This window comes from Ambystoma mexicanum, chromosome 7p, assembly GCF_040938575.1.
Source record: "Ambystoma mexicanum isolate Mex_15411 chromosome 7p, UKY_AmexF1_1, whole genome shotgun sequence".
Classification (NCBI taxonomy): Eukaryota; Metazoa; Chordata; class Amphibia; order Caudata; family Ambystomatidae; genus Ambystoma; species Ambystoma mexicanum.
This window is the reverse complement of record NC_090939.1, coordinates 240,504,815-241,658,247: the sequence shown is the minus strand read 5'-3', so window position 1 is coordinate 241,658,247 and position 1,153,433 is coordinate 240,504,815. Positions and strand designations below refer to the sequence as shown.

The window sequence follows — 1,153,433 nt, the reverse complement described above, 5'->3', positions numbered from 1 at the left end:
GCATTATTTTGTAGGGTTTGGATTTTTCTAATGGTAGCTTTAGTTGTCCCAAGATAAAGGGCATTGCAATAATCAAGGCGGGACAGGATGAGAGCTCTGGCCAAAGCGGTGCAACTGGTGTCAGATAAAAATGGTTTAGCTGTGGGGCTAAGTTTACACATGTAGGCCGAGGAGGATGCTAGTGAGTTAACCTGTTTGGCAAATGAGAGTTTAGAGTCTAGGTAAAAGCCCAGCGTTTTTACCTCATGTCCTGCTTTGATGATATTGCCGTCAATTGAGAATGAGGAGTAGTCTGGTCCTAGTTTTTTTAGGCAAGGGGTAGTGCCCAGGATGATGAGTTCAGTTTTATAATCATTCAGGCATAGCCCATGTGTGGCCATCCATGCCTGGATGATGATGTACACTCTATTCACCAAGGCCAAATCCGCTTCATAATCCCCCGAAAGCGGGTGGAGGATCTGGGTATCATCTGCATAGTTAGTGTAGGTGATACCGAGATGATCCAGATCATCGAAGAGGGGCTTGGTAAAAATGTTGTACAGCGTGGGCGAGACAAAGGAACCCTGGGGGACACCACAAGTGATGGGTATGGGGTCGGCAGCTGCAGCAGGCGAGAAAACCCTCATGGTTCTACCATTTTGGAAGGATCTAATCCAAGTAATTGCCTTATCAGAAAAGTGTGCAGCTGAGTTGAGATGGTTGCATAGGATGGTGTGATCGACCAGGTCGAATGCGGCCAAAAGGTCTAGGAGGAGGAGTAAGGCAGCTTTGCCGTTATCCCTGCATTTGTCAATTTGGGTCATAAGATCGATAAGTGCTGTCTCTGTTCCGTGTTGGGGACAGAAGCCTGATTGTCTAGCTCCTAGAAAATGGTGTACTTCCAGGTGTTTTTTGATTTGTACATAGGCAACCTTATCCAGAACTTTTAAGAGGAAGGGTACAGTCGTGATTGGCCTGTAGTTGGTCGGAACGGAAGGGTCGAGAGTAGTTTTTTTTAGAAGTGGAAGTACTCAAGATTGTTTCAAATGAGTGGGGATGGTGCCAGTAGAGAAGGACGCATTGACAAGCTTCGTAATGAAGGGGAGAGGTCACAGGCTGCGTTTTTAATAAGCTGTGCCGGGCAGAGGTCGCCCTGACAGTTAGAAGGTTTCAGAGACAGGATGATTCTTTCCACTTCCAGAGTAGAGACTTTCGAAAAGTTGAATCAGGTGGATTCATTAGAATTCGTTTAAGGAAGCTCTTTTACTGGAAATCTTATGTTGTAAGGTGAATATTTTGTTAGGTAATGCATTTTGGATCTCTGAAGACCATTCTTTGTCTTTGACGCAAGTGTCAAGAGGTTCTATAGGTGTCTCTATCTCTTTAAGGATAGAGAAAAGTTCCTTCATATTGGATTTGGCTTGGGATATGCGTGTGTCAAAGGAGGTTCGTTTTGCTAGGCATATTTCTTTTTTTTATAAAGGGATGAGAGTTTAGTGAGTTTGAGTTTGTTGGATACCGAGGGTAGTTTTTTCCAGGTGGCCTTGCAGTTTCTTTTTTGTTGTTTTAAGTTTTTCAAGAAGGGCGTAAACCATTTGTTTAAGTGAGTCTTAGGCTTACTTGGTCTGAGTTTGGAAGGGACAATCAAGTCCAAGGAGGCGGTCATAATTTTATTATATTCTTCAACCAGGATCTCAGGATCAGTGTTTTCTGGGAGTGTGTTGAGAGTAGGGAGTAAGGCCGGGATGAGCCTGTCCACAGTAATGCTCTTTTTATTTCTGGTTAATGTAGGTGGAGCCCTAATAGCTGGTAATGGCGGGGGTCTGTTGGTAGAAAGCAGGAATGACACGAGGTGGTCAGTCCACGCTAGTGGTGATATGGAGAGGATATTAGCTTGGCAGTTGTAGTCTGCCACCCAATCAAGTATTCTACCTTTATTATGGGTAGGTGCGTTACTTCTTTGGGAGAAGCCTAATTCAGAGAGAGTGTTAAGTGTAGTCAAGGCAAGTTGGTCTGATGGGTCATTGAAGCTCATGTTGAGGTCCCCAAGTACAAGTACTTGTGTGGAACTTTTGAGGTTACTGGACAGAATGGTGTTGATGTCATCCTCGAATGTTCCGGGAGGGCCTGGGTGGCGGTAGATCAAGTGGATATCGAGGGTTTGGCCATTAGAGATTTGAACTTTAACAGATAGCGGTTCACAAGAAAGGACATCAATCAGAGTGGCTAGTCTCATGCAAAGGCTACATTTATAGATAATAGCGATGCCACCTCCTCTAAATTTTGATCTATCATGTCTCAATATGGAATAGCCATCCGGGACTGCAAGCATGAGCATAGGGCCTGCTGCACGGTGTAACCATGTCTTGTGGGATGTTTTTATCCATGCATCCAAGCCCTACCTCAAAAACTGTGCAGTACTGACATGGAAAACATCATGATGGCCAGAGATTCCCAGAAAATGCACAGGGAAATGCATGAAGAATAGGCTGCCACCCATTTTTACCGATGTTATGGGCACAGAAGGACACTGCCTAAAACCACCATTGGACTACCCACACCGTAGTCTGAAACCATTGGGAATGGCAATGCTGATTGCCAAAACAACCTAGAATTGTGGGGAATTCATTTCTTAAATCCCAAAAATGGGTGCAGTACCAGTACTCACCACTATCAGAAAGCCGGCGTTTTAAAACCACCAGATTTTATGTAAAACTGAATAAATTAACCCAGAGCATGCCAAAGAAAGACTTACTGAGAGGTGGATACAATCTAAAGTTATATTCTGAAGTGACTTGAAGGTTTATAACAAGACTGGCTGAGCTGTGGATTTCAGCAGTTTAAGTAAATTTGGACTGAAAGACACTAAAAATCTAAATGTTTAAAAGAAATGAGTGACCTACTTTTGAGTGTCACATAGGTTGCAATTGTTTAAATGTCATAGTTTTAAACTTAGAATCAGCATTCTAGCTGCATATGTAAAAATTGTCTTGACTTAAACTGGGGAACAAAAAGTGACATTTTATCTGAAACCTGGTTTAAGGAACTGAATTCTGCCCACCAGCTACCCCCGACAGGAGTTGAGACTTGCACAACAGCTGTGTTCCCAGGCCTAGCTGCCCTTTTGCTGCTCCCACCAAAAGGGATATGTCACTTCTCTGATTGAATTACCTGGGCTCTGCAGGAAATTGAACAAAGCCCTGTCCTGACTCAGGCAAATGTTTTATTACGGGGGCCATAAAAAGTGGCTTCCTCCTGAAGGAAAGGGGAGGAGCACTGCCTGTGAGAGCAAGCTGGCTTGGCAGAACTGGAAAAACCAGAAATTCAACCTTGTGCTGGGGGGAAACCACACCCCTTTGGGGCCAGAACATAACTCTAAAAAGATGGATCATTCATAGAGCGGACTTGTGAAAATTATTTAAATGATACCATAATTCTTGTGATTTTTCTGCCCACATTTTAAGAGATTTTTAGAACCGGTGGCATGATCTGGGGGCAAGCTAGCAGTTAAGAGGGTATTACTTAAAATGTATGCATGTTAAAAATCTGACATTTCATCAAGTAATGTCCATACCCCTTGCGCACATGTGTGTAAATTTGGGGTAATGTCCGATATTGCGAAACCAGTTAAAAAGTGCAAATGTCGCCATTTCTGAATGCAAGCTCCCAGGAAGAGCAGATTTGGACAGGGTATACCTCCTGTAATGCATGATGGGTGCATGTAATTTCAAACCACTGTGTAGCTATGAAATATGTCTTTTGGGTCAAAATATAGATTGTGTGTAATTTGACAGGGGTGGGTTCTCTGTACCATAAACAGACCTCATCATGATGACACTTCATTTCATTCCCCCAATCAAGGGGAAGAGGATGAAGTGGCCAATGAAAAGTGGAGAGGGGTAGAGCCTAGTGATGCTGCACACACACCCATTTTGAAAACACATAAAAGCAGACAGTCAGGACAGATAGGGACCTTCAATTCCATTTGCTGCAACGCGCTCTGCCGGACCATACCACATCCAGAGATCCAGACTTCAAATCTATCAATATCCAGAACCAGAGGCAGAGCAGAGCTGACCCAGACCGCTGTTAGCAGAACCAGAGAGCTGACCCAGATCACTGTGAAGTGCCGAGACCAGACCAGAGTCCAGTCTAAAACCTGACCAGATCCGTGGCGAGGCCCATTCTATTTCAAAAATATATTGTGAGTACCCAGCAGAACTGTGTAGAACCAATCTCTTAGTTAAAATAATATAATTCAATCTATTTTAATGTAAGTAGAACTGTCTCCTAACTGTCACCTGTCATTTTCTAGTTGCTAGCTGTCACTTGTCTTTTTGAACTTTAAAATTTCAAATCTGAAAAACGACCTTTACAATATTGCTCATATCTCCGTGACCGTTCGTCCTAGAGACTTGCAGTAACTTTCATCTGGAAGCTGAGATCCTAGGCTGTCCTAGGACCCCAAAACGATAGTGCTAGTCCTTGTAGTTCCTCTGTAATCGCGTAAAACGCACTCGCGAATTTTGCCGCGATTTGCAAATTTCGCCACCTTTGAAAACAGCAGTTTTTTTTTGCTTTCCTTGCTAAAAATTCGTTTAACCTGCCAATCATCACTGAATCATTGCTAGAGTGAGTCTAGACTAATATTAACTAGATACCACTCACCCTGAACCTCTAGGGGGAATTAAAAGCATTTTAGCATATTTTTCACTTCATTGCCAGCACATATAAAAGCATTTTGGGCCTGTGTTTAAAACTCCGATCTGTAGTCTAAGCTTGCTGGGGTGAACTGAATTACATTTGATTGCATTTCTGAGAACTGTGTGCTTTCCTTCCATTTCCTTGTATTGCATAAAAGGGGGGGGTGAATTGCCAGAGAAAAGTGATTACATTGTTTTGTTGAAATCATATTGAGTATTTTCTGTATTGCATTTTCATTCAACATTACATCCATCTGAACTTATATAAAGTATTCTCTACCACCTTATTCTTCTGTTCCTATTCACAAGTGTGCTAGTGCCAGACTATCCATTATTGATTACTGCTCAGATTCAGTGTGATATATATATCTATTGTTTAAATTATCAAATAAACCTTTTAAACTTGCAAAACAGAACTACTTCTTGGCTCAGTGGGGTCAGGAGGATTCCAAGAGAGGGGTGTTATATAGGGGTAGTCATCCAGAACGCATGAACTGGACATAAAGATATATCAATAAGGGTTTCCATTCAGTATCCCAGACTAGGCATTGACTTAGCTGTAGTGTTGAATTGAATCCTCTTACAAATTGGGGGCTCGGGCCGGACGTTTGGGTTAGATCTATCACTTGTGCAGATTAATACAGTGTGCCAGCTGACCAGATACACATATCCGGTCAGATCACCACGCTGTGTTACGCTGTAAAGCACTCCTCAAAGGAACGCTCTAAGGAAAAGGTCTGTTTTGCAAAAATAAAATACAAACTTCTGTAAGTCAGGAAGGAACTCAAATTCCAGAATGACGACCTTGGTAGATATGAAAATAGCCAGAGAGCACTTCTTACATAAGCTATTTGTGAAAGGTGAGTGGACTCATCAGGACCAGACGGTCTGGTTGCAGGCAATCGCCCAACAGATCACAGAAACAGGGTCAGATATATGGAGAGACCAGGGTCCCTTACATGTGGCCCTGAGTGAACTATATATGTCCTCTAAGGCCAAGGATGAGCACAATAAGATTGCCAGGGTAGCGGCATATTTATATTTACATATGGGAGCCATGCAGGACAAATGTGCTGAAGGTCAAGATCTGGCGAGTAGGCAACTGCTGGCATTACAGAAGGCCCAATCTGATCTGGACTCTTCTGAGCAGAGGCTGCAGAGGAGCCAGGAGTCAAAAAATGACAGCAGACAGTATATCATTAAAATAAAAGAGGACATGGATATACTGCAACAGGAAAAGACAGACCAGGATACCAGAATTCTGGCTTTGCAGAAGGAACGCCAAGACAGTTTGGACTCCCTACTGCAGAGCCAGAAAAAGCTGGAGCAACAGATCAATTTCAACAGGGCATGCACAGAGCAGGTAGCCACCCTGCAAATCCAACTAGACAGAGAGAAAGAGGAGAGCAATAAACTGATCCTGAAAGACCTGGATACCCAGACAGAGTTTGATCAGGAGCGCCAGAAAGCTGGTGCCTTCCAAAGGCAAAGGGATGACCTGGCGTCACAAATTCAAGCTCTTGGTCAGGAAAGGGACACCTTAGGCCAGGAAGTCTGCCACTTCAGAAGAAAAATGGAAGAAAATCACCTGGCCCACCAGGGACTAGGTGACCTCCAAAAAGAACACCAGGACGTGCTAGAGCACACCAGGAGGGTGGAGGAGGCTCTGGCAAGACAGGAGCAGGCCAGTAGGGATGGGACTCAGGAGGTAACCCTCCTGCAGCAAAGACTGGCCCAGTGCTCCAGGACCAATCAGGAAACACAGAGAGAGAATGAGGCTCTCTGCCAGCACAATGATAGACTCCAACAACAGGTAGCGATGCAGGAGAGACTGATAGAGTCTAGTAAGGCCTTAACTGAGGAACTGAAGGCGCAGGCTCTTGCATTGCAACAGGGAGCAGGGGCGGATAGAGATGAGGTTCGCTGGGAAAGAGAAACTCCTGAGCATAACCCCAGGAGCCCTAGTACCAGAGGCCTTTATTTCTCTTAGTCCCTGGACTCTGCCACCCCCATGTCCCCTGGCGCACATGAGCACAGGGACACAGGGATGGCAGATTACTATCCAGCCAGAAGCATGGGGCTCATAGGCCAGTACCACCCAGGAATGGAGAGGCGGGCATCCGGGTATGGGCACCCAAGCACAGTGCAATTTGATGGGGAACCCCAGGTGAGTATGCCCATTAAGGGCATCCTGAAAACCTCTGCCCAGTTAGGTCAGTGGGGGGGGTACCCATCAAATCCTGGCAGCAAGCAGGGATCTGAAGACTCCTCTGAGTGGTACAGGACACAGGAGACCAGGTCCCCACATTCTGCCAGCCATTCTCAGGCTCGCAGAATCCGGGAAAACCTGGAAGATCAGACAGGAACCTCGGGGAGCAGTGCCTCTGAGTCAGAGGACGAATGGACAAGGGTTACCCGAACCAAAAAGGCCAATAAGACAAAAAGGGCCTTGCTTAAGGACCCCTTAACGCAGATTAAGGCAATCAGGAGCGTCATCACGCCTTATCATAAGAACGCCAAGTATTCTGTTTGGGAGCACTTAGAGTTGTTTGAGCAAATGATGGAGACTTTCCATTTAAAGGACAGCCAAAGCTGTATTCAATATGTAAAGTGGACCTTCTCCCCGGAATACTCCAGTTTCTTTGCGGGGCTGGAGGACCAAAATCATTTAAGATGGTCCACCTATAAGGCGGCCATCTTGAAAGATTTTTCTACTCATAGAAATCCTCAAGAGGCTCGCAAGGCAGCCTACAATTTACAATGTGGGGAGGATCAGGCCCCACAAGAATTTGTGCAGGAGTTAAAGCGTGGTTTTGCACAGACCACAAGAAGGGTGCGCACGGATAGCAGAGAATTTATTAATACGTTTTTCCATGCCTTGCCCAAATACATAATGACCCAGCTCGTGAGGGATTTTCACGAGAAAAGATCTTTAGACTGGGTCATTGAACAGGCGACCCGGATCTATGAGGTGCAGAAGCCAATAGAAAATAAAAATAATGCGCCCAAAAACCCCAAAGCCAACAACACCCCTGCTGCTGCCAGCAGAGGTAAAGGTCACCCCCGTTTTAGAGTTGGAGATGGGGGGGCCTAAAAACCTACCTGCACCTAATAATGCTAGGCCCAGAAGGTCCTCGGGCCAGTCACAGACAGGGAGCCAGGGAGGCAGCCCCACAAATGGGGTCCCTCGCTCTCCTGATTATGTAAGTCCCCGTTACAAGGGAAATCGACCCATCCTGGGTTATGTGTGGACTCCTCCAGCCCAAGGGGGGAGATCCAGCCAAGAACCTAACCCAGGGAACTTTCCTCCTAACTTCCCACCGGAGGGCAGAAATTCTCCGAATCCTGGGCAGAACTTTTTCCCCAGGTATCCACCCAATTTCCAACCCCAAAATAATCCATCCTTCTTTCCCCAATTCCCTGAGCCCAGACAACCGAATCCGAGAGAGGGGAGGCCAAGGGTGGAGGGGTACCAAAATCTTCCCAACCAGGGGTACTACCAGAGAAGGGATAGCTACCCTTCCCGGGATCAGCCCAGGGAAGAAAACAGGGCCCCGTATCAGCCTGAGCGGGTTTCCCAGTTAGAGCGCCAGGTTCAAAACATGGCGCGGGATCTGGGTCACATACTGAGGGCTCAGCAGGACCCTCAGATCGGCATGCCGGCGCAGAACGCACCCAACTCTGGACCTGGTGCCCCAGAACAATGACGGGGGCAGCACCCCGATAACACACCGGTTCCCAGGGAGGAGGCACAAGGGGAAGGGGGGTGTAAAGCCTTGGAGGAAGCTTCCTTCCTCACTTGTAAACAGCCCCTGGAAACCCAGGAACCGGAAACAAAATCTCTTGCCCCTGAAAGTCTGCCTCCTAAGGAGCAGAGGGGGGGTAGGAGAAACAAAAGACCCAAACAGACTCAGTTTGAGGAGGAGGTACAGATCTTCCAATTTGAGGGAGAGGGATCCTCAGAAGATCCTGGGAAAAGGATCTTCTCCTTCAGAGATGGGGGAACTCCTCCCAAGGAAAAATGGGCCCCAAGGGATTCCAATCCAGACTGGGGAGATATGGAGACTGAGCTACCGCCGCCCATCATCTCATCCCAGAAGAACCCACAATACCAAAATCCCCTGGTTCAAATCCATCCTGGTGACTGCCTCCAAAAAGGGGGGGGCGGCCCGGAACCGGAGCCAGGGGAACCCACAATGGCTCTGATCTCCAGTTGCCAACTTGTTCTTTCAGATTCCCAAGGCTCTCCACAGAATTCTGCCCAAATCTCTTCGCTAGCGATGTCCAAAACCAGAAAGTTAGCCCACCAGTTGTCCAAAAATGTGCATTATCTGTGCCCCCTTGAGGAGAAGAAAGGAAGATACTATGCCCCGGTACAAGTACAGGGGCAGGGTACAATTTTGGCACTGGTGGACACTGGATCTCAAGCTACCCTTCTGTCCAGAAGGGCCTTTGACGAACTGAATGCAGGAAGGGGAGAGAATTACCAAATTCCTCTCACCTCTCTTCCTGGACAACTGCAGAACTTTGACGGGAAGGAAATTCCCGTTGAGGGGACTGCAGACTTGGACATTAAGATCGGGCGACACAAGTTGAAACACCCAGTCATAGTTGTGACTCCAGAGGGCACCCCTTGTTTACTAGGGAATGACCTCCTGAGGAGGTTGCACCCTTAATAGATTGCGTAAACAAGGTCCTCTGGACCCAGACTAGCCGACCAATAAAATTAAAACAGAGTGTCAACCATGTTAGTTTAAACGGCACCTGCCACATGGTTGAACAAAAATCTGACGAAGTAGAATTTCACTTCCAGAATAGCCAAATTCCAGACGTGACAGTAATAGCAGTAGGACAACAGACTGGTGATGGGGGCTCCTCTCTATTTCTGAAAATCAACCTTCCTTCCAGTCTAAAGTGGTACTCCACGCTGGAAGGAAACACTCTGAGATTCTATACTAATCCACAATCAGAAACTCCCACTCCTATAGTCCAGAAAGATGTGAAATCAGCTCAGAGCCTGGCTGATATTCAGCAAATTGGAGAGCAGTTGTTCATCCCTGTCCAATTAAATGATGGGAAGGACTCTGTTCTCGCTCGAGTGTGTGTGAACAACGGTAAGAGCTTCATCAGCGAAGCCATGTTCCGCCAACTCCCAAAAGATCCAGCCATTCCCACATTCAAACTGATAGACAAATGGGAAATGGACCTGGAAGCGCCTAATTCCAAACATCTCCTGCCAAGCAGGTGTATGCTCAAAATCTCCATTGGCAACAAGAGCATAGTCCACAATTGTTGGGTCGTGCGAGATGTCATTGCCGCTTTTTACTTAGGCAGTGACATTCTCAATCGCTTTGCCATTAGTTTGGACCTAATAAACTTCAAAGCTTGGTCCCGATTAGCGGATAATCCCATGGGCTTTGATGATCCAGAAAAAGCATTTAGGTCAGCTCAATTGCTACCTTATGCAGTTGAAATTCAGATCAAAGAGGAAGTCACCATCCCAGAAAGGACCCGACAATTCTCCCTGGAAGTGAAAGTTAAAAGAGGACAACATTTGAAAAACCCTGATGCTTACATACATCCAAATGCTTCTCTCCAACAGCAAGGGTTAGGGGTAAACCCAACACCATTAGTCAACATAGAACATGACACCATTCCAAAAGAGGTGGATAACAGCGACTTAAAGAGTATTACTCTAGCCGCAGGCACCATTATTGGAATGGCGGTTGATGACCGACATTTTTCCATAGATTTAGGTAATGAACTGTTAGGGCCAATCCCCAAGGACTGCTTTGACGGTGACAGTGATGACAATACAACACCAGACAGGATTTTTACCCGGCATGGGGGGAACTTCCTGGTGTACACTTCTTGCCCTTATGGTAAGGAAGATGTGACTTGTGACTTCAGGAGGGATGAGGTGATTTTCCAGGTCCATGAGGGCTGCCTTTCCCACCTGAAGCCTCCAGTCCAAATCAGCACTCTGACCAGGGACTTCTCCACCCAGCTGGAGGAGGCCGCTGAAATAGCCAAACCAGAAGTCTTTCCAGGCTTCAGGCAGATGGTGGAAGAGAGAGTCAACCTAGCTGATGCCTGTGTGACTCTGGAACAAAAGCAAAAGTTGAAACAAGTTTTCTTGGATTTCCAAGATCTCTTTGCGGTAGACTCATATGACTGTGGCCGCACCGACATCCACACAACAACAATCCCCACGGACCCTGGCATGACTCCAGTGTTTGTGAAGCAATATCGTTTGCCTCTCGCATCCATAGAGTCCCTTACTGGAATAATTAAGAACCTTGAGTCCTGGGGAATAATCCGTCCCGTCCACAGCACCTTCAATAATCCGGTGCTGGGAATATTGAAGCCAAACGGCCAGTGGAGACTCTGCGCTGAACTTAGGGAGCTCAACAAACGGGTCCATACTTCCCGATGGCCTCTGCCCTACATTGACCAAGGGCTGGCCCAGATTCAGGGGTCACAGGTATTCACTGCAATAGACCTGACCAATGGATACTGGACCGTGCCGGTCAGTAGGGAGGACCAATACAAGCTGGCTTTTACCTTTGGGGGCCAGCAGTACACATGGACCCGGACTCCCTTCGGATACCTTAACTCCGGTAATGAGTTCAATATTTTCCTACATAAGGCCATGCCCGACCTGGGTGCGAGGGGTAACCTGGCTTATGTAGATGATGTCCTCATCAAAAGTTCATCGGTGGAGGAACACATAGCGGAGATCCGTTATGTTCTGACCCAGTTGAGGGCCGCCGGAGCAAAACTTTCCTTTCAGAAAGCACAGTGGTGTAGAACCCGTGTTAATTTCTTGGGGCATGAGATTACTCCTCAGGGTCTCTGTCCCCAGGAAAAGAAAGTGGAAGCACTCCAAAAACTGAAAGACTCCACAACTCTGCGGGAACTAAGGAGCCTCCTTGGACTGACAAATTACAGCAGAAAGTTCATTGAGGGCTACGCAGAGTTCACCAGACCCCTGATTCATCTCCTGAAGGGGGGTCAAGTGGGAATGGGGTCCAGAACAAGCCGAGGCAGTAAGACAACTCAAAAGAAGCCTCTCACAAGCGCCCTGCCTAGCTTACCCTGTCAGAAACAAGGAGTTCTTCCTGGAGACGGGGTTCTCTAATACGTGCTTGACAGCAGTATTATACCAAAAGCATGACAAGGTCAATAAAGTAATCTCCTGTGCGAGCAAAACTTTATCCTCTGTGGAGGAAAAATTCAACGATTGTGAGAAGGCACTCCTGGCAACGGTGTGGGCATTGAAGAATTACCGCCCGTTCATCCAGGGGGAACACATCATAGTGGAGACTCCACACCAGCCTCTGCAATATCTCCAAAGTGACAGAATCCGGGCCGGAAATGTGAGTAATTCCCGAATTACTTCCTGGATTCTGTCCATGCAAGGCTTTCCTGTGGAGGTCAGATATGGCCAAAACAAGAGGAGTCCCCTCGCGCAAGGTCTGGCTGACTTGCATGATTGTGCCAGAGAAAACTGTCTCGAGGACGAAAGTCTAAAAATCAAGGACAACACGGAGGCATACCTTAATTCCCCACACAAAGTCTTTGAAGAAGACAAGTGTGAGGGAATGCCCACTGTCTATGTGGATGGATGCTCTTACCATGTTGACAACAACGGGGAAAAAGAACTGGTGGCCGGCGTAGGGAATGCATGGGTGAAGGAGTTCCCAGAACCCTCCGCTGGATACAAAATTAGTCCCCGAAGTAGTCAGGTGGCAGAATTGATGGCTGTGCATCAGGCCATCCTCACTGCTGTCCAGCATCAACTCCGCGAACTGGTCATAATCACAGATTCGGTTTATGTACGGAACGGGTTCGTGGAGCACCTGGTTAATTGGAAAACCAGAGACATGTTATGTGCTAACAACAAACCCTTGAAACATGGGAAGTTGGTCCAAAACATTGATGATCTGGTCACCTCGAATGAGATGACCATCTATTGGAAAAAGATCAAGGGTCATTCCAAAGTAGAGGGACCAGACAAAACTGGAAATGACTTAGCTGATCAGCTGGCCAAAACCGGGGCCATCCAAGGGGATCTAATTGAGATTGAGTCCCTGTTGGGGGAAATCCAGGTCACTGCTATCACTAGGTCCCAGACAAATGCTCACAACGACCTTTCAATTGCACAATGGAGTAAGGAGACCCCTGATGCTGATTTGATTACCGCTCAGAAGGGGGATCCAATAATTGGTAAATTTTACCAGCACCTTGAGGACCCTGAGAACTTTCCCCTGACGGATACCGATTACACTGGGAAAGAGGACCTAAGAGTGTTGATGAAATGTCCAAAAATGTTCCGAATCCAAGACGGTTTGCTGGTAAGGAAATCCAAAGCTGGCCACGATCAGTGGGTGGTTCCTACCTCATTCCGAAGCCTGATGTTAAGTCACGGCCATGATGCGGCCACCGCCGGTCATAGGGGGTTTCACACAACATTGGAAATCTTAAGAGAGGTTGCATACTGGCCACACATGGGGCAGGACCTCGACCAATACTTGAAGGGGTGTCTTGTGTGTGCACAATTTCAGCCATCATCCCTCACGCACCGTGCGCCTCTCCAAAAGAGGGGGATGACACTGCCATGGTCAGATTTACAAATCGACTTTGTAGGCCCCGTGATTCGCTCTGCTAGGGGGAAAAAGTACATGTTGACTGTGACATGCTTGTTTACCAAGTGGGTGGAATGTCTCCCAGCCCCAAATTGCAAGGCAGAAACTGCAGCTGCCCTGATGATTACCCACATCTTTTCCCGTTTTGGTCTACCTCAAAGGATTGAGTCAGACAGGGGTAGCCACTTCACCATTGAAGTAATGACAAAGATGTGGGAGATACTGGGGGTCAAAAGGAAGTTACATATTGCTTACAGGCCAGCTTCTTCTGGGGCAGTAGAGAGATATAACCGAACCATTGTGAGCATATTAAAGAAGTTTGTGGCAGATTCTGGGCCAGGTTGGGATATCCGATTACCTCTGGTCCTAATGGCCATCAGATCTACCCCTTCATCTGCAACCAAAATGTCACCATTTGAGTTGATGACTGGGCGCAAGATGGTGCTTCCTCAGCATTTGCTCTACAGGACCCAAGAGCAGACACTAATAAATGCCTCCACAACTCATGAGTATGTGGAGAATTTAAGGAAACACCTTCAACATGCTTTTGCTTATGCTCAGCGGAATCTAGAAAGATCAGCTGATAGCATGAAGACCCACTATGACCTGAAAACTTCAGGAAGGAATATCAGGTGGGGGACCGGGTCTATTTATACAATTTCCAAAGGAACCAGGCCAAACAGCGAAACTTTTTTCCTACATGGAAGGGACCCTTTGAGATTATAGACAAAATCTCCCCTGTGGCCTACAAGATCTGCATCCCCAAAGGCGGTTTGGCAGAAGGGGAAGACAAGTGGGACCACATTAACCAGTTGAAGTGTTGCCATCCCAGGCACACTCTGCAACAACTGGAGGAATCCTCTGGAATCCTAGAGGGTGCTGTCTCAGATTAATTCAGTTCTAACTTAAAATATCCTACATATCGCCTATCAAATTCTGAGTTTCTCAATGTGGGTGTTTTCGTTTTTGAATGCAAAAAGAAATGTGCATGTTCATATGTCTTGACTATAAATTTATATGCCACCCCACTATATCAATGGAGGGGGAAAAATGTCTATGAATGGGTATTGCCGCTCTTCCTTTGTCGTCCTAGGAGAAAGAAAACCTCGAGACTGTCCAAGGAGGACGATCCAGAGACCGGGAGCAGAGACGCGAGGGGCCCGGGGTACCGCCCAATATTCCCATCAGGACCTGCGAGGAGAACCGATCGATCAGTACCGGATGGAGGAAAAGATGCTGAACTGTACCATCTATTGGAAGAAGATGAGGAAACATCCCAGGTCTTGCGAGTCCCATCAGTGAAACAGAATGGCCATCGCAAGAGGGGGGCTTGTGGGATGTTTTTATCCATGCATCCAAGCCCTACCTCAAAAACTGTGCAATACTGACATGGAAAACATCATGATGGCCAGAGATTACCAGAAAATGCACAGGGAAATGCATGAAGAATAGGCTGCCACCCATTTTTGCCGATGTTATGGGCACAGAAGGACACTGCCTAAAACCACCATTGGACTACCCACACCGTAGTCTGAAACCATTGGGAATGGCAATGCTGATTGCCAAAAGCAACCTAGAATTGTGGGGAATTCATTTCTTAAATCCCAAAAATGGGTGCAGTACCAGTACTCACCACTACCAGAAAGCCGGCGTTTTAAAACCACCAGATTTTATGTAAAACTGAATAAATTAACCAAGAGCATGCCAAAAAAAGACTTACTGAGAGGTGGATACAATCTAAAGTTATATTCTGAAGTGACTTGAAGGTTTATAACAAGACTGGCTGAGCTGTGGATTTCAGCAGTTTAAGTAAATTTGGACTGAAAGACACTAAAAATCTAAATGTTTAAAAGAAATGAGTGACTTACTTTTGAGTGTCACATAGGTTGCAATTGTTTAAATGTCATAGTTTTAAACTTAGAATCAGCATTCTAGCTGCATATGTAAAAATTGTCTTGACTTAAACTGGGGAACAAAAAGTGACATTTTATCTGAAACCTGGTTTAAGGAACTGAATTCTGCCCACAAGCTACCCCCGACAGGAGTTGAGACTTGCACAACAGCTGTGTTCCCAGGCCTAGCTGCCCTTTTGCTGCTCCCACCAAAAGGGATATGACACTTCTCTGATTGAATTACCTGGGCTCTGCAGGAAATTGAACAAAGCTCTGTCCTGACTCAGGCAAATGTTTTATTACGGGGGCCATAAAAAGTGGCTTCCTCCTGAAGGAAAGGGGAGGAGCACTGCCTGTGAGAGCAAGCTGGCTTGGCAGAACTGGAAAAACCAGAAATTCAACCTTGTGCTGGGGGGAAACCACACCCCTTTGGGGCCAGAACATAACTCTAAAAAGATGGATCATTCATAGAGCGGACTTGTGAAAATTGTTTAAATGATACCATAATTCTTGTGATTTTTCTGCCCACATTTTAAGAGGTTTTTAGAACCGGTGGCATGATCTGGGGGCAAGCTAGCAGTTAAGAGGGTATTACTTAAAATGTATGCATGTTAAAAATCTGACATTTCATCAAGTAATGTCCATACCCCTTGCGCACACGTGTGTAAATTTGGGGTAATGTCCGATATTGCGAAACCTGTTAAAAAGTGCAAATGTCGCCATTTCTGAATGCAAGCTCCCAGGAAGAGCAGATTTGGACAGGGTATACCTCCTGTAATGCATGATGGGTGCATGTAATTTCAAACCACTGTGTAGCTATGAAATATGTCTTTTGGGTCAAAATATAGATTGTGTGTAATTTGACAGGGGTGGGTTCTCTGTACCATAAACAGACCTCATCATGATGACACTTCATTTCATTCCCCCAATCAAGGGGAAGAGGATGAAGTGGCCAATGAAAAGTGGAGAGGGGTAGAGCCTAGTGATGCTGCACACACACCCATTTTCAAAACACATAAAAGCAGACAGTCAGGACAGATAGGGACCTTCAATTCCATTTGCTGCAACGCGCTCTGCCGGACCATACCACATCCAGAGATCCAGACTTCAAATCTATCAATATCCAGAACCAGAGGCAGAGCAGAGCTGACCCAGACCGCTGTTAGCAGAACCAGAGAGCTGACCCAGATCACTGTGAAGTGCCGAGACCAGACCAGAGTCCAGTCTAAAACCTGACCAGATCCGTGGCGAGGCCCATTGTATTTCAAAAATATATTGTGAGTACCCAGCAGAACTGTGTAGAACCAATCTCTTAGTTAAAATAATATAATTCAATCTATTTTAATCTAAGTAGAACTGCCTCCTAACTGTCACCTGTCATTTTCAAGTTGCTAGCTGTCACTTGTCGTTTTGAACTTTAAAATTTAAAATCTGAAAAACGACCTTTACCATATCGCTCATATCTCCGTGACCGTTTGTCTTAGAGACTTGCAGTAACTTTCATCTGGAGGCTGAGATCCTAGGCTGTCCTAGGACCCCACAAGTATAGTGCTAGTCCTTGTAGTTCCTCTGTAATCGCGAAAAACGCACTCGCGAATTTTGCCGTGATTTGCAAATTTCGCCACGTTTGAAAACAGCAGTTTTTTTTTGCTTTCCTTGCTAAAGATTCGTTTAACCTGCCAATCATCACTGAATCATTGCTAGAGTGAGTCTAGACTAATATTAACTAGATACCACTCACCCTGAACCTCTAGGGGGAATTAAAAGCATTTTAGCATATTTTTCACTTCATTGCCAGCACATATAAAAGCATTTTGGGCCTGTGTTTAAAACTCCGATCTGTAGTCTAGGCTTGCTGGGGTGAACTGAATTACATTTGATTGCATTTCTGAGAACTGTGTGCTTTCCTTCCATTTCCTTGCATTGCATAAAAGGGGGGGTGAATTGCCAGATAAAAGTGATTACATTGTTTTGTTGAAATCATATTGAGTATTTTCTGTATTGCATTTTCATTCAACATTACATCCCTCTGAACTTATATAAAGTATTCTCTACCACCTTATTCTTCTGTTCCTATTCACAAGTGTGCTAGTGCCAGACTATCCATTATTGATTACTGCTCAGATTCAGTGTGATATATATATCTATTGTTTAAATTATCAAATAAACCTTTTAAACTTGCAAAACAGAACTACTTCTTGGCTCAGTGGGGTCAGGAGGATTCCAAGAGAGGGGTGTTATATAGGGGTAGTCATCCAGAACGCATGAACTGGACATAAAGATATATCAATAAGGGTTTCCATTCAGTATCCCAGACTAGGCATTGACTTAGCTGTAGTGTTGAATTGAATCCTCTTACAGTCTCAGTGATGGTGGGGAAATCTAAATCCTCATTTAGGATCAGGTCAGCAATTTCTGTAGCATGTGCTACTAAAGATCGAGAGTTGATTAAGGCCTCCTTAATCTAAGGGATCAGAGTGGTAGTAATTGTCGAGTGGTGGACTTGTGGCATTTTAAATTTGCTGCGCTTGGTTAGACTGTTTATAGGTGCAGGGCCGGAATTCGGGGCTGGGTTTACATTTATGTTAGTTTGGCACGGCTGGGATGCCGTGTATCTTATTCCTGTTGTGTTAGGAATAGATCTGATAAGAGGCTCGTAGATTTTGGCTAGTCTAGCTCTGAGACGTAGATTCCTAGCTGTGGTTGGGCATGGGTAGCTTGGTGGCAGGAGTTTGGTGTCCTTCATGCCTTGGGGTATACTGGAGGTTGTGATAGTAAGAGGGTTAGAAGTGTATGTTGGAGTGGGTGTGTGTAGTAGCATGATAAGGAGTGTGATGCTTTGTATGAGAGCTATGATGCAGGCAAAGTGACTAGCGGCTAGAGGGAACAAGCTAGAATGCTGATGGGACACTTACAGTATTTAAGTGCAGACCACCATACCAGGCTGGGACTAATAGTTGGTCAAAGCTCTAAAGGCAAATTGTGGCAATGGTAGGCAAGGATCAGTAGGAGAGGCACTGGACACGCTTCTTCATAGTGTGCCTTGCTGAGAGGGCAGACAATCAATACAGGCGTGGGGTTGGCGATCAATCAATGCATAGGTAAGGAGTTGGTATAGTATATGCCACCGCAGGTCAGTACAAACAAGGGCCCCCGTAGTACAAGTTGGGGAGGGTGAGCAAGCATTGAGAGTATTGGCCACAATTAGAGCAGGTTTCTCAGGAGCAGTAGGCAAGTGAACCGTGTGGAAGAGAACATATTAGGGCCAATAAGCAGAGGGAGGCACTAGCCTTATTCTAAAGCAGGATTCGCGTGCAGTTAGTCAAGCAGGTTGGTACAGGCACAGGCAATTACTACGCTAATTATGATAGGCAAATATGGATAGGTGACCATGGAGAGGCATTTGGCTTGGATTGGATGCAGAGCTATAGTAGCTAGCAAAGTAGAGAGAGGCAGGTCTAACGATCGGACGGGCGTAGGCAAGGGGAAATGAGGATCTCACCTTAGATAAATTGGAGTATGCACGCAGTACGGAGCCGAGCACTCGAGCACAGCCAAGCTCGGTCAGGCTCAGTCAGGTGGAGCCTTTTTCAGATTGAGATTCAGATTTTTCAGATTGCCTTTGTCGGGGGACGGCTAACGCCTGCCGGTGCTCCCTGATTGGCTATCAAGCCAAGGCCAGCCTATCAGGAGGCAGTTGGTCTTCAGACGGCATCAGGGAAGTTTGGATCAGCCAGAATTGCGGCAGCGGCCATCTTGGAAGGGCAAAAACTTTGTGTTTTTGCAATTACGAATTTAGGTGCTGTTGACTTCTCGTTTCTTAACCCAGGCAGCACAAGGGCTGCGAGTAAGTACGCAGGAAGCACAGAGTGGCAGACTTAATTAGCAGGTAGAAATTATGATTTTCGAAATACTACAAGGGCAGTACTTAATACCAAAGGTGTAGCCTCCAGGCTTACCTTTGCCCAGCCAATGCTTGGGGCTGCATGGGGCTGATCCAGCAGCTGGGAGGGAGAGTGAGCTCCTGCTTCAACCTCTGCAGGCAAATGATTGGAACTTGTAACTAACTATTATTTGAAATCACAATAGGATCTTGATTGTAGGACTGGAGCTTTAACGTTGTAGGATTGGAGCTTAGGACTGGAGCTTTAACATTGTAGGACAGGAGCATTAACATTGTAGGACTGGAGCTTTAACATTGTAGGACTAGAGCTTAGGACTGGAGCTTTAACATTGTAGGACAGGAGCGTTAACATTGTAGGACTGGAGCTTTAACATTGTAGGACTGGAGCTTTAACGTTGTAGGACTGGATCTCAGGACTGGAGCTTTAACATTGTAGGACAGGAGCGTTAACATTGTAGGACTGGAGCTTTAACATTGTAGGACTGGAGCTTAGAACTGGAGCTTTAACATTGTAGGACAGGAGCGTTAACATTGTAGGACTGGAGCTTTAACATTGTAGGACTGGAGCTTTAACGTTGTAGGACTGGAGCTTATGACTGGAGCTTTAACGTTGTAGGACTGGAGCTTTAACATTGTAGGACTGGAGCTTTAATATTGTAGGACTGGAGCTTTAACGTTGTAGGACTGGAGCTTTAACATTGTAGGACTGGAGCTTTAATATTGTAGGACTGGAGCTTTAACGTTGTAGGACTGGATATTTAATATTGTAGGACTGGAGCTTTAACATTGTAGGACTGGCGCTTAGGACTGGAGCTTTAACGTTGTAGGACTGGAGCTTTAACATTGTAGGACAGGAGCGTTAACATTGTAGGACTGGAGCTTTAACATTGTAGGACTGGAGCTTAGAACTGGAGCTTTAACATTGTAGGACAGGAGCGTTAACATTGTAGGACTGGAGCTTTAACATTGTAGGACTGGAGCTTTAACGTTGTATGACTGGAGCTTATGACTGGAGCTTTAACATTGTAGGACAGGAGCGTTAACATTGTAGGACTGGAGCTTTAAAATTGTAGGACTGGAGCTTAGGACTGTAGCTTTAACATTGTAGGACAGGAGCGTTAACATTTTAGGACTGGAACTTTAACATTGTAAGACTGGAGCTTAGGACGGGAGCTTTAATATTGTAGGACAGGAGCTTTAACATTGTAGGACTGGCACGTAGGACTGGAGTTTTAACATTGTAGGGCTGGAGGTTTAACATTGTAGGACTGGCGCTTAGGACTGGAGCTTTAACGTTGTAGGACTGGAGCTTTAACATTGTAGGACTGGAGCTTTAATATTGTAGGACTGGAGCTTTAACGTTGTAGGACTGGAGCTTTAACATTGTAGGACTGGAGTTTTAATATTGTAGGACTGGAGCTTTAACGTTGTAGGACTGGATATTTAATATTGTAGGACTGGAGCTTTAACATTGTAGGACTGGCGCTTAGGACTGGAGCTTTAACGTTGTAGGACTGGAGCTTTAACATTGTAGGACTGGAGCTTTAATATTGTAGGACTGGAGCTTTAACGTTGTAGGACTGGAGATTTAATATTGTAGGACTGGAGCTTTAACATTGTAGGACTGAAGCTTTAACGTTGTAGGCCTGGAGCGTTAACATTGTAGGACTGGAGGTTTCACATGAGATGATCCATTTACAGCCCAAACACACCTTTCCCAAGATCACCTTTTGGCTCCCTGCCCATCTTCATCCATCCAAGAATTTGCAAATTCTCCACAACACTTAAGGAGACTTGATCGTAGACGTATCTCCTCCAGCGTGTATAAGAACGGCGACGCGTTCTACATTGTGATTTGGTGATTTTCTTCGGGGCAGTCGAATTGATGAATCAGTTTAGGTTTTCATACTGATTCATGGCTTGTGATTTCACAGTGATCACTGGAGGGACTGAATGTCCTGTTTGTCTACTTGTGCCAAGCTATAATCAAGATGCAGCCCACACGTGTGCAGCTGTCTACTAAAGCCTGCTCAGACCCCAATGCGTTTCCCTCTCAACATTGTCATCGGTATGTAGTTGTCCTTGCGTATTCCCATAGAAGACTGCCTTCTTCGTCTTCATGAACCATCCCTGCGGCTGCGGTCAAGCCAACATCGTCTCATCCTACTCAAGTTTCTGACAGCCATCTTAGTACTTCCCTTCTCTTTCAGTGGGGCCACTGCCATGCCATACACCCTTCGTTAGACTGTGCAGAAGCCTTTAATGTAAAGCCATACTACAGAATCTAACCTTTCATCTTTGATGGCACAATCTGGCATGCTAAAGTGTGGGATCCGGGTGATCAACTACTTTGAAAGGTTCCCTTCCCTTCCCTAAATACACTGGCAGAGGGAGACAGGAGATTCTCAGAAGTGGCCCCTACATTATGGAACCACCGTCCGCACCTGCCTCTGTCTAGTACAGCAGATGCGTTATCTTAGTGTTGTCACTTCGACTAACTGCTGTCTGAGTCATGTTTTCCTTGACCATGTTTCAGCTTGTTGGAATATATAAATATATATATATGTTATTCAGATTTTAGCTACCACTGAAAGCAAATCTCGTCTGGCTGCATCCATCATTGCGTCGGCAGGATGTTGCAGATGCTTGCACCTGGACTTCAAAAGCTGTCTTCCTTGCGCTGACATGAATTTAATTTAATTGTCGACCACTTTGACAGCCTGCGAATAACGTCCCTGTGTTGTGCCATGCTTATCTCCAAGTCTCCCTTTCTACTGTGGCCTTCACATTCCAGTGTGATGAGCTCTGTGCAGCTCTTGCAGGCTGCATAGTTTCATTTGCTTCCTGGCCCATTTGAGGCCTAGTCTAGATTTGTAAAGCCCATTTTCATTTGCAATGTTTAAAAGACGGCAATGGCTGTCACGTTTATTTTCCATGCTGACCCATTTTAACTGAACTGGGTTTTGATGCATGCTCTGCCATATGTTAGTTTCCATGTAAGTGTTTTCTGCATCTTGGTCCTGCATTTTAAATCTTTCCCTTTTACCAGTGTAGTGAGTCTCTTTATTGTATGCTGGAACATAGCTCCTACACAGGTGTTAGCACTCTGTGTGCTCTGTTATAATCTAATTTTAGTTTCTACACAAATGTCATTTTAAACTACTTCTTTATGGCAATTGACATATGCATTGCCTATTTAAATGTACATTCATGGATTCTGCTTTAGCGCATGTGCGCATATGTCATTTATATATTTTTGGATTGGAGTAAGGCTGTCTTATCTTATATCTCTTTCACTTGCTCGTTACTTGTGAGTACTGGGGCCAAAAGGGGCAAAAGCTGGTACTTGCATATTCATCTGTAACCTTACAGGCACGAATATATAGTAGCATGAATCAGAGGAGAAAAGGCGGTAAACAATAGAAAAAGCTGGGTGTCATTAGCATAAAGATGGTGGGCTAGCCCAAATAAAGAATTGATAGCCGCAAGAAGGCAGGTGTAGAGAGAGGAAAAAAGGAGGGAACTCAGGGCTGATCCTAATGGGACACCGTGACAAACAGGTAGAGTTGGAGAGATATTGCCCGCCAAGGAAGGAAACAGAGTATGTGCGATTAGATAGATAAAATTTAAACCATTTAAGAAGGGAACCAGAGAAGCCGAGGGAAGAAAGGGAGGAAAGTAGAAGAGGGTGGTCAACAGTGTCAAAAGTTACTGACAGCTCAAGAAGGATTAGAAGTGAGCAATGCTTAAACAATTAAATAAAGTAGCGAGCAGAATGAGGAGCATTACACACTGAGAGTAAAGCAGTCTCAGTAGAATACTGGGAACAAAAGCCAGACTGGAAGTGAGGAAGCAATGAAGAATTAAACTTGAGAGTAAATAGCACACTCCAGGAGCTTAGAGAGGTTGGGGAGAAGGGATACGGGATGAAAGAAGGATGGAGGAGAAGAGCCCAGAGAGGGTTTTTTAAGAATAGGGAGAATGGTAGAGTGTTTAAAGGGAGAAGCAAAAGCGGAAGTCGAGAGGGAAGTTTTGAACAGGGCAGTTAGGAAAGGAAGGAGAAGAGGATTTACTTTAAGAATAAGAGAAAATGGAAAAGGATCAAGCGGGGCAGAAGTGAGGTGTGCCTTAGATAGTAATGAGGCAGTATCAGTTACCAAGAGAGGGACAAAGGAGGACAGTGAAGTCGAAGATAGAGGCATAGAAGAGGAAGACCGGGGAGGAATGAATCTGTAATACGCAAATGGAGAAGAGTGATTTTAGAGGAAAAGTACGAGGCTAGATTATCTACAGAGGGGGATAAAGAGAGAGCAGGGTCAGGTCAGAGAAAGAGAGACAAAGTTTGAAAAAGACGACGAGGATGAAATGAGTAGGAGTGAAGAAGGTCAGAGTAGTAAGATTGTTTAGCAGAGAGAAGGACAACATCGAAGGCAGAATGAAGTGAAGAGGAGGGAAACTCTATGGAAGTCCCTATTGAGGGCCAAATGTTGCTTATAGACATTGTGGAAAAAACATATGCCTCGTGGGGAGTACAGTGTGGGGCCTTGTTGCAGGTGCCAGCTTTTTTTCATGTACACAAAAGACCTTATTCTTCATATGAAGGCCATGTCTGCCTTTCCTTCTGATCATCAGCCCCTTCACCAAGAACTGTGGGCAGGTTCTGACACCGGCTTCTTTACCCCCAACTTTCGGTTGTCCACTGACCTATTGTACACTTCTCGTACCAACACTCATTGCACCTCCATTCTTCTTACAGCGGTCCCTATGCATACTAGTGTGATCCCTGACCTTTCTTCCACCACATGATGTCATCCATTGGCAATGCCTCCCCCAAGATGATTAGTGCATGACACTGGGAATTGTGGTGGGTCAGAAGAAAAACACAGACTCTGATTTTCCATCTCACAGTTGGTGTTTATTAAATGAAAGGTGGAAACTCCTATCTTACACTATAGTAAGGGTGTTCCCTACCTAATAAAACTCAGTCATCAGTGAGAGTCAAAATCAATATCAATTCATTGTCCAAACTAACCTGTCCTAACCCCACCAATGTTCAAATAATAAATGTACCAGACTGGACTGGTTCTTCGCCACGTTCGGTTCAATAAATGACCCTTAGGTAGTTCTTGGTAACTACTTTTACTAAATCATGTAGTTCAAATACTGGGTTCTTCAATGTTTCATCCATCTCTTTCACTCGATTACTTTTTCCTTTCTTGTCTTTCTTTTCTTCCTTTACTTTAATTCTGTTTGTCCCATTTCTTTCATGCATTATGTTTATTCCATTCTTTCCATTCAGATTTAGGGTTTTTCCCTTTATTCAATGTCCACTCTGGGATGAGTTTGAGTGTTCCAGTATTGATTCTCTTTTCCTCCTTTCATTCTTAATAGTATTTCTTGACTGGGACTAGTATGAGTACACCAGTAATGATTTTCTCTTCCTTTACTTTTGATACGTAATCTCGACTGGGACTAGTATGAGCATTCTAGTAATGATTCTTACTTTCTTCCTTTACTTTTGGTACTTTATCTTGACTAGGACGAGTAGGAGCGTTCCAGTATTGATTCTCACTCTCTTCATTGACTCTTGGTATTTTATCTCAACTGTAGCAGGGGACTCAGTGCCTCTAGAGTTGCCTGGCACAGCACAGGAACCTGAGATGGGGACCAGGTGAGTTCAGATATAAAGGGCCTGCTCAAGCTGTATGAGTTTGGATCAGCTGGGAGCCCAGATCAGACTGACTTCTTCAAAGCCCAGAAAGAGTGTCCCACACTGGCTGGCCTGCAGAAGTAAGTGGAGGAGCAGGCTAAGGGCGAGGCCCCTGGACTGTTTGAGGTGTACTGGGAGGTTGGACTCCTGTACAGTGAGCCAAAAGACTCTGAGTGGGAGGGCACCAGAAGGATGGTGACTCACCAGTGCTACAGAAAGTTCATTTTGGATTTGGCTCACCAAAATCCTTTAGCGGGTCACTTGGGAGTGATTAAGACATCCGACCAGGTGTCTGTGCACATTTACTGGTCCCCCTTTGGCATAAAAGTCAAGAAATTGGTCGGGTCCTGTGCAAATTGTCAGGCTTCTAGCAAGTCTGGGGGTGCCACAAAGGCAACCTTAATTCCACACCCGTGGTTTGGCAGTCTTTCGAGAAAATAGGCATGGACATTGTGGGTCCTTTGGATCCCCAAACCAGCTCAGGGAACAGTGGTGGTTGACCATGCCACTAGGTACCTCTGAGGAGCATCAAAGCCCCTGTGCTTGCACAGGCTCTGATTGGGATTATCTCATGTTGGTTTCCCCAAGGAAGTCGTTTCCGACAGGGGAACAAACTTCATTTCGACATTAAAGACATTTAAATCAATGGCAAAAATTGGAAATTGAAGGGATGGTCAAACTATAAAAGCAAATGGCTCATATATGGAATCAAGTGTCCATGTAATCTTGTGTACCCAGGGAAGACCAAGAGGGAAGTGAGACAAAGGATTTGCGAACACCGGTCCTGCATAAAAAAACAGGTACAGGACAAACCACTGGTAGAGCATTGTGTAGAGAAGGAGCTAAGTACCCCCACCTCAACCATCTCGCCCACAGCACCTGTATGTTGGATGCTGGAGTGTGAAACACGTGCGGTACCAGTGAAAATACTGATACCTAGGAGAATCTGGGAGGCAGTGTTCCCATTGAGGAAACCATACTTGCATACGAGACAATACGATGGCTGTCTGAATGTAATTCCGGAAGAAACAGGACGGTTGAATGATGAAGAAGAATGGTGATGTCATCACCACCACTGTCACGCAGAGCAAGGTTGACGTATAAAGGAAGAGATGCAGAAAATAGAGTATGTAGACAATTCTATAAGGCATTAAGAAAATATCAAGATAAATGACATCTTGGGATCAAGATGAAGGATCTTATGCTGCAGACATAATGAAGAGATCAAGCTATTTCACACGTATGTACATGCAAAGAAACGCAAGCAGATGACGTATTCGTAAAGGCTAGCTAAATAGTGACTAGATTGCGGCATGCTCCAGCATGAACATATACATATATATATATTGGAGTCAGTAGAAGATGGATGTTCCCACTACGTATGAGAGCAGTGCTGAGCAAAAGAAGGAAGGCCGCTTTTCCCAGGTTCCAAGTGTGGCGCAGTTAAAAACAAGTGAATTAACAAGGGTGAAACTCAGAAAGGCGAGGTTGGATGATCCAAGAAGCCAAGGCCATATCAGACGGGGGTGAGCTGACATTGGATACATATCGTGTGAAAGAACAAAGCTCCTGTTCAGAAGGCATGGACAAAAACAAGAAGACGTCAGAGGTCTATTAAAGAATAGTGTTTTAATACACTGAAAGCTCAATTTCGTGGTCTCTAGTCATGTGGGGAGGAGAAGTTTGACGAGCATTATGGTCACACTTACGCACGAGGGAAGAGCGTGCCTTCACTCGCCTGAATTACCCAGAGCAAAGAACATGTTCAAGGCCGAGTTCAAAGACCTAATTGACAGTGGACCACTGAGTTGATTATGGATGGATATGCTAATTGGTGGGAAGCTATGGTTAAGACGAGCTCATCTGCACCTGGAATTTCACCCTGCGTGCTGCTAGCGTAGTTTTGGAGGGTACTGACGGAGGTTGAAAAGTAACCAATGATAGAGGACCGCATGATCAAGGGTCCTATAGTTGAATAGCCAATTAGACGTCGTATATTTAGTGATGTTCATAGTGACATATTTTAAGGGAAGGGCTCAGTTTCCCCACCTGATGTTAAGAAACAAATCATTTTCTTCCACTGCCCTAAACGAGTATGGATCGTGTACCTAGATGATCCTTGTAGTTTGCCACGTAGGATGACATTAGTAATATGCAGGTTAAACATCACCTATGATGATTTTTTTACTATACAAATGTAATTTTTTATGAAATGCCATGAGAATTCTCGAGAGAGATCATGATGAGGGATGTCTGTTCATATCCGTTGTACTATCTGTTTTAGGTAATTGACATTAAAACAGTATCTTTTGCCAACTATCTGAGTTGTGTCTATTATTGATGTTTGAGTAAACTCTGCATCCACCATCCATCGCTAAGGTATTGCTAACCCATCTGAAAGGGCTGAGTAGGAACCTCAGTTCAATTGGGTCAGCAAACAACATAAAATAGTGGATTTATTATGTCTTCTGGTAATACCAGTACAGACTAAATCAGGACTCAGTGAGGCAGAACAGCAAGTGCACAGAATAGAACAGAGGTTGTTTAAGCAGCTTGACACTGTTAAGAAGGGCCTGAATGTATATAAGCAGTACAGTCCATTTGACACATATACCTGTATCCATTTTTTATCCCCGCATCCAGAATTGTGCTTACCCCTAAGTTTGCCCACTGCATTGTTGCATTTTACTTTTGTGCCCCCATTTTTCTGGTCATTTGCAACCAGGGGTAAATATCAGCAGTTTCAATTTATTTGCACTCAGGATTGTATAGTCAATGGAGTTTCTTATCAATTGGTCCAGTAACATTGAGAATTTGAAATGCAACAACCATCCCATTTTTATGGAGCACTTGAGGGAGGAATGTAATTATCAGTGGGAGGAAAACACCTTTCATTATGATATTGAGAGAGTTTCTCGTTATATAGACGTCACTCTCGCCAAGATTGTCACGTGAAATTGACACAGCAGAGAAATAGAGTTCTCTTTCCAGGCAGAGTCGACGTTACCAAGGAAACGCAGACTCCGGCATGGAACGTGAAGTCGGTTTCCATAGTGAACGAGCGCTTTCACAGGCAGCCGAAGGAAGTGCGGCTGTTCTGCGGCGCGAGCCCAGAGCAGCATCGCAGGTAAGGGTGCGTCAGCACGATTTAGTCAGAAGTAAAGAAAATGTATACATTTATATTTTTGCATTTACAGACAAGTGGGGGCGTGCCTAGACGCACGGGACACCCGGCAGAATGTAGCAGCATCTGAATAAAATCTAAATAATGCGTGAAGAAAATGTGTACAGTATTTTTGCCACATGTCGTATTGTATTTGTGATTGTATTAACTGAAGCAAGCAGAGCCCATTCAGCTCTGTAGAACAATGAATGATCTGCTCTCATTTGTAAAGAGTATGGGATAACAGATGTGCGATGCAGCACAATAGATAGACCCTGTATAGCTTTGGTTTACCGAACGCAGTAAGGGAGCCTCTTTTTAGCGGCCCCTCAGACACTTGCATTATAAGAGGAGCGCATCAGGGGTGGACTGGGAGCAAAAAAGGCCCTGGAAATAATGTTCAGAGTGGCCCCGTAGTACACATTTTTAGCAAGCCCAACCAGGGTTGGACTGGGTGATAACATTGCCTCGGGCACCAATGAAAAAGTGGCCCACACTTACAAATGGCTGTTCATTCCTTTTGTGACACTGTTTGAATAGTACCCAAGGGGGAGTTTTTTTGATAACATTTGATCCAAATTGTGCATTTTAAAGAATATGTATTCAGCAACACTGGTCAAAACTATTAGCCATATAGTGAAGTAACTCATGAAACTGGCCCACATTGGCCAAAAAAGTGTCCCACTTTGACCAAATAAACTGGCCCACACCAGCATTTTGTGTTTTTGGTTCGGCCATGGGCCTATTGACCCATAGGCCAGTCCACCCCTGAGCCCAACCCTTTTCCTATGAGAAAATGTGAACATTAAATAGGTAACCACACAGAAGAGGCCCCGGGTTCAGAGGCCTACCGGGAAATCTCCAGAGTTCCCTAGAGGCCAGTCCACCCCTGGGTAACCACACAGAAGAGGCCCAGGGTGCAGAGGCCTACCGGGAAATCTCCAGAGTTCCCTAGAGGCCAGTCCACCCCTGGGTAACCACACAGAAGAGGCCCAGGGTGCAGAGGCCTACCGGGAAATCTCCAGAGTTCCCTAGAGGCCAGTCCACCCCTGGGGCGCATGGATTTGCTTCAGTCTGCATAATGGGAAAATAGTTAGTAATAAAGAGGAATCCTAAAGCGCAGAATCCACTGCATGTTTTGCTTGTTTAATTGTTCGCTACAGATTAAGCGGAGGGTGACAAAGGCTCCAGCAGAGCAAGGTTTCCCTCGACAAGCTGAGGACCACTGAACATATAGGCGGTCATTCATGGATTATTTGCGCTGGAAAAAAAAACGGGATTTGTGTGCCATTCTGCCCGCAAATCCCCATTTGTTAAGCTCCTTTTCAGCGCAAATAATCCATGAATTACCCCCTAAGTGCCTTGAGCGGAGAGAGTTTTCAGGAAACGGTAGGCTAACTGAATAAATGATTAATAATATAAAGGCACATAGAGAATACAGTCCGTAAACTGAATTGAGACAGCAAAAAAATGCTGCAATCAAGCATTCCATTCTTTTTCTTTCATGAATGCAGGGTGTGGAGTTGTTTTAACATCCTGCGAGTCATATGGCTAACAGTAATGAAAGAAGATTATTTCTGAAATTAGATACTAATTGTGTTTATTCCAGAAATGGAGCCATTTTCAGGTTCTGAGTAAGTGACACTGATCTGTGGTGAAGGGAGCATAGTGTGACAAGAAATGATCATCTTCGATACAGCCACTAATAAATACACCCAATTCGTGCTTGATTGCAGGCATTTCGAATGGTGAAGTGAGTCCTTGTTGAACCTTGCGAAATACACAGCTGTTAAGAAAGTGAAGAAGGGGATACATTGGTATGTGAAGTCCTGATGAAGCCCTGATTTGAACTCAGAAGGCTCCCAAGCATCTGGCAAGGGAGACTTTACAAACTTTAGGGCCGTAACACAGTATTGTTGATGATATGTTTTTGAGACATTTTATGAGAAGACATAAGGTGACATTAGAATTATTTAGGTGGATGCAAAAGCATTATACAATTGAAAAATGTCCGGATGCGATCACAGCGTTCCAACTCTAAATTGAGTTTGGAATATGATGTACAATTATTAACAGTTGTTTCTGAAAAATTAGTTTAATGTACTGTGGAAGATCACACACGTTTACAATGGGCCTCATTACAAGTTTGCCAGTCCGGTAATTACGGTACCGGTAAGCTTGCCGGTACCGTAGTTACCGGACCAGCAAACTACCAGGTCTGCCCGCGGGTGTCTCTGACCTGCCGGGCGGAATGGCACCCGCGAGCAGACCTAACCGGTATAGCCGGCACCGTTATTAACATTATTAACAGTGCCAGCACTACCTGCCTCCACGTTCCCATTGAGCCCCATGGGGCTCAAATGGGAATGGGAGTAATAAATACAGCACCCGACAATGGGCCATTATCGGGTCCGGCGGGGCCGTAATGCCCCGGTAATTGCCCATTGCCGGGTGCAGGTAAAATTCGCAAGGTCAGCGGCAGCCTGCCGGTTTTACTGGCAAGGCTACTTCCGAACTTGTCATGAGGCCGATTGTGTATAAAGTAGAGATACCCAGTAATGTTTACACTGCGAGTGAGTAATCAGCATCATGTACTAACCCCACACAGTAGATTGTAATGTATGTTTGTAGTATTTATGTTGTTTACCAGAGGAGACTGAGTCTGTGAGACCAGCACTTGTACTGTTTTTATTATGTATGGTTTATATTAAATGCTTTCTTTTTCTAAGAGCTAAATCCTAGTGTCAGCTGTAGCCAGGGTGTATGTGAAGAAAATGTATTGTTTGGATTTCAGTGTCATGGTCATTGATCTTTGGAACTCCCATTTAGGTGTTTACTATAATTTCTGATTATTTACCCAGGAGTGGTAGGAGTACATCACTGTGTCCCAGCAAATATTGTGACTTGTGAAGGATTGGGACATCCCCACCACACAGACACAGGTGAGTACCTTTCTAGTCTCACCGGGTTCTACCAGTCGTTCATCAAGAGCTATGGGACCATTGGATGTAACTTCCAAGAAAATGCCAAAGAAGGTAACTTGGACCCTCGCCTGTCAAACCTCCTTCCAGCATTTGAAGGATGGATTGTGCAGAGCCCCAGTTCTGAAAGTGACAGACTATGGTCAGGAGTTCATTATCCAGACAGACGCCTGCGATTTTGAGATTGGAGCAGAGTGAACTCTCAAGGGGTAGGGAAACCTGTCACCTACATTAGCAGGCGATTGACAAAAAGGGAAAGGAACTAAGCAATCATTGAAAAAGAAGCTTACGCGGTCCTGTGGGCAGTGAAGAAACTGAAGCCCTACATATTTGGCCCACACTTGACTATCAAACAGACCACCAGCTTATTAGATGGTTAATGGCCATGCAAGGAGAGAACCTTAGGCTTTTTTGTTGTGCCATATCCCTAATGGGATTAGATATGGGCATTCAGCACAAGCCATGCTCCAGCATGGAAATGCGGATGGCCTAAGCTGGTAGCTTGACCCAGATGACAAACCAGACCCTCAGAAGGGTGGTGGTTTACATGCTGAGGCTGGGGGGCATATGAAGAATTCAATCATCGGCATGGCGGGCGTGCGCTCACCTGGGTTTCTTGACATTTTTATTGAAGTGGAATGATGGTAGACCAACCTCAGGAAAATGTGTGGGGCTAATCCACACACATTTTCCAATGCTCACACTACGAGAAACAAATATTTCTGAAGCCAGCTCCTGCCCTCATTATCAATGACAGTGAGCTGTCATATCTGGCACTGCTGTTTACAGTAAACCACCCCACTTGGGGAACCCCATTTATAAGGTATCTGAATGTGATTTGCAGGAGCCAGAGACTCTGGTCTCGAAGCAGCTTTAAGGACTACCTGCCACTTTAATCATCAGGACCCACAGAGAGATCCATTAACCAGAGAAACTCTTTGATCAACAACAGACAGGAAGATGGGTGGGACTTAGTATCACAAGGGAGTGTGGCCAGAGATCTTTGTGTTGAGAGAAGGTTTTCACCATTTTAGTTCTGAGGCACACCTTGTTCCTGTTTTCACCCCTTTACCTTTCCTTTCCAATGCACTCTGGGTATGACCTCACGTATACAGGAGATTGTTGTTAGGGACCCCCAAGATTGGTTCATTAAGGTAGGCTTAGCATACACCAATCACGTTGGTCCACTTGGATTTAAAAGAGGACTGGAACCCCTCTTTAAGCAGATCATCTGAAGACTTCACAAGAAGCAGCAAGAAGAATTTATCCATGACCCTGGCTGAAGGTACATCCTGCCTTACATCTTCCGCCTGTGAAGGAAGGCCAGGATATCCAAAGAGGGAAGCAAGATCCCTCCCCTAAACATCTACCAGGGAACAGATGGAGATACAGAGCTAAGAGCACCTTCAAGTCGCCCCTGAACAGGTACCCAGCCAGCACACAGTGTGCCCTGCTATGCTCTGCACCAAGCTTCCTGGATAGGAAGTGCCAGAAAGTCTCTGAACCTACAACCAAGGACAAGGCAGTTGCCTGCATCACACTCCTCAGCTTCTGGCATTCCACTTTAAAGGACAACAAATGCCCATTGAAGAAGTTGGGGTAAGTGCCTCGACAAGCATCTACCAACGTCTGCCCTAAAGGACATTTTGAACCAGTCAAGTTCCTCGGTCTGCAACCGACAGCAACGCTGACGGTTGTCAAGCCTCCGTCGCTTAAAGACATCTGATATGTCTGGACCAGTACTTCAGAACCATGGGTCAGCACTGAGACAACGGTTCCTGATACAGAGTCGCCGTACAGGCCCTCTGCAGCCGTTCATCCAGCTTCACTCGCCGAACCGTGTTGCCGCCTGATATCCGCAGCTGTCTCCCGTCTCAAACTCTGTCACAGAATCCTGCAAAATGCCCTGAAGCTGACTCAACCTTGTCGATCACCAAGAACATCTGCAGCCAACGTACGTTGTGGATCTGTCCCCCTGGTCCTTCCCAGGAGGCCCCTCGAGACATATTAAGATCCATTGTTCCCTTCGTGCTGAAGCCAATAAACTTAAACTGTTGTGGTTATTAACCATACCGACTACCCTCTTGTCTGTATCCAGAGTGCATGCCTTTTGTTTTCTTTGAAACTGTCTGTCCTCTGCATTTTTTAACAGGGTGGGTTGTATTTCGTAGTATTACTAGAACTGTCTGCTGTGATATAAATAAAGTAGATATTTTTTATACAACCTTGACTGGACAGTCCCTTTTATCATTTGGTGATAATGGTGTTTTAGGTGTGTTGCAACTAACCAACGATGCAAGATTTTTGGGAGATAAGCCTGACATTTTGTCCACGTTACCAAAATTGAACAAGGAGGTTTATAATTTGCTTGTTATTCCAATCTGTTCAGATCCCTTTTGGTGTATTTGAGGTGTGGGGTTGGTTGATCATTTAGAAACCGATATTCACCCATGGACCACTGGTACCATGTAAGTTGATACGTCACAATAACACATTTGAGTTGAATCTTCATACTTTTCTTCACTTGATGTTTTTGAAGGTGGGTTAGTGATATGCTATTAAGGGAGTTCCTTATAAGAATGGCAGTCCTTGTCTCCTAAGGGGGAGTCTCTCCCAGTGAGGACCGACTTACCTCTACCCCTAGTGAAGGTATTGTGGTGTGAGCCTAAAGAAGGGACAAATTCCCTCGATTCGTCACAGTTGTTATACAGTTTAACTGTCATATAACCAGTAAAACATTTAGGTTAACAAAGGAGGATAACATATATCCCTGTTAAAGTATTGGCTTACCCTGAGGGAGTTCCGCCCAGTGGGATCCTGCTTGCCCTGTCCCGTAGGCAGTGTTAAGCTTAGCAGTCTCACCCCCCTAGTTCCAAATGGGGCATGGCTCCCCCATACGACCAGGGGACAAATTCCCAGGATTGGTCTTAACTGGCATTGGAGGAAATACTGCCATTAACATCCGGTGGCACTGACCAGGGTCCTAAAGGCAAGGTTTCTGAAGGAAAATACAGTCGTGCAGAGCACATGATGAATTATTTGTGGATTTGTTGATCTTGAAAGATAGAAATGTAAAGGGTGTGTGGTGAGAGGCGACTGGGATGAAGGCGCATACAGCCAACAGCTTGCTCATAATTCTGGCTTATACAGTTAGGTAAAGTCTATGATATGAGCATTTTGATTGTCTTCTGACCCCTTCCCAGGTGCCTAAGAACGTGAATGTCACCCTCTGTTGCCTCTTTAGATATGGCTGGGTGATAATTTAGCATTGCTGGAGGGTATAACTTGGTTGCCAGCAGAACCCAAACATTTCCATATATGGGTTAGTAATGATAGGCTGTGCCCCAGGTCACTGACAGGTGTGGGGTGGGACTTTGAGTATTTAATGTGAATGTACTGTTGTCTGTCTACAGAACAGAATGAGAACAACAAAGTGTATGTGGTCAAAACACAGGTGTGTAGAGAGTGTGTATAGGAGGATAAGAGGGTGCATAGTCAATCATTTTAAGGGCTGCTGGCAATTGCAGGAAAGGTAGGAAGCAAGATCCTTAGGGGATCTTCCAGATTCTGGGTTTTTCATGTGAGATTACGGGAGGAGAGCCACGTCCCATATGAGCATTTTTAATTGCAACAGGAGGAGATTGCGATAATAAGCTGCATCATCTGTTTGCTGTGATTTCTTCTGATGGGCATGTTTGCCCTTCAGTCAGAAAGGGAAGGTTCTTCTCTTCACCACAGGTAAGAAGATATTTAGAGAATCTTTGTTGATTTGTGTAGGCTTCAGTTGCCCTATGTGTGTTGCTTTTTGATGGGTAATGTCAAAGGCTACTGCATTGTTTTCTAGCCAGTTGTGTGGATGGGGCTCAATGCATAATAAGGGGATGATGAGATGAAGCCTGCTGTCTTTTCTGTTGGTGGGATTTCTGACATTGATGGTGATGCTTACTTAGGTGATCAGTTCAATGAACAGATGTTTCATGTATTTTAGATAATTTTGAGCAAATCTTTGTGAATTTTGTTTGCCTAGGAGCATCTCAAAGATTCTCTGGGCTTCTGAGATTTGGTCGGGTTTAAGCCTTTGGGCCTGATTCATGGAATGATTTGTGTGAAAAATCTGGTACTTGCGCATCAAACTGCGTGCAAAACACTGCTTGTCGATTCATGGAACAGACTGCACAGGACTTTTCCAGGACTTCGTGGAGTTCGTGCAGTCTTGGCATGGCTCTGCGAGCGGCCGAACGCCTTGCGCGAGTCTCCACGTATGTGGTAGGCGTGGCCTGCTTAGGGGCCAGAATAGGGGTGGAACACGCAAAATGGGGAAGAACATGGCAGAACGTGGGCGTTAAAAGGGACGGGCCACAGGCACTCCATAGTACGCCCACAAATGCGCAAGACAGAGCATATTGATGGAGGTGAACGCGCAACCTCTCGCCTGTGAAATGACCACTAAGTTCCCCGAAATCTCTACCACCTGGAAGCAGGCGTATGGACTTGCGTAGAGGAAACGCAACTCTGGAGGTTAGTTTGCATGTCGGATTTAGGAGTGTGTGCAGGGACTATTTATGGGGGTTTGCATGCAGTTTGACTGGGAAAATAAATGCTTTGCGGGAAACTGTACGCATGTCCTCAGGGTACCTGTTGCAGTTATGGGGGAAACCGTGCAGGGTACCCGAGATGCAGGCCCGCTTGCGGGGTCATCCACGCACTGATTGAAGGGTGCATGAATACGCACCCGGGGGTGCCTGTAAAGGTAGCTGTTCTGGCTGTTTTGCTTTGCGTGGTGGCGTGTTGGGGGCATTCTTGCATATACGGTTACTTTGCGCAGATAATTCCATGAATAAGCGGGGCACGCATTTTTTATTCTGCGCGCAGGCTCACGCAGTTTCGTTCTCGGCACGCCGCTTTTGCAGGGACAATGCGCAGTTTTTCATGAATTGGGCCCTTTGTGTGTACAGCATATGATGACCGACTGATGCAAATTTGAGACGTTCCCGGCAATTGCTTATTTGCAACAGTGCAAATCTTTGGCACTGAAGCCTAAGTTATACATTAATCCAGTTTTCACAAAAGGCAACAATGCAGAAACCCACACAAATGTTCTCAACTTCTTTCAGAAGCTCTGAGGTGCGACTTCCATTTGCACGTAGACTGGGAGTGAGTCCTAAACTGTCATAGTCATTCCTATTAAAGATTGGTTCAGAGTTTTGCTCTCTCCTTACGTAAGTGTTTCAAGCCTCAGAATGTAATATCTGCATGTATTTCTACGACTGCCAGTGTGTTGCAATTTGTCTGGAAGTTAAAATGGAGAAACCATCTTTGAAATTAAGACAGGCTTCCAAAGGCAACAAGAGCAGATACCGAGGAATAGGGGTTAAGTGGTCACATTTCTGGATCCAATAAAAAGCCTGGCCTCGGCACTATCTTGTGCTTTGTGTTAAATGATCAACCAGGTTATGAAGGAAGTGTCTTTATTTTTATTCTCCAAGCATTTTTATGTGTGGGAATTCCCACAAAAAGCACAACGTTATTGAGGGTCCTGGAAATCGCAGGGGCTAAATGGAACTATTAATCTACCTCTGCGTGCACCACCATAGCTTTCCTGGGGTAGTAGGACAGTTAACCTGTCCAATGAGAGTGTGTCTGTTAATGGAAGATCGTGTTGAAGTGAGGTTGTTTGCCTTGTATGTGTGGGTAGCTTAGATTCCACTTTACTGTATGGACCTGTTTCAGGCACTACACAGGAGTATCTTGCATGGGAAAGTTCAGAAAACTGTGGCTTTCCAGATGTTTTGGACTACAACTTTGATGCATCCTCATTATTGGTTGTGCTAGCTACAACCAATGGGAATTGTAGTCTAAAACAGGTGGTGAGCCGAAAGCTGCAGCACCCGGAAGTAGGAGGAGGTTTCATTCTAAATGTGTTCACCCGATATTTAAGTGGGCCAGGGCTGTCTCCAAACATTGCCCTTGAGCCAGAGCTCTGCCAGGGCTCTCTGAACTGACCTCTCTTACCAAATTTCGTTACAAATATGAGTGCTCTTTGCCAGTAGATGTCACCTTCAAGTCACATAAGTTTAGGACATTTGACATTAGGTCGTTTTCAAAAGGGAAAGGGACATTAAAAGAGAATACATTGATTTTTGAAATACATTGTATTAAAGTATTATCATTAATGCCTTTAATTAGTATGCACGAATAATGGATTTTTTTCAGAATAACTTTAGGATTGCATGATGTATTAACCCCTTGTGATTTGATGTTCTGTTTCATATTTGAATATATTTATTTTGGTCAAAATGTGTATACACAGTAACCATATTTAAATACATCTTTAAAACAGAGCTTTCATTGCTCATATGTAAACTCCATTAGCTTGGTTCGGTCACACCTTTAATTACCCAGGCCACTTCCCTTTTAAAGCTTTGTTAGCTACTTGGGATTTGAGGCTGTGTGAAACACCGCTTTTTGGGCTCTGCCCGCAAATATTGCACCACAACGCATTAGAGCACACCACTATATATCTTATCCCGCTGGAAGCACTATTCTGTTCACTTATATCCCTTCTTGTAGTGCTTTTAAACTGCTTTATAAGTACTGTAAACCCTGTGAGCTACCCAATGCGACTGCTGATGTCTTCGAGTTTCTTATTTATTTTATAGTTCAATGTGCCTGTTATCATTCTTCTTTTATGCTGCAGCCTAGAGTTTCCAACAATTAGTTTACAAAACATAGATGGGTGTCAAAGGCTGACTGATGTCACTTCCTATTTTGTCATTAGAGGTCAAAGGTCACACGATGCCTCTCTCTCTCTCCTATAGTATGACTTGGTTGAAGACTCTACTTTCAGGGACCATTTCTATAGTTCTTAACTGACGAAATGTGTTTGGTCTTTGCAAGGGTTTTGTTGTATTTAGAACCTACAGTTCACGAATTGTGAGTGTGCAGGCTGGGTTCTGGACAGTCCAAGCTCAGACATTTATATTATGATAGTGTACGACTGCTGCACGGGTAAATGACTGCTGCGGTGTGTTTGCGTGGCAAGAAGACATCAGCAAGTCCAGAACAGCTTTTACTCTTTCACAAAGCATTTAATTCTCAAAGTGCAAAGCCGTAACCTGCATTGCATGGATGGCAAACAGCAATATGTAGGATAGTGGGTGTCAGAGGCGTTGTTGGGGGGAAGGGGGGTTCAGGGGCCTATAGCCCTGAGTCTTTTGGTTGTAGCCCGGATAGAAGGTCAGGTGCTACAACCAAAATGCTAGCTAGCCCTGAGTCCCACCAGTAGTGACATTTGCTTAGCCCCTGATCTTTTCCATACCTAGCAACACCCCTGGTGGGTGTACTTGTTAGACCCATCATAGCGGCCATGGGTTATCGCAGTTTCCCCCTTGGAGGGTGTCCATACAAGGGCGTGCGTCAGCAGCCATGATGGACTCCGCCAGGAGAGGATGAGAAGCCATTACCAACGAGCCAATGGCATTTAGGATGAGAGGTCATTCACAGAAAGCCGGTGGCACCTCAGTCGTTGCGCAGAGACTTAAACCGAGGTCGTTTCTATGACAGATAACGAGGGCAGCACAAACCTGCCCATTTGTTATCCGTCTGCAAGCGTTGAGTCAGGATGTCTGCGAAGGATAGGGGCCGTGTTTGCCTATGCTAATATCGCGAAGAAAGGGCGGTGTAAATAAGCGAAACAAACTGTCATGCTTTGTGGAATGTCCAGACGCGTGTGGAGACTCGGCAAAATGAGGCAAGCCCTGCTAATTACTTGGGAGAAAACCAAAGCAGCTAGGATTCCGCCTACGCCTGCGCGTCTGCGTCACAGCTCATTCTGTGAACCGAGGCTGTGCGACCCCGATGCTGGAATCTTCCAGAACACTCTGCTATGGAGATTGCGCGAAGAAGAGACACTGGGGTACCATTGAGGCTGGAAAATGTTGAAGAACGCTTGACCGTTTCATTAAAACATGAAACATAAATGAAAATTATGCACTGTCAGCGAGAAATGGATTCTGGGTAGCCATATCCAAGTACAAATAGAGAGGAAAGAAACGCACCAAGAATTGCTACAAAATGATTATCAAATCACTCGAATAATTTATATTCTAAAGTACTCTGTTACTTTCTGAACATGGCTTATAGCGATTGTTTAGCTATGGTTAAGTTGCTGTTTTCACAGGAAGAGACAATTTTCTGACGCTTATAACCTGGACACCGTTCAACGGATCTGCATGATAAAGGGCCTGATCAAGACTTTGGCGATAACGCCGATGGTATTACCGCGGCGGTATTAGCCCTACTGCTGAACTCCCCGGCGCTAATAGCGCCGAATCACGAGTTCGGGGGTAATGAATTCCCCATTGAGCCCATTCGGGAATGCCCCATTCCCCATTGGGCTCAATGGGGAAAATGTGCGCTCTTACCGCCGGCGGGAAATCCGAATAGCGCACATTTTCGGCAGATTTCCCCCCAGCGCAGAGTGATCCTATTGGCACTGGTCCCCCCATATCTCTTACCCAGGTGAGCAGCTTTGTATATTCAGGCCATTTCTTAAAACACTAGTTGTTTCCGTTTTGTACCACCTCTTTACTAGTGGTCCGTTGTTGGAACCAGTGCTTTAAGTGGCCCGGGGCCTGCCGGGGCTGGGCCCCACCAGTCTCCAAAAAGTGGGGCTGAGCCGGGGCCCTGCCGGGGCCCCCCGTCCCACCACGCCATGGCAGGACGCATTATCCCGCCACGGCCGCAGCCGCGACGGGAGATGCGCCCGCCAGTGTAACGTTAGGCAAGTGGACAGAAGTGCCAGCCAGCCACAGCGTCGCTGAGGCTGGCTGGCATTTCTGTCAGTCACTGTAACTTCCCTGATGACCCCCCATCTGAGGGGTCATCAGGGAAGTTACAGTTCCTTTGTTTGCCCTCGCCAGGTCACTGACCCTCTGTGAACCTGCAGGCTCCATGATCTAATATGTAGATTATATCACGGAGCCCGCGGGTTCCCAGAGGGTGAAAGACGCTTCGGGCTCTGTGATCTCTGCTCAGAGCAGCGATCACTGAGCCCGAGGTGCCTGTCTCCTTTGGCAAATCTTTATAAAAGATGCCTTGAAATGTGTACGTTTCAAGCCATCTTTAACGTAATAACAGACGGCTTGAAACGTACACAATTCAAGGCATTTTTTATAAAGCTTTGTCGACGGACAAAACCACCTTGGGTTTTGTCCGTCCTCAACGCTTTATAAAAGATGGCTTGTACGTTTCAAGCCGTCTTTTATGAACTTAGAAATATGTTACAAATGTCTATGTTTATAAAAGGTGGCTTGAAAAGTACACAAACCATAGTAAGGTAAGCACACAAGTGTGCGTAATTTACTATGGTTTGTATACTTTCAAGCCACCTTTTATAAACATAGAAATATGCAACATTGCTATATAAAAGAAGGCTTGAAAAATACACAAACCATACTAGTACGCATACAAATATATAAATGCTCTACTACATTTATATATTTGTTTGCGCACCCTACTATGATTTGTGCACTTTTAGGCCACGCCCACAGCGGATGCCACGCCCCCAAACGAGGGCCCCCCCTCAATTTCTTACCCCACTTAAAGCACTGGTTGGAACGTAGTAGATTGCACACTTTCCTCCTTGGAAATACCTCTTGTATGAGGAACTTTGCTGCACATGTGGGATCTGAATGTGTGCATGGACCTACTTTGATCCACCGTGAAAAGAAACATACGACTATTAATATATATCTAGCCATTACACATTTTAGTCATATCTGCATAGTCTATGTGCAAATGCTGAAATGGTCGTGTAGGACGGGCTATTGCTCATCGCACCATTCTCATAGAATGGCCAGCAGAGCATTTCTGATGAATTAAACAGTTGATAACAAAACTTGAAACATACTCCTTGAAGTTAGGGACAAACCATTCCTCTGAAATCAGTACTGCAAGACTCTCTCTGGACATATGTGCTGGGTAGTGTAGCTGTTGTAGTGCCACTGTAAGCACTAGAATAATCGGTTTTCTGGTGCTGTCCTGCCACCCTATTGCACCTGTGAGGGACAATGAGCACCCTCCTCTCTTCCATAACTCCTGCTCTTCTTGTGGTGCCCTCCACTCTAATTCAACAAGTTACACCATGGGCAGTGTATTAAAGCCTTCCTTTAGCACCATGTTACATGCACATGTATATTTGTTGGGCGCAGTTACAATGTCAGATACTTTTGTGAAATATGCTGATCTGTTTGCTTCTAGATCAGTGGCCCTGTTACAGTGAGGAATCAAGTCTGCACCTCTGGTGTGCACTGCTCACTTGATCACTGCGATAGCTGATGGGAGTTCATGTGCATCTATGAACCTGTCTAGTAATGGCACATGATATACTGGTGTGCCATCTGCTTGCAAGAAGCCCCTCCATTTCCACTGTGACAGTCTTGCATGTACTGTTGATGTCACATAGGCGGAGTCGGAATACACCATTACCACCTCATCTCCATGCGCTTCAAATGCCAAAATCAACGCTTCCAACTCTGCCGCTTGTGCTGAAAAAAACACTGGCAATCTGTTCTTGCCACTATCCCAAAGCTATCATTCTTTCTTGCTTTCACTACTGCTGTTCCACAATGCCTCTCTCCCGTCCTCTGGTCTATGGACAATGACCCGTCAATGAAGAGAATCATCCCCCCTCTTAGGGCATGTGCTTTAACATGAGATATCTCATCATGATTGTGATCCTGGAAATGCATTGGAGGGAAAGGGCCTCCCTGTGCTTGTCCTGTAGTCCTTTTTCATTTGTGTTCTGTATTGTCTTCTGCCCAGGAGTCCATGTGGGACTCCTGGCAGTGCAGCTCTTCCTGTTTTTGGTTTGGTGTACAGACCCATGGGATACCCTTATGGCACCCATGGGTGGGGGTACAACCCTGTGCCCCTAGTGTATGCTTTTGGGCACCTGTGTGTGGCCCACAGAGCAGGGTATGGGCTGGTGGCAGCTCCATGCTGAATTTGACATCCTCCATTTTGGGATACCCAGGCCCTGCCATTGGAATCAGTTGATTCCTGATAGGAAACAAGATGGCCCCTGTGGCCTCTTACTTTCTATTGCCTGTTACCTTGTTTCCCCAAAGTCCTGGGAAGCCCTGACTCTGTCCCTTCCCCCTGACTGGCTGTTGGGTGGAAGTTCCATATATGGTGTTGTTGTGAAGTCCAGGCCAGACTGGCTGGAGCCTTCCCAGTGACTGTATGTTGTGGGTACACCCTGTGGGTGGGACCTGGGTGAATGGAGTTTGTGACCAATATGCACTTCTTGTTGTGGCTGTCTGGTTTCTAGTATGAGAGACAAAGACTGAGACAGCCCTGCCCAAAAGTAGCATGAAAGCAGTGTGTAGTGTTGAATGGCTGGGTACTTGTCCCAATCCACATTCCTTGTTGTGAGTGTCTGAGAGGGAGGAGTGTGGCCTGAATGCACTGTATGCCTGATTTGCTGACTGACTGCATGATTGCCCTTCTGTATGATTGGCTGCTGAGTGTGAGCCAGCAGTGTGGATGAGAGGCAGAATAGTATATCTGGGGACCTCTCACCACTGGAAATTGTTCAGAAGCTGTGTCTACACTTGAAGAGTAACTGGAACTGCTGATCCTCGACGTCCAGCTGGAAGAAGAAGACTTGCTGCAGCATTTGCTTTGACCCGATCTGAAAGCTGCTGAATTCGTCAAGGACTGATCCGAGAGAGGACCTGGTAAGGCGCCCTCTTCCCATGCTCTGAGGGACCATCGAGCACCGCTAGCCTTCGCCGAATCTCCCTGGAAGTCAGACCCTCGAAAGGCTGCCGACCCGAGACGGGACCGCCGAGGAGAACAAAGTGAAGCACCCTTCATCGCTGCCGTCGAAGTCCATTGCCGTTGCCCAGGGTTCGGAGTATCGCTGTAACCGCTGGAGGCCGGTCGAAGCCGTGTTGCCCCAGAAGAGGGGACCGCTTGACGCCATTCCGCCGACGACTGGAGCCGCTCGCTCCTTTGCCTAAGACTGTTGAATCGAAGGACTCCCTTGTCCGCACGGACGACCACTTACTCCCGCCGAAGAAAGTCGAGGACGCCAATGCGCTGAGGAGAATCCGCCAGTGGGTTTCCCGCCACCCAGAGACCACAAAGACTTCGACGACTCGACGCCCTTGTCGGGCCACAGTTCTTCAGAAACTCTTTGCGGTCCTGAACAATCAATCGCCGAGGTGCCCCGCACACCTCATCCTCGCAGGACGTCGCCGACGAGCACCGCCTGGATCGACGCCGTGGCCTCGGCACCTCCGAACTTTCCCTCGACGCCGTCGACGCCAAGTTCATCTTCTTCGACGCCTCTCGACGATCCGTGGCTCCTGCTTTAAAGGGAGTCACTCAAGAAGGATCCATCGATGCTTCTTCGAAGAACTCTGCTCCACCAGGTACATTGGGGGGGGTAAAAACATTATAGGAGAGAATAAGACTATTGATCAATACATGGACTGGGCTTGTGCTATATCTTTATTTTACAGGTCGCCCAAGTGGGGGGATCTCCACACAGAACTGTGTTTAGGTAGCTGACTCAGTATTCTGCCAATTGCTCAACTACCTTGCTTTCCCTCCTCTCTCTATTGCTGGTTTCCTTTTTATTGATCTGTGTGACATTTTTACATTATGGTTGATGCACTTTAATGAGATCTAATAATATTGGTGGTACCACTTTAGAACTGTATATATTTGCCATTGTTGATTTTCCTGAGCACAAAGTGAGTTATTGTGATAGTGTACATAACCTGAATATTAATTATATAAAGACTGTGCTTTCAGTAATACAATGTGTGGACATTCCTTTGTGGGGGCTTGGGGACTCCACTGTACTTAAGAACCAGCCTGCATCACCTCCGGAGAAGCCAGGCCTTGATTACTCGACCGCGTACCAATAATAGAGAATCTTGGCTGGGGTCCTCTGTGCCTCTCCTCTACCATATAGAGAGCGGAAGTACAGACACCCCCCCCCAGTCTTTACAATGATATTCAGTGTAGCTGGTGCTATCATGCACATAATCTCCCCTGTTCACTGGTTCTACTATACATCTAGCTGGGTTTACCACTCAGCACCTGACAATTTTGATTGATGGATTCGATATAATCACCTCATAACATGATGCTCTCTGTTTCGCCAATTTACTTTGGGGTTTTTCAAGGATAGTGGAAAGAGCATGCTCTACATACAATAAAACTGAACAGCCCATGGTTAGGCTGGCAGACTTCTCAATTACAAAGGCTGCTGCAGCCAATGCTTTATTGCATGGGCAATGGCCTCTCATTACTGAATCTAAGATCCCACTGTAGAATGCTAATGGTTTGTGTCCCATGGTACTTTGTGAGGACAGCCATCGCCACTACTCCTTTTGAATAGGAAAACAAGAAAAACGTCTTCATTGTAATCGGGTATCCCTAATACTGGAGCTGTGCTGATTGCTATTTTCAACTCATCAAAGGCATCTGTCATCTCTCCTGTCCAGGCTGTGTCATCTTTGTTTTTCCACACTTATTTCAGTCCTTTTAAAAGTAGCCTGACATATGTGCTGTGGTCAAATACCCATGCCTTACAATAAATGCAAAGGCCTACAAATTGCTGCAACTCTTTCATTGTCTCTGGCCTGCATGTTTTCATGATTGCGTCAGCACTTTCAGGTGTCACTTTCCTTCCCTCTTTTGATATCAGCTGACCTATGTAAAGGGCCTCTTCCTGTCAATATTGCAATTTTATTTTGTCCACCTTGTACCCTTTCTCTGCCAGTACTGTCATCAGCTTCACTGAGTCTCTGCTGCATTCTTCTTTTGTGGTGCTACACACCAAAATGTCTCCCACATATTGGATGACTGCACTGTCAAGTTGTGCATTTCCTAAATCCATCTGCAGCACCCGGATAAAGACTGCCGGTGATTCACAGTACCCCTCGGATAAATGGGTATCTTGTAGTAAAATCCTGCTGTAAGTGAATGCGGTCAAATATTGAGAATCAATATGTAAGAGAATTGAGAAGAAAGCATTCTGTAAATCAATCACTGTAAAATATTTAGCTTTGGATGGGATGTTGCATAGTATTGTGGCTGGATTTGGCACTAAAGGGAATTGTGCCTCAACAACTTAATCTCCTATATATATCTTCTCTACCCTCCTGTCGGTTTTTTATGGGGTACATAGCCATGTTGCAAGTGGATTCTGAATGCACTAATATCCACAATAGCACTAATGCAGCAACAGTTTCAGCTTTCTTTGACATGGGATACTGTCTTACTCATGGTAAAATAGCTCCTTTCTTTAGTTCAGTTTTGATTGGCTCTACTCCTTTTAATCATCCCACATCGTATGGACTGCTGCCACATAGGGAGCTTGGCTCATGTGCCACATCTTCTTGAAGGAATGGTGGTACTTTCCTCACTACTGATATTCTCTGGGGGATATCCCTGTTCTCATTCTGTAACTAGTATGTGAGTCTGATGCTAAAGTTCACTTCGTCATCTGAGTCCTCATCTGTCAGCAATTCTTCATCAGTCATGACAGTCAATCTATGTACCTCATCAAGCACTATTACTGTGCGCCAATTGATCCCTAAATCCTCTATTGCATGTAAAATTACTCTGTCCTCTCTTACTATTGCTGCTTCTAGCTCGATTGTAATTATCTGCTCTTCTGCAGTCTCAATACTTTGTCCTGTATTCTTGGAAGCCATGCTATCAATATATATACTCTGTAAAGGAACCATTCCGGTTTTAGTGGCACCCCTCTTGGTGCTTTGTGACTGTAGAATGCTGTTATGAACTCCTGGGCTTTTACAAAATGCCGTGTTGTGTTCTTCTATGGTTAAGGGTAAACTGTCTGTAAAAGGAACCTTTGTCATCACCCCAGAACATCCTTGTGCTTTGATGGATATACCTGACATTGGGAATGCTCCCTAACACAGGATCAGGTAGCTCCTGTATCTACTAAAAAGATAAATGTCTTGTCACCTTTGGTCACTCTGACCTTTTGATCATCTTGTGGATCTGGGGAATCTGATAGGATTGTACACATCAAGCCTTTCTGTGGGCTGCCCTATTGTGGGTAGATATTCAGTCACGTGCCTGTGAAAGGGTCCCCTCCCACAACTGTCACACACCCTATTCTAGGTGTAGGTGCCTGTAGCAGTATGTTTGTATTCCGTGTTGTCACTGTGCTCTGTTGTGCTTGTGTCTGAGCCTACATCAGTGCTGCCTGTGTTTGCATTGGTGTTTGCTGTGGTGTTTACTGTGCTTGGGGTGGCATCCCATGTTGCATCTGTTGTATTAGAGGTGTTTGTGCCTGATACTGCATGTGATATTGGGCATAATATGATGGTGGTTCTGCAGTATATGATGGGGGTATCCTGGCCCCCTCTTGTGTCTACTGGTTGCCAGTTCTGCTGTATCGCTCCACTACTTCTGCATACATGGGAAATGTTCCCCATTTTGCCACATGTCCAACACTGTTTTGGCAGTCCTCAGAATTGTGTCTGCCCCCAATTAAACCCTCCATTAAAACCTCCTTGCGGGACTTGAAAACCAAACCCTCTGTTTCTGGGTGAAAACCCTCATCCCTGATGGTAATATTTATATTCTGCCATTCCAACAAAGTTCCCATTCGGTCCTGGCTGCGCCTGTGGTGCTTCCTGCATGGAATTGTTTTCTTCCACACTCGTTCACAGAGCTCCCTCCATGGTCAATTTTGATAATTTCCTTTGAAATAATTTTGCTTCCTCTATCTTTCTTTCCTCAACTTTACTTCTGTCCTTTTCTTGTTTCAATTTACAATGATGAACAATATTCAATTGCATCTCGTGCCATGGTTTTGCCTCAATCCCCACAATTGTCTCTGTACCTCTTCAGGGAGGCCCTGACTGATGAGGCCTCACTAGGCTGAAACACGTGTCTGGGGTGGCTGTTGGTACTCTTGTTCCAAGGAGGATTGCCCAGCATTTCGGTGCTGGACTGCTCAAGTGGGCGGGACAAAGACTGATATGAAAATGGATATTCCTCCTTTGTGAAAGGTACAGTGAGCTAAAATGTGTCTGCAGACTCTTGAGTGGGTACCTTACCATGGAACAGGTCATTAGGCTTTGTTCGTTCTTGCAGAGTGGCGCCTGTACCCTTTTTTCTATGTTTAAGTAACTTTGGGTTGGTCACCCTAAGTTACCTAGGGTTATCCAGACGTGGACCCCTTGCTCACTGTGCTCAGAGAGGCACAGCTCCACCTTGCTTATGAGGTCCGAGTAGGCTGAAACACTTGTCTGGGGTTGCTGTTGGTAGTCTTGTTCAAAGGAGGATTGCCTAGCATTTCGGTGCTGGACTGCACAAATGGGCGGGACAAAGACTGATATGCAAATGGTTATTCCTCCTTTGTGAAAGGTACAGTGAGCTAAAGGGTGGCTGCAGACTCTCGAGTGGGTCCCTTTCCAAAGAACAGGTCAATGGGCCGTGTTCGTTCTCGCAGAGAGGTGCCTATCACTAAATTGTGCTCTTATCACACATTGGTCCGGGGAGCCAGCAGTCAGTGCCGGCCCACCTACAAGGACCCACTCAAAGGTCTGTGACTAGTCCTGTCTGGCCTTTCCTTGCTGCAGGAGTGTGCCCCCAAGCATCAAAGGAGATCTAGAGGCTGGGGACACTCATAGAATAAAGGAGCATCGGCTCCATGTTAAGATGGCCACTGCCGATAGTAGGAAGGAAGCTGGGCCCTGCAGGCCCTTTGTCCAACCCTGTTTGTTTCCTGATTGGCCGCATCAAGCCTTATCACACATTGGTCCGGGGAGCTGGCACGCGGTGCGGCCCCCCCCCAAGGACCCACTCGAAAGGACTGTGACCAGTCCTGTCTGGCCAACCCTTGCTGAAGGAGCATGTCACCCAAGACTCCAAGGAGATCTAGAGGCTGGGGACATTCATAGGAGCATCAGCTCACTGTTAAGATGGACACCCCGATGGTAAGAATGAAGCTGGGACCTCCTGGCCCTGTATCCCGCCCTGCTTGTTTCCTGATTGGCTGCATCAGGCCTTGTCACACATTGATCTGGGTAGCCGGCAGGCAGTGCCGCCCCCCCTCCAAAGACCCACTTGAAGGACTGTGATCAGTCCTGTCTGGCCTTCCCTTGCTGAAGGAGCATGGCCCCCAAGCCTCCAAGGAGATATAGAGGCTGGGGACACTCATAGAAGAAAGGAGCATCGGCTCCCTGTTAAGATGGTTGCTGCCGATGGTAAGAAAGAAGTTGGGTCTTGTTAGCCCTTTATCCCATCCTGCTTATTTCCTGATTGGTCGCATCAGGCCATATCACACATTGGTCTGGGGAGCTGGCAGGCGGTGCTGGCTGCCCTCCAAGGACCCACCGAAAGGACTGAGACTAGTCCTGTCTGGCCTTCCCTTGCTGAAGAAGTGTGCCCTTCAAGTCTCCAATGAGATCTAGAGGTTGGGGACACTCATAGAAGAAAGGAGCGTCGGCTCCCTGTTAAGATGGCTGCAGCCAATGGTAAGAAGGAAGCTGGGACTTGCTGGCCATTTGTCCCACACTGCTTGTTTCCTGATTAGTCACATCAGGCCTTATCACACATTGGTCTGGAGAGCCGGCAGGTGGTGCCGGTCCCCCTCCAAGGACCCACTCAATGGACTGTGACTAGTCCTGTCTGGCCCTGTCAGGCCACTGCAGGCCAGATGCCAGCTTACTTCTGTACCACATCATAACTTGAAACTGTCTTCTTTGATTTACTTAAAATGTCATCCCTCTTGCCTAACTCTTCTACCATACTGCCATCGTACTTCCTCCCTGACGCCCTACCCTTTTGCATCAGCTTCACCAAGTCCGGAGCCACTTAGTCTACAAGCGACTCCTGGCCTACCGATCCATGCACACACAAACTCAGGAACTTGCGACGTGCATCACTCTTCTTTATGCTTCATTCACACCCACAGGTCTCTCCCCCACCTTCCCACATGAGGTATAACGTGCATGCCCCTCACTGCTCCTGCTGGACTGTCAATATAAGCATGTGCACTTGCGCCCCCCACCTTGTCGCAAAATCTATCAAACAGTGAAGACTGCTCATCACAGTTGCTGAGGACCAGCACCCAAAGCTTCAATTACATCCCTGAAGTCTTCCACCCCCCACATGATCACTGGCACTGTCCAACTGCCAACAGTGTCGGCACCAGCAAACCTGCATTTGCCTTCCAATCCAGTTACATCAACTCCCCTATTCAAGTCTAGGAACAGCGCCATAGGCATCTCCCCTACACTTGCAAACACCACGTCAGCCAATGACCATGCTGCCTCCCTGTTAACCCTGGCACACTGTCCAGATGAAGACGCCCCACGTATCACTAATTACACATAGATCTATGATCTGGCTGCCCCAGCATCCATCAAAGACACACACATTTCGGAGCCGGTTGCCAACCAAACCACCTATGCCATATGCACTCCAAAACTTGGTGCTCCTGGAACCACCAGGCCCCATGACCATCGAAGCCTTTCGCCCTGCAAATAAACTGCAACCAACATTTAAATGGGGGGCAGTTAAGGGCCTACACACAGTTAATGGACCACCAGGGGGCGCCAAGCATCGGATGCCTGATCCGACGTCTCCCTCATTCAGGCTGAATCTAACCTTTTTGAGAGCGGAATAAACTACAATTTCAACTTCAACTCTGCACTTTTCATCTCCCAAATACCTTGTGCTTCATTGGTCTGCCTCAGCCTCTGGATCTCTTCTCTACGTTGCTTGTTTCACCTCCTTCAGGCTCCTCTCCTGCCTCGTGGGCGAAAACATGGCGACCTGGTGCTGAGTCTTGGTGGCTGCTCCCGCCGTCATCCTGCCGAGCTGCTGCTCCTAGGACTCGCTCCTTCTGTACCGGACTACAGTGCCCACCGCATCGGGCAATCATCACCCTTGCTGGCGGCTCCCTGCTCACCCGACTCTAATCCGGCTGAGACCTGATCCGTCAACGGCAGGCTGCCTCGCTCCCGATATCTCCCAGCTGTGACCACTGCCTGAACGAGGCTGTGTATTGACACCTGCTCCCCTCGCTTCCGCTGGGATTGATCCCTCAGCCTCGGGCAATTGCGTTCTCTGTGACTCGCAGCCGCGACTGTTGCCGGCTCACTGTGAACCTCTTACATCCCACCCTGCTGCTTCTATAAGCCGATCCCTCACCCTCGGGTCACCTCGCTCTCTGCTTCTCTGTGGTCCGTCCACTGCCTAAACGTTTCAGTGATTTGTCTCCTGCTGCCCTCGCTGTTACTGAAACCTAATTCCTCAGCGACGGACTTTCGCGCTCTCAGCGTCTTGCTCCTGCAGCCACTGCCAACAAGAAGCTGCCTGCTGCCCTTGCTGCTACCGTGCCTACCCTATCTGACACGGGCTGTTGAGCTTCCCGCATCCGCAACTACAGCCACCAGCAGCTTCCTACTTCCACACGGACGTGACCCTACTGCTTTCCTTCTGCTCACCTTTCTTGTGTCTGTCTGCCTTGCTGTCCTGGAACGTGGCGGCCCGCCTGCTTGCATAGTTCTTCTCTTCGGATCCTCAGCTTCCCTCTCATCAGCTCCTGACAGCTGGCCCCAACCTCTCTTCAGCTCCTGACTACAGGGCCACTCCGGGCTGTTACACCTGCTGGGTCTGGCGGCTGACATCCTTGCCTGGGGGACTGGTGTGATAGGGTAAGATCCTACTGCCCTTGCTGAACCGACCACCCGCTCCATCTGTTCTGGACTACGGCCCTCCCTCCACTTCTGGCAGCCCGTGTCTTGCTAATCCCGGCAGCTGCTGCCTTCACTACGCCACTACCTGCTTCCTCTGCATTGGACTGTAATCGCCTCCCACCTTCTACAGCCTTCGCCGATTCCCCACACTATGCTGATTTGACTCTGCTGCCTCTGACCTCCTCTCCACCATAACTCGTCTTTCCACCCCGATCTGCTGTGCTCGCAGTGTCTGATGGCTACTTTCCATGCCAGCACTCTGCCACGTTCTGGATCAGATCCTGCTACCCCTGCCGTGCCGACCACCTGATCCAACTGCTCTCTGCTGCAACGCCCTCCTCATCAAATAGCTCCTGCCCTTGCCGACTCCCTGCAGCTGCTACCATTACTACGCCATTCCCCTGTCACACCTGCACTGAACTCCAACCTCCTTGACTGTCCCCCCTTTCCCCTGCATCTGTTTGGGCTGGATCCTGCTGCCCCCTCCCTTCTCTCCATTTATCTAGCTGCTCTCCGAGCTACCTAGAGTCACAATCATCTACTCACTTGTGTGGGCCCCTTGGCTCTGCAGTGCCCCTATCTCTGGCCTCCATTGGCCCCCAGCCTCCTTCCTATGCACTCCCATTTCGAGACCTGGCCTCCTGGTTCACCTCTCTCCCGAATTTCTTGCCTGTTCCTTCTCATTGTAGCCTTAACTTGCAGTATTTGCACTGTCACCCCACTGGCCCTATCGCAGGCTCCACTACACGGATCTGTGCGGGTGGTAACACCTACTGTCTTCAAACTGCCTCTCCATCCTGCCAGTGTCTGGGCCCTCCCTCCATCGGCCTGCTTCGGAGTGACCCCCACTAGCCCATCTCAGTAACTACTGCCCCGTACAGCTCCTACCAATCCCACTACTGCCTTCCAGAATCACTGCCTCCATCTTTTGATCTCCTGAAGGCTGAACCTGTTCCACCCAACCTTTTGCATCCCCCACAGCTTGTAACAGCCTCCTGGACTTCTTGCCTGTGAGTTTCCCGGACTACTACTTCAGTTGCAGCTACCTCGGACAGCTCCTATCTACCCCACTGCTGCCTTCCTGTGGAACGTGATCCTCCCTACCTTCTGCGTCCTTTACAGCCTCTTGCAACAACCCTCTGGCTTCTTACCATTGAGTTTCTGAGTCCTCTACAGCTTCTTGCAGCAGCCCTCTGACTTCTTGCCACTGAGTTTCCTGGTCTCCTGCTTTGTGCCACAGCCCTCTGGTCTTACTCTCCCTCAATACCACTGACTGCTGCCCCGACCCTAGCCTACCTCCTAGTCTGCCCCCTCTCCTTTCTCCATTCCCCTCCCTTCTCAGGGTGACCTCCCATTCTCAAACCCCCTTCTCACTTATACTGCTCCTTGTTATGCGCTGTCCCTCCTCTCAGTCCCGCCTCTCCCCCCTCCCTCGTCTCTCTCCCTAGCCATCCCCCCTCAAAACTCTCTGGCCCTCATTACGACCCTGGCGGAAATCGAAAAACGATGGCGGAAATGCAATACCGCCATCGAATAGCGCTCGGTGCGACTATGACCCGTCACCGCAAAGTACGATGCCATTAGCGACACCGTAGTGAACGCCAACGCTAACTGCACCAAGTACGCGCGCGCGCGCCATGCCAAACCGTAAATACCACCATGGCGCAACGGTACGCGAATTCCGACCCTAGCGGACATGTACCTAACGCCATCAAGCACGGCGGAAAGTACCATTCCGCCATGGTGAGAAGTACGGCATCGCGAATCAACCGTAAACGGCCCCACTGAGTGCCTGTACACCGCTCCCTGCCCACAAAGTACAACTCCCCGTAGGTGCAATGAAGTCACAATGCAACCAGTGAAATGTACAAGTCACCCATGCATGCCAACGAACAAAAGAATCACAAGAGGGGCCAATGGGAGCTGCAGGGCACAGATGGCACGAACACAGAAGCCATCCCAATGGACATGACCACAGTCCCCCACCAAGAAACGCACGCAAACACAGGCACCTGTGACCAGCAATATTCCGAAAATCACATCATTCCACCAGTCCACCTGGCTGACCGGCATCTGTTACACAAAACCCAATCCCCCGCCCCTGAGCATGACAACATTCAAACAGTCATATTGGCAGCCCCCATCCCTGACCTCACTGGGCTTCGTAGGCAAACGCGCCCAGCACAGTACCACGCAACTAAACTCCGAAGCTGGAACCCAATGCAGATCTCCTCACAATACATCGCTCCCCAAATAGGAATATGCCACATCACTTGCAAAGAAGAACGCTACACGGCCCATATCAGAATAGAAATTTAATGCACAACAAAATCACCAAGCCCATACAGCCATTAGGCCATGAACTCCAAAACACATTTCACCATTGTGGGCTGCATCCGCAAGAAATGACCAGCTACTACTTGTGTGACGCCCTGTTCCATCATGGTACACAGAGCCACATTCACGTACGAAAAGGCAACATGGAAGCGCACAGAACCGCAGGGCCGTCCCAATGGGGAGGCACTAGTCCAGCTGAAAGGCCGAAATGTTGCTCCGAGCCACTAGTACTGCGTAAGGGCATGTGGCCCATTGGCGATCGTCCCATAAGATCGTAATGCTGCTCCACTGATTAACACGAAGCAGCAGGTGTCGGGAGTAAAAGCCATCTGCAGGAGTGGCATACAGATGGCAGTGGCAAAAGGGGAGGAGATACCTGTCAACCAAAAGAAAAGAAAAAGAACAGAATGGCCATCAGAACTACATTCGAACAACTCACTTCAATGATCACACTAAATCCACAGCCATATGCATGCTAGCCCACTCCAAAGGATCATCACCACCCCAAAACCACTTGCGACTCATAACCATCTATATCGAGGTGCAAACACCATCACAAACGAGTGTACCTGTGCATGCGTCTGTGAAAACAGAATCCATCAGATGGGAATGTTAACGTGCATGGACACAAGTGTCTGAAGGCGCGTCGAGACAGGGAGGGCTCAACAAGGCCAGATAGACGATGGTCCCACTATGGCAGCCCTGCATCACATAGCGCAGGGGAGGCGGACAGATTCCAAGAAGCCCTGTACATGGCAAACTCTGTATCAAATCATCTGCCCATGCATCCATTCATCATTCCCTCATCCCGGTATAAAAACGCCTGAATATTTACTCACATAACATTAGAAATATCCATTGAGTCTGTGCGTTAGGCAGCCTGCAAAATCCACAGTGCCCCAGCCCGGAATTCCAGTGTTGTGAAGTAACATGTATTTGGGAACGTCCGGCCTCATCGCCCACGTCGCTATTGCGCATCCCAAACTATTCATATCAATCATTGCATCCTCGCCATGGCCCCTGTCTCAAGGACATTGAACAATAGAACGTTATATTTGCAGTCAGACCTGTGGGCATCTCCTCGCCGCTAGCTGAAAACCGAAAGCGCCGCCCTTCGAATTCCTCATTTGCAACATCACGTCGAAAAGGCATCTGTGGCCGTTTGAAATCACAAATTAATCCATCTAGTGCGGCTGTGTGTGAAAATGGCAACTGCCTTCACCCACAAATGGGACGCCCCGCCCGTCGGTGCAACTCGGTACAGTGATGCATGAGGGCCCACCGTTACTCGAGTACTACGTTCTACTGACCCTTCACAAGTCTGTTCGCGACTGCAAAGATTGTATGTGAAACAATGGGACCATAGCCGAATGTACATATCAACCAATGTTACACGGCCATCGGGTACAAATACATGATTGCAATAGCAAGATACCATTCCTCGAATTGCAGCGTTGTGTGCGGGACGTGCTCGGCCAAAGGGGAGAGCAGCTTGCACAGGTGGAATGAATCACCACAGGTGGAGGCCATACAGCCTGAAAACACATAAATTGCACACCCAGTCTCCTCCCACAACCACACCCACTCCGAAATGCTACCAGCAGGACTCGCGATGTTGGCCCTGGGGGACCTGATAGCACTGCAAGTACTCCAACTCCAAGAAGAAGACGAACACCAACTACAACCGGCCGCACGGAGGAGACGCAGGAGGAGGAGGAGGGCAAGGCAGGGCCAGCAAGGGCCGCCAGCACAGCCACTACCACCACGCAGGCAGCCCGCAATCCCACGCCTCCGAGCACATCCGTTCAACCTCACTGCTGAGTAGATCCACACCCTCTACCGTTTGGACCGGGACACCATAGCCGCCATTGTGGACATGACACAGGCTGACCTTGTCAGCATGATAGATAGCCCAACCGCCATCCCACCCCTACTGAAGGTAGTGTCTGTACTCCACTTCCTGGCCACAGGCACCTACCAGCACACAGTCGGACAGTTGCATGGCCTTTCTCAGCCACTGTTCTCACGGACACTATTGCAAGTGCTCGATGCCCTCCTGCAGCACGCAGACGACTACATCTCTCTACCACGCTCGGAGCAGGAAATTACCAACACAAAAGTGGGATTCCATGCACTTGCCGGCATACCGGGTTGCATTGGTGCCATCGACTGCACCCATGTGGAATTGGTCGTCCCACATGCCATGGAGGCCCAGTACCGCAACCGAAAACAATTTCATTCCCTGAATGTACAAATGGTGTGTGACTCCAACAGGATCGTTACACATTGTTGTGCCCGATTCCCTGGATCAACCCATGATTCTATGGTCTTGAGGAACTCTACAATACCACGCTACATGGAGCGACACGCAGGGAACAGATCCTGGCTACTCGGTGAGTCTCATTTCATGCATGATGATGTGGGGTATGTGATTCGGCAATGACCTGGCAGGAAGGGGGGGGGGGTGTGCGTACGTACGTAGCAATGGCATTCCACATCATACGTTTATCGTCCACATACAGGTGATGCTGGATATCCACTGAAGAGATGGCTCCTCACACCAGTCCGGAACCCACGGGACCAGCATGAGGAGGACTACAACCATGCCCACTCACGTACCCGTGTAGTCATTGAACAGGCATTCGGCCTACTGAAGACTCGTTTCCGCTGCCTCAGCAGGTCTGGCGGGGCACTCCTGTACCGCCATGAGAAGGTTGCAAAGATGGTCATGGCATGTGTCATGCTCCACAACATGTGCGTACGTAGAAATGTGCCCATGCCCCCTGACGCAGAACTGCAAGCACCTGAAGATGGTCATGATGAGGGTGGGGATGTGGCAGCACCTCAAGGAGTCTGCGAGGCACCGGAGGGCCGTGACATTCGTCAGCATCTCATTGATGCATGCTTCTAGCACTCACGCCTGGTGGCTGATACATGGACACGGTACTCATGGCACTGTGTGTGTCTGGTACATGCACAATATGGACTGTACGCCTATGATGGCCTAGTACACAAAGATCATTGTCCACACATCTCATTGGTTGATCGTGCATTGTTTATGGCATATGTGATATCATGTTGAACACCCTATCGACCCGCCACCCAAGTGAGCCCAAAACACCCCCTCCACCCTCCTACCTCCCCCCCGAACACCAGTGTCCAAAGATGCTCATTGTCAGTGGGCAGTCGCTATTGCAAGCCCCCTCTGCGGGTATCAGGGGCACCCCTGCCTGTGGAGCGCAGGTTCCTCCCAGATCTACGTTGGGGGCTGCCCTGGACGGAGCTTGCAACGGATGATGTCTCTGCCTGCTCACGTCCATGCATGTCCCTAAGGGTTTGTGAGAGCTCAGTGAGCACACGGCGCACTGCGGCAAGTTCGGCACATACGTCTTTGGACGACGCATGCAGTTCCCCCCTCAGGCTCTCGGTGCTACTCTCCATTTGTACTCTCAGGCTCTCGGTGCTACTCTCCATTTGTACTCTCAGGCTCTCGGTGCTACTCTCCATTTGTGCCCTTAGTGTCTCTGTACTTCTCTCCATTTCTGCCCTAAGTGTCTCAGTTGATGTTTCTATGTCTGCCTTAGTGCCCCCACATTCATCGACATGGTTCTTGAGGAGCGTGGCCAGTTGCTGCTGTTGCACGATTAACTGGTCGAGGGACTGTTGCCTCTGCTGGGCCATGGCCATTTGCGGTGGTGTCACAGAGGGGCTGGTGACCTCATGTTGCCTTGCCACAGGGCTTGTGGGGGATGGCCAGTCGTCGTCTTGTGGGTGCCCCTGCGTGGTATCCTCATGGTGTACGGGATGGGACAGACAGGGGGATTGGGACAGGTCATGGATGGATCTGACTTCGACATCCCCGTTTTCTGTGTCGGAGCATGCTGCCATCAATGGGGTGTCACCTATGGTGCTGCTGCCACCAGAGGCAGTGCCTTCTGTGGCATCCATTGGGGGGACCTGTGGTGGTGGTGTTGTGGGCATGCTGGCTGCTGGGGTGCCTGTTGATGTTCCCTCCTCTGTGCTGCCACCTGATTTGTGCTGCTGCCGTGTCTTGATCCGTGCAGCTGAGGTGGAGGGTCTTTGGCCGTTGGTCTTGGCCCTCTTTGCAGGTGTGCTGGTAGGGGTGTCCTGATGCTCGTCGTTTGGATCGGACCCTGTGGTGGAGTAAAGGAGGGCGAGGGTTATTAATGGGTCTGTGGGAATTGGAATGGCATTGTATCACATGCATTGGGGTGGTACCTGAGGGTGATTTGGGTCGGGGCCTTGGAGGTGCTTTCATTTGTGTGTGGAGTGAGGGTGCAGTTGTTTGGCAGCCTGCAGTTAGGGTGTGCCTGCTGCACGTGTAGTGGGTGTTTTAGGGGTTTTTAATTATTTATGTATTTATTGTGAGTTTTAAAGTGCGCTATCAGGCCAATGTGTGTGGACGTTCTCCTGGACATGTGTTTCTGTTGCACTATGGGGACACATGGTACTTCACATGATTGGAAATTGTGGATTTAGCATTGTTTTATTTGGGCCACCTACCTGATTCTTCGGATGTCTGCACTCCTTTCTCCATCCCTCCGACTCCCTCTATGCTCTCCATTCCAATGGTGGAGGCACAGATTTCTTCCCAGGGGGTCAACTTGATGGGTGATTCAGGACCTCCCCCGGTGGCTGTGGCAATGTTGCGGTTGGCAGAAAGTATGCTACGGACGCGTATCCGCAGGTCGTCCCATCGCTTTCTGCATTGCTGTGGGTTGCGGGGTGCGGTCCCCACCGCACTTACCCGCTGTGCCACCAGAGCCCATATGGCCTTCTTGTTCGCAAGTGCCGTCCTGGTCATTTGCGTGGAGAAGACGACGGCAGCATTCTCCTGGAGGGTCTCTGTTAGCACGGTGAGTTCCTCACGGGAGAAGTGGACCTGCCGCTTGCGGTCGCACGCTTTCTTCGCTACTTTTCCCATTTTTCTTGGTTTCGCTAGGGTGGATGACGGGTTGGGGTGTGTTTCAGGTTAGTGTTTTTAGTGGTTGTGTGGATTTTGTGGTTTTATAGGTGTACGGCGGGATGTTTCCCGTTCCGGGCCCATGTTTTTACTTCCGTTTCCGTATATTTCCGGTCACCGTACTTTCCGGTTGGCGCTCACTGCGGTGTCCGCTAAGATGGGTGGCGGTATTGCACCTAGGGCACCGTACGGCGGCGGTGTGGGCCGTTTTGGGGTCATTTCCGCCATCGCGGACTTTGCACTTCCGCCATGCCGTGGTGCTCGTGCCCGATGGGTCGGAATGGGCCGCACTTTGCTCCTTCGTGCAATGGCGGAAACGCTATTTACGCTGTGGCGGTCCGGTCAGTCACTTTCCGCCAGGGTCGTAATGAGGGCCTCTGTCTTTTTATCATGGCCATATCCTCTCTTAACCCCCCCTCTTCCCACTACACCCACTCCTCCCAGTCCCCACACATCCCACTCCGGCATCTTAACCTTATCTACCCTCAAACCTCCCATACTTCTAACACCTTTGAACTTGCCCTCTGGAACGCCAGATCGATCTGCAACAAAACCACTGCTGTTCTCGACCTTTTCTTACGCCTTAACCTTCAATTTGTCTGTATCACTGAAACTTGGATCCCTCTCCCCAACACCTCTGTTCCAGCATCCCTCACCTCTTCTTCCTCTTCATTTGCACATGTCCCTCGTCCCTCAGGGTCTCTTCCTAACTTCCTGCTCCTCTTCCCTGACCCCCTTTTCTCACTTCTCTTCTCTCTCAGCCACTGAAGCCTCTTCCACCTTAACTTCCTCCCTCACCTCCACTCTTGATCTTCTCCGCCCTCTTTCCCCCTTCTGCCCTTCCCGCCGACCTGCTCAACCCTGGCTCTCTCCTCACCTTTCCTCTATGAACCGCCTTCTTAGGCGCTTTGAACGATCCTGGCTTAAGCACCCTACTTCCTCCACTCAAGATGCATACTTCTACTATCACTCCCTCTACGACTCTTGTCTCAACTCTGCTAAGCGTCTTTACTTCTCTGACCTTCTCCACTCTCAATCTTCCCATCCTCGCCGTATCTTTCAAACTTTAACTCAACTTCTCTCTCCTTCTACCCTTGATCACTCCATCGCCTCTCCTCTCTCTGCCTCTGATCTTGCCACCTTCTTCTCTAACAAAGTCCTTAATCTCTGCCAAACTATCCTCTCTTCCCCTTCTTATTCTCCTCCTCCACCTCCCACTCCTCCTCCTCCCTTTTCCATGTCCTCATTCTCCCCTATCTCTCAATCTGAAGTTGCCCTCCTCCTTTCTAAAACTCATCCCACTGCTTCTCCCTCTGACCCCCTTCCCACAGCTCTCATCCCTAAAATCTACCCCCTCCTCATTCCCTATCTTACCTCCTTTTTTAACATCTGTTTATCCACATCCTCCTTCCCCACTCCTTTCAAGCACGCTACCATCATACCAATTCTCAAAGAATCTTCAGCTAATCCCCTTCTTGCCTCCAACTATTGCCCCATCTCTCTTCTTCCCTTCCTATCTAAACCTCTTGAGCGCATTGTCTATTCTCAACTTTCCACCTTCATCTCCAACCATTCTCTCCTCCCCTCCATCCAATCTGGCTTCCGCCCTCGGCACTCCACGGAAATCGCTCTCATCTCTGTCCTCAACTCTCTCCTTTTTGCCCGCTACTCAAAGCATTCCTCTATCCTCATCCTCCTTGACCTCTCTGCTGCCTTTGATACCGTCGACCACCCTTTACTCCTTAGCTCTCACTCCTCTTTTGGCCTTAAAGACCCTGTACTTAATTGGTTCTCCTCCTATCTTTCTAACTGCTCCTTCTCAGTCTCCTGGGGTGGCTGCACCTCCCCTAGCTTTCCTCTCAACCATGGTGTTCCCCAAGGTTCTGTCCTTGGCCCCTTTCTTTTCTCTCTCTACACTTCCTTATTGGCTCCCATTATCTCCTCCTTTGGTGTCTCACACCATTTCTATGCTAATGATACCTAGCTCTTCCTCTCTTTCTCCTCTTTCTCTCCGGACATCCATCATAAGCTTTCCTCTTGCCTCTCTGCTATTAAATCTTGGATGTCCTCTCACTTCCTTACTCTTAATTCTGACAAAACCGAAACCCTGTACTTCCCAGCCAACACTCTTCCTGCTCCCTCCCCTCCTCCTTTTCTCCTCTTTCCCCCATCACAACTCCCCTTCTCTCCCCACGCCCGCAACCTAGGTCTCCACATTGACCCCCACCTCTCCCTCTCTCGCCACATTTTTCTCACTGCCAGAGCTTGCCGTTTCCACCTCCATAACATTCGTAAAGTTCGCCCCTTCCTAACCTTTCACGCTACTAAACTCTTAGTCACATCCCTCATCTTCTCCAGACTCTTCTACTGCTCCACTCTTCTCTTTGGACTCACCTCCTCTCACCTCTTCCCCCTCAAATCCATCTACCACTCTGCCATCTGCTCCCTCTGCCTTCTCTCTCCTCATGATTCCATCTCCTCTTCTCTCAACTCACTTGGCTGGCTCTCTTTTCACTCACAGCTTACATTTAATTTCCTCTGTCTAGTCTTCAAATCCCTCTATGCCCTTGCCCCTCGCTACCTATCCTCCCTTCTCACTTTTTATACTCCTTCTCGTTCACTCCGTTCTGTGGATCTCTTTCTTCTCTCTCCTCCTCCTCCACCCTGTGCCCCTATCCGCTAACGCTCCTTCCAACTTCTCGCTCCCTTCCATTGGAACCGCCTACCCCTTCCTGTCCGTTCTATTACCTCCTACCCCTCATTCCGCACTTCTCTAAAATCCTATCTCTTCCACTCACCCCCCCTAGCTTCCTTTTTTCCTCTCTCACTACTGACTCTACCTCTTCCCACTCCTCCCACCCCATCCCTCACTTAGCCCCTCTCCTTCATCACCCTTCCCATCAATAATTGTAAATTGTTCCTTGTACTGTTCTCTGGTTCTGATTCAATTTGTCATGCATTGCTTATTGTATTATGCTTGTTCCTCTTGTTAACCGCTTTGGATTAAAGCGCTATTTAAATAAAAATAAATACAAATAAATACAAACTGCAGCTGCCACCTGCCTCTTAAAGCTGGCGGCCCTGGCGAATACTGATGCCATTTATACTGCAAAATCTGCTGGACCCACAAACTTTGATGCCATACTCAATACAAAGCCTGCTATCACTGTGACCATTAATGCCTCCTGCACTTTTGAAATCCATTGGCCCTGTGAATATTGATGTCACCTTTACGTCAAATGCTGCCACCACTGTGAACTTTGATACCACCTGTATTTCAAACGCTGCCACCACTGTGAACATTGATACCACCTGTATTCCTAACCTGGGTATCCCCATGAATACTGATGCCACCGCAAACCCTCTGCCCTTATGAAAAGTGATGTGACTTGCTTACTGGTGCCTATTTCCCTTGTATCCATGGGAACTACACGTTTTCTGGAGCCGGCTGCCCCTGAGACTATCGATGCTGCATGTATTGTGGAACCAGCTGCCTATGTAATTGCTAACGTATCACTCACTGTGGAGCCTCTTACACCTGTAATCCTTGATGCTGCTGGCACACACGCCTTAGCTGGCCCCTTTAGTGACACTAGTAACCCCAAAGCCCACTCACCTGGTGAGCCTTCCCTGCTGGCGGCAAGTCCCCTGAAGACATCCTAGAAGCACATTTATCGCACCTCAATGGAGCACTCATAAATGCCAGATCCGTCCTAGCCCATTCCCTTGATATATCCAACCTCATCACTGCTAATAACCTCGACTAGCTGTCATGGAAACCTGTCTACATGCAGCCGCTGGACCATCCCTCTCCCGTGCCATTCCAGATAGCTATTACATCGTTAAGAAAGACAGATTGGTCACCAAAGGTGGAGGGGTGGCCATCATAGCCAAAAACCAGTTGTCCATCAGAGAAATCACCAACCAACCAATCCAGTCAGGAGAACTGTTATCTATTAAACCATCCCTATCTACGTTTGCCACGCTAACCATTCACCTAATCTATAGACCACCTGGACCCTACTATCCTTCGAGGAAGACATTGTACATCTCCTCTCAAATGATACCAAGCCACCCTCTAGAATCATGTTCTTGGGCGATGTATATCTCGGTTTCAATGACCCTACAAACGACAACGCATTTGCTGTAACCAACTCCATCGAAGCCTTGGGCTTCACTCAACGTATCACATCAGCCACTCATGACAAAGGCTGCACTCTAGACTGGCTGGCAGATGTAAATCGCAACATCCAAATCACATCTAACGTCCCGTGTCCCATGTCATCTCATTCACTATCCCCAGGAATAGGCACATTTGTGCTTCTTCTCAACCTGCACCTGCTTCCCTCTCAAGAAATGCCCGTAATATCACTCCGGCCAACATGCTTCCAATAATGCAACCACTGACTGACTTCCAACACTAGACCAATGATCCCAATTCCATGGTAAAACATATAATTAAACTCTCCTACTCACCATCGATAAGGTAGCCCCCATGAGTAAACATAAACCCAAGCCAATAGCTCACCTGAACTCTTGGTACACCCCTAATCTCAAACCACTATACACTTCAAAGCGAGCATCCACGTCTACTTGGAAGAAGTCGCCTTCAGCTGCTACAATTGAAAAATTTAACTCACTATTGAAAACCTACAAACGGGCTATTCTCCAAATCAAAAGTTCAACCTATAATGAGCAAATAGGAAAAGACAACTCTAGCACGAGAGAATTTTTCGCTATTCTGCGGGAACTCAAATCACCAGTCTCCCCCTAATATAGCTGCCTCAAGGACTCCACCTGGTGCTTCAATATTCAAAAGGCACTCTTGGACAAAATCTCCCCACTCCAAAATGAAAATCGCCAAAAAAGAAGCAAATTACTACCAACTGAGAATCCACTTAACACTCTGCCCAAAATCTATCTAACCATCCAGGCCTGGATGGCGCAACATGCCCTATGCCTAAATGATGAGAAAACGTAGCTGCTCCTCATTGATACACAATCTCGCCTTAGAAAACTTAACAGAGACTACGAATCCTTTACCATCGATGGAAACATTATTCCAGCCTCAAAAGAAGTAAACATGCTGGGGTTTTACCTGGACAAGACAGTTAAACGCCATTGCCTCGGCAAAAGTGTACACATGTAAACTTATCAAGCCTGCATACCTTTCTTGACCCTCAAAAACTGCATCCCAATTGCCAGAGCCCTTGTTTTTTCCAGAATAGACTACTACAATGCCATATTCGCAGGCTCTATTATGCAGAACATAAACCAACTCTAGATCTTACAAAACAACTCACTAAGGGCAGCATTGAACATTGAAAAAAAAGCATATCTCTCTGGCTAGATGGAATTCCCACTGGCTGCCTGTTCGTGAACGCGTCTTATTCAAAACACTCTTATTAACTTGCAAATGCTTGTCAAACACTGTCCCATGATACCTATCCAATACATTTGCCAAGGCCCAATACAACAGACCCACCCGGGCCACACGTCCTTACTAACACTAGGCTCAAGATGCAAAAAGCAGGGGGCTGTAGCTTCCCAGTGGGGGATGCAAAAAACTGGAATGATCCCCTGCTTGCTATAAGATCAGAATCTTCATACTGGTCCTTCCGTTAAGGCCTTAAAACGTGGCTACTCACACCAGAACCCTAACTTGTAAAACCATTACTTTTTACCATGACTGTATAACTGTCTATGCTTAAGTAACAATCATTTCTGTCTGTATGTATTCTCTCTGTTAATGAACTGAAAAGCAGGGAACCCCCTACACTCTGGGGGAATACAAACCTAGTTATTCAGAAAGGAAAATCCAGAGGACATAATTTACAAAAAGTATCAAAATTATTTATTTTTTAGATGATACAAAACATTTTATTGACTTAATCATGAACACATCATTATACAAATAATTCAATGCAGGTAAATTATACAATTGCAACTCATTCTTACATCTGAGCTGGGCAATATATCCTAGTCTTAACACTCATATCCACATCGATTATTCAAACACATACATAACAACTATTACAATGATATAATAACAACTACAATAATAAAACATCACAACACAATAGCCAATATTTACAAAGTAGATGTTTGACTCTCTCCTAGAATGCATATTATTTAATTTATTGTGGAAAAGATGATCGCATATCCAGGTGCTCAACCAAGACCGACCGTTTTCAACGCAATAGGCACAATTAGACCGTGTCTTCATCAGGGAACTTATAGTGCGTCACCCTTTCTCATGGTGGCCCTGAATCATGCTGTTCCCATCTTCATCTTGTATCCAGGCTTGCAACATTATGTGTTATGACTGACTTCTGCAATTGTATTCACTCTCCCCTCTTGCTTCTCCACTCTTTTTTGACTGCTCACTCTTTGTTCTCTCCTCCTCTCCCTTTCTCCCTTTTCCTATCTCCTCTCTTCCTCCCCTTACTTTCTTCTATTCACTTACACTATCAGAATTGTCCCTGGACCTAGTATGATAGCATCCTTGTCTGTCTCCTCCCGCCTCCCCTTACTTGTCCACCCCCTGCAGCACTATCTGAAATGTCGTCAGGCCTAGTACGATAGTTGATTGTTTTGCTCCTCCCCTCCCTTTCTGCAACCCTCTCCCTCACCTTTTGTTTTCTCCATCTCTACCAGAAATGTCGTCAGGCCTAGTACGGTAGTCGCCTGTCTGTTTCCATTTCCTTCCCACTCTCTCCCTCCCTTCCTAATCTATGTCTTAGCTCTTGCACTATCTGAAATGACGTCAGGCCGAGTACGATAGTTAATTTCATGTCTTGCCTTGAAGCACTTTGAAACACATTGTGCATAGGTGCTATATAAATAAACATATCATATCATATCATATCGTATCATATCATATCATATCATAGTATTCCTAACATCCTGTGTTGCCTATCCTATGTTCTTGAATATGGATGGGCAACCAATTATTACCAGAAACCTCATACTGTTTGCCAGATTCTACTGCATGTAGCAGGTACATGGATTGTGTCACTTTCACTACGACCATGTGTAGCCTATCATAATTGGGCTCTAGAAGCACATCTCTGTTTTTGCTGCATTTTGTTGTGCTTCAGTGCATCCACTGTCTCCTTTCCGCGAGTGTGGTGGCATCCACTATTAGATTGAGCGTTCAGGCTATTGGTCTATCATACCCGTAGCAATCACATGATCTGAGTCATGCAACCTCACCTTGTCCCATGCCAAGTTCATAGAAAGAGATGATGGAAAGCCACTCATAGGTCCTGAGCTGCCCATAGGCATAGAAAGCTTCTCTCTATACCTAGCACTCAGATGCCTACTAGCTCGGTGCACTCTACAAATGCCAAATAGAATAAATACAAAAATAAAAAATAAAGATGATTGCACCCATGTCTGATTTGTCAGGATAATGTATCCATACAAATGTCTGCCCTACCATTATTGAACAGTGCCCCATCATGTTTTGTGTTTGGGCTGCTCCCCAGGATACTCTGCCTGTTGTTTGCCCAATATAGCAGCAAGCAGGCTATTGATGTCACCCAGAGCCCATGTCATAGATGCTGATTCTCTCTAACTCATATATCCACTTCCCTGCCCCTGCTGTAAGCAATGGTTATTGATCACTTTATTTTGGTCTATCTGTGGCCATGTTATATATTGCGGCACTCCTCCCCCTTCTCTAGTAAAGGAAAAGGTGCTGGGCCGGCACTTCCCCCAACGGTGGCCGCACCTTTTGTCTTTGTCACTGCGTCTGTCATGCTAACAATGCTAACACTTTTTTGCCCTAGTAGATTTCTCAGACTATTCACATATGGTGTCCTCTTTTCAAAGCTGTTTGTGCGTACCTTTGTGTGTCTTCGATATCTAACAGGGTCTGAACTGATCGCTGGTTCTTCTAGGTCTGACCAAGCTCCTCTCTTGCCACACACGTAACTGTAGATGGTGCTCGTGTGGCTTCCTCTTCCCCACTCTCCTCATCCTCTTCCTCTTCTGTCAACTTGAGGTCCTCATCCTCATCCTCTCTGTCCTCAAAATGTAGTCTCCTAAGAGGATTTGTTCAATGCGTTCCATTCAACACTTCTTCCATTATGTCCCTGCCTTCCACTTGCTGGTCCACTGTTCAACTTCCTATCGCACCAATGTCCTCCTTACTGTTCGTGTCTGGACTGTAATTTCTCCTTCTCACAACACTTTCTTCATCTTTGCTTGACAATGCATGTTTGTTCATAATGTCCTCAACTTCCTTGCAGCGCCTCTCTAAGTTCCTCTTTTGTTCCTTTTCCTCAACTCACCACCTCTCTTTCTCTTCTTCTCTTTTCCTTGCCCTTTCATTCTCTTCTCAATTCTTTTGTCTTTCCCTATTTTCCTCTCGTCTGACCTCCTTCTCCTTTTTATCCCGTATCCTTTGTTTCTCCATGTCTTCTCTTTGTCTGCCCTCCGTTTCCTTCTTTTCCCTTTGTTTCTCTCTTTCGCTCTTTTCTCTACTTCACTCTCCTTCTGTTACTTCCTTTGCTCGAATCTCTTCTTCTTGCTCCTGTCTTTCTCCAACTTCCTCTGCCTTCTCCTTAGAGTCATTGATGCCCTTTACATCCAATTTGAGCATTATCTGTCCTCCTATCCATTTGATTAGTACCATTGCCATCTCACCCATGTCACCTTACTCCTCTCTCTCTCTCTCTCTGAAAGGACCTCTTTGGAGAGGCGCCCGACACTGGAAACCCAGAAGTGTAACCAGATAAAAGCTGGTGCCCCTAAGGTCGCTAGTACAAATTCGAGGGGTAGGACAGTGAGAAAGTCTAAAGGAAGATGGTGAGGGGAGATAGGTTTGTTTGAGAGGCCCGATGGATGGCTGGTTAGGGAAGTCTTCAATGGAACCTACATCGCATTTGGGCTTGGCCCCGTCAGTCACTGTGAGAAATCCAGAACTGATAAATCGACCATCGCTTTCTTTATAAATCCTCTGAAAACTCGACGCTTATTGACTTTGTCCTCAAATAAAGAGGTTCCGCATGTTCAGCTCGAATCTGTAAGGAACTTGGGGGTGGCAGTGAATTCTGAGTTATTGGGACCTGTATGCTGATGTCAAAATGCCCCATTAAGGGAGATGGAGGTGGAGAAGGTGAAAAAGTCTGAAGGTGCTAGGTATGTGTAAGAAGGTGGGGAACAATGGACTAGTTCTCCGGACCTTCATAAGAAAGTCATGTGGAATGACTAGGTGGAAAAGAAATTTAAGACAGGATCTAATCATGGGGAAAAAATTGACTCGGATTGGTTTATGGATTTATATCACATTAAGTTTGTCCAGATGAATACTACGGCCTATAGTCCTTTTTTAAACCGGACATGGCTTCTGTACCTAATTCCTGATCTTTGCACGATTACATCTAAGGATATTAACAAAATTGAGTTTCCTAGGTTTGATAGCATGGATAACTGGGCTCTAGTTACTTTCATTTCACTGTTGGTCTTAGAAAATGTTTGTCATAATGCAGAGATGTTACATCAACTGGGGTTTGAACTGTTTTTTTTAGCATCCTAAAAATCAAAATTCTAAAAGAAATATTGCTTCATATGCTTCAAATGAGTCTTCACTGTTGGTGAAAAGTGCTGTGAACCAAACTGTGTCTAGGCAAGAGCCTCGGGTAGACCAGGAACAGCGCGGACCTCCGAGATTCAAGGACACTAGTGCATTTCAATTATTGTCCTGGAATACCAGAGGCGATGGCTCGTTCTTAAATAATCCCAAATCCTTGACAGTGATTAGGAATACAGAATGTTTCTGTCTTCAGAAGACCTAGTTAACTGCCAACTTTGAGCTAGATGGGTATTCTTTACTTTTCCATGCATCCGAAACTCCTCAAAGAGGTCGACCAAAAGGCGGATTATGCATTGGGGCCAAGATTAAGACACATATGGCAGAGTATCGAATTAATAGTGTGCATCAGAATTTCCTGGCCAGCCATATTGAAAATCTGGGTATTAGCCAGGATCCAACACTTCTGGCTACTTTATATGACCCTCCTGGGAGTGATTCCATGGAGGAGCTAATTGACATAGTTACAGAGACATTGCAAAGCTGACATGATCGTTTCCCGAGGGGCCGTATTTTTTGGACTGGGGATTTCACGAAGACTGTGCCAAAATATGTCATCCTGGAGCGGGTCTACAGAATGGGTGGGGAGATAGTTCTGGGAGATGGAGGTGGGCCCAGTCTGAGTTAGATCTGAGTATCTTAATGCCCAACAATCTACATGGTCAAAGGGTGCCCATGGTAGCCAGATAAGTTTCATCTTTATATATACAAATGGTGTTAAATCTAAGCCCGTGCTGGAGATAAGACCTACAACGGCTAGTGATCATGCCATGCTTCTGGCCTCGTACAATATGTCTGGGGATAAACATGGAGACTATTTGATCCATAACCTGGTGGTGAACATACATACAGGGAAACAGACTTCGGTGGACGGTGGGTAGCATCAGAAAAAATGTAACGCTTTGCTGGGTAATTGTGATATGAAGAATGATGAGATTATCCAGCAGTGTGAGGGGGATATGGGAACCCTAAAAAGGATATGGGGTCCCATGGAGTATAGATGTAAGTCCACCGGAAACCACCTTTCCAAATTGGGCTGCAGCTTTGATTTTAGTATTGCAAAAAAGAAAAGGGATATGAATGCTCTGGTCCGAAGGGTAAAGCGTTCAAAGCTGCTCACGGTAAGGGAAAAAAAGTTGAAAGAGTAAATACGGCTCAAGGATCGTATAAGAACTGGTCAAAGGGCCACAGATTTTCTGTAAAGGATGCAGGCTGGAAATATATTAACCGGCTAATTAAGATAAATGACTCTGAGAAGTTCTGGCACTGCCTTTGTGGCCATGGGACAAGTAGAGATGTTACGGAAATTGTAGGCATCTCAGAGAGCCAATGGGAAGGGTATATTGGGAATATGTTGGGTGGGAGAGACCAAGTGGATAATTTTCTGGTTAGCAGACATATTAGGGAAGCTGACCTGGTGTCTTGTACAATTAAATATAAAGCTTCCAGCGCTGCAGCCCCAGATGTTCTCTGCAACGTGGTGCTACATAATAAACCATCATTGTGAGCCCCATTGTTATATCATTTATAAGACAGTATTTTGTGAAACAGTGCTCATCCCAGTTTCTAGGAAAGTCTCAATACTTATACCAGTCTTTAAGAAGGGCTCTCGTAACCAGCCATCTAATTACAGACTTTTAGCAATGCTGCATTGCGGTGCTGAGTTATTTGCTAACTTGCTTCTAGAGTTACTATCAGCCTGGGTGACAGAGAAAGGGTTACTTCAATATCATTAGACAGGTTTTCGGAAAGGTTGTGCGACCACCCACCCTATCTGGACCCTCTGACGTTAATCTTGGATACTCATTGTTATGCTGGGACGACCTTGTATCTTTTCTTTATAGATTATACAGCAGCTTTGACAGGGAAATGCCGGCTGGTTGGGATATTGATCCATCCCTATTATATTTTATAAAGGCCCTATACTGTGAGACGAAGGTCAGAGTTAGATTATCACAAGAAGGTGATCTATCAGAGTATTGACCTTCAAATCGGGGCTTGAAACAGGGATGTTCCCTGGCTCCTTTACTTTTTAATTTATATACTTTTGAATTACCATCAGTTATGAAAAATGTTAGAGGCAACCTGCCATGTTATGGCTCTGAAGGGTTACCATGTCTCTCCTATGCTGATGATACAATGGTCCTAGATCATACCGCAATGGGACTTCAACGGTCTCTGTGGGCCCTGTATCATTATGCTGGGGAGCTGGGTTTTTGTAATGGGTTATTTATAACATGCTTAATACCCAGAGGTTTCTAAGCGTGGACCCGGGCATCAAAACTATGTTGCTCAGCGTCGTCTTGCTTCCAAGGTGAGCGCTTCGCCCTTGAGCTATCCTCTCGAGACTGAGCCCTAACACAGCAAATATTAAGATAGTGTTATGTGGTAAAGGAGCACATCGCACGCCCTGTTTTGAGCGGTGGTTGGGTGGTGCAAGGCTAGACCAGGTTAGGGAATACAAATACTTGGGCATATATATTAGGTCAGTTATGCCAGTGGCGTATTTAGCCGAAAGGATTACACACAAGACTTGGGCTAAATGGTTGACTCTTCGAAGAAATATTGATCTGCAAAGTGATCGATATATAGAGGCAAAATTATAGCTAATAAGCCTTCTATTATCCCCCTAATATTATATGCCTTGGAAGTATTCCCAAAAAACGTGCTTACTTGGCTTCGGAAACTAGAAGGGAAGATATTGCAGTCTTTGCTTAGGGGCCGATTCATGGAACAAATGTGCGCTGAAAATCATGACGCAAGCTGGCGCAAACGTGAAAAAGCAAGCGCACGCGTGCGATTCATGGAAGGCCCTGCGCGTATTTTCCCCAGGATGAGCACCACACCCACGCGTGGCGCACATGGGCGCACATGTCATTGCAACATCCAGAACGCTGTGCGCGACCCGCACAGCCAAAGCGCACACACCAATAAGGGGGCGGAACACGCGGAATGGGTAACAACACGTGAAAAAGAAGGCATAACTGGGGAAGTACTGCAGGGAAATACACAGAACGGCCACATGCATGCGAACTACACGTATTCATGGAATCGATGAGGGGAAACCCGCGCATGGCCAAAGACACGCACAGGCCTAAACACGTCCGCCACACGAAGGCCGGCAGTAACGTCCCTGCGCATTACAAAAGTACGTGCAAACAACAAACACGTATATACAGCTACGATGAATGTCCCATTCTGTGGCCCCCTAGGAGAAATGACTTGTCACGCAACGCTCAGGCATCCCAAAAAAGCAAGAAAAAGAGATATGCGACCCCTGTAGCCCACGTGCGTGTAAAAAAACACACGCAGTATGCTGTGGCAGCCAGGAACACAAAAAATGCGTACATGATCAACACGCAGGCTAGTATGTCCAAAAAATAGGGGTACGCGACTAACAGGGACACCCGCAGTAAGAAAAATAGCATGTGCAACTCACCGTCTGCCTTGCGTGTAGAAGAAGAACACGTAGCCAACACCCACGCTAAAAGAAGAAGTACGCACTGTAGCCGCTGTGAAGTAATCGCGTGTGAACCCCACCGTCTGGAAAACACATGCACGTACAGAGCGATGGAAACCCACACGGGACCTTCAACCCGTGCCAGGGAAACACCCGCGCGCACGTTATGTCACAGACGCGCTTACATGCTAAGCGCCTTTTTTCGAATTACACACTGACGTGCTGTTTTTTCATGTGACAAATCACTCCGTATGAAGCTGGCCACGCGACAGCACACGAAGACCATGCTCCTGCCCAGAAGGCCATTTTCCTGCCCCCAGAGCTCCAAGCAGACTCCCACCTGCCATCTGCTGCTGCCTGCCTGCCTGCTGGCCACGTGCCCTTCCATTTGGTGCCTGCACGTCAGCCATCTGCAGGGGTCCAGTTGCTGTGACCACCCCTGCTGGAACAGAAGACTCCCGACTGAAGTTCCATCACTCCACAGCCCAGCACCAGGACCCAGTTGCCCACCCACACCTGCCTCGGGGGTTGCCATGTCAGGGCAAACACCATCAGAGACCACTAGCAACCCCCAACCAGAGAGGCAGAGGGCTACCAGCTTCAGTGCCGCAGAAGTTGGTATCCTGGTGGAGCAAGTCCTGGTGCATTATGATGCCCTCTTCGGAAGACCACGTGCCGACAATGATGGACGGAAGAGGATCTGGAAGGACATCGTGGCTGCCATCAACATGGAGGGAGTGGCAGTCCGCGACATACGACACGTCCGGAAGTGCAGGGAGGACTTCAGGTCCAGGACCCTCGGGATGACGTGCAGGCTTCTCGTGAGGACAATGCACGTCATTTCGAATACCTCATTGACCACGTCGGCTTACTAGGACGGGTCACCCAGGCCTGGTTCCTCCGTGTGCTGGATCTTCTAGCGACGCCTTCCTCAACTGAACCCCCTATGCACCAGTCGTCCTCCGTGCCATCTTCCTGTCCAAGTATCACCTGGGCACCCTGTGGAGCTGCCCGTAAACCAGCGGCAAGGCTGGTGGAGGATACATCCCTGCCACAGTCGGGAGTTAGAGGTCCATCAGGGGTGGCCACCCCAACAACTGCACCCCAGCAAAAGGAGGTCGTGCAGGCATCGACCAGCAGGGCACATGCACGGCAGCAGCAGGCTCAGGGTGGGAGCCATGATGGCTCGGGGCCTTCAACATCACAGGGGCAGGCATCGGCTGAAGGGCAGGAGGACCCTGGATTGGGAGCGTCTTCCGTGTGGCAGCGGTTGGGCCAGCGGATAGATGCGGAACGGCGGCGGGCAGAGGAGGCATGGCTCACTATGGTCAGGGCGGAGAACTCCATGACCAGGGCATTGAGGCAGGCTGAGTGCCTCGAGGCAACTCGCAGGGAGTTGGAACAAGCCATGACTACATCGCTGCGAGACCTCTAGGCCAGGGAAGAGGCCCGCTGCCGGGACATCGACATGGAGTTCGATGATGCCCTGGCCCGGAACATCAACAAGTGAGCCGTTGGACTTGCCCGCCGCCATTGTACATAGTTCATTAGTGTTAGGTTTCCTTTGTTTTTTCTTTTATTTTGGAGTTCATGGACATTGCTCCACTTCGTGTATATACTTTTTTATTCATAGGACTTTTTTGTAGGTTTTCTTTTGTTTGTGGATCATGGACCATTTGGACTTCCATTGTATATAGTTGCAGACTTGTACATACTTTCTTTTTCAATGTTCCCATGGATCAATGGTTCTCTTTTATTTGGATAATTTTTTTCCTATTGACATTGGCAATGGACCACTTTTTTATTCAACATGTTCATTTTTGTTTCCTTGGATTATCATTTTATTTGGTTATATCTGTCATTGTATATTGATTTTCAAGCTTGATTTCCTCTATGTTACTTCATTATGTTTTTAATACATTTTTTCTAACTTCATGATTGGTGTTGTGTTCTATCATTGGTTTTGTGCATGTCTCAATGAACATTGCCTCAGTCATGTGTTGCCACTGAGGGCTCTGTTGTGCATTCATGCATGGGCATGGTGGTTCTTTTAAGACTGTCATGGCATGGGTAATTTGTGAGTGGGTTCTGCAGATGCTTGCATGCTTGTACTGGGGGGAGGGGGATTTGGGTTGGCATTAGGGACATGGGTCTGTTTTGTTAGGACATGTTGTTTGGTGGGCCATGTTGCGGGGCCTGCTGGCAGGTGCCCGTCAATGGGGGTGGCTGGGGTGCAGGGGGACATGAGTCGGGGCCTGCTGGCAGGTGCCCGTCAATGAGGTTGGGTGAGGGTGCAGGGGGACATGAGTTGGGACCTGCTGGCAGGTGCCCATCAATGCTGGGTGGCTGGGTGGGTGGGGGACATGAGTCGGGGCCTGCTGGCAGGTGCCCATCAATGGGGGTGGGCGGGGGACATGTGTCGGTGCTCCCGAGTGCATGGTGCCATGTGGGCTGCCCGCGGGGCATGCCCAGGGGTGTAGGGTAGTCCCCTGTGGTGTGGGATGCCTGCAGGGCATGCTCAGGGGTGTAGGGTAGTCCCCTGTGGTGTGTGCTGCCTGCAGGGCATGGGGAGGGGGAAAGGGCACACCCGGGAGGGCCCACACTGCCAAATCGCGTGTCCACGCGCACCCTCGGAATACGCGTACCCCGCTTGCGCTGGCAAAAACGCATGTAAAAGTCCACGTGCACCCCTCAGAATACGCGTAACCCACTTGCGCTATCGAAATGCGTATAAGAGTCCATGCGCACCCCTCGGAATACACGTACCCCGCTTGTGCTAGCGAAAACGCGTGTAAAAGTCCACACGCACCCTCAGAATACACGTATCCCGCTTGTGCTAACGAAAACGCATGTAAAAGTCCATGCGCATCCCCGGAATACACGTACCCGCTCGCATTAGGTAAAATGCGTGGAAAAAGTCCCCCCTATGGTGTGGGCTGCCTGTGGGGCATGGGGAGGGTGGATGGGCTGCCTGCGTGTATTCCGAGGGTGCACATGGACTTTTACACGCGTTTTTGCTTGCGCGGCCGGGGTACGTGTATTCCGGGGGTGCGCATGGACTTTTACACGCGTTTTCGATAACACGAGTGGTGTACGTGTATTCTGAGGGGTGCGCATTGACTTTTACACCATTTCCGCTAGCGCGAGCGGGGTACATGTATTCCGAGGGGTGCGCGTGGACTTTTACACGCGTTTTCGATAGCGCAAGCGGGGTACGTGTATTCCGAGGGGTGCGCAGGGAGTTTTCCACGCATTTTCGTGGTTGTGGGGCTGTATGCTGGTCCACTGGCCTTTGCACCATGTAGGGGATTTGTGCAATGTTTTTGGCACACAGGGTGGGGTTGGGGGTGTTACTGGCGCTGCTGCAGGGTCGCTGCGCTGGTCGGCGCAACGGCCGGTTATGGATGTTGAAATCCATGAATACGCTGTGTGCTGAAATGGGTTTTGGGGCACGCGACTGGCGCAGACTGCCGCACTCACACTCTGTGCGCCAGCCGCGTGCGCCACTAGTGCGCCGAATTCTATGAATGGCCCCCTTAATCTCCCGAGAGGGGTACCAGTGACGACAATGAGGCTGGAACTGGGCCTTCCGCCTATACAGTCATTATGGCTGGTTGTGTCATGTACAATCTGGGCAAAGATCTAATATGGTCTTCTGGGTGGAGACTCCTTGGTGGCTCAGATCATTATACATTCATTTAGATTTTGCAAGAGCAGTAGGTTTAGGGAACTGATGAGCTCTTATTTGAGTGAAATTGGGCTAGCTGGTCTCCCGGAATCATGGTTGAACTTCTATCTTGCAAAAATGCAGTATAAATCTATCCGATATGAGGCGGGCCAAGCGTTGGCTCAGCTATCGGGTCAAGCGTTGGCTCAGCGATCGGGCCTCCGAAAGTTTGTTTTGTATTCCCATCAAGCTTTTTCGCTCGTGCGACCAAAGACTTACTTGGTGAAACTTCATCTCCCTGCCTTATGTAGATCAATTCTATCCATTCGTCTATAGACAATACCAGTTTTTGGAAATACGGGGGCATGGGTAGGTATTCCACGTGAGGAAAGACTTTGTAGACTACGGACCTCATTACGAGTCCGGCGGTAACCAAGCCGGAAAACCCGGCAGGTTACTGCCGGACTCGTATTACCTTTCTGCCTCTGTGATTCCCGGAATTACTGGGGCATTATGGCCCCGGCGACCCGGGAATTCCGGAGGCGAAATTCTGTAAATCCCCATCCCCATGGAGTCCCATAGTCCCATAGGACTTCATGGGGATGGGGACCTTGGAAACACTGGTTCCGTCTCTGACAGAGCCGGTGTTTCCATGTCCGCCTGCAGGTGGGTGGAGTGACACCTCCCGCCTGCAGGACTCCTAATCAGCCAGTCCGGAAAGAACGGTGGTGGCGGTTTTACCACCACTGTTCTTTCCGGACTGGCAGGGTCGTAATGAGGCCCTATGTGCTAAGCGGGTGGAAACGGCACGTCATGTCCTCACCCAATGCGAACATTTGGTTGAGGTTTATGTGAAAGCTTATAATAGATTTGCAACTGCCTCCACAGATCAACTCTGGAGCTCAATTTTTGGGGCTGAGTCCCTGCTGATTACTGCAGCGGCATTTAATGTGTGGCAGTTAGTAGTATCTAGATTGCCTCTGCCAATACAGCTTTAAATACTCTTTTTATGGATTTTTTTATAGAATATAAATAGAACAGACTTTTTTCATGGTTTTATCTTTGTTTATATGACATGAAATAGGAGTATTTATTGTAAAGATGAATTGTATTTTATTGTAAGTATTGTGTTTACAATTTTATAACTGAGTGTAAAAAGTCACAAACGTAACTATATGCACTTAAATAAAAATAAAAAACAATGCTTTTCCACAAATCATTACTTTTGCATCTCTCTCTGAGACCCCTCCTCCTCTGTCCCCTAATCCTTCAGAGCGGCACCACAAATGCCACTGCCGCTCTGTGTAGCCCCACCTCACTGCTCCCCTCAATCCTTCTTAGAGGCTCCACAAAAATGCCACTCATGCTCCAGCAGCTCCACTTTGCTGTTACCACACTGGACTACACCCCTCGGGCCACACCACCACTTTATGCCCTTCACAAATACATACAAATCGGTTGTATGTGATTTTAACGAAAACATTTTAACGAGACACATTTTACCAAAACCAAAATACAGAAAAAATACCAAATTGTTTTATTTGGGGGGCTCGCACCCTCCAACACCCCCATTTTTAACCCATTCCAACTCCCCACCTGTTTTAACCCCTTACCCCCACTATATATATTTAAACGTGTTTTATTTATTTGTTCTGTATTTTGGTTTCAGTAAAACGTACCTTGTTAAAACATTTTTCATTAAAATCACACCAAAAATCCACTTTTACAAGGCCTAAGTTATCTCACAACATGAGTCTGGCGCCAGCAATCACTACACAAATAAAACGCAATACATTTGTCGTCTCGCCCTTAGTGAGGTATCTTTCTCTTTTAACACTGTCCTGTAATGAGGTGTACCATTCGATGTTTTCCACCCTTGTCGTAAAATATCTCTTATTCTTTTCCTCAATCTCTTTAATTCTTCACAGTTCCCAATATAGCCAAATCCCGTCCCCCAGTTTTGTCATGCCTATGTCATACGTACATCCACGGATCAGCTGAAGGTCTTCAGTGTTGAGTCTCCCCTATCAGCCTGTGACACTCCACGCACTATGGGCGGCCTGCAGGGACCGGACAGGACTGTTTTTCAAAGGGGGCTCCTGTTGACACTTGTCTCTTGCGCCTGATCCTGCTCTTCACAGGTCAACTCTGCAGTCCTCGGGGGACACAGCGAGGACTCCTTGACCATCTGATAATGTGTAGTCGACGCCCTCTGCCACTAAATGGATAGGTGGTCCCAAAGTCCCCAACAGACCCAAAGGAATCATAGTCAATCCAAACCAGACTCAAAGACGAAGTAGACAAAGTGCAAGGGAAAAACCCAGCTTTATTATCATCCAAAATAAAACCAAGACAGCCTACAAACATTAAAGTCTTGCAACTCTCAGAATGTTAATGGAAAACAAGTGCTTTAATACTCAGAACTCATCATCTATGATGTCAAATCATTATCACAATTTGCAAAACCTATGGGGAGGTGGGATTGGTTAGCAGGGTTGGCTACATATAGATTATATAGGGGTTAAACATTTCATTGCTTTACGCATATCCATGGGCGTAATTTTAGGGGGGGACAGGGGTGTTTGTCCCCCCTACTTTCACGGCACACCATTTTGTCCCCATTCAATAGGCTCAGGTACCTTTTCTTCAGATGTCATGTCCATCCCCCAACATTTTCAGCAAAGTTACTCCACTGGCATTTCTGACGGCTCCACCTGGAACCACCCCTATTTTGATAAGGGAAAAAATACATCATTTCTAAGAGAAGTGGTTGGTTGGCATACTACTTGGTTTGCGGCCTGACACTGGGGCTTTCGATAGGATGGCTTCTTGCTAACCAACCTTGGACACTTGACAGGTCAAGATATGAGCCACACAGGAAGTAGGGGTAGAGAGGCCAATGGACTGTCCTTTATTCAATTAATAGTTACCATCCCTCACTCCTAGGCCATGAGACTGGGAAATCTCTTTACATTTCGCCTTGTGTGGAAGATTGCATCCATGCATGCTTTTGGGGAGTATTGCAGGTGTCCTATCTATATTAGCCTCTAATGAATAGTCAGTGTTCTCCAACTATCAGTCCCGTGTTAGAAGACAGTATATGATATAAAATGACCTTCTATTTTTTGAGATTTTAGCTAACTTTAGCATGTCTGTTGTGTTTTCTGTTTTCATCAGGGACACTCTTGAGTTACTTTTCATGGAGTCTGTTGGCTTGCTATTTTACTCCACCTGGCTAACAAAGACTGGTTGTATTCTTATAAACCTTTAATTTATCTGGGAACACACTGCTTGCATCATGGGAATTATTATCTCGTACTTTCTTTCCGCTCTTTCCATCCTCCCTCATTTTACTCAATCTTGGCACTAATTATCAGCCACCATCTGAGCTCTGCATGGACCTGTATTTCTGTGCATTCAGCTCTTTGGATCTCATCACAAGTTGAGCAGTGCAGTGAAAATGTGGTGGTAATAGCGTTACCGCTGCATTATTGCACTGCCCAATATGAGTTGGGTGGAAAGTTGGGGGATTCACCTCCAGCTCTGAGCTGGAGGTAAATCTGCAGACTTTCCCTCCGTTTGAGGTGTAATTACCATGGTGCAATTACCGCTGCAGTAATTGTGCCGAAAATGCCCCATTGAGTCCTGTGGACTCAAACAAATGGGAACTTATACCACTACCGCCACTTGTGATCCGGCTGTAATACTGATGGACCAAGTGGCGGTAATGGTAATTGCAATGGGCAGTATTCCAGTGGACTTACTGCCGGAATACCGCCAATTTGTGATGGGGCCCAAAGAGTTTTCCTCAGGACGTGAGTTCTATGCTTATTCTGAAGCATGCTGCCGCGCCCATTTTTAGGAAGATGGCTGCCCGATTATACTCTTGTTTCTGTATTAGCGAGCTATGTTAGTTCATCGTTCATGTTGCATTCAACTTATACATTGATCATATTAGTGTTCTTTATGTCTGTGGATGGTATGTTGTGTTCTTCATGTACAAATGCATATTTTACATGGTGCACATGCTCTTCATGTATTAACCACCCCCTTCAGCCCAAATATAGATGAATCACAGTTACCCAATTCCTTGGTCATTTCCAATAAAATTCCAGAGTTTACCTGTACCAAGCCCTAATTCAAATACTAGCAAGTGAATTCAATACAAACGTTAACAACATCAGTGTGGCCTCACTTATAATTGCTTCACATGGTTGTGATAAATCAATGGGATTCACTTGTCTAACCCCTGTTCTGCGCTTGCCCATCAAGGTAAGGTCACTCACAAAATCTGTGAGTAATATTTGAGTAGCCAGTTGTGGGGAGTCGGGATGAAACATGGTTGCACCTTCTACCTCAAAATTTGCCAAATACATTAACAGTGTTTTGACGTCTCCTAGACTAACGCTGTGTCCTTTAGAAAATAAATCTGTTATTTTCCATTTTATTGACATGAAAGATAATGTGTTGTCATTTGGTGCAGATAAGATAGTGCCTGTGGACGCCGAGCAGGTTGTGGGTCTGGAGGCTCTCTTAGATGTATGGCCGCACTATGCCACAGGAGTGGTTGACAAATCAAGTAGAGATGCAAAATCCCCCATCGGTTACCCTGAGTTCACAGTTTGTTTGGGGGGCAACCAGCCTAGTGTAAGGGTCAGAGAGCAAGAGATCGACACAAAGGTGGCATGTTGACTGGTAAAGACCTTTATTAACAACAAACATGGGGGTAGGAGGAACGCCTAACTAGCCCTACCTCTAAGAGTGGTTTCCCAGCCTCAACAAAACTACCTAATGAAACTGTCAATGTCAGAATGTCCAAAGTAAAGTTTGCCGTCCTGTGCCCAAATCCTAATCTGTCCCTCACAAGCTAAACACAATATAAAGTGAACAGGGGAAGTGTCTCTTGGTTGACGACCTGAAGCCGCCCAACTTTGTAGTTCAAAACAAAAGTTTCAAAAATGTGTAGCAAAGTAAACCAAAGGGCCTACAAGACTCAAGGAGTTGTTTCCCTTTCCCCAGAGTCTTTCTTGCTTTATCCAACTTCATATCTGTGTCTTTAACAATTGAGGCAAATGTTGATCTTGATTTGATTGACCTGCCTACCAGGTCCTGCAACAAAGAAGAGGGGCCTGGTGATCTGTGCCAAGCCGGTTTGAGGGTCTCAGACCCTATTCTCAGTACCCCTCCTCTTGGCACACTCTCCTGCCAAGAAGGGTATCCGATGTTCGTGGATTCACAGTTCTCTTTCTCTTTATTCACTTCCACCTAGAGCTTTGGTTTACCCTCCTGCCAAGATCTTTGGGTGCCCCTTGTACACATAAAATCCAAATTCCTCTTCCTCACAACTCGGGGTGTACTCTCCCAATCTGGGTCCCAGACCCGCTTCACATGAGTGTTCACAATGTTCTCGTTATATATTCTCTTCTCATGCCACAGCCCTGGTTTACTCTCCTGGCAAGGTCTGTTTCTGCCACGTATATTTCCAACATTTGTATGCCCTTTTGTGACTGGTAGGGGTATGCTTTCCTTTTATGGGTGTCAGTCCCCCTTTACTTGATTATGCACAATGTTCTCTTGGCCTGATCTTCCTTTGATCCACAGCCTTGATTTACTCTCCTTCCAAGGTCTGTGACTGCCACTGATATTTGTAAAGTTTGTATCCCCTTTTGGGACTGGTAGGAGTATGACTTCCTCATGTGGGTCCCATACCTCCTTCACTGTGTTATTTTGCCGTGATGAATATTGCCTTTCTTCTTCGCTTCTCATCCCTTGTGCTCTCTGGGTCTCCCCAGCCCTGCGATTAGCCATTCTGGTACCGGTAGGGTCTGGAATGTCACCTTCCCGCTGTTTGCGCGTCTTCCAACTGCTTCAATGGCATTCCTGGCTTCTCACAACCTTCTTCAGTCTTCCGTGTCCCTTCTCTGCTGTTTTTCCGGCAGGTTTCTGGCATACCAGCATGTTCGGTTATCAAAGGTTACCCTGCCTCACCTTCGGTCAGCTTTCTGCGTTGTGGTTCTCCTGTGAGCGTGTTTTCCTCCAGGACAAAATCTGCCGCTCTGCTCTCTCGGTCTACTCAGGTCTCGCTGTGTTCTCGGTCCATGCTGGACCAAAGTTGGCACCATTGCTCTCTTCCCACCTCGGCTTTAAATGCCAGCTTGCCAATAGTAGCACCTGGGGGACTAGAGCGTGCGTGTTTGTTCTGGCGAGTGATCATCATTCCTCATGGCCACTTCCTCGTCCCAGTTAGTCTCACTTGGGATATGCTATTACAGCACATGGGAGTAATATTTAATGGGGAAATGGAGGGGTCTGTAGGGTAAGTGGGAGGGCTAAAGTGACACTGCATTTTCCCAAGATATTCACCAAAACTAATGGGCTCCTCCCTCCCCATGAGATCCTCCCGCTGAGCACCACCCCCAGGGGGACGATCTGTTAGTGGCCTCAACACCCTGGCCTCATGGGAAGGGACTGCCCCTTCTGTAGCAGTGACGATACCTCAGGATTTGTCACCATAGTTAATATAGTCAATGTCAATAGCCTGCGGATCATCAGGGAGACAGGCACTGTGCAGATTATACATCCTTGTCAGCAACAAGATTAAGAATATTTTCTCACCATCGTGTTCTCCTGCTCAATCACAGTACAGTATTCCAAATGGCCACACAATTTCTCTGCTTCGAGACTAAATGGCGATCGATAACCAGAAAGTAGTGCTGGCCACTCCATCTCTGACACTGTCACTTGTCGCGCACTTCGTGAGTGCTGAATGCTGTGGAATTGCTTATCAGGAGGTCTGGGGCAGCGTCCGACTGTAAAGGATGATCTACCAATGTTCGGCACAATGAAACGTCCAGCCTCCAGTTTGTTCATGAACTCCAAGGGACCGTCCCCCCGTAAAGGTTACAATTTCAACAAACGTTGATTTAAACAAAGAGCAGACAAGAATCAAGCACCTCTGCTCTCCAATCCACACTTGCACTTGTCAGGCACTTTATGATTTCCCTTTTCTCACTGAAACAAACTTTTTGATTTAAGGGAGTTTTTTATTTCCAGACACTTTTTCAGATAAACTGGGTAAACCTGAAATAAAGTAATAAGCATCCCTCTTGGACACACCGGATTGTGGCATTGAGGGGCCCCAAACTATCACCACTGCCCATGCTGGCATTACCACCAGTCTTCCTCAAGCCGCCACCCATTCCTTAAGACTGACACTATAGTGTACCCTCAATTGTTATCCTCTAATGACCACCCCCTGCTAGGTTTCCAAATGTTTGCAATAAAAAGATGCCTAATTTATGTCACCTCGAATGGTCCTTATCCACCATACAAAAGAAGGTTGTGAAAAATAGACTGGGCTAGACTTTCTGGGGTATAATTGGAAGAGAATTAAAAAATCTGAGTATGTCACCTTGTTTGCTTTTACAGATAGAAGTATAGAAAAATAGATGGAGTCTTTTCATTTAACACAAATAACAGATTTGCAACCGGGGAAGTGCGCTCAGCCAATCAGCTGGCTGGAACAGCGGGTGAGAATACACCATCCCCGCCCGCTGTCCCAGCCACCCGAGCCCCTTACACGGGTGGTGCTTTTTTTTCTTTTCACTGCGTGGAGGCAACGGGGAGTTTCTCCCCGTTGCCTCCTTACCCTCGTCACTTACCTGCGCCTGCGGGACCGGAGTATGCGCTCCGGTCCCAGAGCTCTTCCCGTCTGGCCGCCATTGACTTGGAAAAGGGACAAAGTTCCTTTTCCATAAGGTGGCCATCGTTTTTTTAATCTCATTTTTATCAGGAGATTGGCTGCGCTGTCAGCGCAAATCTCCCGATGAAAAATCATGAAAGCCATTCGCACCCTTGATGAACCTAGGATGACAATGGCTTTCATGCCATGCCAGGAGGGTGACATGGCCTTTAAAGGCCCACAGCCAGAGCTGAGGGCCGAGCAAAGCTCAGGCTGCCGGGCGGTTAAAGGCCATGTCCGCCCTCCTGACTGGGCATGAAAGCCATAGTATTCAATACATGGGGCATATTTGTCGATAGTAGCATTCATTATCATTAGCTGGATGACAATATAATTTCGATGAATTGTAGGAAAATTTTGAGTGAAATAATTCGGAAATGAAACTAAAAAATGGCTTTTCAAATATTTCGTGCTAGAAGAAAAAATACTAAAATTAAATGGAGAATTAACAATAATATAATGAAATGTCATAAATCAGTATACATATTGGAGTTATAGTAGATAATCATTTAATTCAAAGGCTCCAAAGAGAATTATTAAATCAAATGTTTGATTTGGCCAAAGTAAAATATCTATATTTAAAGAATTGTTTGGGAATGAATCAAGGAAACCCTACATTAAATTATATGAGATTGTGCCAATATAACCATGTGGACTGACTGCTATTTATGATAAAGTTATGATCTGGGTTGTTCAATTATAAAGTCTAATATTGAAAAAAGTCAAACTAAATATTCAAGCATTGAAACATTATGGTTGGAAATGAGAGTAACCCAGGACTCATTGAAGTTTGAGTCTGCTATCATGAAATTTTAGGAGACGATGAACGTAGCGTATTTGGGGTAATTGCGAAACGTTTTACATGAACTACTTAGTACACATTATTGACAAAAAGGAAAAACTAAGCATTGGATCCCCCGTGCAATAACATGGCTATTGGAGCTGGAAGGGAAGAGTGAAAAGGATAATCTAAAGGTGAAAGTTACATCTAAACTATGTGAGTACACAATTAGACCTTCAGCAATACTCTAAGAGTACGCCTTTTATTAGAGCTAGACATGAAATGTATAGAATTGCACTCCCTTAGGGATATCTTTGTGAGATTTCATGCAAACACATTATACTATGTATGTTATTACATCGTCTTCCTATATGGGAAACTGAGGGTCTTGGCCTGGGTTCCCATTTACAAAGGAGGATGTAGATTACATAATGAACATATATAATTATTTGTTCACATTTTTTAAACTATGTTTTGAATGATATCAGAGAAATTTGGTTTGGAAAGGTTTTGGAGCAACTCACAGGATTTTCTTTAGATCAAAAAATGGCTTATTTTCCTGGGGAGTAATCAAATATTTTATATATAAATTTATATGAATTCTTTAGGGGGTTAAAGACATGTTTTGATGTAAATTGTAAATTAATTGAAATTCCAAAGATTGGTTTTAGCATGATGTTGGAAAATAGTATTTTTTAAGTGTTGCTTCATTTCAAATCAATTATCATTTGAAACACTATATATTTGTGTGAACCAGCACTCTTTCTGCGAAACGCATCACTTGGATCTTTTTTCCTGTTCAACCCGGCATTGCTTGCTTTTTTAAATAATAAAATATTACTGTGTTACTAGACCATAGTTTTTTGTCATTTTTCGGTCTCCCGTGCCCTTGGAGTGCGTTCTGCCCGTATTTTCACTGCACTTTCATCCCATTTTTATAAGGGCAGCAGAGGCGTGAAAAATGACAATAAAACATGATATAATAACAGAAATATTTTATTGTTTAAAAAAGAAATATATATATATATATATATATACATGGAGCTGATTTACTAAGCTAAATTAGTTGCTTAGGAAAGACTACATTTACTAAGCTCAATAAAATACTGTAAGTAGAACTTAAGCTATTTTTTGGTGCAGGTGTAAATTACACTATTTTGTTAGCTTAGTAAATTCAGATTTTCCACACATACATTACAGAAAGTTTTGCTTCTATTAAAGACACAGAGGCGAAGGATTATGCTTCTCTTCCTTTACTAAAAACTCGAACAGCATTCAAATAACAGTATAATTCATAAAGAAATAACATAACGAAAAACTACATTTCCCAAAGAGTCTTTTGAGTATAGTTCATTCTTTTGTGTTCATGAAAAAACAAAACCACGTGAAGATATCCTCCAATCACGCCATAGACCGTCCTTTATCCTCCTTCACAATCCTGTGTCCTTCCTCTTTCTTTGTCTGTGTCCTATAATAACGTCAATCTTGCGTCCCAACCAGTAAACGCTGTCCATAAAAATGGACCTCATGATCCAGTAGACATATTCTCCACTGTAGAACTTAAACACAAATCATATTTCAGACTACTGTTCCAAGGGTGGGTAATCGATATGAATATAACTTTTTCATATACCTTTAGACAACATTACTATTTCTTTTTGCATTATTATCATCACAGAATGCAACAGGTTCACCTTTATAACATCGATTATTGAGTGGGATAATCATTCGCCTCTGTGTCTTTAATAGAATTATGACTTTCTGTAATGTATGTGTGGAAAAGCTGAATTCTATGTCAAGACACAGAGGCTCGTATTATGCTTGTTTAAAGCTTACTTACCACCAAGAAAGCTACTTTTTCCACTGGCTTAAAATAAAAGGTTTTAAACGTTGATTCTTTCGATCAGTCTGCTGCCTTCATAATATCTTCTTATCTGGCCCCTGCATAAAAAGCTTTAGAAGCCATTGCTCCTCACACTGAGTGTGCCCCATAGACCTCTGTATCTACTCCAGCTTGAGTCATCACCCATCTGATCCATCTAGCTAGTGTGTGTGGCTGATGCTACTGCCCCAAATGGTTTCTTTATGGCTATGAATAACTGATTCACCCCGGGAGGTATCTTTTCCTTAGCCATTGACTCGTATGCAGTAATGCATCTCACTGGACCTAATTTGGGTTATTTTGGAAATACTTCAAAGGGTATTGATCTCAACCACGTTTTGGTCCTCTTTACAATATCAAACGTTAAACCCTGAGGGGATAGTGCCTTCCTATTTATCTCTAATGCCCTGATTTCTGACACTCTCTTGCATGCCAACAAACAAAATTGCATAGCTAAATTGGCTGATGACGCCTTCCTAGTCAGTTCATTGTTGTCTGCCTAGGATAGGAGCATTCTCAGGACTTTATCTAAGTCCCATACCTGCTCATATTTATGCCTTGGAGGTCTGATTATTCTAACCCCTTTCAAGAGTCTGCAGACTAAAGGATGTTATCCCCTCTATTTTCAGGTGTCCCACTGAAATAGCTGAGCAGACCATGTTAATCGTCCTAAACGCTTTGCCTTGGGCTGCTAGCTGTGCCAGGTAATTAACCACATGCACTACATTTGTTCTAGTGGGATGTATGTTCCTTTCCACACACCAATTGTGCCAACCTGACCAGGCTGTTCTTTATGTCTTCTTGGTCCCAGGTGCCCAAGCCTCTTTGATAATCTTTTCAGTTTCCTCCGATAATCCTGTCCTAGTCCAGGGTCCCCTGAAATGGCCCACGCAATGTAATTGAGACTGCCTGTCCTCACCAGAGGGTGTCCTCCTCATGTGAGGTCTCTCACTATGAGATCTGATCTCGGTAACGCTATCGGATTGTCGTATGTCATCTCTAGCAGGTCCGGGAACCATGCTTGACCCCTCCAATCTGGCGTAATCAGTACCATGGATACTCGCTGTCTCTTCACCAGCTCTACAGTCCTCGCTATTATTGTGAAGGTGGGAAAAGCGTATTCTTTGTTTGGCCCCCACTGTTGCAGAAATGCGTCCATCGCTTCCGGCACCGGGTCCGGTATCCAGCTGAAAAAGCAAGCAATTTGCTTGTTCAGCCTCGATGCAAAGAGGTCTGTCTTGCATGGACCCCATCTCTCCACCAGCACCTGGAATACTCCCTCGTCCAGCTTCCAGTCGCTGTCGCCCTGAGGAATCTGGAGTTCCAGACTTCTATTTCGTTTTGACAGCCTGGTAAGTATTCCGCCGTCACTGATAACCCTCTCTGCAGGCATAGGCACCAAAATTCTTTCACTAGCACCGCCAGCATCCTTGATCTCGTTCCCTCTAGTCTGTTGATATACCGGACTGCTGACACAGTGTCCATTTTGATGAGTATGCAGCATTGTGCTCTCTCATGTGTCCAGCATTTCACCGCAAAGGATCGTGCTAGGAGTTCTAGGCAATTTATGTGGAGATTAAATTCTTCTCCTGACCATCTGCCCCCTGTTGACAGATTTCTGCATCTGGCTCCCCATCCACACCTGCTGGGATTGGATTTTATCACTAGGTCCGCTGATGAGCCAAATATTGCCTTTCCATTCCAGGCATCCATGTGTTGCAACCACCATTCCAGTTCCTCTTTCGCCTCTATAGTAAGGGGTATCTTTTGTACGTAGGATGCTCCCATCCTGAGATGTTGGATTTTCAGTCTCTGCAGGGTTCTGTAATTTAGTGGGCCGAGGAATATCGCCTGAATTGACGAAGCTAGACAATCCACTAGTCTCCCTAGTTCTCTCAGAGATATTGTCTCTGATGATAATCTGCTCTGTATTTCTTCCTTTATATCGTTCACCTTGTTCAAAGGGAGGTTTAGCGGTCCCTGAACTGTGTCTAGTCTGCCCAGAAACTCCATGCTCTGCTCTGCCTGTAGACTTGATTTCTCCCATTTTATTAGAAAGCCCAGTTGGTGTAACAGATCTATAGTCACCTATAATTGTTCTCTGATCAGCATTTTGTCCTGGCACATTAAGCAAATGTCATCCAGGTAAATGATTAGTCTGATCCCTCTTTCCCTGAGGAAAGTCACTACTGGCTTCATCACATTCGTGAAGCTCCAAGGGGCTGATGCTAGGCCAAATGGTAGGCAGCTGAATTCCCAAACCTGCCCCTGCCAGTGAAACCTCAGAAACCTCCTATGTTCTGCTGCCACGGGAATGGTCAAGTAAGCATCTTTGAGATCTATTCTCGCCAGCCAATCTCCTTCTTGTAAAATGTCTCTCAGGAGGTGTATGCCCTCCATTTAGAAATGTCGGTAGACTATGAATGTATTAAGTTCTTTTAAATGTATTATCAGCCTTATTTTGTGGCGCCCTCTCACTACAAACATGTTGCTTATAAACCTGTCCTCTGTGTCTATTACCTGCTGTAAAACATCTTTCGGTGCCAAATCCCTTATCTCTGAGTCTAGTAACTCTCTGTCTGCTGTGCTGAGCGTTAATGACCTTGGCCATTTTTCTTGTTTTGGTACACTTAACCAATCTATGTGGAAACCCTGTGTGGTGTCTGGCACCCAAGCGTCTGTAGAAATCAATCTCAATCTTTCTATACATTTTGCAACTCTCCCCCCTACTGTGGAAAACTGTGTTTGTATTCTTTGCACTTGCGCGTTCTTTCTCACCTGAGTTAGGTTGGTGCTGATTCTCAGGATGTCTCCATCCTCTCCCTCTTCCTCTTGATGGGAAGAATGGGTTTGGTTTCCTTTCGTCCTGCTTCCAGTTGTATCTGTCAGCTTGGAACCTGTTACTCGTGAAACGTCTGGTGGAGCGGTCTCTGCCTCTACCAGCCCTGCCAAAAACCTGTCTTCTAAAAACTTTCTTCAAAGAGTCTTGGGCTTTGTCTATCGCTGCATATGAGTTAGCGAACTTGGTCAGTTCCTTTATAAAGGCATCCCCAAAGAGCTTTCCTTTGAGCGAAGCTGCCGCTTCGGATGTGGCCAACTCGCTAAGTTTGGGGTCAATCCTGACAAGGATTGACCTTCTTCTCTCTGCCATAATTGCGCTGTTAGCATTGCCCAGTAGACATATTGCCCTCTGGGCCCAACACGATAACATGGTTGGGTCGATAGGTTCATTTTTGCCTTTCGCCTCTTCTGCCATCTCCATTATCTTTGTAAGTGGTCCGACCACATCTAACATTTTATCTTCACATGATCGACAGGATCTGTCGAACCCTTTCTGTATATCCTTCACATACTGCCCCATGAACGTGACCGTGCGGTCATCAATGTCCGGGGTCTCTTCAATCCCTTCTGGCAGGTGTGGCCTTGGGCAATCAGCCCTCAATTTGTTTCTGGCTTCTTTTGGCAGCAGTGTTCGTAATCTCTTTTTTTATATACGCCACAATTTTGGACGGTGGTTCCCATTCTGAGGACCTAGGGTGTATGAATGTGTCCTGATCAAATTCGTCTCCATCCGCCCCTTTGTCCTCTGTTCTCTTTTTCTTAGGAGCTCTATCTTCTTCTTCTCCTGGAGATATCACTTCTACCTCTTCCTCTTATGATAACCTCCCCCAGTCATCTTCGTCATACCCCTCTGAGCTATCAGAGGTGTCATCACACCATTTATGCTCTTTTCTTTTTTGGCTTATAGCCTTTCTTTTGCCCTTGCTTTTCCGTGGCGAACCCCAGGGGGGGGGGTATTGCCCTTTTTGGCCTTGCATGCTTTTTTCCTTCCCCCTTTGTCCATTCCTGTACCCCTTATCCCCTTCAGCTCTTCCATTCCTCTGGGGAACTTAATCCAGTTCTCCATGACTGCTACTTGATGAGAACTGTGCCCCATTGAATGACTCAGGGCTTGTTGCATTATCTCCCCCATGCCAGGTTGCAGTCTTTTCTGGCTCACTTGAGCCCTGCCTTCCTCACTCGAGCTGGACATGCTGGGGTTAAATGGGGACAGTAGTGGCACTTTATCAATCAAAAGAACACAGGTGTCTTGGGCATGTACTCGTCTTATTATCTTTAGGGCAAACTGTGTTTTCTTGGTGTGTTCAATGCTTGAAATTGGTTTCTCAGTAGCTGTTATGCCTTCTAGGCCACTGGGTGGTGTTGTGGTAGCTTTTTTGCTTAACGGCCATGAGCGCTCTGCTGCGTTCGCTGCATCTGTCATCGAACATTGGTAATTGACAAGAATCTCTTGCAAGCACCTCTTGGCTGACTATCCGAATTTCAGGCTCTCTGTGCAATTGTCACAGAAGTGATCAACGAGGTACACCGGAACCCTAAAGAGGCATCGCCATTGCTCCTCGTACTTCCGTGACTACAGTACCCTCTATAATTCACACGTTCGCCGAAACTGTTCGTCCCATTGCTTTCGCGTTCTAAACACACTTTCAAGTATTAGACTCCAGCGGATATGCTCTGCCACTTCCCCTAAACGCAGCGCGCGTTATCCCTTGCTGTGCTTTCACAATATTAAAGCATGTACTTTTCAACAACCATTAACACTTTCATTCATTAAGGTAATGGCACGTTAGATACTTAACTGGCTGCCCAAGCAGCAAAGAAAGAGGAAGGACACGCAATTGTGAAGGAGGAGAAAGGACGGTCTATGGCGTGATTGGAGGTAGTCACGTGGTTTTGTTTTTTCATGAACACAGAAGAATGAACTATACTCAAAAAACTCCATGGGAAATGTAGTTTTTGTTTATGTTTTTGTTTTATGACTGATACTGTTATTTGAATGCTGCTTGAGTTTTTAGTAAAGGAAGAGAAGCATAATCCATCGCCTCCGTGTCTTGACATAGAATCCTCCAACATATATATTTGTATTGGGCTGATTGACTAAGCTAATAAAAATAGTGTAAGTAAAACTAAATTTACTAAACTCCCCAAAAATTGCGTAAGTAGAACTGAAGCCATTTTTTGATGTGCGTGTTACTTGCAATATTTTCTTATCTTAGTAAATCACCCCATATATATATAAATATATTGACATATTTATATCCTTATTTGTATTCCATTTTTTATTTTTGTTGTATTGCTTGTCCAGGTGTAGGGATATGCTTTAATATACAGTTGGGGCATCCTTAAAATAGGAGGATGGAAACAGGATGGTAAAAAGATTCAGCACTGTAATGTATTTATACATACATTCAAAAAGAAACCATTTGCTGTTGCACCATAGATTAAAGCAAAAAAGAAATTCACATTAATTCAAGGAATTACATTGCAAATAGTTTAAAAGGTAACAGCAAATGAACGTCGAACTTAAATTGAGATTAACAGTTGTGCTACAAATAGATCTAATCAAAAACGATTTTCAGTGGCGGGTTTAAAAGTTTCTTTTAGGCTGCACTAGGCACACGGCAAATTGCTAGGTGTGTATCAAGGTGCATCTGGAGTCTTTCTTCTCTGGCTATGTGTGTTCAAACCTTATCCTATCACTGAGAATCACTTACACAATTAGGAATAGTGCATTCCCTTTTCACCAGGGCTATAATCAACTTGTGTTGTGTAATTTGTACATTTTAATGTTTCGTAATTCTAGTAAGCACATCATAATTTTCAAAGTCTCTTTTATACTACTCACATGATTACTTCTCACATTTCAGTAGGTTTTACCGCAATCAATTTTGGACAGAGTTACACAGAAGTCTACAATGATTTTACAGCGCATCTGAAGTGTGTTCGAATGTTTCTAAGAGCTCTAGGAATTGTGTTTTTCCTTACCATTCAGTGGGACTCATCACGAGTTGGGCGGTATCCTGACTGGGATACCACCCAACTGTATTTGCGTTTGAGCCCACCCATCCAGCAGTATTACTGCCAGATCACGTGATGGGCAGTAAATGTAATTCCCCATTCTTCATTGGGCCCAATGGGGAATTTTCAGTGCAATTACCACCGGTGGTATTAGTGTGTGGTAATTGAACCACAAATCAGCATTTCTCCAGCACATTTGCCCCCAGCTTAAAGCTAGGGGTAAATGCTGTCATACTCGTGTTTGGGTGGACCCTTAAATGCAGCGATAATAGCGTTACCGCTGCATTTAAGGGCTACCGCCCAACTCATGATGAGGCCCAGTATCATTTAATTCTTCGAATGCATGTTGGCCTTTATGATCATCATGAAGTGGTAAGCAAGGTGGACTGTTGTCTGGGGTGCACCTTGTTGTTGGAATAGTCCTTGGTTTTCATGCCTTTGTTGTTCTTGTCCTGCTTGTGTGTTGATTTTTCCTATATGTGTTCAGATGTCTGTGGCTACATATTGAATGCTACATTTCGTTTTGCTACACCAGAAGCTATAGGGTTTGGCCTACCTCTGATTGGAGAAGTAATTTGATAGTCCTACACCACTAGTCTAAATCATTTTCCACCTTAGTATATTATTTACCCCGTTGGTCAGAGTTTTCCTTTCTGAAAATATATATGCATGCAGAACTTTATTCAATAAACGTATTACTGGGGTTGTGATGGTCCATGGCCGGCATGTCTTGGCCTTTGATTTCTAACTTGCTTATCAATCAGTCATCACAGACCTTCTTTGCTTGGCATGGTGTCATGCCCGCCAGTGTGTTTGATAATGCATATACAGGGTTCAAAATTAAGATGCGATGAGCAGGAGCTCAAACCAGCAGCCGGGGTGTCAGGCATCACCCAGTAGATCGTAGCTACCGCTGGGGAACCAGGAGTGAGTACCCAGTGCACTGAAAATCTAATTTCCACACGCGAGGCACACTTTAACTTTCCCCCCCATTATGTATGATCCATTATATTTAAATGTGTCAGGTCATCCCCCACGGGTTCTACAGACTACCCACATCATTGAGTGGGTGGACCGCCGTCCTTTTCCCTGGGCGGCCAGGGAAGTGATGCAGGTTGAGGGAGGGGGGTTGCGGGAGTTCCGGCAGTTACTGCCGTGTTGTTAATAAAGCAGGTTAACTCGGCTCCGGCTCCCGCGTGATACTTTCTTTGTCGGTTAGAGAGGCCAAGCAAAACCTCACATCTGGTGACGAGGGGTGTATGACACCCACCCGTGCCAAGGAGGCCCGCAGTCGAGTGGTTTCCAGCACGTCGGCGCACCTCCATGCCCGTGGCCCAGAGGCCCTGCTAGACACGCAGTGGACCGCGGTCGAGCGGCGAGGCGCGTCGGCGCTCCTCTTGTGGCAGAGTCCCCCACAGAGGGGCTCCATCAGCACCGCAGACACAGCGGATGCTAGCCACATTGAACACACCCCATGCAAGTGCTCAACAGGCCGCGAGGAGGCCCCAGCACACGCGGAGCACATTGAAGGAGGCCACTCCGCCCCTCACCCATCCACCACACGCCACAAAGGGCACAAAAGAACAGGTGGACCGCGGGAAGAAGAAGGGGAAGGTGCTGCACAGACACCAATACAGAGGCCCAAGGCAGGAGGAGGCACACATACCACAGCCCCACAATACAAGTGGCAATACAAAGGGGCCGGTGAAGAGCACGCACTCCGCGAAGAAGCAACACCATAAGGCACAGCAGAGCAGAGGTAGGCCCTGCGCACGCACAGCCACTGGAAGGAGCCGAATGAGCCCCCAGAACCATGTCTTCTCCTGCAAGCCCAGCGGCATCCACTCCTGCAAGCCCAGTGGCATCTTCATCAGGAGGAGCAGGAACTACAGCAGTTGATCCACAGCAGGCCCAAGGAGCTGGTAACACCTCTCAAAACCTGCCAATACCAGGGCCATCCGATGTCAGAGACACTTTCAATCTGGGACCCAGGTGGGTCATATGGCTAAGAGACTTTAAGTTCTATGCGAGGGCAATCGGTTTAACTGATGACGCAAGACTAAAAAACACCTTATTCATGACAGTAGGCCCAGCGGTCAGGGACATAGCAGTGGAGCTGATGAACGTCGACACTGTCACCTATGGAGAACTCCATGGGAAGCTTTCGGATTACTTCGCTCCTCACACCAACATTGACTATGAGTGACATGTGTTCCACACCACGAGACAGGAAAAGGGTGAATCGCAGGACAACTTTGTGATGCGCTTACGCATCAAGCTGAAATACTGTGAATTTCACAAATATTCCAATGAAGAAGCATTGAGATCCCAGGTGATAGCTGGCTGCATCTCACAACCATTCAGAAAACAACTGCTCCAAAAACAAAGATCCCTTGAGGAAATCCTCGCTTTGGCCAGAATGGAAGCCGCAGTGGAGTCGCAGCTGGACAGTTTAGGCAAGGTCACGTTACAACAACCATCAGCCAATGCGGACACCATCAACAAACTCTATGCAGCCCCCTCACAAAGTGGGAAACGTACAGACGCCACATGCTACGGATGTGGTTATGAATATCCGCACGAAGGTGAGTGCCCGGCCATTGGACAAAGATGCGCCGCCTGCGGCGGTATGGACCACTACAGAGCCGCATGCAAGAACGCGCCGGGACCAGTACCCGGCAGACCGAGACAACACGAAAGAAGGATAAGCTCACGGCTCAGCCCAACTGCAGGGAGAAGGAAAGATGAACTGACAGGACCAAGACGAGAGGACAGGACGCAGAGGAGTGAGTACGCAAGGGAAGACAGGAAGCCATCAGATGGATCCAGACGGTCTCAGAGGAGGAGGTTCGTTCGTTACATCGGAATGCGATCCCCATCCGGCAGTGAATCCCAGTCATCAGAAGATGACCAATGAAAGAAGGGGTACGTGTGGGCGCTCAACAATACCATGGCCACCCAAAACAGTCCCACGCTCACACTACAAGTTAACAACACCCCGCTCAAATTTCTTATTGACACAGGGGCTACAGTCAACATCATAAGTGAACAAGCATACAACTCGCTCGTCAGCCCTCCAAAAATCCGGAAAGCAACGGTGGACATCTATCCATATGGCGCCACCACCACCCTACCATGCAAAGGGACTATCTCAGCATGGTGCGTGCACAAATCACACGCAGCAAAGATCCTGCTACACATTTTGAAAACGGAAGCCAACAGTGGGTGTATCCTCAGCTTCAAGACGGCCGTAGAAATGGGTTTGGTGCACATTCTGTATCAACTCATGGCCCACAAATACTTCACAGGATCCGATGCGATAGAACAAACGTTCCCAAACCTATTCAAAGGCCTGGGCAAGCTGAAACACAGGAAGGTACAGCTGCATATAAACCCGGACATACCACCAGTTGCCCAACACTATCGCGGGATTCCCGTCAACATACAACACCAAGTTGAGGAAGAACTAGACAAGCTCATCAAACTCAACGTCATCGAACCAGTCTCGGGTCCTACTCCATGGGTATCCCCCATTGTCCCTGTCCCCAAAAAGTCACCTGAGAGATCAATACGCCTGTGCGTAGACATGAGGAGAGCCAACGCAGCAATTGAAAGGGAAAGACATCAGGCACCCCGGATCACTGATATGATCCACCTCCTCCATGGGGCACAAGTCTTCTCCAAACTGGACCTCACAAAAGGATATCACCAGATTGAGATCGCACCAGAGTCCAGGTACATAACAACCTTTCTCACACACCTGGGCTTATTTCAATACAAAAGGCTTAGTTTTGGGATATCGTCTGCCGCCGAAATCTTCCAAGAAGAAATACACAGGGTCATCAGGCACGTGCCGAACTGCCTAAACTATTCGGACGATGTTCTGGTTTTCGGTAAGACGAAGGAAGAGCATGACACCGCTCTTCACAGAGTGTGCCAAGCGCTGGAAGTGGCTGGATTAACACTAAATAAAGCCAAATGCGAATTTGGCAAATGCTCATTACGATTCTTCGGTCACATATTTTCCAGCAAAGGAATGAGACCAGACCAGGACAAAGTGGCCGCCCTCAACTCAGCCGCACCCCCAACAACCGCGACAGAACTCAGATCGTTCCTAGGACTGGCCAGCTATTGCTCCAGATACCTGAAGGACTATGCTACGATTAGCAACCCCCTGCGTCTACTAACGTGCAAAGACCAGCCCTACACATGGTCCAAAGACTGTCAGAAGGCATTCGAAGCAATACGTGACGCCATTGCAAAAGTGGAAGATATGGCTTACTTTGACGCCAAACGACACACAGAAGTCATTGTTGACGCCAGTCCCGTTGGCCTAGGTGCCATATTGACACAAATAGATCCTCAAGTGCCCACGAGTGTATACATAGTGGCTTACGCCAGAAGGAGCCTAACCCCCACAGAACAGGCGTACTCTCAAGCGGAAAAGGAAAGTCTGGCCGTGGAATGGGCATGTGAGTACGTTCACCTGTTCCTATATGGTAAGGAATTCACCATAATAACGGACCATCAAGCCCTACTCACCATCTACGGGGATCCAAAATCAAGAATGCCCCCAAGAATAGCCAGATGGGGCCTACGTCTACAAGACTATAAATTCACCATTAAACACCGCCCAGGCAAAGAAGACAACCCGGCAGACTACTTGTCTCGCCACCCAACTGGACCTGTAAACCCTCAACCCTCCATTGCTGGCGAATATCTCAACTATGTAGTCCATCATTTGCAACCCCTGCCTGTAGGATGGGCAGACATAATCATGCAATCGGAACAGGACCCGGCGCTGCGGATCATACGTCACTGCATACGAGAAGAGAGAAGAGCACACATGCGCCAACAAGCGAGACAGGAATCCGAGGACGTTCAAGAAGACGTCAAATACATAGACCACGTCAAAGATGAGCTGTCGATTGTTGATGAACATGTCGTCCTAAAAGGCTGCAAAGTACTTCTCCCGAAATCGCTACGAACCAGGACAATACAACTAGCGCATGAAAGTGACAGAGGGGTGGTCGCCACGAAGCGGCTACTAAGGCAAAAAGTGTGGTTCCCCAGGTTGGATGCAATGGTGGAAGACATAGTGGGCAACTGCCCGACATGTGCGCAAGTAGCACCACCCCCACATCCAAACCCACTACACATGTCTCCTCTACCAGGACACGTGTGGGAGGAAATAGCAGTAGATTTCTTCGGACCGCTGAGAAACGGCTCCTACGTGCTGGTAGACGAACACTCAAGGTTTCCAGAGGCTCAAATCTTCGACAGCACCGCTGCCTCCAGCGTCATCCCAGCACTAGACCACATATTATCCACCTATGGAATACCCAAGATCATGAAGTCGGACAATGGAGCGCCCTTCATGAGTCAGGACTTTGAGAACTTCTCAAAATACATGGGGTTTCCAACCCTTGAAGAATATCACCGAGATGGCCTCAGGCGAATGGAATGGTCGAAAGATTCATGGCCAATATTAAAAGAACACTGCAAATAGCAGCCATAATCAATAAACCTTTTGAACAAGCACTCTATCAATTCCTCCGAGACTATCGGCACACACCTCACAGCACGACGGGAATATGCCCGGCTGACCTAATGTTCAGAAGGCCAATCCAAAGAAGGCTACCAGAAGACGCTCGCTCTGGAGAAGCCACACCGCTAGAACAGGAGTCCCGAGCCAAAGATGACGCAGCAAAGGTCATGATGAAAGAGACAACTGATCACAAAAGGAGAGCACAAGAGTCGAATATCGAACCAGGGGACCAAGTGTGGATACAACAGCCAAAGAAAAGAAAGGAGGATGCAACGTTCGCAAAAGAACCTCTGACAGTCACGCAGAGAAAAGGAACAATGGTCACGGCACAAAGAACAGATCAATCCTCAGTGACTCGGAACATATCGCACTTCAAGCCCTTGATGCCACACCTACAGAATGCTCCGGATAGAGCCGAGGACAGTGACGACGACAGAAGTCGGGATGCCCCCTATCCAGGAGATAGTGAGGCCTCAGACAGCGAAGATAACCCCATGCAACATGAAGAGAGGGCGCGGACGCCAAGAAACTCAGGCAGACCACAGAGAAGCCGGATAACACCTCACAGACTCATAGAGGAGATGGAGTGAGAAGAGGCAAGGACTCTGCATGTTAAAAAGGGGGGAGATGTCAGGTCGTCCCCCACGGGATCTACAGACTACCCACATCGTTGAGTGGGTGGACCGCCGTTGCGGTCCTTTTCCCTGGGCGGCCAGGGAAGTGACGCGGGTTGAGGGAGGGGTGTTGCAGGAGTTCCGGCAGTTACTGCCGTGTTGTTAATAAAGCAGTTTACCTCGGCTCTGGCTCCCGCTTGATACGTTCTTTGTTGGTTAGAGGGGCCGAGCAAAACCTCACAAAATGCATCCTAGATGTGTCCCAATTCTTCTTTATGTACATCCTCAGACACTCAAAGTTAATGTCACATATACATGTTTGTAATGCACCAGTTGGCATTGGGAGCCAAAGGCAGCTCCTGGTAACTGTTGGCTTTCAGCTAACCGGGCCCTACTGGGGTAGAGGCAGGAGCCACATCACTATCAGCTATTTCGAACCATGTGTGTCAGTGCATTTATTCTTTCAGTGAAAATTGTTGATCTTGGCTTCAGAGTATGACTAGTTATTTGAGAAAATGTCTGTCCTATTTTATAAGGATTTGCTCCCCTAACTCTAATAGACTGGCATTTATATGGCAGGTTTGCAATGTGGGCTTTTGCTCAAATTTTCTGAGGCCAAAGAACGTCTGTCTACCAAAGATAACTATTACGTCGTCCATTTCCATTTGAACAATCCAGGAGGTGTTTTCAACAGCTGGGTTTGCTGTAAAAGTTACAATAAAAATCTTTGACTGGCCTTTCAAATTAAGCTAATCTTTACGCCTGCTACGTGCAATCACAGCTTAATCATACTATTTTCCTCTGTTTTCCCCATTCAGGCACACATATGATGTATTGCTAGTCGTTAATGCATTTCACCTTTACATCAATTAAAATAATTCTAGGAGGAGATATATGTCTTTTTATGGTTGCAGGTTTTTATGATTCCCATTTCGTGACCAAACGTCGGTTGTACGCAGCTCTGAACTGGAGCAACAACATTCCTGAACTGATAGGGTAAGCCGGCTTATAGAGACATGTGGATTCCGGGATACATGGCAGGGGGGGTGCATGCATGGGGGACATTGGGAGGGGGAAAAATAAGAGTACATGTCATGTAAGTGGCCTTTGACACCCTGTCAGTTGCCACTGTAGTATTTCCCCAGTGGCGGGCTTGTCCTCAGGTTGGTGCTTCTTGCCCCTGGCATGTGTATGCAGACCAGGACATGTGTATGCAGACCAGGACATGATCAGGGGAGGAGGGAGAAGAGTGTAGTATGAGGAATAATTAGGAGCAGCTAGAGACTAACTAAACATAAATAGTTGAAGAGGCATGGGATAGGAAGGAAGTACTTGTTTACGCCTGGATGCATGCAGACTCACACGTCCTGACTCCAGCTGAGTGGAGTAAGGAAATGCATGCCAAATTTAAGGCACACAGTACTAGAGGCGACTACGAGTGGGTGCATAATATTGGGACTTAGCAAGCACTGTTAGTTGGTATGTGTTTTTTTGATGGGATCAAGACATGCTCATGCATTCCCTTGAAGCATGGAGGCTTCTTGGGGTATGAGAATGAATATTGCCCCAAAATATAGCCCCAGTGGGTTAATTCTGGGACTGCTAGATTTTAGGCCATCAAAGAGGACAACTTGATTTAAAAAACCAAATGGACGAGACAAGAGACAAAGGGAAACCCGCGTTCCTCCTCCTCCTAGACCTATCGGCGGCATTCAACCTCGTTGACCACCAAGTCCTATGCCACCATCTTTCCACTACAGCCAACTTCTCTCCCTATGCCACCACATGGATCGCCTCCTTCTTGCAAGGGAGGACTATGCAAGTTTTTTCGGACCTTGCCTCAGCCTCGCCCTCCATCATCCTGTGCAGGGTCCTGGAATGATTATGCATTTCTCATACCCTCTACAATATTTTCACACAACCACTCCTCCTCATCCTTGACTCCCTGGGTATCTCGTATACTAATTACGCTGACGATACCCAGATCCTCCTCACCCTCACTGGAGACTATGACATTGACTCAAAGACACTTAACCACATATATAACACGATTCAAACATGGATGGCAGCCAATGGCCTATGCCTCAACTCAGACAAAACCTAGCTACTCATACTAGGATCCAAGGAAACACTTAAGAACCTTGACTCCCAATTCAGCCACTTTCCGATTGATAATATTAAAATCCCAGTGGCAAATTCAGTAAAAACATTAGGCGTCTACCTAGACTCTAATCTAACGATGACTAGGCAAGTGAACGCCATCGCCTCCACAGCAGCATACTATGACAAGCTGCTGACAGCAGCTAGACCTTTCCTATCTAAGGATAACTGCATCACAATTGTCAGAGCCATCACAGGATCAAGGCTTGACTACTGTAATGCACTGTTCCTGGGCACCTCTACCAAAAACATGACCATGACTATACAAAACAGCGCTTTAAGAGCAGCTACGGGAATACCCAAGAAAGAGCACATCACGTCAGCTAGGAAAGAGGCACACTGGCTCCCAGTTAAAGAAAGAGTCCTCTTTAAAGCACTTGCCCTCACCCATAAGTGCATCCACCTCAATGCTCCACTCTACCTCTCTGAGAGAATCCACCCCACTAGATCCACCAGACCGACCAGAACTCCATATGTAAACATGCTCACGATCCCTAGAGTCAAAAGAGCCAGAGCAGGTGGGATCAGCTTGCCGTACCTAGCAGCGCTGCATTGGAATGCTCTACCATCGCCCCTGAGAGCAGAAGTCTCTCACCGAGCATTCCGTAAGTCGCTGAAAACTATGCTCTTCAACTAAAACTCATCTGAGAAAGAAACTCTACTCATTCTCATGTTTTAGCTAATATCCTATCTCAATGCGTATATAATGTAAGAGAATGTACCACAAACCTAGAAAGTAACTGTACGCCTGCTATGTTTTTCATTACATGTATGTAACTTTTTGAAACTAAGACTGCCACAAGTAACAGTGCCGCTTTGCCTTTGGGCTGCATGTGCGCTATATAAAGTAAAAATGAATAAATAAATAAAAGAGTAGAAAGATGAGTGCAGGAGGGTATGATCAGCAGAGGAAGGGACATTTCTGAGGTGGTGGAGGGGGGCAACACATCCACATGCCAAACTTACTTGTTTATCGAAAATAGGATGGTTGATGGGAGTGGTGTGGTCTATGGCACTGAAGCTCTGTGACGTGACTGATCTGTGTGTGGTAGGATTTCCAAGAATGCTGAAAATGTGTGTGAGGCAGGACAGCATTCAGGCTTATAGAGGAGAAAATGGGATCCAAATACAAATTAATTTGCTCCAAAAGTGACTCACAGAAAAGGCACCTTTCTCACAGGCAAGACACAGAGTGATTTGGGAAGCTGATAGACTTGAAAACCATTCATTGGCCTGCCTGCCCCGATCCTGTTTAATTCTTGCTGTGTGTGCTGTAACCAGTGCCTCCCTGAGTTTCTCTGCAGTAGACAATGATTGAATTTAAAATTGCCTCTGACCCCCGAACCCCCATCAATTTATTTCTAAAGGAAAACAATGTGTGGGGCCTATTTGATTTCATCGTAAAATAATGGGATGAAGCTTGCATGGGCAAGATCATCAGGACTGGTGGCTTGATAAAGTGCTTTAGTGGCCCTCTGCGACTTGACAAAATAGTTCGAGCTGCAGTCCTTTCTTGCCCCAGCAGCACATTCCCTGAAAGAGAGTGTCAGCGTCAGTGTTTCTTTAATCACAAGCACTTTTCACTAAGAAATCTGTATAGATGCTGAAAATGAAACCTATATTTTCGGGTGATAAATATGTTCTCTAAATCGCTCAATAGGATAATAACACGCAGAAGATGGCACATTTTCCCTAAGTTTATGTTATTTTGAATTTATATTTCCTCCTGTTAATTTTGGCCTAGATGTTTGAAAGCTGTGGAATGTCCTTGTAAGTGGTGTCTTAAAGAGCTGTGTTTACACGAACTAGATTAACCTCTACTTCATCTTTTTTTTTTAAACATCTGTTTATTCAGGAATTTAATATGCATAGAGATCACAATGCAGTGTTGACGGTAACACACCTTTTTATGAAACCAAGAAGAAAAAGAAAATTCAGTAGTAGAACAGATCCAACATGTCGACCATCAGTTCCTTCTAGCAATACTATGACTGCCTATTCATTCCCCCTCTACATGCCTCCCCCCCCCCGCCCCTTATTACAACCTTTCTGGAACATGTTAACACATCATCTCTGCCGCTCAGGGAGGTTTCAAGTCTGTTGAGGAGTGTAGTTCATTTAACAGCTGGCTACAATCTACCACCACCCCTTCCTCCAGCTACGGGTCCTGGGTCTGTTGCAAAATGTCTAGTTCTGCCATCCCCCGCCTATGGAGGTCCTCCATCCATTTCACCAAGGAAAGGCCCTGAGGTTTCTTCCAGGCAATGGCTACCCTCCTTTTCGCTAGTATCAGCATAAACTGAGCCAGCCGTTTCCTTACTTTGTATTGTTTCCCCCACAGTGCCAGCCCCCACAGGCACACACTTGGGCTGCATTCAAAACTGGAATTCAGCAGTCCATTAATCTTGTATATGTACAATCACCAAAGAGCCCCACAACATATCCCAGACCCTCGCTGGCCCAGACCCACACCTTGGACGATCCTTACTTAAGGTTTATTCATTGCATGTAATTTAGTCGGGGTCACGTAGACCCTATGTAGAACATTAAACTGGATACGTTGAAGTCTGGCATTTCTTGAGACTTTCCTGACCTGATCCCACAATTTTCCCCAATCTTCCTCCACAATCTGGACCACAACATCCCTTTCCCACTTCGTCTTAACCACCAGCTCCTCCAGTGCAATCAGCCCCTGTATTGCCTGATAGATTCGATAAATCCTAATCCCTTCGTCCACCTGTGTGAGCACCACCTGCATCAGTGGGTTTGTGGTATGTTCCTCTGAGATATCCGTCGACATAGCAGCCAGTCGCCTGGTCACTGACCCGTAAGTAAGGAACTGCCCCTTAGAGGCCCCATTTCACATCCTCCACTCTTCAAACGGCATCAACTTCCCTCCCTCAAACAAATCCCCGACTGATCGAGATCCCTTATCCATAAGATCTGAGAACCCCATTCACCGCAATTGCTGACCAGAGTACCAGGTTCGTGCTCCATGGCAAATCAGCACTTTATAGCCCTAGCACCTGCAGTCTTCCTAGAAGCTTCTTCCATATCTCCCGCACCACCTGAAATATATTAGTAGCCACTTTCCACCTGACCATGCCCCACAGCAGTTCTACTCCCTTCTGAGGGGCCAGGCGGCCTGCAATAAGCCCGACAACAGTTCCCCCTTTGTGTCTGTAACGCTCACCTGATTCCCGTAGAGGCGCCGGTCTTGACTGGGCGTATACCGTATCTTCAAAGGTGATGTGTAACACACGGCTGGCTCTTTGGGCTGGACCTCTGTGCACTGTATGTCTGACTCGAAGGGTAAGATGTCTGCAGATAGAAAATATGGGATTAAGGAACTGGGTTATTGAATGTCTCTCTCTTCTTCCCTTTCTCTTCTCCTGTAGAACCCCAAAGGTTAACGCTCTCACCTTAGGTAAGTGAACGCTGTGCTCTCCATCTGCCTCGGGGCAGGGTGCTGTAACCAGTTTCTTCACTGGATAAGGGGAGCAGGCCTCTTGACTTCAGAGGACTGCTGTCCGTCGTTTACTGCACGAACGGTAAGTTTCGAGTAATTCTAATGTCTTTAAAGTCTTTAGTAATGATGTCTCTTGTTTTGCAGGGTTCCGGCGATGGCGGATGACGGGCTGAAGTGAGTTGAAGATGGAGCCCGTGTGATGAATAGATGAATAGAAGCGCCTGGAAGCACGTAAGTAAGCGCTTGTTGCCTGCTTCACGATGCGCTCTAACTGTCTTTTTATTTTGCAGGTACAAGTTCGGAGCGGCTGCAGGGTGCCGGAATACCCACTGGGTTAGATGTGGAAAGGAGTAATGGCACGTGAGTATTAAAGTTCCCCAATGTCTTTAAACGCACCTTGTTTTGTCTTTCAGATGCGGGATGCAGCGCCGAAGGCCTCCGGAGCGTGCGAAGAGTTGGTAAGCTTTTGTCTTTCAGATGCCGGAATGCAGTGTGAAGACCTCCGGAGCGCACGAAGAGTAGGTAAGCCTTTGTCTTTCAGATACCGGAATGCAGCGCGAGGCGTTGGTGACAGCCGATGGACCAGGTAAGTGAAGAGCTGTCACTGAAGACCGTAATGCTAACCTGTTCTTTCTTGTCTTTATAGGTGTTGCTGAAGACTGGATTCAGGATGGTAAGCCTTTTTCCTTAGGCCCAGGATCAGATGCAGAAGACACGATGAGCGTTCTGCTGCAGAGGATGCAGAATAACGCAAAGCAAGATTCATCCATCGGGTGTGGTTTAAATAGCCTCCTGTAGTGCTTAGGTGTCTCCTTCCACAGCCACGCCTAGGTAAGAAAAGAGTTCCTGCTTTCCAGAAGAGTTCCAGTGTTCTGAATCTAGGGAGTGGCTCCTGCCCCACCCAACAGGAAAAGTAGTTCCAAACAGAAGAGGATCAGAGGCTCAACTGGCAGGCAAGTAAGCAGCATGGTCTGCTGCAGGTAAGTCCACCCAAGCATTATGAGCCCGGCGCTTCCAGCGCTGGGACTGGGCATATTTATGAGCCTGGTGCCACTGGCGCCAGGACTGGGTCCAAAAGGTCCCAATTGGGACTGGTTGGCACTCGGAACCTGGGTTATGGATCTGCTTCCAAGGGAGTTGGGAAAACCCTGACCCTTTGGAAACAGAGATCATGACAGTACCCCCCCTCAAGGCCCCTCCCAAACCGGGCTTCTCCGGGGGTTTTGGCTTGTCAGGAAATGTTCGGTGAAATCTTTTGATTAGGCGAGGAGCGTGGACATATTCAGCAGGTTCCCAGGATCTCTCTTGGGGGCCGTAGCCTTTCCAGTCAATTAGGTAAAATAGTTTAGATTTGGAGATCTTGGAGTCCAGAATGCTTTTGACTTCAAACTCGAGTTCTCCATCAACTAGGATAGGTTTTGGAGATTTAGTTAGTCGGGTTTGAGGTTGCACGGGTTTTAATAGAGCGACGTGGAAGACCGGATGTATCTTCATGTGCGGGGGCAAGTCCAACTTGACCGCTACTGGGTTTACTATGGTAGTGATGGAATAGGGACCAAGGTATCTTGGGTTGAATGTGTGTGGCCCTTTTAGAGGTAGATATTTGGTGGATAACCAGACTTGATCCCCTACTTGATATTGAGGGGCTTCCTTCCGATGTTGATCTGCTCCTTTCTTGTATTGCTCTTTAGCCCTTTGAAGGTGAGAAACAGCTTCCTTAAAGGCCTGGGTGATTGTAGAATGCAGGTAGTCTACTGCTGGTGTTTCAAGATCTTGGAGGGGATCCAACTCCGAGGTTCGAGGGTGACTGCCGTACAAAAGAAAAAACGGGGTTTTCCCAGTTCCCGAATGGACAGAGTTATTGTAGGCATATTCGGCTATCCAAAGGATGTCTTTCCAAGTTTTTTCAGTTTGTTGCAGCATGCAGCGTAAATACTGTTCCAGAGTTTGATTGGTCCTCTCGGTTTGTCCGTCGGTCTGAGGGTGGTGACTGGTCGATAGTCTCACATCAATTTGAGCCGACCGACAGCAACTTTGCCAAAAATGAGAAATAAATTGACTACCTCGATCCGAAATTAGAACCGAAGGAAAACCGTGCAGTCGGACGATGTTTTCGAGAAATTCTCGGGCCAGAGTTGCTGCTGTTGGCAAGCCTTTGAGCGGAATGAAATGCGCCATCTTGGAGAATAAGTCCACGATTACTAGAATCGTATTGTATCCGGAGCATGGAGGTAGATCGGTGATGAAGTCCATAGAAAGCGTATGCCAAGGGCGAGGTGGGATGTCAATAGGGCGTAAGAGGCCTGCTGGTCTTTCCTTTTGACTCTTGTTTTGGGCGCATACTCCACAGGACATTATAAAGTCTCTGATATCTTTTTTCCAAGACGGCCACCAGAAGTAGCGCTTGATCTTTTCTGAGGTCTTGGCCATACCGGGATGTCCTTCCATTAAAGAATCGTGATAACAAGAGATTACTTTTTTCTGTAAATCTGTGCTGGGTAGGTATAATCGTTCTTGGAAATACAATAAGTTGTCCTTTACTGCAAAGTCCTTTCCCTGCAGATGCCAATTCTGTATGTCTGCTGGAGTTACAAGTTGCCTGGCTTTATCCTTAACTTCCTCTATGGATTCTGTGGCGATTACACCCAGAATTCTTTGTTCGGGAATGATTGGTACAGGTTTAGGGTTGATCAAGTGTTCTTCCACTCCCATCCGAGAAAGGGCATCAGCTTTACCGTTCTTTGTACCAGGTCGATAGGTAATTATGAAGTCAAACTCGGCAAAGAATAATGCCCAACGGAGTTGTCTAGAGGATTGGGCTTTTGCGGTTTTCAAATATTGCAGGTTTCGGTGATCCGTAATCACAGTAACGGTGTGTCGGGCCCCCAGCAGATAATGCCGCCAAGCCTTAAAGGCAGACTTGATAGCCAGAAGTTTCTTGTCAGTAATCGTGTAATTGATTTCAGGAGGCGAGAATTTGCGGGACCAAAATGCCACGGGATGCAACTGATTGGTTACCGGGTCCTTTTGTGATAGAACTGCCCCCATGACAAGGCTTGAAACATCAGTTTCCACGATGTAGGGGAGTTCGGGGAGAGGGTGTTTTAAGATTGGTGCAGAGATAAATTTAGTCTTCAAATCCTGGAAAGCTTGTTCCGCCTCGGTAGACCATTCAAAACGTTTGTTTTTCTTTAACAAGGCAGTGATGGGCTGGACTATTCGAGAGAATTCGGGGATAAACCTGCGGTAAAAGTTAGCGAAGCCTAACCAGCTTTGCACACCTTTTACGGAGGATGGTGATGGCCATTTGAGAACTGCATCGACCTTCTTTGAATCCATACGCACTCCGCCAGGTGATAATATGAATCCCAAGAATTCAACTTCAGTCACGTTGAAAACACATTTTTCCAACTTAGCGAAAAGTTTGTGTTGACGCAATCTTTCGAGGACCATTTTCACGTGTTTCCGATGTTCAGATTCCGATGAAGAATAAACGAGGATGTCGTCAATGTAAACAACAACACACACATCTATGAGCTCTCTGAGGACATCGTTCATAAAATATTGAAAGGCGGCCGGGGCATTGCAAAGTCCGAAGGGCATGACCTGATATTCAAATAGCCCATACTTGGTGCGGAAGGCCGTCTTCCATTCATCACCCTCTTTTACTCGTACCAAGTGGTAAGCTCCTCTAAGATCCAGCTTTGTATATATGCATGCTTTTCTGACTTGGTCCAGGAGTTCAGGGATCAAAGGTAACGGATATCTATTCTTAACGGTGATCTGGTTCAGGGAGCGATAATCTATACAAGTTCTAAGGTCTCCTTCCTTTTTTGGAACGAAGAACAAAGCTGAAGAAGCAGGGGACTTGGAAGGACGAATAAACCCATTTGCCAGGTATTGATCCAGGTATTGTCGAAGGTGAAGGTTCTCAGGCTCGGTGAGGGCATAAATTCTACTACAAGGAGGAGTAGATCCAGGTATCAGGTCTATCTGGCAGTCATAAGACCTATGAGGAGGTAGAGAGTTAGCCTGATCCTTCCGGAAAACATCTTGGTATTCTAGGTATTCGGGAGGTAACTGGGGAGTCTCTGAAGAAATTGCTGCCAGTGCAACACCAGGTGGAGGGTGACAAGTAGAGACACATTCTGGAAACTGGACCGTTCTTGCTCGCCAATCGATCAGAGGATTGTGTTTCTCTAACCAAGGTATTCCTAGAATAATCTGAAACTGAGGGGCCTTGATCACATCGAACACGATCTTCTCATGGTGTCCATCTTGACTTACTAGCGTCACCTCTGGAGTGGTATGCGTTACTGGCCCGGAGGCTATCTCCGTACCATCCACCGTAGTAATGACGTCCTTTACAGCCTTGGGACAAAGAGTTAGATTCATCCTCAAAACCATTTGATCCACATAATTGCCGATGGCACCGCTGTCGACATAAGCTTCAATTGCATGTAATTGATCGGATTATCAGGGCTAATGAGGACCATAGGTATCACGAAATGCGAGGTCACGGAACTGGTTTTCACGCTCGGCAAGAGGACCTCTATTCTTGTCGGGCGAGGTCGTTTCCCTGCTCAGAGTTTGTAACTTTGGTAACTGCAGCTCCTACTGCCTTCTTGGCAGGTTTCACCGGACAGTCACGAAGAAAGTGCCCTGAATTTCCGCAATAGAGGCATAATTGCAACTGTTTTCTCCTTTCCCGCTCCTTTTGTGTTAGAGGACCTTTCAGACCCCCTATTTGCATGGGTTCCCCGGAGTCTACTCCTTTGGAAGGAGTTGGCGGTTTGGAAAATACTCGAGCATCAAACTTGGAACGATCGGCCTTCCTGTTCTGCAGTCTGTGATCTATTTGAACGACTAAGTCTATATAGTCCGAACAATCTTGTGGGGGATTCACTACTTGGGCTAACACATCTTTGAGCTCTCCACGTAGACCTCTATAAAACAGCGTAATCCTTTTGTCCTCAGGCCATTGAGTTTCCACTATCAGTCTGTTGAAAGACGCAATATAAGCCAAAAGGTCTTGATTACCTTGTCGCAACGAAAGAAGCTCATTGTCCAAGGCCTGCCCCTGTGAATGTCTTGCGAACAGTTTTTCCATACTGAGCTGAAAAGCTTGAAAATCATGGAGGACCGGATCATCTTGATTTACTAGAGGAATCGACCAGTCTGCCGCATTGCCACTAAGGTACGAAAGCACGAAAGCTACTTTAGCTTGATCAGTTGAAAAGGCTGCTGGCCGGCATAAGAAATGCAACCGGCACTGATTGATAAATACTGCAAACCTCTTTGGGTCACCAGAAAATCGTTCGGGCGGAGCCAGAGGTACATTCCCAGGTAGGTTGATCTGCACTGGATTCATAGAGGATGTAGAAGGAAGATTTCCCCCAGATGCGGGTAACGGGGTCTGTCCGGCTTGTGACTGTAGCAATTGTCTAGCGAGATCATCTGTTCGCTCCTTGGAAATAATCAGTTCCCTTCTTAGAGCGTTCGTTTCCTGACGGGCTGCATGCACTTCTGCCCTTAGTTCCCCAAGTAACTGGGCTAGCTGGTCGGTATCCGAGGTTTCCATAGCGCCTGGACGGGGGTTTTGTGGTAGGCTTTGCGTTCTGTAACGCTCACCTGATTCCCATAGAGGCGCCGGTCTTGACTGGGCGTATACCGTATCTTCAAAGGTGATGTGTAACACACGGCTGGCTCTTTGGGCTGGACCTCTGTGCACTGTATGTCTGACTCAAAGGGTAAGATGTCTGCAGATAGAAAATATGGGATTAAGGAACTGGGTTATTGAATGTCTCTCTCTTCTTCCCTTTCTCTTCTCCTGTAGAACCCCAAAGGTTAACGCTCTCACCTTAGGTAAGTGAACGCTGTGCTCTCCATCTGCCTCGGGGCAGGGTGCTGTAACCAGTTTCTTCACTGGATAAGGGGAGCAGGCCTCTTGACTTCAGAGGACTGCTGTCCGTCGTTTACTGCACGAACGGTAAGTTTCGAGTAATTCTAATGTCTTTAAAGTCTTTAGTAATGATGTCTCTTGTTTTGCAGGGTTCCGGCGATGGCGGATGACGGGCTGAAGTGAGTTGAAGATGGAGCCCGTGTGATGAATAGAAGCGCCTGGAAGCACGTAAGTAAGCGCTTGTTGCCTGCTTCACGATGCGCTCTAACTGTCTTTTTATTTTGCAGGTACAAGTTCGGAGCGGCTGCAGGGTGCCGGAATACCCACTGGGTTAGATGTGGAAAGGAGTAATGGCACGTGAGTATTAAAGTTCCCCAATGTCTTTAAACGCACCTTGTTTTGTCTTTCAGATGCGGGATGCAGCGCCGAAGGCCTCCGGAGCGTGCCAAGAGTTGGTAAGCTTTTGTCTTTCAGATGCCGGAATGCAGTGTGAAGACCTCCGGAGCGCACGAAGAGTAGGTAAGCCTTTGTCTTTCAGATGCCGGAATGCAGCGCGAGGCGTTGGTGACAGCCGATGGACCAGGTAAGTGAAGAGCTGTCACTGAAGACCGTAATGCTAACCTGTTCTTTCTTGTCTTTATAGGTGTTGCTGAAGACTGGATTCAGGATGGTAAGCCTTTTTCCTTAGGCCCAGGATCAGATGCAGAAGACACGATGAGCGTTCTGCTGCAGAGGATGCAGAATAACGCAAAGCAAGATTCATCCATCGGGTGTGGTTTAAATAGCCTCCTGTAGTGCTTAGGTGTCTCCTTCCACAGCCACGCCTAGGTAAGAAAAGAGTTCCTGCTTTCCAGAAGAGTTCCAGTGTTCTGAATCTAGGGAGTGGCTCCTGCCCCACCCAACAGGAAAAGTAGTTCCAAACAGAAGAGGATCAGAGGCTCAACTGGCAGGCAAGTAAGCAGCATGGTCTGCTGCAGGTAAGTCCACCCAAGCATTATGAGCCCGGCGCTTCCAGCGCTGGGACTGGGCATATTTATGAGCCTGGTGCCACTGGCGCCAGGACTGGGTCCAAAAGGTCCCAATTGGGACTGGTTGGCACTCGGAACCTGGGTTATGGATCTGCTTCCAAGGGAGTTGGGAAAACCCTGACCCTTTGGAAGCAGAGATCATGACAGTGTCTGCCCATGCCAGCACCGCTTGCAACTTTGCTGCCATGAGGTACCATTCATAGTTTGGCTAATTAGGGCCCCCCTCCAGGTGCGGGCATCGAAGAGTTGCCAGCGAGACCCTCCTCCTCATTCCATAGCAATTTCTGTACCTGTTCGTCAGTATCCTGAAAAATATCTTTTTGATGCTATAGGGGATATTGGTAAAACAGTAGAGGAGCCTTGGGAGGGTGGCCATTTTAAACAATGCTAGCCAATGCTCTTATCATGTCTAGGTTAGACTACTGCAATGCCCTGTACTCAGGAGCCAATAAATACATGACAGACAAAATTCAAAGACTGCAGAACAATGCCTTGCGAGCAGCACTTAACATCCCTCACAGAGAGAACATCACCAAATTCAGGAAAGAGGTCAACTGGTTAACGATAACGGACAGAATCCTACTCAAAACAGCTTCCCTCACCTCTAAATGTCTAAACAACCCAGCTCCCCCGTACCTAGTGGAAAAAATCACGAGGAAAAGATCCACGCGCCCCACGAGATCTGCTCACACCTTTAAATTAGAGACCCCTAGGTTCAAACGCTCGACGGCGGGAGGAACTAGTTTTCCCGTCAAAGCGGCTCACAGCTGGATCAAGTTACCACCCGACCGCAGAACTGAACAACCGTACCCTAAATTCAGACATAAGATACTTAAATGGCTGCGTGCCAATGACACATAACTTGACTGACACCCAGCCTACTTCTACCTTGCCCATACTGAACCATCTGCTTCCATGAACTATCCCGTACTTGAGAGAGCTGAGCATGCATCACCACCTACCTATCTAGCCCATATATGATACCTAGATTATGAGCCTGACTTATAAACCTGATTATATATCTGGCTATTTAGACAACTTGCTAGAGTGCCCTGGACACCTCTAAGATATGCCCTGTACTGGTCCATATGTTTGTATATATTCTTGTATATATTTTTTTGCCTTTGTGTGTTATTTACTCATGCCAAATACTGTAATAAGCTTAAGATTTCTTGTACACTGTTGCGCCCGGCTACCCAAGGGTTTGGCGCGCATCACCAAACAAACAAACAAACAAACAAACAAACACAGCGCTACCCTCCCCATCAATGTCGGACTTGAATTTCCTATTCCCGACAATGCTCTACCCGTATTATACACAAACGTGTCCTTGATGCTATGAAAGATTTGGATGCCCAAGCATCTAAATGATTCCCCCTCCCACCTGATCTCCCAATCGAGGAGGACAGTAAGATTGTGGCTGCAAAGCCCCCCCCCAACGGGAACAGTAGTGACTTTTGCTTATTGATACGGAATCAGATAACTTCTCTGAATTGCCCAATACCTTCAGCAACATGGGAACGTTTTCCAATGGGTGTCCCACATACAGCAACAAGTCATCTGCATTTAGGGAGACTATGGGCCTCACTACAATTGTGCCGGTCCGGAAACAACCGGGCCGGTAAGCCTCCTGTCACTTTTGTTTTCGGACCAGCACACTACAGCCACAGCGGCCACGGTAGGCAAGCCATCATGGAAGCACCGGCACTATTACCAATAGTGCTGGCGCTTCCGTTGTCCCCCTTCACATAGATGGGACTTACAAATTACTGGCGCCTGACTACCCGGACTGCCGGGGTTGTAATCCCCCGGTGTTACCGGGAAGTCAGGTGCCTGTAATTATTTTCCGGGTCCAGCGGCACCCCGCAGGTATCACCGGCAGTGTTACCGCCGGATCCGTAATGGGGGCCTATGTGCCTCACTCCACCCGCTAATATACCTGCCCCCCCCACCCCATCTCTTTCCTGCGATATCACACCAGTGCTTCCAGTGCCACTGAAAATAGTATCGGGGAGACGGGACATCCCTGTCGCGTCCTTCTACCCAACGTCCACTGCTGCAACACCCAATCATTCGTCTTCACCCTTGCCATCGGTTTATTATATAGAAGCCGCAGCACCGGAAAATGTCCCCAAATCCAAAGGCCCGTAGCACCCCAAACAGACTTGAACGTAACCGTTTAATCTGTGCGTTTTATGCGTTTGGGGGGCCATCACTCTAAATGCATAACAAAACTTGACATATTTGCACAGGGTTTGCCTTGTGGAGCTGCATCCTACAAAGGGGCCGCCCTTCAGAGATCACAGAAAATATGCGCAATTCAGCGCCTCGATGCCCCCGGGCTATGTAAGCGCTTTAAAAATGCAAACAAATAAATAAATAAATTAATGCCGACGATTGTTTGTAATTTACAACTTGTTTTATGATTCCCAAATATCTCCGAATAATACGTCTACATTGGTTACTTTAGCCTAATAGCAACTTTCCCTATACATAGCGCTTTTCATAGAACATTATATGCAATCAATTTTACCCAATCAAAATTGGTACTCATTTTATCTGCATCGGAGGAATGAAAGACTGAGTAGGCGTTGCTGTGATGCGAAATCTGCGAGCTGCAGATCACAGCTGCGAGGACGTATCCCACTGAGCTATCGTACCAGCAATTACACCTATTTTTCGGACCCCATGTACAATATGGGCAATACTCGTTGAATTTAGAAAATCTTTTAAACAAATATTTTTTCTTCAATAAAACCATTATATATCGCTCTTCGAGCCACCCCCACGCTCCCCCCTCAACCCTTCACCCACTCTGCAACAAGAAAGTTGTGGTTTTGACCCACAATTTCTGCAGCACTTACACCAGATCTTTCAGGTGTAAGTTAGGTGTGTAGAAAGTTGGCCTAATTTACAAAGCGTTCTCAATAGGAATTTACCATTGAAAAACGCTTTTGTAAATGAGGCCCAGTGTCGGAAATGCATTTCGAAATGTTTGTTAACTTTCAAAAATGATGACTTGGTGGGTTTTCACCTCCTATATGACATAACTCCTGCAAGGCTCGCGAATGCAAATATACATGAAAATGATGTGCGCGTAATATAAGCAGTCAGTGAATAAATGATGCACTCTTCATTTTAAATGACTCGCTTCAATTTAAAGTTTCATTTGAAAAGTGTAATGTACCCACACAGCTAAATTGCAACAATTTCCAGCTGTACTTCACTGTGGACTGCCAAAAGATCACGAATGACCATCATAGTAGCCGTTTTCTAATTAAAAGAGGAACACGAACATCATACCTTTGGCCAGAGCGCCATCTGGTGGTTGATGTTGAGTTCTACAAAGTGGTGATTTAAGATTTCTTATATAATTTTTTCCGTGGTTAACTGGACTCAGGGGGAATCGTGACATGGTTAAATTGTAAATTGCATTGTTTTTGATGCTGTTTCATTTTTATTATTATAGTTTGTGTGATTAAATATTCCAAATAAGAACATTGTATATTTGCCAACATGATCCATTCGAATCTGTTGGTGCTTTACAAGTCCTTTTATTTGTTGCATTCTGGGACTAATAGTTATGCTTTTCCTATTATAAAATCTCAGACTACACATCCCAGAATGCAAAGAATAAAACAGGACTAAATAATCACCGACAGACTGGAATTGATCTTGTTGACATCTATGATATTTCATGCTCCACCTTCACCATGCACTGCTATTACTATCTCTTCCTATCTCTTGTACTTCTCTCTTCAATCTCCTCTGCGCAGAACCATTGAGATCCTCTTTCTATCCCTATCATCTTTTCCTCGAGGCCACCCCTCTACTCGCTCACCTGTTCTCTCTTTTCACAAAACCTCCAACCCTAACTTAGATCACACTTCCTCTCCTCGTCTCGCATCCATCCCCCTCGCCTCACTACTTCGCAGACTCAACATCAGTTGTTTCTACATCTGACTCTCTTTATATTGCTATTTGAAATGCACAATCTGACTATAACAATACTTCCTTCGTTATCATTCATCCTCTCTTGACCTCATTACCCTTACAGAAACCTGGAATTCTCCCTCAGCCTCTGCATCCCTTGGTTCTGTTTACGACCCTGACAACACCTTCATCCACTCTCCCCACCCAACCGTTAGGAGTGGTAGTATAGGACTGTTCACATCATCCAAACCTTCTATCACTCCTACTCTCCTATCCCCCTCTAGTATTACCTCTTTCTAATACACTATCTCCAAAATCACTGCTCCCTATGGCATTCATATTATTTCTCTCGATTGGCAACCTGGTCGCTCTGGTCAAATTATTGACCAAGCTCTACTAACTAATTGACTCCCTTCCTCTGCATCATCACCTCATTGTCACTGGCGACTTTAACCGCCTCTCTCTCCCCGCTCCGCTGTGCACTGATGTTAGCTCTCTTCTACTTAACCACTCGCTCCCTTCTGTCCACTCTCTGCACACCCATTGAAATGGTAACTCCCTTGATTTTATTCCCATGTCCTCTGAACTCTCTGCCTCTAATATCTCCACCGCTCCTTCTCCCTCTGATCATTCCATCATCTTGGCCTCAATCTCCACTCCTATTTCCACCCCTCTCTTTCCATATACCACTTCTATTACCAAGCACAAGTTTCCATCCTCCAAATTCCCTATCTACCTCTCTGGCCTACATTTCCCACTCCTCCAATGCAAAATTCACTGTTGCATCCACTAATAAAGCCTTCACTAACTTTAACGCTGCTCTTAATGCTCCCTTCTCTTCTTACTTCCCTCTTAAAATGTTCACCCCTAACCCCTCCCCTCCATGGCCTTATATTCACCCATCACCTGCATGCTGAAAACAACAATGAAGCGAAACCTTTGCTTGTGGCAAAGATCTAGACACTCCTCGGATCTCCAAATCTGCCTGATGCTCCTCAAAACGACTCCTCAGCCATCGACTCTGCCAAACGTGACTTCTTTCTCTCTCTCATTTTGTCTCAAACCTCTCAACCTAGGCGCCTCCAAAAATCTTTTAACTCAATTCCCTCACCGCCTAAAGCCTCCTCCATCTACCTTACACTTTCTGCTAATGATCTAGCTCTGTACTGTGCTTAAAAAATATCCAGAATTCAAAATACCCCCGCAAATTACCTTCTATCCCCCACACCTGCTCACATTTCTCCACCACCGCTACTCTTCTCTCCTGCAACAATATACTGGCACCCCGATGAGATTCCCCACCTTCTCCTAACTGCTAACATTTCATTTGCCCCCATCAACCCTCTAATCCCACACATCGTGAAACTCATAGCTACTAGTATTGCTCCATATATTACACTTCTCTCTTGACAGCCCCACCTTTCCATCATCCTTCAGGTCGGCTACTGTCATGCCTATCCTTAAGAAACCAGCTCTAGGTCCTAACTTTCCTGCCAACTTTTGTCCTGGCTCTCTTCTACCTCACTATTCCAAAATCCTAGAGCACTCAGTTTTCCACCAACTCACTGTGTACCTTGACACACACAACCTTCGGGATCCTCTTCCATCTGGCTTTTAACCTCTGCACTCTACTAAGTTAGTCCTGAATGCCAGGAGCTACATCTATTCTGCATGTCATTGGAACCATTTTTAGTCTTATTCTTCCAAACATCTCTGTTGCCTTCAATACATGAACCATTCTGATCTTCTCTCAACACTCTCTCTACTAGGCATCACAAATATGCCCCTTGCTTGTTTTGCTTCATATCTTGCCCCCAGACGGTATACAGTTATAGTTTCGACTGTCATAGTTTCGAATGCCAATAGTTCCGACACAAAAACACTTATTTTACAATACGAAATGAAAAAAAATAGAATATAAAAAATAAATTCGAAACCTTTTTTTTCGGCACTTTTGTGTCAAAACTTTGACTGGAAACACCCCCAGACACTTCCAGGTGTCCTGGAACAGGCCTCCCTCCTCCCCCACACCCACTCCCCTTTCTGTTGGTGTTCCCCAATGGTCATTCCTGGATCCACTTCTCTTCACTCTCTATACCTCTGCTCTTGGCATCTTGATCTGCTCATATGGCTTCTATCAATTATTTGCTGGTGACACTCAGACCTTCTTCTCCTTTCCCTTCTTATCTGATGAGCTACGGTAAAAAAAAAAAGGCCAAACTGTATCTCCACCATCAAATACTGGATAGTACCTCACTCGCACATGCTCAACTCCACTAACACTGAAGTTTTCTACTTCACATCCAACCAGTCTACATCTTCCTCTCCCCCTCTTCTCTTCTTCCCTCTGGACTGCCTTCCCTACTATGCTTCTGCGTGCAACCTTAGTCTTGTCTTCGACGTATTTCACAACTTGTCGCACTTCATCTCCAAATCTGTCACTGTGGCCAGAATTAATCTCGTCAACATCAGAAAAATAAGACATCTTCCTCCCTGCTACACTGCTAAGCATGTAATCTCCTCTTTAGTACTCTCTTGATATGACATCTGTGCCGTTCTACTCTACATCCTTTCCAACTGTGCATGATCACCTCTTGGCAAAGTTCTTTGCTGTCTATACACTCTTCAACCTTCTCATCATGACCACCACATCCCCATCCTGTCATCAGTTAGTCTGGTCATCTATGAGACAGAGGGCAAAGTATAAACTCATCCTCATCATCTTCAAAACTATACCCAAAATTGTGTCATCCTGCCTATCGGCCCACATCACTCCTTACTCTCCTCCTCTTCCCTACGGTAATCCTCGTCTCACCTCCTTGCCACCTCTCTTGCCCCTTGCGCTCCCTCTTATTTCCACTCTTTTCCTCTCCTCACCTACTTAACCTGGAATGCTCTTCCTCTCCCTTTCCGCACTGCTCCCACCCTATCTGTACTTAAATACTAGCTCTCCTCCTTTCTGAAAAACCACTTTCATAGCATTCTATACTGCCACAGCTCCCTGTTCTCCTCTGCCCCTAACTTTCTACAACAAGCACTTAACCCTCACTGCTTCATCCTAAAACGTAGTACTTCCTCCACTATCTCGTTCCTATATCATGCTCTACTGTCCTTGTCCCTGGTTCATGTTTCTACCTTCTGTTCATCATCTGGTCTTACATCCGAATACTCTCACCCATTGTTACGGAGGCTGGTCCTCCACTCTGTAAATCAATGTTAAAAATAATCTGTAATCAAGTTTGCCCCAATTATTCATTGTTTTCCCTGTAACTATTAAATAAATAAAACAATAAAAAAAATGTAAATATTTGAATACCATTACCGTAGACATTGGGCCTCTTACATGGATTGCGGTAAGGGAATAACGATACCGGTAAGGGAATACCGGTATCGTTAAACACCTTTCCCAATTACGACCCGGCCAACCGCAATTAGCAGCACCGCTAAGAACGGTGCCACTAAGAGCGGCTAGTCTGCGGGCGCGCGACCCCTCATCCGGTAAATAGTGGCATGCCGCTATTAGCACACCATCACAAGCCATGCGGACATGCTAATAGCGGCATGGAACAGCCCCAAAAAGTCCATACCGGCATGGCGTAAATACCGGCATCGCGAACCACCCGCTAAGAAAAAATGAGCAGTGTTCCCACCTGCCACAGCCGGACCCAATCAGCACAGGTGGAGGCAATGGAGACTGTGGCAGCACAACAGGAGCACACCACACCCAATCGCACACCCCTTCCCACACCAAGAAGGTTCCAATACTAGCAGCATTAAATGGGCTGGAGGACATGATTGCATTGCAGCACCAACAACAACAGGCAGCACAGAGGAGATGCAGGAGAAGGAGGAGGAGGGCGAGACAGGCGCAGCAAGCCCCACCAGTGCACCTAGTAATACCACAGAGGCAGCCAGCAATCCCCAGGTTCCGAGCCAGTCCATTTAACCTAACCCCTGAGCAGATACACACCCTGTACCGTCTGGACCGGGATACCATCACCAGCATCGTGGACATGATACATGACGACATTGTGAGCCTCATAGACATCCGAACTGCCATCCCCCCTCTACTGAAGGTGGTAACTGTGCTCCACTTCCTGGCCACAGGCATCTACCAGCATACAGTAGGGCAGATGCATGGCATCTCACAACCAGTATTCTCACGCACGCTGACTCAGGTGCTCGATGCCCTCCTCAAACACACAAGTGACCACATATCCCTGCCACGGACTGCCCAGGAGATCTCCCACACCAAAGTTGGCTTCTATTCACTGGCAGGAATCCCAAGTTGCATTGGGGCCATCAACTGCACCCATGTGGAATTGGTGGTCCCACATTACAATTAAGCAGTCTACCGAAACAGAAAGCAATTCCACTCCATCAATGTCCAAATGGTATGTGACTCAAACAAGATAATCACACATTGTTGTGCCCGATATCCCGGATCAACCCATGATTCAATGGTCCTGCGGAACTCAACGATACCACGCTACATGGAGCGACAAGCCGGACAACGTTCGTGGCTACTTGGTGAGTAGCAGGGCAAGCACATGGCAGTGTGATGTGGGTTGTGATTGGGGGGGGAGATGCATACTCCAGCTGGGTGTGATTGGGGGGGGGAAGAGATGCATACTCCAACTGGGTGTGATTGGGGGGGGGGAAGAGATGCATACTCCAACTGGGTGTGATTGGGGGGGAAGAGATGCATACTCCAACTGGGTGTGATTGGGGGGGAAAGAGATGCATACTCCAACTGGGTGTGATGGGGGGAAGAGATGCATACTCCAACTGGGTGTGATTGGTGGGGAAGAGATGCATACTCCAACTGGGTGTGATTGGGGGGAGAAAGAGATGCATACTCCAACGGGGTGTGATTGGGGGAGGAGATGCATACTCCAACTGGGTGTGATTGGGGGGGGAAGAGATGCATACTCCAACTGGGTGTGATTGGGGGGGGGAGAGATGCATACTCCAACTGGGTGTGGACTGTCGTCTGTAGAACAAATGGACATACAGATGTAGGCCAATGTCCACCAAGGCAGGCCACAATTGACCGGAAACAAAACAACATGCAATTTGAAGCAGCACAACATTAAAAACAATCCAAGATGCCAAACATTACACATCCATCCACATGCACATTGCACATCATACCACACCCCATATGACACAAATCAGCAACATGGCACCAATATGCGATTAGAAAATTTGCGCTGCACAACATCACTACAGCTATGCGCCCTTGAGTGTATGCGAAGGGATCACCTCTAGCCATTGTACTGAGCCACACCCCACACCACTACTGAAGTGACGCTTCACAGCAGGGCGACATTGATTTCAGAATGGCAGTACACTAGCAGTGTGGTACCAATTTTGCCTGGGCCCAGGAGCACCTAAGACCTGTCCACACCCAGGACATGGCAATTACTGGCAGAGGCATGCATGGTGCATGTCCACTTGCAGGGACTAGCTCACCTTCTCACATTGCAGTTACACAGATCGTCTCCATGCATGCTGGGATTCGTGGATGCCAATCACAATGCAAACTGGATTAGTGTGATATGTACAGGTTGTACCTGAGGTGAACAGTAACAAGTTCCCATTGTTCCACCCATGCAGGTGATGCTGGCTATCCCCTGAAGAGGTAGCTCCTTACCCCTGTACGGAACCCACAGAACAGGCACGAAGAGGAATACAATCATGCACATACCCGTACCCGCGTCGTGATTGAGCAGACATTTGGCCTTTTGAAGACACGGTTCCGGTGCCTAAGCAGGTCGGGTGGGGCTCTCCTGTACGGCCATGAGAAGGTGACCAAGATCACCATGGCATGTGTCATGCTGCACAATATGTGTATCAGACGGAATGTGCCACTGCCCCCTGACGTCGAAATGCAACCACCTGATGAGGATGTTGATGGGGATGAGGAGGGAGGGGGCGGGGCTGCAGGTTATGCAAGAGGTGATGCCCAGGAGGGACGCGATGTGCGTCAGCATCTGATCAACCAAATATTCTGAATCACATGGTTCAACTCTGTTGGATGGATGTGGGTATTAGTGCACTGGTGTTTGTGGTGAAGCGCAATAAAGTTCACATACACAGTGATGAAGTCCAAGCCTGTGTCTTAACTTGTCACCAGTGTATTAAACATATTTTGAGAAGAAAAAGTGCATGGCCCCGAATATGCAACCACCCTTTCCCCCCTCCCCCACAACACTCCCAAAACACCCTTTCCCCCTCCCCCCACAACACTCCCAAAACACCCTTTCCGCCCTCCCCCCACAACACTCCCAAAACACCCTTTTCCCCCTCCCCCCGCAACACTCCCAAAACACCCTTTCTCCCCTTCCCCCACAACACCCCCATGTGTGGCTTGCACAATGTTGGTGTCCTGCTGCAAATGTGCCAGCTAGATCCTGCTGCCCCTACTTCCCATGCCCACCACCACCATTAGGAGGTTGGGAGGGTGTGTGCCTCATGGTGCGCAAGGAGCTGCGGCGGGAGCTTGTCTGCCTTGAACTTGCAGAGGAGGAGGTGCCTGGTTGTTCCTGTGGTGGTGGTGGGTACTGTCGGTCCATCACGTCAGCTATGCGGGTGAGGACCTGCCTCAGTTGTGCCATCTCCTCGCAGAGCCTGTTGGTGCAGGCTTCCATGCCCTCCCTCGACTGCCTAGCATTCTCCCTGAAATCCTCCCTCAGACGGGCTGCCTCATCTACATGCTGGCCAACCAGCGCTGTAATATCCTCCTGGCGCTGCCTGATGGTGACCAGGTCATGGCCACTGTGTCCAGCTCGTGGGGTGGCTGCTGCACGTTGGTGTATGTCTCGGCCATCAGGTGAGGGCACCTGTGGGTTCCAGCACCCTGTCATGGTCTCGTCACCAGACTGGCCATGGCTACTGGATCATGGTGTTGGCTGTGGGCTTGCTTCTCTGGATCCTGGGGGGCTGAGGGTCTGCATTTGCATGGGCAAGTCACTGGTCTCCTCCACGTCAGACAGAGGCGCAGTGGCTGCTGCCTCACCACTTGAACTGGTGGCAGCAGAGAGTGGGCCCTCCGTGGGTGTTTCCTGTGTTGGGGGATCACAGCAGTGGGTGCAGCAATTGTTGCAGCCGTAGCTTCAGGTCTTGGTGCAGTGGCTCTCTTGATGTGTTTGCCCCTCTGCAGGTGCTCACTCCTCCCTGTGCCCCTTGATGTGGTGGTGGTGTTCCCTGTCTCCTGTGCCCTGGCTTGTTTTTTGGCAGGGGAAGCCTGTGTTGCAGTGTCCTGCTCTTCGCTGTCAGTCTGTGAGCCTGTGGGGGACAAGGAGGGGGATGGCATTGGTGATGGTTCAACGTGCTTCATGCAGATTTTGTTCATCATGCTGTTCTGTGCATTGGGACTTCATTAGTGGGCATTCAGGTCATGGGGCTGTTGGGTGGGTCATCCATGCATGGGTCTGTGTGGCACGTGTCCATGGTGATGTGTGCATGTGTGTGTGTTGGGGTGTGACACTCACATGGGCAGGGTTGTGTGCATGTATTTTTGTGGCCGCATCCATGAGGTGATTCTGGGCTCACATTTGGGGGGTGCCTCACCTTTCACAGTGCATTGTTTCATGTGTACACGCACCTCCATCTGATGTTGTGGGCGCACCACGCTCCATGTCCCCGACTCCCTCTATGGATTCTACGCCAATCATGCTGGCTCAGGTCTCCTCCCACTCCCTGAGTTTGATGGGGGAATCAGCGCCACCTCCTGTGGCCATGGCCAGCTTATGATTTGCAGACAGTATTCTGCGGACCCGGAGACGGAGATCGTCCCACCGCTTCCTGCAGTCTTTAACGGTGCGGTTGGTGGTGCCCACCGCACTGAATTTCTGGGCCACCTATGCCCAGATGGCCTTTTTTTTAATCATGGTCTCATGCCCCATGTCAATTGCGAAGACAACATCCGCGTTTGCAGCAAGGGTCTCCGTCAGCATGATCAGCTCCTCATTTGTGAATTTCTCCTTGCGCTGGCGATCTGCTGGTTTCTTGATTGCCTTGGGCATTGTGAGGGGATCTTTGATGCTTTGGTATGGCACTGGTGTGGAAACAGGTCCTGGGGGCAGAGGATGGCAATGGATTGTGTTTTTAAAGATGGCCGCCGTGCTCTTTCCCGTTCCTGTGCGATGACGCTATTTCCGTTTCCGCAATTTTACGGTGACCGCTAATAGCGTGTTGCTGGAGGTCGGAAGTGCTATCAGCGCTTTCGTCGGTGCTGCTAAGGGTCTTTTTGGGGTCTTTAGTGGCATGGCGGTAGGGTCATTACCGGCATGGCGCTGTGCTCGTGTCTGCGTACTCGTAATGGCATGCAATTAACGGCCTCTTGCCAAGGCGGACACGTTAATAGCGCCATGCCGGTAAGGGCAGAATTTTACAGTGTTCCGTGTAATGAGGCCCATACACTTTTACTGTGCATCACACTGGACTCCATTTAGGGACAACCAATTCTGACATTGCAATACCAGTGGCTGAATTGTGGTTCTTTTAGTAAACAACATAAGGGTCTTTATTCTATTGTGGAGTATATTATGATCTTGCTGGTTGTACTACAGTAGATTTTGTGAGGAGTCATCAATAATACTCGGACAAAGGTTAGGCAATGTTTTGGCTAAAGACTTTTATTAGAACACAAAAGGGGTTGGAAAAGGCCTTGCTGTCCCTGCAATGGCAGAGTTTCCCTACTTCAACTCAAAACTAAGGATCTGTCAATGTCAGAATGACTGAAACAAAACTGTCCCATGGCCAAAATACTATTCTGACCCTCGCATTCTAAACAAAGGATTTCTAAAGTGAAAGGGATAATGTCTTTGGCCTTGTGTGTTTTGTAAATGTTGAAAAGAAACAAAAAGATGTAAAATTTCCACAAAAAGAAGTTCTTCAAAGATAGATATCCTTGCTCCAGAGAGTTCTTCCCTTCCCCTGGAGTCTTCATCACTTCCTTGTGTTATCAATAACAGTTCTTGATGTTCCCTTGGGTCAACAGAAAATGTTATTTTGAGCTGATTGTTGTGGGGACCAAATCCCTGGTGTACTCTCCAGTTTTTTAGGCCAACACAGCCTGTTGGCTATTTCTTGAACTTTATTCACTTTCAACTTGCATGGTGTGTTCCCCTATAAGTACTTCATTTACACATTTGCAACTGCCTGGTATAATCGCCTGCCGGACCTTCTGGATTCACATTCTCACAATTGCCTGGTATACTCTCCTGCCAGGGTTCTTGAAACTACACACTTGTACCAGGCTTTCTGTAGTTTTCAACTTGGAGCTGCCTGGTATATTTTCCTTCCAGGACTTCTCTTGAATGCACAACATTATAGCTGCCTGGTATATTTTCTTGCCAGGGCTTTTCGGGTGTGAGCTCCTGCTCGTTCTCTCACCTTTGATGGGACTGTCTTGTAGACTTCTTGGCTAAAATACTTGGTTTCTTATATCATGGCTTTTTAGCCTCTCTTTTATGTGCTCGTAACCAGGGGTGTTGCTAGGTCTGGAAAAGACCCGGGGCTACGCTGTTGTCGGAACTGTCGGGACTGAGGGCTAACTAGCCTTTTGGTTGTCGCTCCTGAGATTCTATCCGGGGCTACAACCAAAAGACGAGGGGCTATAGCCCCCTTAGCCACCCCTTAGCAATGCCTCTGCTCGTAACACACATGGACAAACTGCAAAGTCTCTCCAACATGGAAACTGTTCTCTCAGTCTTTCTCTCTCTGGTTTTACAAACGGTGTTCCTTTTCTCTCAGGCTTTCTTTAGTTACATATATTTCAGTTTCTTTTTTTTTTTTTTAATTTTTAAACTTAGTTTATTATTAAACTTTTTGTTTTAACACATCGTCTCAATCAGAACACATCCTTTACAACCTCAAGAATAAGAAGAAGAAGAAGAAGCCTGCCCCTCCGCCCACGTGGCCTTATAATTGAATGGCATCAAGAAAGTTTATCACAGAGCATGTTGGGTGAATAGAACTCCCACTCATTATTCGGTACCACCAGTCTTCCATATTCTCATTTCTCGGAGCATATTTACTCAGATGTACAGATCTTAACGAACAGAGATTGGGGCAGGCAACTAAGAGGTGTCTCACTGTTTCAATATCCCTTTGACAAAATCTACACAGATTGTCTCTGGTCTCTGCGTCCTTTCTTATTAGTAAGATTTCCTTTGTTCTTATCGCATTCATTCTCACTTTCAGAAAGCGATCACGATGGTACCTCTAGGGAAATTGTAGAAGGTACCTTGGCAACTTGTTCATTTTATTGGCAGTCGGCCCAAGTTTGGGTGCAGATATCTGACCTTCCAATCTTACTATATTTCCTGCCCATGTCCATTCTTTTAGTTTTTTTTTTGCGATTTGTGGCCACTTTCTCAGCATTTCTTCAGATATGTTAGCGGTTGTCATAATGTCATTTACCTTCTTAAACCATTTTGTATATACATCTCCGGCATGTTTCATATCTTTTACCGCTAAGATTTCATATGCAGGTTCTTTATTCGCTATTAACATCTTTCGCAGTAGTGCAAGTGATTTCCATAGCACAGTTGTGTAAAGGTCATCCAGAGCTAGTTCTTGCCTTATTACTGTTATTGAAAGGCATTTTGGTAACCTTAGTACTCGCTTCCAGAAGTGGCCTTCTAATTTTGCCCAGATTTTATAATCGAGATTCCATCCAGATTCGGCTCCATACGTAATTGAAGGAATGACTTTTTGCAAGTAGAACAGACGAATCGGAATCAAAGAGAATTTTCCATAAAGATTATGAATTCGTGAGCCTTGCGCTGCCAGAATCTTTATCCGGAGCTCCACATCATGGACCCAGCTCCTCTCACATATCGAGTTGTTTACCATGATGCCCAGATATCTGATTTCTGTTACTTCCTCAATATAATTTGTTCCCACTCTCCATCTAAATGGTTGTTTCTTCGCTCCTTTGTAAGATCCGACTTTCATAATCTTTGTTTTTGACGTGTTTATTTTCAAATTATTGGTCGACATATACTGTTGTGACTTGTGGAGGAGTCGTTGCAATCCGATCTGCGTAGTGTCAACCAATACAAGATCGTCTGCGTATATCATGCAATTTATATGGGTCCCGTTTATCTTTGGTGGAAAACAACGGACGTCACATAGAGCGTGGGAATGTCAGCGATAAAGAGCTTGAATAAGCAGGCAGCAATCGGGCAACCCTGCTTAACTCCTCTTTGTGTTTTCATTCTTTCTGATAAGTGACCTGCTTCATTCAGCCTTATTTGGATTGTTGTTGCCGTGTGTAATGCTATGATTGGTTGCAAGATGTCATGGGGACAATTCCAGTTGTATAATTTCTCCCACAGTAAATCTCGGTCGATGCAATCGAAGGCCTGATGAAGGTCTATGAATGCAAAAAACAGCTGCATGTTTCTTGCCAATGCATTCAGTTTGAGAATGTTAAGCAGTGTCAGGTTGGTTTCGGTTCCGACGCCTTTCGTAAACCCTGTTTGTCGGCAGTCTGTGATTCCAGTTGCATTTGACCACTTCGTTAGTTTTTTTTGGAGAAAATTTGCAAACACCTTGCCGATTGTGTCCAGAATTTCAGTTTGGCTTAGATGTCAACATGCCCCAGTGTTCTGTCTGTCCCTTTGTGGACTCACTGGTTGTTGATGGAATTTGCCGTTGTTTCTTCAGTCTGCTGGTGACGGTCTGTTGCTGCTTTCCACGTCACAACCATTCCTCCACTGGTTTTCTGCTTCTTGAGGAGTCTGTTGTGCTTGTCTGTTTTTGCATGGGATTTTGGTGAGCAAAGTGCTATTCTCTGATGCAGGTGAATGCCCAGGTGCCCTCTGCTTGCTTCCGGCATTCCTGCCGCGCATCACCTACTTCCAGCAACCTTCTCCCCTCAGGACTCCGAGCCATTTGGCTCGACAGATTTCTTCTCACACAGAGAGGAGCAACTCACTTCTGCCAGCAGCTTGCCTGTGCTTCTTGCTCCTGTGATGTAAAGGACCCGGGCACAGGTGTGAGCTCACTGCCACTAGAGCGCCACCTGTGCTCATGGATTCCCGTGCTCTGCATTACTCCTCTCCTCTTCCTTGTCCCAGTGTTGTGGGGATTGTGGGAATAGTAGTCTCTTTCCAAAAATAGTGCATGAGTGTTTGCAATGGGTTTTAAAGGCAAGCTGGGTTTTGAGGAAGAGTGTAAGGGCTAGTTGGAGTCTAAGAGTTGGTCTGTGAAATGTAATAATAGATTCACACTGCCCTCCATGAGTAGAAGAGGGGAGGTATCACAAAATGCTATTAGGGCATGGGGATTTAGGGATATATTTTCAGAAATGAAAAGAGGATACCATGTCTCATCAGATGATACCATCAACCTCTCTCAGAGGTTGTCTCCCCCCATGTGACCCTCCCTCATATAAACACCGCCCAGGGTCCGGATTAGGTAGCGGCTGCTGTCCGCTGGTCACATTGGAGGAGGTTTCTACCAGGAAAGGAGTGATGATCCCCATCTGATGTAACACAATTTGCTCATGTTGTGCAAAGTCTGTTTGCACATCCACATTCACATTCACTTGCACTGCATTTGCACTGGTGCTATTGTGATTGCTGAAATGCAAACTGTATTTGAGCATGTGCCAATGTCCTGCAGAGTCCACCCCTCGCCTTCTACTAGGAATGGACCAATAGCAGAACAGTGTTATCATTGCTCAATTCCATATTTAGAAGCAACTTGCAATGGCATATTCTAGGGCTCTGTAACCTCTGTCTCTCCAGATTTGTTTTGGCCTAATACTCCCACGATCCTTCACCATTGACGACGCAGGTTAGGGCTGGAAGGAGTTATAGTCCAAAACATATGGAGAACCAAATGTTGCAGACCACTGGTATCTTCCATAGAATGAGGAATGGATGGGAGGAACTTAAAACACTTTAAATTATACTGTCAATTAAGGACTTAATGCTTCTATTTGGATAATATAATTTACAATCTAGGCACCTGGAATTTTCATCTACATTGGTGAAATATTTCTGTTATTTTGTTCCAAAAAGCAGCAAGAAGGGGGGGGTCTGACAAGGAGACCTGTCACTGGCATACATGTAGTGGAATTATATATTGCAGATAAGCAATAATTCACGAGATAAGTACAGCAAGGGAACTACTGGAAGGATGCCAAGCAGTAGAACCAGCCATTACAGAGTTCTGCAGAATGTCAGTGCTACATGGGTCCTGTGAGCAAGGGACGGTGAAAACTGAGGAAGCACAGCCTGCAACACACAGGGCAGGAAATGGTTAATCAAGGTGTGCAAGACGGTTACGAGAATGAAGGACTGTCAGGTGTGAGCCCGGGTGAGGATGCGGAGGGAGGCGGACTTGGGTTAATGAGCTTGCTCTGTCTTTTCTTTAAAAAGAGAGACGAGGCCTGCCAGTTGGAAGAAGAGGTCGTGCCACGAGGAATTGAGGAGACTGCAGGTCAAAGTGCAGAAGAGGCATTCATCTGGGCTTATTAAGCGGCACCTGAAAACGGTACTGGAGGGCCAACATGAAAGGCCGCAGGGCAGTACACAGCCTGGAACGAAGCACAACTCGCAAACAACGGCTGGAAGAGACGTCAGTGGATGACCAAGGTTTACCACGTGGAGTACCACCCACGAGGGAGCAAGTGAGCCTGCCAAAGATTGCCGGGGATGTGGGGCAGCCATGGGGAAAGTGTCACACGGAACGCCACCATCGAGGGAGCAGGTGAGTCTGCCAAAGAGACAAGGGGTTGTGGGGGGACAAAAGGGGTGAGCTCTTAAGCAGATCCCTGCCACTGCGGGATTTGTTCATAACCTAGACAGTCTGTGCCACCAGAACTTTCCAAGAAGTGACAAGCACCAGGCAGGGGTGAGGTAACCACTGCTCAGCTACCAGAATTTTGGACTACTTGTAAGTAACCATTAAGAAATACAAATAAAGAACCACATGCAACTTTCCTTTAGTCTAAGCGTATTTTGTGTAACGAAACCCCATTAGTGACAAGTGGTGGAAGCAGTGGGATCGAGGAGAGAACACCATGGATGGTCTGCTAAAAGCACTGATGGAAGGGCAATAGCAACTTCAGCACGCACTACAGATCGATAGTCAGTAGGCTCAGGCCAACAGGCAAATGTTTCAACAGGCCCTGCAGGTACAGCAAGCGCAAGTAGCGGAGGCGCGACTGCCAGGAGGCAGGTACAGGTACCGGCCATGGTATTGCAGAAGTATGTAGCGGGAGAGGACTCTGTGCATTTCTTTGTGAACTTAAAGCGGGTGGCTAGGAACGTGCAATAGCTGCAAGAATGATGGAGTCACTATGTGGCCCTCTTGATGATGGGGGAAATGCAGAGCGTCTACCAGTCGGCCAATCCCAGTGGATATACGGCCTACATTGATATGAAGAAGGTTGTCCAGGAGATGCCACGACAGCTATACTATAGATTAAAGGAGTTGTCAGACAAATGGCTCCAGCAAGCCACAACCACTACCCACGAAATGGTCGAACGAATGATCCTAGAACAGTTTGTGGAAGCCTTGCCCACTCTGGTACAAAGGTGGGTGAAACAACATCACTGTCTGAGCCTGACAGAGACTATCAATATAGCCTCAGCATGCAAGAAGGCCAGTCAGGGAAGAGTGCTGACGTATGTTTCAACTAATAGAATGGAGGGAGGGCCATCTAAGTCTCCTAACCGACTGGGTCTTGGAAGAGGCACGACCATGATACCCCAGAAACCAGAGACTGAAGGGGGAGTATCGGGCCAGATGAATATGTTACCTACATGGAGCCCACAATGTTAGAAATGGGGAGAATGTAGGCATATTGCCCGGCATTGCAAAAAAAGGAGTACAATTGTGTCCATGGATATTGGCCTATTTAATGTACATCGTGCTGGGGCCTGCAAAGGAGAACAAGGCCCAAACCACAGACTGCAGTACCCCATATGTCTGTGAGGCGGAAATGGAAATAATCCCCACAAAAGCCCTGCTGGACCCTGGAAGCCTTCAAACGGCAGTCAGCGCCCAACTGGTAGGTGGTGGGAATAAACAGGGAGAACAAATACCAATACGTTGTGTGCATGGAGATGTGAAAGTTTGTCTGACCCAGGATATCAGGGTGAAGCTGGCTCGGGAGAACTTGAATGTCAAGGCTGCAGTGCTACCTGTGCTCCCTAAACCTCTAGTGGTGGGGTCAGATATGATGCTAATGCCTAAACTCATACAGAGCATCAAATCAAATTGGTCGGCTAGCACTCCCTTGCAAGGAGAGGAAATTACGCCTCTGGATAGACGCAACCCCAAGAGTCAGGCAGAGAAATGGGCACTACAGAAAAAGTGGCAGAAACAGGTTACGATGCCCATCGATGTCGAATGGAAGATAGATGAGCAATGGTGACAGTTACTGGTTAGCCCAAGAGCTGGACACCACGTTAAGAAATGCTCGAGTTGCAACGTGCAAAGTGAAACGAGAAAAAGGGCCACACTTAAAGTGAAACGAGAAAAAGGGCCACACTTTATACATGAAAAAGGTTTATATTATTGGGTGGTACAGTAACCCAGGGAAGAACCCCTTAAACAGCTATTGGTCCCTAACAGGTTTTGGCCTACGGTATTGAAAGTCGATCATATACAAGTGGGAGAGGGCCACTTGGGGTCTGAGCAAATCTTAGAGAAAATCATGGCATGATTCGTCTGACCCAGAGTGTACGGGCAGACACAGAGGTTCTGGCACCAATGTGCTGAGTGTCAGAGAAAAAAACAGAGCTAACATCCCAAAAGCCCTGCTGCAGACATGCCCCTAATTACCATACCCTTTCAACGGATAGGAATGGACATTGTGGGGTCAATTGATCCATCCAGTAGAGAGCATAAATATTTATTGGTAATTGTGGATTATGCTATCAGATACCTGGAAGCCTTTCCCTTACTGAGCATTACAATGCAACAGGTCTGTCCTAATGCCTTTTATTGCCCGAGTAGGGATCCCCAAGGAGATCATCACAGACCGGGGAACTAACTTCATGTCAGCCATACTAAAGTAGATATGTCAAACCTTCCACATAGAACATTTAAAAATCTCTGTCTACCATCCACAAACTGATGGTTTGGTAGAACGGTATAATCAGACGATTAAACAAATTTTGAGGAAAACGATGAAGCCCACCGATAAGGACTGGGATAGAATGGTACTGTGGTTCCTCATGATTCTTCAAAATACGCCACAGTCTTCCACTGGGTTTGCCCCTTTGAGCTATTGTTTGTCTGGCAAGTGAGATCCCTCTTGGATATCCTGAAGGAAGAATGGGAGGTGCAGCCCCAGCAACAGATATCCTTGACACAATATGCTGTTGATGGAAAGGGTATCAAAGCTGCAAGCGGTCACCACCACACATTTGCAACAAGCACCACGGGTACAGGAGACCCAGTATAATAGAACTCAGGTGCAAAGCTTTCAGGTGGGGGGGCAAGTTCTTGGTGCTGAATCCATCCTTGGCGAGAACAAAATGTTGGTGGCTTGGAGGTGACGTATATGATTGAGCAAGTACTGGGGCCACTTACGTACAAGGTCCGTCACAAAGACCGGAAATTCCTGGTGCAATCCACCCCAAGGCCTGGTGGTTCGTAATGAACCATGGCTATTTCTAGACAACAAACAATTCATACTACAATGGAGTTATATTGCAAACAAGTGTGGAAGAGATTGGATCATCTTGATCATCGATACGGCGAAGGAAATGACTGACAAATTTGCGGCTGAATTTCTGGTACTAGAAGACGAAATTAAGAAACTAGTACCTATAGACATCTACAAGAAAAGACTGGAAGAAATCAATAAAGAAATAGATGAGTTCAACGACTATACCACCCGTGACAAGGTGAGAAGGATGAAAAAAGACTTATTGAATTTCACTCATGAAAAAGCCTTCACATACACCCAGGACAACTACAAACCCAATCAACAACGAGATCAACCTAACTCCAGAGGACGCCGTGTAAGATTCGGCAACACCTCCTATAGCTCTTATGGCTCCAGGGACGACAACACAGAAGAGGGTGATGATGATTACCCCAACAGTAGAGGCTCACTAAGGGGCAGAAGATCGAATGGTATGAGACGTGGACAACCACAACGACCCCGGAGAGGCAGAGGAAACACAAGATCCAATTCTAGTTTTTTAGACCAGGAACAGATGAATTGGGATTTCGAGCCACGCCACACAAGGAGAAAGAGACCTTACTAGTGAATCTGTCTAATTACGTCCCTAATGATGCAGAAAAATACATTTTGGAAAAAGCACTGACCTTTGTTCCCACCAATCACTACGATCCATTTGGCAACAGAATGAACTTGGAAATGCTATTCAGGAAAATTCACCTGAAACAATTTTTCTCCATGAATACATACACAGGTAAAACAAATGAAACAGGACTACGCCGACCCTCCAACTTCAATCCACCTACCGCGAGTCACACCCCAGAAGCTATAGTATTCAAGAAAAGAGCAATGAGTGATCTAGGAAATAGTGGACAAAGGAGGAACTATAGTAATTCTAAACAGACAAGATTACATCACTGAATGTGAGCGACAACTAAGCGACAGCCAGTTTTATGAATTACTCGATACAGACCCCACTAAGAGACTAGAATCCCTAATCAACCAAAAAGTCACGAAAGCAGAAGAAACAGGATGGATCTCAAAGCAAGAGGCAGAATATTTGACACCTTTACACCCAAGTGTCCCTAAGTTTTATACTCTACCCAAGATACCCAAAACCCTGGTAAACCCCCCAGGGAGACCAATAGTATTGGTCGCGATTCCCTTCTAGAACCACTCTCTAAATGTGCAGACCGGTTTCTCAGCCCCTATGTAAAGTTAATGACATCTTACATTCAAGACACAACTGAGGTAATTAGACTTGTGGAAGGATTCAAGATCGATGCTAACAACCTATTAATGACACTCGATGTAGTTTCCCTTTATACTAAAATTCCTCAGGCAGCAACTCTAAATATGGAAGAAGAAAAATTGCTATCCTCCAGAAACACAGGCAAAACACCAAACTCATTTATTATCTGGTGTACAGAGATGGCATTATGTGAAAATGTCTTCTTTTTCAATAAATCATTTTACAAACAAATACATGGCACAGCCATGGGGTGTGCTGTAGCACCAACACTTGCTAATCTGTATGTAGAAACCATAGAAGTGCACACCATCATGAATAACCTTAATCTCTGCAAGAAATACATCAAACTGTGGAGAAGGTTTATTGACGATATTCTTTTGATCTGGATGGGTGATCTGTCAAATTTTGAATCATTTGTATTATGGCTAACCTCACAAAATCCCTTCTTACAATTTAACAAAACTGTGAGCGCAGAAAAGATTAATTTTCTAGATTTGACAATTTTCATAAATAGAGATTTATTGATGCTACAAGTGAGACCTTTTCACAAAGAAACAGATAAGAATTCTATGTTACTGTATTCGAGCTTCCATCCCAAACATACAAGACAAAGGGCCTCATTACAACCTGCCAGTCCGGGACCATGCAAAATCCGTGACGGCGGTAAAAACGTTTCTGTGTCCGCAAGGTTGCGGAAAAACCATCCAATTACACGCTGTCAGTCGCGCGCACCACACGGACTCGGAAACGTTGTTACCGCCGTCACGGAAAACCCCACGGAAATGGAAATAACGCAGCCACAAGTGGCGCAAAACCCGTGTCCGCCTCCGGCGCCACGGACACGGAACCGGAAATACCATGATCGCCAAAACAGGAAACAGAGAGGCGGCCATCATATAAAAGCACAATCCATTGCCATCCAGAGCCAGCACAAGCACAATCCTAACTCTGAGAAGCCAAAAGGGACCACCAGCATGTCTGCCAGGATTCCTGCTCAGAGGCAGCGCAAACAGCGCTTCAGCGAGGCAGAGCTACCCGTCTTGGTGGAGCACATTGTGGACAATGAGGAGATGCTGTTCAATGCCGACCAACGGCGTGCCACACAGCAGCGGAGGAAGGAGGTGTGGGCCGAAGCTGCACGCAAGTGCACCGCTGTGGGCGTGACAGCGAGGAGCGTGAAGGACTGCCACAAGCGGTGGGACGACCTGAGGCTGAGGGTACGCAACCTCATTTCCACGCACCGCCAACGCAGCAGTGGGACAGGCGGAGGACCCCCTTCCCCACTGAGGCTGAAAGCATGGGAGGAGCGTTGCAGCAGCGTCCTCCACCTAGAGGGAATCCATGGGATCGGGGAGGCTGAGGCAGGAGTGAGCCCACCTGCAAATGCTGGTAAGTGCCCAAACATGAATGCCACATGAAAATATGCAGTTGTGAGTACTGGGCCAAAGGACCCATTAACAACCCCCCCCCCAGGCAGTGTATGTGTGGGCCAAAGGACCCATTAACACCCCCCACCCCCAGGCAGTGCATGTGTGGGCCAAAGGACCCATTAACAACCACACCCCCAGGCAGTGCATGTGTGGGCCAAAGGACCCATTAACAACCCCACGCCCCCAGGCAGTGCATGTGTGGGCCAAAGGACCCATTAACACCCCCCCCAGGCAGTGCATGTGTGGGCCAAAGGACCCATTAACAACCGCCCCCAGGCAGTGCATGTGTGGGCCAAAGGACCCATTAACAACCCCCCCCCCCCCAGGCAGTGCATTTGTGGGCCACAGGACCCATCATGATCCGTATGGCAACCAATATCACAGAATGCATACACCAGCAATCAGATGCATGTGACTAACACTATTCAATGTACAATCTTAATGACACATGTGATGCACCCATCTGCCACCACAACAACACAGTGATACTGCACAACAGGCCAGCCAATCTGCACCGGCAAGTACACAAGCCACCGCCACCACACAGGAGGATGCTGCCGGCAGTTCTGCACCTCTGCCCACATTACCAGCCACTACAGATGTGCGGCCCACCACCGACATCCCCACCGTCTCCACACTGCCTGAGTCTAGACAGGTGCCACGGGAACCTATCATGGCCACCCAACCCAACACCGAAGGCAGCAGCACTGCAAAGGGGGCGGCCTGCAGTGATAACAGTGCCCCGCAAGAGCACTCGGAAACGGGGCCACAGGGGGAGATGCCCACATTGGAAGACCTGGGCTCCTTCCATGAGCTGGAGTTCAGCCCCACATCACTGGGGAGTCCCATGAGGTCGCCCACCCCATCTATGGCCGAACTGAATGCCCGCATGCAGCGGATGGAGGACCAGCAGGCTACCCTCACCCAGCTGGTGGAGAGGCAGGTAGAGGAATCCAGGCTGCAGAGGGAGAGCTACAGTGCCTCAGTGTGTCGCCTGTCGAGGTCCATCGGACGCTTTGCGAGCACTATGGTGACCCTTGCACGCCATGTGCGGGAGGGCAACGACCACACCTCCAGGCTTGTAGAGGCCATGTTGGTTGGCCAACAGGCAAATCTGGCACAGAAGCCCTCAATCCCAGATTCTGCGCAATCAAACACAACCACCCCATCCAGCTCCACTACTACCAGTCCAAGGAGGCGCTCGAGTAGGCTAACTAGTCCCTCGGGCAAGGTTGCACAGGCACAGAAGCGCACACGGAAGTGATGGCATGTGTGTGGGGCAGTGCAGGACACATGTTGACTACAAGGGTGTAGGTGGGGGTGGGCACGTTTGGGTGGTGGGATAGGTAGTTTTGGGGGTTTGAACAATGGGGCCTGGGAGGGGTGGGCACATTTGGGTGGTGGGGTAGGTAGTTTTGGGGGTTTGAACAATGGGGCCTGGGTGGGGGTGGGCACGTTTGGGTGGTGGGGTAGGTAGTTTTGGGGGTTTGAACAATGGGGCCTGGGTGTGGGTGGGCACGTTTGGGTGGTGGGGTAGGTAGTTTTGGGGGTTTGAAAAATGGGGCCTTGGTGGGGGTGGGCACGTTTGGGTGGTGGGTGGCCCCGGGTGTACAGCTTCCCTAACCAATGCACCTCCTTCCCTGTTGTTATTACATCAATACATCACCATTTCGAATCAAGACATACATGTGTGGACATTGATAATTTATTTTGCAGTGCAACTATTAGTTCATTGACATCACCATGTTCGTGCATTTCTGTGAATGTGCTGTGACTCAAAAGTAAATGCGAATCAGGGCATCCCATGCTCTCTGGCCTTCATGTGGACCCCCAGAGGGAGGCGGTGCCATCCCATCCCCATCCCCATCCCCATCCCCATCTCCATCCCCATCCCCATCCCCATCTTCCTCATCTGCGTCTGGTGGCATTGGGATGTTCCTGTGCAGGCATATATGCAGGCATATATTGTGCAGCATGGCACATACGAGCATGATTTTACCCGTCTTCACCGGGCTGTACAGCAGTGATCCGCCAGATCTGCTCAGACAGCGGAAACGGGCCTTCAGCAGTCCAACTGTCCTCTCAATCATTCCACGTGTGCGGATATGTGCCCTATTGTATGCCTCTTCATGCCTGTTCCTTGGTCTCCGTACAGGTGTCATCATCCATGGCGTGAGTGCATATCCCGCATCACCTACATGGGATGTAGATGGGGGAACATGTCAGTGTTCGTGGCATCATGTCCTCATCTGCTGCTGTGCATTCTTGTATCATCATTCATTCATGCATATGTACCATGCAGTGTATGGAGGTATGTTTTGGGCATCACGATGTATGTCGCTAACTGGATATGGGCCTACACATTAACTTGCATGTTTACTGTGCCCTGCGGGTGACATTTGATTGTGTGCATGTCATGGTGCAGTGCTGTCCACACATGGCAGAGTGACTCCACTGTACGGAAGTAGTGAATACACGTCGTCTCATTTACACGCCTCTCGTGCCTTTTGAGGCAGTGTTTCAATTGAGGGTGGGTGTCTGCAGTGGCACAAGGTTCATGGGACAGTGACGGGATTGGCTGTGCCAGCGTGTGCACGGGCACATTGTGGTGCCCTGTCATGTCTTCCTTCATGATGTTTGGCATCCGCTGTGTATTTGGTAGATGGAAGGGGGGTGATGCATGTGCGGTCACAGCGGCACACTCACAATGCTCATTGGCCTGGACACACACACACCACTTCGACAGGGTTTTAGCATCGTCAGCTGTACTCACCTAATAGCCATGTGCTTTGTCCGGCATAGCGTTCCATGTACCGTGGCAACGTGGAATTCCGCAGTACCATTGAGTCATGTGAAGAGCCTGGGAAACGTGCGCAGCAGTGTGTAATCAGTTGCATGGCATCACAAACCATCTGGACATTCAAAGAGTGATACTGTTTCCTATTGCGGAACACCGCCTCAATTGCACGTGGTACTGTCAGCTCAACGTGGGTGCAGTCAACTGCGCCTATGCAATTTGGCATGCCTGCTATGGCATGGAAGGCCAACTTGGTGGCAATGACCTCGGGGAGGGTGCGGGGTAGGGTTATGTGTTCCGACACATGGCGCAACAGGGCATCCAGTACCTGTACCAGGATTTTTGAGAAACAGGGCTGTGATATGCCGTGCAGCTCACCAACCGTGTGTTGATAGGTGCCAGTGCCAAGGAAATGCAGTACTGAGACAACCTTCAAGAGGGGGGGGATGGCGGTGGGGGTGTCAATTTGGCTGCTGATGTTGTCCTCAATCATGGCGGTGATGTGCAGGATTGTTGCACGGTCCAGCCGGTATAGTGTGTGGATCTGTCCTGGGGTGAGGTTCCAGGGTGAGGCCCTGATGCGTGGTATTGCTGGCTGGCGGCGGGGTTGGGCTGGCTGGGCAATGGGGTTTGCCATAGCTGCAGGGTTGGCTGGTTGCCGCCTGCGCCTCCTCCGCCTACGCCTCCTCCTCTGCGCCATTACTGCCACCATGTGCAGTGCTGCCTGTTGGTTGAGTAGGCCCAGTCCCAGTGCTACTAGACCTGCTGCCTCCATGGTTCTGTGTTGTGTTGGGCTGGGTGTGGCCCTTTTGTAGGCTCCCAGTGGCCTGCTAGGTCCAGCTGGGCTGATTTGGTGCACCTGTGCCCTGATTCAGTTCAGCAGGCAGTGTATAACGCCATGTTCGCGGTGGCGGCGGTTCTGCCACCGTGATCACGGTATTTACGCCATTTTTTTGCCGGTATTTCCGTGTCCGCGCTAGTTGTGATGCTCATGGTGTTTCGTGTTGACAGTAACGGAGGGGTTTCCGTGCAGACGGACTTAACGGGACCCCTATTTCCGCGGTGGCGGTTGAGGGTGGTGCTATTACCGGGGCCGCGGGTCATGATTGGGCGGACATGGAAACGGTGCCGGTATGGTTTTACCGGCAGTGTTAATTCCACACCGGAGTTCTTGTAATGAGGCCCAAAATTTACCTTTTGGACAATTTTTGCGTATGAAACGCAACAGCAGCAACAGAAGGGATTTTGTGAAAGAAGCAGACAATCTAAAACAAGATCTGATCCTGAGGGGTTATCCGAAAAAGATTGTGAAAACAGCATATAAAAGAGTATCGAATAACCACAGAGAGGCAATTTTGGAATACAGACAGAGAAAGGTTAAAGATGATAATATTGTGTTTGTGAGTACATTCAATCCACTATCAAATGCCATAACAAAAATTGTGAGACACAACTGGCATATACTTGAAAAAGGTGATTGCCCATTATCGACACCTAAGTGTGCAGAGGAGCACAAACCTCAAGGAATTAATAACAAGAAATTATGTTTCCCTCAAAACAAGTGCTCAACAAACTTTGACTGAGAATTGGGACCTAGCAAAATTAGAGGCCACAGCCCCTGTGGTCACTGTAATTGCTGTGCCCAAACCATCCACTCTAAAGACATTGATCTAGGACTAGACAAAAGATGGGAACAACAAGTATTGAAAAGTTGCAATTCAATGATGGTAATTTACGCTATCTGGTGCCCGTGTAAGAGACTATATATTGGTAAAACTGAGAGAAAAATAAAAGTCAGGATAGGCGAACACAAAAGTTGCATCAGAAACAACACCATTAATGCACCCCTTGTAGGCCACTTCGTAAGCCTAGGACACAAACCAGAAGAATTAAGATGGACAGTGGTAATGAAAATTGGACCTACACAAGACCTTTCTAATGACAAATACACTCTGAGCGTGCAAGAACAAAAAAGGATTTTTTTGTCCAAAAGTTATCCACAAGGGCTCAATGAAAACATAGATTGGAGTGTATTTTTAAAATAAATCATTTTTCTGTCGAAAGAACTCTTCGGTATCTTATACTCCTAAGAGGTATTTTTTATTACCCCTAGAGACCAGTCATCTTTCAACCAACACCCATATCTTAAGGCATCTTCCAGCTGGTCAGCTGTGTTCCATTGTAGAACATTGATACCTCAGGCCGGCTCTCCTCTTACAACTTGAACCAACTTGTGACATCCTGCACCCCCGGGCCATTTCACATCAGGAAGACTCTACTATTTTTGTCCCCGAGGACGTCTGCACAAGAGCACCTCGATGGCACACAACATACCAGGCACACACGAGTGCCACCTCACATGCTGCTTCCATTATCAACATACCTTTCTCTAGTCCCGCGCTCTACCTTTGATTTAGACCGCTTTCCATGGATTTTGGGCCTATGTAATCCGATCGTGGCCGTCAATTTCATTACCAAGCATATTGCACTTGTGCATCATCCAATGTTACTTCATTGCCCACTCAGAGTCTTTTGTCATCCATATTAATCTTGGGACCCTGGCAGACACTCCACCACAGCTCCATGACAACAGAGACTAGTACCTCTGCTACTGCGCATGCTCGGTACTATGTTCTATGCAGCAACTTTTAGCTACGAGCGAACCCGCACAATTTTTGCAACAGACTCCCAGATGCCCACTCTCGATCAGATGCATCGTACCTGCGGCAATACATTTATCACAGACCCTGATATACACACCCCGAGTTTTAGCAATCTTTTCCACATATCACTATCTCTTTACTTACACGCCAGGATAGACGCTAGTCACCTGACGCATGCGCAGTCCTGTGCACGTACCGGTTCTTGTTTAGAAGGCTACCCTAGCAACGGCAGCCTTCCTTCCTGAGCGGAACCTCAAGCCGCAGCCACACTACGATGAAGTGCCTTCATACATCCCATTGAAGGTACTACATTAGGCAGCTAGCTACCACACTTAGAACTCTCCCTTAAGAGTTTTGTATTACTGATTGAATCGCAGCCTTTTCCTCTAGTCGGATCGAAATGCCCGAGTGCACGCACCCGCTTTCTGACTCCGCTACATAGAAATATGTTTGCCAATTACCCGCGAGGCGCTCAGCAATAGCTCTTGTTTACCCTTGGCCAGACGGCGCCTTGAATCTCGTACATTCACACTTCCCATCTTTTCCATTTAGACATTTACTTCTTTCATTGTTATACTTTAGACTATCCCTTCACTGAGGAATGTTTAAGACAACTATTGTCTATCCCATATTTACATGGGCAACCATTTTCTATTTACAGAATCTGGTACACAACCCTGCATGCCTGCAACAATGACATTTCAGCAGGCACTCTAAACTTCCAACAACTCCCTGAGACCAGGAGTGCAGTTTAAAGTAAGTCTTCTTTTTTTATTTTACCTGAGTGACTCCATCTAAACTCTCTACCACACAACAGTTTCACAATTCCCATAGAGAACCCCAATCTTTGGGCTTGACAAGACTGTGTTTTGTATCTGTATACTTATAGGGTTCTCATTGGAGACTGAAACACTGTGATTCTACGCAGTACTTAAGGACCGCTTTCCGACACTAAGAGACGGTAAGCGCCCACTCTAAGTGCATCTTCTAATTACAATTGATTACTAATGTAGCTTATTGAGCAACCACACTAATCATGATGTGGTTTTTCTTATGTTTTGCTTGAACAGGTGTGGCCTGGATCGTTTTTCTTGTATTATTAACAAGATCACACAGACATTATCTTCCCGAATTGTCCATTAAGAAACATTGAACAAGACTACACACTTTTACGACAGTCTGACAGCTACCATTTCAACTTGGGCTGGGAGTGTCTTTCGCCCCAACCCCCACACATTTTTCCCTGAAGAAGTTCCTACTATCAACCTATAGGATCATAGGAATGAAACATGTTGGGCTTTGGACAGATACTAATGTGAAGTATTTGTTTTTGTATTAGTATTCCATTGATGCACTTTAGGTACTCCTAGACTAAGGCATCAGAATTAGAGACATCAAACAAAGAAGGTCTCTATTTCCGCACTTTGTGTGGTTTTGTTTAGTTTTACTTTGTTTGATTGAAGCTGTTCATTGGACTTATTCAAAAGTATAAAATTGTTCACAAATCTGTATGTACAATTGGAGGCTGATATGATTTATGTACCTTGCCCTTTTGTAGCCATTCGGCAACCAGCACTTAGCACTTTGTGTTGTAAGCACTAGTCACCTTGTCTGCGCGTATGCTAGATTTTACATGTTAGTTTTATACAGTTGGTTTTAATATTCAAATGTTTTTTTATTAAAATTTCATTATTAATTGTATTTCCCAATGAAGTCAGGTTGTATTTTCCTTAGACTTCGATTTTGCACTGTCCTCTAATTATCTTTTAGTGTGATGTTTTTGAGTGATCTAGTATAGTGCATGCCCACACCTATCACAGGTACGGGAGCCCCAAATTTTGTTTTTGCAATCCTATCACATCAACTTACTGAAGAAATGGGCGGAATGGGATCTGACTGTCAACCTAACCAGTACGGAACGCCACACAAATACAGAGATGCATTTCGGATGGGACCGACTTGGATTAGAGGCGTTGCAAATTAATTCTTACTTGAGTAAACCAGCAAGAGAACAACTTGACCAGCTCCTCCAAGAGTTACAGAGGATGTTCTCATCCTTGCCAGGGAGGACTACGAAAGCCTATCATGAGATAAATATCACCCTGGAGACCACCGCCAAGGTATGGCCCTATAGAATTCAGGAAGCCAGGGTGGAAGCTGTGAACAGGGAGATACAGTCCATGTTGGAAATGGGAGTCATAGAACTCTTGGCTAGCCAATGGTGTTCCTCTATCATTTTGGTGCCAAAACCAGCTAGGAGCATACGATTCTATATGGATTTCTGTAAACTAAATGAGGTCTCTAAGTTCGATGCCTACCCGATGTTCAGGATAGACGACCTACTGGAAAGGCTCGGGAAAGCAGTGTACCTCACCACCATCGATTTAGCCAAAGGGTATTGGCAGATCCTACTCCGGCCAGGGGACAGAGAAAAGACAGCCTTTGCTAACCCCTCTAGTCTGTACCAATTTACGGTGCTACTGTTTGGCCTCCATTGGGCCCCTGCAACCTTTCAATGTCTCATGAATTCCCTCCTGAGGGGGCACAAAGAGTATGCAGGAGCTTACCTTGATGACGTCATTATATATAGCGCTTCCTGGAGCGCCCATATGCAGCATTTGCGGGCCGTGTTTAAACTGCTGGTCTCAACATTAATCTCAAGAAGACTTCAGTCGCCTTCGCTCATACTAAGTATTCAGGATACTACGTGGGACAGGGCACCATTCGGTCTCAACAGAACAAGGTTGATGCTATTGATTGGTTTCCGTTTCCTGCCAATGTCAACCAAATCCAGGCCTTCCTGGGTTTCATAGGCAATTACGGAAGGTTCATGCCGCACTTTTCAAAATTGGCCACCCCGTTGACAGATCTCCTATAGTGGACTCGGACCACCAAGAACAGGGATAATCAACGAGAGGCTGAACAGGCGTTTAAAGATCTGAAAAAGGCCTTAGCCGAACATGCCGTGTGGCATTGTCCGGATTATTCGGTGCCTTTCTTCTTGCATACGGATGCATCAGGAGTAGGGATGGGGTGGTCCTAATTCAGAACCAGGGTGAAGGAGAGCATTCGATGCTGCTTGTCAGCAGGAAACTGTTGCCCCATGAGAGGGCCTATGCCACTATTGAGAAGGAGTGTCTGGCGGTTAAGTGGGCCATAGAGTCTCTGAGGTATTACATCTTGGGATCAAAATTTACCTTGGTAACAAATCATGCATTGTTGGTTTGGATGTCAAGGTATAAGGACTCTAACCCCATGATATTTGCGTTGGTTCATGGTGCTACAGCCTTTCACCTTTACGACTGTCCACTGGCGGGGTGAACTGCTGATGCAAGCAGATTTTTTATCGAGAGCGCATACCTTGCCCAACTGTAAGCGCTTGGTGGGAAGGGTATGTGAGGAAGGGACAGTCAAAGCCTAGGGAGCACAGTCTGCGGCACGCAGGGCAGGAAGGCATTAATCAGGGTGTGTGAGACGGTTACGAGAAAGAAGGAATATCAGGTCTGAGTCCGGGTGAGGATGTGTACAGAGGCCGAGTTGGGGTAATGAGTTGGCTCTATCTTTTCTTTAAAGGGAGAAGAGGCCCGCCAGGTGGAAGAAGAGGTCATGCCACGAGGAAATGAGGAGACTGCAGGTCACGGTGAGGAAGAGGCGTTCATCTAGGCTTATTAGCCGGCCCTGGAAAATGGTACCAGAGGGCCGATGTGAACGGCCGCAGGGCAGTGCGAGCCAGGATTGAAGTACAACTCGCTAATGACACCTGGAAGAGGTGACAGCGAAAGTCCAGGGTTTACCATGCTGAACGCCACCCACGAGGGAGCAGGTGACCCTGCCAAAAATTGTCAGGACATTGGGGAGCCAGGGGGCAAGTGTCACGCGGAACACCACCACTGAGGGAGCAGGTGAGCCTTCTGAAAAGACTGGGGGTTGTGGGCGGACAAAAGAGGTGAGCTCTTAAGCGGAACACCACCACAGTGGGATTTGTTCATAACCGGGACAGACTGTGCCAGAATTTTCCAAAAAGTGATAGGCACTGGGCAGGGGGTGAGGTAACCACTGCTCGGCTACCAGAATGTTGGACTACTTATAAGTAACCATTAAGAAATACAAATCAAGGACTGTTTGCAACTTTCCTTTAGTCTCAGCATACTTTGTGTAACGAAGCCCAAGTAATGACAGGTCCTTATTAGAGTAAATGGAGGGCCACCAACCAGTGGAACCAGACATTACAGAGTTATGGGAATGCTAGGGCTACATGAGACCATATTAGAGCAAATGGAAGGGAAGGGCCACCAACCAATGCAACCAGACATTACATGCGCCCGTATTAGAGCAATTGGATGGGGCCTCCAGGATCTTTGGAGGAAGACTGTGGTTCAGTTGGCGTTGGCATTAGTGGTTTAGATGCCATCTTAGGCAGGCGGGGTGGGTTAAAGAGCTCCCATTGCACAAAAACAATCACTGGGACCGCCGTAAAGGTTGCTTATTCTTTCACAGATCTCTCTGCAGTGCCAAGTAGTGTTCACCAAACAGCCATATCACGTGTATGTGTTGCCATACATGGCCTTTGTGTATTTATTTAGCAGTGTGTGTATGCATGTTGGGGCTTTTGACAAACCCCACCACACTGTGCCCCAGTGAATCTGTGCATGAGTGTAACGCTCACCTGACTCCCACGGAGGCGCTGGCCTGGTTTGGATTGCTGTGGCCTCTTCTAGGGTGATGCGCAGGACTCGGAAGATGGAATGGACCGAACCCCCAAACCTGGCTTGTCTTGCTCGTAGAAATATCCTTCTGTGTGTGAAAAGGGAGTATTAACAATCTGCGGGATAATGCGTAGGCCTCCCACTCCCCTTCTCACCCTCCACGAAACCCTTCTGCGATTCCCTGTGAAGTCTCACCTTAGGGTCTGAAAGGAAGAGCTCTCCATCCTGCTTCTGATGCAGGGGCGCGTTGTTATCCAGTTACTTCACTGGATCTCGGATTGGTGAGAGTTCAAGTTCGCTTGACTTTTCCGGTAAGGTATCGTAAGAATTCTGTTGCAAGTTCAAGCTTTAAATAACCATTGTCTGTTTTCTCTATGTCAGGTGCTGAATGAAGATTCCGAGTTAGGGAATGGAACCGTCGAAGGAAAATTCTGGTGAGTTTTTGATGAGTGGTTCCTCTAGTGTTCTTGCATTAATGCACTAATGCTTGTGTCTTTTTCCCCTTAGGGGCCGGGGTTCGGAAATGCCGAAGATACGGCGCCGACCCGAAGTGAGAAGAGATGTCCCAATAAATATCAGGTAAGTCTTAGATGAGCGTTCCGCTAATGTCCTTGCATTCGCTCACTAATGCTAATGTCTTTTTTCCCCTTAGGGGGCTGGGTTCGGAAATGCTGAAGAAACGGCGCCGACCCGAAGTGAAGAGGGATTGACCCAACAGGTAAGTCTTATGGTGGAAATTAAGCCTTTCTTATTCTCTTCCCTAGCTCACCTTTGTTCTTGTCTTTTTCTCCTTTAGGCGCTGAAATGCGGCGGAAGATCCAGATGGTCGCTGATGGGCAAGAAGGCGCCTAGTAAAGGTGAGTGGAATGCTGCGCTGCAGCGAGCTATGCGATGTGCTTTTAAAAATGAATTTCTTCCCTTTAGGATCGTCGGCGAGATGACTCTGGAATGCGGATTAAGCAGGTAATGTCTCTTCTTTCACCTGTTCTCCTCTCTTCTCCCTTTACAGGTGTTCCAGGATGCTGTCAGGCGTGGCTGGAGTCCGGATGCAGGAGCAGACACGGTGAGCGTCCAGCGGCTAGGTGCAGAACAACGCGAAGCGTGAGTTGCTGCTTGGGCATGGCTTAAATAGCCTTCAAAGTAGTTCCAGGTATGTATTCTTCCTCTAAGGTATGTATTCTTCCTCCAGCCACACCTGTGTGGTAAAGTAGTCCCATAGGTAAAATAGTCCCATTCAGGCCTCTAGATGGCCTGGATGTTGCAGCACGGTCTGCATCAGGTAAGTTCACACCAAGCACTTCTTAACACAAAGTCATCCTTTATGAGCCTGGCGCCTGGACTGTTGTCCAACATGAGCCTGGCGCCAAAGGCGCCAGGACTGAGTCCAAAGGGCCCCTACCTGGGGCCGCTGGGACTTCCCTCGGGAACATGATGTCTGCCTCTGGGGTTGCTGGGCCCGGTCTGGCTCCTTGGGGGTAGGCATCATGACAATGAGGTTTATACTGTATTGCAGAATATACAACTAACACAATTTTGAGGTAGTACATAGAATTAAATGATATACATCATGAAAATGTGAATTAATGTAAGCACGTGGATCTTTATAAATCATACAATAAATAAATAACACAAATCTTCTACATTCCTATATTCCTATTCTTAGTACACATTTTGGCCTATATGTGTTTCACTCTTTACCAAGATCTTCTTCAGGGCCTAATGAAATCTAATATACAGTACACATAGTTAATCACAAGTGCCAAACTAATGTCCTGATATCATACATCCTGGGGGATGGTGTGTATGGGATCGCTGGAGATATCGACTCCGTTGATTTCCCCTTCACGTTCTTTATGCACTCGGTTTAGCGGTCTAGTTCTTTGCCACATGGCCGCTGCCAGGAGCTTTTGTTTCGGAAGTTTCTCGGTGGCCTGTGCGTTGCAACGTCCTAGGTTTCCTCTGTTGTTGCTATCGCTCAGTAAATCCCTTCTCTTTGCGGTGCTCTGCTTCTTGCCTAGTTTACCTCTTTAGCTCTTTGTTTCTCTTCCTCTCGTCTCTCACTCTGCCTTTCGTATCCTGCCTCTCCTGATTTTCTCGTATCTTTTCTTCTGCACCTTTTGCAGCAAGTTATTTCTTTTCTTGCAGTCGTCTACCAAGCTGGGCTCTGCTTACCTTTTTTTCTGCTTCGCCTGCTGCTTCCTTCTGCCTTGCCTTTTAGCCTTCTTATTGTCACTTTGACGGTAGTGTTGTTTACTCCGCCCAGGTTCATTCCTCGCTGGGGCTAATTCTATACTTGGCCTTTTATCCGGCTTGGGGAATCTTTTCTCCCTTACATTCCGTTGCATTTACTCCTCCTGTACCCTTGGGGTGTCCTCTGTGTACCCAATACTTACCAACTTTCCACGGACAGCCATACGTCTATAAATGCCCACCGGAAACTCCATCATCTCCGATTACGGATCCGATCATCTTTGGCCTTCATCTGATACTCACCCTTCTGGAGTCCTTTGTTTTTTTTTATGCCTGTAGGCTTTTTCCCCAAACAATTAGGCTGTTACGGAAGGGAGTCCACTGGCCTGCCGACACCTCGCAGTCACAGTGGCTTCCTTTCGAGACAGACCGTATCTACATAAAAAGAGGAGACCCCCATCAGGAGAAAGACGAAAGCAACGAATTCGACATCAGTAACTTCAGGTGAGGAGGAAGAGGGGAGGTTGCTACAAGGTACTCAGAAATAGAGGAAGACGTTATTGACACCTGAAGCATGACGATAACACACACATACATAAATTGACAAATGAATAATGGTAAAAGTGCTATATGAATAACAAATCAGTAGCATCATTATCAAGATCAAAATAATCATGTTTTAACTTTAAAATGAGGAATGATAACAAAAACAATGTATGTTGTTACTCGACAATCAACAGAACAACAATACATTCCATAGTGAACATTAGTAAAATGCATTGATATAGGAAAAGAAAAAAAAGAGAAAAACAAAAATTAAGAAATTTTATTTCAGTAATGTAATCTATTGGAAAATGAATGATATTGAAGAAATTGGGGCTGTAACAGAAGGTTCTTCAGACAACATATTATACAGGTTCATTGGGGCGAAGTGGATGAGCCATACCATCAGGCTCCCCTAGCTCAAACAGCAAAGACACACAGACCACAGGCAACATCTTCATCTTCAACCACCTCCTCCCGTGACATGTCTTCACCTTCAGCTCCAACATCAGCACCTGTGCCACCACCATCTGCCCCAGCCAATCCAGCAACAGCAACAACATCTTCTTCTACATGTTCTGCGCCCACACAACCTGCTGCATAAAATCTTCTGGTGGTGCTAGGCGAGTGCTTGGTATTGTACCTTGCATGTCACCATACGGTCACCCTGGGGGGTGCCACATTTTACACGTGGGCAGTTGCAGTCAGTGCCCACCCACAAACGTGCTAACATTAACCTTTCTTTTAATTGGAATTTTTTCTCCTCCATAGTTATGTCCCTTATGTTGTTTTTCATGTGAAAAAATTAAAAATAATGTAAAACAAAAAAAAGCACCATAAAATGTTCTATGGTGTTATTTATTTTTTATTGGCTGTTAAATGTTTCTTCCCGCCCATATGTTCCTCCTATCCCTATGTAACACCCGCAAAGGTTACAGTAAGAACAACTATACAAAGTGTATACTTAGAGAGAATAAGCAAGCACAAATTGCACAATGGGCCTCATTACGAGGTTGGAGGTAACCTTGGCGCTATTAGCGCCATGGCTGCCTCCAAAACCTTACCGACTCCGCCCTGGTGAATGGAGGAATTACCGGTCCATTCCACGGTTGGCGGGACGGTAATTCCCCATTAACCAGGGCCCTTCCCCATTCCCATTGAGCCCACATAGGGCTCAATCGGAATGGGGAAGGCGCTAATAACGGTACCGCAAATTGCAGTACCGTTATTAGCTCTAAAGTCCCTTTGCGGGTCCTGTCCTTAATGCCTGGAAAAACCAGGCGTTAAGGGAGGACCCGCAAAGGGAACTCGTAGTAGGGCGTTAAGTGATTACGGGCAATCCCTTACCGCCCACCTCGTAATGAGACCCAATGAGTTTAACTAAAATACATAACCTATTCGTGCAATTCGTGCAATTTGTGTCACTGAGCCTCATTACACGGAAGGTGGTAAGGGTTAACGGTCACCGGTAATGGTACCGGTGACCGTTAACCCTTACTGCCTTACTACGAGGTCCCTTTGCGGGTAGGTACTTTAACGCCTGCTGTTTAGCAGGCATTAAAAACCAACCTGCAAAGGGACCAGGGTGCTAATTACGGTACCGCAATTTGCGGCACCGTAATTAGCACCTTCCCCATTCCCATAGAGCCCTATGGAGCAAAAATGGGGAAGGGCAATGGGGGAAGGGGGAATTACCGACCCGCCAACCTTGGAATAGGGCGGTAATTCCCCTTTACACCAAGGCGGTGCCGGTATTTTACCGGCATGGTCCAAGGTGCTAATAGCACCTTGGTCCTCCGCCTACCGTGTAATGAGGCCCACTGACACTGGGAATTATGAATGAGAAGTGTATTCGACAACAGAAATTACGCTAGCACACCTTTATCGCACTCCAAAAAAAAAAGAATATTCAACTTTCTCGCTTTCTTTCCTTTCCGAGGCCACCATTTCCACAGTAATTTACCCCCAAAAAATGTCCCATGAAATCAGTACAGTACTGCATTCATTCTCAAAATAATTGCACCATTGTCAGCGTGACACACTTGCACAAAATATTTTTTTTAAAACAGTCAAGCACAAAATATCATGCAAATGCTTCCTGTTCCCTATTTTGATTTATAATTCTCTCATTCTAATGACACTCTCATTTAGCATTCTCGCTCTAATCCCTCAATTTGCCTGCAATATTCCCATGTTAACACAAAAACCTCTACATTTTCTACAGCTTCTTTAAATGTCCCAAAGCAATTTCCCCTCAATGTACTTCTTTTCCCATCTCCTCAACCCAGCCTAATGTCAAATAATGTCTCTCACTCCTCCAAATAACATATGTTTGCACTTTTTTTCTGCTTCCTTCAGGATCACTGCTAGACTACCTTGCACAAGACAAAAAGAATTGCGAGTTTTCATTTCTGAAAATCCTCTGCCCTGCAAAACACTATGGGAGATATATACATGTTTGAATTTGTAACATTTCTTATGCGCACCAGGCAGAAAACTGCCTTCGGGCGCAGATGTTAACTAGGGAATTGAACATATCGCTGTGGGAGCTAGAAGTAGCCCTGAGTGGGTAGGTTCATTTGAATAGGAAAGTTTTCAGTTCCTTTCTAAATCTTGCCAGGGTGGTACATGAGCGGATGCCAAAAGGCAGCTGGTTCCAAAGCTTAGGGCCAAACACGGAGAACCTTCTGTCGCCTTTGGAGATGCGTTTTGTCCTCGAGACACATAGCAGGAGTTTATCTTCTGATTGGAGTTCTCTGACTGGGTAGTAGTGGCAGATTCTGGTGTTCAGATATCGGGGTGCAAGTTTGTAGTAGCACTTGTACACCAGACATGCCACCTTGAATTTGATGCAATCTTCCACCATCAGCCAGTGCAGCGCTTTCCTGGCTGTAGACACATGGGGCCTCATTACGACCCAGGCGGTAAGTTACCGCCTGGGCCGTGACTTTACCACCATGGCGTAAACTACGTTTACGCCATGGTGGTTGGCGGACTTACCGCCCCATTCCGAGGTCGGCGGGGCGGTAAGTCCCCAATCCCCATTTACCCTTCCCCATTCCCATTTTTGCCCCATAGGGCATAATGGGAGTGGGGAAGGCGTTAATTACGCCACCGTAAATTACGGTGGCGTAATTAACTCCATGGTCCCTTAGCGCCATGGATTTTAACACCTGCTAAAAGCAGGTGTTAAAAGCGCCATGGCGCAAAGGGACCTCGTAATTGGCGGTAAGGGGTCGGCGCAGCTAACGCTGGCGTTAACCCCTTACCGCCAGGGTCGTAATGAGGCCCATGGTCTCTTTTACCCAGATGGGCCGTTAGCCTGACTGCCGCATTCTGGGCCCTCTGCAGTCTTAACATTTGTTTCCTTGGAATCCCTGTCATAAGACTATTGCAGTAGTCAAGGTGGGAATTTACCAAAGCTCTCACCACTACAGGAAAGTCTTGAGGTGTTAAGAAGGGAAGCACATTTCGAAGCATCCGCAAAGAGTGATATACTGCTTTTACTTTTTTTTGGAGGCTAGGGGACACCCCCTTCTCTGCCGAATCATTTTTAAAAAAACACTGTCCAAATTTACACCAAGCCTAAAAAAAGCACATCTATAGTACTTTGTGCCTAAATTGTTTCTTATTTGGTGCAAATCCCTCTGGTGATTTTCTTGCTGAAGATGTTCAAGATGCTCCTATTTCTGTCTGTGAAAATGAATGAGAGTAGGCCGAAAACTGCTTTTTTCTTTTTTAATGAGTTTTGCCCTGTTTAATACCTAATATTCTCCAAAAATCTTAAATATAGGGCAGCGACCAACGCTGCGTAAATAATATGTAGATGTATATATGTATCATGCAATCAAGCAACGGGACCGTTGCGAAACGCGTCTTTTCTCTGCTTTTTTCTCTGACACATGTTGGGAGCTATGGATTTTACGCAATTTTGAATAAAACTATATTTTAACTCCTAAGTTGGACTCTGGTGAGTATCAAATTTTTTCGGATAACTTAGCTTTCTGGTAGTCCAACTCAACTGCCCATGCAACTACATTGGCTTGAACGAGATGTATATATGTATATATATATTACACAGCCCACAGTATCTATGGTTAAGTTACTAAACCCATAGGAAGAGCACTTTTCCGGCGGCTTATAACTTTGCTCCCGCTGGAGGAATCCTCACCAATCTTTGCAAAAAAAGTATATGGGCCACTCTGAATTTTTTCGGCAAGTTGGGTGATGTTTCGTGCAGCGGGTGGGGGAGGTTATAGGGAGGGCCCCAACATTTCTTTTTCTTCCATAGACTGAATGGGCAAAAACTTTGCGAACAGTTGGACGGATTTGCACCAAATTTGGGGCAGGAGCGGGGGCTTGGTTCAGAAAGCGTGCTTTTGTGTGTTTGGTGGAAATCGACCAGTACTTTTGTTTTAAATAACTGAAATGTACGTCTCAAAAAATGTGTGAAATCTGGGTCCGATCCACAGACCCATTTCCCTGTTCGCTCCGCAGACAGAAGTGTCATTGGCTTGCGGTACGGCGTGCTGTCGGAGAACTTTGGGCGCGGCCGGTGGTTGGCTGGAGGGAAGCGTGCTGTGCGTCAACATTTTTTGGCAAATGCCGCCATGGTGTATCGGAGTACAGTGCGGCGACGGAAGGGTCTGGAAAATATACCGTATGCCATGTGTTGGTGGCAAGAAGGGATGGAAAGGGTGGGGAGTGAGAAGTGGTTCATGTGGCATATGTAAATAGGTGGAAGAAGACAGAGGTGTGCCTGCAGTATTCGTGCGTATTGCACCAATTCGTGGGTACCTGGGCAGGCGACTACCTTGTGTGGTGAATGGAGGCAGCTGTTGTAACGGCCCAATAGCTTGTGCGATGACCTGTTTGCAGCGACCTCTTACCGTGGTGAGTGGTGGCAGGTGAATTTCAGAAGGGGAGTGAATTGCACATGACATAGGTTGGGTGGGAGCACGGGTGGCTGTGCTATCTGGGTGGATTGCGGTAGTTGGGCACATGGTGGCATGCATGGTTGGCACTCAAGAGCCTAGGGCTTCAGCACACCCACCGCAGCAATGCATGTTTGACTCTGCATCAGGTAGAGGGTGATGCTTGCATAGTGTGGTGTGTGCAGATTGGTTGGAGTAGGGGCAATGTTGTGAACATTATGTGATTAGGTTGGCAGTGACACAATATTTTGTGAATGGAAGTGGGTAAGACCATAGTATGTGAATGAAAGTGCATAGGGGTGCGGGAGACAGTGTTTTGTTTGTAGATGATGCTAACTGTTGCATTTTTTGCTGCATAGCTCCATTGCAGTGCACAGGTTGGGTTGGAGTGCTGGTGGCAGTGCTGTGTATGTGGACTGTGGTATTTGGTGACATGGTGACATGCATGGTGGCATTACATTGCAGTGGGTGTGTTCAAGCCCTAGACTATTGGGTGCATGGCCGAAGGCCGTAGGCCATGCACTCAAGAGCCTAGGGCTTGAGCACACCCACGGCAGTAATGCATTTTTGACTCTGCATCAGTTAGAGGGTGGTGACCTGTAAATAATGGTTGTGGAGCACATTTCAGATGCTATAGAGCAGCAGAAGTGAGCTGCCATGCGTGTATGTTTGGTTTTGCAGGTGAGGTCATTGCTAGAACATGCTACAGTTTTTGATCTGTGGATGGAGATCGTGCAGTGAAAAGGCATGCAGTGTGGGCAGTGGGTGCAGTGTTTGCATACTGTCAGTATGGAAGAGGGTATGGTTGAAGTGCAGCTTGTATGTGCTTAGATAGTGTGCTGTGTGCAGATTGGATGGAGTAGGGGCAATGTTGTGAACATTTTGTGGTTAGGTTGGCAGTGACACAATACTTTGTGAATGGAAGTTGGTTAGACCATATTATGTGAATGAAAGTGCATAGGGGTGCCGGAGACAGTGTTATGTTTGTAGATTATGGTAACTGTTGTATTTTTTCACTGTATAGCTCCATTGCGGTGCAGAGGTTGGGTAGGATTGCTGGTGGCAGTGGTGCGTATGTGGATTGTGGTAGTTGGTGACATGCATGGTTGCATTACATTGCGGTGAATGTGTGCAAGGAGCATACCCACTGTCGCAATGCAGTTTTGACAGTGCATCAGTCACAGGGTGGTGATCTTTGGAGAATTGTTGTGGAGCACATTGTAGACATGCAACAGCATCAGAATTGAGTTAAAAGACGTTTATTGGTCGTTCCATGGTTGTGGGGATAGTTGGAATATGCTACAGTATTTGGTGTACGGCAGGATATGGTGCAGTGAGAAGTTGTGCAGTGTGGCCACAAGGTGCAGTGTTTCTATACTGTGAGTATGGAAAAGGGTATGGTTGAAGTGCAGCTTATGTGTGGTGGTTACTCTGCTTTGTGCAGATTTGTTGAAGTAGGCCCAATGTTCTGAAGATGTTGTTGGTTTGGCAGTGACACTATACTTTGTGAATGGCACTGGGTAGGTGTGGCAGAGGCTGTGGTATGTTTGTGGATTCTGGTAATTGTGACATGTTTTCGTGGATGGCTGTGTTATGGTTTGGGGACTTGGATAGAAGTGCTGCTACGTATGTTACATTTGTGCATAATGTTAGCTGCCCACATGGTCGCATGTATGGATCCATAGTGTTGTGCTGGGTGTGGGCAGGGTCTAGACTGTTGTGTGCATGGCCAAAGGTGTGCTGGGTGCCACTCAGGATTTTTGCAGATGCTGAAAGCGTGGATTCTTTAGCAGAAGTTTCTGCTGGAGGTGCTTTGGAAGCAAACGGAACATGCACTGAGAATGTTTAACGGTAAATATGAAGTGGTGTACAGAAATGAGTGTGCAATGCAGATGTTTTGTATGTGATTGGTGCGTGAACATTTCACAGCACCCAATGAGGGAGTGCTGAAAAATGCCAGTGCAGAGAGAAGAAGTATTGTCTCTGATTTACTGGGGCGTGGCCCTCGCTGTAGCTGGGAAAGCGCACGTGCCACATCCTGGCCTTATGAGCATGGTGGCCATGGAAATGGAACTGTGGGAATTAGGCAATCAGGTGTTTAGGGTGTGGTTGACAGGAAGGTTCGGTAGCATTTTTTCCCAATACTGTGCCATGAGATTGGTAGAGATGGAGAGATACACAGTGCTTATCATCAGTGATACCTTTGTGCGCCATCTGCACAGTTGTTGTGTGCAAAGAAGCGTTGCTGGTAATTTCAGATTGGAGGTAGTGGACGCTTTCTTGGGCTGTCACTATGACTGCAGTTTCGGCAGGATGGTTTGCCTTTGCAGATATATGGCCTCCGTCACGAACATTGATTTTGTCGTGGTGCACCATGGAAGTCTACATTTGGGTTACATTTCGTGTGGACATTTAATCCGTCACCTCAAGAGGTTGCTGAACGCAGTGATGCAGATTTTTCCTACTGCCAAGGTTGTTTTCTCATGCATAACACCAAGAGGAGTATGGGCCCATGACGGTGTAATTTTTCCTGAGCCAGAGGTCGGAAGGTGTGTTTTAAACAGAAACATGTGTGAATTTATGCAGACTGCTGGGATGTTCTCCACCCACTATGAGATCGCAAAATATGCAGTGGTTTTGTAGAAATGGCATTTATTTGAGCACCATTGGCAATGCAGTTTTCTTTTACACTGTCCAAGAAGCGTTGAGCAGAATTTGATAAAAATGTGAGGAGAGGCAAACAGAAACGCATATAGAGAAAAAACAAAAAAAGTTGCTCACCAGCACATAAAAAAAAACAAATACACAAGCCTTTCCACTGCCACGATGGAAGACCCAATCCCATACCATGCATGAAATTGCTAACCCCATCCCCCCACCGCCACCCCCACTCCTGACTATCACGAAAAGGTAGCAGATTCCACTGTACTTTCAGTATTACACATGCCACATCCTGGGTGGGCATGTGGATGTATGCGGATGGAGAAATCTTGCATACTGTTACTCAACATTGAAGTGGACATGCTTTGGAATGGCACGACACTTGTAGTGTGAATGTGTAACGGTACATTTGAAGTGTTGTACAGGAGTGACAGTGTTGGACAGAGGCGTTGCTAGGGGGGGCTAAGGGGGCTATAGCCCCTGGTCTTTTGGTTGTAGCCCCGGATAGAATTTCAGGAGCTACAACCAAAAGGCTAGCTAGCCCCGAGTCCCGACAGTCCCGACATTAGCGTAGCCCCGGGTCTTTTCCAGACCTAGCAACACCCCTGGTGTTGGATGATGGCAGCTTGGATGCGATTGGTGGATGCGTGTGTCACTATTCAATAGTAGCCGATGAGGTAGTGGTGGAGCAACAGTAGTGGAAAGGGAAGAAGGACTACTCCTACTTTGCTGGGGCGGAGCCCTCGCAGTATTTTGTAAAAGCGCACGTGCCACACTCTGCTCTTCTCAACATGCTGTCCAATGGAAATGGGACTGTTGGTAATTGGCCAATCAGGTGCCTGGGGTGTGCATCACAGGAAAGGACGGCAACATCCTTTTCCATTACTCTGTTCAGGGAGGGTGACAGGCAGAGATGGACAGGCACACTGCTTTGGTAGTCGTTGATGAGTTAGTGGAAGATCTGTTTCAGTATGCCATCGAAAAAGGCTTGCATTGTGATTTCGATTTGGAGGCAGTGGACGCTTTGTGGTGCTGTGGCGATGTGAACAATTTTGGCAGTCTACTTGCTGAATGTCGACGAGTGGCCACTTTCGCAACTGTGTATGCTGTGGTCGTGCACTATGGAGCATTGCATTTGGGTTCCATGGCTTGTTCCCGTGTGTACCGTGAACTCAAGAAGTTCATGAAATCAGTGAAGTGCATTTTTCCCACTGCCAAGGTGCTTTTTTCATGTATACCACCACAAATAGTGTGGGACTATTCCAACGATTGTTGTCGCCAGCCAGAGGTCGGAAGAGGTCTAATCAACCAAAGAATGTGTGACTTCTTGAGTGCTGCTCAGATGTTCTATTGTGAGAATGACAACATTGGTTCTCGCTATATACACCTTTTCAAAGCTAATGGAATTTCATTGTCGACCAGTGGCAATTGTATTTTGTTTGCCAATATACAGGCTGCACTGAAGACCTTACTGTAAGCATGTGAGCTCAAATACAAAACGCAAAAATATTTATAAAAATTGCAAAAAAATTGTGTTTATAAAGAAGCTACTTAAAAACTTTTTTTTTTTAAAAGGATCTTTCCAGAGCCGCCACTACTGGCGAGGTCCCCTACCGTGGTTGAAATGTATTTCCCCCACTCCTGCATGCGCACACCTGTAAAGGCCTGCAGACATCGCAAGAGTTGCAGGGTTGCAAGTGTGATATACGCCCCTTTTGCAGATGGTGGCCATAGAATTGGGTCTCAGGAGGAGACGGGATTGGTCAATAAGGTTTCTGGGTGTGGATTGCACGCACAGACTGTTGTACATAATTGTTGAGTGAAATGCAGAGGGTGTGCTTATGGGTGTGTGTTGCACAAGCCACAGAATATGCTTTGTGGGGGAGTTCTAAATACATTGATTGACAGTGAATGGAAAACAGAGTGCAGTGGGAGCTCATTGTGGATTGTATCATGTGGATTTGTACTCGTATAGAGTACCTACAATGAAGAGATTGATTTTGGTTTGTCTGTGTGAGACTTTGTTGACGCGCGATCACGACGATATTATTATTGTTCATTGTGGAGGGAAAATTGCACAACATGTAACACGATTTTCAATGCCCTTTGCACTGATGGAGGCACTTGGCCAGGTCATGCATCTGTTTCCGATCTCCTGCATAATCTTTTATCGGATTACACAGACACTCATGTTGCCGCATTATTTTTCATTTGGTCCGGAAATGGAGAAAGCGTGGTACATTGTGAAGAAGTTTGTTTGTGCCTTTTTACGACTTGTGCCAATGTCGTACTTTACAAATGAGAATCTGAAGTTTCACAGCACGAAGACTTTTCCGCACAAATAGCGTTCCTCTTAATATTAGTTCATTTCTGATTTCTGCACGCCCTATACAAATTGCCTTGCTGCCCTTTTTGGAAGTATAGGAAGAATGTTTGTGCTAGGTGTTGCACACTTGATCTCTTGACAATTCACTGCAACACGTAAAACTATCTCTTTCAACAGCGAGCCATTTGTACCCGATTCGACTGCAGTGTTTTCCACAGTACCACAGCTCCTTTTATTTAGTGCACAATCTGTGGTTGGTATACGATGCACGGCGACCTGCCTCCCTTCATTGCCACTTACATTGTTGAACTCTGAAAGGAGGTTTGTTTACGTAACTTTTTTCCTTTTCCAGTTCATTTTTATTTGTTTTGGTCTTGTAACACACGCCACCGAAGGAACGGAAGGCAAGGGCTGGTACGGAAGGGCCAGCACCTACAGGGATACCATAGGGGACGTTCAGAGAGAGGAAAATGTTGGGTGGCCCTCATTTAAATTGCCACCACTCATTGTCATGCTCCCAGACGGACTCTTCCCAAGCACTTGAAAGTAGCTTGCCTCTGTAAAATACTGCATTGCAGTACATGCGCACTGCAATGCCCTTTGGCAGGTAAGGGTCATTAGCGCAGCATATGGTCTACAAGGGTGTTCTAAAGCTCTGGTGCCATACAGGAGTGCCCCTGTTGTAGGCTGCAGCCTATGTGGAGAATGCTGTACATGAAATTACCCTACTGCATTTTTGGCAGTGTAGTACCCTACCCACTGGTCCCTTATGTTTGCATTGCTGTTCTCGTCACATGCGGTACGGACTGTTCATGGTACGCCATTAGCCATAGGACTAGCATGGACGGAGATTAATGATTTGTGAAATTCAAGAATGCTCACAACAAGGAGAAACGCAGCTTCAATATGTGCAGGAGGAAGATATTTATTAAGCGCAACCCACGCGGATACAGTACTGTTCTAACCACCAGTGATATTTTTTGCTCTCCGAAGAATCTGCTGTTTGCTTACTTCTCTTACCATGCTCTACTACCTTAGTGTCCAAGCTGCACCAGCTTTGCCATTTTACAGACTCAGTACAAACTGTCACACCTGCAGTTAAATGTTATCTCCAACTGTACGACCCACAGGTGAAACCCTTGACACTTTCCAGCACAGTGCTCAATGCAGAGACGGTGCGTCTGTTTCACGCATCATGGAAAGGCAAGCAGCACATCAATCAAACTATTGTGACATTCAGCATGCCCACCGTACATTGAGGTTGCTGTTCCTCGTTTTCCAGTGGGCCTCATACAGGCAGGCGTGGTGCAGTGACAAATTGATAGGTTTGCAGAGCAACCCACGTAGTCGTGAGGAGTACCTGAAATGCGGTAGCCTAATGTATCAATCCGTACAACTGGCGACCGGGGCGCTCTTACCAGTGCACAGAGGACGCCCTAAGCCTGGACATAGTTGTACAACGGATAGAAATGTGCTCCCACAAGTCATTAAAAGTGCTTCAGAACTTGGGGCCATGCGGCTAGTACTGCACTCCTATGCATACCTCCATTGTGATTGCACATACGCCAGCAAGGTGCAGTCTGCATAGGAAACCTCCAAATTGCTTACCTGCAGCTATGTCGCCTAGTAATGTGCGGGACAGATTCACCATGCTATGTTAACACAAAAAGAAACACCACTCACAGTCTCACCAACACTGCACACCATTAATTTGTAAGATACACCAACACTATTAGGCAAAGGAAGGGGTAGCACAAATGGATAGGTACTCAGGGGAATTTGGCCTTTCCACAAGTTTGTGAGGAGGGCAGACAAGCTATCAGTGACAAAATGTACTTAACGGGACATTATGGTTCAGTGGTGGTACCAAAACCCTTTCACCTTTACACAAAACACTATGCTAAAGCAACGTACCGGTTACAGTGCCCTACTAAAAACCCATGAAATTCACTAACAAAAGAAATTGTTAAAGGGACAATATGGTTAAGTTGCGCTATTAAAAACCTATCACCTTTACTGAAAACACTATGCTAAAGCAACGTTCCGGTCACAGCACCCTAATAAAAACCTATGAAATTCACTAACAAAATTCACTAACTGCATCGTTAAAGGGACGTCATGGTTAAGTTGCGCTATGAAAAACATATCCCCTTCACTCAAAAACCTATCAAATGCAGTGAAAAAACTTTGGTAAACGGACGTTATGCTTCAGTTGCCCTAAGAACAACCTAGCCAATTCAGTGCAAAAACTTTTGTTACAGGGACGTTACAATTACTTTGCACTAACAACACCTTATCCACACTGTGGTTACAAGTAAAACCAAAAAACCCCAGAACTTTGCCAGTTATGGTAAGCTAAGCAACCATAACTTGTGCCACCACTGTGCACTGCTAAAACTAACACCCATGACATAAAAGATGACATCAGAAATGTCACAAATGGCTTCACTTCCTTGGAATCTGACACCTGGCAATCACATGGATTGCCTCGTTCCTTAACAACAGGAAACAAATCACTACACCCCCCTTTACCTCCTCAGCTCGCCCAGTAAAGACGGGAGTACGCCAAGGCGCTTGCCTCTCTCCACTCCATTTCAATCGCTACATGACCCCACTGTCTGGGATCATCCGCTCGTACCACCTCATCTGCTAGAATTATGCTGACAACACCCAAATTATCCTGGTAATCCCCAAGACGAGCTCTGATCATCCCCCGACCTACCAGCCTGCCTCAGTGATATAGTTCAATGGATGACTAGAAACCACCTCCTTCTCAACCCATGGAAAACAGAGAACATGGTATGCGGCAGCACAGCTCTATTCCCGCAACCACTCTCATGGCTGCCCTCCCTCAGCACTCCACCCCCCACCTCCAGCTCAGTCAAAAACCTTGGTTGCACATTGGACTCGGGCCTAACCCTGTCCCACCAGATCAACAATGTATCCAAATCCTGTCATTACCACCTCTGGCTGCTGAGACCCATCTTCCCTTGTCTCACCTTCCCCAAAAATTTGAGTTCTATTATGTCAATTGTCATGTCCAGACTGGATTATGCGAACTCCATGTACCGAGGTGCTCCGGCATACCAAATTAACAAACTTCAACAAGGAGCTGCCAAACTCCTCCTTCCACTTGGACAAAGGAACCACATCTCGCCTGCCCTCTGTACACTCTACTGGCTACCTATTGGACAAAGGGCCACTTTCAAAATACTGTGCATCACTCACTGAGCAGTGCACAAGGCCGACCCGACATACCTCCAAGAGAAGACTGTACACTTCTGCCCATCACGCACTCTAAGATCAAGCACGGCCCTCCTACTAATGATCCCAGCCTCCAATTCAGCCAGACTTGGAGGGTCAGCCTACTCTACCCTGGCACCAACTCTATGGAATTCACTACTTCCCCACATTCAACACATCCGGGACTACATGGCCTTACGTAAAGCGGTAAAAACATGGCTTTTCCCAAATCCATGAAAGGGTCCGCCTAAGGCCATAAACCCACCCCACAATGGCCAAAGTCCTGTGTAAATCAGCACCAACCTGAAACACAAAAGCAGAGCCACAGAAGATGACTGGCCAATTCATTAATTAATCACCTCACCCGGAAAAAGCAAGAACAACCAGAGTTCGGAAGTCGGCCTATAGACCAAAGAACTTCTAACCTAGGCTACTGCAGACCACACACACCTAGCTCAAATGCCAAAGCATAGCTGGTGTTATATGATCAATAGAGGCAACCCCTGCCCACCTTGGAATAAGAACCTAGAAGCCTGCACCAGAGGCACACAAGCAATTATGCTTGACTAAACTCGCTGGAGAATCATGCAATTAACCTAAGAAACACAGAGCAACCCAGCATAAAATTGCACCAGGGACCCGTAAAGTTGGCCCTCTGAGTCCCACTACAGAGCGTCTCAAAAAGGACCGTCCGACCGAGATAACACAACATACCATCAGTGGCCAGTTTACCTCTCTCTGAAATCCACTACCACGAACCACCAGGACAGACACGGCCAGCGCACTGTGCTCCAGAAGCATCCCAAGTAAGGAAGCCACCCACTGACAACCACAGACATTCATTCCAACCAATATGCTCACGCTCCACTTTGCATCAACAAACAATAGAACACAGCTACACAATTCAATCAATTTGGCCTAGCTGCACACATACCTACATCTCTCATAAAACACTGCAACAGCCTGGTAGAATGCAGCTATACCTCATGAAAAAATCGGCCTAGCAGCACACATAATCTCCTACACATGCCCCACGGCTGACAGAATGCAGACTCGGTGACCACGGTCCTTGCTGCGCACATTACACTGATCTCTCACATCCAACACATCACACTTAGCATTAGAAAGCAGCAAACCCACGCAAACCACTCTGGCTGCTCACATACCAGGTGCACCCAAGCACTATGTGCTACACTACTCTTTGGACGAGGGCGTTCAACCCACAGCACTGTGAGAACATACAAATGGTACATAGAGCTCTATACAAATGCACTATAACATAACATAACAATGGTATTTTTTAACACTAACCGACCACTAGCTATGGCCTTTGTCATGGCCAAGTCAACGTCCTAAATTGCTATTAAGGTAATCAAAGTTTTCATGAGCTAACTTATAAATGATGTTATATCTAATTCTATTATTGATTTAATTAGTTATGTAGAATGCAATTAGTGTTGTCACCAGTGATGGCATCAGTGCTGTGAATTGTAATGTCATTAGTGTTCTCATAGAACATGTAATTAGTGATGTCATCAGTGATGTGATCTGTGATGTCATCATTGTGGTCATAGGCTGTGTAACAGAGGGTGTGAAGTAAAGGTGGCTTTAGCTGAATTTCAGGGGTTTTGTTGTGTTAAGTTCTCACCGTAACGTCCCTGCAACTAAAGTTTTTTCCCTTGAATTTCAATGGTTTGTTATTCCAAAAACAATTGACATCAATACTACAGACAATTGGGCTAATGAAAACGATGTATCATACATGTGTAGAAAGTAAAATAAAAGGAAATTGTGCAAAAAGTGTTACATTAACTGTGTACAAAGACTACACTCAATGTATTCTGAAATAAATCTTTACAGGACTAATGCCCACATATATATGTACATATTTTTTAAAAATGTTTTCTAGCCACAGCTACCAAGATACAGGCGCAGCTAAGTGCGGCAATGACTGGAGCGGTTTACCCTTGGCTTCCACAGGGCAAAACCGTGGTTATAATGAAATACATAAGAGTATGTCGATTTTTTGTTACACACACTGGCTCTCATTACAAGTTATGCCGGTAGCCATGCCGCAATTTGCGGCATGGCTGCCGGCAAAACCGCATCCGTGTCCGTGTCCTCGGAATGAGGACTTACCGGACCATTCCGAGTCCGGATGGCCCGGTAATTCCTCACTCGAAGACACGGACACGGTTCATCCCCATTCCCATTTCAGCCCCCATAGGGCTGAATGGGAATGGGAGAGGGAGTAAACAACGGGCCATTACGAGATGGCCCGTTGTTTGCTCCCTCTTCCCCTCGCGGGACCCGGTATGCATGCCTGGTTTTCCCAGGCGTGCTTAACGTGTCCCGCGAGGGGAACTTGTAATGTGGTGGAACGGGTTGAACGGCGCCGCAGCCTTTTACGGCGCCGTTTAACCCGTTCCGCCAGGGTCGTAATGAGGCCCACTGTATTGAAATGATCAATTGAAGGCCTTTGATCCATATATACAGTATGTGTTTTTATTGTCTATTTTCATAACTGAAAAGTTGGCCCTGAAAAGGACCGTTTTAGGAATAAGGAAAAAAGAGGTAGGAACTGGGAAGGGAAAAACACTAGGTTTTATACATATAACAAAAAATAGGGTTAAAAAAGATATGACACTTAAAAATATACCTAGCATTGGCAATTGGCCGTATGTTCTGAAAGAACCTTGCCCAAAGCATCGAGGGTACCACTTCCCACCTCGATCAAGCTGTAACAGGTTTTGCACATCACGATGAAGTCAGAAAGATCAGGTGCAGGCAGGATGGACTGAGCTTGGGTGTTAGATGGAGGAAAATAGTTACTAATTGAGTTGGAAGTCTGTGGCACAGATGACAAATACCGCTGTGTTGATCTTGCTTTTTGTGCTTTGAACTTGTGTTTCACTTGAGCCTTCCTACAGGATTCATCCACTTCATCCCAATGAACACGGACAAGATGTGAATTAACGTTGATGTCCCCATGCTTTGTGACGGCTTGTGTGAAGGTCCCCTCTGCAAAACCTGACTGTAGAAATTACACATGACCTCCTCGGTCTTCTTTTTGCTGTGTTGGTCTTTTACACAGAAATATTGCCAACTGCCAGCTATGTTTTTTTGTGCACATTGCTTCTTCGGCAGCGGTAAAGCTAAAGCCACCCACACCACCTCATCATCACTACTGGTCATAGTCATATTAAAATGCAGGACCGTGGATGAAAAACATAATAACTATAAAAATACACAACACAAAAGGGACTCTGCCACTTAATGTAAAAAAAAAAAATATATATAATAAGCTAAAATAACTAAAACTGACAAACTACAAAGCACAAGACAAAGTGTTACGCTCACCTGGTATCCACAGAGACGCCCCCCGGCTGGGTTACTCGCTGGTATGCTTCTCAGCTTTGCCCTGATGTGGTCTGTGGGGAAGGTTCTGCCTGAAAATACAGGAGGACTGTGTTCAAGACTGACCGACTGGGGTAAGTATCCTCCCTCCACCCCTGTATGATTTCAGTCCCTCTGGCGCCCTCTCCTCACCTTGTGGTAGAATTAGGCGTGCTCTCCATCCTGCCTTCTTTGCAGAGACTCGTTGTCTTTCATGGGCGAGTGCGGTCCAGTTACTTCACTGACGCCGGCCCGTTTGATATTGCTCAGGTAGGTATTATTACTGTTCTTTAGTTTTGTTGCTATCCTGCATGCCTTTCTTTCTTTAAAATGTCGCTTTTTTCTCCCTTAGGTATGCAGAGTTTCAGCGCGGCGAAATGGCTTGGTTGAGCCCCGCTGGTAAATGATGGCGCATTAAGAGCTCTATGATGCGGTAAGTAAGCGCTATGTGCAGCGCTGCAAAGTCTTGCCTTTGCTAACCTGTGTTTTCCTTCCTTGTAGGTCGCTGTGTTCTTCAGCGCAAGTGGAATGTCCGGAGTGGTGCCAGCCGAGAGGTGACCAGCCAGGTAAGCCTTTTGAGCAGTTTGTAATTTGTAAATGTCTCTACTGCTTTCTTTAATGTTGCCTCTATCTTCCTCTTTCAGGTCGTTCTGTCCGGGAGGCATGCAGATTCTAGGAAGCTGTTCTCAGTAGCTGCGAGTGTTTAAAGATGAAGACTGCAGGTAAGATGCTGCTGCTAATGATGTTCCTTTTGTCTCCTTGCAGGTTCTGCTTCTCCGAGGTGCCAGGGAATAGCTGGACACAGTGAGCGTCACATTGCAAGCTGCAAAGTAACACGAAGCATGTTGTCTTGCTCGGGTGTGGTTTAAATAGCCCCAGCAAAATAGTCCAGGTAAAGTAGTCCCTAGGCTACCACACCCAAAACACTAGACCGCATAGCTTTGTTCACGGGGAGAGGAAATTACTGACGGGCCCATTGGTCAGTACTCAACCCCGAGAACTTGTAATACTAGATAGCTGCACCATGTGAGGACAGGGTGCAGGATTCACATACTCCAGCACATCTCAAAAACCAGGACTCAATAAGTTGGCAACGGGAAGTCCGTTTAATGATACATACATCAGCATATGGAAATCAGCAGCATTGCGAACACCTGTCTCGCTCCGACTTCCTCGAACTTCAGTGGAACAGCCGTTTTTATAGGCTAAGCTTGTCATCATTGACGTCTAATTCTACAAAAATCATCACGCAATATAATTGGTTGGGAAAGGTAACTTAAGTATAGGTGTTATATCTGTATATGACAATAGAGCATGCGGAATGGTTAACTCTTATCGGGTGGGCGTCTACGCCCATCCCTCTACATCACAAGTGATGGACGTCACTATAAGTACGACGTCCTATTGGTTACGATATCTATAGGACTCCAGATAACTTGGTCTATTGTGATTGGGCAGGTTACACCACTAAACATAAATCTCCACTTTAATTAGCAGTATGCAGAATGGACACCCAGGTGCTTAGTGTCCCAAGATTCACCCTGCTTCCCTTCCATCAATCAGTGGTTTTAGGGCGATGTGTCAATTAGTTGGCTAAGGAAGGCATCGAAACTGTAGTCTCTTATCAGGAAAAGTTATGGCACCCCTTGGATCTGGGTGACATCGGACGGTGGTACATCTTCACGCCTGGCTGGTCACGTGTTGGTTCACCGTGAATCTGCTTCAGTTTCCAGCTTTTCGTGTATTTAATTCTCCATGTAGCTCCACCACCTGCCCGTGCCTCCTTGTCTTGACCTTCACAGGGCAGGCTGGTATGCTCTGAAGTTTCGATTCTCCTTAGCTGAAGCTCGCCTCGCTCTCTTGGGTTGACCTCGATTTCCCAGGCCTGAGCCGTCCTTTGTTGAGTTTCGATTCCGCTCTTTCCCCTGGCTTGGGCTTGGATATGAAACCCGACCAGTTAGGCCTTGGCCGCCTGGCCGTACTTCTGCTTTTACAAAATGGAGTCGCACGTGTACATTGTGACTTGTTGAGGTAGATATATGATATATGGTTGGGTCTTGCCGCTCTATCTTCTACTAAGCATTGCAAGCAGTGTCGATTTCTTAGCTTCTTGCGTTTCGAGCCTATTTACACACATTAGCTGGTTCGATTCTTTCATCTTAGTTCTTTCGCTATGACATTTGTTACGTTTTAAAATTGTGTTGTCCTTCGTGTCTCTTGCACCTGTTTTCGTGGATACACACGTTCACGAATTGCCTTTTCTCATGCGTTAGTCTGTCCAGGACCTCTTCTCATCATCGTTTGCCTTCTATCAGGGCTCTTTGTGTCTTCTCATGGTCAGTCTGTAAATACTCATCATTTTCGTATCAGCGGCTGGTATGGTTGTCTGTTTGGGTACCGTGCTGCCCAGGGCTGTCTGCTTATTGGCATTTCAACAGGTACTGATCTTCTAATGTACCCAGGGCAGAGGCCCAATGCGGCTCTCTGTTGGTTCAGTTGCTCCTCATACGTCACATACCTTGGCGAGTATTTTTCTGGCCACTCGCACTGGGGGGCAGGGGTGCAGGCCATATCTGGGACCTCCTCTACAGCTTGGTTCTTAGGAACCAAGCTATGTGGATGCCTCCATGTTGGTTGACAATACAATAAAGTAGCTCCCAAGCACATTGTTTTTCATGGTGTATGAGTCTGACGCCTTAGGGCTTTTGAAGAGGATGCCAGGCTCTAGAGGCCCGAGTCCTGACTCCACCTTGCCAATGGGTTTGCCAGAGGGGTTTTGGGTGAGGGTCGTGACAGAAAGGACAAAGTTATAGGAAGAACAAAGGTAAAAAAGGAATGGATAAATCAAGGTACTGCTTTTAAAAGTTCTTGAAGGCTCACAATGAAGTTCACCCACCAAGACACAAAAAGCAAAGACAGAAAACATGAAAAAGATTTTTGGGGAGAGGTATCAATGCGGTTATGCAATATAGTAAACCAGAATGTGTATTCCATATGCGCTGGTACGCCCAAGCCAATGACGTGTTTATGCCTAAATTATTGACCAATCACATGGCCCAATGAGGAGTCGCGTCTCCACATGGCAGTAGCCGCGTCAATTGAATGCTCAATCACTCCCGAAAGTTACATTGACTCGGCTACGCAGCTTTGTGTCTGTTTTTAACAGGCAATTACCTTATGGGCTTTGGTACCCTTCTAGCCGCATCAACAAACGAGCCAATGAAACACTGCAATGTATTCACATGACTATGACCATGCCATTTGACTAAATCTGTGTGTATGAAATGACCCAGTAGGACGTCGAGCTTCATCAATGCAGGTACGAATCTTCATGCCTGATGCACCAGCCAATCATATCACATGCTGCGGCACCTCTCATACACGTGACTTCTATCCACGCTAACGAACGGTCTAATCCCACGTTGTGATTTTTGACACAGCTATGCCCATGCCGTTCCATGGAATCTGCACATGCAAAATGACCCAATAAGACATCAAGCTTCTTCAACGCTGTTACGAATCTTCATGCTTGATGCACCAGCCAATCATATCACGTTCTGCAGATTCGTGCATACACGTTATCCGCGTTAATGAACGGTCTAATCACACATTGCTATTTTCTGACACGGCTAAGCCCATTCAGTGTGACCAAATGCGCGTGTGCAAAATGACCCAATAGGACATCAAGCTTCTTCAACGCGGCCATGCCAACCATAACTTCAGAGTACAATTCCCAAACACTTCGAAACAGAAGAAATGTTCAATGGAAAATTAACTTTCCCTGTAAAATGGCAGAATCCATGAATTACCGCAAATAAGGAAAAGAGCATTTGCCAACATAAAAATCAAATTAGGACTGATCAACTGCACTCCATCATAAGACATTTCATATTTATGACCACGTTCAAACACTTCCACAAATCTGACACAAAAGCAGTTACTAATATGGGGTCATAGAGAAGAGATTGATATCCAACTTCGAAGCACAAACACAGCTGAAATATTTTTCAAGGGTAGGGGTATGCTGCTTGTTTGATAATAGAAATTACTATACAACCCCATTCATTTTACATCTTCTTATGTCTGTGCATTGTGTAAAAACATATGTGATTACATAACATGAAACCCAAGTAGGTTCCTGCCCTTCCAAAGCACACCATTGTTGGTGAGGAAAATTTACACAGCTGAGCTAAATAATCCAACAATTAGATTACAGTTGAAATACTGCAGTATAAAAAAATGCCCCATGTAGAGCTCTGCTCAATATGCTTGAGTAATGTGGGATGGTATTGGGCAGCTCATATAGCGTAAATAAGATGAGCAAAGTAGAATTTCACTAAGTGAGTACTGAGTTTTTCCGGTTGTGATATATCTGTGGTTGGCACAGTACATTTTCAGGATGATAAGCCATATGATTTGCAAGGTCATAACTATATAAAAAAAAGTCAAACACATTTGATGGATTACTACAGAAAAGCTGAAATGCAAACTATGAGGCCTTAGCCACTATGAATTCACCTTCTTCACTTTGCTTCATAATTTCTCAGAAACTATTTAACTGGTGTATTTTGCCTGAAACACCAAAAGATATTTGTAATACCGAGCATAATGTAGCCATAACTTCACAGTACCATTCCCAAACCACTTCTCAAGAGAAGAAATCTTAACTGCAAACTTACCAGTTGCGATTTAAATTAACTTTCCCTGTAAAATGGCAGAATCCATAAATTACCACAAATAAAGAATAGAATATTTGCCAACATCATAACCAAGTTAGCATTCATCAGGTGCACTGCTACATAAGACTTCTTACATTTAAAGCCACATTCAAACACTTCCACAACTCTAACACAGTAGAAAGTCACTAAGATAGGGTCACAGGAAACAGCTTGATATACAAATACAAATCACAAACACAGCTGCAATATTTGTCTAGGGTAGAGTTATGTTGCTTGCTTGACGGTAGGGCTCCTTATGCACCCCCATTTGTTTCACATCTTCCAATGTCTGTGCATTATATAACAGTATATGTCATCACACAGTATAGCAACCAAGTGGGCCCCTGCCCTCCCAAAGTACATCATTTACAAGCAGATTGTGAAAATACCGAGTATGCTTGCTGTTCATTTTTCACCAACATTTTATTCTGACTAGTACACACATTGAGCTAATCTGCATGCGGCGGTGCTGTACATTATGGTACCAAGGGTGTTCTGGATGCAATGCAGTCATGCAATGTACTTTCAAATCTGTGATAGAAATGCCACACTCAATTTCACATATATTTTTACTGAGGAAACCTTGGAAACCTAAGGTACATAATGCAAAAAAACACCACATTTCTTCAAAGTAAAATCCATGTTCTTACCTAACAGGTCACTTGTAAGAGTTGTGACCATATGCTTCTTAGATACAGAGCAGCAGCACATTATTTTTTATAAGAAATACAGAAAGAATTCAAATAAATCAGAAAGCCACATTATCAGCAAATTATCAAAGAAATACTTCAACAAAACAGTGAGAAACAAACTTTAATTGGAAATATATTTTTCTTACACCTAACCATAGCATAACAAGTGCTTCTGCTTGAGCACTCTCCTGAAAACACTAAAGTAAAAAATGGGAAACCCTACTGTCTAAATAATACTTATAAACTTTACTAAATCAGAAACCTTAACATACTTAATTGATCTAATATAAACAACAATTCATATTATACATAGAATATAAAAAAAACACACAATCACTGACCTTCAGCTGCTCCAAAGAATTAATAGATCTAGCTTCACAATAGCCTAAAACAGAACATCTGCATTCTGAGCAAAGGAATCAGAGTGGCAAACGTTCACAAAAAGGTAACTTTCATAGCTTTCAGATATCAGTACCACAAAAAGAGCACTGTACAAAGCAAACAAGAAAAATGGCCAACACATTTCTTATTACAACCTATAACCGTCAATAAACCCCAAAACAATCCTTCTAAAGAATAATCTCTAGTACATGTAGAAACACAATGAAATAAAACCATTTTAAAAATGTTTTCCACAAATTACATAACCATAGCTATAACCCCGGTTACACTGAGAGGGCCCTCCGATAGCCGCGGGTAGATGTACATTTTACAAATGCACTGAAAAACACATATTTCAAAGGTTTCAAATTTAAATCACACATGTCTTGAGGTGAGAATATCCAAACAGAAAGACATGCACAAATCTGTACGAAAACATCCTTAAATTAATATGATCACTGCACCAACATACAAACAGCTATAACCGCAGGTACACTCAGCAGGTTCATACCCGCAGCTACCAAAGCCCGCGGGAAAGTATGACGTCCAATTGGAGCATGGGTCTGGTCAACTGCCAGTAGCCACGGCTTCCTGTAACATTTTTCAAGATTCAAAAAGACCTATTAACAAGGTGTGACAATTCAAACAACAAAAAGGTATATATGAGAGCATAGAATCAAAAACACATGTGGAATTGTGCAGTGCAATTTCATGATCCATGCACAAGAATTGGTATCGCTATAACCACGGCTAAGGCGATAGTTATAGCTGTGGCTGCAACCGCCAAAAATACATGATGTCCCATTGGTTTAGGGGTAACCGCAGCTATAACCCCTAAGATCAATCCATTACAAAGATCACACTAGAAAGCATGGTTTACCCAAACATGGTCCCTGTGATTTGTGCTGCGAGGTGCCAGGGGGGAGGGAAAACATTTAAAACTATGATGGGAAGAGTTGGGACGGTGCCAACGTGTCTGGGATCAGACTTAGGTTTGCTAGATCATAGTGACCTCGAGAGTATCTATCTTGCCCATGTCTGCAGTACCAGGTGCACTTTAGGCCCTAGATTAAGAATGCAATGCTTTGTATTGGAAATTACGGATCTCCTGACGGATGACATGCAATGAAGAACCACACATGGATGAAGATGAAGAGATGAAGTTGGGACCAATGACCTGGCATCCCATATGGAGTGAGCCACCTATGTATAGGGTCCCACCATCCAGCCACACAGATTTGTATCTATACAATGCACATCAGCTGTGACACGTTTTACCTTTATAATGCACCGCTTGTACTCATTTTGCCAGAAGACTCTGTGCCAGCAGAGTTCTTTGCTATTGCGTACATGTTATTTATGCAAATAAAACGTGTTCTCCTTCTAAGAGGTGAAGAGAAGGAGCCAAATACCCCCACCTCAACCACCTCGCCCATAGTGCCTATATGTTGGGAGTGTGAGACATGAGCAAAACCATTGAACTTACAGATGCCAAGGAGAATCCTGGATGCAAGGTTCCCATTGAGAAAACCATACCTGCATACAAGACAGTATGATGGCCATTTGAAGGAAATCCCAGAAGAAACAGGACAGTTGAATGGAAGAGAAGAATGGTGACGTCACCATCACACGAAGCAAGCTGACGTACATAGAAGAGATGCAGAGACAAGAGAATGAAGATATTCTATAAGTCATCAAGAAAGTATCAAAGATAAGTCACATCTTGGGATCAAGATGAAGAAACATATGGTACAGAACTGATGAAGATATCAAGTCATTTTACACGTGAACATATACAAAGAAATGCAAGCAGATGAAGTATTCTTGAGGCTAGCTTTATAGTGAATAGATACACATATATAGAAGCAAATGAAGAATGGATGTTTCCACTACGTATTATTGCAGAGCTGGACTAAAAAAGGAAGGCCTCTTTTCCAGTATGTCACAGTTAAAAACAACTGATTGAATTAACAGGAGTGAAACTCAGAAAAGCGAGGTTGGGTGAGCCCAAAGAAGCCAAGGTCTTATCAGGCGAGGGTGAGCAGACATTGGATACAAATTGTGTGAAAGAACAAAACTCCTGTTCAGAAGACATGGCCAAAAACAAGGAAGACATCAGAGGTCTGTTAAAAAAGAGTATTTGAAATGCACTAGAGCTCGATTTTGTGGTCTTCAGCCACGACGAAGGATGAAGTTGGACGAATATGACACCACACCTACGCATGAGGGCAGAGCGTGCCTTCACTCTCCTGAATTCTCCAGAGCAAAAGAACACTCTCAAGGACAAGTTCAAAGCCTTAATTGACAGCAGACCACTGATGTGATGATAGATGATATGTTAATTTGTGGGAAGCTATGGTTAAAGACTAGCTCACCAGCTCCTGGAAGACCAGCCTGTCTGCTGCTAACGTAGGTGGAAAAGTACTGATGGAGGTTAGAGTGCCAACCAATTGTAGGGGGCCATGTGATTAAGGGTCCAGTTTGTCTAACCAATGGGACATATATCTAGTGACGTTCATAGTGACCTGTTTTAGGGGCCGGCTTATTTGCCCCACCTGATGTTAAGAAACCTAACACTTTTCTTCACTCTCTTAGACTAATATGGATCGTAAACTTAGAGGTTCCTTTAGAAACAATCACAATAGCCACTAGGTTTTTGAAGTTTGCCACGAAGGATGACATTAGTAAATGCGTAGGTTTACATCGTCAATGATGAGTTTTTGTTATAAAAGAAAGCTTTTTTTCAAGATGCATTGAGAAGTTATGCGCTGAGACGTCAATTGATGTCCGTTATACTCCCTGTTTTAGATAATTGATATTAAGTCAGTTACCGTTTTGCCAACTACCTGAGTCATTTATTGATGGTTGAGTAACTTCTGCATCTCCATTCATCTCAAGGGTATTGCTATCTCGTCTTAAAGGGCTGGAGTCTCCCAGTTCACTTAGTAGCAGAGATGATGGTTTAAAATCCATCGAGATAGTAGGCTTTGGGGTCCCTGAAATATTGCACATCCTCTGCCATTCGGCTGAAAGGACGTGGAGCTCCCTGTAGATAGCGGAAACATTTTTAATTATCAGGCTTACAAGCTTGGGTGAGACGGGTCCCCTGGTTTCAGACAGAATCCCCTCCCGGCGTCTACAGGAAGCTGAACCAACGGAAAGTTGAAGTGGCCGATAAAGAGGCAGAAGATCCGAGGGTCGGAAGTCGAAAAAGCAAATAGTGAGTAAAAACTGAGTAAGGTGGCAAAATTGTGAATGGGCAGTGAGTGGAGAAAGTGATAAGGGAAAACGAGTAATGGAGGGAGGTTTGGGTAAAGGAACTTGAGAAAGATGAGCATTGAATATTAAGTATTTGACTTGAGGAGAGGCCCATCAATGGAGTTATAGAGTAATTGACTTGAGGAGATGCCAAGCAATTAACAGGTATTGCGAGGGAAGGTGCCGCAATAAAGAGTATGCCCAGTTTCCTGCGTCGTAAAGACATAACAGAAGGAATAATTTCTAGAGCCCTATTTACGGGTGACGTAAGCCACAAACTTAGTTAAAGACGAGTTTAAAGAGAATGATTCACATCCCAACCAGGGTATTTTTAGGGGCAGGAAAAGGTCGGTCTTGAGGAGAAGACTGAGATATATGTGGCCAGTCAAGTAGGTCAGTATTTCTGTTTGTATTATGTGATTGTATATGATGACAAAACAATAGAGGAATTGATAGACGTGGCAAGGAAAAAACAAGATTTAAGAATTAATTATTTATTACCTTTTTTTAAAAACATGATATAGAGGTTTTGGAGCCTGTGACGATTGGTGCACGGTCATATTGTTTTGTTTTTCTGAAACATATTTTTGTAATCTGCAAAGAGTAAGGGTGAGTATTGACAGTACAATGTGACGATCTAGAATGGAGGATATTACTCCACTTGTGCATCTCTGCAAACAGTTGCAGAAACATGCACCCAAACTTAAGCAGTACAGTGCAGAATGGGTTAAGGGCACAGCAGATAAAATGTTCATGCCATGGCCACAACGGGGATCACTATTGAAGGCAGTTTTGCAGCACATGCCGTCATATTTGCATGCAGCATATACAGGAAAAAAGTTAGATAAACGATTAGCTAGCTTAGAGCTCTGGAAAATGTACCAGGAGGAAAGAGAAAAGCCACCTCCTGAAGACTGGATATTGAATATATGCAAAGAGGGGGGTGAGCAGCTGTGCCTGAACCAGATGGCGATAGTAAGAAAGATGACGGGTTGTACCCATTGAGGGAGCTTAACGCAGCAACAGTGTACAGCAACCCGGCATATGAGTCACCTGCGCAAAGCAGCGATGAGGGCCAAGAGAAAATTCCTGAGAGAGATGTAATCTCTAAGGTCCCGAGGGACAAGGAGAGACGCAACAAGGAAAGAAGTGATTGACCAAGTACATCCTTAGATATAGGACGGGAAATAAAGAGATGGAAAGGAGATAAAGTTAAGAATGATGAGTTAGCACTTACACAGAACGAATGGATGGGTGGCCAGATTTTGCTCAAACTCGATGGTAAGAGCATTGAGGATGTAAGGCAAACATAAGATCGAGACGAACAGGACAAGAGAGAGGAAATATTGAAAGAAGATGGAGCAAAAAGGATGGATAGCCAAAGACGGGCACAGTTGTATCAAGAGGAGCACCTGAAAAAGCAGGAAAGTGCAGAGGAGCAAAGACAGTATGACAATAGACAGAGGGCAATCGAGGAACGAGAAAGATGAGAAAAGCGAGAAAGAAAGAGAGAGGAAGAGGAGGAACAAAAATTAAGGGATAAAAGAATGCAAAGACGAAAAGACAAAGAGATATGAAGGGCAAATGAGAGGAGAGATATGAAGAGAAAAGAGGAAGACAGGGTCAGAGAGGAAGCGAAGAGAATTTGATGATGAACTAGAACGAAAGAGGAGGCAGAGAGCATGTAATCTAGAAGGTGTGGAAGAGGAGTTAATGGATCCTAATCCAGTAGTGGCATGGGAGGAGATAGAAGAATTCTTCGCAGCAAATGAGCCAATATCAGGTCCGTCTAGAGCAAATCTAGGAGATGAGTTTGACTGTAGAAGCATTGGGGATGCTATCGACAAAGTCTATCATGATATGAGGACTAAGAAAGTACTGCAGGGGAAGGGTAAAAATTATCAACTCGAGAGAATGCAGTTGTATGATAAAGAGGGAGCCTCATGTAGTTTTGAGCCTAAGGAGCTGTCTTTAGACAGACTGACTCTGAATAGAGATAAAGAAGAGTGAAGTCACACAACAGGAATGTCAGACGAGGACAGGGAAACCTTCTGTGGGGGAGGAGGAAGGCAATGTATGTGGCCTGAAGGGTGTCATTCAATGGACAAGGAAGTAAGATGGTCAGATCTAGACCTACCCAAATCTCGGGCGTCAGAATCATTGATGCAGCTAGATCCACCTAAAGGTTGATCCCATGGTGAGAGGGGAGGCTCGCCACCTTATGTGAGCAGGTTAAGGTCACTACCAGGTAGAAAGTGGAGCGGAACCATTGTCCCTGCTATGGACAGACAGACAATGGGGGATGAGTGTGAGTTTGGGGTTTCACAGTTTCCCTTGTTAGAGAAAGGAGGAGCCAGCCCACAGTATATACCTTGGCCACAGATGGATAAGGATAATTTAAGGTGTAAACTCCCGAGTTTAGCTTCTGGTGCTGGGAAATGGATATATGAGTTAGAGAAAAGGACAGGAGGAAACACGTTAGCTATAGGGGACATTAAAGGTCTCCTGACTGCTGTCCTTGGGGAAAGGGCTGGTGGCGTTTGCTCAAGGGCAGGGTATTCTAGTGTTACTATGGTAAATACTGCTCATGATGGAGCACTGTTCAATAATTGTAGGGTGGCGGTCTGAAATCGTTTAGAGTACTGTATATGGACACGTCAGATATGGGAGCTATAATGGCTAAAAAGATGCAGGAAGGGGAATATCCTCTTGTTTACATTCAGAATTTCCAAGAGCAGTGGGCTTTGGAGACACGCGAGGCTGGCGGAAATCAATACCTGTATTTTATCATATGTTGTGCCAACGGCTGCCAGAAGCAGTACAAAAGCAGCTCAAGAAATTAGCGGGCATGGAAGCAAAGCCATGGTCAGAGATTCAGCTGACCATCGCGCATTATTGTAGGATGTTGCAAGAGAAGAATTGAAAGGAAGACGATGTTAGGAAAGGCGAAGAGGCAAAGTTAGTGCAGAAAAAACTAGCAAAGTACGCCGTTGAAGGGGCGATGTTGACTAGTGGAGACGGATCGGGTTCACAGTAAGCAGCAAGCATGCTGCAGGTGAATAACCAAAGGCAGTTCGATCAAGGTAATAATGGATTTGTACCACATGGAAGTGGAGGCTTTCGTGGTAGGGGCTTCCAGAATAATAACGGAAACTTCCAGAATAATCAAAGTGTGTTTCATAACACGCAGATGAATAGTTAAGGCATGCTGGAGGGGCAAATTAGGAGACCTCCCCCTATATGTTGGACATGTGGTATGTCAGGGCACTATGCTTGCACACGTAGAAGTCAAGGATTTGTGCAAAATGGGTATTTCTCACATATTTGCAGCTGAATGGAGATGGGTTTGCTCAGAATGAGACAGTGCAGCAAACACAAGCGCCGAGAATGCAACAAGATTTACAAACACAGCAGGCAACAATGAATACTCCACAAGGGCAGACATAGCAGTCACCCATGCAGATACACCAAAGCACAAGCACGGGTCAGCTAATGACGCCTAGAATAGGGGGAGTTACTGTTGATGGAGGGAATCCTTTCACAGGTACAGGGCTGAGAATGTATCCACAAAAGGACAGCTCACTGGGAGACTTGATGTGTTCGATACTAGCAGTGACTCCCAATCCTCAAGAGGAACCCGAGGGTTGACGTCAATATAGGGGGCAAATATTTTTCTTTTTTAGTAGACACGGTTGCAACACGCTCATGTGTACGAGAGGGGACATTTTCAATGTCTGGAAATGGCATGAATACTCAAAGTTTCACAGGAGCTACAAGTAGAGTTCCTTTTACTGAAGAATTGCCAGTCTCTATAGGAGAATGTGACATGTGTGTACCATTGTTATATTCAAAGCACACACCTGTCAATATAATAGGTCGAGATTTAATGACCAAGTTGAACATGAGGATTTTGTTCATTGATAAAGGCTTAGTGTGTTCAACGCCAGGAATGCATTATTTGAACGTGAGTGAATTTATTATGGCATTTGGAGGACAAATGGACATACGAGGAGTACCGTTAGAACCAGAGGTTTTTCACTATGGGGTACGCATTCTGTTGACATGGCTACCATGTTTAGTGGGCACAAATATGAGAATACCTGATGAATTTTTATTCAGGCCAAACATATCTATGGATGTCACGATTCATGCCCCTGAACCCCTCAGATATAACAGCCCCTTGGCAGCAGTGGGGTTAAGGCCCTTCACACTGGCCACAAGGGCCTTAAAACTCCATCAGAAACATACATGGAGTCAGTCCTGGCGCCTTAGGCCTTTGGCCTTTGGCGCCAGGCTCATTATCAGGAATAAAGCAACACCAGTTTTGGACCTTAATCCAACATGGAGGCCTATTACATAGCTCAGTTCTTTAGAACTAAGCCATGCGGTCTAGTATTTTGGGTGTGCCTGGGCCTGGCACTACTTGGCCTGGAGCTACTTTACCTGGGATATTTAAACCACACCCAAACAGCAGAACACGCTTCGCGTTATTCTGCACTCCTGCAGCGTAACGCTCACCATGTTCAGCTCCTGCTCATCTGCTTCTCCGGCGGCCCGATCTTGAGTCTTCGATCCGGATTCCATTTCTAACCTGGAAGAACAAGAACAGTATTAGCGAAAAAGAACACTTACCTGTGAGTAACCAGTCCTGAAACATCCTGCGCTTCGCTTACCTCACCCATCTCCGGATTTCACTGCAACCTGCAAAGGTAAAGGAACAAGGACAGCATTAACAACAATTCTTACCTGGGCAAGCAGCGCTTTGATCACTCATCACTCCAAAACATCGCTGTAACCTGTACAAAGAAGGGAAGAAAGCACAGGTTAGCAGTTAACACTAACAAACAGCGCAGCGCTGTGTGCATCAATAACTCACAGTGATTTTCGCCATCCGGCACAGCAACTCCGAAAATCGCAATCATCCCTGTGAAAACAAAAAGAGACATTGTTAGGGAACAGCATAGTGGAGCAAAGTCACTAAAAAGACAGAGAAAACAAAGGGAAAGAAGAGACACAATAAAGACTGAAAAGACATTATAACTCACCTGAACACAGCAAGAAGAGACGGAGTGATAGCCGGTCTGGATCCGACATAAGGGCATACGGACCAGTGAAGCAACTAGGTCCATGGAACGCCCTCATCGACCACGCGCCCCTGCACAGATGCGCAGGGCTGAGAGTTCAATGCACAAAAACCTAAGGTGGGCAATAACCCCAAGGGAGGGGATTTGGACCAGAGGGAGGTGGGAGTCCACCCATCAAAGAACCAGTATCCTAACACTCCATTCTCCTGTTATAGGTGCTACCCAAGGTCTGGCACGTAACCAAGCAGAGAGGGGTCGGGATAGCGCTTAGACATCCATCCACTATCGTGTGGCGCCCCCGTGGATACCAGGTGAGCGTACCAATGGATGAAGAAGAAGGGCAAGTTTTTCCTTTAGAATTACAAGCAGCCATAGTGTGAGGAGACATGGCTTTGCTTGATGGAAATGATTATGACGGCAGATGATGGTGCACATTGTTTGACATTGGGGAAGGTTACAGATTGACTGACGTCACTGATAAGGATATGTTTGGAAACCCTCTGTCAAATGACGAAGTAGTATTTGAGATGAGCATGACTTATTGGGTAAGAGCAATTAAACGTGAGGTTCCTCAGAAAATGATGCAACCGCAAAAACGCCCAGAGTATTTCGATGAAGACATGACGAAAGTACCAGTTTCATTATGGACAACAGGCCCCTATGACGTAGTCCTATTGAAGGGGGTTGGAGAAGTGAAGATTAAATTGAAATCAGGAGCAATTTTACCTCGAGCACGACCGTATTCTATGTCTCGAGAGGCAGCTGAAGGCATTTTTAAGACGATATTTTCTATGATGGCACAGGGTATCTCAGTGATGTGAGAGCTACCGTGTAATACCACAATTTATCCTGTGAAAAAAGGGAAAGGGGGTGGTGAGTTTTGTGCAAGACCTTGGTCCAATTAACCAGATTGTAGAGGCTGAGTTCCCTCTAGTTCCTAATCCTGTGACAATCTTATGTAATATGCCAGTTGAAGCATGATATTACACTGTGATTGACTTGAAAAATGCATTTTTCTCAATCCGATTGCATAAAGACTCACAGGATCTGACGTCATTTACGACATATTGGTCTGTAGCACCTCAGAGGAAGAGTGCAGACGTGATTCAGTTCAGCTAATGATTATTCTTGCAGACAAAGGATATAAAGTAGACAAGGAGAAATTGCAGTATTGTCAAGCAGAAAGTACTGTACATGGGCCAGTTAATTTCGCATGAGCGAAAGAAAGTTACGCCTGAAGGTGCTGAGGCTATTTTGAAAACAGTAAATCCACTCACAATAAAGCACATGCAGAGATTTTTGGGACTATGTAACTATGTAAAGAGCATGGGTCTTTGACTACAGTTCATACATAAGGCCCTTGTTGCAAGCTCTGAAGAAAGCACAGGCAAATCAGGAAAGAATTGTCTGGACTGAGGAAATGAGTTTGATGAGATTAAAAAGGCAATTTGCACAGCTCCAGTTTTAGGGATTCTCAATTATGCTGAGGAATTCTTTTTGGCACTGTTATGACAGCTGTACTCACACAGAGAACCATGTTGGGGTACAAGCCCCTTGCATATTACAGTGGGATTTTAGACCCAGTAATGAGGGGTCACTTTCCTTGCGAACAATCTTTGGCAGCCTCTGCATTCGCCATTGAGAAGGCTGCCAGCACAGTAATGGGGTGTTCCATGACGTTATTTGTTGAACATGCTTTGTTTGCCATTTTGGAAAATCCTAAAGTGACGTTGACTCCTCAAAGGGATTCTGCCTACGAGGTAGTCATATCGAATGCAGCGATTAAGATAGTTTGATGCAGAATAGTGAATCCTGCCATGTTTGTAGCAGAATCATTGGCAGAGGACGAGCATGTAAATGATTGCTCTAACTATGAGGAATCCTATGATGAACTCCCGAGGGTGAAGGAAAATGCTTTGACAGCTGGGGAGATTCTTTTTATTGACGGTTCTTCTAGAATCGATCAAAATGATGGACAAAGACATACAGGTGCTGCTGTGGTGAAGCACATGGCCAATGGAGAGTATGAAGTATTGATAAGTGCACGACTACTGTCTTACTTTTCAGCACAAGCTGCAGAATTAGCGGCACTGATTGTCATGCTCAAGAATCATGCAGACCAGGAAGTAACCATATACAGTGACTCCACCTATGTGACATCAACAGTGCATGCAGGGCTAGCCAGTTGGAAAAGGAGGGGCTACCTCCAAGCGGACGGCACTCCAGTGCAGCACGCAGCGTTATTGGACAGGCTTATTAAAGCACTAAAACTCCCAGTAGCCATCCCAGTCATTAAGTGCGCAGCACACACTAACAGGGCAGACTTTATCAAAAGGCAGATGAGGAAGAAAAATGAGTTGCATGTTCAGAAAACATTATGGAGTTTAATACGCCGGATGTGAATAAAAGCATCGTGGTGATAATGAGTGTGCATGATTGTTATAATGATCTGTCTAGGGCACAACTTGTAGAGATCCAAGGGGAAGGGCCTCAGGATGAGAACATTTGTGGACACAGAGGGGATGTTCTTTGAACCTTTCCGAAGCATTGTGGCAACAAGACAGCACGGGTAAACCAGTGATGCCTGTAGCCTATTTAAGGGTGGCGTTGGAACAGCTACACTACCCTGCATAAGCAACTAGAGAGAGCCTCGCCGCAACAATTGCGGAGGAATTGATTTGTTCTAAATTTGGTAGAACATGTTGCATTTTATGTAGTAAACTGTATCGTATGTCAAACTTTTACTGCTGGGTGCACATTTCGCACAATTAGAGGAGTCATTCCGAGACCTAATAGCCCCTTTCAGCATTTGCATATCAACTATGTCGGTATGCTGCAAGTATGCAATGGATACATATATATGATTGTAGTGGTATGTCCCTATTCGAGGTGGATTTAGGCTGGTCCATGTACACACCCAGACACCACCTGTGGAGAAAAATATTTAGTACAAGAAGTGTTTCCTAGATGGGGAATATGTGAAGTATTAAGATCAGATAATGGCCCTAATTTTGTTAATGAAGTCTTTGAACAGATAATCTTGTTGCTTAGTATAAAGCACAAGTTTTCACTGGCTTATCACCTGCAGGAGAATGGGATCTGTGAGAGACTTAACAGCTTGCTTAAAGAAATAATAGCCAAATTGAAGCTCACCTTGAAGAAAGGATTGTTGCATTGTCTACCACTGGCATTGTATGTGTTGAGAAATCAACCAGGTTCTGACCACCATCTTACCCCCCATGAAATAGTAACAGGGAGGCAAATGAGTACACCTCTCACACCTTCATCTAGAACTAGAAGTTATGCCCAGACAACAGCAGAATTGTTAGGAAAGGAGTTACATGATTACTTAACATGCATGATCTCAAGTATCTCTGTCATTTCAGATCATCTCAAGCAAAAGGGGTGTGGGGCTACTCAGAACACAGAAGGAGATGTTACAGCAACCAGAGTTAAAGAACTATGTCTTCCCAAACTTTTCCCCGGCGATTCGATCTTGATTTGTAACTTCGCAAGGAAGTGGCACGAGCCGCGTTTCAACGGCCCATTTGTAGTGGAAGAAGTGACACCATTTGCAGTCAAAGTACAAGGCAAACGCCCTTTGATATTTCTTGGAGATGTGAAAATCTATGCTGGAGAACCTCCTTCACCCTACCCCTGTCTGAGGCAAGCATCGGGGAAGAACCTTAGCACGTTCAGACTAGGTCTATGACGAGGAAGAAGGACGCAGAAGCTGTCGAATAAACAGACAAAGAGTATATTGGACTGTGGCTTATTTCAGGACACTCTTTTCAGCCACTAAAAAAGGAGTTAAGGGAAGCTATTTGTTCTTGAGACACAGGAGTTTGTTGATATTGGACTGAGACACATTTAAGTCTTGATTGAGAAGGAGAGCATGCCAAATTTGGAGTTCATTTTCGACGACTAGAAGAGGGAACAGTTCCCCGATTCCTTTCTCACTGAATTTCTTTTTTTGGAGGCGCCCATGGTGGTGCCTAATGACAATGCTTCACGGATCGTTCTTGCAGTTTTTTGGTTCTTTTTGCATGCATACCCTGCGCTTGTGGGGAGAACTACTAGTGTTCATCTCTTCCTGCAAGATCCTAAATCTGGTCCAATCCTGAGGAGAGTGCTCACAGCTATAATAGGGGAAGTTCTTCAGCTTCCTCAGTTCAATGGGGAAAACACAACTGCCAATATCAGATGATAATGTGCATAGACTGGTCGGCTTGGTGTTCTATTCATTGATTGAGGAGTGTCCGCATCTTATTGGGAGACAAACTGATGTCTACACGTTCCTGAGGGATCCGAGGAATAATGCAGCACTTAATGTAATACTGAGAGACATAATAACACAGGTGAATCTTTACTCTGAGAGAACACTGAGAACTGAATGAGACTTTTGGAGGAAGAGATCCAGAGACTGCTAACTGAAGTTTTCTACATCTTGCTGAAAAGGCATCCACATGTCGTCTGGTGAAAGGACGATTCATTATCTTCATTGGGATCTTTTGTTCATCGTCGTATAATTCGCCAGCTGAAGTTGATTGTGGAAACTTGTGGAGCAGGCTCAGCAGTTTCCAAAGCATTGCATGGTGTTGCCAGATTAAAAGTCAGTTTTCCTTCCTTAAAAAAGATTAAGAATGGGCAGCTTCAATAACAACATCATTATGACAGATTATGAGAGACGTCCACGATGTGCAAGAAGCTATTGTTGTAAAGGGACATACTTGTACGTAATTTACACTTGCCTTTTGTTCATAGTGATATGGCTCTCACTTACAGTACGCACTGCTTACTACATATATGCAAATGGAGCAAAAAGTTCTGTGAATCTTCCTATACAAAAGGAGGGTACAGACGTGACAACTACAAGGCAGCCGAGACCTTGTGTAATTGTTCCTACTCTAGAGATGCACACAAGGGCACCTGGTCCTCTGATGAGTAAGCCTGGGTTACCTTTTAGAGGGAGGTCACGTGTGGAGATTATAGGAGACATCTTTATGCCACATATTATGTGAATAGGATGCAGTTCTGGAACTCTCTCCCACACAGGTAGCACAAGTAAAAGCACCCAGCACACTGACAAATGTTTCTATGATTGGTCCAATAAGGAAGAACTATGCTGACATATTGCATGAGATGGTTAGCTCGTAAGAAAAGAACGAGACCTAAGTGAAGTGCTAGGGAGGATGATCATGAGTTAAATGATTACCTGGACAGTACAGCACCCTTGGGGAATAACATAATGAAAGGAGCCTCTAGGGGTCCCTTACATCTATGGAAACAAGGCAAGTCACCACACATGATAGATACGCCAGACACAAGGTTGTATTCCCAAAGCTAGGGTTTATTGCAAAGCAAATAGTCTCAGTTGGCCAACTCGGTCTCACGCCCCGCGACGTGTATCTCTATACCTCGAGGGACGCAAGAGAGTGAATTACGTACATCAGTTACATATATACAAAATGCATATCATACAATCAGCTTTGACATGTTTAACACCCCCCTTTATTGGATTCTTTGAACTCGGTGTGATGATGGACACTTCGGACAATTATGACACCTTCAAAGATATATTCAAGTAACAATATGGAATTTGCAAGTGCGGAGGCATCTTTTAGTTGTTGAACAGAACACAGTGCTTCTGTTCTTGGAAGCGAGCTACATACGGGGGAAGAGTCACATTCCAGACCTTGCTATCTATGAGGTGCTATTCGTGTCCTGGGAGCCGACACGCTCTACAGGGCTCAGAAAAGGGGGGCCGTAAGAAGAGCATAATTCAAGCTTTTAGCTGCTTTATTCTAACATATTCTACCATATAACAAGACTGGCTGGCAGCTCCGAAATGATTAAATGCCCTGCAGCTCTGCTTCAAGGCTACATTCGGGAGGGAGCCAGGCATTCCTTCCTGGTGCTGCCTACGTTGTGTTTCAACGAACTCTTGTTATCCTCACGGCGCTGCGGCCTTGTCCTTTCACGTTCAGACAACAATGTTTTACAGTCGAGCAGTGTAAGCAGAAAATGTACTGCGAAGCAATAAGAACAGAAAGCAATGAGCAATGGTTAGAAAACAAAATGGCAATCCTTATTACATCAAAATGTTTGTTCATTGGCAAACTCGGAAACCTATATGTCTGTCATATCGTGCATGAGACGGTTGGCCCACGGCCACCAACATACGTTTGCCGTCAAATATGAGAGGTATCCATTTTTCTAGACTGACAAACCCTCCTTTGGCCGTATGCCAAACGTCTCATCCATTCATTGTATCCTCCTCTGATGACGATAAGTCTGAAGTACTTATGTCTGAATTTTGCATGCTATTGTAAGCATCATCATCTTCATTAATATCTATAGCCATCAATTCTTTTACTGTTTTCATCTCATTTGTGTCTTGGTCAGCCTAACCATAAGTTTGTTTTCTTTTTGTCATCATATGCATACATCCCTTAGTACATCCCTCAGTTACCTCAGTGCAAACTATCGGTAGGCAGTGTATGCAACAACAGCACGTTATGAATATTCCAAACACCACTACCAATATCGAGATCAACTTCCATCCCCAAGAACGCAATATTCCCCAAAACCAGGACTCTATTCCCTAGCCTCCTTCTCCAGTAGGGAGTTCAGAGCTTAGGACATGCATTTTCTTTATTGCTTCAAAAATCGTAGGGGAATAATCATCTACAAATACACAACACGCTGATCCCACAATCTTGTATATTCCCCCACGATCAACCAGGATCACATCGAGAGCCATTCTATTTTGCAGCGTCATTAACCTGATTCCTTTTTCTTCCAACGTCATGTTAAATAGTATATCTGTCGTTGTGTTTATGGTATTTTTTAGTATTCTGGACAGCTGCCTTATGTTATAGGAGTTCACTATTTGGGACAAAAATGGAATGAATGTTTTTTCTACGTCTGTCACTATCAGAACGCCTTCGCTACTCCTTTTGGCTCTATATCTGGATAGTCTGCCCATTCTGCTGTTTCTAAGAGGAACACTCCTGGGAACAGTAGACCTAGGTAACATGCACCTCCCCAGTTTCTGGGCAACCAAGGATATGCTTTCTCTCCACATATAAAATAAACTGGATCTCCCACATATACTGGTTCTATTTCCCATTTTAATACCACTGTACTCATGCATCCAGTAAATGTTCTGACTGAATAGGAGCCTTTCTTTTTTAGACAAAAAGGGACAGTTTTTGGGTTATAATTCACTGTGTAAGAAGGGGGAACTGCATCTTTGTTCCCGTCTGTTCTTACACGAAACGTCATCACAGATGTTTTAACTGGTGGGGACAATCTATCTTGTCTATTTTTTCGTGTTATCTTTCGCGTACTTTTCCTCGTAGGCTCTGGGGTCATCACTTGTGCTTTATGGAATATGGAACAACCCACAGGCCTCATAATTATTTCCTCAAACTCATTCATGTTTGTTCTGTCTAATTGACCCGTACTACTCTTATTCCATTTCCCATAAAACATTGCACTTAAAGATGCACTACATGCAGAACTTAATGGTAATGGCTGTACATACCAACCTATTCCTTTCCCAGCATGCTGCGGTAAATGGGCACATACCCAGCAATTTGTTTTCTTTAGAATGCATGTGTCATATTCATGATCAATAACAACGTATTGTTCCCATACCCTTCCCTGTGTCTTTCTTCCATTGGTGGCAAGGTATAAGTAATCACCTGAACCGGGCTTTCAGTAGTGGATATATTAACTATTGGTAAAAACATTCCCAATGGGTGTATCGATTCCACATACCATAATACTAGGGCTGTCGTTATTGGTTCTACCACACTCATAAAGCACATAATTATTGTAAGTGCCAGCATACAATTCTTTTTACCATGCGTTTTTCTTAAGCTTACAGTCTTTACAATTAACTAATTCTCAGCAGTGGTGCAGGAGGAGGCTGAAACCGGTCCCGACATGTTTCTCATTGTCCTTCTTCTTCCTTATTAGAGTTCGTCGTGGATATCTCTCTTCGATGCACTTGCTCTGAGGTCAATAAGTTCAACGGAATTGTCACAGTTCAGTTTTGCCAGACCTTTATAGCCTGGATTTCTTATTTGTTTTAGACAAGATCACTTGTCCTTTCTCACACTGCTCAGAGGACTTCTGATCAGTTATCTATTGCCTTAGTACCATGTGCGCCCAGCTTGTCCGCTCTGGTTCCAGACACATGTACTTTTTATGATCGCACCGAGGAGCAGCGACTCTTGAATTGTCCGACTTGCACAATTCTCACGCTTCTCTCCTCTACACCTCTAGTTCCTTCTCCGTCCATGAGCGGAACCAGAGGTTGACATGAACACCAAAGAACTGTGGATCACTTTGTCTTTCGAGGACGCAAATTATATCGCCTCACTCCTGGTATTTTGTGATCTGTGAACAGTGCCGGTGCACTTCCAGATCCAGGCTCAAAGTCAGCCTGTGGCGCTACTGCAGGTGCTGGTGTGCGCCGCGCCAGTGATGCAGATTCGGTCTTTGGCGTGCTGGCAAGTGCTGGTGGGTGCCAAAGGGGTACACGTTTAGTGTCTGCCGGTATTTGCAAGGCAGATTTCGTGTCAGCCAACAGTGATGTAGATTCTGCTGGGCAACGTTGGGGCACTCTTTGCCCTTCCCCCTTTTTGGCAATCGTCTCAGGCTTTGTTTCGAGTTTCACTTCTCGCTTGGGCAGATTTGGTGGCTGCTTACTGGCAACAGTGTCTTTCATTTCTAGGACCGCTGTCTCTTCCCGGTCGTCTGGGTCCGGCAAGTCTTTCAATGAAGTTGGAATTTTTTTTGCATGTGTGGCATGGATCCAAGACTTCCGTCCATCCACCTGTATCGCCGTCTGCTTTGCCAAGAGTACTTGATAGGGGCCGCGCCACCTGGGTGCTAACGATGACTTTCTTTCAAAATTTTTAAGCAGCACCCAGTCTCCTGGCTCCAGTGCGTGCCCCGGACCGGTGTATCTCACTGGTAAAGCCTCCTGCACCTGCTGATGAATCAAATGCAATTTCTGCATTAAAAGGCCACAATAAGTACTAAGCACAGTATGTTCTACCTCTTTAAGTCGTTTTGGCTGAGGTGCGCACCAAACATTTGACGGCCTCCCCATTACGATTTTGTACAGGGAGTGCCCAGTTTTAGCCTGTACAGTAATAGCGCTATTGGTAGTGCATCCATCCAACTCAACTTGCTTCCTGCACATATCTTGCTTATTTTTGACTCGAGAATCCCGTTGTGCCTCTCCACAAGACCGGCCGAACTCGGATGCGTTGAACTATGGAATCTCTTATCAATCTGAAGACCCGCACATATCTGTAACACCACTGCGCCCACAAAATGTGGGCCATTATCTGACCATAGGACACGGGGCAAGCCAAAACGGGAAAAATATTCTTTAAGCATTACTTTTGCCGTGCTCATTGCTGTGCAGTCTTATAAGGGATATGCCTCCACCCACTTGCTGAATGCACAGATGACCACTAAGACATATTTCAAATTTTGGCATCTCTCCCTCTCTATGAAATCAAAATGGATTACCTCAAAAGGCATAGAGGGCGGGCCAAATCTGCCTATTGGAGTCACTGTTCCCTTTCCTACATTGTGTTGTAAACACGTGATACAGTTCTGCACCAACCTCTCTGCATTCTTCTTTATGTTTACATTCTGCCATTCTGTAGATAGGTGCTGTATTATCTTTTTCGCACAGATGTGAGTAGGGCTGTGGGCCATTGTGGATTTGGCAACATCCAGTTTCTAGTTCTCTTGTCCACCCAACAACCCTCCAGATCTAACTCAGCAGAGCCCTCTGCCCACCCTTGTATTTCATCGGCCGTAGCTTCGGCCTGCATTTCTTTGACAGTGGCAACTCCATTTTCTATCATACAGGGTACTTCCTCAGTCTGAACCGTCATCATTTTGGTATTTAAATCAGTGGCAGTTTGTTTCGCAATTCTGTCTGCAAACGCGTTTCCCTCTCCTACTTTGCATGTTACCTTTTTGGGTGCCTCGCATTTCACTATTGCTAGGCGCTTTGGAAATGTGAGTGCAGACAGCAATCGTACAATCAAAGGGCCATGTTGAATTCTAGTGCCATGTGATGTCAAAAACCCTCTCTCAGCCCAGAGTCGACCAAAGTTATGAACCACCCCAAAAGCATACTGACTATCAGTATATATATTCACATTCACATTTTCAGAAATCTCGCAGGCTCTGGGCAATGCTATTATCTCTTCGGCTTGTGCCGAGTTGTAGGGGAATCTTTTGCTTTCTACAACGCTCTCTAGGGTAGTGATAGCATACATGGCAGTTGTCGTGCCATCAGGTAATTTAAAACAAGAGCTGTCACAAAACAACTCTCCATCTGGCTCTTTCTGTGGGGTATCACTTAAATCAACTCTCCCCTTTGTTTTCTTCCTCAGTGACCATTAAGCAATCATGGGGGGGGTGATTTGTTGTCACCAATTTCTTTTATGGGTAGTGGCATTAATTCTGCAGGATTCAAAGCGCTACACCTCATAATTTGGATATGGGGCGCAAACAAGATAATCTCATATCTTGTCAATCTAGCATAGGTGAGGTGTTGCGTCTGTGTTCTATTTAATAGAATGTCTATGGCATGTGGCATCATCAGAATTAAAGTATGCCCCAATACCATCCGTTCCGTTTGTTTCACCGACGCAGCAGCCGCCGCGACAGATCGCAAACATTGTGGTAGTGCGTGCGCTACAGGGTCCAGCGCAGAAGAAAAATAGCCGCATGGCCTATTTCTTCCACCTTGTTCCTGTGTCAAAACCGCCAATGCACATCCTTCACTTTCACACACAAACAATCTAAAAACCTTTTCATAATTTGGTGTGCCCAAAACTGGAGCAGAACATAATACAGTTTTCTATTGATCAAATTCTCTCTGACATTGCTCATCCCACTGTAGAGGCATAACCGCATCCTTCTTAGTCAAATTCACCATTGGTTTCACAATTAACGCAAAATTACCGATCCATTGTCGGCAATATGAAGCCATGCCTATTATGGCTCTGACTCCTTTCTGTGTCTTTGGAATAGGCATACAAGAAATACTTTCTATTCGTTCTGGCGTTAGCCTTCTCCCTTCTTTCGAAAGTAGGTAGCCCAAATAAGCTACCTCCTTTCAACTACAGTGACATTTCTTCAAACTAGCTTTATGGCCATGTGCCGCTAGGTGTGACAGTAGTAATAATGTGCTTTCTTTACAAATCTCCTCTGTGTCAGCAGCTAATAATAGATCGTCTATGTATTGCAAGAGTACGCAACCCATTGGTAATTCTAGCATGTCTAGCTGCTCTTTCAATGCTCTACTGTAAATACTCGGACTTTCCGTGTAACCTTGCGGAATCCGCGTGAATGTAAATGATCGTCCTCCTAATGTGAACGTGAACAAATATCTGCTGTCCTTGCCCACCGGAATGCTAAAGAACGCATTTTTCAGATCAACTACACTAAAGTATTCTGCTGAAACAGGTATCATTGTCAATATTGTAGTGACATCTGGCACTAAAGGAAATTGTGGATCTACTACTTTGCTTAGCGCGTGCAAATCAATTATGAAAAGGTATGGTACTTCATTGTCTCCTTTTTTATAAACTGGAAGAATCGCGCTGTTGCATGTACTGCCTGTAATTTCTTCAATCACCCCTAATTTCACCAAATCTGTAACAATACTCTTCAATCCTTTTTCACCTTCAGCCGAAATTCTGTATTGGGGAATTTGCGGTAGTGTAACACCCTCTTTCAAAATGATCTTTACTGGCTCTATTTTCAAGCATCCTACATCGTTGTCATGCATTGCCCATATACAGGTTGGCACTTTACTTAGTTCTCCTGGTAAAGTTTCAGACATGAATTCTGACACAGGGGCATCTTGTGGCCAAATCGTTAGGAACACCCCGTCTGCCGTGCAATGTATAACGGAACCTAATTTTTTCAACAAATTTAATCCCAACAGGTTCTCCCCACAATTTTCTGTTAAAAGGAAAGGACAATGTTCAGTGAATGGTCCTATAGTAACTGGGACTGGTTGGGACACTGGGTTTATGACTGGTGTACCTGCGAACCCTACGGAAACATTCTGTTGCCCTGACAGTGGTATATCCGGAACCAAGTGATGGTCTATTGAACACTTTTACGCTCCTGTATCTACAAGAAAGCGGTGCTCCTCATTCCTGACTCTCATTTCTACATAGGGTCCTCTCTGATTCATGGGAATAGACACTGGTTCCGACCCCTGTCCTGGCCTGTCCTATTGGGGAAATAACACATTGTCCGATCTGTAATCATTACTATTACTGTAATACGTGTTTGGCTGTGTATCGAAAACTTTCCCACTCTTCCCTCTATTTCCCCCACTCTGGTTTCCATACTGTTGGTTTTGCTGTCCCTGACTCTGGTTAGGGGCACTTTGGTTTTGGGCTTGGTTTTGATTACCTCCATTATTGTGGTGCTGCTGCATACTGTTCCTATTTGGTCCATTCGCTCCTTGGTGCCCTCGGTGCTGTCTCCTCTGACCAGACCCATTTCTATTCTGCAGATGTGGACATTGCGCTCGCCAGTGTCCTTCCTCCTTACAATACGCACACTGATTTGGTCCCACTGGCCCCCCATGCATATTCGAATTACTCGTTCCTTGTGCATTCCCTCTCCCTCTATTATGTCCTACTACTTACTGCAGTAGTACCCGTGTTTTCAGTAGGCATGCTTTCAAGTCTTCCCCCACCTGTTTTAACAACGATAATTCGTCCACCATCGCCTTCTGCCCCGGCGATGGTAACTGCTGCCGTCCATTATGTGACCCCTGCATTCCCTTCACATTTCTCCCGATATCCTTACCCCTGTACCCAGGTGCAATAAACATTTCGGCATAATCATTATATAATTCATCTTTAAGTTCAAAAAGTCCATATACATGTTCTCTCACTTCATCATCCCTCTCCCTACAGTGTGCTAATGCATTCAAATCTAACAATCGCTGAGGTGGTAATTTCCCAATTAACTGTTTCCATCTCTCCACCAAATATTCACCCATGCATTCCAGCACTACCTGTCTTTCGTTGCTTCTTCGGAAGTCATACATCGAAGCCAAATCTGCCGTCCCATCATTCCCGTCTATATACATTTCTGCCTGTTGCTGCAATTCCACCTTCCTTTCTTTGCTGATCGCACTGCGAGTTACCCTTGTGCATCCACTTTGTTCAGTCCCGCCTCTCGCCCCCGTGGTTTCAACTTCAACCCCGGGAGGGACGGACGGTACCGAGTCTGTATCTAAGGCGGGAGGTGCGGATGGGACAATGGGAACAGGGAGTGTCTGCTGTGGGCCTGGTTGGCTAATAGGAAGTGTTACGTGCACAGTCTGTGGCTGTGGGAGGGCTTGAGCTACAGGAGGGAGAGTTTGGGCTTCGGGCGGGGTTTGGGCACTAGTTACTGACGTGTTTGGCCTCACTTCTGATCTTGGGCCTTGTTTTGTGTGGATCAATATGTTTTCTATCAATTCATCTGCTATGTGCAATTCTCATTGTGGGTATATTTTTTCTATATTCAACTGGTTACTTCTACCTGACCTCCTTAGACTCTCAGTCCACTCCTCCTCTTCCTTTTCTTCCGCTACTTCACCTTTCGATTTATGCCTGTGTGCATGTTTCGCTCTACTTCTAAATCGGAGCATTGGTTCCCTTCTCCAGTCCTTAACGATATCAAATGCTGCAGGACGCGCTTTCTTTCTTATCAACACCCTTTCCAAGTTATCTATTCTCGCTATCTCAAAACTACCATTAATCGGCCACTGATGGTCTTGTTGCTTTCTGGTTTCCCTATGCCAAGTCTCAGAGAATATTATTGCACCCACTCCATACTTCACATACATCTCATATGCCGGCGTTCCCCCAGGTGGTGCAATTTGGCTATCTTCCAAAGATTGTCTACCACAGCGGAAAAACCCTGCTAGGGTGGACAATACCCCAGGCATGTTTCAACCTTCCCCCTGGTTAATCAACCTTACCTAGGGCGTTTGATTTTGCAAAGTCAACTCTCAACCAATATCAGGATTACTTTGAATCGGGGAATGACTCACCTGATAAATCAATTTGTCCTTTCGGACACAAGTCGTCTGTATACTGACGCAACCAATGACGTCGTGTCTGCGTTTCTTGGCTTCCGCCTCTTTTCCGGACCCTCGCCTCCTTGTTCTCTAGCCAGGCACATTGATCAGGGATCAGATGTGTGCAGATCTGCAAAGGAATCTCTCATCACTTCTACAGGGCGCCCCGAGCACCTCTTGATCCCGGCTCGATCGTCCCGTCCTCGCCGTTCTCCGCCCTGACTCAATTACAACGTATGCGATGGAACAAGTGGGGGAGGGTCCCTATTCGGGCACCATCTTGAAAGGGGCCCCTAGGGGTCCCTTACGTCTATGGAAACAAGGCAAGTCACCACACACGATAGATACGCCAGACACAAGGTTGTATTCCCAAAGCTAGGGTTTATTGCAAAGCAAATAGTCTCAGTTGGCCAACTCGGTCTCACGCCCCGCGATGTGTATCTCTAGACCTCGAGGGGCGTACATCAGTTACATATATACAAAATGCATATCATACAATCAGCTATGACATGTTTAACACCCCCCTTTATTGGGTGTCTTTGAACTCGGTGTGATGATGGACACTTCCGACAATTATGACACCTTCAAATATCTATTCTAGTAACAATATGGAATTTGCAAGTGCGGAGGCATCTTTTAGTTGTTGAACAGAACACAGTGCTTCTGTTCTTGGAAGCGAGCTACATACGGGGGAAGAGTCACATTCCAGACCTTGCTATCTATGAGGTGCTATTCGTGTCCTGGGAGCCGACACGCTCTACAGGGCTCAGAAAACGGGGGCCGTAAGAAGAGCATAATTCAAGCTTTTAGCTGCTTTATTCTAACATATTCTACCATATAACGAGACTGGCTGGAAGCTGCGAAATGATTAAATGCCCTGCAGCTCAGCTTCAAGGCTACATTCAGGAGGGAGCCGGGCATTCCTTCCTGGCGCTGCCTACGTTGTGTTTCAACAAACTTTTGTTGTCCTCGCAGCCCTGCGGCCTTGTCCTTTCACGTTCAGACAACAATGTTTTACAGTCGAGCAGTGTAAGCAGAAAATGTGCTGCGAAGCAATAAGAACAGAAAGCAATGAGCAATGGTTAGAAAACAAAATGGCGACCCTTGTTACATCAAAATGGTCGTTCATTGGCAAACTCGGAAACGTATATGTCTGTCATATCGAGCATGAGACGGTTGGCCCATGGCCACCAACATACGTTTGCTGTCAAATATGAGAGGTATCCATTTTTCTAGACTGACAATAAGGTATCAGCATATGGAAGAAGTGGGAAGAAGGACCTCAAAGGAGGAATGCTTTGAATGTGCACTCCTGGTTTATAGCATGGGGAAGTCCAAAATCTTCATAGCGATTGAAATGGACGTCCAGACAGCACATTGTCTTTCACACATAGCACTCTGTCGTACAAGAGTTCAGCTCATGGGCCGAGATGCCTATCTCAAATGGGCAACTTAATGGACAGATCCAGATGAAGACAACTATATCCAAGATACAAAGACAAGGCTAAGAGCTCATACTAAGAATCACGTGATCAGATACGAAAATCCTGGAGTGAAAGGAGCTGGAATAAAATGGGAAGTAAACAGAAGACTGGAAATTCCAGGAAAGTCTGCAGAAGAAATTCGTAGATGGTGAACAGAGGCCAGATGCAGATTTGGTGATCAGTGCTATCACCAGATGGATGGGAAGAAGGAGTGGTGATCTGCAGAGCCTGGGAGGTCATTGGTTGTTATCAACCAACCATTGACATAGTGCAGAATGGCTACAAACCTCTATGGCCAAGACTTGCTAAGCTACAGACCTGGGTCGAAGATAGAGGAGGACCCTTGCAGATAGTGACTTTGGAGAATGCAAGGCTATGCTTCAGAAACAATGGCACCAGAAAAGTTGGAGAGAACCAGATCTGTGGTCAAATTTTTGATGTACCATGAATTAAACTTGGAATAGCAGTAATCATGGATCACTATTGGGCTTGTGGATCCAGAGCATATATGAAGCTACCCAAGGATTGGGGAGGACGATGCTCACTAGTGAATGTTCATGTTCCAGCGTTGATGATTCCTAAAAGTGACTTAAATCTGGACAGTTTCCTGAAAGTAGATGCTCACCTGAGGAAGAAGAGATCTGTGGAGCTGATTAAGCGAATGAAGAGGGAGAACTATTTCTCACCAAAGTCAATATGAACACAGACTGTTTACCCACACGTTGTCTGTATTCACGCTGATCTTCATGCCAAGAATCCAGGTTGGAGCAAATACCATATGGCTGCAGATTACCAGATGGGAATTACTGCAGACAATCAACACTACCATAAAGGGATTCAATGCTACCAGAGAAGAGCTGAGAGCCATACGACTGATGACTCTTCAGAATAGATACGTCTTGGACATGATCACAGCTGTGGATGGAGGTGTTTGTGTAGAAATCGGAGAATCATGTTGCACGTTCATACCGTCTCATGATGACGAGAATGTCACCTTGACAGAGGCCATAGAGATGCTGACAAAACTACACGTCCAGCTGATAGACGAAGTAGAAGACATTGCTAATGACAGTTGATTTGGATCGATCTTTTCTTGGGTTCCACAATGGATGGCAGACATGTTCAAGTTCTTTGGAGCACTGATCGTGTTGGTGTTGCTTGGATTTTGCGTGATCAGAATAATAATCACACAATGCAAGAAGACAGCAAAGAAAGCCATAGGGATGAAAATCATGATCGATGTTGAATCAGGATGGAAGGTCAGAGACTTGACAGATGAAGAAATCATATGAGAAAACAGTGAGCAGACCGCTACAACATATGTCCTCTTTTTTTGGTAGGGGCTAGTTGGCAGAGGACTACGTACAGAATATATAAACTAAGAGAATGCCAACCAGCTACCTTTAGAGTATCCACACCAGAGGAAACAAAAATACGTCTCAAACCATATAAGTGTACAGGCACACCATCAATCTTTTAGCAAATATAAAGAGATGGGAGGCTCCATTTTAACAAAAATATCTCATATATTTATTATGTATAACTCAGTCATAAAACAGACCAATAGGTCACATTTGCAAATCTTGACAACATCTAAAAAAATAAAGTAAAAAGAGAGACAATAAATCCACAGTTTTGATCTTTACATTCATTCACATGACAATTTGTATCATAAGTGATGTTAGTAGCACATGGGAGACTTGAAACTAGCATATGTATTTTTTGCTTAGATTTAGAACCCCCAATTTTGTTGTGTCGACATGAGTAAATCCGTTTCCAGCCTCAGCGTTTGTTTTGCAAAACGACTTGTCCTTGTTCTTATATTGGTTGGTCATCCATGTGAGGCTTTCCTCAGGACACATCAATCCTCTAATTAGAGGATCTACAATGGCACAAGTTTTTTGTAGAATGTCTCACAGTATCTATAAAAACAGAGATATATGTATCAGTATAAACAAAAGAGACCTGAGCCTTTTCTATTTTGTCATAATTATTTCCCTGTAAACAAAGATAGTTTGGGAGCATTTGTCTATCCTTTCAAACTATGGGTGGGCATCATGTTATTTAATTGATATATATTCGCTATCTTAGTAGTACAGCGTTGTTCCATTTCTTAGAACACAAAGTCATTTCTTTTTATAAAAATGAAGAGTGTGATTTAGCACATTTTAATTGGCACCTTAGATTTTATTACTGAATTGATTATTAAGTATTTTCAAAACATGGTACTGCATATAAAGCAGAATTAACAAAGGTACAGACGTGTGCAAGCACAGAGTGCCACATACCTATTGTAATTCTTTGTTGGTCACGTGATTCATTCACTAGTGGACCTGGCTTCTCATGAATGGGCCGTTGTATTCAAATTTTTAGTTCTTAAGTGCGACTAAATAAGGAAAGGCACAACATGAATTTTAGTTGTTCTAATATGCTTGGGAAGTAACACGTATATACATGATAATCCAAAACTAAATAGCGGGAAGTATGTATCCACCAACCTGGTGTAGCAGTGAAAGCTGTTATGCAGGCGGGGCGGAGAGTACGGCTTTAATTGTAGTCCCCAAAGTAAAAGTCAACGGTCGCCAGCGTCTAATGGACGACAGAAAAAACAGATGCGTGTGCCACCGTAATTAGTGACAGAGCTGTTTCACCGCGTAGAGAGGTATAGCCTCTTATGTGTGTCAGAGACTTATTCGTGAATACGGCGGCGTTACGGGGCTACTCGTCTTCGTAAAAGCATGGACTGCACGATGGAGGAGCACTTCACCATTTAATCAACAACGGTCAGCGAGGTTCAGCTGTGCAGGCTTATTTTACGTTCGCGTGTGGAAGTGCGATCACGTGGCACAGGTGTTCTGGAAGTTCTCGTGAATGGAGCACCGGCTAGTTACCTGAAAGGGGCTGCCATCTTGAAATAGGCAGGGTGCATCCAAAATGCTTATATGATAAGCTACAAGTGGTGAAGAATACTTTTAGAGAGCACAGATTCGTGCACTAAACGGCTATGGTGGTACAACGGCCGTTGTATTTATTTTTAAAGGATTTTTGAAGGCAAAAGAAGAGATGTGTTCTATTCATCCTAGTATACTAATCAATAGTAGTCAGGTGTTTGCGTAGAAGGGAAGGGCAAGAATCAGGGCATGTTCATCGATATGATGTCAAAGAGCTGACAGCTTCAGAGAGACCAGAGATGTCTGGACTCGGCTTATATACTAGGCTGGAGACAAAAGGGGTATACTATTGGTGATAGATTGAGCAAGGCAAATGCCTGACAGGGGCGGGAGGGGACCATGAATGGGAGGGGACACAAGAGGGGAAAGAGGAGACCCCAAATTGGATGTATCCTCATGTGGACAATACAGAGTATGTAAAGTTCACCCCAATGTTTTTCTTATTGATCAATTATTTACGTAGGAATAGACCCCACTCGATGTATAGACTGAGACCATGTTTTACTGAGTCCAGATCATATATCCATCTTTGTTCAAGTCTACGTAATTTTAAATCACGGTCGCCCCCACAGGGATGGTTATCAATCTTTTGTAGTACAGACCAGAAGATATTCTCATGTGAGTGTTTTGCCTTTTTATAGTGGTCAACCAATGGTTTATCCGCCGTGTTGTTTTTAATACAACAGCGGTGTTCACCAATTCTGGTCCGCACTGGTAGTTTTGTCTTGCCAATGTATATTAGCCCACATGGGCAAATAACACAGTATACCACCCATTTGGTGGCACAATTGGAAAATGTGTCCAGCTTCCATGTTCTACCTTTCAAATCAATAGTTTACAGGTTACTCGTGAATTTGCACATACTGCATTTACCACATTTAAAATGTCCTACTACCGTGGTAGGTGCCATAGTGTGAGTTGGGTGTTGCTAGTACTTTTAGGCAACGGGTAGGTATGGACAAGTTTATCTCCGATGTTAGTTAGGCGCTTGAATGCAAAGCGAGGGGGTAGGATGTTAAAGTCGTCAGTATTAATCATTTTCCAATTAGTCAGTATCATTTTTCTTAACTTGTTACTAATCGGAGTAAATGACGACACACACGTGATTTTGTCTTATACGGTTTTGTTTTGTTTAGACAAACAGTCTGCCCTTAAATATTGGCAGCCTTTTTGTATGCTCTTCTAATGATATATGGCGGATATCCTCTTTCTTTTAAGTTTGCTTTAAGTATCTGGCTGTGATTTTTAAAGTCAGCTTTGTCAGAGCAATTGCGCCTAATTCGGAGAAATTGACCAAAGGGTGAATTTTTTCTTATTGACTGAGGGTGATAACTATTGAATTGCAGTAGTGTTTTCTTTTGGGTAGGTTTCTTATAGAGGCTGGTGCAAACCTTTGTCGGGGGGAAATTCTGCCGGGGTCGGCCGGGGCCGTCCGTAGACCTCCGGGCAGGGAGGCCCCAACTCCTCCCGTATATCCCAAAAGAGATAGAGTATGAGACACACGCAAGAAGCAAGGTGACTCTGCTGTTTATTAGACAAAACGGCAGGGATGGGTCAAGGATCGTACGCGTCCGTCCTGACACACACACAATCGTGGGGCTCGCAGGCCCTTTTTACCTTAGTATGACGCGCTACTTGCATCACCTTAGAAAGTTTAGAAAAAAACCTATTTCCACTCTGGATTGGTTACTCGAGTGGTAGGGTTAGTATAGCATACATACAGAGAACGGTGTTAGTGGTTGAGGGTTAGTCAGGTGGTATACTTGGGCTGTCCCTTCAATTTGATACATGAAAATTGTTACATGAAGACCTCTGAGGATTGGTCAATGTTAATGGCGTCAGTGATAAGAGCCCCATGTTCTGATTGGTCCGCTCGCGAGCCTCCCAGTCTGAGACTATCGCTGTTCCCAGCTCGCGGTGCACCTGTCATTTGCAACAATGTTTTACTATGGGTAGGTGTAAACAATGTGAGAATTTATTCATATGTTGGGAGGTCGACTACTCCCACTGCTGCAGATGTCCAATGAGTCTTTTAATTGTATCTGCCTGTGTCTTGAAACGTGGGATTCAGGCGTCTCCTTCCTCCTGGGCTTGGCATCCTGTCAGGTTTAGCTTTGTCACGTGAGGTGGGACCGTGTTTGAGGCAAAATTCAGCACAATTAATATTGTTTTTTCCCACTGTGTGCCTGGTTTATCTTGCAGGTGCGACCTTGGCGTCGGCTTGCGGCGTGCGAGATTGCAACATCGTGCCCTTGGCGGTGTGCTTTCGCCGGGCTCATTCTGCAGGGTCAGCAACCGAGCTCTTGCTCATTCAGTGTTCATGGAAGCTTTTGCTTGCGGCCTACTTGGGCCTGGTGCATAGGTGGAACCGTTTGATGTAGAGCGCTTTAAGTTACGGTATCATATTGCTCTATCCTCAGTATCGTGTCTCCGTTATATTCTTCATTATGGTACATGGTTCTTAGAAGAAGCGTGAGCAAGCCTTTTTAGATAAGTTCATTATGCGTCTTGCGTTTCTGCATTTTGAGAGCCTATGTGGAAAATAATAAAGATGCACGTCCCTGGGTATGTCTGTCGCCTACGTCATAGCACTGAGTATGTTCTTCGTGTGGATTGGTGTGGGAGTGTCCGGTGTGCATGTTTGCACAGGTGTGCTAACCGTTGGCTAGGTCGTCATGGCATCTCTAACGACGTGTAGGTTTTAGTCGAGTTGATCCATGCTGCAGGTGTCGGCATGGACAGGGCGGGCTGCTGGGCAGGTAGGTGGGCACATCTGTATGTTCTTGTACCAGGGTATTTGGTCGTATGGTAGGTAGGCAAACTCCTCTCGTGGCGGGTGTCTAGGCCGTGATCCTCTAGGCCAAGCGCGAGAGGGGAAGGGCGGGAGCCTGTTCTTCCATTCTCCCACTTCAGTCCCCCCTCTGGTCGACTTGTCGACCACAAACATATCCTTTTCTTTATCTCCTCTTACTCTCCATATTTTAGTTATTCCTCCCAAATGTCCATAGTGGTTAACATGGTCTTCAAATGACCAATACATATATGCACAGGTTCCTCCAGGAGTGCAGTATACCCATTTCCCTATGTAGCTCCTTGGGTTTCTTGGGTTTTCGAGCTTCACTGATGGTGGGTCCAGGTGGTTGGTGATGATCTGGTTGCGCAACTTCTCTCTCTCTCTTTTATGATTGTGCCTGTGTGTTTGCCGTCATCTGTTGGCATCAAGAGGTGCATACCAACCATTTTGATCATCTCGTCTGTGGTGCGTGCCTTCCGGGCCTTCCAAAATCTTATTATGATCAGTGTAGCTCCAGCCAAAATAGTACATCCAACTATAATCTTCAGTCCATCTGACAGCCAAGAGGGCATCCATGACCATAATATTGAAAACCAGCTCTCATCCTTTTTCACACCTTTACTTTCATCCATCATTTTTGAGTGCATCTGGGCCAATTGTAAAACTGCTTCTGTCAGTGTACCATTGTCAGCATCGTTGGCAGGGGTGAATGTGCAGCATGATTGTCCTATCTTAGCGCAAACTCCTCCTTCGATTGCTGTGAGGAGGTCCAGTACATATCTGTTCTGAAGCGCTACCATCCTCACAGCTCGCAGTTCCTCTTTTATTGCGTTGAATCCATTCACTGTAGAGTTAATTGTCATCATTAGTTCCCACCTAGTTATCTGGAGCCATTTTGCGTTTGCGTAAGCCTGTAGTCCCGGATGTATTATTGAGGAGAAGAACATTGCTGCTCTGCTGAATAGTCTGTGTTCTGGCGGAATTGAAGTGAGAGCTGTTTCCGACCTTCCCCACAGGTAATTTCCTGTCAGAGGTTCTCCTTGTCTTTTCTTCCTTCAGGACGGTGTTGTTGCCATTGTTCCTGTTCTCTGGCCCCTTCTGAAGCTGTGCAGATCTCTTCTTCCTCTTGTTTCCTTCATCCATTTTGGGGAAATTCGCCATATTCACATGTTTCTGGGGCACCACTAGTGATGGTACATTAACGTGTACTATTGTGCATACACCATTCCACAGAGGGGGCAGTGTGTGGTATGCCTTGTCTCCACAGGCCCAGTAATGGTCCATTACTACTGCTGTTCCTGCTCCCCCCTCAGGTAACTCCATCACGCTTTCACAGTTGGTGTTGTATCCTACGTCCACTTCTCCTTTATGTTGGTAGCATACCTTAGGCGCAGTTAGCGGCAGTATTGTTATTGGGTCTTCATCCTTCTCCATCCACGTGAGCATGGGTACGTACTTGACCCAAGTCATCCAACATCTATGGTTGTGTCCATCAATAGTTGAAATATTTTCTCTTGTTACCATGTTGCTGCCAACCACTCCTATGTCCCATTTGTTGTTCATGTACACCTTCCCTGTTATTATCACCAGTGGTCTTTCCCAACATCCGTTTTTACCAGGGATTTCAGTGGCGTACCAATCACATGGTAGGTACTGTAGTGTTACTTTCTTTGTTTCTCCTTTTTCAGGACCACTTGTTATGTACCTGAATCCTTCAGCATGTAAACTGCTCTTGTGGTAACTCAAATAAGTCTTGAGGAAGTTGTTTTCATATGGATATGTATCTCGTGTTTTCCACACCAGTTGCACCACTGTCCCTTGAAATCTTCCTTTTGTTTGGAACAGTGCCAGGTATATTATACATCGTGATAATTTTTCATCTATCTCCGTGGCAACAAATGTTCGAGAAGCGCTCATGGCGTATGGGATTAATGAGCAAACGTAGCAGCTGTCTTCTGTTGTCTGTTTACCTATGTGGGTCATGTGTTGGTACCATATGTTGTTTGAGATGTGTGCTGAATCTTGTATGTAGTTGTCAATACCTTTATTATCTGAGTATGTGCTGCGTTTAACTCTATTTTCCTTGTGTGGGATTTTACTAGTACCACCTGATGTAACACCTGTTGCAGCTGGGGGTGGGGGTGTATTAGGTTTGGGTACAGCAATAATATCAATAGCATAGCTGTACTGCCATACAGAGGCAGCCAAGAACCCGGTGATCATTAAAATCCCCATCAATTTTATTACAGATGCTAATTTCACCGGCATTTTGCTCTTACCTTGCTGCAGTCCGGCAGCTTATTCTTGCGACGTTACAGTTGCCCGCCTGAAAATTCTTAATATGCTTGTTATTAGTGTTAGTTGTCGTTTTTAAGCTCTCCCTATCAAGTAGTCATTCAGTGCCCAGGCGAAGAGCTGTTCCCACGCCAATCTAAGCGATCTATCTCTTAGGGCAGGCAAGTATGGTTGGAGGTGGGGCATTGAATGTTCTATGGCCAATAGGAATGCTGTGTAGTAGACACGTACCCTCCTTTTTTTCAGATACGTTGGCCTTTTTATTTCATATACAAATTGGTGTGACAATTCTTCCAGGTAATTATCGTCTGAGGGTACCATCTACTCCTGGGCAGTGAATTGGTTAGTTATCTACTTTCTTAGTAGTACAATAATATGCTGTACCTGCATGTGCGAGAGAAAAGAAAGAGAACATTCAGGTGTTTACATGTGTATATGTGCAAGACAATGTCCTTCAGTTCAGTTATTACTACAGTGGGTAGGGGGTCAATGGGCAGAGGGTTTGGGGCTCAACTGGCGGAAGTCTCTTTACTCTTTGATCGTGTAACCATGGGGTGGGCGGTATGGGGATCACCCCTTTCTTGTCTAGTAGTTGTCTCTGGGGAATCTGGGGGGTGGCAGGGTATGGGGACACTTAGGCCGTTAGTTGCGGTAGAAGTCTCTTCCTCCGTTGGTGACGCTGTTGTTGTTCTCCCAGTGGCCCTGTCGGTGGCGCTGGGGCGGGTCCGGAGTTTGTAGATCTTTACGTCATGTAGATGGTTCCAGGCACGTTTGTCCTGTAGCTTTACTGCTCTCGTTGATACCTCCTCTACCAGATGGGGGCCAGTGAAGGGTGGGCTGTTCCACTTTCTGTTGAAATTGCGGAGTAGTACGTGGTCACCTTTAGCAACTTTGCACAGTCTTTCCTTTTCCAATTCTTTATCCACGTCTTCTTGCTGATCGCTGTTAGACCCGCCCCGCGTGCGCTCGAGCTGTTGAGACACAAACACTACACTAGTAATCAAAGAAGACACATATTGGTACATTTCATCACCAAGGACATTTGCAGTACTCTCGTGGTCGGTAAATGCTCTTGATGTTGGCGTTAGGGGAAGGCGCATTTGACGTCCGGTAACCACCTTGTGAGGGGTGAGGTGGTGGTCGGAACCTGGTCTATTCCTTAGCTCAAATAGGGCTAATGGAAGGCAATACAACCAACTCTTCTTTGTTGTTTGCTGTATTTTTGCAATTGCCTCCTTTAATAGGCCATTCAGGCGTTCACATACACCGTTGGCCTGTGGGTGGTATGCACATGCAAATTTATGCTTGATGTTCAGTAAGGATGTGATGTGCTGGAACATTTCGTTTGCGAAATGTGGGCCATTATCTGACCGCAGTACCTCGCACACTCCCCACCTGGGGAAGACCTCCCTCACTAGGAATTTAGCTGCTCTGAATGCATCTGGGTGTGAACAGGGCCCTGCTTCAATCCACCTCGAGAATGGGCATACTACTACAATCATATACCTATTTCCTTGACATACGTTGATCATATCAACATAGTCAATATGGAGATGTCGGAAGGGTCCCTCTGGCCGGGGTATAGTACCTCTTATCACCTTCAGAGTGTGACCGGCCGTAAACTGTTGACATGTGAGACAATTGCTGATAAAATTTGACACATGAGAATTTAACTCGGGGCAGAACCAGTCTTCCCTAATTCGTGCTGCAATTACTTCCTTGCCTGTGTGGGCTGGGTGGTGTAGTTGGCTCAGGGCGGTGTTCAATAGTGCCAGTGGTATTACAATCTTCCCAGTGTCACTCTGGCGCCATAGTGCGTCAGTTGGTGACATTGTGCATCCCCTTTTTACCCATATTTCTTTTTCTGCCATTGGTGCAGCCGCTTGTAGCTCCATTATCTGTGTGGCTGGGAGATGGGTGTACCCTTCTCTTATCAACATCTCATTAGCCATTCCCCTCCCTCTCCCTCTCTCTGACTCTGGGGGGTTCCATATCTCACCAAAATATGCAGCATACTTCGCATGTGCGTCTGCTGCTGCATTCCCTTTTGAAATGTGGTCTTCACCATTGGTGTGTGCGGTGCATTTGACCAAAGCTAATTCTTGGGGTTCATTTATTGCTTCAATTAGTTCAGCCAATAGGAGGGCATGTTGCACTGGAGTGCCATCAGCTCTCCTAAACCCTCTTCTTCTCCATTTCGACAGCCTTGAGTGGACAGTGGACGTAACATATGCGCTGTCGGAATATATGGTCACTCGTTTGTCAAAGCTTTCCTTCAACGCCAAAATTAGTGCAATTAATTCTGCTGCTTGAGCGGAATAATGCTGTGGTAGTTGTACACATTTCATTGCCACACACACCGGTACCTCCATCATTTTTACCACTGCTGCCCCAGTCCTCCTTATACCATCCCTTTGGTCGATAGTTGAAGACCCATCAATGAACAGGAGCTCACCTCCCTCTAGTGCGTTTTCTTCAATCTTTCTAGTACATGAGTACATTTCAGTTATTTGCGTACAATCGTGGGCATAATCTCCTTCCTCAAGTACTTCTGCTAGGAACCTTGCAGGGTTGACCGTGCTACATCTAACAATTGATAGTTCAGCTCTGGATAAGATGATCTCATAACCTGATGCCCTTTGCGTGGTTAGGGTGGACTTAGGTTTATTCAATATTGCAAATAGTGCATGTTCCACAAACAGTGTAGTTGGGCACCCCATGGTGATTGCTGATGCTTTTTCTACCGCAAAAGCAGCTGCGGCGAGACCTTGTTCGCAAGGGAAATGACCTAACATCACAGGATCTAAGTGGCCGCTGTAAAATGCTACTGGTTTGTAGCCCATGCTTGTTTTTTGAGCCAACACTGCTTTCATTACTGCTGAGTCGCAATGTGAAAATATAAAGAATTGTCGCTCATAGTCTGGGGTTGCCAGTACCGGAGCAGTTGATATCGCATCTTTCAGTTCATCAAAAGCCTCTTTCATTTCCATTGTCCACCCCAACTTTTTCTCCCCTTTATTAGCTTCCTTTAACGCCTCAAGCAGGGGTCCTATGTATGACCTGTAATCAAATACCCATGCTCTACAGTAGTTGCACAGACCCAGGAACTGCTGCAGTTCCCTCACTGTTTGTGGCACTGGCGTTTTTGAAATGGCCTGTGCTCTTTGTGGTGCAATCTTTCTTCCATGTTGGGATATGAGCTGACCAATGTAAAGTACCTGTTCTTGACAATACTGTAACTTTTCCATGTCTACCTTGTAACCTTTTTCAGCCAATATTGTCAGCATCTTTAATGAGTCCTCTCTGCATGTTCTTTCGTTTGTACTGCAAATTATTATGTCGTCGACATACTGCAACACTGTGCTTTCCACTTCAGTGTTACCCAAATCCATCTGTATTACTCTGTTGAATATTGAGGGTGACTCGCAGTACCCTTGTGGCAATCTGGTGTGTTTCCACTTTGTGTTTCTGTAAGTGAAGCTTGTCAGATCTTGTGAGTCTGGGTGCAATGGTATTGAGAAAAAAGTATTTTTAAGGTCGATCACTGTAAATCGTGATGCTTCTGCTGGAATGCCACACAATATTGTGGCCGGGTTTGCGGCTATGGGGTATTCTGCTTCTACTATGTTGTTCAAGGGCCTGAGATCCTGTATGAAGCGCCAAGACCCCCCTCTAGCCTTGCGCACTGGGTATACAGCCGTGTTACATGGTGATTCTGAGGGGACCAATATGCCATTATCTATAAGGGCCGTTATGGTTTCATATATGCCCTCATCTGCCTCTTTTGATAGTGGGTACTGTTTCACTCTGGGGAGTATTGCACCTTTTTTCAATTTTATCCTTACCCCCCCTATACTTTTTATGCACCCCACGTCATAGGGGCTAGTAGTCCATAATGATGTGGGTACTTTTGTCATATCCTCCTCAAAGAAGGGAACTGGGGTGGATGTGGGTGCCTCAAGTGCCATTGCCATTTTCTGTGCCACTTGTTTGTACGCCACTCTTAGCCATATTTCCACACTCATCATAAACACCATTTCACCTTCCTCCTTTTCTTCTGAGAACAGCTCCTCATCTGACACCTGGGTGAGTCTACATCCTTCTGCTAGTGCTATCACTGCCCTCCATGCTCTTCCTTCTCTGTCTTGGGCATGTACAGCAATGTAATCAGCTGTTGCTATAATGCTCTCAATGTCCACTGGAACCACCTTTCCTTCTGGTTCATTGACTGGTGTTTCTGGTCTGAACAAATAGGCTGCTGGCCTCCTCCAGATCTTTCCCTCTATCCCTGGCATCCATGCAAATGCCATGTCTGTCCCGTACTGGAAGAGTTCGCCATATACTGGCTCAGCCCTAATCGCTGTCTGTCCGCAGTATGCTTGCATAATCTGTCGTGCTGTGAGCATGTTAATTCCTGGAGTAGAGCAAATTATGCCGTCCTCCGTAAAGGAGATCGTCATATTCAACCTGTTCATGATGTCTCTCCCCAGTATATTTACTGGTGAGGCACTATAATATAAAAGTGGGACTGACATGTCATAATCTCCTATAGATAAGGGAATGTTATCAGTAAAAGGAACCAACCCTCTAGCCCCAGAGAATCCTTGGGTGTTCATGGCTTCGCCCGACATCTTAAATTTACCTTCCCTTATGCAAGACTGGGTCGCCCCGGTGTCAACAAGGAATGATAATTTTTTGTCACCTATCGTTACCTCTATGCGTGGTTCCTCCGCACTATTAGGTGTTACCGACAGGATGGGACACACCAAGGCCGTCTGTGGGCTGTCCTATTGAGGGTACAACGATTGACCATTTCCTGTGTAAGGGTTGTGTCCCAGGACCGTCACCCTACCCAGTTGTGTTTGTTGTGCTTGGGGTTGTTGTGTTATCGCTACCTGTTGTTGTGGCAGTGAATATGTCTGTGGCTGTTGTTGTGTTATTAGTTGTTGCTGTTCATTTCCCTGTTGCAACGTCTGCTGTTGCTGTATGCCCTGCTGTTCCTGTGTGGGCCTTGGTTGTCCCTGTTCGCTCCATGATGGTGTACCTGGTCTTACTCTACACGTGCGTGACATGTGCCCTACTAATCCACAACTCCAACACACCGGTGGTTCCCTACTCTGCCATGGAAAGCTTCCTGTGTTGTCCTGGTATACTGGTTGCCCAGTGGGGTAGGAATTTCTAAGTCCTCCCACCTGCTGTTGTGTGTTATATCCGTATCCTCTCCCTCTCATAATTCCTCCTCTTCCCCTGTTGTAATTATAATACCCAGCTTCTGGCATTGAGTATCCTCCTCCCATGTTGGTCGTGTATGGTTGGAGTGGCGGCACCTGTTGTGTTATAGTCTGTGAGGGTGGTATTTGGGAGGGATCTTGTGCAGCCACTACTTGTGTGGGGCTTTGGGTCATTGTTGTAGGTGCAGTTATTAGTGCCCCTTCCATTGTGTATTTAGTAAGTTTTTTCTGTACTAGTTTAGCCTCTTCCGTTTTCCTGTCCTCTTCCTTTTGTTTCATTTTTTCTTGCCATGCCCTACAATGATGCACTATTGTCAGTTGTATTTCTGGCCATGCTTTTGCTTCCATTCCCACTACTTTCTTCAGTTGTTTCTGAACTCCTTCTGGGAGCCCTTGTACTAGTATATGATAAAATATTGCTGGTGTTTTGTCCCATTGTTCTCTAGTTTCCATGCGCCACTTCTCTTGGATTTCCTGGATATAATCAACAGGATCTTCGTTCTCACGCATCTTGCGTGAGGTAATTGCTCCTATGTCTGATGTGTCTGGGTACTGTACCCTCAATGCCTGCCATAGTGCATGTCTGCAGTTTGCGAATGGTGCCCCTTCATGCGATGTGTTTGCTATTGTTACCCCAGGGAATCCCGCTCTCTTCCAAATGTCATCCGCTGCATCCCCTAATATCGATATTAGAAGGCCCTTTACATCTCCCACTGCCAGTTTCTGTCCTGCGGTGTGTTTTTCCATTTCATATATCCATTTACCCGCACCTCCACTTAATGATGGGAGCCTGCACTTTATATTCTCTTTGTCTGTATGCTTCCAAGGGACGTACTGTGGTCTAACCCCTCCCCTCTCCAGAAGTGGCATTAAGTTGTGTCTCGTTTTACCCCTTGGGTTCCATAAAATCGAGTCCTCACACCCCTCCACTTCTTCCCTCTCTCCTACATCGTCCATTTCGTCTGTATTTCCCCTGCTCGTAACTCTTTCTTCTCCATCTTTTCCCCTTCATCCATCATTTCCTGTATTTAATGTGGGCGTGTGTATTCGTCCTTCCTGCCTGCGTCTAGGGAGGTCTCTAAGCCGACCTGCATAGGGTGTCAGTTCATTTGTGAAGGGCGCAAGTTTGATTGTACGTAATGAGCGTGAGGTGGTTGAGCATGTAGGGTGGGATGGGAGAGGGTGTGATGGTGACGGTGTGGCTTCATGTGTCTGTCTTTCCGCTATTCCTTGCTCTTCCTCCTCACTTCTCTCCAGTTCGTCCTTTCTCCTACAGATCCATGGTGAGTCTGTATTAGTCCGGGTGGTGTATAGTTTATCTAGGCTTTCCCTTTCACTGTTTCTTCCTTCCTTCTCCATTCCATCTTCTTCCTCACTACAAAAGTCATTCATAAACGGCAGCCCCCACTCTGTCTTTTTCCCCTTGATTGTTACTGTTTTTAAGTCTATTAGGTCCTGTTCTCCCTTTTCTCCTTTGTCAACCGCTCCCCTTTGCGCTGATGTTGTTGCTACTTCTGTGTCTCTATATACATACCCCCTTACTTCACTTTCCCTTCTCCTATCTTCTCTTTCCCCTTCATTTCTCTCCTCCATCTCTCTACCAATTTCCTCCCTCTTCCTTTTTAATTCCTCCATTACTTCACTACTCACCTTTTCCAATATCCTTTCATCCTCTTTCTTCCTTTCCCATCTCACCGTCTCCCTTTCTAATATACTCTCTATCACCCTCCCTTCTTCATATTTCTTAGTCGTTTCTGATAGTAATCTCTTCTTCCACATTGCCATTTCTTTTTCTTTCTCTTCTTCTTCCCTTTTCCTCTCTCGTAGCACTGCTCTTGATACCCTTTCTGCTGCTGCTTTTACCCTTTCAGCTTCTCTCTTTTGCTCCTCAGTTCGTTCCCTTATTTTTTCCAATTCGTTCTTACCTTCTTTCCTTTCCCTCGCTCTCTCTCTTTCCTCCCTCTCGAGCTGTTTGATCAGTTCATTCTGCTCATTCCTTAACTCTGCTAGTCGTTCCTCCAAAATCTCTTCCTTTTGACGTAACAGCTCTTCCCCTCTCATTCCACTCTCCCTGGTATTATCCTCATCTATTTTCCTTACTACCTCCTTCTCTTCTCCTGTTAATGAACCTCGTAATTTTAATAGTATCTGCGCAGCTACCCACTCATCATGTCCTATTTCCACAGTTTGTTCTTCTCCAGTCCTCCCCTCCCCTGCTGGCATCTTCCTAGGAGCCACATATGGTGGCGGGCTGTATGCCGGGTTCGAGTACCCCTCAGCTGCCCTTAACTGTCCTCTTTCTATTTCTCCTAATTCTCTTAAAGGGTACAACCCCCCTCCCTCTGTTTTCACTACCTTTGCTAGGGGTGTATCGTTGCTCTGTTCCTTTTTTATTTCATTTTCTTTTGGGTTATTATTCTTTTCTCCTCCCTCTTTTCCGTTCCCCGTGTTCTTTGGGTCTTCACTTCCCTTTTTCCCATTCTCTCCTTCCTCCTTAATCTCTTTTTCTTCCGGTGTTTCCCCCACAGTGAACATTCCATTTGGTCCTGGTCGGGACCCTTGGAACATCCTCCATAAGTTAAACACCTCCACGTGGTTTGTCAACTTCTTCCCTTTGTATGTATTATGCAAATGGTTTAATAGTGAATGTTGGGTATATGGATCGAAGCTAGCATTAGGCGGCCATGGTGTTATCATTTTGTTGTCCGTCCCCTGTGTCCATTCTATGCTATACTTGATCAGTTTCTCCCTATGGGGTGACAGTGTTGTACATATGTGTTGTAGTGGGGTAGTGAGGGTGTTCCCCCACCCTCCCGATCCCGTCCCGTATGACATCGTAGCGCTTCACTTGTTATCCTTCCCCTATTTGGTAGCTATTATCTTACTAACACTTACAATACACAGCCTTATTCCTTTACCTGGCCCCGTAAGTTTGGGGACTTGCGATAGTCCGCTAAGGAAAATTATTAAAATATAGTATTTACATTTGTATATTTTCTTCTTTCTTTCTTCCTTTACACAACACCCTTACGGCCCCCTGCGGCCGAGGCGCACGTAGCCCCCTGCGGCTGCGTACCCCTTGTGACGTTCTTATACAGTCGTCCTATTTTCACTTGCTCCTCCTCCTTCTTCTACACTTGCCGTGGCCGGCGTTCTCCGTGCGCCGCCACGTCCCCCGTTTCGCCTTTCCTCGATCAACTCATTACCGTTTATCTCCGTTTCCACTCCCTTACCACAGTTCTCTTCCCCACCACTCTCAGAAAGAAAGATGCCTTGTGCTCGGGATATCCTATGAAGGCCCTACTGGTGACGTCACCGATCTCTTCGAACTACTGGTAAGTTCTTCATATATTCTTTGAGTCCAAAATACACTTGCAATCTACCCCCGTTAATCCTCACAGCTGTCTTCCTGTCACTCCTGGAACAAGGTAATCAATAATATAATCGGACTGCGCACGCTGCGTCGCCTCGCGTGTGATATGCCCCTCGACAGGAGGGCTTAACCAGCCAATTATCTTCCGTATTGGGCAACTAACTAGCTACCGCCTACAGGGAAACGTCATCTACCTATCGGGTTTCTTGCTCGAACAATAGGGATCCTCATCTACTCATTGATCAATAAATGCCAAATCGTAGGAAACCACACACACACCCCTACACGTAGTCGCGACCTAGGCCAATCAGTGTCTACGAGCGGCCGCACGTGATGTTTTCGTGCTCCACCTCCTTCTCTCGCGTAACGTAGCCGACTGCTCCCGCATTCGTTCGGCTACCATTCATTTCATTGCCTACACTAAATTGTCAAACCTTCGCCGCGCACCTGTGCAACACCTCCCACATCCCGTATTTAATTCCTCCCCCCTCCCTCACAATTTCACATTGCTTGTTGTGCGTGGCATGCTCACCAAGTTCTCTTGATGCGGGGCCGCTCGACTGCGTGCACCCCTCCAAGCGGCTTGCCACCTCCCCTCGTCTGGACCACGTCTGGACACTCGCCAACCGCGGGCGGGATACTTCTCAACCGGCTCCCAAAGGCCAATATCCGGATTGCGCTGTCCGGTCTTCTCGCAGTTCCGCGATGGTCCTGTCGTCCTCAGAAGGGGGCAACGGCAGAGGGGGCCGCGCCGCCGGGCCTCCTCGCAATGGGAGTACCTGGAAAAAATAAAAATAAAAAAGCAGATCTTAAACAGATCTCAGCAGTGCCTCCAACTTGTCGGGGGGAAATTCTGCCGGGGTCGGCCGGGGCCGTCCGTAGACCTCCGGGCAGTGAGGCCCCAACTCCTCCCGTATATCCCAAAAGAGATAGAGTATGAGACACACGCAAGAAGCAAGGTGACTCTGCTGTTTATTAGACAAAACGGCAGGGATGGGTCAAGGATCGTACGCGTCCGTCCTGACACACACACAATCGTGGGGCTCGCAGGCCCTTTTTACCTTAGTATGACGCGCTACTTGCGTCACCTTAGAAAGTTTAGCAAAAAACCTATTTCCACTCTGGATTGGTTACTCGAGTGGTAGGGTTAGTATAGCATACATATAGAGAACGGTGTTAGTGGTTGAGGGTTAGTCAGGTGGTATACTTGGGCTGTCCCTTCAATTTGATACATGAAAATTGTTACATGAAGACCTCTGAGGATTGGTCAATGTTAATGGCGTCAGTGATAAGAGCCCCATGTTCTGATTGGTCCGCTCGCGAGCCTCCCAGTCTGAGACTATCGCTGTTCCCAGCTCGCGGTGCACCTGTCATTTGCAACAATGTTTTACTATGGGTAGGTGTAAACAATGTGAGGATTTATTCATATGTTGGGAGGTCGACTACTCCCACTGCTGCAGATGTCCAATGAGTCTTTTAATTGTATCTGCCTGTGTCTTGAAACGTGGGATTCAGGCGTCTCCTTCCCCCTGGGCTTGGCATCCTGTCAGGTTTAGCTTTGTCACGTGAGGTGGGACCGTGTTTGAGGCAAAATTCAACACAATTAATATTGTTTTTTCCCACTGTGTGCCTGGTTTATCTTGCAGGTGCGACCTTGGCGTCGGCTTGCGGCGTGCGAGATTGCAACATCGTGCCCTTGGCGGTGTGCTTTCACCGGGCTCATTCTGCAGGGTCAGCAACCGAGCTCTTGCTCATTCAGTGTTCATGGAAGCTTTTGCTTGCGGCCTACTTGGGCCTGGTGCATAGGTGGAACCGTTTGATGTAGAGCGCTTTAAGTTACGGTATCATATTGCTCTATCCTCAGTATCGTGTCTCCGTTATATTCTTCATTATGGTACATGGTTCTTAGAAGAAGCGTGAGCAAGCCTTTTTAGATAAGTTCATTATGCGTCTTGCGTTTCTGCATTTTGAGAGCCTATGTGGAAAATAATAAAGATGCACGTCTGTGGGTATGTCTGTCGCCTACGTCATAGCACTGAGTATGTTCTTCGTGTGGATTGGTGTGGGAGTGTCCGGTGTGCATGTTTGCACAGGTGTGCTAACCGTTGGCTAGGTCGTCATGGCATCTCTAACGACGTGTAGGTTTTAGTCGAGTTGATCCATGCCGCAGGTGTCGGCATGGACAGGGCGGGCTGCTGGGCAGGTAGGTGGGCACATCTGTATGTTCTTGTACCAGGGTATTTGGTCGTCTGGTAGGTAGGCAAACTCCTCTTGTGGCGGGTGTCTAGGCCGTGATCCTCTAGGCCAAGCGCGAGAGGGGAAGGGCGGGAGCCTGTTCTTCCATTCTCCCACTTCACCTTGTTGTCCGGCAGGCGATGGATAAGTAGGTCCAGAAAGGCGACACTTTTAAGGTCAGAGTCACATGTGAATTTGATCAAGACTTCTCTAGTGTTCAGCCATAGAGTAAAGTCGACTAGTTCTTCTTTCGTGCCTCGCCAAATCATAAAAATGTCATCTATGTAAGGATACCAGGCCTTGATGTTTCCCCGGTATGGATTATCGTCGGCATAGATGTTGGTGGTTTCGAAATTGTCCATGTACAGATTCGCCAGATCGGGGGAAAGGTCGCCCCCATACTGGTGCCATGTAGCGGTTGAAAAAAAGTTTCATTCCATATGAAAAATTTTTGGTTAATGCTAGATGGATGCACTCAGCAAGAAATGCTGACGGAGGGTTTTTGTCCTCACGTGTTTCCAAAAGGTTACCCATCACCTCCATGCATTTAGTTTGCGGTATGTTGGTGTAGAGGGATGTAACATCTAGTGTAACCAATAGACCTTGTGGTTCAACTGTCAGTTCATATAGGATTTCTATCATGGAAGTGGAATCTTGTACAAAGTATTTCATCTTATTGACGAAAGGCCTAAGAAACACATCTACATACATGGACAGTGGTTCAAGTAATGAGCCAATAGCTGAAACAATAGGGCGGCCTGGAGGTGTAGTCAAGTTTTTGTGGACTTTTGGTAAGCAATAAAATGCTGGGATAACAGATTGTCTATTAGTGAGAAACATTCTTTCATCATCATTGATCCACCCCTCATGGAAGGCGTGGGTCATCAGGCTTGTTATCTCCTCCAGGATCTCAAGAGTGGGATCAGTTGGTATTCATTTATACACCAATGTGTCCAAAAGTTGTTTTTCCACTTCTAGTTTATAAAGGTTTGAATCCCAGAGAACAATCCCCCCCCCCCTTTATCTGCTGGTTTAATAACAAAAAGGGGGTTGTTTTCGAGGTTTTTGAGGGCTATACGTTCTGATTTCGACAAATTAAATGTTCTCATGATTTTGGTGTTCGCAGAGATGTTTCATCTCTCGAAGGATTTTGTTCTCAAACGCTAGAATTTCAGGAGACACCATAGATTGTAATGGTGTGAAGGTGGAAGGAGGTTTCATACCTGAGCGATTGTCATCAATAGATTTGTTGGGTTATTTATCATGGAAGAAATACTTGAGCCTGATGATGCGGAAGAAGTTTCTCATTTCAATTTCAGTCTGGAAGGAGTTTGCCCTAGAAGTGGGGACAAAAGATAGGCCCTTACTTAGCACAGATACTTCAGCAGAGGATAGTATATGCGTGCTTAGATTAAAGATGGGGTTCACCACGTTTGTGGAGGAATCCACTGCCGGGTGCGCATCGGGTGGTGGTTCCATGGTCTGTTTCTCCCGCGATTTCCTCGTTGTTGAAAAAATTGGTGTTTAGGACCTCTTTGTGGTGTAGAAGCCCTACTTGTACTTGGACCATTTTGGGTAGAGTCAGAGTCGCTACTATTAGAGGAGTTGGAAAAAGTTACCAGCTTTTTGTTTCGTTGGGGTTTATTTTGAGCTTGCCGGTTATTTTGGTTGTTATTGTACTGTTGAAAGAACCCCGGGATCAAATACGGGTACGTATTTTCCTCTTTGTAGTTAGCGACATCTTTTTTAAGCTTCTGAACTTTTTTATCCAAGGTGAAAGTTTTGAATTTAGCCATTTCGTCCTGCATTTTATCCAGACAGGTTTTAATATCTGGGATAACAGATTCCTCTTTGATCTTTGTCTCAAGGGAGTCAAGCTCCTCTTTTTGTTTTTTCCCTTCTTCTTCCGCTGTCTCGATTATTAGGATCACCCAGTCACGGAACATTTATTTCCAACACCGCTGAACCCTTTCATAAATTTGGGATTCTTTAAGAAAACCCTGGGTATATTTTTTACTTGAAGGCCCTCGGGAATTACCCCGGCCTTCAGGTACTCAGTCCTCCGCTGTCCCTGGGATTGTGTACGAATGAATTTTTTTGTTTTTTGTGCGAGTAAATCTATGTCATTGGAAATCACCGGTGGAGGGGGTACTGGTCTTCGTAAAAGCGCGGACTGCACGATGGAGGAGCACTTCACCGTTTAATCAACAGCGGTCAACGAGGTTCAGCTGTGCAGGCTTATTTTACATTCGCGTGTGGAAGTGCGATCACGTGGCACAGGCGTTCATGGAAGTTCTCGTGAGTGGAGCACAGGCTAGTTACCTGAAGTACAGTCCGCGCTTTTATGAAGACGAGTAGCCCCGTAACGCCGTATTCACAAGTAATCTCTGACACACATAAGAGGCTATACCTCTCTACGCGGTGAAACAGCTCTGTCACTAATTACGGTGGCACACACATCTGTTTTTTCTGTCGTCCATTAGACGCTGGCGACCGTTGACTTTTACTTTGGGGCCTACAATTAAAGCCGTACTCTCCGCCCGCCTGCATAACAGCTTTCGCTGCTACACCAGGTTGGTGGATATATACTTCCCGCTATTTAGTTTTGGATTATCATGTATATACGTGTTACTTCCCAAGCATATTAGAACCACTAAAATTCATGTTGTGCCTTTCCTTATTTAGTCGCACTTAAGAACAAAAAATTTGAATACAACGGCCCATTCATGAGAAGCCGGGTCCACTAGTGAATGAATCAGGTGACCAACAAAGAATTACAATAGGTATGTGGCACTCTGTGCTTGCACACGTTTGTACCTTTGTTAATTCTGCTTCATATGCAGTACCATGTTTTGAAAATACTTAATAATCAATTCAGTAATAAAATCTAAGGTGCCAATTAAAATGTGCAAAATCACACTTCATTTTTATAAAAAGAAATGACTTTGTGTTCTAAGAAATGGAACAACGCTGTACTACTAAGATAGCGAATATATATCAATTAAATAACATGATGCCCACCCATAGTTTGAAAGGATAGACAAATGCTCCTAAACTATCTTTGTTTACAGTGAAATAATTATGACAAAATAGAAAAGGCTCAGGTCTCTTTTGTTTATACTGATACATATATCTCTGTTTTTATAGATACTGTGAGACATTCTACAAAAAACTTGTGCCATTATAGATCCTCTAATTAGAGGATTGATGTGTTCTGAGGAAAGCCTCACATGGACGACCAACCAATATAAGAACAAGGACAAGTCGTTTTGCAAAACAAACGCTGAGGCTGGAAACGGATTTACTCATGTCGACACAACAAAATTGGGGGCTCTAAATCTAAGCAAAAAATACATATGCTAGTTTCAAGTCACCCATGTGCTACTAACATCACTTATGATACAAATTGTCATGTGAATGAATGTAAAGATCAAAACTGTGGATTTATTGTCTCTCTTTTTACTTTATTTTTTTAGATGTTGTCAAGATTTGCAAATGTGACCTATTGGTCTGTTTTATGACTGAGTTATTCATAATAAATATATGAGATATTTTTGTTAAAATGGAGCCCCCCATCTCTTTATATTTGCTAAAAGATTGATGGTGTGCCTGTACACTTATATGGTTTGAGACACATTTTTGTTTCATTTGGTGTGGATACTCGAAAGGTAGCTGGTTGGCATTCTCTTATTTATAGATGAAGAAATCAGAAACTTTGTGAAGGCCAGCATCCATGCACCTGAGGGAACGAAGTTCCTGTATCCAAAGAATCATAAGAAGTTTGTGGGAAAGTGGATCTATTGCATCCCAAGTGGACAGTGCATGCCCATGACTTGGAACAAGGATGAGCATGTGAAATCAGCTGGATGCCTGAAAGGAGTCATAAAGATATGCATCCCAAAGAAGGATTTCTTCAGACAAGGATGTCTAGATATGAATAATGATGGGAGAGTGGTCGATGAATCGCCCAGAGGGGGGAGTATAGAGAAGGAGCCAAGTACCCCCACCTCAACCACCTCACCCATATTGTCTATATGTTGGTAAACAGAGTGTGAGACATGAGCAAAACCATTGAACATACAGATACCAAGGAGAATCCTGGAAGCAAGGTTCCCATTGAGAAAACCATACCGGCATACAAGACAGTATGATGGCCATTTGAATGAAATCCCAGAAGAAACAGGACAGTTGAATGGAAGAGAAAAATGGTGACATCACTGTCACACGCAGTAAGCTGACGTACATAGAAGAGATGCAGAGACAAGAGAATGAAATATTCTATAAGGCACCAAGAAAGTATCAACGATAAGTGACATCCTGGGATCAAGATTAAGAAACGTATGCTACAGAATTTATGAAGATATTAAGTCATTTTACACGTGTACATATGCAAAGAAATGAAAGCAGATGAAGTATTCTTGAGGCTAGCTTTATAGTGAATAGATTGCGGCATGCGCCAATGTATTCATATATTGGAGCAAATAAAGAATGGATGTTTGCACTACGTATTATTGCAGAGCTGGACTAAAAAAAGGAAGTGCTCTTTTCCAGTGTGTCGCAGTTAAAAACAATTGCATGTATTAACAGGAGTGAAACTCAGAAAGGCGAGGCTGGATGAGCCCAAAGAAGCCAAGGTTATATCAGGCTGGGGTGAGCAGACATTGGATACGTGTGAAAGAATGAAACTCCTGTTCAGAAGACATGGACAAAAACAGGGAAGACATCAGAGGTCTATTATAAAATGGTATTTTAAATGCACTAGAGCTCGATTTTGTGGTCCTCAGTCATGAGTAAGGATGAAGTTGGACGAACATGATGACCACACCTGCGCATGAGGGCAGAGCGTGCCTTGACTCTCCTGAATTCTCCACAGCAAAAGAACACTCTCAAGGACAAGTTCAAAGCCTTAATTGACGCAGACCACTGAGGTGATGATAGATGATATGCTGATTGCTGGGCAGCTTTGGTTAAAGACTAGCTCACCAGCACCTGGAAGACTAGCCTGCGTGCTGCTAACATAGGTGGAAAAATACTGATGGAGGTTAGAGTGACAACCAATTGTAGGGGGCAGCGTGATTAAGGGTCATATAGTTTGTGTAACCAATGGGACGTCATATACTTAGTGACGTTCATAGTGACCTGTTTTAGGGCAGAGCTTAGTTGCCCCACCTGATGTTAAGAAACCTATCACTTATCTTCACTCTCTTAGACTAGTATGGATCGTATACTTAGTGGTTACTTTAGAACCAATCACAATAGCCATTAGGTTTTTGAAGTTTGCCACTTTTTTGCCAGCTACCTGAGTCATTTCGATTATTGATGTTTATTGATGTCATTTCGATTATTGATGATTATTGATGGAAAAGGGGTGCTACGGTGTGTGTGGGGGTTTGTGTGAGTGTGAAGAAAAGGGAGGGAGAAGAGTATGTGGTTGAGTGGTGCGTCTTGAGGTTAGATAATCTGTGACGGCCACGTGGCTGTTCTTCTTCTTATTATTATTATTGTTCTAACCATATGAGAAGTGAAACAGAGAAGTGGAATCCTTTTCGAGTGAGGGAAAAAGGTAGTGCCATGTTGTTTTTTTAATTGTGAAAGGAGTATAAAGGGGTAGGGGCTCCGTATCATTAGTGAGCTCAAATTCCTGAGCCCAATATATTCCAGGTGGGGGAATGAGATAAAGTAGTGGTTGTTAATTTAGCTTGCTATTTTAGTTTGCTAATTTAGTGTTTTAGATTAATTTTACTTGTGAATCAGGTGGAGACCAAGAGAAGGCCTGTAGAATGAGTGGTGTGCGCTGTGGGTGTGAGGAGTGACAGGGCATGTGTGTGCAGGGAGTGTGGATAGGGGCGATAGAGAAAAAGGGAGCAAATTACTGATAGAAACATTGATGACGATTTGCATGTTCTAAAGTATTTTTGGTCTTGTCTGAATTGAAAGGTTGTCAATATGGGGGAATGACTCCGTTGGAGTATATGTGCAGTGTCTTGCTGTTGTATAAGGATAAAATAAAAAAGCATCACAATCAATGGGTGGTTGAGACACAAGATGGGATATTTTGTCCATGGTTAGAGCAGGGTGCAATAATAGGGGGATACTGGAGCACATGTACACATTTTTGGCCGCTAAGTACAAGGGAAAGAAATTGCAAAGGAGGAAATAGATATTAGAGCTGTGGAAAATGGTGGAGGATATAGAGGATACTGTCCAGTGTATGCCTCAGTGTAATGACAACACAACTTCAAGTGTAGGCAAATCAGCAGTACCCAAGGCAACACAGTCACCCTCATATCAAATAGGGATTTACCCGACCCTTCCCGCAGCGGGATACACACATCCCACATATGAACCCTTACCCGCTCCAGCCTCGCCCCCACTCCCATATCATACAAACAGCAACAACTCAATACTGCCAGATATGAAACCTCAGAAAGAATTAGAAGAAGCTTTACAGGCCGCAAAAGCATAGTTGACACAGCTAAGGGCTCTGCGGGAAGGAGGAAGCAAAAAGGAAAGTGGGCTGGACGAGTGGAGAGCAGTTGATGTTTTGTTCAGGCTAGACAGCATGGCAATCAAGGATGTACACATCAAAAAGGGAAAGAAAGATGAGCGAGGGGGGCAGCGTAATTTACGGGACATTGAAATCAGACAAAGGCACAGATAGAGAGTTGTACGAGAACGAATGCAACACAATGGATGAATTCGAGGATGATGAAGAGGCGTTGGCAGTTACCCCATGGTTAGAGAGCCTGTTGGGCCAATAATTGAGCGACTGGATTGGGCGAGCAGCTGTGGCCAGGTTAAGGGGATAATCGCAACACAGCAGACAGGGATTAGGAGATGACTATCCACCTCCCTGAATGGCATTATCCTCAGTTGTGTCAGCTCAGGGTCATTTGTAAAGGGAGGTAAACCTCTGTTCAGAGCCTGGGTAGATTTATCCCAGGCTTTCAATACGATCAATAGAGATTGGTTGTGGGGAAAATTGAAAAGTTGGGGTCTGCCTGATAATCTTCTAGCCATGTTAATAGAATTGCATCAAAATTCGCCTTTACGAGTTGGAATGACTAAATCGGGGCACTTGACTCAAGCAATTGGTATTGAAAGAGGAGTTTGACAGGGCTGCCTGGTTGCGCCATTACTATTCAATCTACACCTGTCAGATTTATTCCAATGGCTTCAAGAAATAGCATTGGTGACTCCAAATATTGGTACCAAGAGGATAAACTGGTTGGCATACGCCGATGATATCGTAATATTGATCATACGCAAATCGACTTACAACGCCCACTGAATGCTTTAATTGAATACACACAATGAAATGACCTGAAAATAAATCCGGAGAAATCCAAAATTGTGATTTTTAAACATCCATTGAAGGTCACGAAAACGTTTACTTAGCATATGGGCAACCAACCTGTCCCCATCGCAAATGAGGTCACCTGGGTTTACAGATTAGAGCATTCCCTACTAAAATCCATCTACTTTCAACTTTAGGTCTAAAGATACTAAATATGGGATCACAAATGAAGAAAATCTGTACAAAATATTGCAAATTCTCTATTCTCCCTGTAATAAAATTCTATATTGGAAAAGTAGTTCCTTCACTTCCATTTGGTTTAGGTTCTAACCTGCAAGCCTTCGACGTTGATTGGGACAAAACCAAAGCCAAATTATGGAAAAGAACACTTGGCCTTCCTAATTGCGCCCGATAGCCTGTATACGCTATGAACTTGGTCTCACTTCACCTCTGGCTTGGTTGGAATGGAAATGGGATCTCTGTACAGATTGATCCTTGAACCTCCCTTATTGTCCCTTTATGGGGATGTGGCAATATTATTGCAGCAGACAGACAACATATTCTTGAACAAACTAAGGGATAAATGTAATGAGATATTAATGCAATCAGACAGTGTGATAGAAACCCTGATCCAAAACCCCCTTAAAACCAAAGAATCCATGAAGAAAATGGATTGGATAATGACGATAGAGAAGATGAGATTAGCAAAAATCTTTTTTCACTACAACTGATCCGATGATCGCTGAAGTGACTACCTTAGTCCGGCAGTTGGCAGGGAGAAGTGGGAGAATCTTTCTCAGTACTTTACGTTTCCCAAAACCAGTGTTGCAGGCTGCTGTAATCTGGGCTTCGTGGGAGTCAATGGGGAAAAGCCTCACCCTTAAGGGTTTACAGATGTGCTGGGAATAAGGCATCTGGCCAGAACTGGGAGCTCCAAGTACTAGTTGCCGCCTGGGGGCCATACACAAGCACTTTGTTTTTTTTCCCATTGAGCTTCAACCAGTTGGAAGACATCCCGCTGCCTATGGTTGATAGACAACCTCTCAATTTATGAGGGGACTCAGTGGTGGGGCAGTCGAGAAGAAACACCAATTGTGTGCCATCAGTGCATGTGTAAAAGTGAACCCGAGCCTGTGAAATGAGGTCTGCCAACTGACGTAAATAAAGATTAAACAAAAGTGTGGACAGAGCTGATCCTTGGGGCACACCACATGGGAAAGAGGAAGAAGAGGAACAACAGGGCTGAAAGGAGACAGTTTGGGTGCGCTGCGCAAGGAACAAAGCGAACCATGCCCGTGGAAACCCTGAAATACCCACCTGCTCCAGACGGGCCAGAAGAATGCTATGATCCACCGTATCAAAGGCCGCTGAGAAGTCAAGAAGAATCAACACTCCGACCCCTCCGCGGTCCTGAAGCAGAGCTAGATCATCCAGAAGTGAGATCATGACAGACTCTGTAGCCAACAGGGCCTGAAACCTGATTGATAGGGGTACAATCAATTATTATTTTCCAGAACATGAGAAAAGAGCTGGGTGATCACAGCCTTCATGAGCTTTATCAATACCGGCAGCAAAGATATGGGCCGGTAGGGATCCACTACGCTGGGGTCAAGATGAGGCTTTTTTAAATGAGGATTAACCAGTGCTTGCTTCAGGGGGGTTGGAATCACCCCAGAAGAAAAAGAATTTTGAAGAGCTGCTGTGAACACAGAAATAGCCTTTAGCGGGAGAGCCTTAAGAATGTGAAGTGTAACTGGATCCATGGGGGATGCTGATTTAAGCTGGTTCAAAGCCCTGGATACAATTATGCTATCCATAGGTTCAAATTGAAAAAAAGCCCAGCTGGGATTGGTCTGGCTGGTCCAGTGGGAGGACTTGTCTTCTGAACAGCCTCTTATTGATAATCAGAAAAGAAGACATTAATAGCATCACATTAGATGCTAGACGCCGTCCTCCCCTCTCCAACACCCTGTACAGCTATACCCTCCTCTGTGTCCCTCCGTACCCCACCCCCTGCTGTTTATTTGTTCTGTTGTTACCTCTGAAAAGCACTCCTTTATGCATCTGTACTAGTGTATACCTCTGTAAAGCGCTCTGTTGCTTCTCGAAGCTAGGTCCGCCCTCAAAAATACCATAATAATAATGAAAATAATGTTATATCCACAGTACTGTTTAGAGAGCCACCAATCAAAAGGGCAAACGTTCACCAGGCATGTTTTGTGTTTTCTCTGTCAAATGAGGACTGCAAACATAAACACATTTTGAGAATCCAGTCTCTACTACATGAAAGCCCAAAAAAATGCAAGTTTGAGTCCTACTGAAGTTACCCCAGTATGTAAACAAAAGCAATATTGTTTGTGAAGCACCTTTTAGGCTTGTCGTCACACAACATTAGCTATACATATATTATTAGTCAATGCAGTGCAGTGGCTTTCAGCTTTAATAATTTATGGTGGAGCAGTTTCACTGCTCTATGGCATTAACCACTTTCTTGTACATGTAGAACATTGCAAGCATCTAAACAGCTCCTTCAGAAAGCACAGCCTTAGCGCTATGAACAACAGGTTGGCAAATCCACAGAACTAACCCAGGATGGTGTTCAGGAAGTCTATCTAGACCATCTAGTATTGTGCACCTAACACCTCACATCTCCTTCAATGTTTTGCTTGTTTACTCAGAGCAGCTAATGCTGACATTGTATTCAGTGATGCTGGGTGGATTTTCAATAAGCCTCTACCATTTCAAATACACATTGTGCTTTCCTCCCACCACGACAGAAGATTGTATAATGCAAGGGTTGCATTTCGAGCTTGCAGCATTCGTCATGCTGTAGATGGAAACTGCAAATACACAAGAACAGGTCACATATAATTAATTGTATTACTGCCTTTAGAGTATTTAACAAAGTATTGCAATTCACAAGTTCACAACCATGTGCTATTGTGGCCCAACAATTGGAGTCAGTAACATTTGTTCAATTGAACTGATTCTGGATTAGCCCCTTTAACTTAGATTTACTCAACACGCCCCTTTTCTACTTTTTTCTAACTCCTTTTCAACCTTGCAGTCAGTGGTGAAACTTAGAGTATAATTCCTTTTTTTCTATAAAACAATAGGCTGTGACCGAGGCTTCTGCAAGTCATTCACACTGTGATCCACTCACACATTTAGGAGCCTCTTTTGCAATGTGTACGAACTATCCCCTCTGTGTCTGATGGCAGACACTCCATCATACATGGATGCTCCCCATTTTATTGCCCAATGCCCACTCGACTACAAGAGGGTAGAATGGTGACAGAGCAAATGCCTTTTTCCATCATCCTCCACTGCCATTCACCTCCCCTGACTCATGGTCCTCTGGCAATCCAGGCAGTGCATAACTGCATGATGCATCGGTCAATCCATCAATAACTGCCCAGACATTGCCAGATCCACAATGCTACCACCAGCAATAACAACCAGTTGCAGTGGTGGTGGCAGCTGGTGAATCGTGCTCGCACACAGAATGCACAAAGGAAGAGGTGCTTGGGCAGTCTCGCAGTGTAGGGAGAACTGGGCTGGTTGTCTGGTGTGTTTGGCGAAAAGCAGGGGTGTCATCATGAAAGTTACCTGCAGACACTTCCTGGTTGCTGCCCTCGCCAATGCAGTATGCTGTGGATAGGGGCCAGTGGAAGTTGAATCGAATGCACTAGGGCTAGTTAGACCATGCTACATTTCATGTACCTGTGCATTGCTGCCGTCTCCAATCCTGCAGCCTTGTTTTGGCATGCCCTGCTTGACTAGCGTCTTGCATAGATTGCATTTCAAAGGTCCCTCTTGCCTCTTGACAGTCTTTTCACTGCAGCAAGGTAAGATAGTCGCAAACCCAGGTAGAAGTGTGCTTTGCCATGGGTTGGGAGGATGCCGACTGTCCTACCTGCTACTTGCCAATAGATACCCGTGCCTGCTTTGCCCTCTCTACAAGGAAAGGCACAGCTGGCATGGCCTGAGTCCCTTCCTCCTCTTGAGCCATCTGCTGATGGGTGACCTCTGTCCTCTCTATCTGTTACTGTCCTGTTTCCTGCACCACCACTAGCTGCACCCCACATACTTTTCTGGGTCCTTACATTCCCCACACACCTGTTGCATTCCTTCTCCCTGCTGAGTTGCCACAGCATGCTCTCTAGATCCTAGGTCAAAATACTCAGAGACGTTGTTCAGAAGGTTTCCTAGTGTATCTGCAGAGGCCAGGTCCGCCTTCATTGCCATGAATTTAATGAGGTCCTCCTAGCCTGACTCCTCAGACACCTGGCCAATGACCAGGGGTGTTGCTAGGTCTGGAAAAGATCCAGAGCTGCACTAATGTCAGGACTGGCGGGACTCAGGGCTAGCTATAGCCTCTTGTTTGTAGCCCCTGAGCTTCTATCCGGGGCAACAAAAAAAAGACCTGGGGCTATGGCCCCATTAACCTCCTCCCTTCATAGCAACGCCTCTGCGAATAACTCTGAAGTGCCTGCCTCCTCCAACTCCTGCTCTGCCATTTCCTCCTGTAGCAGGAGGCAAAAGCTCATGCATCATCCCTGACCACAAATATGGATCTCCAAGTACTAAAAACGACTACACTCACAAAAAGGATCACCAGAATCCAGGGTTGGACTGGCCCTTTCGGTCTTTCGGCCCGTGGCCGAACGACTTTGGGGTCCCCTGAGGCCGGTTTTCCGGCAGCCACCTCTGTGCCGGTTTAAAAAAAAAAAAGCTTATGTCATTTTTTTTTTAATTGGCAGGCTGGGCTGGCGGCCCTGCCCTAGTGTGTGTGTGTGCGCCGAGCCGCGCTGTGCGGAGCTTGCGTCGCTGTCTGTGTGGCTCCAGGCTCACAGCAGGCCGTCCGCGGCTGGGAAGTCAGATGGTTGAGGGGTTTGAGCCGCCTGGGCTGGGCTGCGCAGCAGGGCATGGCAGGGAGCCAGGAGGGGGAGGCGCCACGCTGGCAGCACTGTCTGCAGTCTCTGCACAATCATCATAGCAAGGTAACACTGGATGTTACCTTGCTTTGATGATTGCATCTGCATATGCAAGCATCATAATTTATGATGAATGCAGATGCAGATGCACGTGCATAATTCATTCACGGTGTCGGTGGGCCACCAGGCCGGCGGCCGTGCTGCCACTGCAGGGGGCCGGTGTGTGTGTGCTCGCCGGCTCACGCTCCACTCTGGCCTGCGGCGGCCAGAGAACGTTACTTTGATCTGTGGGAGCAGAGGGAGGCAGGCTGAAGGCAATTGCAAACGCACACTAAAGCAATTGTAACACCTGCCTCCCTCCGAGCCCTGACCCTGGGGGTGCAGCCTGCCTGCAGGGCTGAGGGCTGAGCTGGGGCTGGCACTGTCAGAACATAGTGACACATTTCATACTTGCTTCAACTTTGCAGGAAGTAAGTAACACTTCTTTGCGAAGTTGGAAGCAACTGTCTTCAACTTGTGACTGGAGGCTGGGCTGGGGCCCGGGGCCGCCGGCGCCGTGGAATATAAGCCAATGAAAATTCGGCTGGGCAGGCTGCCCCTACCCACCCAATATTGCCGCCAATGCTGCTATTTAATTCTTTGCTAATTGCCTTGGGCCTCGCTCGGCTCGCCTCTGACCCACCCTGGGCTGGCCCTGATTTATTTGGGCACGCCGTGCCGGATGCCGCAGTCACACCGACACAGCGCAGCACTGCAGCAGGCAGCACTGTCTGACTCTGGCCGAGAGACTGAGAGAGAGAGCCACCAGTACCACCAGGCACGGCACCAGTTGAGCTGAGCCCCAGTGCAAGCAAGCACACACCGTCACCAGTGGACCTCAGCTCACCAGACAACTTGGAGGCCGACAGTGCACAGTGCCCACACAGGAGAACCACCAGGCAGCACTGAGGTGGCCAGCAGACAGTGCCCAGTGCCAGTGCCGGCCACAGCCCAAAGACAGCAGCCAACATCCAGCCAGTCACTGAGGAAAGGAGTCTAGGGGGGAGACATCCTCACCCATGGACAGATTCAAATGGTCCCATTTACTTTATTTGAGTCTCACTCGTTGGTTTTGACTTGTACACCTCCTAATCGGAAACCTCACTGGGGTCGAGTATCACACTTTAGAGCCCAGTATCACTCATTGTGTTGTGATCCGCGGACTAGCTGAAGCCCCCGTGCCAAGTAAAAAGGGCCCACTTTGAATTACATACCGCCTCACACCTGGAAATCCATATGTATTCTGTTAAAACATTGTTTTTTGTTCCAGACCCCGTAAAGGCCACACGAGAGGGAGAAGGGGTGGTCGGTAGGTGGGCCTTGGTGTGACTGGATGGGATATTTATAATGGTATGGTCTTAATATACCGCTTTACAGAGAACCTATTTACATGCAGTTATCACCCAACCGAAGTTGGTACTCATTTATGACCTCAGAAGGGTGAAAGGCTGAGTTGGCCTTGGCGGGATTCGAACCTGCGACCTGCAGATCGCACTCAGAGCGCAGGGCTACTCACTTAAACTCTGAGCTATTTTATTGGCATATCCCCCATTCAATACCCACGTTTACAAAGAGATAATTGGCAGGTTCTGGGATAGGAAGTCAATTCAGATCGTTGCCACCCGTTTCTAATTTCCATTCCACTTATATAATTAAGTGAGTGTATCTGAAATCATGACAGCGATCACTCGCGTGCCAATTACAATTGCACTCTGGGAGTTGTAGTTCCATTTTTCTCATTCTAAGTATGGGCCTATACGTCCCATCATGCAAAGTTAAACGCCAGGACTGGCTCAAGGTGACGCGCATGACTTTGTTTCACTTGGCAGTTATGAGCCCGTGTACTTCCTTGTCCAAAGAAAAACATGTTCTTTTGTAAAAGAATGACATCAGGAAACTTCTTAAGGAGAGTTTGCCAAGAAAATTAGGAGTGTGTGCCCCGTTTCTAGAACACCTACTGTGTGATGTAATACCGACTTCCCGCAGTTGACTTAAACGGTGTGATCCTGGGCAAATCATTTAATCTCCCTGTCTCTCAACTCCCAGCTCTTAAATCTGCCAAAAACTGCATGCATTTAAGGGTTAAACAGGTCTCTATGAAAAAGTGCAATTTCCACCCACCACTGAGACCTATGCCGCCCGGTACAGCATTGCCCCAGCCATAGACTTTCACTTCTCTGTGAATTGCATTCTGGGAGTTGTAGTTTTGTTTCACTTCTATCGAATACAATGGACTAAGATCAAAGCAAAGCGCGCAACTGGATTCGGCTGTGCCCTTTGGCATGGAGTCATCTCACCGTGCTGTTACGATTGTGAACTTTTGAGCGTTCACATTTCGAGGTTTGCCTGAACAAAGCAAGGCTCTGGCAAGAGTCGGGGGACTCGAGGAAGGTGATCCTGGGCTGTGGCATTTCCGGGTACTACATGTGGGAGTTTCTTTTGGACTCCTATTCCAGGCCAATCCTGTTTCAGTGCCGCCACAAGTGTTGCTTGGTGCGCCCGTCCTTTGTCACCCTATAACTGGGCCCGGGGTGCTCTAAATATACACGGTGACAGGTGTGGCCGCTCCAGGAAGTCGCGTGCCTCTAAGTGACGCTTCACGCCAGTGAGTGGGGAGAATGATTTCATGGGACGCCCGTGTGAGACACGTGACAAGCGAGGTTTGCGATTGCTGGCCTCACCTGTAGACCAGTGTTGCCATGTACGCATATTATAAGCGACTTTGGGCTTCTTTTTTCCCAAAGTCGCTTATAATTTTGTCAGGTTGCTTGTTGCAGTTTTTGTCCGCTTATCGACCTGATTGTGTTCTGTATGTAAACACACGCATGAAAGGAGAACTAACATTCGTCCTTTCACAGTCAGCTTTCTATTGTCATGTAATGACACACGCTGGCTTCCTGCAGCCTTTTGATGACTTGCTGCAATTGCGTTCTTACCCACCCCAGGGGTCATTAGCATAGCAGAACGCTCTCCACCTACATTAAATGCAGTTGGAAACCTTTTGGAAACTGGCTCATATGGTGGGGCTTTTCTATTTGCCTTGTGGCATGGTCGTTGTTATGGAAAGGAGGGGATAAGTTTATTGCATTTGATTACACGTCAAGTTGAAAGATGTAAAAAAGAAACAACCTGGAAGTGCATCCACGGTGTGTTTCCTTTTTTTCTTTTTCATTTCTTTCCGCATTCAGTTTCCAGTGTTACATGCCTTTCGAAACGAAGCCTATAGTATGGACATTGTGAGCTAAGGGGGGTTGGGTGGGGCTGGGCATGTTGAAGGCTGTAGCTGTACTAGTTCCGGTGATGAGTGTGAGGAGTTTGGGTTGTAAAAGCTACTGGAGGTAAGCCCTACTGTGCATGTTTAGTAGCCACTTGCGTACGGCACCTCTCTAAATCTCTTGCATGTGTACAAGCATGTGAACAGGAACATGTGGCAGTGTTTGATATGTGCACTAATTGTAGCACTTTATTGCAGCATTTGAACAGCTACTACGACACATCCTGGCACAACGAAATCGCAAGAGACAACAAGGGACACCCTGGTGACAACTAACCTAAGCTAAGTGCTGCACTACCTCATGTGTGTTTATTATGTCGTTGTGCCTTTGTATACTGCTATAGTGATGTTGTATATGTGTATAGAGTCAGAAGCAGAGACGTGTGTTTCTATGAGTGTAACAGCTAGCTGGAAGCATGCGCAATGATCAAACCCTTACCCTAACATCCCCAACCTATCCATAAACTCTCCCTAAACCTCATTCCGGTTTCCCTACCCCCCTCCTATCCAACCATTGTCACCCTACCCTAACCCTCCTTCCCTGCTGGGGTTGCGGAGCCCTGTGTAAGCATTGACTTGCAGCAGGTCCCAAAACCACACTGGGGTGGTTGGTTCATGCCACTCCTGCGCCTCAGAGCTGTGGACGGATCCTGTCACAGAACTGTATGCAAAGTAATGTTATTTTATGAGTTGTGTTGTAATGTAACAGACACATGAACCCTCAATATGTAGCATTTTCTGTAAAAGTCATGAATTGATGCGATTCACGGATGATGGCCACTTTTTTGAGGTGAGGGGTGGGCCACTTTTTTGAGGCGAGGTGTGGGACACTTTTTTTGTTGTCCGGGCCTATTTCTTGTCCCAGTCCGACCCTGCCGGAATCTACCCAGGCTCCTCTGAAATGGAAGTTGTTATTCAGCTGGTCCTTCCATTGGGCTACTGAACCTTCCCAGCGCCTGGTGAATCTCCATAAAGATTCAGCATTTCTGATTGGACTGCCAAGGTAAAATCTGTCCCTTGTATGCAAGTTTGGGTGCTCTTTTGGGCTGCCGATGAATCCTGTTATGCAAACAAAAACTTGCCATAGGATTCAATTTGTCCAGTAATATTGATCAAGCTGATGTTTTCCAAGCCCTAGTATTAGCACGCTCATAAATTGTATAACAGTAAAACTTGCACTAATTGTAGCTATTGTAAAATGCCACCAGGATTGGCCCCAAAACTTTAAAAAATCACAATTGCTGTTTTATTCCAGTGTGCCTCTGATCGGTAGTCGATCGGCACTCATAAAGTCGGGTGGCTCTGGGACTTGCCCTTAAAACCAGGTCAAGAACTTCTAAAAAACAGAGTCGTATAGCGACACTTTAAGACTCACCTAGCTTGTTCAAGCCATGATTTTATTCTGGTATACTTTTAATTCTTTAAGTTTTGCTCGGTTATTAAAAGTTTATGACTTTTTAGTAAGTTTACAATTAATTAGACATTCCACTGCTTTAAACCAACAATGGTTAGGGTGACTAGCCCTTTTTCAGGTGGACTATAATGGAGAGCAACAAAACAAACTATAAAAAGAATCTCAAGAGTTTTTCAATCTGTGCTACAGGAAATCATTTAAAAATCTTCTTCTCACTGAGCGATATTCTCTTGCAGGTTTGGAAAAAACCCTCTCTCTCTTCAGCTTACCCCTACACCGGAAGTGATCAACCAAGTTACTAAAACGCCTTGCAGGTAAAACAGCACATGTGTCTGCTGTTACCCACAGAAACATGATACTCCCTGTTTCCCGCGCTACTTTTTATGTACTGACTGAATGTTCTGGGACTTGTAGTTCATAACATCTCAAGGAAACAAAATCAGAGGCTCATAGTCATTGCCATTTCAAAGCGAAAGCATCATCTGACCTCTATGTACACTACTTATGGACCCTTCAAACTCTTCACTTACTCTCGTGTACCGCTGCAGACATGAATTCTACATCTCAATCACAGTGATAGATGCCAATCTGGCATCCTAAAAAAGGTCCCCCATTGCAAATTACCCAAGGTAAGCACATTGTCATTCCAGTTTCTACACTGACAAAAGAAAATGGTCAAGCTACCATTAACTGTGCCTTTCCAATTCCCCCCTGCTCTTAATCTATGCTTCCATCTAACTGTCATGCCAGTTTCGCCTTGCCACAGTTAAGCACATTTTCATGTCAGTAGCCCCACAAGATACCCATGTAAATGTTATATTACCAATGACAATTACCATGGCATGATTGCACTGCCTCCAGAAAAATCCCTTACGTCAGTGTCATATTTTCCCTGGAAAATTGTTGTGCCAGTTTCACCTTACTCCAGTTAAGCACATTTCCATGCCATTGCCCGCAGAAAAATACCAGGACGGATTTACATTACTTCTAGAAAACTGTCCTAGTCCAATTTTACATTGCCAATATTGCCATGTCTGTTTTGTATTGCCCTGAACACATTTCTGCGGACCAGTTTAACATGGACCTCAGAAATATACTATACCAGTATCCAATTCCCGTTAAACAAATGCCTCATGTCAGTTTCCAATTCATCCTAGCAAATTACAAGGGCAGTTCCCAATTTGCACCAAAGCATTATTCCTTTCACAGATACAAAATGCCGAAATGGTGTTTTGCAATCTGTCGTTAATTTCTGCTTTTTAAGTGGTTACAAGATCTAATTTTGTAAAGATGGTGGCACAGGAAGTGTTTACACGATGTCATCAATTAAAGGGAGGACACGCACCGTTTCTTATTGTTTACCTCGTTGAGCCGCCCTCGCATACAAACCAACTGCACAAAGAAATGCACCATGGGGGTGGGGGGCAACACATTCTCTTCATGCTTGAGAAACACATCAGCAAACTCTTCAGACTTGTGCTGAATATAAGCTGAGCTGGCAAGGCCAATGCTTGTGATATTAATGATGTCTCCAGAAATGTAGGCTTTACATTTCTGGAGACATCTTTAATATCATAAGCACTCCGGTAGCTTTTGGAATCACAGCAATTTAGAGTGCACACTTTAGAACCTACAAGTGGAATATTGGAGGCTCAATTTATAAAGGAGCAGGCCCAAAGAAGCACAGAATGGCCAGAACAAAGATATAATGCAGTTCTGCATTCAGGTTGAAACCTAATTATTCTCTGTTGTGCAATGTGCAAATGCATCATCACGGATTGTTCCACCAAAAGCCTGGAAACAAGAGTAAGAACATGTATTCCTCTAGTGTCATGAGCTTGTGGTTTACCAACCCCTGATCCATAATTCTGCAAGGTCCACTTTATATCCTTAAACACTCCAGCTGCTCGAGGCAATCAGAACTGATGTTTCTGTTGATTAGAGAGCCAGGTCAATAATACTCAAAGAACCATTATCCCTAACTATATTGTTCCCAATGTAGCATGTCTAGCTATTATAGATTTGGAGGGAAAGAATAATGCCCTATGGTTTCGTCTTCTGCTCCAAGCACATTTGCTCTTACTTCTCGACTTGGGTCTTGGGGACAGTGGAAAGTCTCTTACTGGAGATCTGTCAGAGGCCGACAGGATCAACAGAAGGCTCAACGTCAAATAGGTTTGCTCTCAACCATGATTTATTGGAGTCCAACACAGAAGATGAAGTAAGACTGTTAGGATCTATCAGGAAGTGGCTATGACAAAACAGCAATCTATCTGTCTATCTATCTATCTATCTATCTATCTATCTATCTATCTATCTATCTATCTATCTATCTATCTATCTATCTATCTATCTATCTATCTATCTATCTATCTAAAGAATGTTTATCTTGCGCCACTCGCCCAATGGCCTCAATATAACTGTGGAGCGCTGCAAGGAAAACACAATTCAATTGTAGGGATGTTCAAACCCTAAACTAAGGTCGGACTCTAGTCCTGATTCCAGGTTCCTTAGTCTACAACAATTTGTGATTAGGGTTGTATCATTCTAGAGGAGTCACAAAAACACCTCACAATTTCAGGAGCCCAACAAAGGCTCTGGTCCCTAAGGAGCATACAACAGGCTTGAACCTGGGCTGCAAAATAGAAATGTACCTCATAAAATCAAAGGTCAATGCTAAACCTCATAAAATGAAAGGTCAAGCAAGGCTCCCCAACAGTCTTTTTGGCATTTGTAGACCTGTCACAGGCCTTTCACAGAGTGGACAGGCAAATTCTGTGGACCAAATTGGAAAAATTGAAATGTCAGAGGGAAGTGCTCGACCCAGTGATGGCCCTACACACAAACACAAAACTAAGAGTGCGTTTAAACAACCAAGGACTCTTATCAAGAGAGATACCCTCGGAACTTGGAGTGAAGCAAGGCTGCCCTATGGCCCTGGCGCTGTTCATTGCCTTTTCGGGGGACCTCAAAGAAGTTGAATCATAAATCAGATTCTTCCCGCCCAAGCTGGGAAACATTAATATATCGCGTCTACTGTACGCAGATAATCTGATACTCCTAGATCAGACCCAAATTGGCCTACAACGCCAACTCACCAACCTGGCTCTATACATGCATTTAAACAATCTAAAAATAAACAAAAATAAAACGGAAATAGTGATCCTCGGAAAGAGTGCCACGAAAATCAAGACAAGCTACAAGTGGGCTTTGGATAAAGTCGAAATCGAAGTAGTACCAAGCTTCAAATATCTAGGAGTGTTCATTGACCACTCGGCGAATGAATCAGCAATGCAAACAGCACGATGGGGAAAAGCTAAAAATCTTGCAGCACAAATTAAAACTATTGATAGAAAATATGGCACATTTTCACTGGTACCAGCGATACAGTATTACAAAGGAAAAGTAGTACCAACCCTCACCTACGGAATGGGTGCAACCCTGAGCATGCCTAACACAATCTGGCGGAAACTAAAGAGCTACATATGGAAATCGGTACTAGGTTTACCAAATGCAACCTCAATGGAGATCATTAGGCGAGAACTTGGGCTGCTCTCCCTGGAAGCAATAGTGCAGCAATGCGCAATGCGCAAAACAACTGTTCAGAAACACTCTCGTACCTGACAGTCCGCTGATTCACAAGATCATTGCTACTGAAATAGCAAATCGACACCTGACCATCCTAAATCTGTGGGTAGACAAGATAAGAGAGAAGCTAACTGAGATCGCATGTACCGAAGAGGATCTAAAAGCAAATCCAGTCAGAGTAAAATCCAAAATGGAAGCCCAGGATTGCATCGAGACCCTTGAGAAAGCCCAAGAAACCAAATTTACCAAGCTTCTCCCTCCAAACTTCAACAGACTGAAAGTGCCCATGGCCTACTGTATTAAATTCCCAAATAAACAGCTAAAGAAAACATACATGAGAGCACGTTTAAATTTTCTTCCGACACGTGAAATTCAGGCAATCAGGCTACAATCCAATGCCAAAGACTGCAGACTATGTGCCCAGACAAACCAACTGGAAACAATAAGACATCTCCTGACTCAATGCTCAGAGTTAACAGATGTAAGAGCCTCTTACCTGAACAGCCGTGCTTAATTTGTAAAAAAATAAGTGCCAGTGCCCAAAAAATATTGGCCCCCATAATGCCCGGTGCGGCGCCACCCTCAGCGCGGGCGTGACGGCCGCGCCTGTTCAGTGCTAGACCTACCTAGATCGGCCCACCACCAGCCCATCACACTGCTGCTGCTCCATGTCACATGTTTGGCGCTGCAGCAACTGCTAACACAGGCTAGTAGTAAATACGCAACTAGGACATGCTCCTCCTGTAACTGCGCCTCGATGCGCCCGGGCTGTGTGAGCGCTTTAAAAATGCAAATAAATAAAAAAACATTCTGTTTCAGTCACTGTTGCACTGTATTTGTCTCTACCCCTTCTGCCCCATCTGACAGTCTGTTAAAGTACACCAAGTATTGTTAATCGGTTACCTCCAGGAAGTGCACCCTCCCTTCAGCCCATTCTTCAGTCACCTCATCCAGGTGTTTTGTGTAATCAATTTACTCTCAAGCCCTTATCAGTCATCACATCTCATAAATGCATCCCCCTTCACCCTTCCTTCAGGCATGAGCATGGTGTTGTATAACCTGGAAAAAGTCATTTCTGCAAGACATTGTTGTGAAATCAATGGCCTGTGCTACTTCTGCTTTAGGGCCTCTTTCCACCTTAACACATATTAAAAAACTAAATATGTTTTGTCACCCAATATTCAGGAGCCAGAGGAGAATGCATATTCAGATATCTCCTTCCCACTGACATGTTCTTGACATACTTCCCTAAACTGCAAGGTGTAACAGACACCCACCTCCCTATCTGAGGATTGCATGTGCTCTCATTCGGAGCACATGCTCTGAGCGTATTGTACCGAGGTCAAGGGGTCACATCTGGTGTATAAACCACACATCAGGATAGAAAACATGCGCTGGAATTATGTAAAAAAATGACAGCAAAAGACGGTTGAGAATTTTACATGAATACTCAACTAGTGCTTTTATTTATGACGACAGATTAGTGGGCACGTGCACCATGTTTATCCCTGTCTAGTTTCAATGTGTGTATCTTTAAGTCTGAAATGGTATTTCAGAAGTTCGTCTTTGCATGGGCTTTTCTCACAAAGTGCAGCCGGTTCGGTTTCGGCAGAATACGTGCACCGTTCCGGGTCCCCTCGCTGAAGCTCGTTTGTGAACTAATGAGGCCGATAACATTAAAAGGAAGAACGGAAACACTCAGGCAAAAATTTAAAGTTCATGTTTAGCTTAGATGAATGCTATCCAGGGTCGGACTGGGGCATACAATTGTCTCGAGTCGGGCTCGGCACCAATGAAAAAGTGGCCAAAGTTGCAAACGACAATTCATTCCTTTTGTGACAGACACTAGTGGGACCACGCTGCCACACGTGCCCCGCCCGGTCCTGGGCTTTGCCCTGCCTTCCCTCAATCACTTAGGCTACCTTCGGTGGGGCTACGGCCATGCTGAGCCTGATGATGACAAAAATAGGTGCGTGGTGCAGCGGCCCCACGGAAGGTAAGATTTTAAAAGAAAAAACATATATTTGGGTGGCTGGGGCCCATCACTTTCAAAGTGATGGGCCACAGCCGCCACTCAAAATAAGTTATTTCTTTGAAAACCTACCTTCCGTGGGGCAGGGCCCCGGCCACCGGCCCCACGGAAGGTCAGATTTTCAAAGAAAAAAGTAAAAAACATACTTTTGGGCACAATCCATGGGCCCTTGGTCTCAGAAATTGGCATGGGCCTGGCACTGACTGCAGTCAACAGCACACTGCACACAGGTCACAGAGACAGAAGCCTGGGCGCGGATGGGCCCCTGGTGGGGTCCTGACTCCTGGGCAGTCAGGACACCACCAGGGGACTGTGCCGCCACCCGGGCCCCGACCTTGGCCTTCCTTGCCTGGTCACTTGACTGTGACAGGCTCAGGCTGCACCGCACGCAACAACAAGTGACTTACCTGCTTTGACGGCTGGGACTTGGTCTCCTGTCGGGGCCTCAGGGTGGGGGGGGGGCGGGTGTGCACACTGGCACCCGCACAAATGATAAAGCAGGCAGAGGGGGCCGCAGGAAGCAACTAGGCCACACCACGCAGTGCAGCAGGGCAGGCTCTCTCTCTCACAAGTCAGGACAGACAACGCCACGCCTCGACACCTCCACTTCAAAGTAACTCGTGAAATGAAAGTGGCGCTGCGCTGCCTCCTTTGGCAACAACAACACGTCACCATGTAATTTCACTGGCTCAGAAGAACAGCCAATGAAAACTGCACATTCTGTGTTACTATACAGAATGCATTAAATACTGCATAGTAACAACAGAATGGTAGTTTTCATTGGCTGTTGTTTGTAACAGTTTGTTGTTCATTGCAATTGCTGGCCCCTCCCAGGCCCAGCCAGCCATGGCCTGCAGCCTACAAGCACGAGAGAGATCGAGATCAGAACGACAAATTCCAATGATTTATAATCGAAGCAAAGCAAAGTGGAAGAACAAACAAAGCAATTGCACGTGCGCTGCCCCCGCATAAGTTCTGGTGCCCAAAAAAAGAGTGCCAGTGTTGGGCACCGGCAACCACCCCCACAAATTAAGCACTGCTGAACAGCCTGTGCATAGGCCTGCCTGGAATGACAGAAGAAGAATAAACTATATGGTGGAACAGGTTGATGTCAGGGGAAAAAACGAAATGGCCAATAGCTACAGTAAAATTCCTAGAAAGTGCCTTTCAAAAGATCCCCACACAAACGGGCACTTTGAAAATCTGTCCGATTAGAGCTGCGATTGAAAGACAATGGCCCTCATTAGGACCCTGGCGGTAAGGGGTTTACGCCAGCGTTAGCTGCGCCGACCCCTTACCGCCAACTACGAGTTCCCAAAGCGCCATGGTCACTTTTCCGCCCGCTTTTTGCGGGCGTAGAAATCCATGGCGCTATGGGACCTTGGTGTTAATTACGCCACCGTAATGTACGGTGGCGTAATTAACGCCTTCCCCACTCCCATTGAGCCCTATGGGGCCGAAATGGGAATGGGGAAGGGTAAATGGGTCAATGGGGACTTACCGCCCCGCCAACCTCGGAATGGGGCGGTAAGTCCGCCATCCGCCATGGCGTAAACGGACTTTACGCCATGGCGGAAAAGTCCGTCGATGGCGGAAAAAATCCGCCAGGGTCGTAATGAGGGCCAATGTCCGGTCTGAATGTGCCCATAATTGAGGACGGCATTATCGGCGTCTTCTGCTTCATCGGAGTGGCGCTTTTCATGTCTTCGCCTGTCTTCTACTTTGTCCTGTGGCTTCTGTTTCTTCTTCTTCTTCTTGTCGTTCTTGTTTCTTCTCTTCGTGGCTCTTTTGACAAGTAACATTCTTGTAAAAATTGCAAATGCGATTACACACAAGTAAATTAAAAAAAAATTAAAAAGAAAATGTATTTTCCCCACCTGCTCTTCTATGGTGGGGTCCCCACCTTCCTTCCTCTCACCTACCAGCTTTCACATAGTGCAAGATCTGGTCCAGAACCCTTGGTGAGCTGTTGGCTAGGGTAATTCCTATCCAGTGCAGATTGTGTAATTTCTGTTGGCTGTGCATTTCTCTGTATCTACTTATTCCTGTGTTCTTCTTTCCTCCACCTCACTCTCTTTCTCTCTCAGTCCCTCCTGATGTTTCTCCATCACTTTTCTCAAACACAAGCTTCTCTATTACTCTGTTGTTATCTTACGCATCCTCCTCCACGTTCTATTACCTCTCCCTCACACCTCTGTGTTTCTCCACCCTGAGCTTTCCTTTCTCCAGCACCAACCTTTCTCTCTTTGTCCCCTTTGTTTTCATCTCTTCTTCAAAATCTTCCTTTCTCTCCAACAACTCCACCCCCTTTTGTCACTCTGCAGAGGATAATATTAACATATCAACCTTTAGTGGAATGGCACCCTGGTCTCTGCAGGTTCTCCAGGCCCCTGGACCATACCTGCTTACATTCGAGAATCGAAAACCCTGAGATTTGTGCTGCCCACAATGCCCGCCTAACTCCTCCCATAAATACTCAAAACTCTACCCTTGACAAACCCCCAGATAGCCTAAAGAACCAGGGCCTGAAGCTGTCCACCAGTGCACCCCATAGGAAGGAATGTAAAGGACCCAGGCCCATGGAAGGAGGGCAAGGGAGTATTGAATACTTACGGTTGTAAAGGACCCCGATTAAAGCGGGGGGGGAAATACCCATTAAATTCAAGGTCTAGGAGAGAGACGTATTATGAATCCTGAAAACTCAAACCCTATCAGAGGATCCTGTTATGAATCCTTAAAAGCCAAGGTTCAGGATTCAGCTGTTGTGAATTCTAGGAAAGGTAATGTCCGGGGGGCTGTTGGGAATCCTTACAAAGCTAAAGTCCAGAATAATGAAAAGTCTAGGAGTGAGTGGTGAATATCTAAAGAGACACACATTTACTTAGACTTTGTTTTGGTCCGGTAACCTTTTGCTTATAGGACAGTTATGATGCTTGATATTCCGTATAATATTGGTTAGTTATGTTTTAATATCATTATTAACGCTGTTTGTCAGCTACTTTTACTTACTCCATTCCTTAGCCAATCCATCTTAGTTGTAGAGAAAACCCTCAATCCTTTAGGTTTGAATTAAACTACTTCCATGAGTTTGTTAATAAAGTAGTGCTAACACATTTGTATCATGTCTTCAATGTATCCTTGCTCATCCTACCACAATATCCACTAAGCTTTGCAAATGTATGTTCAGAACTTAAAGACACACAGCCACACATAATTTGCTAGGGCCATCTGTACATAAACAAGTATCCAGATCATTTCTTATCACCTGAGCATTAATGTCCACAATAGGCCAGCACTTCCCATTTGAATGTTCTGGAGATAATAAAGAGATGTTACGTATTTGATCGGCCCTAGTGAAAGCCTGGTAGAATTTCATGACAAATGATGTCCAAAAGCCTATCTGCCAGGTGTGAGGGTTCAGTAATGTGAGACTCATGACTGTATTGAGTTTTATCAGGATTTGCCATTTTATTATGTACAGAATAATAACAGGAATCCTAACTAATCCTACTCTACCAGGGGATTTCCTACCTATTCTAAGGTCAAAGGGGAAACCTCCTAGCTTACACAAAGCTTACCCTCACCATAAACAATACCAACATTCAAATAACATAAATACAACATAAATAAAAGGTTACCGAAAACCCAGTGTCTTGGATGACTTCTTGTGGTCCTGGGCAGATTGTGCTCTCCCAAGAATGTCCAAAGTGAATTTTCTCCAAGTAAAGAAAAGTCTCAAAAAAGTCTTGAAAAGTTCCAAGGAAACAAAAAGTTCACAAAAATAAAATCCACTGGTTAAAGACTCTTCTTTGTTTGGTGAAAGACCTCCTTCTTTACAGTCCCATAAAGAATTGCCAGCACCAAAGGAGTTTCTTGGACGACTTCCTTCCAAGAAAGAACACATGAATTTGGCAAAGGTTTCTTCTCCCACTTTGCCAACAACTACTTCACTCCTCGAATCTGCAAAGTCTTTTATACAATTGTCAGGATGTTCTTGCTTGAGATTCAGTCTACTCTCAACCAGCTTCCCTCTACAATGTGACTGTGAGAACAGCTCCCTTGGCCCCACAGTTAACTTCACCAATATTGACAAGCACAATCTTGTTGCTGCTACTATTGCTTCTCAATACGCTGCTTTAATGGCCTCTTCAAAAGTAGGCATTACTACAAGACATCTTCTACCTCCACAGGCTGGCAAGGCACTCTTCTTTCTATATCTTCAGAAAGGGTAGCCTCTTTGCCTGTCTTGCAGCTACTATAGGTTCTGCTTCACCCAGCTCCCTTCCCCAGCTTTATGGATGCCTGGTTGTCAGTGGTTTCCCCAAAGTGGTGGTGCCACTCTCCCAACTTTGAATGTTGACTTTTGGGTATCAACACTTTCAGCAACTTCAAAACCACCAGTGTACCATTATTATGTGAATAAGATTTGGCTTTCATAGAGTTCCCACTATGGGTTTGGGCATTGCTTGTTCTATCCTCGACTCTACTAAGTATTTCTTCTGTTAGTTTACCCTTTGATATGTTACGTGGTAATTTTTTTATTTTTTATTAAAGTGAATTAGTTTAATTACATATAAACGTTAAGCACATTGCAAAAGTGACAATTAAAAATATCAGTTAAAATGTCAGTTTACGTAACAAGTTACAGCATAAAAACAGGAAAAACAAAAGACTGACATAAAATGCATGCACTCAATACTGTTATTAAATTGATGCTATACATGTATCATGCTAAAAACATTACATTCATAAACTAACATTCAAGATTCTATAGTTTTATGACCCTATTCCAAATTTCATATGCAGCTGAACTCATTACCACAGACTGAGCCCCCGTTAATGTGGAGCAAAATTGATCTTCTCAGATGTTTTCCATAGAGCTTCCAAAGTTTCCGTACCCCTTCCTCTAGAACACATTCAAAACTGTGCACAATGTTAGGACATGTCGAGTAGTCTCAATCTCAAGTTTACAGCATTTACACAGAGCGTCCTGCAGAGCAGAGGCTTTCCAGCAACTGATATGTTCTTTGGTGGGAAGAATATTGAAGCGCTAATACAAAATAAAGTGCTTTAACTCAATGTTACAACATTTAGTTAAGTAGCTACGAGGCATACCTCCACAAAAGCTCTGATAAGAATATTCATTATATCGTGCATAATGATGCAATTTCTTGATATTAGAAATCAAGTCCCATTGTTAAGACTTCTGCTTGATAATTGTTTCGTAGTGAGGAGAGTTTACAAGTATAATATGGTCAAAACTCAACATTGTCAAGTAATCTTTAGAGAATCTCTGCAATTTCTGCAATAAAAGGATTCGAAGCGACTGGGTGTAGGGCATCGCCCAGCAATTGTAAAAGAGCATTTGAGCTACGATCTTCTTTACCCAATTTAGCATATAATAGCACTCTTCTTACACTCCACAATGAATATAAAGAGGGCAGACAATATTGAATCCTCAAAACCTGAACCAGGACAGCTGGAGGGAGGTTTATGATAGTTTGCAGTATTTTTGCTTCGAATTTCCTCAGTCACTGTACTTGCTCAGCTGGCAGACCTTCAAGGGCGTATAGTATACCCTGTACATTTCTATGAAACCACTAATGTTCCCCCCACCATTGTGTTCTATACAATTCTTTATTACTAACCATCTTTGCCACACTTTTCCACAAACATGTGCTTCAACATGAAGAGGCTGATGCTCCAGTCTTTACGGGGAAACCCAGATATGAATATTCTTGTACATTTTGCAAAACAGCATTGTCTAAATGCCATTTAGCTTTGGCCTTTGCTACGTGTCTACCACTGAGGCACATCGTTTCTGGTCTTCAACTTATTAATGACCATATTGTTAGCCCCTGCATAATCAGGGAGAGCAGCTAGAGTTCGCTCCAAGCCAATATAGGTCGGATCAGAAATAGTATTGTCGTCAGCATATGAAATGCTGACAACATTAATGCAGTTTTCTTTAGGCAGAACGTTTCGTATAGAATTTAGTTCGGGGACTAAATCAGGACCCAATACCCATCCCTGCTTCAGACCACCATTAGTTGGAGTATAATGTGAATGTTGACCTCCAGATCTAAGGCGTACAGATATAGAAGTATTGGTGTAGAATGATTGAATGAAATACAACAGCTGTGGAACTATGCCCAAATTCATGAGTTTTTCCCATAGCTTAACTCTTGAGACCAGATCAAAGGCCTTTGTAAAATCCACAAAGCAGCAATACAGACCATTGCCTTTATTCTTAGAACATGATGAAATCAAGAATTGTAACATGGCAATGTTGGTAGTCGTATTGTAGGTCTTCCACTTCCAAAAACCTGTTTGAAAAATGCCAAGGATATCTTTTTCCTCAAACCAAAGAGAGGGTTGTTCTAGAAGAACCTTTGCAAAGAGCTTTGACTGGAGTCCATCATTGCCAATGGGTGATAATTTGATGTCTCCAGTCAACTGCCTCTCTTAAAAATGGGGACAAATATGGATCGCTTCCAACCAATCGGGATGTTACCAGCTTGAATAATTTGTGAGAACAATATATTGAGAACCTTTGCCCGTAGTGATGGGTTTTCTTTAAATACAACATTGGGAATGCCGTCGGGGCCAGGAGCCCATGATGATTAAGATTGCACAATCAGTATCACTAAATTATCCTCCCGGATGTCAAGTTCCAAGGAACTCTGATAGCTACCAAAAGTAGTACCACTATCATCTTGCCTCTCGAGGTTGAATTCCGAAATATACTCTGATGGGATTAAGTACAAGTCCTGGATGTAGTGTAACCATCCCTCCTGTGATGTGGGATTAATCTCTTTAGGGGGGAATGATTTCCGAAAGTCATTATAGAACTGCCAGAATGCACTAGTATCATGTGTCTTTAGCCAAAAAAACTGCTTCTGCTAGTTAGCACCTCTTAGAGATAGCCTATGCTATTTTGTCCAATTTCTGTAGTTTGCTTTCAGACTTATTTGTATTATTTGTCTTTCCTCTGGGTTTAATTCAGAATTGGCTCTTGCAGCACTACGCTCCTTTCGGATAGCGTTTTGCGCTCTGCTATAACATTATAGAAAGGGGCAGATTTGCAAACCACATTATTCTTTCTTATTCTCCGTTTGTTTAGCAGGGGTAGGACTATAATAGAGACCATTTCTCCAAGATCCCATTCAGACCTTTCAAAAGCTATAACCAAATCAGATAACTCCAGAGATAATAATTAATTGGTAAAGTTAATACTTTCCGCTGACCATCTAAGACTGTTTCCCTGGAAATTAGAGTTAGGAGTAGTAGCGCACATAACTGCCAGTGGCTGGTTTTTGATATTCATATGCCAACCTAAAACTCCATGGTCACTCAATCTATTATGAGTGATAGTGGCATTGCTAAAACACGGATACAGGGCTGAACTACTCAACATGTAATCAAAGTGGGATTTATAAATACCATTGGACCAGGAAAGGGGTCCCCGATGTGGAGAGTCCTCCTCTAAATGCAGATCCCTTTTGTTACTGCCAACATAACATGCCCTATTGGTGACTTCTCATGCCATTGAAGAATAGCGTTACAAACCGTATTTTGAATGGCTTTTGTTAGAAGGCCATTCAGTGGATCGTAGATATTGATAATCATTACTTCAGCGTACGAATGAGAGGCGGACCTCAAAATACCCATCAGCAAATTAGAAGATGTTCTCAGTAAGGAAAAAGGAGTCACATTTAAATTAACCTTAACACCAATGGCCAATCCACCAGTGGCACGCCGTTTCTTAGAAGGAATGGTGTTTAAACAAAGAATTTGGAAACCATGAATTTTGTGCACCAGGTTTCTTGGATTATAAATGCATCAGAGGCTTGTCATCATATTTGTCCCTCAGTGTGTTCGAGGAAAGATCAAAAGCCCCTCGTATTCCATGATATACATTGCAGGCCAGTTGTAGATGATTCTGGTCAATTGGTCCCGCTTTGTGAGCACACTGGCATCCAATGGTCTTCTGAAGCGTGTTATGTCAAATTGAAGGGCTCAAAGGGCTTCTCACTCTGGGTTCTTTAATGTCAGTTGTTTAAAGAGCTGCAGAGCTTTTTCCTCAAAAGAATGTGTCTGTCTTTTGATTTTCCTGCAAGCAATTAAAGTAAATCCTAATTAAGTAGGTCCGCATGCATTTTTAATGGTGCCACCATCAATGGCGAAGCAAATTCCATCAATGCCCAATTAGTGGTGCTGTTCCAAGATGGTACCTACATTTGTGACATATCCATAGACTGAATAACCTCTAGGTAAGGAATTTGCTTAAAGATAGCAAGAAGAACTGTTCTATTTAATAACAGGCTGTAAGCCTTGGGACGGGTTTCCACGAGAATCATCCAAGTGCTCTTGTCTTTCAATGCTCCTGGGTGTATAGTCGGCATCGGGGTCTGTAGCTCCACACCTGATCGCTGTAGTTTAGGATTCTGCTTGGAGGTTAGTTTTTTAGTCACAAAAACAGTGCCTACTGTGCTGCACTCAATTGAGTTCTTAACTTCATCTTCGCTGAGCCGTTCTTTATTGTGTAAAGGTTGAGTGAGTGGCTCATTTGCGTGTGATTATATCCCACCAAACTAAAGGGAGCCGTGTAAATGGGCCTGTCGAATGCTGCCATCTAAGGCATGTTTTTCAGCCAGAAAGAGCTTTGTGCTTAAAGCACCTTGGATTTTGTGAATGCCGGTTGGTTTGCCCTTTTCTGTGTTTATTTTTATGGTCAGGTCAATTAGGGGCTGAGGTTCTGGTAGAAAGCGTTTGTTTTTTAGTGCTTTATTTAACTCCGTTGGCATAGGAATATGGATTTCCTCAAAGTCCCATCCAAGTACACCTGCTTTCCTGTTCCTCTTCAACAGTGATAATGTATCATTGTCATTACTTCCTCTCGTTTTAGTCGGCTTACACAGGCATTGACAATGGACTCTTTCAGTTTCTGTGTTCTTTTCCAGAGGCTCCTTAGTTATATTTTGACCTTTCATACTTTCTAAGAATTTTTTTCCAACACAGAGAATAAATCAATATTAAAGTGCTTTACCGGCTCGTTGCTCTTTTAGTAATAATGTGAGGGTAAGCGATTGAACTTCAGTCATAGTGCCAAGCTTGCTGGAATTGCTCTGACGCTCAATCAAGCCTCCCTCTGTCCTTTCATCTAGGCAGGTTCCTTCTCCTATGCTAATAGACTCTTCCGTTGAGTCAGTGAGAAGCAAAGGCAGCCATTTCGAATTAGATAGATTGGTATCAATTTTGTCATCAGAGTCTCTTCCCCCTGCCAAAAGTTGTTCATCGCCCAATGAGGCCCTTTTCAAATTCACTACCAATTTCAAGTTGAGTTGTTATTATCAACGGCCTTAGATAATGATTGGTCAGATTCCTCGTTTATAGAAATCGAGGAATGCTGCGCTGCAGGAGGAAGTTTAGAATAAGAAAATGCGGTAATAGCCTCTTGGGTGTGTGGAATATGCAATGTGTTGGGCACGGTTCCCTGTTTACCAGCCCCTTTCCTTGCATTACGTTTATTGTTTGTAGCCACGCTATGCAGTGTAGATATCGGAGGCATTGCGAGACATAGAGGGGAGAGGGGGAGAAACACAGTCTTTTTCTTACCTTCAGCAGCGATGAGGAGAGCGTAACACGCAGAATGTAAAAATGGAAATGACTGGTCCACACCACACGCTGCACCAGCCCACAAGACCAAAAGACCACTTGCTGCCACTTGGTCTTTGCACACTCCACGCTGAAATGATATTTTTAAATGTTCAGCCTTGTCTGGGGGTAGTGAGGCTCCTCCCTCTGTGAGCGAGCTGGTAGAGAGACTCTTTGAAGAAGACACAAGTAACTCAGCAAAATGTTGCAACACTGTCACAAGCCCACAGTAGTAAATAAATGCTCTGTGAGAGAAAGTTCCTCCAGTTTTCACCAAGGCTCGTTATAAACTGCAGACAACACATACCAAAAGATCACTTGCTGACACTTGGTTTCCGCATGCGCTTTGTGCTGAAATGCAATTTTTAAATATTCATCCTTGCCCGGGGTTAGTGAGGCTCCTCCCTCTGTGAGCGAGCTGGTAGAGTGACTCTTCGAAATAAAGACACAAGCAACTCAGCACAATGTTGCAGCACTGTCACAAGCCCATAGCAGTGAATAATTGCTCTGTGAGAGCAAGTTCCTCCAGTTTTAACCAAGGCTTGTTATAAACAGCAGACAACACATACCAAAAGACCACTTGCTGCCACTTGGTCTCCATTACATGGTAATTGTTGACAATGCAAAACAAAATTAGGCGCGCACGATCGCAATTTAATATTGAACTGCGACTTCAGATAAAGACTTGTTCCAACCTTTCCGTCAGCACTCAGCCTCCAAATCACTGGGAAACATTGTCTTATGCACTCAGTCCCTTTAACAATACCTGCAACTCTTCAGGAAAGTCAGGTTCGCTTTGCTTCAGTTACTCGTAGCATTCTCCGTGCTAATCAGAGGCACGCGACTATTCAGCAACAAAGTATTTCTGCTTCTCGGGAAAGTAAGGCTTTCCATCACACACAAGCATTTCAGGTAAGCATGTGCTACTTTCTCATTATTAAATGAATTCTCACTTCTACGGTTGATTCTCACTCGCTCATAATTCGAAGCAAGTACAATTGAAAGCTGGCTACAGTTACTGGCAAGGAATTTCTGCTTCTTAGGTGTCTGGAGCTTCTTCTTCCAACTGTCAGTTATAATGGCTGCAGACTGCGGCAGCTTCCTGACTTTGCTGCATCCCCTGCTACTACTGAGGGCACTCCTGGGATCCACACCCCTCTGCTACACGGGTGTCAGCAATCCGTCCTCATTAAGGGAGAGCTTCCCATGCTCCAGTTTCCTTCGGCTGGACTCTGCACAAGGGTTTTAGGAACATCTGCAACTTCAGCTCGGCACACACAGCAATGAGGCGCACCTGGAAAGACTTTCAATTGTCTCCAGTGCTGGCACTGCTCTTCAGGGTTTGTGATCACATGACCAACCCAGAGTTTGCAATTGGAATTTGCCCATCTATTCCTGCTTCCCTGTTGTGGTCACACTTCCTTGTGTTCTGCTGGCTAAGTGCTATGCTTCCTCTGCTTCTTTGACTTCCAACCTTCCAGCTCCTGCCCCAGCATCTTTCTGCTACTTCACTCTCAGGCAGCCTTTTATGCCCCTATGGTGGGCTGATTAGATTCAGGTACAGGCTCTTGGGCTTAATTGCCTGACCTTGTTTAGAGTTGTTAGGCTTGCCTGACTGACCTGGACTCTTGCCTGCCTCTTGAGCCCTCTTCTTATTCACAGAGTCTGAGGAATTCTGGGACTTGTAGTATGGCTTAGAAAAATTTGATTAAGGGAAGGATTATAAGGTTTAAGCCTTTAGAGACAGAAGGGACAGAAAAGGTTACATGTTGATTGCTCCTGTTAGAAACCTTTAATCTTGTGGAGGATATGGCACTCTAGATGTATAAACAATTGGTTTATTGGGTTCAAAACAAAGTGGAGTTACTCTTTCAGGTTTTACATGCTTATCCTTAATAGAGGATTGAGATGTACCAAAATGGCAATAAGGCAGTTCCTCTTTTCAACTTGGGTTAACAGTATTCCTCTCTAAGGAAACATACTGTGTCTCACCCTGCAAAGTCTCCTCACATCCCTGGGCCTGGTCTCCACCCAGGTGATCCACCTGTAGTACACCACCCCAGGATTGGGATCAGGAAGCGTCTGCCCTCTCCTGGCCACCTGGGAACAGCCTCTAGGCACGGTGTTAGTGGGGGATCCGCAGGATTCTCTACACAGGGGCATTCTCTCATCAATCTTGCTCTAGAGGTGAAAAAGTAGTTTGCATCCATCCACAGTTGCTGGCTTGCTTCAGGTTGTGGGATGTTTTTACCCATGCATCCAAGCCCTACCATAAAACTGTGCATTACTGGCATTGAAAACATCATGATGGCCAGAACTCCCCAGAGAGTTCACAGGGAAAACATGAAGAATAGGTTGCCACCCATTTTTGCCTATGTTGTGAGCACAGGAGGGCACTGCCTAAAACCACCATTGGGCTACACACACAGAAGCCTGAAACCATTGGGAATGGCAATGCTGATTGCCAAAAGCAACCCAGAACTGTGGGGAATTCATTTTCTTAATGTCAAAAATGGATGCAATACCGGTGCTCACCACTTTCAGAAAGCCAGCGTTTTAAAACCACCAGACTTTGGTGTAAAACTGAACAAATGAACCAAACCAGGTCAGGAAAGACTTGCTAAGAGGTGGATACAATGTAAAACTATATTCTGAAATGACTTGATGGAAGTAATTATTTTATGTATATATAAAAAATAGCTGCATGTAAGTTGGATTTGAATGTAGAAAACTGGGAACTAAAGTGACATTTAGCTGAATTCTGCCTGACAACTACCCCTGACAGGAGAAACCTGCTCGCCCACTCTTCCCAGGCCTAGCTGCATCCTGCTGCCCCTGCCAAAAGGAGATGACACCTCTCTGATTGAATTAAGGGAGGGGTACCTGCAGACTGCAGGAGGTTGAACAAAGCCCTGTCCTGGGCTCAGGCAAATGTTATATTGGGGGAGTCGTAAAGTGGCTTCCTCTTGGGAGAAACTGGGAGGGGCAGTGCATCTGCTAGCAAGCTGAGCTTGGGGGAAGTGGATAAAGCAGTTATTCCACCATGTGATGTGGGAAGCCACACCCCTTTTTGACCAGGGCATAATTTTAAAAAGATAGATAACTCATAGCGCAGACTGGTCAAAATTATATAAATAATATCATTATTCTTGGGATTTTTCCGTGCACATTTTAAGAGGTGTTAGGACCCTGTGGTGTATTCTGGGGGGGTTGCTAGCGGAAAATAGGGTCTTACACCAAATGTCTGCATGTTAAAAATATGACACTTCATCAATTAATGTCCATACTCCTTGCGCACATTTGTGTAATTTTTGGTAAATGTCCGATATTGGTAAATATTGGTAAACGGACCAAAAAGCGCAAAATGTTGTCATTTCTGAATCCCAGCTCGCAGGAACATGGGGCTTGAACAGAGACCTGTCTTAATTCATCTGTAATATGTACATGAAATGTCAACCACTTGTGTATCTGGGAAATATGTATTTGAGTCAGAAATAGATTTGTGTGCAATCTGACAAGGGGAGGATCCTCTGACCCATAAACAGACCTCATCATGATGACAATCCATTCCCTTCCCCCAATCATGGGAGAGGGGAGAATTGGGACAATGACAAGTAGAGAGGGGCAGGCTCAGTTATGCCACGCACACACCCACTTTTCTAAAGACATAAAAAGGACCACTAAAGACAGGCAGGAGATTCACTTTCCACTTTCTTGCGGGACGCTTTGCCGGGAGACTTCAGACTTCACATCCAGAGATCCAGACTTCAAATCCATCAATCTCCAGAACCCGTAGCAGAAATTAACTCCAGAATCCTCTTCAGCAGGCCTCAAAACCAACCAAACTATTCAAGCTGTTTGAATTTTTTGCCAAGAACTTTTTGCAAGAACCTGTAGCAGTATCCAGAAAGCAGTGCTGTATCCGGAACCAGAGAGAACCACAAACCAGACCGTTGTGAGCAGAACCGGTGCTTGACAGACCCAGAGAGCAGAGCTGACCCAGATAGCCGGGACTTCAGAACCACCCGCCGGAAGTCCCGTCCAACCTGACCAGACCTTGACGGCTTATTTCAAAAATATAGTGTGAGTACTCACTGTGCCAAAACCAATCTCTTAGTTTAAAATAATCTAATCCAAACTATTTTAGCCTATTAGAACTGCCTCCTAGAATCGTGTCATTCTGTCATCTTTAAAACTGAAAACTGTCATCTGTCATTCTGAGCTTTAAAATTTCAAATCCGAAAAACTACCTTGACTAAATCGGCCGTATCTCCGGAACCGTTTGTGCTAGGAGTGAAATTTAAAGCTAAGATTCTAGGCTTTCCAACGAACCTAGAACCGACTTGCTATTCCTTATAGGGCCCCCGTAATTAAGCTCGACGCACGCGATTAAATTTGCCATGATTTGACATTTTGCACAATTTCAGCCACGTGTAAAAATCAGCAGCTCCTTGCTTTCCTTTGCTAAAATTCGATTTAACCTGCTAGTTACTCATAGAGCATTGCTAAAGTGAGCCTGAACTAATATAAACTAGATATCACCCACCCTGAACCTCTAGAGGGAATTAGACGCATTTTTAGCACATTTCTCACTTCATTGTCATCACATTCAAAGCATTTTGGGGCCTGTGTTTCAAACTTCTACCTGTTTTCCTCTAAGCTTGCTGGGGGGGAACTGAATTTCGTATTGTATTTGATTGCATTCCTGAGAACAGTATGCTCCTCCTTCCATTTCTTACATTGCAAAGTGGGGTGGGGGGTGAATTGCCAGAGAAAAAGTGATTATATTATCTTTTGCTAAATCATATCAAGTTATTTCTGTACTGCATTTTATTCATCATTGCATTGTCCTTGAAGCCATAAAAGCATTCTCAGCTACTTCATCCTCTCTATATCACTTCTAAGCCATCAAAAAGAGTGTACCACTGTAACATTATCCATTGTTGATCACTATCATCTTCACAAGTGTGCTATCAAATATTAATTTACTAATTTACTATAGAAGTGATATATATATATATATATATATATATATATATATATATATATTATTTAATTTTTCAAATAAAACCTTTTAATTTGCAAAACAAACCTGCTTCTTGGCTCAGTGGGGTCAGGGGGATTCTAAGAGAGGGGTGTGATATAAGGGTTGTCATCCAGAGAACATGAACTAGACATAAAAATATATCAATAAGGGTTTCCATCAGCATCCCAGACTAGGCATTGACTTAGCTATAGTGTTGAATTGAATCCGCTTACAAGGTAAAAGGGGTTCAACCTAAGGAACCTCAAATCCATGGGCCCTTCTTGTTTAAATTTGCCTTGGGAACTTCGATTTGCTCTTTCCAGTGTAATTATTCAGATGAAATGTTTTGACTGTGCCAGCCTAGATACTGAATGTGTATGGGGAGGTGTTCCACTTCGTGACTCTCGCTAAGTAGTTCTAGGTGCGTTCAGTGCAGGCCGCCTTTGCCACACACTCCTTTCCTGTGCTGTCCTATGCCCTGCTACCCATAAACCTTCTCTAATCTTCCATCATCATGTGGGGGAGATGCCGCCCCCTCCCATATCAATACACACACTCTCTGCCACCTTCGTGGGTTTCAGGGAGACCACTGTATCCTCCCTACTTCCATCCCACCCATGTTGACACTAGTTCTGTGCCTCTCCTTCTGACCCCTCTCCCAGTCCTGTGCTGCCATACTCCTTCGCCTTCCATCACATAACGTTACCACCGCCTGTTCTGCCGCTGCGCTGTACCTAACATGGCAAAATGAGCTCACTTCCCATTTGGGAAAAGTGGCATGTTGGTTTGGCACATGCGGGAAAGTGGGGCCAAATGGTGCTCAGTGAGTAGGGGAATGTTTGTGCATAAAGAGAGGGTTTAGATGTATTTTTCCTCTACTCTGTCCAGTGTTTGGCGTGCCTCGCGTTGCTCTTTGAGGTGCGTTGCCATTGCTTCCATTTAAAGCAACTGCATGGATCCTTTCTGAGTTTTGCTGTTGTAAAGAGTACTTGTCCTGCTGCCTCATGAAGACTTAAGAAGTCCTGCCTAGGGGTGTGCTGACTTCAGAATCCTGGTTTTGGTGTACCACTGTCCTTTCCCCAGGATCCAGAAGTGGGGGTTCTATTTTAAGCAATAGGGCAGGTCTTTGATACCTGTTGGATATGTGGGGGCATCTCTCCATCTGTCGGGATCTTGGTAAGTGTGGGAAGATTCTGAGGATCACTGTATAGATCTTTCATGGTTTGTATCATATTGCACTGTCCCACAGTCTCTTGGTCCTCCCCAACTTGCCTGTCAAATATGAATTCACCAAAGACACCTTGTTGCCTGAATCCATGCAAAGTCCAAGAGCTTGCCTACAGGACCATTCTTCTTCTAATAATTGTCACTCAGCTGCCCCTGTTGTATTGGTTCAGCTTTGCCATTAGCAGGAGAAGCCTTCGTTAAAACCTAGAATCCAAATGAAGAACCATGGTGCCAATTCGATCTTCAATTGTTTACAGTGCACCAGGTTTTGCCAGCGATCTGTCTGAAAAGGTTAATATACATCAATATACATCAATACACCTTGAGAACCTTGATGGAAACCTACTTGGGTTTCTTGACCTGTGTATGCCAGATCTGCTGGAAAGGAAACCCAGCTGCCTAGCAGAAAACCTGGCTCCTTAACTAAGAGGGATGTCCAACCCAGAGCACTTTCACTCGTAGTACTAATGAAAATAAAGTGTGGCTTGATTTGTGGTCATCAAATGTGATTACTGTGGAATTTAACCGACTTGAACTATATATAAGGCAAACCATTACTAATGCATTATGCGGTGCTACTGCTAAAGGCCGTATTCACATTTACAGTTTCTACTTTAGTAGGTACATTCTGTAGAACATTCAATAGTTGCCAATTGATTCCTTTCTTACCAGTGGCTGATAACTGCTGGAGTTCCAACCAATTTGGTATTGCTTACCTGGATGATGGACGTGGATGCAGTGCTGTACAGCTACGTCTGTCCGTTCCCTGGAGCCACTTGCTCTCCTTTCCAAGGTTACTGCATGAAACCGAATGCTGTCAGTGAGAGCGCCTGAGCATTTAGAGGTAATGCAACGCACAGGGAAAAAGGTGTTTGAAGTGCAGATGCCTTAGAATCGCAGAAGGTACAGGATAAGTAGCAGCGATGCAGGGAGCAAATGGTGGTGAGAAGAACGATGAGCGAGACAGCAGATCGAGCAGCAGTGAGTGGCAGGCGAATGGGATCAGAATATAATTCAGAGGAACATAACAGGCGTTTTTGTAGAGTGCACATTCACCCTAGAGGGGCATCTTGGTGCTGTTGACAGATAACAGATGTTTATTGTTACCCAACTAAATGATACTCATTCTGTCAACCTCAGAAGGATGAAGGGCTGAGTGGACCTGCTGGGATCCGAACCTGTGACCATGAGAGCAAACACAGGTCCCTGTAGTGGGTGCATTAGTCCACTGAACCACATACCTGGCTAGAAGAACAAGGTAATATCAAGAGGTACACTAGAAACTGAATACAGACAGAGTGGAGCATCGGATCCCCACTGGCAGGAGGCTGGACCAGCAATACTAGAAGAATGGAAAACCTCTAGAGAATAAAGAACAAGGAGCAAGCCTGAAGCCAGGTTACGCAAGAGCAGGAGTGAGGTTTCCTCAGTAGACAAAGGGGGCGCATTCCAAGTACGGTGGACTGGAAATAAGGGTGCCGGTAGCAACAGACCAGCACCCTTTACGGACCACCGTATTACGAGAATACCGTTAGGATCATGTATCCCCCTGCAGGCCTGACCTGCCGGAAAATCAGGCCCCTATGGCCATATCTCTCACTGAACCACCGCCACCATTAACAACGGTCCCGGGGCTTCAGGGTCCCCATTTCTATGGAATCCTATGGGATTCCATGGGAATGGGGATTTACCGTTCCACAGGTACTTGTGATAACCCGGTGGCACCAGGATATCAGGCAGTGGAATCAGTGTTAGGGGTTTGGCGGCAACCCAAGGGCAGCACTGGCAGGTTACTGTCAACCTCGTAATGAAGGCATTGTGGTGAATCATCTTCCGAATCATCTTCCAGATTGTGCTCCTTTTCATTGAGCATATGGGAAGCAGGTGCCAAGGTTTATCTGGGAGTAATCTAACTTCATATTTTGTTGGTTCCTAGACACAAGAGTAGAACCAATAATGCCTACCCATAAAGGGTTATAGTGGCAATCCTTGCAGAACAAGGCTGTTGAAAGGATTAATGGAGTGATGGCTCCATGGAATACACTGCAGCAACAACAGAAGACCATGCTTGCCTTCAGTTTCATTGAGGACCATATAAGGGAAGTGATAAGAGTATTTTGGCAGGTGTAATACCTACCAGTGGGCAAACACCCTTCTACATTCCATGAGTCCTAGTGGTACGAGAGGTTTTATTTGGTCCCTATTGAATATAGTGGGTTAATCTCCTAGGAAATTGTGTTCCAGCTTTACATGCCTGTCTGAGGTGCATGCTCTGTCTGGGTCTACTGTCTCCAATGGAATTGACCCACGCTCTGTTCATAGTTTGTGCTGCCGGTGGCAAAACCTGAGGATGTTTTTCGGGGCATAAAGGCTACAACATTGGAATCCTGATCCCACGGCCATGAGAACGCAAGCATGGCTGCAGCCTTTATGGGACAATTTCAGAATGGACCACAGACTAGCTTCTTAAATAATCGAAAATGGTGGTTGCACTAATCAAATGACTGGATATTAAGACTAAGTGGTAATTATGTTGCACTTGTTTTCCCCGCACATCATCCCATTGGATGGTACTGCAGTAATGTGGAATCATGAAGGAATGCTCTGGCTTTGAACAGGAAAGAAGAATGCTACAGTGTGAGAGGTTCATGTCCTAATCTTACAGTTAAAAATGTACTAAACCAACTTGGACGCCATCTTGTTTTCATTGTATATTTGTTGGAATCTGAGGTATTATCAAGCAGCCATTCAGACAGACATTTCTCAATCAGGTCCATCACATACCTTTGACTGACTGCACTCAAAATCTCACCACCAAATGTCAGCTGCTTGTCCATGCTTTGATAACTTGTGATGGACCAAATGAAGTCATTATGCTGAGATGGTACAATGCATTGATTTTGAAATACCATAGACTTCTTGATCAGATTGTAGTCACATACAGAAATGAGCAATGCAAGGCCAGCTGAAATGTACTTTAATGTACAAAAAGAGAACTCCTCACTTTAAGCTCCATGGGATGCAGGAATCTTATGCATGGGATGCAGTCCACCTTGCCAGCAAGGCAATGAACCGAGGACAACCAAAGGCACCTAATGGTTCTTAATGAAACCAATTCTAGCACTGCTGAGAATGGCTTTTTTAGGAAGGCACAAACAAGGGGGCTCCTAGGAGTGTCTCTCTACCAGCCTACATCCCAGGTTAGAGTCTGAACCACAGTCTTTAGCTCACCATCCTTTCACAGAAGAGAAGTTTGCCCTACATATCAGTCTTTGTCCTGCCCAAGGGTAGTCCAGCACCGAAATGCCAGGCAATTCTCTTCTGAACAACCCCAGACACGTGTTTCGGCCTGGTTGGGCCCTGGTTGGGCCTTGTCAGTGAGGTGGAGATGTGCCTCTCTAAGAACAGTGAGCAAGGGTTCCATGTATGGATTACCCTAGTAACTTAGGGTGAAAACCCAAAGCTACTTACAATGCAAAAACAAGGGGGGTCCTTGGAGGCACAATTTACTCACAGAATATTGTTGCACGTATTGTGTTCACAAACTTAGTGAGGTCCAGTATGATCTAAAAAACAACCCAAATATGAGCTCAGGTTTATGAGTGAATATAAGTGGTGTGTTGCTTTCTAAAGAGCAAGACAGTTGTGCCTTGATAGATGCGCTGTCTGTTAGTGCTCCACAGCCACACCAGTTTACAGCTTGGAAAGAGCTTGTTAGGTGTTAACAAGGGGTAATAAATTGACAAAACTGTAATGCAACTGGATAGAACCAAGGTATAAGAGTAAGGATCAATAGCCCATGATACTTTATAAAGCACCTTCACATTTAAACAGGATTTACAGAGAGAATTTGGAGCAAGGTGACAAAAGCACTGTATTTCGTTTGTTAAACTTCTTCTAAGAAAAAGAGACTAGGTTATTCTCCTGCCGTCATATATACTTTACACAGTTGTACCTAAAGATCAAAGGCACACAGATATTGCAGGCTTTTGCTCGTATTTTGCACACAGATTGCAAGTGCCCACTGAAGGCTTAAACCCACCAAAACATAGTTTCTATTCCTGGGCAACCCCTCCAAGCAGGAACCCACTGAAAGGTGGCGGGAAGAAATGGGCAGGTAAGCCTTCACCCACAAGAAAGTCCCTGTGCTTCACTGTAGATAGCAATCTATCTTTCCAACAACCCACTGTGAAAAGGCAGAAATTGCTTGGTATCAGATCTCTTCACTCTGCAAGATCCAGCCCTTACTACTGGCCCAGGACTTCCTCATGTCGATGGGGGTAACACACTTCTCGCAAGGCTCCCGGCTGCTCATTTTGGCCCCCTTCAAATCGACCTGCTATGTGCCACGGGTCACCTCATCACTGGCGCTTGTTAATTGCACCACATCAGCCCCACCTTACGAAAATTAAGCTGGCTCTCCATCGTGGCTGGTATCTGGTTCAAAACCACATGCCTCACCTACAAGGCACTGCCCTAATGCTGGCATTCAAGATGGCCGAAATAATTAGCACATTACAATATATGGATGGGGTGTGAAAAAGATAGCTTGAATCGAGATTACACCAAGGTTTTATTCGAAGAGCCAGGTCAGTAGTTCTTTCCTAAATTTAAGGAGACTTCGAGCAGTCTGAATTGCTATTGTGCTGGGGTTCCAGAGTACTGGAGCATATCATGGGAAGGAATGGCAAACAGTCATCTCATAGTAAGGCCATCACCAGACTGGAAATTAGACGGAAGGGGATCAACAAAAAACTCAAGAGATAGGCTTGTATCAACAAAACATGTTTTATTCTGCTGTACACATCGAGATTTTAGGAAAAGTAAAAGCCACGGCAGACCACATCTAAGGGAACAGAGGGAGGGTAGTAAATGGATAAGTGCAGAATCAGGGCCAGTCTTTGGTAGGATTGCCATCCCCAGTTTACAGTTCAATGAAAGCTCATAGGAAAAGGGCCCGCACAGCAAAGTCACTTGCAGTTCCTTTGATGGTTCTGCACACCGGAGGCTGCTGGTCATAGAGAATGAGGATGATGGTTGTCAGGTGATATCGGTTCAGGTTGTTGTCATTAGAGCCACCCTGCGAAGGCCAACATCTTGTCATTCTTCTTCTTTAACTCCATTTCATGAGAGCTTTTCACAGGCTTGATTCTCCTTCTGCGTCTTTCACATCAAACCTCAAACTTTACTGGGACACTTATTGGTCTCTGCTACCCAAGGGAGAGTCCAGGACAGCAGTCGATGGCACCAGACTACTAGGCAAGTGCCCTTTAATGTCGTTGGTGGTTTTTTCAATTCCACCAGCTCCAGTCTTTGGCTACCGGCTAACCTGTTGTTGTCTCCTGCATTCATTGTCTATTCTGGAAGGCATATATTATTATTATGCTTTTGGTGAACTTGCCTCTTTTATCACATCTGGTTGAGGGCTATGGGCTGTAAGGCTATCAATGGCTTGAACCCTTATGATCTGATCCTTTACTAACTCAGACCCACTGGTTTCACACTTTATCACCTGACTCATTTTCCATCGCTTTGCCTCTCTGGCCTGGCCAATGCTCGGTTTCTCTGGATCGTTCACTGTGTCTACATGCTTTTCCCCACCCCTACCAGTAGTAATGTCTCTTCTTCACTACTTCTTTCCTCTTCTCTCTAGAAGGTTTCCATTCTTCTTCATCCTGGTCTCTCCCCTCTCCAACACTCCCTTTTCAATGTACACAACTTCCTCTGTCCTCATGATGTTCATCTCTGTTTGCCTTCCTCATCCTAACTGATTCTCTCCTGAGGTTACCATTTATTCTGCCTCATTCCTCCTAAGAGCTTCTCACTCCCTTTTCCCTGATGTTCCCCTTATCTCTACTTCTCTAATCCTTCCTCCTGCTCTCATCCGTCTCACAACTTTCATAGTCCAATCTCATGAGGTTGGGGTGAGCTCTGTCTCATTCACTTTAACCATCACCAACTACCACACTGTCACTGGCATGTGAGCCTTTTTGTATTCTGAATAGCGAGTTGGTGAAATGACTCCTGCTCTGCATGAGTACAGGGATGGCAGTGGCTAAACCGCCTACTCACCCCCACATTTCTACTAAACCAGCAATGATCCCAATTATAAAGGTGAAACGGGCACAGCTAGACCAGTATACCTTCTTCGACTCTTTTGGTAACGCGGGCCTATTCAGGAGGGATAGGATATGATAACAGTAGCAACCCAAACAACTTAAGTACAATAGTTCCAAAATTCAAAGAATGTCCAATCGAGGTTCTATACAAATATAGAGTTTTAATCAAACAATGAAATGCAATCAACTAATTAGAAAACATTAGAAAACCCCACTTCTGTGAAAGAAACACATAGAATGCAGGATTTGTGAAATGTGCTTTGGGTAGATGAGCTGGGGTGGCAGGCAATAGATTGGCAACAGTATCACTGTTCAAGGTGATGACAAGGTAGGGAAGGGCAACTTAAGAGTCGCACTGGTTCCAAAAAGGGACCAGGTGGACAAGGCCCCTTCATAGTACCTGAGCATATGGCCCTTTGGGTATCGTGCATGCAAAGGATGGGGATGCAGAATAACTCTGACACCATATAATCAAAACAACTCAGGAAGATGGCAAAGGTTCTGTTTTAATAACAATTATCTACAACAAGGAGTTACAACGGACATCAATAGACGTTTGCTTGAGCTCTCAGCGCATTTCTCATAAAAAACACCCTTATATACAAAACATACTACGTGGAAAATGAGAAAAACGTATGAGGGATTATGATAGGTTCAAGGGGAACATCTAAGTATACATTACATTGGGACTAGGATTTTGATTTGCTATTTACTGTTAGGTGAACAACTTATGCCTACCTCTAAAAACATGTAATCCTCAACACTATTAAGTACATGGCATATCATTTGTTTTCAAACTATAAGGCCTTTCATTATATGGCCCTCTACAATTGGTTGGCAGGCTTGTGCCAGTCTGGACCTTTCGGTTCACTTAGCAGCACGTAAACTGATACCCAGGTGCCAGGAGGTGGACTTGACATTACCTCCCCACCCAATTAGCCCATCATCTCTCATCACCCAAGACTTCTGCCATGCAGACTGTCTTTGAACTTGGCCTTGCAAAGTATTCTTGTCTGTGGGAATATATAGGAGTACAGGCTTTCACTATCGTTGATCTAGAATTCCATGCTCAACTCTATTTCCATCCTTGGTTCACGTGACAGGAGACCACGATTTGGTCCATTTTGCAGCATTTAAATGTCTTAAATGAATAAAACTTGGCAAGCTTGGTGTTCTTTCTTTGCACCTTAACAAGGGATGATTCGGCTTCACAAGTTCAGTGCCTTCAAGAATAGATAATCAACCTTGGCAGCTTCAGCTTTTGATACCAGGCCAGACAGCCTTACCATTTGTTTACATGAGCTCAGCTTATTCTTGCTGCAACACAGTTCTCAGCCTATCCTCTCCATGGGTCCTGGCCTACTAATTTCAAGACACTGATGTCCAGTTTCTATACAATGGTGGCTTCGCATGCAGTCTATTCACTACGCATAGCCACTTTCTAGGATCACTTAGTCTACTTGCGTTTCAGCATCTGTACAATCATTGAACGGCTGCATTTTCTGCAGTGCTTTGCACACATGCTATCTTCTTGTCGCATATGAAAGTTTACTCGATTCTTAACTTTGTCATCCGTTTCTGTAAAATCCATACAATCTCTTTAGCCCGTATTGTCAGGGGGTCACACTCGTCTCTTGAGACGTCACCAACTCCTCTTTCACTCTTTTCAGATTCCTCCAGGGAGTTCCTCTCTCAGATTGTTGTCTCTTCGAGATTTGACAGGGTTTTCTCAGAGGATATCTTCTCTCAAACACTTGCTGCAGAATTAGCACACATACAGGTGTAAAGTATGGCACAATTTCAGACTTCCAAAATATAGGAGGTAGGGGGTGGGATTTCCTGCAGAGGCATGCAACTGCACCTCTACATTCCCCTCTCTGGTCGAGTCCTCGACCACCTCCTCAATCTTGATATTTTCTCTTGAAGAAATGCTTCTTCAGAGTCCAAATCTTCATCCCCCCGACAGGGTGTCTGCTGATTTAACATGTTCATCCACACTCCAGGTTATGCAGTTGCACTGTCCATTCTGATTGCAATAAAACCATCGTCTCACGTACTTCTTGTGATTCTTGGGAACTTTGTTCCTTCAGGTGCTACTATCCAGGCTTTCATGTATTTTCTGCCATCTTGATCGGTCCAAATCCAGATTCAACATCGATCATGATCATCATTCCTACTGCTTTCTTTGTCGTCTTCTTACACCTTGCAATTATTATCCTGATTATGCAGAATCCAGACATCAACAGGACCAATATTGCTCCAAGGATCTTGAATATGTTTGCTAACCATGAGAATATGGAAGCAAACCAACTGTCATCTATAATGTCCTCTGTCTCGTCTTGCATCTTGTTATGCAGATTCGTTATCAACGTTATGGGCTCTGTCAAGGTCCCATTCTCGTCATTGTGATAAGACATGAATGTGCAACATGATGGCCCAATTTTGGCACAAACTCCTCCTTCCATCGCTGTGATCATATCAAGGACATATATGTTCTGCGGGGTCATCAGTAGTATGGCCCTCAGCTGTTCTTTGATAGCATTACATCCCTTTATGCTGATGTTGATAAGCTGCAGAAGCTCCCATCTCATTATCTGCAGCCATTTGGCATTATCCATCATCTGGATTCCAGGCATGAAAATAGTCATAAATGCTGAAGCAGTCTTTCTGAACAACCTGTGTTCATAAGGAATGGAGTCAAATGCTTCTATTGATTTGACTGAGAAGTAATTCCCTCTTTTGGTTCAATTGAGAAATTCAAGCAATCTTTTTTCTCAAATGGGCATCTACTTTTGGAAATTCTCCAATATTTAGGTCACTCAGAGGAATCATTAATGCTGGAACATGAATAAGCACAAAGGAACACGTTCATCCCCAATCCTTGGGCAGCTTCATGTAGACCCTAGGTCCACAAGCCCAGTATCGATCCATCTGGTTGGATGTCCATGCTCCCATCCTGGAAACATCAACTGTAGCTTTGCAGCCTTTATTGTCTCCCACATGCTTCTTTCCATATCTTTGGAAGCACAATGTCACATTCGCCAATGGGACCACAACCATTGGACCTGACTCATTTTCTACCCATGTCAGTAGTTTGGCATGGTTAGCCCATGACTTCAAACATCCATTGTTCACTCTCTGCACCTCTTGCACATATTCTGACTTCAGTAGATGAACAGCACAAGACATCAGTCCTCCTTCCCATCCATTCTTTGACTTCACTCGTCCATGGACTAAGACTTGAGTTTGCTCCCAACATCCTGGTGATCCAGCTGTTTCTGTTATATCAGGACAATCCATTCTCTTCATGTCTTCAATGGCTACCTCTTCCTGTCCTGCTGAAGGATACAAAAGCATCTTGCTCTCCCATCCAGGTTTCTTTTCCATCTGTGTAGTCTTGATATAATCATCCTGGAATGGAAATGACCCTTTCGATCTCCATCGTAGAGTGGCCAAACTTCTCTGAAATTGTCCTCTGGTCATACATGCTGCAAGATGATCCAGGCATCTGGCATTGTGTTCTGGAATTTCTCTGGAGAAGAAAGTTTGCACTGTGTTTATGGCATAGGGGATGAGAGCACAGACGTAGCAACTCTACTTAAATGTCTTCTCCTCTACTTCCCTTATGTGTTGATACCACATGTTATTACCCAAATATGCTGCTTCATCTAGATAGGTATTTATCCCTTCATTATCTTCCTTTGCATTTCTCCTGTGTCTTTTAGAAGTCTTATACCATTCATGAAGTATATCAAAGGAAGTTCACATAGTAGGGGGAACCATAAGAACCTCTACCTCAGTGGCAGTGCTAACATGATAGAGAATGTGAAAAATGAGAAACAGAAAGACAAATAGAGTATTCATACATACAGGCATATATTATGCAACAAAAACATACGCATCTACTTTTCACGCCATCCTGGTGCTTGTTGCACTTGTTCATTCTCTAGAACCGTGCCAGCTTCTACATTGCTCATCTTTAATACAATCATCAAATTTCTTTACACTTGCAACTGTAATATTTGCTCAATTATTGCAATAAGAAGCCTTCTTATCACAAGGCCTTTTTTAGGATCCTCTAAAAAAGTGCGAACATCAACGTCTCTTCTGACAAGAGTAAGGTAAGCTTGAAGTATAAACACAAAAACAGCAAGCACAAGCCGAAGAACATCACTGTCGGTAAGTGCCATATGATTAGCTGTCTAGAACAAGTATTCACCACAAAATGAATCTGGATATTGATCTTGTTTCCAATTTCTGATAAAAAACTGACATTTAGGCATATTTTTAATACGTCAATGTATTTCTAAAGTTCATTTTTGGCCTACTGAAATTTGCTGCAATTCTTTGCACTCCTGCTGAAATATCTATGAGGAGTGTCCTTTTTTAAATTTCAGTCCAAGATAAAATCTATATCATCCACTGGTAGTTGCTTTAGCGTCCTTCTTCTTCATCATCATCACGTCTGCACACACTGAAATTCTACTTCTTTTCTTGCTTCTGGGTCAGCAATTTTACCTTTGTAGGCTTTTACATCCCCTAAGTGAAGCCAAGCTCGTCTTCCTTGGAGCTTTATGGCTGAGGAGGGTTATATTCTCTACGCAAAAGGGACCATTAAAACGTGGCTCATGCCACTTTCTAGTAAAGTTCTTGATTAGGACTAGGTCTCCAACATATAACTTAGGTGTTGAAGTGGGTTGGTTGTTGAATTGCCTTCTGTGTTTTGAGACCAACCTCCCTTGCGCTTGACTTGATCAGAAATGAGAGAGATGCTAGGGGTCATACATGTCAAATAGTCATGCAATTCATCACCTAAAGTTTTAGCTACACTCTGGTCATCACTTCTACTCCTAGATGGAAGTGTAAAGGGCATTCTAATACGCCGCCCTGTCACCAGTTCATGAGGGGTGAGTGGTGGTCTGATCCTGGCTGATTCTGAAGGGCATATATAGCTAGGTGTAGGCAGTACAGCCATCTGTTCTTCTAAGTCAATTTAATTTTTGCAATCCTTTCTTTAAGAAGGCTGTTAAGTCTCTCTCACATATCCCGTTCACTTGCGGGTGAAAAGCAGAAGATGACTTGTGCTTTATATTCAATAGAAGCCCTAATTATTCAAATAGTTCATTAACAAAATGTGGCCCATTGTTGGATCTCAGCACTTCACACACACCCCATCTCAGCAAAACTTCACGCACTAGAAACTTCACTGTGCAAGTGGCATCAGGGTGTGTATACGGACCTGCCTCGATCCACCTAGAGAAGGGACACACCACCACTAATGGATACCTATATCCATTACATACTTGCAGCATATTGACATAGTTGATATGTAAATGCTGAAATGGACCATTCGGTTGAGGTATTACTCCTCTAATTGTTCTCAGTGTATGCCCAGCAGTAAACTTTTGAAAGACGATGCAGTTTACCATAAATAGTGCAATGTGCTCCAATAAAATCAGAATTAACCAGTCTTCCGCAATTGTAGCAGCAAGGCTCTCCCTAGTTACCTGCGCAGGGTAATGCAGTTGTTCAAGCGCAACCTTTAATAAGGCTACTGGCATTATTGGCTTTCCAGTGCTGCTTTGGCGCCATAATGCTTCTGTGGGGGATAAAGAACACCCCCTTCGTTTCCACAATTCCTGCTCTTCCTGTGGCACACTCCCTTGAATCTCCATTAGTTGTGTTATCGATAGTTTATTAAACCCTTCTTGCACTAACATAGTTGTTACTATTTTTTCTTTAATATTCTCAGTATCAGAACTCAAAATATCTGAAGAATATGCAACCCTTTTGGCTTCTTCGTCTACAGCTTTGTTCCTGCAAGAAATAAAATCTGTTTGCTTAGTGTGTGCTGCGCATTTAACGATCACTATTGCCACTGGGAGTTTCAGTGGCTTAATAACCCTGTACAATAAGAATGCGTGCTGCACTGGAGTGCCGTGTGCGCAGAGGTAGCCCCTCCTTTTCCAACATGCTAACCCTGTGTGTACGGTTGACGTCACGTAGGCAGAGTCACTTTACACCGTCACTTCTTGCCCTTCATGTTTCTCAAACGCTACAATAAGCGCTACTAATTCTGCTGCTTGACTGAAGAGTGAGACAGAAGTCTTGCACTTGCTACAACTTTAAATTCTCCATTTAATCTGTGTTTCGTTACCGCAACGCCTGAATGCCTTTCCCCACTAGTCTGATCAATTTTCGAAGAACCATCAATAAAGAGAATTTCCCCTCCCGTCAGTGCATTTTCTTTCACACGGGGTATATCATCATAAAATTCAACATAATCATCACAGTCATGCCCATAATCGCCTTCTTCTATTGGCTAAGCTATAAACATGGCAGGATTCACTATTTTACATATTACAATCTTAATCGTTGGGTTTGAATTCATTACCTTATAAGCTCAGCTCTTTGGGGGGATGCCAATGTACCTTTCGATGTCTGTAAAATGGCAAATAGAGCATGCTCCACGAAAAAGGTCAGAGAGCAGCCCATGACAATACTTGTAGACTTCTCAATTGTGAACACGGCAGCTGCCAAAGACTGTTTGCAGGGAAAGTGTCCTCTCATAAATGGGTCTAAAATCCCACTGCAATATGCCAAAGGCTTGTACCCCAATGTAGTTCTCTGCATAAGCACTGCTGTCATGACTGTCCCATTTGTGTGCAAAAATAAAAAAAAAATCCTTAGCATAATTGGGAATTCATAAAACAGGGGCTGTACAAATTGCTTTTTTTAACTCCTCAAACCCTTCCTCCATTTCTTCAGTCCATTCTATTTTTACTTTATCCACTTGTGCTTTCTTTAACGCTTGCAAAAGTGGTCTTGTGTACTTACTGTAATGAAACACCCACGCTCTAACATAGTTGCATAACTCCAAAAACGGTTGCATCTCTTTCACTGTATTTGGCTTTGAGGTTTTCATAATCGCCTCAGCTCTTTCAGGTGTCACCTTCTTTATTTCATGTGAAATCAGCTGCCCTATGTATAGCACCTCTTCTTTGCAGTATTGTAACTTCTTCTTGTCTACCTTATATCCCTTATCTGCTAGAATAGTCATCAACTGAATAGAATCTTGTCTCTACTCATCTTCCGTTGTGCTACAAATTAAAATGTCATCAACGTATTGTACCACTGCACTCTTAAGATCAATATTGCCTAAATCCATCTGTAGGACTCTGTTAAAGATTGATGGGGGCTCAGAGTAGGCAAACAAGTATGTTTCAGTCGAGTTTGGCGGATCATAAAAGAAGTCAGGTCTTGAGAGTCCTTGTGCAACGGGAGCGATTAAAAAAAGCATTTTTCAAATCGATCACCGTGAAATATCGAGCTCCCACCGGGATACTGCATAGTATTGTTGCCAGATTAGGAACTAAAGGAAACTCTGCATCTACAATCTGGTTAATCAGTCTCATATCTTGTATAAATCTCCACGACCCTCCTTTAGATTTTTTGATCAGATACACCACAGTATTACACAATGATTCCGATGGCACCAGAATCCCTTGTTTCATTAATGCTAAAATGGTCTGAAATATACCTTCATCAGCCTCTCGAGACATGCGGTACTGTTTTGCTCGAGGTAAAATCCCCCCTGGCTTCAGCTTTATTTTAACTTCCCCTATTCCCTTTAATAACCCTACGTCATAAAGGGCTTGTGGTCCAACTGATGCTTGGCACCATCTCCAAGTCTTCCTGAAAAAATTCTGGATGCTGCTGCATTATTGCCATTCACTGTTGTAGGATGTTTTTACCCATGCATCCAAGCCCTACCACAAAACTGTGCATTACTGGCATTGAAAACATCATGATGGCCAGAACTCCCCAGAAAGTGCACAGGGAAACATGAAGAATAGGCTGCCACCCATTTTTGCCTATGTTTGTGAGCACAGGAGGGCACTGCCTAAAACCATCATTGGGCTACACACACAGTAGCCTGAAACCATTGGGAATGGCAATGCTGATTGTCAAAAGCAACCCAGAGCTGTTGTGAATTCATTTTCTTGATGTCAAAAAATTTGCTAAAATCATGGCTCACAAGACCACTCTAAAGATTCAACCTTCTTGTGGGGTGGTCCCCATCACCACTCTACTGTATGGATTCCCATCAAAACAATGTTAAGCAAGGATCATATACTATCAAGTAAAATCCCCTTTTTGAAATGGAATTAATTCAAGACAGATCCCAAAAATGGGTGCAGTACCGGCATTGGACACAAACCGGTGCTAGCTGTCTAAACTCTGACTGGGGCCCTGTATTGCAGAAGCTAAACAGCATCCTGAGCTAGCTGGGACTTCAAAGGTTTGTTCCCAGGAGGCAGTCTGATTCAATTAAAACAGTTCAAAGGGCCTCTGACCATGGGAAGCATTCACACCAGCCCTTACCAGCAACAGCCCAGGAGATCATATGGTCATGCTAACCAAATGCAGAGTGGCCCCCTGGTCTGCTGACCTCAGTCAACACAATAGACTCTTTCCATTGAATAGAGTATGTGGATTTTAGGTGTTTACTGTCAACACACTACTCTGGGAGAAGCCAGACATGTGATCTCTGACTCACCAAGCTTCTGGGGGCGGACCCAAACACTGAAGTGAAGTGAATTGAAGGCAAATATATATTTTTTTAAAAATACTGATAACTAATTGTGACCAGATGACAGAAATGTACAACTTTGGGATCTTTAAAATGACACATTCACTCCCAGTTCAAGACTAGGCTGGTCGCTCTGTGATGTTCTGAGGCAAAACCCCGGGAATTATGAATGCTGAAAACACTGTATTTATGCTAGAGACACGATAACTTAGATTAATATGCTCAGGAAGAGGGTACAGGTCTGTGTAAAGATTTGATGAAAAAACAATTTAGCAAAAGCTACCAAAAACGAAAATAAGTTGTCATTTTTGAATGCAAGCTCTTAGAAACATCAGAGTTGGAACAGAGACTACCTTATGTGATATATGATATGTACATGTAATGTCAACGACGTGTGTATCTGGGAAACCTGTTAGTTATGAAAAATTCATTTTCTAAGTAAAAGCAAAGGGGCGTTTCTTCAATAGATTGTAAATGACGATGACTCACTCTGACTCACTCTGACACGCGATCCCTTCTCAAATCAGGGACCAAAGAATCCTTTGACCTATCAAATCACGAGAGGGCTGGGCATGCAGAATGAGCCGACCCACCCAATTTCTAAAGACATAAAAAGAGCCACCGGAAGCCGGACAGGGACATTCATTTTCCAACCTTCAACTGAATTGCTGTGCAGCACTTTGACGGAGAACTCCAGAATACTCCAGAGATCCAGATTAACTCCAGAACAAAAGCTCCAAAGAGCTGAACTCTTCAGCAGGCCTCACAATCTTTTGCAAACTATTCAACCGCCGGGCTGTGCGGTTTGCTGCTTGCTAAGAGTCCTGTGTATCCAGAACAGAACCAGTACCCAGAAAGCAGTGCAGTATCCAGAATCCACTTGATCCAGACCAGCAGAACCAGAGACCCAGACCAGACCGCTGTGAACAGAACCGGTGCCTGATTGACCCGCCGAGCAGAGAGAACCGCAGCTAAACTTGTTGACCAGATCCGTGACGAGGCCATTCCTTTCAAATTTATAGTGTGAGTACCCAGCTAGAACTGTGCAGAACCCATCTCTTAGCTTAAAATAATCTGATTCAAAACATTTAACCTGTCCAAAACTGCATCATAGAATTGTGTGTCCCTTCTCTGATTTTAAACCTGTAAAAGTGTCATTTGCCATTTTGAATCATTATTTAATTTCTGAAAAACTACCTTCATAAAATCGTCCGTATCTCTTGAACCGTTTGTGCTAGGAACGAGATTTAACTTTCATGTGGACGCTAGGCTTCCCATCTTTCCAACAAGCTCTAAACCGACTTGCTACTCCTTAGAGCGCCTCCGTAATTGTGCTCGACGCACTCAAAAAAAAGTGCTGCAATTTGACATTTGCTTCATTTCAACCACGTGTAGAAAGATCTATCCTTTGCTTGCATTCCTGAAATCCGTTTTCAACCTGATAATCCCTCATTAATCATTGTTAGTGTGGACCTGAACTGATTTAAAGTATCTCTCACTCATCCTGAACCTCTAGAGGGAATTAAAATCAATTTTAGCATATTTCACTCCCTTGCAAATCACCTGAAAGTCTTTCGCCTGTGTTTCAAAATCATCCCTGGTGCTATAAGCTTGCTAGGGGGGAACTGAATTCGTATTGTACTGTGATTGTATTCCTGAAGACTTGCAGGCCGATTCATGGAATAATTAGCGCGGCGCAAGTGGGCAAAAACGTGTGAATCGCAGTGGAATAGCGAAAATCGCAGTGCAAGTGCGAAAATCGCACGAAAAGCAGCTCACATCGATTCATGGAAGTCCGTGCGCGAGAAAACCAGCGGATGTGCGATAAAAAAGTGCGCGGCGCACGTTGGCGCACAGGCCATCTAACAGCGTGCGCCAGGTCACAGCGAAAATCGCACAGGCCAGAGCGAAAATCGCACATAGCGCGGCGCACGCAACAAAAGTAGGCGGAACACGGGCGTAACACTTGGAATGGGGAACAACTTGCCAAAACGTGGGCGTCACGGGGGAAGTACAGGGCACAAGTGCGCGGAACGCCCACACGCTCGCCTACAACACGTATTCATGGAATAGAATAGGGCAAAAAAGCGCACAGGCACAAACACGACCGCCACAAGAAAGCAGGTGGTAGCGTCTCTGCGGCTGTAAGAAATGTGCGCCAAAAGGTGCGCCAACAAATAGCACCTATATACTGCCATGATGAATGTCCTATACTCTGGCCCTCCAGGACAAATGACGTGCAAAGGGGTACCCACAAACACGGACCCGCTGACAAAAAATACGTGTGCGTGTATACCGGGGTGCGCGGGAAGTGTCACACGCGATTTGGCCGGGTACGTGGATTTCAGGGGTGCGCAGGAAGTTCCACACGCGATTCCATCAGGGTACGTGTATTTCAGGGGTGCGCGGGAAGTTACACACGCGATAGTCCCAGTGCGAGCAGGGTACGTGTATTTCAGGGGTGCGCGGGAAGTTCCACACGCGATTGGCCCAGTGCGAGCAGGGTACGCGTATTTCAGGGGTGCGCGGGAAGTTCCACACGCGAATTCTGCAGGGTACGTGCATTTCAGGGGTGCGCGGGAAGTTCCACACGCGAATGGGCCAGTGCGAGCAGGGTACGTGTATTACATGGGTGCGCGGGAAGTTCCACACGAGATTCCATCAGGGTACGTGTATTTCAGGGGTGCGCGGGAAGTTACACACGCGATAGTCCCAGTGCGAGCAGGGTACGTGTATTTCAGGGGTGCGCGGGAAGTTCCACACGCGATTGGCCCAGTGCGAGCAGGGTACGTGTATTTCAGGGGTGCGCGGGAAGTTCCACACGCGAATTCTGCAGGGTATGTGCATTTCAGGGGTGCGCGGGAAGTTCCACACGCGAATGGGCCAGTGCGAGCAGGGTACGTGTATTACATGGGTGCGCGGGAAGTTCCACACGCGATTCCATCAGGGTACGTGTATTTCAGGGGTGCGCGGGAAGTTACACACGCGATTGGCCCAGTGCGAGCAGGGTACGTGTATTTCAGGGGTGCGCGGGAAGTTCCACACGCGATTGGCCCAGTGCGAGCAGGGTACGTGTATTTCAGGGGTGCGCGGGAAGTTCCACACGTGATTTCAGCAAGGTATGTGTATTTCAGGGGTGCGCGGGAAGTTCCACATGCGATTTCAGCAGGGTACGTGTATTTCAGGGGTGCGCGGGAAAATCCACACGCGAATTCTGCAGGGTACGTGCATTTCAAGGGTGCGCGGGAAGTTCCACACGCGAATGGGCCAGTGCGAGCAGGGTACGTGTATTACATGGGTGCGCGGGAAGTTCCACACGCGATCCCATCAGGGTACGTGTATTTCAGGGGTGCGCAGGAAGTTACACACGCGATAGTCCCAGTGCGAGCAGGGTACGTGTATTTCAGGGGTGCGCGGGAAGTTCCACACGCGATTGGCCCAGTGCGAGCAGGGTACGTGTATTTCAGGGGTGCGCGGTAAGTTGCACACGCGATACCAGCAGGGAATGTGTATTTCAGGGGTTCTGGGGAGTACTACACGTGAATTGGCCTTGTGGGTCCTCCCAGGTGTACGCTCCACAACCTCCACGGCCCCTGCAGGCAGCCCACACCACGGGGGACTACCCTGCACCCCTGCTCATGTCCCGCAGGCAGCCCATCCACCATGGGCATGCCCCCAGCCAACCCACATGTCACCTTGCACTACTGATCAACAATGCATGTCTCCCACCACCCCCACCCCCCAGCAGTGCAGGGGCAGCCTCCACCAGGCCCCCACTCATGTCTCCCACCACCCCCACCCCCCTGCCACCATGGGCAGCCTCCACCAGGCCCCCACTCATGTCTCCCACCACCCCCACCCCCCTGCCACCATGGGCAGCCTCCACCAGGCCCCCACTCATGTCTCCCACCACCCCCACCCCCCAGCAGTGCAGGGGCAGCCTCCACCAGGCCCCCACTCATGTCTCCCACCACCCCCACCCCCCCTGCCACCATGGGCAGCCTCCACCAGGCCCCCACTCATGTGTCCCACCACCCCCACCCCCCAGCCACCAGGGGCAGCCTCCAGCAGGCCCCCACTCATGTCTCCCACCACCCCCACCCCCCAGCCACCAGGGGCAGCCTCCACCAGGCCCCCACCCATGTCTCCCACCACCCCCACCCCCCTGCCACCATGGGCATCCTCCACCAGGCCCCCACTCATGTCCCCCTGCACCCCCACCCCCCAGCATCCAGGGTCCCCCTCCACCAGGCCCCCACTCATGTCTCCCACCACCCCCACCCCCCGGCAGTGCAGGGTCACCCTCCACCAGGCCCCCACTCATGTCTCCCACCACCCCCAACCCCCAGCAGTGCAGGGGCAGCCTCCACCAGGTGCTCACAATCCCCAATCATGTGCGTAATGGACAGCCTCCACATCCAAAAAGCCCTACCAAGTAACCCATTCACCCACATGGAAATGGAAATCACATGTTACACCCCCAATGTTCATGAAGCTAATGAACCCATGTCCGTCACACACAATGGTTGCAATATAATGGGAAAACACACAACATGACATGCATGAAACCAATGAGATGATACCACACAGTGAAGTATGCTAACAAAATTGTATTAAAAAAAATTAAGAATGCTAAAGAAAGAAAACTAACTACAATGTGAATGAGAAAAAAAAACATGCATGTCCGTATAAAAAACTACCAAGGGTCCATGAGCCCAACTGAACAAAGGAAACCTACTAAAAAACCTACCTAAAAATCAACTATATACAAAAAGTGGAGCAGTGTCCGTCGACTCCAAATCATAATTAGAAAGAAAGGAAACCTAAAACTAAAGAACTATATACAAAGGCGGCGGGCAAGTCCAGCGGCTCACTCCGTGGTGTCCCGGGCCAGGGCATCATCGAACTCCTGTTCGATGTCCCGGAGGTGGTCCAGTTCCATGGCCCCGAGGGTCCGCAGGGACGACGCTGTGTCCTCCTCCAACCCCCTGCGGATTGCCTCGAGGCACTCGGCCCGCCTCAGGGCCCTCCGCATGGAGTTCTCCGCCCTGACCATTGTGAGCCGCGCCTCTTCCGCCCGCCGCCGCTCCGCACCTATGGCGTGGCCCAACCGCTGCCACACGGAAGACACTCTCTGTCCTGGGTCCCCATGCCCTCCGGCCGATGGCCGCCCCTCCGATGTCGAAAGCCCCGAGCCTTCATGTCTCCCACCATGTTGCTGCTGCTGCTGCTCTGCTTCTGCCCGTGCACTGCCTCCTGCTGCCTGCACATCCTCCGCCGGCTGGGGTGCACTTGTTGATGTGGCCACCCCTGCTGGACCTCCGACTCCCAACTGTGGCAGGGATGCCTCCTCCACCAGCCTGGCCGCACCGTCAGAGGCAGCTCCACAGGGCACCCAGGTGACTGATGGGTGGGAAGATGGCACAGAGGACGACTGGCGCGTAGGGGGTCCAGTTGAGGAGGGGGTCGGAGCAAGCCCCATCAGACGGAGGAATCCGGCCTGGGTGACCTGTCCCAGCAGGCTGACGTGGTCAACGAGCCATTCGAGATGACGTGCAGTCTCTCCATGAAAAGACTGCAGGTCACCTCGCATGGCCCGTTGACGCAACGCCACACCAGCCAGGACAGGCTCAACCCGGACCTGGATGGCCACGTCCGCAGGCAGAGGAAGGCCAGTTGACGTCAGCTCATCCCCTGCCTGAAAACGGGTCTGGACGTAGGCATCCCTGCTGGTGCAAGATGATGCAGGGACAGGATCGGGGACAGGATTGCACACAGGCACCTCCGCGGCCGCCTGTGCTGCCTCCTGTCCCTGGTCCTGCACTGAACCACTAGCACCAGTGGGATCCCCACCTCCAGACCCCGTCTCTGGTGCTTGCGCGGCCCCCTCCTCCACCAAACCCCCCACCAACCTGGATGACTCCGTGCCATCTTCCCCTGTTGGGCCCTGTGGGGTCCCAGCTGCCCCTTCTGCTGCCGAGGAGTCCAACTGCAACCTCCGCCTCTTGGACCTCCCCCCGGCAGCTGCGGCCTGGGACGCGGCACCGGACTCCTCACTCCCCGACGAGATGACAACACGGGAGGGGAGCCGGGCATTGCGTCTCCGGCTGGCGGTCGGATCCCCGCCGCTGTGCTCCACAGCACCTTCTCCGCCCTCTTCATCAGTTGACGCTGCAGACAGGGAGAAACAAAACACAGGCATCAGGGCACTGTACAATGGACACATACACGCATGACAGTTGCACATGAGTGGCAATGGCAAACCTCAGACATGTCATCACAATCCCCAACACACATGTCATTGCAACTGGCACACATGAGCCATACCACAGCCATTTTGCAACTGCCACCACCATCCCTACACATACAAGAGCATCAGCAGCCAAAGGGGAGCCAGACATCACATGCAACACAGGAAGTGCACCACACATGTACACACACCACCACACTTGCATGCATGTCTACACCTCTGCCAAGTGTCGCACTGTTCAGACGGGCATCCATGTCACATCTGCCAATCAGGCTTCCACATACCGCTGTCACATGCATCCATGTTGCATCACTGTTGCACCCTTGACAAATACACACACATGCACATGTACACAGTGCTCATACATGCAGCCGAAAACAACATACATGCCTGACATCACGGACATGTCTACTTACATACACATTCATCCAAACATGTGTGCACGCACAACTGCATTTGCCATGCAAGCCCACACACACAAGCACCATCCATGTCTCACACATTACAGCCCTCGCATGTGTCAGCCCCACGGCCCTGTACACCCCCACCCATACTCGACCCCATACAAACAGATGTGCAACCGGCACAATGGCGAATGATCACCACACGCACTGCTCACAACCAGGATGCATGTACACTCACCGCTCGACTCCAGACGGGTCTGCTTCTCTAGGACCTGGACGTGGAGCGCTGGGGATATGCGTTCCAGGACCCCCATATGTTCTTCCGACAAGTGGCCCCGGCGCCCCTAGGCATCCGCTGCCTTCAAGAGGCGCCGGGCCTTGTTCAGGGTCCTGGACCTGAAGTCCTCCCAGCGCTTCCTGACATGTTGTAAGTCCCGGACTGCCACCCCCTCCGCGTTGATGGCAGTCACGATGTCAGTCCAGATCCGAGTCCGTCCTTCCTTGTCGGCGCGGGAACTTCCAAAGAGGGCATCATACTGCCCCAGGACTTGCTCCACCAGGACACCAACTTCGGTGGCACTGAAGCTGGTGCCCCTCTGCCTCTCTGGCCGGGGGTTGTCAGTGGTCACAGATGGTGTATGCCCCGACATGACAACCCCAGAGGCAGGAGTGTGTGGGCAACTGGGTCCTGGGGCTGGGCTGTGGAGCGATGGAATTCCAGTCGGGAGTCTTCGGTTCCAGCAGGGGTGGTCACAGCAACAGCACCCCTGGCTGATGTGCAGGCAGCAAATGGCAGTGCACGTGGCCAGCAGGCAGTCAGGCAGCAGCAGATGGCAGGTGGGAGCGTGCTCGGGGCTCTGGGGGGCAGTAGTTCGGCCTTCTGGGCAGGAGCGTGGTCTTCCGTGTGCTTAAGCGTGGCCAGCTTGGTACGGAGTGATTTGGCACGTGAAAATCCTGCACGTCAGCGTGAAAACCGAGGAAAGGCCCTTAGCGCGTAAGCGCGTCAGCACGCATACGCGAATCCATTGGACCAAAGGCCCTCAGCGCGTAAGCGCGTCTGTGACGTGACCCGCACGGGTGTTTCCCACACAGCACGTGATGACAGAGCACACGTGGAAAGACTGCACGTCAGAGTCTCATCGCGTGTAATTGGACAGCACGTCAGAGTCTCATCGCGTGTAATTGGACAAAAGTGCGTGTACACGCGATTGGCCTATGTACGTGTATATCAGGTGTGCGCGGACACTTACACACGCAAGTACGTCAGCGCACCTGTATCCCGGTGTGCGCGCCAATTTCCACACGCTATTGGACTGGGCACTGGATTTGAGGGGTGCGCGGGTCACACGCTCGCCTACAACACGTGCAACGCATTAATTTGCGCGCTAACAAAATAACTAGCTCAGACCCAGGATGAACATACCGTTCCTAGCAGCAGTGGGCGTGGCCTACCAAAGGAGGAGGAGGAGGATAGTCAGGGCCCGAATATTCACACCCAGAACCAGCCTTTTCGGGATGCCTGATGACCAGGTGCATGGGAGGTACAGGTTTCCACCACACATCATACTGGACCTGGTGAGTGAGTGGGAGGACGACCTCACATCACCCACCCTGTGCTCCCAAGCACTCAGCCCCCTGGAGAAGGTCCTCAATGTACTGCACTTCTTAGCCACTGGATCATTTCAGCGGACAAGTGCCATTGTGGGTGGTGTATCACAGGCCACCCAGTCACGCTGCCTACACCAGGTCTTGAACATCATCACTGCATGCCCATCAGTCCGCAGGCACATATACCTGCCCAGAACCCCTGCAGAAAGGCATGCTGCCGCCCTGGATTTCTACGCTGTGGCACGATTCCCCAAAGTGCTAGGTGCCATTGACTGCACCCATGTGGCTCTACGTCCCCCCAGGGCATCTGAGCACATCTATAGGAACCGCAAGCACTGGCATTCCATCAAGGTGCAGGTAGTATGTAATGCCAAGGGAATCATCACCTTAGTATATGCCAACTATCCTGGGTCAACCCACGACAGCTTCATTTACCGAATGTCCACCCTAAGCCGGGACCTAGAAGCTGGCCGGCATGGCGATACATGGCTGCTTGGTGAGTATGAATGCCACTGCACATGCATGCATGTCAGATACTGAGCAAGGTCACAACCCCACCAATGATACCAATCACCACCTCCACAGGGGACAGTGCCTACCCTCTCAGCCCCCACATGATGACGCCAATTCGGAACCCCACCACGCCACCCCAGGTAAGATATAACGCAGCCCACATTACAACCCGGGGCATAGTGGAGCGCACATTTGGAGTGCTGAAGTCACGCTTTCGCTCCCTTGACCGTTCTGGCGGGCAGCTGTTGTACGCTTCCCCCAGTAGTGTGCAGGATCATAGTGGCAGCATGTGTCCTGCACAACGTTGCAACACGCCGGGGCCTGGCCGTGGACATGGTGGTGCCCCCCCATCCCCAACCACATGCACAGCCGCTGCGCATGGGAGGGGAAAGGGCATGGGGGGAGGCAGCCCGTACACAGCTAGTGGCTAATTACTTCACATAGAAATCACACCCCTGTGGAGTGCACACTGCCCTGGCACATTCCATCTGACAATCAATGATGACTCAACCTGACACTGATCCTGAATGTCTGGAGAAAGAACCGTGAAAACCATATCAGCCTGAGATTGTTCACCTGGAAGTGTCACAATGTGTGCATCCCTACCCACACTGACACCACCAATGCAGTTTTGTGAAGTTACACATTCAAGCAGCTGAAATGAATACCCACTTGCAAAATGCAACAAGAGGACAGTGCCTTGTCAGCCAACCCAACCCCAGCACCGCCACACGACACACCGTGCCATGTATTGCTATTTGCACGTAAACAAAGTAATACCCACAACATGACACTAGTGTCACAATGTACAGTGTCCCTATTAGAAACTTGCAACACCTGAAATGCTCACAGTAATGCCGGACCAACAACAAACTTGAGCACGTACTACCATTAACATGACATCACTAATGTATAATATTAGTAGTCTCACCACCTGGAAATGCCTGCACTCCCACCACTACCAACTGTGCAGTGTTGGCGCCTGTAGAGTTGTAGGTGCACTGCTGCCAACATGGACCACATCTCCAGACTAGAGGTCCTTGTGTAGACATGGGGAAGGGACCTGCAAATTGGGAGGTAGACACAGAAGATGAGTTACACATCAATGCAACATGCAGTGTACAACACAACAGCAATATGCACTAGGAATGTATACACAGTATTGACTACAGACTGCCCACACAGCTCATGGGAGTCCAACGTCACTGTGTAATTCACTGTCACTTGGGCACACCCTTTGCAAGCCCATGGAAACGGGAAGCAGGAGGGGTGTGTGTGACTCAAACCCAAGCATCTGAACCAAATACATTACAAGCCTGCATGTGCCCAGCCACAATGCAGCGTATGCCCACAGGAACCACGGAAGCCAACAAATCGTCCCAAAAAAATTGGGAATAAAAGAAATAAAAATAAAAATAAAAAATAAAAATAAAAATAAAAAATGGCCATTGAAGGGCCCGGGGGGGTTGGGGAGGCCACCCAGGAGGTCCGAGGACAGGATGCACACCAGAACCCACCTGCGTGGATCCTGGGAAAAAAAAACACCTCCATGGGCTCATGGCCCACACGGCTACCCTATTGTGGGAGTATCACTGCTGTCGCTATTATCACCCTGTGCAGTTGCATCCGGAGGTGGTTGCACTATGGGAGGCAGCCCACGCAAGGCCCTAGTCTGCTCCTCCATGGCTGCAAGCATGCGGGTGTGGTAGGTCTGGTTCTGGAGGATGAGTGTGCGGAGGTCCCCATGCAACAACTCACGGGATGCCCGGACCTCCGCCCTCGTTGCCTGCATCTCAGCTGAGAGCGTACGGGTGAGACGCTCCAGCTGCTGTTCTGTCCTTTGGTGTGTAGAAGCCTCAAGCTCAACAAGAGTCGTCCTGAGGTGAAGGAGCTCCTGCCTCAGGGCTTCCCTGTGGCCCTGGGACTCAATGGAGATGGCCTCCTGCAGAGCCGCCAGTGCCGCCCGCCTGTCCCTGTTGGACCCCAACATGTCCTCCCTGTGTGACTGGCAGATGGTGTCGGTTGCCTGCTCTAGTCGCTCCATCAGCCTTTCAGGGGGGACAATGGAAGTGGCCACCCTATCCATGGCCTGAGCCATCATCTCGGATGATGCTGCCTGTTGGGTTGCCATACCGTAAATGGATTGCTCCCATGCAGTATTGCCAGGTGCCGTACGGCCACCACATCGGCGGGCACCACACCTGTCTGGGGCAAGGCGAACTGCGCCTTGCTGTGCCGGCACTGCCTGAGGCTGCAGGACTGCATTCCCCCTCTGATCTGCTGGCCCAGGAACAGGATCAGATGTCGCGGAGTGTGACCCTGCATCCGTAACCACCAAAGGCGTAGCTGCCAACACTGACATCCCCATTGAGGGTTCTGACCCTGGTGCAGGTGGGTGAGACAGAACAGAATCCCTCCCTGGAACACTCACCTGCGACGGCACGTAGGTCTCATCCGAATCAACACCTGAGTACAGCTCGGGGGAGGTGCAGCCAGAGACACCCCTTGAGAGCAGGACCTGCAGCACTTGTGGGTTCTCACCCACCACCACACCACGTCCCTCACTGGTGGTTGGTCGGCCCTCGGGCCCCTCCTGGGTCTGCACCATCTCCACAACCCCAGCAGTATCAGGTGCGTCTTCCCCTGCAAAGACATAAAAACAAAGAAATGGAAACAGGCATTAGCACCATGGCACACAATGAGGGCTGAGAAGCAAGAGAAACAGTACTTGTTTGACACATGTCCCACATGACTAAAACCCTCCCATGCATGCACCCTCACTGCGTATGAAGGGCAGGCAAATGGCACACACTGATGACACCAAGATTGAAGATGAACACATTTTCTGCATGCTGCCTGGCAGTGGCATCACACATTGGCCTGTGATTGTCAGATGAAACACACATGCCATCACACAGATGGCATGTACCATTGCTATTGAGTGAAGATGGAGAGGAGGGCAGCACCTATGCATACTGTCCAGTTCCCGCATGTAATAGCTTTTCTAATTCTAACAGGTCAGATTCTTCACCTGGAGCTGCCAGTCCGAAATGGTGCAATTGCACAGGGACATGTTTGAACAAATGATATCCAGGTAACAAAGTCACTCAACTTTACCATAGCCATGTCAGACATGTGACTAGAGGACTGCGACATGCCTAGTAAAAGTGGTGGAATGGAAAATATCTGACTAAATGAACAGTGCTAAATTTTGTCACAATGTTGTGGCAAGGTGACACTTCAAGGGCAACTGGCGTGCAGTTGGACTACATGTCTACTGTTGGCAGAAGGGATACAGCTATGGCCAAATGCAGCTGCGCAGGATGTATTGCATGAAGCACATGGATGACCCATACGACTCAGGCGCACACACTCTCACCTGGCACACAAACAGAAGCCCTCACACACACCATGCACATGGATGACACACACATGCATGTGCACTCACCGGACAATGCCTCGTAATCAGGGAGATCTCCCACGCCTTGGATCTGTTCCTCCGTGACGTAGGTCCCAGCGACTGACTCATGTGGAGTGAGTTCCATGTCTACTACTGGAGACCCACCTCCAGTCACTAGAGTTGCGGCATGACTTGAGGCCAGCTTACTCTTTGCCCTGCGCTTTAGGTCATTCCAGCGCTTATAGCAATCATTGGCTGTGCGCCTCACGATTCCAAGGGCACTTACGATGTCCGCAACGGTCTGCCAGTGTGCCTGGCGTTGTGCAGGTGTGGTCTTGGATCCTGCAACAATGACCATCTCGTTGTCATGTGCGGACACATACTCGACAAGTGCATTCAGTTCGTCATCCGTGAAGCTGGGCTTCCTGGACGGGCCGGACTGTGTAGCCGTGTCTGGGGCATCAGCCTGTGCCGGACGAGCACTCTTCCTCTTCCGCTTGGAAGGTGGTGGTGATCCTGAGTGTCCTGCGCCGCTCTGGACACTAGGGGCAGGAGCCCTGGTGCACTCTGTATCAGGAGTGTGGGATTGCACACTCAGCATGGGAGTTGGTGCAGGCATTGGCTCTAGTGTGATGGTGTCAGGGGGAATATCAGCAGCATGGACTAGGACCGACACTGTCCGGGCTGGGTGTGTGAGGGCTGGGGTGGATGGAGCCGCAGCTGCCCCTGCAGCCTCTCCGCCCTGCCTACTTGGTGCAGCAGATGACCTTGCTGCCCCAGATGCACGTGGCATGGTGACATCAACGTGCACCAGCGCACGTGTCATAGGCCTGCTGACCTGGAAGTCAGCCATGGAGTCAGCCAGGTCTGGTGCCACAATGGGCTGGTCCAACAAGGGCTGAGCATGGATGGTGTCAGCCACATCAGCCTCAACGGGAGGGGGTGGGGATTATGGGTGCCCTTGACTGGTCCTCCACACATGGGGGGACAGACTCACCCTGCAAGTAACGACCACGTCCCCTACCGGATCCACCACGGCCACCACTTGTGGCTCTTCCACCTTTGCCACCCTTACGGAATCCTCGCCTCCCAACCATGGCACTGATGTTGATGTGCGTATGGGAGTGGCTGTAAAATATTGTCCTGGGCAATTGGGGGTCAAAGGGGTTGGGTACCAGATGGTAATTGTACCCTAGTGCTCTTGCAAGGCTGATTGTAACCCCTGGGGAAAGATGACGGGTCACGCTACGCACAGGAGCCCCAAAAAAGGGAGATGACGTGCACGCAACCCCTCCTAGACCACGTGTGCAGAAAGAAAAACCTGCACTACGCTGTGGCACCCAGTAACACAAGAATGAACGTATGCGTGTCACACGCAGCCTAGAATGACCTCTGAAGGGGTAGGCTACACACGGGGCAAGCACAGATGTTAGATACGTGCGTGACTCACCGTCTGCCAGGTAAAAGAGCGTGAAAAAGGAGCGCGTTTGGTTGGCAACACCCCCGCCAAAAGAAGATTTGTACGCTGTCTGAGGAGACAGGACAACAGTAGAAGGGAACACTGTTTGAGGGAACAGGCCCAGTTAAACCAGTAAAAGAGAAAAATGAGAAAAATCTGTCAGAGGGAACAGGGAATACGAACTTGAAACGCCGTGAAGTAAATCGCGTGTGAACCGACAAGAAGTACAGAATTCACCCACTCGCTCTCCACGAAAAGCACGTACAAGGAAATGGTGTTCTACGCGTACCTTTTATACAGGCCCACACGTCCAACGTCACTTACGCGGCGTGTACGCGCTAGGGCCATTTCCACCAATTACACGCTTTGTGACTTATGCGTGTACGGCCATTTCCACCAATTACACGCTTTGTGACTTCTGCGTGTACGGCCATTTCCACCAATTACACGCTTTGTCACTTCTGCGTGTACGGCCATTTCCACCAATCACACGCGATGAGACTCTGACGTGCAGTCTTTCCACGTGTGCTCTGTCATCACGTGCTGTGTGGGAAACACCCGTGCGGGTCACGTCACAGAAACGCTTACGCGCTGAGGGCCTTTGGTCCAATAGAATCGCGTATGCGTGCTGACGCGCTTACGCGCTAAGGGCCTTTCCTCGGTTTTCACGCTGACGTGCAGGATTTTCACGTGCCAAATCACTCCGTACCAAGCTGGCCACGCGTAAGCACACGGAAGACCACGCTCCTGCCCAGAAGGCCGAACTACTGCCCCCCAGAGCCCCGAGCACGCTCCCACCTGCCATCTGCTGCTGCCTGACTGCCTGCTGCCCACGTGCACTGCCATTTGCTGCCTGCACATCAGCCAGGGGTGCTGTTGCTGTGACCACCCCTGCTGGAACCGAAGACTCCCGACTGGAATTCCATCGCTCCACAGCCCAGCCCCAGGACCCAGTTGCCCACCCACTCCTGCCTCTGGGGTTGTCATGTCGGGGCAAACACCATCTGTGACCACTGACAACCCCCGGCCAGAGAGGCAGAGGGGCACCAGCTTCAGTGCCACCGAAGTTGGTGTCCTGGTGGAGCAAGTCCTGGGGCAGTATGATGCCCTCTTTGGAAGTTCCCGCGCCGACAAGGAAGGACGGACTCGGATCTGGACTGACATCGTGACTGCCATCAACGCGGAGGGGGTGGCAGTCCGGGACTTACAACATGTCAGGAAGCGCTGGGAGGACTTCAGGTCCAGGACCCTGAACAAGGCCCGGCGCCTCTTGAAGGCAGCGGATGCCAAGGGGTGCCGGGGCCACTTGTCGGAAGAACAGATGGGGGTCCTGGAACGCATATCCCCAGCGCTCCACGTCCAGGTTCTAGAGAAGCAGACCCGTCTGGAGTCGAGCGGTGAGTGTACATGCATCCTGGTTGTGAGCAGTGCGTGTGGTGATCATTCGCCATTGTGCCGGTTGCACATCTGTTCGTATGGGGTCGAGTATGGGTGGGGGTGTACAGGGCCGTGGGGCTGACACATGCGAGGGCTGTAATGTGTGAGACATGGATGGTGCTTATGTGTGTGGGCTTGCATGGCAAATGCAGTTGTGCGTGCACACATGTTTGGATGAATGTGTATGTAAGTAGACATGTCCGTGATGTCAGGCATGTATGTTGTTTTCGGCTGCATGTATGAGCACTGTGTACATGTGCATGTGTGTGTATTTGACAAGGGTGCAACAGTGATGCAACATGGATGCATGTGACAGCGGTATGTGGAAGCCTGATTGGCAGATGTGACATGGATGCCCGTCTGAACAGTGCGACACTTGGCAGAGGTGTAGACATGCATGCAAGTGTGGTGGTGTGTGTACATGTGTGGTGCACTTCCTGTGTTGCATGTGATGTATGGCTCCCCTTTGGCTGCTGATGCTGTTGTATATGTAGGGATGGTGCTGGCAGTTGCGATATGGCTGTGGTATGGCTCATGTGTGCCAGTTGCAATGACATGTGTGTTGGGGATTGTGATGACATGTCTGAGGTTTGCCAATGCCACTCATGTGCAACTGTCATGCGTGTATGTGTCCATTGTACAGTGCCCTGATGCCTGTGTTTTGTTTCTCCCTGTCTGCAGCGTCAACTGATGAAGAGGGCGGAGAAGGTGCTGTGGAGCACAGCGGCGGGGATCCGACCGCCAGCCGGAGACGCAAGGCCCGGCTCCCCTCCCGTGTTGTCATCTCGTCGGGGAGTGAGGAGTCCGGTGCCGCGTCCCAGGCCGCAGCTGCCGGGGGGAGGTCCAAGAGGCGGAGGTTGCAGTTGGACTCCTCGGCAGCAGAAGGGGCAGCTGGGACCCCACAGGGCCCAACAGGGTAAGATGGCACGGAGTCATCCAGGTTGGTGAGGGGTTTGGTGGAGGAGGGGGCCGCGCAAGCACCAGAGACGGGGTCTGGAGGTGGGGATCCCACTGGTGCTAGTGGTGCAGTGCAGGACCAGGGACAGGAGGCAGCACAGGCGGCCGCAGAGGTGCCTGTGTGCAATCCTGTCCCCGATCCTGTCCCTGCATCATCTTGCACCAGCAGGGATGCCTACGTCCAGACCCGTTTTCAGGCAGGGGATGAGCTGACGTCAACTGGCCTTCCTCTGCCTGCGGACGTGGCCATCCAGGTCCGGGTTGAGCCTGTCCTGGCTGGTGTGGCGTTGCGTCAACGGGCCATGCGAGGTGACCTGCAGTCTTTTCATGGAGAGACTGCACGTCATCTCGAATGGCTCGTTGACCACGTCAGCCTGCTGGGACAGGTCACCCAGGCCGCATTCCGCTGTCTGATGGGGCTTGCTCCGACCCCCTCCTCAACTGGACCCCCTACGCGCCAGTCGTCCTCTGTGCCATCTTCCCACCCATCAGTCACCTGGGTGCCCTGTGGAGCTGCCTCTGACGGTGCGGCCAGGCTGGTGGAGGAGGCATCCCTGCCACAGTCGGGAGTCAGAAGTCCAGCAGGGGTGGCCACATCAACAAGTGCACCCCAGCCGGCGGAGGATGTGCAGGCAGCAGGAGGCAGTGCACGGGCAGAGGCAGAGCAGCAGCAGCAGCAACATGGTGGGAGACATGAAGGCTCGGGGCTTTCGACATCGGAGGGGCAGGCATCGTCCGGAGGGCAGGGGGACCCAGGACAGAGAGTGTCTTCCGTGTGGCAGCGGTTGGGCCACGCCATAGGTGCGGAGCGGCGGCGGGCGGAAGAGGCGCGGCTCACAATGGTCAGGGCGGTGAACTCCATGCGGAGGGCCCTGAGGCGGGCCGAGTGCCTCGAGGCAATCCGCAGGGGGTTGGAGGAGGACACAGCGTCATCCCTGCGGACCCTCAGGGCCATGGAACTGGACCGCCTCCGGGACATCGAACAGGAGTTTGATGATGCCCTGGCCCGGGACACCACAGAGTGAGCCGCTGGACTTGCCCGCCGCCTTTGTATATAGTTCTTTAGTTTTAGGTTTCCTTTCGTTCTTATTATGATTTGGAGTCGACGGACACTGCTCCACTTTTTGTATATAGTTGATATTTAGGTAGGTTTTTTAGGAGGTTTCCTTAGTTCAGTTGGGCTCATGGACCCTTGTTATTTTTGTACATAGTTCTTTGTTGCATGGAGATTTTTTTACATTTGACTTTGGACAAAATTTTTTAGGATTTGGATTTCCAGTTTTGTGTTTTTATGCGGACATGCAGCTTATTTTTTCACATTTACATTGTAGTTAGTTTTCTTTCTTTAGCATTCTTTATTTTTTTCAATACAATTTTGTTGGCATAGTTCACTGTGTGGTATCATCTCATTGGTTTCATGCATGTCATGTTGTGTGTTTTCCCATTCAATTGCAAAAAATGTGTGTGACGGACATGGGTTCATTAGCTTCATGAACATTGGGGGTGTAACATGTGATTTCCATTTCCATGTGGGTGAATGGGTTACTTGGTAGGGCTTTTTGGCTGTGGAGGCTGACCATTACGCACATGATTGGGGATTGTGAGGACCTGGTGGGGGCTGCCCATGGTGGCAGGGGGGTGGGGGTGGTGGGAGACATGAGTGGGGGCCTGGTGGAGGGTGACCCTGGATGCTGGGGGGTGGGGGTGCAGGGGGACATGAGTGGGGGCCTGGTGGAGGGTGGGGTGACCCTGCACTGCCGGGGGGTGGGGGTGGTGGGAGACATGAGTGGGGGCCTGGTGGAGGGTGACCCTGGATGCTGGGGGGTGGGGGTGCAGGGGGACATGAGTGGGGGCCTGGTGGAGGCTGCCCCTGCACTGCCGGGGGGTGGGGGTGGTGGGAGACATGAGTGGGGGCCTGGTGGGGGCTGCCCATGGTGGCAGGGGGGTGGGGGTGGTGGGAGACATGAGTGGGGGCCTGGTGGAGGCTGCCCCTGCACTGCCGGGGGGTGGGGGTGGTGGGAGACATGAGTGGGGGCCTGGTGGAGGGTGACCCTGCACTGCCGGGGGGTGGGGGTGGTGGGAGACATGAGTGGGGGCCTGGTGGGGGCTGCCCATGGTGGCAGGGGGGTGGGGGTGGTGGGAGACATGAGTGGGGGCCTGGTGGAGGGTGACCCTGGATGCTGGGGGGTGGGGGTGCAGGGGGACATGAGTGGGGGCCTGGTGGAGGCTGCCCCTGCACTGCCGGGGGGTGGGGGTGGTGGGAGACATGAGTGGGGGCCTGGTGGAGGGTGACCCTGCACTGCCGGGGGGTGGGGGTGGTGGGAGACATGAGTGGGGGCCTGGTGGGGGCTGCCCATGGTGGCAGGGGGGTGGGGGTGGTGGGAGACATGAGTGGGGGCCTGGTGGAGGCTGCCCATGGTGGCTGGGGGGTGGGGGTGGTGGGAGACATGAGTGGGGGCCTGGTGGAGGGTGACCCTGGATGCTGGGGGGTGGGGGTGCAGGGGGACATGAGTGGGGGCCTGGTGGGGGCTGCCCATGGTGGCAGGGGGGTGGGGGTGGTGGGAGACATGAGTGGGGGCCTGGTGGCGGGTGACCCTGGATGCTGGGGGGTGGGGGTGCAGGGGGACATGAGTGGGGGCCTGGTGGAGGCTGCCCCTGCACTGCCGGGGGGTGGGGGTGGTGGGAGACATGAGTGGGGGCCTAGTGGGGGCTGCCCATGGTGGCAGGGGGGTGGGGGTGGTGGGAGACATGAGTGGGGGCCTGGTGGAGGCTGCCCCTGCACTGCCGGGGGGTGGGGGTGGTGGGAGACATGAGTGGGGGCCTGGTGGAGGGTGACCCTGCACTGCCGGGGGGTGGGGGTGGTGGGAGACATGAGTGGGGGCCTGGTGGGGTCTGCCCATGGTGGCAGGGGGGTGGGGGTGGTGGGAGACATGAGTGGGGGCCTGGTGGAGGGTGACCCTGGATGGTGGGGGGCGGGGGTGCAGGGGGACATGAGTGGGGGCCTGGTGGAGGCTGCCCCTGCACTGCCGGGGGGTGGGGGGGGGTGGGAGACATGAGTGGGGGCCTGGTGGAGGGTGACCCTGCACTGCCGGGGGGTGGGGGTGGTGGGAGACATGAGTGGGGGCCTGGTGGGGCTGCCCATGGTGGCAGGGGGGTGGGGGTGGTGGGAGACATGAGTGGGGGCCTGGTGGAGGCTGCCCATGGTGGCTGGGGGGTGGGGGTGGTGGGAGACATGAGTGGGGGCCTGGTGGAGGGTGACCCTGGATGCTGGGGGGTGGGGGTGCAGGGGGACATGAGTGGGGGCCTGGTGGGGGCTGCCCATGGTGGCAGGGGGGGTGGTGGGAGACATGAGTGGGGGCCTGGTGGAGGGTGACCCTGGATGCTGGGGGGTGGGGGTGCAGGGGGACATGAGTGGGGGCCTGGTGGAGGCTGCCCCTGCACTGCCGGGGGGTGGGGGTGGTGGGAGACATGAGTGGGGGCCTGGTGGGGGTTGCCCATGGTGGCAGGGGGGTGGGGGTGGTGGGAGACATGAGTGGGGGCCTGGTGGAGGCTGCCCCTGCACTGCCGGGGGGTGGGGGTGGTGGGAGACATGAGTGGGGGCCTGGTGGGGGCTGCCCATGGTGGCAGGGGGGTGGGGGTGGTGGGAGACATGAGTGGGGGCCTGGTGGGGGCTGCCCATGGTGGCAGGGGGGTGGGGGTGGTGGGAGACATGAGTGGGGGCCTGGTGGAGGCTGCCCCTGCACTGCCGGGGGGTGGGGGTGGTGGGAGACATGAGTGGGGGCCTGGTGGAGGGTGACCCTGCACTGCCGGGGGGTGGGGGTGGTGGGAGACATGAGTGGGGGCCTGGTGGAGGCTGCCCATGGTGGCTGGGGGGTGGGGGTGGTGGGAGACATGAGTGGGGGCCTGGTGGAGGGTGACCCTGGATGCTGGGGGGTGGGGGTGCAGGGGGACATGAGTGGGGGCCTGGTGGAGGCTGCCCCTGCACTGCTGGGGGGTGGGGGTGGTGGGAGACATGCATTGTTGATCAGTAGTGCAAGGTGACATGTGGGTTGGCTGGGGGGCATGCCCATGGTGAATGGGCTGCCTGCGGGACATGGGCAGGGGTGCAGGGTAGTCCCCCGTGGTGTGGGCTGCCTGCAGGGGCCGTGGAGGTTGTGGAGCGTACACCTGGGAGGACCCACACGGCCAATTCACGTGTAGTACTCCCCAGAACCCCTGAAATACACATTCCCTGCTGGTATCGCCTGTGGAACTTCCCGCGCACCCCTGAAATACACGTACCCTGCTCGCACTGGGACTATCGCGTGTGGAACTTCCCGCGCACCCCTGAAATACACGTACCCTGCTCGCACTGGGACTATCGCGTGTGGAACTTCCCGCGCACCCCTGAAATACACGTACCCTGCTCGCACTGGGACAATCGCGTGTGCAACTTCACGCGAACCCCTGTAATACACGTAGCACGCTCCCCCAGGCCCGATCGCGTGAGTAAGTTCACGCGAACCCCTGTAATACACGTAGCACGCTCCCCCAGGCCCGATCGCGTGAGTAAGTTCACGCGAACCCCTGCAATACACGTAGCCCGCTCCCCCAGGCCCGATCGCGTGAGAAAGTTCACGCGAACCCCTGTAATACACGTAGCCCGCTCCACCAGGCCCGATCGCGTGTAAAACTTCACGCGAACCCCTGTAATACACGTAGCACGCTCCCCCAGGCCCGATCGCGTGAGAAACTTCACGCGAACCCCTGAAATACACGTACCCTGCTGAAATCGCGTGTGGAACTTCCCGCGCACCCCTGAAATTCACATACCTTGCTCGCACTGGGCCAATCGCGTGTGGAACTTCCCGCGCACCCCTGAAATACACGTTCCCCGCTTGCCGTTTGCTGTTTGCCAGCCCGGTGAACTGGTCCAGGGTTAGCGCAGCCCTTTGCGATGATTTAGCGATTTTGATGGCTTTTCCTTGCGCGAGGGCGTTCTTCGGGGCGTTACTGGCGCTGCTGCAGGGTCGCTGCGATTCTCTGCGCCACGGCTGGTTTGGGAGCCTAAAATCCATGAATACACTGTGCGCGGAAATCGGTTTTAGCGCACGTGCCTGGCGCAGACAATCGCACGCGGACACTCTGCGCCAGCCGCTTGCGACACTTTTCTGCGAAATTCTATGAATTACCCTCTGTGTGTGTTACTTCCATCTCCTTACATTGCATATGGGGGGAGTGAATTGTCAGAGAAAAAGTGATCATATTATCTTTTGCTGAAATCATATAAAATTTATTTCTGTACTGCCTTTTATTCATCTTTGCATCTCCTTGAAACCATAAAGCATTCTCAGCTACTTTATCCTCTATACTACTCCTAAGTAATTAAACCAGTGTGCTAGTATAACATCATCCATTGTTGATCACTGTCATATGTCTAAGTGTGATATCAAATATTAATTTATTATCAAAGTGTGATATATATCTAGTGTTTAATTTTTCAAATAAACCTTTTTAATTCGCGAAACAAACCTACTTCTTGGCTCAGTGGGGTGAGGGGGATCCTAAGAGAGGGGCGTTATACAAGGGTTCATCATCCAGATTATAACTTGTCATAAAAATATATAAATAAGGTCTTCCCTTGAGCAGTCCCAGACAAGGCACTGACTTAGTGGGAATGCTTGATTGGAGTCATTAACACTGTGGGACTTCCCTCTTATCTATCCTTATCGAGTATCTGATGCTCATAAAGAACACCACTTCATCATCTGTTTGGTCTTCCCTAACCATATCGTCATCAGTTATGTCAGTCAATTTGTACCCATCTTCGAGAGCTATTATCGTTCTCCAAGGTCTACCCTCATCATCTATTCCTTCAAGCATTGCCATTTCCCTTTGTACTATGGCTGCTTCTAACTCTATAGGGATAATCTCTCCTCCGTCTTCGTTCATAGGTATTCGTAGTCTAAACAAAAACTCATCAGGTATCCTCACAATTTTTCCAACCAAGGCAGGTAGGCATGTCAGTGGAATGCTCATTCCATATAGAAAAATCTCTGGATTTACTGGAGCGCCTCACAGAGCCACTTGCCCTGTGTATGCCAGTATAAATTTGCTCACATTTAAATAGTGTATTCCTGGAGTGGAACACACAATTCCTTGATCAGCGAATTAAATTGTCATGTTAGGTTTTGTCATCAAATCTCTTCCCAAAATGTTAAGTGGCGTCTGTCGTGAATATAACAAAGGAACAGACATGTCACACTCTCCTATAGAGACTGGTAATTCATTAGTAAAAGGAACTCAACTTGGAGCTCCAGAGATCCCTTGAGCATTCATGGCATTTCCCGACATTCGATATTTTCCCTCTCGTATACATAAACAAGTAGCTCCAAGATTTGCCTCCTATCGTCACATCGACCCTTGGTTCCTCTTGGGGGTCTGGTGTCACTGATAGTACTGAACACATCAAGTCACCCTGTGAGCTGTCCTATTGTGGGTACAGACTCATCCCCATCCATGTGAAAGGATTCCTTCCTACCACAGTGTCACCTCCTATTCTGGGTGTCAGCACTTGTCCTGTGTTTGCATACTGCTCTGTCTGCATAGGGGCGTGTTGCGACTGCCCTTGTGGTGGATTCATTTGCACTTGCACTTGTTGCTGTACTTGTTGTACTTGCAGCACTTGTGTCTGATAAACTGTGTGATCTTGGGCAAACCCTTCTCTAGTTTGTGTGCTATATGGTGGAGGATAATCTATCCCCCCTCTTGAAAATTAGCCATTTTGTACATTCCCTTGGCTTCTGCATACGCATGTAATGTTTCCTGTCATCCCACAAGTCCAACATACTGGGGGCGCTCGTCTGACAAGTGCCCCTTGGTTATATCCTCCCTGGGTTCTCTGATTCTCATTCTGTGTATTCTGAAACCCTCCTTGATTATTTTGAAATCCACCTCCTCTTCCTCTATAGCCCATACCTTTGCCTCATGTCACAAACCCATATCCACCTTGATCAAGTGGGTGTTGATTATTCACCTGCGATGCACCCATTGCTTCCTGCATTCCCAATCCTTCTCTGCTTGTCAATACCGCCCCTTCTATGTCGAATGTAGACTGTTTTTTCGGAACTAACTTGGCTTTCTCGATTTTCCCAGTCTTATCTTTCTTCCTATTTAGCTCTTGCCATAGCTGACAATGGTGTACTATTGTCAGCTGTATTTCAGCCCACGGTTTTGCTTCCATCCACACTTGTTTCATAATCTGTCTCTGTACTGGCTCAGGCAACCCCTGGCATAAAATGTGGTAAAAGAATGCCACTGTCTTTTCCCACGGCTCGCGAGTTTCAAGTTGGATTTCACCTAAATATCCTGAATGTACGCAATGGGGTCTTCATCTTATGTGTTATGATTGCTCCCATATCTGACGTATCCAGGTACTGTACCCTGAGAGCCCTCCACACATCTGCTCTACAATTATTAAACAGCGCTCCTTCATGCGCTGTGTTTTGTGCTCTCACACTTGAATATCCTGCTCTCCTTCATATGTCATCAGCTCTTTCCCCAAGAATAGCTGCCAGGAGACCTTTTATGTCCCCTATGGCCAGCATGTTTCCTCCTGTCATTTTTGTCTAATTCAGATATACATTTCCCAGTGCCCGAAGTCAAACTTGAGAGCTTACACCTTAAATTATCCTTGTCCATCTGTGGCCATGGGATATATTGTGGTCTTGCACCCCATTTTTCCAATAAAGGAAACTGCGTGAACCCTGCCCCACATTCGGATCCTACTATTGGTCTATCCATAGCAGGGATGATCATCCCTGTCTGTGTCCTTGTTGGTAATAACCTTAACCTACTCACATATGGCAGCAATTCTCCTTCTCACTATACAATCGTCCTCTGGGATGCTCTGGATATGCTGTGGGATCTGGCGTCATATCCTTAAATTGTTCCAGATCTGACCATCTTACTTCTTTATCCATTTGCAGGCTTCCTTCAGTTGCACGCACGCTCCCTCCTCCTACTTTGAGGGTAGATTCTCTTTCCTCATCTGATATGTCTTGTCCCCAACTAGTGTGACTATTATCTTCCTCACCTTTGTCTAATTTCAGTCTGCTTAAGGACAATGCTCTATGTTTGTGACTGAATAGATTTTCCTCTTTGCTTCATGATTGAAATGCTAAGGGTTGATCCCTCTTCCCTCGACTTCTATACTTGCTACCTTCCTTTAATTCTTGATAAACTTTAATGGATCTTTTCTCTGATGCTTTCCGCATCAATTTTTTTTCATCTAACACAACTCTAGATGCTCCTGACTTTGCCCCCTTTATCAGAACAAACTCTTCTATTCTATCCCATCATATTTCTGGGCTTGGCCCTACTGGTCCCTTACGAATGACACTAGTATGAAGACCCTGCTGTCTTCTTTTTGTTCTATTTCTTCATCTAGTTCTCTTTGTTTTCTTGCATCCCTTCTAATTCTTTCTTCCTCTTGTCTTTGTTCTTCTCTCCATACTCCTTCCCTTCTTTCCTCTACTTCCCTTCGTCTCTGTAATCTTTTGTCCCTTAGTTTTTGCGCTTCCTCCTCTTCTCTCTTCCTTTTTCTTCTATCCATGTCTTCTATCGCCCTCTATCTATTGTGATACTTTCTTTGTTCTTCTGCCTGTTCATCTTTTTTCTCTTGCTCCTCCTGATATATCTGTTCCCGACGCTCCCTGCTCTTCCTTCTCTTCTCGTGTTCTTTTAATCTCTTCTCTCGTTCTTTGTCCTTTCTTTCTTGTTCATCCTTATATTCCTTTTGCCCAACTTCCTCGGTGCTTTTACCATCTATTTTAAGTAATATCTGTCCTCCCATCCATTTGTTCTGCACGAGTGCGATCAGCTTTATCCTTCTCTCCTTTCCATCTCTTAATCTCCTTATCTATTTCTGTTGACAGATTCGACCACACACTCCTTTCTCCTTTGTCTTCTATGATCTTATAGACCTCTTCTTTTCTCTTATTCTCCTCTAGACTATTGTCACTACTGCAAGAAGGAGGTTCGTATATTGGATTACTATACCCCGTCGCCGCTTTCACCTCTTTTAAAGGATATAACCCTATTTCTTCCATATTATCACCACTCACCACTTTTACAATGCCTTTAAATCTACAAATATGAGCCTGCACCATCAATCGCCGCTCAAGCCTCTAATTTCTTAATTAGCTATATCTAACTTTTTTATTGGTACCAATCACCGTGCTAGGCTCAATCACTATCAATCCTCAATATTTTAATTCCTTCACAACTTCTATCGCTCGTTGAGGTTTTTACTCAACAAACAACATACAGACTAGTCGACATCACATGTTAATGAACACCACGATCACCTTTTTCTCTCTCGCCTTTACTTATAACGTGTACAGGGTTTGAGACATCACCTTACGTAAACCTGTTTACGCGTTATATGTTTCTGCTCTATCCCCGTTGAGATTTGAAACGTCTCCTTCTGAAACTCCCTTGCACCAGAACTCTAGGCGCTACTTTTCCTTTTCACAATTATTTCCCGTTACCCAAAAATGATCACAATCCCATCCCATTAATTTGCCATTCCCCTTAGTTTACTCACCATGTGTTCATTAAACGACTCGAGGGCTTCAGTATTGACTCCTCCTCCAATCCGACCACTTCGTCTTCCATCTGCAGAGCGCCCGTGGAAACTGGGCAGAGATTTCGTAAAAGGGGACCTGCCCACCGTCTCGGTTTTTCTTGCAAGTTTATTTCTATCGGCCGCTCTTCACAGGAAACCCAGCGATCTTCCGGCTAATGGCGGAGGATGCCCGATCGTCGAACCTCTGAAAAAAAACTAGTTTGGATCTTTTCCAACCATCCGCACCGCTTCCACATGAGCATATGGCCCTTTGGGTATCGTGCATGCAATGAATGGGGATGCAGAATAACTCTGACACCAAATAATCTAACCAACTCAGGAAGATGGAAAAGGTTCTGTTTTAATAACATTTATCTAAAACAGGGAGTTTCAAGTGACACCAACGGACGTTCGCTCAAGCTCTCAACAATACATCAGTCAGTATTCTGTGGGTGTCACGCTCGTCTCTTGTGACCTCACCAGCTCTTCTTTCACTCTTTTTCAGATTCCTTCAGGGAGTTCCTCTCTCAGATTTTCGTCTCTTCAGGGATACATTTGATAGGGTTTTCTCAGAGGATACCTTCTCTCAAACACTCGCTGCAGAATTGGCACACATGCAGATGTCAAGCATGGCACAATCTGAGGCTTCCAACATATAGGAGTGAGGGGGGCAGGATTTCCTGCAGAGCCATGTAACTGCTCCTTTACATACATACCTTTATTCTTATGTTTTTAAACGTGTTTATTTTAAACCGGTTGCAAAGATGAGTACATTACAGACATATCTAAGAAATGGAAAAGCCTCTTATTCCCGTTAGGCAAGACTGAGTATTCATAGTTCGGAAACCCCAATGCCCCACTGCCCTCATCACCCACTCCCTCCCTCCTTTTCCAGATCAATTCTCCTGTGGGTCCACCTGGGCAGGGTTGTCTGTGAGCCACTTGGTGCCCGAGTGTAGGGCCCATCGGGCCGATTGGGGCTTGTGAGTCATCACTGGGAAGTTCTGATCATAGTCTAAGAGCGGGGCCCAAATGTCTGTGAATCGATGTAAAAAGCCTGCCCTGGTTGCCGTGACTTTTTCTGCGACCAATTTGTCCCAAAGTTGAATCCACCAGAGAGTTATCGAGGGACCTTCGGCTGTCTTCCAGGTCCAGGCTATTGTGATTTTCCCCATCAGTAGGAGTTGTGTGAGAAGTTTGTCAGTTTTCCCCGATTTTGGGTAAGCCCCTGGTGCTGAGACGCCTAGCAGAAAGATTTCTGGTTCCCTGGGGATCACCACCTGGGCTATATCTTCTATAATAGAAATGCATTGTGCCCAGAAAGCCTTCACAGATGGGCAAGACCACGACATATGAAGGTACGATCCCGGCTGACCACATAAGTGCCAACAGTGGGGGTAAAGGGACCGGTTGAAGTGATGCAGGCGTAGTGGGGGGTGATACCAACGCAGCAGCAGTTTATGGGCGCATTCCCAGTTTGTGATGCAGAAGGAGGAGGAATGGGTTATAGCCCATATATCCACGCATGTTTGGTCCTCTAGGGGGTGCCCCAGGTCCGCCTCCCATTGAGCCATGTAGGGGGCTCTTGAAGTGACGATATCCTCCTGTAACAATTTATAAAGCGTGGAGATTTTCCTCCAGGAGCGGTAACTCCTTTAAGGTAAGCTCAAGCAGGCTAGGGGTTCATGTCGCTGCCTGACGGGTTTGAGGGTGGGAGCACCAGTGCCAAAGTTGCGCATAGGAGAACATATCGGCCCCCGTAAATTGAAAGGTTGCCTTGCATTGTTCAAAAGATCGAGGCTGGTCATTCTCAAAGAGCTGTCCCAGGGATTCAAGCAGCCCCCACCATCCAGTTTTTGAAGTTCCATGGTTGGGACGCAGTAGAGAAGGCCGGGTTATGGAAGATTGGGGAGGAAGGACCCGAACCCCCCGCGGATGCCTTTGTGTTTTAACGCCCAGTCCCATATTCGAAGAGTGCCAACCCAGGTCCGACGTAGTGGAGGCGGGATATGTGGCAGGAAGCAAAGGGGAAGTGGTAGATGGGATTGTTCCAAATCCACCCATTTTGGCCGTCCAGAGGTCACGACCCAAGCTTGTGTGTGCGCCAATTGTGCTGCCACCTGGTATTTGCACAGGTCGGGGCCCTAGGCCTCCCAATCTAGAGCTGCCCATCATGGTCCTCTGAGAGATCCTCGCCTTTCTACCTCTCCAGATAAACCGGAGCATTTTCCTCTGCATGCGTCAAAGGGGAGGCAACAGGATCATGGTGGGGAGAGAGGAGCAGGCATATAGGAATCGTGGGAGGAGGTTCATTTTGCAGGCAGTGATACGCCCAACAAGTGAGATCTCTTGTGAGGTCCAGCATTCTCTAGCTCTCTAAAGAGTAGGGGGAAGTTCGCTAGATATACGTCTCTCGGGCGTGCTGGGATATGGACCCCCAGGTAGGGAATAGATTTCTAACTCCATTGGATTGGGCATAGGGGTTCTAAAAGCTCCCGTTACCCAGGTTCCAGGCCTATCGTTAGGCTGCTGATTTCCCAAAATTGATGGCAAATCCTGCCACCCTCCCAAATCTCGGGAACTCTCTAAGGGCTGCCGTTAGCGAGGGGTGAATATCTGTTATGGATAACACCATGTCATCTGCATAGAGCAAAATCTTATGTTGGGAGGTGCCCGTGAGGAGGCCTTTGATGCCCGGGTCCTGCCGAACCCTCTGGGCGAAGGGTTCCATTACCAGTGCAAACAGGAGCGGTGAAAGGGGACAACCCTTCCTGGTCCCACAGGTTAGGGGGATCGGGTCAGATAGACAACCATTGACCCTGAGAAGAGTTTTAGGGGACTGGTAGTTTGCCAGAACACATTCTTGAAAGGTTGGGCCGCAGTCAAAGGATTCCAAGGTAAATTGTAGAAAGGCCCAGTCTATTTTATCAAAGGCCTTGGAAGTGTCCAAAGCCAGCAGCGCCACTTTATGCGAGTCTTGGGTTGCGATGTCCACCAGATTCAGGGCCCTACGAATGTTATCCCCAGTCGACCTATGCATTATAAAGCCAGTTTGGTCTGTGTCTATCAGCTTGGGTAGGACCTTCGCCAAATGGTTCGCTAGGACCTTTGAGTAGATGTTGGCATGAATGTTTAGCAAAGAAATGGGTCTATACGAGCCGTTCTCCCTGGGGTCTTTGCCAGGTTTAAGCAAGAGAATGGTCATAGATTCCTGCATTGATGGGGTGACGGATTCTGAGACCCCAAATGAGTTGAAGAGAGACGATAATGGGCCTACTAGTTGCGGGTGAAACACTTTATTAAATATTGTTGTGAATCCGTCTGGGTCTGGAGCTCCGGGTTTGAGAGACTTAATTGCTGTTTCAACTTCCTCACCTGGGATCGGGGAGTCCAGACCCTCCCTGTTGGGCTCCTCCAGTTGTGGAAGCGCAGCCTCCTGTAGGTACCTCTGCTGTGCTGTCAGGATTAGGGGAGACGCTGACATTGTCTCGGAAAGATGGGCCACCACTAGTCTTAGTTTATCTTGTTCAGCATACTGGACCTTGGTCTGGGGGTCGGAGGGCCCACTATAATGTTTTTCCTCTTCGCCTTCGCCAATTTCTCCACTAGGAGCTTGTTTGCTGTATTGTTCTTAGCATAATAGCCCTGTTTGGTTTTACCTAATAAGTGTGCCGTTTCCTCTGCATAATGTGCCTCCAATTTTCTTCGGGCTGTCTGTAGGGCATGCTGGGTCCTCGGGGACCAGCCTTTGCATTTATGGTTGGTCTCGGCTTTTTGGACCTCTACTTCAAGATCCAAACAGATCTGTCATTTACATTTGTGGAACGCTGCCCCTAGTGCGATTAGTTCCCCCGTACCACTGCTTTCATCGCATCCCAAGTGTTAGTTGGGGAGGTGTCTTCAGGCGGACTCTCCCGGAAGAAGTTTATGATCACTGTGGCTATGGAGTCCCTTAGTGGCATATCATTCAGAATTGGGTCATATAGGTTCCAATGGCATTGGGGAGGGAGGTTTGGGACACGGACTCGGATGGGTAGCGTAACTGGCGTATGGTCCGAGAGTACCTTCACCCCTATGGTCACCTCATCAGCAAAGGAGAGAATTTGCGGTGTGGTCAGAAAGAGATCGATCCGGGAGAAGGTTCTGTGCACATGTGAAAAGAAGGAGGAATCCTTTTCGCTGGGGTGAAGTACTCTCCATGTATCCACCACCCCCAGGGTTCAAAACAGCTGAAGGAGGCTTATAGCTAGTTTAAAGTCTCTGGGGGTTGGAGGGTGCGATCTGTCCTTTGTGGGGTCAGGGATGCCGTTGAAATCTCCTCCTATAACGACTTGGCCCTCGACAAAGGGGAGGAGGGTTTCGCCCAGTGCTTCATAGAATGTTTCCTGTCCTTCATTAGGGGTGTAAACTGAGATGAAGTAGTAAAGTTGACCAAATATAATGCCTTTGACTGCTGTATAGCAGCCCTCTGGGCATAATAGTGTCTCCAATGTTTGCGGATGCACGTTTCTGGAAATGAGGATGGCTGTACCCCATTTTTTGATTCCATTAGAGGCCAAGTATTGAAGCGGGAAGTTTCTGTTGCAGAGGCATGTAAAATCTGAAGGCATCAGGTGCGTTTCTTGTAGAAAGACCACCAAACTTTCCGTGCCTTGGAGTCGTTTCAGTACTGATTTCCGTTTAGTGGGAGAGCTCAGCCCTTTAATATTCCGTGAGAAAAGCTTCAATTTCCGATGTGGTGGGGGTAATTTTGAAGCGTCAGTTTTTCCCAGGTGTGGGGTCTAAGCCAGGTGTGATTCAGTCATCATCCAGAGACTTTGTTAATCTTTTCTCGTAGTGTAACCAGGGTTTTGATGTAAGCTTCCAACGGGAAGCCCCAAGAACAGCTTTGCAGGAGGCCGATTTTTCTCTGTCGGCGAATCCCTTAGCTAACTGAGCTAAAACTGTCCGTAATTTACTCCAAAGCATTTCAGGTGACATGCCTCTCGGAGTTGGGCATGGGCCGTGCAAAGCCCGCTTCGGATAAGCAACTTGCGTTTTCCCAGGCGTGGTGATGGTTGACGGTTCAGTTGGGTGAAGCCCACTGGTCTGAGAGGGTCGAAGTTCAGGGGCATGGCCGCTATTTATCCTTAAGTCCGTTGGCTACCAGTTGGTACTCACCAGGCATTCTGCCCTTTCTGGACCTTTGTCCAGGTCAAGTGCTTTGGTTTTGGAGGGAGGTCCACCGGGTTAGCCGCTGACAGTTCAGATGAGGCTCCATCACGTTTTTCAGGAGAGTTGGGATGTAAGATCGGGTCAGCGTCTTCCAGGTGGGTGATCATTCAGGGCACCCCTTTGTATGAGAATTGGAGAGCAGTGGGGTATAGCCACCGTTATCTGACGCGCTGGTCCCAAAGGAATAGAGTTAAGGGCCTCAGGGCTCTCAGTTTCTGAATCGTTGCCATTGCTAGGTCCTGGAAGATCTGAAGGGGGGCCCTTTGAAAAGTGATGTCGGCTTATTGCCGAGATAGCTTCTTTGGTCGTGTAGAAGTGGACTCGGGTGATGACATCTGGGGGGGAGTCAGAGTCCATCCCCCAGCGGGGTCGGAGTCTGTGGGTACAGTCAAGAGCAAGTTGCGATTTATCCAGGTGTGGCAAAAGGGACTGGAAGAAGTTTCCCACATATTCCGGCAGGTTTTGGTTCGGGACTGAAGAGGGGACCCCTCGGATACGTAGATTGTTCCGATGAGCTCTATTTTCGAGGTCCTCTTGCTTATATTCCAGGATTTCGCTCCTGTTGAGCAAGGTCTGGAGTGTACGTTGTGCTTCCAGAAGTGTCGCCGAGTGTTCCAGGGTTAGGTCTTCCACTTCTCCCACTCTCTGCTCCACCTCCACCACCCGTTGCTCCTTCTGTTCAAGTTTAGTGGTGAGTTCCGTCATGCAGGATCGAAATTCTGATTTTATGTCCAACATAAAGGCCTGTATGTCTCCCTTGGTTGCAAGTTGCCCAGCAGTCTCCGGGGAAGTTTGAGGTGGGGATTTTGGGGTGTCATTCTTTTTCGATTTGTCCGATGGGAGCAGCATGGTGGTAATGTCAGCACTCTTGGAGGCATTGAGGTATTTTTACATTTTATCTGGGTCCTGGAGCAGGGCACTATACCCCCTTCAAGGTATAGTTGACAGGAGTCACTGAGGATAGGGGAGTCCGGCAGGTTTCTTGGCTCCTGTGGAATGAATTCCCAAGGAAGGACGCTAATGAAGCAGGGGTGATTTGCAATCTGAGTCATGCGATTGCGTCCAATGTTGCCCTGCTGGTCCAGAGGGTTTCAAGTTTGTTCGATGTTGTCACTCAATTGGCATTGTGGGCTTCCATAAGCTTGTGGTGATTGGCATCAGCGGAAGCGACCAAGCCAAGGGGGTCCAATAAGACCGGGCCTTTCCCATTCACCTAAGCAAAGTTATAGTGTTCTTGGCTGTCTTCTGTGTTTTCTTTTTAGTAGGTGAGACCCTTTGTAAGCGGATCCTTCGCGCGACGGAGTAATCCCGTGGAACAGAGCAGCCAACCCCTTAGTTTGGTTGAATCAAGTGCTTCTCGTGGAAGGAGAGTTGCCCACAGCTGGGTGGTGAGATATCATGGAACCCGCCAATTACTGCTCTTGCCAAATGGCCAAGGAGCTACCATGTATACTGAGGAGTATGGTGGCTGTTTCCCTTATGATCGCCTCACCACCTAAGCATGTTATATATTGTCTGAAGGGCTAATGCTGAGTTTCATTTGATGCCCCAGAGGTCAGGTTGTGAAGCGTTCCTCCTGGCGGGCTGACGCTTTGTGGTTGGGAACCTCCAGGAGGAGTGTATCCTTTCAGTGGGCCACTGTCATCAACTAGAGGGAGGTGGTGGGCGTCTAGTAGGAGGCCAAGGGCTCAAGGAGGTCTGGGTGGGCCAGGGCCTTTAATGTGTGTTGGCCATGGAGAGCTTTTCTACCTCCTTGCCGCGCCAGACTGGGTGCCAGTAATCCCTTTGTGATGATGTGTGTGGCTGATCTGACGCACAATAAGGCCAGACCTCCAGGGAGAGGTGTTGCAGCAGATGCTGTTTGTATCGCTTGGGGCTCATCTGGGCCAGGACGGGCCGCTCTCAGTCAGGAGAATCCTCCTGGAGCTGGGGTCTGCTGCTCTGCAGGGTCTACCACGCCGGGGGGAGACTCTCTCCTCCACATCACCAGGGTTTCCGTCATCCCACGGCCGCTGTGAGAGAGGTGTTGGTGATGTCGGGAAATGTAATGCTGGCGGGGGGGAAGTTCTGCTGTGGTTGACCGGGGCACCAGGCTCAGCTGTCAGTCTTCGTGTGGGCCCCTGGTTATGCCCGGGAGCTGGAGGGAGGCAGGGGGGCCAATCTCACGCCTGCGAGGGCAACTGATAATATTCTCTGGTTACTGGTGCCGGTTGCTGATTTGTACCGCAGCTCGTGGGCGGGGTGAGGACTCCCCTCCGAGTTAATCGCCAGCTGGTTCAGCGAGTGTTAGGGTCCAAAGTGCCTCTCCTCTCCACTTTGCTCATTTACTTCACCAGCTTATAGAGCTCCGCAGCAGGGCTTGCAAGATTTCAGTCGCGTTCAGGTGAACGTGGACATGTGGCAAGCTCAGCTCTTCACTGGTCGGGCTCTGGGCATTCCGCTCCCCAGTGGTTCATTCAGCCGCCAAAGGCACAGGCGGGGATGGCTTCATCATATAAGCAACCGCGGGCTTCACACGGAGGCCATCAGGAGAGCAGCCTCGTGGTTGGCGCTCCAGGCCACGCCCCCATACCTTTATTCTTGATGTTGGCACTCAACAGCGATGAGGCAGGCTTCCCGTTGCTTTTGCCATTGTCAAACCATGACCCAGATATTGTAGCTGATATGATCCCACTGGCGATCGGCGTCAAGTTGGTTCAAAGGTGCGGGCTACCAGGGGGTCGAGTGGAAGTTACAGACAGTGAGCTGATGGCTTCCAACCATTCGGGGTAGGAGACGATGGTTCTGCTGGATTAAGTCAGCGTGCGAGATGGGAGTAGTGTATGTCTTCCAACAGTTGAGTCAGCATTTGAGTCAGTTGCTCCCCGATGTTAAATTTTCCATTGGGTCGAGATATGTTGGTCTGCTTTAAGGGGTCGAGTCGGCATATGGATGGTTGTAAGTTTCGCAAGCAGTTGGAGTTTTGCACATAATGCCAAAAGAAGCCCACCGGGACCGGTGGCTTCATAGATGTCAAGCATGGTCAATCCATCCCAAAGATGTCTGGAGCTTATTAACCTAGTTTACAGCTGCTTCTGTGTAGTTGGCAGTCCCAATTCAAGGACACCATGTCAAGGTGAGTCCTTCTGCTCTGCACTCCAGGGAGACTGGACTGTACCTACAAGGGATCCTTCACATCCAGTGAATAGGGACTTAGATCCAGTGCAGCCAGCAGTAAGACCTTGGTTCACAAAGGTTCACCACCAAAATTCCCTGATGATGACTACTGAGTATGGTCCAACCCCCCACCCCCACCCCGCTTCGTACTAGTGACCCCTACCCCATTCCCCTTTGCACTTTCTGGACTACTGAGTCTGGTCAATCCCCTTCCTCACACTTATCCTTATCCCGTCCCCAAGCGCACTTGCCCTGCTGTTTCCCCTTAGTACTTGCCCTTCCCCAGGGCCTTCACTCCTCCTCCCCACCCTCCTCCTCCCTTTACCTACAAAGAAAAAAATACCATGAAGAAACTGGATAAGAGTGGACCCTGGTATTGTGTTTTCGGAAGCCGCACACCATTACTTTTCGTCACCTGCTTCTTCTCCCATATCTAGATTAGCCATTGCCATGGAATCAGTGGCAAATAAACTAGCTCTTTTTCAGATGTCTTTTAACCCCCCCCCATCCCCCTCTTGGTTTATGCTGGGACTCCGCTCGTTCAGTTTGGAGACCCGCCAAGCAGAACGAAAATTGTGAAAGCATTACCATGCCCTATTAGGGGAGGTTTTTATGGGAGACCTTATTTTATTGGACTTGTCAGAACCTTTTGACATGATTAATCATGAAATTCTAAATTAAAAGAGGCAGGGTTCTCCAGGCCAGTCTTGCATTGGTTCTGCCCTTTCCTGACCTCCGGTTATCAAATGGTTTCCCTTCCTCCCAATCGATCCTCTCCTGTTGCGGTGACTTCAGGGCTCGGCTTTGTCTCCGCTGCTGTTTAATCTATACATCCGGCCCTTAATGGCACTCATTTGGTCATTTGGGTTCAGGGTCTTTTTCTACGCAGATGATACCCAAATTCTGTTTAGGTTAGAACCGGATCAGATTGATGTGGGAGTAAGACTAAAACCTAAAAAGTTGTCTTGATGCTATCCGTGGCTGGATGGAAGCCAACTGGCTTAAATTAAATGGTGGGTAGATCTCTCATGTCAGGCTGTCTTCACTTGACCTCTGCCAGAACCTGCCAAAGTGGTTTGGAACCTGGGTATCAAAATACTCACTTCTCTGACCACGGAGATCAAATAAATTCAACAATTGGCGGTTAGGCTTCTTTAAACTGAAGCAGCTAAAGAAAGTTCTCCCTTTTATTCCCGTGCAATTCCATGCCCAAGTAGTTGCAGCTTGCCTCAACAGAAGCTTTGACTACTGCAAGGCCATCTATCTGGCAGAACCATTATATCTTATTCAATGTCTTCAAGTGCTGCAAAATGCAGCAGTTTGATTAGTGAAGCAGATTCCTTTCAGCCAGCATGTCTCTAAGGCATGTCAATCTCTGCACTGGCTGCCAGTCACACATGGAGTCAAGTTTAAGGCCTCCTGCATTATCAACCAAGCTCAGAGTGGGAAAGGTTGCCAAGCCATTCAGGATAAGCTATCGAGCTACAGAGCTATCCCATGGGGTGCCCCCTTAGATCCACCCATGCAGCACTTCTGTGCGTTCCTAAATATCTTCAGGAGCAAATCGGTGGCAGGGCCTTCTCCATTGAAGGGCCCAGGCTCCGGAATTCACTGCCACTTCAGCTGCGGCGCACAGTGGATTTTGCACTTTTCAAGCAATATTTTAAAACCTTCCTATTCAAGTGATTGCCCGTTCTAGTCTCTCTGGTATCTCTAAAATGCACCAAGATGCCTTTGGTGACTGTGCAATAGAAGTACTTGATTGATTGATTGATTGATTGATTACAGTCCCGTTCACCCTGACCTGGACCTCCCCTCCTGTACTTGCACAATCTGAAATGTCACAAGGCCTAGGAGGACCATTTATTGTTGTTTATCCTCCTCTGTGCCCCCCTCCACGCTTTATTGTGGTGCCTGGAAACACTTTCTGCAGTATAGGCACCATACACATGTCCAATAAATAAATAGATAAATAAAAAATGATTTGGGGGCAGAGCTCTCCTCTGCCTTTGATGGCTTCTGTCTTCACCTCATTGTCACAGGACATTCGAGCAGACTGTACTCCCAACAGGTCCAATGAAACCTTCACTTACTTGTAAGAGTCCAAAGATGAATCAAAGAAGGAGAGTATTCCCTCTCCTTATAAAGGCAAATTGTCACAGGGGATACAGCAAGCCTGCGGTAAGAGGTCCAATCCAGGCTGCTGTAACAATGTCCATTGCCCTCTGAAATCAGATCCAGAGTGCCTTGTTCTGCAGAAAATTGGGAACAGGGATGCCCCTAACAGAAACAGAAACGAAAATGGTTGAATTCCTCTCTTAGTCCAATCTCCCTTCTGGGTGCTCTAACTCCACTCATTCCCATACCTGCTGATGCCAAAGGGAATCATTTGTCATGTGTTGGCACCTTGGTGTAAGTGTGGATTTGTTATGTTAGTGCCGCATGCGAAGCACCTGTTCCCAGGAGACCTTATAGGGGAAGTTTCCTTTGCCCTGAGGGGAAGGTATTGCCTTTCCTCCACAGGGATCAAAGTGGCATCATCCTGGCCATTGTTACACATAGCAGCTGTGTGGACAGTGAGATTAGACACTAATAAACATCAGTCATACCATAGCTGGGCCCTGATCTCAGAGCTGAAACTACTGTGATTTCACATTACGGTGACTGTATAATAATATACTCTTACAAGCCCGCATGCCACAACCAGGCGTTGCTTATACTTACAAATGTATGTGCCACCAGACTGACTAATGCATGCAATTATTAGATTTGGAAACAAGTGTGCAGAGGATTACCAAACCGCCTCTGCCTGCAGAAATGATGTGTTCCAGCTGCTGTCAGTAATGCACATGTGACCTTTGAACCTGGTTTGTGTTATTGCAGAGCTGGTGCTGAGTGCGCCAGAAGGCTGTCTCAGCAGATGCACACCGGTGGACTATAATGTTGTCATGGAGCATTTATGAAAGCGACCTCTGATTCTCAGATCTCCATTTCAGAACAGAATTACCCACATCATTTAATAATAATGCAAGCTTTCAAAATGAGGTCTTTCGCACCCTCATAGATCACAATCCTTACAGAGGGTATTTAAACTTATTAAAGTTTCAAGTGAATGCACCTGTAGGATATATAGATTGGGCTTGTGGATTGGTTCATGTCATTTGGCCATGCGAGCTTACAACCAAGAAACATTTTACTCATCCTGTTCAGATTGCGGAGCTGTGCATCGAGTGCACACATACTTGATCCCTCCTCTTATAATCAGACGACCCTGTCATGGTGACCACCTGATTTTGAAAGGCTTACCCGACTCCCCTGTGTCCCTTTCCTAGCTTGGTACTGTTGGCTGTTCATAGGCAGGGCTGCAGCTCCTGAGCCCTCATGCTGGGGGTGAGCAGAAGTGTGCCAAGAACATGCATCTGTTCATTCTCTGTATTGGAGGTATTTGAGGAATGTACTGGATGGCACTGCTGGTTGGCTGCAAAGCACCCAAGAACCTGGGAACACAATTGCATCTGGGGTGAAGTAGAGGCCCTGGGGGAGCCACCTTGTACCACCTCCTTGTAGACATCACTTAGAAGCTGTTCCCCCCACTTCCTGACCCGAGGTATGCGATTCAATCACAGACATCTTTGGTCATTGAAATACCCTGTTGCATATACCCATGGCTCTCCTGAGAGGCTTCACGGGTTTACTGAGAGATGATCAGTGTGATTATGGTGCTCTGAATGTATAGAATATCTTCAAGGCGCTTTGAAGGTAGAGTGACACTAATACCACCCAGTCACAGAAGACATCTCAAGTAGTCGGCAGAATCTGTAGTCCTGTTTTTTAATCATTTTGTCTCGGGAGGAGAGCTCAGGGGCAACGTGCTCGCCTTGGAAGCAGGACGACACGAAGCAACGAAGGTATTAAGTGCCTTATAAATAACCTATCATATCATGTAAGAGCCCCAACAGCTGTCATAATAAGCACTAGTTTGCAAGGTTTGCTTCAAAACCGCAGAACATTTGCATTGTTTTTATTGTTCATATTGAGGATGTGCTGCAGTGCACTCTGCAGCGTTGCGTGTGTATGCAGGGCCACATGGTATCGTGTATTGTGAGTTTCCCAATCTGTCTCATTTCCAAAGTATAGATTAGAGGACGGACATCTTCATACTCCAAGTACAGGACACCTATCCTGAGCTGCCCACAGAGTGGTACCCCTGCTTCACACTAGCGGTGTGCTTGCGCCACCAGCTTCTATCTGCTGGAAACCTGGGAGAGGAGGGGGTTGAAGAAGCGTTCAGGGAATGTTGCATCATGGCTGCTGCTGATCACTCTCTATTATTTCTGGCTCCTGGTGGTTGTCAATGGATAGCTGCTAGGGCCAAATGCGTAGGCTTTAGGATATATCAATTTACCAGACGCTGGTGCAGAGCTACACATCAAATCCTATTTACTGCACTGCTCCCTCCCTCTTCCCCCCGCACTTTCCCTTTCCCCCCTCCCCTGTACTTGCGCGATCTCAATGTCACCTGGCCTAGTAGGATCGTTGTCTCTGTCTTCCCTCTGTTCCTCCTCCCCTGCCTCGTCGCGCCTTGAAACACTTCTGCATAGGCGCGTTATAAACACCATATCATATCATATCATATCATAGGGTCACAATGTTTTCATGAATAATAGAATCTGGCAATTCAAAGAAAGTCTCCATCATCTTCCTCTCAGTCCTCTCTCCAGATCGATCACTGCAGAGTTCTCTCAATCTTCTCCCATAAAGCTCATGGTAGTTTCCTGTATGTTTCTCTAATTGTGATTAAAACTCTTTAACTTGATCTATTCTTATCTTTTGCGCTCCTCAACATTAAAATGATGTACGCACCTAAGAGGAGAATCTTTTCCATGAACCCAGCACACATAGTTTAATTTGCAATAACCATGAAAAGTGCAACAAAGTTCACCCGCAGAAAAGTAATGAAACATATTCCCATGCGCACGTTGACTTTCTAAGAGATGATTGGTTTAGATGATTCACTTACCCTTGCAGTAGGTGTCCTTTCAAGCATTCGGTGGAAGTAACGCCCCCAGAAATAGTCCTCGGAAATAGCATCACTGGGGTCGGGACTTAAGGCACAACCTCTGCACACTAAGACGCCATCGGCAACCAAGGCCCAGGCTATCTTCCCTGCTTCGGTCCGGGTGCAGAGGAGATGTCGAATGCCAGCCCCATAGAGCCACCCACACCCCCCAGGGAGACACTTCCACACCGACTGTTAAGCCCCCACAAAAGACGTCTCGAGAGATGATGGGTTTAGATTATTTCAGGGGTACTGTGTCACCCTTGCAGTAGGTGTCCTTTCAAGTATCCGGTGGAAGTACTGCCCTCGGAAATAGCCCTTGGAAATAGCATCACTGGGGTCGGGATTTAAGGCACAACCTCTGCGCACTAAGCCGCCATCGGCAACCAAGGCCCAGGCTATCTTCCCTGCATCGGTCCGGGTGCAGAGGAGATGTCGAATGCCAGCCCCACAGTGCCGCCACCCAGGGAGACACTTCCACACCGACTGTTAAGCCCCCACGAAAGACGTCTCGAGAGATGATGGGTTTAGATGATTTCAGGGGTACTATGTCACTTACCCTTGCAGTAGGTGTCCTTTCAAGCATTCAGTGAAAGTACTGCCCTCCCTTGGAAATAGCCCTCAGAAATAGCATCACTGGGGTCGGGACTTAAGGCACAACCTCAGCGCACTAAGCCGCCATCAGCAACCAAGGCCCAGGCTATCTTCCCAGTATCGGTCCGGGTGCGCAGGAGGCGTCTACCGCCAGCCCCTTACAGCCACCCCACAGGGAGACACTTCCACACCGACTATTAAGCCCCCATGAAAGATATCTGACTATCTAAGACATCTCGAGAGATGATGGGTTTAGATGTTTTCAGGGGTACTGTTTACTATTTACTAGAGACTTAAAAGCAAAAACGCACATGTATTGGTATTGAATCTTTGTTCTGGTGCCACAGAGAATGTGGCTTTTCGTGTGAGATTATGGATTGTGCCATTATAAGTAATACCAATATATTCTTTCTGTACACCGGCCTGGTTGTTGGCATAAATGTACTAAAGGGGGAGCGATTCAGTGGTTCTAGATGGGTTGCAGACAGGGCTAGATGGAATATCCAGGTCTACTGGTGTGGCGCTGTTGATTGCAAAATTTGGGGGGCATGTACTCCCCACATTACCAGTGATCCCATAAATATATTGCACAATGTTTACATTCGCCGCGTGTGACCAATTAACTGCACTGACCTTTTCTTCTATTGCAGTGATCAGCAACCTGTGGCTTCCAGAGGTTTTGTACTATGGACTCCCATGATCCCTCATCATTGACCATGCTGCCTAGAACTAAGGGCAGTTGTAATCAAAAACATTTGGAGAGTCAAAGGTTGAAGACCCGGTCCTAGTTCATTCTTTTCTAGCCCCATGAATTATACCAGACTTGTTTATAGAAATGTGATTGACTAATTCAGTAAATTCAAGATCAACGAGCCTGAAATTCTGATACAGGCTATGCTACTCAGATCAAATCAATTCGATAGGCTTTTTTATTCTTCTTTCGTGGATCCACTAATCTGACATGGCAAATTGAACCTGGCTTCATGAGTTAGTCAATGTTTAGACGAATTTGTTACTTTGTACATGAACGTAAATGCATGTGAATAGTTGATTCAGTCTGTAATATTATCATTTACGATCTTGAGCCAGAATTAAACTCTTAATTGTCAATGACGCCCATGATTCAAAATCTAAATATTTTCTTTATTTGCTTCTGTCCTGCGTCTCTGCTCTGCATAATCAGACAGGAAGTGCTCGATTTTCAGATTCAACGTTTATTTCGACAAAAATAACATTAAATAATACATGGTTTGACAATAATCTTTCCCTGCCTCCAAAAAAAACAAAAATAAAAAAAAAAACATTGAACAAGTTTTCATGCGAGATGAGTTCTTTACAAAGTTTACAAAAAAAAATGCAATGTTTTGAGTCTCATAATCTAACATTGGAACAGGAAAATCAGCCTGCATTGCAACAGTGTTGTGAAAATAAATGGGGAAAATATTTTTCAAACGCGAAAAATGAAGAGAATTGATTAGCTACAAGCAGTATCAATACGTTGCGAGGAAGCTCATGAAATTTATTTACATTTCATAAATACAATAACTTTTGCTTGCTGTAACTCTTCTATAAAAATGAAGAAAATAATGACAGGTGAGTATTTTTGTTAGTCCCAACCAAAAGCAACTAACGCAAACTCAGAGTGCAGGTAAAATGAAAATGAAAATGCTCAGATGTAGTAGGGCCATGTTCTGGCAATAAGTCCCGTGAAACAAGGTGTAAACTCTGCTGCATAATAGGGCAATCAAAGCGAGTTATTTCCTACCTTGGAGCAGACATGTAACTGGAGAGCGTAAATGTCTACATAGGAAACAGCTGCACAGGGAGTGTAAAAATGCAAAAGATGTTATAGGGAAGGATGTGTACGTTTGAGTGACGGGCAAGTTGTCCAACGAAATGGAAAAACCTAGGAAGGTTTTCAAAATGATCAAATATATTTTTGTAATTGATTTATATTGAAATGTATTATATGTACCTGTTTTTCTCCTGCTTACTCATTATGGACATCCTGAAAACCTTTCCTGTTAGATGGGTAGTTTAGCCCAGCCCTCCTGATATCCTTGCGCTATGTGCTCCAGGATATCATCGCTGCCCTCAGAGGGATGAAAGATATGCAACTCTTTTGCCTGAGTAAGTCACCAGTTTAGTTTTGATAAGACTTTGGATCATGAAACGCAAATTCAATGAGGTCTAGCTGGACTAGCATCGCTGATGTTACTACATGTGACACCATTGAATATTTGAGCTTTACGTCGGCTCCGGAATCATCCATTTGGGTCACTGAAGCAAATACTCAAATGAACAATTAATGCCAAGAGATAATGAAGACTGCAAGCTTCGAACCATTGTAATGAGGGGATATTAATCTTGACGGCAGGCCAACCCTGCCGGTAATGGTTTACCACCCAATTTAAGAGCCTGAGCGAAGAGGTCTCTTTGCCCAGGTGGTGATGCCATTACTGGTTGGGATGACCGCTGCTGAGGTTGATATCACTATTGCCCCCTGTAATTATAGCGAGCGGGTGCTGCAGGCTCTTCAAGATGAAAAAGATAAGCTTTCCTACGTTAGTAGTGATCTCACTGCCATCAGAAGAAGTCCGTTTTTAGTGTTGGTTTCACTGATGCAACCAACACTGAAAAGGGACTGACAGGTAAAGGTTTGCTGCTAATGTAGCTAAGTGTCTCTTTAGTTTTTGAAAAGCTGGTAGCACCCTTGTAATCACGACTGCTAGTGGTCGTGTGGGTGGGAGGGGAAACGGGGTTGGCAAGTGCGGATGTGAGTGGTTGTAGGAAGAGGTGGTGAAAGCGGGTGCACAGACAAGCAGAGTGCAAGAGAATGCAGTCTTGTTTCAGTGAATGAAGCCTGCGTTCTCTCGCACACAATTGGCTGCGCTCACCTGCCAGGGTGCTAATGGGTATTGATAACGCCTCTTACTGCGGAACTTTGAAGCAGCAGTGATCCAGTCTAGAGACCTATACAAACGTGGTATTATTATCAATATTATGTCATTATGGAGATATGACATCTGGTAGTCATGTACATCTCTATGGGTCTGACACCCATTGCTCCACTGTGGTATCCCTTCATGGCAGAGTGCTTATGCACGACCTGCTTGAGGTGTGATGCTAAAAACACATTCCGTTGCCGCCAACTACATCTGTGCCCAGTCGAAGGAAATGTAGACCACACTCAACGCGTTCACTGGTTCTATGTTTCATGGGTTATGCCAAAAGTGCTACTGCATCTGATTAATACAATACAGAAAAAGCCCAAAATACACATATATACATTATAAACAAAAGACGACCTGAAGGAAAACAAACGATTTAAATAAGACCAGCCACGTTGCTGCCAGCAGCCGAGGACCTTTTTTCGATTTTAGTCCTTCCTTTAAACGTATAATAGAGCACTGATCTGAAGTCCTGCTTTCAAATACTCTTCAGGGTTGACCTGCAATATTTCATTTTCACTAGTTCAAGGTACATTAAATAAACATTCCCCATGCTCGGAGCAAAAACATATCAATGCCGGTCATCGTTGTGCTCCAGAGCTGTACAACCGCCTAACTCTAATCAAATCCCTGCGATGATGGAATAGTGCTGTGGAATTTAACAGTGACACCTGATATCTTTGGGGGAGTACTGGTGAGTGCGCGGGAGGGAATTCCCTAAATCCATGGCCAGTACTGTGCAATAAAGGGATGGGAGGGTCTTTCTGACACAGCAGTTCCTTTACGATCAGTGCGACGTCCCGGAAATATACAGGGACAGGAAAATCAGCCAGTTTCTGGGCTTTCCAGTTGACTTTGCAAATGTTCCAGTACAGTTCCTTTTCTGTTATGCCAAACATTCCTAATTTAATACCTCTCGATCTGTTCTCCAAAGTGTCTCTCGGAGATAGTGATAAACAGGGATAAATATAATGGACCAGCTCGGTCGGGCCCCTGCCGTTGAGCCGAGCCCAATGAAATCTTGCAGAATAGGCAAATGTCCTGGTCTGCAGGGTTTTATTCGTAGCCATCAGGATCCTAGGGCTGCTCCATCTGTGCTGCGATCAAATGCTGCAAGGGAGCGCGAGGTGCAAAAATGTCATAGCTGCCAATTTACTCAATGTTAAACTCCCTCCCTAGAGCACTCCTTTCCTGGGAAGCATTATTTGCCTGCAGCAAGTACTGAAGTACATGTAAATCATGGATGCCAGTTGGAGATGAAGATCAGGGGGCTGATTTCATGTGCCCATATAATACCCATGAGCTATTTAAAAACGTTGGCATATACCTATAATAGGTTGGTGCCATAAGGGGCCTACAGTGTCAAGGAGAGACTTAATTGTAGCTCCATTGAATGAACATGATTTGGCAGGTTGTCACTAACATGGATCAGGTAACTCTGGAAGATTGGCATATGACCCTCTGAGGACCATTCAAGAAGATGAACCAGGGCTATGGTGAATTGCCCGCAGTGCTCCTTCACGTCTACAATATTTACCCCAGGTAAAGCTCATGCAACATGCTTTCACTAGACCCACAACCTACACATGTCATCACAGGATCACGGACCCCTTATTACTACTTATACCCGAGATCCTCTGCTTTGTCATTTGCACCAGTGTGGCTTTGAGAATGTTTCGTTCATGCGGGCCGAACTTGTACCCATACCTGGATGTCGATATCAGTTCTGTCCAGCAGAAACTAACGCAGAAAAGCCAGCACTCTGCCGGCCTAGCCTATCTTCAGACCCCACTTCTTAATAATAGAAATGGCCTGTTTTCCAACATCCTGATTCTTGATATGTGGAAGGGACACTTTGGAACTAATAAGTCAGTGCTGTCATAGTGACCACCTTTGACTGACATCTGGGGACCTGCCTTTTACAGGACTTTGCATTTCCGGTTAAAAAAATATATATCTCAAATGTAAACAATATTCCTAGTTAAACAGGAGGTCATGTGGTCTCTCAGAAAAGGGCCGCCCTTTAGTTTAATATGATGTCAAAGCCATTTGGCTGATTTCTCTTTTCGCACACCAGCAAATTTAAATAATGCTTTCAGCACATAAGGGGGAAAAAAGAAACTCTTACGCATAAATATCTAAAACTCTGCATAGCAGTACAGTAGTTGGAAAGAACCTTCAGCTGTAGCAATTGCATACAAAAATACAAAAGTAAAAAAAGCAACAACAACTGCCCCTAAAAATTAAATAATCTCACTGAAGTGGGGGGGTGTTTCTTTCAGTTACTAAATATCCCAAAAAAACAAGCAACTCTGTTTAAAAAATGGATGATCATAATTTCACTTAGCAATTTATAAGGTGCCAATATATAAAGAAAATCAGCTGCAAGGAAAGATGAGATACGCCCTCCCTCCCTACTCCCCTGGCAAAGGTATATAAAAGTCCACAAACTCCTTGGAATATAGCAGTTGGATAAAAAGTAGAACAAGTTAAAAAAAACATTGTTTTGTGTTCACAGCATTGTTAGGCTAGGAGCATTTTCTATTTCCCTCTGGGAATCGCTCAATGCTTCCTTGTAACTAACATGTCCACTTGCTGAGGGAAGTAAACTCATTGAGACTGTCAGGTTAGTAGTTGAAAAATTCAATATGGCCGCCACACTGCTTCTTCCATTCGTGCTGTGGTGCCCATGTTGGTTGGAGAGTTGCTATGGCTGCCTTCAGTGTCAATTCCATCGCTTTGGTTTGGGAGGTTGGGATTCAAGAGGGTGGATCCTGTGGAAGCATTAGTGCAAGGGGGGAGGATGCGAGGCGGTGAACGGTCTCCTCCCGACATCATTGAGAACTGGTAAGATCCTGCCGACGTGCCATAGTAGAGGTGGTATGAAGGCGAGCTGGTCTGGAATGGGCTGCTTTGAGTCTGAGTGGAGCCTGGGTACGGTGGTGGCAGGTAGGTGTGGTATCTTGTGGCAGAGGACATGGCAGACATGCCAATTCCTATTCCTGAAGAAACTGGGGTTGGCGCATATGTGAAGGCCCCAGGGTAGTGCATACGAGGATCAGAAATGGATGGAAGTGTTGGGAACTGTCGGTCAATTCCTACCCGTGGATCGCTGAAAGCCGTAAGGTCAGATGCACCTGTTCAAGTGGACAAAAGGAAAGTATTAACATCACTATCTTACTTTATATAGCGATAGGTTCAAATACGTATTTGATTGGCACATTAATTAATTTAGGAATGTACTGTTAGTAGTCACTTCATCAAGCCAAAATTATTTACGCTCATATGCTTTGGGTTAAAATCAATATTTGGACATGGGTGTTGTATGGGTGGCTCGAAGCACATGCAGTCCTTACTTTAACCATTGTCAGATATTCTAAACATGCAAAGAGGCAGCATTTGCGCAGGAAGCGCAACATGTGGAAGAACTTTTCCAATCACTCATCCTTTGTTTCTTCCTATTGGCTGCTGTGTTAGAAACTGAATCTGCTCTGAAGGGAAAGATGCTCTTGCGTGAAGGCAATTTTTTCCAGGAGAAGGGTGTGCAAAGGAGTCCCTTAGAAGACCAACACACAATAAGAGTATTGCCTCAATCAACAACATGCTAATGTCCATTGAATAAAATCAATAATTCATTTGTGTATACCTCAGAGTGTTTTTTTTTTATCGGTTTCAATTTTGCAAAAGCATTGGGAGACACATGTTTTCCCATTGGTGAATGTTTGGTGGTTTCCACACCACTATATTTGAAGAGCTTGATTGTCTCGGTCATTGAGTCCTTTCCCTATAAGGCTTTCAGTAGGTGCTGAGTACAATGATTGATTGTTAGTACTAACTGTATATAAATTCTGATTCTCTTTTTGTATTTTTTATTTTGTGGTGTGTTTAGTAAAGCACAAATTTTCTCCATAACGTATGTTGGCATTATAGAAAGAATGAAGATCACAGCTTTCGGCTGATTTAATAGGATTTCTTATAGGGAGCGGGGAGATTAACTAAACCTGGAGGTTGCATCAATGGGGTTGTCCCTGAATATCAAATTTAGAGCACATTGGCCATGTTTATCAGGCGACCCACACTGCCTACTAAGACATTCACTGCGTCATGTTCTGTATAATAAATAAAGAAGAGAGAAATATTAATTGAATTGAGGATCAGGACAACCTGTATGAAATTACATGGTATGGGGTTGCTACATTAAACCATTTAATGAACTCTGAATTTTTAGTTTTTCTGTGAGCATATATACTAGGCTTTGAACAGAATTATATTTGACAAGACAATTTCATTAATATGCTATCTTTGGGTATTACCCATTTTTGCTGAATGACATTTTGCCTAATTTATTTTTATGGATTTTAAGCACTTTTTTTTTTTTTACCAGAGAAACATAGATGGTACCTTTGGATTAGTGGTTAACAAAAATGTAAAATCATAGGACAAATGTGGGTGAAAGTGTAATTCGGCAAAAGCAAGGTGGGCAATGATCACAGATCCGATCTTTGCACTGGTGATTACTTTCTGGACTTAGCCCGTTACTGTATAGCTCATGGGTACTGATGAGCCCCTCGTTCCAAATCCAGTTAGACATTACGGGCCCGATTTAGACACATGTTTTAACAGGGGAAAGGCCCATTAAAAACATCGTACATTTGTATTCAGGCCCTTAGACGTTTTGCAATTAATATTACTTTACAATGGACTGAAATGAGAGGAGCAAGTGCATTTTCTTGGGTTATACTGAAAGCCTGGTGTGGTGCAGCCATCGAGGAACATTTGCGGGAAATGTTGGACCCATTTAGGGACATTACTTTAATCTATCCTTTCTCATGTTTTCTGCACTTGCCCAATTATAGAACACGCAGATTTTTGTCTTACACCATTTCAGTTGTCCAAGAGCTACTTATTTTCAAACATGATTTTGTTTAAAAACCTACTGTAGGTTTTTATTATTTGGGATGTTATCTACATCTGAACAAATTCAGAATTTAGTTATTCCCCAGACATATTATTTTGCATAATTAGAATGCTTTAAAATTTAGGAAATAAAAATGGGCTACCGATAATGACTAGAGAAGTGAGTAAGAAGTACAGCATTGAGGAACCACGAATTTAACGGGCAAGAGATCAATTTTAGACACAAGAAGGGGACATGATAATTTCTATAATTACACATTTTTATGTAAAAGTTGTATGACATGCATTACAATATTAAACTTGAAAGAATGATACAAATTTGATCCAAAGCACTTCATGTGGTCAATTAAGTGATATAAAGGGATGGCTTTGGCCACCAGAAACAAAAGTGCCACAAGACATTTGGACAAAAGATGATGCCCAAGATGTAAAAGATGAAATATTGTATGACTCAACCCCTAATTAGCTGCAGCAAACTATATGAAAAGAATGGCTTGCATGCGGTTGACATGTTTCAGTCTGAATATCAAGGTTTTACATTGCCTTCATCAGGACATACAAGTTCAAGTTGACAATCAAGCAATTCGTGGTCTAAACGAAACCATGTGTCAATCTCCACTAAACTGTGTACTGGGGTCCACCTCCCCAAGAAGGTAGATAGGTGTGGGGCGCATAGTTAATACTCACACAAAAAAGCCACATTGCATTTGTCTTTTATTGACAAGGGCTAATTATGTCTAACTGCGTGCAATGAAGGAGGCCAGAGACATGTATTCCCTTCATGACAGGTTAGTAGTCCCTAACTCAGGAAAATCCCTCCCATATCGGCTCACCCTCAACATACATGTGTTTCACTATGAAGAATATGGCAGGGCAATTAACTACAGCAGTCCCCGCAAAACACACCACTGATGCAATACTTTTAATTCATTTAAAAGCTTACATTTTAGTGCATTTCTTTCTACATAGTAAAGGGGGGTGCACTCTTGTGAGATCCAATCTGGAAAGCCCAACCCAACGTTTCTTGGGTCACCTGAGGAAAGAGGGAAGTAACATGGGCGGAAATGCATTTTAGCAAAGAAAGCAATATACATGTGTGATTTTACTGAACGTCACAGCATTCTGGGCTTCACGCACTCTGCAGTGTCTCTATAAAGCCAGCACACTGTACTGATGGCGTGAGACCAGTGCCTCAGGTACATCCACAGGAAGTATGTTTTCGGGAGAAAATAGATGCCCCACCATGGCTGCACTAAATGGAATCCAGAGACAGGACTGTTTTTCACATCAAATAAATGGCATAATTTGGGGAACAATGGTTCCAACATTTTTTGCAATACAAAATGGCAGCAGTTATTTTAGCCCAGTGCAGAATCGCATAAAAAGATCCTCCGGAGTTATAGAAGAGCAATGCATGACCAAGATGCTGGGATATGATACATACATGTGCACTCATGACGGCAAGTGGTGTGTACATGTGCACTTATGAAGGCAAGTGGCGTGAATAGAGCCAGTATGGTCTGGTCAAGGGAGAGGGTGCCATCTAGAGCAGGGCTAGGCGACTTGTGATTCTCCAGATGTTTTAGACTACAACACCCATGATCCCTCACCATTGACTATACTGGCCAGTGCTGATGTAAGGTGTAGGCCAACACATCTGGTTGCTTACCTTTGAACCAGTAGAAGTAAATAGTATGGGGGAGTGGCATGTTATCTCCTACAGCTAAGCACTTGGATGTAGTATGGGGGAGGGGCATGTTCATTATGGGAGGATGTTGAAAGAAGGTGCAGTTTAGTGAAGTACCATTATTATTTATAGTTAAGGAGGAAGCATGATATACTGGATGGAGGAAGTGTGATATTAGTAGGTTAGGTGGTGATATAGTGCCGATGCACGAGGACGAACGTGTGAAGTAGAATAGAGATGTTATGATATGCTGTAGTGAAGGGTTGCGTAAATCCTGAAGCCAGGGGGTGTGCTATTAAGAAGCGTCGAGGTGTACTAATCCGAAGAGTTTACGCGTGAATGAGCCAGGAGTGGTGAAGGGTGGCGTTCTGATACAATCATTGGAGGGGTATAATATTGTGAAGGTTCTATGTTCAACTGAGTGCAGGCTGGGGAGCCATTGGGATTTATAGTAAACCGAGCAAGGGCGATATGGTCTAGGGAGCATGATTGCTACTCAGGGGTGTTGCTAGTTCTGGAAAAGATCCGGGGCTACGCTAATGTCAGGACTGTTAGACCCTGAGTTCCTATCGAGGGCTACAACCAAAAGCCCCGGGCTATAGCCCACTCAGCCCGCCCCTAGAAACGCCTCTTTTGCTACTCGCTAGTTCAGGAGACGCTGCATCGTGAAAGGGGGAGAATTGATGCATTGAAGGATTGAGCTCTGACACATTGAAGGAAGAGGTGCAGTTTACTGAGTGCTATAGTGAATGGAGGATCTTTGATACTGAGAAGAGAGGACAGGTTGTATCATTATGGAAGGGGAAGTGATATCATGAATGGAACTGGAGCGATATAGTCAGGCGGGCAAGGGAACATGCAGGGCACAGTGAGTGCTCAGATCTGAGAGCAGAATGCCTGTGGGTGAGAAACCCTGAAAGGGGAGGTGTGAAACCATGACAGTGGGAGGACAGGCTGGCATATTAAAGGGTGGTGTCATGGTGAAAGGAGGGAGTGCGCTGCAGGGAAGCTAAGAGGTGTTCTAATAAATACAAATGGAGGCCTGATTTAGTTAATGTGGGAGGTGTGAGATGTTGCTTGGAGGAGATGTGGTATGAGCACAAGCGCAGGGGTGATACTGTGATGGGGGGGGCAGGTGTGACCCAGTGAAAGGTGTCATACTGAAAGGGGGATGGGAAATGGTGGAACACAACAGACTGTAACAGGCCAATGAATTAAGCCTTAGATAAGTACCTAAAGCCATGCAATATTATGAGCCATTCATTCAGCCCCATCCATGCTATAGATAAAGTCTTAGAACTGTGCTTCTCAACACTAGACTATTGCACTGCATGGCATTCCTACCATCACACTGGAGAAAGACATGTGCGTGTGATGCAACACACCAGGACAGGGGTAGCCATTCTGTCACCCTCCAGATGTTCTGGCCTACAACTCCCATCAGCCTCCGCCAGCATTGGTAGGGGCGAGTGAGCATGGGAGTTGTAGGCCAAGACATCTGGAGGGTGAAAGGTAGCCTAGAACGTTACACGGCGTAGTCTGCCTGACATTACCTTTTTTTCGGACTGTGCCTCAACATGTTGCAAAGCAATGTCCTCCTTCCAGCACTTCATCATCAAATGAGTACATTCAAGAGCTGGTCCTCAGAGGACCAGTCCATTACACAAGAATCCCCTGCCGTGCAGGGGCCCTCACATGTGTATGTCGGTGCGCTAGAATGTTACAAGCAATAGTCTCACCACCATTGGTCCTGTGGAGTGGGCCTTAAACATGCACCTCAGAAATGTCACAGGTCAATGTGTTACCCCCATTGCACCAATGGAGACAGCCTGGTGCCTGTGCCGTAATGCACTACAACTTTAAAAGCCAATGTCTCAAGAACTTTACCAGCCAGAGACAAAGTCAACGATGTGTATCTCAACCTACTACAATCTTCGTCATCACCTATGGACCAGACTAAGACTTGAACCCTAAAAAGCTATATTGTTTGAAGCTATTTTTTCAGCAGTAATCTGTGGTTTTGACACTCGCATAACCTTTAGTTCTTCTCTTGTTGTTCTTATGACCAACATACACATCTATGTGCATTTAAATGGAGGGGATCCAGGGTAAGACGGGGTACTGACGGGGGAGTATGCGGGGAACCCTCCCAAAAAAAAGAAAGAAATTGTACGACCAACAAGAGTAAAATAACTGCGCTCAGTGTAAATGTGTTTGCTAAAACCACATAGATCCCTGACCACCATCACTCCCGATGGACACAATCGCAGACTTGTACCTCAACACAGGCCACTGTCTTATCAGCATTCCAATCCATGGGCAAAGCCTACATTGTGCACCACAGCACACTAGTAGGTGTAAAGGGAAGGACTCTGCCGCATCACACCTATCGGCAAAGCCTATGCTATGCACCTCTAGGCGCTATACTGTTCAAAGCCATTGCTCTACCACCAAAATCACCGAAGGACTGAGCCTATGAGATTTGGCTCCACACACAAGCATGTTCGGAGCCATTGCCTCACCACCGCCATCACCAAAGGACTGAGCCCAAGAGGTGCCCCTCAACATATGAGCATTCTCACAGCCACTGTCTAACCACCACCATCACTGCCAGTGAAGAGTGCTTCAGCAGTTACAAGCAGTCATATGCAGCCACGTGACCACGTGCACAATCACCGTGTATTGGGAATTAGACAAATTAGTCTACACAATGCGGATGCCTGCGGCTGACTTTTCTCCCATGACACGGGAGACCCAATTCCCATGACAGCTAAACTCTGCTCAGCATGACAAGAGAATAGAACAATCGCATCATGGTGAGAAGATATTAAAAAAGATTACATGCCTTAATGAGATCAAGATCTGCTTGGAGAGATCACATGGGAATGACGCAGACTAATACGCCCTTGCTTGGCAGCCATGTCTGGGTGAAAAAGGACAAAGCCAGCTCGAGGTGAGAAATCCTGTCAGCAGGGTGTGGGATCCGCCTGGATTGCTGTTCTCGGTGTCTCGGTGTGTGTCTTGGCACCGGTGCCTGGCAGAGGTACGAATATGCCTGTGTTTGTGGGTCCCCGGGATAAGGCCAGAGAGACAGACAGGAATAGAGACAGTGAGGAAAAATAAAGACGAAGAGAGACAGATTGGGAGAGAAAGAAAGAGAGGGGGGACAGAGAGAGACAGAACGAGAGTTCGAGTGATAGAAGGAGAAAGGCAGGCAGAAAGAGAGGGAGAATAAGAGAAAAAGAGTCAGAGAGAAATAGAGAGCATGAGAAGGAGAGGTAGATAAACAGAAAGATAGGGAGAAAAGTGCAGAGAGAAAGACAGAGAGGGAAAGAGAGTTAGAATGTTAGAGTGTGAAAGACAGAGAGAGACAGTGAAAGAAAGTGAGTGAGGATCAGGGAGATAGGAAGAGAGAGTGAGAGAAAGACAGGGAGAGAAAGAGAGAGAGAGAGAGCGAGAGAGAGATAGAGAGAGAGACGGAGAGAAAGAGAAAAGAAAGCAAGCACAATCACTAAACCGTGGGCTGGTGAAGGGACTAGGGTGCTGAAGGAGTCTTGTCTTAGTGCTGCCTCATCATGACTTCGGCGGTAACCCTTAAATCCGGCGGTAGCGCTATTACCGCCGGATTTAAGGGTCCGCCGAATAAGGGCTTCGGCGGATTTCGACCCAGCTCTTGGCTGGGGGGAAATCCGTCGAAAATTCGTGCTATTACCGCCGGCGGGAAATCCGCCGGCGGTAAGAGCGCAAATTTTCCCCATTGAGCCTAATGGGGAATGGGGCATTCCCGAATGGGCTCAATGGGGAATGGGGACTTCCAAGTCCGCCCAACTTGTGATCCCGCGCTATTAGCGCCAGGGGCTATGGAGGTCGCGCTAATAGCCCCCACGCTAATAACGTTAGCGTTACCGCCGAGGTCGTGATGTGCCTCTCCCTATCCATCTCTTGGTCTAGTTGTCAATCTCTCTGGCTCTTTGTCCAGCTATAAGCGTGTCTTGCTTTCTGTTGACCTAAGCATCCGTCTATTGGTAAATGTATTTGACTTAGATTAATCTCTGTACATCCTCCCTTCAAAGGAGAAATTGATCAATCTGTCGATCTGTCACTCTGTTATTTACATATCTGTGTGTTTACATATAAACTATGCATTTCTGTGTCTTTACTATTTCAGGGAGCACATTTAGATCCTCTTTGACATCTGACATGGCCTTTTCCGTTAATGAGGTACTAGAAGATAAAATGACTCGCCCAGGATCACACTGTTCGCTCGTACTGGGAATCAGGGATTAGAGATAATGTATTCTGGCTCTACTCTTTGCAAATGGACCGCTAAAGTACATGCCCCCCGCAAACCAAACTGAAGCGTGCCGGCAAGGGGTACGCTTTGCGTTCCTGCTTCCCACCACCCGTACCAGTGAGGCAGATCAAGGAGGAGGCGACACTCACCAGAGAGGCGGCTGGAGAGCTCGGCGCTGAGGGACGACATGCCACTGGCCCGGCCTGGAGAGATGGGTGCCGCGGGGTGCACCGAGGGCGTTGCGATGGATCCCAGGTACTGATAGGACTGATCATATGTCCAGGGGGGTGAGGTCTGCACTTGCCTTGTATCTGCAACGAGAAAGAAGGACAACTTTAAGTCAAGCGCAACACTGATCAGAGTCACTATCGCTAACATACACACTGGTGTAAGTGTGTTGTGTAGCTCATAATTAAACAAGGACTGCAGACACCAAGGGATGGAATCAGACACTCGGGAAGGGGCAAATTAACATCAAGGCTCTTTAAAAAAAATATGATAAATAAAACAACAGTGGAAAACAAACATAATTATAATTAGGGATATTGAACAGGTTACTCATTTATATTGGTTTTCTTTCAAACAAGTTGAGCACTTATGCATATGCAGCACATGGTGAGGAGGGCAGTGGTAGAAGTGTACCAAAAAAGTAGTGGAACTGTGACCCAGGTTGGGGAAAGCGTAAGCGACACTTGTTTCAAGGGTTGCAGTCATGCTGGTTGACAGCCAATTGAGTTGAAACAGATTTCAGCTTAGCTGTAACTGCTATTGTGGGGGAAGTAGAGAAGTGTGCTTTAATTTCACAAAGAACAGTTCTGGATTGGTGAACATGGTTGCAAAAAGTAGTGGAACTGTTAACGGTAAAAAATCAAAGTAGTGGAACTCCACTCCTGACCGTTCCTGCTCACTTCAAACACTGGAGGTGAGCTGCTATGGTTAGCAAATTAGAAAATGTGCTAATACACCTATCCGTGGGTATTGCATGGCCTACCATGGGCGGTAATGCTGTTTCCTTCAAAGTCATACATGCACCTAGGGGTCCAGGTCCCTAAGGTAGTGCTCAGCACCTTTGCTCTGCGCTCACACATGGACTATCAATCTTTTTCTTCAATAAGAGAAAACCTTGCTTCAGTGAAATAGAACATCTTGGTGGTGGCATTGTTACCTATGGCAACAGGCACTGCATTCTGATTGGACAGCTGCCAATCTGTATCAGACTCCATCGACTGGCAATGTCCTCCTCACAATGCATTGGAATTCCTCCACCTCAGCAAAGAGCTCTTTTTCACCAGCTCTGTGGTAAAATATGGGCAGAGGGTAATGCTACCTCCTCCCTCTCGACATTACTGCAAATGAAATATCTGATGCCCCCCCCCCTTCACAGAAGCCCACCCTGCACACAAATACGGAATCTGGAGCCTCATTCCTCCCACAAAGATGCATGAGTCTCATCGGCAGTGTGGCGGTGATCTGGCCGTAAATCCATGGAATTATCTCCAAACTCGGTTACCGTTACGGCCACTTGATTCTGCGGCATGGCTATGGGATAGCGAGTGGTAGAAAGGCAGTGCTGATCCCCATAGGACTGCATGGGGATTTTTGGTGGTAATACTGTGCAGTACTTCGGATTAGTTTTGGCGGTCAGGTCAGAGATTTACCGCAAACGTTTTGCTGGAGGCCCATCTTACACCTTATATCCACAACTCATAGTAGAACGGCGCGGTGAAGTGGTCATAGTTAACGTACTGCCCTTTGACCACCCTTTTACCACTCCACCGTACTTGTAATGAGGTCCATTGGCTCTACTCAGATCATTTCAAGAAAGTGACCTGGATTGTCTAGATTACACGCAGCTGCAGAGATTGAGGACCCGTCCACAGGACTGCTAGCAAAGAGAGTGCCCATTGATCTGCTCTTCTGGGCCAGGAAGTTGATATTGCAGCTGGCAGACTCATGACAATGGAAGGAAATTTGCTCGATTACAACTACATAATTAGACTGATTTATAATCGTGCAATTATAACGCTTCCGCATTAAGCAATTGATAATTGCTATTCTAATGCGTGGTAATTGCAAGGTAATGACATGTCAACACCGGGCCTCCCATTGCACAGCTCCAGGCCTTTCCTGGGTGAGCGCGCGGGCCGATTGCGGTTCTGCGGTGGCGCTGACTCACGGTTCGGCACCGACATAAAGCCACCGTGGAAGGGTAACGAGGAGCAGATCTTTTGCACAAGTGATCTGCCGGGAAGCAATTGTGTGGGAAGCAGCCTCAGGGAACTCCTGGGCATTTTTGCATGCCTTTTCGCAGGGCCTACATTTAAAAAAAGCAAAATCTGGAGGTTCATGTCACGGGATGCCACACCCACAACCATATAAGACCACGCCCACTTGCCCCGCCCACAGAAGGGAAAATCAAATACAACAGCATGAGGCCAGAAAAATGGGGGGAGGTAGGGGTATGCTTGCTGTGCTTTCTATCCACCCACCCCTCTTTTCGATTGGCCACTAGTGAAAAGTTTGTAGTCAATCAAATGAAGTGTAGGAGGGGTTTGTGGTACTCCTGGAAACCCGGAGACTCCAAGCTCTTCCCCAGAGGCCCGGAGAAGAGCCTGGAAACCCAGAATCTCTGGGCTAAACCAAAGACTAAGCAGGTCTGAGCAGGTGTCGATGTGGGCACGTACCTGTGCAGAGTGTATTCACAATGCAAGGTGAGCCAGCATGGCGGCCCTCTCTTGTATCCTGGAAAACCCTAGGATCTACAAGCCAAGACGAGCACATCCTCAACTGCCTCCAATTCTATTCCATCAAAAGGGCATCCAGCAGCCAGCCCTCCCTCCATTGCCTTTTCTGTACACTCGGGTGCAACTGGAACGTAAGAAAATGAAGTCAGGCCGCACTTTGTAAACATGGCATAGATTGCATCTTACCTCTGTCTAATTTGAGAACAGATAACGAAATATACAGTAGAGTAGGCTCAGCAAGCATCCTGTGGCTATGCATATGTGTTGGACTACGACTTCCATGATTCCTCACCGCTAATTGTGCTCTCTAAGGCTGATGGGAGTTGTAGTGCAAAGCATCTGAACTGACAAAGGTTGCAGATCTTGGCAGTCGACCAAAAACAAATGCCCATTCCTTAACATAGATATACGAGAAAACAGCAAAAGGCAACTGAATTTACAATACAAAATGGAAAATAAAAGAAAGAATGCCTTTAGATTGTTTCGAAATCGGATAAATCAGGCAAATGTATCAAATTAGATGGCAAAGAATTCCCAAAAATGGACTCTGAAATATTTTCCTGAATGTTTAGCGCACGTGCTCAAAACTCACTTGCCCATATTACAAAAATGCTGCACCTTTGCAAGTGCAATTACTACTAGGGAAAACATTTCTCCAGTGCAGAAAATCATAGGATTGTTTTACTGAAACGTTGCACTGGTGCACAAGAAATTAGCAACATGACAAAAATTGTCCTTGTACAAAAACATTCTTTTTGCACCAGCGATAAGCAGTTGGCGAAAGGCAACCCCGGCCTGATGCAAAAAGTGTATTGACATTTTATTTTGCACTAGAGCTGTCTTTGCCACAGTGCTCATTTCACTTGCACCGGTGCAAAGTTTCTGCAACACCGCTCCATGGCATTCCAATTACTACGATATTTTCAGGGACATCATTTCACCAAAATGTCAGGGGTAGCGGAAGTGACATCACACGCCCTTTGACCCTTGATGACATCACAGGAAGTGGTGTCTTTTAACCCACCCTGAAGTGATATCGTGGGAAGCGATGCAACACGACCTTTCACCCATTGACAAAACAGGAAGTGGCATCACATAGCATTGTATACTATGAAAAATATGGTTATGATATCACTATAATGTTATGTACATTTCATACAAGAATTGATCGCCATATGTATCGTTAAGATCAGTGTGGATAGGCCCATATTACCATATGACTGTGAATGCAAGCAGACGTCCATGACCAAATGATAATGATGTGTCATTATATAGCACTTACGCTTAAGCGCTTTATATAGAACAAATATACATCCATTATCACCCAACCTGTGCTAGTACTCATTTATCGCTCTCAGAAGGATGAAAGGCTGAGTTGAGGAATTTAAGAACAGACTAAATCAGTGACTCACCCCCTGAAGTGTGCCTGAAATAAACCTTTGATGAGTCTAGCAATTATTGGATAGAATTCCAGAAAGACACATTATTTGGTATTCCTATTCTTTCTTATTTAGAGTCAGTGCTGAAAGTGTTAGACTTGCAGCACTCCTGTACTTATTTTTCTCCTTTTTTTAAAGGGACCTGAACAAGAAAGCCAGCCTCTCCAGAAGTAAAGAGCCACATGGTGCTGGCCACAGACCAGGAGCGTGCATTACAAAAAAATTAAAAAACTTAAAACTTTTTTTTTTATTTCTTTTTTTAGAGGTCGCAAGGTAGACCACAGAGGTTGCAAGGGAGACCTCTGGCGATCCCTAAATGACGTCCCTGGATATTTTGAGGGTGGCGCATATGCAGTGCTATAAATGGGCCGGTCCTACTCGGCTCTCAGTACCTGCACTTCTTATTTTTGAGCATTTCAGTACCTGCACTTCTCAACGTCTGAAAGAAAGTACCAGTACTCAACTATGTTGCGAAGTGAAAATGCAAGCTTTTCATTTCACTTTATTGCAACTTAAAGGACTAAGCTTCTGCAGCCTTTGCTGGGGGAAGCAGCGCCCTCTCACTCCTCCTCTTTCCACTACCCCCAGTGCCCATTATGTCTTCTTCAGGGCCCACCCTGCAGAACAAAAGGAGAGGCAAACATGCATCTGCTGGGCCCAGCACACTAGGCACGGGGCACTGCTTTGCTAAGTGGCCTTCACCTGTTAACATTGGCGTCCTTTGATGGAGCAGGGATGGATTTGGAAAGCCTGGGAAATTACTTTTTAAGTTGTTTCTTTGCCATTAACGGTGCCTATTCTAATATGTAAATGTTTAGGTAATTGAAGCTGTGATGGAACGTTTTCGACTGAAAACTCTCACACAGCTCCAGTTACCCACCACATTTATTATAAGGCAATGAAATTGAGCAATAATAAAACTCGCCTTCTAAAGGTTAGTTTACAGTTATTATATCTGCTAGTTTGATACGCAAAAAAAAAATCTCTTCTTATATAGATATTCAAACTTATTTAATACAATGCATAACAACAAACTGGAAGTTTGCGTGAAAGGATCTCAGATAAACTGCTTTACCAAAGTCTGTGCTCCTTGGCACACAATGTAATCTCACTGGGCATTGCCTGCAAACAAAAGGGTGTGCCTAAAAGGGACCTATGCCCAAGGTGCCACACCAAAACGGCAGGCGCCGAAAGCGCAGCGCCATAATGTCCGGCTACGTAATGTCCGGGTACGTAATGAGTACCTGCACTTGTTTATAGCGATGCAGTCCAAGCATCAGTGAAAACTGAAGTCTGACCTCCGTGGACAGGTTAAGAGAAGCGGCACACGACCACACTCCGGGGCACGCCAAACAGGCTGCAGTGTGGAACAAGGGCCGGAAATAGGGCCAGGATGTTTCAGGGCGCACAGAGGCATCAATCTTCAACCCAAACCCCCAAATGAGCTCCCATTAGGGCCCATTAGAAGCCGACCAGGGCAGGTCTGCAAAATATGCCCCATTGCAGGGCCCACATAATTAGGATGCTCACAAAGCTGTGAAGGTGTCCTGCGTCCACTAGCAGCGGGACTGGCTGTGGGGAAATCCGTGCAGGGCTGCTAACGCGTCCTACACCACCGCGAGCACTTTTATTCCACTACAGAGGTTTATCCAACTGCAATTTTCAGGCTGCCTGTTATAGTTTCGCGGTTAGCATTACAAGCCTGTGCCTACAAGTACCAGTATGCAAAGCGCTGTTGTTTAAAAGGTCAGAACTGGATGAAGGCCATGAGGATGATTGCCATCCATGAAATGAATATCGGGCATAATAAGCCAGTAAGTCACACTTGGAATTTCCCTGCGTGCTCTGGTGAGTGTGAGTCGCGTGTGCTTCCATCCCTTTGCTATTTCTGCTCAGCCAAAAGAAGCCAATTTAAATATGACACTTGTTGCCTGAGTACTCCAAATGTTCTTCCAGGGTGCGGAGAGGAGGGCTAGGACCGATTCTATTGGGTTTTGTATGCAAAGGTAAACACGTCTCTTTTGTGACTTTGTCCTCCGTCTGAAGGAAAGGGATTGTTTACTTGACATTACCTCGAGTTCTGTACTAACCCCACTTGGATTTTGCTGGTATGGATGGAAAAATCAGCCCCTGCTCAGAACCTGAGAAAACATAAACATACCGCTATCTCATTTTACCAACAGATGGCGCTGCTGCACTTCCAATTGAATACCCGATTTGTCAGATAAACTGCAATTGCGTGATAATAAAGGCAGGGCAGAAACACTGCATTGCAGACAGAACATTTTACAGAGGAAACGAGTGCTCCAATGAACTTTTTGGGAGAGGAAGTCATACAATTCCAAGAGTAAAAATGTGTATGGTAGTCGTTTCCTATTTTGGAAATCAAAATACTTCCACGCTTAAAATGTTGGGAGCATATTAGAAGAGAGAGTTCTCCTGCATTCTGTTTTTCAATTCCTGGAAGAAATAAGTCGACAGCGCTGCAAATGCAATTGCAAAAGGGAGCTCATTTTGAAAAAATGAGTAATTTGATGGCGGGGACACGTTACGTTTATGCTTTAATGTGCACATGTAAAGTGTAAAAGGCGGTGTACAAGCGTGTGCGCCACCTTCTGCCCTTCACATGTGCACTCCGTAGTGCAAAGTCAGCAAACGCTGCATGCTTGCATGTTGGGTAGAGCTTACATTTCATTTCTGAACACTGTGAGCACAGCAGGAAAAGTCTGGTACGCCTGCTTTAAGCTGGTGCATAAGGCTGGCACACCCCACAGGGATCTCCATCATTTGCGCCCATATAAATATCCATGCCGGCGCAAATGCTGGAGCATTTCTATGGCGGAGAGGAAGAGAGGCGGCGGAGAAACACGCTGGGTTCTGCCCCTCCTCGCCGCCTTACAGATGAAGGAAAAGGAGGCGTGGCGTGAAGGGAAAGCATAACAGCCTTACACAGGCCTTTTACGCTTTCCATTAAGCTTTCACCTCCACTGAACAAGAGCCCCAGGGAGTGGAGGGAAGGAGTTTGTAGGGAAAATGCACAAAGAACAAACAAAATAAACATGGGCAAGACACAACTGCATTCTATGGAAGACTTGAACTTCCTGGCTCTTGTTTCTTATGAAGCTCTTTGACCTTTCTGGGACTTAAAATCGTCCAACAAGGGCTTCAGTGGAGGGTTGTATAATTGCAATCTGAACAGTATCTGTGAAGAGTTGTGTGCACAGAAACACACAGAATCACAATAACCGAAGCACATTCACCTCTTTGCCCTTCCACGAAGAACAAAAGTGCATAATGCTAGTTTCTAACTGGTGCATGCTCCCAAATTTGGCGACTAAGGAAACTAAGTGACAAGTCGAGGATGTGATTTCCAGTGATCACGCGAGTTTCTGGATCAGTGCCTAAAGTGGGAAGGAAATTGAGCGGGGCACTTAGGGGCATGGCTTGCAGGGGGAGTGGCCTAACAGACTGCAGGTGACCCCCATCGAGCAGCCCTTTGCAGGGATCAGCACCCTCACCACTTAGGAGAGGGTGCGATCCCCACATCTCTTAGCTAAAGGGATGCCTGGCAGGAATCGTCAACTTCCCTTTTTTTCTTTAATGGTGGCGCCAACCCCCGCCAAGCATCCCTTTAACAAAGAGATGCAGCGATAACTGCTGCATCTCTTAGTAAAAGGGTGTCTGGCAGAGGCCAGTGTCACACTTAGGAATGAAAGGCAAGGCCACAATCTTTTTTGATAAAGTCTTTGAAGCGCTCGCGCACGAGCAAGAGCTTCAACGACATCAGGAAACTGACCTTCATTTCTAGCAGGCTCGTCTTTTCTTCCATAATTATGAAAGAAAGAGCATTTTTTTCTAAAGCCTGAAACTCTCACGTGAGAGCTTCAGGCTTTAAAAAAAACGCTTGGTCTCCATTAGCCTCATACAATGCAGGCTAATCGATGCCTCTCAACTCACATGCATTTGGCGGGTGTTACCCACCTTGGCATTAACTCATTCACCCGTCAAGTCTCCTAACCATCCATTCATTTCAATGGGCTCTCATCCCCCAAAAACAAAATCCTTCTTTTTCACCCGCCCTCGGGAATTAAAAGGTTGAGAGGTGTGCTAATCAGATCTTCCCTGAGCTGTCTCTGGATGACTGGCAGGCGCAGCTTTCCGCACCTTAGATCCTGCCCAGACCTCCTTATGTTTTCATAGCACATAATGATGAGGGCTATGCATTTCACCTTTCCCTATCCACCGATGGAAGGGCACATCTTAGTCCGCCACTTCTCATGATCTCAATGATTTTATTGGGAGCCGGGCAATTTTTCAGATAGTCAAAACAAAAAAATACCAATTTCATACTTTTCTCAGTAATGTTTTAATCTTTGGGCATGGTTTAAATTTACTGTAGATTTGTCAGTTGCGAATTATAGAACTTAAAGGAAAACAAAGCCCCCCCCCCACATACAATGGGGGAGCGTGGGAGAGCTGCATTTTACTTGTGACAAGCCCTAATCAGGAAAAAATATGTCTCTGATTGTTGACCATGTTTGAGGAATGGCGGCCATCCATAAAATCATGTGTACCACCATTTACTTTTGGATCTATGAAGATAGGAAATAAAGTGACAGTAAAGGTCACCCCTTTCCCAACTGTTTATGCCCCATCTCCTTGGTCAAGACCAGAGTTCCACCAGTTCCTTTGTTTTATTAGAATTTCACCGCTGTGCTTAGTATACATGCAGCACTGCAATCCCCAGAATGCAATGCCAGAGCCAAGACTGGGTGACTTACTGACACAATGCATAGGAGTGGGAGAGTGTGATGGTGGGCCATGGAAATGGGGAGTGCACCGTTTGTGCACGATGCTCTTTGCGGCGTCTCAAAAAAAGCTGCTGTAATATAAGCCAGCCCCCTCCTCGCGCCAGCAGGCGCAGTCAGCAGGCAGGGGCTCTTTGAAGACCATGACTGCAGAGACTCACAGGGCCTGCGACACACTTGGTTTGTGAAGTGAGGGGGCCTTGTTCCGGGACTTCCGGGCGGTGAGTCACACTGAGTTCAGCCAGGACAGCTCATGAAAGCAAGAGACTCCACACCCACGGGGAAGCAGTATCTTTAAGACGGGATAAAGGAAGTCATTCAGCGCTGGCTGCTGATTTGTTTCAGTGGAGAGGCGTAAACATGTCTCCTTATATGTGCATGAGAGACAGAGCAAAGCAAGGGGGCCCCAGTCAACAAAAGTGGCCTCACAGATGTGTTCACCCCGAAACATTTTTTCATATAAAGTGTTAAAATAGTGCATTTTACAGCAAACAGTGTTTTAAAAAGTGGGTAAAAATCTGCACGATTTATAATCGGCTTTGCTAGGTAACACAGACAAAAAACTAAACGGATGTCAGGTCACCAACAATGTTCATGAGCATTTCCCACAACATTTTCATTTTGCCTTTGTCTACAATGTAAGCCAGTATTTTGCAAGTGTAAAAAGACATGTTCACGCTAGCTGTACCCAATAATGCCAGTATGACCACAGTAGTAAAACATGCCAATGCTGGCTGCACCAATATTTGGCAGTAGCCCCATGTAAGAACACTCATGTTTGCTTTGCTCATATAAGTCACTGTAAGAAAACATGTCAGTGCTGGCTGTACCAATATACTCTGTGTAAGAACAATCATTATGATGGGTTTGCTGGTAATACCAGCAAAAATCCCACACCACTGTCCATGTTGGATTCAGCAATATAGGTTAGTATCTCCACATAACAATACTCATCATATTGGATAATTATTTCCTGCCATTGCTAGAAAATGCATCTATGCTGTCTTTGCCCATTTAGGCTAGTATGTCCATGTAATAACACTCATGTTTGCTTTGCCGATCATGCCAGTTAAAATTCCATGCCACTGCAAGAAAACATGCCCATGCTGGCTGCACTAATATAGGCCAGTATCCCTTTGTAAGAACAATTACCTTGTTGAGCTTGCCCATAATGGCAGTAAGAATGCAACGCCAAATACGTCTATGCTGGCTGTGCATATTTCAGACAGAATACCCACATAAGGATAATCATCATGTTGGCATTGCCCATGAGCACAATAATGCCATGCCAATGTTACAAAACATGTCCATGCTGGCATCGCCCCAGGTAGGCCAGTATCCTCACATAAGAAGCATCATTTCTCTCCCACTTCCTCCCTTGTACGGTTCCATGTGTTAATATCCCCACAAAAATATCACCATACAAAAATATCGCCATATTTTTGCAGCGATATTAAGGCATGGAACCTTTGGGGGACACCCCTGCAACCCCCGCTCCCAAAAACCCCAACTATTATCCCCAATAATAATATTGCCTATGGCCGTTCCTGACGACCATATATACGGTGATATTTTCACTGGGGATAATGTTACATGGTACCCCTGAGAAGTGTCCTACACGCGGCCACATGCCTCATCAAGGGTCTATGCAGATACGACCACATCACCCAGACTTGCAGCAGGATGTATTTAAAAACAATAGGGTGCTGATCCGACGAGGGAGCGAGGCAGTTTTCATTAGAATATGGCGTTCATGCATTAGAATGAGTGGCGTATTCCAGTGATTAACTCCCTGCTCAGGTGCCGGAGCGCAGAGTTAAAAATAATTGGCGCCCGCCTCCCAACCCCCTCACCCCCGCATTGACCAGTGGTGCGCAGGGAGCACAAACACATTCAGAAACTGTACATGGTGCTGCTGCCACTAAGGCAGGCACTGACTGGACCCAGCAGTGCTCCGGGCCAGGATCAGCCTCCCTTCTGCCTATACACACTGTTTTCTGTGCCTCAACTACATCCTGCATTTTGCCGGCACACAGAGGTCCAGGCCTGTTAAAAAATGTACCTCACCCATATGCATCTACGAAGCATACATTATATTTTCAATAAGGCACACTGAATACTCTGCAAAATGATAGGCATTGCTCTCAAAGTTGGCAAGTGGGCCCCATGTCGTGTGCGAAACCCAAAAACAAAGAGGTGATGGCTGGAAGGTTTAGACTGAATCTTGACCACTGGCATTGCTCGGGGCAACCCTCCAGACCATCGTTCTTCGTGTACAAGCGTGTGCGAAACCCAAGCCAGTCCCTACTTTTCAGTCAACTGCGATTTGCTTGCCATGTCTCGTAGGCTCTTGCGTTCAATGGCAAAAATCGATCTACAAGTCCAAGCATGCAAAGCACCATTGGCTGGGGTGACAAAGAGTAGGCTGGCAAATAGGCTACTGCATCACATGAAACAAGAAAAGAAAACAGCCATAAATCAGCCAAATGGTTGCCTTATGGCCCCATGACATGAGGGCAGGGATGGCGTCAGGGCCTTTCAACCGTTTCAGTTGTTAAGGATTCTGTGCCTTGGGGGAGGGGCAGCAATTGCCACCCATGTTGCTAGTCAGCAGTCTTACCACATAGCAGTACATTACTTTCTGTATTACTTTGTTCTGGGGCCTTAAATGTGCGCTTTGCCGCGCTTGCCTTACAAGTTGCGTTTGGTGGAGCTCTTTTGGAGCTTATCAGTGGGCATTTAATGTTTCAGCTCCCTGCTGGGTGGTCGTCTCGTGATAATTGGCAGCTATTACCGCCTGCTGCATTTCTTCGTCTCGAATATAATGTATGCTCTACACTGGTGTCTCAGAATGTTTTCCACTCTATGCATGGGGGGGGCATTGTGTTGAAATGGGCCCTTACACCTCTTCAGCTGGGCCTGCACGAGGTGCACTCTGCATGCTGGGACTTATAGTTGCTGCAACAGAGCCCCGAGTGCATGGAGGTACCCCTCGTGACATAGTGCCAGTTAACAGCCAAGCGGTGAAACTTTTAACAAGCCGCATATTTTCATGCTTCTTGTCCAGCACTCGCCCTGCTGACTGAGCTGCATGTAAACCAATTAGGCCCACGCGCCATTAATCACAGGAGTTCGGGAGGTGGGACTGAAGCCAGCGGAAAGGCGAGCTTTGAAGGCAGCCGCCATGCGCTCCCTCATTACCTCATCGTCCCTGGAGCCGCGCGGAAGAAAGAAGACGGACTATTAGCGAGGAATTCACGCGGGGCCTACCCCAGCAGCGCTCCCGCGCCCTCTGCTACTCCCACTGTCTGCCTGGATTCTTTCAAATTCCGCTCGAGGGGAAATAAATGGGAGGGCTGGGCCATCCGTCGACGTCTGATGATGAGAAGATGTGCTGGGAAGTGACGCGCTGAGGTCACCTTGAGGGGGAAGACGATATGGCGCGCAGCCGTCGGAGGCCTTGCCCGCAGGCCAGGCCTTTGATGTCCAAGGTGAAGCGAGGCCTTCCGCGCGCGAAAGCACTGCTTTTTCCTATCAACTTGAAGCGCGCATGGCAGGCACGCACAGCCAAAATGAAGGCTTATTTTTGTCTCCCGGTGTCATTTTTGAAAAGAGAGATGAATTAGCGAGGAAGGCAATAGAGCCAAACTTTTTCTATGGCGAAGAAGTTGAAAACCTCTTTTAACCCTGGTAGCAGTACTTTCTCAGGCCCGAAACGGAAAAGGGAGTTTTTCCTGCAGTAGAATTCGTCGAAGTAGATTTCGTCACATTTTTACATCTGATGTTGCCGCAAATATGTGTGGGGTGGATTAGGAGAATAATGAATGTGGAGGGGTTAAGGGGGGGAAACCCCAGCACATATGTCAGGCAAAATCGTCCTGTAACAAAAAGAAACATTCCCGAAATCTACTTCGACGAAACAGATTCGACCAGTTCACACAGAACCGCCTGAAACTCGGCCTGCCCTATCCAGGAAAGGACGTTTTGAATACCCTCCTCAAGATAGAATGTCCTTTTTTAAGAGCATTTTTTCTACACAGAAGAGGAGCCAGGTAGTAAAGCACAGCCACTTTCAGCCCTCCCCAACAGCTCTCTCCCACGGGCAAGAGGAGAGACTGCCTGACCAGCACCAGTGTCCCTTCGCAAGAGGTGCAAGAAGGGTGATGACATCACTCCAGGTCAAATGGAAAGACACCTTTTTTCTCAATCGTGGGTTTTCCTTAAAGGGCATTTCTTTTTGGTGTATACATTGTATTTATGAACCAAGTCTACAACTCCCAGAATGCACTCTTTTTAAAATATTCATTCAAAATTTTAAAAATTCATTCAATTGGCTTTCAGTGCACAAACAAAGTGGACAGGGCCAATGAACCATTTCTTTTTCAGGAATGGAATCCTAACTACTGGAAAAAAAAATCCGGAGTGAGGAGATTTACAGTTGCTGCAAAAGTATAAAAGGCATGCACCTTTTAAACTGAGGGACCTGTCTCGACATTTTCCCACAAATCCCTGCATCAGACATTTCACACTTGTTTGATCACTATTTCTCGTGCACTAGGGGGCACATTTCTAGACTGGAAACCTCACGACCCGACTTTGGCACTGATCGGTGCAGTAGAACACCACTAGCACACAACTCTACTAACCAGCATAAACACCTAAGGCAGGGGGTGGGGACGGCATCCTCCCTCTGCAAAAAGGAGGCCAGCCACTGTGCACCAGCATCAACCCCAGCCCTGTGTCCCAAAGGAAGGCTAAGTGAGGATAGCTCAGGGGCAACACGTTTGTCTTGGAAGCAAGCCAATGCAGAGCAACACAGAATCCTGGTCCTGTGCGCAGAGACTGCTCTCTGGTATTAAGCATGTTAAAAAAGATGAATTAACCCAAATGCAAATGTATGCGACCCCTCCCCCAGTTGCCTTACAAGTACCATTATAACAAATCATGCAGAGCACATAAATAACCACTAAGGTTTGTAATAGGCTTTCACGCAAGTCCCAATGTTGCGCGTTTGGTGCAGTGTAGAGATTTTGCAGCATAGTGCAACATAACATTCATGTTAACTTTTCAAGCTATCTCACCACCGGCTAGTGAACACTTTCTTGCACACCCTATGCAGTGAAAGGAGACCAGGTAGGCATCAGTGGTACTAGAGCAAAGAAGATCTGTTGTCGTGCTCTTTGCTGGCTAGGGGAGGATGTGGGCCCACAAGAAAATGTAGTGACTTTCTCTTGCAATGCATTGTGTCGTTCATCATGTGTGTTTGGAGTACGGTCTGGTTCGTCTCACTCTGCATTGATCAGGTAGTGGTCTGTTGGGTGGGCACGCAACACAGCGGCATCGTTTTACATGTCTTCTAAGCTTAACACATACATTTTCCCTGCACTTATATGACCAGAGTTGGGTCTGTCCAGTAGGCATGCAAGTAACATACCATTTAAATATGTAATGGTGACCAAATGTGCATGCACTATTTCCCATATATGCATATAAATTGCAAGTGAAGTACAGCAGAGCCCTCAACTGCAGTCAGTTGCTCTAGGGTTTGTTATTTGAGTTTATAGACTTTGATCGCTGCACCTTTTAGTGCAGCGTACCCATATGAGAGTCCCATGACAAATTTGGTCCTGGCATGTGTGAGAAGTTTGTATTTAACTATATCGCACAATAAAATAATGAAAAAAAAGTGTCCATGCTAGCAAGCCCAAAATCACTGACATAACAAATCACAAAGCGCCCTGCACCCAAAACATAAAGCTGTGAAGTATGATGTTACCCTACTAGTGGTCTCGGGCATAAAATCAGTAAGCTGACATTTAAACATATAATGCTGACCAAATGTGCATGAAGTGTGCATGTAAAGTCAAAGTATTGCAGAGCCGTCAACTGCAGTCAGTTGCTAGAGCTTTGGATTGTTTTCTATACACATTGCTTGCTCCACCTTTTAGTGAAGTGCCCCTAGTTGGCCGAGTCCCATGCCAAATTCAATTCAAGCCAACAACTACACTTTCACTAACAATGTAAATCACTCAGGACGGCACACCCAACACATAAAACTGCTAATATAATGTTACGTACCAGTCACCTCTGTTCAAAAATGTTTTTTTTGCGTGCAAGAGTAAATGTATACCATCATGTAATGTCCTTCTCCTGCAAAGCAATGTACTATTTGTCAGGTATGCTCTTACTACGGTCTGCCAAAATCCCAGACAACCTAAAGAGCTTTGAGGCCATGACAATGGGAGTTAGGCACTATACAAATATCACTTAACATAGAAGACACACAAGATTTAATAACTCCTAAAAGCTTTCCCGAGAACCTTTTCCCTTAAAGCAATAAAAGCAATTCATATATCGCACCCATATAGTGCAATCCTCTAGGCACTTGAATTATGGACCCCCACCACAGTGCTCATATCAAATGTAATTATTGTATAGGAGATAAGATGGATACGGCTTGTCAGACTAGAGTCATCTCATTTTACCTGCACACATTGAACATATACAGGACATGTGCTTTTTCTTCTGAATATCTTGATAAAAAGTAACCTTCTGTTCTCTCTACATTAATAGCTGAATATATCTCCTATTGAATAAAGTGATGAACACTGTGACACACACAATAAATGCCACAATTTATCTTGTCATGGAAGTGATGTTTGGGATACAACACATATAACGTTATAATCAATGTGTGTAATGTGTTGCCTAAAGGCAAACCTGTAATTACAGCCAAACAAAACAGGAGACCTAAAGAAAAAACAACTGATACCACAAACTCCACCCAAAGGAAAACCATCATTTGACCATTTCACAGGTTAAGGTTCATTTCAACCCATCCAACACCAAGCACCACCATTGCTCACAGGCAAACAGACACCACAGCCTAACCTTACTGCTTGGTAATGCCAACGGCCAATCAGCTCTGTGGAGTCTTTGATATTGAAAACACCAATGAACTGTTGGTATATTATGAGATGTCAGACTACAGCCAATCAGAAACCCAGAACTATGAAACAAAGGCGCTCTTCTTTTATTATTGTTATGGTATTTATTGAGCGCGGACCTGGCTTCTAGGAGCAATGGAGCGCTTTACAGAGGTATACAACCATACAGATACACAACAGAGACCTTTACAGAAGTATACAACAGTACAGATGCAAAACAGGTTGCTTTTCAGAGGTTACAACAGAAGAGATGTACAGCGGGGGCTGAGAGGAGGGATGCAGCTGTACCGGGTGGTGGAGAGGAGGCATGTTCAATAGTGCCATGAAGCCATGCTAATGTCAGTTTCATCACCTACAAATAGCAAGAAACATACCCCAAATGATCGAAATGATAGCAGCCACTATTCTACATTTATTTGACTGAGATAGTCTCTAGGACAGTAGATCACTGGAGAAATAGTCACTTACACGTTTTTACTCTCAATTTGCAGAGGGTACGCAAGGTGAATTATTTTGCTAGAAGTAGGCCGACAGATGAAGTTTCTCTTCTACTCCGTGGATGGAGATATGTTTAAACATCCTTGATCATATTATACCTCACACGTATGTATTTCTTTTTTACTTCTTTTGTTTACTTTTTGTTATTTTGTTTCCATTTCCTAATTATTTCTTAGGTATTTTCCTAGGTGATATAATTTAGTTCCATTTTAGCATTATTTTTCGATCACTTAACTTGGCTTTTGTGAGTGGATAGTGGAATCTTTAACCTGGTAGTCCTCTCCTCTAGTGGAGGTATGTTAATCATTTGAATGATTTTGTTACCTTTATTGAAGACATTATTGGAATGATCATGAATGGATCTTAGAAGACATTAGACATCTTTATTGAAGACATTATTGGAATGATCATGAATGGATCTTAGAGTTTACTTTAATTTCTCTCTCTAGGATAAACAAAAAGGGGGCGCACTACCAGTATTTTCACACTCTTTCTTGTACAGATAAATTCCATTGTAATTTCATTTATTGTTCGCATTTGTACATTATTACAATTATGACACATTAATACCTCGAGCATATCCAATTACTGTGTTTTAATTATTTGACAGATACTTTAATTATTTGCCACTTAGGAAGGAATTCATCCCGAAACACGTAGAGCTCTTCTTTCTCATATTGTGTTGATTAAAACATGTCTGAACTGATCACTCATTTGGTTGTTACTACATTAAATAGAACCTTAAGGGGGCTGCAGAACCTGTTGAATGCTCTGTCTGTGTATGCTCAAACAATTGGTTAGTCAACTTGGAGAAAACACAGATTTTGGTTTGCCAAAGTAATAGGAAAATCCGCCCGATTAGGTATAAATGGAATTTCCAAGGTTCAACATTGTCAAGAGTAGTCGAATACAAGTGTTTGGGCATGATCATACACAACTCGATGTCTAATATGCCATATAAACAAATTTTGAATAATAAATTAGCTACATTAACCTCACAAGCCGAGATGCTAGTATAGAAGTATGGCCAGTTTTCACACAGCCATATTTTGATGTTTTACTGATGGCAAAATGTAATCCCTGTACTAATGTATGGAGCTGAGACAACTGCGTATATTACTCTCCATCAATGGGAATTACTTGAAGCACGATTTTGGAGGAGTGTTGAATCTGCCAACTAGTGTTCCACTACCCATAATGCGATATGAACTGGGTTTGCTGTTTTTGTCGGCTCATGTACTGTGGAAAATGTGTCGTTTTTCTAGAAAATGTATGCTGGGATTAGATGTAAACAATATTCTAAGTGTAGCAGCCCATCATGTGGTATCATCTAAACTTGTCTTTCCGCAAAAATGGCGTGAGTGTGTATTAAATTCTTTGGCAGATGCAAATATTTCCTTAGATCTTTTGTTAGTAAACCCTAACCGAGCGAAAGTAAAAATGCAGCAGTACCACTTGTTGTGTAATTGTGAGAAATGCACTCCTTATAAAGATTTTAACACCGAGTTGTTTGGTTATAAGAAAATGAAACAGACAACAGATTATTTGGTAAAGTGCCCCTCACCGAAGATAAGAGCACAGTATTTACGCTTTTGATTGAATCTGTGGCATCAGAGAGAGATCTTAACGAGGGGAGGTGCCCTTCCTAAAGAGATGAATTTTTGCAGCTTTTGTTTTGATCAAACTCAAAAAGAGACGTTAAAACATTTAATTGTTAACTGTCCAGCTTTAGTTTCACAGCAGCAAGTGTATTTTACTAAACTGTTAAATGTGTATAAACCTGCAAATCCTGATGAAATATGGCAGAACATCTTCTCCAGCACAAGCTATGCAGTAAGAATAGCGATAGAACTACTACTACCATATCTAGGTGCAAACATGAAAAACATGACATGAAGCAGAAATCTTAATACAGATAAGTAGCAAGTCTGTATTTATTATCAGAGGGAACTTCCAGCTTTAATTTTATATCCCTTGAAAGTTATTACTTTTTTAATTCCACAACTTTTTTTGATGTAATAGCACATATTAGCGAATATGATCTCTAAATATGTGAATGTGGGATTTTTTTAAGTGTTTTTTTTAAGTGTAAATATGTTAAATGTTGTAAATGTTTTGTGAACGTTGGACATATTGTAAAAATGTTTGTAATTTGTAAAATGTTTTATCTTTTTTTGTCTAAGAATGTCATATATATTTGAAAGGTTGATTTGTCAGCCAGCCAAATAAAAACATAAAATAAAATAAATACAACTGTTTTGTGACTTGCATGTACGTGCATCCTGTCTGATTTCTCGGTGCAGTGGTGTGCTGGGGACAGGAGTGTCCCGCACGCTGGGGCACCGGCTTTCTTGAGCTGGCCACTGTTGCCACTTACAGTTTGTAAACAGCAGTGGGCACTTTGGGATAGGCCGCAGCCCCCGAAATGCATTCCCTTTTGGAGTAACATCTGGATAGCAGTATGCAGGAACAGCACGCAGAAATGGAGTCTACGTGAGTGGAACGCTGGGACCACCATTTCACAAAAGTGACCGCCAGGGGGTTTATCCTTGTTAATGACCACTGTGCAGCCAATCAGATTGCTTGTGCTATAGTCATAAACTGACGGAACTGGCCGCGTTCACCGCGCTATAGCACTGCTTCTTGTCCTGCACTGACAGCTGTCAGACCTGTTGTCCAACCATAGCACGAGGCCCGCCTTTCTTTGTATCCACGGCCTGTCAGCGTGGGTGTTTCATCTGTGGGAAATGCCCGTAGAGTGTATACATCCTTATGATTGGATAGTCCGGCCAGAAATACGTCATGAGATACTAATTCGGCCCTCCATCGCTGGGAAGAGGCCAGTCCTCTTCTTGATGCTTGCGAGAGGCCAGTCCTGCTGCCAGACATACCTTCTGTATGAAGCTCAGGCCCCGCTGATCATTGACATGTGGCCGCATTTCGGGGTCCCTGTCACTGCACAGCGCTGCGCTCCAGTCTTTGTGTCCTCGGTGCTGACAGTGTGCCCTTGTGTGCCCATACCAGCGTCCGCATCGGGTTCTCCCCACACATTCCAGTTCTGGGTGCCAGCCAGCGGGCACCAGGGTAGGCGAGGCGTAGCAGCCTAATGTTATTGTTATGCTTCCCGTGCCAATCAGAGAGCTCTGGTGGGGGCTCTGCGGGAGGAATCGCTCCAATCCGCAAGGCCCGGTTCGCCATGGAATTTACAACCAGAAGCCAAGTGCGGCTGCCGCAAATTGTGCGCGCGCTCACACTGCGCGCCGCAAAGAATCAAGAATGTGCACAGTGAGAACATGCGCCCGAAAAAGCGCCGTGCTTGACAAAGGGGCGGGGCGTTCCCAGGAGCACATCCCCGCCCTTGGAAATCGTTCTTGGGAAAGTGAAACGCGAAGAACATGACATTCTTCATCCACTGGTAAAAGTGGCTTAAAAAAAGGAGGGCGAGGAAGCACTTTGGTGCGCACCGATTCCACATTGGAAAAACTCCCTGTAGATTTGCCCCAGTTCGGAATGTGATTTTTGGCACTTCAGATCATGGCCAAGTTGTGACCAAGGAGAAAAAAAGCACCTGATGTTGGGCCATGTGCTAATCACAAGCCCTACATGCGCTTGTAGTTGTGGCCTTCATTGACAGCCACTGCTATGGCCACGCCCATTTAGCCTTTTTTGGGCCACACCAATATTTGCATTTGCAAGGGAGCTTTGGGAATGAGGCCTACCTTGCCTTTTGGGTCAGGAGACTTGTCATATTTCTGAGCCACGTGCACACTCCCACTTGAGACATAATCGGATTCACAGCCTAGGCTATTCCACTTGACCATTTAAAACAGTGTATTGTTGTTATTTATTTATTTATTTATTTTGCAGCTCTTTCACGCAACTGAAGTATCCAAGTGCTGCACTGGTGTAAATATCATGTTATGTGACCGTTTTGTAGCGCCTGCCTGCCATTTGTATGGCCTCAAAGTGCTTTAAATAGTCTGGGATTTCGATAGACCATTACCCCACTCAGTGGTACTTTTCTTTCTACCATGGATGGAAACATGACATGTGAGATGACACATGTGAGTGGCAACCTGTGGCCTCGTTTTTGCTCTGAACACATAGCCCAGTCAGCTGGTGTAACACAATCAGACCTAATGGCCCACGTTAATAGCAGTCACGCGGAAAGACATACCTTAATAAGAAGGATTTCTTGTCACATTTAGAAGGAAAAAAAGGACCAACCCGTTTCGTCTGCTGCAGGGGTCTGCAACCTTTGGCTCTACGGGTGTTTAGGACTACAACAACCATCAGCCCCAAACAGCATTGTCAATGCTACAGGCTAATGGGAGTTGTAGTCCATTTTCTGATGTTCATGGGCAGAGAGACAGGGGGAGGGCTGAGGGCACGACGAGGAAACAGGAGGAAGGCTGCACGAGCTCAAGACCTTCACATCCAATACATTTATGAAGCTACACTACAACATGTTTAGTTTCCTTTAACGTACATGGCGTTTGTGTACTTTACAGTCCCTAACTTTATACAGAAGCTGGTAAAATACTGCTGCAAGTTTGCGCTAAATTGAGAAATTTGAGAGCATTCTGGTACACATCCTGACTGAGCACTCAGGGACAGCATTTCACCAAAATGCATGGGGTAGTGGAAGTGACATCACATGACCCTTGACCTCTGATGACACCCCAGGAAGTGATGTCATTTGACCCCACCCTGAAGCCACCTCACGGGAAGCGATGGAACACGACCTTTCAGCCCTTGACAAAACAAGTGGCATCACATAGCATTGTTTCTAAGTACACTACGAAAAATATGTTTTCAATATTACTGTAAAGTGATATACATTTCATACAAGAATGGATCACCATATGTATCGTTAATATCAGCACGTATAGGCCCATTTACCAAATTACTGTGAATGCAAGCAGACGTCCAAGGCCAAACGTTAGTGATGTGTTATAATATAGCACTTATAAGCGCTTCATATAGAACAAATACACATACAATATCACCCAACCTGTGCTGGTACTCATTTATCACCTTCAGAAGGAAGAAAGGCTGAGTTGGCCTTGCTGCGAGACAAACCTGCAACCTGCAGAGCACACGCACATTGCAGCAGCGAGCACTGAACCCACTGAGCTATATTACCGGCTATAGCTCTCAGAAAATGTGCCATTCAAGAAACACAGAGCCACTTAAAAATTTTAAAAAAAGATTTGTTTTCAAAACATTTTTTTAGGGGTAGCAAGGGAGATAACAGGAGGAGCGACCCCTGGCGTCCCCTAAATGACGTCCCTGTGTGTACTTCATATTACTGGGATTATTAAAATATGAGTACCGTTAATTTGGTTAGTGACACTTATCATGACAGCGCTTAGACGTGGGAAGCATCTGGTATGAAAAACTACATAAACGTGAGATTGTGGGTCATTGTTGCAAAAATGTTTTAAAAAGGGTTATAATACCAAAATAAATGTTTTGTGAAGAGTTGCTCATATCTTTGAAAAATAACACTTTAGGTCGGGCTAAAGCACATGAGAGTCAAGGCTAAGCACAGAGAGTTCCCAAGCATTGAGGTGTTCCTTATCAGGTATGAATACAACATCCAGTCTTGTTCTTTTGATTTGCAATCTGCTGCTTATAGTTTTGCTTTTCCCAGCATAAACACAGTACCACAAGACATGCATTGGCAATATAGCAGTTTTGTCTGTTGTGTAGGCATGGGATAGACATTTGCTTGGCACTGTCATAATAGTACGACTGGCCATAAAATGGCAACAGCTGGAGCATGGTGTGAGTGCCTGGGAATATAATAGCAGTGCCGGGCAAATGCCTTCCTAATGCCTATTCACAAGACAAAAACATTGGCTTTACCAATGCTTGTTTTTAACAGGACTTCAGTGCAAGGAACAGATGTGAGAACACAGTTTATAAATCAAGCGGCTAAAAGTACCAGTAGCATATTCATTTAAAGCTACAATTAAGCCATCAATTTACAGAGGTCTACCTAGAAATAGCACTGTAGGCCCTATAGAGCACAACATTGATGTTAGTGCTTGATACAGACGTCCCAAAGCGATTCCAGGAGGATGTGCTTTGGGGTGGGAGGGGCAGGTAGTGGGTGGGAATAGCTATAGGACAACAAGTAGTCAATAGGTGGGTAAATAACACACACAAAAACACAAACAACGTGTAGCGTGTCCCTTTTCACATCCCATCTCCGTCCTAGCTGTACTCCAATGCAATTGTTTTGGCTAATAGATGTGCTTAAACGCCACCTAATAGCTAAAACTAACAAGCATTGACAATGCCAACAGTTTGGGCTTTTGTGTAGCATGGGAAAGGCACATGCCAGGCACTGCCATAGTGGTATTAACTGGCCATTGATGGTAGCAGGTGAGAAAATGCTGCGAGTACAGGGGCATCTAATAGCAGTGCCTGACAAAAGCCTAATATGTATTCACAAACCAAAACGGTTGGCTTTGCCAATGCATATTTTTAACAGGACTTCAGTGAAGGACACGCATAGTGCTTATAACTCCAGTGGCTGAAGGGAGACCTGGTTAAGACATTTTGTTACACCAGTAGCATATTTACAGCTCCAATAAACTTTCAGAAGACTGATTTGAAAAAACGCTGACAGGCAATTTCAATGCAAATTTTGGTGGTAAGCTTGATTAAAGCGAGCTCAAAGAGTTCCCATGAGGTGGTGGTTTGGGCGGGTAGGGGCAGGAACTGGATGGGAATGGCCATAGGGATTGGCATGGCAATGGGCAGTCAATGGGTGACTAAATAGCCAAACAACACCTACACACTTTGTGTTCCTCCCAGTGCCTTAAGTGGCACTGAAAAATTAGTCGAGGCTCATCAAGGGGGCATGATCTAACAGCAGGTGGCCGCCCACTGGCTCGTTAGGTCATGTCCCCTTTCAGAGCCCCGTTTCAATGGCTACAGGCACCCCTGCCAGGCAGCCTTTTGTAGAGATCTGCACCCTCTCCCCTTGGGTGAAAGGGTGCTGATCTCTGTATTTATTTTCTATAGGCTTGCCTGGGAGAGGACAGCGCTTTGCCTTTTCAGGCTTAACGGTGGCGCTGCCCCTCATCAGCTGGGGAGGGGCAGCGTCACCATTGAGGCTGAAAAGGTGAGGCCGCTCGAAGCAGAGGCCTTTTTTTTAAATCTTGAAGCTCCTGCTCATTCGTGGGAGCTTCAGGATTTTGAAAAAAAAGGCCTCTGCTTCCAGAGGCCTCACCTTTTTTGCCATAATGCTGGCGCCGGCACAAGAGCATCTCTTGCTTGAAGGGATGCCTCGCAGGTGTGGTGCCACCATTATGGATGGATGGCATTTTTTTTGGAAGCTTAAAGCTCTCGCACATGAGCGAGAGCTTCAGGCTTTAGAAAAAAAAGCCTTGCCCTGTAGCAGCCAGAGGAGATCAGTGACCCCCGGCAGGCCCCCCTCCCTCCCCTCAAAAGCAGATTTCTGACCTTGCTGTGGCTCAGCCCTGGCCAGCCCCGGCCTACTTAAAGCCCTGGTTCCTCCTCATTTGACTTTTTTCCCTATCTGTACGCTAATGTAATAGTTTGGTTTATAGGTGGCGCGCAATAGCAGCACCTCTGATTTGACATGTGTCAGTTTGAGTCTCTGCGAATCAAAGTCAGTTTAATTTTTAGATTCTTAACGACACTTGGATGTTTTAGCAACACAAGAACTGACAGTAGTTTCATGAGAACAGTGGCTTCTCAACACCAACACCCAAAACGCATTAAAGGGCATTGTGTGCCAACTCCTACAGCTAGGCCCGCAAAGTTATACTGGAAGAAGTAATTTAATTACACATCTCCCAGACTTTAAAAGCGAACTCGAAGTCTTCTGTGTACGTGTAAGAGGCACGTTTAAGTGCCCCATCCACAGCTAATGCATCCGACGGCGAGTGGTGCTTCCTTTCAAAACACAGCATTTCACCAGCCTCTCAACCCCTTTCCTCCCACTCTTCCTCTAAATGCGCAAAATGGCGGCCGCCCGGGCCGGGGATGTGTCTAACAAGGCGCTCATTGTCCCAGACAGGTGTGAGATTGCAGCTGAGCCCCGGCCAAGGCCCCTGGTATCAGCGCCAGCAGCGCTGCGAGCTGAAAACACGCACCCGCCATCCAGTAATACCTCCGCAGCCAGCCAGAGACTCAACAATTTAAGGCTTAACACACACACAACATAAATCAGACGGGGATGGAGCAGCCAGCCATTGCTTTCTTGGGCAGATGCCTGCAGACTGTCTGTGCCTGTTTGGGTTATTGGAAGGGCTTTTTTTTAAGATGAGAGGCTGGGTGGAGCTAGCGCCAGCACAGACATATCCCTGTGTGTCCTATCTTGTCCTGGCAGCCAGTTTCTGTTGGTTGTTTACTGGTTAAGGGAACTACTGCGACATACACTAACTGCAAAACAAGGCTTGCAAATTCAAGCTGCCGACAACCTTCGAGGTGTCACTGTCGTCATATACCTGGCGATGACAACATTAAAACCCACAAAAACAAAACAGCATTAACAGGGCTATCTTAAGCACTTTTGGGGCCCTGGGCACGGACATCTTTGGGGCCCCCCTCCACCAAACCAAAGGAATTAAGTAATCAAGAAGGTATGGTCGCACCCTTCCCCCCTTGTCGTGATCACAACCTATAGGTGTATATGCTGCCACGCAGAATGCAAAAGTAAGCATGTTTGCTCCCTTTAAGTCCCCTTAGCCTCTTCATTCTTGCTCTAATCAGAATGATAAACAAGTAGCACTTGAAGGCCAACATTAGCAGTCTACGAAGAGGTTACTCCTGTTTTAGTATAGATGCAGGAGAGTTTTTATCAATAGGATCCAGGAAGATATGCAGCCTGTAGTGTTAATGCAGGGCCATATGTAAAAGGTACATGTAACCCAGAATAGACAGAGACTCAGATTAGCTGCCTCACAGAATACAAAATACAGGAGACCAATTGGAAGGAAGGAGAAAGTTACACATACTATAGCATGGATAGTGGCTGCAGATTAGAAACTCCCAGGAAGGTGTCTGTATTCAGACAGACTGAGATTAAAAGTGGGACATGGTTTACAAATAGTGCTGCCATTGGAGATCAAAAGAACACATGCCTGTGGTGTGCAATATATCAATGCTCACTATTATAGTGGAAGCAAACCTATTGCCAGTGAAACCATGAGTGAGGCTTATTTGAAGATTATACCCTAAGAAGGATATCACTCTGAAGGGCTGACCATTTTGAATGGTCTAGAGACTGGCAATTTTCAGAGATTAGGCAATATAAGATTAAATGAAATGCCCAGGATCACACATGGGTTGAGGGGTGAAGCTGGGATTTATGCTAACTCTGCAATTTCTGCATTTAAGAACTTCCTTTTACAGTTCTACCAGGAACTAAAATAATCTAATTAAATCTAATAAAAAAACCTAAAAACAGGCTTGGAAAGTACAAAAATCACATTTCGAAACATGACTATTTTTTAAAACAAAATGTTATAGAAGGGTGTTTTGCAGAATGGGAATGATTCTAGCTTCGTTCTCTCCATCATCTAGGGAAGTATATAAGTACCAGCATACCAATCAATGTGATTGAACAGATTTGATCTGGGTTTATCTTTTGTATTTTAAAGCTTTACATTCTTCCAAAACATTGGCTTGTGAAATAGTCATTTATAAATGTGCATAAAAACAATTGACTTTTACAAAAAAGCAAACTGTTTTTTGTGTCAAATGAGGAGACCTTAAAATATGTTAGCCAGCAACCTCAATATTAGGTCCGCTCTGTTCCGTCTACCACCCCTTCCACTCAAATGGCCTCCATAAGAAGAAAGATCAAGTAATGGGCTAAACAAGAAACCAGCATGTGAGAAGGCAAACCCCACAGATACAGCATAGTGATGTAATACATATTAGATGATTTGACCAGGATCACTGTATCGTCTGCTGGCAAATCCCGTATACAAGCATGATCGCTTGCATTCCACAGTCTTGAATTTGGATACTTATTCACCTCTTGCACTAACAGTTTATGCTGATCATTGGAGGTGATTGCCTAGGTTTTACAACACCCCATTTGAACAAGCCAATTTCGAGACATTCATCATACAATGATATGTTAGTTTGTATAGCAACACCTATCAGGTGCAGGTATATTGCTGATAATAGCACCTTTTGTGCTGCAAAACCATGTACATGTGCAGGCACATTTATAAACTTCAGTCCTAGGAAAGGCTCAGCAAGCCCTGCTAGAATGTGCTATTCCAATATTGCAAATAAACACATATCTCTGCAATGAGTGTTCAACACACTGAGCTAACTTCTGAACTATCAATATGCATTGGACCCTTGGCTGTTGCACATGATCAACATAATTCCTACAGGAAGGAAGGAATGCTACAGGAGTTGTACAGTAGTGAGAACATTGACTATTAAAGACAAGGCCTGGTGCAATAATATCCAGCTGGCCCTCTCTAAGAAAATTGCCCTCCTACAAGATAGAAGCAAAAAAAGCCAACCTTGCCTCCAAACAGAATCCCAACAGCATAATAAAACCACACCACCCCAAATTTCCCTTCCTTCCACTTCTCACCAGTCACAGAAGAGGAAGTAATCAAGATAATCGCCAGTCTCAAACCTTCCAACTGCAAAGGTGACATTTGTCCAGCCTCCGTCATCAAAGACGGGGCTAATGAATTAGCCCCTCTCATCACCTCTTTGATCAATGCTTCCTTCAAAAACTCAGTGGTCCCCAATAACCTTAAAGAAGCGTGGGTCCTACTCCTGCTCAAAAAACCCAACCTAGACCCCAACGTCCCCACAAATTATAGGCCCATCACCACAGTCCCATTTCTCCTCAAAATCAGGGTAGCCTACCTCCAAATACAACAACATTTGGAAGATAACCTCCTAGGCTTGCGACAATCCGGCTTTAGACCAAGGCACGGGACTGAAACTGCCCTCTTGGATCTAAAAATCCAAATGGATGATGCCAAAGATAAGGGCAAACTGGCCATTTTGCTCTTGTTGGATCTATCTGCTGCCTTCGATCTGGTTGACCACCAGATCCTCACTCAACACCTCTCCTCGGCTGCTGCATTCTCTCAGAATGCCACTAAGTGGATCCAGTCATTTTTATCTGACAGGTCGACTAGGGTCTTCGCCCCCACTGCGGCTGCGGACCCCATCCCAATCACATGTGGAGTGCCCCAAGGCTCCTGCATCTCCCCCACACTTTACAATATCTTCACGAAGCTCCTCTTTGACCGTCTTGACGATCTGGGTGTCAGCTACACTAATTATGCTAACGCACCCAGGTCCTCATCACTCTCACTGGCAACTCTGAAGAGGATGTTGCAAAGCTTAATGAAATCTATTTAGAAATCCAAGCCTGGATGGCCACACGCAGTCTTTGCCTCAACAACGATAAGACAGAACTGCTTATCGTAGGCTCCCAGGCTCGCCTCAACAAACTAGACCAAAGGTATCAATCCTTTACCATTGACGGAAACATCATAAAAGTCTCCAAAGAGGTCAAAACACTAGGTGTGTACCTCGACTACACCCTGTCACTAAAAAAACAAATAAATTCCACCATCTCAGCCACCACCTACACCAATAAATTGATCAATGTCTGTAGGCCATTTCTCTCCACCTCCAGTTGCCTCACCTTATCAAGAGCGTTGATACTGTCTAAATTAGACTACTGTGATACACTCTACTTAGGCACTACCTCTAAAAACTTGAACAGGCTCCAGATCCTGCAAAATAATGCACTAAGATGTGCCCTTAACATCCCGCCCAAGGCTCACATATCCACGGCCAGCAAAGAAGTCCACTGGCTCCAGATCCGCGACAGAATCAAGCTAAGAACCCTGGTCACCACCCATAAGTGCCTATCACGCACTGCCCCTCGCTACCTCTCAGACAAATTCGCTAGACATTGTTCCACTAGACCCAACAGAACCCTTTACCTGCACCAACTAAAGATCCCCAACTATAACCTAAAAACAGCAGGAGGTTCAAGCTTCCCAGTGCTCACAGCACATTGCTGGAATACCCTCCCTCTTGCAATTAGATTGGAAGCCGCATTCTGGCCTTTCAGAGCCATGGTAAAATCATGGCTATTAGCCTAAAACATCCAATCTCTCAATGACACGTCCGGCCAGCCGCCGTGCGCCACCATGTATTATTGTTCACCCTGGCTTTACCCAACTCAGGACCACCTTGTAACCCGGTCCTCACTCTCCACTGTAACTACCTTGTACCCTGCTCGTTATATACTCTATTGTTGTAACCCGGTCCGTACTCTCCACTGTAACTATCTCGTACCCTGCTTGCGGTATACTCTATTCTTGTATGTAACTACTCAGAGCCTGGACTAATGTATGCTCTGCCTGGTGTATTAAGATGTTTGTGTAACGATATGTAACTCTGCTGTGCACATGATTACCCGCCCAGCTACCTGAGGGTTCGGATGTGCTTTATAAATAAACAAACTAAACAAAACTAAACTAAACTATGTATACCGCAATGAACACAGACAGCATTACATGTTGAATTGTTCAAGGCAGAACAACAGGCAATAGATTTAGAGCCTCAGTAGCACCCCTTCTAATATCCTGATGTGTGCTGTTTAAGTCTGGTGACAAATGGAATCTTACTTATATAGATCAGGCAGCCTTGTGGGGTTCCCTCCAACTTGGGGGCCTGGGGCAAGTGCCCCTTTTCCCCTCCCATAAAAACGTCTCTGAGCATTAACAGAAATCTAACATGTGAAGGCAAAGGTAAGCACAGGAGATCTGCAGATTGCAGGAGAGTCTCAGCGCAACCTACAGGGCAGAGGCACCCTTTTCATTCTTCCAAGGGCGATGAAAGGAGGAACCATCTCTGGTAGACATTTTGTTTGACTTGGTTTCTACCGAATACAGATAACTTTACTTGGGCTTTTAAGCATTGGTCTGATGTGATTAGAAACAAATACCAGCTTCTCCAATAGCAATTCAGCAGATGTCTAAAAAGTACAATACACAAACCGGATCTAGTAGAGAACATTTCTAATTGGTCAACTGGCGGAAACATGTCTTGGATTCCTTTCGTCTCGCTCAGAAGGGAAGTGACCGATTATGTTGAGGTTGATGTCCGTTTGGAGGTGGAACCAAGCCTGACCTGCATTGCCCTTATTTGGTAGTAAGGCGGGTTGCCCAGAGCAAAGCCAGTAGTTCACTGAGCAACCACCACCTATCACGCTTTATTCTGGCCATCTGCAGTTTCCACCAGTGATTCAGTCCGGGTACCGAATACAGTTAACTTTACTTGGGCTTTTAAGCATTGGTCTGATGTGATTAGAAACAAATACCAGCTTCTCCAATAGCAATTCAGCAGATGTCTAAAAAGTACAATGCACAAACCGGATCTAGTAGAGAACATTTCTAATTGGTCAACTGGCGGAAACATGTCTTGGATTCCTTTTGTCTCGCTCAGAAGGGAAGTGACCGATTATGTTGAGGTTGATGTCCGTTTGGAGGTGGAACCAAGCCTGACCTGCATTGCCCTTATTTGGTAGTAAGGCGGGTTGCCCAGAGCAAAGCCAGTAGTTCACTGAGCAACCACCACCTATCACGCTTTATTCTGGCCATCTGCAGTTTCCACCAGTGATTCAGTCCGGGTACAGTAACACCTGTTATTTACAGTGCTACCAAGGTGCAATACTGTTAGAATATGCCCTAGGAAGAAGACCTTACTTCTGAATAGGCAGTTGGTCTATTCCCTGGCTATCATACGTCAGCCACACTCTTCTTCAGGGATTTAAGTGGGCTGGGGCTGGCCCTGGTAGGGTCCAACATGTGCCCACAAGCCAGGGCTCCCTGACCTGTTTACCCCACACTAAAAGTCGCTGAAAAGAATTTTGGTGACACAGTTTCTCTTTCTCAATGAATGTTTAGAACCAGACCATAGATTTCGGAATTTCAATGTTAGAATATTTGTTTGGATTAATACTTTGAAGGGAAAATGTAACAGAGATAATACATAGTTTGCTTTTTTACAACTTAGTAATATTTCAAAGGCTTGTCATTATAATGATAAAATGAGTAAAGGTCACGCCGGACACTTCTTAGGCCCCTCCCCCAAATAATATTTCACAACTCGTTATAGCCCTCCTTTTAATCGTGTTCCACTTAACACAATGATGCTTGCGGTGTCTGTGGGCAATTGAGGAGGGTTTAAATCACACAAAGTGCTGGGAAGTCACATTCTAGGCACCTGCTGCGGAAAAAAAAATGCCAAAGTTTGCTAGAATAAAGCAGAGGAGGATGTAGTCTATTAAAGCAATAGAACCCGAGGAGGGTGGTAACGGCCCAGCAGCGAGAGTTACAAGCCCGAGCGAAGCAAGGGCTTTAACATAGCCCAGGGTGCATTACCCGATGGCAATGCCCCCCTCTGAGGGATCTATTGCTATTAGTACCCCAGAACGTTGTACCGGGGTACGAAGAGTATTTATACTCCAGTGGAGAAATGGTATGTAAATCCTTTCTCAACTTGAGCACAAAAAAACGAATAAATGGCTGTCATGGACTATACATAGTGTCTTCTCCATTTTCGTGGCGGCTATTAAAAATAAAGTAAAAAAGAATACAACAAAACTGGCCACCATAGATCGGGGTGAAGTGACTACAAGTAGTCCCTTCTCCCTTTCCATGGCGGCCAGGTTTAGAAAGGGAAGGAACTTCAAGGGAGGCGGCGCACCGGACAGTAGCAGGTAAGTCTTTCTCAGGTGGGTGACGACCCGACGAGGGCCAGTCAGATCGATTGTTACAATCTGATTGTCCCTCGCCGGGTACTAATGGATCTCAAAGTCACACTTGGCCCTGGGGATTCCCATCCATCTAGTTATCTTTTCTAATAAGTACCATCATCATGTTTGGCACTTTAGCATGGCAGTTAGCAACTTAAGCAGGAGGAAGCATGCTTTATTTGGCCGATCCTGGTGGCAAGTTTCTTTTTTCTGAGTAATTGGGCCAGTGCTATGACCAGTAGGCTGCTGTCTTAATGCTGCTTTTCATCTGGCCTCACACACCTTTGTCAGGCCAAAGTTTCCTGATGCGTAGGCCCTTCTTCAGGCCCACAGGACATCTCCTGCAACCTATGCAGTGTCGTCAGGCTAAAAGGGCCTCCATTATTACCACTGATGCATGCAATGCCTACCGCGTGAGTGCCTGAGCTATGGTGACAAACACACACATGTATTACATGCACACACACATAGTTATCTGAAAAGGAGGGAACACTTGCTCGTGCACTCTGAAACCTTCACGGACAGGACCTCCAAAAACATCTCGTCCGTCACTGATTGCTCCAGTGAGCCCTACTTCGAACGAAAACCTCAACTTTTTTTTGGGTGGGGGCGGCTAACCTTTGAAATGTTGGGGGAGGCACTAACTTCAGAGAAAGTGGGGGAGGGGCAAACTTATTTGTGTGGGGGCATCTAACTTCTTTACACATTCTAATGAGACTCTTCTACTGCAGCTTCAATGTTACAAGCAGTTAGCTCTCTCCTCTAAGTCTGAAAGGAATGAGCGGTCTCCTGTCCCCCTCTCTACCCTTTCAATCACTCCCCTGACATGCAAGTACTAACCCCGCAGCACAATTTCAATTGCTTAAAAATGTATGCATACGAATGCAGGTGCTAACAATGAAACGTTGTATGTTAGTAATTGCAGGGCCTTTGTTAACAGCCAGGTTGAGTCAGCATCGCCCAACATTTCTAGAGTCGGGAGATGGGGGGCTGAAGCCCGTTCAGCGCAGCGGTGTTGCGCCACTACCTGGGGCAGCAATAGAGCGCTGTCGATCAGCGCAGGCTATGGACATGTATTATGATTATGGGGAAAACAATCCTGACAGCATAGTATGTATTCCTGACGGTTTGATTAGGTCAAATGTTTTAGGTCAAATACCTAAAACATTTGACCTAATCACATTTGATGAAATTTATTTGACCTTTTTTCCGGTCTAAAATGCAGTGGGGGACCACCGGCAATCACCCCACTTGCCTTCAACCTAATCTATACCCTTATCTACTCCCATATATATATTTGATTAAATTTGACAGAAAGAAAGGTAAAACAAATTCGATCAAATGCTTTTGATCAAAAGTTTTTAGATCAATTATGCTAATACCTTCCTGACATATCCTTTACAGACTAGCAGGGAACATTTACAGTTAGCGGGAATCAGGTAGCACTGCTTAAGGGATAAGTGAGGCGCAGAACCGCGGTGGAGGGAGGTTGTCAAGAAGACTAATGGGATGGGTGGGTCAGAAGGGTGCCCTTTAAAGGGTTTGAAAAAGGGGCTCCTTGAAGACCCTGTATACTCTAGATTGAACAGAAAACTGTGGAACCCACTCGCTCCTGTGGTCGAGCATACAGGCTAAAAGGGAAAGAGTCTGCATCTTTTGTCCGAGTTCCACCTCCGTCAATGAGAAGGTGGTGTATCCTGGGACCTGGCCACGAGTCATGGCGTGGCCCCTCTTTTGGGATTGCTTGGGATTGGCTTCTGGTTCCACGTCTAAGTGTATTCTGCAACTTGCTAATGAATGAGAACATCACAACCTCCTGTGCTATGGTTCTGCCAGACCCATAAATACTTTCTGAACGCCGGCGCCAACATTATGGAATTCTCCCAGCTGCCTAGGGAGTTTCCAACGCAATGGAATTCGGAGAAGATCAGAAGCAGGCCGAGGCGCTTGGCACGCAGTGGGTAGTGTTTGCTCAATGGCGCTTTATGGGTTTGCGACTCGGGGGGTATCGTTCAAGAGAAGGGCCCATCCGGCTGAGAGGGTGGAGTGGAGCAGTAGGGATGGTTACACTACTCTGTACCGACTGCACAAACAAGCCACTGTTGGCGTGAGCATCAGTTATGCTTTGATTATGTACGGCAATCTCCATTATTCCGAGCACTACTCTTCCTCATCATATTACTAAATAATTGAAGGACTGGATATCCTACCTGGCCAGCCCTGCCAAGCCTAATTTGGACAAATGCACACACGCATTCTAACCTTACTCCGTGAGCTCCAACACTCTGCTCTTAGGACCCACAAGGGGGTTCCCACCACCAGCCCATTGAGACTATAATAATGGTAGAAGGTGCCATATCAATGACAAGTGCAAAACAACACGTAAGTCATGTGACGTGGAAGAGGGATGAGGCAGTAATGTAGTGCTGCGGTGAGTGGGGAGAGTTCTCTTAGCTATGACCCATCTCATGAAAAGGAGGCTCTTCGCTTGGTTGACGATCGGCTTCTCTTTTGGAACATGGTAGGGGTTTCAAGCATACATTAGATCATGGTTCCTCATTATGTGGCCCTTCAGATATTTGCACTTCAAGTCCCACGATCCCTAGTCAGCATAACTAATGGGAAAGGATCATGGGAGTTGTAGTCAAAAACATTTGGAGGACAGCATAATGAGCCACCATGCATTAGATGATTACAGAGGGGGAAAAGGAGACTGAATTTTCTCTTTGGACCGGCGGCCAATGCCTGTTTCCTTATGGGACTCTCAGTATTTCACCCTTATACGCATGGGCTCTGGGATACACGCTCGGCGGATTAAGGGCCTGGTAAGAACTAGAGCGTGGTGATATACCACGGCAGCACCACTATTCACAGACTCCAAGTGTCTCTCGGCTTTAAGTGCTGATATACTTGAGCCCCATACTTTACCAGGCCCCTGCCTTCCCACATTCGAGCACGGTAATTGTAACTTGTTTTCAGTTCATTTTCCCTTCCGGGCAGCGGGCCAGCATTCCCAGGGTGCCTCTCCAAGTCACGTGTCTTCATTTCACGTGATCCTGTCTACTGTTTTGTGAGAGTTTATTACCACTTCTCAGGCACCCAACCGCGTGGGGTAGGCGACTCTTCCCGGGACGTCTCGGATTTCATGGGCTCTACGTCGACTCCCATCTTGTGCCTCTGGCTGGGCGTCAGCTGGCGCTGCCCTCGGCGTCTTCCCGGACCTGCATACGCGATGGGCCAGCAGCAAACACAAGCTTTCTCAGCTGCGCCACGGCGGCCTAGCGCCTGTCAGGTGCACCTGTCGCATCTTCGGATTGCGGTGGCAGTGGCACACGTGCAGTCGCAGCTGTCAATGTGCTTTGAAGGCTGCGGACTATGAGTGAGAAGCCGCCGGCCATTTACTGTAAATCACACCGCAGACGAAGCAGCCCTGATCTCGTTCAGAGCACGTGGATATTTTCAAAGCTGAGCGGGAACCACAGTGTTGGCATATAAAGCACAGGCCAGAGTATGTGACACACTGCCATACCATGTGCTCTCCCCCTTCTTGGCGCAGTCGAGATATAAATCTACAGTGTTGGAGGAACTGGCCACGGAACTGGTATCAGACACCAGTGGTAAGGGCTATGGTGTGTATTAGCCCAGATAACATTTCTCAATGGCTTAAAGCTTCAGCAGTGGGGATCTCCGTGGAATTAACAGCTCGCTGGGATTATGTCACCTTTCCTCCTTCCCTCCTTCCGAGGTCGACAACAATCTCATTATACTGGCTGTTGGTAACATCAGTATTTGCTAAACTACATGAAATAACAGCACGTGGATTTTGGGGAGGATGGGGTTCTGATTGCGAACTGGTTGTTCTTTTAGGGGTACCTTTCATGCCCTTGGAAATGATTGTCCCACTAGGATGGAGCTGGGTATCCTGGGAATTGTGAGGGTAATTAAGGCTAGTTGGGCACCAGTGCCACCATTAGTGTTTCAATATGACAAAACAACTGTGGTTATATTATTTTCATTTTGAAAGTTGTAAATTTGGTCGAGTCAATTTGATCGTGACAGTGCCAACCTTTGTTTTCTTTTGGTTATGGGGTCCCCCAGATAATATATATATAACAAACTATATTTACCCAGTAATCGTCTATCTGTGGCTTTTATCTTTTCAGATTCGCATGCTTTGCATAGGCCGACATCCAGTGGTTAGTGCAGAGTGGTACATTGTATTTTGTTTTTGAGGTCGAAAATGGGTGTCAAAAGTGGTATGGTCCTGCCACGCTACATTGTTTTAATTTTGAAGGTGTTAAGTTTGGTCAACTCAGTATACATTACATATATTCGGGTGACTCGCGACCAAAGTGAATTGACCAAACTTACCTTCTTCAAAATTAAAAAGATGTTACCACTTCAGACAGGGCCGGCCTTTGGGGTCCCAGCGCCCTGGGAAAATTTGCGTCCCCACTTCCCCCTGCGTGCCCCTGGTCAAAAGGGGGCGGGGCCAGGAAGTGCCACTTTTTTTTTTCTTTTTTAAACCTCCTCGCTCCGGCGAGGAGGTAATTATTTGAATAGAGCGCATCAGCACCCTGTTGTTATTAGATGAGCTCTGCCGCTGCAGGCTCATTTTATAATAATGAGGCACCTGACACACCTTCTGACACTATGCCAGCTTAGGGGAGCCCTTGAAGGACTGCCCCGAGCTGGCGTGGTGGGGGTGTAATAGCGCCTTTTGTTGTTGAAGGCACCACAGCGGAGGGGCGCATTTGGTGACAATCAGGTGATGAGCACCCGATTGTCATTGAATAACCCCACCTGCCACGCCTTCTCCCTCTACGCCAGCTCGGGGGAGCCCGTGAAAGACTTCCCCGAGCTGGTGTGGCGGGGCGCCCCAGGCGGCCGCCCGGCTCACTCCCCCCTAAGGCCGGGCCTGACCACAGACCCAAAACAACACCAAAGCTGTAGCCCTCTTTCGCTCAGTAGCAAACGTTTGGGGCTTCCAGAGAATTCATATCACTTAATAGGATTCAGCAGCAAATATGGCACATTGGCGGGTGATTTAGGATTTTTCTGAGGCCCCATAGGGCTCAATGGGAATGGGGAAGGAGCTAATAACGGGCACGCAAATAATGGGCCCGTTATTAGCTCCATAGTCCCTTAGCGGCTCCCGCTAAGGGCGGCTGGTAAAACCAGCCGGCCTTAGTGGGACCTGCTAAGGGACCTCGGAATGCGGCGGTAAGGGGTTAATGGCACGGGCATCCTTACCGGTGCCGTTAACCCCTTACCGCCACACTCATAATGAGGTCCATTGTTTGGACCAATTATTGAGCCTCTTTATTTTGCTATCTGTTTTTTATTCATTAAGGAAATAGCGTTCCAAACAGAAGCACTAGTAAAGGAAAACACATTGGCAACTGGATGATCCCCATTGGCAAAGGGATGTACCTTGCAAAAGATTTTCAAGGAGTGGACAGCTGGCACATGACCTGTGCTTGCTAAGTAAGACAAGTTTAACATCGTTATTGTGACCACATAATATATCGGTAGTGATTATTAGAAATGAAAATTATAGAATTGTGAAAAGGGCCAGTTTGTAGTATTAAGACAAATAAAAATAGTGTGGACTTCTGGTACCTCAAACTTTCTGTCAGAACACCAGCACCCTCTGTATACTCTATTCATTCACCCCACACCACCCATTTGGAAAATGCACCCTAACTTGATGGTGACCTTCCTGCAGCACACACACAATGACAATGTATGTCTAAATAGCAGGTAAGTCCCCACCTTGGGGTCGCCTCTATCGGTGCTAATTTAATTCTACTTTTAATCATTAACAAGCACAATAAAGTGTATTTTTCTCTGGTTGCCTCTGCTGTCAGTAACAGTTGGGATGGTCTGGCAAACGCACAACACCAGACAACGCTAATATTGTCCACAGAGAAAGAGATAACATTCCTCCATTGTGACATCACTTATGACAACATCATTGACGTCACTGGAAACTAGAGCAGGCAGTTGACAACATAGATGGCATCAGTGATGACATCACATATGACATCATATGAAGAGAGACTGTGATAAGGAAGAGGGACTGGGTTCAGGATATTATCAATTATATGTATTTAATTTAATTAAAAACGTAATTGGCAATATCCTCATCCAATTACATAGTTATAAAGATACCAGTAGAAAAGCAAGGCCATACCACTCTTTCATCCTCCTTCATGATCACTTCACCTGAACAACTTTCACGTTGATTTTATTCTATATGAACCTTTGTAGATGGATTGCTGGCGTCTATATGTACTTTTATGTATGGATGGAGATCAAGATTTATAGCGTAGGATCTTCAGGTCCCACTACCTCTACTGTGATGCAAATTAAGATTCTATATAAAATAGTGTATCTTTTTGTTCCTATGTTACCATTCTCTGCCGAAATGTAGCTCACACCTCTCTTTCGTCTTCCTTACATGTTCCCTTCAACAGAACAAACTTTAAACTGGGGCTTTATTTATTTATTTATTGTTTTCTTGTTAGGTGGGCCTCATTACGAGGGTGGAGGTAGCCTTGCCGGTTTTACCGGCAAGGCTACCTCCATACCGGCAAGAAAATCCGGCACCTGCGAATGGGCAATTACCGGGGTATTCCGACCCCACCGATCCAGTAATTGCCCTTTCGCGGGTGCCAGTGCTGGTATATCCCCATTCCCAGGGGAACGGGATGGGGAGTTTGGTGTATGGCAAGATTTTATTTGTTTTGCCGGAGTGAAAACAGATTTGCGGCGAAATTGACTACGGTCGATTCCGTCGCTAAGTTTTTCACTTTGGTCAAACAAGCCAAATCCATATGTAATACATTTCCAAGTATTTACTTTAATCAGTTTCGAGAGCTTAGATCTGGAACTCAGGTGTTGACACTTACCCCACCAACATGCTCCCCAGCATCACACGTATGTTACCCATCCTCCTTACATCATTTTAAGGCCAAATTAAAAAAACAAATCTCAATCTTGTGCTCTTACTTTTCAAGATTTTCAATATTGTATGTCTTTTTTAACCCTATATATCTAGTGAACCATTTACACGGATTTGAACCATATGTTACACTTTTGGCGGGCCTGGGGCAGTTGTGTTTTTTTTGTTTGTAAATTGTCATGCAGACCCATCCCACAGGCCAAAAGTCACTAGACATAGAATGTTCACATTTCCACTGGATGATAGGTTTCACCTTTACGGTGGGGCGGCTAGTGTAGCCCTATAGTATTACACTTTTTTCTAATTCCGCCTGCTAGAATAGCGCCAACCATAGAATTCTCTAGTCCCCTTCAAAGGCCACAGTGGAGGCACTAGGGAAAGTACATATAGCTCCAAGGAGGAGTGAATTTCAGGCACGACATTCTGAATGACACAGCTTTCACTGACATGCATGTAGGCTGGCTACATGCATGGAGTGAGATGGCCGCACCTGGTCCTCTATCGAGTACGACCAGACTCTAGGAAGATATAGCACTGAGTGTTCTAGAAATATATGTCAGCACTCGAAAGATATAGGGGCCAGAGTGGAAAGCAGGTGTATGATTCTATCATGCATTGCATTTCTAGATTCCAATAACCATGATGACTCCCCATTCAGAACTGATACTGTTAAGTACAAATAGGTCTGCTATAAATATATACTTTGCGGCAGCAGCTGTGACTCCGGATCCTGCCAGGAGTCACTGCATAAAATCACTATGCGCCAGCAACTTGCACTCCGGGTCCTCTCAGTTACAAAATGCAAACAAGTGGGCTTTGCAATTTTGTAACTCGAGCTTTTGGGATTTGGTTTTTCAAAATCACTACCCGGCAGTCACTCCCTCTGTGCATCCTGCCAGGAGTCACTGCATAAAATAACTGTAGGCGGCAGCAGCTCTGACTATGGATCCTGCCAGGAGTCACCACATAAAATCACTAGGCAGAAGCAGCTAACACTCATTGTACTAGCAGGAGTCACTGCATACAATCACTATGCAGAAGCAACTCCCACTCCGGATCCTGCCAGGAGTCACCACATAAAATCACTATGCAGGTCTGACCCCGCATCATGCCAGAAGTCACCACATAAAATCACTAGGCAGCAGCAGTTAACACTCATTGTACTACCAGGAGTCACTGCATAAAATCACTATGCAGAAGCAACTCCCACTCCGGATCCTGCCAGGAGTCACCACATAAAATCACTATGCGGCAGCTGCTCTCACTCTAGATCCTGCCAGGAGTCACTGCATAAAATCACTAGGCAGCAGCAGCTAACACTCATTGCACTACGAGGAGTCACTGCATAAAATCACTACGCAGAAGCAACTCCCACTCCGGATCCTGCCAGGAGTCACCACATAAAATCACTATGCGGCAGCTGCTCTCACTCAAGATCCTGCCAGGAGTCACTGCATAAAATCACAATATGTTTTTCTTAACCAGTGGGTGTAAAATCAAAGAAAGAAAACATATGTAGGTTTCAGTAAATGTTTGTTTTTAGGGTAAGGAGTTCTTTTTTATTTTATTTATGTACACGTTTTTGTTTTGCTTACCATGGCAGGTAATCTGAGCTGGTATCAAAACATGCAGTGTTCTGCCAACAAGAGATTAAACGAGAGAACGGCAAGGAAAGAAACTGGATTTGTCAGTCTAGGGCTGAAGGAGATGTTGTTTGCAGGAGTTTCGCAATCAGCACCTTTAATCTTCGCAACAATCGTTCCATTATGTGTGCTTCAAAGGGCGATGATAAAAAGGAGGAAAGCGAACAGAGGGACTGATGGGAGCGGGGCGGGAGAAGTGAAGATAATGTCTAAGGTGGGTTGTGATGATTGTGTCGATGGACGGCGTGCGGCCCACCGCTCAGTGTACACATGTACCCTTGTGTGTGTGGTCCGAGGAAGCTGCATCCTGCCAACTGTAGACTTCACCGGTGGTTTGTTGTCCAGCATTTTGGGTATACTTGCCTAATTTGGGGGACCAGGTTGCTTCCTCTGGCTATCCACTGTTGATGGACAAATGTACCCTTCCAATGGCCCAGCAGCTTCCACCCAAACCAGGGGCGGACTGGCCTACAGGGAACCCTGGAGATTTCCAGGTAGGCCTCTGCACCCGGGGGCTCTTTTGTGTAGGTATTTCCAAATGTTATTGTAGGAAAATGGCTGGGCTTGAATGTGTAAAATGGGAGACTTAAAAACATTATTTCCTTGTTGTCTTTTGGTTACCAGTCCACACCTGACCCAAACTGCCTCCCTGGGAGGGCACGGCTGCTTTGGCTTGCCATTCACTGCCAAAGGCAAACCTGCTTCACCATCCACTGCTGAGGGTACAAACATGGTCAGAAATGACCCAGAACAAGACGGAACTTTGCTCCACACATTTTGCTTTGCCAGAGATCTATTCTGTCCCTAGGCTGTTTAGCAAACACCAACAATGTTATGGTAAGATACATTTTTTTTTAAAAAGCATAAAGAAAACCTTTTAGCTGCAATGTAGAATAGGCCATTTCCTCTTAGCCAAACATGCCACATTGCCACCCTGGAAGTTCACCTACAGCTGAGATCCACTGAGCAATGCATTGTGGGTATGCTTTGTATACATTATAAAATAGCACTTCCTTATAAGTGAAAGACATTTTTCAGGAGCTGAAAGCATGCCTTTGAGCTAAATTGCATACCAACATTCATAGTTGGCTCATGTTTATGGGAGCTTTGGAGTGGGAGTTTCCAAGGAACGCTTCGTCAGACGCATGAGGCACAGTACTCTGGGAAGTCTGAGTCAGAGAACCTCCCTAATTATAATGTGCATCCAGTCACAAACCAATAACCCATATGACTGAGAGTGAGTTGGCATTGGTTGTAGTTGACATTTACTTTGACCTTTGTTTCCCAAAATTTTAGAATGTTGGTATCATTCCTCCAGTATTCCATCTTTCCATCATTCCTGGTAATTTGTCACTTCCTGTCCCTTTGCGAAGGTTATTAATATTTGTTTTATATTTACAGGTTAACATCATCATGTCACGATGTTACAGACCTTGGGTCTCTTGACATTAACTCGTGTTTGTTTTTAATAAATACATAGCTATGCATGTATAGGATTTATCTGACAAGGAAGTACGAAGTACCTTTGTTTTTCACATGTATCTTTGCCAGCGGTTCAAGGATAGTGAATGCATGAACATTTGTTTAAAAAAAAAAAGGAAAGTAGGGAAAGGAAAGATTGGAGCCCACTTTTATTTTTAAAGGACTGGTTCTGTGGACAAATCAGCAGCTCCAGGCCTCATTCATGAAGCATAACACATGCACAAGAGTGATACAATCTCCAGTTTGTACAGTGCAAAGCCAGGGCCTCCAACCAGCAGAACACGAGCTACCTGTAGCTCGCCTGAGGCTTCCCAGTAGCTCTTTGCATCAGACACCAAAAGGAGAACTGTGTGTTTATTTTTGTGTCTGAAGTCTCTGGGTCTCTTCCCTTCCCCCCTCCTTCTCCTCTTCCTGCAAAGCAAACAGTCAAAGGCTGTGTGCACAGTGAGAGGAGGGGCTGCATCTGGGCTTGGGGCTAAGTCACAACCAGGAGTTAACTATCAATTCCAAAAGTAAATGGGAAATGTGTGTCGCAGCCACCAAGAGGTGCAAATGATGGCTGATTAGAACGGAAAGGGCACACATCTGCACACCTTGTGAAACAAAGCTGGGTATCTGGTGGTTTCAGTCTCACTGTGTTTCTTTCGATGTATTTCAGTTAGCCTTACTTTGCATGCTGGTAACTGTAGGCTTTCAATCAGAATGGGGAACATGAAGCTAACGCATAGAACAGGGCATCGGAACCATGTTTGTTCTCAATAGAGGGGCTCCCACACTTTTGCAAATTCATGACAAAGAATGCTTCACACTAAAATTCAGAAGAAATCTTCACTGCATTGATATACCGCTGCTGCCAGATCCCACCTAAATAAATATATTTATTCCAAATATCCCAAAAATAGAGTTCTGAATTCTCCAAAATGACCCATGCACCTCCCTGACGTGTGCTGTAGACACTTACTAACTGGCCAACATACATGTCCATCGCTTGTGATAAATGATGTCCACAGAAGCCAAGCGTGGTCTCAGAACTTTGTGGCAGGTGAGCCAGCAGTGTTTGGCTTATTTGCATGTGCCACCTAGGAAGAATCTGGACCTAACCTTTACCAGGATTCAACGAGAAATCATCAAGGGTGGACCAAGTGAGATGTGCCATCTCCAGGGGACTGACTGCTGCAAAGCTTAGTGTGCAATCAATTTGGAATCAGGTACCGCGCACGCATAGTTCGGTCTCTAACCACATACACAAACCACGGGTGAGGAATCTGGTACCTTGGTGCAAATGCCACAGATAAGGAATCTGGTAGGTAGGAATGAGAAGATACTCAGATATGTAGACACTCGTCCAGTGATGAGAACCCTGGCAACTGGCTACACCTGTTCTATCAATGATGCATCAAATCTCAAGTTACTTGAGTAATGACTCAGGAATTGGATGCCGTGTTCAAGGAGGAAGCAGACGATTCATTACATGTGCAATCCATGAAGAATACAACGCTTTTGTGTAAGTGGCACTGTGTAAATCTAGTGGCAAGTTATGTGCCCGTCTTCTGAACCCCCTGACTCACCGCTATGTCCTGCCCCCTCCATGTCCTGCTACACAATAACCAGAGTACAGTGTCACTCCTGATCCTCCCTCTGTCTCATGCACCAGACATGTAGTACATGTCCCATTCTATCCCTCAGTATATGGTCTCTTCTGTCCCTCGCACCTATGCTCCAAAATCCTAGTATATTATAGCCCCTGCCTCTCTGTCCTATGCCCCAGGTTCATAGAACATGGTGTTTTTTGCCTTTCATCCCTATGCCCCGTACTCCTAGAACATAGTCTCTCTGTCTCCCTCTTATGCTCAGACTAACAGTTCATGGTCTCTTCTGTCCCTCGCCCTTATGCCCCAGACACACAGTACATGATTGCCCCTTTCACTCTGCCTTTTGCCCCAGACTAATAGAACACAACCTCTTTTGCCTCTCGTGCATAGGCCTTGGACCCCTAGTATATGGTTTTTAAGTCTCCCTCTTATGCCCAGACACAAAGGCCTTAGTCTCTTGTATCCCTCGCCTTTATGCCCCAGACTCATATCACATGGTCCCTGCTGTCCCTCATGCTACCAGGCACACAGTGCATGGTCTCTTCTGTCCCTCAGTACATGCTTCTGGCCACACATTGCACAGTCTCTACTGTCCCTCAGAACGTAATCTCTACTGTCACTCAGTACATCTTCCCTTCTGTCCCTCATACTTCCAGACACACAGTGCATGGTCCTTTCTGTCCCTCAGTACATGGTCTCTTCTGTCCATCAGTACATGGTCCCTTCTGTCCCCCATGCTTCCAGACCCAAAGTGCATGATCTCTACTGTCCCTCAGAACATAGTCTCTTCTGTTCCTCAGTACATGGTCTCTTCTGTCCCTCGGTACTGTCCATCGTGCTTCCATGAAAACAGTGTGTGGTGTCTTCTGTCCCTCGGTACAACGGTCTGGACAAGGTATCAGGTAGAATAAGAAGATGGATGTCCTGATTACAGGAATTTGATTTTACAGTACAATACATTCCAGGAGTAAGAAACTATGCTGCAGAATGCCTATCTGGAATGACTCAAAAGGTATTAACCAGGTGTTTCAATGAAGATCAGGATGCAATTTGTGAAGCATCGGAACAGTCAATTTCAAAGCAGGAGGGGTATGAAGAAATGGCAAAGGATACCAAAATGAGCATCATCATTAAAGATTTGACGGAAGGAGGACTCAATAAAGAGACTGTGCAACATGTATAGAATGTATAGAATGGAAGGTTTCTGGAACATTAGAGATGAACTGTGTGTTCAAGATGGTATTCTTATGAGAGGAGATAAGCTTGTGCCGCAAGAAGGATTAAACGAGAAAGTGATACATCTGGGACATGAAGGTCATCAAGGAATAGTGAAGACTAAATGCAGAATAAGAAACAGTTATTGGAGGCCGGAGTGCGATACCCAAATTGAACGAATAGTTAGGGAGTGTATCCTTTGTAACAACAGTGACAAAGTGTGTGTAAGTGAGAAATGTCCTATGGTTCTTGCGGATATTCCAGGGAGACCATGGGAGAAACTAGCGATTGATGTGATTGGACCTATATGGAGTGGCGGATGTCAAACATATTGCATCATAGTCATGGATGTTTTGACGCGATGGGCAGCGTTGATGATGACACTGCATGTTACCACAAAAAAGTTATTGAGTTCTTGCAGGACTTGTCTGCGCGTGATGGTTATGTTGGAGTAGTTCTCACTGACAATGGTTTGCAATTCAAGTCGAGGGAAAAGAAGAATGTCTTAACACAGGGCCATTGTTCACAAAGCCAGTGCCCAGACCCGGCCTTGGGGGGGGTGAGCCGGGCGACCGCCCAGGGCACCACGCCCCCCAGTGTGCCATTAGCCGTTGCCATGCCAGCTCAGGGGAGTCTTTCAAGGGTTCCCCTGAGCTGGCGTAGTGGGAGAAGGCGCGGCAGGCATGTGCATTCAATGACAATAGGGTGCTCAGCACCCCATTGTCACCAAATGCGCCCCTCCGCCGCGTCGCCTTCAACAACAAAAGGCACCATTAGCCCCCCACCACGCCAGCTCTGGGAAGTCTTCAAAGGGCTCCCCTGAGCTGGCATAGTGGCAGAAGGCATGGCAGGCATCTCATTGTTAGTCAATGAGCCTGCGGCAGCGGTGCGCATTTAAGAACAATAGGGTACTAATGCACCCTATTCCTAGCATTACCTCCTTGCCGTGACACTCCCTGGCCCCACCCCCTGTTGACCAGGGGCGCGCGGTGGAAGGGGGGGCGCCAATTCACCCAGGGCGTTGCTGCCCCTAAGGCCGGCCCTGCCAGTGCCATATACCATTCACAAACAAATGGGGTTGTGGAGAGATATAGCAGAATAATCAAGGAGGCCATAAGATGGGCATCGCCTAACGGGAGAGATTGGAAAGAGGTGGGGAAGAGAACAGTTGTTGCTCAAAGGTTTACACCGCAAAGCACCACTGGAGTTCCCCCTTTTGAACATAGCAGAGGGAGGAAGGCTGCCACGAAGCTATTTCCAGGTTGGATGGGTGGTGAGACTGGTATGGGAGTGCTGTTGGATGATGGGAAGAATAACATCAGAGTGAAGCTGATGAAGCGTAAGGTGTTGCAAGATAATAGGAGTTTCAGGAGACTTCTTTTCCCGCAAGTGGGGAGCTGGGTCAGAGAATGACCTGCTGCCTTAAGAGGGGACGGCTGTCAATGGTCTAGACCAATTGAAGTGACAGAAGTTTTCAAACATGCTGTGGGAAAGGAGGATGGAAGGGTATGGAACTTGGAAAGATTGATGGGGCAGAGATCAAAACATAATGAACTGGTGAGTGGAAGGAAGGTTGGATGTGAGAGTGAGGAAAACAGTTGTGGCGGCTTTTCCTTTTCAGATGCAACAGATATTTCCCCGGCTCCATCCAGATGCGGCAGAGGCTACCGAAGTCCGAGATATCTGGATGCTTATACTCAATGGTGGAAATCCAGAGGAGAGCTCATGCGAAAGAAAGGGGATGTGTAGTATCGGGTTGGCGTAGTGTCTGCAGAACGCGGTGACACGGTGTGGAATGCTGAGCAGGATGACGCGGCAGCGAACGCACAGAGGAGACCGCTGGAGACAGTGCCGGACAAGCAGGGCGCGCATTTCTACTGCGCGTTACATATTTGAACTTCAAGTTATTTTATAATGAATATCCCTAAACACGTCAGAGTGTCCGTGTGCTTGTGAGAGACTATAGTCTCCTACCGTCATTTCGTAAGTCGGCACGGTTGGCATGCATGCCTTCTTCAGTCATCTACAACACAACATGTAAGGCACCTGCCCGAGAGTTAAAAGGCCGAGCCAAAACATGAACATATCACGTTCACGGCGCCTGAAAAGGCCCAAAGCGGCGCATGCTTCAGGCCGCCTTTGTTTCCTTTCATGCTCGTGCCATGGGCGCGCACAAGGCTCTTTTCCACCCCCACCTCGTGCGATGTGGCAGCCCGGTGCGCTTTTGTCTCTGAACCTGTGCGGTTGGTGTTTTTCACAGAGGCAGGTGTATGTTTCTGCTTCTTGTGGTGGCAACGCCGGGCAGGACGTGTCTTTGTTGGACTCAGGTGCCCCGGCGTGTACGGGCTTGCACCCGCACTCTGCCTAACTGAGCAAAGTGCGCCGGCCCAGGTTCAAGGCCTCGTAAAATAGGAAGTCGGCTTAAACCTCCAGTTTTCATCAGGGGGAAACCTCAGCAAATAAACAGTGGCTGCGAGGCATGGCCACCCGCTGCGCCCGGAGGGTTCGACATATGTGTGCAATGACTTTTGCTCTGGTTTTACCTGTACATGGCATGTGGGCCGTTATCACTATTATGGAGCCAAACATTTAATAGGCAAGCTGTATCTGGTCAAAAGTTCGAAAGTAAAGTATATGACTGGAAATGAAAATAAAAGCTTGAACAACAAAAGATGTAATCAGCAAAATTAGAACATTATGGCAAAAGTCAAAACAAGAAGACAACCAAAACACTAGTAAAATGAACTAAAACTAGGAAAATTCACACAGGGAGAAAATATTTGAAAGGGGATGGGTGGGCTGGCTTTTCGGGTTGGAGAACCCACCCTCCCCCGCACTTAACTCCCCTTTAAAAGTAGTGATATGACCCAAAAACGGATAAGCAACTGGGCAGTAGGGACTGAAAAGCAGAACAGAACACTGAAGGATCAGTCAATGGGAAAGCCAACTTTTGGGGATTTTGTGTGGGTATGGGGTAGGCATTTGCCAAGGCACTACCATAATGGTACTTCATGTCCATAAGGTGACCAGCAGCTGGCAAATGCCCATCTAACACCTCTACAAGAGCCAAAGTGGTTGGCTTTGTCGGTGCTGGTTTTTAATAGGAATTAAGTACAAAGGACATATGCAAGGGCACACATATAGTTTATTAGTCAAATGGCTAAAGGCACACTTGGTTGGTTATGATATCAATAGCTAGTTTATAGTTGCAATTGCGCATTTACCTTTGAGAAGGTTTCTTAGAAATCATAGAGCTAGACTCAAAGAAATCCCAGGTATGTGATTTTTTAGGGCGCGAGGGCAGACCTAGTGAGTGGAAATGGCAACAGGGACTAACAGAGCTGTGGGTGGTCAATGGGTGGATACATCTCCAAGCAACAGCCACAGGCTGTGTGTCCCTAATCCAATCTCAATTCTCTCTTATCTTCCCTTCCCATGACAATAGTTTCAGCGTATAGGCAGCACTTTCAGCGGGCGGGCACCAACTATTAGCCAAAACTAAAAAGGAGGGGTTCCACATTAATAATGGCAGTAACAATTAAAAAAGGCACCGAGAACAAGGTTCTCACTATAAGAAGGGGAAGTGGCAAACAAGAAGGCCTGAAACAGAATTAGCTAAAGCAAAAATACGACGAAAAATGCAAAGCAGAAAAGAAATACAAAGAATACTGAAGAAATCCATTTCAGGGTTAACATTTCTGAACCTAAGGTATTGCAGCGAATCAGACAGAATCACGCAAGCCTGATGTGCTGGTAGTGGGAGGGCCTGGAAGGCGGGCTTTCCCCCCCAAAATAGCGGATTCTAAAGTAAAGATTCCCTTAGCTTTGTGGCTGAGAGGATTTCTGTCCAAAAGATAATGTTATTCAGAAAAAAAGATCGTTGGTCAGTGTAAGACCCCATCAAAGCTCATTCAAGATGTCCAGCTGCCAAACTTAAAATGAGGCCCTTCTCCACTGAAAGGTGAAGCTCCAGCAGCAGTCCTCAAAATCCTCCTCACTACAAAGATCAACTCGATTTGCTTTTCTGCTCACGGGGAAGTTTGAGGCCGGGAAATGGGCTGAAGAAGGTTCCGGAAAGGTAGTAGAATGCCCCGCCTTGCTGGCAGGAGGGCGCTCCGCAGCTGGCAAGGGGCATCCAGATCGGTGGCCGAAGCTCCACTGTGGGCACAGGGTCCGCTGAAAGGTTCTGCTCTTTCAGGCCGGAACCTTAGCAGTGTGGGCCTCGGCGCTACACTCGAAGGCTGACGTCTGGGCACTACTGTGAGTATTTTATATCTGAATCAGCACATCACTTGGACTTCTTGATATTCTTTCTCAGTGTGTTATAGGGCTTTGATATGATATGATATGATATTTTATTTATAGCGCGCCTATACACAAGTGTTTCAAGACGCGACGAGGCAAGGGAGGGGGAACAAGGCGGAACAAGACAGCGATCTTACTAGGCCCCGTCACATTGAGATCGCGAAGTGCAGGGGAGAGGAAAGGGGAGAAGTGCCAAGGGAAGGGGAGAAGGAGCAAGTGCTGGACACAGGATTGAAAACAAAATAAAACAGCACAAAACAAGAAGTGCTGCCAGCAGGTGACAGTGCAGGGCTTAAGTGCAGACAGCAAATATTAGATAGTGCAGGTAGGGAGACTGAAGGGTTACAGATACAGCCCAAAGTTGATGGTTGCCAGGAGGCAGTGCGTAGCACTGACCCTTGGATAGTAGTGAAAGCAAGGGCACCAAATTTACCATGTGACAGGGCTGGACTTTCTAAGCCGGGTCACCATACCCACAATTTGACATATTTGTCACTTCTCAAAAAGGCCGACAAACTTCCAGTGCCGCAGTACTCACCCTTCGCAGCACTGGTGCAATACCTACACTTTGATAACAATCACACTTATTGGCCAAGCTGCCCAACATACAAGTGACAAGATGTGCACTTCTCAACATGGCGGCCGTGCATTGGATCTGTACTGGCCCATCTCAGCAGCGCTGCAGTGGTGCTTCTAGTGGGAGAGCCAGGGCACTTCTGAACGGGGTGCAGTACTTACAGAGAGACAGTACTGGCAATTTTGAACAGTGTTAGCAGTTGTTACACTGGGAGAGAATGGGTATTTTCCAAATGAGCTGCGACAGTACTGCTAATTTGCAGCAGGCTGCAGTGCTGATAATGGTAGACTAAGCCACTTCTGAGCACACCTGCAGTATTTATAAAAGGACAGTACTGGCACTTCTAGGCAAGGCGACAGTACTTCCTGTGCAACAGTACACACATATCTCAGCAGGGCCGCAAAACATACCATAGCTCAGTACTGTCGATTCCAAGCAGGGCAAAAACACGGTTGCTAGGATAGTGTTGCTCCGGTAAGGTAGCTCAGCGGGTTGCGTGCTCGCTACTACAATCAGTGTGTGATCTACAGGTCGCAGGTTCTAATCCCCGTAAGGCCAAGACAGCTTTTCATTCTTCGGAGGTTGATAAAATGAGTACCAACTTTGGTTGAGTGATATTGTTTGAACATATGTACGATGTGAAGCGCTATGGCAGAAGCGCTATATAAGTAAGACACCATTCTCATTATCACTGGCTTTTCTAGCGGCGTTAATGTAGTCACCATGGCACAGTACTGCTGCTTCTCAGCAGGAAGCAGGTAGTGTGAGCTGGGGAGTGCCTGTGATTCACTTTTTCCCGTTTCAAGTCGTGTAGGTCACACCTCCGCCCACCCTGCTCTGCAGCTGTCGTTGCGTCACATGTGTTTCTTTTGAGTCCCATTGTGCGCACAAAAGAAATGAAACTTAAAGCACGTTCCAACATAGCGGGCAACGCATTACAGAAAGCGGGTAATCCCCGCGGAATGCAGCAGGCCTGGCGCTCAGTTTCGAGTGATCGTGTTTCGGCGCTCAGGCTTGGCCTCACAAACTAGAGACTGCTGCGAGGCAGTCCAAATATTCTAGTCAGGTTCTTAGTGTGAGGTCTCGCGTGAAGACACCTTTGCCAGGGTCCAATCCTGACAAGCCAATGCATATTGTAAGTCTGTATTTTATGTTTATATCCGGGACACATCAAAACCTAGGCAAGCTAAACTCCTGGCTAGGGCATCACCAGCAATGGTTACCAAACCACCATCCAAGTAAAAAACAAGCATTGGCAATGCCAACAGTTTGGCCTTTTGTGTCTGGGCATAGGAAACACACTTGCCAGGCACAGCCAAAGTGGTTCTAACTACCCATTGTTGGTAGCAGGTGCAAAATTGTGCAAGTACCTGGGAATTTAATGGCAGTGCCTGGCAAAAGCTTAAATGTATGCACAAGCCAAAAATGTTGGCTTTGCCAATGCATGTTTTAAACAGGACTTCAGTGGCTTTGCCAATCCTCGTTTTTAACGGGACTTCAGTGAAGGACACACAGGGTGCTTATTAATCGAGAGGCTGAATGCAGGCCTGGTAAGACTGTGTTTGCAACTCCAAGTAAGTAATTAACTCTCAGAAGACTGCTTTGAAAGCAAAGTTTGATGGTAAGTCTTGAATAAAACGAGCTCAAAGAGTTCGCAGGAGGAGTTGTTTTGGGCGGGCAGTGTTAGGAATGGGTGGGAATGGCCATAGGGATCAGCATGGCCGTGGGCAGGCAATGAGTGGGCGCATAACCAAACAACACCTACAAACTGTGCGCCCCTCCTCATATGTCATTTCTCCCTACCTGTACTCCAATGCAATAGTCTTGGCATATAGGTGTTACAAGCGCATCTAATAGTCCAAACTATTGATCTCCAGGCAGCTTCAGAGATGTTCTGGGTGGAGCTTTGGGTAGCAACACAGCAGCAGGGGCACTCCAAAATCACTGTAAGTGCTTTTCATCACTCTGGCAGCACACATCTAAATTCGTCCTAATTCCAGGGCTCCGGATGCCACTTATCACCATGGGTTAGTGCTAGGTAGTGTGAGGATAAAAATACCGTTCTCCCAACAATGTTTTTTTTAACGATATAATTTCACATCACTCCATTGCCATATTGTTGCAGTTCCAATGACACAGGCCCACAGGAATAGGCATTGGATGAGCAGATCAATGCAAAGTAATATGGCAGCAAAAACAAAGGGAGCTGTCTCTTTTCAAGATCTAACAAGATGTATCCAGATAGTGAACGCCCCCCCACCCCTTACCCCCTGTATTTGTGCTGGGTCGCAGCCTCAAGCTCAATAATCAACAACGAGCTTGTGACAGCTGCAAGACTGGAATTGGTGGACATCCATGTACCTGCGCTGACGGTGCAACTATCACAATAAAGGAGACGGCCATGATGTTAGAATGCGCGGGCGCGCACACACACACTCCCAGACACGCTGTAAAAGTGCCAAGGACGAGTATGCTCGTTTTTTTTTGCATAGACTTACATAATAGCCTGGCACTTAAGGGGTTAAGAGTAGCCCTAGGATGGTAGAGGCGTGCCTTTATTTACATCTCAGAGGCATCTACAACCACCGAGCATCGCATGGGTGGGGAGGCAACAGCTCTCCAGATGTTTTGGCCTTTGACCTCCATGACTGTTCACCATCTACTGACGGGAGATACAGGCCGAAGCCGCTGGCGAGTCGACGGATGCCTCCTTCTGACCGAGTGCATGTGCTCACCACAGTACATGAAAACAAGGGGCAGAACCCCACTCTCTGCTGACCACTTTCCAGATGTCACTTTAAAAGCTTCATACAGGGTTGGGCATCACTACTTAGGGGGCACCAGACATCAGAACTACTTTGCAGCCCACTGGGTATGGGCATGGATAGCCTTCACCAGGTGAACATCATTAGGCCATTTTATCTTAAATTACTTTTTAGCTCTAGGGTTGTGAGAAAAGGACATATCTAAATCCAAAATCCTGTCATGCAAAGTGACATGTGGGTTTCAGATAGTGATGGGTGGATGTGCCTGCGGTAGCAAACGGCACGCGACCTGCGCGCCACAGGAGCAAACGGCACGCGACCTGCGCGCCACAGGCTCAGATGCAAGGGGGCATATTGCGCCATTCATCCTTGGTAGGACGAATACAAGGAGTACCACTAAGGTGGATAACTGTGACATGTGATATTTGCTGTGCTCTCAGGTTGGAAGTCACTTGTAGCCAATGCCAAATGCAATGAAAGATGAAACTATTAGAACTCCTATGAAGCTGCTCACCGCCTTATCTTAGGAATTCCTTTGCAGAAATGCTCTGTGCAAATACATCGGAATAACCTCGGTGGCAACAAGAACACTTAGTAAAAATACTATTTGAACTCCAGACTGCCTGCCCTTAGCATTCATAGTATTTTCTTCGTACTTGGGTGTAACACGCACACACAAAGAAAAGGCTAAGCACACAGAACTGTTGCCTTTGACACTACCACACAATAGCCAATGCATAGGCACATCTGAGAAATGCAGATATTCCTGTTCATATTGTCTACACTATGGATTACAGAAAATTGCAGATGACAACAATTTGTGACAAATCCCCTCTCACCCTCCCATGCCCCAATTCGATTGCATTGTATTGTATTGTAGTTGTCATTTATGTAGCGCCTTTTACCATTATTATAGTCTCAATGCGATTGGCTAGTCCTGTGGAAATAGAAGGGCAACTGGTGGCTCTCAAAGGGTTTGTCAGGTACTTACCCTGAATCTGGCTCTGTGGCTGAGGGTTAAAGGCTGTGGCGTGGTTCAAGGATGCTCTGGCATTGGCCGTGGGGGTTGGGTGATGCGGGCTGACCCTCATGGCTGTGCGGCGCAACTGCTCCAGTTCACTCAGTCGCTCTGAAAAGGACAAGCTCCCGGGCTTGGTCTGCTCGTCTAGTTTCTGGCGGTGTCCTAGTGTGGGAGGGGGAGAAAGATCAGAAAACCACACTGGCATTTTAGGTTCGCACGCGCTGGCAAACTATGAAGCTGACTAATCATTGGGTGCGCTTCAGCAAAGACTCTCTCGCTCCACAAATCAAAAGTGGACGTCAATACAGCACCCGCAGCGGGGAGAATAAGGCTCCTCTTCCACACCCGCGTGAAATGGACCCCAAGCGATCTCTGTAATATAAACATTCCGATTATGGATGCTTGCAGTATCTCAACAAAACTGACTACAAAACTGTCTGATTGGATACTATTTTCTAACATTCCATTTTCTGGCAAGTGCACTCATTAAGTTATGGAAGCAATATTTGAACCCCCAAAATACACCTATCACGTGGTGCTCTGCAATGTTATCCACAGGTTCCTCATCTCAGAAACGATCACAGGATTTGATGAAAAGTATTATTTGGCTAAACTTTCTCCATTTCTGACAGGTTGTCCCAATGCTCACAAAATGGGAACAGGGAAGGAAATTCGCCATTGTCCGGATGCTATCATGTGCTGACTTAATGGCCTCCAACGTATTTTCTCTGACAAAGTCATCAAAAGGGGGACATTTCAGCCCCACACTTGAATGGCCTCTGAAATTTCAGCCTCTACCAGTATGTCTCTTTATAGAGCTTGGATGAGATATAGAAACTGCCCTGCGCGTCTGACCTTCAAAACTTTGAAACATAAAGCAACTTATATCTTATTTAAGCAGAGAGATATTTTTGAGTGCAACTAATAGCCCTGTAGGTCAGTCCAGCATTTTAGGAAAGTGGATGTTATGGTATACGGGTACCCAAATGAAAGGTTCCTCCAATTATATGGAAAATAAGATCTTCTAGCACAATGGCATTCATAAGCCGATCTACTCAAGAATAACGTCAAGAAGATTTAAAATTTTCCATTATGCTGCCCGTCACTCTCTGGAGGAGTTATAGGTGTCTGCCATTTTGATCCTAAATAGTCGCGCCACAGTGACTCCTTTAACGTTAGCTCTCCATTGATACAAGGATGACGTTAAAGAGAACCCGATAATCCATTTGGTACTGAACTTTAAGAGAGTGTGGTGTTGGGTTAGCTTCACAATGCTGATTGTCATTGAACACTTGATGCTAGGGGCATCGAGGCCCAAAGAAACAATAAGCAAACTTAAAAGGTTGCGTGATAGTGGGAGGCGAATTTGGGCACATTGAAGGATGAGGACAGGATCGATTCCCTAATCATCAAGAGAGAAACTAATACGCCTGGTTTCATATAAAATTCTAGAGGATTTATTACACTAGAAATGGCCGATATCACATGGGCGGAGCCACAGCCTCAAACTGTATGAGACACACGACTGCTTTGGGAACCTTCTTCCACATGATTTGGAACTGTCTGTAAATGCAAAACGATGATATCAAGGGCGATCAGTCACCGAATCCTGCAGTGCCCCAAGTTGCCACTTCTACAAATGTGGGGGGACAATGATGTCAATCTCTGGGACAAGAAAATCGCTCCAACGGCTTTGATGGTCCCTAATAGGGATATAGCAGCAAAATGGGTACGGGAGGACCCCCCCCCCAACCCCTCGAGGATTTCAATATGGTGGGAGGGAATGGACCAGTGCTGTGGATTAGATCAAGAGACTGATCAGCAAAGCAACAACAGAATATGGGTAAAATGGACAGAAATTGATTAACAAGGATGGAAAAGATGAAAATAGACAAAAATACCAAAGAGTCTCTTGAGGACAGGTTGGTACACCAAGTCCTGACCATGTGTATGATCGTTAATACATTTGAGATGAACAAGAAGCAACGGGTGGATTTTGAGGCAACTAATAAGGGTTAGGGGGTGGGGTGGGCGGAGCGACAGGGGCAAGGTTGTGGCTTATGATTGTATGATATGTTCTGATCTGTCAAAGATGAGATTTGTAAGCAAACAAAAATCAATACAAATTTGATATAAAAAAAGTTGCATAGTCCAGACAGTCTTGTGTGGTAGAACGATAGGTGGTTGCAATCTCGCAGAGCCTGGCCCCCAGCAGTAATATATTCTGGCAGCTTCTGGTGAAGCAGCAACAGTTTGCAACAGCAAGGAGACGTGCATGTGCGTGGCGAGCAGATTTACTGGGGTGTGACCCCATATTAATGCATGGCACGTCCATGAAGGGGCATGCAAACGATACGTAGCGTTTTAAATTAGGCGACTAAGCTGATGACATGTTCAAAAGACCAGTGTGATGTGGACAGCCTTTCATTTTGGCGCCGGGAGGCACGTGTTTTAAAAGAACAGAAGCGTATCGGATAACTGGGCAGGCGACTCCTAGCAACGACCAATGATATTAAATCAATCAAAATGAGGAGCGAAATGGCTTCCACCCTCTTCAGCAAAGTGCCCTCTTGTGAAGGGTGAGCATATTTTAATTAAGAAACAGCCTCTTCTTCCAGGAAAAGAGCATTGCAAGTAATGGCCAGTTCTTAGTAGCTGAAGTCCTAAAATGAAGTTTTATAACTCATCTTAATGCAACAGAGCTCAATGGGTGACGTTCTGTCTCACTGCCAGGTGCCCTGGCATAGCTCGGTGTCTCGGATTCCACACTAGACAGTAAATTATGCCAGGGGGAGAACAGCCTATACATTGCTGAAAAGTTATCATCAAAAGAACCCTGCACGCCCAAAACTGGAAGGCCAGTAGGACACTGTTTGGCCGTTCCAGGTCAACAGACTTACTTCATATGTCACGCACAGAGCTGGGGGGCGGGGAGTGCCTGCCGGGTTCTCGTCAGCAGCGTATGCAAGAGGATTTGAACCTGAATTTTACAGAGTCACACACTCTGTGAAGATGTCGTGGCTTCCATGAGCTGGTTAGGAAGGCTGAAAGGGACATTTTTATCTAAGCCGAAATCTGTCTTCCAATGACAGCTTGCAGTTTTGAATCCAGGGAAGGCCAACTGGGTAATGCATTCTTCTGAGGTCGGAAAAAGTGGTTATTTTCGCCAACAGTTATTTATACTGCTCCAAAGACACACGTCTGTGGCCACAAGCAATTTATGAGAAGTAGGTTATTCTTATAATTATTCTTGAGCAGTATCATTGTTCTGGACATGGTTTATCTGGAAGACCAGCAAATAATGTCAGCAAGTCAGCATTGAAAAACCAGGCCATCATTCCGCGGTCTTGATGGTGTAACGATTGCTTTCAATAGAGACGTGGCTCCATTCTGGCTACTTATTGTCAGGTTGGACTCCCTTATGCATAGCATTCTCTCTTGTGCAGAGTTGGCAGTCTGGCCTGCTTTGAGGAAAGGGAGTCCTGCGCCCTATCTTCAGTTCTCGCCTCCTCTGCACACCAGAGATGGGTATCGGATCAATGAGAGATTGGGGACGTTGTTTGATGGACTGGAAATCTGTTTTGGGTCTTGAGCCTCCTGTCTTCCTAGCCTCTCTTGGATTTGTTTGGTATAGGGGAGTAGCACGAACGCTAGGGACTTCAGAAAGCATGTAATAGAGGGAGAGTAGGTTGTCAGTGAGGGTTGAGCCTGACTTGACGCGGTTGAATTCCTATCAACACTAGCGTATCAAGGTCAAACTGTGGTCCTCCTTGTGCTATTCTTCGCCAGATAGGGAACGCTGGCGATATCAGCTTCCTGCCCACAGAATTGATTCCTTCCTGGGTCCCTACTGGGTTAGAGTGGTGGCACTGCCATTCTTCCTCTGCTCATGTAGGAAGGTGATTCCACAAGGAGAGTTCTCCTAACTAAGATCCAAAGTTGACTGGCTGCCAATTAGCAAAGTAGTGGGCAAATGCTGTGTGGCAAACTGACAAGGATAGCTGATTAGCACAAAGTCTGAAGACCTTAAAGTGGACCTTTGTTAAACACCGACTGGCAAGTCAGGTGAACACAAAGATGGAAAACCACTGCATTACCTGAAAAAGAGGCAAACTAAAGGTCTTGACACAAGGGCAATGGAATGAGCGTAGTGCATAGATTGCCAACCGCTGCTGCATACAAAGGAAGTGGAGTGTGAGACATGGCCCGGAGTGGAAGTCTGTTGCTGGCCATGTGCAGCATCACAGATGTTCACACGGTAAGGAACACTGCCTGGGCTTGCCACAATGTGGTGCATAACCTAGGTCACAGGTTTGCAACCTGCGGCTCTGCAGATGTGCGTGACTATGCCTCCCATGATCCTTCAGCCACAGGTGTTGCTAGGCCTGGAAAAGATCCGGGGCTACGCTAATGTCGGGATGGCCGGGACTCGGGGCTATCTAGGCTTTTGGTTGTAGCCCCTGTATCCCCCAAGCTTCTATCCGGGGCTACAACCAAAAGACCCGGGGCTATAGCGCCCTCAGCCCCATTCCCCCAAGCAACACCTTTGCCTTCAGCATTGCCTCTGTTGACTGGGGCTGATGGGAGTACAGACCATCTGGAGAGCCAAAGGTTGCAGACCCCTGTCCTAGGTGATGGGACCTTGAATACAAAATATTGTGCACAAGCAGAGCTATAATCCATTTTGTTCAAAGATATGTTGATGATAGTGTCAGGTGATGACTACCAGAGCAATCTAGTTTGCCAATGTATCATTCGTCTACTCCGACTCCAGCTCTGCCCTTGCCCCTAAAGTATGCCAGCCATGAAGGCATAACACCCTTGCATGCTGGTCACATTTTTGGTGGGTCACGGTCTTCCTGTTCTAAACAAAAATTCCAAACCCCTTTTGAAGAAGTATATCCCAAAATCCTCGATCTCCCCCCACCCCCTGTCTGGGTATTGGGGACACCTATTGTCTTGTGCAATCCTCCACAAACAGACCATGTGTCTGAACTCTTACAGAGTTCCCTGTCAGTAATGTCAGGGGAGAAAAGACTGAAGATTTATTAGTCTTTTCTCCCTCTAACATTTCTAATTAGGACTTTCAACCCCAATCCGGTTATTGCTATTGGCGTCAGTCTTCATAATAATTGATAGGGTGACTACCAAATCTCACTGGAATTGATGCCAGTGATGAGACTGGAGCCCCCTCTACCGCAACAGCTTCATAATGAACCTCATTCTTTTTGATGCCAGGAGATAAAAGCGTCTCAATGATATCTGGACCCCTCCCTTGCTTGGCAGGGGCCACAACACTAATTTCTACAGATTAGAACCTTGGGTTCTTTTTAAATTATATTAAAACCTCAAGTCAGCTCAGTGTCCGGGAGCTATTTTAGCCAATTTAAAATACTGCAGAAGGTGCCCACCGTGCTTGGCTTTAAATTCAGGGTTTTGGTAATTGGAGCTTTAGATAGCTCGAGGCCATACTATGCAAATGCCCTCTATGCTGGCCTCCTTGTGGGCCTAGAGGCCATCTTGATGCTGTGAGTCTGTTTGTGGTTTGCACAGTAGATATCGAGTCTCAGGTGCCAGGATATATTCGTTCCACCTTGCCTACCGCAAGGGGATTGAGGAGGGCTACTCAACTTCCCATTAGGCCCTCCTCAACATGTGGTTGTGGTGTAAGCTTCAAAAACTTGGAATAACCTGCTTTTGGACATCCTGAGCGCTACTTACTTGCTGTCCTTCAGACCATAAGTAAAGAACCTCATAAATAATACACTAGGCATTCTTGACCGGAACCGAGACCGCCTGGGCTATAGGTGCGGTGTATAGATTTTCAAATACACCAAGCAATCAAACGTCACGATTGGTCATCTCAAGCTTGTAAACTTCTGACCCACTGAGGCTCTCGTTCTCCGCTCGGAGGATGGAGGGAAAAAGTATCAGAAAAGGTCTAGTCAGGGTGTTTTGGCCATTTTTTGCACACCTCTGCCATTTCTCCTGTGCTGTGGGCCTACATGCAGTGCTCCGCAAATGTCTCTGTGCGTCACAGATACCTGGCGACTCTCCTCCAAGCAGATTCAACATATCATTTCTGTATGTCCGGGTATCTTGGGTGCCCAATCCCCAATACCCTTCGCGATTTCCGGAAACGACCATTTGTGAGGCCATTTTAAGGTTCACAAATGGGCATTTGTGGAGGGGGACGGCAGCATGTGCACTGATGGCATAAGCAATTATTTATCTTCACCAGACGCATGCCCACAGTATTGCACATGGCATGGGGAAGCTTAGTATGATATGTCACAATGATATAAGAAGGGCAGCTGTCAATATAGTGCTGCTCATCTATTTCAGCCTTGATCTCTCCTGAAATATCTTGAAAAGAACATCGAAGTGATTGACCTAATCATAGTCTCGCCTACTCTTCTAAAAGTAACTTGTAATTGAAGGAATTGGACCAAAAACAGGATCAACGTTTCCAAGTGGCAAAATGACTTGGAAAAAAATAATTCTTCCTTGGAAATGAAGCAGGAGACAGTCCCAGTGGAGGTCTTTTGGGTACAAGCATGTGAGTATAAATTACAAAAGTGGTCATGGTGGACTTGAATGCACAGTGCCCAGAGCCCTCTGCCATACCTCGGGTTCATTTGAAACTGGGACTGCAGCGCCAGTAAAAAAATAAAATAAAAAAACAAAAAACTTCTGATATATCACACAGAGTGGAATTGCCCCAAACTTGTCAACTGTCCCTAATCCAGTTGCGAGTTACAAGTCCAGTCCTGGTTTCAGCCTTTCTTCTTGGGACTTGTAGTCCTGGAGTTCCCCATTATAAACGAAGAATTACAAGTCCAAGTAAAAACCAGGACTGGACTAGAATCTCCCGACTGGAATGGGCTATGTTGGCAAGCATTTTGTGCATGCGCCTGAGACACAGCATTAGGAGGACTATATACTAGACCGATGAATACACGTTCACATTTCTCTGCTCCTAGTCCATAATTTTTACAGGCAGTTGTCACTCAATAAAGCATTGGGCGTGGTTAAGGCCTATCTTTGGGCGTTCGTAGTGGTGTCTTAACAGCCTACAGAGGACCCTTGCTAGGCTTCTTTGCTAGCGTTGAGGGCAGTTATGCCTGCCTGCACTCTTTCTGCCGCGATTGCGGTCCTAATCAAACCCTCAAGTATTTCCACTTGGCCCCCCTGCCCCACATTTTCAGTGTGATATCAGAAATATTGTACATTCATGTGTAGCGACACTGCCTGTGTCTTTGTCAAAGTTTCTTTTTGGCGTCCAATCTCCCAGTCTCACTCTAATTAAAAGATACACTGTCAAAGTCAATATTTTGGGCTTTGAAGAGCGTCACAACTTTGGCTGCTCAGATCTCCTCCAAGCCCCCAGAGGTTGAGACCCGGGAGGTGGCCTGCATTGCAGAAGCAGCAGTGATGCAGGAGAGGAGTCCCGCGTCCCTGCACTCCCCAAAATCCACCTGTCTACTCAGTGTCTTTCATTATACATTGTCTGGTGATTGGATATCCCGCTAATCTTAAACAGATTCTTGTCTTCCTCCATCTAGTGCTACGGGGACATCCATAATCTACATCTAATGTAGATTATGTACTCTGAAGCACCACCTGGAATCCAAAACGTAGACACAACTAATGGTGGTTCTAAATTGCCACTCAGCACTCACAACTATTAGTGGGGAAAAGGTTAAGCATCCCTAGGTTCTTTTTTCTGCCTTCAAAATGTCACCTGTCTCGATACATTCGACTTAGATTTTCTCCTCAAGGCACAAACTATGAGCCGAAACAAAAATTACTCAAATAGCGCGCGCACCCACACACACGCGCACACTCGTCTTTCCTTGTAAGTACGCTTCTTTCCAGTCCATTGCATTAGGAAACATAGAGACCACATATCATGCTAGGCAAACAAGTTGCCCCACCGGGCAAACAAGTTGCGTAAAACACAAGCCAATATCAGATCCTTATGTAGACAAATGTAGGTCCTGGGGTTTTCCCATGAATCGCTGGCACTGGTGGATGAAGCGGTAGGAATGCACACGGGTTAGAGCAGGTCAGCCAATAGGAATGCATCGTGCCATATAGCCCATTAACTTGTATCAACTCATGTCCAAGGAGGCGGTTATAGATATAAAACGCCCACCGCCAAAGGAGAAATAGCGTGTTACAGTTAATGTGACATTTGGCACGTCCATAGCAAGCATGCGGTGCTTTGTTTGGCAGATATAACCTATGTGTTCTTTAAAAACCCCTTCCCACCGGGCCTCCATTAAACTAAATTAGAGTGAAACGCTTGGCTTTGTCTTGTGTACTAAAGGGAAATTTGGCCTCTATAAAAAGGTGCCTTGCAGGGCTTAGCCTTTTTCCAAAACGAATTACAAATTACAGTACTTGGTACCACAAGAGCTGTATCATATGATATTAAAGGCCGAGCTGGGCAGCTGCCAGCTGGATTCGGAAACTGCCATGTTTGCTGCTTGTTAACACTTTATTACATACATTAAATATTTTTACTACTGTGGCCGGGATTTTCAGGTGTGCAGTAATTGGCTGTAGAAAATGAACAAAAATGGGCACGAAATAAACAGTATCTATTTACACCCCAAGACTGTGGCACCTCTGCCCCATCAACCTAAGGGGAGCCCCCCAGCCTCAGGCAAGCTAGAAAATAAACCCGGACCTTCCTCTTCAAGGGACCTCTGTTTCACTCCCCGTATAATACAGACCCCCAGTTCAGCATCCCCCCTCCAGATGACCACCATCTACACCCCCCCACCTCCCACAACTCCAATAAAGTTACATAAAGATGAACTTCTTTATCTGGTCCCCCAACCTCAAAAACCACATACACCAGTGTGATATGTGGTGCGCTTTCTGTTTATTCATGAGTTATAACACGTAGGCTGTCAGGGTTTACCGGTAAACACGCAGATGACTTGTTTTTTCAAAAATACACCTGGCAAATTTCAGTTCATGTATTGCAAGATAACTCATACCTCGTGACAAATCACAGTTGAATTAGCCAGCCTCTATCCGTTCTTACAAAGACAGAACCACTATGTGCAGTCTGCTGGAAACAACTGTGGGTGCTTCTTTTAACTGGTAGAAATGTTGGGGGTTGTTTAGGCAGGAGTTATCACACGTGAGCCAGGGCTCTCCCTCCTCTGGCTGACACATTGCCCCGCATCGACTCTTGCGGCGGGGTGCCTACTATTCAGGTTACTTGGATCGCGCGTTGAATGCCACGATCTCAGACCACATTCCGAGCAGCCTAATGGCTGCCTCTCCCGCTCTGCCATCTTCCCCCCACCGTCACCACCCTTCGCTCGGGTCTATAACTTGGGACCCCGGGCTGTTACCACCCGGTGAACCCCCCGCGTCGGTGAATATTGCTTTAATAAGGACCATCTGCCCCTAAACCAATTAGCACAGTGACCACACAATTCAGGTGCCTGAGTTCCCATTTCTGTAAAAAAAGATGGAGTAGGAACAGAGATATGTTATGTTATGTAACTTATACCACACCGCTGCCATTTTTCATGGTCTCCAGGCACCCTGGTGAATCCGAAAAGGAAATAAGGATGGGAGGCCTTAGTTAGTGGGATTGAGAGAGAAAAGCGCAAGAACACTTTGATGTGCTGTTGGTAGCTTCAGTTCAGGAAAAAATGTCACTGTGTTCTGGTTTGTTTTCAGTCGGATGTCGTTATGTGGTGTTTGGTGTATGTGTGCGTGTGTGGAAATGTGTGTGTGGCTATCTACATTTCTTTTTTGCTGTTGCGTGGTGTGTGTGGTTTGTGGGGGTTTTATGTTTTGCTTCAGAAGAGATATGGCGTGTATTGTTATGTGTTTTCGGGTGAGTAAGCAGGATGTTGGAAAGTTTTTAGTGCATTGGTGGGCAGTTGAACCACGGTAAGTTAAATGCAATACAATGGCTACTCCCAAAAGTTGAAATGAATTCAACAGATTGGCTCCTCCCAAAAGTTGAACTGAATTCAACACCTTGGCTACCCCCTAAAGTTGAACTAAATTCTAACACATTGGCTACCCCCAAAAGTTGAACTAAATTCAACACATTGGCAACACCCAAAAGTTCAACCAAATTCAACACATTGGCTACCTACAAAAGTTCTACTAAATTCTATGCATTGACTATCTCCAAACGTTGAACGAAAATCAACACTTTGGCTAACCCCTAAAGTTCAAATAACTTCAGCACATTGGCTACCCCAAAGAGTTCTACTAAATTCTATGCATTGACTACCTACAAAAGTTGAACTATATTCAACACATTGTCTAACCCCTAAAGGTCTATGCAAGGGACTGCAGTCAATAAAGGAGAAATGTCACCAATACAGCACTTGGTATGTAAGGTAGGGTAAAGTCGTCATCTCTTACCTGGAGGTTGCTGCAGACAGCTTTGATGGTTTTGATTGGGCTCCCAGTGTGAAGAGGGCAAACAGGGGATGGGAGTTGCCTAAGGGAGCTGCCCTTTGCTCATGGCCTTTGGCCAGCTGCCTGGGCAAGGCTGCCCTGAGAGTCCCCGTTAAGAGGGCTGCTTCCTAGATGAGGCACCAATAACAAGATGGGTGGGCGGCAAGAAGGACAGAGGAGTGGTCTGGGGCAGGAGAAGACACAGGGAGCATGGAAGACACAAGGGGGCGGGGGAAAAGAAAAATGAAGGAAATGTCCACACCAAGGTGGATGTAGGCCACTTATGTGAAAGGGTATTTATCAGTGTAGTATATAGTCCTCATAATGCTGTATTTCAGGCACCTGTCTAGCTTATGCAACCATTGGATCATAATATGTTTTGGACCACAACTTTCATCAGCCCTTGCAAGCATACTCCATGATGACGGATTATGGGAGTCATAGTCCAAAACACCTGGCGAGCTACAAGATGCAGACCCATGGATTATATAAAAGCACTCTTGCTAAAATCCAACTTTGCACTTAGAGAGCTCTTTACACAGCAGAGAATCAAAGTCCCATTCCCCATAGGAAGAACTCTACCCAGCTGTTCAGTATGTATTGACATTAATTGGCGGTTCTCAACCTCATGTAAGGGTAAAGTGGTGTTGGGTTCATTGGTTGTAGATCTCTTTTCAGCTTAAATGTTCTAGCACTCTGTTTACCAGCTAAATTAATAAAAGAAAGGTATAGAAACTGATATATGTATGATGACTGGATGACTCGTTGCCATGGAAATCTCGCGTTTCCACTCACAGGCTTTTCTTTTAGAAACCGTTGGTGCCAAATTCCTAATTCTAATTTGTTCATTTCAAGTTAACCAAGAAGACAACTCTGAAAGTGCCTTATTTAATCAAAGCTCAGGACTGGAAAAGCAGTGTTTTACTGTGATGGAGCCTTCTGGCTGCCTTATTCCAGGGGTCTGAAATCTCAGTGTGTCCAGGTGTTTTGGACTACAACGCCCATGATCCCTCGCCATTGAGTATGCTGACTACATCTGATGGGAGATGTAGTTAGTATTGCATGGAGTGCCAAAGGTTGCAGGCCCCTCCCCACCCTAAATTAGGCATGAGTGGCACCCAATGATGTCCAACTCATAGAAAGACATATTCCAAGGCCCTAGTCAAGTGCAGCGAGATATAAGAAATAGAAACATTCTCCAGTTCACCATGTGAAACGTACAGGGAGGAAAAAAGAATGTATTATAATAAAATAAGTCCCTGAAGTTATCTTAATTCGTTAATAAAGATTCATACATAAACTACCCTCTCAAGTATGTTGTTAAAAGCTATACTTTCACTTTAAACAAAGCTTAGCGAGGAAGAATAGAGGAGAGTTTTTGGGTAGAGACGTACACAATTGTGTATAAACATACTCATATATTTAAATTTCTTCAATCAAATGTGGTTTTTAAATGTTAAAGAACTCTGGTTATTCATGTTACGAGGACAATGGTATACTGAAATATGTTGTTCTAGAATTTGCAGGTGGAATATGCGCTCAGTTGAGGTTGTCCCATGTGGTAAAATCCTTTAACACACCCCTTGTCAAATATTTCTGCTTGCATGCTTCACTTACTGGCTATATTCAACTTTCTAAACCGTGGCAGTACACCATGGATAAGTTATGGAAAACTTTAGACCTTTCAGTTCGAGTTACTTACAAATGCCATAATTATTTTTTTTTTAGACAAAAAAACGATTTCTCTATTAAATTTCCTGTTTCTCATTTTCCATGTGCACTTTGGCAAAGAGGCCTGTGTTTCGCAAATTGCTGTCAGAAACAGAATGTCTGTTGTGTGTTGGAATGTTCTCCAGAAACACACTGCTACCTTTCAGTTTGCATACTCTGCTGAGTTGTGTGCTGGCTCCAGAGGCAGTGCGCTGTGTACAGGGTACGCTGCACTCCGCGAACCTTCGGACTTCCAGCCGAGCTTGCGTTCCACTGGGCAACGATGCCCAGGTTTGAGTGCCACAGTGGAAGTGCCATGTTATGTCAACCCAAGTTTCACGCAAACCAGCAAGGGTTCGTTCCGGGGTGGTTGTTGCACAAAAATGGTTTGTGACAATATTTATTTAATTTACTTATTTTAATTCTTCACAAGGCGCCAAATCGCCTGCAGGACTCAAGGCGCACAAAATAAAAGAGAACAAACAGACAAAGAAGGGAGGACTCAAGGATTAGAGAAAGTGCAGGAAGCTAAGGGGCCGTAAAAAGAAAGGTCTTCAATTTCTTTTTGAAGTCAACCAGGGAGTTGGAAGATTTAAGGTGGAGTGGAATGGAGTTCCACATAACTGGGGCGATAACATCAAACCTGGTCCTTCCCAAATTTAGCAAGGCTTTCTCTCGAGCCCTTTCTGGCCTATTTTCAAAAATATGTTTTTCCACAAAAGTACGAGCTTTTTTTATAAGACTTGCTGGGCCGGATTCACAGAAACGTTTGATAATGGCGCAATCCCATTGAAACATCCTCCGTGGTGAAGTAGGCCCTATCGATTGTTCACTTACACTAGAACATGTATGTGTGTGGAGTTTCCTCACTTTTAGCCTTTGATGCAATGCACGTTGCCTCACAGTACATCTTTGCAGGAAATGCACTGTCGGGCAAAACCCATCATATGAGCCACCAAAGAGAGATTGGCCAGCAGAAATGAGCGTCGGGCTGCGCCAGCACTTCTCCGGTGGCATTCCCACGGCGGCGGAACATAATCTCAACTCCACCAGATGGTGTGAACCGAATGTACACCATTTTGGTACTACAGGGCCCGTGGGAAACTGGTTAACATTGACCCAAAATATGATTTAGTTGATGTTACTATAAGCTGTGTTTTGTGGTGGACCAGTGGGTCCCCCTACCATACACTTGGGTGTTTGGAGTACATCCAAGGCCAACGGTGAGGAGCTTGAAGGCCCCACCAAGTAGAAATATTAATTCTCCACTTGCCACTTGATTGCCGGTGGGAAATTAAACACCCGGGCAGTCTCTCAGTTCTCATTAGGGCATAGAAGGATAACTTTTTGTACTCCATTTCCACCCAAGTTGAGCACAAGCACACCACCTGCGGTGGGGGATATTTCTTTTGTAATACATGCCATTATGTGTTATTTCACAGTTCTCTAGAAATGTGTACAGGCTAGTTGCTTCCAAATACACCATATGCAATTTGCACCCGGAGAAGCGCCATTAGCCAATCAGGTGGCTGGAACAACAGGCAAGAATATACATTCTTCTCCCTCTGTTCCAGCCCAGCTACCAAATGCCATTCCCCGCGTGGCACCATCTTTTTCATCCGAATGTGAGGAGGCCACAGGGAGCCTCTCTCTGTTGCTGCCCCACCTCCCCACCCGCCCCATAACAAACCCGGCCCCTTCCCTACCCTCTCCCTCCCTCCCCACTTGCCTGCTGGACTGGAGCTTTATGCTCACGGCCACTACTTTGTCCCTTTTCCCTATGGTGGCGGCCATCTTGTACTTTCTTTTCCTCAGGAGATTTTCCCCAGAGGGGGGGGGGAACATTTGACATTAAAACACAAAACGATTCTATATTGAGTATATGGACCAGCAAATGGAAGATTTCTTACGTTAGATTTTGCAGAGGCCAGGCATTAAATGGGATGACTGTGTGTGGCCATGTATTGTAAGGATTAAAATACCCCTTACCCTACATAAAAAGGATATTGCATCTTACAGCAGAGATTTGTGAGCTTATAAAGGAGCTTATAAAGGAGCTCGGACTTCTGCCTCGTTCCGCTATTTGGTCAAGGAACTCCCCAGTGACTTGCAATAGCCTTATAACATATGGTAGGGGGTGCTTTACCCATATATTATTAATAAAATGTATCCAGGAAGTTATCAATAGAAATGAACATTGCAACATGATAAAGCAAGCCAGTAAATAATGTTAGAACAATAACATAGTTTTCTTTTTTTAATACCTGCTTTTACAACAAAACAAAAACAGCCTCTCTCAAGAATATGTGGTTGCACAGCTGTCAGCAACAGCTGGGGTGGCTCTTCCAAATGTTTACCTGATAAAGCAACTCTCAATTACACAGAAAGAGATCTAGTGTGAGAACAGAGGGGAGAGAGACAGAGTCAGGTGGAAAACGAAGAGAGAGAGAGAGAGAGAGAGAGAGAGGTTAGTATATTATAATTTAGAGAGAGGTTAGTATATTATATTTTCCTTTTTTAATATCTGCAAACGCACATGTCAGTGCAAAGGTGGCTAAGTGTGGGATGCAGTAAGAGGTGCAGATCAGTGGATTCTCTGCTGTGGGCTGGAGATGTTTATGAACTAGGAGATGACTATAAGCATGCGTTCACATGTATACGAATATGGTGAAGCAAAAGGAATGCTAGCAATGTACCTACCTCTCCCACTGACCTCTTACAGAGGCGGGACAAGAAGTGTCAGTTCCTTTTTGTACGAGGTCAGAGGGTGAGGCAAGCGTATTGCTAGCATTCATTTTTGCTGAACCAGCCTATGTGAAAGGGCTGCCTGCAGGGGTCGGCGTCAAAGTTTAAGAAACAAAAGGCGAGGCAGGTGCATCCAAATGAATGGTAGCAATGCGCCCACCTCTCTTTTTCACCTCTTCAAAAAACACTGCCACCTCTTGCCTCCTTGCACACCCTTCTTCCCCCAGTCAAGTACATAGACCACGCCCCGTGGACAACTTCAACTTCTCATCCCACTTACAGCACTGTAAATAAGATACGCATTGATGTGAAAGAATCTACAGAGGTGTTATGTACAAATGTGGTTGGAATATTGTCGGGAGAGGGAGGCTAGAGGCTCAGTTGGGGAGGGGTAGTCCGGGGAAGGAGTATGGTGGAGTGTGAATGGTGGAACTCCTCTTCGAGGGGTAACGATCCTTAGCAGGTTAGGAGTGGGTCTCTTTTGCTACCACAATGAATGCCAAGGTTGACTGACAGACCTCCCAGATTCATATGGGCACTATAGGACTTGTAAACACTTGGCACTCTTTCCGCGAGAGTAGTCGGCGGAAGGACACAAGATTATTTAAACTCCTGCACAGAAAGGTACTGAGGCTCTTAGGTTTCAAGCCAGTCCTTTACTGCTGCGGCGGCAAGAGAGAGAGGAAATTGGACCAAGAACAGGCACGCGGGGCCCTAAGCACACACAAACATATGCACGTGCACACAAGTCTCCGTGATGCAGCCTTCAGACAAAAACATTCAAGAATCCAAAATGGGGCACTTCAAGGGAGTTTTACATCCTCCATTTTATTAGAAATGCATTCATTCCACGGTTTGGCCTTGGACTTGGTCCAGCTCCCTGAAGTTAAAATAATACGACTCAGCATATGGAAATGCTAAAAGAATTATCGCAAGGAAGTGAAAACGAGTCCGCCAGGCCATGGAGTTACTGTTTTTCTTTTCTACAGCGCCATAGACTCTGTGCCAAAAATCCCTAGTCACAGGCAGCCAGATTGACAGGCACCCATGTCTCTGTGTTTTGCTTCTTCCCACACTTTCACTCACTGAGAAGAACCCTCTGGACTCGGAAACAGACATCATTGTTGGAGACGGGCGCAACGGGTTAGGGGTGGAGTCAATGTATAAACATAGAAAGAATGTCTCAGCGTAGGCGGATCAGACAATCCTGTAAGAAATAGGGGGTTTGCAAATGCAGACCGACATAAAATATAACATGACCAGTTTTCAATGGCTCCAAAACAGAGCAGTTGATTATGTTTGTTTTGAAGTGCTGTTATAGTAATTCCAAGAGCAGGCTTCAATTTCTGTAAGAGTGAGTCAATTTCTCTGCCCAGCCTTGATGGTACCAGCTCTGCCTTCGTGTTCCCACAGGCAGCTGGAGAGCTTTTCTAAGCAACTGTATCCCATTTGGAAAGTGGGAGCTGCTTGTGACCTTTTTAAACATCACATAGGCAGGTTATTCTTCGAGTTGCTTTCGTTGGCTGTGTGCTAAGAGGGCAGATTGAGGCAAGACATATTGACTTTCAGTAGGGAAGTGGTGTGGTCAACCCAAAGTGTTCTGCGGCGAGATTCATTTTGAAGATAGCCGCGAAGGGTGGTAGGGAACAGTCCACACAGTATGGTGGGGGAAGCCATCAGAATTGATCTGAGCGCGCAGAACTCCTCTGAGTGCTGTCTGTCAAACCTCGTTTTGAGGTTGGGATACGGCTTTTGGCCTTGAATCAAATTTTCTGCCAGAGGTTGTACACTCTTCTTTTAGATGAGGTTGGCTTCACCTTGGCTGCAGGAACATTCATTTGGCTTTCGTGCCTCTTTGTCATCTTGGTCGGGTTTCCCATACATCGTAGGCTAAGGCATATCAAGTGACTGAGGATATGATACTCCCGTTATATCAAAGCAGAGACGAATTTCAAAGTGGGCCCCTTAGGCACGTGCCTAACGGCGCTAGAGGTCAGCAGGCTCCATGTGGCCGGCTCTCAATCACACTGCAAAGCCGTGTGGGGGCCTAGTGAAAGAGTGATGTCTCTGCACGAGTGCCAACGTGGTGAGATCTCGGAGTGATCAGGAGATGTTGTTTATTTGCTGTTTGTGGGTCTGACCCAATAGAGCCCCATGCTCCTCAAAGCCTTAACGCGCGCTCCTCCAAAATGTGGTGTGTCTGACCTGAGGGAACAAACGATTTGCTGCAATCAGTACGTACATCTGGAATAACCCTCTCACCCCCAAAATACATAAGTCTCGCCTCCATCCTGATTTCTTTCAGACCAAAACCCCCTCACCCATATTTTCCAAGAAGACACTCAGTAGGAAGCCCCACTGAAGTGGGACGGAAGTACTAGGAAGCGATTAAATTACGCAGTGAGCACTAGGCATTAAAGGAAAAATACACAAAGGAGGCATCCCCGCGTGTGGTGTGGCGTGCACCTTCTGCAGACCTGCCTAAACTCCCAGTTTGTCCTGGAGCCTCCGGGTTTTCCTGCTCTTCTCCAGGTCTCCAGGGAAGAGCATGACACCTATGGGCGTTTTAGGGGCTCCCATAGAATGCAGGGGCTGACTTGCCTCAATAAGGATCAAAGGTGCCTGTGAGAGACAGAGTGCCCACGCGCTCAGGCAGCAAAGTCCACAGGTTCCCACTGGGGCATTTACACACTTATCATGTCTTTGTGAATGGTCAATGATAGGCACTGAGGGGGACATTAGCATTTTCCACCAGAAAGACCCCATCAAACGCCTGGGAAATATCCAATTCGGTGCCTTATTTAAAGACAAAAGCATTTAAACGTGCTCACATTTTCATTTTGTGCTATTATTTGAGACACACAAAGAAGGGTTTACATGTATGCCGAATGTAACATTGCCTTCATACGACATATAGATAAGCAGGACGCGTGTGCCTCCAGGCAATTTATCACAGTATATTTTATGTGGTTTTAAGTCTTGAAAGAACTTTTGCAAAAAACGGAAGGTCATATTTTAGACTGGCATTACTTTGCATTCTGGCACGTGCCCTACTACATTTGAGGTATGGGGCTATAACTAACTACATTGCAAAAACAAAAATCCGGGGAATTACGTCACCCGAGCCACGCCCACATCTCCACAACGCTCCGGCCACATATGCGTCCGCTGCTACTAATTGAGTTCACTGACATTGCGTAGGTAACTGCTGTCCAAATTAAATGCAAAGGTCAATTTTTCCTTTCCCTTTAACTTAACTCGTTTTTTTAAAATGGTATTTGCCAAATAACAGTGAAATGACACACGTTCTGACTGATTATAAATACAAAGGTGGGTTTTACAGTAGAGCCTACCCTGTGGAATTGCTTAGCTTGCCCTACCAATCGGGGTCAAAGTGCAACTCGAGCTAAACATGTATCCTGTGGTGTAAAGTCTGCCATGTTAATTGAGTTTACTTGAAAGGCACTCTGCGTGAAACTGCTTCCTCAACAGTGTGGTACCCGTTGGGCAAACCTAAGTCTACGTCTATGGAAGGCGCTGTGTGGGCACCTGGCCCCCTCCCTGGGAGACTGGGGCCTGTGTCGGGTCCCACCTCTCTCGTTGTGCCCAGACTGCAGAGGCAGGCAGCTTTTTTTCTACTTTTTCTGTGCTGCTGAAGTTGTTTTGTTTATAATACACAGTAGTCAAACATTCACACATATTCGTAACAAGAAGACCTGAGAAGATATGTGGTCAAGTGCTTAAGCTGTTGACCTGTCTCAAATCCCGGCTTCGGCACCTACTAAAGCGTGTGATCCTGGCAAGTCATTTTAACTCCCTGGGCCTTATTGCAGGAGTTTTAGTGATATTGTGCTGAATCATAGCTCCTAACCTTGTGTGTCGCCTATGTGGGTGAAAACACCCGATTTTCTTTTTTCCGGGTGAGAGGCCATAGATGTGAATGGGCGTATAAGGGGCTTGGCGGGTGAGTCAGCTGCTTGCAAGGTGGGTGACGCCCGGAAAAAGTGGGAGAGTTGAGAGCTATGGCTAAATAGATGATTGAGTAAACAGAACAGATGTGTGGGGTTGTTTTTAATTATTAATGGAACAGGGATATTTATGCTTTACCAGATAGAAATAAATTAGCGATGCTGACAGTAAGTTGCAATTGCTGCATTCTTTTTTTTCAGATTGGTCATACCAAATGTTCCCTTGGCATGAGTGTGTGGGGCGAGGGCAGAGTTTACAGTACTTATAGGTGCTGCGAGGCTTGCGCGCACGGCGGGCAGAGAAGTTGTTGATGTTCAAGGGTAGGCAGGTCTGACCCTCTCGGATGCCATGTGGTATGCCGCTTCATGTGGCTCTGGTGCCCGCTTGGGAAGTGTGTGCTGGTTTCTCCTACTAACACTGCAGCGCGGCGCTGGATGGAGCAGGAGGCTGTATGGGGCGTGCTTTCTGAGGCGTTCTTTGAAGCGTTCCCGCACTTTGGGTATTTTTTGCAGTCAGTGCTCGGAGGCATCAGGCAGGGCCATGAATCACCCGCAGAGTAGGAGCTTACTTCCTGTTATCGCCTCGCGATGAGTCAGGGTCAAGTCCTAGACGCTGATTGGCTGCCGAGGCAGCAGCATTTGTTCACAGCAGGCCTGCCGAAGGAGCGACGAGCGCGCCCGATCTCTACCCGGGTCATATGATCTTGACTGCTGCCGGGACATGTGAGCTGGGCCCAAGAGGCGCAGAGTGTTGCCTCGCCAAGAGCTGACTCACTGTGTGCGTGGGAACTCTCTGTGCGTGCATGCGTGGGAGTAGCACAATGCACAGGGGCATCTGTATTCCCAGCCAACGGTGGCATGGCCTGTGGAACCAGGAGGCAGACCCAGTCATGCCAGCTTCCTAGGCATGCGACTAACAGGCCCAGCTCCCCCGGCTTTACAGAGAAGTGTGAGCTTGACATGTGACTCACTCTGCCCTGCCACTCTTCAGACACAGGTGAGCCTATCACCTGTATGGCGACTGTTGAGCTAGACTGGTGACTGAATCGACCCCAGCCCTGCCACCTTTAAGAAGATGCGTGAGCACTGCAGGTGACTGACTCTCCCGTTCCATTAGTCAGACATAGTTGAGCCTATCGCCTTTATGGAGGCAGGTGAGCTGGAAAGTTGACTGATTCCGTCCGGCCCTGCCACCTTTACCAAGAGGAGTGAGCTTTACATGTGACTGACTATCCTAGCACTACTAACAGGTGTGATATAGAGTATTCTGATATCCCTACCAGCCTGCGTGTCCCCTTTCCACCGCCCAACGCTAAGAGATGGACTGGCCTATTGAAAGATGCAGCGATTTCGCAAAAGGCTAACACATCTAACAAGCAGGTGAGGCTGGGGCAGAGTCAGTTGCGTTCAGGGATTCGCCTGACAGCCTACACGTGACGTGGAACTGAATCTGGGCCCTCGCTGCTGGACTTTCAGGAGCACTGGCCCTTCCCAAAAATCCTCTAGATGAATCCGCAACAACCAAAGTTAGGCCCATGTGGGTGAAAACACAACATTCTTTAAAAAAAAACATGTTTTCATTGTCGTGAAATGCGCTTTATCCAAGCCGTAGTGAGAAACTGGCCTTCCGCGAAATCTTGAAACGCTGAGGCAGGCCAGTCATGCTCTGTCAAGGTAAGGTCTATACAATACATCACTTCTGAATACCGCCTCCTTCCGAACGGCTCTGCATTAGACTGAATCTTTTGGCGTGTTACTATGGAGGCACCAGAGTGGCCACGCGTGGTCAGAGTATCCCAGAGTCTCCTGCAGGGCTCTGTGGTTGGACTGACTACACATGGATGCACCTGCCCTTCAGGCGCACTACCCCTGGCATGGTGCCCATACTATGGCCTTGTCATATCTCCCTTTTTCCTGATATTCCTTGGTGGCCAAGGGGCATTTGTAATGCTGATTCCTTGCCATCCTTGGTAGGAGGAGAAAGCGCTCACCCGTGGACTTGCCTCTCTTGGTGGCACTCGTTGCATTGTCTTTCAGAAGGTTGAAAGTTGTAGTTCTGTTGACCACATTGGGGATCAGATCGATGACCAGCAAGTTGTTCACAGATTCTGCAGCAGTTATCCCACCGGGGGTGTATTAACCGTGTAAGGCATGTTTTAGTACAGCTTCTAAAAGAGAAGAAATCTACTAATTTCATCCATGAATTTAGTGATATGATATGATATGGCATTTATAACGCACCTGAACACAAGTGTTCTAGGCGCGACAAGACGAGGGGGAAACAAGGGAGGACAAAATAACAATCTTACTAGTCCTTGTGTCATTCAGATCACGCAAGTGTATGGAAGAGGGAAGGGGAGAAGTGCCAGGGGGAAAAGGAGGGAGGAAATGCAGTTAACTCACAAGTGCAGCCAGCAGGTGGCTTGTAAGTGCAGAGAGAAGCGACTGTAGGGTTGCAGATACAGACCCTCAAGTGCTGGGGAGCCTGGAGGCAGTGCAAGGGCAACTGGACATGCAGGAACCTGGGCCCAAGTTCACAGGGTGACCAGTGCATGGAGAAATCAGGTGCATCAGCAGAGGAGAGGAAGAGAGAAAGCGGAAACGAAAAGGAAGGTCTTGAGTTGCTTCCGGAACCGGAGGTGGTTCTGCTCAAGTTTGAGAGCGGCAGGGAGGCTGTTCCAGAGTGAGGCCTCAACCGAGGAGATGGATCTGCCCCCAACTCTCTGCTTGGAGACGTGGGTGATCATCGGAGAGTTGGGGGTAGATGAGCTCAAGAAGGAAGATGTTTTGGAAGAGAAAGTTGGAGGTAGAGTGGTCCTAGGCCCCAGAAAGCCTTGTGGACAATGCAGAGGGTCTTGAAGTTGATCCTTGCAACCATGGTGAGGAGGTGAAGAGATTGCAAAGCTGGATATATACGATCCCTGGGTTTGAGGCCAAGGACAAATCTCGACGTCCTGTCTGGATAAATTGTAAAGGTTGAAGAGTAGAGGCAGGAAGATTTAGGAAGAGGCTGTTGCAATAGTCCAGCCTAGAGAGGACCAGAGTTCTGGAGACAGTGAGCTTCTGGGGGAAAGTGAGAAAAGGAAGAATACCTCTGAGGAGGTGAAGCTGATAGTTTGACTTCTTAGAGACGTCAGAGAGGTGAGGGGGAAAAGGAGAGGGTGGAGCTGAAGATGACACTAAGGTTCTTAGCCGCACAGCAAGGAGCAAGAAGAGGGCCCAGAGTGGGCGGCCAGAGAAAGAGAGGAAAGGAGGGAGCACGTGTCCCAATGAGGAGGATCTCAGTCTTACTGGCATTAAGGCAGGGATCATTGGTGGCACACCATTCCTGAATTGCGGCCAGACAGTCTGGTATGAGAGAAGAAGCAGAGGTGGCTGAGGGGAGCCGGAAAGAGAGCTGAGTGTCATCCGCATAACATTGAAAATTGGAGCAGAAAGTAGTGATGCAGTGGAAAAGAGATGCCAGGGAGTGGTTGAAGAGCCAGAGAGAGGTTAGACCCCTGGGGAATACCACAAGTAGAGCGAGAAAGATGGAAGAGAGGCAAGCCCCAGTTGGACCTAAGAGGGTCGGTCGGTGAGAAAGGAGGTCAACTAGGCCAGGGCCTGATCAGTAATGCCACGGTTGTCCTGGAGATGATTGAGCAGGATGGCATGGTTGATCATGTCAAAAGGAGAGGATAGGTCAAGGAGAATGAGGACAGAAGGGAGATTAGAGTCAAGATTGGAGAGCAAGTCTTCACGGGTGTTCAGGAGAGTGGTATCTGTACTTCTGGCAGATCTGAAGTGAGACTGGTGGTCGTGGAGGCAACCAACAGATTCAGTATGTAGATTAAGCTGGGAGATGGCCAGCTTTTCCAAGAGTTTGCCCAGGGAAGTAGTGATGGAGATCGAGCGATAGTTAGCCGGAGTGGAAGGATCGGCCGAGGGCTTCTTTAGAAGGGGGTGCACAAGAGAGTGCACATTAGAATCTCTTCTGCTGAGATTTCGAAAGGCCATTATTGCACCCTAGTGAGTATCAATGCCTTTACGCCATTGGCTGAGTAAGCTCCTCTGCACCTAGAACTGTGGACCGTGTGTGCACATGTTTCAGATTGAATGCAATGTTAATATTGACCACATAGATAGCAAACACCACAAACTACATTGCTTCTTGGCACTTAAATAATAGCTGCTTTTCTGACCCTAAATCTATAATTCCCATTATCTCAGTGGGAAGCAAGGCTTAGTCAGCCCGCTAGGCACTTAGGCCTGATTTTCTCTGCAGGAGGAGCTCAACACACTGAGTTATGTATTTTAAAAGTGAACTGAGAATATTCTTGTGCAACGTCACATCAATTACAGGTGCCTGGTTTATATAAGTCACTGAAAGGTCCCAAATCCCACCACAACGCCACTGATGCTAATTATATCATATGTGAGCTACACTAGAAATAGTAGTATAAAAAAAAGATACATGAAAGGGGCCAGCATTTGAAACAAAGAAATACTATTAGCATGGGTGGGCCTGTGCTAGGAAGATTATTTATACGATTTCTGACATTAGTCCTGAACGCCCTGCAAGTAGAATACATTTTTAGAATGGGCGGCCATTGCATTAGAAAAAGCGAAAGTACCATTTCCTAGTGGTGGACATAGAAGACACATTTTTCTAGCTCAGGCAGCTATTTTCCATTGCGGACCTCTTGCCAGGAAGAGTATTTTTTCTATTTCTACCGCCCACGCAGAAAAATTGTAACTAGGATACATGCCCAGGTCCTGCCCTCGCCTGCAAGGGTCTCCTTGGTGAAATAACTCAAAACTCAAGTGTTTCAGTTTATCTGAACCCGTTTGAACAGGACTTCTTAATGACTCTTAAAATATAATATCATTCTTTACTATATCTCAGTGATTTTAGATTCCCCGCTTACTCCCACCACTATCAAAATACAGTATGGACGTGTATGCCAAAGGGGATTGTGTTGTATTGCACACACACACACACACACAATGGCAATACATGCAGTGGTGGCCAGGGTCCAACTAGGACATAAACAAGCCCGGAAACAGTAAAAAAAATGGTCTCCAATCGCAAATGGCAGTTTGTTCCTTTTCATGGTAAACTGACCACTACAAAAGTAGAGTTTCGGTTAAAATCAGCTTCAAATGGTGAATTTGAAAGCACATTAGATCGGTAACATTGATCCAAGTAAAACGATCAGCGGCACTGTGCAATAACTCATCACACTGGCCCAGATGGGCCCAAAACATCGGGTCCACACTGAGTACAGGCCCTAGGACATTGTCCTATTGCCCTCTCGGCCATTCCGAGCCTGGCGGGGGAAAAGGAGAGTGTTTATTAACGTGTGGCACAGTACACGGAAGTCGCAAACTCCCGCCAAATTATAAAGGGGTTTTACAGGCGTCTGGGGAGTCTGCAGATTAGCGAGCCCTTATAATAAAATCTGCTTAGCTAGCACTTCCACCTGGTCTTTCTACTGTAGTGTTGACATGAAATCTCAGTGATAAGGAATCCTGCCGCCCCACACGCGTTCTCCAGAGTGAAGTAGCAGTGTAAACATTTGCCAAGAAATGCACTTTGCAGCCAATGACAGAAAGACCACACATTTCCAAAGAAATGCACACCCTGCAAAAGGCCTCACCGCCATTACATTTGCAGCCAATGACAGAAAGACCTCACATTTCCGAAGAAATGCACGCCCTGCAGAAGGCCCCACTGTCATTACATTTGCAGCCAATGACAGAAAGACCTCACATTTCCGAAGAAATGCACGCCCTGCAGAAGGCCCCACTGTCATTACATTTGCAGCCAATGACAGAAAGACCTCACATTTCCGAAGAAATGCACGCCCTGCAGAAGGCCTCACTGTCATTACATTTGCAGCCAATGACAGCAAGACCTCACATTTGCGAAGAAATGCACACCCTGCAGAAGGCCTCACTGTCATTACATTTGCAGCCAATGACAGCAAGACCTCACATTTGCGAAGAAATGCACACCCTGCAGAAGGCCTCACTGTCATAACATTTGCAGCCAATGACAGCAAGACCTCACATTTGCGAAGAAATGCACACCCTGCAGAAGGCCTCACTGTCATTACATTTGCAGCCAATGACAGCAAGACCTCACATTTCCGAAGAAATGCACGCCCTGCAGAAGGCCTCACTGTCATTACATTTGCAGCCAATGACAGCAAGACCTCACATTTGCGAAGAAATGCACACCCTGCAGAAGGCCTCACTGTCATTACATTTGCAGCCAATGACAGCAAGACCTCACATTTGCGAAGAAATGCACACCATGCAGAAGGCCTCACTGTCATTACATTTGCAGCCAATGACAGCAAGACCTCACATTTGCGAAGAAATGCACACCCTGCAGAAGGCCTCACTGTCATTACATTTGCAGCCAATGACAGCAAGACCTCACATTTGCGAAGAAATGCACACCCTGCAGAAGGCCTCACTGTCATTACATTTGCAGCCAATGACAGCAAGACCTCACATTTGCGAAGAAATGCACACCCTGCAGAAGGCCTCACTGTCATTACATTTGCAGCCAATGACAGCAAGACCTCAATGGAGCCACCCATATTCCATGTGCTTTTTGGGAGTGCATCCACTATTTTAAGATTGATTTCAACGGGATGCAGTGGAATAAACCTTGGGTAGGATTACACCAATCAATGTGGTCATTTGAAAATATTTGGTTTGTCGTAATTCACACCATACATGTTGTTCGACGATTCCTAATTTGTTCAGGTTACGTTTTATAAAGACGGCGAAAGGGTGTGGAAGGGGAATGTACATTTTCCATGTATTCCCGGAGTGTATTTGGAAGGAAGATAAAAAAAGATATATATATATTTCTGTTATTCTTTTTCAATATATGTGTTTTTGGCAGGTTTATAAGCACACGTCATTCTGGTTTCGATGTTTTTGTCAAATGTGCAGCATTTGAAAGGTACATAGTGCAATGAAGTATCATTATTGCATGAAGAAGGAAGCAGGCACATGTTTCGCCGTAAGCATGCTTCCTCAGGACTCCTAGAACTCACACCTTTCTAAAGCCAAGTATGCCCCACCACCTCATGGTATTCATAAGATAGGGACTAGAATGTGGCAAAGGTGGCACCTATGCTTTTAGCAATGTGTAGCTCTGGGATGTGCAACCAGTTGCTCACAGGAAGTCTTGGACTACAACTCCCAGGAGCCCACTAAATTGATTGCTGGCTGGTGGGAGATGTAGTCTAAAACATCTGGACAGCCTACGTTTATGGATGGACCCCTGGTATGTCTAGTGAGATTTGCAGAGTGTTATGGCATCTGTTGTTAGGCTGCAGTGGTTTATTGAAAATCATGATTCACGCATCGCTTCTTGGTAGGGCTGGGAACATTGGATAACGTGTGCGTGGTGTGGCAGTCATTGGACTGTTTCTATGGCCAGGCAACTTCATCCACTAGCCACAGACACCAAGAGGACTGACCCACCATTTCAGCCCCAAAAGTGTCATTGCCACAAGGAAGAGTATGAAAACTACTTGCAATTATCTAACTCTTGCTGTCTGCACTTCATCCCCTTGCACTGCCACTTGTTGGCCGCACTTCCTGCTATGTCTTCTCCTATGTCTCGCACTCCTCCTCCTCCCCTGGCTTTTTTCCCCCCTTCCCTCTCCCCTGTACTTGCACGATCTGTAAGATCGTTGTCTTGTCCTCCCTTGTTCCCCTCCCTTGCCTTGTCGCGCCTTGAAACACTTTTGTATAGGCGCAATATAAATAAAATATCATATCATATCATAACCAAACTCTCATCAAACAGTGGACACCCGCTTTCTTTTTAAGCCAACCAGTCAAGTCTTTTTACAGTTAGCCCATTTAGGTCAGCAACTGCAAACTCCCAAAAGAACAATTTTTAGGCTGGGAGAGAGCAACACAACTGGAAAACATACGTTTCATTGTTTGAAGCTGTGTAATGTTAGAATGTTACCTGTGGTGTAGTGCTCCTCATAGGGCACTGGTTAATACCAATTCACTATTTTGCAGTTATTGGGGGAGAGGGGGTTTGAATGAGGCAGGAGGGTGCTGCTTCCTCTTTAACACCGTCCCTTACTCTGCTGCTGACAAGTTAGTACTTAGCCAAACTGGTCCAGCCGGCGCTGCCACTGTGGAGGCTGCTGGCCAGTGAATATAGTATTTCATCGGTGTCCTGGGCACATACTCATTTCCTCTGCCCTGTTTGGGGTGAAGAAAAAGGGAAAGAACCAAGAGGCTCCACCAGGAAGAGGAAAAATATATATTTTCCTTCCACTGCAGACAAAACCCGTTTTTCTGATTCTTTTTTTATCCATTTTCCATAGCCCTCAGCACTAGCATTCGGAAAGCAAACATTTTTTAAAGTCAAGCATAACATTTCAATGGAAAATGGAAACTGAGAACCGTGGCTTTGTACTGGAACCCGGAAATCTACAATAAAGACAGCGAGACATTCAGTGCTCAGGCTGTGGATGCCGACATGTACTAGGCCTGGACTAGCTGTGAGTAGACGGCTTGTATATGCAGAGCAACACTATACGCTTGTTTATCTAGATCATTTTAATGGTTAAAATGTTGGTAATGGCCTTTATCTGCCTGTGTGGTTGTTTTAATGTATACCACTCAGCTAATTAGAATTGGGGAACACCCCTTCCCATTCATTTGTATGCCACACGTGCCAAACTTGTGTCGATATAGCTGTTAGTTTATATCTCTTCCTATTTTTAACAGATACATCAAAGTTAGCATAATACAATAGAAAATGTGATATTAGAAATAGAAAGAGGTCTTGAACGGTACACCCGCTCAGAGCCATACGTACCAATGACGGCCATACTTGAATGAGAGTACTTCCATTGAAATGCAGTGGGAGCCCCATCTAGGAAACAGTGATTATTTGACGAAGTTACTATGGATATCAGGCAAATTTTAATTATTTCACAAGCTATAATTATCAAACATTCCAAAAGTACATAGAAAAAAAACATTTGAAAACGTTTTCTCGGATGTTTGATAGTTATTACTTTTTATAAATAATTAAAAACTGCCCAACTTCATGGACATTGAGGATTTGGATATTATCTGTACACCCAAATGTACCCTACATTAGTAGTGAGTGCTGGAGGTAGAACAATGTGCTGCACTGGGTCCCTCGAACACAAGTCAGTGTGCCCCGTTTCTGTGGGAGGTACCTCCCATTCCAGGCGAGGCACATGGATTGTTGAGTACAGAAGACATGGCGTGAAACCTCTGCTCGGATAGGGCCACTCTGTCCTGCACGGAATATGGCTGTGATGAATCAACTTCCGGGGCACCAGTGGTCAAAGGATGAATAGCGGTTTCTAAAGCATCAATCAGCCCCGCACCTCTAGTACACCTGAAGTGATTCGAATAGATTGGAAACACAAACAAATTATAAACCTCCTTCTCCAATTATGGTAACGTGGATGGAACGGCAGGCTTATCTCCGAAAGGTCGCGGATCGTTGGTTAGTTGTAACACAGCGAGCACACAATTATTACCCAATGATAAATGGGACTATCCAGTCAAGGATCTATGCAAATATCTACATTATTATTATCAAAACAGACAAATCTAGCACACTACAAAATACAACCGACCCTGTAAATGAATGCAGAGGCAGACAGTTACAAAGAAGGAAAAGGGATGCACTCTGGATACTGACAGGGGGGTAGTCGGTATACTAATTAATCGCAATAGTTCCAGGACACTTGGTTTCAACACAAAGGGAGCAATGGGTCGTAAAATGTCACTAAGGGTCTTCGGAGCGGACACCCACTGTGCGGATGGTCGAATTCCTCACAATGTTACATTGCAAAAGGCTTACACATAAGTTTATCCACAAGGCGGTATAAAGGGTATTTGAGTGTTATTGCTCTTATCAAATCGTGGTGGTTTTGCGTTACTACAAATATTGGATACATATGTGAAATGACTGAAGATATACAAAGAGCATGTCCCTCCTCTCTGGAAGAAGTCAAAGAATCATTGAAGGCACATTTGTATCCTTCTGCATCGCTGTGAAGGTTGAATGCGATAACATAGTTTTTTCTTAATTGGGGCAAGCAAATAGGTACTGGGCTTTTATTTTTATGTAACACAGTTTGTACATATAGTGGTGAGCTTATTTGATTGTAATCACTTAAATCCTGCTCTGTGTCTCTATGTCCATTTGTCGCACAATCAAGACACCATGGCTGGAGCTCCAGCACACTCATCAGAACTTGCACATTTTTCAAGATGGCCACCGCAGTGAGCAATTGGATGGGCCAAGGCTTTTCTTTTATAGTCCTGCTTTCATTTATGTTGGAGGGATAAAAACAGAGGTAGAATTTAACGAAAAGTACTAACTGTATTAACAGGACAATTCAAGGGACAATCAGACCTTTTCTATCAGAAATCACCTATGCCATAGATGTAAAGAAATGCACAAAATCTGAACTCCCAAACTGTTTACATGTAGCTGGTAAAATAGTTCAGTTGATAAGTATACATACACCTCAACAACTGGAAGCTCTATTGCATTTAAATAAGAAACCAAGTATTATTTGTAATTGAATTTGTAAATGACACACAGACGGTTACTGATGTCATGGTGCTTAATAGAAAATTGCTCGAACTACAAGCAGAGAGACATTTGAAAGGAGATGATCGTACGACCGTGCATTATAAGGAATAAAATACCCCCTACCTTATGTAAAACGTAGGAATGTGCGAACCAGCCCAAAAAAGATGCAAGCCTATCTAAGCAATGGGGGTTCGACTTGGCTCGAAACATTCAAACCATTTGGAAAATGAGGTATGAAATGATTCGAACCCTTTGAACCAGAATCCAGGTTGCTCGTTTAGATATCAGTATTTGATGACTCGACCCAGCTCCAGCACAGTTCGTTCATAAAACAGAAATCTAAGATACTGCACATGTTTCTATGGTGGGCCCCTGTTTAAGGGCTAGAAATGCAAGTGTGAAGCAGCGGTTTATAACACTGCTGTTCCGTTTAAAAGAGAATGCATGACAGGGTCGGGAATGACTTTTCATGCTTTGGTCATCTGCTTGTGCCTATACCGCATAGGCACAGGGGAATGTGACTATTTTCTGCCCATTTCAAAGAGTGTTCCATTTGCGAATTCTAGATGTGCTTTGAAACGTGCAGAAGCATGTGATTGGGGCAAAGGGTTGAAAAAAGGACTTTAAATGAGCACATCTGTGATGCACACATCCAGATACCTTTTGAGAATAGGGCGTCATTTTTTATCGGCGCCAAAAAAAAGTAAGTAGACGGCCCATCATTTCTTAAAATCTGTATGGATTGGACCCGTTTTTCCAACCCAATTCGACCCACTTTGACATATGGCTCTAATTGGGTTGAGTCGATTCAAGCCGAATCGGACATTTAACGACTCGGCTGGGTTTGATTCACAAGTCGTCTCTACGGCGGCTCGAATACATGAAGTCAATTCAAACTTTTACTTCCAAGGAGTCGAGCACTTTAAGGCTCACCCATCTCTAGTAAATCGGATATTGCAAGTTGCTTTGGAGTTCTGCGACCTTATACAGGACCTCGGCTTTCGGCTTTGTTTTTCTGGTTAGTCACAAAACCGTTTCGATGATCTGCAATATCCCTATAACGTACGGTACGGGGTGCTTAGACCTTATAGCATATACATTACTTGTCGACAGCTCAGAAAAAACCACCTGCTACATTTGAACAGCATACTTTCTTATAACTGCCCGATGCCTAATCCATAACCGGTTAATTCCACCTCAAGGCGGTATTAAGAGATAGCACCTTGGGGGCTTCCGCTGGTTTTATGGATTGTCTTTGCTTGTTTGGAAAGCAAGCACTGAGCAGAGAATGGAAGCCATCTTGCCAGTAGACGCAGTGGAGGTAAAAACAATAAGAGAATTCAAAAAGGAGTGCCGCGCAAGGGTGAAGCTGGAGACCGTCGAATAACAGTGAATCAAGAGCCGGCAGGAAATGGGGGGACTGGATGAATCTGGGGGACCATATCTGCCTACACATCATGCATGTAATGGTTGCCAGGCCCAAATGCCCCCCTTTCCTGCTGGAACCCTCTACTTAGTCTCGGTCTCAGATCCTCTACTCCAATTGCTCTATTTTCCTTTACTTTTTCCTTTATTCATTTTTATAGTGCTACAAACAGGCCTGCAGGCATAGTAGCGCTAGCAGACAGACATAGACAACATAAACCTAACAAGGCAAGTGCAGAGGAAAAAACCAGATGGGAATCCGTTGAAACATTTTTTTATAGTTCAAATGCTCACCATTTCTGTAGAAAAGCAGATTCTTAGGCCACAAATATAAGGTTCCTCAGGAACCTTCACAACAGCATTCACACCCCAACATTCTCTCAGGCACACCAACATTCTCTCAGCATTGTCATGCACCTGCATTCACGGCAAGTACTATACAACCATTTGCTTTAAACTATGTTTTTATGTTGCATAACATGCGCTCATGCTACATTAGATTATTGTCTATCAATAGAGGCTATAAAAAGCACACCCGAAATATGAGAAGCGCGGAATGCATACACCCCGGCATCTGCTGACTCGCTTTGAACATCTGTAACTGGAGACGGCAGCGCAGGGCTCCGGGATGTGTTTCACCGCGTACAATCCGTACTTTACAGCGCAGTCGCTCAGCTGAGCAGGCGCGTGCAACCTGTAATGGCTTTGCTGTACAGAAGTACGTTAGCTTGTAAATGAACCACAGTGTGCACGAATAATATACAGGCCCAAGTGATGCATCTAACACGTGGTTAAAAGGTACACACGCTGAAAGAAAGGCCTCTCGAATTTCGGATTTTACTTCCTGACTGATACCAACGTGGCCACGTGACGCGTCTGTCTTTGTGCCGACACGTACAGGTGGGTGGAAGATCACTATACGCGCCACCGCAGTGGCACAACACCATTAACCTGATCGGGCCTCAGACCCCCCTATCCGTGGGCCTCAGACCCCCCTATACGCCACCCCGCTTGAAATTCTGGGCTATGTTGACTCGGTGTGCTGACCTACAAAACCGTGGCCGGACAGAAAAGGACACTGATGTTAAACGGCGCCTGGGCTTCGCTGTTAACAAAGGCCCTGCAATTACTAACGTAAAGCATTTTAATTGTTAGCACCTGCATTCCTCTGCATACAATTTTAGGCAATTGAAATGGTGATGCTGGGTTAGTACTTGCATACTAGGGGAGTGAATGGAAGGGTAGAGAGGGGACAGGAGACCGCGCATTAAGTGGGTGCTTTCAGAATAGCAGAGAGTTAACTGCTTGTAACATTGAAGCTGCAGTAGAATAGCCTCATTAGGATGCGTAACGAAGTTAGATGCGCCCAACACAAATATGTTTGGCCATCCCCCACTGTCTCTGATTTTGCACCTCTCTCAACATTTGAAGGGTGAGCCCCCAATGCCCCAGGAAATGTAGGCTTAGTTGCGACCCTGGCCACCGGCCATGTTGGCAAGGCACTGACATGACCACACTACCTTTTCCAAGCAATTCAAACGGCGGCCAGGGTCTTATCCGAGAGGTTTTACAACTGGAGAACTCTGTCCGAGAGCGGTACACATTCCAGTGAGCGAGCTATGGACTTTTGGGCAAGGTCCGAGACTCATCACACAGGTGGGTTCTTTCATCCACTTGCCTCGCACTGTAGTCCTCTGTCTAGTTCTAGTAGATGTAATAGACAAACTTGCTCTGCCTTCCAGTTTTCCTACTGACTACTGACTTGTCTGCTGAAAATGCCACCTCTTGGCTACTAGTGATGTGATAACTGAGCCAAAAAGGGCTGCAATTTCACGGGTCATTTCTCCAAAGGTTTTATGACCTGCAAAATGTCACAGGTCACTTTTGGGTTGCGAATCAGTACTTTCTAACACAACAGGGAAGCACAGACCGCTGAACACTACTCCCCATGGCCTCCACCCTACAGACTCCGGCACCCCCAAAAAAGGTTGCCACCTCATTAATACTTATGAAACCGTTTTTTCTTTCAAGCACAAGAGGGCTTGAAGCAGAAGTAAAGGTTAGCATGCCCGCAATGCAACGTGGCAGCCTGCCATGTGCCACCGCAGAACAGTGGGGCCTGGCATAGGAGCAATGCTGGTGGCTCCACTACTAGCTATTGGCAATCGCTTGCCTCCCCTCTCAGGCCCTCATTATTATTGTACCGCTGGGTGACCTCAAATTTTCCAGAAGAATCACTGTTACATAACTCGAGGCATCCACCAATCGGGTGGTTTGAGTTTTGTCCAAACTAGTTTGCCAGTCGCTATTGGCCGCATTTAGTATCTTATTGCCAAACGTCTTATTTGGGTAAATAAAGACCAGTGGCGGGGGCCGAGGCGGCGATGGGCTTCTCATGGGGTACCAGTCAATACCATGGCACTATTTTAGGGGTTGCAGTGGGGGTGCATCTGGAAGGACTGGGACCCGGGCTGGTTGGGGCAGCCCCCTCTAGCTCTGTTATCTCCTCCACTGGGCTAAACAAGGGGTTTGGATTCCTTACCCCCTTATGTTAATTTCAGTAGTCGACGTATAAGCAGCTTTTAGTGGATCAAGTTGCAACAGACAGCTTTTTGGCTGTTAGGCTTAATGTGAACTGAACATGTCCAGGACCGAAATGGAATTTCTTTTAGTAGTAGACACTGCCTGTGTCCCGTTGAACGAAGGAAAATCCTTTCCCAAGGTGGCTGCCATGGAAAAGGAAGCGGGGCTCCGTACGGCCCATGACGGCCGACCGGAGATCTCAGTATGGCAGGGAGCGGCTGCGGGGTGGGGGTCAGTGCCGCCACCGCCGCCAAAAGTTAATTGGAGGGAGGGGAATTTGCTTTATATATTTTGTTTTAAATGCCTGCCTGCGGCGGGGAGGCAGCCGACGGGTTCCGTAGAACATGGGTTGAGATCAGAGATTTCAGCCCGCGTTCTGTGGAATCTGATTGGCTGCACCCCCCCGCCCCGGGTGCTAATAGACATTATCAAGGAACTGCTTTGTGCTAGTGGAATCAATTGAAATTTTCTCCATAGGAGGTTGCTTGGAATGCGCTACTTTGTGGGTTCAGCTGATGTTCCAAAAATCCATATGGCAGCAGCTGGGCGCAGTGGAAACCATTTGTAATTGGACAAATGGAATTTAAACCAGAACTGAGCTGCAGTGCACTGGACTCTTTGGGAGTCAGAATGGTTGTGGGAGTTTGGGAAGTAAGTGGATGGATCAGAGATATGGTACTGGGACACGTAGTATTCTGCTCTCAGGTTACCGCGTCTTGTCCGGTTTCTCATCAACGCCGTCATCACAATGGCTGGGATATTCCTTGGAGAGGTGAAGGAAAGTTTGAGAATGGGATGTAAGCCCACTCCTCTCGAGGATGCCTAAAAGAGTGTTGGGGCACATGGGCAGGGCAGTTTGTGAAATCTTGCCATGCAGTGAGTCACTGCAGGACCTAGTTTGTGAACCCACTGACCACTTTAACCTCCAGTGAAGAAAATGGGAGACTTTATAGTTCAGGCAGTCATTACACCCTCCTGTGTAACCCAAATATGAAACGTGTTCTCTTTTACAAGGGACTGCATTGTTTTTCGTTTTTTAAAGAAGTTCTTTTAAAACTTTTTTGGATCTGTTCCCAGGTATTCCAAGAGGGTCCTCCCCTGATTAGTTTTTTCCACACACCCACACACCATTTCCTCCACCCACACACCAACAGAAAATGTGTCTGGCACGAAGGATGGTCTTTGAAGAAGGCGTTCCCGAAGCATCTGGGAGCAGCTGCCCGACTCAAGCCTTGCTTAGGACTGACAGGTCTCATAAGTTATAAAGTGGCACCGGGCACGCTGCATGAATAAGCTGACGGTGGTCATGTTTCAGTGCGGGCATGTCACGCATGCCAGTCTGCCAAGTCTGCCCGGTGGGGAAAGTTGTGGGGGCGGGGGATTGAGAGTTTAATACTCCACATTCATGCTGCTGGAAGGAGCCGCAGGCCTAATGCTGAGTAGCAGAGGCTTGATTCATGGCTACGGTGCAGCATGGCAGAGCCATTCCGTAGACCGATGAGTGCCAATTTGGAGTCTACAGGCCTTTACAATGAAGCCAGAATTAATACGTTTTTTGTGGCCAATATGGCTGCCCCGGTAGCTCTCTCTGCCAGAAGTGTAGACAGGGTAGGGCCTGACTGGGCAAGGCCCACCCCAAAACCTGTAAATACCCACTCAGCAGCTCTGTGTGGGTATTTACAGATGTTAATGCCACTGTGGTGGACCCAACTACATTAGCTTCTGGCCCCACTTGTTAGACAATCCTGAATACCTATGCCTCTGCTCTCGGCTAGTGGCAACCTAGGCGGCTGCCTAGAATTGCCTTATTGTATAAATGGCCCTGCAGCACCGACTTTGGGATGCCTTCGCAATCTTAGAGTGTCCCGATGCAGTCCCACGGAATCCCACCTCTTCCTCCACCTGTATGGCAAGGGTGCTTATGCAATGTCCTGTTCCTTACAAGTGTTTTGTCCTCAACAGAGCATTGGGCGAGGCAGCAAACAAGGACCTATCCACTGGCTGCCCTTGCTTTTCCTTCTGTAATGACATAGATCAATTCCCTATGACAGTGGTCTGCATTCTGTGGCACACAAGATGTTTTGGACTCCAACTCCCATGATCCCTTTCCATTGACTATGCTATGTCGATGGGAATTGTAGTCCAACACATCTGGAGAGCCAAAGGTTGCAGATTCCGACCCCAATGAAAATGTACACACCACGCTTTCTCCTCTTCCTTATATCAGTGGTTTGCATCCTAGACTCAGTGCAAGCGTCTGCTGGTGATATGCAACTCGCCGGGCCCAATGCCTCGCATTTCTACTATACGGTAGAGTGATGTTTTCCCTCTCTTTTTGTTGTTGTTGTTTGTGCAGTTCAGGCATGCGCATTTCAGAACACTGTAGCACCACCAAGACAGACTGTTCGTAATGTGTGTACTTACGCCGGGGCTCTCTTGGGCCATCGACGGTGATCTTGATGGCTCGATGGTATGTCGCCACTTGCGGGGGGTTGGTGAAGACCGTGATGGTGAGTGTGAAGCTTTTTCCTAAAGAAAGAGGAAAGAAAGTGAGGTTACTAAAAAGCCACACGCCATCCTAGACTACAGCCTTGCCGTTCAAAGGCGAGCAGTCCTTCTAAAATGCATGGGTTATGTCTAAGTGTATAAGCAAAGCATCTGAGTGCTCACTTTAATGAGATGCAAAAACCATGATTTAGTTTAAAGGGCAATTCCCAAGTACGTGCTCAGCACCCTCACTGTCCTGCCAGCGGGACACCTTTCCCGTTCGGCATCCTGTCCCGCTGGCAGGACAATGAGGGTGCTGAGCAGGAGCACACAGCAAACAGATGACCGTGTCCTTCCCCGCCCTGGGCCACTGGAGGGGCCTGCAGCGGTGAGGGACATGGACACCATTGTGGCCGTGAGCGCTTTGACTCATTTCCGGAAATGAGTAAACGCGCTCACAGTCAGAGAGTTAAGAAAGTACCGGTCTGTTTGTAGCGCGCGTGCTACCCTGCAACTAGAACGTTACTTTAGTTTGCAGTGGAGCCTAGACCTTCTTCCTGGTGAAGACGGAGCAGCATTCAAGCAGGTAGGTGCGTCTTTGTACATGTTTACGTGCTGTGGTTTATAATGTATGTGTAGCAAGCTCATGTTTTTTGACTGGGTGTTTGTGTTTGTGCTGGGCTGGCAGTTTTGCCAGGTGAGTGAGAGTAGAGGTGTTGGTGGGACATATGGCACAGACACTTTTTAAATGCCCATCTATCCATGATAAACCAAGCATGGTATGTGTTATTACTTGACTAGACTAACATTTGGGGGCAGCCAGTCTAGCCATTTCTTGATATGATATGATATGGCATTTATAACGTGCCTATACACAAGTGTTTCTTACTGTGGCATGTTGACGTTTTTCTCTGGGCATTAATATATCTTGTATTTGCCTGAACTTGCCTTACTAAAAGAGTGTGGAGACTATCCGTCTATAGAGAGATGGCTTTTGCTAGTACAACACTAGTATGAAACCTTTGGGCCTTCCAGTGTTTTGGACTACCCTTCCCATGATCTCTCACCATTGTTTATGCTGGCAAGGGCTTATGGGAGTCGTAGTCCAAAACATCTGGAGATGATGGGTTGCAGAACCCTGCACTGAAGTCTCCTGTCCTTCTCTATGACCGCCAGCCAAGATATTGTTGGCGCTGTTGAGGAATGCTTAAGGTGAAGGGCATAATAGCCATTGCCTGCTCGATTCTCACCCATCTCTCTAGTTATTGTCCTGTAAATGGAAGAAAGGGCCAGGCCTGCTAAGCCAGTGGTAGAGGGACGGTCACCTGCTGTAGTCCAACCTTCTATGGTGACCCTGTGAAGTAGGAACCTGATCCTGGGACGCAGCAACACTGCGCCCCGGATGCAGGACTCTAGTGCTGCCTGCACAACATCCACAGCCATGAGAACATGCGCAGAACTCAGGAAGCAGTTAATAATAGTCATAAAATGCACGTCCCTGGCAATCGCTAATAGCGTGACCATCTCGTGGTCACATTATTGCATGAGACCCCACAGTGGCCTGGCCACCCTGCCCGCATCACGCACGGCTCTCTGCAAGGCCACTCATAAAAGCTCAGCTGCCCCCCGCAGCATGGCGTGCACTCTTCATGGGGGGGGGGGGTTCTGAGCAATCAATCACATCCATAAAACCCTGAACCCCTTTGACCAGGAGTCCCTGGGCCTTGGCATTACAGGTGGCCTGTTGCAGCCATGTAGGAGTCCTTCCTGTTTTATATGAAAACAATTCAAGGGCTTTGTATGCTTAGATTCCCTTCGTCATAGGTAACACATAGTTATTACACATGTTGGAAAGAACTATTATACAACCAATGCATCCATTTGCTCAAAGGAGAGGAAAGGCAGATCCCATGTTCCTGTGGCCGAATGATGCCACATCTACTATTATGCTGGAATAAAGACTGGAGTGGATGCTATGGGAAGCGGAGAGCTGGCATGCAGAGTCCAGTACAGCCATTGGACCTTGGCAGCACGGTGCATCCTACCAACATGCCAAGAGGGGCACAGCATGGTCTACTTAGGAAGATAGCAGGGCACGGCATAGTGAAAGGCAAGCTACTTCACTGACATAGTGACTAAGCATGTCATTGCCCTCACAACCCCCATAGCATATTTACTGTAAACATCAGCTATTATTCTGAGAGCAGTGGCCCCACTGAGTGAACTGCCATCAGGTGTGCCCTGCGAGAGGGTGGCACTGTCTGACTCTATACAATTCTATGTAATAAAACTTGAACCCCAATTAACCTCTTAATTGCCAGGCTATTATTGAAGTCTATGTAAAAAGGACAAGTATACTCGGGTCTCCAGAAAGGAATCCGTAAATAAACTGATGGATGTGTTCGAATTTCGGCTGTGAGAGAATTACGTACAGCCGAAAATGTCGAATACAGCCAGCATTCTCTGTGATTACAGGGAACAGGGGGGGGCGAGGGTTGCAGGGGTGTCACTATTGGGGAGCTTTGCACAGCCTCTCTAGAGACACAGAGAAATGTGGACTGTACTGTCCTATTCTGAGATGGCCCGCTCATCTGGCCTGAAACTCTAACATGTGGCTGGAGGACAGTCAGCATGGATGCCTAGAACGCTGTATACATTGCCCACTCTCTTTCACCATGCGGCGGGAGGACAGTCCGCCTGGATGCCTAGAGCGCTGTATACATTACCCACTCTCTTTCACCAAGCGGTGGGAGGACAGTCAGCATGGATGCCTAGAACGCTGTATAATGATAATGCTATGTTATTTATAGAGTGCCTTAATCCAAAGCACTTACAATATACAATATCACCCAACCGAAATTGGTACTCATTTATCGACCTCGGAAGGATGAAAGGCTGAGTTGGCCTTGCTGGGATTGGAACCACTGACCTGCCGATCACGCTCCAATCGCACCAGTGAGCGCTCAACCCACTGAGCTATCTTATGGCCTATACATTGCCCACTCTCTTTCACCATGCAGCTGGAGGACAGTCAGCATGGATGACTAGAGCGCTGTATACATTGCCCGCTCTCTTTCATCATTCAGCGGGAGGACAGTCCGCCTGGATGCCTAGAGCGCTGTATACATTACCCACTCTCTTTCACCAAGCGGTGGGAGGACAGTCAGCATGGATGCCTAGTGCGCTGTATAATGATAATGCTATGTTGTTTATAGAGTGCCTTAATCCAAAGCACTTTACAGAGCACATATTTACATACAATATCACCCAACCGAAATTGGTACTCATTTATCGACCTCAACAGGATGAAAGACTGAGTTGGCCTTGCTGGGATTGGAACCACTGACCTGCAGATCACGCTCCAATCGCACCAGTGAGCGCTCCACCCACTGAGCTATCTTACGGCCTATACACTGCCCACTCTCTTTCACCATACGGTGGGAGGACAGTCCGCATGGATGTCTAGAGCGCTGTATATATTGCCCACTCTCTTTCACCATGCAGCTGGAGGACAGTCAGCATGGATGACTAGAGCGCTGTATACGTTGCCCATTCTCTTTCATCATGCGGCGGGAGGACAGTCAGTATGGATGCCTAGAGCGCTGTATACATTGCCCGCTCTCTTTCTCCATTCAGCGGGAGGACAGTTAGCATGGATGCCTAGAGCGCTGTATACATTGCCCACTCTCTTTCACCAATAAAAGCAGATTTGATCGCATAGCCTTCACATTTTATACTGACAAGACTGTTTGTGATCCAAGGAGTCAGCTTAAATTAAAACACATGTTGTGCAGCGCTTGACGTTCAATTTTCATGTTCACCTGGCACTAGATCCCAGGCCGCTCACACTGCAAGCTCTGTAATTAAGCTTGACTGCAGCACCGGCCGCTCAAGGAAAAACACTGAGTGCCTGACATTGCATAGACTTTCCTGTTGATCAGACTGACTCATGAATAGGCTCACCTCAGAGATGGGCCCGATCTCCTGGCTTACACGCCCTTGGCCCAGCAGTTCCTGTGCTGGCTGAAGGTCACGCCGAGGGCAATGTTCCAGTTGGTTTATCTGATCAATATGACTCTCGCCATTGCTCCTGCTGCTTATTTCGTCTGATCCATAGCGGGCGCCGCCCTCCCTGTCTGGAACACCCTGAGCATGGCAGAAGTTCAGCTTTCTAGAGTGGGCGGCACTCCCTTTCAGTAGGTTGTCCCGCCTGAGGGACAACTTCACCTTTCCACCCGAGGAATACAGTCAACCACCTCACCTCCAAGAAACAGTTTGAAAAGCCATTCTACCGCGTGACTTGGTCTTACACAAGTGCGTCCCAGAAAGGTACACTTTAATGAAAATAAACCTTTCTTGTACACTTTTTTGAAAACATGCAACGTATAAGGGTATATGACATTTGGCACATAGATGACTAAAATAACGTTCCAAATCGAAAAAATGTGATCTGATTACTTGCATTCAAATCGTGTGACTGTTTTTGTGTTAAGGTAGTAGTTGGCGAAGCTTAGATCCAGGTTCAAGTTTACCGCATTGTTGTTAAGATGATCAAGAGAGCAAGTGAATAACTAGAATTCATTTGGTGTTTATGCAAATCAACTCCAAATTCAGAAACAGTTATCAGTGCGAAAGCTGGAAGATGTTTTCCTGGGATCTTAGCCAGTCTCCACTGGCATGCTAAATTCTACTTTTGGAGAGCGCTGCCTAAGTGACAGGGATTGGCCAGCAGGCCTGATGCAAGTTATAATTCTGGCTCACCACAAGGCAGAATTAAAAATGATATCAATACAGGCAACGCACATGGGTGGAAAGGCAATCAACTGTCAATGTCGGCTCTGTGTGGGGTAATGAAAGAGAAAGAACTTCAAAATAACTGTCAATTTCCACTCACTGGCAGTAATGAAAGGGATCAGTTATATTTTAATTCTTTCTCATCACTTAACATCAGTGCACGCAACCTGGTCTCCAGATAAGAATTTGAGGTAAGAGTATTTTACTCAATAATATGGGAATTTGGGAGTAAAAATGTAGCTCTCATTTCCAGCTTGCTTAATTTTTATGCAAGTAATTATATATTCCAATTTCAATTGAAAAAAAACGTATTTTTCTGTAATCTAAACATAATTTGTAGCCATCGATTCCCAAAAGAAGCATTTTTCTTATATGGGAGGTGTTCAGGTTAGGCAGCACTATTGCAGAGGTGACTTTTGTGGGAGGTGCTGCTCATGTCGGTCTGAACACATCGCCTGAGCAGCGCAGGGGGCATGAAGGGTCGGATTCTTGCATGCATACCTGTTACTCCCTGTTTTTCATTGTTGGGAGTAGCGGGTTCATTTTAGGGACTAAAAGAGGCAGCCATTCCTCTTATCTGTACCCCTGCACAATCTAATTAGAAAGCCGGCGGGAATAACATTTTCAGCAATATATTTGAATTTCTGCTGAATGTTCGCTTTTGAAGCCAGAGTCCTACTCCCTATGCATTCTTTAAATGTTATCTTTCCTTCGTCACTCATTTAGTTGAATCCTTATCAGGCATTGCAAGATCATTTAAATTCCCATCTCAGCAGTAGTTTGCTGGAGAAAATAAAACTTCTGAAAAATGACAACCAGGCAAGGCTAGAGGTGGCCTCTGAGCAACACATAGTTTTTTTTCTTGTCGCAAGACGCGCACGCGATAGAGGATAAGTGTGGATGTGTTGAGAGAAGGCTGAGCATCCTATGGAGAAACAAGAACCCCGAGGAAGGAGCAACAAAGATTGGCTTTCCAAAAGACAATGCACAAAACCATACCACCACTGCCATACCACACCATATCCTGCTGTGCCACGCACCATCCTAGCAGTGCCATACCACACCATATCCTGCAGCGGCACGCACCATCCCACCACTGCCATACCACACCATATCCTGCAGTGCCACACACCATCCCACCAATGCCATACCACAGCATATTCTGCAGTGCCACGCTTCATCCCACCACTGCCATACCACACTATATCCTGCAGTGCCACACACCATACCACCAATGCCATAACACACCATATCCTGCAGTGCCACGCACCATCCCACCACTGCCATACCACACCATATCCTGCAGTGCCAAGCACCATCCCACCACTGCCATACCACACCATATCCTGCAGTGCCACACACCATACCACCAATGCCATACCACACCATATCCTGCAGTGCCACGCACCATACCACCAATGCCATACCACAGCATATCCTGCAGTGCCACGCACCACCCCACCACTGCCTTACCACACCATATCCTGCAGTGCCACGCACCATCCCACCAGTGCCATACCACACCATATCCTGCAGTGCCAGGCACCATCCCACCAGTGCCATACCACACCATATCTTGCAGTGCCACACACCATATCACCAATGCCATACCACACCATATCCTGCAGTGCCACGCACCATCCCACCACTGCAATACCACACCATATCCTGCAGTACCACGCACCATACCACCAATGCCATACCACAGCATATCCTGCAGTGCCACGCACCACCCCACCACTGCCTTACCACACCATATCCTGCAGTGCCACGCACCATCCCACCAGTGCCATACCACACCATATCCTGCAGTGCCATGCACCATCCCACCACTGCCATACCAGACCATATCCTGCAGTGCCACACACCATAACACCAATGCCATACCACACCATATCCTGCTGTGCCACGCACCATCCCAGCAGTGCCATACCACACCATATCCTGCAGCGGCACGCACCATCCCACCACTGCCATACCACACCATATCCTGCAGTGCCACACACCATACCACCAATGCCATACCACACCATATCCTGCAGTGCCACGCACCACCCCACCACTGCCTTACCACACCATATCCTGCAGTGCCACACACCATCCCACCAGTGCCATACCACACCATATCCTGCAGTGCCAAGCACCATCCCACCACTGCCATACCACACCATATCCTGCAGTGCCACACACCATACCACCAATGCCATACCACACCATATCCTGCAGTGCCACGCACCATCCCACCACTGCCATACCACACCATATCCTGCAGTGCCACACACCATACCACCAATGCCATACCACACCATATCCTGCAGTGCCACGCACCATCCCACCACTGCCATACCACAGCATTTCTCTTGCAGTGCCACGCACCACCCCACCAGTGCCATACCACACCATATCCTACACTGCCACGTCCATCATTCCTGCCTCTTGTTAGAATTTGCCAAATTGAGAGTTTTCTTCAAGCAAACTCCCAAAGGGCCAAAGACCGCACACATAATCAGACAGGGAGCTAACTATAGCTGCCATGAATGGACCCAAAAGTCCGAACGCTCCATCTGCCCTAAAGCAGAGATTGGGGCACATGCCTTTCAACTTTGATCTTACAGTTGGCTGCTACTCCCTAACATGGCTGTTATTGGTTAAAGATTCCAAGTGGAGTTCTCCCGCATTCTTTCCTTTGTCACGTGATTCTGCACGCCATAAACATGTTGACTGCATACCTCTTAAAAAACAAAGTCCTCTGAACTGGAAATACTCAGTATTATGTTGGTGCTCTCACGACTTGTTTTGCTGTTGGTGCGTTGCCGCACTGCAACGCATCAACAGCAAAAGGCCTCTAACCTTCCTTTGTTTTACATTATGTGCATTCATGTATGTATGTCAACCTGAACGTGCCTATTACAGCCCTTGGACAGGACTTAATGTAGCAATTTGAGCTACACTATTCTGCTATCATGTGCCTTGAGGCTCCAGCGGATATGACAAAAGGAGAGAGAGAGAGATAGAGAGAGAGAGAGCGTTAATCCTAGTAAACGTTCATTAACTCATGTTATGTTATGTTACGTTGCTTTATAGAGCGCAGCGCGACCACCCAGGGTCTGTCAATGTTGCAATTAATGGGACATTGGGACAGTGCTTTTTGGATGCAATGCTGGGTGCACTCTTGCCCTGGGCGACCATCTTGTTCTCCACATTCTGCTGAACGGCTTCTCTACGGTAATGACCTCCCGTTGCTAGGGAACGCTCTCACTCTGAAGACTTGGAGAAGTAGAACGGCTAAGACTGAGAATACATGCTCTGTGTTCCCAGAACCCCACTCTAGCTTGAGTCTCCCTTATCAGCGGGCAAGCTGACAGCACACGCCAAGTACTAGCTAACAAAAGATATTACTGTTGACAATGTTCTAGGAACACCTCCATTGTTTGTCACGGGCACTAAAAAAGGGCCACTTTTATTTAAAAACTTTAAAGAAGATGCTCTGAGAAAATGTCATCTCTCTAGACCTCCATGGCTGAGTTCCTAAAGAGCCTTGAGGCTGAAAAGATTCCAGAGTACTGTGTGATGCGACCAAAGGAAAAGTGCTTGAATCATATGGCCCTGACTCACCACCCATTGAACCCTTCTCGCACTTCCTTTCCCATCGAATTCCCTATTGTCGAATTCCCTGCTCTCGACACCTCTGCTGTCCTCTCTAATGAGGGGTTTTACCACCCTTATTACCCTTACTTCTCCTCCTCCATTCCTTCTGCACACTCAGTGGGGGTCTCCACCACTCACCCCCTACCCTGAGACCCCTGGACTCCATGCCCCGAGCCCCAGGCTACTAACCTCACTCGCTGACTCCCAAGCGCGCTAATTCCCCCCAATCTCCTTACATGCTTCTCGTCACGGCCACAGCCCACTCCACTTCCTGGCTCTGTGCAGCAAACACTAGATATAGAAAGCAGACTGCCGGATTGACCCTCTAGTGTTTGTTGTGTGAGCCAGTCAGTGGCCCACGGTTGTGGCTATCCATTTTCGTCGAACATGGATTCGACTAACCGATCCTCGCCGAATTTGGGTGGACCCGATCCCACAACCCTTCCCTACTGGACAACCTTCTTCAATCAATCATTGTATGAACAGAATGCATACCACCACGAAGATTAGAATAGAAAAGCATTCAGTAGTATGTGCATATGTACACACAGGGGCACGGTGTGGCATCTATGTGTAGATAAAGAGCGATCAACATCTTCACGTTACATCTAGTAGTAATTAGTGGAAACAAGAATCATGTAGCCGCAGTTGGTGACTAATCAGTAGGGGTTAGGTTTAGTCTGGAGTTCAATATGGGGCATGGTTTGAAATGATGATGGTTGGTGATTATATTGAGGTTTACTGTACAGAATAGGCGGGCCTCACCACGAAGGGTTAACCTATGCAGCGGTTACATCACCTGTGTACACAGGGATCCGTGCACTGTTACTCATGGCGGATCCAGACAGGAGCCTTCTGTGCACCTACAGCGCTGGGCTGAGATTGCACAACATGCATCAATTAGTCTGGGCGGAGGCGGCGGTGCCCGGGGAAGGAATGCAGGGCTAATGGGCACCCATCTTTGGCAGCACAGCCATTACAAAAGGATTACTGTGTGTGTACTTGCACGTCATGCCTATTATGATCATGCAAACTATGTGAGTGAATCATTGCTTTTTTTGCATCCTATAAATGTTTGCACAATGGGCTTGTTCACAGCGAAGCCCTATTTCCCATAAAGAGCTGCTGGGTATAGCAAAGTTCACTTTAACGGCCCTGCTTAATAAGGGCGTGCCTTCTGCGCAACCTCAGGTGCTTCTTTTCCACAGAAATCGAACATGCCAGCTCCCCTGCTGCCTCCCTCAGCCTCTTCAGTGTCTTTTTGTGGTGGGGACCCATGCTGCGATTTTTAAAAATGATTTATTATGGATTTGTTTATAATACGTGAATCAAAAGGGGGCAGTCCTGGATTACCAAGTAGGTAAAGTAGGCACCGGCCTATGGGCCCCACTCCTTGTAGCGGCCCCACGACAACGGACCAAATTAATACTGACTTGATCTTGAAAGAAAATTACAATCAAGCTTTCTTAAACTGCTTCCAACAGATAGAAAAAAATGAATCAACTCAAGAAACAAAAACTTTATATTAACGACTCTACAGAGAAAATAGTGTATTCATGTATTGCACCCATTAACAACTTAAAGTACATAATCCAGAGACATAAGATTCACATGACAGTTTGTCTCTTAAAAGCTCATCTACTGACAACTATTGATGTGTAAACAAATCTGGTGCAAACTACATACGTGTAACATAGAGTAGTGTTTTTCATCTCCATCTAGCGGCTGATGTGCACACTACTTAGTTCATTGTTATTCCACTAGAGCGTGCACACGAGAAACCTCCAGAAACAAAGCTTTCTGTGAGTTTGTGTGTCGCGAGAGTTCCCACCAACTCCAGAGCGTAGTAGAATATTTGAGAACACCGGCGAGTATATATACCTGACATCTGCATTACTGGAAGTTAGCTTTTCTGAGTTACAATGGAGTTTGATTTACTTCACCGTCTAATTTAACAGAACACATATATCTTGTTCAGGCACTTTTACTCATTTTTGGCTTAGACTTAAGAATTCTTTCATTTACTTGAACAAAGTGTTAATATTGTTTGTCGTCACTCACTTGCCATTATGGCTACTGAATACAGCGTCTTGCAAAAGGTAGCCTTCCAAGATATCCTGAAATATTTCACCACAAACAAATTGAGGAAAGTGACTATTTAAAGTGTTGTTGGATTATTCAAAGTAAACAAATGCAATTTTTTTAATAACATTAATAATTGTTAATGTTTAGTTATGGTTCATAAAATTGGTTTATTAACATAGTTGATTGGTAAAAATTAAAAACGTATTAGGTGACATTTTGCGAGGGCCCCCCGAAGTTATGACTGCATGGGGGCCTCCACAGAGTTTAATCCAGCACTGAGGGGATGGGGAGATACCATGGCATGACTACAATTCTAATGTATGTGATGATTAACCATGCAGTTTGCATTAAGCAGTAACTGCTTGCACATTCCACATCCCACACAGAGCACCTGAAAACCATGCAAATGGCTCCGGTGTGCCGTATACCTCCAAATAACATACCTCTGTGAACATTGGAACACACCAGAGTGCTAAGTGAAGGGCTCCCTCTAGGGGCAAGATGTGGGAAGTAAAGAAAAATACACCATTTCCCCTTTACAGGTGCAAGAAGCGCTAGTGGGCCTGAACACATGAATGCTTTTCACTGGGTTCATTTAGGAGTTAGTTGTGAAATTGGAAAATAGATCAGTCTTCAATGTCTGTTTACTCCAAGAAACCCTTGGGGGTGGCTGGTAATACTATGAGCTTGTTTTATTGCGCTATAAGGCAGATTACATAGGCTTCAAAACACTGGCCATCATTCCAAGGTGAGCGGTAAGGGATACCGGGCACCAGTAAGGAGACTGGTGCCGGTAATCCCTTATTGCCCTACTACGAGGTCCCTTGGCGGGTCCCTCCATTAACGGCTGGTCTGACCAGCCGTTGTGGACGGGACCCGTTAAGGGACCAGGGCGCAAATAACAGGCTTGACATTCGCGAGAATGGGAATGGGGAATGGTTGGTGCAATGGGGACTTACCGGTCCCGCCAAGGTCGGACTAGACTGGTAAGTCCCCACTGTACCAAACCGGACACAGTCCCCTTATTGGTGGCAGTCATGGCGCAAATAGCGCCATGACTTCCACCAAACTCGGAATGAGGGCCACTGTCATTTCAGGTGTGAGGGTTACACATTTTTATGGTACACAATTTGTTGAACTCGGGAGGATAAAGGACTGGGTTAGCACTGTCAGGATAAGAAATTATAAAGTATAAACTGACTCCAAGTCACAGACGAGCACTTGCCTTGCTGAGCTATCTGCCCAGACCTAATGGTGGTGTCAGTGCTGGCACTTGGAAGTAGCATGCACCCCTTGTTTGCAATAGATTACGCTGGACAGGAAAGCAACATGGAATCCACATGCCTATAACCCACCAAGGCCTGCATATACTTTTCATGTGTGATCATGAGGATCCAGACTTTCCACTCTATATGAATCCTTGCTGTGGGCGCAAATGATCTGCAATCAGACTGCATAGCATAACATCCTGAAATATATTCTGATTCTGACTGTAAAAGGAAGTCGGGGAGAATTGCAGTGCTTCTGGTGGGAGTGGTTGGATGCAATCCCAGTGTTATTATTATTATATTATTTATTGCCTGCGGACCTAGCTTCGAGAAGCAACAGAGCGCTTTACAGAGGTATACACCAATACAGATACATAACGGAATGATTTACAGAGGTGTACAACATTACAGATGCATAACAGAGAACTTTACATAGGTAACAACAGAACGGAGTTACAGCATGTGGTGGGATACAGAGGGGCACAGAGGAAGTGTACAGCTGTACCGGTGGCGGCGGAGGAGCTGGGCACGCGACGTCTAGCGAGCCACGTTGCGCGAGGGGTGACATGATGGTCTACGTGTTATGGAGGAGAAACTCCTTGAAGAGGTGGGTCTTGAGTTATTTTCTGAATTGTAGTAGCGTGGGGGTGAGTCTGATGCCAACAGGGCAGACAGGTAGAACAGTGTTTCTGTTCTACAATGGTTGAAGCCAGTTACTCGGTTCATATGTTAGTGGAAAGAGGAGAGCATTTCAGTAATACATTCTGGCTACACCATACACCCTTACAGTGCTTAGTATAAGTAAAGAGACACGCAAAGTACAAAACAGTGCTGCCATTGGAGCTTACTGTGTCGTTCTCTCCAAGGATCCCCTAACAATGGCTGACACAATGCCTGCTCATGTTTCTTCTGTTATAAAAACAATCTAGTGTATGTTTGAAGATGTATTTCTGATCTAATGAGAGGTGTTTTCTTTCTTCATTATAGACTTGATTCATTATCTAAACTTTAGCAACAGTCTGTGTATACCCCTGAGGGGGTGTAATGCTGTCCAGTAGAATGGCCACCTGAACAGAGCTGCTAGAGGCCTTCCCTAATGCGGCTGCGCGGCCAGTCATATCAGGTCATGCCCGCAATTCATGAAAATCACCAACCTTTTAAGATCGGTGATGCTGACTGCAATCTAAGGAAGGAACTACCTAAGGAACACAGACTGCATACGCAACGCATTGAGGAAATGCGCAGAACAAAAGGAAAGCAACCAGGAAGAGAGATAATAGAAATAGAAAGAGTAAAGGGCAATGGAAGTCAACACTAAAATAATTAACAGCAGCAAAAAATATATGCTGAGGTACTACGGAGAATCACTGTGCAACAAATGCTAGTTGTAGGTGAAAGCCCGAGCAACGATTGGTAGTGGTAGCTGGTATAGGAAATCCGACTGAGACAATCCAGATAATTCACATCCTACGCTGCAAAGGAGGTTCCAAGCAGTAACTGGTGCTCACAGAGGCATGGAGAATTAGAATAAAAAGAGAAGACATACTTCCATCTTTTGCCTTCAAATTCCTGATTAGTAATGATAATAAAATATTGTATTTTTCATAGCATTTCATTTAGGGGATGGGTATATCTACTTGTCTTAGGTGACAGTCACCTGAACATGGCGGGGCGCTCTTCTGCGATATTTTTTTTACCAATCCGCTTCGAAATTTATTTTTTTTGTTGTATATTTTAATTGTTCTGGAGTACAGGTAAAACGTATATAACAGAAAATAGTCTAGCTGCAAAAACTGTAATAATATGCATTCAAAGATTTAGTTGTATAGAGATTACAACACATTTTGTAAGAATTCTGCACATTCAAGGGCAATTATATTAATAAGTACCTTCAAAGGAAAATCTAATCTGACCTGATCTGTCTTAAAAATAAAAACTCCAGAATGCTTGCAGACAACTGATAATCATAGCGTAAACCACCTATGAACAGAAAATCACAGCTGGAGCAACAATAAAAGCAAAGATCTCATCAAGCCACCCAAACAGTACATCAATTTTTCCCTCATCCACAATCCCTTTTTTCTATTCGGAAATCGAACAACAGAAACTATTTATTGCAGTGCCAAGATTAGCAAAATCTACCAAAACATTGATGCCAACCACATTTCACACACTGCTCCACTAATCGCACCACGTTAAACAACATCAACCATGTTCAAAACTCAATCCATGAAGGACCGTAGAATCCCCCAATCTACCTTCTACTCTTACGATATCCTGTCAGCCTCCATCCTCAAAAAACTCCACATGGAAGTACTCCACCCTTTCCTTGATATCGTCAAATATACTTCTCACTCAAAGAATATTTCCCTCTACCTTCAAAACAAGAGTCATAGCAACTCAACTTCAAGCACACATCGACACCCACAACCTCCCTTAGACCTACTAATCTGGCTTCAGACCAAATGCAGCACGGAGGCTGCCACCTTCCAAGTGGTAGATGATGCACTCTGTATCTACAATGATGGCAACCACTGCCTTCTGGTACTCCTCAATCTCTCGGCAACCTTCAACACACTAGAACATCAAGTCCTTATTAACATATTACAGAACCACATGCAAATCAGTGACACTGGATTCTGTGGTTCACCTCTGAATTTGTAGACCGCTATCAGTTCAGCCAGCTAGATACCTCCATAACACACTGCTTATCTATCACCTCTAGAGTCCCACAAGGATCTGTCCTCTCACTCTTGATCTTCAAAACTGACATGGAACCCCAACCTCTATGTGAAACCCCTCGGAACCAGCCTCGCAGCCACAACATCCACATCCATCATCATACCAACGATATTCACCTCTACCTCATTGGTCTAGCTACATTGGTTGCCCAACAAGCATGCAACACCTTCAAGACCAGCTGCATCATTTACAAAGCCATCACTTTGCATACTCCCTTATCCTACCTGACAAGGTCATCGTCTCTGGTGGCCAATGCTACACAAGAAGCCAGGACATGGCCTGGTTATAGAAGCAAAAATGCAAAAAAGAAAACATAAAACAGGAAAAATAGGCATTCTTGATCTAAACCCTCCAGCCGTGGTGGTACTGCATACCCATCAGACTCACACCCACCCTCATGCAATTCAGAAAGGAGCGCAAGACCCTAGTTTTCAAGTGGCACTATCTTCATGTTGCCACAGACAGTCTCCAATCCTACCCACCTTCCCCCTTATTACTCTTCCTATCGCTTAATTGCATGTGAAATAGCCCTCCTGTAGGTTTTTACCCCTCATATGTATCCGTATTAACCAAATACTGCACAGCTCTCCGCTGCTTCTCAAAACCAGCTCGACACTCAATGACTATTCAACATAACAATAAAGGTAGAAACAATATAATGGGGGGGTGTAATGGATTATAACGGGTGGGGGAATAAGGAGTATATAATAGAGGAGGAGGGGCTTAGGGCAACCCCCCAAAAATAAAAAATAAAAATGTTCAGTGAGTTTTTTCGGCAAAACATTTTTGGAAAAAAACCATTGAAAAATACACTGGCGATGTAGGGAAATAGAACCCAGCTGGGGCTACAATGACATGTTTAACTGGGTCTGTACATTTATTTGTTATTGTTGCGTACTTTAATGTGGATGCTGGACTAGCACAATTGTGTGTGTGCAAATGATATGTGGGGCGTCAATGTTCTCCATCGGGATTGGAGGTATTTAAGAAATGCTGTTGTTTTACAATCTCGTGCCAACAACAATTAATAAATTAGTGGCTCGTCGCTTTCCTCCAACTTCTCTTCTACTTTCTTGCACTTTGAGATTTGTGTATCATGCGAACTGAAATTGGGCTATGCACAATGCATCTTTAAATGTGAAGTTGGTCTATGCTTGTAGATTGTTGCATGTTGTGTGATTCAACAAAGCATCAGATGTATTAGTGGATGTTTTGCAGTTACACTAAGAAGAACTTCAGAGTTATTAAAGGAATTCTTTCATAATCATAATTTGGCGAGTTGTAAAGTGCTTCATTCCAGATTCATGCCGTTTCTAAGCACAGCAATTATCAGTGTCGCCATTATTACCCACTTGTGGCACTCAATCGTAGCATGCAATACCTCGAGGAAGAGAGAAAACATCTCCTGGGATATTGATCCGCTCACCTGTGTGCATGTCAGTTGTCAGGTGGGATCCTTACCTGCCATCCTGTAAGTGTGGAACATATCATGTGGACTTCCAGCCTTTCTGGTGCACTCTTTGCTGCACACATAATTATAATTGCTCTTTTATAACGTGCTTAATAACAACCCCGGGTGTTGCTAAGTCTGGAAAATATCAGGGGCTAAGCTAAAGTCGAGACTGGCGGGACTCGGGGCTAGCTAGCCTTTTGGTTGGAGCCACTGAGCTTCAATCCGGGGCTACAACCAAAAGACCCGAGGCTATAGCCCCCTCAGCCCCCCCCCCCCACTAGCAACGCCTCTGATACCAACGAGTGGTTTCAAAGCACAGGATCGGGATTTGAAGCTGTGTTGCACTGCGTTGTCTTGCTTCCAAGAAAAAAACACGTTGCCCCTGAGCTATCCTTTCTCTCCTACTGAAGTCATGCGTGGCTACCTCCAGGTGTATCTGCAGTTGACAGTATATATCCAAGCACCCGCCTCTTGGCAGTGGGGGGGCCTCCCTGCTGTACAAGGACCTCTTCTGTAACACCCTAAAGACGTTACAATTGCAGAAGGGAAACAAAAAAGATTGTTTCTGTGTGTCCTGACATTTCAGGAACACACATCGTGCATTTTATGAACATCCACCCGGCTGCTGGTCAAACCACACATGGTCATCATATCAGTAATAATGTTATCATGAAGATTGTTAATAGCGTCATTGGTGTTACTGGCTTATAATACATGACAGCCGGCACTAGTCATATAAAAGCAGAGAAATAATGTTCTTATTAGATGCTAGCTGTGACATGGCAACTGACCTGTAATAATACCATCACAACCGCTGTAATCAGTTATTACGCTTCATTTGTGACATCACAAAGCCTGCTGGTTGAGCCACCATAGAGCAGAATTCCAGCTGTAGCACTTAATTAAAGCTGTGACGAGCTTTTTCGAATTTCTTGCTTGTAAAATAGTTTCCTGTGACACTTTACAGCCATTAATTGACAAGGAAGTGTTTGTGCTGGAATGCATGGAATGCATCATTTGTGCACTGCTGGAGTTTAACACACGTGAGCAAGAATCTGCATGTGATGACTTATTTTTAAGCACAAAATGAAAACGTGTTTTAATGGTTTTATTAAACTATTCATGTGCAGCAGACTAGAAGCTGTATGTTATCTTATGATATCCAAACAGATTCTACATCAGCAAATGGAAGACATCTTCCATTAGATTATGCAAGAGGCCAGGCACTAAAGGGGATGTCAGTGTGTGGTCATGTATTATAAGGAATAAAATGCACCCTATCGTGTGTAATAGAAATATTGCAAGTCACCTCAGAGAGGCCTGACCTTATACAAGAACTCGGTCTCCAGCCTCGCTCTTTCATTTCGTCACGGACCTCCTCAGTGACTTGCAACATTCTTATAACGTACGGTAGGGGGTACTTTATCCCATGTATTATGCTTACTATTATTGTTGTTCTGTCTTACTACATTCAAAGCAACTATTCTTAGTGATACGGTAGCACCGGTTATTATTCTGCAAGTACACATTGTTAGTCTTATCATTATTATTAGACTATTATTCTGCAAGCACACATTGATATTCTTATCATTATTATTAGACTATTATTCTGCAAGCACATAATTGTTATGCTTAGCATTATTATTAGATTATTATTCTGCAAGCACACATTGATATTTTTATCATTATTATTAGACTATTATTCTGCAAGCACACAATGTTACTCTTATTATTATTAGACTATTATTCTACAAGCACATCATTGTTATTCTTAGCATTATTATTAGACTATTATTCTGCAAGCACACATTGTTATTATTACCATTATTAGACTATTATTCTGAAAATACACATTGTTAGTCTTATCATTATTATTAGACTATTATTCTGCAAGCACAGATTGTTATTCTTATCATCATTATTATTAGACATTTATTATGCAAGCACAAATTTATATTCTTATCATTATTAGCAGACTTTTATTCTGCAAGCACATAATTGTTATTCTTAGCATTATTCTTAGACTATTATTCTGCATATTATTCTGCAAGCACACATTGTTATTCTTAGCATTATTATTAGACTATTATTCTGCAAGCACATATTTTTATTCTTAACATTAGCAATAAACTATTATTCTGCAAGCACACATTGTTATTCTTAGCATTAGCATTAGACTATTATTCTGCAAGCACACATTGTTATTATCATTATTATTAGACTATTATTCTGCAAGCACATCATTGTTGTTATTCTTAGCATTATTATTATTATTATTCTATTATTCTACAAACACACATTGTTATTCTTATCATTATTATATTATTCTGCAATCACATAATTGTTATTCTTAGCATTATTATTAGACTATTATTCTGCAAGCACATATTTTTATTCTTAACATTAGCATTAAACTATTATTCTGCAAGCACACATTGTTATTCTTAGCATTAGCATTAGACTATTATTCTGCAAGCACACATTGTTATTATCATTATTATTAGACTATTATTCTGCAAGCACATCATTGTTGTTATTCTTAGCATTATTATTATTATTCTATTATTCTCCAAGCACACATTGTTATTCTTATCATTATTAGACTATTATTCTGTAAGCACACATTGTTATTATCATTATTAGACTATTATTATGCAAGCACATCATTGTTGTTATTCTTAGCATTATTATTATTCTATTATTCTACAAGCACACATTGTTATTCTTATCATTATTATTAGACTATTATTCTGCAAGCACACATTGTTATTATCATTATTAGACTATTATTCTGCAAGCACATCATTGTTGTTATTCTTAGCATTATTATTATTCTATTATTCTACAGGCACACATTGTTATTCTTATCATTATTAGACTATTATTCTGCAAGCACACATTGTTATTATCATTATTAGACTATTATTCTGCAAGCACATCATTGTTGTTATTCTTAGCATTATTATTAGACTATTATTCTGCAAGCACATATTTTTATTCTTAACATTAGCATTAAACTATTATTCTGCAAGCACACATTGTTATTCTTATCATTATTCTTAGACTATTATTCTGCAAGCACATATTGTTATTCTTAGCATTAGCATTAGACTATTATTCTGCAAGCACACATTGTTATAGCACACTTTGTTATTATCATTATTATTAGACTATTATTCTGCAAGCACATCATTGTTGTTATTCTTAGCATTATTATTATTCTATTATTCTACAAGCACACATTGTTATTCTTATCATTATTATTAGACTATTATTCTGCAAGCACACATTGTTATTATCATTATTAGACTATTATTCTGCAAGCACATCATTGTTGTTATTCTTAGCATTATTATTATTCTATTATTCTACAAGCACACATTGTTATTCTTATCATTATTTGACTATTATTCTGCAAGCACACATTGTTATTATCATTATTAGACTATTATTCTGCAAGCACATCATTGTTGTTATTCTTAGCATTATTATTAGACTATTATTCTGCAAGCACATATTTTTATTCTTAACATTAGCATTAAACTATTATTCTGCAAGCACACATTGTTATTCTTATCATTATTCTTAGACTATTATTCTGCAAGCACATATTGTTATTCTTAGCATTAGCATTAGACTATTATTCTGCAAGCACACATTGTTATAGCACACTTTGTTATTATCATTATTATTAGACTATTATTCTGCAAGCACATCATTGTTGTTATTCTTAGCATTATTATTATTCTATTATTCTACAAGCACACATTGTTATTCTTATCATTATTATTAGACTATTATTCTGCAAGCACACATTGTTATTATCATTATTAGACTATTATTCTGCAAGCACATCATTGTTATTATCATTATTAGACTATTATTCTGCAAGCACATCATTGTTATTATCATTATTAGACTAGTATTCTGCAAGCACACCATTGTTGTTATTCTTAGCATTATTATTATTCTATTATTCTACAAGCACACATTGTTATTCTTATCATTATTATTAGACTATTATTCTGCAAGCACACATTGTTATTATCATTATTAGACTAGTACTCTGCAAGCACACCATTGTTGTTATTCTTAGCATTATTATTAGAGTAACACCAATTGCTACACATCCACTACATGCCTCGGATTCAGCCGCAAGCAAATAAACATGATGGAAAATCAGTGTGGGTTCTGGGCCACATCCGGGCACGCGCTTTATTAGTCACGAAGAGCAGGAAAATGAAACCCCCTTTTTTAGCATATGTGCAATGACCCATCATATTAGTTATTGTCCCTCGTAAATGTCGTGCCTGGAACCTGTTGACTTCTAGCATCAGAATGACGTCAGAGGCCTCACAACCTCCTCCTCTCTGCACAGTAGGAACCTACTGAGAAGCACGCCACCCGGTGGGGAGCTCAGAACCCCCCGATTCCCCAAATATCTCCAGGTGTAGCCTGTCCTTACCCCGTCCAGCTGCAACACCATTTGCACTTGAAAGGTTTAATGTGTATGCGTGCGTGTGTGTGTCCCCTGACCCATGTAAACGTCCTTGCATGCTATGAGTAAACTGGCATAAGTTGTACGTAGACACTGGTGATATGTACAATTATCTGCTGCCCCCAGGACCCAAGACCCTCTATATAAACACCCAAATGCAATAAAAGTAAAAAAACACAGCCATTCATGTGTGATGAAAGTGCCCTGACACCACAGCACACTGACATGTTGGTGCTATGTAAAAACTGTTTTTTAAAGTATTGTAATTACTATCATTATTATTGTTGGTATTATTTTCATGAATATGACAGTAACACTCTTAATTATAATTATACAAATTAGCACAATGTAAGTATTAATAATAGTCATAATAATAATAATAATAATAATAATAATAATAATAATAACAACACTATATCTGTGGAGCGAGAGAAGAATGCACCTCCAAATAACATAGGTAAGAAATACAAGTTCATGGCCTTAGACCACATCACCCTGAAGGCCAAGCCTCCAAAAATCATTAAACTCCAAGATAAACTTGTACACTGTTTTTCAAAAATCAGAACGTCTCGGGCATCATTTTGCCCAAAAGCCCTTTCCCGCTTTCCCTCTGAGCAGCTTTACTGCCCCCTATTCTTGAAACCATGCACCCCCTTTTCCTGTGCTGCACGTGCAGAGCTCTATTGTTGATGCCCAGGCACAAACATAGGCCCGTTGTTGCTCTTGGACACAAACATGGGAGAACAAATGAGATAGATCAGTTCCTCTGTCTCCAGCTGCCAAGAAAGCCATCAGCCGGTGGGTCTGGTAATATTCTGTGGGTCAGGTCATCTACGCGAGGTACAAACCTGTTCCTGATCTGGTAATATTCTGAGGGTCAGGCCATCTACGCAAAGTACGAACCTGTTCCTGATCTGGTAATATTCTGTGGGTCAGGCCATCTACGCGAGGTACGAACCTGGTCCTGATCTAGTAATATTGTGTGGGTCAGGTCATCTACACGAGGTACAAACCTGTTCGTGATCTGGTCATATTCTGTGGGTCAGGCCATCTACGCGAGGTACAAACCTGTTCCTGATCTGGTAATATTCTGTGAGTCATGCCATCTACGCGAGGTACAAACCTGTTCCTGATCTGGTAATTTTCTGTGGTTCAGGCCATCTCCGCGAGGTACAAACCTGTTCGTGATCTGGTCATATTCTGTGGGTCAGGCCATCTCCGCGAGGTACAAACCTGTTCGTGATCTTGTAATATGCTGTGTAAACAAGGCCAGCGGCGGCCATTTTATGGATCCGTGACAAACCACAAGAAAGGAAGGTTAAGCTGTGCCGTGGGTGATGGCGGCATGAGGAACTAAGAAGACTCTTCCTCAAGACACACACTGCTCTCATGGTAACTAGTTGCGATGGCGCGCAAACAAAGGAACACAACCATGGATGCTTTGTAGAGACATCACTTGCTCAAGAGATCATGTTGAAATACATTTTTAAGTTATCGAAAACAAAATTGAGAAACAGTGCGTTTAAGACAAATGGTGTCATCGTCTTCTCAAAAGAAAGACTTTGGTCATCAAAGACTTTAAGGCAGCGGGAACTTGAAACACATGGATAAGGATCGACGGCCCTTCCCACCAGGTTTTCATGATAACCCCACTGACTAGACACATTACTCCGAGTTAGATTCAATATCTTCACACGTGTTTTGGGTTGATATCATGCAAACCTGGAGTGGATTTGGCAAAAGATGTTAAGAGTCAAGAAGCTGTCAACAAGTACTTTTATCATGAATAACACATTTATGGGTATTTAATAAAGCACTGATCTAACCTCCGCATTGTATCAGGTAGCAAAGAGCCGCAGAGCTTCATCTGGCATACACACCTGAGCACCTTTTCTAAACATGTATATAAATGCATATGGGTATATAGACATATTCATTTATGTTCATATATATTCATATATTTCTTTGTTACTGATCGTTCATCAGTTTAGTGAGTGGCGCTCTCCATAGCCATTTCAAAATACTCATCAGGATCCAACTTGATTCAACAACATACTTCCTTTATTCGACATCTTATGTAAAGAGTCACAGCATACAAAAGATTAAAAACCATATGGCACTCCCATAGTGTAGCAAAATAAGGTGGCGTTGACGCCGCTTGTTCACAATAAATGCCCCCTTGAATCAAAGATAAGAAGAGGACTGATTCCTCCCGTTATTTTGCGTATGCGTGTATGTCGGCCATCTTTGACTAGTTATTAGTGTGCATGTTCTGTCCTGACATTTGTGTTTTTGCTGTTAATGCGGGGGTAAGGCATTTAGGACATCTATGTTTGTTCTACTTAAACTTTATGCGAACCAATGTTAAATATTCCGTGCCCAACAAAACTGCATATTTTTCCCTTGTTAAAATGCAACAGTGCTAACAGCATTTTTTGGTGCATCCGAATGGCTGTAAAATCCATGCTGCTCCATGGTTAAAGTGCAAAGTGCTAGCAACATTATTCAATGTAAACAGATGGCTGCATAGTGCTTTCCAAAGCCTATCTAAATATGCTAAAATTCATTCGCTCTCGCGGTATAGCTGTTAAGCACATAAGATAAAATTATATATGCCATATATCTCTTAATCACATATATATGTATAAATATATATATTAATGTCTACATTCGGATAAATAAATCCTATATGAAAAGTGTGTGTGGAAGTAAGCAGTTTTCCAACCCATCACTTCACAGATAACCGTTTTTTCATTGGGCTTTGTCGCAAGGGGCCTTATTCACAGTTTTGTTAATTAGGGGAACATGCGTTTTTGTCCAGATAAATGCGTTGTGCATTGGGGACATAATGGCACAAGTTCTCAAAAACTAAAACTAAAAAATCCCTCAGAAGGCGCCCTTTTTTATTTGTGTTAGCTTCATCAATGTGCTCGTCCTTTTTCCTTAGACTTGATTAAAGCTCAGCAGTTAACGCCAGCTGGTCCATATCCAGTGATGGTGGCGCCTGCAGATGCATGAAATAATGAATGTGACCGCAAGTGTCCTTGAAATTAACGCATATTTCCCACCTCGTCAAGAAGTGTTGACACAATAAGTCAGCTGTCCCTCAAATCAATGCAATTGCTGAATCCTCAAATCAATCCAATTGCTGATTCCTCAAATCAGTGCAATTGCTGAATAGGTGTGATGGCTCTCAATGATTCACTTTGATTCGCGCATTGCGCAGATGCATTCTGGGATCCAATTATTATGTAAATCAGATTGCACATGCCTCTCTGAAGCCTCCACACTTGCGCTATATTAGTACATATAATGGAGATAGTACGGCTGCTCTGCAGAAGCTGCTTTCTGTGCGATGGAGCGACGACTGATGTCTTTGCTGTCCCTAAAGTTTATGTGGATGTATTCTTCCAGTCATATTCTGGTGTTCTTCCAGCTCATTATATCCTGAGAACCTAAAATCAACCATAGCTATCCTATTTCTTTCATTGCAAATGGCCGACACGGTATCTGCCGCAGAAGGCGAGAAGGCTGAGTCATCGTAAACTAGTGAACCTCAGGTTACACAGACATCACAGGCAGGCAAAGACCTTAAAGGCAAACTCTCATCCTCTCCAAGGGAAGACGCAATGATTTACTTAAGGGAAAAATATATGAATGGAAAAAATAGGCTTTGAAAAGACGGTTTTAGCCGGGGGAGCAGGTAACACCTGAAATTGTTTCCCGCACAAGGTGCTTGGAAACTCATCACTACTAGGCCTGGAGCTTAACTTAGATAAAGTCACAAGTACAGGAGGAAAAGGGGTTGGGGAAAAGATTTTTGCTGCACTATTGGAAGCCCCCTTTCCCCACTGCTTTCAGTGATACACTGTAAACAATTCTGTTTGCTGTAATAGCGCCCTCTGCTGGCAGGGATTGATGTTGTCCAACTCCAGGCCTCGAGGGCCGGATCCATGTCGGGCTTTCAGGATACCCCTCATTAATATTCATGAGATAAATTTGCATGCAATTATTGTAAATGTACGCACATTTTCCTCATGCATACTAATGAGGGATATCCTGAAAACCCATCAGGATCCCGGCCCTCGAGGCCTGGAGTTGGAATATCCATGGTAGTATAGTGATTCAATCATTCATGCCTTACAGAAGGGAGATTTGGAAGATGCTCTAAGGGGTCTCTTCCAGTTTATGTTTATACATTTACTCTGCATGTCCCGGCCGGTCGAACAACATCTGGGCGCAGATTGTATGTATCCAACAAACAGAGCACACAGAGTGTGGATAGGAATATGAGTCTTCATGGCTTTATGGAAGGTGCAAAATGAATCAAGGGTGCACACATTGTAAGGGTAGGATTTCCAAAGACGCGTTCCAACTACAGAAAACCGATGCGCTCCACTAGTTCTGAATTTGGAAAGAGGGATTTGCAAGATGAAAAGTGGTCTGATGCACCGACACAGATGATTCTTAATGATCAAATACTTAGGGGCGAGCCCATGGACACACGTGGGGACCACACATAACAGTTTTAAATGAATCGTTTGATGAATGGAAAGTCAATCAAAAGATGAAAGAAGATTTGGGAATATGAAAAATGTAATGGACCACTGTTCCAAAGCAAAGCAGTCGATTCTTCACATTTTATTGGAAACTCCTTCACTATGCTTAACATATTTAATGGAAACTGTCACTGTGAAAATACTTTGCTATTATTTCCTACAACTTCTCTGCCCCAGGAAGACAGAAGGCAGATTAATATGGCTGTTTGCTGACCCCCAAAGGAGCTTCAACGTCATTTTTCTCTCTTCTTCCAGACCAGGAAGTTTGGTGAAAGATGAGATCTGTCCATTATTTGTTGTCAAGTTTGTACAGGCAACATGGTCCTCATGTAACTACTGTATTAATGGCACTGAAGAGTGTTCCAGAGGAAAAGATCTGTGGGAGATTGTGCTTTTTTCTTGGTGCTGGGTCTTCTGTCCAAACAAAAAAAATAAGATTCAATTTATTTGCAGCAGAAACACAAGAACTGTGGGTTTAACAACTGTTTATTGTACAATATTGTGGTTACTGGTCTCAGGCCAAAGGGAGTAAAGAGTAAGAGGTGTAATTCAAATAGAAATAACAAAATGGTCTTGGGATCTGCAAACAAAATCTCGAGAGGGGGGAGACCTAAGGATCTAAACTACCACAACTGTGAGAATTGGCAGGTGGACGAGGTGTGAGACAGATTCACACACACACACCTAAAGACTATATTTAACGTACAGGCAACAAACCACATTCAATGGCCAAGAGACACTGAGATAAGGGGTCAGCACAGGTGCCTGTAGTCCGAGCGGGTGTTAGAGGCTTGAAGAGACTTGTGGAATAATGTAGTCTTATGATTGGTGGATCCATGCCACATCTTCCCACTGGAGAGGCTATGACTATAAAAGGCCTGAAAATGAGCAGATTTAGGATAGTACAAGCACAAATGTGCCTTAATGCTGACCTGAGTATGGACACCTGGGGAGCCTTACCTTTGACCAGGGAATGGCCACAGGGAGGCCTTATCTTTAATTTGAGTATGGACATGTGGGGATCCATACCTTTGACTAGAGTATGAACACATGGGTATCCTTACCTTTGACTACTAGAGTATGGACACATGGGGATCCTTACCTTTGACCAGAGTATGGACACAAGGGGGGAACCTTACCTTTGACCTGAGTATGGGCACATGGGTATCCTTACCTTTGACTAGAGGATGGCCACTGGGGGATCCTTACCTTTACCCTGAATATGGACACATGGGAATCCTTACCTTTGACTAGAGGATGGCCACTGGGGGATCCTTACCTTTAACCTGAGTATGGACACATGGGAATCCTTACCTTTGACTAGAGTATGAACACAGGGGGAACCTTACCTTTAACCTGAGTATGGACACATGGGAATCCTTACCTTTGACTAGAGTATGGACACATGGGAATCCTAACCTTTGACTGGAGTATGGACACATGGGTATCCTTACCTTTGACCAGAGTATGGACACTGGGCAATCTTGCAGTTGACTGGCATTGATGGCGTAATAAGTTATGTCATCAGTGTTCTCATAGACTGCACAGCGGTGGTGGGGCTCAAAGTGAATGTGGCGTCACTTCCAATTGTTGCATTAAATTAGCACCTTACCGTCACTTCAGCTAAAGCGGTTTCACTGAATGTTTTGCTGCGCTGCGTTGAACTGCTTTAACTGAACTGTCTCTAAACTACATGTTTTTCAATACATTTCAAGGCTTTTGTTGAGCTATTTCTCACCCCATCTTCACGACCGGACTTTTCATATGTTAGTAAGCTACGCACCATGGCCTTTCTGTCCATTACGACACCCTGGTCAGTGGGCTACAGTGAGAGGGCCAGTGGCCACTTTGTAATAATTAGTGGCTGAGTAAAATGTGTGGTTGCTTTCTAATATGTTTTAGCAGACATTTTAAAAAGTGTCTTTTTTTCTATGAGGACAATCTCACAGGAACATGATTGCTTTCTTAGTTACGATAAGAACTCTTGTGCTAAAATTACCATTGTCAGCACGACACCCTTGTGCTCCGGCTTCCTGTGAAATGTCATTGATTCTCGCGAGAAGACGAAAATGTGGAAAAATTCAAATATTTTCCTAAATGTACCCCAATCCTACTTTCTTGACACCCCAGATCCACTGTAATGACAAAATTTCCCCGTCCCCTTCATAATATCAGTTTGGCCATGTTGCTATTCTGTTCCAATATTGATCTGACTTCTCGCGTGAACGTCATTGTTCATCCGAACAGATCTTGAGAATGTAACTCTTCTTATGAAAATGCGATTACGAAATGAAAGAAATATGCGTCCATAGTCCTCCCAAACCCTGACTCTACTGCTCCTGTTTCACCCTCCCCATACCCGTCCTGACGGGAAACACACCCTTCTCCCCCTCCTAATACCATTTTTTGTACATTAGTTTTCCATTGCCAAAGGAATTCTTGAGAGACGCGCTTGCATAGATGAAAACAAATAGGACCTTTTCTTTTCTGAAAATTCTCACAATGCTGCAGTGCACCATGGGTGATATATGCAAGATTTTGGTGCTGTGGACACCCGTTCTTTGATTATTTTTGTAAAAAAAACTATTCGGCAGTTTAGCACCAAAAAGCACACCTGCATTGCTTTGTAATTTGAAGCAAATGTGTATAGCGTTTTAGGCTGTGCATCGGTTCAGTGGATACTTATTTCACCTAGTGAAAATTCAAAGCAAACATGTTAAAACACCACTTTTTTTCCACGCTTTTATATCTTTTTAACCGCTGCACAAATGTCCACCGAACTTTCCAGTTTTGGTGGTGCGTGTGCCAGAAATCATCTTTGGAAAAGTTTATATGGATATGTTAAACAAGTCAAAGGTTATCAGCACTAGCTATATCACTGGCAAAAGGCTAAGTCACTGGCTACACACGCACTAAAGGCACTCACTCGGTTAACGTTAATATTACACCAGTAATGGCACGGGAGAAAGCTTAATCATGGAAAGAGGACAGGCAGAATGGGTTCCTTAATGTTGAAAAGTACCCAGAGAAAGGGGAGTGCCAGGAACGCATGCGAAATGCCAGAAGGAGGGTAAGTGGGTTTCATGGTCCTTAGGACCATACCTGAAGTTGGTGTCTAGATTTATGGGTTAGTAGCCAAAACGCGTCTTACTGAACTGCCCCACTTCTGGAAATGTTGCCACTTCCTGGAATACTGCTATGGCTGCGTAGTTGCAACAAATCCTGTTCTGTTATTGTGCAATTTGACTTCCTCAAAATTAACCGCCAAAAAAAAAAAAAATTGGACACGACAGCCTTCTCGTTGCAGCACGGCCTGAGAAACATGGCGGCCATCATCAGGCGTCGAGCGACCACACAGGTGGCTTGCACACAATACCGTGCGACAGCCGTGACTTTGCATTCGGCTTTCTGCTTTCTTGGCGTTTCTCCCTCCCCAGGGGGAGACGCTCGAGGCCGTTCAAAGACAAACAGGAACCAGCGCAAACACGCACATTCAATTTGCTCTGCCGCTCTGAGGTATCAAAAGAAACCGCGCCCTTCACGGCAGCCATGTTCACTGTCAATGCTTGAGCAAACAGAGGCCCTGAACATCACAAATCATGCACTGAAGTGCAAACAGCCACCTCCTTGAGGAAACAGCTCCAAGGAATATGTGCAAACAGAGGGCACATTACTCACTCCCTCAAATTATGAGAAGTCTGGAGGTCGGCCACTGAGGTTAAGCTTCTAGGGTCCCAAAAGTGGCATTAGAAGACTCCCTAAGATTTCATTATGTTAGGTATAATGTCAGCGAGTGGAGTTAGTCTCACTTGCTGTGTGGCTATAGTGGCGTCAAATCACTATCTGGCATTGCAAGTGAAGAAATACAATGCCTCAACCAGTTTCTTCTTTTCCAACTTCGTGAGCTGTCATACGGAATAATTTAAGGCCATGCAATTCTCTTTTTCAGTTTTTGCTATTACGTGGTAGTTTTGCACTGCCTATAAGCCAAAGCTATAGCACTGGAGTACAGACATAAGGGATAGGGGATGTAAGGAAGGGCACACAGACTATGGGTGTTGCTCATTTACAAACCCATTGACCACCCATTGACATGTTAGACCCTATGGCCATTTCTGACATCTACCTGTGCCTAGAAGGCCCAATCACACCCTCCTGGGATCTCTTTGATCTAGCTCTATCAAGCAGTAACCTCTAACGTTGTGCTGTGCAGGGCCTGCCTTTGTTATTTCAAAACAGTGTTCTGAGAGTTAATGTTTCATTGCTGTAAATGAACTAGCTCCTGGTGGAAAAAAAGTCGCAAACCAGTGTAACATTAACTACTTGATTCATAAGACACTAGCAGAAGTACCTGTTCTCCGAATGCGTTCTGTAGAAAGACACGATAACACTCTCATCAATTGTTCAAAATGAATGATGTTTTAGGTCACTGTTCTGCCTCTCCCTGGCGTGGTGCAGTTTGTTGGGGTGCATTGGGAATTACACCATTACTACGCCGCCATCACTGCGACTGCCGAAAATGTTGACTTTTATTTTTATTTCGACCCCTTTAGCACAACATATATATGTGGAGGGTAATGGTATATAATGCAAATAGGGGGCGGGGCGTCTGCCCCACATATATATATGTGCTGTAAAGGGGGGTCAAAATAAAAATAAAAAAGTCAGCAATTTTGGGGTCTCAGTGATGGGGGTCGCAGTAATTGTATAGATCTGTGCATTGCAGTGCACATATCTCAGAAACCGTGCATCGTAGTGCCTTGAAACGTGGAGTTTTGTTCCTTGTGTCAGGACCGGTTGAGAAACATTTTTTGTTTCCCTTCACAGTGAACATGGTTTACGGCTTTGTTAAACTTGCTTAGAAGCAACATTTTTTGTTTCCCTTCCCACTGAACATGGTTTACGGCTTCGTCGGCAGGCACCATCTCGCAAAAATCCTCTGGAAAAGTACTTTCACCAGATGCAGCAAAAATGTGGTAACACTATTACAACTGCATAACTTCTCGGCCCAATCCTGAGTTTGAGGGAAATGTGGAGCATTCACCTCCAGCTCTGAGTGAATGTGCTGACTTTCTGCCCATTTTCGGTGTAATTACCATGGCGCAATTACTGCCACAGTAATTGCGCCAAAAATGCCCCATTGAATGCCATGGACTCAAAATAAGTGGGGACCTACCGTGCCACTGCAACCCGGCTCTAATAGAGCCAGACCAAGTTGCAGTAACGCTAATTGCATTGGGCGGTATCCTGGCAGATTTACCACCGGGATACCGCCCACTCCTGAGAGAGTCCCAAAAGTCTTCCCTTCACGTTGTGTTGCCAGATTTCAATTTCAACCATGGGCTATTACAAGTTTGGAGGTACTAGTTAAATGTTGCCAGCATATTCCAGTGCCACTCACAAGCTCCCCGAGGTCCATTCTGGAATTGTTATTGAAGTAAGCAGGTTCCCATTTCGTACGCTGGTGACATCAGGCACGTGTTCATGTAAGTTCCCTTTGCTTATGCTTCAGGTTATATAGAACAAGTAAACACACAGGACTGGGTACCTACTGGCTCCCACCAACCATTTAGCCAGCTAGAGCTGATACCAGTAGAACTCTGGGTGAAGGGCATGCTGGTGACATCACATGCTTCCACGACATCACATCATTCAATAGCAAGCATCCAGACAGTCGCACAAGTATGGTATTTCCCCTTTTGTAATGGCTTGGCAGGAGAAGAACGATGATCTGGAGGGTTGCCCAGAGCAATGCCAGAGGTTAAGATGAATTCTAAACCTTCCAGCCATCACCTCTTTTGTTTTGTTTTAGTCAACCCGAGTGTGACGGGTATGCCTAGACGTGGGTCCTGTGCATGCTGGGCTTGGAGACCCAAGCTACACCTCACTGATGAGGCCCAATGAGGCCGAAACATGCCTGGGGGTGCTTGTGGTCTCGTGCAGAAGGAATGTGACCAAGCAGTTTGGGTTGGACTGCCCCTGTTGGGGTGGGATCAAGCCTGATTTGCATATGGTCTTTTCCCTTTTGTAATGGCTTGGCAGGTGGAAAATGATGGTCTGGAGGGTTACCCAGAGCATTGCCAGAGGTTAAGATTAATTCTAAACCTTCCAACTATCACCTCTTTTGCTTTGTTGTAGTCACCCCGAGAGGGACGGGTATGGCCAGATGAGGGTCCTGTGCATGCTGGGCCTAGAGACCCAAGCTACTCCTCACTGATGAGGCCCAATGAGGCCGAAACATGCTTGGGGATGTTTGTGGTCTCGGGCAGAAGGAATGTGTCCAAGCAGTTCGGGCTGGACTGCCACTGTTGGTGTAGGACCAAGCCTAATTTGCATATGGTCGTCCCCTTTTGTAATGGCTTTGGCATGGCGAAGAGCAGTGTACTGGAGGATTGCCCACAGCAATGCCAGATGGTAAGAATAATTCTAAACATTCCAGCCAGTACCTCTTTTGTTTGGCAGACGGCGGGGAAAGCAGGAAGCCTGACACTAAAAGTAGTGTTGATTGGGAGGTTTTGGAATGAGTATCTTCGGGCTTGTTTCCTAAAGGCTTGCAGACTGGATTGTTGACCCAGCTCTTAGAGAGATTTGTTCCCGGGGGCTGGCACTTAAGTCCTCTTTCTGTGAATGATATGGAGATGTGAGGATTTTAAGGAGGATGTGGGAGCAAGCTTGATTTCTCCCTTGACGCTCTGTGGCAGACCAAATATGCCATCTTTACATTGTATTGGTGGCTCTTTGGATAGAGCAGCTGTCCCAAAGTGGTGCTTGCACTACCCCCTAGCAGGGAAAAGATGTAAGTACATTTTATGCAGGACAGACCAGACCAATGGGGGCGCCTTAACAAGGGTGGCAGGCCATTACCCGCTGGGTGGGCCCAGCCACCGAGTGGCATATCACCATTAGCACCCATGTAGTTCACTGCATGGGTTAAGGGTTTTATTTTATTTTGAAATAATGAAAGAAAATATAGAAAACATAGACAAATACATACCTTTTCCTAGCGCCCGATGCTGCGCTGCCTTCAAACAGGATGTCCTTCTTTAATGTTGATGACTGATGTCATCAATATTGAAGGGGGGCCTGCCTGGCTGAACGCAGCGCAGTGTAGGGCGTTGAGGAAAAGGTACGTTTTTCTTTCATCATTTCGAAATAAAAGAAAACCTTTAGCACCCATGCAGTGACGTACATGGATGCTAATGGGAGGGGGGAACGGTGAGCAGGGAGGGGAAGTGTCTGACACGAATGAAAGTGTTCGGAACGCGGGCTTACCTTTGTGAATATAGCCCGCGTTATAGGCATTTTTATTGGCTCCGGGACGCATCCAAGGGTGTAAATGGAGCGTAGTTGACCATATACTGGGCATTATGAGGCATGAAGTTTTACAGGTTGCTTATATTGGAAATATATACACTCCCCTATGCTATACGTGGGGCTTCAAAGTGCATGGCCTCTTGATGCTGGAGAATGTTGGCACCCCAAGAATGCTAGAATGAATTCAAAGAGTGAGGAGAGCAATGGTGGGTGCAAAGCTTCTAAATGCAACGCCTGCCTCCTAGCTCACAAAGATGGGGGCTCAGGGACGAGTGGGCGTGGGGGGCCAGGTGCCCAAAACAGTGCTCTACCAGCATAGCCTGCCAGCAGTTGGGTACTGTACAAGAAGTGCATGTACTGCTCTGCGAGGATCACACATGGTACCTTCTGATTAAGAAAGAAGATCTGCACTGTTGCTTTCCCAATATACTGAATTTTATTTATAACACGTATACACTATTGTTTTGATCTTCATGCTATGAGAACTCTGACTTTGCCTCTCTCTCCTGGCATGCACCATGTAGCACTTTCCCAGGACAGAGCCACCCACAGAGCTCCCATAATGCACCAGAACTGCCACACACTCCTATCACAGTACTGAATCCCTTACCCAGAGCTCTCACGGTGGGCAAGCCACAACTATCTAATTACAGAGACATCCCAACAGCTCTCACAGTGGACATCCTAAGTTGCCTCCTGTACTGGGATCCAAGTACTGAAACATGAGTTCCCACAAGGTTTTCCTCGACGGAACCATCTGCAGAACTCCGACACTGCACCTAGACCTAGACTGCACCTATATGTGGGCCTCTATTGTGCCAGCGCTGAGATATCCACAGATATCTGCTGATGGACGTCTGTCCCGACCTCCCACCATTCACCACTGCCTCACTGCATAGAGATCCAGCGAGCTCTGGCAGAACACCTCTACCCTAAGGGACTCCCAGTACTGGAAACTCTACTGATCTTTCATTCATAGGGACCGCCACAGCCACGACTTGCAGTGCGCAACTGGCATGTCAGTACTTAGAGATCCACCGAAGTCTTGAAATGCAGCTCTACACTGGTATACCAGTACTGAGATATTCACAGAGGTCTTGCAATGCACCTCTACACTGGTATGCAAGTACTGAGAGAACCATAGAGGTCTAACAATGCACCCATACGCAGGTAAACCAGTACTGAGAAATCCACACAAGTCTCCAATGCAACGCTACACTGATACCCCAGTACTTACAGATCCACACAGGTCTCACAATGTACCCCTAAACCGATATACTAGTACAAAGAGATCTACAGAGATCTCACAATGCGCCTCTACACTGGTATACCAGTATTGAGAGATCCACAGAGGTAAATAATGCACCTGTAAACTTTTATACCAGTACGGAGAGATCCACAGAGGTAAATAATGCACATGTAAACTGTTATACCAGTACTGAGAGGTCCACAGAGGTAAAGCAATGCACCTGTAAACTGTTATACCAGTACTGAGAGATCCACAGAGGTAAAGCAATGTACATGTAAACTGGTATACCAGTACTGAGAGATCCACAGAGGTAAAGCAATGCACATGTAAACTGGTATAGCAGTACTGAGAGATCCACAGAGGTCTTCAAATGAACCTCTGCATTGGTATACCAGTGCTTAGAGATCTAGGGATGCACCTCTCTTTTGACCACTACTTTTATTATTATTGTATTGAGCACGGACCTAGCTTCGAGAATCAACTGAGCGCTTTACAGAGGTATTCAACAGCACAGATACACAACGGAGTGCTTTACAACAGTACAGATGCATAACTAAGCACTTTTCGGAGGTACCAACAGAACAGGTTTACAGTGGGGGTAGGATACAGAGGGGCACAGAGGAGGGATACAGCTGTACAGGGTGGTGGGGAGGAGAGCGGTAGATGGTGTCGAGCAAGTCAGGTGGCGCAGGGGGCAACGTGATGGCATAGGTGTTGAGGAGGAGAACATCCTTGAGGAGGTGGGTCTTGAGTTCTTTTCTAAATTGTAGGAGCATGGGGTGAGCCTATGCTGACAGGGACGAGGTTCCATATTCTTGGGGCGTAGGCAGAGAAGGTATGTTTTCTGGTCCTTTCCTTTTTGCAGTGGCGTATTTCGAGTCTGTACGTGTCATGGTTTTTGGCGCTGCGCTGTATGTCAGAGATGCTGAGTTTCTCTGCGAGGTAGCTGGGTGACTTGAGGGCGACTGCCTTATAGATGATGCAGCAAGACTTGAAGGTGATTCATTTGGGCAGTGAGAGCCAGTGAAGCTGGATGAGGGCCAAGGTGATGTAGTTGTATCTGCGTAGACCCTTGATGAGGCATGCGACCGCATGTAGGACACTTCTGAGGGGCACAAGGGAGAACAACATGAGGCCTTCGAGGAGGGCATTACCCCCATCCATATGGGATAGGACAAGTGCTTGAACAGTGGATCTAAATCTGTCCAGAGGGAGGAAGGGCTTGCCTTTCTGCAGGATGGAGAGCTATTACCAATCTGCCTGAGTTTTCTTAGCTATGTGTGTCTTTAAGGAGAACTGTTTGTCAATGTGTAACCTGAGGGACTTGACGCAGGAGATGAGCTTGGGTGTGAAGCCCTCAGGGTTCATGGTTGATAACCAGGTCTCAATTTCTGGGTGTTTAGTGTTGTTGGTGAGGAGTAGGAATTCGGTCTTGGAGGGGTTGTACTTCAAGCATGCACGGGACATCCATCAGCGAATCGCAGGTTTGGAGCCTGTGGATGTCCTTTATGGAGTCTATATTGAGGTATAGCTGCGGGTCATCAGAGTATTTGTCGATGTGAGTGTTTTGTGTGGCTAGGAGGGCTCTGAGCAACTCCATGTATAGATTGAAGATCACTGGGGAGAGGATGGAACCCTGTGGGACTCCACAGGTGATGGGCAGCATTGGCGATCTAGCGGAGTCCATCTGAACAAACTGCTGACAGTTGGCCAGGTATGACTTGAACCAGAGTAGGACAAGGTCGCTGACCCCCATGAGCTGATACAGGGTGTCTGTGAGCGCCTGGTGGTCTATTCTGTCGAATAGAGCCGAAAGGTCGAGTAGAACCAGGGGGCAGAGGTGGCCATCGTCAAGGAGGTTGAATGCATCACCGACCACCTGTATGGTTGCCATCTCCGTGCTGAATCTGGGTCTGAACTTGGATTCAAAGGTTTGGAGGAGATTGTTGGTGTTGATGTGTTGCTGTAGTTGCACTTCTACCACTTTCTCGATGATCTTACACAGGGAAGATTGGTGATAGGGGGATAGTTACATAGGTTGTTGGGCTCCAGAGTGGGTTCTTTAGTAGAGGTAGGATTTTTCCTGTCTTTAGGGTCGATGGGAAGGTGCCTTGAGTTAAGGAACTGTTAATTATCTCCAGGTAGAGAAGGCAAGCTTCTGCAGGGAGGGTCTTGAGGATAGATGCTGGGGGGTTGTCTGTATGCGATGTAGCTTTGAGGGCGGCCAGGGCTTCTACCAGGTCCTCTGTAGCGAGTGTCTTGAATGTTGTCCAGTGTGTGAAGATTTCACGAAGAGGGACGAGAGGTGGTTCTGTGGATGCAGAGCTGGTGTCTATGTGCTGATGAATCTTGCTGATTTTGGCGATGAAGAAGGTGTTGATGGCAGTGGATTTTTCTATGGAGTGTGGTATGGCAGGGGTGGGTAGCGGGTTGACACAGTGCTTGACTGCTTTGAAGAGGGCTCTGCTTTTGTTGTTAGATTCTGATATGGTGTTCTGGTAGTAGGAGGCCTTGGATGTGTTGATTAGTTGTTGGTGAATTGCTCGGAGTTCCTTGAGGAGTGGCGGGTCGAATGCGGTCCTGGAGCAGGGTCAGGTTTTCTCTTGTTTCCTAATGACTCTTTTGCTGAGGTTGAGTTCTAGTGTGTACCGGGTGGTTGACATTTACGGTTTGTAGGTGCGTCGTTTCAGATGCGTGTGTCGGTCGATGGAGGCTGAGAAGGTGACGTTGAGTGCTTACAGTAGAGAGTCGCATTTCGGTTGGGGTGTTCGGTCCATGTGAGGTGGAGGTTGGCGAGGTCTTCGGTGAGAGCTTCCACCGGGAAGTTATTGAAGGACATGAAGGATTGTCTTATGGGTTTCTGCTGGGAGTGCTTGACTGGGGTGGTGTGCAGGATGTTGAAACACACAGTCAGGTGGTCAGACCAGTCTAGCGGGAGAGAAGAGCTGTAGTGGATGGAAAGCAGTGTGGTGATGATTAGGTTGAGGGTGTTATCTTTCTCGTGCGTTGAGTCTTTCGTGTGCTGTGTGAGGTTGAGGATGTTGAAAAGGCAGAGGAGAGCTTCCTTCATTGGTTTGGTGGCTTGTTGCTTGGGAGGTTGAAGTCATCTAGGTAGATGTTCTTGGCCTGCATGAGGGTCATGGTGGTGACCAGGTCGGTGAAGTCTCTGATGAAAATGGTGTTGGGTTCGGGTGGTCTATAGATGAGATGTCAGGTGACTGTGTCCATCAGGGATAGCAGGAATTGGCATGAGAGGACTTTGAAGGAGCCACTGTTGTCAACGTCAAGTCTGGGGCAGGGCCACAAGGTCTTGTGGATGAATGCAATGCCTCTGCCTGTCTTGTTTGGCCGGTCTCTGTGTTGGATGCTGTAGCCGTCTGGGACAAGGACATCTAGGATGTGGCTGGAGGTGGGTGTCAGCCAGGTTTGGTGATGAAGATGGCCTCAAGGTCATGTGTAGTGATGAGGTTGGTGATATCTGCTACATGGGTCGTAGCTGAGCTGACGTTGGTGAGCATCAACTTCTGTGTTGTGGAGGTTGACGGGTGCTGATGGGGTTGAGGCTGATGTGGGTGAGGTTGCTGCATTGCAGAGTCCATGCCTAAGAGGAGGGGCGATGTTTGATTTGCTAACATCCTAGTCATAGATCCATGGAGCAGAAATAGCAGACCTCTACTCTACAATGCTCCAGGCACAGGCATGTGCTCTATGTGTCGTCAATAAGGGTCTTAGCTCGCCTGGTAGCACCTGGAGGACCTGAGGTCACGTCACGCAATAGTGACGCTTGCAATGAGACCCATGACGGGCCAGGTCAGTCCATCCTGTACTCGTTTTTGTTTGCATTCTTAGACTTGTTTTCACACATTTGTAAAGTAAAAGGCAAAACTACAAGGCCCAGGATTCACAGGAAAACACATAGGACTGGGCGGGCTGCATCCCCCTGACGTGGTTCTAGTGGAGAGTTCGACTGTCACCCTGTAATAGAGGGGATATGGGTAGAGGGTGCAGAATGAGTCTCTTTCTGGTATGTCTGCAATAGACAATTAACGATCCAGGCGATTGATTATGTGGGGTAATCCTCATTTACAAGCTGACCTGCAACAGTTAGAAAATCAATTGTGTTGGTGGAACAGCTCCCTCTGGTGACTAAGAAAATATTCATATGTGTGTTGCACTTCGGATTAGCACATTTCCTCGTGGAAATAGTTAATCAATGAATCCAGAAGCTGAGTGGTGCAGGTTTATTTTGAGCAACACAGACCGAGAATCTGAATGTACAAACAGAAATGCAGTGTCTGCAGAAAATTGAGTCCAGCGACGACCACTAGCCATGCTCCCCTCCCATTCCGCGCGCTCTATTCTGATGCCATTAAGAAAAACAATATGGCCATTTTTTCCTCCACATGAATGCAAAAGGGTGCGGCCAAGCCTGGGATTCACCTGCAGTTTCATAAAGATATATATTGTGATATTTTATGTCAAGGTTTTTCCTAACATGTGTAGGGAAAAGCCAAGGGGGTGTTTGTTAATATAATGACGTGACAAAAGGGGGTGAGTAATGGGCGTGGCTAAGGGGATGAGTTTTGACTCCTTTCACCTGCAAGTATTTTACTGACTGTAATAAATGGTTGCCAGCTGAAGCTGTATGGATCCAAAAAAAAAAGATCACATTGCAGGCTTGATGCCATTTCAGGTCACACAATTTGATGTATTCGTCCAGGATGCGTCGCGTCTTGACAGTATTGGCTATGAGAGGTGACTCATGATTGGCGCACCAAGATTCATGCCGAATGATTTCCCAGGACTTGTGTGACAATATAAAATAAAAATGTGGAGTCGCCACAGTTTTGATATTTTACCATAAATTAAAAATGAACCAGATTGGAAGGGTGTCCCAAATAAGCTGACATCTCTTCTTTTATGAAATGTGAGGTTTGTGTGATCCTGAGCCTGGAGCCTTCTAGGTTTTTATGACCAGGAAGTTGGTTGGCCCTTTCTGTAAGAGTGGTCTCTGAGCATAACCTCACTTCACCAATGATGTGTTCTAGTGGCGAAGCCCTCACAACTGACCCCCAAAGTCCAGAGTTCAAATCCCAGCTTGCTCACTTGACCAACTTGTGTGATACCCAGATCTAAGGAGGCCACTGGGCCTCCGTAGAAGTCACCACAACGTTTGGGCAGGTTTCTAAACAGGTTGAGTGGGAGTTTTAACACCTCCATAAGGAGCTGCGAAGTGACTGTTTGCTGTGTGCACCTGTCAACAAACCGAGTTGCTGATTTACATGTGCATGCAACGTTGAAACTTTAACAATCAAAGGAACAGCAGTTTACCAATTTGCTGGAATAATTGTGTATAGTTTCAAATGTCCCAAGCTGAAAAAGGTCTGTAAAATGGCACGTGGTACTCTCTGATTGCCATGAGTGCTGTGCCAGCATAGACTTCTTAGGTCATTCATATTCATACATTTGGGGCCTGATTCATGGAACAGTGCTCATAGATTATTCAAAGCCTGCGCGCCGAGAACAACTCTGAGCGAGCCTGCGTGCAAACATTTTTCAGCGCACACCGCATATTCATGGAATTGTAACCGCAAAGTAAGCCTACAAGCAAGTCGCGGCCGGAACACCCCTGACACGCCCCCCGCAAAGCAGATACAGCCATTAATACCTAACTGTACACGGTCCTCAGGTGCAAACTTGTGCACCCCTGTATTCCTGTGAGGGGTCTCCCGCAACCAAGCCATCACCCCGGTGACACTGAGTAGTGTCCCTCAGAACTACTCTCAGCACCCCATCAACATGCGTGACATGTATCGTAAAAGTTAACACTTCCCAGTAAATATGCGTGTGAACCCATGCAAACTGTTCCTGCTCCCCGTTAAAATGCTTAGGTGCACCCCTAACTTCAATCGGAACCCCGACTGCATGCACGCATCCCTGAATCCAACATGCGATCCTACCTCTGCGCGGTGATTCCTATGCGCAAGTGGTGGTGATTACATCGAGAGCTTTGCGTGGTCATTTCCCCGACGTGAGGTTGCGCGGTCAGATCGATGAATACGATTTTACCTGTGCAGTTGTGGGTGTGCGATCGCCTCACGCAGGCCGTCCCACGGAACGCCCACATTTTCCCATTTTATTCCCCATTTTCCGTGTCCCGCCCCCTACTCTGGCCGTGAAAAGTACAAAAAACTCCCACGCAGTTGATTCCATCAATCGACAACCGGGATTTTGCGTGCAGTTTGGTGTGCAAAGTCCCTTTATACCGTACAGAAAATTCCATTAATCGGGCCCTTGATGTACAGATGTTCTGGTGCAATATACATAATTTGACCAAATGTATAATAATATGGTACTTGAATGCACCAATGAGATGTGTGCCTTAGCCGGGTGATTCACACAAGCATGGAACTGCACGATGAATCTGACTACTAGGGCTACCTTATTCTGTATAATACCAACATGATGACAGGGATTCTTCTTCTGAAGGAGTCCATATGTTCCTTGAAGTTAGGGAATGCCGGTGTCTTTTGTAAAGGCTATACTAACACTTTACCCACCTGTATATTCACCACAGCATGCGATTAAAGGTCCCTTCGCAAGGAATGTGATTCCCACCAAATTTCGCGCAGAGGAGCACACTCTGCCTTTTCAGAAAATGAAAGCCTGCTTGCCGCCACTTCCTCACCCAGGTAGCGCCTAGAGGTGGTTCTGCTAGTAGTGCTGTATCAGGGAAGTCTGATCCCTGCTTGCTTGTTCCCATACTCACTAACTCACTCACTCACTCTTTCATGGGCTCCCTTCGCTCTCTTGCCCCTTCGTTCACTCATTCACTTACTCGCCAATTAAATCATTCACTCACTCGCAGTCTCACCCACCCACTCACTCCCCGCTCTCGCAGCAGGCATAGACCTGTGCCTCGTCACCTCACCTGACCTCTCTGTGCCTAGACGGTCCACTGTTTGTGTCTGACAATGGTCACGGGGTCTTAACCCGCTTGTCTTAGAAGGAGTCCCTTGTTGGGAGCCGGGTGCCACTCAGTGGAGGGAGGTAGCACCCTTTCTTACTAGAGCCCACTCCACTGGTGCAGGTGTGGGAATTCTATTGGGCGATGCTTAAGGATTGAACAAGAACTTTAACATATGGTTGATGGCTCCATTTTCTCTAGAGATATTTCTAGAGGGATTGTTCCGTGGTGCGGCTTCCAGCACACTGAGTGTCCTTCCTCTATAGTTTGAATGAAGGGGAGCAAATGTTTTGCTTCTTTTCAGGGTCTGTTTTTGCAAAAAATCGAGAAAGGTGATATGCTTGGAAGATATTTCTGCAAATGATACAGTGTATTCAAAGCAATAGACGTGTACTGCTAGTATGAACATGGGGTATAATTATTGATGATCTGAAGATTAAAGCAAGTATTAGACCTTTTTAAATCTCACATATTGACATGTTTCCTAGACACACAGGTGCCTAATGAGGATGTGAAGGGTTAGTCCCTACACAATGATTGTGTTATGTTGGGAGCTTGCCCACATCTGCATTGAACATAATGGGCCTGATTTAAGAGCGTCTTTCGATGGCATTGCGCCATATAAAACGCTCTTGTAAACCAGGTCTAATATATTACTTAATGTAGCGCTTTAGACCAGATTCATACCTCTTTGAAACACTATAATAATAGATTTCTTGTCACGCAGGGGAAATGATTCCGCCATGCCTCCTTTTCCCTTCAATTTACGCCATACCCAGTACCCATAATGCACTTTGAACTCCATACCCATATTACATTCTGCAAACAAAATACACCATATGCATAACTCGCAAGCCATACCATATAGCAGATAACGTATATCAGACCCCATAAACTATGCACTAAACTCCAAACTCTATACTCCACATCCCAGACCCACCCTATTTGCCCTGACATGTCATAATGCATAAGCCTGCATTCCTGAAGGTCCTACGGTGCAAATGCATGGGACACTAAACTCAGCTGCTTTTTTAATTATCGTTTTGCAAATAAAAAAAGTTATAGTGACTGCTGCAGGTTCGAGTCTGCCTGACCACTGAACAGGGGGGTCCCACGTCAGATCGAAACTTTGACTGTGAAGTGACGTATATCTGTGAGCTCTTAAGTGACCCGTCCCCAGTGACTCTCGTTTGATGGGTTGAAAGATATTACATTAAAAAAAATATGCATTGATATTTACACCTGTTTTTTCCCTCTCTCCCTCCTCTTCCTTATAGCATGCTGACTGGCCGCCGGGTGTACCTCAGAGTCTCACTGGGCCCCGGCACCCCCACTAGTCCTTTCTCGCACTTGCTCCAGGGCCCTAGACCCCACCCACACTCAATGCACTTGAGAAACGAATCCAAGAGAGTAGTTCTCTCTGCACTTACCCCAGTTTCAACCGATCAGGTGCACTTGACCCTCCCCCTCCCTGTGACCCTCTGTGCACATGCACTATCTGTACGCACCGCGCTTGAAGATCGTCTGTCTGTTTCTCCCCTGTCTTCACCCCTAAATTGCACTGTTAAAACTGCAGAATTGCCATCAGGCCTATTTGCTGTACTCAAACTGTTAAATGTATTTTTTACGCACTTACTCTGCCTGTGTAGACTATTATCGTCTCAGAAATTCAAGGGCTCTGTTTGTTTTTTCCCCATGTTCCCATCCTCCTTGAGCGCTTTGAAACACTTGTAGGCGCTATATAAATAAACAATACCATACCATACCATATGCTAACAGCCCCACTGACAATGCAGAGAGACGCCTAAAACAGTGCAATTTTTTTTACGGAGCTTGGGCCTGATTTGCTAAACAAATGTCCATGGTGCAATCCCATTGACAAATGCTTTGTAAATCAGGTCCTTTTGCCCCAAACCTTCAGGGCAAAAAATGAAGTGCACACAGCACTGACGCGCAGCTTTGATTATCGCCGACGGCCAGAGGCCAGGGGAATCTGCGCTGTATGTGACGGCATAATGTGGCTGGTTCCCATTGGGTGAAAGGGGTCACGTGGGACCCCCGCACTGGTGATTCCCTGACTTAAGGGGCTGGCAACAGGAAATGGAAAGCAGCATTTTCTGCTGAGTAATAATACATGTGAATGACCAATCGATCCAATATCTTGCTTCCATAGTACTTACAGTGGCATGAAACATCAAGGCGCTAGCCTGAAACGTCGCAAAACAATAAAAGTATTGGGCCGTGCCCTACAAAGCGTAACTAAGCAATGTTTATTTGGCCACGGGTGGATGGCTACAGGGGTAAAGCGCCAGTCTCTGATTTGAGGGCAGCCTGTACTTCCTAAATTGGCTTCCAACTGCAGCACTGACTTAGCCTTTCTTCATTTTGAGGTCAAAAAATCAAGTACTATAAAAATTAAAAATGGATAATGACATCTGGTAGCACAGAATTGTGAAGCTGGTGAAATCTGGCATGAAGCTGTATTTAAGAACACAATGGTAAGGTCAGGTGTGGTCCAAGAACAAGTAACTCAGTGTGGCGGGCACGGTCGAGCATTCTGGCATGAAAAGGAGGAAAAAAACGATATAAAAATCCAATCAAGTGTTCAAATTAAAAAGAAAATATAAATGAAAATGTCAATGAAGGTTCCAATCCATGTAAAATAGCTCAGGGTGTTAAAGTGCCTGCTCCAGAGATATGCTTGTTGCCCCCAGGTTAGAAACGTGCGTGCTGCGTGGTAAGTGCGTAACTGCAGCACACGGCTCCCTCTGGATAAATAGCAGAAGACATAGGGTCCCATGGTCACAATTCCAGAAACCTGAAAAATCGCGCTCCGATTTCTTGGCCCAAAAGATAAAAAAAGAAATTGAAAAGGTGTTTTCTTTCCACAGCAGAAAAATTGAACATATGTTTAATAAGGAAAAAGTGGTTTTCTTTCTGGAAATCCTATGCATCGGTGAGTGACAATGGGGTATGTACGTGTATCATGTTGACTCCTTTTGTTTCAATACCAGCTGGAATTGAAAGGTAATATTTTGATGATTTCAATAGCGCTTCGTGCAGATGCAATGCTTCTAAGCACTACAAACATCTGTGTTATTACTTACTCAGGGTACTCGATTTATCGACCTCAGAAACAGGGGTGGACTGGCAACCACAAGAATGCCTGGAGATCATTTTCCAAGTGAACACATATTACCCATTTTCAGCAAGCCCTACCCTTTTCCTAAGTGAACATTTGGAAATACCAGACAAAAGAGTGCCACGGTGCAGAGTCCTAGCGGTGAAATGTCCAGACTTCCCTATCGGCCTGCCCACCACTGCTCAGAAAGTTTGCAGGCTAAATTGGCCCGACCGGGAGCTTCGGACCTGTGTCACATGGCATCGTCCTGTTCCCAAGGTAGCATGTGGCGTGCGAGCTATCCATTTGCCCAGATAAGCCCTGACATGGCAGAGGCCGCATACCAGGAGAGGTGATGTGCGGGGACACTTCCACCCACGCCAGGGCCCTGCCTGAGGCCGAATATTCCCGGCCTACTTAAAGGCCTGTGCTTGCAAATGCTTCTGAGCATGCGCGCTTTCTATTTTGCATTCTCATCTCTGTGGTTGCTTATTGTTTTTTGTGAGTAGGTTTCAAGCTTTGTGTGTTGTCCCATAAAACCACAAGATATAGATCAAATACCAAGACATGTGAAATAGTGACTGGGCACTTCTGCTTTGGTTTCATTGAAGGTGCTCGCTTCCTCTGATCTCTGGTGGCCCTCTTCAGACTTGGTAGCCCCCTAATATTGTATGGCGCGATACCCCGCTTCGGGCACGCTTACACTGTGTTCTCTGCACAGCCTAGTGGCCGATCACAGTTCTTTTACCCCCCTGTGCGCATTGCAACAGCGCACCACACAAGAACAATCAACCAGTGAAGTCTACTGTAGGTTGTTTTAGGTGGAAATCATACTTCCTGGGTATTATTTTACTTGTACCATTCAAGTGGGCGGGCTAATGTCCATGAGGGTGATGTCATGTGAATCGCGTATTCAGCATGCTCAATGGAAGCCAACGCCACAACAGCACCATTGAAAAACATTTCAAAAATGAAAATAATTGTGGGGTATTGGGGTAGCACTTACATTCAAAGCTGTATTGTATGACCCAAACATGCATATGTACAATGATTAACGACGAAGGAAGAAGGCACTAGCATGTACCACAATGCACATGCTCGATCACACTGGGGTATGACGCAAACGTGCATAAGTACAAGGATCACCAACATGGGAAGAAGGAGCCAGCATTTCCCACAATTCTAAAGTATGATCAAAGTGTTCTCTGACACAAACATGCATAAGTACAGCGAGTAACAATGTGAGAAGAAGGATTCAGCATATTCCAAAATGCTAATGTGTGATCGCACTGTGGTGAGACACAAACACGCATAAGTATGGTGATTAACGACATGGGAAGAAGGAACTGACATAACCCACAATGTTAAAGTACGATCACACTGTGGTATGACACAAAAGTGCATAAGTAAGGTGATTAACGATGTGGGAAGAAGAAACCAGCATACCCCACAATGCTAATGTACGATCACAGTGTTCTCTGACACAAAAATGCATAAGTAGAGCGATTAACGGTGTGGGAAGAAGAAACCAGCATACCCCACAATGCTAATGTACGATCACAGTGTTCTCTGACACAAAAATGCATAGGTACAGCGATTAACGATGTGGGAAGAAGAAACCAACATAATCCACAATGCTAATGTACGATCACAGTGTGGTGTGACACAAAAGTGCATGAGTACAGCGATTAACGATGTGGGAAGAAGAAACCAGCATACCACACAATGCTAATGTACGATCACAGTGTGGTCTGACACAAACATGCATAAGTACAGCGATTAACGGTGTGGGAAGAAGAAACCAGCATACCCCACAATGCTAATGTACGATCACAGTGTTCTCTGACACAAACATGCATAAGTACAGCGATTAACGATGTGGGAAGAAGAAACCAACATAATCCACAATGGTAATGTACGATCACAGTGTTCTCTGACACAAAAATGCATAAGTACAGCGATTAACGATGTGGGAAGAAGAAACCAACATAATCCACAATGCTAATGTACGATCACAGTGTGGTGTGACACAAAAGTGCATGAGTACAGCGATTAACGATGTGGGAAGAAGAAACCAGCATACCCCACAATGCTAATGTACGATCACAGTGTGGTCTGACACAAACATGCATAAGTACAGCGATTAACGGTGTGGGAAGAAGAAACCAGCATACCCCACAATGCTAATGTACGATCACAGTGTGGTATGACCCAAAAGTGCATAAGTAGAGCGATTAACAATGTGGCAAGAAGGAACCAGCATAATCCACAATGCTAATGTGGAGTCGCAATATGGCCTGTCACAAACATGCATAAGTATGGTCATTAACGACGTGGGAAGAAGGAGCCAACATGTCTCACAATGCTAAAGTACGATTACACTGTGGTATGATGCAAACTTAAATAAGTACAATGATTAACAACATGGGAAGAAGGAATAAGTATAACCCACAATGCTAATGTGTGATCACACTGTGGTACGACACAAACATGACCAAGTTCGGCAATTACCTGTGTGGGGAGAAGGAACCAACATATCCCATAATGTTAATGTACAATCACACTGTTGTATAACACAAAATGAATAAGTAAAATGATTTAACAACATGGGAAGAAGGAACCAGCATATCCCACAACGCTAATGTGTGATCGCACTGTGGTACGACACAAACATGCATAAGTATGGTGATTAAAGACATGGGAAGAACAAACCAACATATCCCACAATGCTAAAGTGTGATCACACTGTGGTATGACACAAAAGTGCATAAGTAAGGTGATTAACGATGTGGTAAGAAGAAACGAGCAGATCCCACAATATAAATGTATGATCACATTGTTCTCTGACACAAGCATTTATAAGTATGGCAAGTATGGCAATTAGCGATGTGGGAAGAAGGAACCAGCCTATTCTCGAATGCTAATGTACAATCACACTGTGGTACAACACACAAATGCATAAGTATGGTGATTATGAACGTGGGAAGAAGGAACCAACATACCCCACAATGCTAATGTACAATCACATTGTTCTTTGACACAAAGGTGCATAAGTACAGCGATTAATGACGTAGGAAGAAGGAACCAGCATATTCCACAATGCCATTGCACGATCGCATTGTGATACGACACAAACATGCATAAGTATGGTGATTAATGACGTGGGAAGAAGGAACCAACATATCCCACAATGCTAAAGTACGATCACACTGTGGTATGACAATAAAAGTGAATACAGTGATTAACAATATGGTAAGAAGAAACGAGACTATCCCACAATGCTAATTAATGATCACAGTGTTCTCTGCAACAAACGTGCATAAGTACCGCAATTAACGATGTGGGAAGAAGTAACCATCATATTCCACAATGCTAATGTATGATCAAACTGTGGTACGACACAAGAGTGCATAAGTAGAATGATTAACAACATGGGAAGAAGGAACCAGCATATCCCACAATGCTAATGTATGATCACAGTGTCGTCTGTCACAACCGTGCATAAGTCCAATGATTAGCAACATGGGAAGAAGGAACCAGCATATCCCACAATGCTAAAGTACGATCAAACTGTGGTACGACACAAAAGTGCATAAGTATGGAAATTAACGGCGTGGGAAGAAGAAACCAACATATCCCACAATGCTAAAGTACGATCAAACTGTGGTACGACACAAAAGTGCATAAGTATGGAAATTAACGGCGTGGGAAGAAGAAACCAACATATCCCACAATGCTAATGTATGATCAAACTGTGGTACGACACAAAAGTGCATAAGTCCAATGATTAACAACATGGGAAGAAGGAACCAGCATATTCCACAATGCTAATGTATGATCACAGTGTTGTCTGTCACAAACGTGCATAAGTCCAATGATTAGCAACATTGGAAGAAGGAAACAGCGTATCCAACAATGCTAATGTGCGATTACACTGTGGTACGACACAAACATGACCAAGTTCGGCAATTACCTGTGTGGGGAGAAGGAACCAACATATTCCACAGTGCTAATTCACACACTGTGGTACTTTTTATGCTTTTTAGGTTTCATGTCTGGTGAGGAATGCAAATACTTGTTTAGTATGGGCAAATCAATAAAACCACACGCAGGCAACCTTTTTTTGGTCACGACTAACGTGCCAAACCCTGCTTTGCACCACTTCCCTAAACCCACATGGCCGGTGGTGACCGCAAGGATGCTGCAACTGGCAGCAGATCCGTGCTGAGTTGTGGAACTGAAAAACCTCAGGCTTGCCTGTCATGATGGTCTGATGAAATGCTCACTGCAGGGCGGTGTTGCCCAACAGCATGAAAGCATGCGATTTTGGGTTTGCAAGAATGTTAGACTTCTTTTGTAGTAAAAGTTCACAGTGGAAAGATATCTCTGCTAGACCCCCAGCCCCGAAACCATGATGCAAGTGACAAAATGGTAGTACATGTCATTTTTTTAACAATGCTGCGATGATTGGTACCTGCCAGTTTATAGGTCTTGGGGTCATTTTGATGTTAATTGGACTCATTATTATATTTTGGTATGATGATGAGATCTTTTTTTGCTGCTTTGGGTTGTAATAAACATGTTGACTCAACTCAACCTCCATGTACTCATTTGCGTGCACCATGTAACCCCCTTATCTCCTCCCACCTTGGTTTCCCAGGCACAATCCAGAGTCCATCGACATCATGCACAACTCGCCATCTGAGTCCCTCATCACCAGACAACACCTGTGGGAGGCTGCGAAAAGGTCAATTCTCAACACCCATGCTGGACTTATGAAGGAGAGAGAGAACACTGCATCCATCAAGACATACCATGCACGTGCTACTCCCATAGTGGCCTCAACAAAAGCGCTCTGAAGCTACATTGAGGGGCATTCAGAAAAAGCCCCAAAATATCAGCCAATAAAACAAATAACATACATAGATTTCACTGGCCCAGAAAATACAGGAATCAATGACACAACCTCAACAGATGTGCCCGTGTCATGTGACTGTGAGGATGTCTACAGGCGCGCGTCTAAACGACTTCAGCAGGACGCAGGGGAAGAAATCAAATTAAGTGTCGAACCGGACAAAGGGAAAATCCACATCTTTGTGGCCTGTACTGCAGCTGATCAAACAGCTGACGACACAACCTACTACACTAGATGACATGAAAATGCATTCACGCCCCATCTTCCAGTCTATAGTATCAGGGTCCTCAAGCGTGGAGCCGTCCACGGAGTAGATGCAAGACACAGCATCTCTGTTCACCAGAACAAGGATGCCACACAACTCTTATCTCGTGGCATCGCCCTTTGGTGACATCACTCTTGAAGGGCTGTCTCGGTGCCGGAAGAGTGGAATGCCCACTGCATGCATCAAGACTGCTTCCTGCCACCTCACTGCACTTGCCTATTCTGTTGTGCATATAAAGGTTGCCTATTCTGTTGGGTTGCCTATTCTGTTGGGTTGTCTATTCTGTTGGGTTGCCTATTCTGTTGGGTTGCCTATTCTGTTATGGACCCACAATCTGCCAGTTGATTCCGCCTTAGGTTTAGCTCTCCTTTCGGGCGCTATCCTAACAAATGAAAGACATTTTGCATTGTCCAAATGTATGTTTTCATGAACTCTAAAATCGCCCAATTGCCTACTGCTACCAGAAACACACACCATCAAATCAATGGTTCTCTACAACCTGGCCAGTGGAAATGGCCGGTCATGTGGCTGCCCCACTTGCTCCCAAAGTCCACTCAAATCTATTTTATAGCTAGGTTAGTCTTTGGGGTGCATAAGTTCAACCAGCCTATTTCCATTGTCACTTGTCTACTCACATGATGTATTCACGCTAGTATGTACCGGCTTGCCTTCAGGCGGCGTCAATTTCAAAATCGGCTACAATGGCGAGAATCTTGGCCTACACATTATCTATCTCGCTGGAACTTGGCAAATAAAATTAATTAGCACCTCGGAAGTGCTCTGTGGCCAAAGGCCATGGAATGTGGGCATTAACTGCTGATATTGACCCACATTCCGATCCAAAAACCACCAATGTAACCAGAATACTATGAGGCCAGTTGAACTGTGTAACCCTTGCAATGAAACTAAGTATGAGCAAAGATCCCACCCCTGTTCGCCTTCCCGCCTTTCTGCTCGCTGTCTTGCTTGTGTCGCAGCACGCAGCAAGCATGACATTAACAAGCAGAAATAGAGTTGGAACATTCGAATGTTGAGCGCCCCATAGGGCACAATGGGGTGGTAGAAGATTATAATTATGGTACAAGTACACCCTAATGCTTCTTCTCGGTCTCTTACCGCTTTAAGCACAATGTTCTGCCCTGGATTGGTGACATTTTCTAATGGCAGTGTCACACTCCCCCTGAGGGCTCTACTGGCCCTCAGAAAACCTCCAGCTTGTCAGTTGACTGAGTCGCATGCATATAAGAGCCACAGGCTTGAACCTGTAACTCAGGGAGGAGGCGTGCAACAGATTGCCCTCTGCAGTGTGCTATAATGCTTCTTATACAATGAGCGACCCCTCACAGAATAGATTGTTAAAGGCTAGATCCTCCAGCATTGAAGCTGGTCAACATTTAAGCTCATTAAAGACCCTTGGACATGTGATGCTCTGCCCTTGAGCTCAGTTCAGACTCCTTCAGACTTTTACTAAAAGTGGGTTTATTCAAACACCAGTTTCCCTGTCACTACTATCAATAACCACAAAACCTCAGATGACCAAAATCATGGCTATGCTGCTAAGTTCTTCTGCCTTTTGAGCTTTCATGCTCCTAACATGTGCTTTCGGTCCTCCCTTTTAAGAAGCTGGCCGCAGCTTCGCGACCCTTTCACTGTACTTGAAAACTGTGTTTTCATTCCTTACTCTTTTTTTGTATTTGTAAAGGGATTGTATGTGTGCTTAATTGTATTCCTGAATAGCGAATTGCTATGTTTCGGTTAGGAATGCTTTCTGGATTAAAAAAAAATATCTATGGTAAAAAAAAGAAAGTCTCGTTTGGGAGGGTCATGCACTGGTTGTTTTTTTTTTTTTTGTTTTGCATTAAGATTCCAAAACGACAGCAAAAGAATATTGCAGAGGATTGTTTTTGGCACTTAAAATGTGTCACTAGTATCTTTCTGTTGGCAGTTCGCGTCTCAGACAGGCCCGCTTCGGAGACTGTGGCATACGGACAGGCCCGCTTCGGAGCCCGTGGCATACAGACAGGCCCGCTTGGAGCCTGTTCGCAATATCTGAATTAGGCTTTAATTTGTGACCCAGCTCTTTGCTTGAAATGACAGAAGTCGAATCCCTTGTCAGTGTTAGCCAATTCTAAGTTCGTAACAGTAGCTCAATGTATTGATGCACCTGCTGCAGAAATCTGTGTTGTATCCACAGGTCCCAAGTTAGCATTCCGGTTTGGCCAGCTCAACCCATCCCACAAACCAATCTCTGTAAAATGAGTGCTAAGTTTGTACGGTAATAGTATGGCTTATTCCAATTTTGATAAGTGTGTCGGCTGTACAGAGGGAGCATAGTGCACTTGGGCTCTAAGGGCCCAATTCATGGAATTTTTTGCACGGTTCAAAGTGACTTTGCACTGCTGAAAAGTGACTTTGCACTTCTGACACAAACCCTGATTCATGGATCTGTGTAAAGTGTATTTCTGCAGTGCAGAGATCGTGCAAAGTCATTTTGTGCTGAAAAACATTTGGCGAAGTTGCCATTCGGCACAAAATATGTGGCAAACATTCATAAAACCGAGAGTGAAGTCGAAATTCCAACCCTCAGTGTACGTACAGAAAACTAGATAAAGCAAAGGCGAACCCTGAGGAAGAACTGGGGGGCTGTGGTGCAGAAACAGAAAATGCATCTAAAGGAACTAGGGAATGGCAATGGGGGTCTAGCGGAAACCAGTGTGGTGTAGCCGTGCTCCCCACCGGCTCCGTGCCATGAACCAGCAGGAAAGCGGCTGAGTGGTCAGGCCCGGTGATTACGAGCCACCTTGGAGCTCTGTATAGCCTTGCTTGCCAGCTTATTGGTATATATTAGATTTGTTGGGTGGCACCAATGCCCAACACTGCAAAGCTAGGCAGCATTATGTTGTGTTGCGCTGGTGGTGGCCGTTGCAGATGATGTTGCTAGGCAGCGTTATGTTGTGTTGCGCTGGCGGCGGCCATTGCAGATGATGTTGCTAGGCAGCATTATGTTGTGTTGCGCTGGTGGTGGCCGTTGCAGATGATGTTGCTAGGCAGCGTTATGTTGTGTTGCGCTGGCGGCGGCCATTGCAGATGATGTTGGTAGGCAGCGTTTTGTTGAGGTTTGTGCTGCGCTGTTTTAGATATTTAAAGCACGATCGGTTCTAAGAATCTTTACTGATGATTTTTCATCTGAGTTTTTGATTACAATATTTCTTTACAGTTTTTTCTGCTGCAGGGTGAGATGCCCCATTACCCATCTGTTCCCCCTCCTTGTCCCCCTTTCCCACCGTGATCTCCAACTCAGCGGAAGTAGGAGTGACATTTGACAATTTCACTGCTAAGCATAGCTCCTTCTGCTTCGTGGCTGCTGGCAATAGCCTGGACGCTATGAACAAAGGGTGCTACTTTTGAGCTACATGTTTGCCTCCCCCGGCTCCCCACATACTACATATGATGCGGGAATGCGCGATTGCAGAGGGTGGTATGCCCGCCACTCACTGCATGCATAGGTGTGAGTGCCCTGGAAAGGAAGGCCACGTAACGCACGCGCACAGGTACCTCGTCCACTCCGGCCCACGAAGCGGAGGTCGTTGAAGCGCGCCACTTGGTTCTTCATGGCGGCCGTGGCGTTCCGGAGCTCCGCCGAGTAGTTCTCGTCGTTTCCCGCCATCACGGTGACCAGGGTGCCGTCGGGAACGTCCCCCAGGGCCACCACCTAGAAGGGAGCAAGCAAAAGCGTGAGCGGCGGGACTCCCAGGGGTCTGCGTTCATACAGTCCCTCCGCCCCACCCCCAGACGCCACGTGCCATACACACAGCTGTGACAAGAAGCGCGGGAACAGCGCCGCGGGCAATGCGATGAACAGTCAAAAGCTGAGGCAAATCACCCGCAGTCACACTCAGCCTAAAACGTACATTCCCGCGAGCATTTCATTGGCCTTAAGGCGAGGCGCGCCTGGCTAAAACGCTGAAATAAATAAACAAATAAATAGAGCCGCCCCGGGGTCTGCTTGCACCTTGACCCACCCTGGGGTGCCATCGCGTTGTAAATGGCTGTAAGATGGCTGTGGGTGCAGGACTTTGAGAAGCGTAGAGAGAGTGAGAAAGGGGGCAACGGGGATAGAGAGAAACGTAGAAAGAGAGAGAGAGAGAGAGAGAGAAAGGTAGGAACTGTGAGAAAGAAGGGAGCTCGGAGGAGTAGAGCGGACAGAGAGGGGGGTAGAGAGAGTGAGAGAGGGGGCAAGGGGGATAGAGAGAGTGAGAGAGGGGGCAAGGGGGAAAGAGAGAAACGTAGGGCCTGTAAGAAAGAAGGGAGCTAGGCAGGAAAGAGAGAAAGAGAGAGAGAGAGAGAGAGAGAGAGAGAGAGAGAGAACTTGTGAAACAAAAGGGGGCCTTGGAGACAGGGAGGGAGAGAGGAAAGGAAGAGCGTATGAGGGAAAGGAAGGTAGAGAGGGAGAGGAATTGGGGACGGGAGAGGGTGGGGAATGGGCCTTTTTTGAAAAAAGATAGCGTGAAAAGTAAAACAAAAAAAAAGAAAGGCACGGCGTCTGAGCCAGAGGGAGCGGAAAGAGACATGGAGGGAGGCAACGGGATTGAAGAAACGAGGAGAGAGTAGGAGCCCCAGAGAGGCGCAGAGATGCAAAAACAGAAAGGTTTCGGGAGGGGAAAACAGAAAGTATTGGGAGAAGGTAAAAGAGGGAATGAGAGAGGGGGAGCAAGGGAGACTAGAAGAGAGAAGGGAATCAAGGCAGGAAAGGAGACGCGGCAAGGCAAGAGAGGGACATGGAGTGGGTGAGATACCATTTTCAGTGAGAGAGAGAGAGAGAGAGAGAGAGAGGGACCAAGAGTCGGGAGTGGGCAGGTGTTCGTCTTTCTGGTGCTGCTCTTTCGGCGTTACGCATGATGTACCTAAGAAAGCACGCTTGTTATGAAACCTTCATATAGTGCTTGTCACCGCATGCACCCCGCTTCTAAGCGCTGTACTTATAATGATGAGTGTTATTTATATAGCGCCTTAATCCAAAGGTTGTATTATTACCCGGTTTAATAGCACCCAATTGGTGAACCCCAAAAGAATGGAGGTCCGAGCCCACTCTTCCTGGGTTCGAATTTGCAAAGCGCAAACTGGCCCCATGTCCGAGCTGACCTGCTCAGGACATCCTGCAAAAGGCACACATCGGAGGCACAAAACAGAAAGCAACCTGGGGGTGCGGCGACATTTTTATTTTAAAAAAAGTGATGTGAAAATGGAATCCATATTTTGGATATTGGCTATTGTATATGTTTCGTTTTCGTCCCATTTGGAAACCCCGTGGTGCTATGACAAATAAACCATCACGCAGGGGAGGCCCCGCCCGCATAATCCGTGGGGCGATGGAGCCACCCTCTCCTCCTCCGCCTCCTCCCGACTTGCCGTATCCCCATCGGACGCGTTCCTGGTGTAGTTAGAAGTTATTTCCCGTCCCGCAACGCGGGTTCCCCATCCGAGCGTCTCTGCTGCTGGGCGTGACCAGGGAGAGGTCGAAAGGCTAGGAGGGTGGGGGGCGTTTAGCGCTCCCCTCTCCCTAGCTCTGCCCCTTTTAGTCATCCCGCCCGACCCGTGTTTTTCTAAGAAGAAACTGGATGTAATTGACGATAGACAAGGTCAAAAACGGCACAGTCGGGGGTACACAGCTAGAGGTACAGATCAATCGAGATAGAAAGGGGGAATATATAGAGCTCAGGTGGACAGGCACAGAAAAGAAGGCAGGTCCTGCGAATAAAGGCACTTAATGCCAGTTAATGCCCGGGAAGTGCACGTTTCTGTGGGTGCTGATCTTCCCTCGGGAAGTCTCGCTTTATTTAAGCTTCATTGAACTTGACTTTTTTATGTCTTGTGTATTGATCATCTATGTGATTTCTAAATAAAATGGTTGAATTTCACAACCTTTGTTATGACGTGTGTGTTGAATTCTGTTTATGCACGGCGTTACATTGATTGCACATATGTGCAAGACCCGCCTTCTGGTTTGTGCTTGTTTTCATCCCACTTATTCAGGTGCTTTTTTCAATCATTCTTGTGGGGTTGCCTAGATAGAGGGCAGACACACGGGCACAGATAGGTAGATAGGCAGGTGGGTAGATGGGCAGGCAGGTAGGAAAGATATCTAGCTAGATAGAGAGACAGATTGACGGATTGATCCAGAGAGAGTGGAGATGGCTGGAAAGGTAAGCAGACCACTGGTAGGTAGACGGGTGGGCAGATAGCTGAACAGACAGACGGACAGATGGGTATAGAGACGGGCAGACTGTTGGAAAGGCCGATAGAAATGAAAAGGGCTAGGTAGACCCATGAGATAGATAGATAGATAGATAGATAGATAGATAGATAGATAGATAGATAGGTAGATAGATAGATAGACAGACGGGTGGGCAGATAGACAGGTGGGTAGATAGACGGGTGGCTAGATAGACAGGTGGGTAGATGGGCAGGCAGGGTAGATATCTAGGTAGATAGACAGATCGACGGATTGATTCAGAGAGAAGGGAGATGGGTGGAAAGGTAAGTAGGACACTGGGTAGGTGGCAGATGGGTAGATAGCTGCACAGACAGGTGGACAGATGGGTCGCGAGATGGGTAGAAAGACAGCCCCACATATAGAAAGGCCAGTAGTAAGAAAGAGGGCTAGACACATGGATATAGATAGATAGATAGATAGATAGATAGATAGATAGATAGAAAGATAGATAGATAGATAGAGATAGATATAGATGATAGATAGTAGATAGATAGATAGATAGTAGATAGAAAGATAGCTAGATAGATAGATAGATAGATAGATAGATAGATAGATAGATAGATAGATATATGATAGATAGATAGTAGATAGATGGACAGATAGTAGATAGATAGATAGATAGATAGATAGATAGATAGATAGATGATAGATAGATGGATAGATAGATAGATAGATAGATAGATAGATAGATAGATGATGGTAGATAGATAGCTGGATAGATAGATAGATAGATAGATAGATAGATAGATAGATAGATAGATAGATAGATATAGATGATAGATAGTAGATAGATAGATAGATAGTAGATAGAAAGATAGCTAGATAGATAGATAGATAGATAGATAGATAGATAGATAGATAGATATATGATAGATAGATAGTAGATAGATGGACAGATAGTAGATAGATAGATAGATAGATAGATAGATAGATGATAGATAGATAGATAGATAGATAGATAGATAGATAGATAGATAGATGATGGTAGATAGATAGCTGGATAGATAGATAGATAGATAGATAGATAGATAGATAGATAGATAATAGATAGTAGATAGATAGATAGATGATAGATAGTAGATAGATAGATAGATAGATAGCTAGTAGATAGATAGATAGATAGATGATAGATTGACAGATAGATAGTAGATAGATAGCTAGTAGATAGATAGATAGATAGATGATAGATTGACAGATAGATAGTAGACAGATAGCTGGATAGATAGACAGCCGGGTAGATATCAAGATAGACAGATTGGTTGATTGATTCAGAGACAAGAGGAGATTTCTGGAAAGGTAAGTCGACCAGTGGGTAGGTGGCGGATGGGTAGATAGGTGGGCAGAGAGACAGGCACGCAGATAGAAAGGCCGGTAGAAAGACAGATGCCTGGGTAGACACATGGGTACACAGGCGTACAGGGATAGACAAATGCGTAGATATCTGGACAGGAGCACGTGACCAAGGCTCTCAGTAAAAGTGTCTCTCAATGCAAGTAAAATAATAGGAGACCACGGCTGCCAGTTTTTGTAGCTGGATGTGTGCTTCCTTCACGGGGCACAAAGGGGCCTGGAGCAGGAGGCGGCGGCGAGCTCTGCCCGGGCGCCGAGGTCAGTCTGGGGCCTGCTCTGTGAGGGCGATGTCCCAGCATCCAGGAGCGGCCTGTTTGGGGCGGCAAGTGGGGACTTGCCGGACCGGCCGCGCCCTACTGTGTGTACACAGGCAGCTCGGCGGGGATTTTCTGTGCCTCCTTCTCGGTGGGTGCCCCCGCCGCACCCGTCCCGCCTGTACTGACGTCAAACAGGTCTCCGGCTTTACCCCCGTAACTCCGCAGCGGCTGGTAGGGCCAACACGGCGAGGCACGTGCTGCGCTGGGCCTAGAATCTGTAAGCAGGGGGTGCTGCTGTTCTGCTCATTACCCGAAAGAGGCCTCCGCAGCAGCACGACGATTCTGCATTGCGAGCAACAAAGTGGGGTAGCTCAGTGCGTTAATGCGCCTCCTGCAGCGGTCTGTGTGCAACCTCCTTTAGACTCGGCCTTTCATCTCTCACGAATCGATACAATAAGCTCGGTTTAGTCGGTTTGCATAGTCATATAAAGTGACTGCCTGTTAACCCCCGGGTTTAAGAACTTTCTGAAAAAGAATTGCTTTCTTACTATGAATATAACTTAAACGTTACCGCCTCCTAGCGCACAGGATTGGCTCTTTACCGAGTCGCCTTTCAACCCCCAGGCGCAGTTCTCACCTTCCTTGTAACCGCATCAATGGGGATTATGAGCTGTTCCCCGGCCACAGTTTTGAAATGCGGCCCACTTCCGCATACCACCTGCGACTGGGGTGAAATATGTGAGTGCAGATACGTTCTAATGTTAAAATGAAACACTGAGGACTCGGCTGAGATCCGCCTAGTACCCCCTCACCTCGACGTTGCATTGGCAGTGAGCTTGGACCCATAGCGGTGTCGTGTTCGGTTACTGTGCCCTGGGGGCAACCCCCCACCCCCATCACTGGCTGCCCCACTGGCTACAGGTATTTAAAAAGAGAGTGCTCCCCTGGACCCTGACCGAAGGACGTCGCCCGATCCCCAAGTGTTTTCATGTGCCAGAGTTTCTCCAGTCCCCGCCTATCGCGAGTCTTCATCTTGCATCCATGGGCTCAGAGGGGGCAACCCCCCACCCCCATCACTGGCTGCCCCACTGGCTACAGGTATTTAAAAAGAGAGTGCTCCCCTGGACCCTGACCGAAGGACGTCGCCCGATCCCCAAGTGTTTTCATGTGCCAGTTTCTCCAGTCCCCGCCTATCGCGAGTCTTCATCTTGCATCCATGGGCTCAGAGGGGGCAACCCCCCACCCCCATCACTGGCTGCCCCACTGGCTACAGGTATTTAAAAAGAGAGTGCTCCCCTGGACCCTGACCGAAGGACGTCGCCCGATCCCCAAGTGTTTTCATGTGCCAGAGTTTCTCCAGTCCCCGCCTATCGCGAGTCTTCATCTTGCATCCATGGGCTCAGAGGGGGCAACCCCCCACCCCCATCACTGGCTGCCCCACTGGCTACAGGTATTTAAAAAGAGAGTGCTCCCCTGGACCCTGACCGAAGGACGTCGCCCGATCCCCAAGTGTTTTCATGTGCCAGAGTTTCTCCAGTCCCCGCCTATCGCGAGTCTTCATCTTGCATCCATGGGCTCAGAGGGGGCAACCCCCCACCCCCATCACTGGCTGCCCCACTGGCTACAGGTATTTAAAAAGAGAGTGCTCCCCTGGACCCTGACCGAAGGACGTCGCCCGATCCCCAAGTGTTTTCATGTGCCAGAGTTTCTCCAGTCCCCGCCTATCGCGAGTCTTCATCTTGCATCCATGGGCTCAGAGGGGGCAACCCCCCACCCCCATCACTGGCTGCCCCACTGGCTACAGGTATTTAAAAAGAGAGTGCTCCCCTGGACCCTGACCGAAGGACGTCGCCCGATCCCCAAGTGTTTTCATGTGCCAGAGTTTCTCCAGTCCCCGCCTATCGCGAGTCTTCATCTTGCATCCATGGGCTCAGAGGGGGCAACCCCCCACCCCCATCACTGGCTGCCCCACTGGCTACAGGTATTTAAAAAGAGAGTGCTCCCCTGGACCCTGACCGAAGGACGTCGCCCGATCCCCAAGTGTTTTCATGTGCCAGAGTTTCTCCAGTCCCCGCCTATCGCGAGTCTTCATCTTGCATCCATGGGCTCAGAGGGGGCAACCCCCCACCCCCATCACTGGCTGCCCCACTGGCTACAGGTATTTAAAAAGAGAGTGCTCCCCTGGACCCTGACCGAAGGACGTCGCCCGATCCCCAAGTGTTTTCATGTGCCAGAGTTTCTCCAGTCCCCGCCTATCGCGAGTCTTCATCTTGCATCCATGGGCTCAGAGGGGGCAACCCCCCACCCCCATCACTGGCTGCCCCACTGGCTACAGGTATTTAAAAAGAGAGTGCTCCCCTGGACCCTGACCGAAGGACGTCGCCCGATCCCCAAGTGTTTTCATGTGCCAGAGTTTCTCCAGTCCCCGCCTATCGCGAGTCTTCATCTTGCATCCATGGGCTCAGAGGGGGCAACCCCCCACCCCCATCACTGGCTGCCCCACTGGCTACAGGTATTTAAAAAGAGAGTGCTCCCCTGGACCCTGACCGAAGGACGTCGCCCGATCCCCAAGTGTTTTCATGTGCCAGAGTTTCTCCAGTCCCCGCCTATCGCGAGTCTTCATCTTGCATCCATGGGCTCAGAGGGGGCAACCCCCCACCCCCATCACTGGCTGCCCCACTGGCTACAGGTATTTAAAAAGAGAGTGCTCCCCTGGACCCTGACCGAAGGACATCGCCCGATCCCCAAGTGTTTTCATGTGCCAGAGTTTCTCCAGTCCCCGCCTATCGCGAGTCTTCATCTTGCATCCATGGGCTCAGAGGGGGCAACCCCCCACCCCCATCACTGGCTGCCCCACTGGCTACAGGTATTTAAAAAGAGAGTGCTCCCCTGGACCCTGACCGAAGGACGTCGCCCGATCCCCAAGTGTTTTCATGTGCCAGAGTTTCTCCAGTCCCCGCCTATCGCGAGTCTTCATCTTGCATCCATGGGCTCAGAGGGGGCAACCCCCCACCCCCATCACTGGCTGCCCCACTGGCTACAGGTATTTAAAAAGAGAGTGCTCCCCTGGACCCTGACCGAAGGACGTCGCCCGATCCCCAAGTGTTTTCATGTGCCAGAGTTTCTCCAGTCCCCGCCTATCGCGAGTCTTCATCTTGCATCCATGGGCTCAGAGGGGGCAACCCCCCACCCCCATCACTGGCTGCCCCACTGGCTACAGGTATTTAAAAAGAGAGTGCTCCCCTGGACCCTGACCGAAGGACGTCGCCCGATCCCCAAGTGTTTTCATGTGCCAGAGTTTCTCCAGCCCCCGCCTATCGCGAGTCTTCATCTTGCATCCATGGGCTCAGAGGGGTCCCTAAAACACAGAGTTATCTCATGTCTGCAAAAAGCTAACTTTTTAGCCAGTAAGAACAGCACAATAATAATATTACCAACCTCGAAATAACCCTGTCGCGTACAAATTATTATTATTTTTTAATAGTTCTTGAATTTTCTTGCAAGAACAAACCTAGGAATAGGCCGTGCTATCCTGGTCCGGCAGGAGTCACCCCAGAAGTTGAGTCCTTCCCCCTTGAGCGTGACCAGTTAAAGGCCATATTCCTTGACGGGCGCTGGCACACGCGCCCATCCATCCACCGGGGTAATTAATGCACCGCATACGCCCTCCTGCGCCAAACCCGAACCCGTTTACATTTTAATACGGGTGTTAACGGCACCTTGTATTGTCGCGCCGTCAGTGCGTGGTGTAACGGGGGTTATTATCTGCGAGTGTGTCTAGCGCCCACATGCCCTATCAAGGTGATCGTTTGCGCTATGTAAGTTCGTTATACCATTTTTTCCAAGGCCTCTGGCTCTGCAGAGTGTTGTCACCCAGCCCCGGACCGAGGCCGGGAAGAGGCATCGAAAGGGTGCCTCTGAAACCGAAAGCTACGTTTCGGGGCAGGGAGTCTGGGCAGGCAGACACCTTTCCGCGCGCAGCAGACGCGCACATTTTGCTAATTGTGATCAGAGGCCCAGGCAAGGGGGCGAGTCATGTGATATAATACACTAACATTTATTGGCAAGGCAAACCAGCCCGTGTCGCCCGGAGTAAGCTCCCGATTTAGATGAGACGATTATGCGGAAAGCGGAGTGTCTTTGAAGTCCTCGTGGTCGGGCGGGGTTTTCAATGCGGGCGATTTATCAATTCTCGATTATCAATGGCTAAATAGAAGGGTACTGCGGCAATCCGGCGGCTGGTGCGACACACAAGTTCCACAGCCCCCGAGTTCACACATGCGCGCCTCCTGTATTGCGCGCCTTCAAAGCTGAGTGTGTCCCTCTCCACAGGTGGGAACCCAGGCCCTCCCCCCCCCCACATCCCCGCTCCCACAAGCCCAGACTTGCCGGAGTGGAGTGCCCGCACCACACTGTGTCCCTCTCCACAACTGGGACCCCAGCCCTGGGCCTCTCCCCCTCACATGCCCAGGCTTCCTGGAGTGGAGTGTCCGCACTGTGTCCCTCCACACAGCTGGGGCCCCAGCCCTTGGGCTCGACGCACACGCCCCTAAATCCGGGATGCTCTGAGAGGACTGCAGCGGGGCGTGGGGTTCATGGCAGGACCCACCACGGGGGACTGCCGGGCACCATGCTGGCCCATCATGGGCTCCCCGCTATCATGATTTTTCTAGCGTGGCTGCCAGGGTCAGACCGTCTGGGCAGGGCCCGCAAAAGTGGGCATTTCGCCCTATCCCGCCCGCCTGCACGCGTGCGAATCGGCTATTATGCTGTGCCATCATTCGCCCTCCCTTTGAGTGGCCACGGGTTCGCATGCCGTGTTTTTGGCAAGCCTTGCGGCCACGCCGAGGCAGCCCCCGCGAGCGGGCGATGCGGGAGCCGCCCAGGCCACGCCGCCTCCCAGCCACTTCTCGCCTGTAACCGCAGGAAGGGCCGCTACAGGCACGCCCCCATGCACACTTTTCACACAGTGGGCTATCTACACACCAGAAGCAAGACTTGTGCTTTCCGGGAAGGCGCTGCACCTGGCAAGTCCGTTTTATGAGACAACAACCCACAGTGGGAAAATCCCATGGAAAACGTTTTTGTAATACACCCAACTCGTCACCCGAACAGCCATAGCGTGGCACTGCTTTCTGCGAACAAGAGGCTGATTTACAGAAGCCTTTCCCAAAAGGAAAATCCCATTGAAAACGCTTTCCCGATCAGCCCCCAAGTGTGTCGTGTTTGGGAAATGGAAGGCACAGCGCCAAGGTGCCATGCTGGGGCAATGGGAAGGGACAAGGCACAGCCCTCCTCTGATCTCCAAGACTTGAGCAGGGACGGGTGCGTTGCCAGCTACCGAGGTTACCCAACCAGCTCGCCCGGGCCTCCTTCTGTACTGGGTTAGATGCCAGCCACTGTCTTGCCACGGGTGGGGGCGAAGTGTGCCGCCGCACGCCACCTTAAGCAGTCGTTTGATCGCACACTCAGGTGCCTGGCAGCACCCCTTCTGGTGTTCCAGGGACCAAGGCGGGCGCAGACCCTGTTGTGGGACTGGGCACTGCCACGCCGTGAGCAAATGGAAAGCGGAGCCAGTCATCCCGACTGCTAAACACTCCCTTCGAAGAGCAGTGCCTCGCGGTGAGTAATCCCCAGAAGCACCAGGGTGAATACGAATTTACCGTCAGAGTGCTCGGGGGGTTAATGCACCCTCGGCAGTGATAATGGCTGAGTAATCCTACAAGGCCCCAGCGTGTATGCTCACTAAGGCATGCGTCATACGGTAAGATAGCTCGGGGAGTTAATGCATCCGCGGCGGTGACTAACGCCCGAATTAAGAGCACGAAGACACAGCGAGTAACTCGAAGTGGCCCCATCGGGAATGGCACCGCGAGTTATGGGTCATCCAGTAAGGGCCCGGTTTACAGGCATTTGTTCAAAGGGACTTTCCCGTGTTAAAATGTGTTTATTAATCAGGCCCTAAGTCTCAAAGGGTTAATGCACACTCGGGCTCACCCCGAGATACGCCATCAAGTAATGTGTCATTGTGAAGCTAGCCGGTGGGGTTAACTCCCTCGCTGCAGTGACCTGTGCGCAGCCTGTAGGCCACAGGCTCGGGCTGCTTTTCCTAGGGCCGAGACCCTGTAGATTTCATTCAGCCTTTCATCGTTTCGAGGGCCCAGAGAATGGGACCCTCGATTGGTGTAATGCCAGCCCTTGGGTGTTAGACCTCTGTGACCCCCCACCCCCCAGGAAGTGCAACATAGCAACACGTGGAATACCCAACCTGCATCTGCCCATGAATTAAATGGACCCCTAGATGCAGCTACTGATGGAGGGATGCATGAGACTGTTATGCCGACAAAGCGCCGCGAGGCCATAGCAAAGACAGATGTGTGCTATACAAGGGCCAGCGACATGACAGTGGCACCCAGCTCCGAGCATGCGCTCGTATAGCGAGGACACTCCAATAGAGAAACAGCGAGGACACTCCAATAGAGAAACTCGCCTTTACAAACACAATGTCAAGTTAGTGACCTTGTTGGAATGTGCCCTGAACCCGCCCCTACCCCAGAGGAATTGCTCCACCCCTGTGAATTACACGTAACATGTGAATATCCTAAGAAGACCCCCCGACCCATATCTCTAGGAGTAACAGCGCATGCATCCCCTCCGGTGAGCTGGAAACTGCTTCCCCTCGCCCCACCCCCACCCCAAACCCCCGGTCGATATAGGGAAAGGGTGGTCTTCTTGGTTCCACAAGGCGCAGCATAGCCAGCAATGCAAAGGGCCTGCACGGCGACATACTGGAAAGGAGGACTCAGCTCTTCATCATTTTGATGTTGTTAAAATGAGTACCATTACACTGGGCAATGATAGCAGCTATTACTTAGAAACAGGAGTAATCCAATGTAAATCGATGCATAAACACCTGATATTATTATTATTATTATTCAAAAAACCTTCACCTGCAGCATTATATAAGAAAGCATTGGTTCCCTGCGTACCTGGAACATGGCACATGTATGTCACTCGGGTCTAGTGGCCTTGCCCAGTAAAGGCCACCGTCGCCAGCGCGGTAAAGGCAGGGGCTCGCTCTCACAAATTCCATCCTCACAATGGAGATTTGTGGGAGAACGTGGCTCTTCGGGGGGTAACCAGGGCCAGTGTTTCATCTGCTCACAGGCCTCGTAGCGGACATGGTACTACTGAGGCCTAAAAGCCACTTTAAGCTTTGGCATTAGACAAGACACCATCCCAGCGGACATGAACCTATCTGGCAGGCCCAAGGAAGGGGTCCCCATGACCAGCATAGCTGGCACTTTCATACCACAAATGTGTAGTATTGCTATTTCATACTTCATTGCCTATGTCCAACATTTAAAGCCGATGCGTATCCAAGAGCTTGCTACTCATGCAGCTGCTTGGGGTCTTTAGGTCTGAGTGCTTCCGTCAATTTGGGCGACTGTCGCCAGCCAATGGACTCTTATTCAAAATATGTTTTTGGAATTGGATGAACGCGTGTGTTAGCAGATATTGTGTGCTGAAATTGGATAATGGCGTGTGTTAGCAGATATTGCATGTCTGCAATTGGGCGATGGCGTGGGTTAGCAGCTATTGTGTGCTGGAATTGGGTGATGGCGTGGGTTAGCAGATATTGTGTGCTGGAATTGGTCAATGGCCTGGATTGGCAGATATTGTGTGCTGGAATTGGGCGATGGCGTGTGTTAGCAGATATTGTGTGCTGAAATTGGGTAATGGCGTGTGTTAGTAGATACTGCGTGTCTGGAGTTGGGTGATGGCGCGGGTTAGCAGATATTGCGTGTCTGGAATTTGGTGATGGCCTGGGTTACCAGATATTGTGTGCTGGAATTGGTCAATGGCCTGGATTGGCAGATATTGTGTGCTGGAATTGGGCGATGGCGTGTGTTAGCAGATATTGTGTGCTGAAATTGGGTAATGGCGTGTGTTAGTAGATACTGCTTGTCTGGAGTTGGGTGATGGCGCGGGTTAGCAGATATTGCGTGTCTGGAATTTGGTGATGGCCTGGGTTAGCAGACATTGTGTGCTGGAATTGGATGAATGCGTGTGTTAGCAGATATTGTGTGCTGGAATTGGGCAATGGCCTGGATTAGCAGATATTGTGTGTCTGAGTTTGAAGGATGGCCTGGGTTAGCAGATATTGTGTGTCTGGAATTGGGTGATGGCCTGGGTTAGCAGATATTTTGTGCTAGAATTGGGTGATGACCTGGATTAGCAGATATTGTGTGTCTCGAATTGAGTGATGGACTGAGTTAGCAGATATTGTGTGTCTGAGGTCGCAGGATGGCCTGAATTAGCAGATATTGTGTGATTGGAATTGGGCGATGGCGTGGGTTAGCAGATAGTGTGTGCTGGAATCGGGCATTGGCCTGGATTAGCAGATATTGTTTGCTGGAATTGGGCAATGGCGTGTGTTAGCAGATAATGTGTGTCTAGAATTGAGTGATGGCCTGGGTTAGCTGATATTGTGTGTCTGAGTTTGCAAGATGGCCTGGGTTAGCAGATATTGCGTGTCTTGAATTGCAGGATGACCTGAGTTAGCAGATATTGGGGCTGATTGATGGAAGTTGTTTGCGCTGTGCAAAGTGACTTTGCACTGCCAACAAACACCCCGATCCATGGAGCAGTGTAAAGGGTATTTCTGCCGTGCAAAGTGACTCTGCACTGCAAAAATACACTTTTCACTGCTCCAAAATACAATTTGCAGCACTGCTCCATGAATCAGGGAGTGCAAAGTACTTTGCACTGCAAAAATACACTCTCTGCTGCTCCAAAAATACACTTTGCACTGCTCCATGAATCAGGGTGTTTTTGGCAGTGCAAAGTGACTTTGCACAGTGCAAATAATTCCATGAATCAGGCCCTTTGAGTGTTTTGCTGTTTTAAAGGTTCTTATACAGTGCACTGTTGCCAGCTGCGTGGTTTCTTGGCGCTCTGGCGGATCTGATAAGCAGGGGAGGTGGGTAAGTTAGCAGGACTGAGTCGGAGAAAAGTGCAAGACAGCTATGATGTGCTGATGGCAACTTCCGTTCGGTTGACACCATTCACGGAGCTTATGTGTTTTTTTAGCCGCCGTGGGCTGTTGGGCGAAGAAGCTATGTGTGGTTTGTGTTGCTGTTGTGGTGTAGTGGAGTGCGTGCGGTTTCTGGTGCTGTAGAGGCATGGTTGCGTTTAGTTCAGAGTTTGAGGGGTGTAATCATAAGGGTATTTCAGTAGAGTTGGTCAGTGGCAAAACAGCCCAGAGGCATCGGGGAGCTGTGATGAACTGGGGGCCAGATTTCTTACCCTGTCTTACATTCTGCTGTGCTACAATTACCACTCCTATGTTGTGTACATGCAATTGGGTGACGGCATATATTGTGTGTCTATAGAGAGCATACATTTCCCCCTAGCTTATTAACGGCCCCATAAATTAAGACATGCAATACGTGTTATTGTGTCTATTTTTAATTTAATTTGGGGTATTTATTTACTAAAAACATTGGAACGCTCTACACAACGCCTTTAACGCATGAAGGGAATGCGGGGCCCAGAGTTGCTGTACCCTGTGTGGGGGGCAGGGTTCCCCATTTAACATTTGTTTGGTTTCAGACTCTTAAACTCATAGACAAACCACAAACAGGCAAGTAAAGAAAGGCACAGCATACCTTGAAGGCGATGGGCAGCGTCTTGTTGCACCTCCAGTGCGTGGGCAGCACGGAGCAGAGGAAGTTGGGGCTATCCGTCCGCACCAGCTCGCCGGGGTGGTCAGCCAGCACCTCCACCATGCTGCGGTCCGCAGGTCTCATCTTGCCCGCCAGGGCGGCGCTGGTGTTGTCCAGAGTCAGCGGCTCGCTCATCTTGCCCGGGGTCAGGGTGGCGGAGGGCGGCGTGAAGCGGCGGCTGGTGGTGGTGTCTACGGGGATACGCATCACAACAGGCCTGTTTTCAGTCAGTGGTCTCCAAAGGGTTAAGTGCACTCAAAAAAACTGGCAAGAAAATACGGAATTTCAAGCGCCTACAGGGCCCACATGTGTACAAAGGCTTTTTGAAAGATTTTTTTAAAAAAAATAATAATAATAATAAACTCGAAAGTCAATAGTTAGATGAAATGCTAATATGCTGTGCCTAACACTTGAAACAATCCAAAATGCAATAGCAAGAAAAACAAAGTTTACTTTTTTAAGTATTTAAAGTTAATTCTTTGGTGGTTTCAAATTTTCCTTGACTAAAAAAAAAACTGTGCACGTAAAGGAAAAACACAAAATATTATGCACATGCGGCTACATCAGTCTCCTGTAACTTTCTTCCAGGTAAGTTTCCCAAAGTTCACAAAGCGGGGGAAATGCAGTGGCCTCTTGGACACCCTGACCACAGATTCCCAGCAGTCAAGCCTGCCTGGGCCGATCAGCCATGCAGATAAACGGAGGCAGGGCCCGGCGAGCGGCACGCAGCGGACTGCATTACTCTTCACGCGATGGAGCGCCAAGAAGACACTTTCTAGGCGCGATTCACTCCTCTTTAGACATGAAAATCAGCTTCAGTAGTTTAACTTGGGACGGCGTCGGGAGCGCTGGCCGAAAAAGAGAAACCTCAGTGCGTTCAGATCCGACTGGAAACCTCAGTCCACAAGAGCCCCAGAGCCGCACAGTTGCGGCTTGGCTAGTTCGTATTCTCGGTTAATACTCGTGTTGGTTCTTCTGTGGGATTAAAGCCACATCGACACACAAAAAAAAAAAAAGTCAGCAAACAATGTGCTCCCATGAGTCACTGCCAGGTGTTGGAATCTTTTCTAAAAATGCAGCCACAGGACAGACCACAGCAGGTGGAGCGTGTGGTGGCTGGTGGCGAGGGATGGACGCCCTTAAAGTTCACGAATAAGTTCAGGGGGCCAGCCCCTTTGGAAGCTGAGGCGTGTAGCCACCGCAGGCCACGCTGCCTGGCGCTGCTGCTGCTGCTGCTGCTGATGCCTGTGCCCTGCGGGGCGGGCTGCGGCTTGCCTGCGCCGGGGTTGCGGTTGTGCGGTGACTGTGCGGCCGCAGACCTCGGGAGCCCCGCTCCTGCCCAGCGCCTGATCGCCGTATGAATGAGATGTCTGGGAGCCAGGGCGCTTTTACACTCAGGGAGGTGGAGGAATGCCAGTTTCCTGGCTCATTTGCATAGGAGGGGAGCGTTGGCCAATCCGCGCGCTCTCCGGAGGCAGCTGGGGCGCGGCTGCACGGCTGCTGCTGCTGGCTCCAGTGCGTGGGCTACTGTGTTCGCGGCAGCCACGGGGGCCGGATGGGAGCGCCGTGGGTGCCCCGCCGGCCGCAGGGGGCACGCGCTGCCGTCCGGGGATGAAGGTGGGAGCGTGGTGGATGTATAGTCTGCCTGCTTGCGCCGCAGGGGTGGTGCACAGCGGGTCCACCGCCGGCTACCACGCTGGCTGTGGGCTCGCAGTGGATGCACGCCGCCGGTGGCACCAGGCTGAATGGATACCACATCGCCCCTCCGCGCTCTACACACGTTTCAATGTAACAGGCATATTTTACATACAGCAGTTTGGAAAGCGCTTCGAGGCTAGTGCATTTGAGTGTGAGTTGCAATATATGCAGCATTCAATATCGACGCCACTTCCACGGTACCCCGTATAAGTTAGCGTTCGAAGGGACCAAGTGATGTGGGCGTGTGTGTTTGGAGGATGGGGGAGGTTTGACGCCGTTGTGGTGGGATGTGGGGGGCAGGGGTGGATGGAGTGGAAAGGTTGTGTACGTGCAGGTTGTGTGATTTCGAAGTCATAATGGGCTAGGATACCACCTAAAGGGGCAGGTGTAATGGGGGGCTGGTGGGTGGGGGGTGCAGTGGTGTATATTGGAGAAGTGCACATGCGTTCTGGGACGAGGGGGGTCTCTAGAAAGTGCTGGAACAGCTCAGATGAAGGAGTGAGTCACAGGTACGGGTCATGGGGGAGGGGTGGGGAGTTGGTATCTACTTCCCGGGACGTGTGCCGTCCGTGCACGAGACAGGGGCAGCCCGTCACACGCAGTGTAAACACGACACCGCCTGTCTCGTGCTCAGCGAACGGAGGCAACTTTCTTTTACTTCTAACCTCTGTTGAATCACTCGAGTCGCTAAACCTGCCCCCCCACCCTCGTGCCCACAGAATCACCGCACGGAGAAAGGGTCCGCGAACCACCACGGCGCCCGCACGGCCCCGCCACCCCGCCTAGCCTCAGCCGCTCTCCCGCGACCTGTTGTCTGTTTTCCTCACAGCGCATTTTCTCCTCGCCTCGTGTTTTGTTGTCTATGAAGCCGCAGACCGCCAGTGGGGGGTGGGGGCAGCCGAGGGCCTGAATGTCACGGCCGGTTACACTTCCAGGAAATATGACCGCAAGAATTTGGCTCCCCCACCCTCCACGGGGAGAGGTGAGAGAGAGAGCCCAAGCAAGCGAGCAAGAGACTGAGTGTGGCTCCTCTTCCGGCAACTGACTCAACCTGCTAAGGCGCTCACCGCCTGCCAGCCTACCCACACCTCTAAGCTGCAGCACACAACTACACCCCCAGCCGGACACTGCACACACCAGCCTAACAATAACAACCTCAACCTCTCCCTGCTAACGTGTGGTGCACCCAAAGCATACCAGTGCACCCCCACAGACAGCCTGCCAACACACCACAAGACTGCCAACCACACGCCACACTTTACCTGTCAGCCACACCAGTTCCTATCCCTTCTGCAGAGTAATCTCAACCTCACTCCTGCATCCTCTAATTTAACCCCAACTAAACATCATTTTAGTGCACGCTGTAATCGTGGCTTGCCAATGCACCACAGCACACCTTCCCAATGCACACTCCAAGTCCACGCTATCTGCCAGAGCCTGCCAATGTACACCCTCGCCTCTCTAACGTACACCATCTCCCCCAATCTGAGAGTGCCCCCTCCAACCTTAGTCTTCCAATGCACCACTAGGTAACCTGTCCCTGCACACCTCAACTCCCCCGGCTCCACCGCACACCCTACTGTCCGCCTGACAATTCTGTAGCTGTAACTACCGGACGCACACCACTTAATTTATGATGTCACTCCGCCACCACTGAACACTTTTCAATAAGCAGTCTGGGCCTGGTGTAGACAGCCCTTTTCAATGGGATGACGCCCTTGTAAAACGTGTTTGTGAATCAGTGCTCGCTGCACTCCCTCATTCAAGGCGTGAAAGTGCACACCTCCGCCTGCCACTACATGCACGCACTCGTGCTTAGACTGTCGCACTGTGCACCCTAAAAAACCCATGATCCGATGCTCGCCAATGCCTCACCACCCGCAGTCTGCCAATGCACACAAGCGCTCCAGATTCAAATACTCATCCTCCTGCTAGTACACAGTGCACACTCGACGAAGAATGCAGACCCTACGCTAAGTGTGCCGCCGCGGGTGCGGGGTGTGGTGTGAAGGCTGAGGGTGGCCCTGTTAATGCACGCTCCCAGCCCCAGGATGCCATCTCTAGTCTGCTACTGCACAGTGCCTATCGGACAGAACACTGAAGACCTTTCAGCATCCTGCTGCAGTTGATGAGCATGACCACTGGAGGGCGCCAAGAGACTACTAGCCGCAGCTGTGGGGGCTACAGCATCTGTCTGCCCTGCCCGCCGCGTGCAAGGGCGGCAGCCACCAATTTTAGGCCACACTGCACTTGAACTTTTCAGGGGCAGGTCTCAAGCTGACCCGTCTCAGGGTGGGTATGGGAGGGGGTGGCGGGTCCCCCCCCTGTGATGTTTGTTTTTCGGTATTCTGGCTTGTGTGTGGTCAATAACCACGGGCGGTGTGTCCCGCACGTGACACCACGGGCAGCCCGAGGTCTCCGTGGCGGTGGGGCCGGGATGCGGGATGGGGGGATGTGGGGGGGTTTACTTCGACACAGAGCACCTTCTCGGGCTGAGCCTCGGCGCATAGCACGCCTGTCGCTAGTCTAATAGATATTGCGAGCAGTCAAAAGTGAGAGCCTGTTGGCGCGGCTGCCCACTTAACGGGCAACGCGGGCGACGGCCCTTCAGCACAACTCTGACCGCATCTTTCCCAAATGGAGCAGAACAAGTCCAGGCGCACGGCGTCCAGGCGCTGCGGTGCTTTGCTTAATATGGAGGCCAACCTGCTCTCCACTTGGAGGGGAGGAGGGGGTCTCGGTAACCGGGTGGAACACACACACACCGAAACAGGTTCTGCGGCCGTTTATCCAGACACAACTTGAGGTCCCGCTGCCCCACGTGGGAGCGGTCAGACACGGGGCGCCACCGTCACCGCCACGCCTGCGCAGGACACAGGGGGGTGTCTAGGAATCTTAGCATTACCGAGAGAGTCCATATTGCAACCGAGTAGTAACGATGCAGCACAACAGACGGAATACACCGAAAGGCAAAGGAGCGCTGTGCACGGGGACACAACGCAATATAAAACAACGCATTGCAAATGCACATATTTAAAAAAATAAATAAAAAAAACACAACATAAGGCAATGCAATCCGGTGTTACAAAACAATACAACTAAATGCAATGACAGCTCAGCAGAATACACTGCAAACCGGTGAAGCGATGCTCGTTTGCCAAGGCTAAACGTGTGCATTGCAGAAGACTAGCGGGCTATATATTGTCTATGCTCGGGGGTGTGGGGGGGGGCTGCCTTTGTAATATAAGGGTCGTATATTGAATTGCGGACTTGTAGTGCGTCCTGCGGCTTGGGTCGCCAACTTTTCCTGGCACCTCGCAGTGTACACTGGTGCAATGCACGCATGAGTTCGGGTTCCGCATATGTTCGAGACCCGGCCCACTCAGCTGCCCGCATAGGGGCGAAAACGAGAAGGCGCCGAACCCTGGACGTGCGCTTCAAAGACAAGCGCGTGTTTCCGAAATCGCGCAAAATAGTGCGCTTGCGGCAACGCCGATTCTCTCGCTCGCTTCCTCCGTGTGAAGGCCACTGGTGGCGGCCCACTCGCGGGCTGCCACGGGACCAGCTGTGCGCTGTGTCTGCAGGGAGAGTGGTAGAAGTGGTCTGAATACATGTGAAATCCCGACACACACGCCGGAAACCCCCCTTGCAGTCCAGGGGCGCGTGGCCGACCTGCTGCCTCCAATCAAGCGCCTTACCAAGTTTAGCGCCGGCGGCGCCGCTCCGGGCGGTAAAAAGACGCGGAAGGAAAGAGCGCGCAGCGCCCGCACCCAGACCTTTCCAGAATAAGCGGGAAAGCGTCCTTTGGCAAATACAAAATAGAAATACACTGTCCCGGAATTTATAGAAATAAAGCTAGATTCGTTTAATATATCTTCTGCTTTAATATAACATAAAATAGAATTTCAAATAATCTTCAATACGCTGTGCTCGTTTTGCGTAAATTCTCGTACTCCTGAGAGTTTCTTTGCACACTGTTTTGAAACTACGGGAAAGGCGCCACTCACACGGATTCTAGGCGCACGCGTTTGTCGGCGCCCCCCTAATCGGTATATCTTTTCGTTGTCTCTTCTGTGACGCGAGGAACCCGACATATAATGATTAGAATCGATGTAAATCCATCGCGGGGACCGTTCACATGCTCCCCCGACATCCCCCAGTATTGCCGCCCCGTTCGGGTGAGTAGCGGGGTGTTCGCATCGATTTAATGCAAATAAAACACATCAGGGCCGCGATTACCGTGACCCGCGTTTGCCCGCCTGCGCCTCTCGCCGCTTGGGAAGGTTTGCGGCGTAGTGTCCACGGGCCGCCCCGTGCACGGCTCTTTAGAGTTTTAGAAAATATAATACATTCCATTGGAAATCCAGCCCGCCTTGCCGCTCATTGCAAGCCAGTGAAACCAAAGCGAGGTGCCCCCAGAATCGCACCCACAAAAAATAGACCCCTGGGCTGCGCGCGCGTTACTCGAGCCGTGCGGCGTTAGAAATAATGGTTACGCGGTCCGTTAAGCGGCATTTAAGCACCGCATATTTGCGCGCGTGTTCCCGTAATGCGAGTCCAGGCTCGCGCAGGCCGGCCGGTGCAGTGCGTGATGGACATTATTCGTGTATGTGGCGCGGGGCAGCGCCTATAGAAACGTTGTTCTATTATTGTGCAATGAGTCGGGCCAAGTCTGGGGTGCAGTGGGCTGGAGCAGAGTCCCGTGGTGGCCAGGCTATCGGGATGCCAGGGGTGATGCCAGTGGCATAGTGGCTGGGAAGGCACGGGCTGGGCACCGCAAGGACAGGCCACGACGTTTAAAATCAAAGGACTTTTATAAACCCCCAACGGCTCAACAGGGCCAGCCCAATAACCATTAACACGGCGAGCGTTCGTGGGGAGGCACAGTCTGGTTTCAACGTTATTTTTCAAACACAATACAGTAAACGCCGTGGTGCCCAAATGGAACCCCCTCACCCTGCCCCCCCCCCTCCCGGGGCGCCGCGAGATCACCCAGCGCCCTGCACATCTGAAATGCACACTCCTGCAGCGCAGCACCCTCTCCCTCTCACGCCTTTTCCGGGTACCCTCTCCTTCTCACGCCTTTCCCGGGGACCCTCTCACGCCTTTCCCGGGGACCCTCTGCAGTACAGCATTCTCTCCCTTTCCCGCCTTTCCCGCAGACGCTCTCCCTCTCACGCCTTTCCCGGGGACCTCTCCCTCTCACGCCTTTCCCGGTGACCCTCTCCCTCTCACGCCTTTCCCGGGGACCCCTCCTTCTCACGCCTTTCCCGGTGACCCTCTGCAGCGCAGCACCCTCTCCTCCTCACGCTTTTCCCGGTGACCTTCTGCAGCACAGCACCCTCTCCCCCTCACGCCTTTCCCGGTGACCCTCTGCAGCGCAGCACCCTCTCCCTCTCACGCCTTTCCCGATGACCCTCTCCCTTTCACGCCCGTCCCGGTGACCCACCCGTGAGACTGCACTCGGGCACTCTGCCCAGAGATCTTGCCGGGAGTAAGTCTGACTTACCTCAGACTTACACCTGACGCTGCGCAACTCTGACTGCAGTGCAGCCACTCTTTGGTGAGTCTAATAGCCCTCTGGGGGGGGGGGGGCGGCGGGGGGCACGCCCGAGTGACACCTGGTAACATCCCTGCCAATGGAGAGGTGTATTTGCCACATGGCACGTCCTGAAATGCCATCTATGGCTGGATAGCTGCAGCCGGACTGTCTGCAGCCAGAGTGGTGCCGACGTCCTCTTTGCCATCAGCCACATGGAGGATGCTGTGCCATTTGTCACTGGGCATTTGCTATCACACGGGTGCTGACTTCTTGCTATTCATCTGGAAGGGTGTCGCAGGCCTGTCTGTCATCAGCCGGGTGATATCTTGGCGTAGGTCATCAAACATGTCCCCACCGCCCCCCCCCCCCCCAAACACACGCCCTTGCCACCCGTCAGGTGGCTGATCACTGCTTGTCACGAAACCGATGCTGCCTTGCTGTTCGCCACCCAGGGGCCAGATTACAGAAACTTTGCGCCAAGGCAAGGGCAACGTTGCACGGTATTAGCACTAGGGCAAAGTTTGCCCTGTTTTTAAAAACAGTGGCACACACTAGAAAACTACTGCACCATGACAATGGCAGTTTGGCATATTGAAAGCACCAGAGCAAAAATTGCCCTAGTACAAAAAAGATGCATTTCTACTGCATTTTTGCACCAGGGCAAAGTTTGCCCTAGTGCTAATACGGAATGGTGTTAGCACTAGGGCAAACTTTGCCCTGATGCAAAAATGCACCAAAAATGTATTTATTTTGCACTAGGGTTATTTTTGCCCTGGTGCTTTTAATATGCCAAAATGCCCTTTTCATTGAGCAGTAGTTTTCTAGTGCCACTGTTTTTAAAAATAGGGCAAACTTGGCCTTAGTGCTAATACCGTGCGATTTTGCACTTGCACCGGTACAAAGTTTCTGTAATCTGGCCCCAGATAGGCAACAAGTCGATGTCCGTCATCAGACATCGACTCCACCGTCCCCTTATTGTCGCCCTGCTGGTTTCACCCCCGGGCTGTTTTCATCACTCGTTCTTCACATGACAGTTACTTCCATACAGTTTGTCACGCTGCAGCTGCGTCGAGATTGTTTTTGAAAAAAGCGCAACCTTGTTTTTCCCCAGGTTCTGTTTGCCACTAGACAGACACATGCTGCTGCGCTGTTTGTCATCAAGCGTATACTTTATTATTCGTTGTCAGGCAATGACTGCTCCCGTCATGTCATTGCAACTTTGCTACTTTACTGTTTGTTACCAGACAGGCGATATCAATGTGTATGCCACCATACTGTGGGCACAGATCACTTTACCCCGATACAGACACTGCCATGTTCACTGGACAGGTGCCGCAGTACGGCTTGTCATCAAACACGTGCCGCTGCTCGGCCGGACACTGTTCACAGTTATGTGCAGTCAGGCTTTTTGCCACGATACCGGTGCGGCCACGTTGCTTGTCTTCACACTGACGCTGCAATGCAGACATCTCCATGCTAGTGCTGCCACGCTGTTCGTCATCAGGCTCACGGTGAAATGAACTTGACATCAGTTGTTGCTGTGATGGTTCTTACACGCCCCTTGTTCCCACCGTTTGCTCGTTTTTTCCCGCTTCTGCGTCGCCTATCCTCTTGCCCAGCTACTCCTCAGCTCCCCCACAGACCACACCGTGTAAGACCAGGTGCGGTAATACACATAACACAACATAACCTAACATACAGGTGTTGCCATTTTGTTTGTTTGGGCATGGAAGACATGCTGCAGGTGCCTTCGTGCTGTGTGTGGTAAGAAAGGCACCACAGTGCTGTTCATCCTCGGACTGGTGTGTCGGAGAGGTTTGTCGTCTGGCAGGTACTTCGGTGCTGTTCGTCATCAGACAGGCTCTGTCACGGTGTTTGTCCAAAGCTGCTTTTTTCTGTGATGATTGCCGTCCCGCTGATGCTGCTTGTCACAGAGAGGTGCTGCTGTGCAGCTCGCCAATATACAGGTATTCGTTTAATCAAAGTAGCGATGCTATTCACCAGTCAGGTGCTGTTTGACGGTACTGCTGTTCTTTTTTGAGGCTGTGCTGTTCGACATTAGATGGACACCATCAGCACCATGGACGTGCTGTTGGTTATCCGGCAGCTGCTAATTGGCTCTTTGCCACCAGGCAGCTGCTGTCGTGCTGTTCATCACCAGAGAGATGTCGCGACTGGTCATCATTAGACAGGTGCTCTGCTGTTTGTCATCATACGGGTGTTGACTGGCATAAGGCAAGGGTTGCATTTCTGGTTGTGCCTGTAGTTTCGTCATCATATACGGGCCGTTTTTCTGCAGACAGGTGCTACTGTACTGTGTGTCACCATGCGCCCCAACAAAGGATATGCCAGCTGGTCAAGCTCAGGCTGAGCCACATAGGGCCACTAATAGCAATTTATTTATTTATTTGGATTTATAAAGCGCCCAGCGGCCCAGAGGCATCGTGGCGCTGTTACCATGTTTGCTTATACAGTTTATGACAGATGTTTCAGTGGCGGTGAATACAGATTAGTACCGATTAAGAACTCTCTAAGAACCACGCAGGCAACCCTCATGGCTCTGTCTAGCGGACCACTGGAGTCACCCAGATCCTTTGCACGCAGACTTTAGGGGGCGAATATCGCTGTGGAGGTCCAGTGCCCAATGCGATCACTTCCGGGATCAAGTTTCCGCGACTGCTTTGAGCTCTTCTATAATGCCCCTCAGACCCCACCCACCCCCCTGTGGGGCTAGGGCTGCCCGGGAACATGTCCATGGAACCATAGGACTCTCTAATTCGCAGCCGGACCTGTCATTTCTTGCCTCTTTCTTCTACCAAAGACACGCCCACCCAGGTACCTGCAAGTCTACAATTAACACGACCCCAGCACCCCAGCTCCCCAATTCTCTCTCAGTTTATCAGGGCTCAAGTCGTAAAAAAAAAAGCGGGGGGACTCATTAATATACTAATTGAATATGGTGTCAGCAGAAATTAGCATTACAAGGTGCCCTCTGAAAAAAGTGGTGGGGGGGCTGCGGCCAGCGCGTGTGCCCTCGACTTGAGCCCTGCACGAAAGTCCTGATCCTGTCTAATTCAAGGCCCTTTTCAAGCTCTATATTTTACGCCTGGTTATTCGGCCCCACGGAACGCACATTGTATGTGGCATGTAATACCGCGTCACCCTAACAAAACCGAAATATTAAATATGGAAATGCCCCTCTTTAGCCTCACGTGAAAAAGGAGGGCAGCCGCCTTGAAACCAAATGGTGCACTCTGGCACTAATTTATAAAGGCAGCCACAAGCTATTTAAAAAAGCACCCATCGAGCTGAAAAATTGGGCGCTGTGCCTTTAAAATGTAATGGTACTAAAGACACCCAGGCGGCTGCTGGCCCAGAAGCTGCAAGCCTGTGTAAAACCACCCTCCTGACCAGGTGAGCTTGAGGGCTTGTTTCAGTTCTCCTTTGCAACGTTTAGGAACTTTCGTGAGTCTTGATTTCAGCCCACCCCCCCAGGGTTATAGGGTCAAGACCAGCCGCCCTGCGCCCCCCATCAGTCTGTAGGTGCCCGCACTCCACTGGCTCTTCCCCGCCATAAAGGTCTTTGAGTCTGGTACTCAAGATTGTAAGCACCCTTGTTTTATGGGATATACACTTTATAAATACACTTTAACAGAGCACTCTCAATATAGCGTTGATCCCCTGTTCCAAGGGCTGGAACGGGGAGGGCCGATAACGAGGGCACCTGGCTGTTACCTCCATTCCAAGCACTTGGAATGGAGAGCTAAGGCTAATAGCACCCTGTGTTACCAAAGCAGTAACCTGGGGTGCTAAAAAAGTATTTCGCATCATCCGGTGGAATGAAAATACTTAACCAAAATGGCCACCATGGTTATAAAAGGCAGGGCTCCATACGCAGCCCCTCTTCTATGACCATGGTGGCCGTAAAAGGGAAGCTGCTGCCTGCCGCCGCCGCCACAATCAGGTAAGTGGGGATGGGGAGGGGGGATGGATTTTTTTTAGGGTATAAACTGACTGATGTCACAGATGAGGAACTGTTTAAAGACGATCCAACAGATGATGAGCTAGTATTTGAAATAAATATTACATATTGAATTAAGATAGAGAAAAGATAAGTCCCACAGCGAGTGATGATAGTACAACAACGTCCAGAATAATTTGATGAGGATTTAGACAAAGCAGCAACCTCGTTGTGGTCTACAGGCCCCTATGACGTAGGTCTATTGAAGGGGGTAGGAGATTAAGCTGAAACTAGGAGTAATTGTACCCCAAGCAAGGCAGTATCCCATGTCTCGAGAGACAGATAAGGGTATTTGTAAGACGATTTCCGCATTAATGCAAAAGGGTATTCTAGTGACGTCAGAGTCACCATGCAATACTACAGTGTATTAGAAAACAGAAAGGGGGGGCGTCATGACGTTTAATTCAGGATATGAGGCCGATTAACCAGATTGTAGAAGCAGAGTTTCCTCTAATTCCAAATCCTGCGATGATATTGTGTAATATTCCCATTGAGGCACAATATTTCACAGTGATTGACTTGAAACATGCTTTTGGTTGAGAAAATCAAGGGAGGCCCCGATATCCAACATAGCTTCCTCAGAAAAGAATCACGATGGATACACAGGCTTGACACTTACCAGCATGGTCTGAACACAATTTTTCAACCTGTATTGTGAACCAGGATCCTACAAAACCTTTTTTCCATCATGGAGCACTCTCTCCACACTTACGTCCCGAGTCCTTGCATTTAATGTGTAGCAGTCAATCCTTCCAGCTACACATCTGATACACAATCGACCAGGCCCCCAATGCAGTAGCGCCCCCCTTTTGCACTCAGTGGGGTTTTTAATAAAATCATGGTATTTACCATCCACACGATGGCGTCACACTCATCCACACATGTCTTTTCAAGACTCACTGCGTCTCCCCACCACCAAAGATGCCCCCTCCTGCATCCTTGATTAGCGTCCTTTTCCCAATCACTAACATCATGACAGCCCAAAACGGGACCTGACAGCCCCAACAGCTTCATTTACCAATACTTTCTTGATAACAGTGGCACTGGCATTTTCCGTGCCCTGCTTCCTTCCCTCTCCAAATTCGCTTGATTTAGAATGCGCGGCTGACATCAGCACGCGTGATCTCCATGACAACCAATAGAAACACAGAGACATGATCACTGCGCGCGCGACCCCAGCTGACTTACGCGGCTGGTCTCACATTGAAAGAGCTGAGTCAGGTAAGCCCTGGGATCTCCTGCCGCGTGCGCACACTTGACAACTTATGTCATTTCAGCCGCACGGGCCAGTTAGTGTGTGCCTGAGGGCTGAGAGTCCCCCTTCCTTTCTCCTTCTCATGCATGACCGTAGCAGCTGCTCATCTCGCTGTGCACAACAGCACTTATATTACACCCAATTAAAGTATAGACCACAAGGTAAGCCCTGCGTATATTTGCAATAACTAATCAAACGCCTTGGCTTCCCCCTTCTCCTATGTGATAACCTTGCATTTTTGGCATCATGTTGATGCAGTCTGAGCTCGGTGTTAGCCTCTCACTCCCTTAACATTTACCTTGCCTTTATATCAAAAGCACCCAGCTTACTCCCTACTAAAAACAACTTTGCTACTATCCTCTTCCCGTACCAACTCCACAAACAAACTTTTAAAATAACTACTGTAGCCCATGTAGCCGTTTCACTATGGGAAAGTATCATTAACTCAATTTAAACAAGGTTCTGGTACCATGTGTTTGCTCCCTGTTTAGGAGTCTACTTCAAGGACTGAAACCTACACTGGCCACTGCCAATACCTGTTGCACACGGCCTGATGACATTGTATCCTGAACCACACGGGTACCAGTCACCTTGTAAATTGTGCCTCTCTAACTATGTGTACACGGGTACACCCCCTGTTTTGCATCAAGCTACTGTCTTCTGCACAACATCACATGAGACCCTGGCACCCATCTCATGTAGCTGCATTGTTTTAAAATCTCCATGGAAACACCCTTCTGTGAACCTGACGGTGAAGCTACACATACTTCCTGTTATCTACATGATTGGTCGTGGCATCTGGCACCATTTTCTGCGTGGGGTGAACCCGAGCGCTTGGGATTAAAAGCACCGGCAGGTAAGCGTCCTGACCAGCGCTGTGAGAATTAATTAACACAATTACTGCCCCAGCATCACGGGCACCCGCAGTACAAACCCCACTCACTAGATATCTATGTACCCCCTACAGGGTCCCTGATTAGGAGCCCTGATGAAGGCGGACTTATCACTGCCAAAACATGAAGAACACAGGGAACACTAGAACATTTGTACCCCTGTTTTTTGATTCTTGTATTTAATCAACATCTTGTCACGTCGGCAGAGAATATATAACATATATTTTGTTATATGCATTTTCTTTAACAATTCATTTGTAATTCCATTGATCACTGTAAATGTACATGTGAAATTTTCTCTTCTGTTACACCAAGTGTTGAAAATATATGATTGCACTATTTTACAATTTTTTGTTGATTCACAGTTCTTTCTGTGCTTAGAAATATGCCCTAGAAGCACCCTGTACAATTACTAAGTGGGCGGTGACTTGCAGTTAGCGGTTGACTCATCCAGAGGATGTCTATATTCAAGAAACCTATTTTCTTTACAAATATAGTATAGTATATTGGACAGCTTTAGTGATTAACACACCTGTCCACCTTACATCTCTGTGGTTTAAAACAGAATAAGTAAGGGTACATCTGTTGTTTTGTTGACCCATGTCTCGAGAGACAGATGAGGGTATTTGTAAGACGATTTCCGCAGTAATGGAAAAGGGTATTCTAGTGACACCAGAGTCACCATGCAATACTGCAGTGTATCCGATTAGGAAACAATCCCATTGCATAAAAACTCTCGAGATCTGGCATAATTTACGTTCCGTCAGACAAAATTGAAAAGCACACATTTATCTAGGGGGTACTGTGAATCTCCATCGATTTTTAATAGAGTCCTTCAGATGGACCTAGGCAATGTTGAATTGAAAGGGAAAAGTGTTGATATTTTAGTTTGCAGCAAGGCAGAAGATGAGTGTAGAGAAGACTCGATACAGTTAATGATTATTCCAGCAGAAAAGGGATACACAGTAGACAGAGAGAAGTTGCAGTACTGTCAAAAGGAAGTATTGTATATAAAGGCCAGTTCATTTCGGATACGGGGAAAAAAGGTTACACCTGAAATTAGATGGGAAGTAAAGAGGAAGCTCAATTGCCAAGGTAAAATGGAAGAAGAAATACGAAGTTGCAAAGAAAGAGGCCAGATGCAAGTTTGGGGAACAGTACTTTCACCAGATGGCTGGGAAGAAGGCATGGTTATATGCAGAGGAGTGGCAGTAATTGGACATCGCAAACCATTTATAGATTGTGTGGAGGCAGGATGCAAACCACTATGGCTGAAGCTTGCCAAGCTACTAACCTGGGTGGAAAAGACAGAGGAGGCACAGTGCAGCTAGTGCCTCTGGCAAGTGCAGAACTGTGATTCAGAAACAATGGCCCAAGAAAAGTTGGAGATAATCAACAGTGCGATTGAATCTTTTACTTACCAGGAATGAAGGATGGGACAGTAGTGATAATGGATCACTACTGGGCCTGTGGATCCAGAGCATACATGAAGTTGCCCAAGGACAGGGGTGGACTGTGTTCCATAGTAATCCTTCATGTTCCAGCATCAGTGATTCCATAAAGGGACCTGAACATTGGGGAGTTTCCCAAAGCCGATGCTCATCTAAGAAGGAATGGAGAACAGAAAGGGCTCCAACCACAGAAGTAATTCTTAACACTATCCTAATGTCGGAGTGTCTGCATGATTTTATTATGATTGTTTCAAAAGTGGAGCTTCAAATAGTAAGCCAAATATCCTTTACATGCATAATCAGGTCATCAAATATGGCAGAAAAAGGCACAAATCCCTCATTCTTGGTCTTTATTCAATTCCATTTATTCATTGTTCATGTTGTTCTTTTTTAACCAAAAAATCATGAACCTTAACTGGCTATTTTGCAAACAGAGAAAAAAGACATAAATACAATATGTGAAACGATGATTTCACAGTGAGTACTCTGGCTGTTCAATAATCACATAGTAAGTGAGTTAGTATCAACTGGGTGCGCAAGAGACATTTGTGCACAATGGGAAAGTGAAACAATTGTTTGCATTTATGACAACAAGTTGTTCAGTATTTATACAACACAAATCGACAGAATGTACTGGCCAATTGTTTGGTCCCCAAGCTTCAGCAAAGGCTGACTGGTAACCCTGCTTGAAGCTGGGTGTATAGCAAATTAAATATAACGGGCCAAATTAAATTTAGTCAAGGCTGGGCCAGATTAGATTATCCCAAAGATGTGTATTAACAGTACACAAATGGGGAAATGCATAGTGGGGGAAAAAGAACCTGGTTTGTCAGTCCACAAGTAGAGCAAGGTGCACAAGTAGCCCAGCTGTACTTAGAGGTACGAAAAGGTCAAATCAGGGAGTCAATTAAATTTCAAAAACAGAGGACCAAAACCATCGGTCTATGGGCGTTTCGGCTGGAAGTTGGAACGCCTTCGTCTGGGCCTCCGGTATGGAGATCTCTGTGGAAAGGGAACCGCTGGTCTTCGCTGTGAAAGGGCGGAATATTGTATTCACTGGGTCCAGGCTTAAATTCTGGATGAATACGGCTGCCGCAATGTGGGAACAGCTTCAGGGAAATTAAATCCAGTAAGTGATGAGGCGGGTCATCTAGAAGGGTGAGAATCTTAGTGTGATGTCATAATGGGTAGAGTCCCAATGCGGTGTAGGAGGGCAGGCGTGCTGGAGTACTTCAGAATAGTGCTCTCTGGCAGCATGTCCGAGTTTAATGCTGGAGATAAATCAAGCCAGAGAGCACTATTCTGAAGTACTCCAGCATGCCTGCCCTCCTACACCCCATTGGGACTCCCAGACGCACAGATAAGTGCTCCATGATTTTGTTGCTTTCCGTGTGTTAACATGGGGCAATGTTTGCATATTAAAGACTTTGAGGAGCACATCATATGGGCCGAACACTTTGATTAGTCCATGTTTAGGGATTACTGAATGTTTCTAGTAGGGAGGCAATAAGTGGTCAGGCCATACCACACACAGCTTGGCATTAGGCTGCTCCCTCAGTGTATATTTTTGTTGGAATCCATTCTCCGTTGGTGTTGAACTCACACCTTTGGTCCTCCATGTTCTATGAATGTTTATGTTGCTTTTGCTTGCCCAAAGGGCCATGTGTCATGTTCTTCATGTTGGGAATCATATCCCATGAGTTTGTTTCATTTACGCTTGCATACATGTATTCTATGTCCTGGTAATTACTACACGTGCCTGTATCAAGGGGCTATTAGAGAGCACAATTACCCTAGCTAAGGTCCTTATTCAGCCTGTATTAAGGGGGCATATTTTGTGATCTATGTGTGTGTTAGGTGTCATGGTTTACTAGCTACATATTAGACAGTGTAGGTTTTTTTTCCCTGTGTTTCCCCCTATCCTATCCACTGTAGGTGTTTCCTAAACCTCTATCCGGTTTCCCTTTGCCTCCCCTTCCCCGTCCACAACCTCTCCCTAACCATCTTCCCCCATTGGCTGCCACGTGGTATCCTGTGTTTTAAATATCAGGTATCTGTGCCAACAACGGGTGGAGGGTCGACTTCATTCGGCTTCTGTGGTTCGGGGGAGAGTGTCGACACTTCCCTCTCTTATGCTGTTTTTGACATAATAAGCCACACCCAAATTGGGATACTTATAACCACCCGAGCCAAATGGAGGCAACCGCTCCGGCCTTGGCAGTTGTGCTTAAGGCGCTTCAGGATATTCAGGTTAGAGTTAGTACAAGCAAAACAGGAATCAGACACAGTAAAGGCCCAGGTACAAGGTCTGGTAGCTCAGCGAACACCGCTGGAAAGAGCTAATGTGGCATGAGGTTCCCAGAGTCAGAATACCACGGTTATTGTCCAACCCTCCAGTAGTGTACCGTTGGCAGTGCCAGAGCGCTTTTCTGGTGATCCTAGGAAGTATATGACATTCCTGACCCAATGTCGTCTTCATTCTTTGTGTAAACCTACTGCGTTCAAATCTATTCAGGCTAGGACAGCATTTGTAATTTCATATCGGACAGGAGATGCAGCTGCATGGGCAATGCCGTTAGTGCAGAAAGATGATCCCTTATTATACAACTGGGGTGGTTTTCTATGAGAATTTGGCAGTGTCATTTGCTCAAGATAAGGAGCTGTTGGGATTAAGACAGGGAGGTCGGGATTTAGTCACATATGTTACCCAGTTTACCAGGTTGGTAATTGAGACCGAGTGGCCAGTGGCAAAACAGACGGTGTTATTCTACCAGGGAATACGTGAGGAACTGAAGGATGCCATTGCTCAAGTGGAACCACAACCAACCACTTGCACGGCTATGATTGATTTAGCTCTTGGATTGGATCATCGCATGAATGAAAGGAAAAAAGATAAAAAGACAACGGAAATGGGGCCTTTTGTGCGTTTAGACAGAAGCAGAGGAGGAAGAACAAGTGAAGTGGAGCCAATGCAAATTGGTTTTGTAAGAGGGCCCTTGTCAGCAGCAGAGAAAGAACAACGTAAGGTGAATAAACTGTGTCTTTATTGCGGGCAAGCAGGACATTTTATACGTACATGTCCCAATACTCCACAGAAAAGTGGAGACAGTGTGAGAACTACCAAGGAAGCGGGAAAAGAGATGGGCCGGCCTTAAGGGGAACACAGGTGACAGGCCCCATGGAGATCAAGTTCCCTAGATGTGTTGCAAACACAGTGGGGGGTAAGACTTCCCACTTATATATATTGGTGATGTTATGTTTTGCTCTGACGAAACAGGAGGTTCTGGCTGTGGTAGATTCAGGGGCTACTGGTAATTTCATGGATATTACTTTGGCGGAACAGTTAGGATTGCCTCTGTGTGACAAAAGCAAGGCAGAAGGAGTACAGTCAGTGGATGGTTCTCCTTTGGTATCAGGCCCTATAAGAAAGCAGACAACAAAATTGGAAATGATTTGTGGATAGGGGCATAGAGAGGAAATTACATTTGATTTAATGGCAGCCCCTCAATGTGGATTAATTTTGAGAATACCCTGGTTGGTGCTTCATAACCCCAGAATTGATTGGGTAAGATGGACAGTGTGGTTTAAGGAGAAGCAATGTCAAGAGCATATCTCTTCGGACACAGCACCAGTGACATGGTTAGTCGAAAAAAGGTCAGAAGATCAAATTGTGGGAGCAGTGGCTGAGGGAATTCCTGCACCATACAGAGAGTTTAGTGATGTGTTTGACAAGAAACTGGCTGAGCAATTACCTCCGCATAGACCTTATGATTGTGTAATAGATTTGGAGGACAGAGCAAAATTACCTTGCAGCAGAATTCATGCCCTTACAGAAAAATAAAATCAGTATTTGTGGGAATATTTAGATGAAATGTTGACCAAGGGATTTATTAGGCATTCCACATCCCCGGTCTCCTCACCTTTATTTTTTATTCCAAAAAAAAGGGACTTTACGTACTTGTATTGACTACAGAACCTTAAATAAGGTAACTATCAAGCATAGATTTCCTTTGCCATTGATTTCGGTTTTGTTAGATCAAGTGAGGTCTGCTAAATTGGATTTGAGAGGAGCTTATCATTTGATAGGGGCTAATGAGGGGGATGAGTGGAAGACGGCTTTTAGAACTAAGTTTGGGTTGTTTGAATATCTTGTAATGCTTTTTGGTTTATGTTATGCTCCTGCTGCTTTTCAGTTCTTTATGCAAGAAGTTTTATAGGAATTCATTGATGTTTTTGTTATTGTTTATATTGATGATATCTTGATTTATTCTGAATCTCCAGAGCAGCATGTGCAACATGTAAAAACAGTATTGCAACGATTACAGGATTGTCAATTATGTGTCAAAGTGGAGAATTGTGCCTTTAATGTAACAAAAGTGGAATTTTTGGGATTTATTTTGACTAATACAGGCATTGTGATGGACCCTAAGAAAGTGCAGGCAGTGAGAGACTGGCCTTCGCCACAATGCACCAAAGATATCCAATCCTTTCTATGCTTTGCCAACTTTTATAGGTGATTTATCAGCAATTTCTCGAACATAATCCCTCCCATCACGCATTTGTTAAAAAAGCCTGTGAAATTTACTTGGAGTGATGAAGCTGAAAACGCTTTTCAGAAGTTGAAAGTAGCCTTCACTACTGCTCCTGTGTTACAACATCCTAACACGGAGAGAGTATTTCAAGTTGAGACAGATGCTAGCAATGTGGCGATAGGCGCTATTCTGTCACAGAAAGATGAAAAAGAAATATGGCAACCAGTTGCATTTTACTCCAGAAAGTTGTCAGGGTGTGAGCAAAATTATTCTATAACCGATAAGGAGTTGTTGGCGATTCGAGCAGCATTCCTTGAGTGGCGACACTACTTATTGGGTGCTAGACATCAGGTGGTGGTGGTAACTGACCACAAAAATTTGCAATATTTCAAGACAGCACACACACTTAGTCCAAGACAATTGCGATGGTCTCAATTCTTTAATGAATTTGATTTTGTGGTTACTTTTAGACCAGGTAGCAAAAATGGGAAGGCAGACACACTTTCTAGACAACAAAATTTGGAATATCCAGTAGGTGAAGTTAAAACCGTTATCTCACCAGATAAAATTGTTGGCGCCATTACCACATAAGTCACAGACTTAGTCAAGAAAGCTTTAACATCAAGACAGATGGTACAGTGGCGGAACAGTCATCCGGCACGTATTATACGAGAGGGGTTGCCCTATCATCAGAAGAGATTGTATTTACCAACGAAAGAGTTACAGGACAAGGCTCTATTCTGGTGTCATCAGTCCCCTTTAGCAGGACACACAGGGTTGAGAAAAATGCAGACCATGGGCCTCATTACACGGAAGGCGGTAAGGGTTAACGGTCACCGGTAATGCTACCGGTGACCGTTAACACTTACCGCCTTATTACGAGGTCCCTTTGCGGGTTGGTACTTTAACACCTGCTTTTAGCAGGCATTAAAAAACGAACCCGCAAAGGGACCTTGGTGCTAATTACGGTACCGCAATTTGCGGTACCGTAATTAGCGCCTTCCCCATTCCCATTATGCCCAATGGGGGCAAAAATGGGAATGGGGAAGGGCGTTGGTGAATGGGGAATTACCGCCCCCGCTCACCTTGGAGTAGGGCGGTAATTCTGCCATCCACCAAGGCGGACACGGTAAAATACTGGCGGCAACCATGCGCTAATAGCACCATGGTTACCGCCTACCATGTAATGAGGCCCCATGTTGGAAAAATACTTTTGGTGGCCCTCCCTGAAACAAGATATGGAAAAATATGTGGAATTATGTGAGAATTGTGTAAGGAACAAAGCAGAACATGTTAGAAAAAGGGGGTTGTTACAGCCTTTACCTACTCCTGAGCAACCATGGACACACATTTCTATGGATTTTATTACTGATCTGCTGTCGGATAAGCAATATGACACCATATGGGTAGTGGTAGATTTTCTGTCAAAACAGGCTCACTTCATTCCTTGTGAAGGAATACCTGGGGCAGGCAAACTGGCTGAGTTATTTCTACAACATGTGGTAAGGCTGCATGGATTGCCAAAGAGTATTGTCTCAGATAGAGGTTCACAATTTACCTCCAGATTTTGGCATGCGTTTTGTCGAATATTCGCAATTAACTGTGCTCTTTCCACCAGTTATCACCCCCAGACAGATGGGCAAACAAAGAGAGTGAATCAAACACTTGAACAATATTTACGGGGCTATTTGAGTGATGGTTAGAACTCTTGGTGCAAGCTTTATGGTTAGCGGAATTTACTTATAACAATACCTACCATACTTCCTTGGGCATGGCACCTAATGAATGTTTATATGGTCATGAACAAAATATGATACCAGAAGATTTGCCGGAAATAGGAAATATGCCAGTGTTACAGGAGCGCAAACAGTTGCTTCTTGAGGCCAGTCGAAAGGCACGAGAAAATCTGGAGAGAGCCAAGAGAAAATACAAAAGACAGGCTGACAAGCACCGACAGGAAGGTCCTCAATATAAAGTGGGAGACAGAGTTTTGTTATCCACTCGCAATTCATCTTTAATAGGATCATGAAAATTTCTACCTCGGTTCATTGGGCCGTATGAGATTTGCAAATGTATATCTGCAACTGCCATGAAATTGCATTTGCCTGCATCTTTACATATACACCCAGTGTTCCATGTCTCTTTACTTAAACCTGCAGCTCCAGATATGACCACGAGGCGACCCCCAGCAATCATGAAAGATGGTCAAGAGGAATACAAGGTGCAGAGCATTCTGGATGTTAAAAGAAGGAATCGACAATTTTGGTACCTCATTCAGTGGAAAGGGTATGGACCAGAAGATTGTTCTTGGGAACCCGCAGCTGAGGTACATGCTCCACGATTGGTCAAACAATTTCATCGGCAACATCCTGATAGACCGAGCCCTTGGAAGGGCCCTGAGAGAGGAGGTAATGTCAGGAATATGGGGTGGTGGAGGCGAAAGAGGTGTTTAAATCTGAAAAGAGCTTACTATTTGTACATGGGCTGGATAAACTACATTTCCCAGCAGCCCCTTGTCCCTTCGTAGTCTTTGCCGTGCGCGTTGGCAAGCTGTCAGTAATTAACAACAGTTTATCAGGGGCCAACGGCACACGGCAGGTGTGGCTTATTGTTTCACGAGGCAGAGCCATTTCGGAGGTTCGTGCGGTCCGCGCACGCCTTACATCAGGATTCCGGGAATGTGATCTCAGCAGCACACGGTGAACTACGCGGTTCAAGAAAGAACAAGCGTTGAAGCACAGTAAGTACAAGGAGGACTTGCGTCGCCTCGTTCAGGCTCCGCTCCCATACCGGCGCTGACTCTGTGAACGAGGCCTCGCTCGCTTCTATCAAGTCATCATCATTTCTCGTCTGGGACGGCTTGCGAGTCTCCCAGACGCACTGATAAGTGCTCCATGATTTTGTTGCTTTCCGTGTGTTAACGTGGGGCAATGTTTGCATATGAAAGACTTTGAGGAGCACATCATATGGGCCGAACACTTTGATTAGTCCATGTTTAGGGATTACTGAATGTTTCTACTACGGAGGCAATAAGCGGTCAGGCCGTACCACACACAGCTTGGCATTAGGCTGCTCCCTCAGTGTATATGTTTATTGGAATCCATTCTCCGTTGGTGTTGAACTCACACCTTTGGTCCTCCATGTTCTATGAATGTTTATGTTGCTTCCGCTTGCCCAAAGGGTCATGTGTCATGTTCTTCATGTTGGGAATCATATCCCATGAGTTTGTAATCATATCCCATGAGTTTGTTTCATTTGCGCTTGCATACATGTATTCTATGTCCTGGTAATTACTACATGTGCCCGTATCAAGGGGCTATTAGAGAGCACAATTACACTAGCTAAGGTCCTTATTCAGCCTGTATTAAGGGGACATATTTTGTGATCTATGTGTGTGTTAGGTGTCATGGTTTACTAGCTACATATTAGATAGTGTAGGGTTTTTTCCCTGTGTTTCCCCCTATCCTATCCACTGTAGGTGTTTCCTAAACCTCTATCCGGTTTCCCTTAACCTCCCCTTGCCCGTCCACAACCTCTCCCTAACTCTCTTCCCCCCATTGGCTGCCACGTGGTAGCCTTTGTTTTAAATATCAGGTATCTGTGCCAACCACGGGTGGAGGGTCGACTTCATTCGGCTTCTGTGGTTCGGGGGAGAGTGTCGACACTTCCCTCTCTTATGGTGTTTTTGACACCCACCCCTAACCTGCCTATATGTTGGGAGCCAGAGATAGCGACAAGGGCAGCACCTGTAATGATACCAATAACACAAAATACCCTTTGGCGAAGCCATTCTTTATGTATCCACGGAGATCTGAAAGTCTCTTAGGAAAGATCCCTGAAGAACGCGAGAAAATCAATGAAAGATCAGATTGATGACATCACAATACGTAAATGTGACACACTGAGAAAAGGTAGTAGTGAAGAATGTAAAGAGAATATACTGAACCTGATGACGAAGTAAAAGAATTGAGTAACCTGTTGCGTACACAATAAAGATTACACGTGTGAAGAACACAGAAGAAATTTCAAGCCGTTTTACAATTGTACAGTGCCAGTAACACAAGCAGACCAAGTGATCATAGAAGCTAGCTATATGTGGTATATAGATTGCAGGTGAGGCCGCCTAAGTATATATATATATATATATATATATATATATATATATATATATATATATATATATATATATATATATATATATATATAGTATAAGAAATCTGGATGTTCCACATCGTGTTTTGAGCAAACTGGGATCCCATGGATGAAAAGTCTGAAAGTGTGTCGCAGTTGATATACAGTGTCTAACAAGCAAGAAAAAATGAAGGAGGCTTGTCTGGCCCAGTGTCAAGAAGGCCAGGGCAGCCAAGAACTGGTTGTATATTCAAAGGATACAATTAATACAAAGAATGAGCCCAACTCCTGCCAAGGTGCAGCTGAGAGACAACGAGTGCCAAGTTTTATTTGTTTTAATACCATCAAATATAGAATTGAAGCTCAAAGCAGGGCTTCAGACACATGACCAAGATGGAAAAAGACTCAAGCAGATGACGTTGAGGCAAGCAGATGCGAGTATACCCATACTCCCCAATATTCTCAAGAGTTCTGAAGCCTACAAGACCATGTTCAAAGGCTAATTGACTGACAAAGAGTAAGAGTGATAATGGATGTCAGGCTAATTGTGTGGGAAGCTATGGTCAAGACCAGCCCACCAGCACCTGCGTTGCCAGCTTGTGCACTGCTAGCGAGTGGAATATTCCAGAATGGTGCAAGTGTGCCAACCAATTGTAGAGGGCCATGTAGCAAAGAGCCCTACAGTTTGAGAACCAATTGATGGTCGTGTATTTTGTGATGATGTAGATTACTTGCGCTAGAGGAGGGCTTAGGTGCCCACCTGACAGTAGAACCCAATCACAAATTCAACCGCCATAAAAAGTATATGTAGATGTTCTGTGTTACCCTATCACAGCCCCACAAAGGTTTTTCAAGTTGGCACGTAGTATGATGTCAACGATGATGAATATTTAGTACATAAGTGTGTTTTTTAATGAAATGCGTGGAGATTATGCTGTGTGACATCTGCTGATGTTCATTGTAGATAATTGTTAATAAAACAGCGTACACCTTGCCAACTTATTGAGTCGACCTTATTATTGGTGTTTGAGTAATTTCAGCATCCCATCCTTCCCATACGAGTGCCGCCTCATCATACAGAGCCCTTTAACCGGGTTCATTTGGATCACCTCTTTCCCTTGATCCACCTGCTTCAACACATGACCTTGGTAGGTAACTTTAATACTTTTGCCTTATGTTTATTGTTACCCTTTGTGTTGTCATTGTAATTCATATGTATTACTACAGCCTTGAGAAAGAACTAGTGTCGAAACATGTTTTGGCTGCTTCTTCCTATAAAGAGTGGACTCTAATACATCAAGAATGCTGTATATGATATAAGTGGAGAAAATTCAAAAAGTGTTTTGTTGGCAAACACGAATAATTAGCATAACCTGCATAAAAGCCTGTCAATTATTTTCTTATTACTGGCTAGTTGTGAAATTGCAACTCACCTGTAATAAGAAAATGAAATCACAACTGCTCTGTTATCCCTAATTACGCTTCAGTTGTGACATCACAATGACTGCTTCTTGAGCCAGCACAGAGCAGAAGTCCAGCTGTCCCTGCAGCACTTAATTAAAGGAGTGACAAGCTTTTCAAATTCCTTCCTTGTAAAATAGTTTTTTGTGACACAGCCATTAATTGACAAGAAATTGTTTATGATAGAATGTTTATCTTGTGCACTGCTGGAGTTTCATACATGAGCAAGAATCTGCAAATCAAAAACGTGTTTTCGATCCATTTTATTAAACTGCTTAAACTATTTTCTTGCAATGCATTAAGAGCAACATATTTGCTTTTTGTTTTTAAATCCAAAAGGATTCTGCATTGATTATATGGATCAGCAAATGGAAATGTCTTACATTACATTAAGCAAGAGGCCAGATATTAAAGGGAATGATAGTGTGTGTCCATGTATTATAAGGAATAAAATACCCCCTACCTCACATAAAAAGGATATTGCAAGTCGCCTCAGAGTTCAGTGACTTACAAAGGAACTCGGCCTTCAACTTCGTTCCTCTATTTAGTTGTGGAATTCCTCAGTGACTTGCTATATCCTTATAACCTATGGTACGGGGTACTTTATTCCATATATTACAGGCTAGTTCTGACACGACTTCTGACCTATAATAAGAAAATGACATTATGATTGCTCTATAATCAGTTACTTTGCTTGAGTTGTGACATCACAACACCTGCTGTTCGAGCCTGCGCAAAGCAGCATTCCAATGGTCACTGCAGCACTTAATGGCAGCCATGCCAAGCATTTCACATTTCTGTTTTGTGAAACAGCTTCCTCTGGCACTTTACAGCCATGAACTGATAAGGAACTGTTTGTGGTAGTATGTTTACTTTGTGCACTGTTAAAGTTTAACACGTGAAAAGAAAGCAAACATCTTCACGTTCGTACGTATTTTAATGCACAAAAGGAAAACCTTTTCAGATGCATGATGCTTTATTAAACTACTTAATCTATATTTATGCAACACACTAGAAGCTGCATATTAGTTAAAAAGCACATCTAACTAGATTCTACCTTGATTGTATGTATCAGCAACTGCCCAATCTCTTACATTAAGGAAGAGGCCAGGTATTAAGGTAATGACAGTTTTGAGGAATTGTAAAAGTGTGCAAGCACCCTCAGTTTCTGAATGGTTGACAGATTTGGTGCAGATGTCTAAAATTGAAAGGGTGATCCTATGTAGGAAGAAGAAAAGAGAACTGTATGAAGAAATGTGGGATAGATTCCTGGAACTGTGACCTAATTTCTGTATGTGAACTTGTGCAGCTATACTTCCCTCTATTGTGAACTCAATGTATTTTTGTATCTGTCAAATGTATTGTGATACTGAATGATTCCTTTTACTGTTAATAATAAACATATAAATACACAAAAAGGTAATGACAGTGTGTATTTCCATGTATTAAAGAATATGACACATGGTCATGTGGCATAAACAATACAATATTGACTACCGTAAGCAAAAAAGGATAGTGCAAGTCACCATAGAAATCCATGGCCATAAAAGGAACGCAGTATTTGGTCACCGAACCCCTCGGTGACTTGCAATATTTTTATAGCTTAAAATAGCGGGCACTTGATCCCATGTATAATGGACATACTGCATAAGTAAGGTAAGGCAATGTTGCTGTCTGATCACTTTCCACCACCTTTCCTTTGCATTTTCTGCAGTGTACCTTTAACAGATTTTTATATTTTGCCATCCTGTCTCCCTTTGTCTCTTTGCTATCACCCCGCCCTTCTGCTTTTATGCCTGCAATTAGCAATTTAGATTTCTTATTACAGGTGAGTTGTGATGGCACACCTTGCTCATCATGTGTATATAAAAGATTAACATTTATAAATGTATTGTACTAAAAAATATACAATAATAATGATACTGATAACAATAAAAATGACCATTTATGGATTGCTCATCCAACTTACATGACATGTGTTATTGTTGCTCTAATATTAACTGATAAAAATAGGAACTTGGGACCCAGACAAAGTAGAAGAGAAAAAATTGAATATGCATTTTTAATAACCATATTTGTTACACGCATGAGCATACAATGCCTCGGTACACAGACATCATCAAAGAGCAGGATATATATATATATATATATATATATATATATATATATATATATATATATATATATATATATATATAATATTGTTTTCCCACATGGGGGAACATTGCATTACGTCGTGTTAATGACAGTGAACCCCACCCAGTCGGTCGGAAGCAGCATCAGAATCAGTTTGTCTGTCATTCGACGTAACTAAACATGACTTCAATGGGAGTCAAATATTTCAGGTTCACATGAGGTCTGTTGCAGAAGGGCCCATTGCTCCTCTTGGTCCGAGGCCCAAGTCAATGCTTGCATCTGTTGTTACAGCAGTGATCTCGTAGTTACACATCTTGGTCATTGTGTCACACACCCCATGCCAAAATGCACCCATGTTCACCCATATTCCGGCATTCCCACATCATATGATAATAGCCAGCGTTCTCGGTTCGACATCGGGGGCAGTGCGGTGTATTCAATCTGGAAACCAGGTGTAACCTTCTCGGAGTGTAGTGGTATCTATGTAATACTTTTAATTGTGTAAGCCGAAACTTTGAGCTGAACGACACCTTCTGCATTTGTAAACACTTAGTGTTCTACATCTCATCCGTAATATCCATGTTGAGATCTTTCGCCCAGGAAGACCGGATCTTATTCCCCCTCACCTGGCTCCGAGTCTGCAGTAACCCATATAAGTCAGATACTCTGCCTTGTGACATCTTCGGTTTCATTGTATTGTCTAACACAGAGTCATCTGATGGTATTACTGGGAATCCCTTCCATGTTCCCTTAACTGCCCCGTGGAGACCCATATACCGCAACCAGCGGCCTGATTGCCCTCGTCCAGGACCTGGCAAGTCGTGCGGAGTGACAACATTTCCATGAATATACATATACATTAATGTCGAGTAACCTTCCCGCATACTTCGCGCATACTTCGCGCATACCTAGGTAGGGGTGGAATGTAATTCCGCAGAGGTAGATCGCCATGGAAGGGGTACTGAACATCTAGAGCCTTGCTTATTTCACTCCATGTGAGCGCCTTTACACTTGCTGGGTCATATGTGCAGTGGTCTACATGTGTGGGAGAGAGTACCAACGAGTCAACAGCCCTCGGACCCGAGGAATATTGTTCAATTTTTACATGTAAGGCCAGAGTTTCCGAGAATACCAGTAAGACACATACTGCATCTGAGCTACTGTCCAATACAGTTCAAAGTTTGGAGTCGCAAATCCCCCGACTGTATGGCTTAGACAATGTGTCCCATTTGGACCTGACCGCCCCCAAAGGCCACATACATTTATTAATTATTCAATTTTTTAAAAAAGTCTCCCAGGGGCCATATTGGAATTTTCAAGAAGAAGTACAGCAATTTAGGGAGTGTGTTCATTTTGATAATGGCAGCCCTGCCTGTTAGGGTAAGCAGAGGTTTCGCCCAGTTCCCAAACTTAACCGACAACACAGATGTATATTCACTATAGTTACAGTCTATCAATATAGTGGGGTTCCTGGACACCGTTATACCCAAATATTTTTACTCCATGTGAACCCATCTAAGGCCCAGCAAGTCCTTTGGTTCCACTGTACCATCAGTTAATGGGAACAGTTCTGATTTATTACAATTAACCGTCAGACCTGAGAGTTCACCAAATCTTACCATGTCCTGCATTATCGGCTTCAAGTGTATTTCTGGCATACAGCACTGCGTTATCAGCATATAAAGGTATGATGTCCGGTGCCCCCACCAGTCTAATCCCCCTATGTGTGTGCCTGTGTCAAACTAAATCGGCTAGTGGTTCAATCACTATGGCGAACAGTAAAGGCAAAAGTGGGCATCCCTGTCTAGTGCCTCTCACAATTATCACTGGAGGGGAGTAGGTCTCGTTGGTATTAACTCGGGCTGAAGCGACTGCATAAAGTAGCTGAATCCATGATATTAACCCGAGGGCCAAAATTACAGTTATAAAGTACTACTCACATATAACTCCAGGAGACCGAATCAAACGCCTTTTGAATATCAAGGGTTGCTGTGACTGCTTGAGCTTTAGGGTCAATCTGTGCTAATTTGTTAAATTGCTGTCTCAAATTGAGCGCTGTTGAACGTCCAGGCAAAAAACCTGACTGATCTGGATGTACTATATACCGCATGTAGGGTGCCAGTCTGGCGGCGATAACCTTTGCCATTATTTTAATGTCTGTATTGATCAATGACAGGGGCCTGCAGAACCCACATCGATACGCCGGTTTATCTGGCCTCAGAGGCACCATTATAATTGCTTCCCTCATCATAGTTGGAAGTTGTCCCCTGTTGCATGCTTCCCTCTAGACCTCCGGAAGCCAGGGGCAGGGTCAGTATTTGTCTATGCTGTGTGTAGTATTCTGCTGTCAGACCATCGGTTCCCAGGGCTTGCCCGGCCGGGAGGACTATAATAACTCAGGAGATTTCATCAACAGTTATTTCTCGGTCAAGAGCTTTGCTCCAAAGGGAGGTTTTGGGCACTGCACCCAGCCAGTCGGGCAGAAATAGATTTCCCCCTGCTTTATATAGACAGGTACCTGCGAAGGTCCTGGAACATTTGGCGGTTAACGCTGTTCTGTGTTGCCTGGACCTACGCCGGCACTGGCTGCTGTGGTAGCATGGGTGTGGCCTAGGGGGCACTTGGAGGTAGGCTGCGTTGAGGAGTAGAGGGTAAGGTGGGGGAAGAGGTATAACAAATATATATATATTAAGTAAGATATGTGTAGGGTTATATATTTTTATTAAGTGTAGGTGGGTTATGAGTCGGTATAACTTTACTTACCTTCCCGTCCGGTCGGGTCTCCTAGCACAGCCTTATTGTCCTCACAGCTCTGGCTGGGAGAGAGCGGGCAGGAGCGGTGAGCCTGCCGTCGGTTCTCTGAGGTGGGCATACTGCGTTACCCATCACTCACCACTATGTGGCGGTGAGTGGCCCTGCCGGTTTTTCCAGCAGGCCGGGGACAGAAGCTATATGGCTGTGTGTGTGTTTTTTTTTTTTTTTATTGAAATTTAGCAGAAATAAATCTACTTTTTTCAAAATTTTAGTTTTTTAACAGAATTTACAGAACTTTTACAAAATCCTTATCATTTACAATAGTAAAATAAAAGAACATTCTTACTATATTTACACATCATGACAAAGACCTACTATGTTCAAAAAAATAAAAAAAATAAAAGAGAACCAAGGGCAAGTCAACTCACTTATAAATCAGATCATCAGCAAAGTTGTTTTAGCAAGACCTTACAATGCACATATTACTCTATCATTTTCTTGAAATAGTGCATTGAAGAAATTTGCCAAGGCTATAATCAGACTCATATTGTTAGAATTGAGAAGAAAAGCCCATCTATGTTCAGGCTGCACATTAGCGACAAGGAGCATATATTTCATAAACATTTTGTTTCTCAGGGAAATCAGCCCTGAGCATTCAATGATTAGATGTTCTAATGTTTCCTTTTGTATTCGATCAACACAGAATCTATAAAAGCTTTCTGACTCAGGGATTTGTTTTCGTTGGGCCAAAACAACGCGAGTAGGCCATAAATTGAATCGCGTTCTTACCATAGCCATACGTATATGTGGTGAAGGAGATTTAATCAGATACGGGGCAACAACTCCCATACTCTTGTCAACATAACCTTTAAAGTGTTTATACTGAAGGCATAGTGAACGCGTGAGAATCCAATCGTGAAGATAGATTTTCTGTTTCGCTCTATCTGGATTCATTATGAGCGTTTCCAGGTCCACATCTGCCATTGCCAATACTTGATACACACATTTAGTCCATTTCTGAATAAAAGCATGATTTGACGTAAACACATAGGATGCTAAAATTGCAAGGATTGATAATGCATTAGTGTTGACAAGGCATTTGCGAAATAGGGCACATAGTTGCCAATGGTATTTAGCACCCAAGGATATCAGGCCCAGCTCATAATGCAAACAAGCCCCAGGCGTTGACTGAGGTACCCCAAGAATCTTTCTCCAAAACTTGGCTTCTAGTTTGTCTAGGACATTAGTTGACATTATTGATCTTGATTCTAACCCATACAATAGAACAGGGGACACTTTTTGTTGCCAGAAGAGAATTGCTGGAGTGATAGTAAATTTACCATACTTATATAATATTAGTTTGGTTTGCGATATAGCTGATGTTAATTTCTCTTGTAGTATCTGTGTATGAACTAGTGCAGAATTATTTTTTTCTAGAGGTAGACCTAAGTATCTATAGTAAGGTACAACATCTAAAATAATGTCCTTTACTCTCCAAACAAATCGATTTCTACAAGTCAGACTTTTAGAACATACTACAATTTGTGATTTCTTGACATTCATTGTTAGTTCATTTTCATCAAAATATGTAGTTATGGCCGATAAAAGTTTTTGTAAGCCTATAGGGGTCTTAGAAATGAGGACCAAATCATCTGCATACCATAGTGCCTGAATTGGGGTGGTGTTTAACTTTGGTGAATCTGAACTAATATCATTGAAAATGTCTCTAGCATCATGAATAAAAAAGTTAAATAGGGCCGCGGCTAAAATACAGCCCTGTTTCAGACCTCTCACAGTTTTTATAACAGCTGACAGTAGACCCGTGAAGGTTAACCGAACTTGTATGGAGGTCGAGGAGTGTAACAAGTAGATGATGTCTATCAGATCCTGAGGGCAACAAGCTTTAGTCAATTTCTCAATTAGTTGAACTCTTGAGACAGAGTCAAAAGCTGCATTTAGATCGATAAACGCAAAGAACAGTGAAGTATTTGTATTCTTTGCTTGCTCTTTTAGGGCATTGATTATCATTAAGTTGACTGATGTCCCAAGGCCTGGCACAAAACCTGTTTGATTTCGATCGCGTAGATTAAACAGTTGCAACCAATTATTAAAATCTCTTAGAACTAAACGGTTAAAATTTTGCCCGGGCAATCCAAAAGGGCGATCGGTCCATAATTCGATGGTGTACCCCGATCCCCCTTTTTGAAAATTGGTACTATAAGCGATGTGCGCCAAGAATCCTGGATTTTCTTTGTGAGAAGGATACGTTGAAAGATGTTATTCAGGATGACTGCCCAGTGTTTGGGATACTGTTTTAGCATATAGTTGTTAATCCCATCGGGTCCTGCTGCTCTTGATGATGATGATTTCAAGATTAGTTCTTCAATAATTTCCTCCGAGCACTCCAAGTTTCATGATGAGGTAGCCTGTATGTCATATTTAAATGAGTCGAAAGACTTATCCGCATATAGGGCTGTAAAATGGGCAGTCCACTTGAACTCAGATACTCCATTTGCTTGTGAGATAAGTTGGTTATCAGTTGTGTTTAAGTTCAATAATTGCCAAATTTGAGCTGAGTTTTTATTTGATGTAGCCACCAAAAACGCTTCTCCATCCTGTTGGTAAAGTTTACCTTTGAACGATCTAGCCCACGTTCTAAAGAGAGATTTAATGGTCTTATGAGCTTTAATCTTCTCCATCAAGGGCAACCTATTGGTAGCTCGGAGGTCTTGGCGATAGAGTTTTTTTGCCTGCTGCATCTGTTGGTTAAATGCATGATTATGTTTCTTCTTAGTTGGTATTTGAAACTTCTTGAATATTGACAAGGAGTCTACATATGATTGCGATTGGGATAATATCGGTCGTTCACACAATATCGTATTGTATGCCATTAAGGACTTTGGAGTCCACCTGAAGCGTGTCTTGGCTTTATTTATATTTAGCTTCTGTTGCATCCAAGAGCGTTTTTGTTGGATTTCCCGATCATTTCTCGGCCAGCTAAGCATTAGCATGTGATGGTCGCTTACTGATTGTGTTATTATTTCCAGGCTTGTTGCTTGCATAAAAAGTGTATTTGACAGATAGATATAATCGATTGTGCTAGTAGATGCACCTCTCAGCCAGGTGAAGTGAGATGGAATATCACCTGGCAGTGAACCATTGGCCATTTGCATGCCAAGGTGGGTCATATACTCGTTCCATTTGTTTACTTTTTCACTTTTCCTCCCTTTAGTTGTGTTGATGCAGTCAAGATTAAGATCTCCAGTAAGATCACACAGTATGGCTGTGTGTGGTTTAGGTAGGGGGTTACAAAAATACTATAATGTTAAGTACAATTTAATATAATAGCATAGGTTTGTATTTATTGATATTAGGAGATCCGCATCGCAGGGCCCTACCTTGTCCCTGGTAGGGCCACCTCCCCCTCCATATTTTTCATGGGGTAGTAGGGTGAAGGGTGCTCTTGGGGGGTGCATCAGGGTGGGGGCCCCAAGGGGCAGTTGGTGGGGGTCATCCATAGGGTGGGGCTGTTAGATTGGCCCCTCACCCGGGGGGTTTGAGTTAGCAGGAGGGGGAGGGGAACCACAATGGGTTGGTAGTGGGGATGGAGCAGCTAGTGGGCAGGGCTAGGGGGGATGCTGCCCGAGTAGAGCCTCAGGGGTAAAAGACAGTACCTTCGGCAGTGTGGTCAGAGGGTGGGCGGATAACATAAGTTTAAAGGGCAGGTGGGCTAATTAGGATTGAGAAGGGGTGTAAGGGAGCGATGGGGGTGATATGCCAGGTTGGGGGGGGGGCATCTGAGGAGGGCCACAGGGGGCAGTATGGCCCCAGGTTGTACAGGAGTATGTAGGGAGTTGGCAAATGCCATCATCCCTGGGTGCAGCAACAGGAGGAGGGGCTAGGATGCCTCCTAGCCTACAACGGGAGCAGAAGGGAATAGTACGTCCCTGGGTTAGGGAGATGTCCAGAATACCGTCACCTGCACTGAGAGTGGGGAGAGATTTGGATGCCCCCCCAGCGGCATTGCAGCGGCGATGGGGTGTAGCGTTCACGCTTCAGCGGTTATGACCAAGTGGCGATCAGGATTTGAACTGACGGTGCTTTGGTGTTTGGGAAGGGTACGCTTGGTGCTGTGAAGGTGATGTGGGAGGTGCATTTGTGGGTAAAGAATGTGATTAAATAAATAAATATAATACACATTAAATGAATAAAGGGAAATAAAGAATAATTATGAAGGAAGAGTAGATATCCCAAGTTGGAACAGGATTGGGTGGGTAATAAGAATAAAAAGAAATGACATTGTAGAACTGGAGGGCCAAGAAGGGTGTTTTGAAAGGGATGATGAGGATGAAAAGAGTAACAGTTGGTAAGATCCGGGGACAGGGGTGAAGGAGGATATGATATGATAAGTCATTTATAGCGCGCCCGTACACAAGTGTTTCTAAGAAGGACAAGCTGAGGGAAGAAACACAAAGGGAGGACAAAACAACAATCTGTCTAAGCCTTGTGTCAGTCAGATAGTGCAAGTGCAAGATGCAAAGTGCAATGGGGAGTGAGAGGGGTAGTACAATTAGGGCAGCAATGCTTAGAGTAAGTGCAGCTAGGGCAATGTGCAATGTGCATGGAGGAAAGGGACTGTTAAGGTTCCAGATACAGCGCCTGGTGTGCAGTAGGAATGGGGACAGTGCAGATACAGGTAAAAATGGGGGGCCTGGTGCCCGTGTGACTCTGAGGGTAGCAAGTCAGCGCAGTATACAGGTTGGTTAGCAGGGGAGAGCAAGAGAAAAGGTGGGAGTAAAGAGGTAGGTTTTGAGCCGCTTCCGAAATTCAGGTGGCACAGCAAATTTTGAGAGGGGCAGGGAGGTCATCCCAGAGGGAGGAAACTGCAGAGGAGAGCTTTACCCCCCACTCTCTGCCTGGTCAAGTGTCTGACCATCAGAAACTGGCGTTGACTGAGCGGAGGGCTCCAGATGGAGGGGAGGGGAAGATCATTTTGGTTTCTATTTTAAAGTGAAGAGGGTTTTATGGGTATGATAAGGGGTGATTGGTTAAGTGAGAGAAGAGTGTAGTGGTTAAAGGGAAAAAAGGGTTAGCCTACTCTAGTGTTAGGGGGCATGAGGTGTAAGACCCGTCACAGAGAAATGTGCGGGGGTATGGTGGCTGTATGGCACCAATGGGCAATGCAGTTTAGGAGCTCGTCGATACTGCAGGTCTGGCCTGTGACTTTTTACTGGCCAGTTATTGGTCGTCCAACCCAGGACAGGGCTGGGGGAGTAGGAGGGGGAAAAGGAAGTAGGGAGCCAGCCATTTTCGGGTTGCTGCAGGAGGGGTAGTCGTGACCGGGTGGAAAGGGTTTCCTATATGAAGGAATAGGGAGCATGGGAACATTATCGGATCAACAAGTTGGTGGTTCTGCATGAACGGCAACCCAGTAATAATATATTGTACCTTGTTTAGTTTGTGGGCTTAAGGGGAAGTTGGTGGGAGTGACAGTTGAGTTTCATGACAGTTAAGATGGGTGAATACAGGTCAACAAAAACGTTTTAGACCAATGGGGGAACTCGGATGATCAAGGTTGGAGAGAATGTCATATTAAATGGGAAAGTTTGGAGAAGGTGAAGGAGAGAGGAATGGGAGGAGACAAACATTGTAGCGGTATGGAGTTATAGTTTTTCGGCACAGGGAGGAAAGAGGATGGTTTAAAAAATAAATACATGAAAAATAAGAGGAGAAAAGGTCAATGGAAAAGAAGAGAAAGGATTTGATGATTTACAAAAATAAAGGAAAATAAATGGTGGGGTGCAAAAGGGCTACATCAGAGGATTTGCGCTTGAGTGAAGGAGCAGAGAAAGAGCAGCACACAAGGGCAAGGGGATAAAGTGGGCAGTGATGCTACGTGGAGTAGCAGGGTGTGTGGTTTGAACGGCATGGACCGGGGTGCATGGTTGGCCCCTGGTGCAGTGGGGGGAGCACCGTTAAGATGGAACAGCATGGACAGGGGTTCACGGACGGCCCCTTGTGCAGTGGTGGAAACATCGATGATATGGAACATTTGCAAGGGTGAGCATGGGGCACAGGAAGACATGTGGTGTCAAAGAGGGCAGTGCGCAGTGGGAATTAAATGGCATGGACAGAAGATGCATGTATGGCAACCGGGAAAGGGGGAGCAGCATGTGAGAAGTGTAGCAGAGAAGGGTGAACACAGGGGTACATTGACAAAATGAGGAGGGGTGGACTTACTGTGTGGGGGGGAATTAAACTGCATGGACAGAGGGAGCAGCGGTCTGGGTACAGGGGAGTTCCCATACAAAGGTACATTGGTGGGTAGATGGCCATGAAATGCTGTTCAATATGCTGGCCCCAAACAAAAAGAATTTGCGTTTGGTTTAGGGTTACAAGGTATCACATGGATTGGCAGAGGAGAGGAGAAAGTTTGCGGTTGAAGTCAGGATCATGGGAAAGAAAAGGGTTAGTTGCAACAATAGCTGGGGGCAGTTGATTGGAGAGTATATGATGGATGGAGGAGACCGGGGCGATGTCCGCAAGAATACTTATTGCATTTACACCTCACAGGTTAGGGCTCTTAGTGGGTAGGGAAAGTAAATAAATAAATAAAGAACAATAATAATAAGGGGTGTATCAGAGGAGGCAAGAGGGTGTGTTTCCAAGAAAAATAAACAAGTAAATAAATAAATAATAATTATTTAAAAAATTGAAAAAATGGGGGAATTCGGAAAGATGGTCAAAGGGCCAATGTATTGACAAGGACCTGTTAGAGCTTGGGGGTAGGAGGGGGGGCTGTTTGCGGGGAAGAGAATGGGTTAGAGGTTTCGAAAGTAGAAGGAAGGGCTTTGGTAAAAATGGGGGTTGTAGCAGGTTAGAGGGGAGAGGTTGGACTAGGTCGATGAACAAAGTTTGGGGTGTAGGGTCTGTAAGGTGTGATGCATAATAAGGGTGCTGGTGCAGAATTATGATGGTTTAATTGCAGGAGGGAGGTTTGGTGCAAAGAAGTGGTTATCAATATAATAAATAATCAATTAATACATTCAATAAAAAGGAGGGAAAGGAAGTTATTTGGCTGCTAGGGGAAGGAAGGAACAGTGGTGCCCTGTTTAGGAAACAGAACATGGGGCAGACACGTAAAGAATAAGAATAAGACACGTGTGGTGCTTAATTTGTCTTTTCTTTCACAGATGCGGAAGGAAGTGGTGGTCTGAAGACTTATAAGGGACCGGTCAATGTATGCAGGGCGTTTGTTAATTTAGGGGTATAAAGGTTTTAGGGCAGTTGGATATAGTGTTTTTTCCCAAGAGAATGTTTTGACGGTGGGGATTAAGGGCACGGGGGCTATTAGGAGTATGTAGAGAAGTGAGGGGGCCATGACAGCTGGAATGAGTTTTAGTTATCATTTACAGAAGGGGTTAGCTGGCTTTGACGGGTTTATGAAGAGTTGCTATCGGTAGAAGAAAGAGCAGAGAAAAGTGATGTCTGCATGGCGAGCAATGTGAAGGAAAGGAAGTTGGGTGAATTACAAACAAGAGGAAATAAGGAAGGCCAATGCTTCTGAAAGACTCTGTTGCCTTGTGGATAAAATATGTGCCAGCAGGTGAGGAAGAGAGAGCGCCTCCTTCAGGAGGTCTTCCTTACAGTGTGAGCACAGGCTAAAGACCGCAGGATATAGAACAAGGGGTTTGACTAAAGGCACCTATGCGCTTGCAAATCCACCTAGGCCTGCAGCGTGCACACTCCCACAGAGCCTCCCTAATGGGCTAAGATTTGGGAAAATGCACTATTGGATTGGGAGTGTGGTCAAACGCGCAAAGCCATGAACTTAGAATGCGATGATCAAAATATTCTTTCTCTGATCACTACCAATAGATATACATAAACTGTTGCTATGACTGATTTTTATCAGTTATTGTACAGCCAACACGTGTTTTGACCAAACTGGTCGTTTTCAAGGCTGTGAAGAATGAGCAGAAAACGTTTCATAGAGAGAGGCTGCAAACCTGACACTATAGCCAAAGCCTGTGGCAGATACCAATTGGTCTCACAATCAGACTTATTACAACAACGGGTCAAAAAAACAAACCTGAGGTGAGAACCATTGTGATGTTCCTGGCGGGGTAGCGATAGTCCATTTCATCAGCATGCACCGTCAAGCTACAATCATGCATGTTGCTAACAGCTTGCAATAGCGATTGGGCACCCCCGGGTACCACCCAAACATCCCGCATACCAACGTGCCCTGGATTGTCTGATATCCGCCGACTCCATGGAGCATCTCAGACACTCTGCCGACTTGGAGGCGTCAAATTTATGGATCCTTGCCGGGGTCATGTAGGTCCTATGCAGTGTTTTCAATTGTATAAGTTGCAGCCTTGAGCTAAGGGCCCCCGTATGAGTGACTCCACATAGCACCCTCCATTGTTTAGCGTTGAACGTTTCCCCAAGGTCATCTTCCCGTTTCCCTACATACTTGAGGGCCTCATGTTATGTTATGTTATGTTATGTTATTTTACTTTGCATTTATATAGCGCCTTGTGTATCATTGGTATGATCTCAAAGCGCTGGTAGGATGAACGCCCTCGGAAGTCAGCAAAGAGGGAAAGGGTCATAAGGTGCATGTGTGCACCGGCAATGTGTGCAGCCGAGGTGGCAGTTGCGTGTTAGCTGCTTCTTAGCGGTAGGTTTAGTGGTTGGGAGGTCAGACATATGTGTTCATTCTGGGGGGATGATGCCCAGACTGATTTGTGGCTGTGTTAGGCCTGAGGAGACGCTTAAACTAGCGGTGCGCTCAGCTGATGTTTAGTCAGGATGATGGGGAGTATGCAGCGGGTGTTAGTATGAGAACAGCTATACCGAATGTGTCCTAGTATCGCTGTGTTCTAGATGAGTGTTGGTGTGTAGGAGAGAGTAAGCATGGTGGTGTGATATGGCGGTTATCAGTTATGCGTTTGAGGTTGGGCACTCCATCTGTACCATCCACTCCATCTGTTCCATCCACTCCAATTCGTTTCATCGCCTCCATTCGTTTCATCGCTTTCATAGGTTTCATTCACTCTACCTGTTCCATCCACTCTACCTGTTACATCACTCTAACTGATTCCAACCACTCTACTTGTCCAATCCACTCTACCTGTTCCATCCATTCCATTTGTCCCATTTGTTCCATCCACCCACCAGTTCAGTCTGTTTAATTTGTTCCATCCACTCCATCCGTTTCATCCACTCCATCAGTTCCATCCGTTCCATCCACTCCATCTGTTCCATCTGTTCCATCTGTTTCATCCACTACATCCACTCAGTAGCCTCCATATGTTTCATCCACTCTACCTGTTTAACCACTCTACCTGATTTCATCCGCTCTACTTGTCGCATCCACTCTACCTGTTCCATCCATTCGATTTGTTCTATCCACTCCCTTTGTTCAATTCATTTGATCTGTTCCATCACTCTACCTGTTCCATCCATTCCATTCATTCTATCCACTCTACCTATTCTATCACTCTACCTGTTCCATCCATTCAATTTGTTCTATCTACTCTACCAGTTCCATCCACTCTACCATTTCCATCCACTCCATCCGTTTCATCCACTCCATTCGTTTCATCCACTCCATCTGTTCCATCCATTCCATCCACTCCATCAGTTTCATCCACTGCATCCATTCCATTTGTTTCATTGACTCTACCTGTTCCATCCATTCTACCAGTTCCATCACTCTATCTGATTCTGTCCACTCTACTTGTCCCAGCCATTCCACCTGTTCTAACTACCCTGTCTGTTCCATCCACTCCATCTGTTCCATCTACTCCATTTGTTCCATCCACTCCATTTGTTCCATCCACTCCATTTGTTCCATCCATTCCATCTGTGCCATCCATTCCATCCGCTCCATCCGTTCCATCTATTCTACCTGTTCCATCACTATACCTGATTTCATCCGCTCTACTTGTCCCATTCACTTTGCCTGTTCCATCCATTCCATCTGTTCATCCATTCCATCTGTTCCGTCCACTCCATCTGATCCATCCACTCCATCTGATCCATCTGCTCCATCTGATCCATCCAGTCCATTTGATCTATCTACTCCCTCTGATCCATCCACTCCATTTAGTCCATGGGTTCCATCCACTCCTTCCGTTCCATCCACTCCATCCTCTTAGTAGCCTCCATATGTTTCATCCACTCTATCTGTTCCATCACTCTACCTCATTCCATCTGCTCTATTTGTCCCATCCACTCTACCTGTTCCATTCATTCCATTTATTCCACCCACTCCATCCGCTCCACCCACTCCATCCGCTCCATCCACTCCATCCGTTCCATCCGTTCCATCATTTTCAGTGCGTTTGATCTACTTTCGTTCCATCAAATTCATCCGTTCCATCATCCGTTCCAATCCGTTCCATCTCTGTTCCATCCCCTTCATCCGTTCCATCCCCTTCATTCGTTTCATCTCCATTCCATCCCCTTCATGGCAGGTACCCACCTGGATAGCTTTGTATATAGAGGATAGCACTCCCCTGCAGCCTGGGGAGTGTAAGATATAGTGTAGCAATGGCGTTGTGCTTGCATTGGCAGGGAACCCGGGATACCATTCCCTAAGTGCTGCCCTCATCCTCAAGTACTGGAGCCCCGACTGAGGCCCACCCCCCATCTTGCCCACAAATGCCTCTTCCGGGTACAGGTCTGTCATAAGTTCAAACCCAGCTCCACCCCACTCCCGGCCAGGGACGCAACACAAGTCGGCTGCAGGGCTGAAATATGCTATAAAGGTATTCCCGGGTCGAAGGGGTGCCCAACCCTTAGCCTCTTCAAGGCCTTCCTCCAGGCAAGGGCCGTGCAGGCCACTGGGTCAATCCCACCCCTCTTTACCACCCAGCCGGAGACCAGTACCCCCTGCAGCAAGTGCGGTGCCACCGCTCTATGCTCTTTGCGCATCATGGGGAGCGCTCTGCGCCCCTGGCAACCAGAACTGAGTAAAGGACAGTTGCGCCGTCAGAAAGTAGGCCTCCACGTCTGGTGCACAGATGCCCCCCTCTTCCCATGATCGCGTTAACCCTTCCCAGCCTATCCGTGGGGATTTGGGGTGCCACGCCAGCTTTACCAGTTGGGAGCGTACCTTGTGGAAAAAGTTCGCCCCCGGCCACACCGGTATATTTTGGAACATATATAAAAGTTTAGGTATGACAACCATTTGGCCAGGGCGACCCTTCTCATAAGCGTCAGCGGGAGCTTGCCTCATTTCTCCATGTTCTTCATTAGAGTTTGCAAGTATTCTGTGTGGTTATCCCTAAGTAGGGATGAGGCCTCCCTACTGACCCTGATGCCCAGATAGGTAACTGCCAACTGCTGCCACCCGAACCCCTCTGCATTGTGCGGGCAAGTGGTAACCGGGTTAATGGGGAACAGGGTGGACATGGATCGGTTCAACATGAGTCCGGAGGCCACCCCGAACTCTGCTATTTCCTGCGTCAAGGGGGCCAGGTTGACCTCCGGGTTCTCTAGATACAGAATGGCATCATCGGCATACAGTGAAATGAGCTCCATCAGCCCCCCCATGTGCAAGCCCCTGTGCCCGTGAAATTTCCTCAGCCTGCATGCTAGTACCTCTATAGCTATAGCAAAGATTAAGGGAGAGTGGGGACACCCCTGCGTGGTCCCCTTCCCCAGTTTGAATGGGGTAGACAACACACGACCCACCCTAATCCAGGCTGCTGAGCCTGCATACAGCAGCATTACCACTCTCAGATAATACTCCAGGAACCCCACCTGGGACAGGACTCCAAATAGGTAATCCCACTCCACCAAATCAAAAGCTTTTTCCATGTCCAGCAGCGCTGCCACCGCCTGCCTTGATGGGTCCAGCTGAGCAAGGATCCCAAACAGCCACCTCAGATTCAAAGCGGTCGACCTCCCAGGGACAAACCCCGACTGATCCCTGTGCACCACCTGTGCGACGTACGGGAGTAGGCGTCTGCCAGTATCTTAGCAAAGATTTTTGTGTCCAGATTAATCAAGGAAATCGGACTGTAGGATGCACAGTCAAGCGTGTCCTTGCCCGGGTTGAGCATCAAGGTTACCACCGCCTCCTTCATGGTGGGGGGAAGCAGTCCGGACACCATACCCTCCTCCCATTCTCCTAGCATATAGCATGCCACTTCGGGACCCCATTCCTTATAAAATTCCGCCAAAATGCCTTCAGTTCCTGGGGCCTTGGATGATGGGAGGTCCTGCGCTGCCTTCAAGATATACTCCACCGTGATGGGGCCACCACTGCCTCCACCGCCACGGCGCTGAGCCTGGGAGCGCTGTTGCATTGATATATTCAGCGAGGTCCACTTCCGCGAGTGAGCCTCGGGTAGAGTACAGAGCTTCATAGAATCCCCGGAAGACCTCCGCAATCATGCAGGGTTTCACCACTATCCCCCCGGATGTCCTCACCGCAGTGATCTCCCCTTACCCCCTCTTGAGCCTCACCAGGGTCGCTAAGTGTCTGCCCGGTATCCTCTTCTCCCCATATCTCTGTGCCATAGCGTGCTGTGCGAAGTACTTCACCTCCCATTGGGCCAGATCATGAAAGCAGTCTAGACCCTCTTTAAGTTTGGCCATCGTACTGGGTGCGCCCGTCCTCTCTACCTCCCCCTCCCAGTGCTTAACCTCTAGCTCCGTCTCTGTTAGCTTCCGGCGTATCAACTTGAGGACCCCCAGTTCCGTCGAGAGTCACCGACGCCTTAGCACCACCTTGAATGCCTCCCATAGTGTTCCCTTTCCCGTCACTGTGCCGAGGTTCTCCTCAAAAAGTTTTTGATTAGGCTGTGAATATCACTTTTGGAGGCTATATCTAGCAACGCGGCTGGTTTGAAACTCCAGCGGGGCCGGGGAGGCCCTTCCCCCGCCTGCATGGACCACAGGACCGGTGAGTGATCCGACAGCGTCCGGGGGAGCAACAAGCAATCCCCAGTCTGCTGTAGCAACTGTGGACACACCAGAATATAATCTAATCAGGATGAGGTGTTATACGCCATCGTGTGGTGCGAAAACCCCTCCACCCCGGGTGCATCAGTCTCCATACATCATGCAACCCCAGTAAATCCATGGCATTCAGCACTGCCTCCGCCGCCCTAGACTTCCTTCTCTGCCCGCCCTTCTTATCCACCCGTGGGTCTAATACTATATTCAGGTCTCCCGCCCACAGTAAGTTCGTGTGCTCATATTCAAGGCTGAGCCTCAGTAACTTGTTGAAAAATTCAGGGTCGTCCACGTTCGGCCTGTAGATATTAACTAACATTAACTGCTCGTTACCTATTGAGTCAGACACTATGACATACTGCCCTCCTTCATCTATCACATAGTCACACACCTGGAACCCCAGGGACCTGTGGATCAGCGTCATTACACCTGCTGAATATGTCGTATAACCCTTACTACTTCCCCAATTCCTTCCCACTCCTGCATTACCTTTACCCTTGAGGTGGGTCTCTTGAAGCATAACAATTCTGGCCCCATGCCTCTCAAAATACTTCATCACCTTCCTAACCTTCCTCGGATCATTCAAGCCCCTCACGTTCCAGCTGATTGCCTTATGTGCCATCACTGGGATACGGACTGTGTAGACAAGCCAGGCTATTCCCTCTACTCATGTTCTCCACTGCTGGGCTCGTGATCTGACTAAGACCATTTTGTATTACCCCAACTCTGCTAACGTGGCAGTATTTCCCCACAACACACCCCCTTCCCCTCGGCACTCCCTGAGCTTCCCCCACCCACACTGCCCTCCCACAACTATGAGTGACATCATCCCCTCCATGATAACCTCGCAACAACAACATCAGCATGAGCAACCGCTCGGGGGTGCCGGTTGCCATCACCCAGGTGGCCCTTCTTCCCTGCACCAATGAGAGGAGGATAGCTGATCTCCTCACTTGTTGGTTTGCGACTGGGCTGACTCGTTACATTTCCGCAGCTGGTAATAACTTTACTCATCAGGTCCATCGTGTGTTGCTGTTTCTCGCGGCCCGCTGCCATCCTTTGTCACTGAGCCGGAGTTGCTTCCCACCCGGCATCCCCTCGCCTAGGTTCAGCCAGCAGCTGAGCGGTGATGCTTTATGTCACTTCGGGAGCGACTCTATAAACTCATGCACGGCCTCTGGGGTCGTAAAGAAATGCGCTCTCCCATTATGCTGCACCCTTAACTTAGAGGGATATTGCATCGAGTAATGGAGCGCCCTGTCTCGGAGAGCCCACTTCGCTGCAGCAAACGACATCCTGGCTCTCTGGACAGAAGGGGGTGAAATCTGGATAAAAGGACACCTTGCAGTTTTTATAGGTGAGGTCCCAGAGCTCCCTGGCTCTCTTCAGAACTGCATTCCAGTCTCAATAGTTAAGTAGCTTTGCGATTGCCAGACTTGGATTTTGGCCTGGTCTCGGGACCACCTGTGAGAGTCTGTGAGCCCTTTCCACCAGAAACTGGGCAGACAGGGTTGGTTCCTGCAGCACCTCCCTGATGAGCATTTCCATAAAGACCTCCATGTTTTGCTGCAGCACCATCTCCGGGATGCCCACCAACCTGATATTATTTCTGAGGGACCTCGCTTCTAGGTCCTCATTCTTGTTGTTTATTGCCTTCACTTCTCTCCGCAGTCCCTGGACCGCCTGTACAGTCTTGTGACTGGTGTCTTCCAACGAGCTGACCCTACCCTCCACTTCCGAGGTTCTGCTGCTTTCCTTGTCGATCCTTTCCTGCATCCGGTCGACTTTATAGGTCAAACCATCGAGCTTAGTATTGATGGCGGCAAAGCCACTCCTCATTTCTGTCAAACCAGACTCAATTCCAATGGGGGGCACCCCACTCGTACCTGCTGTAGCTTCACCTGATGCCTGGGCGGTTGCCATGCTCGTTGTCTCTGAGGGAGCTGCTCGACCTTCGCTGTGCTTCCTTTGCTCCTCTCGTTGTGTGTAAGGGAGGCAGGTCTGCCTCTTATTGCCCATAACCAGAGCACTGTCGTGTCAGGATCCCTACTCGCAGACCCACATCAACCCCGTCGCCGTACCTCCTGGTGGCTGCCCCGGGTCGTCCGAGCGATGCCCCGCAGTAAGTGCACCACATTCCAGCCAGCTGTCGAGTGGATGCCGGGGGCCCTGCCTTCTCCCGGCCCCAGCATGAAGCCTGCGACACTGTTGTTGCACAGGGGGAGCCGCCGAGCTGAACACCAGCCCACTGCCGTATGGGCAAGCATCCCCCAGCCCCTGCCACAACACCTTCCCCCGGGCCAGCCTCCTAAAGGCACCAGAGGGCCACGTCCACCAGGTCTGGGCCTCGGCCCTCCAGCACTGGTGACAGCAAAGTTGTGGGGGTGCACGTCGTCTCCTTCATGGCCTACACCACCCAGCACCCTCCCAATGCCTACTGAAACTGTTCATTGCCTAGCTGTCCAAGGTTACACAGCCACGCAGCGGAGTGGCCACCGTGCCCAGGCTCCCCACTGATGAATCCCTGGCTTGGCCCTAAATGGTCCTGCTTGGTGTCTCCTTAATCAGGCCTCTTCCTCCTTCCTGATGGCGTGAGTGTCGCCAGCCTCCAGCTCCGCATGAGACTGCTAACCTATGCTCAGATCCACACTGCGCCCCTTCACCTCCTGCTACGCTAGTCCTCTTTAAACAGTCTGCCTCGATTCCTTCTAGTTGCTAGTGCTCCTTTCACCTCGTTGGTTGCGCTGAGATTGCAAGCTGCTGGCTCCAAATTAAACCGCTTGTACTAATCACGTTCCCCGGTGCACGTCGGCTCCACCTGTGGCCCCCGTTCCCCTTCTGCTGTCCGCCCCAGCCTGCTCTCTTCCTCCTCATAAATTGCACGGGCACTGCGAGCGCCTGCTCGACTTGGGGCCTCTCACTGCGTGCGCGCGACCCCGATGGGTCCCTGCTCCGCTCTCAGCTTCCGACCGGGGGCCTCACTGTCTTTATTAGCCTGGGCTACTGTGGGTCCCCAGCTCTGCAAATCCCTGCCGTGGGCCGGTGCAGCACGCACCCCATGCCCCATAGTTCCGCTCCACACCCCCGGGGCCAGCCCAACCGGCGGGGCGATGTCCTGCACTCCCTTCCAGGGGCTGGTGGGTCGGGTCTGGCTCTCCCCCCACCAGGCCCCCTCTCACTTGAACGGGGCCCCAGGGGGCCTCCTCTGTTGGCTGCCCACACGTGACAGTCCACTGCCCTGCCTCCGCCGCACCAACTCCACGGTGCACTCTCTGCTGCCGAGCGGGCCTCGAGGCCGGCAGCTGTGTCCCGTCCTCACTTGCTCCCGATCTCCGGAGCGTCGCCCTCTTCTCTCCCTGCAGGCCACTTCACCATGCACGGCCCAGGGTGCTTCTCCGGGTCTCTTCTCACTCTGCCGGCTTGAGTGCTGGCTCCGTACGCTTGCACCCGTAGCTCCTCTGCGCAGGCACTCAGGGACAAACACTGAGCCGCGCTCTCGGCCTCCTGGCGCCCCCGCTCATTCGATCACTGCACGGGATCCAGCACCCCAAACCTCACCAAACTCGGGGTTCTGTTTCTTTCACCGCCTCTGATCACAATACTGGTGTCTGGGCTAATATTCGGCCTGATGGGCCCCGATTAAACCTCCCCTCGAGATGTTACAACACCGAAGCTCACATGAAGGCAGCCATCTTGGTGTTGGGTTCTATAGCGTCCCCCTTTTTTATCATTATATCTAATGCATCACACGTCCCTTTTGCTGCACTGCCAGTGGGATCGATCCCATTATATCTTTCAGAACTACTGCCATTTCGGTAAGAACCGGGTTCCTCCGTTTCACTACTCTTATTATGTATTGTGCCATTTTGTCATGTTTTCAGGAAGGAGCGCTTGTCAGCCCTTCTTATTTCTTCCCACCATCAATTTTTACCAACCCCTTACCATGACCATTCATTGTTGGTCCCAACCTCATTGTTTCTAGTATTTCTCTGACCTTTTGACAGACATGTTTACCATGTCTTATTAGTTGATATCGCTTTGCATTTATTCTGTAATCTATTTATGTTAGGTCTTTTTGACTTATTACACGCGTTTTTGTTCTTTTCCCAACAAATAGGCATGGCTCTTTCATTGCTCTTGCTTTCTGGCGGATCTGTCACCGTCCAAGGGTCTACCCCCAATCTAGTGCTGATTTAAGCTACCACTCATGCCAAACTGGGTGAGCGTTCATTTTTTGACTTCTAAAACTCGAATACCTCTATCCTTTCAGTGTTACTGTTTCAAACAGTGGCTGATACTTTCTCGTCCAGTGTCTAATTATGTTTAATTTAGATGTGACTTTCACCTGTGATCGATCATCTGATTCGAGGCATTTATCCTCAAATGATCTGATCCACAAATCTCCCTCACATTCGCCCATTGGTATGTTGACGTATTTTCCGTTTCTCGCCTCATTTCAGTAGTTCCTTTTCTAATGGCTATCTGTAATATGACACTTTGTCCTCCATTTGTTTTTGCACTTCAGGCTCACATATGGCCGAGTCAAGGTTTTAGGGTAAGTCCCCTAGCCCGATACTGGATGCATGCTACACTTTGCATGCTAGTGACAAATCGGCCACACTGAAGTGGACACGGAACAATGGTCTTTCTAATCTAGCGCCCAGTGACTTTACTTTGACCTACACGTGAAAACACTCTTGTAATACAGTTTTCTTCACCCTTCTCGATCATTGGGTCTCTGTCCATCCTAATCTCTTTTTTTCCGTGGTTTGGGGACTCTGGGACAAGTGAGATTGTGTTCTTCTCTCTTACATTTGGTTATTTAAATTCTTTCTGTTTTGTTGATATTGATTTAATTTTTCACGAGGTTTCCATCTTCTCTAATTCGCCCTTATGTGTGTGTTTTTTCTGTTTACCATTTGACCTGCCCCTACATCTATGCCTGGTGTATGGTATGTTAACTTCAACTTTCTATTTTAAATCAATTGGTATTTTTACTGTATATTCACTATTTTGTTTTTTGCTGATATCCAATAATTTCCATACGTTTGATGCTCATTCTTCACAGCCTTGAAAACGACCAGTTTGGTCGAAACACGTGTCAGCTGTACAATAACTGATTAAAAATCACTCATAGCAAAGGTTTATGTGTATCTATTGGTAGTGATCTGAGAAAGAATATTTTGATCATCACATTCTATGTTCACGGCTTTGCGCGTTTGACCACACTCCCAAACCAATTGTGCCTAAAGACCACAGGACTCTGAACACAATAACAGGTGCTCTGTATTCACAGCCCAAAGCCTGTGGTAGTTTTAACATTTAAAATAAAAATCCATGTTAGTGACAAACAACATTTCCTTTCCAGACATCACGCAGGCACTGCTGATGGTATCGAATTTGGTCACTTAGTTAGACTAACATGAGGGAAAACTCCTCCGCTCACTGTTGGGTGTGCCTAATGCAGTACCTGTGGAGGCCTTGATGTGTGCACTTGGCTTGACTTCCCTTCCGCCCCTCTGGTTGATTCAACAAATGTAGTTTTGTATTGAACTTTGTTGGGCCGGCAGGGAGAGTAACACACTACTCAGCCTTATTGCACAGAATGTGAATAACTCGCAGAACCAGACCTACTTTGACTTGAGACAGTCGGGCACCCTTCATATTGACTCTATTGGTCATACCTTCACTGAAGACGTTTATCCCTTCCCCTAACTTCAAGAGTTAAAGACTAAAACTATGGTCTGGGATAAGTCACAAAATATTGTCAAGCTGAGTTCTAAAGGAAGATACGCTGAGCAGTGGCTTACTTCGCTTCATTTTAGATGGTGCTCGGAAAGATTGAGATATTTAGGAGTCTGGTTAACCCCAAAGATTAAGGATATGGTACAGGAAAATATGAAAGATTTGAGTGGTGATTTAAGACAGGATTTGGAAAGATGGAAAGTGTTAAACCTCTCCTTATGGGGGAAGGTGAACGCTTTAAACATGAACACCAAAAATAACCTATGTTATCAGTATGTTACCATTGAAAATAAGAACACGACATTGGAAGGAGTTTCACAGGCTTCTACAGAATTATCTTTGGGATAGCAAACCACCGAGAATAATGTTGTGGAAGTTAAAGTTATCACTTGAAAAAGGTGAACTGGGAGCCCCAAATTTCTATGCTTATCATCTAGCTTTCATGGCACAATTCTATATTTTATCTTAAAAAGAGAATCAAATGATTGGGCGACAGCAGAAGCTTGTTTTGTAGGGCCTTCAACGCCAAGGGCCATTTTGTCAACAACATCAAGACCAGGAAGTAAGGTGAATCCCACCAATGAGTTTCACAAGAAACTCATGGATAGAGCCTTTGAGGTTGTTGGGTGAGGATGCATTTAAGAGCCCAGATGCTTCAATTTGGTATAATCCAAATATTAAAGAAAATGGTTAGATATTATTTTGGCCGGACTGGTTTTAAATGGATTGGAGACTTGCAAAATTATGTGAAATGGCTCACTATGAATGCAGTTAGGAAAACATGCTATATACATAACTTCTCACCTATGGACTACAGAAGGTTTAAAAAAAGCAATTGGGATGGTAGATTTTGAGAAAGGGATAGATTTTGATGCCATTTTGTTCAGTGACAAAAATGAGAGGGAGGTTTGGCGAGTCGATTTTACAAATTAATTGCTTCGAGATGCAGGGTGAATGAGTCGTTGATGGATTGGGGCAGAAGACTGCAATGTGAAATCTCTTCAAAGCGTTGGTTCACCATGTGTAAGAATGTCAGCTTGGGTTCAATAAGTTTGGGTGAACGGTTACTTCAAATCAAAATTTTAAATAGAGTCTACTGAACCCCACAGCGTTTACACAAAAGGGGTATTTTGGACTCCAATGACTGCTGGGGGTGTATACATAGGATTGGAACATTAGAACATATGTTATGGGAATGTGTGAGAGTGTATGATTTCTGGGAGAAGATATGTGAAATATTTGATGATGTCCTAGGTTAGACAATCATTTGTGACTTTAAAATCCTGATTCTGGGGTTTGATGAATTGCTGGAAGACTTGAGCACCAGCCAAAGAAAATAGTTATTTAGGAGAGCTTCAGTTGTGAAGAAACTAATATTGAGAGGATGGAAGTCGAGGGTAGCCCCAGAAGTGAAAGATTGGTTAGATTAAATGTTCAAATTAGCAGAGATGGAGAGAGCGATCTATGATAGAGAAAAAATGCACCCCTTATTAGAGAAGATTAGGGGGAAATTCATGGACTTGTATTAGTCTTAATTATATTGTGTATATGGGTGGTACCCGGTGGGTATTGGGAGGGGGAGACATTTTGTTGTAAATTTGGTTTAGAATGTATATAGTTAGGCATTATTAGACTATTCTACAGTTTATGTTTTATGTGTTATTTCGAGGTTTGAAATTTGATTTTAAGACCTCTATTGATTAAGGATAACTATTAGAATGTCTTGTAAGCTTTTAGAAAATGAAAAGAAAAAAAAAGATACACTGAGCATATTACTCAAGAGGATTCGCTCTAACACCCTTGTTCTTATTTGCTAAAACCGAGTGCTTGCGACCTCAGACGCTTCATATGTTATTTGAGGTTTAATATCCTGCCCACAATTGAGTACACAGGCTACTGGCGAGACATTTTCTACGAGGAAAGGCGCTGCCATTTGTGCAAGTGCGCAAATGAAACTAGTCGGCATATCCTCACCACCTGTCCGGTGCTATGTGAGAAATATGGCAAGAGCTACGGCATGTGGCATTAGCTCTGCAACTGGTTGGAGTCTGATTAATTTTGGAGCGCTGTGTACTCTGCTGAAAGCCTAGTAATAACTGCAGCTCTGTTCCATGCATGGAAGGAAGCTCTTAGTGTTTTTAGTGAAAGTTTGATGTAATACATCGTTCTGATTAATAGTTTTTATTTATTTATTACATTAACATTTTTAGAATGTATTTTCTTACCCTCATTTGATTGTAAATTCTGTGTACTTTATTCTGTTTTGTTTCATTTTGTAGTTCTTAAGGTTTTGTTACAAAGCCAATATGAACTGAAATACATTTGAAAATAGATGTTGTTTTATCTGTGCTTGATATGAGTGAGCTCTGGGTTTGGTGTCACTTCACTCGTGAATGCTCTGACCTGTTTCAGTTTTTATTGGGATTAAATAAGTCATCCGTGGAACACAGCTTGTCTGTACTGAGGTGCCACCTCTTTCTGCTGAGCCCTCAATTCATATAATTGCGCTGCCTCATGCTCAGCCCAGCCATATGAGCAGGTCAATCGTGCCCAGAGCCATACCTGCCAGGCAAGCATTGGACGCTGCCTTTTCCACAGACTACTCATACCCCTCTCCACCATCAAGCTTACTGTGCAGTCCAGCACTACTTTGTGTTGCACTGCCCTTTACTGTCCAGGGACATGGCAAGCATTGGCTTATATGGAATCAAGAAACTATGTGTTTTTTGACCTCACTGTGACAGATGTCTGTTTGGCGAGGGTGTAGAAGCCCTGGCTTTTTAAAAATAAAAACATTAATACAATTATACAGGTAATTCCATCTCATGAAGGGCAATCTTCTAATAGGATCTCACTTTCCTAAGCTCCATGCCAAAAGCATAGTGTACACCTGTGCCCATTTGCATCAGTATACTGATTTGCAGTGACTGCTCTCCAGTGGCACAGGGCAGGTTGGGGGTTCACAGGTGCCCACTTAACAGCAGCTGTTCCAAAAAACACATAACTGTGAGAGTTTCCATCCTGTTGACAGTTTTAAACTTTGCATATAAGCCATGCCTGGGTTTAAGGTTTGGTGGTTATATTTTCTCTGAATTATCCACTTCTGATTGACATCACACATGTGTCAGTCCTGTGCACCTAGCACAGCTGCAGGGGTGTGGGTGGGTTATGTGGATTCCCCCCAGCCAGGCCGCCTCTGCTACTCCCAGCAAAACTGAAGCCCTGGGGTTGCCTCTCTTACCACTGTGAGGTAGAATAACACCACTCCCCTGGAAGCCAGCCTCCCAGCAGGAGATGGCCCGGGAAAAGGGAATCAAAGGGTATAACCATTCCAAAAGGACTAGCTTCACACCATGGTGCTTCATACCAAAAGGGTCTTTGATGCTATTGATAAAGGGAGAGGGGAGAGTTAATGCAGACATAGGGAGCTCAGTCCAGTGGGAGGATGATTCTACCACATTGTTTCTCTCTATCTTTAGCCTTCCTTTCTGTCGCCTCCATTTCCTTTAGCACAAAGCACACTGGGTCTGATGTCAGAAGGCAAAGGCCACTTGTCTCTCAAGAACAGGTATTGGACACAAGGCAGATTTGCCGCTGTCCAATCACCTGTGGACTTTTTCCTTTAAAAGAGGGGGTCACCCACCCATGCTATGATTTACTTTGGAACAAACACCTAGGGAAGAATTTGCTAGATCTATTTTGGGAGAGCTGACTCTCCAAAGCCCTCGCTGGAGGTGAACACTGAGTGTCCGTGGGAGAAGCAAGCAAGCTCTTCCCCCTAACCATCCCCAGGACACAATAGGAGTGGCCTGCTGTTAGAGAATTACCTGCATCGCTGCCAGCCACACTGCTGCCCAGGACCCTACCATGTTGCAGGACCACTGGAGGTGTGAGCCAGAGAACAATGACTAATCTTATTCTTGAGTCCCTGGATTGGAAATCACAGCAACCTGAGGGACAAGACAGCCAGGATCCCTGTGTTTTTATCATGAAACCTCTTTGAGCTGTGAGTCAAGCTTGTTCAACCCAGACCAACCAACAGAACCCTCTGGGGCTGTCTTTGGCACTCACCTGATCTGCGAACACTGTGTTGTATACTTTTCAACCAGTTTTCCTTCACACCATGCCAGCAAGCGTGTTGCTGCCCCAGCTCAAATAAAAATCACATTGCACTACCTGCATCATTCCAACTGCCAAGATCTTCATTGCTGATCTTCATTGACAGTCGACCAGAACCTGGTGGCTTCATCAAACTACAACATTCGAACCCTGCACTGTACCACTTACTCCAACTTTGCATCCATGCAGCATCTGCTCTGACTATCAAAAAGACTCTGGTGGCCCTTACAATCTGCACTCTGTGGAGAACCTCTTCAAACTACAGTGAACGTCAATTCGATGCCATAACATCCCTAGACAAGTGGGTCACCTGTTTGGCTAAAAGCAACTGCTCATTTCCGGACCTCATCTCAAACCAATGGAAGCATCACGTCTTGCATTGCCCCGATCAAGTGATTACCAAACGATTTGAAGCGGTTCAACATTGAGTTTCGGCCTCATTGAACTGCACCTCAGATCATGTGGATCACAGTTTTCTAACTATCACTTTTCTTCCAGTCGAACCACTGGAGTGTCACAAACAGACTTTAACTAGCAGTTATCACATCTCAAACTAGACACGATCTGCAAACCGACCCTCGTGCGCCACCTTGACTGTATCAATCAAACGCTACACTCACACCAGTTTGTGCTACGATTCTGAACCAGCTCATGCCAGCTCCAGTTTAGGGTTACATAAACCACTGCATCCAAACTTGGCTCGATCCACTCACAAAACACCAACATGCCTGGTTCGACGCTGTGGAACAGCCAAGAACTGCAGAACGGTATTATTGACTAATACCTGCCACCTTGGTCCATCTATGGACCCTAGGGACTGGGTAGGTCACTGTTAATCCATTTGCATACACAAGATTATCCTTTCAAAAGCAAATTGAGTTTTTTACCTGCCTTTCACCCTTAATTCATTACCCAGAGTGCTGCATGTTGCTATCTTTGCAAATTCTGTTTTCTTTCCTCAAGGGTGGGTTTGCAGATTGTGTATTTAATTGGAGCATATATATTTTTATAGAACATTGATTGGATATTCCCTTTTTTGGATTGTTATGCTTTGTTGCTTGTGTTGCTACTGGATCACATTCACACCCCTTTTGAGAGTAGAGCCTTTCCCCAACCCACGTCACCACTAAAGGGGAAGGCGTTACAGCTCTTAACTGTGCCTGTTTCACCTTTATGATTGGGATCACTCTTGTTTTGTAGCAGTTTGAGGACTGAGTAGGCATTTTGGCCACTACTCGCCCTTCTAAACACGCAGAGCAGAAGTCAATTTTCACATTGGTGGCAGCTGTGGCATTTGAGACAGACTGCCTACAGCTTAGTCCGGCAAAATTAAAGTGTACAGATGTTAGATTCACTGCCAAAGCATTTTGTAGTTACTGTGATGTGTCTCCCAATGGACCTAATGCCGGACCTGCAAATAGGTTGCATGGACGGGCTTTGTGAGAAGTTGAGTCTCCCGCCTGGCAGTATGGTTAGGAAGACTGAACTGTTGCAAAACCTGCAACCATTAATAGGTGCTAGGGGAATTTCATCTGAGTTAGAGACTCACAAAACTTCCAGTACCCCAGGTGTCCTAGGAGATCATAGGCACCACACCCCCATGGATGTAGTCCAACAATCTGAGGTAGGAATCAACTTTTTGAGTTGCTTACACATCAGCCCTTTGAGTCTTGGTTTGGATGGGCCATAGGTAACAAAGCTGACACAACTAAGGGCATATCTAATTCAGAAGTGTGTGAGACTACCCTTGGAAAGTGTTAGATGAAGTTATACCAGTGCTTAGTGGACATGAGTGACTCCACGCATGTGGAGCCAGAGAAAGTTGCAGGCAGGTACGTGAACACTCAATTCCACAAAAAGGCTAGGGCACATGCATCCCGTTCAGAGGCAACAGCTCAAGGTAAACACAAGGAGGGAAAGGACAAAGGGTCTGACCCTTCACCTATGAAAGGCCTCCAAAATCCCCTAGGGATATTCCAGATCTGTGATAGGTCAATTCCTACTTCAAAGCAAAGCGTGGGCACCTCTAGCACTGAGGCCTCCACCTCACTCAACAACCAAGTGTTATTTTCGATGCAGAGATTTGACACGTAGGAAAGGTGATTCGGCCTGCAATAGGAAACCCAAGCAGGCCATTATGACTGATGCTCCCTTGGAAGAGGCCAAAGTCAGTGTGGGCATTTTAGCAGATGAAATCCCACTAGGCCAGGGAGTGGCTGAAAGTTCCCTCACTCTGAGTTGGGGCGGTACCGGGTCCTTTGAGGGGGCGCCAGATGACACCAAGATTTTTCTGGAACATGTCTCTGAAAATGGGGAAAAATCTCCCACCCCACGTGGCATTTCTGCTAGTGTCACAGCTGTCAGGCAACTGGTGAAGAAAGGGCAGTACACCCAAAGAACAAACCTGCAGGTAAAGGGGTTGATGGTTTGAGGTACTGTCCCTTGGAAATGGTAGGGCTTAGTTGGAGGAGTGAAACCTCCCTGCACTGTGTTGCAGTTCAGAACCCCATTCTAGTAGGGAGTCTGGCAGGCAATGGCCTCCCTGACCCAAACCGTGTCATGGCAGTTACTGGAGTGAAAGCTCTGAGAGCATCAAAGGACAAAGCACTTGGGGACTGCGGCTCTGATCCTTCCTAACCCGGCCCCCCAAGAGACTGGCCTCACCAGCAGCTTACCATTCAAGCCTGAAGTACCCTGAGGTACTTACCTTTGCAAGAGAGGACCCAGTGGCCACTGAGGCAGCTTTGTGTAAGTACCAGGTTCAGTGATGACAGGAATGAGTGAGTTGTCTTCAGCTGGGATCCAAGGTCAGGCTGAATTTTGCCATGAACAGTTAAAAAATTCCACTCTTGCAGATCTTTTGAAGCAGACCTGTGAGCAGATACAGGGTGGATGCCCTGAACCACTCCAACAAGGGGAACAGGTGCAGAGTGAAAGCCCTGGCCTGTTCCAAAAACAGGAGGATTTGCCATTTGTGGAACGTGAGAGACGGCTTACACTGGTAACTACCAGTGCCGTCCTCAAGTCTCCTGAGGTACTTACTCTTGTGACAGTGGACTCCATGGCCACTGAGGTGACTACGAAGTTAGCAATGTGTTCAGTGATATCAGGTTTCGCTACCGCTGTAGAAAGAGAAACTGAGATGGTGGACAGGGAAGTTTCAGACCTGAATAGACTGCCAGAACTGAGTGCGTGGTCATCACTTGGAGCCCCATGTCAGACTGACGTTTGGCAGATGCAGAGAGACTGTCCCCGCAAGAGTTGAGAGAGGCAGTATGTAGAGGCAGACAGAGGAGCAAACTCTGGGCAGAGGTCATGAGCCACTCCAAAAAGAGGAATAAGCTCAGAACAAAAGCACTGGCCCATTTGCAAAAGTAGGAAACAGTGTGTAAAGACTGGAGGGTTTGTCTGTGGTACTACCTTCTATATGATTGAGGTAGATACCCAGAGGCACCCCAGCCAAGGCTCTCAAAGGGTAGCAAAGGATGAGAAACCAAGGCTGAGACTCAAGAGCAGTGATGCAGGCTGGTTCTTAAGTACAGATAATCCCCAAGCCCCCCACAAGGGAATTTCCACACACTATATTATGTGCTAACACGGTTATTTTATTAAATACAGTTAGGTTTAGTTGAATATACACAGATAAATAAGATTCACTTGGTACTCAGGAAACTGTATTGCAATACTTAACACAGTATGTACTGTAATATGTGGTATCAGAGTTATTATTAGTTTCAGCAATAATGTAGCAACTGGTATAAGTCACTGAATGAACTCAAATTACTTTAGAACACTGCTAGTATGCATTTTAGAGTCAAACGCAACACTGTGTGTAGATCCCCCACCTGGGCAACCTGAAATAAAAGGTAAGTGATACTTTTCTTTTGTATAGTATGTATGTCTTTATGTGTTCATTCATTGTCAGCTTTTCTCTTCATAGGTCCCACCACCCCAAAGTACATTGAAAGCAACAGGGGAGCCATGCTCAAGATGAATCTGGGACACCTGGATAGACCCCTGCAAGAGGACACCGCTCTCCATCACCACAGTACCTTTGGTGCCTTGGAAGGCGAAGTGGTAGAGTCTCTCAGCTTTACTTGATGATGCCTCTTGAGGATGGACCCCCTCGAGAAGTAGTCACTGGGTTGTCGCTGTTGAGAAGGCAAAGGGAAGCAAGTTAGCTGTGATGGTCTGTCGCAGTGGTCTTCTTGGTCGGGTTGGTATGCTGGCTGTGGATATTCCCCAAAGCTGAAGCTCACTATAGACTTTGACAAGGGTTGGGAGGTGAGGGTGAGTTCTTTCAATGTTGTCAATGACCTTTGGTGGCAACGTATGCAGTGACCAAAGTAGGTGTTGGGTTATGTAATTTCGTGGTTTGTCGCTGGTTGATTATTCAGTGCTACAAACACAGCACAGATTAGAGGATGGCTTCTGGCAACTTGATCTCGAGCACTGGACTTCTCTGCGGGACACCACAAAGTTTGGGCCATCAGGATTTGTTCTTCCATGCAGATGCAGAGTGGTGAGAAACCCACCAGCAGGCACTTCTCTGCAGGCGGCAACACCGGACTTCCTCAGCCATAGGAAATTGGACAGATGTCAGGTCTGCAGTGCCACTTGAAGATGTCTTCAGTTGGTTGGAACTTGGCAAGCTCAGGGCATTGAGCAGCACTATCCCAGAGTACCCCTCATCTGGGTGATAGACTGGAATCTGGATATCCAATGGTCACAGACATTGTCCCGAACCTGGACGATGCTGGTGGACTTCTTGGCAGCAATGCAAGCAGGCTTTGAGTGTGTTGACACTAAATTCAACGATATAATGCCCAATATTCATTCCCTTAAAACAAAGCTTGATAAGGAAAGTGGGCTCATCACTGTGGCTGAAACGCGTGTGGAGGATTTGGAAGACATGGTGGGAAGGCATGTCCAGGAACTACAAGTATTCAGGAAGGAACTCAAGGTGGTGCACTCAAAGTGCAAGGATCCGGAGTCACGCTACCACCGAAACAACATCCGGATAGCAGGGGTCCCTGAGAAGGAAGTCTGGTGTCCAATGGAGCCGCTTGTGGAAAGTATTCTCCTGTCCATTTTTGGGGAGGTGCAATTTTTGGCACAATTTCTAATTGAGAGTAGCACCACTCGCTGGCTCTTGCCCCAAAACCGGGCCACCCCACATTGAATTATTAACAGATTGCTCAACTATCATGATCGTAATCAAGTTAAACTGGCAAGTGAAAAGGGAACCCCTCAATATGATTCAGCGCAGATTCACGTCTACCCTGATTATTTGGCTGGAGACCAGGCAGCGAGGCGGCCCATCGAGCAGGCAAAGCGCCTACCATGTGACAGACAGGTCCAATATGACATTATGTATCAGCCAAGCTGAGAGTCCAGCGTGGGGTAAGGGCACACATTTATGTATCCCCTGAGGAGGCAGCACCATACATTGAGAGGGCCATACCAGTTCCGATGGATCAGGGTCCCAGCTCTGGACGGAAAGATCGGGCCTCAACCATAGCGCAAGCTGCGCCGGGGGATTGACATGTGCACTGCGGTGTCTGATATGGAAGATGCTTTGTTTTGGCCTACTGCTGTGCCGCATTGGATGCTTTGCTGAACACTTCAACAACTACAGCTCTGGCGGGTGTTCACAGTGCGCTCCCTGGCGGAACACAAGCAGGGTAATTGGGAGTACACTGTCATGTTGGGGTGGATGGTGTGGGTGCAGGTGGGGGTGGTGGGGGTGGGGGCAGTGGTTTAAAGTTAAAATGTTTGACAGTCATGTTGAGGGCATTGGGTGCGGGGCATTGTGGCAGACCTGGAGTGCTTTCAAGCCAATGCAGGGGAAGGTCACAAAGTGGAGCGGGCGGGCAAGGGCTCCTGCTGTCACTTTAAACATGGAACATCTGGGGTTTGAACAATCCGGATCACTGGAGTAGTACATGCTAATCCTTGTTAATACGTATGGCCCGGACCTGGACGACCCCGGATTTTACCAACAGGTTTCCCAGGAACTGTTTGACACTGAAGGGGCCATGATAATATGGGGATGGGACTTTAACACAACCTTAGACTCCCAACTAGGGTATACAGTCTTTATAACAAAAACTAAATAACGAATGTAATTCATAAAAATAACAAAAATGTATGTGGGGGTGGGTTAATGGTTTACATCTTTTGGGGATGCGGGTGGGTGGGGTTTTTAGCCGGCTGTTCTTTTTTGTCTTTATTTTTGTTTCGTTATGTTTTCATTTGTTATTAATTAATGTGTTATTAAGACATGTAACCCCCAACTAGATAGGACAATGGATGATCCCAGGGCTTTGACTAGGGCTGCTGTATTTGTCTTTGGTGGATGTCTGGTGTCACATACACCCCAAGCCAGGGAATATGCATATTACTCCTCAGTATATGATTATGGATCACGTATAGATTTTTGGTGGCTCTCGGGCTTGATGACAATTTATTTATTTGCATTTTTAAAAGCGCTCACACAGCCCGCAGGCATCGAGGCGCTGTTACAGGAATTGTTTTTTTTAGTTGCGTAATTGTTTTTGTCTTAGTTGGGTATTTATAACGCGCTAAAATACCCAGAGGTTTCTAAGCGCGGACCCAGGGATCGAACCTGTGTTGCTTCGTGTCATCTTGCTTCCAAGGTGAACTATCCTCCCGGGACAATGGTTAAGGGCTGCACCGTAAACACCCGTACATTGTCTGATCATTCCCCAGTGTTGCTGTCGTTATTGCTTGAGGATATCCCAAGACCCCACCTGCTCTGGCCCCTGGCAATTCTTCAGGACACAAACATTGTTGAAAACCCACCTACTGATATTACCACATTCTTCGCACTTAATGAATGGTCTGTTCAGCTGCACATCACCCGGTGGGAGATATTTAAGGTTTGAATGAGGGTGGTGCTTATCCACATCCTTGGGGTCACTTAGGAGTATTAGGCATGAAGGAGGGGAGAAGGAGGCGAGACGTCAAGGCAGTCCAGAGTGGGAGGCAAGCAACAGAGCTGTGCCACGAAACCGTGACTGGAACCGAAGACGTCAGGAAGAGTCGGTGAGTCAGCCCAACCAAAGTGGGGACTCTGGGGCATTTCGGCCACCGCGCCAAACACAATTTGAACTTTGCAACAGAAACAGAAACGATAAGAAGGTAAAAAGGCAAAATACAAAGGCAACCCCTAACAATATATGATTGTATTGAATGCTGACATGGGGAAAACTGAAAGTGAACATTGAAAGCACTAGAAATACAGAATCAAGGAAAAGATATACGATTGTGAATGTAAAGAGAGACTGTTACACATATATGGATATAAGAAGTCCTGGCAAGGAAGTATACCCGGCAGTAGGAACTACATGAGACGTCTTGGCAAAGACTTTACCAGGTAGTTGCAAGTACAACAGAAGTCCTGGCAGAAGAGTACACCAGGCAGTTGCAAATGCATAAGAGGTCCTGGCAGGGGAGTGTACCAGGTAATTGGAAGTGCATAAAGAATCCTGAGAGCTGAGTATACCAGGCAAATTGCAATCCTACACGTCCAAAGAAAGGATAGTGTTTGTAGAACAACGAACACATTTTTATTAAAATGTCCAAATCTTCAACAAGTGTCAAGAAAGACAGCATTTGTTGAACAAAGTTTTTGTTAAAAAAGGATTTACAAGGCTACGCAGTGTTGTACCTAACAGGCATGTTTTGGGCCAAGGAGGGATACAAAGAACTGTTAGAACAGGAGATAACGCCATCCCATTGAAAGGGAGCCACCCTCTGGAAACAAGGTTTTGTTACCTTGGAGAACTCTTGTGTTGGACTTGTTATTTTTTATTTAAGAACACTTTTTTTTAAATACCAGGTTAAAGACATTGCTCTTCAGAATGTATTATTTTATTTGTACTGTGAGGGTCAGGATAGAATAGTTCTATGTGATATTTTCGGTTTTTTATAGGTCGCCTAGCTAAAAGAACGCTTTTCTTTTGCCGATTTTGGGCTACCTATTAAAAAGCAAAAAGCCAAATTTCCAAACCTCAAATTAATCCCAACACCCCCCTGCCTCCTCCTCTGACAGGATTTACCTGAAATGGGGGTTTCTCCTCCTGAACCCGCCTCCACAAACCCCTGCCAACTCCCTCCGCCCCCAAGACCCACTATCCCCAATTCAACACAAACACCTAACACACACACAAAAACACATGCACACAGAAACGTACCTCTTCTTCCTCATTGCCGCTTCCGGGTCTTGTAGTGCCTGTCAGCCCATGTGCGCACTCGTGTGTGGCAGGGGCTTGACAGTTCATTTTAGAAAGACTGCCGACAGAACATTTGGACACAAGGATGGCTTTTGATTTTTGACATCCTGACGAAGACAGATCCTTCGTTTTTGGTTATAGATAGGGAAATTCCTTTTAGAGCAGGGTCAGAAAGGCATTTCCCCAACCCATGCATGTTAATAAAAGTCTTTAACCAAAAACATGTCAACTTTGTGTCTGGCTTTCATTTCTGACCTCTCACAAATGCCAGTGGTGCAAAATGGACTCCTGTGCAGAAAACATGCAGAGAACAAAATACATGCGGAGTAATGGGACAAGCACAAGGAGGCACTGTCCCTCTAAAGCATTTCCAGCATCACATGCAGCAAGGTGAAAGCCCTGACCCATTTAAAGACATGGAGTGCAAGAATTCTGTGGCAGGGCACTGCCAAGAGCAGGTTGCTCATTCAGGCCTCAGGAATTTCCTACCGAACTTGACTCCTGTCACACTTGCTCGTCACCTAGATGCGATCGGGACATCTCATAGTTTTTCAGATAAGGGGCCTCATTACGAGTTGGGCGGTAACGCCGGTGCTAATAGCGCTGGCGTTATTAGCCCTACTGCCAAACCCACCAACGCTATTAGCACCGGATCACAGGTTTGGCGGAACGGGTATTGCCCATTCCCCATTGAGCCCATTCGGGAATTCCCTATTGGGCTCAATGGGGAAATTTTGAGCTTTACCGCCGGCGGATTTCCCGCTGGCGGTAAACACACTGAAAATCAGCAAATTCTCTGCCGAAGCCGTGATTTGGCAGACCCTTAAATGCGGCAGTAACAGCGCTACTGCCGCATTTAAGGGCTACCGCCCAACTCGTGATGAGGCCCAATGTGTACACTCCCTGTATGGATTTAAAAATAGTAAAATGCACTCTGCCCAGTCCTCCCTAGGCAATGACCGGACAAGAGTGGGACACCAGGCCCCCTTAAATCCACTACCTGTGGTTGGGGGATCTTGTGAATGAAAAGGTAACTTCTCTCATGTGGGGTCCCCCCATGTCATCTCTGACACGGGACCCCATGAACTATATGTGGCTATGCATACACTACAGAAAATTCAACAGGTCCCTGCCTGCCAAATACCGTTCCTTTGCTGGTTTGCGCAGGACATCAGTTCAAGCGCTCCCAAATTAAATTAATAAAATGATATGGGTAATTCCATCTCAGGAGGAGAAATCTGCTAATTAGAGCTCCCTTTCCTCAGCTCATTGCCAAAAGCATAGTGTACACCTTTGCCCTGCTGGGTCAGTATCCTGATCTGCAGCGCCTGCTCTCCTGGCCCACGGCTGGTTCGTGGGTCACAAGTGCTCATTTGACAGCGTCTGTCACATCCAAGTCCCTGCAGTGCAGGGGGTGCATTTAAGTCATGCCGCCATGTTTCAAAATCCACATAACTATGAGAGTTACTATCCTGTTGGCATTTGGAAAACTTTGAATATAAGCCACACCTGGTTTTACGTTATGGTGGCTAGAATCTCTCCTAATTGTTCAAACCACATCAAATTTAAATCGCACATTTGTCATCCCTGTGAGTCCAGCTCAGCTGTTGAGGGCTTACGTGTATTCCCTGCATCCAGAATGTAGCCCTGGGAGTTGCCGCTTTGGTTGATTTTGAAATAAGGTACACCACTCTCCTTTGAGCTATCCTTCCAGTAGGAACTGACCTAGGAAACAGGAACCAAAGGATGCACCCATCGCAAAAGGTCCAGCCTCACACAAGGATGTTGCATACCAAAGGGTTGTTGATGATATTGACAAAGGAAGACAAGCTACCTTAGAGCAGACAGAGGGAGCTCCATTCAGTGGGCGGCAGATGTCACCATCGTGTTTCTCTCTATCTCTATCCTTCCTGTCCCCTCCGATTCCTTTAGCACAAAGCACTTTGGTGTGATGTTAGAAGGCAAAGACCACTATTCTCCAGAACAGGATTGGACCCCTAAAGGGGGCTTGCTGGTATCCAATCACTTGTGGACTTTTGCCTTTAAAAGAAATACCTAAGGAAGATTTTGCTGGACTTCTGTTGTGAGAGTTGACTCTCCAATACCATCTACTGGAGGTGAAGACTGAGGTCCAAGGTTAAGGCAAGTTCTGCCCCCTAACCATCCCCAGGGCACATTCGGGGTGACCTGCTGCTGGAGCGAGACTTGCATCTATGCCACCCACACTGCTGCCCATGACCTCACTGTGCTGCAGGACCCCTGAAGGTGTGTGCCAGCCACCCCAGTGGTGGGAGCCTGAGAACAAGGAGTAATCTTATCCTTGAATCCCCGGATTGAGACTCACAGCAACCTGAGAGTCAAGACAGACAAGATCCCTGTGTTTTGCTGTCAAACCTCTCCAAGACATGATTCCAGCTGGTTACACCTAGTCGAACCAACAGGACCCGCCAGTTCTGCCTTCAGCACTCAAACTGGCGTACAAACTGGTCTACAAACTGTTGTGTTGTATAGTTTGAACCAGTTCGCTGTTGGACCATGCTAGCAAGCACGTTGTTGCCCTGGCTCAAACAAGAAGCACATAGCTGCACCTGTTTGAACTGCCCTTTGAACCACCAGCATCTTCTTTGCTGATCTTCATCAACAGTTGATCAAACCCTGGGGGTTTTATTGAACTGTAGCCTTCAAACCCTGCAACGAACTGCCCGATCTGGACTGCGCATCAATTTGCCAGCATGTTCACCATCGAACCGACTGTCGTATCGTACTGACTCTGGTGGCCTTTATGATCCACACACTGTCGGGCACCTCTTCAAACTGCAGCAAACCTCAGCTCGATGCCATTGCATCCCTATCTGAGCCCGTCACCTGGTTGGCTCAAACCAACTGCTCATTGTCAGACCTTGCCTCCGACCACTGGAAGCATCGGTCATGCATTGACATGAATGAGTGGTTACCAAACAACTCCAACAAGCTCGAAAATGAGTTGCCTCCCCAATCGAGCCACACATTGGATCATCAGGATCACCATTTGCAACAATCACCGGACCTTGACTCGACCTGCTGGAGTGCCACACACCTACCCTAACCAGCAGTAACCAGGTCTTTAACCAGACCCCATACTCAAACCAAGCCATGTGAACCATCTGAGTTTAATGACGTGCATGCCGCACTCAAGCTGCTCTGAGCTACCATTTTGTACCAGCTCAATGCACATTCCCCGCTTAGGATAACATGAAGCACTGCATCCAAACTTGGCTCGGCCGGCTCGCACAGCACCAAAAAGCCTGGTTCGATGATCTCAAACCTCCAACAAATTCAGAAAAGTATTATTGCCTAATAACTGCCCCCTTGGTCCATCTTTGATCCTTAGAGATTGGCTAGGTCACTGTTAATCCCTTTTGCACACATGAACATATCCTTTTAAATATGTGGTTTTTACTTTTTTTCTCCCCTTATTCATTGCCCAGAGTGCTGCATCGTGCTAACTTTGTATATTCTGTGTTCTTTCGACAGGGGTGGGTTTTTGGAGTGTTTTCTGTGTAGTTATTATTGCAGATGGTGTGTTTAAAGTATATATGTTTCTACAAAAGCTTAATTGGAGATTCTCTTTATTTTGGACCGTTAAGCTTTGTTGATTGTGTTGCTACTGGATCACATTCACACCTCTCTTGAGAGTATAACCTTTGTCCCGCCCACTGTACCACAAAAAGCAAAGGAGTTATATCTCTAGTGGGCTCTTAACTGTGTCTGTGTTCCCTTTCTTATTGGTATCACTCTTATTTCGTAGCAGTTTGAGGGCTAAGTAGGCACTTTAGCCACTACTCATCACCTTCTTGCACGTCACAATCCTGGACCAGGCCACCTTCTGAAGTCGGTTTGGCCGCCTCAGAATGACTATTTGGGAGTTTCCTGTGGTACCAAGAATAGACACTGCAGGTATTCTAAGGATACATATCTGTCAAGATGGACTGAGCACACGCTCCAGCCCCGCAAACCCCCAACACTTCTTGACTACCCTACAATTCTTCCAGAACTGCCTTTGGATCCCAATGCCAACACTGTGCCAACACATACCTTTCTGCGTCGTCCCGCTCTAGAACGTAGTCCATGTACACATCTACCTTAATGCAAGCATCTCCCCCCATGCCCGCCCCGTCTCCCTGCCTGTGTCTTCACCCCTTCTTCCCTGCTTTCTTTGCTCTTTCTTCACTCTTGCTATTTTTCTCCTTCCCAGCAGACTGAGGTCTGAACCTGCCCTCGCTGATGGCACTAAAGTTGTTATTGCGTCTATGAGCCATTTTTTCGGCCAGGCCTTTTATTTTGTATCTGTTCATGACTGCCTTGCATCAAGGCCGGTCGCCAGCAGAGAACTTGAGAAATTGGTAAAGTAGGACGTGACTCCCCCACCCCCCTCATGGTCTTATCATGCAGGCAACCACCAAATGCCCCCCTTTTCACCCCCACTAAAGAAGTAGGCCACTATGGTGCTCATATGTATGAACAAATGCTTCATTTTAGGTGATAAAACTAAAATGTTACTTGCCCGCCCATGCTCTTTAACAGGAATTATGGCATGCTTGCTTGATGAAAACAGACAGAAATAAATAGCAAAACACCATGAAAAAGCGGACACACTATCCAGAATGGATGCGTGTTCGCCTTGGAAGCAAGATGTCGAAGCAACATAGGTTCGATCCCCGTGCCCGCGCTTAGAAACCTCTGGGTATTTAAGCACGTCATAAATACGCAACTAAGACAATAAAAATCCTGTAATGACCGCGGGCTATGTGAGTGCTTTAAAAATGCAGATAAATAAATAAATAAATGTACGTGTAAAACGGTGGACTTCAAATTGTTAGCCCCCACCCCAGGGGGCTCAAAGGATGGTCATGGGGGTGGATGGGGCGCGCACGGCTATTCAAAAAGCCAATACGGTGACTGCTTTTAAGAGAAAATATAAACAGATATGGCATCACGGTTGGTGAATGTGCGTGAGGGGCTAGGTAGGGGGGTAACCCCCTGCTTGCTCCAGGTATTTAGCTGATTTACATGTGCAACGCAAACATGTTTGTTTATCGTATGCACCCTATTCATGCGTGCAGCTGGGCAAACTGACGTGCCGCTTCGCGAACTTTTTCAGTTGCAAAAAACCATCGCACGCGGCCTCGGTCGACAGTCGGCGATTAGACGTCAGCGCCTGTTTGCACTTCATTTCTTCCCGGAGGAAATACCCAAGACGCCCCCGTGTGCTGACGCCTTCGCCGTCGGGGTCAAGCGGAAGCAGAGAGCAGGCCACGCAGAGTAAACACCTGCAGTTCACACGCTTCCTGCTGAGGAATGCCCACCCGGGCACGGCCGGGTCTGCGCGCCCCGTGGCGGGGAGCTCATGCACCGACACCAGAGCACGGGCGCTTTCAGAACAGGTCGCTCAAGTCAAACACCCCCAACAATAGAAGCGGAGCATGTAAAGGCTGCACACACCGAGATATATCGGTGGTGGTCATTCTTACAGCTGTTATCCACACAGTGCAATAACTGTGCCGGCAGATCGATGGCTAGCTAAATAGTAATACACGAAGGAATAAATAGCTAACCATATAGGTGTGCGTGAATGGATAGATAAGTAAATAGATGGGTAGGCAGACAGATTTAGACATGCATGCACGTATGATTATCTCAAGATAGATACAGATCGATATGTGGACGGCTTCGTAGACTAACAGACAGATAGCCATATCGATAGACACGCATAAACAGGTAAATAGATAGATGGGTGGACAGACAAATGGGCATTTAAATAACCAGCCAGATGGGTAGATAGACGGATAGACAGACCGATGGATGGATGGATGGCTAGATAGCCAGGCATGCATACACGGATAGAGAGGATAATAGATAGATGGCTAGTCAGATGGGCAGATAAACAGCCATCCAGATGGAGGCAGGCAGCCAGACACACAGGCAAACAGACAGACAGCTGGATAGGGAAATACATATGCATTCATGAACTTTATCTACCTTTCTATCTGTATCTAGCCAACGACAGATACCTATATATAGATAGTAGATATATATAGGGACGGCTAGAAAGACGGATAGCCACACAGATAGACATGCATAAAAGATAGATAGGTAAATAGATAGATGGGTAGACAGATAGACAAATGAGCAGATAAACAGCCAGTCAGACGGGTCTATAGACGTATGGACTGACAGATAGATGGTTGGATAGATAGCTAGATAGGCAGACGGTTGGATAGGTGGATAGGTGAATAGATAGGCGTACATGAACAGTTAGGTATGTAAATAGATAGAAGATAGATAGATAGATAGATAGATAGATGTATAGATAGCTATGGCTGGATAGATAGACAGAAGGATAGGCAGCTAAACAGCCAGCCAGATGAGTAGAAAGATAGATAGATATATATAGATGGGTAGACAGACGGATGGATGGATATGTAGATGGATGGGTAGTCAGACAGGCAGATGGGCAGTTGGACAGATGCATAGATAGATAGATAGATAGATAGATAGATAGAGTGACGGGTAGACAGGCAGATGGATGGATGGGTGGATTGGTAAATAGATAGATGGCTACATAGATGGGCAGATAAACAGCTAGCCAGATGAGGAGATAGATAGATAGACAGACAGATAGATAGATAGATAGATAGATAGATAGATAGATAGATAGATAGATAGATAGATAGATATAAATGGGTACACAGACAGGCGGATGGATGGATGGATAGGTAAATAGATAGATGGGTAGACAGATAGACGGACAGATGGACAGATAAACAGTCAGATGGGTAGTTAGATTGCTAGATAGATTGATTGATGGGTAGACAGACAGATGGATTGATGGGTGGATACCTAAATAAATAGATGAGTAGTCAGACAGACAGATGGCCAAATAAACAGCCAGCCAGATGAGTAGTTAGACAGCAAGATGTCTAGATAGCTAGATAGATAGATAAATAGATAGAGATGGTAGACAGACGGATGTATGGATAGTTAAATAGGTAGATGGGTAGTCAGATAGACAGATGGACAGATAAACAGCCAGCCAGATGAATAGCTAGATAGATAGATAGATAGGTTGTTAGACAGATGGATACATAGATAGATAGATAGATAGATAGATAGATAGATAGATAGATAGATAGATAGATAGCGATAGATAGATAGATAGATAGATAGATAGATAGATAGATATAGATAGATAGTAGATAGATAGATAGTAGATAGATAGATAGATAGATAGATAGATAGATTGTTAGACAGGTGGATAGATAGATGGATATATAGATATATAGATATAGATAGATAGTAGATAGATATAGATAGATAGATAGATAAATAGACAGATAGATAGATAGATAGATAGATACAGATATAGATAGATATAGACATGTACATGGAAGGTTAGATAGACAGATAGATGGATAGCTGAATATATACGCGTGCATGGGTATAGATAAGTAGATAAAGAAAGACAGATAAAGTGATCGAATGATAGACAGAAAGACAAACGGATATAGATGTAGAGATCAAGTGACAAAGATACATAGCTAATGTGAGCGATGGATAAGTGATACACAGATACATACATACGCACTAGATAGATTGGCATCTAGCTTGCTAGATGAATATATAGAAGATAGCTGGCTAGGAGAGAGGGGGATAGACAGTTCGCATGTCGAGAGATAGTTGGACACATGCGCAGGCGGGGCGATTGATAGAGGTAGAGAGTTATCATTTCCTTGCTACTACCCTGGGTATGTGTCTCTAGAGGAAAGAATGCTTACCGAAGATGCCCCTGGCTCCGCGGCTCTTCCTGAGCAGGTACATGGCCCAGGACAGGGGCGAGGAGAGGCCGAACTGTCCGCGGTCCATGCCGAAGCCGAGCAGCGCCAGCCTGAGCCAGGGCCCTGCTACCCAGCCTAGCAGCCGGCACTGAGCCGGCCTGTGCCCGGCCTCGGCTTTTACACGCGCTCCCTTGCCCCGGTGAGCATTATTTTGCAAAAGCAAATTGAGAAAATTGACAAGCAGTCATGCCTGCTGCTCTCCTCGTGCTAACCAAACTCACCGGAGACCTCGCTTCGCGCGTGCCTCGGGCAACTTTGCGCTTCTAATCTTCATTTAGCTACTCAAATGATTTTTTTTCGGGAGAAAAGTGATTTTTTTCTGCATGAGTTGCTTCAAAAATGTTAGTACGCATCAATAGCAAGAGCTGGGGGCTATGGTGAAAATACAACATATGCCTTAAATGTTTCTATGTAGAGGGGTACTGCAGTGGCCTTTGTGGGTCCCACTGAATTACATGCGTTATATTACAAGCTTGCAATAAGTAAGTATTTTTTTCCACATAGTTTTACAGAAAGTATACCTATTTTCCAAAAAGCATGGTACACTATTGTACTACTTGCTACCCTGCGGCTGTTACTACTTCTTAAGCCTAACTTGTAGGACTCGTGATTGGATGGACAGTTCACTTAGGGGGTGGAGTGAACGTGCGCCACACTGTCTGTGGTGCGCCTCTAAGCACTCGCTGAGTGCTTGACACCCTCTGACACCAACACCCTCAGAGCCTTTGCAGATCGCATAGTTGCCAACATGACCCACTCCAATCTGTAGGCGCTTAATTAGTCCTGTTTTTTCTTTGAATTCTGGGACTTGTGCGAGTTTTATAATGAGAAAAGTGGAACTACACGTCTCAGAATGCAAAGAAAAAACACCAGGAAGGGATAAGCACCTACAGATTGGAATAGGTCATATTGTCAACTATGAGATAGGCTAACAGGAGGGCAGTGCCAGCCTACCTTTTCTGATTCTGACCCGTGCATAGAGGGGAAGGGGGGTCAGATTATTTAGACTCCACGATTGTTCCAACTTGCATCTTTAATTGGCCAATTCAAAAGTGTTGAATTGTGTTGGGAGAGTCCTTATGTTTTCCCTTCCAGTGAACAAGTGAGGACAAAACAACGAACTGCACATGGCGAGCAGTTTTACAGTCAGATGCGCACAGGGGTGCAATGGGAACCAAAAGGGACCCCGGAAATAATGTTCAAAGTGGCCCCATATTACCCATTGGGTGCAGAGGCCTTCTGGGAAATCTCCACAGTTCCGTATAGGCCAGCCAACCCCTGGATGCGCACTGTTGCCCCAGTGGAAACTCGCCCAGGGACACTGCCGAATAATTGGGACATCCAGGACCCAGAATGGCGGACTGAGTGCTGGGAAATGTAGAATACACACAAGGCCCATGCTGGCTCTGTTGCGACTACCATTAAATAGTGGGGGGGGAGCTGGAATCCATCTCCAGCAATCTAGCGTTAGACAGGCCCTACCTTCAGAATACAAGTGGGTGATAGTAACCGCTGGCCACCTTCCCTACTCTCCCTGCCCCCCTCTTTTATTCTGCACCCCATCCTCTGCTGTACAACACTCCACTTCTTTCTAGTTAGGCTTGCACTGTATGAATCACCTATATTATATACATACTTCACCAGCATCCTATGCATCCTAAAACAAGGCAGCATTAAACATACCATATTCACTGGTGCATCTCTTGCAAAGGTATCCATAGAAACCCCATTAAAACCTTTGGGAATGTATGATGTCCTCATTAGATGAGTAGGGGCTATTAGGCCTTTACTCATGGACTAGCAATAGGAGGGTATGCGGGTTGAGTCATTTTTATGTGCTGTTTTAGCATTGGACATTTGCTAATACAGGCCCCATAATTCCCTGTAGCCGCTTCAAATCTTTAGCAAAGACTTTTGGAATATCTCGTTATGTAGAATTCAACCCTATTTTCCCATATAATCAGTTGTGTCGTTAACTTGGTTTTGCTTCGTTTCACCTTTACATGAAATCCCAAGACCAAGGCGATGGTGCCTGCTTGATCTGTCCGAGCGTCTTTCTTCTTCTTGCTGACAGATTGTATCCATCAGCAGTGATTATTGGATACCGAGGCTTGAGCCTCATTACTCCATCTTCTCGGGTTGACTATGTAGTCGTGGGTTAGGATTATTCATGGTCTGTGTGGACTTGTCACAGTAGGGCTGGTTTCACAGGGTTTTTGCCGTGATGGGTCGCCGGTAGTGGTCGAAAGGGTTTGCAGTGGTGGCAGTGAGCCTTCTGATCAGAGGGTTCGGGTTCTGATCCAGTCCTTGGCAGAAGTTCTTACTCAGTTTCGTTAGATGTTCGTCCAACATCTCAATGTCCAGTTTTCTGCTATCCTTGTGAAGAGTGGAGCTCCAGATGCTATCTGCAGGGTCTTCTTATGGACTATCTGAAGACTGCTTGATCTTTGAGGCTATTCCTGGTATTTATAGAGGCTGTGAGGATATCTCGGGGCAACATGCTTGTAATGGAAGCAAGACAACACTGAACAGTGTGGGTCTGATACCTGGTCCCTTGCCTATAGGCTGGACTCTGACATGAACCCTAATATAAAAGCACAATTTCATATTTGTTTATATATGTGACTTGAATCTTTTTTTGGATTTTACTGGACATGTCTATTTTTACGAATAGAGATACCTCAGAGTGTTAGGCACTCATTGCTGAAATCTGTCGTTACCCTGTGGGTCTCATGGTTGAATCCCTCAGGTTGAGCGTGAATGACTTTCCTTTTCATTCTCTATAGGTGGAACATTGAGATTGGTATTAGCTATTCCTCTGTCTCCCTTATTCTCACTCTCTCACCTCTCCTCACTAAGCCCTCTTTCTCACTCTCCTTCATCAAAAATATCTTAGTTGATTTGTAGCTAGCTACCCCTGACCCTATTACGATCCTCCCCTGATCATCTGGAGGTCTCCCCCTTCCTCAGTACTTCCTTTCCGAGTACACCACCCACTTTTGCATTCACTGACCTCTAGCCTGAAATCAGCACTGCTAGCATACTGCGGATGCCAAGCTAGACTGAGCCCCCAAACCCTTCACACGGGTAGCGCATAGGAAGCCTCAGCTTTGCATTCACTGTTATCCTCCTCTGACCTCTGGATAACCCACCTCTGCCCCCTGGAGACATGTCTCTTCTGAATGCAACCCCTTCTCAGCAGTTCGGATCCACCAGATATCAGATCCTGGGTTCACCCTGGATGCATTCCCTTCCCCCACACCCATCCTTCTTCCTCCTCACGCAACATGTGCACTGGGGCGCCCTCCTCCTTGGCTCTTGCTCTGCCCCGCTTGGCTAGGTGAACCACAGCTCTGCCAACCTGGGCTAATGCATGGATGGTCTTCCTCTCCCTGTGCTTCAAAGCAGGTTGATTTCTGCATATTTGACGCTATACAAAAGACAAAAATAAATACATCAATAAATTAATCCTATAAGTGTATTACAGTCATATAGTACTTATTGCAGGTAAGTTAGATACGCTATGTCTGGAGTTTCCAAGCCTGTTCCTCAAGACACTTGAGGCCTGCACTTGGAAACCTCTGGTCTATGACTGCAGATCACAAGTAGGTTGCACCCATAATACAGAGCACTAAATCCTTGGCCTTTAAACTCACTGTGACCTTGTGATGAATTGACCACTGATCTGCAGGTGTATAGGGTTAAGTAGTGGCTCAAACGCCTACTCAGCCCCACAGTACTACTAAATCATCAGTAAAGGGTGAAGGTAGGGCACTAGAATGCGTATCTCACTGCGCTGATCAATAGGATAGAGCTTTGGGCGCTGCTGCCAGTGATGGAGTCCTGCGCAGCCGGCGCCCTTCTATCACAGAATTGGGTTGAATAGAAGTTGGTTAGAACCCTAATCACACAGGCGCTCGTTCAGTGGTTGTGATTTGTGATAATATTTGGTTAACAAAAGCTCAAACTAGTCTAAAGAAATTAGTCACGGTGTGGGTTTAATAACAGAGTTTAGCCAAAATGTGTTTCGACCCTTCTTGGTCTTTTTCAAGGCATGTGATGCGTAATTTGCACATCGGTGTGGGCGATGAGTTCGAAAGATCGCCAAGACCGCTCATCAATTTGCAGAAGATCGCCTGGACTCTCAGGTTCGCAATCCACCTAAACTCCTACCTACTCAGAACTCATCACCCCCACACTGTATGTGCAAATTACCTACCACACGCCTTGAAAAAGATTGAGGAGGATTGAAACATGTGTTGGCTAAACTCTGTTATTAATGTTATTAAACCCACACCGTGACTAACTTCTTCCGACCAGTTTTTCTTTACAGTTTGTTTACCAAATATTACCACAAATCAAAACCACTGAACAAGGTCCTGTGTGATTACGGTTTTAACTAACTTCTGTTCAACTAAATCATCAGTGATTCCAATGATAAAGGCATACCTCCTTACTCTCTTTTGGTAGTGTGGGCCACGGGCAGGCCATACTCTTCAGGAGGGGCGTGAGCTGGCACAAATAGCAGCACAAACAACAGTAGTACTGTGGTACCTAAAATATCTTTAATTAAATTAAGAAAATGCGCACAACTAATGAAAACACTACTGTCTTGCCTCTGTACAGCACAACACAGAGAAAGCCGACTTTAATGTAAAGGGCAGTCTGCGTTCGAAAACATAGGTGCTCAGGGAAAAGTTTCAGCAGCAAAATGTCAAGTCCATGAAGAAGATGTCTTCTAAGAAGTAGAAAATGGGGATTAAAGGTTCTAGTGTCCATTAACGCTGACCAGCGGGAGAGGCCCCTTCAAATACCTTATGTTCTTGTCTTTGGGAGTCAACAGTGTTGAGCTCGGATTTTCGGCGTTAAACCGGGAATCTGGGTGCTTTTTGTGCCAAACTGAGGTCAAATCGAGGAGCGTTGGTGACCGGTTCGAACAATGTAGTGCTGTTCAGCAGTGACGATGGCTTGCGAATCGAAGGCGCTGGAGACATCAGGGGCTGTCGGGTCAGCAAGACTGGCCGTCTTGGTGGCCTTGGGCACAGAGAAGCAGTGTCTGACCTTTAGCGGCGAGTGAGCTTGGCTGGATCATTTCCGTACCATGGTACATCAGTGGCAAAGGCTTGGAGCGCAGAGGAGCTGGCAGCCAGGCAGTGGTGTCGAGTTGGGGATGCTAGAAGATTCGGTGGGTCTCAGATGCGTAGACAGTGGAGCTTCAGCGTCAGCGTCGAGTGACACTCCGAGATGCAGCAGGGACTCCAGCAGTTGAATTCCAACTTGCAAGGAGCATCATGGCAAAGGGTCTGATTTTCAGGCCCCCCTTTCAGAACAGAATGACCTGCATCATTTCACTGGTAAAAATCAAAAAAGTGCAGGCTAGCCCACCCTTACCACCTGACATTCTGTCATAGACCACTCTTAGGGTTTATAAACGTCAATATGTGGTTTATAGTGATTTTTTCCAATTACATTTTTTCGAATGGCATTATCTCGAAAACATTTCGTGGAAAAAAATGTTTTTGAATGTTTCTTTTTTTACATTTCTTTTTTTAATGGGGGGCTCCTCCCCAAACCCATTTTTTAACACTTTGTTTAACTTACAAAACCCCCCAAAAAACATATTAAATAAAAAAATAATACATTTGGAAAAAACCATTTCGACGAAATGTTTTCGAGATAATTGCATTTCGAAAAAATGCATTCGAAAAAATGACCGGATTGCGCACTATGTACCAGTAAACTGCAGAAATATTATTTAATTTATAAAACCCTTTCTGTATTAATCCAGAAAAAATACACCATCGGCTTGGGAGGTAGTTGTAGATGCAAGACATACTTACGCAGCTTTCAACGCACTGAAAGTTGAATATCTGGCCGTAAAATAGTAGTAAAACGCCCCCCCCCCTGTCACGTGGGGCAAATCTGCACTCTGCCCGTGTATATCCCAACACGCCTAATCCAGCCCTTCAAAAACGAAAACGTTGGGTAATAATAAAGACTATTAGTATAGCACTTAGAAGTGGGAGGAGTCTTTCACGCAGCGCTATATAGCAATGTAGTATAATATTAAAGCGTGATATTTGTACACTGCTTTCATTCACTAGGGTGCCATTTGGAATTAACACATCCGACCAAGTGGCTGTATTGGAATATAGATCTAGCGCTTACCGCATGAAACTATGCCATGCCACCTTGAAAGGACCAATCAGACACATGGAACACATGCAGGATAAGCAATGTGTGCACACGTGTGTGCACGGCACGGTTTCTTCTCATTTCGGGTCGATACCCTTCCCAGCCCAGACCGACCCCTAGCCCTGGAGACGGTGCGCGCTGCAGGCGTCTTCGAGGCGCTCTGTGGCAATCCGGCGTTGTGACACACAACGAGCGGTCACGGCGGCAGGCCTGTCCCTTGACAGACCTTTCATCATCTTAGGAGCAAGGTGCTTCCTGGCCTCGGCAGACTTCACAGCGCAGGCTCGTGCAGCGAGGCCCTCTGGGGCAGTGAAGATAACGCTCTCCCGCCAGCCCCTATCTCGAAGGCTTGCATCGGCCAGCGCTTATCAGGCATATCACAGTTTCGAGGCCCTGCATTGGGATAATACTGCAGACTTTCTTCCTGGAAGACTGACTGCTTTATCAGCGGCCACCCCATCGCCTTCTCCGTGTGCCAGCCCATATAGATGCTAAGCAGTCCTTATACATGTTTATTCAGTCAAATATTTCGTTATTCTATAGTTTTGCTAACCAAAATATCAGTGCACGTTCCAGCGCACCCTTTACCATTCATTTGTACTGGATCCAGTTACTGTCATACCGGTATTGTACTCAGTTTAATTCCAGTTACTCAATGAGACTGGTTATTGGCGCTGAATCACCCATTTATTTATTTATTTGTTTTTACATTTGTGTTGCGCACCTAACCCGCAGGCAACTGGGCGCTTTGTCTTAAGAATATGGTTACAGGTCGTACATGATGAAGCAGTTACATAGTACACAGCATATTATGCTGACATCATGCTAGTAAACTTACGAATTTGGTTATAAGTAGTGCAGCTCAAGAATAGCGCATGCTTCCGATTGTGGTTTACAGGCATGGCCAGCTTAAGAGGATGGCTACAAGTTTGGCCGTTTTAGGATCATGGTTACATATTCAGTGGGCTGCGCTAGTTTAAGTTACAATCTTTATTCAAAATTAGAATTCCTATTGTTTTCTCCACTGCACGCATCTAGCTTCTAGATTCAGAAAACGGTATCCAGAACTGGATCCAGTATTAGCCAATTACAGCTGGAATTTCGGTGAGTCTGCAATCTGACCCCAACTTTCCACATGCAGATGACATGACTGACCAAGCCATTACATGTAAGGCTTCCAGTTTTCCGTTTTTACTGATTTTTGCACATACATACATATGGAAATCACTCTGCTTTCTCTCTGCATTTATTTATAAAAATGAGGGAAAAATACAGAAAATCAGGTCTCTACTGGTTCTCTATGATATCACTCATACATTGCAAGCCAGTCACATTGCAGAGTAGAGTATGGAGAGTGTAAAAGTTGTATAAAAACAGCATTACAGTTCTTCTAATTGCTAACAGTAAATCAGCAGGCACAGGAGCAACAGTTTGTTGTTATGGAAAAAATGGACCTAGCATTTCTTTTCTATATGGCTGCATGAGTGCTTTAATAAATGCATTTTTTATTCGAATAAAGACAGAAAAATATTGGTTGTGAATGATCTTTTTATATGACAAGAAATACATGTGAATAAATACAGAAAAAAAGGCCCACCAATAAATATGGATAAATGTACATGGAAATGGCAGAAAAATAAATACCATAAAATTGGGAGCCTTAATGATATGCTGGAAATGTATGGGTGCAAGGGTGTTCTTGGAGAGTGGCTCAGCACTGCACAGCAGAGTTTCCAGCCTCAGGTGGGAAGTTGCCCTGGAGTGACAACAGAGCAGCAGAGCCACTCGGCAAAATGAACCCTTTTGGAAGTGTGTGTGTGTTCATTTATTCCTGCATTTCTTTTGCTTTTAGTATGGTGTATAAACCCTCTGGGCCATATTACAGAAGCTTTGAAAAGTTGCCAGTGCAAAGAGCACTAAGGCAAAAATTGCACTGGAACAAAAAAACATATTCTTATTTTATTTTATCGAATGGGTATTTGTATAGCGCATATAGACCAAATGGTGTTTCCAGGGGCCACAAGACAAAAAAGGGGGTGGGGGCAGGGAAGAAAACAGCAATAATGGTCCTACTAGGCCTTGTGACATTGGGATCGCGAAAGTGCAGTAACAAGAAGTGCAGGTGGGAGGGGAGTGGGACGGAGGGGCGCCAGTCGGGGCGAAATGGATAATGATAGGGTGGGAGGTAGGTGCAGGGCAGAGTGGCGGCATAAAGTGTGGGGGGGAGCGGAAGAAGAGTGCCCCAGTCGCTAGGCAAGTGCTAAGGGAATGCCAGGGGGGCGAGTGCCAGGGAATCCAGCAAGTGCAGGAAGTGAGGACCACATGCTAAGTGGGAGGACCAGGCTCAGTAGGGAGTCACACCCCACCAGGCTAGTCTGGGGAAGGGGGCCCAGAAGGGCAAGAGCAGGTTAGGGTGGGTGGCGAGACAGGGGTGCTGGGGTAGACTGGGTGAGGACGGCCTGGTACCCTGTAGGACTCAGAAGTGAGTAGGCAGTCAGTCAATGCGGCAGAGGGAGGCATTAGTAGGGGAGGGAGAGAGGGAAGGAAGAAGAGAAAAGGAGGGTCTTGAGAAGCTTCCGGAACTTAAGGAGATCCGGTTTAAGCCTGAGACGGGCAGGGAGGCCATTCAAGAGGGAGGCTCCTGCCAGAGAGAGAGATCTAGCCCCCACTCGGTGCTTGGAAAAGCATCTGATCTTCAGAGAGTTGGATCTTGAAGACAGAAGGGCTCTAACAGGGAGGTATTTAGGGAGAAAGAGTTGGGTGTAGCAGGGTGCCAGGCCCCAGAAAGCCTTGTCGATCATGCAGAGGAGCTTGAACTTGATCCTCACAGTCACTGGGAGCCATTGGAGAGATTTTAGGGCTGGAGAGATACAGCCCTCGGGCTTGAGGCCAAGGATAAGTCTTACAGTCCTATTCTGTATTAATTGATGGAGGGAGGGAGGATAGAGGCAGATTGAGGAAGAGGCCGTTGGAGTAGTCCAGCCTCAAGAGGACCAGAGCTCTGGAGACAATGAGTTTCTGGGGGAAGGAGAGGAAAGGGAGAATGCCTCTGAGGAGGCGCAGCTGAAAGTGGACCTTTTAGTAAGGTCCGAGATGTGAGGAGAGAAGAAGAGAGACAAGTCGAAGATGACACCAAGGTATTTAGCCTCACAAGAGGGTGAGGGGAGGGGACTCATGGAGGGTGGCCAGAGTGTAGGAGGGAAGGATGGAGTAGGAGTCCCAATGAGAAGGATCTCAGTCTTACTGGCATTAAGGCAGAGATCGGTGGCAGCGCACCATGCCGGAATAGCAGTCAGACAGTCAGGAATGAGAGAGAAAGAAGAGGAGGCGGTGGAGGGAAGCTTGAAGGGGAGCTGCGTGTCATCCACATAACACTGGAATTGAAGAGAGAAGGTGGAGATCAAGTGGACAAGAGGGGCAAGGCAGATGTAAAAGAGCCACAGCGAGAGGATAGAGCCCTGAGGGAGGCCTAAGGTGTGGAGAGTGAGGTGGAGTAGAGCAAAGGGCCCAATTAAACCTTGGAAGGTCAGTCAGATAGGAAGGAGGTCCAACAGTCCAGAGCCATGTACATGATGCCAAGGGTATGACAGAACCGATTAATAAGGGTGGCATAACTGACAGTATCAAAGGCAGTGGAATGATCGAGAAGGATGAGAACGGAAAGAGAGTTAGAGTCGATTTTTGAGAGCAGGTCTTCACAGGTGTTCAGGAGAGCAGTTTCTGTGCCCCTGGCTGCTCTGAAGCCAGACTGGTGGTCGTGCAGACAACCAACAGATTCGGTGTGGGGGATCAGTTGGGAAATGACCAACTTCTCCAATAGTTTTCCAAGGAAGGGGATAGTGGAGATAGGGCGGTAGATAGCTGGGCACGAAGGGTCGGCCAAATGCTTTTTAAGGAGAGGGTGCACAAAGCAGTGTTTGAGGGGTAGTGGGAAGAAGCCAATGGCAAAGGAGTGGTAGAGGATCAGGTCGAAATGTGTTCCCTTGCTCCTGCTCCCTCACCTCCATCATACTGGAACAGCAGAAGAGTCCTATGTGGGAAACCAGGGATCATCCAAATAGCACATCTAGTGCATGAGAGACAATATGCACTCAGACAATGGTATAAAATGTATCCTCGCACCTAAAGAGTGGAAGGATGTTGGCACACACCATGGGACATCATAGAACTGTAAGTGAAATCTGATGAGAGCAAAGGGACGTCATGAAGGAAAGATGCTGAGACGTAGTGAAAGTAACAAGAGAAACATGTAATCGAGTATGAAGAAATCATATATGCAAATAAGAAAAAGTAACCTGCTGACTACTAAGTGTATATACACAGAAACACAAGGTAGATGAGACATTTAGAAGCTTGCTGCAGGAGAAAACATAATGTGGCTGGGACTGCCATGATGGAAAGATGGATGTCAGACTCGTATTAAAACCAATCAAGCTACCTCAGAGACAGACCAGAGCTGCAGAGTCAGGAGACGCTGGAAGAACAGCTTTGTGTGAGGAATAAAGAAGAGTCTATTGGCCTGGGATCAAGGATGCTACTTCAAGGAATAATTCCAAGGCACATGGGGAGTCAAAAGGATAAGCCATCTATGTAAGAAATATTTGTCTTACATTAAGTAAAGAAGAAAATATCTGCAGGAGCCAAGTAGTGGACAATTAAAGATATGAAAGGCCTATGCAAGGTGGAGTATGTAAGTCTCCAGAGGCAGTGAGGAGTAAAAACACCCATCACAATTGAATCAAATAGCAGTAAATAGAAGGCTGAAATGGACACAATCGTGGTCTCTGCACACGTGATTCAGAAGTCGAAAACAATGGCTATTCATTAAGCTAAAGACGAAGATAATGGTGTGCCTGCACTCCCTTAAAAGTCCCAGAATCAAGTACAGACTGCAAGGTCAACTACAAAGGAGAAGCCTTGGCTTGGGGCTGGACCGATGAGAGATGATGGCCTAATTGGGAAGTAGGGAGTAGTCTGGCGTTACTCTGGGCACCTGGGTTCCATATTTGCCTACGTAAGCCCAAGGTTGGGAAAGCATGGCAACTAATAAGAGGGTCTATTTAGCAACATGCTTTACTATGTTGCAAAGACCAATCTACCATCATTATTCTGCTATAATCAGTATTAAACGGATTCAGCAGTGGTTCAAGATGTGCCTAACAGATGAGGGGCAGCCAATGATTTTATTAACACTTATACATACTTAGCCAATCCCTCCCTTCAATAGGTTTTACAGTTGCCACGTAGGATGACATCATAGATGACACATATTGAGGTATAAAACCTTTGCATGATCAAATTTGGATGTGGGTGTGTGAACTACTGCTTGTTGTTCGTCAGATTGCCCTACTTTATTTTATGCTGATAACAAAGTAATACTTTGCCATATTCTTTGAGTCTGTCCGGTTATTTGGGCCTGAGATCGTTATTGATAATTCCATTTAGCACATGAGACACTTCAAGGTGCTAGAGCACAGACTGATTGCAGAAATCAGACAGGCTGGAGCAAAGGAGGCAATTTTGTCCTTGATAGTTCTGGAGAAGCAGGGGAGCACCTGTTTGGAGGAGAATTCCATAGAGAGAACTTGTTTAGAAACCTCATCCGGTCCTATGGGAGAGAAGGAGGAGAGTAGGAGGGAAGTGGAGGGGGGGGGCCTATGAAGGCCTGGCAGTGGGTAAGGGTGGAGGGCGGGGAGAAGAGGAGAGCGAGGACAAGATGCCCTGAGTTTTGGTTGTGAAGTGAGAGGCTAGTGCAGTGCAGGGGGCCTGGGATGGCAGAGGAGAAGTGGAGACTGCAGTAGGATTGGCAAATTCCTTGCAGATTTGGAACAGTTCAGCCGTCTTTTTGGGGGGGGGCAGAGATGCAGGCTTGGATAGAGGCCCTCTTCGAGCAGATGGAGAGCCTGTGTTGCCTTTGTAACAGGTGACAGGCCAGTCTGTTGTCAAACTAGAAATGATATTGTGCCTCCTATTGCTATGAATATATGTATATTGGCCTACGCCAAGCTGCTAACAAGCTGCTTATAAACTACATGTGAATAAACTCGCATTGCAAGGTCCTGACCTTAGAAACCATGTAAACTGTCATTTTGGGTCAAGCCGCCATTTTAGGTTTTCTTGCTCTATAAAGTCACCATGTGAGCTAAAATGGTAGCCTATGTTATTCAGAACAGAACTCGATTGTCATGACCCCTGTACAGCCAATGATTAACTTGCCTGCAGGCCACTTGTTAGGGTCATGAGCCGAGACCTTGTCCTTCTGCTGACCTGTGTGCAATGGATTACCTGTACCACCGAAACTGATCTATAATTGAATGAGAACACCTGCTTAACTATATTGTATAAATTAAGTCCCGCATTGTAATGTTAGGCCTAGAGCATACATTATTACCATTTCTTCTTGTTAATGTATAAACCTAAGATGAACTAGATTTGACCTGGCAAGGGACCCTAGAGCAGTAACTTATTTATGGAATGGTTAACCTGAAGAAAGGCTGGACAACAGGCTGGAGAAATGTATAAAAGCCTGACTGTTTCAATGAATATTTGCACTCACTGAGCACACCGAACCATGCCGGAGTTCGCTGTGTTGTACTGAGGGTCGATAGCTATCTGCATTTTATTCTGTTCTTTTGTAACTGGATTCAGTTTAAAATAAAGTGCTTTGTATGTTCCTTTGTAACCTGTGTTTGGTGTGTTTCCTTTTTGGTTACCCTGCCTCATATTATTTCCTTGTTTTCACAGTTGGCGCCCGGAATAGGGACCCTCAAGATTGATGCCGGAATATTGAAGGTTGACGCACGCTATCGGACCGGGATCGGACGGTGTGACATAACGGGCCCGACTGAACGAGACGCGACACCTCAACAGCGCTATACGATCCGTTCCCTGGACGATAGCCGTGTGGTCTGAGACGGCATCTTGACGAGGGTCAATTCTTTGAGGCGGGCAGATTTGCCGAAATCACCATACACAAGGTAAAATTTGTTAGGTAAGTCCTTTGTAAACCGATCGGTCCACCTTAGGTTTGGTCAGGTGAGTCGTTACCCGACTCTTAATTCAACCCTGACAATTTGAATTTGGCGCATTGTATCTGCAGACACAATTATTGACCAGGTAACACAGAGTATTTGAGAAATGCCTGGGAAATTGTCTAGCTGCTTTAGGGCATTATTCCGCAGAGATAGACAATCTTTGGAATTTAGCCATCCGGCACCACAGGAGGGGTCACCGGCATGTACTATGTACTGTAAGCATAGCATTGGAAGTGTAGTATTTAATAAAATTTGGCACAGACAAACCAGACATGCCTCCGAACTTCAGTGGCCAGTCAATGGTAGTTTTGAGATCCCTCGTATTGAATATTTAGAGTCAGTCTTGTTAAAAAAGAAGGCCAGACCTGCAGCATTTGATGTTTTGCAAAATTGGAAAAGAGAAGCGTTGCAGCAGCTTAAAAGTAGGGAAAAACATGTGTGCCGTCATAAAACAAATGCTGAAAAGGCGTTGTTATATGATCAGGACAAGCAGTCTGAGTCGGTTAGGAATATGGACAGAGCTTTCTCACTCGGTATTCAGAAAATCTATCCTTCTAAAGATCTTCATGTTTCTGATGAGTTTATCGACAAATTGTTAAATGAACGAAGGCCTGGTGCCTCTGCACCACTTCCGTATGTTCCTCTTCCTCCTGCTGTACCTCTTCCTGCTGTTATTCCTGCTCTTCCTGCTCAACCTGTTGTTCCTATTCCTCCAGTTGTTGTTCTTCCACCTGCTCCTCTGCCTCTTCCCATTGCACCAGTAATAGTACCTTCATTGAATTTGCCTGCACCCTCACTCCCAAGTAGTTCTGTACCGCTTGTAGTTGATCAGGGCGCGGGGTCGAGGATTGTTACTCGTAATACTGTTCCTACAGAAAAGAAACAGGATTTGTTTGCATGGGCTAAGCATTGTATGGAGAGAGATGATCGAGCTAATGCTCTTGCCACACTTTCTAATATGGATAATTTTCCTGAGAAAAATGTTTTCATTGAAGGTTTAGGGATTCATTTATGTATATTGTGGGGTAAATTAAATAATGCAGACCTCCCACAAGGGTTGAGGGACCTGAATACTTTAGCGTTTTCAAGAGACACTGTGGAGAAGGTACATGAGCATGTTGAGAGGATATTTGAGTATAGAAAGGAGTTGGAAAGGTTACGGAATGAGGATGACGAAGAAGAAAGTATGTTTGTACAGAAACGATTTTTCACACTGTCAGTGGATGTGCTTCCGTTCAGCAACTCTGCACTTGCGTTTCAGAGAAGCTAGGTCTGAGTTATACCAGGTGTTGTGCTTGGAGACATGCTTCATGCAGATCCCCATGACAGGGGTCTCCAGGGTGTTGGAGTTGGAGAGGTGAAGGTTAGCAAGGGCTGTGTCAGTGTGAGAGTCAGTGGCTGGAGTGGGAGGGGGAATGAAAGTGGCGGCAAAAGCATCAGCTGACACTTGCGTCATCGGTCAAATGACAGTGAAGGAGACTGGCAGTGTGGGCCAAGAGTTCCAGATGAGAGGACAGGAGAAAAAGGTCAGACCAGGAGAGAGGTGTAATGAGAGGGTTGGATTTGGGGATATCTGCTGAGATGAGAGCATCCACGATGTGTCTGCCTGAGTGGGCCAAACTCGAGGGAATAATGGTGAGGGAAAGAGAGTCACAGAGGCAGTGGCTTAACACAAAATGTGGGGGCCCCCCTGCGAGCCATGCTGAGGGGGGCACCCTAACTCGGCAACAAATCATGGGTCACGCCACACTGTGGGCCAGCCTAGATTGTCACGCTTGCGCAATACGCATGAACGTGCTGCTGAAGGGGTATGCCGCACACTGCACTAGGACAAATATATATACATGTGTTTTAATGCAATATACAGCACACTTTCTGAGATAAATTGGCTATAAAGCCAGAGTGTTTGCAATTGTTTTGTAGGGTAACACAATCCAATACATGCAAGTCACCAACAGTGCACAGGAACATTAATGCTTTGCTATTAAGAATGCCATGCCACAATGAAAACATGTCCAACTGGCTGCACAATGTAGACCAGTGTAAACACGTAATAACATTATAGTAAAGCATGCCAGGCCACATTTAGACATACTTAGACTGGTTGCAGCAAAATGCCAGTCAAAGCAATAACACTCATGAAGAAGAGAGTATACATTAAAGCATGTGTCTCCTCGGCCTCGAACAACACGGCCAAACTCTTTAAAATCTGCAAGGAACTGGTCAATCCTGTTGTGGTCTGTACCTCTCCTGTTCCCTCCCAGGCCCTCTGTATAGCTCTGGCCTCTCATTTCTCTGCTACATCTCAGGACATCCTGTACTCTATGTCCTCTTCCTCTCTCGGCCCCTTTTGGCCATCTCTACCTCTCCTCCTCTTTTTTCCTCTTTCTCTCTGACAACACCTGACGAGGTTTCTAGACAAGTCCGATCTATGAAAGTGTCGTCCATACAGGTGCTCCGCTGCTCCTCCAGAACCAGCAAAGCCCATATTGACACCCTCGCTCCAGCCTTGGCCATTTTCTGTAATCACTCTTTCACCACTGCAATGTTCCCCTCTCCCTTTAAGCACCCCCTTGTGCACCCACTCCTCAAGAAGCCGTCTGCTGATCCTACCTGCCCGGAAAACTATCGCTCAATCTCCATCACCCCTTTCCTGAGCAAACTCTTGGAAAAGCTTGCCATCTCCCAGCTTACTCTCCACACTGAATCTGTTGGTTGTCTCCATGACCATCAGTCTGGTTTCAGAGCTGCCGGAGGCATGGAAACTGCTCTCCTTAACACCTGTGCAGCTCTCTAACCTTGATTCCAGCATTCCTTCTGTTCTCATCCTTCATCTTTCCTCTGCTTTCGACAGGGTCAATGTCGCCATCCTGATCAATCGGCCCTGAGAACCTGGAAATCACGGATCAGACCCTAGAGTGACTGACCTACTTCCACTCGGACCGCCACTCCGCTCCCAGGTCCATCGTGGTCCCATTCTCTCTGCCACTTCTCTCTACCTGTGGCATTCCCCAGGGCTCTATCCTCTCACGCTTGTTTTTCAACCTCTACTTGGCCACTTTGACCTCCCTGATCTCTACCTTCTCCTCTAACTTTCAGTGTTATGCGGATGACTCAGCTTTCCTTCAGGCTCCCCTCAGCCTCCTCTCCTCTCTTGCTCATTCCTGACTGTCTATCCACGGTTCAGGATTGGTGTGCCTCCAACGATCTCTACCTTAATGCCAGTAAGACAGAGATCCTTCTCATTGGGACCCTTGCCTCTGCGTTTCCTCTCTCACTATAGCAGACCACCTTGGGCCCTCTTCCTTTGCCTTCCTGCGAGGCAAAAAACATTGGTGTCATCTTCAACGCCACACTCTCTTTCTCTCCTAACATCTCGGACATCACCAAGAAGTCCCACTACCAGCTGCTCCTCCTCAAAGGGAATTTTCCCTTTCTCACTCTCCACCAGAAGCCCACTGTCTCTAGGCTGGACTACTGCAGCAGCCACTTTCTCAATCTGTCTTCCTCTAGTCTCCGTTATCTTCAAATAATCCAGAACAGGACTGCAAGATTTAGCCTTGGCCTCAAGCCGTGGAATTGTATTTCTCCAGCCCTGAAATCTCTCCACTGGCTGCAAGGATCAAGTTCAAGAACCTTTGCATTGCCCACAAGGCTTTCTGGGGCCAGTGCCTACACTAAATCCAATGCTCTCTTCCAAAAGACCTTCTTTCTCTAGCCCTTCACTCAGCTACCTCCAACTCTCTAAGGCTTAGACATTTCTCCAGGCAGAGAGTGGAGGTAGACCTCTCTCCTCTGCTGGTGCCTCCCTCTGGAATGGCCTCCCTGCCCCTCTCAAACTTGAGGCGGTCAACCTGAAGTTTCGGAAGCAGCTAAAAACTTTCCTCTTCTCCTCTGCTTTCGCTCTCTCCCCCCCTCTGCTGACCTACCTGTCTGCTGTACCCACTGGCTGCTTGGCTACCCTCAGATTCTCTCTGAGTCCAGGATCTTTCTTGATCAGTCACCCTTGCACTGCCTCCGGGCCTACCATGCACTTAGGGGCTGTAACAGTAACCCTGCAGTCCCTTGTTCTCTTTGCACAACCAATAGCCGCTCTGCCCTGGCTGCACATACTCAGAGCATTGCTGCCCTGTTTTCCCCTCCCGTCTCACTTGCACTCCCCCCCCTCCCTTTTCCCTTGCACTTCTCGTTCTCGCAATGACACAAGGCCTAGTGAGATTGCTTGTCTTGTCCTCCCTCTATCATCGCTCCCTTGTGTACACTTATGTACAGGCGCGTTATAAATGACTTGAATCACATCATATCATTTTACCACAGATGCCCAGAAAAATATACAATGCCGCAGTAAGAAATGGCTAGACTGGCAACACCCAAATGCCAATCTAGCCAGGTAATTAAAGTTAGCAGGACTGCTTTATCAGAAATGTCCAGTTAAAAGAAAGTCATACCAAACTGAGGAATGACTAGACTGGCTGCATCAAAATGGCTCTCTAGCCACTAATACCACATATCATGCCTGCTTAGCCTGGACATGGACAACCATTATGATTTATCACACAATCCCGCCCCCCACACATCCCCTCTCCCTCCCACCCACTACCCCAACCTCCACAATCAGCTCCTTGGCCCAGATTTACCTCTGCGTCCCTCTTCCTTGTCCCAGAGCTTACGTATGAGGCTCCTTGTCTCATAGGTAAGTACTGGGATGAGGAACAGTGGGACTAGGAGTGATGAAGATTACAGGTAGCTAAATCAGGCATTACCTCATGTACCTCTACCTCTTCCCAGTACTTGTGTATGAGGCAGAGTGTCTCACACACACGTACTGCCTCATACATAAGTACTGGGACGAGGAAGAATAGGGCTAGGAGTAAGCAAGGCTAACCTTCAGAGCAGTTGCCGGACCGAACAGGACACAGATGTTAAATGCCACCTGGTTTTTGCTGTTATCAAGAACCCAGCAACTACCAATGTAAAGCATTTCACTGTTAGTACCTGCATCCAAATGCCACATTGTTTAGGCAATTGAAATTGTGATGTTGGTTTAGGACTTGCATGCCAGGGGAGTGATTGGAAGGGTAGAGAGGAAACAGGAGACTTATAGGAGAGAGTTAACTGATTGTAACATTGAATCTGCACTAGAATAGCCTCATTAAAATGCATAAATAATTTGGATGCGCCCACACAAATAAGTTTCCCCCTCCCCACCGCATGTGAAGTTAGCGCCTCTCCCAACATTTGAAGGGTTAGTCTCCCCCCCCGAAATGCAGGTTTTGTTGTGCCCCTGCACACAAGCACACACACCATTCACCATATACACACCCAGTCATTCATACATTTAAGTGTGCACCCTTTCACCATACACTCACACAGGCAGCCACCTATACATTTAAGTGTGCACCCTTTCACCATGCAGGCGCACCCACACAGCTACCCATACATTTAAGTGTGCACCCTTTCACCATACACACACAGGCAGCCAGCTATACATTTGAGTGTGAACCCTTTCACCATAGACTCACACACGCACACGTCATGGAGTTGAGGGGAGCCCTATTACTTCAAAAAGAAATTGGGGCTCATTATGGGTCCAGCGGTAACCGTGCCGGTGCTACCGGCGGGTTGCCACCGGACCCATAAAAAATTACTAAGGACTGACTTTCCGGTGCCACGTCCTATTTCAAGTCCGGCGGCTGGGAAATCAGGTGCCGGCAATTTCGTTAATCCCCAGACTCCATGGGAATGGGGACACCGAAGCACCTGCACCATTGTTAACGGTGCCGGTGCTTCCGAGACAGGTCTGCCTACCGTGGCTGCTGTGCCTGGCAGGGTCAGACCTGTCGGGCATGGCAGCCCCACCAGGCAGACCTGTAATATGCCGGTCTGGAAACAACAGTGCCTGTAAGCTTACCAGCACCGTTGTTTCTGGACCGGCATGGTCAGAATGAGCCCCAATGTTTCTTTTTTAAGTCACTATAACTTCATTAAGAAATGATTTTAGTTAAGGACCGAATCTTAACCAAAATAATTTCTTTATGATGGCTGAGTGACTTCTAAAACAAACTATTTCTTTTTGAAGGCATAGAGCTCCCCTCCACCCCATGACATGGAGCCATCCAGCCTAGGGTCTTCCATGTCATGGAGTACGGAGGCCCTCGGACTTCAAAAAGAAAGTTTCTTTTTGTAGTCACTCTGCCTTCATAAAGCAATTATTTCTGTTATAGAAATGTTCTTTATGAACGCAGAGTGAATTTCAAAAGAAACTTTTTTTTTAGAAAAAAAATATTTTCATTTTCTTTTTTTTACTGGGGCCCCCTCCCAGGACATGTGCTGGCGGGGCCCCCCACACCGTGGGCCCCCCCGCACCGCAGGGCCTGCAGGGGCCCCTGTTACGCCAGTGCACAGAGGCTGCGGTAGAGTCCAGTGGCCACAGCATGAGAGTCAAGAGGTCAGACTACTCTGAAAGGAAGAGGAAAACCGGACCAGGGGTCCTGTAGATGGTGGCGAGAGTCAGCAAGAGGGCAGGAGAGACACCAAGCCTGCATATGAGGCATTTGAAGGAAGAATAAGACTGAGTGGGTATGATAGTAGCAGGGCCCCATTCATGCAAATCAGGCTCACTCCTTCTCCAGACCAGTTAGGCCTGGGCTTAGAGCGGACCTTGTAACCCTCAGGGAGCAGTGTGTCAAAAACAGTGACAGAGCTGACAGTGAACCACACCTCAGTGAGAGCGAGGACATCATGGTCAAAGTCTTCAAGGAGGTGATGATCTTTCAATGTATTTTTGCACCAGGATAAAAGACCAGCACAAGGGCAAAGATTGCCCTGGTTAAAAAATGCACTGAAAAAGAACAGCCTGATTTACAAAAGTATTTCACACTGGGAAAATCCCATTGAAAAAAACGATGTGTAAATCTGTTTTTTGCAGTAGGTCATTTTTTGCCCTAGCCTCAATTGCACGTGTACCAGTGCAAGGTTTCTATAATTCCACCAGGTGTCTCATGATTTAAACATGGGGTCTGATTCACAGAGCTTTTCCCTCTAGGACTGCACCATTATAACACACTTCTCTGAACCAGGCCCATGGTGTTTTGTGGACTTGTGCTCAATCGTCATCCCACTTTTTAGAATTATGGCGACTGACACCGACTTTAGAAAGGGTAGGCACAGAGCGACCACGAAACTAACCACAACTCCAGCGGTGCAAATGTGGGAAGACCTTCTGGCTGCATTTATTTACAAGATTTGTAAAATCAGTGTTATTAAATCGCAGAGGAACTTTAACGCAATGGAGGCTTCACTTGAACTAAATAACAACCAAATACTTACCTTTTTCAATTTGTTAAAACCGAATAATGATCCAAATGACAAAACAGTACTGACCCTATAAGCAACCGTACATCCTGCAACAGTCTAGTGGACAGCTGCTGGCCCAATAGATTTTAAATTGAGCCAATTGCTTAGTGATAGATGTAAAACAGGGTGAAGACGTTGGGTTCTTTTTTGGAACCATACCCAAATGACAGCAAGCAAAACCTATAAATGTTGAAGAGCCAGAAAAAGACCAACCACTATCTTTAAACACAATTCCTTGAATCTTAGCGGGGACAACACATGCTTTTTGTTTCTGTTAATTCTGCCATTACTACCTCTTTCTTCTGGGGAGCAGAATGGTAGAAGTCTGTGGGGTGGGTGCGCTTAAGCCCTACAGTCTGTTATTTTGTCTGGTTGCGTAGCCATCACAGGGTGGTAGAACCCTTACCCAACCGAAATCACAGAATTAGCATTTTGCGTGATGCAATGCACAATCAGCCAAATAGTTCAATAATGTCAAATGCTGTTTGTAATTAGTTATCCTTCAAATGCATATACAAAGTCCATTCAAGGTTTTGACGATTGATTTTAATCTTGTGGTCACCCGACACGCGTTTCCACCCCCAGGTCATTCTCAAGGCTGTACAATTATTCGGCAAGTTCCATTCATGGTTAGCATCTATTGGTCAAACAAATTAAATGATTACAAAAAGCATGAGAGAGAAATAAGTAATATTGTAGCAACGAAATAAAATACATTTCTATTGGTAGCAATGTTTTGGATATCGCAGTAAGAGGAGCACCGGGTGTGCGGCAGTCACATGCCACTGCCATTGTTACTAATTCGGCCCTTTTGCATACTTCGTATTTGCATTCACTAGGAATGCTACTCGTGACCCTATTTTCCGTTATCTGTCATACTACATTTTGTACTACCCAACGGCTCCAGTTTCCTTGCCATTTAACTAGCCAAATCCCTTTTCCCACTTCATCAAATAGCACTCAAGTTCATGTATTTCAGCAACTCATATTTCCTTTGTGAGACATTAGGCACTACTCAGAACTCATGTTTCAACTCATCCTTACAGGCACTTTATTCGCCCTCATACTTTAGCCATGCTACTTGCCCAGTCATCTGGTCTTTCGCCATACTTATCAGGAAGTTCGCGTGGGCATGACGTCCGCGAACTGCACTGGGATTATAGCAATTCGAGGGTTTTCAGCAATGATCATTCAGACACTCATCAGTCAGCAACGGCCCCATCTAATTTTGCTTGTTTTACAATGATTCTTTTCATCATATGCGGCAATGTGCCTGTCATCTACAGTAGGAAAGATAACGGTGTTATCGGTGGAATAACGGTGACCCGTTATTCTTGGCCCCCGTATTCCTTATTCTCTCATCCACTTGCACAGACACCCAGCCGCCATTATTTAAAAATACATTTTTGCTCTGGCCCTCACCATGGAGTAACAGCCGTTTCTATTTCCTTATGTGCACCATTTTTGCTCTTAATCACGCGCGGCAATGTGCCTATCATTCATATCCCATCATTCTGGGTCACGGAATTCATTTTTCTCTCTTCTGCTTGCACAAGCACACAGCCGTCATCTTTCATCCATGCCTTTTTACTTGATCCTAGCCCAATAGCAGACTAGATGTTTACTAGGAAGAATGTTCGCAGTTTATGATTTAAGCATCATTTGTGTACATCACGGTTACCATGGACACCAGACGTACTACGTCAGACTTTTCACGACATGCTACGCTTCACTATGACAGTGGTACGTCACGCGCATGCACGGAAGTGCTGGACTTGCCACATTAGTATAAACACCATCGACGAGGGGCACCAGCAGGGGAGTTGCTAGGTCTGGAAAAGACCCGGGGCTAAGCTGATGTCGGAACTGTTGGGACTGAGGGCTAGCTAGTCTTTTAGCTGTAGCTCCTGAGATTCTATCTGGGCTACAACCAAAAGATCAGGGGCTATAGCCCCCTTCGCCCCCCTCCCCCTAGCAACGCCCCTGGGCACCATCGCGCGGTGTGTGACAGGGATTCAACCCAGCGACGTTTACTCTATTTGGTAAGTGGGAAAGCGAGGCTAGCAGCCAGACTTCCGGTTCTTTTGTAGCACAGGCTTATATACTGTCTCATATTTTGAACAAGTGCACATATTTCATGTATAAAAAGTCCAGTCCCACTGAATAACGAATGCACTCAATCCTATCCCCGTGTCAGTCCTTGTGGAATGCACCCCACACTTCTCTCCCAACAAGAGTCAGACATGTCTATGCTCAAACTCCTATGAGATGAGTCATGAGCACGAGACCATATCCCAGGCAACACTCTTCGCTCTTCATCGCGCCTTGAAACACTTGTCGCGTCTTGAAACACTTGTGTATAGGCGCATTATAAATGCCATATCAGGTCATATCATATCCTAAATTTGCCAGATTATTGCACCCAATTATTGCCGTAGCTTACCATGCAGAAAAGCAGAAAGGACTGACGCACAGAGGAGAATTATACATATTCGGCTGACGCCAATACAATAACTTGTGAGTACATCAATCTCCTTCCATTTGAGGAAGGATGGGTCGTTCCCATGACAAGCAACCCACTTGACAAAAGAGTGTTCCACCACAGAAACGTTCTTTGGTACCTGGTGGGCAATGCAACACTGACATAGTATCAGACCAAAATGCAACACGTTTGTCGTGGAAGGTGTCAAACCATACAGATATAGCCGCCACGGTGGGAAGCTATTCCACACAAGTGCATCTATGTACTAAATCAGAAGCAACCCAACTCTCCAGACAATGTTACATGGACCAGTGAGACCAGAAGATAACCCCAAAGTCCAGCTTGCCAACTGCATATGTAGGCAACCCAACCTTCAGATTGGATGTTGCCAGAGGAAGACAAAACTAGGGACCATTAGAAGTGTAACTAAATTGTAAAAAGATACACATGCAGGAATTCACTTCTTTCGACAACTCAGTCCTTTTGTTTTTGTTATCCAGAGACAGGCCTTATAATTGATCTGATGCCCTTACAATTGATCTGAGGATGGGCGACCCAGGTGTCTGATCTGCAAAGTGAAGTTTAACTGAGCAACTAACATCAGAAGATCATGAAGAGCTACCTTCCTGGCCTGGGCGCATCATTCGAGTAGTGACCAACAGGCAATCACACACATAAATGAACCAGAAAAGCCAATTTCGTGATTGCGCTGAGCGTTTTATCCTCGGTGGTAGGTACTCCCAGTTTATTCATCAAGGCAGCAAAAGGATTTAAAGACAAAAACACCCTCAACTGAGCATCTCCCGCCGAGAAATAACAAATCCTCCAAGTAAGGGGCTGTCTGGATCAGGCGGACATCCGCAATCGCCATTCTGGGAGTTCATTGACTTTCTCAAAATGGGCACCCAACAACAAACCATCGGCATACACATGTCATAATAGACCAGGCCATTGATCTGAAAGCCCAACAAGTGATGGTCATCAGGATGCATATGTACAAGATGAAAAACAGATCGAATGTCGGCCAATCCCCTCAGTAGGGTGGTGGTTCACATGTTGAGGCTGGGGGGCATGTGTGGAATTCGACCTTCCCCACGGTGGGTGCGCGCTCACCTGGGCTTTTTTGGAATTGTTATATGAAATTTAATGATGGTTGATCAACCTCCAGGAAAATGTGTGGGGCTAATCCGCATACATTTTCCTATACACAACAATAAGATAGCTCAGCGGGTTGAGCGCTCGCTGCTGCGATCTGAGTGTGATCTGCAGGTCGCAGGTTCAAATCCTGGCAAGGCCAACTCAGCCTTTCATCCTTCCGAGGTCGATAAATGAGTACCAATTTTGGTTGGGTGATATTGTATGTAAATATGTGCTCTGTAAAGCGCTTTGGATTAAGGCGCTATATAAATAACAAATCATTATCATTATCACACGACATGCACATAGACCCATGTGCTCTTGGTGGACACAGCCCACAGGCACAGTCTTTCCTATCATATTTAGTTGGGATCTGACAGGCCGAGTACATGATGCATCTCAGAAGGGGGAGGGCCATGGTTGGAGGGCAAATGTGTTGCCACGGCCAGCCTAATTAACTAACAAAGGCTCCATGGATCCACCCTGTACTTTTGTTTAGCCATGCAGATGGTGGCAGCAATTAACATAATGAACATACTAATAGAATGTACTTCAAACAGGCCCACATGGGGCCTGGCTGCAGAGGTTAACAAAGGAGACAGCAAACCCCAGCAACCTCTGATATGCACTGTATCAACCTGAAGTCAGCTCCCACACTTAGTATCAATGGACAGTGACATGCCATGTCTGGGACAGCATGTATTGCAGTAGTCATCCCGCAGGGGGACCCCTTTCAGAAGATAAGAGTATGTGGATTGATGGTGCCAGAAAGTGTGGTCCCACTGCAGCTTCAAAGGAGACCTGCTGCATTAATCAGGAATCACAGAGAGCTCCATTTATCAGAGATACCCTTTGATTCACAACAGACAGGAAGAAGGGTGGGTCTTAGTACTACATGTTTTCACCCCTTTACCTTTTCTGTTGAAAAGCACTCTGGTCATGATCTTATGCATACAAAAGCTTAGCCTATACCAATCACTGTGGCCCATTTGGCTTTAAAAGAGGGAACTGCTCTTTTGGCAGATCATCTGAAGACTTTGCAAGGAGTAACAAGAAGAACTCAGCTTTGGACCCTGGCTGAAGGTACAGTCTGCCTTACATCTTCTGCCAGTGATGAAGGCCAGGACATCCAAGAGGGAAGCAAGATCCCTCCGCTAAACATCTTGCAGGGAACAATGGGAGTTACTGAATCCAGAGGACCCTCCAGCAGCTCTGGATCTGGTACCCAGCCAGCACACAGCATGCCCTGCTAGACTCTGGAGCAAGCCTCCCATGTGGGAAGTTCCACAGATTCTCTGAACCAAAACAAGGACAACGCATCTGCCTGCAACACTCTCCTCAGTTTTGGGCCATACACCTTAATGGATACCACAAGTCTAGTGAAGAAGCTCGGAGGAGTGCATCAACAAGCATCTAACGACAACCACCTTGAACTACATTTTCGAGCCAGTTGAACCCCTCGAGCCGCAACCGACTGCACCACTGACTGTTGTAATGCTGCAGTCGCTAACACAACCGAGACGCCTTCACCAGTGCTTCACAACCACAGACCAGCACTGAGACAAATATTCCTGACCACCGTGTAGGCAAGCCTGCAGCTGTCCATCCAGCCTCGCTCGCCAAAATGCCTTCCACCTGATACCCACAGCTGTCTTCCATTTGGAACTCTGTAGCTGAAGCTGCAAAGCGCCCTGAAACCGACTCGACCCTGTTGAGCTTCAAGAACAGCTACAGCACAAGGTACATTGTGGTTCTGTCCACTTGGTCCTTCTCCGACGGCCCCTAGTGACATTCCATGATGCATTGCTCCCTTTGTGTTGAAACCAAGTATGCTTGAACTATTGCAATTAATTACTAAACCAACTACCCTTCTGCCAGCATCCAGAGTGCATCACTTTTCCTTCTTTAAAACTGTCTGTCCTCTGCATTCCTTTACAGGGTGGGTTGTTTTTTGTAGTGTGCTAGAACTGTATGTTGTGATAATAATAAAGTAGATATTTGTATACAGCCTTGACTGGACAGCCCCTTTTATCAATGAGTTATATTTGTATTTTCACTGTGTTGCGACTAACCAACGATCCACGACCTTGCAGAGATAAGCCTGCTATTCCATCCATGTTACCAAATTTGGTCAAGGAGGTTTATAATTGACTTGTGTTTCCAATACGTTTGGGTCCCTTCTGGTCTTCTAGTGTACTAGAGGTGTGGGGCTGATTGATGGTTTGAAAATGATATTGTTCCCTGGACCCTGGAACTTGATTTGTCACAGCCTGCGCTCCTGATGGCATCTTGGGCACCCCCCTGTGTGAGTGGGGTTCTGCCCATACTTCACTGTCACACCCGGAGCATATGTAATATTCTGGGTGGGCCCTGTAGGCTGGGCGGCAAACACACAACATCACTGGTGCAACGCACAGCATTTTTTAATCACTCTGTGTGGGCCCCCATGGTTGGGGGCCCACCCGATTTCACTGCCGCACCTGGGTCCTATTTTGGATTCCTGCTGTGTCCCCGTTGCTGTGGGGATACCGCCATGCTCATTGATGCATGCTGTGGCCCCTTCCTGGCCCGCCTCCTCAGCAATGCATTGTTGAACGCAGGGGGCGCGTCACGTCTTCACCCGGGCTGCTCCGCTGAGCAAGCCCAGGACTTTCTTCACCTGGGCCGCTCAACGGAGCAGCTCGGGACTTCACTGCCTCCTCTTCGCCCGGGTTGCCTTCTGAGGCCAACCCAGGGCTTACATCTTCACTGCTCCACCCTCTGGGGTGTAGAGTGCTTCCGCTGCTGCACTCTGCTTAACCGCCCGGGCTGCTCCTTGCATATGCAGCCCCGGTGGATTTTAATGCTGTCGGGCCCTGCTTGCTAGCCACGAGTCAGGCCTTTGGGGGCACAGCCAGGGCAGTCCAGTCGGAGCTGCCCCCTTCGTGCAGTCCTAGCCGGGCTGTGCTGTATGGGCCCAGGCAGTCAACGCCATGCTGCCTGGGCCACAAATGTCTCTGGGCCCGCTCGCTCTGGCTCTACACCCCATGTGCCATGGCCAAGCTGCCCCCGGCACAGTAGCTCATCTCCCCTGGAAACAGTCTCTGGGGGCTCCGCAATGCACCACCCGTCATTAATCAATGGATTCAGACCCCAGGGGGCTGCTCGAGGCAACGACCCCCCAGGTAAGTCACTCTCACTCCCGCCTTTCTTTTTTCTAATCAACTGCCTTTTTTTCCAACTGTCCTTTTTTTCAAATCCTCTTTCGAGTCTTTTACTCTCCCCTGCCCAGCCCATTCCTGGGCAGGGAAGTTATTTTCCTTTGTTCCTTTCTTCTTCTTTCCTTGTCACACATTCCATCCATCCCCCAAACACACACCAAGGGCATACAGATAAGCACGCTACACATTTAATAAACCTTTTATTTCATTAGTGTCTGCGTCTTTCTTTTCCTGTGTTTGTTTCCTCAGAGGGCAAACCTGTAGCCCCACTAGCCGGGCCCCGTGGGGCCACGGGCTACACTCTGAAACTAGGTGGCACACCAACCCTCCAAGTAACGATTCGGTGCCCAAGGTAAAGTCCCAGGGAGGATGCATAACATGGGCCTGGTTGTGCCGTTTGCAGCAGGGCCGGCTCTCCCGCCATGTTTACAGCATCATTAGCACCCATGAGTAAAAACACAGGCCCTCATACTTTTTTTTAAACCGAATTTCCTAAATTCTTTCATGAAATGATGCTCGTGGGTCAGCACCAATTCTTGGAAGGAACCCCAAAGAAAGATGGCCACCATGGAAAGGGGGCTTGGAAATTAGTCCTTTTTTTCTCTCCACTGCTGCCATTGGGGCAAAGATGGAGGTGAAGAGAGAGGAGGGAGGCCGCCGGCATGTAAATGTGGGAGAATGAGTTTTGGGAATGGTGGGGGTGATGCTGGCTTGCAGGAGGGACGCAAGGGTCCTAGGCAGTTGCAGTGAGGCACACAGCTCTCAGGGTGCTCAGAATGTGGTAATTGTACCAGTGAAAAAGGCAGTAGACTGTTTTGCATAGAGGTGGGCGAGCCTGGCGAGGCCCGGGCCGTACCCAGGCTCCAACGGGGGCTCCAGCCCGACCCTCCTTTTGGGCCGGTACCCCCGGATGCCACGGGCCCCACCATGGATGCCCAATGCAAAAAACAAACAAAACAAAAAACAGAATTTCTGTACATTTTGCCTGCACCGCCCGTACAAAATGGAAAGAACAGCTCATTTATTTGTTTTCATATTTGACCAATTCTTTCAATTTTTCCCACGCGACGCAGGCAAAATGGAAATAAATGGTCAAATATGAATACAAATAAATGGGCATTTCTTTTCGATTGAAAGAAATTCCCATTTATTTCCGTTTTGCCTGCGCCGAAAAAACGAAACGCGGCCCTGGTGGTGGCTCGCCAGGCCACAATTAATTATTTTCCTTTCTCTGGGTGCATAGCGCTACTGTTTTGTTCCTGGAACATCAGGGAGGCGACCATTGCACGTGCCCTGGGTGCTATTCACGTGACTTGTTCATAACGGTGTCCTCCTGACAGCACTGGAAACTGAAGTCCTTCATTTATTGATCAGTGATTTGTAAACTACTGCCTAACGTCACCACAAAGCATCCGCCAGTGTCAATAGACCGTGCTCATTCTCCCCCTGGCCTCTCTGCTGAGCCCGCCAACAAATTAACCCTAATAGCATCATTGCTCGGGTGGTAGCTCACAGGTTTAGTACTCACCTTTCACAAAGGGTCAGAGTTCATTTGGAAAATTCGAGTCCCACGGAATGGCATATTCTGCCTTCACTACTTTCAAGGTCAATGCACTGAGCGTCATTTCATTGGTTATTAACAACTGTTATTTAAGTTCACAGAAGTTGTGTGGATCTGGCATGAGACGCTTCAGAGGAACCCTTATAATAGTTATCCATGATGCTTGTGGTTGTGGTTTCTGTTTTATATTTCGGTTTTGTGTTCCGGTTGGTTTACTCTCCTGTAGACTGGAAAGCAGACCTCCAACCCATAACGAAAACCAATTCGTTATTAAAAAGCAAAGCAGACTAGAAAGAGCAGACATGGGCTGCTGTATTTTCTGGGGAATGTTTGCTGGGAGTCAAAGACAGCCTCGGTTTCCTGTGAACACGTCATGCGCGTGAGGGCGAGCAGGATCTGTGCCGCCTGCGCCTCACGGGCACACCCTCAGGGCCCCCCAGGAAGCCGTTGCCACTTTACATGTTTGAAGGCCTCTGTTTTGAAAAGGCGGGGTCCTTTCTCTGAATCCTCGAGTCTGCACTTTGCATATTGCACCTTTGGCATTTTCTGTCTAGCTCACATCCATCACATCTGCCTTTTCCTCGGAAAGATGGCTTGCCATATTTGCTGTTGGAAATATAAGATTAAGTAAACAGCTTGAAAGCCATGGTAGCCAGGAGGGTTATTAATTATACTGCATCGACTGCTTTTTCACTTTCAGAAATGCACATTAGTTTAATTTATTTATGCTTGCTAAAACGAACACCTGGTCCATTTTTAGGGCTCACAACGAAGTACACACCACTTCCGTCCGTTATATCCTGTTTTTATTTGTACTTCTGAAATGATAATGAGTGGCAGAAATAGAGGGGGAAACCCCACTTTATTGGTAAGTACAGATGTCACAGGATCCAAAATCCACCGATCTGCGTTCTAGCGAATATTTTTTTATGAAATTTAACAAACACAATACTTTAAAACAGCCCCATATAAATTGCAACTAATATTATACAAAACCATACAAATGGTAAAACATCAACAAGGAAATACATAATGAAAAACTTCAATCCACTATCTTATTAAACCTAACAGACTACGAATAAGGTTCATTGAATAGTTACATTAAAGAGACAGTTTATGGAACCCTTCACAAACGTCATTATGATCTTCAATGTTATCCTTCTCTTTCGATATGATGCTATCTCTCTGGCCGATCCCCTTTCTGCCACACCGCCTCCACATCCTATGGGACATCACCACACTCAGGAACCCTCCTTACGCAGCCCACATGCCATGGCTGACACACATCTCTCTCCTTACACACAGGGAAGAACAGGAGAGTGGGGAAAGGGAAAAGACCTGCAATCTATCACATTTTACTTAACACAATCTCTCTAATACTTGTGTTGCCACACTCTCTACTGGGTGTGCACACTCCTGCGCTTGAACACATTCTCTGACTTGAGGACTGTCTCAGACATGCTGCTTGTGACAGGAGGCCCCACTTTTTGTAAGTCCACTGTGCTGCGTCAGCCAGCGACTGATTTCCACTGGATATTCCCTGTCTGAATTCGATTTGCTATAGTTACAAACTCTATTTATTTATTATTACATTCGTATTGCACACCTAACCCTCAGGCATCTGGGCGCATAAACTTAAGAATATTCAACATCCTCACATCTGATGTCCTGACAGCTCTGTGCAGTATACCTAATGCTCTACATGGACGCGACCATGCGTGTGCTTGACCCCTCAAAGGTGGATCGAGTTTAATCCAAACCTTCTCTCCTATGTGGATAGTAACTGAAACGACAGCTTTATGTTTATCATAGAATGCCTTACTGCTGATTTGTTTTGCCATAATCTTGTTTCTAACCCTACCACCATCTGCTATGGGTGTTTGGCCCTTCAGAGCCATGGGGGGCATATCTTAGTGTTAGGTTTTCTGCATCTAAGCAATTCAAAAGGTGACTGGCCAGTGGTGCAATGGGGAGTGAACCCGTGGCACTCAGTAGCATCCACTACTGCTTGTTCCTTTTTTCCCACCATGTAGGCACCCTGTACGCTCCCTTTGATTACTGGGTTGAAACTTCAAACCATACCATTGGTTCGAGGAAGGTATGGGTACTAGAGCAGTGTTCTACCCCATTCCCTTTGAGAAAAGTTGCCATCTCCTGGGATTTCAGTTGAACCCCATTATCAGTGAGGAGGATGATGGATACCCATCTCCTAAATATTTAACCTAGTGATTTGATGACATCTTTAGTGCGTAAATTGTTGGAAAAGCCAAACTCTCAGCACCTATTAGGAGGTCCACCAGAACCATGCATTAAGGCTGAGTAGTGGAACTGGGTTTTTCACCCACTGTATCCGATCAGTACCCTTTCCTTTGGAGCCCTGGGAATGGTCATGATGGTCTTGGGTCTAGTGCAAGTAGAACTTTCTTCAGAAGTGGTACAGTCCCTAATCAGCCTTCCCAACTGTAAATCACATGCAAGCAACTAAAAGTCATATCCGACCCTCAATATGGTTTTGGTTATTCCTTGGTGTCCCTCATGTGCAGGCTGATGATGCAATCTTGGCGGTTTGGGGGCAAACAAATCTATTTCCTCTCATAACAAAACTTTGTTTGGTATATAGGTCATCATGGGCTCTCAAGAAAGCCTCACATCGGAGAACTTGGAATATTTTCCTGTCACTTTCATCTGTTTCTAAGGCAACCTTTATCTAACTGAGATTGACCGTTCGGCATGGCAGCCTCTCATTCATCTTTTGACACAACTTCCTGTTCAACCGATAGGACGTGGTCTTCCCCTTCAGAACTTCCCTCTTTTTCTTCATCTGTAAGTCTAGATACACAGTCAGTGGGTCTATTATTTGCCCCTGGTAGGTATACTGCACCCATAGAGAATTCTTGAGTTGGTATAGTAACCCATTTGTTGATGCGGGTTAACACTTTGGGCCTCATCACGAGTTTGTCGGTAACCCTTAAATGCAGTGGTAATGTTATTAACGCCGCATTTAAGGGTCTGCCAAATCACGGCCTTGGTGGATTTCCACCCAGCTCTGAGCTGGGGGAAAATCCGCCGCAATTTTGCTAATTTTCGGTGCTAATATCGCTGGCGGGAAATCCGCTGGCGGTAATAGCGCGAAAATTCCCCATTGGGCCCAATGGGGAATGGGAAATTCCCAAATGGGCCCAATGGGGAATGGGCACTAACTGTTCTGCCAAACCCGTGATCCGGCACTAATAGCGCCGGGGGTTTGGCGGTAGGGCTAATAACGCCGGCGGCATTACCGCCCAACTCGTGATGAGGCCCTTTATCTTGAATTTCTTTTTAAGGTTCATGAACTGAGGGTAACTCAAATCTAGCACCGCATAGGAAGGGTTGACACTTCTCTACTGCCCAGTGACAGCTAGCAGTTCATTGTCAATGCTGGGATAGTTCAGCTCTGCCCCTTCACCACCCTTTAGGCAAAGGCTCGGGTGAATTATTTCACCCATCTTTCTGCGTAAGAACAGCACCCACCTTATACAAAGTCATTGTGTCATATCGCAAAGCATACTCTGAAGTTGCTAATGTCTGGACTGGTGAACTGGGTGACATGATTAGTCCTGGATGCTGGCAGAGGTGCTGTAACAATGTCCGCTTGACAAGCATGGATTGGGGTCTGACGGCCTCTCAGACTAAATTACTTTTCAGGACATCTTGGACACCAGAACAAATGTTTAAGAGACACCTTTCAGAGAGTGACCAGTGCTGGAAATATAACCAGGCAATGGGTACGTTGAGCCACTTACTTTGGTTTTTCAGGAACACTAGAGACTTCTGGGATGAAGTCTGTGAGAGGATGGGCCTAGTTATGGAGTGTACAGTTCCTAGAAGGGCTTCCCTTTTAGTTCTTGGGGATGTCACTTTATTAGCAAATCTGTAATTTTCAAAGAAAGTTTGGCTACTACGAAGCTGCATGTTTGCCAAAAAGATGATCCTGCGTGCATGGAAATCCTCCAATTCCTTCTGGATCGATGATTGGGTGGAGGAATTGCAGACCATGTCCAGGTATGAGAGGGTCATTTTGAAACAGAAAGGGGAGTCCGATAAATTCAATGATATATGGGGACTGTTCCTGGATAACTACGGCTGATGTGCTTAAGGGATGTGTTCTTTGAAATGTTTTCATCAATCCGATTTTGGTTGAAATTCTGATATTATAACAGTGTCCTCTTGTATAGATAATATGCATGATATATGACATGTTATATATACATTCTTTTTTTCCTTTTCTTCTTCTCTTAGCTTGGTATCACGAATACACTACTTACTATATGACCTGACTGCTCTACAGTTCACTTACACTGTTTGTACTGGTTATGTTTTTATTGTATTAACCATTGCCTATTATTGGTACTAAAATAAATAAATGTAAATCATTAAGAACAGCACCCAAACCTTTATTGCTGGAATCAGTTGTTGCAATGCTTCTCGGGTTTGAAATGTTAGCGACACTGCTTTCCCTAATGCACACTTCACTTAATTGAACTCAGCCTCACACGCCCTGTCCCAAATAAAGGTAGCTCTCTTCTTGGCTAGTTTTCACACGTTGCGCATATCATTTGCAATGTTGGTCATAATTCTGGCATACTATTCAGCCAAACCTAAGAAAGACAATAATTCTTCTTTGTCTTTAGAGTGACTGTCTTCTGAATGGTGCCTATTAAATGTTTTTTGGGGATCCATTCCCCTTTCAGATATCTCAAACCCCAGATATTCAGTTTCCTCTGTATGTATGTTTCACTTGTCCTTGCTAAAGGTCTTCCTAATACCCTCTGTAAATGTAAATAGACTTGTCTGTCCATCATCCTGAAAACCCACTATGCCCTTCTCTTCCTGGAACAATTGGTACATGATTCTTTGAAATATTACGATATCTGATACTAAACCAGAAGGCATTCTTACACATTGGAACATTCCGGTGGGTTAAAATGAAGAACACACAGGAAACCAATTTACTTGATGGTACTCAGGTTTGAGGTCTACTGTGAGGACTAATTTAGCAGATACCAATGAACATAAACGTTCCATAATGTTGGAAAGTGGATATCTATCTGCGATTAGACACTTGTTTGAGCCCCGAGGTCAATGCACAACCTTGTTTTGCAATTCAGTTTGAGCTCAATTTTAGCACAACAACCATTGGGGACACCCATTGGGCCCATTCAACTTTCTCTATCACGCCCAGTAGAGAGTGGTTTGGCCTTTACTTCTTCGCACATGGAAACGGTTATGCTCCTAACCCATTATGAAATAGGAACTGAACCTGGCTTTAGTTAAATTTGATGGACAAACCCCTTAAGACATCTGAGGTACTCTCTGAATGCTAGGTGGCTATTTGAGTGGTGCTGGACATGCTCCCTTCCATTCTCAAAGGACAAGACAGATTTGTCTGAGTTGAGGTCCAAACTAATCCGAACTGCTCAACAGTGGAGGGCCATCTTTGCAAAACACCTTGTTTGGATCTGAAATGCCACCAATCCCCTCTCACTTCTTCTTCAACTGCCACACTCTATGTTAATTCTATGTGACGTCACCACAATTTGGAAACAGTGTTATGCAGGAGACATGTAGTGGGTGCTACAACTGCTCATTTGGATTCATTTCACAGTTTTCTTTAGATTTCACTATAGTTGGATAATCCAGGATTCTTTGGCTGCTGTGCTCATCATTTTCGGCTTCCTGAGCTTCCAGTTAATTCTCAGCACACAGGATTTTTGATCACTCGCTCATTCTGGATGAATCCATTGTGAATAATGCCAGAATGCCGAATAGGATTTTCAACACATTTCTAAATCTCTTCACAAAATGATTTTCAGGTTTTCTTTTTTCATAAAAACCACAAAATAATACAATGGGAAACCACACTCCCTTCTTCAGGCCCAAAACACAATTTATGTAGACCAACAAAGCCACTCTGCACACTGACATTTAAAATCCCTCCCTACAGACGTCAAACAAAAGAACACCCTCTACAATCAACTTGCTATCACCAAATGTCATCACTCCACATGAGGCTCCCATTTGGACACAAACCACATTTATTTATTTGTTTATTTATAATGCGCTGAAAGCCTGCAGGCATCAGGGAGCAGATACATTAACACAGTGAAAAACAAACACAAAAAGACAAGACAATCAGGACTGGTGATAGCTTATTTGAAAAGTAGGGTTTTCAGGGATTTTCTGAAGATTTTTATATCTGCCTCATGCCTGTGCTACCTTTGTGGGGAAAGATCTTCCCACGCCTTTCGAATGTTTGAAAGTCGGACAGAGCACCTGGAACTGATTGGAAGAGCGTAGTACTGTGGATGGAGTGTAACGGGCGATCAGTGCTTTTAGGTACTGGGGAGCTGTCCAAAAATGCATCGGTGGACCATGGTGCCTATTTTGAAAAGTATGCGTTCCTGTTTTGGAAGCCAGTGTAGGTCTCATCTGTGATCAGAGATATTAGTTCGTCTTGTGAGATTTTTGACAATGCGCACTACATCGTTCTGCAAAGTTTGGCATTTTTTCAAAATTGAACCGTGAATGGTTGCTCGGGCAATAATTGAACAATTGTTTTCTATATTGTAGGGGCAGATGTTCCAAAGCAGGCATAGATGGTAGTTAGAATTCTGGCTCACCTGGTTAACATGGGCATCTGCCCCAGGGAGGTATCCAATTGAATGCCCAGAGTTTTTACCTTATTTTGCACTTGTATAGTTCTATTTCCAATTTGGAAGCTTTTATAGTCTGCGCTAAGTTTTGCCTGTGCTTGCCGTGAACCAAAATTGAGGAGCCCTGTTTTACTGCTATTTAGACATAGCCAGTTTTTGTCCATTCAGACTTCAATTTGATCGTAGATGTTGGCTAGGGCAAAGGAGTCCTTGGCATAATTGCCACTAATTTCAAAGACTGTCATCAGCGTAATTTGTGAGGAAAATACCCAAGCTGTCTAAGAGTGAGCATAACAGTCTACTGTATACATTGAACAAAAGTGCCAATAGACATGTTCCTTGATGTACCCCATACAGAATGGGTGCTGACAGTGAGAAAACTGAGCTCCAATGGATTCTTGATTCCCGACTTGAAAGGAAGGAATGCAACCAGCCAACAGCATCTTCAGAGCAGTCACCAGATGGCATAGGGAGTGCAGGAGGTAGTCATGATCTACTAAGTCGAAAGCTGTAGATAGAGCCAGCAGAATCAACAGCCCAGTTTTTCCCTCATCCATGATTTTTAGAATATGGGACTGGAGGTCTGTCTGTAAGAGCTGTCACAGTACTGAAAGAGGGCTGAAAGCCTGATTTCCTGTTATGGATAATGCCACTTGACTCCACGTGGGCTTATAATTGAGAGGTGGCAAATGTATCTAGGATCCTAAGGAGGAAGTTGCAATTAATAATGGGCCTGAGATTACTTGGTTCTTTTGGATTAGCACTGAGCTTATTGGGGAGAGGGGTGGCTGTGAAATTCTTGATTGAGGTAGGTACTGAGCCATCTTTAAAGGATGCGTTTATGAGTCTGGTTAAGAATGGGGCAAATAGGTTGTTGTGATCCAGAATTAGTTTTGGGGTTGAAGGATATTTTCCAAGCATGAGGTAGGGTGCATGGAAGATAGCATTCTCGCCATGTGAAATATGGATACTGGTGAGAGAAAGTGGGTTGTTTGTGGGCCTCAGGTTCTATGGGTGGCTGGTCCTTGAGAGAGGTGAACATGGTCTGATTGTTTTGGATTTTGCTTCTAGCGTTGGTGATTTTAGCCTCAAAAGCGGCATGGACTGTTGACCAGTCCTGGCTTGTGGACAGAAAGGTGTTTTGAAGTGCTTTTGGTTTTTCTAGTAACTTTAGGATCTCAAAGAGCTTCCCAGTACAATTGGAAGATTGATGGATCATGGAATTGAAGAAATTCTTTTTAGTGTCCAGTATTTTAAGTTTGTAAATGTTGTCAGCCTCCTTCCAAGCAATTCCACTAACCATCGGGATTCGAGTTTACGCTTTTGTCTTTTTAGGACTCCAAGCTGTGAGGTGAGCCAGTTTTGTTGTCCAATATTGTCCCTTATCAATTTAGGTCTAAGGGGAGCAGTTTTATCTAACATATTTGTGAAATTGCTGGAGAAGGACGACACCATGCATTGGGCCCAGTCTGTACTTTGAGTGTTGGTCATAATTAGGTGTAGACAGGCTTGTAGGTCTTGTGGGAGCACTTTTTTGAAATTACGACTGATAACTGTTTTGCCGTGGTTATTTGGTTTCGGAGGAGGATCTATGAGTTGGATATGGAAATATATAACATGGTGATCCGACCAGTTACAAGGATGGGTCTGATTGATAACGACTTTCAGATTTCTGGTGACTTCCCAATCTAGAATGTTATTTTTCCCAGTGGTGGGTTCATTGTTCTGAACTACATAGTGAATGTTACCCAGGGTTGGTTCCAAATCAATTGCTTCTTTGTTAGGTTTGTTTCCCCGCCAGTGATTCAGATCGCCCAAAAAAAAGTATTGCAGTGTTTGGGCTCAAAAGATTATTAAAAATTGGAAAGATTTCTTTGTTAAAGTCAGTCATTGGTATGGGCGGTCTGTAAATTAGGACAAAATATATACGGCTGTGGTTTGTCAGGGTCATTTTGACATGTAAGATCTCACAGCCTTTGTAGGAAAGAGTCCTAAATTGGTTTTGGCAATGACTGCCACCCCTCTTCCCCCATGGCGTTGGGCTCGGTTTTTGCATAAAATCGAAAACCCTGTTGGGACTGCTAAGTCAATCATAGGATCACCGTTGTCTATCACCCAGGTCTTGGAGAGACACAGGATATCTAGGTTGGTGTCAAAAATAAAGTTGTGTATATCACGTGCGTGATTATTGAGTGATCTTGTGTTGAGGAGAGCAATTTTTAAGTTTGCCTAATTTCTTAGGTTACAGGGTATTTTTTGTCCAGGTGATCTTCCTGGATTTGGGGAGTGCAGTGGTTGTATTTCTCTCTCTGTTCCACTGGGAGTGGTAGGCCCTGGATGATTGTATGGATGGTCAACTGATCAAAGTCAGTACCCTTTTCAATGTTAACTGACTCAGGGGAAAATTTTAGTTTATTGCTGGGTGGCTGCATTCCAGGCTAAGCGGAGCAGGGAGTTGTGGTGCAGGCATTTTAGTTTGGGCACTGGGCTGAGGTGAGAGCTCCTATGCTGGAAGCCCCATTTCATGGGGAGTATGTAATCTAGATGAGACTACATTGATGTTGAGTGGGTTTTTATTTCCAACTGGCTGTGAGGGGTCTTTCTGGGCATCTAATGTCACTAGCTTGAGTTTATTGATAAGGGCAAGACGGTTAGCTCTCGATAGGGGTTGTATTGGAGGGAAACCCACTTTTCTCAGGGAAAACGTTGAAAAGGTGGTCAGGCAAAAAGGGGAGAGACGAGGAAAATTCCTCAGAAATTACCTGTGGAATCGGGAAGCAGGACACCCAAGATGCTGAGCATGTCGATGACCAGCGAAGATCGGCTTGTTACTGAAGCGCCGGCGCTGAAGCGCCTGACGTCTCAGTAAGTAGTCAGAGGGAGACTTGGGAAATGTGTTTTCGGGTTTTGCCCAGGAAACACACTTTCCCTGAGAGTGCTTTTTCTCTCTGCAGCAAGGTTACAAGTAGAATAGTGTGCCAATTTCAAAACTCCACACAGAAAGGCAGAAACATGATTAGACACGTGGGGAGGAAAAACGAAAGTGAAATAACACTAATTAGCAAGGAAAATGAACCTGCTCGTTGAGAGCTGAGGCACAGAAGACAGCAAAAGAGACCTGCACATGGGACCTGGGTACTTACAAGCTGGACACATCAGCACAGCAACACATCTATCTTGCATTTTCCCTCTTTCCCCATTAACTGACACAGACCCTTCTCTTTCAGATCTACCAGACTGCTTTGAGACTATACAAATGTAACGGGTACATGGTATAAACCCCATTAATACAACACAATATTACATTATTTTTGGGGAACACCACAGTTAATACTTTAATCAGAACCGAAAAAACAACAGCAACGTGATTTCAAATTCTTGCGCAAAGAAAGAATTTAAAAAGCCAAAAGCAACCCATCATCCAGGGAAACAATTTTGAACACCCTCAGTTTAAAATATTTTATTTCTGTATAGATTTTATTTTATTTAAATATCAAACATGCCTGTTGATTCCTTCATTGGGGGGAGGGGCATTAACATATCCCTCGAACGTGTGCAAGCATCTAAGCAGAGCAAGCAAGCCCTAACCAATCAAGGTGAGTTTGGAGGTGCTCCCCGCAAGAAATGTTTTTGTAAAATAATGGGTAAAAAGGGTGCTTTTTTCAAAACACCTTTTGTGAAACATTGGGTAAAAAGCCATGCAAATGACATTCAGAATTTCAGAGCAAGTAACAATTGATTATTCATCGTATTAGATTAATGAGTTTTATGCACACAAGTAGAATAAGTGTGTGCTTGCAAATGCCTCTACACTGTCCGACCAATCCCGCGTCCCGGCAGTCTTTGCATGCAGAGACTGGCAGCTTATTGGGCTTTCCACTGCAGGCTTGAGTTGATTGCACTGAGCTCTCTGCCATGCAGGCTGCACAGGCTATGCACAAGGCAGAGATGTGGATGTGCAGGCAGTTGCCGTTGCACTCCTGCTGCCTCCACTTCTGCTGTACAGATGGCACCTGTTTTTCGACGGTGCCCCAAATCCGGACAGAAAACATTAGGTGACCATGAGCTAGTGGGACACAGACTCTCCATAAGGCCACCACACGTGCATGGGATGCCGGGCACACATTGTGGCAGGGAACCAATGAACGCATGGAAGCACAGACTTCTCAGGCAAGGACGCCTCGCCTGGAATTCGCTTCTTCGGCAAGCGATTTTGTCTACCATGTGCACTTTGCGTCTGCATGCAGTAGGTGAAAGCATTTACAAAAAAGATTGCACCTATATCCCTCCCTTGCGCCCTAGCTGTCAGCGCGCGTCACTGATTTAGGGTACATATCGCATCTGGCTGCAAGTTACATAGACATTTATGAAAGATTTCTAGTTAAATAATTAAGCCTACTCATTATAAGTGGTAACTAGCCACAGGATATGCATGGGTTTACGGACCGAGACCTGATATAAAGACACTAACCAATGTCCCCAAAAACGAGGCAATATAAACAGATGAGCATTGGAAATGATATGTAGGAGCCTGGCCCATAATTGGCCCCCGCCGGCTGCCGTAGAGTATTGACTGCCTACACATGTCCTCACATTAAAGTCTCCTGAGACGGCATTTCTGATGATTAATTTACCTTCTTTTGGATCTATGCGATAATGTTGCCCCAAAAAGTCTGTGTGGCAAAAAAAAGTAAACGCAAGAAAGCTGTTGTCTGCGGCAACATTATCAATGTGAACCTGCGGGGGACACTGCCGCAACCCCCAATTTAATTTTGTTGTTCCCCATGCTAGCGGGGGACAGCCCCGCTCCCCTCACAAATGGCCACTATACATAATGTCGCCACAGCCTTTCCCCGGCGTCTATGTGTATGGCGACCATTTGTGTGGGGGTAATATTACCGCCGGATACCCTTCTTTTGGGGTGTCAAATGTTCAAATTTGGTGTTCACTGTTATCAGTCGTGGGAATATCACTGGCTGAGGCAACTTCATTTCATATATTTACTTGTATATAGGGCTCTTCTCTTAACACCTGCCCCTCACCTCGAAAACAGTTAATTCCCGCGCTTTCCAGAAATCTGTCTTTAAATGGATACAAAAAATATCCACCCACATCTCGATTCCGTGCGGCGGTGCAGTCCAGTATACTTTGCCCTGGTAATGGCTTTCTTTGTGGTCTTTCTGCTTCTTCTTTGGGCCCTGTTACCTTTCTTTGGCGCCACATACATTTGTTTTACACATGGTAGCACCGTGGGGGGCGACTAGCGCTCAGCAATATGTCCAGATGACTGCCATTTTATTTTAGCTTCATGGACTTGGAGGCACATGTCTTGGCTCTGCCTGTGCACCTGGCTGAGAAAGTGACCTTAGCCTGTGGCTGCAGAGCCACACCCAGAGATCAGGAGATCAGGAGATCAGGAGATCAGGAAACTCAGTCGGGCTACATTATTTGAACTAGCATTTTCCCAAGACTGTGGAACACTTTTACTGGTGCCTGCGGCATAACTTCATCATTGGTGGAGTTTGGGAAATTCTTAAAAACTCATTAATTTTGACTTGCAATTTCGCATTTGATCTTTTCCAGAAGGATCACTCTAGTTATCAAGTTATTTTAATTTTAAATTGTACTTATTTTGTTGTTATTCATGATATTTTACAATTGAATTACACGTTTTTGTACAGCACCCTTCTACCTTCAGCTAAGGGCGTGCTTTAACATAACTGTTAAATAAAAATATATGAATACATTAAATTGAAATAGATCAAAACTTTTGTTCTGGAAAAAAATTGTTCTGCAACATAACAACATCGTTTCTCGAAGCCACAAGCGTGTGGCCCATGAGCCCATTAGACAGTGCGCGCCAGGCAGGAAACAGGCAGCGAAGGCAGGAAATACTGCTGGGCCATGAGATTAATGTGGAGACTGGCCCGCGCGGGCACGCTCAGCACAGCTGGAAGATCAAGGATAAGGCGTGCCTTCCCAGCTGGGACATTTCACAATTTCACAATCTTGCTGATGATTTCTTCACCAAATGACAAAAGTCTTTGGTGCAACGCCCACAGATTGACACATGTTCTCCGTCTGATTATCTAGGAGCAAGGTGTAGAGGTCAGAAGGGTCAGCGACGAATGGAGCAGTGCAACCTCCCTTCAACTCACGTGACAGAGGATGGTTTCATTAGCACGCCTGTCGCTTTACACATTATCATGTCTTATGCACATGTGCAATTTGATATGCCTGTGTATGGGCGTGCATGTGGTTCTATGCCCCCACATGTCATTTCTATGACCTTAAATGCCGTGTATGTATGTACAAGCCTTTCTATGTTTTCACACGCCTCCCACTGTCTTACATACCTGTGCAGATCTTTACATACATGACTGTGTGTGTTTGTGCATGCCTATGCATGTTCTTATCTCTTACATGACATTAGGTTCTTGCCTCCATCCTATCCTTGTGTGTTCCTGCACGAATATATGCGATTTTGATCCAACGTGTTTGTGTGTGCTCTTATTTGTTTTTTTTAACATGCAGCTAATAAAAACATTGCAGTATTTTGTGCTTGTGTATAGTGCTCCTTACATGTGTATTGTGGCCCTCCGTGCTTGTTTCTACCAGTGCCTCCCTCTGCAGGATGTTGTATTCCTGACTATAGGCCCATGTGACTGGACACTTTTCCTAAATTAATACACTTTGAAACAACTGTAGACTGGTAAATCAAAGAAATGCAGTTATCTAGTTCATAAGAACGAAGCAAACGAATGCAGAGAGGAATCCAGCCAAGTGCTAACTAAAGGAGTCCGAGCAGTGCACGTTGGGGCGCCCTGCTCTTAGTCTTGCCAATTTCCTATCCAGTAGACATGTTGTCCATGCTCCCAGGTTAGGTTTCTATTTGATAATGGCTTCTCTTTTTTGCTTTCCAAATGTTATTTATATATACATGATACAGGATCAATAAAAAGCAAGAACACAGTCTCAACATCTCTCTTAACCAATGCAAAAATGCATTAAGAGGTTAGTACTAATATTGGCGTTCAAATGTGATTTTTTCCAAGCTTCACCAGTTTGTCACCTGCAAACTCTTTTGACTGCATCTAAGTCAACCAGAAGGCTCACAATGGGGCCAATAGCGTCGTGTATTGACTGAATCCCAATCATTTTGAGCCTGACAGCTGGTCCCTGTCTCCCTCTTCCCTTGACTTGCCAACCTCGTAAGCTTATCACGGTAGCGCTTGCTCCTCAGCTCTCCCTTACTTGTCATTGCAGTGCCACCATTGGTACCGGTCTTTCTCCTCTGTCCACAGCACGCTCCCCTTCATAGATGGTCGTTAGCTTCTGCACCTGCGAGGCTTTTTTTCCAAAAGTATAAAAAGTGACTAGGGACTTGTTGTTCTTTCACAGGTGCTCAATGTAGCTATTCTTGACTGATATTCCTTTGATAATTGACTGATAATACCAGCAAATCCCCCATGGAGTCCAATGGGACTCCATTGAATGGGGATTTACCACCGTTACTGGCACTCGTAATCCGGTGGACATTTCACTGGACTGAGTGCCGGTAATGGTACTGCAGTTTGCCAGTATCCTGGCGGAATTACCACCAGGATACTGGCAAACTCACAATGAGGGCCATAGAGTCTGATTCACAAATTATTTCTTGGCGCACTCTGTGCTTTTTTTTACTTGCGTGATGTTTTTGAATTTGTCTTTAGCAACAGCTATTAGTAGGGATAGTGGTATATGGCAAATATGTATGCATTCAGATAAGCCTGAATGACTTATCCTTATTGCCTCCTTTAATATGTTTCTGGGGCAGTGGTTTGCAGAAAGGTTTGCATTCTGTGTGTGCCTTTGCAATTGGTTGCCTTTGCTGGCAAATTGTTTAAACATGCCCCAGATTTTCAAGGATTAACATAAGAGTATTTATTTTGCTCTACATTTTCTATTTAACATTTGTGCCCCTTTTGTGTTTAGTACTGTAACAATTTTGATCACTTGTAATGTTGTGAACTTTATTTCTGCCCTGTAGTCATGGCTTGATGTTTATTGTGGGTGGTGCAGAAGGATTCAAGGAACATACCACGACCTGAGCCTCTGTACTTGTTTTTCTCAGCTAATCGGTGGATAGATTATATCACTATGTTCTCCATTTTTCCCCAGAAACAGTGGGTTGAGGCTCTTCCGCATGCCCCCGCCTCTCGTGGCTCTTTTAGTTGCTCTGGAAATGCTGGCACTCAAAATGGTAACTTCTCTGATGCCACAAAAAATGGCACATTGCAGACTCAGTTACAGCCGCTGAAGGTAATCTCCTGTCTCAAAATAATTCTAACATTATTCACAATGTTGCAGCCAATCAGTATTTGGCCTGGGCACTAAATGATGGTGCAGACACTTACAGAGACTGAATATTATCTCCTCCTCTCGACCAAGACATATAAGAAATGTTCTCTGTAACTAGTATTTGATATCACCACTGAAAGACAACACACCCAGTAACATACACTGGCTACAATATCTTCCTGCCTACCAAGAAATACAAAATGATTTCTCTGCAACTAGTATTCATTCTGGCCACTAAAAGATGACAGGGTAACATACATTCACTTCATGTAATCTCCTACTACCTACCAAGAAATAAAAGATTTATTTGCAATAGTATTTGATATGGCTACTAAAAGATGACTCACTCTGTTACAGACACTGAATACACCCTCTTGCCTCAGCATATTTCTAAGTATTGTTTCTCTCAACATACAATAAACAGGTATTTGGTTTGGACACTCAAAGATGGCTCGGACATTTAGAACAATTGTATATAATACTATCTTGGATATCAAGAAATATAATTTTCTCTCTGCAATAAGTACTTGCGATGGCCACAAAAAGATAGTGCAGTTACTTACAACAACTGAATATAACATCTTCTAGCCTACCAAGAAATGTAAGATGTATTATCCTGCAACTAGTATTTGGTATGGCCAGTGAAAGATAATGCACTTAGTTATAGACACTGTATCCATACTGGCCCCAAGGAAATCTAAGATGTTTTATATGCAATATTACAATCAGCTAGATTTTAGTCTGTGCCTTAAAAGATGGAGCAGTTTCTCACAGCCTCTCAATATATTCTGCTTACACATATGAACGTTTTTTCTCTGCAACTGGTATTGGTATGGTCACTAAAAGGTTGCAGAGTCACCTCAAGCCACTGAATAGAATTGACACTTTCTGTGCATTTCATATTTGGTATAGTCATTAAAAAGCAGCACAGTCACAGACATCACATATAATCTTATAACATTCCACCAAACACATTTAAGATTCCTCTGCAACTAGTTTTTAGTATGGTCACTAAAGCCAACACACTAAGTTACAGACATTTAAAATAATCTCCTTTTTGCCTCTTAGCATCTAAAGGACTTATTTTCTGCAAAGAGTATTGTATAAAGCTCTAATAGACAGCACACTCAGTTAAAGCAACTGCCTTTAAGCTCTTTCTGCCTATCATGAAAATGTTATCACAACCATCAAATATTTTCTATTCATGCCTACGAAGAAATGTAAGACTTTTTCTCTGCAACTAGTCTTTTGTCCCGTCACTAAAAATGCCAGAATCACAGTGAATTTCGTCTTCACCTGTCCATTAAGAATGTTAGGCTTTTCTCTAAAGCTAGTATTCAGTATGGCCACTAAAATATAACATACTCTGTTACAGTAATTGAACATATTATCCTCCTGACTACCAACAAATATAAGACCTTTTGTCTGCAGCTAGTATTTGTTCTGGCCACCAAACGATAGTACAGTCTTTTAAGGTCACTGTATATAATCTCCCCCAGCTACCAAGAAATATATGATGTTTTCTCAGTAAATCGTATTTGAAATTGACACTAAAAGACAGCACACACAGTTGCAGACACTCACTATAAACTCTTTCTGTTCGACAAGAAATGGAAGACTTGTTCTCTGAAATGTATATTTGGTATGTCAACTAAAACATTACAATTCAACAGACTTAGTAGTAATAACAACTGGGTGTAGCCTTCTCCTGCCTACTATGAATTTCTTTGAAAAGGGTATTTGACATAGCCAACTGAAAATGGTGCTGTCACTTACAGCCACTGAATGGTTCTTCATCTCCTGCTTGACATCAAACAATTCTGTGGTGTTCTTCTCCTGAAACTGACAAGATATGTAACGTGCCCATACCGTGCAAGGTGGTCGCGGGGACGTAGGGGAGTCAGTGAGAGAGACAAAAAATGGCCTTTTCTATTTCTTACATGTCATCAACTAACACCTCCATTATTTTGTTTCTTTCCCTCGACTAAGGCATACGCTAGTTGTATTCCTCTCCTTCAACGCAATCGGATTAATGTTCTACCTCTCCCCAAACGAAAGCATATTAACTCAAATATTCTAACCACTCATGCCCTATTAATGTTATTTCAGCCCAAATCAACTGAGTCACTTTACCATTACCCCTGATAACGTTCACAACAAGTCAAAGTATAAAAAAACAGCAATATTCATGCGTTTCGGTTTATGTCTGAATATTTTCACCTAATCACTACCTTTCATCACTAATTGCTTGGCGTAATAATATGTCAGATTTCCAGAAAACCTCACCAGCAGCAACAAGTCTGTGGGCCCGAATTATGGAATATTTGCGCAGCTCTAAGTGAATGGGCAGTACTGAAAAGGACTGTGCACTGCCGGCACAAACTTTGGTTTATGGAACCATGCAAAGTGCATTTTTGCAGTGCAAAGTCCGGGCAAAGTTAGCGCGTAGTCATTTTTGCAGTTCAAAATGACTTTGCCCGGACTTTGCACGGCAAAGGGTTTGTGTCGGCTGTGGAAAGTCACTTTTCAGCAGTGAAAATTCACTTTGAACCGGGCAAATATTCCGTGAATCGGGGCCTTTGTCTGCCCTCTGCTTGTGTCCCTTGGTTCCAACCTGTTGCTTGGGCGGAAGGACCGTTTCACCTCGCCAAGGCCCACCTGGTTAAAGCACTCAGTCTAAGACCCCCTTCGATTTGTGATACAAGCAGATAAGTACTTGCCAAATCATACTTCTAATTGTTCCAGGGAGAGGAGAGCAGGCTACGGGTGGTGTGTCCTTGCCTTGCACCCATCTCCTCTCTCCCTCTCTCCTACCCCTCCAGCTCTTTCAATAATGTTGATTAGGCTCCAGGGCAGAAGCGGCGTGTAGCACTTTCCTTCGGGTAGGATTCAAGGTTCGCAGAAACCTTATTCTTGCTTCCTTTAATAATTCAAATGCGAGAATTGTGTGGATGCCCTCGACTGCTGCTTAAAAGTAATGAATTGATTTTCTGACATATCAGTTGACGGCGTCGCGCACTGACATGAAGTTGCGATTACGTTCTTGATTGGACGAGGTGACAGAACGCATCATACTCAGCAGCACGGGAGTTTAGCTCAGGAGCCGCCATATTTATTTATTTATTTAGACATTTATTAAGCGCACCAAACCCAAAGGCGATATAGAGCTTTAATACTAGAGGACTAAAGAGGCGAGGTTACACGATGAGCCCAAACACCATGGACGAATCAAGTGCAGTCTGCATGGGTCTTGCAATGTTAATGTGTAGTTTCCTGATAGTATGTGTATGCTCTACACCCAGAGATCCAACCAGACGCCATTTTACAACATAGATTTGTGAATAGGAAATGCTCTACTGCTCTTTGGCGGAATCATGTTGGTTCCCCTTGTACGTGAATCAGTGAGACAATTTAAACGTGCCCTTATTTTATTTCAATTTACTACGGCCATGTTGTTTGCTTTGCAATTCGGCAGGTGACACTATGGGCCCTATTCATGGAACATTGACCCGGTTCCAAATGATTTTGCACTGGTGAAAAGTGACTTTGCACTGCCGACACAAACCCTGATTCATAGAACCGTGCAAAGTTTATTTTTTCAGTGCAAAGTCAGTGCATAGTCATTTTTGCAGCAAAAAAATGACTTCACGCGGAAAAAATCCACTTTGCACGGTTCCATGTATCAGGGGATGTGTCGGCAGTGAAGATTCACTTTTCAGCAGTGCAAAGTAATTTTGAACAGGGAAAATATTTCATGAATCAGGCCCTTTGATGGCAAGGGTACATTCATTGATTTGCCCAAGCATACACAATGTGTGATGTGGAGGAGTCAAGATTATAACTCTGGTCGTGGTATCACGGGCGTACAGGCAGGATGCTTTTAAAGGTTTCTGCTATGAAATTCCCATAGATAGCAGAAAGGCTCAGCTAAACCCACATAGTTGGCACATTTATCTGCTCCCTGGTAACACAAGTTCGTCTCAAGATGTAAACAAACTTTCCACCTCAATTGTTCCCCTTCTGCCTTGTCAGCACCTAGATGCCTTTGGGCCTTAATTCACGCTCTATACATTCTCAAATAATAATAATATGTTATTTATTTATTTATTATAATTCTATAATTATAATTAGCTAATATTAGCTCAAAACGAAATTTTTACAATAATACCAATTTTTAAACAAACTTTACAAATGCTAAAAACAGATAAAAAACATTAATCATAAACGTAAAATATATAAGAGATCTTCCATATAAAAGAAAACACCAGATTAAAACAAAGGAAGACACAGATCATTTTCAGAGCATTACACATCTTGTATTTCAAACCTAGGACAGACATATGATTATAATAATAATAATAATAATAATAATAATAATAATAAAGGCTTGCAATTCATCGTCGGTAGCTCCTGGGAGTGTTTAAGCAGATTGCACGCGGGCACCGGCCGCACTGCCTGACCACGTGGCCACAGACTAGCAAAAAAGAAACGTATAAGATAATTATTCCAAGATGCTGAAATCTCCTACATGATGTGGGCCTTTGTACTTTTAATTCATGGATAAACATTCATGTTGCCCAAAGGCAGTGGAAGGACTTGCAGAAGCCAGATTGGCTAAGGAGTAACAGAAAAAATAACAACAACAAAAAAATGAAGACAACACAAGAGCAAGGAAACAGCTGCATGGTAGGTTTGACCTGTCATGCCAGTGTGTAAGTGAGAGGGCGTGAAGCTTCTTTTGTTTAAAGTAGCTACAAGGAAGATACCTCTTCAAGCTCAGGTGTGGGGCTGCTCGAAAATCACTGATCCGAAGTATAAGAAGGCCGGTTTTTGCCTATTCTGTTTCTAGATTTTCCAGGCGACTTTTCGGATTGTTGCTAAATGAACTCTTGCTCCAGGGGTCAAGTCATAAAAATGAAAGTGGGGGGACTCATCCACAAATGCATTGGGATGTGACGTTGCCAGAAATGAGCATGTGAAGGTGAAAAATGCACATTTCAATAAATTGGCTTTTCATGATCACCCAAATTGAACGGGACGAATGGCATTTGCCTTTCATAAAAGCCACACACACACAAAAATAAGAGAGGATACTTTCTTCTAATAATGTTTTTAAAAATATTAAAAGGTGTGCATGTTTTAACCTCCAAGAACTAACACAAATGTTTTCCCTGGAACTCGCGATACCCAAATGGGACATTTCACCTTTACTTGTTTGTTATTTTTCATCTTGCTATATAGTGCAGTGGTGCAAACCTAATGACTGTGGTTCGATCTCATCTAGGTCAGCTTTAATTAATCGTCTTTTAATTTGGGCTATTAGGTGGCGTTGAAAGCGCTACCTTTAAGCCAAACCGATTGTCATTGAAATAAGAGCTATAACATAAGAGCTTCAAATATGGGCTTTGAATGAGGGTCTGTAATGTTTTTCAATGTAGATGACATTTGAGGAGGGATACACAGTGTATTTGGTCTTGTTTGGTTATTTAATCCCTCCTATTATGCAGGGTATTGTGTGTAGAACATGTTCGTGGTCACCAAGCAGTCAATACAGCACTTTGAATTTGTGTGCAACACTTTGTGCACCTTAGAAGGTTGTTTATATGCAATGTAAAACTGAAGCCTCTTTCCAAGGCTGGATGTATCATCTTGTTCAAGTTGACCCACCTTTCCATTGGTAATGTGGCGGGTCAGAAAAAGGACAGAGACTGATACCTTCCATTATCAAGTATTTTATCGATCAAATGAAAAGGTGTAAATGCTTCACTCCCAAAACTATGGGATTTCCATGCCTTGCACAAAACGAACTAAGGTGCTTCACCAGACGTCTGTCATTCCAAAAGGAAGATCTGTCCTCTCCCTACAGGCCAAAGCTGGTGGTAATGTTGCCTTGGACTATCATTGAAGCCCTCACTGTACTTCGGTCTATAACTTAGGCTCAAGGCCGTTCGTTGCCACACAATCCTGCACACCGGATCTGGTGTTATTGCCACATTACAGTGACATCTCTGTAACGTATGTCTGGTCTGTGGTTTTTAAACAAAAAAACACTTTTGGTGAGTGATTAAGAGGTCAAATGTCAAATGGCAAAGCAACTCAACATAGCTGTACCCTTGATAGAAAAGTATGTACCATGCCTTTGAGCGGACACCACACATGTCTGTATCGATTCCACAGTTTCAAAACAATTGCCAAAAACCCATTAAGAATGATTGTTCTAAGGTGAAAGGTCAACAATAATTGCCACTTGAATAGGTCAAATTAAATGGCCACTCTGACTATGCAGAACATTTCTGAGATAGCAGATACCATAACCTTTACAGTGATACCACACTCATCCAAATCAATGGTTGCTGAGAAATTACATAAAACTGTTTGCAAATGCTAATTTTAAGGTCAATGGTCAAATGTCCTAGCCCCTATGCCCTACTTGATGCATAGAAGACAACGTACAAGACATGGCCATGCCAACAAAACCACTCTTGTGTAAATGTTAAACATGGTAGAAGAACAAAAACAAAACAATCATTCAGGTGAACGATTTAGAGGTCAAAGGGCAAATCCAAAAGCATCTCAACTGACCTGTATCTTTTAATACGAAAGAATGTACAATGGGTTTGAGGTGAAAACACATTTGTCTATATCGAACCCACTGTTACAAAGCAATTGAGAAGGATTGTAATAAAGGTCAAAGGTCAACTAAAATGTCCACTTGATGTATGTATCCAATAAATGTGATAATACATGGCAATACATTTGTGCTGACTTTTCACTTTCCTAAAACTGTTCAAGAGTTGTCATAATATAACAAAAACATCATACTTAGAATCTTTTTTCTGAGGTCAAAGGTCAAAAGAAAAGGCCACTTTGACTATCTGCCCCATTGATGAGTAGAACAGCCCATGACCATTACAGTGATAGCCCACACATCTAAATCAAATGAATGGTTGTAGGGAAATTGCAAAAACACTTTTCAAATGCTCATTCTAATGTCAAAGGTCAAATATCATTCACCTACACGCTACTTGAAGCCTAGATGACAAAGCACCCAACATGACTGTTCCAATAATACCTTTCTTATAAAAATGTGCTAAATGTTAGTGGAGTAACAATAAAAAAAACTTTTGGGTGGGAGGTCAAAAGTCAAATGACAAAACCCCAGACCTTATCTGATCCATAAATTAAAAAAAACACAAATCAGGTATTTCGAGGAGACACCTCACTTGTCAAAATCGGTACAACGGTTGTACAACAATTAACAGAACCTCACGTTGCACTTGATTATTGTGAGGTCAAAGGTCAAATGTTACAACCTCTCAACCTATTAGACTAATGGATTACGGAGAGCATGCCATTACATTTCAAAAGACACCACAATCGGGACAAACAGATCTAGAGTTACAAAGATATGGCGCCAAAAACATTTAATGTAGTCCATTTTAAGGTCAAAGGTCAGATACAACAACCATGTGAGTGACCCATTGGCTCACATACAGGGATAGTACGTCTGAAAATTGGCTGTTGACTAAACATACATAGCAGAAAAAACATTTAATAGACTTTATTGAATTCCAGCTCTGCAATAGAGATTCTTGATGAAAAACAGCAAAGGAAATAAACAATGTCAGCCATTTTGAAATGTATGTAAGACTAACCAGAACCACTGAGACTATTTATTTTCCATTTGCATCATATTGCCACTAAGTAAAATCTGCATTCTCTAATGATGATTCTAAATTATTGGTATTTTCCTTTTTCTTTTTTTTAATAATATTTGTCGATTGGAAACAAAATTACACATGACACTCATGGGATGCACTTACTATTTGCCCCAAAAAATCAAAAAATGAAATACAACATGGACATTCTGATTTTTGTCTGAGCAGCAAACCTAATATGCATGAAATGTGGCCATCTACCTATTGACAAAACATTTTTTTTGAAAGTGCTACCTTTGTGGTCAGTGATATATACTCTTTACACTGTTATGTGTCCACCATATTGAATTATGTCATGTGACCTCAGGGTGTGACACAAAGGATTGCTGTTTGGCTCATTTTATAGAGAAACATATACTGAAACAAAAAATGTATGATTACCCTACTGTATTATCAATTTCTAGTGAGCTAAGATAAACATCTGAGAATAAACAGCTAAAAATCAGAGAAAATAGCATTGCATTTAGTGTTTTCAAATGGGCACTATTGCATTGAGTGTTTTCAAATGGGCACTAATAGGCTTAATACTTCACTTTTTAACGATAACTGCTTCAGTTTGTAGCCTCTTTCAATTATATATACTAATTCTGTTTTCCTTTATATTTTCTCTTTTCTCTTTTGTTAAAACACATGTGCTCCATGTGTTCTTCTTTGAACAGCACACTGTTCCCCCGGGCTAGATCTGTGTTTTATTAGGTTCTTAATCAAGTAAGTGCATGCATAACTAATAAACTCATCCCACACCCCTGTCCCATGCTTTAAACACTGGTTTACAGCACAACCATTTCACCTGACACATTGCTCATGGTGTTGGTGTTATTGACTGTGCATTCCCCTTCACCCCCTCCCGCATCCAACGATAAACATATTCTGCACCTCCCTCAACGTATCCATCTTACTTTACTACTCACCGTCCTTTTCTGCGTTCCATTTTTCCAGTACAACCTGTCACCTCCCATAAGGCATTCTCTCAGTTTTAAGTGACAACTTCCCAAACATGCACAAATGGTCATCCTCCAAATATCCCATCCCTTGCTGGAACTGCACGAAAGCAGCCCTAAGGAGCCCACTTTCCTCCTGCACACCTTCACCCAATAGTATGTTTAAGCAGAGTCAATTGGAAGTGCATGTGACCTTCTCCCCACATTTAATCTTTTCTATACTTCTTTGCCTTGTACTAAGATCATGCATAGGCCACATATATATGCAAGGACCTCCTGATCGTCAGGGGGCCATGCTACAAGAAGACGGCCTCTCTGTGTACGCTACGGGGCTGCAGAATTAAATTCAACCAGGTCACCACTATCAAAGAAACATAATTGCCAGCTTGCCACTTAGCACTTTTGGTAACATCCGTCTATAATTTAGCAACCAGAGGTAGAGAGGCATGTTGCATGCAGCACTCATCATTAAATGAAAGTGTCCTAGTGAGCATATCCACAACAGTGGCTCTGAAACCTGCACATTTGTCTCACCAGTACTGGCACATTAATTGCACACACTGCACACCCAGGTTAAGAAAGAAAGGCTATTCCAATCCAGCCACTAATTTAACCCCATATCAGCAGTCACCAACTCTCTCACATTCTTATCTAAATCCATGGGTCTCTTCCACTTTCAGCTATCACTTGCACTTTATTGTGTAATCATGGGGTCACCAAATAAACTACACAAAAAGAGCGGTGCAAGTCTTGCACTGAAAAACATCTGCAAAACCTTTTTATTTGCTGCTCTGAAAAACCTCCCTCAAGAACTGGGACCAGAAGATAAAATAACCAATAACACTTCTAGCTGTATGTTTGTACAAAACCATATCATTGATCCCACAGAGTTCGCTACCCTGTCCCTGAGTATGGCTAACCCGAAATCTGCAATGAAAGATATATCGATACTCCTGTTGGCAGAAGCAAAGAGAAATTCAGATCAATCTTCACTTTACAAAGAGATCCAGTAGTCCTCCTTAACAGAGCTCATGGAAGAAATAGCATCCTTAAAGCCTTTCCCAACCAAAATAATTCATAATATCGCTGACATTAATGAAGATATCAATGCCATTAGGACACGTCTTGACAAGTTTGAAACTAACATAGAGGGAGCTGAGAGCCAAGTGTTGGAGAGGATGAAATAACAAATATTGCTCAATTGTCAGACAAACTGGGGGCAAAATAAACTAAGGTGGAAAATCTTAAAAATAGAGTTGTAGAAATAATTTTAGAATTTATGGAATACCTAAAATCACAAGGGAGAAGGTGTGTCCAAATTCATGCAGAAATTTCTAGCAAAGGTTCATGACATGCTCCTCCTGTGTGCTAGATATCAAACACACTCATAAACCTGGGCAAAGGAAGTGCTCTGCTAATCCCCAGAAGCCGCAAATTAATATGATCCAGGCTCGGAATGGCTTATAGGGCAAAAGGCTCACGACCGAATCAAAAACACACAGTGCTTGTGTAGGGGCAGTTTTTTCAGTAAAGTGGGGCACTTTTTTGGCTAATGTGGCCCAGTTTGATGAGTTACTTCACTATGCGGCTGATAGTTTTGACCAGTGTTGCTCAATAAATATTCTTTAAAATGTAAAATTTTCAACACATTTGATCAAAAACCTCCCCCTTGGGTATCATTCAGACAGCATCACAAAAGGAATGGATTCCTATTTGCAATTGTGGGCCATTTTTTTGTTGGTGCCAGAGACAATTGTATGCCCCAGTCCGACCCTGATATGATCTATTTCCTTAATTAATACTCTAGTAGACGAAATACTGCAATCACCTATAAAACGCACCCCCTTCAAATTGAGGAGCTCCAACATAAATCAGTACATATGCCTCTAATACAGCAATTTAAGAGGTTTCTGAAAATACACCATGCGCTATGATTCCTGAACGTTAATTGCCGCCTCGTCAGTCCAGCCCGTGGCTGTTTACATATATATATATATGTATATATGGTAACTACACCAGCAAGCACTGCTAAATCCCCAAATGTTAAACAAAGGGGCAAGCTGATATGCGCGCTGATAGGTATATGTCCTGCTTGCAAATTCCACATACCCTTACTGCAGTTGGCATACTGATATGTTTAATTCTCACATTTTCTCTAACACTAACGCAACCCTTGCAACTGTTTGCTGGTGTCTATGTGTGGTTTTGAAAACGGTATGTTTCCCTTGAGAATAGAAAAGGGAGTTATGGCCTTTAATGCAGGCAATAACAATGCCTATTTACTATAAGGAGTCCACAGAGGAAAGGTACTGTGTCAGCTCTATCTTCTTCCCACCTAGTGGTGGTCCATAGTTGGTTCTTGTACAATGCTTGCTTCCTTTCATTACCTCGAGTACCTATCGTACCACACAACACGGTTTGTCTTATTCCAGCAGCACCAAATGCTAACTGTAACCCACTTCTATTCAGATAACTCTCACCTCAAAATATGCAGAGTACTAGGTACACTGCCCTACATCTGTTTCCTCTCAAATATGACGTTGATTGGCTTATTACATTTTTAAATAGTTTTCATTAAGGATGTCTCCTTGAATGTACTGGGCAATGCAAACCTAGATAAATGAACAAAGATTCTTTTTGGTGCTAAAAAAGAGAGAAATGTGATTTTAACCTTCATCCAAGTGTCGTCACACTTTCACAGATCGCTTGTTGCCCAAATCCTTCAATCAAACATGGTGTCAGGGATTAGATGGATTCTCGTTCATGCTAAGATTTGTGGTCATGAAGTTGCCCTTATGAACATATATGGTCCCACCACCAATGAACCCTACATTTGGGAACATCTCCCAAAAACGAAAAATGTTCTGAAATTAAACGTGTGTAATGGCAGAGGACTTCTATCTCCCTCTTGACCCACATCTTGATAGACAATCTTCGCCATAGTTTGCCAAATTAAGGAGTCACAGGAATCTAATATCTGCATTAAATCATTTAGTACAATTAATGCGTTTGGATAAGATTCTTACCACTCTACATGGTGTGACAAATCGAGGGAAATTTGTGTCCCTCCCCAAGGAGAAGCCTCTTCCTGTGAGGCTACGGAGGGGAGTCCACTCCACAATACCCTCCGTAAGGTGAGAGACAAGTGGTACTTCACTGGAAGAGATTCCCCCTTAAGGGACAAGGACTCCCGTTCCCAAGAGGAACGCCCTCAGGCTAGATATACCATGGCAAACATGGGAGGTATTACAACACAAGAAGAGTTGAACTATTACAAATGAAATGAAGAAACTACAAAAGGATATCATTATCCTATGGAAAAGGATCATGTCCCTTTAATTCATGACGTTAAATATAGTGGGACAAGTATATTAAAAGATGTACGTCTCATGAATGAAGAGAGAGCAACAGCTGACGAAGAGAGAGAGAATTGCAGATGCAAGCTGGGAAAGGTACTCATCTGCATGACAGCTGACGTGGAGAATGAGGAAGCCTGCAAGTTTTAAACTTGCGCACAAGGGCAATAAGGGACGCAGAACTCTCACTGGTCCAGAATGCAGAGAAAGGAGATGGGCAGGAGCCCAAGCAGAGGCGGTGGCAAGACCACGGATGCCAATACCAAGGATGCCAATACATTGTGAGCAGTCAGCCTGAGGAACGTTGCTGATACCACCGACAGTGTGAGTTATCATGACACAAAGGTGTGCTGCCGAGCACCAGGATCCCAAGAGATAGGGCTAGAGAGACCACAGCCAAATGACTGAGAACAGACGGCTTCTGTGGCGCATAGGGAGAGACTGAGTTCCTGAGAGAGAAACACTCTGAAAGCATCCTCCTGCAAGACCGAAGGTAATCGGGAGACCGGGAGGTACAAGAAGATTCAGAGCAATCATTATCTCGCCAAGTTAACTCATCACAATAGGGGAAGTGAAAGAGAGTTAACTGAAGCCAGACTAGTAGGAAAGTTGTGAATCAAGAGACAATCATTATACCATACTGTCAAATCAGCATAGTAAATGATATGAAATTGAGTTAATGTTGAAACCAGATAGCTACAAAGATTATGAATCACGAGAAAATCTGGATAAGAATCTGGAGAGAGAGACAATCAGAGTAAGAAAATACCATAGGAAAGGGAAAATGAACTCACCCTTTGTCGCGCCTTGAAACACTTGTGTATAGGCGCTTTACAAATGCCATATCAAATACCATATCATATCATCCTGTACAAGCGCAATTTAATAATAAGAGAAAGGAGGCGAAGATCCCAAACATAAAGATGTAAACCATTGGCAAAAGCAAGTGATCCAAGAGAAGTGGAACTGTTATAACCTGAGAGTTAAAGAGTCACAGCAAAATCATACTCCATCGAAAGGGATTCAATGGGAGGGAAAAAAAGTTCAACTCCTTACAGGTGTTAAGGAGATTAGTACAAGAAGGCACGAGAGACTATCTGCGGATTGTATATTAAACACTGGTACTAGCAGTACCCTCAGGAGAAGGGAGTCATTCTCCTGATCGTAGTTAGTTTTCTCTTATTGGTAGGGTCAGTTAGGGTCCTTTTTGGACAGGTGACTAATGTCTTTGCATATTTACGACTGATGAACGAGCACCGTAGTTAGTAAACTAGGTAGGGATCACCCATAATCATAGGGAAAGTTAGGCCTTCTATCCTTACTTTAATAAAAGATCAGGGGCCATGTCATCTGAGAGTCTGTGCCTTTCTTCTGACTCACCGCAATGGTTAGATAAAAAAAACCTAGATCAGGCTTAATATATTCCAAAAAGCCAACAATGCTGGTGGTGTCACCTTTCCCAGTGACTGTCAAAAGAGCCTTCATTTTGCATCAAACTATCAAACGGATTGGAGCATACAGCTCTAATTGATCTCTATTTTGGTGATCCAATGACCTTGCTTCTCATTCTGTTAACCCAACCACCATCAATGATAACCAAAAACCTGGTAATAATAAAGTTTGTATGGCTGTTAAGGAGATTTGTTCACAACCCTCTGGTAAGGGACATGCAACAATCTAACTTAATGGTGAAACAACAATTACAACCGCAAGGGAAGCCAAACCTCTCTAAAAGGGTTGCCATGGCAGAGCAGTCACACTTAACTCAAGGGAGGACGGAAGGCTGGTAGTTGGGCTCAGTTACTCCACACAGTTACCCAAAGATAACACGAAACACTGGTGTACTGAAAAAATATTCATTTTGTTAAAGTAATACATGTACACCCTTATCATGTTCAAATAAATAATTAAGTCACACATAGCACATGATGGACCCAGGGTACGCATACAAAACAGCAGTGTTCAGTTCAGACCAAACCTACCCATATTTCTAAAATTTGATTTGAGATCACTCTCTGGTGCTAGGCAGTTAACATATAATGTAGGGAGGCAGGGGGGTGGAGACAAGGGATTCCGAGTGTTAGGCAGAATTTGTATGCAGTACTCTCTGGGATCACACACACAATTAAGACAACAGGTGTAAGCAAAACCAACATTTGGTATAAGTCTGTACTACACAGTTTTGGTAGCGAGTTGAGCAGCCAGGCTTATCTCAAGAGGGAATGTGAGCTGTAATGATGTTACACAGAGGTCTTACAATCACAGTTGTTCGAGTAAACTCTTGCACTCAAGGTTTCTTGGTTAAACACTTACACATTTCTTCAACAGTTACTTATAAAACATTCACTAGAAGGAGGTGATATATATCATACACAAATATACTTCAGTACTGCACACTGTAAGTGTCTGAGGACATTAGGCTACTTTGAAGGAGGAACAAAATGGCAATTAGACTATAGTGAAGTGGGAGCAAAATGGCGTTGGTTAATAAAAAAGACTACAAATACTCTTTAGACAGTGCAAATATTTTGAGTTCACCAGAAGAGTCAATTCAGTTCAATAGGCCTAGGCCAAAGCCAATGGGCTAGTGTCTTGGATAAGATAAAGCAGTTCAGGTAGTTAAACGGAAAAGTCTTTGCCAAAGTTCTCAGACCATATCATATAAATATATGTACAATAATATAACATCATGCACTAATCATATCAAAACCAGCAAAACTATATACATCAGATAACATCCCCCTCCCCTGAAGTCACATTATAATCAATAAACAGGTCTAATACAATAAAATAAATTTTCCCCAAATCTTATTAAATAACACATCCTTCTTTTCTCTCCGATACAGCACTCTCTCCATATCCGCTAGAGAATACATCTCTGCAATCCATTCCTCAATAGTTACAGGGCTAGATGTTTTCCATTGTCTCAAAATTAGCTTCTTCCCGACCATTGCCCCACGAAAGATCCATTTCTTCTGAGAAGTAGTCAGGTCATCCAACAAATCCCCACTACCCAGTACTATGGTCTTAAAATCCATATGAACCTTCACTCCAAGAATCTTTTCACAGATCTTGACAAATTCAAACCCCAGACCCCTCACCCTTGAGCACTCCCATAACATATGCTCAAAGGTGCCCACCTCATGTAAGCATGCCCAACATTCAGAACTGTTACACATACCCCTCTTCATCATTCCCTCAGGCGTCCAGTATGTCCTATTCAAGATCTTTATTTGACGCGACCTGTCTGAAAGACTCAAAGAACACAGCTTCACATTCTCACAAATACACATCCAATCATCCTCCGCAATGTCTTCACCAATTCTCTCATTCCAATCCAATCTTAAAGCATCATTAGCCCGATAATTGGACACAACCAGTCTATAAACATAACTAACTAGGCCACATCCACTCACCCCAGGCTCCCAACCAAGCATGTCTGTATTGATTTTCCTTTCTATATCCACAACCCCCACCGCCCTCCTGATCTTCCGATAATCTGCCAGGCGAAAAGTAGGAATGTCAAACTTCAACTCTATCTCCCTAGCCATCATCCAATTCAAGCCATTGGACAGATCGCCAATCCACCGCACCCCGGGTAAGTACCACTCATGCAAGAACAACATTTTCCCCTCATGTGTAATACTTGGATTCAGCCAAATGGAAGCACTCGGATCTTTCAGCGCATTGAAACCCAAACACTCGCACAATGTCACCCAAGAGTTCCGCAAACTCCTAGTCAGTGGGCCTACCATCTCAGCTCGACGTGGCTTACTGGTCAACACAGCCCCAGGCGTCAAAGGGCCTACATGGCTAGACTCAGCACACACCCAATCGTCATGCTCCGATTTGAGAAAAGCGAATATATTCCGTGGCATAAAAACCAGATGGTATGCCTTGAAATTAGGGTCCCCCAGCCCACCCTTGGACAAAGGCAATTGCAGTTTGCTAATTTTCAGACGCGGAGGTTTGCGATCCCACAGAAACTCCTGCAAGAGTCTATCCAACTCACGCCAAAAATGTTTCCCAATGTCTAATGGGACCATACTCAGAATGAAGTTTACTCTAGGAGTCAACACCATTTTTAAAGCATTCACCTTCCCCCAAAGGGAAAGGTTCAACAAACACCATCTATCCAAATCCAATTTGAAATTATTACACACCATAGTCATATTTACATTCACAAAATCAGCAACAGTGGGCAAAATCCAAACCCCCAAGTACAGTAGTTTATCAGCACACCACTTAAAGCCCAATCTGGGAATAAATTGTTTGTCACACAGAGGCACCAATGGTAAAACCTCTGATTTTGCCCAGTTGGTCTTGTATCCAGAGCACTGGTGAAAGGCCTCGAGAATGTTCATAAGAACCGGCACTGACTCTCCAAGGTTCTTGAGGACCAATAATAAGTCATCTGCGTATAACCACATTTTCTGCTGCATTCCCCAACAATTTATGCCCTGTAAACCCTCCTCATTTCTCAAATTTATAGCCAAAGGTTCAATACTAAGTACAAATAACAAAGGTGGCAATGGGCATCCTTGTCTTGTGCACGTTCCAATTCAAAAGGTTTGGATCTCAGACATAATAGAAATGAGACTTCTGCTCGCCTGTGAAAAGGCTTGAACATGTTAACAATGAATACCTGAGGGGCTACCCCAGGGACTCCTATGTCAACAAGATAATTGACTTCGCCCATCTTGGAGATGATCCTGAAGGGTCCAGTCCACTTGTCTTCCAAAACTCTAGGCTTGGTAGGCTCCATCACAAGGATTTCCTGTCCCGGAGTCCAATCCACTTGCGAGGCTTTAAAGTCATGCCAGTACTTATTCAATTCCTGGCTGGCCTTGAGATTCGCTGTTGCCTGACCCATCATCTGTGTCATCCTCTGTCTGAGGCCTAACACATAGTCTCCCACTTGCTTGGCAGGACCTGGAGGGGTGGCTTCCAAACCTTCTCTGATCAAGGCAAGGGGCCCCCTCATGGGATGTCCCAAGAGTAACTCAAAGAGGTTGAAACCAACACCCTCTTGAGGTATCTCTCTGTGAGCAAACAGCTGGCAGCTGGCATGTTGGCAGAAAGAGAACCCATTTCCTCCTTAGGGGCCCTTCCAATGTGCCTAGCATGCCCTCGAGAGTTTTATTAAATCTCTCAACCAGACCATTGGTCTGGGGATGGTAAGAGGTGGAGAACTTATAGGTTACCTCGCACTCTTTCCACATGGTTTTCATGTAACTAAACATGAAGTTGGATCCATTTTCAGAGACAACCTCCTTGGGGAATCCAACACAGGTGAAAAGGCCCAGGAGAGCCCTGGCAATCACCTTGGTAGTAACAGTCCGATGGGGTATAGCCTCAGGGTACCCGGTGGCATGATCAACCAAGACCAGGATGAACCGATTTTCACCTGAAGTGGGAGGGTCAAGGGGACCAACAATGTTGATGCCCACCCACTAAAATGGTGTTCCAACCACTGCCAATGGCTGCAGTGGGGCAATGACACTGCCTCCAGTCTTGCCAGACAACTGACAAGTTGGGCAGGTCCTGCAGTGGGACTCCACTTCTACTCCCATCCGAGGTGAGTAGAAATGGGCAGAGAGCCTCTGCTTTGTCTTCTTGGTATCAAGATGATCAGTTAAGGGCACCTCATGCGCCAACTGCAGCAGGAAGGGTCTGTAAACCTGGGGTACCACCAACCTCTTGAGGGCTCCATGTTCAGGCTTAGAGGGCTCACTAACAAGGAGCTCACCCTCCCAATAGATCCGAACTGTCCAAGGTACTTCTCCTTGTGCCTGGGACAGGGCCTGTTTCCTCAGACCCTCGAGAGAGTGGCACTCTCTCTGTCCCTTACAGAAGTCCGCCCGGGAGAGTCCCCCTTCAGCCAACAGGCATTGAAGGTCAGGGTGGTCCTCTGGGTTGAGAAACTCTCCCGAAGGAGAGCCTTATGCCTCTTCTCCCTCAGGAGTTGAGTTTGGGTTTTCCACTGGAGCCAGCTTGTCCGAAGCATGGATCCCAATGGGTGCTGTAGGAACAGCAGGAAGAGAAGGAGCCCCCTTTGCAGAGGTAGCCTTCTTGTTCTTCCGTCTTCTTGCCTTGGGCCTTGCCTTTGGCTCGGGAACCTGACACACAGTCAGACCCTGTGTCACCTGTGACCTAGTGACCACGGCAGCAGTTAGGGGTAGACCATCCGAGATCAAACCCAACTCTACTAGATCATTACCTAACAAAATGTTAGCAGGGACATTGTCCTGAACCAGGACAGGAAGCTTTGCTGTCTTGTCTCCAATCATGAGTGTGACTAAGGCTACAGGCGATAATTTGGGAGGCCCACCGGCTAACCTGGTGATTCTCAGAGGAGCACCTACATAGTCCTCTGGCTTGAGCAGGGTCCTGTCCACCACTGTAATGCTTGCCCCAGTGTCTCTCAAGCCAGTGGAAGGCTGGCCATTCAAGAGGATACTTCTCAAAAACCTACAGGTGTTCTGTGGGATAGTCACCAGTACTTCCGCGTACTGGTCCCAGGCCCCAAGGGACACTAAGGAAATCTCTACAGGAGCACCAAAGGTGATTCCTGTAGAGGAGGGGAGGACAGTGGCCTCCACCTCAGACATGGGGTAAGGGTAGCTCAGGCTGACAGCCTGTTCTCCAAGTGCCTTACCTTTACACTTGGAGTTACCCTTCTTGTGATACAGAGCCCCACATTCCCAACAGGTGCCAGGAATGCGGGGTACGGTACTGGAACCACTGGGAGCCTGCTTTGCAGCAGGTGGACCACTACTCTTATTCCCACCCACAGATTACTTATCCCCACTAGACATTTGGGTTTTAGGAGAGGAATGTTTTGGTTTACCTGACTGTGATTGCTTCTGGGACTTCTCAGCTTTCTGATAGGTCCCTTTTTTGTCCTTAGGGGACACCTGGTGGGAGACCCACTTGTCAGCCAACCTAGCCAGCTTAAAGGAATCCAAAATGTTCTGGTCAGCAACATACTGATGCAGCTCTGGTGAACAGGCTTCAGAAAAATGCTCAAAAACAAAAGGTGAGACAATTCAACACACGTTTTTACTTTGTAACCATCAATCCACCCCATCATGTTCATGTGTGCAGCACTCACCCAGTCAACCCAAGACACATTCTCTCTTTTCTTAAAATCCCTGAACCTTTTAAGGTATTGGGTAGATGTCTTGCCAAACTTGGCAATCAAAGCAGACTTCATGCACTCATACTGACCCCTTTCTTCCACACTCCATTTCAGAATACAGTCATATCCAGTCTGAGGCACTCTACTTAACTAACATTTAGCCCAATCTTTCTTATCAACATCATGAATTGCACAAGCCATTTCAAACGCTTCAATCCATTGGAAGATATCAGAACCCTCCACATACACACTAACCAAACCTTTCATAAACTTGGCTTGGGACCCGGCACTCTCAACTGGTTTAGCTGAAGTCTCCACTCTAGCCTTCTCTAGCTGGATTCTCTGGTGCTCAGTGTCCCTATCTCTGAGTATCACTTGCTGTGCCAACTCCTCTTTCTTCAACTCAGCTTCTGTTTCCAACTTTATTTATTGAAAGGCTAACTGTTCCCGTAGTAGCTCCAATTTTAAAAGTTCAATCTTCATTGCTTCCCCCTGAAGGGCAGTGCTGGGGTTTGGAACAGAGGCAGCAGGAATGGTGGCATTCCCAGAATCAGATTCAGCAAAAACCCCAGGGGCGCAGTCCTCATTGGTTGCATCTCCCCCTTCAAGAGTTTCACCATCAGTCTGGTAGTCCACCAGGGCAGCTATAAGCTAAGCCCTATACTTATCCACAAAGTCTAATTTACTGGCTTCACAAGCACTCTGGATAGCCTCTAAGCTCATCCTAGTCATCTTACCATTTGCAATAGACTCCATTGCTTGTAATGCAGTTATCTTGTACACAACTAAACCTCAATTTAACAAAGTGCAGATATTTTGTAAGTGGCACGGTTATACACTGATTCTTAAAACCATAAGCATCCCACCGCTGCCACCAGTGTAAAGACTGGAGGGGGGGGTCTGTACCTCTGCTCTCTATATGGTACTCCAGCCAAAATTCTCTGTTGTTGGTAGCAATGGACGAGCAATCAGGACCTAGCTTCTCAGGAGGTGATGCAGGCTGGTTCTTAAGTACAGTGTAGTCCCCAAGCCCCAACAAAGGAATGTCCACACACTGTATTAGTTAAAAGACAGTCCTTATATAATTAAGTTCAAGGTTATGTACACTATCACAGTAATTTACTTTGTGTTCAGAAAATGTACAATGGCAAATAAATACAGTTCTAAAGTGGTACCACAATTATTATCAGTTCTCATTAAAGTGCATCAACTATACTCTGGTCAAATGTCACACAGATCACTTAATAAAGGCAACCAAAAATAGACATAGGAGGAAAGCAGTTGATTAGAACAATTGGCAGAATACTGGCCCAGTTACCTAGACACAGTTCTGTGTGTAGATCCCCCCACCCGGGCAACCTTTAAAGTAAAGATATATCACAAGCCCAGTCCATATATTGTTCTATAAGTCTTATTTCCTTCTATAATGTTTCTACCACCCCAATGTACCTGGAATAGCAGAGTTCTACGTCGGGTCGTCGACGGATCCTTCTTGAGCGGCTCCCTTTAAAGCAGGTGCCACGAATCATCGAGATCCCTCAAAGAAAGTGAACTCTGCGTTGAGGCGGCAGCTTCGGTCCCAGCGGTGCTCGCCGATGACAGAGCAAAGACATACTGTAAGGAGGAGGCTTGCAGGGCACCTCGATGACGATAGTTCAGGACCGCAAAGAGTTTATGAAGAACTGTGGCCCAGCAAGGGCGTCGAGTCGTCTGGTGTTTCTACGGTTGTTGGGTGTCAGGAAACCCACCGGCAGATGCTCCTCGGTGTGTCGATGGCCTGGCCTTCTCCGGCGAGATAAGGCGGGCGGCGGTGAGGACGAGCACGTCCGTGAATCAAAAAGTCTTAGGCAAAGGAGCGTTCGGCTCCGGTCATCAGCGGCATGACGTCAAGTGGTCCCCTCTTCTGGGCAACGCGGCTTTGACGGCCCTCCAGCTGTTACAGCAAACTTGTGAACCCTGGTCGAGGACGGTGGTCGGAATGTCCGGTGGTGATCTTCGTTCCCCTTGTCGGTCCCATTCTCCGGTCAGCAGCCTTTTCGAGGTCTGACTTCCAGGGCGCTTTGACGAAGGTTCCCGGTGCTCAAAGGTTCCTCTTAGCACGGTAAGAGGGTGCCTAACCAGGTCCTCTCTTGAATCAGTCTCAATGGCTTTCTGCTTTCAGATTTCAGTGAAGGGAGACAGCAGTCAACCTTCTTTTTCAGGCTCGGCTTCGAGATTCAGCTTCACTTTCAATGTTAGTTTCAACTCCAGCTTCTGAACAATTTCCAGTGGTGAGAGGTCCCCAGATATACTATTCTGTCTCTCATCCACACTGCTGGGTCACACTCAGCAGCCAATCATATAGAAGGGCATTCATGCAGTCAGTCAGCCAATCTTTTAGGCCATTCTCCTCCCTTTCAGACACTCACAACAAGGAATGTGTATTGGGACAAGTACCCAGCCATTCAACACTACACCCTGCATTCATACCAGTTTCGGGCAGGGCTGTCTCAGTCATTGTGTCAAACACCAAAAACCAGCCATCCACAACAAGAAGTGTATATTGGTCACATACTCTGTTCACCCAGGTCCCACCCACAGGGTGCACCCACAACATACAGTCACTGGGAAGGATCCAGCCAGTCTGGCCTGGAATTCACAACAACACTATATATGGAACTTCCACCCAACAGCCAGTCAGGGGCAAGGGACAGAGTCAGGGCTTCCCCGAACTTTGGGAAAATGAGGTAACAGGCAATAGAAAGCAAGAGGCCACAGGGGCCATCTTGATTCCTATCAGGAAGCAACTGATTCCAATGGCAGGGCCTGGGTATCCCAAAATGAAGGATACTCAGAGCACCTGCCAAATTCATCATGGAGCTGCCACCAGCCCATAACCTGCTCTGTGGGCCACACACAGGTGCCCAAAAACATACACTAGGGGCACAGGGTTGCACCCCACCCATGGGTGCCATAAGGGTATCCCATTGGTCTGCACACCAAATCAAAAACAGGAAGAGCTGCACTGCCAGGATTCCCATATGGACTCCTGGGCAGAAAACAAAACAGAACACAAATAGAAAAGGACTACAGGACAAGGACAGGGAGGCCCTGTCGCTTCAATGCATTTCCAGCATCACACTGCTCACCCCAGACACTCAGGCGCCAGAGGTGGTCTTCACTCCTGAAGCTCACCAAAGGCAATGGAACAAAGGGACCATACCAGGTTTGGCATGCAGAGACAAACTCTAGAAGTAACTTTCAAAAAGAAACAGTGAAAATAGAAGACCGGGACCTGTTTTTACAGGGGCGGCTCAGACGCCATCTTGAAGAACGTGGCTCCCGCGATTTTACGCTACCGGTGTTCGCGGTCGGGAAAAATCATGGTATTTCATTGGAAAACCACTGCCACCAGCCATATTGAGAGGAAAGAGCAACATTTGACTGCCACATGAGTATCTAGACACAGGGGATACTACGTAACCTCTCCAGCACTCTGTTGTAAGATAGTGTGTGCTGGATCTAGGAATTTAAAAAGACTAGTAAAGTCAATTTCACTTTACTCACTCTGGGAAACAGTAGTTTATCCCAGAGAAGGTATTTAAACCTTGGGAAAGACTGAAAGGCTTACTTGTGCCACTGCAGTGAAGGTGCTTTGTGACGCAATTGTCAAAGATTATGCCTATGGAGTGGGTTAGATTCCATAACCAAAAGAAACACAAGGGTAAAATACATTTCAAAATACATGTGAGAATGGGAAAAAGGGTCACACTCTCTCCAGGTAAAAAAATACTCAAAATCCATCAAAGTTGCTGGTGGTCTCTAAGGTGAAGGGAATTCGCACATTTTTCAGAATTCTCCCTAACACTCGTTCACCCCAGACTAAGGGATAGGAGGATGTAATCCACTCCTGGATGAATCTCCTTACTCCAGTCGGTCAAATTTTCTAGAGAGACCATCAGCATTTTGGTGATTACCCCTGACCTGTGTTCAATGGTAAAATCAAACCCCTGTAGGCTGATTGACCATCTTAACAATTTAGGATTTTCCCCCTTCATCTGCATTAACCATCTCAAGGGTTGGTGGTCTGTCTGAATCACAAAAGTAGATCCATACAAGCTTCAGGCTACTCTGGCTCACCCCCTGCTGTCTGCAACAATTCACTGTGACTCACCACGACCATGAAAACATGAAAATGTCTTACTTGCTTGCCTCCTCTGCTGCTCCTCAGCACCCTTCATGACACCACGATCGCTCAATGGCCACCATGGAAATGAAAAACCGTCTCTTCATTGAGCTTCTTTTTCATTTCAAATGCAACCATCTTGTTTTCATTGTCTTTTATAGGAAAATAAAGCTTTGTGCAGGGCTCTCAATACTTTTCACTTAAAAATGTATAAATTAGCATGCCGAATGTCATCAGGCGTGCTAATGCTAATAAAGCCTTCCGTGGTGGGCAACACTGAGTGATAACAGACCACTCCCTTTGTTGATTGTCCGGGCCAAGCTAAGCTTGTATCACTCACTATGGAACACCACGGAAGGCATCATTGCTGATTAGGCACATGGATTCCATTGTAGACCTCCTCCCAGCCAACCACGTTGCTTTTGATGCACTCTACAAGCGTTAGAACAGACGTTGTTCCACTGATTGCGATGTAAGGAACAGCCTAAAATTGTTGACCTTCCTGTTTAGTTGCACAACTCCATGTGCTAATGGCCATATAGACCTTGTCAGGATTCATGATCGCTTCGATAATGACCCTTCCTCAACTAAAAGACCTCCGCTTCGCCCCGGACAATACATTGGGGTGAACCCTTCTCCCATTATCATGACCCCTCCCTCAGCCAACAAGGCTTAATCATTTAACATTGGAATGTTGGTGGTTCCATTACAGCCAATGCAGTGGCAGAGGGCACAGATTGTTGTTATAACCCTTCGAGTGTTCTTTGGGCATGCTCAGTGGAAAAGCCTTGGGCTCTAGGAACTGGTACATCCCATAGAGTGTTCAGAATTCCACATTGTAAGTCTACCGGCGGCATCGAGTTTGCCCACAGTCACTTTTCTATGACCATCCTGGCAGATTTTTATACTTTCTAAAGGCCTGTGTACAGGAATCAGCAGCCAAGTACCCATGCCGACCCATGCTAACGTAAATACCAAAAGCGGAATTGGGATTACCCCCAGGTAGTATAGAACACTAACCTGCTTGTTATGTCGGCATGTGAAAGAATTATTTACAGCCACAATTCGTCCCCTTTTGACTTTTTTTCTTTATCATGAAAGAGTATCGGGATAAAATAGTTTAGCCTGGATAGTTAATGAATAGTTAGTGAATAGTTAAGCTGGAGGCTCTAGCTTTCAACACCTGGCACCCAAAAACTGGAACACCCTGCCCACTGCACTAAGAAATGAAAAATCCTACACTGCCTTCTGCAAAAAGCTGAAAACTAACTTGTTCAATTAAGCTTGTCTGTTCGCTCTAAAATGTAACAAGCCCAAGAACTGCTATGTTGTTCCTATGTAACCAACTGAACATGAATAATATACTTATGACACTATTCTTTGCACTGTTGTTCCAGTTCATTGTATGCCTGTACCACGCAAGTATTCTGTAACAGCGCCACGATGCCTCTGGGCCGATGTGCCCTTTATACATTTAAATAAATAAATTAAATAGACAAAATAGTTTCACAGATTCCATCCTCAACTCAAGCCATACCAGGTGCCATAGGCATGTAAATCTCATTACAGGTGCTAAAGCCCACTTACTTCATCCTCAGGGCCTATAACACCAAGTATGGTGCTTGGACCAGGTCTACAAAGCTTAAATGTAGTCTTGGCAACTGAGAGTTTTGCATCAGTTTCTTGAGTTGAAATGACATCCAAGTCTGACATTTTAGTTGATATGTCTTTCCAGTGGAGCTGAGCTCTCCTGCCGACTCCAGTGTCAGATCTGGAGAACAGGTTTTAATCCCGTCAGATCTGACCCAGGTTCATATCAATAAAAATACATACCAGCACCCTGGATAATAACCCCACCTATGATATGGCAGGTGCTTATGCGTTGCCGTCATGTCGCCGGAACTATACTGGTTCAAAGTGCCATTAAGGCAACTCGTGTGGGCCTTCAGTGCTGTGCAAACCAAAATGACATTAAAAAAAACTCAATTGAGTTTGGGCAATCTGTTCTGTACGTGGTCCTAAGTATTTGTGAAAATTACGGTAACCGGTGAATTCAATATTGAATTGATTCGCTGTTTGACATTTGCCGGGAGGATATGGTGTTGCAAACATCTTAGACTGCTGACTATTGGCCACCTTTTGGATTTGTATGTGTATTTGAAAGCATTAAATTACACAGCCATGACCGTATTGTGATCTGGACAGAGCAGGTAAGTGGAGAGTGGAGGCGGTGTGAGTAATGCAAGTCTGCGAAGTATCGCGGTCCTCCGGGAAGAGTTCTCAAAAGGAGAGGAGACGCCATGAATAATTGACAAGCGTCAGTCGATGGGGGGAATGTATCAAGATTTTGCTGAAGTGACTGATTGATTTTCTGACACGGGGACGGAGGAGACACGAGAGAGCCGCCTGGAGAGCGGTGTCATACACACTATCCCTTGACAAGAGCAACACTGCGCTTCAGTCACCAGCCAGCGGGGCCGGTGTGGAGTGGGAAGGAGCAAGAGTCATCGACAGGAACGGGGTCCAAAGTGGAGGGGAAACCAATGGACTTCCAATGACGCGGCAATGGCTGGAATCAGCCTTCCGGATGCATGCGTATAGTGTGCCCACCATTTCATGTGGCGGATCTAGTTATTTTTCACCAGCAGGTAACCTTTCGCTTTGTATATACACAAAAACACATGCGCACGCATACAGGCACATGTGTGAGGAATACTTTTTTTTATGGTGAACTAAAGTTATTACATAAAAAAGTAAAGTCTACAAACATTCTGAAAGTCAATCTTGCGGCTACCACAAACACTCAATTGCAATCATATTTTTTCAAAAAAACACAACCATAGTCCTTCACACTACAAATGAATCCCCAACTCCCACTACAACACTATTCCACAAGCCTGAGTGTATCTATTGCATTGATGTAACCTATCTATTTCTTTAAGTGTGTGTTACGGATTCATGTCTTAGTTTCTTGAAAACACTGAACACATGTCATGTGTGTATGGATATGGCCAAACAATAGTCATGCTTTATGGCAAATAGAATGAGCCTGCATGACAAGGTCAAAAGTTGCATGGGAGAATTCTACTTCTTGCTATAAGACATTGGGCCTCATTATAAGTCAGGCGGTAAGGGGTTAACAGTGCCGGTAAAGGTGCCGGCGCCGTCAACCCTGTACCGCCTGATTACGAGGTCCCCTCGCGGGACCCGCTCTGCACGTCTGGCTTTACCAGACGTGCAGAGTGGGTCCCGCGAGGGGAAGAGGGAGCAAACAACGGGCCGCTCGTAATCAGCCCGTTGTTTGCTCCCTCTCCCATTCCCATTCAGCCCTATGGGGGCTGAAATGGGAATGGGGAAGGTCCGGGTCTGGGTTCCTGAAGGGAGGAATTACCAGACCCTCCGAACTCGGAATGGCCCGGTAATTCCCCATTCTGGGAACCCGGACCTGATTTTGGCGGCAGCGCTACCGCCAAAGTCGTAATGACGGCCATTCTCTTCTGATTCTTCACTCATTTGCAATGCTAATTTAGGGAAGCCACTGATAGAATGAGCAGATTGGGGTCTAATGTATGGTAATGCCTTATGATTTAGACCCATAATTCCAACCTTATATCTGCTTCCAAAATGACATAATCGCATAGGTCATTGAATAGTCTGAAATGCTGATTTTAGCCCCAGCGAATCTAGCGGCCATGACTCCTGGCGTGCCCTCCAGCCCTATCCTGCCTTCACAATGCCTTTGACATGTTTCCTGGATTGGATATAGACACGCTTCCTAACAACTTTTCGTTCAAGTTTCGGTTTATTGCGAATTAGAATGTGAAGTGTATTATCTACCCCCATATAACCTTTCTCCCACCAGACAGAACTTCATGATCTTCACACACATAAACACTGTGGTCTGGTCCATCCACAAGGATTAAAGTTTCACCAGAAAGGTATATTTTAGTGCCCCTTATAACTTTTCCCACCCATGTTAAACTTCGTGAAACTTCCCACGAATAATTAGAGTATGCTTCATATGTATTTTCTAATGTTTCTTGTAATTATGCCCACTGGGGAAAAGTTCAAGGCCTCCCAAAACTGCCTTTTCCTGTGGCAAATGTGTCACTACGTTTGTCAGTGAATGTGTCAACCTCAATGCCTCAATGTGAACAACCTCAATAAGCATCAACCTCAATGCCAGGCTCGCAAAACCTGCGGTTAACCATTGCTCCATTCCTTTCCTTGAAATGCACATTCCACCTCACCAAGGCTCCCCCTTGCTATCTCTAAGGTCAGGGCATGCCACAGACTGCTATTAGCTATTTTTAAATGCTCTGGTGGTGTTGGATCCTGATCCAACATGGCGGCCAGGCATGCATTTGTCCACCTGACTTCACGCAAACGTATTCCTAGATTCTGAATGTAATTTGTGTCCATGCACCCTAAATGATTTAAGGTGCAAAAAACATGATGTTACAGCTCACTTGTTTAAAAACAAATTTAACAGAATGGACAGACGGACAGCAAACAAAGCAAAATAAGCAAATGGCGCCTGATGCCAGCTTTTCACGTTTGTTGTAAAGCCAGCAATCGTTTTACGTGGAAAGTGAGATCAAAAAGTCTCTGCGAGAGTTTGAATGGTAAATGTGGTTTTAGGGAATCACAAAAGTCGTTATGCTAAACATTTAGTCACGTGACTACAAATCAAAATATCAAGGAGACTTTTATAAGTATTACTGCAACCATGGATGTTTGCAACAATGAGTGGGTGAGAAGCAGGGTATTGGTAATGTGTACCGCCAGCTCATATCTGCTTGGCAACTTCATGCTCCACAGCACTCATTAGTAACTTGCAGCAAAGTTGCTCATGAATAGGGGACCGTTGAATTAGCCATGGTTTTTGCTCGACAACTAACTTTTATTGACAATAGGAAGGGCAGAAGCAAGATGCCCTCTGTCCCACACTTGAGGTGGTGTGAAATGGAATAACTGGCTAGTACTGAACAGGATGTTGTTCCCTATTTGCACGCATGGCAGAAGGAGGGGTGCCTTTCTTTAATGCTGCAGTGAGGGTGCTGGACGTCGAATATGTCAATGGTTTCTTCCAAGTGGATATGTCGCGGTGAAACAAAGTCAGGACAAAAAACAAGGCGCCCTTCCTCACAAATGCTTATAGTTAACCACGAACAACGAAACAAACCACACATAATGTCGCCCAACATCGGCCACCAACCGAAAAACACACCTATGCTCAGTGAACGGTGTATCCGAACTGAAGCTGCCAACACCACATCACAGCTCTCTTACTCTTTTCCCGCTCAATCCTACTAACCACCCCCAGCCCTGCTTGCATTGCAGATCCGCTAGAGCTCCGAGAGACCATGCAGGTGTCAATAGTGCGCGGTATAAGAACCTTTAACATTACATAACATAACATAACATAACATAACAAAACAAACGTTCAGAAACCTAAACATGAGATGTATAGCAACATGAAAAAAGTCAGTAATTGATAATTGGTTCTTTTAATATCAAATTATCAGTACAAAATGTGTCACAAAAGCAGGCATGAAGTGGCCAATGCATTTCTGATATCTTGTCCAGCTTCTCGGAAACCTTGAGACGTCTCAAAAGAGAGTGGCCCTGCTCCCAGAGGGCACATTATAAACAAATTATACATGAAACACCTCAAATTAATAATCAGGATCTCTAAGAGTAGCGTCAAATCCATGGTTTTTAAGTGGTTTCCAAGTTATGGATCATATTCTGATCCCAAGAGACAACTGCATATGGGGAGACAAGGGTGAACTTTCGATTCTTCTTTACTTGGAATGCCAATAATTGGTGAATTTGGAAAAGAGGCATTTGCTACCAATTGTCATCACCTTTAGAACATCAAGAAGTCCTTGGGCCTCATTACAAGCGTGCCGATCCGGAAAGAAATGTTGTAAAAAATGGCGGTAAGTTCCGCTCCAGCATTTTTTCCAGACTGGCACACTTCAAGTTTGCTGTGGGTTCCACGGGTCTCCTGGCAAGCCTGACTGCCAGTAGAACAGGCCCCTACCGGCAAAGAAATGCCTGAATCACAGGCACCAGTATTTCCGGTGCCGGTGTTTCAGGCAATCCCATTCCATGGAGACTTCTGGGACTCCATGGAAATTGGAACATAGTGGCTCTCTGCTGCCCGTAATATCCCAGTAATACTGGGATATCGGGCGGCATAGATGGTAAGGGCAGTTTGTCGGTATCCCGCCGTTAATGTCTGTGCAAATATCTTGACCTCTTGGGAATATACTGCTTCAGGGCGGTCATCGTTGCTAGCAAAGCATCACAGCCAGCAACGCTATGCTGCTGAAGCAAGTCCCAGATATCCGTAAAATGTTTCCCATCAGTAACCCACATGCCTACATTGAGCTTTTGTAGACGAAAGCGGGAAAAAAAACAATTAATTTTCTAAAGAAGAAATCAAAAACCACATAAAGGCCTGGAACTTGCTGGCGGGAAATCTAACAGCGATGCTTGGTAGCGAAACCCTCTCCTGCGAGACAGATGTTCCTGGTTTTCAATGGAAACGAAATGGCTGCCAACAGACAGCACTGCAGCTGCAGTACCGGTGGAAAGAAGAACACAAACATCCCAGCTCGTGTTTCCCCCTTATCCCACCAATTCCTGAAAAAGACTTAACCATCACAAAGAGGACACACAATTACCTCTGCCGCACCTGCCTGAAGAGATTCTGATTATTGATATTTTCGCATCCCACGGGCAGCTTTCGGCACAATCTGAATCGATAATTATTGCTAGCAGCGGCGACCGCACCAAGTGGTGGCTGTGAGCTATTCAGGTGGACAGGCTGTCACCTGCAACACGCTTATAAATTACATATGCCCTAATTTCCATAGATGCATGGGGATGGGGCTCTTAGAAGAAGTGGGACAGACTAGACACAAGACATTAGACACATTTTGTTTCAAAAGCAGTTTTTCATTGCTTCTGTCTATAAATTCTCTGATAGTCAAAGCAACGCCAAGTGGAATAGAACATCAAGAATTACACATGGAAAGTGTAAGTGTTTTCGCATAATCAGAGGCAGTGCTTTAAGGCAGGGCTCTCAGCTTTTCCTCTGTTGTAGGCTGTACCTTTCATCCAGACAGCATCTAACATAGTTTTTGATACAGGGACTTAGCATAGCCACCTCTGCTGGGCCTGCAAGCACTGCTGCATCTGTTATGCAATTCATTGTGGTGTTGGTAACCCTGAGACTGTACCACACCGGCAACCACACACAGGGCTATGCACAACCCAGCCTCCGGATTTACCATTTGATTTGCAGTGATTGAGTAAGTAGGTGAGTGAGGGAGAGAGCCATTAACTTCGCCCATTACTGACGGCCAATGAATGCATTCCTAGCCAGTCTTCTTGTTTATTGCAACTCCATTTATATGAGGATCCCTAAAAATCCTTGGCTTATCTCCAGTACATTCTAGATGCATCACAAATAAATAAAAAAGGCAATAGAACCACATCTGTCTCTATGAACAAAGACTTCTGCTTCTGCTCCATTTGGGGCTCCAATTGGTGTGTTTGCGTGACCTATTCATGGGAAACAGCCTGGTGCTTTCTGCTGGAACTAAAACCCAAGTGATATATATGAACACCCAGTTAACATATGTTCCTGTAATGTATATATGTGTTATATGTTTTAGAATTCTTCCACTGGTCATAACCCACTGACTTTTACTTGTTTAGGCAAAGACTTCAGGAATTATCCAAATACGCTACTCATCAAAGACTATCTCACCAATCACTCCTCTAAACCCTATTTCTCTAATCGCGGAGCTTCTCCCCTCAATTGCTTCTCCTACCCATATCAGTTCATCTAGGAACTCGGCACCCTACTTTTAACCCGGTTGGTACATCCTCTACGCCCAGCACTCTGTTACTTACCAGGTAGGTTTGCTCTTTACAAATCCCTCATATACACATCCATACAAAGAATGAGTGGGTCATATGGAAACGCTGGCAGAACTGGGGCACTGTGACGATGTCCCCTGCCTCATCATTTAGGTGTGTGGATTGGTGGCTGAATGCTGCCAACGGCTCTGTAATGCAGGGCAGGGGCTGGATCTCCTGGTCACTCCCAAAGCATCTTGAATAGGGGCAGGGCCTTGTCACTCTGGTCCCACAACAACATTCAACCTTTTAAGAACTATAAAGAACGGCATACCCTTTAAGACAGGCCTTGTAGTTGGAAATACACCTCTTGGTTGGAATCACACCAAAATGTCGACCACATAATGGCGACATATCCATTACTGCGCCTTTGCATGTGTAAACAAATTCGGTCTCCCATCACACAGAATAAGGGGGGGTAGGGGCTGCTGGGGTGCCCCCCTCTCCTTGTTTGGTCTAATGGGTTCAGGGGCTGCAGGGAAGCGGAGGACAATTAAGAAAAAGAAAAAGGACCCTGCGGCCACAGTTCCGACCCACGTTAGTGGAAGGGAACTGACACCGGAGGGATAGAGGAGAGTCAGCGGCACACACAAAAGTGTGCCGCTGAAAAGGTAAGTACGTAGGGGGGAAGCGGGTAGGGGGATGCGGGAAACAAGTGATCTATGTGATCACTGCGCCTCGCCGTAATGGAAGTCAGCATTTTCTTAGTCGACCTTTTCGGTGGCGCAGTGATCACATAGATTCTCTTGGTCTACTTAGGAAAATTGAACTAAACCAGAACCGTGACATCACTTACTATTATGAGGCTAGAGAGAACAAACCGCTAAGCAAATTTCGCGGCAAGGTAAGGCCTGCTTTGCTCGCCAGACATGGAGCACCCACTCATGTGTGTTTGTGCAAAACCTACCCGGAGTCAAATATGTCAAATCACCTTTGTATAAACTTGATCGGGTAGATGTGGGAGGCCCATACTAATCAAAGGTATTACCCAAAAAGATCGAAAATAAAAGTCTGAATGGGAGATTTGGTCAAATTGCGATCGTACGAAAATGTCGAACGGCCGGAAAATTTAGTCAAATCTCCCATTCAGTGGCTTTATAGTGAACAAGGGGAGTGGAGCTGCAGGGGTGTCCCCCGCACCCTTGTTCACTATCATGTCAATGGAGGTTACGGGGGAGTCCCCCGCACCTGCTCGTATAAAGTAAACCAAAAGACTAAAACAAGAAAAGGACCCTGTGGCGCCAGACCCCGATCACGGAAGTGAATGGGAACAGGCGTTGCAGGGACATGGCAAGCCAGCAGCTCACAGCGCAGTGTGCCGCCGACAGGTAAGTCAGGGGGTGGGTGGGATCGGGTTATCCAATATGGCTGCAGGAGGAAATACTGAATGCTATTTTCGAATAAGTAGCATTTGGTCATTTCTTCCTCGGTCCTTCCGGATACGTAAGAATCACCCTAATTCCTAATCAAATAGATGCACCTGAAACAGATAATAATTTTGCAAATGTATGATCTTGCACTAAGAGAGGAAAGCATACACATATGCAAACCCTCATGGGGGAGCCCGGCCATCAGGGAGGGGACTGAGGCTTACAAAAGAGACCCCAAAAAGTGCATAAAGTATTTTGCGTGATCTTGAAGGTTGTTGGGGGAAGAACAGGCTGGAGTTGGGGGCGATGGCGGGAGAATAGGATGTGGCAGAGAGTATTAACTAAGGAATAGGGGTAGCAGGAGGGGCCAAAGAGGCAACACAGAGAGAGAAGAGGTAGTGGAAAGAAATAAAGAGAAGGATGCATGGACGAGAAGTTCAGAGGTGGTGTTAGTGAGGGAAGGAGCAGCAGAGGAGGTGGGACTACTCAGACCAGTGGAGAAGGTGACAAGAGGAAGATCTGGTGAGAACATGAGGTCTAGGGAAGAACAGACTGGAGGAAAATAGTGAGTGGAATGCATGGCCCAGGACTACAGTGTTTTAAGTGAGGGGCATGGAGGATTGAACAAAAACTCAAGTGGAAACCACCTGAATGTAGCTGGTGCTCACAAATTGTTGAGCTCAATTTATTCCTGATGTGTCTATAATATTCTTGTTTTGGATCTCATATCCTGTTGACCAAAGGAACCAGTATCTTTCATTCATCCAAAAATGTTTAAATGAATGTAACACCTTTTTCCATGTCTAGAATTTTCTCCAAAAACGTGTTTTTTCACACGATTGCAGAGGCAAAAAAGTCCATGTAGTCAATATAGGACACAAATAAGCCAATGAATTTCGGTGCTATGCACCATTGTCAGGGCCCTCTGTCTGTGTCCATGCTTGTAATTACAGCGTTTGGTAGACTGTGGTGAAGTGGCTGCAAGGCCACATGCTAGTAACTTGGAAACATGACAATAAATACATAATCAAACAAATACATAACTATATAAGAAAGCAAAAATGAAACGAGCTCATCAGTAAAAGCTATTTAGAGTTAACTATTGAGAGGGATGTACCATCCCCTCCTCCAATACTACTTTATGCTTTTCACGTTTTGCCATGCAACAATCCATCGTTTTTCGTCCCCACATAAACTCACATAATTCTTTGCTTAAGCCTAGCAAAAGCCAACGAACCCCCAGCCTGATGTCTTACTTCCTCCACGCAATAATCCTCCAAAGTAGTGCAAAACGCCCCCCAACCCGAAATCCGGCACTTGTGTCTCAAAAGGTAAATGGCAGCTCAAAAGGTAGAGAAGGTGCAGGGTCAAATGGTGGCTCGAAGAGTAAATGGCGGCTCAAAAGGTAGAGAAGCTTCAGGGCCAAATGGTGGCTCAATAGGTTGAGAAGGTGTAAGGCCAAATGGTGTCTCAAAGGGTAAATGGCGGCTCAAACGGTAGAGAAGGTGTAAGTCCAACTGGTGGCACAAAAGGTAAATGGCGGCTGAAAAGGTAGAGAAGGTGCAGGGCCAAATGGTGGCTCAATAGGCTGAGAAGGTGCAAGGCCAAATGGTGGCTCAAAGGGTAAATGGCGGCTCAAACGGTAGAGAAGGTGCAAGTCCAACTGGTGGCTCAAAAGGTAAATGGCGGCTCAAAAGGTAGAGAAGGTGCGGGGTCAAATGGTGGCTCAAAAGGTAAATGGTGGCTCAAAAGGTAAATGGTGGCTCAAAAGGTAGAGAAGGTGCAGGGTCAAATGGTGGTTCAAAAGGTGGAAAAGGTGCAGGGTCAAATGGTGGTTCAAAAGGTAGAGAAGGTGCGGGGTCAAATGGTGGCTCAAAAGGTAAATGGTGGCTCAAAAGGTAAATGGCGGCTCAAAAGGTAGAGAATGTGCGGGGTCAAATGGTGGCTCAAAAGGTAAATGGTGGCTCAAAAGGTAGAGAAGGTGCAGGGTCAAATGGTGGCTCAAAAGGTGGAAAAGGTGCAGGGTCAAATGGTGGCTCAAATGGTAGAAAAGGTGCAGGGCCAAACGGTGTCTCAGAAGGTTGAGACGGTGCAGGGCCAAATGGTGTCTCAGAAGGTATAGAAGGTGCAGGACCAAATGGTGTCTCAAAAGGTAAATGGCAGCTCAAAAGGTAGAGAAGGTGCAGGGCCAAAATGTGTCTTAAAAGGTAAATGGCAGCTCAAAAGTTAGAGAAGATGCAGGGTCAAATGGTGGCTCGAAGGGTAAATGGTGGTTCAAAAGGTAGAGAAGGTGCAGGGCCAAATGGTGGCTCAAAAGGTTGAGAAGGTGCAAGGCCAAATGATGTCTCAAAAGGCAAATGGCAGCTCAAAAGGTAGAGAAGGTGCAGGGCCAAATGGTGTCTCAAAAGGTAAATAGCGGCTCAAACGGTAGAGAAGGCGCAAGTCCAAATGGTGGCTCAAAAGGTAAATGGCGTCTCAAAAGGTAGAGAAGGTGTGGGGTCAAATGGTGGCTCAAAAGGCAGGGAATGTGCAGGGCCGAATGGTGTCTCAAAAGGTAAATGTCGGCTCAAAAGGTAGAGAAGGAGCAGGGCCAAATGATGGCTCAAAAGGTAGAGAAGGTGCAGGAACAAAAGGTGTCTCAAAAGGTAAATGGCGGCTCAAAAGGTTGAGAAGGTGCAAGGCCAAATGATGTCTCAAAAGGTAAATGGCAGCTCAAAAGGTGGAGAAGGTGCAGGGCCAAATGGCAGCTCAAAGTGTATAGAAGGTGCAGGGCCAAATGGTGGCTCAAAGGGTAAATGGTGGCTCAAAAGGTAAAGAAGGTGCAGGGTCAAATGGTGGCTCAAAAGGTTGAGAAGGTGCAAGGGCAAATGGTGTCTCAAAAGGCAAATGGCAGCTCAAAAGGTAGAGAAGGTGCAGGGCCAAATGGTGTCTCAAAATGTAAATGGCAGCTCAAATGGTAGAGAAGGTGCAGGGCCAAAAGGTGGCTCAAAAGGTAAATGGCGTCTCAAAAGGTAGAGAAGGTGCAGGGTCAAATGGTGGCTCAAAAGGTAGAGAAGGTGCAGGGCCAAATGGTAGCTCAAAAGGTAGAGAAGATGCAGGACCAAATGGTGGCCCAAAAAGTAGAGACGGTGCACAACCAAATGGTGGCTCTATGAAGTTGAGATAGGACCGGGATCAGAAGCCTCTTAGCATAGAAGAGCACAGCATAGGCTCGGACTGTGTCATAGTACACACACCGAAATAGATCATATCTCAGGCACATCAACACTTGGATTATCTTTGAACAGTTATACCAGTTTGTGTCCATTTGCCCAAGAAGGTCTGAAAATGTGAAAAGCCTCCCAAAAACAACAAAAAACATTTAGGGAAGAAAGAAAACAAGAGATACAATTTAAAAAAGTATGATGATCACAAGCAATGTAAATTTGGAATCTAAACAAAATATGAAGCCAAAAAAGCAAAACAAAAGCAGGAGAAGTAGCAGTGGTACAGGGAAGGGGGCATGCCATGGCGAATCACCCTAAAAGGAAAGAGGAGGGGTAATTCGGGTGAAAAAAAAATGCTAGCAAACAAGTTCAGCCAGCATGCCAGGTGTCGACGAAGAAACCCAAAATGGAGGAGGCACCCCGATAACTCGGGCGGTGTCCTCCTCCGAAAGCGCCCTCCCCCTCCTCAGAGGAGGGGAGGCAGAGCGCGGCAAAGTCGGGGAAAACCCGTGAAGGGAAAAGCCAGCAAAGAGAAGAGCGCTGCAAAAGGGGGAGAAAGCCTGCGAAAGTGGGACAATGGAAAGGGGAGGAGTTACCTCCTTTAAAGTAGGCGGGTCACCACTGCAGAAATCATTCACCCCTGGCAGTGGGACACCCGCAGAATGGAGGGGTGCGGATAATCACGCAGCTGCTTAGAGGTCCAGAAGAAAGCTAAATGGGGCAATGGCAAAATTCTGCATCTGCAGGGCTTTGGCCAGATCAGGCACATCTTGATCAATTTATAATCTCCCGAAAATTTTTTGCTGAAGGATGGGGTGCATTTGTCCCCACTGGGGTTGGATTTGTTTTTCTGGAACATTGGCTCTCATTCAATAGACTTATAAGCAAGGAGGCAGGGGGAGCCACAGTGGGCGGTAACCCACTTGTGGCGTGGCAGTGTTTGGGCAACCAAACACAAGAGACAGACTCCGGATGAGCCAGGAGAAAGCGGGAATGGTCTTCGCCCTTTCCAGACCCAGCGCCCCGTGGGAGCCTAACACAGCAGGGGCATCTGGCGGGAACAACAAGGGCTCAGCTTCCCCCAAGGAAACGGCACTCTCCCCGCCCACGGTACCTGCAGGGGCAGGCGAGGCTTAGACACAAAGGGTTGGGAGAGTTGGGCCTATGATGGACTTTTGGAAAGCAAGGGGGAAGCAGGTTTCGGACACGGAGCAGTCGCCGCATCTTCCAAAGTATTTCCACCAATGTGTGCAATGTGTTTTATGATCTGTGGAGAATAAATCTGCGGCCTTTTATGCCAAACAAACTAAGCAAGGCTCACGTTACGCTTTTCTGGGGGGAAAAGGAGGTATGAGTTATTGCTAAGTAATGGGTACAAAATGGACGGATGCACGGGTTATGCCCATGGGAACAAAGATAGAGCAGGGCCATATAGGTCAATGCCAGGCATGTTAGCGCCTAAGGGCAGGCAGTGGACCTAACATGTCTGTGCCTGAGGAGCCCTGCACACACCAAAGACACATCTTCAGCATGAAATAACACTTTGAAGACTCGGCATAACGTGATACAAGACTCCAAAAATAGAACTGTAATGTCAAGGAAGCAGAAGCACTGTGCATTGCTCGGCCTCTCTCCTAAACATTGATGCGATCCAAGCCTTTTAAATAGATATTCAGATGAATTAAGGAAAAGTTCAATCAAAGATGCTGGTCACATGAGTCTACCATGTGGCTGTCCTCATTTGACATCACCGTATTGCTATGCTGCTTTCTGCTGAACAAGACAACGCTGCCAAAGGAACCCTGTAACCAGATGTTTCAGTGATCAGTGAAATACATTGATACATTTGGAAGTGGATCAGGTCTTTGCTATTGAAGTGTTTAGTGTAAGATGGCAGCATGTGCACACGAAGGAGATTAGGGTGCGGTCGAAACACTGTATGACCTGGGGTCCGACAGTAGGATGTGGCAGCATGTCCCTTAGCATGAGGCGGTCAACACAGTGTGTGATTTGGGCTCAGCCAGTGGGAGGTGGTAGCATTCATCTTAGGGTATGGTCGAAACACTGTGTGGCCTGGGCTCAGACAGTAGGATGTGACAGCATGTCCCTTAGCATGAGGCGGTCGTTGCAGTGCGTGTTTTGGGCTCAGGCAGTAGGAGGTGGTAGCATTAATTTTACGGTATGGTCGAAAGACTGTGGGATCTGGGCTCAGATCTTATTATGTGGCAGTATTTCCCTTTGCAGGAGGTTGTCAACGCAGTGTGTGTTTTGTGTTCAGACAGTGGGAGGTGGTAGGGTACGGTCGAAACACTGTGTGATCTGGGCTCAGACCGTATGATGTGGCAGCATGTCCCTTTGCAGGAGGCAGTCAATGCAGTGTGTGTTTTGTGCTCAGACAGTGGGGGGTGGTAACATTAATTTTAGGGTCGAAACACTGTGTGATCTGGGCTCAGACATTATGATGTGGCAGCATGTCCCTTAGCATGAGGCGGTCGTTGCAGTGCGTGTTTTGGGCTCAGAACGTGGGAGGTGGTAGCATTAATCTTAGGGCATGGTTGAAACACTGTATGACCTGGGGTCAGACAGTAGGATGTGGCAGCATGTCAATTAGCAGGAGGTGATCAACACAGTTTGTGTTTTGGGCTCAGAAAGTGGGGGGTGGTAGCATTCATCTTAGGGTATGGTCGAAACACTGTGTGGTCTGGGCCTAGACAGTAGGGTGTGGCAGCATGTCCCTTAGCAGGAGGTGGTCAACAGTGTGTGTTTTGTGCTCAGACAGTGGGGGGTGGTAACATTCATTTTAGGGTCGAAACACTGTGTGATCTGGGCTCAGACATTATGATGTGGCAGCATGTCCCTTAGCATGAGGCGGTCGTTGCAGTGCGTGTTTTGGGCTCAGGACGTGGGAGGTGGTAGCATTAATCTTAGGGCATGGTTGAAACACTGTATGACCTGGGGTCAGACAGTAGGATGTGGCAGCATGTCAATTAGCAGGAGGTGATCAACACAGTTTGTGTTTTGGGCTCAGAAAGTGGGGGGTGGTAGCATTCATCTTAGGGTATGGTCGAAACACTGTGTGGTCTGGGCCTAGACAGTAGGGTGTGGCAGCATGTCCCTTAGCAGGAGGTGGTCAACAGTGTGTGTTTTGGGCTCAGAAAGTGGGGGGTGGTACCATTAATCTTACGGTATGGTCGAAACAATGTGTGGTTTGGGCTTAGGCAGTAGGGTGTGGAAGCATGTCCCTTAGCAGGAGGTGGTCAACACAGTGTGTGTTTTGGGTTCAGGCAGTGAGAGTAGCATATACCTTACCATCAGATGGTCAACTCTCAGCTTGTGATTTATCAGACAGTGGAAGGTGGCAGAATGTTCTTTATCGATAGGTATATCGAGTGAGAGGTGGCAGCAAGTGCCTTATCAGGAGATTGCCAATAGGCAGTGTGTAATTTGGGGCGTTCAGACAGTGGCATCTGACAGCATCTACCTTAAGAAATGGTCCACTGGCAGCTTGTGGTTTGGGTGTAGACGGTGAGAGGTGGCAGCATGTGCCTTATCAAATGGATAGCCAACAAGCAGTGTGTGAATTGGTTTCAGACTGTAGGAGGTGGCAGCATATACCGTAGGAAATGGTCAACATGCAGTGTGTGATTTGGGTTCAGACTGTAGGAGGTGGCAGCATATACCGTAGGAAATGGCCAACAAGCAGTGTGTGATTTGGGTTCAGACTGTAGGAGGTGGCAGCATATACCGTAGGAAATGGTCAACATGCAGTGTGTGATTTTTGTTCAGACAGTGGGAAGTGGCAGCATACTCCTTATCATGAGATGTTCCACTGGCAGTGTGTCATTTGGGTTTAGACAGTGGGAGGTGGCACCATCTGCTTTAGGAGATGGTCCACTGACAGTGTGTGACTTCTTAAGACAGTGGGACGTGCCAGCATGTCCCTTAGCACAGAGATGCTCAACTCTCAGCTTGTGATTTATGCTCAGACAGTGGAAGGTGGCAGAATGCTCCATGTCTGGAGATGTTACAATGGCAGAGTGTTATTTGGGTATAGATGTGCGACGTTATGTTATGGTATGTTATGTTATTTTGCATTTATATAGCGCCTTATATACCATTGAAGGCGCTGGTAGGTTGAACGCCCTTGGGAACTGAAGTTCAGATCAGTAGAGAGAGTAGAGAGAGTCAAAAGGGGCGTGTGAGCACCGGATATGTATGCAGCTCATGCGATATTCGTGTGATAGCTGCTTCTTAGCAGTAGGTGTGGTGGTTGAGAGATCAGGAGAATGTGTTCGTTCTGGCAGGATTAATCCAGAATGGATGTGGCTGCGTTAGGCCTGAGGAGAACGCCTGGCTGGGGGATGTGAAACCAGCAGTGTTTACTTAGACTGATGTGGAGTAAGTGGCGGATGTTGGTATGAGAACAGTTATACCAAATGGCGTCATGGTATCTCTGTGTTCTAGTTGAGTGGTGATGTAAAGGAGAGAGTAAGCGTGGTGGTGTGATATGATGGGTTATATGCTCTTTCAAACGTTCTCTGCATTCCAAACCGTACTATATACATCACGCAATTCTATGCGCTCCAGTCCATTCCGTGCGCTCCTATCCGCTCCATGCACCCCCGTCTGGTCTATACACTCTGGTCTGCTCCACTCACTCATGCATTCCAGTCCGCCCCATGCATGCACTCTTGTCTGCCCCTCCACGCACTCATCCCGCTCCACACACTCATCCCGCTCCACACACTCATCCCGCTCCACACACTCATCCCGCTCTATACAATCGCCTGGTCTGTACATTCATCTGCTCCGGCGATCTACACATTCTCCCACGCTTTCGTATTCATCCGCTATCCACACTCATGCGCTCTACATACTCATACGCTCGACATACTAGTCTGTTCTACACGCTCATCTGGTGTACGCTCATCCCTTCTGCACATTCATCTGGTTTACGTACTCCTGCGTTCTACTCGCTTCGCTGTATTTACGCACTCATCCGCGCTACACGCTCATCCGCTCTACACACCCAGCCGCTCTACACACTCATCCGCTCAACATGTTCATCTATTCAATACACTCATCCGATCTAGATATTCATTCGATTTCTACACTCATTCGAACTATATAGTTATCTGTTCTTCCACTCATGCATTCTTCCGCTCAGTGCATTCATCTGTTTCACCTGCTTCATTCATTCTAACTATTTCATCCACGCCATTCACTTCGTTCATTCCTCATGTATTCTGTCCATTTCAGGAGTTTAAATCTCATTACTGTTTCCGTATGATTTACTTCTTATTAACCATTTCACTGCTTTGATCTAGTTTATTTGTGGCAGCATTTGCCTATCAGGAGATTGAAAACAGGCAATGTGTGATTTGGGTGTAGATACTGGAATGTAACGTAATGTAAATGTAATGTAAACTAATTTATAAATCGTGACAAAGACCTGGTGGCATCAAGGCGCTAAAATAAAAATCCAGAGAGAGTAGGGAAGCAGCTACATTAAAACAGCAACGTTTTGAGCTGTTTACGAAAGATGGCTAGCTCATGGATAGCCCGCAAGTTGTAAGGGAGGGCATTCCAAAAGGAAGGAGCCAGCACAGAAAAAGATCTGCCCCCTGGCACTTTGAAAGTGGGGGACAGACAATAGAAACTGATTTGATGAGCAAAGAGATCTCCCTGGTTGATAGAGAGAAAGTTTCGCTTGAAGAAATTCAGCCCCAACAGAATGAATAGCACAGTGAAGGATACACAAATCTTAAAATTCACCCGGGTTTTAACAGACAACCAGTGAAGGCGCTGAAGAAGACCACAGAAGTGAGTCAGTCTCGGAGCATTGAGAGTGAGCCTGGCCACTGCATTCTGCAGAATCTGAAGGCGTTGGAGTAGCGTCACTGGCTGACCAAGATCGACTCTGTTGCAATAGTCTATTGACCCCATAATAGAGGCAGTTGCAGTTTTGACTCTGGCCTCATTAGGGGGGAAGGGAAGAACCTTCTTCAAAACCTTCAGTTTGGCGAAACCAGTTTGACATACTGAAGAGGTCTGGACCTCTCTGGAGTCAGAGGCCATGATTTTCATGCCTAGGCTCTTGACTACAGCAGAAGGTTTTGGGCAGGGACCAAAGCATGCTGGCCAATACTCTGAGGTTCAGCCAGGGCCAACGGAAGACTGGCCAACCACCAGTGCCTCTGTTTTTCTCTGTTTAAGTTAAGCCAGTTGTTAGCCATCCACGCTCCTGCTGCTGAGAGACAATCTTTCAGCAGTTGCGTAGGGTTTTCCTTAGGGGCATTTAACGGAAGAGGCTATGGGTAACGTCAGCGTATGTAAAAAAAAAGCACAACAAAGCTTGAAATGAGCTTGGTCAGTGTGATCATATATAGATTAAAAAGCAGTCGAGAAAGAGCCGAAACCTGTGGAAGGTGGCAGGATGTACCTTAGAAGGAGATGGCCAACTCTTTTGGTGATTTGGTTTCAGGTAGTGAGGGGTGGCAGCATAATTTTGGCAGGAGACAGCCAACAGGCCGTGTGAGATTTGGGTGTAGACACTGGAAGGTGGCAGAATGTACGTTAGCAGGAGATGTTCCACTGGCAGACTGTTATCTAGGTATACACAGTGGGAGGCGGCAACCCGAGCCTTATGCTGAGATAGCCAACAGGCAGTGTGCAACTTGGGTGTAGACACTGGAAGGTGGCAGAATATACCTTAGCAGAAGATGTTCCACTGGCAGACTGTTATCTAGGTGTACACAGTGGGAGGCGGCAACCCGAGCCTTATGCTGAGACAGCCAACAGGCTGTGTGAGATTTGGGTGTAGACACTGGAAGGTGGCAGAATGTACGTTAGCAGGAGATGTTCCACTGGCAGACTGTTATCTAGTATACACAGTGGGAGGCGGCAACCCGAGCCTTATGCTGAGATAGCCAACAGGCCGTGTGCAACTTGGGTGGAGACACTGGAAGGTGGCAGAATATACCTTAGCAGAAGATGTTCCACTGGCAGACTGTTATCTAGGTATACACAGTGGGAGGCGGCAACCCGAGCCTTATGCTGAGATAGCCAACAGGCAGTGTGCAACTTGGGTGTAGACACTGGAAGGTGGCAGAATATACCTTAGCAGGAGATGTTCCACTGGCAGACTGTTATCTAGGTATACACAGTGGGAGGCGGCAACCCGAGCCTTATGCTGAGACAGCCAACAGGCCGTGTGAGATTTGGGTGTAGACACTGGAAGGTGGCAGAATATACCTTAGCAGAAGATGTTCCACTGGCAGACTGTTATCTAGGTATACACAGTGGGAGGCGGCAACCCGGGCCTTATGCTGAGACAGCCAACAGGCCGTGTGAGATTTGGGTTTAGACACTGGAAGGTGGCAGAATGTACGTTAGCAGGAGATGTTCCACTGGCAGACTGTTATCTAGGTATACACAGTGGGAGGCGGCAACCCGAGCCTTATGCTGAGATAGCCAACAGGGAGTGTGCAACTTGGGTGTAGACACTGGAAGGTGGCAGAATATACCTTAGCAGAAGATGTTCCACTGGCAGACTGTTGTCTAGGTATACACAGTGGGAGGCGGCAACCCGAGCCTTATGCTGAGATAGCCAACAGGCCGTGTGAGATTTGGGTGTAGACACTGGAAGGTGGCAGGATGTACCTTAGCAGAAGATGTTCCACTGGCAGACTGTTATCTAGGTATACACAGTGGGAGGCGGCAACCCGAGCCTTATGCTGAGATAGCCAACAGGCAGTGTGCAACTTGGGTGTAGACACAGGAAGGTGGCAGAATATACCTTAGCAGAAGATGTTCCACTGGCAGACTGTTATCTAGGTATACACAGTGGGAGGCGGCAACCCGAGCCTTATGCTGAGATAGCCAACAGGCAGTGTGCAACTTGGGTGTAGACACTGGAAGGTGGCAGAATATACCTTAGTAGAAGATGTTCCACTGGCAGACTGTTATCTAGGTATACACAGTGGGAGGCGGCAACCCGAGCCTTATGCTGAGATAGCCAACAGGCTGTGTGCAACTTGGGTGTAGACACTGGAAGGTGGCAGAATATACCTTAGCAGAAGATGTTCCACTGGCAGACTGTTATCTAGGTATACACAGTGGGAGGCGGCAACCCGAGCCTTATGCTGAGATAGCCAACAGGCAGTGTGCAACTTGGGTGTAGACACTGGAAGGTGGCAGAATATACCTTAGCAGAAGATGTTCCACTGGCAGACTGTTATCTAGGTATACACAGTGGGAGGCGGCAACCCGAGCCTTATGCTGAGATGGCCAACATGCCGTGTGAGATTTGGGTTTAGACACTGGAAGGTGGCAGAATGTACGTTAGCAGGAGATGTTCCACTGGCAGACTGTTATCTAGGTATACACAGTGGGAGGCGGCAACCCGAGCCTTATGCTGAGATAGCCAACAGGCACTGTGCAACTTGGGTGTAGACACTGGAAGGTGGCAGAATATACCTTAGCAGAAGATGTTCCCCTGGCAGACTGTCATCTAGGTATACACAGTGGGAGGCGGCAACCCGAGCCTTATGCTGAGACAGCCAACAGGCCGTGTGCAACTTGGGTGTAGACACTGGAAGGTGGAAGAATGTACGTTAGCAGGAGATGTTCCACTGGCAGACTGTTATCTAGATATACACAGTGGGAGGAGCGAGGAGCCTTATGCTGAGATAGCCAACAGGCAGTGTGCAACTTGGGTGTAGACACTGGAAGGTGGCAGAATATACCTTAGCAGAAGATGTTCCACTGGCAGACTGTTATCTAGGTATACACAGTGGGAGGCGGCAACCCGAGCCTTATGCTGAGATAGCCAACAGGCCGTGTGCGACTTGGGTGTAGACACTGGAAGGTGGCAGAATATACCTTAGCAGAAGATGTTCCACTGGCAGACTGTTATCTAGGTATACACAGTGGGAGGCGGCAACCCGAGCCTTATGCTGAGATAGCCAACAGGCAGTGTGCAACTTGGGTGTAGACACTGGAAGGTGGCAGAATATACCTTAGCAGAAGATGTTCCACTGGCAGACTGTTATCTAGGTATACACAGTGGAAGGCGGCAACCCGAGCCTTATGCTGAGACAGCCAACAGGCCGTGTGAGATTTGGGTTTAGACACTGGAAGGTGGCAGAATGTACGTTAGCAGGAGATGTTCCACTGGCAGACTGTTATCTAGGTATACACAGTGGGAGGCGGCAACCCGAGCCTTATGCTGAGATAGCCAACAGGCAGTGTGCAACTTGGGTGTAGACACTGGAAGGTGGCAGAATATACCTTAGTAGAAGATGTTCCACTGGCAGACTGTTATCTAAGTATACACAGTGGGAGGCGGCAACCCGAGCGCTATGCTGAGATAGCCAACAGGCTGTGTGCAACTTGGGTGTAGACACTGGAAGGTGGCAGAATATACCTTAGCAGAAGATGTTCCACTGGCAGACTGTTATCTAGGTATACACAGTGGGAGGCGGCAACCCGAGCCTTATGCTGAGATAGCCAACAGGCAGTGTGCAACTTGGGTGTAGACACTGGAAGGTGGCAGAATATACCTTAGCAGAAGATGTTCCACTGGCAGACTGTTATCTAGGTATACACAGTGGGAGGCGGCAACCCGAGCCTTATGCTGAGATAGCCAACATGCCGTGTGAGATTTGGGTTTAGACACTGGAAGGTGGCAGAATGTACGTTAGCAGGAGATGTTCCACTGGCAGACTGTTATCTAGGTATACACAGTGGGAGGCGGCAACCCGAGCCTTATGCTGAAATAGCCAACAGGCAGTGTGCAACTTGGGTGTAGACACTGGAAGGTGGCAGAATATACCTTAGCAGAAGATGTTCCACTGGCAGACTGTTATCTAGGTATACACAGTGGGAGGCGGCAACCCGAGCCTTATGCTGAGATAGCCAACAGGCAGTGTGCAACTTGGGTGTAGACACTGGAAGGTGGCAGAATATACCTTAGCAGAAGATGTTCCACTGGCAGACTGTTATCTAGGTATACACAGTGGGAGGCAGCAATCCAAGCCTTATGCTGAGACAGCCAACAGGCAGTGTGCAACTTGGGTGTAGACACTGGAAGGTGGCAGAATATACCTTAGCAGAAGATGTTCCACTGGCAGACTGTTATCTAGGTATACACAGTGGGAGGCAGCAATCCAAGCCTTATGCTGAGACAGCCAACAGGCAGTGTGCAACTTGGGTGTAGACACTGGAAGGTGGCAGAATGTACGTTAGCAGGAGATGTTCCACTGACAGACTGTTATCTAGGTATACACAGTGGGAGGCGGCAACCCGAGCCTTATGCTGAGATAGCCAACAGGCTGTGTGCAACTTGGGTGTAGACTCTGGAAGGTGGCAGAATATACCTTAGCAGAAGATGTTCCACTGGCAGACTGTTATCTAGGTATACACAGTGGGAGGCGGCAACCCGAGCCTTATGCTGAGATAGCCAACAGGCCGTGTGCAACTTGGGTGTAGGCACTGGAAGGTGGCAGAATATACCTTAGCAGAAGATGTTCCACTGGCAGACTGTTATCTAGGTATACACAGTGGGAGGCGGCAACCCGAGCCTTATGCTGAGACAGCCAACAGGCCGTGTGCAACTTGGGTGTAGACACTGGAAGGTGGCAGAATATACCTTAGTAGAAGATGTTCCACTGGCAGACTGTTATCTAGGTATACACAGTGGGAGGCGGCAACCCGAGCGCTATGCTGAGATAGCCAACAGGCTGTGTGCAACTTGGGTGTAGACACTGGAAGGTGGCAGAATATACCTTAGCAGAAGATGTTCCACTGGCAGACTGTTATCTAGGTATACACAGTGGGAGGCGGCAACCCGAGCCTTATGCTGAGATAGCCAACAGGCAGTGTGCAACTTGGGTGTAGACACTGGAAGGTGGCAGAATATACCTTAGCAGAAGATGTTCCACTGGCAGACTGTTATCTAGGTATACACAGTGGGAGGCGGCAACCCGAGCCTTATGCTGAGATAGCCAACATGCCGTGTGAGATTTGGGTTTAGACACTGGAAGGTGGCAGAATGTACGTTAGCAGGAGATGTTCCACTGGCAGACTGTTATCTAGGTATACACAGTGGGAGGCGGCAACCCGAGCCTTATGCTGAAATAGCCAACAGGCAGTGTGCAACTTGGGTGTAGACACTGGAAGGTGGCAGAATATACCTTAGCAGAAGATGTTCCACTGGCAGACTGTTATCTAGGTATACACAGTGGGAGGCGGCAACCCGAGCCTTATGCTGAGATAGCCAACAGGCAGTGTGCAACTTGGGTGTAGACACTGGAAGGTGGCAGAATATACCTTAGCAGAAGATGTTCCACTGGCAGACTGTTATCTAGGTATACACAGTGGGAGGCAGCAATCCAAGCCTTATGCTGAGACAGCCAACAGGCAGTGTGCAACTTGGGTGTAGACACTGGAAGGTGGCAGAATATACCTTAGCAGAAGATGTTCCACTGGCAGACTGTTATCTAGGTATACACAGTGGGAGGCAGCAATCCAAGCCTTATGCTGAGACAGCCAACAGGCAGTGTGCAACTTGGGTGTAGACACTGGAAGGTGGCAGAATGTACGTTAGCAGGAGATGTTCCACTGACAGACTGTTATCTAGGTATACACAGTGGGAGGCGGCAACCCGAGCCTTATGCTGAGATAGCCAACAGGCTGTGTGCAACTTGGGTGTAGACTCTGGAAGGTGGCAGAATATACCTTAGCAGAAGATGTTCCACTGGCAGACTGCTATCTAGGTATACACAGTGGGAGGCGGCAACCCGAGCCTTATGCTGAGATAGCCAACAGGCCGTGTGCAACTTGGGTGTAGGCACTGGAAGGTGGCAGAATATACCTTAGCAGAAGATGTTCCACTGGCAGACTGTTATCTAGGTATACACAGTGGGAGGCGGCAACCCGAGCCTTATGCTGAGACAGCCAACAGGCAGTGTGCAACTTGGGTGTAGACACTGGAAGGTGGCAGAATATACCTTAGCAGAAGATGTTCCACTGGCAGACTGTTATCTAGGTATACACAGTGGGAGGTGGCAACCCGAGCCTTATGCTGAGATAGCCAACAGGCAGTGTGCAACTTGGGTGTAGACACTGGAAGGTGGCAGAATATACCTTAGCAGAAGATGTTCCACTGGCAGACTGTTATCTAGGTATACACAGTGGGAGGCGGCAACCGGAGCCTTATGCTGAGATAGCCAACAGGCAGTGTGCAACTTGGGTGTAGACACTGGAAGGTGGCAGAATATACCTTAGCAGAAGATGTTCCACTGGCAGACTGTTATCTAGGTATACACAGTGGGAGGCGGCAACCCCAGCCTTATGCTGAGATAGCCAACATGCCGTGTGAGATTTGGGTTTAGACACTGGAAGGTGGCAGAATGTACGTTAGCAGGAGATGTTCCACTGGCAGACTGTTATCTAGGTATACACAGTGGGAGGCGGCAACCCGAGCCTTATGCTGAAATAGCCAACAGGCAGTGTGCAACTTGGGTGTAGACACTGGAAGGTGGCAGAATATACCTTAGCAGAAGATGTTCCACTGGCAGACTGTTATCTAGGTATACACAGTGGGAGGCGGCAACCCGAGCCTTATGCTGAGATAGCCAACAGGCAGTGTGCAACTTGGGTGTAGACACTGGAAGGTGGCAGAATATACCTTAGCAGAAGATGTTCCACTGGCAGACTGTTATCTAGGTATACACAGTGGGAGGCAGCAATCCAAGCCTTATGCTGAGACAGCCAACAGGCAGTGTGCAACTTGGGTGTAGACACTGGAAGGTGGCAGAATATACCTTAGCAGAAGATGTTCCACTGGCAGACTGTTATCTAGGTATACACAGTGGGAGGCAGCAATCCAAGCCTTATGCTGAGACAGCCAACAGGCAGTGTGCAACTTGGGTGTAGACACTGGAAGGTGGCAGAATGTACGTTAGCAGGAGATGTTCCACTGACAGACTGTTATCTAGGTATACACAGTGGGAGGCGGCAACCCGAGCCTTATGCTGAGATAGCCAACAGGCTGTGTGCAACTTGGGTGTAGACACTGGAAGGTGGCAGAATATACCTTAGCAGAAGATGTTCCACTGGCAGACTGTTATCTAGGCATACACAGTGGGAGGCGGCAACCCGAGCCTTATGCTGAGATAGCCAACAGGCCGTGTGCAACTTGGGTGTAGGCACTGGAAGGTGGCAGAATATACCTTAGCAGAAGATGTTCCACTGGCAGACTGTTATCTAGGTATACACAGTGGGAGGCGGCAACCCGAGCCTTATGCTGAGACAGCCAACAGGCAGTGTGCAACTTGGGTGTAGACACTGGAAGGTGGCAGAATATACCTTAGCAAAAGATGTTCCACTGGCAGACTGTTATCTAGGTATACACAGTGGGAGGCGGCAACCGGAGCCTTATGCTGAGACAGCCAACAGGCCGTGTGAGATTTGGGTGTAGACACTGGAAGGTGGCAGAATATACCTTAGCAGAAGATGTTCCACTGGCAGACTGTTATCTAGGTATACACAGTGGGAGGCGGCAACCCGAGCCTTATGCTGAGACAGCCAACAGGCCGTGTGAGATTTGGGTGTAGACACTGGAAGGTGGCAGAATATACCTTAGCAGAAGATGTTCCACTGGCAGACTGTTATCTAGGTATACACAGTGGGAGGCGGCAACCCGGGCCTTATGCTGAGACAGCCAACAGGCCGTGTAAAATTTGGGTTTAGACACTGGAAGGTGGCAGAATGTACGTTAGCAGGAGATGTTCCACTGGCAGACTGTTATCTAGGTATACACAGTGGGAGGCGGCAACCCGAGCCTTATGCTGAGATAGCCAACAGGGAGTGTGCAACTTGGGTGTAGACACTGGGAGGTGGCAGAATATACCTTAGCAGAAGATGTTCCACTGGCAGACTGTTATCTAGGTATACACAGTGGGAGGCGGCAACCCGAGCCTTATGCTGAGATAGCCAACAGGCCGTGTGCAACTTGGGTGTAGACACTGGAAGGTGGCAGAATATACCTTAGCAGAAGATGTTCCACTGGCAGACTGTTATCTAGGTATACACAGTGGGAGGCGGCAACCCGAGCCTTATGCTGAGATAGCCAATAGGCCGTGTGAGATTTGGGTGTAGACACTGGAAGGTGGCAGGATGTACCTTAGCAGAAGATGTTCCACTGGCAGACTGTTATCTAGGTATACACAGTGGGAGGCGGCAACCCGAGCCTTATGCTGAGATAGCCAACAGGCAGTGTGCAACTTGGGTGTAGACACAGGAAGGTGGCAGAATATACCTCAGCAGAAGATGTTCCACTGGCAGACTGTTATCTAGGTATACACAGTGGGAGGCGGCAACCCGAGCCTTATGCTGAGATAGCCAACAGGCTGTGTGCAACTTGGGTGTAGACACTGGAAGGTGGCAGAATATACCTTAGCAGAAGATGTTCCACTGGCAGACTGTTATCTAGGTATACACAGTGGGAGGCGGCAACCCGAGCCTTATGCTGAGATAGCCAACAGGCCGTGTGAGATTTGGGTGTAGACACTGGAAGGTGGCAGAATATACCTCAGCAGAAGATGTTCCACTGGCAGACTGTTATCTAGGTATACACAGTGGGAGGCGGCAACCCGAGCCTTATGCTGAGATAGCCAACAGGCAGTGTGCAACTTGGGTGTAGACACAGGAAGGTGGCAGAATATACCTCAGCAGAAGATGTTCCACTGGCAGACTGTTATCTAGGTATACACAGTGGGAGGCGGCAACCCGAGCCTTATGCTGAGATAGCCAACAGGCCGTGTGCGACTTGGGTGTAGACATTGGAAGGTGGCAGAATATACCTTAGCAGAAGATGTTCCACTGGCAGACTGTTATCTAGGTATACACAGTGGGAGGCGGCAACCCGAGCCTTATGCTGAGATAGCCAACAGGCAGTGTGCAACTTGGGTGTAGACACTGGAAGGTGGCAGAATATACCTTAGCAGAAGATGTTCCACTGGCAGACTGTTATCTAGGTATACACAGTGGGAGGCAGCAATCCAAGCCTTATGCTGAGATAGCCAACAGGCAGTGTGCAACTTGGGTGTAGACACTGGAAGGTGGCAGAATATACCTTAGCAGAAGATGTTCCACTGGCAGACTGTTATCTAGGTATACACAGTGGGAGGCGGCAACCCGAGCCTTATGCTGAGATAGCCAACAGGCAGTGTGCAACTTGGGTGTAGACACTGGAAGGTGGCAGAATATACCTTAGCAGAAGATGTTCCACTGGCAGACTGTTATCTAGGTATACACAGTGGGAGGCGGCAACCCGAGCCTTATGCTGAGATAGCCAACAGGCAGTGTGCAACTTGGGTGTAGACACTGGAAGGTGGCAGAATATACCTTAGCAGAAGATGTTCCACTGGCAGACTGTTATCTAGGTATACACAGTGGGAGGCAGCAATCCAAGCCTTATGCTGAGACAGCCAACAGGCAGTGTGCAACTTGGGTGTAGACACTGGAAGGTGGCAGAATGTACGTTAGCAGAAGATGTTCCACTGGCAGACTGTTATCTAGGTATACACAGTGGGAGGCGGCAACCTGAGCCTTATGCTGAGATAGCCAACAGGCAGTGTGCAACTTGGGTGTAGACACTGGAAGGTGGCAGAATATACCTTAGCAGAAGATGTTCCACTGGCAGACTGTTATCTAGGTATACACAGTGGGAGGCGGCAACCCGAGCCTTATGCTGAGATAGCCAACAGGCAGTGTGCAACTTGGGTGTAGACACTGGAAGGTGGCAGAATATACCTTAGCAGGAGATGTTCCACTGGCAGACTGTTATCTAGGTATACACAGTGGGAGGCGGCAACCGGAGCCTTATGCTGAGACAGCCAACAGGCCGTGTGAGATTTGGGTTTAGACACTGGAAGGTGGCAGAATGTACGTTAGCAGGAGATGTTCCACTGGCAGACTGTTATCTAGGTATACACAGTGGGAGGCGGCAACCCGAGCCTTATGCTGAGATAGCCAACAGGCAGTGTGCAACTTGGGTGTAGACACTGGAAGGTGGCAGAATATACCTTAGCAGAAGATGTTCCACTGGCAGACTGTTATCTAGGTATACACAGTGGGAGGCGGCAACCCGAGCCTTATGCTGAGATAGCCAACAGGCAGTGTGCAACTTGGGTGTAGACACTGGAAGGTGGCAGAATATACCTTAGCAGAAGATGTTCCACTGGCAGACTGTTATCTAGGTATACACAGTGGGAGGCGGCAACCCGAGCCTTATGCTGAGATAGCCAACAGGGAGTGTGCAACTTGGGTGTAGACACTGGAAGGTGGCAGAATATACCTTAGCAGAAGATGGCCAACTCTATTTGTGATTTCGCTTCAGATAGTATTTGTATTTGTATTTTTTGAATTTATATTGTGCTTCGCCAAAGAGACTTTACAAAAAGAAGAGTGCTGTACATTCGAACAAAGTAAGATTTGGGATAAAATACATCATATATTATGAGGCAGAAAGTGAAGACAAGAGATGTGCCTTCAAGTGGGTACGGAAGATGTGATGGGTAGCGGAGGAATGAATAGAAAGAGGAAGAACAGTCCAATGAAATTGAGCAAGAAGAGAAAAAGAGCTAAAACACCAAGAAGCACAAGAGGGTTTAGGGAGTGCAAGGCGATAGATAGACTGCGAGCATAGAGCATGAGTAGGAGAAAAGAGGACACAAGAGAAGCAGGATAAGGACAAGCAAGGGCAGGTAGTCATTTAAAAATAATAGAAAGAACATGAAACAAAAGGCGAGATTCAGATGGTAGAATGGAAGCTGTTAAAAGTGTTGAAGAGATCGACGAGCGGGAAGAAAGACCAAAAAGTGAACAAACAGCTGAGTTATGAATAGAACGAAGAGGGGTTAGGCGAGATGCAGGAAGCCCATCAGGAGAGAAGAACAATAGTCAATACGAGAGAAATGGAAGCAGAAATAAGAGGTTTAGTAGCATGAAAAGAAAGAAAGGGACAGGCATGACAAAGATTGAAAAGACGAAAGTGACAGTTATGAGCAGTAAGTTAAATATGAGAAGAGAAAGAGAGGGATCAAAGAGAACACCAAGATCCCAAGCAGATAAAGCGCAAGGTTCTTCAGAAGGGGGAAAAGACAGAAAAGAAGGAGCCAGAGAATAAGGAGGGAAGAAACGAGCCTCGGTTTTAGATGGCTTAAGATGAAGAAAGTGAGAAGCCATTCACGTTTGGATGGAAGATGGACAGGCAGAAACGTTAGAGTGAAGAGAGTCGGAAAACTCAGAAAAGGAGAAACGATTTGAGAGTCGTCATCGTAAAAGTGACAGGAGAGATTAAAGGAAGCAAAGAGAGAAGAGAGCGGGACATTGTACAATGAGAACAGAAGGGGACCAAGGTCAGAGATTTGGGGAACACTGCAAAGAAGTGAAAGTGGGGAAGATACAGAAGAGATTGAGAGAAGATGGTTTGCATGTCTTACTACGAGCATTTCATGGAGGACCGCAATGTGGACACTACATTTGCAAGAGAGAACTCCATTTACAGGGAGGCTTCTCTGCTGCATAGAGCTAAACTGTACTATGCCATTAATGAAGTTGAATGTTGACAACAGCAAGGATGGCTAGCAAACAGGAGGGTTTGGTGGATACTGTAAATGTATTTCATGTGATATGTTTTCACCTTTATGCATATTACTCTAACAGGCTAGGCATGCCGCCTTGCGGTAGTCAGCGCTTGAAAGGTTATATATAATACTCTACATGTAGTGTACACTTTGACGTGGTGCTAGCAGGACCGCTCAAGTTAAGCACTCTGTATTAAACAGTCTTAAGTAAAACCGGGCATGACAGTATGAGCTTGGGCAGAGGTGGTGGTGCATTAATCGAGACTATGGGCCTCATTACGACCCTGGCGGAACGGGTTAAAAGGCGCCGTAAAAGGCTGCAGCGCCGTTCAACCCGTTCTGCCACATTACGAGGTCCCCTCGCGGGACACATTAAGCACGCCTGGGAAAACCAGGCGTGCATACCGGGTCCCGCGAGGGGAAAAGGGAGCAAACAATGGGCCATCTCGTAATGGCCCGTTGTTTACTCCCTCTCCCATTCCCATTCAGCCCTATGGGGGCTGAAATGGGAATGGGGATGAACCGTGTCCGTGTCCTCGAGTGAGGAATTACCGGGCCATCCGAACTCGGAATGGTCCGGTAAGTCCTCATTCCGAGGACACGGACACGGATGCGGTTTTGCCGGCAGCCATGCCGCCAATAGCGGCATGGCTACCGGCATACCTCGTAATGAGGCCCATGTGCTAACATCTGTGAGACATCAGCTTAGTAAGAGTCTGTTGTAGCGCCAATGAAAATGGCCACCAACCATAACCAGCATGGTGTTGAAGTCAAGCCCGGCGGCAGTTGTACTTTTCTCGGGGCGAGGTAATGGTTGTCAGAGTATGAAAATGGTGGCCAACCTTTCACAGCATCCTTCTTGATATTTAAGAGCTGTGCCTGTTGTATTCCTCTTGGGAAGATGGAATGGTAACCTCAGTCTATAATAATGATAGCCCATCTTAAACAACATATTTATTAACATCTGTGGCGGGTCTACTCATCTTTGGAAACAGGCAACAGGGACCTTCCTTAGAATATTAAAAGATGTTTGTGGATTTTTTCACATTTTTCATTACTTTCTATATTTGAAGGACTCATAATTAGAACTCAAGATTAGATTGTTGAAAAATGTCATTGCAGAAGTTCGTGTGGATTTTAGAAGCAGGACAGGACCAACCAACAACTGCTGTTTTGCATACATTACTAAATAGTTTGCATTCAAAAACATCTGACAGTACTTGGCTTCCTGAACTGAATATGGATGTCACATCGAATATAGAGGCAAGCTGTCTAACTTTCTGAAACATTTGAGGTTTGCCTCGTCGACCACCATCCCATCCAAGGAACCAGGCAAGAGTGAGATTGTGACAGACGGGGGACTATTGAAAACGTTACTTGTGCTGGAAGGAGTGTGCAGGAGCGACCCTAGCCAGCCCATAGGACTCGGGTTTTCCCAAACCGCACTTTAAGATGGAATAGCAGCACTCGTGAGATGGATGGGGATGCAGATTACTACTCAAGCATCAAATCAATAATGACAACTCAATGGTTTGGCAAAGGGAGTCTGTTTAATGACGAGTCCAAAAAACGGGGAGTTATGAGTACCTGTAGTTGCGTGATCTTCCTTCTCGCTTCACCACTCCGATGAACTTCACAAAAATCACATCCTTTATACTAAAAACTTGTCATCGCTGACGTGAAATGCAAAAAATGTTGCATGCAATTCTATTGGTTATAGGAAGATAACTTTACTATAGGTACTATATCTATATATGATAGTAGCGTGTGAGGATTGGATAACTCGTGTCAGGTGGGGCATCTAAGCCCTTCCTTCAGGATAACTACTGTGGATGTCACTAAACGTACGACATCCCATTGGGTCTGCAAACTATAGGATCCTAGATAACTTGGTCCACTGTGATTGGGATGGTACCACGTCAACTTTTACTTTTCCACTCCGCTTAGCAGCATGCAGAATGGTCGGCCAGGTGCAGGGTGCCCGCCCGCTCCTCTAGCCTCTCACCAACCGTGGCTTCTTCAGGCCTTATGTTTTGACAATAGTCATTCTGTCTCACTTGTCCGTACGGTTCCCTCAACAGATACCTTACTGTCCAAGGTTTCTTAAGTGCAGGTACTTCAATAGGTGCTGTCCATCTGGTTGGTACCAGACAGAGCCCTACTGCGGCTCTCTGCTGGTTTATTTGCTCAGCATGCGTCACATATCTCGGCGTGAACGTTCCTGGATCTTCAAAATGGCCGGTTGGAGGGCAGGCCATATTTGAGACCTCCTCTACAGGAGTCAGTGAGGGGGCGATATACCAGCTCTAAAGTCACTGAGTTTGTAAATCATTGGCCATCAAACTTGTGAGCACCGCAGTGGCAGACCCTTTTCCCAGGTGACACAGTTCAGTTGTGAGGACAGCAACGATGCTTATTAGATTATGGTATTGCAAGGAATGTGGCCATCTTCGTCGCAAATCAAATATAACATTGTTGAGGACCTGGAAGCCATTGCAGAATTAAGTTTGGATTTGATTGATTTTGATTTATTTATATCGTGCGTAACTGATGAACTTAATCATATTTGAGTGTAGGTGACATATTTACTCGTAAGGAGAAAGAATAGAACATTTCAGAATTCCACTAGCGGGTAATAAATAGGGTCCAGTGGGGATCAACACATCCCTAGCTAGCACAAATATTCATTTGAATACATTAGTCTTTTCTGCTTTTCAAAAGAGACTCAGTGATTTAACTGCCTGGATCTCTAGAGGTAGTCTATTCCAAACTCTAGGTCTGTAGACCTCAAAACTCTGGTTAGCCCTGGACACACAGGAAGATGATGGAATGCTTAACAACAATTTATCCTCGGACCATAGTGAGCGGGCTGGACTGTATCTGTGAATTCTGTCTGCCAAATAGGCCGGGCTTGGCTGTTTAGACATTTAAATATAAGACAGAGGACTTTGAAGTCGATCCTGCCCCTCACAGACAGCCAGCGCAGGAAGCGGTGGAATCCCGATATATTGGCTGATATCTTCAACCCACCACCAAACTCACTGCAGTGTTCTGTGCTCTTTGTAGCCATTGGCATTGTTCCTCTGGAATCCCTGCAAGCAGGCTATTGCAATAGACGAGTTGAGAATTTACTAGTATTCCGACCACTGCCGTCTGCTTGTCTGATGGTACATAGGGTAGAGCCTGACGCAGGAGCCGGTTGTTGTAGAAAATGGACTGCACCTTGGCACTCGCCTGGGCCTCACTGCTCATATTCTCTGACCAGATGCAGTCCAGATTCTTAATCTTTGTGGCAAATGAGTGGTCCATTTCCAAAAGGTGGGGTGTCTAAGGGCAGTTACCTGCTTCTAAGAAGTGTTTGGGATTGAACAATGCCAGCTAAGTTTTCTTGACATTAAGCTGGATCCAATTAGCAGCCATCCAGCTACTGACCTCATCCAGGCAAACCTTAACTCTCAGAAGAAATCGTCCACGTTGTCAATGTTAACATACACCTGCAAATCATCTAAGAATGATAGTTCCCCTTATGTTTCCTCAAGATGCCCATTAGAGGAAACAGGTAGAGATTAAATAGCAGGGGGAACAAGAAAGATCCCTGTGTCACCCCACAGGTCAAATACAGGGGGATAGACACCCAACCTGCCAGTTTGTCCTGTTGCGGCTGTCCTGTTAGAAAAGACACAAACCAGGAAATACTTTATGCCGAAACGCTTGCAATCATCTTTAGTTGCTCAATGAAGATACGGTGGTCCACCATATCGAAAGTGGGTGAGAAATCCAGCATAACCAACAGGGATAACTCCCCCTGGTCTGCATCCCTAAGGAGGTTGTCTCACACTTGACAGCAAGGCAGTTTCAGTGCCGAAGGTTGGCTGAAAACCTGAGCCATTCTTTTTCTGCATGCTCTTGTAGGTGCACTGTGACTACCTTGTCAAGTACTTTACCCGGCCAGGTCAGTTCTGCTACTGGCTAGTAGTTGTGCAAGATCTCCGGGTCCAGATTCGATTTTTTCAGGAGCGGCGTGACCATTGATTTTTTGAGGTACTGACTCAGAAAGTAAAGACTTGCTCACAAACGGTGTCATGTATGGTGTAATCTCTGTGGCCACACGTTTTTGGCACCTGCGCTGATTAAAACTTCCAGCATCACCTGAATAGTCTCCTTTGAGGCCGGCGAGAATTCAAACTGAGGGACACAAACCGTGTTACTCATAGCCCCCATGGGCGCCGCGTGATCATCTGGTATCAATATTTGATTAACACAGATTTGTTCCTGAATGCATTCTATTTTATTTTTGAAAAATAAATTGAATGCTTTAGCTTGTGCTGAAGACGCCTCTGTGGGAAGGATGGCAAAACATGGATTACAGAGAATAATTGTCTATATTGGTTACCTGCACAAGTATTTTTTTATCCAAATTATCAGATTTCGCTCCTAAAATTGCCACTATATAATCTTTCAGGGCTTTTTAAACCTTAGCATCACTGGCGGGAGATTGTTTTTTTCTCCAATTCTGCTCTAGGGCTATTAGTTGTTTCCGTAACAAACGCAAACACAATGAGTACCAAGGTGTGCATGTTTTTATGCAACCGTTTGGACAATTGTAGAGTGGGAAAGAAAGGTGTACCCGGAGATTGCTTCTGGTTATCAGAGGATCTGATTTTCCCTAATCCCCAAATGGCATGAACACATACAGACAGAGACATTTTTATGGGAGGGCAAAAGGGGCACTTGCCCAGGGCCCCCACCTTGGAGGGGGGCCCCACAAGGCTAGCTGATCTGAAGAAGTAAGATTCCATTGTTCACCAGTCTTAAATAGCATACGTCAGGCTATTTTATGGGGTGCTACTGAGGCTCTAAACCCGTTGCCTTTCTGCGTTGGCAAGTGCATGCTGCCTTGATCAATTAATCATGTGTTGCTTTCTGTGTTCACTGTGGTATACATAGTTTGTGTGTTCCTTATGGCACAACTCTGTAGCATTCTTTCCTTCCTGTCGGAATTATGTTGATCATGTGCAATAAGCAATGGTTAAATGCATATTAATAAATTGAGTGCCACAATGGTTCAGAAGTTAGCTCAGTGTGTGAAGCACCCATTGCAGAGATATGTATTCATATGCAAAACTAGAATATCACATTACAGCAAGGCTGGCTGAGTCTTTCCTATGCCTGAAGTTTATAAACCTGACGCGGTGTGCAGTCATAATGTCGACATCAATAATGTCGACAGTCAAAATGTCGACAAATTAATGTCGAAAATCAATAATGTCGACATACAAAAATGTCGACATTTTACATTAATGTCGACATTTTTTCGAAATGTTGTATAAATAAATAAATATATATTTATTGTTGTGTTGTATGTGTTGAGTATGAGGGGTGGGGGGTGGCAGGGGGTATTGGGTGAGAGGGGTTGGGGGGGGCATCCCCATAGTAAATGATATTCTTTTTATTAATTTGTTTATTTATTTATTGAATAATAAATAAATAAATAAATATATAATTACTATGTGTTGGGAATGAGGGTGAGAGGGTGGTTGGGGGGGTGTGGGGGGGTGTCAGGGGGGTGTTGGGTGAGGGGGGGTTGGGGGGGGACCCCCCCCCATAGTAAATTAGACTCTTTTTGGTTATTTATTTATTGAAAAAATAAATAAATAAATAAATAAATAATTAGATTGTGTTGAGTATGAGGGGTGAGAGGGTGGTTAGGGGGTGTGGTGGGGTGGCAGGGGGGTGTTGGGTGAGGGGGGGTTGGGGGGGGACCCCCCCATAGTAAATGATACTTTTTGTTGGTTATTTATTTATTGAAAAAATAAATAAATAAATATATAAATAATTAGAATGTGTTGCATATGAGGGGTGGGAGGGTGGTGGTGTGGGGTGTGGGGGGGTTGCAGGAGGGTGTTGGGTGAGGTGTTGATAGTGTTAAGGGTTTATAGTCATATTGTCGAAAAAAAAAATGTCGACATTTTTTTTTCGACATTATGACTTTTTACATTAAATGTATAGAATGTCGACATTATTATTTTCGACATTATTTTTTCGACATTTTTGTCTGTCGACATTTTTTTGTCGACATTATGACTATAAACCACCTGACGCATATGTACTTTGTTTTTGCAGAACATCATCTGCTAATGTCAGCAATGTACCTGTACCAGATAGGGGTTGCTAATGCAAGCTAACATGTCATCCGTATGGTGAAGGTCTAGAAATGTATTTGTTCAGATGGGATGTTGTAAAACCTAGGCAATCGCCTCCAACAATGGCATAAACTGTTAGTCCAGAGGTGAATAAGTATCCAAATTAAAGACTATGGAACGACAGCGTTCATGTTTGTATCCTGGATTTGCCAGCAGACGATACAGTGATCCTGGTCAAATCATCTAATGTATCTTACATTACTGTGCTGTCTTCTGTGAGGTTTGCCTTCTTGCATGCTGCTGGTATCATTTAGCCCATTACTTGAGCTTTCTTCTTATGTAGGCCATTTGGGTGGATGGGTTGGTAGAGAGAAGAGAGTGGACCATATGTTGCAGGCCTCAGGCAAGCATATTTTAAGGTCTGCTTAATTGACACAAAAAACGGTTTGCTTTTCGGCAAAAGTGAAAGGTTTTTATGCACGTTTATAAATGAAAATGTCACAAGCCATTGTTTTGGAAGTATTAAAAGCTGTAAAATACAAAAGACAAACCCAGATTAAATGTGTTAAATCGCATCGATTGGTATGCTGGTTTTTATATATGTCCCTTGATGATGAAGAGAATGAAGCTACAATCATTCCCCTTTTGCATAACACCCTTCTATAATATTTTGTATTAAAAAAAATGGTCATGTTTGGTAATGTGATTTGTGTTCTTTCCAAGTCCTTTTTTTATTAAATGAGATTGTTTTAGTTCATGGTAAGAACTGGAAAAGAAAGTGCTCAAATGCAGAAATTGTAGAGTTGGCACAAATCCCAGTTTCACCCCTTCACCAATGTGTGATCCTAGGCATCTAATTTAATTTTGTATTGCCGAACCTCTCAATATTTCCAGTCCCTAAACCTTTTGAAATTGTCAGCCCTCCTGAGTGATTGCCTTCTCAAGGTATGATCTTCATAAAAGCCTTATTCGTGGTTTCGCTGTGTTAATAGTGAGCATATTTATATCACACACCACAGGCATTTGTTCCTTTGATATCTAATGGCAACGCCTATTTGTAAACCATATCACACTTATAATCTCAGTCTCTCTGGATAAAGTCACCTTCCTGGTAGCTTCTAATTTGCCTCCACTATCCATGCTACAGTATTTGTAGGTTTCTCCTTCCCTCCAATTGGTGGTCTCTATCAATGCTTGAGCACTTTTGCATTCTGCGAGGCAGCTAATTGTGTTCTCTGTCTATTATGGGTTACATGTACCTTTTACATACGGTCCTGCATTAATACTACATCTACCTTTCTGAATGTTATTGATAAAAAAATGTATCCTGTTTGTACTAGAACAGTAACCCCTTTGTAGACTGCTAATGTTGGTCTTCAAATGCTACTTGTTTATTATTCTGATTAGCGTCAGAATGAAGAGGGCAAGGAGATGTAAAGGGAGTAAAACGTGCTTATTATGCTGCGAAACAGCATGTCAATCTATAGGTTGTGAGCGTGACGAGTGGGGTGCGTGACTCGCATTCTTGATCCCTTCATTCCTTTGGTTCTGTGGAGGGGGGCCCCAAAGATGTCCGTGCCCAGGGCCTCAAAAGTGCTTAAGATGGCCCTGCATACAGAAGGCTCCTTTTGGACTCAGCCAACCAAATATTCTATTGATGCCAATTGATTTGAAATATACAAAGAATATACAGGCATAGAGATTTGGGTCTGCACTATCATTTCTCTTCTACCAATACAATGTAATCTATTCCTAAAAGCAAGCATCTGCCCCAGCTATTCTAGTGCAGAAAGAGCTGGACATTTAAATAGTACTACATTAACATGTCTGCCTGCTCCCACTCGTGCAGAGGAATAAGGCCAGTGGGTGAGGAAGACCCTGATTTACTGATTTACTGATGGTCATGCAGGGAAAAACAATCACTCTGATGGTAGGTTAATGTGTACTTCCTAGAGCAGTGGTGTGCAGCCTGCAGTACTCCAGAAGGTTTGGACTCTGACTCACATGATCCATAAGCCTGAAGAGAATTGCGGTATATGTCTGTGCTGGACTGTGGCTCATTAAACTAATGCGTCCACTACAAGGATCTGTGTTTAACGTCATGGTCACAGGTTCAAATCCTGGCAGGCCCACTCAGCCCTTCAGCATCCTGCGGTCGATTAAATGAGTGCTGTTGGGTAACAATAAGCATCTGTTATTCAGTGCCAAGAGACCTATGGGTGAATGTGTGATTTACAAATACACTTATTATGTTATGTAGTAAACATCTGGCGAGCCAAAGGTTTCACACCCCTCCACCCCGGAACACTGAATCTTCAGAAGTTTTGGAGTCCTGCATCACATCTCAAAAGAGAGTGTTCCCCAAGCCAGGTGGCATTGCTGGAAAAAGTGAAATGACAATATCTTACTTTTTGCTTAACAGGCCTTGAGATATGTCTTTCTAAAACTGATATAAAAGTTAATGGCACATGATCAGGATCATTGGGGGATAAACAATAATTGGCTTCGCAGAGATATAGTTTCTCTTCATTTATGACTGTCTCAAATTAATCTTTGGGGTGATTATCTCACTTTATCACATCATGCTTATTAGTACAAAACAATTAAAATTAGAAAAGCACGGGAAACGAGAAAGCAACATCACTTGACACCAATAAAAATACAAAGAGTACAAAAAAGTGCACAATTGTACATCACAGTCACCACACATATTAGTGGTATGTTATTTTGTTGAACAGACCAACATTTTGGTTCTTCTCATGCATAAACAATTCACATAAGAAAATGTCGACACATTGTGTTTCGGCCTTACCGAGCTCACTATATGTTGCACCTTTTGCATGCTATGGCCTTCATCAGGACAAGGCCATTTAAAAAAAATCAGTCGCTAGATTCCTGTGTCATATGGTTTCCTTTTTCTGAGATCTGTTTTTTGAAAACTCTTGTGTCTTTGCAGCTGTAGAGGAGGTCCCAGGCATGGCCTGCACCCCTGCCCCCCATTTTGAGGTGCCAGGAGCATACTCGCCAAGGTATGTGACGTATGAGGAGCAAATGAACCAACAGAGAGCTGCGCTGGGACTCTGCCTAGTGTACATCAGAAGAGCCGTACCTGTTGCCAGACCAGACAGCCATGGGCTGCATGATACCCTCTTAGACAACCATACCAGCAGCTGAGACGAAATGAAGAGTACATACAGACGATCCACGAAGAGACCCAAAAAGCCTTAATGGACGGCCAGTGGAAATGACACAAGGGCCTGGACAGACTCACGAATAAATGAATGAAAACGGCTATCAAGGATAGCACGCTAATGTGAGCAGCAATTGAATAAAGATGTAATGGACACAGCTAAAGAGACAATGTTGAAACATAAGGAAACATTGCTATGAGGCAAGATGGAAGTAGCCAACCAGTTAATGCATGTAAATAGGCTTGGAACGCAAGAAGCTAAGAAAACGATACTGCTTGCAATGCATAGTAGAAGAATAGAGCGGCAAGCGCCAACCATATATCTACCTCAATAAGGCACGATATACAAGTGTGACTCCATTTTGTAAAGCAGAAGTATGCCCAGGCAGTCGGAGGCCTAACAGGCCATGTTTCATATCCCAGCCAAAGCCAGGAGAAAAGAGCGGAATTGAAACTCAACAAAGAGCAGCTCATGCCTGGGAATTCGAGGTCAACCCAAGGAAGGGGGAGAGCGGCAACGCTAGAGAAACAAAACTTCAGAGCATACCAGCCTGCCCCAATGAAGGTCAAGATAAGGGGGGCCCAGGCAGGTGGCGAGGCTGAAGAAGAATCAAATACACAAAAAGCTGGAAACTGAAGCAGATTCACGCTGAACAGACATGTGACCAGTCAGGCGCGAAGAGTTACCAACGTCTGATGTCCCCCAGATCCAAGGGTGCCATAACTTCTCCAGATAAGAGGCTACAGTTTTGAGGCCATGCCCAGCCAACTAATTGACACATAGCTCAAAAGCACTGATTGATGGAAGGGAGGCAGGGTGAAACTTGGGACACCAGGCACCTGGGTGTCCATTCTGCATGCTGCTAATTAAAATGGGGATTTATGTCTAGGGGTGTAACCTGCCCAATCACAATGGATCAAGTTATCTGGGGTCCTATAGATAGTAGAACCAATAGGACTTCATAGTTGTAGTGACGTCTATCACGCGTGATGTAGAGGGATGGGCGTAGACACCCACCCGATAAGAGTTATCCAATCCACATGCTCTGTTACCATATACAGATATAGCACCTATACTTAAGTTACCTTTCCTAACCAATTATATTGCATGACAAATTGTAGAGTTAGACGTCAGTGATGACGAGTTGTGGGTATAAATGTTACTGTTTGACTGAAGTTCAAGGAAGTTGGAGCGAGACAGGTGTTCGCAATGATGCTGATTTCCAATTGTTTCCCTGTTTGATGTACTTGTCATTAAACGGACTTCCCTTTGCCAAACTACGGAGTCCTCCTTATTGAGTCGTGTTGGAGTAAGTGAATCCTGCACCCCCTGTCCTCACATGGTGCAGCTATCTTGTCTTACAGGTACTAGAGGGTGAGCACTGGCCTATGTGCCCATCAGTGGAAACACCGCCCTCCTGTACACAGCATTCTGCATCTTTTATGTTTCTCCTTTATTAAGATTTCTATTTATGGAGTGACTCCCCTTTGTCATCGCTGTGATGGTCTTAACTTGTATCAGTACGGTCTGTCTGCGGTTGATAAAGCTAAGTTCAAAATAGCACTGCCCTATAAAACTTAATGGCGTGTATCTCAAATAGATAAAAAATGAAAGAATTTCACTTAATTTGCTTACCCAAAGTTCTTTGCTCTGTGACTCTCAGCTCGAGATGAATTTCTAGGGGTGGCACTGTGAGATGTACGACTTGTTAAGTGAAGTGGTCTGTTCTACTGTCACAAAAGAAATCCGAGCATTTCAAGGCATTTATATACAGTCTCATTCTAACAGAACATAAGGTAATAGTAAGCAAAGAGATACTGAGAATGAGGAAGTCCATCTCATTCTGCAGAGCACTCGCTTGACGTCATCTTATCGGCCCATGCTCTCCTAAATGCATTCAAGCCTACCATACACCCATAGGGTGACCACCATAATATTTCTTTCATGGTCGCTATCTACAGCAGTCCTAACAAACGGCCCAGATTTCTACCTGTCACTTATCTCCAAGAGCAGAGGAAAAATATCCCGACTCTGGCAATTATTCTGTAGTACAATAGGGCCACTTGTCCCTCTTCATCTCCCTGGCCAAGAATGAGATTAATTCATCCTTAAACGCTTTGAGATCCATGCCCTGCCCAAACTCCTTCATCCTCAAAGCATTCAGCTGCATCTTGGAGTAAGTTGCCCTTTCATTTTAGTTTGGCAAGCGGGTGAATCTTGCTCTTGTGTAAATTACTCATGTAAAGTGGGTGCTGCTTTCTTTTTTGACCGCTGCACTGATTTCTAAAAAGTCTGCATCGGCTTATTTTTGCAGTGAGAGAGGAACGCCCACACACACTACACATCACACCACTGCATTACGTGCTCAAGAACACACACGAGCAAATACACCCGTGCCATACTTAGGGCCTGATTCATGGAATTCTTAGCACAGCGCAAAGTGACTTTTCACTGGTGCAAAGTGACTTTGCACTGCCAACAAACACCCTGATTCCTGGAACAGTGCAAAGTGTCTTTTTGCCATGCAAAGTCACTTTGCACTGTTCCACCCTGATTCATGGAGCAGTGCAACGTGTATTTTTGCAGTGCAAAGTAACATTGCATGGGAAAAAAGACACTTTGTACAGTTCCACGAATCAAGGTGTTTGTTGCCAGTGCACAGTGACTTTGCACCAGTGAAAAGTCAATTTGCACGTGGAAAAAAAATCCATGAATCAGACCCTTACACTCTATCCTTCGCACATGTACACACTCAAGTAAACAGACAAAGTCATGTATGAGCACGCACACACATATTCGAACCTGAAAGTGAGTCAGATCACACCACATTCTGGAACAAGCATTGGCAAAGCACAACAACAGTTTTGGCTTTTGTGTAGGCTTGGTATAAGCATTTGCATGCACTGCCATAACCATGGTGTAATTACATGGGCATATCATAACAGTATATATATACAAGCCCAAACGGTTGCCTTTGTCAATGCTTGTTTTTATCAGTGCAAGGGACAGATATACATAAAGTGGCTGAAGGCCCACTTTGTGAAGGCATTTCTACTACACTGATAGCACACTTACCCTTCAATTAAGCCATTCATTCTCAGAAGTAGTACTTAGAAATAACACTGGCAGGCCAAGGTCTGAAGTTACTGCTTGATAGAGGGAGCGCACAGAGATCCCACAAAGATGTGTACTGCACGTCGAGGGGCAGGTAGCGTGTGGGAATGACATAGGGATTAGCATGGCATGGGTAAATATCAACGCCACCAATTCAAGCTGTGTATCCCTCCTCACGCCATCGGCCTTCTAGCTGTAATCCAATGCAATCGTGTTGACTTATGGGTAGCACCACATAATAGCCAAAACTAAAAAATATGCGCTTGTATCTTGAGCACTTATCCTGCACGTGTGGCTACATGGAAGTAAGAAGAAATTCAAATTAGCGTCAAATGAACGTTCGACACCATGGTTATCTGTCATATATGACCGTGTAACCAAAACGGCCCCTTGCTTCTAATGCTGTCAAGCCTTCATTTGCACATGTGTGGGCCTAGTTTATGAAAGAGTTTTTTCATGTCTATTTACTTATCCTTGTTGCAGATCGTATTGCTGCCAAGTTTCCCCATGTCACCGGTGACACCGCAACCCAGTCCAGTTTTTCCCATTGAATGCTGGGACTTGTAGTTTAGGTTTTCCAATTGTAAGTATTTTCCCACGAGACCCAGAATGCAAAGTTAAAAGCCAAGAATGGCTCACGGTGCCCTGCATGACAGCGCCTCTTGCCAGCTATGATATGGACCAGAGTAAAACCTACTTGCCTGAGTAGTCTCACTGCCTAGAGAAAAACAAGCGGAAGCAGGCCCAGGGCCTTGAGTGCTAATACTTACTTTGAAGGAAGGTACTGGGCAGTGCAGCCAGAGCTCCCTGCGTGCCAGGCGGCCTTCCTTAGAAGTGTTAGTGTTCCTCACATGCCATCGGCCTTCTAGCTGTAATCCAATGCAATCGTGTTGACTTATGGGTAGCACCACATAATAGCCAAAACTAAAAAATATGCGCTTGTATCTTGAGCACTTATCCTGCACGTGTGGCTACATGGAAGTAAGAAGAAATTCAAATTAGCGTCAAATGAACGTTCGACACCATGGTTATCTGTCATATATGACCGTGTAACCAAAACGGCCCCTTGCTTCTAATGCTGTCAAGCCTTCATTTGCACATGTGTGGGCCTAGTTTATGAAAGAGTTTTTTCATGTCTATTTACTTATCCTTGTTGCAGATCGTATTGCTGCCAAGTTTCCCCATGTCACCGGTGACACCGCAACCCAGTCCAGTTTTTCCCATTGAATGCTGGGACTTGTAGTTTAGGTTTTCCAATTGTAAGTATTTTCCCACGAGACCCAGAATGCAAAGTTAAAAGCCAAGAATGGCTCACGGTGCCCTGCATGACAGCGCCTCTTGCCAGCTATGATATGGACCAGAGTAAAACCTACTTGCCTGAGTAGTCTCACTGCCTAGAGAAAAACAAGCGGAAGCAGGCCCAGGGCCTTGAGTGCTAATACTTACTTTGAAGGAAGGTACTGGGCAGTGCAGCCAGAGCTCCCTGCGTGCCAGGCGGCCTTCCTTAGAAGTGTTAGTTCAAAGTCTACCGCCTCCAAATTAAACCCACATGTCAGCGAAATGACTGTAAATATTGTCCCTCTCTAGACGCTGCTCTTAAATGGGAGGCTTGTTGCTTTATCCTGAAATTATATTTTGATGAAACATCCACTTACTAAGTGACGGATACACAGTGCATAGAGTTGCTTAAGGCTGACGTTTTCTCTGCCCCGACAGACCGCAAATCTATGCCAGAACCGTGCAGGATGTGGAGCGCTCCAAACCACACATTGTATAATTACAGCGACACGTCGCGCAGCACGCGCCGCAGGTTAATAGGCGCTCACATGTGCAGCTTTTTAAACCTGGTCCTGTAATTCCTGGGAATTAGGAGCTAGAAATTCTCCATCCAGAATCCACAGCCTGGGTGGCTCTGTAGCTTGAAGCAGTCCTAGGCAGGACGGGTGGCGGAGCCAATAGAAGGTGTCCGTCTAGGGGGGCAGCCATGGAAGACACCTCCGACCACCCCTAAAAGCAATACTGTGGCCCCGTTGCCCAGGGCAGCAGAAATCCTTTTGCCGCATTGACACTAGGTAAGAATAAGTCGGTGGTTCAAGTCTGCCTTTAATTCTCCGCCTATTTCTCAGTGGGCAGCTAACCACCCAAACAAGATGGCGTCCACAGCCTTTTTTGTGGCAGCGGTTTCTATGTACCATCTCTGCCTGCTTGAACTCTTTTTGCCAGCCTGCTTTCTATTGCAACCAGGCAGCGGTTTCCCCAGTGCTTTAGTTTGACTCATTATGGGGGTGCATATAGTCAAACTTACCCATTACTGTAGCAGTACCACCCCCAGTCAGAAATAGATGCGTGCACACATTGACCACTTTTTGGTGGTGTTTTTTTTCTTACTAAACAAAAACAAACTTGTTGAACGAAGACCATCCTTTGGGAATGAACACAAGGACACCCGGCCTTTTTCTACTATTTTGTCAATTATTGAGCTGGAATTACCGCCAAACATGTTTACTGTTATTGCTACTTGGTCCAGTGGTATTCCCAGTGATGGCGGTGCTAGTCCCTGTTTGAGAGGCCGACTTCATGGGGATTTTTGAGGATTTATTGCATGGGGTAGATAATTCCACCACGTCACATCCTCTAAAACTTAGAGGCTAAGTGGAGGAGTTCCTGCAAGCAATATGTTAGGGGTAACTACACCACTTCATCTGCAAAATCTGAATTTGGTGGTGTGACAAAACTGGCAGAAAATCCGTTGCCATCAAAAACGAGGCGATAGTGGACTTGCCATCAAAACGGACTGCGTTGCAGAACTCATAATGCGGCCCACTGTCCATCTTCACAGATCCTCCCTCTTCAAAATCTCATCCTCTCTCGGTTCCATGTGATAATGTCCCTGCAAAAATGTCACCATGCAAGAATGACGCTGTGTTTTTGTGGAGACACCATTAGGATTTTATTTTTTTAAAGGGAGCCAGGGACAGCCCAACAACCTCTGCTCCCATTTACCCCATATATTGTCCCATATATAATGTCGCCTATGCCGTTTCCCAGCGACTTTATGTATGGCGACATTATATACAGGGATAATATTATCTGATAGCCCTCCCCTGTGGTTTTTCTTGTGTTTGAAGTATAGGCATTCTGCGGCTGTGTGACCAAGAAGCACCTTTCCATAGGGAACAATGCATCAGTGCTATATAGACTCAGATCCGCCAAAGCTGGAGCTGTCAAGGTGAAAGCAATTTTGAAGATGAAAAATGACTTTTTTAACTGATTGGTTCAATAGAACTCAAGACAGACAACATATTTATCCATGCTCATTTGGTCTCATGATGCTGACAGATCATGGGAGTAGTAGTCCAAAGCGCTTTGAAACACATTGTGTATAGGCGCTATATAAATTAACTATCATATCATATCTCCTTATCGATTGCCCTTTAAAAGTAATTTTTAACCATCATCAGTAACTAAGAATCCTACAAATAAAAAGTTAACATACCAAAATTATTTAACCTCACTGTCTATCAATGCAGAAAAGTGCATTAACCCCTTAAATGCCAAGGACGCGTATGCTTGTCCTTTTTGCATAGACTTGCATAATAGCCTGACAGTTTTAATGATACTGCAACCATGATCTTCTGCAGCTATTCCGGGGGAACCGTCCTGCCATAACAACGTGCCACAGTCCCATTCACTGCTGATGCCACCAATGGTGTGCCTATTACACAGACAGTAACACAAAAAGAGGCTGCCCAAAAAGCAGGGAGGACTGGAGGGCTGCAAACACTATAATAAGGGGGTTTGTCCTAGCTTCTACGAATCAAAAGGGTGCACACAATACATCAAGTGCACACTGGTTTTTAAACCCTTATGGGTGCCCATGCAATTGGGGCAACCATTATTGAAAAGAACATGCTTGCTGCTGACAAACACATATCTCAAATTTGTATGAAAGTATTAGCATTTATTCGTTTTAGCTGATGCTTTTTCTTTTTTTGCAAAGTATTTTAAGTTTTTGTATATACATAACAGTACATAATGACCGTTGTGGTAAACAAACACATAGTTCTGTTGTAAATTCAGTGTAACATATTTACAGGTGACATAAGGTGTAAAACATCCTTTTACACATTTTAACAGTAAACTTGCTTCTGAATAAAATATCCCATATGATTGGGTACAGAAAACACAGGATAAAAAGTGTGAGTGAAGGAGACGTTGATAGTAGGTCTCCTATGCCCGGCTAAAGTCTGACCTCATATTTGGTGTACATCTAAGTAGGATGTTAGGAGTATGAGTGCAGCAATAAATACAACCCATGAAGATTATAGGTCTATGTGCTGCTGACGTTTCGGCAGAAATAGATGGAAGCCTTCTTCTGGGGCCAAAGAAGTCAGGAAACTCTGTGTTTAGAAAAACAAGAAATGATAGAAAAATAGTGTTAAAGCAGCAGCGGAGTGCTGGAGTGGGTTAACAAGGTGTATCTAATACACGAAGAACAGGTCCTAAAAGGTTCCAGAGAAATACTCCACTCACCACTGGTCGTGCTTCAACTGGGAGCAGATGAACACAAGAGGTTTCATGGTAGGGCAGAAAAGACGCCAAAGTGGGCGTAAGTTGTGAGGGTGTCCGGCGTGTAGGCGGGCGGCCCGTGGGGATCATGCAAGGGTCCCCTGTTGATCAGTGCGAGGTCCGGCTGGATACTTAAGGTGGCGGACCTGGGGTGCACAGAAAAGGGGGAGAGTGCTCTGGTCAGAATGATAGGAAGCAAAGTGTGCAACAGCAATACCCATGGTGGGAGTATCGATAGTACCTGATGGTAACTGGAGATGTGGGCCCAGAGTAGGCGCGGGGCTGGAGCCAAAAGAGCCTGAGGTGGAGTCATCTAAACTGGATGGCTACACAGACAACACAACTCAGAAAACATATTGTATCTAGAGGATATTTATTTTCAACACATATTTGTTTAGAAAGCTGGAACAATGGCTAGGAGGGAATGTGGAGAACAAAGTCAGGGGTCTGCAATATGTGCCTCTCCAGGTGTTTTGGAATGCGTCTCCTAACAGCCATAGCCAGTTTAGTGAATGCTGACGGATCATGGGAGTAGCAGTCCAACACATTTGGAGGGTGCAGGTTTGCAGACCCCCCTAATATAAGGCCACAGCACATTTTATCAGTAGAGCAGGAGGACTGTATGCCAACAGATCCTGGGGACTAAAACAAGATAAGGTCACAAATGATGCACTGATGCCACAAGCGTGTTGACATGGCGACGCAATTTAAGGGCTTAATTTTACATTAGGATCTTGATAGAGTCTCGCCCAATGTCATGGAATAATTGCAAAAGGCGAATCTTGTTAGCACCATCACACAATACACGTGTCCATTTGAACAAGGGGAGGCCCATAGCACCATCACATGTTATACAGGCCTAATAGGACAAGGAGAACACTAATAGCATCATCATACATTGGAAGGTGCTCAGTGAGCTTGATAATGCCACCAAACGATAAACGGGTCTACCTGAGCAAGAGGAAGGTTGATAATGTCATCAGACAATGTCCGGGCCGAACCAAGCAAGGGGAAGGTTGGCAGCACCATTAAATGACATAAGAACCTAACTGAGCAAGGGAAAGCATGGTACCACCATTACATGACATAAGGATCTAATTGAGCAAGAGGAAGCTTGATAGTGTCATCACCCTATACCGACGCCAAACTTGGCAATGGGACGTTTGATAGCACCATTACACGACTTGAGGATCTAACTGAGCAAGAGGAAGATTGATAGTGTCCTCACACTATACTGACGCCAAAGTTGGCAATGGGACGTTTGATACCACCATTACACGACTTGAGGATCTAACTGAGCAAGAGGAAGCTTGATAGCACCATCACATGTTGTAAGGGCCTAATTGGACAATGAGAACACTAATAGCATCATCATACATTGTAAGGTGCTCAGTGAGCTTGATAACACCACCAAACGATAAACGGGTCTACCTGAGCAAGAGGAAGCTTGATAGTTTCATCACACAATACCGAGGCCAAAGTTGGCAATGGGAAGTTTGATAGCACCATTTCACGACTTGAGGATCTAACTGAGCAAGAGAAAGCTTGATAATGTCATCAGACAATGTCCGGGCCGAACCGAGCAAGGGGAAGGTTGGCAGCACCATTACATGACATAAGAACCTAACTGAGCAAGGGAAAGCATGGTACCACCATTACATGGCATATGGATCTAACTGACCAAGAGGAAACTTGATAATTTCATCAGACAATGTCCGGGCCGAACCGAGCAAGGTGAAGGTTGGCAGCACCATTACATGACATAAGAACCTAACTGAGCAAGGGAAAGCATGGTACCATCATTACATGACATAAGGATCTAATTGAACAAGAGGAAGCTTGATAGTGTCATCACACTATACCAACGCCAAACTTGGCAATGGGATGTTTGATAACACCATTACACGACTTGAGGATCTAACTGAGCAAGAGGAAGCTTGATAGTGTCATCACACTATACTGACGCCAAAGTTGGCAATGAGAAGTTTGATAGCACCATTACATGAATTGAGGATCTAACAGAGCAAGAGGAAGCTTGATAGTGTCATCACACTATACCGACACCAAAGTTGGCGCTGGGAAGTTTGATAGCACCATTACACGAATTGAGGGTCTAACTGAGCAAGAGGAAGCTTGAAAGTGTCATCAGACAATGTCCAGGCCGAACGGAGCAAGGGGAAGGTTGGCAGCACCATTACATGACATAGGAACCTAACTGAGCAAGGGAAAGCATGGTTCAACCATTGCATGACATAAGGATCTAATTGAGCAAGAGGAAGCTTGATAGTATCATCTCCCTATACCAACGCCAAAGTTGGCAATGGGACGTTTGATAGCACCATTACACGACTTGAGGTTCTAACTGAGCAAGAGGAAGCTTGATAGTGTCATCACACTATACCGACGCCAAAGTTGGCACTAGGAAGTTTGATAGCACCATTACACGAATTGAGGATCTAACAGAGCAAGAGGAAGCTTGATAATGTCATCACACTATACCGACGCCAAAGTTGGCGCTGGGAAGTTTGATAGCACCATTACACGAATTGAGGATCTAACTGAGCAAGAGGAAGCTTGATAGTGTCATCAGACAATGTCCGGGCCGAACGGAGCAAGGGGAAGGTTGGCAGCACCATTAAATGTCATCGGAACCTAACTGAGCAAGGGAAAGCATGATTCAACCATTGCATGACATAAGGATCTAATTGAGCAAGAGGAAGCTTGATAGTATCATCTCCCTATACCAACGCCAAAGTTGGCAATGGGACGTTTGATAGCACCATTACACGACTTGAGGATCTAACTGAGCAAGAGGAAGCTTGATAGTGTCATCACACTATACCGACGCCAAAGTTGGCACTAGGAAGTTTGATAGCACCATTACACGAATTGAGGATCTAACAGAGCAAGAGGAAGCTTGATAATGTCATCACACTATACCGACGCCAAAGTTGGCAATGGGACGTTTGATACCACCATTACACGACTTAAGGATCTAACTGATCAAGAGTAAGCTTGATAATGTCATCAGACAATATCCGGGCCGAACCGAGCAAGGGGAAGGTTGGCAGCACCATTACATGACATAAGAACCTAACTGAACAAGGGAAAACATGGTACCATCATTACATGACATATGGATCTAAATCAGCAAGAGGAAGCTTGATAGTGTCATCACACTATACCGATGCCAAAGTTGGCAATGGGAAGTTTGATAGCACCATTACACGAATTGAGGATCTAACAGAGCAAGAGGAAGCTTGATAGTGTCATCACACTATACCGACACCAAAGTTGGCGCTGGGAAGTTTGATAGCACCATTACACGAATTGAGGGTCTAACTGAGCAAGAGGAAGCTTGAAAGTGTCATCAGACAATGTCCGGGCCGAACGGAGCAAGGGGAAGGTTGGCAGCACCATTACATGACATAGGAACCTAACTGAGCAAGGGAAAGCATGGTTCAACCATTGCATGACATAAGGATCTAATTGAGCAAGAGGAAGCTTGATAGTGTCATCTCCCTATACCAACGCCAAAGTTGGCAATTGGACGTTTGATAGCACCATTACACGACTTGAGGTTCTAACTGAGCAAGAGGAAGCTTGATAGTGTCATCACACTATACCGACGCCAAAGTTGGCAATGGGAAGTTTGATAGCACCATTACACGAATTGAGGATCTAACAGAGCAAGAGGAAGCTTGATAGTGTCATCACACTATACCGACACCAAAGTTGGCACTGGGAAGTTTGATAGCACCATTACACGAACTGAGGGTCTAACTGAGCAAGAGGAAGCTTGAAAGTGTCATCAGACAATGTCCGGGCCGAACGGAGCAAGGGGAAGGTTGGCAGCACCATTACATGACATAGGAACCTAACTGAGCAAGGGAAAGCATGATTCAACCATTGCATGACATAAGGATCTAATTGAGTAAGAGGAAGCTTGATAGTATCATCTCCCTATACCAACGCCAAAGTTGGCAATGGGACGTTTGATAGCACCATTACACGACTTGAGGATCTAACTGAGCAAGAGGAAGCTTGATAGTGTCATCACACTATACCGACGCCAAAGTTGGCACTAGGAAGTTTGATAGCACCATTACACGAATTGAGGATCTAACAGAGCAAGAGGAAGCTTGATAATGTCATCACACTATACCGACGCCAAAGTTGGCAATGGGACGTTTGATACCACCATTACGCGACTTGAGGATCTAACTGATCAAGAGGAAGCTTGATAATGTCATCAGACAATATCCGGGCCGAACCGAGCAAGGGGAAGGTTGGCAGCACCATTACATGACATAAGAACCTAACTGAGCAAGGGAAACCATGGTACCATCATTACATGACATATAGATCTAAATCAGCAAGAGGAAGCTTGATAGTGTCATCACACTATATCGACGCCAAACTTGGCAATGGGACGTTTGATAGCACCATTACACGACTTGAGGATCTAAGTGAGCAAGAGGAAGCTTGATAGTGTCATCACACTATACTGACCCAAAGTTGGCAATGGGCCTCATTACGACTTTGGAGTCAGTATATAGTAGCCATGGTACTATTAGTGCCATGGCTGCCACCAAAATCGTTTCCGGGTCCGGTCTGGTGGAGGGGGGACTTACCGGGACATTCTGCCCTAGGTGGACCCGGTAAGTCCCCATTCCAAAAGCCATTCCCCATTCCCATTTGAGCCCCCATAGGGCTCAATGGGAAGGTGCTAATAACGGGCCTGCTGATTGCGAGCTCGTTATTAGCTCCACGGTCCCTTAACGGGTCCCACAAAGAACGTGTGTCCGACTACATGTCCTTTACGGTCCCAGCCAAGGGTCCTTGGAATTGGGCGGTAAGGGATTAACGGCACCGGTCCCCTTACCGGTGCCCGGTATCCCTCACCGCCCAACTTGGAATGAGGCCCAATGGGTTGTTTGATACCACCATTACACGACTTGAGGATCTAACTGAGCAAGAGGAAGCTTGATAGCACCATCACATGTTATAAGGGCCTAACTGGACAAGGAGAACACTAATAGCATCATCATACATTGTAAGGTGCTCAATGAACTTGATAACGCCACCAAATGATAAACGGGTCTACCTGAGCAAGAGGAAGCTTGATAGTGTCATCACACAATCCAGAGTCCAAAGTTGGCAATGGGAAGTTTGATAGCACCATTTCACGACTTGAGGATCTGAGCAAGAGGAAGCTTGATAAAATGTCATCAGACAATGTCCAGGCCGAACCGAGCAAGAGGAAGGTTGGCAGCACCATTACATGACATAAGAACCTAACTGAGCAAGGGAAAGCATGGTACCACCATTACATGACATAAGGATCTAATTGAGCAAGAGGAAGCTTGATAGTGTCATCACACTATAGCAACACCAAAGTTGGCAATGGGACATTTGATAGCACCATTACACTAATTGAGGATCTAACTGAGCAAGAGGAAGCTTGATAGTGTCATCACACTATACTGATGCTTAAGTTGGCAATGGGACGTTTGATACCACCGTCACATGACTTGAGGATCTAACTGAGCAATAGGAAGCTTGATAATATCATCAGACAATGTCCGGGCCGAACCGAGCAAGGGGAAGGTTGGCAGCACCATTACATGACATAAGAACCTAACTGAGCAAGGGAAAGCATGGTACCACCATTACATGACATGAGGATCTAATTGAGCAAGAGGAAGCTTGATAGTGTCATCACACTATACCGACGCCAAACTTGGCAATGGGGCGTTTGATAGCACCATTACACGACTTGAGGATCTAACTGAGCAAGAGGAAGCTTGATAGTGTCATCACACTATACCAACGCCAAAGTGGGCAATGGGAAGTTTGATAGCACCATTTCACGACTTGAGGATCTAACTGAGCAAGAGGAAGCTTGATAATGTCATCAGACACTGTCCGGGCCGAACCAAGTAAGGGGAAAGTTGGCAGCACCATTAAATGACATAAGAACCTAACTGAGCAAGGGAAAGCATGGTACCACCATTGCATGACATAAGGATCTAATCGAGCAAGAGGAAGCTTGATAGTCTGTCAGACAATAAATGTTTATTTTAGACCGTGTCCATAAAACTTATAAGAGCAGGACAATAACAGTTTCACAATAAAATAAAAATAGCGCTGGGTAAAATCAGATCAATAAAACTGGATTACAATTAGGACAATATAATCACGATACATATTTGATTTTTTTTTAAAAAAACACAATTAAGACATATTACAATGAATCCACCACACTTCAAAGTGCATAGTGCCTTAGAAATGATAGTTCATAGTTCTGACAGAGAAACAGTAGCTACTCTCTATCAATCAAATCTACCTTAAAATATCCCTCTGACATACGAAGTTAACAATAGTGCATAAGACGCTACATCAATATTTACTCAACTGTCTCCAACACATATTGCCTGCATGCTTAAGCTTTATATAAAAATGCTGCAACAGAGAAAACCAACACTTCAACATCAGATCGGTAGCAATACATCATACCCTCAGTGGTATTCCTTACACCGTTTACGAAGAACCTAGGTTTAAGGAGACATTTCCTAAGATTCCTGTAGGAAGGCCAAATTAGCCAAAAGTGGGCAGCCGAACACTGCCTGTCGCAGCACCCGCTGATCGGCTCGGCGCGGAGCCTCGCTCTGTCCGCCACAGTGCCTTAATCACAGACTACCCACCAGCAGCCAAGTACATAATCCTGCTCTCAGCATTGCACACCACCCCTGGGGCATTCATCTTCCAGCTCCATTGGTCACACATACCCACCTCATCACCCTACGCAATGAAAGACTCCAATGCAGATCAGCTCAATTGTACTCCACATATGTACATCCCATCCTCATCAGAAACTTCAGGCTGGCAAGCCGTCCTCAGGCCTCTAGCTCCGCTCATCCTGTAAGACACATTTCCATCTACACCTACCCCTCCAGCATCCCTCAGGCTGGACCATCTGAGTCAAACGTTATCTCCAATAAGCCCCCTTACAAGTTGCTACCAACTACACCTACAACACACAAAGATACCACTAAAGCCCCTAGCACCCAGCATGCCCAATTAAAAGGAGCCCTGATCAATGCTAAATCAGTACCGACCCACGCCCTGGACATCCACGATCTCATTGTATCATGCGATTTGGACTTCCTAGCCCACACTGAGTCATGAATATAACCAGCCTCGGGCCCTGCGCTAGCCCTAGCCATTCCCCCTGGATTCACCATCCTAAGAGCAGACAGGCAGGTTGCCAGGGGGGTATACATAGAAACCTTGAACATCAGAGTGCCCATCCAAACTAGAGTAAAACTATGACCTGCTCCCCCTAAAATGTCCCACCTCCCACACTAGTGCTATACCACTCAACCTAATATACAGACCACCGGGACCCTTAGGCACCTTCGAGGAGGACCTCATTGATCTGGTTATTGCCAACCTCAAACCAACATCCAAAGTTATCCTCCTGGAGATGTGAACTTGGGCCTGAATGACCCTGTAAGCCGCAACGCCACCTCACTAGCTAGTGCACTGAAGGCACTAAGCTTCACACTTTCCATAAACACTCCCTCCCATGCTAAGGGCTGCACCCTGGACTGGCTGGGCGACCTAAATTGTGAAGTCAACATCACTGATGTCTCCCCCTGTCTCTGATTGGACCACTTTTTCGTGAACTTCGACATCACACTACCCCGGGGCAGCCAACTTGTTGGGTCCCCTTTGCCCCCTACATGGGCCAGAAATTTCTGTAAAATCACTAGAGACAATATCACGCCACTGCTCTCCAACCTCCACCCTGACTACCTTGCACTTTGGGTTCATAACACTGTGGTGCTTACTGACCTTTACCTAAAGACAATGGAGACAGCAGTGGACACGGTCGCCCCGTTGGCTCCACATAAGGCTAAAACTCTCTCTCATGCCAACTCCTGGTTCCTAGAGAACCTCCTAAACCTGTGTTCAGAAGCTGCCTGGACGAAACACCAAACAGATACCCACCTGGCCTGATTAAGGTCCTCAGCCAGGACTTACAAACTAGCTATAGCCCAGGGCAAGGTTACCTCTTATTATGACAGAACACAAAGGAGCTATTCACCATCCTTAAGGAACTGGAAGCCACAGCGCCGGACCCCCCAGGTATCATCAAGGATGAAATCTGGTCTGCGAATATTCAAGAAGCCCTGCTAAAGAAAGTCACCACCCTTCAGAAAGAAATTGTTGCCAAACAATCCTCCACTAGCACCCCTCTTTCCACATTGCCACAACTAACCCACCAAGACCAAGCCACCTTCCACTTCTGCCAGGTCTCAGAAACAGAAGTGAGCTTCATCCTCACCAATCTTAAACCCTCCAGGTGTAAAGGGGACACATGCCCTGCCCCAGTCATCACCAGCTTCATCAATGGCTCCTTCCTCTCAAGTACAGTTCCCACCGCACAGAAAGAAGAATGGGTCCTCCCCCTTCTAAACAAACCTTTGCTAGGCCTGGCTACACTCAGTAACGTTTGGGCCATTACAACTGTCGCATTCATGCTCAAAATCCTAGATATACTGCATACTTACAAATCCAGCACTATCTAGAATCTAACCAAATCCTAGGTCTGCGTCAGTCAGGCTTTAGACCAGGTCATGGGATGGAATCAGACTTATTGGACATACACAATCAACTGTACTCCCTCAGAGATGAAGGCAAGCCGACCGTTCTTCTACTATTAGATCTCTCTGCTGTTTTTGACATGGTTAACCATTTCTTTGCAGCCACCTAATCTCTGCAGCCAATTTTCCAGAGGAAGCCATGGCCTGGGCAGCCTCATTCCTGGATGACAGAACAATTAGATTCTTCTCAGAAGTTGCCTATGCCCCTCCCTGTCCCATCTCATGTGGGGTACCCCAAGGCTCCTGTGTTTCCCCTGCAGTTGCACCATATTTACCAACCCCCTTTTTCGACCTCCTGGACTCCATCAGCATCTCCTACACTAAATATGCCAAAGATACGCAAATTCGGCTACCCCTCACTGGTAAGTACATGGAAGACTCCCTCGCCCTGAACACAATCTACCCAGGTCTGGATGGCAGCCAATGGCTATGCTTAAATGATGAAAAGACAGTGATCCTGATGCTTGGGCATCCATCAGTCTTAAATAACCTCAGATCCCAATATCCAAAGTTCAGCATAGACAATCTCCAAATACCAGTCTCCACTTTGGTAAAGACCCTAGTTAACTACCTGGACTCTTCACTCTCCATGACGCGACAGGTCAGTACCATTGAAACATCAGCCACCTACACAACGAAGAATATTAAATCGGCCAGACCTTTCCTAGCCCCTCCAACTGTCTAACCATCGCGAGAGCCATTATCGGAGCAAGACTGGATTATTGCAATAACCTTTTTGCCGGCACATCCACACACAATGTTCATAAATTACAAGTGATCCAGAACAATGCCATACGAACATCTCTCAACATCCCTAAAAGAGAGCACATAACCAAGGCAAGAAGGAAGGCCCACTGGCTCCCTATCAAGGAAGGGATCATCTTCAAAACACTCTCAATCACTCACCGGTGCCTCTCCAACTCGGCACCACCTTACCTATCCAAAGATTTGTTAAAGCTCAGTCCTCCAGACCTCTCAGGAGGGCCTACGTCCACAGACTTCTCCTGTCCAGATCAAAGCAAGCTAAAAGTGGAGGCGCCAGCTTCCCCACCGTAGCCGCTCTTCAATGGAACTCACTCCCACCACAACTGAGGGCAGAACAATCATACTGGCCCTTCAGAAAAGCCATGAAAACTTGCCTTGTTACCTCGTGCCCAAGACTCTGCTGTTCTTTTCTGCTCCATAATGTAAGCGTACATGGTCGTAACAGCGCCTCGATGCCTGTGGGTTTTGTGCGCTTAATAAATGTAAAAATAAATAAATATGATGACATCACGTTATTGTGCTTCCACGATACTGCGATGGGAGATCCCTAAGGGCCTCTCAGTACCCGCGCCCAGTAGAGTAAATGATTCTCTTACATTAGGTAGTTAATGCTTTGCAGGTTGACATTACAGGACATAATGATCTAAATGAAAAAGGGGAAGCTTGGCAGCATCATTATACGACATAAGGATCTAACGGAGTGAGAGGAATCGTGACAGTGTCATCACATGATATCCATGCTGAAATGAACAAGGGCAAGCTTTGGAGCACAATTACACAGCATAGATATGTAGCTGAAAAAGGAGAAGCTTGGTAGCACCATTACAGGGCATAAGTATACAATGTAGCAAGAGGAAGCTTGAGAGTGTAATTTCAAATATCCAGGCGAAACTGAGCAAGAGGAAGCCTGGTAGCACCATTACATAGCACCATTACATGACATAAGGATCTACCTGAACAATGGGAAGCTGGGGAGCACCATTACACAACATAGGGATCTAACTGAAAAGAGGGAAGCATGGTGGCACCATAACAAGTCATATGGATTGAACAGAGCAAGAGGAAGCTTGATAGTGTCATTATATGATATCCAGGCTAAACTGGGCAAGGGGAAGCTTGGTAGCATGATTACATAGCAAAACTACATGACATAAGGATCTAACTGAGCAAGGTAAGATTGGTACCACCCTTACATGACATATGGATCTAACGGAGCAAGAGGAAGCCTGCTAGTGCCATCACACGATATCCAGCCCTGAACTGAACAACGGGACGCTTGGGCGTGCCATTATACTACATAGGGATCTAACGGAAAAAGGGAAAGCTTGGTAGCACTATTACAGGTCACATGGATCTAACAGAGCAAGAGGAAGCTTCATAGTGTGATCACACGATATCCAGGATAGACTGAGTAAAGGGAAGCTTGGTAGCACCATTACATAGCACCACTACATGGCATAAGGATCTAAATGAACAAGGGGAAGCTCAGTACTACCATTATATGACATAAGGATCTAAATGAACAAGGGGAAGCGTGCTAGTGTCATCACAAGATATCCAGGCCAAACTGAGCAAGGGGAAGCAAAATAGCACCATGAAATTACATAAGGATCTAAGTGAACAAGGGGACGCTTAGCAGCACCATTACAGGACACAAGGATCTAAGTGAACAAGGGGAAGCTTGGCAGCATCATTACAGGACACAGGGATCCAAGTGAACAAGGGGAAGCTTGGCAGCATCATTACAGGACACAGGGATCCAAGTGAACAAGGGGAAGCTTGGCTGCACCATTACAGGACACAAGGATCCAAGTGAACAAGGGGAAGCTTGGTAGCACCATTACAGGACACAAGGATCTAAGTGAACAAGGGGAAGCTTGGCAGCATCATTACAGGACACAGGGATCCAAGTGAACAAGGGGAAGCTTGGCTGCACCGTTACAGGACACAAGGATCTAAGTGAACAAGGGGAAGCTTGGCAGCACCGTTACAGGACACAAGGATCTAAGTGAACAAGGGGAAGCTTGGCAGCACCATTACAGGACACAATGATCTAAGTGAACAAGGGGAAGCTTGGTAGCACCGTTACATGACATAAGGATCTAAGTGAACAAGGGGAAGGTTGATAGCACCATTACAGGACATTCTGATCTAGGGCAACAGGAGGAAGCTTATGGTGTCATCATGATACCCAGGCCAAACTGAGCAAGGGGAAGCGTGACAGCAGCCCACCATAACTGAACAAGGGGAAGATTGTGAGCATCACCACATGCTACAAGAGCCTAATTGAACAGAAGGAAGGCTCGGGATGTTTTCAGGATGTGTTTGCTTTTTTTGGAAGATGCAGGCAAGACTATGTTATGCAAGAAAAAAAATCTGAGCCTGTCATTGAATAACAGATCATGCTCAGAGTTTGCCAACCTTTCCAGGGCACGTTCATCGTACCATGAAGAAGACAACTTAAAACAAACACTTTGCAACTGTATGCCAATGGTAAAAAGCAACACAAAACCGGGAAAGGACATCTGTGTATGCCAGAGTTTAGGTGGCGAGCATCCCAAGTGGGGCGCAAGGAAGCAACCAAACAAAAAATTAAAGAAATGCCCAAAGCAATGTTTCATCTTGCACGTACAATTTGAAATCTAAGCCCAGAGTCTGAAACTCCAATTCACAAGCTCCTCTGCTTGTGAGTATCGTTTGCGTCACTGACTCAAATGTTCAAAGGGAGATGCCTGTTTTGTAATCAGTATCCTACCATCGGTTTGGTGCAGGCCAGACACACTCGAATTACAAAGTTGCAGTACATATTCTAAACAAAAGGGGCAGTATTGGGCAAGAAATCTCTTGCCGCCCATCTTTGGAACACAGTTTATTTATTTAGCGTTTTACGACTAAGCGCTGTGCATAGAACATATTTACATACATCATCCCAACCAAAGTTGGTTCTCATTTATCGACCTCAGAAGGATGAAAGGCTGAGTTAGCCTTGCCTTGATTCGATCAAACCGGTGACCTGCAGACCACACATAGATCCCAGCAGCCACGTTACCCATTTCCCTCTTCTGATTTTGCGTCATCCACATATATAGTCATCGGCTAGTGTTAAGGTAGTGCACATGGTGGTACACATGGCGGTACACATGGTGTGCAGTGAGGTCTCATGCATGTGCCGCTCATGGCATGGTGACCATGAGAAGCCTCTTGCATCCTGAGTGGGAGATAGCGAGAGTAGAAGCATATGTCTACTTCTAATTTAAGAAATAACTTTTGAGAAATTGCTTTTCTCTTGACTTGCTATTATTCACGCTGGGCACACATTTTTTCTTTTAAATTACTGAGTGCTGGGCACAGCCAGAGTGAAAATCAATAAGTACATACAAAAAAGGCCATAATCATTTATTCCAATTTAGAAGGACAAACGTGATGGAATGTTAAAATTAATCGAGTGTCACTCTGTGGCTTTGGGTTCTCAGAGGGCCTCTGTCTGTGGAGGAGACGATACCGAGAAAAACGCAGTGGAAATGCCATGTAGGGGAAAATGTGTTGTGTTGTGCAATTCCATCGCATTGACATCAGTGGATGTGTGGTCTGGGGTACAATGTGAAGTGTGGTGCAATTTCATCACATAGTCATCAGTGGAACAGTGGCGTAGGGTAGAATATGTTGTATGGTGCAATTTAATCGCATAGACATCAATGGGAGCGTGACGTAGTGTAGAATGTGTTGTGCAAGGTCATCACAGAGACATTAGTGCAATTTTGCATCGGGGAGAATGCGATGTGTGGTGCAAATTCGTCACATTATCATTCTTAAAGCGAGGCGTGGGGTAGAAGGTGTTGAGTAGTGCAATTTCATTCCATCATTTCATCAGTAGAATCGTGGTGTTAGGGAAGAATGTGTTGTGGGGTGCAATTTCATCATGTGGCGATCATGGGAAATGCTGTATTGGGTAAGATGTGTTGTGCTGTACATCACATTGACATCCGTGGAAGTGTGGTGTGGGGGTAGAATGTGTTGTGTTTTGCAATTTCATCTCATTGACATCAGTGGAGGTAGAGTGTGTTGTGTGGTGCAATTTCATCACATTGACATCAGTAGAATTGTGGTGCAGGGTAGAATGTGTTGTGTGGTGCAATTTCATTTCATTGACATCAGTGGAAGTGTGGCGTAGTGTAGAATGTGTTGTGTTGTGCAATTTCTTCACAGAGACATCAGTACAAATGTGCGTAGGGGAGAATGTGAGAGACATCAGTACAAATGTGCGTAGGGGAGAATGTGTTGATTGGCACAATTTCATCATGTGGCGATTATGGGAAATGCTGTGTTGGGTAAAATGTGTTGTGCTGTACATCACATTGACATCCGTGGAAGTGTGGTGTGGGGTAGAATGTGTTTTGTGGTGCAATTTCATCGCATGGACATCAGTGGAGGTAGAATGTGTTGTGTGATGCAGCAATTTCATTGCATTGTCATCAGTGGAAGTGTGAGATAGGGTAGAATGTGTTGTGTGGTGCAATTTCATCACTTAGACATCAGTGTGTCATGGGGTAGAATGTGTTTCGTGGTGTAATTTCAAAACCTAGACATTGCTTTCTGTTTGTCAAATACATGAACAGATTCGTAAGCAGTCTACTTCTGGGGAGACCCTAATGAATGTGTTATTTGCAACACTAAAGGGCACCAGCATGAATTTTGTGATGCCTTAATTAATTAACAAAATGATGAATTACTTTACAAGGCTTTGTAGAGTGTGGACTGGGCCCACCCTGGCGAAAAAGCACTGCACATATACTGTAGAGAAAGGAATAATATAGAGGAGAGGGAGGGGGTGCAGGGGTACATCTAGAAAAAGGTGAGCAACATGGGTTACTTCGGTGTGTCTGCAACCAACACTGGTGAGTGGTTTGGGGCGTGAACGCAACCAACCCGTCACAGGGAGGCGAGCAGCAGAAGCTCTACATATCTGTGAGAACAGGCAAAGCAAAATAAAGTTTATTTATTTTTATTTTATTGGACATTTGTATGGCGTCTATATGTGTTTCCAGGCACCACAAGACTAACATGGGGCATAGGGGGACATAGGAAAAAGAAACAATAATAACAAAGTGCAACAATAACAATGGTGACAGTTATAGTGGTCTAATGGTCTTGTGACAATCCTACCGTGCAAGTGCAAAGAACAAAGGTAAAAAAGTGCTGGGGTGCTAGGGGGAGAACTGTGGGATTAGTGGGCCCAGAGTGGATGGGCAAGTGCTAAAGGGGGGCAGGGGTGTACGAGGGTAAGTGCCAGGGGAACAAGGAGATAGCAAGGGGAAACAAGTGCAATGGACAAGGTGGACCAGATTCAGGCTAGTCCAGGGAAGGGTGCCTGAGGGCAAGTGCTGGTAAGGGATGCTGGGGGGGGGACTGGTCAGGTGAAGGTCTGGCCCCTGTTTGACTCAGAAGGGACCAAACACCAGTCACAGCGCCAGATGGATAATTAGCAAGGGAGGGGGAGAGGGGAGGAAGAGGAGAAAAGGAAGGTCTTGAGCAGCTTCCGGAACGTAAGACGATCCGGCAAGAGTCTGACGGGGGCAGGGAGGCCATTCCAGAGGGAGGAGCCTGCCGAGGAAAGGGATCTACCTCCCACTCTCTGCTTGCAGAAACGCCTGACCTGCAAAGAGTTGAAGCTAAAGGACCAAAGAAGTTTAGCAGGGAGGTATTTGGGGAGGGAAAGCTGGATGTACAGAGGGCCCAGGCCCCAGACTGCCTGGGCTTGAGGCCAAGGATAAGTCTCTTGAATTCGATCCTTGCAGCCACCGAAGCCAGTGGAGAGATTTTAGGGCTGGAGAGAAGCATTCCCTGGGCTTGAGGCCAAGGATAAGTCTTTCAGTCCTATTCTGGATTAGTTGAAGGGGGCTAAGGGAGGAAGGTGGCAGGTTGAGGAAGAGGCTGTTGCAGAAGTCCAGTCTAAAGAGAACCAGAGCTCTGGAGATGTTGAGCTTCTGGGGGAAGGTGAGGAAAGGGAGAATGGCTCTAAGGAGGTGAAGCTGAAAGTTGGACTTCTTGGCAACGTCTGTGATACATAGAGAGAAAGAGAAAGGAATCAAAGATGACCCCAAGGTTATTTGCCTCACCGGAGGGTGAGGGGAGGGGCCCAAAGAGGGTGGCCAGAGAGTGGGGGGGGGGACAGGGAACATGCGTCCCAATTAGAAGGATGTCTGTCTTGCTGGCATTAAGGCAGAGATCAGTGGTAGATCACCACGCCTGGATAACAGTCAGGCATTCAGGTATGAGAGAGGAACAGGAGTAGGTAGCAGATGGAAGCTTAAAGGAAAGTTGTGTGTCATCAGCATAACACTGCAAGTGAGGAGAGCAGACGGGGATCAAGTGGGCCAGAGGAGCTAGGTATATGTTGAAGAGCCATGGCGATTGAATAGAGCCCTGGGGTATGCCACAGGTAGAGAGTGAGGTGGAGGAGAGGGAAGGGCCCAATTGCACTTGGGCAGGATGTTATGAAAGGAAGGAGGTAAGCCACGTCAGTACCCGTTCCATGATGCGTAGTGTATCATGGAGATGATTTATGAGGATGGAGCGATTGACCATGTCACAGACAGAAGAAAGATCAAGGAGGATCAGAACAGAGGGGAATTAGAGCCCAGGTTAGAGAGCAGGTCTTAACGGGTGTTCAGGAGAGCAGTTTTGGTGTCTCTGGACGCCCTGAAGCCAGACTGGTGGTCGTGGAGGCAGCCAGCCAATTCAGTATGGCAGGTCAGTTGGGGGATGACCAGCCTCTCCATGAGTTTGCCCAAGAAATGGAAGATATAGATAGGGCGATAGTTGGCCGGGCATAAAGGGTCTGCAGAAGGTCTTTTTAGGAGAGGGTGCACAAGAGAATGCTTGAGTGGTTGAGGGAACGAGCTGGCGGTGAAGGAGTGGTTACTTAGTTCTTGAAGAGCAGGGGGGCATTTGTTTAGAGGTGACTTTCATAGAGCGGACTACTCTAGAGACCTCTTTCTGTGTAATGGGAGAGAAGTAGCACAGTAGGGAGGAGGGAAGAGGGGGGCAATGGAGGCACGAGAGGAGGGGGAAAGGGAGACAATAATAGTGAGGACAAGATGTCCTGAGTTTTGGTGGAGAAGTGGGTGGTCAGTGCAGTTCAGATGGCCTGGAAGGGGAGAGGAGAGGAGACAGCAGTAGGATTGGCCAGTTCCTTGCAGATTTTGTCCATGATGTTGGTGGCCCCAGTGATTTGGGCTTGGACATGAGCCCTCTTCTTGGAGTGGATGGCAAGACGATATTGGCTTTGGAGCAGGCGGCAGGCCAGTTTGCCAGAGGATGAACTTGAGGCCTGCCACTTCCGCTCAGCAGCTTTCACTTGCATTTCAAAGCTGCCATGTCAGAGTCATACCAAGAGTTGCATTTGGAGGTAGGCTTCATGCGGATCCTCATGACAGGAGCAAGGATGTCCAGAGTGTTGGAGATGGAGAGATGAGGATATGCAAGGCAGAGTCGGTAGGAGAGTCAGAGGTAGGGGACGGAGGAGGGATGAAGGTGGAAGTAAATGCAGAGACGGACACACGCTTCATTGGTCGAATGACAGAGAAAGAGACTGGCAGTGAGGGCAGAGGTGTTGACAGGGGGCCTGGGAGATTAAGGTGGGTAGAGAGGAGAGAGTGGTCAGACCAGGAGAGAAGAGTAGTGAGAGGGTTGGAGAGAGGAATGTCTGATGAGATGAGGGAATCCAAGGTGTGGCTGGCAGAATGGGTTGGGCCAGAGGGAAGAATTGAGAGGGAGAGTCACAGAGGTCACGAAAGAGTACAGTAGCCAAATCAGGGAAGTCCAGATGGACCTTGAAATCCCCAAAGAAGAGAAGTTTTGGGGAGGAGCGCAGGAGAAAGGAAGAGAGGCCCGCCCATTCTGAGAGTTAGAGTGGAGTATGTCTGGGGGGCCTGTAGATAGTGGCGACAGAGAGGGAGAGGGAAGGAGAGATGGATAGCTTACAGACTAGGATTGAGTGGCAATGATGGTGGCTGGTAACCACTCAGGGAAAATTAGGTCCTCTGCCACCAGACCAGGGGCTCTGGGATTGGAGAGGATCTTGTAGCCTTCAGGGAGAAGAGTGTTGAAAGCAGTGACAGAGCTGGCCTTGAACCACGTCTCATTCAGAGCCATTCATTTCTATGTAAATTAGGGTCCTGGCTGAAGGTGGGCCTGGTGCTCCACTGAGGGCAAGATCGTGCAGCTTTGACTACAGCCCATACACGAGCGGATGGCATGGTATTCATAACATGAATGAATACACATATTTATTATTGCAGGAATTACGTCAACTATATGTAGCAGATCTCTACAGTGAAACATCACTGTTTTCCAAAGCACGCATACAGGAGACTTATACAACTCGATAACAGACTCTGTGGCGTTGTTAGACAGACTAACAGGTACCACCAATCAACAAACAAACACGGCCTCATAGGCTGAGCTGGGTCAGATATGCAAATCAGACACACACATTTCCCGAGCGCCATCTGGCAGTCTTTGACCGACAGCCTTCAAAATGGGCTCTTGTCTTCCTCAGATCTGCAGGAGCACGCTGCGCAGCTCACAAGCATCAACAGGGGAGAGGTCAGATTCTGGGCCTCGGGATCTCTTAGGCCGGAGAGCAGGTGGGAGGGCAGAGTGCTCATTTCGCTCGGAGTGCTGTCTGTTGAGGAGTTAAACACAAGTAAAACAGAACAGGCAGCAGCAGGACAGGGCAGTCTTGGAAACAACATCTCAACACTTCACAATGGCTCACTCCTGCTATGCAATGTTCACGTGTCCGTCTTGTGGGCAGGCATGCTGTGTGCTGTCCGCTGTTTGTGGCCCTTGTCAATAAGGCAATGCGCACCCCGCTTCTCACGAGTCGCTCCAAGCCAGACTGGCCTTAGCGGCGGCAGCGCTCTCGGTTACAAAACAAAAATGTGGATACACCCCTGCGCGCCGCTCTGCATGCCGGGGGCGTCACATTTTCAATAGGCGCTGATGCAAAAGCATCAGCGCACTATTGTTATTAAATGCACCCTGCTCCCGAGAGCGGGGCACATTTAATTTCAAGAGGGTGCCTGCCGCACCTTATCCCGCCATACCAGCTCGGGGGAGACCTTGAAAGACCCCCGACATGGCATGACGTGGGGCTAATGGTGGCCTGGGCGGTCACCCGGGTGGCCCTGTCCTAAGGCCGGCCGTGACTCACAGCTTGCAGTACCCAGAGAATGCTGTCAAGCCGACTAGAAAAGACACACCGCCTGATTTACATAGCGCTTTTCATTGGTATTGCGCCAGAGTAAAAACACTTTAAAATCAGGCGCACGATCTCTTCTTCTCATCAGGACCCGGGTGATAAGATGTCAGCGCTTTTACTCTATATCTAAACGAGTTAAATCCTACCTGCCAGAGAATCATAGTAATTCCATCCACCTAGAGTAGAATGCAACCCATCTGGCCTGGAGGCATGTAGCGCTATCCAGCTGATGACCAATCAGATCGTTGAAGTGAGGTACATAGTGACTGTGAACAGGACTCCGAGAAACCGAGTAAATCTGCGGCGCCATCCCTTAGAACATGTTGTTCTCCGAGGCTGAGGCAGCAGGTTGCTTCACATGACAGATTCATGTTTAGGGCTTCGGTTACACCTGGCAAGGAGGTTATCATTATACAACTTCTCCATTCTCAGTCATACATGCATGTGGGAGGCATTTGGGAGCTATTAGCCTTACTTGTGGTCACCTTGATGTCTGGTGGCATAGAGCTGGACACCTGTGTGGCCCTTAAAGGGCAATCCCTGACCCCCACCCGCTGCACTAGTAGGCAGAGCCGGCCCAATCACGCTTCCCTAGTGCCTTATTGAAGGGTGCATCTGCAGGATTTAGAGTTTAGCACAATACAGGGCGTGGCTCCATTCTAAAAGCTTTATGATGGGAGTCTTCCATCACCATCCCCTAGAGATAAACTTGCTTCCCAACTTTACGCGCGGCGCACTTTCTTCTTTTGGTTCAGCCATGTGTGTTTCTATGTTGGAGGTTTTATGTAGCACAAATTTAGCTAGGAAGCTGTACAATGAGAAGGAAAGGTTACAAAAGGGAGTATATCCAAAGAATGGTGAGTGCATGCGTTAAAGGGCAGTGCCACAGGGGTCAGAAAAAAGAGTCTGTGTAAATCCCTTTCCAGAAATAATCTGATCGTTTATCTACTCTACTTAGCTCGTCCAAATCAGTGCTATGAAATTGTAATGATGGACATTCTTTATTTATTTTAGTTAGTTATTAATTTATTTGTTTTTGCACTTGTATAGCGCACTAAACCCTTAAGTATCAAGGCACTGTTACATACATGTTACTCTTATTACATTAAGTTACGGTTTCATACATGTTACTCTCAGTGCTTAGGGTACAGTTACATTGCTTAAGGTTACATTCCAGTTACGTGTTACTCTTTTTGCATAAGGTTACGTGCTGCTTCATAGAGGTTACTCTTTTTGCATAAGGTTACGTGCTGCTTCATAGAGGTTACTCTTATTGCATAAGGTTACGGTTGCCTATATGTTACTCTCATTAGGATCTGAAAACATTTGAATCCTACACACCAACACCATCCTCACTAAGGGCTTGATGACACGTTTGGCAGTAGGGAAATAGCCTGCAGTACTGGAGAATGCTGTATGGTTTACCTCTCATCCAAACAACAAGTTTTGTTCCTAAAACTCTACGTGCACGCCTGCTTTTTTGTGTGGCGGTAATTACATGTGGCATTAATGCGTGCAGTTATACCGCATGCTGTAATATGGCATTTTCCCATGGAGACATATGGGACTCGAAAATGGGGAAAAGCTGAAGGGTCCGCATGACTATAAATCATGCAGACCCTTCAAGTTACCACATGTAGCTGCAATAATTCCATTGGGCAGTATTGCCAATGCATATAGCACCAAACTTGCAAACAGGCACTATGTGATTCTGTAAACACAGCAGTTGGGTCTTCTTCATACTTCCCGGCCTGAGAATAGAGCTGCGAAGGCTATGATGGAGTAGTTACTGAGGTGTCCACAGTTGGGGGCATGACGCCATTGTCTATTATCTTTATGAGACAATAGAGTTTAATACTTGCTTGAATATCAGCAGTGGCCTCTTACAAATGTAACACACGAGATGAGCTCTTTGCTATTGATCAACTGTATCAATGTGAGAGAAGTGGCAACATGAGTTTTAGCAGGAATGGGTGCCTGGCAACAGCTGGGATAAACCTCCTTAGTGGAAGATGACTGCATATGGGGTGTGCTACAAAGAATAGATGGCAAAGGTATAGAGTTGTTAGAAACCGAAGGCTGGCGCAGAGCCAGGTGAGATGCCAACAGATCCTCGACTAAAGCTGCAGGCCAGTGAAGAGCCAGGAGCAAGTACTATGGACAGGACAGGCGGAAGGGAGGCAGCTGGTAGAAGCCAGGAATGTGAGGGAGTCAAGAGACCTTTGGAGTAACTTTGCTGAAAATGTTGCGGGGACATGATCTCTAAAGGAAAGGGGCCCCTGCCAAATGAGGGGGACAATATAGTGTGCCATGAAAGTTGGGGGGATTACGCGCATGCAAGGAACAAATAGTTCTGGAAGGAGGCTTGAGATTTGCGAAGGAAACAGCTTGCTACTGTGTAAAAAAGACTGTTGGGACACAATGAAACATTGGGCCACAACTGCTTTGTCCTCTGTGACCATGGAGTTGATGGAAGCCATCTTAGCTTGGGTTGGTATTCTTATGCTGCATTATAGATATACAGCATGTTTCATGGCACCAGTCTGGAACATGGTTTTGACTGCTCTGAAATCCCCTCAACGCACCAACGTGAATAATAGATGTCACTGTGCTACTGACAGGCACCACCAGTTCTTCTACACGTGACAGAACCACAAAGGCTGTGGCCCACACCTGAGAGGAAGCGGGGGTGGGACGCAGAGGTCACCAATCATAATGGATCATCATAAGATTTGCTGGTTGCTCTAAAATGTCGTCCCCTCAAAGGCCAAGGTAAGGAAGCGCATTCCATGGAACTCCGGGACGTGGCCTTACCTTTCCACCTTATACAGCTTGAGCAAACCGGGCAAATTTTAGGCGCATAGAAATCGATTTTAATTTGAAAAACATAGGTTATTTTGTTGTAAAATATATTTGTGTCCAGCAATTCCCATAAACTAAAATATGTTTTTCTTAAATTCTAATAGGCCCCAACTCAGATCAGATAAGACAACAGTAGAGCTCATCTTTGTGGCATGCAGTGCTGATGGCTCAGGTGTGAAAATATCCACACAGGTTCCCCCACGTGACCTCAATGGGCAGTATTTACCTAACTTGAGTTTGTAAAATGGAAAGGTGCAGTGTTTATCTGGAGGTTTGCTGCAGGTAATTTAAATAACTGCAGTTCCTGGGGGAACAGATGGGGGGAGGTTCTGGAGGGCCCATAGCGCCAACTGGGTAGACTGGGACACCAAATTAGGTGCCATCAGAAGCCTCGATTGGAGGGTAGGTTATAGCCTCGGGTCTTTTGGTGGTAACCCCAGATAGAAGCTTTGGGGCTACAACCAAAAGGCTAGCTAGCCACGAGTACCGACAGTCCCAACATTAGCGTAGTCCCCGATCTTTTACAAACTTAGCAACACCCCTGGGTGCCATGGTAACGTGAAGGCCCCGGTCCCATCCAGATCACGTGTTAAGGTGAGCAATCTAACACTTCTAGGTGGTGACCATGGCATTCCTGAGACTCAGTTGCCGCACCGCCGTCAGGCACCTGTCAGTGCTGTGGTTCCAAAAAAAGAATATGATGCATAAGAAACTAGCGACATGGAATGTGCAGCATTCAGCCATGTGAGTGGTAGTAGTGAGTGTGGATTGGGAAAAGGGTACATGGCTAAGCCGTTCATGCCCGTCATTGACTTAAGAAATGACTCGGTTTTGCTGTTAACTGCACAGTTGCCAGGGAAGCCCTGTGATCACCCGCCAGGTGCCAACTCCACAGAATTCAGACCCATCGGGCATCCATGGCCATCATTAGTGAAAATATGCCTACCTACAGGGGTATCAGGTAATATTATCCCCACAGATAATGTTGCCATATATAAAGTTGCCGGGAAAGGCCATAAGCAACATTATATGCAGGGATTATTTATGGGGTAAATGGGAGCGGGGGTTGAGGGGGTGTCCCCCGCTCCGTTAAAAAAATTATGGAGGTTGCGGGGGTGTCCTCCGCAGGTTCCATGGGTTAATATTGCTGCAAGAAACTGTGCCATTCTTGTATGCCGATATTCTTGTGGGGATATTAACACATGGAACCCCTATAGGACACCCGGATACATAGAACAAGAATTATAAGGACTAAGAGACATATAAACCACTAACGCTATGCTCAAATATCTGTATATCTAACTCACATGAAAATCCACACAACCATCTTCTCGCTCAACAAACCGCATGCACTTCACCACACTGCATCAACAAACACACAACACATAAACCACACCAACAGAACACAAGGTCTCGCATCGGTCCAATATCCACACCAAAGTTCAGTGCACAGTGAAAACCGAACTGAAGCTGTCAACAGCACACCACTTTCTCACTTTCCAATTCCCTCTTCACCCCGACTAACCTATTCAGGCCTTCTTGTTTGCAGATCTACCTGAGTGCCTGGGGACCAATTCCGTTGGTGATGATGCGCGGTACAAATACCTTTTTTTTATTTGTTTGGCTGAATAATTCAACCTTTCAAATTTCTATTAATTTTACATACATAATTTCAATATACATTGCATAAAATTGCGAATACAAAAATATATACTAAAATACAAAGTAGTCATTTTGACTTGCTTAATAAAAGGAAAAGGACAATCTGTACCTTATACAATAACACAATATTTTCAGGATATATAATCAACATTTATGATAATGAACTAAATTAAATTTGTCTCTGTGGGTAAAACAGCATTTACAAACTGAGTAAGGGCAATTTGTATCACAGTTCTAGAACTGATAAGCAAAAGGCTCCATATTTCATCTGTAGTTCGAGCACATGTGAATTGAAACAATTTATTAAAATATTTCACTCGTAAAGAGGACAATGCTGGACATTCTAACACCAAATGTGATAGAGTTTCAGTTTGTGTCTCATTATTACAAAATCGACAGATGTTTTGATTTTTAGGAATTATACCTCGCCATGCTAGAATTTAATTTGTCAGACACAAATTCAACCGTATTCTCAGCATCTGTGATCTAATATGAGCAGATGGACATTTAATTACACATCTCTCCATGGTTCGAAGACTCTTGTTAGGAAATAATGTAATGTTAAAATCCAAATATCTTTGACGTTGATTTTGGGTGCTTATCCAATCAAATCGGTAGAGGAGTAGTTTAACCGTTGCTGGGTTCATAAGCAGTAATTCAATTATGATACCGGCATCAGTAAGGGCATCCAAAACACAGTCAAACCATTTTTTAGGAAATTTTGCTTGGGAGGTCAAAACATATTGTGCCACTGTGCTCAGAATATTTGCTGCAGACACACCTACTAAACATTTTCTGTAAAAATTGCACATTACTCCAAAGTGTTTGGCTAAATAAGGAAAGAAAGCTCAATTCATAGCGTAACAGCGGTAAAGGGGTACACATAGGCAGTCCCAAGATAGATTTCCAGAATTTGCCCTCATATCTATCCCAATATTGTCTTGTTTTGGGCAACAGTGTTTCCGAGCCATACAAGACAATTGGGACTACTTTCTTTAGAAAGAATGCTAATAAGTGAGTTGAGGTAAATTTGCCATATTTATATGCTAATATTTTGGCTTGTGATGTTAAAGTCCTGACTTTAGCATCCAAGGTCACTGTGTTCATTGTGTCAGTTAAGGTGCCAGTAAAAGGTAACCCCAAATACTTATAATATGATACCACCTTCAGTCTCTTATTTTGTAACATCCATGTGTAATTTGACAATTTGCGATTCTGTTTTCTCTGACATATTACCATTTGTGTTTTTTCAACATTGATGGTTAGATTGTTGTCGTCGATATATCCGTTCAATTTGTTCAAAAGATTTTGCAGACCTTTATGCGTTTGAGACAAAAGGACGAGATTGTCGGCTTGGAGAAGCCAATTGATCATTTAATTTCCTAATTTAAAGGTGTCTGTAATGGTGTCCTCAAAGGTGATTCCTATAGCTACGAGAAAAAGTGTGAACAAAGTCGATGCCAATATACATCCTTGTTTCAATCCTCGTTCAGTCTTGATTCTAGCAGAAAGTAAGCCATCTAGAGTAAGTCTAACTTGAATAGTGGTTTCTGTGTGAAATGTTTTGATTATTGTGAGGAGCGATGAAGGGCATTCATATTGTTTCAGTTTAGTAAATAACAACTGCCGGTCCACAGAATCGAAAGCTATATGTAAATCCACGAAAGCCATGCATATATATACACATTTTTTCTAAATATCTAAATATTTGGATTTTAATACCTTTAACAGTAACATTAACATAACATGTAAACGTATGGGGCATATTTCAGAAACTTTGCATTGGGGCAAAAATTGGGGCAGAAATTAACCTAGGGCAAAAACATATTCTTTCAGTGCATATTTGCACCAGGACAAATTCCTCTCTAGTGCTAGGACTGCAGCAAAGACTGACCTACTGAAAAAAGCAATGAAAACATACGTTTGGTGCAGCAAGGCCATTGTTGTGCCAGTTCCAATTTCACTTACACTGGTGGTGCAACATTTCTGCAATACAATTTTTCATGTGAAAAGAGGAGACATGCTGAAAGGAGGAGCCTCTTTCTAGATTAATCCATTTGGGTTTTTGTCATGCATTTTGGCATCCTCTTCAGTGCCTCACACTAATAGTCGGGCATTTTAGTAGTGAAGTGTGGTGAGTTCGACTTGTTATAGTTCTCCATTCTACATTGCTCCATCATTTGTATTGTTTTTTTTATTGGGCCACCTCTGGCACAACAATTATCTGCTTCATGATGGGTTATTCACAAAAAATAATGTATTTATATTTTATTAAAAGATGCTATTGAGCACTCACAAGTCATAACACAATGCAATAAAGCACTTTTCAGGTTGGATCATGCAGGTCCGACCATGCAGGTCCGACGCATATAATCAAAACATGTAAAAAGGACATACATAAGCATTATGAAACCAGCATCCCATTGACAGGAGCAGGGTAGAGAAATATACCACAGAAAACACAAGAAATACCTGATCCCAGAGGCAAGCCTTCACTGCTTTCCCAACGGGCAGAGGTTGGTTATTTGCCAGATATTATTTGAAGCCGATTCCACCAGACTACCATTACATGGACGCATTCCGCGGTGTACCTGCATGCAGGTTGTGCCCAGCCAGTGCCCATTTGCAGTGTGTTCACCTGATGTGTGCACGGGCTGTGCCCCCATTCTACTGATCCACTCTGCTTTGCCCAAGGACATGCTAGCTGGGATCATTTGTTGGAGAGGTCCCAGGTAAGTCCTTTCGGGTGACCGTCCTCCTCTCCCTTGCACTTACCTAAATGCGGTGGTACGGTCGCTTTTTGAGAAAGACCTGTGGAAGCTCCCTTGATGGTGGATGTCTCCAGCTGGGCCATTTCCAGACTCCTTAGGCCTCTCATGCTACCAGAGACAAAAATAGTGGGGCAAACTTACCTACATTTACTTGCACCTCAGATATACAACCGCTAACATGATCTGTACTTCCATAGGGAGAGGATGGTATTCTCTTGGGACAGTTTAAATGTCCTAAATTTATCTGAGCCCTGAGACCAGAGGAGGCTGCAGCATGAAATACATAAATACAAAAAATACATTGAAAACGTGCTTTTAATATGAGCAATAAAGTGATATAGATCTAAGCTGCACACATCACTGATCCTCTCATTTGAGTCAAGGAAACTAGTTTGACCATGCGTGCCCATTGGTATTGCCCTGAACTGACCACATCACGGGTGATGACAAAATGTACCTTGTGGATGTGGTATGAACAGCTTCTGTTACCATACATGAGAAATAGCATCATATATTTTATATACCTTCTGGTATGCCAAGAACCTTAACTTATCTTGAACCAATGGATCAGTTAATATTGACTTCTGCAAAGCACGTTAGGGGATCCGGGTGGACAAGGTATACGTGCTCGACTTTATGGTCTATCCTTCCTCTAGCAGGGTCAGGGTATCGGGTCCTGCATGAGGAATGTAGTCCCTTCTCTCTGTCCATTCCATGGCGGCAAGATGGCTGTCTGATCGAGGGCTGCAGGTTACCAATGGTGTCTGGAAATGGCAACCCTAGACATGCTGTAGTTACTCTACAAGAGAATAGCAGGCTCTCCACCAGCAATCTTAAGCCACGATATGAAAGTGCAACTGAGATGGCAGCAGTAACAAAGGGAGCTGTGGATAGCACTGCACCCTTCTTCTTCAATCACAAAGGACATTAAGATGTTGTGACACTGAAAAGGAAGTCAATGTTTAATAGATACTTAAGCGTATGAAACCCTATTTGTATTGCTGAACAAAAAGGCCACCTAAATAGTTTCAAATAATAATGGCCATAATAGGAAAGTTCTTCCATCCAACGGATCACCAGAGAATCCAAAATGAGGTTCAGGATAAGCAGAGGATCATCTGGAAGGGACAACCAGACACCACAACAACAAATGATCCTGGCTACCATCGACTTGGTGTAATCTTTAAGCTAGCCAAGTAACACTGACCTGATCAATGCAAGACCACAGCAGATGATAAGGAGGAAATCCCAAAAGCCCCTGACCCTCTGAGCATGTTAAACCAGCAGAGAAGAGGCAGGCAACCACAGAGAAACCATTTGGGAGAAAAAGAAATGGCGGGCTCCGTGGAGCTCCTACAGAGAGGAAGCAGCAGAGTTCTCAGTATTCGGGCACTGGTGAAAAGGCTCTGGCAATGTTCACACAGGAAGGCAGGAGTTCGCAGAGGGAGGCAGGTAACAACAGGAAGGCTGAAAGGAGTGCATGTGAAAACAGGCAGTAATGCCCCCCTCCCCAGGGAGGGGCCTATTGCTATTGGTACCATGGCCTGTTGGACCAAGGTACTAATAAAATATTTCTGCCAGTTATGAAACGTTGCACAACTCCCGAAAAAAAAAGAAAAAAAAAGATGGCCGCCATGGAACACGAGGAATGTAGTCCCTTCTCTCTGTCCATTCCATGGCGGCATGATTCAGATCGAGAATGGATGCGCCCGGAACACTACTGTAATGAAGAAGGTAAGTGGGGGCAGGAGGAGGGAGAAAAATCTGAGGCTACGGAGGGGGGCCTTACCTTGTTCCCCTGAGGGGGGAGATGGCCTCCAGCCTTGAGGAGGCTCGGAGCGGCGGGATTACCGTATGGTAATGCCCTCGCAATCCATGCCCCCACCGGGTACAAAAAAGTTATAACTGGACTGTTAGTTTTTTCCCAAATCCTTCAACTTTACTAACTGCATTCACACTTCACATTCCATCAGTTGCCTTTTTAATTTCACTGCCACAAGTCTCATTATCAAACACTGATCACATGGGTTCCTGCATCCCATGTGCTAAAGTATATAACACTGGACACTATGAACACAGCCTGTAAACAATGTATACTAAAGTGCCTGCAGCACTCAAATCCATGGTTAAGTTTGTAAGTGTTTACTTTGAAGATACATCATTTTAACATATTATAATCATAATTTTGAATCAGCTATTGTTATTGTGATATGGAGGTAGGAATGTATTTAACTATGATCTGGGTGTTACTGGATACACCACTTTGGAGCAAAACTGGACAATAAGCGATCTATCGGATGCGGGGTTGCAATCAAAATATTCCAGTTCCTTCCCTATATGGGTCATTGCACTAGTGGTTAAAAATGCCCCATGCTTTGCAGCCTTGTATGACTCCCCCAAACTCTTTGAAGAGTTGAACACATTTATCAATACAGGGACACAGGTCACATCTTGAGTGGAACAAAGAACAAGGGAGTTCATCAGTATTCATGACAAGAGGACACAGGGTCCAGAATGAGAACATTTTTCAGTGCTAAGCAGGTTTTGCTTGGAGGGATTGGCCATGCCTGGACTACTGTCAGGGGTGCAACAAACCCTACATTTTGGGTTGGGGAGGTCCTAAATAGTGATGAATGGGGAACCATCAGAAACATTGTAGGGCAAACTTGGAAGATACGTCCTCTTTGCTCTACCCCAAGGTTGTCTGGCATGGGCACCGAGTATCAAATGGTACATTTTATAGCGCAATGTGCCAGTGAGAAAGACCAAGTGATTGGATTTAGAAAAAACATACACGTTTAGTTGCTTTGATAATGTTTATATCTAAAGCCAAGGTATCTATTCAGGCATCAACCTTTAAGCAAAAGCGACCACTACTGGGCCAGGCGGTAGTACAGTGTGCCACAAATCCAACTTCCACATGAGATACAAACCATGCATTTCTGTTCATTATACTATTATATGCAAGTATAACAACATTTTCACACTGGCTAAGCCCATGCATTTCCATTCTGACTACACCAAAATATGCCAATATTCCCATATATGAACATACTCATCTTTGCTTTGCAAATAATGCCAGTAATTACACTATAAGAAAGCATGTCCATGAGGGCCCTGCCAATATGTGGCAGTATCCCTATGTAAGGACATACTTCTGTGGCTTTGCCATTAAAAATGCCATATCACAATAAGAAAACATGTCCACAGTGGCTGCACAATGTGGGCCAGTCTAGGCACGTTATAACACTTATCATGCTTACTTTACAAGAGATGGCCAGTAAAAAATGTCAATCCACAGAAAGAAATGGCTGCACCAAAATGCCAGTCTAGCCACGGAATAATGCATGTCATGCCTGCTTTTTTAAAGAGGCCCAGTAAGAAAAAAAATCATGCCACAGTAATAAATGACTAGACTGGCTACACCAACATGCCATTCTACCCTCATAACACATATCATGCTTAAGTTATCATGGATGCCTACTAAAATGGCATGTTTGGTGAAAACCCCCCTTCCCCTCCCACCTCTCTCCAAACCAACCCCCTCGCCCTCCCACCCTCTACCTACCAAAATCAACTCATCTGCCCATCATTACACATAAGCACACATACTCTCACACACACACATACACACATACACACACACACACACATACACACACACACACACACACACACGCACACACACTCTTAACCAACATTCACTCACTCATTTAACCATAGCATCCGCTCGCTGCCCACTCGCTCATTCACACGCGCACCCAGCAGAAGATACACCATATACTCAGCCACACGCACTCACTCATTCACACACACCTTAGGTAATACATAGACACACTCCTTGCACACATGCAAACATACATAATGAGTTAACAGGCTTTAACTCCGCTAGTTTCAGGAAAGGCTTCCCTTGCCTCGATGCCAAAGAAAAAGCAAGTGTGCACACCAGCCCCTCCCCCAGGATGTGAAAGAACACCTAACCTTGTTATGGGGGATGGATGCCTTTGATTGTTTTGATTCAGAGAGGTGATGGAAGCCTTTCTTAAAACCAGCAGCATTAAAGCTTTGCTGCGTTTGTGCAAATACATTTTTCTGCACGAACACAGTAACACTTTAACACTGCCAGTTCCAGGAAAGACTTCCCTCCCATCTCTGCCAAACAAAACGCAAGTGAGGAAGTCCTGACCCCCAACTCACATTTTGGGGGTACGGCTGAGGACCGGTTAGCCCTATGGTGTTGCGTGCCTCGCTACTGCACCCTATGATGGGGCACATTACGATCCTAATTTAGGTTAGGGGCACAGTCATGACGAACCAGGAAGGAAATGACCACGTAGTTGCTTTTGGATCTAGCCAAGTGTCCCCATTTTGGTTTGGGTTACATGTGATCAGTATGCGAATTCTATACAGGAGAACGTTAGGACAGCAGTGGCCGAAAATGGGCCAGTATTTATATTTTGCGGTTGCTAATGTTTTATCCGTCTCATTTTAAAGTGGCTGGAACTTGAAATGGCGTATGTTTAGATGCGTCTCAGGTGCATGGAGTCCTTCGAGGGAAGCACATTGCATAAGCTCCTCAGGCACAAATGACGCAGGAAGCAGTGTGGAGTTCCTGCCTGCACTGCCACAGAGGAAAACTGGCAATTACTGATTTCCACAGTCTGGCTTCATGCAAACATGACAAAGATGTTCTCAGTAACATTTTAAACATGTGTATTACATACTCACGCAGGCGAATCTGGATCGAATTCTGGCAAGTATCCGTTTTTCCAATTACACTCAGGTATTATAAAAAAAATGTCTGTCTCTTCAGTCTGGGTCAGGCTGTGACACATTACAAATAAACCATGCTGACAAAAAATGCCCTTTGTTGTACAGCAGCTAATACCGTTTCTAAGCGCTCCCATAATCACCGAGGCTTACAGAGAGTAAATGATTTGACACGGTTTGGTCAAATGGGATGAGCACTGATTGAAGCCATGTCTTGTTCCACACCCAGCCACTCACACTCTGCACCACATGCATTCATGCAGAAGACACTTCTGATCACCACCCACTACTCCTGTGTGGCTTAGCTGGAGGACGTTCTATTTTGGGTATTTGTTGTGATGCCACATTTTCATAGGGATCTAGCACTGAGAAGATGTCTTGCTTCTGACTGCATGCCTCTTTTGATTTCACCAAACCTTATATTTTAGTTATCAGTCATTTTCGTATCATGTTTCATCGGTAGGTCTGTTTGAATTATTTGGTCGAGACTTTGAGGTCTGTGATTTGATGACGTACTGGTAGGAGTGCTACTTAAGGCAGTACCATCTTGCTCTGACCTGTGGTACTGTAGTGGAAGGGGAAATACTTGCAGAGAGCAATGCTATGCCCCATGCCTACTCGATACAAGAGGTTCAATTCATCTTCAACCTTTGTCAATAGGAGCAATGCTTTAGGGTTTAGGCGTCACAGTCTAGAAACTGCTATCTAAAGGTAAGTGGAGTGGTGGGAAAGAGGGGCTGTGGGTACCAGAAGGAATGAGAGGAGGCGTGAGATTAAGAACATAAAGGAGGTGGTGAGAGGAAATACTAAGAAGAGGAAGGTGGTTGGAGGAGAATCCAAAGAAGAAGAGGAAGAATGAAGAAGTGTAAAGAAAGCAAGAAGCAACATCAAAGGGGGAGATAAAGACTGCACTAAGGAGATGGCTGACGGAGAACCTAAGGAAGAGCATGATGGGATACTAAGCGGAGGGATGTGGCTGGAGGAGAAGCTTAAGAAGAGGATAGTGGGATACTAAGTGGAGGGAGGTGGCTGGAGGAGAATCTAAATAAGTGGATCGTGGGATACTAAGTGGAGGGAGGTGGCTGGAGGAGAAGCTAAGGAAGAGGGGAATGGGATACTAAGAGGAGGGAGGTGGCTGGAAGAGAAGCTAAGGAAGAGGAGAATGGGATATTAAGAGGAGGGAGGTGGTTGGAGGAGGAACTAAGGAAGAGGAGGATGGGATACTATGAGGAGGGATGTGGCTAGAGGAGAAGCTAAAGGAGAGGATAGTGGGATACTAAGTGGAGGGAGGTGGCTGGAGGAGAAACTAAATAAGAGGATAGTGGGATACTAAGTGGAGGGAGGTGGCTGGAGGAGGAGAAGCTAAGGAAGAGGGGGATGGGATATTAAGAGGAGGAAGGTGGTTGGAGGAGAAGCTAAGGAACAGGAGGATGAGATACTAAGAGGAAGGAGTAGGCTGGAAGAGAAGCTAAGGAAGAGGGGAATGGGATACTAAGAAAGAGAGGTGGTTGGAAGAAAAGCTAAGGAAGAGGAGGATGGGATACTAAGAGGAGGGGGGTGGTTGGAAGAGAACTACGGAATAGGAGGATGGGATACTATGAGGAGGGGGTGGCTGAAGGAGAAGCTAAGGAAGAGGGGATGGGATACTAAGAGGAGGTTGATGGTTGGTGGAGAAGCTAAGGAACAGGAGGATGGGTTACTAAAAGGAGGAAGGTGGCTGGAGGAGAAACTAAGGAGGAGGGAGGTGCAATACTAAGAGGAGGGTGGTGGTTGGAGGAGAAGCTAAGGAAGTGGAGGATGGGATACTAAGACGAGGGAGGTGACTGGAGGAGAAGCTAAGGAAGAGGGGGGTGGGATACTAAGAGGCGGGAGGTGGCTGGAAGAGAAGCTAAGGAAGAGGAGGATGGGATATTAAGAGGAGGGAGGTGGTTGGAGGAGGAACTAAGGAAGAGGAGGATGGGATACTATGAGGAGGGATGTGGCTAGAGGAGAAGCTAAAGAAGAGGATAGTGGGATACTAAGTGGAGGGAGGTGGCTGGAGGAGGAGAAGCTAAGGAAGAGGAGGATGGGATACTAAGAGGAGGAAGATGGTTGGAGGAGAAGTTAAGGAAGAGGAGGATGGGATACTTAAAGAAGGCTGATGGCTGGAGGAGAAGCTAAAGAAGAGGGGCATGGGATACTAAGAGGAAGGAGGTGGGTGGAGAAAATCTAAGGAAGAGGAGGATGGGATACTAAGACGAGGGAGGTGACTGGAGGAGAAGCTTAGGAAGAGGAGGATGGGATACTAAGAGGAGGGATGTGGTTGGAGGAGACACTAAGGAAGAGAGGGAAGGACGAACACATATGCATGAAGCAAGAGGTAACACCAAAGGTGGAGTATACATACATTGAAGAGATGGTTTGAGGAGATATTAGGAGGAGACAGTATTTGTTTCCTGAGAAGGGGGTTCAAAGTGACAACTAGAGAAAGAAGGTGAGACACATAAAGGTGGCACATTGTGAAGAGAAATATGAGGGGATGAAGATACAACAGCTTGAGAGAAGGCAGAGCAAAAGAGAAGTAGCAGAGAGGTGGCTAGAGAAGTTGAGGGTAAGAAGTATGCATGTTACAAACCTGGAATGAGGCCGTCAAGGAAGGGTGGAGGCACAAACTTGTAGCGAGGCATTGAGAAGGCTCGGATCTACCCATATTGAATGACTATGGACTTTTCAAATCCATTGTCACTGAATATGGATACCTGTATCTACGGACCAGTGATTTGCCCACACAGCGCACAATGAATGTGCGAAAGCACAGTTCACTTTCTATATCCAGTGCTCCCTGTGTAGAGACAGAAAGTGGTGTGTGGTGCAGCCATGATGAGGAGCAGGTAAAGAGATGGGGGTGTTGGGTGGCATTGAGTAGGGTAAGTGGGCTTGGGCAGTGAGGGAGTGAGGTCATGGGTTCTCAGGCCGGGAGGCACAGGAGCATGCTATTGAGTGAGCAGGCGGGAGCGAGGAGGGGGAAGGAGGATTGTTTGGGGGTGAAGCCTCCCATCATCAAGGACAGCAAGGGTGACGAGGACAGGGTATTCAAAGAGAAGGGATTTGATGGGTAGGAAAGTGGGATAGGGATTCGGTGGGCAGAATTCAGTGGGTGGAGAATCAGTTCTGTGTGATTCAACCACTTTGGCTTCGATCGAATAACATAGAACTTAGAGGCACAAGAGGAGATAGAGGAGAGTGACAGTAGTAGGAGAGGGAGGAGAACAGGCTAGCTTTCGATAGGCACAGAACCATTGCAACTCATTGAGGATGTTGACGAAAATGGTATATTGTGGACCACAGTGAGGACCTTAAGAGAGGGAGGAGAAGAGGGCCATCTGACCAAGCCTGCAGAGAGGCTTAGCTGGCCAGCATCAGAGTGGAGCTGGTCACCATATTGCTCCACCTTGGTCCAAATAGTTGAAAGGCTTTGCTGGCCATCTCCCAGGTGAAGGATTAGGGGCTTATCCTGGTGGTGTCCAGCCCAGCTTCTGCCGTCATTCCAGCCTAACATGCAGGCGTAGTTGGAATAGAGGGAGGACCCAAGGACTATGAGAGGTTCTTCAGAGATTGAGAACAATAGGTAGAGGACCTGAACCTATAGAGCTAAGAGTCAGGAAAGAGATTCAGGGATGCTTCAGCCCTCAGGACTGTGAATGATTGAAAAGGCAAATATCCAGAAAAGGGCATTTTTGCTACTCGGAGTCTTTGCATTGAGTTTCACATACTTAGTTTCAAACTCTGGAGACTTTGTGTTGAGTCCCAGATACCTTTATTGACCCCAGAGATGACATAAAGACCCAAGGGCGAAGAACACCCATTTTTAAGTTCCAACCTTTGGAACACATCAGAGATTGTAGGTTAGCATCCTGGCCAGAAGTACATTTCCCAGTAAGTCTCAAAGCTTGTTATTCAGGAATCTGGCAAACAAATTGGAAGGTTGCTTGTTTTCTATTTTATTTTAGAAGGTAGTAAGATCCTGTAAAAAAACTTTACTTTCTACCTATTGTGATGGAAGCCTGATGTTGATCCCACTCGGCTCCACGACAGCAAAATGCCTCACAGCTCTGATCATGCAGGCTTGTTATGCATTGGTAGTGCCATAACATCACTAGTGCATCCCAAAACTGCACACAAATGAGCCTGGTTGTGGTGACCCCCTCTGGACACTCTCTTCCAATGTGCAGCAGGAGAAACTGAATTCTAGAGGCACATAACAACACCAGTGTGTTTGTAGAGCAAACATTCCCAGTTGGAGGTTATCTGGTCCTTTAGAAGCATAACAGAGGTATATTGTTACCCAACCCAATGGCAGACAGCTTGAACCAAAACAAGTGAGATAATTATGGCATAGAGAGAAAGTTCACATAAAATAATTTCAATAGTGATGGGCATAACATACTTCATATGGTTCATTTACTTTTTATTAGTGCTGTTACGTTTAAACCTTGTAACACTTACAATACATTACACAAATACAATATTTAAATCACAAAAGAAACAAGGTAAAATATGCAGATAAAACAAGAATAGATAATGATCATTAAGAACAACTATTTTATAGTACATACCTATAATACATAACAGTTAAACACAGCTAAAAACACACATTTAATGGCGCATTTATCTTATCAGCAACTAGTTATCAACACATAGAGTACAGAAGAAGATTCTAAATCATATGTTTACAACTCAAAAAGTTGATATAGAAAGGATTTTCCACCTAGTCATAATAACAAAATAATTGGCATAGAATTCTAAAAATAAAATAAACAAGAAGAGTCTAGTTATTAGTAGAGGCAGTCTTTCCAAGATGGAGCAAGCAAAAGCAAGAGCATCATTCTCAAATTATACCTCTTGGCACAATAGGAAATGTTCAGGGGAGTGATCCAACCATCTCTGATAGTCTCTCCAGCACTAACAGCACTCTGGGAGCACTCTGTGGTGCACGTGGGCCACAGTTTTTCAGAAGTTTGGCAGGAAAGGGACATGTCCAAGCAATACAAAATAAAATTATATTCATTTCGATTAATGGTCGGATGAACATTCCTATGTGAAGACTAATATATTATCCACAATATTGCATTTTAAAGCGTAAAAGGGTAAAAGACACAAATGAATAATATATTGCAAAACAAGTACATCCATATCGAAGTATGCAATAAGAATTAAAAGAAGAGAGAATGTATACCGTTAGAGGTTTACCAAATTAATGGCATGAACAATAGGGAAAGGTAAGAAACCTGTAACATTCCCTTGCTTTCTGCCCCATTTCCCCTGTAAAGGATTCCTGGACTTCCCTACATGAGTTTTAAAAGTCTAGATAAATTAACTGAATTTAAGGAGCTGGTTTGAAGCCTTTTGAAAGGCCTTGACCTATGGAATTTCCATGGGTGTTTCACTTTGATTATAAGGATCATAAACGGGATATAAGGTTTACAGAAATACTCTATTTTATTCCTTACCAATAATATTTTATTTTCAGACAATTTTCCGGCCATAAACTCATTAAAGTATTCTTATTTTTAATGTTCTTATTTTGATCATCCGATTTATGAGATACCATCATACCATGAAATAGGAAGTGACATCAGAGATCAGGGGACGTGCAATCTGCATATGCATTAGATGAGTGATGACTCATTGAAATGTTTCATTTACTTTTATTTGACTACACAAAGTTAGACTAATACATGATCTTGACCCACATATAGAAGTGGTAATACCGATGAACCAACTGTAATAACACCTTTGATAGTGGTTGAATTAGGAGTGGTACTGGTAAAGGTTCAAGTAATGCCAGAACATCCAATTCAACATGTAACATCTAAAGGTGTAGCAATCTCAGAACCATACGCCAGGAAGATATGTCCAACCGTCAAGGTCATGGACGAAGCTAATATACGCACAGCCTCTATTCTGAAGTCCGACGCAGGAGAAACAGTAATTCCCCCCCCCCCCTTAGCTGCATCAATGCCTCGCTCTCTCCAGGAACCTCTCTTATGCCTTCAAGACTGGTGAAATGCTTGCCTTGCTACAATGGAAATACACTTCACTTTGATGACCTTAATAGGTAATATTTCATCACACACCTACTGTTCATAGGGAAAATCACTGAGATACCATCTCCATCTAATTACACGAGAAGAGCTCCCAAGCATATCCTTCTCAACTAACAGTCAGGCTTCTTACCAAGATGCAGCAAAGTTACCATCTAGATCATTGACAAAGCCTTATATATCACAGAGAGAGAGGACTCATGCCTACTAGTCCTGTGCCACGGGTCTGCTGCCTTGGACACTGCTGACCTCAAGGCATTCCTTAGACTTCTTTATCACCCAAATGGGGTTGATAAGCATGCCCCTAAAGAGGTTTGCCACCTATCATGCAAGCAGAAACAAGCTTGCTCAGGTGTGTAATAACAGATCCCAGTGCCACCACCAAACGTGTGGAGGCCCGCGAGGATCCATCTTCTCCCAAGTCATTGTCAACCTTTTATTTTTGGTATCTATGGTTTTTACAACACCTTTATACCTACATTTCATACGTAATATACAGATAATTCTTCATTATACATCTTCAACATATTCAAACAGTATAGTATACAATATAAAGTGCTTTTCCTCTTAAGAGTATAAAATATGTACATACCATTCATTATAAAAATGAAGTAAAGAAAAATGATCTGCAAAGCATTCCATTAATGCCACGAATACCTTCACTGATCAATGCAGATTGATAAGGGGGGGTCCTGGGAGTCCCTCTGCCAGACATTAGTCCTGGTTACGAGGGACTTACCCAGAGTCTTTAGCTCACTATCTTTCACAGAGAAGAAATATCCCAAACATATCAGTCTTTGTCCTGCCCTGGGGCAGTCCAGCACCGAAATGCTAGGCAATTCTCCTCTGAACAAGAGTACCAACAGCATCCCCAGACACGTGTTTCGGTCTGGTTGGACCTCATCAGTAGGGAGGAGCTGTGCCTCTCTAAGAATAGTGAGCAAGGGGTCCACGTCTAGATTCCCCTAGTAACTTAGGGTGAGACCCAAAGTTACTTAAATATGCAAATTGACAAGGGGGGGTCCTGGGAGTCCCTCTGCAGACATTAGTCCTGGTTACGAGGGACTTACCCAGAGTCTTTAGCTCACTATCTTTCACAGAGAAGAAATATCCCAAACATATCAGTCTTTGTCCTGCCCTGGGGCAGTCCAGCACCGAAATGCTAGGCAATTCTCCTCTGAACAAGAGTACCAACAGCATCCCCAGACACGTGTTTCGGTCTGGTTGGACCTCATCAGTAGGGAGGAGCTGTGCCTCTCTAAGAATAGTGAGCAAGGGGTCCACGTCTAGATTCCCCTAGTAACTCAGGGTGAGACCCAAAGTTACTTAAATATGCACATTGACAAGGGGGGGTCCTGGGAGTCCCTCTGCAGACATTAGTCCTGGTTACGAGGGACTTACCCAGAGTCTTTAGCTCACTATCTTTCACAGAGAAGAAATATCCTAAATATATCAGTCTTTGTCCTGCCCTAGGGCAATCCAGCACCGAAATGCTAGGCAATTCTCCTCTGAACAAGAGGACCAACAGCATCCCCATACACGTGTTTCGGTCTGGTTGGACCTCATCAGTAGGGAGGAGCTGTGCCTCTCTAAGAATAGTGAGCAAGGGGTCCACGTCTGGATTCCCCTAGTAATTTAGGGTGAGACCCAAAGTTACTTAAATATGCAAATTGACAAGGGGGGGTCCTGGGAGTCCCTCTGCCAGACATTAGTCCTGGTTACGAGGGACTTACCCAGGGACTTATCCACGTACATGGGATGTTGAGTCATCAACAGCTTTCCCCCCTCAATATACCAATTTCATTTATGAGCTTTGTTCGTATTCGCAAATGCCATCACAGCTGTTTTCTCATCTTTGATCTGCAGACCATTGTCACTCACATAATGTGCAATCTTCCCTAATGCATGTTGTAGGCCAACTTGCGTATGATCAAATAATACAATGTTATCTACAAAGATCATTGCTTTGACATGTATATTACCTCGCTGCAGGGGGGAGTAACTACCTCTAGCAGATCTGAAACATATATAGTAAATACATTTGGAGCCAAAACACAGCCTTGTGTTAGGCCTGTTTTTATTGTAATGGCTTCCGAATAAGCCCCACTGGAATTTAAATGTATGATATGATATGATATGATATGGTATTTGTAACGCGCCTATACACAAGTGTTTCAAGGCGCGACGAGGCAGGGAGGGAGGGAAACAAGGGGAAGACAGACAAACGATCCTACTAGGCCAGGTGTCATTCAGATCGCGCAAGTGCGGAGGTAAGGGGAAAAGAAGGAAGTGCAGGGGGAGGAGGTGGGGGGGAAAGTGCAGTACAAGGTAAGTAGCGTAAAAAATAATAAATAATAAATAATAAATAAAAAGGGCCAGCTGGTGGCAAGTGCGAGGTAAGTGCAGAGCAAGTGCTGGGAAGGGGGCTGTAGGGATACAGTGACAGTCCCACAGTGCAGGGGGAGCCAGGGAGGCAGTGCAAGTGGAGAGTGGCTGGGCCCTGGACCGAGGTTGCTGAGAGTGGCCCAGATGCAGGTTTAGTGCTGTATTCAGTGGGGAGTTAAGCAGGTTTAGCAGGGGAGAGGGAGAGAGAAGGCAGAAGCGAAGAGGAAGGTTTTGAGGTGCTTCCGGAACCGGAGATGGTTCTCCTCAAGTTTCAGGGAGGCAGGAAGGCTGTTCCAGAGGGAGGCCCCTGCTGCGGAGAGAGATCTACCCCCAGCTCGTTGCTTCGAGAAGCGGCTGACCATGAGGGAGTTGGAGACGGATGAGCGAAGGGCTCGTGAAGGAAGATATTTAGGAAGAGAGAGTTGAAGGTATTTAGGTCCCAGGCCCCAGAAGGCCTTGTGGACAATGCAGAGGGTTTTGAACTTAATCCTCGCAGCCACTGGGAGCCAGTGAAGAGATTTTAGTCCTGGAGAGATACGGTCCCTGGGCTTGAGGCCAAGGACAAGTCTCGCAGTTCTGTTGTGGATAAGTTGCAGAGGGCGGAGAGTGGAGGCAGGCAGATTAAGATAGAGGCTGTTACAGTAGTCCAGCCTTGAGAGAACCAGGGCTCGGGAGACAGTGAGCTTCTGGGGGAAGGAGAGGAAGGGAAGAATACCTCTGAGGAGGTGCAGCTGGTAGTGTGACTTCTTAGAGACGTCAGATATATGAGGAGAGAAGGAGAGTGTGGAGTCGAAGATGACCCCGAGGTTTTTAGCCTTACAGGTAGGGGCAGGAAGAGGGCCAAGGGAGGCCGGCCAGAGAGCTGCAGGGAAGGAGGGAGTGGGTGTGCCGATGAGTAGAATCTCAGTCTTACTGGCGTTGAGGCAGAGGTCATTGGCGGCACACCATTCCTGGATAGCAGACAGACAGTCGGAGATGAGGGAAGGAGAGGAGGAGGCCGAGGGTAGCCTGAAAATGAGCTGGGTATCGTCTGCATAGCACTGGAAGTAGGGGCAGAGAGCGGCGATGCGGTGGGCAAGGAGTGCCAGATACTGGTTGAAAAGCCAGGGAGAGAGGTTGGAACCCTGGGGGACACCACAGGTGGAGAAAAAGATGTCAGAGAGGAAGGAGCCCATTTGGACCTGGGAGGATCGACCGGAAAGGAAAGAAGTCAGCCATGCCAGAGCCTGACCAGTGATACCCAGGTTATCACGGAGACAGTTGAGCAGGATGGCATGGTTGACAGTGTCAAAGGCAGAGGAGAGATCGAGCAGAATGAGAACACAGGGAGTGTTGGAATCGAGGTTCAGGAGCAGGTCCTCACGGATGTTCAGGAGAGCAGTTTCCGTGCTTCTGGCCGCTCTGAAGCCAGATTGATGGTCATGAAGATTACCAACAGATTCAGCATGGAGGTTAAGCTGGGAGATGGCCAGTTTCTCCAGGAGCTTACCCAGGAAGGGAGTAATGGAGATTGGGCGATAATTGGCCGGGCAGGAGGGGTCGGAAGAGGGTTTCTTGAGGAGGGGGTGCACAAGGGAGTGCTTGAGGGGGGATGGGAAGACTCCAGAGGCGAATGAGTGGTTGCAAAAGTCAGCCAGGGCAGGAGCCAGGGAGTCGATGTGGTCCTTGATGGTTTTGGAGGAACAGGGGTGAACCTGTTTAGACGAGGCTTTCATAGATCGGACTTGTCTGGAAACCTCATCAGCAGAAAAAGGTGGAAAAGCAGAGAAGCAGGGCGGAGGGGCGGCTGCAAGAGAGCAAGAGGAAGAGCCGGGAAGAGAGGGAGGGGGGAGAGAGGAGGAGAGCGAGGACAGGATGTCCTGAGTTTTTGAGATGAAGTGCGAGGCCAGTGCAGTGCAGAGGGCCTGGGAGGGGACAGGAGAGGTAGAGACTGCAGCAGGGTTGGCCAGCTCCTTGCAGATTTTAAAGAGTTCGGCCGAGTTGTTAGATGCCTCAGAGATGCGGGCTTGGATAAGGGCTCTCTTCTTGGTGAGAACGGAGAGCCGGTATTGCCTTTGGAGCAGGCGACAGGCCAGTTTGTCAGAGGATGAACATGAAGCACGCCATTTCCTCTCTACCACCCTGCACTTGCGTTTTAGGGTGACGAGATCCGAGTCATACCAGGAGTTACATTTGGCTTTGGGCTTCAGGCGGATTCTCATGACGGGGGCAAGGATATCGAGAGTAACTATTTCGGTCCCTGTATGTAGTAAAATGAGCATTTTAAGCAGCCTTATGGATATCCCCCCTTCCCAGAGCTTATTCCACAGCCTATTTCTGTCTATACAGTCAATGGCAGTGCTTAGGTTGACAAATGCTGCATATAACGGAGGCGTCCCTTTCCTTCGTGTTTGATCCCTAGGTAGATTTAATACCAGACCATTCAGTGTAGTCCCTATCGTTTTGCAGAAACCAGCCTGAAACATGGCTAGTCTACTAGTGGTATTTATCCACTGAGTTAGCTGGTCCAACCTCTACCCGGAGTCCCTGGGGAACTCTTTGTTAAATGTGAGCATTGGGGGAACTCAATGTTAACCTTAACATGAAGGTGCCCAAAAAAACAGATGACACAGCACTCTACCTGCATTTCAACTGTGTCAAAGTCATCCATTGACAGAAACACTGCCTCTCCCTCATCCAGGCCTAGAAATTGAATGCCTTCTTCAAGCTGAACCTCATCCTGCTGGAAGATGCCTTCAAGTAATCCATGGCCGATGGAAATGGAAATCCAGGTGTTCTCACCACAATTGACATGCTGCATAAATCACTGGGATTCCTCATCAGAACCGCATTCTTTTTATATCAGCCTGCGTCACCTGCAAACACACGATGACAGAGGCACCATAATGACTGACCAAGAAACTCACCTTCTTCAGAAGCCAGCGTACCACCAGACTCCACAACATTGCTATCCTGGAGTCCAAGCGCTGGGTCAAAGAGAAAACTTGAAAACGGACCTTCTCATGCTCTACACCAGGACTCTGGAGTAAATTACTCCCCTTGAAAAGGCTGACTCTCTATCCTGCACTTTAGGGAGGAATGGAAGACCCTGCTCTTCATGGAACACCTCACTAAACACTGACTTTGATGAGTTACGGCCCCCCTGGTCCCCAGAATTACCTATTGTCCTTCATGCTGTAGCTCTATACGCCTCCCTACGCTGTGTACGTTGCTCCGTTGCTAGCCAGCTAGATTTGAACTACAACAATCTCATACATGCCCGGCATTACCACAACTATTCCTACTGAATAACCAATCCTGCTACCACTACTACACCTACGAAGACGAGCAGTTGTGGTAATAGAACAAGCACTAATTCTTCTGGTACTGTCATTAGTAATTATAATAACAGTAGTAATAGTCCTACATGTTCTACTGCTACAGTGAGCAAAAGTAGTAAAATTAGGAGTAGTATTGGCACTATTATCCCTACTAGTAATACTGAGGGTATAAGTGGTGCTGCTGTTGCTGCTGGTAGCAGCTCTAGCACTGGTACTACTAGCATTCCTACTTCTACTCATACTACTGGTTATACTAGTACTGTGCACAGTAGTTGTTTTATGAGTGGTGAGACTTCTACTAGTGCTACTACCACTTCTACTGGCACTAGTAGTAGGGACACTGGTATTAGTACTGGTAGTAGATGTAGTACTAGTACCATTACTGTAAGTAGGGCAGTCTCTAACCGTGTGCTACTATTACACTATTACTTGCAGTGTGGTGCTTCTACTACTCTAAGGAGTAGTACTGCTCTTGTTACTGGCTGTGCAAGGTTGCAGAATCTATTACATTGTTGATGCAAACTAAAGGAACTATATAACGTTTTGCTTTCCACCCTTGCTGCTATTATGGATCCACAGAGTGCACTTCCCTTTCACTTGTGATACTATTTCCTGTATCAGGGATGGATAGGCTGCTCACAGAACAGTGTAAAGGCTTACAAAATATCTCCAACATAAAACAGATGTAAAGTTTTAAGTTGTGAAATTAGCATTTTTCTTTTAAAACGCCATGTCTCAGTTATTTAAAAAGACTTTTGTTTTTTGTGAAAAAGCCTGGGTCACACGTACGGGTCACACTTGTGCCATCTCTCTGTCAATGGTGGAGATTGGGTGTAGACACATTTTCAATTAATAAGGACTCTTGTTTGAGCCCTGAACTCTTCTCTCTACTTTCTACAGTGTTGACATGATTTGAATAGTATCCAGTGAAAGAACCGCTGGAAATAACATGTATGGTGACTCAATATTCTTTTTAAAGGCACTATCGAACACTTTCCCCAAATATTCTAGAACTGGAGTTTATTTATATACATGTAACAGTCCTAAAATATGCTGGGGAGGGTATCTAGTGCCTTTAAAAAAAATGTCACCATCCATGTTTTTTCCAACGATGATATCACATATAACCATTTTGAACATCTTTGCTTCCGCGCGCGCCTGCGCGTGCACACACACACACACCGTCCCCCCACTCCCTCTAAACGTGTGTTTTAGAGTCACTACCATCGGTCTGTAAATTCAATCTCTACTAGGGCAGGGATGTCTTAGGGGTCAGCAGGGGTTGCAACTGTGACCCCTGTGGTCTCCCTTGCTATCCCAGTGGTCTTCTTTGCTACCCCTGAAAAAAATGAAAAAAATACATTTCTTTTTATTTTTTGTACAATCAGAAGCTCCTGGGCTGTGGCCAGCAACATGTGGCTCTTTGTTTCTGGAGTGGCTGCCTTTCTTGTTCATGCCTCTTAAAAAACAAGGGGTTCCTCAAATGTAACAGTGACCCTAAATAAGAAATAATAGGAATTATAAATAATTTGTCGTTCTGGAATTCTATACAATAATGGCTAGACTCATTAAAGGTTTATTTAAGGCACACTTCAGGGGGTGAGTCACTGATTTAGTCTGTTCTTAAACACCTCAAATTCACAATGTAGACAAAAACCTGCAAAAAGCATTTAGAGTAGAATAAGCATCCATTTCGGACTATGTATTTTGCTTTTCGCAGGTTGCAGTTATAGCATGTTTTTTTTTCTGGTGTTGTCTCTGTTACGATCATCACAAGACATTTCATCTCGGTGTCCTCTGTCACTGGACAAAATCCTTGTGCCTAAAAGATTGTGTACAGTGTAGAAATGTTTGACTATAGCTCATAAAGTGGCCCTTGAAATAAATGCTTTGTTGTAATGTGTCTATCTTTCCTATCTCCATGGCATGCTGTCCAGGATGTTTGCATGTATGAGGTAACGAGTACCCAGAGTATGATATGCTGTGTGCTTGCGCTGCTTTCCCTGCGCTACTCTGAATTCTTTTATACACAGTTATGAACCCTCCCAATGGTATGTATTTTGACAACCTCTGAAGCCTGAAAAGTAGATCCACACAGGCTTGACATGTGGCCAACGTTGCACCAGCCCTGCAGATGAACTGGCCTGCTGTTAAATCTCAGTTACCAGTTTAATGGTATCCACTACAGAGTGTAATTTGCTTTCTGACTTAGAGAAAAGAGATATCAGTACTGTCAAAGCATTGGGGTCTTCTGTTTTATAGGGGGGCTTGTGGATGAGGACAGAAAGAGGAGTGTACAAAACAGAGTCCACAGGAAGCTACCCCGCTTTTCACACCCTTGGCACAGGGTATAAGGAATCAGTACAGAATAGAGCTACTTGTTATAAGTGGATCAATGAGGTCAGTTTATGCTTTGCCATATTTTATTCAAAATTGTATTTGTTTAATCTAAGAGAAATATGTCTTACGTACATTTGTGCCTTGCAAGTATTCCTTGATGTGGCATCCTTGATCACACAAAGCTGTTTTTCAGCGTTTCCTGATTCTGCGGCCCTGGTCTCTCTCTGTGGTAGCTTGATTGGTTTCAACATGAGTCCGGCGTCCATCTTTCCAACATGGCCGCCTCAGCCACATTACATTTTCTTTGGCAGAAAGCTTCTATATGTCTCAGCTACCTTGCGTTTCTGCGTATGTTCATTCACTTCATCTCTCCTCTCTTATTTCTTTGGTGTATATGATTTCCTTGTCTTCAATTGCATGTTTCTCTTTCACTTCCAGTTACATCTTTATCCTTTAGGTAATTGCATATCGTTTCAGTGCATCTATTTGTCTTTCTTTCATGACATCACTCTGCTCTCGTCAGATTTCACTCATAGCTCTTAGATGTCCAATGGTGTGCGCAGACATCCTTCCACCTTTTCAGTGCGGGGCCACATTCAGTACAGTTGTCTGAGTGCACATCATCTCTCATACACTCGATGTGGTATTGGGCTCTTATCCTGCTATTCCAATATGATGGAGGTGGTGGGGCGGGATATAGGGATGACGTGTCCACCTGCTCCTCCACAGGTGCAACACCACTGCACTGTAAAACTCAGGGTGCAACATACACCTGAGTCGCAGAACCAGTATTCTTTTAAAAGCTATGGCACTACAAGGGAATTTACACCCATTCTGCAACAGGAAGTTTAATTTTTTCAATAAAGAGACTTTTATTTGTCTTATAGAGTAAGGGATATGGTTCCCTCCTTCGACTGTTTATAGTTTTTGGACCTGGGCTATTCAATGGCTTCCTCTGCTAAATTATATTCAACTGTTCAAACAAAAGACTAAGCGCTGAATCGTATAATTGGAAAAGGAAGTTTTTCCAGACAAAGCATATGTTTAGAATAAGCGCAGAAAGCCATATGGAAAGTGACTCCCAAACCATTTGAGCTACAGAATGAAGTAGGAATTAAAATATATTTTCTGGGCAAGCTAGATGCAAATGTATGCATGTGCTTGTTTCTTTACATGTGCCTTTTTTTGCATGCATGTGCTGCCATGTCTGCATGTGTCAGCATTTTTAAGAGTGTCTTGTATGCATGTGTCTATGGACAGGTTTCTTTACTATGCAAGCCACACAGGCCCTTAAACAACTTGAGCAGAGTCATTGATGCCAAGCCCCCCATGCACCAAAACAACACCATGTGCAGCAAGGGGCAATTACATCTAGATTAAGAGGTGGGTGGCATGTGGCACTGCTGCGGGGGCTCCCACGATTGTGGAAATGCTTGAGGTGAGGTAGCCTAAGGAATCCCCTCAAGCTTGCAGGAGCTTTGCAGAGCTGTGCCCTTCACCTTGCACACTCCCTACCAGCCATGATAAGAATGGGGGGGGGCATGCAGTTCTCCCTGATACTGCAAGTAGAGCAAGGGCACTGCTAGACCCAGGCCAATGGCAACGGAGAGGTTTCCACCACCAGGATTCTGCAGGAGGAGAGGGGAACTTGAGCACAAGGAAACTTTCACCTAGATAGTCTTAATTGGCCCATGTGTCGTTGGCAAACCAAAGTCTTTCTTTAAACACATTTATTACATGGACAGAAACACAGGCAATAATCTAAAAGTCAGGGCACAGACCTGCAACATCAACAGAATAGTGAAAATCCAGAAATGCTGTACCAAGGCCCACCTACGAGGTGGCCAAGGGCTATCTGTACATTTGTCACTTCCCAAACACTTATACAACTTACAAGAAGGAGGAAATAAGACTTAGAGGGGGGCACAGAATGCTGTACGGGACACAACAAAGACTAGATAGATGTATACAATATAATAAAGACAAAGACACTGTTCATGCGTAAAGATCATTAAACACACTAGAGAGGACATTATAATTGGCGAAATCGGGCCGTTTAGCCTAGAGGCTTTTCAGGAATACTCCGTCAAATGTTTGCAAATGTTGGCACACGTGACGAACTTTTCTTTCATGTGCTTCTCATGAAATTCTCTTCCTCCACAAACTCGATACGCGCATAAGACTTAAGTTGAGTCTGGAGGCATGGATAAAGCGTGTCACATGTGTATGGATGTGCGATGCGCTTGCACGATCTTGTGAGTCTTTGACTATTTCTGTAGCCAGAGCTTGGGCAATGAAAGCTTGAGTTTCTTGCTCGGCGGAGACCAGTTTACCACGACCAGCCTAGACATTTGCAACCCTCAAGAACAGAGAAATACTGTGTTCAAGGGATTCACGTTTTTCACATCACTATTATTATTATTTTTTTTCCTTACCTTAAATCGACCACTCTGCCTACTGCAAGGGGCGCACTCCTCCAGCTTCCTCATGAAGCCATGGATATGGGAGAGGTGCTTCAAGCGGAGCCCCACACACGGCCTCACCTCTCTCCCGGACTACATGCGCAACTATTTAAACAGAAATTGCTGTTAGCACTCCGTAGGTGTGCCGGGGTGCTAATAGCAATAATCGCCTGTTCGCTGAGCTTCACTGGCCCAGTAACAACACCGGAGCTGGTACCAGCAAGGGAAGTCTACCAAATGGGTGATTATTGCTATATTTGAGCAGAGAATGTGGTGCATAGCCAATCTGGAACCTTGGAATGCAGGCTCTAACTGTTGGTAAAAGCCTGCATTCCAAGGTCAAAGGTTAAAGTGGGCGGGAACTAAATGGTCCAACGTTTCCTTACTTTTCGGAGTAACCCATCATCGTTCCCTTACTTTATGGGACCTAGAATATCGTTCCAGAATGGCAACTTTAAAAAAAATACTTTTTGTTTTACGTTGCATTCCTAATGTGGAATAACAAGCCAGTGTAAAATTGCACTGCGCTATCTCTCGGGTGCTGAAGGGGGATTATTTATTTCAATAGCATGCTGGGGATGTAAACCCCATTCCCAAGCAGCCAAAACAGCCAGCTTGATCGTGGTGTGAGTAGGAATGGCTCTAGGCTCAGACTTGCTTGCAGGCAATGGGAGGGGTGTGTCTGGCCATGTTCTTTAAGAGGTGCGAACGGTGGATGGTGAAGGGGAGGCTGCATGAAGGTGCATGCTGAGTGGGACACACTAATGGTGGTCATTTCAGGCCATTTTCTTTCCTTGTGTTTTCTTCAGTTTTACTAGAACTGTTGTAAAACACAATGTTGCAGGGTGGAGGGGAGGAAGGACCCAGGTATGCAGTTTTAATGGGAGGGGAGTGATGGGGAGTTTGGGGCAGTGGACATAAAATGGGGCAGGCAGAGGGAACATAGTTGAACTAGTTTCTTTTAACACTTCAACCACTGTCCCAGGTCCTTTTTGCAGCTCAAATTTCATCACACATTGTTCCCTTCTTAGTCTTAATGCCCATCCAGAGGCGGATTAAAGACTCGGGCAAGGGACAAGAGCCCACCAGGCCCCCATGCTCTGCCTTCCACGCCTCAAAGTATCACAGCCTCACCTGCACGGGCCTCCCACTGAGCTCTTATCCTTTTAACCAGGCCAGCAAGCAGACAATTCACAACAGGACATGAGTATTGCTGTTCACAGGTTACACATTAAACATTTGTCCCTAAATTTCATTAATGTCCCGTTTGTTATAGCCATTAACCCCTCCCCCTCTAAACTCTGTCTCCCAATGGCCCTCCGTCAATCTTGCCTATGGACTTTTTGCCTTAAATCTATCATTGCCTTCATCGCTGACTCGCCTCTGTCGCTCAATAATGTTAATGGTCCCGGAGACGTGACGGTACTGCTATCAATTTCAAGCAGTCTACCCCGGGCAGTGCCTTTCTCATTTTGCCAATCCAGCCCCCACTTTGAGTTGCCTCCCTCTTCAATACTCTCCTCGGTTCAGAGCTGCATCCAACCATCGAAGTCTTGCGTGCTCATACATACAGCCCCCCAGACCACTCTCACAAGCAGCAGTGTCAATGCTTACGGGCACACCACCAGCCAAGTTTAAACAACTGCTGCTTCTTTGATGCTCCAATGGTATTTTAGGCTTTTCCTGCAGGGATCCAACATGTGGTAGGTGACCTTTTCCCTCGTTAATGGTCCCAGAGTACTCAGATGAGATCCCTTATCGTTGGCAATACAGCACTCAATGGCACTAAGTATGACCTCAGCAGTGAGGTTATGAAGGTCTTACGCACAAATATATATGCTACTATTTCACATTATTTGTTTGTCGCTATTACTACCATGTTTTCTATTTTAGCAAAAGGATACGTTGGTGAAAACATCCAACAGTCCAGTTATCTGGCATTCCTGTACCACTGGGTTATCATGAGAGAATGCTGAGGTTTCTTTCTGAGCAGAGAAAAGTTTCTTTACTCATCCAATATGACCACCCAAATGTTTCCCACAACAGAGGTCTGCTTGAAACCTGAAAAGTTACCCATGCAGTTGGCAGGCTTTCTTGAGGATTAAGGGGTGACTGAGTATCTTTCCTTAGGGGAGATAACTACATACGCTATTTTGCACTGAAAGATGCCCCATCTCTTTCTGCTATCAGAAGAAGGGGCATTTGGAGAAATAGCCGACAACCCACCTTCCGCAGTCCTGGAACAGCTCCCCTTGCTCATTTGACAACTTCATTGCCTCCACCGTCCTAATAAGATATCAGGCATCTTATTTGCTTTCCAGATGTTTTGGCCTACTACTCCCATCAGCTAATGGTGAGGGAACATGGGAGTTGTGGGCCCAATGATCTTGAGAGCCACAGGAGATGCCTTCATTGTTGAAGCATGGTGGTCATTAAAATGAAGGTAAGAGTTTGTGGGATTTAACCAATGGGCATGCAGCTTCTAGGCAGTAGTCTACTCACCTGATACATCTTGTATTATGGCATATCAAAACCTTTTACCCTTAATATGTGAGAGCCGGGGGTTCTATTGTCAAATCATAATAGCTTTTAGATGAAGCCTAAGACAACCCATGGATCTTACAGTTGTGCTCTCCAACTCCAAAAACAACACTCACATGTGAAAGCAGATATTTGTACAGATTGTGTAACAGAAAATGTATGAAGGGAAGTTCTGAGTGTGCATCTCAGAAAATGTCAAGTTTGCTTCAATGGCACTGCATATTTTATTCACATAAGTTAAATGTCACAAATGGCAATGTAAGCCATACAAGTGACCCATGTGCGACTTGCGGCCCCGTTGTGCCACAGATCCCTTGCAGCACATGCATGCTTTTCTATTGTACTGTATTGATGTCTACCATGCTTAAGGGGTAGAATTCCATAGATAGTTAGACTTGGAATTTCTGGGAATGGGAACTTTAAGGATTATCCACTTGGATCCGCTGGGTCATGGGCTACGACCAACAGAAGATTGTGATTCGTAGCTGATGACCAACCAACAAGCAAGAACATGCTCTTATCTAACTTGTTCACATAGCTTAGGTGACCGAGGGAGGGATCATTATGCGTGATAATGACTTGCCACCAAGTCTCAGGCCATAATTTGGGGAAGGGTCAATATCCCAAGTGAGAACTGTTTCGAGGTCTATGTGGGATACTTTTGGCATAAGACAAAGGGAAATGCATGGAGCGATGTTGGACTTAATAAGTGCTGAACTTGGGAAACACACTGCTGGCTGACAGAGGCCTAAAAAGTGTGGCATATAGAAAACATACTGTGAGCTGACAGATAAAAGCAGCATTTCATTTGCATCTGCCACATAACATAATGCTGTTATAAATAAAGAGAAATCCACTTACTGATTGGGCCTTACATGCAATTGATACAATAAAATCTTATTCTACAAGGAAGGCAAGTATTTATGTTATTCAGGGCATAGAATGTTTGTGTGAGTGTTAAGACTTCCCCCCCCCCATCACATGCTCTGCTCAGGCTTTCTATTGGAAAGACAATTGCTTTGAAGTGTCAGGGCCAGAGAGAAGAGCAGTATTCATGCATGACAGAACAAATTGTTGGTGTGCTGGATCAAAGAAAGACTGCCATTGTGGGGGATTTTTCCTGAGCATGGAGGTGTGCCATCTGTTATGCTCGTCAAGATAAGCAGAACCCTGGCCTATTCTTTGATCTTACAAGAATGCTAATGGACTTTATGGCAGGAACACTAACAAAGAAATCCGGTGACCAAACAACTAATTACGGTTGAAGAGATGTAATGTGAAAATGGAAATATGCATGGGATTGTGTTACCATAGCATTGTATTTATTATCCTATTTTGTTAGTTTTCTCTGGAGCGTAAGTCACAGAAAAACAACTTAAGTATCATTTTAAAGCATATGCCATTCCCATTTTGTTGCCACAACTTTCATCACATTTTAATTTTGGGAACTCAAGCAACACCCTGCAATGCATTTCTAGCTCCCCAGAAAATGTCCTGAGGCCGGAAATCGGGGAGGTAGTATATTAGTGAATGATTTAACTGTGTATACAATGTTTTGATAATAACTGTTATTTGTGTGTAAATGGCGAAAAACCACCGTTTTACCCAGGCAACCTCCTGCCGAGATGGGAGTCATCTTAATATGTCTGCCATGATTAGCTGAATCTAAAAATATATATATATATATCCATAGGGGCCTATCCATAGAGAGGGGCTGGGCCTTGGGAGGAGGAGAGGACCATAGTTGTCCAATCCAGTGTGAGAGATAATAGGCTAGCACCTCCTAATTTTAATATTTCAGAGGTGTGGCTTTTAAGTTTAAAAGTGGCTGAAAAGCCAGAGAGGGAGGACTGCTAACAAGTCATCTGGCTGAATACTGAAAGAGGGCTGCAGAAAGTAACCTTGCCAGAACAGCAGCCTGGAGTCATCTAGGTGCCACTATTGAAAAATGATGGAGATTTAACATTGCCTGGGAGATAGCAATTGGGAAATACTAAAGAGGCTGGGATTTTTTGCAAGGAGAGAAAAATAGAGGAATTAATGCTGGTGGATATCCATGACTTAAGTGCCTGACCAGATCCCTGTACTTCCTCAAGAGAGGGCCCTGAAACGCTGATTTCTTTCCTGTGCACCAAAAACAGAGATAGATTTCCAATGTAAGTAGTTTGTCCAACAGAAGCAAGTGTGGGGATTTGTTTGATTTAATACCTTCCTCTTAGTTAATGGGTGCTGGGTATGGATGTCGACCCTTTGTATATTTTGATAAATAATAACTCAATTCCCCTATAGCTACATGACATGGAGTGATTTTGTTAACATTGAAAATTAACTAAACTCAGTCCCAGTGTGAATAAAAACTATAGTCTGTTAAAGTAGTCAGGTAGACCTATTTTCCTTGTCGAGCCCAGAATCCACTAAGGGGAAGGGCGGTCGTTGTCTAAAAACAAAATTTCTAATTCTCATCATTCTCCAGACCTGGCCTTTTAGCAGAGAGATGCTGAATGTAACTGAATGTCAGGTTTTTTGGTGCTGGGCAGAGAAGTGCTTGGCTAAATTAAACAAAGTGTAGTTCCAAATTGAAAAATGCAAACTCTCTCCTGAGAGTGAGAAAGGGACTCTGATAGAAGTATATTGCTTCAGGGTGAAGAAGGAAGAAGGGTACTATCAATCCAAAATATTATCAAATGCCTGTTGTGCTTTTACAACTGCTGGCATTTTCAAGTGTGCGGGGAAACTAAACATGCACAGCGCTGCATGTATGAAATTGCAGTTGAAAATAGAAAAAGGTTGCAGTTGGTTTAAATCTTAACCTTATCAAGGAATTTAAAGCTCATGATCTTGTAATGTTCCATGGTATGGTTTAATTTTGACATTCAATGGTTTTTGTGGGACAGGAGGGTGGACCTGTTTATTTGGTCTCTGTTCGATTTACATGAGACCCAAAAGTGAAATCCCAAAACGTGAGTTTTTGTTTTGAAGCTTTGGTTCATTCCACAGAGAAGGTGACGTGTAATCACTTGGTGCAAATATTCATTGAACTTATTATTTAATAAATATATATTCTTTCTGTACCCTGGCCTGGTTCTTGGCTTATTGGTGGCACAGGGGGAGGGATCCATGTTGCTCTATATGAGTCATAGAAAGAGCTAGACTGAATCAGATCAATGCTATATTGTGGGGTGCTTTAAATGGTGAGGGAATGAGCTCCACATGTTAGGGGTAGTCTCTAAAAATATTGTTATATCTATAAGGTTATTAGCACAGGATTGCAATAGCAATACATGTTTTGGAGTTCTGATGGAGAAATGAAATGTGTGGAAAGTACACAAAACGTGTTAGTAAATTAAAAGATGTTTTGCTTTGTCAAATTTAAATAAGGTTGCCTTTATAATGTACGCAGCATTTTTATTGCAAACTTAGTTGAGCTGGAACACTTTTAGAATGAGCTTGCTTTAGGTGCAATGTTAAAGGGAACAGTTTTTCTTCACAAAAGTGAAAACCTTTGAAAGTTTTTTAGCCTTCACTTTGGTGCACTCAATTAGCTTTGAGTGACTTGCAGAAAGACATCTTGCTGGGAAATTGCATTGCTGTTTCTTGAATGCAGGGAAATGTTTGCATTTGTTTCCAGATCTGCTTCTGAAGTTAGAATGTCTGCAACACCGTCAAGCCCAGTAGTTATTGACTGCGTTCTGAAGATTCTGATTTGCGGAGAGGAGGTCAATAACGATCTCCAGGTACTCATTTGTGTTAGTGACTGTTGTGGACAAAGCATGACCAGTCCTATCACAATGAAGCTTTGAATGTCTGCTGCCAGGATAGTAAATGCGCTGGTGCACCATTCCACAGATTACTTCTGGCTACTTACTCCTAGCACCACTAAGCACTACTAGCAGCCATAAGGTAGAACACCAGCAAATATAAGGAGGATCACATTGCATCTAGACCGAAAAGCGAATTGGTGTATCATTTAGTCTTGAATCTAGCGCAATCTGTTTTGCGTTTTGCACGCTATATCAGGTCGTGAGTACATGTATGTGTTAATAGAACTACTAAACGTTCTATCCGACAAAAAGTCACACACAAAATACTAGTGAAAACAGAATTCACTTTGTAATAGACACTCAGGACTTCCTGTGTAGTTATTTACAATATAAATACAGAGGAATAACCTTGTAATTCATAGTTGTAGCAAAGTACCTCTTTTAATTTGACCAATCGTTAAACATAACTCCTGCATCACCACAACAGCCAAAAGATTAAAAAATATTCATAAAGATCAGTAATACTTGTAAAGGAACAATTTTCTACGTAAGGACCGACAGAGTGTGTACAGGTTTTACAAATCTGCGTAATTCTCAGTGTGGCAGAGCTGATGTGCCCAAATCTTAATGAACAGGTTCAGCCAACATGCCACAGAAGTGTGGCTTGTTGGCTGAAAGGATCTATTCTACTCTCAAATTTGAATAAGAAAGGATTTTTCATTATTACTTTTACCCACCAAAACATTGATGGTGCTTGCCTTGCTAATCCTTATGACTCAGACCAGGATTGTGTTGGGCAAGAATGAGGAATGCCACCTCCCTCTGTCAAGGCACAGTGCCAATTACGTCTGTGTTTATTTGGTGTATCCCGATGGAGAGTGGCGGCTGCCTGTGCTGCACCGAGGTAGCTGGCAGCTCACACAGCTATGCCGCAGACCTGCATGTGGATCTGGTTATGGCACAAACACTCTCTTACCGCACTCCTCCTGGAGAAAAGGCAGTAGAACCCTCAGAAATGACTCAAATGGTAAAGTGTGATGGGAGGCATAGACAGGGTAGGCAAGGCCCAACCACAATCTGTAAATGCCTCTCAGCAGCGATATGTGGGCATTTGCAGTTGTTAATGTCACTGCAGTGGCCCAAATACATTAGCTTCAGGCTCCACTTGTTAGACAATCCTGGCTACGCCGGATGGGTGTGTCTCGCCACATCTACAGTGGAAGGAACTGAGTCAGCCATTTTTAGCAGTGGGCACTTCTTCTTTATCAGCATTTCTCACGGTCGCTGTAACATGGATCCTCTGCTATTTTCCCTTGGACACAAAGGAAAGAGAAAACAGGTACAGGCGCCTGACATGGAGAGTGTGGCATGTGGCAGCCCTATGCAAGTTCTGCACTTGTGTGTCACTTTAGCGTGCTGTTTATGGCGCTGTTCAGCAGTTAAACACACGGGTCCCGTAATCTTACTGTTGGACAGAGTACTCAGGTTGTTGGCATGGACGCCACAACCTGTCACCGTGACAGATTTGAAGCATTTTGCAGCATTAAAAAATCAAAAAGCCCTAAATCTTCGCTATTTTTAACTGGTGATGTGTTAAAGAAACACAGCTTCTGAAGGGCACTACGAAATTTGCGCGCACGCCCCATTACAATCAGGACTCAGCACCTACACCTTACACATATGTTTGCTTCTTGACTTCACAGCTCACCATGCAGTAAGTAAATTCCAGGCATAACCCCCAGCGCAGCGAACACCTCTCCTCCAGCTATCTCTCTTTTCGACGCTGTGCCTCATAGCATACAGTTGAGTCCCGCGATAAATTTGGTCCAATTGTACACATCACTCCTCCAACTTTTCCTTCTCATGCCTTCCTGAGCACACTATTTCTCACCATCATCTCAACTATCTACCCGACTTTGCTCCTCCCCACCACTACTCAATGTTCTATCATACTCCTCCTTTGCCTCTTTGACAGACAAAAGCAGTTAGACACCATGAACTGTGGCAGTAGGCGCTATACGACTGGAAGATAACATAACATACTTTTTCAGTAACCTTGCTGGGACATACCATTGCATAGCAGGGGTGTCATGGTGCCCGCACACTGCATGTTCCACAATGCTTCCGTACAACTGGGCTATTTAAGGACGCACACAGTTCTATCTCTGCCTTGGCTTCTCAGCGTTTGCTCTTTGAAGTCTGATCTTCCCTTCCCCTTCATTTTTTTGCAGCTCAATAAACGTTCTCCCACAATCCAAAATGCATCTATCAACCAAGATGATATACGATTGGTAACAGAGTTCATTAATGTTGCAAGGCCAAATGCGATGCTTCCAAGCATAAGGGATGTGTCATATGTTAATTGTGAAGGGTAATCGTGATCAGATGGTCTCCTTCAGCAGATGGGCTGCTTGCAATCTGCAAGGGGGTGCATGTGCTCCCAATGTGTTACAAGCACTGTGAGAACTTTCTTTTAGGTTAAAAGAAGACATAAACCCACTAAGTCTGATGGGAAAGTAGATTATGAAGGCGTGGCTAAGATTTCATGTACATTTATTATTTGTAACTTTTTTTAAATGTGCAAATCTCAAATATCTGCCTGCACCATCAACAGTGGCGTTGCTAGGAGGGGGGACTGGGGAGGGGGGCTGCGCCCCCCTCTGATATACTGGGCCCCCCTTTGTGCCCCCACCTAAGGCGAGCAGTGACTGTGTTCTCTATTTGTGGTGTTATTTGTGACACTCACTAAGGCAAATGTCTGCATATCACACGGCAAATAGTCTCCTTTTGTCTCAAAGCTAGCAGTGATCTTGGTATGCATTCTGGCATCGGTATGAACATGAGCACGAGCCACTTCTCAGGTGTTCCTGCCCGGCTTCTGCACAGGGACCTCCACAGTGTGCAGAGCGGCTTTCAGCCCCTCCCATCAGAATGCAGTGCACAAAACTCCTTATGATGGGCCATTATTGACTGAGTGGTTTTGTGCCTGCATTCTGATGGGAGGGGAGGTGCAGTGGGGTGTGGGTAGTTGGTGTGCACAAAAGCCCCTCTGCAGGAGTGCTTGTGACGTCACACATTACCTTTCATAGGTACCCCCCACACTTTTTTCTGTGCCCCCCCCCTTACTTTTGTTTTTGGCCCCCTCTGTTCCCCTCCTAAATTTGATTCCGGGCGACGTCACTGACCATCAGCCATTCCTAGCTGTGCAGTCAGGTCTTTCTGACTGGCTCTCTGTGACGTCACATTCATCCCACAATCAACTCACTTTACAGAATTAGCCCTCCATGGCTGCACAAACTGCATAATCAGCTATCTGGAACTGTATGTGTCGTCTATGCCTGCAAAATGAACTCTCTGTGAAGGCACAAGGCAATAGTCAAATATACACCATTGGCTACCACCAGCGTGGTTCTATGTTCATTTATCGGCTCTCATTTTTTCTAGGGGTTTTTTGCCAAACATTTTGTTTTCCTGAAACAACTAGTCAAAATCTTTTTTTTGTTTTTCTTTTGGGTGGGTTCCCCCAACCCTCTCATATTAATTTAACAATATTCCCTACCCCCACTCCTTATATACCTTTCCCCACACCCTTCCATTTTTCATTGAGTTTTTTAGAGAATAAGAAATTCGGCAAAAAACCATCGAAATAATTACAGTTGGTAAATAATCGCCGGACCCAGCAGCGCTGTGCTTGATCAGAACATGGATTGTGACCATGACTGGGGTAATCAGACCTTCAGTCAGTGCAGGTGAAAGGGAAATTGGGAAGGGGGAAGACATTGGGATCCCAGGAGGTGTGGAGGGAATTTGGGAAGATAGGCAAGTGCTTGTTTCTGCATGGATGTGTAGCAGGCTGAGTGAGAAAATCAGGTGACAACGGTGGCTCAGAGTTATAGGCAGCTCCATGAACTGGATGAAGGCAGATGGTAAATGAGAGTGGCTGTGTGATGGACTCGAGGTGTGCTCATTATTCCAGAACCAGCCTCCATGCTGTCATAGCCTGGCTCTGCCAGGGCTTAATGCGGTCAATCACTCTGTACACTGGTTAATGGGGTGGGGGCAAAGAAGAGGGCGAACGGAAGATCGAGTGTCATGTCTCAATCAGTCTAGGTTGTTCTTGGCACAATAAGCTCCTTGTTTATTTATTTATTTTGGTGTTGTGTACCACGCCACATGCAGGTAGAACCACTTTTCATTTCTGAGCATGGGATGGAGGAGCAAAAATGCGGGCACAGGGGCGAAAAGGGCATAACCATCAAAGGGTGGGAGGACATGAGAGGGGTGAGCTCACAACTCGAACATGTCTGAAGCCTGCAGACCTGGAGCTCCAGTGTGCTGTCACATTGGGTTGATGGTAGTTGAAGTGTTGGGTAGCAACTAGGCTCAATCCCATGGGGTTGATTGTCCAAGTGTTGAGCGGCTGACCACATCTCCATGGAGGCATGGCTGGGGGCAGTGCTGGAAAGGGGCATCCTTGGCGGGTGGGGCCTTGGGGGAGCAGTGGGCATGGTCGAGGTGGCGTGGTCACGCAATACAGTATCTCTTCATAGAACCCAATCCTGGCAACTTGCATGAAAGCAAAGAGCATTATGGGAGCAAAAGTATGTCCTGAATTTTAAATTTGAAACAGGTCCTATTGTGATTCATTAAGAAACCCTTTTGAGAGAATAATGGGAGTTGGGGTCTGCAGTTTTAATTGGTCATACACTCACCCTAAGAAAAAAATGTCTTTACATTGCAGGACAAACATACCAGTCTGGACAGTTCTGAAGCAGAGTTGTCACACACTTGCACACGCAACCCACGCTTCATCGAGCAGACTGCTTACAAAAGACACGTCTTGGGAGGATAGCTCAGCGGCAACGTGCTGGCCTTGGAAGCAAGACGGCATGGAGCAACACAGGTTCGATCCCCAGGTCCGCTCTTAGACACATCTGGGTATTAAGCACGTTATAAATAACCTATCATATCACATCATAAGACTTGGCAGTGTTGCAGAGTCTTCTGAAGCCTGCTCGTGAGCGTTGTGGGCATGTTTTTTGTACCAAGCCATTCCCTGAGCTGACCGGGGGCTGGTATTTCTAGCTGTTGTTGGGTGACTACATGGGTGTAGGCTCCTCAGGTAATGGACCAGACATCTTCTAGTTGAAAGCTTTCTTGAGAAGGAGGAACTTCACGTCCCCTGTTGCAGTCTAAAGATGGGTGGAAGGTCATTCTATATGTTCTTCGGGAATGCAAAGGAAGATGGTGCCACAAGATCAGGCTTCTTTGTGGTAGATAATGGTTCAGTCTGTTACTAAGGACTGTGGGACAGATGTGCCAGATGCCAAACGCGGACCAAGCATAAGCGTTTCAGAAACATTCTCCTGTTATCCATGGGGCCAGCAGAGACTCGTCAGGCCTACAGAGATGCCACCTCTTCTGCTCAGGGAGAGCTTCAGGCTGGTTTCTCTACTGTGGGCTCCTTGTTGATACTTAATTGAATACTTGGGGATGCCTGTGTAGAGGCTGTTACAGTAGCGCAGCCTGGAGATGGCCAGATGCAGAAGCTTTGGCTGCCAGGTGGAACTCTATGGCTGCCTTACTAGCCCTCTATGCTGATACAACTAGATCAGCCATATGTCACAGTAAAATCATCTCCCTATGGATGTACTGTCAGCTCCCTCCTCCTGCACAATTGGCCCTCGGGGACGTCACAGCCAGCCAATCATTGCTCTACAATGGCATAGTGAGTCCACTTTGACTGTGCAGCCAGCTGCCTTTAACTTTACAATTAGCTAGCTTTGAATGCACTACTAATCTTGTGTAAAGAAACAATGGGTCACATCACATCCTTGGCGGAATCCCGGCAGTAATTGTGCTGGGATACCGCCAATGCAAATAGCGTTACCACAACTCGGTCCAGCGCTATTAACGCCGGATCCCAAGTTGTGGCAAGGCAGTATTTCCCCTTTCTTGTTAAAAGTCCATAGGACTCTATGGGACTTTTCGGCGCTATTGCCCCCAGCGGTACTAGCGCCAGTGAAAATAGCACTGAAAATGGGCCGAAAGCTGGCGATTTAACTCCAGCTCAAAGCTGGAGGTGAATATCCAGCTTTCCGCCTAAACTCGGGATTGGGGGGAGCGATAATGAGGCGGTAATAGTGTTACCGCCTCATATTTACTGCTCTGCCCAACCTGTGATGAGGCCCAATGTCTTCACAATTATCTCTTTGTGAATTCACAGTAAGTCCTCTCTGACTGCACAGCCCTCTCTCCTATAATGTACAATCAGCCATAGGTGAATGCACAATCTCTGTATGACTTCAGAACCATCTTTTTAAGGGTGATCATTCAGCAATCCCTATGAATGCACAATCAGCTGTATGAATGCTCAGTGAACTCATAATTCTCTATGACTGCATCATAAGCCCTTTATTACCGCACAACCGGAGTTCTGTCTGAATGAACAATCTACTCTTTGTAATAACATTCAGCTCTCTGTAACTGCACACTCAGCCCTCTGTGACAAGAGCATCGGCCCTCAGTCACTCTAAAATTATCTATGACTGCAAAACCAACTCCATATGCAGGCCTTCAAGCAGGCCGAGGATGGCTGGAGGTCAGTCCTGACGGGGTCCAATAATTGCCCTCGAGCTGGTGCTCTTCCTGCACTACCTGAGTTCCCTGGTCTAAAAATCAATGACATGTTGAGTGACAATTCTGCTCCTCCCCAATAGATGGCACTATCAGCCAATGTTTAGAACCACAACATCAGTTTCAGACATTTGGTGTTGGTATATTTGTTTTGTGATACTTAGATTGTTTGCTTCTTGAAAACTATATTGAAGTCTTGTCACTACAATGATTTAATAAAAATTAGCACCCTGGGTGGGGGAGCCAGCCAATCAGGTGGATAGGAACGATGGCTTGAACCACTGGTTTAAGCCCGCCTTACAAACAGCCTGATGGCCGGATGCTCCTGCCACCATCTTCCGCCACCCTCCGTCCCCATTTTGTTTTCTTTACAAACCCCCACAGCCCCGCTTACGTTATTTCAGCTGCAGCGACCCTCGCCGCCGTACCTAACTCTCAGCTTCCCATGCCGACGAAGCCCCGAATAGAGCTCCGTCTTCCCTTTCCATGGTGGCCATGATACGCACATATTAAAATACGTTTTAGACCATTCATGCCAAGTTAGGAAAGTCACCCACATCTCTAAGCCACTCCTGTACTTATATAGGGCAGATGACTTTTAAAGTTTCCTTAGGTACTTGAGATTCTTAGGCCCGGCCAGATACTTCTTAGACGCCGCACTCAAATATTGTTTTGCTATTCGTTCCGGCCCCTCCTGGATTTCGTAGCCCAATGTCTCTACGAATATTAAGCCGGCCACATGTGCATTCACAATCAACTCTCTGTGATGTCACAATCTGATGTTCATGACTTCATAAGAAGACCTCCGTGAGGTCACAATCAGACACCCATAGTCAGGAGAGGCACATCCGGGTTAGCGCAGGCGCCTCCAGAGCGACCTGGCTCTGTGGGAACTCTAAGATTCTCCTCCATGCAAGAGTGCCCCTTCAAGACTCCGTGAACATGTAAACGCTGCCTGGCCTCTCCAGTTAGACAGCTAACAAGTGTGTCCGCCGTGGCAGTGGCTGTTAATGCAGACAACACATGTTCGCTCCACACTGGCCTGGGGCCACCAGCACCGCTAACAAAAGCCCCCAGACAGCTGCCAGGTGGTAATCATTTTCGGGCACTACCAGCAAGTGACTAGAGTCGACCAATGCACTGAGAGATGAAAGGCTGTCGAGCACTGAGTCAGCATCCTGAGCGATGCAGTTTTCGATTGCTTGACTGGCGTTTTATCTTTATTTAAGAGTATCTCATTTTTGCCCGTGGCCACAAACAGCTGTTTGCTGAGGACAGCTGCATGGTTATAGTCTCCTGCGTTCATGAACCTAGAGCCAGGGCTAAATTTAGGGGCGAATGCAGAAGCACACACAGTTGCTGTGAAACATCTGGCCCCTGAAGCAGTCTGTGGCTGTATCTCGGTGGCCAAGGCAACCATCTCTTGCTTCGGAGAAAAAAACACATGTTGCATTTTATGATATGTGGCCTATACATGTCTTTCTGCCCCTCAAACATGTAATTGCCTAGATTCCTGTTGCTACGAGACCTTTCTTCCTCTCAGGCCTGTCACTGCAGAGGGGCGTGGGGAAAGGAGGAGCGAGGAGAACGGAAGAGAGTGGAGAACGGTGGAGCCTGCAGAGGAGAGCGCAGAGTGGAGGAACGTGCAGAGCGGCTGAGCATGGAGTGCGGCTGAGCATGGAGTGCGGCTAAGCATGGAGTGCGGCTGAGCATTGAGTACGGCTGAGCGGGGAGTGCGGCTGAGTGTGGAGAGCGGACGAGCGTGGACGAGTGTAGAGCACTAACACGGTTGGCAGCTGAGTGTGAAGGGCCCATGAATGTGGAGGGCCGATGAGTATGGAGAGCGAATGAGTGTGGAGAGCGGATGAGTACGAAGAGCGGATGAGTCTGGAAATCGGATGAGTGTATAGAGCAGATAAATGTATATAACGGATGAGTGTGTAGAGCGGATGAGTCTGTATAGCGAATGAGTGTGTATAGCGGATGAGTGTGTAGAGCGGACGAGTGTGGACGAGTGTAGAGGATTAATGCGTGGGCGGATGAATGTGTAGGACCAATGAGTGTAGAGGGCCGATGAATATGGAGGGCCGATGAGTGTGGAGAACGGATGAGTATAGAGAGTGAATGTGTATGGAGAGCGGACGAGTGAAAAGTGCGGATGAGTGCGAAGAGCAGATGAGTGCGAAGACCGGATGAGTGTGAAGATCGGACGAGTGTGGAGAGCGGAGGAGTGTGGAGAGCGGATAATTGTGGAGAGCGGATGAGTTTGGAGAGCGGATGAGTGTGGAGAGCGGATGAGTGTGGAGAGCGGTCGAATTGCAGAATTGCATGACATCCGTATTATGCCTTGGAATGCATGGATCCTTTGAAAGAGCATACCTCATATCACACCCCACGCTTACTCTCTCCTTACACCACCACTCAACTAGAACACAGAGATACTATGACACCATTCGGTATAACTGTTCTCATATCAACATCTACCGCTCACTCCCCATCACTCTAAGTAATCATTGCTGGTCTCGCACCCCCAGCCAGGCGTTCCCCTCAGGCCTAACGCTGCCACTCTCGGTCTGGATAATTCCGGCCAGTTCGAACACATACTCCTGACCTTTTAGCCACCACACCTACCGCTAGGAAGCAGCTACCACAGGAATTCCGCACCAGCTGCGCACATACCGGTTGCGCACACGCACCATTGGGCTCTCTCTACTCCCTCTACTGACCAGAACTTCGGTTCCCAAGGGCGTTCAACCTACCAGCACCTTCAGACCATACCAATGATATATAAGGCGCGATATAAGTGCAAAATAACATAACATAACATAACATAACTGTCCTGGATTCCTGGTGCTAAGAGGCCTTTCTGCCTCTAAAGTCTGTCAATGTCCTCGGATCCTGGTGCTAAGAGGCCTTTCTGCCTCTAAAGTCTGTCAATGCCCTCGGATCCTGGTGCTAAGAGGCCTTTCTGCCTCTAAAGTCTGTCAATGTCCTGGGATCCTGGTACTAAGAGGCCTTTCTGCCACTTAAGCCTGTCAGTGCCCTGGATTCCTGGTGATAAGAGTCATTTCTGCCTCTAAAGCCTGTTAGTGTCCTGGAGTCCTGGTGCTATGAGGCCCTTCTAACTCTCAGGGCTCTCAGTGCCCTGGACTCCTGGTGATAAGAGGCCTTTCTGCCTCTGAGGCCTGTCAGTGCCCTGCATTCCTGGTGCTAAGAGGCCTTTCCGCCTCTGAGGCCTGTCAGTGCCCTGCATTCCTGGTGCTAAGAGGCCTTTCTGCCTCTGAGGCCTGTCAGTGCCCTGCATTCCTGGTGCTAAGAGGCTTTTTCTGCCACTTAAGCATGTCAGTGTCCTGGATTCCTGGTGCTAAGAGGCCTTTCTGACTCTCAGGCCTGTCAGTGCCCTAGATTCCAGGTGACAAGAGGCCTTTCTGACTTTCAAGCCTGTCAGTGCCCTGCCTTCTGGTGACAAGAGGCTTTTCTGACTCTCAAGCCTGCCACCGCCCTGTATATCAGGCTACAAGGGGAGCAGGGATTGCATGGGTGTCCCTGCTCCTCTTGAATAGTATAATGGGTCTGGGTGTTTCGGGGGGGGTGTCCCCACATCCATTACATGGATTGCGGGGGCCACACCACAGCCTTTGTGCCACATTTATTTGAGAACACAGCATTTTTGGCAGCAAGCTCCTCACGTGGAACCCTGGATTCCCGGTGCTACTAGACCTTTCTGCCTATCAGGCCTGTCACTGCCCTGGATTCCTGGTGACAAGAGGCCTTTCTACCCCTCAAGCCTGTTAGTGCCCTGCATTCCTGGTGCTAAGAAGCCTTTCTACCTCTCAGGCCTGTCACTGCCCTGTATTCCTAGTCATAAGATGCCTTTCTGCCCCTCAAGCCTGTCAGTGCCCTGTATTCCTGGTGCTAAGAGGCCTTTCTACGTGTCAGTGCCCTGGATTCCTGGTGCTAAGAGAACTTTCTGCCTCTCAAGCCTTTCAGTGCCCTCTATTGCTGGTGGTAAGAGGCTTTTCTACCTGTCGGTGCCCTGTGTTCCTGGTGGTAAAAGGGTATTACCCAAATTTTCAAACACAATTGTTCGAATGCCCGAATTGACCGAATGTCAAGGGTCTCAAGGGTCCGAATTGACCTTTGCACATTTGACTGTATATATATATATATATATATATATATATAGGTTTGGTTTTATATATATATATATATATATATATATATATATATATATATATATATATATATATATATATATATATGTATATATATATATATATATATATATATATAATGGGGGTTGCGGGGGGGTTCCCCCCGCATATATGTAACAATTGACCTTCACAATTCGGTCAATTGTGCAAAGGTCAATTGTAATTCGAACAATTGTAGTTCGAACAATTCGTATAAAACCGGTAAAATGCCTTTCTGCCTCTCAAGTCTGTCATTGCCCTAGATTCCTGGTGCTAGGCGCCTTTCTGCCCCTGAAACCCTGCATTTCTGGTGCTAAGAGGCCTCTCAAGCCTGCCAGCGCCCTGCATTCCTGGTGCTCAGAGGACTTTCTGCCTCTCAGGCCTGTCAGTGCCCTCAATTCCTGGTGCTAGGTGCCGTTCTGCCTCTCAAGTATGTCATTGCCCTGGTGCTAGGAGGCCGTTCTGCCCCTCAAAACTTTCAGTGCCCTGGATTCCTGGTCCTAAGAGGCCTTTCTGCCTCTCAATGGCCTGGATTCCTGGAGCTAGGAGGACCTTTCTGGCCCTCAAACATTTCAGCGCCCTCAAATCCTGCTGTTAAGAGGCCTTTCTGGCCCTAAAGCCGGTTAGTGCCCTGGATTCCTGCTGGTGCTGAGGCCTTGCTGCCTCTCAAGCCTGAAAGTGCCCTGTATTCCTGGTGCTATGAGGGCTTTCTGGCCCTCAAGCTTGACAGTGCCAGGATTCATGTACAGTTGTTTAGATTAGAGAAAGAGTTTTTCTAATCAAGATAAATGGGTTCTATGTGATAATGTCGCCTGGAAAAAGTAGCCAGGTAGATAACATTTTGTTCCCGACTCCTACAATACTTTCCCCAAATATTTTAGGAGGGGTATAATTTGATTTGTATAAACTCCAATTGTAGATTATGTGGGGTAAGTGTTTGATTTTACTGAGGGTGCATTTTCTGGGAAATGTCGCCCCCTGGCAGCCATTTCCCATGTGACTTTATCACTGGACACGATAAATGCCTCTATATGCATGGATTCACGTTTTCGCTACACATTTTTCTTCCCATCCTTGAGTCAACATCCTGCATCAGAACTAGGATTACTAAAGAAACTAACGAATAATGAAGAACTGGTTATTAGAAAGGCAGATAAAGGCAGGGCTATAGTTCTATTGGATAAAGAAGAGTACAACAGTGAATGTCAAAGGCAACTTTCAGATGAGAATAGTTACCAAAAAAACGAAGTGAAGACCCCACATAATACAAGTGTCCACAGGTTAGCTCATTAGTGACCTAGTTGGGACATTAGTATTATCTGTCGGGTGCAGGTGCTAATCCAGTTGAGGACAAGTCACACCTAGTGGAGTCTCCTTTCATCCGATGGTGGACCTGATGAGCTCTTTCCATGTCTCTGGCTTCCCTTAAGTTCAGACCACCTTGGTGCTTCTCCTCTCCTGCCTTGACTATGCAATGCACTTGGCCTGGATGCTATGCATCACCGGCTCCCAAACTAATCCATGTTCAAAGCTCTGCAGCCAGCATCTTTCTCCGTCGTGACCCCTGACATCTAATCTACTCAGCTACAAGTGTGCTTCCATGCCCCTGCAACGCCCCATGCATTAAACACTAACTCTCTAGGGATTCAGCCACACGTCTCTTTAGTCCAAGTTACACTCTTACGGGGCCTGATTTACGAAGTGTTTTTCAATGGGATTGCGCCATGGTAAAATGCTTTTGTAAATCAGGCCCTCAGAGTGACAGGCAGCCTCCACTCGAAATCCCACCTTCTGATCGACATTCCCAGATTTTCAAAATTTTGTCGGTGATTCCTTTCAATGTAAACACCAAAGCTCTTTAGCTGTTGATCATTTGGGATCTGCAGCTGACGTGGCCATCTCACTGTTGGTATGGACCTTAAATCCCTGGTATTCACAGACCCAACCCACTGAGTCTTGAGGATATCTTTGAACAATTAATGGTCCCTGCCACTTACAGTCTTCATCAACAAACAACACCACAGACATCCAGCAAATTAAGGCCATTGCTCTCCATTCGGGAGAACACACACAACAAATGGTACGCGTAATCTATCACAAACTCAATCTATCACATTGCACCTAAGACAAACACTAGTGACACTCTTTCCCACCTACATATCGAGGCTCCATCTTGCGATGCCCCTGACAAGCCCACTGAGCTACAATATTGAAAAGTTGGTTCTAACGATGGAGAAAAAAGAAGCCCTGTTTCAGAAAATGTGGGGGGGATTCTTGGACTTGGATCTGGACGCAGCATTTTACACAAGAGTAAGTTTGCAGAAAAGATAAGTACATTTTCGATATTCTGTTTATTTGTAAAATGCACATGTATGTTTATATATTAATGTGATTTATAAGACTAAAAAAGTAATATGTGTATGTATATATATATATATACATATTTTTTTTTCTAGTCGAGATCTTAAGATCATACATTACATTCTAGTTTGAGGGTTTGGGGGGCGGTTTCTGCGTCTATTTATTATTGGAATTCAAGGATACTTCAGATGAAGTTATTGTGTGTTTACATATTTGTTGGAAAATTATAATAAAATGGTTCCAAAAAAAGAAAATATGAAACGTAAGCGTTCTTTAGAATTTCCAATGTACATAGCATAGCATTACTTATTTTGAATAGACCCAAGACACGGTTTGAAGGTAATAATCACAACACAGCAATTACTTCATATCATTTTATTCCACAAGATGAACCACGGTGCCATGGCAACTAAAAAGTAGATGCAATCTTTTCTCTGAAGTGGGCAATAACCATTCAGTAATGCCCTTACTTTGTCCTTAGTTAAGCACAGCTTTATGGAGACTAAAAAACCTGTAAGATCCTTGTACCCTCATATCCAGTACCACAGTGGAAATGTCCGCGTGAAGGATTACACCTAGTGCCGCCAACGTGGAGAAACCCTGTCCTGAATCGAGAGTCTCTTGAAGCAGACCTTGGTGAAGGATGGACGTATCATCCTTTGTCTGAATATTAGATCCCTCAGGAATTCAATCCAAGGTGCCAGGAGCTCATTGCTTTCGCCCTCATATCCAGTACCACAATGGGAGTGTCCACATGAAGGATTACACCTTTTGCCGGCAGCGTGGAGGAGTTCTGTCCTGAATCGAGAGTCTCTTGAAGCAGGCCTTGGTGAAGGATGAACGTATCATCCTTTGCCTGAATATAAGATCTCTCAGGAATTCAATCCAAGGTGCCAGGAGCTCATTGCTTTCGCCCTCATATCCAGTACCACAATGGGAGTGTCCGGGTGAAGGACTACACCTTGTGCTGCCAGTGTGGAGGATTTCTGTCCTGAATCGAGAGTCTCTTGAAGCAGACCTTGGTGAAGGATGAACGCGCCATCCTTTGCCTGAATATTAGATCTCGCAGGAATTCAATCCAAGGTTCCAGGAGCTCACTGCTTTTGCCAGTCAGCTGAAGCGGATTTAGAGTCGCATGTCCTTGTCTCAACAAAAAAGCATTTCGTTTGCATTACATTACATGGAACTTGAGTGTTGTAAAACCATTCTCTTATTTCGAGCGAAGGCCACTGACAAAACCACAAAACCCACCTGCCTCTACTCATTCAAAGATGCTTGTTTCAGGCCATATACAGACATTTACTAAAGCAACACAATTGACATAGTCCTGAAAAATGTTCACAAATAAATCGCTCCAGAATTAGGAAAATAGTATCTTCTCACCCTCCCTCATGGGCGAAATCCACCGTTGGTGAAAAGGGATGAGACCCTGTCACTTTCTGTTAAAAATGCACTTTTATGGAACAACTAATTAAAGGGATGACCAGTTCAGTTTTGAGATTTTACCATTTATATGACTGTGGTGCATTTCACCTGTAATACATGTGTTCCTAAGGAGGCATCATTCTACACAGAGGGACAGGAATATGTGCACTTCAGAAATAGAGGGGAGCAAATATTTCGCAGGCGGATCAAGATCTGGGGCTCTACGGTGGAGCCGCAATAGGAGAATTCTGCTGTAATTTCATATTTCCATATCCACACAACCTCACTGCCCAGTATCTTTGGCCTCTCTAATTGGGTGGAGTTCTGTCATACTCAAGAGGCCAATCAAAGGGAAAATCTAATTCAGCCCCGTGGGTGGCAGAGGGGAGGCAATTTGTGACCAGTCCGCCACTCCCACCTGTGGTGGCGGATACAGGTGTTTCACCCAACCCTACTCAGAAATAACCCCAAAAGGCATAGTCGCTGCTGCAAGTGACCATATCTCAGCCAATACGTGGATGAAAACTTTGGTTATGTTACATTTGGGCATTTCCAAGAGCGGCGGCAGACTGAGAGGTGCTCACTTAAAGGAGAAGCAGCTCTATGAGAGGTTGGTGACCGCGGAGTCAAAGAGTCCGGTTTTCCACGCTCTTCTGAAGGAGACATGGCTCAGAATGCTCTCAATATGGGGCATAGCGGTAATCCAGAGAGATGTGGCCAGGACGGAGAATGAATACTTACCTCTACAGACCTTGTGAAGTTTGGGGACCTTCCTGAAGGATGGCTGCAGGTCATCGCATGCTCTCATAATTTATCATTTATTTATAGTTTTACATTTATAAAGCACACAAAGAAGCCCTCGGGCATCGTGGCGCTGTTACAAGCACACTTACTTAGTTACAGGAAAAAGAAGGAAATGCAGCCTGGAAAGACAGTGTCTGTGGTTCATGGTTACTGTGAACGTAGTGTCAGACAGGTAGTAGTTAAACGTGCAATGTTACAATGGGGGGGGGGCTTTACAGTTCAGAGGTTACAGTGGAACAGAATACAACTAATACCTTCATGGACACAGACATCTGGCTGTACCTAGGGGTGTATTGTGGATTAGTTAAAGAGCCTCATTTTGAGGTCTTTGCGGAAGGACATGAGAGAGATCTCATTCCTTAGTGTATTTGGGAGGACATTCCATTGTTTTGGAGCTATGAATGGGAAGCTGGAGCCGCCCGCTTTGGCCCTTAAGATGGTGGAGATGCTCAGCTGGTTGGAGTAGTGTGATCGTTTAGGTCTGGAAGAGCTTGCTCTGACTACTTTCCCTGATAGATAAGAGGGGGCGCTGAGAAAGAGGCATTTGTGGGTTATGGCTAGAGTCTTGAATATGATGAGTTCTTTGATGGGGAGCCAGTGACGTGACGTCACTGCAGTATTTTGTAGAAAAGGGACAGGTCTCTGCCCATGAAAGGCATCAGAGGTATTTCAGAGAGTTATATTTGAGGTAAGTTGTCAACGGCAGGAGTTCGGAAGACGGTGTTTAGTGGCAAACAGTTCTAGCACTCCTTTTCCAAAGCATGTAATGCTCTACATCTGCTGCACCTTCATTTTCCCATCAAGCTCCCTGAACGGGAAGACCCAATCTCATTTCCTCACCAGTAGGCTGAAGAATTTAACATTTTTGATGTTAGTTCTTTTAGCGTGGCCTCAATGTTCTTCTGCCTTTTGGTTCCACCTGGCTGACTTGGCCTTATTTGCTTGACAAACCCTGTGCATGGCGAAGAGTGTCTGCAGCGCCCATGGGCCCGCGACAAGCGTCCTCAGAATACCGCGAGACCACTCAAATGGAGCACGGATGAAGCGCTGCATATTCAGGAATGAACAATCACCGCTGAAATTGATGAAGGGAAATGCCGTTGACACGTCAGCGGGGTCCCTCAAGGTTTTTAAGCCTTTGGCGGGTGAATATTTAAGTGTTGATGGAAATGCGTTAATGGCCATGTAAAGATGTGGTCATGCGCTGACCACCAGGCCCAGGCCCTTGCAGGGGGAATATTGACAGCTATATTGCTTATTCCTGTCGCGGTTTCCATATGAAATGACTTTCTCCAATCAAGTAATTGCATTAAGCAACTACTTGGAACATGTTGCAGCTTTCTGCTTAATAGCCAAAGAGTCAAGTGCACATCAGCTTTGTTAAGTGTCAAGACTGGTTCCTTTCAAAAGGATGTGGACCATAACGGCATAAATACGCCCCAGGTGCTTTTGAAAATAAACTTACTTTTATCTAAAATGGCACCCAACAAAATGGAACACATTCAAAATATTCTCTGCTGTAAAAGTATTAGAAATGTGCATCAAGGGGCAATAGCACAACTACATGGTCATGCAATAAAAAGAAGATAGACATGTTTGCATGTACACACTGCTGACTGTCAGCCAAGCAATGCACTGTTGTTTCTAAGGGGAATGGAACTTCTCTACAACTCTGTAGCGTTCCCCAAAAAGACACTAGCCGCCTAAGATACAAGGAACAATGGGGATTATGATTTAGTTGCCAAAGTACTACAGTGCTATGCCAATCAACTGCCTCTCAACGCAGCCCTCATTGCGTGGCCACCATCTATGCCACACCCATGTGTCACACCCTTCTGTCCTAAGGAAATGTCTCTCCTTATCTGATATGATAGTTTATTTATATAGCGCCTATACACAATGTATTTCCAAGCGCTTGCATTGAAGTGTCTCGATCAATTTCAACTTCCTTCATCTCCCTTACGAGCACGATGACCTCTGCTCTCTACTCACTTTGTCTGTTTCCTGTCTTCTGCACCATTCCCATCTTCATGTGTCCTTCTCTTTCTTCCCGCCCGATCCTCGTTGTAAGTCAATCCTTGACATCGTTGTGTCCCTACTGTAGGAATATCAAAGGAGAAGATTTTCATTTGATTTTAAATTCTGCTTACCATCTCTTATCTCCTCCAACAAAAAGGATTGCACTGTCAGTAAGTGACACATGTCATGACTCTGCTTCCTGTTGCCCAGTAAGATATAATCATTGCCATTTGAGATATCATCGAGCTATACTGTCCCATACATTGATTACATTATCTTCTTCCAATTGATCTTACCAGTGTTTCTTGAATATGTATCTACTCTTTGTAAAACAACTTGTGAGTGTTTCTCACAATCTCTCCTACTCTGCCTAGGCCCTACTCACCATAATACCCATGACGATTCGCACCCTTCATTCGTCCCTTTAAGCTTTGCATCATGTCTCACTTTCTACCTGGGCGCGTGGGGTTGGGCAGGGCAGTCTTGGTCCTTGCATTAGCTCTGTGATCTGTGTGATGTCATCGGGATCTCACTGCCTGTGGCTGCCTCACCGGTGGCAAAGAGACCCCGATGTCACTGAAAACAAGCGAGTCAAAGGCAAAAGGGTTTAAGGTCTAAAATGATCAGAGATCCTTTCTTCTTTCCCGGAAACAGTCTGGGTATTTCATGTCTTCCCCACCCCACCTGATATTCCAGCAGCTTCCCATGCATAGATATGCCCCACACCTCTTCTGATTGACATTGGACTATCCCTCCACTTGTGTTTTCTTTATTGCAATTGTCTGCTTTATTTTAAGTGTAATCCAAGATGTTTAAGGTCCTCTCTTCCTCATCTAGCACTTCATTTCCTTTGGTTTATTGTTTGAATCCCTTGCTGGTTTCCCAACAAATTATGTGCACGCTTTCATTCCGAGATGTATATTACACAGCAGCATACAGCACCCACCAGAGTTCACAAAATATTGAGAATGAGGTTAGCAGACTGTTTGACGGGTATTTCTCCAGTTCATCCCTGCTCATTCCAGTCCATTCCAGTACCTGCTGCCTGGACCACGACAGCAGTATCATATCATAGAAGAAGGACAATAAATGCTGTCCTGGTGCCAACTCAATGAAAATTGGTTTATCTTAATTATGAGAAATAACCAGAATGTCAGGTTAGTATGCGCATGCGCGTGCCGGCTCCGAGCTGGGTACTAGCTCCTCGTTTAGAACTGTGAGGGGATCTGCTGATTTTGACCCGTTGCATTTTCCTGCAGTCACACGGGCCCGGAAGAGCCAGCCAGCTTCTTGGTAGGTTGAGCTGTGATCTGCAGTGGGGCACATCACGCCACAAGGCTGTAAGGTGCCCTGTAATGGAAAAAAGGACAGGTGTGGTAACTAAGGCTGTGACAATATGCGGAGGATGTAAACAGGAATTACCACCCCATCGCGTGCTAAGTAAGGGAGGCAGCATGCAGCCTGTGTTGAGGAGTTCTCAGTCTACCTATCTAGATTAGTGAAGGTGGAAAGCCTGTGGTCTTCTGGGGAATGCACCGTCCTTCACTGTGACAGCAGGTGCAGTGCTATATGTGAGCACTCAGTGTTCCTTGTGCTCTAATTGTGTGCATGGGCGGTGCTAGGCCTTCTGGTTGTTTTTATTTATAAACATAACATGTACTAGGGTAACAGTTCGAAAAATGTATCTGCATTTGGGTTTGGAGATGTACGTGTGGCGGGGAGGTCAATGCATGAACCCTATGCTGTTACAGCATCATTGTTTTGTGTAAGTGTGGTCACGTTTATAAATTATTGTCGCTTATTCTGAATCACAGCATGAGTTGCTCCTGATGTATACGTCTACTCCAATCAGGTAAGTGCCAAGCCTGTCTGGTTTACTCCCCAAAATAAGTTAAATACTACCAACCAATAAATACAGGTAGCTATCGCTAGGCAGGTGCCTCCTCCTTGTTGCTTTCTGCACTGCGCTGTGTTAATGTCTTCAGACCAGACACATCAGCATTGCGTGCCACACAGAGAAGCACTACTCCAGGGTTATCTGATCCCAAGAGGACTTATAAAGCAAAGAACAACATCTTGTTCCCTAATGGTGGTCACTGTCCATAAAGAAATACATGGTGCAATAAATTAATCCATGTTTTTAAAATTAAAATTAATTTTGACTTGCCTAAAAATGCTGCAGTTAAGAATTGAATTGATATTTTATTTCTATCGCGCTCATACGCAAGTGTTTCCGAGCGCGACAAGGCAAGGGAGGGGAACAAGGCAGAACAAAACAACGATCTTACTAAAGAATAACTTTTTGTACTCCTAGTAAAATCCTTTCACTCGCAACTTTCAAAAAAAGTAGGGAGTATCTTCCACTTCAAAATCTTATCTGGAACCCCGCCGCAATCCCCCGCGGCATTAATTCAAGAGCAGCGTAACTAGAGAAAGCAAGTGGACGCTGAGTATGAACGAATAAACTTTGCTGTCATGTTTTCCAAAGGCTATCATTGAATTAGCTGCCACCACAATTCGTTGATAATAGACTTTTAGTTGCCATACCTGGAGACTGCATGTAGGCGATCTTGAAACCATGCACTAGAACCTCTTGATTGGTCTCAAGATGACGGGTGCCTTCTGCAGGAGTCCATTTTGTTTCTGTGAGTTCAGAGGCAAACGCTTCGTGATTTTTGGATGTGATGCATGGTGAGGCACTTTCTGGCGAACCGAACATCTCTGTATGAACAGTCCCGTTTTGAGAAAGGTACCTGAAAGAGGTCTATTTGGACAACCGATGCATAAAAAACTGCATGCTGCAGGACTAGGTCCTTGAACTATCATTTTCTTGACTGACTTCCTGTCAGTATGCGGCCGCGCTTGGTTTTGTTGCCACGTTTGTATCAAAAAATCAAATGTGGCTCTGTGGTCAACCTCCAGTTTTGTATTTAACCAAACCCCACCCGGCAGCTAAAATAACTGCTAAGTTCAGCTAAGCCTTCAGAATATTGACTTCCCGAAAGCCGCGTTCCCACAGCAATTATCACACTGCATGTGGTATGAGAATCCTATGGTCCGAGGTCACTCCACCCTGGAGCCTCTTCTGGTTTAGTTAATTCAAAATGGTTAGCTAATTGTTTCTATTTTTAATTTAAACTCCCAGGCTCTTCACATGTTAAAGACACATGAAACCACTGTTGTTTCTAATTAGCACAAAAGCATTAGTCGCAGCAACGTAGACTCTGGAGGTGGTGATACCTTATATTGAATAAACGTAAGTAATTCATTGATGTTTCAAATGTATGTGTATGCTTCCAGGCCCTCAGAGGGCCCTTACTCAAATATGGATTAACCTTTTGCGTGCCAGAGCTGCAATGATTTCTTGTGTACATTATCACGTAAATATATGGTTCTATGTCATTATTTCAATTTTTCTGGGTCGCTTAAGCAAAATGTTTTTGGGCCGATTTTAGGTGCCCTAGAAAAATCCAAAATAAGGAAGTTTCTGGGCCCTGGCGTGCCTGTCAGACCCTGCGTGCACTAGTTTGCATCTCAGGGGCTGACATTTAGATTTAAAAAGACGCACAAAGCGGTCCTTCTTTTTAGAAGGTCTCTTGACCTGAGACCAAATATACACCCTATCACCCTATGGCACTCAAAGGATTGAGGGTTTTATCAAAAACATGCAGATTTTCTCAGCAAGAGTAGGCCTGTGAGAGGAAGGTTTTCAAGAGGTAGTGTGAGCCCTTGCTTGCAAAGTACAGAAGGCACTGAAAAATGCAAAATTGCGTGTGACTGCGAATAAATCTTGATACGTTCACCCATGGAGTAGCAAAATTCTTCTGTGTGCAGTGTCTGTCTAAGGCAGGATTGTCCAATTCCAGGCCTTCAGGGCCGGATCCATGTCGGGTTTTCAGGATACCCCTCATTAATATCCATGAGCAAGATTTGCATACAATGATTCTAAATATATTCACATTTTTCTTCATGACTATTAATGGAGGATGTCCTGAAAACCCATCAGGATCCCAAATCTCAAGGCCTGGAGATTGACGTAGGGCAGGGTTAGTTGACCACTGAAAAGTTCAAATCCAGTTAGGTTTTCAGAAATACCAACACATATGCCAACAGTCTCCATTGCAATTCATTATATGTAAATTGAACTAATGCATATTCATTTTTGGATATCCCAAAAATCTGATTGGATTTTACTATTCATTGGCAGTCCAGCTATTTTACTATTCGTTTGCAGCCCAGCCCTCCCTGGAAGGGTATGTGAAAAATAATAAAGGGGTTCTCTCTTGCATCTAGATTTGAGAGAGATCAGCGGTCGAAGTGTACGAAAAGAAGTAGTGGAACTATGTTCCCTACTGGCCTGCACCGCTCCCCACAAACCCCAGCGCCACGCCCCCTGCCATGCACAATACAAACGCCAAGACACATGGTCCTGCTGTTTAAGAGAACGTCCAGTGCAGTGCACAGAAAGTGCAAGTTTCAACTTCCTAAACTTTTGTTTTAAAACGAAACCATTCCGGAACGGTTTCTTTTTAAAATAAAGGTATAGGCATGATGAAACTTAATTAAAAGAAGTAGAGGAGCACCGCTCCTGACCACTCCCGCCCACTTCGACCACTGAGTGGGATTTAAAGAAATTCGAAGTGTTTGGGTGATCAGTGGCACAATCGTTCAAAGGTTGCAGCCATAGTTGTACTTGCTGTATTTTAGGTGTATGTCGGAGGTTCAAGTCTCTAGTGCGTTCAACCCAATGTGATGTGCTTCAATGTAAATGGAAAGAAACCAGATCTGAATGTTGATTACTGCAGTTTCTTTTTATTGCAGATAACTAAACTTCTTAATGACAAATGGACCTGTATAACAAATAAGACGGATCCGTATAACAAGTGAGCCGACACATGTTTCAAGCTATATGCTCTCCTTCAGTGCTCTTTCAATTTCAAGGGAACAACATCAGTTTACATTATACATTGATCTTCAGGTGATGTTAGCATTAATTGTGACCAACATGAAACTATAACAAGTAATCAACATTCAGATATGGTTTCTTTCAATGTACATTGAAGCGCACCACTTCCTATACATTGGGCTGAGCGCACTAGAGACCTGAATCCTTTCAAGTTCATACTGTAAGAGTACTCCAGGAAACCAAGTCTTCTTCAAAACAGCTTGAACTAAAACATGTGCTTATTGCTCTGGGTAGAGCCCCACCATAAACACACATGCATGCAGCTTCCTCCAACTTGCAGGGATGAGGCTATCCCACAAAAAGACCCACCCACCCTTCACGAAAGATGTATATTCTACTCAAATCGTTGGCCTTTAACGTTCTTGGTTTATATTTATGTATTTTTATTATATGTATATGCTCAGGCAATGTGCAAAAAAGTTACAAAAAGATGGGAGACATAAAATATGTGAATAAACAAGAGGCAATCAGCATGATATTCCATTCTTCAGTAGGTACGCTTTACGAGAAGAACAAAAAAGAGCAGGCGTGGAGAGAGTAAGGAAGAGCGTGCAAGAGCTTTGCAGCAAGGAGAGAATAGGAAGAGAGGCGGGACTGGGAACAGGTGGAGCAGGGAACGACCAATAAGAAGAGAGAGGAAGAACAAATGTGCTGAGAGGGGAGGAGGTGGATGGAGATCAGAGAAGAGAGATAACCGGGAGCTAAGCCATGGATGCATTTAAAAACAATACAGAGATAGTGAAACTGAAGACAAGCTAAGCCTGGACTCCTCATCCAACTGATCATTAAACTCCAGCCAGGTTTTCTGAATGGCCAGTAACCATGCAATGGCTGTCTAATGAAATTCAACATATGTGATATTTTCTTACAAATATACATTGTGGATAGAACACCTGAGCTAAATGAGCCTGCCCTATTGAATTTCTTGACAAGCAGTTTGTAATTGTTTCCATACATTTAGTCGGTCTAGGTTCTCTAGTGGAACATCCTTTGGGCCTCATATAGAGTTCAGCAAATGGTAAAATTGACTGCTTTTCTGCCAGTGGAAGCGACACAATACAGGTTAGCACTACACCATCTGTTCCCCTTGGCCGGTGTAAAGCTGGTTGAAAGTCAGCCGGACCACATAGTCATGCATGGAGACTGGCGCAGTATCCACCAGCTTTCCGCTGGCGCATTCCTGGTGTAAAGCCAGTTAAGTGGTAACTTAAAATAGGGTTCTTTCCGCCAGAGGAAAACTCGCAGAGTTTACAATCTGCCAAAACTCTAAACGAGGTCCTTTGGCACCTTTCTAGGGAATTTGTATTCTATCAGTGCAGTAACTTTGTCTCCTCATGGAACGCCAATGCTTCTATTGGTGGGTCACAGTGGGGTTTCACGCTAATATTGTCTATGTTCAACTGATCCTTTTTTTTATTTAATTACTTTAGGGACAGCTTCATTAAATGTGCCTAGACCTGCAAGATTTTATGCAAAACTATCAAAAAAGAGGGCACAGTAACAAGCCAAAAGGTTTTGTTCAAAACATAGCTTATATCCCTGGAAAACCTGCAGATATTGGGTGTCTAATAGCAAAGACTGCATTGCATGTGGCCAGTACAGGTAGATGATGAATCACGGCTCGTCAAATGGGTGCCTCTGTGATGTATTATCATGTCATGATTACGTATGCCTAGAGAGCCCTAAAGGCTTCATAATGCATCAAGTATTCCAATAGGCTTAAAGAGGTTTCTATTTAGGCAATAAGCCCTGAGCCTGTGGGCCATTACCGCATAAGGTAATACCCTGGGGAACCCTATAGTTACCGGCCCAAGTGTAGCGAGGGCCTTAACAAAAATGTCAGCTGCGGACAGGTAAACGTAGTCCCTTTTCTCTTTCTGTGGTGGCCATAGTGAACAAAGAAAATGGCTTTTGCGGCAGTCTTCAGTGTTTTTCTTTTTCAGGCCTCCATTGAAAGGGAGAAGGGAGTCCTTTCTCACCTTCCTTGCGGCCATTCAAGTAAATGGAAAAAAAAGTAACCAAAAAAATGGCTGACACAGAATGTAGTCCCTTCTCCCTTTCCATGGAGGCCTGAAAAAGAAAATAAAAACACTGAAGACCGGCACGAGGGTCGCACAGGGACATGTGCAGGCTTATCTTGAGGTAAGGATAGTAAACGCACCAATCGGTGCATTTGTTTTATTAAACATAACCTGCGCCGGATACTAATGAAAAATGTGGCACAGGCGTATGCATTAATTCCAGCAAAGAATGGGTTAATGTCGCTTTCACCAGGGTTAGTTTGGCCACATTTTCCAACCTCACTGTACAGGGTTATATTGCTTGCTAGCTAGTTTCCCACTTTTAAATCCTTGTATATACATACGTTCACACATGTAATAACCCCTTACTTGGCATTTGCATGCTACTGCCAGCTTTTTACCCCAGCACCTGAGGTACTGTCAAATGTGAACAACAGAGCTTCACAGTTTGTTTGTTTGAATATATGTATGTTACCTTTTCTGCAGTGGCTAAAACAGCAGAACAAACCAGGATAGACCTTGTTTATGGAGTGCATATGGGTAGCATAAATAGATGTGTGTCTGTAGTTGGTTTATGGGGCACTTATGAGGATGGCAGTGAGGTGAAAAAGAAGAGGTAAAGGACTAAGCCCCACTTTCACAACACTGCCATATTATGAAAGAGGGGAGATTGCTAACTGGTGAGGGTGTAGAAGCACTGACCATTTTTGATTTGTATTAAAAAAGAAAAGGATGCAGGTAATCCATCTCAGAAATGGTGGTGTGCTAATCTGACCTGCCTTTCATGAAGCCCCATGGCAAACGCATGGTACACACATGCCCTGCTGTAGCAGTCTCCTGATCTGCAGCAGCTGCCCTTCAGTGGCAAAGGGCAGGTTCAAAGGTCAAATGTAGCCTGTTTGACAACTGTTGTGACACAAAGACACTGTATTCAGAGGTCTTAACTACTGGATCACTGAACACAAAAAAATATGATTGTGGGCCTTTCCATATGGTGGCAGGGTAATCCCCAAGAATAAACCATACCTGGTTTATGGTATGGTTAATGATAGTGCAACAGTTTATTTTTAAAGCCACATCAATTGGTATCATACTCATGCAACCCCTGTGATCTCAGGCTAGCTATGGAATGCAATGGAGGTCATTACGACCCTGGCGTTAAGGGTTTAACAGCGCTGTAAAAGGTGTCGGCGCCGTTAAATCCTTAACGCCTGATTACGAGGTCCATTTGCGGCTCCCGACCTTAACGGCTGGTCTGGACCAGCCGTTAAAGTAGGGACACGCAAAGGGACTTCCGAGGTAATTACGGTACCACAATTTGCAGTACCGTAATTACCTCCTTCCCCTGTCCCATTGAGCCTTATGGGGCAAAAATGGGAATGGGGAAGGGCCAATGGTAAATGGGGAATTACCGCCAAGCCAACCTTGGAATGGGGTGGTATTTCTCCATTTACCATTGGCGGACTCGTTACAATACCGGTAGCAACCATGGTGCTAATAGCGCCATTGGTTACCGCCGGTGTTGTAATGAGGGCCAATGTGTATTCTGACCAGACTGCCTGTCTTGGCTCCAGCAAGCAAGGCTGTTTCTGTTGATCTCCAGGGAAGTTGGATAACACCTCTTCCACAGTCCTGGAATCTCTCAACAGGAGAGATCCTGGGAACCATGCTTCACAGAGGCATGCCCGTAAACGCCTGTCTGACAACATGGTATTGAATAGCAAAGGGGGTGGATTTAGAATAGTCAGACAGAGCAGAAGGGACTGCTGGAAGGGTTCTTCCATCTTGTTTTTCTGTGGCCTTGTGTTTCCTTTCTGTCTCCTCCATTTCCCACAGAACACAGAACTTTGGAATGTTGCAAGAAAGCCAAAAGTCACAAGTCACAGCAACAGGGATTGGACACGTTAAAGCAGGCTTGCTTTTATCGAATTCCATGTGACTTTTTACCTTTATAAGAAAGGGGTCTCCCACTCCTTTCTTGATTGCTTTTGGGCTTTCAGGACAAGAGGAATTCACTGCACCCTGTTGGGAGAGCAGTCCTTACCAAAGTTCTCAGGTTGTGGGTAGAAGGCAGGTGTTACAAGACAGAGGCAAGCGCTATCCCCTAACCATCCCCAGGGATCTTTGGGGGTGATTGATGTTGGACCACGACCTGCACTCTTTGTTATAGCAGGACTTGCACCGTCTGACAGCTCCACCGGACCCAGGCTCATCACTGGAGGTCTCTCCATTTCTGTAATGGCTTGGCAGGCTGAAAAATGATGGTCTGGAGGGTTGCTCAGAGTTGTGCCAGTGGTTAGGATTTTTTTAAAACCTTCCAGTCATCAACATTTTGTTTTGCTATAGTCACCCTCAGTGGGACGGGCATGCCTAGACGTGGGTCTCGGCCCTGCTGATGCTAGAGACCCAGGCTACTCCTCCATGATTGTACCCAAAAAGGCCAAAACATGTCTGGGGATGCTTGTGTTGTCATGAAGAAGGGATGTGACCTAGCAGTCCAGGATGGATTGCCGCTTTGAGGGTGGGGCCGAGCCTGATTTGCATATGGTCTTTCCCCTTCTGTAATAGCTTGGCAGGCTGAAAATGATGTTCTGGAGGGTTGCCCAAAGCTCAGCCTGTGGTGATGATATTTTCAAAACCTTCCAACCATCACCTCTTTTGTTTTGTTGTAGAAACCCTGCTGGGAGATGCAACCGCAATGTTAACCAGTGGGAGTTTCAAACGCTGTGAGCGGATCAGAGTAAGAGAAGAGCAGAGGCACCAGAGAGGCAAGGAAGAATCTCTCTGTGGGTCGGGCTTGCGCAGGCCCAAAGATTAAGCATGACCAAAGAGATGAGCAGCAGACTGCAGTGCGGGGCTGCCGCAGTGCTGCAGAAACCGAAGAGAGAAGATTGGTGTGGCAAAGAGAAGAACCCCTGTCCCAGGAAGTCCAAGTGGTGTACCCAGATCCCTTAGAAGGTAACAGGAGGTGCGAGAGACCTGGAGGGGACACGGGGGGGGAGCTATATGGGTTAGGGATCCTAACACTGCCATACCAAGCATCCAAGGAGGACTTCCTCATTGCAGTGACAACCATAAGCCCACTGACCACCAGAGAAGTGTCAGAGAACCTAACCAAGATAAGTCGAGCATCCGAGGAAAACTTCCTTGTTGCAGTTGTGACCATAAACCCACTGACCACCATAAATGGGTCAGAAACCTAACCAAGCATTGTAGGAGAACTTCCTCATCTCAGTGGTGGCCATATGGCTACTGACCACCAGAGAATGGTCAGAGATCCTATTAAAGAAAAGCCAAACATCAGAGGAGAACTTCTTCATTGAAGTGGCTACCATAAACCCACTGACCACCAGAGAAGGGTTGGAGACCCTAAAGAGCATAAACCAATGACCTGAGGAGTGCCTCCTCATTGCAGTGGTGGCAATAATCCCACTGATAAACAGAGACTGGCCGGGGACCCCAACCAGTGCTACCCAATCATCTCAGGAGAGGTTTCTCATTACACTGGCAGTAATAAGGCTAAAACAAAGAGGTGATGGCTGTAAGGTTTAGAATAAATCTTAACCACTGGCATTGCTCTGGGCAACCCTCCAGACCATCGTTCTTTGCCTGCCAAGCCATTACAGAAGGGGAAAGACCATATGCAAATCAGACTTGGCCCCACCCCAAAAGGGGCAGTCCAGCCCGAACTGCTAGGTCACATCCATTCTGCACGAGACCACAAGCATCCCCAAACATGTTTCGGCCTTGTTGGGCGTCATCAGTGAGGAGTAGCTTGGGTCTCTAGGCCCAGCAGGCACGGGACCCACGTCTGGGCATACCCGTCCCACTCGGGGTGACAAAGCTAGAACAAAGAGGTAATGGCTGGAAGGTTTAGAATATATCTTAACCACTGGCATTGCTCTGGGCAACCCTCCAGACCATCGTTCTTTGCCTGCCAAGCCATTACAGAAGGGGAAAGACCATATGCAAATCAGACTTGGCCCCACCCCAAAAGGGGCAGTGCAGCCCGAACTGCTAGGTCACATCCATTCTGCACGAGACCACAAGCATCCCCAAACATGTTTCGGCCTTGTTGGGCGTCATCAGTGAGGAGTAGCTTGGGTCTCTAGGCCCAGCAGGCACGGGACCCACGTCTGGGCATACCGTCCCACTCGGGGTGACAAAGCTAAAACAAAGAGGTGATGGCTGGAAGGTTTAGAATAAATCTTAACCACTGGCATTGCTCTGGGCAACCCTCCAGACCATCGTTCTTCACCTGCCAAGCCATTACAGAAGGGTAAAGACCATATGCAAATCAGACTTGGCCCCACCCCAAAAGGGGCAGTCCAGCCCGAACTGCGAGGTCACATCCCTTCTGCACGAGACCACAAGCATACCCAAACATGTTTCGGCCTTGTTGGGCGTCATCAGTGAGGAGTAGCTTGGGTCTCTAGGCCCAGCAGGCACGGGACCCACGTCTGGGCATACCCGTCCCACTCGGGGTGACAAAGCTAAAACAAAGAGGTGATGGCTGGAAGGTTTAGAAAAAATCTTAACCACTGGCATTGCTCTGGGCAACCCTCCAGACCATCGTTCTTCGCCTGCCAAGCCATTACAGAAGGGGAAAGACCATATGCAAATCAGACTTGGCCCCACCCCAAAAGGGGCAGTCCAGCCCAAACTGCTAGGTCACATCCCTTCTGCACGAGACCACAAGCATCCCCACAAAGACTGATATGTTTGGGATATTTCTTCTCTGTGAAAGATAGTGAGCTAAAGACTCTGGGTAAGTCTCTCGTAACCAGGACTAATGTCTGGCAGAGGGACTCCCAGGACCCTCCTTGTTAATTTGCATATTTAAGTAACTTTGGGTCTCACCCTAACTTACTAGGGGAATCCAGACGTGGACCCCTTGCTCACTATTCTTAGAGAGGCACGGATCCACCCTACTGATGAGGTCCAACCAGACCGAAACATGTGTCTGGGGTTTCTGTTGGTACTCTTGTTCAGAGGAGAATTGCCTAGCATTTCGGTGTTGGACTGCCCCAGGGCAGGACAAAGACTGATATGTTTGGGATATTTCTTCTCTGTGAAAGATATTGAGCTAAAGACTCTGGGTAAGTCTCTCGTAACCAGGACTAATGTCTGGCAGAGGGACTGCCAGGACCCTCCTTGTTAATTTACTGGCAGTAATAAGCCAAATGACCACCAGAGAAGGGGCTGTCACCCCCAACAAAAAGGAACTGAGCAAGCAAGCAGAACATCCTGACTGCAGTGGCAGCACTGAGACCAGTGATCAGCAAAGAAGGATTTGGGATTTTGCTAACAACAAAACAGAGTAGCAAAATATAATTCAACCTGAGGGTTGTGAGAAAGAACTTTTGAGACACCAGGAGAAGGGAGGCATTCTCCGGGAAAAGGGTCCAAGGCTCTTGGAACATATTCTACAGATGCCAGAGGAACAGAGTCATTCCCCTGGCCTTGTTGTGAACTGTGACAATCAGTATTGTGACAGGAGTATTTCTCCTGGTACCGAACTGAGAGTTGTAGAGACGCCAAGGGAAGGAAGTCATTCCCTCTGGACTTGTTGAGAACTGTGTAATGAAAATACCAGGAGAAGAGAGAGAGAGTCATTCTCCTGGTACTGAACTGAGAGCTGTAATGATGCCAGGGGAAGGGAGTCATTCCCCTTGGATTTATTGGAAATGGTATCGATATACATCAGGAGAAGGGAGCCATTCTCCTGGATTTGGAAATAATGTGTGAAACCTGCAAGCTAGAGGATTAGAGTCATTCCCCCTGGCATACATTGTGTTGCAAGAGAACATTCTTTTGAACATCATCCAAGCACCAGGAGAAGGGCAACATTCTCCTGGAGAAGGTTTTTGTTTGTTTATTCTTTAGTTGCAGCATGAGGGACAGAAGTAGGTTTTGACACAGGACAGTGGCATTTGATTTGATGAACATTCTGAAAGACCCTTTAGTATTAGTTTTGAGGCAAGGAAACACCTATTAGAAATAGGGAAAGTGAGGGACTTTCTTATACAAATAGAAGCCCATAACCAAAACCATGCCACCTTTGTGTCTGCTTCCTTCTTCGACACCTTACACAACACTACTTGAAAACTAATTCTAATCTCAGTCCACCTGGATACATACATCTTACTGGTAGCTTCTACTTCGAATATTTATCCTGTATCTATGCTGTGGTATGTGTAGCTTTCTCCTGTATGCATGCATGCTTGAGCACTTTTCCATTCTCTGAGACATCTAAAGTGAGTCCCCTGTCTATTCTGGGTTATGTGTACCTTTCCCATATGGTCCTGCATTAATACTACAGGCCGTATACCTTCCTTGCAGATGCTATTGATAAAAAAGTGTCCTCTGCTTATGCTAGAACATAAGTATCCTCATCGTGGACTGCTAATGTTGACCTTCAAATGTTACTTGTTTATCATTCTGATTACAGCAAGAATGAAGAGGGTAAGGGGACTGAGAGGGAGTAGCTATTAGACCGTTGTGAGCCAGCATATTAACCTATGGGTTTTGATTGCGACGAGGGGGGCAGGATTTTTAAACTATGCTCTTGTGAACAGACCCTTAGGTGGCCACTCTTGTCAGTGAAACAGGGGACACTTCTGTGACCAATTCACAGTAGCTTGAAGATCAGTCAAGGCTAAGTCTCAGGAGTAGTGGGAGTGATCTGAGGTTTTGGATGAGCACACACAGTAATACACCAGGAATTACCATTAGACAGAAGTATATGAAAAAAACATTATTTATTAGACCGCAGGAACAACACAGATGAATAATGAAAGCAATGTAAACATACCACACAAGCAACACCCTATGTAAAATATGTACAGTCACTGGAGTTAATGCGATAAAGTTGGAAACTCCATCAATATATGTAAGGGAAAAGGGCAGACAATCTTAATAGCAGAGACAACCTTCAGAAATGAAAAACCCTAACTTTATGAGTCCCACCCTATCATCAATGGAGCCTCAAAGTTCGATGCACGCATACAAAAGTTTGGTCAAGCTAGTCTCTTGAGGATAACTCAGGGTCATGGCGCTCGCCTTGAAAGCAAGACGACCCGGAGCAACACAGGTTTGATCCCTAGGTCCACGCTTAGAAACCTCTTGGTATTAAGCGCATTATAAATACCCAGTCCTAATTATAATTATGCTTCAAAGTCACAAAGTACCTTTGTAAGGAGCTGACAGAGTCAGGGGAGGATCTGCTGCAATGTACAACGCTATTCCCACCTGTTGGAGGGCTTTAGGATACTGATGCTACCTAAGCCAAGGATGCTAAGGATCCTGTGTTCTTTCCTCGGGGGTGGGTTTTGTGTAGTGTTTTTCTAGTTAGATATTTTGTACATAGTGTGGTTAAAGTGTACATATTTCTGTAGACCCTTGATTGGACATTCCTTTATTTTTGCTGTTTGGGCTGCTACTGAACCCCATTCACACCCTGCTTAAGAGTATAGCCTGCCTTTGGCCCACAGTACCACAAAAGGTGAAGGAGTTATATCATTTGACTATGCCTGTTGTACCTTCATGATTGTGTTGGCTTTTGGTTTGTAGAAGTGTCAGGGCTGAGTGGGCATTAAAGCCTCTACTCATCCATGTTCTACTACAGGGCCCCAAATCACAGGGGCCCCAAAGGTGTCCGTGCCTGAGGCCCCAACACTGCTTGCGATGGCCCTGTGTATACCTTTTTGCTATTTATGTCAGCAGCCTGCCTTACAGTCACCATCAAGCAATGAGCACGGAGGAGAAAATGTAGCTGTCATTTTGGGTTATTTGCCCGTGGCTGTGGGCACCCCTGACTCATCATTCTGTGCAACCGGCAGTGATGGCTCAGAGCAATCCAGGGACATTAGCATGAGCTGAGGGCCATTAAGGAGCAGGCATTGACACAAATGTGCCCATTAAGCCTGTTAATATCCAGCCATGGGTAGGGCATCATGAATGGGTCTCTCTGCTGTGCTAGACAGCTTCTTACCCAAAATCTCTCACAGAAATGTCCCCGGTATTCATCATTATTAGCAACATATGCTTCGAGACTCGTGTTGCTAATAAAACCCATAAAGCCTGCTATCAATTGCCTCACAAACTTTAGAGTTAAGCCCCTCTTGGCTAGTTACATTCCATTTAGGGAGGACACTGTTATTTGGTGCAGGGGAATGCAACCTGAGCTGCTCCAGATGCTTTGGACTACAACTCCCATGAGCCAGCCCCATTGATTATGGTGACTAGGGATGAAGGGAGTTGTAGTCCAAAACATCTGGAGAGACAGAGGTTGCAGATCTCTGCTTTAGTATGACACCATCGTCCATGTATATATTGGACACCGGAATGAGTCCATTTCTAATAACCTTAGAAAGTTAAATTGAGTCTTCTTAAGTGGACGTTTGGAGCCACGCCTCTTTCTGATGCTTCTTAGTCTTATTGGCCACTGTTACCTTCTCACTACATGAAAATTGTGAAACGGGTTGGTCCTGTGCTTTGTGGTTACATGTTAGAAATCGGTTCCCGCTGACAGCGCCAAATGGATAGCCAGTCGAATATTACATTGATATGATATGATATGGCATTTGTAATGCGCCTATACACAAGTCTTTCAAGGCGCGACGAGGTGGGGGAGGAGGGAACAAAGGGAGACAGACAACGATTCTACTAGGCCAGGTGTCATTCAGACCGCGCAAGTGGAAGGGGAGAGGGGACTGGGAAAAGTGCAAGGGGAAGGGGAGAGGGGGAAAGTGCTGTACATGGTTAGTAGAATACAAGATAATTAATAGGGCCAGCTGGTGGCAAGTGCAAGGAAAGTGCAATACGTGGTTAGTAGAATACAAGATAAATAATAGGGCCAGCTGGTGGCAAGTGCAAGGTAAGTGCTGGGAGAAGGGGCTGTGGGATACAGAGACAGTCCCGTAGTGCAGGTAGGCAGTGCAGGGAAGAGAGGCTTGGCCAAGGACCGAGATCGGTACATTCAAAGTATTTCATTTTGTCAACAATCCATGAGGTTTTCACAGAACACCTCTGTAAGGTGAAAGGTTTGTGTAGACATGCGTTTCATGACAGTCATGTCATCAGGACTCTTTGGCGCATTGAATCTGTGGTAAAAAAAAAAGCAGGCACATGTGTGTAAGTGTGGTAGACATAATGGGCCACATCCCTGATCGGTGACTCAGTGAGACATGATCGCAGAGATAATAGCAAAGTATTATAGATATAAAAGACATATCCTGAAAGATGTCAACACTACTCAGCCAACAAGACGTGCTTCCAAAATATGAGTGCAAGGATCAATGAGAGCACAGCGAGATTCAGAAGAGTCCTGATGCAAAGAGAGGAGGATGACCTTAGAAATAGTTTAAATGAGTATTGGTTGATATAACAAAAATCCGGACCATTGCATATTGGGAAATGTACCACTAAATTATTTCCATCTCTGTATAACTACTGTCTCTTATAGGCTAACCCTGAAGGCACTCCAGAAGAGGGGAGGAGCTGTGATTGCTCTTAAGAAACGGATACCACAGCTGTCAGTCCCATCCAATTGTAATCCCATGCAAGCAGACTAAAAGGGTGATGGGAGTTGGAGTCCTGCAAAGAATGCTGTACTCTAACTACGGCCCGAGGCATTACCGTGGGCGGCATTGGCCCACCGCTGAGGGTCTTATAGCCATTAGTACCCCGGCCCGTTAGACCGTGTTTCGAAAAAAAAAAAGTGAACAAAATGGCCACTGGAAAAGGGAAAACATAGTCGGTTTTCCCTTTCCATGCCGGCCATCGGGAGCGGACGCGCTGGGAACAGAAGTGTTTCCAGCGCGTTCGCTCCCAAGAAAAAAAGAAAAAAAAGTAAGTGGGGTTGGGAGGGTGGAGAGGGGATAGTTTGCAGAGGAGGGGAGTGGAGGAAAAAAAACGTACCTGTGTCCCCAGCAGGGGACGAAGGCAGCCTCCAACTATGGAGAGGCTCGGAGCGGGGATTGCCCCGTTTTGAGCCTGCTCATTGGCTAAGGGGCTGCCACGCCCACTCGCCGGGAACAGAGTACCCGGCACGCGTGGGATGCATTAACGTACATGGGAATACTGTGTGGTATGGCTCGGAAAAGAGCCAATCCACACATAGTATTCCCGGTGTACAGCGCGCGCCGGGTACTATTGGTGTATATCAATTGTGTCCATATGAAAAGGGAATTCAATAATATCAGACAACATTCTGCTTATTGACATTTTGGATTGAGTAGTCAAACGACTCCAGTGAGTTATCAGAGATGTAGGCTATAGAGCACCACTACACTGAGAGGCTGAAAGAGGGCAGTCGGCTGCGATTAAAAGATAGGCACCTATAAATGTACTAAAGAGCTAAGGAATCATGGGTAATGCAGATTGGTAGGGTGAGTGACATACACAAGAGGATAAACTTGGCGAAATGCACCCTAATGGTAATGGAGAATATGAGAATGTGTATCGGAAAAGGACCATGTACTTATGAAACATAAGAAAATAAGACAGGAAATAGAATATCTCAAAGATATATGGCATATTAGAGGAATATTCATCTCACATTACCACATACATATATTTACGCGAAACTATTAATTATGGAAATTGGCTTCGAAGGGAAATATACAAAGTGCCTGCAATTCAGTGATAATTGGAACACTAAGCATCCTGAGCAGGTGGTCAATGGTACTGTGACAAAGTCCCCTGGCTTAGTCTGGAGACATCTTGTGGGGTGCTGGGATCCTCCCTGGGATTGGTGGATAATGGCCCCAGGGCTGTATGAGCAGGATATCTGGTCACCCAGTGTGAGATGGTGCACCCCATCCCCACGGCAGGGACAGCATGCCACAGAGGCCATCTCTTCCTGAGGGTTTTATAACAACCCTCAGGCACTTGCACTGCTCATAGTCAGTCCCACTGCCAACACAGCTCTGCCAAGGTCTGAAGATACTGGGCAGGAAGCTAAGAAAGGACACACTTAGTCAAAGCCAATAATTGTCTATTTTTCCTGCTGGGTGAAGAATACCCTATCCATATACATTTTTTCCAAGCAGGGACAATTAAATGTTACTACATGATCCGGCAGGCCCGAGTTAAAGGCCCGAGCATAGCAAGGGCATTTAACAAGGGTGCCTGGGCCAATACCACCCGATCCAGCACCTTGGAGATGGTAGTAACGCTATTAGCACCCCAGTCTGCCTATCCGGTAACCGAGGGTGCTGAGAGAAAAGTATTTTGTTTGAATCAACAGGACACGGCGCCCCGGGCCTTCACACAAAATACTCGCCAACATGGCTGCCATGGATCTGGAAGACGGGGCTCCGCAGGATCCCGTCTTCCATTTCCATGGCAGCCACAGAGGACATCAGGCAGAAGCAGCAGCAGCGTGGCGTGTGCCGCTGCTGTGTTAGGCAGGTAAGTCTGGGTGGGGGATAAAAAAATAAAGGATGAGAAGGGGGGGGGGTGGCGGACGGGTGTAGCAGCCATCAGGTGGCTCAGATTGCACGCTTGCATCAGTACATACAGCCTGCATTCCGAGCAACCTGATTGGTGGTACACCAGTTCCCTGGTGCAAATTGGCGATAGGAAAATAATCATTGAGAATATGAACATGTACGCCCATCTTTTCACAGCGTGGTGAAACCAGGACCTTTTGGAAAGGTGCCTGAACTACCTTTTCTAAAATGTCGTATTCCGTATCCCTGTCAACCAGACAGTTCAGGTTCCAAATCCTTGGTATTCCAGTTAGTTCCAGAGGTCAGCGTGAGGATCTCAGTGGTGAAACAGAGCTGGAGTTTTCCCAGTTTAGGTTTCGACTGGGGATTAACTTTGGACCAATTTCAGCACTGATGCTCTCCATCTTATTCTCAGAGAAAGAAAGGAGTTCATTTTGCACTCCTTGTTTAGAGGTATACTGATGGTGACACCATGTGGATGCAACAGGTTTCGTACCATCTTGAAGAGCTGAGTAGTGAGGTTCCCTGAAGTCTTCCCCTTCTGGGCAATATAAGATCTCCTCACCTGAAGAATTCCTTTGTTGAACCACCCAGATAGATTCTTAACTCTGTCTGGACGCTTCATGAAGGCTCCTAACCGAGCAACGCTTGATCTTTCATGTATTTTCGCCCGGGGGTGGTCCCCAAAAAGCATCTTTAAACAATTTGCCTCTCGTTGAACATTTTCCAAGGGAACCAGTCCCACCAAAATTACCCTAAAATGCCCTCTTTCTCAGGATATGTATATACACATGTTTCCAAGGAAATTAGTCACACGGGGATATACAAATCCCACACACCCAACCTCATTAACCCAACTTCCTTAGTAAACACCTTGCCTGGCACGTATTGCCCACCTTCCAGGGCCGCCCAAGAAACAATGCGAGTCAGTAAGAAAGAAGGAAAAAGATGAAAAGAACAAAAACAAAGGAAATGGCAAATGAAAAGAGCATTATTAGCAACTTTATTCTCCTGCTTGACCCAATTATCAGAGTTTGCATTTAAGTTTAAGACATTAGATCAAAGAGCCCGGGCCACTTTGTACTTTGGCCAGCAGACCATATGATATCTCTCAGAGGCTCCCCGGGACGCCAAGAAAAGAGACCACGAAGTTAGTTCTCATTCGGTCTGAACAATGTGCAAAAAAAAAGGCGAGAAAAAGAAAAACAAAAGTCACCAAATGACTGGACTCGTGGAGCCGGTCCACAATTTACAGTGCTTCAATGGTTACAAGAAGAGAGACACATAACTCAAGCTTTCAATTGAACTTTCCGCCACTGAGTGAAGTGGGGTTGAGAAATGATATAAATAAATAAATAAATAAATAAATAAATAAGTAAATAAATAAACAAACAGATAAATAAATAAACTAAATAGCGGGAGGGGGAATGGAGCCTCTCTTGCCTCTTGCCTTTAGAGTTCATCTCCCCTGTGGGCTTTGCCATCACAGATAGATGATGCTTTGGCATCTGGGACTCTGCTGATCAGGAATAAGGTTGTTGGCTCCAGGTTGAGGAATGGTGCTCGGCGCCTTTCCATTGAGCAAATCAGATAATACACAGGCTAAGGTTTGGGGATGGGATGAGGACTTTTTAAAATGTCAAAATACTTGGTATTCGTTAAATAGCAAAAAGAAAAGGTACAGTCGAGCAACACAGGATACTCGGTGTCATGCATTGATTGCATTCACTGTGGGTTTCTGTGCCAGGGGCAGAGCCATCATGGGCGTAGCCGTGTCCATGCTTCCCCGGGAGCTGCTGAGATCTGAATGGAGACATTGCCCAGGAGGAACAACTCAAGATGGAAAGGAGATGAAAGCACACAGGAAACCAGGGGAAGCATCCATTTCACATGCTTGACTCTCTATGTGTTGGGCGGGGGGATGAGGGATCGCCAGAGTTAGGGATCAAGGGAAGTGAGGAGAAACCTATTCATTGCACCCAGCCTTACTCGTGGGACAGACAGAATACCCAAGATGCAATGTGTGTCTAGTTTATGGCTGCCCAAAACAGCCCTCGAATGCACATGTGCCTTAAGAGAGGTGGGGTTCTATTAGGTGGCCAGTCAGTGACTCGGAATCGCCCAGTGAGATTCAGGCTTCAGTGGGATCTGGGAAGTGTTGGGAGCCACATAAAAGCACCAGCTCGTTTTCACTTTCTCTTTGTGGGTTTTGTTAGCCTGTAAAACCAGGAGAATACAGGGCCCGATCTGTGTTCTAGTGAACTTTGGAGGCGTTTGATGGTCTTTCTTTGCCAGTGTAACAGATGTTAGTGATTTTTCGTCACTGTTTACCCCCGTTTGTAGATTTATTATGCTCCCTTTGTCATCTTTTCTTTTCCCCCCTATTTTCCCTAACAACACGTTTAAAAAACACCCCAAAAGGTTGTATCCGTCCTTGCCTCTGTGCCTTTCCCCTTTGTGTCGCCTCAAAAAGTAAAAAAGAAAAAAAGAAAAACCTTCACGTTTGGATTCCTAATTCTTCGTGGCTCTATGTTTGTCCTATTGAGATTCATTGGACTTGTGTCATTTTCTCTCTAAACTTCCCTTTAAACTAAAAACATTAAAACAATCAAACGAATGCTTCCTTTTGTATTCCAGTTTATTTGTGAAACCTAAAAACCTTCAATTTGTGTGTGAACCAGAACATCCTTCTTGTGTTTTAGTCGCCTTCCTTTGTGTGTCCAAGAACCGTGTGTGAATCCATTTTTTTGTCTGGGTCACTTTTCTTTGTTTTTTTTCTCTAATGTTATACCTATTATAGAATTGAACTCATTTAGCGGAACAGGGCTTTGTATTTGGAATGGGGTCCACTTCTCAGGGACGAGCATGTTCATTGCTAGGTGTTGGTCTCAGAAGAGCATGGTATGCCTCTTGTGGTTGTGGGCCATGCAGGTGCCAAACTCCCACAGCCACATCAGGTGCTGACTCAGATGGGAGAATCTTTTGGGGGGGGTTCCAGAACAGTACAGGAGGCAGGGCTGATCATGGAGGGATTGCTACTGGCAGCGGGGGAGGGGAGTATAGGAGGACTGAAGGTGGCACTTTTCTCAAAGGGTGGGTTGTCACTGCCAGAGAATAAGGAGAGGGCAGAAGGGGGAGGGTGGATGTAGGAGTCAGGGCCTTTAGAAATGGGCCAGGCAGTGCTGGAAGTTATGGAAGGATTAGGGGAGGTGTATGGGGAGAAGTGAAAGGTCTTTGCTGCCTTAATGCAGGAAAAGGTCACTGTCACTTAGGGTTCACTGCACAAGTTGTTGGACAATGCTTTAATCAACCTTGGAGTTGGAGAGGAGGTGTGAAGTCATCAGTGGGAATGTGTGACATATGTATTGGATAACAGAGAGATGGATGAGTAGAGGGTGCGTGTGTTGGAGCCGTAGAAGAGCAACACGAGACAGAGGTGAGCCACCAGAAGATGTTTCAGGAGGAGGAAGGGATGGAGGCCTCAGCACCTGTCCATGTCCTTCCACAGGGGCAAAGGCAGGAACAGGCATCCTCGGCCAGTTTTCAGGTGAGACAGGGGACATCCGAAAGTATGTGACTCATTTGATTTGAAGTATTTGTATAGCACGGCTAAACGGACGAAACCGTAGCAAGGCACAGATGTTACAAAATACAGAGAGAGAAAGGGAGACGGCTCGACTAGAAACTCAGGCAGTATCCAGGACCCAGGACTGCACTGAATTGTATTATTTAGATAGGAAGGTTTTAAGGGATTTGTGAAATTGAAGAAAAGATTTGAATGCCCTTATCTCGAAAGGAAGATGGTTCCAGAATCTGGGACCATCAACTGCGAATCTGCGATCCCCCTAAAGACGCAGCGGGAGGATGGAACTGTCAGTAGCAATTTATCACAAGACTGGAGTGTCCTTGTAGGTTGATATCTGTTGATGTTGTCCACCAGATAAAATGGAGCAAGATTGCTTAAACATTGATATGTCAAGCAGAGGAGATAAACTTTGTACAGCCTTGTTACAACCGATGGCGAGTCCCAAATTTAATCGGTTGTAAGGAATCGGCAGAAATGTTGGATTCTAATGGCACTGAGGCTGTCCAGTTCCTAAAACCTGCTCGAAAAAATGAGGAAAGAAACTGATTTGTTGCGCCAAAAGTAAATATTTTTATTTATAATTTACAAATGAATATGGTTGTATCTTTGATGTTAATGTTGGGATTGAATACAATCTCTTAGTCCCTTGGTAAAATCACTCAAATCCTTGTTATATTGAACCAACATTGATGATTGAAAGCTGTGAGTGCATATTTGAAAATCAATTGATTCTTGATACTGATAATGGGATATGATTGGATCTCTCTATCCCTCTGAAGGATCTCTTTAGCCCTCTTTATTTCGGTCCTCTATTCTTAGTCCCTCGACACTTGTTTTTTCATCTTAATAGTTAGATCGTTCATAGGGAGGGTTCAAAAAGAAAACATACATTTGTTTTGACTTAAAACATCAGTTTGTTTTGACCTGAAACAAAATAAAATACACCATTTCATGTGTCTGGTTTGTTATTTAACCTATTATTCTAATTAGTATTTATGATTTCAGATTCAACAATGCAATGGTCACTATAATACGATTGTACTCACTGTTTCCCGTGAGTATGGGCTCAATATTCACTCCATATTGGGCTTTATCTCTTGGTTGCGTCTTTTGATGACTCTACACTTTGCGATTGGATAGATCTTGATTCTGCAATATTAAGTAAATTAGTATCTAGGACTACTAATATGCCCACTGTTTAGCTTAGAAGACGAGAATTTGAATAATATTGATAACTCTGTACTTACCTTAAGCGATTTTATTTGAATTCGGATTTCCCATATAGAGATGGTTTTCCTCGTGGCATGACAACCACGGGAAAACTAAAATGGCCACTATTTATATTGGCGTAATGACGCGGTCACGTTAATTATGCATGATCATGTCATTGCACATCCTCCATTTTCCCTTGGGCTAGTGGTGAATACTTACACTGTGTGCATGCATTATGTATTTGAACAAACGCGCTTTAATTGTCCTGACTGATGATCTACTAAGTTTCCAAATTGTAACCTAAATGTATCATGATTGTTATCTGAAATCATATAACTAAAAATTAGGTTGAAGAAATAAAAATTTAAAAAAATCTTGAGCGAGACTGATGCATAAAATAGTACCTAAAATATAATCTTCACTTTGTTACATAGGTGCATGCAACACTCTAGATTTACAATGGACACATTATGAAAATGAATGAATGAAGACTACAATGTTGAGCAAACAGAAAGGCTGAACATGTTGTGATCATAAATATGCAAAAAAAGAAACTTCGGGATAAAGTGGCAAAGGAAGTCAAGTTAGGGAAGGTGTCTGGGGCATTTCCGGTTCCATCAATGGGGGACTTGGTCTGTTCTCCACTAGGGATTGTCCCAAAAAAGGAACAAGAATTCACTAATCTTTTCGAGAAGAGGCCTCTGTGAATGCCACCATTGATAGCGACCCGTCTACAGTAAAGTATGCATCTTTTGATTCTGCAGAGTCACGATTGAAACAATTGGGAAAAGGGGCATCGCTGGCAAAGACGGACATTGAGGCTATGTGTTGCCAGTGTACCCCAAGGATTATCATGTCCTGGGATTCCAAGTAGAGGGCAGATTTTTATATTATAGGTGCTGACCAATGGGATGCTCTATTTCTTGTGCTTTTAGCACATTTCTCGAGTTGGTGGTCAAGAAGGAATGTGTTGGGGCACTGGTCCTGCAGTACCTGGATGGCTTCCTACTCATAGGTAGGAAGGGAACAGAGGAGTGTGCCAGGAGTAGTGTACCATTCCAGGAGGTGGCCAAAAAGATGGGGTTGCCCGTGGCTGCTGACAAAATGGAAGGGCACCAGCACTGTGAAGCGGGGGAATGTAGGTTACCTCTCGAAAAAGTCTGGGACTTTCAGAGTGGTGGTCTATGCATGTTTGAAGGCCAATAAAGTGACTTTAGGCCATTTGCACAGCCTGATAGGCCAGTTGAATGTTGCCGTCAGGATCCCCCCCATGGGTCGGCCTTTCTCCTGCTTCATTGCAGAGGCCATGTCCGGGTTGACAAATCGACATCACCACGGCAGGTTGTCAAAAGAGATGAAACAGGATTTAAGGATTTGGGATCGTTTTCTGAGGGATTTTAACAGGGTGTGGGTCTGGCCAGAAAGGTCAGAGGACAATGACCAGTTGGGGTTGTTCACAGATGCCGCTGGAAGCATGGAATTTGGGGCAATATTGGGCACAAATGGTGCGGATAGCAGTGGCTGGACAGCTGGCAGAAGGAAGGTTTGTGCAGGAACATCATGTTGTTGGAGCTCTTCCCCATTCTATTGGCACTGTCTATTTGGACGGAAGAGCTGGGGGACAGGGACGTGGTATTCTGGTCCGACAGTTTGTCTGTGGTCTGCTCAAGCATAATCAGAAGGTTATGTATCCGATGGTGTTGAAGTTGCTGAAGAGATTGGTGTTGCTGTGTCTAAAAGCCAATATTAATTTTAGGGAAAAGCATGTTCCAGGTGTCCTCAAAAATGCGGCCGATGCTTCATCCCATTTCAAAATGCAGGAGTTCCAGTGATGTTTGCTGGGGCCGACCGGGTGATGACGTCTTTCCCGGAGACACGTTGGGAGCTTGGTGCCCAGAGATAGCAACCTCGGTCAATGTGTCTCTATCAGGCAGGACAAAAAGAGGATATGAGAGGGCATTCTGGGAGTTCAGGGAATTCTGCATGGGGCGAGGTCTGGGAGATATATTCCACAGGGATGCCGCTACAAGTTTGCTGGGTCACCTGCACTCTGGTGGGGTGTCTATGGGGGTGGCCAGGTCTAAGATGGCGGCCATAGGTTTTGTTGCAGGCCTACATGGAAGGTCCCCGCCATCTGATGATTTTGCCATAAAAAAGGTGTTTTCTGGATGGAGGAGGGTGGTGGCACTAGGGAGGGATAGTAGGAGACCCCTGGACCCAGAGAAGCTAACAGGATTGGGAAGGATTTGCAGAGATGACTGGGAGACGGCACTGTTCAGGGCAGTGTTCATGATGGCATCTTTTGGGGCCTTAAGGATCGGTGAAGTGGTGGGATCATCCATGACTGATATTTCAGGGGGTCTGTCCATGGATGTTTTGTCCTTCGAGAATGGGGTTATGGCACACATTTGGGTCCGAAATCAAAAACGGACCAGGGGGGAAAAGGGGCCAGGGTAGTGCTGACAACGCATGCTAGGTCTGACATTTGCCCGATATGGGGGCTGCGGGTCTACCTGGGGTCCAGGTGTAATGTTGCAGGCCCTCTCTTTATGCACAAAGAGGGGTCTTGCCTCTCCAGGCATCAGTTTGGAAAAATCTTTGAGTAAGCCTTGAAGGAGGCAGACCTGGAGGGGATAGAGTTTGCTCCACATTCCTTCAGAATAGGATCGGCAACTACTGCGGCAGGGCACCTTTTTGGGGAGGGCAAATCAAGGTTTTAGGGAGATGGAGGTCTCACGATCATAAAAGGCACATCAGCCCAGACCTCTTATGTTAAAGGGGTAGAGTAGTGTAGAGTGGATGTTAGAAAAATGTTATTAAAATAAAACACTTTCTTTCTTTTATAATTCACTTTCTTTTGTCATTCTAAGGAAAGAGATGGTGAAGCCAGTGGTGTGGGTCGTGAGGCACTCATTCGTCCGAAGGATGGAGCAGAGAATCGAAGAAAGACAGGGATTGAAGGCCGGGGCGACAGCCATTGAAATCCACTGAATTTATCCTGGGGGCCTGCAGGTGGGACAAGTGGCTCCATTGGTGGAAGGATGATTGAGAATAGGGCTGCTGAGAATTTTGCACATTGGGGTTAATGACCTATTGAGGTTGGGAAGGAAGGAGCTCCTCAAACACTTGACTTCTTGGTTTGCTTGGTTCGGCAGGGTTTGCCCAGGTGCCTTTATCGCTTGGTCACAGATCACTCCCAGACTATCTTGGGGGTGTCCAGGGATGGCAAACTCACTAAACATGTTGGCACATAAATTGAACAGCGAGCTAGCTAGCCTGTTTGGCTGGCCACCTAGGGCATCTACACATCTTCAGAAATGGCCTGTTGAGGGGCCCAGGAACATCGCACCTGGACAGGGTGCATCTGCCTCATCACGACCCGGAACTGTTATGGCAGACCTTTTTGGACTGGCGTATCGCGATTGAGGGGGCATGGACCAGTGGGCCCACGTTCCTGTGGCGAGTGGGGAGGATCCTGGGGACACTGAGATTTCTTTCCAGGGGAATCTGGAGCCGGAATGGGGCCCTACGACCAGAGGCCCCGGCAGTGGAGGGGCCGGCAGGTCTGGCGGGCAGATGTACCCAGTGAGAAAATGGGGCTGCTCCCAGTGACACATTCCGTGTGGGGCATGGCGGGGATGGGGAAGGGCCTCACCACCATGCAACGCCCCAGTGAGGCGGGAAGCCATGGGTTCTCCTGGACCACTTGCCAGTAGAAAATGTTAGTTATGGATATGATGTATTATATGTAATGTCACATTGTTCAAGTGCGTTTATGGTTTGCTGTGAGATTAAAAATGTGGCCAGTTTGGTATCCAAAAGAAGATACGTGTCAGGTGTGTTCACTCTTCGCCTAGGCATGCCCACTTGCTCAGTCCAATACTAAAGGGTGGACCTGCACCGGGTACACAAGGGTATAGGGCAGTGGTCCTCAAAAACCAAGGATGTAATATTTACTTGGGTGTTTTGTGCAATCTTGCAACCAGGCCCAAGTTTGAGCTTTTAAAGGCTATTGCCACTGTGCTGCACATAGCAGAGATGTTAGTACTACCCATCTAAATAGTACTCATTTGACTGACTGCGTAAAGAAGCAAGGCAGAGAGCCCCTTGCCAGAGTACAGTCATACGCATGCATGGTCCAGAGAGATCTCTAATGATCTATACATGTGCCTGTCTGGCTCCATCAAGTGACCCATCTTAATCATGCATGATCCAGAGAGATCACTAGCGATCTACATATATGCCTGCCTGCCTCCATCAGATGAACCATCTTGATCATGCCTGGTCCAGAGAGCTCTCTAGCTATCTAAGCGTATGCCTGCCTGGCTCCATCAGATGAACCATCTTAAACTTCGCCCCCCCTACTTGTTCTATCCCCCCTTTTTTTGATTGCAGCCAAGTGCCGACTATATAAATTAAATACGCACAGACATATATATGCTCATGTTTTCTCTTCTGCCGCACAATAGTTATCTGAATGCAAATACCCGATGGCTGTAACCATTGTAAGGGTGGTAATGCAGGCAAACCTCTGCCCACTTTTGTAACACTCCTGATTCATTTACTTTTCTATTTCTTAGAGCTCTGAGATCACGCTCTGTACATCCTTCAATTGTTACCATAGGCCATTTTTCATTAGCACCAGGGCCAGGAGGGCGCAGTCAAGCAGGTCGTGCGAATTGCGGGTTGAAATCTCTGATCTCAGCCCGCGATCCACAGAACCCACAAGCTTCCTCCCCCGCTGTGGGCCGCCATCTTCCTCCCACCCGTCCTTCAATTTTTTTCCATTTCCCAACCCCGCTCTCTTGCCCCACTTACCTTATTGTTGAGGCAGCGGCACCAGCCACTGCCACAGCAGCTTCCCTCTTCCCTTTTTGGCCGCCATTGTCATAGAAGAGGGGCTCCAAGCAGAGCCCTGCCTCCTACAACCATGGCAGCCATTTTGGATAAGTAATGAAATACTTTTTTTTTTAGTACCGCGGTTTATCAAAGTATCGCTCAGGCCGTTAACTTGACCTGCCAGGCCGTTATCCACCGTTCTAGCCCTTGAAATGGGATGTAAACGCGACATTCTTCTACAGCTTTTACCCGCATTATGATGTCCAAGATCAGTTGATTATTTCACACCTGGCACGAGACAACTGTGGATCCTGACCAATAATGTGTACTAAAGACCTTTCAAGACCTAGACACACCCCAGAATAGCCACGCGCTTGTAGTTGTTTTTTTAACCAGGCATGCCACTTGATTTTGCGCATAACATGCAGAAAACATTCACAGTTCCACAAAAGTATTGGACACATTTTTTTGTGCATTAAAAAAGAGAATGTGCTCCCTCGTCAGATCCCAGGGAGAGCTCTGAACGCAATCAATGTACATCTTTGAAAGGTGCAACCGAGCCATTATGATCATGTCTGCGCAGAAGGGCTGTGTGAGGGTCTGTAATATGTTTTCACCGTTAGTGTTTTCGTTTTTTTTTATTGTTGAAAATAAAGGAGATATTGTTAAAAAAAAAAAGAGAATAATGAAAACTTGGGAGAAATTAGACAAGGCCTTTTTTCAAGAATCTAACATATCTGAAAAGTATGAACTTCCTGTTTGGGTGTTTGCTGGAAGGACGTTTTGGTGAGGCTTTACTGTTTTAAAGCGCAAAGAAGCTAAGCATGTGTAATACTGCCACCGTTTAAAATACAATTATATTGGGGGAAGGAATAAAACGCTGCCTAATTAATGAATAATGAAAGCACTCTGTGGGGAAGCATTAAGGAGGCGTTGAGTCACAGTCCGGGCCGGCAGCCAGATGTTGCCTACAAAGCTGACAGGCCTGTCATTGCTGCCCGTGTCCAGCAGAGGGAGTTGCTAGATTGCAGTCCCAGATCAGCGCAGGAGCGAGCACTGGATTGATCTTTGCAAGAAAGACACGAGAGTAAGTGACTCTGTTGACATTTCACGGTGTGTATTTTTCACCTGCGAAAGAACGTGCAAATGGGTTTCATTTGCCTGGGCCTGTGTGACACCCCGAATGACGCCTATGTGGACCAATCAACAAAGGTTTCAATCATTTGCATTGCTTGTTTATTTATTTTGTGAAGCAATGGCTTTTTACTTCGGTGCAAGCAAGCTTTTTAAGTAGGGTGTGAGTGCTTTTAGGAGCAAAGGTCCCTTATGCGAATCGGTCCCCTTGAAATGATGCACAGTGTTGCAAAGCAGCAGCATCGGCACAGTGAGGCCTACATGCATGCATCATACATGACGATAAGAACACGTGTAATTGCTTCAATTAAGGCATTATTTGCAGCAGCTACAAAAGAAGCCCCTGTATTCAGGCATTTGTATCCACGCCTCGACCATGTCTAGAGGGGGTGTGCCCCATAACTTCTGTGACATTTGTGATGTCATCTGTGATGTCATGTGTGATGCCATGAGCAGTGGGTGGCAGGAGTTATAGTCGTGTTGCTAACCACAGCTGCTGCATTTCAGTGTTCCTTCCGTGTTGCTTCGCAGCATCCCTTCAACAAAATTTCGCAAAAGGGAATGTACGCATTTTTTCAAAGTAGTTTATCACTTTACCATACCAAACGAGCATGGCATCCAAAATCAACGTCTTTTTTTAGTTAAAGTTGGCCTCTACGTAAGACATACTATATGCAGCAGGCCTTTTTGCTGAAGTACCTGAAGGTATGGGCTGCGGCCTTGCCCCTGGCACAGTGACACTGCTTGCAGTGCCCGCTGGCCATGGTCTCTGTGCCTGCGGCATGACCTGTTGCTAGAGAATCTGAGATTGCTTTCATCTTTAAATATTGCAGAACCGTTAGATTGTAACACAAAGAAAACAAATTAGCTAGCATGTCAGTTACAGAAGAAACTAAAATATGAGTCTCTTCAAAATATTAGCAAAGCTGATAAAATTGTCTGGTAAATAGTTAAGCAAAATGGCCGCTTAAGAAAGGCAGGCAACGGTGAGTGAGTGGCGTGTAGGGTTTGTTTGTTTGTTTATTTTATTTGTATAGCGCTCCAAACCCAGGGGTAGAAGGGCGCTTAAGAATACGGTTACATCGTTTGAGAAGTATCTTTGTGTTACATACTTCGTACAAACTTATAATACATACATATATATGCAGTTATCAATAGCAGTTATCAATATACAGTGCACATACAATATGCACAATATACAATTTACAATATAAATACAATGCCTAAACCAGTTACCGCACGGGGTGTAAGGTCTGGTGTTTAGGAGCCAGCTGATGACCTGCTTCCTGAAGGTCTAGAAGGATTTGATAGTTTTGATGTTGAGAGGTAGGGTGTTCCAGAGTTGGGGGTGTTGAGTTGAGGTGTACTTGGGTACTGGGGGTAGGGTATACAGATGTGCAGCAAGCTTCACTTAGATTAGCTAGTCAAGGGCAGGACAGATGTCAGATCCTTAAAGGCTCTCAGGAATTAATTTGAAGTCTCCTTTTTTCTCGTATTTTTCAGGAAACTTTACTTTGGAGTGCAAACAAATTCAGGGATGAGCAGCAGCATGCATGTCTGTTTTTTTTCCTGAGGATTCGAAACAAATCATGAAGTTTACTTTAGAGCTGAGCCTCAGCAGGCCATTTTAAAAATGAAAGTTAGATTGGTGGTATTAGAGGAGGGGGCTTAGAGGATGAGCCTTTGTTAGAGACACGGCATGTGCAGATGGTTGGATGGGGGGGCACAGGGACGTCATTTCACCAAAATGACAGGGGTAGCGGAAGTGACATCACATGACCCTTGACCTCTGGTGGCATCACATAAAGTGATGTCATTTGACCCCACCCCGAAGTGACATCACGGGAAGCAATGGAACACGAACGTTTACCCATTGACTGGACAAAACCGGAAGTGGCATCACATAGCAGTGTTTCTAAGTAGACTATGAAAAATACTTAGGGTCTGATTCACAGAAGTGTTTTATAATGCTCTGTGAATTAGGCCCATAGTTTGAAATGGAGGCTAATTCTACTCTAGCTGCTTTTTGGAGGTTTATATCTGCTTTGTGAATTTGAGGTGTTTAAGAACAGACTAAATCAGTGACTCACACACTGAAGTGTGCCTGAAAAAAACCTTTAATGAGTCTAGCAATTATTGTATAGAATTCCAGAAAGATAAATGATTTGTTATTCCTATTCCTTCTTATTTAGGGTCACTGCTCAAAGTGTTACACTTGTGGAGCCCCCTGGCTTTTTAAGAAGCCTGAACAAGAAAGCAAGCCCCTCTAGAAACAGAGAACCACATGGCATTGGTCACAGACAAGGAGCTCCAATTTGTAAAAAAAGAAAAAATGTAACTTTTTTTTAGGGGTACCAAGGGAGGCCACGGGGGTAGCAAGGGTCCCCCTGGTGACCCCTAAATGACATCCCTGGGGATACGGGGGGGCACAGGCTTTAAAAGAGCTGTGCGTAAAGTTCTCATTTGAAAGGTCTCATTACAAAAAGATGTGTTCAGCACAGCACAGTGTGGAACTAATAATTCACAAACAGTTGTAGACTCAGAATGTGAGGGGCAAAATGCACCTGCGTTCTAGTCCCTCAACATATGCACGAAAGTTCCCTACTCTCTCTCCTTCTTAGAATACGCCCCCCCCCCCCCGGAAACACAGAATATATTTATCTCCAAGTGTGAGAGAAAATGACATAAGTTATGTTATGTTGCTATGCTTTTGTACTATGCCAAATCACCACTGTAGCAGTTCCAAAGTGTCAGTCATTGTCTTTGGTGTTATTGTGCACCCACCAATCCTTGGCCATTGCGTACTGTACCCCACCCAGGGAAATCCAGACCCTAGACTGCTGCAAAGGGGGCATAGGGGAAAGAGGCCTTGTGAATTGGCACCTTTGTGCGTTGGGTAATGGTTTTCATTTGATGGCCTGTCCTCCATTTTGTATAAACAAAAAAGTATTTGTGTCTATTTGTGGCTCTTTCTAACACATCCCCAAAGCGGCCGATCTCTGTTGTCTGGCTAGAAGCTCATGATTCCAGGTAGTAATCTCCTGACTCCAGACCCTATGCTCAGCCGGCCACATGCTCTCCTGACTCCAGACTCTAAACTCTGCTGGTCACATGCTCTCCTGACTCCAGACTCTATACTCTTCTGGCCACATGCTCTCCTGACTCCAGGCTGTACAATCTCAGCTGGCCACATGCTCTCCTGATTCAATACCCTATACTCTGATGGCCACATGCTCGCCTGACTCCAGACTTTATTCTCTCCTGGCCACATGCTCTCCTGACTCCAGACCCTATACTCTGCCGGCCACATGCTCTCCTGACTCCAGACTCTTTACTCTACTGTCCACATGCTCTCCTGACTCCAGACTCTATACTCTACTGGCTACATACTCGCCTGACTCCAGACTTCATACTCGCCTGGCCACATGCTCTCCTGACTCCAGAATCTATACTCTGCCTGCCACATGCTCTCCTGGCTCCAGACTCTATACTCTGCCGGCCACATGCTCTCCTGACTCCAGAATCGATACTCTGCTGGCCACATGCTCTACTGACGCCAGACTCTATACCCTTCTGGCCACATGCTCTCCTGAGTCCAGACTACATTCTCAGCTGCCACATGCTCTCCTGACTCCATACCCTATACTTTGCTGGCCACATGCTCTCCTGACTCCAGACTCTATACTCTTCTGGCCACATGCTCTCCTGACTCCATACCCTATACTATGCTGGCCACATGCTCTCCTGACTCCAGACTCTATACTCTTCTGGCCACATGCTCTCCTGACTCCATACCCTATACTCTGCTGGCCACATGCTCTCCTGATTCCATACCCTATACTCTGCTGGCCACATGCTCTCCTGACTCCATACCCTATACTCTGCTGGCCACATGCTTTCCTGACTCCATACCCTATACTCTGCTGGCCACATGCTCTCCTGACTCCATACCCTATACTCTGCTGGCCACATGCTCTCCTCACTCCATACCCTATACTCTGCTGGCCACATGCTCTCCTGATTCCATACCCAATACTCTGCTGGCCACATGCGCTCCTGACTCCAGAATCTATACTCTGCTGGCCACATGCTCTCCTGACTCCATACCCTATACTCTCCTGGCCACATGATCTCCTGCCTCCAGACTCTATACTCTGCCAGCCACATGCTCTCCTGACTCCAGACTCTATACTCTGCTTGCAACATACTCTCCTGACTCCATGCCCTATACTCTGCCGGCCACATGCTCTCCTGACTCTTGACTCTATACTGTATGCCCACTCACGACGCGTTACCTGTCCATACTTCCATCTATTGTTCATGTTGGAGAATAAGATTACAAATCAAAACTAAACTTCTGCTAGGATGGCTGACAAGAGGCAATTTTATGGTCAATGGCAAACCCTGAGAAGGGGGTCAGGCGTGGGAGGAGATTGCTATGCCCCCTGGCAGTGGCTGTAGGCCTTGTAGCCCAGCCAAAATGCAACCAGCAGCGGGAAGGATGTATCGAAAAATGATAGGTCATTCCACTGGGCAGTGGGCAGACATCGCCCATGGGTAGGGTGACCAGATAAAAAAAAGAAAAAAATGGGACAGTTCATGGACATAGAATTAGGACTAACGTAACTACAAATATAATTGTAGCCCTACTTCTATGTCACTGGCCTGTTGTGTTGGGGGCGGGGTGGGGGTGTGCTCACAGGCACACTCCTCTCACTGGAGGAGAGCACTGGGTAGGGGAAGTGGGAGGAAATTGGTGCGTGAAAAGCATTTCACGCCCCGATTCACACAGGAAGAGTCGCCCCGGGACCCGATTTCGTGATTTCGAAATCGGATCCCGGCAAAAACAGGGACGGTAGCTTCCCAACCAGGCAAACTAAAATGGTTTCTAAAATGAAAAAATCTCCCGGGACAGAGGGTGATTAAACCCGGACTGCCCCGGGAAAACCGGGACGTCTGGTCACCCTACCCACAGGCCTAACAGCCAGTAGGGAACTCAAGGGTGGTGGCTACTCCCTCGGTAGCCCACATAAGCACAATTCTTCTGGGGCTCAACTAGTATGTGCCGCTGTGCCACTAATGCTCTGTGTTAGGGTATGCAAAGCTTGTGAAACATCCTTGTAAAAACGTTGCATTGCTTTGCAGTCCACTAACACAATTAGGTTAAGCTTCTGGAGACTGACACCAGAAAGGAAGCACCGAACCTGGGCAGGCGGACGTGGCCTGTTGAGACAGACAGCAGCACTTTGTTTGGACCCCTTGCCAAGGGCCCTCAAGCTCCTGGCGGCGGGAGCCAGACAGTGGAGTTATTGTTGGGTGAATCACTGGGCAGAGCGTCAATTCATTCCAGTTTAGTCTGCCCTGCAGCCGCAGCGTCTCAGCGTCTTTGTGAGAACGTGAGTGTGTCACAAGGTATCGGGGGCTACAGGCTTCTAGGGGGTTACCACGTGCTGACACACGGGCGGCCGGGAACAGGCGATCTCTGGGGGTCTGGACTAATCACCTCCACACACTCCACGCATTGGTTCCGAAGACAGCTGCTGACTGCTGGCACACTCTCCTCGGGTCCCCGAGGAGGAGGCAGGAGCGCTTTGTGAGGTCAGCTCTTCAGAGGGGGTAGGCGGGGGCAGCAGCGATACTCCTTAACCATCCCAGGGAGGAAACGCTGCAGACTTGTTAATGCAAAACGGCTCCAGATAAGTGACCCTCCCGCCCCCCTCTCTGATTCCCATAGGGGAGCTGGGAAGCCAGGGATGTAACGCCTCACGTAATTGGCTGCAGCATTGCGCGCGAAGCATGGGGGCACAGAGCTGCCACTATGCTACCTCACCCCCTTCCCCAGAGCGATTGCAGGTGCAGCAGCAGTGCTTTAAGTGGTACGCATACTCGAACCGGGGCTCTTAGGGTGGCGTGGCCGAAAAGGGGTGTAGCCTGATTGGGGTCGTGCGGCAATTAAGAGGCAACACTTCCCTAACCTGAATGCCACCTGCTAGGCCATGCCCCTTTTGGCCATAGCCCCAGCTAACGATTTTTCATTGTGGTGCCAACCCCCTGCCAGGCACACCTTTGCATCACTCATCACCCTCCCACCCGATGCGAGGGTGATGATCCCTGAATCTCTAGTTAAAGGGGTTTCCTGGTGGGGGTCTGCACCACAAAGGAAGAAAAGGCTTTTTTTCTAAAGCCTGATTCTCTCACCTATACACGAGAGCTTCAGGCTTTAGAAAAAAATGCCTTTCTTTCTAGTGTGCTGGGGACACCAGGGGAATTTAGGGAGCTCCGCCAAGGCCCATCTCGAGCAGAATTTCGGAGACTGCAGGGCCTCTGCCCCGGCTAACCCTGGCCAGCCCACTTAAAGCCCTGTCCACTGGTCACCTTTAGCCAGAGTGCAGTTCGGGTCGCTTGTCCTTTCTTTATTTCTAATCGAGTGTTACCTGTCACTATAAGGCCAAGATACAACGCTAGTAACTGCTAGCAAAGGGAACTGTCAAGTACACACTGTGTCACTATTTCACAACCTGCCAGCATGCAGTAACATTGCCAAGCTCTGGGGTACCTGCCCAACTCCCAGCGCTGCAGTAAGGGTACTTATATGCAGTGATATATTCACAAATAGCACCTCTAGTGAATGGCTACATATTTTAACATTTTTAATGACTATAACAATGCCGCGGGTAACTTTTTCTACAAATACAAATATCGAACAGGGGATTCACAGGACCCCATCATTTTGACACCACAATTGTCCAATTATATTATAATATTCAAATTTTGACATCACATCCTATTATATGTATCATCCTCCAGCTGAGATATCACAACCGGCTGAATATGTCATTCTTCCCGCCATGAGATATCCTCGAACATTCCCTGACAGGCACTGAAGCGCATAGGAGATGGCTGCAGGCTTTGCCGTCCCATTTTACACTCTGTGGATTAGCAAACTGGCTGGATTAACCTGGAGATGTCTGCACGTTTCAAAAGCAAAAGACAACCCCTTCTAAATCTCAAAGCACTCATTAAGTGTTTCAAAAAGAAAAGTGTTCATGCTAGTATTATACAACATAAGGTACCCCCATCAAGTACACCATGGGGGTATTCCAATTCATCTCCAATTTCTGAATCTGCAGCATGGTGTATTACTTAGCATAGAGCTGCTCGGTGACGTAGAAAAGTCTCAGAATGTGCAGCTGGGCGTATGCTATTCTGCATAGCAATGTCCATTATAGCCGATATCCCAGGTTTGCTGCTTTTCAGCAAGGCACTATCTACTGTTAAATGACCTGCATGAAAGCATCCTTCCCAGTTCCCAGCTTGGCCTCATAGCCAGTAATCCATGTTTGCTGCTTTTCAGCAAGGCACTATCTACCGTTAAATGACCTGCATGAAAGCATCCTCCCCAGTTCCCAGCTTGGCTTCATAGCCAGCAACCCATGTTTGCTGCTTTTCAGCAAAGCACTATCTACCGTTAAATGACCTGCATGAAAGCATCCTTCCCAGTTCCCAGCTTGGCTTCATAGCCAGCAACCCATGTTTGCTGCTTTTCAGCAAGGCACTATCTACCGTTAAATGACCTGCATGAAAGCATCCTTCCCAGTTCCCATCTTGGCCTCATAGCCAGTAATCCATGTTTGCTGCTTTTCAGCAAGGCACTATCTACCGTTAAATGACCTGCATGAAAGCATCCTTCCCAGTTCCCAGCTTGGCTTCATAGCCAGCAACCCATGTTTGCTGCTTTTCAGCAAGGCACTATCTACCGTTAAATGACCTGCATGAAAGCATCCTTCCCAGTTCCCATCTTGGCCTCATAGCCAGCAATCCATGTTTGCTGCTTTTCAGCAAGGCACTATCTACCGTTAAATGACCTGCATGAAAGCATCCTTCCCAGTTCCCAGCTTGGCTTCATAGCCAGCAACCCATGTTTGCTGCTTTTCAGCAAAGCACTATCTACCGTTAAATGACCTGCATGAAAGCATCCTTCCCAGTTCCCAGCTTGGCTTCATCACCTGCCTCCTGAGTCTGGAGGCACTGCACTAGAATAACCCTCTGTGGAGACCACAGTTTGGATTTCATTAGTGGGTCACACATGCTTCCTTACTCTATAAAACACCAGGCCGACTCGCAGGCGTCTGAAGTGTTTATTGGGTATAAAACCCTCAAATGCTCTAGGGCAACTGCTCATCCGGCCTGAACGAAATTTCCACAAGAAAATATGTTTTATTTTACTGTGGAAAAAGCTGCATAAGCTGTTACTGGAATATAGGAGAGGAAAGAAGCCCCTTTGTGTGTCTCTTATGTACAGTGCGTTGTTGCTTCCCAGGTTGATAAGTGCTCGATACATCCCATGCATACATATACTTGCGCATACATATACTTGCGCATTCCTTACAGATAAGTACTGTGGAAGTAGATACATCCCATGCATACATACACTTGCGCATTCCTTACAGATAAGTACTGTGGAAGTAGATACATCCCATGCATACATACACTTGCGCATTCCTACAGATAAGTACTGTGGAAGTAGATACATCCCATGCATACATACACTTGCGCATTCCTACAGATAAGTACTGTGGAAGTAGATACATCCCATGCATACATACACTTGCGCATTCCTACAGATAAGTACTGTGGAAGTAGATACATCCCATGCATACATACACTTGCGCATACATACACTTGCGCATTCCTTACAGATAAGTACTGTGGAAGTAGATACATCCCATGCATACATACACTTGCGCATTCCTACAGATAAGTACTGTGGAAGTAGATACATCCCATGCATACATACACTTGCGCATTCCTACAGATAAGTACTGTGGAAGTAGATACATCCCATGCATACATACACTTGCGCATTCCTACAGATAAGTACTGTGGAAGTAGATACATCCCATGCATACATACACTTGCGCATTCCTTACAGATAAGTACTGTGGAAGTAGATACATCCCATGCATACATACACTTGCGCATTCCTACAGATAAGTACTGTGGAAGTAGATACATCCCATGCATACATACACTTGCGCATTCCTACAGATAAGTACTGTGGAAGTAGATACATCCCATGCATACATACACTTGCGCATTCCTACAGATAAGTACTGTGGAAGTAGATACATCCCATGCATACATACACTTGCGCATTCCTACAGATAAGTACTGTGGAAGTAGATACATCCCATGCATACATACACTTGCGCATACATACACTTGCGCATTCCTTACAGATAAGTACTGTGGAAGTAGATACATCCCATGCATACATACACTTGCGCATTCCTACAGATAAGTACTGTGGAAGTAGATACATCCCATGCATACATACACTTGCGCATTCCTACAGATAAGTACTGTGGAAGTAGATACATCCCATGCATACATACACTTGCGCATTCCTACAGATAAGTACTGTGGAAGTAGATACATCCCATGCATACATACACTTGCGCATTCCTACAGATAAGTACTGTGGAAGTAGATACATCCCATGCATACATACACTTGCGCATACATATACTTGCGCATTCCTACAGATAAGTACTGTGGAAGTAGATACATCCCATGCATACATACACTTGCGCATACATATACTTGCGCATTCCTACAGATAAGTACTGTGGAAGTAGATACATCCCATGCATACATACACTTGCGCATACATACACTTGCGCATTCCTACAGATAAGTACTGTGGAAGTAGATACATCCCATGCATACATACACTTGTGCATTCCTACAGATAAGTACTGTGGAAGTATAAAGGGAGGTGATGCAATATAAACGGGTGCTGCCAGCAATATCACCGGGACCCAAGATAATCCAATGACAGTAAAGATTCTGGAACCAACAATAAAACAGACACACTGTACCAACCATTAAGCTTCCCTGCACCTCTCCGGTATCAGTCAATTACTGAGCGGACGAAAATACTGAATGCGAAAATGCCAACGTTTATTTTACGGATTTTGCAGCAATTGTACATGAAGGGTGGGTTAGTGTATTAATTATGTAAGGGCGTCATGGGGGGATGCAGGGGGTCTCCTCCTGCATATAATACCATGGAAAGAAAAACAAATCTGGCATTTTTGCATTCAGTTTTTTTTTTAATCAATAATCACACAGATCCCTCCTCTGCAGCATACCCCACACAATCTAACGGATCAGTCTCACCTCACACAAACACACAAACACACAAACACACAAGAGAGACATTCAATATAAAACTAACTGCCACAGTCAATCAACCCAGTCACTAGTCCTTTCGGACACAATAACCCTAGTGAGCACAATCCAAACACACCTAGAAATCCATCTTGCACAGGTGCCAGTTTCTTCTGGTTCTACAATCGACAACAGAAAAGCACAACCTCTACCCTTATCCATTATCCCTCACTAACCACACAACCCACTTTCTTGCAGAACCATGTGAGCCCCTGGAGACCATGCCAATGGTAATGATGTGTGGTATAAATCAACTTGTTTGTTTGTTTGTTTATTTATTTATAAAGCGCACCAGACCCAAGGGTATTAGGGCGCAGAAAGCAAAAGAGGACTGTTCAGCTTAGGTTACAATGCTGTACGTTACAGTACAATACATTAAAAACAGTACTGAGGGTTGTCATACAGGTGAACATGTGGTGACAGGAAACATCAGACAGTTAATATACAGTAAAGGCGGACACTAGTGTGATCATAGAGTGGTGAGGGGTTGAATGTCGTGTTCCTTGATCCAGTGGATAGGGTTGGATCTGAAGCGTGGGTAGGGCATGTCTTCCCTTAAAGAGGGTGGGAGTGAGTTCCAGTTTTGGGCAGCTTTGATCGGGAAGCTGCTGCCGCCTATCTTCGTACGTTTACATCTAGGCACTTGAAGTAAGTTGGCAGTAGCTGTTCCAGAAGGGCGGTTAGTGGATTGTCTCAAGAATCTAGTGGTGAGGTACAGTGGGGAGGCCATGTGTAGGCATTTATGAGTCAAGGAGGCTGATTTAAAGAAGATTTTGTCTTTTAAGGAAAGCCAGTTGTTGGATCTTCTGAAGTCAGATATGTGGACTTTCTTCGGAATGTTGAGAGCTGCTCTCAGAGCATTATTTTGTAAGATCTGGATCTTATTAGTAATGTATTTGCTGCACCCTATGTAAAGGGCATTACAATAATCCAATTTAGTTAGTACCAAAGCTCTTGCTAGAGTGATGCAATTATTAGGTGTAAGGAATGGCTTAGCTGATCTGATTAGCTTACAAGTGTAAGCCGTAGCCGAGGCCACGGAATTTACTTGTTTTTTGAAAGTGAGAGTAGAGTCAAGGTAGAAACCAAGAGTTTTAACTTCCTTCGCTACTGTGATGTTATTGTTGTCCATCATGAAATTAGAGTAGAGATGGCCTAATTTGTTAAGATTTGCCGTGGTGCCGACAATGAGGAGTTCTGCTTTGTCATCATTCAGGCATAGTCCATGAGATGCCATCCATGCCTGGATGAGGTACACTCTATTCACGAAGGCCAAATCCTTGTTGTAATCTCCCGTCAACAGGATGAGGATCTGTTTATCATCTGCATAGTTAGTGTAAGTGATACCCAGGCCATCTAGATTGTCAAAAAGGTGCTTTGTAAAGATGTCGTACAGGGTGGGTGAAACTCATGAGCCCTGGGGCATACTGCAGGTAATAGGTATAGGGTCCGCAGCTGCTGAGGGTGCGAAGACCCGCATGGTTCTATTGTCTAGGAAGGATTGGATCCAACCTATGGCTTCTTGTGAGAAGTGCGTAGCAGAGTCCAGGTGTTGGCAGAGAGTCTTGTGGTCAACCAAGTCAAACGCCGCTGAGAGGACGAGCAACAGTAGAAGTGCTGTATTACCATTGTCTCTCAGGGTGTTTATTTGTGCTTTAAGGTCGATCAGCGCAGTTTCCGTTCTGTGTTGAGGTCTGAAACCTGACTGACATGCTCCTAGGAGGTGGCTACATTCCAGATATTGTTGGATTTGGAGGTATGCTACCTTATCTAGGATTTTCAGCAGGAACGGTACTGTAGTAATGGGGCGGTAGTTAGTGGGAATGGACGGGTCAAGAGTTTGTTTTTTTAGGAGTGGGAGGACCCAAGATTGTTTCAAGTTATTGGGAATGGTACCGATAGAGAATGAGGCATTTATAAGCTTAGTTATAAATGGGGAGAGGTCCCTTGCAGCATCCTTTATAATTTGTGCTGGGCAGGGGTCACCATGCCAATTAGACGGTTTGAGAGTTAGGATTACTTTTTCAACTTCTAGAGTGGATACTTTCTTGAAGTTGAAGAGGGGTGTAGGCAGTTCAGAGGGGGGCAGGAGGTAGGGTGTTCGGGGAGAAGGGGGCGATGATATTGTTAGGATTTGAGGCGCGGAGGAGGGATTCTTTTTTGTCAGTAATTTTTGCCTGAAGGGTCGTTATTTTATTAACTAGGGCGCTTTGAATGCTGGTGCACCAGGTTTTGTCCTTAAGGCACGTGTCAGGGGCTTGGATAGGTTTTTCTATTTCTTTAAGAATTATGAACAGTTCTTTAGTATTGGAATTAGCTTGGGTAATGTGCATGTTGTAAGATTCTTGTTTAGCAAGGATCATTTCTTTTTTGTACATAGAGGCTAGTTTTGTGAGGTTGTTTTTATTAGCATCGGACGGGTCTTGTCTCCAAATTTGTTCGCATTTACGTTTCTCAAGTCTAATGGCTTTTAGGTGGGGAGAGAACCGTGTATTGACAGGTTTTTTCTGTTTGCACCTTCTGATTTTCAGGGGTGCTATGGTGTCTAGGGCAGATAGCATTACTTTATTGTACTCGTCAACCAAGGTAAGTGGGTCTGCGGAGGCAGGAAGAGAATTCAAGGTAGGGAGGATTAGAGGGATGAGTTTATTGGCTGTAATGTTCTTTTTATTCCTAGTGGGGATGACTGGGGCTAAATTGATGGCATGGTGGGGAGCTGTGATGTGGACATCATATGGTGGTCGGACCAGGGCAATGGTGTTATGGCAGTGACAGAAGTTTGGCAGTTGTGCTCTGCTATCCAGTCAAGGGTTCTACCTTTAGTATGTGTAATGCCTGTTACCTTTTAGGTAAATCCTAATTCCTCGATAGAATCGTTAATCTGTGTGGCATAGGGTTCTGAAGGGTCTTTGTAGCCAAGATTAAAGTCTCCTAAGAGAAGGCTTGGTGAGGCATTTTTGAGGTTATCCGATAGGATGCTAGTGAGATCTTCTTCGAAGGAGCCTAGTGGGCCTGGAGGTCTATAGATTAGGTGGAGAGATAGAGTTTGGGTGTTAGATATGGTAAATTTGGCAGTCAGGGATTCACGTGAATCAACATTTAGTGGAGAAGCGAATCTCAATTAGGCTAGTTTTGGCAATTATGGCTAAGCCACGGGAGGTAGTGCAGTCTATTCTTAGGAGGGTATAGTCCTCTGTAATGGCTAACATAATCGCTGGGCCTGCTGCTGGGTTAAGCCAGGATTCTCTGATAGCGATGAAGTCCATTTTTTCAGTTGCAATTAAGTCGGCTATTTCTGTGCCATGTGCCACCATAGACCGGGCATTTATTAGGGCTCCTCTTATGCCGGACAGTGTGGTCTCAGGGTGCCAAGGTATTGTGGTGGTTCCTAGAGTGGGTGGTGGGGCCTTGAGTAAGTCGGCTATTGAGCTGGAGTGGGTGCTGAGTATTAGTAGTTTTATGCGATGAAGTTTGGGTATTAGGCTGGGGGCCTCTTAGATTTCTAGAGGAATTATTAGGAGGGGGGTGTAGGGATTTGGTTGGGGGTTTGTACATTTTGGGGAGTCTGGCACGAAGTTTGAGGTTTCTTTGGGAGAGATTGCAAGGTCTGGTGATCAGGTCGTTTAGATTAGTGGTATTGTTAGGGGGTGTCACAGACGCTTAGAGGGGCAGAGTGTAAGGCATATTATGGTCTATTGTAGTGAGTAGGTGGAGGATTGTCCTTATTAGGACAGTGTAGGTACCTGGCATATACATAATTTCTATGAGGGGAGGCTAGCAGATGGTAAGTGTACCATGTAGGGCAGTTATGTGGGGTCCGCGAGGAGTAGCTATGAGGCTAAGGTATGGAATGGGCAATGCTGGCACAGTGGTCGCATAGAGTCACAGACTAGAGCAAAGGGCGGGCAGTGCTGGCACAATGATCATAGGAATAACAGGCTGAGCATAATATAGGCAAAAGCTGGCAGGGGGGTCACAAAAATCATAGGCTGAGAGTAATATGGGCAGTGCAGGCAGAATGGTCTCAGGCTAAGTGTGATAGGGGCAGTGCAGACAAGCTAGTCACACAGGTCACAGGCTGAGCATAATGTGGGCAAGACTAGCAAAAAGGTCACAGTGATCACAAACTGAGCGTAGTATAGGCAATGCTGGTGAAAAGGTTACAGTAAACACAGGCTAGGCATGATATAGGCAGTGCAGACAAGCTAGTCACACAGGTCACAGGCTGAGCATAATGTGGGCAAGACTAGCAAAAAGGTCACAGTAATCACAAGCTGAGCCTAATATGGGCAATGCTGGTGAAAAGGTCACAGTGATCACAAACTGAGCCTAATATGGGCAATGCTGGTGAAAAGGTCACAGTGATCACAAACTGAGCGTAGTATAGGCAATGATGGCGAAAAGGTTACAGTAAACACAGGCTAGGCATGGTATAGGCAGTGCAGACAAGCTAGTCACACAGGTCACTGGCTGAGCATAATGTGGGCAAGACTAGCAAAAAGGTCACAGTGATCACAAACTGAGCGTAGTATAGGCAATGCTGGCGAAAGGGTTACAGTAAACACAGGCTCTGCATGATATAGGCAAAAGCTGGCAGAGTAGTCACAGGAGTCGCAGGCTGAGCATAGTATGGGCAGTGCTGGCAAGGTGGTCGCAGAGATTACAGGTTAGGGTCAGCGTGGGTATATTAACTATAGTGTGGGCATAGGCGACTTAACATAACATACCACTGTCTGGTCAAAAGTAGTGTAACCCTTTGGAAAAGTGGTGGTCTTGTCAAGCTAAAAAATCACCTAGTTGTACTCATACATTCCTCTGCTGTCTGGTTCAATACTATGCGCTGTATAAAACAAGTGAAATGCATACATAAGTACAGTCAACATACATACCGTGCCCGGATGAATGGCCTATAGCCATGATGGTAAGTGCCACACCTGTACCATTCCGTTCCCCATACTCCCTAAGGTAGTCACACACTGGCCAATAAAACTACTGCAATCCCGCAGAGTGGGCACAAGACGTCATTTCAGGCGCTATGCAAAACGAATGAAATTAACAAATAGGAGTTATGTCAAAGCAATTCTGTGATCTGCAGCAAATCAAATGCTTTGGACTGCCTATATGATCATCATTGCAAGCCACATATTTGGCTCTGAAGACCTCCAGGGCCTCTGTGTTTTCAGTACCCTCGCCTCTGCTTCTCACTTTACCCAGGTCCAGAATCCTTCAAAACCAGCCACTGTGTCCTTTGGTTCAACCGCTCCATCTTTTCAGATTGAGGTCTGGTTTCCCTTTTCAATGGTGGCCATCTTTGCCAGTCTTTTTTCTTTGTTGAAGCAGACTCGGCTTTGATGTTGTAGCATTCGGAGTTTGGTCATCTTTGCCATTTGGGCTGATTTAGCACCAAACACCTTTTGTCCGTGAGCTAATAGCCTTATTCCTCGCCAGCCTGGATTGTATTACAAAAGTGTCAATTCTGATTTGTTTATTAGTATGAGATGGCACAGCTCATCCACCCAGGTGGCTGGCAGCCCAGTCATTTACCAGTGGTATTCCTACGGAGATTCCAGCCACCCGCAGGTGTTGGCCCACCTCCTCTCTCACTGCCACATAACCGCTTCAGCTTGCTCACATCACTGGCTTGTCTGCAGCCTCCCCGTCGCACAACCATTCCTTTCCTTCCTGGTGCCTTCTTCTGACACCATCAAAGGAAAAAGTGGGCTTGTTTTTTTCTAATGGAGGCTTTTCTCTATTTCCATAGCTGCTATTTTTTGCTGCTTCACTCTTTTTTAGTTTTGGATATTAGGTGCTGCTAAAGCACCACCTATAAACCAAAACTATTGCATTAGAGTACAGCTAGGGAGAAATGGCAAATGAGGAGGGACACAAACCTTGAAGGTCTTGTTTGGTTATTTACCCACCCATTCACTGCCCATGGACATGCTAATCTCTATGCCATCCCACCAACTTTCTGCCCCTCACTGCCCACAACATTTAGAACTCTCTTTTATGAAGCTGTACCATCCAACGTTGGACTCAAAGTGCCTGCCAGTGTTTTTTCAAAGAAGTCCTCTGAGAGTTAATGACTATTGGAGGTGTGAACACACTACTGGTCTGTCTTCAGGCACTCTTTATAAGCACTATGCGTGTCCTTTACTGAAGTCCTGTTAAAAACAAGTGTTGGAAAAGTCAACAGTTTTGGCTTGTGTATAAGTATTAGGCATTTGCCAGGCACTGTTATTAAATGCTCGGTACTCACACCATTTTGCACCTGCTACCATCAATGGCCAGTTAAAAATACTACAGTAGTTCCTGGCCAGTGCCTTTCCCATGCCTATGCAAAGGCCGAAACTGTTGGCATTGCCAATTCTTGCTTAGTTTGTTGCTGGGGCTGCTTTGTGACCCTGGTAAACAATTCAGGCTCCCCACCTCACAAACGTTGGCCATTTACCTTGTGCAACCCAGAACTCTGCCAAGACACCATTTCTACCATGGAAACACCCTTTGATCCGCTAACGCCCACATTAGCACCAACGCAAGCAAACAATTTCCTCTTAAACTGCTCTGACTTGCATTAATTACATTGTAGGCCACCGGGTTCTTGACTTGTTCTCTGGACGTTAACTCCCGGCAAACGCTCGACTCCTGAGGGGTACAACGTTAAATTATAAGACCTTCCATTAATTCTCACACTCTGTGATGAATGCACGATGTGGATCCCTCTGTGCATATAACCGTGCACATGTGTTGTCCATGCTCGACGTTACACTGCAATGCCAGGCCAATGCTACGGTCACTGGTTTCATACACAGAACTGGACAGAGACATTGCTAGAGCCAAGCAGTGGGCCATCTCAGAATCATTCTGGGATGCAGTGGCCAAGGGAACCTGGCCTGTGGCTGCTGCTGTGACTGCTTAGCTTATTGGCCCCAGCCTCCCCAATGGCCACATACAATGTGAGACTCCACTCCCTTTGAGATATACTAGAGCTTGTTATGTCTCTCTGAATGTATAAATGGCTATTTATAATGTGCTTAATACCCAGACGTTTCTAAGGGCAGACCCAGGGATCAAACCTGTGCTGCTCCGAGTCGTCTTGCTTCCTAGGCAAGCACATTGCCCCTGAGCTATCCTCCCGAGACAATGATTTCAGAAGTCAGGGGACACAACTACTCTTTGTATTTTTTGGGAGCTGGACTGGGCACAAAGTGAGGGCAAGTATGCACTGCACAATCTATTATAAGAAAGGAACAACGACATGCCATGCTCTGTTCAGGACCTCTTCACAGCTCTACAGCACTTGGAGTCCCTCCACCCACAGGAAAGTGGCTGCCGCAGTGCGCAACAAGGATCACTATAGCCACATAGTTCAGGGTTGTCCAACTCCAGTCCTCGAGGCCCAGATTCCTGACAGGATTTCAGCATAACCCTTGTCAATATTCATTAGGGAAAATGTGCATACATCTAGAATCAATGCAGGCAAGTTTATCTCATGAATATTGATGAGTGAAGTCCCGAAAGCCCAGTATTCCGACCCTCAAGGGCTGGATTTGGAAAACCCTGGCGTAGTTGCTAAATTAACCCATCGGGTGATGCAGATTTCCCAAGTTCTGCACTCCTAGAAACACGTAATAGGAATAAGGGACCATGTGATCATTTCGCATTTGACGTTTTATGTGATTTTAACCTTTGTTCTCTTCCTGTCTCTGGAATCTAGAAACCTACGTTCCAACCCCGGGCTTCAAAAACTGTCCAAAAAAAGGACAGTGAGTCTAGGAAATATCACTCTGTCTGACGGTGCTTAAAGGTATACACAATGAACAACTCTGAAGAATGTGTCGTCTAACGCAAACGAGTTCTGTTCTCGGGCGACAAAACGCGAATGGGCCTGATTTACAAATGCATTTTACAATGGCGCAATCCCAGTGAAAAACCCTCGGTGAATCAGGCCCGAATAGTCTTCAGCACGAGTCTCTTGATCGTCCTCCCTCAAGGCATTTCCTTGACCTCAGACCCTGTCATTGAATGCCCGGAAAGGGAATGTGCCCCAGGCTTCTGTCAAAAATGCTGTTTTCTCTCTGATGTTTATAGTCCTTAGGGTTTTATGTCTTGGAAAGACAGTACTGGTTCATTGACATTTGTCTCCGGAGGATAGCTCAGGGGCAACGTGCTGGCCTAGGAAGCAAGATGAGCAACACAGGTTCGATCCCGGGTCAGTGCTGGGTCCGTGCTAAGAAACCTCTGGGTATTAAGCGCGTTATAAATATTATATCATATTGTGATGGACTTGCAGGGTGTGATTTGTACAAGTCTATTTTGTAACTGTTTTTTCAAAGTTTGAACATTTGAATATCAAATATTTCCAAATATTGATCCGATCCACAATGCTGGAGAAGGGCTTGGTGGCATCACTGTGGTCTGAATTCAGAAAACACTTGTCAGTGAATTTAAATTATTACATTATTTCATGAAAAGATACAAAAATGACGTTTACTGGAACGATGCACTCTGGTAGCGGTGTAGAATCCATTGTGCATTTTGATGAATAATCATCATTCCTCTGCAGCTTGTGCTCAGGGATGTCATTTCATCAAAATGCCAGGGGTAGCGGAAGTGACATCACATGACCGTTGACCTCTGATGACATCACAGGAAGAGATGTAATTTACCCCCACTTCCCCCTACCTCGAATTGACATCACGAGAAACAATGGAACACGACCTTTCACCCCTAGACAAAACAAGTACACTACGAGAAATATGGTTGCAATATCACTATAATGTTATGTACATTTCATAGAAGAATGGATCACCATATGTATCGTTAATATCAGTGTGTATAGGACCATATTACCAAATTACTGTGAATGCAAGTAGACGTTCAAGCCAAAATGATAATGACACGTTATTATATAGCACTTAGGCTTAAGAGCTTATACATACAATATCACCCAACCTGTGTTGGTTCTCATTTATCAACCTCAGAAGGGTGAAAGGCTGAGTTGAGGTGTTTACGAACAGGCTAAATCAGTGACTCAACACCTGAAGTGTGTCTGAAATAAACCTTAATGTGTCTGGCAATTATTGGATAGAATTCCAGAAAGACAAATTATGTGTTATTCCTATTCTCCCTTATTTAGCATCACTGCTAAAAATGACACACTTATGGAACCCAGGTTTTTTTTGAGAGGCCTGAGCAAGGAAGCCAGCCACTGCAAAAAATTAAGAGCCACATGCCACTGGCCACAGCCCATGAATTTACATTTAAAAAAAAAAGTGAAAAAAAAACGTTTTTTAAATACATTTATTTTCTAGGGTTAGCAAGGGAGACCACAGGGGTAGCAAGGGCGACCTCAGGGGTCGCAACTGCGATCCCTGGCGACCCCCAAATGACGTCCCTGCTCGTGCTCTTATGTTAGCCCGTGCTGCCTTCATCGAGTCCACATTCATGTTGGAATAACAATGCCCTGTGGCTGGGGCATCCCAACACGCCAGCATCAGACCCGCAATTAGGGCAGGACTGGGCACAACCGAACACATAATACCATTGAGTGATGGAGGGTGTGAGCAGGATGTCACACCTGCACAGTGCTGATTGCTGTATGCTCCAAGTCAACCCACATGACGCATGCGTAGTTGCCTTCTTCCCCTTATGTATTTATTTTTACATTTGTAAAGAGCTCTTAACCCGTGGGCATCAAGGCGCTAGGTGCAGCACCAGTAGAAGGCAATCATTCATACAATTTAAAGGTGGCAGGAGGTAGAGCCATGAAGGGGTGGGGGTCACCCTGAAAAACTGAAATCGTGCCCTGGCTGTGATCAGTCCTTGACATCTTACCATTCCAGAGGGACCAAGGCATCCAATCGCAGGAATCCATCGCTGGTGCTGAAATGAATGTAGGCTGAGAAGGACCGACAGAGGGAGCTTTCGGTCCCGGAAGTAGTGCTGGGTAATGCGAATGTAGCAGAATCCTATTATGACCTCATTCATGACAAAGGGAATGCTCTTAATTACCAGCCAATGGCTTCCTTTCTTCCCAGCATAGGCTATTATTTCATTCGTAGGGTGGAATCCACTCAGCCTATGCCTTTAAGTGGGTCGTTATGCAACCAGGACAGCAACTTTTACTCCATTCACTGAAAATCCCAAATCTTGCATTTTTAAACTATTCGGTTAAACCTCTTTTGATACATTTCCATTTCCCCCTGATTATATTCTACTTGTTAAGCATATGTTTTTTGGGGGGATTGGTAAAGAAAAGAGGGCACCCTTTACTGTAAAGAGCAGCGCTGCATATATTTCCCTCTCGCCCGCTCATGTCCACTGGTATTTCTAGTGCCCTTTACCTTTGACATGGGCCAAGCACACTTTCCCCAAGTGTCCTCCATAGACGACAATGGGAGATCATGTTTGGCTTCTGTCTTCCCTGCTGCAGTCACATGGCACAGCCATGGCACTGTGGCTGCCAGGAAAGCCCCCTGACATTATGTGGGAGACGTCTTTGCTAGGTGTGACTTCGGAGAATGGAGAGGGAGTCTGAGAGGTGGAGTATGAGTGGGGAGAGTCGTGATGATGGAAGCTACAGAGGAAGTTCCAGGAGCACATGGAGAAAGCCACATTGAAAAGACGCACTGCATGATGGAACATGCAGGGAGAGTTCCAGGACCACATTGAGACCGCCACATTGAAAAGACACACTGCATGGGTGTTCCTGGACCACATTGAAAACGCTGCATTGAAAAGACACACTGCATGATGGAACATGCTGTGGGAGTGCCTGGAGCACATTGAGAAAGCCACATTGAAAAGACATAATGCATGATGGAACAGGCATGGGGAGTTGCTTGACCACATTCAGAAAGCCACATTGAAAAGACACATTGCATGATGGAACAGACATGGGGAGTTCCTTGACCACATTCAGAAAGCCACATTGAAAAGACACACGGCATGATGGAACATGCAGGGAGAGTTCCAGGACCACATTGAGACCGCCACATTGAAAAGACACACTGCATGGGTGTTCCTGGACCACATTGAAAACGCTGCATTGAAAAGACACACTGCATGATGGAAAATGCCGAGGGAGTGCCTGGAGCGTATTGAGAAAGCCACATTGAAAAAACACACTGCATGGGTGTTCCTGGACTGCATTGAGAAAGCCGTATTGAAAAGATACAGTGCATGATGGAACATGCAGGGGGAGTTCCATGACCACAGTGAGAAACCACATTGAAAAGACACACTGCATGATGGAACATGCTGTGGGAGTGCCTGGAGCACATTCAGAAAGCCACATTGAAAAGACACATTGCATGATGGAACAGGCATGGGGAGTTCCTTGACCACATTCAGAAAGCCACATTGAAAAGACACATTGCATGATGGAACATGCAGGGGGAGTTCCTTGACCACAGTGAGAAACCACATTGAAAAGACACACTGCATGATGGAACATGCAGGGGGAGTTCCTTGACCACAGTGAGAAACCACATTGAAAAGACACACTGCATGATGGAACATGCCGAGGGAGTGCCTGAAGCACATTCAGAAAGCCACCTTGAAAAGAGAGCCTGCATGATGGAACATGCAGTGGGGGTGTCTGGACCGCATTCAGAAAGCCACATTAAAAAGCCATAATGCAGAATGGAATAGGCTGAGTATGTTCCTGGAGTGCACTGAAAAAGACACATTCAAAAGACACACTGCATGCCGGAACAAGCTGAGGGTGTTCTTGGAGTGTCTCGGGGAATCCACAATCAAAAGACAGACTGCATACTGGAACAGGCTCAGGGTGTTCTTGGAGTGCCTTGGGAAAGCCACATTGAAAAGATATGCGTGCTGGAATTGGACTTTGAGTACCTAGAGAGCATTGGCCATATCCAACACGCGTACTATTGGTAGGTAGCTCGTTAAATGTGTGTTCATCCTGCAGAGAGTTAGCTGCTTGTAACATTGAAGCTTCATCAGAATAGTCTCATTCGAATGTGGAAAGATATTAGATGTGCCAGCACAAATAAGTTTGCCCCTCCCCCACAGGCTATGAAGTTAGCGTCCCTCCCAACATTTGAAGTGTTAGTCCCACTCCGTCGCCCCCCAAAAATTTAGCCTAGGTTCACCTCTGATTCCATAACCCCACCCCTTAATTAAGTGGCCCGCAGGTCTGCTAAATTTAGGGGTGGGGGCTGGCGCACACACTCACATACAACACTTTCACCCATGCATTCATCCACCAGTCACACAACTCCTTGCATGCACGCATACATAAAACCAAACACAGCATTGACACCAACATACACGCACACATTCATGCACATATACATACTCATTTAATTTGAATGCACATATATACTACACATATGTACACATTTAAATTAAAATAAAAAACACTTACCTCACCTCCATGCACCCTTGAAAAGCCCCCGAGCAGCCACGGGGGACCGGATGGCACTCACTCCGACACGTAGACATGCTGCCTGACAGGAGAGAACTCCTCTCCTATCAGTCAGCGTGTTCACAATGAGCAACGTGAACACACTTGACTTCTGAGCCCTGCTGCCTCCCATTATTTTGCTGTTTGTTGCAGAGCCAAACAGCTTCGCAACAAACAGCAAAATCATTTCAGGGGCAGATAGGAGGCAGAACAGTCCCGCATGTGAATAATGGACACGGGTGGACTGTGCTGCCTTCTATCTAGGAGAGGGGGCCGGGGGCCCCCTGCAAGCACGAGGCCCGGGGCAGTTTGCCCATCCTGATGACGGCCCTGGTGGTACACATTCTCATGGGCCTTGATAAGGCAATATGACCTTGTAATGGGAAAGCAGTGACCCGCCCCTTCGCCATGTTTCTGATCCACCTGCTAAGTGTTCATGTTTGCAGCACTAGCACTGGAATGACCATCCCTGTGTATTAAAGTGAAACCATCCATTTTAAGAGTACGTTCCATTTGGCTCATCAATCACGGGCAAGGGTTCCATGTAAAGTCTATTATGAGGTATTTGCTCGGAATCTCTGCTCCTGCCAGGCGGCGCCAAGCAAAAGACTTCCTGGCATGACGGATCTCACCGAAGGGGCCAGCTTGATCCTCTCCTTCACTTGTCCCAAGCTGTCTCTCGGCTCCTTCCCCAGCCGGGCATTGGTGTGCCGCTTCTCAGGCTCCTGCAGCGCCGTCCCCACATGACCAATGTATAATAACCTAACATTTCATATCATATAACGTGATGCAATGTAATTTGTCATTTGTATAGCGACTTTATCCCATTGGCATGTCCTCAAAGTGCTGTAGGTGAACACCCTCGGGGGACCGTAGTCCAAGGTATGGGAAAATTGGTGAGCAGAGTTTAGAATGCGTGTGTGCATTTTAGCCAACGCGAAGTTGGGCATGAGTGGCAAGCAATACTACGGACAACAGCCCAATAGACCCCCGCGACAGCACACATCAAGGACAGGCCCGAACAACACAGAGACCATCTCATCAGAAGCCTTGAGAGCTGAACTCGAAGTAACCGCAGAGAATAACGAGGAAGATACTACCTCACCATCGAACGCAACAGGTGTGACAGCAGGCACCAGTGGTTTTTTAGAAAAGGCCCCACTAGAAGGGGAAAAAAGAAAAAATCCACAAAGGAAAAAGCCAACGAACAAGAAGACATAGTTGTGAACATTTCTTCCAACACTCTTTCCCACTTTGAACTATGGGTACTGAGAAAAGGACTCTCCTTTGTCCCTGAAAGCAGCAGTAATCTCCTTAGAGAAAACATAGATTTTTTTTAGACTAATGAGGAAATTTAAATTAAAAGTCTTCTTTAGTGGATTGGACATGGAAGAGGAGGAAGATGTAACATCCAAATTCCTAGAGATACTACCAAAGAGCACTTTCAACCCCCCCGCCGTACAGAATCATGTACTGACAGTATTTGAAAAAACTGTATTGGAGGACCTCAAGAAACTATTGTTCAAAACCAAGAGACAGAACAATTTCTCTAAACAGGAAAGACAAGTACTTAAAAACCTGCTAGACAACAACGATATAATTTTCAAACCTGCGGACAAGGGGGGAGCACTGGTCCTCACCAACAAATCCGATTATCTCAAGGAGATACAGAGACAATTGGTAGACTCTGAAACCTACAAGGAGATCCCACATGACCCGACGGCACAGATCCATACATTGCTGGACGAAGGACTAGAACGTGAGGTAATCTCTGTAAAAACTCGACTATATCTGGAAAATCAACATCCAATCATCCCAGTACTAGACATTCTACTGAAAATTCATAAAAGACTTGTTAAACCACCAGGGAGGCCAATCATACCCTCCACGAACAGTATACTGGAACCATGAGCGCGATACCTAGATTGGGGTTTACAAGCACTGATCCAGAACACAGAAACCTACATACGTGACACTATGCACTTCCTGAATAGATTGAAAAAAGTTGAGTTCATGGAAGGGAGGGACACACTATTCACGATGGATGTGACATCCCTCTATATGAGCATTGTACACGAAGCAAGCATTGAAGCGGTGGAGTGGCTTTTATTACACTCACAGAGCTGCCTAGGTGACAGACTATTCATCCTTACTCTTCTGAAACTAGTTCTAATGAACAACTTCTTCAAATTTGGTGACCAGTTTTTCCTCCAGCTATCAGGCACAAGTATGGGAGCTGCAATGGCACCTACCTATGCCAATGCATCTATGCATTACCTAGAATATGAGATTACCTAGAATACTAGAATATTACCAGCACACCGAGATGGGCACAACACCTTCCACTTTATGCTCGAGACATTGATGACATCTTCGGGATCTGGTCTGGTCCAAGTGATGAGCTTACCGACTTTTTCAATATGATGAAAAGTATGCACCCCCACATCAAATTCACAACCTGCACGAGCAAAACAAATATACATTTTCTTGATGTTGAGATCTACAGTAAGAATAATTCCTTGGAAACTAAAGTCTACACCAAGACTACTGACCGTAATAGCCTCTTGATGGCCACAAGCGTCCATCCCAAACGCACCATCCAAAGCGTGCCATAAAGCCAATTCCTTTGTTACAGGAGGAACATCTCGGAGAATGAAGAATACAGGCAACAATCAGAAACCCTGAAGCTAAAATTCAAGAAACGTGGATATAGCCCCACTCTTATCTCAGACATTGCATCAGGAGTATATACTATTGAGAGAGACAATCTCTTTACCCCCAAACCACGTAAGCAAGGAGAAGCACTGGTGTATGGTACAACACACTCTACACAGAGCCACAAGATCAAAGGGATCATCAGAAAAAACTGGCCCGTGTTGCAGATGGACCCAACACTACAGGACTTGTTTAGGGAGCCACCAACATTTGCATATCGCAACAACAAATCCCTACGGAATAGCTTGATCAAAGCAGAAGTTCACACAGTAGATCCCAATACGATGGCATTTAAAGGAACACAACCATGTTTTAACTGCCAGCGTTGCGGCAACATAATTACGGGCAATACAATCATGCATCCACATTCTGACAAACCCATCACACTAAAACATTCATCTACATGTGATTCTAAAAACGTAATTTATGCACTAAAATGTCCCTGTGGTTATTATTATGTTGGCATGACCAAAAGGAAGGCAAAGACTCGATGGACAGAGCATAAGTCCTACATAAGGACCAGGAATCCAAAATCACCTGTGGCCATGCATTTCTTGGAGGCCCGTCATACTATTGCCCAACTCAAATGTGTTATCCTAGAACAGGTTACAATAGTGAACAGGGGTGGAGATTTGAACAGGAAGCTTTTACAGAGAGAAGTTCTGTGGATAGACCTACTTGACTGCATAAACCCAAGAGGTATGAATTGTGAATCTGATTTTGTGTGTTTTGTTTGAATAGCCTCTATGCTTCACAAGAAACTCTGGAGATGTTCTATTTACGTTGAATTTTCAAGGGACACACAACAGTGAGGGTGTACCACATGGACTAGATATCAATAGACCCTTTGCCCTACAAAATCAATGGACACTTTGAACGTTTGTCTTATTATGCTTCTCAACTGATGAATACATTTTTTGGATGTGTTGCATTGTGCCAATATGTTCGTGTCGTCTCTGTTTAATTGTATTTCCAGTTTAAATTCATCATAACTTTCACATTTGATGCCTGTTCATCATGATTCATCATTAATTGTGGTTTTCAAGACACACGTGTGTTGTGGTTTAACATTACGTTTGCACTGTTAAATTTCCATTTCTCAACATGTTTGGTAAATTGTTACGTTTAATTTTTGAACCTTTATATACTGAAGAGTTCTGGCACACGATGTCTAATCTGAACGAATAACAACTGTTGTACTTGGTGAATCCGTTAATCTGCTAACTCAGGTAATTGCGGGCTAAGCATAAGCAGGGAGCGGTGTTAGGTCGTGTACACAACCATGCACCAATGATTCTCTTGACGATTTGGTCCCAAATAGATAGGTGCCTGATGACGACCGTGTCACAGGATCTGCACACACTCTTTTGAATTAGACAGGGTTAGGGGCGCCCGACCAACACTGTTCGGTTGTGAGCCCCACCCCCCTGTCACTAGTTATGGATCCATACTTACCGCTTACACTACATATAGCGTGGACCCCCAAGGCACTCGAGTGACAACACACAATCTGAGCTGCAATGCCGTAACGGCGGCGTGGGACGTTGCCATGACAATGGGCCCACACCAAGATGGTTGCCTAGTGACACACCGCGCATGAGCGGGCGTCACTCGGCAACCGCAGGATATACAAACCCAGTGGAGTCTGCGAGTCAGTTTCACTACTGCAGACGAGCGGTGGAAGCTACAGCAGGTGAGTGTCCTTCCCCTCTTTGTGAGTGGGATCTTTGAGCATGGATGCTTTATATATCCAATCCATTTTTATAACACTGGGCACCCACATTACGGTGGGGTCCTCACGATATAATAGCAATTAATGTCCAATCTCGAGCCCTGTATAATCATGCATTTATTTTCCCGTATGGTGCGCCACTGATACGGCTGCACCCAAATGAGTACATCAGTACCTACGTTAAACATACTAAAACAACCTACTTTTGTTTTAGGTGATTGGCCGAACGACCACAATCGCTCCTTCTCTCGCCCTGTGGCTACATGCCATGTACTGCTACACTACCTAATACGGGCAGCCAGCCTACTTTTGCAACCCTGACCAGCAAGTTTGGACTAATAGATTTTGGATCCATATACATGCACTGGCCAAGACCCCAAGGTCAGTGAAACTTTGGGATAAACATTTAATAGCATGTTAAGGCAAACATGTACTATTGTATGACTAAGAGACCCCTCAACCTTCATTTTTAGGTTTTAGAAGAGTGATAGCACTGAAAACTGAATTGAATTTCACAAGGAACAATAGGCAGCAGGCCCTGAAGACGGACCTTGTCCGAAACGCGTCGGCATACACATAACACCCCGAGGAGCCTATTAGGATTAGATTTCAGACTTTTGAATATATATGGGAATGTGATTTACATCTTTGAGTGACGATAACACAACTTTGTACTTTACCACTGCACCTCAAGTGGATTATGTATTAATTCTGTACTGAGAAATCGTTATGTCAATGGTGTATTAGAATTGACGTTCCTCTTTTTTACTACTGTTTTTGAACACTAGAAAAAAATGAAAAAGGAAATATAATCAGTGTGGTGTCTATTATTTGGTAGTAGACACCTTCACATCCGTACAACTCATTGCAAAAAATTGCTCTAAACCAATGATTATTTAACAATCTTGTTGAATGTGATTACTCTGCTTAGGTAACACTTGTTCTGTGGATTATCTGTCCCAGAATACCGTTGTGAAAGGTAATATGGGATTTGTATCCATATAAGAGTGCGCCAGTGGGTGTCCTGTTAGCAATTGACAGGTTTTGTTTCTTTCTGTTCCCCCTTGAAGTCTTGCGTGGCCCTGAGACTGACTGACCCATCCGCACCTGAAATATTTTACTGTGTGTACTCATACTTAAGGATTAAATTTGTGCTTTGCGCAATCTTATCAACTGCCACAACTGAACTCATTGCGCCCACTTATCCCCCTTTTTGCTCATGAGTGGCGAGGTCCCTACTAGCTACCATATCAAGCTGGCAAGTGCACGGGTACTTTGAAGTTGACCAGAGAGTATGCAAGAGTAGAACTCATTATGTGTCCAGCTAGACTGAATAGCTAAAATCTAGTGGCAGAGGTGTTGTGCAATGTGTCATTGGGAGTGGTGTGTGCTTGCAGATGTGTTTGGGTGAGTTGCCTTGCCTTCGGCTATCTTCCATAAGCATGGAGTGTGATACGTAACCATGTTCTCTGGCTGGCTTCTTGGTTTTGTAGATGCGGCATGGACTTTCCCTGGCCGTGATGTACAAAAGGGGTGCAGCGGTCTGCCCACAGTCGTTTTTGGGGAGGGAAAGTGGGATAAGCCTCCCCAAGTGCTAATATCCTTAGCACCCTGGGGGTCAGTTGTGAAATCCTGGGCAAAATGTGCCGAAATCCCTCCATAATGCCCTTTCTTTGGTCTTTATTTTGGGTTGATCTTCTGGGCACTTAATTTCTTGGAATTCCAGTCCCTGGGCGCTAAAGCTTAATTAGCTCCCAGGCGATGGCTCAACCTGGGCCTGTTGCAAGGCAAAAGAGGTAAACGTGGTCACAAAGTAAAAGACTTCCTTGATATGATATGATATGATATGGCATTTATAACACGCCTATACAGAAGTGTGTCAAAGCACGACCAGGCAAGGGAGGGGGAACAGAGGGAAGACAGAGATAGAGATCTTACTAGGCCAGGTCACATTGAGATTGCACAAGTACATTTCCAAAGCCATCTTGTCCATTCCCATGATGCTTTCCTGTTCACTTCACATCATGCTTATGTACAAGCTACCTCCCTGTCTCAAACAATGGCTGAAAGCAGGTGCTTTCCTTAGCCGCCTGTTTTTGAGTTTGTCCTTAATTCATGAAAGTAGTCCGACTGAGAAGGGTGATCACAGATGCCAACTTTTCACAGTGGGCTTGAGGGTACCTTGTGCGCTGCCCACAACCCTATCACTTGCGCTCAAAAACGTTTTATATTTTTGTAATTTGCATAGCCCTACCCACCACCCCATAAGGGCACAAACCACTGTGAGCCGAACACATTGAAGGACGGCAACTTCATCAAAATCGCAACCAGAGCACAGCTCACTGATATCAGTGCATCGGTCAAGGTGCTGTAGATTGTTCCTAAATTAACCCTGATTTGCATTACTTGGACAGGTGGGTCCTTCTTATTTGTCACACGCAGTGGATGTGTGCACTGAATTGTCCTTTTGAGTTGCCCTTTAAGCTGTCTGATAGAACCTGCAGAAGGGATGCATAGAGCAGCAATGTGTGGAGGATAGACCAGGTGGAAGAAAGCAATCAGCACTAGGAACTGGTGGGATTGTACTGCAGTGCCTTGTGATCTTGGGCAGCACCGTGTGCTCTGAGGATTTGGGGCCGATTCTTGCAATAGTCCTCAGAGATGCCGCAAATCCCACGTGCTGAGAATGACTCTGTGCGAGCCTGCGAGCAGAAGTTTTCCTGCGCGCTCTGCGTATTCATGGAATTGTTTGCGCAAAGTAACCGTAAGGGCAAGTCAAGGCCGGAATGCCCTCGACACGCCCCCAGGCAAAGCAAAAACAGCCCAGAAACAGCTACCTTTGCACGCTCCCTGGGCGTGGCTACATAAACTCTGAAAACTGTGCGCTGGGACCCCCGCAAGCAGGCCTGCATCTCGGGGACCCAGTGCAGGGTCCCCCGTAACTGTTACCGGATCCCGACAACATCGTACCTCCAGTAAAACACCCAATCTTACCTCTGTGCAGTGCAGTGATTACCATGCTCAAGTGTCTGTACGCCTGCCTTGGGGTGGCGGATCGGATGAGGGCTTTGCCATTTCGCTGCTCAGAGGTATGTATCATGAATACGTATTGTTCCGCGCAATGGTGTGCATGCGATGGACTGCCTGCGGGCCGTCCCTCATAACGCCCACATTTTCCCTTGTTCTTCCTCATTTTACAAGTCAGACCCCTTTCCTGCTCTCTGCCCAAGCCATCCCCACAATCTGAGAGGTGTCACACGCAAGGCACTCAGCCGTAGAGGCGTTCAGAGCCTGGGCGAAGTCCCCGCAAGGATCAAAAAAGTGCCGCGCAGTCGATTCCATGAATCGACAAACGGGATTGTGCATGTGGTTTGGCATACAACGTCCCCATTTACCAGGCAAATGATGTCATTAATCTAGCCATTTGTGTTTAATATTAATGACTTTTTTGAGATATTGTATTGAATACTCTTTAATTCTCTTTTGATAAAAGGCCAAACACAATCCGTCTGGGCTTTTCATTAACCAAAGTAGTAAATTGGAATGTCCTGTTTCCCCCAAACAAACTTAATTTTGTTATTTTGAAATCTGAGCATTGACTTTCACTGGACCCCAAAGATAGCTGTGGATTTAATTCTCCGGACACTCATATCGGTTGTTTTTCGTCATTTATTTTGTTGCTAAGGTGATCTGCAGAGGGACACACGTCTGGTCTGCTTGGGATGATGATCTAATGCTCAAGAGATCACTGGAGGTCACAGCCTGGGCTCGTTTGGAGATAAGCAGAGCGGGTCCACAGCCAGAGGCAGAAAGGCTCCCCTGTGATGTACGCAAGCGTCACCACGCAATGACGCTATTTCACAGCCTGCCCACGCGGCTGTGTTTTCAGACACCTTTGTCGCCTCGCATAGTTGGGACTTTACTGCTGGCCGAGATTTCGGGTCGAGAGTCAGTTGGCAGATACGTGGCGATTACTGAGCTCTGAAGTGTTCCCCTGTCAGGTCAGAGATGATGATCCATTCCTGGCGTTTACCCCACCTCGCTTTGCATTGTGGTACTGGTATGCTACATGAATAATTCCAAAATTAAACTACGATTGAACAGGGATGCAAAAAGAGATGAGGCACAAAGCCAGGGCATGCAACTCATCACAGGGGGAGCTCTCTTTATAAATATGTTTGAAGAATGAGAGGGGAAATAAAGGCATGATGCTAGATAAGAAAAGTGAGCGTAGCAGTGACCATGGGGATAAGAATGCTCAGCGAGTTAAGCACTTGCTTCAGAGATCTATGTGTGGCCTGTAACTGAATGATCATACTCTGGCAGGGCCAATCCGGCGCATCATCCTTATAGGGTACAAAACGTGATAATAATAATACTAATCATTTAGCATTTATATAGCGCTACGAACCCCTGCTTATTATTACCCACGGTGTGTGGCGCTCATTTATCGACCTCGGAAGGATGAAAGGCTGAGTTTGGCCCCACCGGGATTCAAACCTGCGTCAGCAGGCTCTGCACATATGTCAAAGCGAGCGCTATACTCGCTGTGCTATCATACCATTATTTATTGGTGAGCACGCTCTGGTGCGCTTTGAGACCTTCGGGCATGCAGCCCCTACTCAAAAACTAAAATAAATAAATAAATATTACATTTGGCATTAATAGCACCCATCATTAAAGCACTTTGAAGTGAGAGCAACCTGTCATGAAGCGCTTTATAGAAAAGCCATATTATAATGATAGTTCCCCAAAACTGCTAGCTTTAATGTGCTGCACAATCTCCCTGCATGCAGCTTTCTGTTGGGTGACAGAAGAGAACATCCGCACCAGTGATGACTATCATTCTGAATAAGGTTGATGCAGGGGAAATCTGAGCGAAACATGTTTGCGTGGATTTTCTCTGCATCGGGCCAGTGGGATCTGATAGCAAGCCGATTCTGAGAAATCCTCCTGCTGTCAGACTCAGGGATCCGGGATCTGGTTCCCGTGAAATGGCTTGACTGCCACCTGAGATTTCCCGGTAGGCCTCTGCACGCTGGGCCTCTGTTGTTTGGTAACCTATTTTATTTCCATAGGAAAAGGATCGGGCTTGCTGAAAATGTATAATATGGGGCACACTTTGAACATTATTTCCAGGGCCTCTTTTGCTTCTCAGTACGCCCCCGCAGACGGCATTTTGAGACAGTTGATCTCGGCACGGTGCATAGCAGCACTCACACTGGGATCACTTGCGGCAGGTGGCAAAGGGCCAATCTGAGGACAGAGCCTGGGGAAAAAGCTCCCACAGCTTATCCGCCAGGTCAGACTTTACCATGAAAAGGTGGGTGTTGCAGGTGGTACCATTAATTTCTGCATGTAGTTTCAACTTGTGGGGCCTTACACACTCTGAACACAGATGTCTGGGGATCTGTGCATATGTGTCTGTTACCTGTCACGTACATGCTTGAATTCGGGTAAGGCTGACATAGCCTTTCAGCTGCCCTGAGGTGATCATTTCAATACCATTTAGCTGGTTACTATACAGAGTTATTTAGGGCCTAATTCATGGAACGTTTAGTGTGGCGCAAAGTGACTTTGCACTGCCAACAAACACGTTGAGCGCTGCAAAGTGCATTTTTGTGGAGCAACGTCACTTTGCACTGCATAAATACTCTCAGCACCATGGTAAATGGGCCTAATTCACAGAGAAAGCACTAAGGGCCTGATCCATGGAATATTTTGCACAGTGCAAAGTACTTTTCGCTGGTGCAAAATGACTTTGCATTGCCAACAAACACCTTGATTCATGGAACTGTGCAAAGTGTATTTTTGCAGTGCAATGTTACTTTGCACTGCAAAAATACACTTTACACTGCTCCATGAATCAGGGTGGAGCAGTGCAAAGTGTCTTTTTGCTGTGCAAAGTCACTTTGCATGGCAAAAAGACACTTTGCACTGTTCCATGAATCCTGGTGTTTGTTGGCAGTGCAAAGTCACTTTACACCAATGAAAAGTACTTTTCACCGTGCAAAATATTCCATGAATCAGGCCCCAAGTCTGTGCTACTTATAGCCTCATCACGAGTGTGGCGGTAACCCTTAATAACCCTTAATTGCGGAAGTAACGCTATTGCCGCCGCATTTAAGGGTCTGCCAAATCACGTGTTTGGCAGCATTTACCCCCAGCTCTGAGCTGGGGATAAATCCGCCAAGAATTTGCAGATTTTTGGCAGAATTACTGTGCAGTAATACCGCCAACGGTAGTTGCACCGAACATTTCCCATTGGGCCCATTGGGGAAGGGGGAATTCCTGAATGGACACAATGGGGAATTACCATTCCGCCAAACCCATGATCCGGCGCTAATAGCGCCAGGGGGTTTGGCGGTAACGCTATTAGCCCTGGCTACTGCTGGGATACCGCCCAACTCGTGATGAGGCCATTAGTCATTTTGTTTTTTTTAGGCCCATTTAGCGCAGAGCAAAGAGTAGGCCCTTAATGTCAAAACTGCAAATCCAAAGTCGCCTAAAAACAAATCATGCGGCTTGAAGGGAGAAAACAGAAAAAAGTGCGAGATGGCAGATGTCACAGAAGACAAAAGAACAAAGCTCTGTGGGGGTGTGGGCTGGAAGAGAAACAAGCATTGCCAGTGCAAACGGACCTGGCTGTTTTATGTAAATGTATTTGTGTGGTGCATAAACAGATGGCTCCTGTGTAGGATTGTGTTAAATTGTGGGTCCACTCTCTCTCACTCAGCAGTTACAATGCCTACTGGTGAGATGTGTGAAAACCTATTAGCACATGCCAGGTTCATGCTGTTATACGTTTAACAGGACAGCATCACACTCCTCAATAGAAATGCTGTTTTTAATAGCGGTGGTGTACGGTACCACAACATTTGAGCATGGCTTCCGTTTTAGCGTGGGCCCATGCAGAAATTGTAATCAGTCCTGCTAAAAAGTGTGGTTACTCTGATGTTTTAACCAGGGTCGAACTGGGACAAGATATAGGCCCGGACACCAAAAAAAAAAGTGGCCCACCCCTTGCCTCAGAAAAGTGGCCCACCCCTCACCTCACGACCTTTGATCTCTGATGACATCACCGGAAGTGATGCCATTTGACCCCACCCCAAAGTGACATCCCGGGAAGCGATGAAACACGACCTTTCACCCCTTGACAAAACAGGAAGTGGCATCAAATAGCATTGTTCCTAAGTACACTACGAACAATATGGTTATGATTTCACAAATCTGATATACATTTCATACAAGAATGGACCACCATATGTGTCATTAATATCTGTGTGTACAGATCCATATTTTATTTTGCAGGTGCTTTTTTATTTTATTTTTTTAAACCCGCCCAGGAGTGGCCTGAATCCAGCCCCCACCCCCCAGGGACGATTTGAAAGGCCGAGGGGCCAATCCGACCCTGGTTTTAACCAAGAGGTCAGGTGCTAAATGGGCATGAGGCGAGACTGCACTTACAGATCTTTTGGAGCAGGTGTGATGCACATGATATGCTGAACGCAGGACTTGCCACAGCGCACATGCATGTCTCCATGCAGCCATTCTAGCTTTTTGAACAAATGTCGCCCACACAATGGGCCTAGCCATGGTTAAACACGCTTTAAGAACAATAGGCCATTCACTGCAGGGCCACAGAAAGATACTGGCACTTTCCCATTTGGACTTCTAGAGCACTGCGGCGTGTCTGTTGGATTGTGTCGGTGGATTCATGGGTCAGTAGATGGATGAAGGATGGTTAAGGGTATAGACGGTGAAGTGGATGCTGTATGAGTGGATGGATGAATGGATGCATGAGTTGATGGATGATTGAAAGGATATGTGTGTGTGATCAGATTCTGCCCCTAGCATCCCTTGTGTAAGTACTGCACCTTTGCATAATGAGCTCATGTGTCCCAAGGAACCCTGCCGCTAGCAGTATATGGGACAAGCGCGGCATGCAGGAATGCACACAGCAGTCTGTGCAGGGCACCCATTCCGCAGTGCAGGCTGCGAACGCGGGGAATTGCTTGGACACATTCGAGTATTCAGTGCTGACTGCGCAGGGAATACGTCATGGCATGCACCGCACATACGCTGCAATTAGGCAGGCAGTCCAGGCCATGAAGCCACCACTGGAGACTCCCATGTCAGAGCAAAGGCTCGAGGAAACAGCAAGGCCCTGAGCCCCCCCCCCCCACCCCCCCCCCACTCAATGGAACAGCCTGAGAAGTGTCATCACATAAAGCCATGGGCTGGGCAAATGGCATCTTGATTTCTGCCTGTGAATAGTTGCCTCCCTTCCCTTTCCTCGTGCTCAAAGGCTGCCGTGGTGGTGGTGTGCACATCATAACCACAATGTACGCAGTCCACAATATAAGAAACACAAATAAAGTGGAGAACACATCAGTGTACCAAGCAGCAAGGACACAAAACAGGGTGTTAAAAACATCATTCTTAAATCACGAACAGCACCACTGGCGACTTCAAAATTGCTGCCACTATAACAGCACTTTCACTGGAATACGACCTTCTACATTACAAGCAGCTGTAATATGCATCTTCAAGAGCTTTGGCAGAGAGCATGATCTCTCGGTTGCCAGACATAACAAGCATTGGCAATGCCAACAGTTTAGGCTTTTGTGGGCATGTAATAGCAGTGCCTGCGAAATGCTTAATACACGTGGTCAATCAATGGGTGGGCAAATAACCGAACACCTACAAGCGTTGTGTCAAAATGCACCAAACGGAAACGGCAGCAACTTCAAGTTATCAGTTCCAGATTACAAGATAAGCTAGCAACCAAAAGAGCGTTTGCTGCTGTGCTGCTAGAAAAACATAGGTTTCAGCTCTGTGCTTCTAAAAAGAAAAAAACTATAGCGAAATGTGACTGTCCTGATTCTGGTCAATCACAGATGTATAAAATCCTGATTCCACCACAATGGGTTCAAACATATGACCTATAGATTGCATTCTGTGCTCAGTCAGCAGCATTCGCTCAACCCAGCCAACTATCCTTGCTAGTAAAGCTAACATTTTTCCCTCGCCTCTAACCTGCCTCTGTCCCTCACTTCCTCTGCCTCCACTCTAGCATTTGAACCATCATGGTCACATCCTAAGCGCAGCTCGCCGTACTGCGTACATGCCCTTTAAAAATGTCCAATGTTGGTTGTCCTTAAACTGTCTGTCCACTTATCGGGGTGCAGCCTTGTAGCGGTAGCGAAGTTGCAGAGATAGTGTGCGGCATTACTGTCCTAGTGTTAAGTGGGTTGGACATGAGCCTAAAACGCAGGCAAGCCTCCAGATTGGCCAGCGATGCCTGCTGACTGGAACAAAAGCAACCCTGAGTGAAAACAAGATGCATGCAGCGCCTTTAAGGCTTTCAGGAAAGCGCTACACCAGAGACCATTTCTGCACAAGCAAGCCAATAAGGTTGGGGGTGGGGGCGCATTGGGAGTTGCGCAAGTCTCACTGCAGTTTGTTAGTGCAGGTAACTGGCACAAAGCAGAGCTTCATCACAGAATGGCCAAGTAACCACTGTTGCTGAGCCCGCATACTTACTGGCATTCTGTTCTAATGTCCTGTTGAGGGTATTGGAGGAGAGTTCCAGTCTCCTGTGTCTTCAGGTGAAGACACACAAAAGTTCAACCTCATGTCTTTGTCAGGTTCTGAGAGTCACCTGAGGGAGGCAGACCTTGCTCATCGGGTGGCGAGGGGAAGATGAACATTTAAGCTCTATTATGCTTAAATCAAAGAGGTGGCTAATCAATGATACATAATATCAAGCATAACTTGCAAACATGTCCCGGGGGCTGGCCTGCCCTACCTGCAATACTCACCAGCCACACCATGCATCTCTGTTATGTGGTCTTCGTGCTTCAGAACAGGAGAAAAGCCGATCTAGCCGACAAACCCACTTGCTGAGAAATGGGGAGCCACCCAGAAAGGTCAAGTTTGCCCATAACCAACAGAAATGCTTGCTTACCATTTCTCAAGCAGGTGCAATGTTTAAATGACAGTTTCCAAGCGGTAAGAAGGCACTTCTATAAGCAGTTAATTCATTCTGGAAGCATTGACCTTGATTTGCCCATTGACAAACAATTTTTCAAATCAGGCCCATAATGTTTACTAACAGATAGTATTGCCACACAGTTTTGTTTTATGTGTCTTTATGACTTGACTGAAAAGCTGCATAACGCACAGAATATTTTTTAGGCTATCATTTTGCATTCATATACTTGTATTCTTCTGTTCCAAATAGGGAAAACAAAGTTACTGTCATAATAGTTTTGGTTCACATAAGTGTTTATATATTCAGCATTTCAGTTTACAATGTGATTTGTGTACAAAATCCTGTGAACACACAGAGGACAGTGCTCAAAATCTGTGAGCACTGTCCTCTGTGTGATCGCAGGATTTTTCTTGCACTTCTGATTTCTAGCGTCACGCTGTCAGCAACGCGGCGCATGCCCGCAGCGGGGCGCTAGAAATCCTGAATGCAAGCAAAATCCTGATAACACACAGAAGGACAATGCTCACGTCAGAGAGAATATCAGGGCTAAGACCTTGAGATCCCCTTCGACGTGAGCACTGTGGGGATCCTTTACTTTACTTTACTTTATTATATTTATAAAGCGCACAATGAACCCACAGGTGTGATGGCGCATACAAGACAAAACAACAAAAAAACATAAACAGCAAGTGACATTCATCCAGCAGTTGAACAAAACAATGATTGAGGGTAAAAATATCGAGAAGAGGGTACCTAACGTATTTAAGTGATTACATTACAGTGAGATGCACCTTTGGGCATATAAGTTTCATGTCTTATTGCAAGTTTCTTATTTGAACACTCTACAGTTGGTTTAAAAGCGGCGGGGAAGTAAAACAACGGAAAGGGATTGCATCGAAGGACAAAAATGGAGGTGGGTTGAGCCAGAGAATTTATGTGTTACGCCGAGCACAAACAGTCAGATTGCAGGACTATGCGGGGTAAGCATCTGCATGACCCTCCTCAGCTAAAAGTCACAATCATTGAGCCAGTAAGTGTTTGAGCACTACATGACATGTATCACAACATTGCCGATTTTGTGTTGTAAGACATTGATACATAGTAAAACTTTTTTGAAAAGATCAAGCAAAAAACAAGGAAATGAAATGCAGAAAGGACAGAAATACTTACTGCTGTTGCTTACTTTAGCTATTTTAAAAAAGAATATATCCACATGATTCAATGTATCATTTTATTTGGAAGATGCATGATATCTTTCCAAATCAAAGATGGCCGCCAGTTTTGGCTTGTTTCCAGAGGGCTTCCTTAGAGACAGTCACCCACGATGGCTACCTCCAGGGAAGAGCACAAAGAGCTGAAAGAGTTCCGAGATGGGCAGGAATGGGTGGGATTAGCCATAAGGATTAGAATGGCTAGGTGCAGGGAATGGGGGGGGGGGTTTAATAACCTAACTGTGTATCTCTCCATAAATGACATCTCCATTGGAAAAGCATTACAGACCCTCATTCTAGACCCATATTTGAATCTCTTAGGTTAAAGCTCTTATTTTAATGACAATAGCTTTGGCTTAAAGTTAGTACTTTCAGCGCCACCGAATATCCCAAACTAAAAACGGACTCATAAATAACAGGAGAGTGCGGCAGAGAGTCCAATACTAAAATTGGCAATGGAGTGTGGCACCAATCGAATTACTTGCATTAGGGCCCACGAAACACTGTGACAGCCCTAATCAGGGAGCCACATGCGACCGTGCTGAACACAGCATTTCCTGACAGCCCTAAGCACAGCCTTTCTATTACTTTTTTCTGGCACTTATGATTGATATTGTTATTGAGATGAAGATTTTGGGCGCATAACATCAACAAAGGCAAACCAAACAACACCTGTGTGGAGAGCGAGCATGTTCTGGGACATCATTTGGGGGTCGGCAGGGGTCGCAGCTGCAACCTCTGAGGTCTCCCTTGCTACCCCTGTAGTCTCCCCGGCTACCTCTAAAAAAAAAGAAAAGTTAATTTTTTTTTTTTTTTTTTTTAATGGAAGCTCCTGCGTGCCTATGCTGTGTGTGGCTCTTTGTTTCGGGAGAGGCTAGCTTTCTTGTTCATGCCTCTTAAAAAAACAAGTGGTTCCACAAGTGTAACGCTTTGAGCAGTGACCCTAAATAAGAACACATAGGAATAACAAATAGTCTTTCTGGAATTCTATATAATAATTGCTAGACTCATTAAAGGTTTATTTTAGGCACACTTCAAGGAGTGATTCACAGATTCTGTCTGATTTAGTCTGTTCTTAAATGCCTCAAATTCACAATCCAGACAAAAACTATATGTATATTGCTTTCAGCAAGTTGCAGTTATAGCATGTTTTTTTCTGCCGTTGTCGATGTTGCGATCACCTCAAGACATTTCATCTCGGAGTGGCATGCTGTTCAGGATGTTTGTTTGCATGTAAAAGGTAACGCGTGCCCAGAGTACAGGATGCCGTGTGAGTGCGCTGCTTTCCCTGCGCTACTCTAAATTCTTTAAGACACAGTTATGAACCCTCCCAATGGTATGTATTTTGCCAACCTCTGAAGCATGAAAAGTAGATACATGCAGGCCTGTCACGTGGCCAACTTTGCACCAGACCTGCAGATGGACTGGCCTGCTGTTAAATCTCAATTACCAGTTTATTGGAATCCACTACAGAGTGTAATTCGCTTTCTGACTTTGAGAACATTCTGACATGTAATTGCTCATTTTACTATAGCCGGTAAAATAGCTATAGCTTGTAAGATAGCTCAATGGGTTGAGAGCTCATTGCTGCAATGTTGTGTGATCTGCAGGTTACAGGTTTGAATCCCGGCAAGGCCAACTCAGCCTTTCATCCTACTGAGGTCTATAAATAAGAACCAACACAATGTGGGTGATATTGTATGTATATTTGTTCTATATAAAGCGCTTAAGTTTAAGTGCTATATAATAACACATCATTATTATGTGGCCTTGGACGTCTGCTTACATTAACAGTAATTTGGTAACATGGTCCTATACACACTGATATTAAAGATACATGTGGTGATTTATTCTTGTATGAAATGTATATCACATTCGAGTGATAGCATAGCCATATTTATCATGGTGTCCTTAGGAATAATGCCATGTGATGCCATTTCCTCTTTTGTTAAGGGTGAAAGGTTGTGTTCCATCACTTCCCGTGATGTCACTTCGGGGTGGGGGTCAAATGACATCACTTCCTGTGAGGTCATCAGAGGTCAAGGGTCGTCTGATGTCACTTATGCTACCCATGGCATTTTGGTGAAATGACGTCCCTGAGCATGTTTGAAATTATCTCAAAGCAGCTGCTGGTGAACTCACTGTTCCACGTTGCAGTGAGCCGGCTGGGAAGCCTGGGTAAGGGGAGACTCCCACGGTGGGAAAACCCTGCACTTCCAGACATAACTGTGCTCGTTACTGTCTCACATACTTAAGGAATGAGTCCAGCTTTGATGGTGAGCGGCCGAGAAGGGGTCGGCGAGGGGGAGAGGGCTGCCTGTCAGAAGTTACTCACCCATCTCCCCAATAAAGAAGAAAGCGCGCTCCCGCATGACATCACCCGCTTTTGCACACTCTTTCCCAGCACGGCTGCAAGGCTGGAAACAGTGTGAGCTCCGGTGAGTAATGGCAAGGCCTGCGCAGGGGAGACTGTGATGCCACCGACCTAGCTCACATCTCAAACAGATGGCAAAATACTTACCAACCCTATTAAAAAGTGAACAAGTACCCAGAGGGGGAAATATGGAAACAAGTTATCTGTACTAACAGAAATGTTTGAAATTAAAGTGCTGAACTATTTGCGTCCTTCAATTGTAAGTTAAACACTTCATTTATATGTAATTGAATACATTTGAAGAATGTGTTTTTCAGTGCATAACTCCAGGGTTTGTCAGAACTAGTTCCTCCACATCAGCCTCGAAAGATGTCAGGAACCATCGCCTTGCATTGAGCAGTGGCTGGACATGACACATGGAAGGCAACATGGAGAGAATTGCCACGTGGGTGCAAACATAGCCACCCGTTTGAATCAGCAAGTTCCGTAAAGTGGGAGTGTGTGGGAGTGGGGGGCATGCAACCATTCACTCAGTGCAGGAACTAGAAAGAAGTGCAGACACCGACTGTCTCTTAGGAGCACCACCCCTGAAAAGTGTCAGCGCTGTCCCATCTAAAGTGCAGCAGACTCTGAGCGTGACAGCACCTGCCCATTAAAGGCAATTCATCCTCTTATTATGGCTGAAACCTTAACCCACACGCCCGCAAACAGTGGTCTTGTTTTGCCACAAGTTGTACATATACTAATTCATGTGCCCATCTCGTGGTCCCGGGGTCTCCCAGTTAAAACCTTTGTCTTGGCACCTAGGCACTCTGGGCCACTGAGTGGAGGTGGCAGGCACTTAAAGGTTTAAGCAGACACTGGGCCTGATTCATGGAATTTTTAGCACAGTGCAAAGTGACTTTGCACTGCCAACGATGACCCACGTGACCCCAATGCCATACAAATTAACAACACCCTGGAGGAACTAGGATTCTCCCAAAAGATCACAGTTCCCACACATATCAAAGGAAGGACCCTCGACTGGATTGCCGAACATAACTGCCCAACTACTATCACCTCTATAATGCCTCAGCTATGGGCTGACCACTACATGGTATCCTTTACCTTAGAAGCCACCACACCTATGAACAACAGTACCCTAGCCCCCACTGAACCTACTAGAAACAAAAGAAAATGACCCCTGAAAATCTTATCCCCCTCATTGTCCCCACCTTAAATTCCATTTCAGATCAGTCTGAACCAGCCTCCATGGTAGAAAAATACAATGAAGTGATTCTCGCCTCTCTGGACACTATTGCACCACTGAAAATTAGGAAGAGCAAATCCCGTCAACACCTAAATATCTGGTTCACACCCTTACTGAAAGACATCAGACAAAAGAAACGCCTACGTGAAAAAACCTGGAGATCAGACCCCTCAGACACCAACAAAAACAACCTGACAAAATTAGCCACCCTTTACAAAAAAGAAATCATTTTAGCGAAACAAACCTCCTACAACACACGTATCACTCAAGCCAAATCCAACACAAAAGAATTGTTCGCCATCCTGAAGGAAGTAGAATCCCCCACCCAAGTGCCCGACTCCTGCCTCAAGGGCAAGAACTGGTGCACAGGCATACAAAATGCCCTTGCCAACAAAATAACAATGCTTCAGGCGAAGATCAACAACAAAAAAGCATCCATAACTGCCCCATATAACAGTTTACATAGGCCCCCCCTCCAAGGCTACCACTAACCCATTACCGACTCTTAAACCTCTGGACACCCCCCCCTTCTACTTTCGCAAAGTCTCCACCAAAGAAGTCAAGAAAGTCATCCTCACCCTCAAACCCTCTAATTGCCAGGGCGACCCATGTCCAGCCCAAATCATAAAAGACGCCGCCGTGAACTCTCACCCTTAATTACTAAACTTATAAATGCCTCTTTCACATCAGGTACCATACCCAGCAACCTGAAACATTCCTGGGTCCTCCCCCTCTTCAAAAAGCAAACCTTGGACCCCTCCATCCCAACCAATTACCGCCCCATAACCACTGTGCCGTTCCTACTGAAAATCCTAGACAAAGTAGCTTACCAACAAATTAAGCACCACCTGGAACTAAACCACCTCCTAGGAGTCCGACAGTCCGGCTTCAGACCACAGCATGGCACCGAGACTGCACTCCTAGACCTTAAGGCACAAATAGACACACTAAGAGATAAAGGCACGACTTCACTCTTACTACTCCTTGCCCTCTCTGCCGCATTCGATCTGGTAGACCATGCAATACTATGCAATCATCTGGTCACGGCAGCCTGCTTCTCCCAGGAAGTAGTCGCATGGATCCAGTCTTTCTTAGATAACAGGACAATGCGAGTCTTCTCTCCTCTAGCAGCTGCTGATCCTGCACCATTTCTTGCGGCGAACCCCAAGGATCCTGCATATCTCCCACCCTCTACAATATCTTCACGAAGCCCCTTTTCGATGATCTAGATGGTCTTGGTATCACCTACACCAACTATGCAGACGATACACAGATCCTCATCCCGTTAACGGGAGATTATGACAAGGATTTGGCCTTTGTGAATAGAGTCTACCTCATCATCCAGGCATGGATGGCCGCCCACGGCCTATGCCTGAATGATGACAAAACTGAACTCCTCATTCTAGGCACTTCTTCCAACATCAAAAAACTGGGCCCCAACTATGACTCTTTCATAATTGACAATAACATCATTACCGTAGCCAAAGTAGTTAAACCCTCGGTTGTTATATAGACTCCACGCTTACCTTTGGTAAACAAGTGAATTCCATGGCTTAAGCCACCTCCTACACCTGCAAGCTAATTAGAGCAGCCAAGCCCTTCCTCTCACCTAATAATTGCATCATTCTAGCAAGGGCATTAATCCTGTCGAAACTAGATTACTGCAACGCCCTCTACATAGGCAGTAACAAATACATCACCTCCAAAATTCAGACACTTCATAATAATGCCCTGAGAGCCGCCCTAAACTTCCCTAAAAATGCCCACATATCAGACCTTAGGAGATCTACCAAGTGGCTCTCCACTAAAGACAAAATCCTCCTCAAAACAGCCTCCCTTACACACAAATGCCTCAACCATGCAGCCCCGCAATACCTTATAGACAGATTCACCAGACAAACAGCCTCTCGCCCCTTACGAAAAGCTAACTCTAACCTTTTGTTAGTACCCAGATTCAAACTTACTAAATCTGGCGGGAGTAGCTTCGCTGTTAAAGCGGCACAACTGTGGAACTCCCTTCCAACTGCTCTAAGGGAAGATCTCCCGTACCAGCAATTCAGATCCAATCTGATCCAATGGCTAAAAGATCATGATGCCTAACTTCGCCCTACTGTCATTTGGGATCTCATGTATATTTTGTATATTTGCTCTGCTCTATTTATCTGTCACATCTGCATTCTTGTTAACTCACTGTACATACTTCTGTGATTTTTTGACACTACATGTCTACAGCATTGTAACCGTAGCTGTACCCCTGTTTATTTGTAACATGTAACCTAAGTTGAACAACCCTCTTTCTGCGTTCGCGTCCGAATACCCTTGTGTCTGATGCGCAATATAAATATACAAACAAACAAATAAACAAACAAATACCCTGATCCACAGAGCGGTGCAAAGTGTACTTTTTCAGTGCAAAAATAAACGTTGCACTGCGCTGTGAATCCGGGTGTTTATTGACAGTGCAACACCGCACAAAAAAAATCCATGAATCAGGTCCACTGTCTGTGATCCAAGTGTCCCAGCAATGACGTCTCCCACCTAGAGCACACACCTGTGCAGCATACAACATAGACTGAACGATCTCTGGTTGCTCACAGTAGGAGCTACTCCCATCAGAGGTACTTGCGGGTCCATCTCGTTTTGAGAGGGAACATTTGAGTCTACCTAGTCGGCCTCAGACCTGTGGACTTTACACACAGAGCACTGTATCAGGTGTATTAACCCTTCCCACAGGGGGAATTCGGCCATGTCCGTTCAAAGTAAAGGGCTTTCAGACAGTTTTGCCCAATAAATTATATTTCTCGCTGAGAGCAGAGACCCGTTAAGCCTCGCACACAGGTCACACTTCTGGATAGACAACATCACTTTCTGTTTTTTGGAACTGTCCAGCCCATAACAGTAGTTGGTCTTCTTCCCTCTCATAAGTCCATCTGGCTTTATGATTAACTTGAAACATTATCTTAATTGTAATCTTATATTTCTGCAGCTTTTTAAATATATTACTGTTAGGAATTCGACCATCCGCATGGAAGGTGTGCGCTCGCGTACAAGTGGATACTTTCTATAATATCTTCATCAAACGTTGCCTCTCTGGGCCACTCTTTATAACACTTACCCACTGTGTCGTGTACCCACTCAAAATGGTACTCAAATATTTTATCGTGATATTGGAGCAATTTCCTACACATGCGATTAAACAGAGCATCCATCCACTAGGACGTCATTGTTTCCGCCTTATTCTGTTCTATTGAAATATTCTTCTCTCCCTACTTCTTACTTCACCTTATTATTTTAAACCTTTTAACTCTCACTCCCTTTCCACCAATCCCACTCGCTCAATTTTTGGAATTTTAAATGAATGGTAGATCATCCTCCAGAAAATGTGTTGGGCTAATCTGTATACATTTTCCTATGCTCACAGAACGGCATGCGCATAAACCGGTATACTCTGGGTGGACACATCCTACATACTTAGTTGGGATCGGACAGGTGGAGTACACAATACATCGCCAGAAGGGGTAGGGCCAAACCTTTCCCCTGCCACGGCCAACCTAATTAACTAACAAAGACTCCATGGATCCGCCCTGTCCTTTTGTTGAGCCAAGCAGCTGGTGGAAGCATTTGCTAACTAATCAGAGTTTAATTCAAACAAACACACATGGGGACTGGCTGCAGATGCTAAAAAAGGAGACAGGAACACCCAACACCCTTTGATATGCAACTGTGTCAACCAGATGCCAGCTCCCACTCTCAGTATCGATTGACAGTGAAATGTCATGTCTGGGACTGTGTTACTACAGTAGTCATCCCCTCAGGGAGACCCCATTCAGAAGGTGCGAGTATGTGATTTGACGGAGTCAGGAAGTCTGGTCTCGCTGCAGCTTCAAGGGATACACCTGCCGCTTTAATCAGGAACCACACAGAGCTCCATTAAGCAGAGGGACCCTTATATCCACAACAGACAGAAAGATGGGTGGGACTTAGTATTATGTGTTTCCACCCCTTTATTGTTGCTGTTACAAAGCACTCTGGTTATGAGCTCATGCGTACAGGAGATTGTGGGTGGGGACACAGGATTGGTTAATTAAGGTAGGCTTAGCCTACACCAATCCCTGTGGTCCCATTGGCTTTTAAAACAGGGCAGAGCCCCTCTTTTGGCAGAACATCTGAAGCCAGAAGCAGAAGGAAGATTGGACCCTGGGTGACGGTACATTCTGCCTTACATCTTTCGCCAGTGAAGGAAGGCCAGTACCTCCAAGAGGTAAGCAAGACCCCCAGCCCCTAAACATCTCCTAGGGAGCAGAGGGAGATACCAAATCCATAACCGGTACCCAGCCAGCACACAGCGTGCCCTGCTATGCTCTGCAGCAATCATCCTAGGTGGGAAGTGCCAGAGAGTCTCTGAACCAAAAGAAGGGCAATTTAGCTTTCTGCAACACTCTCCGCGGCTTTGGGCCGTCCGCATTAATAGGACGACACAATCCCAGTGAAGAAGCTAGGAGGAGTGCATCGACAAGCATCTACTGACGTCCGCCTTAAATGACATTTTTGAGCCAGTTGAGCCAGTTGAGCCCCTCAAACTGCAACCAACAGCACCTCTGGCTGTTATTACACCACAGCTGCTAAAGCTGCCTGAGACGTCTTGACCAGTACTTCAGAACCGCTGACCAGCACTGAGGCAACGATTCCTGACCCCAAGCCGCTGTGTAGGCAAGCCTGCAGCTGTCTGTCAAGCTCCTCAAACTTCCTGACGTCTGATACCCACAGCTGTCTCCCGCCTTGAACTCTGTCACAAAACTGCAAAGTTCCCTGAAACCAACTCGATCCTGTCGAGCACCAAGAACACATACAAGCACAAGGTACATTGTGGTTGCATCCTCTTCGTCCTTCTCCGAAGCAACCCTTGTGACATTTTACAATCTATTGCTCCCTTTTTGCTGAAAGCAACTATCCTTGAACTGTTGTGATTATTTACTATACCGACTACCCTCCTATCAGTATCTAGAGTGTATCCCTTATTCTTCTTGGAAACTGTCTGTTCTCTGCATTCCTTTACATGGTGGGTTGTATTTTGTAGGGTGCTGGAACTGTCTGTTGTGATAATAATGAAGGAGATATTTTTATACAACCTTGACGGGACAGTCCCTTTTACCATTAGGTAATAATTGTATTTTCGCTGTGTTGCAACTTACCAATGATCCACAACCTTGTGGAGATAAGCCTGCTGTTCCATCCACGTTACCAAAATTGGACAAGGAGGTTTATAATTTGCTTGTTTTTCCAATCTGTTTGGCAACCTCCTGGTGTACTAGAGGTGTGGGGTTGATTGATGGTTTAGAAACTGCTATTCATCCCTGGACCTCTGGTGTCTGGAAGTTGATTGGTCACAATTACATTGTTCAGTCTGTGTCTCAGCACCAAGAAGTTGATCTTCTCAGGTATATGTATGCACTATATGTCCCTGCATCCCCCACCTCCCACCATCCTGTGCTCACCACCTCTCAGTTTTGAACCTACGTCTGGGTGACGCAACATACCATGTATCATAATTTCCCCCCATTCTGCCCCTACAAAAACATCAGAGCTTTTCCTGTTCTTAACAATAAAAGGACACATTCCAGTCACACCCAGTTCTCGACCCTCCCTGCCCCAAACACCTCCACATGGGAACTCTGAGCTCACTTTAGCCAAGTCTTACCATCCAACTTTGTAATCAAAAGGCTTGCCTGTGTTTTTACAAAGCAGTCTTCTGAGAGTTAATGTAATATGACATTTGTATAGCACCTATTCCCATTGGTATGGCCTCAAAGCACTGTAGATGAACTCCCTCAGAGGACCGAAGCCCACGGTATGAGAAAATTATCAGAGGAGTTTAGAATGTGCGTGTGTATTTTAGCCAATACAAAAGTATGTAGAGGTGGTCAAGTCCGTGCTAGCGACCCATGTAGAGATGGCTTGTGGATGGGTGCTGTGAAGGTTGTTGGGGGAGTATGTGAGTTAAAGAGACTGATTATGTGACCAGTTACACCGAATTTCTGTCATGGGATGCATTCTAGTGGCAGAGTTGTTGTGCAAAGTGTCTTCACGTAGTGAATGACTGCAGGTGTGTGCGGGTGGGTGGCCGTGACTTTGGAGTGATATGGCTAGGTTCCATCAAGATGGAGTGTGATACGTACCCGTGAGTCATGGCAGATTTCTTGTTTGTTTGACGTGGTGCAAGTCCTGCCCTGCGGGTCTGCAGGATTCCTTTCACTGTGTCACTCAGTATTTTCTTTGAGGGACTCTTCGATGCCCCAGCTAAACTGCCAGGTGTAGAAATTAACCAGAGGGGAGTATTGGGTCTGTCAGGATGCAGGCAGGGAAGAGCCAGGTCTTGAGTGCCTTTTAGAAGGTGAGGTGATTCTCTATGTGGCAGATGCTAAAAGGAATGGTGCTCCATATTGTAGGTGCTTGGACCAGAAAAGGAGGATCCTCCTATTTTCGTCAATTTGGTGGAAGGAATGACAATGAGGGGAGTGGTGCCAGATCTCAGGTTTCAGATGGGTCTGTATGGACTGAGCTTGTGTTGTAGATATTCTGGGCCTGTCTTGCGCAGAGCACGGTGAGCGATGCACATAGCTTTGAAGGTGGATCATCACCAGACAGGGAGCTAGTGGAGGACACAAGGCCAGGTGTGATGTGCTCTCTCGGGCATATGGCTAGGATGAGCCTGGTTGTAGTGTTTTGGACCGTTTGGAGTTTTCTGAGTTGAGATGCTGGGGTGCCCAGGATAGGAAGTGGGTGTAGTGTAGGAGAGAGAGTACAATAGTCGTGTTGCAGTGAGTGACTGTGTGAGGGTAGGAAAGGTAGGGGAAGATTCCTTGGAGAATTCTTAGGCATAGATAGCATGATTTAGGCACAGAGGTGATGTGGTGTGAAAGTGTCAGATCTGCATCCATGGTACATCCAGGTTTCTTTACTTTGTCGGACGTAGTGAGAGGAGGGCCTAGAGAGGACGTCCAGGGTATGGGTTGGGGGAAGAGGGCAGTTGCCACAGATCTTCATTTCAGTTTTTCGAGGTGGTTAGCACCATTCAGTGGTCGATTTCTGTGAGGCATGTTGCAAGGTTGGGGGAGGCGTTGGATGAGGTCTTAAGGATCTTGAAGATGATGTGTGTGACATCTGCGTAGTTGTAGCAAGTCAGGTCATGTGAATGGATAAGAGCAGTGAGGGGGCTCAGGCAGAGGTTAAATAGCAGGTGTGATAGGGAGGCTCCCTGTGGTACTCCGTTGATGACAGGGCGTGGGGTTGAGGACAAAGTAGGCATGTGAGTAATTTGCGATCTGTCAGTGAGGAAGGAGAATATCCATATCAAAATCTAATAAACAAGGTGTGCCATCATCTAATGCGCACATCTAAACATATAATTTGGTTACCTGTACACCCGATCTTTGTGCTGTTGGCACAACTTAACAATTTGAACATATAATTGAACAAAAAATCCAATCGATCAATAGAAAGTTTGGTTGAGTTTAAATGATCAATTTCAGAACATGAATTGCCCTTGCCGGCACGTGTTTCGACCGATATAGTCCTTATTAAGGCAAAATGTGGGTTAACAACTTTTCACCACAATTTATCTTGATATATTAACCATCAACCAGTACAAAGATAAGCACATCCATTTAGATTACATCCACCACATCAAAACCCCACAAACATTGTAAAAATATAAATCGAAAAAGAGAAAGAGTTAGTCATCAACATCAAAGCGCAACACAAAGGAAGCGAGGGGGTGAAGAAGAAAAACAAAAATTGAAGCTTAGATATACAAAGTCAAATAATAAGTACATCAGCAATCTAATAATAATCTATGAATATATGTTCGTTAGAACCGTAATGGATGCAATTTTATTAGCATACCAAACACATTGAGAAATGCTGTACATCAGCATCATTTAACTATCAGTTATTGACCATCAGCTATAATTTACACAACTATTTGGATATTCTTGAGAACAGCCATAAGGTGAATCGTGCCCACAGGCGGGATTCTACTGCTCTTACTGCCTTGAAAAAAAAACAGTCCCCTATGTTACTACTGTATTTAAAAAATATAGTAAAATTAAAAATATAAAACATAATTGAAACCATGCACCAAGTCAATTTGTGAGTCTGAGACAACCCATGCTACTAATCATGACACCCCCAAAGTGACCAATCTCTCCTTAGAAAATGATTCACCCACAGTATCCTAGCCGGTCCTAATTCAAAAGTAAATAAAGTCTTGTCCTAAGAAACCACTGGTCTTAATTGTCTTAAATGCGCTTAATTCTGCAACTCAGATCAATTATAATTTAATACTTAATGTCTCATCAAGTCTGTTAAAGGTTGATAATATTAATTGTAAATCGAAACTCACCACTACCGCAGAACTTGGTTCAAAATAGGTGCTATGTTGCTCTGAATAGTGTCTTCCTTGGGTCCTAGAAGCCTACAAGATGAAACCAAAAGAATGCATTCACCACCCACTTCAAAGTGCATTCCTTAGTCACTCACTAGTGTTATTTTGCCCATTAATTTAGGCTAACTCACCTATTATTAAAATGTATTCATGTTCATTAGGGTTCCCCCGGTCAGGAGGACCCTGCCTTTGTCTGGCGCCCACGTGCTTTTGCTTGCGGTCACCATTTTTTGTTTGTTAATATGGTATGTCTGACGTCACATGCACGGGACATCTGACGTCATCTCTGAATGCATGAAGAGCATGCAAACATTGACGGATCACCTACCTGCTCTCAATTGTACTTCATTTGCTTTATGATACCCAAATCCTTAAACAAAACAGGCATTTGCCTGGTAAGCTCCACTCTCCTTGGAATACGAATGTAATGCATTGTGTAATAAGTTTGAAGTTAGTTATTAATTTTCACTTTCAAAATCAATGACCTGAATGTACTTAACTAACATTGCTGAATAGTTAATAATATGGTGAAATAGTTGCCGGTCCCCAAAACGTATCCTCCATAACAAATAGTGTTCCACCTTTATACAGCTATCTTATTGAGTCAGGTGTGCAGTCACTTATAGCAACACTTTATCCACTTGGTTCTATTAGTTCAAATTTCGTTCATTAGCCAGTCCGCCTGAGGTGCTAGGACATCTAAATTGGTGATAAGACATATGGTCCCTATTAAGTTATATTCGTGTAGCATGTTCACAAAAATTGGTGTGCATAATATTAGAGTGAGATGATCAAATACCTCCAAATAAATTCTAATGCCAGTAAAACAGTCACATCCATTAGGTTTGTGTTACCACTCAGTTACTAGTGCAGACAAATCCGTAAATAAGATTAAATCCATTGGTCCAGGTGTATGACTGTTCTCTTACAATTCCTACCATCAATCACTAGAATTGAATACAGATGTAGAATCGCAACATTGAATAATCAAAACATCACATAATAGTCCAGTGTCATGTACATAATGAATTACACACAGTCTCTGTTCCTCTAATAACTGAGAAGATACGCTGCACATCACTAACACAGTGGGAACCATATCCTTCTAGACCAACTGTCATATGAAAAGCAAGTTCAGCTACTGTCTCCAATATCAATCAGGCATAACTAGCCATAACCAGTATTTGATTTACACAACAAAGTCAACATTTGAATAATTGTTTGCAAAAGACATTTAGTTCATGCTCCTTATTGAGACCCAGCGTTGTACAGCTTAATTGACAAATCATTTTAGACTCCATTTATCTTAAACAAAGTCTCAGTTCTCCACCTCTTTTACTGCTGAATTCCAATGAATTGTAAATCTGCCTTGTTCCCTATCTGATGTTCTTCATGCCAGTGATAGGCGAATGGTAATCTCTAGTCTTGGCTACTTAGGCTAGATAGATGTTCCCTAATACGGACAAGCAGTTCTCGGATAGTGCTACCCATTATTACTGTTTTACTAATACAGATGAAAAAATAGAGAATGCATTTTGAACAATCAATAAAGTCATTGATCCTGATTTCCATTCCAGCATTGCATGAAAATGTCTCAGTATCTTTGTGTGCATACCTGCATATACTACACACCCCATATTTGTAGAAACCTTTGCATGGGGATTTCATCCAATCACTGCGACCTCCTACTTCAATACTAGATGTAAGAAATGATGAACATAACTTGTTTTTAATTATAGGTGCCCAGCTCTAAATAAACCTAGGTTTATCTTCAGTATGATTTGTCAAATCTGCATCCAACAATAATAAATGCCAATTTCTTAATACTATTCCATGCGCTAAGTTACTATCCTTTGAATAGTTGGTGATAAAATTCACACAAGTTCTAGATATATTTGAACTTTTATTGGTTGAATTCACCATGTCCTTTCTTTCTACTTGTCTGTTTTTTTTCTGTGCCTGTAGTACACAGCTTCTTCAGTACCCTCTTTCACAGAATCTTTCAGTCAATAATCCACATTCCTGTTTATACATGATGTTGTTACTACAGTTCCTGCGCGCTATGTAGAACTCCCCGACTGAGATATTAACAATAGTGGACTGCTTGTGGCAACTAGTAGCGTATAGTGTTGAGTTCACTTAAGTCGTTTTTTCTAAAAGACCTAGTTTCTAATTTCTCATTGTCAACATATATCTTGAGATCCCAAAAATACACAGTTTTAGCATTAATATTTCTCAGAAACTCAATGCTAAAGGTGTTACTGTTGAAGTAATCTGTAAATCTTACAAAGCTCTCCTTTGTGCCATTCCATATATAAAACACATACTCAATGAATTTTTTCCAGAGTCTGATCCCATGTGTGTGTTCATTGAGTATATAAATGCTCTCAAAATACCCCATGAATACATTTGAGTATCGTGCATGCAATGGATGGGGATGTAGAATAACCCCAACACTAAATAATCGAACGAACTCAGGAAAATGGCAAAGGTTGCTGTTTTATTAACAATTATCTAAAACAGGGAGTTACAACAGACATCAACAGACATTCGCTTGACCTCTCAGTGAATTTCTCACAAAAAAACCCTTATATGCTACAAATATGTCAGAAGTAACGTCATATTATGTGGCAAATAAGAAAAACCTACGAGGGATTGTGATAAGTTCAAGGGGAACACTTTCTATATGGGTTTGGATTGTGATTGGTTATCTACTGTCAGGTGGACAAATTATGCCTACCACTAAAACATGTCACCTTCAACACTATTAAGTGCACGGTATATCATTGGTCTTCAAACTGTAAGGCCCTACGTTATATGGCCCTCTACAGTTGGTTGGCATGCTCCTGCCATGTCTGGAACATTTGGTTCACTTAGCTGCTCGTAAACCCAGACCCAGGTGCCAGGAGGTGGACTTGACTTTACCTCCCCACCCAATTAGTCCAACATCTCTCATCACCCATGACTTCTGCCATGCGGATTGTCTTTGAACTTGGCCTTGCAGAGTATTCTTCGCTCTGGGAATATATGGGAGTGTGAGCATGCACTATCGTTGTTCTAAGACTCCATGCCCAACTCTATTTCCATCCTTGGTTCAATTAACCTGCAAAATGGACCAAATTGTAGTCCATTTTGCAGGATGTAAATGTCTTAAATGAATAAAACCTGGCAAGCTTGGTGTTATTTCTTTGAACCATAACAAGGGTTGATTTAGCTTCTCATGTTTGCTGCCTTCAAGGATAGACAACTAGCCTTGGTTGCTTCAGTTTTGACAACAGGACAGGCATCCTTGCCATTCATTTCCACATTCTCAGCTAATTCTTGCTGCAACACAGTTTGCGCCTTTTCTCTCCTTGGGTCCTGGTTTACTAAATTCATGACACCGATGTCCAGTTACTATACAATGGCAGCTTTGCCTGCAGTCTATTCACTACATATAGCCAGCTTCTATGATCACATAGTCTACTTGCGTTACAGCATCTGTACAGTAATTGAACAGCTTGCATTTTCTGCAGTGCTTTGCACACGTGCAATCTTCTTTTCGAATATGGAAGTTTACTTGATTCTTAACGTCATCATCAGTTTCTGTAAGATCCATGCATTCTCTTCAAGCAGTCTTCTCAGTGCGTCACGTTCGTCTCTTGTGACGTCACCGGCTCCTCATTTTCTCCTTTTCGTATTCCTTCATGGAGTTCCTCCCTTGGATTATCATCTCTTCGGGGATACATTTGATAGGGTTTCTCAGAGGATATCTTCTTGTGAATACTCAGTATAGTCACAACTGCTGGTGTCAAGCATGCACAATCTCAGGCTTCCAACATATAGGAGGTAAGGGGGTAGGACTTCCTGCAGAGGCATGCAGCTGTTCCTCTACATTGGGTTCCATGAAGAGATAGGGTGCTACTCGCCTTGGGCTTGGTCTCTTCCTTGAGCCCCTCCTGCTGGCATGAAGGGGCAGGGGTTTCACAGAGTACATTCTTTTCATTTCCAGTACTGACAAGGTGCCCCAGCCATGTATGTCCAACCATCAGGTATGCAACTGTGTTGGCCAACAGCACCCACCTGGGTGAAGGACGGCAGACAAACCTCCACACATGTGAATTCTGGGTGACCATTTGAAGTAGTGGGCCTTCAAAAGACTGCCCCTACAAATGCCAGTTTTACATTTTCATCCTTTGTCTCAAGTGTTGGAAATGCAAAAAAGGAGGGAAAGTTCATGCTTTGCTTTGAAACGCTGCCAGGGGTCTGTCCTGGGCCTTGTCAGCGTTACACTTTCCTGCACCTGGCCTGCAGAACCAGGAGAAGGGGAACTGGCACAAGCGATGCCTCAACCCCAAAAGTGATCTGTTTGTAAATCAGAAAGGCGTTCTGTGATGCGGCAACCACTCACACAGAATGCTCCCACTCACACATTCCACAGGGTCTAAGAATCTACCCGCAGATAGCCTCTGGACTTGAACATTCTCTTTTGAAAGTACTGCCATGCACAGAGCGCTGCTTTTTCCTGGCTTCCAGGTGCAATTGGCACTCTCAGGTCAGGAACATATTAGTGAATGAACCCATTAATAACATTAGGGCCTTTCAACTATTTCAGGTGCAATGGGCCCCGAGCTGCTGCCCCCATGTTGGCAGCCTTATCACAGAACGAAATACATCTCTAATGCAGTACATCAAATGTGTGCTTTGTAGCGTGCATGTTACAGGCTGTCTTTGCTTGTACCCTTAGGCCTCGTAGCATCCAGCAGCATTCTTATCACCTTGTTACCTTTTTACTTTGCTTTTGACTACATTAGCACCTTGCTGACAAAGGCAGCTCAATAGCTTTTCAGTGTAATTGTGGTGTTTCAGCTACCTACTGGCTGCCTTTCTTTGTTCAGTGCAGATGGCAATGATCCGGTCTCGTGAAAATGTGCAGAGACTCGCCTCCTCCCTCCAACTCCTTTATCTCTCCATCATAACCTATGCACCCACCGGTGCCATAGACTGGTTTTCCTAACTGATGACAAGTGGGCACTGAAACCCCATTTTGAAATAGGCCCTGACAACAGCCAACATAGCTTCAGTCGGCCCAGAATGAACCCCCAGGCTTTATTTATTGCATGCCATGAACGTGCAAAACTCAAATCCAAAACCTGTCAAAAACCCATGGGCAATTCACAAAGAGGATCATTTTCGAGTTTAAAATAATATGGGTGGAGCATACATATGGCTCCACCTTGCCACTAGACATGCCTCATTATAAGTGTGCCAGTCCGGAAAAAATGCCGGTAATTCCGGCTCTGGCATTTGGAGGCCGCATATCTCCTGGTAGTTCAGCGGGCCCATACCGGCAGATAAATTCCTGAATCGGTGTCTGTGATTCAGGCGATCCCATCCCATGGAGTCCTATACCTAGAATGAGGGAAGACACTCCAAAACAGGTGAAACAAACACCTCACAGAATTTACACTCACAAATGATCATGTGCACAAAAACATCACACTTATGCCCAAAAGTGCGTATCTTTTTTTCTCGCAGGAAATCATTTTCTTATGAATGTTGTCAGCTCCTGCACACACATGCGGCCAGTTTGACAGTTATTAGTGACCTTTCCTACAGGCATGTAAAACTGGCTACCTGAGGACTCATTTGGGCAGGTAATGAGAATGATGCAAGCAGTGTGTTGAATGGCACGCCAATGGGCGGAGGCTGGTGCACCCAGCATGAGTGGGGAGCACCAGTAAGTGCGGTAACTGAGGAACAGACACTGTTCTGGCAAGCATTAGTGTGGAGAATGGCAGAGTGGGCAGCTCAAGGAAGCTATGCCAAGCATAGGTGAGCACCGCTAAGGCCGGCGTGGGCTTTGTGGACCTGTAGAGCTCCGTGTCCCCGAAGCCATTAACCGCAGCCTGAGTGCCTGGTCTTGCAGCAGGTGCAAAGTGAGCTGGACTCCAGAGCTTTGTGACGCTTGAGCTGCCCTGCCTGGAATGAGGAAGGACATCTGGGCCAGGAGTATGCTGTGCAATGCTGTGCACTGCTGTGCATCTGCGTGGGGCCTTAGTGGCGGAGCGTAGCATGGAATAGGGGTAACTGTGGGGAGTGTGTCGCAGAGAGCCAGGTCAATTACCCTGCGCTGCGCCTTCCACACACCTGTTAATGGTTTCTCTTGACCACTATATCTAGCAATCATCAATTTGTCTGCCAGTCCTTTTGCGAAAAATCCGATCGCTATGTTCGGGAGGAACCCCCAGCCGCAAAGACACCTAGTCCTGAGCTCCCTGGTCTCTCCTTCTCGCTTCTACAGCACGCAGATCTAAGCTTCAATTCCCTCTACAGAGCATTCGCTTTTCAGTCTCTACCACATCTTGTTAGGTCTGCTCTGCATGGTCTCCTATCTCCGTTTATCCTTGTGGATATGTCTTATGCAGGACTAGACAATGTACTCTTGGCAAGGCCAGTGATGTATACTGTGGTAACACAGATTTTTTTTTTTGGGATGACCATGCTCCCCATGAACCAGGACATTCTCTTGGTCTCCTCCCCAGGTCCATGCAACATTTTTAGACACAGTGGCCCTCATTACGACCCTTGCGGAAAGCGACTGACCGGAGCGCCACAGCGTAAATAGCGTTTCCGCCATTGCACGAAGGAGCAAAGTGCGGCCCATTCCGACCCATCGGGCACGAGCACCACGCCACGGCGGAAGTGCAAAGTCCGCGATGGCGGAAATGACCCCAAAACGGCCCACACCGCCGCCGTACGGCGCCCTAGGTGCAATACCGCCACCCCTCTTAGCGGTCACCGCAGTGTGCGCCTACCGGAAAGTACGGTGACCGGAAATATACGGAAACGGAAGTTAAAACATGGGCCCGGAACAGGAAACATCCCGGCGTACACCTATAAAACCACTAAAACCACACAACCACTAAAATCACTACCCTGAAACACACCCCAACCCGTCACCCACCCTAGCGAAACCAAGACAAATGGGAAAAGTAGCGAAGAAAGCGTGCGACCGCAAGCGGCAGGTCCACTTCTCCCGCGAGGAACTCACCGTGCTAACAGAGACCCTCCAGGAGAATGCTGCCGTCGTCTTCTCCACGCAAATGACCAGAACGGCACTTGCAAACAAGAAGACCATATGGGCTCTGGTGGCACAGCGGGTAAGTGCGGTGGGGACCGCACCCCGCACCCCACAGCAATGCCGCAAGCGATGGGACGACCTGCGGATACGCGTCCGCAGCATACTCTCTGCCAACCGCAACATTGCCACAGCCACCGGGGGAGGTCCTGAATCACCCATCAAGTTGACCCCCTGGGAAGAAATCTGTGCCTCCACCATCGGAATGGAGAGCATAGAGGGAGTCGGAGGGATGGAGAAAGGAGTGCAGACATCCGAAGATTCAGGTAGGTGTACCAGATAAAACAATGCCAAATCCACAAAGTCCATCCATGTGAAGTACCATGCGTCCACATAGTGCAACAGAAACACATGTCCAGGAGAACGGCCACACACATCGGCCTGATAGCGCACGTTAAAACCCACAATAAATACATAAATAATTAAAAACCCCTAATACACGCGCTACACGTGCAGCAGGCACACCCTAACTGCAGGCTGCCAAACAACTGCACCCTCACTCCACACACAAATCAAAGCACCTCCAAGGACCCGACCCAAATCACCCTCAGGTACCACCCCAGAGCATGTGATACAATGCCATTCCAATTCCCACAGACCCATCATTAACCCTCGCCCTCCTTTACTCCACCACAGGGTCCGATCCAAACGACGAGCTACAGGACACCCCTACCAGCACACCTGCAAAGAGGGCCAAGACCAACGGCCAGAGACCCTCCACCTCAGCTGCACGCATCAAGACACGGCAGCAGCACAAATCAGGTGGCAGCACAGAGGAGGGAACATCAACAGGCACCCCAGCAGCCAGCATGCCCACAACACCACCACCACAGGTCCCCCCAATGGATGCCACAGAAGGCACTGCCTCTGGTGGCAGCAGCACCATAGGTGACACCCCATTGATGGCAGCATGCTCCGACACAGAAAACGGGGATGTCGAAGTCAGATCCATCCATGACCTGTCCCAATCCCCCTGTCTGTCCCATCCCGTACAACATGAGGATACCACGCAGGGGCACCCACAAGACAACGACTGGCCATCCCCCACAAGCCCTGTGGCAAGGCAACATGAGGACAACAGCCCCTCTGTGACACCCCCGCAAATGGGCATGGCCCAGCAGAGGCAACAGTCCCTCGACAAGTTAATCGTGCAACAGCAGCAAATGGCCACGCTCCTCAAGGACCATGCCGATGAATGTGGGGGCACTAAGGCAGACATAGAAACATCAACTGAGACACTTAGGGCAGAAATGGAGAGAGGCACAGAGACGCTAAGGGCACAAATGGAGAGAAGCACCGAGAGCCTGAGGGGGGAACTGCATGCGACGTCCAAAGACGTATGTGCCGAACTTGCCGCAGTGCGCCGTGTGCTCACTGAGCTCTCGCAAACCCTTAGGGACATGCATGGACGTGAGCAGGCAGACACATCATCCGTTGCAAGTTCCGTCCAGGGCAGCCCCCAACGTAGATCTGGAAGGAACCTGCGCTCCACAGGCAGGGGTGCCCCTGATACCCGCAGAGGGGGCTTGCAATAGCGACAGCCCACTGAAAATGAGCATCTTTGGACACTGGGGTTCGGGGGGGAGGTAGGAGGGTGGAGGGGGTGTGTTGGGCTCACTTGGGTGGCGGGTCGATAGGGTGTTCAACATGACATCACATATGCCATAAAAAGTGCACGATCAACCAATGAGATGTGTGGACATTGATTTTTGTGTACTAGGCCATCATAGGCGTACAGTCCATATTGTGCATGTCCCAGACACGCACAGTGCCACGAGTCCCGTGTCCATGTATCAGCCACCAGGCGTGAGTGCTAGAAGCATACATCAATGAGATGCTGACGAATGTCACGGGCCTCCGGTGCCTCGCAGACTCCATGAGGTGCTGCCACATCCCCACCCTCATCATGACCATCATCAGGTGCTTGCAGTTCTGCGTCAGGGGGCATGGGCACATTTCTACGTACGCACATGTTGTGGAGCATGACACATGCCATCACCATCTTTGCAACCTTCTCATGGCGGTACAGGAGTGCCCCGCCAGACCTGCTGAGGCAGCGGAAACGAGTCTTCAGTAGGCCGAATGCCTGTTCAATGACTACACGGGTACGTGAGTGGGCATGGTTGTAGTCCTCCTCATGCTGGTCCCGTGGGTTCCGGACTGGTGTGAGGAGCCATCTCTTCAGTGGATATCCAGCATCACCTGTATGTGGACGAGAAACCTATGATGTGGAATGCCATTGCTACGTACGCACACCCCCCCCCTTCCTGCCAGGTCATTGCCAAATCACATTCCACACATAATCATGCATGTAATGAGACTCACCGAGTAGCCAGGATCTGTTCCCTGCGTGTCGCTCCATGTAGCGTGGTATTGTAGAGTTCCTCAAGACCATAGAATCATGGGTAGATCCAGGGAATCGGGCACAACAATGTGTAATGATCCTGTTGGAGTCACACACCATTTGTACATTCAGGGAATGAAATTGTTTTCTGTTGCGGTACTGGGCCTCCATTGCATGTGGGACGACCAATTCCACATGGGTGCAGTCGATGGCACCAATGCAACCCGGTATGCCGGCAAGTGCATGGAATCCCACTTTTGTGTTGGTAATTTCCTGCTCCGAGCGTGGTAGAGAGATGTAGTCGTCTGCGTGCTGCAGGAGGGCATCGAGCACTTGCAATAGTGTCCGTGAGAACAGTGGCTGAGAAATGCCATGCAACTGTCCGACTGTGTGCTGGTAGGTGCCTGTGGCCAGGAAGTGGAGTACAGACACCACCTTCAGTAGGGGTGGGATGGCGGTTGGGCTATCTATCATGCTGACAAGGTCAGCCTGTGTCATGTCCACAATGGCGGCTATGGTGTCCCGGTCCAGACGGTAGAGGGTGTGGATCTGCTCATCAGTGAGGTTGAACGGATGTGCTCGGAGGCGTGGGATTGCGGGCTGCCTGCGTGGTGGTAGTGGCTGTGCTGGCGGCCCTTGCTGGCCCTGCCTTGCCCTCCTCCTCCTCCTGCGTCTCCTTCGTGCGGCCGGTTGCAGTTGGTGTTCGTCTTCTTCTTGGAGTTGGAGTACTTGCAGTGCTATCAGGTCCCCCAGGGCCAACATCGCGAGTCCTGCCGGTAGCATTTCGGTGTGGTTGTGGGAGGAGACTGGCTGTGCAATTTATGTGTTTTCAGGCTGTATGGCCTCCACCTGTGGTGATTAATTCCACCTGTGCAAGCTGCTCTCCCCTTTGGCCGAGCACGTCCCGCGCACAACGCTGCAAATCTGGGAATGGCATCTTGCTATTGCAATCATGTATTTGTACCCGATGGCCGTGTAACATTGGTTGACATGTTCATTCTGCTGTGGTCCCATTGTTGCACATACTATCTGTGCAGTCGCGAACAGACTTGTGAAGGGTCAGTGGAACGTAGTACTCGAGTAACGGTGGGCCCTCATGCATCACTTTACCGAGTTGCAATGACGGGCGGGGCGTCCCATTTGTGGGTGAAGGCAGTTGCCATTTTCACACACAGCCGCACTCGATGGAATAATTAGTGATTTCAAACGGCCACAGATGCCTTTTCGGCGTGATGTTGCAAATGTGGAATTCCAAGGGCGGCGCTTTCGGTTTCCAGCTAGCGGCGAGGAGATGCCCACAGGTCTGACTGCAAATATAACGTTCTGTTGTTCAATGTCCTTGAGACAGGGCCCATGGCGAGGAAGCAATGATTGATATGAATAGTTTGGGATGCGCAATTGCTACGTGGGCGATGAGGCCGGCCGTTCCCAGATACATGTTACTTCACAACACTGGAATTACGGGCTGGGGCACTGTGGATTTTGCAGGCTGCATAACGCACAGACTCAATGGATGTTTCTAATGTTATGTGAGTAATTATTCAGGCGTTTTGATTCCGGGATGAGGGAATGATGAATGGATGCATGGGCAGGTGATTTGATACAGAGTTTGCCATGTACAGGGCTTCTTGGGATCTATCCGCCTCCCCTACGCTATGTGATGCAGGGCTGCCATGGTGGGACCATCGTCTATCTGGCCTTGTTGAGCCCTCCCTGTCTCGACACGCCCTCAGACACTTGTGTCCATGCACATTAACATTCCCATCTGATGGATTCTGTTTTGACAGACGCATGCACAGGTACACTCGTTTGTGATGGTGTTTGCACCTCGATATAGATGGTTAGGAGTCGCAAGTGGTTTTGGGGTGGTGATGATCCTTTGGAGTGGGCTAGCATGCATATGGCTGTGGATTTCGTGTGATCATTGAAGTGAGTTGTTGGAATGTAGTTCTGATGGCCATTCTGTTCTTTTTCTTTTCTTTTGGTTGACAGGTATCTCCTCCCCTTTTGCCACTGCCATCTGTATGCCACTCCTGCAGATGGGTTTTACTCCCGACACCTGCTGCTTCGTGTTAATCAGTGGAGCAGCATTACGATCTTATGGGACGATCGCCAATGGCCCACATGCCCTTACGCTGTACTGGTGGCTCGGAGCAACATTTCGGCCTTTCGGCTGGACTAGTGCCTCCCCATTGGGACGGCCCTGCGGTTCTGTGCGCTTCCATGTTGCCTTTTCGTACGTGAATGTGGCTCTGTGTACCATGAGGGAACAGGACGACACACAAGTAGTGGCTGGTCATTTCTTGCGGATGCAGCCCACAATGGTGATTGGTGTTTAGGAGTTCATGGCCTGATGGCTGTATGGGCTTGGTGACTTTGATGTGCATTAAATTTCTATTCTGATTTGGCCCGTGTAGCGTTTTTCTTTGCAAGTGATGTGGCATATGCCTATTTGGGGGGCGATGTATTGTGAGGAGATCTGCATTGGGTTCCAGCTTCGGAGTTTAGTTGCGTGGTACTGTACTGGGCGCGTTTGCCTACTAAGCCCGTGAGGTCAGGGATGGGGGCTGCCAATATGACAGTTTGAATGTTGTCATGCTCAGGGGCGGGGGATTGGGTTTTGTGTAACAGATGCCGGTCAGCCAGGTGGACTGGTGGAATGATGTGATTCTCGGAATATGGCTGGTCACAGGTGCCTGTGTTTGCGTGCGTTTCTTGGTGGGGGACTGTGGTCATGTCCATTGGGATGGCTTCTGTGTTCGTGCCATCTGTGCCCTGCAGCTCCCATTGGCCCCTCTTGTGTTTCTTTTGTTCGTTGCCATGCATGGGTGACTTGTACATTTCAATGGTTGCATTGTGGCTTCATTGCACCTACGGGGAGTTGTACTTTGTGGGCAGGGAGCGGTGTACAGGCACTCAGTGGGGCCGTTTACGGTTGATTCGCGATGCCGTACTTCTCACCATGGCGGAATGGTACATTACGCCATGCCTGATGGCGTTAGGTACATGTCCGCTAGGGTCGGAATTGGCGTACCGTTGCGCCATGGTGGTGTTTGCGGTTTCGCATGGCGCGCGCGCGCGTGCTTGGTGCAGTTAGCGTTGGCGTTCACTACGGTGTCGCTAAGGGCTTCGTACTTTGCGGTGACGGGTCATAGTCGCACCGAGCGCTATTCGATGGCGGTATTGCATTTCCGCCATCGTTTTCCGATTTCCGCAAGGGTCGTAATGAGGGCCAGTGGCATAATTATTGCAGAGGTTACTCCAAGATTCATATCTGGTGAACTTTTCTCTAATGCACGCTCTGTCATCTTATACTCTTCCACTGGATTAATGTGTGTCGCCATATACATGTCATTTAGATATGTTGAGACCTTTTTCAAAGTTTTGACCTCTTTGATCACTCACCGAGTTGTCTAAACGTTCTGCTCATTGTTCCACTTTTTTTCGGGCGTGTCAATTTTGTAGCAGATTTTTTGCACATCTGCATAGTGGTAGTCCTTCCATCCAAGCTCTTCTGCATTGTCACTGATAAATAAATTGATAACTATAGATGAGAGGGCTGACCCTTAACGCCCTCCGCAGGTCCGTTTACCTCCTTGCACGAGCTCCTAATACTTGTAGGATTGATTCCTGTAACATAGCTTGGTGTGGTTCAATGTGTGACCCAGGCCAAGGATATTTGGCTCCCCTATGAGCGGCCTATGACTGCTTTGTTTATATTCATGGCAGATGTCTTGTTGAAATTCTCATAGCCCACATCCCCTAATTCCCTTTGACCTTTGAGTCACATAGTCAAGAGAAGCTTTTAAAACCGTTAGAGATGACCTTCCTTGGAGAAACCGTAGTGTGCCATACTCTGCAACACCTGGTCTTAAGATATTCTACCAAACTTTTCCCTACATTCAGTTCCCTTCCGAAGGGTTCTGAATGACAAGCCTTAACTTGTCAGTCTCTTCCTCGCTTCACATGCATGCATTGGGCCTACATCTGCTCACCTGCAGTCTCCCAGCTGCACACCTGTCCCCAGCGAGCAGTTAAACAAAGTTGTCAGTTCTGCTGCCAACACCTCCCTAAGCTCCTACAGTATTCTAGGATGGTACCATCTGGCCGCATGGCCTTTACCCATTTCTACAGATGTTAGTTCCAGCCTGCCTCCTCTTCAACAAACAGTCTTTTATATACCTCTTCCTTTTGTGTTTCGCTCACCCAAGGACCTTTTACAAAGATTTTCGGTGTGAATGCGTTAAGGACGTACTTGATGTATGTTTGCAAACTATGATGCCCAAATCCATTTATCACCATGAAGTGAGTTGGGACTCCATCTCCAACAACACATTTCAGTTTAAATAAACAAGTCGTAAAAATAACAAAAAAAGATAACAAAAATGGAAAATAAGATTTAGTTTCATTCAGAGGTAGCCATACCTGTGCTCGGCTTGGAGATGTGCCAATATTACCAAGATGCTTGTCAATATTATATTTCAAGCAGATCATAAACAATTACAAGAATATTGAAATGTGATCCAATTAAATTGTTCCAATAATTTGTTTTATGAAAAATCACAAACTAGTGATTCCCCACTCCTTCAAGCTGGTGATGGGAGCCTGTGGGGGGCGGGGGCTAAATTAAATGAACAAGCTGCAGCCATGATTACGGTTCAGTAATTGAGATTTGGTGCAGAAGGGGCGCTTCCAGAGCAAGATGGAATTACACTAATATTAGGACATCAAAGGTAGGGGTGCGTGAAAAGAGCTACTGCTGTAAGGAAGCCCAAGCATTGTAATTGAGAAGCAGATGTAGAGCGCTCCGAAGGAAAGCCGGTCGTGTGCGCATTGAATAACAGGCAATTATCAGCGGTTTCAGTGTTTGCCTTAAAGACCGCCAAACAGCGTCAAACAGAAATCTGATATATTGCTGTGGAAAATACTATGCCACATAAAACCCCGTACCAGCTCTATAGGCTTTGCCCCTAAGAGAGGAATACTCAATACATCCTTTATGCAACATACAATAATTAATATATCAAATGTCTCCATGAGTCAAAATGTTGAAGGACACATTTTCAGTAGAGCATAGCCATGTTGCATCTTATCTGGCAAAAAGGACTTTCTACCATGAATCCAGCTGAAAGATCATTTAAACAGAACTTTGTCCAGGTTATTGAGCAGCTATTTCCTTAAAAACAACAGCCAATCCAATCGAGGCTCCGTGTTATATTATTAAAATCGAACAAGTCGACTGCAAAAGTAAAAACTGACTAATGTCAATTTCAGTTAAATGTACAGTTAATATTTGACACTGAATATGTTTATGTGCAGTCAAAATTCTCGTGAAAAACATTTCAGCCAAATAAGTAGACTACGAAATACACTGTAAATCCTTCCCCTACTAGAGAGGTAAACACTCCTATTTCCCTGCGATGCACCCCGCCCTTAGCTGTACCACTATGCTATTCTATGTCTGTCTAATTGGTCAGAATCATTTCTACATTATGTAAAGTTACTCTCAATCCCCTCACCCTTCTTTGATGCCCATGTTAGCTATTTCATCTCGTCGGGCAATTTTACACTACAACATTTTCTGTGATATGAAGCATTGCACCTGCCCGATGACCTCAGAATGGACACTGTAGTCCTTACTCAATATTAATAGTCAATTAAGTCCTTACTTGTCTTTAATGTTCACCAAAAACCTCATTGGCCAGAATGTCATTACCTTAGTGCCAAGCTGGAAAGAACCAATGCCACACTCCTTCCAAACCGCAATTTCCTCGGAATTGAGCAGAAAGACTCACTTCTAATGGCCACCGCCAAGCTCACATCCACACAATTCTTTTTTTTTGTTTTTTTTTACTTTATACAGTTTGTACAAACTTTTGAAATGTGAAAATTAAAAAAAAACAACATACAACTCAACATTATTACTTACACTAAGACCAATCTTCAATTAATTTTTGTCTTTCATGAAATTACACAAATGCTTACACTAATACCCATCTTGGGTTAACTTTTTGTCTTTCATTAAATTACACACAACTTTGCCCTTATTATATATCAATATACTGCCGGAGTCCGATAGTCTCTTTCCTCATTTCTTTATTAATTTGCTGCCTATCCTTTCACATGGTCTATGCAGGCACTGACTCCAATAAAATTTGGAGTTGATCTAAGAACCGCATCATTGCTATCAGTAGGGATTTGCTCTCGGTGATGTGTAATTGCCTCCACCATTCTTCCGGATTAATCCACACAATTCTTCAGTCCCTCCTTCGACTCCCCATCAGAGAGAGTCTCTGCCTCTGGCTCTCAAAGATCTCCATGGAAATTCTCTTGAACATCTCTCCAGCCTTATCACCCCTCATAAAATCCGACACGCATTGTAATCCTCAAATAGACCCTTGATTGACCCTCATTCTTTTTCAGATGTTCCACCACTAGCGGCAGAAGATTTGGTGCGAGAGAAGCTTATCTGCTGAACACTTTCCCCCAACATCCTATGAACATCACCAACCTCCACCAGTTCCGTAAACATATGAACACTTGACCCCTCCCGTAAGCACTTTAATAACTGTTCATTCCCTTCCTTTGTTACCTTGCTGAATACCTTAAGGCTGCTCTGAAAATCAGACGTTCCAAATAACTAACTAAATGAATAGTTTCATATATAATGCTTAATACATAAATACACAAATGAGGCCATAGTGCCTGTGGCTCAGGAGCGGGGTTCTTGGGCATTGTGTATTTGGAAGGCCTTCCTTAACCTTCTGAGCGGCGTGAGGGTATTAAGGAGAGCTTTGGTGCCCAATGCCTGGGAATTCCGCACCATGTGAGTGCTAAGGACTTTAGAAACCTTGGGAATGGGGTAGGAGAGGCTAGTACTCAGCCCCCCTAAACCAAAAAGTGTGCTAGCAAAGACTGGGGCTCGATATATAGCGAAACAACCTGGTAGGTGGTGTCATGAGCTGTTGTCATGGAGACCAGCTGGTAGGGTGCAGAGTATCAAGCAGCGCCTTGTGGTGGGATGCAGAAGAAGGCCGTTCCTTCCCCAGGCCTTGAGAGCGTGCCGGTGGGAAAAATGGGTAATGGGAGAGAACCAGTGGGACCCAAATAAAGAAGCCACACTCTATTGAGGGTATTCAGGTTGGACCAGTCACTCACTGTGGCTGGAATGTACTCCGAATTCTTTTTCCTCATTAGCTGGGCCATAACGAATGTTCCAAAGAGGGTGCTAAATAAATTATAAGATCCTTCCAATAGGCTGTTGAATGTCATGGGTGAACAGAATCTGACAACTGGTGCCATGCAAGCCAATAACATACCATGAAAGTACTTGTATTGGAAAGAAGACAGGAGCATTGATGCACACATAAGATATGATGCCAACCCCGTATTTTCATGTTGACAAAAAAAGGCAAATGTGCTTGACAAAAAAACTTGGTGGTGTGCTGTACTGAGGTGCAAAGTATCAGACTATGGACCCAACTCTGGGGAAATGTCTCCACTCTGTGCTGGTCACAGTTTGGAATGCTGTGCTTGCTGCCTGTCCCAAACTGCAACAAGCTGAAGACTCTATCTCCCTTCCCATGGAATATCACCTTTGCGTGGCGCTCCTAGTCACACCTTCAGGCATCTCCCCCTTAGTGGTGAGCGGGTGCTCAGCTTGATAATCACATTCTCTTAAAGATAATGTACTCGATTTAAGAATAATGCAGTCTAAGCACTACACAAGTGCCTGTTATTGCAGACACTCATGTATATTATCACCACAGTCCAGGCACCGTTTTGGATGTTTTCTGTCCTTTGACGTTGGATGAGCTACTTCTCTTCGCCAAACACCCCAGCTCACCCAATTACCTCTTCCCTGCAAAAGTAGCTACATCATTTCTCCATGCTGTGCCCAGGGGTGAACTGGCCTACAGGGACCTCTGGAGATTTCTTGGTCGGCCTCTGCTCACTGGGCCTTTTTTTGTAGTAACCTATTTTGTTCCCAAATGTTCTCATAGCAAAAGAGTTGGGCTTGTTGAAAATGTGTAGTATGTGGCTACTTTGACAATTATTTCCAGGGCCTCTTTTGGTTTCCAGTCCTCCCCTGGCTGTGCCCAAGAGGCGCTCCATCTTTTTAATCTCTCATTGACATCCGCCAGAGAACATGTGCAAAGGAGCAGTGGTCTTTCACTACCACTATGAATCCCACCTACTTCAAATATGTCCTTCCCCTTTCACGCCTTTCATTTTTAGCTAGAGCATGAAATGTGGACCAAATTCAAGCTTTCATTTAAACCTCCTTAAACCTTCGCCAGCAGGCTCTATGCCCCACTACTGTGCCCAATATGTAATACAAAGAGGGGCCCCTGGCTATTCCCTGACCATTCCAGGTATTCACAATTTCACAAAAGAAAAAGTAGGTCAGGGCGATTTCTCGACACAAAACAACTATATAGACGAGAAAAAAATCTACTTGAAGCAATTTTTTGAATGCAGTTATTGTGTATTGTTTAAAAACAATGTAATTTTGAAAAACTATTATAACATAATATACCACCAGGTATATAGTTAGTCTAACACCATCACAAGACAGTTTACACTGTTTCAACAAATCATACTTTGAAAAACATCTCACACTACTATTTTTTAATCATTATAGATACCTACTGCAGAGAGGGAGAAATCACTTTCACCACTCACGTCCTGATGAAGGCCATCATAATTGAAGCAGATGAAATCCAATAGGCCGAAACACTTGCATGTCGACTTTATGTTTGTTTGTAATGTGTCTAAAATTACAATAAGAAACTGTTGGTTCTTGATATATTTTGTGTCACTGTGAACCCTTGACAACACAAGGTGAATCTGTAATAAATCACCAGATGTTTTTCAAAGTATGATTTGTTGAAACAGTGTAAACTGTATTGTGATGGTTTTAGGCTGTAATCTGTCTGCTAAAGGGTTAACCTGATGGCCATGAAGGATCTTCTGAAATGGACACATGCTCTTAAAGATAGTCCTTTATTTTATAGATACCAAAAGCAGAGAGCGCATGCCAGGGGATATATGGTCAAATGTTCCCAGTTGAAGTACAAAGTCTGGCAGCTGAATTTTGTACACGCTGTAGTCAGGATATATATTGCTTACATTGTTACCAACCACCCAGGCCACTGACATCTCAGGATTCATGTTCCCGTACCATTTAAAAGTTTCACAAAGCTAGGATGGGACGACAGATTTTTAGACTTATGGCATGCAAACTGTGGTATAGTCTGCCTTCGATGAATAGACTAATTGCACATTCATTATCATTTGGAAAGTATTTAGAAGGATCCTCCCGGGCATTAGAAGGGTCCTTCCCTGTGAACGGATGCAGCTATTTGTCCTACACAGACCTCACCTGCTGAAGATATTCTACTGCAGTGCCAAGTCTTTTGCCCATAACATGAGCTTTATAAAACGACCCCTCCATGCAAACATACAATTGACTTACTTAACATTCTGCAGCGTGACAGGGTGCGTTTTAAGTTTCAGGTGTGCCAGTTGCCTACTTATTAACAAACACAATTAATCACGACAGGTGGAAAGAGGACGCAGGCTGAGCGGTTCTTTGTTCTTAGATCGCCAGGTTTTTTTCCACTGAGTTTTTTGCCGAATATTTTATATTTCCTTGTTTTATTTGGGGGGTATCCCCCTCAAGCCCCCGTTCTCATTGATATAGACCCTATTCCCCACACACCCTCACTCCATAAATCCCCTTAGCCCCCATATTTTTCAATTAGATTCTTCAGGTGAATATTTTTTGGCAAAAAACTCAGCAGAAAAAAGTCTGGTGATGTAACAACATCGTACCAGCTGAGCACCTAATATTGGGAAATAAGGACGAGATCATGGCAACCTTTCCAAGGGCCAATGCCTTTTATTCAGGGCGACACCTAGCCCCCTCCACTATGCGGCCATCGGGTAAGATTGACAACCCCTGCACAGACTTTTATTTAAAAAAAAAAACAACATGGCAAAATGTAACCCTTTCACTGCCAACCTCCTACATGGGCCCAGACTGCTAGCAGTATAAAGATTCCCAGTGGCAACTAGACGTGTACACACCCGTATGCAAAACAGGTCTATTTATTTGCAGGTGAACATGTGCGTTCAAAAGGCAATCAAAGGTTTAAACACTATCAAGCGGCTAGTGACATTTTACATCTAATGATATTAATCAATGGTTTATCTAAAACGAATTGTAGTAAAGTGAATTGACAGGTTGATTAATTTAATGTTTTAATTTTAAACAAACTTTATTTTTCTGAAAAATATATTCAGGGACCCATCAGCAGTAGAGACAACTGTAACTAAGCATTACATGAAGTAGACATCTTCCCAATCTGTTCAGTAGATTTCCCTCTTGGCATTTCAAAGAATCACTGTAGAATTGTGGCACATTAGGGCAGATGATCTATAGATCTGCAGGTTTTGGGAGGGTGCGGGATCTACGTTAAAATACTGCAAAAAAACCGACGAGGCCAAAAACACAGAATTTATTTTAATCAATGTACGCTTTTTTCCTTTTTTTAATGTTGGGGGAGACCCGCCACAGCCCACTACTCCACATCCCCCACCTTCATTTATTACCTTACCCAAAACACCCACCTTTTTATTTTTTTTTTTAAAGTTTCAAAAATCAAGGTAGCATTTATCGTTGGCAGATCCTTGTCTTTTATGGGCGTTTTGGGGTCCATGGTTGTAAAACAGACCAGTAGATGGGTTCTGTTGAGAGTGTAAATGGAGCACAATCGCTTTAGACATGTCTGAAGCGAAGGGTAGACAAAGAAAAGAGCAATTCCTGTTTAGACTTGGGCAGACAAAGAAAAGGGCAATTCCTGTTTAGACTTGGGCAGACAAAGAAAAAGGAAATTCCTGTTTAGACTTGGGCAGACAATGAAAAGGGCAATTCCTGTTTAGACTTGGGCAGACAAAGAAAAGGGCAATTCCTGTTTAGACTTGGGCAGACAATGAAAAGGGCAATTCCTGTTTAGACTTGGGCAGACAAAGAAAAGGGCAATTCCTGTTTAGACTTGGGCAGACAAAGAAAAGGGCAATTCCTGTTTAGACTTGGGCAGACAAAGAAAAGGGCAATTCCTGTTTAGACTTGGGCAGACAAAGAAAAGGGCAATTCCTGTTTAGACTTGGGCAGACAAAGAAAAGGGAAATTCCTGTTTAGACTTGGGCAGACAATGAAAAGGGCAATTCCTGTTAGACTTGGGCAGACAAAGAAAAGGGCAATTCCTGTTTAGACTTGGGCAGACAAAGAAAAGGGCAATTCCTGTTTAGACTTGGGCAGACAAAGAAAAGGGCAATTCCTGTTTAGACTTGGGCAGACAAAGAAAAGGGCAATTCCAGTTTGAACATTTTCAGAACAGGAGGATTCAGGACCCGACCCCCTGCTCAGACAGCAGGTTAGCATGCACCAACATGTGATTACACCCTCTGTCCCCACAGGCCATCCTCACCCCCTCTAGTCCACCTGTGATGTTCCCTTGTGCCCCCCCTTCTCGCACACAGGTGTAGCCTGTTTTGCTTGATTCTTCTACCCTGCTTCCCCCCCTCCCCTCCAGCCCTCCAGCCTACATCTGCAGGAGTCTGTCCTGATACCTTTTGGCTTTACCATCACTGTCTTGTGGCCAATGCTAGATTCGACTTTTATGGACTTCATTGATTCACTGGGATCTATGTGATCACTGCGCTGCCCGTAACTGCGACGGCCGAAAATGCTGACGCCAGTTACAGCGCGGCTCAGTGATCATATCAATCACTGTGCCCGCTTCCCCCGGCCTGTATTACCCCTCCCAACCCCCCCGTCCCCCTCACCTTTAGGGCAGCACACTTCTGCTTGTGCCGCCCGCACTCTGCGATCCCTGCGGTGTCAGCTCCTCCCACTAACGTGGGTTGGAGCTGACGCCGAAGGGTGCTTTTCTTTTCTTCTTTTTCTTTTTTTTACATGTCCACCGCTTTCTGAAATGGTAAGCAGGACCCCCCCATTACCCCGACCCCTGTTACTGCCCCTAAGTAGATCAGATGCCACCCCCGCAACCACCGCTCTGCTTGGGTGCAGTAAATGTCACCCTCATTTTGTGCACCTTCAAAGTGGCAGTGACTGCGGGGGCGCACAAATGAGAGCGACATTTTGGTACAATACCATTCATGGTGCGTCACCCTTTCTCAACTCTCATGCTGGACTTCCTTTGCATCTTGTACTCATGGTGACCCTGAATCATGCTGTTCCCATCTTCATCTTGTATCCTGGCTTGCAACTTTGTGTGTTGCTACCGACTTCTGCAATTGTATTCGCTCTCCCCTCTTGCTTTCCCACTCTTTTTGACTGCTTACTCTCTGTTCTCTCCTACTCTTCCTTCTCCCTTTTCCTACCTCCTCCTCTCCTCTCCTCTCCTTACTTTCTTCTATGCACTTATTCTATCAGAATTGTCCATGGACCTAGTATGATAGCAACCATGTCTCCCACCTCCCCTTAACCCCACCCCCTCCCGTCAAGCACCATCTGAAATTTTGTCAGGCCTAGTACGATAGACGCTTGTTTTATTCCTCCTCTCCTTTTCTGGACCCCACTCCCTCACCTTTTGTTTTTCTCTGGCTCTACCAGAAATGTCGTTAGGCCTAGTATGGTAGTCGCCTGTCTGTTTCCATTTCCTTCCCACTCTCCCCTTCCCTTCCTTATCTATGTTTTAGCTCTTGCACTATCTGAAATGTCATCAGGCCGAGTACAATAGTTAATTTCACATCCTTACTGTTCATGGCCTGTGAGAATGTCATTGGGCCTCATTACGAGTTTGGAGGTAGCCATGCCGTTTTTATGGCTACCCCCAAATTGGGTACCGGGTCCGGGTTCCAGAAATAGGGAATTACCGGGCCATGCCGACTTTGGCGGGCCTGGTAATTCCCATTCTCCGGACCCAGACCCGGTACATCCCCATTTCTATTTGAGCCCCCATAGGACTCAATTGGAATGGGGAGGATGCTAACAATGGGCCCGTTAATGACCGGCCCGTTGTTAGCATCCTGGTCTGCTAGCGGGTCCCGCTAAGGATGTCTGGTCTGGCCAGGCATCCAGAGTGGTACCCACTGCAGACCTCGTAATAGGGCGGCCCGGAATGAATGGTCTTACCGGCACCGTTCATTCTGAGGCCGCCTTCCTCGTAATGAGGCCCATTGTATTTTCCCTTGTTCCCTCCCTTGCCTTGAAGCGCTTTGAAACACATTGTGTATACGCGCTATATAACTAAACTATCATATCATATCATGTGTGCTGATATTACAGAAACTTTGCAATTGTAGTAAGCATCAGGGAATTGCCCTAGTGCAAAAAACATATGCATTCATTGCCCTTGGTGTAGTCTTTTGGCCTGATGCAAAAACGCATTGAACAAATATTTGTTGTTCCACAAGGGCAAATGTTGCTTTAGTGCTAATTACACTTACACTGTTACAAAATGTTTCTGTAATCCCCCCTCCCCCCCACCCCTTACTGTTACTGCAGATTTGGTGGACATCAGAAAGAGTTATAAACTAGCCCCAAAATGAAAATGCTAAAGTACAACACGTTCCATACACAGCATCCTTGACTTTTCTGATGTTGGTACATTTTGAGCTAGTGTGAGCAAACACTAATTCCCACACATTTTGATGGATTTGAGGATTGACGAATCACCAAAATTGCAAGCCAAAGGACAGAAGGGGCGTGCAATGCAGCAGAATACAGCTCTTTCCAAAATAATGTATAATGCTGGACAGGAAACCCAGCGCATCATTGCTTTTACAATGCTACTACCACTGCATTTCCAATTCTTTTCGAATGTTATAACACACCATTTATTAAGTGGTTTTAGGAAGATCCACAGGTTGCTTTCCTTTTTACATATGGTTTGGCTTAATCATTACAGCACAATGTCACATCAGCCTCGTATCATATTGGAAAAAATACATCTTCCGAGACCCATAAGTACATGTGTTTCCCGATTAATCCATTATCCATATTGTAGTGTATTCTGGAGAACAATGGCCTGGTCGTTCCTGGCTTTGCTCACTCATTCTGAATTCATTCTCTTATTTTAAAGTGCCATGAACCCACTGAATAAAGCGCCCCTTTGAATATAGATTCATAGGGCCTGATTTTGAAAATCATTTTACGAGAGCACAATCCCATTGATAAAAGCTTCTTTTTTAAAACTATTTTTTATTTAATGTGTTGCAGGTTATTTTTTTAAACTTTATTTTTGCATTTTAAACATTACAAATACAAACTGGACTGCCCAACCGCAGGTCAGTCAACTTGCGCCAAGACATTCCCCAATACCCCTCACCCCGGTCCGCCCTCCATCCGTTGAACAATGCAGAGTCTTTGTCAGTTTCCACACTTTGGGTTTGCAGTGGTTTCTATTCTTTCTTGGTTATTTGGTCGTATTGGGGTTGAAGAAGATGAGGAGTTGCCTGCGTTGGAGATCAGACATGACACATACGGTCCCCAGATATCCGGGAGCCGCGCATGTAGGGGCAGTGTTTTAGTAAATTCTTACTCCACATCTTGGCAATAGAGTACGTCTTTCTGCCATTTTACTATGGTTGGGATTGGGCCCTGACGCCATGACATAGCTATTCTCCTGAGTGTTAATACAAGCAAGGCATTCACCAGTTTCCTCGTTGTGGCCGATAGGTGTTTCGTCATCCCTAGTAATGCTACTGTGGGGATGGGTCTCAGTTCTTCTCCAATTATTGCTTCTGTCTCTTGGAGTACCTGTGACCAGAACGGGGCTACTGCTGGGCAGCTCCAGGCAGGATGGAGGAAGTCAGCCGCTGGTGCTCCGCATCTGTCACAGGTTGCTACTGTCTCTGGGTGATGCTTGCATCTTTTAGCTGGGGTGTAACGCATTTGATGTAGGTAGTTAAAATGGATTTGCTTAAAGCGTGAATTCAATGCAACTTTTTGCATCTGTTGTACACCCATTCCTCATCTGGGATGGCAGATCGTAGGGCTTTTTCCCACCTCTCTTCTGTGTGTACGTTTTCTGGCACAGTGTCGGTCACAAGAGATTTGTATATCGAGACCAGTCTTCCCTCCCCCTGTGCCTGTATCACGCTGTGCAGCAGCTGCCATGTTGGTGGTTGTTGTGGAAATGAGGGGAGGAGCGCTTGAATAGCATAGCGCAGTCTGAAATATATAAATGTATCTAGGGAGGTGGTGCTACCTCTCTCTTTAGCTTATTGAGGTGTTATGAAGGTCTCTTGGTCGAATAGATCACCTAGTGTATATACTTTTACCTTGTCAACCCACTGGTGAAATACTTTTTCTGCAGTGAGGGGTATCCCAGGTATGAATTTAACAGGCAGGAGGGGAGGATATCTGATTTGCACATTGTATTTTTGGGCTAACTACATATGTGGACAATACTACATTCAGTGTGGTGTAGGGCACTGACTGTTGACTCATGATGACTGCTCTTAGTAGGTTTGGCTATGCCAGGGCTCGTTCTATTTGGACATGCGGTCTGATAAAGTGGGTGGAATACCAGTAACTCAGGAATTGTGCCTGGGCGGCCCAATATTACCTCTCCAGATCAGGGAGTGCGAGGCCTCCTTTGGACACCGGTAATGTGAATGACGTGTAAGCTTCCCTCGCTGGTTTGCCGGCCCAAATCAATTCTATTACGAGACTCCTTACTTTCCCCAGAAAGCTTTGTGGTATTAGGATTGGTATGTTAGTAAACAGATAAAGAAATTTGAGGAGGAGTACCATTTTCATAAGTGACATTCTCCCCCATAGAGTTAGTGGCAGCGATTTCCATCTGTTCACTTTCTCCTGAAGCATTTTTAGTACAGTTTCATAGTTATCTCGGAAAATGCTCTGGTAATTTTGGGACATTAAGATTCCAAGGTTAGCGGGAATATGATCGATTTGGAATGATTAATTCTCAAGCCGGAAACCAAGCCAAATTTTACTATTTCGTGCATGATAGGGTTCAGATTTTTGCTGGGGTTTTGGACCAAGAGTACTACGTCATCGGCGTAGAGGGATATAATCAATTTGTGGGGCCCTTTGATAAGTCCTCTCTGAGGTTGTCGAGCGCGCAGGCCTGATGCCAGGGGTTCCATTACTAGTGCAAAAATTAAGGCTGAAAGTGGGCATCCCTGGCTGGTTCCGCGCTGTAGATTTATGTTTGCGGATTTCGTTGTTCCCAGAATAATGGCCGATTGAGGTTTATTTGTATAATAGGGAGACTAGTTTAATGAATTGGTTCTCTAGTCCGAGTTGCCTAAGTACTGCAAACAGGAAGGGCCATTGAACGGAGTCGAAGGCCTTCTCCGCGTCTAATAGCACTGTGACCACCTGGTCGGTGGGGTCGAGTGCTTCCATGGCCCTGAACATTTTTCTTATGCCAAATGTTGTATTGCGGCCAGGAACAAAGCCTGCCTGGTCAGCCAGTACCAACGCTGGCATCAGGGGGAGCAGTCTACTGACTAGAATTTTGGCTAGCATCTTATTATTCAGGTTTCTTAGAGAAATCAGCCTATAGGACGTACATTCCTCGGGGGGTTTGTCTTTTTTGTGTAGGAGGATTATGTTGGCTTCTCTGAGAGTTTGGGGGAGGATTCCGGACTCAGTCGCTTCTTCGTAGACTTTTAGGGGAACAGGGGCTAGAATGTGGGCAAAGGTTTTATAAAATTCTCCTATCAGACCATCAGGCCCGGGGGCTTTGGTGTTAGGTAGACTCTTTATTGCTTGTAGGATCTCCTCTAGTGTGATGGGGTCGTTTAAGGGTTCACAGAGTTCTCTCTCTACCCAGTATAGTTCAGTGTCATCAAGGTAGTTGCATAGGGTTTCAGTGTCCTTCAGGTGTTTTGCACTGTAAAGTTCTTGGTAAAGGCACAAAACACTTCTACTATTTCCTCTTCTGTGTGATCCAGTGACCCTTGCGAGGATTGTACTCTTTCTACCCGGGTTGAATTCCTGTCAGCAGCAATCAAGCGGGCGAGAAGGGCTCGGGGTTTTTGGCCTTCTCCGTATTGGCGTATCTGGTGCCCGCGCCCTAGGAATTTCAGTTCTCGTTCTGCTGTTTATTTGAATTTCAGTAGTTCCTCCTTAAGTTCCGCTTGGGTGTGTGTTTCGTTTGTGGAGTACTGGAGTACTGGAGTCTAAAGCCTTCAGACGATCTTCGCTAGTGGCCAATTCTCGTCGTATTAGTTTCAGTATTCCATTTTCTTTTGCAATGCACACCCCCCTTATGAAACACTTTTATGCTTCCCAAAGCATGCCTGCCGAGGGGACCGTGCCTTGGCTGGTTTCAAGAAAGGATGTGATTTTGTCTCGTAGCTCTGTTGCAAATACTTGGTCGGTTAGCGCTCTGGGCTTAAAGCGCCAGTGGGGTGCTCTTGGTTTGGTGTTAGGAAGGTTGCATTCAAGTGTCACTGTGACGTGGGTTGAGAAGGTTTTGGGGAGGATTTGGCACTGTCGCCATTGCAGCATGCTGCGTGAGTAGACGAGGAGATAGTCTATGCGTGAACTAGTGTTGTGGACGCTTGAATGAAAGGTGTATTCACGATTCTCCCAGTTCTGATGTCTCCAGATGTCTATTAGGTCATAGGGTTTGCATATCTCCTGCACCTGGAGGCTGGCCTTGGATGGTTGAGCTGTTGAAGTCTGTGTTTTGTCTTTTCGTGGGTCTAGATGCGTGTTTAGGTCGCCTCCCCAGATTATAGTTGCAGTGCCTGTTTTTGTGAGGTGTGAGAGCACCCAGTCAAAGTTGTTTGTGCCATCTACGTTGGGGGCATAGGAGTTTACAAATACGATTTCTTTCCCAGCTATGACCCCATGAACCAGGAGAGCTCTACCTTCTGTGTCTTTTTCTGTTTTTATCAGATGAGAGCAGGGTTTTGGATGTATAAGGGTGGCTACTCCTCTGGCATATGATGAGTAGGAGGAAAAAGTAACGACAACAGCCCTATTTCGAGCCCAAAGGTCTTCGTTGTGAGGTAGAAGATGCGTCGCCTGGATCATCGCTACATCCACTTTGTGGCGTTTGAGGTGTTGCAGGATCTTTCTCGTTTTGGCTGGAAGGTTACCCCCTCTGATGTTCCACATTGCTACCTTGAATTGGGCGGGTGGTGCATTAGTTTAGGGCTCGTTGGGAATGCAATGTCTCCTAGTATCCAGTGACTGTGTGGAGAATTCAGCGGGAGCATGGTTGAATATTTCTTCATCATGGAACAGGGTGGCATGATCTCTGGGGATGGAAGGATGGTGCGGTGCAAGGGGGGGTCGGGTGGTGCATACCCATAAAAGTTCTAATAAACTTTTCCTTACATGGACAACCCCCAACTCGTCCATTTGGAAACCCCCCAATGTGAAAATAATATTGCTGTGCGTGGGGTGCTAGCGTCCTCCCAAGGTTAGGGGCTCCTTCTTCTAAAAAGCTTGTACTGCCCTGGTGTTAAATCACATTAGCACGTAGTTCCGGCAGGTTAGGTGTTAATAATTCATGGTGGATTTCTTCCTGCTCATTCTCTCCGGGGCATCCCAGCGGCGTTGTTAGGGGGCTTGCACCCACGTCTGTCGAGGAATAGCATCCTCTGGTGAGTTAAAAAATTGTACTTTCCCTCATGTTGGATGTGTAATTTTGCAGGGAAGAGAATCGAGTATACTATTTGGTTGTCACATAGTCTGCGTTTGACACGTGCAAAGGACCTCCTTTGGGCCTGGACTGTTGGAGAGAAGTCCGGATAGAATTGTATACTGTCTCCATCGTACTGAAGGTTGCCTTTGTCTCTGGGCAGTCTCAAAATTGTGTCTCAAGCTATATAATTGAGGAGCTTGGCTATAATCGGGCGGGGAGGTGCTCTGGGAATGGGTCTGATTAATGGAATCCTGTAGGCCCTCTCTACAACTAATAGTTGTGATAGTTCTGTGGCTCCGACGAGGTCCCTGCATATTTTCTCGATATGATCTTCCATTTTGGTTTGTAGTTGTTGTTCCCTGACTCCGATCACCCTTAGGTTGTTTCACATGGAGCGTCTTCGTTCTTGGTTCGGACTGCTTTCATTTGGCCTTCCCGTGTTGACACTCTTGATGTCAGTGATATTGCGCCATCATCGAGGTCTGAGACTCTTTGTTCGACATTGTTCAGTCTATCACTGTGTTTATCGAGGTGGTGTTGGAGTAAATCAACCTTGGATGATAACGTGTCGATCTTGCTATCGAGGTTGCCTATCCCTGCTTCCAGGTCCATTAGAATCTCTCGGATATCCATAGGATGGGGATGCTCTTCCTCTGGACTAATGTGACTTTGTGGGGATTCCGGGCGACTTTCTGGTCTTGGAGTTTTGGACGTGGGCCCAGCATCGAAATTGAGTTTCCATTGTGACTTGTCGGATTTGCCCATTTTGTTGCATTGCGGTAGAGACTCTCAATTTACGTTGGCGTCGGAGGCTGCAGTGCTTCTGACCTGGAGTGGTTAATCTGGTGAGCCTCGTTAAGATGTGGCCCTGAGCAGGCAGGGTTGCCTGGTGTATTTACCGCGGTTCAACAGAATCAGTAGCCTCGTAGGTTTAGAGGTTGATTGTCTCTCTGGGTCAGCTGTGTTGTCAGCTTGTCTTAGATGCCGGCTGGTGGGGGGACGTACCCGGCTTGTGGTATCGCCAAGTTGTGTACTCTGGGTAGCGTATTAGCTAGCATCCACTGTGGAGTTCAGAGCTGCGGGCGAGGCAATCGATGTCTCTGTATAATATTGTTTGAGTCGAATCGGTGCTCTACCACACTTATGGAGTAAGTATTGTCCTTGAGATTCCTGTGCTTCTGTTGATCTCTCTTCCTGCGTGTTTATCAGCCACTTTGGGGTGCTTTAATGTGCGGCGCAATCTTACTGTGATGGCTTAGCCTGCACTAGGTTGCCTGCTTCCAAAGGAGTTGAGTGCTGCAAGTTAAGCGGGTTCTATGTCCGGTTTTGCCTCCCCGAAATCCCGGGGTCTCTTCTGTAGCAGGGATATCGCTGAAGCACCCACTGGACAATGGCTATGTTTATCTGGGACTGATTGCCTCTTGCGCAGTCCGTTTGTATTTTGTATGCGTAATTTGTGCCTCTGTATGACTAAAGCCGGTCCGTGGCCTATAGCGCGGGGTGTCTCCTCTCTCCGGGCTATTGGCAGATTATTTACTGCGTGTCGTGGCATTCGGTAATGTATTCCCATTATGACTGGAGTTTGGGTGGGCGGAGAATGTCATGAGGGAGGCTGTCTGGCCTTTCTCGCAGTGGTAGGCCTTCTTGGTCCGCTGATCCTCCCCCCTCGCCCTCCTATTTTCGGCTCGAGCTTCCCCGCGCGCCCCGGCTGCACCGCTCACATTGTCTGGATGTGCCGCTTCTCCTCCCTCTGCCCCACTGATATTGCGTCGAGGTGCCGCCCGTTGATCTCGGGAGGTGCCGACGCGCGATCTGCGATTCCTCGCCCTGTGTTTTCTCTGCCGCCATTTTATGGGGGAAACCTGCGTCTGTTACCGGGTCGCCGCCTATGCTCGCGTGCGATCAGGATCTCATTGCGGTGTAACCCAGGACATCTGAGAGCCTGTATGAACCGCAGGGGTGCGGCCTGCTTCGGGACGGCTGCTTGTGCTGAGGTGCCCCAGTGTCTTGAACGTTACGGTTCGGTTTTTCCACCGATTCTCAGATACGATGTTGCTTTTATTGGTCGGCTGCTGTCCGCCTGCTCATTAGGATCGATTTAACTTCAGGGATGCCGCGATGAAACAGGATTGATGAAGGAGCCTCCCGGGAGCTCACAGAGGAGCCGCCATCTTGGTTGGCCCTCTAGCGCCCTCTCAGTGTGTTGCAGTTCAATTAAAAACGTTTCAAATATATATCAATTCTTATGACAAATAAAAATCACTACTACATAAAAACACATAATGCAAAATCAGGCCCATCATCTTCGCTAGCCGGTTCCGTCTCTGAATGGGCTGTATATAGAGCACATGAATGTACAAACAATCGCAGAATGGATGCACAAATGCAATGTCTAACAAGTCTAAAACTGTCCCGTGTCACCTGAGCTACTACTATCGTTGGACAAAGAAGGGACTGTTGACAGGAATTGAATTACAAATATTCTCTTTCATGCCTAAACATATTCCAAAAATTAGCCCTGAAGTCATAAGAACTAGTTATCTCTTTCAGAGAACTTCATGATTCAGGGCCTGGTTTACAAAGCGTTTTTCAATGGGATTGTGCCATTGTACAAGGCTTTTTGTAAGTCAGGCTCTCTGTGTATTTTAGATGACGCTAAAACTCCCATTGAAAAATGCTCTGAGAATCAGGCCCCATATGTGGAATGTTTCCCAATGTCATGGTAGTCATGTCTGCTTCCTTGCTGTTCTCTAAGTTATTTGCGCTTCTACACCTGCTAATAATTAAGCAATAATACTAGATCGAGTGGTAACGGCCTATGTATTAAGTCATTGGTTGTAATAAATATGTATGGATACACAAACAGTTCAAGGGGTCTCTGCTTGTGCTGAAAGAGAATAGGGTATTTTGAACGTGGGGATCATTATATGAGCCGAGGATACTATCTAGCCTGCAAGGGAACACACACTGAGTATATTCTTATATTTCTATTTCATATCGCACAATATAAAGACAGACACACTTTGGAAGTTTTACAATCTATAGAGAGCCTGGAGACCGCCGTTGGGGTGGTTTCGGTGCATGGTATGAGTCAACATATAATAACATATCTATGGGTGTATGTTATAAATGCCTTATCATGTCATGTGTTCATATTTCACATTACGCACTGTGACTCCAGAATGCATGTCAAAAATATAAATACACCCCCAAATTGTTTTTACGTGTTAATAGCTCAAGTTTGGTTGATGTGGTTTTCAAACTATTAGAAGGACAACCTCAACTTAAAGTGTACATTCATGCCACACATTTTAAAATATAAGAGGACAATTCAGAGAAATCGCATTCAGAAAAAGAATTTTCCCTTTGGTGGCCTCCTTTCTAAGAAATTAAAACTGTATTTTTCCACTTCATTTGAATAACACTACGGTTTGTTCCCAGATTTGGCGTGTTTGATCAGATATGTGAGGATATGCTGCATGTCAAGTGAAGGTCCACCACCAGTTCAAAAGTATTAGCAAAAGAAATGCTCCATTTTCCTTTGCAACGTGTAATGTGACATAAACTATACTGGGCCCTGTGGCCAAAATAAAACAATATTGCATTGACTTTTCCGTAAATTCTATTGCCATTAACTTTTGACTCACTGGACGGAATGAGATGACAATTGCCAAAGAGATTTACAGGAAAAGGCAACCCCAAACTAGAATTGCAGTGGAAAATCTGATAAGCGGTTTAAAAGTTGTCAAGCAATGGAAAAACAGAGTTTTTTCTGGCCTACTCCCATTCATTTTCCCATAGAGAAAAAGGTGCTTACTTTGAACATGTTTAATGTGAATGAAGCCGGACAGATTTGGACGAAATAAGAAACCAGTTGGGTACAAAGCGTTGAGATAATCCTTTTTTTTTGGTTTGGTGTAAATCTGACCAGTAGTTTTTATTTAAATGGACAAAAAAGGGCGTGCCCCAGGCCTAAAAGATGTTTATATCACCCATGGTGCATGACAGCACTGAGGCATTTCAGAAATGAAAATCCGTCATTTTTATTTGACTCAATGCAACCGATTCATGGGCTGATTTTGACAAGATTTTTTGGGAATCCTGTTTTTGCATTGATTTTCTTCAAAATTACCACAAATTTGACTGAAAACGGTCTGCTTTGATGAAAAAATAGATGGCAGTTTTTGATTTCTGAAAAGTCTTTGTTGCTCTGATGCACCATTTGAGATACTTCTCTGTCAAATTAAATAATCTTCTACATATATTAACAACAAAGAAAAAACAAAACATCTGCACTGCTATGGGCCTGTTTTTCGTATCTGGCAAAAATCCACACAGTGACTTTCGTTGTGCACGCTCTTCTAAGGATGCACTATTTCCCCTATTGTAAAATGATTGGGAGTTTACCAAAAAAAATGTTTTATTTCAATGCATAATACATTTTAAAACATTGTAATGAATTTTCCCCATAACTTCCAGTGTGGAGCGGGTCATGCCAGACATTTGTTTTTGAAAATTTCAGCCAGAATCATCCCGAGAGTCAAAGGTTATTGACATCATGTAAGACATTTTGGGGGAAATTTTACAAGCTAAAAAAGCGCAAAAGTAAGGCATAAACGCAAGGGTGTATATTATTGAGGATATCGGCGCTAGAGATAAGACTTCTGTAACATGAGGAAAATGCCTGCAGGGTCTGGATGATCTACCAAAGGGCGTCACCCTCGCCCACTAGATGGTGTTTTTTAGACATGTATGTGCAATTGATGGTAAAGGATCTATGTGATTTGACCGTAGAGATTTTGTCAAACGCAAAACAATCCAATATATTTTTTTCTTGCAATCCATTTGGTCTTCAGTATATGCAGGGAGGACACCTCCCTGCATATACTGCATAGAGCTGGAACGATAGCTCGGTGGGTTGAGTGCTTGCTGCTGAGATCTGAGTGTGATATGCAGGTTCGAATCCTGGCAAGGCCAACTCAGCCTTTCATCTTTCTGAGGTCGATCAATGTGTACCAATTTCGGTTGGGTGATATTGTATGTAAATATGTGCTCTGTAAAGCGCTTTGGATTAAGGTGTTATATAAATAACACATCATTACCATTTTCTCCCTTGGCCCCCTCCATCTTAATTATTACCCTTAGCTGTCCCCCACATATATTGTGGGCCAAATTCGGTCTCAAAAATGCAAAGGTTTTGCATTTGACCAAATCTCCTGCGGTAGAATCTTCCTATCCCGATTGTAAATACGTGAGAATTCAGTAAAAATGCAACACAGCAAAAAACACACCATTCAAAAAGCCAATACCAGATGATGGCAGAATCTCAATCCCCTGCTTCTACAGCCTGTGCCGTGTAGTACAGCCAGTGCCGACAGAGCAAACCGCGGCAAGAGAGCATCACTTGACGGTTACAGGCCACATCACTCCCGGGCGCCCTGCATCCGCTTTTCTATTTGTGTAGTTTCCTCCATGGCAGAGATGTGCAGATCTTGGCCTTGCATCCTTCCCTTTCACATCTCCGCCAGAAATAGATGGCGGCTTGTTATCAGTAGCACGCCGTTTGGTTAGCACATCAAGTCACTTCTCGTTCTTGCTCTGCTGGCCATGACTCACATGCTTTGGATAGTTCACATGGCCGGTGCTCAGTCACAGATTTGCACTACATCATCAGGCTTCAAAGTTCCACACACTTAGGGCTGCTACACCAGCTCACCCATCACAGGGGTGAGGATCAGGAGCTGCCCCAGCCACGATATTCCACCACTTATGATACTTTAATTGTTCTTTTATAACACACTTAATGCCAGAAATTGGATTCTAAGCGCAGGATCGGGATTCAAACCTGTTTGCACTGCACTGTCTTGCTTCCAGACAAAGATGTTGCCACTGAGCTACCCGCACCCCCCCCCCCCCCCGCACCCCACTTAGTGGCTGCAACAGTGTCCGTGAGGCTTGTGGCCATGCCACTGTTGCATCAGCATCCTCCAGACATGGAAGCCACCGTCAATAGAAGCCTTTTTTACAGACGTGTGACATGTGATGCTCCTCTCAGAGGTAGTGGCACTGTAACAATCTTGTCCACAGTCCATTCCACTTCAGGAAGATAGGACCCCTCAGCAAGCAGTTTATTGTAGCACCACGAGTTGACCAAATGTGCAATTAGTTAAAAAAAATAAAAAAAAGAACTGATATGCCAAACCATCTGTGTCACAACGTCTCGGTCAGCTGTATAGTGAATATTTCAGGCTGTCGCCTGCTCCTCTGCACATAAACTGCCGGACATGGCTCATCCATAATGGTCAAGAGGGTGCTGCCCCACCACTACCCTCGCCCATCATGCAGGAGCTGTACCAGCCCAGTGGAAACACAAAGCGCTCCCTTAGCTGCTTGTTACAGGTGAGTGGGCACTCCTGGGCTGCCATCAACTGTCAAAGGGAAATCCCTTTTGTTTTGCTATATTCACCCCGAGTGGGGTGTGTATTCCCAGACGTGCGTCCCACGCCTGCTGGTCCTAGAGACCCAATCTACTCCTCACTGATGAGGTTCAACAAGGCTAAAACATGTTTGGGGGTGCTTGTCTTGTGCAGAAGGGATGTGGCCTAGCAGTTCAGGCTGGACTGCCCCTTTTGGATGGGACTAAAGCTGATTTTCATATGGTCTTCCCCCTTTTGAAATGGCTTGGCAGGCGAAGAACGATGGTCTGGAGGGTTGCGCAGAGCAATGCCAGTGATTAAGATTAATTCTAAACCTTCCAGCCATCACCTCTTTTGTTTTGCTAGATAATTACATCCATACACAAAGTCTGCATGGCAGGTGCTTACATGAAAGGTTAACCAAAATACTGCAATAGTATAAAATACACATCTATTGAAACCCAAGCAGAAACAGCTACATCTCCTGATCTAAAATGACACATTTGTGGGCAGAATCAATGAAGAGAGACCTTTACGTAAGTTTTCTCAACCACACATGCTCCTGTGTGTGGTCTCTCTCCAGAAGGCCGTCTATATCATGGAGGAGCACACCTCCATTCCAAAGCCAGCATTTAACCCTGCCTACTCCCCTCTCTGTGTCTTCAAACTCCTTTCTCACTTTCTCTCCCGCTTACTTCACCCTAGCTCACCCTCCCTGCAGACGAAGGTCTGTTGTCCCCAGGTGGGGGACAATACACCCTGGACATTTAGCGCTTTGAAACTACTACGGTGGTGATTTGGCACAATAGAAAAGCATAATAACATAACATAAGTAGAGGCCAGGCCCCAAAAGGACACACAACTGTCGTCTAGGGATTCAGAAATGGATGATTATTATTATTAGTATGGTATTTATTCAGCACAAACCTAGCCTTAGAGAAGCAACAGAGTGCTTGACAGAGGTACACCAGAGTACAGAAACACAACAGAGCGCTTTACAGATGTATGCAACAGTACAGATGCATAACTGAGCACTTTCAGAGATATGCAACAACAGATGCATAATAGAGCACTTTCAGAGGTAACAACAGAACAGGTATAAGGTGGGGGATAGGATACGGAGGGGCACAGAGGAGGGGTACAGCTGGACAGGGTGGCAGGGTGGAGAAGGGGCAGACAGCATCTAACGAGTCAGGTGGCTCGTGGGGCAACCTAATGGCCTAGGTGTTGAGGAGGAGAGACTCCTTCAATTGGTGTTAATTGTAGGAGCATGGGGGTGAGTCTGATGCTGACTGGGAGGAGGTTCCATAGCCTTGGGGCATAGGCAGAGAAGGCTTGTTTTCAGCTCCTTTCCTGACCATCTCCTGGCTTCTGATGGTGCGCTGTCTGACAGAGATGCTGAGTTCTTCCATGAGGTAGCTGGGTGACTTGAGGGTGATTGGCTTATAGATGATACAGCAAGAATTGAAGGTGATTCATGGGTGAAGTGGGAGCCAGTGAAGGTCGATGAGGGCCCGGCTGATGTGGTCATATTTGCGCAGACCCGTGATAAGGCGTGCAGCCGCATGTAGGAAACTTCTCAGGGCAACATTGGAGGACAACAGGAGGCCTTCGAGGAGGGCATTGCCCCATCCAGGTGGGATAGGGCCAGTTCTTGCACAGTGGATCTAAAGCTGTCCAGAGGGAGGAAGGGCTTGACTTTCCCTAAGAGGGAGAGATGATAACAATCAAGTTTTCTTATCTATGTGTGTCTTGAAGGAGAGATGACAGGTAGTTTTTGCGATCTAGAAGAGTCCATCTGAACAAACTGCTGCGGTTGGCGAGGTAGGACTTGAACTAGCATAGGACAAGATTGCTGATCCCCATGCACCGAGTAGGGTGTCCATGAATGCCTGGTGGTCTACGGTGTCAAAAGCAGCCGAGAGGTCAAGTAGAACCATCAGGCAGGGTGGCCATAGTTAAGGATGTTGAGGACAGTGTGAACGGCCTGTATGTTTGCCGCCTCTGTGCTGCATATGGGTATGAACCTGGATTGGTAGGTTTGGAGGAGATTGTTGGTGTCAAAGTGTGTTGCTGCAGTTGCACGGCTTCTGCCTTCTCGATGATGTTACCTAGGAAGGGAAGATAGGTGATGTGGCGATAGCTACCTAGGTTGTCGGGATCCAGAGTAGGTTTCTTTAGTAGAGGGAGGATTTGTCCTGGGTTGTTGGGAAGGTTCCTTGAGTAAGGGAGCTGTTGATGGTCTCCAAGTAGGGAAGGAGAGCTTCTGCAGAGAGGTTTTGAGGATGGATGCTGGGAGGATATCATCTGTATACGATGTGGCTTTGAGGGAAGCATGGGTTTCTACCAGGTCCTCTGTAGAGAGTGTCTTGAATGTTGTCTAGCGTGTGGAGATTTCATGAGGAGGGACGTGAGTTGGTGTCTATGTGCTGGTGAATCTTGCTGTTTTTGTCAATGAAGAAGGTGTTGGTGGTGGTGAATATTTCGATGGAGTATGGTCTGGCAAGGTCAGGTAGTGTTTGACCGCTTTGAAGAGGGCTTTGATTTTGTTGTTGGCTTGTGTTATGGTGTTCTGATTATTCTAGGAGGCCTTGGCTGTGTTGATTAGTTGTCGAAGGGTTGCTCAGAGGTGCGCCAGGTCAGATGGAATCCTGGAGGGGTGCCAGGTTTTCTCTTGTTCCTGATGACTCTTTTGCTGAGGTTAAGTTCTTGTGTGTACCAGGGTGCTGACGGTTTAAGGTTTGCACGTCCGTTGTTTCAAATGCGTGTATCAGTCGATGGAGGCTGCGAGGGTGGTGTGGAGTCCTTCCAGTGGAGATTCGCAGTTAGGTTGGGGGTGTTTAGTCCATGTAAGGTGGGCGATGTCTTCCGTGAGGGCTTCCACCGGGAGGTTCTTCAAGATCCTGAAGGTTTGTCTGATGAGTGTCTGCTGAGAGTGTTAAACTGGAGTGGTGTGCAGGATGTTGAAAGGCACGGCCGGGTAGTCAGATCAGTCAAGCAGGAAAGGAGAGCTGTATTGGAGGGAAAGCAGTGCAGTGATGATTAGGTCAAGGATGTTACCTATTCATGAATTGAGTGTTTCATGTGCTGTGTGAGGCTGAGTGTGTTGTGAAGGCTGAAGAGAGCTTCCTTAATTGGTTTGTTGGTCTTGTGTCCTGGGAGTTTGAAGTCACCTAGGAAGATGTTGTTCGTGTGTATGAGGGACATGGTGGTGACCAGGTCGTTGAAATCTCTGATGAAGGCATTGTTGGGTTTGGGTGGTCTGCAGATGAGATGGAAGGTTACTGTGTCTGTTGGGGACAGTTTGAAGTGTCAGATGAGAACTTTGAAGGAGCCAATGTTGTCAATATCAAGTCTGGTGCAGGGCCATAAGGTCTTGTGGATGACTGCGAGGCTTCTGCCTGTCTTGTTTGGCCGGTCTCTGTGTTGGATGCTGTAGTTGTCTGAGACAAGGACGTCTAGGATGTGGGTGGAGGTGGGTGTTAGCCAGGTCTCCGTGATGAAAATGGCATCAAGGTCATGTGTAGTGATGAGGTTGGCTCTGTCTGCTGCATTGGTGATAGCCGAGCAGACATTGGCGAGCATCAAATTCTGTGTTGTGGACAGTGAGGTTGGTGCTGATGGGCTTGAGGCTGATGTGGGTGAGGTTGCTGCATTGCGGAGTCCATGCCTTGGAGGAGGGGTGATGATGTTAGTCGTTAAGAAGAGTGCCTCTACATCAAACAGTTCTTCAGGCAAAAGACATAATAAATCGAAACAATTGAACCGTGATGGTGAGGCTGGATTACCACATTACTCATATGATTTTATCAAAAATATTTATTCAATGCAATAGCTATTCAAAATCATATAAAATACACCATACCATACAGGCAATTTTAACTTATAATACCAAAAAACTCTTCCATCTATCATCCACAATCATACCAGCAAATGTCCACTTACACACTCACACTAGTCAGCGAGAGGGAGGATCAAATCTCATAAAGTCCCTCCTATCACTCAACACACATATTACCAAAAAGACGAGAACAGTCTATATGAATTATCTTTGGACTTGTGTATAAACTGAGAATTTAATTTAAAATTTAAATTTAATTTAAAATAGCTCAGGGGCAGCCTGCTCTCCTTGGAAGCAAGATGACACAGAGCTACACAGGTTTGATCCCCGGGTCTGCGCTTAGAAACCTCTGGGTATTAAGCGTGTTATAAATAACAATCAGGTGGGTGTTACAATACTATTTCCCCAATATCACAGCACCTTCCTAATTGCTTACATCTGCCTGAAGACATCAAGAATGGTCATGACCACCTGGCTTTCTGCAAGGCCATATAGACATGGCTATTTTCCCTTTATGCCCTGTTCTTCCTTCCTGCCATTTGTGGTGGTGGGCAGTGAGCTCTACAAAGATTCAGAAACACAATATGTTATACAAATTGTATGAACATTAAACCTTTTGTCTGTTTTCACTGTGACCAAGAAATACCCAAAGCAGAAGAAAGCCCAAGGTATTGGCACAGGGACTTGCTTTGCCACAGTTCTTGTGGTTTTCTGGAAGGTGTCGTCACTGTCTGAATCAGTCTTCTTCTGCCATAGAATCTCTGTCACACGCACGAGCAGCAGCGCCTGCTACCTGTGATGCTCATAAAAGGACAGGTGGGGATTATTAACATTCCAGTGTCTGGGTCTCTATATGGGGGAGATCTTAGAACTCCTGCCTCATGGCTTGAAATTCGGATGTACTGTATGACAGGGGACTGGAGGGTGGGGGCATTGATCTACCCCCCACTGTCCTGTTCTCTAGGCGCTGGCCTAAGGCTACAACCCCACTCCAAAACCTTTGGGTCTTCTGAATAGTCGGTGTGTACCGCAAAAACAGGATCAGACTCTCCAGAATCCGTACAAAAACAACTCAAATGGTTATTTAAAGCTCTCATGCCGACACAGTACAGTAAAAAGCTTTGCTTTTTTAAAGGCTGGCCTGTGCAATAAATGTGTTTCAAAGCAGCCCCAAAATGCCACATACCCTATGGCAGAGGTCTTCAAACTGTGGGGGCGTGAGAGCCCAGCATGGAGGAAAATGGGCAGGGGCGGTTCACATGGTTGGACTGGACCATAAACTGTCTCAGGCACCAATGAAAAAGTGGCCCACAGTTGCATCTGGAAATTCATTCCTTTAGTCAAAGACTGTGTCAATAGTACCCTAGGGGGTGTTTTTTGTTAAAATGTAAGCAAGTTGTGATATTTAAAGAATACTTATTCAGCAACAATATTCAAATCTTCTAGCTGCATAGTGAAGTAACTCATCAAATTGGCCCACATTTGCCCAAAAAGTGGTCCATTTTGACTGGCCTACACTAGCATTTTGCATTTTTGGTATGGGCATCGCCCTATTACCCTATAGGCCAGTCCGAGCCTGGCAGTTCATCCAAAATGGGCGAGGGGGCGTCTTAGTCCGAGTGGATATCTCATGGGTCACGAACTCCGTTCAGACATAGCACCAGCCTGCAGTTTGCAAATGTGTGTTTCTTCCTAACGAGCGCGATAAACTGGGCAATACTTCCTGCTATTATTATTACAGCGCTATGAAGCTGGAGGAATCTGGCCCGAAGCTCTATACAGAAAGACGATATTCCATTATTACTAGAACAGCCCCATCGTCTTGGCTCCCCGAGCAGCCAGTGCAGAAAGTCAGGTCTACACTGAGCCAGAAGGTAATTTGCTGGCCTTTTATCTAAGACTTCAGACATCTCCGCTTTGGCATGCTCTCGGGTTGCTGGTAACTCATTTGTCCTTATAACATTCATGCTGGGGATGTTTTTCTTTAAAGTGATAAAAAAACGCTGAATAAAAGCAACAAAGGGCTCGGGACCTTTTACAAGAGGAGCCTAACTGATTTTGGGAGGCAGCTGGCTGGTAACCGGAGCCATTGCAGGGCAGGCTTTCGCCTTTGTCTCTTTCCTGCGAGCGAAAGCGTGGGTTATTGGATGTCTGACGGCAGGTGCTATTGGATTAAAGCAGGGCCTGGTCGGGCCCAGCTTGGAATTAGTGGTTTCTGTGTGACCAGAGTGAATGCGAGCTGTCAGGCGGCAGCACACACAGCAAGCGCCACTCGCCTAACACCAGGTTCAAATCCAGTCCCTTGCTGCGGAGCACGGCTTGCGCCTCGGAAATGTGCACTTCTTGCATTCGCTATTGTCGTTTGAAGGCCCAAATCACTGCCTTGTGTCTCCATTAATGCTCCACGTTTCCACAACCTGCCCCCTAAAATACAAAGCTCATGTCTTGTTATTTTCTCAAGTGGATGGTGATAGGTATTGGAGATGTTTCAAAGACTAGCAAAGCATTTTTTAGAGAGTACGTTGGGAAAAACCCCTCCAAAGATCCATAAACAGGCATTGCAAAGTTCATAGGTCAGGCTTTGCGAATGTAAATGGTAAGATTGTACTGTATAACCCCAGTACTGTCGACATGTGTAAACCCAGACCTATCAGTTTTTCTAATGGATATTGCTGCAGATTTGCCTTTGAACAGAAATCTGTATGCGTCCTCTTCATACTGTCTGCCAGGAGCCACGCTTCCTGTTTGCACTGCAGTCTTCTTTTCATTTCTCTGACATCAGCCCGGTCTCATTTGCATACCCAGAAATCCCTCTTTGGTTTAGATCCGGATGATTTCTTCTTATAAATCGTGTTAAGCTTTCACATAAGATGGCTACAAAGGGTTGGGTGGGGAGAGTTAAGTGGGTGAGCAGCGCCGTAAGAAATCAAAAGTCGCCATAGCATTGATAGTACCATGGCTTTCCCACGTTATGCTTCAGAGTGTGGGTGGAACTGTGAGTTTATGTGAGCTAAATAATGATTGGGGGGTTAGTTGCGCATCATCCTTTAGGATGGGGAAGCGCCTGCGTGGGTCCGCCCACGCTTTCGATAATTTAGAAGAAGAAGATGTTATTATTCCAACATATTTGCAATGCCATGTTTCCTTCAGTGGGGCACTCGTGCTGCCCCCATGCCATGCCTAGATGGGGGTGCCCCTCATCACCCCTCCATCAGGCCTCCCCTCACTGGCCCGCCATTTGTCATTGCATTCGTTCATCTTGATGGGGTTCCCCCCTTCACACCATGGTCTTGCCCCTGGCCACCCTACCATCTGGCACTTCCCCAAGCACATTCCAAACACAGCCATTTCCCCTCTCCTCCCAGTCACTGCACACCTCATTTCCAATCCCTCCCTATCCCGAAAGAGTGCTGCTGCAGTTGCAGAGTGCTTAAAACCTGCTCTGCATTTGCCTCATGGGAGAGACATGTCACTGCTTTGACATTTTTCTTAAATCGTGCTATAACATTCACTTTGTGCTACATTACACAAGCTTGATCAGTACTGATGAGAAATGATCACACAGGTGATACACACTTCAACCTCCAGCTGCTTTGCAAAACTTAAAGAAAACAATGACAGAAGGTTTCCATGAATAGAATGTAATGTACACGCCCTCTATCGTGGGCTGGCCATTCTTTGGGGTATTTTGCCCTTGAAACATGTTTTTTAAAACTATAAAAGTATAACTTTCAGGAGTATTTATTACATGTATTGATTATTTTGTGTCACATTTTCATTGCATTTTGGTAAAAATGTAACATTTACTGAGAAATATTTGCAATGTTTCTACAAAAAAGTTATTTAGGCCTGTGGTAACCAGACATAAATACCATAGACATGACTCCCCAAGCCTAGAATTTACTGCTGGAAAGTAGCTAGCTGCACGTTTAAAATCTGCTTTTATCAGTATGCAGAAATCAAAAGGGTTTGCAGGTACTGCTAGGATGCACTGTGGGCCAGACTAAGGTGCCAGAAGGGGCAGTTTATGTGACAGCAGCCAGCCTCCATGGAAGCCTCTGAATCTTGAGCCTGCCCACAGGCAGTAAATCTTCCAAGGGACAGGAGACAAGCTGGGCCCACTTGCAGGATGGATTGTTTGGAAATGCTTCTGCAAAGTACTGAGTGTCATTTTTTGTAATGGATTCTAGAAGCTTGGAATATGCTGTTTGCCTAAGATCACATGGCCAGTATGAAATAATAGATTCACTTTCAAATACTAATTGCTTCCATTCCTCCCACTGGTGACAACACAATAACCCTACTGTTTATGCAACATCCTAGGTTTGCACTGTAAGGAATCCATCCAAATCCAGTACTTTCTGCTTTGCAGACTGCTTTTTCCCCATGGCTCGGACACAGGAGCTCAGAATATACCATTTGCCAAAGATCGCAAGATTGTACTGCACTGAATCCTTTCACTTACTTCCAAGTTCAGATTCCTGTTCTTTCCTCCCATTTATAATAAGATCTTACAATCTGCCTCTTGAGAATGATCACAAGGATGTCTACTAAGAAATCCTTCCACCTCTTAGTGCCAATAGTTTGTCCTTCCTCCCTATGGAAAAAAAGACTTGCTATACATTTCTTGTCAAATACTACAAAGGTGCACTATACAACGTGTCTGTATCTTCCAGTGCTTATTTCATTTCTTTCCCCCTCATACAACTCAAGCTAAGTGTCTCTTGTGTTTACCCATATTCACCTGGCTGTGGTGCAACACATATACAATTTGCCTAAGATCACTTGCTCCGAAGAACAAGCAAGCTTCTGCAACACCATTTCAGTGTTTTGTCTGTCATACAATGCTTATAACACAGTGCCAAAGGGCACTTCGTGTTGAGCAAATCGGTTGTGAGATATCAAGAGTACTGGTTCCGTATGTAATTCAACTATTACTGTATTTGATTGTATTTTTTTATTATGTTGGAGGGGTTATGAAAAGAGAGTGCATTACATTCAGCTTAATTTAACAAGTTCATGTTGATCGTTAAGCTTGTGTTATACAGTATGTGGACTACAACATGTCATACATTTGGACCCAAGGGATATTTGCCTAACGTAAACTTAGAACATGGAAGGATCAAGAGATGCTTTTGTTCAAAAGGGTTTGTTTGTTGGATTTTGCCTCTTGCTCAATGCCATCAAAAGTAGGGTGTTCTTCTGAAATGCAATTAGCGCGTCCACCCAAGGAATATTTTTCCACAGAGTAAAAGTGAATTACACAAACTGCAACCATTTCTGAGGCCTTTAAAAATAACTCCAGGTATTGGCTTGTCAATGCTGAAACATACCGAGAACTGCATCTATTTAAACAGCAACTTAGATAGAAAAGACCTGACTTCACCTTCAAAGACAGAAATGTAAATTGTATATTTTTAACTATCACCTGATCAGTATGAAGCACCATTCAGAAAAATACACATTAAAGTTGGCAGGGCCACACCTTTGGAGTGTATTTGCATCGAAAATAATTCAGCAGGCCCCAATAATTTTTCTTGGAGTTATAAATGAACAAGTTCATGTTTTCATTACAGTGTTATGTTCCTGGATCCCAAGCACAGAAGAAAAACCCACTTGTGTGTTATAAGAACTTTTATTTGTTTACAATGATTGTATTTTGCAATATGTTTCCTTTTAACTAAAATAATGTGAAGTGTGATGTAGAAATGAAGTACAATTTAAAGTTCCATTGTACTTGCCTTGCACTTGATATCACTTTGAATAATACTGCATTTTTTTTAACTCAAAATGAGATATGCCCGAGCACATAGCTGTATTTAGCTTGATGTTGACTTGAGTTGACCTAAGGTTCACCTCACTGCACCCCAGCCACATCACAAGATATGAGGCCACAGTAAGGCCCTGATCGGTCTTGTTCAAACTCATTCAAAGACCTCACAAAGCACTGGCTAACGGAATTGGACCCGTGAAGTACAAATATAACTGCCACCTATAACAAATTCAGGCCTTCATAAAATCCATTTTGCTAAGGTCATGAAGCAGCTTATGTAATGTATGTGCAGAGCAAAATACATTTTCTATTAAATATCATAAAGGAGAATGCTCCTGGGATGTATCAACAGGGACCACTGTTGGCCGAATTCAGTATTTCGTCACTTATACATTGAATAGGAAAGTAACTTGTGTGTATTGTAACCCCAAAATATATTAATACAAAATCATATCTATATGGTGGAATGTTCTACCAACTTAAAACAAATTACAAGTTTATAGGTACAAATGATATCTTTCAAACAATTTGGGCATGATAAGAAAAATGAAGATAAATAGGAGAAATGATAATCTCTAGAAATACACAGGGACATACCACGTATTGAATTGTTCCTTCTGATCTACAAATTATAATGATATTTATTTTATTTAACTCGCACATTCACACCCAAAATTACATTAAGATTAGAGAAAGGCCCCTTCGTAAACTGAGGAGTGAGTTCTCCTCCATTCTATGTCACAAGACTTGTGAAAACCACCTAGTCACAAGATGAGGGGAGGAGCCAAAGATTATAAGATAGCTGGCACTTAAATAGATTAATTTATTTATTTGTTTTTTATAATGAGTGTGGTTTCTAAGCAAGGATCCAGGATTCAAACCTCTGTTGCTGTGTGTGGTCTTGCTTTCAAGACCAGCATGTTGCCCTTGTGCTCTGTTCACTCCAAATTGCCCATATTGCCATCCATGGTAAAATCCCAGTCATCAAAGGGGGTGGGAATCAATGGGAATGCTAATTTGACAAAGATATAGCTGCAGTATTAAGTACAATCCCCTGTGTCTCCCATTTATATTCAGTACCAGGTGAGATGTCATTTAAAACCCAACACATCTTTGTTTTGAGAGGAGAAATTTCAAATTGACAGCATTCGGAAAATTGAATGCAGATTTTCCTTTAGAACAATACCAAATGGAAATAGAATCCTTGGCTCATGCCAGCATAGTATCAGACAGAGCATAGTTTCCTCATGAAATACTATTGCCTAAAGTGATAATATGCATTAACATGGTCACAAAGACCTGGCAACAAAAGCAAGAGGAGGAAACACAATCTAAGGAAATTAGCAGAGGGTAGTGATTTTGCATAATATAAAAGCTGAGATCATGTGAGTTTCTGTAATTTTATGTGGGAAAATTGTGCAAATCTGCAAGTGAATGGTCAGAACGGGTTGAACCCAGCTGTAATTAATGGGCCTTGTTCATGTTAGACTGTTTCAAGTCAGTAATATTAGGGTTGGCGCATGGGCTGTACGAATCTAGAGGAGTAGTGGGTCAAGATCAGAGAAGAGGAGATTGGGCCCGGTGGATGGTAGATGATAAGGAGAGTGTGAGGGGCAGGACCAAGAAGGTGGTGTGATGATTTGCAGGCTTGTGTTACCTCTCCCAAAGGGAGAGCCTTTGCTTGTGAAGCTTGGGAGGTGAGCCTGCTGCGCGATACACTCCCTGGGGTTAGAGGCAAGCAGGACCTCACTGGGAGAGACTCCCCCGTTGGGGACAAGAACTCCTGTTTCAAAGAGGAACTTCCAAAGTTACTCACCCACACACCACCTCCAACAACTTCCATCCAGAGAATTCCTGAAGAACCAATTAATGTATGTTACTGTGGTGCAGAAAAATTCAAGCCTTACGAGAAAGTAAATGAGTAAAATATTGTGATGAAGAAATTTGTCTGAGTCATGCATAGTACTCAGGAAACAGAAAGAAAGACTTTGATGCTCTTCCAGGGAGGGCCCATCTGTGCGTCATAAAAGGAGGAGGACAAATTCTGTCAGAGGAGGAAGCCCGGGAGAAGCGTAACAGCTGTGTGTGGAACACTGAACCAGACAGGGACGCACAGCTTGCAAATGAGGAAAGAAGCTGGCGAGTTAAGAGGACTCAGGAAAAGAGTGAAGGAAGAAGAGCCAAGAGAAGGAAACCTCACCGAGTCATAAGTGGGGGCGTGACCGAGAGTCAATGGACTGTTAAATCCAACATCGATGCCAAGACCACAGTCCTGTTCACGAGACGGAGGGGGTGCAGAGCAGGAGAGAGAGAAGTTGAGAGGCAAGGAGCCAACCTGATGAACGGATGGAAGCATCTTGTTCTGATCGGATGCCCAGTGATGCTAACCCCAAGTGAGAGAGGTAACGAGGAATACGGGAGATCCGGGAGGGATAACGTGCATAACAAGCATACTAATCACACTCGTCCCGGTAAGGAACTCAACTCAATACTGCATAAGGAGAGTGGGAAGTTATATGGGGGCATTAATAAGAAAGAAACACCAGTGAAGAATAACGAGAATCATTACTGGAACCCTCATACTCAGCCCATTAATACCAAAGAGGCAGAGAGAAGTGAGAATCATTAATGGTACCCTCATACTCGTCCCAGTAAAACTAAAGAAGTGGACACAGAAGAGAATAATTACTGGAGCATTCATACTCATCCCAGTGAAATCAAAGAATTAAATATCAGAGAAAATTGTTGTTGGAATGTGCATACTATTCTCAGTGACTATCAAGTGAAAGAGAAGAGCAAGAGTTAATTTGAGAATCTTCATGACCGGCCCAGCCAGGAGAAACAGTGGACATTGTCTATAGAAGAAGCATCAAGTGTACTAGGTAAAGAGCAAGCAAAGAATAACCTCATAAGGGGAAAGCAAGGTGTCAAGGACGAGAGAGAGAAACTGAATAGCCCTATTTCTGAACTGTATGAACTGATCAAAATAGTTGTCATGAACTACCTAGAAATAAGTTACTAAAGTGACTGTGCTGAAAAGCAGACCACATGAGAAGGGAGTCATTCTCTGGTGCCTAAGTTATTTTGATAGTGGTAGGGACGTAATAGCTTAGCTTTGGACAGAGGACAGACCTTCTTTATGGACTCACCGACGACTGACGAGAACCCTCGTTAGTTTGCAGTAGGTAGGGAAGACCCATAGCTTAGGGATAGTTAGGAGTTTTCTTCTTTTATTTTGTCAAATGAAGTCCCTAAATGGAGAAAATCCGTCTCTGTCCTTCGTCTGACCAGCCACAGTGGACATATATATTGTCAAAGGAAAAGAGGGTAAAGTCAGATGGTTGGGTGGAAGGGGTTGATTCTAATGATATCACTATTAATTATTAAGGAAAACCTGCTGCTCTGGCTCCTACAAGCATCCCGTGTCTTGTTGACTTTAAAAAGCAAATTGCTCTCTTTTGTGTTTATCGCTAACAGGTCTGATTTTGGAATGAGCATGGTTTGGAACTAACTAAAGATGCTTCCAGTGCACTCATCTTTCTGAAGGCAACACCACATCTGCATACACATCCCTTCACCCTAAATGTTCCATTAGCTTCCTTTGCTGGCCTCCCCTCTTTCCCTGCAGTATCTTGCAATCGTCATCGCTGCTGTCCCACTTGCTCTCCTTTTAAAACCCTGCCTCGCCAACCAATGCTGCCTTGCCCTGATCACCCTGGGTGTCCCACGACACTGTAAAGGCCTTTTTAACCGTGATGACATTAATATTCACTCCATTGCTCTTCCTTTATGATTCGCACCCCAGTAATAGTGCCAGGGAGCACGGTATTGGTACAACTGGATTACTGCAATGCATTGGACAAAGGACCCACTCCTGGGACATGGCTCAAAGTGTTCAAGTAACATAGCCAGAATATGCTCGCACCTCTCACAATGAGCGCTCGTACCGACCCCCAATGCACTTCCCTGGATCTGAGTGGAGTAAAAGATAACAGTCATGTACTGTGTCCTGAACATAAGACCCGCGGGTACACTGGTCCCTTATACCTTAAAACACTGGTTTCATGTCACAGAAAATCCAGGACATCTAACCTACTAATCCACATCCAAGCATTTTACAAACCTGGCAGATAGCTCAAGAGTGAAGTGATCACCTTGATGATGCCAGTGGCATATCCAGACTCTTTTGACTGGGGTGGCCCAAGTGGGGCACTGATTTATGCAGGGGTGGCATGAAGTACGAGCGCATGCAAGCACACACACGCACGCACGCATGCACGCGCGCACACAGACACACACACACACACACGTGTCTGATTAGCATGAATGTACTATTTGTTTCCAGTATCCATACCTACTTTAATTACTAACATTAGTGTCTTGCATTACTGTGTTTCAAGTTGTATTACTAACAATTCACTCTATTGCATTCCTGTGTTCATGGGGTGGCACCTGGGGTGGCCAATCAGATTCCAGGGGAAGCACGTGCTACTTCAGGCCACTCCCTGGACACACCTATGGATCGGGCTGACTTCGCCCTTGATCCTCCAAAGGTCAATACATTGAGCGCCATTAGTGGGTAATATTGGTGATGGCAATAGAAACAGAGCTTAGAAACTGAAAGGATGTCGTAGGAGGCCCTATCGAAATCACCAAATTATTATTAAACATGAATACAGATGTGTGGCAGAGACCAGGCCAGAATCTGGTAATCAAGAAGTATTCAAACAATGGGCCTCATTACGACCCTGGCGGAAATCGAAAAACGATGGCGGAAATGCAATACCGCCATCGAATAGCGCTCGGTGCGACTATGACCCGTCACCGCAAAGTACGATGCCATTAGCGACACCGTAGTGAACGCCAACGCTAACTGCACCAAGTACGCGCGCGCGCGCCATGCCAAACCGTAAATACCACCATGACGCAAGGGTACGCGAATTCCGACCCTAGCGGACATGTACCTAACGCCATCAAGCACGGCGGAAAGTACCATTCCGCCATGGTGAGAAGTACGGCATCGCGAATCAACCGTAAACGGCCCCACTGAGTGCCTGTACACCGCTCCCTGGCCACATAGTACAACTCCCCGTAGGTGCAATGAAGTCACAATGCAACCAGTGAAATGTACAAGTCACCCATGCATGCCAACGAACAAAAGAATCTCAAGAGGGGCCAATGGGAGCTGCAGGGCACAGATGGCACGAATACAGAAGCCATTCCAATGGACATGACCACAGTCCCCCACCAAGAAACGCACGCAAACACAGGCACCTGTGACCAGCAATATTCCGAAAATCACATCATTCCACCAGTCCACCTGGCTGACCGGCATCTGTTACACAAAACCTAATCCCCCGCCCCTGAGCATGACATCATTCAAACAGTCATATTGGTAGCCCTCATCCCTGACCTCACTGGGCTTCGTAGGCAAACGCGCCCAGCACAGTACCACGCAACTATACTCCGAAGCTGGAACCCAATGCAGATCTCCTCACAATACATCGCTCCCCAAATAGGAATATGCCACATCACTTGCAAAGAAGAACGCTACACAGCCCATATCAGAATAGAAATTTAATGCACAACAAATACACCAAGCCCATACAGCCATTAGGCCATGAACTCCAAAACACATTTCACCATTGTGGGCTGCATCCGCAAGAAATGACCAGCTACTTCTTGTGTGACGCCCTGTTCCTTCATGGTACACAGGGCCACATTCTCGTACGAAAAGGCAACATGGAAGCGCACAGAACCGCAGGGCCGTCCCAATGGGGAGGCACTAGTCCAGCTGAAAGGCCGAAATGTTGCTCCGAGCCACTAGTACTGCGTAAGGGCATGTGGCCCATTGGCGATCGTCCCATAAGATCGTAATGCTGCTCCACTGATTAACACGAAGCAGCAGGTGTCGGGAGTAAAAGCCATCTGCAGGAGTGGCATACAGATGGCAGTGGCAAAAGGGGAGGAGATACCTGTCAACCAAAAGAAAAGAAAAAGAACAGAATGGCCATCAGAACTACATTCGAACAACTCACTTCAATGATCACACTAAATCCAAAGCCATATGCATGCTAGCCCACTCCAAAGGATCATCACCACCCCAAAACCACTTGCGACTCATAACTATCTATATCGAGGTGTAAACACCATCACAAACGAGTGTACCTGTGCATGCGTCTGTGAAAACAGAATCCATCAGATGGGATTGGTAACGTGCATGGACACAAGTGTCTGAGGGCGCGTCGAGACAGGGAGGGCTCAACAAGGCCAGATAGACGATGGTCCCACTATGGCAGCCCTGCATCACATAGCGCAGGGGAGGCGGACAGATTCCAAGAAGCCCTGTACATGGCAAACACTGTATCAAATCATCTGTCCATGCATCCATTCATCATTCCCTCATCCCGTAATGATAACGCCTGTTTCCATACTCACATAACATGTGAGAATTCCATTGAGTCTGTGCGTTATGCAGCCTGCAAAATCCACTGTGCCCCAGCCCGTAATTCCAGTGTTGTGAAGTAACATGTATTTGGGAACGTCCGGCCTCACCGTCCACTTCGCTATTGCGCATCCCAAACTATTCATATCAATCATTGCATCCTCGCCATGGCCCCTGTCCCAAGGACATTGAACAATAGAACGTTATATTTGCAGTCAGACCTGTGGGCATCTCCTCGCCGCTAGCTGATAACCGAAAGCGCCGCCCTTCGAATTCCTCATTTGCAACATCACGTCGAAAAGGCATCTGTGGCCGCTTGAAATCACAAATTAATCCATCTAGTGCGGCTGTGTGTGAAAATGGCAACTGCCTTCACTCACAAATGGGACGCCCCGCCCGTCGTTGCAACTCGGTACAGTGATGCATGAGGGTCCACCGTTACTCGAGTACTACGTTCCACTGACCCTTCACAAGTCTGTTCGCGACTGCAAAGATTGTATGTGAAACAATGGGACCATAGCCGAATGAACATATCAACCAATGTTACACGGCCATCGGGTACAAATACATTATTGTAATAGCAAGATGCCATTCCTCGAATTGCAGCGTTGTGTGCGGAACGTGCTCGGCCAAAGGGGAGAGCAGCTTGCACAGGTGGAATGAATCACCACAGGTGGAGGCCATACAGCCTGAAAACACATAAATTGCACACCCAGTCTCCTCCCACAACCACACCCACTCCGAAATGCTACCGGCAGGACTCGCGATGTTGGCCCTGGGGGACCTGATAGCACTGCAAGTACTCCAACTCCAAGAAGAAGACGAACACCAACTACAACCGGCCGTGCGGAGGAGACGCAGGAGGAGGAGGAGGGCAAGGCAGGGCCAGCAAGGGCCGCCAGCACAGCCACTACCACCACGCAGGCAGCCCGCAATCCCACGCCTCCGAGCACATCCGTTCAACCTCACTGATGAGCAGATCCACACCCTCTACCGTTTGGACCGGGACACCATAGCCGCCATTGTGGACATGACACAGGCTGACCTTGTCAGCATGATAGATAGCCCAACCGCCATCCCACCTCTACTGAAGGTGGTGTCTGTACTCCACTTCCTGGCCACAGGCACCTACCAGCACACAGTCGGACAGTTGCATGGCATTTCTCAGCCACTGTTCTCACGGACACTATTGCAAGTGCTCGATGCCCTCCTGCAGCACGCAGACGACTACATCTCTCTACCACGCTCGGAGCAGGAAATTACCAACACAAAAGTGGGATTCCATGCACTTGCCGGCATACCGGGTTGCCTTGGTGCCATCGACTGCACCCATGTGGAATTGGTCGTCCCACATGCCATGGAGGCCCAGTACCGCAACCGAAAACAATTTCATTCTCTGAATGTACAAATGGTGTGTGACTCCAACAGGATCATTACACATTGTTGTGCCCGATTCCCTGGATCAACCCATGATTCTATGGTCTTGAGGAACTCAACAATACCACGCTACATGGAGCGACACGCAGGGTACAGATCCTGGCTACTCGGTGAGTCTCATTTCATGCATGATGATGTGGGGTATGTGATGCGGCAATGACCTGGCAGGAAGGGAGGGGGGGGGGTGCGTACGTAGCAATGGCATTCCACATAATTTGTTTATCGTCCACATACAGGTGATGCCGGATATCCACTGAAGAGATGGCTCCTCACACCAGTCCGGAACCCACGGGACCAGCATGAGGAGGACTACAACCATGCCCACTCACGTACCCGTGTAGTCATTGAACAGGCATTCGGCCTACTGAAGACTTGTTTCCGGTGCCTCAGCAGGTCTGGCGGGGCACTCCTGTACCGCCATGAGAAGGTTGCAAAGATGGTGATGGCATGTGTCATGCTACACAACATGTGCGTACGTAGAAATGTGCCCATGCCCCCTGACGCTGAACTGCAAGCACCTGAAGATGGTCATGATGAGGGTGGGGATGTGGCAGCACCTCAAGGAGTCCGCGAGGCACAGGAGGGCCGTGACATTCGTCAGCATCTCATTGATGCATGCTTCTAGCACTCACGCCTGGTGGCTGATACATGGACACGGGACTCGTGGCACTGTGTGTGTCTGGTACATGCACAATATGGACTGTACGCCTATGATGGCCTAGTACACAAAGATCATTGTCCACACATCTCATTGGTTGATCGTGCATTGTTTATGGCATATGTGATATCATGTTGAACACCCTATCGACCCGCCACCCAAGTGAGCCCAACACACCCCCTCCACCCTCCTACCTCCCACCCGAACACCAGTGTCCAAAGATGCTCATTGTCAGTGGGCAGTCGCTATTGCAAGCCCCCTCTGCGGGTATCAGGGGCACCCCTGCCTGTGGAGCGCAGGTTCCTCCCAGATCTACGTTGGGGGCTGCCCTGGACGGAACTTGCAACGGATGATGTCTCTGCCTGCTCACGTCCATGCATGTCCCTAAGGGTTTGTGAGAGCTCAGTGAGCACACGGCGCACTGCGGCAAGTTCGGCACATACGTCTTTGGACGTCGCATGCAGTTCCCCCCTCAGGCTCTTGGTGCTTCTCTCCATTTGGACTCTCAGGCTCTCGGTGCTACTCTCCATTTGGACTCTCAGGCTCTCGGTGCTACTCTCCATTTGGACTCTCAGGCACTCGGTGCTACTCTCCATTTGTGCCCTTAGTGTCTCTGTACTTCTCTCCATTTCTGCCCTAAGTGTCTCAGTTGATGTTTCTATGTCTGCCTTAGTGCCCCCACATTCATCGGCATGGTCCTTCCTGAGGAGCGTGGCCAGTTGCTGCTGTTGCACGATTAACTGGTCGAGGGACTGTTGCCTCTGCTGGGCCATGGCCATTTGCGGTGGTGTCACAGAGTGGCTGTTCGCCTCATGTTGCCCTGCCACAGGGCTTGTGGGGGATGGCCAGTCGTCGTCTTGTGGGTGCCCCTGCGTGGTATCCTCATGGTGTACGGGATGGAACAGACAGGGGGATTGGGACAGGTCATGGATGGATCTGACTTCGACATCCCCGTCTTCTGTGTCGGAGCATGCTGCCATTAATGGGGTGTCACCTATGGTGCTGCTGCCACCAGAGGCAGTGCCTTCTGTGGCATCCATTGGGGGGACCTGTGGTGCTGCTGTTGTGGGCATGCTGGCTGCTGGGGTGCCTGTTGATGTTCCCTCCTCTGTGCTGCCACCTGATTTGTGCTGCTGCCGTGTCTTGATGCGTGCAGCTGAGGTGGAGGGTCTTTGGCCGTTGGTCTTGGCCCTCTTTGCAGGTGTGCTGGTAGGGGTGTCCTGAAGCTCGTCGTTTGGATCGGACCCTGTGGTGGAGTAAAGGAGGGTGAGCGTTATTAATGGGTCTGTGGGAATTGGAATGGAAATGTATCACATGCATTGGGGTGGTACCTGAGGGTGATTTGGGTCGGGGCCTTGGAGGTGCTTTCATTTGTGTGTGGAGTGAGGGTGCAGTTGTTTGGCAGCCTGCAGTTAGGGTGTGCCTGCTGCACGTGTAGTGGGTGTTTTTGGGGTTTTTAATTATTTATGTATTTATTGTGAGTTTTAAAGTGCGCTATCAGGCCAATGTGTGTGGACGTTCTCCTGGCCATGTGTTGCTGTTGCGCTATGTGGACACATGTGATTCACATGATTGGACATTGTGGATTTGGCATGGTTTTATTTGGGCCACCTACCGGATTCTCCGGATGTCTGCACTCCTTTCTCCATCCCTCCGACTCCCTCTATGCTCTCCATTCCAATGGTGGAGGCACAGATTTCTTCCCAGGGGGTCAACTTGATGGGTGATTCCGATCCTCCCCCGGTGGCTGTGGCAATGTTGCGGTTGGCAGAAAGTATGCTACGGACGCGTATCCGCAGGTCGTCCCATCGCTTTCTGCATTGCTGTGGGTTGCGGGGTGCGGTCCCCACCGCACTTACCCGCTGTGCCACCAGGGCCCATATGGCCTTCTTGTTCGCAAGTGCCGTCCTGGTCATTTGCGTGGAGAAGACGGCGGCGGCATTCTCCTGGAGGGTCTCTGTAAGCACGGTGAGTTCCTCACGGGAGAAGTGGACCTGCCGCTTGCGGTCGCACGCTTTCTTCGCTACTTTTCCCATTTTTCTTGGTTTCGCTAGGGTGGATGACGGGTTGGGATGTGTCTCAGGGTAGTGTTTTTAGTGGTTGTGTGGATTTTGTGGTTTTATAGGTGTACGGCGTGTTGTTTCCCGTTCCGGGCCCATGTTTTTACTTCCGTTTCCGTATATTTACGGTCACCGTACTTTCCGGTTGGCGCTCACTGCGGTGTCCGCTAAGATGGGTGGCGGTATTGCACCTAGGGCGCCGTACGGCGGCGGTGTGGGCCGTTTTGGGGTCATTTCTGCCATCGCGGACTTTGCACTTCCGCCATGCCGTGGTGCTCGTGCCCGATGGGTCGGAATGGGCCGCACTTTGCTCCATCGTGCAATGGCGGAAACGCTATTTACGCTGTGGCGGTCCGGTCAGTCACTTTCCGCCAGGGTCGTAATGAGGGCCAATGTGTTTAGGGCCCACCAAGTGCTAGAACAGCTGATGTTTGCTATTAAACGTTGCATACCTTTTAAAAGAGTCTCATGGCCCTGCTTCTCCTTGGACATACTGTGGCCCGCACTATGGGTGCCAGCCACACAGTTTAAAGACCACTGCAAATCCAATACTTAGGGGAAATACAACTAACTTTGCATCAGGATATCCCTCATCCAGAAAGAGAAAATGTAGGATGATATTCTGACCCTCAAGTACCTTCGATATATGGGGTGGCAAATTAAGGAGTAACATAAAGGATGATACATACATCCAGGTGTCCGGGTAAATAGGTCACGATTAAAGCCCTGCACTCTGACTTGAGGGGCAGCCTGACTTTTGAAATCCGTGGCAAGGCCAATTTAGCCTTTCATCCTTCCGAGGTTGTTGAATCCATTACCATAAAATGGTCAAATAAAAACACCTGTTATGATAGCGCTTAGAAGCAGAAGTAATGCAGCATTAATCACTATACAAAAACACAAACTGTTATTATGCACTGTATTCAGTTAGATATTACCTACCACCAGTATTGTAGTATGTTTTTGTGATTAATCAACTTCCGGGGCGTCACTGGTCCAGGGAAGGATATCGATTTCTATACCATCAATCAAACCTACACCTCTAGTACATCAGAAAGGATCCGAACAGCTTGGAATACAAGTGACTACCTGTCCAATTTTGGTAACGTGGACAGAACAGCAGGCTTATCTCTGCAAGATTGTGGATCACTGGTTAGTTGCAACACAATGAAAAATCAATTATTACCCATTGATAAAAGGGACTGTGCAGGCAAGGTTGTATACAAATATCTACTTTATTATTATTACAACAGACAGTTCTAACACACTACAAAATATAACCCACCCTGTAAAGGATCACCGCAGACAGACAGTTTCATGATGGAAGGGGATGCACTCTGGATACTGACAGGAGGGTAGTTGGTAAAGTAATTGGTAAGTCTTACTGTTCAAGATTATTTGGTTTCAGCACCAAGCGGGCAAAGGGTCGTGGACTTCAGAGAAGGACCAGGGGTTCAGAACCACAATGTCCCTAGAGCTGAAAAAGCTCTTGGTGCTCCACAGCGTCGATGCGGTTCCAGAGTGCTTTGCAGCATTTGAGACAGAGTTAGTGGCGGGAGACGGCTGCGGGTACCAGGCGGCAGGCAGTTCGGCAAGCAAGGCTGGACGGACGTCTGCAAGCTTTCCGGCGCAGTGGTTCCGGGCCCAAAATCGTTGTCTCTGTACTGGTTGTTGGATCTGGAATGCTGGTCGAGGCATCTTGGATGCTCTGGTGACTGCGGCATGACAACAGTCAGTGGTGCAGCAGGATGCGGTTCGAGGACTTGACTGTCTCGAAAATATCCTTAAAAGATGGACGCTGGATGAGGCTTGTGTGGCACTCCCCCAGCTTCTTCGCAGGGCTCGTGTCCTTTCAAGGCAGATGGGCCAAAACTCAGGAGAGGGTTTGCAGGCAATGACCTTGTCCTTAGTTCAGATACTCTCAGGCACTTCGCACCTAGGAAGTTTACTGGCAGAACCTAGCGGGGCACGCTGTGTGCTGGCTAGGTACCAGTTCTGGAGCTGCTGGACGGGTCCTATAAATCTGGTATCTCCCTATCTTCCATCGGAGATGTTTAGGGGAGGGATCTTGCTTCCCTCTTGGAACTACTGGCCTTTCTTCACTGCCAGAAGATGTACAGGAGACTGTACCTTCAGTCTCTGGTCCAAATGAGTCCTTCTTTCTACTCCTTTTGAATTCTCAGATGATCTGCTAAGTGAGAGGTTCAGTCCTCTTTTAAAGCCAAATGGGCCCCAGTGATTGGTGTAGGCTAAGCCCACCTTAATAATTCAATCCTGGGTCCCCGCCAAAAATCTTCTGTTATGCATGAGGTCAGGGCCAGAGTACCCTGCAACGGGACAGACAAGGAGGTGACAACATATAACTAAGTTCCACCCATCTCCCTGCCTGTTATATATCAAAGTGTCTCTCTGGTTAACTGAGCTCTCTGTGACTCATGATTAAAGTGCAGGGTTCCCTTGAAGTTTGTGCTGGGGGCATACTTCCTGTCTCCTCCAAACCACATACTTCTCCACTCTGAAAGGGGTCAGCTCTGCAGGGGTTTGTCTACTGTAAATAGCGGACCCTGACATGCATTTCACTGCCTTTCATATAGAGGGGTTGGAACCAGCTTCAAGTTGACACATTGTATACAAAAGGGGTGCTAGATCTGCCTTTCCTGTTGTCTACCCCAGCAACCAAGCCCCTTCCGGCTTGCTTCAATTATCTCTCGTTACTATGCACTGCCACCAGCCTGAGTACAAAAGGAATGCAGATCCATGGGGCCTTTGATATTTAAATTAGGCTGCCCATGCTGGACGAAGGTGTGCCTTCCCCCTACTTGAGATGCTTTGATATACCCGGGACTGTCACATTCCTGCTGAAAATGACAGGGGAAGACGGCACTTGTAGGCTGTGTCTTCCAGGAGTACATGTGACTATGCGTTGTGTGTGGGAAGCAGATGGACTCTGTGTGGAATGACCTCACACAATCCTCAGAGTTTGGTCTCCCATCATTCTTTTCCATTATTAAAAAAATCAAAACAATCCCAGGTGAGCACGCTCTCCCTGTGTGGATGGCCGAATTCCTCACAATTTTCCATTTTTTTTGCCTCTTAAGTGACTCAAGGTGATATGCAGACTTTTTTGTTTTGGCTATCAGATGCGCTTGCGACACCTATAAGCCAAAACCATTGCATTAGAGTACAGATATGGAGAAATGGGATATGAGGTGGAGCACACAGCTTGTAGGTGTTGTTTGATTATTTTCCCACCCATTCGCTGCCCATGCCATGCTAATCCCTATATCCATTATGACCGAATTCCTGCCTCCCCCACCCCCAAAACAACTCCTCATGGCAACTCTTTGAGCTTGCTTTACTCATGACTTACCATCAAACATTGCAATCGAAGTGCCTGCCAGTGCTTTCTCAAAGCAGTCTTTTGAGAGTTAATGACTTAATTGGAGTTGTATACCCAATTCTTGAGTAATACAAATGTCTTAACCAGGTCTGCCTTCAGCCACTCGATTTATAAGCACTCTGCTTGTCCTTCACTGAAGTCCTGCTAAAAACAAGCACTGGGAAAGCCCCAGTTTTGGCGTGTGTATAGGTATTAGGTATGTGTTGGCTTGTTTATAGGTATTAGGCATTTTATGGCTTGTCTATAGGTATTAGGCATTTGCCAGGCACTGCTATTAGATTATCAGGTTCCTCACCATTTTGCTCCTCAATGGCCAGTTAATACCACTACAGCAGTGCATGGCAAGTTCCTTCGCATGCCTACACAAAATACCAAACTGTTGGCATTGCCATTGCTTGTAACTTGTAACTAACTTCATAATTTAAGAATCCATCAGAAGGATCATGTGCTGTGTTATACACTTCAGAATTATGCTGTGAAATATTGTTTTCTCAATTCTTTGAGCTCAGCAATCTTGTTCTTCAATAACGTATTATTTTGTGCTTGGTGTACTTGGTGTGTGTTAAATCAGTTCTAATGAATTTTTCAGAATTACGTTTTGTCATCCCCGTTTAAAGGCACATGAACCACTTCTAATATCTATTGCGAGTCCTTGTTTTATTGCAGATATTTAACATTATGACCCATAGGCTCAAAGCCTGCAGATATTTAACACTATGAAACACAGACTGGATGCTTGCAGATATTTCAGACTATGTCAAACAGGCTGGAATCTAGCAGCTATTTAAGATTATGTCAAACAGGCTGGAAGCTTGCAGATATTTAAGTCTATGTCAAAGAGGCTGGAAGCTTGCAGATATTTAACACCGTGACACACAGGCTGGAAGCTTGCAGATATTTAAATCTATGTCAAAGAGGCTGGAAGCTTGCAGATATTTAACACCATGACACACAGGCTGGAAGCTTGCAGATATTTAACTCCAATACACCAAGGCCTGAAGCTTGCAGATATTTAACACTATGAGCCTCATTACACGGTAGGCGGTAACCATGGCGCTATTTGCGGCATGGTTGCTGCCGGTATTTTACCGTGTCCGCCTTGGTGGATGGCGGAATTACCACCCTACTCCAAGGTGAGCGGGGGCGTTAATTCCCCATTCACCAAGGCAATTCCCCAGTCCCATTTTTGCCCCCATAGGGCTCAATGGGAATGGGGAAGGAGGTAAATACGGTACCGCAAATTGCGGTACCATAATTAGCACCAAGGTCCCTTAGCGGGCCCGTTCCTTAACAGCTGGTAAAACCAGCCGTTAAAGTCGAGTCCCGCAAAGGGACCTCGTAGTAAGGCTGTAAGGGTTTACCGGTACCGGTGCCCTTACCGGTACCGGTAAACCCTTACCGCCTACCATGTAATGAGGCCCTATGACACAAATGCTGGAAGCTTGCAGATATTTAATACTATGACACAAATGCTGGAAGCTTGCAGATATTTAACACTATGGCATTGGAAGCTTGCAGATATTTAACACAGAGACACAAATGCTGGAAGCTTGCAGATATTTAACACTATGACACAAATGCTGGAAGCTTGCAGATATTTTACACTATGACATTGGAAGCTTGCAGATATTTAACACTATGACACAAAGGCTGTAAGCTGACAGATATTAAAACTATGACACTCAGGCTGGAAGGTTGCAGATATTTCACACTATGACACACATGCTGGTATTTAACACTATGACACAAAGATGGACGCTTACAGATATTAAACACTATGACACAAAGATGGACGTTTACATATATTAAACACTATGACACAGGCTGGAGGCTTGCAGATATTTAACACTATGTCACCCAGGCTGGAGGCTTGGAGATATTAAACACTATGATACAGGCTGGAGGCTTGCAGATATTAAACACTATGACACAGGCTGGAGGCTTGCAGATATTAAACACTATGACACACAGGTTGGAGGCTTGCAGCTATTAAACACTATGACACAGGCTGGGGGCTTGCAGATATGTAACACTATGACACCCAGGCAGGAGGCCTGCAGATATTAAACACTATGACATGTAAGAGGATTCAATTCAGCACTACAGCTAAGTTAACGCCTAGTCTAGAAGACTGAATGAAAACCCTTATTGATATATCTTTAGGTCCAGTTCATGCGTTCTGGATGACTACCCTTATATAACACCCCTCTCTTGGAATCCCCCTGACCCCACTGAGCCAAGAAGTAGTTCTGTTTTGCAAGTTAAAAGGTTTATTTGATAATTTAAACAATAGGTATATATATCCCACTTTATAATAAATTAATAATTGAATAGCACACTTAATCTGATATGATAAAGATCAACAACGGAGAATCTGGCACTAGCACTCTTCTTATAATCACTAGTGAGTTGACATGAATGGATAAGGTAACACACTGGTAAATAGGAACAAAAGTATAATGTGGTAGAGGATGCTTTATGTAAGCTCAGGTGGATGCAATATTCAATGAATGCAGTACAGAAAATACTCAATATGATTTCAACCAAACAATGTAATCACTTTTCTCTGGCTATTCACTCCCCCCCTCTTTATGCAATGCAAGGGAATGGGAGGAAAGCACACAGTTCTCAGAAATGCAATCAATGTAATCAGTTCAATCCAGCAAGCTTAGACAACAGAAAACAGATAGGAGTTTTGAAAACACAGGCCCAAATGCTTTGATATGTGCTAGCAATGGATGAGAAATATGCTAAGCGCTTTTAATTCCCTTACAGAGGTTCAGGGTGAGTGGTATCTAGTTAATATTAGTCCAGGCTCACACTAGCAATGATGCAGGAATGATTAGCAGGTTAAACGAATTTCTGGCCAATGGAAAGCAAACAGCAGCAGTTTTTACATGTGAAGAAATTGCAAATCGCGGTAAAATTCGCGGATGCGCCGAGCGCTATTACAAAGGAACCGCAAGGACTATCTCTACCGTTTTGGGGTCCTAGAAAAGCCTGGGATCTCAGCTTCCAAATGAAAGTTATTGCAAGTCTCTAGCCCAAACGGTTGCGGAGATATGAGTAATTTACTAAAGGTCGTTTTTGGTTTTGTAAATTTTAAACGCACACTTTTTCAAAATGACAAGTGACAAATTTTTGCAGCTAGAATGACAGGTGACAGCTAGGAGGCAGTTCTACTTAGGTTAAATAGATTGAATTAGATGAATTTAAACTAAGAGATGTGTTCTGAGTTTTGCTAAGTACTCACAAGAGATTTTGAACAGGAAAGCGACTTGGTCACGGACTTCAGTCTGGTCAGGTCTTTCCGGGTTCTGCTCACAGCGCCTGGCCTCTGGAACTGCTCACAGGGGTCTGGTCTCTGCTAGGCACCGGTTCTTTGGGTCTCTCTGCTCTGGATAGATTGAAGTCTCTAGTTTGGCTTTCTGGAGTTTGATGGAGGTAAGTATGGATTTTTCCGGCAGAGCTTTCCGCTGCAAATGGATTTGGAAAGTCCCTATCTGTCCTGTCTGTCTGCTTTTATGTGTTTAGAATGTGGGTGTGTTCTAGCATCACTGACCCTACCTCTCTCTCAGCTTCTAATTGGTCAAACTTCCATTCCTCCGCTTGATTGGCAAACTGAACTGTGAGTCAGATTGATGTCATTTTACAGCCTGCAGAAAGTCCACTCCTCCTGTCAACTTACACACAAATCTAGATTTGAAACAAATACATATTTGCAGAGGTACATATTGTTTTAAAATCATATGCACCCATCATGCATCACAGGAGGTATCCCCTGTTCAAACTCTGCTCTTCCTGGGAGCTTGCATTCAGAACTGGCACATATTTCACTTTTTAACTGCTTTTTCAATTTCCGACATGGACCCAACTTTACATACATGTGTGCAGGGGGTAGGGACATTAACTGATGAAGTTTCAGATTTTTAACATGCACACATTTAGAGTAATATCCACTTTTCCGCTAAAACCCCCCTGAACATACCACCGGTTCCTACCACGTCTTAAACTGTGGGCAGAAAAATCACAAGAATTATGGTATCATTTATAAAATTTTCACATGTCCGCTCTATGAGTTATTCATCTTTTTAAAGTTATGTTCTGGCTCCAAAGGGGTGTGGTTTACCCTCAGCACAAGGTTGAATTTCTGGTTCTTTCCAGTTCTGCCAAGCCAGCTTGCTCTCACAGGCAGTGCTCCTCCCAGCTTCTCCAGGAGGAAGCCACTTTTTACGACGTCTGTAATAAAAAACCTTTGCCTGAGTGGAGAGGGCTTTGTTCACTCTCTTGCAGAGCACAGATAATTCAATTATCAGATAGATGGCATATCCTTAGCTTGGGCAGCAAAAGGAAGGTTGGCCTGGGAACACAGTGGTGACTCAAGTTTCACTCCTGATGGGTAGTTGCTAGGCAAAATCAAGTTCCTTAAGCCAGACCTTCAGCTAACTTTTTGTTGCTTTTAAAATAACTTGTAATTTTACACATGCAGCTAGAATGCTGATTCTAAGTGCAAAACTATGACATTTCAACAGTTACAAAGGCATGTGACACCAAACATAGGTCACTCATTTAATTTAACATTTTCGATTTTGGTGGTTTTAAATCCAGTTGCAGTTAGGCTTAAGCTGCTGACTCCATAGCATTTTTGTTATAAGCATTGTTTTTGGGCTCTTCATTTCCCAGATTTTGTAGGCACACAAAACTCCATTCTGCCAAATGTCTGCTGGTGTTCAGTGAATATTTTGCACATGTTGCAAGGTTTGAAATAGGCATTTTGCTTGCCTTCAGAAACACACAGAGTGGTTTTAAAACGCCGGCTTTTGGATAGTGGTGAGTACTGGTACTGCACCCATTTTTGGGATTTAAGAAATGAATTCCCCACACTTCTAGGTTGCATTTGGCAATCAGCATTGCCATTCCCAATGGTTTCAGACTACTGTGCGGGTAGTCCAATGGTGGTTTTAAAGCGCTTTGAAGCTAACCGGCGCTACTGTTTTTCCTTTGGCAACCCATTTCCCTCATGGCAACCCGGCCTTTCATTCTCGCACTGGTGGGTGGCAAGTGAGGCAACCATTTTGGTGGGCGCACAAACTGCGCAGCTTTCCTGGATTTCGGCGCACATGTGGGTTTTCCGCCATCTTGAATTTCCTAAGCCCACAGCACCAAATGTTGTAGCAGGATAGCTTAAACGTGGGTCAGGACACCCAACAAGTCCCCCCACGTGACTGCACTTTGAGTTTGGGTCGATGGGGAGTCGCGTGCCCAAGGGTTTTGACCCACGCACCGGTCTGTCCGCATAATCTTCTTCCTCTTCTGTAGATGGCACAGTTCAGCATCTTCTTCTCCATCCGGTCAGATCGATCAGTTCTCCTCGCCGGTCCTGATGGGAAGATTGGGCGGTACCCCGGGCCCGTTGTGTCTTTGCTCCCGGTCTCCGGATCGTCCTTCTTGGTCATCCTTCATGGTTTCATCTCTCCTAGGATGATAAAGGAAGAGCGGCAATATCTACTCATAGACGATTTTTTTTTTCCACCACTGTTGAGATAGTGGGGCGGCATATGCATTTCATCATAACGAAACATTACATTCTTATTTTGAAAAAAAAACAGTATCACTAGAGACAGTTTCATGTAAATCCCAGTATGTTAGAGACTAGATGTGGTATGTTTTATGATTGGAACTGAATTAGTCTGATACAGTACCCGCTAGGATTCCAGAGGATTCCTCCAGTTGTTGCAGAGTGTGCCGGGGATGGCAACATTTCAACTGGTTTATGTGGACCCACTTGTCTTCCCCCTCTGCCGAACCACCTTTGGGGATGCGGATCTTGTAGGCCACAGGGGAGATCTTATCGACGATCTCAAAGGGTCCCTTCCATGTAGGCAAAAATTTGCGCTGCTTGGCCTGGTTCCTTTGGAAGTTGTATAGATAGACCCGGTCTCCCACCTGATATTCCTTCCTGGAAGTTTTCAGGTCATAATGGGTCTTCATGCTATCAGTCGATCTTTCTAGATTCCGCTGAGCGTAAGCAAAAGCATGTTGAAGGTGTTTCCTTAAATTCTCCACATACTCATGAGTAGTGGAGGCATTTATTAGTGTCTGCTCTTGGGTCCGGTAGAGCAAATGCTGAGGAAGCACCATCTTGCGCCCAGTCATCAACTCAAATGGTGACATTTTGGTTGCAGACGAAGGGGTAGATCTGATGGCCATTAGGACCAGAGGTAATCGGATATCCCAACTTGGCCCAGAATCTGCCACAAACTTTTTTAAGATGCTCACAATTGTCCGGTTATATCTCTCTACTGCCCCAGAAGAAGCTGGTCTGTAAGCAATATGCAGCTTTCTCTTGACCCCCAGTATCTCCCACATCTTTGTCATTACCTCACTGGTGAAGTGGCTACCTCTGTCTGACTCAATCCTTTGAGGTAGACCAAAACGGGAAAAGATGTGGTTAATCATCAAGGCAGCTGCAGTTTCTGCGGAGACATTCCACCCACTTGGTAAACAAGCATGTGACGGTCAACATGTACTTATTCCCCCTAGCCGAGCGAATCACGGGGCCTACGAAGTCGATTTGTAAATCTGACCATGGCAGTGTCATTCCCCTCTTTTGTAAAGGCGCCCGGTGTGTGAGGGATGATGGCTGAAATTGTGCACACACAAGGCAACCCTTCAGGTACTGGTCGAGGTCCTGCCCCATGTGTGGCCAGTATGCAACCTCTCTTAAGATTTCCAAGGTTGTGTGAAACCCCCTATGACCGGCGGTGGCCGCATCATGGGCGTGACTTAACATCAGGCTTCGGAATGAGGTAGGAACCACCCACTGATCGTGGCCAGCTTTGGATTTCCTTACCAACAAACCGTCTTGGATCCGGAACATTTTTGGACATTTCATCAACACTCTTAGGTCCTCTTTCCCAACGTAATCGGTATCCGTCAGGGGAAAGTTCTCAGGGTCCTCAAGGTGCTGGTAAAATTTACCAATAATTGGATCCCCCTTCTGAGCGGTAATCAAATCAGCATCAGGGGTCTCCTTACTCCATTGTGCAATTGAGAGGTCGTTGTGAGCATTCGTCTGGGACCTAGTGATGGCAGTGACCTGGATTTCCCCCAACAGGGACTCAATCTCAATTAGATCCCCTTGGATGGCCCCGGTTTTGGCCAGCTGATCAGCTAAGTCATTTCCAGTTTTGTCTGGTCCCTCTACTTTGGAATGACCCTTGATCTTCTTCCAATAGATGGTCATCCCATTCGAGGTGACCAGATCATCAATGTTTTGGATCAACTTCCCATGTTTCAAGGGTTTGTTGTTAGCACATACCATGCCTCTGGTCTTCCAATTAACCAGGTGCTCCACGAACCCGTTCCGTACATAATCCGAATCTGTGATTATGACCAGTTCGTGGAGTTGATGCTGGACAGCAGTGAGGATGGCCTGATGCACAGCCATCAATTCTGCCACCTGACTACTTCGGGGACCAATTTTGTATCCAGCGGAGGGTTCTGGGGACTCATTCACCCATGCATTCCCTACGCCGGCCACCAGTTCTTTCTCCCCGTTGTTGTCGACATGGTAAGAGCATCCATCCACATACACAGTGGGCATTCCCTCACACTTGTCTTCTTCAAAGACTTTGTGGGGGGAATTAAGGTATGCCTCCATGTTGTCCTTTATTTTTAGACTTTCGTCCTCGAGACAGTTTTCTCTGTCACAATCATGCAAGTCAGCCAGACCTTGCGCGAGGGGACTCTTCTTGTTTCGGCCATATCTGACCTCCACAGGAAAGCCTTGCATTGACAGAATCCAGGAAGTAATTCGGGAATTACTCACATTTCCGGCCCGGATTCTGTCACTTTGGAGATATTGCAGAGGCTGGTGTGGAGTCTCCACTATGATGTGTTCCCCCTGGATAAACGGGCGGTAATTCTTCAATGCCCACACCGTTGCCAGGAGTGCCTTCTCACAATCGTTGAATTTTTCCTCCACAGAGGATAAAGTTTTGCTCGCATAGGAGATTACTTTATTGACCTTGTCATGCTTTTGGTATAATACTGCCGTCAAGCACGTATTAGAGAACCCCGTCTCCAGGAAGAACTCCTTGTTTCTGACAGGGTAAGCTAGGCAAGGAGCTTGTGAGAGGCTTCTCTTGAGTTGTTTTACTGCCTCGGCTTGTTCTGGACCCCATTCCCACTTGACCCCCCCCTTCAGGAGATGAATCAGGGGTCTGGTGATCTCTGCGTAGCCCTCAATGAACTTTCTGCTGTAATTAGTCAGTCCAAGGAGGCTCCTTAGTTCCCGCAGAGTTGTGGGGTCTTTCAGTTTCTGAAGTGCTTCCCCTTTCTTTTCCTGGGGACAAAGACCCTGAGGAGTAATCTCATGCCCCAAGAAGTTAACACGGGTTTTACACCACTGTGCTTTCTGAAAGGAAAGTTTTGCTCCGGCGGCCCTCAACTGTGTCAGAACATAACGGATCTCCGCTATATGTTCCTCCACAGATGAACTTTTGATGAGGACATCATCTACATAAGCCAGGTTACCCCTCGTACCCAGGTCGGGCATGGCCTTATGTAGGAAAATATTGAACTCATTACCGGAGTTAAGGTATCCGAAGGGAGTCCGGGTCCATGTGTACTGCTGGCCCCCAAAGGTAAAAGCCAGCTTGTATTGGTCCTCCCTACTGACAGGCACGGTCCAGTATCCATTGGTCAGGTCTATTGCAGTGAATACCTGTGACCCCGGAATCTGGGCCAGCCCTTGGTCAATGTAGGGCAGAGGCCATCGGGAAGTATGGACCCGTTTGTTGAGCTCCCTAAGGTCGGCGCAGAGTCTCCACTGGCCGTTCGGCTTCAATATTCCCAGCACCGGATTATTGAAGGTGCTGTGGACTGGACGGATTATTCCCCGGGACTCAAGGTTCTTAATTATTTCAGTAAGGGACTCCATTGATGCGAGAGGCAAGCGATATTGCTTCACAAACACTGGAGTCATGCCAGGGTCCGTGGGGATTGTGGTTGTGTGGATGTCGGTGCGACCACAGTCATATGAGTCTACCGCAAAGAGATCTTGGAAATCCAAGAAAACTTGTTTCAACTTTTGCTTTTGTTCCAGAGTCACACAGGCATCAGCTAGGTTGACTCTCTCTTCCACCATCTGCCTGAAGCCTGGAAAGACTTCTGGTTTGGCTATTTCCGCGGCCTCCTCCAGCTGGGTGGAGAAGTCCCTGGTCAGAGTGCTGATTTGGACTGGAGGCTTCAGGTGGGAAAGGCAGCCCTCATGGACCTGGAAAATCACCTCATCCCTCCTGAAGTCACAAGTCACATCTTCCTTACCATAGGGGCAGGAAGTGTACACCAGGAAGTTCCCCCCATGCCGGGTAAAAATCGTGTCTGGTGTTGTATTGTCATCACTGTCACTGTCAAAACAGTCCTTGGGGATTGGTCCTAACAGTTCATTTACAAGATCAATGGAGAAATGTCGGTCATCAACCGCCATTCCAATAATGGTGCCTGCGGCTAGAGTAATACTCTTTAAGTCGCTGTTATCCACCTCTATTAGAATGGTGTCATGTTCTATGTTGACTAATGGAGTTGGGTTTACCCCCAATCCTTGCTGTTGGAGAGAAGCATTTAGATGTATGTAAGCATCAGGGTTTTTCAACTCTTGTCCCCTTTTAACTTTCACTTCCAGGGAGAATTGTCGGGTCCTTTCTGGGATGGTGACTTCCTCTTTAATCTGAATTTCAACTGCATAAGGTAGCAATTGAGCTGACCTAAATGCTTTTTCTGGATCATCAAAGCCCATGGGATTATCCGCTAATCGGGACCAAGCTTTGAAGTTTATTAGGTCCAAACTAATGGCAAAGCGATTGAGAATTTCACTGCCTAAGTAAAAGGCGGCAGGGACGTCTCGCACGACCCAACAATTGTGGACTATGCTCTTGTTGCCAATGGAGATTTTGAGCATACACCTGCTTGGCAGGAGATGTTTGGAATTAGGTGCTTCCAGGTCCATTTCCCATTTGTCTATCAGTTTGAAGGTGGGAATGGCTGGATCTTTTGGGAGTTGGCGGAACATGGCTTCGCTGATGAAGCTCTTACCGTTGTTCACACACACTCGAGCGAGAACAGAGTCCTTCCCATCATTTAACTGAACAGGGATGAACAACTGCTCTCCAATTTGCTGAATATCAGCCAGGCTTTGAGCTGATTTCACATCTTTCTGAACTATAGGAGTGGGAGTTTCTGATTGTGGATTAGTATAGAATTTCAGAGTGTTTCCTTCCAGTGTGGAATACCACCTTAAACTGGAAGGAAGGTTGATTTTCAGAAATAGAGAGGACCCCCCATCACCAGTCTGTTGTCCTACTGCTATTACTGTCACGTCTGGAATTTGGCTATTCTGGAAGTGAAATTCTACTTGGTCAGATTTTTGTTCAACCATGTGGCATGTGCCGTTTAAACTAACATGGTTGACACTCTGTTTCAATTTTATTGGTCGGCTAGTCTGGGTCCAGAGGACCTTGTTTACACAATCTATTAGGGGTGACAACCTTCTCAGGAGGTCATTCCCTAGTAAACAAGGGGTGCCCTCCGGGGTCACAACTATGACCGGGTGTTTCAACTTGTGTCGCCCGATCTTAATGTCCAAGTCTGCAGTCCCCTCAACGGGAATTTCCTTCCCGTCAAAGTTCTGCAGTTGTCCAGGAAGAGAGGTGAGAGGAATTTGGTAATTCTCTCCCCTTCCTGCATTCAGTTCGTCAAAGGCCCTTCTGGACAGAAGGGTAGCTTGAGATCCAGTGTCCACCAGTGCCGAGATTGTACCCTGCCCCTGTACTTGTACCGGGGCATAATATCTTCCCTCCTTCTCCTCAAGGGGGCACAGATAATGTACATTTTTGGACAACTGGTGGGCTAACTTTCTGGTTTTGGACATTGCTAGCGAAGAGATTTGGGCAGAATTCTGTGGAGAGCCTTGGGAATCTGAAAGAAAAAGTTGGCAACTGGAGATCAGAGCCATTGTGGGTTCCCCTGGTTCCGGTTCTGGGCCGCCCCCCCCTTTTTGGAGGCAGTCGCCAGGATGGGTTTGAACCAGGGGATTTTCTTGCTGTTGGTTCTGGGATGAGATGGTGGGCGGCGGTAGCTCAGTCTCCACATCTCCCCAGTCTGGATTTGCATCCCTAGGGACCCATTTTTCTTTGGGAGGAGTTCCCCCCTCTCTGAAGGAGAAGATCCTTTTCCCAGGATCCTCTGTGGATCCCTCTCCCTCAAATTGGAAGATCTGTACCTCCTCCCCAAACTGAGTCTGTTTGGGTCTTTTGTTTCTCCTACCCCCCCTCTGCTCCTTAGGAGGCAGACTTTCAGGGGCAAGAGATTTTGTTTCCGGTTCCTGGGTTTCTAGGGGCTGTTTACAAGTGAGGAAGGAAGCTTCCTCCAAGGCTTTACACCCCCCTTCCCCTTGTGCCTCCTCCCTGGGAACCGGTGAGTTATCGGGGTGCTGCCCCCGTCATTGTTCTGGAGCACCAGGTCCAGAGTTGGGTGCGTTCTGCGCCGGCATGCTGATCTGAGGGTTCTGCTGAGCCCTCAGTATGTCACCCATATCCCGCGCCATGTTTTGAACCTGGCGCTCTAACTGGGAAACCCGCTCAGGCTGATACGGGGCCCTGTTTTCTCCCCTGGGCTGATCCCGGGAAGGGTAGCTATCCCTCCTCTGGTAATACCCCGGGTTGGGAAGATTTGGGTACCCCTCCACCCTTGGCCTCCCCTCTCCCGGATTCAGTGGTCTGGGCTCAGGGAATTGGGGAAAGAAGGATGGATGGTTTTGGGGCTGAAAGTCGGGTGGATATCTGGGGAAAAAGTTCTGCCCAGGGTTTGGTAAATTTCTGCCCTCCTGTGGGAAGTTTGGAGGGAAGTTCCCTGGGTTAGGTGCTTGGCTGGATCCCCCCCCTTGGGCTGGAGGAGTCCACACATAACCCAGGATGGGTCGATTTCCCTTGTAACGTGGACTTACATAGTCAGGAGAGCGAGGGACCCCATTTGTGGGGCTGCCTCCCTGGCTCCCTGTCTGCGACTGGCCCGAGGACCTTCTGGGCCTAGCATTATTAGGTGCAGGTAGTTTTTTAGGCCCCCCCATCTCCAAATCCAAAACGGGGGTGACCTTTACCTCTGCCACCTTGGCAGCAGCAGGGGTGCTGTTGGCTTTGGGGTTTTTCTGGGCATTGCTTTTATTTTCTATGGGCTTCTGCACCTCATAGATGCGGGTAGCCTGTTCAATGACCCAGTCTAAAGATCTTTTCTCATGAAAATCTCTCACGAGCTGGGTCATTATATACTTGGGCAAGGCATGGAAAAATTTATTGACAAACTCTCTACTATCTGTGCGCACCCTTCTGGTGGTTTGCGCAAAAGCACGCTTTAACTCCTGCACAAATTCTCGTGGGGCCTGATCCTCCCCACATTGCAAATTGTAGGCCGCCTTGCGAGCCTCTTGAGGATTTCTGTGAACAGAAAAATGTTTCAGGATGGCCGCCTTATATGTGGACCATCTTAAATGATTTTGGTCCTCCAGCCCCGCAAAGAAACTGGAGTATTCCGGGGAGAATGTCCACTTTACATATTGAATACAGCTTTGGCTGTCCTTCAAATGGAAAGTCTCCATCATTTGTTCAAACAACTCTAAGTGCTCCCAAACAGAATACTTAGCGTTCTTATGGTAGGGCGTGATGACGCTCCTGATCGCCTTAATCTGCTTTAAGGGGTCCTTAAGCAAGGCCCTTTTTGCCTTATTGGCCTTTTTGGTTCGGGTAACCCTTGTCCATTCTTCCTCGGACTCAGAGGCACTGCTCCCAGAGGTTCCCGTCTGTTCTTCCAGGTTTTCCCGGATTCTGCGAGCCTGGGAATGGCTGGCAGAATGTGGGGACCTGGTCTCCTGTGTCCTGCGCAGTTCAGAGGAGTCTTCAGATTCCTCCTTGCTGCCAGGATTTGATGGGTACCCCCTCCACTGACCTAACTGGGCAGAGGTTTTCAGGATGCCCTTAATGGGCCTACTCTCCTGGGGTTCCCCATTGAACTGTACTGTACTTGGGTGCCCATACCCGGATGCCCACCCCTCCATTCCTGGATGGTACTGGCCTATGAGCCCCATGCTTCTGGCTGGATAGTAATCTGCCATCCCTGTGGCCCTGTGCTCATGTGCGCCAGGGGACATGGGGGTGGCAGAGTCCAGGGACTGGGGGAGATGAAGGCCCCTGGTGTTAGGGCTCCTGCGGTTATGGTCAGGAATCTCTCTTTCCCAGCGGACCTCATCTCTATCCGCCCCTGCTCCCTGTTGCAATGCAAGAGCCTGCATTTGTGCTTTCAGTTCCTCTGTTAAGGCCTTACTCGACTCTATCAGTTTCTCCTGCATCGCTACCTGTTGCTGGAGCCTATCATTGTGTTGACAGAGGGCCTCATTCTCCCTCTGTGCTTCCTGGTTGGTCCTGGAGAACTGGGCCAGTCTTTGCTGCAGGAGGTTTACCTCCTGGGCAATGTCCCTATTGGCCTGCTCCTTTCTTGCTAGAGCATCTTCCACCCTTCTGGTGTGCTCTACCAAGTTCTGGTTTTCTTTTTGGAGATCACCCAGCCCCTGGTGGGCCAGGTGATTTTCTTCCATTTTTCTTTTTAAATGGCAGACTTCCTGGCCTAAGGCGTCTCTTTCCTGACTAAGAGCCTGCATTTGTGCCGCCAGGTCGTCCCTTTGCCTTTGGAAGGCACCAGCTTTCTGGCGCTCCTCATCAAACTCTGCCTGGGTATCCAGGTCTTTCAAGATCAGCTTGTTGCTCTCTACCTTCACTCTATCTAGATGACTTTGCAGGGTGGCTACCTGCTCCGTGCATGCCCTGTTAAAGTCTAACTGTTGCTCCAGCTTTTTCTGGCTTTGCAGTAGGGAGTCCCAACCTTCTTGGTGTTCCTTCTGCAAGGCCAGAAATCTGGTATCCTGTTCTGACTTTTCCTTTTGCAGCACATCCATATCCTCCTTCATTTTAGTGATGTACAGTCTGCTGTCATTTTCTGACTCCTGGCTCCTCTGCAGCCTCTGCTCAGAAGAGTCCAGATCAGATTGGACCTTCTGTAATGCCATCTGTTGCCTATTTGCCAGATTTTGGCTTTCAGCACATCTATCCTGCATGTCTGCCATATGTAAATATAAATACGCCGCTACCCTGGCAATCTTATTGTGTTCATCTTTGGCTTTAGGAGCCATATATAGTTCACTCAGGGCCACATGTAAGGGACCCTGATCTCTATATATATCTGACCCTGTTTCAGTGACCTGTTGTGTGATGGCCTGCAACCACGCATCCTGGCCCTGTTCGGTCCATTCACCTCTCGCAAATAGCTTATGCAAGAGGTGCTCTCTGGCTATTTTCATGTCTACTAGGGTCGTCATTCTAGAGATTGGTCTCTGTCCTGACTTACAGAAGTTTGTATTTTATTTTTGCAGAACAGAACTTTTCTTGGAGTGTCCCTTTTGAGGAATGCTTCACAGCGTAATGCAGCGTGGTGATCCGACTGGATGTATGTATCCCGTCAGTTAGCACACTGTATTAATCTGCACAAATGGTAAATCTAACCCAACGTCTCGGCTCGAGCCCCCAATTTGTAAGAGGATTCAATTCAGCACTACAGCTAAGTTAACGCCTAGTCTAGAAGACTGAATGAAAACCCTTATTGATATATCTTTAGGTCCAGTTCATGCGTTCTGGATGACTACCCTTATATAACACCCCTCTCTTGGAATCCCCCTGACCCCACTGAGCCAAGAAGTAGTTCTGTTTTGCAAGTTAAAAGGTTTATTTGATAATTTAAACAATAGGTATATATATCCCACTTTATAATAAATTAATAATTGAATAGCACACTTAATCTGATATGATAAAGATCAACAACGGAGAATCTGGCACTAGCACTCTTCTTATAATCACTAGTGAGTTGACATGAATGGATAAGGTAACACACTGGTAAATAGGAACAAAAGTATAATGTGGTAGAGGATGCTTTATGTAAGCTCAGGTGGATGCAATATTCAATGAATGCAGTACAGAAAATACTCAATATGATTTCAACCAAACAATGTAATCACTTTTCTCTGGCTATTCACTCCCCCCCTCTTTATGCAATGCAAGGGAATGGGAGGAAAGCACACAGTTCTCAGAAATGCAATCAATGTAATCAGTTCAATCCAGCAAGCTTAGACAACAGAAAACAGATAGGAGTTTTGAAAACACAGGCCCAAATGCTTTGATATGTGCTAGCAATGGATGAGAAATATGCTAAGCGCTTTTAATTCCCTTACAGAGGTTCAGGGTGAGTGGTATCTAGTTAATATTAGTCCAGGCTCACACTAGCAATGATGCAGGAATGATTAGCAGGTTAAACGAATTTCTGGCCAATGGAAAGCAAACAGCAGCAGTTTTTACATGTGAAGAAATTGCAAATCGCGGTAAAATTCGCGGATGCGCCGAGCGCTATTACAAAGGAACCGCAAGGACTATCTCTACCGTTTTGGGGTCCTAGAAAAGCCTGGGATCTCAGCTTCCAAATGAAAGTTATTGCAAGTCTCTAGCCCAAACGGTTGCGGAGATATGAGTAATTTACTAAAGGTCGTTTTTGGTTTTGTAAATTTTAAACGCACACTTTTTCAAAATGACAAGTGACAAATTTTTGCAGCTAGAATGACAGGTGACAGCTAGGAGGCAGTTCTACTTAGGTTAAATAGATTGAATTAGATGAATTTAAACTAAGAGATGTGTTCTGAGTTTTGCTAAGTACTCACAAGAGATTTTGAACAGGAAAGCGACTTGGTCACGGACTTCAGTCTGGTCAGGTCTTTCCGGGTTCTGCTCACAGCGCCTGGCCTCTGGAACTGCTCACAGGGGTCTGGTCTCTGCTAGGCACCGGTTCTTTGGGTCTCTCTGCTCTGGATAGATTGAAGTCTCTAGTTTGGCTTTCTGGAGTTTGATGGAGGTAAGTATGGATTTTTCCGGCAGAGCTTTCCGCTGCAAATGGATTTGGAAAGTCCCTATCTGTCCTGTCTGTCTGCTTTTATGTGTTTAGAATGTGGGTGTGTTCTAGCATCACTGACCCTACCTCTCTCTCAGCTTCTAATTGGTCAAACTTCCATTCCTCCGCTTGATTGGCAAACTGAACTGTGAGTCAGATTGATGTCATTTTACAGCCTGCAGAAAGTCCACTCCTCCTGTCAACTTACACACAAATCTAGATTTGAAACAAATACATATTTGCAGAGGTACATATTGTTTTAAAATCATATGCACCCATCATGCATCACAGGAGGTATCCCCTGTTCAAACTCTGCTCTTCCTGGGAGCTTGCATTCAGAACTGGCACATATTTCACTTTTTAACTGCTTTTTCAATTTCCGACATGGACCCAACTTTACATACATGTGTGCAGGGGGTAGGGACATTAACTGATGAAGTTTCAGATTTTTAACATGCACACATTTAGAGTAATATCCACTTTTCCGCTAAAACCCCCCTGAACATACCACCGGTTCCTACCACGTCTTAAACTGTGGGCAGAAAAATCACAAGAATTATGGTATCATTTATAAAATTTTCACATGTCCGCTCTATGAGTTATTCATCTTTTTAAAGTTATGTTCTGGCTCCAAAGGGGTGTGGTTTACCCTCAGCACAAGGTTGAATTTCTGGTTCTTTCCAGTTCTGCCAAGCCAGCTTGCTCTCACAGGCAGTGCTCCTCCCAGCTTCTCCAGGAGGAAGCCACTTTTTACGACGTCTGTAATAAAAAACCTTTGCCTGAGTGGAGAGGGCTTTGTTCACTCTCTTGCAGAGCACAGATAATTCAATTATCAGATAGATGGCATATCCTTAGCTTGGGCAGCAAAAGGAAGGTTGGCCTGGGAACACAGTGGTGACTCAAGTTTCACTCCTGATGGGTAGTTGCTAGGCAAAATCAAGTTCCTTAAGCCAGACCTTCAGCTAACTTTTTGTTGCTTTTAAAATAACTTGTAATTTTACACATGCAGCTAGAATGCTGATTCTAAGTGCAAAACTATGACATTTCAACAGTTACAAAGGCATGTGACACCAAACATAGGTCACTCATTTAATTTAACATTTTCGATTTTGGTGGTTTTAAATCCAGTTGCAGTTAGGCTTAAGCTGCTGACTCCATAGCATTTTTGTTATAAGCATTGTTTTTGGGCTCTTCATTTCCCAGATTTTGTAGGCACACAAAACTCCATTCTGCCAAATGTCTGCTGGTGTTCAGTGAATATTTTGCACATGTTGCAAGGTTTGAAATAGGCATTTTGCTTGCCTTCAGAAACACACAGAGTGGTTTTAAAACGCCGGCTTTTGGATAGTGGTGAGTACTGGTACTGCACCCATTTTTGGGATTTAAGAAATGAATTCCCCACACTTCTAGGTTGCATTTGGCAATCAGCATTGCCATTCCCAATGGTTTCAGACTACTGTGCGGGTAGTCCAATGGTGGTTTTAAAGCGCTTTGAAGCTAACCGGCGCTACTGTTTTTCCTTTGGCAACCCATTTCCCTCATGGCAACCCGGCCTTTCATTCTCGCACTGGTGGGTGGCAAGTGAGGCAACCATTTTGGTGGGCGCACAAACTGCGCAGCTTTCCTGGATTTCGGCGCACATGTGGGTTTTCCGCCATCTTGAATTTCCTAAGCCCACAGCACCAAATGTTGTAGCAGGATAGCTTAAACGTGGGTCAGGACACCCAACAAGTCCCCCCACGTGACTGCACTTTGAGTTTGGGTCGATGGGGAGTCGCGTGCCCAAGGGTTTTGACCCACGCACCGGTCTGTCCGCATAATCTTCTTCCTCTTCTGTAGATGGCACAGTTCAGCATCTTCTTCTCCATCCGGTCAGATCGATCAGTTCTCCTCGCCGGTCCTGATGGGAAGATTGGGCGGTACCCCGGGCCCGTTGTGTCTTTGCTCCCGGTCTCCGGATCGTCCTTCTTGGTCATCCTTCATGGTTTCATCTCTCCTAGGATGATAAAGGAAGAGCGGCAATATCTACTCATAGACGATTTTTTTTTTCCACCACTGTTGAGATAGTGGGGCGGCATATGCATTTCATCATAACGAAACATTACAGACACAGGCCGGGGGCTTGCAGATATTTAACACTATGACACCCAGGCAGGAGGCTTGCAGATATTAAACACTATAATACAGGCTGGAGGCTTGCAGATATTAAACACTATGGGCCTCATTACGACCCTGGCGGAGTGGGTTTACGCCAGCGTTATTCGCGGCGGACCCGTCCGCCCTACTACGAGTTCCCGTAGCGCCATGGAGCGTTTTCCGCCTGGTTTTTCCGGGCGGAGAAATCCATGGCGCTACGGGACCTTGTTGTTAATTACGCCACCGTATTTTACGGTGGCGTAATTAACGCCTTCCCCACTCCCATTATACCCTATGGGGCAAAAATGGGAATGGGGAAGGGTAAAATGGGGGATGGGGATTTACCGCCCCGCCAAGGTCGGAATGGGGCGGAAAATCCGCCAACCCCCATGGCGCTATCGGCAGCTTTCCGCCGTGCTCCATGGTGCATTTTGCACCGCGATTTCCGCCAGGGGCGTAATGAGGCCCTATGACACAGGCTGGAGGCTTGCATATATTAAACACTATGACACAGGCTGGAGGCTTGCAGAAACACTATGACACACAGGCTGGAGGCTTGCAGATATTAAACACTATGACACAGGCTGGGGGCTTGCAGATATTTAACACTATGTCACCCAGGCTGGAGGCTTGCAGATATTAAACACTATGATACAGGCTGGAGGCTTGCAGATATTAAACACTATGACACAGGCTGGAGGCTTGCAGATATTAAACACTATGACACACAGGCTGGAGGCTTGCAGCTATTAAACACTATGACACAGGCTGGGGGCTTGCAGATATGTAACACTATGACACCCAGGCAGGAGGCTTGCAGATATTAAACACTATGACACAGGCCGGGGGCATGCAGATATTTAACACTATGACACCCAGGCAGGAGGCTTGCAGATATTAAACACTATGATACAGGCTGGAGGCTTGCAGATATTAAACACTATGACACAGGCTGGAGGCTTGCATATATTAAACACTATGACACAGGCTGGAGGCTTGCAGAAACACTATGACACACAGGCTGGAGGCTTGCAGATATTAAACACTATGACACAGGCTGGGGGCTTGCAGATATTTAACACTATGACATCCAGGCAGGAGGCTTGCAGAAACACCATGACACAGGCTGGAGGCTTGCATATATTAAACCCTATGACACAGGCTGGAGGCATGCAGATATTAAACACTATGACACAGGCTGGAGGCTTGCAGATATTTAACACTATGACACCCAGGCAGGAGGCTTGCATGTGGCAGTTTAGATACACTGGGATTTTAGGAAGTTGGAAACTGGTTAGTTCGCAGAAAGCCTTCTGTCAAAAAAATACAAACTGCCTTCTGTGCGTTGTTGTATTAAGGAAATGAAGTGCTCTGAAAAGGCCAATATTCATAAGAAAAGAGACAGAGGGCCCTGCCATCCCTTGCAAATGATCCTGTGAGAGGCACTGTTTGCTGATTGGCTTGAACACAATGGCAACTTTTTACTGGAACTGACATGAATAAAAAAAGGTTAATGTGTCTGTTAGGAATGGAAAACTCTTATCAGGAACCAGACATTTGTATGTAAAATCATGCATCCAAGCAAATATAGGGCAGCCAGTGAGGAACAATGGTGCATATAGGATGCACAATAGGAAAAAACGAGGGCACTTGCCTGAAGCCGGTGCGCTGATAGCCTGTCTTTGCAGATCTAGGAAGGCTTCCCGGCTTTTTTTTTGCTGAATGGCATTTTGCCGAATTTTATTTTGCTGATTTTACACTAATTATTTAGCGTCATAAACGGGGTTGGGGGCAGGGGAGACCCCAAACCCTCCCCCCTCCACTCCCCAACCCCCCTTCTGTATACCTTACCCACACTTACCATCTATACCCTTGAAGCAAAAAAAGTAGTAAAAACGTGGCAAAAAATGTTGGCAAAACTGATTCAGAAAAAGTGCTCTGCTATAGTGCTGTTGTAGAGCTCACTAAGGGGGCTTTGCAATTAGGATCCGCTGCCCCACTCTTCTGTGACAGGATGTGCTGAGGGGTAGCACACGCATTATGGGGGGGGGAGATTGTAAGCATGTGAGAGGGCTCAGTAACGACCGAGACCTCTTTGCTGTGGAGGTGGTCAGAACACCCCCCTAAACACCACACTTTAATCACGCTCTGGGCGTAGAGGCCGGGCCAGACTGGTGGCTTCTCAGTTCACGAAATCGCCCCTGATTAGGCCACATGGGCCACCAATAGTTTTCAGATGCGAGCCCGATCACGTGTTAGAATGGATGCGTAACCACTGCGCGCTCATTGTACTCACCCGGCCAAGTGACTCCCTGTATTGGGCGGACACTTGGAGAACAGCAACACAAGACAGAGGTTAAGATGAATTCTAAACCTTCCAGCCATCACCTCTTTTGTTTTGCACTTGGAGAAGATACACCAACATGAATGGACATTCCCACGCGGCAAGCCAACCCCTCACAGAGTGGCTCGCTCACTTGCTCGGCTCCTCGCTTACTATTCCTCGCTGTGCTCTTCTCCTCGGTTCCTCTGTGTAGGTCTTACTCCATCCCTTGCCTAATTTGACAGCAACGCCTCAGTGACATTTCACTGTAAAATGGTGACTGCAGAGTGTGACATGTGGCTACCAGTCCGCTGATTGCCCAAGTGCCTCACTGCCTGCCCCCCTTGCATAGCTAAGTGTCATTCATATGCCAGACACCTTGATCTGCATCGGACATCAACATCCTTGAGAGTGGAGCGCTTTCGTCACCCACATACAGTAGGTCATGCAGCACAGAGCAGGTGAGATGCCTTAAAGTGCTGTTTTCCTGGATTAGGTTTTCTATATTTAACACCAAATTCATGGGGGGCATTTAAAAAAGAAACACTAGAAATGCTCATGCTCTGCAGAAACGTATCTTACCCAGGCCCAGCAAGGCATTTAGGTGTCTGCTTTCCCTATTGAACTCTGCCCGGCTTGCAGAAAATCTGACTGGACACAGGGAATTTGAACTAGGGTCCAAACTACCAACCAGGGCGCATGGCCCAGTGTGTTTGTGTGTGTGTGTGTGTGTGTGTGTTTCACATGCAATCCACTAGCTGACACAAATGCTGCGTCCGTGCAAAGGTGCTACACGGGAATGCGTACCACAACCTAACTGAGTAGAGGATGACCGGGGCACTCACTCAGAGAGACTCCTGTCGCAGTGACAGTGTTTATGTGGATTTTCCTGTCCTTCCTTTAGAGTAAGGCATGACTCCCGACCCCCAAAAGAGGTGGGTACAATCTTGCATTATTGTCTGTAATTCTAAAGTGCGTCCCCTGCAGGGCAAGTGACAAAATGCCTGTATTCAAAAATGAGGCTCCATATGATTCAAGTATCATCTCCAAATAGTAATTGTTTAGGGGTGTGTCAGTAAAAATAAATAATGTAATAAGGCTCAGAAATAGATCCCATAATAAATGACTTTTTATTATGAACATCTATACCCAGGAAGCTTTTATTTGATCAGGTGATTCTACTGGCAGACCCGCTCATGGTGCTCGGCCATGGTATAGTAGATCAAAACTGGGAAGGACCAGGTAAAATACAACCAATTGTACATTTGTAAAAAGTAACATTAAATTCACCTATATATTACAGGGCCTGCGTTAGCGGGCCTGTAGTTATGGTTTAATTGCTCAACTCAAAGAAAGAGAACTTTTTGGGTGGCTTATAACTTTGCCATACCCCCCAGGCCCCAGACTACTCCTTACCAATCTTTGGAAAAGGAGTATATGGCCCCCTTATAATGATCTGTGAAGTGTGGTGCGGTTTTGTCCAGAGGGGCAAAGTTATCGGAGGTCGGGGTGTACCAAAATGTTTGGAAATCCTCATGGATGCAATGGAATTTTTGTTTTGCCTGTGCCTACAGCCCAAACCGCTGGATGGATTTGCACCAAACTTGCGCCAGGATTGGAAGCTTAGTTCCAAAAAGGTGCTTTTGTAAATTTGGTGTAACTCCGTCCAGTAGTTTTTAAAAAAATGGCCAAAGTAATTTCCTGATTCGGAGTCAGCGGACGCCTCTGCACCAATCAGAGATCAGCATGAGGTTCGCAGACATCATACGTGCCCACTTTGGTCAATTAAAAACATGAGGTGCATCAAAACATTTGAAACGGACACCATGTTGGATTTGTGAACACAGCCCGTAGTCTGTGGACATCGCGGTAAAAACATATTAAAAATAAAAAAAATAAAACATTGCACTTGTCAAATTAATGAAACAACTTCTGGGTAGGTGAGGGGTGATGAGGATGGGATAAGGGATGGCCATAAAAGCCAAAAATCGTGTGGTTTTTCTTCTCCGATTTCCACAAACATTTCAGATGTTCGGGGACATCCTTGCATATTTCTGCAATACAGGGTCAGTGAAAAGCAGTGTTTGGATGGCTTATCATTCTGGCACCACTCAATGAAACTCTAGAAAAGCTTGCAATATCATTTTAGTCCTAACCTTGAATGGTTTTGCAGAGATTGGTGCTGTTTTGCGAAGAGGAGGCAAGATTAGAGGGCTAGTCTGAAAATATTTGAAAGGCTTTTAACGAATCAGCACAAAAGTTTGCAAAATGATTGTAGACCTGGATGTGAATGTTATTGCAAAGTTTGGTAGGATTTTGTCAAGATGGGGCAAGATTAGAGAGGGGGTCTCAACATTATTAGATGGCTTATAACTTTGTTGCTGTTTGACGAATCTGCATAAAGTTTTTCAGACAGATAAGAAAACCAACCTTGAATGTGTGTGTAAAGTCTGAAAGGATTTTGTCAAGTGGGGGCTATGTGATATGACTATTTTTTGTACGTACATTTTGATACTTTAAAAAAAATAAAACATGGACGGATTTTCAGCAAACTCGTGCAAGGAGCATTTTCAAGGACCTGAAAGCATGGTTTTGCAAATGTGTCTGTGTTTTAATTCTTGAAAAGTGTCATAATGTAGGTACACAAAATTGTGATATACCTCTGGTGACTGAGGTATATATAGCCTGTGGCCATGGGCAGTGGCCAGGTTGTCCTGGTCATGATCAAAGGACAATCTGGTTTATGGCCATGACCATGAGGGACCGTGTGGTAAAGTTTTTCGAAATCGGGATAGGTTTGTAAGGGAAAAAATGTCTGCTCAAAGCACTGGACAAGATTGTAGCAAACATTCGAGAGGAGCATCAGCAAGGACCTCAAAGCATGGTTCTGCAAATCTGTGCTGTGCTTTGTTTTTTCTAAAGTGTCACATGTAAGTACAAAAAATTGTGATAAAACTTTGCTACCTGGGCAATAGGCCTGTCCCTTAGCATGGACAAATGTGTACTCTGATTTGCTTATAGGGGCGTTCGGCATTGCCGAAGCCCTCGGTTTGAATGAGAAAACATATTCTGATTGCGGTCACAGCCTGAAGTGCTGGACTGGATTACAACAACCCTGCGTGAGGAGCAAGGACCTGAAAGCATGGTTTTCCAAATCTGTCTTGTATTTTATTTTTCCAAAGTGTCAAAATGTAAGTATAAAATATAGTGATGTAACTTTGGTGCATGGACAGCAGGCCTAGCCCTCGGCAAGGACAACTATCTACTCTGATTTGCCTATTGGGGAATGTGGCATGGCCAAAGCCCTAGGTTTAAATGGAAAAACAAATGCTGCTTGTGGCTGCAGCCCGGAGTGCTGGACGGGATTGCAGCAAACTTGCGCAAGGAGCATCAGCAAGGACCTGAAAAAGTAAGAACAAAAAATAATGTTATAACTTTGCTGCATGGGCAGTGGGCCTGGCCCTCGGCAAGGACAAATATCTACTCTGATTTGCCTATTGGGGAATGTGGCATGGCCAAAGCCCTAGGTTTAAATGGAAAAACAAATTCTGCTTGTGGCTGCAGCCCGGAGTGCTGGACGGGATTGCAGCAAACTTGCGCAAGGGGCATCAGCAAGGACCCGAAAGCATGCTTTTGCAAATCTGTCCTTGGTTTCACATTTTTGAAAGTGTCAAAAAGTAAGTACAAACATTAGTGTTATAACTTTGCTGCATGGGCAGTGGGCCTGGCCCTCGGCAAGGACAAATATTTTATCTGATTTTCCTATTGGGGAATGTGGCATGGCCAAAGCCCATGCCCCATGGATTGTGGAGACTGGCCATGGCTGCAAGCAATAAGCACTGGCCATTGGTCACATTATGAGGGTGTAGTGGACACTGAACTAGAATGCAGGGTAGATGCAGTGGATAATGGGGGTGGTTTGGTGGGGCTGGGGTCATTGTCGAGTCTCATGCCCTAGGCAATTCAACCATGACTTGCATCCGCAGCATACACTGATAAAAACAACACACATCAGTATGCATTGCAAAAAATATGTTTGTTAAAGGAGGTTTACAATTCTGTCATATATGTTGAAAAGGAATTATAAATAACGTATATACAGTGATGTAACATCATGAAACATTTTCACTCAAAAAAACCTATGAAATTCACAGAAACAACATTGTTAAAGGGGTGTGATGGTTAAGTTACACTAATAAAAAAAATCAGTGAAAAAACTTTGTTAAAGGGACGTTATGGTTGAGTTGCACTAGTAAAAACATATGAAATTCAGTGAAAACACTTGGTTAAAAGGACGTTATATTTTAAAGTAATACTGAAAAACCCCAGAAATTTGCCAGTTATGGTAAGCTAAGCAACCATAACTCGTGCCACCACCGTGCACTGCTAAGACTAACACCCATGACATCAAAGATGACATCACAAATGTCATTGATCACACAAAAGTGATCACAGAACTCAAAGAGGGAACAAGGGTGGCAATATTGTCCTTGCTCGTTCCAGAGTGTAGTGTACATTGACACATTAACACACAACTCCGATCTTGTGTGTTTCAAGATTCATACAAGTTTATTCGTAGGAGCCCCGGAGAGACCAACCTCTTCCATCAACATCTTCGTGTATGCTTCCATCAACATTCTGGAACCATACACGAAGATGTTGTCGTAGCAACAGAATGTCACGCACATGCATCAAATGTGACTATTCTTACATCTCCCCTTCTAACAAAATAACAAAATAAAAAAAACTCATTAAACTAGAACACCCTTATTATGTCTAACTGCTGTTGTATATATATACATTACTGTGCATAATAACTTGAACTATGTATATTAATAAAGGATACAGTATCTTCGTTATATCAGGGTTGTAATTCGTTATCTGGATCCAATCATTAAATATCAAATCTTCAATAGTACACATAGTCAGATTTACGGTTCCCACATCTTCTCCTGTGTCTTGGTATTGCCCAAGATTTGTCACTCCCTACTTCTTGTGGTCTACCTTGGGTTTTCTCCTCTTGTATATTGTTTTTACATCTTACTCTTGTTTCTTCAATATCATCCTTGGATATCTTATTCCGGAATGTTTCCTCACACCAGCCTTGTTCTCCTTCATTTCTCCTCATCTCATTTTCCTTTGCCAAAACTACATCATCGCATGACCATTTTTTCCCATCCTCTAATATCACAGATTTCTTTGAGCACTCCTTCACTCTTTGAGGAGGACGATATCTTGATTCTCCTTTCATCACCCTGTTTGGCTCTTTGACTCTAACCCAATCACCTGATTCAATTTGGCTTTCTTGAACATGTTTTTGTTTGTCATAGTATCTTTTATACTCTTCTTGTTTTCTTTTTACTTTGCTGACAATGTCTTCCAAATTTATCTCCTTATTTCCTTTTCTCTCCATCCAAGCCGGTCTCAGTCTATTAGTAGGTGTCCTTCCTCTCATCAACGTGAATGGCATTTCCTCAGTGACAGAGTGTGGCGTGACTTTGTATGTATTGAGAGCCTCTTTGAGTGTCTCTTTCCAGGGTAACTGATTTATCATGGCTAGCTGAATAATACCTTTTATAAAACGATTCATCCTCTCTACCAACCCATTTCCCATTGGATGGTATAAAGCTGTGGTGCTATGTTTAATAACTCTGTCCTTCAGAAACTTTTGCATTTCTACAGACATAAATTGAGTTTCATTGTCCGACACCAGTTCTTGCGGTTCACCTTCTCGGTTAAAGATTTCTTCCAGAAATTTCACTACTTTGATAGCTGACACTGAGTCCTCAACAATGCCACATTCCACCCACTTAGACGTATAATCTACCAATACTATGAGGAACACTTTATTCGACTCTAATGTCTCATAGGGCCCAGTTATATCAATGGCTAATTTTGTCCATACTGTACTAGGAATATTCACTGGTTGCAATGGGGTTGTAATTTTCAACTTACTCTTGTCACTCACTGCACATGCAGTACAATCTCTGACCAAAGTTTCCATTTCACTCCACATGTTAGGCCACCAATAAGTAGTTCTTACTCTTCTCTTTGTCAACATCCTTCCCACATGACCTTCATGGGCAATGTCCATAATTTTCCTCCTCAAATTCGTTGGAGGTATGATGCGTTCTCCTCGATAAACACAAACTTTGTCATTAGATAACTCATCCTTAAATTTCTCCCAGTATTTTGTATTGTCATCCATGTTTTGCCATCCACTCTCAATGGCTCTTCTCAACATTTCTTGTTCAGGGTCAGATTCACTAGCTCTTATCCATTCCTCCTTTGAAAAACTGGGATGCACTTGAGCAATAATACAGTCCATATTTTGTTCTTCCATCACTGTTTCACTTTCATCACCAACCTCTGCTACGTTCTCACACGGCAGGCGAGAAAAACAATCCGCTACCACATTGTTTTTTCCTGGAGTATATTTTATCCTCACATTGAACTGCATTATGATCAATAACCATCTTCTTATTCTTGGAGAGGTCATATGAGGATTTTTTGAATTCAACACATGTACAAGTGGTTTGTGATCTGAAATAATGTCCACCGGAATGCCCCAAATGAGACTTTTGAAATGTTCCAATATCCATTTAACCCCCAAAGCTTCTTTTTCAATTGTTGAATAATGTCTCTCAGCACCTCTTAACGTCCGTGAAGCGAAAGCAATTGGAACAACTTCTCCAGTCTGAACCTGTTCTAGAACTCCTCCCAGTCCTATGTTGCTTGCATCCACAGATATTCTTGTTTTTGCGCTTGAATCAAATAATTTTAGTACCGGTGCTTTATTGATCAGAATTTTGATTTGTTCAAATTCCTTTTTTATACCTTCAGTCCACTCAAATTTTACACCTTTGCACATTAAACTTCTCATTCTCTCTGTTCTGTCTGAATAATGGTCAACAAACTTCGAGTAGTATTCAGTTAATCCCATGAAACTCCTCAGTTGGTCCTTATTCTTGGGATCAGCAATTTTCAAAATGGTATCTACTAATGAGTCTTTTGGCTTTATTCCATCAGCAGTTATGCGATGACCCAAATATGTTACTTCACTTCTCTTGATTTTGCATTTCTCAATTTTTAAGGTCATTCCTTTTTGTTGTAATACTTGTAATACTCCCAATAACTTTGCATCATGTTCTTCTTGAGACATTCCTGACACCAATATGTCATCCTGAAAATAATGTACTCCTTGTAGACCCTCAAATAAATGATGCATCAGTCTCTGGAACACTGCAGCTGCTGAAGCCAACCCAAACGGCATTCTCTTGTACCGGAAGGCTCCTAAGGGTGTCACAAAAGACGTTAGATGTCTACTCTCTTCTTCCAGCAGCACCTGGTGATATGCTGACGATAAATCTAACGTTGTAAAATACTTTGCCGGTTTCATGGTAGTCAACATTTCCCCAATGTTCGGCAACGGATGGCGATCCACCCAAATGTTAGAATTTAAGTCTCTTAGGTCCACGCACATTCTAATGGACCCATCCTGTTTTTTGACAATCACGATGGGGGATAACCACTCCGAGCTTTCAATAGGTTCAATGACATCTTGCTTGCATAACCTTTCTAATTCAGCCTTCAATGCTTCTCTGGTACCAATGGGTATATTTCTCACTCTATGTACCACTGGCTTTGCACCCCTTTTTAGTATGATTCGATGCTCAAATCCTTTGAGTAAACCAATTTCCTCCTTAAAAACTTTCGGAAAGGCTTTTGCCAAATTTTCTGCTGTATCACAACTGCTCTCCGTAATGCATAAGATGGGTACCTTTTCACCAGGATGAATTCTGATTTTCAATGTTGCTTGCTCCCACCAACCTACTATTGAAAATCCATTCTCAGCCACCAATAATCTACAATATGTTTCTCTCCCTTCAAATTTCAGATGTACCCACACAAATCCTATAATGTTGATGGGTGTTTTTCCATATCCAGTTGCCTTGATTTTTGTCGTTTGTAATTCCCCCAAATTTTTTTTTAATACATTGACATACGTCTCTACATCAACCATTGTATAAGGAGAACCAGTATCCACCATTACTTGTAGCGTTATATCATTTATCTCCATGGCTACCCATGGTCCCATCTCTTTTTCACTTGATGCAAGAGTTAGTATTTGAACTTCATCTTCAAGCCGATCCTTGATTGCCAAAAAATTGCTCGGACCACCCATGTCTTCCATTGCTTTTATACTTGTCATCGCTGCACTTCTACCTCTATTGTAGCGTCCAGTATTTCTCCCAAACCGGCTGTTGAATCTTCCTCTTGATCTATTGTTGTGACACATTTTTCCAAAATGTCCCAATTGGCCACATCTGTAACATTCCGCTGACACAGCTGGACAATCTCTTTCTGTATCGGCATGTCTATGCCATCCACAATTCCAGCATCTGTTATTCTGTTTGAACACTCCACTCCTTCCTTGTCTACTTCCACTATTAACATCTGATTTGACCAACCTCTTGACAATAGCAACCAATTCATCTTCTTGACTGGTATATTTCCCAACCTCCATCTCTTGTACTGATTTAACTTCCACATTCTCCATTTTCTTTTGAACTTCCTTCATACATTTTTCCCCCAATTCCATAGATCTGGCTATCTCAATTCTTTTATCCAATGTGGGGTTTTTCGCTTGCCATAACCGTTGTTGAATCCGGGAATCTGCCACATGTAACACCACCTGATCTCTTAAATATTCATCTGCAACTCCTGTGAACGCACAAGTGGCCATCAACCCCCTCAATGCAGCTAAATACGAGTCTATATTTTCTTCCTTACTTTGTTTTCGCGTAAAGAATCTATATCTTTCCAATACTATATTAGTTTTATTTCCAAAATGTTTATTGAGTTTGGCCATTGCTGTGTCATATTTTCTGGCTCCACTCGACGATTCTTCCCAACTCACTTCATCCTGTACCAATTCAGGTAAAGTCCTAAAAATCCTTAGTGCCTCCGCACCTACACAACTTAGAAGAGTGGCCTCCTTCTGATCATCACTGTATCTTGACCCTCCAATTGCTCTCAGATATACTTGAAAATTATCCTGCCATTGTTCCCAAGGACATGTTGGATTCCCAGGCAATGGCAAAAACTTCACTGGAGCAGATATGGTCTGCATGATGTTCCCTATTTCCCAACAGATGTTGCTAAAACTTCCTGGGGCACTTCACTTAATGTGCTGCACTCTTTATCAATAGACTTCCTGGGGCACCTTCACTTAATGTGCTGCACTCTATTTCAATAAGTATTGTCCACTTTTTTTTTTTTTTTTTTTTAAATACACCGCTTATATAACATCCACATTGTATCTGTACCTCTTTCCGTATGCTTCTCCGTTTTTTTTTTTTTTTTTTTTTTTTTTTTTTTAAGATGGCGGCACGTTCAGCACGTACTAGAGTCCTTTCCTCTAATGCGATAGGCAGTTGGCCGCTCGCGCACGTCTCTCCTCCGCCGCTGCTCGTAAGTACAATTTAAAGTCTCTTTTTTCTTTTTTTTTTTCCACTCGGTCTCCCGCTCCTCACCTCCTTCTCATGAGCGCATTTCTCTCTTTAATATGATTATGATCGCCGTACCGTACCTCGTCACTGTAACGGCCGCGATCAACAGCTTCCTTTCGCTACGAGCGCTGCGCCCGGGGCTCCTTCCATTAGGACATCCTCGTCGCCAATTGTAGTGTACATTGACACATTAACACACAACTCCGATCTTGTGTGTTTCAAGATTCATACAAGTTTATTCGTAGGAGCCCCGGAGAGACCAACCTCTTCCATCAACATCTTCGTGTATGCTTCCATCAACATTCTGGAACCATACACGAAGATGTTGTCGTAGCAACAGAATGTCACGCACATGCATCAAATGTGACTATTCTTACACAGAGGAGCAGGGAAGCACCTATTTGGATGAGACTTTCACAGAGAAAACCATCTTGGTGATCTCATCTGGTGCTATAGGTGAGAAGGAGGAGAGTAGGAGGGATGGGGAGAGAAAGGGCCAAGGTAGGCCTAAATGCAGGAGAAGGAGGGAGAGTAGTAGAGGAGAGCGAGCACAGAATATCCTGCATTTTGGTTGTGAAGTGGGAGGCCAAAGCCATGCACATTGCCTGGGAAGGAAAAGGGGAAGTAGAGACTGCAGTAGGATTGGCAAGTTCCTAACAGATTTTGAAAAGTTCAGCTGTGTTGTTGGTCGCCCCAGAGATGCGGGCTTGGATATGGATCCACTTCTTGTACCGGATGGAGAGTCTATAATGCCTTTGGAGCAGGTGACAGTCCAATTTGTCACAGGATGTGCGGGAAGCCGTCTATTTTCGTTCTGCAACTCTGCATTTGCTTTTCAGCAAGGCTAGGTCAGACTCATACCAACTGTTGCACTTGTAGGCAGGCTTCAAGCGAATCCTCATGGCAGGGGCAAGAATGTCAAGGGTGTTTCAGATGGAGAGGTGGAGGTTAGCAAGGACTGAGTCAGAGTGAGAGTTAATAGCAGGGGAGGATAAAAGAGGCGACAAAGACGACTACTGACACTCGCTTCATTGGTCGGATGATGGAGAAGGAGGCTGGCAGTGCAGACAGAGGCTTAGCCGGGGAGCCCAGGAGCTCCAGGTGAGAGGAGAGAGTGATCAGACCAAGAGAGAGGTGTATTGGGAGGGATAAGAAAGAGAGGTCAGCTGAAATGAGCACATCCAGAGTGTATCCAGCAGAGTGAGTCAGACCAGAGGGAAGAATGGTGACGGCGAAAGTGTCAGAGAGGTTGCGGCAGGGTAAGGCTGCACCAGTAGAGTCAAGATGGATACTGAAATCTCAAAGGAGGAGAAGCATAAAGTTAGAGGTCAGGAGAGAAAAGGTTAGGTCAGCCCACTCCGATAGGAAGAGGGAGACTGGCCCAGGGGTTCTTTAGATAGTAATGAGAGTGATCGACAGAGTAGGACAGATGCAAAGTTTACAGACAAGACATTCAAAGGAAGAGTAGGATTGGATGGGTTTGATAGAGACAGGGATCCATTTAGGGAAAACTAGATCAGAAAATCCAGGCCTGCAGGCAGCTAGGCCTGGATTTGGACAGGATCTTGTAGCCATCAGAAAGAAGAAGGTCAAAAGCAGTCACAGAGCTGACATTCCACCACATCTCGGTGAACGAGAGAACGTCAAGGTCAAAGTCTGTGAGGAGGTGACAGATGTCAAATGAGTGTTTGACAGCAGAGTGAGAATTGAGGGTAGCTAAGTGAAGCTGGTTGCCACCTTTAAAGGTTTTCTGAGGGAGGTACAGAGATGAGGTACCACCACCGGAGGGGGAGCAGAAAGGGGAGTGAAAGCCAGAGGAGTGGCAGGAGAAGGGAGGAAGTTAATGAGAGACGGAAGATGCCCATCAAGAAGGAGGAGGTTGGGCTGAGTGCCCTGGGCCATGATAGTACCATTCAAGTAGACATTGATGATGCACCTGGATGATGGGAAGTGAGTCAGGAGCACTTCCCATCTGGTCCCACTATGATTCGGTGAAAAGAAGAAGGGGAGAGGACAGAAACCATATGGGGAGTCCATAGGTCTGGAGAGGGACAACAAAGAAAAGGTTAGTAATAGTCTTCCTGGAGAGAGCATTGACATAGGTGTCAGCAATGGGCAGACCTGGGTTTGAGACCAGGAGACCCTTCTTAAACGTTTTCCTTCCAGTCTTCAAAAAATAAAGAGAGGATAGGTAATAGAGTAGCAGTTAGAATAGGGAGGGGAGATGGAGAGCACCATAGGGAGTGGAGTAACAGAAGGATGGCTGGGAGGGGGGGATAGAGAGCGGCACAGTGCACGAAGAACTCACCAGGTAGCTACAGATGAGGTAAGTACTTTAAGCAAGATTCAAACAATGGCAGCAGATTTTAAAAAGCTAGAACAGAAGTTCAAGCATACATGAGAATTGCCAGCATCTAAACTGGGCAGCAGGTTTTAAATGCAAACAGGGATTAGATTAGGAATACCCAAATTCAGTGAAGAGGCAAAACATGTAGCATAATTTGAGGGTTTAGAAGAAGAGGATTACAGTACCAGGAATACAGTCAAATGGTAGCAATTTGTATAAGAGGCAAAAAAAGCCCAGATTTGAGATTCAGAGAACACCATTATTTTGCAAAGCAGATGCCCATATGCTCAACTCTATTGTCTCTGCAGAACATTGGCTTTTGGCTTTAGCTACAACAACATTAGGAGACAAGCTGTAACACTTAAGATTAACGTTTAAACTCATAGAATTCATAATGTTTGTGCATTTAGTAATCAGGACGTGAAAGATCATGGGCATCTATGCCATTAATACTGCATCCTCTGAATATGGCATAAGTGGGATGCAGCGGCCTGCAATAACAGGTAGATCTCTAGTCTTGATCTATCATTGACTTAAAAGCTCACTAATCAGGTCACAAAAGTGTTCTGAGTGTATACCCCTCTCTCACCCCCTTTGCAGAATGGTGGAAAAAAGATCTGAAAGCAGTGATTCGCTGGTTTCTTTCAGTGAATCACTGACCCTACCCACATCCATGGCCGCACCCTTCATTGGATTCCTGATCTCAACTGTACCATCTCCTGCCCAACCATCTGAACCTGCCCATGGTCAGATAACCACACAATCATCTTTGAAATCCTGATTGGATAACAGCCCTCCTCCTACCACCCAATGAAACCTAAAGACCTAGCCAGATGCACCAAGAGCCTAACCAAGGCTTACCTCCCACCACTGCTCTCAGACCTCTAGAACCCAACCAACAGAACAGCCAACCCAGTGGCCCTCGTTGACCTTTACAATGGCATGATTGCTCAAGCAGTTGACATACTTGTCCAGCTCAAATAGCGCAAAGCTAAACTTGCTCTAAAGAAAAACTCCTGGTTCACCCCTGAGCTCCTTGCTTCGTGCACTCTGAAACATGCTGCAGAAACAACTTGGAGGAAAAACCCTTCTTCAGCAAACAAAGACCAATTTACTTCTCTAGCCAAAGAGTACAAAAAGGTCATAAACATTGCCTAAGCCAACAGCTATAATAAGAGAATAGAAAGAGCCAAATCTAATTCTCGTGAACTCTTCACCATCTTGCGTGAACTTGAGTCTCCAGTCACCCCTCCCACGGCCCTCACAGTAGATGACAACTGGCTTACTAAGGTACAAGCTTATAAGAAAAATCCTCCCACTCCAGAAAAAAATCTGCTCAAAGCAACAAGCCAATCTGAGCCAAACCACCACCCTCCTCTCACCCTGCGGCACCACATTCCACATCCTCCATGCCATTTGGCTTTCACCCTGTCTCAGAACTGGAACTATCCAACATAATCAAAAGCCTCAAGCCATCCTGCTGCAAAGGCGATGCCGGCCCTGCCTCCATCTTTAAAGACAGCGCAGAGTCACTCACACCATTCATCACAGCCATAATCAATGCCTCCTTCTCCACAAAAACTGTTCCAGCATCCCTGAAAGAAGCATGGATCCTCCTATTACTAAAGAAACTCCCTCCATCCCTGCATTGCTACCAACTTCCATCCCATCATGAGAGTGCCCTTCATCCTAAAGATCCTCGACCATGCAGCCTACATCCAGGTACAACAATATCTTGAAGCCCACCACATACTAGGCGCTCGTCAATCAGGCTTCCGCACAAGGAATGGCATGGAAACTGCCCTGCTCGATCTGAAAAATCAACTTGATGACATAAAAGACACATTTAAACCTGTCATGCTCCTTATGTGCAATCTCTCAGCCACTTTTGATCTTGTCGACCATCAGTTTCTCTGTGATTATCTCACCACCACAGCAAACCTTTCTCCTGCAGCCCCTTACTGGATCAGATCCTCTTCGCTCTTCATAAACGATCATGCTGTATCACCCACGCCAGTTACCTGCGGTGTCCCCCAAGGTTCTTGACTTTGTTCGACTCTGTATAACATTTATACAAAAACCCTTTTTCGATCACCTGTATGTCCTCAAAATCTCCTCACATTCAAATTCTCCTCTCCCTCTCACCAAGACACCGCTAATATCAACTCAGTCTACAACATCATCCAAAAGTGGATGGAAACCCACATGCTATGCTTAAATGATGATAAAGGTTAGATTCTCATTGTTAGCTCACCCACCACTCTCCGCAACTTGAATCAGGCCTACAAATCCTTCAACATTGACGGAAACCTAATACCCATCTCACCTGCCAACAAATCTCTGGGAATATACCCGGACTCTTCACTCAAACTCTCACATCAAGTTAACGCCATCTACTACACTGCCGCGCACACAGCCAAACTGATCAACGCCAGTAAGCCTTTCCTCTCCGTACCCAATTGCCTCACAATTGTCAGAGCCATCACTGGGGTCAAATTGGACTACTGCAATGCCTTCTTTGCTGGCACCTCAGAAAGCAACCTGTAAAAGCTGAAAATCATCCAAAACAATGCCCTCCGAGCTGCCCTCGGCCTTATCAAACACAACCACGTCTCAGAAGCCAGAAAAGATGCTTTTTGGCTTCCAATCTGAGAGCGAATCAACTTCAAGATCCTCTCCATCGGTCACAAGTGCCACTCTGAAACTGTACCAGCCTACCTTTCTCAGTGCATGGAAAAATACACCCCCTCTCGCTCACTAAGATCCTCACATGACCACTTGCTCGACGTGCCCAGCTTCAATCGCCAAACTGCAGGCGGCTCAAGCTTCCCTGTCGTCACTGCCAAGCTGTGGAACAATCTCTCCTCCCAATTCTTGAGAATGCAACCTCCCCTACTGGACATTTAGGAGAAACTTGAAAGCTTGACTTTTCGCCTGAGCTCCTCAGAGGCAAGACACTGTATCACTGCTGAACATCTTGAACGTTTGCCTCCTGCTTTCTTTGTTTACCTTTACCAGTACACCCCCTTGCCCCTTTCACTAATGTAACTAGCTAGATACCTGAGGGTTCAGTGCACAGCTACAAATGCAAAAATAATTACATAAATAAATAAATGTTCCGATCCATGTCTAACTGCAGCATTGAGGTTGCTATGCATTTTCAATAAGATCACCTCCTATGCATCTCTGGCTGTTAGGAACCTGGGGAGAGGTGCCAGCCAATCAGATAGCTTGGAATGTGGGCCTGAATCACCTGTACATTCTTGTGTTCCAGTATGGCCAACCGTCGCCCCTCTCCAATCTACCATCTTTTTTTAGTGTCAGCTCTGGATTCAGCCTTCCCCTGCCTCATTGAAAAACACCCCCCAGCCTCTTTCCCCACTTAACTGCCTGCAGCTTCTGTCCGATCTGGCTCTGCCTCTCAGGCACAAAGAATACAGAAAAGGGGCCCTGCCCCTTTCTATCTTCCCAGTAGCCAGTTTAAGCATTCAGTATATTCCTGCGAAGTAAGCACGTATGCAAATCGCGAAATCGGTTTCACATTAATAAAACAACTATCAGCAGCCTCACTCTACTACAGGGTACCAAGCTGTAACTCACTGATGAGGCCCAACAAGGCATGAACATGTCTGGGTATGCTTGTGTTTCAATGCAGAGAGGATGTGTCCTAGCAGGTAGGGCTGGACTCCTCCCTTTGTTGGAAACCCAGAGGCTGATTTGTATATGAATGGCCTCTTCTGCCATGATGCAGATGGAATAAAAGACAATTTTGCAGAAGGTTGCCCAGAGCAAGACAGAGGTCCAAGTATGGCCATCACGACCCCTTCATGACTCTCAGCCCGAAGACAGAGACACGACAGATGCGCCTCACTCTTAGGCCCTTCACTGCCATCATTGATGTATCGCAGATGTGAGAAACATTACTCTCTCAGACAGCCATTCAAACCATACCCAAACGATGATATGGAGGAGATTGAGATGCCATCAATCGAACAAGTGTACTGACTGCGAATCGAGAAATCAATAACATCATCACTGACATCACGACATAGCTGCACTTAGAGATGAAGTACATAGCCATCCAATCATGAAGTTAAACGAACATGCATTGGTTTGTTGCATATAGACATGGAAAACACTCTTATGACTCAAGCCTGTAGATGACGGACACACATACATATCTATATATATATTCACATTCTTCGCCAAAGATGAACTGCAGGACGCCAACGTATACGTATATGTAGCTTGCACATGCTTGATTGCCACTAACATAAAAAGCCATAAGGACAAATATGGAAGCTATAGGCCCACTGAAGTGAATGAGGAAGGGGAGACAGACGTTGAGTACATGGAAGGGCTAACACGATCACTGCTGCCAGAGGCAAGCAGAAACAATTCATCCCAGCAAAGGACAAGTGAAGCTGGAAAGTTCCTGGGTATGAAGACAATAAGCCACATGCAAGAAGTTTGGGCTAAAATCCTCATAATAACATGCAGGAAAGCTCCTTTTCATGGTCTTAACACATGTGACCTAGCAGAGCGAGACAATTCTCTTTCAATCAAGTTAGACAGAGAGAAGCTGTTCCCATGGAACCAGAGGTGGAAAGATACAAGTGGTGCTCACAAAACAACAACTGAATGCACTCGCCCAGGCTTAGGGGATCAGAGATGGCAACATTATGGAACACAAAGCACCTCTGTGTTCATTCTCATTGCCTTGAGAAGGTCCACTCAGCCTGGTAACCGTCCAGGGTCCCAACACTGGAGAGAATACATTCTGCCCAATCCAGTTCACATTTCACGTGAAGACATAAAATGTTGCAGGAGCCAATAGACTCGCTACCACCCTGCAACAGTGTATGCACTGCATGCAGAGGTGGTCCCAGGAGGAGCCACTAGTTATGGCTACCCAATAGTAGAACTAACCCTTATAGAACACATATATGGTTTGCCTAAATTGATCAATCTGAATGCCCAATCGGTTTCAGGGACGGAACTTGTTTTTGTGACGTCACACCTGGGTAAAACCGTGTGACACACGATCAGAAGACGAGAGCTCTGGAGAATTCATGTTTTTCTAGCGTGATTCCTGTCATTTTCTTAGATAATAAAGACAGTAAACTTTGCCCTATGGCTGAGTTATCCATTCTTTAAGCGGGATGTCTCTCTCTCAAGCAAGACAGCATGGAGCAACACAGGTACGATCCCCGGGTCTGCGCATAAAAAGCTCTGGATATTAAGCGTGTTATAAATAACCTATCATATATATATAAGAAAGTTGTGGTGGGTTTAAAAAGATTTGCAAAAAACTCACCTGAAATGTGAAAGTAGGAAAGTTGTTTTGATTTAAGTCACACATTCCACGAAGTTTTTGTGGAATGTCTGACTTGGCTCAAATCAACTTTCCAAATATATATATATATATATATATATATATCTATATATATCTATATATGAATATATATATTCATATATCTATATATGAATATATTCTATATATGAATATATATATTCAGTGAAAAAACTTGAGCTAAGGTGACTACATTTATCGCAACAAAACTCTTGAAATTCAGTGCATTGAGAAGCGCGGGACCGGTTCCACTCGACATGTTCCCATTGATGTCGCCTTTAATTCTATATTCCCCATAACGCAATTTTGTATGTTATTATGAATCCCTTCTCTTATAATATGTATGTGCTTATGGGCTTCGCAACAGAAACACGCTGAGTAAAGCCCGCCCTGTGTTTCTCAGTGAACTAAATTTCAAGGGTGTTATTGCGATACATTTTGTCACCTTAACTCCACTTTAACTAAAGTAACTACATTTTTTCACTTCATGTCAAGGGTTTTGTTACACAATAGTTTTTTACTGCGCCACTGGCATGCGGCCTTCGGCCAGGCCCACTTCCAGGCCACTGGCCATGGCTTTGGCCGCTGCACTATAATATTAGAAAGCCTCTGTGTCCTTAATAAAATCATGATTCTATACGCATCGATGGAAAATCTCAGTTGTACTGGTTGGTGGAGCCATGAGTCAAACAATCTCCACAACAGACGGAACAATCACACAACTGAATGCCTAGAGCCTGACAGGTCTCTGGTTCACATATAACAAGTGCACACTTGCAGATTATTTGTAATGGTCCATCTTATGCTGCTAGCTTCAGCGGGAGCAGGATTACAAAAGGTGATTCCAATCCACAGATGTTGAGTAAAGAACTGAGGTGCGTAGTCCATGTTCTACTCAGGGGCACATTTCAGGCAAGTGCTCCAGTTCAGTTTAGGACTGAAATTAGATAAGTGTGCTGAGGGGGACAGTGTCCAGTGTCCCCTTAGACAGTGCCTCCCTGACTCGCTTAATTTCCATGATATGGTAGGTTATTTATAACGCGCTTAATAACCAGAGATTTCTAAGTGCAGACCCGGGGATCGAACCTGTGTTGCTCTGTGTTGTCTTGCTTCCAAGGCAAGCGCGTTGCCCCTGAACTATCCTCCCTAGGTAAAGGTGGAGGTGGCCTGTAAAGCCCATGGCTCTATCTGATTAGAGCTAGGGAGTCATCGAGGGGGGTGGCATCGCTACCCCCAATGCAACCACTGAAACACACTCCACATTAAAGCCTGCTGAAAACAGGCTCTAATGCGTGTAGTGCTTTGCCTTCCACCATCTCAGTAGTAGCGTGGCAGGCTGCCTTTTTATGGGACATGCTGGTGTAAGGTATCTTTTCCAGAGATGACCAGGAGCCGCAGGTAGAAAAGGGAATCTTGTTGATTGGTTACAGCGCAGGATAGATCAGCCACAATGGTACACAGGACTCGGATCATGTAGGGGACATCCACCAGCACACCCTCTTTCACAGCCAGCCTCTCTACAACTGCCCTACATAGAACACTCAGCAGTCAGCACTCACACCAGATTCCAGGGGAGGAGCCAGCCACAACATTTGGGGCATAGGGGGGCCGAATGGCAGCTTGAAAGTTGGTAATGAGTGAACCTATTGCGCTGTTGATCCCCAACCCAGCCCGGGAGGCAGAATAGATATTACACCTTCCTTTGACCCATTAAATGCATCTTTCACCCACACTCACCCAGGGCATAGCCAGGATTGTGTAACAAGTGGAGCCTTGAGCTAATGTAGTAGGGCTCACTGTAAGGGAATCCCAAAGAGGGAAATGGCCGTGTTCTGCCCTCGGCCGAATCTGTTCGAGTGACCAAGCATAGCGAGAGAGAGCAAACCTACCAAGAGAGGTTCGGAGGGGTTCTGCTCCAAGACATTTTTTGAATTAAGGGATTAAAATGGTGAATGTTACAGTACTCTTTCTGTGATGCATTAGGTAATAAGCCACACAGTTCACAATCGGTTTTGTAGGGTGAGACATGTAAAAAGTCCATTAGTCATCAACAATGCTTAGGAGCATTTCAAACATATTTTCATAATGCATTTGCCAACTGAATGCCAGTACTATGCAAGTCTAAAAAACATTTCATACTTATTGTGCCCAGACATGTCCCTTCTGGTGTTCCTTCTGGTGCACTTATATTTGCCAGTATTCCCACATCAGATAATACTCATGATGCTTTGCCCATGATGGCAGTAATGATACTATAACAAAACATTTTCATGCTGGCCTGGGTCTGCCAATATATGCCATATCCCCATGTAAGAACATGCTCCTGTTGGCTTTACATTAATGCCAGTAAAAAATAAAAATGCAACAGTAAGACAACATGTCCCTGCAGGCTAGCTGGTACAATAGCTCAGAGGGTTCAGCACTGTCTTTTTGAATCTGAGTGTGATCTGCAGTTCACAAGTTCAAATCCTCACAAGTTCATTTTAGCCTTTCGTCCTTCAGAGTTTGGTAAACGAGTACTGACTTTGGTTGGACAATGATTTTATATAAATATGTTCCCTGTAGAGTGCTTTGGCGAAAGTGATATAAGCATAACAAATCATTGGGCCTCATTCCAAGTTTGGAGGTAACCACGCCGTTATTTGTGGCATGGCTGCCTCCAAACTCATTCCGATTCCGCCCTGGTGAATGGAGTAATTACCGGTCCATTCCAAGGTTGGAGGGACCGGTAATTCCCCATTCACCAGGGCCCTTCCCCATTCCCATTTGAGCCCCCATAGGGCTCAATGGAATGGGGAAGGCGCTAATAACGGTAACGTAAATTACGGTACCATTATTAACTCTAAAGTCCCTTTGCGGGTCCCGTCCTTAATGCCTGCTAAAAGCAGGCTTTAAGGAAGGACCCGCAAAGGTAACTCGTAGTAGGGTGGTAAGGGTTTAACGGCACCGGTCTCGTTACCGGTGACTGTTAACCCTTACCGCCCTACTCGGAATGATGCCCATTGTCATTAGTTGCATTTGCCGTGTAACACCAGTAAAAAAGGTCATGCCGCAGTTAGAAAGCATTGGGGTGGCACAAATACCCCCCTCCACATATGTAAGAACACGTATGTTGCCTTTGACCTTCATACCAGTAAAACAATGCCATGCCATTGTAAGGAAACTTGCCCTCACCCACGTAAGAACACTCATCATGTCAGCTTTGTCCTTAATCCGAGAACAAAATGCAATGCCACAGTAGGGACCCAGCCGGCCCCATTGCCGTACACACCCCCCACCCCCCTTTACAACCTCTCTATCACATAATAGCACTGAAGTTGGCTTTCCTTTGCCCACAAATGCCAGTTAAGCATACCATGCTCCTGGCAAAAAATAAGTCATGCTCGAATGCCCCTCCCTGGGCCCCAGCCTCACAGATACTCACACACAGATACACCCACGCAGAGATACGCATATATACCCACACACACAAACACACACTCAGACAACGGGCCTCATTCCAAGTAGGGCAGTAAGGGATACCGGGCACAGTTAAGGAGACCGGTGCCGGTAATCCCTTACCGCCCTACTACGAGGTCCCTTAGCGGGTCCCTCCTTCAACACCTGGTTTTACCAGGCGTTATGGTCGGGACCCGCTAAGGGATTTCAGAGCTAATAACGGTACCGCAAATTGCACATAGCCCTATAAGGGCTCAAATGGGAATGGGGAATGGATTTTTCAATGGGGACTTACCAGTCCCGCAAAGGTCGGACTACACCAGTAAGTCCCCATTGAACCAGGTCGGAGTCGGTACCGGTATGGGAGGTAGTCATGGCGCAAATAGCGCCATGACTACCACCGTACTAGGAATGAGGCACAACATCTGTCATTCACACGAACACAGATAACATTCACACTGCATTCTCATTCACACACTGCATTCTCATTCACACATGCACTCTCATTCATACGCGCACCAACACCCATGTACACCATTCACACTGCATTCATTTGTATGCATGAATTTACACACTCCCTGACATGCATGCATGCTCACATGCATGCATTCATACATGCATGCAATCCTCACATGCACACAAACAAAAACACTTTTTTTTCTTACCCGTTTCCCTCTGCACCCGCTCAGGCACTGCCCTGTCTACGCCTCTACATCTCACAGGCTATTTAGTTAAACAAAGGAACGATAATCATTGGAGGCATGGGCCAACTAAAGCTGAGGCCAGCAGTTAAGCCTGCAGCTTCCACATGACAAGTATATTGATATCATCCCCTCGGCAGGCTTTTGTCCTCTGCATGTTTGCTGAGGCCGAAGTCACATTAACAACTATTTTCTCACCTCGGAGAGCAGTGTATTTACTTGCTTTTAAAGTTTAAAAGTATGTTAAAAAGTAAGTGCATGCACAGCTCTCCATGAGAAATATGCCTGCTGCCTCAAAGTGTGACGGCTTTAGCCCTCACAAGCCCAAGCATGGCGCCGCCCATGCCACATTCCTCTCTCAGAAGTCGTATGACATCGCCACTCATGCAGAGAGACAAGGCAGGAAGAAAGCATGGTGCAACGCATGCCTCCATGCAGATGCAACCTGCATCACTCTGTCCCAACGTTCTTCTCTGCTGTTAATTCGCGGTCCTGTAAGTGGGCTTAATGCCAGTATTAAGCTCAATGTGTAACAGTACAATAACCGTACACAGGAGTTGGGGCTGGACCAGTCGTATACGTGTATGGTGGTCAGCTGTAGGCTTGCCTTCCCCTGCTGGGTGAGCAGGAAGATGCCAAGCAGAGACGGGTAACGGAGGCAGCCTCGGCTTCAACACTGTCGCGCTACAGAGGCCCACGGGAGAGACGTGTGCTACCTCACAACATACCCAGTGGTTTCTGTGCTGGCTTATCAACGGCAGACGGGGAGTGGCTGTGGTGGCCGTGGCTTTCTTCTGCCCACAGTGTAAATGCCGCATATTGGAAGCTGCGCCTTCGCCAACCTCGAGTCGAGCACAACCACCAACCCCAAAGTGAGCCAAGCCACTGCCGATAACCATTTGCATAGATTAGCCAGACCCACGAAGCGCCCATTCAGGGCGCAGTTAATGGAGTGTGGTTCAGTCTGAGCAGGGTAACCAACGAGCACAGTTTCTCAATGATCGCTACTTCTTTTTGTGGTTTTTACACCTTGACATGGCGATGCTTCATACTGTATCCAGGTGCCGGTGCCGCCTGTCCTAACAGTCGTTGTGTCCTTTTTCAGCTAGTTTATGAGTCTATACGTTGAGATCCAGGCCAAGATGGTAGACAAAGTGCAGTGTGTGCAAATCCATGCTGAGCGTCTCACTGTGGTGACAACCCCAAGGAAAACCACCCCCCAAACCATGCTAAATACACATGGGTCAGACGTGCTCCTTACGGGAGCCTTGCAAGCAGAAGGCTTTATTAATTTCAATTAGAGATACTTACGAGGTGATCCAGCAGTAATCAGAAGTGATAAATGTAAACAATGTAAGCTGGTTATCCCCACTGACAATTAATTTACTTCTGAGTGAAAGGTTTCACTTCCGGGAAAGTTTGTTCTGGGTCCGGGTCACTACTAGATAAATTATTTCAGCTACATATTACTTGAAATGACCAGGTCTGAACCATTGGTTGGTCAGTGCTTTTAACTGGCCCCTCTACTAGGATTGGGCTGTAGCTGAGTGCTCATGGATCCGCTATAGGCCCAGGGGGTGCAAATTCAGAACCCTCATTTTTCGTTTGGGTAGCTTCTAATTTGCTCTTCACCAATCCGACATATGTGACTTATGTGTCTGACATATGTGACTTCTGAGGACAAGAAAACGTGTTGATTTTGCAATACATGGCTTTCGTGAACCACAGTGATCTTAAGGAGAGGGCGGGTGGGATCCAAACTCCAGCCTGCAAAGAGACCGTTCCCCAGTTTTGCCCTCTAATGGAGGGGGTTCACAATGTCCTTTACACCCAACCATGAAGTGCATCTTAGCCTGGAAAGGGAGAAGACTAGTAGACCCCAGGTAGGAAAAAGAAAGGAAGGTACTAGATACTGGGTGAGGGGTGTAGGGTTTCCATTGTTCCCTCTTCGGTGAACGGGAATGTTAACATTTAGCGGTTAGATTCGATCTATCCAACCACACAGTGGGCCTCATTACAAGTCTGCCAGTCCGGAAATAAGGGTGCCTAGCAACCTACCAGGTCCTTACTGGACCCTCAGACTACAACTGTGCCTGCTGGCGACACTACGTGCAGCAGGTCTGACCTGCCGGGCGTAAAGGCCCCGGTGGGCACAGTTGTCATGGAAACACCGGCACCGTTAGTAATGGTGCCAGTGCTTCCGTGTCCCCATTCCCGTGGAGTCCTATGGGGATTTACACTTTCCGCTGCCTTATATCCCGGTCCGCCGGGACTTTTTATGTCCTGGTGGCACCGGGTTCTCAGGCGGTGGAAACGGTGTTAGAGTCCGGGGGCAACCCGTAATGTAATGAGACCCGGTATCATCAATAGCTGCTCTATTAATATCTATTTGATGTTATTTCTTTGTGATTTGTACTGTGCCGCACATTGATGCTGGCTCAAGGCGTTGAGAACAACATGCAGTGGAGTGTGTGGATGTTGCTGGAGCAGCATTTCTCAGCGAGACGTGGAGTCGCATCCCAGGGCCTCTGAGGTGGGAACTACACTGAGCTATTCTGATAGTCCGGACTTGTCACCACACCCAAGCGCCCTCACTTCTCGCCTGGTGCACGCCACATTCAGAAGCAATGGTGTGACGATATGAGCGCTTTACACAAGCACAGTAAAATAAATACTTACTTCTGAGTCTCATCTTCAATGGCTAAGGGATGCTTCTGTGAAAGAAAGAAATAAAAGCTGATATGACTGATGCAGGTCCGAACCTGTCATCAAAGGAAAAAGTGACCCACATTCACAGTTTGGGACTTTCCTGCCGTGCAATTTGCATTAAAAGGTGCCCTTTAACACAGTGGGCCAGTAACACTCGTCAAAACTAAAACCAGCTAGTATTAGTAATCTACTGGGGAAGTGCGAGTTGATGAAGTGCTGATGGCAGCAAAGGCGGCCAATCACCAATGAAGCCTACCGCCGACATCAATGACGCCCTTTGTTTCCTGGTAACCGTGAACCAGGAGCACTTGCCCCATGGGGATCCAGCTTGCAGGTCTTGGTCCGGCACTAGTAGAAGGGTTCGGGATGCTGTGTGGATGCAATGATGCTGGCCCAGCGGTGGTGATGGTAAGTGCCCAGAGTCATTCCAAGAACTGGTGAGAGACATGCTTGCTTATCAAATAGCCATTTGCGCACTCATTGGCCCTATGTCTTGGGGATGGTGTGTGAATGCAACAAGGCCAGTATGCCAACAGTGATGGTAGTGTTTGAAAAGAGTTTCAGAAAATGGATCCAGCTGCCGTTTACTCACTTCTTACCCTTTGGAATGTTGGAGAAATGTTTCCTCTGGCTGCATATTGTGCAACTCGAGGTCTCTCTCTCTCTCTCTCTCTCTCTCTCTCTCTCTCTCTCTCTCTCTCTCTCTCTCTCCTCTCTCTCTCTCTCTCTCTCTCTCTCTCTCTCTCTCCTCAACTTACAAGGTATTTGGTTCCATTGCCTCCAGTGTATCACCTGGTGCCTCCTGTGGGTGCTTTCCACCAGATGTGATTTCCCATTTAATGATAGGGCAGGCTCCTGGCATCACCTTGAGCATTGCTCCGCACGGGAGCTAATGCTGGAGGGGGGTGGGGGCCCTAACTGCTGCACCACAGTAGTCCTTCCTTTAGCTTCGCTGCCCTCATATTGACCCTGGAGACCCAGTCATCCCTTTTGGAGTTGGGGCTGCCTTGTTTGATAGGTTTTCTCTACTGATTATATCTTTTGTTTATTGAACTTATTTCAGTTTCTCCTGCAACTTTCTGTACTTCTATGCTATGTCTATGCACACTTCTATGCTACTTTCATTGCATTCATCATTGTTCCTTCCCCAAGCACAAAGAGGATCTTGCTGCTTGAACATTGTCCTCTTTACAAGATCAAATCAATCAGCAACATTTACGTTCTACGTTCGCGCTGAATACCAGCCTAAGTTATTATAATTGTATAATTGGTTATTTATAACACACTTTATACCAAAAAGGTTTCTAAGCGTGGACACGGGATTCGAACCTGCTGTTGCTCTGAGTCGTCTTGCTTCCAAGACAGGCTCGTTGCCACTTAGCTATGCTACCTGTGTTGTATTAAAAAATAAGGGCAGTAACTCTTGCAAGCACCTCATGCAACACACTGTTTAAGAGGAAAGATAATTCCCGTTTCCATATAGGGGTCCTTTGTTGAAAAGCCCTGCAGAAAAGGTCATGCTCTCAAACATTAGTACCCGGCGTACGTGCATCCATGGGATACACTAAATGTGATTGGCTTGTTTCCGAGCCATGCCATGTTATAATCCCGTGGACGCATGTAAATGTCTGCGTTTGTTCCCGGTGGGGGGGTGTGGCAGCCCCTTAGCCAATGAGGAGGCTCAAAATGGGACAATCCCCAATCTGAGCCTCCCCACGGCTGGAGGCTGCCTTTGTCCCCCGCCGGGGACTCGTTTTTTTTTTCTTACCTCCATCCCCCTCCCCTGCAAACTATCCCCTCCCTGCCCTCATAACCCTACTTACCTTCTTTTTTCTTCTTTTCTCGGGAGCGAACGCAATGGGAACACTTCTGTTCCCAGCGCGTCTGATCCCGGTGGCCGTCATGGAAAGGGAAAACGGACTCTGTTTTCCCTTTCCTGGCAGGCATTTTATTTGACTTTTTTTTCTGTTCCGAAACGCTGCTGCGTTTCCGAATAGAAAACAATACTATTAGTATCCGGTCTAACGGGCCAGGGTACTAATGGCAATAAGCCCCTCGACGGCGGGTCAATACCGCCTGCAGTAATTCCCCCGGTGCCTTCGTTAAGGCCCGAGTGTAGGGAGCATTACCTGGGGTGGTATTGGCCCGCCATCTCTCGGTATATTGCCACATTAGAGAGAACCTAAAAGGCCGAAGAAACAATTATCTCAATAACCACTGGTCTCCATGTCACCAGCAACCCATGGTTCCAGTCTTGTTTTTCATTTAGCAACCCAGTGCTTCCTGGGTGTTGTAGTTGTGGTGCACTTTATTTGAACTAATTCACGCAAAGGAGCATATTCAATGTTTGTAAATCTAGGACCAGCACTGGAAATATGATGTTGACAGGCTGGTGGAATCATCATCTGAGGGCCTTCTCCGGGGGGGAGTTTGATGGGTAGACTGGTCTTCACGTCGCAGTGCAAGGATTGCAGAACGAGACCTGAACACACAGGATCACTAAGCAGAGAGGATGGCTCTCTTTGGGGATGACCATGGTCATGAAGAATGAAACTGTTGAACACTTGATAGGGCAAATGCATTGCTCATCTCAGAGCTGAAGGTTGCAGACCCCTGGGATTGATGGATCATCAAGTGCTACATGGTGGACCTAAAGGTAAGTTTACGTAGGCAGAAAAAGCTTGCTCTATTGGTGACTACATGGGACTGGCCTATTGTTATGCAATCTGTACTTCCTAAAGACAAATCCCCACTGCACCAATGACACTCTGTGTGATCGTGTCCCAATTCCTCCTTCCCTCTGGTCTATAAATCATTATGAATATTTAACAGGGGGCTTCTTTATTTGAGACATTCTAAAACACTTGGGCAAAGAGCTGGACCAGTCACTTCAAAGATGGCCGCCTGCTTGTTGCTAAGACACCAGTTGTGAAGGTAATAGATAAACAATGTATCATGGAAAAAGTGTAAAGCATTATTGTGGTGGGGCTGCAGACTGCGTTACAGCAGAACTTGCTCACCATAGCTATGGACTTTACAATAACATTTCTGTTATGCCATGTTAAGAAGTGCTCTATAAATCATGCAAGCTGCCTGTGCTAATATTTATTTCCATACAACCAATGGTAAGCTGTCGGCAGAAAGTATTTACAACCAGCGTGCTTTGCGGTGAATTACATATTGCTGGTTTACTGTAACATCCTTACAAAGTATCTACATGTTTGGTCTGGTTTTGGGTTTGGCCAGTAAATCACCTAGGCTATGAAGTGAGGTAAAAGGGTCCCTGCCCCTCGTTGCAAGGGGACTATGCAATGTTTCCTCTGCCCCGGAGACACTGCTCCAAGCTTCCCCTTCTGCCAAAAGGAATTGGCTGGAAGGAGGTTTTTTGAGTCTGGCCTCTGATAAAAATGTGCCTTCCATAAGCAAAGCTGTGAAGTTCACTCTGTCTTTGTCAAGTGCAGCGCCCCACTCGTTTATGGTAGTTCTGTTTTTATGTACCTGTACAGGGAAGGGTGAGATAGTCACACTGTGATGCCATCTATCCCCCTGCCCACAATGTTACATCAGTGCTGTGAGAGAGGATGGGGGCGGATTGACTGTGGACCACTGAGAGTACTGATGAAACCACCATCCAAAGTGGGAGTAAGAGACCAGGGCATAGTCTTTTCCTAGGTTAACTTTACTGGTGCTGGGATAAGTTATTTTTATGTTATGTTAGTGGGATTTATACCACACACTGCCAGGCTCAGACTGGCCTATGGGGCAATAGGGCAATGCCCTAACAAATGACGCAAAATGCTGGAGTGGTCCCGTTTTTTGTGTGGTCAAAGTGGGCTACTTTTTTGGCCCATGTGGGCAAGTTTGTTGAGTTACTTCACTATGCAGCAGTAGTTTTGACCATCGTTCATGAATACATATTCATTAAATTGCACAATTTGCATCACATTTCATCAAAAAACTGCCCCTTGGGTACTACTCAAACAGTTTGTCACAAAGGGAATGAATAGCCATTTGCAGCTGCGGGGCCCTTTTTCATTGGTGCCCGGGGTTCATTTTATGCCCCAGTCTGACCATGCACAGTGCTGTTATTTGCATGGTCTCCAGGCTCTCTGGTGGATCTTAAAGAGATAGGTGTGGGTTATGTTAGTGGGTAGAGATTGAAAATGCAAGATAGGTGTGCTGTTGCGATGAAAATTGCAGACCACAAATACCCTGCGTTGCGCATGCAAGTCTGTTTCTAGGTGTTCTGGGTCTAGAGCAAACAAGCATTGTCCATATGGGAGCTTCCTAAGTCCAGGGTGCTAGGATTCACTCTCTGCCAGCTGCACCGGTGCCCAGCCTCATCAGTGGAGGTGGAGGACACGTGCTGGTACCAGCTAGCCTTCCCCATGTAGGATTGGATAGAAAAGGGACCAATCTTGCCCATGAACACCTGGATTAGGAATTGCAGCACCAGAAGAAGGACTCCTGCATTCTACAGCTTTGTACCATCCACTTAAATGAGCCGACAACGTTTGCATGTTTTCCAACCACTAGGTCCCACCGTGCTGCTTTTAGCACTTCTAACTTTGTCAAACCGCTGCTGCTTCATTCATCAAATCTCCATGCTGCATCGTACTTGCAGTGCACTTCATCTGTTCAGCTTTAATACCAGCTCACCACTGCAGACAGCTTCAAAACACTGCCTCTTTGAACATCTCATGAGACCGTCAGGATCACAGCTTTCAACCACCCCGCACCTCGACTCAAACAGCTTGAAACATTGCAACACTTATTGTCCCGACCTAGGGGTTACCAATGCCATGAACCATCCCGACCTTCAAGCCAACCCTGGTAAGCCCTCTGAATTGCAATGCTTGTATACCACCTTCGAACCACAAGGAGCTCAGTTTCTAACCTTATCAATGCATGTCTTGCCAGCGGTGTTGGCACAACACATTGAATCCAAACACTGCGAATCCCATAAAATGGGATTTATTTCATCGCATTTTGGAGAAAATGCGATGAAATAAAGGTTGGGGTAATGTGGGAGGTTTGGGGGTGTTCTCCCCCTGCGTGTAATTGTGGTAGAATTGGGTAAAATAAAACAAAATTGACTAATAGGAGTCGCAGTAATCGATTTGATGTAATCCCGTAGATCCTCGCCAGCACACCTCGGCCCACCCGAACTTGGGCCAACCCTCAAAGACAGCATATTGAAGCCTGGTACGACACCATCCAACCGTCTAAGAACTGAATAATGTACTCTTGAGAGGCCCCGGCCTCCTTGGTCCACTTTTAGGACCATAGTGACTGCTAAATCACCCAAGACATATCCTTTTTGGTGACATTGTTTGTGATTTCTTACCTTTCAAGCCTGCTACATTACCCGGAGTGCTTGCATCATCTACATTCTGCATAATTATTGTTAATTTCACAGAGGTGAGTTTTGTTGTGTTTATATTGACAGTTTTTAATTTAAAGTATATATATTATTTTAGAACCTTGATTGGACATTCCTACATTTTGGGCTGTTGTGCTATGGCTGTCTGGGTTGCTACTGTCATCACATTAAGACTTTTCTTAAGAGTATAGCCTGGCTAAGGCCACAATAGCAACAAAGGCAAAGGAAGTATATCACTTGACAGCACCTGTTTCACCTTTATGATTGGAATCACTGTTGGTTTGAAGTATTGTCAGGGCTGAGCAGGTTGTTTAGCCACCACTCACCCCTGTGCTCCTGCAGAGCCGTAGTCTTTTTGTCACAATGGCTGTGCATGAAAAATCTTGCTCTCTTTAAACTCCTTTTACTCATATAAAAAATCTACCCTTGGTCTTGCCCTCCTGCATCTCACAGAATGCATGCCACTGTACCCTTCCTCTTGTACTTCCTGCTTCTCATCTCTTCGCAACCAATCAGACGTATGTTCCCTCTGGGCCTCCTCCCACCATTGCTCATTTTCCTTACTTGCCCCACTCCACTAGAATGGTCCCCTTCTGGCCAGCAAAACCATCTCTTCAGTGGAACTCTTCCAAATCAGCCTGAAACTGCGCCTGCGATCAATGTAAGAAAACTCCCAAACCTTCTCACCTTCCTATCAATACTCAATGTCCGATCCATCTCTCCTGCCTTTTGTTATGTCCCCCAGTCCCTGTCCCTAGCATCTGCTCCTAATCACCCATTAACCACCCAAGATAAGTAAATCAATCCGTCGCTGCTCTTATGTATAGACACCACGCCCAAGGCTGCCTCCGCTCTCTGATATTGTCGGCTTTGTAAGTCATTTCTGTTTGAAAAGATGCTTTGTTCGGTTCTTAAAGAAATACAAAATACAAATACACCATATGTACGTTAGCATTGCCCTGGGATTGCCAATGCTGTAATGCCAAACAGAGCAGGACGGTGCCCAGCATGGCCTTTGCCCCCCTGGGTCTGTCTCTGTTGAATCAGCCACATGGTCCATCAAGCAGATGGAGTTGAGGCAGCATTTCCTATCTTCAAAGACGCTTTTTTGTTTCTACTTTCATTTTCCCCCGCTTCCCTTGCTAAGGAAGCGGGAGACACCCCTGCTACCTCTGAATTCCCATAATGTCGATCAAGGGGATCAGGGGACACCCCCACATCCCCCGCCACTGTTCAACATTTTGGGAATTGGTCATTTTTTCTCATGCTGAATGAACATAAAAAGCGCATTCGGCTTTTTTTCTCTCAACATTTTCACCATACACGACCTCAACAGCAGTTTTTTAAAAAAAGCACACTCATCATGTTGGCTTTGCCCTTAATGCGAGTACAACATTACATACCACAGTAAGACCCAACAAGGCAAGCTCCACTGCAGTACCAGCCCCTACCCCCACTCCAACCCACCATCACATAATAACACTCTGGTTGGCTTTCCTTTGCCACAAAACAGCAGTAAAACATGCCATGCTCGTGTTAAAAAAATGTTCATGCACCAGTTCCCCTGCCCAGGCCCCAGCTTGCACACACACACACACACAGACATAGACACCTTCATACCCACACACCAGTCACGCAGCCACACAGCTGATCTGCCATTCACACCAGCACCCTGAACATTTACACTGCGCTGTTATTAACACGTGCACTCACCCATGCACACCATTCAGACTGCATTAATTCATGTGTGCACTTGCATGCACCTCTTAGCATACAAACATGCACCCACTTGCACACTCCCTCACATGCATACACGCATACGTTCATACATGCACACAATCCCTGCATGCACACAAATATTGTTAATGTTAATTATTGAAAGCATGTGCCATATAATGATGTGTTATTTATATAGCGCCTTAATCCAAAGCACTTTACGGAGCACATATTTACATACACTATCACCCAACCGAAATTGGTACTCATTTATCAACCTCAAAAGGATGAAAGGGTGAGTTGGCCTTGCCGGGATTCAAACCTGCAACCTGCAGATCACCCTCAGATCGCAGCAGCAAGCGCTCAACCCGCTGAGCTATCCTACCGGATAAAAGACTTATATAAAAGCTGAGTCAGCAGTTAAGCCTTTAGGTACAAGATGTGTGTGTAAGAGGGGTTGTGGGAGGGGGGTCTACTGATATCCCCTGGGCAGACTTTTGTCCACTTCCTCTATGTTCACGTCAATGACTGCATTCGCAGCTCGGAGTGTGGTGCATTTGCTTACTTAAAAGTAAGTAAGTACACCTCTCTATGAGGTGAGAAAAATGTGACAGCTTCTTGCCTCCTGAGCCCAGGCTGGGCTGCACAGCAGAGTGATGGCTGCGGCCTCAAAGTGGGGGGCGGGGGCCTGTAGCCCACCCAAGCCCACGCCTATGTGAATTGAATTGCGCGCAGGATATTCTCAAATCAACAAGTGCCCAACAGTGACCAAAGGAACTGCTGCTTTTTCCATTAAATTGCATTTGAATAAGACAGAATACGCATCCATTTAGTCTAGTGTTAATTTGCAAGGTTCCTACCGAGAAAACAAGCAAAGCACCCCCAATCTATATGTGTTTGCCACCCTGATACTGGCTGTATTCCACGCGGTGTGTTTTCCGGAATAGGTGCGCCCAACGGACGTGTTGACAAGGCGAGGTGCCCAGACGCGTATCCAACGCGTGGCAACGAGAGGATGGAGTGCAGGCATCTGGGGTCGCACGGAAGGGGCCCTCGAGAAGAAAAGCGCTTGAGAAACGAGCCTGCAACTGAAAAAACGAGCCAGAGAGAAAATGCGAGAGACAGAAATGCTAACAGGAAGGAGCTCCTCGCACGGGGCCCTTTTCACTTGCGTTTCGCGGCGACGGAACTTCTGCAAAGCTGCCGGGACCTGTTATCTGCATGTCACAGGCGTGCGGTTTTCTTGCTCTCGCAACTTCGTTTTTTAACTGCCGCTTGTTTTTCAGCAAACAGGACACCTCCATCTTAAATGTCAGATTCCCAGTAAATTCACTGAAACGCGCCGTGCAACCCCGCCCAGTGGGCTAGCCGGCTTCCGTGGCTGTATTGTAGAGGCGTTGACGAATTAGACGAAAACATGTCACCGTGAAAAGGTGCAGATAACAAAAACAGTGGCTCCCACGGGTCGGTCGGTCCATACGATGCCACAACACCGCGTGCTGACAAACTCAAATAGAGGAAAGTTACCACTCGAAAGTGAAGATACCCTCATAGTGTTGCATACCACTGCCCAAATTTGTATCAACGGCATGTGTGGAGTGCTTAGCTGCAGAGGATTGTTAGTAGTGACAGCACTGCATTTATTTAGTTGGGTTTAAGTCTTTTTGAAAGACAACTTTTGCAAGAAAAGAACCTTCAGTGTGCATGGCCTAGAATACATTCCCTGAAGCCTACAGGCCTGTGCTGTAGTGGTGTTGGTCCCTGCCGTCACCAATCAACAATATTAGTGCCTGGGTTGCGGGTCACCCTTTCCCTCATTGGCTAACTTGTGGCCATTACCTGGTGGTTTGTCCCAGTACCAACATTCTACTTCCCCCTTTCCTTCGTATCTCCACCGCCATCTTATGGTGCTATTTGTCTTGGGAGGATAGCTCAGCGGCAACGTGCTCACCTTGGAAGCAAGTCAACACAGGTTCAATTCACGGGTTCGCGCTTAGAAACCTCTGGGTATTAAGCACGTTATAAATTACCTATCATATCATTTTGCTGCCCCACAAGCTCCAGTGCAACCACCATTCTGCTTTTGCCCACCGGCTACACATTGCAGTGACCTTTCATTGGCCTGTAAGCAGTCTCTCAGGGTCAGTTTATTCTGCTGCGTACTTCTTTTTTTTTTTTTTTTTTTTTTTTTATTACTTGTATATAATCAAACTAGATTTTTACAAGAGCTCAAAGGAAGAAGAAGAGGAAAGAAAAAAAAAGAACAAAAGCATCACCACCAGAAGAACAGAGAATCGGCTTCCACCCATTAAGAGATGCTGCCTCAAGTGGCAGTGGACAGAGTCATTTTTTGGAGTGCTAGCTTCAGCAGTTTAGCTGACGCTGTATGCCATCTTGTCTTGTCCCCAGTTATTAAGCGGTTCCACCAGATGCTTTCTTTGCTTGCAAACGAGTTAACAGTCAGGGAGCTGAAAAAGGCCATCCTTTCTTGGTGCAGGGCAGGACAGAGCATTAGAAGATGTCTGATGGATTCCGTTTCTGCAGCGTTTTTGCACAGTCTACAGGCATTTGTCGTGGATCTTGTCCTGATCGCCAGAATTTCCTGCGTCGGAAGAACGTTGAGGCGGGCTTTTAGGAAGGTTCTCATTAAGGCTTTGTTGGGATATCGTTTGCAATATGCCATAGGTTCTTTCAATTTATTGATGTTCATAGGAAGATGTGCTAATAATTTATTACCAGTTTTTTTTTTTCGATTGTCTGGATCCAATCTGTACACTGTAGTTTGGTTTTAATCCTAACAGGATTGTACTTTAGTTCTTCTTTAGTACAAGCGATTTCTTCCAATATCGAATTTTGATCCTGTGCCCATTTATTCATCGTTAGGTTATTACCCTTCTCGATCTCTTCGGCAATTATTCGATAGATTTCTAGGCTCTCCGGGTGGATGACTTTCCTGTACAGATATAGAGTTGCGATGTCCACCACCGCTTTTAGAGAGACAAGACCGAGTTCCCGTCGTATCGGGGCTACAGCAACAGAGTTAGGTAAACCCAGCACCGATCTCCAGATAAAGCCTTCGAGTTTGACCCAGAGGCCCTGAGGAATAGACGGGGTGGCGTCCATGCCGTAAGTCAACGAGGGGATAACCTTGGCCTTGTAAAAGTTGATAGCAGGTTGCAGAGAGAATTTCCCGTATTTCCGATCGACAGCTCTCAGCTGTGCAGCTAAGTTCTTGGCCTTTGCCCATAGGTCATTTTGCAGGTTCCTGGCCCACTTTGTGCTGTCGAGTTGAATTCCGAGATACTTGAACGACTCGACCACTTCTATTTTGGTGCCGTAGAGGAACCAATTTGGAGCCACTTTCTTTTTTCTTTTAGTGCCTTGTTTTTGGAGAATCATTATCTTGGTTTTTGATTTATTGATTTCCAAGTTGTTTTCGGTGGTGTAGGTCGAAAGGTTGTCTAATTGTCGTTGCAAACCGATCTGGGTCTGATCAAGCAATATTAAATCATCCGCATATAGAAGTCTGGGCACCTCAGTATTGCCTATTTTCGGAGGAAAGGATCTGATTTTAGCTTGGGACTCTTTGAAATCTCCTAGGAATGATATGAACAGAGCAGGGGCCAGGGGACAACCCTGTTTTACTCCTTGAAAAGTCGGGATAGAGTTAGACATTAGGCCTTGATTATTTAGGTGTACTTTTATACTGGTTTCAGAGTGAAGTTTGATTATTGGGTTCAGAATGGTCGCAGGACATTTCCAACACTTGAGTTTGGACCACAATTTGGACCTGTTCACTCTGTCAAAAGCAGCCGACAAGTCAACGAACGCTAGGTAGATCTGAGAGGATCCAGTCATAGCTCTGTCTTTGAGTAGGTTCAAGCACAGGATATTTGCACTCGTATTTGCATTCTTTTGGAATCCGGTTTGGAAAAAATCTGAACAGCCTGCAGTGGCTGCCCATTTGCGAAAATGATTCAATAAGACTGTAGCAAAAACTTTCCCAATAACATCTAACAGGGCTATTGGTCTGTAATTCGAGGGATCGTCTCTGGCTCCCTTTTTAAAAATCGGAACGATCAGGGCTTTTGACCATGAGTCCGGAATGGTTTTACTTTCTCGGCAGATTTTAAAAATTGAGCAGATGAGGTTCGCCCATTCCTCTGGATTTTGCTTGAGGTCACAGTTAGCGAGCCCGTCAGGACCCGGAGCTCTTGATGATTTCAATTTCAAAATGATTGATTTGATTTCGTCGATTTCTATCTGGTCGATCCAGGCTGAATCTTTTGGTTGTTCAGATTCATAGGTGTTTCCTTTGAGTGGCTCGAATAGTTTTTGAAAATGTTCGGTCCATTTCTCTTCTGTAACTGGGTTTATCATCTGCGAGTTTTGAAGTTTGTGTGGTTTATTGATTAACGACCAGAAGTCGCGGGGCTTTTTATTTATCAGAGCCTTCAACATCACCTCGGCGTCAGATTGGTAAAGTAACTCTCTGGAGTTTCTCAGCCATTGTTTATAGTATCTTGTTTCTATGGCAAGGTTTTCCCAGAGTGCTGGCAGGTTCTTAGTGACTGCGTCTCTCTTTAATTTTCTTATAGCTCGACGTTTGGAGACTAAGACTGTATTGTATTCGTGGGTGTGCTGAGTGGAAGGATAAGTGCTGATTTTTCTCGATTTCTTAAACGGAAGAAGAAGTGGAATGTAGCTCGATCTTGCCAGGTCCGTTCTGGATGTAGGATCAGACATTTGGATGGAAAAAAGGTTGTTGACTTTTTGAACGTCAGAATCAGTCATACGTAAGCGGGTATTTTGAGAATTCGTCTCAATGGCAGAGTCGTAATATTGAAGTGTAGGACGATTGCTTTTGCAGAAAACGTTGAGTAAATTGTGGTCACTGTGCTTTGTTTTGATAACTTCAAAGGCAGTTATACTGTAAAAGACTGATTCAGAGGCGAAAATATAGTCAAGGGTAGTGGAGGACCCGCCGCGTTCCCAAGTCGGAATCAGTGAGTTTTGCTGCGTAACAGAGGCCGCATTAAGCAGGTTTCTGGATTTCATGATGTTGTTCCACGCCAGACCTCTAGTTGAAGCAGATGATTTTGCCGAGACCAAACCTTCTGGTTCGCTGGATGGTAGGCAGTTCGCGTTCAGGTCTCCGCAAATCAGGATGTTTGGCGATTTATATTTAATTGCGATCTCGTCGATGATATTTGCCACTTTATCGCACATGTTCACTGTAGAGATCCTTTGCGGATTCCAATATATGTTTATGATAGCTACCCGCTCTGCTGTTTTTGAGTTGTGAAGAACAGATGTAGAATTCCATATGGTCATCACTGCCAAAATTTCATAGCAGCGGGTTATAACTTCTGTGATAGTTATGCCCGATCCTGTTTTAATCGCTGTTAATAAGCCCGAAGAAGGACGGCCCAAGGGACCTTTAAAGGCCGGGGAGATTTCGATGTGATAGCCATCTAAATCCGGTTTTTCCAGAAGCCATGTTTCCTGAAGGCATATGATGTCGTGGAGGCCAAGATCATGCGAGTCAGGCCTGGTGGGATGCCGATGGCCTCTGGTATTCCAAGATGCTATACTTATGGTGTCACTCGCAATTGTTGGGTCTGGTGAGTTGGGGGAGTGTTTCTTCATCAAAATCCCCCCAGGTGGTTGCTATCTTTTGTCTCCTGATGTTAGGATGGAGCGGAACCAGGACCATTTGCTTTCCTTTGGAATTTTTTCAGAAGCCATAGGAGGCCGGTCTGCATGTTTCTCTATGGCTTTTCGAATAGGTACCGACAATCTCTCGTCTTGGGCACGGCTTCGATGGGTTGTTGAGTAGGATTGTTTATGTTCGTCATCTTGATTGATCTTGTCGTCCTCTCTGTAGGCTGTTTTCTCGCCTCTCTTTGTAGTGTATCTTGAGCAAGCATTTGAAGTGGAGCCATATGTTGTAGAACTGTTGATTCTTTGTGGTTTATTAGTAGTGAAACGTGGACTTCTTTCCCTTCTTGGTGCTCCATACAGATCTTCTATTCGGGATTTATATCTATAACATCTTCTTGGGGAATTAGTGTCTTTTCCTTTTTGCCGATCGTTTCGGGTTGAGGATGTCATCTCATAGAAGTTAAAACCCAAATGGGCAAGCTCCCCATATGTTTCTTGTGAGAGTTCGATCATCACGTGAGATTTGATGTGAAGAAAGGCTTTTGCTTTGTTCATTCTGTGGTAGGGCTCTATAAGGGTAAAGTCGTCTGATTTTAGATTCTTCAGAGATTTCACCTTTTTTAATATTTTAAGGACTGTATTTCTGTTCAAGATCATGTAATGGTCACTAATGCTCTTTTGTTCTATTTTGAAGAGACGGGTCAATTCTAGACGCCGGTCACTGGTGCTTGTATGTACCTTCCTTAGGTGATCCCAGAGGGTGTTCTTCTATTGGATCGATCTCTTTTAGGAGATGAATCCTTTTGCTCTTTCAGTTCAGTTACGACCGCTTTAGGTTTGGTGATTTTGTCTGCTTGTATTTTGGTTGTAGTATTAATACTTTCCCCACCTGGGGTCTGACTCGCGGTTTTCGAAGTGACTAAGGGCTGATCGATTGGTCTTGTTGGTAGCGTCGGGCTTTCTTCAATTATGACCAAATGCTGAGTCATCTCCATCAGAGAGCTTTGTGCTAGGAACTCCTCTGTGGTTTTTGGCGACGTAGTGCAGCAAATAACTGATTTGTTAGGGTTTTGAGAACTGGAAGGCGTCTTAACAATTTCTTTCCTCAAGTCTCTTTGTTTAGTTCGTGAGGACATCAAAGGGTCCAAAGCCGAGACAGGCCGTGAACCATTGGAATTAGATTCATTGACCGCGGTGATTTTTAACAAAGTCTTGTCTTTTGGGTCTGATATTACTTGCTGTACTGCAATTTCTGCTCCATTATGAAGTAAGGAAGCGGCCGCTGGATGCTGGGACGGTTGTTCCTTTTTGTTTGAGAATATCGGGGCCGCTGCGAGCGGACTGGAACGTGCTTTAGTGTGGATGACTTTTTCGAAGGTTGTTGTCGACGATTGACTCAGATGCTGAATTAGACCTTCTAGTTTGTTTAGTTTCGAATCCCACAGTTCGTTCTGGGCCTTGTTCCTTTGATCTAGAGCTGTGATGTAGCCTTCTACGAAGATCAGTTTCGAATGCATCATTGCCGTTAGTACTGAGTTGTCCTTCAGTGTATCATTGATCGATTCGTAGAGTTTTCCGAATGGCGCTAAGGCTATTGTGATTGCAGACATGATTATAGGAAGGTCAGTTTTTTTGGCTGGAGAATCCTTAGTTCCTATGTTATTTATTTCGCTGAGTCTGCGATTTTTTAGAGGAGATGGGGGCCGCGAAGAATGTTGAATGGACGAGTCAAGAGTTTCTGAAAGCACTTCCGTTTGGGTCTGGCCGTCGTCAAAATTTAAGCGAGCTGCAAGGGGACGAGGATCTGGTATTGGCTGAGATGGATTTCTGCTAGGAACTTGGCTATAAATCGGTGTTGAAGACAGTTGTTTTTCGTTCGGCGACCCCGATTCTTTATTGATGTTCTGATTATTTGCTTTCGGAGAAGTTTCTGTAGGCACTAGATTATTTTGGTTGCCTGATGCCGCAAGATCCTCTTCGTTTAGCGGTCGAGGTGCAGTTTCAGTTTCGCTATTGGAATCCTTAGTCCGTTGCACCTCTTTATTAATATCTACTGCAGATTTTTGTAGTGTTTTATCTAAGTCAAAGATCTTGAGAGTCTCTTTTGATCCTAGTAATTGAGTTTGGATCGCTAATTGGATCTGGGCCTGAGTTGGTGTCTCTGACGTTAATTTCCTTACTTTGGTTACCGGTGGAAGGTCTTGAATTGCTTCCAGAATTTCTGCATCGGATAGTTCATTTGTCTGATCCAGCTTTCTTTTAAATTGTTTGTTGATGAAATCTTTAAGTGCGCTGGAGAGCAATGGTGTCGGTAAGTTTTGCTTCCCTGTTTTTTTTGGGTTGGATTGCTTCTGTTTCACATTCATTAAGAACTTTTTTTTCTTTTTCGGTTTTTGTTTTAGGGTCTCGCCACTATGATTAATTTCATGTTCGGAGCCAGGGCTTTGAGTTGTATAACGCAAAGGTGAGATTGGCCTTTTATCTGAGTGAAAACCGTCGCTGGAGAGACCAGGTTTCACCAGGGGGTCCTTTAGGGTCTCACTGAGCGTCGACAATATTTCTGCGTCATTCGTAGATGGAAAGGCACTGGAAGCTTCACAAGGTAAACACCAGGGGATGGTGTGGGGTATGCTTTGGAGCCTTGGCGGGGAGTGGGCATGGACCTGTGCTTCCACTACCCTTGTCGATGCAAAAGTTCCCAGGACTGCTGGTGTCGGAGCGACCTCCGCGGGGCCTCCCGGCCCTAGCTGCTGCACATCGCATAGCAGCAAGGAGGCGGTAGGAACGTCCTCCGGGACCCGCTGGGGAGACCCCACTTCTACGCCTAGTGGCCGTGCGACCAGACCCTCCGCCTCCCGGCCGCCAAGGGTCCCGAGCGTCCCGCCTCTCAGAGGGCTCGCACCCACACCCACACCCAGAAACCCCTGCTCAGGGGCCTCACCCTGTCGCCCTCCGGCGATCAGAGCCGAGGCACCCCTCGTCCCACAAAGGGGACGGGATGGCAGAGGCAGCTGGGCGGGCGCGAGGCCGCCATCTGGAACCAGGCGCGTCCCCAACAGAGCCTCAGGCCACGGGGGCGGTCGAAAACCCCCCGAGCCCTCCGTGTCCGCCGGGTCCGCAGAAGCATCTGGAGGCAGCACGCCACGGCATCGGGACTCCCAACGGGTAGGTAAAGTTTGCGGAGTTGGGGAGGTGACTGCCGTTCCTTTAGACAAAGAGGTCGTTGTTGATGTGTTCAGGCAAAATGGATCACCGTTACCAAAGTTTGTAACTAAAGTGAGCTCCGCCGTGTTCAGGACCCTGTTAATCTTATCCCGAGATTTTGGGCTCAGTGTGTTCGTTAAACTCGAAGAGGTAGTAGTTTTTAGTGAGCTCATTGCCGATGGAGAGATAGAGCTAGAAATATGCATAACGGTCTTGGGAGGGGGTCTTACCTCCTTCAGTCTTTTGACATGTGAAGATGCTTTGGACTTGAGGCTCTCCAAAGTTTTTGAAGAGCTCCGCAGAGTCCGAAGTGATGCTTCTGATGTTGATTCAGATGAGGTGAGACACGATGCGGAGGTATGGGCCTGGGTCTCCTCCATAGGCTCCATCCGCTCCGCGGACTGCTGAAGACTGCACACCCTCTGCACACGCTCCGCTCACCGCTCCGCGGTGGAAATGCTGGTTTTCAAGAAACTGGCTGCGGTTGACAGAGAGGAAAGACTGCTGAAGACTGCACACCCTCTGCACACGCTCCGCTCACCGCTCCGCGGTGGAAATGCTGCCACTCAGCAGACCATTGACCAGTGTTCCGGCACCAATAGTAAAGGCAGTGCGTGGTGTGTCGTGCCATCATAACTACATTTGCTCCAGCTTTTCCCACTGTAGTGATAAATACTCCAGGACACCACCAGTAGTCCATTATGCAGTTGCAAACAGAGGGGCCTGAGTGCATGTTAGGGGTCGATGGTGGTTTTGAGAGTGAGCTGATGATGTTGAAAAGTGTCTGTGTGTGACTGGGGCGGATGCAGTGCCACTGCCCATCTTGTATTTGGATCTGTAGTTTTTGATGGGTTTGTTGGAGGGGCATGCATTCTTTTGCAAGGATCTTTCTAGGCTCCTTGCTTCCTAGTGGTTGGTGACGAAGGGGTCGTTGAACTATGGCTTGTGGTGGGGCTAGTGGGGTTTTAGTTTTTTGACGGGGTCAATTGCTTGGGTGAATGTGATGCTGAAATTGTTGAGGAGTAGGGTGGGGTTAGGTAGAGGAGAGGAGGGGTAATATGAATGGTGCCAGAGCTGCATTGGGGATATGTTTGGTTTGTCTGGCTTGGGAACAGGGGGATGTGTGGTGGGTGGGAGGATTCTGCATAGAAGAGTGAACATGTAAGGGATGATTGATTGTAAATGATTGATTGATTGATTGTTTATTTGTATAGCACCTGTACACAATGTGTTTCAAAGTGCTTCAAGGAGGGAGAGAACAAGGGAGAATACAGTTACATTCTAAGAAGACCTTGAAACAGTTCAGAATGTGAGAAATGACTATCAATCATAACAGATAGTGCAAGTGCATGGAACAATAAGGGAGAGGAGGGGAAGGAAGAAAAGAGACAAAACTAGCAGTAACATTACTATGCCTGACAGCAATTGTTGCAGTGTGCAAGAGTAACAAGAGGAGGGGGGAGGATGGGAGGCGAAAGGGAGGGACAAAACAAATGACTATCCATAAAAGGTCAATGACTGTTCGGGATAGTACTGGGGAGGGAGTGGGAGGAGAAGACAAAAAGGGCAAGGAGGGACAGACAAACAGTTATCAGAGGTCTAGGGACCGATGATAAGAGTAAGTGCTAGGATAAGAGTTAGAGTTAGAGTTAGAGGTATTAAATAATACCCTGATTTGATTTTGCACAGAGACTACATTTGTACAGGAAATCAGTAAGTCGAGTGGGGTAGAGGATGAGTTGTGTAAGGTTGTAGGGCAGGTTGGTTTGAGGATTCTGTTAAATATGGGGTTATCTGTCTGGAATCTACCTGTGATAAAATCACCAAGGTAGATGTAGGTGGAGGGTGAGATGTGGTTGTGTGTAGTGAAGATGGCTCATTCAGAGTGGATGGTTGGGTTGGTTTGATTGCAGCGATAAGGTAGGTGGATGGGTGAGTGTCAATGCACCAACAAAAAACACTTAAAAGCTGACCAACTGATCATGCTTGAAGAGATTCTGCTGTCAGTTAAGAAACCAGTGATGGGTATTGGCTATGGATGCGCGGGCATTGACGTGCTCCATTTGAGTAAAAGGGTGTGCCGCTGATTTGTCAAAGTAAAATACTTCATGGCACTTTACTCTGACAAAACTACTTGGTAGGGAAGTAAATAGATATATGTTTTAAGTGGTAGGGTGCATATGCAGGTTGGGAATGGTGGGGGCTTGGGCTGTAAGGGGGTATGGGATGACCCCCCCATTTAACATAAAAAAGGAAAAACCAAAAAAGTCATTTTGTTGAAATAAAGTAGCATGAAATAAAGTTTACTTTGGCAAAACAATGAGAACTGAATAAAAGGTTTGAATCGGCTTGAGCTATTCAAGCCTCCATCGAGATGGCTCGTGAGTCGATATGAGCCAAGTCATTAAATCTCATTTTCGTCTTCAATAGGCTTGACCCAATTCTGAGCCATAGAATTCTTTACGGTCGTCCGCTCACTGTCTGCTAAGGCGTCAACTGCTGATTCCATTCCTCCTTCCAAAAAGTTTTGTGATTCCCTTGCTGACTTTTTTGTTAGTAAAATAGCTGATATTGGGATCATATTTCATCTGTTCGGGACCCTAGTATTGTTGTACCCTCCCGTCAGCTGCTGATGCCCAGGTCTCTGGGCCTCTGCCTGCGTCTGGCATTCGTTGGGACTCTTTCCTTTTCTGCCGGTAATATTATCTCGGCAGTGGAGAAAATTAAATCTGCTTCGCCTATTGATGCCATCCCCCTGAGAATAGTGAAAGTGATTTTGCCTCTGATTATCTCTAATGTTACGACTATATTAATCACTCCTGTTCTACAGGGACCATCCTTCCTGAGCTTAAATGTGCTTTGGTGATTCCTTTGCTCAAGAACCCTTCTCTTGATCCTCTGGTCCCTGCAAATATTTGACCAATATCGCTTCTTCTGTTTTTTATGAAGTTGCTGCAATCACTGGTTGCTCCTTTGCTTGGACGGTTGTGTGAAGATATGTCTCTGTTGGATACCTTTCAGTCGGAATTTAGACCTGGGTGCGGTCCCAAGACTGTTTTGGTCTCTGTGCTGGATGATTTTATGCTGATTTTGGATCGGGGTGGAGTGGCAGCACTGATCCTGTTGGAGCTTTCTGCCACTTTTGATACTGTTGACAACACCATCCTGATCAGGCACCTGTCTGCTACTGGGGTCTCTGGCCCTGTTCTTTCATGGTTTCATTCTTTTCTTTTTGATTGCTCAAAGTTGTTATCTCTGCAGCCATTTCTTTCTGCTGTCTCGGCTTTGGTGTGAGGAGTTCCTCAGGGGTCTGCTCTTTCACCCACCCTGTTCAAATATTTAAATCAAACTCTGGTTGCTCTTATCTGCTCCCATGGTTTCAGATCCTACACTTATGCTGATGATACTAAGATTTTAGTTCGGCTGTACCTTATCCATCCTGTCCACGCCACTCAGCTGAGAGAGTGCCTGCAGGCAATGGGGAGCTGGATGAGTGACACTTGGCTTAAATTGAATGGGGACAAGTCTGAGGTCTTGGTTGTTGGTTCTGCTTCTGTCACCTCTCTTTGGACTCCGTCTCTGTGCCCTTCCTCCTTTGGTTCTTTTCCTGCCCCTGTCCCTGTTGTTAAGAATCTTGGTGTTAAACTTTCTGCCTCTCTATGTTCTCTCAGATCAGCTCAGTCTGTCAGGCTGGTCATTTCCAGCTGAAGATCCTTAGAAAAGTATTGCAGTATATCACTGATCATCTCTGCGCTCTGGTGGTTGCCGCCTTAGTCCTTAGTCGGATTGATTATTGCAATTCCTTTTACAATGCGCAACCTGACTATTTGGTACAAAGTCTTCAAATTTAGCAGAATTCGTCTGCCCGGCTTCCTACCAGTTCTTCTTTCAGGGATCTCATTTCCCCAGTTCTGAGTGCTCTACATTGACTGCCAGTGGTCAAACGTGTGCACATTAAATCCCTGTGTCTTGTACATAGGGCTTTTCATGCGGTACGACCTGAGTATTTGCAGCTTAAGTTCCGGCCTTATGTTCCTGGCCGACTGCTGCGATCTAATGATCGCTTTCTTATTGCTGTGCCTAGATTTCACTTTGTCCGAATCAGTGGCCGCTCATTCTCGGTGAGGGCTGCCAAGTTGTAGAACGTCTTGCCTATTGCGCTTCGCTCTACGGCTGCCCACCTGCAATTCAGAAGGGCCTTAAAAACTTTACTCTTCTGATTTGCCATGCTCGATTACGGGATTACGGTGTCTTGTTCAGTCTTTTAGCGCCAAGTTGCCTCTTGGTGTCAGTTGCGCTGTACTTCGATACAACAGTGGCTACCATAACATAACATTACTATAACTCGAATTGTGTTCAAAATATTTAAAATTCAGGTGGATTTTAAGAAAGGATGAGGCAGATTATTGAAAGTTCTTTTGATGCAAGTGATGGGATGTGCTTGGACAGCCCACCATTTTTAGCAGATTTGCGCATTCAGATGCCCTTTTATGAACCCTTTGCATATTTGCATGAATAATGCTTTTTTTTCGGTGCTTTTCAAAGCACATCCCGAATCCACAAATGCAATATTTTGTCAAATGCTCAAAAGGAAGTCACATTCCCGAATACGTGCAGGTGTCTGCTCAAAGAGTTACAGGGTTATTACTGACCCTGTCATGCATTTTCTTTTAAATACACCTGCTTAAAGAACCATTTTTGACCCACTTGTATTTCAACCCCTCAAAAAGGGATAGAAATGCTTTTGTTGCTTTCTGTTGCTTTCACAATGACAGCCAATCGTGGTCCCACCACTGTAAAATGCGCTCACACCGCCCATGTAGGTGCTAGAAGCCTGCAACCCCGCATGTCTATTGTATGCAACCTGGGCTGGCCAGAGCATCATTTGTGCTGCAGCACAGCTCCGTGAAATGAACAAGACGCCTTTGTGGATACAGTGATTTTTTTTGGTGAAAGTGATGTGATGCACGTGGGCATCTGATCCCTTGCATAAGAAAAATGCATCCTATTCTCAAAGCGAATCTGAATGTGTGCACCATGAAATGCACACATCCAGATGTACCTTTTCACACTCTTTGAACATTTGCGCAAATAAGCATGCATTTCTGTGCGTTTTAAACTGCATCCCAAATACACAAATGAAAGTTCTCTGAAATGGACCAAACATAGTAGCATTACACTGTGTCTATCTAGAACAGGTGCAAAGGGATGCACAAGGCTTGAGGTTACTGTTAATCCTGTCATGCATGTTCTTTTAAATGGAACATTAGTGGCATAATCCGCTGCTGCCCCACTTGCATTTCTGTCCCACAAACTGGGATAGATTTTTAAAATAAAATTCAAAATGATGGCCACTTCAGCGCATGTCATGAAATGCGATCCTCTGAGCTTTCTTGGTTTGTGTTCATTTTTATGTCCGTGTTGTATCATTCGCCAATAATACTGAATTCTAGGATATTGGTGCAGTAGTCCAGAATTCAGTATTACCAAAGAGTTGTATTTGCCTTGATCCACCCAATCGAATACTCATATCTATACGAACGGCTCCAATTGTGTTTCAAAGATTCCAAGACATTTCAAGCCTCTGTTCCAAATGATACAAATACTTCGAGTTGAGCCCCTATTGTTTTGATGTGCTCCAATCATTTTGGAGCCAATTCTCCCATCACTAGTTTTATTAAAGACCAACCAATATTGTTAGACTGTAGAGAGATGATGATTATTACTGATGATGTGCCCCTCCAGGTGTTCCGGACTATAGCTCCTATGAACCTTCATGACTGATTTTGCTGATGAGTGCGGAAGGGACGTGAAGTCCAAAACACTTGGAGAGCCATCTAAAGAGTATCCGTACTTTTACACAGTGAAAACCCCACAAATGAATACTGAAAAAACCCTCCACACAATGCAACAATATCTAGGAGCAAAATGAAGAGTATATCATAATAAACCTCCACATACAAAAAGTCAACATACCAATTTCTATTGCCTACACGTGATGCAAAACTATAGACTTCCTTTTTCATTTTGATGTAGTTCTTTGTACAATGTCAAAATTTGCCATTGGTTTTAATTCATTTCCAAAAAAATGTGTTTAGAAAAAACAAGAACTCCATGGTGGAGCATTAATGGCACTTTTGCAATCTTCATTTTGACATACTCGATATTTTGCACTTTTTATTAGGACTCTCTTTATTTTCCTGTCTATATTTTCATCTAGGAGCACAAATGACACCTTTACTTACATCTCAACTTAACACAACTGCACAGCTTTAAATCCAGTAATCATTTAAATGCTGTAGTGAGCTTCAGAATTGTGAGTGTTCCTTTTCCATTAGCAACTGGGGCAGAGCAATCAGTCAATCGGGCTGCTACACACAGGGGCTGTATTGGGTACCAGGTAATATTATCCCCACCAATAATATCGCAGGATATTAACACATGGAGCCCTGTATTGTCTGTACAAGCCCGTGTTGGGAGAAGCCTGAAAGCTGTATGGCAATTGGCTGGCCTGCCAGTGGCCCTCATGCCCCTACTGCATCAACCTTAACACCCACGATGTGATGACTGACGTGAGTGTGAAATACTTTTGTTAACAAGAGAAAATAAATAAAGGCTTTTGCTCACAAAATAAAAGAAAAAAGAAAACTTCACCTCCTTTTCACTTACACACATCCTCCTTTCTAGCGTCCATTTTCTATGTTGTTGTCATCCTTGCAATCAACAATAGAAATGGATTATAAAAACAAGGATCAGCATCACAGAGGTATGGGTATCACCCCCTCATCGGGAGGTGTGTACATGGCCGGTAACGGCCTGTCAACCCGAGCCTACACGGATTTTGGCAAGGGCTGTGGGCTGTGACCGGCCATGTATGTCCCGGACGCATGGGTGATTGCTATTCGCACCCCAGGACTCCTTCTAGAATGCAAATCTTTTCTTTTTTTTTTTGTTTGGTTGTTAAGGGAGAAACAGACTCCTTGTATATTGCACGAGCCCAATCGACCATGAAAACAAAAAAAACAAGATGGCCCCTGCCATGGAAATTGAAAAGCGTAGAGGAAGGGAGGGAGCACCGGGACCAGAGCACAAAGCTCCTGTCCAGTAATAAGTGCGGAGGGAGGGAGAGGGGTGGGGGAAGAGTGTGGGATGTCTCGGAGGGGTGGGGGCATGGAGAGGCTCCCTAGTGCCTCCAGACAATCAAGATGGAGCCACCCGGGAAGGGCCTTGGGTGGCTGGAAACTGCAGGTGGTACACTGTGTGTTCTTGTCTGCATTTCCAGCAAACTGTTTGTACTTAGTAGCGTATCAGTCAATATGTGCTACCTTTTTATGGCTAGTCTGAACCTACTTGTTTCGTTGTAATTGCCTGCACAAGTTTTACCAATATTGTGACTGTGCAATATTTGTAAGTATCACGAAAGAAACTGATGATTTTCTTCAGTGCGCCAACTAACTATTCACATTTTTGTTGTATTTCCAAAATATACCAGTTCCACAATGAGTTCTTTTTGTTGCAACCTCAGTGTATCAGAGAGGACCGAAATAGCTTTATCTTATTTTTCTGGAAAGCAAGAATTCTCAGGAATGGCAAAATGCAAGAGAAAAGAAAAAAAATGAAATGTAAATTCCTTTTCATTCGAGGATGTAAAAATTCAAATTGAACGACTGTCGGAGGGTCGGTGGGGTGCTTAATCCAGCCGGTAATGGCCATGATGTGATAAGCCCAAGTGAATCAGGGGCCTTCGTTAAGGGCTTTAGGCTCATTACCAGGCTGGTACATCCCTTCCCGTCCATGCCCTTTAATGCTTTAGCATCCCGCCATCACAGGTGGGGTAGTAAAAGTGATGTTATACAAAAAAAGTCCCTTTCATGAAATGGTGCGCTCGGCCATGGGTCCTTTCTTCCAAGGGAAGCAAGGCCCAAGTAAATATGGCCCCCTTGGAAATGGCTCAGGAGCAAGAGCCTTGTATGGTTGCATTGTAGCAGCCCCACCGGGAACAAGGCAATGTCCGAGGCTGGTTGCGCATTGGAGGAGAAGGTAAGTATGTGGGCCAGTGGTGGTCCTCGCGGAAACTCGGGGGGGTGGGCAGTGGGCTGAGGATGGTGAAGGATGATGTTGTGAGAGTCACACAGGGGGGAAGCCTTCTCCTCGGGCAGCTCATATCGCCAGGATCTGAAGTGGCTGCTTGTCTCGCTCCCTTACACTGTGTGCTAGTGGAACATTTAAGAGTAGCCCATTCACTTTTCCGTGAATTACCTGCATTCATTAAAATATCCCAGTGCATATTTAAGACACACATACCACTTGCTGTTCAGTGTACTATAGAGCCAAATATTTTGACTTATGGGCAGTTCAGAGAGCTTTGGTAGCAATAGGCATAGCCATGCATCCGTGGGTAGCTGGAGTAGGTAAGTTGCATAGATACAACAAAGCATTAATTAGCATCAAGGGTGATGGGGGCTATTTTGCAATCACAGAATACTAAAATTCCATTTTGCAAATACGTGCATGCGTGAAGGGCTGTTTGAACATATACCTTTTCAGACGGTGTCTGAAAGCCAATGTCGATGATGACAGCACATTCTATGAACATGTTGATAGGCGCAACACCCAAAACCAACAATTTCAGAAGAGCTTAATCTAGGAGCTGTCTAAAGCTGAAAAGACCCAAGACCTCTGATTAGCATACTTCCACCAAAGTCCAACAAAACACCAAGAGTTATTGAATGCCCACCACAGTCCCACCTTCATTTAAACCATCAGCCAACTAACAAAGAACACAATTCTGGGGTCATATTTGATGCAAGGTTTTCTATGCTACCCCGTCAAGCAGGTGCTTGAGGCCTGCCCCTTTTGCATATTATATCTATAGATGCTGAAAATACTTAAGGTAGTACTTTCACATATATGCCAGAAATATTTGACTACTAATCACCTACTAATGAAGATCAAGGCAACTGCAATGCTCTGCATCGAAGGCTGCCTATGAAATTCATCATAACATTATTAACAGCTCGAGATGCTGTTGATGGCTGATGGACTGGGTGAACCACAGCACATCTTCGATATTGAGACCATTCTCCAGCGGCTATAATTAGGCAAAGTGCTATCCTTCAAGAGAATCAACCTAATTCTGAATCAGCACATGGAAGTCAATATTGACATCTTCCCTGCCAATCACAACGCTCGGAATGCTGCCTGTTATATCTGTTATTGACCTCATTCCAAACATCCCGACTCCAGCAGTACCCTAACAGCCGGCATCGCACTCACTATATTATTCTACGTGACCATACAGTGCTAATTGCCATATAGATACTGGGATGAAGCCCCTTTCTGGACCCACTTCCCTCAGATTCGACATGGGGAGTGCATTATTCCACATTAATCACACTAAAGGCAGTATGCTTATGAGGAAGCCTAGAGCTACCTCGCCCAACATGTTCCTCGCTGCATGTCCATCAGACTCTGGAGCAGTGTTTCTCACTTTTCCATGTGCACCTTGTGCCTTCAAAGGGCTCTCCAATAATGTCATTTGTCTATGTAGGACTGGGCCAGGAATGGTGTGGAACGGGGTGGAGGTCACTCATTTCTAGTTTCCATGATTGGAAACACCCTGTCATTCTTAAAACCTAACATTGAGTGGAACTCTCCAAATAACGACAGACCTCCAGGAGGACAAAACCAGGTGGCCCTGTCGGGCATGAATGTAAAAAGCAAAAGCACCCACAATCCATCTGATCAGCAAAACAAATTCAGGTGCCAGGGGGAGCTTTGGATTACAGTAACTGCCTTTTACATCAAGCAGAATGGCAATGGGCCAGAGTGCACCCGCAGACAGCACCCTCTCTCAACTCTCCAACCAGAAAAACCTCTGGGCTGAGACTGTAAGACACCAGCCGAATTCCCAAAAGGGAAGCACAGGGGCACTGTCCGAGTGCCACGGAGTTCAGGACCCCTGGCTAAAAAAATGGGCTCAGGCACAAGCAATTCAGAAACTCTGCAGAAAACCTTAAATGCCCAACACACGGGACACATTGTGAGAGGTAGACTTCATTACGTATTGGTCATATTTCATTTTTTAAACAAATCTAGGAATTATTAAAAAAGTGCTTGGAAGTGGTCACAAAAGAGCAGGGTTTATTATGCATCAGCGCTGTAAAAGGTCAAATGGAAATACATGACTAGTGTGCATGGCCTATCCTAAGTAGAACGGGAGCAACATGAACATAGATTGGGTTTCCCTTGCCCAAAATGTCCATTCTTTTCATTGTTTCTTCTTTTGACTCATTTAAACAACCATTCCTGATCAACGGCCTTCAGATGTTTCATGGTTGCGGTGCTTCTGCTAGCAACAATTGCCTGGGCAGCGTGGGAGAAGCGCAAGTGACATATCACGAGCCTTGACCGGTGGACGAAGTGGGCGGCAGCGGTTGGCAGAGGTGCTCCTCTACTCTTTTATTTTTACTGTTCCTATACTTTTATTTTTAAAAGAAACCGTCCTGGAAAGGTTTAGTTTTTTTAAATAAAAGTGTAGGGAGAAGTTGAAACTTGCACTGCACTGAACATTCCCTTCCACAGCAGGTGTGTTTGAGGGTTTGAAGCGTGCATGGGGGTTGTGTGGAGGGGCGGGGGGGGGAGGGTGGTTTGGCCAGCAGGGAATATAGTTTCACTACTTCTTTTCTTACACTTCGCCCACTGGCCTTGGCCTGCCAAGGGATATCGCAGTAAGTAAAATCACACGATCTTTGAGCACGCTGACAGTTCAGCAAAGGTAGCCTTTACCTTCAAAAGACCAGTAGGAGGGCTGGTCCAATCACAGCGTTTGGCAGACAGCGAACTGCGTGCGGTCTTGACTGGGACCCCCAGCTCCCACTAAATGACGGCCCTGGGCCTACCTGAGTGGCTCTCATGCCAAACAGCTAGTCATCCTATGTTGCTATAGAAACAGGCTCCAGTCATCCATGTGACAAGCGGAGGCGTCAACAGGGAACACCTTTCACTCATGGGCACCAAATGCCTGGAATGACCTTCCATCTTCGCCCCACCATACTACTTGCCCATTCCGTTTTTAAAACGCGTCGAAGACTGATCTTTTCAAAAAAGGATTTGAGTAGCTCTCTAGTGCTCCTGAATTATGTTATGCCTTTCATTTTTCTATATGTGATTGTGTCCTCATGTATTTAGTGGCGCCTAAAATAAAACACGAAATAAATAAATAAATAGACATGCACGTCGCTGCCTCTTCCCCCAGCGCACAGCAGGGGTTGTCAGGGCTGATCCACGGCAACAGCTTGGGATGTCTGCAGGCAGCCTACTGTCTCTGGCTGATCCCTATGCTCCGAGGGGTTTTGGTAAAGGAGAGTGTGGAGGGGAGAGGGAGGTGCCGTTAGGGGGTTAGGGAGCGCATGAATCCGACACTAAAAGGCTCCTGTTTGAAAGCGCCTTTTGATCTGAAAGTAATGGGCTCAGTAGGACCCTAAACATACAACTTTGAGAACACTGTCTGCAGGGTGTTGCTAAGAGCTTGCCACAGACTGAGTGACGTTGGGGGTTGATGCTGAGCTGCAAAAAAAGACATTTAGAGAAGAAAGGCGGGGCCTCTCTTGGAACACACGCAGACAAGGCCATGACTGCCAGCACAGAGCCTGAAATGCAATCTTGGCTTTACACCATGCGCTGGAATTTGTATTTAATCGCGATTACACGCCCGCTGAGCGGGCTCGCTAAGAGGCCGTCCAAGCCACCCCCTGGGCAGGGCAACTGATTGAGTGGGAAGCCGTCAGATTGACTGGCATTATAATGTGCACAAGTTACGGTATGTCCATGGTGGCGCCGTTTGATGAGCAAGTAAAGACTTTACAAGAAATGTAGACCATCAGGTTGATATGTCAATTTCACATTTGTTCAGCTTCCTAAATCGGAATGTGAGATCTGTATTGCAAAACGAAAGGAAAATGCGCTGTAGCTATGGTCTGCAAATCATCTTGTGAAAACAAGTCAATTTCTTGCATTTGGGTTTTCAGTATCCTAAAGGACCAATGTTGTGGTTACAAATGTACCTTTTAGAACACAGGACCTTATTGTGACATGAAGATGATTATCTACCCGACTTTTCTTCTCACTACTGCTCCTGAATGTTCTAGCATACTCCCCCTTTGCCTCGCTGACAGGCAAAGTGCTTGGACGCCATAAACTATGGCAGGAGGCGCTATACAAATACAAGATAACATAACTAAACATGTGAGATGGGAGTATTGATAAAGGTTTTCCTTTATATAGTCGTTTTTTTGTGGAACAGTAATGTGTCAAATCACAGTGCCGAGGGTCTACTGAGAACCTCAACTGTCTTTTTGACATCCTTCTCTTATCGGGACGTGCAGGAGTTATTTTGTATCCGCCAGAGGTGTTCAATGCCTGTTCTCAGGAGATGGGGGAGTTGTTCGGTTCAGTGAGAAAGTAGAGGGGCATGACTCCTTCTTGTAGTCCGAGTTGGAGTTGAGGAAAGTGTGGGTGTCTGAGAAGCTTCCTTTCAGAAGGGGACCCTTAACGACTACTTGAAGAGAGGGGACACAGTGGAGCTCTAAGAACTGCATAGGCCGGAATCAGATGTTATTAGAACCAACCTTCCAAAACACCAACTCAGATATAAATTCACAGAGGTGTCAACAAGAGTCAGTGCTTACCAATGGTTAACATGTTGCAAGCTTGGACAAGCTCAAGTTTCAGTCATGCAAAGGGTGCTGGGTAGTGCAGGAAGCAAAGGGACAACACACAAAGTGCACAACTCACCAAGGCATAAAATAAGCGGTGGTGCATAGCAATTTGCTATGCAATTCTGTAGGTTTACTAATCAAATGGGCACTTGTGTAGCAAAGTTAGCTATTTAAGTTGCCCTCTTCAATGAAAGCACAGCTTGACCCGCATTCCTATCTTACCCCCTGGGCTCTCTTCACCCTCTTTTCTCTATTCACTTCAAGTGCTAATTCAGAGAAAGTGCAACAGTAATCCTTTCGTCCACTCGTGAGTGCCAAAGGCATGTGTGGGAGTGCTAGTCAGGAATTCCTTTCTTTTTCAAATAATTGTAATCCAGAAGTAATCTGGATGATACTTTTTTAAAGCTTTCTATATCCTGTCTGGCAAAAAGATGCATATGTCAACTTTATATTTTTTTAAAAGATAGTCATGTAATTCCATTACTAAAATGTAAGCCGTTACATAATGCATAATTACAGTATTGATACTGTAAAACACTGCATCATCTCCATGCAGTAATGGTTAGGTTAGTGCTTGTGGGATGTTTTTACCCATCCATCCAAGCCCTACCATAAAACTGTGCATTACTGGCATTGAAAACATCATGATGGCCAGAACTCCCCAGAGAGTGCACAGGGAAAACATGAAGAATGGGCTGCCACCCATTTTTGCCTATGTTGTGAGCACAGGAGGGCACTGCCTAAAACCACCATTGGGCTACACCCACAGTAGCCTGAAACCATTGGAAATGGCAATGCTGATTGCCAAAAGCAACCCAGAACTGTGGGGAATTCATTTTTTTCTTAATGTCAAAAATGGATCCAATACCGGTGCCCACCACTATCAGAAAGCCGGCGTTTTAAAACCACCAGACTTTTGTGTAAAACTGAACAAATGAACCCAAACCAGGCCAAGGAAAGACTTGCTAAGAGGTGGATACAATGTAAAACTATATTCTGAAATGACTTGAAGGAAGCAATTATTTAATGTATATATAAAAAATAGCTCGGGATGTCAGCAGCTTAAGCGAATTTGGGTTTAAAGCCACTAAAATCGAAATGTTTAGAATAAATGAGTGACCTACTTGTGAGTGTCACATAGGTTGCAATTGTTTAAATGTCATAGTTTTGAACTTAGAATCAGCATTCTAGCTGCATGTGCAAAAATTGTAAGTTGGATTTGAATGTAGAAAACTGGGAACTAAAGTGACATTTAGCTGAATTCTGCCTGACAACTACCCCCCAAAAGGAGTTGAACTGGCTCAACAACCCTTCCCAGGCCTGGCTGCCTCCTGCTGCCCCCACCAAAAGGAGGTGACACCTCTCTGATTGAATTAGGGGAGTGGTACCTGCAGACTGCAGGAAGTTGAACAAAGCCCTGTCCTGGACTCAGGCAAATGTTATATTGGGGGGGGTCGTAAAATGGCTTCCTCTTGGGAGAAACTGGGAGGGGCAGTGCCTGTGAGAGCAAGCTGAGCTTGGGGGAAGTGGATAAACCAGAAATTCCACCATGTGCTTTGGAAAACCACACCCCTTTGGGGCCAGAGCATGATTTTAAAAAGATGAATAATTCACAGTGCGGACTTGTCAAAATTATGTAAATAACATCATAATTCGTATGATTTTTCTGTGCACATTTTAAGAGGTGTTAGGACCCTGTGGTATGTTCTTGGGGATAGTAGCGGAAAAAAAAGGTTGTTACTCCAAATGTAGGCATGTTAAAAATCTGACACTTTATCATCTGAAGCCCATACCCCTTGTGCACATTTGTGTAAAATCTGGAAAGGTTTAGAGGTTGTTATCTGGATGAAAAGGGGAGAATTCTGTCATAAGTGGACACAACATCGTACAAAGACAGGGATCGGATGGTTTGGTGCTACAGAAAATATTTTAACTGGACCTATAATATTAGAAAATTGGTACATAGATAAATATGTATTTGGGTCAGAAATAGATTTGTGTGCAATTTGACAAGGGGAGGTTCCTCTGACCATAAAACCTACAGCATCACTCTGACACTCCATTTCTTTCCCCCAATCAAGGGAGAGAGGAAAGCTTGGCCAATGATAAGTGAGAGGGGCAGGCTTAGCTAGGCCCAGGCACACACCCATTTTCAAAACACATAAAAGGAACATTGAAACCCAGGTAGAGACATTCACTTTCCACTTTCTTGCGGGACGCTCAGCCGGGAGACTTCAGACTTCACATCCAGAGATCCAGACTTCAAATCCATCAATCTCCAGAGACCAGAAATTAACTCCAGAATTTGTAGCAGAGCGGCCTGAATCCACAAGCTGAATCCTCTTCAACAGGCCTCAAAACCAACCAAACTATTCAACAGCCGGGCGAGCTGTTTGAATTCTTTGCCAAGAACTTTTGCAAGAACCTGTAGCAGTATCCAGAAAGCAGTGGTGTATCCGGAATCAGAGAGAACCAGAGACCAGACGCTGTGAGCAGAACCGCCAGAAGTCCCGTTCAACCTGTTGACCAGATCTGTGACGAGGCCCATTCCTGTTCAAAATCTAGTGTGAGTACCCAGCTAGCACTGTGCCAAAACCAATCTCTTAGTTTAAAATAATCTAATCCAAACTATTTTAGCCTATTAGAACTGCCTCCTCAAATCGTGTCATTCTGTCATTTTTAAAACTGAAAACTGTCATCTGTCATTCTGAGCTTTAAAATTTCAAATCCGAAAAACTACCTTTACTAAATCGGCCGGGCTGTATCTCCCGAACCGTTTGTGCTAGGAGCGAGTTTTAACTGTCATCTTAAAGCTAAGATTCTAAGCTTTCCAACGAACCTAAAACCGCGATTTGACATTTTGCTTAAAGGGATAGTCCAGTAAAACTTTTTATTTTAAAAATAGATGGGCAACATTAAACAAATAATACTAGCACTTTTTTTTTAAAACTTCCTATGTAAAATTTTGAGCTATTCAAGCTCTCCGGTCCCTGTCCTCCGCGTACAGCACCAATGAAGGAAAAGCCACCCAGCGGTAGCTTTTGTTTCTACAGCTGGCTGGCTTTTCCTTCGTTAGTGCCGCAAAAGCAAAAGCCAGCACAGGCGGGCATCCATTTCACAAAATGGATGCGCCCATGTGCTTGCTTTTGCGAATTCTGAGCTTGAATAGCTCAAAATTTTTACAAAGGAAGTTTTAAAGAAAAAAAATGCTAGTATTATTTTTTAATGTTGCCTCTCTATTTTTAAAATAAACATTTTTACTGGACTATCCCTTTAATTTCAGCCACGTTTAAAAATATTTGTCCTTGCTTTCCTTTGCTAAAATTCGTTTGCAACCTGACAATCATTCATAGAGCATTGCTAAAGTGATCCTGAATTAATTTAAGTATCTCTCACTCACTATGAACCTCCTATGGGGAATTAAAAGCCTTTTTAGCATATTTTTCACTTAATTGCAACCACATCAAAGTATCTTGCCTGTGTTTAAAACTCCTACTTGTTTTCCCCTAAGCTTGCTAGGGGGGGAACTGAATTATATTTGATTTCATTCCTGAGAACTGTGCCCATCTCTTTACCTTGCATATAGGGGTCGGGGGTGAATTGTCAAAGAAAAGTGATTACATTGTCTTTTGTTGAGGTCATATCAAGTTTATTTTCTGTACGGCATTTTCATTCATCATTGCATTGTCCTTGAAGCCATAAAAGCACTCTCAGCTACTTCAACCTCTCTATATCACTTCTAAGCCATCAAAAAGAGTGTACCACTGTAACATTATCCATTGTTGATCACTATCATCCTCACAAGTGTGCTTTCAAATATTAATTTACTATAAAAGTGTGATAGATATATATTGTTTAATTTTCAAATAAACCTTTTAAATTTGCAAAACAAACCTACTTCTTGGCTCAGCGGGGTCGGGGGGATTCTGAGAGAGGGGTGTTATATAAGGGTTGTCATCCAGAGTAAATGAAATGGACATAAAAATACATCAATAAGGGTTTCCCTCAGCATCCCAGACTAGGCATTGACTTAGCTGTAGTGTTGAATTGAAGTCGCTTACAAAGTGGGGGCTCGGAGCCAGGATATTCTGGATTAGATTACCACTTGTGCATCTTAATACAGTGTGTCAACTGACCGGATACACATATCCGGTTAGATCACCACGCTGTTTTACACTGTGAAAGCACCCCTCAAAGGAACGCTCTAAGGAAACGGTCTGTTTTGCAAAATAAAATACAAACTTCTGTAAGTCAGGAAGGAACTCAAATTCCAGAATGACGACACTGGTAGACATCAAAATTGCCAGAGAGCACTTCTTACATAAGCTATTTGTGAGAGGTGAATGGACTGAGCAGGGCCAGGATGCGTGGTTGCAGGCAATCACACGACAGGTCACTGCAACTGGGTTAGATATCTGGAGAGATCAGGGTCCCTTACATGTGGCCCTGAGTGAACTATACATGGCTCCTAAAGCTAAAGATGAACACGACAAGATGGTAAGGATAGCGGCATATTTGTATCTATATATGGGAGCCATGCAGGACAAATGTGCTGAAGGCCAAGATCTGGCAAATAGGCAACAGATCGCGCTAGAGAAGGCCCAATCTGACCTGGTCTCTTCTGAGCAGAGGATGCACAGAAGCCAGGAGTCAGAAAATGAGAGCAGACAGTATCTCATTAAAATCAAATAGGACATGTGTATCCTGCAACAGGAAAAGTCTGACCAGGATACCAGATTTCTGGCCTTGCAGAAGGAGTACCAAGAAGGTTTGGAGTCCCTACTGCAGAGCCAGAAAAAGCTGGAGCAACAATTAGATTTCAATAGGGCATGTGCTGAGCAGGTAGCCACCCTGCAAAGCCACCTAGATAGGGAAAAGGTAGAGGCAGAGTTTGATCAGGAGTGCCAGAAAGCTGGTGCCTTTCAAAGGCAAAGGGACGTCCTGGTGGCACAGATGCAGACTCTTAGTCAGGAAAGGGACACCTTAGGCCAGGAAGTCTGCCATTTAAAAAGAAAAACTGAAGAAAATTACTTGGCCCTCCAGGGGCTGGGTGACCTCCAAAAAGAGCATCAGAACCTGTTAGAGCACACCAGGAGGGTGGAAGAGGCTCTGGCAAGAAAGGAGCAGGCCAGTAGGGAAGGGACTCAGGAGGTAGCCCTCCTGCAGCAAAGACTGGCCCAGTATTCCAGGACAAACCAGGAAGCACAGAGAGAGAATGAGGCTCTCTGCCAGGACAATATAGGCTCCAGCAACAGGTAGCGATGCAGGAGAGACTGATAGAGTCTAGCAAGGCCTTAACTGAGGAACTGAAAGCGCAGGCTCTTGCATTGCAACAGGGAGCAGGGGCTGATTGAGATGAGGTTCTCTGGGAAAGAGAAACTCCTGAGCATAACCTCAGGAGCCCTAGTACCAGAGGCCTTCATCTCTCCCAGTCCCTGGACTCTGCCACCCCCATGTCCCCTGGCACACATGAGCACAGGGCCATAGGGATGGCAGATTACTATCCAGCCAAAAGGATGGGGATCATAGGCCAGTACCACCCAGGAAATGATGGGCGGGCATCCGGGTATGGGCACCTAAGTACAGTGCAATTTAGTGGGGAACCCCATGAGAGTAGGCCCACTAAGGGCATCCTGAAAACCTCTGCCCAGTTAGGTCAGTGGGGGGGGTACCCATTAAATCCTGGTAGCAAGGAGGGATCTGAAGACTCCTCTGAGCATCACAGGACACAGGAGACCATGTCCACACATTCTGCCAGCTATTCCCAGGCTCAAAGAATCCGGGAAAACCTGGAAGATCAGACGGGCACCACTGGGAGCAGCGCTTCTGAATCAGAGAATGAATGGATCAGGGTTACCCAAACCAAAAAGACCAATAAGCTGAAAAGGGCCTTGCTTAAGGACCCCTTAAAACAGATCAAGGCAATCAGAAGTGTTATCACGCCTTATCATAAGTACGCCAAGTATTCTGTTTGGGAACACTAGGAGCTCTATGAGCAAATGATGGAGACTTTCCATTTGAAGGACAGCAGTAGCTGCATCCAGTACGTCAAATGGACATTCTCCCCTGAATACTCCAGTTTCTTTGCAGGGCTGGAGGACCAAAACCATTCAAGATGGTCCACATATAGGGCGGCCATCTTGAAACATTTTTCTGTACATAGAAATCCCCAAGAGGCTCGCAAGGCAGCCTACAATTTGCAATGTGGGGAGGATCAGGCCCCACAAGAATTCGTGCAAGAATTGAAGCGTGCCTTTGCGCAGACCACCAGAAGGGTGCGCACGGACAGCAGAGAATTCATCAACACATTTTTCCATGCTCTTCCCAAGTACATAATGACCCAGCTCGTGAGAGATTTTCACGAGAAAAGATCTTTAAACTGGGTCATTGAGCAAGCCACCCGGATCTATGAGGTGCAGAAGCCCATAGAAAATAAAAGTAATGTGCAGAAAAACCCCAAAACGAACAGCACCCCTGCTGCTGCCAAGGCGGCAGAGGTAAAGGTTGCCCCCGTTTTAGATTTGGAGATGGGGGGGCCTAAAAACCTGCCTGAACCAAATAATTCACAGCCCAGAAGGCCCTCGGGCCAGTCACAGACAGCGAGTCAAGGAGGTAGTCCCACAAATGGGGTTCCCTGCTCCCCTGACTATGTAAGTCCCCGCTAATCCTGGGTTATGTGTGGACTCCTCCAGCCCCAGGGGGGGATCCAGCCAAGCACCTGACCCAGGGAACTTCCCTCCTAACTTCCCACAGGAGGGCAGAAATTCCCCAAACACTGGGCAGAACTTTTTTCCGAGGTATCCACAAGTTTTCCAGCCCCAAAACCATCCATCCTTCTATCCCCAATTCCCTGAGCCCAGACAACCTAATCCGGGAGAGGGGAGGCCAAGGGTGGAGGGGTACCCAAATCTTCCCAACCCGGGGTATTACCAGAGAAAGGATAGCTACCCTTCCCGGGATCAGCCCAGGGGAGAAAACAGAACCCCGTATCAACCTGAGCGGGTTACCCAACTTGATCGCCAGGTCCAAAATATGGCACGGGATCTGGGTCACATACTGAGGGCTCAACAGAACCCTCAGATGAGCATGCAACCGCAGAATGCCCCAAACTCTGGACCTGGTGCTCCAGAACAATGACGGGGGCAGCACCCCGATAACCCACCGGTTCCCAGGGAGGAGGCACAAGGGGAAGAGGGGTGTAAAGCCTTGGAGGAAGCTTCCTTCCCAACTTGTAAACAGCCCCTGGAAAACCAGGAACCGGAAACAAAATCTCCTGTCCCTGAAAGCCTGCCTCCCAAGGAGCAGAGGGGGGGGGGGGGTAGAAGAAACAAAGGACCCAAACAGACCCACTTTGTGGAGGAGGAGGTACAGGTCTTCCAATTTGAGGTAGAGGGATCCTCAGAAGATCCTGGGAAAAGGATCTTCTCCTTCAGAGATGGGGGAACTCCTCCCAAGGAAATATGGGTCCCAAGAGATTCCAATCCAGACTGGGTGGATGTGGGGATTGAGCTGTCACCGCCCATCATCCTATCCCAGAACCAACAAAACCAAACTTCCCTGGTTCAAACCCATCCTGGTGACTGCCTCCAGAAAGGCAGGGGCGGGCCAGAACCGGAACCAGGGGAACCTAAAACCGAATCAACAGACTGGGTAGATGTGGGGATTGAGCTGTCGCCGCCCATAATTCTATCCCAGAACCAACAATACCAAAATCTCATAGGTCAGACCCATTCTGATGACTGCCTCCAAAAAGGGTGGGGCCGGCCCAGAACCCGAAACCATTTCCAGTTGCCAACTTTTTCTTTCAGATTCCCCAGGCTCTTCACAGAAATCTGCCCAAATCTCTTCTCTCGCCATGTCCAAAATTAGAAAGTTAGCCCACCAGTTGTCCAAAAATGTGCATTATCTGTGCCCCTTTGAGGAGAAGGAGGGAAGATACTATGCCCCGGTACAAGTACAGGGGTAGGGTAAAATTTTGGCACTGGTGGACACTGGATCCCAAGCTACCCTTCTGTCCAATAGGGCCTTTGATGAATTAAATGCAGGAAGGGGGAGAATTACCGCATTCCTCTCACCTCTCTTCCTGGACAACTGCAGAACTTTGACGGGAAGGAAATTCCCGTTGAGGGGACTGCAGAGTTGGACATCAAAATTGGGCGACACAAGGTGAAACACCCAGTCATAGTGGTGACTCCAGAGGGCACCCCTTGTTTACTAGGGAATGACCTCCTGAGAAGGTTGTCACCGCTAATAGATTGCGTAAACAAGGTCCTCTGGACCCAGACTAGCCGACCAATAAAATTAAAACAGAGTGTCAACCATGCTAGTTTAAATGGCACCTGCCACATGGTTGAACAAAAATCTGACCAAGTAGAATTTCACTTCCAGAACAACCAAATTCCAGACGTGACAGTAATAGCAGTAGGACAACAGACTGGTGATGGGGGGTCCTCTCTATTTCTGAAAATCAACCTTCCTTCCAGTTTAAGGTGGTATTCAACACTGGAAGGAAACACTCTGAAATTCTTTACAAATCCACAATCAGACACTCCCACTCCTACAGTCCAGAAAGATGTGAAATCAGCTCAGAGCCTGGCTGATATTCAGCAAATTGGAGAGCAGTTGTTCGTCCCTATTCAGTTAAATGATGGGAAGGACTGTGTTCTCGCCCGAGTGTGTGTGAACAACGGTAAGAGCTTCATCAGCGAAGCCATGTTCCGCCAACTCCCAAAAGATCCAGCCATTCCCACAATCAAACTGATAGACAAATGGGAAATGGATCTGGAAACACCCAATTCCAAACATCTCCTGCCAAGCAGGTGTATGCTCACAATCTCCATTGGCAACAAGAGCATAGTCCATAATTGTTGGGTCGTGCGAGACGTCACTGCCGCCTTTTACTTAGGCAGTGACATTCTCAATCGCTTCGCCATTAGTTTGGACCTAATAAGCTTCAAAGCTTGGTCTCGATTAGCTGATAATCCCATGGGCTTTGATGATCAAGAAAAAGCATTTAGGTCAGCTCAATTGCTACCTTATGCAGTTGAAATTCAGCTTAAAGAGGAAGTCACCATCCCGGAAAGGACCCGACAATTCTCCCTGGAAGTGAAAGTTAAAAGAGGACAACAATTGAAAAGCCCTGATGCTTATATTCATCTAAATGCTTCTCTCCAACAACAAGGGCTAGGGGTAAACCCAACACCATTAGTCAACATAGAACATGACACCACTCCAATAGAGGTGGATAACAGCAACTTACAGAGTATTACTCTAGCCCCAGGCACCATCATTGGAATGGCGGTTGATGACCGACATTTCTCCATTGATTTAGGAAATTAACTGTTAGGACAAATCCCCAAGGACTGTTTTGACAGTGACAGTGATGACAATACAACACCAGACAGGATTTTCACCCGACATGGGGGGAACTTCCTGGTGTACACTTCTTGCCCTTATGGTAAGGAAGATGTGACTTGTGACTTCAGGAGGGATGAGGTGATTTTACAGGTCCATGAGGGCTGCCTTTCCCATCTGAAGCCTGTCATGATGCCCGCTCCCGGGGAGCCGGTTAAAGCCCTGCGTCCCCGAAAGCGGACACCAGTCCCCAAGGAAGGACCCAGCAACCCCATATAGGGGCCCTTTGGACAGTGTCCTGGTGCCTATGGCGCAAGGCTCATAAAAGACATCAGTCCTGGCGCCATAGGCGCCAGGCTCATTATGGAAGTGCTTGGGTGCACTTACCTGATGCAGACTATGCTGCAGGATCCCGGCCTCTTTGAGGCCTGAAAGGAACTACTTTACCTGTGGGACTAATTTACCATCCGGGCGTGGTCGGGGAAGGATACATACCTGATTGGAGGAAGGATACATACCTGGAACTTCTTCCAAGGCTATTTAAACCCCACCCGAACAGCCACACGTGCTTCTCGTTGTTCTGCATCTAGCAGCTGGACGCTCACCGTGTCTGCTCCTGCATCCTGACTTCTGCCACGCCTGCCAGCATCCTGGATCACCTGCAAAGGAAGAGAAGAAGAGAACAGAAGAAGGAAAAGTCCTTACCTGCTAAACCCGCATCCCGGAGACATCTCGCCGACAATCCTGAAAAGGAAGACTTTTATTTAAAAGCTCATCGCGTCGATCGCTGCAGCGCCGCATTCCACTCACCTTTACAGGGCGCCTCCATGTTCAGCAGCGATCATCCGGATTCGCAGTCACGCCCCAGCGCCTAGGGAGAAAAAGACCAGAACAAAAGGTGAGAGAGAGAAGGGAATAAGGAAAGCTGAATCTCCATGTTAAGACTTACCTGTTGATTTATTTCCTCTTCATTTCGGGTCCGTGCCGCATCCTGGCATTTCCAGACCCCAGCCCCTAAGGGGAAAAAGAGACATCAGCGTTAACGAGCAAATGAAAAGACATTACCAAAAAACGCTCATTAAAGACTTACCTGATTTCTTCAAGGATTTCACCTCTCATCTTGGGTCGGTGCCTGTTCCCCGGCATTCCGTACCCCGGCCCCTATGGGGAAAAAGACACTAGCATTAGTACATTAATGCATGGACACAAGGGGAACCTCTTATCAAAAAACGTACCTGGAAGCCAAGCAAGTTTGGTTCTCACCAATCCGAAAATCCAGTGAAGTAACTGGATACCAACGCGCCCCTGCATCAGAAGCAGGATGGAGAGCTCGTCCTTCCAGACCCTAAGGTGAGACGCTACGAGGAATCACAGAAGGGTTTCGAGGAGGGTGAGAGGGGAAAGTGGGAGACTGATTGCATTACCCCGCAGACAGTTAATCACCTATTTTCGCCTACAGAAGGATACTTCTGCAAGCCAGACAAGCCAGATTTGGGGGCCCGGTCCAGTCCGTCTTCCGAACCCTGCGCATCACCTTAGAAGAGGTCACAGCAGCGCGAACCAGGCCAGCGCCTCCGTGGGAGTCAGGTGAGCGTTACAAAGCCTCCAGTCCAAATCAGCACTCTGACCAAGGAATTCTCCACCCAGCTGGAGGAGGCCGCTGAGATAGCCAAACCAGAATTCTTTCCAGGCTTCAGGCAGATGGTGGAAGAGAGAGTCAACCTAGCTGATGCCTGTGTGACTCTGGAACAGAATCAAAAGTTGAAACAAGTTTTCTTGGATTTCCAAGATCTCTTTGCGGTAGACTCATATGACTGTGGTCGCACTGACATCCACACAACAACAATTCCCACGGACCCTGGAATGACTCCAGTGTTTGTGAAGCAATATCGTTTGCCTCTCGCATCCATGGAGTCCCTTACTGAAATAATTAAGAACCTTGAGTCGCGGGGAATAATCCGTCCAGTCCACAGCACTTTCAATAATCCGGTGCTGGGAATATTGAAGCCAAACGGCCAGTGGAGACTCTGCGCCGACCTTAGGGAGCTCAACAAACGGGTCCATACCTCCCGATGGCCTCCGCCCTACATTGACCAAGGGCTGGCCCAGATCCAGGGGTCACAGGTATTCACTGAAATAGACCTGACCAATGGATACTGGACTGTGCCTGTCAGTAGGGAGGACCAATACAAACTGGCTTTTACCTTTGGGGGCCAGCAGTACACATGGACCCAGACTCCCTTCGGATACCTCAACTCCGGCAATGAATTCAACATTTTCCTACATAAGGCCATGCCCGACCTGGGTGCGAGGGGTAACCTGGCTTCTGTAGATGATGTCCTCATCAAAAGTTCATCTGTGGAAGAACACATAGCGGAGATCCGTTATGTTCTGACACAGTTGAGGGCCGCCGGAGCAAAACTTTCCTTTCAGCAAGCACAGTGGTGTAGAACACGTGTTAATTTCTTGGGGCATGAGATTACTCCCCAGGGTCTCTGTCCCCAAGAAAAGAAAGTGGAAGCACTCCAGAAACTGAAGGATCCCACAACTCTGCGGGAACTAAGGAGCCTCCTTGGACTGACTTATTACAGCAGAAAGTTCATTGAAGGCTACGCAGAGATCACTAGACCCCTGATTCATCTCCTGAAGGGGGGGGTGAAGTGGGAATGGGGTCCAGAACAATCCGAGGCAGTAAGACAACTCAAAAGAAGCCTCTCACAAGCGCCTTGCCTAGCTTACCCTGTCAGAAACAAGGAGTTCTTCCTGGAGACAGGGTTCTCTAATACGTGCTTGACGGCAGTATTATACCAAAAGCATGACAAGGTCAATAAAGTAATCTCCTATGCGAGCAAAGCTTTATCCTCTGTGGAGGAAAAATTCAACGATTGTGAAAAGGCACTCCTGGCAACGGTGTGGGCATTGAAAAATTACCGCCCGTTCATCCAGGTGGAACACATCATAGTGGAGACTCCACACCAGCCTCTGCAATATCTCCAAAGTGACAGAATCCGGGCCGGAAATGTGAGTAATTCCCAAATTACTTCCTGGATTCTGTCAATGCAAGGCTTTCCTGTGGAGGTCAGATATGGCCAAAACAAGAAGAGTCCCCTCGCGCAAGGTCTGGCTGACTTGCATGATTGTGCCAGGGAAAACGGTCTCGAGGACGAAAGTCTAAAAATCAAGGACAACATGGAGGCATACCTTAATTCACCACACAAAGTCTTTGAAGAAGACAAGTGTGAGGGAATGCCCACTGTCTATGTGGATGGATGCTCTTACCATGTTGACAACAACGGGGAGAAAGAACTGGTGGCCGGCGTAGGGAATGCATGGGTGAAGGAGTTTCCAGAACCCTCCGCTGGATACAAAATTGGTCCCCGAAGTAGTCAGGTGGCAGAATTGATGGCTGTGCATCAGGCCATCCTCACTGCTGTCCAACATTAACTCCACGAACTGGTCATAATCACAGATTCAGATTATGTACTGAACAGGTTCGTGAAGCACCTGGTTAACTGGAAAACCAGAGGCATGTTATGTGCTAACAACAAACCCTTGAAACATGGGAAGTTAATCCAAAACATTGATGATCTGGTCACATCGAATGGGATGACCATCTACTGGAAAAATATCAAGGGTCATTCCAAAGTAGAGGGACCAGACAAAACTGGAAATGACTTAGCTGATCAGCTGGCCAAAACCGGGGCCATCCAAGGGGATCTAATAGAGATTGAGGCCCTGTTGGGGGAAATCCAGGCCACTATCACTAGGTCCCAGACAAATGCTCACATTGATCTTTCAACTGCACAATGGAGTAAGGAGACCCCTGATGGTGATTTGATTACAGCTCAGAAAGGGGATCCAATAATTGGTAAGTTTTACCAACACATTGAGGACCCTGAGAACTTTCCCCTGACGGATACCGATTACATTGGGAAAGAGGACCTAAGAGTGTTGATGAAATGTCCAAAAAGGTTCCGAATCCAAGCCTGATGTTAAGTCACGCCCATGATGTGGTCAACGCCGGTCATAGGGGGTTTCATACAACACTTGAAATCTTAAGAGAGATTGCATACTGGCCACATATGGGCCAGGACTTCAACCAATACTTGAAGGGGTGTCTTGTGTGTGCACAATTTCAGCCAACATCCCTCACACACGGGCGCCCCTCCAAAAGAGGGGAATGACACTGCCCTGGCCAGATTTGCAAATCGACTTTGTAGGCCCTGTAATTCGCTCGTCTAGAGGAAACAAGTAAATGTTGACCGTCACATGCTTGTTTACCAAGTGGGTGGAATGTCTCCCGGCACCCAAACTGCAAGGCAGAAACAGCAGCTGTCCTGATGATTAACCACATCTTCTCCTGTTTTGGTCTACCTCAAAGGATTGAGTCAGACAGAGGTAGCCATTTCACCAGCGAGGTAATGACAAAGATGTGGGAGATACTAGGGGTCAAAAGGAAGCTACATATTGCTTACCGGCCAGCTTCTTCTGGAGCAGTGGAGGGATACAACCAAACCGTTGTGAGCATCTTAAAAAAGTTTGTGGCAGATTCTGGGCCAAGTTGGGATATCCGATTACCTCTGGTCCTAATGGACATCAGATCTACCCCTTCACCTGCAACTAAAATGTCACCATTTGAGTTGATGACCGGACACAAGATGGTGCTTCCCCAGCATTTGCTCTACAGGACCCAAGAGCAGACACTGATAAATGCCTCCGCAACTCATGAGTATGTGGAGAATTTAAGGAAACACCTTCAGCATTCTTTTGCCTATGCTCAGCGGAATCTAGAAAGATCAGCTGACAGCATGAAAACCCACTACGACCTGAAGACCACCAGGAAGCAATATACTGTCGGAGACCGGGTCTATCTATACAATTTCCAAAGAAACCAGGCCAAACAGCGAAAATTTTTGCCTACGTGGAAGGGACCGTTTGAAATTATAGACAAAATCTCCCTTGTAGCATATAAGATCTGCATCCCCAAAGGTAGTCTGGTGGAAGAGGAAGACAAGTGGGTCCATATTAATCAGCTAAAGTGTTGCCATCCCAGGCACACTCTGCAACAACTGGAGGAATCCTCTGGAATCCCAGAGGGGGCCGCTCCATATTAATTCAGTTACCATCCTAAAATATCCCACATATTGTCTCTAAAATATTATGATTTGAAAAAAAAATGTTTCATGTTATATCTTGTTTTAAAATAAGACTTCAAAATGTATCCTGATGTATAAAATGTATATGCCGCCCCACTATATCAATAGTGGTGGAAAAATGTCTATGAATAGGTATTGCCGCTTTTGCTTTATCATCCTAGGAGAGAAGAAACCATGGAGGCTGACCACGGAAGGCGACCTGGGGACCGGGACCGAAGATCCGAGGGGCCCGGGGTACCGCCCAATCTTCCCATCAGGACCAGCAAGGAGAACTGATTGATCGACTGGAGGGAGGAAAAGATGCTGCACTGTGCCATCTACGGAATTGGAAGAAGATGAGGCGAACATCCCAGATCTTGCGAGTTCCATCAGTGAAAGTTCAGAATGGCCATCGCAAGAGGGGGGGCTTGTGGGATGTTTTTACCCATGCATCCAAGCCCTACCATAAAACTGTGCATTACTGGCATTGAAAACATCATGATGGCCAGAACTCCCCAGAGAGTGCACAGGGAAAACATGAAGAATAGGCTGCCACCCATGTTTGCCTATGTTGTGAGCACAGGAGGGCACTGCCTAAAACCACTATTGGGCTACACACACAGTAGCCTGAAACCTTTGGGAATGGCAATGCTGATTGCCAAAAGCAACCCAGAACTGTGGGAATTCATTTTCTTAATGTCAAAAATGGATGCAATACTGGTGCCCACCACTATCAGAAAGCTGGCGTTTTAAAACCACCAGACTTTTGTGTAAAACTGAACAAATGAACTCTAACCAGGCCAAGGAAAGACTTGCTAAGAGGTGGATACAATGTAAAACTATATTCTGAAATGACTTGAAGGAAGTAATTATTTAATGTATATATAAAAAAATAGCTGGGGATGTCAGCAGCTTATGTGAATTTGGGTTTAAAGCCACTAAAATCGAAATGTTTAGAATAAATGAGTGACCTACTTGTGAGTGTCACATAGGTTGCAATTGTTTAAATGTCATAGTTGTGAACTTAGAATCAGCATTCTAGCTGCATGTGCAAAAATTGTAAGTTGGATTTGAATGTAGAAAACTGGGAACTAAAGTGACCTTTAGCTGACTTCTGCCTGACAACTACCCCCGACAGGAGTTGAACTGGCTCAACAACTCTTCCCAGGCCTGGCTGCATCCTGCTGCCCCCACCAAAAGGAGGTGACACCTCTCTGATTGAATTAGGGGAGTGGTACCTGCAGACTGCAGGAAGTTGAACAAAGTCCTGTCCTGGACTCAGGCAAATGTTATATTGGGGGGGTCGTAAAATGGCTTCCTTTTGGGAGAAACTGGGAGGGGCAGTGCCTGTGAGAGCAAGCTGAGCTTGGGAGAAGAGGATAAACCAGAAATTCCACCATGTGCTTTGGAAAACCACGCTCCTTTGGGTCCAGAGCATGATTTTAAAAAGATGGATAATTCACAGTGCGGACTTGTCAAAATTACAAAATTATGTAAATAACATCATCATTCGTATGACTTTTCTGTGCACATTTTAAGAGGTGTTAGGAACCTGTGGTATGTTCTTGGGGATAGTAGCGGAAAAAAAGGTTGTTACTCCAAATGTAGGCATGTTAAAAATCTGACACTTTATCATCTGAAACCCATATCCCTAGTGCACATTTGTGTAAAATCTGGAAAGGTTTAGAGGTCGTTATCTGGATGAAAAGGGGAGAATTCTGTCATAAGTGGACACAACATCGTACAAAGACAGGGATCGGATGGTTTGGTGCTACAGAAATATGTTAACTGGACCTATAATATTAGAAAACTGGTGCATAGTTAAATATGTATTTGGGTCAGAAATAGATTTGTGTGCAATTTGACAAGGGGAGGTTCCTCTGACCATAAAACCTACAGCATCACTCTGACACTCCATTTTTTCCCCCAATCAAGGGAGAGAGGAAAGCCTGGCCAATGATAAGTGAGAGGGGCAGGCTTAGCTAGGCCCAGGCACACACCCATTTTCAAAACACATAAAAGGAACATTGAAACCCAGGTAGAGACATTCACTTTCCACTTTCTTGCGGGACGCTTTGCCGGGAGACTTCAGACTTCACATCCAGAGATCCAGACTTCAAATCCATCAATCTCCAGAGACCAGAAATTAACTCCAGAATTTGTAGCAGAGAGGCCTGAATCCACAAGCTGAATCCTCTTCAGCAGATCTCAAAACCAACCAAACTCTTCAACAGCCGGGCGAGCTGTTTGAATTCTTTGCCAAGAACTTTTGCAAGAACCTGTAGCAGTATCCAGAAAGCAGTGCTGTATCCGGAACCAGAGAGAACCAGAGACCAGACGCTGTGAGCAGAACCACCAGAAGTCCCGTTCAACCTGTTGACCAGATCCGTGACGAGGCCCATTCCTGTCCAAAATCTAGTGTGAGTACCCAGCTAGCACTGTGCCAAGACCAATCTCTTAGTTTAAAATAATCTAATCCAAACTATTTTAGCCTATTAGAACTGCCTCCTCAAATCGTGTCATTCTGTCATTTTTAAAACTGAAAACTGTCATCTGTCATTATGAGCTTTAAAATTTCAAATCCGAAAAACTACCTTTACTAAATCGGCCGTATCTCCGGAACCGTTTGTGCTAGGAGCTGTCATCTTAAAGCTAAGATTCTAAGCTTTCCAACGAACCTAAAACCGACTTGCTACCCCTTATAGTGCCTCCGTAATTGCGCTCAACGCACGCGTCTAAATTTGCCGCGATTTGACATTTTGCTTAATTTCAGCCACGTGTAAAAATATTTGTCCTTGCTTTCCTTTGCTAAAATTCGTTTGCAACCTGACAATCATTCATAGAGCATTGCTAAAGTGCTCCTGAATTAATTTAAGTATCTCTCACTCACCCTAATTCTCCTATAGGGAATTAAAAGCCTTTTTAGCATATTTTTCACTTAATTGCAACCACATCAAAGTATCTTGCCTGTGTTTAAATCTCCTACCTGTTTTCCTCTAAGCTTGCTAGGGGGGAACTGAATTATATTTGATTGCATTCCTGAGAACTGTGCCCATCTCTTTACCTTGCATGGGGCGGGGGGTGAATTGTCAAAGAAAAGTGATTACATGGTCTTTTGTTGAAGTCATATCAAGTTTATTTTCTGTACGGCATTTTCATTCATCATTGCATTGTCCTTGAAGCCATAAAAGCATTCTCAGCTACTTCATCCTCTCTATATCACTTCTAATCCATCAAAAAGAGTGTACCACTGTAACATTATCCATTGTTGATCACTATCATCCTCACAAGTGTGCTATCAAATATTAATTTACTATAAAAGTGTGATAGATATGTATTGTTTAATTTTCAAATAAACCTTTTAAATTTGCAAAATAAACCTACTTCTTGGCTCAGCGGGTCGGGGGGATTCTGAGAGAGGGGTGTTATATAAGGGTTGTCATCCAGAGTAAATGAACTGGACATAAAAATACATCAATAAGGGCTCTCATCAGCATCCCAGACTAGGCATTGACTTAGCTGTAGTGTTGAATTGATGTCGATTACATGTATCTAAATGTCAGAGAGTCAACTATATTTCATTTTGTTGGGGAAGATGCACCATATTGACGAGTGAACTCTTTTGAAAATACACATGATCACATAATCAAATTCTTTTGATGACAAACCTTGTTCTGTAACCTGCAGGTTGCATGCATCTTGCAACTTGTGCTCAACCCATGAGCGAACCCATACTCCTTGATATTCTATATTATCACCCTGTTGCTTTATACCAGGTACCCTGAAAGTGAGATGACCACAAACTACAATATTCCATCTAGTTTGCCCAGTTCTCTACCTGCTACTCAATCCACTCTGCTTAGTCTCTTTCTTGCCTCTTACATAATGAATACCCAAAGCGAACTAGATGCTTATGTAAAGTAGTGATCAGTAAGTTCCATCCAGTCTGTACATCTACAGATCTACTTCAATACCAAGCACTGTTTTCAGAGCCTTTTTGATCATATCTATTTATTTGTGTCCATTCATGCAGCTAAATTTTTACATTTGACAGACTCATCTATGGCTTGCAGAGTATTTTCGTGTTGAAAGGACAGAATGGAGGAGCCATTAACAATTTGTTGTATGAATCTGATGCCACATTTCAACCAGGATTTGCGATATAACATTCTATTATTAACAGTAATGTTTTTGTTGTGCCAGAGCACAGGGGAAAGATCCCTGGCAGGAGACTTGGTGTGTGGAAAGAGAAATAGTCTAAGTGCTAATATAGTGGCTTCAGTGGGATCTGATTTGGCTGTAGCACAGTGGGTAAATACATATACAAGGTCAGCAACATCTTAAGCGTATGCAAGATGTCTTTCCAGAGTTCACCAGGAGGGGATATTAATGGAATTGGAAGGGGCAAACCAATGACGTGATTGTTTAAGAAGAAAAGCTGAGTGATATGCTTTGAAGTCCGGGAATCTGACCCCTCCCATTTCATATGGGGCTTTTAACTTGGCAATGGCAATCCTTTTGGATTTGCTGGGACTCCACAATCTTTTTTTGTGTGTGCAAATATATTTGCACTCGGAAAAGAGCGCACTTTCAGTGGGTGTGAAATCCAATTCCAGTTTACAAAGTGGATTTGCACATGCACATTATTGAACGGTGCTTGTATATTTCTGATCCATGTATGCACAATTTGCACACATGGTGATCTGCAACTTAGTGGAAAGAGTCTCTACCGTCATCAAGAAACAGTTTGCATAACCAGAAGAGACTGCAGTGGCAATGGGGAGGCAATTGAAATGAGGTTCTGACAAACAAAGCAACAGGTCACTTTCTCCTGTACTCTTTTGACCCTATTACCATCGAACTTACTTGAGCCGGGATCAGAAAAATCAGTACAAATAAATATAATCTTTTTAAAGGCTTTTCCTGATAAAGATTCACTTCCCACACTGTTTGACACAATTTTCAATACACACAATTTTAGACTTTTTAAAATTTAAATCTTTTTTTATTCATGAGAAGCAACCAATGCAAAAATAGAAAACTAAACAGTACAGTATAAGATATGGGGTGGACTGGCAACTAAAAGAGGCCCATATGAAACATTTTCAGCAAGCCCAATGCTTTTCCTATGAGAAAATGTGGAAATACCACACAAAGGAGACCCGGGTGCAGAGGCCCACCGGGAAACCTCCAGAGTTCTCTATAGGCCAGTGCACCCCTGAAGATCACTACTAATGTAAATGTAAATGTGAAAGGGAAGACCATCTGCCCTATATTCCGGCCAAGACCCCCCAACAACCCACCCCAACCTAGTAAGGATCCTCAAAGTACCCCCCACCCTCTTCTATGAATCAACCTCGCAAACAGACTGATTTCCCCTTTAATTTGCCTTCACGTGTTAAAGTTCACTTCTAGGGATTTGCACCTGGTGATTTGCTTTTTTTGTGTGAATCATTTGCATTTGTGTCCGCAACTTTCCCGCCATTACCAGCATTTTCCTGAGGGTTGCAGGCCCAAAATGAGTCTAGGGCAGCTGCGAGTCTGCAAAATGCATTGCTTTGTATATTGGCCCTACAATAACCAAATAATGGATACTCCAGAAATATTATGAATGTATCATTTAGCATTAAAACAAATTCACATCTGAAAACAAAACATAAAACACGCATGCTCAATTTGGAGCGGGATCGTGCACACGCCTGCTGGTCCACCCGGAACACATATTGGGCCTCATTAGGACCCAGGCGGTAAGGGGTTTACGGCGGCGTAAACAGCGCCGACCCTTACCGCCTGATTCCGAGGTCCCTTAGCGCCATGGCGGATTTAACACCTGCTTTTAGCAGGTGTTAAAATCCATGGCACTAAGGGACCATGTTGTTAATTACCCCACCGTAATTTACGGTGGCGTAATTAACGCCTTCCCCACTCCCATTATGCCCTATGGGGCAAAAATGGGAATGGGGAAGGGTAAATGGGTTAATGGGGACTTACCGCCCTGCCAACCTCGGAATGGGGCGGTAAGTCCGCCAACCACCATGGCGTAAACATAGTTTACGCCATGGCGGTAAAGGTACGGCCCAGGCGGTAACTTACCGCCTGGGTCGTAATGAGGCCCATTATGTAGTTCATTGTAAATGAGAGTAATACACCTTTTCCAGTCTGACTGCCGTTTATTAGCTTTTAGCAGTGACTATTTCAAAGGTAAGAAAAATAAATCTAAGTTGTCGAGTGACAGTGCTCTATGATGAACCCCCTGGCAAAGGTTGGCACTTCCTGCTCCAGGATCATGGTTCCTGAAGGATGGGCATCGATTGTGGACTTGGTATACAAACACAGTTATACTTAAATTATACGATACACTAGTGCTCATTTTCGTATACCACTTCATGCCACATTCTTACCACTGTAATGATATTGTAATTATTCCCCCAGTCAATAGCAATCAATGTATCGACCTCAGAAAGATTAAGGGTTAATTATGCCCTGCCGGAATATCAATTCCCAAAATGCACCATGGCCATGTATCTGATATGAATTTGTACTGAGATTATCCCTTAATTTACTGAGCTATCCTCCTAACCGCATGCTGTTAGTTGTTGTATGAGGAAAAGTCATAATCCCCGAGCAATGTTTCTCTTCCCATGTGAATCTAATTTGAAACCTGCTTTTTTCCACTATATAGACCCTGGTCCTGAAGAGAACCCTTATTTTAACCCCAAGCACGAGGGTCACACAGTATGTGGGTAAGATCGTGCAAGATAACCATGTGTGAGAGGTTGCTCTTCTTTCATTTGCTAGGGGCGGGCGGCGACTGCAGGTGGTGGCCAGCAATACTTGTTATTGTAACCATGTAAATGGCATACATTACGCAACAGTGTGCTTTGGACTATATATGTTTTTTCTTTATTATTGATCTAGTTGAAAATAAATCAACTTTTCAATAACAATTAATTAAAACACATATATAAAACAAAATACAGATAATTACATTATGCTTACAGATATTATGATATGGAGAGTTAATTTAATGAGTATAATAATAAAGCAGCAATGCAGCAATACATCATATGGCAGTCTCTAGTATGCAGCAATTAAGATCCAATGACAAAGATATCATGAATGTTCAGTCTAATCTTCAGTTTCAAGCTGTACAATGTATTTGGCTATCGCTATTGAAATCATCGATATCTCCGTATGATACAGTTTGGTCCATGAGTCTTGAGGAGTCAAGATTCTATGATGTTGAAAAAGAGGCCAGAAATGCAAAATGCGCTTAGTTGTTAATGTCTTACATTCAGTTAGTAAGTGCTGCATAGTCTCTTTACAGAACGGGATGCGGCAGAAGTGATAGAAGTTCTCTGCTTCCTTTATTTGGCGTCAACGTGCTTTTATATGTTTTGTTTCCACTAAGTCCAGACGGAAACGCAGAAAGATCTGTCTTAGCCGAGAATCAGGACATTTTAAGAGACATTGTTCAGTGACACGAAATTTCTTGTCAAAGCGAGGATTATCCATATATATTTTATACTTCTGCAATCATCTAAGGTACAAATCCAATCTGCGCCCCATATTTTGTTTTGAGCTTTTGTGGGATTGGAAGCCAGTGTTTCTTCTGTTATTTCGGCCGCATCCATGACACTATTCATGAAGGAGCTCCATTTCTGAGGGAAGTCCTGGTTTGAATTGAGCGTGAAGGTTGCTAGCTTATCTATAAGAGAGAGGCGTTGCTAGGAGGGGGCTAAGGGGGCTATAGCCCCTGATCTTTTTGTTGTAGCCGCGGATAGAATCTCAGGAGCTACAGCCAAAAAACTAGCTAGCCCCCAGTCCTGACAGTTCCGACATTAGCATAGCCCCGGGTCTTTTCCAGACCTAGCAAAACCCCTGCTAGAAGAAGATCAATTGTTGATGCCATGATAACGTTTTCTGTACAGACTCAGCATTTTCCAGCAGTATATGGCTATTGGGCTATCTTTTCACAGGAGGAAAAGCTGCTAACTCTAATAAAATCAGGGCAGATTCCAAAATATGTGTGCAATGTAGGTGTGTAAAATGTCCATGCATGTATGAAAATTAAATTGGTGCAATTTGCCCATGGAGAAATCCTCAAAAGGAGTTTGCACAGGCGCATTGTGTGCTGTGTGTGGCAACCCTGCACCTAGGTTTGAAATGGGTTTAAAGAGGCATGCTTGAGGGCGTAGGTGGGGAGTTGTCTCCTCTCTCAGTGCAGCCCTGAGTCACAGAGGAATGCACTCCCCTCGTCACTGGCTTTGTCTCCCTTGGTCTGAACAGGCACAAGTCAAGTACAGAGGTCATTCCAAGCGGCTCTCTGTCTTGCAGAGGCCTGCACACACAAGCTCGTGCGCAACATGATAATATGCACGCAATTTTGCTTTTCCATATCTAAACTAAGTGATGGAAATAGCAAGCTAAGAGTTGGAAAGGTAAAAATACCACATGATCCCAGGACCCATGTTGGTGGAGGGTGGGAGCCTTCTGATGTCAGCACGGTGCAGTGTGCAGATAGATCGATTCCCAGTTTTTCCTGGGAATCGATTGCACAATACCTCCCTTTGCGTATGACAGGAGCTGGCGTGCATGGTGTGCGGAAAGTGGAGATGGGGAGCGTACCACACACCTGCCTACATTTGTTGAAGAGAAACCTGGGGAATGACGTCACAGCCACCCCAATCCCTTTTCAACAAGACCCTGCCCACATTTGTTGCCTAGAAACCCCAAACCCCATTTCAAATGACGTCAATATGAGCTGGATTTCGCTCAATACTTTCTCTCCGCCCGCACCTCCATGTGATTGGCCACTAGCTCTCTGTTTGTAGCCAATCACATCGAGGTGTGGGGAAGTTGCTCATAAGGCTGGAAATCCCAGAGACCCGCAGAAGAGTGTAAAAACCTAGAGTCTCTGGGATAAACCAGGAGCTAGACAGAAAAGTGACGGAGACAGGAGGAAGTGGAGTGAGAAGCAGCTAACTGAAGCAGCATGTGGACAGCGCTGGGAATGCCAAAAACCAGGCCAGTGAGAGGCGGCGGTAAGAAGGATCGCATGGCAGGGCTGGCGAGGAGACAGTGGCCCTCATTACGACCCTGGCGGATTTTTTCCGCCATCCGCGGACTTTACGGCCATGGCGCAAAGTCCCTTTACGCCATGGCGGATGGCGGACTTACCGCCCCATTCCGAGGTTGGCGGGGCGGTAAGTCCCCATTGACCCATTTACCCTTCCCCATTCCCATTTCGGCCCCATAGGGCTCAATGGGAGTGGGGAAGGCGTTAATTACGCCACCGTACACTACGGTGGCGTAATTAACACCGAGGTCCCATAGCGCCATGGATTTTTACGCCCGCAAAAAGCGGGCGGAAAAGTGACCATGGCGCTCTGGGAACTCGTAGTTGGCGGTAAGGAGTCGGCGCAGCTAACGCTGGCGTAAACCCCTTACCGCCAGGGTCGTAATGAGGGCCAGTGTAAGAGGAGAGAGGAAGCAGAGTTTACATTGGTGTCCCCTGCCAAGGGTACTGTGAAGAGGCCCACTGGTGAGCATTGCACAGAGGAGTAGATGAGCTTCTTTCCCAAGATGTTCTGTGCGAAGAAGAGATTCAGAATCAGGGCTTTAAGTGGGCCCTGTTTAGCCGGTTGCCGAGTCGCCGCAGTCTCCAAAAAATGCTACTCACCCGGGACCCTGCTGGGGCTCATAAACATCCCTGCTAACCCCAGCCAGCATTCAAGTGCAGGTGTAATACTTACCTTCTTGGTGGGGGTGAGCTGAAAGAGAGGGGAGTCATCCCACTTTCAGCTCCTCCCCAGTCAAAAGATGCAGGTGATCAGGCTGCATTATTGCCCAAAGGCTGCCAGCAGAGGACCTGGTGCTACTGTCATAGTAAAACAAAGAGAGATGAGGACGCACAAAAGCAATGATTGCGGTGCTCCCCTGGTGCCGCTCCCACGTTCATTTAGCAAGGACAAAGCTTTTGGCCCTGATTCATGGAATTATCTGTGTGTAAAATTGGGACTTTGCACTTCAAATCGTGCACAAAATCCCACTGCTCAGGACTTTTCCGTACTCTACAGGGACTTTGCGCAGGCTCGGCACGTCTCTGCGAGTGGCCGAGTTCTTTACACGAGACACCTCCCAGACACGGGCATGGCCTGCACACAAACCGGAGTAGGGGACGGAACTCGCAAAATAGGGAAGAACAAGGGAAAATATGGGTGTTCCGAGGGACGGCCCGCGCAAGGCGATCACACGCCCACAACTGCGCAGGTAAAATCGTTCGACCACGCAACCTCATGTCGGGGAAATGGTCACGCAAAGCTCTCGATGCAACTTCCACCCAAAGTCAGGCATATAGACACTTGCGCATAGGATTCACTGTGCAGAGGTAAGATCGCATGGTGGAGTTATGGGTGCGTGCACGCAGTTGGGGTTCCGATAGAAGTTAGGGATGCGTGTAAGCAGTGTAGCAGGGTGAAGGAATGGTTTACAGGGGTTAGCATTCAGACATTCCAGAGTTTTATCAGAGTTACGGAAATGTGTGCGCATATTGTCAGGGTACCGGTAATAGTTACCAGGGTCCCTGCGCAGTGTCCCTGAGGTGTAGACCTGGTTGCCAGGCACCACGAGGGGCACGCAAAGCTAGCTGTATCTGCCTGTTTTTGCTTTGTGTGACTGGGGCATTCCGACAGCGACTTGCGTGTAGGGTCACTTTGCGCGAACAATTCCATGAATACACAGAGCATACAGAATAACGTCTGCTTGCAGGCTCGCGCAGAGGCGTTCTCCGCGCGCAACCTTTTCGGGATCTCTGCGCACTTTTCCACGAATCAGGCCCTTTGTCTTTGATAATTAATGAGCGAGGGAGCCCATGGGCGCACAGCGATCATTGCTTTTGTGCACCCACCATCTCCCTTTGTTTTAAAGTTAAGGGGTGCGGAGAAGAGGACCAGGCAATGCAAAAGAACGGATGACCGTGAGCTAAAAATCTTGCCGACCGCAAACAGGTCCTCGAACGAGTAGGTAAAATATTGGCAGGGCTGGATGCGCTCAACCTCAGGTTTTAAATCACTGTAGCGTTACTAGGTTTTTGCTTACGGCGATTAACACTGCGCAGGCTCCTGTTGTGAGATTTCAGGGCAGATCACTGAGTTGTCACACCTTCCTGCTGTTTCAAGTGTTGAGAAACCGTTTCGCTTTACGGTTAGCAAATGACATAGCCACATGCTGATCTGCTGGCTGCGCAAAGTCTCGAGGAGTGACCTGCGCCTGAATGAAAAATCAAATAACTTGGAAACTAAGCATTTCCTTTCGAGGACCCTTCCAGCTGGGTCATGAATGTACCAACAGAAAAGGAAAGTACTCTTCTATGGCTGTTCCTGTTCTCTCTCTCCTGCAGCAGGCTCAGGCAGCAGGCTCAGGCAGCAGATGCAATGTTTTCTCCTGCATTGCAGGAATTCTATTCTATTCTATTTAATTTTTATAAAGCGCTAAATCGCCCACAAGCCTCAAAGCGCTGAGGAATCATTACTCGCAGCTCCAGCACAGCGAGTCAACAGCCCCTCTCATTTCCCAATGAACCTATATTCAGTTTCACGTCATTTGACTTCTAAGAGTGCCTGGTTTGAAGCAGCCCGGCCCATGACCTATAGTTTCTGGGTTTTTTAATTTTATGTTCGTGATTTGGTGCAAACTAACTGCCTGATTCATGGAATTATTTGCGCCGAAAACGGAGATTTGTGCGCCATTCTTCCCGCAAATCCCCATTTGTCAGACAGGGATTTGCGGGCAGAATGGCGCACACATCCCTGTTTTCGGCGCAAATAATTCCATGAATCAGGCAGTAAATGTGAAATAAGTGAGTATTGTACACGTGCAATCTTCATTTGTATGTGAGACATTGGAAATTATTCAGTGCAGAGTCAGTGGGAGCCGTACCACACATTGGCAGGCTATGTATTTTTTGTGTGTCCCTGCCCCTTTAAGCCACCCCCACTACTTAAGCCACGCCCTTCGATTCCTCACTCCACTTAAAGCACTGTTCAGAGGGGTCACGTAGGACCACCCTCACATTCCTAGACAACCGCCCATATGACTGATGGGAACCAATGCATATTTAAATCACCTACTACCGATGTCATCTCCAATAGTTATATCGTTTTTTTTACTTTTTGATGCACACGATTCTAAATAAAGCTTTGAAAAAAATGAAGGGAGAGATGGGCTGCAGAATATTTGCACTTGTAGCCCATACCTCGTAGGTCCCGAGTGTGTATGAAGCAATGCAGTGTGTGTGTGTGTGTGTGTGTGTGTGTGTGTTTATCACTGGACACCAACATTTCTCTCACTTTCACGTCTGTGTTCAGTTGGTTAGCTATTACAACAGTATAGACACGGTGCTTAACTAAGGGTAGATGTTCCGCAATAAACAGGAGTCAGTGCCATCACAGAGACGATACAACCCTCTTCCCCACAACAATGCCAACAATTAGCAATCAGGGGGTGTGCCAAGCCAAGCCAATCAGCTTGCTTTGACTCTGAGCATTAACCACTGACACTGCATGACAGTTCTGAGCAGCCACAGAAGCTGCATTTATCTGCATCTGCTCCTCTCTGTTGGGGAAAGTCTTTTCCCGTTTTCTGTTAGGCTCCTGCTGTTCTCGGCACCTTTGGCTTTAGAAATAGAAAAGGGACTATTTCCATTACTTGGCAGCCATGTTGATCTGGTACCTTAACAGTGGGAAACATGCTTAAGCTAGAAACAGGTGTAGCATAGAATGCAGATTTCTTTCCCTAGGTGCAAACACAGCAACCATATGTTCGCCACAGGCGCTAATAGACAACGTCTACAGATGTGTGCTATCCTGGCTTGTTAATGTCTCTGAGCTTGTGAACTGCTTTTCGTTCGTTTAGGGCTTCACTCTGTCCTTAAAATGCCCTTTTGGACCTTTGACAGCTGGAATAACCCACAGCTGCAGCAGAGGCGCCACCAAGGGCACCCCCGAGGGGGGCCTCAACCACCCTTATAAAAACGGTGCCCCCCCCATCGACCCGCCTGCCTCGTAGGTGTTTGTTTTGGTGTGCCACCACAAGATTACCAGTGACATCATCAGGCCACCCCTATGAAACATGTCTGGGGGTGCCACTAAGCTGCAGTCTGTGAGGATTTTTAAAAAAATAACCATCTTATTGAGTACCTATTTTGGTTGGGTGATAGTAATTATCATAAATTAGGTTAAGCCCTCGTGTGTGAAGGGCGAGTGCATCTTTACAGCGGCTGTTTGGCGTTTGCGTGACTAATTCCCAGTCACTGCTGTTCCTCGACGCTCTGCATCCCTGGTTGCCTGGTTGCCGTGGAGCAAGTCGGCGTGCGGCGTGGATCTAGCCCCGCCCCCTCCAGGTGGAAACCTACAAGATCAAGACCCAAGCGCCCTCGCGGCGTTAAGCCCTCGTGTGTGAAGGGCGAGTGCATCTTTACAGCGGCTGTTTGGCTGTTTGCTGGTTCGCTGGTACGACTCTGGAACATGGTCGACTCCCCAAAGGTAGCGGCGCCCTCTCCGGCTCGTGGCCCTCAGACAAGACTCAATACATTACAACAGCGACGAATGTTGAACCCCTGGACTGCCATGCCAGGCAAAATTAAGACTTGTGCAAAGGTAAGCAAGCAAGTTGTTGATCTAATTGCACCTGTTGTTTCTCACAATATAACCGCTCAAGTACATCTTGCAGCAAACCATGACCTTGTCCTCGGTGATTCAATTCCCTCAACTACCGATACCCCACTGAGTTATACGCACAGTGATGCAATCCAAGAAAAGGTATTACGCCCAATACCGCTACTCTCTCTCGCAAATTTAAATCCAGCCCCGCCTGTGGAGGAAGGCCCGGAAGATGCACTCCCCTCTATGCAAATTGTATCTAGCGACATCCCCCTTTTCCCTTTCGACTTAACGGATGCGGAAATCATGTGTGCAGATACTTTAGTCCAGGAACAACCATCTACTGCTCCTTTTCTTGCCCCGTCTCGAGCTGTGAAATCGAACGAAGTTATCCTTCCGACAAAACATGCAGAAGATATTGAAGCGCCATCCTCCATCACGCTCTGTCCACAGAATTCTGCTCTTCACCTTGAAGGTCCACGTGCAAAAGACGACTCAACCCAAGAGTCGAGAATGCTCTCGCAAGCTTCCGCCTCCAATATTCACTGGATGCCACAGCCAGATCCACGTCGTGACACAATCATTTCGGTAAACTCTAACTGTGCAGACTCACTCACTGCCAGTTCTGGCTCTGCCCGCTCATCTCAACATGAGTGCCCGGAGAGGCCCAATGCTCCTCATATAAGCCATACTCCTAAAGTGCCTCCAAAAACCTTCCCTACCAACAGTTCCGATGTACCTCTGCAAGCTCCCCTGATGAAGGACTCACCCAGTCTAACAGTGCGGATCCCAGCACTGAACCTGAGTGGTCAGCCCTTAGATCCTGACATTAGTGCTCTCTCAGTTCCGGCACGACTGTCGACGCAGTTTTCGCCTCAGAAGGGTCAGCAAAAGAAATCTCATATACCGCAACAAGCGGGCACCTGTTTAGATGGGAAATTGAGTAAAAAAAGAGTGAGTGCTAGTACGACTCCTGTGTCTTTACCTGCACTCCACACTCCAAGCAAGGACTTATCACATGATTCGAGCCTTGTCAATGAATCCTGCAAAACTCCAAGCTCCAAATCCAGTCTATCAGTTGCCGCTGCAATTCAAATTCACAACAACGTGCTTGCTGCTTCCTCGCAAGCAATGATTCCTTTTGTAAAACTGTATGAGTCTATAAATGAAACCATTCGCGATCAAGGAGCGATGCTATTGAACCTTATGTCAAAACTTGAAAGAATTGATAATTTCATCACATTTTCAAAAGATCAAATGCAAGCTGAAGAAGGCTTAAGAGTTCGTTGGCAATCGCATATCAGCGAGGTCATCTCAACTAATCAAAAGAGGAATGAAACCCTGTTAACAGATCTCAAGGATGTAACTGCAGATATAGCCAATAGCCTATCTCCACCTACCACAATCGGAAAAGCTAATGTGTGTAAGCACACTTGTTCATTGGCTAAGAATACTCATTTGATGCCTCCTTCTTTGGCTGTAAACTCACAGAACTCTGACTCAAAAGACGCAGCAAATACTTCTATATCCAGTGCACGTACAGCAAATTCAAGCACAAATGACTTGGCAAAGGTAATCCCACAACCTTCATTTGATGCAAGTCAACCTTTACTAGAAAGTGAGTCATCTGTAATTATCGACGCAGGCCCTCTAAAGGACATTGACTCTTCAAAGCCTCCAGCGCTTCAATTAGCTCCACTTAATAATCCATTTTCATCATTCGGCATTTTCTCAGGTCCAGCCAAAACAGGTGATCTGGGTGCGGTGCCAAAAAGGAATGTTGGCACGCAGAATGCAAAATCTACAGTCTCTTTGAGAAAGGGAAAAACCATGACATCATGCCCTAATCCAAAGCAAGGCATACATTCATCCACCAAAAGCTTCATCAGGAACTTATCCACTCCACCTAGAGTAGGCCTATTTAAGCGTAACATGAAATCTTGCACTGAGAATGCACAGTCACAACGCATTGGCCAACCCTCTTCCTTGAAACTTGGAGTGAAGCGGCGGCGTATAATTTCGGAGGACCGTTCTTCTGCCGCATCAGTTAATTCTCCTTCGATTGACCTATGTGACTTGTCAACTTATTCGATCTCAGGTGATGACGAAAGGTCTAAATTGTGCGGCGAGGCAAGCTTGCCTTCGCCTCAGCCTCCACGACATAAGTCTTTTCCGGCTAAGAGTGTTATATCCAAGCGGCGAAATGTTGAGCTCTCTTCAAGGCGGTGTGCGACGGAAGGAGGGCCTGCCGACTCTGCTCTAACGAGTCTCAGTCTCAACCCAAAACTAACGCTAAATCAGCGCAAACTGCAGCTCACTTCTAATTTCAAGGATGCTGAGAAAAGTTCCCGGCAAACATCAAAAAGTAATCATAAATTGAGATTACAAAACATTCTGGGTGATGACAACGAGTTAAATTTGAACCGGACTAATGTGCTAAGGTTGTTCAAACACATTCCTCCTCTGCGGCTGATTGTCACTGAGGACCTCCAAATAGTTGAATATGTAACAGAGCAATGCTCTGACTCCGTCCTGTTACACATCGCTTCATGGGGAGTTCGTAATACTCTATTGAAAGCTACAGACGACCTCTTGATGTTTGGCTTCGAAATTTCAAGTGAACCTGAGACTGACATCGTAAATAATTCCGATAAGAAGTCCGACAAGCAACTGCTCGCTAAACAAGTTGAAGACGTTGCAAACTTCCGAAAGCATCTAACTATAGTAGGTACCCACGGCCACATAAAGCACCAAAAGAAGAACTATGTGAGCCGTTCGAGAGTACATGCTCAAGTTTAGCCATGATTGACAACAGTGGAGGCTCCTCATTCAATTCTCTCTTGGAACACTCGAGGGTTCAGCCACTTATTTAATGACTTTGAATTTCCTCTCGAAAAGGTGTTTGCCATCTGTTTACAGGAGACTTGGTTGTCTGAGGCCCCCCTGAGAGATGGCTTTACTACCTTAATCAATCCAGCCATCAAAAATGCCCATGGGCGCCCAAGCGCAGGACTTATAACTATGGTTCGCCTGTCACAAAACTGGTCCACACCAGAAGCATTTAATCCCAATCCTTTTGTTCAAGGTACACTTATGCACGCAATGTGCGACAATGCTGACTTAATAAGGACATCGCTTCTAATCATAAACTGCTACTGGAATGCGGATAATATCAGCTCGAAGGTACTCATAGATGCTGTATGCTCTCTAATGGATAACGCAATTTTAAAACACAGCAATTTAACAATTATTTGCTGCGGAGACTTAAATTGCACCTGGTTTAAATATGCTCCAAAGGATCAGACTTACCATCTGATTCCCAAAGATCAGATTGGAGTCAGAGCTCAACAATGGTCAAAGGCAATGAAAATACGTGATTGTATAATGGTTAATGGTGCGGTCAAAGGTGATAATCCAGCACAACCAACTTGGCATAGAGAGCACCTACATAGTATCATCGATTATTTTTGGATTTCAAGAGTGTTTGAGCCAAAGATTAACTCACTGCACGTCCAACAAATGTCCAATAGCGACCATAGACTATTAAACCTTGAATGTCTCTTGTCAACTGCCATTCCTACAGATTTATACAACTTGCCCGTCAAAACAAACAGGAGCGGAAATCGGCTGCGGATTAGTCTTAACCAGATTGGCTGCTTAACTGAGAAGCTCATGAGATTGCCTATTGGTATAGATTACACACCCCTTCTATCGATACATACAACCGATCCTAATGGTTCGAAAACACAACAAAAAAGTCATAAACATCTGTTCTGCAAGCTCTTGCATGAGAAAAAACAAGAGCTAAGAAGAGACTTGAGGTGTCTAAAAAAAAAAAAAAGAAACATATCAAAGCAAAAATTATCAGTGGAAGTGAGAAACAGACGTACGCTGTTTAGAAATTGGGTTACTTCCAATCGTATGATAATAGAGCAAGACCGCGCCGAATTAATGATGAAATATATGCTGACTAAAAACACACGCGATATATGGCAAATTTTAAACATAGGCCAGGCAAACAGCATGAATTCGACACAGAACATCATTTCAGCTGACGTCTGGTGCGAACATTTCTCTAAAGTTTTTAACAGCCAGACTTTTGAACCGGAACTACAGTCTAGGTCCAAAGGTGAGCCATGGAACACAGAAATGTCGCTTGATGACATAACCCACGCTATTAAATTACTAAAGAACTCGCGTGCAGCCGGCCCAGATTTGATCAGTAACGTAATGCTAAAAAAAAACACGCAGCAATGGGCGCCTTTCATTGAATGTCTGTTCAAGAATATCACCAAACATAAATCATTGCCTGAGTCTTGGTTAACTGCAATTGTTGTTCCCATCCACAAAAAGGGGCGTTGGGATTCTCCTGAAAACTATCGCCCGATCGCCCTACTTGATTCGATCGGTAAAATCTTCGGATCAAATCTGAGATCAAAATTGGCAACCTGGGCTTGTGAGGTTGGCATTTTAGATGACCGTCAAACTGGATTCTCAAAGGGCGTTGGCGTTGATGTAAACATCTCAATATTAACCATCCTGAAATTAGAAGCCTTAAAAGCAAATACCAAGTTACATCTGGCCTTCATTGATATGAAGCAAGCCTTTGATGGTATAAATCGTAATCTGCTGTGGCTAAAATTATTAAGATGGAAATGTCCAGCTGGTATACTCAATCCTATCATGGCCCTACATTCTAATACTTCAATTCGAGTACGTCTAAATAAGGCTGGGGAACTACCTGATAAAATCACAACAACAAGAGGTGTAAAGCAAGGGTGCCCATTGGCAGCTGATCTGTTTAAATTATTTTTAGCAGATCTACAGCCCCACTTAGATCAAGCCCACTGCTTCCCTCCGAAATTACATAGGACTTCTGTACGATACATCGCCTATGCTGATGACCTGGTGCTGCTGGATCGAACACAAGTTGGACTGCAGCGACTACTTCACTGTCTGTACGATTACTTATCGTCTAATGAGCTTCAAATAAACACTGAAAAAACAAAAATCGTGACAATTGGCCATGTGAGAAGCAAGAAAGATAAAGCCTTTAAATGGGCGGTCGGTGGCCAGCGCTTGTCATCAGTAAACTCAATACGGTACCTTGGAGTGCAGTTCAATAATTCGCTCTGCGAAAAGTCATGGGTGGACGCCCTGAAAGTAAAATGTCTAGGACTGGCTCTTCAAGCGGCCAAAATAAACAAAAACTTCGGCAAATTTTCGCTAACTCCGATCATAATGTTCTACCTACAAAAGGTGGTACCGATTCTGACCTTTGGTGCAGAAGCTAGCTGGCACATAAATGAAAACACCTGGAACCAGCTTGAAGGTTGCTTCTGGAAACGTGCATTAAACCTTCCGAAGTGTGTCCCTGTTATCACTTTAAGACATGAACTGTCCTTGAACTCTCTTTATAGCCATATGATCTGGAAATCTATTGCACTGATGCGAAAGATGAAAGAAAACAGCAAACCAGCGGCCTACTGTATCTTCTCAGGTGAGGACGACTCCACCAGGGCCTGCTTACTAGACCATTGGCGTTCAAGAGTCCAACATTGGGTTGATGTTGCGGAAATTGGCAATTACGATCTGTTCAAACGACCACAACATGCAAAACGAAAATTTGATATCTGGGCATGGACTATCAACCTGGAAGCACACGAGAAATTGGCCTCTTCAAAATGGCTGAGTCCTGACCACAAAAAATTAAACGTACAATCCTCCTATCTTTTGCGTTGCTACTCGAGACATTATCGCGAGCAATTCCTAAGATTTCGTTTAAATATTTTGAGAACAAAGGAAATTCTATGGCAAAGAAAGGATGCCTCGCTGAAGGACAATTTATGCCGTTTTTGTCGAGGGTCCACTGAAACCTTAAAACATCTAATTCTTGATTGTCTAGCCACCTGCGACTTACGCTCAAAGCACCTGAGCCAATTTGCGCCTTTAGATGGAGATATGGAGGCTTGGTGGCGACTAATTTCCAGTGGCAATAACGTTAAACACGTATGTGCCATCGTAGATTACTTAAATATATTGCTTCAGTATCCATGCTAACTGTGCTTGCAAGTTAGGCGTGCCCCACGAGGGCTTGTGGCGCGACTTCGTCACTTTCTGACTTGAATCTGTTGAGAGCATTTGTGCTTAGACTTTCAATAGATCAGAAATCGGTCAGTTGGCAGTTTGAGACAAAGCTTGTTTATGTTGCACTTGAATTTTGCTCTTTATCCTTGTATCTTCCTTCTGTCGTCCTTAGTCTACTCAGGAATGAAGAATCGTGCTAGCTTTAGTTCTAGCAAATTCAAATTAATCACCTCAAAGAAATTTCTGAACTTTTGAACCTTGAACTAATTGTGATGAATCTTTGGGTTGTTGTTTTGTTTTTTCTCAATCTTCGAAGTGACCATTTGAAACAAAAGTTTTCTCTATACGTTAAAACTGTAGTTTTCAAAAAAAAAAATAAAAAAAAAATAAATAATTATATAGAAACATTGTATGAAATTCTTTTGAAAAAATCTCTAAGTCAATTTGGAATAATTATTAATACTGTAATCATTATTATGTTACTGTTATTTTTATTAATAGCGTCACGTGTGAAGTTCAGATAGTCACGGTTAACATCAATGGAGATTTAAAACGTAAAACCTTTAAGCAAAAAGCACATCCTATGGTGAATGTGAATTACAACAAATAACAATTGCCTGTGTAGCCCTCTGCTCTCCCCAATACAAACCATCATATATAAGAAATCAACGAGAGTCCAAGAAGTGTGCATAGCCCAACATACTTAAGCAATATGCCCCCGCGGTGAGGGGCATATTGTTATTAGTAACCCAGCCCGCAAGACCGGAGTACTAATAGTATTCTTTTCTGTTGCACAACGCTGCAGCGTTTCGGAACAGAAAAGAAAAAAAAGAAATTGTCCAAGGAAATGGCTGCCGGGAAAGGGAAAACAGAGTTGGTTTTTCCTTTCCATCGCGGCCATCGGGAGCAGACACGCTGGGAACAGAAGTGTTTCCAGCGCTTTTGCTCCTGAAAAGGAGAAATACAAATGTAATATGGGATGGGAGGACGGGAAGGGGATTGTGTGCAGGGGTCGGGGGAGGACATTTTTTTTTTTTAAAGTAACTGAATCCCTGGCGGGGGATGATCGCAGCCTCCAGCCGTGTGGAGGCTCGGAGTGGGGATGGCCCCACTTCGAGCCTCCTCATTGGCTGAGGGGCTGCCACGCCCCCCGTCAGGGACAAAGGAATGGAATCCCAGCTGAGGGATTCCCGGCCGGGTAAAGCCCCGGTGAGGGCCAATCAGAAAGTTTCTTTCACTCTGATTGACCATCGCCGGGTACTAATATAAAATTACTTCCTTGGTTAGTATTTATAATATGACCTCTGTCTAAACAGCCTTTGTAAACATTACTGGAATGTGCCAAACTATCAGGGATCATATACAAAGCAGACATTTTTCCTTTGTGGGTCGGGCTAGGAGTGCTTTGGTGGGCCCTGAGAAATAATCAATAGCATTATCATGAAGTTCAAACTGTAATATACTTGAAAGGCCCACACTAGAATCAAGCCTGAATCCAGGGACAGGGTTGATTAGCCTGGGCAGAGCACCTTGCCACGGATTACGGAAAAGGACGAAAAGATTTAATCTAACATGCTGAATGTGCATTAAGTGTGCATAGTAGATTAGATCGAAGTCCATCATACTGAAAAAGGTAGCAGGGGTTTTGGGAGTGTCCTCCGCAGTCCCATTTCGGTATTATGGGCTGCTGGGGTTGCTGGGATGTACATCGCATATATTAAAGGCAGTGCAGGGGACAAATGGTTAAAATCCCAAAAGATCGAATTGCAAAATGCAGGCAAGTGGGCTCTGTAATTTTGTTATTCGATCTTTTGGGATACCTTCTTGACCGTACATCGACGGATTACCGCAAAAAAACAGTGAACTAACAAGAACTCTTCTCTTTGGGTTGAGGTGCCTCTAAAGAACTGACGAGACCACACAGAGGTTGGCCATATACATGACATCAATTAACAGACAGCCAATCCTACAGTGCTAGGCCACTTCTGAGTAATCAAAAGGGTGGTAAAAGGCCACTCACACTGGTGATGAAACATTTTCTTCAGGATAACAGGTCCAGCTGAGGTTGTGACCCCCAGTTCCTCCTAGAATCTTTGCCACTGACTGCATGCATGGGTTTCAGCCTGCGGGTGAGAGATCACTTTGTAGCTGCCTGTCATAGACATTAGACGATTACTTGAAGTGGTCAGTAGCAGCTTCCAATGTTGGCTTTGCCCTGTTCTAAGAAGTGCGCCCAGGTCTTTGCTGCTGTCTATCAAGGAATAAGCTGGCCCAATTTACTACCAATCTTTCATGGTGACGTATTTAAATGTAGGTAGTTGGGGCGGGGGTTCTTTAGCATTACGTTTCACTTTCTGGCCCTTAAAGAGTGTGTGTCTATCAGGCACACCGTTCAGCATGGGAAGTTTGCCCAGCTAAGGCTGTCATTTGCTTGGAACAGTGTAGTGGTCGGAAGGCTTCAAGTAGAAGATACCTTGGCTGGCAGAGCTTCAGGACCTTGCTTAAGCCGATTGCAGACATAAACAGGAAGTCACAGACTGAAACACACTGACATCTAGGGATTCCCTTACTTTCCAAACCAATCCGAGACTAAGATTTCTCAAGCTTTTTCCAGGCCACAACCCACAGAAGGCCTAGCAGGGCAGGTGTTCTCCCTGACTTGTAGCACTTGTTTCCTGGACACAAACACAGCATTGGCCGAGATTGGGAAGGTGTTTAGTCTGACCCCAGCAGATCCACCTAAGCTACGCCGGCCAAGTCTGGGCATTTAGTAACCCTAAAGCCATCCATTCAAACCTCTGCCTGCATCTTGAAGAAGACCTGGTACACTCTGGGGACCATACATGATGACAAGGCAGGATACCTCATAGCCTATGCCACTTCCTTACACATTACTCACCTGTTATCAATTTCTATCGTTTTTTTAAAATAAATAACTTGCTATGGTCTATTGCGTAGCGCCATGATGCCCTCGGGGGCGTAAAGTGCGCTATATAAATGTTAATATGATAAGATAAGATAAGATTACAACCCGGGAAAGCCGGCTTATTCAGACAAAATAGTGGTAGAGAAATAATAAATATCTTGCATATGGCCTCATGTTCCACCTCTCCCTTCCATGCTTTTGTTAATACATTCTGCCATCATGCAATTAGTGGAAAGTTCTGATAGCATTACAGCTGTAGAACTCATTATAAGGGCGCCACCATGCTTTAGGCCCCTTGCCTGTGTCTAGGGCTTACAGTTAGTGGGGCGGGCTGATGACGTCTGGGAGAGCCCCTGAAGCAGGCAGTAATGCTGCATCAGGATTATAATGTCATGAATTTAAATGATCCTGAATTGCTTTGCGGTGTCTATATTTTTCCTATGTTATGCTGAATGCACAGGAGAATTTTTGAGCCGTCTTATTTTCGCTAGTGGCACCCGTTCTTAATTTGATATTTCCCTTTGAATTTACATCAGAGAGTCGTGTGGGCGAGAGCGCCTTTTTAATGTTTCTTTTTCAGTTTGGCACCAGATACATTGAACTTTGATTACCAGGAAATTGGAAGACAGCTTGAGCAAATAAATGAACCTTTAATCTTAATTAGAAAGTCTTGTTTTTAAAAGAAAGAACTAAGAGCGATGGAGGACATTCCACTGTAATGGACTTGGGGCTGCTAGCACGCCCAAAAGATGCTGTGTGTGTGTGTTGTCATGCAACCACACACAGTTGAGATCTTTGGAGTGGCGCGAGAATGAGTCTATGACAGTCATTAAATGACTGCTAAAAATGAAATGATTCTGAATACGACCCTGTGAGCATTACAGCAGATCCATTGGTGAAGTGTGGGTGCAGGGGACCTACAATTCCACCTCTCCAGGGTGACCTGACATCCCGGTTTCCGGGAGACACTTCTATTTTGTTTACCAAAGGACTCCATGTCCCAACACGCTTCTGGAAAGCAGTAACATTTCCCATTTTGCCTCCAAAGGCATTGGAGCAAGGACATTATCAGAGATCTTCTCAGTGTGAGTTTGGCAGCAAATCAGCGGTAAATCTGGCGATTTACCACCAAAAGTGTTTACTGTTACCACCGCATTACTAGAGGAGTAAGAGTGTTGGTATGGTTCTGTAAATCCCCCTCAAATGATTTGAAATGTCGTGCAATCATTGCAATTTGGCAGTGAGGGCTCGGCGCTCTGCGCTCATTAGTTTGGGCTATTAGGTGCCACTTACAAGCCAAACCTATTGCAGTAGAGTGAGTACAGATAGGAGAAATGGCATATGAGGAGGTGCACAAGCTTATAGGTGTTGTTTGTTTATTTGTCCACTCATTGACCGCCCCTGGCCATGCTATCCCTATGGCCATTCCCATCAAGTTCCTGCCCCTCCCGCCCAAAACACCTCTTTATGGGAAATCTTTGAGCTCACTTTATTCAAGCCTCACTATCAAACTTTGCCTTGCAGTGCCTGCCAGTATTTTTTAAAAGTAGTCCTCTGACAGTTAATGACTTAATTGGAGCTGTAAATCAGCTATGGGCTAATACAAATGTCTTTAGGAGGTCTGCCTTCAGCCACTCGATTTATAAGCACTATGCATGTCCTACACTGACATCCTGTTCGAAACAAGCATTGGAAATGCCATAGCTTTAATCAAATTGAAAGCACCCTAGGACAAAGGAGGAGTCAGGTTTCCTGATTTTAAAGCATACCACTCTGCCTTTCTCCTGAAACAATCCAGAAGTTGGTTTGCTTGTCCCACGCTATCGGATATCCCCACATGGTGTACCATAGAAAAGCAGTTGGTGTGCCCGGTAGAAATAACTGATCTTATTTATGTATTTAATCATTCCTCGACAGCCATATCAGACCCTATTAGAGTCACAATATCTGCCCTCCAAGTCTTTTAATTTCCACATACAAACTCTCCAAAAAATGCCTTTCCCCCTTTTTATGGCATAACAGTAAGATCTTGATTAATAATAGAACCCTAAACAGAAAATCCTGGTTGAAAAAGAGTATTAGATTTATACAGCAAATCATAAATGGGTCCACTATTCTTTCTTTCCAACAGCTCAAAAATCAATTCCACATTCCCAATACAGAATATAATTTATATAATAAATTAGTTAACTCTTGCTTAGATCCACTTCATGGCTCTTCCAATGATATCTTATCTCCGGATGCCATGAGACTGCTACAACTCACAATGCTCTCGGACATTAAGGCTTCACAATTCTACAACATTCTCATCACATCCCTAAAGATATGCACAATACGTCACAAATGGGAAGATGACTTTGGCTATACCTTAGATGACCATACATGGTCTATGCTTTTCTCCAGAATCAAACATATCTCTACCGCAGCTAATATCTCCCAGCATTTCTTCTTCTTAATACACAGAGCATTCATTACACCTGCTAAACTATTTTTATCCAAGATAAGTAACACCGATAATTGTTGGTCATGTGGAGCTGCCTCAGCATCATATATACATATGTTTTTATGTGTCCCTATACTTAGAAGTTTTGGAAACAAGTGTGGAAATACCTTAAATTTATTTTTTTCACCGATATACCACTTTCTTTCATAAATATTGTTTTGGGAAGTCTTGCTATAACCACCCACTTACCGTCTGGAGCTGCGACACTTTATGATCTCTTTATATGTCTCGCTATGAAAAGCATAACTGCTAATTGGAAAGGCTCTCGTTCCTTGTGCATCAAAAGTTGGTGGAATAACATATGTCTCACCCAAAGGATGGAACTGTGCATGGCAAATAATCTCAATTCTATACCTAACTACAATGCCAAATGGTCATTTTTTATTTACTATCTTGATCACTTTAATGTAACCACACACGGAATGTAATTTTGCTTAATTTCTAACACTCCTTGAATGTTCCTAATCTATCTTTTTTGTTTTTTTTCTCTTTCTTTTATCTCTGAATATTACTCCTGATACCTTACTGAATATTTTGAACATATTCTAATGTGCCTTACTTCTTCACTTAGCCACCTAGACTCCCCTCCCTCCCCCTCTCCTCCTCATCTCTTGCTAGCCTTATGTCCGTCCTATGTTTGTCCCCCCCAATTTAATCCATAGTAATGTAGTAATCTTTCTATATTATTTTGTGCACAACACATGGCTATATATCTCTTTTTGGTTTATATCTTAACTACAGCATTACTTTATACCATAATTATTTAAGCAAAATAAGTTTACAGTGCACTTGTTTACCTGTTCTCTAGATTGCATTTGTTTAATTGTTGTCTATCAATTGTTCATCTAATGGATTACTGCATTATGCTTCAGATATAATGTTCTTATTATTGCATACTATATACTTCAATAAAAAAAATTATGAAAATAAAAAAAAGAAAGCTACCTTACACCATGTATGCAGGATATACATTTATAAAAGACATTCTTACGGATGCCTACCTGAGCACACCAATGGAAATTGGCCATTATGTTGAGCGTGCATCAAAAGGATGTGGTCATCTGAAACAATTTTATTTCTTTTTGCTTTTTGTTTTTAGATCAAGTTATCAAGCATCTCTATAGATGATGCTTCTGATACTTTCTTATACAAAATACGTTTGATCAGACAACATTTAAATATCAACATGTAGTATAAAACATACGTGTCATGCATTTGTAACAACAGTGAGAAATAAAGTATTGGTCAAGACTTGCTCTTGACGAAAAAGTAACAATGCATTTTCCAAATGTTGATTGGCATTAATTCCTTTTATGATTTCAATATTTATTTATTTTTCACTGTTGTTACAGATGCATGTCACAAATGTTTTCTACTACATTTTGATATTTAAATGTCTCATCAAACCACACAATATAGATCCCTATCGAAGTCTCCTCAGAGCGGTAGGCCAACATTTTCAATCTCTGGGAATCAGTTAAGTGTGCTCCCCTGCACCCTGACGTCCCCACCCCGCTACTCACACCACCCTTTTCCACATATTAAGGCCCACACACCCCCTCCTCACTTACCTTGTGTTTCCTTCTTCCTTGCCAGCACCGGCAACAGTACTGTTCCAGGTGCATCTTTGACTCCCGAATGGCTGCCATGGAAACGGAAAAGGGACTACCTGTAGTTCTCTACTTCCCAATCCATGGCAGCCATCTTTTTTAGTAGTTTTTTCTTGAGTTGAGAAATGGTTAAAATGCTGTTTCTCATCTCACGGAAAATACACTATTAGTGCCTTGGTACAATGTGCTGGGGTACTAATAGCAACATAACCCTTGGAGTGGGGCATTACCGGTAAGGTAATGCCACGTGGCTCACGTTTTCGCTTGGGCTTCTAACTGCTGCCTCACTGGTAATGCCCCCTTCTCAGGTTATATTGCTTTATTATTTCAGTGTGTACTGGTTCCACTTTCAAAATCTGTGCGCCTGGTTCAGAATTACAGATGAGTGGCGTGGAGATATGCTTTCAATACAAGTCGCTGTATGAGGCAGTCTCTCACCATGCAGCGTGAGCAGCTCCATCATGTGTTAGAAAGAGTTCCACGTCTTGTTTTCTCGACAGCCAGCCCTGCAAACGTGAAGCTGTGGCTTGCAATACACACGGCTTTCAGTGCCCGCCTGCAATGCAGAGATCTGCCGAAAATAGTCACATATCCAAGTGAAATCCTCGATAACAACCCAACTCTGGAGCATGAAACACACATGGTTTCCCGATGAAGTAAAACGCAGTACTGCACAGGACAATCTCATGACTAATCAATGGATCGCATCGTAACATCTCACAGACATGATTACTTGTAGTGCGTTACATGGGCCTCCCAAAATATCACACCACATGCCTTAGTCAGCATTTATTAATGAGAAAACAGAAAGTCAGCGTTCATACTGCAGTATTATGTACTGCTATGAGCTACATTAGAGTTTCAAATATCTGCTTTAAATTCTACTATCATTTTGTAAAAAATCTCCAAATCTTTACTTTAAATTCTACTATCACTTTGTAAAAATGTGCACCTTTTTTGACAAGATATTTACTCCGCAATCCCAGATGTACTTTGACCTAGCCAACATTGTAGTTGTACTATTTTAGGCAACAAACAGGTGTACAGTACAGCAAAGGTTGTGCAAGATGCATACCCCACAATCACCCTAGTTGTCTAACATATTATTTCAGAGTGTTATGTTATGTTAAACACATTTCTAAAGCGCAAACCTTCAATGACAATTGCATCATGGCGCTAAAAACTGGTGGAAGGATATACAAGAACGCTGTGGTACTAGAATACGAAATGCAACAGCACATCGTAAAGTACGGGAAGGGAAATAGTGGCAAAACTGGTTTATAGTGAAAAGGTCGAATAAAAAAAAGTCGAATGTCAAAATCTCGAAAAAAAAATTCTCGAAAAATTTTTGTAATTACTTTTTTATTCGAAATGGTTTTTTTTTTTTTTTTTTATTTTACCCATTTTTTTTATTCCCGGACCCCAAAATAAATATACAATTAAAAAAGAGGGAATTCGACTTTTTTTTTTTCGAGATTTATTTTTCGAGATTAAAGTCATTTATTTTTTTTTCTCGAGATTTTGACTGGATACCGGCAAAACTTAGCTTGTAAGTATTCCGGCCCTTTGCCATAAAAGGCACGAAGGACTATACAAAAGGCCTTTCATTTAACCTGCTTAGAAACAGGAAGCCAGTGATGGGAAGAAAGGACAGGCGAAATAAAGGCACAAAACGGTGTGCCAGTGGCCACACTGGCTGCCGAATTTTGCAAGATTTTAAACCACAATGTACCTTGTGCTGTAAATGTTGCTGGTGCTCGACAAGGTTGAGTCAGATTCAAGGTGCTTTGCAGCTTCTGTGACAGAGTTCAAGACAAGCGACAGCTGCAGGTATCAGGCTGTAACCAGTTGGGCGTGCGGGGCTGGACGGACTGCCGCAGGCTGGCCTACATGGCGACACTGGGTCAGGAATCGTTGTCTCAGTGCTGGTCACCAGTTCTGAAGCACTGTCGAGGTATCTCTGAAGTCTTTAAGCGACTGCAGCGTTGCAGTCGGTTACAGCTCGAGGGATTTGATTGGGTCAAAAACTGCCTTTAAGGTGCAGGTGGGTAGATGCTTGTTGATGCACTTCTCCTTGCTCCTTTACTGGGCTTGTGTCATCCTTTAAGGCAAACAGCCCAAAGCTGAGGAGGGTATTGCAGCCAGCTGCCTTGTCCTTGGTTTGATTCAGAGACTCTCTGGCACTTACCACCTAGGAAGCTGGCTGCAGAGCCTAGCAGAGCACGCTGTGTGCTGGCTGGGTACCTGTTCTGAGCTGATGGAGAGTTCTCTGGATTCAGTATCTCCCCCTGTTCCCAGCGACATGTTTAGGGGAGGGATCTTGCTTCCCTTTTGGAGGTCCTGGCCTTCCTTTACTGGTGGAAGATGTAAGGCAGACTGTACCTTCAGCCCAGGGTCCAATGCAAAGTTATTTTTTCTGCTTCTGGTGAAGCCTTCAGATGATCTGCCAAAAGAGGGGCTCAGCCCTCTTTTAAAGCCAAATGGACCACAGGGATTGGTGTAGGCTAAGCCTACCTTAATGAACCAATCCTGGGTCCCACCAATAATCTCCTGTATGCGTGAGGTCAAAACCAGAGTGCTTTTCAACAAAAAAGGTAAAAGAGTGAAACCATGTACTACTAAATCCTACCCATCTACTGTCCGTTGTGGATCAAAGGGTCTCTCTGGTTAATGGAGCTCTCTGTTTTTCCTGATTAAAGTGGCAGGTCTCCCGTGAAGCTGCGTCGAGACCACACTTTCTGGTTCCACCAAACCACATACTCGTACCTTCTGAATATGGTCCCCTGTGGGATGACTACTGTAAACATGCAGTCCCAGACATGACATTTCACTGTCAATCAATACTGAGGGCAGGAGCTGGCTTCAGGTTGACACAGTGCATATGAAATGGTCTTGGGGTTTTCTATCTCCTTTGTTAGTCTCTGCAGCCAGGTACCATGTGGGCCTGTCTGAATTAAACTCTGATTAGTATGCAAATGCCACCACCAGCTGCATGGCTCAACAAAAGGACAGGGTGGATCCATGGAGCCTTTGTTAGTTAATTAGTATGGCCATGTCAGGGGGAAGGTTTGGCCCTTCCCCTTCTGGAGATGCATTGTGTACTCCACCTGTCAGATCCCGATTGAATATGACAGGGGGACTGCGCTTGCAGGCTGTGTCCACCAAGAGTACATACGTTTATGCCTATGCCGTGCAGTGAGCATAGGAAAATGTGTGCAGATTTGTCCCACACATTTGAGATTGATCTACTATGATTCAATTTCATTTAAAATTACCAAAAAAGCTTAGGCGAGTGAACACCCACCGTGTGGATGTTTGAATTCCTCACAGCCAGATAGAGTGGATTACAACAGTCAAGAGAGCCAGATACCATAGAAGATATCACCAGAGGATGAAAGTGTGCAGGGAGATACAGAAAAACTTTGCAAAGGATCCTAAGGTTAAAGTGAACCGTCTGACAAGCAGAACTCATAAGAATCCATCGAAAGAGAGGAAGAAAGCTTGATTCCCACGTTTTTTTACAACTGAAATCAGCTTTTAGTGTGGATACTAGTTCCACTTTTAAAATCTGTGCCCTTGGTTCAGAATTTCAGATGAGTGGCGTGTAGCTATGCTTTTAATACAAGTCACGGTATGAGGCACTCTCTCACCATAAAGAGGATTTGTTTGGCTGAAAGGAAATGTGCCAGAAACACTCCACCTGCTAGTGTTGTTGAAATTACTATACTGACAAACAAGCACAACAATGTTTTTGCATTTAAAGTTATGTGCATGTATTCCATGTCATTTTAAAATGCAATATATGTTGTTCATGCAAAGAAAATGTTCCAAATTTTGATAACAGAATTCCTCTCCAATGAAACATTTTTCCTCGGTAACATTTCTAACAAACTTGTATTCCAAACATAAGTCACATCTAACACAATTAATATCAAGTAATAAATACTGTTTTGCAACTAAACACCACAGTCTGCCTACACGTTTTGCTATGTGTGTGACAATAAGTCTGAATTACCACCTACAACAAGCTTATTCAGTGCAATGTATAACACATAAAATAGAAAATAAAAAAAGTCAAAACAAAGTTTTTTTACTGAATTTCATAGGTTTTTAGTAGCGCAACTTAACCATAACGTCCCTTTAACAAAGTTTTTTCACTGAATATATATATATATATACATATATATAAAATAGGACATCAGTCGCTGCCCTATAATTAAGGATATAGCCTTGAGTCATAAGAAATCTGCCAATCTACCGCTAATAACCTTTGACTTGCATGACAGATTTGGATGACATTTTCCAAACAAAACCTTTGTCACTGCTGCCCCCAGAGTGGATATTTTGGAAAAGATTTCTTACCAAATGAAAAAGTTATTAAGAAAGAAAAAAAAAGCTGTTTCGGTATACTCCCATTATTTTTCCCATAGAGAAAAAGTCCAAATTTGGTAAAGCCAAAGCACAAAAACTGCTTGACGGATTTGGACCAAATACTTAACAACTTGTGCAGAAAGCGATAACTTAATTACTGGGACCGGTTAGGAGTTATTCCTTCCAGTAGTTTTAAAAATATTTTATGGGGAATGGGATGCCCTCTGCTACCAAATAAATAGCTATATCTTCTTGGGGCTTTGCAGAAGAGAGGCTTTTCAGAAATTAAATTTTTTTTATCGTTGAGAGAGATTACCAGGGTAATACCAGGGTATTGCAAAAACAAAAAGGAGGGGAAAAGAGGATGTGAAACTGTACAGTTGGGGATGGTCTCGGGAGCCAGTTACAGTTCAAACATTTTTGGTTTAATGGGGGAATACTGGGGGAATCTCACGCAATCCCTGTTCTACAACGGAAGACGCACTCGGAAAAATAATTGCATCACACAAACAAAAGCATGAAAGGAGGGTAATGGGAGAGGGCCATGGAGTGAAAAAACAGCTGAGGGTAGTGGGGGGACCATGGAAAGAGGAAGGGGGCATTTGTTGAGTACCTGAGAGGACAGGGAAGTGTTTTTGATTTTTTAACATTTTTTGATTATCGGGGGGAAACCGGGGGAATACTGCGTGCATGGGTAGTTCATTGCTGCTGTATGTGTAGTTCATTGCCATTATTGGGGGAATATCGTGGGAATCCTGCAGCAATTGGAAGAGAGTGAAAAACATGTTTTACACCTTCAGTGAACACATCTAGTAGGCATGGGGAATGGGTCTTTGTGCCTCTGACCATAGCCAAAGGCCATGGCTAGTGGACCCCAAAGAAACATATTGGTACAACATGTACAGTGGCCATGCCTGAAGGCCATGGCTAGTGGGCACCAAAGAAACCTATTGGTGCAATATGTACAGGGGCCACAGCCTTTGCCCGTGTCCAAACCTATTGGGGCAACATGTACAGTACCACGCATGCAGAAAATACAGTGGCAAAGGACGAAGGCTGTGACCTCTGCCCATGGCTAGTGGGTACAAAAGAAACTATGGCATAACAAAATCCTTTAAATTCTGTGAAAACAACTTTAGTTTAGAGAGAGTTAAGGTGATCAGATAACATGAAAAAAATAGCAACAGAACCTTTGAAATTCAATGACAAAACCTGTGTTAAGAGAGAGTTATGGTGATCAGATTAAACACAACAAAACCGTTAAAATTCAGCACTCGCATTTGATGCAAGTCCACCTTAAATTTGCAACCCCTGGTGCGCAGCGTATGGTGACATCAAAGAAGACTTCGCTGAAATATGGATAAAGCAATTTCAGTAATTTCAAAGACAACATAGTGTAGTAGTAGTACAACAAAATAAGAATAGATATAAGTAGAAACATACTTAATAGTGTTATATAAATAGTCAATATTCGCACATACATTAACGATTCTCCTTACTGTAATACTGTCACATGAACACATTTTTTTCTAGATGTCAAGTTTTAGAAAGAATTATCTCATATCAAAGAAAGTACGTGTCCGTGTGCATTGTGATAGTATGGAATCCATGCATTCGAAATTTGGTTAAATTCCAAAAATAATCCATTACGTATACTGCATAATTGCATTTATAGAAAAGAAATGAAGATTAGAAAGTAAATATTATAGTGATAGCATTTGTATTGCTAATAGTCTTTGTCATATCTTTTGAAAATAAATTATGAATTATGGATTTGTATTCAAATGTAACAGATTGCCTTCCAAAGTCTATAAATGTGTATACAGTATTTATTTTTGTAATAATGTTGGTATGTACTTACAGTTGCATACCGTATGTTACATTTAAAGAAGCAAAGGAAGGCTCATGTGGTCATAGCGGCATGACAGGGGACACAAAGTTACGGTGGACTTGCTTCAAATGCGAGCGCTGCATTTAAAGGGTTTTACTGCGTTAAATCTGATCACCTTAACTCTCTGTTAACACAGGTTTTTTTCACTGAACATATATATATGTATATATATATATATATAAACAAGGAACGAATATATGCTGTTTAGAATTCCAGAACTCATTTTTTCACAAAATAACATTTTAGACTGTAAATCCTACTTTTTCCTGAATAATATGTACTCTAATATGAATAGTTTTTGTACATCCCGCGTCAAATATTTCAAATTGCTAGAGAACAATGCCATAATATTCTTATGTTATAGGCCACCTGCATTATTCATGCTAGAAGAGTTAAAGTGTATAGTGTATTCGATTCTAAAATGTAAACTTGCACATTATACATTCATATGGTCATTCTCTTTGGGTTCATCCTATACTCGTTAAATCTCAATTCGTTGTATTCTGCCATAAGATAAGAAAGACAAAAACGTGTTTTATAATTAGCTTGTACCGTCTTACTCTGAGATCCTATTATCAGTAAGTTACCTAATGTTCCATCCACTTCTCCCTTCTATATTTCTCCATTCCTACCGCTAGAAAGTAGTTCTCAATGTCATATATTTTACAGAAATGACACTGAGAACTATTTTATAGCCCAACACAGTGTAGCATTGAAAGACAAGACAAAGAAGTGAGAGAGGACAAAAAAAGGTATGTTAGTATATCATTTACAGAAACAGAGGGACAAGCAGAGAGACACAGAGGGAGAATGCCGCGCACAAGCAGGGATTCATGGATGGAGAGGTACAAATGCACAAAGGGAGGGATAGAGGGAAGGGTAGACAAAGATATGATGTGATATTTTATTTATATCGCGCCCATACACAGGTGTTTCAGAGCGCGAGCAGGCAAAGGGAGGGGGAGCAGGGGAGAAAATAAAAACAAACGATCTTACTAGGCCCAGTGACATTGAGAACGTGCAAGTGCATGGGAAAGGGAAAGGGGGAAGTGCAACAGAAAAAGGGAAGGGGGCAAAGAAGTTCAGGCATAGGATAAATGATAAGTTAGTGGATACATAAGTGAATAAATAAGGTGATAAGAGCAGTGAGTAAAGAGAGAGTAAGAGAGAGTCAGAGGCAGAAGAAATAGACAGCAAGAGCTAGAGGGGAAATAGAAAGATGCAAAGAGAGCCTGCTTGTCTGTTTCAATACTATAAATCCTTTAAAAAGAAATGTCCTACCACTGCCATCGTTTATAATGAAAATTATGTGTTATTTGTATAGCGCCTTAATCCAAAGCGCTTTACAGAGCACATATTTACATACAACATCACCCAACCGAAATTGGTACTCATTAGTGACCTCGGAAGGATGAAAGGCTGAGTTGGCCTTGCCGGGATTCGAACCTGCAATCTGCAGATCACGCTCAGATTGCAGCAGCAAGCGCTCAACCTGCTGAGCTATGTTACCGGCTTATAAAACCATAAATAACATCATGCTGCTCTCTTTTTTCATTTCATTTACTTTTTAATAAAGATTGATTACATCTTCAAGAGCAAGGTCGCCAATCGGTGGAATGTACATATTGTCCTAAGAATACAGAATCTAAAATTCTACAACAACAGGGCACTGACTTGGGGGGATAAATGAGAGGATGGGGGTGAACACAACATTGGCACCTGCATGTTCTCGTAGCATTCCAGAATGTAGAGAGTCTGCTTATGTCTTAGATTACTAAAACACTATCCTACTGAAACTTCAAAGTGCCTGAAAGGCATTTGATAAATAAAAGACAGGGACAAGTTTTAGGTAGGCTCAAAAACATCATATTTCTTTGATATAGCTCTTCATAATACTTAATTTTTAAGTACTGTTATAAATGGTGTTATTATTACCCAAGATAATGGTCCTCAATTCATCAATCCTGGAATGGTAAAAGGTCAAGTCAGCTGAGCCGGGATTTGAACCTGTGTCCTGCAGGCTCAATGCGGTAGTTTTGGTAAATGGCTTCACTCTGAACAGCCATTTTGCATGTCTAGATGAAGCCTCTCTGCCACATTCACTTAACTACATAGGTTGGATGGACGGGTGGCGTTTCTCACTACTATGAATACTCAGTTTGGGATGGATCAAACCAAGTATAAAGATCCCACCATAAATCGTTGCATTCTTTATGTTATAAAAGTGATATCCATTAAACTGAGTCCAGTTTTGGGGCATCAGGCCAACTAAGTCATTTGGGCAAGAACAAAAACACTATGGACTTCATGTTAGCTCAATTCTTGAAATTAAGTGCCTTTTTACATCTTCACTTCAGGGCTATCTTCACTTAATTTGCGGCTAGACACAGCTGCGTCTGCAGTGCTGTGTTTCAAATGAAAGAAAGGTGAACCTTTGAATTGCCACATACATGTAATGGGACACATGCACGGTCTGGAACCACAAGGAGGGAATCCGTTGACAAAGCTAGTTATTTGGCGTCCTGATGAAGGCCCCCACACTGTGAAACATTTCTGACCTGCATGTATGCAGTTGCAGGATGGATGTAGCATCTTTTTATACCACTGTATTGTCAACATTGTAGTTTGGAATGTTCTGTCTAGGCACACTACACAATGTTTGAACATCCTTTCACGCTTTCCAAATCAATAATGAATGAAAAAAAAGAGGATTTAATAGTCCGTTATTTTAATAGGACATACATTGCATGTCATGTGTGTACATGTGCCACATACACCCTTAGTTGTAGGCCGTTCTTTAAGGTCCAGGTTTTCGAGGACTTTTGTGAGCAGAGAAGGTATTTTGTTTTGCTTATGTCTGAGTACAGGGTATTCTAAAGCATGGGGCTTATGACAGATGCTGCCCTGGCTTTCAATGTTAAATACAACATCTTAGGGCCATGAGCATGTATTTTGATCATGTTAGAGCTCTACAGTACATGAACACCCCAGGGAACCAAATCCCAAAATACGTTGCTTTAGCGTGTGTACTTGAGCAGGTTAAATGGGGAAATGGGCAAATATGCACTCGGGAAGTTGAGAAATGACCATATGTGTTTGGGCATCCTTGATATGATGAAGGTGCAGGGGGTGGGTGGCTTCACATTTGTGAGCGCATTCCTGTTAACATACAGAAGTGCTAAACCATGGGGTTAAACGCCTGGCTTTCCACTCTTCCTCTTAGAACCAGGAACAGAGAACATTGCGTGGCACAGAAGGGTCATTATCTTCTGTTCGGCACATAGCCTTACGTTAAAGATCTTGGGAATAGTGAGGAAGGGGGGAAACAGGTCAAGAGTGGGATTCTTTATGGGAGGAGGCCTAACGCTGGATATATGCCTGTTCAGCCCGGGTGGTGGGTGAGAAGTCCGATAGTGAGGAGAGGGTCAAGGTATGTGGTGGAGAGATGGAAGGAGGAGGAGGGATGGAGGGGAGAGCAGCTGGCTGTCACATATTGCCGAGAAAGACTAAACAAGTGACAAAATCATTAAATGAGAGTAGGAAAAACAAAAGAGTGAGAGGAAAGGCACGCATGGACTGTTCGTTTCATGGGTAGAATCGCAGGATGAGAGCAGAGAGATGAGATGTGATCATTGTGATCGGTGGATATGAAAGACAAAGGGGCAGTAGTAAGGACCAGCTTATTGTAAAACATTGGACCTGCTGTCCTGTCTTCCTTCTGTATGTCTGTGTCTCTGTGTTCGCGCCCTGATGCCCGCTGTACAAATAAACAAATAAAAAATAAATAAAAATGAGGAGTGAAGGCGAGTTGGCTTTGTGCCAGTGTTGAAGATCGAGGGGGGTGGTTGTCCTTATCAGATGGATAGCGGGTAGATCCAAGAGCATGGGCAAGACAGAGAAAAGGAGCAAGCGTCTTGAGACTTTTGGCCGAATGCACCCCATCAAGCCGATTTTGCCATACAGCGGCGTGTCAGGGAACAACGCATGTGCTTAGAGCACATCCAGGAAGTGGCGTTGGCGGTGACGGCGTGAAAGATGAGGTAATGAGATGGTTTGGGGAGGGGTAGGAGTATGTGTATATGTGTGTATGTATGTGTGTGTAGGGTGCATGTGTGTGTGTATGTGTAAGAATGTGTAGTACACGTATGGATCTTGCGGGTCAGTGGGGTGTGGCGAATGTGTATCTACTGCGGGAAACATGACATGGTGAGGGGGCAAGGATAGAAGAGGGTTGCAGACGTGTCCCACGCATAAGGAGATGAAAGGGGAGGCAGCGCTGAGAGAGGGTAAACTGTTTCACTTCAGCGCTGAACGTAACTCAACAGTACGAGTTTTGGTGAAAACGGGTGGTGGGGAACGTTTATAGAACCGGAACAAGTGGGGCAGTAGTGATGAACCGGAGATGCCACTGAAGAACTGAACTGCAGAAATACCAAGTTAAGGAAGTCGGCAGGAGGTGGTGAGAGTTTTCAAGGGAAGTCTTGACTTGATCTACGCACAGGGTCCTATAGCCAGACTCGGAGATTTGTACTGTGGTTTTACAAGTAGTAAGGGTGAGTGGAAGTGGGATAGAGACAGGTGAGTCAAAAGGAAATTGATCAGAGGGTGACTGGTCCACGGAAGTTGCAGTTGAATTGATTTTAGGGAAGATGATGATACTGAGTGACTTTCCACAATTGTGTGTTGGCAGTTTATGTAGGACGACCCACAATGTGAAGTGGAACTAGGGTGTGTGGGCTGTGGTCATGGTGGGGAGGCTTAAGTCCACCATGAGAACAGCTGGAACTCCAGTGGGAAGATTCAATGAAGTGGTCAAGACCATGGAAGAGGATGTTGTGGACACTAGGACACAGGTAGATCATGTAAGTAGAAGAGTGTTGGTGTGAGAAGTTGATCAGCAAATTGTTGAATGAGATATCTTCCGAGGAATATTTGGGGGACAGGCTACGCTATTGAATAGCAGTCCGCTACTACCACTTTTCCCAGAGAAGTGAGGGGATTGAGAAAAGTCATTAGAGTCAGGGTGCAGGGCTTCAAGAGTGAGACTTTCATTTGGGGGGGGGTCCGTGTTTATCGGGCAGCCAATAAAGGTTTTGTTTCAGAGACTTTGGACGTTCCAGACACTCAGGGCGAGTTCATTGCGGGTGTGGGGGCGAGGTATAGGTGGAAGGAAGAGGGATGCTCCTTGAGAGGTGAGATAAGTGAGATGAGTTGTAGTGGGAGTAGGTCCAACGAACTACACCCATTGAATGCATGACTGTGGCTAGGAGGAGGTAAGAAAGATGAGGATTGTGTTGGAAAGAGAGGAGTGAGGCGCCAACGGTGGAGTGTGTGAGGGAGTGCATGGTGTCCCCAGGCAGGAAAAGAGTGGGGAGAGGGTGTTTGGGATTAGGAGGATATGCAGCAGCATGGCTGTAGGAGAAAAGGGAGCACAATGAACTTACATTGCTATGGAAAAACCAAGCAGACACAGCCACTGGTGTTTTCTCATGCCAGAGACGAAAGGAGCAGAGAGCAGAGAGCAGGTCCACTCATAACCTGAGTTATAACCTCATGTATCACATGGTTTCCTCTGTATACATTGTAAAACCTGTACATTAGGCGTTTTGATAAGCAACATTTTGTCACTGGAAATTAGACCAAACTGGCATGTTAAACTGAACATAACTATCATGTGCTGAAGCACATTCAATACAGGGAAATTGACGAATGTGTCAGGTATTGCACACACAATGGTAGCGAGTAAAGAGTGACATATTTGATTTTGAAAACAAATTTCCCGGTTTGTTTTTGTTAATATATCATTTGGGGACCTCTGCCCAGAGGAGATCTAGTCCATTGCATATAAACCCAGGAGAGTGTCCAGGCGACTAGAGGAACCCCCGACAGAAGGAGACAGAAAAAGGGGATGGCAGCAGGGAACCTGAGGACAGTAAATAATCACTCTCTATCTGACGGGAGTGAATAAAGTTGTATCGAACTGTCTATAATAACTAGTCTTATACATGGAATTTTTTTTGTTGAGCTGAACCGAAATGAAGCAAGACCAGTGTTATTTACAATACTGGAGGTAATGCAAACAATACTTTCACAAAAAAATGGGGAATTCGCCGGGGCTGGATTTTATTCCAGAAGAATAAGCAACAATCCGAATTCTGGTCATAATTTTTAACAAACGTTTTGAATGCACTGCTTGAGAAGGTGGAGGTTCCTCGTAGCTGGCACAAGGTAGTAATAATTTGAGTTATAAGATGCACAATCATAACATTGCAGCTAATTATCACCAAATATATCCCTAATGGGCACAATGGGGGAGGTCTTTTCCAAGAACTTACAAATGAGATTGGAGACCTGGTGAGAAACAAGAAGACTTGTATCCTTTGTTCAAGCGGGTTTTAGGAGGAACATCTTCACAGCTGATCAGTTTGTTTGAGTATTTTGGATTTTATGTACATTTATTCTTATTAAAAAAAAAACAGCCATTATTTTTTAGCATTTACTGAATGGGAAACTGCTTTCATTGTGGTGCCTTGACATAGAAGGACTTGACCGACAAAGCATAGATTGTTTGTAGAACAAGGGCTGAAAAGAAGACTTGGAGGATAAAAGATGGGACATAATTCCAGGAGATTCATGTCCATGAGAAAAGGGTCAGGGCTTCAGACACCAGTCATTACATCCCGCGGACAATATTAGCTCTGGTCCTTGTGATCACTCCTCTTCGCTATAACTGGCAACATGAAAGCATTGGGATATGTGCCTAGTTATGACACTATTTAGATCAAGCGAAACGTGTTTGTTTTTGTTGGGGGATGTCTCCTATGGATTTCTAGCTGGCCATCAGCCTCGATTGCATGCTGGCTTCCTAAACCTTGAGGGACTGTTTTTCCATCCTGATCACAGACTGTTCCAAAGAGTGTCCCGGTGTCTGCACCGTTCCCCTTTCTCTCTCTGCTGTCCCCCACCCCAATATTCCAATGTAAAAACTTTTTTTTAAATAAAAATGTGACCCCAAAAGCAAATACTTCGATCAAAAAGGTGTTGAGTCTAAAACATTAAGAGTGAAAACAGCTTGTTTTGTGAAGTAGTAGGATTCCCTGGGCGACACTCTGAGGGCAAAAATGGCTGTGATTACAAAATCAATGTAACCATGTCCATATATATACCCAGGACCTCCAGGGGGTGGAAGAGAGAAGATAGCCCAGCTCGAGGGAACAAAGCTTCTCTCATGGCTACACAGAAGCTGTGGAAAACTATTGCATGCTTGTTTGGAGACTCCCACCTCACAATGAGGAACATTTATCTCTCCGGTGGCAGCGGTTTCCGGCACCAAGCAGTAAAACCTCATGCCTGAGCACACTCAATGAGGTGCTTGTACTGTACATTGGAAACCCATATTTGCACTTTGACATTTCTTTCAATGATACGTTAAATTACAGTATGGGATTCTGTACTGAAATAAACATTGGCCTTCGATGAGGATATGGGCTGCTAACTGCATACTGGGACGTATAGATTTCCAAGTAAGGCCAAAGAAGTGGACTATACTGGGGAATACAGTGCAACCATCACCAGATGTGTGGCTTATCCAGCAAATCAATTTGTCATTCCCTTTCCAGCTATTTGAACCCAGCAAATAGGGTCAGCCTTAATTGTTTTCATTAGCCCCCAGTTTCCACATTTATGAAAGCATTCCTGGAATGTTGGACTTGGTGGATTTTCGCCTGGTTGCCTTTCCTCCATACATACATAACAGATTTATAGTAGCCGACTACAACCACATTTACCTAGTGTGCTCATGAGTAAATGAGACAGCCAACAGGATATAAAGAAGGGTTGAGTCACAGCACTATACAGAGTAACTAGGGGTGCAAACAGGTCATAAAGAATGATTCCAGAAGAGACACAGTGCAAGACAGTGTAAAAAGGCTAGCACACATGATATACAGAATGTTTCAAGGAGAGTCAGAGTGCTTTACAGAGTAAATAGGGCAGCAAACATGATATAAAGGCGGTGCTTTAAGTGGGAGGAGGAATCGGGGGGGTGGGGGTGGGCTGTAACAAGGTAGTATGGCCTAAGAACAGGTCACAGGGGGTGGGGGAATTGCTCACAAGGGCACTGAGAACCAGGCAGGAGAGGGGGAGCATTTATATCACTCCTTTTGCTGTGCCTGCCTCTCCTTCTGCTTTTTAATAACATGCACCAACCACCACAGACATTCCTTTCATCCAACAGAGATGTACACTGCTGCCTGTTGAAAGGGCTACATGCTGGGGTCAGCACCTCTGACTATGAAACGAAAGTAGAGTCAGGTGAACCAAAAGGTGTGATAGCAGCGCGCTTGCCTCTCCTTTTGTTTCTTAATCAAAGGTGCAGACCCCGGCAGGCAGCCCTTTTACCAGGTGGGGCAGAGGCCATCTCTGGTGGGAGAAAGGGCTGCCTGCGGGGGTCAACGCTTTTAGGGCTAGTGTGGGAGCCCAGCAGAGCCTCAGATGAGGACACTTTTCTGAGACTGCCGGTTCTCTGCCCAAGATATCCCCACCCCATTAGAAGCCCTACATAAAGGACACCCAAAGGAGAGTGGCAGCATTGCAAATTGTAAATAGGGAAGAAAACATAGTGCAAGGATGGTTGAGGGAGTGTCATAGACCTCCATGTTAAGTTAGCTCATGAGTGAGAGGGCAATAGAGAAACAAAATGGCAGCAACATCTCAAATGCCAGCTGTCCACTGGCTGCACAAGAGGTGGATGGTAAGAAGGCATGCCTTCCTTAAATCAGAATACGACTGGAGAGGGAGGTCCTGGGTTAGGTTAGGCAGAGAGGAGGTGGAGCCATGGCATGAACCCGGGAGGTAGAGGTGCAGGCTGATCATCTCTGGAATGTGGAGAGGCGCGACTGTGGAGCAGGGGGATTCCAAATTGTCAGGAGTCCGTGCAGAAAAGGAATGCTTTAGGACTCGTTGCTTTTTCAAGTTATGGAATTCTATTGCTGTTGATAGTAAAGAACAAGGTGTTTTAACTTGTGAGCTGAAGGCAACTGACGAATTATTCACAAAGCGAGGCTTTCAATAAGTGTGAACTTCCATTGGCTGTTTTATTGCCGTATGGTCATCGTAGCCGAACGGTGAGGCTGCGCTGAGAGGAAGCTGGAAGCTCCCGAGAGCATCTCGGTTCAACCCGTTATTGTAAGTACACTCACACGCCCATACAACAATACAAACCCTAGAGAAATAAAGCCAGACACTTGCATTCTCCATGGAATCACTGACCGTGCCATAGGGGCTTTGAGTAAGGGAAATCGATGTAACTATCAATATGTATCTTGTATGTGACAGCCAGCTAACTAAGCACAACATATCAAGAAGAATGATATATATATATATATATATATATATATATATATATATATTTATATATATATATATATATATATATATATATATTTATATATATATATATATTTGTTTTAATCAATTATGCTACTTTTTATGTTTACTGATACACGACTATTGAGCTATGCAAACATTATTTTGCTACACATGCAATAAGTTGACAACAGTATCACATTCTATTAAAGACACATCACAATACATCACAAGTTAAACTTTATAGGGCACACCAATGAACACACCATGATTTGGCCAATATGACCCCCTACAAGCAGAACACACGAGAGACAGAAGACCATGTACGCTATCAGTATAGCAAGAGAAAGCCCTGATGTGGCGTGTCTCTGTTGTTAGTGTGTTACAAAACTACACACACACACACACACACACACACACACACACACACACACACACACACACACACACACACACACACACACACACACACACACACACACACACACACACACACACACACACACACACACACACACACACACACACACACACACACACACACACACACACACACACACACACACACACACACACACACACACACACACACACACACACACACACACACACACACACACTCTGCCCAAAGACAAGAGGATAACAGGCACAGCCCTGAGAAAATGTACAGCACCCTAACTAAAAACTCCGAGTGATGCCTGCTAAAGAAAACCAGAAGACACGAAATTTCCTGAAGAATTTCCCAAGTCATAAGGGAAAGAAAGATGCACAGCAGGGTGCCAAGACTGCACACAACTGATGTAGTTGATTTGCACAAAGCAAAACTAATATGCACATTGCACAGGTGGTGGACTTGCACGCACCCGCATAGCTTTCAGAGGGACACATGAGATTTAACAAGACAGGGATCCACGAAAGTTGATGTGTGGTAACCAAAGTGGTAACCATTTAAGAATGCCGACATTTAGATGGTCCAAGTGAAAGGCCCGAGGGTGAGCAGTGCCAGATAAATGTGACTAAAGGATTGAATGCAGTGGTGAGTCATTTATGCACTTTCATTTCTGTCTGGCTGCCCTTCCCACACCTCCACACCATGCCCCCTTTCGGAGCGAATGCAAAACTGATGACCTCCTTGTCCCAGTGGGTGGGCATTGCACGATATGCACGTACGGCATTGCAGAAATATTACTTGTGCATTTCACACAAACCTGGGGCATTTGCACGCATATGGAAACTGATGTTTGCCAATCAACCCCATTCATTTCTGCGTGGGGAGGGTGATTAGTAATTCACTCACCATCACACTTACTGTGATCGAATACACAGATTAGAAGTCTCTGTAGCCATTTCTGAGTTGGCCAACACACATCGCAGCGAGCCCATTGGCGGTTTCATACCAGCTCGCCGCAGATCACACATATTGGGAGTGATGGTCCTGAACTTGGCAACACAGCTAGTCACAACTTTAGGGATTACACATCATCAGAGCTCCCATGTAATTTAAATGGCATTACAGCACAATGTATGCACATGAAAGTGTTTGTATATTACATCACACCATATTTAGTACAACATTATACACAGGCCAACTAAACTATTGGGAAAAGGAGTGTGGAAGAAAGTGTAGTCTGTGCGGCATGCCTATCCTTATCATGAGTTTATCCATGAAAGGAAACACTGGTGTACTACATGTTTCAAGGTGAGCTTCAGTGGAAACAACAGCAACTGTATGTACTGTGAGAAATGTGTTGCTTTCATTTATAACAACGAAACAATAGTTGCTTGTGTTTGGTGAGGTGCCAGTTATTCAGTTTCACGTCCATCACACTAACTTGTGCATTCATGCGTTCTAAAATAATGGGGCAGAATTGTCTATATCCAAGGTAACCGGTACTCCACAGAGCAGAGTACTATCTTGCTAAAGGCCTCTCACATGGTTGCTATCACCTTGGCATTAGTCTTGCCACATATTACTCTAATGAGGTTTACGACAGGCTCTTGGAAAAACAATGCAGACTAATCCTCTGCCAGCTGATTCTTTGGCTGAAGTTCTCGGATCACATACTCCTAGCTCTGAAGTTCGTACATTGCCTTACTGTGTACAGAAGACTGACCTCAAGGAACTCAGCGTAACACGCAAAGCATAACAACATACCAATTTGGGTTCCAAACAAGCTACAAGCTACAAGCCACACAAGCTTGTCCTGGCAAGCAAGCTCCAAAAGGGTTTTGGGTAGATCTCTCCTCCATCAGGGCTCTTTCCGACTGAACTCATTACCCGTCTGCTTGTGTTTGAAGGCGTACCCAAGGTTGATGTTGTTTTGTATCACCTACAGCACCTTGAAGCAGTGCAGGCCATTCCGAAACACGTCAAGTCTAACTAGGATGATTCAAGCAGTAAAGAAACTCCTAATAAAATAAATACAATATCCAAATAACACGTCCCAAACACTTGCTGAAAGTAGATTTCTGACATAACCCCGTTGTCATTGGTGGGTCCATATTCAACATTTAAGGATGCGCTCTACTAATGTGCTGGCTGGAATACTAACCCTTCAGCTACTTGGACCCACTGGCACTGATTGATGCCCCATCGACAGAGGTAGGATGCAATCACCCAATAAATGTCAGCTGGCATTGTGGAAAACTCACAGTGATACCATGAGCCCGTTTGGGACACTTGTGCTGCTGGCGCACTACACCAAACGCGCCAACACCCACAGCATGCAAGCTTTTGCGTGGATTCATCCTGTGTTTCTCAAAACACAGAAATAAATAAATAAATATCTAAAACTTTGAAGTTTGTGCAAATGTTCCTAACAAGCGAGGGACCTTAGGAGCACAAGGCCTCAAGGTGGCCTGGTATCACTATGCCTGCAACAAAGGCACTGTAGCAGCATGAGAAAAGTTCAGCCAGCCACGCTGCCTCACCTAGTTCACAGACCTTGTGTAAAATGGAGCGTGGTGTGTGTGTGTGATGCGATAGAAACAGGCCATATCCTCTGCGGTGCACCACAGGCAATTACCATGTCAATCGCCTTGACACCATTCCCATCATGCAGAACAATGGCCCACATTTGCTTTTACTCTTTTGCTCTTAAAGGTTCCACGTGCTATCTATCGGGTTTAAAAAAGAATTATGGATTTCCTTCTGCGAGAACTGCCTGGGCTGATAACGTGAAATCCATGGAAGAAAAAAGTTGTTTTTTCACCCCCTTGAGCTCGTGGCCTCCTGATGTTGCAGGAAAAAAAAAATTAACACATTTTACCACACATTTTACCACACAGAAGGGACAGTTTGGGGCATTTCTAATTGTCGGGCTGTTTAAACAATTTTGAGAAGTATGTTTAAGAACAATTCTTGCCAGAGAACGATTATTGTTTTTGTGTCCATTCCTGAATTTTGCTTTTGACTTTGTCAAATTTTGGTTTATACATTTATGGAAGTTTCAGTTTACAATAGGAGGCTGTGGCTGACGAACAGGGACTCGATATGGCATCGTGGTCAAGTTGGTGTACTTGGAAAGTCCAGAGTTGAGGTTCTAATCCTGGCTTCCATTTTATCAGTAAAGTCGTGTGATTCTGAGCAATTCGCGTACTCTCTCCGTGACCCCCATTATGAGAACCCCACTGTACAGTGAAGCAGCCAGGGTTGCACGGATTACACGAGCGCCTTACCCCCTTTTGAACACACCGATTTATTTAAACGGTCTCAGCTGAACCTCTCTCAGCGGAAAATTCTAGTTGCAGCAACACTGGTCCAGATGCTTATGTTGCATTACAATGCTTCTGCAAACCATTAGAGCTAGGATTGAACTATAGTAAACGCACACAATAAATAAATTAAATAATGTTTCAAACACATTTGGTGTGCCCTATTCGGTCCAATTCCTACACCGCCACCCAGCCGAGTCGTGGGAACACTCGGCATATCTTCTGGAAAGAGGACGTGTCTGAGCGCAGCCTCCACAAAGACACAATGGGGAATAATAAACGGCAACAATAGAAGCACACACCAAATACAGGAAGGCCCTGCTTGTTATTGTATAAATATTGCTTCCCCTGCTTGTCAGCAGCCCGCAGGCCGCGCCTCCTCACAGGCGGCCGAGTGGGGCCGCAGCGGAAGCTGTTTGCCGCCAATACTTGGAACTGTCGGCGCGAGGCAGCGCGAGAGCCGCGCCGACGCACGACTAAACGCTGCCAAACGCTGCCAGTATAACGGACTGGAACCATTTGCATTCCTAGTGCGTTCGTAAACAGCCCCCATCCCACTTTCTCGTCTTCCGTAGTCGAGGCGCACGCGCTGCGTCCTGCGGAAGAAGAGCCGTCGACGTCTCAGCCCCGCAGCGGCCACCGTACTTTGCTTTTTGCATTCTCTTGCGTGCTTGAGGAAAAAAAGTACCGTGAAAATACGATGCCGATATTCGGATAATACAGCTATTGTTGTGCAGGTTTTCAGGAGGACATGTCCCCCTGCATACCAGCTTAGTAAATAGTGACCATAGCGCCAGGGACCTGTCATATGTAGCAGAAATTAACAGTTCATCAACCTGGGAACTGGTTGCGGAGGTAGCAGAGAAGGGGGATTGGGGTCTTGGTGTTTAAACAGTGGTCGAAGTGTACGAAAAGAAGTAGTGGAACTTCGTGCCTAAAAAACACTTGTGTACAGGTACGTTATAAATGCCATATTATATCATGTGACTTACTGGCCTGCCCCCATTCCCCATAAACCCCATCGCTAGGCCCCCTCCCACGTACAATGCAAACCCACACACACATTTGCTTGCTTATTAACAGAATGTTAAGTGCAAGTTTCAACTTCTTCCTACGCGTTTATGCTAAAAACGAAGCCATTCCAATACGGTTTCTTTTAAAAATAAAAGTATCGGAACAGTAAAACGTTATAAAAGAAATAGTCGAGCAGCACTGCTCCCCCCACTGGGTTTAAAGGATGGGAATGGGAGCACAAAAAAAAAAAACGGGTTCAATTGTGGTCGACCAAAAGTGCACGACCAAACTGCAGATTTCAAAATAAAGGGCATGCATTACAGACATTTTTCAACGGGACTTTCCCATGTTAACACATTTTTGTAAATTTGGCGGAAAGTCTTTTAAAACACATAGGGCCTGATTTATTCTTAGCAGATCGTGCCCTTTGATACATTTGCAATTTCTGTGGGAGCAAGATGTTTTTTGTTTGCACCACTCTACACTCAAACCCTACAGCTTCCTGCAGATTTGCTGCGCAAATGTATGGCTGCTTCTTCAAATACCTTCCTCAGAAGAAGTGCCAGGACTTTTTACAGTGATATTCTTTTCAGGGTTATCTTACTACGCGATACACAATCTAGAAAGGGGGTGGGAGCTTCAGGGGTCTCCACTGGGAACAAAAAAGAAAAGAAAACCAGAAAATGAAGGACAATGGGGGTGGAGGAGGGTAAACTGAATATGCTGTGGTAAAATTACGCGGCTCCGCAACTTGTGCGCATGCGCGCACACACACACATACGTACACACACACGCTGCGTGCGTTCTCATAAGCAACTGCTTCCAGATGCCTTTGTGCTGCTAAGCACCGTGAAGTCCTGACATCTTTATTGTCACTGCAGGATTCGAAATTGTTGAACATGTCCATTCATTTTGCAAGCCTTCCAACGAGACAAGATTAGGGAGCATTACTTCTTGACATGAAGACAACCAACCTTCCCGCATCTCCACGGTTAATAGAAACGACTTCCCTTCGAATGCAGCCTCACCAAGTGCCCAATAATGTTTATTGATACACAATCGGACTTTTTTCAGAGCACTTGAACAGTTTGTCGAACCTCATAGAGAAGTGATTGCCAACAAGCAGCCGCATTATCAAGGGAACTTCTCCTGCACATTTAAATAAATACACCTGTCTGATCATTTAGCATTTTTTTTCAATGTTTCTTGTTTTTGCAAAGAGACTCTAAGAAACAGAAATGGGGACCATTGACCCACCCAAAAGCAGAAGGCAGTGAACTTTTCAGAACGACCAAGACATATGCAAAAAAGGTTGCACTGAAATTCATAATAGGCAAATGCTCCTCACACAGATTATCCGTGGGTTCCATTTTTTACCCCACAACAACAGCCCCACAAAAACATTACAAACAATATCCCACTGAAGGCAAGGACCAGACACCCTGCACGGTTTCCCTATCCCTGAGCAGTTGCCATAGACCCAGGTGCGTGCTGCAGCGTTCTCTTGTCTGTTATGACACCATGCGAATTCTCCATGCAATCTTGCACTGAAATGACTTAAAATAAAACATATGCATGCCATTTCTGCTTCCCTGTAACTTCATCGTACTGTATCTCCATTAAGAAAAGCATGCATTGACTGTACCCAGATAGTCTGTTTTTAACATACTCTGAAGGTCTGCACCAGTTACATGCATTGCATAACAGGCATGCGGACAGGCTTTGCCTCTGTAAAGCTGCTGAAACCTAATGAAGACATGTGGCTGGTACTTTTTAATCACTACAAGAGAACCCATCAACTAAGTCAAGACTTTTCTACAATGGGGTGGGGGTCCTGGGTGAAGACCCCAAGGAGGCACCTATAAAGCTCAAACATGGCAGGGTAAAAAAAAATACTTGATAAGTAGGCGCCCAGTCACTTACCGCTCACGAAACATTGCTGGTACGAAGGAAATGACTCAAATATGCTGTTTGAAGCCATCATTTCCTCTTCGAAACGTCCTTAATCTCTCAAGACGGGGGGATGTGCAATGCCAGTTACACTGGGGAGTTCAAAAACAAAACAAAAAACCGAAAAAAAACTGGTATTTTACCAGACCACTAAAATGAGACATTGCTCTCAATTCCCCTTTCTCTGCACTGACAGAGAGACTTCAGCTTTCAGACAATGCACTTTAAAAAATACATCTAAACGCTAAAATTGTTTTAAAAAAAAGAGTGGGCTGGTTGTGGTTCAGATGGTGCTTACCGCTCTACGAAACTCTGTGGTTTGCTCTCGGAGTGATTCGCCCTCTTCGGCTGACCAATATCGCAGAGCCAGTCTTGTGTGACTCCTTCTGCACCCAACTTGTGGTTCTGTGGTCGTTTATGAGGCCCGAACAAGTGTTTCACACAACCAAAAAGACACATTCAACTGTTCCTCTTTCTGCCTACCCGCCCTCATTGGTTCTGAGCGACCACGTGGCTTGGGTGATGTCAACTTGCATGCACTGTTCAAAGCACTGCCCTGCCCCACCTGCCCTCCCCTTGTCTGAGTGAGAAAGCAGCAGAGCACACTGGAGTCTGAAAGAGAGAGAAGGGAGTGGGGGGGGAGGAAAAGTGACTCACAACTTGCTATTATGCAAATGGACCCTGCTGATTTCATACAACCCTGCGACTGTTGTTATTATTTGTGGTTTTTTTGGAAGTACTGATTATTTTGATACAGAGTTAATTTGCTGCTTATTCAGTGGTAATTCAAGCCCTGGGACAACCACTCTGTGCTGCTAAAACAGGATGTGTACTCCCATAAACGAGAACACGAGGCCACGGCCTTAGGAGAGCCCAGCAGCTGAATGCATTGTGCAAATGAATAACTCAAGGGCTTCTTTAAAAGCAGCTACTGCAGCACGAGCTTGCAAGAGAACACCTGTGATCTTCCAGCAGGAGTCCATGTTGTGGATTTTGGAATAAGCTTTACGATCAACTAGTTATTTCAGAGGGTTTTGTATTTTCACAGTGGAGGAGATATTTATCAATACATCATACTTGGCATTATTTTGCCACTTTCAAAGTGGAGAATTTAGCTGTTCCCGGCCCAGGATTGAGTGTGCTCCCAACCCTGGCATCCATATTATTGCCACCCTTTGCCTTGATTATCAAGGTCAATGGCCAGGAAGGGTGTTTATCCACATTCATTACACCATCACATAGTGCTCATTCACTTCGTAGTATGTTTCATTGTGCCTCATTACGAGGTAGGAGGTAGCCATGGTGCTATTAGCACAATGGCTACCCCCTTACCGCATTCCGGGTCCAGGTTCCCGAAATAGGGACTTACCGGGTCATTCCAACCTTGGAGGACCCAGTAAATCCCCATTCCGGGAACCATTCCCCATTCCCATTCGAGCCCCCATAGGGCTCAATGGGAATGGGGATGGAGCTAATAACGGTACCACAATTTGCGGTACCGTTATTAGCTCTGAAGTCCCTTAACGGGTCCCATCCTTAACACCTGGGGCCTCATTACGAGGTGGGTGCAAAGGGATTACTGGCACTGGTAAGGACACCGTGCCGGTAATCCCTTTGCGCCTATTCCGAGTTCCCTTAGCGGGTCCCTCCCTTAACACCTGGGGCCTCATTACGAGGTTGGAGGTAGCCATGGCGCTATTATTATGGTATGGTAATTACTCCCTTCACCAGACCAGAGTCGGACCGATTTTGGAGGCAGCCATGGCGCTAATAGCGCCATGGCTGCCTCCAAACTCAGAATGAGGCCCCAGGTGTTAAGGAAGGGACCCGCTAAGGGACCTGGGAATAGGGTGGTAAGGGATTACCGGCACCGGTGCCCTTACCGGTGCTGGTAATCCCTTACCACCTACCTCGTAATGAGGCCCATTGTGTTTGGTATCCTTTTAAAGTAGGTACCCCATCCTCCCACACCCACACCCTCCCCCTTCTCCTCCGCCACCATTTCCCAAACTTCCACACCCCACAACCCCTCTAAATATATCTATTTTTCCCCCACAAAGAAACCCACCACAAAGTAACTTATCACTTTGTTTATTGCTTTGTTATTTCTAGTGTGTACCGTGGTCTCAGCCCTTCAAATGACAGCTTCTCTGACATTTGCGCAATAGAACCTTTTACTGCACCTGTCTCCCTTGGTGGCATTTTCTCGGCCACCCTATAATCTCGTGTTCATCTTCACGTTCACAACTTTATTAGCAGGGCATAGGAAGTGACGTGAAATCACCAAAATGTTAGGATTGGTGCAAAGCCTAAATAGTGGTGGGTCTTGGGTCCCAGGGGCCAGTATAACCCGGCACCTATGCTCACCCTTTGTGTGGAAAGAGTGCATGAAACATGCAACATAATGGGAACTCATCGGTGGCATCGGTAAGGACTTGCCAGAGTTAGCAGTTGCTGCCTCTGGCTCCTATACTATTTATTACCTTTGGACCTGTGCTGAGTCCCCCTTGTTGCTGAGTAGCAAAATGCATGATAGCCATGTTTACTTTCTGTTATCCTGTCACTTGTCCCTTCCTTATCCTCAAACTAGCCTCCCATTCACTGCTGAGGGTAACGAGGAGCGACAAGAGGTGGGCATTTTTCCCCCTCTGCACATGGTGGAAAAGACTGTTTGCCAATCTATCACCAAAAGGAGTACCAGCCTCCACTATTAAGAAATGTCCTAGTGTGGCAGCTCCTTCCCAAGCCTCCTTTTGCACTCTATCCCAAGTGTTGGTCAAAGCTGTGCTAGGGACTAAGGAGCATAAGCACACGGATCTTCTCCACCTCCAACGGTGGTGGCGACACCTCCCTGACTTTTGCTTGAAGTGAACGACACTGGGAAGAGTTTCAGCCTTCATCATGGCCTCCTGTACTTCACAGAGTAACATGAGAGCAGAAAGTTGCTGGCTTGTAAGCAACACAGCTTTTTCACGTCTCCCACTGTACACCCACGAACAATCATCCCACTGTTCCCCCTAGTACTTCAAGGTCTGAGAAGGGCTCCTAAAGGTAAGATTCTGAGTGAAGGGTGAGGTCGGGCGAGGGCTAAGTGGAATACCTGAGGCTGGGCCCGGCTGCATTAGATGACCTGCGATGTATGCCTAGGCCCAACCTTCTGTTTCCAGTACATCGTTAGGTGTCCAGTTATCATCTTTATTTGCTAAGCAACAACGATTGTTACTAGAGACTAGGGATCTGCTAGGAAAAACTAACCTATATAAGAGACTGCACAGCGCAACTGATACCATTCTATACTCCAGAAGAATCCACTGGATCACACAATTACGTTTGAATGAAAAGTGAGATAGCATAAGTGAAAAAATAATATACTGAAAAAAGTGGGTCAATAAACAACAACCAGAACAGGAAATCTATGGGGGTCATTACAAGGTTGGCGGTAGGGGTTTAACGGGGCTGATAGAGCTACCGGCCCCGTTAAGCCCCTACTGCTGCATTACGAGATTTGCTCGCAGGACCTGGTAAGGACGTCTGGTTTTACCAGGCGTCCTTAGAGGGTCCCGCGAGCAGACCAGGATGCTAACAATGGGCCTGTTATTAACTGGCCCGTTGTTAGCACCCTCCCCATTCCCATTGAGCCCTATGGGGGCTCGAATGGGAATGGGGATGTACCGGGTCCGGGTTCCTTGAATGAGCAATTACCGGGTCCTCCAAGGTTGGAATGGCCCGGTAATTCTTCATTCGAGGAACCCGGTAGCCGGTAAAGGGGTAGCCATGCCGCTACTAGCGGCATGGCTACCCCCAAACTTGTAATGACCCCTATGTCTTGAAGATTGAATGCATGTATAGGACAACAGAGCCATCAAGGATTATTTGTGTTCATACATTTAGATATTCCTGATCATATAATAATTGAACCCAGCATATGAAGCTACACTTGACATAGGATGGCAGCAGTGGGACCTTTGAGCCTGTACCCCAGATGTGATGATTATAACTGGGTTTATAAGCTTCAGCTGGCATAAAATGGCAGTACCTGGGCATTTGAGACTCAATTAAATAGTGGAGGAAGACTAATGGCGTGTGACTATTTTGTCTTCTTTATTTATACATTTATTTATTTAATTTGTCTGTCAGAGGTTCAGATAAAGGGGTACAACACAGTGTTGTTTTCAGAAGTTGTGTTAGCTTCACTCACTTTGGTTTAAGTCAGAGGACCTTGGGAAGGGAGATCCAGACAGTAAAGTCTTGAAAACACAAAATCATGTGCATTATGTTAAGGCGGTCCCAAACAGACCCAGAGGAACAATACAAACCGGACTCAAAGACGAAGTACCCGATTTATGGAATAGTGAGCATATATCCTGCAAGGCCGCGTGCTGAGAATTACACTGCGCAAGACTGCGCACAGAATTTTGTAGAGGAGGAGCTAAGTACCCCCCTCAAGTACTTCACCCATATTGCCTTTATGTTGGGAACCAGACTGTGAAACATGTGCAGTACCAGTGAGAGTACCAATACCAAGGAAAATCCTGGAAGCAAGGTTCCCATTGAGAAAGCCATACCTGCATACAAGACAGTATGATGGCCATTTGAATTAAATCCCAGAAGAAACAGGACAAATGAAAGAAAGAGCAGATTGGTGATATCACACAAAGCCAGACTCTCGTGTATAGAAGAGTTGCAGAGACAAGAGAATGTAGATTTTCTATAAAGCATCAAGAAAGTATCAAAGAAAAAGTAACATCTCGGGCTCGAGATGAAGAGGCTTATGCTACAGAAACAATGAAGATATCAAGTCATTTTACACATGTACAGATGCAAAGAAATGCAAGCAGATGAAGTATTCTTGAGGCTCGCTTTCTAGTGAATAGATTGCGGCATTCACCAATGTATACATATATAGGAGTGAGTGAATGATGGACGATTCCACTATGTATTATAGCAGAGCTGGACCAGGAAAAGAAGGCCTTTCCATTTTCCAGTGTGTCGCAATTGAAAAACAATTGAAATACAGAAATGATTCTCTGTGGGGTGAGGCTGGACTAGCCCCAAGGAGCCCAGGTCATTCTGGCCGAGAAGATCAGACAGTAGTTACAATCGTGTGAAAGAATGAAACTCCTGTTCAGAAGACATGCACGAAAACAAGAAATATATCAGAGGTTCATTAAATAGTAGTATTTTAAATATACTAGAGCTCAAATTTGTGGTCTTCAATCATGTGGAGGGATGAAACTGGAAAAACATGAAAACCACACCTACACAGGGAGACAGAGCGTTGTTCCACTCCCTCATATTCTCCAGAGCTAAGAACATTTCCAAGGCCAAGTTCAAAGCCCTAATTGACGTGCAGACCACTGAGATGATAATGGATGCTATGCTAATCGGTGAGAAGCTATGGTTATGACCAGCTCACCAGCAACTGGAAGTCCAGCCTGCATGCTGCTGACGTAGGTGGAAAAGTACTGACAAATGTAAGAGTGCCTACCAATTGTAGGGGGCTACGTAATTAAGGGCCCTATAGTTTGTGTAACCAATGGGACGTCGTACATTTAGTGACGTTTATAGTGACCTGTTTGAAGGGTGGGCTTAGTAGTCCCACCTGACATTGAAGACCCCCTCAGTTTCTTAGACTAGTATGGAACATATACCTAGATGTTCCCTCTAAGCCTATCACATTTGCCACTTGGTTTTTGTAGTTTGACATATAGGATAACGTTAGTAATACATAGGTTAATGACAGCAGTGATGAGTGTTTACTTTAAAAAGAATGTTTTTTATAAACTGCGTTGAGACTATGCCATGAGACGTCTGTTGATGTCTGTTGTACTCCCTTTTTTAGATAATTGACATTAAAACACCCAAATTCGCCAACTTCCTGAGTCGTTTTGATTATTGATGTTTGAGTATCTTCTGCATCCCCATCCATCTCAAAGTATTGCTACCTCGTCTTAAAGTGATGGGCTGACTGTCCCGGTTCACTTGGTAGCAGAGGATGGTTAAAGAACTATTGATCTAGTAAGCTTTGCGGTCCCGGAAATATCAAACCTCCTCTACCATTTAATTGAAAGGACGTGAGGCTCCCTGTAGATAGCAGAAATTAGTTTAAAGCAAATCTTGCAAGCTCAGGTGAGATGGGTGCCTTGTTTTCAGTCAAAAACCCCTCCCGACTTCTATGGGAAGCTGAGCGGATGGAAAGTTGGAAAGTCTGGTTGAAGAGGCATCGATCATGAGAGTCGGAATTTGAAAATGCGAATGGTGAGTAGAACTGAGTGAGGTGGCAAAATTGTGAATGGGCACTGAGTGACAAAAATAATATGGCGAAATAAGTAACAGAGGGCGGTTGGGATAGTCATCTTGAGACGATGAACGTCATGTTCTAAGGGGTAAACAACTCAAGATGATGACCGCCGAATTATTAAGTAATTGACTTGAGACGAGGAGTGTCAAGTAATTGAGAAACTGTGAGACGAAGAACGTCACAGTAGAGTTAGCCCAGAGTCCTGTGTCAAAGCACGTATCAAAAGGAGTGATATCTAAAATCCTAATAATGGATGACGTAGACTACAGACGCGTTTAAAGATGGTCTAAAGAGAACGATTCAAACTCTGTAGGAGTATTTTTTAGGGGTTTGGATAAAAGGATATAGGGCCTCATTACACGGATGGCGGTAGGTATTTAATGTTACCGGTAATGGAATACCGGTAACGTTAAATGCCCATGCGGATTACGACCCGGCTCACCGCCATTAGCGGCGCCGCTAATTACTGTGCCACTAATAGCGGTCAGTCCGCGTGCGCGCGACCCGCCAACCCGTAAATAACGACATGCCGCTAATAGCACACCATCACAAGGCTAGTGCACACGGCAATAGCGCCATGGTAAATACCCCAAAACCCCTTACCAGCATGGCGGCAATACCGCCATCGCGAACCACCCATTAAAAGAACTAAGCAGTGTCAACACTTGCCACAGGTGGCCAAAATCAGCACAGGTGGAGGCAATGGAGATTGTGGCTGCTCAAAAGAAGCACACCACACCCCTTCCCACACCCCTTCCCACACCAAGATGGTTCCAATACTGGCAGCATTACATGGCATGGAGGACCTGATTGCAGCGCTGCTGCTACAACAACAGGCTGCACAGAGGAGAGGCAGGAGGAGGAGGAGGGCCAGACAGGCACAGCAAGCACCACCACACCACCTAATGATACCACAGAGGCACCTACCAATTCCCCGGATCAGAGCCAGTCCATTTAACCTAACACCTGAGCAGACACACACCCTGTACCATCTGGACCGGGACACCATCACCAGCATCGTGGACATGATACACAACGACATTGTGAGCCTCATAGATATCCGAACTGCCATCCCCCCTCTACTCAAGGTGGTGACAGTGCTCCACTTCCTGGCCACAGGAACCTACCAGCATACAGTGGGGCAGATGCATGGCATCTCCCAACCAGTATTCTCACGCATACTGAACCAGGTACTCGATGCCCACCTGAAACATGCACCCAAACACATATCCATGCCACGGACTGCCCAGGAGATTGCAAACACCAAAGTTGGCTTCTATTCACTGGCAGGCATCCCAAGTTGCATTGGGGCCATCGACTGTACACATGTGGAATTGGTTGTCCCACATCACAATGAAGTAGTCTACCGAAACAGGAAGCAATTCCACTCCATCAATGTCCAAATGGTATGTGATGCAAACAAGATAATCACACATTGCTGTGCCCGATTTCCAGGATCTACCCATGATTCCATGGTCCTGCGGAACTCAACTATCCCCTGCTACATGGAGCGACAAATGGGACAACGTTCGTGGCTACTTGGTGAGTTCCAGGCCAAGCACATGGCAGTGTGATTGGGGGGGGATAGATAGATACTCCAACTGGGTGTGCATTGGGAGGTAGATAGATACTCCAACTGGGTGTGCATTGGGGAGTAGATAGATACTCCAACTGGGTGTGCATTGGGGGGGTAGATAGATACTCCAACTGGGTGTAGCCTGTAGTCAGTCGCCCAAATGCACATACAGATGTACACTAATGGGCATCTGTGAGGGCAGCAACGTACTTGGGATGAACAGACATGCAAGTATATGCCACACGACACAGCTGACAATCCAAATCTAGTGACATCAAACATCAATCCTCATCCACATTGCACGACACTCCACGCCACGAAATACACAAATGTCATCCATGCCATCAACATAGTCATGCAGCATTCCTACAGCACAACATCAACAATGCATTGTGCTCTTGGATGCATGCAAAGGGATACCCCCTAGCTATGGCAATGCACCACAAACCCATGGCACCACTGAAGTGTGGCCTCTCAGCATGGCAACAGCAATGTCGGAAGGACAGTACACCACCAGTGTGGTACCAAATGTGCCTGCCCACAGGGACACCAATGACCTGGCCTCACCCAGGACATGGCAGTCACTGTTGGAGGCATCAATGGGGCATGTCTACTTGCATGCTTGCGCTCACCTTTGCACAAAGCAGTCACACAGACCATATTCATTGATGCAGTTGAATGTGTACATGAATCACAATGATAGGCCAAAGTATGTGACTCGAACAGGCCACACATGTGTCAAAAAGTAACAGGAACCCATTCCTCCCCCCATGTAGGTGATGCCGGCTATCCCCTGAAGAGGTGGCTCCTCACACCTGTACGGAACCCACAGAACAGGCACGAAGAAGAATACAATCATGCACATACCCGTACCCGGCTCGTCATCGAGCAGACTTTTGGACTTCTGAAGTCACGGTTTAGGTGCATTAGCAGGTCTGGTGGCGACCTCCTGTATGGCCATGAGAAGGTGGCAAAGATCACCACGGCATGTGTTATGCTGCACAATATGTGTATGAGATGGAATGTGCCACTGCCCCCTGACATTGAAATGGAGGCACCTGATGCGGATGATGACGGGGATGAGGATGGAGGTGAAGGGGATGCAGGTCATGCAAGATGGTATGGCCAGGAGGGACGTGCTGTGAGGCAGCATTTGATCAACCAAATATTCTGAGTAACATGTAGTCATACTGTCACCCGTATATGGCTGGTGATGCACTGGTGTCTGTTTGTTAGCTCACAATGGACCTTGGCGTCAATAAATTGATCATACACAATGGAGTCAAGGCCTGTGTTTTGCTCAAACAACAGTGTATTAATGAACAGAAACAGAAAAATGTGCAAGGCCCCAACCATCCCACCACCCTTCCCCCCACCCCACACAACTGTCCCATCACACCCTTCCCCCACCCCCACAACTGTCCCATCACACCTTTCCCCCCACCCCCCACAACTGTCCCATCACACCCTTCCCCTACCCCCCACAACTGTCCCATCACACCCTTCCCCCCGCCCCCACAACTGTCCCATCACACCTTTCCCCCCACCCCCCACAACTGTCCCATCACACCCTTCCCCCCACCCTCCACAACTGTCCCATCACACCCTTCCCCCCACCCCCCACAACTGTCCCATCACACCCTTCCCCCCACCCCCCACAACTGTCCCTCATGAGTCTCCAACAATGTATGTGTCCAGGCATGCACAGAGGTCAATGGACATTCACGCCCTATTGTTCATTGCCAGGGCCAGCATTTGGGGGCTGGCTGGAGGTGCGCCTGGTGGTGCGTGAATAGCGCCTGAGTGGGCTTGTCTGCCGCAAACTGGTGGTCGAAGAGGTGGCAGACTGTCCTGGTGGAAATTGGCTCTCCATTGCATCTGCGATGCGTGTTAGCACCTCCCGGACGCGTATCAGCTCCCCACACAGCCTGTCTGTGCACAACTCTATTCCCTCCATGGAGTGCCTGGATGTCTCCCCGAGGTCAGCCCTGAGACGGGCAACCTCCTCCACATGTTGACCTACAAGGTCTGTGAGAGCCTACTGGCGCTGGATGACGCTGGCCAGGTCAAGGGCAGTGGCGGCCTGTGGTGGTGTGTCTGCTGCACATCCTGATGCTGGCTGGTGTACAGATGCCACCTCTGGGGGACTACTGAAGGCCTCCATGGACTCGTGAACAGTGACGTGCGAGCCAGGTGTGTGTAGGGGTGATTGCTCGGGGGTTACAGTAGGGCTTGGGGTGTGCATAGGCAGATAGAGATCTGTGGGCTCATCCACGTCGGACAATGGGGCAATGGCTGCCGCCTCCCCTGCCGAACTGGCAGCAGCTGAGGGTGGACCCTCGGTGGCGGTGATTTGGGGGGGGAGTGGACCTCCAGAGGTGGGGCAGTAGGGTTTTGCGTGCCACTGGCAGTGGCGCGCAGGAGTTGTTTTGGATGCTGCAATAGGGGCCTTGGCCTTTTTCCCCTTGATGTTGTTGGTGCGTCCTCGCTGGGCTGTGGCCTTTTCTTCATTTGCACAGGGGGTGCCTGGGATGCTCCCTCGCTGTCTGTATGCGACCCTGTCGGGGACAAGAAGGGGGATGTCATTGGTTATGGTCGCATGTACTCAATGCAGGCTACATCATGAATTAATTTGGGGCCGTTTGAACTTCATTGTGGAGGAAGCAGGTGAGGTGTCATTTCAGTGCCTCATCCATGCAGTGTTGTGTGTGGCACTTGGCTCTGTTGAATAATGCATGTGTGTGTGTTGGGGTCTGGCGCTGACATGCGCAGGGTGGGATGCATGTGTGGATGCAGGGCCATCCATGCAGTGATCCAGGTTTGCCATTTGTGGGGACCTGTACATTCGCATTGCATGCTTGCATCAGTGCACTTACCTCCATCAGAAGTGTCTGGCACGCCGTGCTCCATCCTCCCGACTCCCTCAATACATTCTACCCCGATGAGGTTTGCGCATGTCTCCTCCCACTCCTTCAATTTGATCGGTGACCCTGATCCTCCAGCGGTGGCAGTCTTGTGGTTCTCGGCCAGGATCATCCTGACCCGGAGTCTCAGGTCGTCCCATTGTTTTCTGCACTCGCGTACAGTGCGCATGCTGGTGCCTACAGCACTCACTTTTGTTGCCACTTCGGCCCAGATTGCTTTCTTCTTTAGGAGGGTCTCCCGCCGCATGTCATTTGCGAAGACCACTTCTGCATTGTCAGCATCACCAACTCCTCAGTGGAGAACTTCTCCTTTCGCTGGCGGTCTGTGGTTTTTTTCAGTGCCTTGGGCATGGTAACAGTGTAGCAATGGATCTCAGGCAGCAAGGTAACACAAACAGGTCCGCGGGGCAGAGGATGGCAATGGATTGTGTTTTTGAAGATGGCCGCTGTGCTCTTTCCCGTTCCTGTGCGATGATGCTATTTCCGGTTCCGGTATTTAACAGTCACCGCTATTAGTGGTGGCCGCTATTTGCACGATGCGTCAAGGCGGAGTTGCTATCTGCACTGTCGTGGAAGGCGGTAAGTGACTTTTGGGGGAGATTACCGGCAAGGCTGGAGGGGCATTACCGGCATGGCGCAAAGCTCATGTCCGCGTACTCGTAATGGTACGCTATTAGCGCCCTCCTACGAGGGCGAACACGTTAAGAGCGCCATGCCGGTAATTTGCAGATTTTACCGCACAACGTGTAATAAGGCCCATAGTCTCAAGGAGTTTAGACTGAGATATATGTAGACCGGCCGAGTCTGTCAGTTTGTCCGTATTGTTTTATGTGTTGCATATAATATATGTTTGGTGAAAAAATAGTGAATGATTCAAAAGACGTGAAAAGGAAAAACACGAGATTTAAGAGTTAATTATGTGTTTAAGTTGAATTGACGGTGTTTTAGTGAATAAGTAGATTGATATTAAAAACATGATGTAAAGGGTTTGGAGCTGCGACAAGTGGTGCACGCTCATATTGTATTATTTTTCTGACACATATTTTTGAAAAGTGCAAAGAATAAAGATGAGTATTGACAGTCAAGAAAGACGAGTCAAAATGGAGGATATTACTCCACTTATACATTTATGCAAGCAGCTACCAAAACATGCACCCAAGCTTAGGCAATATAGTGCAGAATGGGTTAAGGGCACTGCAGATGAGATGTTCATGCCATGGCCACAAGGGGGATAACTATCAAAGGCAGTGTTGCAACACATTACAACATATTTGCATGCAGTATACACAGGAAAGAAGTTAGGTAAAAGGTTAGTGAGATTAGAGCTCTGGAAAATGTACCAGGAGGAAAGAGAAGAGCTGCCTCCTGAGGACTAGGTACTCAACATATGCAAAGAGGAGGGTGAGGAGCCTTCTGCTACCTCTGCTGCACCTGAAGTAAAAGGCGATAGTAAGAAAGATGATGGAATGTACCCACTGAGAGAATTTAAGGCAGCAAGAGGTTAGAGTAATCCGGCATATGAATCGCCTGCGCATGGCAGCAACGAAGATCCAGAGAAAGGTTTAGGAAAAGAGGTGATCTCCAAAGTCCTAAAGGACAAAGAGAGACGGGACAAGGAGAGAAGTGACCAACCAAGTACATAATTAGATATAGGATGGGAAATAAAGAGATGGAAAGGAGAGAAAGACAAGGCTGATGAGGAAGCGCTCATACAGAAAGAATGGATGGGTGGTCAGATTTTGCTCAAACTTGATGTAAAGAGCATTGAGGAAGTAAGGCAAAATGAAGATCGAGACAAACAAGATACGAAAGATAAAGACAGAGAGGAACGATTGAAAGAAGATGGGTTGAAAAGGAAGGATAGACAAAGATGGGAACAGTTGTATCAAGATGAGCAACTGAAGAAACAAGAAAGGGCAGAGGAGCAGAGAAAATATGATAAGAGACAGAGGGTAATCGAAGAACGAGAAAGGCTAGAAAAAAAGAGAGAGGAACAGAAGTTAAGGGATAAAATAATACAAAGACAAAGAGACGAAGAACTACGAAGGGCAAATGAGAGGAGGGACATGAAAAGACAGGTGGAATAAAGGGTAAGCGAGGAAGCAAGAAAGAGACTAGATCTTGATGAAGAGACAGAATGAAAGAGAAGGCAAACAGCAAACAATTTTGAGTGCATAGAAAAACTATTAATGGAACCTAATCCAGTAGTGGCATGAGAGGACATAGAAGAATTCTTCCCGACACATGAACCAATGTCAGGTCCGCCTAGAGCAAATCTAGAGGACGAGTTTGACTCTAGAAGCATTGGGTACACAATCGATAAAGTCTATCATGATATGAGGACTAAGAAGGAACTGAAGGGAAAGGGTAAAAACAATCGACTCGAGAGCATGCAGTTGTATGATAGAGAGGGAGGGTAATGTAGTTTTTGAGCCTAAAGAGCTGTCTTTAGATAGACTGACTCTAATTAGAGATGAGGAGAGAAGCCACACAAGATGGGGATAAGAAATGTCAGATGAAGATAGAGAAACCTTCTGAGGGAAAGAGGGAGATAATAAATGTGGTCCTGAAGAATGTTCTCCAATGGACAGAGGAGTGAAATGGTCAGATTAATATCTACCTCAATCACGAGCGTCAGAATCACTGACTTGACTAGATCAACCTAAAGGGAGATCCCATGGTGAGAGGGGGGACTTGCCACCATATGTGAGCAGACTAAGGTCACTGCCAGGAAGAAAGCTGTGCTGAACTATTCATACTGCGATGAATAGACAGACAATGGGGATGAATGTGAATTTGGGATATTGCAGTTACCCTTGCTAGGGAAAGGAGGAGCCAGACCACAATAAATACTGTGGCCGCAGATAGACAAGGAAAATGTAATGTTTAAACTCCCGAGCTTAACTTCTGGTGCTGGGAAATGGATACATAAGTTAGAAAAAATGACAGGAAGAAACACGTAAACTATAGGAGACATTAAAGGTCTTCTAGCCGCTATTCTTGGGGAGAGAGCAGATGACAGTTGGTCAAGAGCAGGATGCTGAAGTGTCACTGCACAGAACACTGCTCATGATGGAGCGCTGCTTAATAAATGTAGAGCAGCAGTCTGGAAAGCACTGCGATCACAGTATCCAGACACGTCATATGTGGGAGCTATAATGGCTAGAAAGATGCAGGAAGAGGAGGATCCTCTTATTTACATTCAAAATTTCCAAGAGCAATGGGCTTTGGAAACTTGCGAGCCTTGGGGAAAATCTATACCTGTATTTTATCATATACTATTCCAAGGGCTGCCAGACCAAGTTCAGAAGCAGCACAAGAAGCTTGTGGGTATGGAAGCAAATCTGTGGTCAGAAATACAGCTGACCATTGCGCGCTATTGCAGGTTATTACAGGAGAAGAATCAAAAGAAAGATGATGCTAGGAAAGGAGAAGAAGTGAATCTAGTGCAGAAAAAATGGTCAAAATATGCCATAGATGGGGCGATGTTGACTGGCGGAGAAGGGTCAGGTTTACAGCAACCAATAGGCATGCCTCAGGTTAATAACCAAAGGCAGGTCGATCAAGGTAATATGGGATTCACTCTGCGAGGAAGAGGAAACTTCCGTGGTAGAGGAGGTTTTCAAAATAATCAGGGAAACTTCCAGAATAACCAGGGTGTGTTTCAGCCTATGCAGAACGATAGTAAGGGCATGCAAGGAGGACAAATTCAAAGGTTTCTCCCTGTAAGTGGACATGTGGAATGACAGGACACCTAGCACATACGTGTGGAAGTCAAGGGTTTGTACACAATGGGCAATTCTCGAGAGGAGGGAATGTTTACCCGCATGCATATAATCAGCAAAGTGGAGAAGGGTATGCCCAAAATCAGAGAGTGCATCAAAAGACACAAGCGCTCAGAGTGCAGCAAGATTTGCAGACACAGAGACCGCCGCAAGGGCAGTCACAGCATTCACCCATGCAGATACAGCAAGGCACAAGCACGGGACAGTTAATGACACCTAGGATAGGTAGTTTCACTGTCGAGGAAGGGGAATCCCTTTACAGGTATGGCAATAAGCATGTACCCACAATAGGACAGCTCACTTGGAGACTTGATGTGTTCAGTACTATCAGTGACTCCCAATCCTCAAGAGGAACCAAGGGGCGACATCACTATAGGGGGCAGAGATTTTTCATTTCTAGTAGACATGGGTGCAACACACTCATATATATGAGAGGGGGAATTTGCGTTATCTGGGAATGCCATGAATACTCAAGGTTTTACGGGAGCTACAAGTAGAGTTCCTTTTACTGAAAAATTGCCAGTCTCTATAGGAGAATGTGACATGTCTGTGCCATTATTGTATTCAAGACAGATGCCAGTTAATATACTAGGCCGAGATTTAATGACAAAATTAAACATGACGATTTCGTTCACTGATGAAGGCATAGCGTGTTCAACTCCGGGAATGCATTATTTAAACGTGAGTGAATTTATCATGGCATTTACAGGACAAATGGCCATATGAGGAGTACCATTAGAATCAGAGGTCTTTCACTATGGGGTACGCATTTTGCTAACATGGCTACCTGGGTTAGTGGGTAAAACTGTGAGGATACCTGATGAGTTTCTATTCAGGCCAAGGATACCTATTGATGAAGGGGGAGGGCATTTTTCCCTTAGAATTTCAGGCAGCGACAGTACAAGGAGATCTGGTTGTGCTTGAGGGAGTTGATTATGAAGGCAGATGATGGTGCACAGTGATTGCTATTGAGGAGTTATGCAGATTGACTAACTTCACTGATGAGGGTTTATTTGTAGATAATCCCTCTGATGACAAAGTAGTATTTGAAATGAGTATCACTTATTGGGTAAGAGCAACACAATGTGAGGTTCCTCGGAAAATGATGTTAGCATTAAAACATCTCACATTTTTTGATGAGGACATGGCGAAAGTGCCAGTTTCCTTATGGACAACAGGCCCCTATGATGTAGGCCTATTAAAGGGGGTTGGAGAAGTAAAAATTAAACTAAAGCCAGGAGCAATTTTACCTTCAGCACAACAGTCTCCTATGTCTTGAGAGGCAGATGAAGGTATTTTTAAGACGATATCCACCATGATGGATCAAGGCATCTTAGTGACGTCAGAGTCACTGTGTAATACTTCAGTTTATCCTGTGAAAAAAGTAAAGGTGGTCGTGCTGTTTAATCCAGGATTTACGCCCGATTAACCAGATTGTAGAGGCCGAGTTCCCTTTAGTTCCTAATCCGGTGATAATTTTATGTAGTATCCCTTTTGGAGCATGATATTTTCCTGTGATTGATTTGAAAAATGCTTTTTTCTCAATCCCATTGCATAAAGATTCTCAGGATCTGATGCCATTTACGTTCAGACAGACTAAGTTAAAAAGCACGAGATTACCCCAGGGGTACTGTGAGTCTCCATCGATTTTCAATTGAGTCCTGCAGATGGACTGATACAATACTGATTTACAAAGTGTGTGCTGCAATACGTAGATGACATATTAGTATGTAGCACTTCAGAAGAGGAGTGCAGACGTGATTCAGTTCAGCTGATGATTAGTCTTACAGAGAAAAGATATAAAGTGGACAAGGAGAAATTGCAATATTATCAAAAGGAAGTGTTATACATAGGGCAGTTCATTTCACATGAGGGAAGAAAGTCACTCCTGAAAGAGCAGAGGCTATTTTGAAAACAGCAAAGCCACACACGATAAAGCACATGCAAAGATTTGTGGGGCTATGCAATTATGTTAGAGCATGGGTCTTTGATTACAGTTCATATATAAGACCCTTGTTGCAAGCACTGAAAAAGGCACAGGCAACTCAGGAAAAAAATGGCTGGACTTCAGAAATAGAGGAAGGTTTTGATGAATTAAAAAAGGCAATTTGCATGGCTTCAGTTCTGCAAATTCCTAATTATGCTGAGGAATTATTTTTATTTTCGCACACACATGGCACAGTCATGACAGCAGTACTCGCACAGAGAACTATGTTGGGGTATAAGCCTCTAGCATATTACAGTAAGATTCTGGACCCAGTAATGAGGGGTCACTTTCCTTGCAAACAATCTTTGGCAGCCATTGCGTTCGCCATTGAGAAGGCTGTCAGCATAGTAGTTATGGGGTGCCCCTTGCTATTTTGGAGAAACTTAAGGGTCCATTGACTTCTCAAAGGGCTTCTGCCTACGAGGTGGTCATATGGAATCCAGCGATTAAAAAAGTTTGATGCAGAATAATGAACATTGCCATGTTAATAGCAGAACCACTGGCAGAAGACGAGCATGCACATGATTGCTCGAATTATGAGGAATTCTATGATGAGATCCCGAGGGTGAAAGAAAATGCTTTGGCAGCTGGGGAGATTCCTTTATTGACGGTTCTTCTAGGATCAATCAAAATGATGGGCAGAGATACAGAGGTGCTGCTGTGGTAAGGCACAGAGCCAATGGAGAGTTTGAAGTAATGATAAGTACACAACTACAGTCTCACTTTTCAGCACAGGCTGCAGAATTAGTGGCACTGATTGTCACGCTCGAGAATCATGCAGACAAGGAAATAACAGTGTACAGTGACTCAGCCTACATTACGTCGATGGTAAACGCAGGGCTAGCACGTTGGAAAAGGAGGGGCTACCTCTGAGCGGATGGCATTCCAGTGCAATATGCCACCTTATTGGACAGGCTTATTAAGGTACTACAACTCCCAGTAGCCATCGTAGTCATTAAATTCCCAGCTCACACTAAGGGAGCAGATTTTATCTCACGTGGAAATCAAGCTGCAGATGAGGAAGCGAAAGGTGTTGCATGTTCAGAAAATGATATGAGCTTTAATACGCCTGATTTGAATGAAAGCATGGTGGTGATTATGAGTGTACAGGAAAGCTATAATAACTTGTCTAAGACTCAATTGATGGAAATCCAAGGGGAAGCGCTGCAGGATAAGAAAGACCTGTGGACGCGGAAGGGGTGTTCTTTATCCCCTTCGGAAGCATTGTGGTGACAGGGAAGCACTGTTAAACCAGTGATGCCTGTAGCCTTATTAAGGGTGGCATTGAAACAGCTACACTACCCTGCGCATGTCAATAGAGAAAGCCCGGCAGCAGCTATTGCGGAGGACTGGTTCATACCGAACCTGCTAGAACACGTTGCATTTTATGTAGTAAATTGCATCGGTTGTCAAAACTTTACTGCTGGGCATACATTGAGTACAGTTAGAGGCATCATCCCTAGACCTAATTGTCCCTTTGAACACCTGCACATCGACTATGTCGATATGTTGCAAGTCTGTAATGGATACAGGTACATGATAGTAGTAGTGTGTCCCTTTTCAAGGTGGATTGAGGCTGGCCCGTGCACACATCCAGATTCCACCTGCGCAGCAAAATGTTTAGTACGAGAAGTATTTCCTACATGGGGTATATGTGAAGTATTAAGATCTGATAATGGCCCTCATTTTGTTCATGAAGTCTTTGAGCAAATAAGCTTGTTGTTTAGTATGAAGCACACGTTTTCATTGGCTTATCACCCACAAGCGAACGATATCTGTGAGATGCTCAACAGATTGCTTAAAGAAAGGATAGCCAAATTGAAGGTACTTTGAAGAAATGATGGTTGCTTTGCCTACCACTAGCATTGTATGCATTGCGAAATCAACCAGGTCCCTGACCACCATCTTGCGGCCCATGAATTAGTGACAGGAAGGCAAATGAGGACACCCCTCACACCTCCATCTAGAACTAGAAGTGATGCTCAAACAACAGCAGAGGTGTTAGGAAAGGAGTTACATGCTTACTTGACCTGTATGACTTCAAGTATCTCTGTCATTTCAGATCAGCTCAAGCGGATCAGATGTGGGTCTCAGAGCACAGATGGAGATCATACAACAACAGGACTTGAAGGATTACGTCTTCCCAAACGTTTCCCCAGCGATGAGATCCTGATTAGAAATTTCACGAGGAAGTGGCATGAGCCACGTTTCAATGGTCCATTTGTCGTAGAGGATGTAACACCGTCAGCAGTTAAGGTTTTCGGAAGACATGGATGGACATTTCTTGGAGACATAAAGATCTATGCTGCAGAACCTCTTTCGCCCCCACCCCCGTCAGAAACAAGCATCAGGGAAGAACCTCAGCACGTGCAGACTAGATCAGTGACGTGGATGAAGGACACAGAGACTGTCCAATAAAGATAGACAAAGAGTACATTGGACTGTGGTTCTTTTCGAGACACTCTTTTAATTGCTAAAAAGGAGTGAAAGAAGGTTATTTGTTCTTGAGCCACAGGAGCTTGTTAACATTGGACTGAGACACATTTAAATCTTGATCGTGGAGGAAAGATGCCAAATCTGGGTTTCCTTTTCGACGACTGGAAGAGGGAGCAGTTCCCCGATTCCTTTCTCACTGAGTTTCTTTTTAGAGGCACCCATTGTAGCATCTAATGGCCACATTTGCTGGGTCGTTCTTATAGTTTTTCTCTTCATTCTTCATGCATACCCTGCACTTGTGGGTAGAGCTACTAACGTTCATCTGTTCCTGCAAGATCCTAAGAATGGTCCAATCATGAGCAATTGCTCGCAGCTATAATAGAGCAAGTACTCCAGCTTCCTGAGTACAGTTTGGAAAGTACACATGCCCCTATCTGATGATAATGTGCAAAGACTAGTTGGCATGGTATTCTACTACTTTATTGAGGAATGCCCACATCTTGTTGGAAGACAGACTGATGTTTGAATATTCTTTAGGGATCCGAATAATACAGTGGCACTTAATGAATTGCTTCACAACATAATTGAGCAAGTTAATTTGTGTTCTGAGAGAACACTGATAACATCCTAAATAAGACTTTTTGAGAAAGAGACCCTACTTCTGCTTGAGAAGCACCATCATTTCTTCTGCCATCAGCCAGCTGTTTGAAGAGCTTATTGAACAGAACCAGAGATTGCCAGAGTACAGCACGATATTACCCGAATAAAATTAGATTTTTTCCTTCCTTAAAAAGGAATGGCTAATATCGACAGCAACAATAATGTTGCTAACAACGAGAGGCCACCACGACGAGCAAGGAACTACTGCTGCGTTAAGTGGGTCTATTTGTATGTAATCTATACATGCATCTTGATCATTGTGATTCGCTTTTCACTTTCAGTATGTACAGCATACTATTTGGATCCAAATAAAACAAGGATCCCTGTGTATCTTCCTAGGCAGAAGGAGGGTACAGATGTGGCAACTACAAGGCAGCCGAGACCTTATGTGATTGTCCCTACACCAGAGACACAGTCAAAGGCACCTAGTCCTGGGATAGATAAATCTAGGCTTTCTTTTGAGGGTAGGTCACACATGGAGATTTTACGGGACATTTTCATGCCGTTAAATTATGTCAATAGAATGAGGCTTTGGGAACTTTTTCCTACACAAGTAGCACATGTAAAAACACCCAGTCCACTGACAAATGTCTCTATGATTGGTCCTGTAAGAAGAAATTATGCTGAAGTACTTCATGATATGATTATAGAAGCTTATAAGAAAATGATGAGACCTAAAAGAAGTGCTACGGAGGATGATCATGAGTTAAATGATTGCCTGGATAATAAAGCATATTTGGGGAATAACATATGGAATCAGCATATGAGAGATGTGGGAAGGAGAACCTGAAATGAGGAATGCTTTGTATGTGCACTCCTGCCTTATAGCTTGGGGAAGTCTAAGATCTTCATAGCTATTGAAATAGACGTCCAGACAGCACATTGTCTATCACACACAGCACTCACAAGAGGTCAGTTCATGTGCCAAACAGCCTATCTCAAATGGGCAACTGAATGGACAGATCCAGATGAAGATGATTATGTGCAAGACACAAGGTCAATAGAAAAAGTTCAAACCAAGAATCACGTGATCAAATATGAAAAGCCTGGAGTAAAAGGAGCTGGAATTAGATGGGAAGTAAACAGAAGACTTGAGAGTTCAGGAAAATCTGCAAACGACATTCGAAGACGGAAGAACAGAGGACAAATGTAGATCTGGGGATCCATGCTTCCTCCAGATGGATGGGAAGAAGTAGTGGTTATTTGCAGAGCCTGGGTCATAATTGGATTCTAGGAACCATCTGTTAACCTTGTACAGAATGGATGCAAGCCTCTATGGCCAAAACCTGATAAACTACTGACATGGGTCGAAGACAAAGGAGGTCCCTTGCAGATAGTGCCTTTGGAGAATCCAAAACTGTGCTTCAGAAACAACGGCACAAGAAAAGTTGGAGAGAATCAGAACTGTGGTCGAATCTTTGATGTCCCAGGTGTGAAGATTGGAACAGCAGTGATAGTGGATCACTACTGGGCCTGTGGATCCAAAGCCTTTATGGAGCTACCCGAGGATTAGGGAGGACGATGTTCCATAGTGAATGTTCATGTTCCAGCATTGGTGATTCCTAAAGGTGACCTGAACATTGGGGACTTTCCAAAAGCAGATGCTCACCTGAGGAAGAAGAGATGTGTGGAGCTGATAAACAGAATGAAGAGAGAGAACTATTTCTCAGTAAAATCAATAGAAGCTTTTGATTCTATTCCATATGAGCACAGATTGTTCAGCCACACACCGTCAATATTCACAATGATTTTCATGCCAAGGATCCAGGTAGGAGCAAACACAAAGTGATTGCAGATTACCAGATGGGAGTTGTTGCAGACAATCAACACTACCATAAAGGGATTAAATGCTATCAGAGAAGAGATGAGAGCCATACGACTGATGACTCTTCAGAATAGATATGTCCTGGACATGATCACAGCTATGGATGGAGGTGTTTGTGCAAAAATCGGAGAATCATGTTGCACATTCTTACCTTCTCACGATGACGAGAATGGCACCTTGACAGAGGCCATAGAGATGCTGACAAAGCTACACGTCCAGATGGTAGATGAAGTGGAAGACATTGCTAATGACAGTTGGTTTGGGTCAATCTTTTTATGGGTTCCACAATGGATGGCAGATATGTTCAAGTTCCTTGTAGCCCTGTTGGTGATGATCATGCTTGGATTTTGTGTGATCCGGATAATAATCTCACAATGCAAGACGACTGCAAAGAAAGCCATAGGGATGAAAATCATGATCGATGTTGAATCAGGGTGGAAGGTCAAAGACCTGACAGAAGAAGAAATCAGAGATTTTGTGAAGGCCAGTATTGATGCACCTTAGGGAACAAATATCCTATATCCGAAGGACCATAAGAAATATGTGGAAAGATGGATCTATTGCAGTCCAAGTGGTCAATGCAGGCTCATGACTTGGAACAAGGATGAGCATGCGAAACCAGCTGGATGCTTGAAGGGAGTCAAGATATGGATCCCAAAGAAGTTTTTCTTCAGACGAGGATCTCTAGATGCGAAGGATGATGGGAGAGTGGTTGATAAATCGCCCAGCAGAGGAGTGTAGAGGAGGAGCTGAGTACCCCCCCTCAAGTACTTAGCCCAAATTGCTTATATATTGGTAACCAGAGTGTGAAACACGTGCAGTACCAGTGAGAGTACCAACACCAAGGAGAATCCTGGAAGCAAAGTTCCCATTGAGAAAGCCATACCTGCATACAAGACAGTATGATGGCCATTTGAATGAAATACCAGATGAAACAAGACAAATAAACGAAAGAGCAGATTGGTGATATCACACAAAGCCAGACTGACATGTATAGAAGAGATGCAAAAACAAGAGAATATAGATATTCTATAGGGCATCAAGAAAGTATCAAAGATAAGTAACATCTCGGGCTCGAGATGAAGAGGCTTATGCTACAGAAACAATGAAGATATCAAGTCATTTTACACATGTTCAGATGCAAAGAAATGAAAGCAGATGAAGTATTCTTGAGGCTAGCATTGTAGTGAATATATTGTGGCATATGCCAATGTATACATATATAGAAGTGAGTGAATGATGGACGATTCCAGTACGTATTATAGCAGAGCTGGACCAGGAAAAGAAGGCCTTTCCATTTTTCAGTGTGTCGCAGTTGAAAAGCAATTGAAATGCAGAAATGAATCTCTGTGGGGCGAGGCTGGACCAGCCCCAAGGAGCAAAGGTTGTTCTAGCTGTGAAGATCAGACAGTAGTTACAATTGTGTGAAAGAATGAAACTCATGATCAGAAGACATGCACGAAAACAAGGAAGACGTCAGAGGTTCATTAAATAGTATTATTTTAAATATACTAGTGCTCAAATTTGTGGTCTTCAATCATGTGGAGGGTGAAAATGGACAAACATGCGAACCACACCTACACAGGGAGACAGAGCATGCCTCCACTCCCTCGTATTCTCCAGAGCTAAGAACATTTCCAAGGCCAAGTTCAAAGCCCTAATTGATGTGCAGACCACTGAGGTGATAATGGATGATATGCTAATTGGTGAGAAGCTATGATTATGACCAGCTCATCAGCACCTGGAAGTTCAGCCTGCATGCTGCAAACGTAGGTGGAAAAGTACTGACGAATGTAAGAGTGCCAACCAATTGTAGGGGGCCATGTAATTAAGGGCCCTATAGTTTGTGTAACCAATGGGATGTTGTACATTTAGTGACATTCATGGTGACCTGTTTGAAGGGTGGGCTTAGTAGTCCCACCTGACGTTGAAGAGCATATCAATTTCATAGACTAGTATGGAAAGTATAACTAGATGTTCCCTCTAAACCTATCACACTTGCCACTAGGTTTCTGTAGTTTGACACGTAGGATGATGTTAGTAATACGTAGGTTAACGTCAGCAGTGACAAATTTTGTTATAAAAAGAATGTTTCTTATAAACTGCATTGAGACTATGCCATGAGACGTCTGTTGATGTCTGTTGTACTCCCTGTTTTAGATAACTGACATTAAAACAGTCAAATTTGCCAACTTCCTGAGTCGTTTTGATTATTGATGTTTGAGTATCTTCTGCATCCCCACCCATCTCAAAGTATTGCTACCTCGCCTAAAAGGACCAGGATGACTCTCCCGGTTCAATTTATTCTGTGTGCTCCGCGTATTCATGGAATTGTTTGTGCAAAGTAGCTGTATGCGTGAGTCCTGACCGGAACGCCCCGACATGCCCCCACGCAAAGCAAAAATAGCCAGAACAGCTACCTTTGTGTACTCACCTGGGTGCAAGTACAGGCACCCTTCAAATAGTGCGTGGGTTCCCCCACAAGCAGGCATACATCTCAGGGACCCTGCACAGGGTCCCCCATAACTGTTAACCGACATCATGACAACATGCGCATGATTTACTGTAACTCAGGTAAAACTCAGATTATCTGCGTGTGAACCCCCGTAAACCGTTCCTGCACCCTGCTACACTGCGTATGTGCAATCCTAACTCAGATCGGAACCACAGCTGCGTACATGCACCCCTAAATCTCACACCAGATCTTACCTCTGCACGGTGAATCCAATGCGCAAGTGTTTGTATGCTGCCTTCAGGTGGCGGACAGTATGAGGGCTTTGTGTGGCCATTTCCCTACCGAGAGGTTGCACGCTTGTGTCCATGAATACGTATCGTTCCACACAATAGTGGGCGTGGGATGGACAGCCTGTGGGTCGTCCCTCGTAACACCCACTTTTTGCCTTGTTTTTCCGCATTTTATATTTTCCATTCCCTACCCTGCCCTTTGCGCATGCCCATACTCTGCGTGGTGTTTCGTGCAAGGCACTTGGCCTCTCGCAGTGACGTACCGAGCCTGTGTGAAGTACCCGCAATGTACGAAAAAGTGCAGTGCAGTCCATTCCATGAATTGATGAATCGGGCCCTTAGTAAACACAGTGCAAGGCAAAATCAAGCTTCATTTTCAAGCTTTATTTACATCCAAACAAAGCCGGGACAGCATATAAGCATTCCAATCTTTTTACTCTCAACACTTTATAAGAAACAATCATTTAAGTACTAAAAACACACCATAAATGATGTCATAACATGATCACAGTTTACAAAACCTATGGGGATAGGGGAGTGGCTAATGGGTTTGGCTACATACAGATTATATAGGTGTTAAACATTTCATTGGGTTACGCACATCTGCTGGCTCACCTGGAACTACCCCTGTATAGATAAAGGTAAAAATACATAATTTCTACAACAAATAATTGGTTGGCATACTATTTGATGGGCGCCATGAAACTGAGGGTTTTGATAGTTTATCTCCTTACTAACCAACCTTCAACGCTTGACAGGTAATCAAGATATGAGTCAGACGGGGAGTAGGTGGAGACAGTGCCATGGACTGTCCTTTGTTCAATTAATGAAGTTACCATCCCTAATTTTCAGGTCATCAGACTGGGCAATCTTGTTATACTTGACCTTGTAGGGCAGCTCATCTCTGTTTTTGCTTTTAGGGAGTACTGCAGGTGTTCTATCTATGTTGGCTTGTAATGATTAGTCAGTGTTTTCCAATTATAGGGTAAAGAGAGGGCTGGGCTCTAGACATGAACACTCCTGTGCTGAGCTCGTTATTTGGTCTGATGATCGGGATATATATGCAGGGTGACAGATGGGTAAAGGTGAACCCACACCTATAGTGAGGAAATCAGTAGACAGTCCTGGTTACCTTGCAATTTTTTGGTATTTAATGAATCTTATGCATACAAAAATTCTCACGCTAGGTGCGTTATTTCTCAGTGAGATTTTGTATTGATTGTAGTGTAGACACATGGTCTAATGGTGGTCAGCCGACACATGTTTTGACCCCGTGGAGTCCTATCAAGGCTGATGTTATAAAAAACACATTCAACAATAGTTTGGTGTACATTACATTTGCTGTTTTAAGTGACATGTGTTGAGAAAGGTGAGTGAGTGAGTGAGTGACAATAAGTGAAACAATTAATTTGCATATATTCATTGTTAACACATATTTGATTTTGGTTTGTAGTCGGTTACATTGTTTACATTTGTTGCGGGTGATACCCAAAACATGAATGGTAGAGGAATAGAGGGAGAAAGGTGGAACGAAAGGAAAAAGAACAAGAATGAATTAACAATTGGCTCTAATAAGGGATGGGTAAGTTATTATGTTTTGATGTGGGTGGTTCTTACCAGGGATATTTGTAGAATGAGGGCGGGATGTTGCCCCAGGAGGTGCTTCACATAGTATGCGTATGGATGTGTCTCTACCAGAATTGGGTATAGCATTATCCAAAGCTAGGGAAACAAGCTAGTGAATTTGAAGTGTTACTGGTTAGGGATAGACTGTTGATATTATTAAGGTTTTAAAATTGCAGTGCCAGTGCAGGAGTGAAGTGAGTGGTAAGTGCCTTGTTGTATAAAATCCTAAAAGTGGAGTTAGCCGTGTTTGTTACTCCTAATAAATGCAGTGCTTCCAGAAATAGCTGTATCTGGCTAGAGAAGCCATTAGGTTCATGTATGTAGATTTGTTTTAAATCACCATGATGTGGTGGTATGGAGGGTCACGTTATGCATTATATAAATATGCATAACTGTGTTGCAATATGTGTTGCCGATACTCAAAATAGGTAGACAGGCGGCTGAAATACCCAAGTTCGCTCTAGTAGCATAATTAATCTGGTTCCTAGGGCTGGTGGCATTGTGCATGTGTTTGTGGGTCGGCGGATACTTGGGTGCAGAGTTTGGGAGATTGAATGGTGTATTGGGTTTGTGAGGAAGTGTTGTACCCTCCAATTATAGGTCACGTGTTAGAAGACCATGTATGAAATTGAATCACTGTCTATTTATTGAAGTTTTAGCTATTATTAACATGTGCGTCTTGTTTTATGTTTCCACCAGGGACACTCGAGTTTTTCTCGAAAGAGTCTCTTGGCTTGCTATTTTACTGCTCCTGGCTAACAAAGACTGGTTGTATCTTTATAAAACTTTAATTAATCTGGAAGTGTCCTGCTAGCGTCTTGGGAACTGCTATCTCGTCCCTTCGTTCTGCCATTCCCATGCTCCTTTATTTCACTTTAACCTTGGTATTAATTGTCAGCTACTGTCTGAGCTCTGCACGGATCTGTATTTCTGTGAATTCAGTGTTTTGAGTTCTCTCGACGTCTTGAGGCCTTTGTTTATTTAAAAGAAAGCTGCAGCTTCCATTTTTAAGAAGATGGCTGCCCAATGATACTCTTATTTCTATGTTAGTAAGCTATATTCGTGTGTCGTTCATTTTGCATTCAAATTGTATATTGGTTATGTTAGTGTTCTTCATGTTTTATGGATGCTATGTTACTAGTCTTCATGTATAAATGCAGATATTACCTAGTGTAAGTATTCTTCATGTGGAGTGAATTTTTGCTTCATGCCTAATGCATGTGCTTGTTACTATTACACCGTTAGTTTGACTACTTTTGCCACCTTCAGCATAAATTGTCTCCATGTCCTGCTGTACCTGCCTGGGATGAGGGTGATAAGGGCGATAAAGTTGTCTCAGTGAGTAAGGTTTCTCACATGTTTAGTATTGGGCCTGCGGAGGGGCAGAAGCTATGGATGACATATTCATCTGTCTCTGAACAATTTATACTGAGAGGATACCAATGTTGTTTGAGAGGAGGACCTGTGGAATCAGTTCGGGGAAAAGTGAGGCAGTTGGGTGCCTAATCATTGATGCATTTTGGGGCTAGGCACAGGGGCTTGAGCTTAATGTGGTATTCTTTATTAAATTTCTGGGGAGATGTGAGAAAGGTGGGTTGGCCAGAATAGGTTTGAGCCCACTGAAGTTTGTTCAGGATGTTGTAAGACAATCCATGATATATCCCAGGACAGTAGTCTAACCTGGATAAGACAACTGGGAGGATTAGGGTACTCTTATAAGTAGTATGTCTGTAAGAAGTGGAGTGTTCCTTGCAAGAACTGTAAATGGTAACAGGCAGATTAAGTGACATCATGAACTTACACATCTAAGACTCACTCTGAGTATTATATAATTCCCATGTTGCAAATGTACTCTTTAGGTGTGCGGTACACACCCAGACTAGGGGGCATTTAAAGGCATTGAGCTCTGGTCCACAAGACCCAAACGTAGGATCTGTGTCTTAAAAGTATTTAGACAGAGGCAGTTTGTATATGAAAACTATACATGGTATATAAACCTAGCATACAATGACAGGACTTGACAATTTGAGGGTGCCCTATGCAAATTATGGCAGTAACTAGCCATGTGAGGCTGTACCTTTCATATGATTACAAAACGTGTCATGTCAGTTTTTACTTGGCATAAAATGTACTTGAACGTTTGACGCTGCCTTAGCATGCGAGGCTGTGCCTTGCACACAATAATTATACCTGCCACATGAAGCCTTCCTCCCATAAAATGAATCACATGTGAGGCTGCAGTTGGCCTACAATGACAACGCCTGGGCATGTGAGGCATTATGCTTTATATGGTGACCATCGATTTCATATGAGGCTATACCTGACATTGGATTCACATTATTCAGGTGTATGTGGCTGCACTTGGCTTATAATAGCAGAACCTGGCTATGTGATGACATATTTTTCACATGATGACTATATTGGGCATATGAGGCTATACATCATACGATAGACAAATGTGACCATTTGAGTCTGCACTTGGCATGTGTTATATTATATGGGTATTTATCCAGTGCAAAAACACATCAGTGAGTCTGAATTCATCTCTGCTTGGTAAGTAATATGAGGCTGTGTGATTGGAAGAGTATGTTTTGTTTACTTCAAATTCCTTATAATGTAGGAAAGTGTATGTGAATAAGTTTGACATTGTGTTGAGCACCCTGGCTAACAATGACTTGTGTTATGGAGCAAGCAACTTCACTGTGTAGCCCCTTTAATGTTTAATGCTCATAACATGTGGCTGCCAGCAATACGTGCTTCCTATTATCCAACAGAAGTCTGTGGTGTTGTCAGAGATGTGTACATCACTTCTTTTTACACTTGGCAGCCAGCAATTAGTGCCATCACACACCTGCAACCTGGTAACTTTTATCTTTTGGACAGTTTAAGGCAATCTACAATGAAGAAAAGGATATGAAGAAAAAGTGGCACATTTAAAAACAAATATGGGATCTGCAGTCTGTGCAAAACATCTGAAAAAGACACGTGCAATGAAATTTGTGCTGCTAGTAGCCCATCTACAATGAGAACATATGTTCAAAAAAGCTGACAAGGCCCAAAATAAATCTTACCAGTGAACATAAAGTTTCCAGAGAACTTTGATTAAGGGGAAAACAGTCCAATTTGGGATGAAATACACAGCATTTCATAGGAGAGTAAACATCGAATTGGGGTCTGCATTGTGTATTCTTTCTTCTGTACAGGACTGAGAATCAACTTTTTATAAAGTAACATACAGATATATTAAAAATGTAAACCTTTGACAGGTGTTTGATGGCGAAATAAAGTTATAAAGTTGCTCTGTTAAAAAGTGGCAAAAAGCAGCTTTAAGCCTAGAAGGCAAAATTGCAATTGCTCCCACAACAGCTACAGGACTCAGGATGCTTTCCCATGAGAAAAGTGCAAACAAATCCTTTGATATTTGTTGATAAAATTTTAACCAAATGCCGTAGGAATGGATTAAAAAACAAAATAAAATTTTCAGGGTGAAAAGCTCTACCAGCTGAATAGAAAACAGTATTTATTTTATCATTGTTTAATTATGCAAATTAGACAAATGTAGCTATTTTTACACAGAAACATTACACTGCACTGATTCATATATGCTATTCTGAGCTGAGAAAAAAGTCTATATAAAATTATCAGAGTGTACAACACAACAATCAATCACACACGTATTCCATGTTGTGTCAAAATCAGACCTAAGTGACAGCATTTTGACAAACTGATTAGTAACATGATCACATGTGAGGAACATGATGTTTCAGAAAACTACAATTGTTTAATGTAGAATTTTCCAAGATGACATCACATCAAATAGAAGGGAAACTGGGTGTAGAGGTTCCTCGCATTATACTGCCCTCTTCATTAATATGCCCAATGAGTAGGAAGGGCATGGTCTAGCTTGATGCCACTTTTGGAACATTATCCATTCACATGCAATGACCAATTATCTTACATAAATAATACCCACCTCTGAAGAGAGGGGTTGCTAAACTATAAATGCTCAAACACCTAGATACTGGAGACTCACTTGCACACTCAGTGATGTCACAATATATTATGCAGCACCAGCAATTCAAGGATCTCTCCTCTTGCAAATGAAGGTGGCCCACAGATAATGCTTTTTATTATTACAACAACATTCTTTTTAAGGAGGCCTCCAACCCGTCTCGCACCCAACCTCCACCAGCACCCTTTGTCCCAATAGACCAGGAACCAGGCCGGTGTGTTGTCAACAAATACTTTATTAATTTATTATTTTAATATCAAATCCAAACAAATAGATGGTAGCAGCCACTACTGATGTGGCAACACAAATGCACAGACTTCTAGAAAATAACCAGGTTAATAGATACTGTGATGCCACTCCTATTTGGTTTTATGAAAAGCAAGACAAAACAATTCAAATGAAATGATTGCAAGAAGGTTAAGCACTACCCCCTGCGACACTCCACCCCCAAACAAAACTTGGATTGAATCCCTTTGAATGGAAGGCAGTGGTGGGGTAAGAATACAATTAACAAATCAGTTTTGGGGTGGTGCCCACAGACACAAGATGGGAAACCAGTAAAGAGGGCCGGAAATTTCATTTTGGAGTACAATGGAAAAATGGGTTTTCAATGATTTAACACTACTGATATGGGATGGCACACAAGGGTACTTCGGGCTGCTTACACTAGAAGACAAATTGGTTACACTAGAAGACAAATTGGGCTTAAAAACAGACTAGCTAACACACATCCATACGCATACTATGTGAAGCACCTCCTGGGGCAACATCCCGCCCTCATTCTACAAATATCCCTGGTAAGAACCACCCACATCAAAACATAATAACTTACCCATCCCTTATTAGAGCCAATTGTTAATTCATTCTTGTTCTTTTTCCTTTCGTTCCACCTTTCTCCCTCTATTCCTCTACCATTCATGTTTTGGGTATCACCCGCAACAAATGTAAACAATGTAACCGACTACAAACCAAAATCAAATATGTGTTAACAATAAAATAAAAAGCGAATGCAATTCAAAATCCGTGAACGGGGTACAGTAGGGGAAGAGATGTAAACTAGGAAAAACGGGTTTAAACAGGTGAAGTGACATTTTTAGAAAAACGAAAATGGAAATCCCACTAGTTTTTACTGGGGCTGGAAATGACATGCAAGTTCTAAGCAATGAAAATTGAAGGACATGCAATTCAAAATCCACGCTCAGAATATGATACTGGAAGAAGGATAGAGTAGAAAAAAGGATTTCTCAAAGGTTAAAAGAAGTATTTAGAAAACGAAAATGGAAATTCCACTAGTTTTTGCTGATGCTGCAAATGACACACACGCTTCAAACAATGGGAAACTCACATAGGAATTCGGTTTTCAGTTACAATGACAGAGCACATAACAGGGTGACTTTGGGCAAATTGATTACTCACAATAACAACATTGGCTTGGTTTCAAAATGACAGATGCAAATGGGAATTTGCTTTTAAAACACCCTTTAGCACATGGAATAATTGGTTATTCAGCTCCCAATGAAAGGGCGTCTTGGGGACACAGGGATGGGAGAGGTAGTTTTGAATGCTACCTTTCCCCATCCCTTGAAATAATGGGGAAATTAATTGATTTACTGAACCAAATATACTAGGGACATACTCAAATGAGGGAAGGCTCTTCAAAGGGAAATGACAGAAGTGTATGGGCAAACAAAGGGCTTTCAATGGGAACAACTACTACAATGCACAAATAAGCCTCTGCAGTGTGAGCATGTGTGCTCCAAGCATCGGTGGAGTTCTGGGTGTGCTGCATCCAGTGGATTGTGAAGTTGCTAGGGTCCTGTGTTGGGGCTTGGGACAAAACTCTGTCGGCGCCTGCGGTGTACGCAGTCTTGCAGAGTTGCTTATGAGAGCTCTGCAGCTTGAGTTGAAGCATTTTTTGTATTGACACAACTGTGGGTGTGCTGCAGTGCTCTGCCGTATGGACTGCAGGAGGTAGGCAGCAAGCTAGCATGCAGTTAGCAGCGGTGGCACAGGGGTTGCACACCTTGTGCTTTTAATTAAAACAGAAAATTGTGACAGGATACCAAACGTGTGTAGAGGCTGGCTGATTGCACACGTTATAAGGGGGTCCAAATGGTCTTGAAAATATGTAGCGGCAGGCTGGCCATTACAGAAAAGGGAAAGGAGGCACTGAAGGCCTACCAGGAGGAGGCTGGGCAGGCTCCTGAAATGATGCAACCCCAGCAGAGGAGGCTCCTGAAGGAACAGGGGGAGGGGGTACAAGCAATTTAGAAACCCAGGAAAACAATGAACTGGGACAGGAAGGCTCAAAACCTGGTCAGATGGAAGAGAGGTTCCAAAGGCCTTCACTCTATTCTGAAATAGTGAGTGGGGTGAGAATGAGTACACCCAGGAAAAAAACATATCTCTGGGAGTATAAGTAAAACACACAAATCACATGGTACTTTTGGAAATGCAGAGAAAAGGTCAATGTGATTACATGAGGCACAGGCACATTACTTTAAGGAAAGAGAGAACATGAACCAAATAATGGGCCAAATGCCCATTAATAATGTCTCAAATCAGAACAAATGTCCGCTAGAGGAGAGTATAGATGAGGAAGAACTACTCGATTACTCTTTTGTACAACTTTGCAATGACATTGAGGGAATTACACAGAGGTCATACCAAGTGTCTCTGAAAGGAGGGGAACCGCTCCTATGGATGGAAAGAGACAACAAATGAGCCCCCTAAATGGTACCACTCATGATCAAATGCAGGGACAGGCAAGGTATGCCTCTAGACAAACTCAAGCGATTAATGAAAATTGCTTCACGCTAAAAAACATCACAATGAGGAGGGAATCCAATGTCATGCAACATATGGATACCCTGGGTCCTGCTGCATCTCTGCATTACATCTGGTGTTGGAGTCATTGCTGCGTCTGTATGACAATATAAAAGTTCTAGTACAAGGGAATGCGGATACATTGAAAGTGGTGGAACAGGGAATGAACATTCTCCTGATGGATAAAAAGGAAAAGGTGGTATTGACTGATTCTTGCTATCAAGACACAAGAATAGAAAATAACCAGGGTCTTGACAGTCAGCGATCCACTAAGGATCAAGGACCATTACCTAGTGTATCTAGAGTGTGGATAGAGACGTCCTCCGGGTGGCATGAGTCAGAGAGGGGAGAGAGCTATGCCAACCAGAAGCAGGAACAACTAGACTCACCCACTCCCCTCTGTACACAACTGGATACGGAGGAAGTGCAGGAAGGAGAGGGGGCGGCCTTAGAACAGGATCCCCCACTGGAAGCTCAAGAGGTAAATGGGGAGGCGACCGAGAATGAAGAAGGATGGGTGAAACCCGATTAAGCAAAAGAGGAAATTGAAAAACCAAAAAAGGAAAAAGAAGACACAAAATCAGCCAGCTCCTAATATAAACAAAAGATCGAATGCAAAGCAGTTTTTAGAGGGAATCTCTATTGGGGGAAAAGTCAATGAAACCTCTGGTAAAGGAAAAGGGAGAAAGACTTTAATGGAGCAACAAGCAAACAAAGGAGAAAGTAAGAAAAAGCAGTCTAAAATAACAAACTTCATGGATAAAAAAGGAAATAAGAAATAGAGCTCTTCCAGTAATGGAAATGAGGAAAACGAATCACTGACACAGGAGAACAGCAGGGAAGATGACACTTAGCGGTCCCCAATGAGAGCCACAGAGTCTCTCCAAACAAAAAAGGGAGAAGAAGATATGGGGCCCTTGGAAGGGAACCTAGATAAAACCCCTGCTAATCCCTCAAGTAGTCGACAGGTGGAAAGGGCTAACGAAATGAAATGGAAAGAGAAATCTTCCAGGGGACTGAAATGGGGTGGAAATGGAAGAACACAGAACACCTAAACCGAGGGACAATAATAAAAGGATTTCAAGTGGTTCCCCAGCTAAGGGCACTATGATCAGAGGATATTTTGCAAGTGGCATTCCCTAAGAAGGGGGCAGAATGATCAGTGTGTTACTTTGCCTCAAACCGCGTGGCACAGATGGTATGGAGCAACAGAGAGGCCCTGAAAACACTGGGTTATCAATTAAGAGAAATGACTACACAAGAAGTAATAGAAGGCTTCCTAAATCCAATACCAATATTGGATAGTCTGCAAGGCCTAAGTGAAGCAAAAACTGGTTTGAAAGGTCATGTAGTAAATGGAGATGATTGGGCCTGGTTGGAGGGGGCTTTGGATATGTTCAAGAAGGTTAAAATGTCCCAGCAGCAGCTTTAATAGCAACGTCCTCAGGTTTACATCATGGAACATCTGTGGCTTCCATAAGCTAAGATAAACTACTTATGAGTCATTTGAAGCTGCAAATGTGATTCTTTTACAAGAAACAATGGCCAGAGAACATCTGGAACTAAAGGGGTATAGAACATACTGCAAATTGGCAGTACAAGGGAAAATGGGTCGCCCCAAAGGAGGATTGTTCATAGCTGTTAATCAGAGTACTTAGCGGCACCGAAACCACTGTAATATATGTATATAGATCCTCTCTGTAAATGTATGTAATGTTTTCTGTATATTTGCATTTCTGTAACCTTGTACAAATTGTGCCTTGATGCCTCCGGGCCTGATGGACTGCGTGTTGTAAATAAAATAAATACAAAGAGTTGGAATGTGAGTCATCATGAGCTGGAAATGGCCTAGTCTGACCTAATGGCCATATCCATCCAAATGACCCCCCAGATTTAAATCTCCTAAAAGTGAACATTTAAGGAAATTCATTGCATATGTATACACCAAAATTCCAGAAGGAGCTTGGAATCTTGATTGAAGAATGGTTGGAGAAAGAAGGAAATGGTAACATACGGGGAGCAGGAGACTTTAATGTGTCTTGTGTATAGACTCAACAGACAAATGGTACTAGTAGAGGAAAAATCACAAGAACAAGAAGTGATCATCTGGGAGCCTCATGGAGAAACCTTTTAGCACAATGGGACCTGTGGGCCTGTGTTCCACTGGGGGAGAAATAAATTATTTCTTCACATGGGGGGGGGGGGTTGGTGTACTTCTTGGATTCATCATATGTTTGTTTCTGCGGAGTTGAACAGGAAAAATTACTGTATAGTCTGGGGGGGGCCTGATGGGTAGTGATCATTTGTCTATATATCATAACTTAAGTATAACCCCAAATATGCACCAAATTTGTCCAACCATGGCTTTTACATTGGTTACTAAGGGAGGGGGCAGCTATAAGGTGGAATACAAAGGCAGTTAGGGATTTCACAATGGCATGGGGTGAAGAGACAAGAAATATGGTGGAAAATAGTCTCCAACCAACAGTTTGGAATTATAACGAGAAATTGCAAACTTGCTTGAAATCTCTTACTAAGAAGGGACATCTGCAGGGAAACCAAACACATTCCAATTCCTTTGATGGTAAATTCAAGGAAGTAAAAAGAAAGAGGAGAGCTGAGATTAAGGTATGTAGGTTAAACTCTGTTGCGGTTGGGTAATTTGTAGAGAAAAAGAAGACGATAATGACACATTACAAACAGGTGTTCAAGCTAATTAAAAAGGAAACGGAAATCAAGAGAAACCAAGAGATGGTGACGTCATTGGTAAAAAATGACGCATGGAAATTCTTGTCTATGATGGCGGGGGAAACAAAATGAAACATGACCATGATAGAGGAGTGTCAGATTCCAGTTCAGGTCTGGGTGCAGTTCATTGGCAGTAAGTATACCGTTCAAGAGAGCGAACCTCTGTTGAACTGGGAAAGCTGGCCAAAGGTAGACCAAAATTGCTGGTGGGATTGAGAAGATGTGGTGTGGGCAATTGGTAGAGCACAACACTCCTGAGCTCCAGGGCCAGACAGTATCCCTCTGGTGGTCATTAAGGAAAACATGGAGCTATGGGCAACCCCTTTATGGGAACTCTTTCAACATGTACATCATATGTTAAGAGTTCCAGATACTTGGAAGCACTCTCATATTGTACACATTTATAAGAAGGGGGACAAATTAAATCCAACTAATTTCAGACCCATAGCTCTATTGGATTCCACTAGTAAAATCTTTGGTACCCTGTTATTGAGGGATCTGAATAAAGAAATAAACCTACAAGGTTTACTCTTTGAGTGTCCGATAGGTTTCCAAACAGGCATGGGGACCCCTTTAAACGCTTTCACATTAGTCCATATGAGAGCAGCGGCGAAGAAGAAATCCATTGGTACCATCTATATGGCCGCAATCGATATGACTAGTGCCTTTGACATGGTTAGTCATGGTCGATTATGGGAAAAGCTGTTGAGGATTGGGATCTCACTGTACCTGGTAAAAATGATAACACTGTTGCATACAGCTACAACTGTGAGAGTGAGGTTGACTAAGGAAGGAGCCATGACCCCCCTAATAGGTACTTATGTGGGACTAAGACAAGGATGCGTTGTGGCTCCAACCCTTTACAGCTTGTACACAGCAGATATAGCTAAAATCTGACAGGGGGAACTACAAATTCGGTGAAGTTGGGGTCGGCAACACTGGATTGGATAGCCTTTGCGGACGATGTAGTGTTGTTCAACCTCACACCTATTGGACTGCAACGAAAGCTGGCGCTTTTCTATAGTTACACAGCTGAAAATAACCTGAAGGTAAAAGGGGGAAAATCAAGAGTGCATATCTTCTCAACCAAAAAAAGACCTAAAAGTATGATTTGGAAGGTAAGTGATGAGCCCCGGCTTTAACATATCTGGGATATGAGGTACTAAATTCAACATCGAAAATGGGAGGGGTGAACTATTTGAATTCTAGATATGGCCCTCTTCTTACTAAAATGAGGTGGCTCTATGCTCAGCTATGCGGTTATTCATTGCTACCAGGTGGAGCTGACAAGTCTATATCGTTTGGATATTAACCTTAATGATCTGAGACAGAACTTAAATACATTCCAAGGAAAACTTTGGGAAAAAACTTTAAGGTTAGCAAAATGAATACCAAACTCAATTATACGCCACGAGTTTGGATTAGTTTCACTCACCGCAAGGGCATCCTGGAGGAAACTGACGACCTATGCAAAGTTACTATATCCTCCAGCCCACTCGCTATATGAAAAATGGGGGCTAGAACAGACACAAACCTCTGGAGACGCTATCACCAGAATGAAGGTAGAGATGAACAAACTACTCTTCAAAATAGGCTCAACAGTGGATAGCTGCTTGTAAACCAGTCGGAAGTAAAACAAAAGTTGTTTGACTACGACTGAGGTAAATCATCAGAAGACATGACTAAAACAAGGCTCTACAAGGAATATGCAACCAGTGTATACAGGAGGGACCAAATTCTGAGGTATATAATTACTTTCCAAAAGAAGATCTTTATATCTACGGTTTCTAATGAATCAATTCCCAACACTCGAGAGGGTGGGTAGTTGGTATGGCTTAACAACATATTTAAGCTGTAGGTTAAGTGGCAGGGCTGTAGTAAAAGAAACTATTAATTGGTCGTAGGCTGTACAGTGTTTGAGGATGATCAGAAGAGGTGTTGAGGCATAGTACAGGGCACAGAAGCCTGCTGGGTCACACTGATGTGGAGACAAGCACAGAGCCGTATTTTAGTCTTATGTAATCTGCTCTACAAAATTGTGGAGAAACTAGGTGAAATATGGGAAGAAGAGGAAATAAAACGATAGCGATTGAGATATGAACCGGGACAGTCAGCCCAGCCCTTTAAGACGAGGTAGCAATACTTTGAGATGAATGGGGATGCAGAAGATACTCAAACATCAATAATCAAAACGACTCAGGAAGTTGGCAAATTTGACTGTTTTAATGTCAATTATCTAAAACAGGGAGCACAACAGACATCAATGGATTTCTCATAGCATAATCTCAACACAGTATAGCAAAAACCTATCCCTGCTGACGTTAACCTACGTATTACTAATGTCATCCTATGAGTCAAACTACAAAAACCTAGTGGCAAATGTGATAGGCTTAGAGGGAACATCTAGGTATATGTTCCATACTAGTCTAAGAAACTGATAGGCTCTTTGATGTCAGGTGGGACTACTAAGCCCTTCCTTCAAACAGGTCACTATGAACATCACTAAATGTACAGCATCCCATTGGTTACACAAACTATAGGGCTCTTAATTACATGGCCCCCTACAATTTGTTGGCACTCTTAAATTTGTCAGTACTTTTCCACCTACGTTAGCAGCACGCAGGCTGGACTTCCAGGTGCTGGTGAGTTGGTCATAACCATAGCTTCTCACCAATTAGCATATCATCACATTTAAATGAACTCACAATAAGCTGTCTACATCACCATCTTAAAGTTATCCACCATTTTGATAAACCCTTGCTTTCTGCCCCATGCTAGAAATTATGTTTTTGGCTCCAGCAGAGCAAAATGAACTTTGTACTATGCCAACGTAGATAAGCATGTTGAAGCTGCTAAGTGCTAAGGTGGAATTGTTTGTCCTGCACTAAGAAACCTTGGAGCAAAACAAGAGCCGTATTTAAACAGTAATCTAGAGACCATCTATGGCAATAGTGTCTTCTCCATTCAAAAAGCAAAACAGAATGTTGAATAGCTGAATATGTGCTTTTGTAGAAATCTGTGTTTTCGCTCCTTGAAACTAAGCTGACTTCAAACTCAAGAACAAACAATAGATAAACACGAATGAGTAAAGTAAAGAATACTACCAATACTACCATTGTGTCTTATGTGCAGAAAAACATGTCTGATGTTTGAGGAAAACGTTGAACAAAGTATAGTTGTTTGATTCTGTATTAGTTATATCAACTGGCTACGAACACTAGTGATTGGGTAACTCAAAGATGGGCTGGACGATGTGTCCGGGATTGTGAGAGAAATGTATAAATATGCATGCTTTGTAATGTCCAGCACTCTCTCATCTCACGGTGTCCGCTACCACACATTGCGTGGTGTTGAGAGACCAGACAGCTGTTCTGCAAAATAAAAGTGTACTTGTACCATTGTACTCGTGCCTGGCGTATTTCTATTAAGTGGTATTAAGCCTCCATATGTCTTTAATCTTTCAAAGGGTGGTATTGATGTTATGCTTCGGGAAACCAATAGGTGTTCAGAAGATTGCAGAAAACACAGTTGTTCTGTGGAGCCATGATTAAGAAGGGGTGAATGCTGTTTTTCATATGTTTTTGTTTTTTAAAAAAAGGAGTTGAAATAAAAAAAAGGCCTGTCCTCCAGTTCTCCCGTTAACAAAACCTGGAATGGATAAGCGCTTCTTGGAGGTTGATTGTAGAGTATGTTCATGTGCATCCAAGGCACATCTCATTCTCAGGAATGATTGATCACAGTTTAAACCAGGCAGAACTATTTACACACAGGATTTCAATAGACTACATTGTGGATTGCTCATCACGGAAGGCGTATAATTAAGTAGTACATCTCAGTTTTCAGGGGCACTACCGGGTCAGGTAATGCCCCAGGGCCAAGTTACAGGCCCGAGCGTAACAAGGGCCTTAACGTTACACCTAGGGCATTACCAGACCTAGTCATGCCCTGTCCGGAAGGGTTTATTGCTATTAACAGCCCAGCACGTTTTACCAGGATGCTAATATATATATTTCTTTAGTTGCGAAATGATGTGTTTGCCATTTCTCAACTTTAAAAAAAACTACAAAACAAGATGGCCACCATGGACAAGGGAGAAGGGAACTACATGTAGTCCCTTCTCTGTTTCCATGGTGGCCATTACCACGACAGGGAAGCCCCAGCGAGCACCAGCGAGTGATCCGGCACCAGCGAGTGACACGGAACCTCCATGTAAGTGGGGTGAGGGTGGGGTGGGCGAGGGTTGTGGAAATTGGGGGGTTGAGGGAAGGGGTAGCGGTGCAGCCCAGGGAGCACTTGCCTCCATGTGGGGAAGATGTCAGCCTCCCATTTCCGATGAGGCTTGGAATGGGGCATCTACCATTAGCCATTCCAAACATCCTGATTGGCTGGGAGGCTATCTGACCGCCCCGCCGGGTTGCTAGTAAGAGGTGAAATATGATTCTGAATTCTAGCACCAATTCTCACGTTTGTCTAGTCATTTACGTCTAAAGGTTGTTGAAATAGATCAGCCTACATGACAAGAAAGCTGCTGTTATATGGACATACATTCCCAGACAACTCCTAAGACCTCCTTTAAAGACCCCTCTCAATGGCAGCTGCATTGTCATTCTTTCCAGAGAAGCCAGGTGAGACATTTCCAAAATCAAACTCTCGATCGTTAGTACTTTTTATGCTTTAAAGTAGCTAAGCACTAATATTTTCCTATGGAGATGGCTTTCTTAATACACAACATCTCTGACTACATATGTATTTTGTAGGTACATGGGTTTTTAAGCCTCAATACTGCGAAATCAAAGGTGGTGTGTGTTGGTCGTCAAAGGGCAAATTTCCTAGGATTTCTACAGCCACTGGGACTCTGGAATGGGTGAGTGATCTTTCTTACTAGGGGATTGTTATCAAGAACAACATGAATGGGGTCCTCATGTGGCTAGTTGTGCAAAAAAATGTGTGCAGGTAAATAGGGCAGTTTTGGGATTTAGCAACTTCTTGGGTGGGTGCTCTCTGGAGTCTATGCGCCCCATGTATAATGCCAAAGCATTACCAATTGCCAGCTATGGAGCCGAAATATGTGATCACTCGTGTATAACCCCAATTCACCGTGAAGAGAATTCGTTTTTGCGTTGCTTGTTCAGTCTACCATTTGGTGTTCCTACATATTTGTTGCACACTTAGAAGCAGGTTGTCTCTGATACCTTAAGCCTGAAACCACTAATATTGTGGGAAAAACTGTGGAGGACCCGGGCAAAAAGTATCATCTCTCACATTGGCTAATAAAGGACCTTGTGAGCTCAGAGGTGGGGGGTCGCAGACTTTAGCTACAATACAAAGCAACTACTGTTTTCGCTGGGTGTTAGTAATTTAATAATTAGGCCGTTGAGGAAGGGGCAATTACTGTCGCAAACCTTAAAGCTGCCTTCTTAGAGAATAAAGAATTGACCTGGCGAAGCTGCAAAATGGAAAAGCCCACAGTGCAATATTTTCTGGAGCATAGCCACAGCTGAGCCTGGAGAATTATACTAGCTGGTTTGTCAACCCACGTAACAGGAGTTTAATGTTCAATTTCACAACAAATCACCTACCACTAGCTTCAATGGTGGCAAGGCGGTCTAGAAAGAAGACCCAGGCCATAGCACCTTTCTGGGTCTGTAATAGCGGCACAGTGGATGACTGAATTCATTTTGTATTCTTTTGCCCTATTTTAAAGACACCCAGAAGCAAGTTTCTTTGACCTATTTTTAGATTATACAAGGTTCACAGGTCAGGCGATGTCAAGATGCTGCTGTTGCCCCTTCCTTGTAAGAACGTGGCCGATTCTATTTATGCTTTTATTGAAAATGCTTTATATTTAAGAAAATGTAATGTCGTTTAACAATTTGTATTTTAAGTCAGGTTTTATAGATTTCTCTCCATTGTGTGTTGAATGTGTACTTTTATGAAATTAGAATTTCGGAATAAAGTTCGTTTGAAGTAAATAGGTCATTGAACAGGATCGTCAAAGGGTCATTTGTAATGTCATGCCCAGTTACCAGATGGGTACTGTCTAATATTTTATTCTGCCATCCAGGGGTACATGCTCTTTGCCACTTCGGGAATGTCAGATAAACTCATGCACCACTTGTCAATTGACAGGGCCACATTCATGTCCACTTTCCAGTCTGAGAGAGCATTATATCGATTTTTGTAGAAATGGGTTGTACTTAGATTTATTGGTTTCCTAAGAATTATGTTTCTAACTGGCAGAGTATCAGTGTTCCTCAGAAGTCCAGATTGATTGCACCAATGGCCAACTTAAGGTTCAAGTACTTTTGAATGTCAGCAGGTGGTAAGCTGAACCCATTCTTAAGTCTCTGGAAGAGTAGAACGTTGCTATGGAAACTGACATGCTTAAGCCTTTGTATCAATGAGTTATAGAACAAGTACTGGCAATGCCAACAGTTTTGGCTTTTGTGTGCGCATGGGAAAGACATTTGCCAGGCATTGGAAATAGTATTAAAATATTAAACGGCCATCGATGGTAACAACTGAGAAATGATGTGAGTACATGGGCATATAATAGCAATACCTGAAAAATGCCTTATACTTATACACAAGCCAACACTGGTGACTTTGCCAATGCTTGTTTTTAATAGGACTTCAGTGGACACCCATAGTGCTTACAAATTGAGTGGCTGAAGGCAGACCTGGTTAAGCCATTTTATTACACCAGCAGCACATTCACAGCTCCAATTAAGTCATTAACTCTGAGAAGACTGCTTTGAAAAAATACCGGCAGGCACTTCCAGCACAATGTTTGATGGTAGGGCTTGATAAAGCGACCTCAAAAAGATTCCAGGAGGATGTACTTTGAGAGGGTAGGTGCAGGGAGTGGGTGGAAATGGCCATAGCCATTAGCATGGCCATGGGCAGTCAATGAGTGGGTAAATAACCAAACAGCACCTGCAAACCTTATGTCCCTCATCATAGGCCATTTCTCACTAACAGTACTCAATTGCAATAATTTCAGCTTATCAGTGGGACTTTAGCGCCATCTAATAGCCAAAACTAAAAATGGACACTCATCTTCCTATTTTAGGGAGTGCCCCATATCATGAACAGTGGTGTTGCAAAGATGCACATTTGGATCACTTAAATGCTTGTTGTAAATGTTTGCTGAGTTTTACAGTGACTGTTCATCACCTTTATCTTTCTCCTCCTCTTTCCTGGCAAGAGAACCCACTCTCTGAAAGTGACTTGAAGTTTATGCACACATAGTGGAGGACCCGCCAGAGGAATCATTTTGTGAAATACAAGTATTTGGCCATAGCATTAACCTGCAAGATAACGGTTAGATCCCTGGAAAGCTCAACGCCTAGCTCTTTGCCAATAAGAACAGCATTAGGGCAAGATGGCCAAGAGTAAGTTGTCGGATGTTCTTGTCCCCAGTAGCTATAAATGTATGGTGACTTAATTCATGCATCTTTATTTTGGAATGTGAGCACAGCATGAAAGTTAAATCAATAAGTACATACAAAATTGAACACAATCGTCAAAAATTATTCATATAGCATTACTTAAATACCGTTCTATGCCCTAGAAATACCGGACGGGCTATTGACGATGTTAAGGGCATTACACACTGAAACACGTGTTCAGCTAGACCTTGACAAGGAAGGCAAAGCTACAAATTGGATACGAACAAGCAGGGGGTTGAAACAGGGATGCGTCTTGGCACCATGCTTTTTTAACCTGTATTTGTCAGACCTGAAGGGGTTAATGGACGATAGTGGACCCTATCCGGTTAAATATGAAAGTCTATCTCTATTCTGGTTAGGATATGCAGTTGATCTGATAGTGTTCGATTATACCCCTAGGGGTTTGGAAATCAAATCGGATCAGCTGGGAGCCTACTGCAAGGAAAGCTAGATTACCATTAATACAAATACAACGAAAATGATGGTATTCAATGTGCCTAGGAAAAGGAAGAAAGTGAGGAAGGACTGGATGGCAGATGAATGGGGACAAGGCTGAAACAGTCATGGAATAAAAATATCTAGGTGTTGCGATAGACGAGAGATCGAAATGGGATAAGAACTCGGACGAAATAGTCAAGTTACACAAACAGCGAGTGCAATTACTGCATTTGTGGGGAATTGTGGTGGGTATTTTGTGCATTCTGTTCTGTCCATTTAAATGGCCAAGAATAGGTCAGTTCTGACATACAGAGTTGAAATATTGGGTGAAAAATATCTGTATGAATTGGAGAAATTGGAGGCAATCATTATTAGTTATGCAGCCCCATTTTTTCTAATTGAATGTTTAAAACTGGAATGTAATATTGCTGGATGCAAACTGTGTTCCTGCAAAAGGGACTTGTGTTACAGAAAAAATATTGTGAAATAGCACAGGATACATTATTGTGTCAACTATGGCAAGCCCATGGTCTCCTAGATTCACAAACCAGAGATTTTTTTTTAAGAAGTATTGACGTTTGTAATAAAAGCATGGACTATGTGACAACAAGCCCTAATTGTAACTATAAAACAGCTGTGAAAAAGCCACTGCGGCTATTGGAGAAAGAGCAAAATATCGTACATTTAGCTAGCAAGTCCACTAGTGGCTAATTATTAATACGCTTTCTAAGAAGAAGTAAGATGTTTGCATATTTAAGAGCCTATCCTCACTGCTTCACAATACAAAGATATATGGCCATTAAATTTAACACAATGGGCCTGATCACGACCTCAGCGGTAACGCTAACGCTATTAGCGCGGGGGCTATTAGCGCGACCGCCATATCCCCCGGTGCTAATAGCGCGGGATCACGAGTTGGGCGGACTTGGAATTCCCCATTCCCCGTTGAGCCCATTCGGGAATGCCCCATTCCCCATTGGGCTCAATGGGGAAAATGTGCACTCTTACCGCCGGCGGATTTCCCGCCGGCGCTAATAGCGCGAATATTCGGCGGATTTCCCCCCAGCCAAGAGCGAAGCCCTGATTCGGCGGACCCTTAAATCCGGCGGTAATAGCGCTACTGCCAGATTTAAGGGATACCACCGAGGTCGTGATCAGGCCCAATGTCGACAATGGAAGTTTTGGGAGGACAGATTGGCGTCCCAAAGCAAAATAGGCACTGCCGTATGTGTGGGGTGCTGAAGTAAGAAACCATAATACATATTCTAATGCAGTGTGAGAATTTGGAGAAAGCGAGGCAACAACACCTTTGTATACAGAATAATGAGGCAAGAAGCTATTGTAAGCAAACATTGTAGTAAACATTTCTTCATGGAAATGATTTTAACTTGATATACTACATTGTACAATTGAATGATGGGATTTTTAAGATAATTGAGGATTTGTATATATGGTAGGGAGCGGTCATTATATATATCCACTGTATTTTATTGTTATCTTTTTTTGTAAAAATGTGATGGATAATTTGTATATGCATATAAGACCCTTTATAGATGTCATATGTATGCTAATGAATACATTTGAAATTATTTAAAAAAAAAGATGTGATCGGTAACCCGTAAAATTAATTCCCCTTAAAATCGGGAGGATTGTTCTCTGCCACATAACCTTATATATTGGTACAAAAGCACATACAACAGACTATGGCCCTCATTCCAACCCAGGCGTTAAGGGTTTAATGGCGCCGTCAGCGCCGTTAACCCTTAACGTCTGATTTCCACCTTAACGCCTGCTTTTAGCAGGCGTTAAGTACCAAGGCGCTAAGCGTCCTTGGCGCTAATTACGGCACCGTAATTTACGGTGCCGTAATTAGCGCCTTCCCCACTCCCATTATGCCCTATGGGGCAAAAATGGGAATGGGGAAGGGTAAATGGGGATTGCGGTAAATCCGCCATCCACCATGGTGTAAATGGAGTTTACACCATGTTGGTAAAGTAGGGAACTTACCACCTGGGTTGGAATGAGGGCCAATATCCTCTACTATACTTGTATCACATTTACACCTACATGACTCTTTTCCTTTGCTCCGTTTACTGGTTCCAATCTTTAATGAATACATCTAAGTTTCGTTATCAAGGAGCGGCATAACTTTCTGTGACCCAGGATAAATAAGGCTCACAACCCGGGTCCACTTCAGAACAGCATGTGTATCCCCCTCAGATTCACTGTCTCTTATTCTTCTATCTATTACAGAAGTTGTAGTAAAGGCTTGAGTCTATCCTTCTAGTTTGTGCTCATGAAACGTAGGTTTTCATACCATGCTCCATTTTCTTTCCACATAATCCAGCCTTTGCATCTTTTTGTCGCTCTTCACTTTTGCATAGATCCTCCAAAATTGTTTGTGTTAAGGCATCCTGGGGGTTCATCCAAATTGAGACCTATGACAGAAGTGGCTGTAATCTCAAATGGTCTATTAGGTACATGGCTCCCAGTGAACCAAAAAAGTCGGGCCCCATTGCCGAACTTGGTGACTTAATAATCAGGGTCAAATGGCCTTTGCATCACAGCCAGATAGAAATCATCCATCTTGTTAGAGGCCAGATACCAGAGAGCACCAAACCTCAAGTATGGGGTGCTTTGCAGGAGGTTAATGGATTATTCCATATCAGCAGGGTGCCTCATTCAGTATTACAACAACATATTAGAAAGACATTAGAGTGAGGATACAAGTCCCAAGACCACACAGACACCAACCCATCACACATGACATGGGAACGGATCTTGCTTTATGAGCAATAAGCACAGGGGTGGCTGAGTGTTTGCTCCCGAGAGGTTTCATTTGTGTTAACTCCACAACATGGATGGTGTCGAGAGGTGAAATTACTTTACCGTTAGGCCTATTCTGTGGGTAATCTCAATAGCTGTCCTGTAATGCAGGGAAGCCAAGATAACATCACTTGTACTCCATAAAGGAATATCTTGGGATCTGTTGGCACTCCCCTTTGCACTTTCTGTGCATAAAATGCACATATGCATTCTCTTCCTGTCTGGAAATGTATGCCTGATGTTGAACATATTTTCCCATCCTCTGTGTATGATATTGTCATGTTTTATTTCAGCATGAGATTTCTCCCCATTATGTTAACAGGTGTCTTTTGGGAATATAAGAACAGAATAGCAACCGTTTGGTGTCCTACCATTAGAGGCAATCATTTTATAACCATATTTGTCACTCCAGAGAAGCAAGCAGTATCAACTAACAACTAAGAAAGACAGAGTCATGCCCCCTACAGTTACTCCCAACCTCAGTACCTGCTCAGGTTCTGTAGATAGGAAAGGGCACATCAAGTCACTCTTTGGGCTGCCCTATTGTGGGAACATATTCAGTACTGTCCCTGTGAATGGATGCCCTCCGACCACGATCACCCCTCCTATCAGGGGGGTCTGTGTCTGTGGTAAAATATATGCATCCCACTTTGTTACCGCTTGTTGTGGTTGTACTATTTTCTGTGGTTGATGTGGCATCTGTGTCTGTGGTGGCACTATCTATGATATGATATGATATGGCATTTATCTATGTTTGTCTCTGTGGCATATGTGGTTGCTGCATTGGTTGCATCTGCTGTGCTTGTGTCTGATCTTGTGGATATTGTGTGTAGTCATAATAATCATGACCATCCTGTGATGCAGCAAATGGTGGTGGGTATTCCTTCCCCTCTCTTGGCCCATATCGAATTGCACCTTGATGCATTGCTCTACTTCTGCACACTCATGAAATGTGTACTACTGCTGACATTTCCAACATACTGCTCTCGTGCTCCCAGGCCCTGCAAAGTGTGGATGTCTCCCACCAAACCCTGATTGTGTTGCTCCAAATCCAAATCCTTTCCCTGTTGGGGCAAATCCTCTTCCTCCCCTTGGATAAAAGTTATTTGCACCTCTTCATGCAAAATGGCCACCCATGCCTTGTTGTGGCATGGTACTTACCTGCCCATTGTTTCCTTCTCCTGTATTTATTAATACCACCGCTTTTCCTGCCATTATAGATAATTGTTTCTGTACCAGTTTTGTCTCTTCTAGCTTCCTCTGTTCAATTTTCATGTGGTCTTTCTTCCCTTTTAACCTACAATGGTGGATAATAGTCAATTGCATCTCTGGCCACGGTCTCATTTCAATCCCCACAATCTTTTTAAGCTGCCTCTGTACTTCTTCAGGCAGACACTGACATGAAATATAATAGAACACAGGCATATTCTTGTCCCAGTGATCTTTGGTTTCTAAGCGCCACTGTTCCTTAATATCCTGAATATATGCAGTAGGGTCCTCACTAGGTCTGATCTTTCTAATGATTATGGCACTCATTTCTGAATGGTCTGGAAATAGCATCCTCTGTGCTTTTCCATGCATTTGCTCTGCACCCATTAAATGGTGACTCATCATATTTAGTGGTGTATTTTTCTGTCTATGTGGAATAGCCTGCTCTCTTCAACACGTCCTCTGCCTGTTCACCTAATATGGATGCAAATAGGCTTTTCATGTCACCTATAGCTAATCCAATTCCAGCTGTTTCTTGCTCTAGCTGGTAGATCCAGTTGCCTGCTACCACAGTAAGTGGTGACAAGTTAGCCATTAAAATATTTGTATCTGTCTGGTGCCATGGCATATAATGTGGCAGCCCTGACCCCTTATGGAGCAGCGGGAATTGGTATAAACCCTTTTCTTGCATGAGGATGAAGCTGTGCATGATCTCCTTCTCAATGTCTCAGCTACACAGCATTGCTGGCATTCTGGCAGGTCTCTTAATAAATATGGGTATCTATGGTCTTCATTTATTGGGAGTACTGATGTGAGGGGTGGATATATTCTTAAATTACAAGCTTTCTCTCCATCGACATTTATTTTTAACAAATGACATAGTATAGGGCATTTTATGATATGATTTTTATGTTTTTAAATAAATGGTGAATTCTGCATTCACATATTGTAAATGTGCATGTTTTTTAATTACTTTGTATTTATTAAAAAGACAATAATGAGGATGTGTCTGTAGTTGATGGTTTTAAAGCTGAATAAAAGTTGATGATGATGATGCCTAAATTTAGCCCCAACAAATCTGTTATCTCTCCTACTGCTGGTCCTGTGGTATCTATTGGTGGGGCTTGCACTGCCTCTTCTTTCCCATCTTCATCATGAATGTTTACTGTGAAAGCGTCATGAAACAAGACAGAAACAACAGCTTCAAAGTTAAAACAAAAAGGACTTTACTAACTCAAACGTCAGGATGGTGTAAGGCCGAACTTGCACTATACTACGGTGGGAATTTCCCTACCTAAATAAACTAAGGACAGTCTGAGTCAGTGATTTCAATTTAAAAGTCTGTCTGTGTCCAAAACCTGCAGTTGCCCTCATAACTAAAGCTAAACAATATGTAGGTATGTCAGCAACCAAAGTAAGTTCTCGCTTCTTCCAGCACCAGGTTTGCTTTTGGCTCCCTTCCCCAAGTTCAGAAACAGTTCCAAAAAAATGTCTTGGAAGTTCAAAACAGTTCCAACAAAAGGTCTCAGGGTTTCCTTCGCCAGGTTCAAAACAGCTCCAATAAAATGTCTCGGGGTTCCCTTCCCCAAGTGCAACACAGTTGCACACAAGGCCGCCAAAGTCACAGTTAAAACCACTTATGTAATTTGTCTTGTCTTTTCATCACTTGAACCATTTTTAGGCTGACTAGCTTCAGCCTCTTGACTCTTCTTGGGTTACTCCAAGGAAGGGTTCCTCAGTTTAGGCGCAGTTGGCGGACCACAAGGTCCACCCATAACAGGTCATTCAACTGATAATCCTTGGTGCTTTACAACAGTTGACAGTTTCTCAGGTTTCCTTTCAGCATCTGTATTCTAAGTCCATGTATTCATCTGATGCACTTTAATGGCCTCTTGCCTTTATCCATATGTGACTTTCAAACAATTTCCTTCATGGTACTTCTTTTGCTTATCGCCTTGATTTCACACTATACAATAGTGTTTTGCTTTCCCGCCCATTTGACTTTGGTTGTTTCTTGATTTCATCTTGTTCATAAAAGCACATAACTTTCTCTTTCATTCATTCAATGTTGTCATTTATTTTCATCAATTCACCATTCCAACTTTTTACATGGTTGTCAACTCGTTCAGTATTAAATATTTCATTTTTGGTCTTCCGATCCATTCATTAATATTCAAACTTGTTTCATACTTATCAAAGTGTTCGGTATTCAATAGTTCATGTTTTCAGTCTCCAGACTCCTTTTCCTGGAATTTTCTTCTGTTCGGCATTAGCTGTCACCCACTCCATGCCCCTGGAGCGCCCCAGCCAGAGTCAACCTTCCCTGTCAGTCATCGGTGTGTGGCCGCTCCTCCGGGTGGAATGGTCTCCTCGAGTTTTTGTTCACTCCTCTCACGCATCCAAGGAGCTCCAGCTAGCAATGCTCACTCTCTCTGATCTCTCTTGCAGCGGTCAGTGTCTCATAGGTGTTTGCCACTCCCAACGGGGAACACACAGCAACAGGCTTCACCCAGTCCCAATTGCGACCGGCAACGGCCCAGGAGTCTTCCCGGCTTTCTTTCTCACAGCAACTTTTTCACTGGCCCATATGTGGTTGCCTGCTCCACCTCGAATGGTCACTGCTTCTCTCTGATCTGCTGCTTCTCACTATTTTTATACACATGCAACCATTTAACAGGTTGCGGGTGTGAGCACTAAGTTTCAGTTGCCTGACCATAGTTATTGGGATTGACCCTTAAAGTACTCCTCAGGCCTCTTCCTCATTCCAGTACCAGGGTGGTGGAATGGGCTGTTAGTGTTAGCTACTCTTACCTGCCGCTTCCTCGTCCCACTTTGTGTATGTGCTTAGGGAGTGAGCCCCAAGCTTTGTTGATATAAAGGGAGAGTATGAGACTCTGTGTCATTTCCTGTTGAAGCTTGGTACCGTTACTAAAGCATTGCTGCTGGATAGAAGTATTCTCGCTGGTTGGCTGCAAGCTAACTTCCTGTTGATGGATTTTGGGCCCCTACCATGAAAGGCTCAAAGGGCTATGAAAAGGATTTTGAGAATTAATATTTTTTTTGTTCGGGAGCAAGTAGAGTGAGCAGAGGGCCTGGGTGATGTGATCATATCTTTTGAGGCAGAGGAGCAGTCTGGCTGCCTGCCGCATTTTAGTATATGGAGTCTGTTGAGTAGGTATTCCTGTGAGAACAAAATAGGGACTGTTTGCGCAATATAGTCTTGAGAGTATGACTTAGGCAGTAACTGTGCCGGTAAAACCGGCACGGCTGCCGCCAGAGTGGTTTTTTTTCTGGCACCCAGGAATGGCCAATTACCGGGGCATTACAGCCCCGGCAGTCCTGGTAATTGCTCATTCCAGGGTACCAGAAAATATGACTTCCCATTCCGATAGGAATGGGGAAGGCAGTAGCATCGGCACCATTCAGAATGGTGCCGGTGCTACCGTTAAGGATTGCGGGCGGGTGCCGTTCTGCCCGTCAGGTCAACCTGGTGGGCGGAAGAGCACCCGCCCACAGAACTTGAAGTATGCCGTTCCAGAAACAACGTTAATGGGAAGCTTACCGGTATCGTTCTTTCCCAAGCGGCATACTCGTAATGAGGCCCAATGGGTCCACTAACTCTTCTTGGGTTACTCCAAGGAAGGGTTCCTCAGTTTAGGCGCAGTTGGCGGACCACAAGGTCCACCCATAACAGGTCATTCAACTGATAATCCTTGGTGCTTTACAACAGTTCATAGTTTCTCAGGTTTCCTTTCAGCATCTGTATTCTAAGGCCATGTATTCATCTGATGCACTTTAATGGCCTCTTGCCTTTATCCATATGTGACTTTCAAACAATTTCCTTCATGGTACTTCTTTTGCTTATCGCCTTGATTTCACACTATACAATAGTGTTTTGCTTTTCCGCCCATTTCACTTTGGTTGTTTCTTGATTTCATCTTGTTCATAAAAGCACATAACTTTCTCTTTCATTCATTCAATGTTGTCATTTATTTTCAGCAATTCACCATTCCGACTTTTTACATGGTTGTTAACTCGTTCAGTATTAAATATTTCATTTTTGGTCTTCCGATCCATTCATTAATATTCAAACTTGTTTCATACTTATCAAATTGTTCGGTATTCAATAGTTCATGTTTTCAGTCTCCAGACTCCTTTTCCTGGCATTTTCTTCTGTTCGGCATTAGCTGTCACCCACTCCATGCCCCTGGAGCGCCCCAGCCAGAGTCAACCTTCCCTGTCAGTCATCGGTGTGTGGCCGCTCCTCCGGGTGCAATGGTCTCCTCGAGTTTTTGTTCACTCCTCTCACGCATCCAAGGAGCTCCAGCTAGCAATGCTCACTCTCTCTGATCTCTCTTGCAGCGGTCAGTGTCTCATAGGTGTTTGCCACTCCCAACGGGCAACACACAGCAACAGGCTTCACCCAGTCCCAATTGCGACCGGCAACGGCCCAGGCGTCTTCCCGGCTTTCTTTCTCACAGCAACCTTTTCACTGGCCCATATGTGGTTGCCTGCTCCACCTCGAATGGTCACTGCTTCTCTCTGATCTGCTGCTTCTCACTCTTTTTATACACCTGCAACCATTTAACAGGTTGCGGGTGTGAGCACTAAGTTTCGGTTGCCTGACCATAGTTATTGGGATTGACCCTTAAAGTACTCCTCAGGCCTCTTCCTCATTCCAGTACCAGGGTGGTGGAATGGGCTGTTAGTGTTAGTTACCCTTACCTGCTGCTTCCTCGTCCCACTTTGTGTATGTGCTTAGGGAGTGAGCCCCAAGCTTTGTTGATATAAAGGGAGAGTATGAGACTCTGTGTCATTTCCTGTTGAAGATTGGTACCGTTACTAAAGCATTGCTGCTGGATACAAGTATTCTCGCTGGTTGGCTGCAAGCTAACTTCCTGTTGATGGATTTTGGGCCCCTACAAGGAAAGGCTCAAGGGGCTATGAAAAGGATTTTGAGAATTAATATTTTGTTTGTTCGGGAGCAAGTAGAGTGAGCAGAGGGCCTGGGTGATCTGATCATATCTTTTGAGGCAGAGGAGCAGTCTGGCTGCCTGCCGCATTTTAGTATATGGAGTCTGTTGAGTAGGTATTCCTGTGAGAACAAAATAGGGACTGTTTGCGCAATATAGTCTTGAGAGTATGACTTAGGCAGTAACTGTGCCGGTAAAACCGGCACGGCTGCCGCCAGAGTGGTTTTTTTTCTGGCACCCGGGAATGGCCAATTACCGGGGCATTACAGCCCTGGCAGACCTGGTAATTGCTCATTCCAGGGTACCAGAAAATATGACTTCCCATTCCGACAGGAATGGGGAAGGCAGTAGCATCGGCACCATTCAGAATGGTGCCGATGCTACCGTTAAGGATTGCGGGCGGGTGCCGTTCTGCCCGTCAGGTCAACCTGGTGGGCGGGAGAGCACCCGCCCACAGAACTTGGAGTATGCCGTTCCAGAAACAACATTACCGGGAAGCTTACTGGTATCGTTCTTTCCCAAGCGGCATACTCGTAATGAGGCCCAATGGGTCCACTAACCATTTGAGTCCTGTGTATGATGGCCTGGCATGATGTGCTTCATTGCACAGAGCTAGTAAAACATTTTCTTCAATGGTTTAACCTGAGATTCCAGAGTAAGATCACTGTACATCATGATCTAGAGTTTTCTGATTGGTTTCATCTGGTCAGAAGATCAGTATTGGATTTGGTGCAGTCATGTCACAAGTCGGAAGTTCTGTTTTGGGTGGGTTAACTTTGAATCTGTTCGTAGTCATCCGGGAGTCCACACATGCAAGACACACCTTGAGGTTGCGTTGATTTGTTGTAGAGTCATTTATGAGCTTGTCGAGGTTTGTGGGTCGTGTGCATATTTGAAGCATGAGTGACCTGCTTTGGTGATGATTGCATGTAGCAGGGTCATGCAGATGTTAGAGTAATGGAGAGAGACTGGATCCTTAGGGTACTCTGCACATCAGCTGGTGTGGATGTGTCTTGAAAAGGGCATTATTTGTAGTTGTCACGGTCCTGCTGATTGAGAATGAGGTGATCCAGTGTAGAGTTGGAGGATTTATATCTGTCAGGAGGGGATGAGGATCCCCCTACTGTCGTTTACACCAGTGTCAGTCGTAACCCAGGGGTGTGGTAGTTTGGAGGGCCCCAGTGCTTGCCCTTTCCCCCTGTGCCTGCATGTTTGCAAGAAGTACGACTATCACTCACCGCATGCTTGCACAACACCATTCTAGCCAGTTTATTTCTCTTTGTCTCACAGGGCTTCCAATAATAGCAGCCTTAATGATGGGACAGTGATCATGCAAAGAATCTCACAGAGAGAGAAAGCCGAGTGTTTGAGATACAGAGCAGACCACGCAGCAGCAAATCAAGTTGCTAACAAACACACACCAGCAGAATGACAGCGTGAGTCAGAGAGGCACGCTCTAGCTTAAATCACATGCTGAGAGGCGGTGACCACACCAGCACAACGCAGAGTCAGAGAGCAGAGCACTGAAGCTTGATCCACACGCTCAGAGAGAATGAACTCACCTGCCAAGGGGCCACAGAATGGCACCCTCACCAAGCTGGCAAACCAGCCTGTAACCCCTCACACAAACTGAGACATAGGGCCTCCTTACGAGGTTGTAGGTAGCTATGGAGCTATTAGCTCTATGGCTGCCTCCAAAACCCTACTGACTCCGCCCTGGTGAATGGAGCAATTACCGGTCCATTCCAAGGTTGGCGGGACCGGTAATTCCCCATTCACCAGGGCCCTTCCCCATTCCCAATTGAGCCCCCATATAGCTCAATGGGAATGGGGAAGGCGCTAATAACGGTACCGCAAATTGCGGTACTGTTATTAGCTCCAGAGTCCCTTTGCGGGTCCCGTCCTTCATGCCTGGAAAAACCAGGCATTAAGGGAGGACCTGCAAAGGGAACTCGTAGTAGGGCGGTAAGGGATTACCGGCACCGGTGACCTTACCGGTGCCGGTAATCCCTTAGCACCCACCTCGTAATGATGCCCATTGAATGCTGCGGACCACCATTGCTGGAGCCTGGGGAAACCACATGTGAAAAAGGGGTGGAGCTTAAGACCCCTTTTAGATAGTAGAGGTTTACCAAGCTTTGGTGACATTCCCAGGTTAAAAAGGGAATGACCTTCGCCAGACAAGATAGAGACGGACTGCCCTTTTGAGCCCCTTTACTATTCTGAAAATAAAACTCCTCAAACTGTTTTTGAGAGCTGGTGTCTTCTTGAGGCCATCTGTGACATATGATAAATGTTTAAGTGCTTCTTTACTCAATATACTCAATAAAATTCGCAATGCAGACAGAATCCTCCAAAAAACATTTAGAGTAGAATAAACATCAGTTTCGGACTATGCATTTTGCTTTTCACAAGTTGCAGTTATAGCATGGTTTTTTCTGTCGATACATATGGTGATCCATTCTTGTATAAAATGTATATCACGTTTCATGGATATTGTAACCATATTTTTCATAGTGTACTTAGGAACAATGTTATGTGATGCCACGTCCTGTTTTTTCAAGGTGTAAAAGGTCATGTTCCATTACTTCCTGTGACGTCACTTCGGGTTGGGGTCAGATGACATCACTTCCTGTGATGTTATCAGAGGTCAAGGGTCATGTGATAACCCTTCCATTACCCCTGGCACTTTGGTGAAATGACGTTCCTGGTAATGCATTGCACTTTGACTCCTGTGTAACACGGTATTGCTTTCTGTCTCGAATGAGATACGTTTAATCAAAGACTTTTTATATGTTATGTTACTTTGCATTTATATAGCGCCTTATGTACCATTGGTATGGTCTCAAGGCGCTGGTAGGTTGAACGCACTCGGGAACCGAAGTTCAAGTCAGTAGAGAGAGTAGAGAGAGTCAAAGGTGCGTGTGAGCACTGGATATGTGTGCAGCTGGTGTGGCATTCGTGTGATAGCTGCTTCTTAGCGGTAGGTGTGGTAGTTGAGAGATCAGGAGTATGGGTTAGTTCTGGCATGTTTTTATCCAGACCAATTCTGGCTGCGTTAGGCCTGAGGAGAACTCCTAGGCTGGAGGGTGTGTAACCAGCAGTGTTTAGTTAGAGTGATGGGGAGTATGAGGCAGATGATGATTTGAGAACAGCTATACCGAATGTTGTCATAGTATCGCTGTGTTCTAGTTGAGTGGTGGTGTAAAGAAGAGCGTAAGCGTGGAGATGTGATATGGTGGTTTACATTAGGTGTTTGAGAGGTCGGGCCCACTCGGAAAGTTCCATGTACTCCATTCGTTCTCGTTCATCCTGGGTCATCCGTTTCACCTGGTTCATCGGTTCCACCCAGTTTATTCGTTCCACTCACATACTACACATGTTTCAAACCCATACTTCCATACTTCGTTCTAATTACATTTTTCATTTAATCGATCCACTCCGTCCGTTCCATCCACATACTTCAATCGTTCTATTCAATATATTTGACCCATTTTGTCCACACACTTCACACGTTCCTTCCTCATACTTTACCCGTCTCATCTATATACATCACCAGTTCTTCTGGATCCATCCTCGGTTTCTGCCACCCACTACCCGTTTCCTCCCTTTACTATATCCATTCCTTCCAACCACTTTATCTGTTCATCCGCATACATCACCCGTTTGCTGTACGCGTGACACCTACTCTGCTCTCTCCACGTGCTCAGCAGCCGCTCCTCTCTCCACTTTCTACACCCGCTCCGCACTCTACACCTGCTCCGCCCTCTACACCCACTCAGGCCTCTACACCCACTCCGGCCTCTACACTAGCTCTGGCCTCTACACTAGCTCCGCCCTATACACCAGCTCTGCCCTCTTCACCTGTTCCGCGCTCAATACCAGCTCTGCACTCTACATCCACTCCGCACACCCACACCATACTCTACATCCGCTCAACACCCTACAATGGCGGAACACCACTGCACACTACATCCGCTCAACACCCTACATCTGTTCGAGACCATCACGCCCTACATCCTTTCAATACCCTAAATCTATTCGACAGCATACATCCGCTCCACTCTATTAACCACTCACACAACGTACCTTCGCACCACAACCTACATCTGCACTACGCTCTTATCTGTTCCACGCTCTCATCCGCTCCATGCCCTCATTCATTTTGCGCACTCATCCACTCCATGCATTCATCCGCTCCAAGCATTCATCCGCTCCACGCATTCATCCGTTCACGCACTCGCTCGCCCTACACACTCGCCCGCTCTACACACTCTTCCGCTCTAGGCACTAATACACTCTAGGCGCTCTTCCGCTCTAGGCACCTATAAGTGATTTCAATCCAGCACTCCAACTAAGTCAATGCCTAGTATGGGATGCCCAATGGAAACCCTTATTTATATATTTTATGTCAAAATTAGTTTAATTCTGGATGATGTACCCTTATATAACGCCCCTCTCTTTGAATCCCCCGGGCCTAACTGAGCCAAGAAGTAGGTTTGTTTTGCAATTTAAAAGATTTATTTGAAGAATTGAACAATATATATATCACACTTTTATAAAGATGGATAATATCTGAATATAACACTTATGAATATGAACAATGATCACCAATGGTAATCTTACAATATCAACAATCTCTTTAATCAATTAGGAGTAGGAATAGGAGGATTAATGTAGCAGAGAATACTTTGGTGGGTTCAAGGAAATGAAATGATAGAAAGGAATGCAACACAGAAATAAAACTTGATATGAATTCAACCAAAGACAATATAATCACTCTTTCCCCTGTTGTTACTCACTCCCCCCAACATGCAATAAGAAGATATGGAATGAGGGCACACAGGTTTCAGAAATAGCAATCAACAATGCAGTTCAATCCCGATTCCCCCAGCAAGCTTGGAGAGAACAGGAATGCTTTTAAAAACAGGTCAAAATGCTTTTGAATGTGAATTAGTAATGTATGGAAACATGCTAAAAATAACTTTAATTCACTAAATGGATTCAGAACTAGTGAGAGTTGCTTTGGATTGGTTTAGGTCAACACTAGCAATGATTATAGAATGATTAGCAGATGGGAAATGAAATTCAGAAGTTGAAAGCAAGAAATAGCTATTTTTACATAGAATGAAATTGAGCCAAATTGCAAATCGCAGCAACTTTTCTGCGTGCGGGAAACGCGATTGTGCACAAACTATAAGGAATTGGAATGTTTTGGGTTTGTTTGAAAGCGGAGGATGTTAGGTTCAAAATGACATTTAAATTTTGTTTGTAGGACGTACGGTTCAAAGGTTACAGCGGTTTTTGTGAAGGTAGATTTTTCACAAACAGAATCAAGATTTCAAGATGAAAGATGAGCTTTAAAGATTAGGAACCAAGATGGACTTATACTAAGGAGCTATGAAAGTACAAGATACCCAACGGGACAACCACCATAACAGGGTGCCTTCCGCTCTGATTGCTGTGCGCCAGGACACTTCACTTTCTTCAGAAAATATCAGTGCACAGATGATTATCGCTACAATTATCACAGACTATATAATGAGAAGAATTCAGGATGGACACAAGATTCTATAATGGAGTTCTGGATAGGTTGAAATGGATTGAATAGGATTACTTTAAACTAAGAGATGACTATGGACAGTTCTAGACTAAATACTCACTCGGATGGCTTTGGAATGGAATGGGCCCGTCAAAGATCTGGTCAAGGGTTTGGCTGAGATTCTCTCGCCACCGGACAGGTCTCAGGTACTCGGTTCTGCTCTCAGCAAGGCCCCCTGGTCTGCGTGGCCTCTTGCACTGGATCTGACGGGTTCTGGGTTACAGCTCTGCTGGACGGATCTGGATCTTGGTTCTAGCACGAGGTTCTTAGCCAGAAGCAAAACAGCTCAGCCAGGCTGTTGGATTTTGCGGTGCCCCTTGGAAGTTTAGGGCTGTAAATCAGGTTTGCAAGGTTTTTAAAGGCCTGCTGAAAAGGGTTCAGCTTTTTGGATTAGGCCTTTCTGCTTCAAAGTTCTAGAGTCTGGATTCTAGAGTCTGGATCTGGAGTCTGGTTCTGGAGCCTGGAACTTCCTGCAGGGTGCTTTGCCAGGGGTCAGTTGATGAGTGAGAAAGTGTGTCTGTGGGTCCTCAACAGTCCCTATTTATCCATTTTCCAAAGTGGGTGGGGAGGCTGATTGTCTATGCCCAACCCTCTAAGGATCTGATAGGTCAGAGAATTCCCTGTCCCCTGATTTGAGAAAGGAACAGTGTGTCATCATGTGTCAGAGTGATGCTGCCATTTACAACCTAGGGAAGAACCTCCCCTTTGCTTTTACTTATAAAATCTATTTTTCCCAAAACAACATATTTCCCATATGCACAACTTGTTCATATTACATATGCACATCACAGATTAATTAAGGCACATCTCTGTTCAAGTCCCATGTTCCTACGAGTTTCGGTTCACAAATGACAGTTTTTTCGCACTTTTGGTTGGTTACACATTTTCGGATCGGTACAATTTTTTACATATACATGCACATACCATCTGGTCATACTTCTGTAATTTTTCATGTTCCTAGTACAACCACAATAGCCACAATAGCCACAATATTAAAAACTTCCGTGCTTCAGTCACAGAACATCGCACAGATTCCAGATTAGTTTTAAACTGTGAGTGAATTTTTCATTTTAATAATCTCTAAGTTTCATATTTTTGTCAGTTTGGTACAATATTTTAGAAGTATTTTTCTTAAACATATATTTAATCCAATGTCAAATCTACATTTTCAGTCTGGCCCGCCTCCAAAGCTTGGCTGAGTCAGAAATTCACATGGCTTGTCTTCCTGCCAGGGCAGTTTCTATTGATGCCCCAAATTAGCATTACCTTTCAGCTCAAGGGAGCCCTTTGTCTGCACTCAGAGCAACAGGCCAGGGTGCCCCTCCCAGTTCCTTTTCACACCAGCCTGCCAGTTTCTTAGCAGAGCACAGGAGAAAAGGTTGCTTTGTTTAGGGAGGAGGTGTGGACTGTGTTTGAAGCCCAGTGTGGGAAACTTTAACTCTTAAACACAATGGGCCTCATCACGAGTTTGGCGGTAATCCTCAAATGCGGCGGTAGCGCTATTACCGCTGCATTTAAAGGTCTGCCAAATCATGGTCTTGGCAGATTTCCGCCCAGCTCTGAGCTGAGGGGAAATCCGCGGCAAATTTGCCAATTTTCGGCACTGTTACCGCCAGCGGGAAATCCGGCCAGTGGAGACTCTGTGCTGATCTAACAGTTCATTGCCTAAATCAATAGAAAAATGTCACATAATGGTGCCTGAGGCTAGAGTGATACTCTTTACGTCACTGTTATGGTGTTATGTTCTATGTTAACTAATGGTGTTGGGTTTACCCCCAAACCTTGCTGTTGGAGAGAAGCATTTAGATGAATATAAGCATCAGGGTTTTTCAATTTCTGTCCTCTTTTAACTTTCACTTCCAGGGAGAATTGTCGGGTCCTTTCTGGGATGGTGACTTCTCTCCAATCTGAATTTCAACTGCATAAGGCAGCAGTTGAGCTGACATAAATGCTTTCTCTGGATCATCAAAGCCCATGGGATTATCCGCTAATCAGGACCAAGCTTTGAAGTTTATTAGGTCCAAACTAATAGCAAAGCGATTGAGAATGTCACTGCCTAAGTAAAAGGCGGCAGTGACGTCTCGCACGACACAACAATTATGGACTGTGCTCTTGTTGCCTATCGAAATTTTGAGCATACACCTGCTTGCCAGGAGATGTTTGGAGTGGGTGTTTCGAGATCCGTTTCCCATTTGTCTATCAGTCTAAATGTGGGAATGGCTGGATCTTTTGGGAGGTGGCGGAACATTGCTTCACTGATGAAGCTCTTACCGTTGTTCACACACACTCGGGCGAGAACAGAGTCCTTCCCTTCATTTAACTGAACAGGGATGAACAACTGCTCTCCAATTTGCTGAATATCAGCCATGCTCTGAGCTGATTTCTCATCTTTCTGGACCATGTGAGTGGGAATGTCTGATTGTGGATTGGTAAGGAATTTCAGAGTGTTTCCTTCCAGTGTGGAATGCCACCTTTGGAAGGAAGGTTGATTTTCAGAAATAGAGAGGACCCCCATCACCAGTCTTTTGTCCTACTGCTATTACAGTCGCGTCTGGAATGTGGTTGTTCTGGAAGTGAAATTCTACTTGGTCAGATTTTTGTTCAACCATGTGGCATGTGCCGATTAAACTAACATTGTTGACACTCTGTTTTAACTTTATTTGTCGGCTAGTCTGGGTCCAGAGGACCTTGTTTACACAGTCTATTAGGGGTGACAACCTTCTCAGGAGGTCATTCCCTAGTAAACAAGGGGTGCCACAACTATGACCGGGTGCTTCACCTTGTGTCGCCCAATTTTCATGTCCAAATCTGCAGTCCCCTTGATGGGAATTTCCTTCCCGTCAAAGTTCTGAAGTTGTCCAGGAAGAGAGGTAAGAGGAATTTGATAATTCTCCCCCCTTCCTGAATTCAGTTTATAAAAGGCCTTTTTAGACAGAAGGTAGCTTGGGATCCAGTGTCCACAAGTGCCAAGATTGTACCCTGCCCCTGTACTTCAACCTGGGCATAGTATCTTCCCTCCTTCTCCGCAAGGGAGCACAGATAATGTAAATTTTTGGACAACTGGTGGGCTAATTTTCTAATTTTGGACATTGAAAGAGAAGAGATTTGGATATAATTCTGTGGGGAGCCTAGGGAATCTGAAAGAAAAAGGTGGCAACTAGATATGGGAGAAGTTTTGTGTTCCCCTGGCTCAGGTTCTGGGCCACCCACCCTTTTTGGAGGCAGTCACCAGGATGGGTTTGAACCAGGGGATTTTCATGCTGTCGGTTCTGGGGTTGGATGATGGGCGGCGCTAGCTCAGTCCCCACATCTACCCAGTCTGGATTTGAATCCTTTCGGACCCATTTCTCTTTGGGAGGAGTTCCCCCATCTCTGAAGGAGAAGATCCTTTCCCCAGGATCCTCTGAGGACCCCTCTCCTTCAAATTAGAAGATCTGTACCTCCTCCACAAAATGGGTCTGTTTGGATCCTTTGTTTCTCCTACCCCCCCCCTGCTCCTTGAGTGGCAGGCTTTCAGGGGCAGGAGATTTTGTTTCCGGTTCCTGGGTTTCCAGGGGCTTTTTACAAGTGGGAAAGGAAGCTTCCTCCAAGGCTTTACACCCCCCTTCCCCTTGTGCCTCCTCCCTGGGAACCGGTGGGTTGTCGGGGTGCTGCCCCCGTCATTGTTCTGGAGCACCAGGCCCAGAGTTCGGGGCATTCTGCACCGGCATGCCCATCTGAGGGTCCTGCTGAGCCCTCAGCATGTGACCCAGATCCTGTGCCATATTTTGGACCTGGCACTCTAGCTGTGAAACCCACTCAGGCTGATACAGGGTTCTGTTTTCTCCCCTGGGCTGATCCCGGGGAGGGTAGCTATCCCTTCTCTGGTAATACCCCGGATTGGGAAGATTTGGGTACCCCTCCACCCTTGGCCTCCCCTCTCCAGGATTAGGTTGTCTGGACTCAGGAAATTGGGGAAAGAAGGATGGATGATTTTGGGGTTGAAGGTTTTGTGGATACCTGGGGAAGAAGTTCTGTCCAGGATTTGGGGAGTTTCTTCCCTTCTGGGGGAAGTTAGGAGGGAAGTTCCCTGGTTTAGGTGCCTGGTTGGATCCCTCCCCCCTTGGGCTGGAGGAGTCCACACATAACCCAGGATGGGTCTGTTTCCCTTGTAGTGGGGACTTACATAGTCAGGGGAGTGAGTGATCCCATTGGTGGGACTACCTCTTTGGCTCCCTGTCTGTGACTGGCCCGAGGGCCTTCTGGGCTTGGAATTATTCTTTTGTGCAGGCAAGTTTTTAGCACCCCCCCCATATCCAAATCTAAAATGGGGGCAACCTTTACCTCTGCCACCTTAGCAGCAGCAGGGGGGTTGGTTGTTTTGGGGCTTTTTTGAGTATTCTTGTTGTCTATGGGCTTTTGCACCTCATAGATCCGGGTGGCCTGTTCAACGACCCAGTCTAGTGATCTTTTCTCATGAAAATCTCTCACTAGCTGGGTCATGATCTACTTTGGTAGAGTGTGGAAAAAAGTATTAACAAATTCTCTGCTGTCTGTGTGCACCCTTCTGGTAGTCTGCGCGAAGGCACGCTTTAGTTCCTGCACAAATTCTTGTGGGGCCTGATCCTCCCCACATTGCAAGTTGTAGGCTGCCTTCCGAGCCTCTTGGGGATTTCGGTGTACAGAAAAATGTTTCAAGATGGCCGCCCTATGTGTGGACCATCTAGAATGATTTTGGTCCTCCAGCCCCGCAAAGAAACTGGAGTATTCTGGTGAGAATGTCCATTTCACATACTGAATGCAGCTACTACTGTCCTTCAAATGGAAAGTTTCCATCATCTGCTCAAAGAGCTCTAAGTGTTCCCAAACAGAATATTTGGCGTTCTTACGATAAGGCGTGATGGCGCTTCTTATTACCTTAATTTGTTTTAAGGGGTCCTTTAGCAAGGCCCTTTTTGCTATGTTATGTTATGTTACTTTGCATTTATATAGCGCCTTATGTACCATTGGTATGGTCTGAAGGCGCTGGTAGGTTGAATGCCCTTGGGAACCGAAGTTCAAGTCAGTAGAGAGAGTAGAGAGTTTCAAAGATGCGTGTGAGCACCGGATATGTGTGCAGCTGGTGTGGCATTTGTGAAATAGCTGCTTCTTAGGGCTAGGTGTGGTGGTTGAGAGGTCAATAGTATGTGTTTGTTCTGGCAGGATTTATCCAGACCAATTGTGGCTGCGTTGTGCCTGAGGAGAACGCCTGGCTGGGGGGGTGTAACCAGCAGTGTTTAGTTAGAGTGATGGGGAGTTTGAGGCAGATGTTGGTATGAGAAAAGCTATACCGAATGGTGTCATAGTATCGCTGTGTTCTATTTGAGTGGTGGTGTAAAGAAGAGAGTAAGCGTGGAGATATGAATATGTTGGTTAACTGTAGGTGCTTGAGATCGCGTCCACTCCAAGAGTTCCATGAACTTCATCTGTATAGTGGGAAATGGGGAGAAACAAAATTAATCACAGTAGCGGGTCAGGGGAGGGTTGGCCTACCACACGGCCACTGGTGCCAGGAAGCACCGAAAGGCTCCAACGAGGTCGAAAATGCACTGCAATCACTGTGTGTGCTGCGAGCACCCTGGAAACTGGGCCAGCAATGGGGGTCTCAGCCCTGTGCAGGTGGAAATACATGACCTACGGGCCAATGGGAGGTGCTGGGCGGGATGGGGGGAGGGAGAAGGGGGGCAAGGAGGGGTGAGGGGAGGGAAATGAGGATACAGTGGGAAAGGGGGAGAAACAATCACAATTAAACACATAAGCGGGTCAGGGGAGGGTTGGCCTACCACACGGCCACTGGTGCCAGGAAGCGCTGAGAGGCTCCAGCGAGGTTGAAAATGCACTGCAATCACTGTGTGTACTGCGAGCACGCTGGAAACTGGGCCAGCAATGGGGGTCTCAGCCCTGTGCAGGTGGAAATACATGGCCTACGGGCCAATGAAAGGTGCTGGGCGGGATGGGAGGAGGGAGAAGGGGGGCAGTGAGGGGGGAGTGGATGGAAACGAGGATACAGTGGGAAATGGGGAGAAACAATCAAAATTAAACACAGAAGCCGGTCAGGGGAGGTTTGCGCTATCACACGGCCATTGGTGCCAGGAAGCGCCGAGAGGCTCCAAGGAGGTCGAAAATGCACTGCAATCACTGTGTGTGCTGCGAGCACGCCGGAAACTGGGCCAGCAAAGGGGGTCTCAGCCCTGTGCAGGTGGAAATACATGGCCTACGGGCCAATGGGGGGTGCTGGGCGGGATGGGAGGAGGGAGAAGGGGGGCAGTGAGGGGGGAGTGGAGGGAAATGAGGATACAGTGGGAAATGGGGAGAAACAATCACAATTAAACACATAAGCGGGTCAGGGAAGTTTGGCCTACCACACGGCCACTGGTGCCAGGAAGCACCGAGAGGCTCCAACGAGGTCGAAAATGCACTGCAATCACTGTGTGTGCTGCGAGCACGCTGGAAACTGGGCCAGCAATGGGGGTCTCAGCCCTGTGCAGGTGGAAATACATGGCCTACAGGCCAATGGGAGGTGCTGGGTGGGATGGGAGGAGGGAGAAGGGAGGGCAAGGAGCTGGGGAGTGGAGGGAAACTAGGATACAGTGAGAAATGGGGAGATTTCTCAATCAAAATTAAACACAGAAGCCGGTCAGGGGAGGTTTGCGCTATCACACAGCCATTGGTGGCAGGAAGCACCGAGAGGCTCCAAGGAGGTCGAAAATGGTTGGTCTTATTGGCCTTCGTAGTTCGGGTAACCCTGGTCCATTCATCCTCTGACTCAGAGGCACTGCTCCCAGAGGTGCCCATCTGATCTTCTAGGTTCTCCCGGATTCTGCAAGCCTGGGAATAGCTCGCAGAATGTGGGGACCTAGTCTCCTGTGTCCTGGGGTGCTCAGAGGAGGCTTCTAATTCCTCCTTGCTCCCAGGATTTGATGGGTACCCCCCCCCACTGTCCTAGCTAGGCAGAGGTTTTTAGGATGCCCTTAGTGGGCCTACTCTCCTGGAGTTCCCCACTAAATACCACAGTGCTTGGGTACCCATACCCAGATGCCTGCCCATCCATTCCTGGGAGGTGCAGGCCTATGAGCCCAATACTTCTGACTGGATAGTAATCTGCCATCCCCGTGGCCCTGGGCACATGTGCGCCAGTGAACATGGGGGTGGCAGAGTCCAGGGACTGGGAGAGATGAAGGCCTCTGGTACTAGGGTTCCTGAGGTTATGCTGAGGTGTTTCCCTTTCCCAGCGAACCTCATCTCTATCAGCCCCTGATCCCTGTTGCCATGCAAGAACCTGAGCTTTCTGTTCCTCAATCAAGGTTTTACTAGTCTCTATCAGTCTCTCTTGCATGGCTACCTGCCTGTGGAGCCTATCATTTTTCTCACAGAGAGCCTCATTTTCTCTCTGTGCTTCCTGATTTCTCTTTGAGTGCTGGGCCAGTGTTTGCTGCAGGAGGGTTACCTCCTGAGTCCTGTCCATACTGGCCTGCTCCTTCCTTGCCAGAGCATCTTCCACCCTCCTGGTGTGCTCTAACAATCTATCATGCTCTTTTTGGAGGTCACCCAGTCAGTGGAGGGCCGGGTGATTTTCATCCAGTTTCCCTTTTAAGTGACAGACTTCCTGGCCTAAGGTGTCCTTTCCTGAGCAAGAGCCTGCCTCTGTGCTGCCAAGTCGTCCCTCTGTCTTTGAAGGGCACCAGCTTTCTGGCGCTCTTCATCAAACTCTGCCTGGGTGTCCAGGTCTTTCAGAATTAATTTGTTGCTCTCTGCTTTCTCTCTATCTAGGTGGCTTTGCAGGGTGACTACCTGCTCTGCGCATATCCTGTTGAAGTCCAGTTGCTGCTCCAGCTTTTTCTCGCTCTGTAGTAGAGAGTCCACACTTTCTTGGTACTCCTTCTGCAAGGCCAGAATTCTGGTATCCTGTTCTGCCTTTTCCTGCTGCAGGATACCCATATCCTCTTCTATTTTAACTATATACTGCCCGCTTTCATTTTCTGACTCCTGGCTCATCTGCAGGCTCTGCTTAGAGGAGTCCAGATCAGATTGGGCCTTTTCTAATGCCATCAGTTGCCTACTTGCCAGATCTTGGCCTTCAGCATATTTGTTTGGGCCTTTTCTAATGCCATCAGTTGCCTACTTGCCAGATCTTGGCCTTCAGCATATTTGTCCTGTATGGCTCCCATAGATAAATATAAATATGCCGCTATCTTGGCAATCTTATTTTGCTCATTCTTGGCCTTAGGGGCCATATATAGTTCACTCAGGGCCACATGTAAGGGATCCTGATCTCTCCAGATATCTAACCCAGTTGCAGTTATCTGTTGTGTGATTGCCTGCAACCACACATTCTGGTCCTGCTCAGTCCACTCACCTCTCACAAATAATTTATGTAAAAGGTGTTCTCTAGCTATCTTGATGTCTACCAATTTCGCCATTTTGGAAATATTCATTTCCTTCCTGACTTACAGAAGTTTTTTAGTTCATGTTTGCAAAACAGACCGTTTCCTTAAAGCGTTCCCTGTTGAGGGGTGCTTTTACATTGTAACACATCGTAGTAGCCCAACATGATTCATGTATCCTGTCAGTTAGCACACTGTATTAAGCTGCACAAGTGGTAGATCTAATCCAGAAATCCCGGCCACGAGCCCCCAATCTGTAAATGATTTCAATCCAGCACTCCAACTAAGTCAATGCCTAGTATGGGATGCCCAATTTATATATTTTATGTCAAAATGCGTTTAATTCTGGATGATGTACCCTTATATAACGCCCCTCTCTTTGAATCCCCCCGGCCTCACTGAGCCAAGAAGTAGTTTTGTTTTGCAATTGAAAAGATTTATTTGAAGAATTGAACAATATATATATCACACTTTTATAAAGATGGATAATATCTGCATATCACACTTATGAATATGAACAATGATCGGCAATGGTAATCTTACAATATCAACAATCTCTGTAATCAATTAGGAGTAGGAATAGGAGGATTAATGTAGCAGAGAATACTTTGGTGGGTTCAAGGATATGCAATGATAGGAAAGAATGCAACACAGAAATAAAGCTTGATATGAATTCAACCAAAGACGATATAATCCCTCTTTCACCCTGTTGTTACTCACTCCTCCCAACATGCAATATGAAGATATGGAATGAGGGCACACAGGTTTCAGAAATAGCAATCAACAATGCAGTTCAATCCCGATTCCCCCAGCAAGCTTGGAGAGAACAGGAATGCTTTTAAAAACAGGTCAAAATGCTTTTGAATGTGATTTAATAATGTATGGAAAAATTCTAAAAATGACATTAATTCATTAAATGGATTCAGAACTAGTGAGAGTTGCTTTGGATTGGTTCAGGTCAACACTAGCAATGATTATAGAATGATCAGCAGGCGGAAAACACAATTCAGAAGTTGAAAGCAAGAAATAGCTATTTTTACATAGAATGAAATTGAGCCAAACTGCAAATCGCGGCAACTTTTCCATGTGCGCGATTGCGGAATAACTTTAAGGAATTTGAATTTTGTGCGAAAGCTGAGGATGTTAGTTTCAACATTACATTTAAATTTAGTTTCTAGGATGTACGGTTCAAAAGTTACAGAGGTTTTTGTGAAGGTAGATTTTTCAGAAACAGAGTCAAGATTCAAAATGAAAGATGCGCTTTAAAGATTAGGAACCAAGATGGACTTATACTAAGGAGCTATGACAGTACAAGATACCCAACGGGACAACCACCAGAACAGGGCACCTTCCGCTCTGATTGCTGTGCGCCAGGACACTTGACTTTCTTCAGAAAATATCAGCGCACAGATGATTATCCCTACAATTATCACAGACTATATAATGAGAAGAATTCAGGATGGACACAAGCTTCTATAATGCAGTTCTGGATAGGTTGCAATGGATTGAATAGGTTTACTTTAAACTAAGAGATGACTATGGACAGTTCTAGACTAAATACTCACTCCTATGGCTTTGGAATGGAATAGGTCCATCAAAGATCTTGTCAAGGGTTTGGCTAGGATTCTCTCACCACCGGACAGGTCTCCGAGACTGGGTTCTGCTCTCAGCAAGGCCCTCTGGTCTGCGCGGCCTCTTGGACTGGATCTGACGGGCTCTGGGTTACAGCTCTGGTGGACGGATCTGGATCTTGGTTCTAGCACGAGGTTCTTAGCCAGAAGCAAAACAGCTCAGCCAGGCTGTTGGATTTTGTGGTGCCCCGCGGAGGTTTAGGGGTTAAATCAGGTTTGCAAGGTTTTTAAAGATCTGCTGAAAACGGTTCAGCTTTTTTGAATTAGGCCTCTCTGCTTCAAAGTTCTAGAGTATGGATTCTAGAGTCTGTATCTGGAGTCTGGTTCTGGAGTCTGGAACTTCCTGCAGGGTGCTTCGCCGGGGGTCAGTTGATGAGTGAGAAAGTGTGTCTGTGGATCCTCAACAGTCCCTATTTATCCATTTTCCAAAGTGAGTGGGGAGGCTGATTGTCTATGCCCAACCCTCTAAGGATCTGATAGGGCAGAGAATTCCCTGTCCCCTGTTTTGAGAAAGGAACAGTGTGTCATCATGTGTCAGAGTGATGCTGCCATTTACAACCTAGTGAAGAACCTCCCCTTTGCTTTTACTTAGAAAATCTATTTTTCTCAAAAAACATATTTCCCATGTACACAACTTGTTCATATTACACATACACATCACAGATTAATTAAGGCACGTCTCTGTTCAAGTCCCATGTTCCTACGAGTTTCGGTTCACAAATGACAGTTTTTTCATGCTTTTGGTTGGTTACACATTTTCGGATCTGTACAATTTTTTACATATACATGCACATACCATCTTGTCATACTTCTGTAATTTTTCATGTTCCTAGCACAACCACAATAGCCACAATATTAAAAATGTTTGTGGGTCAGTCTCAGAACATCACACAGATTAGTTTTAAACTGTGAGCGAATGTTTCATTTTAATAATCTCTAAGTTTCATATTTTTGTCAATTCGGTACAATATCTTAGAAGTATTTTCCTTACACATATATTTAATCCAATGTCAAATCCACATTTTCAGTCTGGCCTGCCTCCAAAGCTTGGCTGAGTCAGAGAGTCACATGGCTTGTCTTCCTGCCAGGGCAGTTTCTATTGAAGCCCCAAATTAGCATTTCCATTCAGCTCAAGGGAGCCCTTTGTCTGCACTCAGAGCAACAGGCCAGGGTGCCCCTCCCAGTTCCTTTTCACACCAGCCTGCCAGTTTCTTAGCAGAGCACAGGAGAAAAGATTGCTTTGTTTAGGGAGGAGGTGTGGAATGTGTTTGAAGCCCAGTGTGGGAACCTTTAACTCTTAAACACAAGGGGCCTCATTACACGGTAAGCGGTGGACCAAGGTGCTATTAGCACCTTGGTCCATGCTGGTAAAATACCAGCACCGCCTTGGAGGAAAGGGGAAATACCGCCCTATTCCAAGGTTGGCGGGGCGGTAATTCCCCTTTCCCCCATTGCCCTTCCCCATTCCCATTTTTGCCCCATAGGGCTCTATGGGAATGGGCAAGACGCTAATTACAGTGCCGCAAATTGCAGTACCGTAATTAGCACCCTGGTCCCTTTGCGGGTTGGTTTTTAACGCCTGCTAAAAAGCAGGCGTTAAAGTACCAACCCGCAAAGGGACCTTGTAGTAAGGCGCTAAGGGTTTACCCGTACCGGTGCCCTTACCGGTACCGGTAAACCCTTATCGCACTACATGTAATGAGGCCCAATGTATGATATTATCTTGTCTTAAAATATAACTTACATTTTTAACAAATACATCAAACAATTTCTTACTTCAAGCCTTTTAGAATATCGTTTTTAATTGTATCCACCTCTTAGGCTTCTGATAGCAAATCTTTTTTTGGCATATTTTGAGTCAATGTACAACTTTAGACATGATAGGTTTTAAATCACTGGCTTCTGACAGAGGTGAGTAACGGTACGACACCCATTTTTGACAGATTTCTTCCAGCAAGCAATCTTCAAAAGTGGACTTTGTTCAGAAAATATATACTTCTGTGAACATTGTATTTATGTGGATTCTCGAAGTAGAATGATGATCAGCACCCAACAAAGAGGTTGGATCTTTTAGGGTGGTTTGCGAGCCATGATTTTTGCAAATTTGACAGCCAGGAAAAAACGGATTTTTAAAACAGCTCTGTGTTTCTTTTGCGATGATTTTGCTCTGTGGGCAGCCATATTATGGGTTTTGGCAGTGGTCTCCTGTGTTCCCCCTGATATAGGCAAAAGTGGATGGCGGCCTATTTTTCAGATTTTTACTGTGCACTTTCTGGTGATTTTTAGCGAGCAGCATGCTTTCCGGCGGCCAATCTGATTTTTCTACTGCAAGCAATGCACAGTAATGTTGCAGGGCCTGGACTAGTGGGTTGAAACATCCCACACACCCATCCAATCCACCCACTCATCTGCTCTACGCACTCTTCCGCTCTTACACACTCATCTGCTCTACACACTCATCCGCTCTCAATACTCGTCCGTTCTATGCACTCATCGGCTCTACATACTCGTCCGTTAAACGCACTCATCCGCTCTACGCACTCATCCGCTCTACGCATCCATCCGCTGTCTGCATCCATCAGTCTACACACTCATCCGTTCAACACCCTACGTCTATTCGACACCATCACACCCTACATCCTTTCAACACCCTAAATCTATTCGATAGCATACATCCACTCCACTCTATTAACCACTCACACAATGTACCTTCTGCACCACAACCTACATCTGCACTACGCTTTTATTTTATCTGGTCTACGCTCTCATCCACTCCATGCCGTCATTCATTTTGTGCACTCCTCCGCCCCACGCATTCATCCGCTCCACGCATTAATCCGCTCCCGCACTCGCTCGGTCTACGCACTCGCCCCCTCTAGGCACTTTCCACTCTACGCACTCGTCCATTCCACGCACTCGTCCATTCCATGCACTCGTCCATTCCACACGCTCGTCCATTCATACATAAATTGTACACAATAAATCTACAATAACTTGTATAGAGAGAATTTGAATGAGGGGTCTATGCTTATCTTTGTATTTTTGCCGCAATGGGTTGCATTGGGTCCAGGATCTCATTAAAGATGCATTTGAATCTGAATCCTATCACTTACGAAACTATGGACCACTTATGATCTTTTTATTGATCACTTATGAACCTAACGATACAAATAAAAACATTAAAACGGTGTTTGTATTAAAAGAATAATACTGTTCATATTCAAATATAAAGTCATTGCTCTAAACTGAAATTGAAACTATTACCCAAGAAACCAGACATTACCTAGGTGTAGGTGCATAACATGCTGGTAATTCTATTTCTTTGTATTTCTTCCCCACTGCTTAGGGTTTTGCCAGGCTGGCATATTATCACCCTCCTCCAGCCAAGGATCCACCTTCACCCTGGGCAGCTGCTATAATCCAAATGCTGTTGATAGCCTGAGATAATCCCCTCCCATGTCACCCTCCTGGGCTAAAGGCTGCACTTTTCCTATAATGATTACATCTGGCATGTCCAGCTTTAGCCGGACCAGAAGGCAGGAGCTGCGTGCAAGAGGCTGAACTTTACATATTGAGGAATCACTGCTCATATTAGGACCCTTCCCAAAACAAATCAAGGCACAATCAGAGTTAAAATACATCTGCGAACTAAAATTATCTTTTGTCTGCTTAAGGATCTGTTTGGTATTTTATCAATCATATATATACGTTTCTCCATTACACATGTGATGTCACCTATTGTGAAATCAGCACAAACAATGGTCGTATTACATTACGTCCTGTGCTGACGTGATGTTCAAAGGTCACATGACATTATTCTGTGGCGTTACGTCTGACGTTCCTGTTTGGCCCTCACGTTCTGACACCGATCCATTCATTGTTGGGGGCTGTCCCCGGATCACCGGGCAGCCCCGTACTCGGGTCGGGTGGCACCCGACAACACAGACACTTGGCGGCGCCCATGCCGCATACTCAGGGGTGGGGGCTCATCCCACCCACTCCGGGACACCGGAGCTCCACACACGTGGCCAGGTCCACCTGGCCACCGCGGCCCCGGCTCTGGGGGCACCCAGGCCGGGGTCGCACCCCAACCCGCCTCACATGGTTGGGGGACCCACAGGGACGGCGTTGCCCGGCAGGGGCACCGTCCGGACGGCGTTGCCCGGCAGGGGCACCGTCCTCCAGCTGGGCCCCGACCTTGGGCCCAGCACACGTGGCGAGGCACCCCCCAGGCACCAACACAACACACCACGCGGAGTCAGGTTCACTCGTGACTGCCGAGCCGGAAGCGGCTCGGACCTTTTATTAGGTTGGTCACATGGGTAACCATGTGACCACATAACTCCATGGAACGTACCATGGCCCCTCACAGGGGTGCCATGCAACACTCCTCCTTTTTCATAACAAAATGCAAAAACTCCAAAATTCCACCACGACTACCACTACTACTACTGGAGCCACTCTACTACTTTACACACCCTTTATTAACCTGGGTGAGTGGCTCTCATGTCCCTGAACGGCACCAGTGAGGGCTACTGGCACCACATAAAGCACTCGGAGCCTACAGGTGCGCACCACACAACATTGCCCACTAACTGGACCATTTTAAGCAAGTCCATGTCTGCCGGCTCACAGTCTTCCGGGGAATGTCACTCATGATGTCCATCTTCAGTATGGAGTCGCCGGAAACCAGCTTGCACCCTCACCAGAGTTCATTTAGGACAGTTACTACACGGTCACACAAAACACCGGCAAAGCCGCACCTGGGGAGGCCCAGGGGCCACATCGGCTATGTCCACTTGTATGGGGGCAAACCTCATGGCCGGATGGCAGAACCCGCTTCCTTCGCGTTGTTGCATCCGCAGCCGCCACCGCCCCTCTTGAGAGAGAGGCAACCCACTTGGTGGGCGGTACCCGCCCCTCTCCTGGACCGGGGCCACCTCAGCTGTACGGTGGCCCCCCACACCTCTTTTCCTTGCTCCTCGGAGCGGGCACACCCACCCTCGCGGGCCGTCCCCCTTCAGATGGGAGTGGGGACAGCAGAGGGGCAGCCGACTTCCCCACGGCGGCGGATGCCGCTCCATTGCCTGCAGGGGCAAGGCAGGCAGCTCTTTTGCCCGCTCCTCAGAGCGAGCACTTCCCTGTCCTTGCGAGCCCAGCTGGTGCTGGGCCCGCCTCCTTTGTTTCCTTTGCAGGCCCGTTCGATTCGGGCCTGCACCATCCCTTTTTTTTTTCATTTTTTTTTTTCCGGGCCCAGCTGATGATGGGCCCGCCTTCCGTTGGGGGCCGCGTCAGCTGTTAGGCGGCCCTGCCCCACCTCCGTGCTACGGCCGATGCCGCTCCTCTGTCGGGGCCGCCTCAGGAGTTCCGCGGCCCCTAGTTTCCCTCCTCCCTGATGCCGGGGAGAGGTTCACGATGGGGGAGGGGCGCAGCCACCCACGCGGCCGATGCCGCGGGCTTCTTCCGTCTCCCTCGGGGGACGGGCGGGCCGCTCGCCCACCATGATTTTCTTGCGGGCCCAGCTGGTGTTGGGCCCGCCTCCTTCTCTTTCCCCGCGGCGATATCAGCCGCACCAGCGCTCCTTGGGGAGGGGAACCGGCATCCCCCTCCTGCGGCGATGTCAGCCGCTCCTCGCTGCGGCCGACGCCGGGGCACCCTCCCTCCCGACGGGGAAAGAGGCAGCCCCCGCGTTCTTCACTGCGGCGCGGGCCGCACACTTCTCCCCCCTCTCGCGGCCGACGCCGCAGAAACTTCTCTCCCCCACGGGGATAGGGGGGAGAGTCTCCGCTCCTCCACATCGCGGCCGACGCCGCATCACACGCAGGGCTCCAGCCCTCGTCGCCATTGTTGGGGGCTGTCCCCGGATCACCGGGCAGCCCCGTACTCGGGTCGGGTGGAACCCGACAACACAGACACTTGGCGGCGCCCATGCCGCATACTCAGGGGTGGGGGCTCATCCCACCCGCTCCGGGACACCGGAGCTCCACACACGTGGCCAGGTCCACCTGGCCACCGCGGCCCCGGCTCTGGGGGCACCCAGGCCGGGGTCGCACCCCAACCCGCCTCACATGGTTGGGGGACCCACAGGGACGGCGTTGCCCGGCAGGGGCACCGTCCGGACGGCGTTGCCCGGCAGGGGCACCGTCCTCCAGCTGGGCCCCGACCTTGGGCCCAGCACACGTGGCGAGGCACCCCCCAGGCACCAACACAACACACCACGCGGAGTCAGGTTCACTCGTGACTGCCGAGCCGGAAGCGGCTCGGACCTTTTATTAGGTTGGTCACATGGGTAACCATGTGACCACATAACTCCATGGAACGTACCATGGCCCCTCACAGGGGTGCCATGCAACATTCATGATCCATACATCCCAATAACGTAGATCAGGTGGATACAAGCGCATTCTAAACTACCACAAAATCATTTGTATGCATACACGTATTATTTAAAGTGATGGCTTAAATTGACATTTGAATAAAACTAGTGACTAACTACAAATGCATAAGAACATATTTTCAGAATAATTGTTAAATTGTACAAACAACATATTACAAAATGTAAGAACTTCCTTTTCCATTTTGACAAACAATGGAGAAATACGTGATGGCGACCATGAAATGTCACACCCCACAGTAATGTATAATTTCCAGCAACCGAAGTGCTGTAAATTAAATAAGAACAGACCTTCACCGAAGTCTGCCTCCAAACCTCAGCGTCTGGTAAAACCTCACTGCATTGCGGTTTCCAAAAAACACGTTAAATGAATAATCTCTTAATTGGTGGTTGTTACCTAGACACTTTGCCGTCACCGGGGGAGGGAGGATGTTCCTTGTTGTTAAAACACTGCCGTGTCTTCAGCTGTTGGGCGGCTGGCAATGGTAATGATATGTGTGGAACACCCTGACCAGATTGCCACGTTCCTGCTGGAAATTAGCATCTTGGCCCCCATTTATTAAAAGGTTTATCGGGTTGGCAGAGATGAAGATGGGTGCTCTTCAGCTGATCCTCTTGGCAAGTCAGTCTTATATAACCTAACTGTTGACATCATAGGGGCTCATTTAGAGTTTAGCAGAGTGGTACAAAAGTGGCGGTAATAGAATGAATGACACCTTTTCTGCACCATCAAATTCCGAGTTTCAAATCTGAAAATCCTCGGGGCCGCATGCTTTCGTGTGGAGGACATTTCTCACAGACAACCCTGTCTAATAATAGTACTTAATGACGAAATACCACATGTGGTAATATGACATTTCCCCATTGCACCATTGCACCTCAAAATGGGAAATCCCTAAAGCATGATTCTGAATCCTGAAGACCCTCCCTGGTACTGCACGCTTACCGTGAAACAGTTTGGCGCTATTAAGAGAGCTATTAGCACCAAACTCTGAATAAGGCTAACAGGCCTCCTTACAAGCTTAAATGGAAAAAAATATCAGTAACAGATTTACTGCCTGCTTTTTCCAGTTCCCCAATTACAAGTTTGAAGCACATTAGGAGGAAATACCCCCAAAACATGCTGAATAATGGAGGAATTGCCTCAAGCAGATTTACCCCAGCACTGATTCCTTGAAACCCCCATTAAATCCCAATTAAATTATTTAGGATTTGAAAACGGGGGATTAAATATAAGGTGCAACAGGTATATTTAGCAGAGTACCCTTGGTGTTAATGGTAATGGCTCCATGACTTCTAAAAGATATTGAATCCAGGGGGTGGCCACTGTCCAGACCCTTCTTAAAGGATGCATGCCATCTGTTCCGGTATCACCAGGGCCTCTCTCAGCGACGTGGTACAAATTGGTTTGAGACAGGCTACATTGATTGAAATCTGAGCAAAGGCCTCATAGCAGAACACGATGAAGTGAAACAAAAATACCCCTTTTCATAATTTGAGATTTCAAGTGAATGGTTTGACTCATTCATGTGGGTACGATGTTGAATCATCGGCAGGTTTTTTTATTTGCAGATTTTTTTGCCACCGATTTTTGTCTGAAAAAACGCATTGAAAAGTATAGGGTGGGCGGGTAAAGGGATGTAAGGGGTAGATGGGTGTGGGGAATAGGTAGTAAAAAACTGGGACAGGAGATTGTGGGGAAATCCCCAAATAAAAAATAAATAAATAATGCTGATTTGTTTATTCGGCCAAAAATCGGCGGCAAAAAACAGAGCAAAATAAATCCTGGCGATGGAATGACATAGAAACTTCCAAACCCCTTTCTGTTCAGATGAACCCGAACCAGATTCAAGCAGGTTAGCAGATCCTGAGTTAGGATGCATTTTAGAGCTATTGGGCCCCCATAGTACCAAATGGCAACGGAATTTAGCACATTGTAGTGGTATTTAAAGCTGGGCTGGTACATTCTTTTATTCGTGCAGTACTTTTTTGATGTTTTTTTTTCATTGTGCAGTTTATGTGAAAAAACATCGGCTACACAATACAAAATGAAAGAAAGAAATGCACAAGACAATTGGACCTTGAAAGTCAGTGCAATTTACCACCAAGACCATCAATTTCAAGGTTCCCACGTTCAATTAATCTCACTGGTGCGAAATAACCCGGACACAGCCTGGATAGACGTCCCTTCTTCCTGTTCAGCTGCAGCACAGGATTAAGACAATTCGGCCATATGGGCCCCACCCTCAAGGAGCTGCAGTGTGTTCAAGCACATCATGCTCAAGGCTGCCTCTATCACCCCCAAAGCAGTCGCAGCCAAAATACCACCCTAAGAGAAGTTCAGTGGCGGCTGGTTAATTTTTTAACTGGAGGGGTGTAAATGTTTACCTTAAAAATGCAGAACGACCAAGTGTAGCGAGAAAGGCGGAACCAATCAAGCTGGGTCTGTGGGGGCCGGGGTTGGGGTTCACCCATTCTAAATATATTGGGATACAATCAGGCATTTTCAGCAAACTTTCTGTGAACATTTAGGTAATAAAGTCACAGTTTGTAATGGGTATTGTGGGGTCTCACACGTACAAATCCAGCAGATGTATCAAGTCACCAACATTGCAGAGCAGCATTTTCCAACTCCTTTTCAAGATGCCTTTGTCAACAATACATGCCGGAATAAAAACATTTTCATGCTGGCTGTGCACAAACATATCCATGGAGGCTGCACCAATATGCGCCAGCATTACCACATAGAAACACTCAGGCTGCCTTCACCCCTGATGCTCAGTAAAAAATGCCACGCCACAGTGAAGATTTGTACAGACTGGACCCAGCAATGTAAGCCGGTACCAATAAGGGAGAGTCATTATGCTGCCTTCACCCTTGATGCCCAGTAACAGTGGTCATATCAGAGTAAATAAATATCCAGACTACACTAACCAATGTGGGCTAGTACCACGTAGGTGCAGCCATTATGCTCCTTCACCCTGCATGGCTTCTTTTATTGGGCATCAACCTGATGTCCAGATAAATATGCCATGGCACATTAAGAGATAACGTCCCTCCTTCCAACCCACTTCTAGCCCCCTACACTCCGTACACCAATCAGAGGCCTGCTCTCAGGGCCTGTCACACGTGCATCAACATTCACACACGATTATTCATTCTTTATCCACTCTCACATTCACACACATGGGCTAGTATTCATATCACATTAATTTCTCATTCACTATCACATTCACGAACACACATCAGCATTCATACGGCGATTATTCTTTATTCATCCATGCTGCGCCCCATATAGCTGTTGGGAGGAATGTGTCATCCATAGGTTCTGCCCCACCCCATTCCAATACAGCACAGGTGAGAAACGTTACTCACTAAGACAACCATACCACCCTTATCCCAAGCAGGTACACAATGACATTGAGATAATCTAAGCTGAAGATGGCAAATACAGCCTAGCTAAAGTTGCATAAGTAACACGCAGATGCATTAGACACTAAGCAAATCTGCACTCCACATGAAGAGCACACACACTAGGTCAAATATGCATTTATACATGAAACATATTAACATGGCAACCACTAGACATGAAGAACATTAACATAACCAATGTATAAGCTGAATGAAATATGAACACCACCTGAGTATAGCTCACTAACATAGAATCTAGGGTGTAACGAGGCAGCCATCTTCTTCAAATTGGAAGCTCCAGCATGCTTCTAGATAGACAAAAGCCTCAAGATTTCAAGAGAACTCACAATGCTGCATCCACAGATATACAGAGCTGTGCAGAGCTCAGAGAGTAGCTGGCAACTATTACCAAGGTTAGAACGAAATAAGGAGGATGAGAATGACAGAACAAAAGGCATGAGATAGCAGTTCCCAGGGAGCTAGCAGGATTCTCCCCAATTAATTAAAGGTTTGAAACAATGCAACCCATCTTTGTTACCCAAAAAGAACAGCACAACAAGCCAAAAGACTCCATAAAGAACAACTCAAGAGTGTCCGTAGAGGCAACAGAGAACACAGCACACATGTCAATATTAGCTGAAATCCCAATAAAGAGGAGTTAATTCCACTTCATTCACTGCCCCCTAACATATAATTTATAATTGGGGAACCCTGTCTATTCACTAGGAACCAAAAGATAAGGACACCTGTGGTACTCCCTAAAAGCACACATGACAGACAAGGCCAAATACAAAGAGATCACCTGGGCTCCGGGCCTAGGAATGAGGGATGGTAACTTCTTTAATGAAACAAAGATATTCCATGGACCTCTCTCCCCCTACTTGCTCTCTGGCACTTATCTTGATGACCTGTCAAATGTCCAAGGTTGGTAAGCACAAAGCCAACTAATCAAATCCCTTATTGCCATACCGCTAACCATGCAGTATGCTAGCCAATTGTTTATCTTAGAAATGATGTAGGTTTACTTTTATTAATATTGGGGTGGTATCGGCAGCAGCCATCAGATTTAGTTAACCAAATCAAATGTCTAACCCATATACAATCCACATGTAGTCACCCTCAATAACCCATCCTTCAAGCTCAGCCAGCCTGGCTGGTCACATCCTCCGGCATCTGCCTTTCATGATGGGAAATTGAGGCATGCATTCCCCCCCCCGCCTCAGGTAAGCCCATTGGGCTATGTGCTTTCACTTTGGGCCCAAATCCATTCCAAAATGGCCGTTGCCATTACCAGCATTCATGTGTCTTGAGACTGTGCCCGGAAGCCCACCCTACCTGTAGCTGATTGTCCGGGGAGCCCACAGGCAAAGCCAGCACCAAGACCCGTACCTAAGGCCCCTGTCTGGCCTGTCCGGCCGTGGTTGCTGTGCCTCGCCGTGCTGAACTCTGCATCACTGGGGTGAACTCTGAACTTTCTGGCTGCATCAAATAATAATAATAATAATGGGCCTCATTACGACCCAGGCGTTAACCATGGCGCTAGTAGCGCCATGGTTGATGCCGGTAATTTACTGATTCCGCCATGGTGAATGGCGGAATTACCACCCCATTCCAAGGTTGGTGGGGTGGCAATTCCCCATTCACCATTGGCCCTTCCCCATTCCCATTTTTGCCCCCATAGGGCTCAATGGGAATGGGGAAGGTGGTAAAACCAGCCGTTAAGGTGGGGACCCGCAAAGGGACCTCGTAATTAGGTGGTAAGGGGTTAACGGCGCCACCACCTTTTACGGCGCCGTTAACCCCTTACCATCTGGGTCGTAATGAGGCCCAATGTATTTCTTGTATAGCACTACACACCATAGATCCCAGAGCGCTGAAGTAACAGAAGATATTATTATCCCACAGAGTGGTACTCACGAAGGCCCCTGGACCTTAAGGTAAGGTCTTGCCCCGGCCTCTGTGTCAGATCCATAATTTTTTGCTCGCTTAGCTACTGCCTGCCGGCAGCCTTCTTCAGACCTCTCCCTGCTTGTTACGCAGAATGCACACCAGTTATGCCTCCCCAGATTACAACCACTTAACTCCCACTAGTCATTCCCCTTCTGTCATTAAACCCTATGCATGCTCCATTGTGACAGAGCCAATCTTACTCCAATTGATTTCTGTCAACGGCTCACACTATGCAACCTTGTGATGTACAACACTTTTACTCTAGATAGGCAGACTGGCTTGCTCTTACTCTGCCCGCTTTACCTCTAATGTTGACCTTTTTGCCTGTATTTTTTAAAACTCAAATGTGGGCATTCTGAATCTGCTTTATTCAAACTGTGACAATTTGACTGTATTTTTTAAAACTCAAATATGTGAATTTTGAATCTGCTTCTCATTCAAACTAGCAATTTGACTATATTTTTGTAAACGTATCCTGTTGCTCTAAATCCTCATGCTGTGCAAATTGTCTTTCTTTCACTGAATCAGGAAAGGCTAATCTGAGTACTATTTGTAACACAGCTGTGTCAATTGATATGACTCTACCTTTACCCTGATTGTCTTCTCTGGATGTTCACTTTACTGGCTGTGTCCCCTTATTGAATACCAAATTGCTCATCCCCACCTCTGCATTTCTTGAACCTGGACCCTATCCCTGATTACCCTTTTCTTACTGTCTCATCTGTTGCTTGACTCTTGCCACATGTTGTATTGCGTGTTGCTTCGCCTCCGCATTGTGAACTGTTCTTTCTCACCTTTCCCTTTTGTAACCTAGGCCCTATTCCTCATTACCCCTTACTGTTTCACTTGATGCTTGCAACTCTTCTTCACCTTTCTTGCTGCTAGGCCGCCTGGTGAGTTCCTTGTGCGTTGTGCATTGTGCCCTTCTTCTGCTCTCCATCCTCCACCCTGCAACTATCATGCTCTCTATCTCGCCTATATACTGAAAATGCTATTCTATCACACTTCCTACCCCTCTCTCAAAGCCTGGAAGGAAAACACTCCCAGTCTCCAACCCAGGATTCCCCATTGCTGACACCTACGCCAATGCCTCCTCCAGGCATACTATTACTGATATCCTCTTTACTGTCCTCTCTCCTGACCAATGGACTCTCCATGTGGTCTCTATCCTCTCCCCTTTTTGCCTCCATGCCCATTAAAGGTGGAACCAGGTGGGAAGTTCTCTTGGCGCACTTCTTATCTTGTAGGTGTATCCTTAATGTCCACCAGAATGGCACTATCATGGCCTAGGGCTCTCAGCCCACCCTCCTCCTTCTTGACTCATCTTCTGTCTCTCATGAAATTCCTCCCTTCACCTACCTTTACCTGGGCTGCCACCCCTCTGGCCTCACCCCTGTACCCTGCCTCAGCAGACCTTTAAAGGTGGCTACAAGCTTCATGTAGCTACCCTAAATTATCGCTCTGCTGTCAAACACTCCTCTGACATTTGTCACCTGGTGGAAGACTTTGACCTCAATTTCCTCGCTGTCACTGAGACGTGGTTCAATGCCATCTCTGTCACTGCTTTTGACACTATCCTTCCTGAGGGCTACAAGAACCTCTCCAAGCCCAGGTTAAACCGGTCTGGAGGCGGTGTGGACCTTGTCTAACATTATTGGGTCCCTGCTTCCATCATACCCACTCAATCCTACTCCTTTGAATGACTTGTCTGCAAGCTCTGAGTCTTTCCTACCCTCTCGCTCACTCTCGCTACTGTCTACAGGCCTCCCTGCCCCATCTCCCCTTTCCTTTTTGTGTGGGTCGACCCTGCCTCCTCCCTGTGGACCTCTTGTTCTAGGTTTCTCCTCCTCAGAGACTTCAGTGTCCATCTGGATTTTCCTGATGTGGCCACTCTACTCTTTTGCAACCTCTGTGACTCTCTCTCACTCACCATTCTTCCCTGTGGCCCAACCCACTCAGCCGGGCACACCTTGAATGCGTGCCTCATAGCTGATATCTCCCTCTCTAACTCTCTCACTACTCCTCTCTCCTGGTCTGATCCTGTTCTATTCTCCTCCCACCAGGAGCTCCCGGTCTCCCCAGCTAAACCTGTGCCTGCACTGCCAGTCTACTTCTCAGTCAATAGGCCAAAGAAACGAGTGTCAGTAGCTGCTTTTGTCACCTTCTTCAACCTCCCCCATTCCTACTATTCACTCACACACTGACTCAGCTCTTGCTAACATTCACCTCTCCATCTCCAACACCCTCGACATTCTTGCCTCTGCCATGAGGATCCACATGAAGTTGGTATGATTCCGACTTAGCCTCACAAACACAAATGCAAAGTTGCGGAATGGAAGTGGCTGGCTTCTAGCACATCCTCAGACGACTGGCCTGTAGCCTACTCCAAAGGCAATTCAGACTCTCTATCCTCTCCAAGAAATGGGCCCACATTCAATCCTGCATCTCTGGGGCCACAAACAACACGGCTGAACTCTTCAAAATCTGCAAGGAACTTGCCAATCCTACTGCAGTCTCCAATTCTAGTCTTCCCTCTCAGGCCCTCTGCATTGCATAGGCGACCCACTACACAACCAAAACCCAGGACCTCCGGCCCTCTCTCTCGTCTGAGCCCCTTCCTCCCCCGCCCTGGCCCACCTTCTCCCTCCCCTCTACTCTCCTCCTTCTTACCCTTTGCACAGGATGTGGTCACCAAGACAGTCTGCTCTATGAAAGTCTCCTTCAAACAGGTGCTTCCCTGCTCCTCTAGAACTATCAATGACAACATTGCCTCTCAGGCTCCTTCCTTGGTGAGTTCTGTAACCACTTGTTAAGATGGATTTCTGAACTCTGACCTGGAGGGGCAGAGGTTCAGAAGGCCAGCCTAGTTTCTTGGAACAGGGTAACCTCTGAACAAGACAGACCAATCAGGGTAGCGATAGCGGCGGTGAAAACTAAGTGTCAAGAGGGGTGAGGGTGACTGAAAGCCCGCAATGAGCACACAACGCAAGGACACTTACAAATTACTCCAGATAGGTGTTATATTAATAATATAGACACATTTATTACAAGGCCTTTGTAACATCGACCATAGCAAAGAATCACAATAATACTAAAGTAAACCAACACATCACAATCAATATAATATAAATACAAGACTGAGGGGTCTAAGGAGTTAGGAACACGTAACATTTAAACCACCTAGATGGGGAGGAAAACAGGCAGTGCAAGTAATCATTAGACCCAGTTCAACATCTGAAATACAATCTAAGTAGGAGGAAGTCCGAGCCCTACGAAGAGTGGAGCCTTATGCTCAAAAGTACCTGCATGCGCTGGTGCCAATGGAAAAAAGAGGGCCTCTTCAAGGATATCAGGCAGTTCAGGAAGGTGAATGAAGTGATGCAGAACAAGTCCGCACTACTCAAGCAAGGCCTCCACTTGTGGGCAGAGGCAGGGTGAGAGTGCGGGATAGAGTCGCTATTTCGCAACAGCGGTAGAAAAGAAACGGGCTCCTGAGTGAGGGGCCACCGGTTGGGGTATGGACTACTCACCGGTCCCCGACACAGGCAGACCCAGACTTCTCCAGTTCAGTTAACGTTGCTGGCAGGTTCAGCTGCGCTGACCAGGACGTCTTGACCCCGTGTAGATTTTGCGTAGCAGGATGCAGGGTCGAGGGTGTCCCAAATGCAGCGGACGTGCACAGGTTGTTACCAGAGCAGGGCAACACGGCAACCGCGTTTACTCTGGTCCGGGCGCACTCGTCTCACTTCAGACATGGGAATGCCAAGTGCACGAAATTCGGTGTGAGGGTGCCGTGGACGCAGAGCAAGCAGTAAACTAAGTTTCGAGGGCTTCCCCGAAACGACGGCGGTGACAGAGCAAAACGTCCTGCGTAAACTGGTCAGCCCACTGGTTGGCCCAGGGACACTTCTGAAGAGGCTTACTTGTAGGGTTTGATGAAGGTGCCGGAAATAGTTGATCCCACTATTCCAATTGGTCGAAGCGCCTTCGCAGACCTTCTAGGACGATCAGATGCAGAGGGGTCTCGCAGTACGACAGCAGTTCAGGGTGCCAAATCTTCAGCGGGTCACCAGCGGTTCCTCGACTCAGCTTCTCGTTGCAGGATACTTGGCTCCTTATCCCTTGTTTGGTGTGAACTCAGGAGATCGACATGGTAGTAGTGTTTCCAGCCTCCCCTTATCCAAAGTTCCCTTCGCGCCAAAACGGAGAGGACCCAATTGGAGATCTGCTCACAAACACTCACACCATACGTGGACCTATCACGGACCATGGTGGTCTCAGGCATTCAGGACACTCCAGACTCTCTGGCACCGCGGATGTGTGTAGGAACCAGACATCCAAGCCCACATCCTGGAGGCACACACAAGGCATGCAGAAGCCCGAGAAAGCTTTGGGGTTTCGTGGGAAAGTGCATGACCAAATAAGGACTGCCCCGGGTCAGCTCGACTTGGGGGAAGGTGAAGGGGCAAGACGGTCAGCGGACAGGACAAAGAACCTCATGGCATGGCCATTTTGGAGCCAGGCCACTCATTTGTGCCAAACACGGTAAGCACGGATAACATGGCGAAAAAGGGTTCAAAACACAAGAGAAACAATAGCTGCCACCAGTCCCGTCCATAACACACTTGCACAGTTCATAATAAGTCCAGCGAGAGTTTCTAGGGCTTTTGGGGTGACTAGCGACCCAAGAGCACGGTAATGTAAGTTATAGTGCACTCTTGTTTCATGTTGCACAAAAGCTGCAACATGAGGAAAGGACTAAGGGAAACAAAGTCTCCCAGTACTGACTGTCTTAAGGGCATGTCAGTTTCCCCATAAGAATTGAGCTAAATCCCAGAGGATTGCGGCGGAAGGCTGCGCTTCTCTGGCAAAATCTAGGTCAGGGTGTAAAACAACAGCAAAACGTTTGGGGGTTGCCACATGGAGGGAAAATTACATACAATTATGAAATCTTTCCTAATACCACTCTTTTGCCACTGGCTCCTTCTCTTCTCCCCTTGTTCATGCCCTCCTAAAAAAGCTGTCTATGGATCCTTCCTGCCCGGCTAACTGGCACTTTAACTCCACCACCCCCTTCTTGGGTTAACTCCTGGAGAAGTTGGTCATCTCCCAACTAATCCATCACACTGAATCTGTTGACTGCCTTCACGACCATCAGTCTGGCTTCATAGCAGCCAGAGGCAAGGAAAGTGCTCTCCTGAACACCCGTGATGACCTACTCTCAAACCTCGATCCCAACTCTCCTTCTACCGTTCTCCTTCCTGATCTGTCCTCTGCCTTTGACACGGTCAATCATTCCATCCTCATAAATATAGTCTGTGATACCCTGGGCATCACAAACCGGGCACTGGATTGGTTAACCTCCTATCTCTCGAATTAGCCCTGTCAAGTTCAAATGGGCCCCATTCTCTCCTCTACTTCACTCTCTACTTGTGGCTTCCCTCAGGGCTCTATCCTCTCACTGTGCCTTTTCAACATTTACCTTGCCTCTCTTGCCCACTTGATCTCCCCCTTCTCTCCTCATTTCCAGTGTTATGCAGACAACACTCAGCTCTCCTTTAAGCTATCCTCCTCTTCCTCCTCTCCTTACTTTCTCATTCCCAACTTCCTGAAGGCTATTCCGGCATGGTGTGCTGCTAATGATCTCTGCCTTAATGCCAGTAAGACTGAGATCCTTCTCATTGGGACTCCTACTCCCTCCTTGCCTCCTACACTCTGGCCGTCCTCCTTGGTTCCCACCCCTCACCCATGTGGGAGGCAAAAAAGTGGGTGTCCTTAATCTGCCTCTTTCCTCACTCTGTCCTCTTCAACTAATCCATAATAGGACTACAACACTTATCCTTGGCCTCAAGCTCAGAGACAGCATCTCTCCAGACCTAAAATCTCTCCACTCGCTCCCGGTGGTTGCAAGGATCAAATTCAAGACCCTCTGCTTCATCCATAAGGCATTCTGGGGCCTGGGACAGCACTGCATTCAACTCTCTCTCCATAAATAACTCCCTGCTAGAGTCCTTCGGTCCTCTAGCTCCAACTCGCTGCAATTCAGGCGTTTCACCATGCAGAGATTGATGGTATATCTCTCTTTTCAGCAGGAGCCTCCCTCTGGAACAGCCTCCCTGCCCCCTCTCCGACTTGAGCTTCTCAAGACCTTCAATTTCTCCTCCTCCTTCCCTCTCCCCCTCTCCTGCTAGTCTCCACCTGCTGCAATGACTGGATGCCAGTGTCTCTTATGAGTCTCCGGAGTCAGGCCCTCCTTCATCCAGTCTTCCCAACTCACCCCTTCCTACCAGCACTTGCCTTTAGGCACCCTTCCCTGACTATCCTTCCGAGGCAGGCCCTGCCCCGCCCTTGCATTACCAGCCCCTTCCATTGTCTCCCCTTGGCACCTGCCCTCCTGGTCACTCCTTAGCACTTGCTCAGCCCCTTGGGCCCCCACCCTCCAGAACTTCCCCCTCCTTCACCCTCTCCCTATCCCATCTTTTGTCCTGACCTGCCCCTCCCCCTGTAATTCTTGATACTGCACTTGCACGATCCGAATGTCACAAGGCTTAGTAGGACCGTTACTGTTGTTTTCGCCTCTGTCCCCCACTGCCTTTTTCGACTGTATAGGTGCCATACAAATGTTCAATGAATAAAATAAAATACATTTGCCATATGTTTTTGTATTTTTGCATTTAATCCATTGTTTTGCATTCAGAGAATTGAGGGAAGTAAGATGGCAATGCTTGTATGCTGTCCCTGCTTTATTTGGATGATAATAAAGCTGAACTTTGCTTTACACTTTTTCTACTTCTCCTTTGTGTTTAATCTGGACTGTAATATGTACCTCTGGCATATCCGGGACTTTTTTAAAAAAAATGATCAGCATTAGTTTCCATAGAAACGTCTTAGCTGTTACATAATATGTTTTCAATCAACAAAAACAATGCAAAAAATAGCGGAAAGGAGAAGAAGAAGAAAATGAAAGAACAAAAGAAAAAAAGAATAAGATAGATAATAAAATCCTTTTAACAATAGTATAAATTAATATTTTTAACATCGGGAGATTTCCCTTAAAAAAATGAACATTTGAAAAAATGAACAGAAGAACATCAAAAATGAATCTTCCATATTCTTCTTGTTTCTCTCAGTCATAAATTGGTTAGTCTTTTCTTTTCTCTTTCAGTTTTACGAATATAATTGACACCAATTCAAGCAGAGCAAATGTTAATGACAGCCTAGTCCCTTGCAAGAGAAGATGCCAAATGTCCTCTTTAGTTAGAGTTTGATTGTCTGAAATTAATTTTCGTAATAAATTGAATGGAATATCATCCACCACTTCGCAGTTCATAATTAGATTGCGTCGTTTTTCTCGTTTATGGCCGCACAACCTGCAACTATAACCTCTTGCTTCTTTGGCTTTCCTTGCTTCAAGAATCTCCTAAGTGGGGAATAAATTGAAGCACAATCTAAAGAATTGCTGTCGTAAGATTGGGACTTTTGGGCCCACTTAACACAGCATTCATACCCTCTTTCATTCACACGCCCACCAAAACAATATACAATCTCTAATTCAAGCATCACACTTACAAACACAATCTCTCACATACAGGGACACACAAATACATTTATTTTTAATGTTCTTACCTGCAGCCCATCTCCAGATTTCAGGGATCTCATAATTGCGCTGCCTGCTGCAATGAAGGCCAGCCTGTTTCACGCGGCACACAACAGGAACCAGGACGCAGAGAGTGTTCTCTGGCTCCTGCATATACAATGGAGCCAGAGTACATCCATCTTGCCAACCCTCGGCCCCTGGATGTGTGGTGAGGTACAAAAGTGCCCCTGGCACATCAAGCCTGCAGTACTCGAGCCTGAATCCCAATGGGCCATGCAAGTCTGGGAAGAAAAACACCCCTGACTTTGCATGGCTCACTGGTCATGGGCAAGGGGGTACTACTAAACTGTCAAGGGAAACAACAATTCCCTTTCACAGTTTTAGCCAGGTCAGTTTACACTGGTCTGGCTCGGCTCCTCCATAATGGCCGAGCGTACGTGCGAGTTGGTGCCCGCTTGCCAATTATAGCCAAGCCACCACAGGAGAAACTCGCCATCTCTGGGAGGCAGCTCACCACCAGATGTCACTGCATGAGGGCAAGAACAGGGAACATGCATGTTCCTGCAACGCCCCTATTTCTAGAACAAGTTACCAACAAGTTAGATAAAACTGAGTCCCTTCATGCTTCATTTCAGAAGGACCTGAAGACCCTACTCTTCCAAGATCATCCTGACAATCATTGATCGCTCTAGTCAACCCTTTTGCTCCCTCTGGAGTAACCGCTTCTTCTTTCTCCCCCTACCCATCCCAGCTTCAATGGTTCCCCTCCATCCTATTTGTAAACCCTAGGTGTGTATTTGTGCAGTGCTCTCGTGCTTCCCAGCAAGGATTTCACAACACACACACACACACACACACACCCCAGCCCCCCAGCTCTCTCACTGGATCTTCTTTCTTGGACTACAAACGCAAACCCTAGTACCTCGTTCACTTACCCTCGCCCTCAACACTACTGTATCTTTCCAACTGTTTGACCGTTTTTTTCTGTTCCATCCTGCTTTACCTTTCCTTGTCCCTTTTCTATTTCTGTCCTCCCACAGACTATGGTCTGGATACCTCTGATGGGCACTAAATCCACCACACTCCGGACAAACCGGGTTCTGGACATATACTGAGTTGGTGAATGCTAGGGCAGAGGAAACACAGATTACCATGACACAGGATAGCAAGTACATACGTAACACAAGAAACCACCTATTATTCAGGAAATTACTCAAAACCTGGCTCTTCATGTCATAACTAGAAAGACTGGCCACAGGGGCACCGACATACCAAAAAACATCAACGAACGTAGAGCGACCGCTATACGCACCGATCCATCAATGGGAAAAGCTGAGGTAAATATCCCACAGCATACTAATGGACCAAACGGGAGACAGTCGCAATACGAGCAAAGACAGTAAACATAGCAAACTAAGACAGAAAGACTAGAACGAATCATCAAGAGGACCAGGACCTAACTATGACCTTCCCTAACAGCCCTTAGAACAAAACATAGAGAGGGAAAGGAAGCACTGCATCACAGGCCCAATGCAAGGGGTGAGAAACAGAATGTTTCATCACTACACACAGTTCACCATGCAGAGATTGATGGTATATCTCTCTTTTCAGCAGGAGCCTCCCTCTGGAACAGCCTCCTTGCCCCCTCTCCGACTTGAGCTTCTCAAGACCTTCAATTTCTCCTCCTCCTTCCCTCTCCCCCTCTCCTGCTAGTCTCCACCTGCTGCAATGACTGGATGCCAGTGTCTCTTATGAGTCTCCGGAGTCAGGCCCTCCTTCATCCAGTCTTCCCAACTCACCCCTTCCTACCAGCACTTGCCTTTAGGCACCCTTCCCTGACTAGCCTTCCGAGGCAGGCCCTGCCCCGCCCTTGCATTACCAGCCCCTTCCATTGTCTCCCCTTGGCACCTGCCCTCCTGGTCACTCCTTAGCACTTGCTCAGCCCCTTGGGCCCCCACCCTCCAGAACTTCCCCCTACTTCACCCTCTCCCTATCCCATCTTTTGTCCTGACCTGCCCCTCCCCCTGTAATTCTTGATACTGCACTTGCACGATCCGAATGTCACAAGGCTTAGTAGGACCGTTACTGTTGTTTTCGCCTCTGTCCCCCACTGCCTTTTTCGACTGTATAGGTGCCATACAAATGTTCAATGAATAAAATAAAATACATTTGCCATGTTTTTGTATTTTTGCATTTAATCCATCCATTTTTGTATTTTTGCATTTAATTCAGAGAATTGAGGGAAATAAGATGGCAATGCTTGTATGCTGTCCCTGCTTTATTTGGATGATAATAAAGCTGAACTTTGCTTTATACTTTTTCTACTTCTCCTTTGTGTTTAATATGGACTGTAATCTGTACCTCTGGCATATCTGGGACTTTTTTAAAAAAAAATGATCAGCATTAGTTTCCATAGAAACGTCTTAGCTGTTACATAATATGTTTTCAATCAACAAAAACAATGCAAAAAATAGCGGAAAGGAGAAGAAGAAGAAAATGAAAGAACAAAAGAAAAAAAGAATAAGATAGATAATAAAATCCTTTTAACAATAGTATAAATTAATATTTTTAACATCGGGAGATTTCCCTTAAAAAAATGAACATTTGAAAAAATGAACGGAAGAACATCAAAAATGAATCTTCCATATTCTTCTCGTTTCTCTCAGTCATAAATTGGTTAGTCTTTTCTTTTCTCTTTCAGTTTTACGAATATAATTGACACCAATTCAAGCAGAGCAAATGTTAATGACAGCCTAGTCCCTTGCAAGAGAAGATGCCAAATGTCCTCTTTAGTTAGAGTTTGATTGTCTGAAATTAATTTTCGTAATAAATTGAATGGAATATCATCCACCACTTTGCAGTTCATAATTAGATGGCGTCGTTTTTCTCGTTTATGGCCGCACAACCTGCAACTATAACCTCTTGCTTCTTTGGCTTTCCTTGCTTCAAGAATCTCCTAAGTGGGGAATACATTGAAGCACAATCTAAAGAATTGCTGTCGTAAGATTGGGACTTTTGGGCCCACTTAACACAGCATTCATAACCTCTTTCATTCACACGCCCACCAAAACAATATACAATCTCTAATTCAAGCATCACACTTACAAACACAATCTCTTGCATACAGGGACACACAAATACATTTATTTTTAATGTTCTTACCTGCAGCCCATCTCCAGATTTCAGGGATCTCATAAATGCGCTGCCTGCTGCAATGAAGGCCAGCCTGCTCCCACGCGGCACACAACAGGAACCAGGACGCAGAGAGTGTTCTCTGGCTCCTGCATATACAATGGAGCCAGAGTACATCCATCTTGCCAACCCTCGGCCCCTGGATGTGTGGTGAGGTACAAAAGTGCCCCTGGCACATCAAGCCTGCAGTACTCGAGCCTGAATCCCAATGGGCCATGCAAGTCTGGGAAGCAAAACACCCCTGACTTTGCATGGCTCACTGGTCATGGGCAAGGGGGTACTACTAAACTGTCAAGGGAAACCACAATTCCCTTTCACAGTTTTAGCCAGGTCAGTTTACACTGGTCTGGCTCGGCTCCCCCTAAATTTGCCGAGCGTACGTGCGAGTTGGTGCCCCCTTGCCAATTATGGCCAAGCCACCACAGGAGAGACTCGCCATCTCTGGGAGGCAGCTCACCACCAGATGTCACTGCATGAGGGCAAGAACAGGAAACATGCATGTTCCTGCAACGGCCCTATTTCTAGAACAAGTTACCAACAAGTTAGATAAGACTGAGTCCCTTCATGCTTCATTTCAGAAGGACCTGAAGACCCTACTCTTCCAAGATCATCCTGACAATCATTGATCGCTCTAGTCAACCCTTTTGCTCCCTCTGGAGTAACTGCTTCTTCTCTCTCCCCCTACCCATCCCAGCCTCAATGGTTCCCTTCCATCCTACTTGTAAACCCTAGGTGTGTATTTGTGCAGTGCTCTTGTGCTTCCCAGCAAGGATTTCACAACAGACACACACACACACACCCCAGCCCCCCAGCTCTCTCATTGGATCTTCTTTCTTGGACTACAAACGCAAACCCTAGTACTTCGTTCACTTACCCTCGCCCTCAACACTACTGTATCTTTCCAACTGTTTGACCGTTTTTTTCTGTTCCATCCTGCTTTACCTTTCCTCGTCCCTTTTCTATTTCTGTCCTCCCACAGACTATGGTCTGGATACCTCTGATGGGCACTAAATCCACCACACTCCGGACAAACCGGGTTCTGGACATATACTGAGTTGGTGAATGCTAGGGCAGAGGAAACACAGATTACCATGACACAGGATAGCAAGTACATACGTAACACAAGAAACCACCTATTATTCAGGAAATTACTCAAAACCTGGCTCTTCATGTCATAACTAGAAATACTGGTCACAGGGGCACCGACATACCAAAAAACATCAACGAACGTAGAGCGACCGCGATACGCACCGATCCATTAATGGGAAAAGCTGAGGTAAATATCCCACAGCATACTAATGGACCAAACGGGAGACAGTCGCAATACGAGCAAAGACAGTAAACATAGCAAACTAAGATAGAAAGACTAGAACGAATCATCAAGAGGACCAGGACCTAACTATGACCTTCCCTAACAGCCCTTAGAACAAAACATAGAGAGGGAAAGGAAGCACTGCATCACAGGCCCAATGCAAGGGGTGAGAAACAGAATGTTTCATCACTACACACAGTCCACCAATACAAAGCAGGAAGCACAATGCCCCACCACACAAACTACAACTAAACAACAGTCTCAAGGATGTTCACCCCACGGAAATCAAAGAATCAGTCACGATAGAAGAATACAAACGTCTGAATACACACGCTCACCAAGACGGATCCACTAGGATAACACTTCAACTTGACCGCAACCCTGAACTACCCTAAGCCTTAACCGACCAGGGTCACACTAGATCACCTAAGAATAGATATCACCCACCCAGTCCCACACCTGAAGATTAGGTTCAGACGCACCCACCAATCCAAACTGTACTCAATAGGATACAGTTGGATCAGCGCAACACCACCAAATCGAGTCGGCCACCTGGAACCAGCAACATCCGAACCCACAGCAACATCCAAACCCACAGGTATACAACTCTAACAGAATCATAAGTACCTGAACCTGGATACAGACCCCACTAACCCAACCCTCAATCTTCTGCATACTTAAACCCACACGAAACCACACAACCATCTCTCTCCCAGCAATCGCACTCACTTTACCACACCGCATCAACAACCCATAAACTTCACCCACAGCACTTGAGGCCTTCATCCGATCCGATACTAGCACTAAAGCCCATCACTCGGTGTACACTGAGCTGAAGCTGCCAACAGCACACCACATCTCCCACTCTCCTTCTCCCCTCCTCCTGACTAACCCTACCCCACCCTTCCTGTTTACAGATCCGCCAGAGTGCCTGGGGACCAATTCTGTTGGTGACAGTGCGCTATACAAGTACTGATAACATAACATAACCACTTCTGTCCCCCAATTCTTTTAGTCTGGGACATTGGGAATTCTGGGAATGGTATTATTGTCCGGGCAAAACTGCAAATCCCAGAATCCAACGTGTTATGAGCAAATAAATGTCGGACTGGCTGAAAGTGACCAAAATGGAACTGCCAGTTGTAAGCATCCATTTTTTGACATTCAAAGCAAGATCATTTTTCCACAGAGAGGATCTCTTTCAAAAGCACAGCTGTGTTTGTTGCATAGTGCAGTTGAAATACCCCTGTCTAACGTAAACTCAAGTTCATTGCCCTGAACTGCATCAACGTCTCCCAATTCTTGCTGTCCGAATATAACACAGCTCTTTTGTATTTGTCTTTTCGCCGTGTGTGCAAAATGATGAGCTGTACCACATGCAACTGCTCCGTCAGCATATTTAAAATCAAATTACAGATGTGCAAAGCATTAACATAATAATGAAAAAACTGCTGATTTTCCAAACTCGGCACCTGACACAGCAGTGCTGTGCACGGCAAACCGAACAGATTGCCCTGGCGTGTGGCTGTGGGTGTGTGAGAGCCGAGAAACCTTAGCCCGTGCGCCTGTGGGATTAAAGGGGATTGTCACTTTAAGTGGTGCGTGTGCAGTTGGTTAAGAGAACTGTTTGAGGTCCACGGGCAGAACAATACGGGGACGTCTGCAGTGTCCCCACGCGGCGTTAGATGCTTTCAGTTTGTATAGAAACATAAGGTTTTATTTCCCAAGTGAGAGCACACTCTCAATTTCAATTCATTTTCACCTATGAATTAGTAGCATCCCCTGGGGAGAATAGGGAGAAGCAGCATGCCTCAAAAACAGTGGATCCTTTCTGCGAGTGGCGTGGGCAGGCTGTGGCTTGAGGGGCAAGGCCCGCCCTCTTTTCCCCTGTGACATTTCTTGCAGAGGAGGGGGTGAGTGTGTAGTGGTAAGCTGCTGCTGTTCATGAGTAACAACAACACTGCTGAGAGTGTGCTGACAAGGGAACACGGCCTCACTGGGAACTAAAGACAGCGGAGAGGGCAAGAAACCTCCAGAGCCCCAACTGCAGCTTGGTTTACTCCATTAGATACACTGAAACACTGTTCACTTATTTTAGTGCCTCCCCATGCAGTAAACATATCTTGTTGGTAAGTATTTCCCTTCTTGGAGTGCAAAATGTTGAATGTTCATTCTCCAATGCACAAGTGCACACCATAGCTGTACATGTATCTGAAGTACTCTTTCCAAAATGGAGCCCGCTTATTTAAAGGAAAGCAATGCAAGCCTCTGCAGAAAGACCAGCTGCAAGAACAAACACAAATAAAGGCAAGTGAAAACTCTAATATTCCCAGCAGGAGAACGCCTAGCCACACACAACCTCCACATCCACCAATACGCTGATGACCCACAGCTATACCTCAAGATTGACTTCATCAAGGAGATCCACAGGCTCAAAACCTGCTTCCCGCTGAGCCAGGCTTGGATGTCCAGTGCATACTTGAAGCTAAATCCCTCAAAGTCCAAATTCCTACCCCTCACCAACAACACCGAACACCATACAGACCTGGCTATCAACCTTGAACCCTGAGGGCTCCACACCTCCGCTCACCTCCTGCGCCAAGTCCCTCGGGTTCCACACAGCTACAAAGAAACAAGACACACATAGCTAAGAAAACTCAGACAGCTTAGTATCAGCTGTGCCTCTTGCAAAAGTCAAGCCCTCCCTTCTTCCGGACAGTTTTAGATCCAATGTACAAGTAGTGGTCATAGCCCACCTTAAAGGCCTCCTGTCGTCCTCCCTTCTGCCCCTGAGAAGTGTCCTACACGCGGCTGCATGCCTCATCAAGGGGCTACACAGATACAAACACATCACCCCAGCACTTGTTGACCTTCACTGATTCCCACTGCATGCAGGAATCACCTTAAATTCTTGCTGAATCCTCTATAAGGCAGTTGCCCTCTATTCACCCCGCTACGTCGCAGAGAACCTCAGCACCTCCGGCGGACAGTGAGCCACCAGAAGACAGGACACATGCAAAATTGAAATCCGCAGCTGCAAAAAGGAAAGAACCAGAAAACAAGCTTTCTCTGCCTAGGCCGCAAGACTATGGAACCTCCTCCCCATCCACATCAGACACTCCGCCACATTCCTACAATTCAGAAATGAATTCAAGACCCACCTCTTCAAGGAGTAACTCCTCCTCAACAGCTAGGCCATCATGTCACCCCCAATGCCACCTGACTTGCTAGATGCTGTCCGCCTCTCTCCTTAATGCCTCCTTGTACAGCTGCACCCCTCCTCTGTGCCCCTCTGTATCCTACCCCCGCTGAATATCTGTTCTGTTGTTAACTCTGAAAAGCATTCCGTTATGCATCTGTAATGTTGTAAACCTCTGCAAAGCATTCTGTTGTGTATCTGTATTGTTGAATACCCCTGTTGCTTCTCAACGCTAGGCCTGCGCTCAATAAATAGCATAATAATAATAATAATAATAACAATAATAATAATAAAGTAGGAGGCTATGAATCCCTATCTATTGAAGGGATTTTGCACGTTTGTGAATTTAAAAATGGTATGCACATGTTCCATCATACCAATATATTTGTACGTGTGAAAAATGACTACAATCCAGTGACTATCTCACAGACTCTTCTAGGTTGCATGTAAGTCTGAAAGAAATATAGTCACATGTAGAGTAGTTCACAAAGAACTCAAGTTATCCCTTGGCAGGTGTAAAATTATACCCATTCTTGTTTTTTGGACGTCATATTGCATTCTCTTACATGAAGTCCTTCATTTATAGTATGTACATTATTAGAGAATAGCATGCGATAGTGATGCAAAAACCAGGTCTTTTGGAACGTGATTTGAGAGCTCTGTTCTAGTTATGCTGTGTGAGGAAAATGGGACATATTTCTTCTGCATTACTACCTTTAGGAAGGGCTTAAGAATGTTCACATTCAGAAGTTTCCTTGCATGGATTTTATTTGTGTACACCATAAACCAAGTATGGTCTCAAATCCTGGAAGGATCAACTCTTTCTTTTATCTTCACAAAGTCAATAAAATGAATACCACTCAGCCAGGTAATAGTAACATATATTATTTAAAATGGTGTGAATCTATTGATACTCAGTGTGAGCGGCGAGAAAGTGGCAGTCGGGGCAGCAATCTACTTGCTTGCAGTCTGTTGCAGTCTGTTGTTTGTGGCTGCCTTGTCGCAGGAGGAGCCTTGCCATAAACTTTCAGGAACACAACTGAGCAGCTGGAGTGGCGAGAGAGTGGCAGTTGGGGCAGCCGGGGCAGTCAGTGCAGGTCGTGTGGACAAATGTCAGTGAGCATACCAACAACCCGCTTGTAACACCTGTGGAGTGAGTGAGTGAGTGTTGGATGATTCTGAGAGGCACTGTGTCCAACTGAAAATGGTTGTTACGCACAGTTTCCCTGGGCAACACTTCGGTGGGAGGAAGGGGGTTGCTAAGAACCTGATTAACTCAGGTGCTGGACATTGAATCCCGTGACAAATTGAGTTGCATATGCGCAGCAAAAAATGAAAAGTCTTGTCATTTCTGTTAACTTAGAGTGTTGGTTTAGTATCATAAAAAGTGCTGACATGTGTTTCGACCATGAATGGGTCTTTATCAAGGCGGTTATTGTAAGGTTCTGGTGAGAGGAACTTCCTATCCATCCATGTACGGCTTGCATAGTGGAAAGCAGGAGATGCTGCCCACAAAAAAACAGTATTCTTGTAAGGGATAAAAAAGTGTTGGCTGCAGCGAATATGCCTTTACTGCTCTCTCCTCTGGCTGCGTCACTCTGGAACGTTTAAATAATGAAAGGTCGCTTGATATAGAGCCTGTGGTGCTTCAAAGCACCAGTAGTCAGAAATTGTCTTCAGTGGAGGGTGTGGAAAGTAAACTGGGTGATAAAACTAACCCCCATAGATTAATCACTTTCACCCAAAATCGAAGCAAACAATATTGCCTCACTTAAACCCAGGTATCTCCGTAACCCCATCCCACAAAAACCCAGCCTACCGAGTAACATATCAAGCCCCATCGATATCATTTCAAAGTATTGAGGTCTCTAGTTATTTAGACTCGTCTCTGAAATTGAGTCATTGTTATGTTCTAGATTTTGATTCCACCATATCTTCCATTGGTTCCCCCACCACCTCCGTCTCCCAAAGAAATCCTGAGGTTCCATTTCTAACACAAAGAGAAGGTGTGTCACCATGGGCGCAATCGCTGGTGGAAATTAACCAGGTGCTTCCATCCTGGTATCACTGAATGAAAGTTTAAAGGAGGATACCAAGTCTAACTCAGTGATGTTAGAATCCCTCATGTTCAAATTTGAAAACATAAAACTCCACACAACAGCTAAAGAGGTTTTGTTTGCTCAGAGTCTAGCTAACAGTGCCAATGGAATAACCCCACAAGCTCGGGATTTGGATGGTAAACAAAAACTGGGAGATATGCATGCTAATGGATCTGTACCCAGGATGACTAAGCTGGTACCTGTGGGTGTTGATCTGGTAAGTCGCCACCAAGATCAACTATCATTGGGTGAACTCTCATTAAAAAGTATTATGATCTGTAATGAAGGTTGTGGTCCCTCTTTGGAGGTGCCACTAAAGGAGGTGGTGGGGAAGAGGCATCAGGGTCCTCAACCCTCTCTTTCACCTAAGGAACTCTGTAAAATCCTCTTGTGTTGGGGGGAAAATGACATTGGTGGTAGGGAGAGTCAAGTGGCTCTCATAAGTAAAGATGATTCAAAACTTCCCAATGCAAAACGTGGAAATGGAAGAACATGCAAAAGAAGAAACCTAAACAACGTCCGGCAGTGAACTTAAATGCGCAAGCTTCTAGGTTTCCCCAAATGGAAATGGGTAAAGGACATGGGAACCTAACAATGGGAGATGCCTCGCTGATGGGGAAACCCATGCTGAGTGGCAGAACAAACATGCCAGTAGTCTTGGAAAACAGACAATAGCCCCTGTGGGGGGAGGACTGATGTTATTGAGAACTTCTCAGTGGCCTGATACTTTGGTACAACCCTTACAGTCCCAAAGAGCTCCAAACCATCATATTCTGAACTTTGGTCCATCAGGGCTGAACTAAATCGGGATCAAAGTGTGTCCTGGTCGCAACAGTTTAAAGAACATGGTCTGAATAAAGGTTGGGGTGGGGGGCATTTTGCTTGGGGATCTAGTAGTGTCAGGCCTGTTGAGTGATTCCGGGAGGAAAATCCATAGTGTGAAAAAGGCTTTGGACAAGGAGAAGGGTATCTTATTTGGAAGCGTGATTCCTATAAATATGTTGCTCAGACTTAATCGTATCAATATTTTGTGTTTGCTGTCTGAGATTCCAAAGCTGGCAGGCATTTCAACGACCGATATAAAAAGGAATCATTTTCCGGTTAGAAAGAAACAGATAGATCTGTGATGTATTTTACCTCTAAACTGGTCTGAGACCTTGTTTCATAAAAACAAGAGTCAATTAGAGTCTTTGGTTTTGATCTATCGGAGTCTGTTGGTGCTCAGCGGTGCGAGGGTGCTGTGGAGAACTTGACACTGGATTAACAGTTGAAAACCGAAATTCAGGAATTAAAATCTAAGATGAAGGCCTTTGAAGCATCAGATGATTGGTCCTGGCTCCTTAGACCAATGCAACATTAACCATCAGTAAATATAACCAAAGGAATGGTGGGGAATGACCTCCTATCACTTTTATCATCAAACACATGTGGTCATTATAGATTATTGGGCAACCAAGTGGTGGGTAGGTAATTTAAGGGCCAATTGTTTGTGTGTCTTCAAGAGACCTGGTTACAATCTACTCCAGTGTTGGATGGATATGTTGTGATTGCTCAGGTAGCCAGGAGAGGGGATGAAGGTTGCAGTATGGGGGGGTCCTTTAACCTTGGTAAGATCCATGGGTAAACGTAGGGCGGTACAGGCAGATATGGACTTTTTTGGTATTCCAATGACTCATGTGGAGCTACTCAGGGCAGTGTCTATTCATCTCCTGATACATAAAATATATTGGCATAAAAACGTTATGGACTTGACAACGTTTTTGGACCATTTGTTGGGACTCATTACTGATTGGCGTGGTTCATATGTTGGAGGACAGGTAGTCTTGGCGGGTGATCTAAATTCGGATTGCTTAAACCATAATGACCAAGGTGGTAATTTGAGGGGGAAAGATCCCCTTTAGCTAAAAAACTCAGAGGTGCTCAATGGTTGCAAAGTATAAGAGGGCTGGGTCTATGTCCCCTTAATGGTGTCATGTGGGGGACATTCCTGCTAATGCTACCTAGTCCAATGGGCATTTACATACAACCAGTGAATATATTTTTGTTTCTGATTGGCAGGTGTGATTCCTTGACTGTCTTACCAACCCCAACTTAGTGATCATGCCAGGCTTATTGCTAAGTTTACAGTGGACAATTTGTTTAATAAACCAGAGGCATTGTGTCCTTTAAATCTGATTACTAACTTGTCAGGCAGTCGTATCCCTTAGAATTCCACCCTGGTATTGAGAGTGAATCGATCCCTGGTGGAAATCCTTGACACCTCATTAATGGAATGGAGAGATTGGGTATCACTGTTCCAAACTTTGAGGAATTTACAAAGGACCGAATCTCACGTCACCAACCTCAGGGCTTGAGTGTGTGGTCAACCACCTTTAAAAAGCATGTGCATTCCTATGGTGAGGAGGTGGTAGCTAAGAAAAGACTGTTAAGAAAAGACATAAGGATCTTAAAACATAGGTCAGATCTTTCCTGGGGCATGGTGGGGTTTATGCTGTAGCGATTACGCCAGACCAATCAGAATTGGCTGAGAAGCAGCCATAGCAGGAGAAGTCAGTCAGATGTCGAAGCTCTTTTGCATAGTCCTTCACAATAAGGACGCACATACTTTTTTGCCAACGGATGAACACCGTAGACTTTCACCAATCCGAGAAACAAATGAATGTGGTCTCGGAAAGTGACTGGTTTTGCCCTTTTTCCAGTCTATATTCGCAACCTAATGATAATGCTAGGTTTATTTCTTTTGAAGGGAGTGATCAGATGGATTTGGCAGACTTTGATCAGGATAACATCCTGGAGGAGATTAAGAAGATTATTTCCTCATGGGTACTAATAGACGGTAAAATTATTTGTTTAAAGCTGACCCAATTGCTTGGGCAGCTGTGTTGAGCTCCCTGTTCAAAAGTGTGGTGAATCTGGATTGATTGCCAGCCTCTTGGTCTATGGCCTACATTGTTTCTGATCTTTAAGAGGGGACTGAGGACTTGCCCTTTAAACTACCAACCAATTGCCCTATTCGTTGCGGACAGCAAGGTGTTCACATTCATCCTGCTATCCCATCTAGAGAAGTGGGCACTCCAGGCTGGTAGACTGGCAAAATGGCAGATTGGATTTTGCTGGAACTTGAGAACTTCTCTAAGTGGGATAATTGTTAAACTCCAACAACATCCGGCATGGGGGAGGGGGAATACAAAACAGTCTATAATACCTTGATAGACTTGACCTCAGTGTTTGATGCTGTAGATCAGCTCAAACTACAGCGGTGGAGTACCCCGCAAAGCTATTATGACTTTTGGTTGGTCTGTATGCACAGTCAGAAATTCAGGTGCGTCTAAATTGTGCTGCAGTGCTTTCTCATCTTGTATCAACGAATAAAGGTGTCAGGCAGGGTTGCGTTTTGTCACCCTGCCAGTTCAACCTCTATTTATCTGATATAGGGGATAATTTAAAATATGCGACATTTGTTTCTCCAGCAATTGATTAGTTTAGGCCATACTGGCTATTTTACGCAGGCTATTTTGACTGCACACCCATGGGAACTCAAAGGCTGTTGAATGCTTTTCCTGTTTATACGGACATTCACGCTCTGAAGATGTCAATGGCAAAGATCCTCCATTGCTCCTAGGTTAGGAGGAGAATCAACTATAATTGGCATATTGGCCGGGATCTGGTAACAACAGTTGATTCGCTGGCATACCTGGAGTTCTTAATTCATGCAACCCCGGGCCGGACTAATCTGAAAGCCTGGGTTGGAGAGCGTATTGGCCCATTAATAAACCAATTGATGAGGGTTGATTGCCGCTATGGGAAGTATACTTTGATACCAGCCCTAAAATATTATGAAGGGAAACTTGTTCCCAAAATCCTGTATGGAATGGACACATATACGACATCATTGTTAGATCACTCACCTAGGCTTGAAGCTTTGGTCTGGCGGTGGGTGCTGGAAACTAAGGCAGTTCCTATGAATGTCATCTGCTATGATCTTGGCATTACTTCCATGCAACCATGTGTACAGTGGAAGGTTTTATCACTACTGAGGAAAATCATCATCCCAGTTGAAGGGTCATTATTTGAAGATCTAAAAATCATCCTTGAGGCGATGAGTAGTAAATGGGCGAATGAGGTATATGATTACTCCTGTTCCTTACTGGCAAAAGTGAGTAGCTCACTGAGTGAAAATCTGCAGCGGGTCAAGAATCTTCTATTTGAGCAAGACTGGATATTCACCCTGAGTATCCATCGCTTGCACATTTTAGCAGTGATGATAAGAAATTAGGAACACCAGCCCCATATTCGGCAGTGTATCCAGCCAAGTGGAGTTGTGGTATGTTTCTGAGATTCCATTGGAATTTGCTGCCAGCATGACACATTCTGATGAGAATGGCTTTGTGACTGCTGAGCAGACAGGTTGTCGCTTTTGTAAAAAGGGGAGGTGCTTGAATCTCTTAAACATGTTTTCTTAGCCTGTCGGGCATTATATGAGTTGGGACAGAAGTACCTAACAGGTTCTCATCCACGTTGGAGTTGGGGGACCTTGAGGTAGTTTGGTTCTCTTGTTTATCGGGTCATACAACCTCTACCCTAATAGCAGTCGTTACATTCTTGAAAGCTCTTGTGCTTGAGGAGGTTGATTAGATTAGTAATGTTATTTCTGTCTATACGAGCTATTGAAAGATTTATGGTTTTTTTACTTTAAAATATTGTTCCGACAATAAAGAAGTTTTAAGAAGGTATGGTTGTTAGTCATGGGAACATTTTAAGTATGTGTTTGATGTTTATTTTTAAGCACGTTGTCTGATGTTTTTTTTTCATTGATTAACTAATTGTTCTTTTTTGTCTTTCAAGTCATTTTTGTTAAAGGTCAATTTTGTTTTAACCATAAAACATTTTTTAAAAGATGATACTCACTGTGATGCAGGACATTGGAATCCTTTGCCTGTGTCTTTTTATTTTAGTAAGTGGGGATCTATGTGAACATTTCGAATAAAACATACTGAGGCTGAAAACGCTGATTTTTTATTCACATTTCTTTTATGCAGCGCACACCCCACACAATAACCTCAACATCTTCCCTCTCCTAATCTATTTCCTTACCTCTCCCCCTATCTATTTATTTGCAAAACTGGTGCAAAAAGGTCGACAAATGTGAGAGGAAAAACTCGGCATTTTCAGCCTCATTATTTTGGTATTTGACATTTTTGGGCATTACCGTAAATGTAAATGTTTCATTGATTCACATTGCAGTAAGTAAATCTGGTCTCAATGCCCGACACAATTAAGTTCGCAATCTGATCTTCCAAGACAACACATTGGATTAGTAGTAATACCCCTTTCTTTTTAAACTGCTTGCCAGACATACATAAAGTTTTTTTTTGTAGTCCTCACATCACACACAAGCTGCATGCCATTGTCAAACGATGACTCCAAGCAGGTGCCCTTAGTTTCTATTGTTTTGTGTCTTGAAAATGTAGTAAAACTGAGAGGTGATCATTTTGGTGCTCACATCACAATGTTCTGCAACAATAGAAGTGGTGAGATGTGGAGTTGTGTCTTTTAACTTGTTAAAAGTATACAACAGCCTATGGCAGTCCAAACAATCCCCTGGTCTGTATGACCATGGTAAATACATGACCCAAAAAAATATATATCTACTCACTCACTCGCATGTGATCACGCCCTTGTCCTGCATGCATGGTGTGCAGGTCCACTTTGCCAACACATCCTGGCTGTCCATCCACTGAACATAGATGACGAAAGCTATTTAATCCATGTACGGTCACCACATGTTTTAAGAGTAGAACATAAGGGGAAAGAAGGTTCATGTTTGGGACCAGAACTGCATTTCTTTTTTAGAACACATGTTTTGAAAAGTAAAACAATAATTTTCAATATTAATAACAGTAATACATTGAGACTTTTAAAGCGGCGTGTCTACAAAATGCTGCCACGATATAGTTAGTTGGGGTCTGCAACCTTAGGCTCTCCAGGGTTTTTGGACTACAACTCCCATTACCCCTAGCCAGCATAGCCAATGGTGAGGGATCATGGGAGTTGTTGTCCAAAACATCTGGAGAGCCACAGGTTTCAGACCTCTGTACTAATGTGTTCCAGATAGTAAAATATTCAAACTACTCGCCAGACAACTACACTTTTTTTATTTGTGTATTTAGTGTTGTACACAGTGTACACATGCAGAGGTAATCTGCTGCAGAGAAGGGTGTTGTGAGGGGAGAGGAAGACAAGGTAGGAAACAGTGAGCTAATCACAGACCCAAAAGCTACAGACCTCAATGTTTCATGTCCTGTAGGCTAAAAGGCTCAAAGAAGGGTGCGGAGGGCCCCAGAGAGGCGACAGCCCTGCTGGGCCCTCCAGCCCGGTATCTGCTCCTATCCTGGAAGAGTATTCCAGGAGGGAGCCTGGGGTGGGGGAAGGGTGGGCTCACCCTTCATCCAGATTCAAGTAGTGGGGAGACACGCACAAGATGGGGTTCTCTGCAGTGGCACACACTCCAGGTGCCAAGTCCTAGGGCAGAAGAAATGGGAGTGTCTTCCGGGACATTAGGGGTTTCTGTTTTTTCCTAAACAAGCAGTGGTTTCCATGGAGTCTTAGTTTAGTCAAGTCCAAGGGCCCCCACCCTGTTTCCCTCTTTCCATTTCCATTTGAAATTGTGTGGGGAATTAGTGTCCTGCCAAATAACAGACATTCTGAACCGGTGCAAGTGCAAGTTTGCACGGTATTAGCACTAGGGAAAAGTTTGCCCTAATAAAAAATAAAAAAAACAGGGACATTTAGAAATCTATTGAACCATGACAAGTGCAGTTCGGCATGGCATAAGTACGAGCGCAAAAACTGCCATAGTGCAAAAAAGATACAGTTTCGATGCGTTTTTTCACCAGGGAAAAGTTTGGCCTAGTGTTAATACCATTCTGTATTATCACTAGAGCAAACTTTGCCCTGTTGCAATAATGCTGTGAAAATGTATCGTTTTAGCCCGGGGCAATTTTTGCCCTGGTGCTTATACTATGCCAAACTGCACTTGTCATGCTGCAATCGCTTTCAAATATGTCCCATTGGTTTTTTTTTTTAAATAGGGAAACTTTGCCCTAGTGCTGATACTAATGCAAATAACAAAAGGTCTCAGTCACACTGCGCCAATTGATGCAAGGGTTTCCATTCAAAATAAACGCCAGACTGGAATTTAATCCCTTGCACCAATTGGCGCAGTGTGACTGGGACCCTTTTGTTAATTGTTATTGTACAGTGGTAGTATTTTGGCAGGATGCCCACACCCCCCAGAAACCCGCAGCCTTTGTGCCCTATTAATTACTAGCGCTGTGGAAAATATTGACTTATTCTGCCAATTGTTGTTCTGATATACTAATGCACCGGTGCAACGATTCTGTAATCTGGCCCCTGGTGGAAGCATAGCCCTGCAGCTCTTCAGCAAGTATTTCGGGAGAGTTATCCAAATGGGCCTATGGAGTAGGCACAGGAATGTGAATTTGACTCTTTTTTTCATGGACAGGCAGTGGAGAATCCACATGTGAAAAACCTGTGCACCAGATTCATGCTGCACCCTGTATGGGGACGGGGTACACATTAATACCACACCCACAATGTTGACAGGATGTAGATGTGTGCCAAACCCTGTATGAAAATGGATTATACATTCATACTAAATCCCAAAAGGTTGTCCTGCTCCAACCGTCGAGGGCGGGTCCATGATGGGTTTTCAGGATACCCTTCATTAATATTCATGAGAGAAATGTACATACAACGATTGTAAATGCATGCACATTTTTCCTCATGAATATTCATGAAGGCTATCCTGAAAACCCATCAGGATTCTGGCCCTCGAGGTCGGGAGTTGGACAACTCTACAGCACACTGTTGTATGCCTCACCCTACTTTACGTGGTGCAGATGTATGCCCCTGCCCTGTGTGTAAATGGTTTATGGTCTTATGCCACACACCTCTATGTAGGCTGTTGTGGACTTAGGCCACACCCTTTGCTATAGAGGGGTTATTCATTTAAACTAAACCCCTGTGTGCAAAAGATGTACGAATGTATCGACACCTCTTTATCTAGACTGGGTGTAGGGCTTAAGTCACAGCTCTTCATGGAGATTGTGAACAGTGTTTGTCACTACACTCAATGTAAATGGGTAGCATTCATGCCACGCCCCTTTATGTAGACAAGGTGTTAATATATGCCGTGAACTTACTGGATGAATGGACCAAGTGGATGATGCAACAAAGCAAAATGAAGCACTAATAATTGTTGAAGAAACTACATTTCTTTATTATGTATTTATTGTCTTCTTCATATTGTCCTTAGCAAGGCGATTTAAATACTGTGCACCCCGAGTCAGCTGTACATATGTGTGCCTATACCTTTGGAAGATTTAGAGTCGTGGTGCTAGTTTTACCGTTAGCCATTTTGCTAGAAGGGGGGACCCGGGGGGAACGCGAAGCGTTTCCCCCTGGGGACGTTTTTTGCGCTGCACACGGCCAGCGAGTGGCCGTGGGGGCAGAGCGCCCCACTGGGGTATTTAAGGGGGCAGGGAAGGTTCGGGAGGCAGGCGACGGTTGGACTTGGCGATTGTCAAGTCCTGTTGCCTGCTCCCGAGCCTTCCCTGGTAGTAGCTGGGCCTTGAGGCAGGAGGAATAGTAAGGTCAGGTAGGGGAGATTGGAAGAGCGGGCTGTCAGGTTTAAAAAAAAAAAAAAAAAAAAAAAGTAAAGGAGAGTTATAGTGAAGCGGGGCGCGTGCATTTATAGGAGGGGTGCTGTAGATAAGACACCCCTCGCTTGTTACCTTGGGTCCCCGTTATCTCTGGTCCTTTTAGCGGGGGCTGTGCAGGAGGTCGGGGGGGTAGGGCCCCGGGTGTTCCCTGAAGTGGGGCCGGCGTGTTGGTTCTTTCGTTCGTTTGCCGGCGGGGTGGGGGGCCGGGGGAGGGAGTGAGCGCGGGCTAGCCCCCTTTTCCTCCGCAGCTCCGCTGTCGGTATCCCAGCTCCGGCGCCGAGGGGGGCGCGGTGTCAGCGCCTTTGTGAAAGGGGGCAGTGCAGCCCTATTAAAGGGGCGGTGTGTGTTTTTCTGAGGAGTGCGGTGAGGCTTGAGCACCGCCAGGTGGCAGTGTGCCTGGGCATTGCTGCATCGATAGTTGGTGCCTGGGCTGTGGTTTTGGGCTCTTGTTTTGGGGGCTGGGTTAGGTAGAAGGGTAGGGGTGGTTACAAGGCAAAAAAAAAAAAAAAGTTTGTTAGGGTATTAAAAATAAAACCAAAAAAAATAAAATTTGTTTAGATAATAGAGGGAATAAATACTCAAAAAAAAGGGAAATAAAATAGAATAAATGAATATACACATAAGCAGAGTAGGACATATTCTGTCTGGGGGGTTTCTTAGTACCAGGGGTTATTATTGTTTAATTTTACTCGGTGCTAGGTTAGCAGGGTTGGCATTTTTGGCGTAGGTCCTCGGGTAGGTTTTGGCTCGGGGGCTTAGTTAGCTAGCCTGACTGGGAATACCCCTAGTGCACAACTAGTTTGGTGTGGCACAATGTTGGACCGGGGAGCTGGCAAGGAGGGTTTGGTCGATGCCAGGGCACTGAGGGAGACCCTGGCAATAATTAGCAGGGCACCTAGGGCCCAGCTGGAGGGGGTGGTGGAGGAGATCACGGGTGAGGGGGAAACAAGTGGGGGTAGGCCGCAGCGCAGGGCGGCAGCCGAGGGGGCTCTCGGGCAGTGGTGGCTTGCACCACTGCGGCGGGGAGAGGGGAGGTGTGAGAATCCAGGGGAATCCAGGGGCAGGAGGTTAAGGAGGGAAATAGACAGGAGGGCGTCCGGGGACAAGATGACTTCGGGTGGGCAGCCATGTGGGGAGGTAATGAAGGATAGCTCTAAGGAAGCAAGGAGTGCTCAAAGGGAGGGGGCTCGAGGGAATAACGGTGGTGCTAAGGATAGGGCAGCGGGGAAGAGGGGGGAAATACCTAGGGAAGAGTGCAGGTGGGAGAAGGAGAGGGAGGTTCCGATCAATTGAGGTGGATGGGGCGGGGTGCGGAACGACCCCCCCGGGTAGGATGAATGAGGGCGGAGGGCGCTGCGCAGCCCCCGCTGGTCAAATGGAAGTAGAGGGTTTGAGAGCGGCCCCTACTCCGTCAGCGTACGGAGAGCCTAGAGGTGCAGCACGGCCCCTGGCAATGAAGAACCCAGGGTGGAGGTCGGAGCGCCTCGTCCGAGACAAGAGGACCAGGCAGGGGTTTCCATGGCTCCACCGAGAAGACGTCAAAGGAGTGGTGGGGAGCCCCCGGGCTCGCAGGAGGATGAGCAACTCGACTGGGGCACGAGCTCGCAGCCACAATGGTATTTGATGGGTGATGAAATGGGTTTGGAGGATTATGTGGGGCAGTGGGAGGTGGATTGTTATAGGTCGGCGGGGGTAAGGGGGGAGGAGAGAAGAAGCTGGGCTTGGGATATGGAAAGACAGGTGCAGGGGGGTCGGGGGGCAAGCGGGAGGGGGAAAGGTTGGCTCGGTGAGTCCGCTGACATGTTTTGTCCCCGCAGTAGGAGCCCGATAAGGAAGGAGATGAGGAGCATTGGTGTGGACGCAAGACAGCAGACGGCGGGTGCAGAAAGAGGTGAGCGGGAAAGGGAATGGTCATCTGCATGGCAGAGAGGGCTCCCAGGAGGGGGGACGGGAAACGAAGGGTTGGGTTTGCAAGGGCGGAGGAAGGAAGTTGGTGTACAGGCCATTGGAGCCTTGGGGGCTGAGAAGAGCATTTGCTCGGTGGAGATTCAGACGGACAAGGTGGTGGAGCCATTGGGGCTCGAGGTGCAAGGGGGAAAAGAAAAGGAGGTTGAAGTGAAAGGAAAGGAGAAAAAATTGCCATACATGGGGATAACAAAGCCGTTAGGGGCGCATTTGATGGCGGCGACCAGGGAAAAGATTCAGGCGGGGGAATTTGTAGATGTTTTTAAATTGCTCAATAGGGAAGTGAGAGCTAAGGAGGGGTCTAAGGAAGAGGAGAGGGAACTGGCTGCGCGTCCAAGGGTACCGGTGACTATTGAGAATTGGACGCCGGCATTTATCATTTATGCCAGTGTTTATTGTGAAAAATGTCCTGAACGTTGTGTGGCCCTACTTAAATATATGGACGTAATTAGGAAGGCTTTCACAAGTTTTGGGGGTTTTGCATGGGTGAGGTATGACGAGGAATTTAGAGCGAGAATGGCGGAGGACAGTCAACCGGTTTGGGGGGAGATAGATATGGATCTTTGGCTGCAATGGATGGCTCCAACGAGGCCTGCCCTGACATTGCAAACAGCAAGTGGGCTGCCGGTGCCCTTCCGGCCCTTTCTTGGTCGCCCCGCCCATGAAGGGGCAAGGGGAGGGGGGCAGAGGGCAGTCCTCAGCGGCATGTTGGGCGTTCAACAAGGACGGCTGCACTAGGAGCCTGTGTAGGTTCAGACATGAGTGTAGCAAGTGTGGTGGAAAACACCTGCTTACGCAGTGCTTCCAACAGGGAGACAGGGGGAGGAGGAGATGTTCGGGCACAGGTGTTGTGGGGAAAGGCTTTTACGCCAATTAAGGTGGGGGTTCTGCAAAAGTGGTTGCAATTTTATCCGGACAGGATTGGGGCGAAGATTTTGAGTGAAGGGTTCAGCCAAGGTTTCAGATTGGGGTATCAGTGCCCAAGAGTGCGCCGGTGGGCTGAAAACTTGAAGTCAGCCAAAGAAAATGAGGAAGTGGTAAGGCAAAAGTTGAACAAAGAAATAGCGGCGGGAAGAATAGTGGGGCCATTTGATGACCTGCTGGGTGACCTAGTGATATCCCCATTGGGGGTGGTGCCCAAGAAAGCTCTGGGGGAATTTCGGTTAATACACCATTTGTCTTGGCCGGAAGGGATGTCGGTGAATGATTTCATTGCACCGGAAGAATGTGGGGTGGTATATGCAAGTGTTGACCAGGCAGTGGAGCTGGTAAGGAAAGAAGGGCGGGGGGCCTTCATGGCCAAGTGTGACATCAAAGCGGCGTTCAGGTTACTGCGGGTGCACCCAGAGGATTTTTGGTGCTGGGTTTGCAGTTTGAGGATCGCATATACATAGACAAAGCCTTGCCAATGGGGTGCGCAATTTCCTGTGCGCTGTTTGAACATTTCAGCTCATTCCTACAGTGGGTTTTTTCATTTAAATCGGGTTGGGAGAGTGTGCTGCACTATTTGGATGATTTTCTGTTCATTAGCGGGGCAAATAGAGAGGGTGAGTGCAGAGGGATGCTAAAGTTGTTCCAGGAGCTAATGGAGGAGTTGGGGGTGCTGTTAGCGGAAGACAAAACAGAAGGGCCTGCAGTGGTATTGACATTTTTGGGAATTGAATTGGACTCAGTGGGTATGACCTCACGCTTGTCGCACGACAAGGTGAGCAAACTGGTGGTGTTGCTGGAAAAGGCAGTGGGAGCCAAGAAAATGATGCTGGTGGACATGCAGAGATTGGTGGGGCATCTGAATTTTGCATGTAAGGTGGTAGCCCCAGGGAGGACGTTTTGTAGGAACATGGCGAGGGCTATGGCGGGAGCTAAGTGCCCACATCACCGGATAAGAGTATCAGGGTCAGTGCGGGAGGATCAGGGTCAGTGCGGGAGGACTGCAGAATTTGGCTGCATTTTTGGAGAAGTTTAATGGGGTGTCAATGTGGTTGCATGGGGACCCGGTGACATGGGAGGTACAGATATTTTCGGACGCGGCAGGAGCAGGGGGTTTTGGAGTGTTTTGGGTGGGGGGAAATGATGTGCGGAGAAATGGCCTGAACTGTGGTTGAAGGAGGGGAGGAGTATAGCATTCCTTGAGTTTTTCCCACTATTGGTGGCATTGGAGCTGTGGGGGAAGGAATTGCGGGATAGGAAAGTGAATTTCAATGTGGACAATGAATGTGTGGTCCACGTGGTAAACAGGCAGTCAGCAAAGGATCAGAGGGTGGCAAGACTCATGAGGGAGTTTGTGCTGAGATGCATGGAACTGAATGTGGTGTTTAAGGCAACACATGTGCCGGGGCAGGATAATGGCATCGCTGATGCATTATCTCGTTTTCAATGGCAGAGATTCCATGGATTGGCTCCGGAGGCGGATCAGGAGGGGCAGCAGATTCCCGAAGAGCCTTGGAAGATAGGAAGATGAGAGCGTTGGCTTTGGTGGAGGGTTCATTGGCCGGGGCATCTAAGGAGGCATACAGGAGGGCATGGGAGGATTTTATTGGGGGGGAGCGCGTAGTTGGAAGGGCACATGGGATGCAGAAGAGAGGAGGAGGGACGATGTTGTGAATTTCATCCTGAGGTGTATGGACAGGGGCTGGTCAAGAACGACTATAGCAGGGAAGTTAGCTGGAATTGCTTTTTACGGGAAGTGGTTTTGGGGTTTTCAGCCGAGTGAGGGGGAAATGGCGAGTAGGATGTTGGAAGGATGGGCATGGGAAAGTAAGAGGGATAAGGACAGGAGGAGGCCGATATCGGCGGAATTGCTGCAGAGGTTGGTCAAGGCAGTGGGGGGAATTTGCTGGTCGGTATGGGAGGGGGAGCTGTTTGCGACATGTTTTACATGGTTATTTTACGGGGCCTTTCGGGTGTCGGAGTTGGTGGGGGGAAAGAGAGGTCGGGGGTCTGCAGTGGGAGGATGTGCACATTACAGAATTGGGTTTGGACATAAGGATTAATAAGTCTAAAACGGACCAGAAGGGAAAGGGTTCCTGGGTTTTGTTGGGGCGGGGGAGTAAGGATTTATGCCCAGTGCTGGCAGGTAGGTTGTGGAAGGAGCGGTGTGGGGTGAAGACCGGCTTGGTTTTCAAGCATGAGGATGGGTCGTCGGTTTCAGCGGCTCAAGTTTTGGGGGTACTGCGGAAGGCTCTGCGGGTGTTGGGAGAAAAGGGTGAGGATTTTGGTACACATTCATTCAGGATGGGCGCTGCATCGGAGGGAAAGAGGTTGGGTTTCACGGAGGATAAGGTGAAAAGTTTGGGGCGGTGGAAGTCTGGGAGGTACAAGGGGTACGTCAGGGATTTTCATAAGGGGAATCGTTGATGGTTGGGGTATAAGTGGGGCTAACAACAACGTGGGGTTTTGGTGTATTGTGGTGGTAATTTTGTAATTTCTTTTTCAGATGCTGTGCGAAAGGAGGGGGAGTTGGCGCAAGTGTGGATTGTCGGCCATTCAATTGTTAAATGGGCTGGGAAAGAAGCGGAGAAAAGGGTTCTGGGCAGGCAACTGGGGTGTAGCTATAAAGATGTGGTGGTAAGATGGCATGGGTTAGGGGGCCTGCGCTGGGACCAGTTGCTGCGTATGCTGGCAGGGTTGCGGGAGCGCTAGGGGGCGCCGGAGGTGTTGATCATTCACGCGGGGAAGAATGACTTGGTGAGGGATACTGGGGTGGCCCTACTAAGGAAAATGAAAAGGGAATTGGTCTGGGTGCGGGAAATGTGGCCTCAAGCGGAGGTGTTGTGGACTAAGTTGTTGAACGTAGAGTATGGAGGGGAGCAAGGAGCGAGGGTGCTAGAGAGCGGGCTAGAAAGGGGATCAACAGAGAAATGGTGAAGTTTTGGGCCTCTGTGGCAGTACAGGTGATGGAACATAAGGAAATAGTGTATGAGGGCTTTATGATTTTTAGGGAGGATGGGGTGCATTTGTCGGTTTATGGGAACAATCACTATTTGGCGGACTTGTGCTGTTGGCTGGGAGATTGGTTGAAGAGTTGGAAATAAAGGAAGGTGGGTGGGAGGGGTGGGGCAGAAAGAACACCTCAGGGGAGGGTTTTTCTGGTGCCGGGGGCATGGCCCCTTTTGATGTGGGGGGAGGGAAGGAAAGGAGGGGGTGGTGCTGTTTGCACAAGCGGGCCACCCAGGGGGAACAGGTATTGAGCCTGGAGGGGCATGGCCCCAGGGAGAAAGCGGGACACCTGGGAAAGGGGTAAGGAGATGGTAGGGTCCAAGGGACATTTAGGGAGGAAATGGCTTTATTTAATTATTTAATTGTTGGGGAAATGAAAATGTGTAATTAGTTAATTGGTGGTTTAAATATTTCGATAGTCTGTAAGGCCATGGAGCCAGGTGAGCATTAATTGTAAGCTTGGGCCTGTCACATTAAAGCAACCTTTTCCACTTTTAAATGAGTCTGGGTTTTTGTGCAGTAAGCCAAAAGGAGGGGCACGGGGGGGGAACGCGAAGCGTTTCCCCCCGGGGAAGTTTTTGGCACTGCACACGGCCAGCGAGTGGCCGTGGGGGCAGAGCGCCCCACTGGGGTATTGAAGGGGGCAGGGAAGGTTCGGGAGGCAGGCGACGGTTGGACTTGGCGATTGTCCCACCCTCCCACCCCTTCATTTTGGTTTAGGTTTGGGGTTTGGTTTATTAAAGGTGGGGGGAGGACCATGGGAGGTTGGTTGGTTGGGGTTTTTTTACGTCCCAGAGCGGTTTGTGAGGGAGTTTTTTGGTAGGCTAAGGGGCGACTGGCTGGTAGTTTTGTGTGACAGGTCGGGGCAGTTGAGAAGTTTTGATGTAAAACTTATGTTGCTGATGTGGCAGGTCAGTCTGGCTGCAGGTCATAAGAAGGGGGAGATTGGTGTAGAGGGGAGCACAGAGGGGATTGAAGTGGGTCTGGGCTCTGGGGGCATGGCCCCTTTTGATGTGGGGGGAGGGAAGCACAATGGGGGAATGACACGGGAAAGGAGGGGGTGGTGCTGTTTGCACAAGCGGGCCACCCCGGGGGAACAGGTATTGAGCCTGGAGGGGCATGGCCCCAGGGAGAAAGCGGGACGCCTGGGAAAGGGGTAAGGAGATGGTAGGGTCCAAGGGACATTTAGGGAGGAAATGGCTTTATTTAATTATTTAATTGTTGGGGAAATGAAAATGTGTAATTAGTTAATTGGTGGTTTAAATATTTCGTTAGTCTGTAAGGCCATGGAGCCAGGTGAACATTAATTGTAAGCTTGGCCAGTCACATTAAAGCGACCTTTTCCACTTTTAAATGAGTCTGGGTTTTTGTGCAGTAAGCCAAATGTTCTGCCATGACGAGTTGGGGGAAGAAGTCAATTATAATTTAATGTGCAATTGAAGGGAATGGAAAAGGTTGCGGTTTTGCAATGGTCTGTGTTTTGTGATTCCTAGTACATTTTCCCCCATAGCATGCGTTTTTGTGTAGGTGTGTGTTGTTTTGTGTGTGGGTGGAAGGGCCATACACTGTTACACTCGTACTGTTAGTTGACATAGCAAACGGGAGACTGTGCCTTAGCGTCTCTGACCGGCTATTATTCAATAAAATGCACTCTGGCACAGTGGCAAGGTAAAAACAGCAAATGTAGTGGTTAAGCCGGATTGGAACTGCAGGCAAGAGAGTTCCAGTTCTTCGGGTTTGCTTGATTGCTGCAGGTTTCTGAAGCGCAGGATAGTGTTTACTTTTTTTGATGGAGGAGAACTGTTGGGGGGGCTCTGAAAATAACACTGAGGGATTATTACGATTATTGTCGGAGCTTCACGTTGATGAAATTGGCTCTGGTCTGCATCTTTGCATCAGTGGCGCCCTCAGCCATTTTTCATAGGGGTTGCCACACTTGAAGTCTTGGGGTGGCACACCAAAACAAACATACATAAATGAATGGGCCGGTGGGGGGGGGCATGCTTTTATAAGGGTGGCCGGGGCCCCCCTTGGGCACCCCTTGGAGGCGCCCCTGCTTTGCATCAGAGGAAACTTTTCAAAAAAACGAATAAAGAAAAGAATGCTCACGTGTGAGTCCCCTTTCTCTTTCCATGGTTGGCTCGGAGTGACGAGGAAGACAGGGATTCCTGGGTGGTGCCAGGTAGTTGGCGATTTTTTAATTCGGGTGAGGTAGCATGGAGTGGTGACAGGTGTGGGCAAAGTGGTGAGGCAGGATGGGCGCAGGGGGGCGCTCTGAGGCCAAATGGTAGTGACAGGACAGGACACAGCTCTGCTGAATCCAGTCATGGACTTTTACCAGATGAACTGGCCTGTGACCCGAGCAACCTGATTGACTGTTCCCCTGGTTTAGGGTGCTAATGCAGAGACAAATATCATTCAGATGTGGATGTGGATGTTGTTTGCCATACGATTCCGCTTATGCTCTCGGAATCATAGGCGCAGAGATGAAAGTAAAAATGAGAAAACCATAACGAAGTCAGCTGCTCGCAGACCCGCTGTTGCAGGTTTTGTGGCCGATGCTGTGCCAGTCAAAATGACTGTTTGTCAGGAGAAGAGTTTGTGAGCAGTGCTTGTGGAGAAGAATGCCCTGGCCCATTCTCTTACTTGGCCTGTGGTTGTCAGGAGGGAACCGGAAGCCATACCATGGAGAGTTTTCAAAAAAGGTTTCCATCGGACTGCATTGGTAATTGGTCTAGCGAGGGCTAATTTCAAGATGGTGGACAGTGACCATGTAACCTAAGGAAGTGGATCAGTGGACAGTCTGCTGCAACACAATCCACCTAAGGAAAAGGTAGTTCGCCGGGATTTTAAATAATCATTAGATGCACTCGCACCTCTCACATAGATGGTAATGATCACACAATTACACGGACTGGCCGGAGCCCCACCAGCCTATATAAGGGAAAGAGGCAGAATGTGGTGTGGGATTTGAATTGCAGAGGTGCAGGAGAGATGAGTGCAAGTGGAGCCTCGGACGTCATTTCACCAAAATGCCAGGGGTAGCAGAAGTGACATCACATGCCCCCTGACCTCTGATGACACCAGAGGAAGTGATGTCATCTGATACCACCCGAAGTGACATCATGGGAAGTGATAGAACGCAACCTTTCACCCCTGGACAAACCAGGAAGTGGCATCACATAGCATTGTTTCTAAGTACACTATGAAAAATATGGTTACGGTATCACTGTAAAGTGATATACATTGCATACAAGAATGGATGACCATATGTATCATTAATATCAGTGCGTATAGGCCCATATTACCAAATTACTGTGAATGCAAGCAGACGTCCAAGGCCAAATGATACATGATGTGTTATTATATAGTACTTACGCTTAAGCGCTTCATATAGAACAAATATACATACAATATCACCCAGCCTGTGTTGGTACTCATTTGTCAACCTCAGCAGGAAGAAAGACTAAGTTGACCTTGCCAGGAGTCTAACCTGCAACTTGCCGATCACACACATTGCAGCAGTGAGTGCTCTACCCACTGAGCTTTCTTACCAGCCATAGCTACCAGAAAACCAGCCACTTCAGAAACAAAGAGCCACATGCTGCTGGCTACAGCCCAGGAGCCTCAATTAAAAAAAGAAAAAAAAAAGATGTTCTTTTTTTACATTTATTTTAGAGGTAGCAAGGGAGACCACAGTGGTAGCAAGGGAGACTTCAGGGTTCGCAGTTGCGAACCCTGGCGACCCCTAAATGATGTCCCTGCATGGAGAACCGCAACGTGGCAAAGAGGTGAAGAGGCGAAGGCACGAGAGTAGGATGGCGGTTGTGAAGAGAAAGAGAGGAAATCGAAAGGAGGAGAGAAAAAGGAGGGCGTGAAGAATGAGGAATGCAAACAAAGAGATAACAGAAAGGAGGAGGATGGGAGGAGCATTTGGACTTGGGCCCAAGGGGGGTTCCTCAAGTAGTTGAGGAAGGATGAAAGTAAATGCCTGACAAGTTACCAAAGAGGCAAAACCTAGACCTTGTTCCTAGTTTAAGCCCACACAGGAGAGAAAGCATGAGAGCACCAAGGGTCCAACTAGCTGCATATTTCCTGATGTCTGACCCCCGTCAGCATATGTAAGGTTACCAGGTGCGGGTACCTGGTAGAAGTGTCCAGGAGGATTAATGTGTTACCCTGACAACATTGTCTGCATTCAAGAAATACACAGAGCTAAGAAAGCCATGCATGGGACACTCTGGGCCTCATTACGAGTATGGAGGCAGCCATGCCCTTAATAAGGGCATGGCTGCCTCCTGTTAGGAATCCCACGGCCTTGACCACGTAGTGTAGCCGTAGAATTCCTCAAAACAATACTCCCTTGAGGTCAGTACCAAACCAAAGGAAACACCAATAGGAGTATTGCTCAGAAGAAAGGATATCAGTTGTAGACTCGAACTTGGTAATACCATCACCGGATGATTTGCAACTCTCAGCGGGATACCGTCACCAGATGATGTGTAACTCGCAAGGGATAGTCACCTAAAGACAAAGGTACCATTCAGATACCAGAACAGACCCCTTAACACCCTAAATAATGCCAGCAAAGACTACACTGAACAAGGATAGAAAATCACAATAGCGAAGCTTGGGAATTCATAGGAGAACAATCAAACTTAGAGTCAAAGCAGGCTTACCAAACTGGATGATGCAGAAAGAGCACTGGAGCAATTCTGGTCTTGGAAATAAAAATAAACAACACCTGACGAAACGAGGACGCAGAACTAAGGTAGCGAGTCTCTAGTCCGCTGGACTGGACCCGACGGCACGCGGACACCTTTCCTGAGGTGGTAATGTCTCAAGTCCACAACAGAAACCACCGGACCCGACGGCACGCGGACGCCTTAGGTAACGTGAATCCAAGACCAGAAATTGCCTGTAGAATGTTGCTATTCCGCGTTCTTCCCTTGAGCTGCACAGTATCCCAGCAAATAGTCCCAAGTTGTTCTGTGGAAGTCAGAACACGCTGATTCCTTTAATAGTTGAACCCGAAGACACAACTGCAGGTTCCGTGATGGAATGATGGGACGTCGACACTGCTCGTCATGATGTTATTGCCTGTGAGCAGCTGAGCGGAGTCCCAAAGTCTAGAACGAGAGACAGGCGAAGTGCAGGCAAGGACTAGCAATAAGCGGACAATGCTAGACAAGGGGAACAGAGAGAACATTCCAGGGACGTAGCCAGAAGGTCGAGGTACCAGATAGCCAGGAAACCAAAACAAAGGGCAAGGCAGGAGCAATCCGTTAGGCAGGCAAGGGTCAAGAAACAGAATAACACACAAAACAAGGTCGGCAAATAACAAAGCATAAACTTCAGTCAGAAGCACAGAGCTGATTCACAGAGCAGCTCAAGAGCCCAAGGTCACGAGACCTGCTGATATGATGCACGTGACCAGTACGTCATCCAAAACGACCCAGTCTCCAGGGCAACCGCCAACGATCTGCGAGACGGGTCCTAGTCATCAGGAAAAAACGATGTGCAAAAGGCATAGGATGTCTTTGGAACGTAACGCCCCTCATCACTCTGGGATATCGTTTCTCCATAGGATGCGCAATCCGAACACCAGGTAGATTAGGGGCTGGCTGATCGCGTATCCTAACACCTCCATACCGGGCTCCAATACCGGGTTCCTTCAATGGGGAATAACCGGGTCATTCCAACATTGAAGGACCCGGAAATTCCTCCTTGAAGGAACCGATCCCCATTCCCATTCCCATTTGAGCCCCTATAGAGAATGGGGATGGAGCTAATAACTGGCCCTTTATCAGCTCTTTGGTTCCCTCGTGGGACCCGGAAAGGACGTCTGATTTTACCAGACGTCTGTTCCGGGTCCCGTGAGGGAACCTCGTAATTGCGTATCCCGTAATGAACGATGCCGGTCCTGTACCGGCACCCTTCATTACGGGAGAGCAAGCCTCGTAATGAGGCCCTATATCTCTCAGAGTCTGACAATGACTGTCTTGCCCACCAAGGAGGCACTCGGCAGCTGGAGAGAGATGGGGAAGGACTGGGGACCACAATCCTAAGGCCATGCAAAGTGTTGTTTGTCCCAGCCCAAATCCCACCACTTAGGTAGGATCAATCACTGCCTACTTGTGTGACCCACATAAAAGTGATAGTAAATTCTTACATTGTCTCAAGCTGTCTGTCGAATACTTGTACGTGGCAGGTCTTTATAGAGCTAAACAAGAAGAAAGACATGGACCGCAGGAGATGTTGCAAGGGTGGATGCCAGAGTTGGTGAAGGAGTGGCAAGTTTTCCAGAGATACAGTGATCAGTGCCTGATGAGATGTTCTTTGTAAAGCAATTGACAATTGTCTTCATTTAAGTCCATCAAGGTATATTAGTCATACAGAAACACTCGTGCTATGGTGCCTTCATGGCATTGTTTGCAATTTAAAAATAAAATAACATAAAACAAACGAAGCAGATCTTATTCCTGAAATACAGATGGGAGATAGCCATTCTGACTTACCCTGAGATGTTGTTCCATTGTTGCAAGAGAAGGTATGTTTTCTTGCATTTCTTCTTTTCCACCTGGCAATGTTAAGGCGACTTGAGTTAATAATTTAGCATTTATGGAGCTCCATTGGTCTCCAACGCTAAGGAGTTTTTCCAGCAGCAAGGTGGGAGCATTGATCATCTTATACTTGTGTGTGATCCAGACTATCTCTCATGTGATGCTGGGCCTCTCCGGGAAGCATGTGGGGCTCCTTGAGGATGCATGCAACGGGATACCATTTGTGTATGCCTTTTTGCGTGATGCATCATGCTGGATGGCTTTATTTGGGTCAGAGTGGAGACTGGGACACCTGTAGGGAGGATGTTGCCACTGTCTCAGTCGGATAACAAAATGCATGGACCAAGCTTTGATGTCCAAGGCTGGAATGATGGCCTAGATATTGCACTGAAGGGCGAACCGGTGCCAGGCACTTTAACTTTTCTTGCAGATGTGAACCTTGAATTAGTGGTTGCTATCTATTGTGGCATTCAGCTCGGGTAGGCAATTGATATCCAGGCTTCAAGAAGGAAAGAAAATACTTCCATATGATGAAAGTCATCGGCACAGTTGATGGTCCAGTAGAGGTTTGTGTCATTGGCATATACCTGTAGTTTGATATCTGCAGCCTCACATGTGCCATGCACAGCTGAAAATACAGGACACTGAAAGGGCGTGTTTCACATATGGACAAGATGGAGTCTGTTTGTCAGTTAGGACATGGCCCATTACAGTATGGCTCCAATGAAATCTATGGAGGAAGTCAGGATGTGTTGAGGGATCTTGCTGAATTCACTGTAGTGAAGGCTGCTGAGTGGTAGAGTAGGACTGAAAGGCAGGGGTTCTCCATTGTCTAGGATGTCTACAGTCATGACCTGGATGGTAGCATTCCTGGTACTGCATGTGGGTCAGAAGTAGACTTGGTATTCTGTTTGAAACGTATGTTCTGAGATCCATTCATGCAGCAGTAGGAGGATGGCTTTCTAGATGGTCTTACTAATGAAGGCGGTAGCAAGGTTTTGTGATTCAAGCCTGGGCTTTTTCAGTAGCTGCAGCATCTATATGGTCTTGAGGGTACCGAGTAGGATGCCTTGTGAAAGAGAGACACTGACGATGAGCAGGAGCAGTGCCAGTGTTTTCCTTTGGTGTAGAGATACATTTGGCTATCTCTGACATCCCGGTCCATCCAGCCTTTGGCCAGGGTACGCAGACAATTGATGCTTCAGATGCCAAAAGTAACATTCCAATGGCAATGCCTTTGCCGTGGGTGGTTTCGTGATGAGTTGTTTTGTGTTTAAAGTATCTAGTAGCGTGAATGCATCTTTTGTTTTCTTGGCGGCTTGAATATCCTTGAGGTTACAGTCTCAGAGAAAGATGTTGTGTGATTGGTTGAGGAGCACTGTTGCAGTGAGGTCTGTGACTTTCTCAAGAAAGGCCATGTTACTCTCAGGTGTTCTGTACATCAAATGAAAAATGGCTGTCTGTGTTTGTTAGTGGAAGTGCCAGGTATGGAGCTCCATAGAGTTGAGTGCAGATCGTTCCTGCAATGTGCACACTCATGAGGTTTTGCGTATGACCACAGCATGTCTCCACTTTACCTCTCCCGTTCATGGTCTGTATGCCACCGCCTGTAAGAATGAGAATGTCAAGGCTGTACAATGTGGATTCGGGTGAATGAACTCTGTAATAAATAGCATTTTATGTTTTTTTGTTGTGAGGAGCTCTCCACGGTGGTGTGCAGTACCGCAGGGTTAGCAGGATCATTTGTGACTTAAAGTTGTGGCCTGCATGGGGGCGAATCGGATATGAATAAAACTGTGTGGATTATTGGCGCTGGTGTGCTATGTACATGATGTGTGTTTATATTGTTGGCTAAGAGTGTAGATTGAGAGCTGTCTAAAGTTTGATGCACATGGAATGAAACTTACATCTAGTGCGCTGCAAGGGTTGCCTGTCATCTGCTTCCAATCATTGTACTGTGAAATGTCTGAGTTTCTGTCACTTCCTTAATCCTCAGCATCATGTCTCTGTTCTGCATTTTAGGTTGCACATATGCCGAGCCATACTTCACCTGACCTCTGCTTCCACACATATGGTTCCTTCCACCCATTGGCGAGCCATTCACAGCTGTGCTTCTATTACCTTCATATGGCCATGGAAGATTGCTATTTTGGCCTGTTTAATATATTTGGGTTACCTATTGCCACCTTGTTGCCCAACTCAGAAATAACACGTGCTTGTTCTCAGCCAGCCATCCACACTTTACCTTTCCACTCACCCACATACCCTCTCTTTTTTCTACCCTTCATCATGCACCTTGACTTCGCTACATTTGTCCTTCTACCCACACTCCTTCCCTTCTGTCATAGCCTTCAGACTCAACTTTGTGTAACTTCTGCATCACTCTCTGGCCTCTCCACTTTCCTAACCCATTGTGCCTGGAGTCCTCAAATAAGGCACTCCCGCGCTCTCAGGATTTACACCCTCATCTATCCCCCTCACCTACAACACAACACCTGCTCCTCTCCCCAACCTCCTGTCACTCTTTCACTTGGCACCTGGAATGCATTATCCCTCTGCAACAAGTCTTCCTACATCAATAACCAATTCAACACTCATCACCCTTAACTTTCACTTCTTGCTAGCACGGAAACCAGGATTTCCCCTCATGGCACTGCTACACTTGTCACTCTCCACTCTCCCCGAGCTGTTGAGAAGAGGAGCAGTCTGGGGTATGTTATCAATAAGGCCCTCAACACTGCGCCTCCACCCCGTCTGACATCAACGCTTAATTTTTTGATATTCAACTCCCCCGCCAACTCCTCTCACTATTCTGGCTCTCTATTTTCCTTTGGTCTTCTCAGCTCCTTCTTCCTGGATCTGACCCTTCTACTCGAGCCACTTCCTACTGACCCAACATACCTAGTGTCATGCTAGGGGACCTCAACTTCCCCAAGTCCTCTGCAGCCATCTTCCTTGAGCTTAACTCCCTCTTACCTTACCACTCTCTCTATTCCCTCCAGAACCAGCCTACCCATTCTGGTGGGAATTCTCTTGTCCTTGTCTTTCTCTCTAATTCACAACCTCTCCATTGACCACTTTCCCTCTGGTCACTACATTGTTCTTTTTAACATATCAGATCCTCCACCGTCTTACTCTCATCTCCCTTCTTCAATTGTTAAGAGGAAATACAGACAAGACTCTCCTGCCCATTAACTTGATAATGTGAGCACCTCTTTCCTGTTTCTTTCCCCTATTCATGCTTCTACCAATGACCATGCTTTCTATGACTTTCACTATGCACTTATGACTCAGTTTGAGGAACACTATCCTGCTCAAACATATACACCTTCCCATCCCAGTCCTCGGCCTTGGACCACCTCTGAATTCAGACCCTCAAAACCAACATGCGCTGTGGCACGCGATACTCTCCCAAATTATATACACTTACACTACTCCTAGCTGACAAAAATTCCCTTGTTTCCCTAACTTCTGCACTGAATGCCGAAGACCATGGCTAGTTGCTCGTTTGTATTTTAGAATAGACAGTGGGCATGGCCAAAGGCCATGGCTAGTTGCTCGTTTGTATTTTAGAATAGACAGTGGGCATGGCCAAAGGCCATGGCTAGTTGTCCATTTGTGTTTTTAAATATACAGTGGGCACGGCAGAAGGCTATGGCCAGTGGGCTGCAAGTCTTTTCAAATATACAGTGGGCATGACTGGAGGAGGTGGCCACTGGACATGGCTGCCAGTGGTGCAAAAAAAACTATGGAATAATAAAACCCTTGAAATTCACTGAAAGAACTTTAGATAAAATTAGTTTACGAAATTTATCACAACAAACCCCCAGAAATTCTGCACATTTGAGAAGTCATGACTAGCTTTACTCAGTGCATTACTGTTGCAAAGCCCAAGAGCACATACATATTATAAGAAAAAGGATTTACAATAAGATACAAAATGGCATTGTGGGTGATATAGCATCTCTTAACCCTAGACTTGAAAGTGATCAATTTAGCTGCACCGATGAACAAGATTCATATGCAATATTGTAAATTCTCTATCATGCCTGTGTTCAAATTCTATATCGGCAAGGTAGTGCCGGTCATCACTTTTGCCATGGACTGTAATTTTCAAGCTTTTGATATTGACTGAGGAAATATTGAAGGGAAAATCTGGAGAAGAAATCTTGCGCTCCTTAATTGTGTTCCGTTCGCTTGTATAAGATATGAATTGGGTCTAATCTCATTGGATGCTTGGATGGAATGGAAATGGGTCTCTATATATAGGCTCATACTGGACCCTCCGAAATCATCCTTATATATGGAAGTGGCAGCATCAATGTATAGTTCAAATTGCCTATTCCTTAATAAGTTAAGATCTGAATGTATTGAGATACTATCGCAATTGGCAGCAATGTTGAAACCTTATTATGACATATTGGCTATGTGAGTTTATTTGTATGGTGGAACGATTGTCTGAATTGCAAAAAGGGCATAATATACCATGATTTGCATTCTGCAGAAGCTGGTGAAATGGAATGGATTCCGAATTTGGTATGGATACATATACAAATCATTCATCAGGGATGTGGTCTTGTTAAACAAGGTTGCAGAGAGTACATGTATGTTTCCACGTGTATGAAATCTGGAAGATTTCCTATTTAGGCATTTTTTTGGTTTCTAGTACATTAGGCATATTTGTGGATCCTTGTGAGTGTTTATGGTATATTTTACCATTCCTGCAGTGTAGTCCAATTCTTGCCTTATACCTAAGACACTGTAAGTGTTGGCAGGATTAATTGTGGCATTTCTGTGAAGGACGAGCATTTGAAAACACAACTAGTCTGAGCTGTTTAAGTCAATGGTCTGAACAATTGGTGGCAATTGAAAGAGAAGATTCATTGTCAAATTAGCATAACAATTTACTCCAGTTGTGTTGCTGAATTTAAATGGAGCAGAGAGTTCTGTTTGTGGATCGTTTGATGGGCCTGCAGATATTTCTGGACAAGAGACATCTGTGTCTTTCTTTTTTGATGGATGCGCAGTTGACTTTTGTGGTTGTATTGTTTGATGCAGAGGAGTTGGTTGCTGTTTTTTAGCGGCATCGTTGGGAGATCTGCTATAGCTTCTGTTTGTATTACTTGTTTTTTAAAAACATTTCTTTTTGTGAGGTACAGGGTACATATCTAGATGGGGGTGTATAGTGCCCATAGCCTGTTGTACTCCAGTATGCAAGGAATGTCAGAGTAGACTATGTTTGCATCAAAGTTAACTAGGAATAGACATGAAAGTCCTATGTAACTCATACTTTCTTTAAAGACTGTGCTGCCAGTGTCAATCAATGCTTGATCCAGGGTTAGACCTTGTGTTTTGTGACAGCATATGCAAGAGATAGAGAAATCCTTTCTCTCTGTACGTACATGTTTTTGAAAAGAAGGAAACAAGCTATTGTCCGGCCAATTTTTTTAACTTCCGCAAGTTTGTCAAAGTGGAAAATGATAAACTATACCAATTGCTCCATTGACTAAACCTTGTTCTATGTCAAGGTTATGTTTTAGAATTACTCTGCAGCTTAGACACAAAGTCAATATTTTCTCCAATCTGGCTGTGTTGGAGATACTTTTTTTTAAGCTATTTAGTTGTGCTGTTGTGTGTTGACCTTTAGGAAGTGTCATGCTGTGCACTTCCAGTTTGTCTGTGGAGATGTTATTCAGTATGGGTTGCATGTATTCTTTCAAAATTGTCTCATTGAACTCACTAAAGCTTACAAGGGTGGGCGTTAAGAACATATATCAAAGATTTTGTTCAGTTAATTATGCCATTACATCAGGAGCAGATGTGTTTTGTCCATATAGCTCATGGATTAGTCTACTATTTAAGATGGATTTTGCATCTTTAGTAAGCAGAGCAGATCTAAAGCATTTTAAAATGTTAGCATATGTGTGGTCTGCAGACTGACACATGTTTTGAGTTAGTTTTCTGTAGTGAAAATGTTGCAAGATTTACATGTCCAATGCTGCCGAGGGTATTGCGGCATTGTTTGTGTCCTAATGTTTTGAAAATAGGTTGACCTTTCACTGGTGTTAACTGTAGGAGGTCTCAGAAAACAATAACATGTTTTTTCTCAAAAACAGTCCTTCGTAGTTGGTTTAAAGGACTTCTTGCATTCTGAGAAGAATTAAAGCCAACATGAGGTTGGAAACCATACTTACTAGCTCATGACTGTAGTCATCCATCATTCACTTTCTGTACCTCATACACTGGTTCCTTCCTTAGTAGATGAGCTGCACATGACATCATCCCATTTTCCCATCCTTTGGTTGTAATCACTTGTCCATAGATGAACAGCTGTGAGCGCTCCCAGCATCCAGGCATTCCATGTCTTACAGTTTTATCAGAGCAATTCATCCTCTTAATTTCTACAAATATTACTTTATCTTGTGCCATGGATGGATACACGAGAATCTTGTCTGTCCATCCAGGCTCCTTTTCCATTTGTGTTGTCTTGCTATAATCATCCTGGTATGGGAATGACTGTCTTGGTCGCCATCGCAGGGTGTCCCCGGTTCCCTTGGAACTGTCCTCTGGTAGTACATTCTGCTAGCTGGATAAGGCACATCATGCACCAATGTCTCTTTTGAAATTAATGTTCTTACTGTACTCACGGCATAGGGGGTGCGAGATCCGCTGTCCCCCACCTTTTTCATGTGCTGGCACCACATATTATTCCCAAAATGAGCCAAATTATCACAATAGGTATGTATTCCCTGGTTATCTTCTTCTGCATCTCTTTTATGCCACCTGACATGCCCAAACCCGGGAGGATAGCTTAAGGGCAATGTGCTCGCCTTGGAAGCAAGACGACACGCAGCAACACAGGTATGATCCCCGGGTCCACGCTTAGAAACCTCTGGGTATTAAGCACATTATAAATAGCCTATCATATAATATCATATCATACCAAACGGTCAAAGACATTGGCCCTCATTACGACCCTGGTGGAATTCCAAAAACGAAGGCGGAAATGAAATACCGCCATCGAATACCGCTCGTTGCGATCATGACCCGTCACCGTAAAGTACGATGCCATTAGCGACACCGTAGTGAACGCCAACGCTAACTGCACCAAGCACGCGCACGCGCGCCTTGCAAAACCGTAATTTCCGCCATGGCGCAACGGTACGCGAATTCTGACCCTAGCGGACATGTACTCAACGCCATCAAGCATGGCGGAAAGTACCTTTCCGCCATGGTGAGAATTACGGCATCGCGAACCAACCGTACATGGCCCTACTGAGTGCCTGTACTCCACTCCCTGCCCACATTGCACAACTCCTCGTAGGCAAACACGGCCAGTACAGTACCACACAACACCACTCAGAAGCCGGAACCCAATGCAGATCATCTCACAATACATCGCGCCACAAATCGGAATATGCAACATCACTAGTAAAGAATAAGGCCACACGGTCAATATCTGAACATAATTTTAATGCACATCCAAATCACCAAGCCCATACAGCTATTCGCAAACTAACTCCCAAATGATTTCCATCACTGTGGGCTGCATCCGCAATGAATGACCAGCTACTACTTGTGTGACGCCCTGTTCCTTCATGGTACACAGGGCCTACATTTACGACCAAAAAGGCAACACGGAAGCGCCTAGAACCGCAGGGCAGTCCCATGAAGTAGGCACTAGTCCAGCTGAAAGGTACATATGTTGCTCCTAGCCACTAGTACTGCGTAAGGGCATGTGGCCCTTTGGCGATCGTCCCATAAGATCGTAATGGTGCTCCACTGATTAACTCGAAGCTGCAGGTGTCGAGTGTAAAACCCATCTGCAGGAGTGGCGTACAGATGGCAGCGGCAAAAGGGGAGGAGATACCTGTCACCCAAAAGAAAAAAATAATAGCATGGGCATCCGAACTTCATATGAATCACTCAGTTCATTCAACACACTAAATATACAACCATATGCATGCTAGCACACTCAAAAGGATTAATGTCACCCAAAAATCACTTGCGAATCATAACGACATAAATCGAGCTCAATACACTATTACTAACGAGTGTATGTGTGCATGCGTCTGTCAAAACAGAATCCATTAGATGTGATTAGTAACGTGCACAGACACAAGTGTTTGAAGGCGCGTCGAGACAGGGAGGGTTCAACAAGGGCAGACAGATGATGGACCCACTATGGCAGCTTTGCATCACATAGCGCAGGGGAAGGGGATAGATATCAAAAAGCCATGCACATGACAAACTTTCAATTAAATCATCTGTCCATGCATCCATTCATCATTCCCTCATCCCGGAATAGAAACGCCTGAATATTTACTCACATTACATTTGAAATTTCCATTGAGTCTGTGCGTAATGCAGTCTGCAAAATCCACTGTGCTCCTGCCCGGTTCACTAGTGTAGTGAAGTAACATGTATTTGGGGACGTCCTGCCTCATCGTCCACTACGCTATTGCGCATCCCATTCAATTCACATCAATCATTGCATTCTCGTCATGGGCCCTGTCCCAAGGACATTCAACAATAGAACGTTACATTTCCAGTCAGACCTGTGGGCGTCTCCTCGCCGCTAGTTGAAAAGCAAAAGCGCTGTCCTTCGAATTCCTCATTTGCAACATCACGTCGAAAAGGCATCTGTGAACGCTTGGATTCACAAATACATCTATGTAGTGCGGCTGTGTGTGAAAATGGCAACTGGCTTCAATCACTAATGGGACTCCCCACCCGTCGGTGAACGTCGGTACAGTGCTGCATGAGGGTCCACCGTTGATCGAGTACTACATTCCACTGACCCTTCACAAGTTTGTCCGCGACTGCAAAAATAGTATGTGAAACAATGGGACCATAGCAGAATCAACATATTAACCAATATTTCACTGCCATCGGGATCATATACATGATTGTAATTGCAAGATGCCATGCGTCAAATAGCAGCGTTGTGTGCGGGACGTGCTCGCCCAAAAGTAATTGCAGCTGGCACAGGTGAAATGAATCACCACAGGTGGAGGCTATACAGCCTGAAAACACACAAATTGCACACCCAAACCCCTCCCACAACCACACCCACTCCCAAATGCTACCGACAGGACTAGCGATGTTGGGCCTGGGGGACCTGATAGCACTGCAAGTATCCAACTTCAAGAAGAAGACGAACACCAACGACTGCAACAACCGGCCGCACAGAGGAGACGCAGGAGGGGGAGGAGGAGGAGGGCAAGGCAGGGGCAGCAAGGCCCACCAGCACAGCCACTACCACCACGCAGGCAGCCCGCAATCCTACGCCTCCGTGCCAATCCGTTCAACCTCACTGCTGAGCAGATCCACACCCTCTACCGCTTGGACCGGGACACCATAACCGCCATTGTCGACATGACACACGCTGACCTTGTCAGCATGATAGATAGCCCAACCGCCATCCCACCCCTACTGAAGGTGGTGTCTGTACTCCACTTCCTGGCCACAGGCACCTACCAGCACACAGTCGGACAGTTGCATGGCATTTCACAGCCACTATTGTCACGGACACTATTCCAAGTGCTTGATGCCCTCCTGAAGCACGCAGACGACTACATCTGTTTACCACGCTCGGAGCAGGAGCTCACAAACGCAAAAGTGGGATTCCATGCACTTGGCGGCATACCGGGTTGCATTGGTGCCATCGACTGCACCCATGTGGAATTGGTTGGCCCACATGCCATGGAGGTCCAGTACCGCAACCGGAAACAATATCATTCTATCAATGTACAAATGGTGTGTGACTCCAACAGGATCTTTACACATTGTTGTGCCCGATTTCCAGGATCAACCCATGACTCTATGTTCTTGAGGAACTCTACAGTACCACGCTACATGGAGCGACACGCAGGGCACCGATCCTGGCTACTCGGTGAGTCTCATTTAATGCATGTGAATGTGGGGTAGGTGATGCGTCAATGACGTGGCAGGAAGGGGAGGGGGATGCGTACGTAGCAATGTTATTCCACAAACATCCTTCTTTGTCCACATACAGGTGATGCCGGGTATCCACTGAAGAGATGGCTCCTTACACCAATCCGGAACCCACAGAACCAGCATGAGGAGGACTACAACCATGCCCACTCACGTACCCGTGTAGTCATAGAACAGGCATTCGGCCTACTGAATGCTCGTTTCCGCTGCCTCAGCAGGTCTGGCGGGGCACTCCTGTATCGCCATGAGAAGGTTGCAAAGATGGTCATGACATGTGTCATGCTACACAACATGTGCGTACGTAGAAATGTGGCCATGCCCCCTGACGCAGAACTGCAAGCACCTGAAGATGGTCATGATGAGGGTGGGGATGTGGCAGCACCTCAAGGAGTCCGCGAGGCACAGGAGGCCCGTGAGATTCGTCAGAATATCATAGATGCATGCTTCTAGTACTCACGCCTGGTGGCTGTTACATGGACACGGGACTTGTAGCACTGTGTGTGTCGGGAACATGCACAATGTGGCCTGTACGCCAAGAAAGGCCTCGTACACAAAGATCAATGTCCACACATCTCATTGGATTAATGTGTATATATGTATTGCAAATGTGAAATGGTATTACACACCCAATCGACCCGCCACCCGGAAGAACCCTACACACCCCCTCCACCCTCCTACCTCCCCCCAGAACACCAGTGTCCAGAGATGCTCATTGTCATTGGTCAGACGCTATTGCAAGCCCCCTCTCCAGGTATCAGGGGCACCCCTGCCTGTGGAGCGCAGGTTCCTCCCAGATCTGCGTTGGGGGCTGCCCTGGACGGAACTTGCAACGGATGATGTCTCTGCCTGCTCACATCCATGCATGTCCCTAAGGGTTTGTGAGAGCTCAGTGAGCACACGGCGCACAGCGGCAAGTTCAACACATACATCTTTGGACGTTGCATGCAGTTCCCCCCTCAGGCTCTCGGTGCTTCTCTCCATTTGTCCCCTCAGGCTCTCGGTGCTTCCCTCAATTTGTGCCTTTAGTGTCTCTGTACTTCGCTCCATTTCTGCCCTAAGTGTCTCAGTAGATGTTTCAATGGCTGCCTTAGAACCCCCACATTCATCAGCATGCTCCTTGAGGAGCGTGGCCAGTTGCTGCTGTTGCACTATCATCTGCTCGAGGGACTGTTGCCTCTGCTGGGCCATGCCCATTTCCGGTGGTGTCACAGAGGGGCTGATCACCTCATGTTGCCTTGCCACAGGCCTTGTGGGGGTTGGCCAGTCGTCATCTTGTGGGTGCCCCTGCGTGGTTTCCTCATGGTGTACGGGATGAAACATACAGGGGGATTGGGACAGGTCATGGATGGATCCTACATCTACAGCACCGTTTTCTGTGTCGGAGCATGCTGGCATGAAAGCAGTGTCACCTATGGTGCTGCTGCCACCAGAAGCAGTGCCTTCTGTGGCATCCATTGGGGGGACCTGTGGTGCTGCTGTTGTGGACATGCTGGCTGCTGGGGTGCCTGTTGATGTCCCCTCCAGTGTGCTGCCACTCGATTCGTGCTGCTGACGTGTCTTGATCCGTGCAGCTGAGGAGGAGGGTCTTTGGCCGTTGGTCTTGGCCCTCTTTGCAGGTGTGCTGGTAGGGGTGTCCTGAAGCTCGTCGTTTGATTCGGACCCTGTGGTGGAGTAAAGGAGGGCAAGCGTTATTTATGGGTCTGTTGTAATTGGAATGGCAATGTATCTCATGCATTGGGGTGGTACCTGAGGGTGATTTGGGTCAGGGCCTTGGGGGAGGTCTCATTTTCGTGTGGATTGAGGGTGCAGTTATTTTGCAGCCTGCAGTTAGGGTGTGCATGTTGCACATGCAGAGGGTGTTTTTAGGATTTTTACTTATTTATGTATTTAATCTGACTTTTACAGGGCGCTATCATGGCAATGTATGTGGACGTTCTCCTGGACATGTGTTTCTATTGCACTATGGGGACACATGGTGCTTCACATGATTGGACTTTGTGGATTTAGCGTTGTTTAATTTGGCCCACCTACCTGATTCTTCGGATGTCTGCACTCCTTTCTCCATCCCTCCGACTCCCTCTATGCTCTCCATTCCAATGGTGGAGGCACAGATTTCTTCTCAGGGGGTCAACTTGATGGGTGAATCAGATCCTCCCCCGGTAGCTGTGGCAATGTTGCGGTTGGCTGAAAGTATGCTCCGGACGCGTATCCGCAAGTCGTCCCATCGCTTCCTGCATTGCTGTGGGTTGCGGGGTGCGGTCCCCACCGCACTTACCCGCTGTGCCACCAGGGCCCATATGTCCTTCTTGTTCGCAAGTGCCGTCCTGGTCATTTGCGTCGAGAAGACGACGGCAGCGTTCTCCTGGAGGGTCTCTGTGAGCACGGTGAGTTCCTCATGGGAGAAGTGGACCTGCCGCTTGCGATCGCACGCTTTTTTAGCAACTTTTCCCATTTTTCTTTTTTATTATGGGGTGGCTAACGGGTTGGGATGTGTCTCAGGGTCGGTTTTTTATGGTTGTGTTGGGATTCTGATTTTATAGGTGTACGGCGTCCTGTTTCCCGTTCCGGCCCCATGTTTTTACTTCCGTTTCCGTATATTTACGGTGACCGTAATTTGCGCTGACCGCTCATTACGGTGACCGCTAAGATGGGTGGCGGAATTGCACCTAGGGCGCCGTACGACGGCGGTATGGGCCGTTTTGGGGTAATTTCCGCCATCGCGGACTTTGCACTTCCGCCATGGCGTGGTGCTCGTGCCCGATGGGTCGGAATTGGCCGCACTTTGCTTCATCGTGCAATGGCGGAAACGCTATTTACGCTATGGTGGTCATGTCAGTTACTTTCCGCCAGGGTCGTAATGAGGGCCATTATCATCATTTGTACGTATACTGGGAAAGATCACAGGAGTTGTTTTTTCCATGGAACCATCAGAAGGATAAAGACATGGAAATGTAAGGTACAGAAAGTAAAAGAGAAAGCACATGCATATGTATATCAGGCATAAGAGTCTAGGAAAACATTGTGTGTGCCATGCCATTTCTTTTTGAATTGCTAGTCTCTCTGCAACAGCATTTTCTTCCTCCTGAATCATGTTTAATACAATTTCTTCAACCACATTCAGAGTTGCACAATCTGCTCAATTATTACAATTAAATTGGGCTATTCTTGGATCATGGAGAAAAGTTACATCAACATCTCTTCTGACAAGGGTAGGGTATGACAGGAGTGTAAACACAAAAACTGCTACCATAAGCCACTGTGTGTCGCTATCAATGGGTGGCATGTGTTTATTCTTAAAATAGATTTGCTCCCAAAAATGAATCTGGGCACCCTTTTAGGGAATGATTGGCCCGTTCACTAATTCAGTTAGTCTCAGGACAAAAAGGATGGGAATAGTGCAGGTCTGTCGCCACACCTATTATGCCTTTCTCAGGGCCCACCCTGCGAAAGCTGGACCATTATCAGCATGGAACATTTGAGTTGCTGTCATGGCTATTACACCCAGGAGTGTCTGTATCACTGATTTGCAGTCTCCTCTCTTTTGGGGAATCGTCCAGGTGAACCTAGTGCAAGACTCCACTATTGCTAGAAAATATTTGTACTTATTTATTGCTGGTAGTGGGACTATATGATCCAGATATTGAATCTCAAAAGGCGAGGTTGCCTTTCTTAAAGCTGCCTCTTTGGGTTTTTTGCTGTGTTCCACATTTGTCTTCAGACATGTGTCACAGTTTGCTATTTATACTTTCACCTGTTGCCTTAATCCTGGCCACCAATACCAGTCAAGGAGTAGCTGTGCAGTTGCACTAACCCCAAAATAGGTAGATGCAAGTCCAGCATGTGTGACTGCAATCAGCTATTGCCTGTCTGCTCTATTAGGGATTAATCTTTGAATAGGATCCCCTTTTTTCATAGGGATTGTGATTACTGCTTTATTATTCTCAATGTCATACATTTAATTACTTGGGAAACCTTTCGACCTAGGCATAATACCTAAACAAGCTTCTTTTAATCCTCATTCATTGCAGTTGCTGAGCCAGTTATGGCTGCTATCATTTTTATCACGGTGTGTTCTTTGGCATATTTATCTGCTAATGCATTGCCATGTTATGCTATGACTGTGCCCTTTAGTATGTGCTCTTGTGTGCAACACCCATACAAAGTGTTAGTCTGTTTAAGGTCTCAAACTTGTTTGCAGAGAGGCCTGGAAGCATTAGTTTTATGCCGAATGTCTCTAAAATCATTTTGAATCCACTGATGCAAATCAGTGTTATAAGCCCTGACAATGTCATCTGAATCTGAGACTACTAGTGTGGGATTCCCCGAGTCTGCTTGGTGCAATGCAAGCAGCAATCCATGCAATTCAGCAGTCTGCGCAGACATGTCTCCCAGATGCTTTGTTGCAATATCAGTGTGTAAAAATGCTTTTTCATGTGTGAAATGTCCTACCACTGCTGCACATGCAGCAGCATATTTGGGACGTGTCCCAACTGCTGGTATGGCAGAGCCATCACAGTAAATTATATGGAATAAATCAAACAATGGCATGTTAGGCAGTGAGGTGTCTGGCTCTGTATTCATTGTCCATGTCAATCCACTCATTCTTTGCAATTCTTCCTTATAATGGTGCTTTACATCTGGAGCATGTTGAGATGCTGAACATTGAATCCATCTGGTATGTAATGCCTTTGCATTGGGCATGCTAGCTTTTGTGGCAGCCTCAAGTTGAGCTGAAGGAGTATTTATGTGTATAGTTCTGTTTGCTGCCAATGGTCTTTCCTTCTGAATGATCATCTGAATTGAAGACAGAATTATTTCCTCAGGTGTAAATCTTAATTCAGGTGTGGAATAAACATGCGATTTATATGCAATTGGATTAGTCGACCCTAGATTGTAAATTGTGTATGTGAAAGCATTATCTCCCACCAACAGGTTTATTTCTAAGTCTTTTTCTGTATTTCTGTCTTGCAATGGTTTCACTCGCTCAGCAGAATTCGACAATCTGCTGATAAGTTTCTGCCCTCAGTGAACCCTAAGAAGGTTATCTCACAATGAGCTATTCTTGTGAGTGACTTGCTGAGTGTGTGGGCTCTGCATTCTGTAAACCTCGTAGGGCCGCAGTGTATTTATTCTCTACTTTCACATCCTTCCCCTCAGTTTTAGAATGGTGTTTGTCTTTGCCTGTGAGGAATGAGATGAACCCTCATCAGTGCCATACTTTTGTGGACTTTTCATGTGTTTTCTGTCTCTGAAATCATAGTGAGTTGGTCTAAACTGGGACTGCCCCTTAGGTTCACTCCAAGATCATCTACCCCTGTAAGTGCCTTGCCACCGCAAGGCATGCCTATCTCCCTATATCCTGTAGCTTTCCCATTCTTTGGCTCATACTCTAGGCATTTTTCTTCCTCTATTGGTGAAAGATGTTGTCTATGTGGTTTACCACCCTGTTTACCTTGAAAAGATCTGAGTCCTGCCTAGCTTACTATCTTTGTTAGCCGTCCTCTGTGTTTCTGCAGGTCTCCTTCCTAGGTGATCCCTGCCTAGTGATTGATAAGTGGATGTTACTATGTCCCAAATTGCTCCCTTTTTTCTTGCTCATTTCATTGGGACAATTTTCTATGAACTTCTAACCTTGCAGACTCTTCTTTCAATAAGGGTAGAATTATGCTCTCAACCATTTGATAATTATTGTATGCTATGGACAAACTTAAGTCCATGGTGGCAGCAGCGCCCTGTGTTTCCATAATGCCTGCCAATATTAATGCTAGTGATGTGATAGATGGCATGCCTATCAGCTATAAATAAAGTCAGCAATAAATTGAGATCCAGCTGTCACAGCTCCCTAAAGGCAGTGTGCAGCCAGTGGGAAGGAACATGGCTAGTGCCCTATGCCTATGCTGTGGTGCAACATGGGGATAGGCGGCTTGTAGCTGTCCTAGCGTTTCTGAATACCACTTGGGTATGTCCTCATTTCTGGAAGGGCAAGACCATAATATAATTCTCAATGTCTGTAGCTGCACTACTCCTGCATCTATCTGTCCTTGTGGCTGCTGAGCAGGTGCTAAGCCTTGCTGCACATCATATTGCAATTAAAGGTTACACACAGAGTCAAAATGTGTAGCCAGTAGTTAATAGTCTGTTTTTAAAAAAGTCCTCTGCGGTTTGGATGAAACCAGGCTAAAATTCTAGTGACAGGTTGAGTGTGGCTAACGGTCCATGTCTAGCATTTGTTGGTGGATAAACTAGATTACCTTCAAACCCGTTGACATGATTTGTATTTATTAAAGCCAATTCAGGATACTGATTGGGCGATATTGGAGGGTGTTTAAATCTCCCTTTATCAGGATAGTTGTATACACGTTATTTACATTGTTAGCTGGGATTTTAAGTAAGTAAAGAGTGATTCAGTGGGTAGCCCCCCAATTTGGCCTATCGCTACTGTGGAATTTGTTATTAACTACCTGACAGTGAGATGCTCTAAGCCACTCAAACAGTGTCGTCCTAAAATGGATGGGAATATTGATTTTGTGATGGGTCATCTTCTGTACCCACCTAACCTCTTTTGATTATAAAGCTTTTTAGATTTTTCTTTTTTGTTCAGTCCTTTTATCGTGACTGGGCATGAGGGTATTTTACTATTAGCAATGCTACAGTCATCTCTAAGATGTTCCATCTGTTCAGGCTGCCACCGGACTTAATTGCCTACAATTTAGGTGTGACCATGAGCCTCTTATCACCACCTCATTTGAGGCTGTGAAAATAGAAACGTGATCATCAGTTGTTTCATGCCGACATTCACCCTAGGCAACGTCTCAGTGCTAAAAGACAGGGCTGTCTAGGTTTGTGTGCTTACCAACATGATTAAACATATACAGCCAGGAATTGTAAAGTTCTTGGTCTCAATGAGATACCACTCGGACACATTACTCTGAATTATACACTTGACACAGGAGTTATTATGTTTCATGTATTTAATACGACACCCTATATTCTGAGGGCTCTTATTCTCATTACACAAGCTAAAGCAAAAGCAGATATACTATAAAATAACATCACAACAATGAATAAGATTGCCATGTGGGCAAAGAGCATGTTTGAACAGATCAATAATAGAACAAGTGGTAGTTTTGATTTAGCAGCATGTGTAATCATTATGGCTTATGGAGCTATGATACACTATACTACACACCATCAGTCTCAATGCACAATGCACTCAGCAAGTTCCCACCCTTCACTCATGTTTAGAGCATATTGTGCTTCAAATGAAACATTGCCTTCTGGGGTTTACAAGTTCTGCTTAGCTGGGCCTGGCAGTCTCTTTCCTGCTGCTGCTCTGCGTACGACTCCTCTGTTCTGTGCTCTTCCCCAGCCCTGCTGTTCTCGATGGACAGGCAAGTCTGCTTCTGCCGTTCCTCTTTTTGCTTGGGCCTTATATGTATGAATTAACATGGTTCCCCTGCCTGTGTACGTGCATCATATCTGCTATTTGGGATTGAAGGGGCCCCTGAGGGAACCACGGATGTGAAAACAAGGCACAATCACCACACACGAATGGATACGCCAGACACAAGGTTATGTTCCCAAAATCTAGGGTTTATTACAATACAAAATAGTCCCAGTTGGCCAAATGGTCCCATGCCCCGCGACGTGTGTCTAACAGACCTCGGGGGACGCAAGTGAGTGAGAGACGTACATCAGTTACATATATACAAAAGGAGCACCTTACAATCAGCAATGACACAGTATGACACATTCAATGCCGCCCCCAATTCATTTCCCTTTGAATTAGAGGCGATGATTGACCATTGTGACAAATATGACACCTTAGACCACCATATTTATTAACGGTTTGCAATCTCCAATTTTACAGACACCATTCTTTATTTGCGAGAACACAGCATTTCTGTTTTCATGGGCAAGCTGCGCGTAGGAGACTGGCACATACCAGGCCTCACTATCTCTTAATTTCGATTCTCGCTCTAGAGGTCAGGCCGCTCTCCAGGGCCTCACTGTGCTCAGAAAGGGGGGCCATAAAGAAGAACATAATTCAACTCTTTAAATGCTAGTTTCATACATTGCTATTCTTTCAGGAGACTCGCTGGCATTCGTGTACTGATTAAAATGCCTTGCTCCCTGCCTTCAAGGATATGTAAGGGAGGGAATCTGGCATTTCTGTCTGGCTTTCCAGTGTAATGTTTCAACATGTTTCTTAGCCTTGGATCATTGAAGCGAAATAATATCTACAGCAAAGCAGTTGTACATGAGGCAAAGTGGCAACGTTAGAGAGAGCAGAGAGAAAACAAAATGGCGATTCTGGTAATCTTAAAATGGCCTCCCTCTAGTTGAACTGATAGCTACGTAATAACTAATGAGTATATATTCTTAACACTGTAAATGAGGCGATTGGTCTTCGGCCAACCAATTAATCATGCATTTCCTTCCGCCCAAGGGGTGTTTAGTATTTCTGGACTGACAGGAGAGTAAGGCCTAGAGCTCAGTGTGTCACTGTGCTCTTTGAGTACAGTCTCCTATGTACAGCTCCATTAAGTGGGTTTTAGCACCTCTCAGTGAGAGTTTTGCACTTGTTCAGTGAATGCTTCCATTGTAATCCATGGGCCTTGGCTTAGCGAACAGACAGTTCTGTCACTTGTTACTTCTCAGGCTTGCGGACATGCACCATGCTTCTATTCTTGTCTGCCTATTTCCTGTCGTTCAATCCTTATCAGACATAACACTCAATGGTGTGAAGTCAACGCTTGCCCCTACTGAAACAGGCAACTCTCTGCTGTTTTTGGTTTGCTCATCTTCATGAACAGCAAAGCACCACTTCCTGGACTTTCTTTGGGCCAAGACATATTCGTCCAGCAAGTGTGCACACTAACCTTCTGCCTGAAATGTGTGCTGTATGTTTGTCGACCATTCTTCGGCTATCAATGGCTGCAGGCATGCATGAGATGTGAAAACAGCTGCCATCTACATTTGTCATTTTTTCACTGGCTGCAGGACGCATTAGATGTCAAAAGCTGTCTTAATTTAGTAAATTTGGCTTGTTTTCATGTCACAGCCTCTGTTTCATTACAGCTTAATATGTCATGTACGCATTGAATTACTGCACTTTTGAGTTCAAAGTTACCTAAATCCACCTATAGGACCCTATTGAAGATTGACGGGGACTCACAATACCCTTGAGGTAACAAGTATGTTTTAGTCTCTTTTGTCTGAACATAAAGGAAGTAAGGTCTTGTGAGTCTTTGTGCAATGGTAGCGAGAAAAACACATTTTTCAAATTGATCACCATGAAGTATTTAGCTTCAACTGAGATGTTACACAATATTGTTGCAGGATTCGGAACTAATGGAAACCCTGCTTCTACAATCTGATTAAGAGGATAAATCTCCATGACCCTCCTTTCGATTTCTTAACCGGATACATCGCAGTATTGCGCAGGGACTCTGATGGCACTAGGATTTCCTGATTCATCAGTGCTGAAATAGTCTTAAATATACCTTCATCAGCTTCTCTAGACATGGGGGTACTGCTTCGCTCGGGGTAAAATTGCTCCTGACTTAGGTTTTATTTTGACCTCACCCATTCCCTTCAATGGGCCACGACATATGGGCCCATAGTCCAAAGGACACTTGGCAGCGTGTCTAGGTCTTCCAGAAAGAACGCTGGTCTTTGCCGCATCAGTGCCATTTGCTGTGGGACTTCCCTTTTCTCAACCTTTATCCAGTATGTAATGCTTATAAAAAACACTACCTCATCATCTATACATTCACCTCTGAACATATCTTCATCTCTTATGTCAGTCAATCTGTAGCCCTCCTCAAGAGTTATCGCTGTTCTCCATGCCCTGCCTTTGTCATCTACTCCTTCAAACATTGCTATTTCCCCTCATACCATAGCTGCTTCCAGTTTTAGGAATAGTCTGCCCTTCTTCCTCATCCATAGGTACTTGTGGGCTAAATGAACATTAATCAGGTATCCTCACAATGTTCCCTACTAATCCCGGTAGCTATGTTAATAAAATGCTCACCCCATAGATGAAGACTACTGGATCCACCAGAATTCTTCATAGGGCCACTTGTCCTGTAAATGCCAGTATAAACTCTCCTATATTTAAATAGTGTATGCCAGGTGTGGAGCACACTATTTCTTGATCAGTGAATGAAATTTTCATGTTAAGTTTTGTCATCAAATCTCTACCCAGAATGTTAACTGGCATTTGTCGCAAATGTAAGAAGGGGACAGACATGTCGCATTCCCCTATCGAAGCAGGTAATTGATCAGTAAAAGGAGCTACATTTGTAGCTCCAGAGATTCCTTGAGCATTCATGGCAATACCTGACATTGGGTACTTTCCGTCTCTTATACAAGAGCGAGTCACCCCATTGTCTACGATAAAAGAAAATGATGTGCCTACTATCGTCACATCGACCATTCCTCTGGGGAAGTCACATCAAGTCACTGTGTGAGCTGTCCTATTGAGAGTACAAATTCATATCTGTACCCTTGAAAGGTTTCCCTCCTACCACATTGACCCTCCTATCGTAGGTGTTAGTACTTGCCCTGTGTTTGCATTCTGTTGTGTCTGCATAGGTGCTTGTTGTGACTGCCATTGAGGTGGGTGCATTAGCACTGGCCCCTTCTGCTGTGCCTGCTGCGCATGTGTCTGATAGGATGTGTGACCCTGTGGAAAATCCTCTCATGTTTCTGTACTGTATGGCAGTGGATAAGCTGTCCCCCCTCTTGAAGATTGTCCATTTTGTTGCATGTTTCCCCAGTTTCTACAGACACACACAATATGCTCTGTTATCCCACAACTCCAACACACTGGGGGTGGCCCTCTGACCAACACTCCATTATATCCTCCCTGAGTATTCCGACTTCCACCCTTGGCATTTTGAGATCCTGTTAGGGTGTTCTGAAATCCACCTGCTCTTCCTCTGAATCCTACGGAACCCTTTTTTCATGGCCAAAACCCATACCCACTTTGATTTACTGGGTGTAAATTTTTAACCTGCGAAGCACCCATTATTTCTGACATTCCTTCTCATTCTCCACTTGTCAATACTACCACTTCTACAGCAAATGTTGATAATTTCTTCTGAACTAACATGGCTTCCTCAATATTTCTGTTCTCATCTTTCTTTCTATTCTTCTCTTTTAATAATTGGCAATGATGCACAATAGTAAACTGTATCCCTCCCATGGCTTCACTACCATTCCTACTTGTTTTTTTATTTGTCTCTGTACTTGTTCTTGCAATCCCTGACATAAAATATGATAGAATAATGCCATTGTTTTTTCCCAAGGTTCACGCGTCTCAAACTGCCGTTTCTCTTCAATATCCTGAATATAAGCGGTATTCAGATTCTTTCATTTTACGTCTTATGATTGCACCCATATCTGATGTATCAGGATATTGTACCCTGAGAGCCCTCCAAACATCTGCCCTAAAATGATTAAATGGCGCTCCACCATGCGCTGTGTTTATGCTGTCACTCTCGCACATCCTGCTCATCTCCAAATGTTATGAGCTGTCTCTTCAAGAATAGCGGCCAATAGACCTTTTATGTCCCCTATGACTACTGTATTTCCCCCTGTCATTTTCTCTAATTCGTATATCCACTTCCCAGCCCCCGAAGTCAAACTAGGTAACTTACATTTTAAGTTATCCTTATCCATCTGAGGCCATGAAATATTTTGCAGTCTTGCCCCCCCTTCTCTAGCAAGGGTAACTGTGAGAAACCCATCCCATAATTGGACTCCATTATTCGTTTACCTAATGCAAGAGGTAATTGTCCCTATTCGTCTTTGTGCTGCTAAAGACCTTAACCTACTCACAAAAGGTGGATATACTCCTTTCTCAATACACAAACGTCTTTGCGGAAGTTTGAGATATGGTATATGATCCTGCGTGCTTTCCTTATGGTGTTCCAGATTTGACCATCTTACCTCTTTATCCAGACTCTGATTTCCCACGGGGACCCATGCACCTTCTCCTTCTGTCTCACGACCGGACTCCCTTTCTTCGTCTGACATTGCCCTACCCAACTGGTGTGACTATCATCCTAACATCCTCCACTTCCCTATCTAAATTTAATCTACTCAAAGGCAGTGCTCTGTGTTCATTACTAAACAGGTTTTCCTCCTCATCCCGTGGTTTTGGTATCAGGGGTTGTTTGCCACTCCCTTGGGTCCCATACTCACTGTTCCCCCTCATCTGCTGATATATCTTATCAATCCTCTCTCCAATACTCCAATTTCATTGCTGGGTCTTATTCTTTCTTTAAGAACGAGACTGGCAACAACATCTCACCACCTTCTATTCTGTTTGACTTCTTCTTCCATTTCCCTTCACTTTCTCACATCCCTTCCTACAATCTCCTATTCTTGCTTTCGTGCTTTCCCTCTTACTTCTTGTCTACGTTCTTCTTCCCTTCGTTCTTCTTCTTTTCTCCATCTCTGTAATCTTTTTTCCTTCACTCTTTGTGCCTCTTGTTCCTCTCTCTTCCTTTTTCTCCTATCCCTTTCTTCTAGTTCCTTCTTCTGACTTTAATACTTCCTTTGTTCCTCTGCCCACTTTTCGTCTTTTTCTTGTTCTTCTCTATATATCTTTCACCGTTGCTCCCTGCTTTTCCATCCTTGCTCGCCTTCCCTCAACCGCTTTTCTCGTTCCCTATTCTTCTTTTCTTGCTTGTCTTTGTCATCCTTTTGCCTAACTACTTCAATACTTTCCCATCTAACTTGAGTAATATCTGTCCTCCCATCCATTCATTCTGTACAAGTGTTACCTTATGTGCCCTATCCTTCTCTTCTTTCCATTTCTTGATTTCTCTGTCTATATCTGTTGATATATTCAATCTCTCGCCTCTTTCCTCTTTATCTCATATGAATTTACAGGCATCTTCCTTCCTTTTACTCTCTTCTGTATTGTCATCACTACTATAAGCAGGGGTGCATACGTCGGGTTACTATACCCCACCACTGCTTTCAATTCTTTTAATGGATAAAATACTATTGCTTTTACAGCTGCATTTTTAGTTTCAGTGGAGTAATAGGAGCTGAGGGCTCGATGCTGTCCCCTTTATGCTGATTTAGCATCCACTCCTCCTGTGGTTGGTCCTCTTTCTCCTCTTGATACAGTTTACAAAGTTCTAAAATTGCCAGTCTTTTCTCTAATTTCTTTCCTTTGCACACAGTGTGTACATACATGGTCATGTGTTGTAATACTGCCTTTGACAATGATCCCCTTTGTGGCCATGGCATGAACATTTTATCAGCTGTGCCCTTCACCCATTCTGCACTGTATTGTTTAAGCTTGGATGCATGTTGTGGTAATGTTTTACAAAGCTGCATAAGAGGAGTGTCCTCCATAATGACAAGTCTCAATTAACTGTCGATACTTACCAGGTTAGCTTATTTATATTTATTAAATCTCTATTAATCCCAAAGCTTATTTATTGTTCAGCACTTTTAATCTTAAAACACTAAATAGGAGTAAGCACCATCAATCGCTGCTCAACAGTCTTTTGTCTCAACAACCTATCTGTCTGCAGACTGGCCCAATCGTTTATTACACTTTAACTCAAACCAACTTCACTTCTAATTGTTGCTAATGTATTGTTTTTCAAAACTTCATGCATCAGATAACAATCACAATGACAACACAATATATATTAACAACAAACCTGTGATCACCTTCTCTGTTCCCAATAATCATTTATAGTAAGAGGTGTCCTGTCTTCGCCTCCAATTATATTACCCCGTACAGAGTTTAAGATGTCACCTTATATGGTCCTGAGCCTGCGTATGCTCTCTTTCAATATTCTGGATTTTGAGACGTCTTCTTCTATCTACCTTGAAATATGATTTCCTAGGCATTCCTTTAGCCACACAAAATGTCCTGTTACCTATTTGTTTTAATAAAATATTACAATCCAGACCCTTTATATTACCATTTCCCTTAGTCTACTTACATCCGTTTAATCCACTTAGAGGCCTTTGGTATCGACTCCTCCTCCAATCCGACCACTTCACCTTATGTCCCTGTAGTGCCCGTGGAGACCGAGCAGGGATTTCTTCAGAGAGCGACCTGCCCACCATCTTGATTCTTCTTGCAAGTTTATTTTCCACTGTCGCAGCCAATGGATTGGATCCTTTGTGGCTAATAGAGAAAGTAGGGTTGTTGTTGAGGTGGCATAGGCTGCTCTGGTGCCAGTTGACTTTTGGGGTACCACAGGGTGCCTGTATCTCCCCATGTTTCTACAACATCTTTATGGCTCACTTCTTTGCTGTTTTGGAGCATAAGTGGGTCATGTTCTGAAACTATGCGGTTGACACTCAATCTGTCATCCCGCTGACTGACTCCCATGCCACAGATGAAAGTGAACTTAATAGGGTTTACTTTCTGATTGAGTAATGGATGGACGGCAATAACCTCTCCCTCAACAGAGGTAAAACTGAGTTGATTATCATTGGCACCTCTTTGATTCAGGCAAAACTGGACCCTGACTATTTTGCTTTATGCTTCGTGATGTGAAACTATCCCCACAGGCGAAGTAAAAATCCTTGGGGTTACTCTTGACCAATTTGTGAATATGAGGTCTCCCGTGGGTTGCCTCGTCTCAGGAGCTGTTTACTATGTGAAGCTGATTGCGTACCTGAGACCCTTCATTTCCCAGGATGACGCTGCCACCTTAGCGAGAGCCAATATTTGCTCCAAGATAGTCTACTGTAGAAACACTCCAGTTGGCCTTCGAAAAACAGACAGCAACAGACTTCAGGCTGTCCAGAATGGAGCAATCCGAGTCATCGTTGGTCTCTCCCGCCATGACCACGTTTCAGCGGCAAGGCAGGCTCTGCATTGGCTTCCTGTTGAAGCACGAATTTGCTTTGGCCGTTTAGTCATGACATTTAAATGCAGATCTGATCTTCTGCCCTGTACTTGCAAAATCTCATCCGTAAAAGGTCTCGCCTAGATGCAGAACAGTGAGGACCACAAATGTAGCCTTCTTCAGCGCAGCCCCAAAGGCTTGGAACTCCCTCCCCTCTGAGCTTCGTGGTTTGAGCTCCTTGTATTTTTTCAGGAAAAAGTTCCAAGCATGGCTGGTCTCGTAACCTGACTGGTCATGACTTTCGCCCTCCATTTTCTGACTGGTTTCGCCCTCTGACCCATTCTACCTGATTTCTGCCCCAGTGTTTTTCATTGTCCGTCATGTTATGCGCCTAACGCGTAAGGGTCCATGGTTGCACTATATAAATAAATAAATAAATAAATGCATTTCTATCAGCAACTCTACACAGGAAACTCCACAATCTTCCAGCTAATGGCGAAGGATGACTGATCGTCCGAAACTCTGAAGTCAAAATAGTTTTGAACTGAAACCATCCACACCGCTACCACATGAGCTATGGCCCAAGGAGTGTGCATTTATGGCTGGATGGGATTACACCAGAATAATTCTGAGTCCAACTAGCTGGAAAAAAATCAAGAAAATAGCCAGTTGCTGTCTTATTATCAAATATCTGAAAGAGGGAGTTTACAACGAACATCACCTGACGTACGCTCATTCTCTCAACAATTTCCACAAAAATTACAATGATATACTTCTTTTTGTGTCAGAGTGATGTCATCAAATGCGGCAATAGTGAAAAACCTAGCAAGGGTTTGGATTGGTTAAGGGACACAACTAGATATACAATCATATAGGGGCTAGGTTTGTTTTCGACTGTCCGATATCAGGTGGACAACTTATGCCTACCTCTTCACACGTGTCAGTTATGAAAACTCAGTTACAGAGTGTTTCATTGATTTTTTAAACTATAAGGTCTTTGTTATACAGACTAATACAATTGGTTTGGCAAGTTTGTGCCATGTCTGGAACATTTGGTTGAATTGGCAGCCTTTAAGCCAAATCCTAGGTGCAGGTAAATAGGACATGATGCTGCTCTACCACCCATTTAGCCCAGCATCTCTCATCACCCATATATTCTGCCATGAAATCTTCTTTGTACTGGGCCTTGCAGTGTATTCTCATCATGGGAATGCAAAGGGAGTGAGGGCATTCACTATCACATCTGGAAATCCAACTTCAAGCACTATTTCCATCCTTGATTTACGTGACAAGAGACCACAATGCTGCTGAGTCTGGAATCTTTTAAATGTTTTAAATGAATTAAGACTTTTCATCCTTTGTGTTCTTTCTTGTGCCTTAATGCGAGAGGATTCATCCTCCTCACACACATTCTCCTTCAGCGTAGATAGCTGACCTCGACTATCAGTTCTTGACTTCAGGCAAGACACCCTCCAAACGCAGCGCTACTAAGCTGCTTATTCTACTGCGACACAGCCTTTCCTTCTTTTTCCATGATTATTTGGCTTATTACTTTATGATACCAATGTCCAGTATTCCATTTACTACTTATAGCTAGCCTATACGATGACTTGATCTATCTTGCATTTCAGCATCTGTACATTCTTCATGCTTCTGATTTCTGCAGAGTTTTTATTGTGTAATCTTCTTCTTTTACATTTAAGAGTTCACTTGTTTCTTTACTTCGTCCTTTCTTCTCTAGGATACATACATCATCTTCATTCAGTATCTCAGGACGTCGTGCACACTGTTTTATGACGTCATCAGTTCATTTTCTTAGCTCTTTTTCTCATATTCCTTCAGGGCGCTCCCCCTGTAGGCTGTCCTTAACTTGAGGGTACATTCTATATGGTCGTCTTAATGGATACTGTCTTCCATATGCTCACCTTATTATTGGTACAGTAGCTGAGGTTAGACAGGGCATGGTCTCATGGCTCCAATACAGGAGAGTTGGGGTTTAGGATCGCCTGCGAATATGTACGTTTGCTCCTCTACAATGTGCAAACTGTTGAAGGGTTAGTTATTTTGTATTTAGTTTCAGCTGCTAGATATAAAGCCAATTGGAACAATTGGGTTTCTTCATTGTCTTCTATTTTGTAGGCTAGACCTACTATTGTTTTGCTCTTTTTATAAAACATTTTGCGACAACAGACACATATTTCGTCTGATATTTCAGCAAATGCGTTTAGAAATGTAGCTATTTATTTTTTGTATGCCTTCATTAGGACGGTGGTGTTTATGCATTTTTCGGTAATGTTTTCTAAAAGGTACTAAGTTTTCTAAGTCACCTTTAGTTCCAAGGTATTTACGTTGGATGTGCTCTATTTCTTGAAAAAGTTCTTTGACTGTTCCATGTAGGAGAATGTTATTTAAATTTTGCGGTTCAAGAGCAGGACCTTTTGCACAGTATAGTCGATGCACAAGATTCTGTATAGTAGAATGGTGTGTAGCTAACATTTTGATGTGGTGGAAACTGCTTTTGCAAGCAGTTCCAAAAATGCAGGCTAATGAATGTCCTCGCAGACCAGTGTGGCTGTGCACTGGACATGAGTTATGGTTTGTTAAGTTTTCATTTTACTTTTGTCTTTCAGTTTCACATTGTGATTGACGAATTGTCCTATAGATTTAAAGGATTTGTTGGCGTACATTACACATTGAGCTGCATGTCCATTTGTACACTGGACGGTTTGTTTTGGTGAAAGGAGCATTTGGTTCACAGTTTGTTGGGGACTTTTTTTCTATAATGGTTTCTTTTGCCATAATGGTGTGTTCCACCATTTCATACGCTCGACCATTACTGTCTATCACAATTGTTTTTTGTTGTTCATATTTATAAGCTTCTTTATTGAATTATGGTTCTGTGCTGCTTGTGTAAATCCATTCACCATCACAGAAGTTTGAAAATGTCTCTACATTGACACTGTGCATGTTTAGAAGTACGTTTTGTAATTTATTGATTAATTTAGTTAGTGGTTTCATTCTGTTTAAAATGAAGATAAGCAATTTTCTCTTCAGTAGAAAAGTGATATCAATTAGAGCTTGCAGGGTTAGTCTACTGCAGAAGTTAGTATGGGTAGATTGTGACTTTTCAGCTGTTTTTATAAGATTGTCAAGAACTCTAGGGTGGAATATTTTCTGTAACATATTTTTTTTGGATTACTTTACCGTGACTACGTTAACACTGGTAGATAGAGGTTTAGGTTAGTAAGCAGGTCTGCTTTTCTTTGTAAATAATGTTTTACTTTTTGTTTTTGCAAGAGGGACATTACCTTCTTTAGTCATAGCTGGTTTAGTTTTGTTGATTGAGGTTACTAGCTCTTTTATTTGAATGTTTTCTTTAAATTGTTTTAGAGGTGGATGACTGTATTTTGTAGTTTTAGTCTTATCTGCTCTTATTAGATAAGACTAAAACTACAAAATACAGTCATCCACCTCTAAAACAATTTTAAAAAATGCTTCTTTTTCTTTCTTCTCTGCAGAGTTGCTGTTTAGTAGGCATTCTGTTGTGTCTGTTGGGAAAAGAGAAAGTTTGCGTTGGAACATTGTGCAATGTATATGCATATATTGTGCATGGGTGTGTGGTTGTGATTGTAGAGATGACGAGAGTGCAGTTTGATTGTGAGGTTGTATATTAGGTATGGTTAGGAGGGTTGTGAGAGTAAGAGTCTACAGAGGTAGATTGGTGTTGGGTTAGTGAATAAGGCACTGTTGGTGTGATGGAATCTATAGGGTGATTGTGCTATTTTGAGCAACAGAGTGCATGTTGCAATGATGTTATGTAGATGGGAATAGTAAGAGTGTGAATGGTGGAATATAATGGGCCAGAGTGAAGGAAATGTTGGTTTGAAAAATAGCAGTCTGGGGTAATATAAATAGTGGAACTGTGCTGCTGTAATTACATCCATATACATGGTACATTAATGTACTTACTTTGTTGGATGCCAAGGGTATTTATTTTTTACAGTTGTTGATTTCAGCGATGTGCTACTTTCCTGTAATTGTAAAATTATGTTGGTGGGCATATGTGGTAATGGTAAAGTACTTTTAATAAGCAAGGTTCATATTTATAAATGAAGGGGGAGTGGTGGGGAAAAACAGTCAATTCATTGGTGGATGGTTAAAAAGTGGTAATCATATTGTATTTATAACTCGCCTATACACAAGTGGTTGCTTTTAAGAGCATTTTCATGAAAGTTAAGAAATGTGTATGTGCATTTATAAAAGCTCTGTAACATTTTGTAAAACAGAAGAAAGGTTTATGGAAAAGATGTGTAGTACACTTTTAAATGGCATTTGGTGTGTGGAAGTTTAATATATTAGGAGTATATGCATTCTTGCCAACATGATGCATTTTAATCTGTAGATGTTTATGAACTGGTAGATTTTTTGTTTGGGACTTGAAGTTCCACGTTTCCCATTGAGAAAGTTGGTGTACAAGTCACAGAATGTAGAGAAAAAAAGTAGGACTGCGCACGCAGCTGAAGATCGGAATGGGTTATGCTAGGAAGTATACATGTATTGTCAATTTATTAAACTGGCACATACTGCATGCCAATTACAAATAGTCAACACCTCTGCTTGATCTTCTTTTACTTTCTTTTATGAAAAAGTGACACAGTGCTGCTGTAAATTCAGATATGCATTTTCTTACTTTCTTAAAAATGCTTCCCAAAAATATTTTTTAAAACACTTCATTTCATGTGTTTATTTGATACAGATGTCACAGTTCCGAATCTTGAAGTGCAGTCATGTTTTTACTTTGCATTCTGGGACTGTAGTTTCAGTTTTATAATGGGAGAAGTAGAATTGGAAGTGACAGACTGCAAGGGAAAAAGAAAGACTTAATAACCAACTATAGATTGGATTGGGTGATGTTGGGATGTATGCATGTGCTGCCAACATATTAAACTTGTAGCCACTAAGTGGCACTTAAAAATGGTCTACAGTTCTATTTTATATGCTTTTCATTTATTTTATGAAACAGTGACACAGTGCTGCTCTACATGCATATATTCATCACAAGGATTGTAAATAGAAAATTGTTGATTCACAAAGCATTGTAATAGTTTGCTGCTTCTTATGAGCATGTGATGAATGCTGAAATGCATGACATTTGCTAGAGTGGTTAGAAGAGAAGATATATATATATATATGTATATATGTATATATACATATATATATATATATATATATGTATTTCTGAAAGAGGTGAAGAAAACATTTTTTTTAATATAAGCTTACCTGTACTATGTAATGTTAGATGCAGATATTGTTGAATCTAGAAATAGAAATCTAGGACAGTTGCACAGTCGTTTTTGATGCAGATGTCTTTCATTAACAGGAGATAATAACTCTGAGAGTTCAAGTGTGCATCTGAAGTTTTGAAGTGAGATGACAGGGTTAGGTGTGATTGGTGGATGTGTGACTCTTTGAAAGCAGCCAATGACGGAGTGTTATGAACATGAAAGTGGAAAGGGTAGAAGGGCTGCTCCTGTGCTACAGGGTCCGCGGACACCGCGGTAGTCCACAGATGGCACGTGTCTTTCTAGGATGCCTGGCATGGAAAAGGGACTGTGGGGATTAGCCAATGAGGTGTTCTGGTTGTAGTTTACAGGAAGAGAGGGTAGTAGGTGTTTTGATTGTTGTGTTTAGGGAAGATGGATGTGGCTAATGCTAAAAAAAGCTCACTGTGTGGATGGTGGTACATTGTTGGGTGATTAATCTGAAAAGGTACACTGAGTTTTGTGGCATCTCTGGTACTATTGGTTTGGAGGGAGTGGAGGTTTGCTGGTATACAGTGTCTGGGCTAAACTGGGTGAGTTTACTATCATTTTGTAGGACTACGGCTCACTCAATACCCACATATTAATGTTGCTCATTGTGGAGGAAATAGTTTGGGATACGTTACTCGACTATATTTGCGGGATAGGCAAACATCTTGGATTCCCTGAATTGGAAGTGTTCTGGTATGAAGTGGGAGGCATGAAGTGGGTGGACTTGCTCCCATTTTGTGCAAATATGGTTGAATTGAAACAAACCCGATATTATAATTGTTCATTGTGGAGGGAACCGTTTGAGGAACGTGACTGGAATTTCATTGCAGTTTGAAATGAAGGAGACATTGGGAAAGTTGAAGGAAATGTTCCCTAATTTGAAAATTCTTTTTTCACGCATTGCCCAGAGACAGATATGGATGCGTTCCAGTTAATTTGGTCCACAGATGGAAAAGCTAGGCGCAACGTCAATAAACCTGTGTTTGCTTTTGTTCGAGATGTTGGCATGACATAATTTCATTATGAGAACATTACATCGGATAAGGCCAACATTTTTTGCTGAGATGGAGTACATCTAACTGATGTGGATAATCAGATTTCTGTGGAAAACATTCAAAATGCTTTGATGCAGTTTTTGGGAAATAATCAAATTCAGTTAAATGTTTTCTTAGTTCAGTTTGTAAAACTAAAAATATAAAAAAAACTAAAAGCCAAAAACACAAAAAAGGTTCTTTTTCAGAGCCACCCTTTTTGAACGAAAAACAATTAAAATGATTTCAACTGTCCCACGCCTGGAATTATTTAGATGTATACTGTTTTGTCCGCAGCCTATGTAGGCTGCACAGGGGTCTGCAACTTTTTTTCTCACTTCTGTTTTTTAACTATGAAAGGTGGCGCCTTATTACAAGTTTGCCGGTCCGGAAACTATGGTACTGGTAAGCTTGCCGGTACTGTAGTTCCCGGACCAGCAAACTACGAGTTGTGCTCGCGGGTGCCTTTCTGCCCCCCAGGTCAGACCTGGCAGGCAGAGCGGCACCCGCAAGCACAGCATGCCGCATGCACCGGCACCATTCACAAATGCTGCGGGTGCATGCAGCTTCCCCATTCCCATTGAGCCCTATGAGGCTCATATGGGAATGGGGAAGAATTGTTTCTGCCACCCTGGAATGGGCAATTACCGGGTCTGCCGGGGTTGTAATATCCTGGTAATTGCCCATTCCAGGGCACTGGAAAAAAAACAACTCCGGCAGCAGCCGTGTCTGTATTACAGCACGGCTGTCCACCAGGTTCGTAATGAGGCCCAATGTATTTGTATACATGTAGATGAACTTTAATGTTATCAGCATTTTCTGGTGATGCTGTTTCTTTCTTCCTTACTTTAGTTTCCCTGTATGTGTCTATGATTTGTATGTATTGTGGGTCTTCATTTGTATTGTTTGTACTAGCCCAAGTGTGTAGTAAGTCTTCAATTGTTTGCTAGTTGATTGATTGATATTTTATTTCTATTGCGCTCATACACAAGTGTTACAGATCACGACAAGGCAAGGGAGGGAAACAGGGGAGAAGAAAACAACATTCTTACTAGGCTCAGTGACATTGAGAACGCGCAAGTGCATGGGAGAGGGGGAGGGGGAAAGTGCATGGAAGGTGGGAGAAGTGGAAAGTGCGAAGCAAAGGAGAAACAGATAAATAATAATAAATACATAAATAATAAAGGCAACAAACAGTGGTAGTGCCGCCAGCAATTTGCCAAGTGCTAGGTTTAAGGCAGCAGACAGAGCAGGGCTGAGAAGTGCAGGAAGAAAAAGGGGGGGGCTGTATGGGTACAGATACAGACCCAAGTGCAAGGGGGGCCCTGAGTCAATGCGGGTGGGTGGCATGGTGAGCTGGTACCTGGGTTTGGAGGGCAGAAGGTGCCAGGTGCACGTTGCCAAGAAAGAACAGATCAGCAGGGGAGAGGGGGAGTGAAGACAGAAGAAAAGAGGAAGGTCTTGAGGTGCTTCCGGAACGAGAGATAGTTATCCTCAAGTTTTAAAGTGGCAGGGAGGCTGTTCCAGAGGGAAGCCCCAGCTGAAGACAGAGATCTACCCCCAGCTTGTTTCTTTGAAAAAAGACTCACCCTCAGGAGTTAGAGGTAGAGGAGTGAAGAGCTTGAGAGGGGAGGTATTTGCAGAAGGATAGCTGAAGGTATTTTGTACCCAGGCGCCAGGAAGCCTTGTGGACAATGCAGAGCGTTTTGAATTTAATCCTTGCATCCACTGGGAGCCAATGGAGAGATTTCAGAGCTGGAGAGATA

At 45.8% G+C, this 1,153,433-nt stretch overlaps 1 protein-coding gene across 11 annotated transcripts; it reads right to left on the bottom strand.

Moving 5' to 3' along the window:
- Positions 1–305,217: 305,217 nt before the first annotated feature.
- Positions 305,218–1,002,612, bottom strand: RUNX1 (RUNX family transcription factor 1). 11 transcript variants are annotated; one of them, XM_069636131.1, is made up of 10 exons: positions 1,002,478–1,002,612; positions 1,002,153–1,002,271; positions 473,090–473,337; positions 459,093–459,249; positions 406,597–406,701; positions 398,398–398,454; positions 370,648–370,839; positions 318,018–318,179; positions 312,831–312,920; positions 305,218–310,107 (listed from the first exon to the last, which is right to left on the bottom strand). In XM_069636131.1, exons 2-10 carry the CDS (start codon positions 1,002,211–1,002,213, stop codon positions 309,614–309,616), a joined length of 1,566 nt encoding a protein of 521 aa, XP_069492232.1. In that variant the 5' UTR covers positions 1,002,214–1,002,271; positions 1,002,478–1,002,612; the 3' UTR covers positions 305,218–309,613. The 11 variants fall into 11 exon arrangements, with proteins under 11 accessions (XP_069492232.1, XP_069492237.1, XP_069492231.1 ...); XM_069636136.1 differs by lacking the exon at positions 1,002,153–1,002,271; XM_069636130.1 differs by lacking the exons at positions 1,002,153–1,002,271; positions 1,002,478–1,002,612 and adding an exon at positions 541,935–542,061.
- Between the last annotated feature and the right edge of the window lie 150,821 nt (positions 1,002,613–1,153,433).

Coding starts and splice junctions, on each gene's coding strand:
- RUNX1 (XM_069636130.1), bottom strand. CDS start 542,022: ATGGACCGCGGACAGTTCGGCCTCTCCTCGCCCCTGTCCTGGGCCATG. Junction 473,338..541,934: donor CGGAGCCAGGGGCATCTTCG/GTAAGCATTCTT, acceptor GTATCCCCGTAG/ACACCACCACCAGCCGCCGC. Junction 370,840..398,397: donor TTCAAGTATGGCCGTCATTG/GTACGTATGGCT, acceptor CTCCCACACTAG/GACACCGCCAGAAACTAGAC.